This window comes from Dipodomys spectabilis, unplaced genomic scaffold (genome assembly GCF_019054845.1).
Source record: "Dipodomys spectabilis isolate Male_0828 unplaced genomic scaffold, ASM1905484v1 ptg000098l, whole genome shotgun sequence".
Taxonomy (NCBI): domain Eukaryota; kingdom Metazoa; phylum Chordata; class Mammalia; order Rodentia; family Heteromyidae; genus Dipodomys; species Dipodomys spectabilis.
Window position 1 is genome coordinate 1651223 of NW_024870775.1, and position 1153433 is coordinate 2804655.

General features: G+C 40.1%; 8 protein-coding genes, 1 long non-coding RNA gene, 1 other non-coding gene and 1 pseudogene across 13 annotated transcripts; 6 read left to right on the forward strand and 5 right to left on the reverse strand.

Annotated features, from left to right (window-relative positions):
• Window positions 1-13875: 13875 nt before the first annotated feature.
• Window positions 13876-13948, reverse strand: Trnaa-ugc. Its single transcript has one exon. It is a non-coding gene; the product is annotated as a tRNA-Ala (tRNA).
• Window positions 13949-38341: 24393 nt separating this feature from the next.
• Ptch1 (patched 1) lies at window positions 38342-102085 on the forward strand. 2 transcript variants are annotated; one of them, XM_042686941.1, is made up of 25 exons: window positions 38342-38542; window positions 40210-40402; window positions 59300-59489; window positions 62783-62852; window positions 62962-63053; window positions 64451-64649; window positions 64951-65072; window positions 65905-66052; window positions 67005-67136; window positions 67548-67703; window positions 68595-68693; window positions 69241-69366; window positions 75218-75336; window positions 75979-76381; window positions 77186-77495; window positions 83628-83770; window positions 85982-86165; window positions 87788-88068; window positions 90172-90309; window positions 93103-93245; window positions 96506-96605; window positions 97116-97370; window positions 98837-99389; window positions 99856-101421; window positions 101523-102085. In XM_042686941.1, the coding sequence occupies exons 1-23, from the start codon at window positions 38342-38344 to the stop codon at window positions 99386-99388; spliced, it is 4356 nt and encodes a 1451-aa protein (XP_042542875.1). In that variant the 3' UTR covers window position 99389; window positions 99856-101421; window positions 101523-102085. The 2 variants fall into 2 exon arrangements, with proteins under 2 accessions (XP_042542875.1, XP_042542876.1); XM_042686942.1 differs by lacking the exon at window positions 38342-38542 and adding an exon at window positions 39498-39518 and having other exon boundaries at window positions 98837-101421.
• A 100295-nt stretch (window positions 102086-202380) lies between these two features.
• Fancc (FA complementation group C) lies at window positions 202381-415592 on the forward strand. The gene is made up of 15 exons (XM_042687050.1): window positions 202381-202543; window positions 267515-267710; window positions 269694-269778; window positions 275544-275638; window positions 336300-336413; window positions 337276-337340; window positions 361537-361701; window positions 376609-376765; window positions 387272-387324; window positions 388340-388439; window positions 396651-396726; window positions 399545-399626; window positions 401790-401964; window positions 405849-406055; window positions 412108-415592. The coding sequence occupies exons 2-15, from the start codon at window positions 267546-267548 to the stop codon at window positions 412249-412251; spliced, it is 1683 nt and encodes a 560-aa protein (XP_042542984.1). The 5' UTR covers window positions 202381-202543; window positions 267515-267545; the 3' UTR covers window positions 412252-415592.
• Window positions 415593-423638: 8046 nt separating this feature from the next.
• LOC122113612 (aminopeptidase O (putative)) lies at window positions 423639-768238 on the reverse strand. Its single transcript, XM_042686676.1, has 17 exons — window positions 768178-768238; window positions 739975-740934; window positions 723569-723735; window positions 701735-701888; window positions 694517-694762; window positions 578569-578758; window positions 573278-573384; window positions 548373-548475; window positions 547758-547865; window positions 536492-536535; window positions 526293-526353; window positions 499761-499823; window positions 499277-499351; window positions 447606-447722; window positions 429643-429729; window positions 427575-427717; window positions 423639-424213 (listed from the first exon to the last, which is right to left on the reverse strand). Exons 2-16 carry the CDS (start codon window positions 740772-740774, stop codon window positions 427577-427579), a joined length of 2463 nt encoding a protein of 820 aa, XP_042542610.1. The 5' UTR covers window positions 740775-740934; window positions 768178-768238; the 3' UTR covers window positions 423639-424213; window positions 427575-427576.
• An 84913-nt stretch (window positions 768239-853151) lies between these two features.
• Fbp1 (fructose-bisphosphatase 1) lies at window positions 853152-882678 on the forward strand. The gene is made up of 7 exons (XM_042686564.1): window positions 853152-853503; window positions 865248-865410; window positions 868631-868723; window positions 875353-875493; window positions 879329-879466; window positions 880481-880600; window positions 882182-882678. The coding sequence occupies exons 1-7, from the start codon at window positions 853334-853336 to the stop codon at window positions 882371-882373; spliced, it is 1017 nt and encodes a 338-aa protein (XP_042542498.1). The 5' UTR covers window positions 853152-853333; the 3' UTR covers window positions 882374-882678.
• An 11753-nt stretch (window positions 882679-894431) lies between these two features.
• Window positions 894432-928633, forward strand: Fbp2 (fructose-bisphosphatase 2). The gene is made up of 7 exons (XM_042686563.1): window positions 894432-894796; window positions 901505-901667; window positions 902637-902729; window positions 912996-913136; window positions 920132-920269; window positions 924735-924854; window positions 928271-928633. The coding sequence occupies exons 1-7, from the start codon at window positions 894486-894488 to the stop codon at window positions 928463-928465; spliced, it is 1161 nt and encodes a 386-aa protein (XP_042542497.1). The 5' UTR covers window positions 894432-894485; the 3' UTR covers window positions 928466-928633.
• Window positions 928634-937847: 9214 nt separating this feature from the next.
• On the reverse strand, window positions 937848-938581 carry LOC122113645 (annotated as a pseudogene).
• A 1880-nt stretch (window positions 938582-940461) lies between these two features.
• LOC122113644 (procathepsin L-like) lies at window positions 940462-949202 on the reverse strand. The gene is made up of 7 exons (XM_042686707.1): window positions 949077-949202; window positions 948520-948642; window positions 948272-948418; window positions 947301-947525; window positions 945490-945652; window positions 944480-944597; window positions 940462-940582 (listed from the first exon to the last, which is right to left on the reverse strand). The coding sequence occupies exons 1-7, from the start codon at window positions 949200-949202 to the stop codon at window positions 940462-940464; spliced, it is 1023 nt and encodes a 340-aa protein (XP_042542641.1).
• A 23409-nt stretch (window positions 949203-972611) lies between these two features.
• LOC122113659 (procathepsin L-like) lies at window positions 972612-1014712 on the forward strand. 3 transcript variants are annotated; one of them, XM_042686719.1, is made up of 8 exons: window positions 972612-972753; window positions 974245-974388; window positions 1011754-1011876; window positions 1011979-1012125; window positions 1012272-1012496; window positions 1012928-1013090; window positions 1014051-1014168; window positions 1014613-1014712. In XM_042686719.1, exons 1-8 carry the CDS (start codon window positions 972742-972744, stop codon window positions 1014710-1014712), a joined length of 1032 nt encoding a protein of 343 aa, XP_042542653.1. In that variant the 5' UTR covers window positions 972612-972741. The 3 variants fall into 3 exon arrangements, 2 of the variants coding, with proteins under 2 accessions (XP_042542653.1, XP_042542654.1); XM_042686720.1 differs by lacking the exons at window positions 972612-972753; window positions 974245-974388 and adding an exon at window positions 1011286-1011411; XR_006148459.1 differs by lacking the exons at window positions 1011754-1011876; window positions 1011979-1012125; window positions 1012272-1012496; ... (1 more) ...; window positions 1014051-1014168; window positions 1014613-1014712 and adding exons at window positions 974675-974797; window positions 974894-975040; window positions 976041-976408 and having other exon boundaries at window positions 972621-972681.
• LOC122113660 lies at window positions 1013785-1028933 on the reverse strand. Its single transcript, XR_006148460.1, has 4 exons — window positions 1028920-1028933; window positions 1028725-1028731; window positions 1016255-1016259; window positions 1013785-1013873 (listed from the first exon to the last, which is right to left on the reverse strand). It is a non-coding gene; the product is annotated as an uncharacterized LOC122113660 (long non-coding RNA).
• Window positions 1028934-1044806: 15873 nt separating this feature from the next.
• LOC122113647 (spermatogenesis-associated protein 31E1-like) lies at window positions 1044807-1126059 on the forward strand. The gene is made up of 10 exons (XM_042686710.1): window positions 1044807-1045006; window positions 1045489-1045603; window positions 1069698-1069931; window positions 1070521-1070617; window positions 1071409-1071469; window positions 1071700-1075144; window positions 1076622-1076787; window positions 1078928-1079107; window positions 1124524-1124651; window positions 1125985-1126059. The coding sequence occupies exons 1-10, from the start codon at window positions 1044807-1044809 to the stop codon at window positions 1126057-1126059; spliced, it is 4701 nt and encodes a 1566-aa protein (XP_042542644.1).
• The last annotated feature ends 27374 nt before the right edge of the window (window positions 1126060-1153433 follow it).

A 1153433-nucleotide genomic window follows, 5' to 3' on the forward strand; every position in this document is an offset into this window, starting at 1 on the left:
AATGAGGCAGAAGCAGGGCGGGGGCGGGGGGGGGGGGGGGGGGGGGGGAGGAAGAGGACGGGGGAAGGGAGTGAGGAGTAGGGTCTGTGGTGAGGGAAGGACAAGTCAGAGGTGAAAACCAATATTTCTTTTACTGTGGCACCTAAGCTTCCTCCACAGGATCTTCTGCTGCAAGCAGAGCTGCATAGCAAGCTGTGAATGTGTGATTCTGATTTGGCTTTGCTTCTACACAATCTGAACAATCTGTTATACCTCTGGGCTCAAGAACAACCAGTTGTCCAGATTATTACAAGGTCTTTGAGACTTAAGAAATGAGACTTGGGCCCTCATTAGATCCATTTCAGGTTCTTTTTTTCAGATGTGCGTGCTCTCAGAGCATGTGCCCGTATTTGCCAGTTATATTAAGGACCACCACTTAGTCAACCATTAGGAACTATGGTCATCTATATTATCACTCTGCTCTGAGCGCTCTCTCCAGGTGCCTGAACTCTTCTGAGATGAGAGAAATTTTTATTCTTTTCTAGCCTCCGCCCCCATCCTCCCCCCACCTGCCTTCCTTGGCCAGTATTGGCTTAAACTCAGGACTTTTCACTCTCCCTTGGCTTTTTTGATCACCCTACTACTTGAGCCATACCTCCACCTCTAGCTTTTTGCTATTGATTGGAGATAACAATCTCAGACTTTTCTGCTTAGGCTGGCTGTGATCCTCATAGCTCAGCCTTCTGATTAGTTATGATGATAGGCATAAGCCACCAATGCCCAGCTCTTCTAGCTTTTTGAAAGGAAGAAGATACAAACTCAACAGCACACCTTGTGCCACGACATTCACCTACCTGAAGCCTTAGTCTTCTTATCTATCTAAAAGTGTTTGGAATACCTGTATAATATCTTGAAGTACTATGCTAAATGCTCTTTTTTTTTCATTTTTGTGTGTTTAAATTCAAACTCAAGAGCCTCATGCAAGCAAGGTGAGTGCCCTGGCACTGAACCATATCCCTAGCCCATGATGATTGCATTTTTTTCAATCTTCTCCTTAGTCCTTTTATTTCTCCCCATTTATGCAGGAAGCTTTCTCTGTGTTTATTGCTACAGGAATTTCCTGCATTCTATTGGTTCTTGAATGAGCAGTCATGTGGGACCCATTGAACCAAAGCCCCTGAGTCAGGAGTAGCCTTGTGCAAGACCCCTTCGAAAGCAGCTCAAGCAAGGCATAGTCTCTGGAGTGCCCTGAAACAAGCAATGGCCAGAATTCTCTGCTCTGAGGTGATTCATTTAGTGTGGCCAAGGTGATCTTCTATTTAGAAATGGTCCTGACATTTTTTTCAGATAGTCTGAATGCCAAATGTTAACTGAAAGACCATTACTTTGGGGAATGAGATTAATAACTTGCCAGAAACTAAGAATGAGCTGGAAACAGGGGGAAAAATTACTATTGTTTAGATTTTTCAAATTTTCAGTGTTAGGGATCAAATCATAGGTCTCATGCATGCTATTCAAACTATCACTGGGCTTTATATATCCTCTGCCCTAGTTTGGATCTTAACTATCCCTCAAAGGCCCATGTGGTAAAGGCTTATCATTTGTGGCACTATGTGGTGAAATCTTTAAGAGCCCTCTCAGAAGTCTTTAAATCACTGGGGAGTATCCTTGAATGGGAGAGTGGGGGCCAGCCCCTTCTTTTCCTCTCCTTTCTAGCTGTGAGGTGAGTGGCTTTCCTCTAGCTTTCTGTCATGATGTGACACTACCTTGCCACAGGCCGAAAAGCAATGTGATCAAATGGATCATGGACTGAAACCTCCAAAACTCTGAACCAAAATAAAACTTTCACTTTATAAATTGATTATTTCCAAAATGTGTTAGAGTGACAGAGACTTAACTAACAAATAAAAGGACTAAATGGTTAGTACAGAGAAGCAGGAATTTTCTGGGACTGATATTGGCCTATGTAGCCCAAATATGTGGTTAAACAGTACTGTAAGTATATCTATAAGCCTATTTCTGGATAAAATTTGAATTGGTAAACTGAGTAAAGGAAATTGGACTTCCCAATATGGGTGAGCCTTATCCAATCCAGTGAAGGCTTGAACAGAATAAAAGGAAAGATAAAAGAGAATTCAGTTTCTCTGCCTTGTTTTTGAGCTAGAAAGTTAATGGCCTGCTCTTAGGCTTGGACTCAGACTGGGGCTTAGACCATCAGCTCTTCTGGTTTCTAGGTCTTTGGACATGGACTGGAAATTCACATTACTCTCCAGGCTCCTCAGTGCTCCAGGCACAGGCCCTGATTTTTCTCATCCTTTATAAGCACATTCTTTATTTTAGACATCTCTCTATTCTTTATTTAATGATATCTATTCTTTTGGTCCTACTGGTTCTTTTTCTCTGAAAACAGGAAAGAGCAAACCTAACGAATATATCAATCATCCTACTAGGCTAATTCATTGTTGAATTTTGTCTTCTGTAAAATTATTATAGAGTACTTTTATTTTTCTCATTTACTATTATTATATTTTATGCACAATATTATACCTGAGTAAAGACTGTTTTATGTAAAATTCAAAGCACATAAAGTAATACATATTTGTTATTATGATAGTATAAGCATCTATTTAAAAAGTAAAAATGGATTTTTGATTTAAAGAGTAAAAACTTACTGTTAAATTTCTCAGGTCTCTGGCTGAACTTCATAAGAAAGCAAAGGGAACTTTGATATATGTATACATGTGGGTGACAGGACGGCAGAGTGGAAGTTACAAGCTTCAAGGGAGTGAGACAGAAAGGAGAAGGTAGGTTGTATGAAACTCTAGAGCTGACATAGTCCTTTCATGTTGCCCCAAATTCAGGGTAGCAGACTGGGCTTTTGTAAATTATCTCCTCTCACAGTGGACCAAGGAAGACACAGGTCTTCATCCGGCAGCTCTCTCAGCTGACACCACCTCCCCAAGGGCTCAGAGCTATCATTGGCCAACACTCCTAGCAGCTCGTAGTTGTGCTGTGGGGGATATGGACCATACAGTACAATGCCCACTATACCTTCCTTATTTGCCCAAGTCAAGTAAAGATTGAGGGGAATTTTTATTTATTTATTTATTTTTTACTAAATCCATCAAGAGACCCAATTATCCTCTTTTGTCTATGGAGAGTTGTTCCTTAGGTGTTTAAAAGAGTAGTTGTTGTTTTGTTTGATTTTTTTACAAGCAAGGCTGAATATGAAAGAAAAAAAAGAATATGGCCATTGCTAAGTGATGAAAGAACTCTACGGCAATTGGTAAGAACACTGAAAAGCCAGTGTTTAGATACGAAAACAAAACCTCCACGGCACTTTCACAAAAGGCTGGCATTCAAATTGGAGAGTCTCATATACATAGATAGTGGCTGACATCCTGACAGAAAGACCAATGCTCTGGACAAACATCTTAGGTTACAGCAGCTTTTGGCTTATTTGTTTTCCCCATTAGGTACTGTATTCAAAGGACCTTCATGTGGTTCATTGAAGACCAAAGTCCATTTTTTCTAAGTAGAAAAAAAAAACCCTAGAAAGAACTAACTATTCCAAATATACATAGGTTCTAAGTTATGAATAATTTCCATTCTTTGTTGTAGGAAAATAAGTTAAAGACAGGAAAGAACTAGGTGATAGACTCAATTGTGTATCTATTATTGTCAAGAGAAAGAGGCCAAATTCAACAGTGTTAGCCTGTCTGTAAACTGAAGCTTTTAGAATTTAGACTAACCCCACCTCAGTTGAGGTAGTTTTTGCTGCGATTATATTAGAGATAAGTTTAAAAGACCATTTTCTTTTAAAATATTTTATAGCCGGTGCCGGTGGCTCATGCTTATAATCCTAGCTACTCAGGAGGCTGAGATCTGAGGATCATGGTTCAAAGCCAGCTCAGGCAGGAAAGTCCGTGAAACTCTTATTTCCAATAAACCTCTAGAAAACTGGAAGTGGCGCTGTAGCTCAAGTGGTAGAGCACTAGCCTTGAGCTGAAAAGCTGAGGGACAGCACTCAGGCCCAGAGTTCAAGCCCCATGACCAACTTAAAAAAAAAAAAATTATAACATATTGAATCGACTTAGCAGATACTAAAGCATTTTCATAGTAGATCTCACATATTATGTTTTCCCTTGCAGACAATAGACTCTCTCTGTAAAAAGTGCTCTTTTCTCTTCTCTCCTAATTTCATTTTAAGTACAATTTAGATTAAAGAACTTCTGTTTAAAAAAAAAAAAAGAACTCCATTACATTATTTTTGCTGGAAGCAAGAGAAAAACCACACATTTCTTGAAATTTCCCAAAGGAAAAGTATTTCTAGATAATACTATTCACCATTAGTTCAACATATACTTTTTTATTGCTGACCCTATGAGCCAGGTACTTTGGCAGCCCCTGAGGATACATGCATAACAAAGACTTAGCTCCTAATGTCAAAATGTTAGGCACTGGTAGCTCATGCACAGTAGTCCTAGTAATTCAGGATCTAAGGAACACAGTTCGAAGCCAGATTGAACAGAAAAGCTGTGATACTTTTTTTTTTTTAATGCTGGTCCTGGGGCTTGAACTCAGGGCTTGGACGCTGTCTCTGAGCCACAGTTCCACTGCCAGCTCTTTTGGTGGTTATTTGAAGATAAGTCTCACAGACTTTCCTGTCTAGACTGGTTTTGATCCATGATTCTCACATCTCAGCTTCCTGGGTAGCTAGGATTATAGGTGTGAGCAACCGATGCATGGCAGAAATAATACTTGCATTGTTTTGTGGTGATAGCATTTGAACTTGGGACATTTTAGAGCATAAAAGTTCAAGGACAGGGCTGGGAAGGTGGCTCAGTGGTAGAGTGCTTGCCTTGCATGCATGAGGCCCTTGGTTCAATTCCTCAGCACCACATAAGCAGAAAAATCTGGAAGTGGTGTTGTGGCTCAAGTGGTAGAGTGCTAGCCTTGAGCTGAAGAGCTGAGAGATATAGTGCCTATAGAGAGTTCAGGCCCCATGACCAAAAAAAAAAAAGTTCAAGGACAGTACTCAGGACCTGAGTTCAAGCCCCAGAATAGTACACACACACACACACACACACACACACACACACACACACACACACACATCACACAGAGTGTGAGCAAGACAGATAACTCAAATGCTAAGCAGGTAATATCAAAGTAGTATGTTTTTTAGAAAGTGATTTCATACTTTGGAAGCTACCTGCCTACTCCTACAGACAGAATTATTATTATTATTATTATTATTATTATTACCATATCATCATCATCATCATCATCATTGTCATTAACATTATTATAGAGTGAGGAAAAGGTTCATGAGCCATAATTTGTCTTATAGAATGAGCAGGTGATAGGTATGTTGAATTCTGTGAGAGATCTAGTGTGAGGAAAGGTCACTGGAAGCCACTCTGTTGCTGTGTATGAAAGAAAGAAAGAATGGCAGGGTGAAGAGAAGGGAACTGGAGAGGTGGCACAAGATGGTCATGAGGGTGTGTTAGCCGCTTTCCACCACTATAACAAACACCTTGGATAATCAATAAGAAAAAAGGGTTGTTTGGTCTCACAGTGTTAGAAGCTTCAATACCTGATAGATTGCCCCCACTGCTTTGGACGTGGTTGAACCTACATCGTGGTGTGGTACCCAGGGAGAAACATTTCTGGGAGCAAAAGAGAGAGAGGGAAAGAGAAGAATTTAAAGGCCCTACAATCTCCTCTGAGGATACAACCTCCAGTGTCCAGAAGACCTCCTCCTAGGCCTTCTGTCTTCATTTGTCCACACCTCCCAAAAGTACAAAGCTGGGGACTAAGCCTTTCACACATGGGCCTTTGGGGACATTCCAGATCCAGACTATGGCAGAGAGCTTTGAATGGCTCAGGAGGATGGAGTCAAACGAAGAGAAACACCACCACATTTGTGTTTTAGACCACTTGTTCTGGAAACTCTGTGGAGTTAAAGGCGATGATACAGAATGATGCAGAATAAAGGAGATCAATAAGATATTTTAAATTATCATTAAGTAGTTGTACAAAGGGGTTTCAATTCAGTATTGAGTACAAAGCATCTTAATCATGTTACCCCTTTTATCATTCTCTCCCATCTCTCCCAACCTCGATAAGATTTCTTCCTTCCTTCCTTCTTTCTTCCTTCCTTCCTTCCTTCTTTCTTCCTTCCTTCCTTCTTTCTTCCTTCCTTCCTTCCTTCCTTCCTTCCTTTCTCTCTTACTTTCTTTTTTCTTCCTTCCTTCTTTCTTCCTTCCTTCCCTCTTTCTTCCTTCTTTTCTTTCTTTCCTTCTTTCTTTCTTGTGTCTGTCTTTCTGTCTTGTGTGTGTGTGTGTGTGTGTGTGTGTGTGTGTGTGTGTGTGTGTGCCCATCCTGGGGCTTAAATTCAGGGCCTGGGTACTGTTCCTGAGCTTTTGTGTTGAATGTTAGTGCCCTACCACTTGAGCCACACTTCTACTTCCAGCTTTTTTTAGTAGTTCATGGGAGAAAAGAGTCTCATACTTTCATGCCCAACTGGTTTCGAACCATGACCCTCAGATCTCAGCCTCCAGAGTAGCTAAATACTGGTGCAATCAATCAGCACCAGGCCTCTAGTAAGATAGTTCTTACAGAAGTCCAATCAAGAGACCAGGCTCACTAGGCAGGAACATTTAGGAACCAGATGAAGGGACAAACATGAAAACTTTTTTAGAAGCAATAGAAGGACTTGAGAGTGAGTGGGAGGGAGAAATTAAGTATGAGTCCAGAGTTTCTGGATTGGGAAACTAGGTAAGTAGATGATGGGTAGGTGAATGCATGCCAGATAATTAGATAAACTAACTTCAGGATAGCAGGTTTATGATAAAAGTTTAAAGAATTTGATTTTAACATATCCAGAGTTTGAGGAAATAGTTAGACATGAATAAGGGAGTCTAAATCTCTGAAGAGAGCTCTAAGAGTAATTCACATATCCAATCCTTATAAGGATTGGGAGTTCTGTTTGTTTTTATGTATTTTATTCAGTGCTGTATGTCCTCTCCCAAGAACAGAATACATCATAAATATCTGTAAGATAGATTAAACTCTTGGAATGAAAAAAATAAACTCTTGGGGCTGGGAAGGTGGCTCAGTGGTAGAGCGTTTGCCTTGCATGCTTGAGGCCCTGGGTTCAATTCCTCAGCACCACATAAGCAAAAAGAAAAAAGCCGGGAGTGATGCTGTGGCTCAAGTGGTAGAGCGCTAGCCTTGAGTTGAAGGGCTGAGGGACAGCACCCAGACCCAGAGTTCAGGCCCCATGACCGGACCAAAAAATAATAATAATAATAAAGAAAAAAATAAACTCTTGGGAGTGTGGCAAATAGACACATAGAGAAAAAGAAGTGGTCAGAAAATGACCAATAACATGAATACTTTGTTGGGCATCTCCATTGCTGCCACTGCCAGCACCAAACACCAATTCTATAGTTAAAGTTTCATCAAAATTACAAGGTCTAGAGCTGGAAGCAAGGCTTAAATGGTAGAGTTCCTACTGGGCAAGTATGAGACTCTGAGTTCAAACCTCAGTATAACAAAGAAAAGAAAATAATTCAAGGGCTGGGAAGATGGCTCAGTGGTAGAGCGCTTGCCTTGCATGCCTGGGGCCCTGGGTTCGATTCCTCAGCACCACATAAGCAAAAAAGAAAAAAGCCAGAAGTGGCGCTGTGGCTCAAGTGGTAGAGTGCTAGCCTTGAGCTGAAGATCTGAGGGACAGCGCCCAGGCCCAGAGTTCAGGCCCCACAACCAGACCCTCCCCCCCCCCAAAAAAAAAAGAAAAAGAAAAAAATTCAATAAACAGAAGACACTCCAGCTTGGGGTTTGGGGAAAGGATCAAATGGTAGGATACCTATCTAAACTAGTACAGAGTTCTGAATTCAAATTCAATGCCACCAAAAAGAAATTCTAAAATAATACTGGTTACACATCATAATTTTAGTACTTCCCTTCATGAAATTCCTTTAGATAAATAAGAGGGGAGAGGAGGAGAATTTTCTTAATGTTCTATTATGGATGAAAGATCTATTTTGTATACTTTGACTGATATTTTAGGAGCTAAAATGAACATCAAAAAAGGGATTTGAAAGCCTGCCATCATTTCCAGTAGCCTACTAATCATTCTGCAGTAGCCTACTAATTAACCATCCCACTCTTACTTTATTTTGGTCCTCCAGAAAACAGATACGTTCCTTTTTTTTTTTTTTTTTTTTTTTTTGTCAGTTGTGAGGCTTGAACTCAGGGCTTAGGCACTGTTTTTTACTCAAGTCTAGTACTCTATCACTTTGAGCCACATCTCCACTTCCAGTTTTTGGGTGGTTTATTCTCTAATGAGAGTCTATTAGAGTCTTAGAGACTCTCATTAGAGTCTCATAGACTTTCCCTTAATCCTCAGATCTCAGTTCCTGAATAGGTAGGATGACAGGTGTGAGCCACCAGTGCCCAGTCTTGTTTTCTTTTCTCAAAGTGCAAACCTGATCATACTGCCTTCCTATATAAAATGTTTCATTGACAGGCCGGCAGGATGAAAGTAGAGCTCCTTAACTGGCTGGTCAACCTTCTCAAGATAGACTCAACTTCTCTCTTTCCAGACTTATCTAGCCCCACTTATCCCTGATCTCTCTGTGTTTTACCTTCCTTTAGGTCCTTATATTTACTGTCTTCCTTCTACCACAAGGTCTTCGCATTCACTATCTCCTCTACCTGGAACATTCTTCTCATCCATCTCTCACATCCAAGCCAATCCTTTTGTCTTAGGCAAGTCTACTTATCGTACACAACTTGGCCTGAGATGTCCAGATCCCAGCACAGATTTCACTGTTAGGTGATTTTACAGAATGCCACTGCTGTCCCTCAGAACACATGTTATAGTCAGGTATTTTCTTTACTATATAGTCAGTCATTTATGGAACCAAATATATAATATCTATTTGCTTCCACTAGACCATACTTAATTTTAAAATCATTACTGTCTCTCTAATGCCTAACTCTCTGTGCTTTACTCAGATAAGGACTTTCTCTTTCTTTCTTTCTTTCTTTTCTCTCTCTCTCTCTCTCTCTCTCTCTTTCTGGTCCTGGGACTTGAACTTTGAGCCTAGACCCTGTCCCTAAGCTCCTTTTTGTTCAAAGTTAATCTTCCACTTGAGCCACAACACCACTTCCAGCGTTTTCTATGATTTATTGAATATAAGAATCTCATGGACTTTGCTGCCTGGGCTGGCTTCAAACCATGATCCTCAGATATCAGCCTCTTGAGAAGCTAGGATTAGAGGTGTGAGCTACTGGCATCTGGCTACTAATTATTCCTTGAAGTGATGAATGAATTTATGTGTGCATTTATCTCTAAAATGTCTATTTCCAAAGGCTGTGGAATTATTAACTAAAAACCTCCCCCTAAGCATAAATACTGCTTGTTTTTGCTCTCCCTGATCACCCATGATTAAGAAACTTTTGCTGATTTTCACTCCTTGACAAAGTGTTTAGATATTACAAATTCTTTCAATTTAATGCCTCAAGCTAAACTAAAATAGTGTAACAGCGATCATGTAAAAAGTTCAATGAGACCTTTTCCTTAGATGTACTTCCACCAACAAGAAAGAATTGATGGAAAATAGCAAACCAAAGCTGTTTTGCCCTATCCTGTGCTATAATACATAATATGGAGACTGCAATCAAAATAAAATGTGTGTGTGCACACTTGTGCACACACACACACACACACACACACACACACAGGTGCATCAGCACTGGGGCTTATTCAGGGTCTTGCCATTTTATTTGACTTTTTTCACTCAGGGCTGGTACTCTACCATTTGTGTCATATCTCCAGGTCCCAAAGATGTTTTTAAAACATTCCTTTGAACAGTCCAGAAAGTATGGAAATTTATTCAGGATACTGTCCATTATATAGTGTGGATTATCAGAAAGCAAAGATGAGCTTAGTAAGTATCTTATAAGTCTTTTAACCAACTTTTAACTGTTTTTGAATTAATATTTTATCTATTCCCTCAGTTATATAAAGTGAAGTCTTACTAATCTTTGTATTACCAAAGCTCACATGCTTGTTATCCAATCATAATACATGTTCCCTAATATAAGTAATTACCAGCTTTAACATTTTCATTCATTTTTTTCTTTTTTCAAAAATAAATAAGAGGCATCCAATTTGAAACCATGCCCAGAAATTGAATCAGCCATGTTTATAGCTATTATTGTTCTTTTTTTGCTCCCCCTTCTCTAAAAACCACACTTGGTTTAAAAAAGTGATTCTACTGTTTTTGCACAAACTTCTAAGGTTGAATCTGCATAACAACAGAATCCACTGTTGAAAACAAGATGGGGTGGGGGTCGGGACGTTTTCTACTCAAGCTCACATAGTAGCATGCTTTCCTCTTGAGTTCTGTCCCCAGTACCCCAAAACAAAGAAAACAAAAGCTGAAGGATCGCAAATAGAATACCTGGAATTCCTGCTGAAAAATAAATCTACATGAAAGTCATTTGATCTATTTATTGAAGCATCTTCTGAACAACTGCCTTTAGATACACTAAGAAAATTCCCATTTTTTACTCAGTTGGTTAAAAGGCCTCATATCATGCTTACATGAGAATTCCTTGTGGAAATTTCAGTAATAGAATTCACATAAATAGTCATATCTAAGTCCAGTAATTATAATGATTGTTCCAGGTGATTGTCTTAAGGTAGGTAGTTGAGTGAAGGTAACTGGGAAAACACAATAGCAAAGTTAAGGAAGGGAGAAAGGGAAGGGAAAATGGCTGATAAAAGTACCTTGTTATGAAAGTCATCTTCGCACGGGAGCCCAGTCCAAATGGGGAGCCTGTAAAGTCTGCTCCTGGATGGCTAGCAGACTCCACCCTCCTCGCAGCAAAGTCTCCGCCCAGTTACCTGAGTTACCTAGGCAACTGGCACACCTGGAAGATGTCACATCTGCATCCGCTGAGGTCACATCTGAATTGAATGTGGCCACACCTTTCTCTGTCCATACCCTAGATAAGACCTAGCCCAGGCCCAGACACTCTCTTTTCTAGCTCTTTTCTCTCTCTTTCCCAGCTCTCTCTTTCTCAGCTCTTTCCCAGCTCTCTCTTTCCCAACTCTCTTTTTTAGCTCTTTTCTAGCTCTTTCCCACCTCTTTCCCAGCTCTCTTTCCCAGCTCTTGCTCTCTCTCTTTCCCACCTCTCTCTTTCCCAGCTCTCTCTCTTTCCTAGCTCTCTCTTTCCCAGCTCTCTTTTGCCAGCCTTGTGGAGTGCCAACCTTGCCTGGTTCCAGCAGGTCTACCGAATAAACCTACCCCTTACCAGAATACCACATGCGTGGTGCTGTTCTTACTCGACTACCTCTTTTTAAAAACCTAACAGAGCCCAGGGAGCCAGTGAGAAGCACAGTAGTCAGAGTTATTCTAATAGAGAGGAGGAGAAGTTGGGATATTTATACACCAGTCAGTTCTTCCTTAATACTCCTTTCAGAGTCCCTCATTCCTGTAAAGAGAGGAAGTTGGTAACTAGGGCTAACTGGCTCTCACCATTAATTCTAGCTCTTCAGGAGGCCTAGATCTGAGGCTCCCAAAAGTCTATGAGATTGTTATCTCCAATTAACTTCCAAAAAGAAGTGGAGTTGTGATTCCAGTGGAAAAGCACCAGCCTTGAGGGGAATAAGCTAAGAAACAGCACCCCAGGCTCTGAGTTCAAGCCCTAGTACCAGCACACACACACACACACACACACACACACACACACACACACACACACACACACACACACACAAAGGAAAGGAAAGGAAAGGAAAGGAAAGGAAAGGAGAAAGAAAAAGAAACAGAAAGAAATGCAGATGCTAACAGATGGAAGTTGAGCTTGTATGTTCAGGAGAGGGTAGGGTCCTGGAGTAGTCCTCAAGAACATCTGTCACATGCAGAGCTATAACAAAACAACTCCCAATTATGAGCACTTGCTATGTCTGTGGCCCTTTATAGTTATTACTTCATTATGCAACTTATGACAGCCATCTGAGGTAGGTATTATTATTGTTACTAGGATTTTACAACTAACTCGTGAGAGTGGTTAGTTTCTCTGAGGTCATGCACTAGGGCTCAGCCTGGTCATCTGGCTCCAAAGTCTTTTTTAGACCAGAACTAGTACTGAAAGGGCTCTCCCTGCCCCTCAGTAAATAATACACAGACCACCTCCTCCACTCACCACTGACCTCACGCAATGCTGACGCATTCTTCCTGATTCTTGGGTACTGAACTCTTTGCCTTTCCTAGTTCTTGCACGTTGGCATCAAAAGCTGTGCCAATTATTCAACAGTCAGTTGACCAAATACAGGACAACTTTGTGCACAGTAGCAGAGCTCTGGGAGCCTTTGACTGAAACTTCCAAATGAGCATTCCATGTGGCCAAAGGCCCAGTGAGAAAGAAGGTTTAATGAATCTCCTCTATGTATGACTAAAGGCAGGCCTGAGCCACCAGAGCTTAAATACAATTATAATAGGTGGTCCTAGGGCTTTGGGGCACACAGTATTTGTTATCTGAAATTGGAAAGGAAGTCCCTAAAATGTTAGTAATTGTACAATGAAGCATACCATAAGAGCTTGCTATTTCTCCCTCCCTTTCACCCTATCTCAGAAACAAAATTGGATAAGTTAGGGCATTGATTCAGACAATGAAATTATTTTCAGAGACTTTCCAACAGAGAAAACCCTACCCAGCTAAAATAACCTCCTTTTAACAGACTATAGCAGTCATACAGGGCTTTATTTTATGGAACTTGCTGAGTATACATGGTGAATTCAGACCAAGCAAATAGCCTGTCCTTCTAAGAAAGCATAGTAATTACATCCCATATCCTCATGCATTTAAGCCACAGCTTCTTAATTTTTTCTTAAATAAACCTTCAATTATTTGAGGGTTACAATCCTTCATTGTTTTTTTCTATCATAATTGTCCAAAGAATGTCCCTAGACTTTTTGATTCTATAGAAAATCTACCTGGGGGTTAGTGGTGAATTATCTGCGCCATATATTTTTAAAAAATAGAAAACTGTTAGAAATGTATGGTGGCACACACATGTAGTTCCAGCACTTAAGAGACAGAGGAAGGAGGATCTTTCAAGTTCAAGGCCAGCTGGGACTATATAGCTAAACCATAGCTTAAAAAAAAATGATTAAAAGGTATTCAAGAGGCAGCCATACCAAAGACAGGGTCAATTATTTAGGAAGGAGAATGAAAGCTTGAAGCTGGTTTCTGCCTGATACTAGTCAACTATCTCTGTTATAGTATGCATGGGGGGGGGGGGCAGATTCCATAGCCACTGCCTGTAACAATTAATGAAAAGAATTATTACTGCAGATGACACCTGGGACAACTTGAAAAACAAATCACAGCAGGAAACCATAAGACCTTCTGTATTCCAGGAAATAGAGATCCCTGATAGCACCTTTTCTCAAGGGAATTTAACTTCTTGTATCCTTAATATAGACATTGAAAAGGATCAAATTATATATACGTGGTTAAAGAATATTTAAAGTATCTCTGAGAGGAAACCACTAAAAAGTGGCCCTGGGATGAATGTGTTTAGGAACGTCTCAATTTAAATGACCTATCACCTCTTTTTCTCCAGGTAAGATTGCAGATATGCTTGGATATGTTCCCTTCAAGAATGACTCAAATGTGCCATTATGGTGCATACTTTTTGGAGGATATTGTTTTTCTCTTTTTTTGGGGGGGGGGGTCTGGTTGTGGGGCCTGAACTCTGGGCCTGGGCACTGTCCCTCAGCTCTTCAGCTCAAGGCTAGCGCTCTACCACTTGAGCCAAAGCGCCACTTCCGGCTTTTTCCTTTTTTTTTTTTTTTTTTGCTTATGTGCTGCTGAGGAATCGAACTCAGGGCCTCGTGCATGCAAGGCAAGCACTCTACCACTGAGCCACCTTCCCAGCCCCGGGATATTGTTTTTCTACTAAAACATTTTCATTAATAAGCAATAGAACAACTGTAATTGTAAGGTGAACTGGACAGAGTTAATATTAAATAAGGCAAAGCACCAGTATTTCATACTTGTAAACCCATCATCTTGAGACGCTAAGATTGTTTCAGGCCAGCCTGAGCCTAAGAGACTCCATCTTCATGGAGGGAATCTGGATAGAGTGGTACACACAAATAAGCACTTCAGGCCCTCCAGGAAAATTAATACAGCCAGAGTTCTAGCCCCAAGAAGCTGGAAAATAAAGAAAAATTCAACTCTTTGCAAAAGTAAAAACTGGGAGACATGGAGAATGTTACCCTGTCATAGAGCTGGTCAATGAGAATCTGAAAATTTAAATACTTGATTTTAAGTTTTCAGATCTTCCTTCCTTTCTCCCATTCTCCTTCCCTCCCTCCCTCCCTCCTTTTCTTCCTTTCTCTCTCCCTCTCTCCCTTTCTTCCCTCCTCTTCCTCTCTCCCTTTCTTCTTTCCTGCCTTCCTTTTTTCCTCCCCTTCTTCTTTCCTCCTTTCACCCTTTCTTTCTTCCTTCCTCCTTTTGTTCCTTCCTTCCTTCCTTTTTCCCTCCCTCCCTCCTTTTTTCCCTTTCTCCTTTCTTTCCTTCCTTTCCTACTTTTTGGCAGCCATTGAGGACACATACGTGATTAAAACGTAGTTCTTAAAGTGTAAGCAAGCTGGTCACTCAGTAGGCTGAAATTTTAGGATCATAATTTGAAGCCAACCTTGGCAGAAAAGTTCATGAGTCTTGCTTTGCTTTTTGTACTCAAAGTTAGCACTTTACCATTTGAGCTATAGCCCCACTTCTGGCTTTTAGGTGATTCATTGGATATCAAACCCTCACAGATTTCCCTACCTGGTCTGGCTTCCAACAGCAAATACTCAAATCTCAGCCTCTTGAGTAGCTAGGATTATAGGAGACCAGCAACCAGCATTCTTTAAAAAATTATTTGCAAACCTGTTATGGTTAACAGCTTAAAAAATGTCTTTTCCCCAAAGGAGATGTCTTATAGCAATGCATGCACTTCTAATCCTCAATATTCCCGAGAGAAATGAAATCACTGTGATCATCATTTACACCACCTCCTTTGTTTCATAATTTATAAGCTTTGATGCCTTATCCAGACATTGCCTATTGTGTTGATCTGTTTGGTAATGCATGCACTAAATGCAGGTAAAAGAAGCCAAAGGCGATGGACTGTTGGTGATGAAACCAAAGACAGGAGAGAGGTAAGAGGTGTGTGTGTGTGTGTGAGAGAGAGAGAGAGAGAGAGAGAGAGAGAGAGAGAGAGAGAGAGAGAGAGAGGATGGAAAGACCAAGATATCAATAGTAAATTGATTCAATCAAAAATATTTACTGAGAACCATTTTGAATAGAGGTTTTGAGCACAATACACACTTATGGGCTCATAGAAGTAATTTATTTTTTCTGAGACCTGGACTCAAACTCAGTGTCTTTATCTTTTCCTTACTCATACCCCCAACCCTATGATTTATACTTTCTTCAGATTATGAATGTCAAGGAGCCCACTTCAAACTTCCATAAGCACAAATGGGAATGTACAAGTCCATTTACATACAAAATCAATGTCCAGGTCAGGGAATGAGCTGTAATCAGGACAGGATTTCTGTTTCTCTGCTCTGTCTTCCAGAATGTGGCTTTAATTCATTATCAGGCTCTGCTGGTATTTCTGGTCATTTCTTATCTAGTAATTTTTACTGTTAGAGAATCTAAGTAGAGAATGAAAAATTCCTCTTTTTCAATGATCCCAAGGAAAGTCTTAGAGTATTTTATTAACACTCACCTGCCTATTTTTTTTTTTAATTTTATTTTATTTTATTTGAGAACATACTGTACAGAGGGGTTACAATTACATGGGCAGGATAATGCATACATTTCTTACCAAGCATTGCAGCCTCCTCCTTTGTTTACCCTTCACCTCCCTTCCCAGCCTCCCCCCTCCCTCCCACCCAATCATACCCCCCCCCCCCCCCGACATTGTAAAGCTGGTTTTGACATGACATTTTGTACTTCTCATTGTTGCAACAGGTCCACCTGAATCCTTAAACGACTTGTTTGTCCCCATCTCCTCCACATGTTATACTGACATCAAATATAGTGAAAGCGGGGGTTACACTGTGGGGGAGGGACATACAAAGCAACAAAGAGATAATATTATAAATGCGTTAGAAACACATGCATGAAAGAAACAAAAACATTAAAATACATATTTGAGGTTTCGTTTTCCTAACATCACATTATTTGACTTTTTCCGCTTGACTCATACCTATACTAGATATTGCAAATAAGGGAAACCATGGGACCTATGTTTCTTTGGGCCTGGCTTACTTCACTTAATATAATTTTTTCCAAGCCTTTCCATTTCCTAACAAATGGGGAAATGTCATTCTTTCTGATGGAGGCATAGAATTCCATTGTGTATATATACCACATCTTCTTGATCCATTCATCTACTGAGGGGCATCTGGGTTGGTTCCATGTCTTAGCTATGGTAAATAATGCTGCAATAAACATAGTTGTGCTGGTAGCTTTAGTGTGGCCTTGTTTGTGATCATTTGGGTAAATGCCCAAAAGTGGGATTGCTGGGTCATTGGGGAGCTCTATGTGGAGTCTTTTGAGGAACCTCCATACTGCTTTCCAAAGTTCACCTGCCTATTTTTGTGCCAATTATTGTGGCCAGGAGAATGCAGTACTTCAATTGGCCTTTCTCATCATCTGTGCCACTAATGGCAGAATAAAGTCAGTTAGTTGTGAAGTCTTTAAATATTCATGATCTAAGTAAGTTGTCCAAAATTTTCATGTTGAAATTTCTTTTTTTTGGGTGGGAGGGTGTCAGTCGTGGGGTCTGAACTCTGGGCCTGGACATTGTCCCTCAGCTCTTCAGCTCAAGGTTAGCGCTCTACCACTTGAGCCACAGCACCACTTCCTGCTTTTTCTGCTTATGTAGTGCTAAGGAATTGAACCCAGGGCCTCATGCATGCAAGACAAGCACTTTACCACTGAGTCACCTTCCCAGCCCTTATGTTGAAACTTCTTGGACAATATGTATTAAGCTGTGGGAACTTCATGGGCACAAAGCAAGCCCATTGTCCCAGTTACTAAAGAGGCTGAGGCAAGGGCATCTTCAGAACTGTTACACACTGGTCGTTTCTATTTGTAATGAATTTAGGCTTTTGGTTTCTCAAACAAAGAGTTGAGTAAAATGCACACACGTAATGAGAGAAGCACAGCGTTCTAGAAATGAAAGTAAAGAGTGTGTGAAGTGGGAATACAATCCATACTAAGGGAGCAGACCTGAGCAAGCGAACTATAAGGCCTGAAGGAACAGGGTCTGGGACAATTTAAGGCTGATGTGAGTTGAGGGGAAGGTGAGAGGGCCCCTCTTATGTCCATTTCCACAATGTATTCTGTTATAATGATAATTAATGATACGCAGTGCACAAACATGTAGTATCAATCAGGGGTTTTTCCCAAAACCCCGAATGAGGACATAGCCCTCATTTTCTGCACATGCACTTTTGTGAGACGTACTTCTTCTTTGGACGTACATCCAGGTTTACAGGATACGGTAGCCATTAGACTGACCTCAAAATGGGGCAGATAGAATTTTATCAGAGGTAGTTTTGTGGGATGGTTTAGGGCCTTTCTTTTAGGCAGGGAGGATCTATGGGCCTGTCTCATGGGTAATCCTGGCAATGGTAGACAGGTTATGAAGGCAAAAGGCCTCATGGAGCTTTATATAAAAAGGCCTAAGGTGGTAAGTTCATCACTTGGTCCCTCTGCCATATGAGGACACAGTGCTCATCTCCTCCAAAGGATGCAAAAACAGGAAAGAGAAAAGCGCCCCAATGGACACCGATCTTCAGACACTGCTCTTCATTCAACTTCACAGCCATCAGAGATATATGTAATAAATTTCTGTTTCTTACAAATTACCCCATCTGTGGTCTACTCCTATATTAGCACTAACAGACAAGACAGACAGGTCCATAAAAAGGAAACTCAGGAAATACAAACAGAAGAAAGGGTTAAAAGATGTCAGGTATCAAAGTAACAGCTGTAGCCTATATAAAAGGGAATGAAAACCAAGCTTCAGTGGTTCACACTTGTGAGCTACACAGGAGACCAAGATCTGAGGATCAGGATTTGAAGCTATCCAGGGCAAGAAAATCTGAGGCTCTTATCTCCAATTAAACACCAAAAAGCTGGAAATGGAGCTTTGGCTCAAGTGGTAGAACACTAGCTTTGAGCCAAAATACTCAGCGACAGCACCCAGGCTCTGAGTTTAAGTCCCAGGACTGGGAAAAGTTTCCATGGGCAAATGGCATGTGGACTGAGTGGTAGATGTTGAAGTGGGGAGATAGTTTGTTCTAGATGGCAAAGTATTAGTCAGGTAACTGGGGGGAGGTAAAGCATCCTTCAGCTTTATGCTTCCCAGTGTATGGGAAGTGAACAGGTTGAGGTTATCAGCTAGAGGGGCTAGCAGGCAGGTTGGACGTCTATGTTTCATCAGCTAGGGATGGAAAGGGATGGGAGGTTTGTGGCCCTGAAGATGGTTGAAAAGAGCTGCATCTTAGAAGACAACTTTGGCATCACGGATGGGATGGATGGCAACAGGCAAGGTGGGAAGCAAGGAATGAACTCAGAGACGTTTTATCAATAGTCTGTGTGAGAAGCTGTGAGCCTGTAGGGCTAGGGTGTGCAGATGAGAATGAGGGTAGTGAAGAAACAGTTGGTAGAAGAGGTAGGACAGAGCAGCTGGTGTCAGTCTGAATGGGGTAGGGAAGGAGCTGGCAGAGAATGAGTGAGAGAGGGGAATGCTAATTGTTGAGACCATTTGTGTGTATGTTAAAGAGAGGGTGAGAAAATAATACTCTAAAGAGAAGATGGCAGTTTCCATTTTGACTTTTTTTTTTCAGTACTAGGGTTCTGAACTCAGGGACTTATACCCACCTAACATTACTTTTTGAATAAGTGTCTCATAGTTATGAACAGATTGACCTGAACTTTTAAGTTCCTATTTATACTTCCCTCATATTTAAGGTGCCAGACATGTGTCACCATATCCAGCATTTATGGACAGAGCTTTTGGCCTATGATACCCTCCAACCTACAAGTATGAACCATTACACTGGGGCATTATAACATTTTGATTTTGGGGTGCCAATAGACAAATCAGATAAACACTATATCATTTCTGGGTTTGAGAGGACTTGAAGACAAGGTTATCTGGCCACTCTGTTTGCAGTCTCACATGGCAAGAATCCATCTGCTACAGCCAAGTAGCTATAGACCCCCACGGACTGGTATGCCACAGTGCCCACCACACATTAGCATTCTCTGATATAAAGCCTATATTTGGTCAGGTGCTATTATCTCAAGTCTATCAGCCTAGCTACTCAAGAGGCTGAGATCTGAGGATCATAGTTGGAAGCCAGCCTCACAGAAAGCCTGTGAGACTCTTATATCATCCAATTAACCACCAAAAAGCTGGGGCTCAAGTGGGAGTATCAGCCTTGAGCAAAGAGATAGTCCCTGAGTTCAAGGCTCAGTAGCAGCACAAAATATAAATGAATGAATGAATAAGTAAATAAATAAATAAGTAAATAAAATATTTGTCTGTTCGCCAAATATATAACTTTCCTTCTCTTCCCCAATTTAGCTCTTTTAGACAGGATCTCACATTTTATAGCCTATTCTCTAACTCCCTATCCTCTTCCTGCCTCCATCTCCCAAATGCTGGGATTACATATATATCTTACCCTATCCAGTTTTTTATAATGTCTTTTACTACTCTAAATGTTTAATTTTGGGTTAAAAGATGTCTTGCTTTTATTTTATAGACATTAAATTCCCAAGCTCTGTTATAAAGTCTCCGCAATGAGTAAAGTTATGTTTTTTGTCTCCTAAATTAGATGATTTTTTTTTACTTTTTATATGTAAACATGACTACATTTAGAACTCATTTGGCAGAGTTCTAACAATATTTGTTCCAAGAAATAGCCAGCTGAACTAACACTGTTGAATTTTCCGTTGTCCCTTTCTCACTAAGTTAAATTCCCTCTTTTGTCAAGTATTAAGGTTCTCTATTTACTCAAACCTGTTTCTGTATCCCCTATTGCATTTGGTTTTTTTTTTTTTTTTTAACTTTCCTGTGACCAGTAGAAGCTCTGAAAGCAAGTTGGAGGTTGAGTGTGAATGAATGCTCTGGCTAGAGTACTCAGTCCTACATGCTTAAAAGATAGATAATCAGAATGAAGGAGGATCCTACATGTATGAATATTCTGGGTTGAGGACATACAAGGAAGTTCAGTGTGTGTGTGTGTGTGTGTGTGTGTGTGTGTGTGTGTGTGTGTGTGTGTGTGTGTGTGTGTGTGTGTGTGTTACTAACTAGGGTCTTGCTCAAGGTTGGCACTCTACCACTTGAGTCACAGCTCTCTACTTCTAGCTTATTGGTGGTTAATTGGAGAGAAGAGTCTCACAGACTTTCCTTTCAGGATGTCTTAAAATCATGATCTTCAGATTTTAGCCTCCTGAGTAGCTAGGGTTACAGGCTTCAGCCACTGGTTCATGGCTGTATTTTAGACTATGTGCTGCTGAAGCGAGCACGTGGCTGTATTTTAATAATAATAATACTATGTTAAAAGAGGTAAATTATCTACTCCCACAATCCCATTCACAAGTACTTTCAGATCTTTTCTAGTCATTCCAGTGTGCTGGATTATGAGAACGGATATCAGTACCATATCATGAAAAACTGGAAAGTCCTAGAAACAGAAAGACAAGTATGAAGTAGAGGGAGCAGGTGGAGTTGTGTATCTACGGAAGTAGTTGTCAGGGTTGGTTACGCCTGTTTGGTGAGAAGAACTTGTGGCAGTCAGTGAGGGTATTTTGTAGACAGCTCACACCTGTAATCCTGTCTACTTAGGAGGCTGAGATCCAAGGACTGCAGCTCAAAGCCAACCTTTGTTGGAAAGTCTTATCTCCAACTAACCACCAAAAAGCTGGAAGTGAAGCAGTGGCTCAAGTGGTAAAGCACTAAGCTTGAGCAAAAATGTACAAGCATTTTTGAGCATCCAGGCCCTGAGTTCAAGCCTAGTGCAGGCACACACTTAAAAAAAAAAATCAAGAAGCTTAAACAGAAGTGTTCACTGTACAAGCAAATAATGAACTGTAGTTTGCAGCCAATTCTCCCTGACTTCCTCCAAGCCAGTGTTTATTTATAACTGCAGATTTTTTAAGTGGTCTCTCATTTGACCGCATAGCTAAGTGACTTCATTATACAACATTCTATCCATGTGCATATTTGAAAAGGAAGAGAGTTAAGGTCACAATTTTAGCATTGACTACATTTGTAATGTCCATGATGAATAACATCATCTTATTCACAAAGGACCGCTGAAATGTCATTAAAAAATGACCTGACTGGTAGATTTTTTTAAATTAAATTTTTTATTATCTTTAGGTAGTTGTACAAAGGAGTTTCAATTCAATATGTCAGTTTATGAATATAATGTATCTTGAACAATGTCCACATATGTACATTGACTATTATGAGTATATTTGTTTATTCTTCCTCTCTTTTTTTTTTTTTTGTTTATGTGGTGCTGAGGAATTGAACCCAGGGCCTCAGGCATGCAAGGCAAGCGCTCTACCACTGAGCCAACTTCCCAGCCCCTTCCTCTCTCCTTTTATCTTCCCCCATTTACCTTGCTTCCTCCCTGACAAAACATGCTTCAGTTTCCTGATAATCACTTTGTTACACTCTAAGTTATTTGTTTAAAGGAGTTACATCATTGTAATACTCCCCTGCATATACCATATTTGAGTTAATATGTTTGTGCAAATATAATGCATAGTTCTTTAAACTCAAGTTTAAATCCATGAAGTAACATTGCATCGAATGTTCCCTGACTTTAAGCTTTCTATGACCTTTCTCCATTGGAAAAGGTTACGTGGCACTCTAGTCTATTCCAAAGCCACTGTGCTAATACAGATGAAACATGAAGACAGGAGCTCAGAGATGAAACCAAGTAGAGTTGGTTCCAAGGACAGGATTTGCTCTAGGAGACCCCTAACTCCCTCCTTGCCCCTGAGGAATGTCCTTATTCTCTCCCTTTGCCCTGACCAATAGCCGTCTCTTCTTCTTGCCCACTATGCTGCTTCTCTGCTCCATGGTATCATCTGCTCCTGTTATTTCTCTCCTTGTTCTACTATTTCTTGTTCTTCTCAACTCTACAATAGATTTTGAGTTGATCCAGGACTGGGGTGGTGTCTTTTTATTTTTTTAAACAATTTTTGTTTTTTATGTTTAGTACAAAATAGATTATACAATCTAAAGTGTAACTCTCACTGTCATTAAAAAAAAATAATACAATAAAGTGAATTCATTTTGAAGCTTCCCACCCCCTTCTTTTGCACCCCTGAGGCTAGAAGTAATCATTATCCTGAATGAGGTTTTCTTTTTTCATTTCTATCTATCTATCTATCTATCTATCTATCTATCTATCTATCTATCTATCTATCTATCTATCTATCTATCTGCAATAGTGGAGTTTCAACTCAGGGTTCTGTGCTTGCTAGTTGCTAATACCTCCTGACCATACTTACAGTCTTTTTCACTCTTATTTTTAGATAAGATCTCACTTTTTACCCAGGCCAACCTGGACTTTGATTCTCCTATTTATACTTCTTGCATAGCTTAGATGCCAGGCATTCCATTACACCCAGATACTGATTGAAATAAGGACTGGAGCAGGAAAAAATGATTTTGGTTGGTCGGTCGTGGCCCCTGAATTCTGGGCCTGGGTGCTGTCCCTCAGCTCTTTAGCTCAAGGCTAGCACTCTACCCCTTGAGCCACAGCACCACTTCCAGTTTTTTCAGCTTATGTGGTGCTGAGGAATCGAACCCAGGGCCTTATGATTGCAAGGCAAGCACTCTACCACTGAGCCACTTTCCCAGCCCCTGGAGAAAAAAATTTATGTCTGGATTATCGTTAATCTTTTTTTTTTGGTCGGTCATGGGGCTTGAACACTGGGCCTGAGCACTGTCCCTCAGCTCTTCAGCTCAAGGCTAGCACTCTACCACTTGAGCCACAACGCCACTTCCCATTTTCTAGTGATTTATTGGAGATAAGAGTCACACGGACTTTCCTGCCCAAGCTGGCTTTGAACTGTGATCCTCAGATCTCAAACTCCTAAGTAGTTAGGGTTACAGGTGTGAGCCACTGGTGCCCGGCTCACTTACAGTTTTCTGGTGGTTTACTGGAGATAAGAGTTTCATGGCCGTGGCTGGGAAGTTGGCTCAGTGGTAGAGCGCTTGCCTTGCATGCATGAGGCCCTGGGTTCAATTCCTCAGCACCACATAAGCAAAAAGAAAAAAGCCGGAAGTGGCGCTGTGGCTCAAGTGGTGGAGCTCTAGCCTTGAGCTGAAGAGCTGAGGGACAGCACCCAGGCCCAGAGTTCAGGCTCCACGACTGGACCCCCCCCCCCCAAAAAAAAAGAGTTTCATGGCCTTTCCCGCCCTGCTGGCTTTGAACCTCAATCCTCAGATCTCAGCCTCCTGAGTAGCTAGGATTACAGGCATGAGCCACCAGCACCCAGCTTACCTTCATTCTTGATCCTTCAATCTCCACCTCCTGAGTAGCTAAGATTACAAGTGTGAAACACTAGCACCTGACCTCCCCTGTCTTTCTTTACGTGTCACCTTTAAAGGCTGGAAATCTAAAAGACTTGCTTCTGACCTAAGTTTTTTTACCTACAAGAGATTCATTTTTGAGAGTTGTGAGATTCATCTATGTCACTACAAGGACGCTATGGCTTGCTTTTCTCATCTTTGTGGGATTCCATCATATGGACTCTTTAGTTTATCTTTTCTACCCTGACAATCATTTGGGCCATGTCCTATTTTATATTGTTACAGACAGCTCTACTGGAAACATTCTTAAATGCATGTCCTAGGCTCTAGCATTTTTAGATAGTGCCCAGTTATTTCTAGTTATTTCTACACTCCAACCAGCAGTGCCTAAAATCCAAGCTTCTACCACCCCAACCCACCACAAAATAGTCCTCTATCAACAACTGCTAAGAGTTTGTCAGGGAAGGTAACCACTGTCCCAATGCCCTCTCTTGGGCTGGTAGGAAGCAGGACTTTTCTCTTCAAGAGGGAAGCTGCCTTGCCATCTCAAAGAATGATACTGACTACATACATGGAGACAGGTCTTTAGAGCTACCAACAGGTCCTGCTCACACCTCCTAAAATCTCATGCCCAGGAGTTTGTTTGTTTGTTTCTAATACTGAGAGTTGGACTCAGTATTCACTTTTGCCTTTTTTGTTCAAGGCTGGCACTTTACAAGTTGAGTCACACCTCCACTTCTGGCTTTTTTCTAGTTAACTGAACATAAGAGCCTCTTAGATTTGTCTGCCTGGACTCTTCAGATCTCAGCCTTCTGAGTAGCTAGGATTATAGGCATGAGCCACCAGTGCTTAGAGATGCTTAGAGGTTTTGCTTCTTACAACTGCTTTCACTCAAATCACTATTTTTTTCCCCAAGTTCTAGGCCTTGAACTTAGGGTCTTGGCACTGTCCCTTAACTTTTGTGTTCAAGGCTGGTGCTCTACTACATGAGCCATAGCTCTAATTCTGGCTTTTTCATCTTTAATTGGAGATAAGATCTTCACAGACCTTCCTGCCTTGAGATGGCTTTGAACCATGATCCTCAGCTCCCAGGCCCTACCTAAATAGCTAGGATTACAGGCCTGAGACATGATGTACCAGCTCATTTTTTGGCTCATCTCTTTACATTTTGAGTCACAAAGCTTAAATGAATGAATTTCTATTTTGCACCTTTTCTCACTAATCTTAACCCAAATCAATGGTAGAGTACGAACAATGCTAACTGAACAAAACAACACCTGTCAGACAGAGGCTCTTTTTAAAATATATATATTTACTATGCTTAATATTTTAGGGTCGGGGCTGGGAAGGTGGCTCAGTGGTAGAGCGCTTGCCTTGCATGCATGAAGCCCTGGGTTCGATTCCTCAGCACCACATAAGCAAAAAGAAAAAAGCCGGAAGTGGCGCTGAAGCTCAAGTAGTAGAGCGCTAGCCTTGAGCTGAAGAGCTGAGGGACAGCGCCCAGGCACAGAGTTCAGGCCCTACGACCGGACCAAAAAAAAACGTATTTTAGGATCTCTTAGATATGACTAGAACCTGCTGGTTAGTGTTCTGACCTGCTTGGCTTCAGTAGCGTCTTTCTTCTGCTACCAGTCTGCCAGCAACATTGTATGTACCCTAGCCACATTAGCCTCCCATAGTTTGCCCATTCCTTTAGGGTCTCATTTCACTAGCACATCTTTCACCAATAAGGCCACCCCTGCAAGTCTTCCACATGATGGGATCTTATCAACAGATCAGTGGGAGTCAGTTGTATATCAAATGTGCACATCTGCATATGCTCATTATTCTTCCTGGATGCACACAAGGCCCCTTCCCTTAGAGCTCCCATCTAACATTCCTAACCCAGGTAACTGGCACATCTGGGGGCAGTGGGCAGTCCCGCAGGCTCTGAGGCCACACCTCCTCCCCACCATCTCCCTATAGATCAGTCTCCATCATTAGTTCCACCCCTTGTTTTGTCCCTGGCCCCCTTGTAGCCTTTCCCTTGCCCCTTGCCCCTCTCCCCACTTCCCTTCCCTCTCTTTTCCCCTACATCCCTTGCATCCTTTGCATGCTTCCATCTTAAGTAGGCCAGCAGTACCTCTCCTCCAATGAACCATGTGGCCTAAACCTTATACTCCTTGGTAGTGGGGTCCTCCAGAGCTTTTGGCTTACAGTATTCCAGATTCATTCCATTCTCACTTACAAAGGTGTCTATCCTGGTTTTTCAATTCAGCATTGCCTTTTGTGTTGTCTAATCCTGTTTTCCTTCTTTGGGTTCTTTGGTGTTCAAATGTGGTCAAACATTTCTTGTGTGACCTTTTCAATGTATATTATTGTAAATCAACCGTTCACCTTTAGGTCTTCCTAACCCTAAAACATTAGGCTTTTTTTCTTTCTTTCTTTCTTTCTTTCTTTTTTTGGTGAATATTTACCTAACAGGGAAGAGGCAGGAAGTCAGTCAGTTATTTTTATTTATTTTTTATGGCAGTACTGGAGTTTGAACTCAGGACCTCAGTGCTGTCTCTTGGGTCTTTTCCACTCAAGGCTAGTACTCTGCTAATTAAACCATAGCTTAACTTATGGCTTTTTGGCTGTTAATTGGAAATAAGAGTCTCACAGGCTTTCCTGTCCAGGCTGGTTTCTAACTGTGCTCCTCAGATCTAAGCCTTCTCGTAGGCAGGATTACAGGTGTGAGCCACCAGAGCAGAGCAGGTCATTTTAGAATTGGAATTCCTGCATCCAGCAAGATCATCTGAAGATCTGTGTGATCCAGACTCAAACAATGACTACACCTAAAGTATGGCCAGCATGGTAAAACCACTGCCACTGAGAGCATGCAAGAGTGGCTTTCATCCTGGATTCCTTCTGGGGTGGAGAGCTTCTTACATGTCTCTTCAGAAAACTCATCACTTGAAAGCTCTTCAATTGCTGGAGGTTGCTGTGGTCAAATGCACCAATTTTAGTGAGAGACAGGGATGAGGGAAGCTTGGGATGAAGATTTTGTGTACACATGTGTGTGTACAAGTTTGTGCATGTGTGTGTGTGTGTTATAAGGATAGCACTATCTCAAATAGCAGCAACAATCAGAAAGACCAGCAAAGCCAGGGATATCTTGCCTCAGCCACATATCTGATGATGCCGATGGGAGGTCCTTTCAGAAATGTTTACTAGTCTTTTTTTGTCCTTATATATCTCCAATATCTCCAAAATCTCCCTGTAGTCCTGCCCTGAAATTTCCAATTTAGGGATGACTCCTCTGGGTACATCCTAAAAGTCCAAGTTAAGAGGCAAAAGGATTGTCTAGTAGGTCTTCTATCATTAACATGTTGATGTCAATTGCCTTATCAGTCCAGGACAGGCCACCCTTAAGCTGTGTTGTCAGTCATTAACACCTTCTTGCCAAATGGCTTATGAGATTGGGCAGTTTGGCAGCTGTTTTTACAGAGAGGAATGAGAAGGACATAACAACTTGAAAAGAGGAAAGCAGCCTTTTGATGACACAGCCCACCCAGGTGTGGAGTCTCAGAGCAATGCCAGAAGGTAACACCTAGGGGAAGATGTCTTCCACCCTCACCCTCCATAGAACACAGGTGGTGTGGGATTGTTGATTCAACACTTAAAGCCTCCAGGGAGGAGCAAAAAAAAAAAAAAAAAAGGGACACAACACTGGCATAACCTGTGGAAGATTGATTTTTAAAGGAAAGTAAAGCACAGGTTGCTTGCCCCAGGAGAAAGCATGTCTGGTTGGAGCCTACTCCTCTTAGGACTTTTAGGTTTCAACACTTAAGATTTGCTTCTCCTGGTCTCACCATGCTGCTCTGGCCCAACTGCAGGTATCTGGGCTCAAACCAAATGCTCCCAATTGGCAAGTCTTGGACTAAAACATGAACACATTCAATCTTATTATTATTTTTTTTTTGTCGGTCATTGGGCCTGAACTCTGGGCCTAGGCACTGTCCCTTAGCTCTTCAGCTCAAGGCTAGTGCTCTACCACTTGAGCCACAGCACCACTTCCAGCTTTTTCTGCTTATGTGGTACTGGGGAATTGAACCCAGGGCCTCATGCATGCAAGGCAAGCACTCTACCACTGAGCCACCTTCCCAGCCTGAACACATTGAATTTTAACTAATGATCCTGTCTGCTAACAAGAGCACTGAAACCTGGTGGCTCTGTCTCTCTGTTCCATGCACCTTTAAGGGAGGTAACTTGCTGGAAGTTTCCCTCACTACCTCTTCTTTTTGCATTTGTAATTTTGAGTTTCTAAAGAAGACCCTTTCATCTCACAAGCTGCTAAAGGAGTTCCCCTCAAACCAGTGTTCATTCTTGATTTTCATCTGCCTTGACCAAACTCAAAACAGAGGCTCAGCTTGAGCTCCACACGTTCTATTGGAATTTTACCCACAAAACTAATTGATGTAGAGACTAATACTGAGGACCATTCAAATGTCCAGTGGTCAGGGGTTTTTGCTTGCTTCTTCCCTTCCTCTCCCATATTCAAGACCACTCTCTTTGGAGATGCAAGTATTCTTTTCTCTTCTGCCCACAGACAAACAGAAGTCTTAGATATGACACCAAAAGGCAGGGGGAAAGGTTTAGGTTAATATTGATCGCTATTTTCATTGTTTTGGGGGAATACCTTTTAAAAACAATATGATTCTTGGAATTCTTACTTAGCTAATACCCATTTGAATCCATTTTTGATGAAAGGAAATTCTTTCCTGTACCAGCCTACTTCACAAGTCTTCCCAGCATTCCAGTGTTTAATTACTTAATATGTCTTAAGCACAAACATTCTGGAAACTAAAACGATCCTATAAAGAATAGTACATCATCTTGAAGAGGAAAGGGATAAATTATAACTCCTAGGATTGTTAGTATTTAATAACATGTGGGCTTGGGCATGCCCCCCCTCCCACACACCTAATCACACTGTCAGTTTGTGTTGGGAGGCTGGGTATGTGGTTGGTTCAGTGGCACCAAATTTGCCCAGAATGTATAAGGCACTAGGTTGGGGGTTAGAAAGACTGGCTTTGTCAGCAGTTAGTTAACTTAAAAAATATATGTATATTTTTAAGTAATTGTACAAAGAAAGGGATTTCAACTTAACATGTCAAGTGTCTTCAGTACACTGCATCTTGATCAATGTCCAGCTAGTTAGCACTTGGTAGTTTCCATAAATCCTGTCACCCTGACCTGCTTGTATCTGTAATTCATCTTAGTTCATATCGTGTACCATATAATCCAGCACCTCCCTGCAGTAAAACACAACAGATAAAATATAAGGGAGGGGGTGTCTTTTCTGACCTGGGCGTTTGAATTTAGGAGAGAGACTTGGAGTTCTCCGCAGGACCCACCCAGCACCTCTAACACCATCACCAAAGTTTGCCTAGTATGGGAAGGCAGCGTGGGTGGGAGCATTTGGGTGGTATACCCCCAAAACCACAGTAATTGGGAGGGAAAGGAAGCAAATATCAATTAGGGGTTGCTCAGCCAGCTACCAATCTTGGTTTCCAGGGGCCCCACCTTGGTCTCTCCACCTCTGCCATCCCAGGGATGGCAGAAAGAAACGAACCCTCACAAATCTTGTCCTGGAGGACATTTCCCCCAGGGAGCCTCTGGTTATCTGTGGGGCTCCCAGTCCTGGCCAGAAGGACAAATGTTAGCAAATAATGTGTGTGTGTGTGTGTGTGTGTGTGTGTGTGTATGGGGGGATGTGCATAGGGTGGGGAAGGCTAGGGGCAAGCGGAGACCCCCCAGATTGAGGGCCGCGGGGGGGCGGGGAGCGTGGGGAGGGGGGGAAGCCAGGGTTCGCTGGAGCTCGGCCCCCCTCAGCCTCCCTCCTCCCCCCGGCCCCCCCTCCCCGCGCCTCCCAGGAAGGCGGGGAGGGGAGCGCCTGTTTACCCAGGAGGGTCTGTGCTGATAGCACGTTCCTCGAGTTTACTTTGCTTTCCTTGAGTTTATTGTAAAGGGGTAAAGTTTTCGGATCTGTCACGTGACCCTGACAGGTCCTGCCTATGGCGCGGCAGACCACCCACGCCGAGGGCCATGGAACTGCTTAATAGAAACAGGCTTGTAATTGTGAGTCCGCGCTGCACTCCGCCGCCGAAAGCCTCCGGCGGCCCAGCGCGCCGGGGACTTTACACTTTCCGTCCCTTTTGTAAAGACAGAGGAGGAGGAGGAGGAGAGGAAGACGTAGAAGAAGAAGAAGTAGAAGAAGAAGAAGAAGACGATCACGGGGAAGACAAAGAGACCCGCAGCGACCAGGCAAGGAGGATAGGAAGGAAGACGGGGAGAAGACGGAGAAGCAGAGGACGACGAAAGGAAGGGCCAGGCAGAAAAAAAGAAAAAAGAAAAAAAAAAAGAATTGATGTGAAATCCAAACCTAAGAGTCCGAGCCATCGGCGCCAGCGTTCCAAACAGGGCTTGACGGCCGGCTATGGTGAGTGAGCGCGCTCTGCGCGGCCACCTCGTCCTTGCGCGCGCCGTGCGCCCCGAGTGGCGTGGGGACGCGCGGCGTGGCGGGGCTCCCCGGTGCCTGGCGGGAGGAGCGGAGGGCGGGACGCTCGCGTCGCGGGGGCGATGGGACTGGGTGCGTCGTACGGTCTCGGCGCGGGAGCGCACCTCCTGCGTCTCCACGCTGGGTCACACGCCCAGGGTCACCCCACTTTCGCTGCCGGCTCCGCGGGACGGGAATGGGGGGCCCGGGCTGGGGAACGGCTTCGGGGTTGGGGGTGGGGGAGTGCCCACCGAGGGGGGAGGTGTCTCCTGGGATCCCATTTTCACGCTTGAAAGGGTGGCCACCTTGGCTTCCGCTCATCAGCCTGGTGGTGGCTACAGACTCGCCAGTGGAGGCTGAGCCGGTGATGGAAGGGCTGGTGCAGAATGACAGCACCGGAAGAAGGGGTGGGGGGAGAGAGCAGGGGCCTCTGAGACGGGGTGAAGGAAGCCAGATCATTCTGCTCCGGGAGCTTTGCCGTGACCAGCTGGAGGCTTAGGGCGCACGATCTCGGTCTCCCCCTGTAACACCTACCGGGCTGAGAGGGGACACCTAGGGCGGCAGAGAAGCACCTAACCCAAATCCCAAACTCAGGGCTGCAATACTCGTCGCCACCGTTGGTGGGAAAAATGGGGCCAAAGAAGCGCTCTGAGTTTCCAAAGACTCCTGGGTAGATAGTGGAAAGGTATGTTGTGTTGACTTTGTGCCCAGGGATTCGGATTTTCTGGTGCCCTGCCACCTATTAAAAGTGGTGCGCTGGTAGCTCACCCCGGGAAAGCCTGGAGGGGGATCTAACAGACCTAGATCCTTAGAAGACCCAGTCCCAACACAGGCTACAAGACCCCAGACTTTATACCTGTGCCTGACACGTTCGATGCCTCTACGCGTCTGAGTTCATGTTTAAAATGCCCAGTGTGTAGTTGAACAGTTAATCCAAAGTTTTTGGATCTCAATTTTCATCACCTTCGAAGAGCTACATAAATTCATGTCTGTGGAGACACCCAGAGACATGTTCCCCCTCAGCCCCCCTCTCTCAGCCCCCCTCTCTCTCCCCCCCCCCCCCACTTAATCCTTCTTTCCTCCCTGGGGAGGACAAACACAAAAGGACTACATATAAATAATAAAGACTCAGGATGGGTGGCTCCAAGTATTTAATAATTGGATCGCTGAGGTCTTGAATTACTACAATAATCCTTTTTCTGCATTCTGTGTGTTCGTATTTTCCCCCCAATTTGGCTCCAGTACGTCAACATGCAATTAATTGCCTTCACACACACACACACACACACACACACACACACACACACACACGACAATGCTTTTTGGTGTCATCCTTTGTTACTGTAACATTATTACTGGGTGGTACCTCGGGATACATTGTTGCCTTAGGTGCATTATGTCCCCATGTTGTAAAACAAGGAGCTTTCCATTGTGAGTTTGTGTGTGTTCCAGTTGTCACCCAGCTTCCTTCCACCAAGCTGTAAAAATGCCTTTGAGTCCATGATCTTTTTAAATAAAAATGTTGATTCAAAGTGGATACCAATGGACCCCACCATCTCAATACACCCATTCTCAGTTTGGGGAATAACCTTCATTCCAAACATATAATGAGAGATGTAACTAAGAATTGGTTATAATCTAGTCATAATCTGACACTATTTGAACAGAAGTTAGCACCATTGGGAATTGTTCAGTAGAAAGAAAAGTTGTATTTTTGTTTTTATGGGTTTCTTTTTTTTTTTTTTTTACAAACTTTTTAACTTTCTAGAGATAAAATTTTTACGGGGTAAATAAATATGGATTAAAATATATCTCCTCTCTCCACTGACACACACACACACACACACACACACACACACACACACACCTTTTATTTTCTCCAGCCTCTGCCACAGTGTATAAAGCCCTATTGAGATGTGTAGGCGTGATGTGTAAACCGGATTAGCAGTATGAAAGAAAGACACACAATAAGCTGGAATTGTTTTACTTCTCTTTCATTTCTTATGCCTATATCTCTAATAAATTTGTTGCTCCAGCAGTGGGTCAAAGGGATCATGTTGCTCAGCTTCTTTTTCATGCAACACCCAAAGGCAAGGATCATTGAAATGAATGGTATGCTTTCTGCCAAACTCAAAGCTTGATATAGATATATTAGACAGGGAGATAAGAGATGGTGATAGGGTGGGAAGGGTGGTAAAGTAAGCAATATAGCTAAAGAGCTACTTAGAGAAGAGCAGAAGGAATCAATATAATGGTCAAAGCTATGTGTTTGCTTTCAAGTTCATTGAAATATTCTCTCTGAAATTGGTGACATTCTTAGCAAGAGGCTACCAATAGCTTTTGGTGCTGCATAAAGTCTAATTCCCCTTTTAAGTTTTGAAACCTAGAGTATTCAATCTGCAGATTGCTGGGACTTTGTCAGACCATCTCCTCCCAGCCTCCCCCCGCCCCCCACCTCCACCCCCAGTTCACTGTAAACTCAAAAAATGCCAATGCTCCAGGGTTTGTGCTGAACACTTCTCATTTACTCCTTTGTGGAGTTGGGAGCAGCTTCCCATTAAAGGAGATCAGGGGTAATTAGCAGCATTATTTTGACAAGTTGGCTAGAGCGGTTCCCATTCCTCTAGCCTGGGGAGGGGAGGGGGGTTGAGGGCAGGAAACTGAAGGTGGAAGGGAGAATGGAAGGAGAGTCAAGCCTGGTGGTTTTGTATTTTGTGGCTGCTTGGATTTTTCCTCCTCCTCCTTTTATGTTTATTTTCTACCATTACCTTTTAAGAAAATACAAAAGCTGCCAATGAGCAAATAAGGCATTCTTAGGACGCCAAGAAAACGTGATGCATGGCATATTGGCAGCTTGAGATGAGTCAAGACCACTCCTATCCAAGATACCTGCTTGGGCCCTGGCCCATCATTCATTCCTATTCTGTATCCTGGCCTTTTGCACCCAGAAATAGAACAGTATATGAAGTCCCCCCTCCCTTCTCACTTCTCCCTTACCCAACAAACAAAGAACAAGTAGAACTTAATGTCAAATTTGTAATTCTTTGGATTTCTGAAGGACCATATGAAACTCAGTGAACCAAATTACAAGCACCCTAAGGACCAAATTACTGGAATATATTTGTCCTTTTATTCACTTATATTCTGCAGAAATTAGCTTAATTACATTAGATTTTAAGGAGTCCCCTAGTTTGTTCAGAATCCAAGGAGAAGTTAAACTCTCTGTAGCCTTTTATAACTCTACCAAGTCTGGCTCCCATAATTGCTTATCATCTGAACCAACACAAAGGGCAGATGTTTTATTTCAGAGTCATTAACATTTGGATAATCGGAGGTCATTTTTGAGCCGTGTGTGGCATGACTGTGGATATCTGAAGCATTGAAACAGGAAAGGGAGGAGTCATAAGGGAATCCAAAGAGTTGAAAGAATTTGTTCTCAAAACTACAGACTCCAATGAGAAGTTCTGGATCACACTGAGGAGAAAAAAGTTGACAGTTTTATGCACTGAGATGAATTTTACTTGAAAAGGGAGGTTCGAACTCTCTGCTCTAGGCTCATAGAGACTAGCAACTCCTGCTGGTGGATAAGGCCCTAAGCTCCCACTTGTGTTGGGATTCTCCTAAAGGGAGCTACACCAGGCAGAAAAGGCTGTTAAAGGAACCGTAATTTCAGCCAACACCTTAGCAGGCCTGGCTCCTCCAATCTGCCTCATCTCAGGTCTGTGGAATGCTTGTGATTAGTTGGAAGTTAACAAACCCGGTGTGGCGCTGTGGTCCCCAGCACAGGGCATGCATATTAAAGCCGACAATGCTTACAAATGTAAATAAGGGCAGATTGATTAGGAACAACATTATCGCTGGGAATGTCGCACTCACATGCATCAGCAATGAGGCAAATTGGGGGCAGCCTCAGCCCTGACCACCCAAGTGGAGCAGTCTTTTTACACTGGCTCCTCTTCCCTTTCTTAAAACGTTACAGAAACAAGGCCAATTAGATCCTCAAAGTAATTCATCTCTCTGTATGAAGAAAGCAGACCACAGGGGAAGCGGCGGGTGGGGGGTGGGGAGATTAAGATAGCGCCTGTTAAGAGGGAGGCCGGGGATTGCGTCCTGGAACCAATGGGTAGAATTTACAGGCCGAGACCATTGTTTGAGATGCTGGAAAGTTAACCTATCAAGCAGGGGGCAAGGGGGCTGGGGCGCTGAAAACCTCGGGGATCAATGTTCAAAACGTTTAGGAATTAAGTCAAACTGAGAGAAATGAGCCTGAGTGGAAGAGGTTTTGCCATTGAAATGGTGCATAAGCAGCAGCAACCCAGAGAAGACATGCAGCTTCTTAGGAAGAGAAATACTGAGCCATTACGTGGTTTGTGAACTGTAATTTCATCCTAGAACCCAACAATCCGTATTGAAACTACTCTGAAGAGTGGGACAAAAAACAAACAAACACAAAACACCCTAATATTCTGGCCTAAAATGTAGTCTTTTTTTTTTTTTTTAATACACAAAGATAGCAATTTGTCTATGGCTCCAGTTACCGTGACATACAGCAAACCTCAACTGTAAAAACAGGCTCATTAATTAAACCAAGTCTTTAAAAACAATCTCCAGTAGCATGCACGAAATGATCTGACTTAGAATATCATCGAACTGCTCAGTTACAGCTAACCTAGTACATCATTTTTTCTGCTTTAAGCTGTTTATCAAATATAACAAAAACTGGGACTTGACTCCCCCATTAGCCTGCCCATGCGTGGAGCTGGCCTTCCCGTGCTCGTATTAACGTAGTGTCGCTTTCACTGCACCGAGTTCCCGGCCCTGAGGGATTTTAGCGGCCTTTTTTCCACGGTGGATCAAAAATCACGTGCTTCTTAGGCCTTAGGAGTTTTGAATTTCCGCGCTGGCCAGGTACTCAAGTCCTCCTCCGGATCACTCCTGATCACCCCCTAAATTCTTTTGACCCCTTTGTGTCCTGTTTATTCTCCATGCCTCCCCACCCCCTCCAGGAACTGCAGAGTTTTGCGGGTTCAGGATTTGGGGAGCAAGGCCTCTCAATGAAATCAGGAGGAAAAAAAAAGCTAGAGGGAAGGTGGCGAGGCTAGGAGAGGAGGGAAGAGACTGAGATAGAAAACGTAGTGAAAGAGGATGAAGCCAGGAGCAGGGAAAGAAGCTGGGACTGGGAAAATGCCGTAGAGGCAGGAAGGGGGCGGGGAGGGCTGGCAGACCGGCCCCCTGCAGGAGCCGCGTGCACTGCCCCGGTGGCCCGCGCGCCCCGCCGCAGCCCCTGGCGGGCCGGAGCCGCCGGCGCGGGGCTGCTGAATGGGAAGGGCCCCGTGCGCGCAGCCATTGGCTGGCAGCGGGGAGGCTGCGCGGACATTGGGTAACGTAAGGGGGCCGGTCCGCCTTCAGGAATGTACTACGGCGCGTCCGGCACGTCCGTCCGTACCGGCGGGGCGCACGCTTGGCTTGGGCTCTGGGGAGACCGTGCTGAAGGCCGGGAGCTCGTCCGGTTGTCACCTTGGGCACAGAATTTTTTCCTACCTGCAACTCCAGGGTCGCGGAGCCCTGCGCACGAGCACGCGGACGCACCAAGCAGCGGCGCGCGCAGGGGCCTCCGAGCCCGGGGTCACGTGGCAGCCTGGGCTCCGCCTTCTTCCCCCGCTCCTCCCCCCAGTCTCTCCATCTGGGTTTCTTTCTTTCCTTTCTTCTTTTTTTTTTTTTCAATGAACACACACGGTGTGCATCTTAAAGCCACACTGCCCCATTTCACGACTTCAGTCGGCTTCTCCTTACTGCATGTCCCTCTGCAATTCAACTCTAAATACAAAATATATATGTATGTATGTATGAAAAAATATGAAACAATCTAGGGTTTCTGGGTCTGGTGTCTACTGCCGGGAGGAATTTACTTCGAAAATGTAAGGAAGCGAAAAGGCATTCTACTCTAAAAAGTCGCGATTTTTTTTCTTAAAAAGAGTAGTTGTGTAGACAGTTTGTCTCTGCCCTAGGATGTACTCTCAAAAGTCACGTTTTCTCTTCCTCAAAGGAAAACGAGTCTTCAGTCTACTGATTAATTAGGATTACAGGCATGAGCCACCAGCGACTGGTTTTTTCTTTTTTTAATTCTATATGTTGGGACATATATACTGCGCACAGTTTATTTCAAATGAATCCAACATCAAAGCCTTTATTTTCCCTACCTCACGCTGTTATTAAATATATATATGCATATCGATTTTTTGTAAGAAGTGTTTAAAACTGACTTTTTAGGGTACAGTAAATATTTTTTTTAAAAAAGAGAGTTCCAAAATGAACCCAAACAATCACGCAAACTTCACAAGGAAACAATTCTATTTCTCTGGGTTGTTAAAAGGATTCTGTTGTTTTATTTATTGTCGCATTAAAGACTCAAATAAAAAAAAAAGTCTCTGCCTCCACAAGACTGCTTTGGTGTCTGGATTCCACATTTATAGAACACAGACTCCTTCAAACCAGGACTGTGCTGTCGATGGGGGGGGGGGGGGGGCCGAGAGGGAGCCGAAAAGGGGGAAGAAGGATTTTAAGGGTGGCTTTCCTCAACGGCCTTGCTTTCCTCTTTAACTTTCCATTTTGTTTATCTTAATGCGAGGCGTTGTTCCCTGCGCGAGCCTAAGTCTTTTGCCTTTTAGCTATAAAAGAAAAGAGAGCAGGGGGAAAAAAATCTGGCACACACTGGCGCACTATCCACCACCCTGTCATTATTGGTGCAGGCCTGGGAATTCAAGCCGGACCTCCCAGTATTTGCTGCTGCTTGAGGCCAAGGTGCCTCTTGAAAGGGTTTTCTTTGAGGAATCTCAAAAAAAAAATTGTTTAAGCGCTTAAAAAAATTATATCTCCCTGTGTCTGTGGTGAAGCAAATGCTCGTGTGTGAGAGCGCGCGTGCATGTGTGCGCGCAAAAGGCGTCTCACAAAAAAAAAAAAAGAAGACACTGTTGAAAAAAGGAATAAGAAAGAAAGGAGGGGGGAGCATTCCTTAATGGAAGTATTGCATGCGAGAAGGTTGGCGCTCTCGGAGGCTCCCCCCGAAGCCCGGGATGCACACACTGGGGTTGCCTACCTGGGTGGTCTCTCTACTTTGGTGAGCTGTTGCTAAGCAGCTAATAATAGTCATGTTTGCTGAGTAATTTCTGCCCTCCGCGAGCCAATCGCGTTGCAGAAACCCAAGCCATCTGACAGCCCCGGGGGCGGGAGCTCCAGCCTTTTTCTCTTTCGCTCGCTCTCCCCCTCTACCCCCTCCCCTCCTCCTCCTCTTTCTCCAAATGGAGAGAGTTCTTTTTTTTCTTCTTCCATCTCATCTATTGAATCAAGGAGCTGCTGCGGCCGCTGCCCGCTGCACACACACAGAGCGGAGTCCCCAGGTCCCGGGAGCAAGAGAAGCGCGCTGCGCGGGGGCAGAATGGTCCAGCGGGTCGGTGAGGAGCCCAAGAAAGCAGAGTCCGGGACCGAGCAGCCACTGCGAACCCAGCAGCCCGAGCGAGAGCAGCCGCTACAGGAGCCGCCACCGCCAGCAGCAACGACCGCGGGAGCAGCGGCAGCGGCGGTTGCTTCGGCCCGGCAGCGCTGAGACCCGCCAGACACCCTCGGACCCTGCGGCGACGCCGGCTCTGCGCTCGCCCTCCGCGACCGCTCGGGCGACTCCGGAGGCGCCGAGGAAGCCAGCGCAGCCGGCGGGAGCAGCCGAGATTTGCTGGCGCTTTCTGCAGTGAAGGGGTCGCGGCGCGGCACGGGGCGGGGGGCGGGTAGGGGGAGTCGGGGACCGCGAAGAGTGCCGTGGAAGCGCCGGAAGGACAGGCTAGGTTACCGCGCGCCGGCTCTCGCCCTCTCGCGAACTGGATGTGGGCAGCGGCGGCCGCAGAGACCTCGGGACCCCCGCGCAATGTGGCAATGGAAGACGCAGGGTCTGAGTCCCCGGCAGCGCCCGCGGCCGCAGCGGCAGCAGCGTCCGCCGTGTGAGCCGGAGCAGCGGCAGCAGCAGCAGCAGCAAATCTGTCAACCGGAGCCCGAGCTCGAGCAGCCGGTGGCCAGCAGCGTCCTCGCGAGCCGAGAGCCCAGTCGCTCCGGGAGTTCGCAGAGGCGGCGGCAGCGCGCCGGGCCGCCCGGGAAGCCTCGGTCCCCGCGGCGGCGGCGGCGGCAACATGGCCTCGGCTGGTAACGCCGCCGAGCCCCAGGACCGCGGCGGCGGCGGCGGCGGCGGCTGCAGCGGGGCCCTGGGCCGGCCGGCCGGTGGCGGGAGGCGCAGACGGACCGGAGGACTGCGCCGTGCCGCACTGGATCGGGACTATCTGCACCGGCCCAGCTACTGCGACGCCGCCTTCGCTCTGGAGCAGATTTCCAAGGTGCATTTCAGACTCCTGTCTTCCCCTCCCACTTTCTCTTCCCTCCTCTTCCTCTTTGGGGGGGGATCGCCCCGACACACACACACACACACACACACACACACACACGCCTCCAGGAAAAGCAGTAGACAAGTGAGGATTGAAAAATTCAAACCCTCCCTCTGCTCCTCGGAGGAAAGGGCTGTCTGCGGTCCGCAGGGGGTGGAGGTGTGTGTGCCTGTGTGTGTGTGTGTGTGTGTGTGTGTGTGTGTGTGTGTCCGCGCGCGCGCGCACACACACGTCCTCCCTTGGCGTGCCTTTTCCGGAGCTTTGGAAAGCAGTCCACAGCGGACCACCTCGAGGGCGGCCGCAGTGCCCCCGGCCCCGAGCGCTCATCTCCTTCGCCCCAGCCCTTTATTTTCCGCCTAAAAATCCTCCGTGAAACATCCACTTTTCTTAACATCTTGGGGGGGGTTGGGGGGAGGCGGAGTGGAGAGAGGCGGGGAGAGGAAGGAGGGGGAGCCAAAATAAAGGTGGTTTCCTTTTTTGGCAGCCAGTTTTGCTTTTGTTGAGCACGAAATCTCTGCTCCCTTAAAAATTCTCCTCGGAAGAGAGACCCCCCGCCTCTCTCCTTTTCCAGGGTTTGAGCCGCCTCTTCTCCGAGCCTGACGGGGAGAGGGAACGTTGTAAACAAATCGCCACCTTAAATCTGTAGTAGGGGTGTGCGAAGCGGCCGGGTTCATTGTTTACGAGGCTTGCTGAAATGTGTGGAATCCGCGGAAGGCGAGCACCCAGACGGGGGCCCGCCCGGGCAGCGGCGGGCACCGGGGCCACACGGCCGCCGGCAGCAGCCTGCGCCCAGCCGGGACCCCCGCCTGCTCCAGTCTGGGCCCTCTCCCCGGGCACTTGGCTGGCTGTGTTCTAGCTTTAACCAGAAGGGGAAGGGAGAAGAGGGGGAAATCCATGTGGTTGCCCTCTTCCGAGCACAAATACTGTCGTAAGTTGCAGATGGCTGCTCTTCACGGCTCTCCCCGCGCTTTGGAACGGCGTGGGGAGTGAGCCCTGACCTCCGCGTTCACCACGTGGATCCCCACTTACTGCCACTCGGGGCGGGGGGAGGGGCTGAACGGAAGGTAGTAGGTTGTTCCCAAAGTGTTTACGCGCTCCCTCCGTCCCCCCCCCCCCCCAACACCCGGTCCTCCCCGGCGTCTCCTGAGAAACTGTGGTTGTTAGAAGGAGCTCGATTACGGGAAAAAGGGAATGTGTTCTTAAATGTTGAACTCCGTTTGTGGGATTACGCTGCCCCTCCTTTTCTACGTCTGGGGGGTGCAGATCTTGGGTCCAGTGACTCCTCTCGGCTTTTGCTACCCCCTCTGTGTGGCAGCTCTTCTCCCCAAGCGCCCCCATGCCTGACTCCAGGATGCCCTGCAGACGCTCGTGGGGGCGCCTCTGTGTTCCCCGAGGTGCCGCCTGACTTTGATTTATGACCAAGCCCCCCCACGCCGCTCTCACTCCCTCTGGCCCGCCTGGGTTCCAGCCCCGAGGGCGCATCCCTGCGCCGCGGCCGCCCACGCCCCCACGGTTGCCGGGCCTGTCGGGGATCCCGGGCTGGTGCGCGCGAGCGGGCGTGGGCGCGCGGGCCGCGACTCCCCGGTGTGTTCACTCCTCCCTTCTGTTTTCGTTCCCAGGGGAAGGCTACTGGCCGGAAAGCGCCACTGTGGCTGAGAGCGCAGTTTCAGAGACTCTTATTTAAACTGGGTTGTTACATTCAAAAAAACTGCGGCAAGTTCTTGGTTGTGGGCCTCCTCATATTTGGAGCCTTCGCTGTGGGATTAAAGGCAGCTAATCTCGAGACCAACGTGGAGGAGCTGTGGGTGGAAGGTAAGAGACCCAGCGCCCGCGGCGGCGCCCCCCCTTTCCCCTTTCCCTTCCCTTCCCTTCCTTCCAATTGATAAAGATATTTGCCAGGATACACCTAGAGCCTAGCCGGGGCCAGCGCAAAAGCCCTGTCCGCACCAGGGGGAATTGTTTATTGTTTGGGCGCCTGGCCTGGAGCCAGGCCCGCCCGACAAAGGCCGCGCTGTAATCTACTCGGAGCGCTGCGTTTTGCTAGGTGTTGTGGGAGAGAGTGGCGAGGGCGGGCCGGCGGGGGCGCGGGGGCCCCCTCGGTGGAACAGACCACTCTACACGGCCGGCGCGGGGGGGGGGGGACGGGGGGCGCTTCGGGAACTGCCACCGCTGCTGCCAGCCTCACTCTGGCCGGGAGACGCTGCCAGGGGAAGGCCTCTCCCGCGGTGGCTCCCCAACTCCGCTTCTTTCCCTCCTCCACCCCCACCCACCGCGTCCAAAGGGAAAGGAGTGGGGGGTGGAGGGAAAGGCCACCCCTCTGGCTGCAGGGAGTGTGCGCGCCCCCGGCGGCCGCGGCCGGCGCTCGGGGAGGGCGGGGGAGGGGGCGGGCGGGCGCTGCGCGGGCCTGCGGAGGCGGCGGCGTGTGTGGTCCTGTTTTTGGACAGCTTTCAACTCTGGGGGAAAAAAACATTTGTCTCAAGGTACAAAAAAAAGGGGGGGGGGGAGGGGGGCAAGGAGTTGGAAAAAAAACAGTAAAGCAGACTGGAACGCATGTTTGCAAAGTAGATTAATGTTTCTTCGCGGGTGGGGGCTTTTTAAATGGAATTATTCTGGGGGAAAACAGCATTTTGCAGCCAGAAAAAAAAAAAAAGAAATGTGTTTTAAGAACGCGGGTTTGGTGGGAGGGGCGCCACTGCAGCTCTCTGAGAGGTTCTGCCAGGCTTTTATCCAGGTTCCTAAATTTGGTGTGTTTCTTAAAGCTTGCCTGAGAAAAAGTTGTAAATTCAAAGTAGCTTTCTCCCCCAAAGACGGAAACATCTTCGCGTTCTTTTGGTATACAGGTTTTCCTTCTGTTATTTGTTTTCTTTCTTTCTTTTCTTCGTTGTTACTCAATTTTCTCTTCCCCCCCAACCCCCCCAAAAAAGAGAAACCAATCTTGCTGTTTGGAAACATTTTAACCTTTTAAGCACTACTCTGGGCATCTCTTACAAGGGAGGAGGAGGGGAGAATTGCAATAGGTACCGCAGATATTCAAACCTAAAGTACCTGGCGCCCTTCAGAAGAGAAAAATTGAAAGCTGCCCAAGACAAAATTTGAAAGCTGAAGAGTTACATTCCTTCAGTGGCCCCTCCAAATGCTCTTGGAGGCTAACCTTCCAGAATATTTTGGTTTGCAAGCCTAAGCTAGAGTAGTTGAGTAGTGGCAATTAAAATAATAATCCAAATAATTAAGACCAGAAAACATTCCTGCCTTGAGTAGCTTGGTAATTACTACAAAAATGTTCCTTGGATGGAATCCATTGGGTAGTTTCCCTCGGTTTGGGGCTTCATTGTAATCGGTGGATGGTAGAAGGGTTTTAATGAGCACCTACTAAGCTCTCTAGCAGCAAATTTCTGGAATACCTGTGATGTGCCTAGCACTGTGCTAGACATTTTAAGAGATTTGGAAGTGTGTGGGACACTGCCCAATTTTACGGAGTTAGTTAAGGATTCAATGCATTTGAATGAAATTTGAGTGCACATGGCAAATGGGACATGAAAGTTAAATTAGGAGAATAAGCTGCAGTGGAGGTTCAGAGAGCTGACTGGTGTGATATGGAGAGAGAAAGGAGGAAGGTATTTTAGCAAGAGATACACAACCACTAGCAGGGGCCTGGAAAGGGAAGGATTGAATGAATGATGGCTCCATCAGAGTGAGGGCCTTAAGTGCCATTCAATGAGTGTTGTGGCACATTGGGCACAGGAACTGGACAGCAGGTCTGTTAGTGTGGAAATGGCTGATTGACGGCTCCATTGCAGACAATTACCTTAGGCTCCTCTATGGACTTGACTTTCCAACTCTCAGACCAGTTTGTGACCAGTGGTGAGGATGACGAAAGTTAGCTTTGTGTAGTTTAAGCAGTAGTTTTCAGGAGAGATTTAATCAGCTTAAAGAGAGGTAATACGATTTTCTTAGCCAGGAATGTTTCTAGAAATGGCTTTCTGTATTCCACTCATTTCAGGACTTAGGAGGAGAAGCATAATTCATAGTAGTTTTCAGGAGCACCAACAGTTGGTAGGGAGAGATTGAAAGACATTGTGAGCCAAAACTTGGGAGTTGTCTCATTTTAATTCATTTTGATCTCCACTAATATGTAAGACAGCAGAGAATTTTTACTTCCAAATGCTCACACTACTCTACTGGTTGCTGCTATGAACATTAAACCCATGGTATCATAAACAGTATCATTTTTCCCCCTTGCTTTTGGCCTGCTTTTACGCTATCTGGAATGGATGCTAGTGCAGGATGCATTCTAGGCAAGTGGTTTACCACTGAGATGTGTCCCCAGTTCCATGCCTCTGAGCTTGCTCTTAACTTAGTTTCTTTGCATAGCTCACTGATTCTTGGGCCATATAGTCAATACTTACTTATTCAGCAACTGTCATATTTCAGGCATTTTATTATATGTGTTCAGGTGCCTTACAATTCAGTGAGGTACCTATGTTTTTTATTTTTTTATAATATGTCAGTAAATAGGATGTTTTATACATTCCAATTTTTTTTTTTTTTGTCAGTAATGGGACTTGAACTCTGTGCCTGGGCACTATCCTTGAACTCTTCAGCTCAAGGTGAGCGCTCTACCTCTTGAGCCACAGCACCACTTCTGGTATTCGGGTAGTTAATTGGATATAAGAGTTTCATAGACTTTCCTGCCTGGGCTGGCTTTTAATCGCAGTCTTCAGATGTCAACCTCCTGAGTAGTTAGGATTACAGGCATGTGCCACTGGTGCTCCCTGTCTCCCCCCCCCCCCCCCCCCAGTCGTGGAGCCTGAACTCTGGGCCTGGGTGCTGTCCCTCAGCTCTTCAGCTCAAGGCTAGCGCTCTACCACTTGAGCCAAAGCATCATATCCGGCTTTTTCTGCTTATGTGGTGCTCATGCATGCAAGGCAAGCATTCTACCACTGAGCCACCTTCCCAGCCCTCTTTTTTTTTTAAAAAAAAATGAGAAACTATTGAGGCACTTACGTGTCTCTCCATTTCCACTTTGCATCTTAGTGACTTAAGTCAATTGGTAACCTGTTACCTTGACCTGGCATTCGTTCATTCATTCATTCTGTGCTAGATTCTACACACCTAGAAGTAGTAGTTTCCTAAATTCAGGTAAGGCCAGCCAGGGAGGCTGCCACAGTTTAATAGTAATTAGAGATACTGTTTATGATACAAAAGGTTTAATACTCATGAGTTTAGTGTTCATTAGAGGAGGAAGAGTGTGAGCATTTGGAAGTAAAAGTTCTTTGCTGCCCTAGATATTAGTGGAGATGAGTGAATTAAAATGAGGCAACTCCAGGTTTAGGCTCACATTGTTCTTAAGTCTCTTGCATAAATTCATCATGATTATCAGCAAAATGCCTTACTGACACTTTCTTAATTGAAACAGTGCAGGTTCTGGGTATGAATTGGTTGCTTGCTACACACATAAGTGAGGTAAATAGAAGTTGTGTGTTTTCCTAGTTAAAATGCAACAGAAATGAGGACAGACTAAGAGATGCAGTTTCTCCTATGATTAAAAAAAAAATGATACACACTAGTTGCCTCTGTTTATATATATGTGTATGCATATAGATTTCATTAGGTATCCCCCCTACATGGGGTATTGTATCTGCCAAAATATATTATTAATATAGCTAGTACATTTGAAAGTCCTATCTTTGATTTGGCTTTGCATGCTTTAACATGCTAGGGAAATGTGGCTTTATAGAGATAGGTTGAATCTATTAACCATAGTGTGTGGACCATTGTAGTCTAGCTAACTATACACATGAGTAGGTGATAAGAGCTTTTTGATTCTGTTGAAATGTTCTTATATTATTTGTCTTTGAGGAAACTGGCAATTATATGTGAGGTGGGTTAAATTAGTCACAAATGTCCAGAGTGTCGTTACTTGTAAATAGGACTAAAGAAATTTGGTTTAAAAAAATAGAGGAATGATGATACTGTGGACATCTATCTGTTTATCACAGAAACACATGATGGTGGCAGGTGGCAGCATGATGGAGAAGAGACAAGACTATCATTTTAAAATAGATACATTCAGAAAGTGTTTTCTGTGCCCACTCTGCATTAGACAAGGCCCCAAACACTAGAAATGCTGTTGAAAAGTAACAAGACCTTGCCCTGGGGGAGCCTCTGCCCAGCAGGCACACAGACTCAAAAGTGTGTGGTTCACATGCAGGGCCACAGTGCCCAGAAGACTGGGAAATTGATGCCTTCCAGGGTGGTCCCAGGAAGAAGATCTTGAGCTAGTCATAGGGGCTGGGACCTCTGGGATGAAGTACATTCTAGGCAGAAGGAACAGCATCAACAAAGGCCAGGAGTGTGGCTTCTTGGACCTCATCTCCCTTGGTGGTGGTGGGGTGAATGAGTTGGAAGGGAGCAGGGCTGTCAACTCCTCCTCTACCTGTTCCTTGCCTGTTATATGATTTGTGCAGATGTATTTCTGGCCTCTGCTGTCCTTTGTGGTCCCATTAGTGCCTTCACCTGAATCTCAGGGCACAAAAGGAATGGACTTGATTGATTGATTGATTGATTGATTGTCCCTTTTATCTCTTGGAGATTTTTTTTTTTTTTCTAAAAGCTTGCCTATCCCCTGGCTTTCTTTTCTGCAATAATCCATATTGCCTGTCCCCTGGCCTTCTTTTCTGCAATAGTCCATATTGCCTTGGTGCTCAGTTGTTAAGAGTTCTGAAGGCCAGCACTCAGGGAGAAAGATGAAGAGCACTAGGTTTTGGTGTTCTTGAATTGGTCTTGGACACTTCATTGTAGGAGACAATTAGGACTCACCATCCTTTTAGTTGCTTAGCCTTGGCTTTGCACTGGTGACATCTTGGGTGGGATAATCCCTATTGGTGATTTGCTGCCTGATGCCTGCACTCTGGAGAATAGCAGCATCCTTGGCCTCTGCACACTGGAGCCAGCATCATGCTTCTCCATGTGTCAATCAGAATGTTTCCATTCAGTGTGCTGAGCCTGGTGTGGGGTACAAACTCACCTCAACTGAGAACCACTGGTCTAGATGATAAATACTCCTGATAAAATAGAAGACAAGCACTACACAGATAAATGGGAGAGTTAGGATGGAGTTGGAGACTGAAGAGGCGTGGCCATCAGATGGCAGAAGGTTTGTAGTCTTTTTTGTTAAGGTCAATCTCACAAAGCGACCTTGAATTTATTAATCTCAGGAATGCATTTCATTTTGTGTTACTAATTTAAATTTTCCTTGGAGTGACATTTGGTATCAAATTAAAACACACATACACATATACAGAAAGAAGAAAGAAGAAAAAGACCATGGGGGAAAACAAGCAAAAATGTTCTGGGTTTTTATATTTGGAAAGGAGGTATAACTATTGTGCCTTGTTGTAGTTCAGCTACAGTAGGTTGAAGGCCTTTGGATGACGGAAACTTTATAGTAGCTTAATACAAGCAGTCAGGTTGAAAGAACAACTCCTCTCAGAACCCAACTGGATGCTAGCTTTTCAGTCTCATTTTCCTCCAGAGAGTTGTACACGATTTTCCACTTTTTCCAAGGTATACTTGGAACTGAGGGAACTGAGGGAAGCAACAAATGGGGACTTTTCATAAGAGTCAGAGACACTGAAACATGCAGCTTCCTTGGACTTCCTATGAAGTTTTGAAAAAAATGAACCATGTTTAGCTAGATAGGTTTATTAGATTCAAATTGTGTAGATAGGTTTATTAGATTCAAATTGTGGGCGCATACCAGAGGTATGCAAGCAGTTGTGGTTTTCTTTTCATATTTGGAGAAAAACCATTGAAAAGCGAAGCCCCAACAGTAATCATTTTGAAAATATACTTAGCCTTAGGTGGCTCCTAAATAGGGCAGTATCTCTCTGCTGCCTGCCATTCTTGACCTGTCCTGAAGTTTGGAAGCCAGGTTGGGCCACTGGGAGTTTCAGATACTTCTAATGCCACTTGGAAGTTCCAGAAGATGACAGCTTCCAGATGTATGAGCTGCCTGATCCGTTTGTTTAGATTATGGGCCACAGCTGATGCCGAGATTAATGCTGGCTGGACAGGCTATGGGAGATTTGTCTGGCTTCCACAATGCCATGTTTATATTTCATTTGGATTTCTCCTTCAAAGCTGACCTGTCTGTGACCCCTGGATCCCTGTCCACTCCGGGTGAGCTGGAACTTGTCCGCCTTTGCTTTACTCATCTTATTGGGGGGCAAAGGGGCTCATAATTCTGCAGAGAAAGGGGCTTCCCATGTGGCTGCCTCCCACCTAGTCCATGCTAGCTGTCTGCCTGAGACAACCCCACAAGGGTATGCTATTTGCTTAGGGAGATGTGTTTGACGTTAAAAGTTACTCTGACTCTTAAAACTGGGACTGTTTTTAAATTACTTAAAAGGAAAACACATTTAATAGAAGCCATTTTGCAAAAAAAAAAAAAAAAAAGTGTTTTAACTTGGCACCATTTTGATATTCTTGGGGAAGAAAGGCCAAGGGGCTACTGAAGCATTATCCCCCCCCCCCCCACACACAAAATCACATATCTGCATGATTCCATTTTTGTTTAACTTATTTTCTGTGTCCACTACTTTGACTTCCTGTACTTCTTCTGGATCCCTCCTCTTCCCTTCTGTCCATGTTTTCCTCTTCTGCTCTCCTTCCACTTACCTACCTACTCCCAAACTGACTCAGTCCTTTCCTCCCAAATGCATCTCTGAAGTTACTAGTGTGAGATCTGAAAAGATCTGAAGTATGGCTAATCACGAACTGACAAGAGGGAATTCAAAATTTTATTATTTCAAATCAGCTGTGGGAGACACTGTATGGGGAGTTGCCATTTGCTTCCCTGGAGTTCAGGGTTGGTTCTGAGGCCATACTCATTCATGGGTCCTTGCCACCAAAAGATGTGCTTCTCCTGTGAAAGATTGCTGGCATCACTGTAGACTTTTGAGGTGATTTTAGACAACTTCTTTCAATGTATAGCAAAGTATAAAATAGTATGGGAAAACATCTTTGTCTCCTGTCCTTACTGTGGTGCATGAAATAAAGAAGTTGGTCCTGTTGGCCTCCTGAGCTGCCAAGTGAAAGATAAACCATGAACATTCCCACCCAGGCACCCTTCTTCAGCCTTTCCATAGATGGAAGCTCATGCCAAAGCCAGTGGGAACATGAAGGAAGTTTGGATAGAAATGGACGAGGATTGATTTCCTTATCCAAATTTTGGCTGACTCCATAGCCTTAGATTTCCATCCTCATGAGAGATCTTGGTTGACATCCCAGAGAGCAAAGGATTTTGCTGGAGCAGGCACTTCTGCCTGGTCAGGAGGAGGAAGCTCCTTGGAATCTTCTCAGTGGGAACATTCTTTAAACACACAGATATGATCAGGGTCATCAAAATATAAATATTGCTAGTACTTGTTCTTTGCTGCCAATCTGAATTTGAGTGTCTTATGATAATACTTAGCTACAATTTTCCCCACCTCTTAAATTGGATTGAGGATTTTTCCCCTTTCCACTGGTTTATCTAATTGTTTCTACATGTTTTCTTTTAAGGTTGAAATAATTTAGCCTTTTCAATCAGTAGACTGCTGTCTGAGTTGTTTGGTGTCCAGAAAGCTATAGACCATCTTTTGCCCCTTCAGAAGTGATTTTGACAGCTATGTTTAGAATTTAAAGTGTAGTTATCATGTGTTAGGGGAAATGTATCTTTGGATAGCCAGGTACCTACTAGTGAATGACAAATTTGTTGTTGGAGAGATGTATAATTTGGAAGCAGGATCTTATTTCTAAATGCAGCAACCCAGGTACAAATTGGTCCAAATAGTTCAGAGGACATGTAGATCTCATGATACAACTGGTTATGAAGGTGAGGCCAGTGAGGACAAGTTTTATTTATTATTATTAGATAAATAAAAAGAAGCCATGGATGCACTTAATTTAGCCAGATAGTTTGCAGTTATTGATGAAACATGCACAGAAGTAAGCAGAATGAGCTGGAAATGGGCTTTGTTTAGTCAATGTGCATGGTTTTTTTTCCCCCCTCTTAAATCATTGCTTAAGGGCTTCTGGCCCCTAGCTCAGGAATCCTGCCCAAAATGCCAGATGTATTACACAGTGGAGTATTGCAATGTAAACACTGCTGTGTGCCACGAGGCAGGGTGGTCCGTCTCCTATTTAAGAAGAGCAAGAGATTGAGAGGGGAAGAGAAAGGCAGGCCCATTGGTGTACAGCAAATGCACTGGTCTTTGGTGTGTTTTAAGCTGCAATTAGATCTGGAACTACAAACCCCAGATACATTAGTTCTTTGGAATGGCAAAGAACAGTGACTTGAATCTGGATACCCAGGACAGCAACATGTGGCTTGGATGATGTCTCATTGAGTCAGATAAATTTGTAAAAATGTTCTACAGGACTGGGGATGTAGCTTGGTGATGGAGCATTTCCCTAGTATGCACCAAGCCCAGGTTCAAGTCCTGGCACTGGCGGGGGGGGGGGGGGGGGGGCGGGTAAGGTGGGAGGGGGAAGTTGAACAGAATGAGTGAGAGTAGGGAATGAATTGGAGGAAAGCTGTGGTCATCTCAGCAGCATCCTTTAGTTACTATGTTCATGGTCCTTGTCATCTGCTCCTTGTTAAATCAAAAAGTAAGGGAAAGCCAAGCAGGCCAAGCTGCTTTCTTTCTGACCTCTTACAGTGTCAGAGAAGGCCTGCTGAGTTGGTTTACCTCTTGGGTGTAAACCATGATTTCTCACATGGCTGATCTGGTGTTTTGTAGCACTGGGGGTAGCCCAGGCTATGGTCAAAATAAGTGGTCTTCTATTTTGTTCCTGCTTTCTAGATGGAAGTAAGAAGTCTTCTAATCACCATCATTTAGAGATGTGAAAGTAACAGGCTCTTGGGGCCATCCTGCAATCCAGTGTACTTTCCATACAGTGCTGCAAGCAATTGAAAGAAGTTGACTACTTCAGCATTATCGATACATCGCATAGCCTAGATTCTGCAGAATGCTCCATTTTTAAAATAAATGTGAACATATTTTATGAGTTAAGAACAAATCAGATTTGGGGGAATTGTTAAAATAACCACACTAATATTATCTTAGTTTAAGAAACTCATTCTATAGAGTGATTTGAGAAAACTGTTTTAAGAAGTGAATTTTTGAAAAACACAATTTTGAGATGAAGGGAAAATGTAGGCTTTTTGATTTCCCCATTCCCTCCCCACCATTTTGGCCTCCCCCTTTTTTTGAATCATCCCGTCTTCCCCACCCCCACTCCCTGATTTCCTTTGCTCCTTTAAATGGCAAACCTGAAAACTTTGCAAAATAGACTTAACCATCACAACCTCTTTAAATAACAGCTTTCTAGGCATGAACATAAGAAGAAAGTTATTCCTCACTGCCTGAGAAATTCTTTCTTTTTACCTGATGCGCATTGTTGTAATAAGTTAAAGTGATAAATGTGATATTATCCTTTTAGTCTATACATAATCTAAGGGGGAAATTGCACATATTTAACACCCCACATGATCACAAACAAAGCTTGCAATTTGAGAGAATTGGAATTAAGGCTAAATATCTATTAACTGCTCTTTCTAGAAATTTGTGGAATAGGATGACCCTTTTTTTATTTTCCATTTTGCTTTTTTTTCTTTCACTTCCTCTTCCTCCTCCTTTTTCTTCTTCCTCCTTTCCCTCCTCCTCCTTTTTCCTCCTCTTCCTCCTTTCCTTCCTCCTCCTCCACCTCTTCCTCTTCTTCTTCCTCTTCTTTCTCCTTTTCCTCATCTCCTCCTTCACCTCCTCCTCTTCCTCCCCCTCTTCCTCCTCCTCCCCCTCCTCCTCCTCCTCCTCCTCCTCCTCTTCTTCTTCTTCTTCTTCTTCTTCTTCTTCTTCTTCTTCTTCTTCTTCTTCTTCTTCTTCTTCTTCTTCTTCTCCTTCTTCTTTTCTTTTTTAGAAATAGGCTACAGTTTCACATGGCTCCCAAAAGAAATCTCTCTCCCTTTTTGTTTCCCACACCAATTGATTTATCATTTTGCTTGCAAGCAGATCCAGAATGTTAGGGCAAGAACACACTCACTTTTTTCTCGTAACTTTTTTGTTGCGGACCGAAACCAGTTGACTTGAATAAATTTTTCTGAGGCCTGAATGTAGCCAGCAACGTGGAAAAATCTTGCCATTCAGGGCCGTCTGAATGTACATTTCAGCCACACAGTAAGCTGCATTGGTAGGCACTGGACTGCTAAATACAACCATTTTTCGCAGCAGCGAGTTAGACAGGTGATTAGCATAATTAGCACCGAGAAGCTATACATATGGTAATGCTGAGTGTGTAAATGCCAGCTGCGGTGTAAAATTTATGTCAGGGGTCGGCAGGGCTGTGCGAAAGTATTGTGCTCCAGCTGCAGGTCAGGGCCGCCAAAGCTTACCTCCTTTTCTCTTGTTGGTGAATACACCAAACAGAAGAGAAAGACAGAAATATAACAGATACGGCTTTGATGGAACAGCCCAGTTCTGTGCAAGAGGGACTGTTCTATCAAACACACACATTTGCACACACTTGCACACACTTGCAGAAATCCCATTGCTCTCTCTACAACGTGTATTTACTTCCTGCAGGGTCCACATGAGCAGGGGCCTGGGAATGGGGGGGAGCATGGGTAGGTGAATGGACTAAATGATTTCCTCAGAGGAAAAATTGCAGTCATTGGAGTTTTACAGGGAATTAAGGTGTTGGTTTTTTTTTTTTCTCCCATCCTCTTACCCCTGCCTGTACCATTCCTTTCACTACTCTTCTACCTATGTTGTTTTCCTCATATTAAATAAGGGTGTTGGGGGGGGAGGGGAGCGGAAATTCCTGCTGGATAGACAGTGTTTGACCTATAGAAGAAAAGGGACTTTGTTGGAGATGTAAGCCTTGAACAAAATATAAGCCTTCATCAGTGGTATTCTTCTCAAACTGCTGACTGGTTTTGGACAAGGGCTAGTCTTCTTCAACCCCCTGTGCAAACTGTACTTCCTCTCTTTTTCTATCCACCATCACTGTCTGATCCACCAAATCCCTTACAGATTAAAAAAAAAAATCTCATAGATTTATTGTTTCCAAGGAGAGTACTGACTAGATTGCATGCTTTGAAATGCATGATAGGGGAATTTATTACTATGATGTATGCTGTGTGTATGTGTGTGTGTGTGTGTGTGTGTGTGTGTGTGTGTGTGTGTGTGTGTGTGTGTTTCCTGCCACCTCCTCCCCTACCTCCCTTGTTTTGTGACTATAAGAAGTGGTGGTGTTGACAGAGTATAGTTCACACCATGCTGACCCGGTGATGAAACTTCCTTGTGGCACCAGGGGGTCCTTATGTACTGGCCCCTAATCCAGCTAATCCTGATGGCAACAAAATCATGAAAGTGGCCCCCAGTGATGCTCTGTATCCTTGCACAGATGCAGAGGGGAAGAACAGTGCAGGGAGATAAATGTGATGTTTCCTGGAGGCCAGGGAGTCTGCATGCAAGGGTGGATACCTGCATTGTCTTCTCCCCAATGCTTGCTCCAGTGGGCCAATGTAAAGAGAGCCAGGCTGGATAATGGCATGAAGACTGCTCAGAGGTGATGTCAGCTCACAGAAGCTGGGAGAAGGGAACTGGGGTTAGTTAATGTTATGCAACAGCCTGAATACTGTGGTGAGAGCCTCCCAGAAAGCATGTGGGGTTTTGTTGTTGTTGGGTTGTTTCCTGTTTTAATTTTCGAAATGAAGGAAAACATTAGGGCTCAACTAAGAATTGAGAACTTGATTAAAAAAAGTTTTAAGGGGGCTGGGAAGGTGGCTCAGTGGTAGAGTGCTTGCCTTGCATGCCTGAGGCCCTGGGTTCTATTCCTCAGCACCACATAAGCAAAAAGAAAAAAGCCGGGAGTGGTGCTGTGGCTCAAGTGGTAGAGCGCTAGCCTTGAGCTGAAGAGCTGAGGGACAGCACCCAGGCCCAGAGTTCAGGCCCCACGACCGGACCTCCCCCCCCCCCAAAAAAAAAAAAGTTTTAAGTTCTTGGATTGTGATACTTGATGGAGCATTGGACCTCCGTGGGTGTACTCACTTCCTGCAGAATTATGGGGCTTGGCTTGTAGCATTTGAACATTCAGGTGAGACCTTGATAGAACCTGGAACAGTTCTCAGTTTAAAAAGGATGCAGTTAGGAATAGATGACATTTCTGGCTGTGTCCTACCTGAAGTCACGAATCTTCTTTTGCTTGTCTTAGGTGTGACTAACACAGCCCTCACTGGCCATTACAGCAAGTGACCATAGCTTTTGGGAGCTGGTGACAAACAGCAGGGTTAGCTCGTGCAGAATGCTGGGCTGAGCTGATTGCATCCGACAAGGCGAGCTTGTGGGTCTCAGGAAAAGCCATTCAGATGAAACAGTCCCAGGCGAGGCTGATAACAGATGGTACCACAAGCTGCTTGCTGGTCTGTGGGATGGGGGTTGGGAGGCACAGAAGCACATGATGCCATGGATGCGTGCGCAGCATGGAATAGTGCACGGGCGTCTGCCCACTGCCTCTCCTGTGGTCTGCTTTCCTAGTTGTTATTTCCTTCTTTTCTTTTGGATTGTCATCTCTCTCACTGGGCTCTCCTCATGAGGACCGATACTCTTTGGGGTATCTGATTCCATTATTTTCCCATGGCAACCCTCAAGGGCACATTCTCACAAGGAGAAAACCCACCTTAAGCAGTAGCTGGCACCTTACCAATAAGAGAGGTGGGTGGAAGACTGACTAAACCTTGCAGACTGGATTTTCAGCCAATTGCCCAAATTACTGCCATCTTTCCTTTTTTTTTTTTTCAATTTAGAAAATGAGCCAATGCTAATAATTTTGAAGCTACATGTTTTGAGAGATTCATACTTTTTTTTTTCTTTTTGCCCTCACAGTAACTAATCTTACCATTGAAAGAAGGTCCTGAAACAACTAAAGGGGAGAAAAATCTCTGCAGAGGCTGTTAGATAATTCATGGGATTAATCAAATGCAAATGCTATGCTTGCATATACACAGGCCCCCTTTTCCTAATTGGACTCTGAGTGGGTATTTTTCAGACTGAAAGGGTCATTTGTTTTGACTGATTGACTTTTTGAGGCTTTGGGGGGGAATTAATATCTTATACAGATGACTGCCTGTTCCCAGGACTCTGTACTAAGACCATTCATCTGTTTCTTCATGCAACACACTTTGCAATTTGTGCCATGCTCCTGGTCTGCCTCTGCTCGCCACGTACAAAACGTGTAAACAGAGAGACTTGCCTTCCTTCCATGGAATGATATGACAGAAAACTTCACTTGACTTCTCAGATCATCTTTATGTGGATCAGGATAAGCTTGTGCTAAACAGTTTTTGCATGAATGCCACAAACATTTTTCAGCTCTATGTGAAAAGCTGTAACCCAGTAGGAATAGTACTTATTACTGGTCCAGATGTATGGACTCCTTGGTTGACCAGGTCTCCCCGTATGCTTGGTTTTGGAAAATCTTGCTAGGTGTGATTTGAGGAGGAGAGGATGAACAGAACTTGATCAAGATGTTCTTTGCAGAAGTGGTGCTTTGTCCTTGAATTTTATAAGCAATTTGTATAAGATTTGAATTTCTGGAGAATGAGATGCAGAATTTACAAGTAAAAGAGCCACCTGTTCCCTACATGTTCTCAATCTCTTTATCCTCTGTAACATGCCCCCTTGGGGACCAGAAGGAAAACAGAAAGTTGGGTCAAGGCCTATGGGCTCTGTTGAAAAAAAAATTAGATGCATTTCCCAATGCATCTAAAAGTTCTAGCTATGAACATAATGAAATCTGATATATTGAATTTGGTGTTCCTTAACAACACTTCCTCTGCTGTACTCAGGTTCTTAACTGCTAAGAGGCCAGCAGGGCAGTTATGCCTCTTTATTAGCCATATGATCTTGAGTAAGTAACCCAAAGTACATTTTCCCCTTTGTAAAGTAAGGCACATGTTCTGAAGACAATGAGTAAATGAATAGACACCTGCTCAGCAACCAGGCAAGGTCTTGGGGAAACTACACACAACTGTCAGTTAACCCTCCTACCTTCCTGGGAGGCTAGTTCCTGGCATTTTCATCTGCATTTCGTAATTTCTGAGGCCCAACTCTATTAGTGCTGCCTCAAGTGGGTCCTGTGTCCCCATTGCATTGTCCATCTAGTGCAGCTGGCCTCATCTTGTTGGAGGCACAACAACCAAAACTTCTTTGTGTGTGCTGGTACTGGGATTTGAACCCAGGGCCTCACATTCTCGTTCAGCTTTGCATTCTACTACTTGATCCGTGCCTTCAGTCTGTTATTTTGCGAGTAAATTGGAGATACAGTCTTTCTGCTCAGACTAGCTTTTTTTCCTTCTTTTTTTAATTTTAGAAGTAGGAACACAGAAAAGCCAAAAAGCAAGAATTGATGAACACACATACATATACACACACACATACACACACTATGAGGGGAATATGAAAACAAGCAGCCATTGAAACTGGAAACAAACTACTCAGGACTCAAGAAATGGTCATCCTGTAAATAAGGCATTGTAAACATCTATGTCTGCGAACTGTGACCATCTCCCATTCTCTGTGGGTGCTGTGCTTAACTTTTCTGAGCAAAACCTAATTTTTCCTTACCGTGTTCATCTACTTAAAGCAAATCTACAATTGATCAAAAAGATTGTTTTCTCTCTTTTTTTTTTTTCCAGGCTACTGTTATTTTAACAAAACATTGAGCTCTTAATACAAATCAAGTAACATGAAAGTGAAAAAGACAAGGTGTGAGGAGAGACCAGTAAGAAACAAATGAAATTGTGCTTCTCACTATGTATGTCACAGACCACACTGTACTACTTACCCATCAATTGCTCCCCACTGGGCGGTGAGACCAGATTAGCTTTGAACCGAGATCTTCAGCTCTCAGCCCCTTGAGCAGCTAGGGTTACAGGCATGAGTCATCAGCACCCATTGTAATAAGATGCATATATGCATATTATTTTGCACTAAACTTGTTTTAAATTCAACTCTGATAAATAGCTTTTACATGTCTGCTTTTTTTTTCCCTTTTTGGTCATCAAATTCTTCAATTACACATGTTCTTTGCAGAAAAAAAAAGTGAAAACAAAGGGAAGCAGGTATATATTACCCATCGACCACCACTTAGCAATCATGATTATTAACATTGTTTTCTAAACCTATGTCTTTGGTTTATTCTGTTCCAGTAATTTTTTTCTACAATATTTCATGAATATTAAATTTAAAAAAATATATGAAGGACTTCACCCTTGAAAATGGGAAAGACAAGATGAGGGCTGTAGTTTCAATGATCTGAAACGGGTTCTGTGGTACCACCTAAGCAAGAAACTTCACACCTATGAATGATAAGGAAGGGCAGCAAGGTAGTGAAATAGCTTTGGGCTGTCATTCACCAGGATTTAGGATAGGCATTTGCTAGTAGGGAAGCTAGCAAAACCAGGCAAGTCCATAAAATTCTGTCCAGAAAGGTTTCTGTTTCTTGTAATGTCTCCAGGGCACCTTGGGTGAATACTGATGTAAGGCCATATGAATGTTGTGCCGTTTATGACACAGGTATACTTGAGAAGGAGCTAAGTCTACCAGGGGAAGCAAAATGGATGACATAATTATGGACTATGGACTCCAGCCACACTTGACTCCTTTCTCTCTCAATCGAAAGCCAAACCTCAGGCTTTGCAGTTGCTAGTTTCCATACTAAAACACTGTCCCCACTCCCACTCCCAGATTTCCTAAGTCACCTGACGTGTTACTTCCCTTTGGATCTTCCTGTCATCCTATTTGAGGTAGCTATATGAGGTCATGCTATAAGATTATCTTATTGGGTTGCTTGTGCATTACTGGTTTATGTCACTGTGGAGCCTCTTGGAGCAAAGTAGCAGAGTATTTTGGTCTCATCTACCAAGCATTTCCACTGCTTACCCCATAATACATGTGTAATACGCATCTACTAATACAAAATGGACAGCAATTAAACTTTACTATTGAATTATTTTTTAAAGACATCCATATTTGACTAATGTGAAATGCCAGGTGAGATATAGCCATCTTATATGTAAGAATAAAAATAACCATAGTCATAAATAGGATATAGCATCAGTGATTAAGAAAACACTAAACTTCAAGGCCTTACCCAGTTGCTTGGTTTGTGTATAGTGATCATCTTGTCTTGGTTGAAACTAGTTTTGTCACTTAACAGATCACTAGTGGAAGAGCAAAAAGGTTTCCAATGCTAGAGACGTGGCAGATGTACACCTTTATTGAAATATGTGTTTATTTTAATACACATCACAAAAATATGATGAAAACCAGGAAGAATATTTGTATCTTAGAAGTAACATTCTTTCTGAGGGGGTAAAACATCCACCTTTGATAACACATATAACAGCAATCTGACCCTGTGTTTTTATTCTGTTACCTTTGTGTGTATCACCGTTTTGGTTGTAGCCCATGCTTTACATAGTTACAGGAGCTGCTGGGCTGACCAAGCTCAAGCTATACATGGTTGTTCCTCTCTGGAATAGCACTTGTCATTGTAGTGAAAGGGGGTATCTGCTCTATTAACTGTTTGTTTTTACCTACTAATTTTGAGTCATCTGAATTTTAAGCTACAATAAAAGTAAAAGAAAGCGCAACTTTACCAATTGTACTGAGGTTTGAGAGGCAGGTGGAAATAGGATTTCTAGGTTTAAGGTGTTAGATGTGATGCTACCTAGAGATAAAGGAAAGGGGTTAAGCAAAAGTTGGGATCAGGTCCTTAATGTACAGCTCTGTTGCTTTTTGTAAGTGACATATGGACTAAGAATTGGCTTTTTAACTTCCAACAACTTCTTTACCTTAAGAGGATGTGAGTTGGTTCCAATTCAGTTCACTAGGTAATTGGTTGAAAGTTAGTGTTGTGATTTCTGTCATAATGAACAGAACTGTCTTCAAGATTTTAGTGGGTTGCAGGGTAAAGAACTATGGGTAGCATATAAACATATGCTCTGTTGCAAGTTGTTTCCTAGACTTTGCTATGTTGTGTTGTGTTTTGTTTTGTTAGGATGGAACCCAGGGCCTTAGGCATACTAGCCAAGCTCTCCCTCTCTGAGCAATATCCCCACCTCTATTGTCTTTTCCCTAACTTAATTGCAAAGCCCTCGGCCATTCCCCTTGGCATTTGTCAAAGTTGTCTGCACACAAGCCCTAATACTGTTTATGAACCAATTGGTGACATTCCTTCTCCTCACCCCACACTTTAAACCTCACCTCAGAGTTTCACAGCAGCCTTGGCACCTTATTGAACCTGCACACAGGGTCCTGCCAACCCTGATTCTGCACTAGTTTTCCTAATGAGGGCATTATTTGCTTTTTAGTCTGCCCTCTTGTTTATAAAATATGCCAAGAGAACTAAACGCCCTGCTGTTCCCAGTACTTATTTACTTGCCCAAACCAAATGTTTATGTCCTTGAATACTAAACTTGTAGGAAAAGGATTCCTCTTCGTGGGAAAGCTACAATCTCTTGAGTTCTTTCTAAACTATCGCTGGAGGTCTGGTTTTGTTTTGTTTTGTTTTCTTTCTTCAGAAACATTCAACTGATCAGTGACTTTAGGAACTGTGCAGACCACCCTCCTGTACCCTTAGTGTATATACACACAGGGAGGCAGATCCTCTTTCTATAATTGCCTTTCCAAGATGCCTCTCAGCACGGGTGAACGTGTCTTGGTTCAAAACCATAGCCGAATATAAGCTGGGGCTTAAAGATGGAAAAGGAGAGGGAGGGGAAAAGGCAGTTTGCCCAAATACTCTCAAGGTTTGGTCACTTGTACCTCAGCACCACTGTCCAGCTTTGCCATCTTACTAGTGAGCCAGGTTGGTGGGACAGTTTCAGCACCAGATTCAGAATTACCTGGGAAGATTCCAGATCACAGGCTGACAATCCCTCCGGTGACTTAGAGCCTGGCATCCGAGTTTTCTGGGCCAGGTGAGTCTGATTGAACCAAGTTCCGGGGATTGCCCAGGATGGCCCTGATTGATTACATGTTATTCCTCTTTGGTGGGGTTTCCCTATGTACATCTGATTTGAATCACATTATCTTCTGGCAAGTTTTGTGCTGACTACACACTTGCCACCTTTCCTTGTTTCTTTTTCCACAGAGGAGAAACATTTCCTTGTTACCTTTGCCAGATTACTTAGGAGAAGAGTGTAAATTGAAGCCATTTATCTTGAAATGTGATGCAGGGGCACATTGTTTATACAAGTGAAAGAAATTTTAACAGTTATTTGGTCTGGTCTGCAAGGAGAAGGTGGCTCAAGTTTTTCTGCCTCCCCCCTTTAGACACAAGGTATATTAGAATGTGCACAAGGTACACATCTTGTGTGTGTGTGTCTCTGTGCACACACACACACATGCATATGACAGGCCAAATAGCTAATGCATTTGAGTGTTTTTATTTTCACATGTTTATCATTTGCAAAATTAATTTTGTCATTAATGGTGAGATGGATGTTTCTCTAACATCATGCTTTATGACTAGTTCATTCATTGCGTATGAACCTATGTCAGTGACTGAGATAACAGACAGAACTTCACTTTGGAGTGGTTTTTTTTTTTTTTTTGTGGGGGGCGGCTGGTCTAATTGAAGAAACTTTTTCCTATTCATCAGTTGGTGGACGAGTAAGTCGTGAATTAAATTATACTCGCCAGAAGATTGGAGAAGAGGCTATGTTCAATCCTCAACTCATGATACAGACCCCAAAAGAAGAAGGTGCTAATGTCCTGACCACAGAAGCCCTCCTACAACACCTGGACTCAGCACTCCAGGCCAGCCGAGTCCACGTATATATGTACAACAGGTAAGTCCTTTCTCCACCTGCACAGGTGAAGCAAGTTAAGTGCAGGGAGAAGGCTGTTGGGTAAGGTTCCTTTACAGGTAAGGACAGAGCCAGGGCAAGCTGAATATCTCTTATCAAAATGCTTGGGAATAGAAGTGTTTCAGATAATTTTTGGCTTTTGTAGTTTTAGCAATACATATAATAAGATGTATTGGGGACTAGACTCAAATTTGAACACAAATACGTTTGTTTCAAGGACACCTTATGAAATGTTTTTGATAATGAGAGTATTTTGCATCATGTTGATGCCCAAAGAGTATTATTAGCACATTGAAGATTTTAAATTTGCCGATTAGTGACTTGAAACTTCAATATCTTGACACTCTTTCCAGGTGAGTAAGATTCAGATATACTTGGGTGGCTACATGAGTTATAAGATATTTCAGTGCTTGAGATTTGTTTCAAATTAAGCATTTTGTTAACGTGGGAAATTATCTTTGTTGCTTAATGGACAAGTTACGTTTTGAATTTCTGTTAGTCAACATAAATCAATGCAGAGAAAAAAAAAGCAAGTAAAACAAAGGAAGATATTAATTCTCTTTGTGTCCACAGTTGATTTGAGTTACAAAACAAATAGGTAATGGGTTGAGCCCTTCTAGGAATTACTAACAGGTTGAATAAAGGGAATTTATGCATACCTTTTCTTTTAAAAAGTTAGATTTTAGCATGATGACTCCTTAAACAGTACTGTGTGTAAAGATCAGAAAAGAGTTCTGGAACAAAACTAACAGTCTTTCTTGTGTTTTTTGGTATATGAACTGTCAGTCACTTCAGGACAGCAACAACACATCTGATCAGTGGTTATAGCATAAGTGTTCAAAGTTTGCTGGGTGACTGGCTGAGGATTGCCATGTCTGAACTCCATTTCTACAGTGGTCTTCCTCTAGCCCTAGCTGCTGACCTTTCTTGGCATGTCTTAATTGAAGGGTTGAGGAAATGGAAGCATAGGCACATTTTAAAAACCAGAAAGAATCCGAAAAGAGAATGAAATTAAGATTCGTGCTTGTCCTTGCACTAACTTCCACTCCCTATGGATTGACCTGGATTGGCTGTGGGATCCATTCTAGCTTGAAACTGGATGCTGGGTATCACTGTCACTTGCACAGGTCATTACTAAACAACTAGGCTGATGATGACATGGGCTCTCTTATCTGGTGGTTTACTGAACAAGATAAGGTATGTGTGTGAAAGGGCTTTAAAAATGCAAAGGGGCATTTCAGCATTCTGTCTAGCTAGCCTGCCCAGCAAGTGCAATTTGGCAAAATTTTCAAGTGAAGGCCCTGTGAAGATCTTGGAAATGGTGGTCTGAGTCACTACACATGCCTTGCACACATGTGCCTAATATGCTAGACTCCAGCTCTGAGGGACCTGGTCATTCATTTACATGCTTCAGGACAAGATTCAAAGCTCTGGAAAATGAATTCTTAGCTAAGAGATTTTATGCATTGGAATGAACTTTCTTCTTTTTCTTTGATATAACTGGAGTTTGAACTGGGGGCCTTGTGATTGATAAATTGGCACAATATTATGGAGCCATACTTCTGTTTTTTCCCTGGTTGTTTTTAGGATGGGGTCTTGTTGCCTTTCCAGGCATACACCTGAGCCTCTGTCTGCCTACTTTAAGAGTTCCTATCATTGCTAGGATTGCAGGCAGGCGCTATATTATCCAACCTCCCTTCATGGAGGCAGTCTTGTGAAATTTTCTGCCCAGACTAGCCTGATAACCTGATTCTCTTCGTCAGTCTAGTATATAGTTTGGGGTGACAGTGTGCACCACTGCACCTAACTACGGGGTTGAGAAGGTGACTCGCTAATTTTTCTGCCCAGTTTGGCCTGGAACTGTGACCAGCCCATTTTCAACTGGGTTTGCAGGCATGAGTCACCTGTGCCTGGCAGCACTGGAATGGACTTTATCAATGTATACCTAGTTCCGTCTATACATTTTCTAGTTAAAAAAGTGATTATTCATCCAGGTTTATATGATTTTAGACCTTTTCTTCTGGCTCCAAGACAAGTGATTGTAACCCTTCTCAAACAAGCATTAAATAATAGTTGATCAAGAAATAGGAACTGAGAACCTCCTATGTTGCTTACTCTATGTTGATGTACAGAATTAAAATTCATATCTTTGTGTGCACACACACACACACATATACATGAGCAGGTAGATGGGAAGGCAAAAGGGTTAGCTCTTGGAGAGAAAAATGACATTTATATGTACTCATTACCTTACTCATGTAACTGTAACCCCTCTGTACAGTATCATTACAATAAAAAAAATTTAAAATGACATTTATATAGATAGGCACGACACCAGCCAAACATGGGCAATCTTGCCACATAGGCTCCAGGTGTCAAACAAAATTTCAGCTTTCTCTAGAGAAAGCGGTCATTTTCATGTGTTGAAGGTGATATTTCAAAAGGGCACTGAGAGACAGATGGGAGATTTCTGAGAGAGGGTCCAGGGAAAAGGGCAAAGTCAATTCCTTTAGATGACATCAGGCCTCTCATAGGAGACCAGTAAAATAGGGGAGATTGGAGAGAATCTTTCATCCTGTCTTCACACCTTCTAAGTCATTTCCTCTTATTTTTCAAATTGGGCATTATTTACCTAATACATTCAGAAATGCATGGGTGTATATACCATTCTTTTAAACATAGTAAACCTTTGAATTAATCCTTGGTCAATACGTTTAATGTTTTTCTGTAACAAGACTGGCAGAGAGGATAAGTATACCCTACCTGGCAGGTGTTTGTAACATTCAGGGTTAAAAGTAGGAAAAAGTTTGTTTTAAATACTACCTATGAGTACTTTATCTGCCAATAAAAAGAACAGTTAAAAACTCCTCCCTCTGAATTTATATCAATACATTATTATAATCCTCACTAATTTAGTTCCTACTTATTTTGAATTTGATAATTCAGCTGGGCTGCCTGAAGTTGTTTAATGTATGTAGAAAAGCAGATTAATGGTGTAAACAAGATTATTGGGAGAACACTTAAGAAAACAAGACTTTTCAAGTACTTTGGTAGCATTCATTTACATAAACACCCAACATGTTAATTACAATTGAGTATTATCTATTCATTAAAGCAAGCTTGCTGGGTCTGTACTTGGCACATGCTCTGCTCGTTTTGACAGATGCTTAAAAGTGATCGAAATTGCTATTCTTTTCATATGTTCTCTTGTTCTGATTTTGCACTAATTTCCTTTATTATTAAGAAAATCTTGCCTCTGCTTTTCATTCCAATAGGCAATGGAAATTGGAACATTTGTGCTACAAATCAGGAGAACTTATCACGGAAACAGGTTACATGGATCAGGTATATTTTCTTGTTTGTAAAAAAGGTCTCAAATTCTCAAAAACAGCCAAGAAATATGTTGTCAGCCTAATGCATGGCCTGTTTTTTTTTTTTTTTTCCACTTTGACAGATAATAGAATACCTTTACCCTTGTTTAATTATTACACCTTTGGACTGCTTCTGGGAAGGGGCAAAATTACAGTCTGGGACAGCATACCTCCTGTAAGTATGAAGATATAATTGTGTCTTCTCAGTTCTAAACTCTAGGTCTCTGTTTCTGATGTTGCTTATCATTGTTTATTCTCTTCAGTTTTGGACAAGAAATAAAACGATTGAAATTCCAAGTGCATTTTTTTGAATGAATAGTGGGGAGAAGAAGGGATTTCAGCCGAATGTTTCTCCTCTTTTCAAAAAAAGTTCTGTAGGCATCATTAAATTTCATTCACTTTTACCAGTCTATTTATATGCAAATAAAATGCAAATTATTGCAGAGTATGTGTGATTTTTTTTTTAACTCTTTATAAAATGTTTGCAGTTATGCAGACCAGGCACTAAGACGTTCAACTTTTTTTTTTTTAAGAGGAGTATTGTTGGGTACCTGGCAAAGTTTAAATATTTAAAGTTAAGTTTTGAGATCTTCCTGGGAAGTAAAGTATTAACCCTTCTTCAGATCACATTAATGACATTTAAAGGAGAAATGCACTATCTTTGAAGGTCATGGTAGAGGATGCTTCCTAGTCTAGCAGTTGCATATTATACATACCGCATCATTTAAACAATGATCGTTAATCAGGGTAGACATTTTCAGTTAATTATGCAAGAGTGAGTGCTTGGGTTATTGTTTCCATCCTGGCTTGCACATATCTGCAAAAGCAATTTGCAGTGGCCATCCCCTGACCCTCAGTGTACAGTTTTAGATGGGAAATAAGGGGTTTTGTGTTTTCTGGTTGGGAGATTCTGAATAATGACTTCAGCCTGGTTAAGCAGCTACAGTGTGGTTTGAACCACATAACAGGCAGCCAAAAGCCTTTCTGGTCTGTCAACAGCACAAATTCAAAAGTGAGTGTGGGGGGAAGTGGCTGTGATGGTGGTGATGGCAGAGGCCACGGGGGTTCTCCTGCCTTACTGCCAGGCTGTCGGAGAGAGCTCATAAGTATGGAACTGTTCAAGGTAACAGAGATCAAATGTTTTGATTGATGGCATTTACAAAGCATTTATTAGGCAGACAAGTGCTAATTTGACATTGTGATTCTATTTTAAAAATAAAATTAGATCTCAGTATTCTGCTTAGAAGTACCCATTGGCTGTTTTTTTTTTCTTTTTAAAGATAATGAACGTAATATTCTGGTAATTAAGATTTTCTGATGCTTTTGTTCACTTGGAAGACCTCTGCTTTCCAGCTTCAGTTATGAATTATTCTCCTGACCTGAGTTTTCATGCAGCTATACTGGAAAGGAGTGTTCATTTAATTTATATCAAATAGAGTCTCCACATTGCAGCATTATTACCAAAAGCTGATTAAAATACACAGATGTAAAGCATGCAGACATGTTATTTTCCTGTCCTATGGTTCAGGGAGCTGCTTTTTTTTCAGTCTCACCCCCTGATTTCTTTCACAGAGGTAAACCTCCTTTGCGGTGGACCAACTTTGACCCTTTGGAATTCCTAGAAGAGTTAAAGAAAATAAACTATCAAGTGGACAGTTGGGAGGAAATGCTGAATAAGGCTGAAGTTGGCCATGGGTATATGGACCGTCCCTGCCTCAATCCAGCCGATCCCGATTGCCCCGCCACAGCCCCTAACAAAAATTCAACCAGAGTGAGTTTGCTCAGTGATTGTTCTTACAAGGGCCAGAGAAAAGCTGCTTTTGTTTCCATTTATAGTTCTCTTGATTATTTTCATTTTAAAGATTTCATTCTTCACAACCTTTTTTTTTGCCTATAGATTTAAGTGTGTTTGTAGAGCTAAATTTTGCTGTAAGATTTGCCATACGCCTCTCATTAGTCTTGTTATTAATGTTCTCTCTGAAACAAACAAGCCCTTAAATGCACTGGATTTTAACAAGGCATGTGACCTGCCTACTAATTCCCGTAATTATGTGGCTGTCTTTTTATTTTAGCCTCTTGATATGGCCCTTGTTTTGAATGGTGGATGTCATGGATTATCCAAAAAGTATATGCACTGGCAGGAGGAGCTGATTGTGGGTGGTACAGTCAAGAACAGCACTGGACAGCTTGTCAGGTAATCTAACACATAGAGTAAAACCCAAGCCATCCATTTTTTTCCTCCTTTCCTGAAAACCACTTCCCCTCTGACATCTGCAAGTCTATTTGTATTCATACTTCACTGTTACCCCAGCTAGCTGTGCAGTGAAATTGAATATTAGGAAATATTAGCAAACCAGACCAGCTTGAAAAAGGTAACTTGTGGGGAATTTTTTCTAGGATAGATTTGTAGTTTTCATCAAAACTATAGTTGTTGACTTTAAGGTTTTTAGATCTGCCTGTGATGTAAAGGCAAGTATCAAGCAAGCCGGAAACCCCAGTCCTGGTGTATAGAATTGAATAATGTGAGCTGAGTAATGTCACATACTGTTAAAAGGAAAAGACTAAGAAATAAAGGCTAAATAAGAATTATCCATTATCCTTTGTGTACTCACAGACCGTGGTCAGCCAAGTGTCAGGTGTTTCGTCTGAGGTTTCTCCCTTGGGAAAGCCAATGTCTGAGATTTCTGCATGGCTAGTGTACGTGGCTGAGCCCAGTGTATCTGGTCAAGCTATCTACTCCTCTCCCCTTCCTGTTTTATGGAATAGAAACTGAGAAAGGAAATTGCCTATTAATTTAATTTTGGGGTCTATCTGTAAAAGGTTGGTAAGGTTACACCTTTAATATGGAACATCAATCTATTTAATAAAATAACCATCCTGGTCCTGTTTGAATGGAAACATGTGCTCACGTAAGAAAGAAAGGACTCCACCAGAGTTGGGGAGGGGCTCAGTTGGGATTTTCACACAGTGGAAACTGCTTCTGGAGAATGTTGACATGCCTACCCACCCCTTCCACCCCATCACAGCGCCCACGCCCTGCAGACCATGTTCCAGTTAATGACTCCCAAGCAAATGTACGAGCACTTCAAGGGCTACGACTATGTCTCACACATCAATTGGAACGAGAACAAAGCAGCAGCTATCCTAGAAGCTTGGCAGAGGACATACGTAGAGGTGAGCCCACCTTTGAATCCAGGATACTTGTTAGTTACTACAGTCTTTTTCATCATTTTTGAAAATATTCTACCTTTAGTTTTTAAAATTTATTGTTGCCTTTTGTTTGCTTGTTTTTGGAGGCCAGCTAGATAGCCTAAGCTAGCCTCCAACTTGAGATCCAGCTGCCTCAGTCTGCCCAATCCTGGCATTACAGATGTTCACCACCAGGCTAGATTTATGTTCAACATAGATTATAATTTTAGGAACTTGATGGGATGCAAACTTGTTTTTATTTTCCCGGGTGTTGAAAGTCTTAACATAATGTCTAAGAAACACTCATTCTAATTGGGATGCGCCAAAAATACATTTAATCACCAGTTGTGAACTCCAGAGCTCATGAATTAACAGTGCTTAAACACTTGGTGAGCAAGGAAAGGTGTCTGGAAAGCATTAGCAAGGCATAGACTGTTCACAGCTGCAGGCGCCTTGGTCAGGTCATGTGACAAGGGCTGGCCTTTGTTTCCCAAGCAGTGACCTCTACTGAGCTGCATGTGACCTTTTAAAAGTGGCCAGCAAATGGGGGTGGGGGGACAGCGCCTCTAAGAATGAGTTGTTTTGGATTAGGGGAAACTGATGGGACCACAAATTAGTTGTAGGGGTATGGAGGAGAGAATAAGAGTCTTAGGTTTGAAGTGAATAAAGCACTCTAAGTGAATTCTGATTATACCGCTCACTACACACCCATTCTCTCCTGATTAGCAACAGTCCTCATTGTCCCAGACTCAGGGTCCATTAATATGAGTTCCAGTTCAACCACCTCTCTCACTGCTCTGTCCACCTGAGCCACACAGAAATTTTTGTTAATGCCTCAGAAAAAAAGAGAGAGATGGGTCACCCAAGGCCTGTTCTGTTGAATCTGGTTGAAACTTGTAGTTACACTTGGAAACGTAGTCTTACATTGTGACTGCAGGTTGTTCATCAAAGTGTTGCCCAGAACTCCACTCAAAAGGTGCTTTCCTTCACCACTACAACCTTGGACGACATTCTAAAATCCTTCTCTGATGTCAGCGTCATCCGAGTGGCCAGTGGCTACTTACTGATGGTAACAATCAATTCTAGTCTGGAAGATGGGGGGAGGGAGGGTGGAGGGCTTGTTTTGGTTTGATCCGGTCTGGTTGATTTAGTTTTTACCTTTTCATGACCACTCCTGCTCTTCACATACTCCTGCATTCAAGATAGTGAACTCAGTTTCATAATGGATTAAATAAGTAATCATATGTAAAGCATTTTTTCCTCCATCATTTTGTGTGAAGTTTGTAAAGTTTTGTGATTGCTGGATTTACTAAGTTCTACCTTTGGATTTGGGATGATGGGTATGTGGGGGGAAACATTAGAATCACTATACATTCTAATGTTTGGCTATTGTTTTGTGTGTTCCCCCCCACCTTTTTCTTCTCCTCCAATTCCCCTCCATTCCTTCATCCCACCCCCTACCCCATTGTTCTGCTTGCAGCTTGCCTATGCCTGTTTAACCATGCTGCGCTGGGACTGCTCCAAGTCCCAGGGTGCCGTGGGGCTGGCTGGCGTCCTGTTGGTTGCACTGTCAGTGGCTGCAGGATTGGGCCTGTGCTCATTGATCGGGATTTCCTTTAACGCTGCAACAACTCAGGTACTATAGGAGCCCTTCATCCTCAGTCTCTTGACCAGTACTTTCCCCACCCCAGCTGGGCTCAGCCCACTCACTCCTCCCCTGTGTGCTTCCCACTGGAATACTACTTGTTCGGGGGCAGGCTGGATCTCAGTGGACCACGAGGGAAGCAGTAAGAAATCTACAAGGGGGCTGGGAAGGTGGCTCAGTGGTAGAGCACTTGCCTAGCATGCATGAAGCCCTGGATTCGATTCCTCAGCACCACATAAGCAAAAAGAAAAAAGCCAGAAGTGGCACTGTGGCTCAAGTAGTAGAGTGCTAGCCTTGAGCTGAAGAGCTGAGGGACAGCGCCCAGGCCCAGAGTTCAGGCCCCACGACCGGACCCCCCCCCCCAAAAAAAAAGAAATCTACAAGGTTCGTTGATTAGTAGAGATGCTTCCACTTGAGAAATAGGACCTTTTTTCTCAAGCTCTGAGGAGCATTTAAAGAGCTTGTAAAAACTCAGATTGGTGGATCTCATGTCCAAAGTGCTTAATTGTATAGGTGTGGAGTGGAAGCTGAGAGTTTGCATCTAATCAATCCCAGTGATGTTTGCCAGAGGTCACTCTTAGGAACCATGGCTTTAGAATCTAAAATTTAGATGAATTAGGTTGCTTCTCATTTTGTTAATTTAAATGAAGTACCTGGGCTTTAGAAGTCAAAGCATATTAGAGCTACCATGAGTTGAAACTGAGAGACTTGGTATGGGAGGGGGTATAAATTTTCAGATAAAATAAATCCTTCCTTGTGAGTTAAAATAACTCCCCTTGAGGAGGCTCTTAGGGAGCACTGAGGACATTGTTCAAATAGCTTTCAGGTGATCTGCGTTGGATCCTCCTGGTCTAATGGTACTGTGTTCTGTTCTCACTGCAGGTTTTGCCATTTCTTGCTCTTGGTGTTGGTGTGGATGATGTTTTTCTCTTGGCACATGCATTTAGTGAAACAGGACAAAATAAAAGGATCCCGTTTGAGGTAATAGCAAACTAAAAGAAAAAACTCTGGGGATACCTGAAGTTTCCTAGTTTCCTATGTTTTCATAGTGTTTGTCCTTCAAAAAAGAAATCTTTTTCCCCATGTAGCTCAGGAAATAGTTCAGCCCCTAGTCAGACAACAAATAAAACAAGCAGGAAGAATCACAGGACCTGGGTTAGCAGTGGGACCCCCCAATGCTCCCTTTGAGTGTTTTAATGCAATGCTATGCACTAATTGCTACCCCTTTTCCATAGCCCACATTTGCTACCTTGAGGTTATCTCTGTTTGTCTCCACTTAAATTGTTATCTCACAACTTTGAGCTTTAGCTACCAAGCTAAAGAAAACTTGACAACAGAGGTTGCACTGAAAAATGCTGGTGACAGGGTTAAGGCAGCTATGTACCTAATGCTTGTCTTCTAATGTCAGCGTTAGAACCTATACTTGTGTTCTTTTGCCATGCTGTCCATGTTGTCCATGCTGTGTGTGTGCTGTAAGGGGCAGCTCAGGCCCAGTGCAGCTCTCAGCGCCGTGATTTCTCCTCCTCAGGACAGGACCGGGGAGTGCCTCAAGCGCACAGGAGCCAGTGTGGCCCTCACTTCCATCAGCAATGTCACTGCCTTCTTTATGGCTGCGTTAATCCCAATTCCTGCTCTGCGAGCATTCTCTCTCCAGGTGAGTTTCTAGTAGCAAAGTGATGATACTGAGCAGTACCTTGGCAGTCAGCATCCCCAGTCTGCTTATTCATCCCCAGTCTGCTTATTCTTGACTCAGGTGTTTTATGTTACTACTGCTTTGGAATAAAGCACATGCCAGTATTTGGCGTTGCTCAGTGGGTTAGGTGCTTTGAGCTATAACACTTAGATTCTTTCTTAAAAAGATCTAAGCTTTCCTTCCTTTCAGACCCTATAATCCCAATATCTGTTACTGTACAGACTTGTGCTGTGTTGTTCAAGTCAAATGGGACCAGGGGCCACACTGTGTCATCCTCCAGAATCATCCGTATTGCAGCCCCCTCTCTGCTTCTGGACAATCCTCTGCTGTTCTCCTGCTACATATTCTTCTGTCTTCCCTGAGGCAGTTGTAGCCCCAACCCAATACCGTTGTGCAGACATTTCCTGATGTATGAAGATAAGGTTGTATGTAGCTCAGACTAGACAATAATCAAAGACTGAATATCAGATAGCATTCTACAAAGAGATATTGCCTGTTTTCTGCCTTGGAGAATTTCTTGCATGGTTTGTTACCCGCCTCCCTTTCCTCCTGTGTTCCTTCCTGACTCCTCTTCGCTTTCCTTTGGGTTCCCTACACCCTTTTTAGGCTGATCAAGCAAATTGAACATGCCTCTCATTGTTTTGAGCAGAAGATGTTGACTGCTTTTTTTGCTCACTCTTGTCCAGTTAAGCCTTTCACACCCAGAGGCATCAAGAGTATTTTCCCAAGGAGACAGCTTGTATAAGCATGGAGAGCTAGTTCCCTCCTGTGGGATGTGACCACTGTCAGTTAATGCTTTGAGTAAGTTCCTGGAATTGCCTAAAAGCTACTTGAAACTCAGGACAGGAATCCTGAAAACAATCAGCAGATTAAGTAGATTTTCTTTTTTTTTTAATTTATGCTGGTCCTGAGACTTGAACCCAGGGCCTAGGCACTGAGCTTTATTTTGCTCAATGTTTGTCTTCTACCACTTGAGCCACAACTCTACTTCTGGCTTTTTGGTGGTTAATTGGAGATACAAGTCTCACAAAATTTTCTGCCTGGGCTGGCTTTGAACCTCAATCCTCAGATCTCAGCCTCCTGAGTAGCTAGGATTATAGGCACAAGCCACCTAGCCCCTGGCAGATGAAGTAGATTCCTAAGCAGTTGAAACATGGCCTTCATAAACCCAAAGTTGCCTAGCATTTAAATGTCAGAAGTTATTATTGAAGTTTTGTGAATTAAATTCAGCTGTTTTCTAAAGAAGATTAAAGGGATATTGGCTTTCTTTCATGTCTCATGCATACTAATGTGTGGCTAGTGAGATAGCCAACTGTGGAAGGAAACACCCTTGGTATTACTTCTTAAATTGTTGTTACTACATCCAGTTCACTCTGCTAGATTCACTCTTACCAAGAAGTCCTCAGGATTGTGACCACAAAGAAAAAGTAGTAGAGGATGAATTGGGTTTTTGTTTTGTTGTTAGAATTCTGTCAAAATGATGAGTCAACATAATCATTAGGCCTGGAAGAAAAGGACTTACTTTTGTCATAAAAAATAAAAAAAGAAATAGCAAGTAGACCTGGATGAAATTAATCTGAATCTGAGACTGAAACACAAGGAAAGTAAAAATCTCCAACTCTAGTAATAGGAGAGCTAAGTGAAATGCCCATGACATTCATGGCACGGGGGGCTTTAGACCGCCAGTTACATACGCCAGCACCTGCGCCAGACACTTGTCCATCCCAGCCTTGTTTTGGAGCACCAGGTTCTGGTACTGAGTAGTTTCTCTGGAGTATTTTTTCTTGTTTGTTATTTTGTTTTTTCACAGTAGGACCCTCTCTCCTCACTCTTTATCCTTTCCACTACCTTCCCTCACTGTCTTATATCTGCTCTGTTCTGTATCTGCTCACACTCCTTTTTTTCTTTTCCTCTCATTCTCTCCTTCCTTTCTCAGTACATACTGATGGTTCATCAAGGCAAACTCTCCTTTAATGGTATCCCATGGTGTGGTGGTCTGAAAGCTACATGAGTTTTCCTTGTGAGGAGTAGCCTTTAGAAAATCCAGTACGCTAAATTCTCCTAAGGTAAGCACCTTACAGAGATGAAATGAGTACTGTTGGTTTTGCATTTCTGCCACATTGCTGTTTCAGTTTCAGAAAATTGCTTCTCCTGCTTCCAAAGGTTCTCATTTATTAAAAAAACAAAAACAAAAACAAAAAACAGATAGCTTTCCAGATACTGTGGCTCATTCTTTGTCAGGAAAAGAGGGGGAGGGGGAGAGAAACAGTGTCAGTATGCATTTTTCCCCTTTAGGCTATCAAAAATGCCACCCTGGTTTCTTTTTATATTTATTGGTATTCAAGACTGACCATTTTGTAGCTTCTCTGTCCTTTACTATGTTAACTTGTGACTCTGGGTATTCATTCATGTTTATATTTTCTGGATGCTACAAAATTAAGCATCAAAAGGGAAAGACCCAGAGTGCTTCTGCTGAGAGATAAATCCATATAACCTGTAGATTTCCTTGTGCAACTTTCCATTTTCTAGCCAGATCATAATACTAAGTTCTTTCCTCCTCCCTGAAGAAACTGTCTTCACACTTTATCAGCCATCATTCATCTGTCCAAATACCACTTTTTCTAGACCAATATTCCGCACTAGAGCTCTGCTGGTTAGCCCAGTGATATTGGTTTGCTTGCACAGGACCTCATACGTATTGGTCAAATGCTCTACTCCAGCCTGGTAAAAGATTTTTGACTGGGATCCCTCTTCAAGTGTCCCAGCTGGGCTGCCTTAGAAACTCTGGGAGTGGGAAGATTTCTCTTTAAGTATCAGTAACTAGAATTGACTTATAGTTTTAGATCTTTTCTGATTTGCTTAAACATTTTTAAACTTCCTTTGGCTTCTGCAAAGACCCTTCTGTCTTACTGAGAATCTTTATTTTATTACTGTGGTGGACCTTGGAGATGTCAAAGTTCTAATGTTTTCAGGAAATGTTGTTCCATATATATGTAATATATCACTAGAAAGTAAGTTAGATGGGACGTTGCTTTGGGTGTCTGCGCTCATTTCTGCATTTCCTTTTCAGTAGGCACAGCAAGATGCCTGTCAGAGCTCTCTGATTGATGAGGCTTTGGTATCAAAAATTTCCCAGCCCCTATGAAAAGCCTCTGTGTTGCCCTGACCAGCACCCAGGCCACGTGTGCAAGCTTGTATATGTTTATGTGGCTTTTCAGTTTAGTCTCTGCTCTCCTCCTCTTATACTTCTGCCCAAAGTGAGAAACCTAGAGTTTATTCATCCATTCCTGAATTGTAAATATGACTGTAATTTTAAAAAGCTGAACAGGATTCAGCCCCCAGGATGACAGTTTTTTTCTGGAGAATCTCCTTTAGCATCACACCTGTTCTTCCTGGCATTCCCTGTGGCCAGGAGTCCTAACCTAAGCTAAGCACACTCTCAGGAAGTGACCAGATGTCCTCCCAGTTCTCACTTTCCCTTTTACATCTCATTCACTGGATATCTTCTGACGGGCAACATTCATTCTGTTCTAAGCCTTAAGGTCTTTATTAGGGAATAGAGTCTGAATGGTAATTAAGAATGTCTGGCCCAAGCACTGGTGGCTCATGCCTATAATCCTAATTACTCGGGAGGCTGAGATCTGGTGATAGTAGTTCAAAGCCAGCCCCAGTAGGAAAGTTTGTGTGACTTGCCAATTAATCACCTGAAAACTGGAAGTGGAGCTGTGGCTCAAAGTGGTAGAGTGCTAGCCTTGAACAAAACAAAACAAAAGACAAAACTCAGGGACAGTTGAAGCCCCACAGCCAATAAAAAACAAAAAGAAAAAGAAAAAATAATGTCTGCCTCCCATTTGCTATGGGAACTGAATGGATCATGTATTAACTACCTAGTCTCCCATGGGCATGGTTTTTCCTGGTGATACTGAGTGACTCGAGCCAGGTATATGCCCTTCTTGGCCTATCCTGTTTCCTCTAGTGAAACATCTGTCCCTTCCTTGTACCTGCCTGACCCCACTTGCATCTAAATCCTGCTCTCTAAACCCTGCTCACAGCTTCATGACTGATCACTCTCTCCACCCAGGCCTTCTTTCTCTCTTCTCACTCTCATTTCCCTCCCTCCCTTCCACTCTCTAGCTGTTCTGCTTTTATCATTACACTCACCAGCCTCAGTTATATCTTGTTTGTAGCTCTAGCTATGTCAGTCCTTGAGCAGGAATTTGTTTTACTTTGTATTCTAGTGCCCAGCACCCTACTAAACTTTGAAGAGGATCTGTCTCATGGATAACCTGTTCAGTCTTAAAAGTGCCTGGGCATACATCCGAGTGGTGATTAACATGCTCAATATGGTTTAATTGATGAGTGGTTTTCCAGACTAACTTAAAAGGGGTTAGGACATTTTTAGATGGTTTTGTCGACTTGACAGGGAGTTTAAAGGCATCTCTGCAGAATTTGGGCTTTCTATTTCACCTGGAGCATAAATTCATAATTCCTTTCAAAAGCCTTTTTTGTGTAGTTCTCTTTGGCTTTGTTAAGTACCAGTTATAACCTGGTTCTCTCTTTCGTTGTCCTGAGCCAACTTCCCAGTTTGAGAAGGTCTCAGAAGAGCTCCTTTGAAAAACCTCCTACGAGTTTTTAATTTTCAAACGAATTTCTGATTATTTGTTGGCTACTTAGCATTCCAGTTCCATTTTCCCTGTATGTGTCTGCCCCTGCTTTTCTGAACAGGACAGCCCTTTCAGCTGTCTTCTGTGGACTCCCCTCTGAACAGGCCAATTTTGTAATTTTTACTAGGTCAGCAGGAGATTTGCTGAAGCACTGCAGAATCTAGCCCCGTGTTTATTCTAGGTTATGGAGTGACTTTTGAATCTGTACTTATTTATTCTACGTACTATAATCACACACAGGAATTTCTTTCTGCTTAACTCTCCTTGACCTTTGCAGTTACTTGCTCACACACCCCACATGCTACCCTTGAGGCTTATTCGGAATGTGCCGATTACAACCTCCGGGGACGCATATGAAATTTTATTTTGTGTTTTAAAAGTGACGTTTTGATATACTTGATTCATTTTATGTACAAAATTTCAAGTGTAAAATTGGGGCTTCATAAACTCTCAGAAATACTCTAAAAGGAGGGAGATGTTTCTGTTTTGAAATAAAACATCACAAGCACGTTTTCTGTTCTGCCTTTGTAGATTGCATTTGGTTAAGCTACTAACAGATGTTAAAAGTTCAGTTTGTGTGAGCGTGTGTGTATGTGTGTGTGTGTGTTTGTGTGTGTTTGTGTGTGTGTGTTAGAGAGAGAGAGCCAGACAGAGAGGCTGATTTTTGCTATATCAAGTGATTAAAAATAGAAAGGATCTGAATGATGGGATCCTATTTTAATGAAAGGGTTTCTTAATGATGTGCACTAGAAATGCCACCTTCTACCCCTGCTTTAATAATTGGTGCAGAAGGATGGTGAAAGAAAAACACTGTTTAATAGCATCTTTAAGCTGGATGCCAATGGCTCACACCTGGAATCCTAGCTACTCAGGAGGCTGAGATCTGAGGATCATGGTTCGAAACCATAAAAAGTCTCCATGAGACTCTTCTCTCCAGTTAATCATTCAAAAACTAGAAGTGACGCTATATTTCAAGTGGTGGAGCACTAGCTTTGAGCACAAAGAGGCTCTCAAGAACAGTGTCCAGGTCCTGAATTCAAGCCCCACAACCGACCCCCCCCCCCCCAAAAAAAAAAAAGCATCTTTATTTTCAAAGCAATGTTGTGATTGGTGGCCTAAGCTTTTTTTTTTTTTTTTCCTGCTCCCAGGCTGCGGTGGTGGTGGTGTTTAATTTTGCCATGGTGCTGCTCATTTTTCCTGCAATTCTAAGTATGGATTTATATCGACGTGAGGACAGGAGATTGGATATTTTCTGCTGCTTTACAAGGTACATTTTTCAGGCTGCTGTGTGTGGCCTTTCTTGGTTGGGTACTGAGGGATGCTGTTGGAAGAATCCTTGGATTTAGTAGAGAATGTAGCAAGAAGGATTTAGACTGGCATTATGGATGGAAGTAGAGGAGATGCTGGACAGAGGATGCTCCTAGGGGACTTCTGGGCCCCATATGTCTTCCCTTTTCCAAACGTATCTTCTCACCATCTTTGAGATTGTGATGTGAGAAGACTTTCCCCACCCCCCCTCTTTCATCAACCAGTACTGCTGATTGGTGGGAGTGTTTGGTAGCTCTCTTGATTAGCAAAGAGCAAGCATGAAAAAAACCACTTACCTAGAAAAACCATAGGTTAGTGGTGGTTTGCTTTTTGTTTTTGCTTTGTTTGCTTTTTATGTCTTCTTTTTTGGGGGGGTTGGGATTAGACTTTGAAAGGGTTCATCATCATCAAGCAAGCTAAACTGAGGATTAACCATTCATTTGGCCTCCCTGAAATCAGGTTATGTCTCTGACTCCATCAACTAGGTGATGTCTGCAGAGTTAAACTGTCTATGTAACTGGGAAGTATCTGTCATTGACAAAGATGAAGGCATAGTCTCCTTGTTGCAGCCATACATTGCAATGTACTCCCCATCTTTCAGCCCCTGTGTCAGCAGAGTGATTCAGGTTGAACCTCAGGCCTACACGGAGCCTCACAGTAACACCCGCTACAGTCCCCCACCGCCCTACAGCAGCCACAGCTTCGCCCATGAAACACACATCACCATGCAGTCCACTGTCCAGCTTCGCACAGAGTACGACCCTCACACGCATGTGTACTATACCACTGCCGAGCCGCGCTCTGAGATATCTGTACAGCCCGTCACTGTCACCCAGGACACCCTCAGCTGCCAGAGCCCCGAGAGTACCAGCTCCACCAGGGACCTGCTCTCCCAGTTCTCCGACTCCAGCCTCCACTGCCTTGAGCCCCCCTGCACCAAGTGGACTCTCTCGTCCTTTGCAGAGAAGCACTATGCTCCATTCCTCTTGAAACCAAAGGCCAAGGTAACCTGCCACCACATCAAATTCTTCATCCTATCTTTGAAAAGTACCAGACCAGCTCCTTTGAAACTTATCAGATTGCTGCGATCTACTTTTCTTCATTCACAATGTTTAAACAAACAAAAGGGCTCATGCTTGAAAGCTTAGGAGTCTGAGATCTGAGGACTGCAGTTTGAAATCAGCCCAGGCAGGAAATCTGTGAGACTCTTATCTCCAGTTAACCTAAAAGCCAGAAGTAGAACTGTGGCTCAAATGGTAGAGTACCAGCCTTGAGCAAAAACAAAGCTAAGGGACAGTTGAATTGAAGGCCTAGATCTGGTACCAATCATCTCCAATAAACCACCAGAAAACCGGAAGTGGCGCTATAGCTCAAGTGGTAGAGCGCTCACCTTGAGCTGAAGAGCTGAGGGACAGCGCTCAGGCCCAGAGTTCAAACCCCATGACCGACCAAAAAAAAAAAAAACACCAAAAAACCTACAAGTGTGCTACCCTTCAGTCCTCAAAGCCAATCCATGCAAGGCTTGCATATAATGAGTGCATTTCTGCATGACTGAAATTCTACGCAGCCAGTTTTTCTAGGAATTTAGGTCATCTCTTTCCATTATGAACATTTTTATTTGTGAGGGTATTTGAAAATGTAATTGCTGTGATCCTACCTGCCCCCGCCCCTCGTTTGGGGGAATGAATGCTGCCTGTTAAATCTGCCAGTGCAGTTTATAGTAAAATAAAATAAACAGCTAATGTTTGTCAAGGAAGAATTTAGGATCTTCCTTGGGGTCTGATCTTGTGCTTCTGGTTCTGTTACAGGTAGTGGTGATCCTGCTCTTCCTGGGCTTGCTAGGTGTCAGCCTTTATGGGACCACTCGAGTGAGAGACGGGCTGGACCTGACAGACATTGTCCCTCGGGAAACCAGAGAATATGACTTTATTGCTGCACAGTTCAAATACTTTTCTTTCTACAACATGTATATAGTCACCCAGAAAGCAGACTATCCTAATATCCAGCACTTACTTTACGATCTTCACAAGAGTTTCAGTAATGTGAAGTATGTCATGTTGGAGGAAAACAAACAACTTCCTAAAATGTGGCTACACTACTTCAGAGACTGGCTCCAAGGTAAAGTGCTGCCATTTGTCTGTCTTCTTTAGTCACCATCTTTGTCATCATTGGATCTTTTGCATCGTTTACTTCCTGCAGGTCCTTTCTTAGTGTGTAAGATCTGAACACAACCCTGACACATTTCACTGACGTGTAAGTATTGCTTAAGATTCTTACAGAGGCTGTTTCTGCAGCAGCCCTCCCATATCTGGCTTTCACCTGTATAACTACGAGTGACTCAGGAACTTTTGTAAGAATTTATGAACATAGGAAGCCGGGAAGTATCTTATAAAATATGGAGTCTGTTGCTCTTTCTTTTGGTATAGTGGCTAGTATAGGAAGGCGGGAAGTATCTTATAAAATATGGAGTCTGTTGCTCTTTCTTTTGGTATAGTGGCTAGTATAGGAAGGCGGGAAGTATCTTATAAAATATGGAGTCTGTTGCTCTTTCTTTTGGTATAGTGGCTAGTGTAGTGTAGTAAAATTAACGTGTTGAAGGCATTTCTGGGCTGACTCTGTCAAATGATAACCTACTGTACGGAGATTTAGAGTCAGTAATGGATATAATTCAATATTTTGACCATCTTAAAATTTTAATAAGCCTGGCACCAGTAGTTCATGAGTGTAATCCTAGTTACACAGGAGGCTGCGATCTGAGGATCTCAGGTCCAAAAACAAACCTGGGAAGATAAACCCAAGAGATCCTTATCTCTAATCAACCAGCTAAAACCCCAGAAGTGAAAGTGTAACACAAGTGACAGAGTGGCAGCCTTAAGCACAAAAGCTAAAAGGAGAGCTTGGAGTCCTAAGTTCAGGCCTCAGTAACGGCACCAAAAATAAATGCATATATTATAAATATATAACTGACTTTAGTTTTAGAGCAATGTTGAATTCAAAGCAAAATTGAGAGGAAGGTACAGACATTTCTCAAACCTCTCCCTTACAGCTTCCTACCTGCTCCCTCATGAACTCATCCCATTGTGAAGCACCTGTTTTAGTCAATGAACCTACACTGACATCATTATCATCCAGAGTTCATGCTTTATCTTCTGGTTTATTTTGACCGTCTTTTGATTTGGTGAATGCAGTACATTTATTTTTCCTTAGTTACATTTTTGTATTTCATAAGTGATCAAATGCTGCTTTAAAATGCATTTCTTGATTCCTTGGTTTTCAGGAACATTTCTAGGAAATATTAGTCAACTCAGTGGGGGAAAACAATCTAAATTTGCTCCTAACTGCTGACAGAATATAAATGTATTCAGTGATTCTAAGAACATCTGTTCAGTTATTCTGTGTTGACACATGCAAAATGAAGTATAGAATCAGGATAATTATCCACACAATTCAAGCAAAAATGCTTTTACTTGAATACCCAAATAATTATGGCCTCAACATTTTTTGGCTTAGATTATCTAAATGATTGTCTTAATTTCCCACTTAATTAAGCTTGTCTAAACACAGATTTAAGTGCCTTTTTTGGTCTTAAGTCAATATACTTTTATGGAAAGATTAGGCAGCTGATTTTCCTCTGAATTTTCATGAGATGGTAAACAACTTGAATATGATTGAAATTGGTTCAGTATAGTTTCTAAATTGTTTCCTTGCAGTTAGGGGAATTTTGTTCACACATGAATTTTGTTTTGGAGGAAGTTTAAGAGAACATGACATGATTATTATTATTACTTTTTAACATTCTCATAAGGTTAACTTGAATTTTTTTCTAAGTCTTAATTTTTTATACTTCATTGTGACAGCCCTGGTTTTTATGAGGGTAAGAGAACCAGACAGTTGGGAGATTCCCTGCTTTTCATTTTCTACACATTCACTAAAGACATGCAAATAACTTGCCACAAGTGACAAAGAGATCTGCTGTGTGCTGAGGAGATCAGTGATTGAGCAGAGGAGGGTTATTGTAGAATGTGCTTCAGTGTCTTCAGCCATTGCTTTAGACATTCAATATGGATGGTGTATTAGGCCAAGGCTGGGAAGGGGGCATGGAGCATTGTCTCTAGGTAATGCAGAGGGCTAATCTTCTTAGATGGCATTGTAGATGCTCTCTATACTTGCTTCCCTTGAAAGACCTAAAGATAATCAGATGTGCAAATATTTATTTTTAAGGTGCATTTAAATCTTGTTTTGACTGCTAGGTGAACAGCACCCAACTAGACCAATTTAGATCCATGCATGCCAACAAGTCAGAGTCTCAGCCAGCCTTGGAACTCTGTGTTTGCCCCTTAAGAGGTTAAGCAGAGCACTACATACAGATATGAGGGGTATTGGCTTCTTAGACATCTACAGGCCTTCAATTGTTTGTCTGAGTATTTCCTTCAAGGAAGCAATTATCCTTAAGTCAATTTACTTCCAAATATTGAGATGCATTTTGTTGTTTTTGTTGTTGGTGGTGATGGTGATGTTTTGTTTGTTTTGGTTGATTTTTTTTTTTTTTTGGTGGGGGGAAGGGAGGATGTTAATCCTGGGGCTTGAACTCAGGGCCTGAGTTCTATCCCCAAACTTTCTTTGCTCAAAGCTAGTGCGCTATTACTCAAGCACAGCTGTACTTCCAGCTCTTTGGTCATTAATTGGAGATAAGAGTCTTACAGACAATCCTGCCCAGCTGGCTTCAAACCATAATCTTCAGATCTCAGCTTCCTGAGTAGCTAAGGTTATAGGTGTGAGCCACCAGCTCCTCCTAGTTTGTTTTGTTTTGTTGCTTTTTTTTTTTTTTTTTTGTCAGTCATGTGGCTTGAACTCTGGGCTTGGGCACTGTCCCTCAGCTCTTCAGCTCAAGGAGAGCACTCTACCACTTGAGCTACAGGACCACTTCCGGTTTTCTGGTGATTTATTGGATATGAGTCTCACGGACTTTCCTGCCCGGGTTGTTTTTGAACCTTGATCCTCAGATCTCAGCCTCCTGAGTAGCTAGGATTACACATGTGAGCCACCAGTGCCCTGCTTTTGTTGCTTTTTTAAAAAACGGAGTTTCCGTTTAAACTATGTCATCCTATGGCTCTTTATCAACATAATAATTCTTTTACTTCTAAAAATATATAGTGGTTAATATAGAAACAGTCTCATGTCAATTTTAAACATACATGAGAGGAAGATAAAGCCATACTGTGCATCTTGCATAAATCATTAAAATTTTTATAGAATTATGCAAACAATATTTATATTAATGTTGCCTTTGGGGAAGGAGGCTTGAACTCAGGGGCTGGGCACTTTTTGCTCAAGGCTATCGCTGTACGTCTTCAGGCCACAGCTCCACTTCTGGTTTTTGAGTAGCTAATTAGAGAGTCTCACGCACTTTGTTGCCTGGGCTGGCTTCAAAACATGATCCCCATATCTTAGCCTCCTGATTAACTAGGATTACAGGTCTGAGTCTGCCAGTGTCTGGCTTAATGTTGTCTTTTTAAAGTGCCATTATATTTGCATAGTTCTTTTGGCCTAAAACTTTACAGCAAGAAAATTATTTTCAATATCAAATGCTTATAATGAGGAACATTCTAGTTAAAATTTTAGGTTTTGCTATATAATAGATAAGAACTACTAGTTCTGGGCTGGGAAGGTGGCTCAGTGGTAGAGCGCTTGCCTTGCATGCTTGAGGCCCTGGGTTCGATTCCTCAGCACCACATAAGCAAAAAGAAAAAAGCCGGAAGTGGCGCTGTGGCTCAAGTGGTAGAGCGCTAGCCTTGAGCTGAAGAGCTGAGGGACAGCGCCCAGACCCAGAGTTCAGGCCCCACAACCAGACCCAAAAACAAACAAACAAACAAACAAAAAAAAAGAACTACTAGTTCTTTTGGACATCATACATTTGTTGGAATATAAAATGTTCAGAGGCAACAGAAGCAAATTTTGTCTTTGTTTTGTGTCCTGTGTTATATATTGTGCCTGTACTCAGTCAAGCGCATGAGTCCTTGAGCTTCTGTGTAGTAAGCCAGAAAATATTAAACCAGTTATGAAAAGACAAGCATTCCACAAAATCCATCTTTGACCCACTGGCAGAGTAAATCGTACCTCTAGGACCAACACCACAGAGATGCCTTAAGCTGAATGATCAGCAGGACTGACCTCCTCAAATCTGATCTTTATTCCTTGGGTATACCTTAAGGTATAGCAGAGCTTTTGTGTGTAAATATATCTTTAAACAAATACACTCTTGACTTTTGGGAACCTTGTTTGCCACCAAATGATGTTGGCAGCAGAGCTCCCTTTGCCAGTGTCATTCCTGCATCCAGTGATTCACCATAGTGCATTCTGGAGATGATTCTGGCAATAAGTAGTTCACGCAGACTCTGGTCAGCTCCAACACTTACCGACTAGGTGGTCTTCATGAAGTATTTCACTTTCTAAGCCTCTAAAGTTTCCTCATCTATAAAGTGGGACTAATAATACCAATGGGCCTGCCTCACAAGGTGGCCGTTGGAACTGAACAAGGGGTAATAGGCATGGAAGGTCCAGAATAACCCAGGGCCTGCTAAGCATGAGCTGCTCTCAGAGTAGCAAGCAGATCAGGAGGGAAAAAAATGTTCAAGTACAGTGAAAGTCCCCAAGTGATGAAAATACTATGACTTAGGAAACAGACCAGGACACACTGGGGGGAGGGGGGAGGGGGGTCTGGGGTAAGGAATTGGGGATCAGTTGTTATTTCTTCTCTGCTTAAAAAAAAATTCCAAAAACAGGATGGGGGGGGCACTTGAGGTCATAAAACAACATCTGTTCGGTACTGTTTGTGTGCATGCCTTGCTATGAAAAACTGTCTGAGGGGTGGGAGGCCAGCAGCCATCCTGGTGGTCTCTCCTGCCTTCTCCTCACCCACCCCATAACAGGGCCCTCCTTTTACCACTGAGCCCAGGGTCCTCACTCCCTAAATAGTACACATAAAAACAATGCCCACAGCAATGTCAGAGAGAAGGGTTGTTTTTTAAAGGGAGAGGAGGAGGAGGAAGAGGAAAAAGAGTCTGCTTCAGCCCCCAAATGTTTTAACTATTCATGGAACCACATCTTTTTTTTTCTTGGTCTTTGAAGTCACCCAAGACATGTCCTGAAATGAAGTAAAACCTTCTCCCTTCTTACCAGTCTAACCAACCCCACACGTGTCCAACTTGTTCCAAGGTGGGGGTTTCCTGTGCTGCTGTGCCTGGAAGATCTACTTGGGAGGTGACTGGGGGGGGCAGGGAAAGGGGGTGTCAGGGAGTATGTACACCAGCCAGCACTCAGAGCCTAAGGCCGGGTCACCAGGGCCCTGTTTTCTCTTCCAACACGCTTATCTCTTTACAGCTGTAGCCAAACCATCAGGTTTGTAATGATGGTTTTGATTACAGAGGCCAAGCGCAGCTGTGTGTGGTGGACTGGTGGGCTCACCCATCCCCCAAGCCCAGAAAGCTCTTTCCTTCCCCTGCCCCAGGCTTGTGGTTTGTCATCTGTTCTCACAGAGCCTCCTTGTATTGGCTTGTGGCTTCCTGTTCTCAAAATCTGATCCAAATTTACCCTGTGAGGTATTTCCCCATGCATGGGATCCCTCCCTCTCCCTCTCTCTCCCTCTCTGTCCTCCACACCCCCACTTGGAAGGAAGGGTGGCAGAGAGGCAGGGAGCAGTTGAGAGTGAATAGGTGTTGGCTGTGATCTTTACACAACCTGGCAGCGGATCCCACAGCTTGTGTTAGCTCCACAAGTCGAACAGATGGATCAAATTGACAGAATCGTGTTCACTCACCCTGGGCTCCAGAAGCAGCTGACTTGCTGTTTGAAGTTGGGAGCTTGACTGTTTTTGTCCCTCTGAGTGGAATTTCTGGTTATATCGAAGAACTCGTGGCATGGCTCCCTGTGTTACATGAAATGGTTAATGAGCCTGGTGTGTGTCTTTCTCTCCTCTCTTGCTTTCCCTTGTTGGAATAGTCATTGGGGAAAAGAAACAGTTATATTATTTTTTAAAGGAAAATATGCATGTCTGTTTCCTTCCCGCTTCGGAGCAATGATTAATAAGCAACCTGTAGTTCATTCATGAAAATTCCAGAAGTATTGCTTAAAGGGAAAGTAGACTACACAGATCAGTCCCCTGCCCTGCCTGCTGTTCCCAGCCCACATCATTAAGGCTGAGGGTATTCTAGTTAAGAGTTGTAATGTGTTACACACATTTGCTTTTTTTAGGACTTCAGGATGCATTTGACAGTGACTGGGAAACTGGGAAAATCATGCCAAACAATTACAAAAATGGATCAGATGATGGAGTCCTGGCCTACAAACTCCTGGTACAAACCGGCAGCCGAGATAAGCCCATCGATATCAGTCAGGTATTGTCACCATTCAAAACCTCTAGGGGTGTCTCCCAGGATACTGGGGAGCAGAGGTCTGGGCAGCTGCCTTGAATAAGATGGGTTGATAGCAGTGGTTCTAATCTTTGTCCTTCAGAGACCTAGGAGATGGCAGGCAGAATCTCTTGCTTGAATTCACTTCATATCACAGCTAACTGTGCGATCTCAGACAAACCAAGACACCATACTTGGCTTCTCTGTCAAGTTGGGGACAGGTGTTACCTGGGTAGTTGACACTACCCAGTAAAGTACTGATGGGGACATTGCAGATTTTTGTACCTGATAGAAGGGCTAAGTCATCTTAAAGTTTCAAATTCCAATACTTGATACTATAGTAGTCTTGATACATTCTTCAGACTTTGGAAGATGGATTTGTTGAGCGGTAGTCATCTGAACAGAATCTAGGGTAGGGAGATTTCTTAGAAGATTGAAGAGGTTATTAGAATGATGTGGAGGATTTGTTACTTAATTTCTTTGGGTCACCCAGGCCCTTGGAATGGATTCTGAGTACAGTCAGATCACCAAGTCATGAGCCAAGTGAAGGGAGAAGTGCAAACCCTTGGAAGCCAATTAGACTCACCGTTCTGCTTACGTCTCTTAGTGATGAGAGCCATTGCTACTAGATAGTCATATTCCCCCACTACATATGCATCTTCTTCGGGACACTTGGATTCCAGTGAATCTGTTTTGATTCCTTAGTAGTGTTTAGGATGTGTTAGGAATCTGTGATTTCAAATGGGCCCATGGCAACGCCTGGCTTCCACAGAGCCTCTTCTCTTTGCTCTCTGTAGCTTGCTTGCTTTTACCTTGGGGCAGAAAACGTCATGCTAATGATCTTCTTAGCAGCTCTGTTTATTGTCTCCCCCTTTTCTGCTGGCATTTAAAGTGACAGATTTACAAAGTACATTGTTCAGAGTTATTATGGAGTGTGAAACTAAGTGCTTTATAGCAGTGTGCAGTGCTGTCAGGTTTGACAAGGGTGTGGGTACAGGAGCTTGCTTGAGAGACCGTAGCAGGGGCATGCCCGGGGAGCTGGGTTAGATAGAGTTAGAGACCAAGGGCCCTGTGGGATGAATATGATTGGGCCAGAGCCCTGGATGTCATTTCCTCTGCCTGGGATGGAGAAAAGTATGCTGCATGCATGAAGGCAGTGAGCTGCACTGTGTAGTTCCAGAGACGATTTGAAGACATACAGTTGTTATGCACCCTGTGGATTAATTGAATCCAGATCCCTGAAGTCTAATTCTCTCCCTCTCTTCCATGTTTTTTCTTCCTTCACACACACACACACTCACACACACTCTCACTCTTTCTCTCTCCCTCTCTTGTGTCCCGTTCTCCACCCCCCTCCCCTTCCTGGTGAACTGGTGTTTTTCATTTTGTTTAAAAGAAAGAAAGAAGAAGAAGAAAAAATACCGTGTTGGAACAAGGCCCAAAATCTAAAATAAACAGGAAAAAAAATCTTTTTTTTTTTCCAGTGTATCTAAAATATACATACACACACTCAATCTCACATTGTCTCAAGCCTGAGTAAAGTCCACAAGACCTACTATAGAGGGAGCACATTTGGCCCTGCAGAGGATTCAGTTTACTAAGCCTGACCACCTCTCAGAAATCTGATTACCCAGAAGGGCCATGGCTTTGTGTTAAGTCTTTTCCACTTTCTGGCAATGGACATTTTTTTTTGAATACACAGGTCATAGGAGGCTAGTGTTAGCAAAATTTATACAGATGTTGTTTTATTTTTATAGCTCTCCTCCATTTACTGGGTGGCATTTCCTTCAGTGTTAACAACAGAGGTTAACTGCACACAGACGTGTATGGGGATTCTTGCCAGGTTTTTCCCCCCTTCCCCTCCTATAAATATGTTTCTCCAGATTGTTCATTCTCCGCCTTGGCTGCAGACAGTCTTTTAGCATTCAGATTTAATTGGTTCAGCCAATTCTGGGGCCATCTGCAGAACCGTGTGTTCATTATAAACACACTTGATGAGTGTGTCCCCCAATGCGTGCATTTTGAAAGCAATCAGAGGTGTTCTGATGACACTCTCAAGCCATGGGCGTTCTGTTGTCTGTTGTTGGAATTAAAGGTCCAAAGCTCAGGCCAAAGCAGTTTTGCTCTCCAGGCAGAAGTGCATTTATTTATCCCACACCCTGCTCTGAAAGACCTCTTTCCTCTGCTCTTTTGTAGTTGACTAAACAGCGTCTGGTGGATGCAGATGGTATCATTAATCCCAGTGCTTTCTACATCTACCTGACGGCTTGGGTCAGCAATGACCCTGTTGCTTACGCTGCCTCCCAGGCCAACATCCGGCCCCATCGACCTGAATGGGTCCACGACAAAGCTGACTATATGCCAGAAACAAGGTTAAGAAGTAAGTAGCACTCGTTCTGACGGGCCTGGGAGCTTCCCCAAAGGTGCCTCATCCCGTTCCTCAAAGCTCAGCAACAGCTTCACTCGTTGACACTACCCAGGGTTCAAAAGTGTAAATAGAACAATATATTTCTTTTAGTTTAAAACTCTGCGAGACAGATGAGAATGTGTAATGGAATACAGCCCCACACTCTATCTCGTTGAGAAATAAGAGTCTCTAATCTCCTTTTGTAGCTTTAGCTCTTAAGACGTTCATCAGGCATCTCTTCTGAATGCCAGCTGTTCCCTGTGAAAGTCGGGGAGGCGTCCAGGTTGAGTGTTATTTTACTATTGCAGAGTTTTATCGCTGGGGATTATATGTTTATCTTAACTTTGTCAACTCTGGTGTTGAAGGGATTTTTGGCACATTGGGTCATTCCTATAAGCCACCAAGCACCTGTACTCTGTCAAAGCTGTTTAAACTGGAACAGAAAAGTCTGTATACAACAGTGTCCTCTTCCTTTCACCTCTCAGCCTGGAGTTTGAAAGGTGGTTCTGTGTGGATTTAATTTGCATTTATGATAGAGATCTTAGTAGCAGCGTATGCTTTGGACATTGGGCCAAGAGAAGACGTGAGAAAAGACGGGTCCCTTTGCAAACATGGCTGGGCAGCTAGCGGGTTGTGCTTCCCGGTATCTAAACCCCAGAGCCTTGTGGCAAGCAGCCAAGGCTTGTCTTAATGAAAATTTATAGTTGAGATTATAATAGGGCAAATCATGTTTAGCAAGTCAACTGAATGACCCCAAAGGGTCTGGAACACACAACGGCAGTAACTAAATGCTTGTTGTAGAAGGATTTTGCCTCATTGCTGAAGACTTAGCATGGCATTAGAAAAGAAGTGAGGAAGGTTTAAGTTGGTTAGGTCACTAAAAGGATAAGAAAGTAAAGCATTTTTCTCAGCAAAGCACGACTCTAGAATTATTTAGTTCTTAAAAATGAGTAAGGGCACCAGTTTGAACATAGAATTTTCATATTTGTCAGTGAGATGAGAAAATGTTGCTTGAGTCTTGAAGTGTTTAGACCGGTCAAAATCAGTGATCACTTGTGGATTATTAATAAAAAGTTTATTAAAAGAAATACCGAGGGGCTGGGAAGGTAGCTCAGTGGTAGAGTGCTTGCCTTGCATGCTTGAGGCCCTGGGTTCGATTCCTCAGCACCACATAAGAAAAAAGAAAAAAGCTGGAAGTGGCGCTGTGGCTCAAGTGGTAGAGCGCTAGCCTTGAGCTGAAGAGCTGAGGGACAGTGCCCAGGCCCAGAGTTCAGGCCCCATGACTGGACCCCCCTCCCCCCCCCCCCCCCCACACACACAAAAAAAAAGAAATACAGAGATCACGGACCCTCTGTCTTACACCATTACTCCCCCTCACCAAAAAACTTGATTATTGTTTACAAAATACCACAGCAAATATGAACATTATAAACACCCAGTGACATTTACTGCTTTTCCTTGATGTTGAAAAAAGAACAGTCAGTCCGTCTTCTTGCAGAGTTCTTTCGTGTTTTCATTGTCGTTATAGAATTACAGCCAGGAGACAACACTTCACAGCAGGCCATCTTGTAACCTGGTGTTTTCTGTCTGTCCAGTCCCTGCAGCAGAACCAATCGAATATGCTCAGTTCCCTTTCTACCTCAACGGCCTGCGAGACACTTCAGACTTTGTGGAAGCCATTGAAAAAGTAAGAACCATCTGCAACAACTACACAAGCCTGGGGCTCTCCAGCTACCCCAACGGCTACCCCTTCCTCTTCTGGGAGCAGTACATCAGCCTGCGCCACTGGCTGCTGCTGGCCATCAGTGTGGTCCTGGCCTGCACGTTCCTCGTGTGCGCCGTCTTCCTGCTGAACCCCTGGACGGCCGGAATCATTGTAAGTTTATTATAAGGGTCTTTTAAGGAAGTCAGATTCCATTCCTTTCAGCATAGCTCTTTCTGCAGCCAGGAAGTTTTGTTTATGTCTGGGCCTTTGGAAGAGGGTTATATAGATTGCATCATCTGTAATGTATTTATTCTACCTGAGGCGGCGAGGCTCATGGTGAAGGTAGAGCTTCAAATGGCCATAATCTTCTGTTCCCTTCTCCCTACAGCTTTCAAACGTGTCTACAATATATGGGATTTGTAAGGCACACTTTCCCTAATAGTTCTGAGCATTTATTTATTAAATAAAGATATATAAAGCAAAAAAAAAAAAAGCCCAATCTTTGGAAATTTTGAAGTGTCATTTTGTGACCCCATCCCAGAGAACCATGGAGAAGTTAGGGTGCAAGTATATGGGGGAGAAAGGATCTTAGAGGTGCATTGATCCCTGGAGAAAAGAATCAAAAGAGATGCCCGTGGCTCACGCCTATAATCCTAGCTACTCAGGAGGCTGAGATCTGAGGATCACAGTTCTAAGTTCAAAGCCAGCCCGGGCAGGAAAAGTCTTATCTACAATAAACCACTAGAAAACTGGAAGTGGCACTGTGGCTTAAGTGGTAGAGCACTTGCCTTGAGCTGAAGAATTGAGGGACAGCACCCAGGCCCAGAGTTCAAGACCCACAACTGACCAAAAAAAAAAAAGAGAGAGAGAAAGAAAGAATCAGTTGCTGCTAATAATCTATTTTGAGGCGTCCTTTCCCCAAATTCCTCTCAGACATGAAGTGAGTCTCGTGTAGAGTCTAATAAAATGGCAGCGGTTGAATTCCACAAACTGTGGTATAGCCTTTAAAATGCCAAAATTACAAAAACAGAGCAGATTTTGTTTCTGCACCATAAGTCTGGGCAACAGCAGGTATGTGAAAGGTAAATGTTTAGTCTGCAGGAATTTTCACAGCACTTAAACCATGGACATCGTCCATCTTTCATTATTCTCCACCGACCTCTACCTCCACCCACTGCCCACCCTGAGGAAGAATGATCATTTCCCCCGTTACTCCCCATGTGTAAAGTGAATTGGGTAGATATTTGTATTTGTTTCCCCTTGGCCCAAGAAACACCAAAGTCTTCCTCACAGACTGTTTTTCCATTCCCCTACAAACGTTTACAAAGAAGATGAAGGGCAAAGGAAAGCTGTTCCTTGCATTTAAGGGTCTGCTTTGTCTACCCCAGTTGTTCCTCATTTCTTCAAAGCACAGCAACCCTGTAATGTGACACGCATCTACTGTTGACAGCTTTCCCATTAGCCTGCTCCCAAATTTTCTTCACTTAGCCTGTTAGTTCTCCAACAAAGGCTACTCCTTTATAAGAACCTTTATCTACCCTGTCCTGCCAGTTTTCTTCAGGGTGAGGCAACCAGACACAATATTTCAACTTAGTTATGATAGAACAGTTACTGATGCTTAAGACACTTGTTTTAAGTTGTAGCTGTCTCCAGTATTGGTTCTAGGACTCCTATGTGTATATCAAAACCCTTGGATGCACAGGTCCTTTATATAAAGCAACATGGCCTTTATATAGGAACTATACACATCTCTCTAGGTTACTTACAATGTCTGATGCAGTGAATGTTATACATAGTTGCTATACTGTATGTTTTAGGAATAATGAGAAGAAAAAAAATGACCTTTTCAATATATGTGGAGATTTATTCTTCCCAAATATTTTCAATCCACAATTGGTTGAATCTATGGATATAGAACCCACACATGATGAGTCCATGACTATATAATTCTTTCTGGATTGTTCCAGTGGCATAGTCTCAGTCATGCTTTGCTATCAAGGACAGACATATAGAAAAACAATTGAGAGAGTACTTAACTTTGTTTTCATGTGTTCCTCCTTCCATCTTACAAATTGCTTGTCCCAGAGTCTCCCTTCCCAGCAAGAACTTGAAGTAGGAAGCTTCAAAGGACAGTTGTCCAAAGTAAAAGCGAGTTTGTACTTTGGTATTTGGGTATCAGATGGTTCTCTGTTCTTGCTCTGAAATAAGGCCAGATTAGCAGGCAAGGCCATGTGCAGTGTATCCCCTCACCGATGACTGTGTGTCTTCTTCAAGGTGATGGTCCTGGCATTGATGACAGTTGAGCTCTTCGGCATGATGGGCCTCATTGGAATCAAGCTTAGCGCTGTGCCTGTGGTCATCCTGATCGCATCTGTTGGCATCGGAGTAGAATTTACCGTTCATGTGGCTTTGGTATGGGAGATCAAAATGCAATATTTCCTTTAGTTCTTTCAGTGTCCAAGTGGGAACCTTTTTCATTTTGCCCGTACATCACAGTGACAGGTCCTTAGGACACAGGAGTTCCCTGAGGAGGTCTGAAATGGTTCTGAATTCCTTTCCCTCTTGGGGAGACCTGGGGCAGGGGTATGGAAAGTGAGTGTTACTGGGAGCTTCGTTAGGCAGAGTCCTCTGTGTCAGAGCAGGCGGGGAGAGAATGTGTTCCTCTGATGTTGACCATCATCACTGCTATCACCTCAGGTCCTAAAGTTGTCACTTTTGTTCTCTGAACATATTTGTGAATGGGCATGCATACACACAATTTTAGAAACAATAATAAGGGAGATAGAACAAGACCACCTTCAGGCTCAGTGGGGATAGTATAATTGAGAGTGAGATGAGCTGGCAGCTGTGGAAAATACCCTCAGGCCTGTGAGCAAAGGCTCAGATGCTCAGCCCTGAAATGCTGGCTCTTTACCTCAGCCCACCCAGCCCCATAAACCTCCCAGCCTCTGAAGTCAGCCAGAAAGCAGGAGAGCTAGGATTGTTTTCCATGGGATTTCTCCCCTCTTGTCCTGTGCAAGAGGAACTTAAACATGAGGACAAATTCAGTCTTGAATCCAAGAGACAAGTCCACATTTATCAGATAATTATTTAAAAGCTTCATCGCCAGGTGGAAATTATGTTCTATCTCATGCTTATAGCCCAAGCACCTGGAATTACTAGTAGGCTTTCAGTAAATACATACTGAGTCAATCAGTGCTGATGTTTGAAAAGGTCATGCTAGGTCCTTAGTGTGGGGCTTGGAGCAGATGCCTTTTAGCATTGTTTTTCTAGTCATCTGGCACTGCTCTGCCCACTGGCAGGCACACCGCATGTGCCTGTCTTTCTGATGCTGCTACTTGTGTCTTCTATGTCTCTCAAGCTGTAACTAAGCAACTTTGGAGACTAAAAATCAGTGTTTCAGAAGAAACGTTTCATTGAAGCTAATAAGCTTACCACATAGAATCAGTCTTCTCTACATTTTGATCCTGCTCAAATTCGAATTAATTCAAATTGGTTTTCCCCCCATAGACTTAAAAAATAGTTTTGTTTTGTTTTGTAGCTAGTTTTGCTCTCAAGTGCTTTCTAGAACAAATTTCTGCAATGGAACGGCAATCTGTGGTCTTTGTTACTTGTAGTCCAAGGCTTTTCCAAGAGCTGGGTAATATACAGGATACAATTTTTTGTCCTATGCATAAAATTTGGATTTTTTTTCTTTTTGGAAAGTTTAAAAAGCTGGTGGCTCATGCTTGTAATCCTAGCTACTCAGGAGGCTGAGATCTGAGATTGTGGGTCAAAGCTAGCCTGGGCTGGAAAGTACATGAAACTCTTATTTCCAATTAGCCATAAGAAAATCAGAAGTAGAGCTGTGGCTCAAAAGTGATAAAGTAGTAGCCTTGAGCAAAATTGCTCAGGGACAGGCCCTGAGTTCAAGCCCCCACAACCAACAAAATAGTAATTATAACAACAACCTTAAAAAGAAAAGATGTATTCCTAAAATTCCTTAAGAAGTAGGCAGAAGGGGCTGGGAAGGTGGCTCAGTGGTAGAGTGCTTGCCTTGAATGCATGAGGACCTGGGTTCGCTAACTGAGTACCACCTAAGCAGAAAAAGGCAGAAGTGGCACTGTGGCTCAAGTGGTAGAGCACTAGCCTTGAGCTGAGGGACAGCACCCAGGCCCAAAGTTCAGGCTCCAAAGAAGTAGGCAGATTCCTGTTAGGTTGCTGCATTTCAGTAAGCATCAGTTGTGAGCCATGGGATAAGACAATGGCACCCAGTTCAAGTATGATACAAAGCATTTTAGTAACAACTTATGTCTCAAGTCTGAGAACAGAGTTTTAGAAGAGAAAATAATGGATGCTCAGGATGTTCTGTACATACTATTTTTTTGATAAGGAAAATAACTATTCTTGTCCTTCTCACAGGGTAAATACAGGTTAGGAACACACACACACACACACACCCCATAGTGGCTCCTCACACACACACACACACACACACCATAGTGGCTCCTTTCTTTCGCCTAAACTTTAAAACAGAGAATAACCTTGTGCCAAGCACCATCCCTTCTTCCAGGCAGGAACCAGGCAGGGAATAGCAGTCATTCAAGTGAATAACCCATATTCAAGTGTCCATGGGTCACACTGATTGCAGCATTCTAATGCCCAAGTTCCCATTTGGTAGCAAACACCACTCTTGATCTGGAGGTGCTTTAGGATGCAAGGGCAATAGGGGTATGTACTTACATACTTATGTCAGACTAGAGTTGCACTTACAGCCTGGTGCTCAGGTATACCACAAATACATTTGTTTGAAGCAGTGACAGAAATTCTCACCTCAATGAAATCAAGGCGAAATGCATATTCAGCACCCACTGCCCATCAGACTAAGTTGAACACAAGATCTTGACCAACTAAAACATTAGCCAGAATATTTTGTCTTTCACAACTGTCAGTCTTCTCTGTGAGTGGTGTGAGATACTTGAGTGTGATTAGGAATGAAAGGAAATATTTGTGTACAATTTGTATAGTCTAGGTTTTGCTGAAGATTCACCTCAACATAGACTATGAGCCAATATCACAAACATGTTTAAGCCTCATCTAGCTCCTCTGATTAACAGTAAAATCTGAGAAGTATGTTCAGGAAAGATGGGGAAAATCTTAAGGCAAAGTTGAGGCTATACCATGTCCGATTCAAGACTCATCACCTGACCCCTTTTCCTTACACAGGCCTTTCTGACAGCCATTGGTGACAAGAATCGCAGGGCTGTGCTTGCCCTGGAACACATGTTTGCCCCTGTCTTGGATGGTGCCGTGTCCACTCTGCTTGGAGTACTGATGCTTGCAGGGTCTGAGTTTGATTTCATTGTCAGGTAAGTGAGAGCATGACAGATGATTTGTTTTAAAAAATTTCTTCATATTTTTTGTTGTTGCTTATTTCCTCCTATATCTGGTAGATGGCAGCATCTCTTCACTGTAACTCAACTTTCTTTTATGCTAAGAGGTACAAAATGTACAAGCTATGTTCCAGAGACATCATAGGAAGACCTTAGGTAGAGGTGAAGGGGTAGAGCTTAGCACCAAAGGTGACTTTTCAGCACAAAGTATCACCATTGTCCCAGTTAGTCACCCAGTATCTTACCTGTTAATGTCCCAGGGTAGAAAAGTCTACAGAAAGATGACATGGTTCCCATAAATGACCTCATTGGAGCTTTGTGTCATCATCTTCAAAACTAGAAAGGAAAACTTACAAATGCCTAAAATGATCTTCACAATTCTCTTAAAAAGTTAAGATAACATGCCCAGATTGGAAACCCCAGCCTAGTTTGAGTACTTCTATGTTGACTTCAAGACAGACTATTTCTTGTTGATTTATTTAAGTAAGAAGAATGCCTTTCTTATTTATAGAAGGAAAGTGAGTTTTCCTTTAGTAAATTGTTGGATACCTGCAGAGAAAGAAACCATGTTCTCTCAACAGCCTTCACAGCTTTGGGAGGTAGCTACTCTTGAATAAAATACTACTACTTGTGAAGAGGTAAAGTCATCCCTAAGTAAAAATACACTGCAGAACTAGAACTGTGGAAAGGTAGAACCCTGACAAATAGATAGTTTGTGTGGGCACTTTAATCTGGACAGTTAATCTAGTTGGCCTTGTCCTGTGCACATGTATGTTTGTATGTGTGAGAAACCGAAGCCACTTGTTTTCAGATGAAAAGAAAATCCTTTTAATTAGAAGTTTTAGCTCAAGTTGGCTTCTTACAGGGTAATAGAGTGCTTGCTGAGCATGGGTGAGGCCCTTGATTAAAAACAGGGAAAAGAAAGGAAGAGTCTTGCATCAGTCTATTAGCATAGTCCATTGGGCAGTCAAGCATCCTAGAGATTCGCCCTTCCTGAAATGAATCTTCTAGTTTACTCCCTGTGATTTGGACTAGAATGAATCAAGAGATAGAGTCACTCTTTCATTGGGGACCAGGACATGGTCTATTTTGTATGTCTGAATCCACTAGGGCTCTTTACATGCAGATGGCATTGGAGGTTGAGAGGAGTACTTGCCTTTCCACTCAGCTTCCAGATGAGGCCCATGAATGCAAGACTTCTCAACCTAGTCTGTTGATAAGTCAACTGGCCAATGTGTAAGTTCTTATTTGCCCAAATACTGAGATAGTTGGCCTAAGTTAGATAAAGGTTTTGGCTTGTTTAAAGCTATTGATTTGACTTTGACTTTCATTTCCTTGATACACTCTTATTTAGATATTTGTATTCTCTCTATGCTTTAAAAGCCCAATGCCAGATAGTCTTTTTTTTTTTGCATAACTACTTTCGCATTGAGCACATACGTAATGCCAACCTCACAAGTGTCATATTGTCCAACAGCAAGAAACCTGGGCTCTGTCCCTTTCTATATGGCTTATGGCCTATAGTGGGAAGAGATAGTTCCCCAGGTAATTCAAAACAGTAGAGACAGAGTGTGTGCTGAGCTCATGTGGGTCAACCTCACAAGGGATACTGAGTGAGCCATAGGAAGAAAACATGGCCTGACTTAGAGCACCCAGCTGAGAGCCTGGAGAGCAGAATCCCAGGTCTCTTATTCTGTTCAGACTGCTGGTTTCCTCACAGAGATATCAAGATTCCTGTTTCAAGCACTTAGAAAGGGCTTCTCATTTTCTAAAACTGAGCTCGAATAAATGAGCAGACATTTGTATACACAAAGCCGTCAGAAATCTAATTGGTCTGTTTATGCTACAGTTAGATGGATGGGATGCAAATGTCTTAATGCCTGCTGCTGATATATGCCTCTACTGAAAGTTCTAGCAGTTTACATTAAAGCAAGACATTGACTGCTTGGTGTTGAGGTTTTGTCTTTTTTTTTTTTCTGAACTAATGCAGCTCAAAAGTTTCTAGTGTTTACAATAGCTGTGAGGTATTTGTATTTTTATAGGGATTCTCTCCCCTTTCATCTAATGTTGAAACATATATAGACATGGCAACATTGGTTGCCTGGTCTGTTTCATGATCCAGCAGACCATTAACAGATAGATATCTTGCCCTCCCTCTTTCCAGAACATCCTGAGCCTCACTTCCCCCACCCCAGCCCACTTCCATCAAAGCCCTAGAAATCATTAGTTCCAGAAAGGCATCCTTGCGTGGAGTGTGAGCCCTCCCGCTGTGCAGAGTGTCCGCCAGAGGCTGTCCCTGGCTGACAGGTTTACCTTGGTATTCGTGAAGGATCCCAGACCTTAGCCCTCAATGGTGGGAAAGCAGAACTACTTGTTCACTTTCCTCTTCTACCATGGTGCTGCAGCCTTTATGTTTGAATTGGCTGACGCAAAACAAGAGTATTCAGAGATGCTAAATTGTTCAACAAAAGCTTGGCCCGCAGAGCAGCCCCGCCATTGTGGAGCACCCTCACCCAGCACAATGCCCCGGCTCCCACAGAATGGGCAGCATTCTCTTTGCAGAAAGCTGGTTCCTGTGTCCTAAAAAAGGTTGCAATTGGAGCTATTTGGTAAAACTGGAACTCACAGAATTCTAGGCAGAAAGTTGTGATTAATGAAAGCCCAGGGAAAGCCTTACCTGATATGCTAGAGACTTAATTAGAGATTCTGCCGTAAGAGGCAGAAGCATTTCACAGTGGATTAGCTGCCTGCAGAAGTGGGCTGCTTTTCCTCCTGGGCCAAATTGTTTAAATTCTACACCCTTCACTTCATTTGTTTGCTTCTGCTGGGTTTTCATGAACGGGGCCCCTCGGCATTGTATTTGTGCTTTCAGTTTGCTCAGCCATTCAGTTCACATTCCATATTTTTGTGTTTGTGTAACACATTCATAAATAACATTACATGCCATGAGATTTTAGCAAATTAACAAACTAATTTTTTTTCCTTCCCTTATGAGCTAACACTATGGGGCTGTGGAATATAATTCTCTAACTCCTGAGGAACAAAAAAAGCTAACAACAACAACAACAACAACAACAAAAAACAGTCTTATAGTTGAATTTGAACTATGGATTTATAACCACTGTTACAAATGGGTTGGGTTTGGGTGTTGATATGTTACAATATTTGGGTAGACAGAGGGTAGTATAATTTTCTTTTGTCACTCTGAAGGTTCCTGTTTTCCTTTTATCTTCAAGGTATTTCTTTGCTGTCCTGGCAATCCTAACAATCCTGGGTGTTCTCAATGGACTGGTTTTGCTTCCTGTCCTTTTATCTTTCTTTGGACCATATCCTGAGGTCAGTAATTACTCTGGGCATAATGTCTAATCCACAGGCCACTAAATGCTGTTTTGCCTAGTGTCACTATTAATTTAGATACTTAGGTATTTCCATATTTGCCAGTAGTTTTATTTACTCTTTAAGGAAATAAAAGCATGGCCCTTTTCAATTTGGTTGCTTTGGGGGTGGGGGGTGGTAGACTTTGTTCAGCTTCAAATCAACTAATTGACAGCCTGAGTCTTTTCGATCTATATTAATGAAGGTTTTCCGCTCTAGATGAATATCTGGGCTTCACAGAGGGGTGCACATCTCACCTTCCTGTGTGAAAAGGCATAGGCCATTCTTTGGCTCTAGCTGTAGGACTTCAGGGTCCACTTTGGTGGCAGACAGAAGAGAGGAGAATACAATATAACGTGGGGTCCCAGGGTAGGAGGCAGAGACCCCTGAATAATACCTTGCTCTGAACCTTGAGATTGGCCAGCAGGGAAATAGACAATAAAACTTTTAATCTGGAATCTTCTTAAATAGGTGTCTCCAGCCAATGGCCTGAACCAGCTACCTACTCCTTCCCCTGAGCCGCCCCCTAGTGTTGTTCGTTTTGCGGTTCCCCCGGGTCACACAAACAATGGGTCAGATTCCTCTGACTCGGAGTACAGTTCTCAGACAACAGTGTCCGGCATCAGTGAAGAGCTTCAACACTATGAGGCACAGCAGGGCATGGGGGGTCCTGCCCACCAAGTGATCGTGGAAGCCACAGAAAACCCTGTCTTCGCCCGTTCCACTGTAAGTCATCACAGTGGCCAGGGGGGGTCCTTTCTACCGGTGGTAATGGGCTGGATGGTTTAGGAGAGCCCCTGCCTGCTCTGAGCAGCAAATCACTTAGACAAGATGCATCAAGAAAGTATATACCCATCCATCGCAGGAAAGTTAACCAATGTATTTGATTCTTTATAAACTATATCTTAAAAATGATAATGTTTTTATTGCTGTGAGAAGGTGGCTTTTCTCTTCCTTCTCATCTCTACTCATTGTTTTCCTGAGTACAGAATTATTTTGATTATTGTCTAAAACTCTGCCATAGCTCTGTGTCTCTGAGCTCATCTGTCAGGTGGCTAGAAGGAGCATCAAAGCTCAAGCTCTGAAATACCCCTGAGTTCCTACTTTCATTTTACAAGGTCATGAGGATCCTGGGAGCTCTTTCTCCAGTCACAAGAACCTCAGCCCCTTCCTTTACACTGTGTCCCCCAAGATGGCCTCACCTCCCCCCGCCCTCCACCAAGGCCAGGAGCTCAGCAGGCAAAAGCCAAGGAAGGTTCCAGGGCTCATGTTGCTCCACTGAGGCCCCCTGCCATCCCTCCAGGAAATGGGTATTCCAGTCCCAGGCCAGAGCAGCCCTTCCATGAAAGAGAGGGAGGCCAACCAAATAACCTAAATTGTCCTCCTCTCACCCCCCGTGACGATGCCTGCTGAGCTGCAGTGTGAATCTGGTTTTGTTCAGCGGGAGCCTAAAAATAGGTACAAGCTGAACGACTTTGAAGTTGGTCACGGTCCTTTTGATTGATGTGGCCACTGTGCTGCTCTGTGCTTTGTATAGAGACCCAGAAACCACATTCCTAACAATCGGACAGAGCAGCACTGCCTGATACAAGTTTCTTCATGATAGTAACTCTGACTCTGCTCTCTAGTCCAGTAGCCACTGGCCACATGTGGAGGCTACTAAAATGTCTAGTATGACTGAGGTATTGGATTTTGGAATTTTAATCCATCTAGATGCAAATGGCCATGGGACTTCAATGAATGCCATGTATGACAGCAATGGTATAGACCATCCTGCCAGGGTCCTGCCTTGTGGCCAGCCTGGGCCAAACTTGTAGCAGTTTTCAGAAGAAAGGAACCCAGGTTCCAGCTAGACAACCAGGGTGGGGTGGCGGATTGTGGGAGGGAAGCAGCTGTGATGCTCTCAGACCACAGCCCTGCATTTATGGGCAGCAGCCATATGGATCCAGCCAGCTGTGCTGGAGCAAGGCTAAAAAGAAGTTCCAAATAAAGACCTCTTTTGCCACGTCATGGAGGTTACTGAAAAATTGAGTTCGTCTTCTGTGGGTGGAAGGTCCCCATTGGTTCACTGGGGTTGACGGGGTACCTGGTCAGAGCCAAGAAGTGAGGGGTAAGACTGGGGAAGAGGCCATGTACTGAGCCTGTGGTTCGTGGTGTATCTGCCTATATTAACCTGCCCTCGTCCTCTACAGGTGGTCCATCCTGAACCAAGGCATCACCCACCCTCCTCAAACCCTCGACAGCAGCCCCACCTGGACTCAGGGTCCCTACCCCCTGGGCGACAAGGCCAGCAGCCCCGCAGGGACACCTCCAGAGAAGGCTTGCGGCCACCCCCCTACAGACCACGCAGAGACGCTTTTGAAATTTCTACTGAAGGGCATTCTGGCCCTAGCAACAGGGACCGCTCGGGCCCCCGGGGAGCCCGTTCCCACAACCCTCGGAACCCAGCGTCCACTGCCATGGGCAGCTCTGTGCCCAGCTACTGCCAGCCCATCACCACTGTGACAGCTTCCGCTTCTGTCACTGTTGCTGTGCACCCCCCACCCATTTCTGGACCAGGACGGAACCCCCGAGGGGGGCTCTGCCCGGGCTATGAAGACTACCCTGATACTGACCCTGGGCTGTTCGAGGACCCCCACGTGCCTTTTCACGTCCGATGCGAGAGGAGGGACTCGAAGGTGGAAGTCATAGAGCTGCAGGATGTGGAGTGTGAGGACGGGCGCTGGGGAGGCAGCTCCAACTGAGGTGTGTGCTGCCCGGGGGCCGGGGGACCTAGATGGGGGCAGATAAAGAAGTTCCTTGGCAGTCTGAGGCTGCATCTCCCAGGGGACCTTTAATGACCTGGGCTCTGTTTTCACCACTTGGAGTACCAGTCCTGTTTCAAACTGGGTTCTTCCTCCTTGATAAGTAACCTCTTAAGAATTAGTACAACTTAACAAAGACCATAGCCACTTCACCTTTTACCTACCTATTTGCCATTGTTATTGCAGTGCCATAACCGCTACACAACACTTTTCACCTGACTGTGTGATTGCATCATGATGGTGGAAATTCCTGTACTGCACTTAACACCCTGCCATCCCTTCATAATGCTAAAGAAAAAAAAAATGAAGTCAAACGTTCCAAAGTTGGGGGCTGTCTGTATATGATAATGCGTAATTCTTTCTCTAAGTGACCATAAAATGACATCCTGCATTGTTTTCTTTTAAAGGGTGATTAAAATCTGAAGCAAAGAGGCCAAAGATTGGAACCCCCCCCCCCCCCCCCCACCTCTGCCCCACCTCTTTCCAGAACTGCTTGAAGAGAGCTGCTTGGAGTTAGGGAGAAGGTGTGCTGCCCTGGAGAGCAGTTCATTGTTACTGTAACCAATTGTATTATTTTGTTAAATATTTCTATAAATATTTAAGAGGTGTACACATATGTAATATACGAGGGAACAATGTAAAATAGAATGACCTGGGGTTTCTCCACTCCTGCCCCAGAGTGGGGAGGTCACTGGGGATGGGGTGGGGGACCGCACCCCTCCCTATTTGTACATTGATCTCTGCCACAACCAAGCTTAACTTAGTCTTAAATGTTCAGCATATGTTGCTGCTGCTTAAATATTGTATAATTTACCTGTATAATTCTATGCAAATATTGCTTATGTAATAGGATTATTTTGTAAAGATTTCTTTGTTTTAAAATATTTTAAATTTGCATATCACAACCCTGTGGTAGTATGAAATGTTACTGTTAACTTTCAAACACGCTATGCGTGATAATTGTTGTTGTTTAATGAGCAGATATGAAGAAAGCACGTTAATCCTGGTGGCTTCTCTAGGGGTAGTTGTTTGGTTATGTGTGTGTGTATGTGACCATGTATGGATTTTCCAATGTACTGTATTGTGATTTTTGTTTTATCTTGTTTATTTCTCTTTGTTCTCTGTAATCTGTAGTGGCTTCTCATCCCATCAGGCCAGAAGAGTTGGAGTATCTTTATGGCTCTGTGCTGGTTGGAGGGGTATCTCTAAATAGCCACCTTATTCTCTGGAAACGGTCCAGGAGAAGCCAGGTGCAACCTCACTTGTTGCCCTCCCAACACCCACCTTGTGCTTCAGAGAAAATAGGTTTCTTCACATAGATTATTATGTTGGATGTTGGAACCTCAGGGTGCAGAGCCAACTGTCTTCATTGGAGGAAAAGAATTAGGAACTATGCCGAGTGGGGAGACCCTGCTAAGCTATGGAAATCAGTGTACTCCAGAAAAGTGTGTAGTATTCTGCCTTGCATGTGACTTATGTGCGCATGTGCACTTACACACACAGCCTCCCACCCCATGACCCTAATACAGGTAGAAGAATCCATTCATTCAGGGCTCAGTAAGCCAAGAGAGGACGTTTTGAGGTCCTACAATTTAAATTTCCTCTCAATTGAACAGCTAGTTGAGGATTCCTAGGTCAGCTTGCTTCTAACATGGCAGGTGATGCAGACTCAAGTTCTGAGATTTTTTGCAGTACATTCATGTTAGGTGCACATTTTTAAATGAATAAAAATGTGGCTTTCCTCCCCTCTCCATTATGATTCTTTCAGTGCAACTTTTTTTTTTTTTAAGAGAGCTAGGATGCTAATTACTTATACTCCAGAATGTATATGGAGTCATCTCTTGCTCTGAAGTTTGAGACTCCTTCACCTCTAACCTTAGACTAGCAAATGTTAGGGAAGCATTGTCCAGCTCCCTTTCCCAATCAGCACCAACAACCTGTCTGGAAAGGACCCATTGCTCGTGTGTGTGTGTGTGTGTGTGTGTGTGTGTGTGTGTGTGTGTGTGTGTGTGTGTGTGTGTGTGTGTGTGTGTGTGTGTGTGTGTGTGTGTGTGTGTGTGTGTGTGTGTGTCAGCAGCCTAAGCTACTGCGAGGGGGGCTCTGTAGGCTGCTCCTGCTCCTCCCTTGTGCCCTCTGTGGAAAACCTTAATGCAATGGGCCCCCAGTAGTACCAGCAGGATAGTGACCTCAGACCCTAAAACTCACCACAAAACTGTAAGGTACTAATTGGAAGCCACCTGTGGCTGCCAGGTGTGTGTATTAATAGGCCAGGGGCCCTAGCTCTACCCCACACTGCTCATGTCTTGGTGCCTGTCAGCCATACTGTCTGCCTACCTAACACCAGCTCTGCTCAGAGAATTTGTTTCCTGAGGTGAGGAGAGAGATTGAAAATTCTCAAGATGGCTTTCCTGCAGCTCTGGCTGTTCCCCTCACTGCCCCTAACTCCTTTCCTGAGCCTAGCTTGTATGGCACGTGAGGGCCTGTGCAGCCTATTCATTTCTGTTGAGCATAGAACTTTCTTCATAGGTCTCAATGGACAAGGAAAACTTGAGCTAGTAGGAAATTTTCTCTCTCTCTCCCTCTTTCCCTCTCTCCTTCTCTCCCTCTCTCCCTCTCTCCCCCACCCTTCCCTAAAAGTTTTATTTTGTATGTCTTGTTTGTTCATTTGGATGTTTTAATTTTTAAAAAAAGTTTTTGCTGATATTTATAATTTTAATTTTGTATCATAAGAATGTTTTCCTACAGTATTTGTCATGCCAGTTTATAACAAAAAATGCAGGGATTTATTTCTATTGGAAACACTATTCCAGCTATGTTTTACTTTTGAACAGAATTTTTATTTGTATAGAGTGCTTACTAATGTTAAATAGTTCAGAGTATATAACATTTACAATAAGGACTCATGATAGGTTTTAGTGTAAGGAGTTTAAAGGAAATATTCAAACTGGGTCTCATTCTCTGCCAATTCAGGTGGAAATGAGTTTGTGTCATTTCATTTACAAAGATAAAAATATGCCATATAATTTATTTATATGAAAATTTATTTTTGTAGTGTACATAGTAGTCGTCAAGTCTTTTGACAGAAGTATATTTTTAAAGAATTTATATGTGATGATTCCATAATGTCTGCAATCTTGCTGGGACATGAGTAGGGACACTTTCCATTGTAAATTACAGCAAGGAAATGAAAATTCTGACCAGTGTTAAGAGAGAGCGAGCGGCTATTCATGTGATTGTGAAATGTTTATTAGTTACCATTTGTGACCTAGTGTGGTTCTCCTTTTAACCTTGGAAGGTGACAATGTACAAACTCTCTAAATATTAATGTTCAAACACTGATAGAAATTCTAACATGAATAAAAAATAATATAACTTGTTGGTTATGTCTTTGTTGATAGAATTTTTTTTCTCCTTAAAATACAAACATAGTTAAGTCTTAGAGACCATACTAAAACTAAAACTCTTTCCGTTTTCTTGTACTTGTTCTGGGGCTTGAACTCAGGGCCTGGGCACTATTGCTGAGCTCTAGTGCTCATAGCTAGTGCTCTACCACTTTAAGCCACAGCATCATTTCTGGCTTTTTGGTGGTTAATTGGAGATAGTCTCATGGACTTTATTGCCCAGGCTGGCTTTGAACTGTGATCCTCAGAGCTCAGCCTCCTGGGTAGCTAGGATACGTGTGTGACCCAGTGACTCAGTTATCTAATAGTCTCGTGTTTGTTTGTTTGTTTTTTTCATCAAAGCCATGCTGGATACCTAAGATGTTCCTAAATAATCCATCCAAATGATCTCATTTCTTTTTTTTTTTTGGTTCCGGTCGTGTGGCCTGAACTTTGGGCCTGGGCGCTATCCCTCAGCTCTTCAGCTCAAGGCTAGCGCTCTACCACTTGAGCCACAGCGCCACTTCCGGCTTTTTTCTTTTTGCTTATATGGTGCTGAGGAATCGAACCCAGGGCCTCAGGCCTGCAAGGCAAGCGCTCTACCACTGAGCCACCTTCCCAGCCCCTCATCTCATTTCTTTCTTTTTTTGGGGGGGGGGGTTGGGGGTCCGGTCGTGGAGCCTGAACTCTGGGCCTGGGCGCTGTCTCTCAGCTCTTCAGCTCAAGGCTAGCGCTCTACTGCTTGAGCCGCAGCGCCACTTCCAGCTTTTTTCTTTTTTCTTATGTGGTGCTGAGGAATCGAACCCAGGGCCTTGAGCATGCAAGGCAAGCGCTCTACCACTTAGCCACCTTCCCAGCCCTCATCTCATTTCTTAATATACTTAGTTTTCTCATGTAATACTATACATTAGAGGAAACATAAATAAGTTCAAATTAAAAAATCCTCAGTAACAGTGTCATTGCAGATAACTTACCATATGAATATTTTTGAGTGCTTATTTATTGATAGGATTTCATCATAGTCATGGAGAACAAATATGAAAAAATAATGACAAAAATATGAGAAAATCTTCCCTAAGTAATTTGAAGCTAAGCAAGGAAGGAAAGAGAAGAGACAAAACCTGGATTGCTATTAAGCATGTGGTGACTTAGTCCTTGTAGGGTCAGCCAGCGATAGCCCATGGCTGCCTCCTAATTTTGTATGGATTTGTCATGAGACAACCAGGTCCATTTCTATACATGTCTATGGCTGCTTTCATGTTGTAGTGACAGAATTGTATCATTTGCCATGGAGATTGACAAGTCTGCAGATCCTGAAAGATTTACTCTTTGGCCCTTAGGAAGAACCCTGCCAATCCATCTACAGACAAGGTAGAATAAGCCAGAGTTACTCAAGTGTGGTCCATGAATCAGCACGCCTTGGAAGCCTGCTAGTACAGCCGAAATCCAATGCTGCCCCAGACCTACTAAATCAGAGTCTCTGGGAATGAGGCCCAGGAATCTGTGCTTTAATGAGCAGCCCTGGTGGTTCTGATGCACCAGTAGAGATGATCCCTAAATTCCTTCCAGCCGAATGTGGCCATGGTTCTCTAATTTGACTCAGGCTGCACAGCCAATGCAGGCCAGATTCTGGAAACAACAGAGAGATCCTGACTCGTCTGTGTGGTCTTTCCACAAAAACACATGTTCCTCTGTGGGAAAGAATCGGAGACCTGTGAACTTTGCATTTGTGTCTGGGAGTCTGGGGAGAGGAATTCCCTTTCTAGTGCTCTGTCACAGCTGTGAGGCAGGACCTCCAGGGAGGGTGTGGGGCTCCTGACCTAACAGGCAGGGAGTGGAGTGGGGGACACCCACACCCTGCGTCCACCCTTCCTGCCACGGGGGTTTTCTGGCATCCAGTTGACCAACTCTGGCATGGGCAAGTCACTTGAAACTTCAGAAGGCTGTGCCCTCTATAAATTAAAGACAATGAATGTTCCTGAATGTTCCAGGGAGGCAGCCACATCCTGTATGTCCTGTACTGAATTTTAGGTCACTCACCCATGCTGTACCTCTTGGGGACTTTTTGTCTCTAAGGTAATAAGGGTCCTTTGCAGAAACATTGCTAGAAGACTTTGTACTTAGGCCCTTATTTGGAGGCATTTGAGGTGATACAACCAAGGAATCTGATGTTCTGCTAATACAATGTCTTTCATGGATACTTACCTGTAAAATACTAATAATAAATTATTAAGCAAGGTTTTCATTTTACAACCTCATTCCTACCTCCTGATATAATCAGTGATCTGCCTTAAGCCCTCTACTAGTGAATTTCATACATACTGCTAACTTGGTTCATTCAAGTCACAGAGAATCTTTACTCCCTGAGTCTTAAGTGTGGAAAACATTAATTACATTAATTAGTATTCAAATTGAGAGTATTCAAGTTCTTTGAAGCTTTGCTTTATACCACCAAAGTGACCATTCCTTAGCATCTACGATCTTTCCTCAAGACTTAGGTAAATACAAGGCCTATTCCCCCACACCCCTTCAGTATGGCACAACTTCAGGCAAGCCCTATGCTACCAAGTTTCCGGCAACCACGTGGATGTAAAAACAGGTGTGTAATCTTTGATAACTGGTAACTGACCTCCCAAAAGAAGTGAAGATGGGTCTATTAATCATCTGAAAGGAATATTTGCCAAGTTTTAATTACTTTCAATAAAGGCAGCACATCGTAAGCACATGCCTCAAACATGAATCTGTTTAATCATTCACATGGTCCTGAGAGAGGGCCTGTTAGATAACATATTCTGCACAGATTTCCAGCCAGGATGTTATAAATGCTATCAAAGATTATGAAGGGCTATTGCGGTCTGTTCACAACATGATGGAACTCAAAGAAACAGAAAGACCGCATGCTCCATAGATCTGGCACAAAAAGAAGTATGAGAGGTAAAGATGACTCAAATTCCACCTGGCATGGCCACACGTGAACACCTTACATGGTATTTCTATTCATGCCTTAGGAATTCTTTTTCTTAGGACAAAGGGAACAAGGCCCCAGGACTGTTATAGAGCTGGTCCTTGCCTTGAGATTGTGTCAGCAAGAAGTAGTGTGGTCCTTTGACATCCCATTTTCCTGGACAGTGTTACCTTGGTTCATCTGCTTCCCATCCATGAGACAGGGTATGGGAGTGTGGTATAAGCTACCAACAAGGCAAACAACAAGGTCAAATAAGTTGTTTACAAGAAGGCAAAAACAGGAAATACCTTTATCAACAACACCGTCTTTCTACACAATGGACCACAGCTTGTATTCTCCTGGAACAGGGTAGGGAAGGATAATAACCTGTTTTATTTTTATAAAGGAAAAAAATCATATAGAGAGGGGAAGAATTGATGAGCAAGTTCTGACTGGTGAGTTCTTATATAATAACGAGAATTGTAGCAGTAAGCCTAAGTTGAGATGCCAAAAGAATCCCCATTGTAATTACAAAGTTCAATCAACAGCAGTAGTAGGTGGACTGGTGTCCAGAGCTCCTTTTGTAGCCAGAGGAGCAGCATGATGGGGCAAGAATGGAGAATAGCAGGAGGCTCTGCTCTGGATTAAGAGCAAGAACAACCAATCCATCAGAGAAGACAAGATCAGATGGACAGAACATAAGGCTAACACTGTAGAAAAGACCTAAATCAAGAGAGACCAGCCAAATGAGGGAAGAGAAATGAAACAAGGTAGAATGGAATAGTGCCAAGAGATAGCCAGACACCACATGTCCATGGCTGCAAGAGCAATTGACAGCTCTTCATACTTGAATTTTTTTTAATTTATTTTATTTTATTTGTGAACATACTGTACAGAGGGGTTACAATTAGATGGGCAGGATAATGCATACATCTCTTACCAAGCATTGCAGCCTCCTCCTTTGTTTATCCTTCACATCCCTTCCCAGCCTCCCCCCTCCTCCCCAGTCCCAATCCTTCCCCCCCTCCCCCACCAACATTGTAAAGCTCGTTTTCGACATGACAACTTGTACTTCTCATTGTTGCAACAGGTCCACCTATATCCTTAAATGACTTGTTTTTCCCCATCGCCTCCACAAGTTATACTGACATCAAATATAGTGAAAGCAGGGGTTATACTGTGGGGGAGGGACATACAAAGCAACAAAGAAATAATCTTATAAATGCGTTAGAAACACATGCATGAAAGAAAAAAACATTAAAATACATATCTAAGGGTTCATTTTCCTAACATCACATTATCTGACCTTTTCCGCTTGACTCATACATATACTAGATATTACAAATAAGGGAAACCATGGGACCTACGTTTCTTTGGGCCTGGCTTACTTCGCTTAATTTTTTCCAAGTCTTTCCATTTCCTAACAAATGGGGCAATGTCATTCTTTCTGATGGAGGCATAGAATTCCATTGTGTATATATACCACATTTTCTTGATCCATTCATCTACTGAGGGGCATCTGGGTTGGTTCCAGATCTTAGCTATGGTAAATAATGCTGCAATAAACATAGTTGAGCTGGTAGCTTTAGTGTGGTCTTGTTTGTAAATATTTGGGTAAATGCCCAAAAGTGGGATTGCTGGGTCATAGGGGAGTTCTATGTGGAGTCTTTTGAGGAACCTCCATACTGCTTTCCAAAGTGGTTGAACAAGTTTACATTCCCACCAACAATGAAGTAAGGTTCCTTTCTGTCCACATCCCCTCCAGCATCTGTTGTTGTTAGAGTTCTTGATTTTTGCCATTCTAACTGGAGTGAGGTGGTATCTCAATGTTGTTTTGATTTGCATTTCTTTTATGGCTAGGGAGGTTGAGCATTTCTTCATGTGTCTATTGGCCATCCTTCTTTCTTCTTCAGAGAAGTTTCTCTTTAAGTCTTTCGCCCACTTGTTTATTGGGCAGTTGTTTCTTTGAGGATTTGTTGTTGGGGGATTTAATTTTTTGAGTTCCAAGTATATTTTAGATATGAGACCCTTGTCCGTTGTATGGCTAGTAAAGATCTCCCAATCCGTGGGCTTTCTATTGATCTTGCTAGCTATGTCATTTGCCATGCAGAAGCTCTGCAACTTTATGCAATCCCATTTGTCCAACCTTTCTTTGATTTGTTGTGTTTCCGGGTCTCTATTCAGAAAATTTCGGCCTGAGCCAAGGAGACCTACGGTTTCTCCTATTCCATTCTGTAATGTTTTCAGAGTGTCTGCTTTGACTTGGAGGTCTTTGATCCATTTGGAGTTGATTCTGGTGCAGGGTGATATATAAGGATCTAGCTTTAGTTTTCTACAAGTAGTTAACCAATTTTGCCAGCACCATTTACTGAAGAGGCTGTCTTTCTTCCATTCTATTGTTTTAGCTCCCTTATCGAAGATTAGATGGCTATAGGTCTGTAGGTTCATTTCTGGGTTTTCAATTCTATTCCATTGGTCCTGAGGTCTGTTCTTATGCCAATACCAAGCTGTTTTGATTACTATGGCTTTATAGTAGAGTTTGAAATTTGGTATTGATATTCCTCCAGCAGTGTTCTTTCCGTTGAGGAGCGTTTTTGCTATTCGGGGTCTTTTATTGTTCCATATGAGTTTTTGGATTGCCTCTTCTATTTCCTTGAAGAATGAGGATGGAATTTTGATAAGTATTGCGTTGAATTTGTAGATAGCCTTGGGAAGTATTGCCATTTTCACGATGTTAATCTTTCCAATCCAGGAGCATGGGAGGTTTTGCCATTTTTTAAGTTCTGTGTTGATTTCCTTTTTCAAGATTTTAAAGTTTTCATCATAGAGGTCCTTCACTTCTTTGGTTAAGTTAATTCCTAGGTATTTTATTTTTTGTGGGGCTATTAAAAATGGAGTTGCTTTCCTAATTTCAGCCACACTTTTCTCATTGTTGGCATACAGAAAAGCCATTGATTTTTGGGGGTTAATTTTATACCTTGCTACTTTGCCAAAGTTTTGAATCAGCTTGAGTAATTTGGGAGTGGAGTCTATGGGATTCTTTAAATACAAGATCATGTCATCTGCAAAGAGGGAGAGTTTTATTTCTTCTTTCCCTATTTGGATCCCCTTTATGTCTGCATCTTGTCTTATTGCTGTAGCTAGGCATTCTAATACTAGATTGAAGAGAAGTGGAGAGAGTGGACATCCTTGTCTTGTTCCTGAGTTAAGAGGAAATGGCTTTAGTTTTTCACCATTAAGTATAATACTGGTTGTAGGTTTGTCATATACAGCCTTTATTGTATTGAGGAATGTTCCATGGAGCTCTTCATACTTGAATTAAGATCATGCACTTGGCCATTTTTCTCAATGGATACTTTTGTTCTTCCTCACAGCTCTCATCTGACATGGCGTAATGGAAGGTTTTTTAAGAACTGAGGTGGCTCAGTGGTAGAGCGCTTGCCTTGCATGCTCGAGGCCCTGGGTTCGATTCCTCAGCACCTCATAAGCAAAAAGAAAAAAGCCAGAAGTGGTGCTGTGGCTTAAGTGGTAGAACGCTAGCCTTGAGCTGAAGGGCTGAGGGACAGCACCCAGGCCCAGAGTTCAGGCCCCATGACCGGACCCCCCGACCAAAAAAAAAAAGAACTGAGGAAGCTTGCCATAAACTACAGAGTTAGAGCTGTCAATGATCTTTGTCATCCTGTACTCTTTTAAAAAAAAAAAAAGTGATAGGACTTGTCCTCTTTAGCCAATCCCATGGTCTTGGAGTCAGATTCCAACCTGGATTTCTTTTTTTTTTTTTGTCAGTCGTGGGGCTTGACCTCTAGGCCTGGGCGCTGTCCCTCAGCTCTTCAGCTGAAGGCGAGCGCTCTACCACTTGAGCTACAGCGCCACTTCCGGTTTTCTGGTGGTTTATTGGAGATTGGAGTCTCACGGTCTTTCCTGCCCAGGCTGGCTTTGAACCGCGATCCTCAGATCTCAGCCTCCTGAGTAGCAAGGATTACAGGCGTGAGCCACCAGGGCCCGGCTTCCAACCTGGATTTCTGAGATCAAGTCTTCTTGCTCTTATTCCTATTGTCCTCATTTCCCCTCATTTGTTCTTTGTGTTAATTTCAAAGGTATTAAGGGACTACCTACCACCTAACACAGTTTCTGAGCTTCCTCTTGTGCCTACACCCCATTGTGTACACAGGATGTTTGTACAAAATGCAAAAAGCTACAGTAGAGGAAGCAATTAGCAAATCTCTGAATTGTCCTTCTGATTAGATTTAAATTCCCAAAGCTAATTGGCCAAAATGTTCCTCCTTAACTAGAACCAATAATAATGTGAAACTAGGTTTGCATTTCACGAGAGTTTGCATTTCATGACTGAAATCTCATACTTCATTTGCTAATAGTCCTAATCATAAACATTTAATTTAGGTAGGATTTTCAAACTATATGTAAAAGATGCCTAAATTTATGAATTATTCTTCCACTGCTGAAAACATATTATCCACCTTGGGCTGGACCAAATATGTCCACATGCGTAAGAAGTCCTACCTGTCACTTTGACCCTTTCAGAAATTCCACCCTCTGCTGGACACCAGTGGTCTACACTTGTAATCCTCAGGAGGCTGAGATCTGAGGATTGTGGGTCAAAGCCAGCTGGCCAAAACAAAAAAGCTTGTGAGTCTCCAGTTGACCACTAAAAGCTGGAAGAGGAGGTGTGGTTCAAGTGGTGAGCACAGCCCTGAACAAAAAAGCTAAGGGACAGAGCCCAGACCCTGAGTCCAAGCACCAGCAAAAGAAGAAAGGAAGGAAGGAAGGAAGGAAGGAAGGAAGGAAGGAAGGAAGGAAGGAAGGAAGGAAGGAAGGAAGGAAGGAAGGAAGGAAGGAAGGAAGGAAGGAAAAAGAGGAAAGAAGCAAAGAAGGAAAGAAGGAAAATTCCAGTATCTACTGTCATCCCTCACCATTCAGAAGGATTAACTCCAGAATCCCTACAGATTCTAAAATCATCAAAAAATCCCATCCTTCTATGGAGGTACTCCTCCAGTAATTGTATATGATCCCCTCACATCCTCCCAATATTCTTCAAATCATCTCTAGATTATGTATCACATCTCCTACAATGCAAATGCTATGTAAATAGTTGCTATACAATATTGGTTAGGAAACAATGATTTTTGAAAGTCCATTTAAAAAAGTCTGTATGTGCTGAGCATCAGTACCTCATACCTGTATCCTAGCTATGAAACTGAGATCTGAGGATAAGTTTAAAGCCTGCTCAAGTTGCAAAGTCCAAGAGGCTCTTATATACAATTAACCACTAATAAGCCTGAAGTGAGGCTGTGGATCAAGTGATAGACTACTAACCTTGAACAAAAAAGCTCAGGGACAGCACCCAATCACTGAGTTCAAGCCCTGGCACTAGGACTGGCATTAAAAAATCTGTATGTGTTCAGTACATAGGTCATTTTTTGATCCAGCTTTGGCTGTATCTACAGATGTGGAAATAGCAGACCCTAAAGAACAACAGTTCTTCTACTCCTTCTCCCGAGAAAGTTTGTCCCGTCTCCCTCTCCATCAAGTTCAACCCTTCCAGCACCAATGCCAATAGAAATCTGTCCATAAGAAAAATACTGATAGTGGAACCCAACCTAATATCAGTGATAATGGTGATACAAGGCCCTGTTTATCAATATGTGCCAGGCAAGAGCTGTTCTCACTGAATGAACCCAATAAATAGGACATAGCTAGACAGAGATTCCCAATGATCAGGAAACAGTGAGAATATTCAGGAAAAAATGGAACAGATGAAGCAGTGGTAAGCAGCCAAGAAATAAGGAATCATGGAGGAAAAAAAAGATAAGAAAGAGAGAAGGAAAAGCCAAACTTGAATTCAAAAGGCATCAGTGAATATGAAGCCTTGGCAGAAATTCCTCATCACACAGCCAAGTAATTTTATGAGCATGGTGGTATTCTAAAACTTAATTAGGAAGACAGAATACTAAAATGCTATACCTTTGGTCTATGTGAGATATTTTCTTCTTCCTACTTTTTTGCTATGGTTTTCCAAAATCATAACATGGTAGACCTATATTGAGTAGAGGTCAAGAAGCTATGGCCCACAAGCCAAATGCAGATTTGCTCTTTGCTCAAATAAAGCTTCCTGAGAACACAGCAGCATCTACTCATTTGCCTTCTCTTGGGCTGGTTTGGGGCTAAAGTGACAGAATTGAGTCGTTTGGGGCAGAAACCATATGGTCTACAAAGCTCACAGGTATCAGGCACTGTCTGCTTCGGGACATTTGCATGTATATTTGTTTTCACCTAGACCATCTATCTTTTACACAGACACATGGCTCAAGCCCTCATCAAATTCACATCTTTGCTGAAATGTCACCTTCTCAGAGATCCTTGCCTAATTAGCCAGTTTAAAATTGTAAATCCAATCTCCTGCCTATACAGCCTATCTTTCTTTTCTACTTTCCTCCACAGCATTTAGGATTATCTAACATCTTATACATTCTGGTAATTATCTGTTGTCTTTCTTATCCTACTAGAATAATGTCAGCTCTTCACAGCTAGGAGTTCCTTTTTCTACTGCTGTATTTCCTACTCTATCTTCAAAGGTTAGAGTGGAATCTGGACTTTGGAGTGTGGTGTTCAGTTAATACGGTTGGTAAATGAGTGAACCTTACAGAGAACTACTATTATCATTCTTATTTTCCAAACAAGCAAATAAAAATCATATAAAGTTAGTGTTAGTAAGTATGGACACTAGTAAAGGATTCCTGAGTATGAATGCTGAACTATTACTGATGGAAACATTTTCTAATGCTGGTAGCTTCTATTGTTCATTCATCCAGCAGTATATAGAGCACTATCCAGACCCAGACACTGTGCTCAGCTCTGTGCAGGGTGAAAATAAGAATCTGAAAATCCTTAACATACAAGTCTTAAAAGTCTACCTCTTTCATTATGTTATTTGCAGAAATGGATGGATATAGAACAAATCATACTAAATGAGGTAAGCCAAGCTCAGAAAGACAAACATTGCACATGCATTCTCTCATGTGGAAGCTAGATCTAAAATACAACTGGGGATGATAACCTGTACCGGACTCTCAGCATTCCCACACAAATAGTGAGACTAAAGGAGGATACTCTTAGGTGAGGAACCCAAGAGCATAACTCCACTGAACACTTAAAATACTATTAATCAAGAAACATTCTAGGAAATGCAAACATGGGTTTTGTTGTTATTGGTGGGGGGGAGAGGTGTCATTGGTTTTTGCCTTTTTGTTTGTGGTTGTTGCTGCCTTTTGTCTTTTGGGGAGGGGTATAAAGGGGAGTATAGAAATGGAGGAAGGGGGGCTGGGAAGGTGGCTCAGTGGTAGAGCACTTGCCTTGCATGCTCAAGGCCCTGGGTTTGATTCCTCAGCACCACATAAGAAAAAAGCTGGAAGTGGCGCTGTGGCTCAAGTGGTAGAGCGCTAGCCTTAACCTGAAGAGCTGAGGGACAGCACCCAGGCTCAGAGTTCAGGCCCCACGACCAGACCCAAAAAAAAAAAAAAAAAAAAAAAAGAAATGGAGGAAGGAAAGGTCAACAAATGTAGCTGCTGTACTCAGTAGACATTATGTGGAAAAGGAACTATGCAACTTGTAGGCAGGGACAGGAGGGGACAACTGGGGGAAAGTGAAGAAAGAGGTGACACTGTTCAAAAAGAAATGTATTTATTGCCTAAATTATGAAATGGTAACCCCTCTGTACAAATCTTAAGGATAACACTAAAATTACATTTTCTAAAAAAAAAAATCTACCTACAGTAGATTTGGGCACTAGTAGCTTATACCTATAACCCTAGCTACTAAGAAAGCAGAGATCTGAGGGTTGCAGTTCAAAGCTAACCTGGGTGGGAAAGTCCATAAAACTCTTATTTCCAATGAACTACTCAGAAAAAGTTGGAAGTGGTACTATGGCTCAAATAGTAGAATGCTAGCCCTGAGCAAAAAGAAGCTCAGGGACAGTGTCCAGGTCCTGAGTTCAAGAATCAGGACTGGCACACACACAAATATTTACCTCTTTTTGTCTGTTTAAACATATTTATGAGCTAAACACTAATGGCTCACATCTATCTGTAATCCTCACTACTCAGTAGGCTGAGATCTGAGGGTCACAGTTCAAAGCCAACCCAGGCAGGAAAGTCTGTGAAAATCTTATTTCCAATTAACCACCAGAAGACCATAAGTGGGGATGTGGCTCAAAGTGGTAGAGCACTAGCTTTGAGCTAAAAAATGCTCAGGGACAACACCCAGGTTCTGAGTTCAAACCCCACCACTGACAACAACAACTACAACAAATGACAATAACAAACCATATGTGTGCAGTATAAATATACATAAATATGTGTTTTGCATTATTTTGCTTTCCTTTTTACCATGGAAAAACTTCTAACACACAAACATACATATATATAATAATGGACCCAATGGACCCATACCCAGTTCTAACAATTAGCAACATTTCTTCAATTCTGTTTGTTCTGACTTCCTCTTAGTTTTAGTTGGTTGTTGACATATTTTAATGCAAATTCAAAACATTTCACCTGCAGCTACTCTTCTATTTCCTCCAATATGTACTCAAGGGGGTTTGTACTCAAAGCCGATGCTTGTTTGACAGGTGCTTTAGGGCGGAATCACACCTCAAGTCCTTTATACATTTGGTACTTTTGAGATATGGTCTAACCCAGGCCTGCACCTTGACCTCAATCCACCTATTTTAGGCTTCCTGTTGTATCTGGGATGCCAGGCGTGCACAACTCAGCTTATTTTCATTGAGATGCAGTTTTGCAAATTTTCCTGCCCAGGTTGGCATAGAACCACAGCTCCATCAGTAGAATGATTAATAGATAGAGCCATAAAACCATAGGTCCTTCCCGTCTTACTCTCCTACGCAGCTAGAATGACAGGCACACATCACCACACCCAGGTGGTGAGGAGTCTTGAGTAATGACAAGGTTAGTATAGACTTTCAATCTTCCCAATTTCAGTCTCTCAAGTAGTTAAGATTATAGATGTAAGTCACCAGTGCCTGGCTTTACCGACGGACAATTAAGAGTAGTCTCTCTCTCAGTAGGAGATATATCCCACATCCCATAATAGATACCAAAAGATAGTACCAATTTTTTTTCCTAGTCATACAGTTTAATTTATAAACTAGTCATGGAAAGAGAGCAATAACAATAATTGATCAGGGGCTGGGAAGATGGCTCAGTGGTAGAGTGCTTGCCTTGCATGCATGAAGCCCTGGGTTCAATTCCTCAGAACCACATAAGCAGAAAAAGCCGGAAGTGGCACTGTTGCTCAATTTGTAAAGCACTAGCCTTGAGCTCAAGAGCTGAGGGACAGTGCCCAGGCCTAGAGTTCAGGCCCTGCAACTGACAAAAAACAACAACAAGAACAATAATTGATCATAAAATAGAACTGTTGTAAAAGTTACCTAAAATTTATGAATGTTTATTTCTATAATTTGTAGATTATGGCTAACTTCTGGTCACAAAATAGCAAAGAATGAAACCATGGAATACTGTTTCTATCTCTAACAGAGGATTTAAAAAAAATCCTAATCACTCTTCTATTATTATATCACATATATATAGAAATATATAAATAACACACACACATATAGAGAGAAATAACAACAATTGTTTCAAACTATATAACACCCAGTTCATAGTCAAGTCTTCCTTGGTTGTCCCAAAGATGTCTTTGTGTGTTTTTACTTTCACTTGCTTGGCATGCAAAAATGTCTGTTACAAGACTGTTTCATCTTGAAATTTATATATATATATATATATATATATATATATATATATATAAATGTTTAAAAAATTTATATATATATAAAAATTTTTTAAAGTGTGTTAGAGCTGGGCATCTGTGGCTCACACCTCTAATCCTAGCTATTCAGGAGGCTGAGATCAGAGGATCACAGTTCAAAGCCTGTCCAGACAGAAAAGTCTGTGAAACATTAATCTCCAATTAACTATCCCCCAAAGCCAGAAATGATGCTGTGGGTCAAACTGAGAGCACTAGCCTTGAGCACAAAAATGCAGATCATCCAGGCTCTGAGTTCAAGTCTCAGGACCAGCACAAAAAAAAATAAAGGTGTGTTAGATAAATTACGATAAAGATTCACTGAACCATTTTAATATAGAATTCAATGACTCATTTATTAGAGCAGATGGCCACCCATCATTCTCAGTGTATTCTCCTACGGCTGGCAGCTTCAGGGTCATCTGAGTAGTTGCTGGAAATGCAGAGTCACAGGCCTCAGCCAGCCTCACAGAGTCAGAATGTCTGGCTTTGAGTCCTAGGAATCTGTGTATAATAAGTACTCCAAAGATGCCTAACCTCCCAGAAGCAAAGAAGCACTGTGTGCATGGTGCACTGGAACTTTAAGTGGTAGGCAAGAAACTGCCCTTTATCTGTCTGCAGAACAGTGAGGCCCTCTGGAGGACTGTGGAGCAGACACCTGACGGTACCTGCGTTGGGGAGCTCTTCAGGGTAGACAAGGGGCAGAAAGACAACCTCCAAGTGGGAGATCACAGAATAGTTTTATAGCATTGCAAAATGGAAACAGACACACACTGCTATTCTCCCTAATTATATTTCCCAATATACATCACTCTTCAGGGCCCCTTCAATGAATTCTCCTTTGATAAGGCCATCCCGTTCCCCACTCTGTCTGTTTCAAGTGAAGTTACCTTCACTCCAGACACCAGGGCTGATCATGTTACTTAGACTGTCCAATGAGAGTGGCATTCTTGGAGCCACAGTGATTGATTCAAAGATGGGAGCATGAACCAATCAGAATCTGCAAACTAGTGTAAGCTTTGTCTGAAACTTAGCACAGATGCCTTTTAAAAATTATTTTATTTTTTATCTTTAGCAGAGATGCATTTTGAAATTTTTTTTATCTTTACATAGTTGTGTAAGCTTTGTCAGATGTATCACTAGAAAAGATCTTCTCCCATTCTGTTAGCTGTCTTTTTAGCTTAGTGACAATGTCATTCACTGTGCAGAAACTTTTTAGCTAAATGCAATCTCATTTGTCAATTCTCTTTTATTTTCTGAGTGCCACCCATTTTATTCTGGAAATTGTTGGTGGCGTGTCCTCTACTCTTTCCTGTACTTGTTTCAAGGTTTGGGGTGCTACACTGAGATCTTTGATGCACTTTGAATTGATATTAGCTCAAGGTGAGAGAAAAGGATGCAGTTTCAGTGTTCTCATTATGGCTATCTCCCCGCCCAGCACCAGTTGTTGAAAAAATTGTCCTTTTTCAACACATGTTTTTGTCTTCTTTGCCAAAAATCTGATAACTGTAGGTATATGAGTTTATTTCTGGGGCTTCTATCCTTTTCATTGATATTCAGGTCTGATCTTATGACAGTTCCAAGCCTTGGGTGGTTTTTTGTTTGTTTGTTTGTTTGTTTTTGCCAGTCCTGAGCTTTTGCACGCAAAGCTAGTAGTGCTCTACCACTTGAGCCTGCTCCACTTTTGACTTTTTGTGGTTAATTGGAGATAAGAGTCTCATGGACTTTCCTGCCCTGCTTTGAGCTGCAATTCTCAGTCTCCTGAGTAGCTAAGATTATAGACATGAACCACTGGTGCCTGGCCCATGCTGTTTTTGATACTATGGCTCTATAGTAAAGTTTGAAATCTGAAATGGTAATACTTTCAGCATTGTTTTATCCCCCCCTCAGGATTGCTTTTCCTATTGGGACCTTTTATGCTGCCATACCAATTTTTAGCTTGATTTGTCTATCTCTGTGAAAAATGACATTGAATTTGTGGATCAACCTTGGCAATGTGTTCATTTTCATGATATTAATCCTACCAATTCATGAACATAGGAGTTCTTTCCAGCCTCTTAGTAGCTTCTTCCGTTTCTTTCTTCAAAGGTTTATTGTTTACATTGTCTGTCACCTATCCTGTAAGTCTTTTTTCACTCTTCTGTTTATTTTATTGTAGAAAAGATTTTTAGTTTTAAGTAATGCCATTTGTCAAGTTTTGTTTTGTTTTCTATGCTATTATCATGTCCAAAAATTACTTGCCCAGATCAATGTCCTAAAATACTTGTGTATTTTCTTCTAGTAGTTGCATAGTTTGAGTCTTATTGCTTAACTTTTGGACATGGTGAGAGAGAGTAATATAGTTTTTTTGTATCATATATTTTTCCTGTGTCATATATTGAAGTCTTTTTTTTTTTTTTCTCCAATGGGTGTTCTTGCTGCCTTTGTTGAAAATCAGTGATTGCAAATGTGGTGTGGATTTATTTCTGCCACTGGCCTACCTGTTATTATACTAGAGCCATACCATTTGGTATACTATCATTTTATAGTATGTTATGAATTCAGCATCTGTAGCTTTATTCTTTTTGCTCAGGATTGATTTGGCTACTTTGCAGGTCTTTATTTTTTTGTAAAGAAAGTCATTGGTAATTTCATATGAATATTCTCTGAATATGTAGATTGCTTTGGATAGTATTGACATGTTAGCTATATTAATTCTTATCTACAAATATGGGATATTTTTCCAACTTTTTGTATCCTTTTCAATTTATATTATCAGTGTTGGTAAATTTTGTTGTAGAGACTACTCACTTTCTAGGTTAAACTTATTCTTGGATACTTTTTGTAGCTATTATGAATGGAATTACTTTCTTAGAAGTTTTGTTATTTAATGTAAAGAAATCTACTGATTTTGTAGAGGTTGTTTAATTTTTGTTTTTCAACTTTACTCAATTCATTTATTGTGCTGCGCTGTGTTCTCTCTGAGTGTGTGTGTGTGTGTGTGTGTGTGTAGTCATTAAAATTTTTCTATTGATAAAATCATTTCATCTGCAAACAGGGATAATTGGACTTCTTTTTTCCTATTCATATGTTCTTTATTTCTTTCTCTTGTCTCGTTTATTGGTCTAGCTAAGACCTCCAACAACACTATATTGCATAAGAATGGTGAAAGTTAGCATCCTTACCTTGTTCTTGATCTTAGAAGGAGTGATTTCAGCTTTTCATCATTCACTATGACATAAGCTATGGATTTGTCTTACAGAGACCTCAGTATACTAAGGTAAATTCCTTCTATACCAAAGTTCTTGAAGAATGGTTTTAAGGAATGCTGGGTGTTATCAATTGCTTTTCTTGAATCCACTAAGATGATTATGTGATGATTTTATCCTTCATTCTGTTAGTGTGATGTGCTGTGTTTATCAATTTGTATATGTTGAACTATCTTGCATCCTTAGGATAAATCCTAGTTGATGTCATATATATTATTTTTAGGTACCATTAGATTTGGTTTCCAAGTCTTGTTCATCAAGGATATTGGCTTATAATTTTCCTTTTACTGTCTTCTTTCTTTCCTTTCGCCCTCCCTCCATCCTTTCTTCCTCCTTTCCTTCTTCCTTTCCTCTCTTCCTCTCTTCTCTTCTTCAATTCTGGGGATGGAACTCAGGGCCTTACACACATGAGATAATTGCTCTACCAATGAGCTACATCCCCAGCTCTTTAGTTTTCATTTTTGCTATTGTATCATTTTCTGGCTTTGGTATAGGATAAATTTGGAAGGGCTCCCACTCTTTCATTTCTTTGGAATTATTAGAGTAGAACTGGCACCAGTTCTTTTTTAAAAAGTTTGATAAAATTCAACAGAGAAGCCATTAGGTCCTGAGCTTTCCTTTGTTGGAAGATTTTATTACTGATTAGCTCTCATTAGTTTTTATTGGTCTGTTTGGATTTCTCTGTCCTTGTGGTTCAGTCTTGCTTTTTCTTTTCTTGTCATGATTGAAACCAAGCCTTTGCACATGTTAGGTAAGCACTCTATCCTTGAACTGCATCCTCAGCTCTTTTAGAGGTTTTCTTTGCTTTTCAGGTCGAAGTCTCACTATATTGAGCAGACTTGCCTAAAATTCCTAAGCTTCAGGAATACCCCTGCCCAAGCCTGCTGAGTGCTGACTCACCTTCCCATGGTTCAATTTTGGAAGGTTCTAGATATTTAGAAATTTACCAGTTCCTATTAGGTTTACAGTTTGTTGGCACAGCACATAGTTGTTCTGACATTTGTATTTCTGTGAGGTCACTTGTAATCTCCCTTTTTTAATCCCTGAGTTTATTTATTTGTGTCTTCTGTCTTTTTACCTGGTCAGTCTAGCTCAAGGCTTGCCACTTGTGCTTATCTACCAAAAACTTCACTTCATTGATCTTCTAATTTAATCTTTAAAAAATTATCTTGAATAGTTGAACAAAGGAACTGCCATGTTACAAAGCAGTTTATGAGCACAATGCATCTTGAACAATGTTACCCCTCTCAACATGCTCACCCCTACCTTACCCCTTCCCTTACTTTTCTTAATTTTGTAGTACATACAATAGTCTTTCAAAATTTTTAATATTTTTTTTTTTAGTGCTGGTCTTGGGACTTGAACTGAGTGCTGTCTCTGAGCTTTCCCTGAGCTTTTTTTTTTTTTTTTCTAGTCTTGAGGTTTGAACTCTGGGCCTGGGCTCTGTCTCTGGGTTTCAATTTTTGCTCAAGGCTAGTACTCTACCACTTGAGCCACAAAACCACTCCTACTTTTTCTGAGTAGTTTATTAGAGATAAGAGTCTCATGGACTTTCCTGCTTAGGTTGTCACTGAACCACAATCCTCAGATCTCAGCCTTCTGAGTAGCTAGGATTAACTGTACCTGGCTTCCCTGAGATTTTTTGCTCAAGGCTTCTAGTCTGTCACTTCAGCCACAACTACTTCCTTCCTCCCTCCCTCCCTCCCTCCCTTTTCCTCTCTCCCTCCCTCCTTCCCTCCCTCCCTCCCTGCCTCCCTCCCTTCCTCCCTTCCTTCCTTCCTTCCTTCCTTCCTTCCTCCCTTCCTTCCTTCCTTCCTTCCTTCCTTCCTTCCTTCCTTCCTTCCTTCCTTCCTTCCTTCCTTCTTTCCTTTCTCTCTCTCTCTTTCTTTCTTTTTCTTTTCTTTTTATTCTGCTTAATTGGACATAAGAGCCTCAAGAACTTTCCTGCCTGGGCTGAGTTTGAACCCTGATCCTCTAATCTTAGCCTCCTGAGTAGCTAAGACTACAGGCGTTAACCATCTCTGCCCAGCTCTAATTTAATCTTGCTTTATTTTTTGTTATTTCTTTCCTCTGCTAATTGTTTGGTTTGCTCTTGAGTTTTCTTGTTTCTCAAGTGACACAAGTTGAAATCTTCTCTTTTTCTTGCTTTTTTAAAATCTACTGTAGACATTTATTACTATAAACTTATTACTATCATGTACTGATTTTTCTGTATCCCATAGTTTTTGGTATGCTGGGTTTTTTTCCCATTTGTTTCCAGAAAAGTTTAGATTTCTCTTTTGATTTATTCATTGTTCCATTGGTCACTCAAAAGAATGTTGTTAATTTCCATGTGTTCGCATATTCTCTAAAGTTCCTTTTTTGTTGATTTCTGGTTTTATGTCATTGTAGTCCAAAACTATGAAAGCCATGAGTCAAATTTTTTTATTTATTTTATTTGTATTGATTGTATTAGGTCTCTCTGTCCTTTTAGAGATAATAACATTTGTTTATATAATTGAGAGCCCTAGATTTGGAGACACATACTTATATTTATTATTGTCTTCATTTTTCTCTTTGTCTCTTAATACAAGTTTTTATTTAAAGTCTATTTTATATGATAAAAATATAGCCACAGGCTCACGCTTGTAATCCTAGCTACTCAGGAAGCTGAGATCTGAGGATCATGGTTCAAAGCCAGCCCGGGCAGGAAACTCCACGAGACTCTTATCTCCAATAAAAGCACTGGAAGTAGTACTGTGGATCAATTGGTAGAGTGCTAGCCTTGAACTGAAGAGCTCAGGGACAGGGCCCAGGCTCAGAGTTCAAGCCCCATCTCTCTCTCTCTTTCTCTCTCTCTCTCTCTCTCTTTCTCTCTCTCTCTCTTTCTCTCTCATGCACACACACAAAATACAGCCATTCCTGCTTGTTTTGGGTTTTGCATGATAGACCTATTTTTATTTCCCAACTTTCAGTCTATATGTGTCTTTACTGGTGAAGTGTATTTTTTCGTATTTTTCCATTTACATTCATGGTTATTGTTGAAAAACCATGCTTCTGTCATTTTGTTAATTTTTCTGGTTGTTTTGTATGTCTTTGTTCCTTTTATCCTCTCTTCCTTATCTTGGTCATTTAATTTTTTTCTATGTTGTTAGGGTTTGCTTCATCCTTTTTGTAAATTTTTTCTACAGTGAAGTTTTATACCTTTGCATGATTTAATAGCTATCTTATCATTCTATCATATTTAGTGTACAATTTCCCAAACATTTCTTATAGGGCATCTGGGGTGAGGAATTCCATCAGTTTTTGTCTTACAAAAACCTTACTTTTCCTCCATGTCTGAAGAATAGTTTTTCTTAGTATGGTAGTCTTGGTTTACAAACTTTTCTTTCAGGATTTAGAATATATTGTTCTATTCCCCCTGGCAGAGGTTTCTGCTGAGAAGCAGGCTGTTAGTCTAGTGGGAATTCCCTTGTAAGTTCCTGATGGCTTTTCTCCCATTGTTTTTTATCAATTCCATCTTCATCTTGGACCTTATTTTCTATTTATTTATTTGTTCTTTTTTGGAAACAAGGTCTCACTACTTAGTCAAGTTGGCTTTGAACTCACTCTGTAGCCCATGTATTGACTTGAATTTAGGTTCCTCCTATCTAAGCTTCCCAAGGGCTGAGATTATAGGCATGTATCACCATGCCTATCTAATGTTGCACTTTTGATAGTTTGACTATAACCCACTTCAAAGAAGATCTATTTGGGGCTTAATTTTTTAGTAGTTTTTTGAGCATTCTGGATCTACACATTCATATCTTTCCAAGATTTCTTAAGTTTTCAGAAATTACTTTGTTGCCCAGATTCTCTATGCCTTTCCCCTTTTCATTCTGGAACATTCAGAATGCAAATGTTTGCTTGCTTAGTGATGTCTACATAAATCTTGAAGGCTGTCTGCATTCTTTCATATTTTTTTCTTTTAAAAACATATCTGAAACAGTGGCTTACTATAACCCTATTTACTCAGGAGAGCAGAGATGAGAAGGCCAGCTGGGCAAAAAGTTTGAGAGATTCCATTTCAATCAGTAAAATGCTGGGTGCCATGACACATTCTTGTCATCCTACCTATGCAGGAAGTATAAATAGAAGGACTGTGGTCCAGGCTGACTCAGGCACTAAGCAAGATCCTATTTGGAAATTGAAGAAAGCAAAAGGGACTGGAGATGTAGTTGTAGAGTGCCTGGTTAACTAAGTGAGAGGCCTGACATCAAATTCTGACTGGGTTATTTCAATGACCTTTTTTTTTTTAGGCTCAAAAATGCTTTCTTCTGCTTGACCCATTCTATAGCTAAGGCTCCAATTATATTTGTTTTTTTTCTGGGTCCAGTCGTGGGGCCTGAACTCTGGGCCTGGGCGCTGTCCCTCAGCACTTCAGCTCAAGGCCAGTGCTCTACCACTTGTGCCACAGCGCCACTTCCGGCTTTTTTTTTCTTTGCTTATGTGGTGCTGAGGAATCAAACCCAGGGCCTCATGCATGCAAGGCAAGCGCTCTACCACTGAGCCACCTTCCCAGCCCTCTCAATTATATTTGAAATCTCTTTTATTAGGCTCTTTTTTAAAGAGATGGTTCTGGGATTTGAACTCAGGGCCATGAACTTGCTAGGAAAACAAACCATTTAAACCATGCCACTGGCCTTTCTTTTGCTTTAGTTCATTATTGGATAGAATCTCATGCTTTTTGCCTGGGGATGGCCTCAGATCATGACCTTCCTACTTATAGCTCCTGTATAGTTGGGATTACAGATACCATCGCATCAGGCTTGTTCATTGAGATTGGGGTGAAGCAGAGGGCAGGGTTCTTACTAACTCTTTTCTCTGTCTTAGAACCACAATCCTCTTGCTGTCTACCTCCTGAGTAGCTGAGGCATAAATTACCACAAATGGCTGAAGGTGTCTTCTTTTGTTTCTTTTTGATGGTACTAGAGTTCAAACTCTATTACTTGAGCCACAACTCAACCCAAGTATTCTCTTATACCTCATTACATTTCCTTTAAAAAATCATTATTATTTTGAATTATTTTTTTGGGGGGGGGGGAGTCGGTCATGGGGCTTGAACTCTGGGCCTGGGCGCTGTCCCTGCACTCTTCAGCTCAAGGCGAGCGCTCTACCACTTGAGCCACAGCGCCACTTCCGGTTTTCTAGTGGTTTTTATTGGAGATAAGAGTCTCATGGACTTTCCTGCCCAGGCTGGCTTTGAACAGAGATCCTCAGATCTCAACCTCCTGAGTAGCTAGGATTACAGGCATGAGCCACCGGCACCGGGCTTATTTTGAATTCTTTATCAAGCAATTCATCAGTTTCCTCTTCTTTGGAACCTGTTACCAGAATTATTGTTCTACCTACGACCTGATCCTTAAGATTTCTATTCTTTTTATTATCTTTCGTGACTGAAAGTCTGAAATGAGTGGGAGTGGAGAAGGTGTGCAGATAGATTTGATATTTTTGTCAGGGTCTGAGCTTACTATGGATCTTTACATAACTTTTAGAACAAACCTGTAAGATATGTTTATATAGCTCCATCTTGCAAGCAAAGAAACTATCACAAAGGGTATTGGCTAGGGCATCAGTCAGAGAGGCAGAGCCAGTAAAAGATGAGAAGTCTGTTACAGTGGTGCAAGCCTGTGATCCAAGCTACTTGAGAGGCAGACATCTAGGGACTGCAGTTTAAAGCAAGCTTAGACATAAATGATCTTGAGACTCCATCTCACCCAACGGCTGTGCATGAATGCACATGCCTGCTATCCTAGCTAGAGGAGAAGTATGTTTGTGTATAGTGTCCTGTGCCTGTCATCCCTGGCAAAATGGGAAACACAAATACTAAGATCACACAGAGAAATGGGAATAAAGAAAGACCTTATCTCAAAAATAACCAATGCAAAAAGGGATGGAGACATGGCTCAAATGATATAATACCTGCCTAGCAAGTACAAGGCCCTAACTCTGTTGGTCAGTGTTCCATTGCAAAGAACAGAATCCACTCCAGCTGATTTAAGCAAAAAGATTTATTATAAAGTAATTAGTGGTTTACAGAATTATTGAGAAGGCTGTGGGATATTCTGCAGACTAAGATTTCAGGATCAATGCCAATGCCTCAGGGAAAGACTTCCGAGGAGGGCATGTTAATATGGCCCTATCAAGACTAAAAGGCCATCAGTCAAACCAGAAAGTGCATTTGACTTTTTTCTTCTCTGTCTGTCTGTCTTTTGTTTTGGCACTAGGGTTTGAATTCAAGCGTTCAAACTTGCTTGACTTGCTTGCATGCAGCTGGTAAGCTATAACCTGAATCACGCCTCCCGCCTGGCTTTTGCTGGTAAATTGAAAACAGAGTCACACATTTTTCTGCCTGTCCTTCAAACCATGATCTTCCAGACCTCCATACTGGAGAGAAATGAAAAAACAAAGTGTGTGTGTGTGTGTGTGTGTGTGTGTGTGTGTGTGTGTGTGTGTGTGTGTGTGTGTGTGTGACATACTAAGCCATTTTATTTAAGGGATTTTATTTGGTAATCACTGGGGACTTGGAAGCCATTCCCCATAGATATTGAGAGACAATTATATAAGCATTTTTCCTATTATCATCAGTAGCAGGCTTTTCTGATATTGTCTATAGGAGGAAATAGAAGACAGTTCACTTTGTCTCTAGCCTATCCCCATAACCTCAGGCATTGAAAGCTGCAGGTGTGGAATCCCATCCTTCTTGAGCCAGCTCCATCAAAATACTTCTGTTTATGGGTGTTAAAAGAGTGCTGGGCAATTCACACCAGTTGTCAAAGGGCTGCCTGGAAATAAAAAGCAGCATTTGAAAAGCAAACAAATAAGCTCTGGCAATAATAATAGGAATCCTCAATGAGAATCCCGTCTTTCTTTTGTGGCCCACTTTCATCAGTGCTACATTCACAATTGCTAAAGAAGTCCCTGACAAATGTGGGTAGCTTTTGAGCAAAAACACAAGTGCAGTGGGCAGAACGGCAAAGGGACCACTAACTGCAGGCAGAGGGCAATTCATGAAGGAAGAGAGATGTATACAAGAGTGTGATAACTACTAGGACCTGGAGTGTAAATATTTTAAAGTATCAAAAGGGAACCACATTTGTACTCTTAGCAAATGTCCCCACTTTCTAAATTTGGGGTAAATGATACAGAACTCCAAAAGTTAACCAAATAAATAGATTTTTTCCAACACAATTAGACTTCTTTCCAGGAAGGAGTCAGGACAGAAAACTATGGCTTAAGAGAATTAAGGGCTGAGTTCCAGTGTCTCACACTTGTAACTCTAGTTACTCAGGGGGTTGAGATCTGATTATCACAGTTCAAAGATAGCCCAGGCAGATGAGTCCATGAGACTCAAAACCTTCAATTACAAATTCTGAAAGTGGACGTGTGGCTGTACCAGCCTTGAGTGAAAAAGCCTAACTAGAGTGCCAGACAAGCCCCAATGTACACAGACAGACAGACAGACAGGCATACACATACACAAACATACACATACACACAAGAGGAAGAAATAAGGGTTGGGTAGAGATGGTAGAACACATGCTTGGCCTGCATGAGGCCATGGCTTCCAATCACAGCACTGCAAATGAAAAATAGCCTTTCTTCATGTATTTTGCAGAGTAACTATTACATATATGTATTTGACTACATACATAAAAATGGCCTAGCAAAGCCTATATTCATATTTATTTGTGGCAATTTGATTGTCTGGAAGATGAGAAAAATCTGCACATATCATATATTTTTGGCATGGAGAGATGTTTTGTGGACCAATTACAAAGCAAATTACTAAGAAAACTAGGTATTGTATATTATAATGCTGTTGGAAGGGAGAATGCTTATTGGAGAGCAGCAGAACCTGGCACTAGTGGCTCACAACTGCAACCTCAGCTACTCAGGAGGCTGAGATCTGAGGATCTCAATTCAAAGCCAGTTGAGTTTGTGGGACTTATCTCCATTTAAGCACCAAAAAGCTGTAAGTGGAGCTGTGGCTCAAATGATAGAACACCAGCCTTAAGTGGAAAGACCAAGCAAGAGAGTAAGACCCCAAGTTCAAGTCCCAGTACCAGTATACACACAAAAAAAGAGTAGAAGTAAAACATCAGAGTGGATGTAGGTAATACCATAATACATTTTTATTGTACATATAATGGTATTTACCATTATATGTTGATATTAATTTAATAATGAATCATTGTTATATAGTTACTATTTCATATGTTATTATTCATCATGTGATTTCATTATATTGTTTCTTTTTTTTTTTGCGGGCGGGGCGGGAGGCAAATGGGGGGGTGGGTTCAGTCGTGGGGCCTGAACTCTGGGCCTGGGCACTGTCCCTCAGCTCTTCAGCTCAAGGCTAGCGCTCTACCCCTTGAGCCACAGGGTCACTTCCGGCTTTTTTTTTCTTTTTGTTTATGTGGTGCTGAGGAATCAAACCCAGGGCCTCATGCATGCAAGGCAAGCGCTCTACCACTGAGCCACCTTCCCAGCCCTCATTATATTGTTTCTGTGATTTACCTGTCATGGGTGATCTGGATTTTTCAATTATTCCACAAAAGCCAATCTTTTTTTCAAAAGAGATCTTTTTTGTTTGTTTGTTTTTGTGCTGCTGGGACTTGAACTCGGCCTGGGCACTGTCCCTGAGCTTCTTTTGCTCAAGCCTAGCTCACCACCATGTGAGCCACAGCTCCATTTTGGGGGGTAGTTTATTGGAGAGAAGAGTCTCATGGACTTTCTTGCCCTTTGGAACTGTGATCCTCAGATCTCAGCCTCGTAAGGAGCTAGGATTACAAGCATGAGCCATTTGTGCCCAGCTTAAAAGAGATCTTTCTTTTAAAAAAAGAAAAAAAAGAAGATTTTATGATTTTTCCTTCCTCTTTCTCTTGACTGCCCCGCCCCCCCTCGCTTCCCACCCCTTCTTGTCATTTTTTTTTTCCTATTGGAACTAATGTTCTCAACCAGCCTTGCAAGCAGGCAGCACCCTGCTCAAAACATGGAACCCGCCACAGGAGAGGATGGCCAGCATCTTTTGTGAAAAGCCCTGCGTGAGAAAGTGGGGATCCAAGTCCCAGAGATGCTGTCTGTGTGGAGGAAGGGCTGGGCTCCAGTTTGCGCTCATACAAAGGCTCCTCTGCACATGGCAGGCAAGCAGATGCCAACAGAAAGCTTTTGTGAGTCCTTCATGTTAATTAACTTTTGTGAGAACCTTCATGTTAATTAACTTTGCTTGAGCTTTCCCTAGACTTGAAAGCTTTGGAGTGGTTTGTTTTTGTAAAATGCTTTGACTCCAGGGAGAACCGCTTCAAGAGGGAAAAAAGGAGAAACAAAAAGAAAGAAAGGGAAAAAATTTTTAAGTGGGGCTTTGCTTACCAGGAAATTTCTTCCCTTGTCTCCGTCCCTCCCCTCCCCCAACCAGTACTGACTCAACTATCAGGGGGAATTTTAATGGCCTTTTTCTTACACCCCCCCCCCAAAATAAACCAGAAGCAGACCTCCATGGCAGTGGGAACTAGCTTTGCCTCAGTGGAGACAGGTGTGTGTGTGTGTGTGTGTGTGTGTGTGTGTGTGTGTGTGCGTGCGCATACACCTGTGCACGTGCACATAAGCATGGTATCTGTTAAATACATTCCAAGTATAAAGTCTAATTTATTTGAATTTAGAGAAAAAGAAAAATGGAGGCAAATTTTGGAGAACAGTTTCTGTTATATGACAAATATGTCCATCCATAGTCTCAGGACCCAGGATGAAGCACTAGTGGTTTCCAGTGACTCTAGATTGTATATGATTGGACTAGTTGTTAAAATCTAAATGAGAGAAGATGAAAGAGAAAGTGCTGGAAAATAGAAAGTCTTACCAGCCACCCAGTTATTAAGTCTACCAAGTATCAACCCATGGACCAACCCTTTGTCCTGCAACCTTTTCCTATGGAAATTTCTAGAATACAGAAAAAGTTGAAATAATTGGGCAATTAACACACACACACACACACACACACACATAGCCTAGATCCTGTAATTAGCATTTCACTACAATTTTTTCAATTGCAATATGTAATCATCTACCCATTCCTCTTACCTGACTATCTAGGCAGGTTGGCCTTGAATTAGCAATCCTCCTATCACAGACTCCTTAGTGTTGGTATTACAGGCCTGCCCCATCTTATCATAGTACTTCAAAGTTATGACATCAGCAGTCTTCACTTATTCCTTCCGAGTGTTAGGTAATAAACCCAGGGCCTTGGACAGTATTCTCTCTTTTTCAATTCTTCTACCCTCCATCTATATACTAAAGCTTGATATTTTTTACTGCTTGTAAGATTTTACTTTGTGTTTTATTTCTTTTTGCTTTGTTTTGCTTTGTTAATACTGGGGTTTGAACTGAGGGCTTCAAGCTTGGTAGGCAGGCACTCTATAACTTGAGCCATGCCTCTCGCCTTTTTGTTTTGTTCTGGTTACTTTGAGATAGTGCCAGTCTGAACTGTAATCCTCCTATTTGTACTTCCTACCATAGCTTGGATGACAGATGCCCAGAACTATGCTGAGCTATTGTAGAGATGGGGACTCCTGAACTTTTTGCCTGGGCTGACCTCACCAAGATCTTCCCAGTCTCTGTCTCCCAAATAGCTAAGATTCAAAGTGGGAGATGTGGGTAGGAGGGCCTTGGTAGGAAGTTGGCCCCCGCAAAAGTGTAAGAACATACTGGAAAAATAACTAAAGTAAAACAACAACAACAACAAAACTGCTGGTGTATGGCTCAAATGGTGGAGCAGTTGCCTAGCAAGCATGAACCCTGAGTTCAAACTCCAGTACTGCAAAGAAAGAGAAGAAAGAGGAGAGAGAAAGAGAAAGAGAGAGGTGCAAGAGAAAAACACAATTTCCTTAGAGTGAAATATTTAAATTGTAAGTAGTTTTAACAGATGCATACAGTTTGCTCTGTTTCATTTCTTTTTATTTTGAAATAGTGTTAAATTTACCAAAAGTTCTGAGAATAATACAAAGCTTTCTTATTTACCCTTCATTCACTTTTTTTTTTCCAGTCTTGGGGCTTGAACTCAGGGCCTGGGCACTATCCCTGAGCTTCTTTTGCTCAAGGCTAGCACTCTACCCCTTGAGACACAGTGTCATTCCTGGCTTTTTCTGTTTATGTGGTACTGAGGAATTGAACCCAGCGCTTCATGTATGCTAGACAAGCACTCTACCACTAAGCCAGACCCCAAAGTGACATTTTAAAGCGGATATTACATTGCATGCATCCTACATTTTTCTTTCTTAGGCTGATTCTCAGGAGACTGAGATCTGAGAAAAATAATTCAAAGACAGCCCAGGAAGACAAACTCAAGAGATTCTTATCACCAATTAATTACCAGAAAGCTGAAAGCAGAGTTGTGGCTCAAGTGGTAAAACACTAGTAGTAGGCCCTGAGTTCAAGCACTCACCTAAAAAACAAGCAAACAAGCGAACAAACGTTCTATATGCTTTCCTCCTAAGAACAAGATTAATAAGAGAAAATGAGAAAATGGACTTGATAAAACACTTTTTTTTTTATTGTAAAGATACTATACAGAGGGTTACAGTTACATGAGTGAGGTAATGAGTACACTTCCTCTTGAACATTGTTACCCCCCTCCATTGTTTTCCCCTTACCATCCCCTCCCTCCCTCCCTTCCCCGAGGTTCTTTTTTTTTTTTTTTTTATTGTGATTAAGTGATTACATAATTTCAAAGTCACAAGTTCATTCTAACTTCCCTGGAGCAAATTGTCTACCACAGTCTGTAATATATAACAGTGTTCACACGTTATATACCATATTTGTGATCAGCAGCATGGGGATATTTAGTAGTGGTTCAACCAGATGAGCGGGAGTTCTTTGTTTCTTAAGTCCTGTTAGTTTTGTCGTATCACCTAACATTTTGGATTTAGCATCCACTTATCAGGGAGACCATGTACCGTTTGTCTCTTCGTTCTTGGCTTACCTCGCTCAACATGATTCCTTCTAGCTCCATCCATTTCCCTGCAAATGCCATTATTTTGTCATTTCTAATGGCTGCATAATATTCCATTGTGTGTAGATACCACAATTTTTGGATCCATTCATCTGTGGTGGGGCATCTAGGTTGTTTCCATATCCTAGCTATTGCGAACAGTGCTGCAATAAACATGGAGGTGCACGTGTCCTTGTATATTGGTTCCTGTTGTTCAGGGTAGATGCCTAGAAGTGGTATGACTGGGTCGTAAGGGAGGTCAATCTTTAGCTTTCTAAGGACCCTCCAGACTGCTTTCCGAAGTGGTTGTGTAAGTGTACATTCCCACCAGCAGTGTAATAGGGTTCCTCTTTCTCCACATCCCCTCCAGCATTTGTCGTTGGCTGATTTGTGGATGTGGGACATTCTGACTGGGGTAAGGTGGTATCTCAGGGTTGTCTTTATTTGCATTTCCTTCACCACCAGGGATGATGAACATTTCCTCATGTGTTTCTTTGTCATTTTTATTTCTTCATTTGAGAAGTCCCTCTTTAGTTCCCTTGCCCATTTAGTAATTGGTTTGTTAGGTTTGGGAGGGATTAGTTTCTTGAGTTCCCTGTATATACAGGATGTTAACCCCTTGTCTGATATATTGCTGGTAAATATTTTTTCCCAATTAGTTGGTTGTCTTTCTAGTTTGGTTGTGATAGATTTAGCTGTGCAGAAGCTTTTTATTTTAAGGTAGTCCCATTTGTCGAGTCTCTCTCCAACTTGTTGTGACCCTGCGACTCTGTTCAGGAAGTTCCTTCCTGTGCCTATTAGTTCAAGTGTCTCTCCTACTCTGTCCTGCAGTAGTTTCAGAGATTCAGGTTTAATGTTAAGGTCTTTAATCCATTTTGAGTTGATGTTGGTGCATGGTGATAGGCTGGGGTCCACTTTTAGTTTTCTGCATGTGGCTGCCCAGTTTTCCCAGCATCAGCGGTTGAAGAGGCTGTGTTTCTTCCATTGTATGTCTTTGGCTCCTTTGTAGAATATCAGCTGGCTGTAGGCCTGTGGATTTATTTCTGGATCTTCTATTCTGTTCCATTGGTCTTCGGGTCTGTTTTTGTGCCAGTACCATGCTGTCTTTGTTATTATAGCTCTGTAGTAGAGTTTGAAGTTCGGCATGGATAGCCCTCCCATATTGTCTTTATCCCCTAGAATTATTTTGGCTATTCTAGGTCTTTTGTTGTTCCATATAAATTTTTGGACTGTTTTCTGTATTTCAGTGATGTACGTCATTGGGATTTTAATAGGAATTGCATTGAATTTGTATATTAGTTTTGGAAGTATCACCATCTTTACTATATTAAGTCGGCCTATCCAGGAGCATGGGAGGTCTTTCCATTTCCTAGTGTCTTCTGGAATTTTTCTTTAACTTTTTATAGTTCTCATTAAATAGTTCTTTTACATCTTTGGTTAGGTTAATTCCTAAATATTTTATTTTTTGGGAGGTTATTGTGAATGGGGTTGCTCCCTTTATTTCCCTCTCTTCCTGTACGTTATCAATGTATAGGAAGGCAACTGATTTTTGTGGGTTTATTTTGTATCCTGCTATTTTGCCGAAGTGACTTATGATTTCTAAAAGTTTGGGGATGGAGTTTTTGGGATCGTGGAGGTATAGTATCATGTCGTCTGCAAAAAGGGATAGTTTCACTTCTTCTTTCCCTATGCGGATCCCTTTAATGTCTTTTTCTTGCCTTATTGCCCTGGCTAAGGGTTCTAGGACTATGTTGAAGAGGAGTGGAGACAGTGGGCATCCTTGCCTTGTTCCTGATTTTAGGAGGATTGGTTGTAGCTTTTCCCCATTAAGTATAATATTGGCTATTGGTCTTTCATAAATGGCTTTTATTGTTTTTAGAAATGTTCCTTCTATTCCTATTTTCTCCAGAGCTTTTAGCATGAATGAATGTTGAATTTTATCAAAGGCCTTTTCTGCATCTGTGGCGATAATCATGTGATTCTTGACCTTGGCTCTGTTGATATGCTGGATTACATTTATTGACTTACGTATGTTAAACCATCCCTGTGTCTCTGGGATGAAGCCTACCTGATCATACTGAATTATTTTTTTTTATGTGTTTCTGGATTCTGTTAGCTAGAATCTTGTTAAGGATCTTTGCATCTATGTTCATCAAGGAAATTGGCCTGTAATTCTCCTTTTTGGTTGGGTCTTTGCCTGGTTTGGGGATGAGTGTGATATTGGCTTTGTAGAATGAGTTTGGGATAGCTCCCTCCTTCTCTGTTTCTCTGAAGAGCTTCAGGAGTATGGGTATTAGTTCTTCTTTAAAGGTCTTATAGAATTCTGCTGTGAATCCATCTGGTCCTGGGCTTTTTTTTGTTGGAAGACTTTTGATAGCTTCCTGTATCTCATTATAGGATATTGGCTTATTTAATTGGTTAACTTCTTCTTTGCTCAGTTTGGGTAACTTGTATTTCTCTAAAAATGCATCCATTTCCGCCAGATTTTCTTCCTTTAGAGAGTATAGTTTTTGAAAGTAGTCTGTTAGAATTGTTTGGATATCTTGGGTACGTGTTGTGATGTTTCCAGTGGCATCCCTAATCCTATTAATATAGGTTTCCTCTCTTCTTTTTTTAATTAATCTTGCCAACGGGCCACCAATTTTGTTTATTTTTTCAAAGAACCAACTTTTTGTTTGGTTTATTTTGGCTATGGTTTTCTGATTTTCTAATTGGTTAATCTCTGCTCTTAATTTGGTTATCTGGCTTCGTCTAGTAGCTTTAGGTCCCATTTTTTCTTGTTTTCCTAGCTGTTTTAGTTGCAACATGAGATTATTTACTTGGTCTGTCTCCATTCTCTTGATGTGGGCACTGAGGGCAATAAATTTGCCCCTCAGGACTGCTTTTGCCGTGTCCCACAAGTTTCTTTGTGAGGTGTTTTCATTTTCATTGAGTTGTAGGAAATGCTTTATTTCTTCTCTGATCTCTTCTGTTACCCAGGCCTTGTTAAGGAGTGTGCTGTTCAATTTCCATATATTAGAGAAATTTCTGTGGTATGCTTTGTTATTGAGAGCTAGCTTGATTCCACTGTGTTCAGATAGGATACAGGGGATTATGTCGATCCCTTTGTATTTGCTTAAGTTCCTTGCATGAACTATGATATGGTCTATTTTGGAGAAAGTTCCATGAGCTGCTGAGAAGAATGTGTACTGTGTTGTTTTAGGGTGAAATACTCGGTAGATGTCAGTTAATTCCGCTTGAAGTATGGCCTCACTTAATTCGGTAGCTTCTTTGCCAATCCTCTGGTTGGTAGACCTGTCCTTTGGTGAGAGTGGCGTGTTAAAGTCTCCTAGTATTATCGTATTGGGATCTATTTTATTCTGTAAGTTTGAGAGCATTTGTTTGACATATCTGGGTGCACCGATATTTGGGGCATATAAGTTGATGATGGTTATATCCTCCTCTTGGATTGTTCCCTTTATTAATATGTAGTGTCCATCCTTGTCTTTCTGTACTGATTTTAATGAAAAGTTTATTTTGTCAGATATCAGGATAGCTACACCTGCTTTCTTACTGGGGGCATTTGATTGGTAGATCCTTTTCCACCCCTTCACTCTGAGTTTGTTTGTATGTTTGGCTGAGAGGTGGGTCTCCTGAAGGCAACAGATGGATGGGTCTTGTTTTCTGATCCAGTCCTCAGTTCGTTTTCTTTTAATTGGCGAATTCAGCCCATTTATATTAAGAGAAAGTATAGAGAGATGCATTGTTGTCCCTGCCATTCCGTTTTCCTAAGTTTTTCTTCTTTCCTTTCCTCCTGTGCTTGCTCAGTTAGACTTTGAGTAATGCCTGTTTGGGGCAGGTCCCAGTTCCTGGTTGCTTTCTTCAGGTTGTGTCCCCCCTCTTAGAATTCTTCGTAATGCTGGCTTAATGTTTATGTATTCATTTAGTTTTTCTTTGCTATTAAAAGTTTTCAGTTCTCCATCGAATGTGAATGCTAGCTTTGCCGGGTATATCAGTCTGGGTTGGCAGTTATTGGCTCTCAGGGCTCGTATGGTGCTTTCCCAGGCTTTTCTTGCATTCATTGTTTGTGTGGAGAGATCTGCAGTGATTCTAATTTTTTTCCCGTTGTAGTATAGCTCCTTCTTCATTTTTGCTGCATGCAGGATTGTTTCCTTATTATTCAGATCCATCATTTTTACTATTATGTGCCTAGAAGTGTTTCTCCTGGGATCTTGCTTGTTGGGTGTTCGATAAGCTTTTGTGATGTAGTTAAGATGGTCGTTTTTGAGGTGGGGAAAATTTTCATTGACTATCTTGTTAAATAGGTGTTGCATTCTGGAATTCCTCACCTTCGTCCACTCCGATTATGCGAAGGTTAAATTTTTTAGCATTATCTGCTTGCTCTTGAATTTCCCTTTGGTTTAATTTGAGTGATTTTTCCATATCTGTCACTTTTTGGTCCAGTTGGAGTATTCTGTCTTCTGTATCTGACACTCTACCTTCCATTTCATTCACTCTGTTGACCGTGGCTTCTATTGTGGTTTGCATGGAGGAAATGGATCCCTTTATGGATTCAATGTTGGTTCTCAGAGTACTGATCTCACCTCTCAATGAGGTGAGATCAGTATGTATTACCTCTAATTTGGCGTTTATCTCACTTCTTACTGAGGTTTGTGCAGCTTCTATTTTTGCATCCAACTTTTGTTTGATATCCTGTATCTCTTTTGATAGTTCATCCTTGTGCTCTTTCAATTTCTGATCCATTTCTCGCTTTATTTCTTGAGTCATTGCCTCCAGCAACCCTTGGATGTAGTTTTTGTCTTCCATTCCTGCTTTGCTCCCACTGGGGCTCTCCCCTGCATGGCTGCTGGCTTTTGAGGTGAGCTTGCTGTCCTGGGTAGTGGTAAACCTTGTGATATTTCTCTGTGATTTTCGCATGGGGGTTCAGGAGACTGCTCTTCAATTTTGTTTTGGTGTGTCTGTCTTTGCTTGGTTGCTGATTCTGTATTGGTAGAGAGAGTCTGTGCCTGATCTGGATTCTGTTGGGAGCCTATTTCCAGCTGCTATTCGGACTTACTTAGGATTCTCAGCTCTCTGCTGTAGATTGCTGGCAATTCCCGCCTTTGGAAGGGTTGAGCAGCCTAGACTGCTTGTGTTTGCTCCTACGGGTGCTCTTGGGAAGATCAGATGCTCTGGATGCACTCTCCCAAATAATGGAGTCTGCTATGGACTCCTGATGTGTTTTTGTTTGTTTGTTTTGGGCTGGTTGTGGGCTTGAACTCTAGGTTTGGGTGCTGTCCCTCAGCTCTTCAGCTCAAGGCTGGCACCCTACCATTTGAGCCACAGCACCACTTCTGACCCTTTTTGCTTTTGTGATGCTGAGGAATCAGATCCAGGGCCTCATACATCCAAGACTATCACTCTATTGCTGAGCCGCCTTAACAGCCTGAGCTCCTGCTTACTATCAGGTGCTGGCAGCCTGTGTTGCCCAATTCCCAGCCTAGGGTATATGGGTGGAGTTTTGGTGGGGTTTGGGCTTCTCTTGTCCTGAGCCTCCAGGTCTTTTGTTGTCACAGGCGTGCTTCCCGGGGAGTGTTGTTTTCTGGTTTTCTCCCCTCTGTTGAGGCGTATGCTCAGCTTTTTACTTCAGTTGGGAGGAGTTGGTTGTGTTGTTCAGGCGCCGGGTCCCCGGGCCTGGTTCCGGCCCCAGCCTGGAGCGCGCTCGTTAGGCCTGTGCTAATGTGTATACCACCTAGGTTATGCAGCCTGGAGGACACAGTTCAAATTTCTTCTACTGTTGGTAGTCTTGACCCAGGGGCGCTGTTCCTGGCTTGGGCATTTAAGCTCCCTTCCAGGGGCGCTCTTGCTCTGGCCTGGCCAGCAGAGTGTGCTCCTCCGGCTGGTGGAGCTCTAGAACAGTTCCCGGTTTTAGTGGGTCCTGTGGTTCGGGTGTTGGGGTAGGGAGTCTAGGTCAGGGTCTGGCGATTCCCTCCAGCTCTGGTCTCCCTTGATGGATTCACTGTCCCCTGTGGGGTACTCACCCTGTAGGTCGTCAGTTGTTGTTGCAATCCGAGTTCAGTTGGGGTGGTTGCGGGCTGGGTTGGGCGGCCCCCCGCTGGGTCGTTGCGATTGCAATTGGGCGGGTGGTCTGCCGACAGGTCCCTTTGTCACGCTGCTGGTGCCTGGCGGCTTTGGCGGGATGGAGCCTCTCCGCTCCGGTGGAGAGTGAGGGGTGGGGGTGGGATCCTCGTGGAGACTCCCGGCTGGTAGGTTTCTCTGTTCCTGGCGATCCGCTGTTCTGCAATCCGGTACCTGGTGATCTGCAAGCAGCCCCCTGTGTCTCTGTGGCTCCGGCAGCCCCCGCGGGGCCGGCTGGCGGCGGCTTGGCGCACTGCCGCGCGGCCAGTAAAGGTTGGGGGAGGGGGTCTTCGCGCTTCTCTGTTCTGAAATTCTTCTTTTCCTCTCTTTCTTTTTTTTGTTATTTTCCACCTCTGGTTTTTCTCTGAGTGTTCGTCTTTTTGTTGTTGTCGGTCTCTTGGGGAGATTAAGCGTTGGAACTCGAACTCTCTTTTTGGTTGGAGAGAACTGTGGCGTTTCCCTACTGCCCCGTCGCCATCTTGGTCCCCCCTCCGATAGAACACTTTTAAACTACAGAGTCCATTCCAATTTTGACACTGCTCTTTGTGGTTCAAATATGAATTAGCTCTTATACTATCTTATGTTGATGGGTGATTCCCAACTGGTGGTACAATTTTTGAAGGCTCCAAAAATTTGAGGAAGAGGAGCTGAGCTAGAAGAATTAGTTCACTATGAGTGTATCATAGACAAGCCTATATTTTGTCTTGTCTCCCCTCTCTTCACCTCCCTGTTTCCTGTCCACCATGAGATGAACAACCTCCTCTACCATGTGTTCCCCCTGACCAGAATGCTGAACCCATATATATGAGGCCAGACAACAATGGACCAACATTTAAACTTTGAAACCATGAACCAGAGTACTTTTTCTTCTTTTAATCCTCTCTGGCAAGTAGTTGGTCACAGTGGCAACAAAACTAATAGCATTTCTCCCTCCAATAAAGGCTCCAGTCCTTTGTGATTTATGGTTTTAGCATTCTTAAGTGTCTTTTTTTTAATCCTGATTACTTTTTTTACTTAAATAAATACTATTGTGCCTTACATTGTGATAACAATACCTGAATCCTGATTTCCACTTGCCTGATACATATTTGTACATTTCAGTCTTTTTATTTTGAGTCATTGTGTTTTAGATGCATTTTTGTATCACACCATAGATGGGTTTTTGTATATGAGCTAATTTAAAATTTTTCCATAAATAGGCAAGTTAAGCAAATTCACATTGAATAATATGATGTTTGCTCTCAACTCTACCATATTACTTAGTATGTGATTCATATTAACATCTGATAGTTCTTTTGGTATTTAGAAATTTTTGCTCTAATCCTTACCTTTTTGTATTCATATATTTTATAGTTTCCCTGCTACCTTTTTAATATCCTTAACCTTTTACTTTCTAATCCATCAAAGGAAACTTCTGATTCCCACTTATTACAACAGGTAATAGTATCTCTCTGCTTTTCCTTTCTTTCCTGTCTCATTTCTAGTTGTATTCTTCTTTCTGTGTTGAGACATATTTTGGTGTTATCCACTAATGTTCTTTCTCATGTTTTACTGATGGCTCTACAATTAAGTAGATTAAGTGTTAATCATTGGTTCTTTGCTAAGATTCATTGTATGATGAAGTTCATTCTCTAGTATACATCTTAGGAAGGGCATTGGTGTTATGAGATGGATATAAAATCCTTGATCATGGCTGGGAATATGGCTTAGTGGTTGAGTGCTTGCCTTGCATCCATGAGGCCCTGGGTTTGATTCCTCAGCACCATATACACAGGAAAAGTTGGAAGTGGGGCTGTGGCTCAAGTGGTAGAGTGCTAGCCTTGAACAAAAAGCAGCTCAGGGATAGTGTCCAGGCCCTGAGTTCAAGCCCCAGGACTGGCAAAAAAAAAAAAATCCTTGATTAAGAACTTTCTCACCTTGAGTTTCAGGACAATGCTTCTTCACTCTTGCCTCACTTTTTTGTAGTTTAAAAAAAGCCTGAAAGGCCTGTCTGATTTTCTTTTCACCTGGAGGTTTTGGGAATTTCTTTGCTGTGTATTTAAAGTTAATAATTTTCTACAATATGTTTTAGATATCACTGTTCCTTGTCAATTTTTTTAATTTAAAAAAGGGTCTCTGCTCCAAATGGAAATGGAAATTTTCTTTCGTTTCCAGAAAGTTCTTTTGGTATATAAATTTAAATATTATTTCTGTTTTAGTATTTTGTTTGCTTTTTTAAGGGAGCACAATTATTCATATCTTGACCCTTCTCTGACTGCCTTCCATTTCAGCCACTTTTTCTCTGACCCTTTTAACTTCTTTATCTCATTTATAGATAATAACTATGAATCTCCATTGTATATAATACAATGTTGAAACACATTTGTAAATCATGTGTTGATCAACTGAGAATATTAGTTATCTATCTTCTCAACCATGTTTTATTTTTTTGTGAAAAGAATAATTCAAAGTCTTCCTTGTGTCTATATTAAATTATATGATACTCATTTTCATTTTCTTGGCTATTGGCCTTCCTTTCTTGAATGTCTTTTTATTAAATTTATTTAACTATATTCTTCTTTGGGTCTTTATTCTTTATTTCTGAACTATTTCTTTTCTTTCAATATTTCTCAACCAATTCATGTTACAGTTCCTGTTTTGTGTCAATTTCTAATTAATCAATTATTTATAATTCTAACTAATTCTTATAAATATGATTCTAAGATTAAAATAAAAGTAACAACCACCTAAGCCTAGACCTGTGACTCACACCTGTAATATCAGCTTCTCAGGAGACTGAGACCTCAAGGATTGCATTTTGAAGCTGGTCCAGGCATAACAGTCTGTGAGACTTCAGCTCCAAAATAACCAGCATAAAGCCAGGCTGAAGGTATGGTTTAAGCTGTGACAAGTAAGCCAAACAAGAGTACAAGACCCTGAGTTCAAGCCCAGTAGCTTAAAAATATATATTTACATATTTATTTTAGGATGCTTAATTCAGTTTGTAGAGTCAAGTTTTCTTCTGCTTTGTGAATATTTTTTCAGGAAAATTTTCATTAGTTAAGGGTTATGATTTTCATTTGTTTCATGAAAGTGCTTTATGAGTTTGGGTGCTGGTAGTTCACACCTGGAATCCTATCTACTTAGAAGACTAAAGTCTGAGAATCAAGGCTTAAAGTTCACCTGAGCAGAAAAGTCCATGAGATTCTTTCTTTATTTTTTATTTATTTATTTATTTTTGGGTCCGGTCGTGGGGCCTGAACTCTGGGCCTGGGGGCTGTCCCTCAGCTCTTCAGCTCAAGGCTAGTGCTCTACCACTTGAGCCACAGCGCCACTTCCGGCTTTTTTCTTTTTGCTTATGTGGTGCTAAGGAATCGAACCCAGGGCCTCATGCATGCAAGGCAAGTGCTCTACCACTGAGCCCACCTTTCCAGCCCCGTCCATGAGATTCTTATCTACAATTAATCACCAAAAAAGCTAGAAGTAGAGCTGTGGCTCAAGTGGTAGAGACCAAGCTTTGAGCAAAAAAAAAGCCAATTGAGAGCTCAAGGCCCTGAACTCATGTCTCATTTGAGGGCACAAAATAAATAAGAAAACAAACAAGTAAATGTTTTATGGGAAATCAAATTTTCGATTTTTTTTTTTAGTTTGTAGGTATTTTTAAAGCAAGTTTCTTGTTTATAGGGAACCTTTTGTATGTCATTTAAATGACGAGTTGGGAAGAGATGCTAGTAACCATTCCTTGAGAGCCACTCTATCTCTGGCATATCTTGCTTTTCTTATTGGCCTTCATAGCGACACCTTCAAAGGCAGTTGTGCCCTACTCCCCCTGACATCCCCCCTGCCAGCAGTGCTTCTCAGGCTGACACTTCCAGTACTGCTCACTGATGCCCTTCTGCTAGCATGCCTTTGAACCTCTAGGGCATAAAATAGAATCTTATATTTTGGTGCCTACTGTTGAGGTTTTCAAGAGTGAATTGCCTATTCATTTGTACCTTTCACTGTTCAGTTTTTTTTTTTAACTCTGGGCCTGGGCGCTGTCCCTGCACTCTTCAGCTCAAGGCAAGCTCTCTACCACTAGAGCCACAGTGCCACTTCCCGTTTTCTAGTGTTTTATTGGAGATAAGAGTCTCATGGACTTTCCTGCCCTGGCTGGCTTTGAACTGTGATCCTCAGATCTCAGCCTCCTGAGTAGCTAGGATTACAGATGTGAGCCACCAGCGCCTGGCTTGAGTTTTGTTTTTTAATGCTGGTTATGGGGCTTTTGAACTTTTAATGCCAGTTATAGTCTGGGTAGTATCCCATAGCTTTTTTTTTTTTTTTTTTCCATTCAAGAGGTTGGTGTTCTCCCACTTGAATTATAGCTTCACCCTTAGCTTTTTGGTACTAATTGAAAATAAGTGTCTCACAGACTTCCTAACCTGGTCTAGCTTTGAATCATGATCCTCAGATCTCAGTCTCCTGAGTAGCTAGGATGAGAGGCATGAGCCACCAGAATCTGGTTCTTTCTCATTTTTATGATTGTTTTAAGGCCCCCCTTTTCTCTATGCCCAACTTCCACAAGCTGAAATTTCTCTAGTGATAAATAATTCGAAGGCTATGCTATTCTTTGTCTACTAGTTATGCTGAAGACATAGATCATATATGGTATTTCTTAGTTATTTTATGGTTTCAGCATAGGGAAATTTAGAATCAGGCAGCCACCAGGTATCTCCCAGTTGTGAACAACCTCTAGCTTTAGTTTTAATGATTTGCTCATTGATTGTTTAAATGTCCTGTTGGCATTGAAATTGCACCTTGATTCAAGTAAGACAACCCCTATCCCCTCACCCCTCAACCCTGGCTACATTTATGTGTTCCAGTTTCAATATGTAGTAGGGCTACTTAATGATGAGCAAAAGATGACATACTTACAGTCTGGGCCAGTGGTCAGTGAACTGAACCAACCCAAACTTAAGGTCAAGTCTAATCTAGGTACTCATTTGGTAGTGATGAGAAATAGAAAGAAATATAACATATGTAAGTGATAGCAATTTGAAGTTGTTTTTAACTCTGGTGTACCATTGAGTAGGGCCAGTCCTAACTAAGTTGTTCAGTGTTTCTGTAGTTCTGGATAGTCATTAATGCATGTAATGTTCAATTGTTAGTTAATCTCAATTTAACAGTGATAATCTCAATTTCACATGTGATGATTTACACATCTTCTGTTGATGAAAGTATCTAGCATAGACCCCATGAGTAAAATTATGGGTTTACTGATTTTTCAAGAAAAAAAATGTATTACTAGGTACTAGCAGCTCACACCTATAATCCTAGCTACTCAAGAGGCTGAGATCTGAGGATGGAGGTTCAAAGTCACATCAGGCAGGAAACTTCATGAGACTCTTAGCTCCAACTACCTATGAAAAAGGTCTGTGGCTTAAGTGGTAGAGTGATAGCCTTGAGCTATCAGGGACAACACTCAGGCCTTAAGTTCAAACCCCAAGATGGGCACAAAATTTTTTTAATGTATAGATTTTATAAAGCAAAGCATGTATACTCTATAGCATAGATCATAATGCCATGGCTCATAAACTAGTTCATTCATTCATTCAACAAACATCCTTCTAAGGATTATGGGCTGGGATGGAGGGTATCTCAGACCTTATGTGTGGCTTTAGCTTGCTTATTTGAGTGATAGAGTTCTTCAACCAGGATGTTCAAGGGTCTAGGTTTGACTCCTAACACAAAAAAGAAAGAAGAATAGAATGGAAGAAAGACAGCCACTTCAGTAAATGGTGCTGGCAAAATTGGTTAACTATTGTAGAAAACTAAAGCTAGATCTTTATATATCACCCTGCACCAGAATCAACTCCAAATGGATTAAAGACCTCGGAGTCAAAGCAGATACTCTGAAAACATTACAGAATGGAATATGAGAAACCCTAGATCTCCTTGGCACAGGCCGAAATTTTCTTAATAGAGACCCAGAAATACAACAAATCAAAGAAAGGTTGGACAAATGGGATTGTATAAAATTGCAGAGCTTCTGCATGGCAAAGGACATAGCTAGCAAGATCAACAGAAAGCCCATGGATTGGGAGAAGATCTTCACTAGCCATATAACGGACAAGGGTCTCATATCTAAAATATACCTGGAACTCAAAAAATTAAATCCCCTAACAACAAATTTTCAAAGAAACAACTGCCCAATAAATAAGTGGGCTAAAGACTTAAAGAGAAACTTCTCTGAAGAGGAAATAAGAATTGCCAATAGACACATGAAGAAATGCTCAACCTCTCTAGCCATAAAAGAAATGCAAATCAAAACATCATTGAGATACCACCTCACCCCAGTTAGAATGGCTATAATCAAGAACTCTAATAACAACAGATGCTGGAGGGGATGTGGACAGAAAGGAACCTTACTAAATTGTTGGTGGGAGTGTAAACTTGTTCAACCACGTTGGAAAGTAGTATGGAGGTTCCTCAAAAGACTCCACATAGAGCTCCCCTATGACCTGGCAATCCCACTTTTGGGCATTTACCCAAATGATCACAAACAAGACCATACTAAAGCTACCAGCACAACTCTATTTATCGCAGCATTATTTACCATAGTTAAGATATGGAACCAACCCAGATGTCCCTCAGTAGATGAATGGATCAAGAAAATGTGGTATATATACACAATGGAATTCTATGCCTCCATCAGAAAGAATGACATTGCCCTATTTGTTAGGAAATGGAAAGACTTGAAAAAATTATATTAAGTGAAGTAAGCCAGTCCCAAAGAAACATAGGTCCCATGGTTTCCCTTATTTGCAATATCTAGTATATGTCTGAGTCAAGCAGAAAAGGTCAGTTAAGTTGATGTTAGGGAAATGAACCCCAAGGTAAGGATTCAAATGTTTTTTTCTTTCATGCATTTGTTTCTAACATATTTATAAGATGATTTCTTTGTTGCTTTGTATGTCCCTCCCCCACAGTATAACCCCTGCTTTCACTGTATTTGATGTCGGTATAATATGTGGAGGGGAAGGGAAAAAACAAATCGTTTAAATAGTGATACAGGTGGACCCATCGCAACAATGAGATGTACAAGTCGTTATGTCGCAAAATGACCTTTACAACTTTGGTGGGGGGGGGGAGGATTGGGTAGGGGGAGATGGGAGGGGGTATGGGAAGAGATGGGAAGGGGAAACAAAGGAGGAGGCAACAATGCTTGCTAAGAAATGTACTCGTTATCTTGCCCATGTAATTGTAACTCCTCTGTACGGTATTTTCACAATTTAAAAAAAAAGAGTGTAAAATGAAAAAAAATTAAAAAATTTAAAAAAAGAAAGAAGAGAGGAAAGGAAAGGAAGAGAGACAGAAAGGAGAGAATACAAGAAGGGAAGGGAAGGGAGGGAAGACAAACTGGGGTTGATGGAACCCCAGTTCCTTGCTGTCTTTCTGCCTCCAATTATTCTACAAATCTTACAACTCTGGATTCCTATGTGTCTATAGAACACCTAAGTGGATAAAATGTTGAGAATCTAATTTATAGCATTTATCTTTTGTTTTGTTGTTTTTTTGTATTTGTTTGTTTGTTTGTGTTTGGTGTGTGTGTGTGTGCTGGCCTAGAGGCTTGAACTCATGGCCTGGGCATTGTCCCCGGGAATTTTATGCTCAGGATTAGCACTCTACTACTTTCACAACAGCTCAAGTCAGGGTTTTGGTTTTTTTTTATAATTGTAGAAAGTGTCTCATGAGCTTTCTTGCCCAGGCTCTCTTCCAGCTGCACTCTGCAGAGCTCAGCCTTCTCAATAGCTAGGATTATAAGCATGAGCCACTGGCATCCACCTCATACATCTATACCTTTTATCTATACCTTTAGATTTTTTTTATTCAGACATTGAACCAACTTACTATTTTCAGGTATCTCTATCATAGTGGTTATAAATCACTCAAATGTATATGCTGTTAATTTCTCTCTTTGGAAGTTTCAAAGAACCACACTTTCATAGAAAAATTCTATTTTCCAGCTAATTTACATTGGAATATTTTCAATAGAATACATAAGCAGTGGTAGAATTTTGAATTTATCTCAAGGGACTTTATTTTATTATGTTTTGATGGAAAATTTTATTATAGTTCGATGGAACAAGATAAATATATCTGCAGAAAAACTATTATATTTGTATAGATTTTAGTCCATAATTGCCTTCTGGTGAAGGAGGGAAAATAGTCTTTAAAGTAATTGGACTTAGGAGTAGTTTAGTTTGGTGAGGTAGCATTCCACATGGAAATTCTGAAACTGAAAGGGTAATATGAATCAGATGTTGATCCAAGGGATTTTAAATGAATGCATACATGCAAATATATCACTGGGGTTGCCAAGAGCATGGTTTTCTTGTAGATACTTTTTTTTTTTAGCACAACATGATATAGACTCCTCTTTGTAGAAAGCCTTCTTTAAAGCATTACATTGTGCTTGTCGCCTTATGTCTTGTGATTTTTTTCTTTTTTTTGTTGTTGTTGTTAAAGATAACACTGACCAACATACCCCAATTATACTTGTCACTGCAGATCTTTATTATGTGGCTTTAGCTTCCTTATTTGAGTAGGCAAGGATGACCCTGTTTGACTCCCAACTTTATCAAAGTGGGAGACTCGTCAGATGAAATGCACAGCTTCGAAGCTGCCTTGCTTAGGTTCCATGGAAACTTAAAAAGAAACTAGATGATTAAAGCTAGAAGAGTTCCATAGCTACTGGAATTATACATGACTTTTTAACTATCTGAATGTTACAGTTTTTCAATTCTTGTATGTTACTGTTCCCCCAATCCCTATGATCAACATTTACTTTGAATACACATATGCATTCACTTGAAAGAAAATACACCAAAATTATAGAATTATGAGAGCCTGAGAGATTTCTGTATTCTTTGCATTTTTATACATTTTCTAAACATTACCATCTTCCCTTTGCCATCTGTGGGGTTTGAACTCAGAGACTCACATTTGCAAGGCTGAACCTCTGTCACTTCGGCCGTATCCCCAGTTCTGTTTGCTACTGGTTATATTTTGAAGCAGGGCTGAGTTTCCTGCCCATGCTTGCATCTGAGCTGAAATCCACCTACTTCTAATTGTTGCTGAGATCACAGGCACATACCACCATATCTAGTTTTTTTCTCCACTGAGATGGAGTCTTTTTGGACTTTTCCACCTGGACTGAACTGGCTCCATAATGCTCCCATTCTCAGACTTCAGGTAGTTAAGCACCTGGTTCCAAATACTACTATTCGAATAATGGCAAGTTATAGACAAAGCAATTCACCAACTACCAGTAAAAAGTGCTCGCTCCCTTTATGGAAGTTAATAAGTGTTATTAAACAATTTTTAAAATATTCTGATCTTACAACATCAGATTCCTATGATTTTTATGCTTTATTTCAAGTACTGTTTCTTGGTAAGGAAGAAGAATTGATTTAAGATCTTTTAGCATTCCTGACTCTGAATATTTTTCACTATTCCTGACCATTACATTGATGAGGCTTCTGAAGAGTGAACCTATCTCTTCTCCTCACACATAAACCTGTTTGGTTTCATTTTGTTTTTCCTTGTCTATTTTTCTAAATTTCCTCCATCTACAAATATGGTTCTTATAATAATACTTTATTTGTTTTAACAATGACTAAATACCTAAATAATTCCAGGCAAATAGAACATTGTTCTATATTTTTACTGAAACAATTTTATTAGAAGTCTCTAACTCTGAAAATGTGCTAAGAATATAGTATTATTCTACCATTAATTAATGAGACAGCCATTGGTGCATTTGTCTAGCTTTATGCAAATCTTACACTGTCTCAATTTGTATTTTTAAAAATAATAAATCTTGATGACTAGTAGGCTACCTTCTTCTACCTCAGTCTAAATTTGTGCCATGTAATTGAGTAGCTTCTTGTCATATGTGTTTATTGAGCCCTGAAGATGTGGCCAACTCAAAATGATATAAGCTGTATGTATAAATGTCATACCAGTTGTACAGATTGAAGGTCAACACAATAATATAAGGTATTTGTTGAAAATATTTATATTGAATTCATGAGGCTTTAAGTATAGTTGGTTCTACATGTATTTTAATTGTGGATTATTTATTATTAGTATTATGCATAATTAATTATTTCACTTTGTTTTGTTTAAGTATTTGTGGCTTTCCATTGTGATTTCTTACTTGACCAATAAGATACTGAGGAGTATCTTTCATCATTCCCAATCAAGTTGAATGTTTTCTTTTAGTTATTGATTTAACTTTTACTAGTTAACTGCTAATAAACTTATTGTGGTCAAAAAAGAAAATTCCTTTGCTGACTGAGATTTCTGTGTGTGTTTGTGTGTGCACACACTCAGTGCATATGCATGTGCACTAATAGCTGGTATTAGGACTTGAACTCAGGGCTTCACACTCTCATTTGAATTTTTTGCCCAAGACTGTTACTCTACCACTAGAGCCACACACCTACTCCCTGCTTTTTAGTGGTTAGTTGGAGATTGTCTGCCAGTGCTGGCTGTGAGCTATGAACCTAAGGTCTCAGCCTACTGTGTAACTGGGATTCCAGGTGTGAGCTACAAGTACCCAGCAAGATCTGTTTTCATGGAACAGCATATTCTGAATTTTTGTACTCTCCTGGTTTGTTTTAAAAAATTGTATATCCTGCAATTGTTGGAAACAAGTAATATACATCACTTAGCTCAAGTGTTTAAGTCATATTTAAATCTTTTAAATCATTACCTTTACTTTTAACTACAAAATAAAATGTTTTAAAATTTCCTCTTATTTTTGTGTAGTCATTGTTTATTTTAGGTATTGATTTTTATTTAGGTTGTTTTATTAGGTGTGTACAAATTCAAAATATTATTCTTGTGAGTCTAGCCTAGTATCATTGTGAACACTTTAAGAATCTATGAAGGCTGGGCACCGTGACTCATGCCTGTAATCCTCCTCAGGAGGCTGAAATTTGAGGATTGTGGTTCAAAGCCAGCCCAGGCAGGAAAGGCTGTGAAACTCTTATCTTCAACAAATCAGAAAAAAACAGAAGTGGCGCTGTAGCTCAAGTAGTAGAACTATCATCTTGAGCTGAAGAGCTCAGGGAGAGGGCTCAAGGCCAGAGTTCAAGCCCCATGACCACCACCAACAACAACAGCAAAAAGAATCTATGAAGAATTATGAAGAGAATATTTATAAAAATACAGATGTAAAGGCTATACTAATGAGGGCTGAATATAAATGAAAAATATGTTATTGCATGATGGAGAAAAGGTAATTCTTGGTATAAAGTGGCAAAGAATTTGACTGAGTTGCATCATGTTCCAATGTTTTGTGGAATGTTCAACTATAAGTGATAAGATACTGAGGAGTATCTTTCATCATTCCCAATCAAGTTGAATGTTTTCTTTTAGTTATTGATTTAACTTTTACTAGTTAACTGCTAATAAACTTATTGTGGTCAAAAAAGAAAATTCCTTTGCTGACTGAGATTTCTGTGTGTGTTTGTGTGTGCACACACTCAGTGCATATGCATGTGCACTAATAGCTGGTATTAGGACTTGAACAGCAAAGGCAATGTTGAGAGGAAAATTCATAGCCATAAGTGTATACATTAAAAAACAAACACAAAACCAGCAAGTATTCAAATAGCCTTATGATGAAACTCAAACTTAAAAAAAAAGAAAACAGGAACAAATCAAATCCAAAACTAGTAGGTGAAGGGAAATAACAGAAATTAGGGCAGAAATTAATGAATTGGAGATTTTAAAATAATTAAAGATACAAGGAACTGATAGCTCATGCCTGTATTCCTAGCTATGGAGGAGACTGAGATCTGAGGATTGAGGTTTGAAGCCAGTCAGCACAGGAAAGTATTTGAGACTCTTACCTCCATTTAATCACCAAAAAGATGGAAGTAAAGCTGTGGCTCAAGTGATAGAGTGCCAACCTTAGAGCTCAAACTCCAAACACACATACGTACACACAACCCAAAAACATAAAAAGCACTGGCTCATATTCATAATCCTAGATACTCAGAAGACTGAGATCTGAGGATTGATATTCAAAGCCAGGCTGAGCAAAAAATGTCCACAAGACTCATACCTCATTATCAATGAAATGCCAGATTGGATGTGTGGTTCAAGTACAAGTGTGCTATTCATGAGCAAAAAGGCCAAGCAAGAAGCACAAGATCCTGAGCTCAAGATTGGTAACAACAACAACAACTACACACACACACACACACACACACACACACACACACACACACACACACACTATACAGATAATCAATGAAACAAAATATTTTTCTATAAAAGGATAAATAAGATAAACCTCTAGCTAATTGGAACAAAAGGAGAGAAGAGACTCAAATCAATAAAATTATGAAAGGGAATATCACAACAGATACCAAAGAAATCCAAAGGATCATAAAGGAATAATTTGAAAACCTATAATCAAATAAGCTGGCAAATCTAGAAAAAAATGAATAAAATTTTAAATATAATTGATACACCAAAACTGAACCAAGAGGATACAAACCACTTAAACTTTAAACGGAGGTACCAATAGTCTTTCAGCAAAGAAAAGACCAGGGCCACATGGATTCATGGCTGATCTCTACCAGAAATTCAAAGAACTAATACAAATACTCCTCAAAATCTTCCTTGAAATAAAAAAGAATGCTACCGCTCATTATTTAAAGCAAGCATTTTACTGATTCCGAAACTAGAGATGCAACAATAACAAAAGTACAGCTGAGGCCAGGTGCTGGTGGCTCATGCCTGTAATCCTAGCTACTCAGCCCAAGCAGGAAAATCCATGAGACTCTATCTTGAATTAATTACCAGAAAACCAGAAGTAAAGCTGTGGCTCAAAGTGGTAGACCCTTAGCCTTGAGCAGCAGAGCTCAGGGATTTTGCCAGGCCCTGCATTCAAGCACTGTGACCAACAGAAGGAAAAAAAAATTACAGACCAATCTCATTGGTGAACATTAATGAAAAATAATAAATAATAAGTAAAAAATAATAAATAAATAAAACTGTTGCAAAATAAGTTCAACAACACACCAAAAAGATCAGACATCATGATAAAATTGGTTTCATTCCAGGGATGCAAGGATGACTCTGTTCATCATATATAAATCAATTAATGCAGTATATCATAAATTGGACCAAGAGCAAAAATCACACAATCATCTCAATTTATGCAGAATAAGCCTTTGATAAAATTCAGCATCCTTTTATTATAAAATCTGTGAAGAAGTTAGTAATAGAAGGGAAGTACCTGAACTTAATTAAAGACTGCATATGACAGACCTACCTACAGCCAATATCACACTAAATGGGAAAATACTGAATTAATTTTCATTGAAGTCAGGATCAAGACAAGAATGTCCACTCTCCTCATTCTTATTTAATATTGTACTAGAATCCATAACTAGAGTAATAAGGCAAGGGAAAGAAAAGGGATTTCAATAGGGAATAAAATTCAAATTACTCCTAATTCCTGATAACATGATTCTGTTCTTAATGGACCCTAGAGATTCTACTAGAATGATTCTAGAACTGATAAAGACCTTTGTAAAGGCAACAGGGATATAAAAATCAATGTTCAGAAAACCAGAAGTTTTTATGTATACCAACAATAAACAGGCTGGGAAAGAAATGATAAAAACAATCCAATTCATAATACCTCCCCCACAAAAATAATACAGTATCTAGGCATTAACTTAACCAAGGAAATGGAAGATGTTCATAATGGAAATTATAAAACCTTGCAGAAAGAAATTGAAGAAGACATCAGAAGATGCCATGCTCATGAATTGGCAGAATATCATGAAAATGACTTCCTACCAAAACAATCCATAGATTCAATGCAGTAGCCATCAAAATTCCAGTATTATTAACACAATTTAAAAGTCATCCAAAAATACATAAGGGCCATAAAAAAACCAAATAGCAAAAGTAATTCTAAGAGAAAAGAACATTGATGGAACTATCATAATATCAGACTTTAAATTATACTACTACAAGAGCTATAGTAAGCTGGGTGCCAGTGGCTCACGCCTGTAATCCTAACTATTCAGAAGGCTGAGATCTGAGGATCGTGGTTCAAAGCCAGCCAGGGCAGGAAAGTCCATGAAACTCTTATCTGTAATAAACCACTCGAAAACCGGAAGTGGCGCTGTGGCTCAAGCCATAGAGCACTCACCTTGAGCTGAAGAGCTGAGGGATAGTGCCCAAGCCCAGAGTTCAAGCCCAACAACCCACCAAAAAAAAAAAAAAAAAGTTATAGTAAGAAAAACAGCTTGTTACTGGTACAAAAACAGATCTGAAGACTAATGGGCCAGTATAAAAATCCAGGAATGAAGACCACCCAGCTACAAAGGAATCAAAAAGATATAGTGAAGAAGACAGCCACTTCAACAAATTGTGCTGGGAAAACTGGATGTCCACCTGCAGGAGACTAAAACTGGACTTCTTTCACTTTGTACAAAAATCAACTGTACTTGAATCAAAGAATTCAAAGTAAGATCTTAACCTTTAAATGTACTACAGAAAAAACTCTGAAAGATATGAAAACAGGTGGTTTTGCGTGTGTGTATGTGAGTAGGACTCCAGATGCCCAGGGAATAGGAGAAAGAATTGACATATAAGATTATATCAAATTAATCTTTTCTACAACAAAAGAAACATTCACTAGAACCAAGAAACAATCCATAGAATGAGAGAAAAATCTTCACCACCTATTCAACAGATAAAGGATTAATATCTAGAATACAGAAAGAATTTAAAAAATTAAACAGTAAGAGAATAAATACTCTAATAAACGAATAAGCAAACTGGACAGATAGTTCTCACAAGAAGGAATATAAATAGCCAATAGATATATGAACCATAAGAATATGCAAATCAGGGGCTAGGAAGGTGGTTCAGTGGTAGAGCGCTTGCCTTGCATGCATGAGGTCCTGGGTTCGATTCCTCAGCACCACATAAGCAAAAAGAAAAAAGCCGGAAGTGGAGCTGTGGCTCAAGTGGTAGAGCGCTAGCCTTGAGCTGAAGAGCTGAGGGACAGTGCCCAGGCCCAGAGCTCAGGTCCCAGGACCAGACCCAGAAAAAAAAGAAAGAAAGAAAATGCAAATCAAAGCAACACTAAGATTTCATTTAACTCCCATCAGAATAAACATCAACCAGAAAACAAACAGCAACAAATGCTGGCAAGGATTCAGGGGAAAGGAATTTTTATACACATCTGGTGAGAATGTAAGCTAGTGGAACCACTATGAAAATCAGTGTGGAGTTTAAATGCTAAAAATAGAACTACCTATGACTCCACCATACTCTTGGGCACAAATTCATAGAAGAGTAAATCAATATACCAGAAAGTCACCAGCATAATTACATTTATTACAGCACTGTTCACAACAAATGATGGAATCAGCTATAGTACCCACAAAAAGATGAATGGATAAAGAAAATGTAGAAAATATACACTTGGAATGTTACCCAGCCATAAATTATAGGACAATCACGTCATTCACAGGAAAATGGATGGAATTGGAGGACATCACACTGAATTGCACAAGCTAAGCTAGAAAAACAAAATACTTGTTTTCCCTTGTAGAAGCTAGACCTAAAAGAGATACACATTCATGGACATACATATATCTATTTACATACTATATACATGAATAAATGCAGAATATGAATCTTTCTAAGGGGCTGCTTAGTTTTGTGGGGGAGGGGGTTGTCTTTTTGTTTGTTTTTGTCAGTTATGGAGCTTGAACTCTGGGCCTGGGTGCTCACCCTCAGCTCTTCAGCTCAAGGAGAGCACTCTACCACTTGAGCCACAGTACTACTTCAGGTTTTCTGGTGGTTCATTAGAGATAGAGTCTTATTGACTTTCCTTGCTGGGCTGGCCTTGAACTGTGATCCTCAGATCTCAGCCTCCTAAGTAGCTAGGATTATAGGCATGAGCTACTGGTGCCTGGCTAAGGGGCTACATAGGAGGAGACAGGGAAGGGAAAAACAGATAAAGGATGAATAATTGTAAAATATATTTTGAAAGAGAAAAATCCCCAATTTCACACAAGGTATGGTGAGTCACATCTGTAACCCCAGCATTGAGAAAGCTAAAGCAGGAGAATAGTGAGTTCAAGGCCAACTTATGCTATATAGTAAACACTTGTCTCAAAAATAGTCTCAATAAATAGCAAAACATCACTTTTATGGGTATAGATAGCATTTCTGACACAAGGATAATGATAATAACAGCTGATGAGGTTTGATTACATGTAAAGACCACCTATTGCATCCAAACTTGCTTTTCCTGATCTACTCAGTCCATAAATATCCCCAAACCTTCCTCTGGGAAGTGGACTTGAGACTTGTTCTCCTGTCTCCTGGCATGGCCATCTTGTGAGTTAACTTTCTCTTTCATACAACTTATACTTACCAGTCAGTCACATACCCTATCGCCAACAAAAAAGGGCCTGGTTGGATGTTTGTGTTTTGCCACCATCTAGGAAGTAGAGAATACAATTCCAGGCTCAAGGGCAAGGCAATCCCCAGCATGGCAGAGCAGAAATTCTAGACTGACAGAGGAGATTTAAAAAAAGTCTGTGCAAGGAAAGTCTTCAAGAAGCAATGGAATGGACAGATTATATCAGGAGGAAGCCAGAGGACTTTCTAGGGTAAAGTTGAACCAGAAAGTTATTTAAAATGGAAGGTGGTAGCTCATGCCTATAATCCTAGCTACTCAGGAGGCTGAGATCTGAGGATCAAAGTTCAAAGCCAGCACAAGCAGGAAAATCCATGAGATTTTTATCTCCAAAACCACCAGAAAACCCAAAGTGGCATTGTGGCTCAAAGTGGTAGAGTGCTAGCGCTAAGCAAAAGAGCTCAGGGACTGTGCCCAGGCCCCAAGTTCAAGTCCCATGACTACCAACAACAAAAAAGTGGGATAAAGAAAACCTGAACACAAGGAAATAAGCTAACATTAACATGAGGGGCCAAAAAGTAAAGAAAATAGTATGAGTAGAGTAGGCAACAATGCTCAGCTGAGAATCATGTGCAGACAGGCAGTTATACAAATACTGTGTTATTTAATCCTAAAATTTATAGTACAATTATATTTGGGGTGCTGGCAGAGAAAGCTGGGAAAGATGTTCCTTGACCATAATACAAAATCAGTACATAAAATTGGTAACTCCAAAGAGGCCAGCACAAGGCACCAGTGGCTCACATCAGTTATTCAAGAGGTTGAGATCTGACAGACTGCAGTTTTAAGTTAGCCCAGGCAGAATCATTTGTGAGATACTATCTCCCAAATAACAGCAAAGAGTTGGGCTAAAGGCATGGTTCAACTGGTAGCGCGCCAGTCATCAGCAAGAAAGCCAAGTGTGGGAAATTCAAACTGCAGTACTAGCCCAAAACAAAACAAAAGAAAAACAAAGAAAAGCCAGATACACTATTTACATCCATAAGCATGTAAATGCCAGAAAAATATATGCTTAAAATTGGAAAGCAGTTACTCCCAAGGAAATGGATTGAAGATAAATAAAGGTGCCACAGTGTTTGGGCACAAAGCAGCATACTATTTTAACTTCATAAAAAAAGTTACTTTAAAATTACTGTGGATTTCAAAATTCTATCTTTTCCAACAATGGAAAACATGCATGACAGCACAATCTGACATTACTTGTTTTCCCAAGTCCATGCTAAAACCCAAACAATAGCGTTTCTTCTATTCTAAAATCCACCATTCATTTAATAACAGCTATGGGTCTTCAAGCCTACTTTACTATCAAGTGCAAAATGCATCCTAATTTAGGAAATATTAGTATATGAGAGACTATCCCTCACTTGAGAAACTGTGTGTTTAAGACCCCAGATACAGGGTCAAGGAATCCCACAGTTAGATCATGCCACTTGCCAACATATACCAAATAAAAAGAGACATGATGAAGGGCAAAGCGAGGAAATCAATGACACGGCAGCCATAATGGGGTGGGGGTGGGGGAAAGCGCTTCAGTATATCTTCAACCATTTTATTGTAGCATCTATACCTGTATCAGGTATAGGCTTCAGGTCAAACAGAAGAACTTGAGGTAGGGGGTGAGCTAAAACAGTCCCAAGTCACAGGTATGTTCTAGCTGTCCATTAGCCCAATCTTTGATCTTGGAGGAGTTCTAGAGTTGTTCTCCTTTCTTTTATTACTGGAACTGGACAGGAACACGTGGTCACCTGGGTTTTAGACTTGTTTCTTTTAAAATGATAAGAAGACTTCCTGTATCTGAGAGGCATTTTGCCTTCCATCCAAGATGCTTCTCAGGGATTCTTATCTTTCTTGGAGCCCAAGATCAGAGGGCACAGATACAAAGTTTGGGAACTTTTAGTTAAGTTATGGAGCCCAGCAAATGCATCTATGCTGTCTCTTACAGACCCTGTGGAAATTTGTGTGTGTGTGTGTGTGTGTGTGTGTGTGTGTGTGTGCGTGTGTGCGTGTGTGTGTTTTAGGGTGGCCCACAGTAGGGGCTTGACTCCTTCCTGAGGCCCCCTCCACTCCCTCCCACCCCCTGCCATGATGTCCCAATCATCCTCCCTGACTCCCTTCCCTCTGCACATACTCTGCAAAATCAAGAACAAGAACAGCTGCTATTCCACACAGCCTAGGGCTGGGAGGGGCTCCACCAGGGCCTGCGTCAGGGTCAGGCAATGGGCCAGCTGGGGAGGTGCGGGAGTCTGGGGTCCCACACCCACCCCAAGGAAGAAGCCAGTTTATTCACTGAACCCAGAGGCCAGCGGTGTGTGTGTGTAGGGGGGAGGGGGGGGGGGAAGGGAGCTGCCTCTGGTTCCCTTGGGAACTTGAGGGGGTGTTGGGATGTGTTCCCTTTCTGCTCTCAGCTGGGAATGAGCTGGTGGAGAATTTTCTTCTCTGCGCAGGGAGAGAATTCCCTCCCCTCCCCCGGCCCGCCCCATCCACTCCCACAGCCCACCCGTTCTCCCCGCAGCCCTGGGTAGCCCTTTGGGCCTTTCTTTTCTTCACACAATTGAGGTGGAGGGCTGAGTCTGGTCCATTCAGACATCACATGGAACACTGTGCTTTTGGCCCCTGTGCTTCCCGACGCAGCATCTATTCTGATTGAGGCGAGCATGGAGATTCCCCCCATCTTCTCCCAGTGGCGGCGTATGGGCTTCTTCCCCCAAGCATGGTGTTTTTCTTGTAACTTTTAGATTTAACAGGATTTTTCTTAGAGAGAATTCCAATGAATTCTGAGTTCTGACTCCCTCCCCCCCCCCTTTTTTCTCCTTCTAATGCTGAAAGGTTCGATTCTTCCATCTATCCATCAACAAATCGCATTGAATGACGGTGCTCAGTGACCCAGGATGCCACTGGAGACAAAACACACCATACATATTTTCTGGTCTCCCTGGAAAATTAGTGCAGACACTTTCATCACTGCAGAGAGGAGAAACGTGCAGAGCAGAGAAGATCTGCTTTGTTTTGGGGTTGTTGTGTTTTTTTTTTTTTTTTTTTTTTCCCTAAGAAGAGCGGTTTCCCTCTCCTTCAAACAGTGAAATACATATTGTTCTTGGTCTGTAAATTAACCATTTAAGTAGAATTCCTGCGCATCTGGTTCATTTTCTGCAGGCCAAAGCTCTTTTTCCCCTGTGTTGTCTGTATGTATCTCCTGACATAGCCCAGGACTGCTTCATCTCTTCCAGGGGTGTTTGTTTTGTTTTTATTTAATATTTTCACATATTTTTCGTTTTATACTTCTAATTTTTTTGAATTATTGCCCTGACTAGTTCAAGGAGCACTTAAAATATTTTCATTCCAATTCATATATCCTCCTTTTCAAGTTCTATTTTAAATAATCCTCTCCTCTGTGCAAACTGTCTGTTTGATTTTGTGAGGAAATGGTGGAATTATTCGAGCCCTTTTTCTCTCCTGTTAGATTTTTGCTTTTATGAAGAGATGGGATCTTGCCCCTTAGAAAGGAAGCTGGATGAGAAGCAGGGTTTCTGGCACACCTTGTAGAGTGCTCTCCAGGAAGTCCTTCCTCTGATCAGGGGATCAGAGTTGAGGACAATTAATCTCTGCAACACAGAAGTGGTGTCTGAATGCTTTAATATGAATGTGTTTGTGTACAAGATGATCTATTTGAAACAGCTCCCAGATGATACAATCAACCTCAAAAGGAAATTCACTCAGATGAGTCAAGTTTAAAAATAATTAGCACTGGGGAATCTTGCTTAGAACACTCAGCAGAAGAGCTTCTTGACATATTAAAGACTGATATCCAAACTTGTGTGTATGGGATTGGAGTTGGAAGGTTATACATATTACATTTAACTGTGGCAGGGGAAAGGGCCATCAATTGGACCTACTTGTTCAAAAAGCCAATAAAATGCTTTGGATGGAAACAGGAAGTGGCACTGTGGTTCTAAGTGGTAGAATGTTAGCCTTGAGCAAAAAAGAGCTCAGGGACAGCACCCAGTCCCTGGGCTCAAGATCCACTACCAACACACACACAAGAAAGAAAGAGAGAAAGAAAGAAAGAGAGAGAGATAAAGAAAGAAAGAGAGAGATAAGGAAAGAAAGAAAGAAAGAAAGAAAGAAAGAAAGAAAGAAAGAAAGAAAGAAAGAAAGAAAGAAAGAAAGAAAGAAAGAAAGAAAGAAAGAAAATGAAACCAGAGACAACTTGAGCAATGAAAGCTCTAGAAGCCATACATAATAATCATAACTAGATTTTCTAGAAGATGGTTTTGGTTAGAGATAATTTAATCACAGTCCCAGATCTATAACTTATAAGCTATGACCTTGGACAAGTTACCTAATTTTGCCTCAGTATCTTAACCCACAATAGCATTAGAATAGGGCTAAGCTTTTTAACACGTGACCTTTTGGAAGGTCATTCAAGATGGAGAATGTAGAACAACCGTGCCCACTCCTACTTGTGTGTTTGTGTGTGTGTGTGTGTGTGTGTGTGTGTGTGTGTGTGTGTGTGTGTGTGTGTGTGTGTGTGTGTGTGTATGCCAATAATGGAGCCTGAACTCAGGTCCTGGCTACTGTTTATTAGCTTTTTCACTCAAGGCTAGTGCTCTACCACTTGAGTCAATCCTCTACTTGTGGCTTTTTGGTAGTTAATTGGAGATAAGAGTCTCATAGACTTTCTTGCCCAGGCTAACTTCAAACCTCGGACCTCAGCCTCCTAAGTAGCTAAGACCACTGATGTGAGCCACCAGCATAGGGGTCTACTCTCATTTTGAAGCTTGTGTAAGCATTACTCTATCATAAGGACCAGATTAAGGCCCTTCCTGCATAAAACCTTTCAAATTGCCTTTGAGAGCAATTCCTATTATACTTTGTATTAATCAGTTGTCACACTCTATCTTATAATGCTTTATTTTTTTAATCTAATGGCTACTGGTTCTGCTACATGTTAAGCACATAGTACTTTGCATATATTATATCACTTAAATTCATTAATACCCTGAGAGCTAACACTATTAGTCATCAGGAAAATGAAAAAATTAAAACCACCATGAAATATTACTACACGCCTCTCAATATGGCTAACATAAAAAATGGGAGAACATCAAATGCTGGCATGGATGTGAAAAACAGTCTTTCATAACTTCTGATAGAAATGTGAAAAATGGTCATTTCTTGGAAAACTGAACATATAGGCCAGACACTGTGGCTCACATCTACAATCCCAGCGATTTGAGGCAGTGAAAGAGGATCACGGTCCAAACCAACCAGGTCAAAAGTATAAGACTCTAACTGAAAATAACAAAAACAAAAAGATCTGACAGCCAGTGCCTGGAATGGTAGAGTGCCTGTTTAGCAAGTATGAAGTCTTGAGTTCAAATCCTGATGCCCTCCTCCCTCCGGCAAAAAAACAAGAAAGAATATTAAACATATCACTACTATATGGTCTAGGAATTATACTCTTGAGCATTTATTCCAGAGAATTTCAAACTTATATTGACACAAAACCCCATAACTGTCATAATGCTCATAACAACTTTACTTGCTAATGGCAATGTGTGAGTGGCACAAACTTTACTAAACCTATGTCACGAAATATTATGCAGCAAGTAAAAAGAATTAATTGATACGTTTAACATCAATAACTTGGCTGAATCTCCAGAGGAATCATGCTAAATAAAAAACAAACCCTAAAATAATCATTCTGTATTACTGCAATTGATAACATTCTTTGAAATGACAAAATTACCTAAGTGAAAGGCATTTATATGTCTGACAGACGTGAGGGTAGTGTGGGTAGAAGAGGAACAACAAAAGCAGCTATGACAAGGGCAACAGGAAAAATTGTATGGTGATAGAAATCTTCTGTATCTTGGTTACTTCGTTGTGAATATCCTGGTTGAATTATTGTGCTATAGTTTCAAAAGATGGCTACCATTAGGGAAAACTGGATAAACAGTACATGGAGCTAGGCATGGTGTTCCTGTTAATAATCCCAGTTACTCAGGAAGTAGAGGCAGGAAGATTGTAAGTTCAAGGCCAATTTAGGTAAAAAGTAGTGAGACTCCACCCCAAAAACAATAGGGACTGGATACTGGTGTCTCATGACTATAATCCCAGCCAATCAGGAGGTAAAAATTGGGAGGATTATGCTTCAGAGCCAACCTAGGCAAAATGTTCATGAGATCCTAAACTTAACCCATCACTGAGCATAATGGCACATACCTGTCATCCCAGCTAGACTGGGAAACATAAATAAAAGGATCACAATCAAGACTGGCATGGACTAAAAGCAAGGCTCTTTCTTTCTTTCTTCCTTTCTTTCTTTCTTTATTTCTTCCTTCCTTCCTTTCTTTCTTTCTATTTTTCTTTCTTTCTTTCTTTTTTTCCTCCTTCCTTCCTTCCTTCCTTCTTTCTTTCTTTCCTTTCTTTCTTCTTTCTTTCTTTCTTTCTTTTTTTCTTTCTTTCTTTCTTTCTTTCTTTTTTTCTTTCCTTTTGCCAGTCAGGGCATCTGATCTCTGGGCCTGGGCGCTGTCCCTCAGGTCTTCAGCTCAAGACTAACACTCTACCACTTGAGCCACAGTGTCACTTCTGGCTTTTTCTGCTTATGTGGTGCTGAGGAATCGAACCCAGGGCCTCATACATGTGAGGCAAGCACTCTACCACTGAGCTGCCTTCCCAGCCCGAGGCTCTTTCTTAAAAGTAAAAAATAAAATAAAAATAGAGAAAGGTAGGGCCGGAAATGTGGATCAAATGGCAGGGTGTTTGCTTATTCAGTAACAACAACAAAAAAAAAACCCTAGAAAAACAAAAACCAAAAATCAACAACAAAAAAACGTATATAAGACCTCTACAAATATCTCAAAATTAAGGTCTTAATTAAAAGTAATTTGATACCTAGACAGTAATAATAGGAGACAAAAATGCTAACGCAGGAAATTATAACATCCTGTTACAAGTTGTATTGGTAGAGATGGGGAACACTGGGAATGGGGACTCAGAGGGAGGGATGTGATTCTCTCACTGCAAGCAAATGTCTTTGCTCTTCTTGTGGTTCAGGGCGCTTTGTGCATTCTCCATGTCTTGTATGGAGGCTTTACTGCAGTACCTTTCAATGCAGAACTAAATGTAACTCACACCCCAGTTACTGGTTAAAGAAATCAATATGACATGACATCATAATTGTGGGAATTGCTGTGATTTGAATGTTAATGTCCTCTCTCTCAAACTTATGTGTTGTAACTTAATGGCCAAAGAAATGAAGAGGTAGAGGTTTTTTTGCCGTGACCAAGTCATCAGGACAAAACTGTGGTGATTGGGACTAGACCTTTATAAAAGAGGATCCACTAGCCAGATATGATATAAAATCCCAGCTACTCAAGAGGCTAAGATCTGGAAGTTTGTGGTTCAAGACCAACCCAGGCAAAAATTTTGCAAGGCTCCTTCTCAACCAATAAAAAATTGGGGTTCCAAACCCTCTGTACAGTATTTTCACAATAAAAAAATTTTTTTTTAAAAAATTGAGGGGCAGCTATGTGGAAAACATAAGTAGGATTATAGACTAGCTCAACCAAGGCAAAAAACAAGACAAAAAGTAATTGGAAACAAAAGCAGAAAGGGCTGGGGGTGTGGGTCCAGTGTTTGAGTACCTGATTAGCAAGGGTAAGACCCTTAGTTCAAACCCAAATACCACAAAAATGAAATAAAATAATAGGAAAAAGAAGAGACTTCACATATTCACACAGTGTCTTGCTTTCTGCCCAATGAGGAGCCAGTGACTTGGTCTTGGATTTCCCAGCCTTCAGAACTGTGGGAAAACAAATTTCTGTTCTTAATAAATTATCAGTCTGTAGTATTTTGTTATAGCAACACAAATGAACTAAGACAAGAAGGAAAGAAGTTTTCTTCCGGTGCCTGGGGAAATGATGGTGTCATGAAACGGATAGAAATAGTAGAGAAGTCCAGAACACACTCACACGCACAAATCTTAGTCAAAGACAGGACTAAACAAAGGTAAAACTTTTACAGATCTTTTACAGTTTGCCATGATTCATTGCCTTGAGTCTTAACTGTTGCTGTCCTACAAGGCTTTTAACTGTTTACAAATAGAATGTGATTGTAAAATGTATAGTTTGGTTGTTGGAATTATGAAATCTCTTCAGATATAATAAGCCGTGATTTTTTTGGCTGCTCACCAGGAAAAGAAATCAGAACTTTTACTGTCAGCAACGGAAACTTGCTTTTTGTTTGTTTGTTTCTCTATTTATTCACTGAGGAGATAGGTGACTTGTGGAGCGAGACCTGAGGGCTAGAGTCATGGTTGAAATTGCCCATCAGAGCTTCCTCAAAAGGATGCAGATGCTGGTACCACAGGCTGGCTGGCTCTGTTCCTACCTCTCTCACTGGGCATCGAAGTCTATTCAGTACTGCCCCTGCTGCTGACAAGGAGTGGCAGTTCCCAATGACCCACAACCTTTGCCAAGTGTCCGTGAAAGTTAGGCAGACCAACTTCTACAGCAGGAGCTAAGATCTGGCCGAGTGTGACCCAAATGTCCAGACAGGCAAGTGCTTAAGGACTCGGTTAAAAAATCAGAAATGGCCACATCAGGGGGCAATAAATAAATTCAGAATATATTACCTCTTATGTGTGTGAGAGAGGGGGGAAAGGGGGAAGGGAGGGTGAGGATACTGGGGCTTGAATTCAGGGCCCTATGATCTTGCTTAGCTTTTTCAGCTCATAACTGGTACCCTAACACTTGAGCCATACCTCTATTTCTGGCTTTTTATGGTTAACTGGAGATAAGAGTCTCTAGGATTTGTCTGCCCAGATTCTCTTGGAACCTTGATCCTCAGATCTCAGCTTCCTGAGTAGCTAGGATTATAGACATGAGCCACCAGCTCCTGACCAGAACATACTGACTCTTTAACTGGTATTAACACCTCCCTCCCCACCTCACCCCCCCACCCCCGCCACAAGGAATCATTTAAGGACAAAAAGACTAAGAAAGTCAATTGAGATGAAACTCTCTTTTAATCATTTGTTGATAGAGAATTAAGAATTTGGAGGTAAGTTCTAAATTATAATCATTGTAATTATTTGGTAATGAAGTCATTCTCTTACGTAATTGGGGAAAATAAATAGGTCAATACTCTTATGGGGGAACTCAGTGACATAAAATAAATACATAATAATAGTGTGTTAATTATTGCAGGTTTGTTCTAAGCAAAATGGCAATGACATGAAAGAAATCCAGCCAATGTGCTTTGCCTGAACTCTCCCAAAGGGAGGTCTGAGATTCCAGAACGGTATCATCATTTGGAAATGCAGGTCAGTCCAAAGATAGGATTAAGATAAGCAAATCTGCTTAATATCCACATTGGAATGCTAGTCTTCCAAACAGTGGAATCATTCTGTGTTTACTGTTATCTTATCATCTTTTCTAGAATGAATTAATCTACCTACAAAAGTGCCCCTCCCATACTACCAGGGTCACTGGAGCTAGACTTAAACCCACAAAAACTGATGACACTCCAAAATCAATTCACAAGACACACGTTCCCTCCTGCAGCACAGCCTAGTTTCTAGAAATAAAGACTTTTTATTCACCTGTTAGGCATCGGATCTGCAAATTTTTCCATCAATGTTAACTGTATCTATCAACACCAAACTCTGAGTCTGGCAAAGAGGCAAAACAGCAGGCCAGAACTGCAGAGCTTTACACATGGCTGTGGGCATATTTTTCAATGTTATTCAGTTTGTACTTTATTTTTAGTTCATCTAGAATATTTCATTTATTTTTAGACCCTAGGCAAAAACTAATTTGTTGAGTTTTTATCAGAGCTGGCTAGCCTTTTACCATTTTTTTGGTAAAAGGAGACCCTCCTTGTAGTTGGCTTCTATCCCATCTTCCAACAGTTTATTTTCCTCCTTTACCTCTAAGCACACAGTATTCAAGAACCCCTCTCTACCACCTTGCAATCCACTCTTATAAATCTAAGGTTGGGGTAGGCATAATGCCAAATTGACCAGGCCAAAGATCTGAAATGTAATTGAATTGTAAATGAGTTGGTGGTTTAAATCAACTTGGAAAAAATACTGAAACACAATGTTAGAACCTGGAAAGATAATTACATTGGTGGCTGTTTGGTGGTCCATTGTTGGTTGGTTCCCAATTGTCAAATAGCTGTGGTGAAGCTCAAACACATAAAATAGACTTCATTAAGCATGTTACCATGTGCCAGAGGCTATCCTGGTTGTTACAGCTAACAACAAGAGGTAATCATGCTTCAAGGTCTGTGTAGAACTTGGGATCCAAAGGAAATACACCCAATTCATTCTTGAACCGTACAGTTTCCATGGCATTAGGCAGATACATTTGTTGGTGCCTACTTTATGCCACACTTTCCCCAGATCCTTACCCAATGTCAGATATCTGGAAAAAATTTAAAGTATCTAAATAAAGTGATAAATGAATCAACAAATGAATAAATAAAATATTTTTAAAGTGCCAGTATATATACAATGTGTCGGGAGCTCATAACTCTGGCTAGAAGAAAAATTAAGCCTTATAAGTTGTGATGTGGGTTAAAATTTAAAAATATGTCTAGTGCAATATCTGACCTTGAATGACCAAAATAAAAATCAAATGAATTTAGCTGAGTGGATGACAAGCATGTAGTATCATGTTCAGCTTCCCTCCATTGTGATGGAATTTCCAAGACCTTTTTTTCCTGGGCTGGCCAAAAGCCATGTTCTTCCTGTTTTCAGCCTCCAAGTAGCCAGGGTTACAGGCATGAGTCATTGGAACCCAAATCCGTGTGGCTATTTCAAAATGAGCACAACATATACCTAATAGAGTACCTAGTCATTTGACTACTAAGCACCACAGACTGCCTAGCCATTTGACTACTAGGCATCACAGACTTAAATTTCTTGGGATTTATGCAAAAGAAATGAAAATATATATAAAAGAAGACATACATAAATACTTATAGCAGCTTTCTTTGTAACATCTCCAAACTGAAAACAACACGTATTTGTTAGCATTCTCCCAAAAAACAAAGCCATTTTTTTTTTGTTTGTTTGTTTCAGTCGTGGGGCCAGGCCTGAACTCTGGGCTTGGGTGCTGTCCCTCAGCTCTTCAGGTCAAGGCTAGTGCTCTACCACTTGAGCCAGAGCACCACTTCTGGCTTTTTTCTGCTTATGTGGCACTGAGGAATCGAACCCAGGGCCTCATGCATGCAAGGCAAGCGCTCTACCACTGAGTTACCTTCCCAGCCTCAGAGCCATTTTTTAAATATATGTTCTCTCTCTATATTAAAAATTGCCAGGTACTGGTGGCTCACAGCTGTAATCCTAGCTACTCAGGAGGATGAGATCTGAAGATCATGTTTCAAAGCCAGCCCAGGTAGAAAATTCTGTGAAACATTAATTGCCAATTACGCACCCAAAAAAGCTGGAAATTGAGCTGTGGCTTGAACAAAAAAGCTCAGGGAGGGGCTGGGAAGGTGGCTCAGTGGTAGAGCACTTGCCTTGCATGCCTGAGGCCCTGGGTTTGATTCCTCAGCACCACATAAGCAAAAAGAAAAAAGCCGGAAATGGCACTGTGGCTCAAGTGGTAGAGCGCTAGCCTTGAGCTGAAGAGCTGAGGGACAGCGCCCAGGCCCAGAGTTCAGGCCCCACGACTGGACAAAAAAAAAAAAAAAAAAAGCTCAGGGACAGTGTCCAGGACTGGCAAAAAAAATTAAAATTACATAAAATTAAATACAATAGAATTTTTATATGACATAATATATTATATAGTAATGTTATACATTATATATAATTATAGATAATATAGTTAATGTATAATATGCAGTATATTTAGCAGAATACAATATAGAACAATTATAACAATATAATATGCTATATAATTGTATTATTATATATGACAACATATATATGAAAATTATAAATTTGAGAAGATAACATGCAATTTCTTGATAGGCTTTGTGTCTCTAGAGAATCGTTTGTGTGTGTGTGTGTGTGTGTGTGTGTGTGTGTTTAATCAAAATTGGCTCATACAGTAACGGAGGCTGAGAAGAAACACAATCTTCTGTTTGCAAGATGGAAACTAGAAAAGCCAGTGAAGTGACTCTGGTTGATGCTAAAATTCTTAGAATCAAGAGCTGTAAGGCCTTGAGGGTAGCAGAAGGGACAGAAGGCTGGATGGGGCTCCGATTTGCATCCCTGTTAGAATCTAGAAAGAAAAAACAGGAACGTCAATGTATGAGGACAGAAAAAGGTGGATGTAGCTCAATTTGGGGTTGGGGGAAAATTTGCCCTTTTCTACCTTTTCTCATTTTCAGGCCCTCAATGGACTGGATGATATCTGCTTCCATTGATGTGAACAAAGTTTCCTTACTCAGTCTATTTATTCAAATGTTAATCTGTTCTGAAAATAACCTCACAGATTAATCCAGCAATAATGTTTCCCCAACACTTTGAACAAACTTTAGCCCAGTAAAGTTGACACATAAAGTTATCTATCACATAAACAAAGTGTCAATGAATAGGCAAATTAATAAAACATAGTATATACAATCACAGACATATATACACATTCACACACACACACAAACCTGTGAGAAGAAGGTCAAGTCTTTGCTCTCACATACTCAGTGATCTATACTGGATGAGTCAGGTCATGAAGGGGGAAGCCTTTTTTCACATTACCTAGTAAAGTTTTCACTGACTATTCCTGCTTGCAGAGAGGGAAAGAGGGAGAGAGAGAGACAGAGAGACAGAGAGAGACAGAGAGAGACAGAGCCAGAGACAGAGACAGAGAATTCTATTTGTCTCATTGTCTCATGCTTATAATAATCCAAAATGTTCTCTTTATTCTTCTGTTGCATTAACATCTTTGTTCACAGTATATTTAACTGGTAAGTTTTCTTTTTGCTTTTGTTTTTTAGCAGTCAAATGTTATAATACCCTAAGCAACTACAAAGAGAGCTGAAGAGGAAGATAGCTGTTGAGATTGTTGCAGTTCAGGGTGGCAATGCTGAAAAGCCCAGGAAGAGATACCAGAGGAGCTCAGAAAGGACATCATGATCTGATTCTTCAAGAATGAATGTAAATTTTATCAAATGTTTCTCTACAATGTGATCTTTCTAAATTTTTTCTTTGCTGGAAAAGGTTGGAACTCAGGGTTTCCTAGGCTGCCATTTGAGCCATGCCTCCAGCCCTGTTTTTCACTTGTTATTTTGGGGATAGCGTTTTACTTCCCACCCAAATTTATACCCAACATGCCAACCTTAGGCTTCCTGTCATTGTGAGGATCACAGGCTTGTACCACTACATCCAATTTTATTTTGTGGAATCTGAGGATTTTTCTGCCTTGGCTGATCTGGAACCATAATCTTCCCAATCCTTCCCTCCCACATCGCTTGCCTGCGATGACAGATTTGCACCATCGTGCCCAGCTATGGGTTGAAAAGAGGGCTTGGGAACTTTTTTCTTTCTAATCTCCACCTCCCAAGTAGCAAGGATTACAGGTATGAGTCAGCAGTGCCCAGTTTAATGATGTAATCTTTTATCTCCAATTAAATTGTAAACTATTCAAGATAGGCTTCATGTTTTCTATTTCTCAGTTACCCTATACCTATTGACCTGGCATGTAATAAATCTTGAGTATGTGTTTGTTAAGTGATTGTGTCAACTCTTCATCACTATTATGCTTTTTTTTTTTCTCCCGTCATGGGGCTTGCACTCTGGGCTGGGGTGCTTCAGCTCAAGGCTAGTGCTCTAACACTTGCACCACAGCGCCACTTCTGGTTTTCTGGTGGTTTATTGGAGGTAAGAGTCTCACAGACTTTCCTTGCCTGGGTTGGCTTTGAATCATGATCCTCAGATCTCAGCCTCCGGAGTTGCTAGGATTATAGGAGTGAACCACCGGTGCCCGGCTTCCATCACTATTATAAATACCTGAGACAATTAACTTACAAAGAGAGAAAGTGTTATTTGGGCCCACTGCTTTGGAAGTTTTAGTCCATCAACAGTGAGGCCTGGGGCTTTGGGACATCATGAAGGGAACATGTGGTGAAGAATAACCATTCACTTCCTGGATAGGAAGCAAGAAAACAAGGGCACAATTCCAATGACCTAATAACCTCCCATAAAACTCTGCTCCTTAAGGAACACCACCAAGCAAGACTTTCCAAGAATACCATCTTGCTGACCTAGCCTTTACCACATGGGCTTTTGGAGTGTATGCGGTATCCCAACTATTGTAATGATTAGTACATACCACCAAACAGAACCAGGACTTCTCAGCTCAGAAATTCCATCTTCACCTAGCATCTGACACAGATATCACCAACCTTTACAAACTTTGGTTCTCTGGCTTACACTGAGGTTAACATGGTTAAGGTAAGGTTATTGTTGCAGAAAACACAATGGAAGAATTTTTTGGCGATATGCTGCTCTTCCATCACAGAAAAGTTCGGATCTTGCTTCCTTTAAAAGCTGTTCATTTGGAGACAAAACAAATTCATTGAAATAGGGATATAATCATATGCCACAAAGGTATAAAATGTTTCAGGCTTACTTTTTAATACTTAAAGGCCAGGGCTGGGAAGTTGGCTCAGTGGTAGAGCACTTGCCTTGCATGCCTGAGGCCCTGGGTTCGATTCCTCAGCACCACATAAGCAAAAAGAAAAAGCCGGAAGTGGTGCTGTGGCTCAAGTGGTAGAGCCCTAGCCTTGAGCTGAAGAGCTGAGGGACAGCGCCCAGGCTCAGAGTTCAGGCCCCACAAACGGACCCAAAAAAAAAAAAAAACCAAAAAACAACTAAAGGCCAATGTTTGATAAGAAATGTACTCATTACCTTACTATGTAACTGTAACACCTCTGTACAGCATCTTACAACAAAATAAAATTAAAAAAACAAAGACAAAAAACTAAAGGCCAGCTGGACACTGGTAGCTCATGTCTGTAATCCAACCTACTTAGGAGGTTGAGATCTGAGGATCATGGTTCGAAGCTAGCCCATGCAGGGCTCTGACCTCCAATAAAATACTCAGAAAAAGCTGAGTGGTGCTGTTGCTCAAGTGGTAGAGCACTAGTCTTGAGCACAAAGAGGCTCAGGGACAGCACCCAAGCTCTGAGTTCAAGCACCAGGACTGGCAAAAAAAAAAAAATTAAGTCCAAAATGGCCCTTCAGGTATTTAATTATTGTTAAAAATGACTATGGATGTCCACATGTTGTATCACCAAGCCATGCTCCATAGCTTCATATCACATCCTGTGAGAACATCAAGTACCAAGTCCATGAATGAAAACAAACCCATTAACAAATCTGTAAGACACAAATAATACATTTTCCTTCTTTGTGTGCTGTCTGCCTCAAACATCTGCTTGCTGTTTTTACCTTTAGGAATTTCATGAACCAAAGGAAAGGAAAATAAGAAATATTAGGGATGGAAAGGATGTCTCATTTCCAGGGTAATACCACACCCCTCAGCTACTCCAGGTAGTGAATAGGAAGGAGGCTTCTATCTCCAGTGTTAAAACCAAGTTGATACTAGATACAGTATTTCACTTCACTTTTTAACATGAAATGGTAGTAAATCATACATAAATTCTTAGCCAAAGTTTGCCTTGGATGAAGTAGATTTTAGAAAACAACATAGCCATAAGACCCATCTGAAATACAGGACTAAAATGGCTCACCTCTGATGTCATTTAATATTTCTAGTATCAGTACCAATTATACTAAGAATTGAAGCAGACAAATTTTTTCCTTTAGTGTTTAGGGCTCATGGTTTTTTTGGAAGCTTTAGTCCATCAACAGTTGGTCCTCTTGCTTTGGCCTATTGTGAAGTAGCATACCATGAAGGGAACATGTGGCAGAGAATAACCATTGGTGTTTAGGTTCTTAATGAATTTATTTTGACTATTAAAATCTATCTGATTGCTATCTGCTTCAATCAGTTCAAATGAACACTTCTTTCTTGCTATTACCAATGTATGCTAATATATTAAGTACAAAATCCTTGGCCTGGTATGTCTTCCCCATAGATGTATTGAGTCTTCATTGCCCAAGAAGTACAATAAACACATTTGACATGATTATTTTAATATGATTTTATTGTTATTATAAAGGTATTGTATAGAGGGATTACCATTTCATAAGTCAAGTAATGAGTACATTACTTTTTTTTTTTGGATAATATTGCCCCATCCTTCCCTTTCCCCCAGTCTCCCTTTCCTGACTCTGTCCACAAGTTACATAGGTCATTTTCCACATACTGTATACAATAGCATGATTGCATCTGTTCACCCTTCCTCTCTTCCTTTTTGCACCCTTCCTTGCTCACTCTAAAGAAAAAAAGACAACTAACACCACCACCACCACCATCAACAACAACAAAAAAACATGTTTCCATTTTAGCATGATGGTTTAAAAAAGATTTTTTTTTAAAAAAGGTTTTCAGTGTAGGTAAGTGTAATTGTCAGACAGAGATGTTGTAGATGTCAGTTGGGAGAGATGCCTTCAAAGAGCTTCCCACCGTTTGTGCCAGCTTGTTAAGATTCATTCTCAAGCCTTTAGAATCTACTGAGCAAATCACTTTCCCACATAGTTTCCTAGCCTGGGCCTGAGGTGAGCTTGCTCATAGATTGAGACCCACCAATCTCAGAGTAGATCTATCTCCACCTGGGTTGCTGAGTTTCCTCAATCATTTTTGAAATCTAGGATGTATTTGTATAGGACTCCATTAAACCCACAATTTGCTAGCCTGGCAAACTACCAGGGCATATTCTGTGGGCAGTTTTCCAGAGGAAGGAGTCAGGGGCTGATGCAAGGTAGAGGTAGCAAGACATTCACATGGCTCTAAGGAAGGTGAAAGGGCCGCTAGAAAAGATAATCAAGGCTTGGAAATTTTGAATCTGCCGTAGGTAAGGAGAGTAGATTTTTCTTCTTATAAAAGTATCTAGAATATACCCTTCCCCCACCCTGAATGTTTTCCTTGAATTAATTCAGGTAACAACATTTACTGAGTACTGATTTAGCCAGAAACTGAGCAAGGTGCTAGGAATCTTTTTTAATATATATATATATATATATATATATATATATATATATAAAAGAAACTGTAACAGAGAGGTTACAGTTACATAAGTAAGGTAATGAATACATTTCTTACTGAGCAGTTACCTCCCCCCCTTTTTTTCCTCTACCATCCCTTCCCTCCTCATCTCCCCAATTCCTCCCCGCCTCCCCCCACAAAGTTGTAAAGTTTGTTTTCAACATAGTGTCTTGTACATCTCATTGTTAGAATGGGCCAACCTATATCCTTATTTCAGCTTTATTTTATGCAAAAGGAAGATAGGTACAGAGTTAGTTAGGAAACACTGATGGACTTATTGAGTGTCTGTAGCAATGAAGGTATATGCATCCACAAGGTTGCTCTTACCTGGAAATAATACAGAACCTGATTTAAGCAGGTGCATGTGATCAAAGAGATCTCCTGGCCCACTAAACTAAAAAGTCTAGAAGCAAGCTAATTTCAGTTCTTGATCTCCAGACCAAAGGATGTTACTAAGGCCTTAATTTCTTTCAAAATTTCAAGCTTCCTTCTATAATCTTGACTTCATTCTAAGCTTGGCTCCTTGCAAAATCCAAAGGTGGCTGCCACCAGAGTCCAGGGTGATAAGCCTTTGTTCATGGAAAGAACAAAAATATCATTGCATCATCACCACAAACATTTTGACAATAATGCTGACTTAGTCATTGTGGTTCACAGGATCTGTTTGTGTAGTAATGACTGTGGACCAGAGATGAGATGTCATTTGAGTCAAGTTCCAGGTCCCCTGCCAACCAGAAGGAAGAAAAATAGTTCATTTATCAAGAAATATGTGCTTGGTAGGCTGAGTGCAAAAGAGGCTGACTCTGCCGGAGGAGGCAACAGGAGAGTGAAGAAGACTTCACAGGGTAGCAGATAAATAGCTCGTACCAGAACACAAAGAACCTTGAGTATAATGTTAAGGAATCTGGACATTTACACTCTGGGTAGAGAAAGAACTTGCTAAAAATCAAATCCAGCACATTCTATATGGATAGAATGGATAATTTCCAAAAAGTTAAAATATGCCAGGCACAGTGGATCAACCCTGTAATCCTGGCTACTTGGGAGGCAACTAAAGGAGATTGAGATTTGAAGCCAGAAAAAAAAAATAAAACAAAGCACACCATTTTCCATTTGATCAACAGCTGGGCACAGGGGGGTGTACACTTGTAATCTCAGTGACACAGAATAGCAAGAATAGGAGAATTGCTATCCAAATAGGCCTAGGCATAAAATGAGATCCTATCTCAAAAAACAACCAACACCAAAAAAGGGGCTGAGTGGCTTAAGAGGTAGAACACTTGGAGGCTGTTAGTACAATCAAAACAAGCAAGCAAATGAAGTAAAAAAGCTTAAAATATGACATACAAATAGAGGGTTGGTATAATGGTTTCCATTCAGTTAAAGAGTTGGAAGCCTGGCTCCAAGTGGCAGAGCAATTCAATTAAGAAGGATTCAGAAGACACTGGTACCTGGTTACTCAGGAAGCTGAGAGCTGATGATAATGGTTCAACACTAGCCCCAGCAGGAAAGCTCATGACACTCTTATCTCCAATTAAATACCAAAGGCTGAAAATAGAGTTGTGTCTCAAGTGGCAGAGTGCTAGCCTTGAGCAAAAAAGCTCAGGAATAGTATCCTGGTCTTGAGTTCAAGTCACAGAACCAACACACACACACACACACACACACACACACACACACACACACTCACACACACACGATTTCAGTAAGAGTATAACTAGTTTTCAGAGCTCTAGGAGCAAGATTTGTATAACTTATTTAAAAGGGAAAAAAGAATAAAATTGCTAGATTATATATAAAACTAGCTAATGTACTTCAGAGTAATAAAATCATAACTTTTAGAGTTCTGAGTCCTTTTAGAGTTTAGAGTTTAGGGTCCTTTCTACCTGAGCTAAATAAATTTGCATTTCCACTGGATGTAAATCTACTAGCTCATATTTAAGTACACAGTAACAAGCAAATAGCTATAAAAACAATTAACAATAAAATAGTAAGTAACAAGCACTGGTAATAACAAAATCTTAACAAACAAAACAAAGCCAAATAATAGCACTAGTTTGCTATGGTTTGGATGTGGTTTGTTCAAAAGGTCATATGCTGAAGGTCTTGGTACTCCCAGTTTGGCATATTGAGGAAGTAGAACCTAGTATGAAGTAATTAGGGCACTGAAGGTATCACTTTCACAAAGAATTAATACTGGTCTCCTGAAGTAAGTTAGTTACTGGGAGAGTAGGTTATCATAAAGGGAAGCCCTAGACATGTTAGTCTCTTCTGTAGCAGGCCATTTCTGTTCCTCCTTCTCTACTATATTGTAATGCAGCTGAGGGACCCTCACAAGAGGCTAAACACATGCACCTGTATGATCTTGGACTTGAAGTCTCTGCAACTATAGCTTAGCCTGGAGATGTGGTTCAAATGTTAGAGCCCTTGTCCCGTGGTACTGGCATTTGAGCTCAGAGACCTGTGCTTCAAATGCTAGTACCACTAAAACTGTGCTTTAGATAAGCATACTTTCTTTATAAAGTACCCCCACTTTATTTTTTTTTGTTATAACAACAGAAAATGGACAAATGCAAATGTCCTGTACCCAGAGAATGAAATATCCTTTAAATGCAACTACTTAACAGTGCTTTAGTATGATCTTAAAAAGACAGCCATCCTCTTGGTTTTATTTCCAAATTCTAGATAAAAAATTTTTAACAGAGAAATCCATGTAAGGTGGTGTGTGTGTGTGTGTGTGTGTGTGTGTGTGTGTGTGTGTGTGTGTGTGTGTGTGTGTGTGTGTGGACTTGAACTCAGGGCCTTGTACCCTCACATGGCTTTTTCACTCGAGGCCAGCATTCTACCACTTGAGTTATAACTCTATTTCTAGCTTTTTCGTGGTTAATTGGAGGTAAAAGTTTTACAAGCTTTTCTGCCTGGGCTGGCTTCAAATTGCAGTCCTCTCAGATCAGCCTCCTAAGTAGCTAGGAAAACCAGTGTGAGCCACCACAGCTCAGTTTATTTAAAGCTTTTTAAAAAGTCAACTTAAGAAGTACAGCAGTTGCATAGTAGTGAATACCAATAACTATAATTAATTTTAATTTAGTCATCAAGGGGAGGTTTACATGAGAAAAGAGACATTTTGTCTGATTGCTGGAGCTAAGGTCCTTGAGCTCTGTTACCTTTTGCTTGAAAGACATTGCCACCATCAGATAAGAGAAGAATCAAACAAGAGGAAGGTTCTGGCACCCAGAGAGATAGATTTTGTAGGGGAGCATTGAGAAACAAGATTGGATGGGAACCAGAAGCTGTTGAAGCAGTCAGGCAAGAACACATCAATTCTGAACCCATCCTGCCTGTGATAAGATCCGCTCACTCTTTGCCCCCTCTCTGATGTGTTTTGGTTAAAAGGCAAAGACATTCCATACACTCAATAATTAAGTACAGTCCAGCTAAGCCATGTTTAGACCTTTGCTTCTAGAGAACAGATTTATTAATGGGCTGGTTGAAAGAATGGAACCATTTGGTGTTCAAGAGAACAGAAAATGTTGAAAATAAATACTTGACATCCTTTTTCTCTGACTGCTGTGGTATGATCAGTTCTTCTCAGCAGTCTGTGATGAAGATTAATTTAACAGAATTTTCATAGTAGATTTTCACAAAAATGTACTACAAAACATTAAGAGACATTTAACATTCCCTTTTACTAGAAGGAAAAAATTTTGCCACAATACAAATACACTTTTTGTTTATTGTTAAAGTCTTATGTGTAATAATTATAAGAGAACATACCCTTTTTTTTCCTCTTAAAATAAGGATTCCTCTTAAAAAAAAAAAAAGACTGGGAATGGGGCTTAGTGGTAGAGTGCTCGCCTAGCATGCATGAAGCCCTGGGTTCAATTCTTCAGTACCACATAAAGAGAAAAAGCCAGAAGTGGTGCTGTGGCTCAAGTGGTAGAGCACTACCCTTCAGCACAGAGAGGCTCAGGGATAGAGCCCAGGTCCTGAGTTCGAGTCCAGGACAGGCCAAAAAAAAGATATTTAGCAAAAAAAAAAAAAAAAAAAAAAAAAAAAATATATATATATATATATATATATATATATATATATACTATGTTGCCAGTTACCGGTGGCTCACACTTGTTATCCCAGCTACTCATGAGGCTGAGATCTGAGGATTATGGTTCAAAGCAAACCTGAACAGGAAAGTCCAAGAGACTCTTATCTCCAATCTACCAAAAAGCTAGAAGTGGAATGGTGGCTCAAGTAGTAGAACACTAGTCTTGAGCAAAAGGAAGCTCAGGGACAGCACATTGGCCTTGAGTTCAATCCCCAGGACTGGCAAAATAATGTCTAGTTAAGTTTGAATATCAGAAAAGCAATGAATATGTATATTTTTAGTATAAGCATGTCCCATGTGATAATTTGGATGTACTTATGATAGACAGGAAAATGTCCCACAAGGATGTCCATGTCCTGGGGCTGAGGAGTGTACCTTAGTGGTAAAGAGCTTGCTTAGAGGTCCTGGATTGATTCTTGGCACTGCAGAAAAGAAAACTTTCAAAATCTATGTTGTAATATTTTGGAATTTGTGAATATGTTTCTGTACATAACAAAAGGGATTTCACAACTGTCATTTACTAAAGGTCATTTAGATAGACAGTTTATCTTGGTGAAGTTAATATAATCACAACAGTCCTTATTTGAGGGAGGCAAGGGAGTTAGAAACAGAGAGAAATTGAAGAATCCATCTGCCAGGCCAAATGCAGTTGGTTTCTAGAAGCTGGAATGTGAAAGGAAATTAATTCTCCAGAAGGAACATATCACTAGCAGACCCAATGTGATTTCTGACATGCAGTATTGTAAAACAAGTTGTACTGCTTTAAGCTATTATAATTTACTATAGAAGCATTAAAGAAGCTATAAAATGCACTGTTAAAAATGCACAGGCTCACACCTATAATCCTAGCTACTCAAAAAGCTGTGATCTGGGGCTGGGAAGATGGCTCAGTGGAGAAGTGCTTGCCTTGCATGTATGAGGCCCTGGGTTTGATTCCTCAGCATTGCATAAGCAGAAAAAGCTGGAAGTGGCGCTGTGGCTTAAGTGGTAGAGTGCTCTCCTTGAGCTGAAGAGCTGAGGGACAGCACCTAGGCCCAGAGTTCAGGCCCGTGACTGACCAAAAAAAAAAAAAAGCTGAGATCTGAGGATCACAGGTTGAAGCCAGTCAGGCAGGAAAGTCCATGAGACTCGTCTCCAGTTAACCACCAGAAAACTGGAAATGGTGCTCTGGCTCAAAATGGCAGAGCGCTACTCTTGAGCTAAAAAGCTCTTCTGGGACAGTGCCCAGGCCCTGACTGACCACACTCCCCCTACCCCAAAAAATTACTGTTTACCTGAAACTCAAATATAATTTGGGCATTCAAAATTTTATCTGGCAATGTTACCTAAAACATCTAGGCAGTAAGCAATGAGCTGTTTAAAAAGCACAATGAAGTAAGTCCTAAAGATTATGATCTTGGTCTAAACATGTTCAAAACACATGCATTAGCCACGTTTGGAAAAAATCATGTAACATAAAACATAAGACAGTGATAAAGATCTCAAGTACACAGAAAGGGCATTGAGTCACAAGATACTATGAAAAACACAAAATATCCTAGATTTAGCTGACTATGAGCTGAGGCTTGCTGCTATTGAACAGCTTTGCAATAGATAATAATATGACACATCTATAAACAGCATCAGAAGTAACCAAAATCCAAACTATTGAATTTAAAGTAGAATTTCTTTTCAGTACTTAATGCCTTTGAATCATTGTAAAATTTAGTCAAACTACCTTTTTTTTTCCCCCCTCTGGTCCTAGGATTGAACTTAAGGTCTGAGTGTTGTCACTGAGCCTCTTTGTGGTGAAGGTTAGCCCCTACCACTTGAGCCACAGCGCCACTTCTGGCTTTTTTGAGTAGTTTATTGGAGATAAGAGTCTCATGGGGACTTTTCTGCCTGGGTTGGCTTCAAACTGTGATTCTCAGATCTCAACCTCTTGAGTAGTTAGGATTACAGGTGTGACCCACCAGTGTCTGGCTAGTCAAACTATGATAGGTCAAGGATTATATAGATTTTTGGCTAAAGAATTTTTACTTTCAAAGCTCTCTCAAAACTACATGTGGTCACATGTCATCATTCTAGCAGAAGTATAGCTTACAAGGTGTCTGCTACTTTCTGATTGGAAGAGGCAGATCAGGCCTTTTTACTTTCTTACATTACCTGTTCATCTAGCATGAAAAATAAATGTGAGGCCTAAAAGGCAGCCACTCTATTATGAGTTTCAGAAGGGAGTTATACAAGAAAAATGGCAAAGCAAAATATGGTCTTGGGATCATACTTATTGAAGCATTACAGATATGACACCCTAGGCCATCTGTCAACCTCCAACTCTTTTTTCTTCTAATAGTGGGATTTAACACCAAGCTTACTTTACCACTTGAGCCACATATCCAGCTTGATTTTTTGCAACTTACTTTGAAGATGCTGTCTAGCAAACTTTTTCTTTTTTTTTTTTAACTAAGTTTTTTATTGTGTAAATACTGTACAGAGGGGTTAAAGAAAACTTTTTCTATCAAGAGTTGGCCTTGAACTATGATCTTCATATCTCAGTCTTCTGAGCTAGGATTGTAGACTTCTTGTAAGAATATTTAATTGTTGGAGCTAGGATACTTAGTTGAATGCAGTTGACAGGTGCAGGTTCTGTCTGAATTTTCACTGTTGGGAACTCTATGACTCCAAACACAAAGTTATGATAGGAAATGGAAATGTTCATTACCCTGATTTTGACTAGTACATATTATACACATATATTGAGATACATTGTACCTCATAAATTTGTACATGTAAAATAACAAGTAACAAAAACATCCAGGACATCACCTTGGTAGTATGCTAGAAATGCAGATTTTCTTGATCAGCTGAGCCAGAATTTGCATTTTAACAAGATGCCCAGGGGGCGGATATGTATGCACTTCAGTCTTGGCTAGGAATCCTACCAAGATGAAAGAGAAAGGAAGTTCTTAGCTTCTTACACAGGAACACAAGATCTGTCCATAAACAGTGATCCATTTTGGATTTACTGGAAGAAGAGTTAGGGCTGGGAAGGTGGCTCAGTGGTAGAGTGCTTGCCTCCCATGCATGAGGCCCTGGGTTCGATTCCTTAGCACCACATAAGCAAAAAGAACCCCCCCCCCCCCGCAAAAAAAAAAAAGTTTGGGCTGGGATGTAGCTCAGTGGCTTGCCTAGCAAGTGCAACATCCTGGGTTCAATCCCCAGTACCAAAAAAGAAAAAGAAAAAAAAAAGACTGGAAGAAGCGTTAAATATTGAAATTCTAGCTATTCAGGAGGCTGAGATCTGAGGATTTCAGTTCAAAGTCAGCCCGAGCAGAAGAGTCCCCAGGAGACTCTTATCTCTAATTAGCCACTCAAAAACTAGAAGTGGAGCTGTGGCTCAAAGTGGTAGAGTGCTAGACTTGAGCAAAAGAGCTCAGGGACAGGGCCAGGCCCTGAGTTCAAGCCCCATGACCCACCAAAAAATATAAAAAGTTAAACATTGAGAGGTGAGTGTATATCAATCAATCACAAAAAAATTCTTTTTTTTTTTTTTTGGGTCCGGTCGTAGGGCTTGAACTCTGGGCCTGGGCGCTGTCCCTCAGCTCTTCAGCTCAAGGCTAGCACTCTACCCCTTGAGCCACAGCGCCACTTCCGGCTTTTTTCTTTTTGCTTATGTGGTGCTGAGGAATCGAACCCAGGGCCTCACGCATGCAAGGCAAGCACTCTACCACTGAGCCATCTTCCCAGCCCCCACAAAAAAATTCTTACATCAGGTTTATTTGATCAAAATCACAATTGTTAGAGTTGAAAGCTGGGTAGAACCAGAAAACAGAATAATACCCTGTTTAAAAAACTTCTTTGAAAACAGTTGATTACATTAACCAAGGTTTGGTTTAATCAAAGTCTGGTCAAGGTTCCAGGTTTGGAAATATACCTAAAATTTTCTGATGCAATTGACCACCCAGATGAAGAAAGTTTATGAAGTAAGTATGCATATCCAGAGAGAGAGTCAAGAGACTTTGCATTTCTCACAGTGCATTTCTCTTTTCAACTTAAGCTCTATTAAATATATGTATTTAACATTGATATAAACTCTGTGTGTGTGTGTGTGTGTGTGTGTGTGTGTGTGTGTGTGTATGTACTGGGCCTCAAACTCAGGGCCTACCTACTGTCCCTGAGCTTTTTTCACTAAAGACTGGTGGTGCTCTATCATTTGAGACACAACTCTACTTCTGGCTTTGGGTGGTTATTTACAGATAAGAGGCTCATGGACTTTCCTGACCGACTGGCTTCAAAATGAGATTCTCAGACTCCAACTTCCTAAGTGGACAGGATTACAGGTATGAATCACCAGTGTCTGGCTTATATATTAATTTTTGTCGAATAAGTTCTATCTGAACATTGTGAGAAAACCCAAAAACATGGAGGATTAAAAAGCAAAGCTACTGTTTTCTGGAGAACAGAGGAAATACCAAGAGATCAGGTCATCTTACTCTGTTTTAAAAAGCAGTTCAAAAAGTTAAATTTATTTTCAAAATAAGATATCCCAAAATGTACAAAAGCATATACAGTGAAAGTCTCCTTCTAGCTACCAGATTTCCCTTCCTTGAGGCAACCTCAAGGCTAGCAAATTCCTTGGGAACCATGCATGTCAGAAGATGCTAAAAAATGTGGCTGAAAAACAAGAGCAATTGCTTCTAAACTGCTCTTGATGCCATACATTAAAATTAATGTGTCTCATCATCCAATTGCTTTCTGTTAAGGTCTTTTTGCTGGCATTTAATTTCTCTGTATCACAGATAAAATACCTGTCAGGTGAAGATCAAAAGCCTTGCCACCCACTCACCCCAGAGGATTAAGAAGATAACCTTTAAAAAACACTCAGTCTCAGAGGGCTCTGAATAAACATTAACGGTTATTAGAGCTATAGCCTTCTGCTCTATAATTTGCATTTTATAACTCTGCCCTCACCCCCAAGACTATCATGCACTTTTCCCTCACCCCCAGCACCATTTGAAGGTGAGAGGTTAATAATAAAGGGTGATTGATGTAAGGCAAGACTAGTAGAATGCTTTGAGGATTTTCATTTTGTTTGCCTAAAGCTTCCTAACTCATCTGCTCTGTGAGGAATCTAGAGGGCTTTTTTTTCACCCCCAAAACAGAGACAACTAATTGCTTAACTTTATAAATTATGTGACTTCTTATAGTAATTCAAATAATTTAGGAAAAGCTTTTTTTCCTATTCTTTCAAAAACTAGGATCTATTTGAGAGTTTTTCTCCTTTTACTTATTAATAATATGTTATAGGCAATGATATATCGGGAGTTTTTGAAAATAAGAAGTGCTACTGTGTTTAAAGATGTTAGTAAGGAGATGTGGTTTCCCTGTAGGCAGTAAATCAATATACACATGTATTAAAAACAAAAAGGATACCTAAGATGCTGCCCAAATCAAAGCTTCCATTGATGCAAAGAGAAATGGGAGGATTCAGATAATAGAGTAGTCTAACACCTGAAGATATGTCGGTGGTTATTTAAACTGCATGTTGGGACCATTTCCTGATTTTCTCCTACACTATTTTGACAATATTCATGGACTTGGAGACAAATGGGTAGGCCTTTTAAGAGATAAGATTTCCTATGCAGGAGCTCAGAAGGTGGCTCAAGTGGTAGAGCGCTAGCCTTGAGCTGAAGAGCTAAGGGACAGTACCCAGGCCCAGAGTTCAAGTCCCACGACCAGACCCCCCTCCAAAAAAAAAAAGAAAGAAAAGATTTCCTATGCAAAATCCTAGGGAAAAAATTAGAAGACCATTTGCATCAGGATATCTAAAAATTGCAAATAATAACAGAGATATAAATTAATAGATTTGGTCTCCTTTTTGGAATATAAGAGTTTAAATTATACCACTAGTGGGCAAAATGCTAAATGGTGATTAGAATCACTTGATTAGCCAGTCTACAAAATCATAATTGCCATAGACTTTCCAAATGAAAGGACATTGCCCATAAAAAATATTAAGAGTTTATGTTTCCTTCTCCTTAATCTTATACAAACTGCTAATCACCTAGACTTAAGAGATTTCTAGCAATTAATGATAGGCTGACATTAAGAGTTGAGACAAAGCCTTGGCCATTCAGCTTGTCATTAACCTCTAGAATCTGGTCATTAACATCTACAAACTGCTAAATAGGATGCAAAAAAGCCTTTACCATTGTTACTTGAAAGGCTTCAGTTTTGGGGCCTGGAAGGTGGCTCAGCGGTAGAGTGCTTGCCTCTCATGCTAAGGCCCTGGGTTTAATTCCTCAGACCCATATAAACGGAAAAAGCTGGAAGTGGCTCTGTAACTCAAGTGGTAGAGTGCTAGCCTTGAGCTAAAGAGCTAAGGGACAGTACCCAGGCTTAGAGTTCAAGCCCCACAACCGACCAAGAAAAAAAAAAGGGCTTCATTATTATTTTATATGTTATTTCAAATGTAAAAAAAAGTTGCTCTTATACATATATTTGCAAAATATCTTAAGGGTTCCTTCTTTTTTTCTCCCTCCCTTCCTTCTTTCCTTTCTTCCTTTTTTCCTTTGTTTCTTTCTATTCCTTTCTCTCATTTTCTTTCTTTCTTTCTCTCTTTTTCTTTCTCTCTTCCTTTCTCTCTCTCTCCTTCCTTCCTTCCTTCCTTCCACCAGTCTTGGGGCTTGAATTCAGGGCCTGGGTGCTCTTAGCTTTTTTACTCAAGGTTGGTATTCTACTACTTCAAGTATAGCTCCACTTCAGGCTTTTGGTGGTTAATTAGAGATGAGAGTCTCATAGACTTCCCTGCCCAGGCTGGCTTGGAACTTCGATCCCCAGATCTCAGCTTTCTGAGATCTCAGCTGGGATTACATGTGTGAGCCACTGGCACCTGGTTTGTTTTCATTTCCAGGATATATTTTTTTCAATGCAAAAGAGTAATTTGATGTAAATACATCATATATGTCAGAATAACTATTATTGGGATTTGGCATGCCAAAATGTTTTTATTGACCCTCCCAAAAAAGGGGTATAAAATTCACTTAAAAATGAATCATTCGGGGGCTGGGAAGGTGGCTCAGTGGTAGAGGGCTTGCCTTGCATGCCTGAGGCCCTGGGTTCGATTCCTCAGCACCACATAAGCAAAAAGAAAAAAACCAGAAGTGGCGCTGTGGCTCAAGTGGTAGAGCACTAGCCTTGAACTGAAAAGCTGAGGGACAGCGCCCAGGCCCAGAGTTCAGGCCCCACAACTGGACCCCCCCCCCCCAAAAAAAAAGAATCATTGGCTGGGCGCCGGTGGTTCATGCCTGTAATCCTAGCTACTCAGGAGGCTGAGATCTGAGGATCACAGTTCAAAGCCAGCCCGGGCAGGAAAGTCTGTGAGACTCTTATCTCCAACTAAAAACTTCAAAACAGGAGGTAAAGCTGTGGCTCAAAGTGATAGCCTTGAGCTCAAGGACAGGGTCCAGGCCCTGAGTTCAAGCCCCAAGAACAACAACAACAAAAAAGAATCTTTGTTTTTGTTCATCAGTGCTAGGAATTTAAAGTAATAATGAGAGTGAAAATTGGATTGTGAGTAGTGTCCCCTTAAAAATAGTACTGAATGTTTCTTATTTTCTTAAAAGAACTGACCATACAGTATAGTTAAGATATCATAAACATAGTTGGCTTATTATTATAACTACAAATCATATTTTCACAGTAATTTGTTCTGATTTAGGAATTTTCAGAAGGAAAGATATGAAGTCTCAGTGGATTGTTGTTACTGGCTCTATTCAGCATTTAATAGGCTTTACTCTGATTTTATATCCTGAATCCATAAAGCTTACTCAATGACACTTCAAAATTTCTTTACATGGTGGAAGCTTTGGTTAAGTGAAAAAGCCTGTAGGGATTTTTTCCTGGACTTTCCTAATTAGGGCTTCTTTATTACATCACAAACATTAATCACCACATTATCCAGTAACAGATCAGACTTACCCTATCTTTCAGATCCTCATTAATCTATTAGCAAAGTTATGAGCTCCATTAATATGGTTACATTTAGAATGTCTTTCTGAAGCAAAGTATATCCATTATCAAGGCTGAATAACCCCCCCAAGCCATGTGTCTCCTCCAAGCCAAAGATTTTTCTGAAATGTCAGCTTGGACCTAGAAGCCTTCCTCATACCCCCCACAACAGGATTCCTATAGAAAATTTATTTCCTTTATTTACTGCTTTGTATACTATTTTAGCAGGAGAAAAAAAAATCACCAAGCAAGATCAAGTTTGCATCTTACAGAGACAGAGCCAACTGTTCTTGTCCAGAGCTTGGCTGTTTTCCATTTGGAATGTGGGGCCAGCCCTGGTTAGAAAAGAATGTGAGACCTTCCCAGAGTGTGATCACCCATCAGGCTGAAGGAGTGCTGTAAGTTCTTTGCAATCCTAAACCGACTAGCACTTCCTGAACACCTGTCCTGAACACAAATGTTTCTTAGATGAATGACAAGGAAAATGGCCGTGGATCAAGTTCACCTGGTCATTTGTACCATCCCTAAACTTGGCTAGTGCAGACAAAAGCCTGATGTAGTGCTGTAGGAACATACATGGAAGGGAAAGATGCCCCAATGTACTCATATAATCTTTGGATCTTTTATAAAAGTCGATCATACTATGGATTTAGAAAGTGTGGGTTTTTCCTTTCAGAACATTGCAAAGAGAGGTCACTTCAGTGTCTCAGCTTACCATGGAGTTAAATTTCCTGTTTTCATGATTGATTTTGTCAGTTCCTTTTTCCATTCTGTCCTTCACAGACAAACAAGTAGATTTAAGCATGCCATTTTCTTATAGAAAGTGGAAAATGAAATAAACAGTCAGGATGTATACAATATAGATCTGGTATAAGGGTTAGTTAAAGAAAACCCAAATAAAAATAAGGAATTTTAAAATGAGAAAAGATTTTCCTAAAGAAATAAATATTGAAGTCAATGAATGTTTTGTCCAAAATAGCAAATGGATAAAATTCACAGGCACAGTGGCCCATCCCTGTAACTCCCAGCTAATAGGGAGCCTGAAGCAGGAGGATTGCTTTAGACAGGAGTTCAAGATCAGGTGGGCCAACATAAAACTAAAAACAATATACAAATCAACTCAGGACTTTTTAAAACTCTTTTTTTTTTTTTTTGGTCGGTTGTGGGGCCTGAACTCTGGGCCTGGGCACTGTTCCTCAGCTCTTCAGCTCAAGGCTAGTGCTCTACCACTTGAGAGTCAGCCCCACTTCCAGCTTTTTCTGCTTATGTGGTGCTGAGGAATCAAACCTAGGACCTCATGCATGCAAGGCAAGCACTCTACCACTGAGCCACCTTCCCAGCCCCTCTAATCTAAGGATTAGAACTCAACTAGTTATGGCCAAAGCAATCCAGTGTTGCAATTTTAGGACTTTTTTTTTTTTCTTCTTGAGATCAGTTAAACCCTATATTGTTTGGTGAACGGTAATGAAACATTTTAAAAAATGAAATGGCCTGGGAATGAATGAATGGTTCTCAAAGACTTCTGTGGTGTGCCAGAGAACACATGGAGAACTAAAGCCTGGACAAGGGTGGATTTATAGTTGATTAAACCTAAGAGGTCATAGAGGCAATCCATCAATGTTCAATGGAAAGGAAGGTCTTTAATAGAGAGCTCTGGGATTCTGGGTTTGATTTTGTAACATAGAGATATGCTTCTCCAATTTGTAATTTTTGCAGGAGCCAGAATTCAAAGAAATCTCTAAAGATTGTATTGATGGATAGAATCAACTAATGAAATTTAATATGATAAAATAAAAAATAAGACTGTGTAAAAATTCAAAACTTCCACAATGAAATGTACAATATGGCATTAGAAGTTTATATGGAAAAAACAGAAATACACTAATATACCATGTTTTAGTTGATTTTGAGGGGAAAATGAGTCAAGAATGTAAGCCAGAGAATGAACTAGCTAATGAGAACTTAATTTATATGGTGTCCAGATCAAGGGAAATAATCCCCCCAATAGGTGCCTCCCTGGTCAGCCCACATCTGGTGTTGCAATTCGGTGTGCCACCCTGGGGAGGCCAGGCTGGGCCAGAGGGTAATGGAGAACAGGCAGAGGTCAGCAATGAGGGAGGTCGAGGGGCTGATTGGAGGAGGTATTGGGTGGAGGCAGGCAAGCTAATGAGCATCTGAGTTTTGAAAGCTCAGAGATCTCCTTATCCAGGGGCCTCGGCTTTTGCCTTCCATGCTGAAGGCAAATGTTTAAGGAGCTAAGAGAACATTTAGAAAAAAAGTAAACTCACCATGATCCACTCCTCCAACTCCAGCACAAGCAAAACTCTAACCTGCTGCAGCAATTGAAGGGACAACAAATTAGAGGTCTGAGGGAGAAGGAAAAACCGGCCTAGAGTCTACAAGAGCTTTTACAGACTTGAACCAAATGTGTGAGGTGGGCCTTGTAAGATCTCAATTCCAACAACTACCTGGCAAACAAACATTTCTGAGACAATCACGGAAATGTTTTGATAATAATAGCTTTGATCAAGATGCATTTTACTCATAATCTGATTTGTGGAATTGAAACTCCATTGTACAACTACTTAAAAAATAGCTTTATGTAAAATCTACACAAAAAAATAGCTCTTCTGAGATGTAATTCACATACCATACCATAAAATTAGCTCTGTAAAAGTGTACTATATAAGCCAGGTGCCAGTGTCTCATGCTTGTAATCCAAACTACTCAGAAGGCTGAGATCTGAGAATCAAGGTTTGAAGTCAGCCTGAGCAGGAAAGTCCATGAAATTTTTCTCTCTAATTAAACACCCCAAATCTGGAAGTGGAACTATAGCTCAAGTGGTAGAAAGCCAGTCTTGAGTAAAAAAGTTAAGGGGCAGTGGGTAAGCCCGAGTTAAAGCCCCAGTACTAGCACCAAAAGAATAAAAAAAGTGTACACAATACGGTGGTTTTTACTATGAATTTGTTCCTTCCTCCTCCCACCCCAAGTGCTAGGGTTTGTACTCTGGGCCTCAAGTTTGCTCAGCTTGCATTGTCGGCTTGCTTGCTCACTGGGCTGGATATGTTGGAGATGGAGTCTCACAGACTTCATTTCTGCTCAGGCTGGCTTCGACTGTGATCCTTCAGATCTCAGCCACCCAAGTAGCTAGGATAACAGACATGAGCCACCAGTGCCTGGCTCACTGTTTTTTTGTTGCTTTTTTTTTTTTTTTTTTTGGTTGGTTGGTTTTTTGGTCGGTCGTGGGGCCTGAACTCTGGGCCTAGGCGCTGTCCCTCAGCTTTTCAGCTCAAGGCTAGCGTGCTACCACTTGAGCCACAGTGCCACTTCCGGCTTTTTCTGCTTATATAGTGCTGAGGAATTGAACCCAGGGCCTCATGCATGCGAGACAAGCACTCTACCACTGAGCCACCTTCCCAGCCCCTTTTGTTGCTTTAAAAAAATTGTTTGGTTTTTGAGGTTCTGGTTATTTAGTTATTTATTTACTTATTTTTTAGACAGGGTCTATGTAACCCAAGTGGGTTTGGAACTGTGATCTCTTTACTTCAGCCTTCCAAGTACTAGGTTATAGGCATGCAGCATCGTGCTTGACTGGACATATGTCTTCAATTGTGTTACATATATACATAGGGGTGTGGTTGCTCCTTCTATTGGTAACTCTATGTTTAACATTTTGAGGAATTACCAAACTGTTTCTCCAAAATGACTAGACATTTCATAACTCCAGCAGTGCTCTACAAAGAACTTGCTATTATTAAAAGTAATAGCCATCAAAAAGGGCATAAATAATCTCATGGTGATTCTTATTTTCATTTTCCAACTACTAACGATGTTGAGAATCTTTTTCTTTTTTCTTTTTTTTTGCAATACTGGGGTTTGAACTCAGGGCTTTATACTTACTAGGTAGATACCCTACTACTTGAATCATACCTCTACTCCTTTTGCAATAGGATTCCACTTTTTGTCTGAGACCACAATAATCCTATATATGTTATATATATGTAGCTAGGATAATAGCTATATGCCACTACACTCAGCTTTTTCTGTTGAGGTGGGGTTTCATGAACTTTTTTCTCCAGGGCTAGTCTGGAACCCTTTATCCTCCTAATGTCAGCTTCCCATGTATCCGGGATGACAGACATACACCACTGTACCCATCTACTGGTTAAAATGGGACCTCAATTTCATTTAGGCAACTTGGGACCGCCTCTCATGGAAAAGATGTATAACCACTAACCAGTTTCAGATTTCCAATCCATGTTATATTATCAATTCAGTTATCACAATGATTAAAACCAGGTTTGGAAGGGAATAGACTTCTCTGGAAATCACTATGTAAATAGGAAAGTATTTCATTTACAAATGCCTAAAATTTTAAAGAACATAGTTATGCTTATGAATTGGGGAGGGTTGCTTCTAGAATCATCCTGAGTATAGCATTAACCTGGTGAACTCATCTGCTCGTTCTTCCTTCAGCCCCCAGTAGGGGGCACTGATTCGAATACAGAGAAGTGAAAAAAGGTGACTTGAAAAAACTTTTGATACTTCATATTTGAAAATAGAAAGAAAGTCTTGTAGAACTTTTATTTTTGTGTGTGCTGAGGATTAAACTCAGGGTTCTGTACATGCTAGGAAAATGATTTACCACTGAGCTACTTCCTTAACCCTAATACTGTTTTTGTTGTTTTTAGTGTGTGTGTGTGTGTGTGTGTGTGTGTGTGTGTGTACCAGGGTTTGAATTCAGACCTTGTACTCTTTTTTTTTTTAATGGTCATGGAGCTTGAACTTGGCCTGGGCGCTGTCCCTCAGTTCTTTAGCTCAAGGTGAGCACTCTACCACTTGAGCCACAGTGCCACTTCTAGTTTTCTGGTGGTTTATTGGTGATAAGAGATTCATGGACTTTCCTGTCTGGGCTGGCTTTGAACTGCAATCCTCAGATCTCAGCCTCCTGAGTAGCTAGGATTACAGGCGTGAGCCACTGGCGCCCAGCTCAGACCTTGTACCCTTGCTTGGCTCTTTTACTCTCAGTTGGTGCTCTACCACTTGAGCCATACCTGAAGTCTTTTTTGCTGGTTAATTGGAGATAAAAGGCAGCCTTTTGTGCACAGTATGGTTTTGAACCTCTGTCCTCATATCTCAGCCTCTGCTGGTGGTTTACAGAAGTGAACCACTGGTATCTAGCCCTAAAAGTGTTTTTATGATACAAAATATAAAAAGTAAAGATAAACAAATATTTTCTAGCATCTTAATAGAAATCGTAAAATGATAAACACGGTCAGGAGAATTGGCAAGTTTCATATTTGTTTAAAAAGGAAAACTGACCTAAGTTTAAAAGTATTGAGAAACAGCCTCCCAATGAAGTAGACAATAAACAGTGCAGCGAGTCAAATGCTTCTACCCACTATTTAAAAATGTTTAGGGCTGTGTCATGGCTCTTGTGATAGAGTACCTACATAGCAAGCCCAAGACTCAAACCACCAGGAAAAAAATTAAAGGGTCCTCTAAAGAGAGGAACTTGCATATTACACAAGTAAGTACATATGTAGCAAAATTTGGCTTCATCTGATAACCAGTGTCCTCATATCAACTCATTCCATAATTCCTGGGTCATTATAAATAACTACATGCTAAAAATTATATAACACTTTAAATATATATATTTTAATCTTAATTACATCAGTGATTCACCTTCCTAGAACAAGTAGGCTTTTCCCCCATAACTACTGTAACTAACTGCTGTACTTTAACTTTGTTCTGTGAATGATTTCCACAAACTGAAGTCCATATCTTGAATTGAAAGATTCAAAATTTTAGGATTGATTATTCATACTTGTGGTTTCCAAAGCTATATGACTTTTTTAGAAGTAGTATAAGCTGAAATTTTAATTTTCTTTGAAAGAGGGTGGAAGAATTAGAAATTAGAAAAATGAAGATGGGAAGTAGAAGCAAAAAGCAAAATTCTTTTCTGATTTTGCTGGGCATGGTGATCTATACCTTTAATACTAGCATTTAGGATGCTTAGGAGTAAATAAGACCTGTCTTGTAGGAAGAAAAAAAGAAGAAAAAAACTCATTCAAAATTGATGTAATTGTATGAAAATATAACAGAGATTGGTTTGGGATGTAGGAAAGAAGAGAGGAGAAGGTAAAGAATGAAGGAGGGGTGAGTCTGATCATGGTCATGTCAAAACGATCCCCCCTTTTGTATCACTAATTGATTCTAATACAAATGTGGGGGTGGTGTGGCAGAAAGAAGATGGTATGAAGATGGCACAGAGAGAGATTTGACAATGCTAGACTGGAAGCATGGAATGATACCACCAGCTAAGGAGTGCTAGCAGCTTAGAAGAGACAAAAGATAGTTTCCATCCTAGTATCATCAGAGCAAGAATGGCCTCACTGATAATTTGATTTCAGCAGAGTAATACTGATTGCAGATTTCTGGCCTACAGAATTGTTACAGCAGCCACAGAGAACAAAGACATTGCTTACCTTTCTTTATTGGTGTGCTGGTGTGTCTCAGCTACCTGTTATCTGAGCCTTCACATTCATTCTCACCAAGGAGATCATCTACCTTATGAGTACTGAAGAAAGGTCAAAGATACTGCACTGTTTCCTAACACTGCAATGGCAAGAAATTGAAAATAATCTGGGTATTCAGAATGGCAGAAAGACTTGGAAAAATGTAGTCAATATGTTCTGTAGATTGCCATTGGCATGTAGGTTCAGAATGCTAGATAGGTTTTAAAACATTATAAAAAATGACAAGAACAATATGACTTCTACAACTTGCACAATTTGTGTGAAGTGTGAGCTTAACATGAAGTTGTAGAAGTATACTGATGTAGACACATCAGTAATTCTCAAATTTTAATATATATTGAATCACTCAAGGATGTCACTAAAAATGCAGTCTCTGGTCATTTCTGGACATTTATCTGTTTCCCAGTAAATTACATTTAGTGTTCTATGAATTATATTTTATTGGCAACATCCTACTGGATAACTTATGTGTTTAAGATATTTTATGTAGATGCCTTCACACAGTTCAGACTAATATCAAGATAGCAATAAAGTTTTTAGCACAGGAGTCTGAAATTTTCATAGGTGCCAATCTAGGGCTACTTGAAAATCATCAAGCTGAATGGAGACTCTCTGCCTACAGAAGAGGCACTCCTATTGGCCTCACCATAACCAGGCAGGGTGCCTCCTGTCCAATTTTTCAGGAAAAGTAAAGTGAAAATTTTATATGGCATTCTCCGATTTCTTAATGTTTTTGATCAGCATTTTTCCTCCAACAATCTAAACAAGTCTGTTGGCCAGATGCAAACCGCAGGGCGTTTTGTTCGCTCCCCCTGATCCAATATTTTGCTAGAGCCTTAAGAGATATAAAAGAAAATTATTAGGGTTCAGCTCTCAAGATGGGTGTGGCCTTGTTGAGAGATAGGAAATATGTGTATAAAATAGCCAAAGAACAAATGCAGACATTTGTCTGAAAGTGACAGAACCGAAATCTAAGCTATCCAAAGGAGTTTAGAAATTAGCCCCAGTGAAACTTGTAATACTATCGTAGATCTGAATTTTGTGATTTATAGAAAGCCATATATTTACTTTGTCTTCTTATGTTAGTACTGGGGGAAAATTTAGTCATTATTGTTCAGTAACTTGGATAGTTAAGCAGGGAGGAGAGATTGGAAGCAAATCTGGTTTAAGATATAGATCAATCAAATGTTAGTAGAATCTATTAGCAAACATTACAAAAACATTCTTTGCAGAAAGAAAATGGTATTATGGAAGTTATATATGGTGAAAATATTTTCAATATAATGGAAGCAACATAGGAAAAACACTATGTAGCTGGGTGCTGGTGGCTCACGCCTGTAATCCTAGCTACTCAGGAGGCTGAGGATCACAGTTCAAAGCCAGCCTGGGCAGGAAACTCTGTGAGACTTTTATCTATAATAAACCACTAGAAAACTGGAAGTGGTGCTGTGGCTCAAGTGTTAGAGCGCTAGTGTTGGGCTGAAGCGTGCAGGAACAATGTCCAAGCCCAGAGTTCAAGCTCCACAACCACTACCACCACCACCACCACCACCACCACCAACAACAACAACAAAAAGCAGAGGTTGGGGGTTAAGGCCAGGACCCAAGGAAAACAGACTGTCTATAGGAACTAGAAAACACAAGGAAACTATCTGTGCTTGGGCTTCTAGAAAGATCAAAATTCTGCTTGACATTTTGATTTGAATTTACTGGGGTCAATTTGGGAGTTCTGACTCATGAAGAATATAATTATTTAATTGTGAATTACTAAATTTGTGGTGATTTGGTCTAGCCACAGTAGGAAATAAATACAGAAGGCAAAGAGATATAGAGAACAAGCAACATGAGAATACTTTTAAGGGTTTGAGAGTCCTAAACTAAGAGAAGTAGATTATTATCAATGATACTCAACCACTTGCTGTCCTGAAAATTTTTACACAGGATGATTTCCTCTTATAAAAAGAATTATTATTATTTTGTGCCAGCACTGAAGCTTGAACTCAGGGCCCAAAGCTCTTTCTTGGCTTTTTTTTTTTTTTGGTCAAGGCTTATGCTTTACCATTTAAGCCTTATCTCCATTTCTGGCTATTTGCTGATTAATTTGAGATAAAGTCTCCAGACTTTTCATCTCAGGCTGACTTTGAATCTTGATCCTCAGTTCTCAGCCTCCTGAATAGCTTGGATTATAGGCTTGAACCACCAGAGAGCCTTGCTTAATACATTATATCTTTACTTTATCTTTACAAAATAAAATCATATATTATTATACTTATGAGTGATGAAATTGTTAAAGAAACTGAATCAAATGTGATAAAAAAATGTTAAAGTGTTTAACAGCATGCCTGATACATAAGTGCTTATTAAAATGATAGTTTCATCTGCTTGCCTGTTATGATTGGAATATGAATTGAATCACACAGACTCATGTATTAAATGTCTGATAACAGCTGATGCACTAGCTTGGGAGGTGGTGGAAACTTTAGAAGGTAGGGCCTCAGCTGAAGGAAATAGGTACTTTCTTGTGTGTGTGTGTGTGTGTGTGTGTGTGTGTGTGTGCACATGCATGTGAGCTGGTACTGGGGCTTGAACTTAGAACATCATGCTATTGCTTAGCTTTTTCACTCAATGCTGACAATCTACCGCTTGAGCCACACCTCCAATTCTGGCTTTTTGGTAGTTGAAGATTGATTTTATCTGCCTGGGTTGGCTTTGAACCTTTATCTTCAGATTTCAGCCTCCTGAGTAGCTAGAATGACACGTGTGAGTTATCTGGTGTTTTTTTGAAGGTTATATCTGGTTCTCAGTCCTACTCTGATCTCCACTTCTATTCCCTGTTATCATGAGGCCAGAACTTCTGACACAGGCTCCTGCTTGCCATGATGTTTTGCCTAAGCACATAAGGCCAAACAACCTCTGAAATCAAAAGCCAAAATGAATCTTAAGTAGTTTATGTCAGGTATTTTTGGCAACAGGAAAACAAACAAAAACCCTAACACACTACTTACAGGGATGTTAGATACTGAAGAATGAAAGTACTGCATGATGTATGTTCATGTTGGTGTTATGTTTGAAGTCTGTTCCCTTACCCTGAAATATTTTTTTTTCTATTGTATAATTTTAGTGTGCTGAAATCTTCATCTAGTATGAGAACTTTTAAAAAAAGAGATGCAGTTAACTAGTCCTATTGGAAAACATTAGGCAATTAAAGGGTCAATTTGAAACAGATCCAAGAAGAGGATAACATTTACTTATTTTTGAGTTAATGGTTGCCAGAATTAATCAAGTCACAAATGTGCATAATTTATTTTTTTCAATTGGAATGTTAAAATGCTTATTCTTAGCAGTTATTTAATATTAATTTCATGCTAAATGAGTCATTATTAAATACTTATGAGGAAAACTATTTTTAAACCATGTGTTCATTTAAAAATGTAACATTGCTTTCTGCAAGCAATAAAAATGTGCTATATTAGTTACAATACACCACAATTGGCAGGATGGATGCCCAAAATAAGAATGCTTTTTTTATTATTTTATTTTATTATTATTTTTGTTGGTTATGGGGCCTGAACTCTGGGCTTGGGCGCTGTCCTTCAGCTCTACTACTTGAGCCATAACACCACTTCTGGCTTTTTCTGCTTATGTGGTGCTGAGGAATCAAACTAGGGCCTCATGCAGGCAAGGCAAGCACTCTACCACTGAGCCACTTTCCCAGCCCCTTATTTTTTTTTTTTTTACTGACCAAAAACAAGTTGGGCTAAAACTTGCTTAATGATCTTCTTCTTCTTCTTTAATTGTGAAAATACCGTACAGAATGGTTACAATTACGTGGGCAAGATAATGAATACATTTCTTATCAAGCATTGTTGCCTCCTCCTTTGTTTCCCCTTCCCATCCCTTCTCATCCCCCACTCTTACCAGATCCTCCGTCCCTTGCCCCCCACCAAAGCTGTAATTTTTGTTTTTTGACATAACAACTTGTACAGATAAATCTCATTGTTGCAATGGGTCCACCTGTATCCCTATTTAAACGATTTGTTTTTTCCCTTCCCCTCCACAAATTATACCAGCATCAAATACAGTGCAAATATACTTATTTTTTTATTATTGTTAAGTAGTACAAAGAGGTTTCAGTTCAGGGTGTCAATTTATGTAGGTCTTTATTAGTGTCATCATCTTGATCATCACCCATTCCATCATTCTCCCCTCCCATATAAAACCTTTTTCTCAGTTATGGGGCTTGAATTCAGAACCTACATTCTATCCCTGAGCCTTGTTTGCTCAAGGCTAGTGCTCTAGGACTTTGAGCCACAGCTCCACTTCTGGTTTTCTTGTGGTTAATTGTAGATAAGAGTCTCATAGACTTTCCTGCCTGGGCTGACTTTGAACCTCAGTCCTCAGATCTCAGCCTCCTGAGTAGCTAGGATTATAGGTGTGAGACATCAGCACCAGGCACAAATATATTCTTTTCTTTTCTTTTTTTTCAAATTCTTTATTGTGATTAAGTGATTACATAACTCCCCAAATTTCACAGTATTGTGGGATAGTGATGCTTAAAGTCACAACACATTCTAACTTTCATAGGGCAAATTGTCTATCGTGGTCTATAACATTTATGAGTTCTATGAGCTTTGCAATAGAGTTATTTCTTCCACATTGGGTGATATGTACATTTCTTTTGTTTTGCATAGCGTCAGCTGTTCCCTCTTTCCCACTTGTTCCCTTCCTCCCATTGCTGCCACTGAGTTGCTTAGTTCATTTTGATCAATGTCCAGTGCAGCTGATGAGTCCCACTGTTGTATGTTTTTCCCCTATTCCCTCTAGTTCTGTGTCCTCCTCCTGGTTTCCCTCCAGTGTGCACATACATACCATATATGTGATCAGCAACATGGGTTACTTAGCAGTGATTCGACCAGATGAATGGAAGTCCTTTGTTTCTTAATCCTTGTTAATTTTATTGTATCACCTTAAGTTTTGGATTTAACATCCACTTATCAGGGAGACCATGTGCCATTTGTCTCTTTGCTCTTGGCTTACCTCGCTTAACATGATTTTCTTCTAGCTCCATTCATTTCCCTGCAAATGCCATTATTTTGTCCTTTCTAATGGCTGCATAACATTCCATTGTGTATAAATACCACAATTTTTGGAACCATTCATCTGTGGTGGGACATCTGGGTTGTTTCTATATCCTGGCTATTGTGAACAGTGCTGCAATAAACATGGAGGTGCATGTATCCTGTTGTTCAGGATAGATGCCTAAAAGTGGTATGAATGGGTTATAAGGGAGGTCAATATTTAGCTTTCTGAGGACCCTCCAGACTGCTTTTCAAACTGGTTGTATAAGTGTACATTCTCACCACAGTGTAATAGGATTCCTCTTTCTTCGCATCCCCTCCAGCATTTATCCTTGGCTGACTGTAGGATGTGGGCCATTCTGATTGGGGTAAGGTGGTATCTCAGGTTGTCTTTATTTGCATTTCCTTTACAACCAAGGATGGTGAACATTTCTTCATGTGTCTCTTTGCCATTTTTTATCTCTTCTTCTGAGAAGTCTCTCTTTAGTTTCCTTGCCCATTTAGTAATTAGTTTGTTACATTTGGGAGGGATTAATTTTTTTTTAATTTTATTTTATTTTATTTGAGAACATACTGTACAGAGGGGTTACAATTACATGGGCAGGATAATGCATACATTTCTTACCAAGCATTGCAGCCTCCTCCTTTGTTTACCCTTCACCTCCCTTCCCACCCTCCCCCCTCCCCCCCCACCCAATCAAACCCCCCCTCCCCCCCACTCCGACATTGTAAAGCTGGTTTTGACATGACATTTTGTACTTCTCATTGTTGCAACAGGTCCACCTGAATCCTTAAACGACTTGTTTGTCCCCGTCTCCTCCACATGTTATACTGACATCAAATATAGTGAAAGCGGGGGTTACACTGTCGGGGAGGGACATACAAAGCAACAAAGAAATAATCTTATAAATTCGTTAGAAACACATGCATGAAAGAAACAAAAACATTAAAATACATATTTGAGGGTTCGTTTTCCTAACATCACATTATCTTTTTCCGCTTGACTCATACCTATACTAGATATTGCAAATAAGGGAAACCATGGGACCTATGTTTCTTTGGGCCTGGCTTACTTCACTTAATATAATTTTTTCCAAGCCTTTCCATTTCCTAACAAATGGGGCAATGTCATTCTTTCTGATGGAGGCATAGAATTCCATTGTGTATATATACCACATTTTCTTGATCCATTCATCTACTGAGGGGCATCTGGGTTGGGAGGGATTAATTTTTGAGTTCCCTATATATACTGGATATTAACCCCTTGTCTGATATATTGTTGGTAAATATTTTTTCCCAGTTAGTTGGTTGTCTTTCTAGCTTGGTTGCTATAACTTTAGCTGTGTAGAAACTTTATTTCAAGGTAGTCCCGTTTGTTGAGTCTCTCCAATTTGTTGTGACCCTGGGACTCTGTTCAGGAAGTTCCTGCCTGTGTCTCTCCTACTCTGTCAAGTTAAAGTGTCTCTCCTACTCTGTCCTGCAGTAGTTTCAGAGATTCAAGTTTGATGTTAAGGTTTTTAATCCATTTTGAGTTGATGTTGGTGCATGGTGATAAGCTGGGGTCCACTTTTAGTTTTCTGCATGTGGCCTCCCAGTTTTCCCAACATCAGTAGTTGAAGAGGCTGTGTTTCTTCCACTGTATGTCTTTGGCTCCTTTGTCAAATATCAGTTGACAGTAGGTATTCTTTTCTATTCCATTGATTGCTAGGTCTGTTTTTGTGCAATACCATGCTGTCTTTGTTATTATGGCTCTATAGTAAAGTTTGAAGTCTGGCATCGAGATCCCTCCCATGTTGTCTTTTTGCCTAGAATTGTTTTGGCTATTCTATGTCTTTTGTTGTTCCATATGAATTTTTGGACTGTTTTCTGTATTTCAGAAATATACATCATTGGGATTTTAATAGGAATTGTATTGAATTTGTATATTAATTTTGGCAGTATTGCCATTTTCACTATATTGTCTGCCTATCCAAGAGGATGGGAAGTCTTTCCATTCCCTGGTGTCTTCTGTAATTTCTTTCTTTACGTTTTTAATAGTTTTCATTAAATAGTTCTTTTACATCTTTGGTTAGATTAATTCCTAAATATTTTACTTTTGGGGAGGTTATTGTAAATGAGGTTGCTCCCTTTATTTCCCTCTCTGCTTGTACATTGTCAGTGTACAGGAAGGCGACTGATTTTTGTGGGTTGATTTTGTATCCTGCTACTTTGCCGAAGTGGTTTATAATTTTTAAGAGTTTGGGGATGGAGTTTTGGGGATCATGAAGGTATAGTATCATGTCATCTGCAAAAAGGGATAGTTTAACTTCTTCCTTCCCTATGCAGATCCCTTTAATGTCTTTTTCTTGCCTTATTGCCCTGGCTAAGGGTTCCAGGACTATATTGAAGAGAAGTGGAGACAGTGGGCATCCTTGCCTTGTTCCTGATTTTAGGAGAATTGGTTGTAGTTTTTCCCCATTAGTATAATATTGGCTATTGGTCTGTCATATATGGCTTTTATTGTTTTAAGGAATGTTCCTTCTATTCCTATTTTCTCCAAAGCTTTTAACATGAAGGACGTTGTATCTTTTTTTTTTTTTTGGGGGGGGGGTCCGGTCGTGGGGCCTGAACTCTGGGCCTGGGTGCTGTCCCTCAGCTCTTCAGCTCAAGGCAAGTGCTCTACCACTTGAGCCACAGCGCCACTTCCGTTTTTTTCTTTTTGCTTATGTGGTGCTGAGGAATCAAACCCAGGGCCTCATGCATGCAAGGCAAGCACTCTACCACTGAGCCTGGGCCTGGGCGTTGTCCCTCAGCTCTTCAGCTCAAGGCTAGCACTCTACCACTTGAGCCACAGTGCCACTTCCAGTTTTTTTTGTTCCTGCTTATGTGGTGCTGAGGAATCGAACCCAGAGCCTCATGCACTTTCCAGCCCCAGGACATTGTATCTTATCAAAAGCCTTTTCTGCATCAGTGGAGATAATCATTGACCTTGGATCTGTTGATGTGTTGGATTACATTTATTGATTTATATATGTATCTCTGGGATGAACCTACCTGGTCATAGTGTATGATTTTTTTGTGTTTCTGGATTGTTAGCTAGAATTTTGTTAAGGATCTATGCATCTGTGTTCATCAAGGAGATTGATCTGTAGTTCTCCATATCCAAGAGGCAGCCTGGAAACATATCCCTGGCCCCACAGGAGCGCCCATCACGGATCCTGCCCTGATCACTGCCTATTTTCCTGAGATCCGACCAACGTGGGACTACAATACGGTTGAAGGTAGGTAGCGACTCCTCGTCTACCGCCAGGCTCTGTTGGCAGGTCTCTTTGAAATAAAACAGAAACTGATTTTCCTTTATTATAAAGGAAATTCAGAGTTAGCCAAAGCAGGTGGCTCCATGATTTTGCAGATTGACAGTCTTTCTCACATCTTTGCTCTACTATCCTCATTCCATTGCTATAATTCTTGCCATTACCTAAGGGTCCAAGATTGCCAAAGCCCCAGTCAACTGAGTTATGGAATCAACCAAAGTTTGTTAGCCTTCTGTGACTAAAACATACCTACATAATGAACTAAGCAAGACAAGTTTATTTGGTTTAGTTTTAGGGGTTTTGGTCCATGGTCTGTTGGTCTCATTGCTTTTAGTCCTGTAGTGACAGCCTATTCACTTCATGTCAGGAATGAAACAGAGAAAAGTTGAGTGTTAGATCATATTCTTTGCTCATTTGTATCTTTCTGTGATTATCTACTCTTCACTAAACCTAGCATAAAAATACATAGTTTAACTATTTGGATCTTGATTTCTTAGGAAATTTCCTATATATTGAAAAGTAACATTAAATAAATCTGTATTTTCTATTGCTAATCTCTGGTTTAGGGGCCTCAGTCATGAACTAGTATGGATAAAGAAAAAATGTTTTTATTTCCTTCAGTAGATTTTTACTAGACTTCCATCCATTCACTAATCTGGTAGGCTCAGCCAGAGTTCTGAAGTTCAGAGACAACAAACAGCTATCATTTCCAGGTCCTTTATTACTGAAGTCAGCACAGAAAAGAGGTGACTGATTCAAGGATATAGGAATCTTGGGGACAACTAAGAATAGAAAAAGTCAGTTTGCCTTAAAACTATACTTAAAATAAGAAAATTGGGAATGGAAGCTACCCTGTTATATAGAATAACATATCTTTTCAATTTGTTTTGCCTTTGTGTGTGTGTGTGTGTGTGTGTGTGTGTGTGTGTCCAGTCCTGGGGCCTGAACTCTGGGCCTGGGTGCTGTCCCTAAGCTCTTCAGCTCAAGGCTAGTGCTCTATCACTTGAACCACAGCGCCACTTCCGGTTTTTTTCTTTTTGCTTAGGTGGTGCTGAGGAATCGAACCGCTCTACCACTGAGCCACTTTCCCAGCCTCTTGCTTTTTTTTTTTTTTGGTCAATTGTGGGGCTTGAACTCTGGGCGTGGGCGCTGTCCTCGTGCTCTTCAGTTTAAGGTGAGCACTCTACTGCTTGAGCCACAATGCCACAACTGGTTTTCTAGTGGCTTTTTTGGAGATAAGAATCTCATGGACTTTCCTGCCGGGGCTGGCTTTGAACAGTGATTCTCAGATCTCAGCCTCCTTAGTAGCTAGGATTACAGGTGTGACCCACCAGCGTCCGGCTGTTTGGCTTTTTTTCCTAATAATTTTCTCTGTTACTTACATTTTTTCCCCCAAACTTTGGCCAGCAAAGGGGCTTTGGTTCCTGAGTTATAGAGGTGACTCAGTCTCAGTGCTGAAATCCAGATTCCCTAGGAATCCATTAGTTCAATGAGGGTCAGGTTACCATTCTTGGTTTAAGTAGTTGTAGAACGGATCCGGGGACTAGTACAGATGCTCCTCTATTTATGAGATTATTTCCTGATAGTGTAGGATGAAAATATCCAAAGTCAAAATATATGCAACATGCTTAACCTATGTAACACATAACACTGTAGGGTATTAGTTGTTTCCCATTTGGTAGTTGATTACTTTTTGTAGCCTTGACCTTCCTTGAGCTCATGAGTTCTTTTCTATGCAGGATAGCTAATCAAAGACTGTCATTATTGCTCCATTTCTTTAAGTGTCTCCCGTACAAAAATTATTTTCATTGTTTTCTCTGAATTGTTATACATTTTCTCAGGTAGATGTTTTAATTGATAATTAGACAATATAAGTCTATGGGATCCCTTGTTTTCTCCTAATTTGGGAGATAAGCCAACACATAGTAAGTGGTTAAAAAGTACAGATATCCGAGTCAATCTATCTGGATTTGAAGTCAGGCTCCAACATCTACTAGTATCTCTGTGATACTGAAATACTACCTACAACATAAGATCACTGTGAGAAATAAAGGAAATAATGTAAGCCATGGAATCCGTCCAGTATGTGACCTTGGTATAATACATATAAAACATTCACAGTTGTAAAATTGAAGCTGTAGATAAGACAGTGTTCAGCCCTGGAGTATCAAGTGACAGCTGGAAGCCTGGTATTTGGACTCTGTGGAAGGATTTCTACTGTAATGATGTGAATCCAAGGCAGGTGATTCTATTTGTTTTTTGAACTTTAAAGGAAGGTTTGCTAGAGCTGGGTGCTGGTGGCTCACACCTGTAATTTAGCTACTCAGGAGGCTGAGATCTGAGGGTCAAGGTTTGAAGTATGACGGGGCAGGAAAGTCTGTGAGACTCTTATATCCACTTAACCCCAGAAAACTGGAAGAGGAGCTAGGGCTCAAAGTGGTAGAGCACTAGCCTTGAGCAAAAAAGCTCAGGGATGTAATAACTTTCATCTAAATAAAATATTTTTAATTTGTTCAACACTATTTGTGATTGGGCTCTATAACAGAACCTAACTTGTTTCCAGTGTTACACAAAAGTTTAGCTCAGTACAAAAACAGGATTTTTATTTAAGTATTTGTTTCTTAGGAAACTTTGTAATTTTACAAATGGGTCATCTCATTACTGCTTAAAATATTAGAAAGTATACCCCATACATATGTATGTCAGATAAAGTGAAATGTCTATAAATAAGTTGAAAATTTACTCTTTATACCATATGTACCTCCCACCCAAATCCAAATTAATCCTAAGCATCCAAAGCAGTATTAAACTATACAAGACTAAGAAGTATTAACCTGAATTAAAGTGATAAAACTGCAAAATTGCAACACCTCAATAAAACACAAACATTACAGATGTTTTTCAGCAAATACATAAAGACCTGAGTATTGAAACGAAGTCTCTTAAACAGACACATATACACACAAGATGGCTCACACCTATAATCCTATCTATGTAGGAGGCAGGTATTGGGAAGATCATAGTTTGAAGTCAGCCTGGGCAAAAAGAAGTTTATAGGACCCCCATCTCAGCCAATAAAAAGGTAAACTGGTGTTCATCTGTCATCCCAGGTATATGGAAGGCCAAACAAAAGTACTTGGAGACCCTATTTCAAAACTAAAGAAAAAAGGGCAGAGGCATGGCAGTATCTGTCTACTAAGATGAAGGCCCTGAGTTCAAAACCAAGTACTGCCAAAATAAACATAGTCATTGCTTTGCTGGCAAATGCAGTCTAAAAATATTAGTGAGCTCACTTAGTCACAGTGTGACTTTCTAATAGCTTAAATATCATAATAAGAAACACTCAAAACAGGTAGGTGCTGGTGGCTTATACCTGCAATCCTAGCTACTGAGAAGGCGGAGATCTGATTGCAGTTTTATGCCAGCTTGGGCAGGAAATTTTGTGAGACTCTTATCTCCAATTAACTACCCAAAAGCCAGAAGTGGAGCTGTGGCTCAAGTGAGAGAGCACCAGCCTTGAGTAAAAATGTTAAGGGACAGTGCTCAGGGCCTGAGTTCAGGCCCCAGTACCCAGACAAAAAAACAAAAAGCAACACTCAAATATGGATGGAGATCTATCTATATCTCCATTATATGTATGTGCACACACACATAAGTCTTGCATCAACCAGGGGGCAGTGTAAAGAATGGGTTTAAACATCTGGTTTTAGAAAGCGGATTTTGTCAACTTTGTCTTCAATTCTGGCTTGGGTTCATCTTTTATCTTAAAAAAAAAAATGTTGCTACCACTACTGGGCATACTCCTTTTAATCACTTACTTATTTTATAACCCTGGCAGGGTATTTCATTTCTGAATTGGACTTAATGTTTTGTAAAATAAGTATTTCTTCATCCTAAGAATGGTTGGAAGTGTTTAAACAATTAAGGGCTATTTTTATTATATAATGCACTGTTTTTAAGTTTGTTTAAAAAAGCACACACGAAACTGCACGGTTATAAGGAATTCATGTAAGAAGAATCTAAAGGCTTAAGGTTAGATTGTGTATATTTAAAAAATTGTTTTCTTCTGATCATTAAAGGGATTTCAGTTTAACGTTTTCAACCTTTGTGTACAACGCATCTTGCTCAGTCACCTCTCCCATCACTTAAAAAACAACTTAAACATCTATGAAAGAATCGGTCGGTTTTACTCTTATTAATCTTCACTAAGAAGAAGAAAAAAAAAAAATCCAAGACAGTGTCACTGACCCGAAAGGAAGTTTGTAAAAAATGTGCTTCCATTACGTGGCTTACACGAATTAGTGACCCTAAAAAACAACAGCAAAAAAGCCCCAATCGTGTGGTCGAGACTACAGCTAAACAAGCCAGATTTCTGGCCCTGCTTTTGGAGGTTTTGCTCCTTGACAAACCTTTTTCCTTTTCGCCTCCGCGGCACAGTGAATGCTCAGGTTATCTGGCAGTGACAGGAGAACCACGACCACATACGCCAACACAGAAATCCCACGATCGCCTTTTCTGTTTTCGAACCCGGGCCTCCGCTGCAGCCCCACGAGGCCCAGCGTCTGTCACCGAGCCACGGAGCCGGCCTCAGGGCTCGTCCCCGCCCCGGGCGCGCCTCCGGCCGGCCCACTTCCGCCCGAGCCCGCCCCCACCGACCCGAGATTCGTCCGGACTTTCCCGCGAAGCCGCGGATCTGCGGGTGGGGGTGAGGGCACGCTAGGCCGCACGCCAGGCCCCAGAGTGCACTGCGCGTACATGTGGGCGTGTGCGCGCGCCCAGCTCGGCTGTCGAGAGACCGCAGGAAAATTCCAAGAGTCGACACAAACAAAAAGCCAAATACGAAGGCAAGCCAAGTTCTCAAGCCACAAGAGCCCGGGCCGTGGCGTCCTTCCTGTCACGGGCCAAGTGCCGAAGGCAACGCTGGTGAGGACCACCCGGTAAGACTGGCCGCAGAAAGAAGCGAAGAAGGCTGGCATCCCCCAAGGGGCCTAGCGGACGCGTCAACTGAGGGTCGCGGTGCTGCACAGAGAGGGAGGGGAGACTCGCAAGGACGCCCGCCGTGCCCCGCGCCCCGAGGTGGGGGAGCCTGCCTTCCGCCGGGCGCACCTTAAAGTGGGGCGGTGGGAAGCGGCGTCCGGTAGCGCCAGCGCGATGGGCGGGGCTCAGAAGTGGGCGGACCCGTCGGTGGGCGTGACCCTTTCGGGGGCGTGGCGAGCTCAGGGGGTGGAGCCGGCGAAGGGGTCACGTGGAAGGGAATCCCCAGAGCGGGAGGGGCTGGGAGTTGGCGTTTTGGGTTGGTTTGGTTCCTTGATCCTTGGAGGCTGGGTATTGAGTGGCGCCGAGGTGAATTTCTTGTTGTTTTGCGTTGGATGGATCCGTGAGAGTTGTGACCACTTTTTATCCATCAGCTAGCCTGATTGTCTCCGCCGGAGTTCTAGTTAGGGGGTAGGCCCGCTTCGAAGAGCAGGCAGGGTGCAGACTCTGTCCCTCCCTGCCTGTAGTGCTGGACCGAGAGAGAGTTAGGATTGGCGATCGTCTCCCCTGAGCTTTGTTTGAATGCTGGGCCAAATCATATGAAAAGCCCTGAGAGTTTTTTTTTTTTTTTTGGTGGTGGTGGGGGGGAGGTTTGTGGTGTTTCTTTAGGAGGGTACAGTTAGAGCTGTTAATCTTTTATGATTTAGTGTGTTCTAGTGTTCCGGGGTGCGGGCAAGACATGGTGGAGGGTGTGTGTGTGTGTGTTCATGAAACTTGACAGGTTTGGGATTAGAATCTTAAGGAAAGAGGCCAAGGAATTTTCCAGCAAGGACTTGTATATTCCTGGACTTTTGTTCTAGTCCGAATAGTTTGAAAACTCCTGGGTCCTCCTGATTTCCGTCTAACCTGTGTCCCATTTAATGCAACTAAACTATAATGTGTTTGACTAACCACTTATCAAATAAGCACAGCATGCTTGGGCCACCCAATTTCAGCTATTTGTGAATGTCGCTTACGTTTAGTGGTAGACAGCTCAGAACATTTTCTCATTATACCCTCAAGGAAGGAGGAAGGGTTGTTACAAAGGAGAGCATTCATATCGTGTGTTGGGATCATTCATTATATAAGCTTAGATAGAAAACATGTTTATTGTGACTTTATCCATTTTAACTTAAATCAAATGATGTTTCCGTGTAATGTACTATACCAGATTCAAGTGGAAAGAGGCACTCCTATGTATCACTCATAAGAAAGACTACATTAAAAAAAGAATTTGTTTTTCCTACTTTCTTCTAATTCTACTTCTCCAGAATGAACTTTTTATCCTAGTACTTTATTTTAATTCTTTTTTTTTCTTTTTATATTCTCTCTGATGTGTGTGTGTGTGCATGCGTGCATGCCTGGGTATGCCAGTTTTCAGGGCCTTTGCATTTTCCCTTGGCTGTTCCTCATGAGTGGTTGTCTACCATTTGAGTAGGAAGAAAATCCATTCCTTTTTTTTTTTTTTGCTGATCAAGAGATAAGAGCCTCATATTGGCATCAGGTAGAATTTGTATTTTGACTTTTACAAATGATCCTAACCTTGGGTATGCCAAGTCATTAAAAAAAAAACCACAAACAAGAGATCCTGAATAATTATTGTTCTTACACATCTTAACAATTATAATTAATATAGAATCTTAATGTAGATGAATCAGCAAAAACTAAAAAAAAATCACCATGAGCCCTGAGAAGGAAATTAATTTTAAAATCAAATAATATTTAATAAAAGAAATGCTTATTAAAAAAAGAGATAAGAGCCTTATAGACTCAGTTCTCAGGATTACAGATGTGAGCCTCTGCTTGATTTCTTAACAGTTTATTAAGGCATCAGAAAAGAAAGACGAAGTATTGGTATGGCTGGAAGATAGATTGGTGCATGTATGTGAAACTGTACATTTTAAAGTAAATGGTATCTTTAACTAGCTCCATAATTCTGCAAGTAGTTCCAGTAATAATTATACAAATTTTTTATTTATAAAAGCCGGCTACAGGGAGGCCAGCCTGACCAATAGAAAGTTGGCTTGATGATCTAGGCCACAGACAGACGAAAAGGAATCTCAATTGTAGTTCCAAGATGGTAGTGGTGGAGCCTAAATCCAGGCTAGATTTCAGCCAAATAGAATTTTTTTAAACTTTATTTTAGCCTAGGATATGCACATTCTGTACTTGTTTGTGGATCCTGAATAATTCCTTCCTTCCTTCCTTGTGGGGCTTGAACTCTGGGCCTGGGCGCTGTCCCTCAGCTCTTCAGCTCAAGGCGAATGTTCTACCACTTGAACCACAGTGCCACTTCTGATTTTCTGAGTGGTTTTATTGGCGGTAAGAGTCTCATGGACTTTCCTGCCTGGGCTAGCTTTGAACTGGATCCTCAGATCTCAGCCTCCTGAGTAGCTAGAATTACAGGTGTGTGAGTCACCAATACTCGGCTGAATAATTTCTTAATATAAGAAAACATTCAAATGAAAGGTTCTTTGAGTTTCTGTGTTTTAGTAAAAACACTACATGTGGAGAAGGTAAAATAAAGATTCAGATAACAATTCCTTTTTTTTTTTATTTCCTTTTTACTAAATCTGGAACGTTGTGTTGTTGTTACTGTTGTTGCTATTACATGGCTTTGCTTTGGACCATGATATGGATCATTCTGTTGGGCTCTTCATAAACTGCTGGGCACAGAGAGATTATTTCCTTGTTAAGAACTATATTATTCAATTTTTTTCGTTAGCTTAACAATACACAAGGTGGGTATTATAAATAAAAGTAGTTTACTTAGCTTATAGTTCTGGAGGTTCACAAGCATTATTCCAGTATTTGTGTGGTGAGGATCTTCAGGCTGCACCATAATGTGATAGGTGACATCGTGGCAGGAATGTGTGCAGAGTTGAGAGATCACATGTTAAAAAGCAAATAAGATTTCTTGAGCCAAGATCTTTTTATAATGATGTGTGGAACTAACTGGGGTCCTGAAAGAGCTACATTAATTCCTACTGAGAGCAGCGCTCCCATAAATTGGTTATTTCTCATTGGGCCCTCATCTTTTAAAGGTTACTTTGCTCCAGTACTACCACATCAAGGCCATTCTTCTAGCTTATAAACTTTTGGAAGACAAAGCAAATCTAAATCATGACAAAGAGAATCTATAATCTTCCTTGATTTTACATTTCTGATTCTTTTCTCTAGTTAAAAGAAGATAGAGTTCATATGGAAGTTAGTTTTTATTTTTTGTTTTTTTTTGGGGGGGTATGGTATTGGGCCTTGAATTCAGGTATTGTACTTTTCCTTGGCATTTTTTGTTCATGGTTAGCACTCTTACCATTTGAATTATGCCTCCATTTCTGGCTTTTTGCTGGTTAATTGGAGATGAGAGTCTTGGATTGGTCTGCATGGGCTTGGCTCTGAACCAGGATCCTGATTTCAGCCTTCTGAGTAGCTAATTCTGTAGGTATAACTGGTCTCATTATGTAGCCCTGGCCTTGAACTCTTGATTCTTCTACTTGGGTTTCACAACTGCTGAGATTATAGGCATGTACCACCCCACCTGGCTTCTGTTAACACCTTCCCTCCCCATTTCTATGAAGTTTTCTTTTATGCATATTTCATATTTGTGTAATATATAATATGTAATCTTTTATTTGGGATTGTTTTCATTTAATAGTGCTTCAAGGTTCATCTATCTGTAGCAAATATCAGTACTTCATTTCTTTTTAGGGTTAATATTCCATTGTTTGGTCTTGCCGTCTTTGCGTATATGTAAGCCTGCTGTGAAAATTTCATGTTGAAATTTTTATTGGACACATGATTACTTTTTTCTTTTTTTGGTAAAGGGATTTGAATTTACGGTCCTTGTGCTCTCTTGGCTTAATTGTTCATGGTTGATGCTCTGCCACTTGAGCCATACATACCTTCAGCCCACTTTTTGTCTGGTTAATTGGAAATGAGTCTTTTGGAATTTTCTGCCTGGGCTGGCTTCAAAGTTGTCTTCTACATCTCAGCCTCCTGGGTAGCTAGGATTATAGAAAAAGCTGTGAGCTTTTCTAGACATTTTGTATAAGTGGACACAGAATAGGTGCTCCCTGTGTCTGGCTTCTTTTTAGTAGTGTAGTGATTTTATGACATATCAGTACTTTGTTCCTTTTTGTTGTTGACTACTATTCTGTTGTTCGTATTTTGTTCAGCAGGTGATGGACATTTTAGGAGCATTTACTTTTTGGCTATTATAGATTAGGCTGCTGTAAACATTTGTATGCAAGTCATTGGTCATAAGTTTTTGTTTTGTACAGATATATGAATGGATTTGCTGGGTGATGTATAAATTTAACTCTTTAAAAATCTACCAAACTTGCCATCAAAAACGCAAAGTGCAGCCACTGGAAATCAGTAAGGAGGCTCCTACTGTAGCACTCCTGGGCATATATCCAAAGAAATGTAAAGATACAATAGAGATACTCATTCACCTATGTTTATCTTAACAACATTACAGTAGGTAATTGGTAGAATCAGCCTAAATCACCCTCAAGTGATAAATGGCAAAATAAAATGTGATACACAAACAACACACACACATATACACATTCAGAATGGAGTGGTATGTAGCCATAAAGAAGAATGAAATTATGTTGCTTGCAGGAAAATGGATAGAACTGGAAATACCATGTTAAATCAAATCAAGCAGATTCAAAAGGATATGTAGACCTAAAAAACAAATGATGTGAGTGTAAAATGACTTTAGGGTGTAAACCATCAAGAGTGAGGAGAGTGAAAGGGGAAGGTAATAAAAGGGGTGAATATGATCCAAGAACATGCATATGTGAAAATAGAGTAATGGAAGTCATTAAGATTGAAGGGGAAAGAGGCATAAGAAAGAGAAATAAAGGGGTTGAATATGATCAAAGTACATGCATTTATGGAATGGTTACATATATACATATATGGGATGATTACAGTGAAACCCTTTTGTATAATTAATCAACAAAACAAAAAGAGAGGAGTGGGAATCTGTCAAGCTTTTCTAGTGTGATTATACTGTTACATTCCCACCAGCAGTGAGTGTGGCTTTTCACTTTTCCATATTTGTACCAACATTTATTATTATATCTTTTTAATTATAGTCATCATGGTGGGTTCTTTAAATTTGCACATAAATTTTAATATTAGCCTGTCATTCCCCCTCCCCCTAAACTACCCAGCTGCAATGGAACTTGAAAGGAATTATATTAAGTGGAAAGATTTATTTGTTGCTAGTATATGCAAATACAGTGATTTTGTATATTGATCTTGCATTGTAACCTGTAACCTTGCTGATTTTGATTTATTTCTAGTGGGTGTTTTATTTTGGTGAATTCCATAGGATTTTTTATACACAGCATTATATATGTTAAAACCGTTTTTCCTTTTCATTTGATGCCATTAATTTTCTTTTTTGTCTTATTGCTCTGGTAAGAAACTCTAGTACATTGCTAATAGCAGTGGAGAGTATAGATCTTCTTCACTTGTTTCTGCTCATAGAAGGAAAGCATTAAATCTTTGCTATAGGTTATTATTTTAGTTCTAAGTTGTTTAAATGCTGTTTATTGGATCGCGGGATTTCCTTCTGTTACTAGATTTGTAGGAATTCTTAGGAACAAATGTTGGAAATTTTACTCGTCTGAATCTGTTGATATGATCATGTGACTTTGTTCTTTTATTCTATTGTGTTATTACATTCATCTATTAATATTGGCATTCCTGGGACAAATCCCTCTTGGTCATGTTATATTATCTATCTATAGCTGGATTTGGTTTTACATTTTTTGTTTTTTTTATGATTTTTTGCTTATTTTCATGGGAAGCCTTGAAGGGTGTTACTTTTCTCTTTTGACTTCAGTATTAATGGTTAGTGGTCTTAATAGCCGGGCATCTCGTGGCTCTTGCCCATAATTCTAGCTACTCAGGATGCTGAGTTACTAGGATCACAGTTTGAACCAAGCCTTGGTAGGAAAATCCTTGAGACTCTTTAGTTAGCCACCAAAAAGCCAGACATGGAGCTGTAACTCAAGTGGTAGAGCGCTAGCCTTGAGCAAATAAGCTTGGGCCAGCGCCCGTGCCCTGAGCTCAGGCTTCAGGATTGGTGACGCACACACTAGTGGTCCTAGAGTGATTGCTATGGGAATATGGACCCATTTGTCTCTAAAGTTTGTGAAGTTAGTATTTTTTTTTTTTTTTTTTACACATTTGGTAGACTTCTTCCATGGAACAGTTTCTGGATTTTTCTTTACAGAGACATTTAAAGTTACTAATCTCGTGTCTGCGCGGGTCCCCCTGTACGTGTGCGCATGCGCGTCCGCCAGTGCGGCCGGCTCCTGACTGCCGCGCGCGGCGCGCTGCTGTTTGCAGCTTCCTTTCAGTGGCTGTTGGGCTGTTGCATTCATTCCAGGACTGTTCTGCCTAGCGCTGGCTCCCACGCGGGCATGTGCCTTCTCTACCCTGGACTTCCCGAGTACACGGTGGTCGACGGCACCCAGTAGTCATTTTGAGAGTTCTCTGTGGCCATTTGTTTTGACACTTAAGCCACGGGATCTTTAGGGGATGAATGGTCATTGCTTTGGGTTTTGTCACCCAACTCTGAGGTGCAGGATTGAACTTCGTTGTCTTACGTTCTTCGTGGACTCGTATATCTTCATTTTATAACCATTCATTTAACCCATTTTAAGCATTGTGGTAAGTGACATCCTAGATTGGTTCCTGCCTGGCTAATGTTGTGCAGCATGAACTGGGGGTGGGAAGGCCTATCACAATTTTAGTGTGGTAAAGAAAGATTGCTTAATGTCATCCATCTGCTGTTAGTGTGATATTTGTATTATTTGACACAGTGAATACAATACTCTTCATAAAAACATATACTTGAATAACTTACTATCAAAATATTAAATGAACAAAAATCTCACTTACTGGGTACTGGTACTTCACATCTGTAGCTCTGGCTACTCACTAAGCTGAGGTCCAAGGATTGTGATTCAAAGCTAGGCCAAACAGGAAAGACCATGAGACTCAAATGTAGTTAACAATGAAAAAGCCAAAAGTAGGTCTGTGGTTCAAGTGGTGGAACACCAGCCTTAAATAAGAGTCAGTGCCCAACCCCTGATTTCAAGCCCCCATACCTGTCCCAAACAAGCAAACAACAACAAAAACAGCCTCACCAAAGTTCTTTTGAACTTTATGATGGGTTGTAAGGTACCCCTTTGTAAAAACAAATATGATTTAGTTTGTAAATTACATATTGCCATCCCTTTTGCAGGCATTTTATGACTTATGCATAATGTTTAAAGATTTTTGAGTCAGTTACTAACATTTATACACTAAGAATACACCTTTAAAAAAATCCACATTTCCAGCTTTTTTTTCTTTCCGAAATCACTTTCATTGATACATGTATGTGTAGTACATATGTGCTCCCTCCCCCTTTTCTCTCTCTCTATTATTTTTTCCTCTGTGGTTCTTTTCTTTTTTTATTGTAAAGGTGATGTCCAATGGGGTTACAGTTACATAAGTAAGATAATGAGTTCATTTCTTTTTGAACAGTGTTACCCCTTCCTCATTTCTCCTGCTCCCCTGCACTCTCCTTCACCTGCCCCCAAGTTGTAAAGTTCATTTCCAACATAGTGTATAGTGAGTGGATCACTGTTGATGTCCAGCTTTTTAAAGTGAAAGGCAGAGCCAGGCACCAGTGGCTCACTTTTAATTACACAGGAAACTGAGAGCTGAGGTTTGCAGTTCAAAGCCATTCTGGGCAGGCAAATATGTGAGACACACTGTGTGTGTGTGTGTGTGTGTGTGCGCGCGTGTGTGTGCGTGTGCGTGTATGTGCATGCATGTGCCAGTCCTGGGCCTGAACTCAGGGCCTGGGCCCTGTACCTGAACTTTTTTGCTCAAGGATAGCACTTTACCACTTGAGTTACAGCTCCACATCTGGATTTTTTGGTGTTTAAATTGGAGATCAGAGTCTTATTGACTTTTGTGCTGGGGCTGGCTTTGAACCGCGATCCTCAGATATCTGCCTCATGAGCAGCTAGGATCACAGCCATCAGTCACTGGTGCCTAGCTGTGAGACTCTTATCTCCCAGTTAACCACCAAAAAACTGCTATGGGTCAAGTGGTTAAGCACTAGCTTTAAGCAAAAAAGCTCAGAGACAGAGCCTGTGCCCTGAGTTCAAGCCCCAGAACTGACAAAAAAAAAAAAAAATAAAAGCTGAAAGGCAGCTTGACTATATTATGTTGGAGCTCTCTTTTGGCAGCTGCTGGTGAGAGCTAAGTCCTGGCTGTCGTCTTTGGCAGAGCTATGTATTCTGCTTGCCTCTGGCCCATCTGTATTCTTTGCTCATTTAATTTATCCATGTGGACATTTCATGTCTAAAGTAATTTACTAACTTTGAAATAATTTCAAAATAAATTTAGTTGTCAAACTAACACAGGAAGAATAGTTCAAAACAAACTTATCCTACTTGTTGGGGAAGTATGTTCCCTTGAGTCCAAAGTTTCATCTCCCATGGAAAGATTATTATTCCTAAAAAGTAATAAATAGCCGAACGCCGGTGGCTCACGCCTGTAATCCTAGCTACTCAGGAGGCTGAGATCTGAGGATCAAGGTTGAAAGCCAGCCGGGGCAGGAAAGTTGTGAGAATCTTATCTCCAATAAACCGCTAGAAAATTGGAAGTGGCGCTGTGGCTCAAGTGGTAGAGTGCTTGCCTTGAGCTGAAGAGCACAGGGACAGCACCCAGGCTCAGAGTTCAAGCCCCAGGACCTACAAAAAAAAAAAAGTAATAAATATCTTTTAGGAATTAGTACTTTTTGGTATTAGTATTTTTAATTAATTAATTATTATTATTATTATTTTGTCGGTCGTGGGGCTTGAACTTTGGACTTGGGCGCTGTCCCTGTGCTCTTCAGCTCAAGGCGAGCGTTCTACCGCTTGAGCCGCAGTGCCACTTCCAGTTTTCTATTGGTTTATTGGAGATAAGAGTCTCATGGATTTTCCTGCCTGAGCTGGCACGATCCTCAGATCTCAGCCTCCTGAGTAACTAGTATTACAGGCATGAGGCACCATCACCTGGCTAATAATTTTTTTTTTTTAGCATTTTTTACTTGTTTGGTTCTTCTATGCATTTCTAGCATTAGTGTGGTTATAAACCCTATTGATATTTTGTACATTCCAGATTGTATTCACATATGTTATTTGTGCGTCTTACAATAACCATATGTACCAATGTAAGATAGGCTGAGTAGACTAGATATGTGACACAGTGGTAGTGTGCTTGCCTAAGCATTCATGAGGCCTTGGTCTTTCTGTCTCTCTGTCTCCATCTCTGTCTCCCTGTCTGTCTGTCTCATACACACAAAAGGAAAAGAAAAGAAAGGAAATAAAGTAGGGCCTTTCAAAAGAATTAATTTGGCTCAGAATTAGGGCATTCCTAAGAGATAGTCCAGCAGAATATAGCTTCTTTCTGAAGAATCTCATGGGTTACTTGTGTTAATGCATCCTTTAAATGTCCTAATCATTGTGGCATGAGCACCTTTTTCAGTAATCTAAAGAACTGAGCATTTCTGCTTACACATACACATTCAACTGACTTTACCAAAAAACAGCTACCTTCAATAATTTCTCTGAAATGTTTATGGAGAAGGAATCTAAATTAGTGGCAAGGCTGTTGACTGATTTCCAGGGAAATGAATTCCTGTTTGGTTCTCTTTATACCAGTAGCCCATGTCCCAGGGCAGCTGAAGCTTCCCATTGATGCATTCTTAAGCAAGCCTCTGGCAGGCTTTCTGTTGCATCTTTCTACTGTGTAAATAATTGCATTAGAAGAAAAGTAATTTTTGAATACTGCCTAACCAGTTTGTGCTTGGTAATGTGCTCTGAGACCCTCAGTGAAGCCAGCAAGCAAATTAGATCCACAGTGTATTTGATATGTGTATTTTTTCCCCAAATGAAATTTGAATTCCACAAACACAAATTGAGTAATTTTCCAAATGTTTGTATATGAATGGAAGTTTTTTGTCCTATCCTTCTGTAACCAATACCATAAAACTTCTGAAGGTTCATGATGGATTTGTTGTACAATGTTAATCTAAAACAAAACTTTATTCTGACTAAACTTGTAGCTATTGAGATACTAAACCCATTTTCATTGATCAGTACAATATGTTGGTACCAACCAGATCTAAAAAATGTGTAAAGAAGTACCTTATTATAGTTGTAAACATGAGTGCAGCTGCTACAGATCTAGCAAAACCTCAGATTAAACAATTTCACATTTACTGAAGATGACATTCCAGACCCATTTTTCATAATATAAACACTCTGAGACATGCCTTTGAAATGAGTGGAATTGTCATTAATATTAATGCCACTGAATTCAAGGCTGAGAAGTCATTTCTTTTCAAGCTTTATTTGTCACTCCTAATTTTAGAATGAAATATACTTTTAATCTAAAGTATAGCATATTTATTCACAGCCAGAAAATAATTGACCCTATTGCTTTTGAATGGTAGGAATGTAGTAATATAGTATAAGTGTTTTTTTTCTTCTTTCTTGTCTTTAACATAAATGAATACATTAGATGAAATTTGGCAAGAAGTACCTGTTAATGAGCTCCAAGTACATTGACCAATTAAAAAAATAAAGGACATTAAGAATAGTTGCTATTTAAGGATTCTATTTGTGTGACATTTTAATTTTTCATTTAAGGAGAGAATTTTATTCTAAGTGAATCTGAACATATTGCTTGTGGTCTTCTAGTTAGATTAGAGTGAGATCAGTGTTCAAAACATGTACCATTCTAATTTGGTTTTCCCCTCAGTTTCCACTTAATAGAACAAATAGTGAGGGATTGGCATAGCTATTTTCTTTGTGATTTCCTGATAATTATGTTATTTTTGTCAAATTTAACACTATACATGTGTCTTTTGGAAGCTGAGTAATTGGAGCTTTGGCTTGGTTGTGTGTGTGTGTGTGTGTGTGTGTGTGTGTGTGTGTGTGTGTGTGTGCGTGCGTGCGTGCAGGTCTGTGTGTATTTTGGTTTTTGTTTGCTTGCTTGTTGGTGAGTGTAATATAAAATTCCATCCCATTATTGAATTTCTTTTTTTTTGGGGGGGTGTGGCTGTTCATGGGGCCTGAACTCTGGGCCTGGGCACTGTCCCTCAGCTCTTCAGCTCAAGGCTAGCGCTCTATCACTTGAGCCACAGCGCCACTTTCGGCTTTTTTCTTTTTGCTTATGTGGTGCTGAAGAATCGAACCCAGGGCCTCATGCATGCAAGGCAAGCGCTCTACCACTGAGCCACCTTCCCAGCCCCTGAATTTCTTAATTAGACTTTTGGTAAGTCTTTAAACTAGATAATGGAATTGTTAAATAGCTCTTTCTTGATAAGCTGTCCATATTAAAGAGAAGCAGTATTTATCACAAGATGGTTACATTTCTCTCACTTACAGTTCTTTAAATCTAGTTAAGTGTTTTCCTTCCTTCCTTCCTTCCTTTCTTTCTTTTTTTTTTTTTTTGCTGGTCATGGTGTCTGAACTCTGGGCCTGGGCACTGTCCCTCAGCTCTTCAGCTCAAGGCTAGTGCTCTACCATTGGAGCCACAGTGGCTTTTTATGCTTATGTGGTGCTGAGGAATCGTACCCAGGGCCTCATGCATGCAAGGCAAGCATTCCACCACTGATCCACCTTCCTAGCCCCCAGTTAAGTGTTTTTCTGATGAGATTTGAAGCCAACTATTATCAAGTTCCATGCTCTAACTTAAGGCTGTGAAAATAAACCACCAATATGGTAATATTATATTCAGTTACTTTATGTTTTTCATATATACTGCACAATAATTTAGAACAAATTTGAGATGCATTTTGTACATCATAAGATTAACCAATTTGTAAGTATATAATCCAGTGATTATTAGTAGGTTCACAATTGTTCATCCATCACCATAATTTTAGAACATTTTCATCATATAAAAATATTTTGTAAGTTAGTAGTAATCTCTTAACTCTGCCACCTCACTCTTACCCAAGGAATTGTATGCCTAATAGTGTCATATTCAGAGGAACTTTGGATATTTCTAACAACATATAAAGTACTTAGTGGCTGGGTACCCGTGGTTCATGCCTATAATCCTAGCTACTCAGGAGGCTAAGATCTGAGGATCACAGTTTGAAGCCACCAGGGAGGAAAGTTCATGAGACTCTTACCTCCAATTTACCAAAAGGCTGGAAGTTGGAGCCGTGGTTCAAGTGGTAGAGTGCTAGCCTTGAGCAAAGAAACTTAGGGATAGTAACACCAGGCTCTACAAGTTTAAGTCCCAGGATTGGCACACATACACAAAAAAAGTATACTATATTGATAGATACTATTGTCTTAACTCTTCCTTCTTTCCCTTTTTATATTTTTCTTTTCTTTTAAATTTAAGATAACTGTGGAGGTTTCTTTCAGCCCTTAGTGTTTAGTTAAAATTTTATATTTTGAGAAGGAAATCTGGCCAGATACACAGAGCTTGTTCCTTTCTAGTTTAGATACCTTTTTGCAGTTGCTCTGTGATTTTTTCTTTACATGTTGACCATATTTACTATATTTTCTTTCTTGGCTTTCTTTCTTTGGGGGCACATCTTTAATATTTTCCTAAAGCAGAATATATGGGGATTAAGTTATTTTTAGCCATTGCTTGTTGGATGTTTTGTTATTCCAGTCACATTTGATTGATAGCTGGTCTGAATATAGACTACCAGGTTGGAAACAATTTTTCTTGAGAATTGTGAAAGCAATGTTTCATTTCCTTCTACTTTTTTGTGTTTCTACAATATTGTGATGTTGTACCTCAGTGTGATTTTCTTTTCATTCATTCTTTTGGATTAGCTCTTTGAACATAGAAACTCTTGTCTTTCAGTTCTAAGAGCATTTTTGTTGGTTATAGCTTCCCTTATTTTCTTTGGTGCTTCTTTTTTTTTCCTTTCCTTTTTTTTTTATTGTGAAAATACCGTACAGAGGGGTTACAATTACATGGGCAAGATAATGAGTACATTTCTTATCAAGCATTGTATCCTCCTCCTTTGTTTCCCCTTCCCTTCCCTTCCTATCTTCCCCCAGCCCCCCCCCCCCCAACTCTTTGGTGCTTCTTTATTTGGAGCGCCACCTCCAGGATATATCCTTCAATTTTCTTATGTTTCTTCTATTTTCCACTATCTTGTGTTTTTTCTTTCTCTCTACTTTTTGAACATCTTAACAGCTTTACATTTCTCTTTTTAAATTGAAAATTTCACTTCTGTTATCATATTTTAAACTTCCAAGTCAGTTCCCTGAATGTTCTTATGCTTAGTAGTCTCTGTTGTGAATGTAGTATTAAAGCTTCTCTACTATGAAGTTATTGACATTAGGTCTTCTTGTAATGCTCCCTTTCACTCTATATGTTTTCCCTCTTCTTTTTTACAGTGATGAGGATGGAATGCATAGTTTCTGCATAATAGGCAAGTGCCTCACCCTAGCTCCCAACCCTATTGCTTTTGTGTATATATTTTGGTTCCATCTTTCATTATAGAGACTTCTTCAGGTATCTGATTTTCTGATTATATTTAGGGCTATATTTATATTGTAAAAGTTGATTAGAAACTTCAAGAACACTGACTTTTAGATTCCTTTAAGGTGATCTAGTTGGGCTGTATGTTGGGGAAGCCCCTTATGCCTATCTATATTCTTGGATTTTAGGCACATCTGAGTGGCTTGTCATCTGTAGGTCAGCCTACCAGAGATCCAGGTAGAAAACTCAGAATGGGGAGTGGTATTTCAGCATTTGCCATTCTAGTTTACAGATTTATTTTTTTATATTTACAGATGCCTTTGTTTCCTGATCCTTGGGGACAGATCTAGTGATATAAAATGACATGTCAAATAAACAACTTTCTCATAATCTTTCCCAGGTTAAGTTTTATCTATTGTATTAAATCGATCACTACTTTCACATGTTTCCTAGTTTATGAAATTATATTGATTTTTTTCTTTTATGTTTTCATCTTAATGAAAGAATTAAAATTAAATACTTTTATTTTAGTAGGACTCCAGGAAGGAATGGGGGATTTCTGTGTTGGATCTACTTTCTTTGTAGAGAAATTGCTGCAAAAAACACCTTTATCCTTATTTTCCTTTAATAATTTAAATTCTAATGCTAAAGTTTTCCCTCTATACATACTTTCTCTCTAATGTGGCTAGATGGTTACTCTAAAAAAATTTTTTTTTGGTTTTGTTGTTGTTGTTGGTTGTGGTACTTGAACTCAAGGCTTGGGCGCTATCCCTGAGCTCTTTTGTTTAAGACTAGTGCTCTACCACTTTGAGCCACAACAACCACTTCTGGTTTTCTGGTGGTTAATTGGAGATAAGAGTCTCATAGACTTTCCTGCCTGGGCTAGCTTTGAACCACAATCCACCGATCTCAGCCTCCTGAGTAGCTAGGGTTATAAGCATGAGCAACCATCACCTGGCTAAACCATTCTTCTGATTCATACATTACTAATAAAATGAGATGTCCAGTAGTTATATATTTCTGAATACAACTAGGCTAGGTGGTTTTTTTTATTTTTATTTTTTAATTTATTTTATTTTATTTGTGAACATACTGTACAGAGGGGTTACAATTAGATGGGCAGGATAATGCATACATTTCTTACCAAGCATTGCAGCCTCCTCCTTTGTTTATCCTTCACATCCCTTCCCGGCCTCCCCCCTCCCCCCCAGTCCCAATCCTTCCCCCCCTCCCCCACCAACATTGTAAAGCTCGTTTTCGACATGACAACTTGTACTTCTCATTGTTGCAACAGGTCCATCTGTATCCTTAAACGACTTGTTTTTCCCCATCTCCTCCACAAGTTATACTGACATCAAATATAGTGAAAGCAGGGGTTATACTGTAGGGGAGGGACATACAAAGCAACAAAGAAATAATCTTATAAATGTGTTAGAAACACATGCATGAAAGAAACAAAAACATTAAAATACATATCTAAGGGTTCATTTTCCTAACATCACATTATCTGACCTTTTCCGCTTGACTCATACATATACTAGATATTGCAAATAAGGGAAACCATGGGGCCTATGTTTCTTTGGGCCTGGCTTACTTCGCTTAATATAATTTTTTCCAAGTCTTTCCATTTCCTAACAAATGGGGCAATGTCATTCTTTCTGATGGAGGCATAGAATTCCATTGTGTATATATACCACATTTTCTTGATCCATTCATCTACTGAGGGGCATCTGGGTTGGTTCCATATCTTAGCTATGGTAAATAATGCTGCAATAAACATAGTTGTGCTGGTAGCTTTAGTGTGGTCTTGTTTGTAAACATTTGGGTAAATGCCTAAAAGTGGGATTGCTGGGTCATAGGGGAGTTCTATGTGGAGTCTTTTGAGGAACCTCCATACTGCTTTCCAAAGTGGTTGAACAAGTTTACATTCCCACCAACAATGAAGTAAGGTTCCCTTCTGTCCACATCCCCTCCAGCATCTGTTGTTGTTAGAGTTCTTGATTTTTGCCATTCTAACTGGAGTGAGGTGGTATCTCAATGTTGTTTTGATTTGCATTTCTTTTATGGCTAGGGAGGTTGAGCATTTCTTCATGTGTCTATTGGCCATCCTTCTTTCTTCTTCAGAGAAGTTTCTCTTCAAGTCTTTCGCCCACTTGTTTATTGGGCAGTTGTTTCTTTGAGGATTTGTTGTTGGGGGATTTAATTTTTTGAGTTCCAAGTATATTTTAGATATGAGACCCTTGTCCGTTGTATGGCTAGTAAAGATCTTCTCCCAATCCGTGGGCTTTCTATTGATCTTGCTAGCTATGTCCTTTTAGGCTAGGTGTTTTATTCTGATTTTCTACAGGTCTAATGGATGATGATTATTGAATCAACATTTATTATGTCGCTGTTCTGTGCATAGCATACCACCAAACTACTGAACTACTGTAATAGTGGGCTGCCACAGGCATAAGCCATTAGTGCCCAACACAAATATGTATTTTTAAAGAAACATTACCATTTCTGCGACTTCCTTCTTAGACTTAAGAATTTATGATGAACTTTTTTTTTTTTTTTTTGGTTTTGGGGTTTGAACTCTGGGCCTGGGCACTGTCCCTCAGCTCTTCAGCTCAAGGCGAGTGTTCTACCACTTGAGCCAAAGTGCCAATTCTGGTTTTCTGGTGGTTTATTGGAGATGAGAGTCTCACAGACTTTCCTTGCCTGGGATGGCTTTGAACCGTGATCCTCAGATCTCAGCCTCCTGAGTAGAGGATTATAGGCATGAGCCACTGATACGCGGCTATGAACATCTTCTTAAGTTACTCTTTGTGTGCTAACTGCCTGTGTAGTTTAAAAAGTATGTGTTTAGCTGAGTGTCAGTGGCTCACATCTGTAATCCTAGCTACTCAGGAGGCTGATACCTGAAGCTGATGGGTTGAAGCTAGCTGAGGTAGGAAAGTCCATGAAACTCTTATCTCCAATTAAGCACTGCTTGAAAGTAGAGCTGTGGTAGAGTGCTAGCCTTGAGCAAAAACGTTCAGGGACAGCACCCCAGGTCCTGAGTTAATTCCCAGTACTGGCACACACAAAAAAAGTATGTGTTTAAATTATGATTGTTATGCCTACTTTAACCAGTGCCCATTATTGTGGCTTCTAGACCTATTTCTTCTTTGTGTGGTCTTACAAAAAATAATTGCAGGAGAGAAACAAAACCCTAACTTTGGTGGCACTCTGCATTAAATAATTCCAGATGTATATTTTCCCTACATATAGAAAGAACCTACACTATGCTGTGATTGTTCTTTTCATCCTCCCTTGTCTTTCCAATTTCATTTAATTTTAACCTCAATTCCAGACTAGTTTTGTGCAGTCTTTGGCCTGTTGCCTTGCTGTCTTTGCCCCATCACAAATGTTTCTCTTGGCAAAGAGTGTAAATGATGGTGGTCTTTGCATTTTGACTTGGGAGCACCCCGAGTCAGCAGTAATGTTTGGTACTACAAGTGCAGGGTGGGATAACCACACATCCCTGGACTTGAATTTTAAAGTTGTCAGTTGTTCTGTGAGCTGTGGTTTAGGGATCAACTTGAAGAGATTGAATTTGCTTCCTACAGACTTCTTTTTCTTGGTTATCATCTGACATTTTCCCCTATTATTATGCATTTTATTCTTTTATTACTTTTGGGTTAAGACTTTCCCTTTACTCATTTTATTTTGATCTTTCTTATTTTCTCCTCCTCCTCCTTTCAGCTTCCTTGGACTCATCCCATTTTCGTGATCCTTATCAGATTTCCTTCTCCTTGAATCTCATGATTTAATTTTTCAATAGATGAGGATAGAACAGTGAAAAGAGGAAGGTGGGGTATAAATACTATTTGCTGATTGTTTACTATAGTGCTATATATTAAGGAACATAATTCCTTTATAATTCATGGGAGACCATAGAATTGACTGTTTACTAGTATTAAGAGCTTTCATGTGCACACCTTTAAAGAAATGATTGAAAATGTACTCATTTCCTAAGAATTCATGATGCATTGTAGAAAAAAGGACCAACCTATAGAGAAGGTACAAGATACATATAGCAGCAAAGGTAAACCAACATAAAAAGCAGTGTGATAGTAGTGACATAACATTGTGAGATAAAAATGGACAGACTGGATTTGAGAATGAAAAAAATGCATTGTATTTGTAGGATTTATTTGAAGAAAAGCAACTAGAGACTAAAGGATAGAACCTATTCAGGACTCAGACAAGGATTTTTTTTCCCCCAGAAGACAGATATAGCCAATAGTTACATTTTTGAATTGGTCACCCTTTTTTTTTTAATGTGGTTTGAATGTAGGTATTTGTTACATATAACTTTATATGTAGCAATAGAATTACTGTTAATGAAGCACTATGTATCAGTAATATGAGTTACATAGAATTTCTTAAAATAATGTGTTCTTCATCTTTGAGGGAAATTCTACTTGAAATGAGAAAATCTCATATTACTCATTTCAAATTGTTGGGATTTTGTTATTACTCAAAAGTTAAGTAAATTTTAGAAACTAGTTATTAATTGACCTCAGTTCTACACGTTTGTGTTTCTTCGTAAGTATACCCTTACAGCTCAAATAAAGTTAAAAGCAGGGTAAATGGTGTGTGCTTGCAACATCAGCCTAAAACTGTATTTTTTTGTCTGTCAATACTTGAACTACAAAAAAAAAGCCTTTCAGAACATGACTGCATTGCATTTTAGAATTTTGTTCAAAATCATACTCAAAGAACATCTGTGGCTCAAAGCTAGCATTCTATCATTGATCTACAGCTTCATTTTTTTTTTTTTTAAGTAGTTTATTGGAGTGAAGAGTCTCATAGACTTTCCTGCCTGAGCTGGCTTTAAACTGTGATCCTTAGATCTAAAGCATCCTGAGTGGCTAGGATGACAGGTAAAACCTAGAGCCAAAACCTATGAGGCTTAGAATGCTTGAAATTATCTGATGTTAGTGTATGTCTTATTGTAGTTAGAGAGCTTTGGGTTTGTGTTAATGGTATGAGAATGATTCTTGCATTTCAGTACTGTACATTGCTTGATTGTACAGATGGTACATACTATATAAAACTAGTATAACAATGCCAGTTCATTTTACTCATTTTAAATAACAATCTTTGTGCACAGGCAACAACAGAATGGGTGGACATGTCTCCTTTGTTGCCTGCTGCTGAGGTCTATTCATTTGTCTCAGCAGAGCTAGTCTAGTTTTCCTTAAGCACAAGATTCTTTTTCCACTTAACATAACTGTTTTCATGGTTAGTTACCTCAGTCTTTGTTTCTTCAATTAAATGTTAGCAGACTGACTAAACCCTCCATACCTCTCACAGTCATATTATCCTTGGCTAGTCCTTTTCTCTTCCTCCCTGGGGCTTTATTTACCTTCTCTGTTGGTTGTTTCCACACCCATCTTTAGCTCAGGTATGTTTCCTAACCTTTATTAAACTCATGTAACTCACGCTTATTGGGCCTCTTCATTTGGGTGCCCAAGAATCTGATAGTCGTCCTAATTTTCTCTCATACCTAGTACAGATGCTCTTTGACTTGTGATGGGGTTATGTCCTCATTAACCCATCACAGGTTGAAAATTTCACATTGAAAATACATTTAAGTTCATGAGATATATTTAATATAAATATGTAACACCTAACCAAATATCCTAACTTAGTAATACAGTACTTTGTATAGGATGAGTTGTTTTCTCTCATGGTTGGGAGGTATGACATTCTGCCCTGCCAGAATTTTGAGAGAGAATCATACCATATATCATTAGCTTGAGAAAAGATAAAGATTCAAAATTTGAAGGATGTATGCTACTAAATGCATAGTACTTTTGCACCATCATAAGTTTAAAAATCCTGAATGGAACCATTGCAAATTGGGGACTGCCTGTGTTTCTCTATAGATCTCATGCCTTTAGATTAGACCTTAACCCCTCTAAGATAGTCTTCCATCTTATAGAATTTCACTCTTTCTAGTCCACTTCAGCACTGTTCTTTGTGTGCTCTTTCTAAAATGAGAAGCTGGTTTTATCACTTTCATACTAAAAATCTGTTAGTGACTTCCATTTCTCTTAGGGAAATATCCAAAGTCCTTACTCTCTACAACCTTTCAAATCCATCTACTCCTTGCCTGAGCAGGTGGCAGTCTGGTCAGTTTTTATAGCCTGAAGCACCCCTCCCCCCCACTTAATGATGATGCTTTCTTTTCTTCAGAAGTAAGATATTTTATTGTAGTTTCTTGTCATGTATAGACTCATTTACAAAAGATATACATATTACAACAAAGATGCTTATTACAAAAAGGGAGAGAACATGTAATAGTTGTTAAGTTCTTTTGAGAAATCTGGCTAGAAGCTATGTTTGATTTTATTTTAATGTTTTTATTAGAAACTAGAGAGAACTTCTATGAACCTGACTCAAGTAATAGAGATGATTAGATGTCACCACAGGTCTGCATTTCTCCCCACAAGCAGAGTGAATCAACATCTCCATTTGTAGCAATTGCCCAGACATGCCAACAACAGTGAACTGAAGGATGTGGGCATCTGTCTCTCCCTATAAAAGTGTAAGGTTTATGAAAGTCTTGAGGAAGGAAGAGAAGGGAATGAAGGAAATCTGTTACAAGTAGGAGGATAAAAAATGGAGAAATTCAAATACAAAGCAGTGTAATCTTTGGCCTTTATGTCTTATCTAGATGGTCTAAATGTTAATCTCTATTATTAAGAAATCCTTTTAAGCCTTGCTTTAGAAAGGAGTCATTCCTTCTATCCTTTTTGGCTTGTTAGCCTGCACTTTGTCTCCTGGCAGGGCCTTGCCTTTATCTCATCAATGTGTTTCTTTCTATTCAGACATTGCTGTTCACTTCATGAAGTGCCACAGATAGTTCAGGTCTTGGTTGCAAATCTCTGGAAATCTTCTTTCAACCCCTAGTCTGTGCAAAGTATTCAATCTACTCCTCCATTCTACACAACATTCTCACTTTGCAGATTTAGTTTGTTACAAACTAAATGCAACTAGTGACTATGATTAGTCTTGTTCTTTGAAGTGAAAGATTTTAAGAGTCAAGACATTTGACTAGACTTATGTGATGATTCTCTACTCCTTATTCATTAAAGCCCAAAGTTGCTTTTCGACCTCACTATAGTTTTGAAATACTTAAGAAGTAATGTGCCATGAACTATTTTGTGGATGAGAGCTACCCCACTCCAGTTGACTCTGAATGCTAGTATTCATTCATTCATTCGTTCATGATGTTCTCTAATTTGGTGTGTTCTCCAGCCATAAAGCAGCTTAGTCTTGGCCCATTACATGTCTTGTACTCATGTTTAGCTAACTCAATACTCCTGCCTGTATTTTCTCTACTTTCTGTCTTCACAAACACATCCCTATGCTTGAAATATTGTAATCTATGAAATATATAATTTCCTAATATTCATGCTTTATTAAAACCATGTTGGAAAATATAAATGGAATACAAAGAAATTATCCTTGGGTAAGAAAATAAATTTAACAAAGACATATGGATTTGATGTGGGGACTAAAGGAGTAAAAAAAAATATTTTCAAATTTTTTTTTTTTTTTGTCAGTCATGGGGCTTGAACTCTGGGCCTGAGTACTGTCCCTCAGCTCTTCAGCTCAAGGCTAGTGCTCTCCCACTTGAGTTACAGCACCACTTCTGGTTTTCTGGTGTTTTTTTTTTTTTTTTAATGGGGATAAGAGTTTCATGGACTTTCTTGCCTGGGCTGGTTGAACTGTGATCCTCAGATCTCAGCCTCCTGAGCAGCTAAGATTACAGGCGTGAGCCAACAGTGCCTGGCATGTTGAGATTTTTATTTTTATTTTTGGTAGTGCTGAGGTGTGAACTCAGGGTTTCATGCTTGCTAGCCAGGTTATTGCATGCACCACACTTGAATCATGCCCTTAACTCTTTTTTAGCTTTAGTTATTTTTTGAATAGAATCTTACACATTTTGTCTTGTGCTTGGTGCGGATTATAGTCCTCTTATCTATACTCTCCATCAGTGTGGTATAGAGGATCATAAAATAGGTCTGTTTTCAGTTTTCAATGAACCTTTATACTGATTCACTTAGTGATTACACTAGTTTATATTCCTATCATCAGTGTATGAGGTTTCCTTTTTCTCTTTCTTATCAGTAGTTATTTGTTTTCTTCATGATTGCTCTGACTAGGATGAGATGGAATCTCACTGTAGTTTTGGCTTAAACATTTGACCATTTCTTCATGTATTTTTATTATTATTATTTCTTTTTTCTCTTTAATTTTTTTTTATTGTGAAAATACTGTACAGAGGGGTTACAATTACATGGGCAAGATAATGAGCACATTTCTTATCAAGCATTGTATCCTCTTTTGTTTCCCCTTCCCATCCCTTCCTCCCCCAGCCCCCTCCTCCCCCCGACCAAAGTTGTAAAGTTCATGTATTTTTTAAGCTTTACCCAAATTCTGAGAGCTGCTCAATTCATTTGCTTGCTTATTAATTTGATCATTTTTATGCTATTTAGGTTTTTTTTTTTTGCCCTTTGTATATTCTGGATATTAGTCTTTATTCACTGACCAGATTGTAAGGATTTTCTCCTATTCTTTGTTGTCTCTTGATATGGCACTTGTTTTCTTTGATGTGCAGAAGGTTTTTACTTTTTTTTGTTTAGTGGTACTGAGGATTGAACTCTGGATCTTGAGCTTTCAAGACAGGAACCATACCACTTGAGGCACATACTTTCAGTCTTTTTCTGCATAAACTTTTTACTTTGGTGTAATACTATCTGTTAATTCTTACTCTTATTTCCTAGGAAGTTGGAGTCCAGAAAGTATGTGTCCTTCAGTGTTTTTCCATAGTAGTTTCAACATTTCAGATCTTTACTCTTTGATCTATTTTTAATTGATTTTTGTACAGGGTGAGAGATAGCGGACTAGTCTTGTTCTTCTGTGGCTAGATAGCCTGTTCCTCACCATTTGGAGAAGAGTCTTGGTTTTTTTTTCTCCATTGTGGTTTTGGCTGTTGTCAATTATCAGATGACTATAGCTTTTTGAGTCTGTCCTCTGTTTTGTTTGGTTGTTTTTCATGTCTGTTTCTGTGCCAGTACCCTGATAGGTTTATTAGTAGGGATCTCTAGGGTAGTTTGAAGTCTGGTATTGTGTACCTCCATCATTGTTCTTTTTGTTCAGGTCTACCTTTTCTTTTCTCCTCTTTCTCTCTCTCTCTTAATTTCTTTTCCCCATCCCTCCCCCACTTCCCCTTCTCTTTCTTTCCCTTTCCTTCCCTCCCCTTCTCTGTGTTTTGGTCCTAGGGCTTGAACTCGGGGCCTGGGCCCTGTTCTGGAGGGGTCGGGGGAGGGGGGGAGATCCCCCTACCCCCACCCTGGTCTCATGGCTAATGCTCTACCACTTGAGCCATAGTTTATTGCCAGACTTTAAAAAATATATAATTTTAATTGTCAAGATACTGTACAGAGGGGTTATAGTTACATGAGTATGGTAATGAGTACATTTCCTATCAAGCATTGTTACCCCCTCCTTTGTTTTTCCCTCACCATCCCTTCCCTCTGGATATGACTCTAATGGACTTTCCTGTCTAGGCTGTCTTTGAACTGTGATTCTCAGATCTCAGCCTTCTGAAATAGCTAGGATTATAGGCATTAGCCACCAGCACCCAGCTCAGGACTGCTTTTGCTATTCACAGTCATGTATGCTTCATATAAATTTTAGAATGATTTTTCTATTTCTGTGATGAATGACATTAGGATTTTCATGGTAATTACATTGAATCTGTAGATTGCTTTTAGAAAATAGTCATTTCCTTGTTATTATTATTTTTAACCTATCCTGGGGTTAGAACTCTGCACCTGGGTGCTCTCCTTGGACTTCTTTTGCTCAAAGCTCATGTACTACCACTCGAGTCATAGCACTACTTCGGCTTTTTCTGAGTACTTTCTTGGAGATAAAAGTCTCATGGACTTTCCTGCCTACATTGGCTTTGAACTATGACCCTCAGATCGCAGTCTCCTGAGTATTTAGGATTAGAACCACTGGTGCCTGGCTAAAATTGCCATTTTCATAATATTAATTCTATCAATCCATGAACATTTTGGTTCTTCCCGTTTTCTTTTCTTTCTTTTTTTTTGGGGGGGGGGGGGTCTAGTCATGGGCCTGAACTCTGGGCCTGGGTGCTGTCCCTCAGCTCTTCAGCTCCAGGCTAGCACTCTACCACTTGAGCCACAGCGCCACTTCCGGCTTTTTTCTTTTTCTTATGTGGTGCTTTTGCTTATGTGGTGCTGAGGAATTGAACCCAGGGCCTCAAGCATGCAAGGCAAGCACTCTACCACTGACCCACCTTCCCAGCTCAGGTTCTTTCTGTTTTCTGTTGTCTTCAGTTTCTTTCTTCAAGATTTTCACTCCAGAGGTCTTTCACTTCCTTAGTTAAGTTTAATACTAGGTATTTTGTTTTTTAAAAAAAGATATTGTGAATGGAATTATTTTTTAATTTTGTAATTTATTATTGGTGTATAGAAAAGCTACTGAGTTTTGTATGTTAATTTTATATATTGCTATATTGCCGAAAGTATTGATCAGATCTAGGAGTGTTTTGGTAAAATATTCAGGCCCTTTTAAGCATAGAAGCATATTATTTGCCAATAGGAGTATTTAGCATCTTCCATATTTGAATTCTTTTTGTTTCTTTCTCTTGCCTTATTGTTAAGAATTACAGCAGTATATTGGACAAGAGTGGGGAGAGTAGACACTCTTGTCTCATTCTTGACTTTAGAGGAAATGATTTCTGTTTTTCCCTATTTAGTATGCTCTTGGCTATAGATTTGTCATGTCTATTCCTAGTTTCTTATGATTATGTGATTATTATGTGATTTTTGTTGTTGACCCTGTCATATGTTGTATTTCATTTACTGATTTACATGTGTTGAACCATCCTTGCATTCCTGGAATTAAACCAACTTGATCATGTTATATAATCCTTTAATTTTTGAGATTTTTTTTTTTTTTTTAGCATACATGATTTATACAAGGGGAGTTTAATCGTGATGTTGAGTTGTACAATGTACCCCATCAACCTTACCCCTCTGCCCTTCTTCCTTATCTTTTCTTCAACCTTAAAACAGTTTAAACTGGCTTTATTCTTTTTTTTTTTTTTTTTTTTTTTGGGTCCGGTCGTGGGGCCTGAACTCTGGGCCTGGGCGCTGTCCTTCAGCTCTTCAGCTCAAGGTTAGAGCTCTACCACTTGAGCCACAGTGCCACTTCCGGCTTTTTTCTTTTTGCTTATGTGGTGCTGAGGAATCGAACCTAGGGCCTCAGGCATGCAAGGCAAGCGCTCTACCACTGAGCCATCTTCCCAGCCCCTGGCTTTATTTTTGGCATGATGTCAGTACTGGATCTTGATCTCAAGGCCTCATTTTCTCATGTTTTTTGCTGAAAATTGGACCCTACCATGTGAACCACACCTCCAATTCTGGCTTTCTTGGCTTTGCCTGTGTGGGATGACTTGGAACCATGATCCTCAGACTAGCTAGGAGGCTAAAGGTGTGAGCATTGGTATCCAGCTCATTGTTCTCTTTTCATATATGAGTGTAAAGTACTTAGACCATATTCACTCTCATTTACCCTCTCCAATCCACCCTACTTATTCCCACAGATAGCTACCTCCCAAGTATCTTGCCATTCACATCTAAACATTTGTATTTATATATATTGTTTAATTTTTTTTTGCTAGTACTAGGGCTTGAACTCAGGGCCTTGTGCCTACTCAGCTTGCTTGGTCATGGATGGTGCTTTAGCACTTGAGTGAAACCTCTATTCCTTCCTTTTGCTAATTAGTTGGACGAAGAGTCTCTCAGACTTTTCTGCTTGGGCTAGCTTTGAACCTTTGGATTTTAGCCTCCTGAGTAGCTGAGATTGCAGGCATTAGCTAATGGGTGCCTTGCAATATTTGGCTTTTTGAACTTGACTTAACTTGCTCAACATAATGATCTCCAGCTCCATTCACTCACCTATATGTAATATAATTTCATATATCTTTGTGGCTGAGTAATATTCCATGGTACATATATACCATATTTTCTTTCTTACTTTATTGGTTGTTGGGTATCTTGACTGACGCCATAGTTTGGCTATTATGAAATTACAGGAAACATGGGCTGTGCAGGTGTTTTTCCTGTATATCGATTCTGTCCATTTTGTATATATGCCTAATAGTGCTGTGGTAGGGTTATTATAGGTAGATCTATATTTAATGTTTTGAGGAGACTCTGTACTTATTTTCATAGTGATTGCACTAGTTTACATTTGCAACAATAGTGTATAAAGGTCCTATTTTCCCTGCACCCTCACCAGCATTTTTTTGGCTGGCTGGCTGGCCTCCTTCCCGCCTCTTTCTCTCTCTCTCTTTTTCTTTTTTTTTCTTTCTTTGCACTTTTGTACCTTGAAAAGCAACTGTGTTGAATTAGTTGCTCTAAAGAAATGTGACCTTTTTGGTTGGGCAAATGGGATTGCATGAAATTGCAGAGTTTCTACATGGCAAAGGACATAGCTAGCAAGATCAATAGAAAGAGAAGATCTTCACAAGCCATACAGTGGACAAGGGTCTCATATCTAAAAAATACTTAGAACTCAAAAAACTAAATCCCCCAACCACAAATCCTCCAAGAAACAAATGCTCAATAAGCAAATGGGCTAAAGACTTAAAGAGAAAGTTTTCTGAAGAGGAAATATGAGAATGGCCAATAGACATATGAAGAAATGCTCAACTTCTCTAGCCATAAAAAAAATACAAATAAAAACAACATTGAGATTCCATCTCACCCCAGTTAGAATGGCTATAATCAAGAACTCTAATAACAACAGATGCTGGAGGGGATGTGGCCAGAAGGGAGCCCTACTGCATTGTTGGTGGGAATGTAAACTTGTTCAACCACTTTGGAAAGCAGTATGGAGGTTCCTCAAAAGACTCCACATAGAGCTCCCTATGACGCAGCAATCCCACTTTTGGGCATTTGCCCAAATGATCACAAACAAGGTTATACCAAAGCTACCAGCACAACTATATTTATCGCAGCATTATTTACCATAGCTAAGATATGGAACCAACCCAGATGCCCCTCAGTAGATGAATGGATCAAGAAAATGTGGTATATATACACAATGGAATTCTCTGCCTCCATCAGAAAGAATGACATTACCCCATTTGTTAGGAAATGGAAAGACTTGAAAAAATTATATTAAGTGAAGTAAGCCAGGACCAAAGAAACATAGGTCCCATGGTTTCCCTTATTTGCAATAACCAGTGTATGTCTGAGTCAAGCAGAAAAGGTCAGATAAATTGATGTTAGTTAGTTGTGAAGTCTTTAAATATTCATGACCTAAGTAAGTTGTCCAAAATTTTCATGTTGAAATTTCTTTTTTTGGGTAGGGGGTGTCAGTCATGGGATCTGAACTCTGGGCCTGGGCACTGTCCCTCAGCTCTTCTGCTCAAGGCTAGCATTCTACCACTTGAGCTACAGCGCCACTTTCGGCTTTTTCTGCTTATGTGGTGCTGAGGAATCGAACCCAGGGCCTCTTGCATGCAAGGCAAGTGCTCTACCACTGAGCCACCTTCCCAGCCCTGTTTTTAAATTCTTTAATTAAAAATGTATTATGTGTGTGATAGCACTGGGGTTGAGCTCAGGGCCTCATGCTCTAGTCTGGCTTTTGCACTCAAGGTTGGTGCTCTTCCACTTGAGCCATACCTCACTTCTGGCTTTTTTCTAGTTAATTTAGAGATAATTGCTTAGATTTATCTGCCAGGGCTAGTTTCTAATCATGATTCTCCTATCTCAACCTCCTGAGAAGCTTGGATTACAGGTATAAGCCACCAGTGCTGAGCTATTTTTTTGTTTGTTTGTTTTGTTTTTTTAGTTTTTATTTCATTAATTTTTTCTCTAATCTTTATTATTTCTTTCTGCTTGCTGGTTCAGATTTAGTTTTGTCTAGGAACTTGAAGTACATCAAAGGAGCACCAATAATTTGAAAATATTTTCATATTACCACTCATAACTATAAACTTTGTGCTCAGCACTACCTTTGCTCTATCTGTGTGGTTTTAGTAACTTATGTTTTCATTTTCATTGGATTGTGGGAATTTAAAACAAATTTTTATTTCTTCAGCGACTCCCTAATTGTTCAACATTATGTTGTTCAGACTCCATGCTTTTGAATATTTCTGTAGTTTCTTGTCTTTCTCCTCTTTTTCCTTTGTTTCTGAAGAAGAGCTTTACTATATATAGTAGATTTGGTTGGCAGAATTTTTCCTCTCCTTTCAGTACATTGAATATATCATCCTACTCTCTCATACCCTGCAATGATTTTTCTGAGAAACACATGGAGCATTCTTCTTTTGTATATGATGAATGACTTTTCATTTGATTTTTGATAATTTGATTATAATTTGTCACAGAGAAGACCTTATTATATTAAACTTATTTGGAGTTGTTAGAGCTTTATGGAGATGGTTATTTATTTCCTTCATAACTAGAAAGTATCATTGTTTCTTCAAGTAAACTTTCTGATTCATTTAAATTCTTTTCTGTATCTAGGACTTCCATAATGTGTATATTGGTTTGGTTTATGATTTACCTTATGTCTCAGGCTTTTTTCACTGTTTTCATTCCTTTGTTTCTATTTGTTCCTCAGACTATATAATTCCATTTCCATTCACTCTGCTTGATTGAGTAGGTTGTTGAAGCACTTTTGAAATTTTCATTTCAGACCTGTATATCTTTTAGCTGTAGAATTTGTTTAGCTTTCTTTTATGATTCTATCTCTGTTGAACTTCTCAATTTTGTTTATATATTTTCTTGACTTCATTTTATTGTCTGTATCCTCTGAAGTCTCACGTATTTATAATTGTTTTGAATCTTTTGTCAGGAACTTTATAGATCTCTGTTTCTTTTGGGTCAATCAGTAGAGTTTTATTTTGTGCCTTTGATGGTAGTGTTTTTCCTTGATTCTTAATGTAATGTGATATATACTTCATGTAACTTTGTATTACGGTTTTTGCACATAAAAGAGCAGTCACTTTCTATAGCCTTTTCAAATTGACTTTGGGGGAATCACCAGTTTTTTGGATTGATTATTAGACTATTTCTATGAATATACCCTATTTCTCTTGTTAGGGTGGTGTTCTCTGAATTACACAATGGCAGGCCTAGTTTTGAGACCTCTTCAGTTATATAGCATAGGGACCTATTCTGAAATGTTCTTTGTGTCTTCTAGTCCCAGAGTCAAACCAGCTGCTAAGATTTGCTCATGCCTTTGAGATCTATGTCTCTTTGTGGGGGCTCAAGTGTAATGTCTATGGGAAACTATAGTGCATTGGTTGCAAGGAGCATGGGCATGTTTTCTTACCATGTTTATGGCAGAGTTTTTGTTGACTCCATAAGCTAGTTAGCATGATCCATGGTCAGCTGTTGTGAGCCATTTATCAGTTGTTTAAAATTCCCATCTCTTCTGCTTGCTCCTGCCTGCCTCTCAGTATTTGGTAATACAAGAAGACAGAAGTGGGTTTTATTTCCTATATAGAATTATCCAAAATTAGTAATTTGAGGGGACTTTTAGTATTAGAAACAGAACCTAAGGCTGGCTATGCATAGTAGGCAAGAGCTCTATCACTTGAGTGACAGCCTATTCCTTTTACTTTTCTATTTTATTTTTGGCATTGAGACTCACTAACTGGGTTGACCTCAAATTCAGTATCTCCCTCCTGAGTAACTGAAATGATAGTTTGTTGCCACCATTCCCAGTGTGCTTGCGCTCTTGCTCTTGCTCTCTCTCTTTGTCTCTCTCAATGGTAGCCTTCTAATGAACATAAACTATTTTTGATTTTCATTTCCTTAGTGGTACCTATTTGTGTATGTGTGTGTGTGTGTGTGTGTGTGTGTGTGTCTGTGTCTGTGTCTGTGTCCGTGTTGTTTTATTTTTCAGATAGGGTCTGTATATTTTGCCTAGAGCTGGTCTTAGACTATGATCTTTCTACTTAAGTTTTCTATCACACTTGGCTTGTTTGTTGAGTTAGCATTTGCCAGGACTGGTCTGTTGTTTTATCCAGGGGACACTGTGATGCTGGAAAAAGGATTACTTAGTCATGGTATTTATAGTGCCAAGACATATATTCACATCGACATGAAAAGTGAGGAAGAGCTTAATGATAGCCCCAATTAAGTTACCAAAGTTCCTCTGTCCTCCACTTCTAATGTGTCAGAGAGTACATATTAGCTTAGGGCAGTTTCAGTTACAGATTAAAGGACACATTTCAAGGAGCAAGTAACAGAATCAGGGAGCAGTGAATATTGGGGACCCTAAAGAGCAGGCACTCATCCTATCTTTGGACAAGATCATTGTCTTATGTAATTCAGAATTCTGTGTCTTTACTCAAACAAACACCAGCAGTTTTCCACGACATTAGGCTTAGTCCACACACAGCATTCAGCCATAACATCCTGCATCCTTGAACTGAAATCCTCCTGAATTCAGTCTACCAAGTGTCTGGGATTATAGGTATGAGTTACCATACAGGGTCAATTTGTGTGTGTGTGTGTGTGTGTGTGTGTGTGTGTGTGTATTTTTTTTTTTTTTTTTTGCAGTCCTGGAGCTTTAACTCAGGGCTTGGGTGCTGTCCCTGAGCCTCTTAGTGCTCAAGGCTAGCACTCTACCACTTGAGACACAGTAGCACTTCTGGCTTTTTCTGAGTAGTTCATTGGAATTAAGAGTCTCACAGACTTTTCTGCCTGGGCTGGCTTTGAATCACAATCCTCAGATCTCAGCCTCCTGAGAAGCTAGGATTATAGGTGTCAGTATTCATTCATTCATCGATTCATTCATTAATTCCATGCTGGGATTTGAACTGAAGACCTTATGCTTACTAGGCAGGCTCTCTTTCCTTTCCTTTTTCCTTTCCTTCCCTTTCCCTTTCCCTTCCCTTTCCCCTTCCCCTTCCTCTTCCCTTTCCTCCCCTTCCCTTCCCTTCCTTTCCCTTTGTTGGTTGTGGGGCTTGAACTCGGCCTGGGCACTGTCCCTGAGCTCTTCAGCTCAAGGCTAGTGCTCTACCACTTGAGCCACAGCGCCACTTGTAGACTAGGCAGGCTCTCTACCATTTTGGTATACCTCCAGTCTGCATTCAGGTTTTTCAGGTCTCACTCTTTTCCCAGACTGGTCCCTTAGACTGTTTTTCCCCTACCATTGCCCCAGTATAGCTAGGATTACAGATCTGCACTACCATGCCTGGTTTTATCCTCAGTGTTTATATGACAAGGAGAATAGAAATGCCCTTTTTTTTCAGAACAGAATGTACTTCTCCCCTAGAACATGCCTACATTTTTGTTGAAGATAAAAAGGAAAATTTTTTCTAATTTAACTTTTTGAAGATCTATTTGAACCATTTTATTTTAGAAAGTTTGCAATTTTGTATTAAAATGATGGTTAGGTGGTTAAATCTATCATTATCAGGTTGATCTGACAAATGGAATTTTAACTGTGGAAAACATTTTGTTCCCTTTATCCTTTAGCAGAGGTGGACTTCGTGTTTTGCTTTTTCCCCCCACAGAAGTTTGGGTGGGTACATAGAAACAAGACTTTGACTCTGACAGTTGGAAGGATCCACCAAGAACCTTAGAATGAAACTGCTGACATTGAGGCTGCTAGATGTGATGGCCTGGAGAGTCGAATGAAATAGTGTGAAAGAAGATGGAGACTGAAGATGCTCTGAGAAAATAGTATCTCTTCCTTTAAAAGTCAAAGGATTTTAAGTTTTAAGTTGCTGAAGCCTTTTGTTTTATTCTGGATACAGCCCCAAAAGTTACTTTTCTTAGTCACAGCTTCATTTTCTTTCATGATATGTACTTAATGTTTTGTGCATGTGATATGTAAGCTCTCTTTGCCTTATTTTCCTCACCTGTATAGCAGAATTAAAGAGGCTGAGGTATATTTGCAATGCTTATAATTCTCATTGGCATACAGTAAGCACTATGACAGTGTTAGCTGCTGCAATAATAATTATCATCACTATTATTTGAGTATATTGAGAAATTCTCTTAAAGAGGAAGCTTCCTTAGTACGTCACCTTAGAATATATTTGATGTAATTTTAATAGAGAGGAGTTAGAAATGAATTACTTAGTCCTTGAGATGGTTTATGATGATATATACAAGTTAACTTTGAAAAGGTAATTTTTGAAAATACTAGTAAGTATAGATGACTTCTATTTTTTTAAAATGATACCATGGAAGGAGCTGGAAAAAGTTAGGTGAAATAAGTTAGGCCCAGAGAGACCAAGGTTGCATGTTTTCTCTCATATGTGAAAGCTAGAATTACTTTATAAACATATGAGTAAATATGTTGATAGTATGCAAATATATCCAAGTGTATTAACTGAAAGATGGTAGATTAAAGGGAAAACTCAAATTCAAGAATTTTTCTTGCCTGGCCTGGCTTTGAACTGAGATCCTCAGGATTTTAGCCATGAGCCACTAGCATGAGGCAAATGAGTTCCTTGATATGCAGATTTCTTATTCACATCATTTATATGACATTATTGCTTTTACTTTTTAATTGTGACAGACAGAAGGTAAAGTACAATGTCTTATTATTAACTATTAACCTCCAGAGCATTGATGGAGTTTATTTTCAGTTTGTTATTCTGAATATTACAGCTTTTTTGGTTATAATAGTGCAGTAATTTTAAATAATATCCCGAGAGCCTACACTGGTAATTAACTTTTCATTTCATTAACTTAGTTACTTCCTCCCTGAAACTCCTAATTATATAGACTTCATCTTTGACTCTGATCAAGAATTAAATTGTTTCTAGGTTCCATTACCTTTAGTAAATGTCTAGATCTCCTTACAATCTTTGTCTTTGGCAACATATCATTCCATTAATCTTCCATTATCCTAGAAGTCAATGTCATTTCTTTGCCCTATATAGAAGAAATTTTGTTTTCTTTTTATGTCTTCTCCCTTACTCCTTGGATTGGACTTGTTTTTTCCCCCCTAGTCTGCCTGTGTAAGAGGAATCTCAAAGCTCAAGCAAATGGTGTCTACTTATTAACTGATAAATCTACTATTTATTGTTAACATTTATACTATTAAATCTTTTCTATCGTATAACATTGATATAAACACCATCCCTTTATGTAAAGAGAAATGGAATATTTTGGGTCACAGCTAATGGTGTTGTGTGGATCTGAGCTGGAAGTGGAATTCTGTTTGCTAGTGATGTGTTTGGTTTTCAAATTATAAATTGTACTGTGCTTGGTCTTACACATAAAAGGAAGCTGAACTGAAGTTTCCAAGTTTTGTTGAGAAATTTACAATTTATTTAAATTTGAGTCTTGCTCTCAAGTAGACTTCTTTTTGTATATTATTTGTAACTAGAAAAATAAATAGCCTTAAATATAATTTAATATAGCAAATAGAAACCATACCATTTTTATAGTCATTTTGTTGCATACTAGTGTTTTAAACAACCCAGAACTTGACATCCAGCCAAACTGTCTTATATTACCCTATTTTGAATGTAGCAAGAGTTGGTTTAGAAAAATCCTGAAATTTCTGACTTAATATTTGTGGTATAGTAAGACAAACAACTTTGGGACTTTTAGGTTTGTGTGGTGCACATCCTGTCCACACATTGATGCTCATTCTCATTGTTGACTCCCTTGCTTTCATGAGGAGTTTTGCTGACAGGCATTTAGGCTTGCCATGAGATACTATTTTTACTTATGTAGAAGTCTTGGTGAGATCTTTTTTTTTTTAAATTAAAAAACTTTTTTAAAATTAGAAGTTCAACAATTAATTCTTTTAGTGTGTTTTCTGGCTAATTTATAAAGAAAATAGGCTTTTTTAGCTTTAGTTCTGGATGTCTAGGAGCAAGACTCCAGTTTCTACTTGGCTTTGGTGAGGGCCTTCTGGCTACCTGTCGACATTGTGGGTGGTATCACTGTGGTTGTGGGTGGTCCAGGGACAGATCCCATAGTGAGATAGGAAGCCAGAGTGATTGGAGAGTAGATCTACTAAATTTAGTATCAAAGCAATAGTCACAGAATGGCAATCAATTTGGTTATTCTCTGTACTATATAGCATGTACTTTGCATTCTTAGTCCTATCCTTTAAAAACTGTATGTTTTAGAAATGTCAAGCTAAATATTTTGGAGTATCCAATCTGCGTTTAGTTAGAATTTGTGACATCTTCTCATTTTACCTGTCATTAATCCTTTGTGTTCACCTTTCCTCATCAGAGATGTGGCCTAACAACATTTACTCAATTATCAAAAATTCTTTTCTACATTGTGGCTCATGCTTGTAATCCTAGCTATTCAGGAGGCTGAGATCTGTGGATCCCCATTTGAAGCCAGCCTGGGCTGGCTCTTATACAGCCTCTTAGAGCATAAAGCCTCTTAACTGTTAACCTCCAAAGAGTTGATAGAGTTTATTTTCAGTTTGTTATTATGAATATTACAGCTTTTTGGTTATAATAGTACAGTAATTTTAAATAATATCCCTAGAGCCTACACTGGTAATTAACTTTCATTTCACTAACTTACTTACTTCCTCCCTGAAACTCCTAATTATATAGAGACTTCATCTTTGACTCTGACTAAGAATTAAATTGTTTCTTTCTAGGTTCCATTACCTTTAGTAAATGTCTAGACCTCCTTACAGTCCTTGTCTTTGGGAACATATCATTCCATTAATCTTCCATTATCCTAGAAATCAATGTCATTTCTTTGTCCTATATAGAAGAAATTTTGAATTGTTTTCTTTTTATGTCTTCTCCCTTACTCCTTGGATTGGACTTGTTCCCGCTCTCCCCCCTTCCCCCCCATTCTGCCTATGTAAGAGGAATCTCAAAACTCAAGCAAATGGTATCTACTTATTAGCTGATAAAACTTTATTGTTAACATTTATACTGTTTTAATCTTTTCTATCATAGAAGATTGATATAAACACCATCCCTTTATGTAAAGAGAAATAAAAATAAATAAAAAATAAAAATAAAGATAAAGCCTCTAAGCGGCTTAACTAGTTAGCCAGAATTGGAAGCATGGCTCAAGCAGGAGAGCTGCAGCTCTGAGGGAAAAACCTATGGGAAAGCTTGAGGCTGTGCTTTCAAGAAGACTTGTTTAAGCCCTGGTACCAGCACCCAAACCAATTATCTTCTAAAATACTAATATTAATATTTATTAAGAGGGCTATTCTTTCCCAGGCATTTGCATTTATTTAGTAGATAATTTTTATTCCTGAGTGGTAGAGATCAAACAAGGTGCTTATATAAGACAATGTTCCATCACAGAGCTAAGATCCCCTTTAATAAATAATTCTAGAAGGTTAGTTTTGAGATGTGGATCAATTTCTTGAGACAAAGGTTTCTTCTTCTTTGTCATTCATTGCTTGGTAGAGTTGTGTCAAACAGTTTGAGCTTGGACTTGTCTTACTGGGTAGTTTTTTTTTATCATAGATCTTGTTACTGCCTTCAGATAATCTATTCCTTGTTTGGTTATTGTCACATTTCTATTTATTTTCTCCCCTTCTCCCTTTTACATATATTAATTATACAAAACAATAGGTTTCATTATGATATTTTTTTCTGTATATAACATACTTGTTACACTTGTGTTGGTCAATCTTTATCATCAGCTTAATTGGATTGAGGAATTCCTAGGAGATTAATAAAACAGTGTACTGAAAGTCTGTGAAGTCATTTTCAGAGACAATGTAGATAATGAAGTTTCTGACCAAATGAATGGCTTACACCATTGATGGATTAAAAATGTGAGTTGACTATTAAGAGGTAGTAGATCCGTGAAAGGCAGAATCTGGTTGGAGAAAGTAGTCACTTTGTGGTCAGGTACCATACTTTGTATTATTCTTGTCCTTTTAAATATAGTATGGCTTGTTTTATGGCCCACATGTGGCCCATTTAGGACAATGTTGCATAGGACCGTGTTGTTGGGTAGTTTCTGTAGCCATTTGTTAGGTCTAGTTGGTTTATTCAAGTGTACGTTTTTCTTACCTTCTTTCTGGTTTTGTCAACTATTGAAAGTAATAGTTTTAAATTTCCAAGTACTAATATTTGGCCAAGAAAAAGAGAAAGAAAGACTGGATGCCAGTAGTGCATGCCTGTAATCCTGGCTACTCAGGAGGCTGAGAGCTGAGGATCGTGGTTTGAAGCCAGCCTGGGCAGGAGTTTGTGAGACTCATCTCCAGAAAACTACTCAGTAAAAACAAGGTGGCACTGTGGCTCAATTGGTAGAGAGCTAGCCTTGAGCAAAAAAAGCTCTGGGACATCACCCACGCCCTGAATTCTAGCCATGGGACTGGCAAAAATAAAATAAAATATAAATTATATAAATAGTTGTTAGTCTTAGAAAGAGAAGAATGGTGAGTAAGTTGATAGATGCCTACAGGTAAAGAAAACACTGACAAAGCAAGGCGCACTGGTAGCTCATGCCTGTAATCTCAGCTATTCAGGCTTCATGCATGGTAGGCAAGAACTCTACCACATTCTAAGCTCATTCCCCGCCCCTAATTTTATGTTTTCTTAAACAAGAAAAGGATTGTACTTCTTCAACTTACTTTCTTCAATTTTCCTGTAAGCTCAGATAGAATATTACATGAGGTGCCAGGGAACATGAATTCTATTCTTATTGGGGCTCTAACCAGCATGATGTTCTGTGGAATGAATTTAAATACCTTTGTTCCCTATGTCCTCTTATGAAGTGAAGTATTGGGCTGGGTCACTGATTTCCAGCCTATAGCTCCCACAGAATAAAATATGAATGACAAGGAGAGTTAAACTACTTACCAGACATAGGCTCTAGATTAAATAAATATATGTACCCCTCACTTAATGACTTCTGTAAGAAATGAGAGGCAAGTGACCAATATGACTTAAGGCTTTATTGGGGGACAGAACTGCCAGGCTGTTCAAGTAGGAATGGAGGCAGCAGCAGTGGGTAGGTGTGGGCAGAATTTAAACAGAATTTTAGAGGGCAATCACATGGGTCACATTACATGGATTGTGGGAATTCAGGAAAGAGAGTCAGTTCTGAGAAGGAGGTGTTATATGAGCTGCAGGAATTGTGGGGAGAGTCATGTTCCCAGAAGGAGTGTAATGAGACTGTTGCAACTGGGGCAGGAATTTGTACTTCACACTGGGAAAACAGTACAGCATTGGGGGAAATAGAAATATAACAGATTTTTGTAAACAGGTAGGGACACAGGGTGAGGACTTAATTGGCAAGCTGACTTCGACATCTTAGAACTTTAACTCCTAAATACACTAAATGAAAAGTTAGTAAAAGAAAATTTACTTCTGTGAATTTAATACTAAGAGGTACAATGTGTTTCATCCCAACCTAAAACAAGCGAACATTTCTTTAAGTACAGAAATATTGTTGAGCAGTGGAGCCTATTCATATAAGTAATAGTAATTAAAAATAAATGCAGTTTATACATAAAATATGCTAAAATGATTTGTTGCATCCATAAAAGAAGTGTGGCAGGATTTATGCAAGATGGAAGGAGCTATTTGGAAGATGGTGGATAGTCAGATGATGGACTTTAAAGTGAGCATTCAATAACAGAAGTTTCTGTTGAGGACTTGGATAGTAAAGAAACTTCTGGCATGCATCTCTAGAAGAGCAGGTTCTTACAGTAAAAAAAAGTAAGACCTAAGTTTTTGCTTCATAACAGCTCGGGGCGGGGGACATAAATCTGAAATCTTATAGAACTATATTTCCTCTGTGAACTGGAGGAGAGGATCTTGTCCTGCCTCTTTCTACTTTGGATGGATGCTAGCATGTCATTCTTGAGCTTGTATCACTCCAATTTCTGTATCACATCTCTATATCTGTATATTGGTCTCCAAACTCCCTCTCTCCTTCTCTCACAAGGGTGTGTATGTGTGTGTGTGTGTATGTGTGTGTGTGTGTGTGTGTATGCTTCATCCTGTTTTATTTACTAGCATGGGACCACATAAGAGAATGACATTTGGACTAGATAATTTTTGGTTGTGGAAGGTTATTTTGTGCATTTGGAGATGGGTTGCTGTAATGAAATATACAATGCTGAGTGCTTGATAAAGAAAAGAGATTAGTAGTTTACTGCTTTGGAAATTGAAAGTTGAAGTTTGGCCAACTCTATGTGTTTGGCTTCTTGGTAAGAGGTTGTCTGACAACATGGCAGAGAAACAGAAAGGGAAATGTATACAAGTTGAGGAACTAAAGCATGTAGAGTAGCTTTGCTTTGTACAACTTGCTTTTGAAAGAACTGACTCAATTCTTGACACCATCACTGATTCCTTATGAGGACTGTGTCTCAAATGACTTAATTACCTTGTATTAGGCCCCACTTCTTAAAGATTTTTACCACTACAATAAGGACCAAGTCTCTATCACATGAAACCTCTAGGAGATAAACTATCCAAACAATAGAAGATGCTTACTAATGTCCTTGGCCTTTACCTACTGAATATAAGTGACACTCTATTACTGTCAGAGGTGGTCTCTGATGCAATATTCTCTACGTGATTACTGTGCCTTTAACCATCAAAGTTCATCATATCTGCCTGCTGGGAAATTTGTTCCAAAGGGGGAAAATGGAGATTGGATGCTGGAGAGATGATTATGTCTTCTATACCTGACACCTTAATGGTGAACAAAATTGAGTCAAATCAACTGGACTGCTTGTGCTAGACTCCTGTTGGCCTACCATATTCTGACATGATGGTATTTTAGTAGGCAGCTAATTTCTAATATATTTTTGTTTTTGCTTTTAATTCTGTAGACCCATAAAGCCCAGTAGAGGTGTTCTGCTTACATTAAATAGTCACTTGTTTATTTAGACTTTGTCCCATAGGACCTAATTTCTTTTGTAGTAGGCCTTGTCCTAGAAGTTTTCAGTCAGTTGGATCAATCCTTCTTGTGACTGACCTCCTTGTCCCTTGCCATACATAAGACACATCATGTAGGACAAACTGCACATTTTAGAGAATTGTGGTTTGGATAGTTCTAATACATTTTTTCTCCTAGGAAGTAATTATAATAGAATATAGATACAATAATTGCTTTGAGGGTTCTCTGATTTCTATCTTAGCCAATCTGTGGTCAGATTAGGGGTTGGATGCTTGATATTTGGGGAATCCTGTTATTTCTTCCTTGCAGAGTTGTTCTCCTAGCCTGCCACTGAGGAGAGAGTGCACAGACATGTCTGGGAGTGAGTACTTGCTGCTGCCTTTTCAGCATGATTGAGGCACAGTGAAGTTGAGCACATGACAGCTCATAGTGCCTTGCCAGATGAATAAAATACAGAAAAGCTAAATGATAAATAGGGTGGATTTTTTGTGAGTGAGCCTAGATCATGGTTTTGTTTTTGACAATATCTAGGGATTTATATGAACTATGACAGGCTTTTTTGGCCTTGGCATTAGTTATAGTCAACAGAATAGAGGCAGTTAGCTCTAGCTTGGTGTTACTCATACTATCTCCCATATGTTGGCTTTCCCTCTATTTTCTTTATCACATTGAGTACCTGATCTCCATCCTGACTGGTCTGCAGCTTCTGTGTTCATTTTAATCTCTTTGAGAGAAGAAGAACTGTTGTGATGATTTTCAGTCAATTTGAAAAATTCTCCAGTTTTAGCACTGGGTTACGTAGGGCTTAAATGTTGACTGATTAACTTGGTTTTGCATATATCCTTCCCAAACCTGTTAGAACTACTACTGCTTCTGCCCTTGAGATTTTTTTAAATCTCCTTGTGGGAACTGGTAGGGTTTGAGGGATCTAGAAACAGCAGCCTTCACTGAGATAGCTACTGCTGCAGAGAGGGAAGGAAACTCGTTTTCCTGTGGTAATTAAAGGAAGATGGGAGGAATAAGGTATAGTGTTGGTTCTCTGGAGGCCTTGGCAAGCACTCTCCAGTTTTAAGAAATGCAGCCAGGTGTTTGAAGTGGTTTGAAGTTCATTCCTCCATGGTCACATGTTCTGAGCCAAATTTCAATACATGTCCCTTGGAGCTATTTCAGTAGGTGGTGCTCTTGTGCCACAGCAGAGTTATCGCCATCATAAAGGTGAGCACAATGGTCAGTTCTAGGCTTGTGTCCCTGGAGATCCCCTGGGTGCATGTCAGCATACTCCCTGGACAATATCTCATGTTCTTCAGGCTGGTTTTGGTGAGAGGGTTTTCTGTCTGTTTACAAATGAGGCAGTGAATTCGTGTCTTTACCTTTCTAGCTTGTCTAAATTTGACTTCCTGGGGGAACATAAGTGATAGGTGTCCTGTTTAAAAAATGGAAACTCTAGTCTTTATCTGGATAATTACAATGTATACTCACACCAGTTTCTCAGCACCATTAAAATTTATTATTCATCTGTGATCTTTCGAGTCAAATTCTTTCCCATATAACTCAGGCTGTCATTCATTTCTGTATGTTTCCTTTCTTTAAGCTTCACAGAATATGCAGTAGAGTGAAATAAATGAATAGTAGCGACAGCTGTCATGAAAACACTGAGCTTCACCTAGTAATGACAGCTGTCAGTGAACCCCTTCAGCACCAGCCCATTGCCTCACTTCTTGGTTATATAGTGAGTACTTTGCTCCCAAGTCAGTGGTAACACCATGAACACATTTGGTGATAATGATGGACAAAGAAGACAAATTTAAACCCAGGCAAGTCTATTCCAGGGAGGATAATCTCCTGCTGTTAGAAGTTCCTGAAAGCATTTGGGGATCTGCTTTTCAACAAGTATCTGTGAAGGTTATCTAAAGTGAGAGATGGTTGCTTTACTTTGTATTCATAAACTATTAAAGAAGAGGCAAAATGGTCATAGGGCGTTGGGTCGGTGTGTTCAGATTCAGTGGAATTCAGGGTATTGACATGTCAGGGGACTTCCTAGGAGCTTTTAAGATTTTGCTTTCTAATTAGAAAACACTAATTAATGTGTTTTTAGTCTGTGTGGATTTGTTTACTGATTTTTATTTTTTCTGCCTTTTTATCCAATCTTTCTGGATATGTAGATTGTACTTTTAGCCCAAGGAATCATGTATTTCTTCAACATTCTTACCTTTAACCTTTTTTTTTTTTGGTGGTCATGGAGCTTGAACTCAGGCCCTGAGTGCTGCTCCTTTACTCAAGGCTAGCACTCTACCACTTTGAGCCACATTTACACTTCCCATTTTCTGGTTGTTAATTGGAGATAAGAGTTTCACGGCTTTTCTGCCCAGGCTGGTTTGAACCATGATCCTCAAATCTCAGCTGACTGAGTAGCTAGGATTACAGGCACAAGTCATCAGCATCTGGCATTAGCTTTTATGTTTTTTTTTCTTCTTTGATTCTGAAGTCTTTTCATTTTCTTGTGCTGTGGTTCCTCCAGATGTTTTTGGATCTGTCCTTTGTGTTTCTTATGTCCTCTTTCATATTTTTCTTATATTTTTTTCTGGGTTGCATTTTGAATGAATTGCTTAGTATCATCTTTAAATTTGCCAGGTCTATTTTCAATTCTTTCAAGCCTAAAATGTCTCCTATTCTGAGGTTTTTCATTTTAATGATCATATCTCTTATTTATATAATTCCCAATTAGCATTTTTAAGCCATTTTTTGTTTTATTTTGTGGTTTTGTTTTTATAATTTCTTACTCTTTTTAAATACCTTTTATTTCTAGTTCCTTAAATATCTTTTTTATTGGGATTTTTTTTTTTTTTAGGATCTTAAGTCTTTATTGTGTTGAAATGATTAATTTGCTCTGAAATGAATTTGTGATCTAATGAATGATTTTATTAGTTGCCTTTTTTGACATTCTATTTCTTCACCTACTTTGAACTTTGTCTGAATGGAATGTTTTGATTAAGATACATTTGTTGGGGCTGGGAAAGTGGCTCAGTGGTAGAGCCCTTGCCTTGCATGCCTGAGGTCCTGGGTTCGATTCCTCAGCACCACATAAGCAAAAAGAAAAAAGCCAGAAGTGGTGCTGTGACTCAAGTGGTAGAGCGCTAGCCTTGAGCTGAAGAGCTGAGGGACAGCGCCCAGGCCCAGAGTTCAGGCCCCACAACCAGACCCCCCCCCCCCAAAAAAAAAAGAAAAAAAGATGTATTTGTTTCTGTTTTCATTCATTTGCTCATTTTATACCTTTGACCTGTCAGCTCGTGAAGACCCAGAGCCAGGTTTGGCGTTGGTGGTTTACTTACATAGGCAATCTAATTCTGTTGCTTCTCCCAGTTGTCAATGTTGGCTGACTGTGTTCTCTGTTCTCCTTCCTCCCCATACTACTGCTTCTTTGGAGACAAGAAGGCATTCAGTCTTCTTTCAGGAACAGAAATGAAACAAGGCTCTAGTTATCACTCTTACAGGATCTGACTATGTACTTTGTGGCTATGTTTAGAGCCCACATCTTATAGGACCCAAGCCTTCAGTTCCATTGCCTAGTGTTGGTTCCTGAGCATAGGAGGTACAAAGCTTTATTCTTAAGCTCTTCCCTCTTTGTGTTTCTGACTCATATATTTCATGGAAATGTGTGTACATATATATGTATATATATGTTTTTAGTTTGCTTGCATCTTTTTTTTTTCTTTTTATGCTTTTTATAAGGTGTTGTGCGTAAAAGGTATAGAGAGAATCCAACAAAGAGTGAATTTCTATTTTTCTATCTTGACTGGACGACATGTGGCCTGAGAGTTTAGAGCAAATAAAGTTAAGATATTTGGTTTTCCACAGTACTAAAAGTTACCCACAAGAATGCTTTTAAGAATGCTATGTGAGCTCAGTGGCCCACAGCATACAGTTATTTAAACTCTCTCAGAGGCTCCTAGGCTCAAAAGATGAGAAGGATTAAGCAGGTGGGATTTATTGGGATGCTTTACAAAGATTTCACCTACTGTATTTCATTTTGAAGATAATTCTTAAAACCATATTTTCAAACACCCACATTGCATGTTTTTCTAACCAAATAGTGTCTTATGATTTTGGTACCTATGTTGTGTGTATTGGCACCAAGTAGCACTATAAGTATAGGAAGGTGTTACAAATGAACAGAGGTGAAAATGTAAATAATGTGTTTGAGTTCAGTAAGAGATTGCCTTTTCACTGTAGTTCAAAAGAGAAAAGTGGCAGCGGAGTGAAGCCACAAATTCAGCAGAACCTGCCAAGAACAATCAGGACCAAGCTCACATGGTAGTCTAAAGGCAGTTTCGGTGACCCATGTCATTGATCACATTGAGTCAGCATTGTCACCTGACACTTTATAGATTGTTTGTTAGAATTTGTTAATATTTAACATTGCTACTTAGTGTTTTCTGCTTGTACATTTTCCAATTTGTAGTTTATATGAATTTCTAACAGGGTTTTACTGTTTATATTTGTTAATATTTAACAGACTTAAAATGATTTTAGACCATACTGGAAGAGAGCTGTTTACTTTTTAGTTAATTAGTTAATTAATTAGTTTTTATGTGTGTGCTAATCCTGGGGCTTGAACTAGGTACTATCCCTAAGCTTCTTTTGCTGAAGGCTGGCTCTCTACCACTTAAGCCACACCTCCACTTCCGTGTGTGTGTGTGTGTGTGTGTGTGTGTGTGTGTGTGTGTGTGTGTGTGTGTGTGTGTGTGTTTGTGTTTGTGTGTGTGTGTGTGTGTGTGTGTGGTTAATAGGAGATTAAAGTCTCATAAACTTTCTTGTCCAGGCTGGCTTCAAACCTTTATCCTCAGATCTCAGCCTCCTGAGTAGCTAGGATTACAGCCAGAGCCACCAACACCTGGCTCTTTTTTTTTTAAATATAATTTTATTGTTATTGTTAAGGTGCTGCACAAGACTATTTTATTGTGACTTAAACATAATAAATCTACAAATACCGGACAAACAATAAAAAAAGAAACCTTACCTTTCATATTTTAAACATGCAATGTGAAGCTCTCAACAGAGAAGGAAAAGAATATTGTCCGGCTTAGATGTGGATGAACATAAGTGTCTTAATTTTGTATTTGATTTTATTAGGGGATATTGTCTGATAAGACCTTTGTATCCTTAATTGGTTATATTAACTGAGGGCTAGGCATTTGATTTGTCTCTTTTTCTTCTATAATCAGTGTGTTTTGTATCATTTTGTATATAAATCTTTTGTTTGCTGCTTATTTTATGAGAAAAGTGGCTTCGTTTGGCTCATGTTTAACAAAAATTATTCTTTACTAGAATGTCACTTTGAGAATGCTGTTGTACTTAGCTTGCATCTACTTAGTTGTCATACTTTAGGCTTAGGTAGGTGGCTCAGTGGTAGAGTGCTTGCCTTGCATGCATGAGGCCCTGGGTTCTATTCCTTAGTACCACATAAGAAGAAAAAGCTGGAAGTGGCGCTGTGGCTCAAGTGGCAGAGTGTTAGCCTTGAACTGAAGAGTTGAGGGACAGCGCCCAGGCCCAGAGTTCAGGCCCATGACCAAAAAAACACACACAAAAAAACCAACAACCCCCCCCTCCCAAACAAAAAAAAACCCCAAAAAACAAAAACCTCCAAAAAGAAGACAAGTGCAAGTTATCTTGGCCCACAGTTAAGTACCATATATAGCTATTTTTGACATTCAGTTTATAATGAACTTTGTTTTAAATGTTGGCAATCTGGGAGCTACAAAGGTTTCCAGCAACATAAAAGCAATCTAAGTTTTATTTATTTTCATTTCTCTACAACGATCTTGGTAGATTTGTTATTTACTTATTCATTCCTATAAATTTGTTCAGTATGTATTTATGTGTTTCCAGTCTGGTTTTCAAATTTGGCTTATCAAGCCAGGTTTTGAGATGTGTCAGTGAGAATGTGTTTGATTGCATGTAGCAGACAACTGAAAGTTGGCTTGACAGGAAGAGGAATTCCACACTGGCATCCTTAGTGCCTCCACTGCACCAGTGAGGGCTCAGGGCCATCTTTCTGTTCTGTCATTTGCAGTACTGTGTTGAGGCTTCCGTACTCCTGGGTCATTTCTGTCATTGTGTCCATATAAAGACTACAATGTATTGAAAAAGTGAACCTTTAGAATGGAGGAAAATGCTGGGCACCAATGGTGTGCCTGCAACCCTAGCTTCTTAAGAGGCTGAGCGGAGGATTGCAATTCAAAGCCAGCAGGGACAGGAAAGTCTATGAGACTTATTTCTAATTAACCAGCAAAAAGCTCAAAGTGAAGCTGTGGCTCAAGCGGTACAGTGCTAATGTTAAGCAAAAAAGCTCAAGCCAGTGACCAGGCCCTGAGTTCAAGCCCCAGGACTGGTATGTGTGCGCGCACACGCACAGACAGACAGACAGACAGACAGACAGACAGACACACACACACACACACACACACACACACACACACACACACACTCAGAAAAACTTACAGAAATGCTTTAGCCAGAAGCTCAATTCTCATAGTCTAGAGTTACACAGAATGCCATTTCTTCAGGGAAGCCCTGGCTTCCCTTGCAATATTATCTTTTTCCCTTACCTCCTGCTTCTGAAGGTCCCCTCTAACCTGCAGGAAATAGGAACATGAACAAACAGGTGGGGACAGACATTGCTGGTCTGACATTTGTCTGTCTGCTCAAAGGTTTTCTTTTTCATATAGAAATTTCTGAAGGTCATTTTATTTTATTTATTTTTTTATTGTGAAAATACTGTACAGAGGGGTTACAATTACATGGACAAGATAATGAGTACCTTTTCTTATTAAGCATTGTAGCCTCCTCCTTTGTTTCCCCTTCCCATCCTCCCCCTGCCCCCTTACCCAGTCCTCCCCCCCCCTCCCCACCAAGTTCATTTTATTATATCCTGGAAGTATATACTGAGGGGACTAACAACTTCTGTTGTTTTTAGTATGAATATGTGGAGAAGGTGAAATCATGGTTTGTTTTGATTCCTTAGGGACTAAGTAAATGTGCTAAGAAAGAAATTACTCAAGAAATGGAAATTGTGGATTTCCTTCTAAGTTTCCATGGTGTTTGCTTTTGCTACATTAGAATATATAACACATGCAAGATACTTACTAAGATGTTGAGTTGTAGGGAATAAGTTATTGAACTCTACCTTTTTTTCCTCTTCTTTTTCCTCCTCCCCCTCCATTCCTGGGGGTTGAACTCAGGATCTCACACTTTGCTAAGCAGAGACCCTGTTACTGGAGCTATGCCTCCAGCCCCTTTTTACATTTACATTAGTTAGTTTTGCTTTATGCCTAGGCTGACAAAAAGTAGTAGCCACATAGAGAAGGAAGGATCCAGAAAGAAGGTGTTGTTTTTTTCCTCTTTAGAACTAAAACTGGGAAAATGGCGTATTTCAGAAAGAGTAGGAAAAAGAGCAAGCAAATACTGAGACTGCATTTTTGACCAGTTCTGGTGTGTGTGTGTGTGTGTGTGTGGTGTGGTGTGGTGTGTGTGTGTGTGTGTGTGTGTGTGTGTGTGTGTGTGTGTGTGTGTGTTAGAACTAGGACTTGAACTCAGAACTTTGTGCTCTCCCTTGAGTTTTTTTGCTCATGCTTATGTCTACCACTTGAGTCAGGCCTCCAGTCTGGCATTTTGCTTATCAATTAAAGATAGGGTCTCAAACTGACTTCTCTGCCTTAGCTAACTTCAAACCTCAGATTGCATACTCTTGAATAACTAGTATTACAAGGGTGAACCACTGGTACCCAGCTTAATGTTTTAAATATTTTCAGAGAACTCATGCAAAAACCACAAAATAAGCCAGGCTCATGCCTATAATCCTAGCTACTCAGGAGGCTGAGATCTGAGAATCGTGGTTCAAAGCTAGCCTGGACAGGAAAGTCCGTGAGACTCTTATCTCCAATAAGCCACTCAGAAAACCGGAAGTGGCGCTGTGGCTCAAATGGTAGAGCACTTGCCTTGAGCTGAAGAGCTGAGAGACAGTGCCAAGGCCCAGAGTTCAAGCCCCACGACCAACCAACCAAAAAAAAAAACAAACCCACAAAATATATCTATTTCAAGAATTTAAAACTGTTTATTGTATTCAGTCAAGTATTCTCTCTTTCTTTCTCTCTCTTTCTCTCTCTCTCCACCCTATTCTTTTCTTTTTTTTTCCTTTTTTTTTTTTTCTTTTTTTGCCAGTTCTGAGGCTTGAACTCAGGGCCTGGGCACTGTCCCAGAGCTGCTTTTGTTCAAGGCTAGTACTCTACTACTTGAGCCACAGCGCCATTTCGGCTTTTTCTATGTATGTGGTGCTGAGGAATCAAAACCAGGGCCTCATGGATGCAAGGCAAGCACTCCACCACTGAGCCACATTCCCAGCCCTGATCAAGTATTTTCTATCTTGATGAGCATTGCTAACCTAAAATACTTCATGATGATACAGTAAGTGTGTGTGTGTGTGTGTGTGTGTGTGTGTGTGTGTGTGTGTGTGTGTGTACTGTGGGTTGAACTCAGGACTCATGCTTTCCCTTAGCTTGTGGCTCAAGTCTGTTGCTCTACCACTTGACCACACCTCTCTTTACAGCTTTTTCTCTGGTTAATTGGAGGTAAGAGTCTCATTGACTTTTCTGCCTGGGCTGAATATGAACCATCATCCTTAGATCTCAGTCTCCTGAATAGCTAGGATTAGAGGTATGAGCTACTGGCACCCACCTAAACTATTTTTAATTGTGTTAAGTATCATACATTGAAAAGCCCCCCATCAACATAATTTAAACTCTAGTGAATTTTGCCAGCATCTTGAGTACCATTCATATACTTTCCCAACAGTATTTCTTCTCTCCCTCTAAAAATAACAATTTTCTTGCTATTTTATGCTGGTCATTTTGGTTTAGTTTTGCATGATTTTGAATTTTAAATCAACTCATAAAAATAAATAAGATATACTTCTATTTGCATACAGTTAAAATGGAATCCTATATTTTCTTTTTTTTTTTTTTTAATTTCTTTTTTTTTTTTTTATTGTAAAGCTACTATACAGAGGGTTACAGTTACATGAGTGAGGTTATGAGTACACTTCCTCTTGAACATTGTTACCCCCTCCATTGTTTTCCCCCTACCATCCCCTCCCTCCCTCCCTTCCCCGAGGTTCTTTTTTTTTTTTTTTTGATTGTGATTAAATGATTACATAATTTCAAAGTCACAAGTTCATTCTAACTTCCCTGGAGCAAATTGTCTACCACAGTCTGTAATATATAACAGTGCTCACATGTTATATACCATATTTGTGATCAGCAGCATGAGGATATTTAGTAGTGGTTCAACCAGATGAGCGGGAGTTCTTTGTTTCTTAAGTCCTGTTAGTTTTGTCGTATCACCTAACCTTTTGGATTTAGCATCCACTTATGAGGGAGACCATGTACCGTTTGTCTCTTCGTTCTTGGCATGTACCGTTTGTCTCTTCGTTCTTGGCTTATCTCGCTCAACATGATTCCTTCTAGCTCCATCCATTTCCCTGCAAATGCCATTATTTTGTCATTTCTAATGGCTGCATAATATTCCATTGTGTATAGATACCACAATTTTTGGATCCATTCATCTGTGGTGGGGCACCTAGGTTGTTTCCATATCCTAGCTATTGCGAACAGTGCTGCAATAAACATGGAGGTGCACGTGTCCTTGTATATTGGTTCCTGTTGTTCAGGGTAGATGCCTAGAAGTGGTATGACTGGGTCGTAAGGGAGGTCAATCTTTAGCTTTCTAAGGACCCTCCAGACTGCTTTCCAAAGTGGTTGTATAAGTGTACATTCCCACCAGCAGTGTAATAGGGTTCCTCTTTCTCCACATCCCCTCCAGCATTTGTCGTTGGCTGATTTGTGGATGTGGGACATTCTGACTGGGGTAAGGTGGTATCTCAGGGTTGTCTTTATTTGCATTTCCTTCACCACCAGGGATGATGAACATTTCCTCATGTGTTTCTTTGCCATTTTTATTTCTTCATTTGAGAAGTCCCTCTTTAGTTCCCTTGCCCATTTAGTAATTGGTTTGTTAGGTTTGGGAGGGATTAGTTTCTTGAGTTCCCTGTATATACAGGATGTTAACCCCTTGTCTGATATATTGCTGGTAAATATTTTTTCCCAATTAGTTGGTTGTCTTTCTAGCTTAGTTGCGATAGATTTAGCTGTGCAGAAGCTTTTTATTTTAAGGTAGTCCCATTTGTCGAGTCTCTCTCCAACTTGTTGTGACCCTGGGACTCTGTTCAGGAAGTTCCTTCCTGTGCCTATTAGTTCAAGTGTCTCTCCTACTCTGTCCTGCAGTAGTTTCAGAGATTCAGGTTTAATGTTAAGGTCTTTAATCCATTTTGAGTTGATGTTGGTGCATGGTGATAGGCTGGGGTCCACTTTTAGTTTTCTGCATGTGGCTGCCCAGTTTTCCCAGCACCAGCGGTTGAAGAGGCTGTGTTTCTTCCATTGTATGTCTTTGGCTCCTTTGTCGAATATCAGCTGGCTGTAGGCCTGTGGATTTATATCTGGATCTTCTATTCTGTTCCATTGGTCTTCGGGTCTGTTTTTGTGCCAGTACCATGCTGTCTTTGTGATTATAGCTCTGTAGTAGAGTTTGAAGTTCGGCATGGATAGCCCTCCCATATTGTCTTTATCCCCTAGAATTGTTTTGGCTATTCTAGGTCTTTTGTTGTTCCATATAAATTTTTGGACTGTTTTCTGTATTTCAGTGATGTACGTCATTGGGATTTTAATAGGAATTGCATTGAATTTGTATATTAGTTTTGGAAGTATCACCATCTTTACTATATTAAGTCGGCCTATCCAGGAGCATGGGAGGTCTTTCCATTTCCTAGTGTCTTCTGCAATTTCTTTCTTTAACTTTTTATAGTTCTCATTAAATAGTTCTTTTACATCTTTGGTTAGGTTAATTCCTAAATATTTTATTTTTTGGGAGGTTATTGTGAATGGGGTTGCTCCCTTTATTTCCCTCTCTTCCTGTGCGTTATCAGTGTATAGGAAGGCAACTGATTTTTGTGGGTTTATTTTGTATCCTGCTATTTTGCCGAAGTGACTTATGATTTCTAAAAGTTTGGGGATGGAGTTTTTGGGATCGTGGAGGTATAGTATCATGTCGTCTGCAAAAAGGGATAGTTTCACTTCTTCTTTCCCTATGCGGATCCCTTTAATGTCTTTTTCTTGCCTTATTGCCCTGGCTAAGGGTTCTAGGACTATGTTGAAGAGGAGTGGAGACAGTGGACATCCTTGCCTTGTTCCTGTTTTTAGGAGGATTGGTTGTAGCTTTTCCCCATTAAGTATAATATTGGCTATTGGTCTGTCATAAATGGCTTTTATTGTTTTTAGAAATGTTCCTTCTATTCCTATTTTCTCCAGAGCTTTTAGCATGAATGAATGTTGAATTTTATCAAAGGCCTTTTCTGCATCTGTGGCGATAATCATGTGATTCTTGACCTTGGCTCTGTTGATATGCTGGATTACATTTATTGACTTACGTATGTTAAACCATCCCTGTGTCTCTGGGATGAAGCCTACCTGATCATAGTGTATTTTTTTTTTATGTGTTTCTGGATTCTGTTAGCTAGAATCTTGTTAAGGATCTTTGCATCTGTGTTCATCAAGGAGATTGGCCTGTAATTCTCCTTTTTGGTTGGGTCTTTGCCTGGTTTGGGGATGAGTGTGATATTGGCTTCGTAGAATGAGTTTGGGATAGCTCCCTCCTTCTCTGTTTCTCTGAAGAGCTTGAGGAGTATGGGTATTAGTTCTTCTTTAAAGGTCTTATAGAATTCTGCTGTGAATCCATCTGGTCCTGGGCTTTTTTTTGTTGGAAGACTTTTGATAGCTTCCTGTATCTCATTATAGGATATTGGCTTATTTAATTGGTTAACTTCTTCTTTGCTCAGTTTGGGTAACTTGTATTTCTCTAAAAATGCATCCATTTCCGCCAGATTTTCTTCCTTTAGAGAGTATAGCTTTTGAAAGTAGTCTGTTAGAATTGTTTGGATATCTTGGGTGCGTGTTGTGATGTTTCCCGTGGCATCCCTAATCCTATTAATATGGGTTTCCTCTCTTCTTTTTTTAATTAATCTTGCCAACGGGCCATCAATTTTGTTTATTTTTTCAAAGAACCAGCTTTTTGTTTGGTTTATTTTGGTTATGGTTTTCTGATTTTCTAATTGGTTAATCTCTGCTCTCAATTTGGTTATCTGGCTTCGTCTAGTAGCTTTAGGTCCCATTTTTTCTTGTTTTTCTAGCTGTTTTAGTTGCAACATGAGATTATTTACTTGGTCTGTCTCCATTCTCTTGATGTGGGCACTGAGGGCAATAAATTTGCCCCTCAGGACTGCTTTTGCTGTGTCCCACAAGTTTCTTTGTGAGGTGTTTTCATTTTCATTGAGTTCTAGGAAATGCTTTATTTCTTCTCTGATCTCTTCTGTTACCCAGGCCTTGTTAAGGAGTGTGCTGTTCAATTTCCATGTATTAGAGAAATTTCTGCGGTATGCTTTGTTATTGAGAGCTAGCTTGATTCCACTGTGGTCAGATAGGATACAGGGGATTATGTCGATCCCTTTGTATTTGCTTAAGTTCCTTGAATGAACTATGATATGGTCTATTTTGGAGAAAGTTCCATGAGCTGCTGAGAAGAATGTGTACTGTGTTGTTTTAGGGTGAAATACTCGGTAGATGTCAGTTAATTCCGCTTGAAGTATGGCCTCACTTAATTCGGTAGCTTCTTTACCAATCCTCTGGTTGGTAGACCTGTCCTTTGGTGAGAGTGGCGTGTTAAAGTCTCCTAGTATTATCGTATTGGGATCTATTTTATTCTGTAAGTTTGAGAGCATTTGTTTAACATATCTGGGTGCACCAATATTTGGGGCATATAAGTTGATGATGGTTATATCCTCCTCTTGGATTGTTCCCTTTATTAATATGTAGTGTCCGTCCTTGTCTTTCTGTACTGATTTTAATGAAAAGTTTATTTTGTCAGATATCAGGATAGCTACACCTGCTTTCTTATTGGGGGAATTTGATTGGTAGATCCTTTTCCACCCCTTCACTCTGAGTTTGTTTGTATGTTTGGCTGAGAGGTGGGTCTCCTGAAGGCAACAGATGGATGGGTCTTGTTTTCTGATCCAGTCCTCAGTTCGTTTTCTTTTAATTGGCGAATTCAGCCCATTTATATTAAGAGAAAGTATAGAGAGATGCATTGTTGTCCCTGCCATTCCGTTTTCCTAAGTTTTTCTTCTTTCCTTTCCTCCTGTGCTTGCTCAGTTAGACTTTGAGTAATGCCTGTTTGGGGCAGGTCCCAGTTCCTGGTTGCTTTCTTCAGGTTGTGTCCCCCCTCTTAGAATTCTTTGTAATGCTGGCTTAATGTTTATGTATTCATTTAGTTTTTCTTTGCTATTAAAAGTTTTCAGTTCTCCATCGAATGTGAATGCTAGCTTTGCCGGGTATATCAGTCTGGGTTGGCAGTTATTGGCTCTCAGGGCTCGTATGGTGCTTTCCCAGGCTTTTCTTGCATTCATTGTTTGTGTGGAGAGATCTGCAGTGATTCTAATTTTTTTCCCGTTGTAGTATAGCTCCTTCTTCATTTTTGCTGCATGCAGGATTGTTTCCTTATTATTCAGATCCATCATTGTTACTATTATGTGCCTAGAAGTGTTTCTCCTGGGATCTTGCTTGTTGGGTGTTCGATAAGCTTTTGTGATGTAGTTAAGATGGTCGTTTTTGAGGTGGGGAAAATTTTCATTGACTATCTTGTTAAATAGGTGTTGCATTCCCTTGCTCTGGAATTCCTCACCTTCGTCCACTCCGATTATGCGAAGGTTAAATTTTTTAGCATTATCTGCTTGCTCTTGAATTTCCCTTTGGTTTAATTTGAGTGATTTTTCCATATCTGTCACTTTTTGGTCCAGTTGGTGTATTCTGTCTTCTGTATCTGACACTCTACCTTCCATTTCATTCACTCTGTTGACCGTGGCTTCTATTGTGGTTTGCATGGTGGAAATGGATCCCTTTATGGATTCAATGTTGGTTCTCAGAGTACTGATCTCACCTCTCAATGAGGTGAGATCAGTATGCATTACCTCTAATTTGGCGTTTATCTCACTTCTTACTGAGGTTTTTGCAGCTTCTATTTTTGCATCCAATTTTTGTTTGATATCCTGTATATCTTTTGATAGTTCATCCTTGTGCTCTTTCAATTTCTGATCCATTTCTCGCTTTATTTCTTGAGTCATTGCCTCCAGCAACCCTTGGATGTAGTTTTTGTCTTCCATTCCTGCTTTGCTCCCACTGGGGCTCTCCCCTGCGTGGCTGCTGGCTTTTGAGGTGAGCTTGCTGTCCTGGGTAGTGGTAAACCTTGTGATTTTTCTCTGTGATTTTCGCATGGGGGTTCAGGAGACTGCTCTTCAATCTTGTTTTGGTGTGTCTGTCTTTGCTTGGTTGCTGATTCTGTATTGGTAGAGAGAGTCTGTGCCTGATCTGGATTCTGTTGGGAGCCTATTTCCAGCTGCTATTCACTTAGGATTCTCAGCTCTCTGCTGTAGCAATTCCCGCCTTTGGAAGGGTTGAGCAGCCTGGACTGCTTGTGTTTGCTCCTGCGGGTGCTCTTGGGAAGATCAGATGCTCTGGATGCACTCTCCCAAATACTGGAGTCTGCTATGGGCTCCTGATGTGTTTTTGTTTGTTTGTTTTGGGCTGGTTGTGGGCTTGAACTCTAGGTTTGGGTGCTGTCCCTCAGCTCTTCAGCTCAGGGCTGGCACCCTACCATTTGAGCCACAGCCCCACTTCTGACCCTTTTTGCTTTGTTCAGGCGCCGGTCCCCTGGCCTGGTTCCGGCCCCAGCCTGGAGCGCGCTCGTTAGGCCTGTGCTAATGTGTATACCACCTTGGTTATGCAGCCTGGAGGACACAGTTCAAATTTCTTCTACTGTTGGTAGTCTTGACCCAGGGGCACTGTTCCTGGCTTGAGCATTTAATCTCCCTTCCAGGGGCGCTCTTGCTCTGGCCTGGCCAGCAGAGTGTGCTCTACTGGCTGGTGGAGCTCTCGAACAGTTCCCAGTTTTAGTGGGTCCTGTGGTCCGGGTGTTGGGGTAGGGAGTCTAGGTCAGGGTCTGGGGATTCCCTCCAGCTCTGGTCTCCCTTGATGGATTCCCTGTCCCCTGATGGGTACTCACCCTGTAGGTCGTCAGTTGTTGTTGCAGTCCGTCAGTTGTTGTTGCAGTCCGAGTTCAGTTGGGGTGGTTGCGGGCTGGGTTGGGCGGCCCCCCGCCGGGTCGTTGCGATCGCGATTGGGCGGGTGGTCTGCGGACAGGTCCCTTTGTGGCGCTGCTGGTGCCGGGCGGCTTTGGCGGGATGGAGCCTCTCTGCTCCGGTGGAGAGTGATGGGTGGGGTGGGATCCTCCTGGAGACTCCCGGCTGGTAGGTTTCTCTGTTCCTGGCGATCCGCTGTTCTGCAATCCGGTACCTGGTGATCTGCAAGCTGCCCCCTGTGTCTCTGGGGCTCCGGCAGCCCCCGCCGGGCCGGCTGGCCGGCGGCTTGGCGCACTGCCGCGCGGCCAGTAAAGGTTGGGGGAGGGGTCTTCGCTCTTCTCTGTTCTGAAATTCTTCTTTTCCTCTCTTTCTTTTTTTTGTTATTTTCCACCTCTGGTTTTTCTCTGAGTGTTCGTCTTTTTGTTGTTGTCGGTCTCTTGGGGAGATTAAAGGTTGGAACTCGAACTCTCTTTTTGGTTGGAGAGAGCTGTGGCGTTTCCCTACTGCCCCGTCGCCATCTTGGTCACAACTGAATCCTATATTTTCTTATGGATTGATTTAATTTTCTCAACCTTATAATTACCAGTTAATTTCTGTGCTTAGATAGATAGATCCTACTTTTTCAATTGCTACTTAGTATACCATTGTTGGAATATGTCACATTTTGCCTATTCTCTGATTTTTTTTAATACTATGCCTTCTTTTTAATTGTTTCATCAAAGCATAGTCATTTTTGCAAAGTGCCAGTGGCTCATTCATATTATCCTAGTTACTCAGGAGGCTAAGATCTGAGGATCAGGCTTCAAAGCCAGTAGTTAGGGCAGACAAATCCTTGAGATTCGGATCTCTAATTAGCCAGCGAAAAGATGTAACTGGCTGGGCACTGGTAGCTCATGCCTGTGATCTAAGCTACTCATGGTATTGAGATTTGAGGATTGTAATTCAAAGCCAATCAGGGCAGGACAGTCTATTGGTTTGTAATTCACAACTAACTGCTTCCCAAAAAAGGTGGTAAGAGGAGCTGGGCTCAAGTGGTAGAGTGCCAGTCTTGATCAAAAAAAGCTCAGGAACAGCATCCAGGCCTTGCAGGGACAGCATCCAGGCCTTGAGTTCAAGCCCTGGGCACGCAGTTACACACACACACACACACACACACACACACACACACACACACACACACGAGAGACCAGATACACACACACACACACACACACACACACACACACACACACACACACACACACACACGAGAGACCAGAACTGGATGCATGGCTCAAGTGGTGGAACGTATATAATCTACCATGCAGTTACACACACACACACACACACACACACACACACACGAGAGAGAGAGAGAGAGAGAGAGAGAGAGAGAGAGAGAGAGAGAGACCAGAACTGGATGCATGGCTCAAGTGGTGGAACGTATATAATCTACCACTATCTGAAGTAGAGCTGAAATTGGATGCAATATTAACTAAGTATATGCGTATTAAGTATATTTTGTATCATATTTTGGTTTATGCATCTGAGTGGCTATGGCAAGAAAAGTAAATAAGACATCTTTTGAAGATGTTGAAGATATTCAGGATATGAGGAATTAAGATTCTGTAGCCATGGGAAGTACAATGTACTAAACTTGTAGAATAGCTTTTTTCCTTTTGGGTATGGCCCATTTTTCTCTTGTAGTACTGGGCACTGAACTCAGGCCTCTTGCTTGCTAGGCAAGTGCTGTACCACCCCTAAGTCCTTTTGCCTTTGTTTTTCAGATGGGGTCTCTTACCATTATGGCCTTGAATATCAATCCTCCTCCTTCTCCTTGTAGCTGGAACTATAGGTATACACCACCATACTCAGCTTTTTTTTGAGACAGTCTCATTAATTTTTTGCTTGGGCTGGTCTCAAACTACAATCCTATCTCTGCCTCCTGAGTGGTACATATCTGGTGGCATGCACAACCATACCTGGCTAGCAGTTACCATTTCTTTTGAGGGGAGAGACCAAAGAACCTAAAAGAGAACTTGTGCTACTAACAGAGCAGGATTAAATTTTGGCAGTTGCACAGGGCTGGATTGATACATGTTAGAATCTCAAAGGAAAAGATTGTTGACCTTACTATTAATAGCGTAAAAGTTTAATACATTAAGGATCATAATATCAGGGCACTGGATGAAATTAGAAAATTGCAAGATTTAATCCCTAATAGATTTTAAGTGATCATCAGTGGATGTTAACATTGGATCAATGGATGGATTAGATTGATAAACTAAACTCATTGGCCAATTTTAATATTATGAAACACCAAAGAACCAAACTGGTTTGATTCAAAATGTATTAGTACCATAAATAAAGTATTCTTGTGGAAGAATCAAGCCTGAATCGAATCAGTCTTTAGATCTGCCAGTTTATAAAATCACTGGGGGATAGCTAAACATGCTAAATACCATCACAGAGATGGAATTAGTCATAGGTTTAAGTATGGGACACTTATGGACCAAATACCCGTTTTTTTCTCCGAAATAAATTTAATGAAAAGGATTTTAAAAAGGAGGGATAGTTGGCATAGATTAAAGGAGAAATTATATTGATTATAAGTAATATATGAATCTTTTTGGGTCCTGATATGAGCAGATCAATGATAAAAAATAAATATAAAGTAAAATTTGAATGTAATTAAGCAGATTTTGAAGCTTTAAGATATTATTGATCATTTTATTGCATGGAAAGAGCTCTTTAGTTAATTTTTTTAATAGGTCTTTACCCAGAAGAGATACAGATGAAAGATTTTTGGGTAAAATTTTTGGTAAAAGACTGTGGTTTTCTTTAAAGATGCATAAAGTTTTACAATTGTTTGAAGTGGTTAATGACATAGAACCATAAACTGTTTTATGAGTTTATCTGTCTTAATCTACTATTTTATACATTTAAAAATATTTATGAATCAGTTTCATCAATTTATTTTATTTTACTATTAGTATACAAAGAGTTTACTATTCTATAGGCTATGTTATGAAATGTCACCAATTTTTTTTTTTTTGGTTGGACATGGGGCTTGAATTCTGGGCCTTGAGAGCTGTCCTTCAGCTCTTCAGCTCAAAGCAAGCACTCTACCACTTAAGCCACAGTGCCACTTATGGTTTTTTGGCAGTTAATTGGAGATAAGAGTCTCACAGACTTTTCTGCCTGGGCTGGCTTTTGAACCTCAGAATCTCAGCCTCCTAAGTAGCTAGAATGACAGGCATGGCCACAGGTACCCAGCTCACCATTAAAAAAATATGTGTTTTATTGTAAAGATATTGTACAGAGGGGTTGCGGTTACATGAGTAAGGTAATGAGTACATTTCTTATTGAGCATTGTTACCTCCTCCTTATTTTTTCCCCTACTATCCCTTCCCTCCCCACCTCCCCAACTCTTCCCATCCTCCCAAGTTGCAAAGTTCATTTTCAACATAGTGTCTTATATATCTCATTGTTACAACGGGTCGACCTGTATCCTTATTTCAGCTTTTTGTTATTTCCCTTCCCCTCCCCAAATTAGAAAAATGTATATACAAGATGCAGGGCACTGGAATCAAATACAGTGAAAACAGGGGTTATATCATAGGGGGAAGGACATACAAAAGAAACAAAATAAAATCAAATAGTACATTAAAAACAGTAGCGACAAAGATAAAACCTCTTCTGTCCCTATCTTAGGGTTCATTTCGCTTAGCATTATCTTATATTGTCATATATATATCCAGCTCACCAATTTTTAAAAAAGGAAAAAATTTTCACTTAGACCACACAACCTGTATTTACAGCATAAGCTCTTCCTCCTTTTTGGTGAAAGTCCTCTGCTTTCACCAAAGCAGCAGTATTAGGCAAATAAGTGTAAACTTTATGTCTCTTTATGCTATGGAGTTTATAGCATATTTCCTAGCTGTTAATTTTATCTGTTAGACTTCTATATAACTTTCTCACTTCTGAAGTTACACACCTGATCGATAATCAAAAGACCATGTAGAAAGTAGGGAGCACATATGTACCAAAAGAACAGGAAAATGGTGTTAGGTGGGCAAACCCGACAGATATCTATTACTTTTCGCTTTTTGGTTCCTCAGAACATTCAGACAGCTGCTTTTTTATATGCAGAATTTTAAAAACACTTCCAAGCTAATGTAATTTGGCTCTCTCTTCTAGTATAAAGGGAACTAATTCATAGTAATACCCAATTAATGCATGTAGCTTTCCTAAATCTAGAAGTTTTGAATATTGTCAGTTCCATTTCCCATTACTGCTATATTCACTAAATTGTAGACTAAGTAAAATTGTCTACTAATAATATGCTCTATATATCTAGTAGGAGGAGAGGGAAAATGAAATAGAAGAGAATTTTTAAGAATTAGATGACATAGAAAGCAAATATAGTGTCTAAAATCCTTACTTATGCATTTTGAGCTAGCAGGCATAATTATACACATGATGATAGAGTGCTTCTGTAACACACCCTGCTTTGTGGCTTGGAAAATCAATGCAGTCTTAAGGACTGTCATAGGCGCTTTCTATAAGCATATCTTCCACACATTTTAAACAACTTAGATCTATGGGACCATGTAGCAGAGTGGCAGAGTACTTCATTATGAAACAACTATGCAGTGATTCTTGCTTTAGCTTCTATTGCCGGGCCAGTGGGTAGTAGAAAATAAACTGTCCAATACTTTATAATATGCAATATCTTCAGAATCCTAACTATATCAACCAACCATTTTGCCTCTTTGTTTTTCTTTTAGGTCCAGGACCAGGACTCCAACTTACTACCTTCCACTTTTGCCCATTGGCTAGCAGTCTACCAACTGAGCCAGGCTTCCAACCCCAAAATTTTCCCTCTTAATAGATAAATAATAATATTAGGTTGAAAAAGCTCAAAGAATATACACAATGAAACCTAATATCTTTTCCTGCAACCCAAATCACTTTACTGAAGGCAGCCGCTATTTGTTTCGCATGTATCCTCATCTAAAAGGCTTATGTTAAGTTAGCACAGACCAGGGAATCACCAGAAACGTCCCAAAGTGGTAGGCCCTTTGTGTTAATCAGATTTATCTCCAATAATCTGGCATACATAAAAGGTATCTTACTACTCTCCAAGATTTGTCATCCTGGTAATCATCAGAGGACCAGAGGTGTAATGTGCTCAGTGTAGTCATCCATGTCCCATGGCAGGTGCACTAAAGTTCTTTCCATGTTCTCAGTAAATACAAATGATGATAGGTATTTTACACATTTATGATTGCAACTCCACTATAGGTGCCAAGTATGATATTGATTTGCTGTAATAAGGACCCACATCAGAAAGTACAAGTTCAGTTGAAGTTGCTGTTTGATTTGGCATATGATATTTTTGGGGGGAGAAGGGACAGGATGAGGACTCTAATGGTTCCTAATACTAGAGCATAATTAGTTCCAGCTTTGATTGTAGAAGATTCTTCATTGATCTATATTATTCTGTTGCTCCTTGCTGTCTGTTTTTCAGCTTCCTAAAAGTGAACAGAGGTTTGATTGCCATTTTCTGTTTTGGCTCAATAACCAGTTCTAACTGAATTGTCTTCCTTTCTTCAATGGTCTGTTGCCTCTTGTCAACAGTCTGATACTTGTGACCGTATTAGTCTGTATTTTTTTTCATTTCGAATCTCAGAAACCATATTTTAAAATAGTTTATTTTAGAAATAAAAAGGAAAGAAAAGAAAAATCACGTGGACTCATTAGTGCCCAGCTGACCTGGGCTGGCCTTTCTAGCCAGCTTTTTAGCTATTTATGAGAGAGAAGGGAGAAACCCAATTTAAACCCTCTGTAGTCATTCTGTCCCAACAAAGTGGGGTTAGAAGGAAAATGGATGGAGCAGGACTTGGGAACATTTAGGAACTTTATGGCTAAGAAACATTTCCTCATAAAAGACAGGCCTAAGAGTAGTGAAATAATACAAGTTAGCTATAAGGAAACAATATCCAAACCAACGTCCTTTCTTTAGTCACACCTAAGAATCACTCATGAGTACTATCTCCTCCCTAGCACTTCCAGGGCCACTTCTCCTTTGGAGAGTACACAGTCAGTTTTCTAATCAAATGGAGCCATCTGTGCAGTGGAACTATATGAGTCCTTAGCCTGACCTTTCCTTGACAAACTCCCATTTAAGACTCCATGCGAATGCTTGCATCTTTCACTTACACTTAAAACAATGGGTGGCATAGTATATGCTTAGGTCCCTTTCAAAACTTTGCCAAGTCATGATTCCCTTATTTCCCTAAGATCAGCCCACTATTATTGTGAACTCCTCCCACACTCTCCAAACTCTAAATAGCTGAAATTTTCTTAATCACATGTTTGCTCCTCAGCTATCGAGTTCAAGCCTGCCATTTCCCTTAATGGTGTACTTTCTACTTTTTATTAAACTTGCTTTGCTACTGTGTGTGTGTGTGCACGCACGCACGTGTGTGTGTGTGTGTGTGTGTGTGTGTGTATATGTGTCTATTCATTCATTTTTTTTTGTTGGAGACACCAAGTATCTTGGATCATCCAGGCCATAACTACCTACTGGTAAAACAGGATTTTTAAAGACTTCTCTCCTACAATTTACTACCATTTTGCAAAAGGCTTGTAAAGCAGTTTCTTTTACCCATTATATCCAGCTCCAAGAAAAACTTATAAGGCATACTTTGTGATAAAGACATACTTGAGAGAAAGAGTAAGCATCAGAATAGCTTTGTTGTGAAGTTGGAATTATCAGAAAGAGAATTTAAGTCAAAGTCTCTCATAGATAAAGTAGGCAGCATGCAAAAACAGACAGTGAAAGCAGACAGATGGAAATTTTAACATAGAAATCTTAACATAGAACAGAAGGGGAGAGAACAGTAATATTATGTCAGAAATGAAGAATGTATTTCATGATCCTAATAGATGGTACATGGCTGAAGGAAGAATCTCAGGGCTTGAGGATTTTTTTAAATTATAAATCTCCAGAATTGAAAATCAGAAAACAAAGATGAACAAAAAATAAAGCAAAACAAAACATTGCCTGTCAGAGCAGCATATGGTGGGACAGCTACAAAAGGTTTAACACATATGAGATTACAAGAAGGAGAAGAAAGATGAAATATTCAAATCAGTAATTATTGAGAATCTTCCAAATTAATATCAGACAATGAACCACATATTCAGGAAGCTTTAGGAACACTGAAAGGATAAATATCAAGAAAAATACACCTAGGCATATCTACTTCAATTGATGTAAAGTTTTAAAGAAAAACTCATGGAAGAAGCCAGAGGGGGTAAAACATTTTACTAGTAGAACAAAAATATGCATTACAACTGAGTGACCAGAAACTATGTAGGCACAAAGGGAATAGAGTGACATATTTAAAGTGTTGAGAGAGGAAAAATTTTAACTTTTTCAGGACATGAATGAGGTTAGATTTTAGTGATCTACATTAAGAGAGCTTTTTGGCCAGGTGCTGGTGGTTTACACCTATAATCCCAGCTACTTAGTAGACTGAGATCAAGGATCACAGTTTGAAGCCAGTGGGGCCGGCAAAGCTGTGAGACTTCTCTCCAGTTAACCAGCAAAGTGCTAGAAGTAGAACTGTGGCTTAGGTGGTAGAGTGCCAGCCTTGAGTGAAAAAGCTAAGGGGCAATGCTTAGGCCCGAGTTCAAGTCCCAATACCAGCACAAAGAGCGAGAAAGCAAAAGTGAGCGAACATGCACTTTTGGATGACTGAGTTACATCCTTATGCCCTCCTAACTTAAATCAGATTTCTAGCAGAGTCTGATTTACATTGATCCAAGTGTGCTTTGATAGACAGGCCTTCCAAGACTTGCAGAGTAGAGGAAAGGTACCTTCTAGGGAAAAGTAAGGAATGGTCCTCAAAAATGGGGAGGAAGAATGCTATACAGACAAGATCTATTGATATACAGTCTATAGTGTTATGTCTAGGTCAGGGTTGCTATCACTGGCCTTTGTGTGATGGGAATTTTACTTTATGGGTTGCTTCTGCAGTGCACCATATTATGTTCAGCATCTCCATCTTCAAGGCACTAAATGCTGTCCCTTCCTTCCCTAAATCTTCCTCTAGTGCTGTGTTAAATATATAAGAAATCCATAGGGCTGGGAAGGTGGCTCAGTGGAAGAGCGCTTGCCTTGCAGGCATGAGGCCCTGGGTTCGATTCCTCAGTACCACATAAGCAGGAAAAAAAAAAGCCGGAAGTAGCTCTGTGGCTCAAGTAGTAGAGTGCTAGCTTTGAGCTGAAGAGCTGAGGGACAGCACCCAGGCCCAGAGTTCGGGCCCCACGACCGGACCACCCCCCCAAAAAAAAGAAATCCATCAATTGTTCTTTTCACTTTATTCCTCTTTTTTAAGGGAGCAGATTTTAGAGATAGACCCTGGATTAAAATACCACAATTTTGGTTTTGCTACATTACTTCATTTAGCATATCACATAATCTTACTTGGGGTAATTTTGTAATCCAATACTTCTATAAAATGAGAATAATTATAGTACCATTTCATTGGTATAATGATTAGATTAGTATAAAATATTTCACCTCTAAGTTATTAATGTATTTGGATATGGTGGCCCAAGTCTGTAATCATAGCTACTTAGTATGCAGAGACTAAGAGATTGTGGTTCAAAGCTAGCTGGGCAAAGAGTTTGGGATACTCTATCTCAACCAATGATGAGGTGCAAATATAGTGTGCTATTATCCCAGCTATGGAGGAAACAAAATGGCTGGACAGAGTGGTGTGTGCTATCATCCCCAGTAACACAGGGAAGCACAGGTCGAATAATTATAGCTCAGATTAGCATAGCAAGAGCCACCTAGGAAATAACAATGCAAAAGGGACTGGAGGTATGGATCAAGCGATAGAACACTTGCTTGGCAACCATGAGACCCTTGATTTCAGTCCTCAGTACTGTCAAAAACTCATTTTATTTGTAAATGGGATAATAGTTCAATTCCAAATAGTAACTTAAATACTTTTAGAAATTCCTTTATGGGGTTATCTTTTAAAAATTAAATTGATTTATGTGGAAAAGCATTTTTCTATGACATTTAGTACTTGGAAAAATACCGAAGAATCACCCTTTGTTTCAGTTAGTTTTTATTTAGTTCAGGCATGTACTAAGTTCTAGGAAGACAGGAAATATACACAGTAGCAGAGGAAATGTTAACTAAGTGACCAAATCAATGTCTAGGATAATCACTACTGTGAAGGGCTGTAAAGAAATCTGGGAGGGCTGGGAAGGTGGCTCAGTTGTAGAGCACTTGCCTTGCATGCATGAGGCCCTGGGTTTGATTCCTCAGCACCACATAAGCAAAAAGAAAAAAAGCCGGAAGTGGTGCTGTGGCTCAAGTGGTAGAACGCTAGCCTTGAGCTGAAGAGCTGAGGGCCAGCGCCCAGGCCCAGAGTTCAGGCCCCACGACCAGACCCCGCCCAAAAAAAATCTGGGAAAAACCTGGAAGCAGGGAAGAGTTAGGTGTGTTTCTGGAGTATTTCTTGAAGGCCTGGGCTGACTGGTGTGCTGTCAAGAAGCACAAGGCTTAAAGAGGACCAGAGCCACTGTTAGAAGGCCGGGAGACTCCAGCATGGTGTTGGGAGGCTTTCTACAACAACTGGATTAAAAAAAAAAAGCTATGAGGAAAAGTGTACTGGCTTGCACATTTGTACAAGCTAATTTTTGTCTGTTAGAGATGAGCAAAGAGAGGTATATGAGACCTGGAAGAAGACATTTGTGAGATACCAGGAAGAGGTGGGATGGTATGGGTATGAGCAAGGAGGTGGGAAAGAAATGAAGCAGTGATACAATTCAGCCAGATCCATGCATTAATATTTCAAGTATTGGTGATGATTTGGATGGGGTGAACAGTGAAAGAAAGGGAGGAGGTCAGGGCTGGGAACTTACAAGGACCACCTCATGTCAAACTGCATGTATTTTATCTCACTAAATTTCTTTTTCTGTTTTTGTTTTGACCTAGTCCTTTTCAAAACTGTAAGTTATTGAATATTACTTTGAAACTTGACCTTCTTAATCTAGAGGTTGGTTTTTTTTTTTTTGCAGCCAAACTGTTCAGGCTTCTTAAATTTCCTTTTCTTTTCCTATGTTCACTTTTGATATTTAAGTAGGAGCAATTTACCCGTTAGTTATTGCTCAGTTCATTTACCACTCACAGCACAGCATCTAGAAATGAGATTGGTGCATGATATTCTTGCTCCAGAGAAGGGCAGGAATCTATGAAGGCCTACACCTGTTGAGAAGGGACCTTCCTTCTCTGCTCTATAGCTTCCCAGAGGATGGTGGAGGGCACCTTACTGGGAGGGAAGGGGCTAGAGTTCACTGCTCCCTCTGAGGCCCATGCTTCCTTCAGATCCCCACTGTGCTTAAAATATGGACTTCAGGGGTAGGAAGTCAAGCTTAAGAAATTTTGTTTTACCATTTCTTAAGACTAGTACTCCTTCATAATTAGAAATGCTTACATTTTACTAAAATATAGCCTGCTTTTATGAATGAATTAACATCAATTATGTAAAGCAATCTTTACTCAGATGTTTAAATTGATGCATGTAGACTGAATTACTTCATATTTTTTTCTAAGAAATGAAGAGAAAAACTGGGAAGAAAATTCATTAGACAGTTAAGTATTGAGAATTTTTTACACCTAAATGAGAAGCAAGATACGCATATAAAACATAAGAACTTCAGAAACATTTATTCAGCACAAACTATTTTTAAACACCCAAGGATGTTTTTGATTTCTTAATACATTAAAATAGTCAAAGGAACTTCAGAACATTTAAAAATAGCTCAGTCTTAAAAAAAGAAGATACAAAGTATTATCAGCTGTGCTTTTTGTACATAATTAGCATATGCCTGTATAACGACTTTAATTATATTATTCATGATAAAAAATTCAGATGGTAAAAATCAGGGTTAACAGCTGGGAGACACATTTAAAAAATGATTCAAAGATGAGTCCAGCCTCCAGGCAGGCTATTTTAGTTTCTTGGAAACCTTCTTCACTGATTAGTGGATCATGAAGACACTGATAAACTGTCTTGTTCCTTTTCATGAGTTTTGATGTGTTAATTATTTACTTCAGTGCTTGGCAGGTCTCTTGACAGGGCATCACTGTTTCCCAAGATGGCTCAAGATTCTGTGCTTGCTTCTGAATGTCAATTTTGGCTGAAGAAGCTTTCTATGTGGGAACAGGCCTCCTCCACTCTAGAAACTCAACAAGACACCTGTTTTCACCTGTCCCAGTTCCAGGAGTTCCTGAAGCAAATGTATGACTCTTTGAAAGAGATGGTAAGTAGTAGGCCAAAATAATGGAAGTATTTTGTGACGTCAAAGGCTTTCAGATTTTATCAAGCCAGAATGCTCTATAGAGTTAGAGACTTCTAGTATGGACTTAACATACTGAAGGATTAGAAAGACATAGTGCCCCTAAGTTCTTCACACAAGAGCTTCTTTCCTGTTCTCTCATTTATTATATCATTCTCCTCTTTTTAGCTAGTTGTATCACTTTCTGACCAAGTAAGTTCCTTACAGATATTTATGTATTTGTGTACTTATTTTTGTGGTTCTGAGGACTGAACCTAGAGTCCTAGACATGATAGGCAAGTCCTTTCTTCCAATACTCCCAGCTCAAGTAAATGTTTTAAAATAGGCATGACTTTGGTGCTTTGTTGTCAGGTAATGAATGGGATTCTATCTGAGGCCTTTGTATCCTTCAAATCTTGAAGTGGCTATTGAACTGTTTATTCTTTTCTAAGTCTTGTTCTCAAGTGGCCTCTTGTAACAGATATTAATATCTGTTGTAATATTGAGATGTTAAATTAAAATTTTGAGACCAAATATATATATATTTGCCAGTCGTGGGGCCTGAACTCTGTGTCTGGGTGCTGTCCCTCAGCTCTTCAGCTCAAGGCTAGCGCTCTACCACTTGAGCCACAGCACCACTTCTGGCTTTTTTTCTTCTGCTTATGTGGTGCTGAGGAATCAAACCCAGGGCCTCATGCATGCGAGGCAAGCACTCTACCACTGAGCTACCTTCCCAGCCCCCTAATAAATATCTTAAATATTTTCTAATGAAAATTAAGGCTTTTGGTGTCTTTATTATTTTTATGTAGTTCATTGTTTATAATTCCATGTATTTTCTATTTTCCTTTTGGCATATATTGATTTTGTAGTAACAGATATTTTATGATAGTTTAAGGTTTCTTACTATGAACATTTATTGTTTCATATTGATTTTTAAGTTTCAGTGAAAAATTTCAAAGCCAAATTGGCACATAACACAAGTTGCTCCCCTGTAATACTTCTCTTCCTCCAAATAAGTAGGAAATTTGAAGAATAATTTTATTGATAACATGAGTTCATATGTCTTTAGAAATTAGGAGAGATGTGGTCTGTGTGAACAACCAACGCTAATTTCTGAAGCTTTTTTATTGTAAGATTTAGGTAACTTGATCTTTATGTGGTCTCAGAAAGTCTAAGAATAGCCTTGATGCAGAAAAGTGAGGAATTTGTTGCTGTAACAGCAGGAAATGCTTATCGTTTCAGTTTACTTGCACATTATCTTAGTTTGTCTTATTTTTGAACTTTTATGAAAGGTAAAAAAGTGGGAAAGGAGCCAATTGTGTAATAGCATGTGTATTTTTTAATCTTAAGCTGTTTTCTATTTGGTTGATTTTTCTCTCTCCAGGGTTTAGATTGTTGTAATTAAGTATGATGTCATTGAGCATATAGCAATCAAAATAGTAATAAACAGATATATATCTTTATGCTTTGGCTGCTTCTATTTCTTTTTACAAGTTCTGGAGTTCTTATCCTTTTAAACCTTCTTTGAAATAGACTTACTGGAGCTAAGTTAGGAACCTTGCTTATTATGTCAAAGTAAAAAGCTAAGATGAAAATATTAGATCATACACTTATGAATTTCCATTTATATTTTATACTCTTATGGAGTCTATAATTTTTAAATGAAGTAGCCTTTTCCTGACTATTAATTATGAGTAAAGTAAAAATCAATTGTATAACAAAATTTTATTTTACCTAATCATATTTCTTAGTTCTGGTGACCTGATTTAAGGATGAAATTCAGGATGACAGTTGGTTGCTTGTTAAATTTTATTTGAATGTCTTACCTAATGATCTCATCCTTTTTTGTAAACTTTCTACAGTAAACTTAAACAAAGGATATTGGAGCTTCCTCAAATTACAGCATCAGTTCGGTCTTCTGAGTTGCATAATGCTCTGTTCTAACCAAAATGAAATTTTCCTTTATAGGATTTTAATATAATCATGGAAAGATACCCCCAAATTGGTCATCTGTTAGCCAAAACTTGCCGGAATCCTTTTATCTTAGCATATGGTAAGAATCTAAGATACGTCCTCTCAAAATATAAACTTTTATAAAGTTTTAATCTTTGCATTGGTTAACAAAATACAAAGACTTAAATTGTAAGCTTCTCTCCTGTTTTTCATGAGACAACTCATCAAAGGTCATTGTTCTACTGCAGAGGTAGTATCATTTATTGTTATCTGTGGGTCTGTATGTTTAAATAGGTAAACCCCCATACCCAGTGCAGATTTATAGGAAAATAGTACTCTCTGTATTAGAGTGATGAAACTCATCTGTCTGTCTGTCTGTCTGTCTGTCTGTCTGTCTATCTATCTATCTATATTTTTTATGGTACTGAGATTTTGAATTCAGGACTTTGCACTTACAAAGCAGTACTCTACTGCTTGAACCATGTCCCCTGCCCTTTCTGCTTTATAGGTTTTTCAGATAGGGTTTCCATTTTATGGCCAGGCTGTCTGAGATTATAATCTTACTATTTACCTTTCCTACATAGCTGGCATGCTCCACTGTACCCAGCTTTTTATTAGTTGAGGTGGGGCGGGGTCTCATGAACTTTTTTTGCCTGCGCTGGCCTTGAGTGCTAATCCTTCTGATCTCTACCTCCTAAGTAATTAGGTTTACAGGCTCAGTTTCAGATCACTTAAACACTAAGTGTTATTTGTAATTACTTCCATTACCTCATTTTAAACTTAGAATGAAATGGTCATACTAATGATGCCAAGTTAATTTCTTTGTTTCAGTTTCACATTATCATATTGTTCCCTTTTGTTGGAAAATCATTCTTCTGCTGTGGGTTTGCCATTATTTGGTAGTGACATTCAGGTTTTGTTGAGAGATTTTGTTGACACTTTAGAAGAGGTATTCCTTCATGGACCTCCTGCTTAACCTGCTCATCTTCATTGTACAGGTCAATTACTAGCAGAGCCTGAAGGTCTGCAATTTCTGGAGTTGGTTTCCCTTTCCTCTCTTTGTCCTTTGTCCTTTTAGGTCTTTTTTGAAAAAGCTTTCAGTGGCTAAGTTAGGGAGTGCTCTTCGATTCTGCCTTTATTATAATACTTATTCCATTGTATGAAGCCCTAAAGCACTAAATTCCTTCAGAGAGCAGAAACTGTGCCTTTAGTTCTCTTTGTTATCCTAGAGCCCAGCACAGGGGTAGCACGTGCCTCTGAAGGATCATGGCTGAGGTTTTTTGTTTTGTATTGACCAGATTACTAGCTAATTTAATATATGCTTAACAAGAGGTTTTTATTATGTCCTGTATGCAGTTATTTCTATTTTTTCTTTCTGTTTTAGCTTTCGGTACCCTTTGTCTTATATATAAGCTTATCTGATCCTTGGAAGTGAAAGGGAATCACAGAGATAGTAGGATAAAGGATGAACTACTGCAACAAAGATACTCACTAGATACTATGTTGGGAAGGGGAGTAGGAAGTGGTAAGTAGGAGAAAATGAGGGAAGGGTAACAATGTTTAAAAAGATATGTACTCATTACTTACTTATGTAACTATAACACACCCCTTCATCACCTTTACAATAAATTAAAAAAAAAAATCAAAAGTCTAATAGCATAATATTATGACATTAGAACCAAAAATAAATGGCTATTTCCCATTGATTTTTTTTTATATATATATAGAGAGAGATGGAGAGAGAGAGAGAGAGTCCCTGAGGGTTGTTTTTTTTTTTTTGTCTAAAGCTAGGGCTCTCTCACTTGAGCCACAGCTCCATTTCCAGCTTTTTGGTGGTTAGTTGGAGATAAGAGTTCCTGCCCAGGCTGACTTTGACCAGCAATCCTCAGATCTCAGCCTTCTGAGTAGCTAGATTACAGGTGTGAACCACCAGTACCTAGTTTTCCAATTGATATTTTAAGGAACTGTACAGTTTCCCATTCCTAGCCTATGATAACTCATTATAAGAGCCATAAACCAGTTGGACATGGTGGCTTATGCCTGTAATCTTAATCCAGGAGGTTGAAATCTAGAGGATTGTAGTTTGAAGTCAGGCCGAACAGTAAAAGTTCACTGTACTCCATCTCCAAAATAACCAGTAGAAAGCTGGGCTGCAGGTTTGGCTGAAGTGGTAGAATACCAGCTTAGCAAGCATGAAACCCTGATTTAAAAGGAGGTAGGAGGACAGTACTTTTCTCTGTGCACTCATGTGTGAGTGTGCTGCATACTCAAACATACTCGCCCTACTTTTTTCCTTTCTGTCCCTGCTTCTTTCCACTAAAGTCTCTTCCATGTCCCCATCAGATTCTCTTGATCTAAATACCAAAACTAGTAAGTTAGCACTGTGTGTAACAGTATAACACTGCGTCACCAGGGCCACTTAGTTGCTCTAAGTATATAAATTGCAGCTAGGCCAGTGTTGCTCAAACATCTTTCCAGAAATAAATTTTAGGAACATGTGTGTATGCATGTTTATGCATTCATGCAGTCTCCTTTGCAAATGTGAAGAGTTCAAATCCCTGTATTGCCCCCTATAAAAAAAAAAAAAAGAGAGGGGCTGGGAAGGTGGCTCAGTGGTAGAGCGCTTGCCTTGCATGCATGAAGCCCTGGGTTTGATTCCCCAGCACCACATAAGCAAAAAGAAAAAAAGCCAGAAGTGGTGCTGTGGCTCAAGTGGTAGAATGCTAGCCTTGAGCTGAAGAGCTGAGGGCCAGTGTCCATGCCCAGAGTTCAGGCCCCACAACTGGACCCCCCCCCCTAAAAAAAAAAAAGAGAAAAAGATTGCTAATAATGGAAAGAAGAGTATCTTTTTATTCTGTGTTATCTTCTATAAGCAAATGTTACCTTTATCTTCCTTATAATTTCTTTTTTAATCTGTCATTGGGGTTTGAACACAGGGCCTGGGCACTGTCCCTGAGCTTTTTGGCTCAAGGCTAGTGCTCTACTATCTTGAGCCACAGATCCTTTTTGGCTTTCTGGTGGTTATTTGGAGATAAAGAGTCTCAGGGAGCTGGGTGCTAGTTAGTGGCTGATACCTGTAATCCTAGCTACTCAGGAGGCTGAGATCTGAAGATCACAGTTTGAAGCCAGCTGCTCTTATCTCCAATTAACCACTCAAAAACTGGAAGTGGCGCTGTAGCTGTAAGTGGTAGAGCTTTGAATACAAAGAAGCTCAAGAACAGAGCCCAGGTTCTGAATTCAAGTCCCATGACAACAAAAAAAGAGTATCACAGACTTTTCCTGTCCAGGCTGGCTTTGAATTGCAGTCCTCAGATCTCAACCTCCTGAGTAGCTAGGATTACACGCATGAGTCATCGTTGTCTACTTTTTTATTTTTAATTTATTTATTGTTGTTATAAAGGTGGTGTACAGAGGGGTTGCAACTTAAGTCAGATAAAGAGTACATTTCTTTTTGAGTAATGTTGCCCCTTCCCTAGCTCTCTCCCAGTTTTTCCCTTAGCCCCACCTACAAATTGTATAGTTTACTTTCAATATACTGTTTAATGACTTCCACTGCTGCATTTGTTCACACTTTGTCCTACCATTTCTGTGCCCCCTTTTCCCTCCCAAAGACAGATAAACAAGACAAAAGAAAAAAGAAAACAAAGGACTGGGAAGGTGGCTCAGTGGTAGAGCGCTTGCCTGGCATGCTTGAGGCCCTGGGTTCGATTCCTCAGCACCACATAAGCAGAAAAAAAAAAAAGCTGGAAGTGGCGCTGTGGCTCAAGTGGTAGAGTGCTAGCCTTGAGTGAAGAGCTGAGGGACAGCGCCCAGGCCCAGAGTTCAGGCCCCACGACCAGACCCCCTGCCCCCCCCCCAAAAAAACCAAGAAAACAATAACAAAGGGAAAAAAACACTTTATTGCTATTTCTTGGAATTGATTTCATGATTTCATATATAATATTATTTTATATGATCAGATACACATAGCTATTTCCCCTTTGTGATCTTCTCAGAATATCTTCCTTTGGTCTCACTCTGTGTACCTTCACCTTCTTAATTTGGAGTGCTTAGTTCTAATTCTACCTTCAATCTCCACCATCATAACTATTCATGATCTACTGTATGTAATAATCTACCTCCTACCCCCCCAAAAAACTTTACAGCTTAAAAAAAACCTTTATTGTCTAAAAAAAATACTAAAAACTTAAAGCTTAAAACTTAAAGCTTAAAACTAAAACTTAAAACGTAAGGAATATAGCTGTCATTTGGAATTTCAGTTCAAGATGCATAACCTATTAGATAGAAGATGCCTGCATATTCCTTTCCCTTCCACTCCTTTTTTTAAAATCCACATTTTCATTAAGGTCTGCTGTCATGGCTGACCCCAGAATGGAGCAAGTCAGTTTCTGATCTCACTTGAGTGCTCTGAACCTTGTGGGATAGATGCCCTAGTTTTCATCTCAGAGCTTTTAGGGAGGAGTCTGCCAGATGCCATACCCTGTGTTAACACTCGTGAATAACTAGCAGTACCTTGTCTATGAACTGTCAGAGTAAAGCAAGCTCATCAGAAGTATCTTTTGATACATTTCCTTTTTAAAATTTATGCACTACATTTTCATTTTGCAACAGAATCTCACTTATAACTCATGTTCACCTGAAGTTTGGTATATGATCCTGGCTAGCTTTAGTTCATGATCCTCCTGAGTGCTAGGATTACAGGTGAGCTACTAGACGGCTTAATTTCAGTGCATTGTAAGCCATTAATTTTGTTCTGGGCAAAGAAATGCAGTTTTTGTAGGTTGGATAGACTCCTGGCCAGCCTGGATTCTCTTTTAAGAAAAACATGCACATACTACCTTCACTAGCTGTGCAGAATCAACTCCTGAGGAACCCACCCACCAAAATTTTGGATTGCTTTAAATTCTATAACTACCTCCCTTCCTCCCTCTTTTTAAAAATTCTTAATCCAATTATAAAATCACCAAGAAATGAACTAAGCCATCACAGACAGAAAAATGAAGTGGTCCATCAAGTAGCTATTTCTGCCAAATGTAAGATTTCACAGCCTGGCATTTTCATCATATATTTGGTAGTAAAGTTTTAAATTTTAGGACAGAAAATTGGGAGCATGTAATACGTTTATATTTATTTGTTTACTTAATTACTTAGGGGGTCCTGGAGCTCAAACTTGGCTTGGACACTGTCTCTGGGTTCCTTTTTGCTATTCTATTACTTGAGCCACAGTGTCTCTTTGAGCTTTTTTCTGTTATTAATTGGAGATAAGAGCCTCACAGACTTTCCTGCTCCAGCTGGCTTTGAACCATGATCCTCAGATCTCAGCCTTCTGAGTAGCTAGGATTACAGGCATGAGCCAGTGAGGCCTGGCAAGTTTCTGTTTTATGCAAATCATTTGCTACTAAGCAGAGTACATGTGAAAACAATTGTTTGTTTTATTAACTGTTTTTAATAGCCAGGGTATTATGGCAACTTAATAAAGGATTAAACTGGAAATACTGACTACTGTTGTGTCTACCCATAGTAGTTGTGTTGCTTTTAAAAGGCTGAAGTTACTAATGGTTTGAAATGAGAAAAAAGCTGATTTTGAGAAAAGCCCAGGTTCTCTTCCCTCCTCCCCACTCCCTCCCATCTTCCCATCATTCTTGTTTGTCTTTAAAAACTGCTGCTGTTATAAAAATGGAATTTGACCACACAAGAGTTTAAATGTAAGTGATCCTGAACCCACAAGAAAAAAAAAAACCACACATAGTCCTGTATACTTGTTTTGTAAATCTAGGACTTTGAGATTTTCCCAAGCATAATGTTTTTATGTAGATTATCTTTTTTCTTCTTTTTGATAAAACCTAGTCATTTTTTCCTTTACAGATGAAAGTCAAAAATATCTAATATGGTGCTTATGTTGTCTGATTAAAAAAGAGCCACAGAATTCTAGAGAATCTGAACTTAACTTCTGGATACGGGTAAGAGCAAATCTTGCTTAACACTGCTTTGAAACAAATTGATTATTTAAAGGTAGTGCCTTTTACTTTTTCTCTTCTTTTTTTTCTTTTACTTTTTTCCCTTTTGGTCCAATTCCATTATGTTTTGAAAGTCTTTCTTTCTTTCTTTCTTTCTTTCTTTCTTTCTTTTCTTTTCTTTTCTTTCTGTCGTGGGGCCTGAACTCTGGGCCTGGGTACTGTCCCTTAGCTCTTTAGCTCAAGGCTAAGCACTCTACACTTGAGCCACAATGCCATTTCTAGCTTTTTCTGTTTATGTGGTGCTGAGGAATCAAACCCAGGGCTTCATGTGTGTGAGGCAAGCACTACACTACTGAGCCACCTTCCCAACCCCTTGAGAAAGTTTTTCTAAAGCATACCCTTCTAATATTTTGCTGGATACAAAAGTTACTTGAGTTCAACTTTTCTTGATTATGAATTCCAAAAAATATTATCCTTCGGATGAACTTCCCAAGGCAAGACCTAGTGTTGAGTGGTTTTGAAAAGCTACATTTAGATAATTAAAAGAATGTACTCCATTTCTTTCCAGCAATTGTTGTCTTCCAAAAAACAATTTCTCCCTCCCAACCTAGTGTAAATCCTTATATAATTCCTCTCCAAGTACGTCTGCCTCCCTGAGAACTTTTTGTGTATGTAAAAGTCCCCAGGGAATAGCAGTGTTTATTTTGTGTCCTTAAGAGTACCTGAGCCAGTGGACCAGCACCTGGTGGCGGTTGTTGACCACTGCTTGCTCTTGTCAAAGCTGTTACCTGCAGCACCAGTTCATATTGATGGCTTCTTACTTTTCCCTGTCTGTTTCAGCTTCGTTACTGAAAAGACAGGATACAACTGGAGAATATAATAAGGCTGCGACTTGGCTGGCCTCACCACCCCCATGTTGGCTAGTGTTTTTTTTTTTTTCCCATGTTACCCTCACTGACCTGCTGCCACAATCCAAGGACTTTCTGATGCCTGTCAGACTCCACTTCATGTACATATGGTTCAGATTAGCTGCTTAGTATTATGAAATCGCCCAATCAGATTAATGTGCAAAGTTTTGTCCATCAGTCTGACTTGTTATATTATTATATTCACTACTTTTTTTTTTTTTTTTTTTTTTGCTGTTGTTGTTTTTAATGAAGTATGATTTTTTTGTTTCTTTTGTATGTTTTTACCCTATGATATATACCCTGTTGTCACTGTATTTGATTTTGGTACACTGCATCTTGTATATACATTTATCTAATTTGGGGAGCGGAAGGGAAATAACAAAGTGCTGAAACAAGGCCACAGAATGACCCATTCCAACAATGATGTTTACAAGACACTGTGTTGGAAATGAACTGTACAACTTTGAGGGGGTGAGGAGGAGTAGGGGAGGTGGGGGAGGGAAGGGATAGTTGGAGAAAAACCATTGGGGAGGTAACAATGTTCAACAAGAAAGGTACTCATTATCTTACTCATGTAACTGTAATCTCTCTGTACAGGATCTTTACAGTAAAAATATTTTTTTTTCTTTTTTTTTTTTTTAAATTTTATTTTATTTTATTTGAGAACATACTGTACAGAGGGGTTACAATTACATGGGCAGGATAATGCATACATTTCTTACCAAGCATTGCAGCCTCCTCCTTTGTTTACCCTTCACCTCCCTTCCCGGCCTCCCCCCTCCCTCCCAACCAATCGTACCCCCCCCTCCCCCCCCACCGACATTGTAAAGCTGGTTTTGACATGACATTTTGTACTTCTCATTGTTGCAACAGGTCCACCTGAATCCTTAAACGACTTGTTTGTCCCCATCTCCTCCACATGTTATACTGACATCAAATATAGTGAAAGCGGGGGTTACACTGTGGGGGAGGGACATACAAAGCAACAAGGAAATAATCTTATAAATGCGTTAGAAACACATGCATGAAAGAAACAAAAACATTAAAATACATATTTGAGGTTTTGTTTTCCTAACATCACATTATCTGACTTTTTCCGCTTGACTCATACCTATACTAGATATTGCAAATAAGGGAAACCATGGGACCTATGTTTCTTTGGGCCTGGCTTACTTCACTTAATATAATTTTTTCCAAGCCTTTCCATTTCCTAACAAATGGGGAAATGTTATTCTTTCTGATGGAGGCATAGAATTCCATTGTGTATATATACCACATCTTCTTGATCCATTCATCTACTGAGGGGCATCTGGGTTGGTTCCATGTCTTAGCTATGGTAAATAATGCTGCAATAAACATAGTTGTGCTGGTAGCTTTAGTGTGGCCTTGTTTGTGATCATTTGGGTAAATGCCCAAAAGTGGGATTGCTGGGTCATTGGGGAGCTCTATGTGGAGTCTTTTGAGGAACCTCCATACTGCTTTCCAAAGTGGTTGAACAAGTTTACATTCCCACCAACAATGAAGTAAGGTTCCTTTCTGTCCACATCCCCTCCAGCATCTGTTGTTGTTAGAGTTCTTGATTTTTGCTGTTCTAACTGGAGTGAGGTGATATCTCAATGTTGTTTTGATTTGCATTTCTTTTATGGCTAGGGATGTTGAACATTTCTTCATGTGTCTATTGGCCATCCTTCTTTCTTCTTCAGAGAAGCTTCTCTTTAAGTCTTTCGCCCACTTACTTATTGGGCAGTTGTTTCTTTGAGGATTTGTTGTTGGGTGGTTTAATTTTTTGAGTTCCAAGTATATTTTAGATATGAGACCCTTGTCCGTTGTATGGCTAGTAAAGATTTTCTCCCAGTCCGTGGGCTTTCTATTGATCTTGCTAGCTATGTCATTTGCCCTGCAGAAGCTCTGCAACCTTATACAATCCCATTTGTCCAGCCTTTCTTTGATTTGTTGTGTTTCCGGGTCTCTATTCAGAAAATTTCGGCCTGAGCCAAGGAGACCCAGGGTTTCTCCTATTCCATCCTGTAATGTTTTCAGAGTGTCTGCTTTGAGTTCAAGGTCTTTGATCCATTTTGAGTTGATTCTGGTGCAGGGTGATATATAAGGATCTAGCTTTAGTTTTGTACATGTAGTTAACCAGTTTTGCCAGCACCATTTACTGAAGAGGCTGTCTGTCTTCCATTCTATTGTTTTAGCTCCCTTATCGAAGATTAGATGGCTATAGGTCTGTAGGTTCATTTCTGGGTTTTCAATTCTATTCCATTGGTCCTGAGGTCTGTTCTTATGCCAATACCAAGCTGTTTTGATTACTATGGCTTTATAGTAGAGTTTGAAATTTGGTATTGATATTCCTCCAGCAGTGTTCTTTCCGTTGAGGAGCGTTTTTGCTATTCGGGGTCTTTTATTGTTCCATATGAATTTTTGGATTGCCTCTTCTATTTCCTTGAAGAATGAGGGTGGAATTTTGATAGGTATTGCGTTGAATTTGTAGATAGCCTTGGGAAGTATTGCCATTTTCACGATGTTAATCTTTCCAATCCAGGAGCATGGGAGGTTTTGCCATTTTTTAAGTTCTGTGTTGATTTCCTTTTTCAAGATTTTAAAGTTTTCATCATAGAGGTCCTTCACTTCTTTAGTTAAGTTAATTCCTAGGTATTTTATTTTTTGTGGGGCTATTACAAATGGAGTTGCTTTCCTAATTTCAGCCACACTTTTCTCATTGTTGGCATACAGAAAAGCCATTGATTTTTGGGGGTTAATTTTATACCTTGCTACTTTGCCAAAGTTTTGAATCAGCTTGAGTAATTTGGGAGTGGAGTCTATGGGATTCTTTAAATACAAGATCATGTCATCTGCAAAGAGGGAGAGTTTTATTTCTTCTTTCCCTATTTGGATCCCCTTTATGTCTGCATCTTGTCTTATTGCTGTAGCTAGGCATTCTAATACTAGATTGAAGAGAAGTGGAGAGAGTGGGCATCCTTGTCTTGTTCCTGAGTTAAGAGGAAATGGCTTTAGTTTTTCACCATTGAGTATAATGCTGGCTGTAGGTTTGTTATTCACTACTTTTTTATAGTTCCTTTATTTTAGACAAAATTGCTAACAGAGAAGATTAAGTATTTGTATTTTTCTGTTAGAGTGAAAGTAGAGACAGTAAAAATAGAGAAAAGTGAAAATTACTTGAGGAATTAAGGAAAGAATACAACATTGAATTGCAATGAAAATTCATGTGAAAGGTTGAAGAAAGGTTCTGATGAGTAGTATTAGAGAAAAATGTATGGAAAATAAGGCTGTATAAATAGAATGATATATTTAGTCTTTGATTTTTAATTTTTGTATTTAGTTAGTTAATTGTGCTGGTCCAAGGGCTTGAACTCAGGGCCATGGTGCTTTCCCTGAGCTTTTGTGCTCAGGGATAGTGCTCTACAACTTAGGCCACAGCTTTGTTTCCATTTTTAATTTCTGCTTTTTATTGAATATTTTGTATTTAATGACTATTTTGCGTGTAAGTTTGTATGACTAGCTCAATAAATCCTAAAATTGGCCATGTAATAAAGGCAGTGTTTTTTATTTTTTAAAGGATAATTAGGTTAATTTTCTTCATTTATCTATTGTCTTTATTAATCTGTTTAAAGATTCTGCCTTCATATTTTACATTGTGGTTTTCCTTTAAATTAATACCTTTATTTTTTTTCTAGTAGGCACTTACATTAAGTGTAGTATAGAGAAGTAAAATGAAACACTTAATTCCTACCTCCACAGATCTCACAGAATAGTAACCGGATAACTCCAGAGCAGTGCAGGTAGGTTGTTAGTGGAGCTTTCTGTAAGTGTGATGGTGACACGAAGAGGGATTCATTGCCCAGATTTAAGGGTTTGGAGACATTTCCTAAGGGAAGTGACATGATAGCCAAGGTCTGAAGGATACCTAGGAGAGCAAGATTAAAGTTAGTATATTACTATCAACCTAAAGAGTATGCAAAGCAGCATCATGAGAAAGCAAATGTTATATTCAGAGAACTGCAGGTTCTTAGAGATGCCTGGAGCCTTGGGTTGCAAGGGCAAACACCAAACCTTATGTCTGATTTTATGACATTTTTACTTGATCATGAAGGTAGTAGTAAGGAACCTCCAGCATATCTAAACAGAGAAATTGTGTTTTAGAAGTTAATGAAATTAGTTGATGTGGAAGAGGAAATTGTGAGGATCTGAATGACATGGAGAAGAGGGGCCAGATTTTAAGATATTTCATTAAACAATCAAAAGATATAGTGACAGATTTATAGTCTTCCATATGTCTTCCATAGCCAGGGTCTTAAAGAAGGAATAAGATAACTCCAAAATCAGTAGAAGGAAAGAAGTAAGAAAAATCAGAACTCTAATAAATGAAAAAAGACTAAAAGATTAATACCAAAGATCAATGAAAGTTTAAAAAGGAGTCAAACTAACCAAAATAGAAGATGAAAATTAATAAAATGAGAGGCGAAAAGGGGAAGTTACAGAAGATATTGAAATACAGAGGGTAATTAGGGAACATTCTAAACACATTCAAATAAATTAGAAAGCTGGGAAAATGAACACATTTTTAGACATGTCTGATCTATCAAAATTGAACTAAGAGTAGACAGAAAACCTAAGTAGATAAAAGATAAGCAAGGAGATTGGCGCTGGACTCATGCCTGCAATCTTAGTGAATCGGTACGCTGAGATCTGAGGATCATAATATGAAGCCAGCTTAGGCTGGAAAGTCTGTGAGATTCTTCAAAGCGAGAAGTGAAAAACAAAGCAAGAAGTGAAGTTATGGCTTGAGTGGTAGAGTGCTAGCCTTGAGCATAAAAAGTTCAAGGACAGCACCCAGGCCTTGAGTTCAGGTCCCTGACTTGGTACACACAGGCACACATACACGTTTCTCAGGAAATAAAAGCCAAGCTCTGAATTGATTCTCCTCTAAATTATACCAGAACTTGTAAGTACAAACACGGATGCTTTTCAAACTATTACATAAAATTAAAAAAGAAGGAATGCATCCACACTCATTCTATTAAGCTAGTATGATCCTGATATCGAAACTGTGTAGAAATAATTAATAAAATTCAAACAACAAAATACAATAACATAACAAAATGATCATGTGCCATGATCAAGTTGGTTTCATTCCAGAGATCTAAGAATGAAATTAGTAACTGTAATATAGCACATAAGCAGATTAAAGGACAAAAATTACATGATCATCTGAATAGGTACAGAAAAAGGCCTTTGATAGAATTTAGTATCCCTTGATGATAACAGCCCTGAAGCAGCTAGGAGTAGAATGATGATACCTCAACATAATAAAGGATATGTTTGACACTCCTATAGCCAGCATCACCTAAATGGGGCACACTGAAAGTATTTCCTCTGAATGAAGGCACTAATAAGACATGAGTGTCTAGTCTCCCCACTTTTTTTTAATAAAGTGCTTGAATTCTTGGCCAGAGCGAGAGGAAAGAAATAAATGGGAAAGGAAAAAAAAATCAATCCCTATCCCTACTTTTAGATGATATGAACATATATACTTAAAAGACCCTAAAAACTACCAGACCATTCTTAGTTCAGGTACACACTTTCATCAAGACAGTAGGAGGCAAAATTAACCTTCAAAATTTCTATGCTCCAATAAAAGACATGCTTAGAATTAAATTAGGAAAACAATGGCCTAAAAAACCAACAATGAATATGCATAACCAAAGAGGCAAAAGACTTCTACACTGAACAGCATTGAAAAAAGAAATTGAAGAAAACTGAAAGATGGAAAGACCTCCTATGTTCATGGATCAGCAGAATTATGTGCCAAAGGTAGTCAACAAATTAAATATAAGCTCCATCAAAATTCCAGTAATATTCTTCACAAAATTAACTGGAACAGTTAATCCCTAAATTCATATCAAAATACAAATAGCTGAAAGAATCCCAAACAAAAAGAGCAACTCTGAAGATAACACAGTATTCAATTTCAAAATATACTACAGAGCTGTACTAACAAAAACATTATGAGACTGGCATAAAAAATAGACACATAGACCAACTGAAAAAAGATAGAGGACCCCGAAATAAACCCACACAGCTATAATTTGTCTGATTCTTGATGAAGGTGCCAAAAACATATATTTGAAAAAAGACAGCTTATTCAATAAACTGGATATCCACAAATAGAACATAGAATAGATTCTTTCTTTATCCTATATCAAAAGCAGCTCAAAGTGTATTAAAGAACTTAATGTAAGACAAATTTTGAAATTTCTCTAGGAAAACATGAGAAACTCTTCAAAATACAGGTTAAGGCAATGATTCCCTGAATAGGACTCAAGGAGCACAGAAGATAATACCAAAAATTAACAAATTAATAAATGGTAGCGCATGCCTATAATTTTAGCAATTTAGGAGACTGAACTCTAAGAATCAAGCTTCAAAGCCAGTTTTGGCAGACAAATTCTTGAGCCTCTTATCTGCAATTAACCAGCAAAAAGTCAGAACTGGAGATATGACTCCAGGGATAGAGCAGAAAAAAAACGAAAAACAACAACTCCCACCAACCTTAAAATCTGAATGAGGTCACGATCTCTGAGTTCAAGCCCAAGTATTCATTCATTCAGACAGACAGACAGACACAGACATAGTAACACCCCCTCCCCCCCCCACCCCAAATTGAGTTACATGAAGTTAAAAAACTAGAGTGAACAAACAGCCTACAAAATGGGAGAAATATCTTTGCCAGATATTCATCTAATATTCATCTAATATTTAGAATTTATAAAAAGCTCAAAAAAAGTAAACAACCAAATAAAGAAATAATCTAATTGGGAAATGGTCAAATGAATTTAACAATCACTTCTCACAAGAAGTACAAATGGACACTAAATACCTGAAAAAAATGTTCATTATCTTTAGCAATCAGGGAAATGCCTCACTCACAGATGATAGAATGGCTGTCATCAAAGAAGCAAAAATCAGTAAATATTGTGGAGGATGCAAGGGAAATAGAACCTATATACTGTTAGTGGGAATGGAAGTTAGTCCAGCAGTTATTAAGTTCAATGTAGCGGCTCCTCAAAACAAACAAAATACTGTATGATTCTGCTATATCACCCCTGATATATACCTCAAGTAATACAAATCAGCATACAATAGAGATACCTTCTTACTCATATTATGGTGCTATTTGCAATAGCAGAGTTATGGAGTCCTCCATTATAGGTACTTGACTGTAGATAAAGAAGATATGATAAATATACATAAGAGAGTATTATTCAGCTGTAAAGAAGAATGAAAATATGTGGAGAAGTATGGATAGAATTATAAACTATCATGATAAGAGAGATAACCCAGACTACTCAAACACATATTACATGTTTTATATGTGGAATCTAGAAAAATAAAAGATGACTTGAAAGAAAGATAGTGAAAGGAAGGAGATAAAAGATATATGCTTGAAAAGAGTCCAAGGGAGAGTAAGGGGTAGATGGATTTAATCAAGATAAGATATATGTATGTATAATTAACATGCCCTAATAATCTAAAAAGCCAAAATTTAAAACCAAGAATTTCTTCTGTACATTAGAAAATTCAGATTAATTATTAAATTTGAAAATATTTGGGTATTTTTTAGTACAAAGAATAAAAATTTGTTTTGAAGCTTGGTGTATGTTAGCATGGTATGTTGGAAATGCGAGTTAATGTTTTTGGAGTTTTGCTGGTAATTACAAATATGCCATAAGATAACATGATTGAGAGACTGTTCTTATAGTTTAGAGACTAGTTAAGGTCATCTTAGGACTCCTTCATACTTTCTTAGAATGTTTGACTTTTGAGAATGTTAGTTTTACCTGGTAAATCCACTAAACAGGCTCTTTTGAGCACCTGCTGTCTGCCAGGCTCTATCACAGAGGCTAAGGACACAACATTGGACCCTAAATATTTGTTCTTAGAACTCATAATTGAAGGGACAGTTTCCAGGTCCTGACAGATTTAGAAGATATTTGACTTTCATTTTTGTTCCAGTCAGAAGAAAATAGCTGGATACTAGAAGCAGATCAACGAGGTTGACAGTCTATTTTTATTCTCTTTCAATATGCAGTGCTAAGGAGTGTTCACATGGCTTCAATTTTATAATTTTATTTTTTTAAAAAAACTTAAATTAGCCAGGCACCAGGGGCTCACCCCTGTAATCGTAGCTACTCAGGAGGCTGAGATCTGAGAATTGTGGTTCAGAGTCAGCCCAGGCAGGAATGTCTGTGAGACATTTAAGCACCCAAAAGCTAGAAGTAGAGGTGTAGATTTAAGTAATAAGTGAAAAAGCTAAGGGAAAATGCCCAGCTGCTGAGTTCAAGCTTGAGTACCTACACAAAAACAAAAATATTTAGATTACAAATATAACAAACTTGCAGAAAAGTGAACAAATCATAAATGTCAAGCCTTAACAAGTTGTATACCTGAGTGGCTCCTACTAAGGTCAAGAGACAAAGGAGCTGTTACTTGGCTGTTACCACTGCTGTTTGCATTGGTGTGTGATCTAAATGCTTATTTTTGCAGTTTGACTTGTTTGTAATGTTTTATAGAAGTCAACTAACATGTGTTGAGAGGTTTTGTTTAAGATTCAGCAATAATTAGGGGTATGGTTACTATTTGTTCATTTTCATTACTCTACACTATTTTATCTCAATATACCATAATTTACTGTTTATGTCTTTGATGGCTGTTTTCAGTTTGGGGAAATTTGGAACATGGTAGCTGTGAATATTCTCTTGCATGTATTCAAGATACCATGTGTGGTAAAGAGATAAAATTTAAAGGTTGTAGGATATCCACATCTTTAATTTTATTAGCTCATACTACCTTTTTCCCATAGTAGTGATACCAGTTTAAATTCCTCTGGTCAATATGTAAGAATTCCCAGTGGCTTGATATTGTCAAGCTTCCAAATGTCAATGATTGATGTTTGTACATTTCAGATTTAGTTGTATTTTCTTGAACTTGAGCCTTTATTCGGTCAAAGACTAAGAAATTTTAATCAAATTTTAGTCAAAAAATTTCAAGTTTCATAATCATTTTTTGGATTAAATTGTTTCTTATTAGTAAAAATTTATGCTTGTTAGGTATAAGTACTTTTAAAATAAATTATATGTATTATGTTCTAGAAAAGTATTTGGGATGACTTACAAAATTCAAAGGTTCTGGCTTAAATAAGGAAGGTCAGATTGTTAAGTTGGGTTAAGATAAAAAAAAAAAAATTCCTGTTTAGGTTGGGTGGTTTTGTAGTAACACCATGATTCTGTATTTACCCCTGGACCAAATGCAATGTAGGAAGCAAGGTATATACTTCCACTGATTTCTCCACCATTCTTCACGTGGTATTGAAAAATAATTACCTTGATTTGTGAATTGAAACTTAAATTTTTACTGCTGTATTGCAGTACTTGTCAGCATACCAGAAATTAAGTTCCACAGAATATCATATGTTCCTGGCTCATAGTAGTCACAAAATAAAAAGCTACTGCATGGATAAAATTAAGTAAATTTTAATAATTCAGAATTTATTTCTTAATTTCCTACAATGTAGACTATTCAGCTTTTTAACTTTTTTTTTTCTGTCTGTCATGGGGCTTGAATTCAGGGTCTGGGTGCTGTCCCTGAGTTCTTTTGGTCAAGGCTAGTGCTCTACCACTTTGAGCCACAGCACCATTTCCAGTTTTCTGGTGGGTAATTGGAGATAAGAATTTCATGGACTTTCCTGCCTGGGCTGGCTTTGAACAGTAACCCTTAGATCTCAGGCTTCTGAGTAGCTAGGATTACATGTGTGAACCACTGGCGCCCAGTTTATGTTTTATTTTGAATTAAACATCTATTTTTATTTATTACAAGACCAAAATTGAGCCACAGAGAAGTATCTGTTGGTGAGTAAGCATGCATGAATATATGCCAGAGTATATGCATGTGTATGTGCGCATATGTATATACATGCTTGTACATCAGCTGTAACTCCTAAGTTTTCATCCCTTGGCTAAGCTGCTCCCCTAAGCTCCACAGTCCTAACTGCCTGTGTGACCTCTCCACTTGAATTTCACTGAACAACTTACACTAAACACATCCAACATAAGTCTCTGCTCTTTCTCCCAAAGCCTGTTCCTCCTTCATATATCCCTCACTCAGTTAAAAGCAGCTTTATGATTCCTGTTTCGCAGATCAGCACTCTGAAGTTATCCTTAGTTATTCGTTCTATTCCACATCCTGTCCTGTCTCTGAACAGATCTATCAAAGCTATTTATGGTATATATCCACACTATGCCTACCTCCTCTGACTTCCCAGCTTCTGCTGCCATCCTCTCTCTGCACCATTGCCTTCTTCAGGACTATGGTATGATCCCTTAGAAGTCTGTTTTACTGCTTTCATTCTTGCTCCTATTGTCTTATCTAGAAGTAGATTTTAATAGGTCTTACTTATGTGCACTCAGTAACTCTTTCCCTAGGGTTTATCATCATTCCCAGCTTTTTACTCAGGGAGCCGCATGGCTGCATCTGGTGACTTTAAAAACATTTTTTTTTTTTTTTTTGGTGCTGGTCTTGGGGCTTGAACTCAGGGCCTGGGTGCTGTCCTTGCACTTTTTCATTCAAGGTTAGCACTCTACCACTCTACCACAGCTTCACCTCTGGCTTTTGGTGGTTAATTGGAGTTTCATGGACTTCCCTGCCTGGGCTGGCTTTGAACTATGATTCTCGATCTGAACCTCTTGAGTAGCTAGGATTATAGGTGTGAGCCACCAACACCTGGCTTTCTGGTGACTCTTATCAGACTACTGGTCGAGTGAGCTCTGTTATCATCCTGTGCCAGATACTTGCTCTCCCTACTTTGACAGAATTTTCTTCTTACTGACAACAACCCCTGCATGCAGATTTTTCACCCCTGTCTTCCCATTATAATCTCCCAACTAGGTTACAAATTCAGTGAGAGGAGAACACAAACCTTGTTTTAAAACCCAGCACGGTGCTGGGCACATCATAACCATTCATTACTTATTTGATGAATCAGTAAATAGGTGAATAGAAGTTTAGTTGGTAAGATGTGGTGGTGGCAGATGTTTCCTTCACAGAAAGAGAAGAATGAATAAATAGAAGGTTAGACATGGCTCAAAGTGGCTACTCCACTTAGGCTATAGAATAAGGCACTTAGACCCCCCAAAAAAAGTCAAGATTAGAAAAGTACTTCAGTTTGTGACAAATTTTAGAGGTCTGTGATACCAACTTGTAATTGTGTTTATAAATTAGTAGTTTAGATAATTAGAGAAGTTACAGAGGGAATCAGGAAAAGTTCTATATTTTTGAGATTTCTATGGAACTTATATCATCTTGGACTTTTTCTCAGAAACCAGTTTAGAAAAAAGATACTAATTGGGAATTAAAATGCTAGTTCCTTTATTCTTTTTTTTCCAGAGCTGAGGACTGAACTCAGGGCCTTGCACGCGCCAGGCAAGCATTGTTCCACTGAGCTAAATCCTCAACCCCCCGTTCCTTTATTCTTAATACAGTTTTTTTTTTTTTTTAAATGTAAGCTATGGCCAGGTACCAGTGGCTGACATCTGTAATTTTAGCTACTTGGTAGACTGAGAGCTGAGGATTTTGGCTCATTTGAACAAGCCTGCCAGGGCAGACAAATCTAAGACACTCTTATCTCCAATTAACCATCAAATAGCCAAAAACGGAGCTGTGGCCCAGGAGGTAGAGCACTATCCTTGAGCAAAAAAGCTCAGGGACATTGCCGAGGCACGCGCGCGCACACACACGTATCTGATTAAGTTGGATAATCCTGCTAGGCATTTGGGAGTTGATTCTTCAGAGGCTTACCTTATGATGGGGAGCAAGCCTGCCTGGCCAAGTAAGCTAGAACCCAACTTTTTGAAGGCCAGGTAATTGGGAAAGACAGAGATGCACAGATATATACATTCTAAATCGCCTCTTCTGGACAGGGGAAAGTGAGGGGTTGAGAGGGGCCAAGTTCCTGGACCTCCCTTGTAGAGATCCTCTCTTCTTTTCTTGCCTTCCTGCCTACAGTGTCCCTTGACATCCTTGGGATCATAGTTCAGGAAATAACAATATAAATTTTGTTCTCTTTGCTCCCTGTTATTGAATGAAAGTGGCTGGAAACAGGCAACTGAGAAAGAAAAATAATGACACATTACTTTAAAGTTTTGTAAATGTGTTTCCCCTGGAGCTTTGAAACCCACAAAAACTTTCTGCCATTCTGATTAGGAGGTGGAATTCTGGTAGTAGGTTACTAAATGCAGCAAGTACATTTAGTAAATATATGAAATGACATTTGTTTTATTAAGTAACACATTTTTATTTAGTCTGATAAGATTTTTCTCAGCATTTCAGTTTTGCAACAAGAATATGGGAGAAAAGACTTTCTGTGGGGCTCTGGAAAATGTGAAAATCACATTTTCAACTATTCTAAATCATTTGATGTGATCTACACTTCCTTCACCCCAGGAAGATTAATTGTGAGTGTTTTTTATTCTCTATATATGTGCATGTTTGAGGAAGTAGGAATTGTCTCCTAAGTCATTACTGTGAATATACTGTACTTTTCAGAATGAACATTTTCTTCCTCCGAAGAGCTAAGCTTCCATTTGTATTCCTGTCTATGTTTAAGAGTTTTTGTTTGATTTTTTCTTCATTTCATTTAGATGGAGTCCTGGTTATTATAACTCTAAATTGCATCAGATTGGTTTTTAGAAAGTTGCCACTGCTCAAACAGGCCAAATCAAGACATTTATTGCCAATTAAGAACAGGATGAGATGCTTAGTGATGTTCTCCGGATGACCTGTTTTATGTTTTCAGTTTATTTTGCTTTGTTTTTGTTTTATGATCATGTTGGCTTTTCCATTAAACAATAACTTTAATTGAGTTGGCTTCGTTAATAGAACACTGACCAGATCCCTTTCTCTACCCGCCCCCAGTCCTCCCCTAATCCCCCACTCTAGTCTCCTGTTGTGCCCTCAGTCTGAAATGAAAGGAGTTTTCAGTTTTGTGTATTATAAGTGTATGTTTCTAAGACCCAGACTCCTGTATTTCTGTTTGAATTTCCAGACCAAATCTTCTTGTGACATTTAGGGTAAATCCCTGTGAAAAGTAAATCTGAACAGTAATGTCTATAGTGGGAGGCATTTCATAATGAATAGCCATTGGTGAGGGATGTGTAGATGTCTGCATTACACATGGCTGCCTGGTTTCTACATCTGTTTTGAAGTTCAGCTGCTCCCAGACCACATGTGCATTTCTTAAGGGGGCTGACATCCCTCCCAGAAGCCAGGCATTGTAAAGCTGGTAACTATAATTGACTTACTCTTTCTGACCTAGAGATTGTTATACTTTGTCTTAGTTTGACTATTGTACTATCAGATCTGGTTCTGTTTAATATTGATGACATTGGAGTCTCTATATAAATTAGCAACATGGGAAAGAAACAGACATATTTAAACTCATAAATTTTGATTTCCAGATCTCTTAAAAGCTCTATGGTTTAAATAGTCCTTTATAGTAGACATAAGGAGTACTTATAAAAATTCTAGCTATGAGAAGGCTTCTATAGCTCTATTAAACTACAGAATAATCACAGATGGGTCACTCTTTTAAGAATCAGAAAATCTGGATCTGACCTGCCTTTGCTAGTGAGATCATTTGTAAATCATACACTCTTCTTATTTTCATCTGTTAAGAAAAGGATAACAAATATTGTAAAATGCATAGAAACAAAGTTGGATAGATTATGAGGAAGAAGGAAGTAGAGAAGTTTCTGATAGATACAATTGGTTTTCTTTTACAAGATGAAATGTTCTAGAGGTCTGTTGTATAATAACGTAAATATGTATAATACTACTGTTATTTACTTAAAATGGCTAATATACTACCTATTATATATATATTTATTGTGAAAATACCGTATAGAGGGGTTATAATTTCATGGGCAAGATAATGAGTACACTATTATATATTTTTGCCACAATTCATTTGGTTTGTAAGATCTGAATTGATGTTAATTGGATATTTAGTACTTGCTGTATTAGCATCATTTCATTCAGTATTCACAACTCTGTGATAGTAGGTATATTACCCTGTTTTAGAGATGAGAGATCTTAAATTTGCCAAAGTAATTTGTTAGGTAAAATGGCAGGCTACTTTAGGATGAGGTATGATGCTAAAGTCATTTGAGAAATATATTATCTCCAGCTAAACTTCATGCCAGAATAATATCTAAGCATTTTAAGCAGTAGAGTTTGAGATTCAATGTTTCTGAGATTTCTAGGGCCCATGGATAGTCCGATCATAGGTGAAGAGAGCTTAAATGTCTAGGTATTCAGAGGCTACTCTAATGTCATTTCTGGTGACTAAAAATTGTCAAACTAGATTTGGTGCATTAATGGCATCAAATGCTGGTTGTGGGAGACCAAGCATTATTCAAATGTCAGAAAAGTGAAGGCATTACTAGGATTATTCCTATGGAATGGCTTTGTGGAGGCTGAAAAGATCCTTTGTTTATTATATTTTTTCTGCTTTTTGAATTTTTAATAATGTCTGTATTGCTTCATTATGAATCAAATTTCTGTTTTCCTAAAATTAACATGTTGGAGACTTAACCTGCAGTAACTCAAAATGTGACCCTAATTGTAAATAAGAGTCATTTACATACGAGGTTAATTAAGCTACAATCAGGCTGAATTAGAGTGGACTTCCAGTTCAGCCTGACTGGTGTCCTTTTGAGAAGGGGGCAGTTAAACACAGAAGTATGCACATAGATGTCCATGTAAGATGAAGGCAGAAATAAGGTGATGTTACAAGAACCTAAGGAATACCAGTGATTGCCAGGAAATCTCTGTGAGCTGGGGGGAATAGAACAGTTTCATATCTCCTGGTGACACCTTGCTTTTAAAATCCCAGCATCCCAAACAGTAAGACAACAAATTGCTGTTGATTAAGCCCCTTAGTTTTTGGTACTTTGTTACAGCAGCCCCAGCAAATAATACAAATTAAAAAATGAAGAGCTTTGAAAAATAAAAATTAGCATAGCTTAGTTTATCTAAGATAAAGCCATACTGAAATTAAACATGGATCTTTATATATGAGGATGTTCTTTGTCATGATCATTACAATTGGAATGAAAGATAAACCGTCCAAATGTTTGGATATCATTAGTCAGTAGCCAAATTCTAGCATATCTACTTAATAAAATATTTTGTTTTCATTGTGTATAGCCAAAGAAATGTGAGAAATGTGCATAGCATAAATAGCTAGATGCAGAATTGTTGATGCAAAATCCAAACAGCTATGCAGAAGATATATGCATCAGTTTAAAATTAGCAGGGGACACAGAAACTGAAAAGGCTTCATTAGGATAATGGGATTCTGAGTTTTTCCTTTCAGAGTTTGTTTTAATGTATTGATTTTGATTACATTGAATTCTGTAATATTATGGGTACAGTATTTTTAACAAATTAACTTTATTGAGGAAACTTACACACAATAAAACACTCCCTTTCTAAGTATACAATTTTGGTAGTTTTGACAAATGCATACACCTTATAGCCAACTCTACAATCAAGAAATAAAACATTTCTGTCATCTCCAAAAGTTCTCTATTGCCTTTTATAGCCAACCCTCTCCCTACTCTTGCCTTAGTTCTGCTGATCTGCTTTCTGTCATCACAGATTAACTTTTTCCTTTCTATAATTTCATATAAACAGAATGATATAGTATGTATACTTTTATGTCTGGCTTCTTTAATTCAGCATATTGTTTTTGAGATTTACCTATGGCATACCTTATATGATTTAGTAATTACTTTTTGTTGTTCAAGAATAAACCAATGACTTTTTCCCCTTCCCTTCCATCCCCTCCCCTCCTTTCCCTTTCATTTTTAAAATTACACTTTTGATGGGAGACAGGAAGTAATGAAAAAACCAAAGAAGAGAAGGTAGCAATGGAAGGAAGAAACAAGAAAGACAGGAAGAAGTAAATTTATGATATGTAATCATTTCTAATCTGCAATGTGTTTCATTTAAACTTGGGAAATTATACCATTTGCTCTAATTATTTATCCTAATATACCTTTAGAGATTTTATTTCACACTCTAATAAAATTGTTACCTGAGTTAAGCCCCTCTGCCCGCCCCCCACAAAGAATAAACCAGTGAGTCAGTATGCCGGTTTATGTATTCATTGTACTGCAAACAATTAGGACTTTTTCTAATTTTTGGCTATTATGAAAATTTGCTCTAAACATTCTTTGAAATTTTGTATAAACTAGGCACTGATGGCTCATGCCTGTAATCCTAGCTACTCAGGAAGCTGAGATCTGAGGATCGTGATTTGAAACCAGCCTTGGAGGAAAGTCCATGAAACTGGTGTCTCTAATAAACGACTCAGAAAAGGCCAGAAGTGGTGCTGTGGCCCACATGGGAGAGCGCTAGCCTTGAACAGAAGAAGCTCAGGGACAGTGCCCAGGCCCTAAGTTTAAGCAAAAAGTAAAAAACAAAATTGTATAATCATGTGCTTTCTTTAATCTAGTATAAATGCTTACAATTAGAATTGCTGCATAGTATGTTAGTATATTGTTACTATTTCAAGAAACTTCAGTACCTCCATGTGTTCACATAGTATTACCAGTCTGGTTTTAGTTTAGTCATTCTCATGTATATACAGCCCTTCTCACTTGTAGTTTCAATATGGATTTTCCTTATGATATGATATGGAATATCTCTTTATGAGATGCTGTCTTCTTTTATGAAGTACTTACTCCAATACTTTATCCATTAAAATATTTGTCTGTTTATTAAGGTTAGGAGTGCCTTCTGCATGCAGATACTGTCCTTTGTTAGTTATGTGTAGTAAGAGAAAAATCATGATTTGGTGGTTCATGCCTATAATCCCAGCATTACTGGGCCTTATACTCAGGAGGTTGAGATAGGAAGATCCTAGATTTGAGACTAGCATGTGCTACATAGTGAGATCCTGTGTACATAAGTTGAATACCTTGATCATCTATATACATTTTATGAATCACACTTTTTTTTGCTCTAAGAAATTTTTATCTATTGATAATCAAGTTTATGAAGATTTTCTTCTGTGTTTTCTTACCAGACTTTTATAGTGTTAGTTTTTACACTTAAATATAGTATCTATTGGAGTTAATTTTTCTAGATGGTCTTTATTTCCTTTAGTTTTTTTGATCATGTTAAAGACAGTATTTCTCTTTTTTTCCTTTTTTTTCCTTCTCCTTTCTTTATTTTTTTTTTTTGGAGTATAGCATTGGAGATTGAACTTAGGATGTCACATTTGCTAGGAACCAAATCCCTAGTCCTTTTGTTTTTATGTTATTTTCAATATAGGATCTCACTATATTCATAGGCTTATTCATAGGCTGGCTCTAAACTGCAGTCTACTTTCTATCTCTGAGTAGTTGAGATCATAGGCATTTGCATCATGCCTGGATAATAGTCTGATTAGGTCAGTTTCTAGAGATATGTTTTGTTCCTTTGAATAGGGTATGTTCCTTTGCATGCTTTGTGATCTTTCATTAAAAATGGATGATTAGTATAATGGATTATGGGAAATTATACAGGACTCTAGGCAGTCACACACAGTGAAACCCAAAGAGGATATTCTTAGGTACATAGGCCTGTGTACCTCTTATCACATAAAATAATATTTATTGAAATGAAGTTCAAGGAATGGTAACAAGAGTTTTTCTTTTATTGTTTTTTGTTCTTGTTTGTTTATCTGCCTTTTAGAGGGCAAGGGGGGTCACAGAAATGGAGGGAAAAGGTGAATAAATGCAGCAGTTGTACTCATTGGACAATGTATTAAAAATGAACTATACAACTTGAGGAATGGGCTGGAAGGGAAAAACTGGGAGAGAGTAAGGGAAGAGATGACATTGTCCAAAAAGAAACGTACTCTTTGGCTTACATAACTGTAACCATGCTCTAGATCACCTCTATAATAACAATAAAAAATTTTAAGACATGTTATTCTTTCTGATGGAAGCATAAAATTCCATTGTGTATATATACCACATTTTTTTTTAGCCATTCATCTACTGAGGGGCATCTTGGTTGAGTCCATATTTTAGCTATGGTGAATAATGGTTAAGATAGTTGTGCTCATAATTTTAATGTGGCTTGTTTGTGCAATCCCAGGAGTGGGATTGCTGGATCATAGGGTACTTCTATGTTTAGTCTTTTGAGGAACCTCCATACTGCTTTCCACAGTGGTTGGGTAAGTTTACATTCCCACCAACAGTGTAGTAGCATCTCCTTTTGGCCATATCCCTGCCAACATCTATTACTTGGTTTCTAGATAATGGCCATTCTAACTGGGGTGAGGTAGAATCTCAGTTTTGATTTGCATTTCTTTTATGGCCAGAGATGTTGACCATTTCTTCATGTATCTACTGGCCATTCTCATTTCTTCTTCAGAGAAGACTCTCTTTAAGTATATTTACCATAGTTATAATATGGAATCAACCCAGATGCCCCTCAGTAGAAAATAAACTCAAAGAATTGTTTTGTTTTGTTTTTTAGTGTACTTACAGTTATTTCTTTTTCCTTTGGTTTATTCCCTGTTGTCACTGTTATTTATTTCTGTATCCTTTGTCCTGTATATAAGTTTATCTGATTTGGGGAAGGGAAAGGGAATCACAGAAACAGTAGGACAAAGGGTAAACCAATGCAACAGTGATACTCACTAGACACTATGTTGGAAATGAACTTTACAACTTGGGAAGAATGGGAGTATGAGGGGGGAGTGGGAGAAAATGAGGAGGGGGGTAACACTGTTCAAAAAGAAATGTACTCATTACCTTATTTATGTAACTGTAACCCCTCTGTACATTACCTTTACAATAAAATTAAAAATATATAAAATGTTAATTACCAATCTCACTTTAATAAAAATGAAAACATTTTAAAAGTTTAAAAAAATTTTAAAAAACTTGATGATTAAAAAAAAAATCAGCCTGGGAATGTGGCTTAGTGTTAAATTAAGCTTACCTAGCATTCATGAAGCCCTAGGTTTGATTTCTCAGTGCCATATCCACAGAAAAACTGGAAGTGGTGCCTGTGGATCAAGTGGTAGACTGCTGGCCTTGAGCCAAAGAAACTCAGGGACAGTGTCCAGGCTCTCAATTCAAGCCTCAGGACTAGCAGAAGGAAAAAAAAAAGTTAAAAGACAATCTACCACCATTCAAACGTTTTTGTAGAGTTGTTCCATGTGGGGGAAGACCTTTCAGTATGTTGAAGGCCCAGTGTAAAAGCTTAAGGTCCAAGGCCTTGTCTGGAGATATTTGTGCCCTGTGCCTATATCTATGTTTTTATTTTTTTCTAATTTCCTCATATACACTATTGCTATTATATATATTCGTAGTTTCTGTAAGAATCTCACACCTTCTCTACAGATTGTTAAGTGTACCAGTTTCTTTTGCCTGTAATATCTGCTGAGAGGCACCTATAGGTCTGGAGTTACCTTCAGTTTTCATGTTCTTCGGCATTCATCAGCTGCCTCTGCAACTTCCAACCGAGGCCATGCTGTGCTGCCATTCCCATCTGATCTCTGAGTCAAGCAGGGAAGAAACCACTCCTTTGGGTAGTTCACAGATCAGAACACTACAAGTAAGTTTCATTCATTTCCTTCTGTATGAGGTAGAGAGACAGCTGCTTTATGGAGGCGATAGGTCAAGGGCCAACAAGAAAACCATAGAATGTCCAAACATTTTGAGTGTGAATTTTCCTTTTTCTTTATTTTTTGGATAGTTCTGGGGTTTGAACTCAGGAGCTTGTGCTTGCTAGGCAAGGCTCCCACCATTTTTTGTACTATTTTGAAATAAGATCTCACTTTTTGCTTGGGCCTATACCAGAACTGAGATCTCTTATTTTATACTTTCTGTCATAGCTGGGATGACATGTGAGACCACCACCACACATAGAGTCTTCTGTTGAAATGGAGTCTTGAAAGGTAATTTTTGCACAGTTTAACCCGGAACCATGATCTTCCTGCTCACAGCTTTACACTAAGCTGAGGTGACAGGCAGTCACCTGTGCACTCAATTATTGGTTGAGAAAGTGTCTTTTGAACTTTTTTTGTTTAGTCTGTTTTGGAGCCATGACCCTCGTGATCTTTAACTTTCCAAGTTGTAACTTTTTCTTGATTTACTTTGTTGCTGAAGATCCTTGACTGGTTTATAGGACTCCAACAAAATTATGTGAATCAGTCTATAGACTTATGTATACATTATATATATATGTGTGTGTGTGTATACACACATATATAGTATGTATATGTCAACGTTGTGAATTTCATTGCCAATTCTATATGTTAAAACTACTTTTCATTATTAAGATAAATCTCATTTAGTCATATCATTTACCCTTTTTATGTATTATAGCTATTTGCTGAAAGATTTTTTTAGGACTTTTATATCTGTATTCATGAAGAATATTATCCGAGTTTTCTTACAGTCTTCATTGGTTTAATAGGATAATTGACCCTTATTTTTTAAGTTTAGGTAGGAGTAGTATTTTTTCTTTATTAAATGTTTGATTGAAATCACAAGTAAAACTGATCCTGAAGCTTTTTTTGTGGAAAAGTTTTAAAATTATGGGTCCATTTTCTTTATTATCTATTTAAGTTTTCTATTACAGTAAGCATCAAGAACTTGATGGTTCTGTCTGTTTTTCTTGTCCCCTGTGTCCCACAGGGAAGAGGAAGTGACTTCAACATAAATAATATGCACACATAGCTTTCAGTCAAAGCTGAGGAATCTTCTGCTTATAGTGCTCAAACCTTTTCCAGTAGTCTGCAAACTTCTTTTTATCCTGGAGGAAGAACTACCTTTATTCTTTACTGTATTGGGCAGTAAACAAATCTTTCCTTTGCCCCTGAGCAAGACACTCTCCCAGAGTCCTTGGCTGTATAGATATCCTTGGAAAGATATTCTGGAACAAAGGCAATCAAGGCCTGTGCTCACAGAATGTGCAGAAATGCAGGAGGTTCATGGAATCAATGTCATAATAATATTCAGATCTTCTAGTGTCTTACTATTTTCTAAGTTATTAAGAGATGAAGTTAAACTTTCCCACATGAATTACCCATTTTTCTTCTCAATTCTGTTATTTGTTTGTTGCATTTATTTCAAAGCCTATTATTGGGTGTAAACATACTTAGAAATGTAACATATTCCTCATGAGTTGGCCATGTTATCATTGTGAAATAATCTTTTCTTTGCTCATAATACTTTTTTTTGCCTCTCAAACCTGAATTCTGGGCTGGGAAGGTAGCTTAGTGGTAGAGCTCTTGCCTTGCATGCATGAGGTCCTGGGTTCGATTCCTCAGCACCACATAAGCAAAAAGAAAAAATCCAGAAGTGGCGCTGTGCCTCAAATGGTAGAGCACTAGCCTGGAGCTGAAGAGCTGAGGGACAGCGCCCAGGCACAGAGTTCAGGCCCCACGACCGGACTCCCCTACCCCCAAAAAAAGTTCCTATATCAAACTTGAATTCTACTTGAAATCTTCAGAAGTGTAATGAAGTCTGATGTCAAAAAATGACAGGTTTGTAAAACTAGAGTTGCATAATACATCCTTTTCCATTCTCCAGTGTTTAATCTCTTTATATTTTTTACTTAAAGTGGATTTCTCATAGGTAACTTATATTTGATTTTTGTTCTTGTACAGTCTGACAACTTCCACATTTTTGTGCAATGTTGTAAACATTTCTGCTTAATGTAAGTTGATGTGTCTAATACTAGTTGATTTTGCTAATTCATCTCAGTTTTTTAAAAGTCATCTTATTTTTTAATGCCATTTGTTATATTGCTTCCTGATGTTATGGGCTTCACCTGGGAAGACTTGAATTCTGGTTCACTATCTGAGACTAGAATTACCTCAGTGCTCACTTGCTGCCTGATGGTGGTGGATGTTGGTGGGCAGCTGGTACCTCAAGAGAAGTTATCAACTGGAACCCATTGTGTCTGCATGGGCTTCTTGTTTTCCTCAAAGCATGAGCTTCCTGAAAATGCACCACAGAGAACCAAGCAGAGATTACAGACCTTTTCTATTCTACTCTCAGATTTAACAACATGTCTCTGTATTCTCAGTTGGAGTTGTAGCTCTTTTCAAGATTCAAGGGAAGAGAGCAGAACCACCATTTCTCAATATGATATATGTGTGTGTGTGTGTGTGTGTGTGTGTGTGTGTGTGTGTGTGTGTGTGTGTGTGTGTGTGTGTGTGTGTGTGTGTGTGTGTGTGTGTGTGTGTGTGTGTGTGTGTGTGTGTGTCTATTTTATTACCACATTTACAGAGTGACACATCTTGCCAGCATCTTGCTTGGTTTCCCTTTTTCTTATCTGGTCTTTTCTCTTATATTCCTACTTACTTGTTTTCTATCTCCAGTCCCCCTCTCTCCTTTCTCTTCCCCACCTCCCAGATAACACTTTTGTCTAGTTATCCCTGCAAACGCAGTGAGTTGGTATGTTAACTCTAGCAAGGTAGCTCTGATTTTGAGTTGTTCAGGATTTATTTTTCCAAAATTCTTATTAATATGGAACTCTTGAAATTTATTTCAGTTTAATCTCTTTTTAAAATCTTTTTCACTTCCCTCTCTCCCTCCTTCCTTCCTTTTCATTTCTTCTCTTCTTTTCCATTCCTCCCCTCCCTCTCTCTTTTCCTTCTTCCCTTCCTCTTTCTCTTTTTCTAGCAGGGCTTGAATTCAGGGGCTCACACTCACTAACTTTCTGGTTCATGACTAATGATATATGACTTGATATATGCCTCTATCCTGGCTTTTGCCAATTACTTAATGATGGAGTCTAGCAGACCTTTTTGCCTACACTGGTTTTGAACTGTAATCTTCCTGGGGTCAGCCTCCTGAATAGCTAGGAATAATGATGGCATGAGCCACCAGCACCCAGCCCAATGTTTCTTTTTAATTCTTTTTATTATGCATGCTTATTATGTTGAAATATACATACTATAAAATTTGTCTTAACTGGTTTTATGTGTATGACTCAGTGGTATTCTTACTGTGCAACTCTTGCCATTAACTCTAGAACTTTCTGCATTGAAGAACTGAAACTTCATACCCATTAAACAATAACTTTCCCTCCTTGATACCTAGACAACCAACTTTCTACTTTCTATGATTTTGTCTTCTTTAAGTTCCTCATATAAATGGATTCAATATATTTATCTTTTTTTTTTTTTTTTTTTTGTCGGTCGTGGGGCTTGAACTCTGGGCCTGGGCGCTATCCCTCAGCTCTTCAGCTCAAGGCTCTACCACTTGAGCTACCGCGCCACTTCCGGTTTTCTGGTAGTTTATTGGAGATAAGAGTCTCACAGTCTCTCCTGCCCAGGCTGGCTTTGAACCGTGATCCTCAGATCTCAGCCTCCTGAGTAGCTAGGATTACAGGTGTGAGCCACCAGCGCCCGGCTACATTTATCTTTTTGGTGTATGGCTTATTTCACTACTATAATGTTTTCAGGATTTATCTATATTGTAGCACATGTCAGAATCTCCTTACTTTTCATGGCTGACTAGTATTTTGTTGTTGGTGTACATCACATTTTGCTTATCTATTTATCTTGTGCATGGTAACCATGCGTAAAGCACTGGGTTTGGAGCCCAGCACTCTCCTCTGCACCCCCCCCCCCAATATTTGGAAATGTAATAATGATAATATATAGGAATTCCAAATTACCAACTAGGAAGATATTATAATCAATATTCTGAAAATCTATGATATATATAGTATATATCCTACATAATATATAGTATAGTATATATTCTATATACTAATGTAAGTTAATTAAGGAAGATTTTTATCATAGATTTTTCAGAATATTGATTGATTTCTGGAGCCTTTTTTAGTCTTGTTGCCTTTGCTTTCAAATTAAAACTAACTCTCCTACCAGTCTTCACTCTGGTTCCCAGACTTACTGTGACTTCTGTGTACTACTCATAGAGCAGTCCCGCTCCCTGGTTCACAAAGTACATCCAAGCAGAAAGCCTCATTGATTTTTCTACGTTTAGGGATCACAGTTTAGTGCTGCCTATTACAGAGTATCTGGGAACATTTTACCCTTCCTCCCTGCCCTCTGTCCTCCTTTCTCTTCCTCTGTAGTATGAGGATAAATATAGTAGCTTTCTAGTGTTGGAAGTCCTGAAGAGAACTACGTACTGTAAAATCTTATGAATGAATTAGTAGGTGTTCAGGACACTTTCAAGTTAGTTTTAGATTTTCAGATTATAAAGCAGTGTTATAACCTGTCCTGTTAGTATGCATATTAAAAGAGTTTATGGTATATACACAAAGTAGCTTAAGAGTCTTTGTGATGTAATAATTACTATTGAGGTTTAAGTTCAAAGGAACTTTTGGGCATCTAGATCAAATATAAAAGGAGTTCTATCTACCATTTGAGGCTGAGTTTTAAAATGCCTGTGCACAGGTGCTCTGCTGCACATACTGTCTGTGTTCAATCTCTAGTCTGCTACTTGTTAGTCTTTTACTCTGGGCATGCTACATATTTTTCAAGATTATCATATTCCACTTGCAGTTGAAAATAATCTTAGCACCTCATCATATTTTTAGAAGAATTATTAATTACAAACATGGAGTATGATTATATGTATGTTTGTATATATAACTTAGAAGATATTACTAGGTGCTCAATAAGTATTCATTATTATTGTCATTGTGAGTATTATATCAGGGAGCTGAATTGCTGATTAGATTTTTTTTTAGCCAGTTTAATCAAAACATCCCTTGCTTTAAAAAAAAAAAAGCCAGGTTATATTATTTTGCAATTTAAAGAACAACTAATAACACATACCTGCTTCTGTTATTAGGAATAGAATAGTAGTGACAGGTTCCATGTCACCCATGTAACTTGCCATCCTCACACATCCTAGCTTGAATTTTGAAGATTGAAGATTGTTGCCATCTATCTTAAAATTACTTTTTAAATAATACATATTGATTTAAACATAAACAGTGTGCTTTAGTTTTTCATGTTTTAATATTGTTATTGAGGTACAAAGACATATATTCTTCTGCTACTTGCTTGTTTTGCTTACCATTATGTATTTTGTGAGATATTTCCTTACAATGCATTGATTTTCACCACAGTGGAGTATGTTTCTTTCCACGTTATTGATGTTATAAACAGTACTCTCTATATTTCTATGTATGTTTCATAGTGTATATGTATAAGAATTTCTCTGGTTATATATCTAAAAATAAATGTTTCAGTTGTAGTCTTCAACTAGCCACTGGCTAGAGCAAGACAAAGTGGACGTGAAAGTATATTTCATAAAAGGTTAGAGTTTGAGGAAGTAGAAACATCAGGATGACTTAGGATTTTAAATTAATTAATTTACTGAAATGAGAACTGATCTCAACAAGCAGACATGTTTAATTTTGTTTTACCTTACCTCACACTTAGCCTTTAAAGGGAAATTCTAGGTTCAGCAAAATTGAGTAGAAGGTATGGAGATTTTTTTGTATCCTCTGCCCCCTATTTGTAAAGCCTCCCATATTATCAACAGCAGAGTGATATTTTTGTTGCAGTCGATGAACCTATATTGACATGTTATAACCACTTAGTCTTTAGTTAGCAATAGGCTTCATTCTTGGTGTTGTACATTCTATTGGTTTAGACAAACGTATAATGACATGCACCATACAAAGTACCTTTTGCTCTTAAAAATCCCCTGGGCTCTACCTAGTCATCCATCTTGCTTTCCATTCGTCCACTGTAGGGCATCTTGTCTGCTTCCAGGTTTGGCAGTTGCGAACAAAACTCATAAAACATCCATGTGAAGTTGTTTGTATGGACATAAGTTTTCAATTCCTTTTGGTAAATATCAAGAAATGTGATTACGGAATCTTATTGTAAGAATATGTTTCATTCTGTAAGAAACTGCTAGACAGTTTTTCAAAGAGATTAATTATTTTTTATTCCCATAGAAACACAAGAGTTCCTATTGTTCAATAGAGCAGTTGGTGTTATTATTCTTGACTTGGGCCATTCTAAGTCTGTATAATGATTTCTCATTCTAGTTTCAGTTTTCATTTCCCTTAATGTCTAGGGAATATCTGCCCATATTTGCTTTCTGTATATTCTTTTGGTGTTCAATCTATTTTTTAATTGGATTGTTTTCTTGTTAAATTTTAAGAGTCTTCTGCATATTTTGGATAAGTTCTTTGTTAGTTAAGTCTTTTGCAAATATTTTCTCCCAATATGTTGCCTTTTTTCCTCATACTCTTAATAATGCCCTTGGCTTGCGACCCCTTCCGTTGTTTTCAAACTAGAAAGTCCTCAGACTGCCATGGCTTTTCACAGAGGAGAAACATGTAATTATTTTTTTAATGGGTCATGGGCCTTGAACTCTGGGCCTGGGTGCTGTCCCTCAGCTCTTCAGCTCAAGGCTAGTGCTCTACCACTTGAGCCACAGCTCCGCTTCCAGCTTTTTCTGCTTATGTGGTGCTAAGGAATTGAACCCAGGGCCTCAGGCATGCAAGGCAAGCGCTCTACCACTGAGCCACCTTCCCAGTCCCCAAAACATGTAATTTTAAGCAATCTGTCTTATCAGTTCTTCTTTCATGGATGGTCCTTTGGTGTTCACTAAACTCAAGGTCATCTAGATATTTCCTACGTTACTTTCTAGGTGTTTCATAGTTTGTGATGTACACTTAGCTCTGCTATCCATTTTGAATGATTTTTTGTGATGGATATAATGTCTCAATTCATTTTTTGGTATGTGATTGCATGGTCTGAATGCATAGTCTGAATGCATGAGCTTGTTAAGGTTTAGCACGTCATCACCTATCATTCTTTTTTTTTTTTTTTTTTTTAATTTAATTTTATTTGTGAACATACTGTACAGAGGAGTTACAGTTACATGGGCAGGATAATGCGTACATTTCTTACCAAGCATTGCAGCCTCCTCCTTTGTTTATCCTTCACATCCCTTCCCAGCCTCCCCCCTCCCCCCCTAATCCCAATCCTTCTCCTCCCCCCCCCCCCCCCCCCCCCCCCCGCACCAACGTTGTAAAGCTCGTTTTGGACATGACAACTTGTACTTCTCATTGTTGCAACAGGTCCACCTGTATCCTTAAACAACTGGTTTTTCCCCATCTCCTCCACAAGTTATACTGACATCAAATATAGTGAAAGCAGGGGTTATACTGTGGAGGAGGGACATACAAAGCAACAAAGAGATAATCTTATAAATGTGTTAGAAACACATGCATGAAAGAAAAAAAACATTAAAATACACATCTAAGGGTTCATTTTTCTGACATCACATTATCTGACCTTTTCCGCTTGACTCATACATATACTAGATATTACAAATAAGGGAAACCATGGGACCTACGTTTCTTTGGGCCTGGCTTACTTCACTTAATATAATTTTTTCCAAGTTTTTCCATTTCCTAACAAATGGGGCAATGTCATTCTTTCTGATGGAGGCATAGAATTCCATTGTGTATATATACCACATTTTCTTGATCCATTCATCTACTGAGGGGCATCTGGGTTGGTTCCATATCTTAGCTATGGTAAATAATGCTGCAATAAACATAGTTGTGCTGGTAGCTTTAGTGTGGTCTTGTTTGTAAACATTAGGGTAAATGCCCAAAAGTGGGATTGCTGGGTCATAGGGGAGCTCTATGTGAAGTCTTTTGAGGAACCTCCATACTGCTTTCCAAAGTTCACCTATCATTCTTAATGCCTTTATTGAATGCTTCATTTCCTTCTCAATATGTTGCTTTAGATCTACTCTTAGATTAGAATTAAATGATTTGCAATGATATGTAATGGCACTGAACAAGGAATGTCCTGAGATTTCACTTTTAATATGTTTGAGTCATTTCTGAGCTGTGTTGGTGGAGGTTGCTAGCTAGCAAAGTTCCAGATAGGAGAGGTTTGATCTTATTAAATAATTTAAATAATAAATACAGCAACATTCAGAAGTAAAAGATCATAATATACCAGGACAGTGAAAAACTGGGGAAATAACAGATCTGAAGGTCTGGATTTGAATTTTGACTCTGCCACTGAGGAACTGTTTTGTAATGCTCTTGTAGCAAATTATCACAAATTTAGTGGCATAATAATACAACAGTTTTATTTTTCAAGTCTCAGTGACAGAGTCCAAAATGGGAACCACTAGGCTAAGGTTAATGGTTCCATAGAGCTGCTGTAAGAAGAATCTGTTTTCTTGCTCTTTCTAACTGCTACTTATATGCTTGTCTATGTCCCCTTCCTTTGTTTTCAGAGTGCGAAAGTCTTAAGACTTCTTGACTCTACCTTTCTCTCTTCTGCCTCCTTTTTCATTGTTAAGGTCCCTTGTGATAACGCTGAGCCCACCTGGATAATTCTGAGTACCTCCTGACTTTAAAGATTAGCAAACAAAGTCTATTGGCAGCCCAGTTTCCTTTTGCCAAGTAAAGTAACGTATTTGCAGTTTCAGGGATTAGGACACAGACATCTTTGGGGTTATGGGGGCATCATTTTGCCTGCTGTAAATAGTGCTACAAGCCAGTCACTTAGGCCATGTGAACAGCTTTCTTATTTGTGAAATGTGATCATACCACCATCCATGTCCAGAATTAAATGAGTATTGTTTTATGGAGATTTAAAATATACACATTTTACAAGTGTTGAAGGTATTAAAATGTATACTGAATCCAGTAGATGAAGCAATAAGACACTTAAAGGCTTCTAAGTCACTTTAATTCTTTATGTGTCTATAACGCAACACTTTTAAGATTCAGGAGATTTCTGCAGGTGAGTATATTCTATATAATGTGTATAAGTGAGATAAAGTATGCATTACACAGGCTCTCATCCTCGTTTCATTTGTTAAGATTACTAGACACATCCTAGTAACTTAATGGGGCCCTAAGAAATGTGGTTCTAATGATAAGTCCTTAACTTAAAATTGTGTCAGTTAGGGGCTGGGAAGGTGGCTCAGTGGTAGAGAGCTTGCCTTGCATGCCTGAGGCCCTGGGTTCAATTCCTCAGCACCACATAAGCAAAAAGTAAAAAGCCGGAAGTGGCGCTGTGGCTCAAGTGGTAGAGCGCTAGCCTTGAGCTGAAGAGCTGAGGGACAGCGCCCAGGCTCAGAGTTCAGGCCTCACAACTGGACCCCCCCCCCCCCAAAAAAATTGTGTCAGTTATGTTAAAAAATAGAGAAAGCAGCTGTTTATAAAATGACATCAGGCATATATAAGAGTGTTCATTCTGTTAAGAGGCTTATGGATTCCAGAAGTAATTTAGAGTTTAATACTTTGTTACCTCTTCTCTGAAAAGTGATTTAGACTGAGGAGATTAAAAGCTGGACTGAAATATTTCTATCAGAGTCATGTGTCATATTCACAAGTGTAATCTAATCTATACTAGTGAAATTTATAAATAAACACCAAAAAATTCTCAAACAACTTGAGGACTTTATCTCAAATGCCTAGCTTTCTCTCTCTCTCTCTCTCTTTCTCTCTCTCTCTCTCTTTCTCTTTGTGTACCCACATATATATGGACATATATGTGTATGTATATATTTTTCTGCCTTTCTTTATGAAAATACATTTGTTCATAAATTAAGTCTCTAAATTGCTTCATGGTTGTGAGGTCCGAGAGGTTCAGAGCTCCAAGAACTTTGTGTCATTTCTCTCCTTTGCAGTGTTTTACCATAGGTCAGGTGTACATAAGATAGGCAAGGATAGGTGGCAAAAAAGGTTGTGACACTATGAAAGGAGACTGGGATTTGTTCTGTCTCTACCCATTATAGATGAATTGAACCACCCAGTATTCAGGGAGCTTGTATCTGGAGAGATACAGGCAAAGTTTCGTCTTCGGGAGGCTAGTAGAGTTCAGAGTTGAGTTTTCTGACTCTGGGCCTTGTGGTTTTAGAGATTTTATGTTTGGGGGAAAAAGAACTTAACCTAGACAAGTAACCTTTGAGGACTTTGATCATTGTGAGGAAGGGTAGGAGATGGTCATCTGTCCTCCAGAAGAAAGGTGCTCAGTAGTGTTGCAGGGTTGAGAGTCCATAGTGTTTGATTGCTTTTGTTTTATACTTTGCAAAGGAATTTTTTTAAGCTAAGAATTCTTATAGCTGTTGTGTTTTCCTTTCTTTTCTGATTTCTTTCCTTTTTATTGATAGACACCATTGCCAGCTGTCCTGGTATACTCAGTCACACACCTGCCCATGACAGGGTGGGTGATGTAAACTCATTTAGGTATAGATTTACTTCTTCCTTTATTCACTTTTGGGTCAGCCTGCCTGAAGATTTCTGACTGAGCTGAAGTAGTCTTTTGTTTTTTGTTTTTAAATAAGTAAATACACACACACACACACACACACACACACACACACACACACACGAAGAACAAACTTGCTATCATCTTGTCTCTGCAGAGAAGGCATGCTGGGCGTTGGGGGGAGGTTAGACCCAGATTTTGGTGTGGGCTCATTTATTTTGTTCACTTCCTTTTCTGAAGACCTTTTCTGGTGTCCTGCTGACATTCACATGCCACCTGTGTTAATGCTTCTTGGAAAGTATGCTCTTGAAGCCATATTACTTTGTTGTGAGTGACATTGGACAGATTATTAAAAGAATGATGAGAAGAATAGTTGAGGGTTAAATATACCTGCAGATGTTTACAATTTGACAATTGCTATGTTCATTGGTATTCTCCTGTATGTTTAACACATAGGATAGATGTAAGGGTGAAATTTATTGTTCCCTCAGTACATGTTTAACCTGCATCTTAACTATTTATTAAGGGGATTAACTGAGGTTATATATCTTCATTACAGGGATTGAAAGGGAGTTTGGAGTAGTATATGTGTTTTCATTACAGCATTAGATGTAAAGTTTGCCTATGTTTTTGAAAGTTGAAAATACAGTATTAAAGCTATCCAGGTTTCTAGCCATTTGAGCACATTAACTTGCTGTTCATGTTCAGTGGTTTTCTTGTTAGACAATGTAGGGAACTTGCCACAACACATGTAACATATTATAAAAAGACTGCAAATTTAATAATTACATGGTACAGACCATGCTGGCAGATACTGGAATATAGCATACTCTTTAATCATCATACTTCCCATAGTGTGGGTGGTTATGGTCCACAGACAGCTCAGCCTGTCCAATCTCCTTACAAGAGGGGTTGTAAAGCAGAACACAAGTAAATGACGTTCCCCAGGCTTTTCAGGATTTTTATGTTGAGATAAATAGCATTTCTTTTAGGTTGCTTTTTCTGCTTTCTTTTTCTTCTCCAGCCTTCTTTAAATTTTGTTATTTAAATTATTTGCTTTTATCAGGCAAAACTTTATTGTGTATACTTTTGCTTTCATTATTCAACTTTCTTTTTTTTCCAACAAGATAAAACACATTTAACCTTCAGATGTCTGTTTCACCACAGAAGCTGAATATGATTAGCTTTACTACATAGTAAGTCCAGGCAGTTAAATGTAATCCATTTATTTACTTAATTTAAAAATTAACATCTATCCCTTGTTTTATTTGGTATTATTTGTAATAGTTGCAAATAATGTGTTTCAACATTTTCAACTTCTTTGATTTTTTTTCCCACCAGCAAAATTGATTGTTTGAATGAAAATTTGAGTTGCAAAATTCTACTCCCCTTATCCCTCTCCCCACATAAACATTCTTTCAAAACTCTTGCTTGTCCTTAGCTAGTCATGGTGGCTCAAGCCTATAATCCTAGGTACTTGGGAGGTGACTATCACAGGATCACAATTCAAGGCCAGCCCAAGCAGAAAAGTCCATGAGTATCCATCTACAAAATAACCAGCAAAAAGCTATAGTAGAGGGATGGCTAAAGTTGGAAGGGCACCTCCTAGGTGAGCAGACCAAGCAGGTGCAAGACCCTGAGTTCAAATTCAGGTACCAGCAAAAAGAAAAATTTCCCCACAAGATTCCATCTTAACTAATGACTGGTACAATGGCACAGCCTGCTATTCTCAAGGGGAAGCACAAATAGAGTGACCTTAGCTCAGGTCAGCCAGGGCATCAAGCAAGACCTACCCTATCTTGAAAATAACCAAGAACTAAGCTGCAAATATGGCTTAAGTGGCAAAGAACTTGTCCAGCAAGCACGAGCCTCTTAAGTTCAATTTCTAGTACCATATACCTACATGTGTGTATGTGCACGTGCATGCACACACACACACATACACACAAAATGAAAAAGAAAGGAAAAAGAAAACAATGACAAAAAAAAGAACTGCTGTCTTTGCTAGCCTATTTTGTTCTTCAGCAATCTATTTTGTATTTTTAAAGGGAAGGAAAGGGGCAAAACCTCCTGCCTTAGCCTCTTGAGCACTAGGCATATACCACCAGGCTCAGCTTTTTTTTTCTTTTTAAAATCCTTAAGAATGTTTTTATTGTACTAGTCCTTAATGTTAAAGAATATTGAAATAAAAGAAAAGAGATGGAAAAATTTTAATTTTTGTCCAGTCAGAATTATGGTCTATTTCTTTAGGGAGGAATTATTTTAAGTAATAAATGTTTACAAATGGAAATGTGGCTATCTGAATCTTTATTTTCTCCTTGAAAGAATGACTTTCCAAGGGTGGATTTGCAAAAAATATCGACTAGTTAATAAAGAGCAGGTGCTATTACTAATATTTACTATTCCCTCCTATCTTATCCTTATGGATTTTCTTAGAAGGATACTATCTTATGAAAATGAAAGATGAACTCTTTTGATTGTCAGTTAAAAATAAAATGTGACTTGTAATCATTAACACATAATTGAGTTAGATAAAGTAAGTATATAAAAACTAAAAGTTCATAAGATTGTATGTGGTAAGATAGTTGAACTGTGGTTTTTCAAAACAGGTGATAAAACTAATTCAAGTGCAACTATACATTATGATGACATTATCAGAACTGGCTTAAAGAGAAAGAAGAATTGACCTTACATTTTAGAAGGAATAAGTTCCTTTTAAAATCATACCTGTATAAAATAAAATGCTATATGTTCAGTTTTAGAGAGTTTTATTATTCATGAAAGCATTTTAGAAATACTTTAGTCATTGTAATTTATGATAAAGCTAATTTAATTCTCCATTCTGATGCTATGTGCCAAGCTTTAGATCACATCAGCTTAATTTAAGAAAAAAAAATTACTGGCTAATCCCCTTTGGTATTTGGAGTTATTTTTAGGTCTCCTTTGTTCTGTGGTGTTTCCCGGCTGTTCATGGAAGCCATGGGGTTGGTTTTTGATGTGGGACCCTCTGGCAGAAGGCATTGGACTACAGTGTCTGGGTGCAATTGGGACAAGTTAAGGACGCTGAGTTTAACTTTCTTTTGGGTTTTTCTTTCATCTGTAAATTGAAGGATTACGTTTAATTTTAAATGGTGTATGGGTGAGGCAGGTTGGTTTTGGTTTTAGAAATCACAATTTGGAGTTTGGTAACCATATCAAAAGCAAGGATATTGACATTTTTAATTTTTGTATTACTGGGTAAGATAGGCTTATGACTCACTGTTTAGCTCTCGCTTTTCCTCATCTTCCTGGTGGGTGACTTGCCTTGAGACACCAGGGTCAACCCTCCTTTTGTGGAAAATATGCCTGAAGATCTTTTGAACCTCATTTCAGGCTCATGTTGTGGTTTCTACAGAACAGGCTATTCCACTGAGGCCCAGTGGAAGTTCAACATGTTCATGTTCACAGAATATTTTCCCAGTTATAGCTACTGACATTTGACTAAGCAGACGATGACTTCATGCTGGGAACCCATGGATTTATATAGAGGTATCCTTGAACCTCTTCTGTAGAAACATTACCTAGCCACAGGAAAGACATGACAAATAGAAGACTGCAAAACTGCGTGTTATATGTAGTATTTTCTGTGAAATTGGTTTAATAGAATTAAGCCATGTATATGTTAGACTATTGCTTTTGAAATTTACTGATTGTAGGTTTATAAAAATAATAAAAAACATACTATCATATTCTAGCAATATTTTCTAACTGAACTTGGTGTTTCTGGTAATATTTATAGTGCTACATCCACCTGAAGTGTTCTGGATTAGAACCTTTCAAAATTTAGTTCCCTTTGTATTTACCAATAGAGTAAATATCAATATATATAAACAAAAAGGTCTTTGAGATAATAAAACCAGGAAACCTAAGAACTTCTCTTATATGTATTGGCTCTTTTATATGTGTTGGCTTTTCTTAGTTTTATGGAAATGAGCCTGCACAATACAGTGAAAGTAGCCTTTAGTGATGTGGTTTTATTTGACTGTGTCTTACATTTTCAGGCACTTTACATAGTACATCTTTTTACAAATAATCTTTTGACAACATTTATTAGTGTCCTCTTGTAAACTTACTGAAAAGATGTGGATTTATAACTGTGATCCATTTTACTAATTTAACTGATACCTCTTGGTTGTTTGACATAATCTGGACCTATCTGTGTTTTAGTACATGGCTTTTGATGGAAAACATAGATAATTAACTTTCATAATGTAATTCCATGCTTTTTTCCTTCAGCAGATATTCTTTGTCCCCAAACATTTGTGCATTGGAAGCTTAGTCATGATTGTTAACTGGGTTAAAAGGTGGTAGAATGCTAGTCATGGTGTAATCCTCGCTACTTAGAAGACAATGATTACATTTTTAGGCCAGCCTGGGGGAAAAGTCCATGAGAGTCCAGTTTGACCAATGTTTGGATATGGAGGCATACATTGCCTCTCATCCAAGTGACAAAGGAAAAATACCAATAGGAAAAATTGCAGTCCAGTCTGGCCCAGTCATAAAGGATGCCCTGTCAGGAAAATAAACAAACAAACAAAAAACACAGAAAGGTCTGGCTGAGTAGCTCAAGAGGTAGTGTGCTAGCCTACCAAGTGTAAGGTCCTGAGTTCAAATGTCAGTATAGCCAAAACCAACAAAAAAAACATACCCAAAGAGGTGATGAACCTTTACAAGGTAGAGTCTAAAGGGAGGTCCTTAGGTTATTTGCCTTAGACTCTCTAAACTGTTTAATATAGGTTTTTTTGGATCCAGTTAGTCTCCAGACCCAGTTTGTCTCCAGTCTATAACTTTGGCTTCTTGTCTTGGTTATATGAACTCTTCTCACAAATGGCTTGGATGCTATGCCATATAGTTCTAGGATACTCACCAAAGCTTGCGCCTTTGTCCTTTTAACTTCCCAGAATGTGAACTAAATAATTCTTTTTTCTTTGCAAGTTACTTAGTCTCAAGTATTTCATTATAGCAATAGAAAATGGGCCATTATACATACAATTCATGGAATACATGGTGATTTTAATAAAGAAAAAAATCCACATTAATCTTATGTACTGATGGGATGTTTCTTGTCACATTTACCTCAATTACCTAATGGTGTATTTTGGTTTTTCTTTGATTTATAATTTGGAGATGAAGAAAAAAAATGTATCTGGCAAAATACCTATTGTCTTTATTCTTAAAGCCTTCTTTTTAAAATTTATCTTGCTTTGTAAATAATCCTTTAAAATGTAATTACGTCTGATTTGGAAGGGGCTAGATAGATGCCCCATGCAAATGTCTATAATGACAAAATGGAGTCATGTAAGATCTGATTTGAGGTGTCTTTCCCTTATTGCTTCCCTCCTTCCTCTTTTCCTCCCTCCCTCCCTTTCCTTTCCCTATATTAAGAACTACATTTTAAGTCTTAGAACAAGTATTTGCTTACTTTCTAAGTAAATAAGATCTCTAGAAGCCCAGAGTATTCATGGCTCACTGATCTATGTAGGAGCTATCTTACTTTTGACCCAAGCTGAGAAAGCCTGTTTTATTCTTGAGATGAGCCTCTTTTTCTTCTTAGGCCCTAATCTTTCTGTGCTGGCATCATCATCTCTTCTTGGGTAATTCTCCAGTTCTGTCCATAGCCAGCAGCTTCCCTGGAGTCCTAATTCAGTCACCAATCACATAGAAGGGAGGAAATTTACTTCTTTCTCTGAGATTAATACAGCAGTTTTAGATTTTTACATTGTAGGCCACTTGTATGATAATGAGCTTATTAAGCTGTTAGTTGAATTCTACAAAATGTTCAGTTGATTTGTTCAGTTTTCATCCAAGATTATCATAGTCAGAAACAATCTGCCTTCTATATTATCGTAGTCAGGAGCAATCTGCCTTCTATATTACATATATAGCTGGGTATAGCTGCAAATGCTTCTTTGAAGTAAGCAAATATAGATGTGTATCTGATTATAGGAAGCAATGCAGCCTCACTAAGCTGAGGTTTGGAGTATATTAAAGGACTTGGTTTCCGGAAATTCTTTTAGACTTGGAAACCTTTAAACCTGCTATTACCTATCACTTAAAAGTGAATCTATAGCTATCTAGGTGCCTCCTTTCTTGGCTAGTCTTAGAATGTGGTGTTTGTTTCTTACGCACAAAGGACCAAATTTAAATCAACCCAACAGATTTCGGTGTGGACTAGTTAAAGACTATTGTAAGATTATGTGGTGGTAGAAGTGTTTTTTCTTCCTCATTTAGTTTATGCAGAATCTGTTTTTTCTCGTCATCCTTTTTTTTTGTTTTGTTTTGTTTTTTCCTGCTGAAAAAAGACATAGTAAGTTTGTTAGTGGATTGCTCTGAAGAAAATGTAGAGGGAGAGTGTGAACTGGACTTGATTTGTGATTGCTTTTCATGAGTGTCTTAAGTATGGGCTTCAAGACTTGCCAGAACTTCAGTTCTTTGGCTGGTTTTTATTCCTTCACATTTCCAAAGGTTTTGTTAGTGACTTTCAAATGGAGCTTCAAGCCTTGGAACAGTTTCATTAAAATGTTGTGTTGTCTCTGCCACAGTAGCAGCCTGGTTCATTTTTCTTTTACTAGTTTCATAGAGGTTAATGATGTGCAATTAGCAGTCAGGGAAGTATGTATGTGCTATGTGTAGGCTTTATTCATGAGTTGTGAAGAAAGTATCATGATGAGTGTTAACTTAAAATGCCATTTATAAAGGAAACAATATTATTCTAAAATATTTTGTTATATAATTTAGAACTTTCAAAATTTTTAATATTACATAGTTCTAGACTATATTTTAAATTTTTCACAGGTTGGCATAATGTTTGACTTCTTTCAGGGGCTACATTTTGGTTGAGCCTGAATGAAAGAAGACCTTGATTATGTTCATAATTGGAGCAGGTTTATTCTTGGCCCAAATAAACATTTTGAAGCTAAAATAGATGCCACGTATTCCTTGAGAAGTTGTATTTTTCAGAAAAAATATGCTATTCATATGTTATCATCTCTTCCTATATCTTTAGATTTTTCTCCTTTGTTTAGGGGCCATTGGTGGTAAACTTAGGGCCTGTGATTGCTAGGCAGACATGGTACCACTTGAGCCATGAGCATAGTCCTTTTTTTGTTAAGATTTTTTTTTTGGAGAATGAGTTATTCATTTATTCATTTACCTCCTTTGATCTATTGGAATTTTATTACTCTGAATTATAGTTGAACTATAAGCTACTCACATTTTTAATGCAAAGAAAACATTTGTAACTTTTTGAGTCAGGACTCAGAAATAGATATCATTCCAGATTTATATACTTGATTTTATTATAAACATAACTCAATTATGTGTCAACATTTATCCATAAAAGGTATTTTTCTGACAATAAACCAATAACTAGAATACCTACAGTATCACTGTCTATGATACTAAAATAAATCTAAAAATATTTTTCCTACTCAAATAGTGAAAAGATTGCACAGGACTGCTAAGCCATACAATTCAGTGTATACAAATGATTTAGCTCAAACAGAAAGCCCAGAAGAGCAATTATATAAATATCAGAAAGAAAATCAACCATTACTGAGGAATTTTTTGCATCTTTTATTTATCTAATTTGGAGAAGGGAAGGGAAATAACAAAATGCTGAAACAAGGACACAGGATGACCCATTGCAACAATGATACTTATAAGACACTATGTTGGAAATGGACCTTATAAGTTTGTGAGAGGGAAAAGTGGGAGAGGTAGGGGAGGGAAGGGATAGTGGGAGAAAAGCAAAGGAGAGGGTAACAATGCCTGACAAGGAATGTACTCATTACCTTATTGATGTAACTGTAACCTCTCTGTACAACATCTTTACAAGAAAATAAAATTTAAATAATAAAAAAAAAAGAAAATGAAGGCCAGGAACCTTTGTCTCATGCCCTATACTCTTAGCTATTCTGGAGGCCAAGATCTGAGGAGTGTGGTTCAAAGGAAGCCTGGGCAGACAGAGCTGAGAGACTCTTTTTATTTTTTTTTTGGCCAGTCCTGGAGCTTAAATTCAGGGCCTGGGCACTGTCCCTGAGCTTTTTTCCAAGGCTGGCACTCTACCACTTGAGCCATAGTACCACTCCTGGCCTTTTTTGTTTATGTGGTACTGAGGAATAAAACCCAGGGCTTCATTGCGTGCTAGGCACCCACTCTTCCACTAAGCCACATTCCCAGCCCCTGAGAGATTCTTTATTTCCAGTTTACCAGCAAAAAGCTGCAAATGGAGCTGTGGCCCAAGTGATAGAGTACCAGCTTTGAGCAAAAAAAAACTAGGGACAGTGCCCTTGCCCTGAGACCAAACCCAGTACTGTACACACATGCAAACAACAACAACAACAACAACAAAAACCCAAAGAATCTTTTCACTATGTTATAGTATGAAAACACATTCTGAGTATATTTCAATGTCTATCTATTGTCTGTGCAAATGAATAGTATTTGGGCTTAGCATGAAAACTATTGTGTGAGAGAGAAGTAGACTGGCCCAGCATGTATTTAAGCTATGATTGACAGGTCTTGCTGATGTGATGGATATGGAGGAGGTAGAGAGTTATGAAAGATGAGTCACAGACAGTGTCTGAAAATTTGATTTGAGCAATCATGGGTAACTGCAAAGATGAAAAAAGATTTTGGGGAAGGCCTAGGATGCCTAGGATAAGAGGATAAGAGCGAATGCACAGTCTAAGATGTCAGGCAAGCCAGTTTCACATAAGCATTTGGAGTATAGGAGAGAGGGCAAGGCTAAAGTTAAGATTTTGGAAAATATCTCACTGTTAAGTTTGGATCTTAAATGTTTCTCAAAGGCTTGATGTCCCTAGATGATTGAGGCGCTGGAACCTTTAGGAGGTAGGGCCTAGTGAAAAGAAGTTAAACCAATGAAGCAATATCCTTGGAGAGGACATTGGGATCCTGGCCTCTGCCTGTTTCTCTTTCCCTCCTTCCCTCCTTCCTTCTGGTCTCTCATTTCCTCCCTTCCTCTCTCCCCTTCTCTCTCATCTTTGCTTCCTAGCCATCTTTTTAAAAATTAACAGCCTCCTCTGTCACATACGCCTACTGTGATGTACTGTGCCCCTGTAGTTTCCAAGCAATGGGGCCAAGTGATCATGGACTGAAAACTTGGAAGCTGTGAGCCAAAATAAGTCTTTCTTCCTTTTAAGTTGATTATCTCTGCTACTTTGTCACAGCAACAAGAACAACCAAAAAGCTGCCTGAAGCACTCACTGTACAGAAGTGGGATGGTAGTCTGGGGCTTGCAAGGCTTGAACTCCCCGTGCACCACAGGAAGGAAACCCACACTGTCTTGTCAGTCTCCCTATGGGGTACCCAAATATGAGGTGTAAGGGGGAGGAGGCAGACTGTGAATCTGAAAGCTGACAGCCCTCAGACATAATAACTGGGGTGCAAACTCTTTCTGACACAAAATCTTGACATATACATCATGGAATTAGCTGAGAAATCCTCAGGATTGTTGAGGTCTTTAATGTCTAAAAGCTGGGTTGAGGAGAAAATGCCAGCAAATAACACTGAATGATGAAAATGTGAGGTGTGATTCATCAGCACCTACAACAGAAGTGTGCCCCACAGCAGAAGGCAGAGGTACTCTGTGAGAGGTATTCAGAAGGCCTGTGGCGGTGCCCCAAGTGGCAGCACAGAGTTTGCTATGTGTGAGGGGCATGTCTGCAAGGACTAATCAAGGATTCACAGCTCCATTTCTGACCATAGAATTGGGAGGGATAGAGGCCAGAGTAGAGCAGTCTGAAGAGTGAATGAATGTGAGGTAGAGATGTTGGAAGATGAATTTTGACACTTTTCTGAGGAAATTGTGCAATACTGAGAGCCAAAGAAATGGGCCGAAATTAAGAGGAAGGTGTGAGTCAAGGAGAACATTTTTCTTTGAAGCTACAGAGCTCTTCCTGAATGTTTGTAAGCTTCTGGAGGAAATTAGGTGATGGTGTGGGTGAGTGGGATCTGTGTTGTGAGGGTCCTGAAAGAGGAATTATAGTTGTCAGAGCCCAAGTAGAGCTGTACTTTATGAGAACCAAGAACTTCCTTCCATTAGATCTGGAGGAAAGACAAAACAGGGAGAATATAGGTGCGTTTGTAAATTGGTTGGTGTTGAAATGAGAGTTTATTGCTGTTTTCTCAACTATATATAAGGTGAGGTTCTCTACCTGGTGTTTTAGGGAAGAGTTGATAGTGTAACGAGACAGGAAATCGTTGCTCAGGAGGTGAGCAGGCAAATTGAGCGAAGAAGCATAGGAGAGAGCTGGGCCCGTTGCAGTGCTATGGTCTGAGGCTCTGTTGTGGGATTTCTCCAGCAGTGTTCAACCTTGTGGGTACTGGGAAGAGAAGATGTAGAATGATGGGTTGAGATTCACAAGGCAGGTACTATGGCAAGTGGGAAAGCCGAGGCAGGCAGGAAGGTGAGAATACTTGCAAAAGAGAGGAATATTTATGTTGTGTAAACTATCTCAAGCTTGTGACTTGCTCAGGTTAAATATTCTTAGGAAGGCATATATTTCTGGGTCTACCTATCTATGTCTTTTCTTTACAGTCTTAAAATAGATTTTAACAACATGATTTGAACCCTTCACACTGATACTTAGTCCAGGCTTATTTTCAAAAGCCTTTTGATTTTGGTTTTTGGAAAACCAATGCTATTTCCCCCCCACCCCCCCTGGAACTAATGAGTGAGCAAGCAAGAGGTTCTGTAAGCAAAAGTAAAAACGGCAGACTTTGTTATGATTGGATCTGTGTTTGGAAATTCTGTGAATTGTGTTATGTCAGCATCCTGCTCACGGAATAGGCTATGTAAACAGTGGGTGTTAGAAGGTTCTGTGAATGAGCAGCCTTCCTTCTCACTTACACACTTAATCACTGCAATTCTCCAGATTTCTGAGTGTTTATTTCATAGTAAAGAGGGCTCTAAAAAATACCAGGCCAGTCAAGTTTTTTATTTTATTTTATTGTAAAGATGCTATACAGAGGCAGTTAACTTTTTATTGTAGATCATTTCATTTAAACTGCAGTGGGACATACAAATTTTTTAAAAAGCCATTGAAGGCAAGATTTTGAAGAAAAAGTTACAAAAACTTGTCTGCAAAACTTGGCCTTGTATATAAAATTACAAAAAAAAAAGGGGGGGATGGGAATAGGTTGGTTCTGTCTTTTACGTTAGAGCATTTGGTATATTGAGAATTTGAATAGCATACCAGAAAAAAATGTTGTGCTATTAGGGAAAAAAATCCTATATAGACCAACTTTTAAATTAAAAGAAATGTTTTTTGGTCATTACTTAATATATCATTAATAACTTTTTATTTGTAGTATTACTTTTTTAATTATAGGGACATATCATTCTGTTTCTTTGGGAACTTAAGAGTGAGCTGAGAAAACCATTAGGATGGATTAGGCCTCAGAATAAGTGTCAGGAGTCCATGAGTCAGTCAGGGAAAGGACATAAAACCCCAAGAGAACGTGAAACTTTAGGAAGTAAAAATAGGAAACAAAATTATGAACTATAGGGAAAATAAACTCAGTTTTAAATTTTAGACTGCCATGTAACCATCATTGTTAGGAGTATCAGGTTTATTGGTCATGAAGATTGAAAGTATAGATATAAAGAAAAATAAATACAAGAGAAAAGAATCTTTGCCTTTTGCCACACAAGGGTGTTTGCCCTGTAGGAACCTCTGACCTCTCATGAGATTATACAGCAAAGGTGCCAGGCCTGATGAGCTTCCCAGAGTTTTGTCTTTTCCCCAAAGGTAATAATGGTGCTGGGCTGTGAAGTAGTGATAGGAACCAGTGACAAGAGCCAAGGAAAAAGTTACATTAAAAAACCACCAGCTGTGTGCATCCTGAAGCCATAACCATAGTGGTTGACTCTGCCTTTCTAGGGATGTGGGAATGAAGAATGAAGGACCCTAAGGAGGAGAAGGTAGAGACAAGATCTCTAATCTGGAAAAATGGAAGGCACTTAAACAGTGTAGGCTGCAGAGTTATGAACAGAATGCATGAAAGGCTTCTTTGTGTTTGCTCCTAATGAGGGCAGCTTCTAGACTGGCCTATGTCAGAGAAACTGGATCAGCCCTAGTACTGACCCAAAGAAACAAACATTTATTTAGCACCAAGTATGAACTCCATCTCTTGTTGTGTGAATTATATACATAGTTTCTTTCTGTCTTTGTAATCTTGATAGGTGTTAGCCCATTTCATGGAAAAAGAAACTGAAGGTTGGTGACAGTAAGTGATTTTTTTTCTTTTCACTGAGTGTCATAGTTACTAGTGGAACCAAGTGTGCCCAATTCCAAGACTTGGGGTGTCAGCATCATAAGAGTATAACTCCGTTTCTCAAGTAACTCTGCTGCACACAGGGTCTATGGCTTATCTGACCCCTGGTGAAGGTTTTGTTTGGAACAGTGGAAGATGGCTCCAGCCAAGATAAAGAGGTTGTAGGATAATATAGCAAGTGTCTCCTGTTGTCTTCTCTAGGTTTTTGGGATCTGGCAGAAGGGTGGTGGTTCTCAGACTTGGAGTGCCATGGGGCAGTCAGTTGTCCTGTCAGAGAAACTGATTCTAGGATGACCCCAGAGTTTTAATTTTGTGGTCTGGAGTAGGACCAAGGTATTCTGCATGGTATGGAGAGTCAGATTGAGATACCTGCTTATCACACCATGAGAAACACTGGCCTAGGTGAGTCAACTGTCATACTTACACTCTTAGGTCCCTCTGATAGTATTTGGTTGTGAAAAACACAATAATGCCAACTATATCAGATAAGAGTATGAAAGAACAAGCCTTTGCATTTATGGAAGACAGCAGGAGATGGATTTGACTGTGACAGTAAGAAGGCAGCAGCATAGAACAGGGCTTATCTGACTGTCAGATTACAGCTATCCTCATCCAAACTGAGGCTTCACCTCAGCAGCTGCTGATGAGCGGGGTGTGTGGTGAGCCCTAAAATTTTGCTTCTACCTTTTCATGCTTGGGTCTTATTAATTTTGTAACCACTTTATGAAAGCCATTTTATCTTCTGTATTTCATAGAAATGAAAACTGGGGAAGGCCTGGCACTTAAAAAAAAAAAAAAAGCTGTTTCAAGCTGGGCACTGATGACTCATACCTGTCATCCTAGCTACTTGAGAAGCTGAGAATGTTGGGATTGTGGTATGAGTTACGAGGCCAGTTTGGGCAGAAAAAAGTCCGTGAGACCCCCCCTTCTTGATGAAGACTTGATGCAGTGGCACACAAAGCTTAGCTTTTGAGAAACCTCTCATCAGTGGATGGCACCCAGGCAGGAAGCCAGACCTTATGTCAAAATGAGCAAAACCTAGGGCTAGAAATGTGGCTCAGCAACAAACATTAATGCTTAGCAAAATGCCAGGCCCAACCAAAGTACTGCCAAAAAAGAAAATAAAAGTAAAAAATTCAAGGTTGTTAGGTAAGATACATTTTCTAGTTCCATGACCTTTCTTTCAGTCCTTTTCTTTATTTTTTACTATTTCTATTGTTACTACTACTACTACTATATGTATGTATGTATGTATGCATGTGTAGACAGGGCCTTGCTGCATAGTCCAGATTGACCCTCAAACTCTCAATCTTCAAGCCTCAGCCTTCCAAGTGTCAGGATTATGTTTTTTTGTTCCACCATGCCTAGTGCCTTCAATTTTAAAAATTAACCATAAAATGCATTAAAAAGTCTTATAATAACCCAAGGATATCAGAACCTACCTCCAGTGTCAATTATATGCCACTACAGAAGCAATTACTAATTTCAGTGGGTTTAGTGATCTTTCTGATTTTGTCTTAATATGTGGAAGTTATTTATTTATGTTTGTTTTCACATAAGTGAAATTATGATGCTATTCTGTGACTTGGTCTCTTTACAGAATAACTCCTATGATTATTTCTGTATCAGCCTCACAAATCTCCCTGTATATTGCTATTTATCTTTTTTTCTTTTTTGGGGGGGGGGGTCCGGTTGTGGGGCCTGAACCCTGGGCCTGGGCACTGTCCCTCAGCTCTTCAGCTCAAGGCTAGCGCTCTACCACTTGAGCCACAGTGCCACTTGCAGCTTTTTTCTTTTTGCTTATGTAGTGCTGAGGAATCGAGCCCAGGGCCTCATGCATTGCAAGACAAGCGCTCTACCACTGAGCCACCTTCCTAGCCCCTGCTATTTCTCTTTATACCAAAGGCAAGAAGAATATTCAAACCTATAATTCAAACGAATTTTTAAATGTGGATATAGTTTTAAACCAGAGCCTCTCAGCAGAGGCAGTTTTACTCTTAAAGTGACTTGGCAAAGTCTGGAGATATTTTTGGCTGTTACCATGTAGAAGGGTGGGTATCTAGGAGTCACAGAGCAGCAGTGTACTAACACCCCCCGCCTCCCCCCCCCCCCCCCCCCCCCCCCCGCAACAGGCCAAAATCAGTGTCAAAATGGTAAGAATCTGATTGTCTTCAGCATACTCACTTTAATGACATTACAGCATCCTACTTAAGGAGATTGATCAATAACACTAGCCTTTTCAATAATACCTCCATTTTAAAAGTGTTAAGATTTCAGTTTCTCGAGCTTTACAACGTTGGTGCGGGGGGGGGCGGGGGTGGGGAGGGGGGAGGATTGGGTGGTGGGGAGGTAGGGGGGAGGTAGGGAAGGGATGTGAAGGGTAAACAAAGGAGGAGGCTGCAATGCTTGATAAGAAATGTATGCATTATCCTGCCCATGTAATTATAACCCCTCTGTACAGTATGTTCACAAAAAAAATTAAATTAAATTAAAAAAAAAAGATTTCAGTTTCTGAGGAAAAACCAATTTTTCTCTGGCTTCTTCCTTGTTCTGAAGTCATATTTGAAATACTTTTATGCATCTCTGAGTTTGGTTTATAGAAATGCAAAATCATTAATAACTACGTATTGAATCTCTCTTACTATGAGGAAAAGTATTTCTCAGCTATGTTTTATGTTGTTTCTCTGTAGTTGGAATTGTTCCTCTTATTCTTAAGATGTAGATTCTATAAAACTAGAAATAATTTAAAAGTTTAAATACCAGATTGACATAAAAGGAACTGTGGAATTTGCAGATCTATTTAGTTGAATAGATTATTCTATAGTAAGACTAAAACACAAGACCATTAACTGTTGGAAGCAAGTTATTGGGTTCTAGGTATGATAGTTGGTTATTGTTAGCTATCTGTGGCCTTGTTTGGGTGAGTTTATTCAGACTAAAGGAAGCTTAGTCTATCTTCATTCCTAAAGAATCCAACCACTTACTTCTTTGCTAAGTAATATATTATCACAGATATTTGTAATGAAAATAATGTCTTTTTTCTTAAAATGATTTTAAAAATAATTTATATATAATGATATTCAGAAAGAATAGACTAAAATAAATTATACCTTTAATTTAGAATTTAATTTTCTTTTTTACTTGGATTATAGATTATATGGTATCATATGTACTAGGTACATTTGAAATACCTTTTTCTTAATTCAGGAATCTCCTAAAATGCTACTGAATTTTTTTTTTAACTTAACAGAATTCAGAAAAACTTTTCAAATAGTTTGAATCTTTTTTTATAGTTCTGTCAGCAGCAATGATTTTTTTAATCTCATAATTTGAAAATACTGTTCTTAATGTCTTCGGATGTTAAAGATTTCAGATTTTAGAAGAGTTTGTCAGACTACTACTAGTGAGCTTCTTTCTGAGAAATCTCAGTATTATAGATGCTATGGACTGACAGGACAGAGTAACTATGAGAATGGGCAATATCTTCACTTCATTCTCTGTTGTATCTTAGAATCTTATGTCGAAGTAATGTCAAGGATTGTTGTTCTTCCACGTGTGCTTGTAGGCATAGACAACAGCTTGTTTAGTGTGCCTGTTTTTGAACTTATATAAATGGAATCATGCTGCCTTTTTATTTCTGTAATTTTCTACTTTTTTTGAGACATACTATGCTTATTAGCCCCTTAAGTGAGTGCAGTACATAGTAAGAAAAAGTTTTGTGTAAATTTTAGCAAAGTCTGTGAAGTTCTTCTAAAAATCCTATTTAGGATTGTCAGTGATCCTGCATTGGATGTTTGTTAGAGAATTGACATCTTTGTGACATTCAGTTCTTCTGGCTAAAATTACGTATGGGTCTTCATTTAAGGTTTTGTGACACTTAGCTTATTAGTCATGCAGTGCTATGCAGAGCATTGCAGGTCTACTTAACTCTCTAGGGGGCAATTTATTTTCCTTAAAATAAATTTAGTGACAGTTATATATTGGTATATTTTCTAGGTCATCTTTGTTAGCAAGGGGAAGTGATAATTTAAGATTGTATTATTAAGAAAATAAGACAGTATGACACTCAGTTTGGAAAATCACTTGCAGGTGACTTAATTAATTTAGGAATTTTAATATTGGTTAAGTAAGCAAACAATTCCAGTATAAAAACATAAATGTTTTACTAGATGTTTACATAAAACGACGTGGGAACATAAAAAAGGAAGTGACTAATTCAGTGTTTGGGCACAGATATTTTATATGGTAAAAGAACTGCCAAGTATTCAAAATGGTAGCATTTCTTTTTTCTTTTCTTTTCTTTTTTTTTTTTTGGGTCCGGTCGTGGGGCCTGAACTCTGGGCCTGGGCACTGTCCCTCAGCTCTTCAGCTCAAGGCTAGTGCTCTACCACTTGAGCCCCAGCGCCACTCCCGGCTTTTTTCTTTTTGCGTATGTGGTGCTGAGGAATCGAACCCAGGGCCTCAGGCATGCAAGGCAAGTGCTCTACCACTGAGCCACCTTCTCAGCCCAAATGGTAGCATTTCTTGACCCATTTCTGGACCAGATACCTCTGTTAAAGGCTTGAGAAAAGACAGTTAAACACATAGTGAAATAACCTCAAGAATGCCCAAGAAGAGAGATAAAATAATGAAATAAATTGCATTTAGCTAAGAAAAGCTTGGTTTTACTAATCAGATTTTCTGGAAAGAAGATTTTCAAAACTGTATGCCTGTGCATAATACCTTGTATTTGAATGCTGCTGAGACTGCTTTGGACTTTTCCAGGCTCCTTTTTTAAAAAATATATTTTTATTGTGAAAATACTGTACAGAGGGGTTACAATTGCGTGGGTAAGATAATGAGCACATTTCTTATCAAGCATTGTAGCCTCCTGCTTTGTTTCTTCTTCCTGTCCCTTCGTATCCGCCCCTCCCCCTCCCGGCCCCCCCTCCAAAGTTGTAAAGTTCGTTTTTTGACATAAGGACTTGTACATCTCATTGTTGCAATGGGTCCTCCTGTATCCCTGTTGTAACAATTTGTTTTTTCCCTTCCCCTCCACATATACCAACATCATATATAGTGAAAGCAGGGGTTATACCATGGGGGAGGGACATACAAGGCAACAAAGACATAATCTTATAAATATGTTAGAAATAATCGCATGAAAGATTTATCTCTCTCTCTTTTTTTTTTTTTTTTGTCGTGGGGCTTGAGCTCTAGGCCTGGGAGCTGTCCCTGAACAATTCAGCTCAAGGCTCATGCTCTACCACTTGAGTCCAAGCTCCTTTTAAAAGCACAGAGATGTTTGCTACTGCAACTCCTGCTTGTGAACCTTTTCAGACTGCTTATAGTTACCATAAGCTAGGAAGCTGCAAAGCACCATATTTTCAGTGAAATTATGTCTATATCAGTGTGCAGGTTTTATTCAGCATTACCAGATTGAGTCAGGGTGTTTCAAGTAAAAGTGATAACAAATGTCATTTTTTTCTTCAATATTTTGTAGCCCCTTTATAACCTGAAATTTAGGAAAGAAATTGAGGCAAAGAAAATTCCTTATGCTTTCCTTTAAGGAGATCACAAAGGAAACTTTGAGTGCATACCTTGTTTAGTAGTTTAAAAGACTATGCATTTGGATTCAGCTGGTGTTTATTGAATAACTATTACGTAAAATGCTTGAGTCTAGTTCATAGTTGCCCTAAGAAATATGAAAAATAATGTGGCTGCCTCTTCTAGATCCCGTTGGCTACTGAGTGGAATGAAGAAAGCATGCTTTTAACAACATTGCAAAGCTTCCTGAAAAAATAATAAATTATAGACCATGGAGATTTCAGGAGGACAGATCAGATTAAGATGGAAACTAGAACAGGAATCTTAAAGATGGTTTTGAAAGAAAAGAGCAACTGGGAGCTAGAGATGGACAGGAAGGTTCCTCAGAAGAAAGAAATGCTAGGGAGTGGGAATGGACTGGGTGGTTTTAACAACCAGACGGGAGTCTGACTTCACTTGATCACAAGGATCTAGTCAATGGCTAGAAGGAAGTGTGACCAGATGGGCTGTAATCATGTGGGAGGCAGCCTGTGCTTAGGAACTGTGTGAAAGTTTGGAGCTGTCAGGGTGACAGGAACATTTCCCTGTTGGCCCCGTTTCCACCTCTTTGCTCCCTTCCACATCATGCACTTTTCCTACTTCTCTAGCTGCTCACAGGTCATCACTGTGGGAGTACTCTGAAAACTGCCAATTGGAACTCATCCTTTTTCTTCTGTTCCCACAGTTACTTTCTTACCCCTCATAATAGCACTTTATATCTTGGTGTTTGTATTAGGTCTGTTTCCATCTCCATAAGGGCTGCTCATCCCAGGAGTTCCAGGAGAGTGGCTTGAATACAGTGTGTTTGTTGACAAAATGAATCTGGTTTACAAATAGTGTATATACACATACACATATAATGGTTAAAGACTCATGTTATACATAGCAAAGTGGTAGAAATTCTAAGACCTTAGTGATCAGATGAAAAAAATTTTTTGGAGAAGCATAAAATATGTGTTCTGTCTCAGTTCGAGAATATTGACCACAGTTTGGCTCTCCTAGTCCTTTGCCCGAATAAAAAAACACAGCTCATCTTCCACACCCTGACCATGTGCCAAACCATGGCCTCTTTGGTCCAATTTTCCTACCCCTCCTGCCACAAGATAGAGCAAACAGAGTAAGCTTAGAAATAAGAATACCTGAAAAACAAGGGCAGTGAGTTTCCCCTGATTTAGTTAAAACTTGACTTAGAAAGTTCACCTTCATAATATGAGTATTCTCAATGGCTTTTCAAGAATAAGCAGAGTCATTTCATTTCTAAAATTCCTATATGAGTCAACTTTGGACTTGAAATTATTTTGTATATAGCCATATTAGTTTCTACACCCCCCTACCTTTGAAATATTTTAGATTACAAGTCAGGACAGTATATTGATACTTAAAAAAATATATCAGAACATGGGGCTGGGAAGGTGGCTCAGTGGTGGGGTGCTTGCCTTGCATGCATGAGGCCCTGGGTTCAATTCCTCAGCACTACATAAGCAGAAAAAGCTAGAAGTGGCACTGTGGCTCAAGTGGTAGAGTACTAGCCTTAGAAGAGCTGTGAGACAGCGCCCAAGCCTAAAGTTCAGACCCCCCACCACCAACAACAAAAAAAAAACAACAAAAACCCCAAACTGTCAGAACATGTTTATTTATGTCTACATTGTTTTTGTTGATGCTGGTTTACACCCAGTTCCTCATTAATAAAGTGAATAAGTTGGAGAAGATTTCTTTGCCAATATTTTAAGAAGAATGTATTCTTACATGAGTAGGAATCTCTCTTTAAGAGCCAAATCATTAGATGGAAGAAAGAGAGCCTCAACAAATGGTTCAGGCAGAATTGGCTATGTACATGTAGAAAACTGAATTTAGATCCTTTTATATCACCCTGCACCAGAATCAACTGAAATCAGAGATTTCAAGGTAAGAGCAGATGCCATGAAAATATTACAGGAAGGGATAGGGGATATACTAGGGTTCCTTGGCACAGGTTGAAACTTCCTAAATAAAATTCCAAAAACACAACAAATCAAAGAAAGACTGGATAAATGGGATTGTATTAAACTTCTGCATGGCAAAAGACATCACTAGCAAGATAAATAAAAAGTCCACAGATTGGGAGAAGATCTTTACTAGCTATACAACAGACAAGGGCCCCATATCAAAAATATACCTAGAGCTCAAAAAATTAACCCCTCCCATAACAAATCCTCAAAGAAACAACCACCCCATTAATAAGTGGGCTAAAGAATTAAAAAGAGACTTCTCTGGAGAGGAAATAAGAATAACCAATAGACACATTAAGAATATTCAACATCTCTAGCCATAAAAGAAATGCAAATCAAAACCACATTGAGATTCCACCTTACTCCAGTTAGAATGGCCATTATCAAGGAAACAATAGTTGATGCTGGCGGAGATGTGACCAAAAGGGAATGCTACTTTACTGTTGATGGGAATGTAAACTTGTTCAACCACTCCGGAAAGCAGTATGGAGATTCCTCAAAAGACAAACATAGAACTACCCTATGATCCAGCTATCCCACTCCTGGACATTTACCCAGAAGAACACAAACAAGATCACACTAAAGCTACCAGCACAACTATGTTCATTGCATTGTTATTTACCACAGTTAAGATACCAACCCAGATGCCCCTCAGTAGATGAAAATGTGGCATATATACACAATGGAATTCTATGCTTCTATCAGAAAGAATGATATCGCTCCATTCATAAGGAAAATGGAAAGACTTGGAAAAAATCCTATTAAGTGAAGTGAACTAGACCCAAAGAAACATAGGTTACATGGTTTCCCTCATTTATAATAATTAGTATAGGTCTAGGATAGTCCTAGCAGAGGATCACAATAGCTCAATAGCTATGTATTCATGACCATATAAAAACAATGCTGATCAAAATGAACTCCAAGATATGGAAATACGAGACTTAAAAAAAATATGGTGAGTAGCTCAAGTGGTAGAGCACTCGCCTTGAGCTGAAGAGCTGAGGGACAGAACCCAGGTCCAGAGTTCAAGCCCCACAACCGACCAAAAAAAAAAAAAAAATGTATAATTGGGCTGGGAAGGTGGCTCAGTGGTAGAGCACTTGCCTTGCATGCATGAGGCCCTGGGTTCGATTCCTCAGCACCACATAAGCAAAAAGAAAAAAGCCGGAAGTGGCGCTGTGGCTCAAGTGGTAGAGTGCTAGCCTTGAGCTGAAGAGCTTAGGGACAGCGCCCAGGCCCAGAGTTCAGGCCCCACAACCGGACTAAAAATAAAAAAATAAAAAAAATATGGTGAGAAGTTATTTCTTTTCTCCTTTTCTTTGGTTTATCACCTGTTGTTACTGTTTTTTTTATTTTGGTAACCTGCGCCTCTCTCTCTCTCTTCTCTCTCTCTCTCTCTCTCTCTCTCTCTCTCTCTCTCTCTCTCTCTCTCTCACACACACACACACACACGTTTGTCTGATTTGAGGAAGGGAAGGGGAATAACAAAATGGTGAGAGAAAGAACAAAGGGTGAACCAATGCAACAGCAATACTCACAAGACACTATATTGGAAATAAACTTTGCAGCTTGGGGGAAGTGAGTCAGGAGACGGAACGTGGCAGAAAATGAGGGAGAGGGTAACAGTATTTGACAAGAAATGTACTCATTACCTTACTTACGTAACTGTAATCCCTCTATACATCACATTTTCAATAAAATAAAATGAAAGAAAAAAAAGAACCAAAAACTTGGTCTTTAGAGATTTTGTTTTGAGTATATGCCACTAGGTGGCAGTAAAAAAAGTTCTTTGTAATGAGCAATATTTAATAATTTTTATTTATTAATCTTGAGGATCAAATTTAGGGGCTCACATATACTATGCAGACAGTCCTACCCTTAAGCTACAAGCCCAGCCCAGATTGTCAGTTTGTAATTTCCTTAAAAGAGAAATTTAGGGGACTAAATTTTGAAGTGTCTGTTTTAAATGCTATGTAACCATAGACAGGCCTCATGTTTTTAGTACTTATCTATGTACAAAACTTTTCACCCCTTCAACCCCTTACCAATTCATACATTCATATTAGAGAATCATGGTAAAACAGACATAAATCAAACCATGTAATTTTGTTTTATAAAATATTCTCATGTTTAAAAATTAAAATATAATAATTAAACTTTTGAAATATATATCAATTAAAAGAAAAAATTTAAACACCCTAAAATAACCTATGTTAGCTATTTGTTATATTTCTTCCAAGTCCAACACTCTCCCCCAGCCATTAAACGTGGGGCCTTATCCACATTAAACAAGAGCTCTTTACCTACAGGCTTTCTGTTTTACCTTGTTTTTTTTATTTTTTATTTTTTTATTGTGAAAATACTGTACAGAGGGGTTACAATTACATGGGCAAGATAACGACTACATTTCTTATCAAGCATTGTAGCCTCCTCCTTTGTTTCCCCTTCCCATCCCTTCCCATCCTCCCCCCGCCCCCATTTTGTTTTGTTTTTGAGACAGAGTCTTGTAACCGCTTGCCTTTGCCTGAGATGACCCCATACTCAAGATCTTCCTGCCTCTTCCTCCTAAGTAGCTAGGATTATGCCTGGTTTCTTCCCAGTAGGTTTTGTACATACAAAACTAAAATCACATTGAATATTTAGTTTTGCTCTTTAACTTTCAATTTTTGTATTTTCTTATATCATTCAATATCTTTTACAACATTATTCAGTCTTGTGTATAAATCACGAGAAATTCTGCCAGTCTAATATCGTGAGTGGCTTTTAGTTTTGTATTGAGTAATGATGTTATTAACATAAGTCTTTCCTTAGGATACACTTTTGGAAATTGAATTACTGAGTATTGGACAGGGATTTTAATGATTTAACTATTGTTTTAATCTGTCTTGTACTGTTAGAACAGAATATCTGAGACCTAGTAATTTATAAAGTACAGAAATTTATTTCTTATCATTTTGGAGGTATAAGATCTGGGAACCTGTATCAGGTAACAGCCTGCTATATCATCCATGGCATAAGATGAAAGCACAGTTCTCATGGTTTAATTACTTCTTAGAAGTCCTATCTCTCAATACTGTTTGGTAACAGGCACATTCAAACCATAGCAGTTACAAGTGACTTCACAGAAAGGGTTTACAAATTTGATTCCCCAACAGTAAGAGTGCCCTTCTCACTACATTTTTTTCCAATCCTGAGTATTGTGACATAAGGCTTAGTTTTTAAATAATATTTAATATTTGTTTTCCTGGGAATTGAAGTTACAGTGCATTTGATTTTTAAAAATCAATTTTTAACTGTCATTTTGGAAATGTAAGCGAGGAGAAATCTGCCAGATATGTTATAGTATTTCCTTCTTATCCAGGGTTTCACTTTCTACGTATTGAGTTACTTATGTCCATCTAAGAACTGAAATAGTAAATGGAAAATTTCAGAAGGAAACAATTTATAAGTTTAAAAGTGCATGTCATTCCGAGTAGTATGAGGAACTCTTAATTCCACCTCAACCAGGCCTCAAATTATCCTTTTGAATCCACTATGTTAGTTACCCAGTAACCATTTTCGTTATAAGACCCACTGTCCTAGTACATGGTTCTTGTGTTCAGATAATCATTATCTTAGTTAATAATGGCCACAAAGCACAAGAGTAGTGATTCTGGCAATTTCATTAAAGTATATTATTATAATTGTTTAATTGTATTATTTGTTATTGTTAACCTCTTAATCTGTTCTAATTTATATGTTAAAACTTTATCATAGATATGTATCATATGATATATAAATATATTGCATATAATATATACATATATATAATTCAGTGTTATCTGTGTGCACAGGTTTCTAGTAGTGGTCTTGAAATACATTCTTGAACACTCATGTGTTAAAGTCAGCATGTGGAACTACTACAGATATTGGAAATAGTAGCTATTTCTAGTAGTTGCAAATAGAAACCATTTGAAACCATTTTAAACATTACCCAGGAATTATTTACAGCCGGTGGCTGTATTCTGTGGACCTATTGAGTGTCTAGATTTCTTGATTTTTAATTCCCATTGGCTTGACTTATATACTGTTGAGAAGTCAGCCTCCAAGCATGACCCAGGGCTCAGGACTGTATCTGGGAAGAACTAGATTAGAGGGGAAAACCTGGGCCTTGTTCTCCTTAAGAGAGTTAATTTTTTTTATTTGTCAGTATTGGGGATGCCTCCAACCCTTTGCTTTAGTTTGTTTCAGTTGGAGTTTTGCCTTTGCCCAAAGTCAGCCTATTCATCCACCCTCCTGTGTATACATATCTCCCCAATAACTGGAAATAGAGGGATGCACCAAAAACCATTGAAGAGTCAGTTGAGATTGATCTGCTACTGTCTTGAAACTAGTTTCCTTCTATTGTACACTGTAGGTTGATAGTACCTACACTTTAATTTTTTGAGAGTCAAACATGATGTATAGTGGTTAATAGCTTTAATAGCTTTCTGTTTATGGGTGGCTTAATGGAAACTTTAATAGAATTTAATTAAAAACTGAACTGGGGGTTTTCAATGAGATGTAATACATAGAAAATTAAGCTCAGTGGTCTCATACATAGAAATCACTCAGGAAATTTAAATTGTTGGAACTGCTAGAACTGATTTAAGAAGTGATATTTAACCATGTGAAAGGCAGAGCAAATGAAACACACTGAAGTCTTGAAGGATCATAGAGACTGTGGTTTTTCTGTATCACAAGCATATTACTAATGAGGGAAGATGAACTTAGTGCATAGAATGGGGTACTGTAGAGGGCAGATCTTTTGACTTTGGGGATGATACTAGGACTTCATGGATAGGATATCAAACTGAAGTTAATCAGATTTGTATCATTAGACACTATTCCTGCTAACTTGTGGAGAGTAGGTACCCAGCCTTGGGCAGACTACTTAAACTCTGTGTCTCACTGTCCTCATCTTTAAGGTAGATTCAATAAGAACAGCTACCCATAGACTGAATGTTGAATGAATCACCATTTATAAAGCACTTAGAATGGCTCCTGTGATTTAGAAACTGCTTTAGCTGCTCATTGAATGGATCACAGATGTCTGGTAGCATAAGAGAACCTCAGGTTCTGTTCCTTTTCTACCTACCATGAAAAAAACACTTCATGAAAATCCCAGACTTCCCCTGACCCTAAACTACTAGTGCCTAGACTATAAGACTGCTGAGCCTACTGCTTTTCTTGCTCGGTCTGACTGGAACACTCTCACATAGATTTGACCTAAGCTTTTCCTTGCCTCGATCACCTGAATTGGGCTCCAAATGAGGGAGCAGGCTCCATACTCACTAGCTTGAAAGCACCAAGTACTTCCCTCTGATGTAAACATCACCACTCACCCTTTCAAAGATCTCCCAGTGGTAGCCTGTGTATCACATTCCATTATGTTTGGTTCTTGTGAAGAACTTTGATGTGATCCTCTTGAGGTTGTTGTCACCTCCCGTTTGCTTTCTATTCTTCGAGCAGATTTGAACAGAAAGAAAAAAATGCAGTAATATATATGCAAACAGCCTTTTACATTCTAGTAAGGAGCCTTTGAATTATACTTTATAGAGTTAAGATTACTTGCATCTTGTAAGTTTCTAGATTTTCTCCCTGCTCCAGTGGATTCACTTTTTGTGAATTCTACTATATACATTTTGTCTTTTGTTGTGTTTTTTTGAACCTTGAATGCCTTCTGAGTAGTACTGTTTCAAAGTTACCTACTAACCTACTAATAATACCTACTTAGCTTTCTTCTACTTTTCTCAGTCGAAAACACTACACTGGATCTCATGTAGGGACAAGAGGTTTCATGCTGGATTTCTTAAGTGTTGCCTGGAATTGTGGTGTGGAGGATTTCAAGGCAGCTTTGAGGTCACAGGGAGAAAGTCCTATGACTTGCACAAAAGGATGCACCAGATTCAAACAGGTTATCATTGTGGAAGAAAGGTTGTAGAATTGAGGTGGGAAAAGTGTAGGGCACAGTCTTTGTCTATGTTTGTAATGCGTTATTAAGTTCATAGTGGATGAAACTTGTCATATTGTCTTCATCTTTTTTTTTTTTTTTTTTTTTTTTTTTTAATTTAATTTAATTTTATTTATGAACATACTGTACAGAGGAGTTACAGTTACATGGGCAGGATAATGTGTACATTTCTTACCAAGCATTGCAGCCTCCTCCTTTGTTTATCCTTCACATCCCTTCCCAGCCTCCCCCGTCCCCCTCTTCATCTTTTTTTGATATATGGAATCTTTTATGATGAAGTTAAGAACCATGGCAGATGAATGATAAGACCCTGAGTGCCACTGGTATGCATGTCACGGATTTATTGTTCTGACCTAGCCTTTGCCCTGCATAAGGATGTCATCTCCAAGCATTTGTATATGAATTTACATTAATACATTAAACCATTTATGTACATACATACCATTTGTTTTCTCTGATAATAGTTAAGTGTAGGCTTGTTTAAAAAATGTAAAATGAGCTGGGTATGGTAGTAGTACATACCTGCAGTCCCAGCTGAACAGGAGAAGTACTAAAGAAGTCTAGAGAAATATTGGTGCTCAGTAGTTCAAGATCAGCGTAGGCAATGGAGTGAGACCCTGTCTGACAAAACATAACAAAAGTTAAATGAAAGTTTCATTGTGAATATTAATATTGAGTTGTATACTTAAAATGGGATGGATTTTATTGCATGTGAATTATCTCTCTTACAGTTCTTATATAATTCTTGTATATTTTTTTCCTGTGATGGTACGTGGGCTTGAACTCAGGGCCTTGTGCTCTTGCTTGGATTTTGTGTGTGTGACTGATACTACCACTACCACTACCAGTCCACCGTATTTAATAGTTAACTGGAGATGGAGTCTGTGGACTGGTTTTAAACAACAGTCCTCAGATCTCAGCCTCCTGAGTAGATAAGATTATAAGCATGAGCTATCAGCACCCAACTTGTATATCTTATTTGAACTGTTGTTAAAAATTCTAAATAGAAACTTTTTTGTTGTTGTTGTTGTTGTTTGGGGATTTTTTGGTACCAGTCCTAGGATTTGAATTCAGGGACTGTGCACTGTCTCTGAGCATTTTTATTTATTTACTATTTTCTCTCAAGTCTAGCACTCTACTACTTGAGATATAGCTCTACTTTTTTCTTATGGTCAGTTGTGGGGCTTGAACTCTAGGCCTGGGCACTGTCCTCAGCTCTTAAGCTCAAAGCGAGCGCTTTACACTTGAGCCACAGTGCCACTTTGTTTTCTGGTGGTTAATTGGAGATAAGAGTCTCACAGACTTTACTGCCCAGGCTGGCTTTGAACCACAATCCTCAGATCTCAGCCTCCAGAGTAGCTAGGATTACAGGTGTGAGCCACCAGTGCCAGGCTTGGCTTTTTTTTTTTTTTTTCCTGGTTTTGGGGCTTGAACTCTAGGCCTGGGCACTGCCTCTGAGCTCCTTTTTGCTGAAGGCTAGCACTCTACCACTTAAGCCACAGCTCCACTTCTGGCTTTTTTTGAGTAATTTATTGAAGATAAAAGTCTCACAGACTTTCCTGCCTTAGCTGGCTTTGAACTGCAATCCTCAGATCTTGGCCTCTGAATAGCTAGGATTACAGGCATGAATCACCAGCACCTGGGATACTTCTAGCTTTTGACAGTTAATTGGAAACACAAGTCTCAGGCTTTGTCTCATAAAACAGTTTAAAAATATATTTTCTGGTTATAAAAGTAATATACACAAGTTAGGTGCCAGTGGCTCACACCTATAATCCTAGCTATTTGAGAGGCTGAGATCTGAGGATCGCGGTTTAATGCCAGCCTGGGTAGAAAAGTCCCTGAGACCCTTCTAATTAACCATCAGAAAACAGAAGCTCAGCAACAGCAGCCAGGCCCTGAGTTCAAGCCCTAGGAGCGGCGTGTGCACATGCGCGCATGCGCGCGCTCACACACACATACACACACACACACACACACACACACACACACACACACACACACACACACACACACACACACACACACACACACACACACACAGAGTAACATACATATATGGAACCGGGATACATTCTAATAGAGAAGGAAGCATTAATGTCCTTTAGTAACTTAACATTTGATGATGTTTTCTTCCACTATTTTTTTACTCCATTGTGTAGATTATTTTTAAGTTATTTCTGAGTATAGAACTTTACTTTGTCTTTCCTTCACTTAATATTCTAACCATTTAAAATGCTGCCAAAGTTTTCTTATAAACATTTTAATTGCATGCATTGAGGCACTGTGTGAAGATATTGTAAATTAATCATTCTCTGTTGTTAGACATTGATAAGAACTAGCACTAAAATGAACACCTTTGAGCATATTCCCCAGTGTCATATTTGGATTTATTTCCTTAAATGTATGACAAATAGATATATCAATGATTCTGAGTGCTGTCAAGTTGCATTCTTCCATGAGGGCCTCTGTTAACCTATAAAGTGTCTTCTCTAGGTAATAAATTACTAGGCAGATGTGGTTCTGGGATTCCAAGCTTGAAGTGGATTGTGGGCTGTGTTACCCTGGCTTACACTCCATGGGGCCTCAGTGCAATGTATAGCTGCACTTTGAGAGGAAGGCCCCATTTATGTTCTTCCTGTATCTCACAGAGAGCACCTGTTTCATAGATCCTCAATATGTGTGTAAAAAAGTAAAAGCTTTAATTCATAAATGAAAAGTGACATGTTCTTGCTCTAGTTGGTTCTTTTCATGAAGAAAATTAACATCCATGTGTTTCTCAGATACTTACATTTTTCTTAATTGTTCATAAAGTTATATTTTTTATTCTTAGCATTTTTAATTTGGTATTTTTAATTTGGTTACATGTGTTCTAGCTTTACTAATACTCTTCCTATTTATACTTACATTGTTTTCTGAAAAACAAAGTTTTATTTTTACTTTTATTTTGTTTTACTTTATGCTTCTGCTCTTTTGATTTTCAGTATGCAAAATTCTTCATTCAGGCATTTCTTTTTACTATTTCATTTAATTTCCTACATTAATCTATATTAAATAAGTATATTTTTGATAAGCTTTGTAAAGCCAGAATTATATATTTTTTTCTAATAAGTCAGTTTTCCAGTTACTAATTTTTATGTAATTTTTCCTTTCCCTACTGATTTGAGATGCTCTTTGCATGTGCTTAATTCTTGCATCTGCTCTGATTAGAATGTTTTAATGAATTTAAAAATGATCCCATTCTTACTATGGCTAAGCATTGTTCATTTCCTGCATATTGTAATTTAAGTTCATTTTGTTTCAGTGTTAACATTTGTTTAAATTGATTTAATTTAAATATATTAATTTTAATTCTAACATTTCTTCTTTGCTCCTTGAATCAGTCACTGAGTGCCTGAAAAAAGTGGGATTACTGGTTTTAGAGGGACTATCCTACTTACAAATGATTCAGATTTTAAGCATGGTCCAAAGCAGGTATTGTCATTCAGTTTTAAGAAGCTAACAATTCTTCTTTCTGTTTGTTTTTTAGGGTTTGTTATGTCAGATACTTTCAGCATTCAGACTTGATACAAAAGAAGTTGGTTTTTTCACTAAAAGTCTTGGATATGAGCCTATAGATTACTATCCCGGATTGCTTAAAAATGTGAGTGCAAATTTATTAGTATTGAAATTTTCTTTGCTGAATGTTTCATCAGCAGGAAGGGTATATGGAAACATTTCACTCCTCCAAGGGAGTTGTTTAACTTTTCTTTGTTTATCTCTTCTTACCTTGAGTGGACTTATGGCCATGTAAGGAAGAACTGTGAGATGGAAGATTCTGAGAAAGAAGAAGGAAACCAGGAAAGTTTTAGTAAATCAACCAATCGCACTCTCTCATAACACATCTTACACACAGAGATTTCAGGGAGAAGAGCATTCCTTACCCAGTATAAACACTGCCTTGTACTGTCGAACAAATCTTGTATTTAAAATAACCTGATTTGAAGTTTATGTTGAAGCAAGGCAGAAAGTTCACTAAATAATCTTGCAAATAGTATTACATATTTTGGTATTTGTATGTAATCTATGTTTTCTTCTGCCATCTTTAATTTTTGCCAAATTCAAGAAATGTTAACTCTTCCAAACTATTATGAAAATTTTAGACACTTTTGGGGGGAAGCTTTATACATATAAAAAACATTTTTTAAGAAGAACTAAATTTGGAAAGAAGAAAAAAATAAACTTTACCATGTTTTTATGTTTTTAATGGGGTTAGTCTTAAATCTTAGGAAAGTAACCATCTGCCTATTGTCATTGCCTAAAGAGGAATTCAGAAATTCAGAACAATAGACATTAATGTAAAATCCACTTATTGGCTCTACTTTCTTTTTGCTCTGACAAAGTAAAACATAAGGAGAGGACAGGGTAGGGAATCTCAACGGAAATATCACTCTCACCAAGAAAAATAGAACTAATGTAATCCTGTTTGTGGTATGAGTTAACCTGCAACTGATTTTGTTTTACAGATGGTTTTATCATTAGTGTCTGAACTCAGAGAGAATCATCTTAACGGATTTAACACTCAAAGTCGGTAGGTGTTAAAGTAAACATCCCTCTTCTCAAGTTTCAAAATGCAGCAGCTCAGTTATGAGAGTACAGTTCTCTAATTCATAGAAAATGCATGTTCATAGTTACGGTTATATTTGGTACAGAGATTATTTTAGTAGAATACATCACAAGTTGATGAGTTCTTTCAAATTTTCTTTTCTTTATTTTTAATCATCTTTATCTGAACTCTCATGGGTCAGTAAGTAAATCATGTAGTATCTTTTGTGTACCCACCTATTAGGTTAAAAGCCCTACATAGATAGTAAGGGACACAAAAGAAAATAGAGTTGTTAGGCTTACCCTGGGGAAACTTACTGTGTAAGAAGAAAACAGGCATGGAAGCTGAGTGTATGCTGTATGTTCTGGGCTAGACTTCTTTTGCTCTCCCTCCCTCAAAATTTGCCACTGTATGTATAAGTGTTTGCAGTTATACATACACACACACAGGATATTCACAAAGCAACAGGTATTTGATGTAAACATATGGCCTATTTTAGAAGCAACAAGTATTTGATGTGTACATATGACCTATTTTCAGAAACACAGTATATTAAAACCTAGACTAAACAAATCAAATAACTTCAGACAAATTCAAAAGCAATTAATCACATTACAAATGTTTGCTTTGCTCTGTGAATGAATTCAGAGTTGTTTTCATTGGTGAGCATCTGTTTTTATCAAATCATTAACCAAAAGAATCTAGATACTTGAGATTTTTGTAAACTTTGTCTCTCTCTTTCTGTCTTCCTTCCTTTTTTTCTTTTTCTTTTTTGATAAAACTGTTGTCAATTAAAGCCTTCTCAGTAATGGCCTTTTTTTAGAAATCTGTTGCATCTAATCCTTAAAGTAAAATATCAAGTTCTATGATACCACAAGTATAAGTAATGAAATAAAAATAGATTCAATTTTAATAAAATTAAAAATCTCGTGACTGTGGGTTTAGCTCAGTGGTACATGCAAAGCATGCTCAGTGCCTTGGGTTTGATCCCAGCACCACAATAAAAAGTAAGAGTTTTTTTTGTTGTTGTTGTTGTTATTTTTTGTGTGAATTGAAGGATACCACCATGAAAACAAAAACAGCCTACTGAGTTGAGTGAAAACTTTTTTAGATAATATCTCTGAGCTCCTTGTGATGGTATACAACTGTAATTTTAGTACTTGGGAGGCTAAGGCAGGACTTTCATGAATTCAAAGCTTAACTGGGCTATATAAGGAGTTTGAGGCCACCTAGGATACCTAGCAAAGCTTTATCAAAAAGACAGAACAAGACAAAAACAAAAATATAAAGAAAAATATTATCTCTGTTGAGAAATAATATTTACTATATATTATGAATTTTGTTTTACAATGATAGCAACAAAAATGAGTTCAAAATTGAGTTGGGACTAGAGATGTAACTCAGTGGCAGAGCGCCTACCTAGCATGCACAGAGTTCTAGGCTTAGTTCCCAGCCTCACAGACACAGGCAAAAGACCCAAGTAGACATTCTTCTGAAGAAGATATATAACAGACCAATAAGCACATGAAACCATGCTCAGCATCATTACTCATTAGGGAACATGTAAATGCAAGCCACAGTGAAATACTTCTTCATACCCACTAATAATAAGAAGAACCAAATGGAAGCTAACAAGTGTTAGTGAGAAATAAAATATGCATCATGTGGAAAATAGTTTGGTGTTTTCCAAAAACAAATTAGTCACAGAATTACCAGAATATCTGCTAGGTATATATTTTTTTTAAAAATTGATGCAGCAATACAAACAGATATCTGTAAGCCAGTTTTAATTTTCACTAATCATCTGAGAATAAACTGATATTACTATAGCTATTACTTCTAAAGCTATTAGAAAACAGAAATGATCACCCACAGACTTGGGAGTTATTTGTAAGGAAGGAAGAAAGGAAGGAAAAAAGAAAGAAAGAAAAGCAACGCTCAAAAACAGCACCCAAGCCCTGAGTTCAAGCCCTAAGAATGGCATATGCATGCATCCATACCCCCCCCCCCACAAATGCACACATCAAAAACAAAAAGCCTGTGTGAATAATAAAGATAAAGAAGAGAGAGAGGGAAGAAGGGAGAGAGAGAAAAAGAAAAGAGAAAGGAAAAAAAAGGAAAAGTTATTCAGTAGTGATGTCAGAAATGTGAGAAATATGGCAGAACAAAAAGGCTCAGATCTCATTCTCCCACATAGATATCATCTCAACAACATATAGCAAAACAAACAAACAAAAAAACCCCAAAAAACTCTCATTAAAACTTTAGAAGTTACTGTCTCACAAACACAAAGTCAAGATGAGCTTGAAATTACTAAGAAAAGTTATTTCATATCTACATCAATAGTCCTTCCCCCACACAGGTGCAACTTGATAAGACTGGAAAGAAATGACTAGCTTATGGTTACTTCCTTAGGAGGGAAAGAGTGGAATGTGCATCTAACCTTTCAGCATTTTAGGGATCTGTCTGACAAAGTGGTTTCTGTGTCTCCTGACTCAGCACTGATGGAGAACCGGCATACTTTGCATGCTTAGGGGTCACAGAGAACAAAAGAAAGCTCAGTGAAAGTACCAGAGAAGAGACAATACTGCAAAGAGAGGCTGGCACAGCTCAATAAGCCTGAGCTTTAAGTGCCCAGTTTATGGCTTCTCCTGTGAGAGAAAGAGAACAATAGAATTTGCATGTAATATTTTGATTGTTCTAGGTGCTGCTGGAGATTGGGGTTGGTGGGTTTTTTGTTTTTGTTTTTGTTTTTATTTTGTGTGTGTGTGGTGTTTTGGGTTTTTGTTTGTTGTTGTTGTTGCCTGACTTGTACTGCTAACAGGAGACTAGGATATACTTTGAATGTCTGGAAGCCACAAAGAATAGTCAAGTGGCTTGTTGCAGCATCTTAGAAATGGTGGTACCACATACAGGCAGCAGAGGAAGCAAAATATTATATGCTTTTGAAAAATGAGACAGAAAAAAATCTCTAATTGAGAAATTACATGTACAGACCTAGAGAAGGCACATTCCTAGAAAAGCTCTAGCTGGGCTAATAAATCAACGTCGTTCCTTAATAAAAGCTAGTATGGACAGACTGAAAGAGGTGGCTTGATTTTTGTTTTTATTTTCTGTACAAATCTGTAAAAATAGTAAGACACACACACAAAGAGGGAGTCATGGTCTAATCCAAGGAATAAGCCTCCCCCTCCAAAAAACCCCTAAAGAAACAGGTCTATGAATTAAAGAATTAAAAAATATTATCTTAAGGAATCTCAGTGCACTACAAATATAGCAAACAAGCAAAATGAGGAAAACAGTGCATGAATAAAAGGCGAATATATACTTATAATGCATGTATGTATATATTATACATATGTATATATACATATATGCACATGTGATATATATGTAGAGAAAGAGAGAAAAAGAAGAGAGAGAGAACCAAACAAATTCTATGCTGAAAAATATAGTAAATGAACTAAAAGTTTCACTAGAAGGGGTTCAATACTAACCTTGACCAGGCAGAAGAAAAAAGTAAGATTCAAAAAGAAGTAATTAGAAATTAACAAGTAAGAGAAAGAAAAAAGATGAAGAAAAACAAAGATAAAGCTAAAGGACTTATAGAATAAATAAAATGAAAACTTACACCCATTACAAGTGTCCCAGAAGATGGGTAGGGAGGAGGCAGAGAGGAAGGGGACAGAGGCAGTGGCAGTCAGAGAGTTTAGTGATCCCTCCCCTCTACACACACCCCCTAAAGAAATCCCAGACTTGAAGAAAGAATTGGAAATCCTGACAGGAGAAGTCTAAAGGACTTCAGATAGGATGAACCTAAAGATCCACACCAAGACATTGCAATAAAACAATCAGAAGTTAAAGCTTCAAAACTGCAAAAAAAAAAAAAAAATTAGTGTGTCATGTTCAAGGGAACTCACCTAAAACTGTCAGTGAGTTTCTCACTAAAAGTATTATAGGCTAGATAGGAGTGAGATGATGTATTTAAAATGTTACAGGGACAATGAACAAAACAACAGCCCTCTGCTAACCAAGAATATTGTGTCCAGCATAACTTCCCTTCAAAAATGAAGAGTTCTGGGAATGATGTTGCACTTCTTCAATCCCAAATGGGGCATCTGAATTTCAAGCCAGTTTGTATTGCATAGTGAGCCCAGCAGCATAAAATCATACAAAAACATAATGTTCTCTTGTAGAGATAAATATGTAGACAAAGATAAAAACTGGTAATATTGAATGGGTCTTGTGCTCTACCACTTAGGACATGTTCCCAGCCCCATAACTCTTTTTTTTTTTACACCAGTACTGTGACTTGAATTCAGAGCCTTGCACTCTTGCTTGGTGTTTTTTGCTCAAGGCTGTGCTCAGCTACTTGAGCCACAGATCCATTTCTTGCTTCCTGCTGATTGATTGGAGATGAGAATCTTAGAGATATGTCTGTGCTAGCTGGCTTTGAACTGTGATCCTCACCTCTCAGCCTCCTGAGTAGCTAGGATTACAGACATGAGCCATTAGTGCCTAGCCACATATCCCTTTTAATTCTGATATAAAGATAAAGACAAAAATAACTCCTAAGTTAATGAATATCAAAGTTGTAATTTTTAGCAATGACAAAGTGAAGAAGAGATTTAAATGAATAGTTTTTGCGATTGAGGTTAAATATTATCAGCTTAAATGGGTTATTATAATTCTAAGCTGTTTATGTGAACCTATGGTAACAGTAAAGAAAACCTCAGGAAGTGCACAAAAGAAAATGAGAAGGAAATCAAAACAGGTCATTGCAAAAAAAAAAAAAAAAATCAATGCAACACAAGAGAAGGCAGCAAGAAAAGAACAAAATAATGACGAGATAGAAAAAAATCCTGGAAAAATGACAGTAATATTTTATTGATCACTATTTTTCTTTTGGAGCTATTGGGGTTTGACTCAGTTTCATCTTTGCTAGTCCAGCATTCTTCCACTGAGTCACATCTGCAGCCCTTTTTTGCATTGGTTATTTTTGAGATAGGATCTCGCATCCTATTTAGGCCCACGTGTGAACGTTAATATCCCTACTTTTACCTCTTCCATAACTGAGATGAGGCATGCACCACCATGCCCAGCTTCTTCACTTAGATGGAATCTTACAAACTCAGTTTCTGCTCTGGCTGGTTGAGAACTACAGTCTTCCTCATCTTAGCCTCCCATGTATCTGGGAAACAAGCATAAGTCACTGCACCACCTATTGGTTGAGAAAGGTATCATGACTGATCTCTGCCTCTCAAGTAGGTAAGATTATAGATTTGAACTACTGGCTGCCTGACTTCTGTCCCTAATTACTTTAAGTGAGTATGAATTAAGACCAATTCAAAAGATGTATAGTGTCTAGATAATTTAAGTGAATCAGCAAAAAGATCACGCACTATCATCAAGTTGGGTTAATTTCTAGGATGCAAGAATGGTTCAACTACACACAAATCAATAAATGTAAACAGTACCAAGAACTAAAATCACATGATTATCTCAGTCAAAATAGAAAAAGCTTTTGACAAATTTCTTTACAGAAGTAAAGGACTTCTACAAGGAAAAGGATAAAACCTTGAAGAAATTGAAGACATCAGCAGATGAAAAGATCTTCCATGTTGATTGATTAGCAGAATTAATAATGTGAAATTGTCCATACTATTAAAAGCAATTTAAAAATTCAGTGCAATACCTATCAGAATCCCAGTATCATTCCTCAGTGAATTAAAAAATCAATCTAAAAACTTATTTAGAGCCATATAAGACCCCAAATAGGAAAAACATTAAAAAGGGTACACTGGATTTATAACATCTAGACAGGTGGCTACTGTTATAGTAGGCCAACATAGCCTTCCTGGCTGCCAAATATTCACCTGCTTCTTGAATTTACCCATAATATAACTAAAAGTATCTTTTATAAACTCTGGACTGTGATTTCCAAAAGATCCACTCAACTAATACTTAAAGATTTTGTCATATATGTATTCATTTGGCAGAACTAGAGTTTTGAACTTAGGGTTTCACAATTGCTGGGCACATACTCTTACCACTGAGCCATGCCTCTAGTCTTGATATCTGCTTGTTCTTTTTTAGATAGGGTTTGTCCTTCTGTTCTGGCTCATGCCTGGGAATAATTCATTTATGTTAGGCTTCCCAGAGCTAGGAAATCAGGAACATGCCACTATGTCCAGCTCTTCATTAACAAAATATTAAACATTTTCTGTCTTAGGCTGCCTTTGATCCACAATCCCAATAATGTCAGCCTCCCAAATATCTAGGATTATAGGCCTGAGCCATCAGCATCTGGCTAATATTATATATTTAGGTATAAAGGCTCACATAATTTCTAGGATTGGGGGTAAAAAGTGCTTGCAGAGCATTTGTGTGCTTAGTGCATTATTTGAGTCTCATATTTCTTTCCATCTTACTTTCTCTTGCCATTCTTCATAGGTCTTACACTTTAGTTTTCATGTCCAGTTTCCTGCATTAGTAAAAACTATTCAAAAGTATGGTCCTCAAGACAGTATTCTCAGCATCCCAGGCACAGGGGCATGGAATCTTTCAATATTTGTAACATTTTTGCAGATTGTTCTGAAGTTTGAGGAAAGTTTCTCTGTATTACTTTCTCTGAGAACTACGTATCAATGCCTTGGAAAACTGTCAGAATAACTTAAAGTGGCATGATAAAATTCTGAAAAGCATTTAATTCTTAAAAGTATTTAATTTGTGTAGCTATAGTTTCTTCTTGATAAATAATGAAGCTCTCCTAGAGACAGTTTTTCGTTGAACTAAACAGTGATCTCTTCTTACATGTGAAGTTTTTCTTCTCAAATGTTTACCTTTTCTAAAATGTACTTCTTGTTCTTTACCACTTTGCTAAATGGCAGCTGTCCCTTCACCACTTACTTTCTACAGAACTCTACCCTCTTATATTAACACATCACCAAGGTGGGTTTTGAACTCCTCTTCCTCCTCCTCCTCCTCCTCCTCCTCCTTCTCCTTTTTCTCCTCCTCCTCCTCCTCCTCCTCCTCCTCCTCCTCCTTCTCCTCCTCCTCCTCCTCTTCCTCCTCCTCTTCCTCCTCCTCTTCCTTCTCCTTCTCCTCCTCCTCCTCTTCCTCCTCCTCTTCCTCCTCCTCTTCCTTCTCTTCCTCCTCCCCCTCTTCTTCCTCCTTCTCCTCCTCCTCTTCCTCCGTCTTTTCTTCTTCTTTTTCCTGCTCCTCGTCTTTCTCCTCCTCTTCCTCTTCCTCCCCTTCCCCCTCCCCCTCCCCCTCATTTTCTTCTTCTTTTTTTGTCGATCGTGGGGCTTGAACTCTGGATCTGGGCACTGTCCCTCAGTTCTTCAGCTCAAGGTGAGCACTCTATCGCTTGAGCCACAGTGTTCTTCCAGTTTTCTAGTGTTCTTTTGGAGATAAGAGTCTCACAGACTTTCCTGCTTGGGCTGGCTTTGAATCGTGATCCTCAGATCTCAGCCTCCTGAGTAGCTAGGATTATAGGAGTGAGCCACCAGCGCCCAACTGAACCCCACTTCTAAACTGGTAAACAAAAGGACATTTGGCCTGAGTTGAAAATATCTTAAATTTCTAGAATATATGAGCAAACTGAGTGAGCTGAGAGGGGAGTTATAGATGCGTGTTTGTGTATGTCAGTGGATGGTTTTTATGTATGTAATTTGGTTATAACTTCAGCGGAATATTTTATAAAGTCAAACGGATGTTTGTGAAATTGAGTAGGGGTATTCAGTGTTCATTCAGAATCAGAAATGCAAAAGCAGAAAAAACAGACATGGAGATCTTGCCCCTCATCCATGACTCATCTCTCCTATTCCCTGAGAGACTTGTAGTATAAGTTACTCTCATTTTCTGAAAAGAGAGAATGAGGAGAGGTGAAGACAATACCCAGTGACTGAATAGGTGGGAAAGGCATGAGGACAGCACTAAAGATTAAGGGCTGTGGCTGGCCAAAAGAGAATGCTACTACACTGTTGGTGGGTATGTAAACTCGTTCAGCCACTCTGGAAAAAGCAGTATGGAGGTTCCTCAAAAGACTAAACATAGAGCTCCCTATGACCCAGCAGCCCCACTCCTGGGCCATTTACCCAAATGATCACAAACAAGGCCACACTAAAGCTACCTATATTCATTGCATCATTATTTACCAAAGCTAAGATATGGAACCAAGCCAGATGCCCCTCAGTAGATGAATAGATCAAGAAAATGTGATATAAAATTCTGTGCTTCCATCAGAAAGAATGACATCGCCTCATTTATAAGGAAATAGAAAGACTTGGAAAAACTCATACTAAATAAAGTAGGTCAGACCCAAAGACATATATGCTCCACAGTTTCCCTCATTTGTAATACTTAGTATAGGTTTTTTTTTTAAATTTAATTTTATTTTATTTGTGAACATACTGTACAGAGGGGTTACAATTACATGGGCAGGATAATGCGTACATTTCTTACCAAGCATTGCAGCCTCCTCCTTTGGTTTAACCTTCACATCCCTTCCCAGCCTCCCCCCTCCCCCCCAATCCCAATCCTTCTCCTTCCTCCCCCTCTCCCCCCCCCCCCCCCCCCCCCCCCCCCGCCCGCCGCCCCGCACCGACATTGTAAAGCTCATTTTGGACATGACAACTTGTACTTCTCATTGTTGCAACAGGTCCACCTGTATCCTTAAACAACTGGTTTTTCCCCATCTCCTCCACAAGTTATACTGACATCAAATATAGTAAAAGCAGGGGTTATACTGTGGGGGAGGGACACACAAAGCAACAAAGAGATAATCTTATAAATGCGTTAGAAATACATGCATGAAAGAAAAAAACATTAAAATACATATCTAAGGGTTCATTTTCCTGACATCACATTGTCTGACCTTTTCCGCTTGACTCATACATATACTAGATATTGCAAATAAGGGAAACCATGGGACCTATGTTTCTTTGGGCCTGGCTTACTTCACTTAATATAATTTTTTCCAAGTCTTTCCATTTCCTAACAAATGGGGCAATGTCATTCTTTCTGATGGAGGCATAGAATTCCATTGTGTATATATACCACATTTTCTTGATCCATTCATCTACTGAGGGGCATCTGGGTTGGTTCCAGATCTTAGCTATGGTAAATAATGCTGCAATAAACATAGTTGTGCTGGTAGCTTTAGTGTGGTCTTGTTTGTAAACATTTGGGTAAATGCCCAAAAGTGGGATTGCTGGGTCATAGGGGAGTTCTATGTGGAGTCTTTTGAGGAACCTCCATACTGCTTTCCAAAGTGGTTGAACAAGTTTACATTCCCACCAACAATGAAGTAAGGTTCCTTTCTGTCCACATCCCCTCCAGCATCTGTTGTTGTTAGAGTTCTTGATTTTTGCCGTTCTAACTGGAGTGAGGTGATATCTCAATGTTGTTTTGATTTGCATTTCTTTTATGGCTAGGGATGTTGAACATTTCTTCATGTGTCTATTGGCCATCCTTCTTCTTCAGAGAAGTTTCTCTTTAAGTCTTTAGCCCACTTATTTATTGGGCAGTTGTTTCTTTGAGGATTTGTTGTTGGGGGGTTTAATTTTTTGAGTTCCAAGTATATTTTAGATATGAGACCCTTGTCCGTTGTATGGCTAGTAAAGATCTTCTCCCAATCCGTGGGCTTTCTATTGATCTTGCTAGCTATATCATTTGCCCTGCAGAAGCTCTGCAACTTTATGCAATCCCATTTGTCCAACCTTTCTTTGATTTGTTGTGTTTCCGGGTCTCTATTCAGAAAATTTCGGCCTGAGCCAAGGAGACCTAGGGTTTCTCCTATTCCATCCTATAATGTTTTCACAGTGTCTGCTTTGACTCCAAGGTCTTTGATCCATTAGGAGTTGATTCTGGTGCAGGGTGATATATAAGGATCTAGCTTTAGTTTTCTACATGTAGTTAACCAATTTTGCCAGCACCATTTACTGAAGAGGCTGTCTTTCTTCCATTCTATTGTTTTAGCTCCCTTATCGAAGATTAGATGGCTATAGGTCTGTAGGTTCATTTCTGGGTTTTCAATTCTATTCCATTGGTCCTGAGGTCTGTTCTTATGCCAATACCAAGCTGTTTTGATTACTATGGCTTTATAGTAGAGTTTGAAATTTGGTATTGATATTCCTCCAGCAGTGTTCTTTCCGTTGAGGAGCGTTTTTGCTATTCGGGGTCTTTTATTGTTCCATATGAATTTTTGGATTGCCTCTTCTATTTGCTTGAAGAATGAGGCTGGAATTTTGATAGGTATTGCGTTGAATTTGTAGATAGCCTTGGGAAGCATTGCCATTTTCACGATGTTAATCTTTCCAATCCAGGAGCATGGGAGGTTTTGCCATTTTTTAAGTTCTGTGTTGATTTCCTTTTTCAAGATTTTAAAGTTTTCATCACAGAGGTCCTTCACTTCTTTAGTTAATTCCTAGGTATTTTATTTTTTGTGGGGTTATTACAAATGGAGTTGCTTTCCTAATTTCAGCCACACTTTTCTCATTGTTGGCATACAGAAAAGCCATTGATTTTGGGGGGTTAATTTTATAACCTGCTACTTTGCCAAAGTTTTGAATCAGCTTGAGTAATTTGGGAGTGGAGTCTATAGGATTCTTTAAATACAAGATCATGTCATCTGCAAAGAGGGAGAGTTTTATTTCTTCTTTCCCTATTTGGATCCCCTTTATGTCTGCATCTTGTCTTACTGCTGTAGCTAGGCATTCTAATACTAGATTGAAGAGAAGTGTAAAGAGTGGGCATCCTTGTCTTGTTCCTGAGTTAAGAGGAAATGGCTTTAGTTTTTCACCATTGAGTATAATGCTGGCTGTAGGTTTGTCATATACATCCTTTATTGTATTGAGGAATGTTCCATGGATTCCTAATTTTTCCAAAACCTTCATCATAAAGGGGTGTTGGATCTTGTCGAATGCTTTTTCTGCATTTATTGAGATAACCATGTGGTTCTTATTCTTGTTCTTGTTGATGTGATGAATAATATTAATTGATTTGCATATATTGAACCAGCTTTGCATCCCTGAAATGAATCCTGTTTGATCGTGGTGTATGATTTTTTGGATGAATTGTTGAAGTCGATTGGCCAAAATTTTGTTGAGAAGTTTTGCATCAATGTTCATCAAAGAAATGGGTCTATAGTTCTCTTTCTTTGATGAGTCCCTGCCTGGTTTTGGGATGAGGGTTATGATGGCTTCATAGAATGTGTTTGGTAGTGAGCTTTCTCTTTCAATTTCATTGAAGAGTTGGAGGAGTATTGGTGTGAGCTCTGCTTTGAAGGGCTTGTAGAATTCTGCTGTAAAACCATCTGGTCCTGGACTTTTCTTAGCTGGGAGGTCTCTTATTGCTGTTTCTATTTCAATGCTTGATATGGGCCTGTTAAGATAGTTTAACTCATCTTGGTTTAGTTTTGGCATGTCAATATTTGCTAGGAAAAGGTCCATTTCTGTCAAGTTCTCAAACTTATTAGCATAAAGTTTTGAGAAGTATTCCCTTATAATGTTCTGAATCTTGGTTGTTTCCGTGGTGATGTTTCCATTCTCATCTCTGAGTTTATTAATTTGGGTGTGTTCTCTTCTTTTTCTGATAAGATTTGCTAAGGGTCTGTCAATTTTGTTAAGTTTTTCGAAGAACCAACTCTTTGTTTTGTTGATTCTTTCTATAATTTTTTTGGATTCTAATTCATTTAATTCTGATTTAATTTTGATTATTTCTTTCCATCTACTGGATTGGGGTTTATCTTGCTGCTCTTTTTCAAGGAGGTTTAGATGTGTCATTAAATTGTTAGTTTCAGATCTCTCCAATTTGTTGATGTAGGAGCTCAGAGCTATAAACTTGCCTCTGAGTACTGCCTTTGCTGTGTCCCTGAGGAGCTGGTAATTTGTGTGTTCATTTTTGTTGAATAGCATGAACATTTGAATTTCCTTTCTAATCTCTTCCATGACCCACTCATGATTCAGCAGTGTGTTGTTCAGCCTCCATGTAATACCGGACTTTCTTTGGTGGCTTTTGGTGTTGAGTTCTAATTTTATTCCCTTGTGGTCAGAGAGAATGCAAGGTATAACTTCAATGTTTCTGAATTTAGACAAGTTTGCTTTGTGGCCTAAAATGTGGTCTATTTTAGAAAACATTCCATGTGCTGCTGAGAAAAACGTGTATTCTGATGCTGCTGGGTGAAATGTTCGGTAGATGTCTGTTAAGTCCACTTGATCTATGCAGCTGTTTAGATCTGCGGTTTCTCTGTTGAGTTTTTGCCGAGTTGATCTATCTAGTGGGGAGAGTGGTGTGTTAAAATCCCCAACAATTAATGTCTTTGGATCTATGAGATTTGAGGGAAAGTAGTGTTTCTTTGATAAATTTGGGTGCTCCATTGTTTGGCGAATAGATATTTAGAATTGTAATATCCTCCTGAAGGAGAGATCCTTTAATTAGTATGTAGTGACCTTCTTTATCTCTTCTCACAAATTTTAATTTGAAGTCTATTTTATCTGATACTAGGATTGCAACTCCTGCCTGTTTATGGGGGCCGTTTGCTTGGTAGATTTTGTTCCAGCCTTTAACATTGAAAATGTGTTTGTTTTTACGGGCAAGATGTGACTCCTGCAGGCAGCAGATAGAAGGGTCTTGTTTTTTAATCCAACTAGACAGTCTATGTCGCTTAATTGGAGAGTTCAGTCCGTTAACGTTAAGAGATAGGACTGAGAGGTATTTGGGAGTTCCTGCCATGTTATCCACCTTCTTGGGGGCTGCGAAAACTGGGTTCTTCCTGTGGTTCTTGGATTCTCAGTTTGGGTGCAGCTTCTTGGCCTTTATTGCGGTCTTGTTGGTTTTCTATGTGTAGGACATCTTTAAGAATCTTTTGTAGAGCTGGTTTGGTGGAGATGTATTATTTCAATTTTTCTTTGCTATGGAAGGTTTTTATTTGGCCTTCAGTTATGAAGGAGAGTTTAGCTGGGTACAGTATTCTTGGTTGATAGTTGTTTGTTTTTAGGGCATGGCATACATCATTCCAGGCTCTTCTTGCTTTGATTGTCTCTGCTGAGAAATCTGAGGTGATTCTAATTGGTTTCCCTTTATAGGTGATTAACCTTTTCTCCTTGACAGCTTTAAGGATCTTTTCCTTGTTCTGAGTTGATCCTGTGTGGATTATAATGTGATGGTGGGATGTCCTATTCTGGTCTGGTCTATTTGGGGTTCTAAAAGCTTCTTGTATCTGAATAGGCCTATCTTTTTGTATGTTTGGGAAGTTCTCTGCTAGGATCCTGTTAAACAAATTTCCTAGACCATTAACTTCTGTTTCTAGGTGCTCCTCTACACCCATTATCCTTAGATTAGGCCTTCTGATGGTGTCTTCCAGGTGTTGGATAGATCTATCATATTTCTTGGACTTGTCTTAGATGGTTGTATGTTCTTTCTCTATAATATCTAGGCTGTCTTCAGTCCCTGAGATTCGATCTTCTGCATGGTCTAACCTGCTGTCAAGACTCTCTACTTTGTTTTTTATCTCTTTTCCTTCTAATTGGTCAGCTTTGATGGCTTCAAGTTCTTTGTTGAAGCTCTGTTTTAGGTCTTGTATGAATTTCTTTACTTCCTTAATTTGACGTTCAGTGTTTGTTCTCAAATCACTTAGTTGATTGGTTATGGTTTCTTTGGACTCCCATTCCTTCTGTTGGGTTCCATTCAGCATTCCCTTTGTGGTCTCCCTGACTTTCAGCTCTTTGTTAATGGATTCCATGAATGCCTTTAGTGATCTTTGTGTGTTCTCTACCTGGTCTCTCAATTCCTGTATTACTCTTTGATTAGCTTCCTCCCGTTCGTGGGATTCCTGCAGTTCTCTTTCCTCCCGTTCGTGGGATTCCTGCAGTTCTCTTTGAGTGTTCTCAGCCTGCTCACGCCATTCCTCCCTTTCTCTTTGAGTATTCTCAAGTTGTTCATGCAAATCCTGTATCAGTTTTTGAGTAGCTTCCTCACGCTTTTGATATTCCTTTATAAACTTTTGGGATGCCTCCTCTCTCTCCCTATCACGCTCATACAGAGTCCTTTGTAAGTTGTCAAACTTCTCATTTATCATGTTTGCCAGCAGTGTTTGTAGAGCTATTTGGGAACTCTCCTCTGGATTATTCATTATCTGTTCTGACCCCTGATTATCAAGATTGAGAATTGAGATACCCGGATTTGCCATTTTTCTTGTGTTTTTCCTGCTTACTCTGCCCATTTGAGATGAAAATAGCACCAGTTTTGTGCTAGAACACTATCTTAAGGCAACCATCAACCAAAGTTTGCATTTGTACAGTCAATAGTCTACAGATACAATCTAGTTCAACAGATACATCTATTCAACATCAAACAACTATATGTTAATGGGCTTCGAACCGCAGAGAAGAATTTGGAAAACCAGAAATTATTAGGGTTAGGGAGAGATGTGGGTAAAAAATAGGAATAGATTGGTGTGGGAAGGCACAGGGAGAGTTAACTATGTCCTAATCTCAATGCAGGAAATAGGTTGGGTAGGATGCAAGTAGAGAGAGATAGAAAAGAAGAAAGGGAAAGGGAAATGAAAAGAGACCAGAAAAAAGATAGAAACGTAAAAATTATTAGATTAAAAGACCATCTATTTAGAGAGGAATGTGAATATATTGAGAGAAGGGGAGGGACATAGAGGAGATGTGAAAAACTTTAAAAAATGCTTAAAATATTATATAGGTATAAGGAGGTAGTACTGCTATTAAGGAATTTAAGTCTCAGAGGTTTTGAATTGAGTAATAAATTTGTGGATTAAGTGTGTACACAATGGGGGATAGGGTCTACTAGTTAACTACAGGTTTATCTGAGGATGTGCAGGACAAGAGTTGAGTCACATAAAGAAGAACAAAAGAGAGGAAAAGGTGAAAAGGATAAGAAAGGGAGAATAAAAGATCAGAAGTTCAGTAGAGCTAGACAAAAAAACAAAAAGATAATAAAGAAAGAAAGAAAAAGAGAAAGAAGACAAGAAAAGAAAGGAAAACGCACATTCACGTATTCCTATAATAAAAATTATAAGAGGAAAAAAAAGTTACTGGAAAACAATTATTTTTTCAAAAAAGGCAAAAATTAATAAAAGTTTTAGAAAAGTAAAAAAATTTTTTTATGTATATAAGGTACCAAAAAAAAAAAAAAAAAAAAAAAAAGAAAAAGAAAAGAAGAAGAAGAAAAAAAAAAGTTCTTTGATTTTTTTTTTTCTTTTTGATTTTTTTGGGAGGGGTGGGAAGAATCCTGTATCTCCCTTTTGTCTGTAACCAGCCTCTTGTTGGAGTCTCTGGTCAGCTTGAGGTCCTGTCGCTTGATTGGTTTCTTAAGTCAGTTTGTTCGAACAGGCAGAAAAATGCTCTGCTTTACCCAAGATTTTGAGATCCCCCTCCCAGGTTAGTTTAATGGGACGGTGATCTGCTTTGAGAATCACAAAAGAGGGGGATGCAGTGATGAGGCTAGGTTCTGGGTAGAGTTGAGGCCTTTCAACAAACAGTAGCTTTTCCCTGGGGCTATTTTGTGAAAAACTCACAGAGCCCACCCTGGAGCCATTCTCAGGGTTTCTGTTTTTCAATTGATTGTGCAGGCTGCTAGAGGGAGGGGCAGCCTCTGGCTCTGGTTACCCAGTGAGGAGAGCCACTCCAATGGCTGGCACCTGAGCTGGGTGACTTTTCCCTGGATGGAGCTGAGTCTGGCAGGTCACTTCGCCATTAAGTTCTTGTGACCTGCTAAATGACTCGTTTTATTCCAAGGCCTGAGTTGGAGCTGGCAGCTCCTCTGAGCTTTGTCGGTATCCAAGATGGAGATCACCGGTGCTGGGGGGGGAGGGGTGGCCTTCCCTCCTCTGCTCCCTGAGAAGGAGTGAGGAAGTTGGGCTTCTACTCACGCCGAGTCTTGGATCCTGGGTCGTCTCTGGTCTGCAAACTGCAGGATGAAGATGTCCGCTCCTTGTCGGTTCTTGCTGGTGTTGAGTAGAATCCGCTCGTCTGCTGCGTCTGGCTCCTTCGTCCCGGACTCTCTGTGGCTCAGGTTTGGTCTTGGCTGTGGTCGCCGCCACAATCCTGCCGCCGCCGTGGCGGCTGCTGGCAAGCGCTCAGATGTGTCTCCTTGCCTTGGCTTCCCCTCTCTTGCTTAACTCTCTGTCCTGTGATGGCACACTTGGTGTGTTTCTCTGGCTTAGGACTGTTCACTGGAATTCTAAAACTGCTTTCTATGCGAGAACTTGTTCAGATTCCAGCTTCTCCTCTGCCATCTTCCCGGAACCCTCTTAGTATAGGTTTAAGGTAGCCCTAGCAGAGGATCTCAATAGCTCAATAGGTATGTCCATACAACCATATAAAATGATGCTAATTGAAATGAGCTCTAAGATATGGAAACAAATTTTTTCTTGTTTTTAATGTACTATGTAAAGTTATGCCTTTTTTCCTTCGTTTTACCCCCTTTGGTTTATCACCCAGTTGTCACTTTTTTATTTTGGTATCCTGTGTCGAGAAAATATGTTCATCTGATTTGGGGAAAGAAAGAGGAATAACAAAATGGTGAAACAAAGAACAAAGGGTGAACCAATGCAACAGTGATACAAGACACTATGTTGGAAATGAACTTTACAACTTGGTGGGGGAGGATGGTGAATGGAGGGGAAAGGCAAATGGGAGAAAACGAGGATAGGGGTAACACTGTTTGACAATTACCTGATGTAACTCTGTACATCACCCTTATAAATAAAGGGGAAAAAAAGATTATGGGCTGTGTGTTGAATCTCCTAACAAGACTGAAAAAGACCAAGATATTTCTCCTGAAAAAAATTTAAAGCCTCCTGTAACTTTGGTAGTGCTTAGTTTACCAAAATGTAGGCATGCCAATTGATAACCTTCTCCAGGGCTTTAAGATGCATACAGTCTTTTCAGCCCCAGCCTGAAACTTGCCAGAGCCTGGAGATCTAAGTTCAGGAAGGAGCAGTGTAGCACTTTCCACACTGCATTATTGTAAGCATTAGACTTTGACTTCCTGGCAGAGCAGCACTCCAAATGATTTCTATATAAGAATTCAGCTGTAGAAGGCTCAACATTAACCATATATTGCTGGAAGCATCCTTCCTGTATAGTGGTACTGTGTGCCGGAACCATGGACGACACAATAAATAGCTTAGAATGCCTCTTCTAGTGCTTTGTAGGAAGGAATGGGATGGTATTTAAACATTCTGTCACTGAATTGTTGATTTTACTTAGTTGCATTTAAGACACTTTGACAAGACTATTTATCAGGTCTCTAAAAATAATTCAAAAGGAAACCAAATCAGATTTGAGGTTGCTTTTTTTTTTCCTGACGGTGTATGCATCCTAAATTATAAGATCAATTTCTATATTTTTATGAGTTATTTAAATCTTTTGAAATGAACTTTACAATTTCCCAAAAGTAAAAAATAAATAATAATAATTCTCCCTCCAGAAACAAGAAAGCAAAAACAAAACTAGATAATCAGCATGGTATTGTTTTGTGGCCTTTTAAGGTTAGAGGTCTTTTTGTTGCTTGAACTTCTGAAGTTCTGAAAGGAAATATCCCACATTTGAGGGTACATCAGAAATTTGTATACCAGTATAGTTTATTCTGATTCAACTTTTAAACTTTTTATATTAAAAATATGCAGGTAACTTCACATATATAAGAGAAAGTTATACAGTTTTATACTTTAATTATCATCACTAATAACAGCAACAATTATACTGGCATGTTTGGAAGCTGTCTTTGAAATATCACAGTGCCCTCAAATAAAATAAAATTAAATTAAAAAAAAAAAAAAGAAATATCACAGTGCCATTCTTCCACCTGATGTGAACTGAAGACAGTTGAATACACTTTGTTGGTTTTTCACTAGAGAACTGTGGACTTAAAAGTTCTGTGGTCTTACACAGAACTTAAGGGTCTAAGTGTTTTTGTTTTTTTTTAATGGATGGCAACCACAACTTTCTGATTTTAGCTCTTAAAAATAAGATTTTGGAAGTTCATCAGACTTCTCAAAAGCATGTAGACATTAAATTGCTTCATAAGTTAATCTTCTAATAAGTATAAATAGACTCAGAAGAAGAGGTTGAATTTCCATGAAATTCAACCTGAATTTCATGGGGCCTGAACTCTGGGCCTGTGCGCTGTCCCTCAGCTCTTCAGCTCAAGGCTAGCGTTCTACCACTTGAGCCCCAGCGCCACTTCTGGCTTTTGGCTTTTTGCTTATGTTGTGCTGAGGAATCGAACCCAGGGCCGCATGCATGCAAGGTAAGCACTCTACCACTGAGCCACCTTCCCAGCCCCTCCATGAAAAACTTTTATGGTCTCAATATGTCCAGCAAGTAACTTGAAAAAAGATAACGTAATGAACTGTAAAATTCTTTGGTAAAAGCAAAAAGATAAAACAAAAGGTAAAAACAAAAAGGGTCTTCTCCCAATCCGTGGGCTTTCTATTGATCTTGCTAGCTATATCCTTTGACATGCAGAAGCTCTGCAAATTCATGCAATCCATTTGTTCCACCTTTCTTTGATTTGTTGTGTTTCTGGATCTCTATTAAGAAAATTTGGGTCTGTGCCAAGGAGACTTAGGGTTTCTCCTATTCTGCCCTGTAATGTTTTCAGGCTGTCTGCTTTGACTCCGAGGTCTTTGATCCATTTGGAGTTGATTCTGGTGTAGGGTGATATATAAGGATCTAGGTTTAGTTTTCTACAAGTAGTTAACCAATTTTTCCAGCACCATTGACTGAAGAGGCTGCCTTTTTTCCATTCTATTTTTTAGCTCCCTTTTCAAAGATTAGATGGCTGTAGGTCTGTGGGTTCATTTCTGGGTTTTCAATTCTATTCCATTGGTCCTGAGGTCTCTTCTTGTGTCAGTACCAAGCTGTTTTGATTACTATGGCTTTGTAGTAGAATTTGAACATAGCTAGCAAGATCAATAGAAAGCCTATGGATTGGGAGAAGATCTTCACTAGCCATACAACGGACAAGGGTCTCATATCTAAAATATACCTGGAACTCAAAAAATTAAATCTCCCAACAACAAATTCTCAAAGAAACAACTGCCCAATAAATAAATGGGCTCTGAAGAGGAAAGAAGGGTGGCCAATAGACACATGAAGAAATGCTCAACCTCCCTAGCCATAAAAGAAATGCAAATCAAAACAACATTGAGATATCACCTCACCCCAGTTAGAATGGTTATAATCAAGAACTCTAACAACAACAGATGCTGGAGGGGATGTGGACAGAAGGGAACCTTACTGCATTGTTGGTGGGAGTGTAAACTTGTTCAACCACTTTGGAAAGCAGTATGGAGGTTCCTCAAAAGACTCCACATAGAGCTCCCCTATGACCCAGCAATCCGACTTTTGGGCATTTACCCAAGTGATCACAAACAAGACCACACTAAAGCCGCCAGCACAACTATGTTTATCACAGCATTATTTCCCATAGCTAAGATATAGACCCAACCCAGATGTCCCTCAGTAGATGAATAGATCAAGAAAATGTGGTATATATACACAATGGAATTCTATGCCTCCATCAGAAAGAATTACATTGCCCCATTTGTTAGGAAATGGAAAGATTTGGAAAAAATTATATTAAGTGAAGTAAGGCAGGCCCAAAGAATCGTAGGTCCCATGCTTTCTCTTATTTGCAATTACTTGTATATGTCTGAGACAAGCAGAAATGGTCAGATAAGATGATGTTAGGTGAAATGAAAGGACACAAGTGGTTTTTTCTTTCTTGCTATTGTTTCTAACGTATTTATAAGGTGATTTTCTTTTTTGTTTCTTTGTATGTCCCTCCCCCATGGTATAACCCCTGTTTTCACTGTATTCGATGTTGGTATAATTTGGGGAGGGAAAGGGAAAAAACAAATTGTTTAAATAGGGATACAGGTGGACCCATTGCAACAATGAGATATACAAGATGCTATGTTAAAAAATGAACTTTACAACTTCGGCAGCGGGGGTGGGGGGTGTTGTGGAGATTGGAGGGCAGGGATGGTAAGGGAAAAACAAAGGAGGAGGCAACAATGCCTCATTACCTTACTCATGTAACTGTAACCCCTCTGTACGGTATTTTCACAACAAAAAAATTATTTTAAAAAAACTCAAAAAAATCACCGCAAAAAACAAAAAGGAGAAAACACACTCCACAGCAAATTGGGTATGGGACTAATGTGTCAGTCTCCTAGCAAAGGTATCTCATAGGTGGGTCTTAGTAAATTCCATGAAGAATTTTCTAATTATATGGTAACTATATCATAAATTTACATTCACTTAGAATAACCAAAACTACAAACCAAATCCACTTCTATTTCATCCTTTCCTGTGTTTACAGCTTTGGTACCAACATGGACATCCCTTAGTTAACTTGGCTCCATGACAAGGATTTGTCCCTCTGTTTTTAAACAACAAGCATCAAGGAAACAATTATGATGATCAGTCTGGTACAAATGTAGGTCCCCCCCCCCCAGATTTGAAGAGTTTATCAGCTAATATTGTCCTGTAGATTCTAATTACAAGCAAGAGAGTTTAGACACAGAATGGTTGACAACAACTTCCAAATAATTAATAGCTGGTCAACAGGTAATATCTATATCTACCCAAATCCCGTATTTCGTATTCTAGGAATTTGACCCACAGGTCAAGATCAATTGTGTAATTGTTGCATTGGAGAAGAATTTGACCCAAAGGGATAAATTATTTGGTCCTCTATTCTTGGACAGGGGAAGAAAGTAGTTCAGAAATGCATTTGAACTTAGTTCAGCTTGGTTCTGCATTCACTCCAGTTCACAGGCGGTATTGAATAATTTTCAGTCTCTTATTTCTGACATGCTCAAATCAACCATAAAGATCTTAGTTTCTGGGTTTTTTTGGAGTAGGGATTGCCAGTACTGAGGCCCAAATTTGGCCTTGCACTCTTATGCAATTTGCTTGATCACAAATGGCACTCTTACCACTTGAGTCTTGTCTCCAGCTTTTGTTGCTGGTTATTGGGAGATAGAATTTGTATTTTCTGCCTGGGATGAGTTTGAATCAGGATTCTCATCTCAGCCGCCTAAATAGCTAGGATTATAGGCTTGACCCACCAGCAACCAGCCCAGTTTGTATTTTGTGTCATGTCTTGGTATGCATACCCAGAGTATCAAGCTATATAAAAATAAATGTAAAGCCAAGTGGCAGGACTGAAGAGTTCTCATGATACACTGGACTTGTATTTGGCCTAATTTATATGGCATAATCAATTTGGAAATAATGATTTCAATTTCTTTTATCAAATATGTAAGAACAATTTCTCTTTTTTTTAATCTTAAAAAATTTTTTTTTATGTTAGGTTTTTAAAAAGGTAGTTGAGTAAGAATAGCACCATGCCCGTGGTATTCAGGTAAGGGGTAGGTTTATTCAGTAGACCTGCTGGAACCTGGCAAGGTTGGAACTCCACGTGGCTGGGAAAGGCCTGGGAAAGAGAAAGAGCTCGGAAAGAGAGAGAAAAGAGTTAGCAAAGAGCAGAGAGAGAGCATCTGAGAAAGGTGGGAAACAGAGAGCTAGGAAAGAGAAGAGAGCTGGGAAAGAGAAGAGGAGGAAAGAGCTGAGAAAGAGCTAGAAAAGAGCAGAGAGTGAGCAGAGAGAGCTAGAAAAGAGAGCGTCTGAGAAAGGTGGGAAAGAGCGAGCTAGGAAAGAGAAGGGAGCTGGGAAAGAGAAGAGAAGGAAAGAGAGAAAAGAGCTAGAAAAGAGCAGAGAGAGAGCAGAGAGAGCTGTAAGAACAATTTCTTATCAACTCATTTTAATATATTTTAAAACAAATGTTCAAGAATAGATTTGACAGTTCAATTCATCTGAGAGATAATAGTTAATCCAGATGATCAAATTAAGAATGCAAATAAGCCGGTACCAGTGGCTCATGCCTGTAATCCTAGCTACTCAGGAGGCTGAGATCTGAGGATCATGGTTTGAAGCCAGCCTGGGCTGGCATGTCTGTGAGACTTTTATTTCCAGTTAATGATCAGAAAACTGTAAGTAGCACTGTGGCCCAAAGTGGTAGAGCACTAGCCTTGAGCAAAAGAGCTCAGGGATAGTGCTCAGGCCCTGAGTTCAAACCCATGATTGAAAAAAAAAAAAAAGTGCAAATAGTTCTAAAGAGAGCAATATAATCAAGTTTTACTGGGTAACATTTTAGTTTATTTGAATTTAACTATACACTAATTCTGACATATGAACAATCTGTATGCGCATTGCTCAAACCTTATCATATTATATTTTATTACTATTTAATCACTTTAAGGAATTAAAGTGTTTCTTTTGCTCATTCTGTTTCTTCTTCCTTTTCCCAGTAGTGAGTACTTACAAGGAGTTGATGTAAAATCTTCTGTCATGTTTTAACATTTTACTTTACATATGTGTGTATGTATATCCTGTGACTGTTTCAAATTTTTCTATGGTGTGGGTATCTTTTTGCAATTTATGCATTATGATATTGTGAGATTTGTATATTTGGATAGTATATGTCTAGTTCATTGTAATTGCCATATATTTTCCATTCTGTAAAAGAGCTATCATTTATTTGTGATTTCATCTCTGTATAAGTGAGCAAAATATATAAAATGGATAATATCACTAGGATAGAAGATTGGAAAAGAAAATTAGGATATCTTTTGGGAAAAAATTGTTCAAACAAATAGTTATATATAGGCATATGTGAGAATACAGGCTGACACCTCTTATAATAGTGACAGAAACAATGCAACTGCCTATTGATAAACAATTACAGAATATACATATTTTAATAAGAAGCAAGTTCAAAGCAGCAAGGGATAATTAAATGATTAATATTGTAGTGCATTTGTGTTTTATAAAACTCAGGTCTAAATTTTTGTATTTAGGATTGTATATGAAAATATTTATAAGAAGATCTAATGTCATATACCCAGGACTTTCATTTCACTAATCTCTAGACATTTGCATAACATCTATTTCCTCTCTCTCTCTGTCCTCTCTGTCTTCTCTCTCTCTTTCTCTCTCTCTCTCTCTTTTCCTGGTTCTTGAACTCAGGGCCTACGTGCTGACCTTGAGCTTGAGCTTGAGCTTCTTTTACTCAAGGCTGGCACTGTACCACTTAAGCCATAGCTCTACTTCTGGTTCTTGTTGTTTGTTTAGAGTCTCACAGACTTTTCTGCCTGGGCTGTTTTCAAATTATAATCCTCAGATCTCAGGCTCCTTGAGTAACTAAGGTTACAAGTTTACAAGTATGAGCCACTGGTACCCAGCTCAACATCTAATTCTTTCTTTCTTTCTTTCTTTCTTTCTTTCTTTCTTTCTTTCTTTCTTTCTTTCTTTCTTTCTTTCTTTCTTTCTTTCTTTCTTTCTTTCTTTCTTCCTTCCTTCCTTCCTTCCTTCCTTCCTTCCTTCCTTCCTTCCTTCCTTTCTTTCTTTCTTCCTTTCTTTCTTTCTTTTTTTGACGGCCATAGGACTTGAACTCTGGGCTTGGGCGCTATCCCTCAGCTCTTCAGCTCAAGGCGAGTGCTCTACCACTTTTGCCACAGTGCCACTTCTGGTTTTTTAGTGGTTTATTGGAGATAGGAGTTTTATGGACTTTCCTGCCTTGGCTGGCTTTGAACCGTGATTCTCAGATCTCAGCCTCCTGAGTAGCTAGGATTACAGGCTTGAGCCATTGGTGCCCTGCAACATATATTTCTTAAACATACAATATGTATAAGGAATTGTCCTTAGGTGCTAAGAACAGAGCGCTGAGCAAGCTAGAAAAAGAAGAAGAAGAAGGCCTTCCACTGAAAACTTCTGTTTAAGCAGTAGGACTTAGTCCCTAGACAGTGCACAAGTCAATTGGTAGTAGGGACTATGGAGAAAAGTGAAGAAGTGTTTATCAGTGGAGCTCTTGATCGTAAAACACATTTTATAAACTTTTACTGCCTGGTACTACTCCTACCACTGGTGTCATGTCGCTTGTGAGCTTTTGAAATATGACTGGTGCAGATGAGATACTGGGTCTTTCCTTGTATTCCTTTCAATGAATTTAAATTGCTATGTATAATATAGTGAACAATCATAGTACCTGTCGTCAATGAAGGCAGGAGACTTTATATGTCTTTAATTACATATGGATCTCAGATTTGGGTCATAATTTCTTGTTTCTCCTATAGAATGGCTCCTGACCGAATGACATCTCTGTCACAAGTTTGTGTCCCACTTGTTACTCTGCCTGATTTTGAACCCTTGGTGGAGGCCCTGCTCACTTACCATGGACACGAACCTCAGGAAATCCTCCGGCCTGAGTTCTTTGAAGCTGTAAATGAGGCCTTTTTGCAGTAAGTGATGTCCATTATTCTGTCATCTGACTTCATTTTTCCTTTACATAAGATGTTTCAGTATGTGGGACATTTCCCACAAGAATGGCTTTCTATCTCCTTATACACTCTTAAGATATTTTTGAAGAACCCATAGGACTTTTTAAGTACGAGTTATGTTTAATCAGTATTTTCCATAGGTGAAAGTAAAACAAACTTCAAAGATATTTATCGGGCTGGGGTACAGCTTAAATGGTAGAGTACTTGCCTGACATGAGGCATTGGTTTGATCCCCAACACCACACTCACGAAAATTACTTCATTTGAAATAATGGTAAATGTTATATTCCAAGACAGAAGAATTGTTTAGAAAGAACAATGTTGCTTGTATATATTATTAGCAAGTTTTATTGTTTGGCTGAAGAAAGCTGGATTCTCATGTTGGTTTTTGTATTTAGTCTGCTGAGATATGTTCTTCTGGCTGAAATATCCAGCCCCACACAGATATGTGTTTGGAAAAGGTAGCAGTGTTGTAATATATCTCAGATTGTTGTGGATATTCTGTTTTAATGTTTCACTGGTCAAAAAGAAAAAAATTTACAGTGATCATTTTTAAAAAGTTACTTGGTGTGAAATATAACTTTTTATAACTTCATATATATAACTTTTTATAATGTATAATGTAACTTTTCATACTATTACACTGGCCTGTTTTACACTATCTTAGATCTTTTGCTTTTGTATGAATTTGTAGTATCAAGCATGGTTCATCTGGAAAAATCTTCATTCATTAATATATTCAGATCTCCCAAACACCGACATATTTCACTATGCAGCACAAAAACTTGGTTATTGCTATCATTAATTATTTCATGAGACCACTGATCTCATCAGTTTGGAAAGCTGAGAAGCTCATGTTGGTTGACATAAATTTCCCAAGGTTATAATAATCTTAAAATAAGGTCAAATGTATCATGGTCCACAAATTCTGTCACTATGTCACTTTGCTAGTTTTTGAGTATGTGTTTGGTGTTTTTTTGTGATATTAATCCTGAAATTTGATTTCAGAATTTCATACTTATTAGGCATGTGTTATTTTCTCTGGTTGTTTTTAAGAAAGTCTCAGGCTTAACCTGGATGGATTATTCATGCATCTCACCAAAGCTGGGCTTATAGGCATATATGTCCCAGGCCAGCTTTTTCTGTAAAAAAGGGAAGAGTTTTATTAGTTTTATCAAGACAGGTGCTCTTCTTGAAGATAAATATTTTTCTTTTGCAAACACTTTTATGAACTAAGGTGTCATTTTACCAAGTGTTTTGTTACAGAATTAGTGTCTTTCTTTAAGCTATTCTTGCCTAGTTCTCAGGGTATAGTAATCATTTAGGTGAGTAGACAAGGTTACAGGAAGAGTTGCCTCTTTACTGAATGCTGTAACTTAAGTGATGAGTGAGAGACAGGAGAAAAGCACATGAGTTCCTAATCAAGTGAATATTAGCAACATGTTTTCCCTTGTTTCTGGTTTTTAATTCTCATGCCTCATTTCTCCTAATCTATCCTGCCTCAAATATTTTATAGTTCTTCATCGAACATTCTTCTGACTAAGTATGTTAGCTTTCCTGTGAGGGTGTGATTGATGGTATGGGTAAGGGGAGTGAAATGACCTCCTGATGGTGCAACAGTTTTACGCGTTGTTGCTTTGGCAGCATCAGTACAGAGTTCACCACAGTTGTTCCAGGAAGTACAGTGAGACTCTAAATAGTTGTTCAACAACTTGAATTTCAACACATCATCTGATGTGGCCAGTTCTACAGAATAATGTCTATACAGGTGAACACAATGACAGCAAGTCCAACTAGGTTTAGAGATTCTGTTGTAAACCCTGAGTACAGTTCTGTGAATATAGTATTAGTGGGTCACATCTTTTTTTTTTATTGTCAAAATACCGTACAGAGGGGTTACAATTATTTGGGCAAGGTTACATATTCTTTTAAATGGTTTAATTCTTGTTTGTTCAGACTCTAAATGACTGGTCTCCAGTGGATGCTACAATCAACAGTATTTAAACTCCTAATAGCATTTAACATATCCTTTTGCATAAGATACAAGAAGGTAAATTATTAACCTCCGTAAAGTACAGGGAAAGACAACTTCCCTTGTATTTTTGCTTTTACTTATATTTTAGCCCACCTTCTCTGCAGTAGATGTCTTTGCCTCATGAGTCAGAGAATTCTCTGATATGTCGGTTTCATCTTTCCCTGATAAGATAGCTGTAGTATGAGAAAGTGAATCTTTTTGTTTTTTTTAATATCATTGTTGGCAGTGGTAGGGTTTTAGCTTGGGGCCTCTTGGAACTTGCTGGGCAGAGCTCTACTAAGATAGCCACACCCAAAAGTCCTTTTATTTTTTAGTTATATTTTCAATAAGGGTTTATGCTTTTTGCCCAGGCCATGTTTGGTTTATACTTAGTGTTTCTTGTGTATTGGAATGATGGATGTACACCATTATGCCTGGCTTGTTTATTGATATTGAGAGGAGGGCAGTCCTGTAAAATTCTTTCTTGGGCTTGCCTTAAAGTCAGTCTCCCAATCTCTGCCTCCTAAATTGCCAGGATTACAGATATGTGCCACCATGTCCAGCCTAAGAGAGAGAATATTTTAATCCTCCCTTTTAAAGACAGCAATTCCTTGACAATAAAATACTGTTAAATAAAATTCTGATAAATTGTAAACCATCTAAACTATGCATTAGGACATATAATTAAAATATGCATTGTATTTATATAAATATAATATTTAATGTAAAAATTGTTTCTATGTAACATAAAATTAAAAGAATTCAGAAAAGATATAAAAAGGCTTTTAAAAGTTTTAAAACGTTACTAAAAATATGTTTCTTGTTATATTTCCATATGGGCATAGGAAAAGTAGCAATTTTTAAAGTATTTGCTTTTGAGATAATGGAATTACAGACATGACTTTAGATATAATCAAAGATAGTAGAGGCATAGTAAAAGTAAAAAAGAAAAAAACTTAATTTAGTCTCGAAAAATGCGCAAAGTTATATCTGTAACATACCTTAAATTTTTTTATTTCAATAAATATTTTATGATCAGAGGCACATAGGCATCATACCTTTGTGTACACCCCTAAGAGCATCTCTCTTTGGTCTCAATGTGTGTGAATGCCTAGCATACCTTTACATTTTTTAAGAACATGAAAAAAAGCAAGTGTCTGTTTCACTGTCAGAGAAATAAAATTATCAGATGCCATGTTGGCTCTGTGATTCCACTGTGCACAGACGTCTAACAGGAAAGAAAAAAGTGTTGAATGTCATCTTAGTATTTTTATGGAAACAGCTGTGGGCTCACAGAAACCTTGAAGAGTCATCGTTTCCCTGCATCACCACAAGGGTTTTGTGGACCCCAGAGTGAGAATTGTTATATGTTAGAAGTCAGAAAAATATAGTTTCTTTTCTTCATTTCTTCATTTTACCTTATACCTTTTACCTATAGCAATTTCTAGATTCTCTTACATAAGATTTCCAAATTCCATTAAATCAAAATGAGATTCAAAGTATTAATTCAATTGAGGTAATGTTACTTTCTTTATTTGGATTTTTTTTTTCATTGTGCACATTCATGTGTTAGAGTGTGTTATTTGAACTCAGGACCTAGGCTTGCTAGGCAAGAACTCTACCATTTGAGCCATGCCACAAGTCCAGGGTGTGATAATTTATTACATACATACAAATGTATGAAGATTACTGATGTGATTCTAAGTTACTTTTTACAAGCCTCAAGTTTTTTGCTAAAATACTATACTTTTAAAATGTTTTATTGATATTGTTTGCATCTTTCAAATCTGACTTTTAAATATTTTGAGAGATAAACTGGAGAATTGCTATGTATATAGACCCTTCCTTATTCTAGTGTGCATAAAAAAAAAAAAAACAACTATAAGCCAGGTGCTGGTGGCTCATGCCTATAATCCTAGCTCCTCAGGAGGCTGAGATCTGAGGATCAAAGTTCAAAGCCAGCCTGGGCAGGAAAGTTTGTGAAACTCTTATCTTCAATGTAAACCACCAGAGAACCAGAAGTGGTGCAGTGGCTCAAGTGGTAGAGCACTAGCCTTGAGCTTAAGAGCTGAGGGATAGCGCTCAGGCCCAGAGTTCAAGCCCCATGACCAAACAAACAAACAAAAAAACCCAAACCCAACAACTATAATCTCATTAGTACATCTAAAAATTGATGTTAGTTCCTTATCATACTCCCATATCTCCCAGGGATTAAATTCTCTCAGCTTTTTGACAATTTTTCTTGCAGTTTGTTAGAGTTTAAAGCCCACATACTGCATTTGGTTGTAGATTTTGTAGATTCTTTAGCATCTTCAATCTGTAATCTGGTTTTTGTTGAAAATAATAGTGTTGTTTTTCTCTTGGGTTGTAGAGCATTTCAACCATCTTGAGTGTGGTGATAGAGTGCATAAACACCCATCTTGCTCCTTGCAGACTTAAGATGCCCCTTTGGTCATAATTGAGGGCCATACAGAAATGCCCCTCAATTTCTTTCTTTTTTTTTTTAATTGTGAAAATACCGTACAGAGGGGTTTCAATTACATGGACAAGGTAATGAGTACAATTCTTATCAAGCATTGTTGCCTCCTCCTTTTTTTTCCCTTCCCATCCCTTCCCACCTCCCCCCCTCACCACACTCCCTCCTTCCTACCCTTTACCCCCTCCCCCCCGTCCAAAATTGTAAAGTTCGTTTTTCAACATAACATCTTGTACATCTCATTGTTGCAATGGGTCCACCTGTATCCCCTACCTAAACAATTTGTTTTTTCCCTTCCCCTCCACAAATTATGCCAACATCAAATACAGTAAAAACAGGGGTTATACCATGAGGGAGGAACATACAAAGCAACAAATAAATCATCTTATAAATATGTTAGAAACAATCACAAGGAAGAAAAAAACATTTGAGTCCTTATCTTGGGGTTCATTTCAACTAACATCATCTTATCTGACCATTTCTGCTTGTCTCAGACATATACTAGTAATTGCAAATAAGGGAAACCATGGGACCTACGTTTCTTTGGGCCTGCCTTACTTCATTTAATATAATATTTTTCCAAGTCTTTCCATTTCTTAACAAATGGGGCAATGTCATTCTTTCTGATGGAGGCATAGAATTCCATTGTGTATATATACTACATTTTCTTGATCCGTTCATCTACTGAGGGACATCTGGGTTGGTTCCATATCTTAGCTATGGTTAATAATGCTGCAATAAACATAGTTGTCCTGGTAGCTTTCACATGGTCTTGTTTGTGATCATTTGGGTGAATGCCCCAAAGTGGGATTGCCAGGTCATAGGGGAGCTCTATGTGAGTCTTTTGAGGAACCTCCATACTGCTTTCCAAAGTGGTTGAACAAGTTTACACTTGCAGTAAGGTTTCCTTTTGTCCACATCCCCTCCAGCATCTGTTGTTATTAGAGTTCTTGAGTCTAGCCATTCTAACTGGGGTGAGGTGGTATCTCAATGTTGTTTTGATTTTCATTTCTTTTATGGCTAGGGAGGTTGAGCATTTCTTCATGTGTCTATTGGCCATCCTTCTTTCTTCTTCAGAGGTTTCTCTTTAAGTCTTTAGCCCACTTATTTATTGGGCAGTTGTTTCTTTGAGAATTTGTTGTTGGGGGATTTAATTTTTTGAGTTCCAGGTATATTTTAGATATGAGACCCTTGTCCGTTATATAGCTAGTGAAGATCTTCTCCCAATCCGTGGGCTTTCTATTAATCTTGCTAGCTATGTCCTTTGCCATACAGAAGCTCTGCAATTTCATGCAGTCCCATTTGTCCAACCTTTCTTTGATTTGTTGTGTTTCTGGGTCTCTATTAAGAAAATTTCGGCCTGTGCCAAGGAGACCTAGGGTTTCTCCTATTCCATCCTGTAGTGTTTTCAGAGTGTCTGCTTTGACTCCAAGGTCTTTGATCCATTAGGAGTTGATTCTGGTGCAGGGTGATATATAAGGATCTAGCTTTAATTTTCTTTCTTTTTTTTTTTTTAATGACATTTTTATTTTTATTTTTTTAAATTTTATTTTATTTTATTTGAGAACATACTGTACAGAGGGGTTACAATTACATGGTCAGGATAATGCATACATTTCTTACCAAGCATTGCAGCCTCCTCCTTTGTTTACCCTTCACCTCCCTTCCCAGCCTCCCCCCTCCCCCCCACCCAATCATACCCCCCCCCCCCTCCGACATTGTAAAGCTGGTTTTGACATGACATTTTGTACTTCTCATTGTTGCAACAGGTCCACCTGAATCCTTAAACGACTTGTTTGTCCCCATCTCCTCCACATGTTATACTGACATCAAATATAGTGAAAGCAGGGGTTACACTGTGGGGGAGGGACATACAAAGCAACCGAGAAATAATCTTATAAATGCGTTAGAAACACATGCATGAAAGAAACAAAAACATTAAAATACATATTTGAGGGTTCGTTTTCCTAACATCACATTCTCTGACTTTTTCCGCTTGACTCATACCTATACTAGATATTGCAAATAAGGGAAACCATGGGACCTATGTTTCTTTGGGCCTGGCTTACTTCACTTAATATAATTTTTTCCAAGCCTTTCCATTTCCTAACAAATGGGGCAATGTCATTCTTTCTGATGGAGGCATAGAATTCCATTGTGTATATATACCACATTTTCTTGATCCATTCATCTATTGAGGGGCATCTGGGTTGGTTCCATATCTTAGCTATGGTAAATAACTAGCTTTAATTTTCTACAAGTGATTAACCAATTTTGCCAGCATCATTTACTGAAGAGGCTGTCTTTCTACCATTCTATTATTTTTAGCTTCCTTATCGAAGATTAGATGGCTGTAGGTCTGTGGGTTCATTTCTGGGTTTTCAATTCTATTCTGTTGGTCCTGAGGTCTGTTCTTGTGCCAGTACCAAGCTCTTTTGATTACTATGGCTTTGTAGTAGAGTTTGAAATTTGGTATTGATATTCCTCCAGCACTGTTCTTTCTGTTAAGGATCGTTTTTGCTAGTCGGGGTCTTTTATTGTTTCATATGAATTTTTGGGTTGCCTCTTCTATTTCCTCGAAGAATGAGGTTGGAATATTGATAGGTATCACATTGAATTTGTAGATAGCCTTGGGAAGATTGCCATTTTAATGATGTTGATCCTTCCAATCCAGGAGCCTGGGAGGTTTTTCCACTTTCTAAGTTCTGTTTTGATTTCCTTTTTCAGGTTTTTAAAGTTTTCATCATAGAAGTCCTTCACTTCTTCGGTTAGATTAATTCTTAGGTATGCCCCTCAATTTCTATGTGCAGTTAAGCCTATATTGTTTTTGATTTAGCCTATCATATATCATAGATTCATGTCCTGGTACAGTTGTTTTAGTAATAGAGTCTAAAATGCTTAATATAAAACTAGGCCTCATTCCTTCTCGTTTCTCCACTCTTTTAGTCTAGTATGTATGTGTCTGTGTGCTTTTCCATGTATTTTATGCATTATTGCTTGCTTTATCCTCTACGTAAACTTTGAAACAAATGTGTCTGGCTCCCGGAAAAGACAACTAATGTTATTTGAAAGGAGGCACCTGTTAAGTATATAGAAATACTTACTTAGACCTGCATCTTTATGATGTTGAGGCTTTGTCAACCTGTCCAAAAGCATATCTATCTGCATTTGTTTAGTTTGACTTTTGTGATCTTGAAGAAGCATTTGGTATATTTCCCACACAACCATTTTAGATATTTAAAACAAAATCAGACATTTGAAACAAAATTTAGATGTTTGCATTTTAGAAATATAAAACAAAACAGTGCAAATCTTTTGAAATTATTATTATTGTTGGAAGTGGTGCTGTGTCTCAAGCCACCAAGTGCTAGCCTTGAGCAAAAGTAGCTCAGGGACAGTGCCCAGGCCCAAAGTTCAAGCCTAGAACTGGCAAAAACAAACAAACTACTCTTTCCTATTACTAATGTCAAGATTTGTAGTGCTTTTGTTTTGTATGTTTTGGTTAATATATGTCTTTTCCATCTTCTAATGGAGGGCGTGTGTGTGTGTGTGTGTGTGCGTGTGTGTGTTTGTGCACACACCTATATGTCTAGGGCTTAAACTCAGGGCCTAGATGTTGTCCCTAAGCTTTTTTGCACAAAGCTAGTACTCTACCACTTGAGCCACCACTTCTAGGTTTTTTGGTGGTTAATAAGAGTCTCATCGACTTCCCTGCCCAGTCTAGCTTCCAACCATGATCATCAGATCTCAGCCTCCCAAGTAGCTAGGATTTCAAGGCATGGACCAGTAGTGCCTAACTCTAATGGGGTTTTATTCTATCATTATATTTGGGAAATGAATTCTGAAGTTCTGACAGTTCAGAGGAGGCAGTTTCTAGTAGAGTGTTTCCATTTCTTATATGTAACTCTTTGAAATTAGAATACATATTTTAATTTCATTTTATGTGAAAACTTGTAACCCATACTTTATTAAAATAAGATTTAGAAAGGAAACATGGCTAAGTCATTTGGTATTTTTAAAAGATTAAAGCATAATTATCATCGTGGATGAAAAAGACTTTTTTTCTATCTTCACTAAACCCTTTGTCAAAATTTATCCAGTAAATCAAGATTTCCTGAAAAATCTACCAATTATCTTTATTATATCTGAGGTAATAATTTAAGAATTTATACTGTGTGTTGAGTGCTAACTTTTACATCACTTAACTGAGTATATACTTGAGATTCTAATGGTGTTCTCTACCAGTTTTCACTTTTCTCCACAGCATCTTTGCAAAATACTTACTTTGAAGTAAAATGATCTTTGACTTTCACTATGGCAGCTCCATTTCTGATGCATCTCCGATACATCTCACAGAAGAATAAGGTCTGAGCAATCTGTATGTCCAGTCTTTCTTTTTGGCATTCTCCGTGAAGCCCCAACACACTCAGAAATTACTGGCAAGAAGGCAACATGCTTAAATGTTGCTGCCCCCCACCCATGGGGCTCTGAGGAAGCCCAAGCCACAGGTCTGCCAGCCAGCCCTCCTGCCTTTCTTTCATCTTACATGTGACAGCATGTTCTCCCTCAACAACTAATAAAACGTATTTGGTTTGGAAAATTACATCTGCTAATCCACAGGGGACAGACTGTCCAGAAGAGTTGGGTGGTCCTCAACATGTCCAATTCTTCCAGCTTCAGCAAAGCAAGTTTGTCCAGGAGTGGCGTAAGAGCTGGAGCCTTTTCATGGGCTCATTCCCATGACTGGAGCATCCCTGCCACATGTTGACACAGGGAGGCTGATTTAGTCAGTGTGAATTGCTACTGCATGCCCCTTGCCCCACTCCCCACACAGTCTTCATGTTCATTTGGAAACCACACACTTGCTTTGACCAGTGTATCTTGCCCTGTATTTAGCCTTCCAACTGTTTGCTTACCACAGTACACCAGTGGAATTTCATCTGTTTTATTATTAGTTGGATGTCTTTGGTCTTGACTTCCAAATACAGGGCTGGGAAGGTGGCTCAGTGGTAGAGCGCTTGCCTTGCATGCCTGAGGCCCTGGGTTTGATTCCTCAGCACCACATAAGCAAAAAAAAAACAAAAACAAATACAGTCATGTATTTTCAAAAGTAAGCTGCCTATCTTCCTTTGAACAGCACATGCTTTCTCACCCCGTGTGGTTGAGATAACCAAAAGGAACGATTTAAGTTTTTGGCCTAAAAGTCAAGCCTAGCTGTTCATATCTGTCCCTGAGGGGTACCTTCACAGCTACCTGCAAGCTGCAGATTGCATAAAACCTTTCTAGGAGGGCTGCTGGGGTTCCTTCCTCAGTCTGTGAAGTGTAAGTAATTCAGTATGACATGTCTTCTGAGGTGAATCCAAGTCCATTGGTTCAAAAACACTGACAAATCTTAATGACTGTGTGGAGTGGTTTTGCCAGTGAACAAAGTTAAGAATAAATGTACAAATGTGACGTTGGGATGTAATAAGAAATATGTGGTCTCTGTCCAAGTTTCTAAAACACTTGGAATTTTCTTAATGGCAGAAATGAGAGGAGCATCTTTTGTTATGCTAGGCTCCTCTCAACCATAGCTCAGTTTATGCTATTAGGGTGAGTTCTGGTCTATCCTGAGAGTTTCAGGATGATGGGGGAAGGGTGCTGCAGTAGGGGGGCTGGCAACCTGAGGAAGCAACCACGGGAATGAAGCTTTGGAACTTTCAGCCCTACTCCTGATTTCTGGAACTGGACTTAATCATCAGCAGCCAGTATCAATCATGCCTTTGTAGTAAGGCCTCCATGAAAACTCCTATACTGGGCTGGAAATGTGGCTCAGTGGTAGAGTGCTTTCACTAGCACACCTGAAGCCCTGGGTTCAATTCCTCAGTACCACATAAACAGAAAAAGCTGCAACTAGTGCTGTGGCTCAGGTGGGAGAGTGCTGGCCTTGAGCAAAAGAAGCTCAGGGACAGTGCCCAGAACCTGAGTTCAAAGCCCAGGACTGGCAAAAAAACAAACAAACAAAACCAACCTATATAACGGGATTTGAGTAGCTTTTGGGTTGATAAACAATCAAGCTGGTGGGGTACTAGTGCATGTAGAGGGGGCAGGGAAAACTGAAACACTTTCTGCACATTGTTCTATGCATCTCTTCCATTTGGCCATTCCTGAGTTGTGTCCTTTATAAGAAACTGGTAGCAGTAAGGAACAGGCTTTCCTGAGTTCTGTGAGCTGTTCTAGCAAATGATCAAATCTGAAGAGGGGGTTATGGGAACCTCTATTTACAATAGAAGGCTCAGAGGCCTTTAATCTCTGGGTTCTGCACTAACCCTGAGTTGCTTGAGTCCAAATAAAATAGAACCATTCAGTATGTAGTTGGGTGTCCTGAGGCATGGAAAATTTTTTTCCCCCTAACTTGAAGAAAAATCAATCTGTAAGTTTTTTTGTCAAATATTATCCATGAATGTTCAAATAAATGAAGATTAGTGTGATACCATGGACAGAAAGGGAGTGAAACAATAACAAAACTCTCATTTCTATTCTTCCACTGATTGAGACTTTCTGACATACATTTGCTCATTTCTTTCTTTCTCATCCTCTATTCCCCCCATCCTTAATAAAATATCATAAATTTAGTCATTGATAAAAGGTTTTCACATAAAAATCTGCTAATACTGATTTCTAAGGAAAAATTCCAGTACATTTTGCTTTGGACATGTTTTCACCTGGGCAGTTGCTGCACTTTGCTTAGAGTAGTGAGGCACTTTGTATATGCATGTGATAACAGTGGCACACATTTCTCAGTTTTGATATGGTGCAAAGATCATGTTATCAGGTCAATACAAATTTACAACATAATAGAGAAGTGTAGGTTTGGGAATTTTGTTTTTGGCTTGAATAACAGAAGTTTATTTTTTCACAGTTACGGAGCCTGGAACTCTGAGATCAAGTGTGAACAATGTTTTGTTTTTTTTTCTAAAACCCTTTTCCAGCCAGGCACCAGTGGCTCACACCTGTAATCCTAGCTACTCAGGTGGCTGAGATCTAAGGATCACAGTTCAAAGTCAGCCTGGGCAGAAAAGTCCTTGTGAGACTGTTATCTCCCATTAACTAGAATTGACACTGTGGCTCAAGTGGTAGAGTGCTAGCCTCAAGCACAAAGAGTCTCAGGGACAGTGCCCAGGCCCTGAGTTCAAACCCTACAACAACAACAAAATATATATATATATATATATTTTAAACATGTTTTTCCTTAGCTTATAGATGATTGTCTTCCCACATTATGCACATATCTATGGCTAAATTTCTTGTTAGCATTTTTTATTAGCTTAGTTATACAGAGGAGGATTTCATTGCTATATTTTCACACATTGACAATATGTAACAATCTGATCTCACCCCTTTACTCATTCTCCCTTTCCCCTTCAAAAAGATTAATAGAGTATTTTTCCTAATTCCTTGAAATTAATTCTCCAGAAAATTTATCCCAATTTTTTTCTGTTTCTTAGGCAGTATAAACAGCTTGGACTTCTCTCTGCTTATAATCAGCACTCAGGAAGCTGAAGCAGTAGGATTGTTGAATTCAAGGCCAGCCTAGACTATATATAGTAAAACCCTGTCTGAAAAACCCAAACCAATAAGAACAAAAAGTAAACTATCCTGCCTGCACATTTATGTTAGCTGAGAAAGCTCCAGCCTTTCTTGACACTAGATAGCTTTAGAACATAGAATGTACCCCTCACAAACTCACTTTCACCATGAACCTTTCTTGTTTTTCTTTTATAGCTGTTTTTTTAAAAGCACTTTGAGTCACAAATATTTAATAAGTAGACGGACCAATTTCTTTATCCACTCCCTGTTTTTTATGGAGAGGATGAGGTAAGTCTCTGCCTCACTAAACTGAGTACTTTGAGAAACAGTAAGTCTTCTTAATGTTGAGGGAGGTACCTGTCGGGAAGAGTCTACTAGCAGGTATTGAACAGGAAACTTGTCCTGCCCAAACTTCTGCTTTATTTCAAAAATCATCATTAAAAAACAAATGTTCAGGGCTGGGAAGATGGCTCAGTGGTAGAGCGCTTGCCTTGCATGCATGAGGCCCTGGGTTCGATTCCTCAGCACCACATAAACAAAAAGAAAAAAAAAAAAGCTGGAAGTGGCGCTGTGGCTCATGTGGTAGAATGCTAGCCTTGAGCTGAAGAGCTAAGGGACAGCGCCCAGGCCCAGAGTTTAGGCCCATGACCGGACCCCCCCAAAAAAACCAAAAAAACAAATGTTCCATGTGAATGCACCACCTGGGAACTCATTTTTCATTATTTAACAGGGAGAACCATAACTTGCACATGTAAACCCCAAATGCTTGACTAGTTACCTAAAACACACCTGCTATACAGAAGACTCCCCTTAATTATCGGCTGGGAATTTGGGGGAGCTAAGTTTTTGTTTTTGTTTATGCGTGTTCATTGAATTTACCACCTTGGGAAAACTACCTTCCAGGAGCGCCCAAGGCCTTCACTCGGGGTAATCCCTAGCATCTGTCTTGGCACAGTCATTCCTCTGGAGACCTGTCCTGGCTTCCTTTCTAACCCCTCTTCTGCATTTTCCTCCTCATTTCTCTTCCTTCCAGGGCATACATTGGCACAGTGCTCCTGATTTGTTCCCTTCTCAGTCTTTGGGCAGCACTGATCACAGCTAGGCCTTTCTTCTCAAGTTTTAACTCTGGTGACACAGCTTCCTGAGTATTGGTGTCTCTGGGCTGGGCATTCTTCATGAAGCTTCCTGCTGACCTCTCCCTACTCAGAATTGCAGAATTCTTATCCATTGTCATTGTCTTCCAAATCTGGTCTTTTCTACCTATTTGTATCTTGAGTAGATGGCCTGACTTGTCGCTCAGGGGTGTGGGCACTTTGCAGTTCTTTGATGGTTGTGGGAAATGGAGAGATGGACTCTGGTAGGGGTCAAGTTGAAGCTCAGAATGAGAATGTGAGATGAGAGGAGTTGCAGAGGTAGGTTGTGTTCACTCTATCATCCCCTTGTCTGCTACTCCACAGTCTGTCAACTGTCAGCTTTTTTCACAGCTCTTAGTACAGAGTCAATCTAGGATAGGTCTACATGAGGAGAATGGAAGATGCTGATGGAAATAGCTCTCTTCTTCCCTGCCATAGTTCTGGTCCCTGGGCTTCACACTACCTCTGCAGAGAACTGGCAAAGAATTAGGGGAAGAGATAGGCAGAGAAGGAATCAGAGGATGGGGAGCCTCTGCTCACTTTGGCTTTCCTTACTAATAGCTGTAAGCATCTGCAGTAGACTTTCAGGGTACCTGCCTGTGTGGAACATAGTGGGCAAGGCTGGTTCTGTGGTATCCCATAGGGCAACATACATTCCCTGGTGCCCCTCATTCCAGGAGAGGAAGTACAATCCAAATTATTTGACACAGGAGGGATCCTCCAATAGAAATAAAACTACATGAAATTGAGGGTTCTCCAGAGCATCCTCCTTCCTTCCTCCCTCCCTCCCTCCTTCCCCTCCCCCCCTCCCCCTCCCCCTCCCCCTCCCCCTCCCCCTCCCCCTCCTCCTCCTCCTCCTCCTCCTGCTCCTCCTCCTCCTGCTCCTGCTCCTCCTCCTCCTCCTCCTCCTCCTCCTCCTCCTCCTCCTCCTCCTCCTCCTCCTCCTCCTCCTCCTCCTCCTCCTTCTTCCTTCTTCCTTCTTCCTTCTTCCTTCTTCCCTCTCCTCCCCCATCCCCCTCCTCCCCTCTCTTCCCCCCTCCTTCCTCCTCCTCCTCCTTCTTCTTCTCCTCTCTACCACTTGAGCCACCTTCTTAATCCCCAGAGCATTATTCTCAAGGTCTGCTCTTCAACTAGGCTATAATATAACCACCATACATGAAATAAGAAATATTTTTGAACTTTCAAACAATAACTGTCTACAGTTATTGCATGTTTACAGTACGATAGCACTGTTCTAGTCTCTGTATGTGTACTAAATCCTTCTAATCACAATATTGAGGGGCCCATTTCACAGATGGGTAAATTTAGCTTGACTTTCCAGGGTTATACAGTTAGATAATAGTTCACAGCTCTAGGATTCAACCCAGATCTGGTTCTACCTTAAACTATTTCTTAACTTAGGGATTGCATTCACTGAGACATCACAGGGAATTTTTCCAAGTTAAAAAAAAAAAAAATCAGTTTTCTTCTTTCTGAGCATTTATCTAATGACTGGAAGCATAGTTACATTACTTTGTAAATGGATATGCAGTAAATACTTATGGATACTACAAATATTAACTGCTGTCAACACCAAGATGAGAGACTTCCAAACTGGATCGGTAATTGCATTTGAACATTGTCATCTCCCTTTTTCCCTGGAATTTGTTTAACATTTTGTTTGTTTCTTGCTGAAGGAGGAAGATTTCACTCCCTTTGTCAGCTATAATCACTCTGTGGCTTCGGCACCTTCCCAGTCTTGAAAAAGCAATGCTACGTCTTTTTGAAAAGCTACTCTCCAGTGAGAGAAATTGTCTGAGGAAGATGGAATGCTTTATAAAAGACTCATGGCTGGTACGTACTGGGATTTGGTGACGGGAAAAATCCTTAAAGGAATTGCTAGGAATCATTTATTTTAAAGAAGAAAAAGGGAGAAGGGGGAGTAATAGGAAAAAGGATGTCAGAACTTTAAGAATCATAAATTTATATTTTCTAATAGAGCTTTTTTTTTGGGGGGGGGGGTCCGGTCGTGGGGCCTGAACTCTGGGTCTGGACACTGTCCCTCAGCTCTTCAGCTCAAGGCTAGCACTCTACCACTTGAGCCACAGCACCACTTCCAGCTTTTTTTTCCTTTTTGCTTATGTGGTGCTGAGGAATCGAACCCAGGGCCTCAGGCTTGCAAGGCAAGCGCTCTACCACTGAGCCACCTTCCCAGCCCTCTAATAGGGCTTTTTGACAGACTTGGTGAGTTTGAGGAAAGGGCTGAGATTTACTTGTATCTAGTGCCTTGTATTACAAATACACAAGAATGAATATCTGGACAAAAAAACATTTGAGGGTAGGGTAATGGGGTTCCCCTAAGGAATGCTTTGTTGATATATCATTGTTATTTAAGAAGACACATGGGCTGTATTCCTGCCCCCTACCTTCTTCAATCTCATTGACAGATATTAGCCCACTGCCCCACCAAGGGTGAGGTGCTACATACCTATAGTCCCATCTGGTGCACACCTGTAGTGCATCTAAAGAGGCCAAGGACACAACAAATTTGGTTAAATTAATGTTTATTTTGACTTGAAGATTATGTTTTAAAAAATAAAGATCTGTGGACAAGGGGAAAAAGGAATAAGTAAACAAAAACATTAAGAAAATAAACTTTTTAATTCTTCACTAGAGAAAATTTAAGAAAAACAAAAGAGAACCCAAGGAAAATAGTTAAGTAATTAAAAGATCTAAGTGTTCTGTATATTTTTCCATCCTTGAACCTCCATTATGCAGTTAACTTCTATTTGTATAAGAACAAAAATGACAACCAATGTACCCCTCCCCCCAATTTTTTTGGGGGGGGTTGTGGGGTCTGAACTCGGCTGGGTGCTGTCCCTCAGCTCTTCAGCTCAAGGCTAGCGCTCTACCACTTGAGCCACAGAGCCACTTGTGGCTTTTTCTGCTTAGGTAGTGCTGAGGAATCAAACCAGGGCCTCATGCATGCAAGGCAAGCACTCTATCACTGAGCCACTTTCCAGCCCCCCTCCCCCAATTTTTTTAAACAACAGTTCACAGTGAACCAACAGTGAACCAGACCCTATTTCCAAATATCTGCTAGTAATTTCACCTGAAGAGTTAATGTTTTCTTAAAGAATCCTTTTTTAAAATCAAATAACAAGCAAATGAGTCAAAGATAGTCTGTCGAAAGAGCTAATTTCTTGAAAGACACACAAAAACAGAGTATATAAAAGGAAATACAGGCCAAGGAAGCTGAGCCTGATGTTACACACCTGTTGTCACAGATAGGAGGATGAGGCAGGAGGCATCAAATGTGCGCCCATAGCAGAAATTTTCCAAATGGTCCATAAGAACAACCCCTTCAAGGAAATGCTCAGATGGGTCTGAATTGCCAGCAAGTTGTCAGCAATGAGGTGAAGGACTTGTTTGTTTGCTTGCATGGGGCCTCCAGTTGCATTTTTTCACAGTGCATACTCTTAGATCAGAGCCACAAGTAAAATGTGTCTAAAATTGCAGTATGAAAGAACCAATCATTTATACTCATAGAGGGGCTTCTATCTTAGTCTCTAGGTGTCCATCTTTGGAGGGAGAGGATCAGACATCACCTGTGTATTTGCAGTGTCCACAGTTGTTAACTTGGCTCCCAATTAGTCACTTACGAAAGTGACTGTCAGCCCTCCACTTGGTTCAGTTACTTGTGTTACAGGAGAAAACCTGAATTGGAGCTGGTACTATGCTAACTGCTATGACTGTCAGCGCATAATCATACTAATCATAATTAAAATACCAATTTTCTTAGATTTACAAGAATCACAGCACATCCAGACAGACATGGTAACAGTACAGGTGTGATGGTGTCTGCCATCTGTGAACCTCTTTGGACTCCCCCATGTTTTATTTCCCATTTTCCTCTATCATGTAGGAGATGGGGCATGGAATTATCTTTCAGTGAGTTCCAAGAGCAGTGCTTACAGGCTCAATCTTAAGTTGGTAGCCATGAAACTGGGATTGGGTGCCCGCCCTGGCTGAGACTGAGGCTGGAAGGCACTGAGGTTGCTGGGCCATCCTGTTCATCCAGTTCACCTCTGTACACCTTAGACTATGTGTTTAATTCTGGTGAAACTTCATGTTTTCTTCTTTTCCTTTCAAGCTGGAAACTGTATAAGAGAATCCTAATGGCCCAAAATGCCTCTTTCTCTGTGGGTCTCTCCTGACCAGGCCCTGTAGTCCATTTCTTCCTCTGTGGTTCCATTTGGCCTCTCTTTCTGCCTTCCCAGTATATGTGGTGGTACTCGGGGAAGCCTGAGTTAACCATATTGCTTACACTTGCAAGCCAGTTGTTTCAGACTGACTCAACCTAACTTGAAAGGTTACTATGTCTGGCAAAAAAAGGAAGGAAGGAAGGAAGGAAGGAAGGAAGGAAGGAAGGAAGGAAGGAAGGAAGGAAGGAAGGAAGGAAGGAAGGAAAAAGAAAAATATATGTTAAAATTGAGAGAGCCCACGAGGGTATTTTTTTTCTGGATAATCACTACTTTACCTCACCATTTCCAAAAGAATGAAGCAAGAAATAACCTTGGACCTTATGTTAAAATAATGACAGCACAATTAAAAATGAAGAAAATCCAGCCGGGTTCCAGTGGCTCATACCTGTAATTCTAGCTACTCAGGAGTCTGAGATTTGAGAATCATGATTTAAAGCCAGCCTGGGCAGAAAAGTCTGTGGAACTCATATCTCCAATTAACCAGCAAAAAGCCAAAAATGGAGATGCAGCTCAAGTAGTGCAGAACCAGCCTTGAACAACAACAACAAACAAAAAACCCCAAATAACTAAGGGTCAGAACCCAGGTCCTGAGTCCAAGTCCCAGTACTAGCACAAAAGAAAGAACAAAATATTTGGGAAGCCCTCTGACAGCTCATTCCAGGTGACTTAAGATAGTAAATTACCTTAACTGCCTGCTAAAGTTCTTTATTTCTAAATTAACTATGCTTGATACAATTTTTTAAGTGACAAAATGCAGAAACTAAGCTATTTGCTTCTAGGTGCATAAATTTTTCCTTAAATCTTCTCTCAGTAGAAAATTTGTGTCTGATTTGTGAACCTTCATTCATCCTTGTGGTTCTTCTTTGAAGAAGAATCTTGGGCTTTTACCTGGGGTCCTGGGGCTGGAGTGATTTTTTTAGCAAGCATAGCAGGAAAGGGAAAGAGAAAGAGAGGCAGGGAGAGAGAAAGAGAGGGAGAGAAGGAGAGAGGTAGTAGAGAGAGAGAGTCCTCTCCTCGCATGGCTTTGTATAATCTTCAGTCTCAATTGGCTATAACCTGCCCCTTCAAACAGCCCCAATGTCAGTTGATTTCCCACAGAATTTATCAGATCATGGGTGTAGTGATTCATAGCTTTTGTTATGGCTAAAAGGGGATTCTAGAGGGTGTTATTTGGTTTAATTTATTGTGGCATGGGCAGGATGTGACCTCTCTGTGCCTCATGGTTCAAGTTGGTAATTACAATACAAACGATGAGCTGGAAGCCCCTGATTGGCGTGGGCTGCTCTCCTAGGGCATCCTGGGCCTGGAGTGCTAGAAAGCCAAAGATCCTGTAATAAGCCTGTGACCTAGCTGAGTGATTACAGGGGTAACCTGAAGAACTTGCTTCCTAATTGCATCATCTGATTCATTTATCGCAACACAGTATCTCGGTGCAGTGACAGGACTATGCACAAGTATCAGATCTGTATGACCCAGCACGAGACTGCTGCACTTTGCTCCAAAGGAAACCTGATGCCTATTACATTAGAGCTGGATTCTGAGAGTAATTAAAGTGTGATGGTCTACGTAACTTGTGTTTTATATGGAACACTGTTAATTATATTTCCATCTCTTGGGACTATTCAGAATGAGTCCTGGAAATTCTGTACTTACCGTATATGCATACATACATATGAAACATAAATTCATAAAGCTGTATATATATGTTTGACTTTAAAATCAAAATATGTTTTCAAACCTGTTTAGTTTTAAGGTTCACCTTCTGGCAGCCGTTGGTACATGGTTGTCTGCCAGAGTTGGTGGCCCCCAAATAAATCGAGGTAGCTGCCCCAGTCTGTCACTTACTGTGCAGACTGAAACTTTCAAAAGCAGATGGTCTTGTGTTTTCCTTGACAGCACAGACACCGGGAGACCTTAATCCGTAGCCTCAGAGCTGACCTTAGAAACTGATGTCACAAAAAACAGTGAAAGCCATTTGCTAATTATGCAGCTTTCTTGGCACTGTTTCGTTTCCCAAGGCTGGCCCTGAATCAAGGATGTTATGTTTTCCCGTTACAGTTCTGTTTATGGAGTCCAAAAAGCTATTGTTTGGAGTCCACATTTGAATGAGAAGGCTGGCTGGGTGGCAGGATGGCCCTGTGCTTGGCTGCTGAGCTGTGCTGCATGCCAGGGCCTGGGGCACCTTGGTTCCCATGCCCTTGGTGCACTTGTTCATGTCTCATGCGCCTGCTGCAGCCACCCCAGTGGATCTAGGGGATCTGCTCGCCCCTCTTCCCCCATAGATCCACCCCAAGGAGGAGCAGGGCCAAACGGGAGCAGGGCCAGGAGGCAGAGTGAGTTTTGTTTTTTATTTAGATCTTAAATCAGAGAAAATTCCTAATTAGCTCTTCTTCCTAGAAGTCTTCATGACTTGAAAAATAGTATTTCTGTGTCTAGTAAGGACTTAAGAATAAAAAGTCCCCAGACCCTTCAGTGTCCTCTATAGGAAAAGGATTGCTTTTTCTTTATTTTCCACATAGCAGTCACACCCTTGTCAAAGGAAAAATGAACTTTTCTTCCAAAAAGTTCAAATGCACAATTTCTTGTTAGTCAAATATTGCATCAAAGAATTAGCTGCTCGTCCTGAATGAAGCTCTCATTTTTCTGAACATGAAGCTTTCACTAGTGTGTCAGGGCTTCCTTTTTCTGTATTTTCATTAGAAGACTTTTAAGCATTTCCTTTAGCTCTTTAGTGAGAAGCTTGCAATTTAACAGTAGTTGACGTGCATGATTTAACAGTGCAAAAGTACAGAGTGGCTTCTGTCTGCAGTCAGTGGAAGCTGAGAACCTGCCCCGGTCAGCAGCTGCACTTTCTATTGTCAGCCTCAAGGGGGCACCAGGTGCCCCAGCATTGTCTAAAGAAAGCCCAAATAGCAAGACTCATTTGCACTTTGAGGGATGCAGGACTTTGAAACCAGCCAGAGCTGAAGAGAGAAAGGGAAAAAACAAAAGGAGTGAATAGAACAGGAGTGGAGCTGGAGGCCCCTGCCACACAGAGACTGCGCAGCAGCAGTGGGAGCTGAGGAATTTCCTCCCCACTCAGGTTCCACAATACACTGGGTGAGGACAGGGACCAGAATTGGGGGACTTTTGTGCAGCGCCAGAGCTGGAATCCCCTTTGGGTACCTCCCACTTCTGTGTCCCCCCACTAAGAGAGCACGTGTAAATTTAAACTATTAAAGTACATTTGGTACTTGTTAAGTTTTTAAGTTTAGGAATGGCAGATTTATCACTAATTAAACAATAATTGCATTATAGAGTACTGAAAAAATTGCTTATAATATAAACAACATCTGGTAAAGATTAAAGAGAAAAGAGTATTTCTTCCATGCTCAGATTTGTTGTAAGAGACTTGAATGTTGAGAACAAAATAGAAGCTAAAATGTAAAAGAGATCCTTAGTTTTATGTTTACCATTTTGAAAATAGAAAAGATTAAAATGGTATAAAGGAAAACACATATTTCTAAAGGTGCCTTGTTTTTCGAAGGGGCTTGGAAGGTGGCTCAGTGGTAGAGTGCTTGCCCTAGCAGGCATGAAGCCCTGGGTTCCATTTCTCAGTACCACATACACAGAAAAAGCTGGAAATGGTGCTGTGGCTCAAGTGGTAGAGTGCTAGCTCAGGGACAGTGCCCAGGCCCTAGGCTCAGCCCCAGGACTGGCAAAACACCAAACAAACCAAAAGCCAGATTCTTTTTTTTTTTTTTTGGTTGGTCATGGGGCTTGAACTCTGGGCTTGAGTGCTGTCCCTGTGCTCTTCAGCTCAAGGCAAGCGCTCTACTGCTTGAGCCACAGCGCCACTTCCGGTTTTCTAGTGGTTTATTGGAGATAACAGTCTCACGGACTTTCCTGCCCAGGCTAGCTTTGAACTGCGATCCTCAGATCTCAGCCTCCTGAGTAGCTAGGATTAAAGGCGTGGCTCCCAGCCTTGCATAGATTCTTTTTTTTGCCTCAGAGACATTTTGTTGTTGAATGCTAATTACATAAATATATATTGTATTATAAAACAATACATATAATGACTTAGCTGAGTAAAACATTAAAGTATGTTAAAATAGGCCATGGAAAGAGAATCTATTCCAAGCTTACCGAACTTCAGCTTCTCTCTTCTGCAGCTATCTTCTTGATTCTAAAGGGGGAAAATATATGTGTGTATATATATATATATATATATATATATATATACACACACACACACACACACACACACACACACACACACATTAATGAAAGGTTACAATGGAAAGGGACTTGAGAGATTTTTTTTCTGTTCCTTCAATATCTTTTTTGTAAGAGGCATTCACTTTCATCTGTGAATTACCTCAAATAATAGTATGATTTGCCTTTCTCCTGTCTCTGTCTCTCTATCTTGTCTGTCTATCTGCCTGCCTCTCTTCCCCTCCCCCTCCCCATGTCCTCACCTCTTTCAAGTGGCAAGTATTTCGTAATCATTGATGAGCAGCTAAAAATAGCAGATTAAATAAACATGAAGCAGCACTAAAGAATCCATGCTACTTGTGTAGTTTATGGTACAGAGTGACAGGCTGCCTCTCCCTCACCTCGCCTTCCTTTGTTACCAGATGCCTACATCCTAGCTTCATTGAGAGATGGGAATGAGCTGCCCTAGGCTGGGCAGATATAAACAGTACAGGTGTGGGTAGCTGTGGAAGACAGTCCAGGGCTAATGGATAAATTAAAGGGAAAATTATTTGTAGAGGAAGCATACTTAACAGAGCAGTCTGGTCCATAGGAAAGGAAGGCAAAGGGGATGTAGGTCTCCATCATTATCATCTGTTCCTCCAATATTTAGCGAAAGGATTGAGGGAGGAAAGAAGGATAGAAGGAAAGTTATTGACGGCCCCCTGGTGACATGGTTTCTCCAGAGCTGATAATATCTAAGGGAAAATCATTAGGCCAGATGGAGAAGAGAGTTTAAGAAACAGCACAGTGAGATGGAGAAAAACAGATGAGCAGATGGAATCCAAGAAAGCATTTCTTTTTCTCTCCTTAGGTTTGTAGAAGAGATAATCACACAGATCCTGGGTTTTCAGAGCTGGCTCTAGAGTCCTGGGATGCAGAGTGGTCAGGAGTGCTGTAATGCCCCCCTTGACAAGAAAAAACAGATACCGAAGGGCTAAATAACTTGTCTTGCCATTTACAGGATGCTGTAAAGAGGTAGCAGGAAATGTAGCTTCCAAAAAATCATTTTCTTAAGACCTGAAGGTTCTATTTAGAAGATTCTCTTGGTAAGAGCAGCTTAAGTACGCTTTTGTAATCTGATGTCCCAGGGACATATGTCTGACTTGGGAGCATTTTGGTCCTTATGAGGAGACTCACTGACCCTGAAATTATGTGCTCGGGAAGTATAAAAGTTCTCATTTATAAAACAGCCAGTAAAGAGAGAGCATGAGAAAGTGCTGTGCACAGAAAGACTCCTGCCATGGCCGTTTCGTCAGGATTCCTTTGCATACTGGCCTCCTACCTCTTCAAAATCTAAACCAGATTATGGACTCAGACTGGGAGTAACCAAGACTCTAAAGTATTGAGAGAGGGGAGTGGAAATATCTGTAGAGAGTCCATCTATTTACATAGGAGAGAACAGGCAGATTCCACACAGCCTAAAACATTTGATTGAGCTGTTTTGCCATAATACACTACATCAAAGATAAGTCTAAGTTCTAATCTTTTTTGTATTTGTTAATTGTTATTATAAATGTTATGTACAGAGTGGTTAGAATTACATAAGTCAGGTAATGAGTACATTTCTTTCTAGACAATGTGACTCTTTCCCTCCCTGTCTCCGAGTTTTTCCCTGCCATCCCCACCCACAAGTTGTATGGTTCATTTTCCACATAGTGTCTAGTAAGTACCACTGTTCACTCTTTGTCCATTTCTGTGCTCCCTCTTACCCTCGCAACTGGTTCTGTTTTGACAAGTTGTGTTAGAGCATTCTTACTTGCTTCTCGCTGTGTCTATATCCTTTTGAGCATATGCCTTTGGCATTTAGAAATACAAATAATCAGAAATGAAGGATCCTTAACCTTATATCTGATCTGCAATGGCTCTGGGGGTAATCAATTTAGAACAAGAGGAAATTGTTTTGCTTTATTACTTTTAATTCTGGTCTTATTTTTTATTAGTTCATTTTCAGACTCTGTGTGTCTTATTTGCATATAAGCACACAGCAGTGCTGTAGGATCTTAATACAGTACTTTAGTGTCTTAAAACACTTCTCTTGAGGCAAGTTATCTAGGTGTACAACTCCAAAAAAGGGTCTGGCAAACTTAGCCGAATCACATATTTACAAGTCATTTAGTTTACTTTTCTTTATTTGATTTTTTTTCATTTTGAATGCATGCATAGAAACTTATAAATACTTTTGGGGTATGTATCCACTCACCTGATAATAACTTATTATTTACAGTGAGCAGCACACAGACTTGCTAAGACTTGCTAAGTTCAAATCCAAGAAGTAACCTATCGGCCTTTCTTTGTTACATTGAGTTACTTTTGTAAGTAATGAATTGATCTATGAGAATTTCAGTTTGGCTTCTTTCAAATAAAAATGTATATCAATGAAGTATGTGATATCGTGGGATACTCCAAGAGTAATAGGGAAGTTAAACTTACAAATCACAGTAATTAATAATTAGAAGATCATCCCATCACTTGAAGAAGTGGCAATCAATAAAACATCTTGCCGGAGCCTTCAGCACCAGCCTGTAGTGATGGTGTGTGACCACTAGATGGCACACGCTCAATGTTACAAGTTACCATACCATAGAACAGAGAAATTACTAGAAGCCTGTGAAGATGGGTACCATGCTTTCTTCAGGATAGCCCAGAAAATTGCTGAAGTGGAGAACATTTTTTCCCTTGTTCATTGGAGGTGAGGGGGCTGAAAATTTTTTTTCCAAGGGTAGTTTTCAAGTGCAATATGACTCAAAGAAATTTCCTTTTGAACCTCACATTTGGATGCCACTATTAAAATACAGGGTTTATCAAACAAGATGGATATTGTTCTTTGTCATAAAATCATGCTTTACGTTGTAGTCAAAAAGAAGGTGACACCTGGGCCAGGTCAACCGAAGCCCTAATCCAGGCTGCAGGAGGCTAGGCTAGCTTCTGCAGACTTAGATTATTGAAACCTGTTTCCAAACATTCTGGGAATGGACTATATATATCTTTCGTCATTTAGGATAGTAATACCTTTTTTTTCTTCTTCATTAATCACCTCTTTTTTTTATCTTGAATTAATGCTGCTAATTTATACTGTACAAAACACAAAGTTGTTTTAATTCACTAGGGTAATCATTGGTTTCCTAAATAATAGCCCTAAACTATGTATGTACTTTTTACCATAGATGCAAGAAAAAAAGATGGCTGCTAGAGACCTAACCTTAACCTTGAGGCACTTCTAGACCAAGCAAGGAGATCAGACAAGAGGCACATTTAAGTAAAACAGGCAACACATACTGAGTTTCTGTGATGGCATGCTGGTAGAAAGCATTTTTTAAATTATCAGTAAAATCTGTTATTTTGGGCTGGGAATGTGGCTTAGTGGTAGAGTGCTTGCCTAGCATGCCTGAAGCCCTGGGTTTGATTCCTTAGTACCACATACACAGAAAAAGCTGGAAGTGGCACTGTGGCTCAAGTAGTAGAGAACTGGCCTTGAGCAAAAAGAAGCTCAGGAACAGTGCTCAGGCCCTGAATTCAAGTCCTAGGACTGGCAAAAACCAACAACAATGTCAAAAAACTGTTATTCCCTCCCTCTCCCCCCCCCCCCCCATATCATACAGGCTTTTTAGAGAAAGTGAGGTAAGTAGGAATAAAAAGAGAAAATAAAACTTGCCTACCATCCCTTGGTTAAAGAGAACTAGTGCTTGCATTTGTACTTGTTTGTTTGTTTTCCTGTACGCTTTTTATTTTTCTAGTCCAGTAGAATTGGCCTATTTTCTGGTCACCAGCAGCCCTGGACGGTTCATTTGCCTGCTAGGCAAGTTGTTATTGATGAAATGCCTGTGGTATTTTACCTTCTCATGGTCTTTTCCTTTTGTAGCCTCAAGCAGCCTGTAACCCTGCCATATTCAGAATTGTTGATGAAATGTTCAGGTAAATATTATGCTGTCCCTACTAGCATTTGATCTATAAACACTTAGCTTTCAAACATAAACATGAAGTCCTGCAGTAGTCTCTGTCTATACCATGGGGAAATGAAGAGTTTCTGACTCCTCCTTAGCCCTCTGAGCTTTGTGGTAGAGGTGAAAACTCCAAGAGTCAGTGTGGATTTAATAACTATGCCTAAGAATTCAGACAACTTTCCTTGAGCCTTTTTATATCTGACTAATAATGACAGAAAAGCAGAACTGTATTAGGTATTAGGATCATGAAATATTGATGTAGGATTTATCCCAGCTCAGCATAAAACAGCAGTATACTCCCTCACCACATGAGGGCTGACTGATCTTTGTAAAAGACTTGAAAGCCAAGAAAAATAAATAAATAAAGCCATTCTTAACAGAGCTCTTCAGAAAGGCAGAATAAACCCCGTGTGTTTCTTGCAACATTGATTTTTATTTATTCTGAAAATGTGGGCTGTCCTGGAGCGTGCGCTAGCTTTCTAGAGGAGGAGAGGTGCGGAGCTCGCTGCATTGTAGGTTGGGGCTGCTCCAGCGTGCTGAGGGGGTTCCAGCCATGGAGCTCTCAAACTAGGTCTCTTTGGGAGAGCTTGTCACCCCTGAGTTTCCAGCCTACATGGATGTAGGCTATCAGGGTCTGGACCTGCCCTCCACCTCCCACCCTAACTTTGAGCTGCTTACTCTTTGGGCAGCTCTGTCGCTGCTTGTGAAAGCAGAATGTCAGTGGCTACCTGCAGGTCTACTGTACACATGTGCTTGCAAAGAGCAGTGGGCACTTTAAAAAACAAGAAAGAGCTCTGCATCTTGTAGTTTAAAGAAAGTGCTTAGAAAAGGGAGTGATTGGTTTCTCCTGCCCTCACACTGGGATTGGAATTGGATGAATTGCCACACTTCCGTTGCTTATGGTACAAAAGGAATGTTTCCACCCCCTTCACAGGTTTGCCATATGAAGCATTCGGTGTGTCATGGTCTGACTTTGCCTTGTCTAGGTTCGCACTCCTGGAAACAGATGGAGCCCCAGAACTAGTAACCTCTCTGCAAGTGTTCACAAGATGCTTTGCAGAAGCTCTGGAGAAAGAAAACAGAGAGGTTTGTTATATTGTCTGTATTACTCATTAAAGAGGTATGTTCTCTTGCATATGTTACTCATTCACCACAGAGAAAAAAGGCTGCTAATCACCTAATAGGGAAACTTTCTTAGAAACTTGGTTTTGTGGTAGCACATTGTAGGCACATGCACTCCCACAAAGCCGTACTGTACCCCCCCAGTCCTATTTTCAGAAAACTTAACAGGCTGCTTTACTCATGAAGAAGGCTTCCAACCAGTTGTCATCACAAAGGCAAGACCATCAAAAAGTCAAAATACAGTCTACCTGCCTATGCCTTGGTGCTCAGGTGCTTTGTTCCATTGCCATGTTTAAGATTATTGTCATGCTGGCACACATTGTCCTGATGGGGAATCTCCCCAGCTTTGTGTGCTTGCTCTGCCCTTTGGGCTGCATCTGATCTTCTGGCCAGCAGAAAGCCTTCCTGGCATATGTGAGAAGGAGCTACCACTGATTACAGAGCACAGTGGACATTCTTGGTGATTGGTGTCTTTATTTCCTTTTTTGTGTGTGTGTATGTATGATGGTCCTGGGGCTTGAACTCAGGGCCTGGGCACTGTCCCTAAGCTTTTGTACTCAAGCTTAGCATTCTACCATGTGAGACACAGCTCCACTTCTAGCTTTTTTGGTAGTTAATTAGAGATAAGAGTCTCATATACTTTCCTACCCAGACTGGCTTCAAACCACAATCCTCAGATCTCAGCCTCCTGAGTAGCTAAGATTGTAGACCTGAGCCATTGGTGCCTGGAAAGATGTCTTTATTTCTAAGAGAAACCAAAAAGTGAGTGGATTCCAGTAGAGAAACGAAATGGTGAAAAGGTCTGAAAATGATTTGAGTCACTATAAAGGAGGAACCAAGAATGGCAGTGCCCAGGAAGTATGTAAGATGCTGTTGGGGAGCAGAAGACACCAGGGTCCCCTCAACCAAGGCTGGACACTGGCTGTAAGAGACAATGACTAATTAGAAAGACTGTGTGAAACAGGAGCTTTTGCTTTTGTTTTAAGCCAGAGAATTTTCATCTTTGGCCATTATAACAAGCCTTTACATCTCATGCCACAGACTTAGAATTTATGTGGTGTTTTTGCTGTTCAGCATAGTGCTAGTTCACTACATCTTTCCACTGGAGGAGAGCACAGCCCCTGTGATACTCTGCAATTTGATGTGGGAGGGCAGAGCTAGGGTATTCAGCCCTTGCTAAAACTCCACACAGCTGAGCTAGGGTGTTCAGCTCAGCCCTTTCTAAAACTCCACATAGCACTAGGTTGAAGAAACCTCTCTGGTTTTACCAGATGGTTCTGCTTTTGAGGTAATAATAAATACTTATGATTTATTTTTTCCTATCATCTTCTTCCCTAGGGAAGTTAGCTGCATGCTAGCAATGTTATCAGTGGTGCCCATGCCTGGAATTTGGGAGGAGAGCTCAGCTGAAAAGCACCGTCTGGTCCTCACAATTATCTTGAGGCATAAATATAAATATGTTATCCTCCCTGTACATTCTTATATTCTCAGTTAGAAACTGACCTGTAGCAAACTTCACCCTTGGCGTTCTGGGACAATTCCAGCTTGGGACAGAGAATGTAGCCTGGCTTGAGTGTCTTCATTTTGGTTTTATTCCGAATCTCTATTGGCCTTGGACACCAGATTTGGTCTAGAGGTGTTATTTTAATTTAGAACAATACCCTGACCAGGTTATGTCTGTCTGGGAAATTGGAATCGCCAACTGAGCCCAGATGTGAGATAGGACAGAAATGAACCCTTCCTCCCCCCCACCATACCCCCCTCCCCCGAAAAAAACTAGCAAAAAAACAGAAGAACGCATTTGCCACTGATCTTTGACTCAAAATAGGAAAGCAATAACCTTATAGGTTTACAAACTACCTTCATATCTACCTATTATTTCATTTCCTTCTGGTACTATCCCCAACTACCTCCTTTTTCCCTGATGGATGGTCTCAGTCACTGACCCCTGACTTCATCTATAGACTTACCAGGTCCATGATGCCTACATGTCCTGTCAAGCTTGATCTATGCATGGCTTCAATTCTGTGCCTTATTCATTCACTTTTTCATTCCCAGCGAAAGGAATATCAGTGAAACCTATCTCTAAACTAGTGGAAATGATTTCTTTTTGTCTGTATTCCCCTCTGCCTTATCTATGCTTCTTCTGTGCTTCTCAACTCAGATAAACACTGTTTATATTATAAACATAATATTTATAATTCCTCTGCTTTTTTTCTGGAAATAGTTTGATTACCTATATACGTCTAAACCGTGTTTTTAATTTGGGTTAACTTCATACTTTGTAGGCAAAGAAAAAAAGAGTACCATACTGTATGCAATCTTTGAGATTTTTCCACTTGGCTTGTTATAAAGATTGTTTATAGGTGCCTGTTGTAAATGTTGTTATGTAGGAGTCCATTGTGCAAATGTTCCACAATGTATCTACTTTTCATTTGGTAGGCATTTGGGTTGTTTCCAGATTTTGTTTCTATTATAAACAGCATTGCTCTAGCTGTTCTGTATGATAATTAGAAGTGCTTAGCTACTAGGAATGCAGATGTTCAACTGCCCAGTTGGTGGCATTTACACTATTAATTCACATTCTTTTCCACTATCAGAAGTGCTTAGTTCCAACTGGGTGCCACACTTACTGGGGAGGCTAAGATCCAGAAAACGAAGTGTGAAGCTAACCCTGGCAGAAAAGTTTGGGATTCTATCTCCAGAGTAACTAGTAAAAAGCTGGTCTAGAGGCATTGGCCAAGTGGTAGAGTACTACCTGAGCGCACACAGGGCCCTGAGTTCAAACTCTGGTCCAGCCATCCCCCAAAAAGGAGTAGCGTAACTTCATTTCTTCTTATTCCCATTCTACTCTTTCCTCTCATTCCTGTAGCTGGTATGTGGGCAGCATGATTTAGTTCCATCTATGAACAGTAGGCAAAAACTTCATGTAGACAGAGTAGGACACATTTTTTTTTGTACAATGACTGGCTCAGTACAAGCAGCCAGTCGGGTCAGGGTCAGGTTACAGCAGATCAGCAGTCTGATAATGTACAAAACTCTTAAGTATCCTACAGATAAACATTATAAATTTAGGGCAAGTTATTGTTAAAAATCAATTTGAAGGCAGGAAGGGAGTGCATCTGGAAAAATGGACAAAATAACAGAGACTTTGGATCCTGAAGGGGAAACAGAAGTGAGCAAACTCTAGCTTCTCCCCAGGGCTTTCCTGTGAAGAGCCCAGGTTCCCAGGTGCATTGACTACAGGTGGGAAATATCAGAGCTGTAGGCTTTCAGAGGGTGTGGGGTGGGGGGTGGGGGGACAGGAAGCAAAAAGAAACCACATTAAAAGATAGACCTGGGTACAGAGCTTGACAGCTGCTTGAGAGGTAGATATAGGAAAATAGCATTTCAAGATCTTCCCTGGAAAAAGTTACCAAGACTTTATCTCAAAAACAATCCAGGAGCCAAGTATGGTGGTACATATCTGCAATTCCAGCCACTTGAGAGGGAGAGGTAGGATGATAGAAGTCCTGATAGGAAGATAGAAAGCTGCCCTGGGCAAAAGCATGAAACCCTATCTAAAAAAAAAAAACAAAATAAAAGCACAAAGATTGGTTGTGTGGTTCAAGTGACAGAGTGCTTTAAGTGCTGCCCTGAGATGAGTCCCCATTACTACCAAAAGGGAAAAAAATAGATCTAAACCAAACAGAGAAAGAACAAAAATTATTCGCCAAAATTAAATGAAAAATATTGTAGTAAAAAGATGTCAGATGGGATTCAAAACAAAACAAGATCAATAAGAATAAAAAGACCCACCTATATGTTGTTTCCAGAATCTATCCTAATGATTGACAGATGGAAAGTGAAAAGAGGAAAGGATGTTATGTTATGCAAACTGTAAACACAGGAAAGCCGAGGTGGTTGTTAGTAGCAGGTGAAGCTGACTCCCAAGATAAATCACATGCTGGAGAGAAAGTGCAACATTTATAATGACAGTTCATTGAGAGAAATACCAAATTTAAATGGGTATGGGCCTAGTAGAGTCACAAAATTAATTAAGTGAAACAAAAGGAAGAAATAGACAAATTTGTGGAAGTATTCGAACTGCAAACTGCAAAGCATTTCTGAGAGCAACTAAAGCAGACTTGAATGTAAGGAGAGAAAAACCACATTCATGAACTTCTTCAGGTCCAGCTGCTGCCTATTTCCATTCCTGGTGATCTCAGTAGCCCCTCACCTTCTCTCCCCCCGCCCCCCGCAACGTGCATGGTACTTGGGCTCAAACCAGGGTTTTGTGCAGGCAAGGTAAGTGCTCGATCATTGAGCCAGAACTTAAAGCAGGCTTTTTAAAAATGAAAAATTTTAGATCCAGGCATTGGTGGCTCACATCTGTAATTCTAGCTCATGCCTATAATCTTAGCTACTTGGGGGGGGGGGGGGGGGGGGAGGCTGAGATCTGAGGATCACGGTTCAACACAAGTCTAGGCAAGATAGACCATAGGACTCTTACCTCCAACTACCCCCACCCCCCAAAAAAAGCTGGAAGTGGAGCTGTGGCTCAAGTGGTAGAGCACTAGCCTTGGCTAAAAATGCTCAGGGACAGTGCCCAGGCCCTGAGTTCAAGCCCCAGGACTGGCGCGCGCACACACACAATATTTTTTTAAGTAGGTTCTAAAATGTACATGAAAATACCCAAAAACCAGAATAGTTTTGAAAAACAAAACCAGAGGACTCATACTACTACCTGATTTCAATACTTAAAGTTACAGTAATTAAAACAAGAAGGTATTGGCAAAAGGTCAGACATAGATCAGAACAGAGTCCAGATAAATACCCATATATATGATTGAGATCAGTTGATTTTTGACAGAGTGGCTTGGTCGCAATTCAATGAGGGAAAGGAAAGTTTTCAACAAAAGGTGTGGAATAACTGGATGTCCATGTGAGGTAAATATATCTCAATCTCAGCCTCAGAAAGCATACAAAAACTAATCAGAGAGGACTACAAACTTTATTGAACATAAAGGTTAACATTATGAAGCTCTTAGGAGAAAATACAGTAGAATCTGTGTTGGAGTAATCACAGATTTCTTAAGATTAAAAAAAAAAGAATTACTGATCATTCAAGAAAGATGCATAAGAATAGACTTCATTAGAATTAGAATGGATTTATTTAATAGATACTGATACTGTTTAAGAGAACAAACAAGCAAGCCACAATGTGGAGAAAATATATATATATCGCAAATGATTCTTGTCCATAATATATGAAGATCTCCTACATAAGAAAAACAATTTAATTGTTTTTAAAAGACAAAAGTCTTAAACACACATTTCATAAAAGCTATGTAAAATGGCAATGAAAATTGTTTGTCATTGTTCACTATCAAGAAATGCATATTAAAGCATGAATAAAAATGCATGCATATGGTCATGTTTCAAGCTTATTAGAATGGCTAAATTAATAAGCTTGGCAACACCAAATATTGGTAAGAATGTAGAGCAACTAATTCTCATGCTTTGGAAGTGGGAATATGAAATAGTATAACTACTAGAAAACTACTGGCCATATAAGTTTTATCGGCACCTACTCTATAGTTTAGTAATTGCTCTCTTATAGTACTCACCTAAGAGAAATGAAAACACTTGTCCATAATGACAGATGTGAATGTTAATTGGAGCTTTATTTGTAATGACAAAACCAGAAGCAGCCCAAATGCTCATCAGTACTCTGCAGTGGATAAACAGATTGCTATATTCACGCAGTGACTACTTTTGAGTAATAGATAAAAATGAACTGCTTTTATAAAGTAACATGAATGAATCCTTTTCTTTAAAAAGTGTCAGAGAAGCCAGTCACAAAAGAATACACACTCCTTAGTTCTTTTTACATGAAATAATAAGCAAAAGTGACTTAAAATAGTTGCCAGGCGATGATACAGGGAGTGGCTGAGAGTCATAGGGAACTAGGTAGGGAGATAGAAATGTCCTGGGTCCTGATTACAGTGCTGGTCACATGGATTTACACATCTACCCACTCGTCAAAATGTTCTTTGGCCCTGTGTACTCCCTGAAGTCTTCCAGATTTTACCCTTTCCCCCTTTAGAGTACTTCAAAACCTTTGTGCCTCTGTGTGTGTGTGGGGGGGGGGGGGGGGTGAGAGAGAGAGAGAATGTGTGTAAGTTGTGGGGCTTGAACTTAGGGCCTGGGTGCTATCCCTGACCTCTTCTGCTCAAGGCTAGTGCTCTAACACTTTGAGCCACAGCTCCACTACTGGTATTTGAGTGATTAATTGGAGATAAGAGTCTCGTGGCGACTTTTCTTGCCCAGGCTTGCTTCGAACCATGATCCTTAGATCTTAGCCTGCTGAGTAGCTAGGATTATAGTCATGAGCCACCCTTTGTGCCTTTCAGGGCACAGATAGCTACTGTCCTCAGTTTTCAGAAATACAAGCACCACTTTTTGTTCTTGTTGTTGTTTAAAAACACATACACACTCTCACTGAAATTTGATATCTCAAAATTGTATTGGTAGCTTTCACTTAAATGGAAGGCTTAGGTATAAAAGTGAGTTTGTATGAAGTACTCATACAGACCAGAAGGTAACTTCTAAAAAGGTTCATTTTTCTGGAAAATATTTGTCAGGTTATTGGAAGCACATTTTTAAAAAAGTTTTTAAGAAAATGTTCTTTACTGGCATTGGCAGGAACTTCCTGAATAAAAAACCCGGGGCTCAGCAAATAGGAGAGAAAATTGATAAGTGGTATTACATCAAGCTAAAAAGCTCTGTACAGTGAAGAATGTAGTCACTAAGATAAAAAGATAATACAGAATGGAAGAAGATCTCTGGTAGCCAAATATCTGAGCCTTATAGCCAAATTAATAAATAGGCAGAGGAGTTAATCAGACACTTCTCAGAAGAAGTACATATGGTCAATAAATATATGAAGAAATGCTCAAGATTCCTGACCATAAAGGAACACAAATCAAAATGACATTGAGATTCCATCACCCTCCACTCAGAATGTCAACATGACAGCAACAAATGCTGGCAAGGATGCAGGGAAGAAGAGATCCTAATATGCTATTGGTGGGAATGCATATTTGTGCCATCATTATGAATATCAATATGGAGATTCCTCACAGAATTAGAGCAGTACCACTCTTGGGCATTTATGCAAGATTGCTAGTTTCGATACCACAAAGGCACCTGCACACTCATTTATTATAGCTCTTTTCACAATTACCAAGTTATGGAAACATCTTAGGTACACTACAAGAAAATGTGTGTATGTGCATGCACACATGCACATGCACACACATACACACAGTAGAACTGATTTCATCAGAAAGAACAATATTGGCAGGCAAGTGGATGGACCTGGAAAAAAAATACGTTGAGTCAAATCAGGCTTTGACACAGAGTACATGTCTCCTCTTCTATATGGAAGTTAGACCCAAAATGTAAATATGTTAAAGACACTTACAGAGATATATATCCAACTAAAGTATGGCATGTGCAAGGGTAGGTTTCCATGGTGTAATCCTTTTGAGCAATTTTCAGACAATATAACAAAATTAATACCAGGAATCTGAAGCATATCTTATCTAGAGGGGAGTGGATGAATGTAGTCATAATGTTCAATGTACATATATGAAAATGGAACTAGGAAATTGAGGGGATGGGTGGGGTTGGAATGGATGGGGGCAAGGGGAGTATGATGGAAGGGGTGACATTGGATCAAGATGCATTGTACTGGGGGGAGGGGGAAGATGGGAAGGGATAGGAAGGGGAAACAAAGGAGGAGGCAACAATGCTTGATAAGAAATGTACTCATTACCTTGCTCGTGTAATTGTAACCCCTCTGTAGGTATTTTCACAATAATTAAAAAAAAAGATGCATTGTACTTATAAACAGATGTTGAATTGAAACCCCCTTGTCCAACTATTTAAAAGGAAGGAAGGGGAAGTGGCACTATGGCTTAGGCGGTAGAGTGCTCGCAGTGACAGTGCCCAGGCCCAGAGTTCAAGCCCCACGACCGACCAAAAAAAAAAAAAAGGAAGGTTGATTGGTTGAGTTAGTACAGTAGGTTTCACTGGGGAGGGCAGAAGAGGCTCAGGGTTTTGTGTTCTTCCCTATACCCTTCCATTCCTGACATTCATGATTATTATGCATTTTTGACCCTATTGTAGCTGAAGTTTGCACTCAGGACCTACTTTCCCTATGCTGCTCCATCTCTCACTACCGTGGTGTTGCAGCATCCTGAAGGTGAGTTGAAGTTGCCTATATCCAAGTCGTAGTGAGAAGAGCTTTTGAATCATGTGACCCTCCCTCCCAGTGCTGAGCTGTCACATGAGTAAAGTGGCATTGGTGATGGCTGAGATCCCTTCCTGCTCTCAGGGTCTCACTGCTTGTGGATTTTGCTCTGAATATCTGCTTTACTTCCTAGGTATAATTTTTTTTTTTTTGCCAGTCCTGGGGCTTGAACTCAGGGCCTGGGTACTGTCTCTGAGCTTCTTTTTGCTCAAGGCTAGCAGTCTACCACGTGAGCCACAGTCCTACTTCTGGCCTTTTCTGTTTATACGGTATTGAGGAATTGAACCCAGGGTTTCATGCATGCAAAGGAAGCACTCTACCACCAAGCCACATTCCCAGCCCTGAACTTTTTTTTTTAATCCCTTACTAGTATGCCTACAGATAGCACTGGCTCTGCTGGTTCCAGCCAAGTCTACCTAGATGCCAGAACAGGCTGAGACTTGGCTGAGTCGGAATAAAACAGTACCCTTGTTTGTTTTTCATTCTTTTGCTCCATGAAGCCTTGTGACAGAAGTTAAAATGAAGGACGAAGCCACGAAAATTTAGAGGAAATGTCTCCTAGCCAAGCCCAGGAAAAGATTGTGAAGAATTTAATATAATACTTACATTAGACCATTCCTTTTCCTGATTTCATTTGCCAGCCTTTTCCCATAGATTATGTCCTTAATTTAGCTGGTATTGACCAGAGAGTGTGTCTGTGAGCTTGTGTTTTGGAAACTTTTGAGAAATGAAGAATAAAATTGTCTTTCTCTGTGTCATCTGGAACCTTCAGGAAAGTCAGAACTGATACAGCACAGTTGGCACTGAGGAAAGAGCTTATGTGGCCAGGGAAGAAGAGAAATGAGAGAGGATAAAGAGCCATCCCAATTCCCTGTTGTATAGTTTTTGTCCTTTTTTCCCCTCTATACTTGAATGAGAGAGAGCCATGTGAGGAAAATAGATGATTCAAAATTTTAGAGCATTTTACAAAATCTAAATTCCTCTTCCTTTGCCTAAATGTAGGTTATCATTGAAGGTGGCCCATCTGACATGATCCTCAGATGCTGTGATAGGGCTGGCATGGCCTGAGATGGATCTCTGCTTGATGATTTGTGAGAACTCAGAACACTATGGAGAACTTTATTAACAAGACAGAAAGGTCCAGGGCCTACTGTGCAACATGGGCCTGAGGTCAGCTCATGAGAGGTAGTTAACTGGTCTCCAGAAAAGTGACTGGAGCTTATGCTTGGAAACCTGTAAACAGAAAAACAAGAAGTACATATGCCTGAACTCAGCCTGACTGCCTGTTCACTTGTATAACTGTCCTAGATGCCTGCCCCAAAGTAGATCACTGACCTCAAGTAGCAGAACAGACCTCCTTGTTGGCCCAGGAATGGTTATCTGCATTGCCTTTGGGAAAGCAAGTGTATAATCACAGGTGGAAGTGTTTTAACAGTCTAACCTCCTATTGACAGAATTATATTTCTTGATTGTTGTGAGGTTCTGGGGCAAATATGATCACTTGCAATACTGACTCTTCAGGAGTCATAAGGAATAGAGATAAAAAGTTAATATCAAAGCAACTATTAATATGAATAATAAAATGACAAGTGCCTTCAAAAGGCTATGATTAAGGGTTATAGAATTCAGAGGAGGGAGAGAGATTGAGTGCCCTTGAGTCTGTGCTTTTGTAGAAGAGCATTATCTCCCTCATGTATTTGATTATAGAACCTATGGGCTGGGAAGGTGGCTCAGTGGTAGAGTGCTTGCCTTGCGCACATGAGGCCCTGGGTTCGATTCCTCAGCACCACATAAGCAGAAAAGGCCAGAAGTGGTGCAATGGCTCAAGTGTTAGAGCACTAGCCTTGAGCTGAAGAGCTGAGGACAGCACCCAGGCCCAGAGTTCAGGCACCACAATTGAAAAAAAAAAAAAAAACCTATCTGTACATGAACACCTTTCTCTAATGTTCATTAGAAATAGATGCATGCTCAGATGCTTCAAAAACTATAGTGTGGTTGTGAAAGGAGAAATACACAAGAAAAGGCCTCACATGATGCTCACATAGTTTTTCCTAGCCTTTTCTGTATTGAAAACTTGAAATCATATTCTGAACTCATCACAGTCATACACACACAAGTACCCAGTCCATTCTTAATTTCTTATTGATGATTTTAATATGGTCTCCACTATTATTTTGAAATCATAAATGTCATTAATGATGGAACCAGCAGGTAGGTGGGTAGAAAAGAAAAAGCCTGAGCCAGGCGCCGGTGGCTCATGCCTGTAATCCTGGTTACTCAGGAGGCTGAGATCTGAGGATCGGGGTTCAAAGCCAGCCCAGGCAGGAAAGTCCGTGAGACTCTTATCTCCAATAAACCACTAAAAAACCGGAAGTGGTACTGTAGCTCAAGTGGTAGAGCACTGGCCTTGAGCTGAAGAGCGCAGGGACAGTGCCCAAGGCCAGAGTTCAAGCCCCGTGACCAACCAAAAAAAAGAAAAGAAAAGAAAAGGCCTGGTGTACCTGTGACATGTCATTTCTGAGACCTATGGTGGTCTCTATCAACCTCCATGGACCATGTTTAAAATGCTTTTGAGTTTAGTTCTGGATAATACTGATGGCTCTTTCTTCACAAGGGTAAGAGACAGACCCTGGGTGGGAAAGTATGGAATGGATCCCATGAATTAGAAAAAAAAAACCATTCCCCGCCAAACTTCTGGTATTAACTTCAGATTGTGTCTAATGTTTTTTTTAGCTTTTCTTCAGTACTCTTCTGACCTCTCTTCCCACAGCTATCCCACCAGAACACCAGCTCCAGCCTCTGCAGCGTATTTCTGAGTTGCTCAGAGAAGCAGTTGAAGGCCAGATTTGTGGGTGAGCAAACATTGACCACTGCTAACTCCACTGCACAGGTGTTTCCCTCATCCTTATCTCCCTTTAATTAGGACTGATAGCTGAAGGCTGTACTGACTTCACTAGACAGGTAAGCACCATCCGTAAATGAGAGCAAGTAGAAGTGCCCAGACACAGGGATGGTAGTGGAAGTTAGATGAGATGGGTATATGGGGGCAAGTCCCTGCATGGGAACAGTTCTGGGTTTTCATTCTGATACATCCAACCATGACAGTAAGCAGAAAGACCCTGGAAAAAAGCAGCTTGTGCATGCAGGGAGACCCTCACCATTCAGAAGAAAAGAGTATCCATGAGTTCTCGGTTCAATCTGCCTAAAAAGGAAATGCTAAACTTCTGCCCTGCAGGAGGAAATATTTACTATTTTGTCTTTTTTTTTCAATTGACATAAAAATTGTTTTCCTATTTAGCAAATCTCTCCAAAGTTAGAAAACCTATTCTACATAAGTTAATTTCTACCAGTATGGTATTAAGAACCCTCTTCTGCTATTTTCCTAAACAAACTCAAGTGTAGACTTGCTATGTTCTTGTAATACAGCTCACTCTGGTTTCTTCCTAACACCCACATTTATAATATAAATGACTCATTGTCTTCTGTTGACCTACTTAAGACTTTTGTTTGTCCCTCTTGCCACCCTGTTCTTTCTAGATTCCCTATCACTTTCTCGGCCAGAGCCTGGTGCTCCTTTATCTATTTGCACCAACTGAAGTTCTTGGTACCAATTACTCCCTTTTTCCTACCAAATTCTTACCAAAAGAGGACAGATGAACACCAGCTGGCAGCCAGATCAGAATGTTGGCCACATTCACTGCCTTGCTATACCTTACCGGCACCTGCTTGCCCTTTCTTGTGGCCCTCTGGGGTTGCAGATCTTATGGTATGCAGACCTTTACCTATGCTTTGGAGTCCACCTTCAGGAGAGTCTGTGACTAGGTGTTAGCACTTTCTCAGCTGTGCAGGTCTCTCCCTGCTGGGAGAAGGAAGCAGCAGGATACTCATTGTAAAGCTTACTGGCCAGCCCAGTGAGTCTACAGAGAAAGATGTGGAGAGAGAGAGAGAGCCTTGCCTCACCCTCAGGCATCCTAGCCAACCTCAGCTCATCCTGGCCGCTGGGCTTCAGCTCTGAGCTATGAATGAGCTGCCTACCTCTTCTCTCTTCTCCTTCACTGTTCTGAAACCAAGCTTTCAGAACATTCACTCTGTGTTTCTCAGAGAATTCTGCCCTCCATGACCAGGGAGGCAAGGGACAGTGTTTAGAGCCCTTAGGGATCTTTTTGGCTAAGCAAAAAAACAAGGAATCGGGTCCTTCACTTACTAATATTTCAGAGGGTTCCAGAACACTCCTGTTCCAGCTATTCTTCTTTCCAGAAGGTTAGTTCCTATCTTGCTTGGCCTCTAGCCCTCCTGCTTCAGTTTCTGCAGGGCACATGTTGATCTGCTGAGACTCACTGCACTAAATGCAATGGCCCTTCCCTCAAGTATATTCTACCCTTAAAATAAATGTCACAATTCTCAGTTCCCACAGTGACAGGGGTAGTTTTTTTAAGCCTTCAGTTTCCTGTCCTGATAAATGTATGCTGATGGAAAAACACCCAGCACATTATTCATTAAAAGTACATAATTAAAAAACTGACCAGAACTTTGTATATTTCTGTTTGTGCCCCATGTCCCACGTTTTGTCCCAAAGAGTAGGAGCCAGCAGCCTTCTCTAGGCTCCACTTGATCTCTGGAGCTTCCCTCTTTTGCTCTAGAGCTACCAGGTGGCTGCCTTTGTGGCTGGCAGGTCTTATACTTCCCATCAGCCCAGCTGTGCAAGCCAGGTAGGAGGCAGGCCAGGTACAGGTGTCATCCTGCACTGTTCCTGTTGGTCATAGGTTAGATATCCTTTTCTGGAAGTCTATACTCATAATACCCAGGTATTAGGACTTAAAAGCATCCAAAGTCCTCAGTACACATGGAGTTGGGAGTGAGGGGGAGGCAGGAGGCATCTCTTTGTATGTCCTGTGATAGGCTCACTAGGGATTTCTGAGTAACTTGCTTTCTTTTGCAACTTGTATTTCACTGGTAAGTGCACTTTAAACCAACCATTCACACACATTGAAGTTGTATCTTTGGTTTTGTTCCAGGTCCCAAGGTTATCCCTTTGAGAGCTGGTTTTTGCTTGCTCACTTTGGAGGATGGATTGACATGGCAGCTCAGCAGTTACTGAGGTTGGAAGCTGAACCTCCTGCAGCCCTGCTGTGGCTCTTGGCATTCTACTATAGCCCCCAGGATGGGAGGCAGCAGAGGGCACAGACCATGGTAGGTAGCAGGCTCTCTCTGTGTGCTCAGGGTTGGGCCCTGGGGAGTCGAGCCTGGCTGGAGGGGCTCTATTATGGATTTGTCTTCCCCCATACCCTCAAGCTCTGGGGAGTCATGGCATATGTTGTGGTAATGTGCAGTTGTCCACTTAGATGACAGAAGATGTGGGCTGGGCCTACAAGTTAGAGATGATCTCCTTCCTCCACGGAGTAGCCTGGGGAAAAGATGTTGCCTCACCCCCCAGGACTGTACCTGCTCTCCTGAGCCTCTTCTCAGGAGGGGTGACTGATTTGTTATTGCCTGGTGTCCAGTCCAGCCTCAGGGCTGTCTTCCAGGGGATGCCATGAAGGGATGACAGCTCCTGTGAGGATCACTGTCCCTACGCAGAGCTTGGCTCTTAAGCCAGTCTCCTTTCTTCCCCATCAGCATCCTAGACAGTCTGCTTCTACCCGACTTTCTGCTTTCCTGGATTGGTCAATAGTTCCCACATTACTTGCTTTGTTTAGACCTCGTACTGCAGCCATCACATAATATGAACCACTTTGCTTCTGAAAAAGGACTTGGTCATTTCCTAAATAACAGAGTGGTTAAGTACAGGACTGGACTGGGTAACTGTGGCAAAGACAGCTGTTATTTTATGTGAATATAATAATTACAGGAAGCCATGCTTTGATTAAAGGCATTGGCACCTCCTTTGCAAACATTTATTTGCTGGTTCTTAAAGCTTCAACTGCCAATGTTTTGCTGATTTTAATAATTAAAGGGAACAGGTCTAATTATATATAGAACAATGTTCTTATTTGTTTTGTATTTTCTGTTTGAAAAAATCAGAGACTAGTACAGATGTCTACATTTTATTTGTTAAAGGGCTTGCATGACAATGAAAAAATAGTTGGATTTTAAAAAGCTGAAATTTGAGAATAATTTTTGGATCAAAATAAAACAAGAAATTATCATAATCAACATATGTATTCAAGGATTGCTATCTGATTAAAAAGAAACCCTTCTATTTCTTCCCTTTAAATATCACATTAAACTAATTAAGGGAAACCATAGTTCATGCTTTTCATCATCCTATTTTTTTTTAACAGTAATGATTAGATGTATGAAGTGCTCATGATTTCTAAAGCCCTTTTGTATGCATTTTATATTTGATTCTGTATAAACTTAAGTTGGTAGGTATGTGTAAATTTCATATGGATAATAGATACTGACAAAGAAATTTAATTTTGAAGTACAGAGAAATAAATAGATCAGTAAGATTCAAACACTAGAATGTTCTTCACTGGTACATCTTTTTACTGGTTCCCTTGGTTTGGGGGTTTTGCTTTTTCTTAAAATAAAACATATGTGTAGTTCTTACTCAGGATGCTCTTGGATAAAAGTGATTAACTCATTTAGAGTAGTTTGGTGCCGTCTGTCCTGTATGCCTTTGTTGTTCAATCAGAGGTAGCCATCTGCTTAGTGACAGAAGCCAGGCCTTCATATTAGTGATGCAGAGCCCTTTGTTCCTCAGTGTCTGGCCTGAGGTGTTGGTGTGTGATGTCCTGTGGAGGGAGATTTTCTAGGCTAACTAAATTAATAATTCAGCCCGTCTTGTGTTCCTGATTTCTGTGAACTCTGCTCCCTTATGATCTGCTGGGTGACTTGATAAGCAAACAACCATATTTGCAAGCATGATCTTTTTGCAGTTTGATAGAACCTGATTACTACTGGCTGTCTCCAAGGTGTAGGAATGTGAAGGCAGTGAGCATGCCAGTCCTACCCAGGGTGTTATCTGTCTGCACATTGCCTTCTATGCAATCTAGAGTTCATATGGCACTTGAAAGGTATGGATGAATGTCAAGGGGAGGCAGATGAATGAAGAGAGGAGAATGCAGCCATAATATTCAATACATATCCTACAAGGTTAAAAATGATGGAGAGAGGGGATAGATTGGGTTAGATGGGGGAGAATGATTAAAGGAGTGATAGCAATCAAGATGCGTTGTATTTACAAACTGAATTGTTGAATTGTAACTCCTTTGTACAACTGCTTAAAGATAATAATGATATAATTTTTTAAAAGCCCAGTCTATATGAAGAGACAAAAAAAAACAAAACCAGTCTTATGTTTTTATTTACCCTGTCTAAGACAAGACTTCAAACCCCGTCATTCTACTTCCATTGTTTTTTTATTGATTTATTTATTTTATTATTGTGAAAATACCATACAGAGGGGTTACAATTACATGAGCAAGGTAATGAGTACATTTCTTATCAAGCATTGTTGCCACCTCCTTTGTTTCCCCTTCCCATCCCTTCCCATCTCCCCTCCTCCCCTCCCCCTCCCTCTTTCATTGTTTTCATTTTTGTTGTTATTTGTTTTTAGCTGGTACTGGGGTTTAAACTCAGAACCTCATACTTGCTACTCTGGCACTCTACTGCTTGAGCCATACCTCTTGCCCTGCTTTTTGCTAGTTATTTTGGAGATACAGCCTAGTTAGCCTGTTTCTGCCTGGATTGGTTTAAAACTATGATCCTATAGATCTCAGGCTCCTGAGAAGCTAGGATTACAAGGGACTGGCACTCATCCTCATAAATTTATAAGACAGAACAAAAATAATACTTTGAAAACCCTAGAAAGCATTTCAAGTATTGATGTGTCACATAGAAGCTTCTGGATACAGAAAGAACCTGAAGGAAAAGTCAGTCTGGATTAAGTAGGAAGATGAAGTCTTTAGGGACACTAGACAATGGTAAAGAAAAAAAGAAATCGTAAGCTGCTCAAAAGAAAATAGATATAAAGGCTTTGCCTCCTGAGGCCTCGGTTTCGCAGTCCTGTTTAGATGGCAGAAAGTTTTGAGGGCTACTGTAGCTGCCATCAGCTGAGTGCAGGCGGTGCACAGCTGAGAGATGGAGAGATGGCTGTCCTGGGAATGCTGCCAGCTCTGTGGAAGAGTCTTGTGGTGCTGTTTCTCACGGTCTCTGTTTTGGTCAGCAGAGCTCACACAACACTGCTAGTGTGCTGTAGTCTATGACAGCATTGAGCAAGGCCTAACTTCGAGGGAAATAAGCAGCTCTCACAGTTCTATAAAATCAGTCATGGGAATTCTCAGAACAGGCCTAAGTATTCTTTCAGAAATGATAGAACATAGCTGTTAGGAGTTCCATGTGGCCTTTTAGGTCTATAGCTTTCAATATTTGCTTTGTTTTCCAAGTTACGACTTGATGTGCCATGCTTTTAACAAGCAAAAGTCTTAGCATGATAAATATTTTTTATGCAAAAGCAGCCCACAGGCTTAGGACAATTATCATTATGTGCATTCCACAGACTTGTGACTTCTGAGTTTTAAACATGTATATACCGCTTGTACCACTGAAACAGAACAGAGGTGCACATGCACGCACACACTTGCACATGTATGCACACACATGCTCTTGGGCATGCCCATACGCATATGTCCTTCTCAAAGACAGTAATAGCAGAAACAGTCATGCATTCTTCCTGCACCGCCCCAGGGTGGCCGTTGGCTCTAACTGCTTGTGGCTGATAGTGAAGAGGTCTTCAAGGAGCTTTCTGTTCTTTTTCCCACAATATGAAAAATCTGACTACATTCTGCTGAGAACCTTTCTTTCACTGTTTCCTTTCATACAAAAAAGGTCAATTCCTGGCATGGGGCCCTGACTGCTTGGTGAGCAAGACGAAAGAAAGTCAAGAAATTTCCATTACGCCCATTTGGGTTTGTGTAGAGCAGTGTGTAAACTCAGCCGCCTGTGTCCGCCCTCTCTCTGGTGCCAGGCTGTTCTTCTTTCTGGGGCTGGCTTCAAAGCACTAAATAAATCTGAGAGTCATGTGTCCTGAGTCTCCCTAATCTCTTACCCTTTGAACTTGCTTTACCCAGATAGAGCTAAAGGCTGTGCTGGACTACCTCCTGACACTGCTCTCAAGTGCCCCACTCTCTGCCATGGATCTCCAGGTGGCCTCTGTCCAGAGCAGCAACGAAGACTCCAGATCACTGGTATGTGGACAGCTGGTCAGATGCCTCATCCTGAACTTCCTGCTCTGGGCTCCAGAATGCCATGCAATTGCCCAGGAAGCTATCACCCTTGTAAGTTCTCTTTTCTGAAATCCTAGTTCACATTTATGACTCATGTATGGGGTAAGTTATCTGCATGAGTCTATCCTGGCATTGGAGAGCATAAGCTCAAGATATTGCCCCAACATGGATGAAGGTCAGTGAGGTTGACAGCTAAGGTGGATCCCAGAGCCTGCCTGTGCAACACCTCATGTCATCAAGGGGAAAGAAAACTACACCTTACAGGTCCCATGTCCTTCCACAGGGCCCATGGGGAAAGCCCACATGCCATTCTTTCCATTAACAGTCATTGAGCACTTGCTTCTCCAGTGAGCACATGCTCATACCAGCCATGATGCCAGTCCCTGAAACCAAAGAATCTGGTTTAAGAAAAAAATGAATTTTATAAAGAAGTCCAGATGATTTTATGGTTAGAGTGGTATAAGTTAAAAGTTGGCATCATTCATGACATTAGATTTTATAGTAATTTCTTGGCCACCAAAGACATAGGCAACAGAAGGAAAAATAGATAGGTTGGACTTTATGAAATCTAACTTTTTTTTTTGTCGGCCCTGGGGCTTGAACTCTGAGCCTTTCCCAGCCCGAAATCTAACTTTTATGCAGCAAAAGATAAAATGTAGACAATTCTCAGTATGGGAGAAAATATTTGGAAATAGTATGTCTGGCAAGGATTTAGTGTGCAGAATATAAAGAAAATTGTTCCAACTTAACAACAGAAAGATAACCCAGTTCAAAAATTAACAAAGTAGGGCTGGGAAAGTGGCTCAGTGGTAGAGTGCTTGCCTTGCATGCATGAGGCCCTGGGTTTGATTCCTCAGCACCACATAAGCAGAAAAGGCCAGAAGTGGTGCTGTGGCTCAAGTGGTAGAGCTCTAGCCTAGAGCTGAAGAGCTAAAGTTCAGCGCCCAGGCCCAGAGTTCAGGCTCATGACCAAAAAAAAAAAAAAATGGACAAAGGGTTTTAATAGACATTTCTCTAAAAAAGATGTACTAATGGACAGGAAGTGTTTGAAAAAATATGTTCAATAGCATTGGTTATTACAAAATCAAAAGCACAATGAGAATTGGGCATGGTGGTACAAGCCTGTATCACAACAGCAGAAAGATCCCAAGAAGTAGACCAGTCTGAAAAAGTTAGTGAAACTGTTAGAAACAAAATATAACAAAAGAAAAAGGGTGTGTGGCCCAAATTCTAGTATAGTACTTGCCTAGCAAATGTGAGGCCCTGGGTTCAATCCCAGTACTTCAAAGAGTTGCATCCACTAAGACAGCTATTAACAGAAAAAAAAGGTAAATGTCATTGAACATTAAAGAAATCAGAATACTCAAACATTTTGTTAGGAATGTTAAAATGATACAGCTATTGTGGTAAAAAGCTTGGCAGTTACTCAAAACATTAAAACACAGAGTTGTTACCAAAAGACTTATACCCACTCCACATCTATGTATGTACCCCAAGTAGAGCTTGGACAGGTATTTGTATACAAGTCTTTGGAGCATCATTATTCACGGTAGTCAGAAGGTGGAAACAACCAAGTACCTATCAGCACATGGATGGAAAAACAAAATATGCTCTTCTAGACATGGAGAAGGTTAAAAAGGAAGGAGGTTCTGGCATGTTGATGTAGATGAACTTTACACTATGCTGACCCTATCTACAATAATCAAATTCATGGAAATGAAATATTGAAAATACTAAATATTTAGTGAATACTTTGTTGGAGATTATGAACAGTTCTGAAGATGGATGGTGGTGATGGTTATACAACCCATTGTGAGTGTACTTCATATTGCTGAATTATAAAAATGGTTGCAATGGCAAATTTATTGTGTATATTTTGCCATCATTTTTAAATGCTCATGTCAAAAGTACGCACCAGCATTGCCAATTCTAGACATTCTGTTTTATTTTTGGTTTCATTTTTAGTTTTTATTGCATACAATATATAGCTTGATACATTTTCACAAGCCAAAAATACTATACAGGAGCAGCCAAATCAAGAAGGGTTTGTTCCCAAAGTCCTCCAAGCACCACCCCTGTCCAGAGCAGTCTGTTTTGGAATGTGAATGTGGATACAAGGAACATCCCAGTGAGAAATGAGAAGATGAGCACCAGAAGTGGTCCTCCACCTGGGTGGGAGGGTGGGTGTGGAGCAGGCCAGTCTATTGGTCCTCAGCTCTTGTGTGTGTGTGCTTGGAGGACTAGACTCTCATACACTAGTGCTTTCTCCTCAGGACCAGCACAAGAAGACTATTGGGACTCTCACACTAGCAATAATACCAACCTGGACGGCATGATTGCTAGGTGAAATAGACACACTCAAAAGACAAATTGTGCCTGATGTCAGCTAAACGTGGAGTCTTTAAAAAGTCAAACCCAGAAAACAGAGTAGGATAGTTACCCGGAATAAGCAGAAGACACACACTATTGTAGTTATCAGACAAACATGTTCTGGAGAAGTGAGAACGATAGTTAATAGTCACTGATGGAAACTGTTCAGAGTAGTTTTTAAGTGTTCTCACCATGTACGCATGTGTGTGCATGCATGCACATGTATGCACATACACACACACACCACTGTGAGGTGGTTGTTGTACTACTCAGCTCTGTTGTGGCAATGTCACCCTTATACACCTGGGAGGGGGAAGACAAATTGCAACACAAAGCACGCAAATATGAAAAAAATACTTCCTTTTGAGTCTATTTGGGGTAGGAGAACTCCATACTTGAGAGTCAAACACGGAATTCTGTATAAACAACCAGCTTCACCCCTGCTGGGTCTGTATTTTAATAGCCGCCTCACAGCATCTGCCTCAGCCACAGTCAGTGTCACATTGACGGAACAGACCTTTGATACAATGTGATTAAAATGTTGCTTTGTCTTGGAGATTTTCCTCCCAGAAATATATAGTTCATATGTAATGGGGAAAAGATCAGACAAACTGAGGATATGCAACATTTCTGACCAACCCTCTTCAAAACTGCCAAGGACCTCAAAGCAAGAACATCCATCATAGTCACAGCCAAGAGAAGCCCAAGGAGGCATTACAACTAAATGTAATGTGGGATCCTGGAAATCAGGAGAAAGTTTGGGCTTCTGTCAATAATATCCTATCGCTATGGGTTCATTAATTATGATACTTGTGCCATACCCATTTAGACGTTGTATGGTGTAAATGAGAACTCTGTGCTATCTTTGTAGTAACGTTAAAACTATTCTGAAGTTATTTTAAAAGTTAACAGCAGCCATTCTTGACTTAAGTATTGGCATTTTTGTCATGACTCACCACACCTGTGGATGGAGCCCTGGCCTCGCTAATTCAGATGCTACTTCCCAGGATGTCTTCCCCTGCTCTGTTCCCATCCTAGTTGTTCCCACCCTGGGAGTGCAGAAGCTGCCTGACCTGAGGGTGGCACTCACCGGTGGAGGAATTAGTATGGGACTTCGGTGAGAGAAAGTACCCCAGAAAAAGCTCCCGGAGACACCAAACTCGCCACCCATTGTTGCTACCCTATTTCCATCAAGTCAGAGGAAACAATCCACATTGAAGGTGGCCCAGCTCATCCACGGAAAAAGGACTGGGACTAGAGAAATTGAAGTTTGCTTCCTAGGTAGCAGCCTGTTTGATTGATTCCAGCGGACTCCCAGCCACACATTACAACACTGCGCTCTAAATCTAGGACTGCAGGAGCACGGAAGACCCCAGAGCCTCTCCTTCAGACCTTGTAAGTCAGTTCAGCTGTGAAGAATACAGAGAGAATGCATAGCAGAAGCACACTAAAGAGATGCCATGTTCACCTTTACACTGTGGTTTCCCAGTAGGTGGGCACTCTGCTGGGCCTCTCAAGGCTCATCCATCCCAAGGACCACCAGGGTGCTGTCCTTATAGATGCCCTGAGCTCTTCCCAGCCTTCCTGACAAGGAAGTCCCACCTCAGTGGCTACAAGAGCAGGTGTTGTACTCCAGGCTTGTCAACCACCAGCAGGACAGGTGAAAGGCGTCCTTTCATGGGCTTCTCACCACTTCAGTCTCATCATTTCGTTGCTGCCAGCTCCTGGAAGATGTCTTGGACACCTGCCTGGCCTTGGATGTATGGTGGACTGGTGGTTCTGGTGCAGCTTTAATGTGAGCTCTGAGAGTACACAAAGAGCCAGCCCCTTCTCAGCTTGGAGCCTGGGCCTCTGCCCTTTGCTGCCAGCTTTGAAGAATTATGCCGATTCAAGCCAGAAGGAGGGCGGCCTGCAGAGGGCAGTGGTCACTTGTCCCATCAGAACCCTCGCGCTGCCTAGCCTGCCTTGGCTCCATTCAGCCTTCAGGATACTGACCTCCAGCCTCGCCTTATCCCGCCACGTAACAGCTACCTGGGCTCAGGCCAGGCTTCCCTTTTCCAGCTCCCACAGCCTTGCCCGGGCTTCACTTCTCTGCCCTTGGCCTTTTAATAAAAGCCACCACTGACTTCAGGACAAAGGGCTCCTGCTTCTCTGGTTCAGGGTCTTGCTTCTGCCCTCTCCTTGCCAGCACTTCCCAGCTGGTGCTGGCAAAGGTGAATGCAGCACAGTAGTCATGTTTGGAGTCTCCTACAACTGTCCTATTCTCATTCTGTGTCTCTCATGTTGCCCTGTCTGTGCAGCTGGGTGACAGCAGCAACTTAGGAGGAATCTGAAATGCAGAGATCATTTGTATAGTCACTGCATTTAATGTGCAATAATGTGGGTACACACCCACCTCAGCCCAGGCCATCAAAGATATGGGGTTTTGTGTGCGTGACCCAAAGCCCTCAGGAATGCATGAAGTTGGATGGAGAGTGTCTGCTGGACCATTCTAGAGCACAGTGGACCCCTGTGAGCAGGAATGTGGCCTGTCCCTAAGCATGCACATGGATTATACCCACATGGATTGCAATTTAACTCCTAGAAAGCATCAAATGAAGCTCATACTGCTACTGAAGAACAGTGTGCATCTGATGGAGGTCACTGCACCCCCACATGCCCATGGTTCTAGGTATAAACCAAGCAGTGATACTGAAGGGAAGACCCCACCAAAGATGCTGCCTCACCCTGCAGAGCCTCGGCCCCACTGGACTTGTCTCAAACCCTGTTCCCTGAAGAGGGATGGCCACGTCATCTCCCAGCTCCGAGTCCCTCACTGCAGCCCATGCAGTGCGCATTAGACAACTCTGATTTATTGATGGCCAGGAGATGGGATACCCACGGAAGAATGGTACACTGGGCTTTAAATGCCAGAAGTGGAAGTTGCAGGAAAGCCAGGACAGCTGTCACCATACCAGAAAGGCCCTGTTGATCCGAGGTTGCTCTGGCTTAAACATTTGCGGGTCCTTTGTGTGTGACACACACACAAAATGAATGTCTGTCTTGTTCTTGTAAAAACTTACAGCTTCTTGATTGTTCTTGTGCCTTAAAGAAAAAAAATCACAGTGAATTCTTTACCCAGCTTACTTGTGAGATCTTCACCCCTCCCTTTTTTTCTCAACTGTAGTTCTTAAGAAAACTTGGGCACCAACAAATAAATGCCCCAAGGCTGTTAAAATTTAGCAGAACTAACAATGCCTGTGCTTCCTGCCTCTGTGTAGGAAGCAGGTGTTAAAACCTTAGATGCCTATTTAAAAAAACAAGTGGGATGGCTGAGGAGTGCCATTATAAGACTATTCGTGTGGAAACAGGTGTCATTTTCTAGTCCTCATGGTAGTGTGAGCTTGTTGCAGAAAGTCAAGCCACAGCACGCTTTGCTTTTGCACCTCATGGCAAATAATCTCGCAGCTTGGGAATCATTCTGGGAAAGACTATTTCCCAGCAGTGCTTATTCGTAGCCTCTGTGAGGCTAAGGTGGAGTGGCTGGCCCATCTGGGGAGGGTGGTCACAAGGAAGTGGCTGGGCTCTCTGTGTATTGATTGCAAACAAAACAAGAGCCGTTGGTGCTTTTCCTTAGGTCTGGTGGTATTGTGCTACTTTGCAGGGTCAGGAGCATTAACTTTAGTTTACTACCGGATAGAGGACTGTGCTGGGAAGGGTTTTAAATTTGCCTTCTCTGCTTCCTTCACTGCAGATGGCGCACAATGAAGAGATAACTCAAGAGATTATTGGCTTTCTTCACCAGACCTTGTACAGATGGGAGCATCTTGGCCATGAAGCCCTGAGGTCAGGAAAGCTAGCCAGAGAGCTCCTTCAGCATCTGCAAGCTCAAGTGTAGCAAGAAGCACGCTGCATGAGGGTTTGCCAAGGCCAGGGACAGGGGATGTGACACTGTGGATGGCCACCATGTGTAGAGTGAGGCCTTTGAGCTGTGAGTACGAGGCACACGTATGTTGGAATATTCTGGTTGCACATATCTTACAGAATGAGAGGTATCTCAGCCCACTCAGCCAGATCTGGTCGGTGAGCTCAGCTCTGCAGCTGTTCAGCCCAGCTCTAGTCAGAGAACTGTGAAGCAAAAGGCCTAAGTGGGAGGCAGGTTCAATTTCCTTTTAACTCACATCAATCTTAGAGGCACCATATTTGAATGATTCAAAGTCTCTGAACCAAGAAATTGGTCTTAAAGCACTGGACAGTTTAGAGAATAACTTAGCCTATGCCCACAAATTATTGTTCAGAAGGGAGGGATCTGAGGTGAAGGCACACCATCTTGGTTCCCTAAGGAATTCATTGCTCAAGTTTCTCTCAGGTTGAAGTAAGCAAGTGGCAAGTGGTGCTGGCCACCAATGGAGAGAGAACAGCAGCTTTTAGTGAAATACCAGGCCCAGAGCTTGAGGCTTTGCCTGCTGCAACCACAGACAGGGCTGACAGGCAGGGCAGAGGACAGGCTTGTTTGATTAAGGTGAACTGGGATCTGGAAATTCTTAAGAAGGAATCCGTCATCCCGTGGTTGTTATTCATTCCACATCAGTTAGGGGTTTTCTTCTCAGATTCATTCTTGTATTGACCACAGATTCTTTTGTTTGTCTGCCATGTGATTAAGACCTTTTTATGTCCATTCTGATTTATGTATTGGGAGTCTTGAAATCCTGGCTCCTGTTTGAAGTATGAATAAGGTTTATGGGAATAGAGGTTAACCTTTGGGGGAATTACTAATTTTGCTGGATGGCAGTGCTAATGGATCTACTTGATAATCTGGAACATTCCAAGAACTTTTGACCTAAGCCTTTCTTCTGAGAAACTTACAGTATAAAGGCGTCCTTGTGGATGCTCTGATCACAGCCACCTTAGTCACTACTTCCTCGGGAGTGCACTTCATCAGAATGCTCTCCACTTGGAGAAGGAGGTTCCGTGCTTCACGTGGGAGTTGAGGATGTTTCTTCTCCGGTTACCTTTGAACCAGGCAGTGGTTCCTTCATTGAAACTGATCAGCCTCTGTGGCCATAAAAAAAAAAAAAGAGGCTCCATTTGGGGAACAGCAAGGATTCCCCAAATGAGGAGGCACGAGTAATTCCATCTCCCTGGGGAAATCTGGAGGCATGGTAATATGCTGATGCTAGAGTTCCCCAGCCCACCCATCGGTCCTCCTCGCTTCTTTCACAGCAAATGGCAAAAGTAAGACTGTTGCCAAGCTCAGAGCAGCTGTCTTCCCACTCTTGGGAGGCTGGCGGGGTGTTATCTCATCCTGACATGGCCCCGGGCCTCTGGCTTGTGCGAACGCTCACTGTCTATGAAGATGTGAGTCCCGAGCAGCAGGTGCTGGCTTGTCTATGGATTCTTTCCCCCTTACTCTGTCCTGTCCTGCCCTGAAGAAAGTGCCAAGGAGGGGACAGTACTCAGAGGTCAGGAAAAGGCAAGCCACACAGGGTAAGGCTGCTTCATACAGGCGAGACTCACCTCCAGAGGCCCCAGGCCTCTGTGCGCAGGCACAGCGAGCTGCATGGAGGTGAAGGCCACCATCCCTTCCACTGCAGTGGAGAAAACAGGTCTCTAGAATTGGCATGAAGGGGCCATGGGAAGGTGACAAGACATACTTTCCCCTGCTTCCTAGCCAGCTCACCCCTAACCACGCTTGAGAGCTTGAGAGAAGGCTGAAAATTACATAATAAACTCTACCTTCTCTTGCAGTTGCCTTAGATTTCTAGAAAAGTCTGGACACTTGAATTCTTGCAGCTTTTTTTTTTGCAAGAAATTCAAATAAATACACAAATAACAGTCCATGACCCAGGAAGGCCTCCCAGCTTCGCTCCTTCGTGTGGGCTTCCCATATGAGGCTGTCCACACACAGTACGCAGATGAGCCAGGGCGCCTTTAGCTTCAGTTCCCAGAACGTCTACCACATCTTTAGTGGTGGCCTTGGTTGCAGAAAGCCAGCTCATTAGGCCACTTAGCAAAAAGGTAGCCGGGTTGGAGATCTGGTTTTCTCTTGGCATTGCAGAAGGTTCCGGACCTATGCCCTCCTGACAGCATCCAGAGACAAGGACAGATGGTAGGCTCTCCTCGCCTGTCCACCAGCCCACCGACTTGCCCCACTTCACTGACAAACTGCTCAGAAGGAAGTGTGGCAAGAATTTGTTCTGTTGTTGTTTTGGGTTGTTATTGTTGTACATATAAAGTCAGGTTATACCTAATTTTGTATTTATCCAATCCTATAGTCTTTCTCTCAAAAACAATAAATACTTCCCTCTGCCTTGTAAGTTTAGAAGCTTCAGGTATCACAAAAGCTAAACCTGGAAAGGCTCAGTTATGGCTCAGCACGTGAGGAAGGCATCTGAGTGCGCCGAGCCTCTTTGAGGAGTCCTGCTCCTAACTCTGCGGCTTGCACTAGCTCTCCACCCATTTCCCTCTGGTGCATCAGTGCCGGGAAGAAATGGGAACTAGAAAAGGGAAAGGAGGAAGACAGGTTTTCCGTTGGATGGAGTCAACCAGAGGCAGCTGGAGCCGCCGGGAGCCCTGGCAGTGAGCCTGGCCAAGAGCCACCACCCCTCAGTGCCGCACCAAGATGAACCCGGATTGGTGCAGGGTGAATTAACCTGAGAAATGACTTCTTATAAGGAATCCAAGACGATTCTGCCTGCATAGGAAGAAAGAGACTGTCTCCCTCAACCCATCACCACCTCACCTCTCCCAGGGCACAGTAATGGACATTGTATTTTAACATGGAGTCTTTGGATTTTATTTAAAGAATAAAATTGCCAAAGAGACAGTTGCATATATAGGAACTTAATGGGCAGTGTGGTAGCAAATGAGTTGGGCCTCAGGCAAATAAACCTTCAAGAATAAAGTGCCTGGCTTTTGCTTCCCAAGGCTGGCATCTACAGGACGGGCCTGGGAATGTGTGCTTTCCCCAGGGAAGGCGCTGCCAGAACTGCTCATGAACTGAGGAGGGAGGGGAGGGGGTGATAAGAAGGCTCTGGAATGATGGTATGTTACTTGGAAAAATAAAAGTGTATAAATAGAACTTCCCTATTCACAAAATGTAGAATTCTCTGATCTTTCATTTAGAACTTCCAGCTCATCTTTTGGTTTGCATTCCAGCCCCTGCCTTCCCCCTCCCCTCCCTTGCATACTCACATCCCTGCCTGGGCCACAAGGTCAAGATCCCAAAGGCCATTGCTGCTGAGAGGAGACCCCAGACCTGGCAGGGAAGTGTGGAGGGGAGAGGGAAGAGGATGTGCGCCCAACGCTCTAGCCGCCTCACAGACACACTTCTGAGCAGCCTCCAGCTCCCCCAGCCTACACCCTGAGGTTGAAAAGAGTACAGCCTAAATGTCATGAAAAACCAGGAAACCACAGAAGATAAGACTGATAAAAGTGGACAGACACATAGAACACCAAACAATCAGAAAATCAAAACAATTAATAAACTAGGGGACAATATTTGCAACATATATGACAAAGTAATTTTCTGCCTTCTAAACTTCTCCTACAACTTAATAAGAAAACACCACCAACCCAAGACTTGTGAAGGATGGAAACACTGCATATAATTAATAGGACAAATATAGATGACTTTCAAGAAATTAAAAAAAGTATTTAACATAACTTATGGGAAGTGTGAAATAGTATAACTGTTTCCATATCAAGTGGGGAAAATTAAAGATTGTCCCTGCTGTATTTGAGACAGTGCAGAGAAATTCTAGAGGCAGGTTTTCACTGCCAACATTTTCCTAGGAACAGTGGAGTCACAGACTTATGATGCAATTTCACGGTAGCCACATAGCCAAATGATGTAAAGTAGGAACTCCAGGAGGTAGGTGGATGCCCATGTACACTGAAACAATGTAAAATAGCCAAATCCTGTGTCCACCAATAAATGAGCAGATCAAGTACAGTAGCAAACTCCATGGAATATCATTCAGCCTTAAAAAGAATTCTGATACTAGCCACAATGTGGGAGACTTTATGCGAAGTTACACAAAACAGATATGAAATGACAATTAGAAAACTCAGAGAAAGTGGAATGGTGATTGCCAGGGACACAGGGGAACAGGAGGGGGGAGGGAGTATTTGATGGATAGTTGCAGCTTAGGAAGATGAAATAGTTCTGGAGATAGATGGTCACGACATTGCACAACAATGTAGATGCAATTAATGATAAAATGATAAATTCTTCAGTATCAATATTTTTACCACAAGAAAACACTTGATTTAAAGCATATAGCCTTTTACCCTGTAACAAAAACCCAGTTCTTCACACTCCTGCCTTTCTGCTATATTGAACAAATCTAAGAATTTCCTCACAATGCCTCGAGAAGTACAGAGTGCCCCAGGTTCTTTACCTGAACAGTGCTTCAGATACCCGATCACAGAAAGCGACTTGGTTCATCAATAGAGTTCTGGCAAGATAAGTTTGTGGAAGGGGAGAGAGAGAAGCATATAGTTTCATGCTTGAGGCAAGTCCTGTTGCCAGGATTTCACCTAAATCAACTCTAATACAGCCAATTATCTACTTCTTACAGACAAATTGAGTACACGGGTTAAAAAAAGATTGCCCACAGTTGAATCTCATGGAATGCTGCTACTATCAAGTCTGAGGTGTTCATGTAATGGTGCCATTGCCATAGAGAAGCCAAGTTAGATGCATGTGCAAACTGTTCTACTTGCCACTGTTACATGGAGAAATCAAAGTGCAGTCCTTTTTGTATCCCTTTGTCTTGTCCATGGACTCAACGTTCAAGGATTAAAAATACTTGGGAAAAAATAATTGTGTCTAATGAACTTGTATAGGCATTTTTCTTGTGAGCACTTCCTAAATCAAATAGTGACAGCTATTTCAACAGTGTTTACATCTTAGGGGGCATTCCAAATGATCTAGGGATGATGTGTAGGTTGTATGCATGGACCACACCATCTTATATAAGGACACATACAGTGTAGACATCTGTCTGCATAGCAGAGTCTTGGATCTGATCCCTCAAGAACACAGAAGACGACTTGGTTGTACCCACCTTCAGCTATAAAGCATGGAGTGTCTTGTGTGTGTGGAATATGACTAAATATCTTCTGGGGAGCAGATTCATTACAGTGATGGGCTTCATGAAGGGATAGGGTGATGGGAGAAAAAGTTTGCATATTATTTCTTTGCATATTTTATCTACTAGAAAACAGTGGTAGGGAAGTGGCGCTGTGGCTCAAGTGGTAGAGCGCTAACCTTGAGCTGGAGAGCTGAAGGATAGCATTCAGGCCCAGAGTTCAAGCCCCATGACTGACAAAAAACAAAAACAGTGGTAGCCATCAGTACCCAAAAGAAGACTCCTGTTTGTTCTAAGAGGGGCAGTAGGATGAAGTGAGGAAGAATAGGCTGGCATCATCTGCAGCTTGAAAGAAGACATCTACCTCTGTCCCCCATGCTGTAGTCAGCATGGTGGCACTTTTATTACTTATTCCCAGGACTAACATTCTAATCTTGGACAAAGAACCTTTTAAGAAAACATGATGCTCCATATGGCCAGATCCATGTGTCCTGATATGTACACTGAGGACATCAGCTTCTTGAGCTCTTAGGTTGGAGAAATTTGTGAGTCATGATCCACTTCCCAGGGCTTCCTCTGCCATCTGTCTACTCTGTGCTTGCTAATAATCAGACACAGCCTTCTCCACACCCAGGTGTTCTGAGACCACCAGCTACACTTGTCTCTTCTTCAACATGCTTATCAAAACAGAAAACATGGTGAAACTGAGTTCCTTCCCCTGAAATTGTCTGCCAACAGCTCAACATAAATGCACTTTCCCACTGCACTAGAAGACACTAGAGCTGGCTCCTACTTTCTTTTATTTCTCACATCGTTCTTGTGTATCTGGATCCTCCCCTCTCACGTAGACTGCTGTCGAATTCCACACACAGGTAGATGCTGGAGTCAGAAGTGGCGACCTGAGGGATCCTGTAAAGAGCACAGTAGGTTAGCCTGAGACTGCCAGGCTTCTTCCTGTCTTTCAAAACCTGCCACAGATGTCCAACTGAGTCCACCACAGTTGTGCTCCCTGGAATCTGTCAGGCCTTTCATATTAACTGAGGACTGCTAGAATGGAAAAGAACTTTCTCAAACTCTGGATTCTTGACAATGCTGTCAGGACCCAATCATAAGCAGTCATTGCGCCTCACCTACCACATCACAGGCCCTGGGCTGGCTGACCAGCAAGCCCTGTCCACAAGGGCCAAGGCTGAAACATTTCTGGTGACTTATTAAAGTAGAAGCCGATAGAAGGAGCACATTCAGTCTCCCATGTCTCAGAGCCACAGATGAGGTGGGGAAGATACAGGAAGTTTCTCCCTAAGGGCCTCCTAGCCATTCTGGTTCCTCTTCCTGTCAGTGGCTAGATGACACTGTGCAACCAGACACTGCTTAGGCCTAGGCCAGCTACAGGAACCCTTGTTTCCAAAGCATTTTGCCCTGGTGCCCACCCATATAGATCCTTGGGGCTAAGAAGCCAAATTCTCAGTTGTTTTCTGTCAAACAACACTGCAGTGACCAGGTTTGGCTTTTGTGAGCAGTCTGGGGGGTCAGAGGTCTTTGTATTTCCATGCTTGGCTTTGTACCCAAGCCACCCAAGCATGTGTGCACATCTAGACCCATGTGTGTCTCCAGGGCTCACCAGCTCTCAGAGGTCCCACCCTCATGAGCATGCTTGAGAATAAGGGGTGAGTGTAAGGTCCGCCCCTGGATGGCGAGCAGACTCCACCCTCCTCGCAGCAAAGTCTCCACCCATTACCTGCGTTACCTAGGCAACTGGGACACCTGGAAGAGGTCACATCTGCATCCGCTGAGGTCACATCCGAATTTGATGTGGCCACACCTTTCCCCGCCCATACCCTAGGTAAGACCTAGCGCAGGCCCAGGCGCGCTCTCTGCCTTTTTCTAGCTCTCTCTCTCCCTCTCTCAGTTCTTTTCTAGCTCTCTTGCTCTTGCTCTTCTTTTCTAGCTCTCTCTGCTCTCTCTCTGCTCTAGCTCTTTCCTCTTCTTTCCCAGCCACGTGGAGTGCAAACCTTGCCTGGTCCCAGCAGGTCTACTGAATAAACCTACCCCTTACCTGAATACCACGTGAGTGCTACTGTTCTTACCCCTCTCTCTGCTCTTTTCTAGCTCTTTCCTCTCTTTCCCAGCTCTCTCTCATTCCCAGGCCTTTCCCAGCCACGTGGAGTGCCAACCTTGCCTGGTCCCAGCAGGTCTACTGAATAAACCTATCCCTTACCTGAATACCATGTGCGTGGTGCTGTTCTTACTCACCTACCTCTTTTTAAAAACCTAACAGTGAGTAGGTAAGGCCCCTTTCCCAGCCCCCGAGCCTGAGAGTGGGCTCCTCCTCCTGGTCCTTCTGTGCTTCAGCTGTGAGGATGACTGCCAGTGTCCAGCAGACACCTGTGGCAGCCAGCTATTTCTGGAAGCATTGTGTTTTTATGGCAGCCACCAGATCTTGCCTCCCTTTTTCACACGTTTCTGGTTATGGGACTGGAACAGGAATGTCTTACTAGGCGAGCAGTCTCCCAGACAGTGACAAAGGGTGGGAAAAGATCCATAAAACCTTGCTCTTGAATAGTCCCAAGAGGCCTCTCCTCCCTCCCACCTTGTAAACCAGGGCTGAAGTCATTGTCCTGCATGCAACAGTAGCCTGGGGCATGAAGAATTCATGCCCTCAATGGGCCTGGTCCCTGGAAAGTCCACAAAGCCCTTCCAACTCCCCTTCCAGTCCCTCCCCATCCTCAGGCCCCTAGGCCCTTCCGCCATGTCATAACTGGTTGTGGCTTGTTCCTCCAGAGAACCTGAGATGGCAGCACCTGCTAATCACACCACCAATGCACTCTAATGGCTGCAACCCCATCTCTCTTCCTTGGGAATGGGTGTGGCAGACCTTGCCACCTCAGTAGTGCACTTGCAAGGTCACAGGCTGAAGCACCCCAAGTTCCATGGAAGGTGCTGCAGCGACAGGCTGTTCCTTCCTGGGGTGGATCTGTCTGGCAGTGCCTGGGGGATTCCTGCCCAGTGTGTCCGTCACCCCTCCCCGGAGCCACTCTTCTGGCTGGCTCCAGGCTGGCACGGAGAACCTGGAGCTCTAAATGGGTTGGCTCTGACCCTGTCACCGAGCTTGGCTTTCCATAGTTCAGTGAACTACTGCTTTCCTGGCCTGGACAGCCATGGTGGAGGGAAGTTGGTGGAGTGCTTAAGTCTGTGGCTACTGGCTCTGCCTGTGTGATACCCTGTTCAGCTTAACTTGGGTCAGGAGAGAAGGCCAGGAGGCACCTGAAGCACAATTTTTGGAGCCTTCTTATCTTAAGGGAATGCTTTGGTGGGAAGCCTGGGTTTACTGCCTCTGGCTCTTACACTAGGGACAGTCTGTGGCATCTCTGTACAGGCTTTGAAATCCTTTAATTCCACAGTAGAGGCCAAGATGAAGAAGATGTCTCCTTTTTCTTTTCTCAACATCACCCCCTCACTTCCTGCCTGGGTCCCACAATTCTTAGCACTTTTCTTTCCTGGGCTACTGCCCAAAGCCCTGCAGCCAGTGTGGAGGAGCCCAGGCGTGGGGGTGGGCTTCCAGAGTGACTCTGGCCCCAAGACTCCTGAACATGATAGTGGTGACAGTAGTTGCTTCCCCAGGCCAGGCTAGGAATGGAGACAACACAGGGTGGGGTCACTGCTACTTCTGCCCCATATGAGGTTAGGGGGTAACCTCAGGCACCACTGCCTTGCTTCCCACAGATCTGAGTAGGACTCAGCCCACACCTAGCTACAGATCAGCAATGCCTGTTTTCACCCATGCCAGATTCCTGAGAGAATACTGACTTCCAGTCACAGTTGGCTTCTGGAGAAGGCATGTCAATGCTGGCAGGCTGACTTGCTCCTGAAAGACTAGGCAGATCAGTTTGGGAGGGAGGAGCATTTCCAGTAGCCTCAGTGGGAAAAGGTTGGCCCAGCCATAGCCCCTCGTATTGGAGGAGGAAAACTGCTTGGCAGTTTAACCAGTTTAACTTGCTCAGAGGGCACGAATGCCCCCTTACCATTCTCCTCAGAAACATGCCTAACATCTGAGTTAAAACACTAAGGGTCCTGTGCCTTATGGCTGCTCAGGACAGGTTGGGACCATGGTTCCAGGCTGCTGTTGGGCTATAGGCCACATGGTGCTAGTATCTCAGCCCCACCTAGCCCTGGCCTATGGGAACCTTAGAAGGAGCATAACCACTCCTACACCCAAGTAGGTGAGGAATTACCAGATCCTGCTAGGGATGACAGCATTTTGGGGTCATCCTCACGGTGAACAGAATCCCAGGTGACAGAAGCCTCTGCCTATCCTAGAAGCTGATGGTGACAAGGTGTCCTGGGCTCCTCTGCCCAGCACAGCCACCACCTTGATGATAAAGAAGTTTGTTCTTATCTGTTTGTTACCCTCACATCTGCTTAAGTGTGACAGGGTCAGGACAGAGAGACAACAGGGCTGTCTTGGGTTCCTCTAGAGAAGAGGCTGAGGTGCGGGTAAAAGGTGGCATAGAAACAGGCTAAGAAGACAGGTCTGTACCTCCCACGGGGAAGTGTGTAACTGACTCAAGTTTCCAAGTTCCAAAGCAGGCCTCATCCAGGACTTCCCAGTGAGTTAAAGTGGAGAGTGCTGAAAAAGGCTAAGTCCAGCTGTAAGGGCCCCAGGGGAGCCTCAACAAGGCCTCCGAAAGTGCTATGGAGGCACTGGATGACCCTGTAGTACAGCTCGTTCAGATCCTGCCTGTAACTTCCAATGCAGTTTGGCAGACTGCTCAATCTGCCCAGGCCTTATAGCAGGACTTGGGGTGCTGGACGCATACTTTTATTACCAGCTGTCACCAACACCGCTGTGTCCCTGTCTCCCTGGACCAAGGCATCATTCTTTCTCAAGTCCTACTGGATCTGTAGCACCTCCTGCAGTGCTTTTTGTCTGTCAGATATATCATTTTAAAATGAAGGTGCTAGTTTGTCTAACCCCAGCAGGCACCATTTTTGGATGGAGAGGGCTCTGTCAGCCCTAGCCAAAGGCTCCCTAAAGCTTTTCTTGGAAGATGCTCGAAGGGCAGCAAAGAGAACTCACTCTGATAGCCAGCTGAGCCCCAGGTGCATGAAGTTAAACTAAGTACAGTTATGGCATGGTGGGTTGCTGCTGCCTGGCTTGGCAGCCCAGGCTGCTTCCCTGCTTCCTGCCTGCTCTGGGGCCACTCCAAGTACAGACAGGACTCCCATGTCTGGAGCCAACTCTACCCAAAGAACCTCAGCCAAAGCTACTGACATGGGCCATCAATGAGCCACCAACTACTTGGGCTCTACCACCACTGGCTGAAGCCCAAGTAGTCAAAACAAAATATGGGACTCTTGACTGGTAGAACAAAGGGACTGGCTGCCTGAAAACACACCTAATTAGCAGCTGTTTTAGTGGTTCCAAAAGACAAGCCTTTCACTTTTTTGGAAAGGTTAGACCAGACCAAACCAAACCATGGGCCGCTAAATCACCCACAGTTTGTTGGAGGTACACCAGTAGGCGCTTATAGGACTATGTGATCTATGTTCCTGAGGGCTACCGCCCGCCCAGCTTAAGACAAGTCCAGTGCACTCAGGAGAACCTAGGAGCTAAGTCAGCATTTAGTTGACATTTACTCTAATGTGCAGTTAACATGTTTTGTTTCTTCTACTAATATGGTATCATATGAAGTGTACATGTAAATAACAGGAAAGAACAAATCCCTAGTGTCCACAATGACAGTCTCAGGTATAATAAAGTGAAAGGCTCTGAAGAACAAATCCTCCTTGGCAGGGCTTCTCATAGTGTGTAGCCCAAGAAGCCAGAACACACTGAGCCCCAGCCAAGCTCCAGGAGACACGTGCTGTTCTAGGTTTGCTCTGCCTCATCAGCACATGGCCTCCTCCTGGGCAGTACTAGCAAGCTAATTCCTTAGTGGCTTCTGTCTTTCCTTTTAAACTTCAGTATTTGTGTGACAGAAACAACGGTGTCAGGCTCCCTGTGGTGCCTGGGATGTCATAATCTGTGCACTACCCGAACACTAACTAAACCTCAGCTTCTAAGAATATTTGCATTGCCGTGGAGGCTGCCAAAAACTAGTGAGGTGGGGAGGAATGTTGACATGTGCAGAAGCCTTTCTTAGGCAGTTTTGGTTATTTTTGAATGGTAGCACATTGAAAAGCAAACAAATTTAAATAAATCGATTTCACTTTATTAACACATCTCAGGCTCCTGACTTGTACTTTTACAAAAAGTTATCAAAAGTTTGGAAGACATTAAATGTTGTATGTAGCAATCAAGATAAAACCTTTTGGGAACCTTCCAGGAAGCCTCAGTGTTCAGTGTTCCCAGGACCCAGGAAGCTGTGACCCTCTCTGTGAATCACAAATATCCAGGAGCAGCCACATGCTGAAGGGCCTACAGTCATCCAGCAGGTTCTAAAGGCTCAGTATCTTGAATTTGTATGAGTGGACACGAAGCTTTTGGACCACAGCAGAGATCCAGAGAAGACTCAGTATCTCAGGCAGAAAACAAGCATGGTCAGGCAGCTGCTGGGTGGGAGACTTTATGAGGATCCATCCACCTTTTCTATCTGCCCAGCTGAGCCCAGGCTCTGGGAAAGAGAAGCCCAAGACACAACTTCTGATGTGGGCTGATGGCTTTAGCAGCCACGTAATTCTTCTTTTGATGTCCAGGGTCAGTGCAATCCTGTCCCACCACGACTAGGAGGAGACGTATGAAAGAGAATCTCACTGTGATCTTCCCTGCAAAGGAAACAGCAATAAAATTTATTACCCAGTCCCAACTGAGGAATTCTTGTAAACGAGTACCTTTGTGGGCCTTTGCTCTCTGCTTTAGAAAGAGGACTTTCATCAGAAAACAATGATGAGACCTGGACCGCATCTCAATCCCGGACACAGTACAGTCAAACCAGAGCTCACACATGGCTCTGCAGCCCAGTGGGCTACAAGACAGACATTCACTTCACAGCTGCATCCACTCTGCTTTCAGGAAGTCAAAACTCCATGAGAGATGTAGGCCTTCCCTCTTGTGGGGCAAATACCAAGCTTCAGCACTGACTACGTTCTGCCTTTAATAAAAATGGGAAGTTAATCTTTGGGGCATTAGTTCTATGATATTCCACAGATACCCAAACCACATACAGAAGCACATACAGATGGATCCTGCCGCCGCTGGCCGCCAGGTCTAGTGCTTGATGTTCAGGCCTGTCATCTTGTGTGGGGGAGTCCCATCTTGTGAGCCTCAGGCACTTACAGACAGGCTTTTTGCTCAAGGGCTCGACTCCTGTTCCTGCTGAACTGAGCCAGTGTGTGAAATGAGAACTGATATCAGCTCAGTAGGCACCGGAGGACGGGTCCAATCGACAGCCCGGAGTCGCAGCGCTGCACTGTTAGCCGGGTTCCGCATCATCCCACCAGTGACTGCAGAGACACACAGACCTAGACTGCAAATACAAGAGAGGTGACCCCCACCCAAGAAGGGACAACAGAACCCCCCACTCACAATGCCACTGAGACACGGTTTTGTGGTGCAGTTCGTTTTAGTTTCTTATAATCACTTGCAACTTCAGATAGATGTCTAGTTACTGGATTTATGTTTCTGTTAAGAGCGGTTGGTGCACTGCTTGTATTCTTGACAGGAGTCAGTGCATCCTTTGGTCAGGCTGGTCTCTTGTCCTCCAGGATCAGGCTCCGCACTGAGCTGACCATTCAGTGGCCTCTGCCCCAGTGCCTCCAACTTAACTGTCCCCATCTCACCTTCTCTTCAGGTGCAGAACTTAGCCACTGTGAACAAAGCGGAAATCAATCACTGTTCACCAATCAGCTAAGCTCTGCACCTTGTTAGAGAGGTCATCGCTGGGTATATTAAAAGGCCGGTGAGCATCTTCCAAAGGCGCTGACTTCTTTTGTTTCCAAAGGGCTAAAAGATGCATATGTTCTTCAAACTGCAGAGAAAGAACTGTGGTTTCTGGAGGAGCAGCCAGGGTCATGGTTGCGTGGTAATCCCTGGCAATGTGATTTTAATCTTAATTCACAAATCAGCATGCCAGGAACCCAAGCAGCCAGAGCACTTGAGAGCAGGCTGTGCCTTGCCACTCCTATTCGCATGCACCAGCTTCCTTGGCGCCAACTCCGCCTCCAGGCCTGCTCCACCAGCAAGCCAATGTCCTCTGTTGGTCATTCATCTGGCATTCTAGAGCTATACTCTTTTTTTTTTTTACATAAAAAAGACTCAAAAGACCATAACCATTCAGTGAGGCAGGGTGCTGGTGATTTGTGCTTGTACTCCTTGAACTACTCAGGAGGCTGAGTTCTGATTACTGTGGTTCAAAGCCAGACCAGGAAGACAAATATGTGAGATTCTTATGTCCAGTTAATTAGCAAAAAGCTCAAACAGGAGGTGTGGCTCCAGTGGTAGAGTGCCAGCAGTGAAAAGAAATACCCAAGCAAAAGCTCGAAGTTGTAAAGTACTGGCACCAAAAAAAAAAAAAAAAAAAGCCAATGAAACTTTGAACAGGCAGGAGAAGGATACATGTGACCCAGATACTTCCAAGGGAGGCTATATTTGCCTAGTATATTGCATTTAACCATAGGGATACAATCTCTTCTCCCCGCACAGATTCAGTGAAAGGATGTCCCTGCTAGAGGGTGACTCAGGAGCAACCCATGTTCCCATTGATCACAGGTAGCTGTGGCTGATGTGACGCCTGCAATCAGCCAGAAGGGAAGAGACAGGAACCAGGTGAGTTCAGAGAGGAGTCAAGAAGCGGCAGACTTATGACCAGGACAGCTTCTTTGCCTTAGGGCAAAACAAACAAAAAAACCACAGTCCAGAGTCACAACAGCTATGGGACCCTCTGAGTCGTACTGTAGGTTTTCATGCACTAACACTCTCAATGAACTTAAGTCTCAAGAGAGACAGGACTTTTAAAGGTCTCTACACAATGCTGGTGATGAGCCAGCATCAACTGTTCCTGCTGGTGTGGCATGGGGGCTGTCTGTACATGCCATCTTGCTGCAGGATGTCCACTCATTCAGTTATTCTACTACTTCCTCTTCCTATCAAACATGAGCCCAGACTCTTCTGGGTGACTAAGACCACGCTTCATAAATCCCCCTTTTTTTTCTTCTTCAGATCAGAGTTCTTCCAGGTAAATAAGATAAGCATGTTAGATAAAAGTGGGTTTTTAGAAAACATTAGACATGAACCAGACATCTAGTAATAGGTTAGGATTATCAACACAAGTCTGTTTATTAAATTTTCATTTTAGAGAGCTATATAACAACATGAAAAGTGCTCAAGAATGCTATTCTTTGTAAAGGACACAAAATTTGACATATCATATTCAACTCTGATGATTTTTAAAAGGGAAAAGCACACTGAATAATCCCACAGTTCTACTTTCAAATATTTTTTTTGAACTGCTTAATTACTTTAAATAGCAACTAACTGCTGGGAGTAAATAGCAGGTCAATTCCAGGCACAGTGAACGGAAGCATTTTAAAAGTCTGGGATGTTCCAGTGTATAGGAGAAATTCTCCAATGAAAAATAGAAAATGGGACCTGCCATCAAATCATAGGTATAGTAAGTGAGCAAGTGCAGGGGTGGGGGGGGGGGGGGAAGAGGGGACATGGAAGTGGAGGGTGGCCTCACTGGTCAGGAGTCTCAGCATTACAGGTGGCTAGGAGAGGAATGTGTATATGTGAAGAAGCTACGATCTGGAGCAGCCCTGGACACCCAGGTGGCATAAAGCCTGTGGTCACTCCTTCTGCTGGGCTTTCATTGCACCTCTTCACCCATGCTCAAGGTTCTCTTACAATTTTTTTCCATCAAATTATAAAACTCAAGATGGCCAAAAAATAATGCTGAGCTGTTCTGCCTTCAGGGAGACACCACTGCTCCCACAGCTGCACCTCAGGTGAGCTGCTCCAGGGCCCTCGTCAGCACAGCCCCCACTGCCTGCTCTGCAAGGCCACGGCCACCTGAGAGGAGCGCTGCTCTGTGCTGCCAGAAGCCTTGGTTTACCATGTAGTTTATAATTGGTTTGGTGCCTAAGAGACGTTCATGGCTATACTCAAATGATGGAAAAGAGAAAATCACCTCTTTAGAACAGCATTTCAGCCACCACTTCTGCTGAGGATCTGTCCATCTGCTCTTTGGTCAGCGCAAAGCACTTGTGTGCCAGCTGCTGCTGTCTGGCATTCTCATTCACCATCAGCTCCCCATAGAGGTACACGCCCATGGCCTGCAGGGCAGAGGCAAGAGAGCAATAGGAAAGGGTTGTGCATATGAATGTGTGTTGAGCACAGTCTATGCTGTTTCACACAAGCGTGCTGGTCTACAAAGTACAAAAACACAAAAAAAAAACACCGTTGGGCAACTGAACTTCTGGGACCTGCAGTTTTCAGTCCTGTCTCTTTCTCTCATCAAAATCCTATAAGTCTGTCAAAAATCTTGTGATTTCAAGTGTGCCTGAATGAGGAGGTGGCATTCCCATGGTGATGATATAACACACACCATAGAAACATGCTGCCTGCCACACGTGGGACTCCTTTCAGAAAAGTGTCCCAGGAATAGCTGGCACAAGATCATTCATTCTGTCAGTCTATAAGACTGATGAAAACCACATCACAGGGGGCTGGGAAGGTGGCTCAGTGGTAGAGTGTTTGTCTTGTATGCATGAGACTCTGGGTTGGATTCCTCAGCACCACATAAGCAAAAAAAGCTGGAAATGGCGCTGTGGCTCAAGTGATAGAGTGCTAGCCTTGAGCTGAAGAGCTGGGGGACAGCGCCCAGGTCCAGAGTTCAGGTCCCACAGCTGACCAAAAAAAAAAAAAAAGAACAAAAACCACATCACAGTGGTGACCAGGCACAGTCTGATCACTTTCCCACCTCCAGCTTCAAGTGCTGCAGATATTGGCCCATAACTGTTTTGAGCACAAGGCTGCAATGGTTCACATCTGTACATTTCCAACATTTTAAAACAGCCAACAATACAGGACATGACAAAGGGACCCTTTTGGTTCTGCCTGTTTTGTTTCTAGCAGTCAGGGACGCAAAAAGTGATGTCCTCCCAAAGCTGTAGCGTGGTGATGAGGAAGAACATGGTGAATTCTGATCTTGAGGAGACCTAAAGTGACTTCTGTCTGCCTTATGCTCCTCTTAGCTCTTCTAAACATTTCTTGCTCCTTTGTGCAAATGTGACATTTCAGCTGTTGCAGTCTTCTACTTTTCTTTGTGGGAATAACCAGCCCTTCAGTAACTGTCTGCCCCCAGTCCTGAGACCATCAAAAGTCCTTTTGTTTGCCCCACCCCTACTCTCCACCCACTGAAAGCAACTCCATTCTGTCAGCCCAGAGCCTGGGCACAGAACTTAGGCAGAGGCACAGGCCCCAGGAACATAAGTCAGATGTGGAGTGCCGTATGTGCAGGTGCTATTCTGAGTGGCAACCCAAATGTGCACTATGGTGTCAGAGGTGGCCATGAAGAACATCGTCCAATGCTTTCCTGTGGGCTCCAAGGAAGGCAGCTGCTTCCTAGGAGGGCAGAAAACACGCACGATGTTGCTATCCCAACAGGGCTGGCCTGTCCTAGCTGGTAAGGATCTGACCCAAACCAGTCCAGCCAGCTGGGCTCTCCCAGGCCCACCCACAATATGCTTTCTGCCAGGTCCACTGAACTGAAAACCAGGGACACCAGCATGGTACTGCTAAGCTAACCCACTGCTAGCCCACTGCTTTCAAGGGCTACTGAGAGCTCAAAAATCAAATCAGCTCAAAAGTTTAAGGGGTACCCAGCAGTCCTTCAAAACATTTCTGAACTATTGGTTCTGTAAGAGATGTCAAGAACGTGGGTGCAACGGGCGCCAGTGGCTCATGCCTGTAATCCTAGCTATCAGGAGGTTGAGATCTGAGAATGATGGTTCAAAGCTCAGGCAGGAAAATCTGTGAGACTCTTATCTCCAGTAAACCACTAGAAAACCAGAAGTGGCGCTGTGGCTCAAGTGGTAGAGCGCTCGCCTTGAGCTGAAGAGCGCAGGGACAGTGCCAAGGCCCAGCGTTCAAGCCCCACGACCAACAACAAAAGAGAATGTGGGCTCGTGTGGCCACAAGTAGGGAAGGTAGAGAGCAGCATTTAAAGAACCCTCTCCTATTGAAGGACAGAACTCACCTGGTCCTCCTGAAGGAATCTCTCCACATGTTTGTAGGCTTTGCTGTACTTGTGCTTAATAACAAGCTCACACCACCGGTGGCGAACCTTAAGAAATGAGAGGGAGAATAAATCTGCTAAGTTCCTCCGCCTGGTAAATTGGATGACAGGCCTTTACTTTGCACACAGCTATTCTTTCAAGAACCAATGCTAACACTTTCAGCTATAAATTTCACTTTAACTTTTCAAAAGCACCACCTTCCTAAGGAGGACTGCTAACGTGGCTTTAGGGGGAAGTACAGGTTTCAGTTCGGTGTTCTGCTTGTTTATAGACATGGTTCTCCAAAGTAACAGGAAAATGTGAAGCAGGACAGGTAAGACACAGAACCCAGACCAGGCTGTGGAGTGCTTCCTGCCAGCCCAGACTACTAGATTTCCTCAGTCTGTTTGGGTCAGTGCTGCCAGCTGTAACGACAAACATGGTAAGGAGATAGATGCTGCTCTCAGAATTCCCAAGTGCCAGAGCACCCTTTCTAACATTTCAGGGAGGAGCTCAAGCAGGACACCCTTGACCTAGACAATTCCTGCTGTGTGTCTGTGTGCATATAGCATGTAAACAGACATGCTGGAAAGGAGATGCTATTCCTTTATTAAAGCTTTGCCTGTGTGAGTTTTCTAGATGGCCCTGCAAATCTAGATACCAGAGATGGGGTAGATTCCAGCCAGGGATGTGCTGGAGATGGAGGCAGACCCACCAGAGGCAAGGGCTTCTGTGGGCAGAGCTGTCTCCTGAAGGTGAGGCACATTCCTCACGAGGCACTTCCCCATGGGTTTCTGAGACCACCCCGTGCCACACTGTCCTACTGTAGCAAAGCCCTGTCAACTACCTCGGGCGAGTAGCCTGGGGTCTATCTCCATTACACCAGCCACACACATGGACAAGATCTGTGCATTGTGAAAAGCCTCACACTGGCCCTTGTTGCCTTGCCTTTGAGAAAGGGAGACAGTTGCAAACCATCTGGGGACAATAATAAAATTAAGTATTGTCAACATTTTGGCTAAGGCCACTGCATCATTACAATGACATGGCTAGATCTCTCCTTTAATATGCTGTAAACAGATTTAAGTGCAAATAATTAGGATCAAAACAGACATACTGGCAAGACTCCAGCACTGCCCTGTGCTCACAGGCTGGGCACAGGATGTACAGGAGTGTCAGCACACCTGCACAGCAATGTGAGAGGCCCAGAGAAAAGAGATGATGGCCTCGACCATCACATCTAAAGCAGGTGGGGGCTGCAAAGCCTTTTTCATTTTGAACAAAATGCGTTCCTGGACAACACATAGAAATTAACAACAGACTAAGAAGGAAAGGAGCAAACCCTAGAATAGGAGCACAAAGAACAAGGGACAAAGCTCAGGAGTCAGCTTATCAGAGAAGGCTACCAGGATATAGGTTTCCAGTGTGGAGCTCTAGTTTGACAGTCAAATGTGCAGAGCGGCAGAGAAACCAGAGAGTTCCCTGGAATTTCTGTCTCCTTCCTTTCTCTCCCAACAAATGGCTACCTCCAAGTGCCTCAGTCCCCCAGCCATGGCTGGCAGGGGTGCCTTTCTGGGTAAAGATGGTTCTCAGCCCCTCATAGTAAAGGAGCATTAGGCCAGGGCAAAATGTCACAGATGTGTGACCCTCAGTGCTACTTCTCCTGGAACCTTGGAAAGGGCCTCATTTCTCTGCACACTTTTAGTTAGGGTCATGTGGGAACTCTTAGCTTCTAAGTGCAGAGATGACCAACAGTGGTGTGATCTGACCACAGGACACTTGGACTTTTGTCATTCTAAAACTCAAAAGGCAGGGTTATTTTTTTTTAATTTATTTTGAGAAAAGAGGGGTCCTCCCCTCTCCCATGTGGTCATTTTATTTACATATATTAGGACAAGGCCCTGGGCGTGCATCAGACAGTGGTAGCTGTGCCACACTGGGGTAAAGGCCCACAACACAGCTTCATGAAAGAGGCTCTTTAACCACCAATGTGAAGTCAGCATTTCCACTTTCCTTTCTGTTAGAAATAGTTTATTGTCAGGACTAATAAGAGAACCAGTCTTCTGACCCCTAAAGGTTAAACACAGACCAACTCCCTCAGCCCCACCCCATAGAAAGCAGGAATAAACAACAAGCCTTTTCACTGGAAGTACTGAAATGTATTTCAGTACTTTAAAACAGGATGTTTGAAAGACATCATGAAGATGCTGTTCAAGGCTGAGTGCCTATCAGTCAATCCCAGGCTCCTCTTTGGGGTTTGTACTTCTCTTCCTGTTTGTCCAGGAAACAAAGAAAATCTTACGTTTCTTTTGCAAACTCTCATAGGACCCACGATGCCTAAAGTCACTCATTACCACACAAAATGGGATGATGCCTTATCACTTCTGTGGTCACACAGGGAACATCCCCTTTCTCCAGGTCAGAGACTTCAACTTGTTAAGAGGTGACACCTCACGTGGAGCAAGCTCCCTCATCGGGGATGGCAGGAAAGTGATGTTGTTGCTGGGCACTAGAGCTATACAGTACTCTGAAGAAGATCCACATGACAACAGCTGTCTGTAATATATGTGCTCTTATGTTAAATTATTAACTAATGTAAGGGAATCCATTTTTATATTTCTTCAATCAGATTAAAATAAAACAGAGCCACGTTTGCATACATCTCTGACATCACCTGGCACCTAGGGCCCGTACCTGGAAAAGAGATCTGAATTTTACCCTGGCCCATAGATAAGGCTGTGGAATGAGCCTACATGATGTTAAGGCTCAGCTCTAGTGGAACTAGTCTTGATAAAGCCCAGCCAAACTGAAATGGATGGATAAACTAGTGATATCAAACCACATTCAGCATCTGTTTCTCATTCATCACTCTACAGTTCTGTTCCCTGAATAATACACAAAATACTATAGGTCTTCCCATCCCTATCTCCACACTTAGTCCCTACTCTGCCGACAGCCACTGTTCCAGTCTATCTATATCACACACACTAGCTGACAAATACAGTACTGCTTTGCACCAATTTACACCACTCAGTCAGTGTAACTGAATGTCTTATCATTCCCTGAGTTGAGATTTCCCTAGCCTTGTAGTAATTGTCACTGAGGATTCTACTGTATCACCACAGATAAGACTTGGAAAAGCAGACACAGAAAAGAGCCTATGGTGCAATAAAGATCCACGTGCACATGTCATCTCGTGCTCTGAGGGTTCAATTCTAGGTGTGCAGTTTTGAGATCAAGCCACAGCCATGTGCAGGTCTGAGATTCCCAGCAGCAGCAGTGCACAGCCCAGGGAGACGCCAGGGAGAAGCTATGAGGAGGGCTGTGCCTACATCCCACCTGGGACTTTTCTAAACCCCTGCTCAAAAGACAAACTCACTTATTAGCCTTGTCCCAGAATCAGCCACAACCATGTGACATTCCTGTCCTATCAAGAAAGTTACTATTAGCTAGGAGCTTGCAGCTCACAACTGCAATCCTAGTACTCAGGAGGCTGAGTGCAGAAAGTGTGAAAAACTCCGTCTCAGATTAACCAGCTCAAATCAAGGTGGGGAGCATGGCTCAAATAGCAGAGTCCTAGCTGAGCAAATAGGCTGGGCAAGTACAAGGCTCTGAGTTCTTCAAACCTCAGAATTGGGGGAAAAGGCTCCAAGCTGAACTACTTAATCACAGTTTGGGAACAAAACACAAAAGAAGCCTACTCCTCTCGTTTCTAACCTTTAACTGCCTACAGGATCCTTTATATTCCTAAACCAGTCAGTATGTAAGTGCCATGACCTCACAGGCGTTTCTGTGCACTGACCATAATCATAATTAGATATGGAGGAGGGTTTTCCACATACAATTGTTCTCTCCTGGAAATAACCACTGCTGAAGCATGGCCCAAATCACCTGGACCTCCCTTCAACCCAAGGCACTTCCCAGCCCAGTGCCCAGAACTGGATCTTTCCAAAGCATGGCTTGACAAATCCTTTCTGCCAAGGGCTAGAGGTTGGGCATTTTAGCTTTTTAGCCCACCTCTCAAAGGCATTCCTAGACAATACCTAAAGGAATGGGTGTAGGTGCGGCTGTCTTTGGATAAAATGTTATTTACAAAAATAGGAAGTGGTTGTACTGGCCCAAGTTATGATGTGTTGACGAGTGTTTATCCCCCCAAACCCAACACATTGTCACTGAACTCACAGATGGAGTCCTGTGAATGAGGCTTGGGCTGGCTTTGGTATAGTCCCATAAGGAAATATAGACTGCCCCAAAGTCTGGATCTATCTTCCACTTCTGTTCTTCACTCTGTGGTCCAATTCCTTAGGCACAAGAAAACAGCTCTAGAATTCTCTAGGAAACAGTCTTTGGTGGCAGACAGGCCCAGCAGCAGTTGTTCCCAAATGTGGGTAATGCTAGTACGGAGAAAGAGTAATTTTCAAATCATTCTTTTCTAGATGCACCACAAAAATTAAGTGCTGCCTCTGTTGACTCCACCTGAGACAGTCACACTAGAACAAACAACCCCAGATCCCAAGAAAACAAGTATCTTAGTTTGTAGAAACCTTAAAATTCACAATGCTCTCTTATGCTTTGCCACAGCTTTGTGTCTACCAAGGGCCATGTATTAAGACCTGCTCCCAAGTGTGGTGCCACTGGAAGGTGGTAGTATCTTTAGGATGTAGAGTCTACAGGATGGTCTTTTTGGTATCTGTATGTCCTTGAAAGGGCTTATGGGATCCTGTCCTCTTCCTCACCAGAAGGTGGGTGGTTTTATTCTGCAAAGTGCTCTCACTACTCTGAAGTCTGTGGGGCCAACCAATAATGGTCCGGGACCTATGAAACTAAGCACAAATATTGCCTCTTTATACACTGATTATGCAGTTATCAGTTAAAGAGCAACAAAGAGCTGACAATGCATATAGCATCTCAGATTTTTTTAAAATTTTAATTGTAGTGGTTTCCATGAAACCAAACAAATAAAAACAATGTAACTCCTCTGTATGTATTCTCACAATAAAAAAAGAAAAAAACGAAACATCTTAAATAAAACGTCCAGAGAAGCATGTGAAATACCCTCATCCCAGTTACTTTCAGTTGATGTGTTTTCAGTGATTTGTCAAAATAAAATAAATTTTGTACCAAAAGATTTAATAAAAAGAAAATCCATGAAAAAAATAAAAATAAAAAATAAAAACAAAATAAAATTTAAAAACCAAATAAATAAAAACCAAACAAAATCTTTGGGCTGGGGATGTAGCTCGGAGATAGTGTTTATCTAGCAGATTTACAGCTCTGAGTTTAAGCCTCAACTAAAAAAAAATCTTATATAGGCATTCTCCCTAGTAACCTGCTTATTAACTTACAGACTACTTCCAAAGTAGTTTTCAAACTTTCCCTGAGTATAGTTCTCGTCATAAGTTAAAGAGCAATTTAAATCTTAATGACTCCAGAAACTTTCAAGCATGTCCTAATAGCTTTTAGTCTTGTAACAAGGAAGCTGTGCAGAAACGAGAAACCAGAAGGGACAAGGGTATCTCCTGAGCATGAGCTGAGCTACAGACACCTCATCTCACTTACCCATGTTGAATGATATGATACAGACATCCCACCTTGTCAAAGCCCCAGCCCCATGTTCACAAAGCCAAGTCTCAGACTCTCCAGCTCATTTGTGCTTTCTAAAATTATCATGTCACATCATTCACTGGTTTTATGTATCTATTTACACTGACACAGGGCTGTTTAGGCCATCTGCAGCCCTGTCTCGATGTGCAGCATACAGAGCATGGGTGATCCACATTTGTGAATAGACGGAACACTTGTGCACTTTTGGAAGTGTTCCGGTTGTTTTGAAATTATAACACACAGTTGGAAGCTATGAAACGCTTTGAAGAATGCCACCCATCCTATTTATGACAGGAAGCACTCCCCTTTCTTTTTAGTCCTTTTGATTTTGAAATTTACTACTGAAAGGGGGAAAAAATCTATGGAGGGAATATGATCTGGGAAGCCCATTAAACCTCATTTGGAGTTCCATTTTATAGCTGTAAACAGAAAAGACGAAGGCTTATGGCTTTTGTAAGTTAATAAGTCTACATTGCAATAAACAAACCTGCTTTTTCAATTTGTGTCCTTAAATTAGATTTACTTGGCTTTAAAGAGGGTTTACTGCTGGCAAGTGGGGCAGGCTCTGCAGAATGCACAGGCAGAGGCATTTCCAGCCCTGTGCTGTGTTCAGGGTTGGGAGTGGTGGACCCACCTACCTGCTCATTCTCAAGAAAGAAACCTAAAAAAAAATCTGTCAGCTTCCAGGCTGTCACCTGAATCATCATTTTTATTTGGGTTCTATTCCCCTCTCATCTCTCACTGTCCCTTCTCCCAAAGAGTTGAAATCTGAATTTTTTAAATGAAGGTTAAAAAACAAACTATCTGTTGCTGTAAAACCAGGGTTAAGGGAAGCAATGAGACATGAAGGCTCTCCTGAACTTTAAATGCTAGAAGCAGAGCTGCGGCAAAGCACAGAGCAGGATCTCCTCTACCTGCTACACTGAGCGCACATGTGGACTGCAGTGAGGGCTAAGCATGGTGACAAACAATACAGACATCAGGTAGATAAAAAGAGGCAGCATCACTGATTTGCAAGACCTTGGGCAAATCCTACCCTTCCTTCCTTCTCCTACAGACACTTTCATTACTGAACAAAAGCACTACTAAAGGCAAATGGCTCCAGTACAACTCCACAGCCACAGTTAGGCCACACTGATAAGTGGTAGTTTGCCTTTCTTCCAATTCGCAGCACAGCCATACCTTCCACTGCAGAATTCTGAAGTCAGGAATATGGTCAGGAAAGTCTTCTAAGAAGGAGCCATTGGGCTGGGAAGGTGGCTCAGTGGTAGAGTGCTTGCCTTGCATGCATGAGGCCCTGGGTTCAATTCCTCAGCACCACATAAGCAAAAAGAAAAGGGCCAGAAATGGCGCTGTGGCTCAAGTAGTAAGAGCACAAGCCTTGAGCTGAAGAGCTAAGGGATAGCACCCAGGCCCAGAGTTAGGCCCCACGACCAGACCTCCACCTCCCCCCCCCCCAAAAAAAGGAGCCATGTGAGCTGCGACCTCAAGGAGAATGGAAACGTGCTGGTAAAGCAGGACATCTCCAGCCCAACTTCTAGTCACACCATGTGGTCCACTATGTAATCCAACTCTCCCTTCCCCTTCTTTTCTTTGTGGCTATTTCTCCCAAAGACCTTTTCCTCCTCTATAGGATCTAGAGACCTTAACAAGGAAAACCTGCCAGGTGCCGGTGGCTCACACCTGTAATCCTAGCTACTCAGGAGGATGAGACCTAAGGATCACGGTTCAAAGCCAGCCCAGGCAGTGAAGTCCAATTAACCACCAGAAAACTGGAAGTGGCACTGTAGGTCAAGTGGTAGAGCACTCACCTTAAGCTGAAAAGCTCAGGGACAGTACCCAGGCCCAGAGTTCAAGCTCCACGACTGACAAAAACAACAAACAACACACAGACACACATACACACACAAAACAAACAAAAAAGACAAGGAAAATCTAACAGTGAGGACAAAGATCACTCCTGCCTCCAGCGCTTGGAGGAAGCCAAAGGTGTGGGGTGTTGCAGCCCAGCATGGATGAGCACATTCACTGTCTCTCGAGGGTTGCAAGCTCACTATAAATCTGTTGTATAGAATCAAGGAAGAAGGCACACACAGGTCCCTACAGAAAGTATGAGTCCAAGGAAGATTTTGAGGAGATGAAGATGGCTGGAATCCTTCAGAGGCAAACGATAATGAGGTAATGAAATTCTTTGTATTTCAGAAGACTGTAAACAGTTTCTTTGAATTGAGTTCCATGGAAGTTTGTCACTGACCTGCACTCTTGAACTATCAAACAGTTTCTCTTGATAATGAACAAGTAATGTATGGGGAGGGAGCAAAACCAAATTGTAAAAGATGAAACAATAAAACAGTTAAATTTTCATAACTGTATCATGCAAGATTTTATCATAACTGTATTATGCAGGTTTCTTAAGTTTTGATACCAAACATCAAAAAAGAAAAAAAAAAGCATGAAATTTAAACATCTGTGCTTCAATGGATTCTATCAAGAAAGGAAAAAGATATAAATTGGGAAGAAATTTTTTGCAAATAATATCTGACAGGGTACTTTTATCTGTAACATATGAAGAACTGCTGGGCACGGTGGCTCACGCCTGTAATCCTAGCTACTCAGGAAGCTGAGATCTGAGAATCACGGTTCAAAGCCAGCCCGTTCCATGAGACTCTTATCTCCAATAAACCACTAGAAAACCAGAAGTGGCGCTATGGCTCAAGCGGTAGAGCGCTCGCCTTGAGCTGAAGAGTGCAAGGACAGTGCCCAAGCCCAGAGTTCAAGCCCCACGACCGACTGAAAAAAAAAAAAAATTAAAACATGAACTACTTTAAGTCAATGAAAAGACAAGCCAATATAAAATGAGCCATAGAAGTGATCAGATATTTCTTTAAAGATATACAAATGGTCATTATATAGATGAAAACATGCTCAATACAATTATTCAACTAGGAAAAGCAAATGAAAACCACAACTAGATGCCATTTCATATCCAAGATGGCCTAAACTTTTTTAAAAAATACAATAGCAAAGTGTTAACAGAGATGAAAAAAATCTGAACCTTTTAAATGTTGGTAATGGCAAGGTAAAATGGTAGAGCCACTTTGTAATATGGTCCAGCAGCAGCTGATAAAAATCCAATCCCAAGAGAAGTTAAAATATATGTCCCCACAAAAACTTGAATACAAATCTCCATGGGAACATCACTCAGAATGATTAAAAAGTGGGAATAACCTAAATGTTCATCACTGATAAATGTAGTCCAGTTATATGACAGAAAAATATGAAAATATTTGACAATAAAAAAGGAAGAAGAAAAAAAAAAAAGGAAGAAAGGAAGGAGGTCCTGGTTGCTGATGCTTGTAATCCTAGCAACTCTTGAGGCTGCAATCTGAGGATCACAGTTCAAAGCCAGCCTGGACAAAAAGACCGTGAGACTTTTATATATAATTGACCAAAGTGGTAGAGAACTAACTTTGAGTGAAAAAGCTATAGGATAGCACCAAAGCCTTGAGTTCAAGCCTCAGTACTCACACAAACACACATACACACAAATAAAGGACAAGGTACTGGTAGCTCACACTTGTAGTCTTAGGTACTTGGAAGTTTGAGAAATGAGAAATCACCGTTTGAGGCCAGCTCAGATAGAAACATTTGTGAAACTATCTCAAAATAACTAGCAAAAAAATAGGACTGGAGTAGTATTGTAACTGGTAGAGCACCAGCCTAGCACTCCAGTATTGCAACAACAACAATAATAATAATTGTGATAGTAATAATGAACAGAATAGGAATATAGGTTGCAATTCCTGTGTGTGCATACATGCACATGCGTGCACACATGCATGCATGCACACACACACAAACACACACGCTGATATTTGCTATAAACGAGGATGATACCTGAAAACATTATGCTAAATGAAAAGAGGCTAATCATATAGATCTCATGCTATCCACAGTTCCATGTGTGTATGAGCCTAAGCAAATCCAGAGACACAAAGATAAGTAATTGCCTAGGACTGTCTAGGGAGACAGCCAAAGGGTACTAGCCTTCTTTTGGGGAATGATGAAAATGTTCTAATTGATTGTGGTGATGGCTGTGCAACTCTTGAGTACACTAAACACCACTGACTTAAACAAGTGGGCAAACTGCATGGTATGCAAATCGTAATAGAAATTGTTGTTAAAAACCCCATGGCAGCCTTCCTTCCGACAAACTAAACTGAGGAAGGCTTTAGGGCAAAGGCACTTTTCTATAGTCTGTCACTGAGGTAAGCGCCTTGGTGTCCTGAGAGCTGTGGCAGTGGGGAAAGCCTTGGCTCCGGATGGCAGGTTTCTGGTTGGTTGATCCTCACAGCCTGGGGGACTTCCTGTGCTCAGCCTGGACATCTGCTTCCACCCACACATGGGCAAGACCAGTTGGTCTATGGAACAAAGTTCCATGTGGTTCCAAGTTGCAGTAAAAGCAACATGCAAACTGAGCAGATTAAAAATCATTTCTAATGCCACTTTAGAAGTTTTCAATTTATACTCTGCCACACACAGAGAATATCACCATTTGCATGTGGCACAGGCACAATAAGGATCCAAGATCTGGCCTTGTGGAAGCTGCAAGTGTAGACATAACTAGATTCTAGTTGTGCTTTGTGGTTCCACAGCCTAACCCTCAGGCTGAGGTGCCAAGCTACTAAGGAGCAAAGGTCAATGCACAGGAAAAGACCAGGAGCCCAAGAACATCAGAGAATTTGGGCAAACATAGTAAATCTCTTATTTTAGGGCATTTAAGGGACACTTTACATTAGAATATAATTCAGTAATTCAATTGTGAGAGAATACATGTTTAAATGACATCACAATTTCTCTCACAAATAGGTTTAAACAACACTGAAAGGGATATATATAGGTGGGATTCATAGAAAATACAAAAACTACATACTACCGACTGAGCTATTAACCCAGAAACACTAATAAAAACCCACGTACTGACTTTAGTAGAGATCGTTAGCAATAAAATGAGCTTGAAATATGGCTGGTTTCTTAGCTATATCTGAAGAAAATAAGGAATATACTTTTTTTTTTAAGAAAAGGACAATTGTGTTTAAAACAAAAAACATCTTAAAATTGGCAGCCTCTAAATGTATTCCAAGAAGCAAACAGCAAAGAACAATGAGCAACTTTCAATGAAATAAGATTCACTTTCCTAGTAAAGTCTAGCCGAGGCCATTTACTAAATGTTTTCTCCTTCGCCCTTTTTCTCTCAACAGAAATTCTAAGCTATTTACTTCCAAGTCTCTCTTCCTCTCTCAGTGCTGGTCCCTAGGGTTTGAACCCACAGTGCCTGAGTGCTATCCTTGAACTATTTTTGCTCAAGTGCCCCTTCTGACTTTTTGCTGGTTAAGTGGGGATAGAGTTTCACGAACTTTCTTGCCTGAGCTGGCTTCAAACAACGATCCTCAGATCTCAGCCTTTTGAGGATTATAGCCATGAGACACTGGTGCCTGGCTAAAATTCTCTTTTAAGAAAAACAAAACAGACTCTGTTGTCCAGTTTATTTTTATCTTTACTTTCATTCATTTGACAAACACTTGACCAGTCATAATGTGCTGTAACACATGATTAAAAACAAAAAACAGTGTCTCTGATCTAAGAAACAATGAGAAGAAATTAATTTGGGTCACAAAAATCAAACGCTTTAACAAAGTTTGTTGCTGGCTTTCCACAGAAAAGTTCCAAAGGTACTGAGCTAAATAATAAAAAACAAAACTCTAAGAGAAAAATACTGAGATATCGTCCTGACTTTGAAGAAATGTTCTAAGACACTGATTAAATGTCCCATAAACCAAATATACACCAAAGAAAAATACATAAATATAACTAAAGAATTACGTAAGAATTCTATTCTTTCCCCTATCAGAAAGGTACATATTTAAAGCAAGATTACTCCACTACCTCTTTAAAATCTATACCCAGCCAGGTGCCGGTAGCTCAGACCTGTAATCCTAGCTACTCAGGAGGCTGAGATCTGAGGTTCTCGGTTCAAAGCCAGCCTGGGCAGGAAGGTCCATGGGACTCTTATCTCCAATCAATCACACAAAAAAAGCCAGAAGTGGTGCGGTAGCTCAAAATAGTACAGCACTACCATTGAGTAAAAGAGCTCAGGGAGAACACCCAGGCCCTAAGTTCAAGCCTCAGAACTCACCAAAAAACCCACAAAAGTAAAAAAACAACAAAAGTAGGTTTTTTTCAACTCTAGGAAAGGAATTATAATGATGTATCATGGGAACAATTTTATTGCTTTCTTGACCTTTTTAAAAACTGATAGGGAGCCAAAACTCTTATCCATAGACTGAAGTACAGATTGATCAGCCTTTGGTGGCTTTGATTTGCAACCTAAGCTTAATCAAGGGGCTAACAAGCCAGCCTTGACCTGCAAAGACGTGTGACGAAAAATCTAATGATGCCAGGTGCAAGAGGCAAGTGTCAACTAGCCCTTCTGGGAGATCCTTGGGAGATCTGCCCCTTAGATTCTAACTAGGAAGACTTCTCCATGAAACTAGGAAGACTTCTCCATGAAATGCTGACTTTCCCTCCACCCTCCATGATCTCCTTTTTGATGTTCAGTCTGAAAACTTGCCTCATGGGGTTCCCATCCTTTATAGTGCCTTCTTCCAATGCTAGACAGTGGCCTGGTTACCTGTGGCTTGGTAATGAGGCCTTAGCACTGGCACCCAGGGAGGCTGGCAGAAAAGGGAGATGGTACTGATCCTACTCATTGGTCTTGACATAGCTCTATAGGTACAGAGACCTTGGTGCCAGCCCTGTGGATTGCCCCATTCCAAGACTGCAGTGTGGGGAAGAGGAGAATAGCTGGGTGCTGTACTTACATACCATCACTACTACAGGGCTTGACATCAACAGGTTCTGTCTCAGCATGCTACGGAGATTCCTCATCAAGGGACAAAGGGGGAGATCCTCAGCTTAGTATACTGTGTTTTTTGTAATTTGTTGAGTATCCTGGAGTGGCAATAGTGCCAAGAGATTACATCTAACCTTTCCTCACTGCTTGAGGAAACAAAACAGGAATGTCCTATTTGCAGCCAGAATATTAGGGGAAAAGCAATCTGTGAAGGAAAGGGGAACAAGGAGATAGGATGGCAGGAGCAGACCTTTGTGAACACTGCATCTCCTCATGAAGAAATGTGTTTCAGTACTGCAGAGCAAAAGCAGAATCACAGCCAGATAAGTTCTAAAGCCAGGCCCCAGAGGACTGTTGTGACTGCTTCCAGCTGAAATCCAGGGAGTCAGGAGTCACCTCCTGGCTCTACACTTCAGGTAACTTTCAGCTCATGCCTATGGTTACCAAGGGCTCTTCTGCCACCGCTGGGATGTATAGAAAAGCCAGAGGATTGGATGTCTGTCCATCTGCAGTCAGCCTTGAAAGTGTCCTTTCAGGTAAGAATCCAGATGCTGGCAGCTTTCTCTGTGTACTAATGATAAAACAGATTTGTCCTTCCTTACTTTCTTTATCTGTTCCCCTAGATTGCCTTGCTACTGCAGCCTCAGTTTGTAGGACCTTTCCCTTCCATTGAAGACTGTACTTTCACCTCTGCCAATGTTACATGCCAAGGGCATGGCTCAGGACTCAGGGTGGCCCTTGGCCCTTAAGGGTTGTTAGCCACTTTTTCAGTCACCCTACTCTGTGTTGTAACTCACTGTGCAGCAGTTTATTATGCTAAACATCCCACAACAGTCAGAAGGCCCTCCCAGAAAATATCATCTGATTCAAAATATCAGAAATGCTGAAGTTGAGAACCCTGCAGAAGTGGGGGAACTTTTTTCTACTAACGGTCATTTGGATACTTATGACATCATTCACAGGCCATACAAAATTATCAATACAGGCAGACAGATAGCCTTGGACAGTTACAAGAACTATATGTCTGTCCTATTGTGTACCAAATGATTCTATGTACCAGATATTCCAAATCCCTGAAGTTTTAGAGTAAACTTCTCTTTCTTCCCCAAAGCAAAACATACTAACCAATCACTAAACTACCACTCCAGCCAGATGAGACAATGAGTTGCTACTTTTTAATTTTAAAAACTGTTGAAACAATTACAATTTTTAAATAGTGTTTTGGAGATACTATTGCTTGAAGTGTATCCTAAGTCTAAAATGCTTTGTGCAGTTGATAAAAGTAATGTTGTTATTGGGCCAGGTACCACCAGTGGTTAATGCCTGTAATCTTAGCTACTTAGGAAGCTGAGATCTGAGGATTCAGGTTTAAATTTAAGGTGGGTAGGCAAACCTGAAAGACTCTTCTCTCCCACTAACCACCAAAAAGTTGTAAGTGAAGTTGTAGCTGAAGTGGTAGAGCACAATTAGCCTTGAGTGAAAAAGCTAAGGGATACTGCTCATGCCCTATGGTCAAGCACACGCACAAAAAAGTAATGCTGCTGGATGGTCCATCATGTGGAAGGAGTTGCAGAGCAAGTTCTATGAATCCTTGCTTCACTGCCATGGAGTAACCAGCCAGCCTTTTAGCTTAAGAGACTTGCCAAGGCAGACAGGGAGGTTATTGTTTTAAGAGGGATCTTAGAAAAGGCTATCTCGGCTAAACAGCTGTCAGGTATGTTTTTAAGCTTTTAGGACTCTTTGTTGGCATACTTCACTAGAAACAAACAAACAAAAAGCCCTGTGGATAAGGTGTTTCTATAGACTTAACTTACCTTCAACTCATTTTCCTTCCTAGGTGAAGGAGCTTGGCAAAAGGCTTGTAGTTTTGTAACTTAATGCTTATAAAAATAAGGTTTATTCCCAAGTTTAACTTTTCTTTGTAGGCCAAAGATATCATGATGCTCCTGCCTGTATCCGACTCTGCAGAAGGTGGCTATGAGGAGTTAGCAAGGTATGAGTTGGCCTAGGACAGTGTACATTACTGAACCCTCCCTTCCAAACATGTCAGTCCTTGTGTACATTTACAATTCTGGACACGTGGCATCATCTCCCCTGAGAACAGACATGTGTATTATACCATAGTGGATGCAGGCCCAGGGTGGGCAGAGCAGGTGGGTACATTTAAAGGAACCCCCCTAGCAAACAACTCTGTAGGACTTGGTACCACACTCAGAAACCCCCATCTCCAGAGTTCACACTTCACTTCGGCTTCTATGCTGCCCCTTCTGGCCCTGTCCATCCTTCCTCTATACCAGCAACCTGTGCAGCCACATGGAAAAGCTTATTTTCAATGATAGTTCTGTGCCCCAGTAGAGAGAAAGGAGGGAAGCCTTTTTGGTGCATCTCAGAAGTTAGAGGTTAGGTAAAGAAATGCCTAGTACTAAAGAGTGACCCGATCATTCAAGCTAACTGCTTTCTGCACCAGATTTCTCATTCAATACCATGGTGGCAGAGTCTTATGGTGTGTCAGGCCACAACTCTCCCTACTGGAAACCCTCTAAGGCCGTCCTCCACATACATGCTCAGTATACAGCCTGAAACATCTGCTCTCTCTGGTCACTTTTCAAATGACTGTTCCTTATCCACATTTAAGAGTCTTGATAACAATTCAAAGGAACTGTCCTTATTTACATAGTCAAGAACAAACACAAGAACTAAATCAGAATCCCAAAGTTTTTTTCAACCAAGTACCAACTTTTCCCTTATGAAATGTCTCTTCCAGTCAAAATAAAGGCAGTTGATTCTTAGCATTGAATTCTTGCTAGTCAGTATTATAATAAAATCACAGTTAACTAAATAACCTAGTTGTCTAAAATCTTCTTTCCTGGTTCTGAGTCACATTTCATAGGAACTTCACAGTAAGACAGGCATCAGTGTAACTACATACAAAGCATTGTGACCCCCACCCCACTACCAATTTGCAGATACTAGCCAGCAATGCAGCAATACCCAGAGGAGTAGGCAGGTCCACAAATAGAAAGGGCACATTTTCAAACAGATTTAAAAAGAAATCAGAGGGAAAAGATCATAAACTACTTTGAGAATTGCTAATTATATGAAATTCAAGTTTTATTTACCCCATTGTTTAAAGTAAAGTTTGACTGGCACATGGACATGATGTCTGTTTTTTTAAGTCTCGACTGCAGCTTTTATGATATAATGTTGAGGTCAAAAAGTTGAGGCAGAAGTTGAAAAACAAGTGGCTTGAAAAATTAACCATCTGGCCCTTTATGGGAAAAGTCTGCTGATTACTACCTTGGCACATGCCAAGTTCACACCTATGCAGCATTTGCTGTTGTCTCTATGTGGAAATCACCCAACCCCTTGGCCAGCTCCAGTTGTCTTTAGGCTTGACTAATGTCACTTTCTCTAAGTACTTTCTTGAATATTCTTGTCTATAGAAACCTAGCACAACTTTATATATTTCCTTAGCTGAAGCTATTCTCTTATGAGCTTTCTAAGAAAAGCAAGCTCTTAAAGGTGATGTCACCTGTGTGCTCACATCTTGCTCGCTACTTTGCTTCCTTCTCCCCCCCCCCCACTCCTATCTCCTCCTCTTTTCTTTTTTTCCTTTCCTTGCCTTGAGAAAGAAAGAGAAAGAGAGAGAGAGAGAGAGGGAGGGAGGGAGAAGAAGAGGGAGGGGGGAGAGAGAACTGCATTTACTCTCTGCTAGTCACATAAACTAAGCCACTCTACACTCACACCTACCTCTTGTCACCTGGGCTCTAAGAAGAAACCGTCCTGTCTTTGGGCAATCCAGTATAGTTTGTAAGATGTTAAAACAAGCAAGCAGATAAAATCTGTTGTTCTTCTCAAATGTTTAAGAGGCTATATATAACAACTAAGTCAGAGTGTAAGTTAAGAACAGGATGTGTTTCATGCCAAAAGGAAGAAGGAAAACACAGCACCAAACAGCTTCCGGGCATGAGGGGACAGACAGGTGCCCAGTGCCTGCTCTTATCCTCCTACTCTAGTCAAGCGAGTATCAAGAGCTTGGCATGCCAATGGCGTTAAGGACCCATTAAAACATAACCTATTATCTATAAATAGGAAGGTCTTTTGAACACTAATTAAAAATAACAGTCTGGCATTTAGTAATGCCTATAAACAAGCAGAATCTAAGAACAGAAGTAAATAGCAACAGTTGTGCATTTTATATAGTCAGGTGTCTTCCCTGGAGTTTCTTCATTTTTTTCTGAATTTTCAGAGTTTTAAAATGTATAATAATTTCCATCTTACCTTTTAATTAATACGGAACTGGCTGTTTCCAATTTACCCCATTTTATGACTATTAAAATCCATTACAATATTTCATTTAACCCAATGAATCTAAACTATCACTTCAACAATACTGTAACAAATATGGAGAAATTATTGAGGCATTTCACTCTTTTATACAATGTCTTCAATATACATTTGTTCATTTTATATCTCCATTTAAAATAACTACATTGCAAGTGTTCAATCTCCACAGGTAGCTAATGGCTATTATACTTGTCTATACTGTATAAAAATGTTCAAAATTATTTTCAACTGAATACAAAATATTTTCTGCATTTTAAGAATAGTACATAAGAGATTTTTTCTTTAAATGCTTGTGCTTTACTTTAAATGATTACATTAACTATTTTATTATTTTATATTTTTTAAACATGGACTTCATCTTGGATTCATACTGCATTCTTTCCAATAAGCTAAAAAATATTAAGGACCACATCATATTGCTTTCCCACAAGCATTCAATTTTACTTTTCAAACCACGACTGCTACGTTCAGTTTTCATTTCCTTTACACATGGTTTCTTTCCTGTCCTAACTGAATACAACCAAGACACTCCAAGACATGAGCCAAGTTTCCTTAATGTCTAACAGGATGGCGCCACCATAAGTGGGCAAGATGAGTTTAATTTAAAAACATTACACTCTGGGAGCTGGGTGCTCGTGGCTGATGCCTGTAATCCTAGCTACTCAGGGAGGCTGAGATCGGGGGATTGTGTTTCAAAGCGAGCCTGGGCAGGAAAGTCCCTGAGATTCTTATCGCCAATTAACCAGCAAAAATCCAGAAGTAGAGCTATGGCTCAAATGGTGGAACATTAGCCTTGAGCAAAACAAAAACAACAACAACAACAAAAAAGCCCCAACTTTGCTTGGTCACTCTTTTAGATGTATAATCTTTATGAATCAGTAAAATGGAAAGTGTAGGGACCTGGTCGAACAGCACAGCCTGGGAAGCAGTTTACTTTCCTAGAGCTCAGTTCTTCACACAAAAAGCAAACATATGAGATTTTTGCAAATGGAAATAGTGGTTTCCATTAGGTTTGGGATTGCATCAGGATCACCATCCTTTCCATTAGAGAGGATCCATCTTCCCTCTGGCTTTAGTTACCTCTGCATCTTGCTTGTGGAGGTTGTACGTCCGCTGAAGGCTTTGCAGAGTTCGCAAGTTCAGGGTCTTCTGCTGTAAGAGATGCTCCAGAAGCAAGATCAGTTGGTCTGGAAGAAGCTGAGGACAAAGCAAAATAACCTATGAAAGTGCTGACGAGAAATTAAACCCAACTTTAGAGGAAAGTCATGGTAACATGGTATTTTCAAAATGTATCTGAACACCAAAAATACCCAAGTGCAGACTTTCATAAAAACTCAGGTTTTATATTATCTGTATCCCTAAACACAATGCATTTGGGGGCTTACATAAGTCTTATTTTTGATGGTTTTCATTTCAGGTCTATACTTAGGTACTTGTGTTAATGAAACATCACTGTGGTTTATGAGATCCTTGCCTTTATGGCACAAACTCATTCAGCATAGACTCATTCAGTGATTCAGGAAGCCACCCAATTTCAAGCAAACGTGGAAGTTAACCAAAAATAGCAGTTTTAGGTTTCTTTCTGAACTATATTAACCCTGAAAACACGCCTGCTGTACACCAAGAAATAAAAGGCACAAATTACTATGTCTCATAATCTGTCCATTATACAAATTCTACACTTATAATACACTAAAAAAATTAAAAATGTTACTCATTACTATACATATACCAACATACACATATAAACACTCGGTTGTCTATATTCCTGAATTTTTACAAAGGACAGATCAAAAATGGCTCAAAAGGCACAGAGGAAAACAATCCTTTTGTGGTACAAAAGTAAAATTGATCTTGAACAAAAAGTATTTGTGAAACCATCAATTCACTATCATGCAACAGGGGTCAACCCATGATACTTCCTTGTGTGCACCATTACATTAGTCCTAGTACACTAGAACTAGAATATGTTTATATGAAAACTAAGGTTTCAAGCCAGGGGTAGGCAAAACACTGTAATATTAGTTGCTCCAGAGGGGCAGAGGTTCAAAGCCCAAGGAAAATTCTGGCAAAAGCAGGAGACCCAATTCAAAAATTAAACATGAAGTAAAAAGGGCTGAGGGTATGGCTCAAAGGAAAGAGCCTGGCCTACCTAGCTGAAGCTAAATTCAAGCTGCAGTTCAGAAAAAAAAACCCACAAGATTTTAAAATTATCATTATGAATTCAACTATTCTTTACATGTAACTTCCTTCTATCCCTACTTATGCCCAGGTAATCTTTGCCAGTGAATGCAAATTTACAAATCTAGAAGCCAGTACTGAATCAATAGAATATTCATAAGAACACCTGGATTTTAATTGCACTTTGTTACTCAAAAGAAAAACTTCCATTATTATTTCTCCACCTATTCCACTTTGCTTTCTGTGTCCAAATATACACTCTTCCTGACCTCCATGCCCCATTCCCACACTCACACACATGTGCCACACTGAATGCACATGCACACTCATATACACACAGAGGAGCATGCAGGAAAACTGACAGATAACATATACACCACTCACTGCGTAACTCCTCAAAGATGGCATTTCTTATATTTCTCATCTTACCCTTCTAAATTTTAACAAACTCCCCTTCCACAGACAGGCATACAAGTACACATCACTTGGTTCTGGTGTCTACTTATTTGTATCACTCCATCTCAGTCATGCTGTGGACAGTCTCTTGACTGATAGGAAAAACTTTGGGTATTTTTAGGAAAATTACGATGTGATTTGGTCTGACAATGAGGTCCTAATTGAGGACTAAAGAATGACTACATTAACAATTTTTTTCTTGAGATGTCATGTTCCTATAGGATGTTTTAAATATACCAACTTATTATATAACAACTTGCAACAAAATCACTAATCTATCTTTTTCCTATCATTTAAACATAAGCCACTTTTATGATATTAGGAGAGGCTTTCTATTTTATAGATCAGGCCAATCCCAGGATTCTCATCAGCTCTAGGGAGCTAGCTTTCCCTTGTTCATACCAGGGAACCTCTTTGGTATATGTGGGATGGGCAGTGCTGCTGTCCATGCAGAAGTGGAGGCCTTTCTCATTGGCTTCTCCTGTCTTGGCTCCAGCTTCTTTTGCTTAGTTCCAATCCATAGCTAGCACTGTTCCAAGGAAGGCCTTTTTCAGCTCGAAGCTGAATCTTCTTCAGCCCATGGCCTTCAGCATACCCTCAACTATTTTAACACCATTATTTCTAAAACCCTCCTGTATTTGGACTGTCCTCATAGTTGCCTTCTCTTTCTCCACAGTCAAGACCTCCCCACAATCCACCCTGCTAATTCTGAAGTGCCCCACTGTGACCTACTCTGGTTCCCCTATGGAACAGCCCACCTACTTCTCAAGGGCTGAGGCTGAGGAGACAGACATAAAACTCCCAGCAACATTTGGATGTAAGGGAATCCCAGATTGGGTCAGAGTGCCCAGCAGGCTCATGCTGAGGCCCTTCCAGATAGGCTTCTGGGAAAGGGCCAGCCAACAGAAGCCTCTTGGCACAAACAAGCATGATCTGGCACAGGGTGCCCATGAGCCTGGGACAGGACTATGTCTGCTAACTAAATGTAGCAGAGCCAGCTGTGCCGACTTGCAGAATTACAGGGGAAGGAAGAATAGAAAGAAAAGTGTCTCCCTCTATGTCCTTATGCTCTCAACAAAATCTATTGTTAGAATTTGGTTTAAGATTTGGTTTAAACTAAAGACATCCACAGAGGAAAAGGATTCTTGAGCAAGAAAACTAGCTTGGTCCTCAACTTACTCCAACTGTATTCAACCAATAAACACAATTCTAGTTTAAAAATCCAAGAGCTGCTAATACGTGAGCCCATCAAAATGCCTGGGTTCATACTTGCGGGTTTCTTCCAAGCAGTAAGTTCACACGTCTGCATACAGAAATAGACTGAATGGATCACTGAAAGCTTTTGTTCTCTCAACTGTTATGCAATGGAAATATTTAGAGCTAAGCCCCCTGACTTAAGACAGCTAAGATGAAAGGGAGAGAGGGAGTACATATGTTGTCAAATCTTCAGCGTTCTTTCCTTCAGAATTTAAAGACTAATTGGAGGGAGGAAAAAAAAACATGGTGCAATCCCACCCCCCACCCCCCTGTGCAAGGTATCTAGTTCTCCTTCAGTAAGATGCCAAAGACTGCAAGAAGCAACTTGTTCAGGGTAGGCAGATCACAGCAAGGACTAGCACACCCACGCTGCAAACATTCCTCCATAATGCTCCGAGATTTCAACTGGTCTGGCTTCTTAGAGTGGACTTGTAGAAACCACTCTCACTTAATAAAAAATCTATGGCCACCTGGCTTTCAATTGTAACTTTAATTCATTTTGGGGGGGGGGGAGAAGAAAAGTTTTATATATATATATATATATATATATATATATATATATATATATATATGGCAATATATTTATATATAATTAGTGTCTGAGCAATGAAAAAGAAGAACAATGATCTAATGTCACTTTAGGGCACAAACAATAAAACTAATAAAGTAGCCTTTATTCACAAGTAAATGTTAAATTGTTTTTTCAAGTAAGATTATGTACTTTGAAAAGAGGATATTAAAGTAAAAATGTGATGGGTAACTACACTTCAATATAGCACATTTCTCTACAAAATAAACATGTGCTCCCTGTAAAGCCACCCTACAGTGACAAAGAACAATATATAATAAGCCAAAATGTTTGTAAAGCAACTGAAAGACACATTCTAGCAAATGTGCTCCAGCCGCCTAGGCAGGGAGACCCGCCCTGGCAGCTGGCACAGAGGGAGTGGGAAATATGGGGATCATTCCACTCCCACCCACGTAGAAACCAAATTTCACATGACTTCTGGGCCAACTATGTTTTAATGTAGCAGTACTGTAGGACACAGATTTGCCTTTACAGACCAAGAAAAATAAAGTATAAATCTCAGAGCATTATCTCCTAAGAAAACAATACATTAACAGTAAAATTACAGAAAAGAACCTGCCTTTACTTTGAAGGGTCTAAGCATGTTTGTTGTATGTATCCACAGTTCAGCAGTGACAGGAATAGAAAATCCTTTCCTTCTCACAAACAATAGATGCATGACCAGGTTATTTCTTCCATATGGGGACCAGCTCAATATTTCAGAATACATCTGCCTTGGAAACGTAGACAAAATAAGACTGTAGGGTGCCAAAGTCACATGGGCACTTGAAAGGGGACTGGGCAGGATTGCAGTGCTTACTCGAATGAACACAAGAAACAATATGCTGAAGGAGGTCAGTCAAGTACAAATGCTATTTGTTAAGGATTTTAGAAGTCTGCTGTCTTGCCATAAACATAGAAGATTTGACAGTTGTTAATTACTGAGAAATGTACAAAGACAAGTCTACTTTTCCCCCAGGCAACTTAATAGTAGAGGCAAGCTACATAACTTTAGATTTTAAAAGTTTCTACACAGATTCTTGGAAGGAAAATTTAAATTTTCTAAACCCATCCTCCTAACATAGAAGCAGCATAAAGAAAACAAGCCCTGACTTTTCCAGAAGCCCTTAATGCTGTCACGGGAACATCACTCACTGAGATCCCAGAAGACCACCCATGCAACCAAGGCCCTCCACTGTCTCTTCTGTCAGCATACAATGCAGAAAGATGTAGAAAGGGCAGCTCACCTCTGAGATCAGAATTGCCAGAAAGGTCTCATGACTGACTTCCCCAGGCAGGACCTGTGACCGGGACAAACATCCAAGCCCCATGGGCTATAGTCCTCCATAGGTACATTCTTTGCGCTGCAGCCGTGCACAAGGAAGGAAGTCACTGTGTGGCTCCAGATGGAATGTGCCGGAGACTAATGCAGCCACCGATCGACAGTGGCGTGAGTTCTATTATTACCCCATTATCACTCTGGGATCTGTGCCTAAATGAAGCATGCTTCCTCCCTGATGCCATTTCCTTTTATCCTGGCTGGAGACTAAAAGCAGATCAATGGGGCAATACATATGATGTCACTTCAATTTACAGTGACAGCCTTCCCCTCCTAAAGTCTGTCTGAAAAACAGAGAAAGATCAATTCTTCCCAAAAATGGTTAAAAAATGCTTAGGGAGTATTCATCTTCCAGAAAAGCATTCTCTGCTATATTTGTCTATGTTACTACGGCAGGAACTGTTTACAAGGAACAAAAACAGAAGAAATGGGGGAGGGAGAAAAATCTCAAATTCTCCTGTAGGCTGGAGACTTGCTGGCTAAAATTCAACACAAGCAGGAGCCAAACCAGAATAAAAGGTCAGTACCTTTGAAAGTCACATGTTAAAGGCCTTCAGTGTAAGGGTGAAATCAGAGATAGGTCTTTCTTTTTTAAGCTTTCACTAAATCTGGTAAATTCTTCACCTGTCTTTCCAGAAAGCATGCCTACTACAGGAGTAGGACCCTCAGATCACCTCCAAGTTCCATGGGTTTAGAAAGAAACAGCCCCCATCTCCACACTGCCCTCAACACCACTCCCAGGAAGCTTGGCTATGGCACACAAGATGGGCCTTAAGAAGCAAGTCATCTTTCAGACATGCCTCTGAATCAAAAACAAAGCTATGCTTGAAGAATGTTCAAATGGTGATTTTGACCGAAGGCACAAACTTAGGATCTGATAAAGTTCAAGATAAAAATAGTTCTCCTTTCTCAAAACCCAAAGAAACATAAAATATAAATCCAGGTACAGACATAGTCTTCACAACAGTGTAGGGAGATTATCTTCCATTTCTGCATCTCGGCAATGAAAACTTTCTAAGTAACAAAAATGGATGATTTAATATTACATGCCCAGAGCTATTGTCAACTAGGCTATCAATGCAGAATCAAAGTATCTTTGTAACTTGCATAAAGAAAAAAAACACAACTAGTTAGTGTATACAATTGCATACACTAATATTTTATGTTATCATGCATTTGGAAACTAAAACTACATAAAAACTCAAATTAGTTAGAATTGCTGCTGAAAAGAAAGCTTACAAAGGAAAAAGTGTTATTTACATGCCAGCTCAAAGGCCATATCCTAAAGAACTGCCCAAATTAAAGACTAAGGTTTCTACTGTCCACATTATTTGGAGGGCACTAAACTAGACTTGCAAGCAAACGAACATAACTCAGTAAAAAAAGAAAAGAGTGAAACCAATAGGCACAGATTTTACCAGTAAAATCAATTGTTTCTGATTATCAAACATCTTTAGGGAGCAAGTTCACAGTCAAATTTAAGAAAGAACATTCAAACAGCAGCGAACAGTCACATAATTCATTTTATACAGAAAACAAAATCATATTATACTTTTGGAAAACATTCCTAACAGCTACAGTCACTTGAGCCATGATTTTGTCACGGTGCTTCCAAAACTGGCACCACATGAGCAAATAGTATATTGAAATGACTTACTGGTACAGATCATTCTCACATTTCCAAATTGCAAGGGTCAAATTTTCATGTGCCATTATTTTCTTAACTTTTGTTAAAAGTATTTCTCAACTATGTGCAATCTGACACAAACAATATCATTCACTCAAACTACATCAAATGGAATCAACTTGTCAACTGGATCTCTTATAACATGGGTTCACTAATATTTTATGTTACTATGCATTTGGAAACTAAAGCTGCATAAAAACTCAAATTGAAAATTTCCAAAGGGTTTTTAAAAAAAAAAACAAAGGATGCTTGGAATTCTGTGTTATCCTCTTCTTTTCTACCATGGAATCTGCCAGAAAATTACAATGGAGCCAAAGGGAAACAGCCGAATTAAATTTTATGCTTCTCAAGATACATCACACACACACACACACACACACACACACACACACACACACACACACACACACACACACACACACACACACACACACACACACACACACACACACACACACACACACACACACACACACACTGTGAATTCCTAAGTGCTTCAAGCTATTTACACTGCAGAGACAATGGCTTATTTAAAGTATGACTTGCTTACTGCTTACAGACTAATAAAAATTGGGACACTTTAAAGTGTTAAGAGATTACTTTTCGTATTTCTAGTGTTCCATTATTTTTGTTTCCTTAAAATGTTCTTATTTAAGCTAATCATAGTGCATTTAATGCCTGATATATTTACCTTGAAAAACTGTATAATTTTTATGAATTAATTGTAAGTAGGCATACTTTCTAACTCTTAAATTCTAGCTACTTTCTAACTTAATATATTCTAAAGTCCAATACGCTAATATTCCAAAATCGTCAGCTGGTTTAGAGTCAAAATATGGTACACAGTCATACACCAAATACAATGTAGCTATTATAACAATGATATGGGGTTATTTCTATAAAACAAGATGGCAAAAACTGTGAGAAGGTTCAGAATAGAAGTGAATTTAGGTGAGTACTTTTATAAAGGCCTAGAACGAATCAAGAAACTCCTCGAGTCCACTTTTCTTTTGTGAAACACAAACTGCTTAGCCTTTTCCTACTTTTCCTTATGAGCATTAGTAGGCTTAGAACTAAGGGCCTCATGCATTTTTGTTCATGGTTAGTGCTGTACCACTTGAGCCACACCTCCAGTCCAGCATTTGCAAGGGGCTGGCTTCATATGTCAATCTGTAGATCTCAGATTTCCGCATGACACCTGGATGGTTGGTAATCTTCGAGATAGAATCTCTTAAAACTTTTCTGCCCAGGCTGAACTCGAACTACAAACCTCCTAAATACCTAGTATTACAGGTGTGAGTTGCCAGCATCTGGAAGTCTTTTCTTTTTCCCTTTCCCTTTCTTTTTGTCTGCTTCCAAATTGAAGTGTTTTTCTTAAATTCGATTGCAAATATTTCCAAACAGTTTACTTACTGAACAGATCTACTTTATGAAGAAATTCATTACTGCAGCTGATCATCTACAAGAGTGTATGGAGGAAGTGCTAAGCAAATGAAGGAAGAGCCAGAAGCTTTTAGAAAGCAGATCCAGCTAGTTTCCCATTCTAGTGTGTACCCACAAACCCTACTGTCCCTCTAGCCTTAGTCTTCACACCTCAAAAGTGCTCAATATTTCTGCATAAGCAGAATGCCAACACTGTTAAATATAAAACATTCGCTCTGTGTAAGCAACATTCAGAAATTAGAACAGTACGACAATTTTCCAACTGCTTTGTAGATAGATAGTAAGCATGCAGTAGATACATATGAAGCATATATAACGATCCAATCAATATACAGATTTTTATAGTGTCACTTACAAACCATTAACTATTCTTAGTTTTTTTCCAAAGGAAAATCTATTATCATTTCATTCAAGCTCAATGGTTTACTATCTTTTTCTAGCTTCCTAAATTATTCTAGTATGTCAAAACCAGAGTGTGTGAGATTTATTAAAAATTTATTATTTCTTGCAAATAACACTATATTTTCCCCTGTAACATTTAATTTATTGTATATATCCCTATATTTCTGATGACAACACAAAATTACTGTTTAAATAAATAAAAGATTAATATCAGTCTAGTGTTTTTTCTCTAAATTATGAGTATTAGCAAAGAGAAAAACAACTGATCTCTCATGGCAAGTACTGTTTTCTCATTTTCTTGTACAAAAGAACAACATAAACCCCTCCAATCCTGAATCTTCAATTAAAAAAAAATAGAGTTCAAACAAAAATTCTGCCTTAACTTCTGTGAAACGAAGGTATGTTGTAACGCAAACTCCTAACAGCCTGAAACTAGATATCACTCATTCCATGTGCTTCCTCCTTGAATGTTTTAGTCACATGCTTATTAAAGTGAAATAAATGACTCAGTGCCCAATATATCAAGTACTACGGTAACAATGCCTACAAGAATAGGTGTCAACAAACAATTCCATGTTTTATGTGAATCTTTTAAGAGCAAATTTATAAAATTGAACATTAAAGACAGGTCCAGAAGTGTCCCTCATTTCTAATGCAGAACAAATGCAAAAGATTCAAATTCAAATTCATCTGCTAAAGGTATTTTAGAAACATTACATACAATACCAAATCTGGCTGATTCTTCTTATTTGTAAAAAGGCAATGGTACACTGACTCAAATGCCTTTCAACTGTAATGGGCTATAATCAATAAAATGATGGCTTTGCAATGGTTTTTAAAAGCTTATGAATCAACTATTTAATGAGGAGTCCTAACAGCAGATTTTGCTCTATGTGAAAAATCTAAATAGGACTTGGAGAGTTTTGTTCCCGTTTTGCATAGTCTTCATGTTAAAACTTGCTAACAAGGATTAAAATTATTATCTTTAATAAACAAAGGAAACCATGAAAGCATTTTAGAGCTAATGATAATACCACAAGTTATAAGGGGAGAACAATTCAGACAACAGAAGCAAAGAGAAACCAAGTCAACTACTATGATCCTCAGGCTTGACAAATGTTTCAAGTATGAGTAGATACATATTGAAGCAAGGAAAATAAGTTATAGATAAATTTCACTCTTGGGTGTTTCTTTTGAGGTCTAACATTCCTTCACTCCTCATTCCTGTTTGTCTTGTTCATTCAGACATATTCAAGACAACGAAAATACCTTTTGTCCATTTTTTCTAATGTTTTTTTTTTTTCTCTATAGCCTACCAAATCCAAACTAACCATGAATTTTAGCTACATGTTTCCAATTTTCCAGGTGGTCTGTGTCTTTAAGCTGACGAAAAAGCATGTCCTTCAAGTATATGGACAGCCAACCATAACGACAGCAGAATTCCAGGGAAGTGCAATAAAGTATTATACCACATGAATTACTGTGGGAAAATAAAATAATAAAATTGTTGTCTAATAAAAATGTGCAGGGCATACTACTGTGCTGTAAAAAAAAATCTGCTGTACAATGTTTCATTTTTCTTTCGCAGAATGGTTTAATGTGTATAAGGTTGAAGAATCCTTTTTCTCAATTTCTATAGGCTTTCGGATTCCAGTCTAGACATTTAATTCTGGAGATTAACTTTGTAAAGTTTTATGAAGAACAGAGCAAAGAGTCAGTCAATCTCTTTTAAGATGACGGCAACACTTAGGGAAATTTGTATTAATGGGGGAAACCATACTACTTTAGGAAAAAAAGGCAGAAGGAAAGTTCTGCAGACTTTGAAGAGGTGTTTAACTTAATTTTCAACTTCTCCTCTCCACTCTTCTGTATCTATACATCAACTGAAGGGAGCAAAAGCCAGCACTCTATGAAACAGAAACTGCTGCTTTGTGGGTGTGCATCTCGTGAGAAAGCAACACGTACAGCAATGGGAAACAAGAAAATCGCATGGGAAGAACAGTACAGGGGCTGTTTGCCCAAAGCTGTGTGCTATATACAAAGGACAAATAACTCATAAATTAACAAACCTCCATCACATTAGACACTACTCCCAGCTAAACAAGAATAGTCTGAAAAAGTATCATAAGAATGTTCCTTTCATGGCTACGACTATTGAGACATAATCGTTCATCTGCTTTGGAGCTCTGGCTTGGACCAGGGGTAAGGAGCAGCCTGCATCTAAGGGAAGAACAGAGCTTTGTCGACTGCCACAGAAGTATCTTTTTCTGTGAATACAAACACTAAAAAAAAAAAAAAAATCAATCTTTCAAAGTCAGTCTTCAAACATGCAAAACAGATCCTCACAAGCAGTAGTTAAAAACCTAAGTACACTGGCCTAAAACAGATTCTCACAAGCAGTAGTTAAAAATCTAAGTACACTGGCCTAAAACAGATCCTCACAAGACGTAGTTAAAAACCTAAGTACACTGGCCTAAGACCCAGCAGGTCTTTTCACAGGTGTTGGCTTGAGCAGGATTAAATGTAAGTTTAGGTTTAGCTTGCCTCCAAACAGCAATCTAAAATCTCAAGGATATGTAAATTACTCCTAGTAGATGCCTAAAGAAATTTTTATAAAAGTAAGTTCTTGTGTTTCTCGTCTTTTATATTTTACTTTATGTGTAATGGGCTCATATAAAATGTAGTATTATTTATTGGAATAACATCTTCATCTCATAGAACAAATTTTGAAAATTACAAGAAATGTTGAAACATCTAAGTTGTCTGATTTAAACTCTACTGAAAAAAGTATGTAGAAACCAAATTACCAAATTCAATGTCACAAGTTCAGATCCACTTTTCTATTTACTGCAAGATTCAGATTCTCTCAATTAATGAACAAAAATAAAACTAAAATTCATCCGATGCTCCAAGATTTACTGAGAAGTGAGATAAACTGAGAAACCCTAGTTTTGGCAAAAGCATAGAAAAACGATACTTCACTTATTGCTGATAGCAACTTTCAAAGACACATATGAGTCAAAAATCATTGTAGCCAGGGTTGATGGTACACACCTGTAATCTGCACTTGTGAGATATAGGTGGTCCAAAATTTGAGGCAAGCATAAGCTACAAACCAAGATCCTGTCTCAAAAAATTAAGACTGAAGCTGGAATATAGCTCCATGGTAAAGCACTTTCCGAACAAGTATAAGGCTCTGGGTTCCATCCTTAACACAAAAAGAAAAAGGAAAGGCTAGGCCTGAAATTAGGGATGATATAAGGAATAAATACATACAAATACATACATATATAGTGTCTATCATTTGATCCACTAATTCTGCTTTTAGAAACTTATCCTAACACACACATAGTCTAAGTGTGTATAAAAGGATATTTGCCACAGAATTGTTTATAACAGAACTAGAACAAGCTAAAATGCTATTTAAAAAGATTTAGTTTCTCATTTCCTGATTTCACAAGAGGTAGATAAGTGACTGGTGACTGTTGTCCCCTCAAGGACAATCCAAACTTTCCCTCAGTTGACATTGAAAATACAGCTTTTATTGTTTGTGGTTAGCAATTTGGTGGTTGCTAAGGATTGAGACCAAAGACCAGAACATCTCTAGGTAGGTCACACACATGCATGCACACACACACACACACACACACACACACACACACACACACACACACACACACACAGACTGCGGGTCGGGGGTGAGCAGAGGCACACAGAACAATTCTCCAGAAACTAATGTTAACCTGTTGAACATTTTTTAAAGAAAACTCAAGCCCGAACCACTAATTTAAATTACTACTTTCTTGCTGGATTTGCCCTTTATATGAGCTCTCTGGAGTGCACCACAATGTATTCGTTTGCTGATCTTTTTGATGTGAAGGCTTGGTACCGTGACAGGCAAGAAATTACAATCCCAACGCCCCTGAACAGACTCTGAGTTGAAAACAGCTACAAGCAGCACTGAAGGGAGAAAACAAAAGCCATAGCCGCATCCTCTAGCATGTTTTGAAGGAAAACTGAAATCCCATTCACATCAAATCCTATCAGCACGGTCATGAGAAGGCAAGTGCCACGGAATGGACCAGTAGTTGTGAGCAGCAGCAAGGAGTCACGGTTCACCTTTTCCTGAGGGTGCGCTCCAGCGGTGCAAAGCCTGGGGCTTGAGAAGGAGGGTAAAGGGACGTGGGAGAGGGCGAGGACACCGCTCCATTCTCCTTTACAGTGTCCAAGTGGCAGCCAGGATCTGGAGGAGCAAGGTCTTACTTACCTCCTTAGCTCGGGCAAGTACATTAGGGCAGGCCGGGCGTCAGCGTGTACCTGCCCCATCCAGAGCCGGCTAATATCTTCCCGGCTGCATCTCGCCCCGCCCCCTCCTCCTAGGACCAATCCCCGAAAAGGCCGCCCCGCCCAAACTTGCCCCGCCCCCCCGCATTGGGGGCCCGGGCGGGGCCGTTCCCAGGGCTCCATCCAGGCCACACCCCTGGCAGAGGGCCCCGCCCCGCCCCGGACAGTCGGCTCCCACCCGGCAATTACTCTAATTAGAAGTTCTCATCTCAGCACTTAAACAATGTACAAACCAGTCCCAACACAGCCTACAATTCAAATGGCTTTGAGAACAAAGGCAGTCATAGCTGTAGCAATTTCTCCTCTAATTTACAAAATGTGAGGACTTTCTCTCAACGTACATGGTTATTCAAAAAAAGTTCAAACCTCTAGCGCACATGCTGTTTCACAAGCACTTCTGTGGAAAAATACCAGACCTTCCCGACTTCAACTAACAAAAGAAAAATCTACTGTTGGAAAAAAGATTAAGGGATACTGAAGTTCTGAGTTTGATTCCTCCTGCAGAACAAATGTTTCTGGATCACCTGGTAGCAATATGTCTGTAACATGTTCCAGAGATAGGGAGGACTGCTTTCTTTTACAGGTTATGATAATAAAGTAAGACTTTACTACGTAGGCATTTTTTCTAGCAAACAATCTAATTCTTTTTTTTTAATCTGTCTAATTCTTAAATGAATAGTGGTAGTGGCTGCTAACAGGTTCATGGTAAAATCAAGAATAGCTATCTGGCAGTACAAACGTGAAATGTAGAATGTCAGGAATGTTTTCCTGGGTGCAAGGACAGCTGTCCTGGCTAATAAGTCTGCTATCTTCACTCTAGACCACCATAACACTACTAGAGCATACAAAAGGCTAGTTTTGTTTCCAATTCCATGGTAAAAGCCACCAGAAAAGGCCACAGCAATGACAATAACGACTTCAAAAATCATGAAGAAAGTTATTTAACAGAATTAAGTCAGACAGCAAGTATTTCTCCAACACACATTTTACAACCAAACCCAAACAAGAGGAAACCACCTCAGGAAGGGACGTAATCAGGTAAGTTTTCCCTGGAAAACGAAGAACTCAGTTCACAAGTACCAAACTCTTCACTCCAGTTTTAAAAGCGCAAGTGAAATGTTAAAAATGACTAGAACTATAGTCATAGCAAATATACTTTAAAATATCAAAAACAAGGACTCCTCAGATTACCTTTGTTTGCAAGTATTGCTTTGATATTTAAAGTAATCTGTAACTGGAAGGTTGTTTGTAGAGGAAGGGGTGGTTTTTTGTTTTGTTTCGCTTTCTTTTTTTTTAGGTTGTATGCAATGGACCACAGAATGGGAAAATAAAATGGAAAACCACCCTAAACAAATTTTGCACAAACTAGGTTATATATATCTTCTCCTTTAATGTACTTTTTCTAAAGCACACTTTAATATTTAAGAAATTTCACATAAATATGGTTTCCAGGCATTTACCAAAATATACGTGCTAATATTTCTCCATTTTTAAGTGATGAAAACCTTTTGTTGTTGTTGTTGGTTGTGAGTCTTTAACTCTGGGACTGAGCCCTGTCCCTCAGCTCTTCAGCTCAAGGTTAGCACTCCACAACTTGAGCCACAGCGCCACTTGTTTTTTCTGGTGGTTAATTGGAGATAAGAGTCTCATGGACTTTCTTGCCCAGACTGGCTTGTTGAACTGTGATCCTCACCTCTCAGCCTACAGTGTAGCTAAGATTACAGGTGTGAGCCACCAGTGCCCGGCTGATGACTTAACTGTTCCAATTACAGAAAACTAATGAAGCATCAAATTTTCTTACAAAATGTCATTTTTGGTTTAGTACCCTAACTTAATTGTAGCAATCATTTTTAAAAGAAAGTCTTTTAAAACAAAAACCCTATCATATTCATAAACCAACATGTTGAATTAAAATTCCTTTGTACAAAACTACTTAAAAGATAATTTAAGAAAAACAACTAATTTCAAATTCAATTATGTAGAAAGTTAAAAAAGAATGGAAACAAATGCTAATATATCTATTTACTTAAGCTTAAAAGTTCAATTTCCTAAAAAGTAAAAATTCTTAATTTAAATCAGGAGCTTGGGTAATAGAAATACAGAAAAGTCTCCCCAAAGCACTTGTTCTACAGATGAAAAGACAATTAAAAAAGAAAGAGAAGCCTGGCGCCAGTGGCTGAGATCTGAGGATCCTGATTCAAAGCCAGGCAGGGCAGGATAGCTTGTGAGACTCATATCAACAAGTAACCGTAAAAATCCAGAAGTAGATCTGCGGCTCAAGTGGTAGAGCACTAGCCTTGAGCATAAGAGCAAAGGGACAACACCCGAGCCTGGAGTTCAAGCCCTAGTACTGGCATAAAAATGAAGGCAAGAAGGAAAACAAGAAGGAAGAAAGGAAAATAGAAAGGCAGGGAGGAAGAGAAGGGAGGGAGGAAGTGAAGGAAAGAGAAAGAAAACTCCTTCAGAAAATACGTCTCAAACTTGTATTTCACAAAATTCCTGTCAAGGCTTAAGAGATAAAGCTAAATCATAATCTTTTGTATAAGAAAATTCCTCTTTAAATGTTAATGATATTAACAAGCTTTGTTAAAATGATAATTCCTCAAAAAAGTGTTTTCAGTCTGAAAAACTTGTGACAATTCTATCTTTAGAAAATAAACAACATAAATAAATATACTGCTATGAATGAGGCAGGCATAAAGAAACCTTCTATAAAATAAACCACAATGTTACTGCAGAAGCTAACATCCAACAGCTAGGCACCCATGTTTATCAAGCTCATTATTCACATAAAATCATTTTAGTATTTCTCTTAAAAACACAAAACGATTACTGACTAAGCTGTTGGTCACTATACTGTAATTTCACTTTCAAGTGAGGACTTGGAACAAACCACTCTCTTAGCGAGTATCTCTGCTTAAAAATAACGATTCTCACCAACATTGCAAATTTTATCTCAATGATTTCAATACCATTTATTCAAGTAATTTTTATAATTTCCACTTCCTTTGGCAGAAAGTCAAAACATTGCCCTTGTCTATGAAACTATGGGGGGGGGGGGCTTTGTTTTAAATAATGTTTATCTGGGAAATGTCTCCTTACCTTTTATTTCTCAGCAGAGCTGTCCTTTACTGCCCATTTGCACAGTGCCCTGAGTTTTTGTCTCTCTTCAAAGGGGCAGTAATATTTTCCCACTGCATTATGAAAGCAAATCTCCAAGGACCACTATCTGTTTTACATGGGTCAGCTGAGTAGTGCTGCCCTAAATCTCCTCCAGGTGCACCCTCCTTCAAAAATGTCAATTTAAATGACACTGAGAACTACACTGACATCTGACCAAGGAACGGGTCACAAATTTGGAGCAGGAGGACAGTAGTTATTGAGGGGGAAAGGGATTAAATAGTTCACTTCTAAGAGAAGATGGCTACTGCATAATAATCCTGCACCAGACTCAAAGGCCTTGGGGTGAATGCACCAGGTTACAGACCAGAAGCAGTGGCACCACCAGCATTCTCACCACAGGGAGGTGAGGTGATGGTATGAGGAAGATCAGGCTGAGAGGGGATTTTAGGAAACTTAGGTGTGCCCAAAATCCTGGCTCCAAAGCCAGGAGCTCCCCAAGTACAAAGAAGTCTTAACAAGAGCAAATCTCACTGGCCTCAAGGTCATTACCCGTGTGACATGTCTCACAGCCCTGAGAAGTGAGGAAGCAGCAGAACCTAGGCCTATCTCAGGCACAAGTGGTCATGGGCAACACTCAGTTCTTTAGCTACTGGTGCTAGGTGCTCAGAGCATCCATAGGCCCAAAGACAGGTCTTTTGCCCTTTAAAATCTATGGATCTTTTTCCTCTGAACACAGCTAGCAGGCACTAGAGTGCCATAGCCCAGATAAGACTCACCTACTCTAGCATTTGACAACTACTTACCTACTGTCTTTGGACACAAGCTTACTTGGCAATAAAACCTAAGTATCAAGCATGCCAGGAAACACCTAGCACCACCCTTGGTGCCCTTTCAGTCTAAAGATTCATTTTGCTGCTAAGGGTAAACTTATACATGCTTCTAAGGACCAACTGTACATAAATGTGGGGTGAGAGGTACAACCAACCAGGCTGCAAAATGTAACTGCCAACCATAAAGCAATTGCCTAATAAGCCCTCCACTCTCCTCTACCTGTCATTAGTGAGACCCTAGGGTTTCACCAGACCTACTTTACCATTAGATGGGGCTGCTAAGGCACATCTCCAAAATTGTTAGCCTCACTTCCTCTGCTGGGGAATACCTTTTTGAATGCTTTCAAGTTTCACTTCCTGGCTTTTACCCTTACTCAGAGTTCCATATAAGCCAATTCCTTATTTTGCTATGTAAATGAATAATTACAGTGCAACTGTACATAAGGCTTGAATTTCTGAGCTCCTTGCAAATTAGGATGTCTTTTCTTTCATCCCACCCCACCTCCATTTGAATGTAACCTGTCTTGTAGTAGTATCAAAGTTTCAATTTTGTGCCCATTAGCAGTGATTCTTGTAACTAAAAGATGAAATCTGTTAAAATAGGATCAACTTGAAAAGAGAAATTCAAAGACAATACACTTTTTAAAAAAGCAATGAACCATTAATTCCACAGCCATCACAGGTAAATGTCATATCTATTTCAGGGACATTTTACTAGGAAGCTGTTGACAGCTTAACCACTCAAGCTCTGCTTTATGCAAATGAAGACAGTGCTTTTCTCCCAAAGAACTTCTCACCTCTGTAATCTCTGACTTTGCAATGACCTTGTAGACAGGAACACACACTACCAGCCTAGGATCTTTAAGAGATGACTGGCATTAAAGGCATACAAAGGAGTCAAGGAACTCAATACAGAACATGGACACAGTAGTTAAACCATAAAAATTTTACATATGTGTGCACTAAAAGGATGTGTCTATGCTAAAAACAGATACAATTTTTGTTGTTGTTGTTGGTCATGGGTCTTGAACTTTGGGACTGGGCGCCGTCTATGAGCTCTTCAGCTCAAGGCAAGTGTTCTACATTTGAAACCACTGTGCCACTTCCGGTTTTCTGGTGGTTAATTGGAGATAAGAGTCTCCGGGACATTCCTGCCCTGGCTGGCTTTGAACCGAAACCCTAAGATCTCAGCCTCCTGAGTAGCTAGGATTACAGGCGTGAGCCATGGCACCCGGCTAGATACCATTTTTATAGGAAAGTTTCCTCTAAAGTATTAGGAAAAGACAAATGAAAACACAAGTATTCATAAGGGAAATGACTGATCCAATTATTCACAAGTCAATAAATCTACAATTGGATTATTCTTTTGAAGATAAACACAAGTTTTCCCCAAACTAAAATGGTAAGTTAGCTCAATGTCTCACTTAAAATGTCCTTTTATTTACATCAGTAGCTAGCATGTTAGCTTTTATTGTAAAATAGCAATTCCATTTAAGCCAAAAACATGGTTTGACCTTTTCTACTGTTCCAGCACAAAAACTGTGCATACATATATTATTTTTCCTGGTAATAGTTGTACAAAGCCAGAAAGTCTCTGAAAACCTACTTCTAAAGCAACACCCTGCCGGCCAACTATCCAACCTATGAGCTCCCCATGCCCATTCACTACTTTTCACCATTACCAACATCTACTGGTGTGGTAGGAAAGAAAGTAGTGGTATCAAAATCCCTGAATGCAGGGCTAGGAAAGTGGTAGAGAGCTTGCCTCATATGCATGAGGCCGTAGGTTCGATTCCTAAGCACCACATAAACAGAAAAACAAAAACAAAAACCGGAAGTGGCACTGTGGCTCAGATGGTAGAACTGAAAAGCTGAGGAACATCCCCCAGGCCTAGAGTTCAATCTCTTCGACTGACACATAAACACACACACATAAACACACACACACATCCCTGAATCCTACAAATAAATGAGTATGTGAGGTCATCTGGCAAAAGAGTACCAAGCTTGGAAGTACAACTGGGGCAGTTAACTCTGGCAATTGTTAGATGAGAGCATCCTCAATTATCCATAATCTCAAAAACGTCCTTATCAGTGGAGAAAGCAGGCAGAAGAAAAAGAACCTAGCAGCTACAAGGTGCCTGATTTGAAGATGAAGGAAGGGGATCATGAACCAAGGCATTCGGGTAGCCTATGAGGGCTGGAAAAGGTGGCGGATTCTCCCCTACAGCCTATAGAAAGGAAGCCCTGCTAACATTCTGACATTAACTCAGTGAGGCTGATTTTGAACGTATGGCCTCTAGATAGATAAAAAAAAATAATGTTGTTTGTTTTGTTTCAAACCTACATTTGTGGCTTCTTGTTATACCAGAGCAGGAAGAAACTAACATATATCTAAGTTCTCCTTATCATTAACATTTTTATTTGGAGGGAAAGGGGCTTATTCTTGACCCCCTCTGACTCGTCCTTATCTCCCACAGCTTTTTCCACTCAAGGCTGGTATTCCATCTCCAGGTTTTTGCTGTTAAATTCTAGTCTCACTGACTTTTCTACAAAGGCTGGATTCAAACTGTGATTCTCAGATCTCAAACTCCTGAATAGCTAGAATTACTGGCATGAGCTACTGGCACCCAGCTCACTAGCCTTTTTAACATGACTAGCTCAACAAAAACATGCCTTTTTAACATGACTAGCTCAACAAAAACATCCTTAAACCTCTCAGCTGCACCTGAATTCATGAGTTTCCTTCTATAAAAATTCCTCCTTCAGATCATTTCAGGTTCAGTTTTGACAAGTTCTCTGGGGTGGGTGAGCTGGGACAGAGGTAGGCTGGATAGGAATACAAGTCCTCTAGGTCTGGGGCCTGACTGCCTAGCTACTTTTACAGTACCATGGAGGCCAAGCAGAGCCTTGTCAATGAAACATAGCTTGTCAATGAAACAAAGGAGGAACATGAAACAGAGCGCCATGGGCAACTGCGTCTTGATCAAATCTAAGAGCCATTCGAGTTAATAAGTAACATAACCCCACCACCTTTTTCATGGCTTTAATTATTACAGCCAGTGAGAAATATTCAGGCCATCTATGGTGATGTTTTATTTACCCCTAAAGGCTAAAGTCTTCATTAAATGCAGAAGAGTCGTGTTCAATTCAACACATATGGTGAGATCACAGTTTAGTTTACTGTACTTTTCTTACACACACACACACACACACACACACACACACACACACACACACACACACACACGAACTCTAAATATATAACATAAATTGCCATTTGGCGATATCGTATTTTTCCATTACTATATACTTGAGGTTTTTTTTTTTGGAGAAGATAGTTTTTATTTCTGAATACTTCCCCTTATTCTCTTTCTAGCACAAATATGAGGTTATTTCTGATAATGTTTAAAGCACAAGTCACTGCTGCTAACAAAGTCTTCATTTGCTCCCTCACATATGGTAATCAACACTAAATTCCTGAAGAACACAGAGGCTCTTTGGTTTAAAACTAGAAAAATGTCTAAGTAGTAAAAGGAATGGTAAGAAGGTGGAACCTATTATTCATTGCAATTCACATGTGCACAAGAATAATAGCCATCACTTACTTTTTCCCATAATGTGGTATCTTTGACTTGGAATTGCCTAATTATGTTTTTCAAAGCCTATTCCTGCTTCCAAAGGAAACCATCAACCATTTATTTCCAGGTAAACTCTTCAATGAAGAATGAACTCTGGTTCTTTATCATTTTTTTTAAAGACCATCACGTTTTTAGTTCATTCTGCTTTTAAAATTATTATAAGTATTTTTTTTAGGTCCAAGACTGGTACTCAAAGTTGCCACCTGATGCTTTTGCTCATCGCTGGCACTCTACTAAGTCCAGCCTCCAACCCCTCATTCTACTTTTTTTTGTTGTTGTTGTTGGTCGTGGGGCTTGAACTCTGGGCCTGGGCGCTGTCCCTCAGCTCTTCAGCTCAAGGAGAGCGCTCTACCACTTGAGCTACAGCTCCACTTCCGGTTTTCTGGCGGTTTATTGGAGATAGGAGTCTCACGGTCTCTCCTGCCCGGGCTGGCTTTGAACCGCGATCCTCAGATCTCAGCCTCCTGAGTAACTAGGATTACAGGCGTGAGCCACCAGCGCCCGGCTTTCATTCTACTTTTTTAAATTGGTGTTTTATCTCTAGTTTTCACATAGCAGTAACTATCCATGAACGAAGCAGTCACAGAGTTGTACTAATTTAAAAGTTGGACCCTGGGCCACCACAAAAGGAAAGTTGAGCTGAGTCTCTCATGGTTCCTGCACATGCCAGGAGAGAACTAGGAAGGCCTCTGCCAATCACCAATAGGTAGTCTTGGAAGGTATGGTCTGAAAGACATGGAGAAAAGGGAGACAGATTCTGAAAAAACTGAGCTTGGCTTTTGTCTCTCATTTGCACAGTATAATGTACAGCCCTTCTTACCCTCCAGTACTCAGAAAACAGTTCCTTGAGCAATTCTAAGGAAGCAGTTCTAAGGGAGAGGGATAAAATGCAAAATAAAGAACCCAGGAATTCTATTTTTCAAGGGTAAGAAAATAATGGCTGTTATGTTTTCTATGTGCAGTTATTCCTCTCATTGAAGGCAACAGCACATGGGAAGGGACTTAGGACAACAGAGCCTCCTGGTGTGGCCTCAAAGAGTCCCCTGACCATGGGCCTCCTCTCTCTACCTATATAGGTCCTCTGGGACAAAGTAGAAATCATCTACAACTTCTCACTGCTCGGGTACAAGGCAGAGTCTGAGGTCTGTGCCTTTCTTTTTAGGTCCAACCAAAATGCCCAATATTCTTCCTTTGTTCCCGAGGATTAAATGAAATCCAAATGTATCAATCATGTTATAACTATAAAATTTAACATTCTGAAAATGACTTTCACAAAGTCTGAAAGATAAAATATGAGTTTTTATTTTTATTTGTCCACTACTAAAAATCACTGTTCTTGACAGTAATATCAAAGGCTATTTTAAGGTTTCTTAAAATTAGTATCATAAAAATTATTAAAAACCAAAATACGATGTCCACATGAGATAAACAATTTAACAAATTTGTGCATTGTTTCTGTTAATATGCCCTACCCTAAAATCTTTTCAGGAAAATATTACTTAGGTAAAATTTTGTATTTAATTGTAGCACAGAAATGTCAGGATTTACCTTTGACTCATGGTTATATCCTAACATGACTACCTACACTGACCACCTGGATTTCAGTGACTAAAACTGAGTACAAAACCCTCTATACAAGTTCTGTAATGCCTTGACCACTAGTCTGATAATAAAGAGGCTACTACTTACTAACAAACTACCTACTTAACGGCATAGATACACTGGACAAAAGAGATAACTTAAAAAGAATTTGATTTAAACCTTTAGTTCTAGAATTTTCCATTTAGTATTTTTAGAGTGCAGTTCACTATGGGTAACTAAAACTGAGGAAAATAAAACCTTAGATAAGAGAGGAGTACTACATTGATTATTTGCAAAAAAAAATTCTTAAATCTGCTGATAGAATTTAAGGTTCTAAATTTTTGTAATATTAAAAAGAGAGTAGATGCGATTACTTTCGAAAAGAGGAATAAATGTAAAGAGGCAGATGTCTGACTTCCCCATTATAAAAGCTACTTACAAACTGAATAGCCTTGAAGACTTATCTAAGGACAGTGGTTGGCACTCTGGTCCCCATTCTTCTGGTTAGTCTAGCTATTCAATCCTCATATCCGTGGATGTAACTATTCTAGCCTGAAAAAGTTAAAAAAAAAAACAAAAAAAAAAAACTTTTCTCAGACATTTTATTATTCATCCCTACAATATTTTTATTTGGATATTTCTTGATGGATCCAGATTCCTGAGGACGCTGACTCCATAAGAACATAAGGTAGCCTGGCTGTTCCCATGCTAACCTTTCTTGCCACTACACTATTAAATATTTACAGGCACTAAATACATTATCCACAGGCAGTCCAGTTGATTTCTGTACAAACCCAGATTTGATTAGTTGTCCACCGGAATCCTAAGAGTGTATGGTTTAACATGACCCTCACCTAGAAGAAACCCAGAATGGATAGAAAACAATGGGTCCTGAGAACTTCTAGAAGAAAAGATGAGTGGGGAAGACCAATAAATCCAATACCCAGAAAAGCATCTACTATCCCTTCCGACTAAGCTTGCTGTTTGCAATCACAAGATGTACAACTTCCAAGGATCTTAATGTATGACTAACTGAAAGAACAGGAAAAGAAATAAAGCTTGAACAATAAAGTCGCTTCCCTTAAGGAGATTCTATCTCTTGCAGAAGACCTTAGAAACGGAAACATGCATGATGTGCTTGCACTGTGGAAATATTAATCATTTCTCAACAAAAGAGGTTATTTACAGTTCTGTCTTCGCTTCTTAAGCTTAACTACCAGACCCTCTACATAGCCTGGTAATGGCCTGGATTTGTTTGCTGTAGTTACCAAAAGGTTATGGCAAATGGGTTATGTCATTAGACTTTTTATCATTTCATTCCATTGTATGTGTATATGTACGCACGTGAGTGTGTGTGTGTTTACATTCAGATTTGCAATTTGTGCATGTTGCCTAGAAACCAAAGCATAAAATTCATAGCCTGATTGAAGCTAAATTGTAGTTGCTAGAAAATGACATGTTCCGAGACTATAGTCTAGGCTGGGCTTATAACTATTTACTCTATCAGGCCTGTTTGATGGTATCTAGGTTTTCAAGGAGTTTGGTTTAGGTATGAATTGTGTATTTCTTTCCAGCCTTCTTGAATATACTTTCTTCCTCAAGAAATGTATGTTCCTTGTTCTGCATAAGGACATTGTATATAACTTTTGATATGGGAGACACAGGCCTAAATGGTAAAAAACCTACTTATGTGGTGTACAGATGGATACTAAGTTGGGTGGATAGTTTTTTCACATTACAGCATTTCTAACACTGAACATTTTTCTACCAAGCTCTGAACATTTTGAACATGTAAGGTACCAATGTTCCCACAATGTCAGTCATGGCTACAGTTTTTACAATTGGGGGGGGTGGGTAAGGGCAGAAGGCTGATCATGATGAGTGTAAATCAGGAAGTAAAGCCAGGTAAATAATCCTTTGGGGGGGTTATGATAGGCAAAGGGCTCCACTGCTTGGAGAAACTTTTGCCAAAGCTGCCACCATTTTTCAGAACCAAGCTGAAGTCTTTTCCCTAAGACCCATTAGAGAGGAGTGAGTGGTACTCCATCTAGGGTTTGTCATTTCCTAGTCCTAAGCACTCTTTCCCATGAAATTTTAGCAATCTCTGAGGAGAACCTGAGATCACAGAAAAGTTTATGTTTAATTCACTCCACAACAGGGAGGCCAGAAATGTTATTATATTGGGGGAAAATATAAGTTAACTTTCCTGATAACACCTGGATCCATTGAGTTTCACTAACATACTGTGCTTGTATGTTACACTCTCAGACAATATAACCCTATAGACACTCTACAACTGAGTGAAGAAATGCTTTTAATGACTTTTAGGAGCACAGGAAAGAGTGTTTTCTCATGGTTATTTGTATAGCCTATTATTTTCTATCAATGAACTCTTATTGGCTTTTTTTTTTGGCAATACTTAGAACTAAACTCAGGGTCTCATACTTGCTGGTCAACTGCTCTGCCACAAAAGAACAAAAAATGGTTAGGGGTTGATAAAGGAAAATCCTTGCTTTCTTAAAATAATAATATAAAGACTTAAAAAAGATGATACTTAGTATATGTCTAGGATAGTCCTACCATAGGACCACAATAGCTCAATAGTGAGGTACTTATAACCATATAAAATGATGCTAATCAAAATGAACTCCAAGATATGGAAACAAAAGGATTTTCTTTGTTTTAATGTACTGTGTGAAGTTATTTCTTTTTTCTTTTGTTCCCCCCCACACACACACACACTTTGGTTTAATCCCCTGTTGTCACTGTTTCTTATTTTGGTACCTTGTGGCTTTCTGTAATGTTTATCTGATTTGGGGAAGGGAAGAGGAACAACAAAATGGTAAGACCAAGGATAAAGGGTAAACCAATGCAGCAAAACAAAATACTATGTTGGAAATGAACTTTACAACTTCGCAGGGGAGGAGGGAGTAGAGGGGAGGGAAAGTGGGAGAGTGGGGGGAGGTCAATGGAAGACCCCAACTATTCTCAAGCTTAGGTTGAAGTTTAAGAGAACCTGTGATTGCACACAGGATCATATCTACATCCTCATTAAAGAACCTTTAAATGTGAAGCTCTGAGGCCATCATAATCATCACACTACAAAAATCTAGGCAGATCTGAAACAAATATCTGTATGATCCTTTGTGTTCAAGAAAACTCAGTGCGACCACTGTCCCTGGGGTCTGCAATTACTACTCAGACTCATTTTTTCAGGTGGAGGCATCTAAAAGCATGTAGTAGGAGCTAAGGTAGTGCCTGTTCTACTGACAGACAAGTCACGACAGCACAAAATAAATTCTTTACAAAATATTATCTGGATCTGGTATCAAAGAACTTGATTTAAAAAAACAAAAAACCACAGCAAATCACTAATACAAAGAAAATTCCTTAGATAATTTATTACCTATCTCAGATGCCTAGACTTCAGATCACCAAGATCTTACAACTGGTCCTGAACTTGAGTTAAACTGTTAGCTCTGGCTACTGATGGCTCCAGCTGGATGCATAATAGAGGAGATTTTTTTTCCCCACCACGTCAACAACTAATGTGCACTTCAAGGAGAAAAGTGGTATATGATCAACATAAAAAATGGTTTTTCTTTTGAATTATTGAATAAAATGCTCGGTGCCAATGATGTTTTCCCATTTCTCAGAAAATTTCTAACAAAACCTAAACCCTATCAATCTGATGGAACTACAGCAAGGTCTAATGTCAAGCTCCTCTTCTTAGTGATCTAGACAGTATCATCACATAGTATATGATTTCTCTGTGTGGCTCACACAAACATAAGACTGTCAGCTGAGCAAAACTGAAAGCACACTTGTTCAAATTAATCCACTCGAAAGATCAATCTATTTGCAACTTGCAATGGGTGTCTTTTGCCCACATAAAAACTGATAAGCCCAGTGTGTAAGTCAGGAAAAATGATTAATATCGAAGTAAAGTTTCAAGACTTATCTCATCTTTACTTTCAAACTGATTCAACCTCTGCCTTCATGCCACTTGTGCTCTACTTATATTTCTTATATTGTAAGAAGCCTGGTCTCAAATCCCCTCTATCTACCTGACCTGCATCAGAACTTCATTTGTGTTTGCTGGTTTGGTTCATCCTTTGACATCCTTTGACATCAATCGTTAGAGCAACAAAAACTGAGGGAGGAAAGGATGCTTTAATGAATTTTAGGATCTACTTTCCCTTATCCAAGAATCTCCTTTATGAACATGCCTGTCTAAGCTATCGAAGTATACTAAAAATAAAGTTGAGGCAACTAGTACTTACATCTTGGCTTCAAGCAACAAGTAGGAATATGATTATGTTTCAAGTATAACTCAAAAGTCCCTTGCTTTCAAACATATGCCCTGGAGAACAAAGCAACAGGAATGTCAGGACTCATAACCAAACTTCTGATAGAAGACAAAGCAGGAACATGTTGTCAACATGCCATTTAGAAAGTAATTCTTTCATCTTCAATGGTTTACTAAGAGCTGACAGCAAAGGAAGGACAAAAAAACACCACAAAAAATGTTAAATTCCCACTGGATCAAGCAAATCATGTGACTTGGTATTATAAATATATATTTACTACATCCCCAAATTTCAGGGCTCACACATGAAATATTAAGCATTTAACTTTTGAATATGCAATATGACCTTTGCTCTCCCATATGTAGAATCATTGTGTACTTAATACTCTGTAACTAGGTAAAAATTTAAAAACCCTATTGTGATGGGCTAAATATAAATGTTGCCGAAGAGACTTTCTTTGGGGCTTTATTTCATTTTTATTGTCAAGGTGATGAATAGAGGGGTTACAGTTACATAAGTAAGGTAATAAATATATTTCTTAACAAACTTGTTACCCCTTCCCTCATTTTCCTCCTAGCTTTGTTCCCCCTCAGTGCTTCCCCCTCAGTTGTACAGATCATTTCCAACATATTGTCATGTGTATATCGCTGTTGCATTGGTTCCCCTTTTGTCTCACCATTCTGTTGTTCCCCTTCTCTTACCTAATTCAAATAAATGTATATACAATACCAGGGTACCAAAATCAAATACAGTGACAATGTTAAGCAAAATGAACTCCAAGACATGGACACAAGAGGTTTTTCTTTGTTGTTGTTGTTTTTAATGTACGAGGAGACTATTTAATGCCTGTATTTCCAAATGTAAAAAAATTTCCCAAATGACCTTTTTTGGTGAAAGAAATATTAAGTAGGGCAAATTTATTATTAATTATTCTGTCACATAAGTAACTCAATACTTCATGTGGAAGAAGGGGAAAACTAGTTTTGGATTTGTATCTTCAGTGATCCCTTCTAAACATGAGAGCCACTGGCTGAAGAATAGAGGAGGACTACAGACACATAAGCTTTTCAGTTCTATTGGCTTAACATACCACAGTCCAAAGAAAGAAAGAGAAACATGACAGGGTGGGAGAGCAGTACTGGGTGAGTCTGTTTTCTGGAGGGAAGGACTCATTATATAGTGTGGAAGACAGGAAAGAGATGGGAAAGGGGAGACATGCTGGGCACTTGGAAGACATGAGGCACCTAACCAGGAGGTGAGGGAAGGATGGAACAGCACCAGCATCAGAAACAACGAAGGTATCAAATACAGAGGTTAAATGAGGGCACATTAAACATCCACCTTAATTTTGCCAGCCTCTGGACTCAGTGACCTAGTGGTAAAGAACTATCTCAGAGATTAACAGCACACGAGGCCAAGTTATTTTTAGCTATCTGTTAGCTTAAGTTTCAGGCACCTTTCCCAACCATGTCAGGTGTGCCTCTAACTGTACTGTTTCCAAGTAAAATCTCTATGGAAGATACGTGAATATCCTAAAAACAGCCATCCTGAAATGAACTCTCACTTCTAACACTTGGCACAGTACTAGTAAAAGTCTTTATCCCTATTGTGCATGCTGCGTACACACCCACTGTCACTAGACAGAATCATTCAAGGCAGCACATTCTATAAAATCAGTGATAAAGTTATTTCATCACAAAAATTAAGTAAGAAAGCACAGAAGTAAGAAAACCTTAGTTACCTGAGTTGATTTTTCTTATTGTACATTTACCTGCTTTTTTTTTTTCTTTTTGGTGGGGAGGAACAGCTTAACAATTCCTAACATCTATTATTTACCAGTTAAAAATATGCTCTGTTATAGCTGAAATGAGCAAAATGAGGTCTGGTGCCTAGGAGTAAGCCAACTCCCCAATACACTATGACCTTGGAGAGCATTTTATCTCTAGAACACACATTCTCTACCTAGTTTTACTGGCCACTCAGGTACAGGACTTCTGGGAATGACTAACACTGACCTTCACTGGCCAATCCTGACCTCTGCTTCAGTAACACTTCTTTAAATGAATTTACTTAACAGAGAACATGTCTGAGGCACATTTTTTGGAAGTAGAATCCCTGACCTGGTCCTGATGGGACAGGCTTTCTGATGGACCACAAAAGGTCTGACTGTCCATCAGCAGCGTACCTATTACCCCAAGATGGGAATAAGGAACTTTAAAGGACCTTGGCTGGTCAAGGGAAGTGGGGTTTTCTTGGACATTCAGGATAAAGTGTCTCTCCAGGCTCACTCCAATTCATGCTGGAAGGTTCCTAGGCCCCACAGTTAAGTCTCATTTTCTGGGACATGTGCCTTCTGATCATGCCCTTTTCCATGTTATGGTTAATGTAACAGGATGAGAGAAACCACAAAGTACAAAAAGCTACAGGGGACTGAGTAACTTATTCATGCCCCCTAGAAGCACTAGAAAAAGATGTCTTTAGCAAAAACACATGTAATCAAAAGAAGGGGCGGGGACTCTGGAACATCAAAGACCCTCAGTTGTGGTGCACGGTCCACAAACAGGATAATCCTCCAGATAGCTGGGCAAGTCAAAAGACAAGGGAGTAAATCATGTTTGCTTGTTTGAGCTGAGATACAGTTCTTTCAAAAGGGTACATAACATGACAAGATTCAGCCCAGTTGAGGAAGCTTACAGCTTAATTCCTCACCCTATGTGGGATTAGAATTGAACAGGAATTAAGTGCACAGGCAAGCCCCAAAAATTCACTGGCTTCTTGTGAAGTGAACCTCAAGGCCCCTTTCATCTTCAGCAGTGCAGCATGACCTCACATTTGCCAGCCGGCCACTGCCAGGGCATCCGCTCAGGGTTGGGCTCTTGTGCTTTGATGGCTGGCAACACTAGAATCAGGTGTCGTTTCCATGAAACACTATTGGGGTATCCAGTTTCTTAACATGTAAAAATGAAAAACCTGTCATTCTGTATACACGTGAGGCATGCCCAGAGTATGTCCTACCTTTAGATTTCTAGGAGAAAAGAAAGGTTGCTTTAGTCCCTTAAATGCTTGCTGAAACTAGAATATGACTTGGAGATCAAAAGCATACGGGTGTACTATTTTGACTAAGCACATACAAGTAAGAGAAGCCTGTTAATTGGCAAAATAATAATATTTGCTCTTCACCACACACATTTGTTTTACATGCACTTTGTACTGGTAACAGGACCAGAGCCTTTGCAGCCCAGAATTCCATACCATATGACTCCCTCATCCTGATCAAGCCTACCTGAGAGAGGTTCTTCCCAGTTTAAAGAACCTCAAAGCCAGCCAGGCTAGATCATAAAATAAAAACACCAGAAAAGAGGCAAAGTATCAGTTACACTTCTTTCAGGATTCAATTATGCTGCTTTGAAGATCAGGCTATTTGCATTTTAATAAAAGCCAGAAAGCAGGAGATGGCTGTGTAACTTAGAAATAAGTTGAGTATCCATTTCAGTATAATCCTTAAAGTAGAACAGAAATAACCCTACAGTTAATTACTCATCGTCCACAATTTCCATATTACAACTACAAACTATATATACCCATCATAGGGAGGAGCTGATAGCCCCCTCTCAGACTTGTAATGGCTGTTAGTTTGGTTCTCATTCAGAGAGAAAAAAAACATTGAGGACAACTGTTGCCACTTTTTATACTGATGGTCACACACAAAGTCTGAAGTAAAAAAAGAATGTTAAGCCCTCTCTTTGAGTCCTTATAAGATTTCTGTATGAGCTTAGCCTGCCCTGCACTTACAGAAGTACATCTACTAGTACACAGGGGGATGGTTTTCTAAAGGCTTTAGTGAAGGTTTACAGTCCACAGGACTAAAGTTCTATAATTATAGTCAAATGCTGAATTCCAAAAAAGCCAGAATTTCAAAATGACTAAATTCAGTTAATTTAAAAAATAAAACTGAAGCTGGTCACCAGCACCTCACGCCTGTAATCCCAGCTACTCAAGAGGATGAGATCTGAGGACCACAGTTTAAAGCCACCCATGCAAAACAAACTCGGTGATACTGTTATCTCTAATTAATCACCAAGAAGCTGAAAGTAGAGCTGTGGTTCAAGTGGCAGAGTGCTAGCTAGCTTTGAGGAAAAAGGCTAAGGGACAGTGCTCAGGCTCTGAATTCAAGCCCCAGAACTGGCTGCCATGCATGCACATGCGTGCGCACGCGCACACACACACACACACACACACACACACACACACACACACACACACACACACACACACACTGAAGTCTGAATAAATCACCTGTGATGTCATAAGGTAAAATATGAAAATATAGAACACACTTCCATTCTTTTTCAATAATTACTTTCTGTATAAGACTTAAAGAAGAAACACAAAATAGGTCTCTGAATGACTAGATTTCCCATAAAGTTTCTTAAGCCTTCTCATATTTTCTATGTTTTCTCTAACAGAGTTAATCAGAAAAACTAAATTTTCTATCTTAAGTTGGTTTGGAAACTACAAGCTATAATAAATAGTGGAAGTGAAATAATAATAAAGGAAATGCTTCCCCCAGTAGCAACCAGGACCACACTGCAACTGCAACAGGCACCTTGGGTCCTGAATCTGTTTCAGTGCCCTCAATGATACCAGCTGAAGCCTCCTCACTTCAAAACATAGGGCATGCCTGTGCACAGATACTACCCCATCTCCCAGGGCAATCACTAAGACAGAGAAGGCAGCCTGGTTTTTAGTTTTCACAAGTTTTACCAAGGGGCTTTTACAGGCGTATGCAAAGGCTTAGTGGAAATTCAAGTTTTTATATTAATAGTAAACTTAAGGGTGGGTAGTATGGGTCAAATGGTAGAGCCCCTGCCTAGCAAGAGGTGGCCCCTGAGTTCTAGCCCAGTGCCACCAAAAGAAAAAGAAACTGTATTATCAGTGGACGTGGTTATTATAAATTATCTAAGACTAGAATGGATTTCTACTTCCTTCTATTATGATATGGCTGGATTAACTTAGTTTCTCCACACTATGTCCCTCATAAACTGCTGGAGGAGGTACTTATAAAACTCAAAATATCAATAACAGATCAAAGGATAGGTAACTGATCACCGTTGAGACTGTGAACTAGTAAAGCATGACACCTCTCAAATTCTAGGATTTTAAGACTGACTGGCATGAATGCATGGCAGGTGTCTGAGAGCACAGGAGGGAAGCATCTAGCACATATAAAGAAAGACTTCAGAGTTCTGAAGAATACCCTTCCAAAGGGGCCCTATCCATGTAATGGGGGCACATAGCTCCTCACCAGAATATTACAGACAAAAAGGCAAAGGCCAGGAAGATGGAAACTAGTAACTGATTTCATGTCTGCACTTATGTCATACACACCTAAAACAAGCCCAACAGCCTGACTCCCACCTGTATCTTTGTCATCTGCCTCTTTAAATGGTCTCTACTCAGAAGCATGTGGTTGGCTTCTTCACCTCCTGGTTCCACAGAGAAAATGCACAGTGAAAGGGTTTGTGTATGTGCACACACACGCGCATCCACCAGTATTGGAACTTGAACTCAGGGTCTCAGGCTTTCACTTGGCCTTTTTCACTCACAATGGGTACTCTATCTACAAATTGAGCCACACTTCCAGATCCAGCTTTTTGCTTGTATATTGGAAATAAGAATCTTGGATTTATCTGCCTGGGCGGGCTTCAAACTGCAATTCTCAGATCTTAGTCTCCTGAGTAGGCAAGGATTATAGATGTGAGTCACCAGTGCTCAGCCACAGAGATAATTTTGAATTGATAATAGTGGCAAATACAAAGATAGTTCCTAGGGGAAAACTACAGATCCCATTAGCGAATCAATTTACAACAAAAGAGGATGGTTCTGTACCAGCAGAGCTCCACCCCACAACTACCTGGAAGCTTTGCTCCACTTGCATTCTCCAAAGTCTGCTGCTGCTGCCTCCCAACAGCTCTGCTACTTTTTCTATCTGCACATTAATTCAGCAGCTTAGCATATAGACCAAAAATCAGGGGAACAAGGAGCCAATGACTTTCATAGTATGAGAAATAATGCCTCTCTTTAAAAGTACCTTGAAGTGGAATTTTTAGATACCCTAACACAAATATTTGGAGCTAAGGCAATGCTGCATTTATAAAGCAGAACTAGAAAGAATTTGGGTTATACTGCATTCACATGAAGGCTAGGGGCATGGCTTTAGTGGTAGAGGCACAATGTTTTAAGGTTCTTCTGAGTTTAAACCACATTACCACACACACATAGTGCTCACTTGGATTTCCATATCGTCTATATTGGAAAATTGTGGGCTGTGCACCTTCTAAAATATAGCAATGTAGCAGTGAAAGACCTAGAGAATCCACACACACAGCTGTATGCATATTCCCATAGATATGCCAGGTGACTATTCAGACATTGCTAAGTAGTTTCTCTGAAACACAAAAACTCTTGGAAAAATTCAACAAAATGCAACATTCCCAGATTTACCTAGCCAGCACATTCCTACAAACATCATAAATACTAGTATGGTAAATAGAAAACCGGTTTTAAGCCTAAATATATGAATTTTTCCTCTGTACAACTCCTGGCAGGCACCTGAAGACTGTGCAGAAGGCATAATCATTCTTGACGCTAGTGAACTGGACTATGAGTTACAGCCACAGGGCTCCTGGACTCTACCCACAGGTTTGAAGCATCCTCAAACCGCCATCATGACATCCACATCACCCCATAGGGATGATCCTGCCCTACGAGAACCATCCCTTTATAACAAACTGCCCCCACATGACAAAGTGTCTCTGGAGACCAACATCACACCTGTAATTGGGTTCAGCTGAGGTTTATTCAGATATCAGAAACTATCAGTCACCTCTACCTCTACGTCCCTCTTGTGGCCTTCTAGCACTAAAAAAGCTGTGTTTGTACCTACCTGCTTCCTTTCCTCTTGATATTATGTTACCTGGCGACTACTAAAATCAATTTTGGACAAGCACACATTTGAGAGCCCACTGGGTCAGTAAAGTGCTCTAGAGCTCATGCTTGTGCTCAAAGATCAGCAGTGTACCTCACCCATGAGGAAAGGACTGCTTTATTACCTAAATGCTCTTCCACACAGCTTACTCAATCAGCTCACTGCTAAAGTTTTCAAATAAGCTATAAAAAGCAACTTCTGATCCTGAAAATGCAGTAACCGCTGCCATATCAAACGACGTGATAGGGAATTCCTACACAACTCATAACAGGTCTCTGGAAACAGCCTAGATTCATCATACAAGTACCTCTAGCTACATTTTTAATAAAAAAAATTATTAATTGTACCATGCTTCATTAACTAGAAACAAAACTATTTAAAGTACCACAAAACATGATTCTCTAAGAAGATACCTACTCTAGCTCCAGCTACTTGAGAGGCAGAGATTTAGTGGATCAAGGCTCAAGACCAGCCCAAGCATAAACAAGACTCCATCACACATAGTTGTTACCCTTAGGACACAAAAAAAGCACAAGCAGAAGGATTGCAGTCCATGATGGCCTGGCCATAAAGTGAGACCCTACCTTGAAAATAACCAAGGCAAAAAGGAACTGGAGGCATGGGTCAAGTGGTACAGTTTCTAGCAAGTGTGAAGCCAAGTTAAAACTCCAATGCCACCAAAAAGTGTCTATGATAGAACAATATATGTAATCAGAGATACAAACTTACAAATATTGGTTGACATTACAAAAAACTAAAAACAATTTAAATGCAAAAACAAAATCATTTATCGGTGTGACCTAATTTAATGGACAATAACATCACAACATACAGACCCTCTAAAATTTATCTAAACTTTATCTCTAAAACACTAGAGATTAGAAAGATTAAGGCAACAAAGACTACAATTTAGTGTATATTGTTATCATACTTACTTAAAATAGTTCCTAGCTTTCTTTGAATCTGAAAACCTAAAACCAGAAACAAAGTTAATATTATTTCTTAAATAACAGCCAGAAATGGGAACCCTTATTTATTCTTAGTGGGAACATAATATTTTCTAATCTATCATTAAACATGTCTCCTAGGCAGGTATTCAAGAGAACAGAAGACATACGGCATTGCAAAAACTTATGAGTCTTATAGCAGTATTATTCATGATCACCTAGAGGAGGAAACAACCCAAATGTGCATCAGTTGATAAACAGCTAGACAAAACGTGGTATATCCACACAATGGAATACTACTCTAGAAGAAACAGGCACAAGCAACTGATATGAATTACAATAATAGATGGTGTTTAAAAGCATGCTAAGTCAGAAAGAAGGCAAAAAATGTCTTCTTGTATAATTTCAAAAAGACGCAAATCTGTTAAAAAAAAGATTACTAGTTTATTAGGGCTGAGGACATGACAACTAAAGGCCATTATGATTTTTCTGGGATGATGAAAGTCATTGTCTAACATCAACTCTAAAATTGTATTATGGTGATGTTTGCATAACTTGGCTGATTTACTAAAAATCAGCGAATTGCTTATCATATGTAAATTACATTTCAAAGACGTTAAAAACATATACAGACACACACCGCCTAAGGCTGAAGTCCTGGGCAGCTATGAAGCGTTAAATCTGTTTGGGTTGTGCCTCTTACTTGCCTGACTTCAGTGGAAAAGATGACATCAGTCCATTAGCATTATGAGAATGCAGAAATTTGCTATTCAATTTCCTCTTAAAGATAATAAAGGAGCACAGGGGGAGAAGGAGGCAGGCAGAGGGAACAAATAAATCAGCTCTTTCCTCATTACAGAGTTCAAATCGGGTCACAGCCCTATTAGACTGTAACCATGAGGAACTTAGCTATTACTATGCATTGCCGGCAGGGGCAGTGCTGGGGTCTGGGAATGGGTAAAGACCACTCATACCTATGACTACCACACCAAAAATACAGGAAACTCAGGCAAGACATCTAAACCAAGTGTGGTAATAGACACTGAACAATCAGGCTATGAGTAGTTATGTTTAGCACATATACCCTAAAACCCAACAGAAGCCATTTGCTTCCTAAACTGCAAAGTTAGGTTTTTACCTGTTAAAGTCAATACAAATTTAATAATTACACATAATGAAAATACCAATCTGGTAAGCAGGCAGAGTGTCCATGGTGACAGGAGATGATCTTACCCTCTGATCTGATGAACAAACATTTGCCAAGCACCTACTGAACTCTCTGCTGTGCTCTGCTCAGGAGTCCTGCCAGTCAACGTACCAGTTTTGCTCTCCAGACATACAGACAAAGGATTGCTACAGGCAAAGAATGAGCTTTTAGGTCATGTCTAAAATGGCCTCGGGTTCACAGTGGTCATTGATGGAAGAAACAGGGTGATAAGCATATGGAACAAGACTCAAGAATAGTCAATCTCAACTTTTCTTGGACTTCCCTAGCTACCTGCTCAGAGGTCCCATGATGCCACATCCAAAAGACAATATAACTACTTTCAGAACAAAAGGTTCTGAATAGGAAAACAAAATACTAAAAAGTACATGAATGATAAGGCTAATCACATGAAATGGTATATAATTATTTTTAGTTGAAGTTGATATCAGACAAAAAAAATCTATCTTATGAAAAATGAGCTGCTATGGAAAAGAGTCAGAGGCAGGAAATGGGAAATGCTATATTTATCTCCTTGTCTCCCACCACCCCCTTGAGTATTTCCTCTATTTTGAGAAGAAAGCAATAAAATTGTTTATCCTATCAACCTCCTTCCTCCATTCAGAGCAGTTCTGGTCCACAAAGTGGCCACCGGGCCTAACTGACATGGTGGGCTATGTGCTTGGGCCCAGAACACACAAACACCACTGTCAATCCAGCAGTTAGTATTTAATGGGGGTTGCACAACGTGTCTGGAAACCATGAAGCCATCAGCAGAGTGGCACTTCAGCTTAACATCTCTTGGCTTATGATACTCTTATGAGCTCTCACTGCTTTATAGAGGAAGAGCACAGCTTGGGAGGAAACGTGAGAATGTTCCAGGAGCCTCCGCCCTGCCTCTCACTGTGAATCAACCTGTAGCTGAACTGCTCCTTTCTGTCAACAGATGATTATTCCAAGAATGAAGAGACAAAAAAAGAGAGAGAGAGAGAGATGGCAAATTTTCATGATTCAGCCCTCATGTTCCTATCCCACCTCCTCGCTCCTAAACTCTGCAGAGAGAAAAGTAGGAATCAGGTGAGGAAAGGTGGCAACCTGCCTAAGCAGATAAAGCTGGCTGGCTAATACAACATTTGACATGAAAATTATCCTACATGAAAAAATCATTTCTTACCCCATAAAAAATTCAAGCATGGTCCTAATTTCAAGGGCATGTTGGGTTTCAACTCTGAGCAATTAGGAAGCCAAAGTAAGCCAGCTGGGCTTTGTCCAATGACCCTTCTAACTACCGAAAATGATGTCTGATTATCAAGTAATATTATGGCTTACCTATAAGAACATCTGTCTTTAAAAGTATTGATCTTTGATTACATAAGCAAGGCCATTCTGAGAAGCCTTTTTAAATCATGCATAACTTCATTATTCATAGATGAGACAAACACTGGACCATTTCTTTTCAGTGTCTAAGTGGGCTTCCGTTAGTAAGTCAGCTCAGGGAAACTTACTAAGTATTCTGAGCCAATTCTACATAAGAATAATAGCTATTGTAAAGTCAGCCCTCTATAGTTGCTGGGGTAGGGTGGATAGGTATCTCAACATTTGTTTTTGAAAGCTTTCCAGGAATACTTCAGTGCTGAAGACACCAGGAATCATTGTGACAAGTATTGTACTTAACAACAATTAGACCTTTTGTAAAGTGACTAAAATCAATAAAACAGTTGGGAAGACTGCAACAAAACTCTGTTTGAGAAATCTAGTGGAAACTTCCAACAAAACCCAAGGCGGTACTTTTCTGGGGCACAGTGGCCCTTGCTAGGGCAGCCTCCTGCGTAGCTTAGGAGAAAAGTATACCACTTACATCTCTGTACCTCCTGGCTGAGACCTGCCACAGAAGTAATTTTGCTCAGATCTTAACACTGGGGACAGTTCAGCCGACACAAAGACATCACTCCAATGTTCCAAACATATACCTCTCATGACCACTTGTCCTACAGCTACATTTTCTGGTTTATCTTCTTGGTTCTCAGGGTTCCTTCTGTTCTCACCATACAGCAAAAACAAATGACTGAAAGATACCAGAAAACCTCATCACTGGAGTTACTGGAGGTGAGCAATTTACCCAGTGGCAACTCTTGGCTCAATGAGGAAAACTGAGGTTTACACAAGCCAGTTTGTCAAAGGTTAAAAAAAAAAAAACTAGGAAGGGGTGAAGATGGGGTTTCAACTCGTTTGTCTGACTACAAATTCCAAGTTGTTAAAGAAAATAAAAAGGCAGAAAAGTGCTCTGGGTTTCAATTTAATTCTAATAGTATACAGGTGACCCACAGCGCCAAGGTGCAGCAAACTCCAAGGTAGTGTGAAGACAGAAGTTAATGGAAACCACATATGTTTTGGAAAAAAGAAAGTCTGCATCCACACAAATGAACATCACTCCAGCCAAGAAACTGAAGTCAGAAAAACCACTTTGGAAGTAAAATGTTCTCTGTAATAGATGTTTTTTTTTACAGAATTCTTGTTAAAGAAGCTATTTCATTTTCATTCTCAATTATTTCTAATAAGACTATTGAGATTATCTATGATGCACTGTCCTTAAAAAAAAAAAGACAAATAAGGAAGTATTTCCACATATGCTGTTAACAGTTTTTCATGGAAAAGCCCAGCCAAAAATACAATAGAACTACTTTCTTCTTAATCTTCATACAAATGATCCAGATGCCCACAAGCTCACTCTAAAGATGAGTAACAGGAACACTGAAATCCACACATATTTGTAATACATCTCCCTTTCTCTGCAACAATGTACGATCTTAAAACAGGCTTCTCAAAATAAAAACTTGAGAAATTACGAGTACATGTCTAAATCTACATCAAACACAAGAATTTGAACACAAGGAACGTCTGATAGGAAAAAGTATGACTTCTTTATCATGGTGAACCCCAACAGGAGTTCTAAAGAAAGTGAATATGAACCGGGTATTGTGGTATATATCTATAATCCCAGCATTCAGGAGGCCAAAGCAAGAGGATCTCCTGTTATAGGCTATCCTGGGCTATAACAGTGAGACCCTCTCTGAATAAAAAAAAAAAAAAAAAAGCTGAAAACTGAAAATGAAGTTAAAGTTATGGAAAACTAAGCAAAAACCAATTATTTTATGCCTGGGTTCTAGAGCCTGGTTTGGTGTACCTTCACTTTTTCCACTGAGCCTCTCCCAAGGATGGCTCATAATGACAATGACTTTGCATTATACACAGGATAATTCTCTGGGTGCTAAGGCGTTGGTCAGCCTGTGAGTCAGAGTCAGATGTTCACAGTGCCAGTTCTGGAAACAGTGCCTGTAGCTACAATCCAAGAGAGGAGACTGTGGTCACAGAGCAGGCCTCAACCCAAACTTCCTGAGCTCTGAGGCCAAAGGCCAGATAAATTGTGTGTTATCTAACACACACATGCTTGCAAGAACACACAACCAATATACACTACACTGGCATATCACTAATCTTAGCTGGAAGCTATTTCAACATCATTAAGACTTGTCTTATGATAATCTGGTGTTCACTGATTTAGTAACGCAAATTGTTGACTTAATCTTTAATAAAGACTCAGTGTGCCAGGATTATCAGTGCATGAGTATCATCTAGCATCTCTCTTTTGTAGCACCTTTTATTTTGAGAAAAGACATTGCCTTCTCAGAGGCTGAATCAACTCAGTACCCACCCTTTCTGTTTCCTTATCCTTTGGAGCGCTATCTTTATCTGCCAGTGCAGTACAGCAGTTTTCCCTCTGAGCTAGAATATTCCTTCTCATTTTGCCAATAGCTCAGTTCTGTGGATCAGAATTACACATTAGTTTGAACCACATTATTTCCAAGTCAGTATTAGTTTTCTCAGTACTGTTTTAGGGGTGGTTTACTTTGGCCTATAAGCAAACAAATAAAGCCAGACAGACTATTTTTAAAAATTCATAGGCAGGGGATTTATCTTAATGGTAGAGTTCTTGCCTGCCATGCTCCAGGCCATGAGTTCAATGGGCAGAACCGCAAAGAAACAAACAAAAAAAATAAACTTCATTCAGCTCCAAATCTGAAACATATCAAAGCATGAATATGCATAAACATGGAAAGCAGCTCTGTATTATAAAAAACAATTGCAACATATACATTGAAAAATACCGGTACTGACTGATGAAAAAGGCATGGAGATGGTGGCTGCAGTGCACATGTACCTGGCTATATCTACAGCAGATATTAAAAACGCACATTTCTATGTCACAGTTGCTCAGTTTGTGACATTTATCACAAAACTTCAAATAATCTATACCTTGTAAAATTCACTCAGTAGGCGATCCTTGCTGATACTAAACTGCACCAAGCAACATCATCTCTGCCTGCTCTTTGGAATAACCCAGCCTCCATGGGAAGGAATGCCAAGAAAGTGGAACAGTTTCCCTTTGGGATGGTCTCATGGGAAGACTACAATATGGCCCCTACATGTTCTCCAGCTACCCTCAGTGTCTGTGACTCACAGCATGAGCACCCAGTTTGACACTCTCCTCTCCTAGAACTCAAAGCTGCTTGGCCTCCATACCTTACTGGGAGCTGCCCAGACTCAACTGTAAAGAGACACACGGGGACAAGAGACCCACATCTAGTCCCAAACCAGCATGAAGCCTGAGAGTTAAAGTCTTGGGGATTCAACGGAGAAGCCTGTAAAGACTTTCCCAAAACTCACCACCCACACCTTGTACTACTCAAAGCAAACGACCAGTTGTTCAACTTTCCCTGTGACAATCTCTCTGCCTTATTCGCTCTTCAGATTTAGTCCATAAAAGTACTTAGGACCTCAAGTAGCTTTTATAATGTACTAACACATGCTTGATTTATCATATTTCCAGTTATTTTATCCTGTTTCTTGCTGGTGGTGATTTTATTTTCTGAGGTTTCCTCAACTTCTTAGTCTTTCCTGATGCCCTGTCAGCAGCAGGGTGCCCAGAGCAGATTGATCTAAAACAAAATTTTGCTAGAATTCCAACCTGGTAATCTAAGAACTTCCCATCTGGAAGAAAAACTGACAGTTTGTCCTGTGACAATGAACAAGGTGAAGAAAGATGCAAAAAAGTCATACAGAAGCTCTGAGAACTCAACACAACTAGTTTTCTTAAATAAAGCCAAGAGACAAGACACACAAATTTGCCAAAGTACTAGTGTCATAAGAAAAACTACAAACAACAGTTATAGAAGGAAACCAAGGTGGATTTTGCTGTTAGTCTGCAAATAAAATTGAGAGTGTTTTCCTGTCCAGACTCATGGAGGAGAAAAGACAGATGAATGGCATTACTGCTCACATGCCAACGGGTCACCAGCCCTTCACAACTCTTTGAAGACAACCTAATATGTATGAAATACTTAGTAAGGATCAGTTGTGTTGGATGTCACCCATCCAACTCCCACCAGGCTCTGACAGAACACAGATCTATCCTTCTATATGGTAACATATGGCCACATTCTCTGTGGAGCTAGCCTCAGAAGCCAGGTCTGACTTCCCAAAGCCTGATCAATGCAGCTGAGAAACAGTGAGGACAAAGCTCTCCAGCACATTACTACCTACAGAAAATAAACTACATTCCATCAGGCACAATTCCAGAGAGGATTAGACAGGATAATTTTTGAAGATAAAAAGAAAGCCACACCTAATAACGCTACAAGGACACAGAGGTTTCTGAGTCATAGGAATTGCAAGTTAGAACGAAAGCAGGTTGCTACAATTCCAACCGACACTGATGTGGGAGGATTCTAGGGGTAGTGACTCACTCGGGGAGACACTGCAATTTCCCACTTACTGGGCCAATGCCTTCTGACCTGTAAAATGAAAGCCAAACACATAATTAGGGGGAATCTTTCAGATCTTCTCACAAAACAGAAGCATGAAGTATGAAAATCCATGGTTGAACAACAACTAGAATGGCTAACATAAAAAAGGCTGACAATACAAGGCCCTGGGAGAAAGTGAAGAAACTAGAAACTTTAAACATTGCTTTTGAGGATGCTAAATGATACAGCTACCATGAAAGTTTAATAGTTTCTTAAGCAGTTAAATATATACTTACCATATGGCCAAATCCTGTCCAACCCTAGGTATCTACCCAAGAGAAATGAAAACAGGCTAGGTATGGTGATACATGACTAGTTACAGCTATTTGGGAGGCAGAGATTGGGAGAACTGAAGTTTGGGGCCAGTGCAAACAAAAAAAATCTAATAAGACATCTATCCCAACCAAACACATCAAGAGAATTGGTACAAACCTGTAACCCTAGTTACAAAAGAGACACAGGTAGGGGGATGGGAATCAAAGGCCAGTTCCAGATAATATCAGCTCCAGGCAATATCATAAGACCCTATCTGAAAAGTAACTAGGGACAAGGAGGAAGATCTCAAGTGGTAGAACACTTGCTTAACAACTGTGAGGTAGTATTGAAACCCTAGTGCCACCAAAAAAAAGGTCCAATTATTATTCATAATAGCCAAAAGCTGCAAAATAATTCCAAGTGTTACTCATGTAACTGTAACGCCTGTACAGTATCTTTACAATAAAAATATTTTAAAAATCCAATCTGTCTCACAATCAGCAAACAGATAAACAAAATGTAGGATATCTATAAAATGAAGTAACCCACCACCTTATAAAAAATGAAGTTCTGAGAGATGCAAACTCTGAGCCTCAACATGATAAAAAAAAAAAAAAAACAGATTCAAAAGACTAAATTGTATATGGCTCAATATAAATGAACTTCTAGAAAAAGTAAACTATAAAGTCAGAAGCAAGCCAAGTGTTGATGGCTCACACATGTAATCCTACTTACTCAGGAGGCTGAGATCTGAGAATTTTGGTTCAAAGCCAGTCCAGGCAGGAAGACCCATGAGACTTTTATCTCCAACTAATCATCAAAAAGCCAGAACTGGAGCTGTGGCTCAAATGGTAGAACATCAGCCTTGAATGAAAAATATAAGGGACAACAACCAGGCTCTAAGTTCAAAACAAGTACCAGCATGCACATGCACAAGTGAGCACATGCACACCCACAAGAAAAGTCAGAAGCAGATTAGCAGCTGCCTATAACTGGGAAGAGTGATGGAAACTGACTACAAATAGACAAAGGAAAACTCACTGAATGATGGAAATGTTCTTAATGGCCTGTGGGGCTGGGATCCAGCTCTGTTGCAGAGCACTTGTCCCGATTCAGTCTTCTGAACCCAGGACTGTGGCAACAGTTGCACAATTATGTAAAGTTTCTTAAAACACACAGATTTATAACTACTTAACAGGTCACTAGGAGAAGCTGAGAACCACCATCTTCTGTTGGCTAAGAGTGCTGAGCACTCTACCTTTACAGTCAGGAGAAATGCTGAAGGTCTACTTTCAACACTAAGAACTAAAGTTTGCACACAGATGATGGTTACAGAGGGAAACGAACAGATGTACAATGTACATAAACAGAATCCAGAGGTATGTCTAGTTTTTCTCCAGATTCTTTCTGTGGTTCCTGTTTAACTTATTGTAACTTTCATACTCTTACCTCTTCTTGGATACCAAAGTAATGGCAGAAAATTGCCACAGAACTAATAAAAGCTTTGTAACTTGTAGTTATGAAACTACATAAATTGTCTACCATTCTCGTCTACAAAAATGTTTTAGAAGCAAAAACATACTCTAGTGGACAGTTTTCCAATAGTTTTCTTAGCATTACTGATTGCGAATCAAATTTGTTCATGTGTGTACATGTATACCTTCAAATGTGTATGATTCAGAATCTATGCTCTAAAAAGCCAGTGCTTTTGTTTGTATATGTATATGTATGTATGCATGTGTATGGCAGTAGTGAGGTTAGAACTCAGTGCCTTGTGCTCAACTAGCAAGGGCTCTACACTGGAGCCACATCCCACCTTTTTTGCTTTTAGTCTGTTTTTTAATAGGGTCTCAAGCTTTTGTCTGGATCTAGCAGCTCACACCTTTCTCACACAAATGAGACAATCCTCTTTTCTATGGAATTTACATATAGCCACTGATTCTTAAGATTGTTTCCTAATTTTTCATTAACTATTCCAATTCAGTTTTGTATATTCTTAAATAAACAATTTGATAACAGCTATGTTATTAGACGCATTATAGGTACTTTCTGGTCTTAGGTTTTCAAGCTATTGTGACTACTTAGTGTCAGAACTTCTGTCACAGGTCCTTCTCACTTGCAAAACACTGATCAATTTATCTTTAAAAGTACTGCATAAATTAAAATTACTTACTCAAATGAAGATGACAATACTATTTACATGAAGATCAAACAAACCTCTGCTCTGCTTACAAATCAGGGAAAAGCATTAAAACAGACTCAGTTAATTCAATTCCTTAATATCTCACTGTTAACTTCCGGCCTACATATGTAAAAGGTTGCTTTATCCAAACAAGGTCCAGGCATGGAAACTCTAGCCCAGTGTGGCCTCCGGTAAAATGCATTACAAGCTCATAGCCTTCATTTCTGTTACACTGGTTTGTATGTGATCTTTGATATACTGTGTTTTATCTTCCCAGGGCCAGAAATGACATCTCATGTTTCCTTGCTATTTTCCAGCAATTTCTTACAGACAGTCATGATGTGTACAACACATTTAAAGAAACATGCTGAGTGACTGAACTGGTTTAGGTTTTCAGCAATCCTTATTATCTGAAAGATAAGACTATTTTTAGTTGTTGTTTTTAGTATTTTTCTAAGAATACCTAATCTGAGAATGAGAATAAAATGGACATGGAACTTTCTAGGTGAGGTATCAAAAAGCACTGCCACTTTGGTCCAGTCACTGAGGAGTACAAAGAGCCTGCTAGCACTTGGAGTCAGGGTAAGTTTACTTACTGCTAGGGTACAAACAAAAGCCTCCACTGAATATCCACCATACATGTCTCACCTGGAGCCAACCCAACTCTATTTGCCTGTAAAATGAAGCACTAAATTTCAAACTTCCTATCCACAAGGGACTGAAAGGATAACAAGACAGTAAAAGAATACATCCAAAGCACTTTATGTACAGAATCTTATTTAATTTCAAACTACCTCTGTAAGGAAAAAAAAAAAAAGATCTCATTTTACAACAAGGAATGTAACAGTTAAAAGCCAACTGACAACTAGGAAAAGCGACCCACAATGAGACATAGTAAATTTATTGAAATTTAAAGAAAAAAAATCTGAGTACCGAAGAAAAAGACCAGGGAACTGAAGAGACCAGCATCAGACTGTATATAAGAGACCAACAGAGTAACATAATGGAAAAACTTAAGAAAACAAACTTCAAAGATTCTATATCTAGCTGAAATGACCTGCAGATAGGAAAACAAATATAAATATACAAGAACACAGGCAACAGAGTTATCCCTAGTTCTTCCTAAGAAATCCACCCCAGAACTAGCTTCAGAAACCACAATGACTGAAGAGACATTAACCTACAAGCTCTAATACTAGAGACAACCATCAACAAGAGAATACTGAGATTACATGAAAAATGCAGTCATTTTGCTAATTATGAGTAATCAGAACAAAGGCCAGCCGATCGTGCCTTGGACACCCGCTTCCAAACCCACTACTGAGTTTTAGTATTTCAAGTCACATGCTGGAAGACAAAAGGGGCAAGAAAAGGTATCCAATTTCTCTATTTTTGGCAAGAAAAAGTGTTATTCTGTGAAATGTTAGAACAAAAACTTTCTAGATGCAAAAAAAGATAAAAATTGCATAAAATTATATGACAAAAAATAAGGCCAAGTATACTGATTATCAATTAATATAAATTGGCTTAGCTGGCCTATTAAAGGATTCTCACAGGATACAAATTCAAGGAGCATGTAATTAGGTGGCAGAGCTAGAACCACCGTCAGGTCTTTCTGTCTCCATATTCTCTTTCTAGAAGACATGAAAGAGATCACCCATAAGAAAGCCAAGAAATCTTGATTAAATAGACTGTAATGAAAGCTTGGATCATTAAATAACACAACGATTAAGTAAGATTTTATTGCTAAACAGTAAAAAAAAGTGTTTTTAAGTGCAATAGCCAAGTACAAATTCATAAAAATAATGATCACTTATGGGATTCATTCAACAAGTACTTATTGAGGCTGTACTTGAGCAGGTCCTTTTCTAAGATGGAGAGTCAAGGCTGTGCAGAGACCCAGTAATATAAACGAAATAAATAACTGGACTTAAGACACACGCTACTGCCCACCCTTTTCAACAGAAGATTAGTGGAAACAATGGGGGACCCACACTGATACCAGTAGGTGCTACTAAAAATAATGCATCTTATTAGTACCATATGAGACCAGGCACAAAACAGCAGCTCATTAAAATGCCTTAGATGAGAGTGTCTGCCAAGGAAAGCATTCTGTCACAGGAATGAAATTAATGCTGCTTGTAAAAGTAACTTAAAAAAAAAAAAAAGCATAACTTTTCTTTGCCTGCCTCCTTTTCCAGCCCAACTCTTTATGTTTTATATGAAAATGGCTTCTATCTTTCATGGCATGGAAGAGTTGAAGGCTCTGGCATCAAACATGTAAAAATTCAACAAGAATGTAATTATCTGCATGCTTTCAAGTGTTTTCAAAATACATGCTGGTTGAGATTTTCCTAATTTAGAAATGTGTGCTTTATGACAATCTAGTACTGTCAATAACCTAAGAAGAATTTTTAAGTCATACCCAAAGCATTCTTTTCTATAACAATTGTTTGATTTGTTTACACTACCAGACTTCCACAAAGTATTTGGTGCAATGTACAGCATCCTGTCATACTGGTGGTTGTGACATTACTTTAATAATACATTTATATCAGGTGCTACATGTAAAACACTTAGAACAGGACTTGATGCATGGCAAGTGTTAACTATCACTATATTAATACTTCCATTCAAGATTCTTTTTTAAATATATGAGTAAGTACATGATGGCAAGTAGAGAGCTATTATTTTAATATTCCCCATTATGCTAGCTGAAAAAAGAGATTTTAGAACATGTAGAAATCTCAGAGTATTCTTGAAACTGCAGATTCTTAAAAAATAAATCTGTGAAACTGATGAAAATTTAACAATATAAAGTTATACAGACTGGACTGCACTCCAGAGGTAACCAAAAGTACGTTTTTATCGGCAATATTACTCTGGTCAATCTAAAAACATATGATAACAAAAGCATAAAAAAAAAAAAAACTAAGATATGCTGTGAAACCTGATCTAACCTGGGATCTGGGAACAGAGGATTTAATAATGTATTTGTTAAGGATTTATGAGGGAAATAAAGATGCACAAATAAGATGGAGGTACTCACTTGAGTTTTAAGTATTTCAGGAATAAAATAACAAATTGCATAAGAACAGCACTGTAATTAGCCCTTTTGTTTGTTTTTCTTTGTAATTACTTTTAATAAATTACTCTGCCTCCCTCCATCACTCAAGTAACTTGTCATCCAAAGGCACAATCAGTACAGCACAGGACACAAAGCCACTCACAGATAGGGAGGGAGGGAAGGGGGCAGGCTGGTGCCTCAAGAGCTGTGACTCACTAGAATCCATAAAGCTTTTCTATGGAAGTCAAGTATCAATGAAGCTATTGTAAGAGATTATGGGCTATATAAATGTAGACTAGTTATGAATTCTCATAGGGAACCAGCACTCTCAAAAAGAGGCAAGGCCACCAAGTCTGGAAAACCACTCAAGGGGATTCCTGCCTCAGTTGCTTTAAGAGTAGCTGTTCAAAACTGGCAGAGTGCCAGATGGAGACAGAATAGCTCCTGCAATGTAAAGGAACCCATTCCATGTTTAGCTAGCTCTCTTTATGTTCATATTGTACCACTTTGCTAACTTCTGACTGATGGTGACTTCAGGATCAGGCCTAACACAGGCACCATGCACTGTTGTGAAGAATAATTTTTATCCATCTTAAATGGTGATTTCCAGAAGTCATAATCAGTATAAATATAGACTTCTGTCACAAAAGACAAACACAGCAGTAAAGCATTATTAAAGACTTGTATCAATTTTCTTTTTTTAAAGTTTTTATTATTATTATTGTGAAAATACCATACAGAGGGGTTACAATTACATAGGCAAGATCTATTTTCATCATTTTGAATAGTTCGATATTAGAACTATAATAAAAGTATCTCTCCCAACATGGGAAACTTTAAAAGGAACAATAAATGATGTAGAATTCACAAACCAACCTGGATTTTACATGATTTAAAAACATCTGTGAATTTCTATTCCAACTACAATTCTAACTGGTTGTGATTCCAAGACAAGTGTGTAGAAAGAACAAATGAAATAAAAATAGAATGAAAATGCTCCATGACTAAGGATACCATCACAAACTATTTTTACTATTTTTTTTACTATTTATTATTTTACTATTTTATTATCATACTCAGAAAACAGAGCTTTATCATTTGGTCTCAATTAAAAGGGCCACTACTTACTATGATGTCCACATTTTAGACAACTATCCTTATAGATCCTACGTTGTACTTTAGCTATGTCAATGACAATTTCACTAAGTTTTCAATAATTTTATGATCCAAAGTGTTGATTTTCAGGCTCTGGTCTGGCAAAAAAAAATATTATAAAGAGTGCTGTTATAAAAACAACAACAACAAAACGCCATTTTCACCTACTGTTAATTATGACTAATCAGAACAAAGGCCAGCCGATCGTGCCTTAGACACCCGCTTCCAAACACACTACTGAGTTTTAGTAACAGCAACAGCTGAATTTCAATATTTTGAAGATATACCAATAAATACTGTGGTATTGAGTGATGACCAGAAATTAATATTGTAAAATTTGTTCTAGCCTATTATCAAATACATGAAAACTAGAAAGGGTGTTTTTTTTGAACCTGAAAAAGGAAATGGGTTTGTCTTTAAAATATCAATTACAAACCATTCATATTTTCCCCTAAAATATATTATTTCTGAATTATTAAATTCATAAACTATAAAATTATTAAAACTATATACATGTTCTTACAAAACTTTGATGCATAAGTTGCAGTTATCTTTGAACTAGTTTAAGGTAAAAACAGGAAAAAAAAGGTGTGGTCTTCTAACACCAAAAGCCACTTATTATTATCTACTGTTGAAAACACACACACACACACACACACACACACACACACACACACGCACACTGAAACTACTGCTGCAATCACAACTGTGTGATCTGCCCTTGCAGAGCTTCGTGACCCTCTCATCTTAATTGTTCTTTGTGTAGTCAGTCTTGGTCTTACTGATTTTCTGTTGAAAAATTATTCAAACTAAATAAAAGGAATTTGATGAAACAAAAAAGACCCCCTCCCAAAAAAAACAGAATTGGAAGGAGAAAATACCTCAAGATCAGAAACAGAAGAGATCCAAGTTTGTCATTTTAAATAAAGAAAATCGAGCAGTTTAAGAGAACAGAGTTTTACTGGTGGACAAAGAGCTAGAGTACAAGACTAAAATGGAAATAAGGTCAGAAAAGATTCTGAGATGTGTAAGAGAGAAAGATGCATAAAGATAGGAGGTGAGATCCTGAGAAGACAGATCAGAAAGGCAGCCCAGCTATCTGGTGGGTGGGAATGACACGAAGCAGAAGGAATCAGAGGCCAGGAAAGGCCAGAAGAGCATTTTAAATCACTTATCTGGGTGCAGTATCTCACTCACCCAATTTCCTTTATTTCATTATTCGTTGTTCTAACCCACAGCTGAGCACAGGCTGTTTGTTTTGCTTCCCCTCCTGAGTTCACTGAAAAACTCAACTAGAATTTCAAGTTCCATCAGACTATGCCTACCACTTAGCACCTCAGAGAATTTCTTTAAGGGGAAAAACAAACATCCTCTGAGATAGTTCCTTCTTTACATGGGGCTCCTTGCCCTTGTCAGAGACTGGCTTTTCAGTGAGGCTGTTTTCTTTCTTTTCTCAGACAGGCCAGAAGGTTCTGCTTTCCACAAGGCAGTAAAAGTTGCGCCCTTCCATAGGAGGAAAAATGTTATGACCTTAGCACAGTTAATACAAGATACTAAACCAAACACACTCATCTAGACTGAATCCTAAGATGCAGACAGACATTTGGGAGATGGAAGAGCTGTTGCTCTTAAGGAGGAATGAAGGCAAGGAAAACAAAGAGGGCAAAGACAGTGGCTAGATTTAAAAGATGTATGTCAGAAATAACGAAAACTTATTTTACAATAGTATAAAGGCAGAAAAAGTATAATTTTAGTTTAGATAAAAATATAGTGGGTGCAGGAAAAAGGTCAAAGTGAATAATCTGCTTCTACTTGTGGCACGATGGACATTAAAAAAAAAAAAAAAGTAACATTAGAATCAGCAGTGAACGAACACCTTAGTTCCTACTAATCACAAACACAAATCCTAACAAAAAGTTAGTTAATACATGACTGCACTGTATTCATTACCACAGAGTACAATCTGTGTTTCAGAACCCAGACATACTTCACTGAGAGCTGCAGGAATGCTTCCATGTCTTTGAGAACCTGGTATATAGGCCCTTGGGGTGCTCATCTTCCTTCCACCCAACCCTCGGCAATACTGAATTCTTTGCCTACAAGCATTCTCTAAGGTCAGAACCAGAGGCCAGAATGCTCTGTATCTGTCCACAGCTTGGAGATGAGACTAGAGACAATAATGATTAAGGTATTCTGCTATGACTGAAATTTCCAGTTCTTGCCCTCCCCACCTCACCTTCCAGGCTAAGTCAGCTGTCAGATCCGCTCCTTGAAAGGAAGTTCTTAATGGTAGTCCCAACTTTATGTTGGTCCCATTTTCTTGCTCTCTTTTAAACGGCTGCCTGCACTTTCTAGGATGAAAAGTCAGAGGAGCGTTCTTTCTGAGAGTTCTAACACAAAAGACTATCTGGTTAAGAGAGTCGGCTGAGAGAACTCCCATTCTCAGACCCTAAAAGCCTCAGTTGTTCTCTTACCCCACCCCCACCCCCAATTCTCAGAAGACACAGTGGCCACATGAGTGGCACAGATAAGGTTACTTCTAGTTCAGATTTTGGTAGGGTCAATACTGATATTGAGTAATCCACAAAGAGAATGGCTTCTCCCTCTTGCAAGACAGATTGTGTTCAGGCACTCTTACGTTTGACTTTTAAAAAGTACTAGCTACAGCCATTTTTAAGTACTTTTCCTTCTCTGGATATTTTATTACCTCAGTCATCACCTCATCACAAACTTAAAAATACCTTAATCATGAAAAGTTAAACAAACATAACCTTCAACAGCATACTGAGGTATAGCTCAAAAACTCAAGTCTGTTTAAAAAGGATAACTCTTCTATTACTGTTTAGCTGAAGTGACTAATGCGACTCACTGTTTAAAATGGGAGAGGCCCAGGGTAGTGCTCTCAAACACATTGACTGTCTAGGTACCATCACACTTGCAAGCTAGTTCTTTTCCAACTCTGTCAGAAGCTGCTGTCGTATCCTCAAATGCACTTTGAAACTTTGGTATCACCTTCATTATGATGTGCTTTGTGCACATTCTCAGATACTGCAATGCCCATACTAAGGCAACACATCTCAGAAGTTGGCAGCAGGACTATCAGCAAGAATTTGGCTTCAGAATCAAGAGTGATTCATCATACATTCTAGCAGCAGAAAAACAACACACCGCTATTTTAATCCTTTGGTGCTATCTAGATTGCCCCCCCCCCAAAAAAAAACAGCACAATAAAACATAATTATTTAGCAAAAGCAACAAAAATCAAATCTGGTACATTTGGTCACTTAGAAAATACCTGACTACTTACCTTATTTTAAAATACTTATCACAATAATGACAAATCAAGTTTGAACTTAACACCATTTCAGAAGAAAAGAGGCAATGGAACTTGTATAAAGTAACATATTGAAAAACCTAAATTTAAGAGAATAAACTTCTTATTGGCTTTACAGTAAGAAAAATTCCTTCGAGTGTTTTTAAAGTAGCCCACTTCTTTCATTGCGCATTTTCTCAGGTGACTGCAATTTAAAGTCTAGTTGCTATTGTTTCTAACATATCCACAGAGGGCCTTTCTAACACTCTAAACATTTCTAAACATTCGCTTGGAAAGCTTTTTCCAAGGTACCTTGACGCTGTGATGCCTTGCCACACATCTAACAGAATGGAACCCGCTCAAGTCCTGTTGCTCTATTTAATCTCCATCTGAGTCATTCGTACTTCACAAGAACACAGTATGTATGTTGGTGTGGAGGCTATTTCTACAGAATTAGCCATACAGTTTAACGAAAACTGGTTTATTGTAAATTTAATTTTTTTAAGAAAAAAAATAAGAAAAATGCTAGTCTGAGCACTGTGACCAAGTCCCCCGCGAAGAGGACGCTATGTATGAAGACCTGCACCCCAACACTCCTCGGAGCAATCACCTACCTTTTCAAACACCTCTTCTGGCTCCCCTCGTTTCCGTTTTGGGGGTGTCCGGTTCACTCGGATCCATTTCGTGACCTGAAGTTCAAAGACCACATAACATTTTTAAACAGGTCGACAGGTCGCTACGGGCTGGCTTGCGGGCGTGAGGAGGCGGGGGGGGGGGGGGGGGGGGGGGCGGGGGGCTTCTCGGTCTCCAGCCCCGCGCGCGCGCGGTGCTCCGCACCCCACCTGGGGCGGCCGCAGCACCTGGCGGGGTTCTCCAGGCCGCCGCACGCCGCCGCCCGGGCCCGCGGCGCGCCGGGGGGAGCCGTGACCTTCGCCCCGGCCGCTGCCTCCGGGTCACGGGCCCGCTTCTGCAGCCCGTGCGCGCCGAGTCCCCGCACCGGGCCCACCTTACCCGCCGCGGTCGCGCGTCTGCCGCCCTGGGGGAGGGGAGTGGGAGGCCGGGAAGGGGGCGCAGGGCGCGCCGCCCGCCCGCACTCACCTCCGCGCCCACTTGCCGCGCGAGCCCGCACTCCGCCCCGGCCTGACGCTCCGTCTGCAGCGGCTGCGGGGGGGAGAAAAAGGAGCAGAGTCAAGTTTATCCCGGAACGGCCTCAGCCTTCCTCCCCCCGGAGCCCCGCCAAGTCTTCGCACCCGCCGCGTTACCTCGCCCGCCCGCCGAGGTGAGTGCGGAGGCGGAGGAGGCGGCGGCCCGCGAGTGCGGCCGGCCGAGAGCGTCGAGCGGCCGGGCAGGCACTCCGGGCCCGCAACACCTCAGGCGCAGCGCGGACGGCCGGCGCGCGGGGCCCGGGCGGCGGCGCGGGCGGGAGGACGGGCGGGCGCGGGGGCGGGGCCTGCCTTAAAGGTATAGGCCGCCGCACCGCCCTCCCGCAGGTCGCCCCCGCCCCGCGCCCGGATCTTTTATTGTTCTCCTTGGAAACATCTTTCCAGCCACTCTCCTGGCGTTCTCCGGTGGCCTCGATCCCGCCCCAGGCCGCGTGGGGACAGGCCTCGGGGTGCGCGCTTCACCTATTCAACCCCCTGTCCTAGGTACCGGGGTACCCGCGAAAGGCTCTCTTCGACGGCCGGCCGTAGGGGCCCCCGAAGTACTCTGCAGAGATGCCACCCACAGCCCCGTCTCCCGAGGGAGGCCTGTACTTGCGTCTCAGGTCAGAAACCTAAGTGGCTCCTTGGCTTTGGCGCAGGAAAAGGAACTTTCCTACTGGAGTGTTCGCGGGGAACCGATTAGACGCCATTAAGTAGACCTTTTTCAGCGTCCCCAGGACTCCCAAGTGGTGACAGGTGACCTCCGAGAGGGAGACCGCCTGTGCGTAAAAGCTATCCCGGGCGCGCGCGGGAATCACAGACAGACAGCCCGCACTGCACCGGCCTGCGCCAGTGCAGACCTGCAGCCCTTCAGCCGCGGTGGACCGCCAAAGCGACTGTTCTAAAAGGATCAATCCGTGTTCATAATGAGGCCGAACGTTTCCACATAGTTTACCAACTGTGCGCTCCCTCAAGTTTTTCTCCAACCCCCTAAGGGCTTTCTTCCCATCCGCATCAGAAGTTGTCGAACTAGCTGCCAGCAAGGGCCGGGAAGGGGAGTTGGGTAGTACTTGCCTTGCTGATTTTGACCAACCCTTTAACTTTATCGCATTTCTTTAAAGAAAATCTGTCTTGCCCCCTCTTTATTGCTACTCCATCCTTCTTTCAAGATCAAAAGGTTTAGATCAAAGCCAAGATCAAACTCACTACTTTAAATAGAAGCAACTTTCCATGGAGTATTTTACACAAAGAGGAGCTTCTTAATGGAGACATCAGAGTGGAAAACTTCATTTTATCCATTTATTCCATATTCATAACTAGACTACTTAACCGTACACTAATGATGTGTGTCTAGTTCCTAAAATAAACAACGGATCTGCTCAAGTCTGTGTGTGTGTGTGTGTGTGTGCGCGTGTGCGTGTGCACGCGCATGTGTGTGTGGCAGGGGTGTTCTTACCCCTTTGTTTTCTTGGGTTTCCAAGAATACAAAAAATAATAGTGAACTTTAGAGAGGAGTATAAATGGATTACATTAACCATTTTGTATGTACAGCTCAGTACTATAAAATGCATCCTTCCTAAAAATTTTTCAATACATTATCTAACTACCTTATACAATTACAACCATCTTATACAATTTTTCTACTCTAAAGGAAATGCACAAAAATAATTGATGCTTGGTAAATCTTGGGTGCACATACTTATAGGCAGATAAAAAATTACAAATAGTGAAGTGGATAATGCAGAACTGTTTAATTTTAAATGGAAACAGAACCTTGAGCTATTCAAGTTTCCATGATACTAATAACAATTCCAGAATCAATAGAAATCTCTCCAGAAAGATGCTTCCTTTTACCCAGTAGAATACTTTTCCTTAGCAGTTCACTGCCCGTAAGAACTCTGATACGAAACCATTCAATACTGATGTAATAAAACAATGCTTTGCTGAAATGGACCTTTTTAAAGGATATTCTTTGTTGACTCAGAGCAATTTTTTTCAGATTATAGTCTTAAAAGAACAAAAACAAATTTTACAACAATCTGGCAATAGGAATAACTTTTGCAAAATAAATATTATACAGACGTCTATGAAAATCTATCACTATGGCTAGATAATAATTGAAGGTTGTTTTCTCCCTCTTTTCATTTTCTTCTTATTTTGGTTGTAGACTCAAACACACACATATACAATTGTTCCTAATTCCATAAACCCAAGGAACCACAAGAAAGACGATGGGAACTGAGATCTGGGAACCCTATGGCACTAACCACAAAGTCTCCTTTTCTAGCACCCAACTCTTGAAGAACCCCAGGATTTCTCTCAGAGGCTGACCAAAGGAACCATCCATCCACTGCCACTGTGCAATTCTAGTACTTTGTAAAACGGGAAGCAAAGGCTAGGATCCATTCTACATGCTTCCCAACTTCTTTTCCCACAGAAAAGTCAAAATGGTTATTTCCAAAGGGCAATTCCAATTGTATCACTTTGCTTTACTGAACATACTTTGCCTACCTAGCCCTTACTTATCCTCTAGTTCTGGCCTTGTAACACTTGGGAAACGTCTTTCCTTATTCTCCATTCTAAATTATGTTACACCCTCCACACACACACACACACACACACACACACACACACACTATTCTTTCTAGTTGTGTACTGCTTGTGTCCTTTTGAGTGATTTATCTTTTACAGCAATTTAATTTTTTAAATTAAGAGACTAATTTTTAGAAAAGTTTTAAATTTATGAAAAATGTACCCCCCTACTCTTACAGTTCTCCTCATTTTTAATAGCTTGCATTTGGTAAAATTTGTTACAATTAAGGAACCATTGTTGATATGTTATTTATTAATTAAATTTCATAGCTTACATTAGGGTTCACTCTGTGCTGTTTAATTAAATCTGTTTCCCAAATAATTAATGGAATGTCTTTCTCCCTAATTGGACTTTATGTTCTAGGGAGAAAGAAAGCTTGTCCCTTTTGTTGATCTTTGTCCAGTCATTAAAAACACTGCTTCACAGGAAATAGATGCTCAATAATTGTTTAAAAACAGGACAAAGTAGAAAGGAATAAATGAATGAAAAGCACATAAAATCTCAAGGGGGAGGAGTCTTTTATATTGTTCTAATTAACACCTGGTTATCTTACGTGCACTAATAAAAAGCATAGAATTGTGGTTTTTGAAGACATATTAGTTACAAAACTAGCATAGTTCTAAAGTGCCTTCAAGAAATAAAAAGGAGAAATGAAAAGGTTCCTATATATGAATAACTAAAGGAGCATTCCAAAATAGTTTCAGGAGCTGGATTTATGCTAAAATCAAAGATGAACATACTCTGTGACATTGGAAAAATATTAATATTTTGACTGTGTTCATCTCTCTTTATGGGTTCATACCAATTATGGAACACTGTAGAGAATCTAGAAGAAGGTTTTTGTTGTGTGTGCTGGGCCTGAGTGTTGTCCTTGAGCTTTTTTGCTAAAGGCTAGTGCTGTACCACTTGAGCCACAGCTCCATTTCTGGCATTTTGATAGTTAATTGGAGATAATAGTCTCACAAACTTTCCTGCCCTGGCTGGCTTTGAACTGCAATCTCAGTCTCTGGAATAGCTAGGATTACAGGAGTGAGCCACTGGCACCTGGCTAGGATTCTTTTTTAAAACCTGGAATTCTGCAGTAAGGGATGGATATTCTAGTATCTTTCCAAACATGGTAGAAGCATTTTAAGGCTATCTCTTAAAAGCAGATGTTTTCTATTTGAATTATATCTTTTAAAATGCCTCTGCAAGTAGACAAACAAGTTTAGAAAGGAAGTTGTTCTAAGAAAACTTTCTTATCAAAGCAGTTTATAAGACTGAAGACAATTTCAGAGGCTAGGAAAATGCTATTACTTTAAAATAAAAGCATTACTTAACCTAGGATTGGTGATTACTTCCCGAAGGGAATTTTTTTTTCCCTTACCCCATCCCATTAGTTCGGTTGAAAGAGGAAGTTACTCCTTTTACTGGAAAAAGTGATGTGAGTTTCAAATTGTTAATATGGGTGCATGCACTCTCTCCTCTCTTAGTAAATGAGGTACAAGGCAGAGGAATAGGAAGAAGTTTGTCTTCCTATTCAACAGGAAGGCCTATGGGGCAAACTGAGAGCCCTTTAATTTTCCCAAACAGCCTCAGATGGCAAATTACACTCCCTTGGGCAAAGCAGAGCGAAAACTATCCACTGTAAGAACCCAAAAGATTTTTGAATACCCAACAAGGTAGAAGGTTCCAGAAACTTCTGCTGGTTTCATGCGGGTTCTATTGCCAACATATATTCAAGGGTGAATTAAAAAGTAGAAATCATCTGGTCTGATGGTGCATGTTTGTTTCCATGTGGTACTGGGGATGGAAGCCAGGGCCTTTTGCAAGCCAGGCAAGTACTCTGTTAGCTGAATTATGTCCTCAGCCCGTGGAACATACTTGTAATCCTAGCAGTCAGGAAGCTGAGAGAGGAGGATGGCGAGTTCTAGGCCATTTTCAGCTACATAGTGAGACCCATTCTCCAAAAAACCAAACCAAAACAAAAGTAGGAATCTACATTGGTCAGGAAGTAAAATTAAGTTTAGATTAAGATGTAGTTATGACAAGTAGGGATTAGAAACAAAGTTATCGAATGATTATATCTTTATTTATTTATTTTGGGTCCGGTCGTGGGGCCTGAACTCTGGCCTGGGCACTGTCCCTCAGCTCTTCAGCTCAAGGCTAGCGCTCTACCACTTGAGCCACAGCGCCACTTCCGGCTTTTTCCTTTTTGCATATGTGGTGCTGAGGAATCGAACCCAGGGCCTTGAGCATGCAAGGCAAGCGCTCTACCACTGAGCCACCTTCCCAGCCCCATGATTATATCTTTAAAATGAAAGATTCCTTTATTGTTTAGTTTTTGGTTGAATTTTAAATTACATATAATTTGTCTTACTGTCCATTTTGTCTCTGTGTTAGAATAAAGGTCAACTTTCTTCCTGAAGAGAGGATTTTTGGCCTTGCTAAATGGCACTCTTAGTGGAAGGCCTTATAAAGTAGAATTTTCAAAAATAGGAAATCAATCCCACGCTTGGCTTAGCTGACTGCCAAAGCCTATGGCTCTGCAGTGAACTAGCTAACAGAACTGTTTCCTCTCTCTAACCACAGCTCTCTTGCTCAGAAACCTTTGCAGACCTTGACTGAGGAAACATTTTACATGCTCTCTTCTTACCACCTCCCCCCCTCTCTCTGTCTGTCTGTCTCTCTATCTGTCTCTCTGTGTGTGTCTGTCTTTCTGTCTGTCTGTGTGTCTGTCTGTGTTTCTGTCTGTGTGTCTGTCTGTGTTTCTGTCTGTGTGTCTGTCTGTCTGTGTGTGTCTCTCTCACACACACATACAGGTCCTAGTACTCTCCTTTAGTTTGTTTGCTCAAGACTGGTACTTTACCACTTGAGCCACATTTCTACTTACTGCCTTTTGCTTGTTAACTGGAGGTAAGAGTCTCTCAGACTTCCCTGAGGGGGCTAGCTTTAAACCTCTATCCTCAGGTCTTCCTCCTGAGTACTTAAGATTACAGGCATGAGTAACCAATGCCCAGACTAAGTTCTTCTTGAGTTCTCACTGAGAAGGCTAATTGTGCTATCAGCAACCTATAGAAAAAAATACAACACACATATACACACCTCTCAGTGTTCTTGCCCAAACTCCTCTCCTGGATACTCTAAAATCTATTGTTGGATTAAACCAGACCACCATAAAGCTGGCCCTGGACTTCGTCTTTCAGTACTCTGTGAACGTCTTCTTATCGCATTAAGTTCTGGTAAGAAGCCATCAACCTTTATGGAGGTGCATTATAAGAAACAGCCCTATAAAATCCATTGAATGTTTACCGGAAGGATGAGTTTAGAGGGTTGTTTATTACATTAGATAGTAATTTTCTGTGAGGCCCACAGGAAAAACTGCTCCCTGATATCAACATCAGGAGGAGTTAGACTAAGGCAGCTGGTTTGTTTTTAACCTCAGTAATAGTACAATTTAGATTTATCCCTTTTCCCTCTTCTAGAAGATTAGAACTCTGAGACCCCACTTTAGTCAGGGCAGAAACCTCTGAGTATACTCTTTATATGTTAATTTTAATCCTAGCACCCATGTTGTTTTCTGACTACTATTTTCAAGTTGTTTCACTTTTCTTGGCACATTTCTATTTTGTTACATTTATCTGTCTTTGAAGCTGTTTTAACTCCATTTTGAATAAAGAAGGCTATGTGTAAATTGTTTTTTTTTAATTTTTATTCTATTGTAAAGGTGCTGTATAGAGGGGTTACAGTTACATGAGTAAGGTAATGAGCACATTTCTTGTTGAGCATTCTTACCCCCTCCTTTATTGTTCTCCCACTATCCCTTCCCTCCTCCACCTTCCTCACTGCTCCCTGCCCCCCTTTCCCCACCAAGCTGTAAAGTTCATTTCCAACATAGTGTCTTGTGAATATCATTGTTGCAATGGATCATCCTGTGTCCTTGTTTCAGGATTTTGTTATTCCCCTTCCCCTCCACAAATTAGATAAATGTATACACAAGATGCAGGGTACCAAAATCAAGTACTGTAACAGGGGATATACCATAGGGGGAAGAACATATAAAGGAAACAAAAAAAAAATCACATAGTACATTAAAAACAGCAACAACAAAGAAAGACCTCGTGTGGCCATATCTTGGGGTTCATTTCATTTAGTATCATCTTATATGTGTGTTCTTTTTTTTAAAACCTTTAATTTTTTTCATTTTGGAAGAGAGAAAATGGGAATCTGAAAAACGTTCATGATTCTAATATTTCTATTAACGTTTATAAATAAAGTGTGGAAGTTAAGGCCATGTGATTAACTATAAAATTCAATGAAAACAGCCAGATGCCAGTGGCTCATGCCTATAATTTTAGCTACTCAGGAGACTGAGATCTGAGGATGGCTGTTCAAAGCCAGCCCGGGCAGGAAAGTCCATGAGATTTTTTTTTAATCTCTAACCAAAGAAGTCAGAAGTGGAGCTGTGACTCAAGTGATAGAGTGTTAGCCTTGAGCAAAAAAAAAAAAAAAGCTCAAGGACAGCTCTTAAGCCCTGAGTTCAAGCCCCAGGTGGTACACACATGCACATACACACACACACATGCACACACACACACACACACACACAAATCAATGAGAAGAGCTATTAAAAATAAAAATAATACTGTACAAATATCATATAAACCTATTATAAAACATGCACAAATATTATATCTTTTTTGATATAAAAATCAGGAAAGTATCTTAGATGCTAGGAAGAAGAATGTTCATTGGACATAATGATAGTTTGTTCACTTGACAAACATGGTAGTTACCTACTGCAAAACAGAGGTCTAGATTTTGTGAGAACAAAATAGGGTGAGACTCTGTCCCTGACCTCTGGAAGACCCTGGGACAAGGTAGTGGTGTAAGAAATACATTAGTTGGTATGACTTCTCTGGATCCCCTTTCTAGTAGAGTTCTGAACATAAATGTGCTGAAGACAGTTGATATTTGTCACATTCTGTTAGAATTCAGAAGCAATGCAACATTATTCAAAGCTGCAGGGAAGTGACTTAAAACAGAAACAATACTGCATCACCATATTATCAGAGACCACAGACCCTTTGAACTGGTAGAAAGAGCAAGAAGAGCCAGGATTTGTAGAGTAGCATTTGGTCAGAATGCTTACACACACACACACACACACACACATGCTGTGCTGCTTGTGCCTCGTAGAGTCTGTCCTTAAGATGTACCTTTAAGATTTCACATGGCTTGACCCTTGAGTCTCCTAGTTGGAAAAGTAGCAATCGTTTTATGCCGGTAAGAGAGCTTAGGGAACACTTGTGTGGAGCATTATTTTAAAATATTGTTTATTATGTGGATCATATAAAACCCAGAAAAACACAGCACACAAAATATAATTTCATACCATAGAAGTCTACTGAAAGACATTTGAGAAAATAGATATGAGTATATTCCCTCGTATAACTACAATTCTTAATTGGACCTTGACATTCATGGACACTATAACCTTTAAGAATTTTCACAGATGACACATGAAATTACAAATAGGTAGTTGTTAATCTGTGGGTCCTATCCCTGACTGCCTATTAGAATCACTGTTCATAAGAGGAGGGAGGAAACCCAATACTAAGATGACTACTTAGAGTCACATTTCTAGTAGCGGGCCCCACCCATGATTTTAATGTGCAGCTAGCACTGAGAACCATAGGTTTGACCTATTTTAATAGTGCTTCAGCATTACACATATAGGTTACTGTAAAGAAATTGTACAAGCTTGGGAGATATCTAAATTTGAAGATTAGTCACACAAGATGACCATATGCCATACTCTGTAACAGTAAGATTCCCTTTGGGCAGATGGCAGATACAATGCTGGGAGGAGGGGCTAATATTAGCATTCACTTCCAAAGCTGATGCTCCTAATAGAATTGGAAGTCTGAGTTAAGCATACACACAAAAGACTTAAAAGTAAGTAGAAGAGCAGGCACTGGTGGCTCATGCCTGTAATCCTAGGTATTCAGGAGGCTGAGATCTAATGATCTAGATGCCGAACCAAATGAGGCAGGAGACTCCAGAAGATCCCATCTTTAAAACAACCAAGCAGCAGGGACAGAGGCATGGCTTATGTGGAAGAGCACCAGCTGAGTTAGCACAGGCCCTGAGGCTGAAATCAGGGTAGATGAAGATTTCAGCCCTCTTCTCAGAAAAGAAGTGAGTACAAACAGAAGTTTGATTTTTTAAAGTCTTTTCTTGGTTCATAGTTAATACAATTGTGAGTGAGATGATCTCACCTGATATTTCAGGTTAGCATTAGTGCTGTCAACATGAAGATGGTATTTGCAGTGTTTTAATCATGTTAATGGCTGTATTTGAAAGTCTGATGGCTAGAACCAGGAGATTACATGTGCTGATGGAAAACACCTCTGCAGTATACAAAGCTACTGTCCATTAAGGAAATAGCCCATGCTGATGTCTCTGAGTAATGGGCATCTAACTAACCAAATAAAATCCTTTGGAAAACACATACACATACATGGATGCTATTAAAAAGATTAGTCTGACAAAAATATTTACCCAAAGGTATGTTATTAATTAAACATACAAACATATTATACCTTGGTATTTCACCAGCTTGAAAGCCAACACCATGTCTAGGTAGCTTCCTGTCACTTTCCAAGATGGACTGGGTGTGTTGTCTAGAAATGTGTATACATGGACATGCTGATGCCAGATACTACTTTGAAGGAGGGGGTATGGAGAGAGTCTGTGGCCTCAGTGTGTCTTATTTTTTTTTTTTTTGGGTCCAGTCGTGGGGCCTGAACTCTGGGCCTGAGCACTGTCCCTCAGCTCTTCAGCTCAAGGCTAGCGCTCTACCACTCAAGCCACAGCGCCACTTCCGGCTTTTTTCTTTTTGCTTATGTGGTGCTGAGGAATCGAACCCAGGGCCTCCAGCTTGCAAGGCAAGCACTCTACCACTGAGCCACCTTCCCAGCCCCAGTGTGTCTTATTTTTAAAAACTTTCACTCATATTAGATTACCTGTTATGCCCTCCAAGAAACTCAAATAAGACACAATTTTTGAACAAGAGGAATGGGTCTGTATCATACTCTTTGTTGAGAAGTAAAATCTCTCTCTCTGTCTCTCTCTGTTTCTGTCTCTCTCTCACACACACACACACAAACACACACACAGAGTAAAATAAAATCAGCAATAGTTTTGAGGTGTATTTGAGCTATCCCAAATACAAATACAAATAACATATGAGAGAAAGCCATTTCTAGAATGTTTGCTCACCAAACATTTAGCTCCATACAAGGAGGTGTTCCCAGAAAACAATGGGAAGGGCCAGAATTAATTGGCTGTTAATCTCTTTACTTTTCATAGGATGTTTTCTCCAGCAGTGGATGAAATCAATGTTTAATGTTATCCAGGCCCAGTTGTTTCCATATTAGGAAAGACCCAGCTTGGATCTCTATGAGAAAAAAAAAAAGACCTGTCCTGTCCTCCCTCTCTTTGCTCTGCTTCTACCCCTACGTGTGGAGGTGGGAGAGTGGGAGCTGGGGAATGTGAACTTGATCCAGCATTGATCAGCCAAGCAGCAAACTCTCATTGTTCTTTAGATACCAAACATAACTTCTCTCTACTAGGGATAAACCCAGCCATTCTGTGCATAACACAGTCTTTTGTGCTTACCAGTATGATAGATGGAAAAGAACTGCAAAAAACATTACAGCTTTATTGGATTTAGCATAAATACTTCTTAATAGTCAAGATTTAAAAATCATCCATTAATTTATATTTATGTTAAGATTAGGTATGTTCGACTTTATTAAAGCTCTCTTGTAGTCATTTCTGACTTTGTTTTTAATGGCATTAAAGATCAAACCCAGGGCATACTAGTCTTTGACACTGAGCTATACTCCTAGACCTGATTATTTTTATAATTATGGATTTAAATTTATAGTGTAAATATTATAGGCTCTTTTTAGCAGCTCTCTCTCTCTCTCTCTCTCTCTCTCTCCCTCCTCTATCTCTGCTAGTCCTGGGCTTGAACTCAAGGCCTGGGCACTGTTCCTGAGCTTCTTTTGCTGAAAGCTAGCACTCTACCACTTGAGCCACAGTGTCACTTCTGGCTTTTTCTGTTTATGTGGTACTGAGGAATCGAACCCAGGGCTTCATGCATGCTAGGCAAGCACTCTATCAGTAAGCCACATTCTCAGCTCTTAGCTATACTTTCTATGCAATGAGTGTTTCTCATTGCTTTGCTCTCTCTGAGATTCGTGGTCACTGGAAAGCACATAAGTAAATAAGCTGCTGCTACCTCAGGTGTCCTATGAATGTTCTTGTACAGAGCCCTGGTGTCATGGGAGATATGCTGCTGAGAACTTCAACCTAGGCACTCCATTTCCTTGTTTGGGGACATTTGGGTCACACAATCTCTCTGAGTCAATGAGATGGAGATAATGCTGTGATGAGGATGAAATGAGCCAGAGCAAGAGGCACAACGTAGTAGAACAGCAAATATAAATTCCCTTCTTCTTTCCCATTGGAGACAAAAGCTTGTCTGGTATTTGAATCTAGGTAAACTTTCAAAGGTCTCAATATGGCTGAATTGTGACATTATAGCCTGACCTAAGTCATACAGACCTGATGCCCTCTGATGAAACCTGCAGAGATGTGGCCCATTGAGTGACTAAAAACAACCATCTTGCAGGGAACCAATGGCTCATGCCTTTAATCTTACCTACTCAAGAGGCTGAGAGCTGAGGATCAGAGTTCAAAGCCAGCCATGCAGGAAATACCATGAGACTCTTATCTTCAATTAACCCACCAAAAAACTAGGAGAGGAGCTGTGACTGAAGTAGTTGAGCACCTGCCTTCAGCAAGAAGCTAAGGATGAGTACTCAGTCCCTGAGCACAAGCCCCAGTACTGGCACGTGCACGTGACACACGCACACACACACAAGCATCCTTCCCTTCGCTACACAGCAAAGTGATCTAAATGATAAGGCCACAAGTGATAAGTGATAGACACAAGGAAGCAAGTTCTCTGTCTCGTGTCTTATTATACAGGAAAACGAATAATCTCATTTCTAGCCCCATGTCACTCAAAACAAGAAGCTGACCATTGTTACAAGAACATAATAAAATTAAGCCAAGTGCAGTGTATTCCTGTAACCCCAAGTACTAGGGAGACAAGGGCAAGGGGATTACAAGTTGAAGGCCACCTTGGACTATATAGGGAGAACCTATTCAAAACAAGCAAACAGTATCATAAAATTAAATTTGATAATTCTGTATTGCTCTCTGAATGTACCAGCTGTTAGATGCAGAGGCATCGAAATCTTAGTAGTATCTACAAATGTTTATAGCCAATGTAATAGTTAACATGGATTTCTAATTTGAGATATTTGTCCTTCAATTTCCTCATCTATAAAATGAGCGTAATGTTGGGTACTGTGACACATTATGGTTATCCCAGCTATAGGGGACACTCAATGACTGAATGAATGAACCATGCCTGTCACCTCAGTGACAAGGGGAAGCACAAATAGCAGAATCATCGCCCAGGACAGCCTTGGCATAAAGCAAGAACCTATCTCAAAAATAACCAAGGCAATGAAAGGCTGGAGATGTGGCTAAAATGGTTGAGCGCTTGTTTAGCAAGCACATGGCCCTAAGTTCAAACCCCAGGACCATTAAAATTTTAAAATAAAAAATGAATAAAATAGATATTTTTATTTTTCAATGTGACTAGGGGGTACATACATATGTACATATATAACTATTATATATAATGAAGGGCATAGAATCTACTCAATAACAGCCTTTTCTAAACTTCTGGACATTGACATATGAAAAGTGGGGAACTCTATTATACCAGGGAAGACGGAAGGATTAAATTAAAAAGTCTAGTTCTTTAGAGTCAGACAATTTCTATATTCTTGGATTGATTGATCTGCAGCTTCTTGAAGCATTTATGCAAAAATCTGGGCAAATGCCTCTTAAATACAAAATGTCAGTGTCAGTGATGGAAATATAATTTGGGGAGAAAAAAAACAGTGAGAATTCTAGAGAAATGGATTTTTTTGTGATAAATCCAAACAAAAATGGGTCTAAAAGAGAAATATAGGGGCTGCGGGCTTAGCCCAGCGGAAGGGCACCTGCCCTGCGCGAGCAAGGCCCTGGGTTCGGTCCTCAGCCCTGGCCGGGAAAAAAAAAGAGAAATGTAGTTGGACACTGGTGGCTCACTCCTGTAACTCTAGCTAATTAGAAGGGTGAGATCTGAGATCTGAGATTCAAAGCTAGCCCTGGCAGGAAAATTCATGAAACTCTTATCTCCAATTAACCATCAAAAAGCCAAAGTGGAGCTATGGCTCAAATGGTAGAGTGCTAGCCCTGACCACCTTGAGAGATGTAAAAGATAGCACAGAGGCCCCAGTACCAGTACCAGCACACACAGAAAAAAAAAGGTGGGGGTGGAGGGAGGGGGTGGGAGAGTATCTTGCTTGGTTACATAGCTTATGAAAAGAGACAGCACTCCTCACATGGTTGAGGGAAAAGGGAGGAACGAGAGAAAATGAGATGAAGCAATTGGAAAAAGACAGGAGAAGCTGCCCAATGCAGACAGCTTCCCTGTCCCAGGAAACAGGCCTCAGGGATGTAGGAGTTATCTGCAGCCGAATCCTATTATCACTTGCTGCCCTGGAGTCTTAGCCCTAAATTCTGATGTATTGACTTTGGCCTCCCTTCCATGCATTTTCATGCCAATAAAGTTGCTGAAATTAAAGAGGAATTGAATTGTGAAGCTTTTTGGCATAAATAATGTCATATTGTAAAGTTGGGGCTAATAACAACCAGGATGCCCTTAACACACTTAAGAAAAACCATCTGATATATGTATCCCTCAATGTGGTTTGAAATTTCCCTTGGCCTACAAAGGAAAATATTTTTAGCATGTAGCACACTTTGTAACAGACATATAAATGCACTGAAAATATAATTTTAGGAAAGCATCTGGGTTTGATCATCCCAACCCCAAATAGGTCCTACTTTCTCAATATATGGAACACTACAACGTTTTGCTATAAAATATGCAGCAATCACTGTGGCAATTTCTCATAAAGATTTCATTACTGGTTCTGTTTGTTTTGCTTTGGTTATTTTTTAAAGCAGTAAATACTCTAATGATTTAAATAGAAAGCAGCATAAGAAATGAGGTTCCTTCCTAAACATTTGGATCCCATGTCTGCTTATCTGTCAAAAAGCAACCTGGAACTCTGGGCCTTCTCTTCAAGGATACTGATGTGACATAAATACTTTATTTTCAGATCTCAAAATGTATCTTTTTCTGCACTACTAGGGTTTGAATTTAGGACCTTGCATTTTCCAGGCAGGAACTCTTAACAGTTGAGCCATGTCCAGCCCTTTGTGCTTTAATAATTTTCCAGATAGGGTCTCACACTTTTGCTTTAAGGGCTGGGCTTGAATCTTGGACTTCAGTCTTCCTGTGTATGACCTTCCAAGTAGCTAGGGCCATAGACACATTCTACCATGCTCAGCCTGTTGGTGGAGATAGGATCTCACTAGTTTTTTCCCCAGGCTGGCCTTGAACCACAATTTTCCCAACAGCTGAGACTACAGATGTAAGCCACTGACTGTATCTGGCCACCAAAATGTATCTTAGAAATAACAGTTGCCGCTTCCTAAGGAAAAACTGGCCTATAGTTAATATTGATCTGCAAGAATCTTGAGACTAAGAAGCTCAGCAAAGCTTTCTCATCTCCTGCAGGTTAATCAGGTTAATAACTGTGATTTGAATTACTAGCAAATGCCTATTCTTCAGTGATTAGCCAGCATCAATGCTCCTACAGAATGAGAATCACTTAAGCTTTTTTCCAATAATCTCTCAAGTAGCAATTTTTCAAAGGGAGAGAAAAGAAATTCTTGATAGTGGAAGTTTGTAAGACATCATGCAGAATGAAACATAAATCCCCCCAACACCAACCCAAACTGAGGTCAAGTTATAAGTCTGAGGACAATTCACAAGTCCAGGGAGAGAAAGGAAGATATTTTCATCAAGTAAAATCTAACTTTTCTCCCCTCACAGGTGACCAGGTACACCTGCAGTGCAGGACTCGGTGTAGTACCTGGATATAGCAAGTAGTAACCTAAGACTGGCAAAGGCTTTGCCCTCCCCAAGTTCAGCACCCATCCCCCACAGAAGCAATGATATAAATGACCCACTCTTGGCCACAGAGCTGACTCAAATCTATATTTAAAGTATCAATTGCTTTCTTCATCCAACATAAGATTAACTTTACTGAACAAAACCTCATGATGATGTTATCAATGTACAAACATAAACTTGGATATAATGCCCTGGTTCTTCTCCTATACCCAGTACCTTCTCATTTATGAACAACAAAGTAGCAGTTAACTGGACAGGACTAGAAGTAGAACTACCGTATTTATAATGGCTCAAGTGAGAGAACCAGCCTGGAAGAATAGGACCGTTGCTGATTGATCTGAGTATACTTGCTAATGAGTGCCCGTGAATAACAGACAACTACCACATAGAGGTGAGTATGGAGAACACTGCCATTTTTAGACACACAATTGGGTTTAGACAGTTTGACACTGGTTAACCATTCCTGACCTATGATAAACTTGTTGGCTGGCTGACACCTGGCTATATCATGAATGTTCTCCTACTCAGGGCCAACATAGAAGACAAAAGCAAACAGAAAATATATGAAACAACTTTTAAATGCTTTAGCAGACACATAGAACATTTTTTGTTTGGTCATTTGTCCCTTATTTGTTTGTTTTGGTGGGCTGGTATGGCTTATTTAATTTAGTTTCTATCTCAAGGGAGGGATAGCTCTATCTTCCAAAGACACAGAACCCAAGGAAATCTCTCTTCACACTCACATTCACTAACATCAAAAAAAAATATGTCAGCTCTCAGATGCAATAAAACCCAGTATTTCCTATGTGAGACCATTAAGCATGAGATACCACATTCAAGAAACAGTATATCATGCATGCATTAAACATATATCCATTTGTTACATTATAATGGTTTTGTTCACAAAGGAGAAGGCAGAATAGCCCTTCAGAGCTTTCCCTGTTGGGAGAATGCTTTGGTGGCAAGAACTGGTACAAGCAACCATGGATATTTTGGAAGGCCACAATGGGAAGCACTGACTCAAAGTCCCAGGTAATCAGGATATACAATGATGCCATGTGATACAAGGTAGTCAAAACGCTGTGTGTGTGTGTGTGTGTGTGTGTGTGTGTGTATGTGTGTGTACACACACACACCCTCCTCTAACTCACTCAAAACTGCTCCTTAGAGTTGGCAGGGGCATAATGCAAAAGTAAAATGATCTACTTTTGGTGAAGAATTTAGAGTATGTCAAGCTAATACCACAGAGAATGTGGGCAGTTCATCTTCAAAAGCAGAATCAGGTGTTTTTCTATGGACAGAGGTTTATATCCTGAAACAGGTATCTTTATCCTGGTACTGAGTTTACATTACTCCTCCCTAAAGAGCTTTTTCCATGAAATAAAGCACCATTACAATGAAATCTTCTTAAAAAGTATTGATCACGATGAACAATATAATAATTTTTCCATAAGTGAATCATGCTGGTACACAAACAAATAATATTCATAAAGCCAAACATGGCCCACTAACTAGACTTTGTACCTTGAGGACAAATTACATGGCTCACTTACACAACCACCCGACTGACTTGTGACTGAGTTGGGGCCAAGCCTTTAAGCATTTTATTGTCTTATATTTTAGGCTTCTGTCTGAAAATGGCAAATACAGGAAGTTAACCTCTGCAGTTCATCCAGGGTCTTCAACTCTAGGGCAGAGGCCTCTTGTGCATTAACAAATAATGACTTGTTTGTAAATGTCTCCACAGACTATGAGCTCATGAGAAGGGTCTGTACCCTTTCAGCTCAGAACACCCACTGCCCAGCACAATGTGTGGCATATTGATTGAACAAATAAACCAAATCTCAAAGCAAGTATTTGGATTACTGAGTAAGAATTAAAAAAAAAAAAAAAAAAAAAAGCATGCCGAGAGTTCAGATTGAATTTAGAAAAGCAACTACATCTGACAGAATATATTCTAGAATAGACACATCAAATGAACTATTTTATGTAGAATACACACAACTATAGATCATATCAACCAATCCCAGCTTTCCATATGGAGATTCTCCTCAGTAAGTACAGAGTATCCCTGAGAGCTACAGCTTTAACAGGCTCCTGGCTGATTCTGCTGACCTAGCCTCCCTGAGGGTGTCTAACCCAAGCCTTTAGAGCTTTACATCTAGCAAGAACTCAATTTTATCTCTTTATTAAAACCTGTATTACTCAAGCCACTACCAACTGTCTCTATCAACTAAACTGAGCCAAATAATCTTTTCAGAGCTTGTGGCTTCTGCTTCTTTTTCCTTCTGGTTTAAAAGGAGAACAGATTTATCCTTAGTTCATCAAATAAATATTAGACTTCTTTCCATGGTGTCACATGTTTCCAAGTATTTGTGTCCATCTGGGCCAGTCCAGAATTTTTTTAACTTTGTTTAAAAGGAAAAAGTTTTCAGATGCTTGCCACCCTAACCAACTGAGAAAACCACCCTTATGTGCTTTCTTTGGAGCTCACTTTAAAAACATGCTTAGGGCACAGAATGTAGCTCAGTGATAAAGCATGTGTGACACCTTTGATTTGATCCCAGTAGGACATACCTGTGTGTGTGTGTGTATGTGTGTGTGTGTGTGTGTGTGTGTGTGTGTGTGTATGAACATCTAGCCTTCACAACAGAGAACATTAACACATTAACTACTGTTATTTAAGCCACTCCACTTACATTAGACATCCAACTTAAAATCCTAAAGGGTGAAAGCCTTGGCTGTACCTCACTATCAAGTATCCTGTCCTGACACTGGCAGTATTGGATACACTATGGCTTCATATTTATTCCCTTGAAAGCACCCGTGGATGTAGATGATTCTCAGCATATTTCATATGCTTTCTGGGTAGACTATTAGCCAGACATTTAATGATGTTTTTAAAACATATCTGTGTAAAGGAATGACTCTGGAAAGCTTTGGCTTTCAAAGGTGTAAACCAAAGATCAAAAGGCAATCTACTATTCTTGCCACTCCATTTGGTGACTTCATCCCCTTGGGTGGTGGGGGGTAGGGGGGTGGCGGGAAGTATGGCCTTTCACCCAGAGTTATCTTTCCAGCAAGGATCTGGACCACCTAGCTATACTGTGAAATTGCTACTTAAGTATCTCTCTCCTTCTAAAGCCTTTGGTGGTTCCCTAAACTTGTGGGGATACTCTACTTTCAAGGGCCAGTGTCATCTGGCTGTGTCCTGACTTATTAATCAAGCTCATTTGAAGGTCTACTTTTTTTTGAAAACTTTGAGTATAAATTGGTTCCAAACAGGCAGAACATAAATGGTAAAATCAATGATTAAATACTTACCAAAACATTTACCTAATGGATCTTATTATTATTTTATTTATTTATTAGTATTGGGCATTTATCCTTCTACCATTTAGGGGTAGAATGGCCTTGGCTAGTGTCATGGAAACTAAGACTTTGAAGGGAGCTTGAGAGTGAGAATTAGGTGTCTGGGAAGTGTTCTTTCTCTTGCTAGGGATGCTACTTCCAGGTATCCCCCTGGATCTGGGCACTGCCTGATGAGCCTCAGTCATAGTTCTGGTATACTAGTTAATTATCTTGTCACTGAGATTTGGTGCTATTCAGCATGAGTCACACACAAGCGCATTCAGGTTTACACCACTGAGCTTGGTTATGTGGCTCTCAGCCCACAAAGCCTTCTTACAATCTACCTCTCTAGATGATCTGCCTTTTAGGACTAGTTTCAAGTGCTTCCATAGCCTCTCCTCTTCCACACATGGAAATGGCCTCTTTCTTCTGCACTCTTTTTATGCTTTTTGCTTTCTGCCTTAGCTTAGGTATCTGTACATTTATTTTCCTGATGAATTATTGAGTATCTTAAGTGCAACACCTGTGTTTCTCTCATATTTGGATCAACACAGTCCCTCATAAATTATAGAAATATGGGCTACTTTCTCATCTAGAGGAGAAGAGAGGGCAGGCAATGTACTCTGAGGACTGTTCATATCCTGGAAGAAGCTTCCATTTGCACCCAGTCAGGAGACCTGACAGTTGTACAATGAAAGCCTAAACTCTACCATGTACAAAAGAAACCTTCCAGGGAGAGAAAGAATTTTTGATTCTTAGTATTCACTTGGGGGCCTAGTCTTGTGAAGAGATTCAAATGCTTTTTAGAAATCAAGTTTTGAAAGGGAAAGAAAAAAGGAACATAGAGCTTTCATGTGGGGCCATCAATGACAAATTTTCTATTTTATCATGATGTCCTGAAGAGGTCAAAATATTTGGGCAGAGTCCAGTCAGATGACTCTAACATGATGTGTCATCCAGCATATACCTTCTGCTACCTACTATCCTCTGGGACAATGAACCTTTCTATATTTATATTTTTCTATTCTATATTTCTATATATTAATTTTTATGGACTAGGTAACTAATATCATTTGAGACCAAAAACTGTACCTACCATATATTCTTCCACAGAGGGATAAAATATAGTGAGTTTAGCTTGAGATGATTCTTGGCCATTTCAAAGAAATTCTCTAGAAATGCTGAAACAGGGAATGAGTTTTGCTTTGGGCTGAACTGTGTCCTCTAGTGGATCGGAAGGCGACTATTTTGAAGGTAGGACTCACTAAGGTAAAATTAGGTCACATATGTAAGCCTCAGTGTACTATAACTGGTGTCCTTATAAAAAGAGGAGATAAGGACAGAGATATGAGCCCAATCTAGAGGAAAGACTATGTAAGGACAGTGAGAAGTCAACCACCTGCAAGCCAAAGGGAGAGGCCTAAGGAGAAACCAAGCCTGCCAATATCTTGATCTTAAGACTCCAAGCCTTGAACTGTGAGAAAAAAGATCTCTGTTCTTTAAGCCACCCCACTGTGGCATTTAAATATTGCTTCCTTAGCAAATGAATACGAGTACTAAGCTATACATGCCAAAAAATGAATGAAATTAGGCTAAAATTAAAATATGTAAATAAATTTGATCCTTGCCTATTGGGAATGCTGCTGAGCTATATAGCAACATGGAGAGCCCATGTAAAGGGCCAGGCTCCTTGCTTAACAGTAAGTGACTGTGATAATTCATAGACATTCAGAGGCCAGAAGAACATGTCTTCGAGAAACTTCACAAGATGCTCAGTCACTTAAAAATGGGAGCTAAACAAAAGGTGAACAAATGCAGCCGTGGTACTCACCATACTCTTATGCTGAAATGAACTATACAAATTGGGGGGGTTGGAAGGAAAAAACTTGGAGAGAGCAAGAGAAGAGGTGACATTGCTCAAAAAGAAATGCACTCATTACCTGGCTTATGTAATTGTAACTGCTGTTTGCATTACCTTTTTTTTGGGGGGGGGGGTCTAGTCGTGGGGCTTGAACTCTGGGCCTGGGTGCTGTCCCTCAGCTCTTCAGCTCAAGGCTAGCACGCTACCACTTGAGCCATAGCACCATTTCCGGTTTTTTTCTTTTTGCTTATGTGGTGCTGAGGAATCAAACTCAGGGCCTCATGCATGCAAGGCAAGCGCTCTACCACTGAGCCACCTTCATAGCCCCTGCATTACCTTTATAATAACAAAAATAAATAAAAATTTGAAAAGTGTGAGCTAAACTACTCAACAAAAACGACAGTAAAATTATTAGAGCCTTTACCCCCTGCAGTGTTATCACATCATGGCAATTGTTATATTTATTTTATTTATTTATTTTTTTTGGGTCCGGTCAAGGGGCCTGAACTCTGGGCCTGGGCGCTGTCCCTCGGTTCAAGGCTAGCACCCTACCACTTGAGCCACAGTGCCACTTCCGGCTTTTTCTTTTTGTTTATGTGGTGCTGAGGAATCGAACCCAGGGCCTCAGGCATGCAAGGCAAGCGCTCTACCACTGAGCCACCTTCCCAGCCCCGGCAATTGTTATTATTAATATAAAAGAACCAAAGATCTCATAGTGCATATAATTTGAAAAACATACTTTTGCTGGAATTTGCAAAATAACCAGTCTCAATTTCTTGACTGGCCATTAAATGTAGAACTTTTGTAAATACTACTGAGACTGAGTATCCTAATGGCCTTAAAACTATGTTGATAATATTACATAACAGACACTAAAAGAGCCTACAAATGGTTCCCAAGAAACAAACTGGATTTCTCTATGCGGAAGACACATTGTGGCTATGATGACATAGCGCCTCTTGTAAAAGACTGTATCACATTTCCTGAATTTGGTGATTGCAGAATTTTCCCAGCAAGACATGTATTCTCTCATTTGCTTGTGTGGCCTTTGGCAACTTGCAGGTGTTTGCTTGGAAAGAAGTAGCATTTCCCCAAGATGCCAAAATAATTGCTATGCTAAATTCTGGGATTCAAGAGTCATCTGAGAATTCAGGTGGATTCTTGCCTATTTCCAGGATATATTTTGTGGCTGGCCCATTAGCCATCCTGACTATCCTCCTTACCACTACTGCTGCCAATGGTTTTGATTTGTGGCTGCTGAGCACCTCCTTCAAAGAGGAGATAGGAGCACAAAAGATCTGAGGTTCACCCAAATTGGTGTGCTGATGTATGCATACCTTAGGAAACAAGCTGACTGAGAGATGAAATTGAGAACTGAAGCTAGGCTGGTAGTTAGTTCACACCCTTTGAATGCCTACTGTGAACTCTGCACTCTGACATTCTAATCTTTGGTTGCAATCATCTGTGCTGCCACAGTAAGTTGAAAGTGTCTATGGATTAGTTAGTCACATGTTTCACAAAACCTATAGATAATTTCAATCTGATCTATTCAATGGATGATTTTAAGTCATTGTGCCTCAAATATTAATCCAATCAACAGCTCCAGAGAAGCTTTCATTCAATAAAAAAATACCTGTGTTACTATAACTTTGTGTGTGTGTGTGTGTGTGTACGTGCATGCATGTGCACATGCACGTACACACTTGAAGTCAGGTCCTGGGCAGTTTCTGACCTTTTTTGACCAAGGCTAGTGCTCTATCACTTGAGTCACAGCTCCAATTCTGGCTTTTTCATAGTTAACTGGAGATAAGGATCTCATAGACTTTCCTGCCTGGGATATCTTTGAGCCATAATTCTCATATCTTCGAGTTCTGAGTTTAGGATTATAGGCAGAGCTACCAGCTCCTAGTTTCACTTTAAATTTTTTAGCTTCAACGTTTTCATTTTTGGTATTTTGAGACAAGATTTTGCTTCGTAGCCTATGCTAGCCTCAACCTCATAATCCTCCTGTTCAGCTTCCTGAAGGCTAGAATACAGGTTTGCACCACCAGGCTCAGTCTAGTTGCCAAATTCAAAAAGTAAGAGCTAACAACTTAAATTAACTTTAATAATTTAGGCTATTAGTAAACATAGGTCTCAGTATCTATGGGGGATTTATTGCAGGAATCTCTATGGATATCAAATTCTGAGTGTATTCAAGATCCTTATATAAAATGGTATAGCATTTACATAACCTAGGCACATCCTCCTGTTTGCTTTGGATCACCTCTAGATTAAATAGAATTCCTAATCTAATGTAATACCATGTCATGCTGTACTGCTTAAGAATGACAGGAAAAAAGTACATGTTTAGTACAGAAGCAATTTCTTCTTAAAACTATTTTGTTCCATAGTTGGTTGACTTTATGATTGTTGAGCACATGGACATGGGGGCAATCATACACCCATCGTGCTACAATGCACAGACCCTGCGTTCAAGCTCCATGACCAATAAAACCAAAACAAAACAAACTACAACAACAAAAAACCCAACATGGAATACTAAAGAAAGGCTGAATGAAGAAATGTTATCTCTAGTGTATTTTCATATAAGTATTTTCAAAGAAGATTAAAACACAAGCAACTTTTGTTTGGGCAGACAAGAAAAGAAATACAAATCTAAAGAACTGACAAACTAGCACAATGTGTTCTTAGACATAATATAAAGTCAGCTCTCCATATTTATGGGTTCCACATTCACACATTCAACCAATGCTGGATTAAAAATACTAAGAAGAAAAGAAAAGAAACCAGGTGCTGGTGGCTCACGCCTATAATCCTAGGTACTCAGGAGGCTGAGATCTGAGGATCACAATTCAAAGCCAAAAAGGCAGGAAAGTCCATGAGACTCTTATCTCCAAATTAACCATCAGAAAACTGGAAGTAGAGCTGTGGCTCAAAGTGTTAGAGCACTAGCCTTGAGCACAAAAGCTAGGGGCAGTGCCCAGGCCCTGAGTTCATTCCCCACAACTGACAAAAAAAAGAAAGAATGAAAAAAAGAGAAAGAGAAAGAGAGGAAGGAAGCAAGGAAGGAAGGAAGGAAAGAAGGAAGGAAGGAAGGAAGGAAGGAAAGAAGGAAGGAAAAGTGGTAACTACATTGAACAGAAACTTTTGTGCTTATTACTTTCTAAAAAGTACAGGGTGACTACTACTCATATATCATTTACATTGCATTAGTTATGGTAAATAACCTAGAGATGATTTCATAGAGGAGATGTGCATAGGTTGCATGCAATTACTATGCCATTTTATATAAGGGATTTGAGCATCCACCAATTTTCGTACTAAAGAGGTGTGGATCCCAAGAGATGACTATATAATATTCCAAAAGTGAGGGAAGGGAAGGCTGAGAAAATCTAGCTATGATACTACCCCTTAGGAAGCAAGAGACTGGTAAACATAATTGATCTTCAATTGTATTAAGGAAGGAATAGAGAAAAGTATATAAGATACATACTTAAATGAAAATTTCAGTTTGGATAATAATATTCCAATCTTGTTTAAAAAGGCCTATGTGTGGTAGCAATGATCTGTGTGTTATCTCAGAGGACTGACATTGAAGAGAGGGCTTTTATGTGTTTGGTTTTGCTATTGTATGAGGTTGCAAGAAACAGCATATTATTTTTTACTTTTGAAAAGGCAGAGAAAGATGTGTTATAGAAAGTTGGAATAATGACTAAAAGTGTGTGTGTGTGTGTTGTGTGTATGTGTGCGTACGTACATATGTGTGTATATAATCTCTGGGCCACTTAAAATTTTTCTATTTATATTTCAAAGTAAATATGTAATATTTTTACAATCAGAAGGACATAATCTATTTCAAGACTCTTTGTAAAGCCTAAAATTACAAGGTGTTTTTGAAAGAGGTTGGGTCCAATTGATTTTTGCCTCTGCATGGCTCTTGTTTGTTCTTGTTGCTGCTGAAGCAATTTCTACTTTTCTATTTTTTTCTTTTTCTTTCTTTCTTTCTTTTTTGCATAATTTCCATTCAACATGGCCAAAAAGGAAAATTGGGGCCAACTACAAGGCAAGCCTTCCTGAGAGAAGACAAAAAGCCTCTGTAACCTGTGGAATGAAAACTTTACCAGAAGAACGTGACTCTTGTCATGAATGACTTCAGTTGCTGGCAGACAGAAATTTTAAAGGAGAACAAAGAGCAGGAGAGCAATTTCAGTGCTCAGGTTGTCATTCTAGGGCACATGCTAGTAACTTTATATTATAATGATGGGGACAAAGAACAAGGTGTCCCATTCAGTCCTATGCTCCTGAAACCAGAGGGTCTGTGGCCCTTGCAGAGCCTTTCACTGAAGTGGAAAGGAAAAGAAACTTTCAGGGAGTGAAAAAGGAGTTGCGAGCAGGTAAATCACCGGCAGCCATATAAATAATGGCAGAGAATGGGTATAAGAGATGAAAAGATATCGTCTGATCCTCCACCAATGGAATGCCATGCACTAAATCAAGGTCTTTTGCTGTCTGATGCTGTTGTTTTTACTGAACAGTTAAACACCCAAGGAAATACCAGTTGGGTCTTTAAGACAATTTACAGCCGGTCAGCCTCATTGCACCTGGCTGTTTTGACAGCAGATTTTGTCAGTTTATGGTAGAGATTCTTGTCTACACTAAAAGCTGTCACCAACACAACTGGACCTTAGGGTGGGGAAATGTACAGCTCAGAGGCAAGTCTCTTCCTTCCTTATATCCTTCACCCTTTAACTGAGAAGCAAAAGTCTCAGGCTAGTGGCAAAACCCCTCCTGACTTCAGGAGAAATGACAGAGCCTGCTGGTGGAGAGAGGGTCAGCCCTGGTGCCACCACCCATCTGGGCTGTCTGGGATGGGTCTGCTTCTCTGCACAGAATTAAAGGCTCTTTCTTTTTCCTTCCCTCCAGGCGAACTGATGCAAATAATGGCCTTGTTGTTCCAGGCTAAGAAATTTGGAAGCCAGTTCTTTGAACTTCCAACTCTTCCCAGTACCCAGGCCTCACCAAGAATGTCGATGGGGGGGTGGGGTGGGGTGGGGGGGTGGGGACTTTGTAACAGGCTGGATAGGCATACCAAGCAAACAGCTACAGAGGAAGCCACACCCATCTCCATCTAAAACATGAAGGCCCAGGATTGGACATTCATGACCTTGGCTTGTTTTTCCCAGATTTTGGTACTCAGTGAGTAATATAGTTTGGAAGTCACCTTAGAAACCACAGGATGAATCAAAAGCACTGTCTATCTCAGATCCAGGTACTGCCTTGCCACACCCGTTTCCTTCTTTTTTTTTTTTTCTCCTAGAAAGACTAGGCCAAATAATGTTTAATAGATACCATGCATTCCTGAAATGAAGGGAAATGTTCTTTCTTCACAACAAGTAGTGGTGGCTGGTGTGACATTTTCCCATGTGACAAGCAAGGACAAAGATGAGAAACGGTAACAGAGAACAACCCCCCCCCCCTTTCCTTCATTTCATGGGTCACAGACATTCATTGACACTCAGACACTCCCAAAGGGAAGCTCATATAACCAGTCATGAAACCAGAAACGAGAAGGCTCCAGAGGCTGCTTGCCTGAGTCTACCATGGAGTAGTTGGTGAGGAGGGGGGTGTCAGGGGAGACTACCCACATCCCCCAAGGCCCACTAAAATGGTCAAGCCTGGTCTGTAACTACTCTGGGGGCCACCCAGACTGGAAAAATTCCAGGCCTGAAAGTTCCCTTGACCATCCGTCTGGAGTGCCACCCTCAAACTCCCCAGGTCTAGGTTCAGATTAGTGTCAGCATTCAGGTTTGTAAGAGGCTGGGCTACCCAATACCTCTGGGAAGCATAAGACTGAAAGAGAAGGGAAGAGAAGTTCCAGGCCAGCATTCCCACAGAGCTCGACATGGCCAAGAAAAGGTTTCTTACTTGCAGTTACCCATTGGCTGAAAGGGAAGAGGACAAAATCTATAGTGACAATGAGCTTCAGTCCCTAGGACAGAGAAGTGGCTCCTAGTCATCTAGGTGTGGAGACCAGCCTGAAACAGGATCTTTATACACACAAGGAAGGGAAGTTAAGTGGCAAGAACACTAGGTAAATCAGGGAAGGAATCACGAATACCACAAATCAGATGAAAGCCTTGGCCAACCAGCTCATCTACTTGGCAACTACTGCTTTGGAGTAGATCTGAAAGTTTAGATGTTCCACTCACTGCAGGTATTAAACTGTTGCCTGGTGACTCCTCCCAAAATATATACAGTACCACACTCTGCAAGAATTCACAACACACGGTGTAATAGCTCTCATCATGTCTACTCCAGTTCCACAGTCCCACACCTCACAGTATCAGGCTGAGATCAAGAGGTGGGGAGAGAGTCCAGCCTTTTTCTGACTTAGCAATACTCAGTAAGATCACTAATTTTTTATACACATATTTTAAAAAATCAACATGATAATTGACAGGCTAAGCAGCAAATTTTACTTTTTTCCACAGACTCTTCTAGAGCAATGAACGTAAGGTACCTTAGGTATTCCGGGACTCTCAAGCCAATCTTGGAAGATGTTTTCAATGGACAGCTCTTGCCTTTATGAATAAAAGAACAAAACAAAATGAAACAAAAAAAAACCAAAGAATTAAAAAAGTTACAGAGCACTTTTTCTATCTAACTATTTCCAGCCTATTCCAACATCAATTACAACTCTCTGAGTTATAGTGTAAGAGGGATTCCAGTCACAGAGTACAGTTTCTCTCCAGCCAATAGCAAGATCTTTATGTGCCTATCAATGAGCCACAGGCACAGCATGGTAGTATTGTTAGTGTTGTTTTCTAAATAAAATATTTGCTGAATATAAAAAAGAAATAACCTAATTATCCATGGTTACATGTATGTATAATTGGAAAGATCATATATTAATATTTATACAAAGGATAAAATAATATAGACTGATAAAACAATGCACACGTACTATAGCCACAAAATAATGGTTTTAGCATAGACTGATGGGATGCTCTGCTATCTCAGACATGTCATTAGTTACTTTTAGTGGCTTTAAGTAAGAAAAAACAAAGTTATAATGTTTGCTTTCACATGAGAACAATGTAGATTTTCACTTTTTAATACTTACAGTTTAATCTAGAATTATTAATGTAACAATTACAGTGTTTGTGGTAATATGGGAACATCAAAGCAGTACAGTGGTAATAGGTGCTTTCAATACTTTGAAAGGAATGTTCTGGTTGGGAAAGCCTCTTCAAGGTGTCCCTAGGACACATTCCTTGCAGCAGAGAGGCAACGTGTAATTCAAACTGCAGCAAGGAAAAATATGAACTTCATGGTAAGGATGTGATATAAGAACAAAGCAATACCCTTTGTGGACAGACAACAGAGGCTCCAGTACACAAATGTGTGCAGTTTCCACTGCCTAGTTCATTAAATCTACTTCAGTATTAAGATTGCTTGTTGCTTCACATCAAATTCTTTGGCTTCCATCAAGATGACTTGTCCAGTCCTTAAATTGACTAACAATACATTTGGGGTCGAGGGACCTTAGGGTGGCTTGCTTGGCTAGTTCAGTTTAAAGCAAACCCATCCATAATTCTTCCTCATGCCTGCTATCTCTTGCTTATACAACACCCCTCCTTGACCAGGCCTCCTAGGCTGAAAGGAGACTCACCACACCCTGTGTCACAGCACACCCTGTGGCTGTAAATTATATGATTACATGACTTTCACTATCTCTTCTCAGGGCTGAAGCTCTATGAAATCCAATTGTAGCAAATATAATGGCATGCAAAAGAATCTCTACATACATATTTTGATTGAATGAAAAAAACCACATTTCACTGTTGATTCAATACAACCTTTTTCTTTTAGTGAGAATACTCATCTTTGCCAGAAAATATTTCCAAGTTGTTAAGCTCTGCATCCTTCTAAAATACCTACCCTCTCCTTTGGAATTGTAGATAGCGTTATCTATAATGTTAAGTGCTGGAAGGCCAAGTCAGCCCTCCACTTCATGCAAGGAGGGAGGGTAAGGGAAAGTGAGGAGGTAGCTGGTTGACTTTCTCCCCTGGGCACTGGTGCCCCCACCTTACTTGGGCAAGGCAAAAGCAAAGAATACAAAAGGAGGCAACTATTAAAACAGGAAAACTAAGAGGCAGGAGAGAGGGGGAGAGAATATGGCAACAAAGGGCCTGCATTCACCAACGCAGCTCCTGTCCTCTGTCAGATGATGAGGTAAAAGGTAAGAGAGCACAGGAGAACAAACAGGAATCGTGGCTACCTTTTCAGGTTCTCCAAGTCCCCTGAAACAGTGGAACTCCCGTACATGCTTCGGAAGAAAGCTGAAAGCCAGTGTCATAGGGCCTTCCCACTATTTACCTATTGTCATGTAGCAGTGTCAGTCTCAGTGCTGATAGCTAACCCCCCCTATAAACTATGAGAGCAGTGTTTGTGTGTACTGCTCAAGGGTGTATATGGTTGTATGCACACACACACATGCATGTGTGAGGGGGATAAGGGCACTTATAAGAGGAGATAGCTCTCTCTCCAGTTCCCTTCAGGAAAATCACTGTTCTTTCTTGAACTTGATTTGATTGGGGGAAGGGCCAGAAATTCCCTCAGCAGACATAAGTGATCTGCCAGGAGGAGAGTGAGGCTGACTGGCCACTGAGAAAAGTCACTGAAGAAAGCCATGGAGGAGATTGGGCCCCAGGCCCCAATCAGGGCAGGCATGCTGGAATGTACCAAGCTGCCATACTTCTCACAGCCCTGGAAACATGATCCCACCACTAAAGGAACTGTCCTTCCCAGTGGCACATGCAGCAGCAGGTAAGTGGGGACCAATCTACATTTCTTTCCAACAAGAACAGGCCTTCCATTGAGCAGTGTCGATTTCCACACAAATTATTTTTTTTTCCAGAAAATCAGTCTTAGTGCCAGCCTCACATGTTCAATAAAAAATAAAACAATATCAAGTTCCCTTCAATGAATTCCTTTCTAGCCAGAGAGGGACATTCCTTTGTCTGAAACCTTGGGGGCAAAGCTTCTGTCACCATCCCAATGATGCCCAGGAAAAGCAGAGCTAGGGCTAGGTTCTGAGCTGCATAGGGCAGTCCAGGAAAACAGGTCTCCTAAAAGGCTCCACACCTTTGAGGAGGAGGCTATTCTCAGGATTTAGAAGGCAAAGGAATGATGATCAAAGGGAAAAACACACAGGATCCAAGAGGCAGGTCAAGAGAACTGGGATTAAATGTCCTGACGAGGAGACATCTGCCGACCAGCTTAATTGAGTGATTTCACAAAAGATAGCAAGCAGCTGTTGTACATCACCATGGAAGAGTGAGTATCAGGGAGGATACGGACATAAATTTCCTTTGGTGAATATTTGCTCAGGGATACTTCTCCAAGTGGCATGAAAGAGGGGGTAGGGAACAGAGGCCTGGGATGTTCTTAAGCGAGGTCCAAAGTCCTCACCAGAGAAAGTTGAAGAACAGGCAAACTTCTGTGTGGTAAACTACCATGCCCCAGTTCTGCAAAGAGCTGAGATGAAAAATCCCAGGGGGTGACTGTTTATGACAGATACATGACATGTAAGAGTCAGAACTACAGCAGCTTGTACGGATTAGGATTCTGCAGGTGGAAGCGGACAACTGGCTTCAGATGGGACAGGTAAAAGGAGGGTACCATGAGGAACATCAGGAGAGACTTCTAACAGAAGGTTGTGGCATGTGAGAATGCACTGTTATCCCCACTAGAAACAGAAGAAAGACACAAAAAGGGTAAAGAGAACAGAAGGAAGACATTTTTGATCCATGGTGGGGAAACACAGTTCAGCTCTGTAGAGCCCTTACCAGGATAGGATGTGGTAAGAAAAACAAAAAAAAGGCATGGTTGCAGAAGAATGACAGGACTGTAGAGAGATGAGGAAGAACACAGGAAGAGGCTTGAGGCAGGGAGATTGCAGTGGATACTGCTGGTAATTTTAATTAAAACTCTTTTCGGGGAGTTGTCAGTCCTGGGGCTTGAACTCAGGGCCTGAGTGCTGTCTCTGAGCTTTTTTGCTCAAAGTTAGCCCTCTACAACTTGAGCCACAGCTCTCCTTCTGACTTACTGTGGTGTTTGGAGATAAGTGTCTCATAGACTTTCTTGCTTGTGATAGATCTTCAGGTCTCAGCCTCCAGCATAGCTAAGATTACAAGTGTGAGCTACAGGCATCCAGTGACATTTCTTTATTTATTTTTAGAGTCTCTTATCTCCAAGTAGCAACCAGAAAACCAGAAGTGGCACTGTGGCTCTAGTGGTAGAGCACTAGCCTTCAAGGACAGGGCCCAGGGTCAGAGTTCAAGCCTCATAACTGACAACAACAACAACAAAGCTATGTGCCCTGGCTTTTCTCTGTATTGAATTTAGGCCTCAGGACAAACCAATTTCAGTGCAGATGAGGCTGCAGAAAGAAGCAAGAGAGTCTGAGCTTGCTCCAAAGAACTCCATCTCTCTCTTTTTCACCAGCATACCTCCTGCTGAAGGCAGCCGAGCTCCTGCTGTGGCTGGACTGTTTGTCAGCCCTTCTATTACCTTTTTGAAGACATGAGATACTTGGGAGGGAGTAAGTGTGAAGGCCAGAGAGCCCCTCCCTCCTTCAACTGCATCCAGGAGCAAAAAACACTTCCTTGGCAGAAAAGAACATGTGTTTTCAAATCACCTTTTTGGAAAGACTCAAAGCATCTTATAACCATTATCACTTCATTTCTTGTAATATCTTTGTGAAGTGGGTGTCAATTGTAGTAAGGCAGGGTTTTTTGTTTTTTGTTTTTTCAGATGGTGCAAACTACAGGAGGATTCTGGCCAGTCAGTGCAGACACAGGGTTAAAGAAAAAAAAAAAATCCAACATCAGTGCAGATACTGTACTACATTAATTCTATCTGGGGGAAAGATGGACTAAGATGTTAAGATTATAAGTGAAAGAAGAAAGCTTTAACTACAGCTATTAATGAAACAAAACAAAAAACCATGAAGTACTGTAAGTGGCCTTACGTCCCAAGGAAATAATGAGAAACTGTATTAAAATGTTTAATTTTCAGGTAAGAAATAGACTGTATGTTTTAGGGAAAAAGACAACATGCATGCTGCTTTTGTGTTTTGATCATAATTATAACTATTGAGATGGCAGTGTAGGTGAATACTGAAGTCTGGGTTTGGACACATAGACCATAGTCAAGTAGAAAGTTGGCTTTTTCACATCAAGATATTCAGAATCTAAGTCGGTGGGGCGTGTTTTTCCTCTGAGGTCATGTGGCTTAAATAATCACAACAGACAAGCAGGAGCATTTCCACTGAGCCAGGACCCAGGCCTTACAGGAAATTACTCTTCTGCATGTCTGATCACTATGGAAATTGATTTTATACAGATAGCTAAAAGTACACAGACCCAAGACTGCATGTCCTCTATATTTGTACTAGTGAGCACATACTCCCTGCCTCATTACTGAAACCTAGGCCTGATCATCTCCCCAGGCCTCTTGGGTATTTGGACCAGCAGGTGGTTTTATCCTTTGGCTGGCTGGCTGCTGCCTTGCTGTGCTCCCATACCCTCCATGTCAGCTCTGAGTTTCAGTGGTCTGTCTCCAGTCCCACTGAGCTATAAATGTGGTCACACTTACTTAACACAGTAGGGGACAGAACATGCTGTGGCTACCCTGGTATGATATTAGTTAGAAAAATAAGCTGTGTTTAGAGCTAAGAAAGTGATGGTTTGTTCTCTTCGTGATGTGAAAACAAACAGAAATAAACACAGGCTTTCATGAAAATGGCATCACACCTAGGCCTGTGTGCCTGCTCAGTTGATTTCTGATGTTAAGGTGACATGGATGAAGAACTACTAGCTAGATCTACTACTTGTGCCTATCAGCTTGTTCCTCATTAAGAGAAATGTCTTTAATCAAACTGGGCTCCTGTCTTCAGCCTCTTGAGATCCCAAAGATCACACTCTGTCCATGTTGCCATAGGAAAGCACATAGCTCAGCAATTTTCACATAAACTAAATGGCAAACCACAAGAACTTGGAAAGTACAGGTGAGTTGGAGGAAAGGTACTAGGAAACCTCAGAGCTCAGGGTTTGAAATGAAAAATGCCCTTGTTCTAGAATGTGACTCACAGAACTATATGGATTTTTAAATTTTAGCACTTTAATGTTTTTCAACTCCCTCTCTACATGTGGATGCAAATAGTATGTGTTACAAATCTTTGCACACATTTACTTGTTTTCCTGTCAAAGCAAAGTAATTGTGCTTGGGTAGATAATGAAGATTGCTGATTACAAAACAAGTATTCCCCAGCACCATGAGTATAGTGGGAAGTACTGGACTAAAGCAAACACAATGTACACACAGACACAGTAACTGATGGACAAAAAAAGAACCAGTGGCTACGAATGGTGTCAGAACACCAGGTAAGTAAGATACAAGTAAGATACAATGGATCAGTTCCTCTTCAGGGTGCTCTTTGGTCAAGGGAGCCTAGCTTCCAGGATTCACTTGGATTTTTTTCTGAGCAGATTTTTGGTATTGTTTTCTGTGTCATCTCTGCACTTCTACCTAGTAATCTGTTGTCCTTCCATCCCTTCCCTCCATACTGATTCAAGGGACAAATAACTGCCCCATAGTATTTCCAAAGCCACTTCTGAGTATAACTTAAGAGCCAAGAGAAAGGTCAGCCTCTTGTGTGACTCCTCTATTCAACTTTCACAACTGATCAGCTTCTCAAATATCCTTCAGATCTGTTCATTATGTTCAACCCCACTACCACAGTCATCATCTCTGATATAATTACAGCTCTTAGGATCTCTTGACTGAACTGCTGTAGTGGTTTCTAATTGGTCTCTTGGTTTCTAGCCCATGATTCCCACATCTACCTTCTACACTGACCCCCAAAAGAATCTTTCTGAATTGCTGATATCATTTTGTTACTGAAAATCTGCGGTGAGACTTCTTTGTCTTTGAGTGCTGTTTTAGGTTCAAGGCTGGAGATAACGAGATTGCTCTGGATCACAAACCCTGGATCACAGCCTTACAAGTAGTTTTTATACAGATTCTAACAACTGGTTTCATCTCTGTCTTCAGTAGTCAACTAGAAACTTCTTGAGGGCTAGGCATGGGATTTATTCTTCTTTATTCCCCAGTGTCCAACCTAGGGCCTGCTGGCTTGCTCAAAACAGCAAGTAAGAAAATTTGAAGCAAGAAAATGCAGAGGCGGTATGACACAGAAACATTAGCTGACTGGTTGGATCTGAAAAGCCATGCCCGATTCAGAATGGCTCACGTGCCTAACAGATGTGCCCAAGGATCACTTTACAATTGGGGCCAAAGATTAGAGGCTCGAGGGGGTAGGTGTGGGGCCTTCTGAGACCTAGATAAAATTGGTACAATATGTTGCATAGGTAATAGAGTAAATAGTCTGTTTTAATAGCTGAACTAGATTCTGAGATTTGTTACCAGGCAAAAGATATTTTTAAGTTTTAAAATATATCCTGGTATGCTTGCTAGAGTAGATTCATCCTAAGTAAGAATGAAATTGCCTTAATTTTTAAGGAGAATTTTAAAAATAAAACAGGTTTAAACCTGCTAGGCAAAACATGATCCTAACTGGGAGAAGTACTTTATCAAAGGGCATGTGGTTGGTGGCCACTATTAAGGCAGGGACATTGCTTTTAACTTACACAATTACAACAAAAGTCTCTTTGTGGTCCCAGTGTGTTGCCTCAATAAATGTCCACAACGATAAAATCCAAGTCCTCTAGAGCCAGAGGGTTCAGGGGCCATCCAAATGAACTCTATAACCGTATTATGAAGAAGATTAAAAGAGAGACCTCCCAAACTAAAACACTTTGTTGTTTCAGCAAAAATTGCTGTATTTATGCCCTAAGATAGACTTTGAAAGAATTCAATTATCACTCAGAATACACTTTGGTAATATGTAAGGAGGTAATACACTACACTTAGGGGTTTTCCTTCCTTCCCCCTTTTTTTTTGTTTGTGTGCCAGTATGACTTGATCCTAAGGGACCTGGGTGGGTGTTGTCCTTTAACTTTTTCACTCAAGACAGAGTTCTATCACTTGAGCCAGTTTTTTCCCCAGCTTTTGGTACTTTAGTGGAGATAAGAGTCTCACAGACTTTCCTCCACAGGCTTGTTTTGAACTGCAGTCCTCAGATCTCAGCCTCTTGAGTAGCTAGGATTATAGGCCTGAGCTACTAGTACTTGGCCTTCTCTCCTTCCTTTCCCCTCTCCTCCTCTCTTCTCCTTTTGTCTTTCTCTGCACTACTCAAATCTATCAGAAGACCTGAATTTATTCTGGGGCAGGGGCAAAAGAAAAAAGGAACGCGCGCGCGTGCGCGCGCGCGCACGCGCGCACACACACACACACACACACACACACACACACACACACACACATTCTTTTTGTATGAAGAAAACCCATTATGTCCACTTTAAAAAAAAGGACGGTAAATCTAAAATATTTAAAAATTTCCAAAACAAAGTACAGTTCCTTTGGACAGCCTCTGAAAAGCTAATTATGTTGCACTGACTAAAGTCTCATGCAATCTCTACGGATAAGACTTCTTTCAGAATCAGAAGGCAGAACATGGAGAGGCAGGAAGAAAAGAATTCATCAAGTATGTTAATTCTGTATGATGCATTGATTTGTTTTATGTGTATATGTTTCTACTTTATTTTTTTTTAAGAAGTAGGTATGGCTTGGGGAGTAATTCAGAGATAGAGTATATACTTAACATGACTGAGCCTCTTTGTTAAACTCCAGCACTGATTGCAAAAGGAAAACAGAACAAAATCAGAAGTCTAAAGATACCACTTCTACCCACTGATGACACAATTTTGAGACTTCTGAATGCAAGGTGGAAGATATGGAAGTTTAAACAAAATAGGTAAGGTAAAAATCCAATTCTTAGGGAAAATTGAAAACAACAAAACACAGCACCTCTCCATTTGAATATGATCCTTCGCTTCTCCTGAATTTGCCTGTTATCTCCTGTACCTAGTTTGGTGGTCTAATACCTTACCCTTAGGTAACCAATTGAGACTGCTTATAACATACACTTTTTAACATGTAGGTGAGTACTCAACTAAATCTAGGACTATGTTAGTGACAATAGAATTCATTGTTATATGCACAAAACCATAGCTAAAACTATGAGTCAGAATGGAGAGTAATATTTAATTGCTTATTTAATATCTGAATATCAATTTTTCTATCAAACATTGTATTTTAGGGTATTTATTTTTAAGGCTCAAATCAGGGAGGATATTAGAAGAAGAAAGTTAGGTGACTCTAATTGCCCAGAACAGAAGTCTTAAAGCTGCTCTACAAGCCTGGTAGATAGCCAGGAAGTCTACAACTTCCAAGTATAAGAATCTTCCTCTTCCAACAGTGAGCTCATACTAAGTAGTGTGCTGAAAAGAGCATTAGCTAGAGCCTATGTTCTTTCTCATGATAAGCAATCTTGGAAAATCTGCCTCACTTCTAGAAGCCTCAGTTTCACTACTTGTGGCATAGTGGATAAGAGGATAGACTACAGCTTAACTGCCACATAGAATTGTGAAATTTGAGCCACTTACTGTTCCTCTTGGATCCTCAATAATCCTTATTTTGGTAAAGCCGGGAGTAAAAATAATGTACCAGCTAGGCATGCTTATAATCCTAGCTATTCAGGAATCTGAGATTTGAGAATCATGGCTCTCAGCCAGCTTCAGCAGAAAGTTCATAAACTGTTATCTCTGATTAACCATCAAAAATGCTTGAAGTAGACCTGTGGCTCAAGGGGTAGAACACTAACCTTGAGAAAAAAAAAAGCCAATTGATAGTTAAATGCCCTGAGTTCAAGCCCTAGTACCAGCACAAACAAAAACAAAATACGATATACAATATCTTACAATAACCCCTAAAGGTGACTACAATGAAGAATATTGCATTAGGACTAAATGATTACTGTATGTAAACCGTGTATACAGTAGCTATGCATAGAAGACGTTTGTTGTAATAAAGAGGTCAATCAAAGCACCTACTTTGAGAACAGATGTAAATCTTCAATCTTCTCTAAGTCCCTGCCAATGAGGTTAGAAAACTAAAATTCAGAAGGAATAAGTTGCACTGCTGCAACATTTCATAGGAACTAGAACAGCTGGGTTCAGAACCCATGAGAGAGCCTGAGCTCACATCTGATATTTGTAGTATAATAGTACATATTTGCCTTCAGTTACACAGTATTTCCTTTGCATAAAGACATAATACCTGGACAAGTTTTCATCTCTATTTTCTTCTCCATTCTTCTGTTCATTTTAATTCAATTCTAATTTTGCAATGGTGGGGATTACACCTGGGGCTTTGTGCATGATAGCTCCCACTGAACTATACTCCCAGCCCTCTTCAGCAGCTGAGGACACAGATTGTTCTTTGCTTGCCTCCTGCCCCACAATCAGGGCTCCTGACTCTGGGGAAGCTTGGTTGTGCACACTAAATTCCACAGCTGCTTGGTCCTATCCCAAAGTCTGGTTGATTAACTTGTGACTCCCATGGTTACATTAGTCTTTGACTCTACCAAAAAAAAAAAAAAAAAGAATTTTCTAGGTTGTCACAAGCAAAACAATGGTAAGGTCATTTTTTTAAAGGTAAAATTAGGCTCTTGATTCCTAAATTAGTCCTCACCTTTTTTCTTCTGGAATGTTCTCCAACAACATTTCAAGGAAAGTCTAGAAGAAGGGGGATAAAGCAATCATTAAAGATGTTCATCAATAAATAACTGCCTGAAACCATAACATACACCCAGAATTCCCAGCTGCTAATAGCTTACCTGCTAAGGGAGCTTGACCTAGACCAATTCAGTAGGCTGTAGATTTAATTTATTAATTTTCCAAGGCTTTAGTCTAATGACTTAAAGAGTTTTGTTTGTTAAAAACCACAAATACATTTAATAATTTTAAATAAATTTAAAAATGTAAAGTTCGTTATTGTGACCTAACCCAATAATTTATTTCATTTTGTGTTTGGCTATTTTCCAAAGGCTGGCCATTAAACAGAGTATTATCCCCTTCTTACTCATGTAAGAATTTGTCTAAATTCATAAGTTTAACCTAGATTGTCAACCGAACAATCAAACTCCAAGAGGCTAATAACAAACTTACAATGTGACTGCACTACTCTGTAGAAAAATAAATATAAAATCAAGATGATGAATATGCCAGTCAAGGAACAAAGACATCCTCAAATCCAAGGTTCAAGGGTTCCATTATACCTGCAGCCTCTTATACTGCTATGAAAATTCTCAACTGCTGATATTTGGGATGTTGCACCATAGAATTTTTTTAACCATACCAGGAGTGAGTAGCTTATGCCTGTAATCCTAGATACTCAAGAGGGTGAGATCTAAGGACTATGATAGTCATAGACCAAGCAGTAAAGTCTGTGAGACTCTTATCTCCAATTAACCACAAAAACTGGAATTAGTTGTGGTTCAAGTGGTAGGACACTAACCTTGAGTGAAAAAGCTACTGGACAGCACCCAGGCCCTGACATCAAGCCCCAGCACAAAAAGAAGAAGGAAAGAGAGGGGGAGGGAGGGGGAAAGAGGGGAGGAGGGAGGGAGAAAGAGAGAGAGAGGGGGAGGGAGGGAGAAAGAGAGAGAGCAAGGAAGGAAGGAAGGAAGGAAGGAAGTTAGGAAGGAAGGAAGGAAGGAAGGAAGGAAGGAAAGAAAGAAGGAAGGAAGGAAGGAAGGAAGGAAGGGAAAGAAAGAAGGAAGGAAGGAAGAGAAAGAAAGAAGGAAAGAAAGAGAGAAGGAAAGGAAGGGAAAGGAAAGGAAATTTTAATCTAAAAGCAGGATTTTACACACACATTCTGTTTCTTTCATTAAGGAAAATTTCAAACAAAAAAGAAAAATAGACAAACTAGGATAATTAACTTTTACATACTCACCAACTCACAGCCAATCCTATGCCATTCACTTCCCTGTCTCTAATATTATTTAGAAGTAAATGCTCAGTATCATATTTTCATCAACAAATGCTTTAATAAATATTTCTGAAAGATGTGGGGTGTGTGTGTGTGTGTGTGTGTGTATGTGTGTGTGTTTGTGTGTGTGTGTGTGTGTGTGTGTGTGTGTGTATGAGTGTGCTGGTCATGGGGTTTGAATTTAGGGTCTGGGTACTCTCTCTGAGCTTTTCTATTCAAGGCTAATACTCTACCACTTCTGGCTTTTTGGTGGAGGTGGTAGTAATTAATTGGAGATAAGAGTCTCACAAATTTTCCTCCTCAGGCTAGGTTCAAACTATCTTCCTAAGATCTCATCCTAACTAATGAGGTGCCTAATGAGGTCATTATCTTTTAAAATTAAATCATTTTATTATTAAAAAAATTATTTGGCTGAAGCCAGGCATTAGTGGCTCATGCCTGTAATCCTAGCTCCTTAGAAGGCTGAGATCTGAGGATTGAGGTTTGATGTCAGCCTGGGCAGGAAAGTCCTAGAGATTCTTATCTCCAAATAATAACCAGAAAACCAGAGTAGCACTGTGCTTAAAGTGGTAGAGCACTAGCCTTGAGCAAGACAGCTCAGAGACAGTGCCCAGACCTTGAGTTCAAGACCCAGAGGTGGCCAGAGGTGTGGTACAGTGGTATAGAACGTGCCTATAATTTTTAAAGAATTATTTTGCAAAATGTTGAATTTATTTATCACAATCTAATATAGTAATAGAGTTCTCTGTAAATAGGATATATTATTTTTTCATTAGCTCATTGGCATATTTTGGATTCTTAAAATCCAAGTACCATTTAGATTTACTAATTATTAGTAAGACATTAGTAAGAATGTCTTACTAATTTCACTTCATTATCTCCTTATAGCCCTACCCACCAAATGATCTCATATTTGCTTAGTAATTTATGCAAAATTATGTGGGAAAATTACATCAACTTAATGGTAAGGGGGAGAATTTAATTGCATGAAAAACAGGAAATTCATAATTAACCTTAATTCTGCCCTTTTGCCTTTTGCAATTACAATTGTGTCCTTTAACAAAACAAAACAAAACAAACCAGGATTGTAAAGCATCCCCCCACATCCTGAATTCCCCCACCCCATCCTGAATTTCCTGTGAATATAGGGTAAGTGCAGGAGGTCCCCATGAAGCCCTGCTTTATTTCCTAAGAAGCATATTTCGTAAATAAAGCCCTTCTAACCAGGTTCCAGTAGCTCACGCCTGTAATCCTAGCTAGTTAGGAGGCTAAGCTCTCAGAATCCAGGTTCAAAGCCAAGCAAAAACAGAAAAAGTCCATGAGACTCTTATCTGTACTTAACCAATAAAAAGCCAGAACTAGAGATGTGGTTCACGTGGTAGAATGCCAGCCTTGAGTGAAAAAGCTAAGGACCCAGGCCCTGAGTTCAAGCCTTAGTACTGGTACAAAAGTATAAAATAAAATCAAACCTTGCTTTCCAGCAGGTCACCATTCTGATGCATCTGTCTCCTCTTGCTTCAGAGCTGAGACCAGCAGGTAACACAGCAGTTAGCTGAACATGCCAATCAACGTGGAAATCACAGAATCCTAGCATCTGAACATCTCTAAGTTGTTCCCACAGGCTATAGGAATGTTCTTTCTACAGGACTCGCTATGCTTCTACACTATAATCCATCCAGTTCAAGGAGATACTTGTTTCTGGTCCAAGCAAGCAGTCTTTGTACCACCCATCAGTGGAACTGACCCAATTGTCCCTGCTTACTCCTTTTAAAGAACTAATCTGTAACTATGAAACATTCATTTTCCTGACTCATTTTCTTAAATTAGCATCTACCCCTGGAGTGGGCTTATGAAAAAGTCCTTCTGTACTCACCCAATACAATGAAACAAAAAGAAATGTGTCTTAGAATTATTCCTTCCCTCACATCCTCTTTCCACTTCTTTCATCTGTCTTCACACTTTCTTTCAGAGAACTCACAGTTTTGGGAAAGTAATTTACAAATCTTACCTGGACAAGGAGATTTCCCCCATGGCTCAGTCTTTATGAACCAAGTTAGCTAGCAACAAATAAGGGTCACAATTTGTAACCTCTTCAATATGCCCAAAACAAAACAACAAATAAAAGCCAAAAGCAAAACAAAAATAGTATTCTGAGAAGGGTATAGATTGAAATGGTTCCAAGGCCACATCACAGTCAGAAAATATGTTTCTTAAGATTTATTTTCTTTTTAGTCTCTACTCTCCTAATAATCTATATGCTAATCAAATCAATCTTTTTTTGGTCATCACCCAATAATGCTAAATTAAGCATTATAATTTTTTAAAAAACTAACACTGATTTGGGCACATGGCTAATTTGGTCATTATTTTTCAGTCATGGTGAAAGTATTCAATAAAAAGCAGGTGCATATAGATTCTACTGGATAAACTGTCACTGGATTGGTAATTATACAGGACTAGCAATTTGTATCAGATATTGTATAAGTAATTATTATGGTGTGGGAAAGAAGAAATAGGCAAAACAAATCATCAAAATGGCAAAGAAAGGACAGGATTGGCTGGGTAAAAACTGAGAAGAAATGAGATTATCAGGAAGAAGGAAGCCATTGTTAGACTTGAGAAGGGTTTGATTAGAGCTGGAGGGATGATAATACTGAAATGCTGGGGTGATGGGTAGTCAGAAGTGAAAGTACATCGCAATTGTTAGAAGTAAAGAATTCCTTTATTCAAGGAAATCTTTGATATAAGAAAAAGCTTGGATCAAGGCCTTTCCTTGGCAATAACTAACTAGTAATATAAACAAAAACATGACCCATAATTTTTTTAAATTAAAAAAGCAGCAAAAACTTGGCCAGCATCATCCAAACAAGGCAAAATGTCTAGCCTGCTGGCATAAACGTCAAAAAGAGGCAACCACAAGAAGAAGGCTGAAATTCCCCCATAGTTTCCAACTCTCCCTCTGTAGCTCCCCCAATATCATGCTTAGCAGTAGGAGTGCTGGTGAATTGCCAATCCCTGAAGATTCTCACAATTATCCACACATTTTGAGAGAAGTAGGCATATTTTTTATCTTCCATTTTATTGCAGAAGGACTAGAACTCTTTGTTGGAGATTGAGGGGCAATACACAGAAAGTAAATAGCTCAGAGTCATTCTGATAAATTGTGCAGGTATGCTGTAGGGCTCCAATATGAATTGAAGGAACAATCTTATTTGAGGGGGCACCTGCAATGGGAGAAAAAAAAACTATACCTAATATTAAGACACAGAAATCTTTGTTGTTGGTGGTCATGGGCTTGAACTCTGGGCTTAGGCACAGTACCTGAGCTCTTCAGCTCAAGGAGAGCACTCTACCACTTGAGCCATAGCACCACTTCTGGTTTTCTGGTGATTAATTGGAGATAAGAGTCTCATGGACTTTCCTTCCCAGGCTGGCTTTGAACTGTGATCCTCAGATCTCAGCCTTCTGAGTAATTAGGATTATAGGCGTGAGCCAGCAGCACCCAGCTAAGACACAGAAATCTTGACGGGGTTTTTAATGATTTTTTTTTTTTAAAGAGAAGTAGAATTCATTGAACAAAGACCATATACAAGTCTATGTAGTTTGGTCCCTTCATTCATCCATGTGTAATATGAAAGTTTCAGACTGTATCTTGGAGGTAGAAAAATAAGCCTTGTATTTATCCAATATATGTAAGAATGAAAAAATAAAAGATGGGGTCAGTACTAGCCATGCTGAGAGTGAGAAAACAAAGAAGACTATGTATCTATGTAACTAGAAGTAGGTAAACTATTGTAACCTAGAAAGAAACATAACACCTAATAGACAAAGGGTCCAAGGAACAAAAGAAAACATTCCATGAGTGCTTTACAATGTGAAATAAATTAATAACAATTAAAAAAGACAATATAAATTTACCAAAATGAAAGCTTATAAAAAGATGACAAAATAAAATGAGATGAATGGAAATAAGGAGCAAAATAATACCATTATAGGAATATTAATTTAAAAAACAAAACCCATCAATGAGTAAAAATGAAAGAAAATAACACTAATGATAAAGGGAAGAGAAACAAAGGACATGAAAAAGATAAAGCAATTAATAAATACTATATGTATAGAGACCAAGAAGTTACAACACTGGTTGGAGGGGGGGGGAAGTGTTTAAGATTCTTTGTTGCTTTGTATGTCCCTCCCCCACAGTATAACCCCTGCTTTCACTGTATTTGATGTCGGTATAATTTGTGGAGGGGAAGGGGAAAAACAAGTCGTTTAAATAAGGTGGACCCATTGCAACAATGAGAAGTACAAGTTGTCATGTCGAAAAGGAACTTTACAACTTTGGTGGGGGGGAGGATTGGTTGGGGGAGTTGGGGGGGGGAGGCTGGGAAGGGATGGGAAGGGGAAACAAAGGAGGAGGCTACAATGCTTGATAAGAAATGTACTCACTATCTTCCCCATGTAATTGTAACTCCTGTGTACAGTATTTTCACAATAAAAAAAAATTTTAGGTTTTGAAAAAAAAATTAAGACAACCTCACTGAAGAATAGAATCTAGTACTACAAAGAGTGTATTGTTTTCTGGAGAGCAGAGGGAAAACAATGCAGAACCATCCATACCATCCCATTTCCTAATTAAATTACTAAACTTGAGAGATTATGGAATTCTTCTTCTCTAAATGGTATAAGAGGGTAAAGTAAATTCAGAAGTTTTTTTTTTTTTTAAAGAGTTGTTTATTCTTAGAAGGTAGTGGAGATATGTCTATCAAGTTCTAAGGAAATAGAATGTGGATCAAAAGTACTGTATCTAGCTTTTTTGTTTGTTTGTTTTTGGTCAGTCATGAGGCTTGAACTCTGGGCCTGGGCTCTGTCCCTGAGCTCTTCAACTCAAGGCTAGTGCTCTACCACTTTGAGCCACTGTACCACTTCCGTTTCTGGTGGTTAATGGGAGATAAGAGTCTCATGGACTTTTGTGTCTGGGCTGAGCCTCCTGAGTCGCTAGGATTACAGGCATGAGCCACCAGTGCCTGGCTGGTCTCTAGCTATTTTTTAGTTTGAATACAAACCACAGTTCTCTCTTATTCTTAAGCAGTAAGAACTCAAAGTCATATGTGAAATGGCGACTTCAATATCAATTTGTTAATGAAATTCAGCCAACTAAGAGTTGATTCAAAATAAAATATTCAGGAATATGGAAGTTTTATATAAATAGGACTATCTTCTATGTATTTTTTGTGTTGTGTTTGTAATGTTGGGGTCTTTGTGCATGCTAGCAAACATTCTATTGCTAAATTACGTTCTATAGTTACTTTTGGATGATGGAATTTTGAATGATGTTTTAATTCCTTCTTTGTACTTTTCCATATTGCTTCACTTTTTGTAATGAGCACATAGCAGTTCAAAGAGCAGTAATTTCCAACTATAAAGCAAAGCTATAGTAATCATGACAATATGAAACTGTCATTATGTTAGAAATCGTGATCAATATAATTGAGATTCCAGAAATAAATTCTTAAATTAATGGTCATTGGTTTATTTTTTTTTAATTTTTTTTCTTTTAGGTCTGGTCGTGGGGCCTGAACGCTGGGCCTGGGCGCTGTCCCTCAGCTCTTCAGCTCAAGGCTAGCGCTCTACCACTTGAGCCACAGCGCCACTTCTGGCTTTTTTTTTTCTTTTTTGCTTATGTGGTGCTGAGGAATCGAACCCAGGGCCTCAGGCATGCAAGGCAAGCGCTCTACCACTGAGCCACCTTCCCAGCCCTGGTTTATTTTTTTCAAGGAAAGAAAACTAATAGTCTTTCCATGAAATATTTATGGCACAGATAGGTATTTATATCTAAAAGAATTAAGTTAGACCATTATCCTTACACCATAAGCAACTAATATAAATTAGGTCAGAAACTTAAATGTAAGAGCTAAAACTATAAAAGTTTTAGAAAAAAACATAGAAGTGAATCTTCAGGAACTTTTTAGGCAATAGTTTTTAGATATGGCAATCCTGGAGAAATAAGCAAGTAAAGAGAAAAGGGATAAATTGGACTTGTCAACAACAACAACAACACCCTTTTCCATTGTAAAGAATACTACCAGAAAAGTAAAAAAAAAAAAAAAGACACTATATGAAATGAAGGAAAATATTTATAAGTCAAATATTTGATGAGACATATCCAGAATATATGAAGTACTGTTTTAATATACTAATAAAAAACAATGTAAATAAAAAGTAAGTAAAGGAAAACTATGCATGGTGGAACACATCTATAATCCTAGGAGAAGCAAGAAATCATGAGTTTGAGACCAGCCTAAGCTATATAGTAAGACTCTATCTCAAAATAAAAAAAAGTCACAAAAGGGGATTCTCTTTAGTGCCCTCTCCAGCTGGAGTTTCTGCTACTTTCTTTCATGGCTTTCCATACACTTTCAAAGAAACTTTCCATTGTTAAAAAAAAAGGGAGGGGGGGAGGAAGAGGAAGAAAGGAGGAAGAAGGTAAAGAATTTTAATAGAAATTCATTGCCAATAAGAACATAAAAAATGTTTCACAGCAATAGCCACTAGAGAAATGCAAATCAAAACCATCATGAAATATAGTTTTACACCAGAATAACCAAAAAAAATCAAAAGGCAGTAAGTGTTGACAAGCATGTAGAGAAACTAGAATTCTTGTACTTAAATGGTATGAAACCACAAGACAGTTTCTCAAAAATCTGAAAACAATTGCCATATAATTCCAGTTCTAATATATACATACACAAAAGAATTGACAGCATAGACTCAAACAGATATTTAAGCACTAATGTTTTTTAGCAGCATTAGTCACAACAGCCAAAAGGTGTGAACAACTCAAATAAATGTACATGAATGCTGAATGGATAAACAAAATATGGTATGTATTTCCAATGGACTATTGAAAGGAAAATAATGACTACAATGTGGATGACCCTTGAGGCCATTAGGCTAAGTGAGGTAGGCAGACACAAAAGCATGAAAGGATAAAAAAAATTGTGTAGTTCTACTCACATGAATAAACTATAGTAGTCAAGCCAATAGAAACAGAGAGTAGAATGGTGATTGCCTAATACTGAGGGCTGAAATACTTAGAAATGACTGCTTAATGGGTTCAAAATTTCTGTTTGGGAAGATGAAAAATTTATGGAGAATAGATGATAGTAATGGTTGCCCAAAAATGTAAGTGTACTTAACTCTACTTAAGTGTATACTTAGGAATGGATAAAATGGTAAATTTTGTGGCATGTATATTTTATCATAATTTAAATATCGTAATTTAAAATGTTTTAAATGGAGCGAGGGATATAGCTCCAGTGGTAGAGCATTTGCATAGCAAAGTGTGAGGCCCTGAGTTGAAAGCCAAGTACTAACAACAAAAAAATACGAAGCTGATCATTCAAAGTTGATCACTTGAACTCAAGATCAAGACCAGTCTAGGCAACATAATAAGGCACACAGAAAAGAATGAAGCACTGATGCATATATACTGTTTAATCTTGGAAACATGTGATGTAAAGCAGATACAAAAGATTATATATATATATGTATATATAATACATGTGATTTGCTTCTATGAAATACGTATAATAGACAAATTCATAAACGTAAAAAGTAGATTGGTGGTTATCTTCCCTATGGGGAAGTGACTGCTATAGATTTTTTTGAGATTGATAAAGATATTCTAAAAATAGATAATTCTATTGAGAGTGGTAGCTCCCATCTGTATACCTAGCTTCCCCAGAAGAAGAGATTGGGAGGACTGTACTTCAAGACCACCCTGGGAAAAAGTTCAAGGGACTGTATCTCAACCAATAAAGAGCAAGACATGGTGGCTTGTGCCTTCTATCCCAATTATGTGGAAAGCTTGAAATACAAGTAAGAGGATCGTGATCCAAGAAGGGCAAAAGTGAGACCCTGTTAGAAAAATAATGAAAGCAAAACAGGAGTGGAAACAGCTCAAGAGATAGAGCTTATAACTATTAAGCAAAAATCTCTGAGTTCAAGTCCCACTATGGTAAAAGATTTTTTTAAAAAAATAAGTAATGTTGGTGAGCATAAAATTTTATAAACACACTAAAAAAAAAAAATCACTGATTAGGTGGGTGCTGGCTCACGCCCATCATCCTTGTTACTCAGGAGGCTGAAATCTGAGGATCACGGTTTGATGCCAGCCCAGGCCAAAAAGCCCTATGAGAATCTTATCTCCAATTAGCCATTTAAAAACCAGAAGTGAAGCTGTGGCTCAAAGTGGTAGAATGCTAGCTTTGAGCAAAATATGTCAAGGACAGTGTCCAGGACCTGAGTTCAAGCCTCACAACTTACAAAGAACGCTCCCCCCCGCCCCCCCCCCCCCCCCCGCCCCACTAACTAGAGCACTTTTTTTGTGCCAGTTCTCGGAATTTAACTCAGGGTCTGAGTGCTTAAACTCAAGGCCTAGACGTTGTTCCTTAGCCTTTTTTGCTCAAGGCTAGCACTTTACCACTGTACTTTACCACGTAAGCCACACCTTTTCTTCTGCTTTTTGATGGCTAGTTGGAGATAACAGAGTCTCAAGAACTTTCCTGTCCCAGGCTGGCTTTGAACCTCAATCCTCACATCTCATCCTCCTGAGTAACTAAGAATATAGGCATGAGCCACAGGTATCCAGCCTAGAGCTATTTTGAAATATGATTTTTATGGTATGTGAATTATATCTGAATATATGTGAATTAAGGTTCTTAAAGAGTCAAGCAAAGAAAAATTGATCAACTTGGTTGAGAGAGTACTAAATGGACCTTTAGGAGTTTATGAGAAATCAGAATCTCAGAAGTCACAGTAAATACAAGGTACTCATTTGACACAGCAGGAATTTGGACTTATCAGTCAACCAACCATATGGTACTTGTAAACTGATTCTTAAATCTCTCTCTACTAGCTACTTAAAAGATTAAAAGAATTCAGAAATGTACCTATGTCTTCTTGTTATACTCATGTTATTCCCTCCACATATGTTCAGATTATACATATGTATCCTTTAGCTCTAACATGGATAATGTAGCTCACAAGTTTATGTGAGTGCTAGGTGCTGGTGGCTCACATCTATAATCCTAGATACTCAGAAGGCTGAGATATAAGGATTGAGGTTCAAAGCCAGCCCAGGCAGACAAGTCTGTGAAACTCTCATCTCCAATTAGCCAGCAAAAATTGGGTGCATCATTTGTTCTCTGTCAGCTATGAGGACAACTTTTTGAACCTCTCACTCTTTGTTAGATTTCTTGCTATGTGCTGCTCTACTTTCTTGCTATGTGCTGCTCTACTTTGCTCCTACTTTGTGAACTGACAAGGTCTTTCTCTGATAGTTTTATGTCTGAATAGTTCAATATGTATTGCTATTAATTTGTTTATCAAATATTCATGGCAGATCTACTGTAGTCAGCCATGTATTATATATAGGTGAAATAAAAGGTCCTACTGAGTGGAAGCAATAGAAAAAAACAAACACTCCAGAAATTAAAATATGATTATAAATATAACAGCAATGACACTGAAGACAATCAACAGGGCAGAGGAGTAGAGAAGAGGCTGATGCCTATGTGTCATCAGCTAGGATGACTTTGACACTGTGGCATCAAATGATGATCCAAGGGTTCCAAGTAGAAAATCTTGTAAAGATAATTCCAGGCAGAAAAAATAATAGTCTTAGTTTGTTCTTGTTGTCAATGTCATTTAGGACACAACACTTTTACTGTTTATCACTATGCAGGACATTGCTTTGGGGTTACAACTTGTCCTTGAACTCTCAGGAGCTTGCTCTCCCCCTAGACCAACAATTCCCTTGTATTCACTTCATTAACTTTCTCTTTTTCCCCCTTGCATAAAATGCTAAATCTTCCTCCTGTTTTTCATACTGACATCATCCAATCCCCCCATGCTACATTACCTCCCATTGCATATCAGGTTCTCATGAGGACCCATAAATTACCTGTGAAAGAATCAACTGCCCATGAAACATGTGCACAAATTTTCTTAAGAATGAAAAATAGGTTTCATCTCCAAGGGTTCTGGCAAGAAATCGCAGAAGGAAGTAGCCCTAGGAGAAAAAAAGAAGAGAGAAAAACAAAGATGCTTGTGCTTCCCCACACAAGCACTATGCACTCTGTGTATGCAGAAGGTGCCACCTTTCTCTCCCAGGCTACCCTTTATATTCTGACCAGGAAGGATGGGCATGGACATGAAGGATAGTCTTTAGCCCCCTTGTTAACGCTAAAACCACCTGTTTTGACCTGGTTCACATGAATCAAAAGAAAAGAGAGGCTCAGTACCTCTCTTCTTCAGCCCCCAGGATTAGCGATTTCAGCCTAAAATGCTTCCTTTTTATCCATTTTCCAGGTGGAAACTTAACAGCAATTAGAAAGTTTGACTGACCTGAAGTGGCCTAGGGTATGAAGTGTTTTAATTAGTGGGCACTAAGATTCTGCCTCGGGAAATGTCATTACAGTGTTGATTTTTTTTTTTGCTTTACTTCAAACATATTGCTAATCTTTGTTATGTAATTGTTTAACTTAAAAGTAGCTTCTGCCGTTAATTGTTCAGTTACCTTTAAATAGTGAACCTGCATGAATGTCTTCTCTGGATTGAGTCCATGTTTGACAACAGATGCTCCTGAGTCACTCACATGGCCAGTTTTCTCTTTTCTGGGTCTGAAATGATATAATAAAAATTTCTTTGAGTACAGCATATTCATAACTACTTAGGGCATAGTAGCGTCTTATTTCTTATTTTTAGAGCTGCTTAATAGTGTCTTAATTAAATTCAATAGTATAAGGTATAATTTAAGAGGGTTTATATTGCAAATTCATATAGTGAACAAGGAGACATTTTTATTTAGGTTGGCAACTTGAGGTTGGCTATTGGCAATATGTTATATCATCCTATCCAAGATGAAAGCCTGCCAGACCCTCAAGGAATCTAAGCTTCAACATGAATTATTTAAGAACTTACCATTTCTTGGTGTGAATGATGGACTGGGAAAGGCAATGGAAAAATGTAGCCTTACTTGAGAAATTAAAGAATGAGTGTATGTGTGTGTACGTGTGTCTGTATGTGTATTTTTAAAAACTGAAACATTATCTACCTCTCTGAATTTACACTTAATAATTAAGCTACCTTTAAGAATTGCTGGCATTTTGAACCCATTTTCGAACCACAAATTTAAAAAAAGGTGGCAAGTGCTCCTGTTTTAGATTAGGTGGTAGTATCAGAAATCAGAGTCTCCAGTCTCCTCAAATAAGAGAAATTGAGGCATACAACAATTGGGTCTCGGCTTACAGTCTTATGACCAGTTTTGATTTGCAGTGACAGGATTGAGCCCATATCTCCTTATTATTCAATATATTTTAAGAAGACAGGAACTCCAAAAAAATGGGAAAAAAAGGTTTTTTTTTTATTTTACTTTTTGTGGTTCTTTCTTGTTCCTTTCTGTTTTTTCCCCTTTTGTCACTGCCTTTCATTTCTGTGCCTTTTGTATTGTATGTAAGTATCTGATTTGGGGAGGGGAAGGGAAACACAGAAATGGTGGGACAAAGAGTGACTAATTCAGCAATGCTACTCACTAGACACTATGTTGGAAATGAAACTATACAACTTGGGGGGACAGGGGTAAGGAGGGAAAAATTGGGAGAAAATTAAGGAGGGGGGTATCACTGTTCAAAAGAAATGTACTCAATACCCAATTTATGTAACTGTAACCCCTCTGTACATCACCTATACAATAATTTTTTTTTAAAAAAAGAAGATAGGAAAATATAGTACAAGGTTCAAAGCTGTTGGAATCTGAAAGAATGAATATCAGCCTTTCTTCTGGCCTTTACTAGCAGGTTATTTAAATTTTCTGTCCTTCAGTTTACTTGCAGTAAAATAATAACAGTCTTTCCTACCTTCTAGGTGCTGTGGAGAACAATTGTAATAATATATTGCAAAGCCTCTAGCAAGCGCTAGGAATATAGAAACTATTCAATACAATTAATAACATATTCTAACTGCTTTAGAACAAAGAATTCCTGACATAGCTTTAGACAACTATGCCAGGACACTACCCCAGCAGACACAAGTCTGTGGTGACCAGCCACCAGAGAAAATTACAGAGTTTCAGTTTTCTTATATGATCCCTGACTTACATACATGACCATACTTGTATGAATAACTAGCTCCTTTCCTCACTTCAGGCTCCACTGAAATTCTCAGCTCTTTCCTCCTGCTCTCAAGTTGGTCTGGGACAGATTGTTTTCACAGAGAAATAAAAGACACACCAGATCTGCTAGGTGTGCCCATAGTCTTGGGAAAAGATGGCTTCTCCAGAAATGACCTGAATTTACACCAGATTGCCCAACCCCAAGACAGGGCAGAGGTGCTGGGAGTTTCTTGTGTCCTTCATTGAGAGTATGAAAGGGAAGGAACACAGAAGGATGATGCCAATCTCTTGACTTTCAGGCTCTGGTTCCAAATGATGCTTTTAGTGGCTGCTTTTTCCCCTTTGCCTAAAAATGTCCTTCCAGATCAAATCCATCCCCTACTCTCTTCCACCACCCACTCCAAGAAAATTCTTTTATGCTGACAGCATCTTCCAGCAAATGGATAAGTCTCCCAGAGCTTCCTTTTAAAGTAGCTTTGGAGCCAGCAGCAGCCGGGCACAGGCAAGCTTTGTGAGAAGTCACAGCAGTGTTTTTCATGAGGAAACGACACTCCATCAATGGAGAAGGAAAACTTCTATCTGTGTGTGACCTGTGTGCTCATGATCCCAGGTCTGTGATCAGATACAAAGTGGGGGAGAAAGCAGAAGACCACTGACCTTTCCCGTGCAATAACACAGGTAAAGCTCATAGCTGAGTGAAAGACATCAGACCCACAAAGAATAAACCCCACAAATGGGCAAAACTGAACAATGAACACTCAGAGCCCACTGAGATTGGAGCTGCTCAAGTTTGAGACCAGTCTGGGATACACGGAAAGATCGGGTCTAGGTGTGAGGGGAAATTAGGGGAAAAAATAGCTGCACATACACATTATGTAAAAATAAAGGGAAATCGTTTAGAAATGGGGGTTGCTGTTCATGTGCTGTGAGCACATTGGACTGAGCCCACTATACCTGAGGGCCAATTAAATGTCTTTGAAATGACAATGCAAAATACATGAACAACCATGGCAAGTCCTATTGGCTCAACTTACTCCATTTTATTCTATCTTCTTCCATGCCTGCTTTACAATGAATCCGAAAAGCTCATTTTCCAAGTGTTCCTTGTAACTATGAAGGCAAAAGACTTAGTCTAGGCCAATAAGACATACATAAGCAAGTATCTACTAAGGTTGTAAGTAAGGTTCTAGGAAGGCTCTTGCCTATTATACAGAGTGGAAAATATGACTAGTACTGTACTTCTGCCCTCCACACAATGGATAGAAGTACAGCAGCCATCTTGCAACTGTGAGGCAACAATGGAAAGTAGAAGGAAATGAAATAAAGTCTTTAATGACATCATTCAGCTCCTGGCCGGCATACTGCTTGACTTCTGAGTTCCTATTATGTGAGAAAAATAACCACAATTTGTTTAAGTTGATATCACTTTACTATTAATTGTAGCCAGATTTGTTCCTAATAGCTGGACAATTGGACTAGTACTAAGCTAATATGTCCTGGTTATTTTCTATGCCATTTACTCTGCCAAACTCTCCTTATACATCAAGACCTCCACCCCTCATTAAAAACTTCATGACTCATCTAGCAATTATGACCATTTATAAGCTACAGAAAGTGAGCCCTAGAGGATATACAAAGCTGGGTAGTGGCTGAGTATACAGGTCAGAATCCAGGTCCATGGGGCACCAAAGCAAGTGCTGTATTTTCTTTACCTGTAAAGTCTGTGATGAAGCTCAGATAACATGAAAGCATTTTGTAAATGCAAAAATAGTAATCATCTCCTAGACATTAAACTCCAGTATTTATCCCTTGGCTATAACACATGGAAGAGATCAAGTTACCAAGGTCATCGGGGCTCTAATGCCCTTGGTTTTTGTTGTACCTGGCACCAAATGCAACAACAGAGATAGACATGACCTTTTCCTTTCCTACTGCCCTCACAGAAGCCACGTGGATAAAGAGCAGACAGTGCTATTTGATACACAGTGATGTGATATGGAATTGAGCCCCTTGAAGGAAGAACCAATCTTGCAGGACTATGAGCAAGGGTTGGATTTGGGGAAATGCCTCTGTGAGGTGTTCAGGCATGTCAGCTGGGTCTGAACACTTACTGCTCTGTCCCAGCCCAGCAAGGCCATCTGCCAACTCACGTCTCATATCCTTCAGCAGTCAATGTGAGAGCCATGAGATTTCTGCATCTATAAACCCAGAATTGCTGTGCCTGAGCCAGGGACTAGGCATCCCAGAAATGAGACAGAAGGGAATTAGTGAGCATTTCAATGTCCCTACTGCCTATCACTGGTAGCAGAGCTGCACTCAATCCACATTAATAAGGGAAGTGATCCACTACCCACCCTGTGTAGAAATTGGCCTCCTGATACCCATCTGTACCCCAAATGCACAAGACCTCTAGGGGAAGCAGAAGAAAGGCTGGTTAAGAACTTTGGCATGAACCTTGACTCTGCATGTGACTTTGAGTATGACCTCATGAAGCCCATGTCATCAGTAAACAGAAGGAAATGATAGTAACCTTGGTGTCTCCATGGGTTGTGGTATCTAAGTGTATTATCCTGTGTTCCTGCTGGCATTTAATGAGCATAATATAAACACTGCTATTATCACTCTAATGCATTCTAATAGGGACTGAAGGAATACCTTCTGACCAGCAAAGGCCAAAAAAGTGGGTCCCCTGACATGGGTGAGATACTATTATTGCTGGGGAAATGCTGCTCAGGAGCTTTCCATCCTACTACTGTGGTGACTTCTCTAGTAAGTCTAAACTATTTTTTAATTGGGTACAACATAGCCTTGTATCTTCCCTTTTAAGCACAAAACTTTTAAGGGTAGTTTTTAAGGCTTGGTAGAAAGAAAGAGAGAAAGAAAGAAAAAGAGAGAAGGAGAAACAGGAAGAGATAGAAAACAAAAGGAAAGAAAGAGAGAGAAAGAGAAAAATGGAAGGAAGTAAAGAAAGAAGGAAGGAAGGAAGGAAGGGAGGGAGGGAGGGAGGGAGGGAGGGAAGAAAATCCATAAAAGCTACTTAAGGAAATAAGACAGATTTTACACATTCATTCCCTTTAGTCTATCCTACTCTAAAGAGATTACTAAAACTCTGGATTAAAAAAAATAATAAATGGAGTCAATTTTAAGCTCGTTTTTGGGGGAAGGGGAAAGCAATTTCTTCATAAAATGTATGTTATGAAAGCTTGCTACTAATTAGCCCTTGTAGTGCCGCCAGAGGACTGGAGAAAGGATTATGGACATGTTTAACTAATAAATTGACTTTGTATCTGAGCTACTGTTCACTGGCAAGTTTGTGAGCTTTTCAAAATGGATTCAACAGTGGTTGGACATGAAGGACTTTCCCCAATGGGACCATTATCCTGTAGCCGACACAGTGGGCTAGCACTCTGGTGTTGAAAAAGGCAATTGCCAAGATGATTTAAGACAGATGGAGGCATCTCTCTGAGGAGCCACAGGAAAATGAGGAAGGCCAATGAGCCAGTGATTGGCACTATAGGAAAGAGAGGTCAGCTGCTAAAAAAAAAAAAAAGGTGATACAGCAGGCACAATTGTGGAAAGCTCAAAGGAACTCCACAAATTTTGCAATGCTGGTAGGAAAGTGAAAGACACTTAGAAAAGCAATAAGCATCACTATAAAACTAATAATATCAGGTTTGGAATGGGAATAAATCAGAAATTATATTCTAACAGGGAAAAAAACTTAAGAAAAAAAAATCTAGGAACAGATTAGCATAATTATCTGATCACCATATTTCCATGCTAGCCATCACAATAGATGATTTGAATACATTTTTCAAAGGAGACAGAAAGGAAAGTAGAAAGCATGGAATCCAATTCGACTACCCAGGGAGTTTTTGGTTGGGGTGAACTTTCAAAAGACACTTGCAGAAGATGAATGGAAGAAGGGTGTGCTGGAGAGAAGATAGACCCAAACCAAACATGAGAGATTAGAAAACTTATTGCCAGGAAGGCAATGGCTCAGAATGAGCTGATGCTAACAGAAAATGCTCAGGACAACACCAAGGGCATTTGATATGAGCACGGGAGCCTCCAGAAGTCAAGGCTGTTGAGAGGTGACAGCACTACTTGGCTCTCGCTTGCTTCAATTTTTCTGCCAAGGAGAATGAGTTTTAAGCTATCCGTGCCAGACAAGCTCTGCAGTGGAGTTGTTGTCTGGCACAGATATGAGGTCTTTGTTATCCCGTACCATTCCAAGCAGGTGGAGGGACAGACCACAGCTCTGAGATCACAGGTTGCATGAGGGATTAAATCACAGAGACAATGGGAAAGGAGGTGATAGAAGTAGAGAAACACCTAGTTTGCAAAGAAAGTGGGAATTTAGAGGAGATGAGGCAAATTTATCATGAAATTATTGAATAGTTTGTGAGCATTTAGAAGAAAAATGATGATCTACAGGAATTAGCATGGGGCCCCAAGGGCCAGGGCAGAAACACCCCACGACATGGTAGCAAAGCAGCTAGCAGAATAGATGCCATGGTGTGTGCTAGTGAATGTCTAAGTAGTAGTTTCATGGCTTCATAAAAGCAGAACTCCAAGGGTGTGGATTAATTATTTGCTATAACCTGAAGGGGAGTCCTCAGGACTCGGCCTAAGGAATGAGGATTTACTGGTTTAACGTATTTACACATGAGCTGAAGCTGGGAGTTCACCTGGCTGACCCACAGACAGTCAAGAAAAGTAGCATAGTTGAGGCCAGCTGGGGCAAATGTCAGTGACACTCCATTCGAACAAGAAGCCAGGGAATGCTTAGATAGAAGGATCATTGACTGAGGCCAGCCCTGGATGAAAATAATGGAAGTCTACTCCCAAAATAATGAAAGCAAAAAAGGGTCTTAGGGCATAGCTCTAATAGTCCAATACCTGCCTAGTAAATGCAAGTCTTTGTATTTAAACCCTAGTACTACAACAAACAAGCAAATAAAAACTAGTGACCAGAGGCTAAAAAGAGACCCAATTAATAAGAAATCAATATTCAGTAGGAATTAAGAGATTTTAAAAATCTCTTAAGCCAGGGGCCAGTGGCTCAATGCCCACTACTTGGGAAGCTGAGATCTGAGAATCGTGGTTCATAGCCAGCCCAGGCAGGACAGTCTGTAAGACTCTTATCTCTACTAGACTACCAAAAGAAGTGGAAGTGCAGCAGTGGCTTAAGCGGTAGAGTGCTAGCCTTGATCAAAAGAAGCTCAGGGACAGTGCTCAGGCCCTGAATTTAAGCCCTAGGATCAGCAACCTCCTCCTCACCCCCTGCCAAAAAAAAAAAAATCAATGGATTACCTATGGAAAGAGTATAGCACATTAAATTGTCTATAAACCCAATACACAGGAAGAGGCAACTGATACGGCTTCCAAAAAGTAAGCTCAATGGCAGGTTGGATCAATAGGAGGAACTGGATTAAAAATGGGAAATACTGTGGAGCTGGGTTCTCAAGTCAGTGTCCCTGGTCATTGGATCAGCCCTGACACTTAGCTGTGTAAACATGGTGACCAGTTTCACACCTCTGCACCTATTTCCTCATCTACAAGTCAGGGAGAAAAGATAGAACCTTTACACTTATCATAAAGGACCAATATACCAATTAATTTAAATAATGTTTTTAGGGTACTTAGAACAGTGGCATATATAGAAAGCACTCAATGAATGCTAAGGAGATTTAAAAAAAAAAAAAGAGAGCTGGGCACTGGTGGCTTACACTTGTAATCCTAGCTGTAATCTCAGGAGGCTGAGATCTGAGGATCTCAGCCCAGGTAGGAAAGACTGTGAGACTCTTAATGTCCAATTAACCACCAAAAAGTCAGAAGTGGAGTGTGGCTCAAGTGGTAGAATGCTAGCCTTGAATGGAAAAAGCTCAGGGACAGCACCCAAGCCCTGAATTCAAGCCCTAGGACTGACATAAACACACACACTCACACACAAAAGGCCAAGTGTCAATGGTTCACCCCTGTAATCCTAGCTGAGATCTAAGAGGCTGAGATCTAGGAGGCTGAGATCTAAGAATCACAATTTGATGCCAAGCTGGGCAAGAAAGGCCATGAGACTTCCCCTTTTCCCTTAGCCTTGAGTGAAAAAAAGTAAGGGACAGTGCTCAGATCATAAGTTTAAGCCCCAGTACTGGGGGAAAAAAAACCTACCACCACAACAAACATAAAAACAAAACCATAGGATCAAGGAGAAAGAAGCAAGGTAACATGCCATGACAAGGAGAACAGATATTGGGCTCAGAAATACACTTGTGAGTGAACCCAGATTTTGTCCTTCTTTTCTAGATGATCCACCTCATTTGTCACAAGTGTGACACAAGTTGTCACAGGTTGCTGCTCTGGGCAGGTATCCTATTGAGAGAAAAGACTCTTGTCAACGAACAGCAATCATGGGCCAGGCCCAAGAAGGCAAATGTTTTTCCATGCTTGTGACAAGTATAACAAACTTACCAAAAAATCCCATAACTTATTGGTCAGAAAATGAAAGACAGTTACTTTCAGATAGGTGGATTATTTTGGCAGGAAGGTGTTGCTTGTACAACTCTGGAGGAAAGAGCTACAAAGATGGGGCTGAGGCTAGAGGAGGCATATTCCAGCCCCGTCTCAAGAAGGCCATCCTAAACTCAGCCTCTTGGCTGAGATTTGGAGTCGAGAAACACTGAAGAAGATTGGAGGCCATCCCTGTGGGATAGGGAAGGTTAGACAAGACCATGTTGAGGTCCCTTCTAACTAGAATCTGTGATTTGAAGAAATCAAATAGCCTACCAGTATTGATTAAGTTGCAGCATTTAGGGAAAAAGAATCATTATTCATTACAATAGTCAATAGGCTTGTCACATAGCCTTGGCTTTTCTAAATCAGATTTAAGAGTGATTCTTTTTTTAAAGTAACTAAATTTAATTAGGTGCCAGTGGCTCACACCTGCAATTCTAGATATCAAGTAAGCTAAGAGCTGAGGATTATAGCTTGAAGCCAGCTAAGACAGATGAATCTGGGGGACTCTTATCTCCAATTAACCAAAAAGCTGGAAGTGGAGGTGTCGCTCAAGTGGTAGAGCACCAGCCATGAGTGAAAAAAATAAACAAGAGCTTGAGGTTTTGAATTGAAGCTCTAGTATTGGCATAAAAATAAAAGCAACTGAACTGAATTAAAGCACATATATTAGGTGATAGAATTAACTTATAGAATTAAAGAAACCATATGGGTTTTTTTTTTTTTTGCCCTTCAAGTGTTTAATGGTTGTGGTTTTTTTTTATTATACTTTTTACAGTTATTTTTGGGGAGAGTGTACTATACCTGAATTGATATCCTCATGACCACATTTCTCTCTTCAGGATTAAAGTAATTATAATGAAATCCGGGCTGTCTGTCAGTCTGCATGCAATATGCATTCAGAACTCAGGAATATAGGAAGCCTAAAAATTATAAGATGCAAAAGTAGAAAGAGTAAAAATGGAAGGATTTTTTTGTACTGAGTTATCAAAAAAAAAAAAACACTAGAAATCATGACTTCATCTTAGAAAGAAACAAATGAGACAAATACCAGCTTCATGTTACCAGAGATGGCTAGAAGCATGGTTTGAACCCCAACAGCAGGTACAGTGCTATGTGCTGAGATAATGGGAAAGGTGGCCTCAGCTTAAGAATCAAAGAGGAACAGATGGTTTGTGGGAGATGAGGATTTTCCCTCCACTGTGGAGAACAGTATGGCCCTTAGCGTGAAGGCGGCAGGAAGTGGAAGTCTTGCCTAGTTTTCAGCCTAACACATAGCAGGATGTACAACAGGATGAGGAGTCAAGAGTAGATCTCTTTCCAATCTTATTGGCCATTGTGTCCCATCTAGATTTTATATTTCACATGCTGTGCATGGTCTGTGTCAGACCATTTGTTGCAGCATTGCTTGTGTAAGCAAATTACCAAAATGTCCAATGGTTAACAAATGTTCAATGGTTAATAATGGAACACTCCTGGAATATTTAGTTTACTAAAAAAGACCTGTATGTGTTGATAGTGCACAAATAGCCAGAATTATATATAAGAGGAGAATGGAAAGAATAGCATAGGATGGAAAGTGAGAACATGTAGCCTCGTGTACATATGCTCAGACTTCAGGGATTGTCTTGAGGAAATGAATCATCACAATGTGGGAGTGTTAGCTCTTTCTGTCTCTCTGTTTCTCTATCTCTGTGTGTCTGTATGTGTATGAGAGAGACAGTGCAAGGGCTTGAACTCAGGGCCTGGGCGCTGGCCCTCTGCTTTTTCACTCAAGGCAAATGTTCCGCCCTTGAACCACAGATACCCACTTTATCTTTTGATGGTTAATTGGAGATAAGAGTCTCCTGGACTTTCCTGCCTGGGATGGCCTTGAATGGTGATCCTCAGATCTCACCCTCTTGATGCTAGGATTATAGGCATGAGCCACCAGTACCTGGCTTGCCTTTTTTTTTTTTGGGTGGTGGTGCTAGTTGACTCTTGTACATATTAGGCAAGTGAACCGCTGAGCTACATCCCAGTCCCAAGTTGTCTTTTTAGTTTCTTTTGAAAGAGTCCTTTGAAATGCATAAGTTTTACATTTTGATGAAGTCTAACTTATTGATTTCCCTACCTTTGGACTGTTCCCTGCATTAGGTGTCATATCTAAGAAACTACAATCTAATCCAAGATCATAAAATTTGCACTTATTTTTTCTATTAGTTTTACCATTTTAGGTCATACATTTGGTCTTTGAACAACTTTGAGCTAGTTTTCATACATGGTATGAAGCAGAGGGTCCAGTTTCATTCTTTGGCTTGTGAATATTGTAACTATTAGTAATGTATCTTTTGTTTGTTTATTATAGTACCAGGGATTGAATTTAGGGCCTTGGATTGCTCAGCTTGTTTGCTCAGGTGGTGCTCTACCACTGGAGTCATATCTCCAGCTTAGCTCTTTGCTGGTTTTTGGACATGGAGTCTTACAGACTTTTCCACCTAAGCTGGCTTTAAGCCACAATCGTCTGGATCTTTAACAAGGATTATAGGGGTGAGCTACTGGCTCCTGGTTATGTGGCAAATTTTGAGATTAAGAAGTGTGATCCCTCCAACTTCATTGTCCTTTTTCAAGATTGTTTTGAATATTCTCAGTGTCATGCATGTTTAAAGTGAATTTAAAGATCAGTTTATCTATTTCTGTGAAAGGCAACTGAGATTTTGACAGAGATTACATTAGATCCATTAGATCAGTTTGGAAAGTATTTCCATCTTAAAACTTTTAAGGCATCCAAGTCACAAACAGATGTCTTCCAGCCTATTTAAGTCATTAATTTTTTTGGCCCATGTGCTTGCAGTATGTGTTGCACTTCGTTAAATTTATTCCTAAATGAATATAATTTTTATTGTACTGTAAATAAGTTTTTCTTCATTTTTGCTTTCAAAGTAATAATAGCTAGTGTATAATAGAAACAAAACTTTTTTGTTGATGTTGTTTTCGTGTTTTTTGGTATTGGTACTGGGCTTGAACTCAGGGCTTCATGCTTTTTTTTAATTTTTTTTTTTTTTGCTCAAGGCTTGCTTTTCACCACTTGAGCCACTCCTTTACTCCTTCACTTCTGGCTTTTTTCCTGGCTAAGTAGAGATAGAAAAAAATTTTTTCTGCCTGTGCTGTCTTTGATCCTCAATCCTCAGATCTCAGAATCCTGAGTAGCTAGGATAATAGGACTGAGCCACTAGACCTAGGCTTAACACGTTTATTTTTTTTTCCAATATAAAGTTTCCTTTAATTTTGACATTGAAACAGAAGAATGAATTGGTTTGTGGCTGAAACATCCTTTTTCCCCCATGGGGCAGAAACCTGGAGCACCCATCTATCGAAGGAACAAACTTAGAAAGTGTGAGCCAGCTGCCCGCCCTTCCCTGGACAAAGCCAAAGACAGGAGTAAGGGTAAGAGGAAGGACACAACCAAACACAGGCTGGTGATTTCCAGTAAGGTACAATTCTCAAAGTTGCTGTAGTTACAGAAAGTGATAGCAATGAAGAAGAAGAAGGAGGAGGAGGAGGAGGAGGAGGGGGAGGAGGGGGGGAGGGGGAGGAGGAGGGGGAGGGGGGAGGGGGAGGAGGAGGCGGATGGGGAGGAGGGGGAGGAGGAGGAGGGGGAGGAGGAGGAGGAGGGGGAGGGGGAGGGAGAGGAGGAGGCGGAGGATGGGGGGGAGGGGGAGGAGGAGGAGGGGGAGGAGGAGGAAGAAGAAGGTCACAAACAGCTCTCCAGCCCCTCCTCTGATGCGAATTCATAATAATCCATTTGTCACTCTGAGTGATGTCTCAGAACTCTCAGAGGAGTGGGCTCTTTTCACATAGACCTGACTGTGCTTCTCACAGTCAACCCTCCTCCACCCCCCCTCCCCCCCGAACTGGGACATACCCCATGTGTGGGGAGTGTTTAAATCTTGATACACCTTGTAGGGCCTGGAGGATCACTTGAGACATTTCTGTGCAGATTTTATGTAAGCCACTGTTGGTAAAGGTGTTGGAAATGACTTTTTAGGAAATGATGCATCAGAGTGAATAAATAACCTCTAACACACTGATTTTTGTATATTGATTTTGTTTCCAATCAACTTTGCTGAACTTGTTGAATAGTCCCAATAATTTTTGAAGAACTCCTTAGGTTTATCTATGTACAAGATTGTACCATCTAAAATAGTAAGTTTTACTTCTTTCTTTCCAATCTGTATACTTTTCATTGTATTTTCTTGCTGAACTGCCCAGGAGAGGACTGGAGGTACAATTTTGTAGAAGTACAATGCTGAGCAGTACAGTCTGTCTGTGTTATACTTTCTCGCTCAACCATTGACTAAAAAGGAGCAAAGATTTCTGACAAACTGGATTATAGCATCTAGCCCAAAAACCTTCTCTCTTGTCTTGCAGCAGGCCCAGTGGAATACTTCATTGTTTTTGTTAGCCCTTTGGGTCAAAACTCTTAGTCAAAAAGCAAAGTAAATGATAAGACTGTAGGCCACACTCAGTAAGTCATTATTTTGTAAGGCAGAATAAACTTAGGAGCATATAAGAAAGCATTCTTTGGATAAGAATTATTCCAAAGGAGGAACTGGGAAGTTGGCTCAGTGGTAGAGCACTTGCCTTGCATTCCTGAGGCCCTGGGTTCAATTCCTCAGCACCACATAAGAAAAAACCTGGAAGTGGTGCTGTGGTCAAGTGGTAGAGCACTAGCCTTGAGCTGAAGAGTTGAGGGACAGCACCCAGGTCCAGAGTTCAGACCCCATGACCGGACCCCCCCCCCAAAAAAAAAAGAATTATTCCAAAGGAAAACTTACATTGATGAACCAAGACTATAATGTATATATCACCTCCTCTGAATGGCTGTGTGGATATGGTATCCTTAAGATGGGTAAAAGAAAGATGAACTATTATTGAGTGGTGTGTAGATATGAATTCTATTTTGGGGACTTTCATAGGCTAACAGTGGAGTAGCAATTCAGAACTATAAATATCTATTTATAAAATTTATTTTCTGAAATCTACCAGAACCTCTGGGTGTGGTGACATACGCCTATAATCCCAGCATGTGGGAAGTAGAGAGAGAAGGATCATATGTTTGTCAGGCTAGGTTACACAGTAAGTTCAGACAGTCTGACCTGCACAGTGAGACTCGGTCTCAAAACAACTTAATAAACAAACAAAAAGAGCAATATGTTGTGGTACATGCCCATAACCTCAGATATATGGAAGATGTATATAGGAGTACTATAGTCCAAGGACAAGCCAGGCCAAAAAAAAAAAAAACAACAAACTAGAGCATGTCTATAAGGTAACTAAAACATAATATAAATATAAATATAAAAGGGTGTGTCTCAAATGGCAAAATGGTTGCTACAAGTACCAGGTCCTGAACTAAAATCCCAAAACTGCCAACATTAAAAAAAAAGATTCACAAGAAAATGATTATCTTTGAGTAATGAACTAACGGGGTATAAATATAATTTTACAGTTTTCTAAACTGGGTTTTCCTATTATGTACCTCTATTTGAGATAGGGAGAGAGTACCATGGGTAACTAAGCAACAATTATGAGCTGCCTTACTTCATATGTTTTCCTGTATTTAAGAAACACGACTAGGGCTGGGAAGGTGGCTCAGTGGTAGAGTGCTTGCCTTGCATGCATGAGGCCCTGGGTTCGATTCCTCAGCACCACATAAGCAAAAAGAAAAAAGCCGGAAGTGGCACTGTGGCTCAAGTGGTAGAGTGCTAGCCTTGAGCTGAAGAGCTGAGGGATAGCGCCCAGGCCCAGAGTTCAGGCCCCACAACCGGACCCCCCAAAAAAAAACAAAAAAACAAAAAAAAAAAACAGGACTAAATATTAACACAAAGAATGATGTACCACATACTGTAAGTACTTAGAGGCCCATGGAGAATTGTCTCCTCTCCCTTAGAAATAACCATGCAATGTTTTAGAAAATAAAGAAGCAAGGCAAGTTGAGTTCAACTGTGCAGGACATGTCTGTCATCTTTGCTGTTTAAAAAAAAAACAAAACTGCAGGTGGAGGGGGCCCCTCCCACAGGAAATAGAAACTGAAGAGACAGCTCAGGGAGTTGGCACTGGCCTTTGAAACAGGAAAGGGCAGACTGTTTCTGGCTAGCTGAGAGTTTGAACATATTTTAGCCACTGCTGGCATGAGCATGGCATCTTTCCATCTCTAAAGGGTAGAAGCATTCTTCACAGCTAGCTTGCTGGTATATGTGGTTCCAATTAAGAACACTGAGCAGGGAAAATATGGTAGAAGGCCTGAGGGATGAGAATTTCAAGATACAGATGTGGAGGCCTTTAGAGAGCCACAAGCCAGTACTAGTGGTCAGAAGCTCAGGTAAGGACTGTCAAAGGCCAGAGAGGCAAGAACTCTTTTTTTCTGAAGATTGTGGTAAGATTAGGAACAGATGTTGGGGAACTTCGTGAGGCATAGCCAGAGGGGACACAAGGGTGGCCCTTCTGAGAGGTTAGATCAGAAGTAGGTTCCAGGAAGGTATGAGGCTCCCACTAGTCTTAGAAGTGCTGCCAACTGAATTCTTACCCCAAGCTATTAGTTTGAGCATCTTTGTTTAACTTTCAGATTTCCCCTCTTTAATCCTATCCTTTTCATTTTCAATCAGTCATTCTTGTACTTAAAAAAAAAAGTTCTCTTAGTGTCTTAGGAAAATTTACTTCTTGAACATTCCAGTGAGTTAATGTTTGCCAAGAAGAGAGGCAGGTATTTCCAGGCTTGGGATGGTAACAAGACCAGAACAGGAGGCCCTGTGTGGTCCCCCAAGAGGAGATATTGAAAGAAGAGGCCAGCTCCAGGGACTCGTGACAGGAAGAAGGGAGCACTGTTAGGAAAGCAGAACAAGCCAGGAAAGAGAGTTGGCTGCATCCTTGTGCTCTCTGTCTTTTGTTTGACAAATGTTCTCCAGGTATTGGAGAATACAGGTGATAGCAACTAACATATGAATATTTACTTAAACTATAGGAATATTCCTTGTTAATAATCATCTTATACCTACAAAATGGAAATTTCTTAGAGCTTAAGCTAATATATATAGTTGAAATTATTTGTATGTATTCATTGCATTTCTTCCTCACACCCACTTATAAGGTAGAGACTGTATTGTGTTATTAGCCCTGCTATACAGCATGAAGACTAAAGTTTGGTGTAGCTAAGTAATTCTATAAAGGTTACATAGAATCAAGACTTATATCCAAGCAAGTTAGATTCTAGGCCTACTCTGGGAATCCCCGTGTTACCACAATGAGTTAAAACTAGAAATCTCATGAGCTGTGGAGCAGACTTAGTCCTTTATCCTCAGATGACATCTCTCTAAAAGGAGGCAAAATCAACTAGACCTCAGCTGCAGAAGAATAGGAGTTGAGCCTTTCACACTCTTCAAAGCCATAGCAAATTTTATGAAGGCTGCAAATTCACCAGTTCCTCTACAGGGTCAATCTTTATGTGTAGTCACAGACAGAACCTTCTTTGAAGCTGAGTTTCTTCAGTCTCTTCTGAATAGTGCTAAATGAGCAACTCCTTTAGTCAAAGCCTTAGGCCAATGAAGCACTTCTGAACTCAGCCTCATTCCTGAGACAGCTACCTAATTCCACCTGGCCTCTTAAGTCTCTCTCTTCTTTGATTTTGTGTCATCCCAAAGGCTTGGGTAATATTCCTTCAAACTCCATTTTCATTATGTCCTTCTTGGAACATGAAATAACTTCTCATTGCTGCGATGGTCACAGACAAGTTCTTCATTAGGGGCATCTAAAGAACTCCATTGCTTAGTCCATCCTCACCTGGCCACTTTCAGTCTTCCACGTTTATGAGGAGACTGTCCTCTCCAGCAAGCCCATCCTCACTGAAATATCCACTTTTACATTGTTTATGTTTATGCTACTAGGATTAACTCCTCGAACCCTTTTCCTCCCAACTCTACATCAATGTCAATGCTACCCCTTCTTACATCCCAGCTTATGCTGTACATGCTTTCCACAGCCTCTTCTAACAAAACCTTCTAATATTAAATTCTCAGGACTTAGAACTCTGAGGGATAGAGGTTAGGCTCTGTCTACTAGCTTGTGATCAATATTTCAACTCTCAAAATAATATACAGAAAGCTTCAGAGACAGAGTTTATATCTATAGCACTCTTTTTTTTCCCAACATTTATGAAGTACCCTTTCATTGTCAAGCACTGTGGTACCAGATATAAAAAGACATTGTTCCTGGGTACCAAATGATGATAGCTCAGGAGACAGAAATTGAAGTTTCTGTTGTTGTAGGTCATAAGTGATCAAATATTGTTTATTGAATATGGCTTTTTAAAATAAAGTGATTATTAAATGATGGAGATACACAAAGGCTCTAGGAGGTTCGGAGGAAAGATACTAGTTTTTCTTAGGGTAGAGTTGAACTTGTTTGAAAAGCAGTAGCATCTGTGCTGAGTCATAATGATGCAGTAAAGGAAGGATTTTCTAAATAGAGACAACTTGGGGAAAAAAAGCATGGAGGTGAAAAGAGAAGGTGGAAGGACAGATGGGTTGGGTTGTATATTCCATAATTTAGACATTGAAGCTTGAGCCTCCAGAACTTCAGAATAAGGCTGTATTTTGAGCATGGAGTGTTTCAAAGGGGTGGTTAAGTTAAAACAAAGTTATCAGTGTAAGTCCTAATCTGACTAGTGTCCTTCTTAGAAGAGATTTGAATATATAGACAGACGTCAGGGATGCACATGGAAGAAAAACCATGTGAGGAAACAGCAGGAAGGTGGCCATCCTAGGCCCAGGAAGAGGGGCTTCAGGAGAAACGAAACCTGCCAACATCTTGGGCTGAGACTTCTAGCCTCTAGAAGTATGAGAAAATAAATTTCTCTTGTCTAGGTCACTGAGTCTTTGGTGTCTTGTTACGGAAGTCAAAGCTGACTAACACAGAAAAGTCTGTGACCTATTTGGGTTGGCAGAGGGTAAAGCAAAGAATTACAAGTGATGGTACAGGAAAGCAGATAGAAGTGACATTGGGTAGGGCCTTGGCATGCATGCCAAGGAGCTTGAAGTTTTTCCTGTTGGTGAGGGGGAGATCTGGGGTATTTTTTAAGGAAGACCGTAGCAGGATCATTGTTTTAAGGAGAGTTCTTTAGTGGCAATGAAAAAATGGCATTCCCAGAGGTAAAAAGGATTGGGGATATAGCTCAGTGGTACAGTATTTGTCTAACATGCACAGGATCATAGGGATCAACCCCAGAGCCCTTCCCTTCTCTCCAAAATGACTAGAGGTAGAGAAACAATTGGAGTGATATAAGTAAGGATCAAAAAAGTTCTAAACACAAATAGTGGTCTTCAGGGTAGAGAAGTATTGTAGGTAAAATTAGCAGTTGTTAGGATGGTTCCCAGAAGAAGAGTGAAAGAAAGGGAAGGGAAGGGAAGAGAAGGAGAAGGAAGGGAAGGGAAGAGAAGGGAAGGGAGGAGAGGAGTGGGAGTTTCTGGGCTTCTAGCTTGGATGTGTGTTAGACCTGTGCCACTGTAGATGAGTTCAATATTACAGCAGTGAGTAGGTGAAGGTAAAGAAAGATGACCAGCATGAGAGGCCTGAAGGGAAGCCATGACAATGTAATTCACTTCTGGAGTTTTCCTCCCCTAATGATTTTCCTCTGGAATCAACAGATTGTCCCTTAAATTGGCTGAAACCTATAGGCTTTAAACTTAAAAATAAGATGGTATTAATCAATGAAGTGTAGGCAATTAAATTCAGATACAAATGCTGTATTAAAATATATGGCTATAATTGACTTCAATCAGTGTAATTTAAAGACATCCTTAGGATGCAGGTGGCTCACACCTGTGGCTCATGCCTGTAATCCTAACTACTCAGGAAGCTGAGAACTGAGGATTGCAGCTCCAAGCCAGCCTGGGCAGGAAAGCCCAGTGTGGGTGGGAAAGTCTTTGAGACTTTTATCTTCAATTAACTACCAAAAAGCCAGAAGTAAAAGAGTGGCTAGAGCACTAGCCTTGAGGAAAAAGCTAAAGGACAAGACCCAGACCTCAAGTTCAAGTTCTAATAGTTACACACACACACACACACACACAAGATTGTCTGCCCTTCAAGGTGAGCAACAAAACCCTACCTACTATAATCTCATAAAGGAAAGGTGCTCCTGTGGTTAAATTAAGGTTTCTGGACTGCTCTTCTAGGCTGATTCACTATTGTTATGCATGTAGCAGCCCCAAAAGGAGCTACTATTCTCCCTGACAGAATAGGACAGCACTCAGTCTCTAGCCCCAAATGACAGGTGCTTCATTTGATCTTGGTCTTTATATTCACCCTCCTCTTCCTCCTCACAGCAGACAGTTAAATTCTACTGTCCATGTTAAGCATATTTATCCTAGCTCCACCTTTGGAACAGGAAGATTGATGGGCATTTGAATAGCTGAGAGATCAGGGTAACAATAGGTATAGAGGTATCCATAGAACCTAATGGAGAACATGACTAATGGCCCAATTTTTCTGGTAGGCAGGATGCAAGAAACAGAGAAATGGAATGGTCTGGAATCAACATTGGAGGCAAGAGAGGCTAGAATTAAGCAGATAGGAGAGATGGGATCTCCTGGGCCCCGTATGGAACTTAGACCTGAAGACACAGGGGCAGTTGATGACTACAACTCTGAAATGGACAGCACCCCAGGCTTCTGGACAGCTTTTCCATGAGGTTGGCTTGTGCCACTGGAAATGGGTGTGTCCAACATACTTGGGTTGGAAGACTGCTATGAGCTTCCAAAATTAGAAATAGAAAAATTGAGAAAACCTTTCAAGGTGAAACTTGCAATGGAAGAGAATAAGACTCTTATAATAAGACTTATGAACAACGTCTTAATGATTTTAAACAAGATACATAGGATTCCGGCACCATGCAAATTCACAGAACATTTGTAGCATGCCCTTTCCTTTAGCCATGGTTAGAGTTACATATGTGGGGTTTCCCTCTGTTATTAAGCGATGTTTTTGCAACTATAAGGTGAGGCATTCATGAGGAAGATAGGAAAAGATATCCACATTTATCTAGCATTGTATCAACTATGGAGACAGCAGCTCAGAGAAAGAACTACATCAGACTCGTGCCTGTCAGCGCCTCCTTAATGTGATATATTCTAACGTTTTCTCAGCATGAGCTTGACTTTAACAATGAATTGGGGGAAAAAAGAGGAAGTGATAATAAATCACAAACAATAAAAACCGACAGAGATTTCTTCTGACCCTGCCACTGTAGGCTCGTCCATCGGGGGCTTGTCAGCAAATGCTAACCGAAAGCACTTAGAGACACTGCCAGAATTCAGCTGTACCCTAGAGATTAGAGGCGTGGGGGCGGGGCTAGGGAGCTCTCAGAAGCCTTCACCACCTCAGCATCTTCTTTGGCAAGAGCCTCAATGCTACAGTGATCAAAAGTAGAGTTTGTAGGTGGGGGTCAGTACAGGAAACAGGACAGATCTGAGCAATGGAGGACAAGCAGGAAAGAACAAGAAGATCATATTTCTCTACCAGGAGCTGTTGAGAGGCGAGGGAAGAGTCTAGAGAGAGCCACTGGGGTCTTATATGGGAAAGACATCTTTAATAATTGATAAATGCATAAAAGCATGGCATCATTACTGTGACCCATAACATTTTGCAACTCTGAGCAAATCACTTCTGAAGCCTGTAGTCACTTTGCAGACTTCCCAGCCAGAGAGGCTGAAAAGGTGAAGAAGAACAAGTTATTTTTAATATAGATAGCTAAGTTAATCTAAGATGCCTTTGGTACAAATCAAACAACAAAGTTAATCAGACACATTTGATGGGATATATGATTGAACACTGGCTGCATAAAAGGCACAAACAGAAAACAATATGCTCAATTACTGAGGTTAATAACTCAGCACCAAAGTTGCAGCCTTCTCTTCTCACCTTGTTAATAACCTACTTCAAATATTAATGTTGTGTTTTCTTTTTTTTTCTAGTATCTTTTGAAATAAGACATACGACTTCATGTGTTAGAAGATCAGGATAATGGTCCAACCCATATCTGTTACTATGTCTTTCCAAAGTCCAAGAATACCTGGAGTACTGTAACTTTTAGTACAACTTAAAATAAATTGAATTCCTTGAAAAGAAGGATGTGGTATAGAGAAGAGAATACTTTGAATCCTTGAGGTTAATGCCATTTCTGTTCTTTATCAGCTTTATGATGCTGAACACATTTTTCAATCTTTTTGAACCTCAAGACGTTTTAAGTGATGATGCTGAACTGCCAGCAAAAGAAATGGGGAAGGGCCAGTCAGTGAGGTAGCAGGAAATCAGGAGATTGTATCACACAGATGCTGAAAGAAGAAAGAATTTTTGAAGGAGGGATTGGCCAACCATGTTGAAAAGATTATTATGGTCTAGATATGAAGTGTCAACCATGTATTGAGGCCTGGTCCCCAGCTGGTAGTGCTATTTTGGGAAATGGTATAAGATTTAGGAAGTGGGACCCACTAGCAGAAGGAGGTCACTGTCATACCTTATTGACTGGAACTTGCCCTTTCTGCTTCCTGTCTCTCTTTGGTTCTTTTGTTGTCTACCAGGAAATGAACTTATTTATTCTGCCATGCTTTGGTCACCTTGAAATGCCTTACCTCAGGTCCAAAGCAAAAGAGCTGGGCAATCATGGCCTGAGACCTCAGAAACCATGAGCCAAAAACAAATTTTTTTCTTCCTTTAAGTTGTTTATATCAGATATTTTGTCACAGAGACAAGAAACTAAGATACACAAAGACCTAAAGTTACCATTGTGTTAGCCACCAATGGAACAATCCATCAACATACACATAAAGACTTTAAATTATTCTTGGTCCATCAAGATGTATCTTTAAAAAAATAAAAGAAAGAAGATAGTATCTCTGATTACTGTATTGTTTTAAAGAACTTCTTTCTGAGGTTTCATTTGCATATTAAAATAAAATCCGAGAGCCAATTTTTACAACTCTGCTTCTTTTTTTGTTTTGTTTTCTTCTCTCAATAATTTCTAGGTTCTTTGTGCCCATTTAAGGGAGAATTCTAGAGGGTAAGAGCTAATCAAATGTGGACTGCATAATTTCAGGCAGATTCAGAAACATTTCCTCCTCATTGTAAGCACATCTGATAAGAATATTTTCCATGCTGATGTGCAATAGGGCTTTCAAATGCAATTGTTTATGCCTAAATTTAGGCAAACACAATTTCTGAATATTAAGACAAAGAAAAATATCATGGTAAGCCCCCCCCTATTACAAAGGTCTAAAAATACTGTATCCTTTCTCCCAACTGCACTCACAAAGGAAAAGAATTTGAACTTAGGTTGACCACAGCTCTATGAAACCAGAGACAAGGTTCTCCTTGGATGTAAATAGACTTTTCAGGGGGCATTCTAACTTGCTTAAAGAGTTAGGAATGCCTTTCATCAACGACTAATAATTAACAATACCACTAACCATTACCAAAAGACCATTATCATATAAAAGCAGAAATATGAGGGACTTAAGATACAGAAATGAAGATGAGCTCTTAGTTTGATAAATTATATCTGGGAGGTGAGGAATGTACACAAGTCGAATGGCTCACATTTGAGCATGTATCTGGAGCCCCGTACACACACCTGAAAGTAAAATTCACCTGCGATCTCCCCAGCAATGTTTCCAAGTCAGAACAACCAAGTTCATACGCATTACTTCTACTTCCTGATCTGGCTCTCTTCTCCACTATCCAAAAACAAATACAAGAATGTCAAAATCACCACCATCTTTCAGATGGTCCCACCTGAAGGTCACTTCTCTCTTACTATTTCCGGTCTTCAGCGACATCCAACACCATTCCTACCATCTCACCTCCTTCTTCTCTGTGACATCATTTGTGTGGTTTTCTACACACAGAGATTACCACACACACTGATTGTCTTCCTTCCGACTTCTTTCTTGTTTTTCTCAATAGTGATTTGAATTTTAAGTTTTACACAGATTGAATGGCTCCTACTTTTCACATCCATTAAGTTCACAATTTTGAAAATTTGACATCTTACACTTAGTGAAGGACTTGCCTCTCCTGTCTCGACCCAATTTTTTAGGTATCTAATGATGAAATATGAAGGACTGACTCCCACCTTATTCCCTAGGGTCAAGCAAGACACCAAGTACACAAACAGGCCTGGTCACATGCCTGTCCACAGGCAGGTTATACCAACCTAGGCCTGGCTGAAAGTCCCAGTCACTCCAGGTGAGACATTCCATTCTGGACTTAACTGAAAGTACCTGGTGCTCCCGCCCCCTCCCCCGTCTAGTAATTATAGCCTGATTTATTCCTTTGTTTCCTTGTTAAGACCCATATAACCCGGTCCCAAAATCCAAACCCACGGGAAGGTCTGTTCCCCTCACAGGCAATAAACAGTCCTAGCTTGTTGACAATCAAGTCTGGTCTATTCCTTTTCCATTCTCCTCCATTTTCCTAACACTTAGCACATGCAAAACTGGAACTTTTGGTGTTTTCCCCCCCTCTAAAGACAGTTCTCAGTCTTTATCATCTCAGTAAAAGTTACCAACAAACTCAAGTGCTTAGTGACTCACACTGTCAAATCCAGCCTATGCAGGAATGTCCATGAGACTCTTGTCTTCAATCGCCAAAAGGTCAGAGGTGGAGGTGTGGCACAAGTGGTCAAGAGCCAGTCTTGAATGAAAAAGCTCAGGGCCAGCACCCTGCTCCTGAGTTCACATACACACACACACACACACACACACACACACACACACACACACACACACACACACACACACACACACACACACACACACACACACCACATTCTGGATAACCTCAGTATCCTCTTTTGTACTTTCAATTCAACCAAGATCTGCCAGTTGTACCATCAAAACACATGCCCAATAGATCTACTGCCCCAAGGCATGGACCACTGCAGCACTCTAATTCTACTCTCTGTTCTCTATCTGCTGCTTGCAGCCCATTCCATCCAGCCACACAACAGCCTTGTCACACACTACAGATTATGCTCTTTCCACACTGAAAACCCCATGATGCCTCTATAGAATTTGGAGTAAGGCTCCTGCTTGCCTACCTTGCTCTGCCATTCTTTCTGTCCTCAAAGCATTTCAAAGCTTTCCTGTCTCCAGGCTTTTGTGTTCCTCACTCTGCCAGGCTGAGCATGTGCTCAGCTCAGTCTTGAAACCTTACAATTAGTTCAGAAATCACCAACCAAGCCAGGCATAGTAGCACACACCTGTAAATGCCATCTTTGCAGGAGGCAGAAAAATTCTGAATTTGAGGCCAACTTAGGCAAAGTTAGGAACACAACAAACAAACAAAAAAAAGCAAAACAAATAAATAAGCAAAAGGATTGGGTGGGTGGCTCAAGTGGTAGAATACTTGCCTAACCTCCATGAGGCCCTGAGTTCAATCCCTGCTACTGCATGCTCATCACCTGTGACTAGTCAGTGCATGCAACAATATCCCCACTAAGTGGAAGCTCTGTGGAAAGCAGGAACCTCGTCCACATTGGCTAGGGGCAGGGGGGTCCTGGCTGGTTAGGTGAATGCTAGCTGAGGGGACAGATGCAGGCTCATGGCTCTGGGGTGGATCACAGGTTTCCTAGCTCTAGTCTGCTGCACTAAGCAGCAGCTCCAGCTGCCTCTCCTAAACAATGGATGAGTCAGCTTGGGAGGCCATGGTTAGCGTGCAAGCCTAGGGAACTTCCGTGGGAAGTGTGCAGCACTGCACAAAAGCGCCAGCCAGCATCGCTCCCTGGGGTGCAGCCAGCTTGGTAAGTTTCTGCTAGGCTAGAGGGGTGGAGGTGCTTATTTAAAAACAAGTTAAAATTGCAGAATGTTCAAAGCAGGCCTCGGGCCAAGGGTAGAAAGGGAGGGACACAAACTGACTTTAGTGGGGAGTGATCTAAAACAGTGCAAGGAGAAGGGGGCAATTCCTGGATGGCATGCTCTTGGCATCCTTATGAATACAGATTCCAAATACTTGACTCTACTCAAGAGGGGCTGGATAGAAGCTTCTGTTGCCATAGTAACCTCTGTGCTCCTGGGGTCTAGGCACAAGGCTTCAAATAAACAACTAGTGTAGAGTAGTGAAGGAAAATTTCACAGAGCAGAGGCTGGTTGGGGTGGCGGGGGGGGGGGGGGGGGGGAGCGGGAAGGGGGGAATGGCAAGAAGCAATCCAGCAAGTGCCACAAGCCACATTCTAAACACAAAACTCAGGAGTTGGGAGTGGAATCCTCCTACTGCACTGGGTAAGGCAGAGGCAGCTTCCTGCTGGGCCACATCTGAAACAACGGGCCCCATTGACAGGCACATCTGTTACTACTAAACACTTAGCAATCAATATTCTCCTACAGAATTATTTCCCTTCTTTGGCTTTAAGGGGTTACTGTCTGCCAGGCTGCCAAACCCCAACCTTTTCTGCATCAGCAGCCGCCACATAAAGTGACTATTAGAACTTCAAACGAAGAATTTTAGTCCCGGAAATGGCCTCATGCTAGGGTTTTTTTTTTTTTTTTTCCTTCCTTCAATAGAGACACCAGGAAAATGTCAGAAGGCAAATAAAAAACCCACACCCTGAAAGACTTAAAAAATAACAGTCACATCCCTGGGAGGATGAGTAACTCCAGCCCGATTTGATTTAAAAAGGAAACAGCCGATTTAATCAGACAGCCTGGATAGATTTGAAGGAAAGAAGGGGAGGCAGAGCCAGAGGAGGTAACAGAAGCGTGAGGAGACCTTACCTTAACACCTGCATCTCCTCAGAAGAGTTCTGCAGCTCGTCCTGGAGGCGATGCCAGCGCAAGCAAGCCCTCAGCTCTTGATGCTCATGGGCCTCATGGTGGGACAGCTGGTTGGGCCACAGACAAATAAACATAGTGTATAAAACAGCGTCATTGTGTTGATCAGACCTACCCCATGGAATCGTCTATTTTGTTTCAGTGGGGACAACTGGACCTGCTCCCCTGTGTAAGACGGTCCCCCTGCTTTCCCGTTCCCCTCTGTCAGAAAAGCAAAGGCCACAGGAACTTCTAAGCTATTCGGGAGAAATCCAATGAGCATTCCAGCTCTCTCTAGTGCTGGTAGGTGGAGCCAAACCTGCCTGTTTGGGAGGGTTCCTCAGTCTTGGAACCTACTCCCTGGACATCCACCTGGCCTAGAGAGAAGGGGACACTCCCTAGGGGCCATTTCCACTTTGGTTCCATCCAGCTTTCTTCTCCTGCTTTGTATTTCTACCTAGGGAGGAGAAGGCCCCTCTATTTACCTCCTATTTTTACCAACCCTCAATTTTGCTAAGGACTGTTTACAGTGGAGCCTGCTAATGTAACCCAGATGGTTCTGTTTGCATATAACCGGGGAAGGGGGGGGGGGGGGAGTATACTGCCTGGACTTAATTTAGGGCCAGGGAAGGCCATCACAGTCTACCCTACTGAGTCAGAACTGACTGCCATCACATGGATGTACTCTCAAGGCCACATGGCTGTGATCTCTGCAAGGGAGGGCTGCTGAATACCCACTGTGGAGAGAAGATGTGTAGGCTCTACAGGCATTTCTGAAAATCAAAAGCTCCTAAAGACTTATAGATATTTTCTGAGTGCATGCTAGGTCCTGGAGACATTATGGACAGGACCTCTACCATGAAGAGTTGAGGGTGGGGAGAACAGGTAAAGGACATGAATATCAGGGTGCAGGTGAAAGTAGAGTTAAGGGAAGGGTCTTCTTTCCAACCAGCATGTGTCAGGGGCTTTCTTGTGGAAATGGTCTCATCAAGGAAGACAGGTATCAGCTATGGTACAGGGACTGCAGGACATAAGAAATCATTTACAAGACTCTGGGGCCTTAGCGAATGGAGAGGGATGTGGTGACGCTGAGCGCTGACTATTAAGGCTGGGAGGTGCTGAGAGGCTTGCAGAGGTCAGATGATCAGCAGACTTTATGTGATGTCTGTTGTTACAGACCCAAATATCCCCTACCTCACACAAGCTGAAGAACTAATGTCCATGTGACTGAATTTGGGGACAAAAACTTTTAAGAAGATGGTTAAGGTTCAAGGAGACATTAGGAGGGAGGCCATGATCTTATAGGATTATGATTTATAAAAAGAAGAGAGCTAGGTGCTGGAGGCTCATGTCTGTAATCCTAGCTACTCAGGAGGCGGAGGTCTGAGGATCATAGTTCAAAGCCAGCCTGAACAGGAACGTCTGTGAGACTCTTATCTCCAATTAAAAAGCTGATGTAGAGCAGTGTCTCAAGTGGTAGAGTACTAGCTTTGAGCACAAAAGCTCACAAAAGCACCCAGGCCCTGAGTTCAAACCCCAGGACTAGTGCCATAAAGAAAAAGAGAAAATAGAAAAACATAAACCTTGCTGACTATTGCTTCCTCTCCTCAAGTGTGGAGGCCATGGGAGCATAAAGCAAGAAGGAGACCACTGACAGGAAGACAGGCCACAGCAATTGCCAATCCTGTTGCAATTTGATATTGGACTTCCAGCTAGCCTCTAGAACTTTGAGAATATATGTCTGTTATTGAAGCCACTCATCTGGTATTTGATTAAGGAAGCCCATGTAGCTCAATGGACCTATGAAGGAGTGTGGACTTTATCCAGGTCAACAGAAGTTACATAGTTCAACCTTCTAACTCAACACCTCCCTGTGGAATGCTCCTGGAATGGAATACAGTTTCCAGTTCCTTTCAGTGATTTCATACTCCCCTTCTTTCCAGGCCTTCTGATGCTCAGGGCTGCTGTGCCCAGTCCAAAGGGCGGTAAAATGACCAATCATTGGTACCAGTGCATTGTCACACCCTCTTCCTTTGTGGAGCCATTGCAGACCAGGTAGCAGCACTATCCAGGCACACACAAAGTGTTCCTCCTTTCCTGCTCAGAAGGTATGATGTAGGCACTCATCAGCTACTTGCCCAGCTAAGTCTCTCCCTTAAAGGATGGGATCAGAGGAATGGATATGCTGGATTCTAGAAGGGCCACTTTGCCTGAGGGATGTTCATGTTCTCATTTGCAGAGTGATATACCGAGCTGAAGCCCACCTGTGTTAAGGAGAAAGAAGGCTGGAGAGGACTCAGTTCTTGCTTTCCCTAGAAGCCCTTCAGAAGTAACTTCCTCCCCAAAGGCTTTCTGCATGCACTCAGACATGGCCTTTTCCACCTCTGAACTCACACATTACCTAATACCTTTTCTTCTTTCTATTGAGGGCTTTTCTTATCCTCAGCTTTTTATCCCTAAAGATTGAGCACAGAATTAGACACAGAAAGCAAACAGTGCCATGGGATTTCAGCCCAGGGAGATCGTATCAGTATGTACAGTCAGACTCAGGGCAGCTGCAGCATCTAAGCAATTAGACTGAGCAGTAACTGTCTAGAAGTGCATGCAGGGCAGGGGGTGAAGGAGGGATTCTCTTCTGAGGATGTAGGAGACAAAGACCAAGATCATCAGTTGTCTGAAATGAGCTGACAGATGCGCAGGACAGCACCAATCTGATTGTCTCAGAAGTGCAGTCCCAGTGCTCATAGGAGCTGCAGTAGCAACATTTATATCAAAACCTTGCTGACTGTATAGATGCAAGGTGGTGGGAAATACAAAGAGGAGAAGAACAGGTGTTTCTTGCATACTCTCCACATGTCTGGAATGTGTTAAGCTCATTCACACATTGCTCCATTCACCTTGTAATATTGTCATCATCTCCTCTTCCCCCTCCTCCCCCCACTTCCTCCTTCTCCTTCTGCTCTTCTTTTTCCTCCCCCCTCCTCCTCCTCCCCTTCCCCCCCTCCTCCTCCTCCTCCTTCTCCTTCTCCTCTTCTTCCTCCTCCTCTTCTTCTTCCTCCTCCTCCTCCTCCTCCTTTTTCTTCTCTTTCTCTTTCTTCTTTATCAATCTTGGGGCTTAAACTCAAGGAGTGAGCACAGTCCCTGAGCTTTTTTCGCTCAAGACTTACACTCTACCACCTAGGCTATAGACACACTTCCAGCTTTTGGTGTTTAACGGGGGGTAAGAATGTCACAGCTGCTGGCTGGGCTTTGAACCTCAATCCTTAGACCTTAGCCTCCTGAGTAAGAAGGATTACAGGTATGAACCACTTGTGCTGCACCTGAGTCTTTTACATCCAACCTACAAGAGGGAAACTAAATCTTCAGGAGGCTGCATATTCTACCTGAACTCAGAAAACTTGTGAGCAGCAGAGTTGGGATAATATGGTCCAACTCAGAACCCAGCCTCTTTTCCTATGTCTACCAGGTAGCCTCTCTGGGCAGAGGACATAGCTGTGCACTCAGCTAGTTCCAAAGGCATGATGTGAAGAGGACAGAAAGGTGAGTAAAACACATTCCTGCTTTGAAAAGGGGCATAGTCAAAGTTACGAGGATAAGAAAAGCATATGATAGAAGAAAAAAATAACAAAAAAAGAGGCAAGCAGAACATACTATGGGAGTTCAAGCTTTAAAGGACAGAACAACGCATGGGGTAGTCTGGGTTATTCAGAGGAGCCTCAAGCTAGCAAGCAGAATATAAAAATATTGAAACAGGAAGATCCATCTTAACAAGATAGGTACATATAAACGGGAACCTCAGAAAATGTCAAGTAGCCCGGTGTGGGAAGGACAGAGGTGATACAGAAATGAAATGACCTAAATATTAGGAATTAAGAAAGCAGAAAGGAGTGGTTATATCCTAGGCCAATTCTTTAAGGTAGAGGTGGGAACATAGATGTGTGCTGAACAGGCTTGGCTTCAGGGTATCATTGCATACTTTGTATACATTTTTAGTGCTAGAGATTGAACCTATGGCTTTTTTTTTTTTTTTGGTCAGTTGTGGGACTTGAACTCTGGGCCTGAGTGCTGTCTCTCAGCTCTTCAGCTCAAGGCTAACACTCTACCACTTGAGCTACAGTGCCACTTCTGGTTTTCTGGTGGTTTATTGGAGATAAGAGTTTCATGGACTTTCCTGCTGGGCTGGCTTTGAGCTGCAATCCTCAGATCTCAGCCTCCTGAGTAGCTAGGATTACAGGTGTGAGACCTATGGCTTTCTATATGTTAGACACATGGTCTAGTACTGAGCTACATTCATAATCACTGATTTGTATAGTCTTTTTATTGTTCTTGATGGTGGTCATGGGGCTTGAACTCTGGGCCTGGGTACTGACCCTGAGCTCTTCAGCTCAAGGCAAGTGCTCTACCTCTTTGAGTTACTTGGAGATAAGACTCTCACAGACTTTCTTGCCTGGGCTGACTTTGAACTGTGATCATTAGATCTTAGCCTCCTGAGTAGCTATGATTACAGGCATGAGCCACTGGCAACCAGCTTGTATAGTATTTTTTAAATCAGAAAACTTTTATTAGGTTGGTGGAATCCTAAAAACAAAACAAAACAAAACCCCAGAGGTCCAAGCTATACTGAGCCTTCCCTTAACTATACCAATTGGTTAAAGCTCAGTACCTATTGTCAATTTTCTATAGCGCATAGCATCCCCTAATCTATAACACAAGCGACTTTATTCTTCAATCATTATTTGCCAGCAAACATATGAGATTATGACTAGAGTTTTACATTTTAGTCTGATTATTTAAAACACTCATACTTAATATCACTACAACCACATGCTTGGGTATGATCTTTTGTTCATCTCTGCTCCAATGTGTCCCCATTGGAGGTTTTTCTAAGCCCCTTCCAAAAGAACACACCCTGGGGATGGGAGAGAAAAACTGGGAGAGAGCTATGGAAGGAGTGACATTATCCAAAAAGAAATGTACTCGTTACCTGACTTACAAAACAGTAACCTCTCTGTAGATCACCTTTATATAATAAAAACTATTTAGTAAAAAAACGAACATCTCCCCTCTGTGGGATTCATCTCTCCTCACAGTATGGCACCCACTTGTTTATCCTCTTTCCGATCTCAAGATTGTGAACCTGCAACAGACAGGGCTTCCCTCTACTCACTCAGTATGGGTCTGTAGAATGAATAAATGATTTTAAGTAGAGCCTGATTCTGGGTAGGGAAGTACTTAAAGAGTTACTGTAAACCTACCTGCTGTGCTTCAGCCCAGATTACATCTTCTAAGTGAGTGGCAAATCCTTCACTGAGCCACTCCTCCGTCCAGTCTCTGGCCCCAATAGCTAGGCCAAACCAGGCATGAGCAATTTCATGGCAGAGTCGGGTCCCACAGAGATGGCTCATGCCTGTCAAGGTGCTCTGGGAGAGGAAGATGATGTGTGGGCTGTGGATAATGGGAGAGAAAACACATGGAGCCCTGTTAGAGCTTGTCCTGAAGGCTATCCCGTGGCAGCTTTTTTAGCCTACAGAATCTGTTATTATCCTGTGCATGCTACATCATGACTGACAGACTTGCTCCTGAGATGCTTTTAGACCTAAATAAAGTGGCAGTTTACGTTTCTGGCAGCAGTTCAGCTTGCTGTTTCTGCCAACAGTTGTCTCCGTCATCAAGTGGCTATTACCTGTAATAAGTAACTTGCACCACAGTTTTATACTGAAAAAATTACAAGGCAATGGAAGCATTTACGCTGAAATCTGGACTGTAAAAGAAGAGCAGGTGTGAGAATGTGAAGCCCATGCTGTCAGGAGAGTGATCAAAGAAGCCTGTTCAGCCAAAAATCCCAGCAGCTTACAGACGAATTGAGAAGTCATGCAGAAGGGCAGGAAAAGCCAAGAAGAATGGAACCAAAAATTTCCCATTTCACACTGGGGCTGGCTATGGAGTTCATAATCTAACAAGTGCTATGGATAGGGGAGGTTTCCAAGGTACCCACAGAAGGGCTGCATCTCTGAAAAACAAAGGTTTTCAGTGGACTCTTTGGGTACTTACAGATTCACATGACATAACAAAATTATGAGAGAGAGAGAGAGAGAGAGAGTAGGTAGGGAGTTAACCCACCCAGGTGTGCAAACAGCCCCAGGGCTGGCACCAGCTGGGGAGATTTATCTAATCTCATTTTCCATACCTAGTTTTAAAACTCCAAATACCATGATTAAAATTGCAGAGATGAAATGGGAGGAAGGAGGGAGGGGAGGTCCTGAAAAAAGAAGAGGCAAATAGAATACCTCCTATGTTTCCACTTTCTGCATTTATCCAGGACTTGTTATAGTCTTCCTAATGAAGAATTTGATCTGGAAAGAAAAAAAAGATCTCTCCTCTATCAATTAAAGAAAACCAGTTGTGAAACCTTCCAAGCTAAGAAACTGTGCACACCAGTTCTTTCTTCAAAAGCCATTTGTTTGCCACCATGTCAGCTTTACACAAGCCAAGACTGCTTGCAGATTTTTTTGTCCGCCCCCACAGCTACCATTAGAGCAAACCCCACCTATATGTCCCTTGCACAACATTGCCCATTCAGCTCAGAGAGCTCAACTGCAATTGCGGCAGTCAGGTTTGCCAAAATAGACAGTGTTCGTGTGAAATAATAACAGGGCGGCCTAGGCCAGGCTCTCCAGAGTCCACAGAAACTCCAGAAATTAAAATAGAGTTGAGGAACTGAGGACAAAGGGATGCAACTCCACAGGTACCAACAGATCACTAACTCAGAAAGAAAGAAAGAAAGAAAGAAAGAAAGAAAGAAAGAAAGAAAGAAAGAAAGAAAGAAAGAAAGAAAGAAAGAAAGAAAGAAAGAAAGAAAGAAAGAAAGAAAGAAAGGAAGAAAGAAAGAAAGAAAGAAGGAAAGGAAGGAAGGAAGGAAGGAAGGAAGGAAGAAAGGAAGAAAGGAAGAAAGAAAGAAAGGAAGAAAGAAAGGAAGAAAGGAAGAAAGAAAGAAAGGAAGAAAGAAAGGAAGAAAGAAAGAAAGAAAGAAAGAAAGAAAGAAAGAAAGAAAGAAAGAAAGAAAGAAAGGAAAGAAGAGAAGGAAAGGAAAGGAAAGAGGAGGAGAAACATAAATAAGGAAGAGAAGTGAAGGAAGAGGAGAACTGGGAAGGAGAGGAGGGAGGTGACTGGAAGGGAGAGAGGAAGGGGAGAAAAAGAGGGAAGGGAGGGAGAGAAGGGAGGAGGGAGGCAGGAAGGCAGGAAGGCAGGAAGGCAGGCAGGCAGGAAGGCAGGAAGGAAGGAAGGAAGGAAGGAAGGAAGGAAGGAAGGAAGGAAGGAAGGAAGGAGCGCTCGAGGGAACCAAGTGGCACAGGAGACATCCTCTCCTTACTGAGAAAGTGGCCTGTTGAGAAGACAAACTGTGCAACCTGACATTTTTAAGTAAATGAGCACTGGCTCTGGCATGTACAGAGCTACAAGAAAAGCCACAGAAATGTACCGAGTAAATAACATTCCAGACGCTCTGCTGGCAGCAGTTCACCCTTTTGGCTAAAACAAAACAGAAGTAACTTCAGGTCTTATAAACAGGCTTAAAGAGGAGGCTTCCTAGGGAAAGTCTACCAACCAGAGTAACAGCCATGCACATATTACCAAGACTGGAAGGTCTGACCCTTGCTGAGGCCACTTAGATTCCATAAGGAGATGACTAAAATCCCAGCAAGACTGTTGAAGAAGAAAAAACTTCCAGTACTGGGGTGACCCACGGCTACTTTGTCCCAAAGTGGAAGCCTAGCCAACGCCCATTTATGCAAATATAAAAGTCTGTTGAGGGCCTGAAGGAATGCACAAAAGCAGCCAGCTAGGTTGGAGGTGGGGGGGGGGGGGGGGAGCCTGTTCACCTTCCCTCATTTCAATTTTTTTTTCCCCCTTGCACAGTCCTTGTCTGGGCCAGATTTCCTTCCCCACCCTTCTTTACTCTGGAGACTCCTCCCTGGCCTGGAGGTCTCTGGAATGGTATGGAAGGAATATAGCACCTCATTCCCACTTTCCCATCTTTAATCCCTTCTTCCAAGCCAAATGTATTTTTTACTTTTCTTAGCAGAAGCTTAAACATCCTCCAATCAGATGGGAAGGAAGGGCGTTTCAATTCAATATAAAGGATTCCATTATCAGTGGAAACCAAGGCCTCTCCCTAGAAAGCCATTTCCCAGCTGGGATCCTAGCCTCCCAGCTTCTCATCTAAGTTGGATTTTTACCTGTTGTGTCCCTCTGAAGGAAAGGATTTCTGAAAACTAAATCAGAAACAGGAGAAAGGTTTTGATAACCTTTCTCATGGGTGTTAACCAAATTCTGACATTAAAGGATCAACAGTAGACTTCTTTGAAGAACTTCCTTCCCTCTTAAAAAAGACTGTAAATGTTGGAACTTCTCAAGATAAGTAGCCTTTTTAAACTCTTCATCTTTTAAACTATTTTTCTTCAACTGTGAGTGAGGAAAAAAATATGATAATGTTCTCAAATTCACTTTAAGGAGAGATATTAGATATTCCTTTACTAGCAGATGATATATGGCTATCCACTTTCACAAGAGAACGAACTTTTGAGAATTTTCTACTCCTACCCTAACCTTGACATATGAGGCTCACAGGAGCCTCCCCCCTCCCCTCCCACATTCCTGCATTCTCAGAATCTTATTCAAGTTCCCATCAGCCAGCTGGTGATCAGTCTTCACTCTGACAGGCCCATTGGAAGATGGTGTTTCTTTCTTATCCCCTGAAAAGGTCTGTCAAGTCCTCAACATATGCCAAATCATTGATTCACCATCATTACAGAGGATGGAAGATAAGTACTTCAATAACATCTCTATCCTACAAAAGAGATTTCTTTCCCTTTTTAAAGATCTTCTGAGTTTAGTGTGTGTGTGTGTGTGTGTGTGTGTGTGTGTGTGTGTGTGTGTGCGCCGCGCGCGCACGCGCGCGCACGCGCGTGCGTGCATGCGCTTGCATGTATGTGCATTCCTTATGAAAGATGGGCAGCAAAGTGACAGAAAGCACAGCTCAGCTGGGCGCTGGTGGTTCATGCTTGTATTCTAGTTACTCAGGAGGCTGAGATCTGAGGATCACAGTTCCAAGCCAGTGTCGGGAAGTCTGAAAGACTTTTACCTCCACTTAACAACCAAGAAGCAATAAGTGGAACTGTGGCTCAAATTGTAGAGCATTAGCTTTGAGCAAAAGAGTTCAGGGACAACATCTAGGCCCTGAGTTCAGGACCTCATACTGGTTACTGGCACGCCTGTGCACACGCACACACACGTGCACACATATACCCACCCCCAAACACACACAAAGCACAAGCCCTCTGGCTCTCATTCTTCACCCACATTCTCTTTCCGTTGCTCCCAGTGAAGGGGGAAGAAGAGGAGGGTGGGAAGACCAGGGGTGTAGGAACACATGCATCTTTCCTAGAAGACCACCAGTCTGATGAAGGCTCCCTCCTATAGAGGCCAAGCAAACCAGATGACTGCTGCCTGCCTCTTGAGAATTTAAAAGAAATCATGTCTGGCCAGAAAAGTATTTCTCAAGACTGTTTCTTACTGCTACCTACCCAGCCAGATTAGAATGCTGTGTCCGTTAATTTAAAACATGCTTCAAGCAGAGGAGGAAGGAGTGCCTTCATTACTCCCAGGAGCAGCTCCCATCCTTCGGGAGGAATTCAATTTGGAGCGGAAATGGAGAATTTCATCAGATCTTAAGTAGGAGCTGGTGTTTGATTTATTTCTGGCCAGCATGGCCCATCTTGCTGCTCCAGGAGGAAAGCAGCACTGGGCAGGGCTGACTTGGAAACTGCAGCCACAGGTCAGAGCAGGCAGCAAGGCAGAGCTGAGGACTGCGGATGGGACAGGAACCAGGCATTATAGGGAGCAGAACCCCATTCCACTCATAGGGAGCAGATGTACACGTATTTGCTAAGCTTGAGCTTCTTGTGGGTTTAATATTGTTCACAATTTCAACTACATATGGAGCTTGCTATCATACAATATAGGGGAAAACAGCCCTTTTCCTGCCTGAGTCCAACTGGATAGGCTGACAGCTCTTAAAACCATATGTAAGCCACTTTTCCTTGTGCTATTTAATTATTTGCTAATGCAATTTGAACAAGTAAAAGTTACATTCAGAGTAGTCTGAAGCAATCTGTAAAGGAGAGCAAATACTCCTCCCTGTCCCTTAGGTGCATACTCTGTCTTCTGTTTCTTCGTTTGCTGTTAAGACAGCCTGTGCATTTATAAATCAGGTCCTGCCTCTTCTTCTCTGAAACAAAATCCTCTAGTCTCTTTCCTGGCTGTAGTCTAATATGGGGGATGATGTATTTCAAAGGCACAGGTGGCCTAGATGACCTGGCTAGACCCCACTGCCCTTAGGCTGAGATGGCTCAGTGGGGAAGAGATCCTCCATTGCCCTCATCTGGCATCTTGCTGTAGCCAGATGGGATAATCTTTAAATGGGAGGCTCCTGAGATGAAAATCGCTTGAGGTAGGGAAATTGTACTAGCTTACAGTCCTAAAAAGTTAGAGGAAAACTTGCTACATGGAGCAGTGTTTAATATTTGGGAGAAAAGGCTCAGAAAAGTAAAGTTTTCTTAGAAAGATTCTGAAGAATAAATATTAACTACTTACTCATTAATCATGAAGTCTGACTCAAGCTGTCAAGATGACGAGGACAGAAACTACAGAAGGCTTCAGAACTATACTCCTTGCATTTTATCAAAAATATATCCACCTGCTAAAGATTCATGTTGCTTGGGTTTTCCAACATGCTAGGCATATGTGACATCTCATTTTCTCTACCATACAAACCACAGAGATAGAGTTATCATCCTACTTTACAGACAATGAAACTAAGACACAGAGAGGCAAAGTTACTAACCCAAGATCACACAGACAACAAGTAAATACAAGTATACTTTGAACGTATGCAGCCCTGACTCTGAAATCTCACTCTGACTAACTCTACTTGATCACTGGGTTTAGACTTGTGACTTCTAGGCTCCTACTCCTCTGAGCCAACTCAAGTCCCCGGTGTATGAAGAAAGAGGGCAGGATAGGGGGAACAACCGTGCCCCACATTTGATGTCCCTTAATGCACCCTGGTTCTTGAGACAAATAGGTATGAGCTTACTCCTTAGTGGGAAATTCTCAGTGTGGCAATGTACCCCTCACTGTCTCTATCTGACACCTATTTTAACTAAAGCCTGATATTCTTTTCAGGTGGAGATGATTTAAAGCAGGTCACACACTCAAGGTGCTGTAGAAGCTGAGAAGATAATGAAATGGAGGCAGTGAATAATGAGAAAGTAGATATAAAGAAAATAGAAGTTGATGAAAAGAAGGAGGAGGTTGGAAAGGAGAAAAGTAGAAAAGACTGAAGGATAAAACAAAGTAGATCATGAAAGACAGAGATGAAAGAAGACAGAGAAAACAAAAGGGGAGAACTAGACAAGTAGAAAGGCAGACCACAAAAGGAAGTAGCAAGTAAGTGAGGGAAGTGGCTAAATGATGAAGAAACTAGATATGGAGATACGGAAAGAGAAATGGATCATATAGGGAAGAAATTAATTAGGTAAGAAGCTTTGAAAATACTAGGTCAAGGGTTGGAGGCACAGCTCAAGAGGGAGAGAGGCTCTGGCTTCAAACCCCAATACTGCATAAAGAAATAAAAAGCTTAGATCAAAGATGTGGACTGGAGGTGTGCTTAACAGTGGAGTACCTGCTTAGCTAGATCAAGTCCCTTAGTTCAAACCTGATTTCACAAAAAAAAAAAAAGGAAAGAAAATGAGAAAAAAAAAAAAGATGTAGGAGCTCCAAATTTACACTCCCTCACTTATAATTCCTAAGTTATCTTAGCAAAAGCAACATAATGGCTCCATTTCACTCAGAGAAGTAAATGACTGATTCCCAGACTATAACAAAATTGAAGGTAGGTGCTCATGGGAGATGGAGAAAAACTCCAAAGCAGAGCACAGATGACCCTGGTGACAAGAGAGAGACTCTCTAGTGAAGCATGATGACAGGAAAGAGGTCTCAGACACCAAGGAATTGTTGCTGGCCTCAATGTGGTTTAATGTTGGCACTGGCCTTTTACTAACAGGAAAGCCAACCACAGTGAGTGGTAAAACACAAAAGACCACCTTGACTCTAGAAAACATACTGATTCAGTTGTAGCTCTAGAGGTTATATAGAGGGGTGCTTAGCTTTCTTCTGTACTCCAGAGCATCCACATGCAGAGTAGCCTACATGCTAGCTAAACAGGCCTGCTAGCTAAACAGGCAGTGTTAGTGTTCAAGCAATTACAGGAAACTGAGTCTACCTCTCAGGAGTTACTTGGCCTCAGAAAGAATGTAGGTAGATACGTGGTGGATATGCTTGTCCAAAACGGTCAGTGAACCTACATGTGAATGTTTCATGTTTTAACACTGAAGAATCACTATTTGATTGAATCTTCCAACTCAATATGGATTCCTTTCTCCTCTGAATCATAAATAACACATTTTGCCCAAGGAGTCTCATAGATGAGGGCAAAGACAGAGAAATGGCATTTTAAAGAAGATTACTGAAGCCAGGCAATGGTAGGCCATACCTGTAACCCAAGCTACTCAGGAGGCTGAGATCTGAGTATCACAGTTCAGAACCAGCCCGGGTAGAAACGTCTCCAAGAGACTCTTTCCCTGCGCCCCCTACCCTCATCCCCACCATTGTGGGGCTTAAACTCTGGGCCTAGGCACCTTCCCTGAACTCTTCAGCTCAAGGTGAGCACGTTACCACTTGAACCACAGCACCACGTCCAGTTTTCTGGTGGCTTATTGGAAATAAGAGTCGCATGGACTTTCCTGCCCAGGCTGGCTTTGAACCATAATCCTCAGCTCTCAGCCTCCTGAGTAGCTAGTATTTTAGGTGTGAGCCACCAGCACCTGGCTCTATAAGACTCATCTCCAATTAACCACTCAAAAACCAGGAGCTGTACTCAAAGTGGCCTTGAGTAAAAGAGCTCAGGACAGTGCTCATGCCCTGAGTTCAAGGCCCACAACAGACAGAAAAAAAAAAGGCACTGAATTTACTGTTAACTCTGTCTTGTACAATATGGACATACTCACACCCACTTGTATGAACAGATACCAGTTGAAGCTAAGCACATCTATTGAATCATTTCTAAGTTATTTAAGGACTGTAAGCTGTATGTTTTTTGCAGGCTCTGGAGAACTGTCCTGGTATATAGTGACCAATTCAAATAAAAATTGTGTTAAGTGAAAGGCTCAGAGAGACAAAGGATGTATGTTTTCTCTCATATATGGAAATTAGATTAAATTATATATTTAAATATATATGTGTGTATTTATGTAAACATAAAAGGTTCATGTATATAGATGCCCTTATGTACTAACTAAAATATGGTATATGTAAGGGAAAATTCCAATGGTATAACTCCTTTGAACAATGAACTCACAATCTAACAAAATGAATTCCAGGCAGCTAGAACTTGTGGAGTGTGTGGAAGTTGTGAGGTCAAGGAGTAGTGGGGACAGAAAAAAGAAGAGAAGAAAGGTGAGAGAATGCAGTCATACTGTTCAATATACATATGTGAAAATGGAGGTAGAAAAACTGAGGTGAGGGGTAGGAAGATAATTAAGATGCACTGTATTCATAAAATGACATGTTAAATTGAAACTCCTTTGTACAACTACTTAAGAGATTAATAATAATAACAACAATAACAATAATTTTTAAAAATACATGTTGGCAGCCTTCATTGGGACACAGGCATAACAAAATGCGATTCTTTCTACACTCTCACTTCCCCATTACTCCATCTCTGTCCTCCCCAAGCAGAACAATGATGTTTATTCCCATTAAAAAAAAACAAAAGCTAACAAAATTAGCCTTCTCTATCCTCCTCTATAATTCAGGGAAATTCTTTATTTAATAAAATAATGCATTTTGCCTCGTTCCCAGAACGGCAATAAGAGGGTGCAATTGAGAATCATAATATCTCATCCAGTTGGTTTTCACTGTGTATATGAATCTGCCATTTGTGGCCATGTAGAAACTGAGGGAAACTGCTTCATGAAAAGGACACATTCGGGCAGCTCACAACTACCATTAACAAGAGGAGTTTGGTTACTAGGGTCCTTGGAAATAACCTCCTTGGCCCCACAGAACAAGACTTCCCAAGTTCCTAAGCTAGAAAAAAGAAGCTGTGGGGACTTCCCAAAGGATACTTAAGAGTTGATTGGTGAGAGGGCCCTCAGAGCCAATGTCCAAACCTTAGTTAGGTACTCTGGGACTCTGAAGACCCAAGAAATATGTTTAAGTTCCCGGCAGAGAGCTGATGAAAGCACACATGAAACAGAAGGAACAATTTGTACAGCAGTAGACCTAAATGCAACAGAGACACTGCAGATGCCAGAGTTTGGAGGCAAAATGTCAATGTGAAAGAAGATTCAGGTTTCCATTTATCAGTCAATGTCAGTTAGACTGTCAATCAGGAAGTCACTTGAGGAAGCAACAAGCACTAGAGCTACCTGGGAAGTGGACATTCAAATCAGTTCTGCAACTAAACAGCAGTGAAATCTGGGAAAGGGAATTGAAGGGAGAAAAGCCTATGAATTCCTCGACGGGTGGTGGTGACAGTGGTGATAAAGATGATGCTGATATCATAAGCATAGTTTGCTGTCTCCCAGGTAACATACTCAGTACTTTAGGCTCATTAACTCCTTCAATTCTAACAACAATTTTGTGAAGGAGAAATTCTTATTTTTCCCATTTTATAAGAAGGTAAGGAACACCGAAGTTACATCATCCCATACTTAATGCGAAGTTAAAGCTGACATAATCACAAGCTGTCTGGCTCATACACCTGTTTTGCTTAATTAATACCAGTGTCAATCAGAATCACCTGGAAGTAGGGTTGTTGAACTAAAAACCAGGATGTTAAAGTTGAATTTCTGGTAACTTGACTGATTGATTTAGTGTATGTTCCATGTAGTATTTGCTGAACCTACTTGGCAATCCTACCTGGAGGCCTTATTACAACAGACTGCTAGAACTCAGTTACTCTGGGGTCTGATTGGGAGGGTTGGGTGGGGCCTGAGCATAGAGCTTTTGGTGAAGTTCCAGGTGATGTATGTGGCTGGTTCAAGAACACTACTCTGAGCTGCTAATCTACAAACATTATGTTAAGTGCATACCCCTAACTTTAAAAACAATCCACTGCCCCAATTGGTTAAGTGGTAAGAGTTAACCTACAAATTCAGATCTTTAAATTATATTGAAAATTTAAAAAGAATTAGCCCATTCTGTGTGTGTGTGTGTGTGTGTGTGTGTGTGTGTGTGTGTGTGTGTGTGTGTGTGTACCAATATTAGGGCTAAACTCAGGCTCTCACTTTCTTGCTTGGATTTTTCCCTCAAGGCTGGTCCACATCTGGATTTTTGCTGGAGATTTTTTGCTAGAGATAAGAGTCTAGCGGATTTTTCTGCAGGAGCTGGCTTTGATCCTTAATTCTCAGATTTCAGTCTCCTGAGTAATGAGTACATTAGGCATGAGCCATTCATATCCAGCTAGCCCACATTGGATGTAGCAATCCAAAAATGGCTGGTATTTTTGAGGCAGGTGGGAGCTCCAGTGGGCTGTGGTCCCTACTATGGAAGCCTGTCTGTGACATTTGTCATTTATAATTGTGATTCTTTTTCCTCCCAGTACAATTAAGAAAAATATGATTGTTTAACCCGATTAAAATTATACAATACACGCATGTACAGAAACCTTATGCTTTTTATGTATTAAAAATAAATTTAAAGAAAAAATGAAATACTCTTTATAACCACGTTTTCATCGAAAGTAGACAGAGAAGACCAAGTGTTTCTTTGCAAATGCTCTACACATTCCTAATTTATATTTGCTGCCTGACCCTTAATAGGCATGAATTTAGCCTCTTGTTTAGCCTCTATGAAAAATTTTACTATCATGCTTGATAATGCAATAAAATATCAGCAAACTCCTGCTTCATGGAGCTAGCATACACAAATTCCAGCTTAGATCAGGTCAGTCACTACTAGTTCCATATTGCTAAAGGAAGAGCTAATTACATTTATTGTATTTTTGAAATCCAAACAGTTTCAATTATTACTAGCCACTAATGGTTTATAATGAAGGCAGAGCTTGTTAACTAAGCAAGCAACTGACATGTTTGTCTAAACTGTAAATAGAAGAAGAAAATTCATGAATTAAATGAATGAATCCAACAATTGTTCTCCGTTGGCTGTAAAGAGTATTCAGCTGCCACAATATATATCACCACTTTTGTTAAAAGGATTATCTGGCCAGACTATCTTTATCTGGTCAGAGATCATCTTAGTGGCTGCTTATAAAGTAAATGTCTCTCTTAATTTCTGAAAGTACTCATCTGCATGAAGGAGTGCCATTAAGGACCAGGGATCACCTGGCTTTGGGGGAGTCATAAATAAGTGAGCTCTTAAGAACAATGGCCATGTGTCTGAGTCCTAATCTCAAATGGTGGCTCCACAAATGTACCAAGTCAGCATGCTTGCTGAGATCAAGGGACAACAAGCATCATATTTCCCAGGGTGGTCCTACAAAGTATGGGACAGATGGTCATTCCCAGATGTATTCAGCTCTTCAGTGCCTCCCTTTAAAAAGGTAATAAACCTTACCAGAAACAAAAATAAACAAAAGGTTTTGTTATCCAAAGTCTTCTGGTTTCACCTAACCTTTTTATTTACAAGCCCTGTATTTCTCTCTCCAAAAGGAATGTATTACGTTTATTGGAGATCTCCGGCTGAACCCTATTTCTCTGGCTGTAGCCTTGATTCCTCACGCCTTGAATGTGCTCACCATGGTGAAAAGTATGGGCAAAGATCACAGGGATTCCTTTCTTTCTAAATAATCTTTCCTGCCATGTCACCATTATTGGGTGGTTGTGAGCTGAATGGCATCCAACTCTGTTTGGAAGGTACTGAGCTGCAAGTAATAGAAAACACAACTAAGGCTGACACACGCAGCTAAGGTCTTTCTTGGAATGGAGCAAGAACTCTGGAGGGTGGGGTTCAGTGACCTATCAATGCATTGGCCTTTCCACTCTTTATCCTTTCCTTATCCTTGTTAACTTGTGTTCACAAGTTGACTATCCCAGCACCAAGCATCATAGAAGCAATGTGTGATGTGCACCTGGGGGGAGGCGTTCATAGGGGGACTGTAGTTCAAGCTGGCTGGGGTAAAGCAAAACTCTATTTCAAAAATAACCAAATCAAAAAGGGCTGGAGTACCATTGAAGAAATAAAAAAAACAATATTTCCTAACTTAACTTGAAGCTGACTGTCCCTTGGATTTTTTATTTTACCTTTTCATTGTCTAAAAGAACCCAAAATCCAGTAAGCTAAAGGTAGAATGATGCATCATTGTTTTAAGAACTCAAACTTTGGGGTTAAAGCCTGGCTCTTCTACTTTACGAGATGCATCAGTTTCCCAAGGAGGCTATAGCAAATTACTAAAATTACTAACTTAAAACAATACAGGTAATTTTACAGGTCAGTAGGTCAGAAATTTGACTAGAGTCTCACTATCTGAGGCTATGCTATTGGAAGGAAGACATCGGTCTTTAGTATGACAGGTAGGAGGTGTGAAAAGAACTGTGGGGGGCTTCTAGGACGGTGATCACACAGCCTCTTGGTTCGAGAGCTGGTTACGGGGCTGTTTACAGCTTGTGAATTCAGTGAAGTCAAAATGTACACTTTTCTGCCTGTATTACATTTCAATGGAAAAGCAAAAACAGAAGCACACAGTCAGACTTCTTTTGTCTGCTCTGTGGAGAAAAGGCAAAGATTAAAGAATGAGATCAGAGACAGGGTGGCTTATACTTGGTCCTTCGAGTTTAATGTGCTTGAGGCCAGTTTCAAATACTAATTACGTATTAAATTTCTTGAGGAAAAGTTGATTTGTCTTTTAAATTTCCTTCTGCCAGAGTCACACTTCTATTACAAATGAAAGGTACCTTGTATCCTTCAGCTTCACCTGAAAAAACAAGCCCGACTCCATCATATAGCCTCGTCTGTTTTATTTTCTTTCAGGCACAGTGAAAAATATGGCACCATAATACATCCCTTTTCCATCCAGGCCAGCTGGAAAATTACGTTATGATTAAAATGACGTCATTCAGTTACGATACGGCGCCAGAGGCAGCTCTGAGAAATCTGGGCAAAGCAGTTACAGCGTAGACATGGACACCACAGGGCCATGAATCCCACCCTTTTACTAGCAAACAGCTTTTGTTTTGACATTTCAAAAGTAAAACAGTAACAGCTACATTGTCTGACACCATTGGGCACCCAATATCTATCTCTGAAACTAATGACACTGTTCAAAACAGGGATGACAAGAATGTGGGGGGGGGGGGGTGGCGGGGGGGGGGGTGGTTCTAGAAGCCTTTCATTTTAACTTACTAATATAAAAGAGTTAGATCAAGGTCAGGCAAGTGGTGGTTCTGGGTGATTTAGTGTCACCCTTGTGGTATCAATGTTTCTAAAGTAACCTCAAGTAGTAATCATCACAACAAAAGCATAAATCGGAGTATCTACAATAATTCTCTTCTATAGACTGCTGATGTTGCATGGCATAGTACTCTAGAGAAAAATAATCAGCATGCTTAGCAGGCAAATACATCATGTCAAGGCCCTGACCCTCCTTTACCTTTTAGACTAAACCAAAGGAAATTTGCTATATGTCAGAATCAGTTCATGTATGACCATTTTCAACTTTAAGATGGGCTCATTTATGATAGCTTGTCTTAGTAGAAGGCTCTCTCCCCTAAGCTTCCTCTCGGCAGAAATGCAGGAATGACTGTGAGCTCTGGGGAAACACACATACTTGTCTAGACTCAGACTTGCAGAATCTGTCATGTTGCCATCAAAAAGTGCAGAGGACACAGATCCAGGGAAATGATGCTTTGCAGTTTTCAGAAAGAGCTGGACCCAAGTCCAGTGCCCCTTTTGCCCTTGGCCTAGCCAATGTAAAGCCAAGTGCCTTGGTTAAAAAGTACCTCCTTGAGGCTAGGAGTCAGTTGCTCACACCTGTAATCCTAGCTACTCAGAAGGCTGAGATTTGAGGATCACAGTTTGAAGCCAGCCAAAGGACCACAAGGGTTTTTGTTTGTTTGTTCATTTTGTTTTGTTTTTGTCGGTCATGGGGCTTGAACTCTGGGCCTGGGTGCTGTCCCTCAGCTCTTCAGCTCAAGGAGACAGCTCTACCACTTGAGCCACAGCACTACTTCCAGTTTTCTGATGGTTAATTGGAGATAACAGTCTCATGGACTTTCCTGCCTGGGCTGGCTTTGAACAGCAAAGCAATCCTCAGATCTCAGCCTCCTGAGTAGCTAGGATTACAGGCTTGAGACGCTGGTGCTCAGCCTTACAAGGTTTTTATATCCCATTAAATACTAAAAAGCCATAAGTGGAGGGGTGTCTCAAGTGGTAGAGCCCTATCCTTGAGTGAAAATCTCAGGGACAGCACCCAGGCCTTGAGTTCAAGCCCCAGGGTTGGCACCAAAATAAAAAGCATCTTCATACATTAAAGACAAATAAGGAGGAGCATTGGAGCAGGAGACTGGAAATCAGGGGCCTAATCCTGAAGGAAGCTGATAGACCTGAAGTAGATGAGTACCTGGGGCAAGGCCACTGGAGCTGCCCAGAAGTAGGGATCCTCACTGTGTAGTATTTTGGTTGACCAGTTGGCTGCAGGTGCCTGCCTCTTCCATAATGGAGTGGATGTCTCATTTTGGGCAGAACACATTGCTTTAAAGATGAATATCATTATGTATTAGGCTACCATCAAAGGCTCTGAGAAACTGGTTTGTTTTTGATGGAGAACTAGAGGTGAGAAGGAAAAGCTAAAGAGTATAGTAAGTATCAGTCCAGGAGGAGCAGACCCGAAGCAGTAACACATGAATTCCAAGGCCAGCTGGATTGGTGGGTGACAGAGAGCTGCAGGGTAATAGGAGGGAGATGGCCAGGGGCAGGGATGAGTTAGCTCCCAGCCTGGCAAGATCCCTGGACACTGAACTGAGAACAGGTCTTCCAAGCCCAATTCCTCCCTGTCTCATAGGAGAAAAAAAAAAAAAAGACCTGAGAGCCACAGTCACTCCTACCACTGGGTGGGAGCTGCCTGTGTGTCACAGTTAATTCACATCAGACGTAATACTGCAAAATAGTTTATGCAAAAGCATTTTACAAAATTGGGTCACATCAGAGCCAACCAGAAACCCTTGCCTAAAACTGGCAACTGACTCCAAGCTAGAAGCTGGTGGAAACTTAGGGCAGAAATCAGTTGTGTGACACCCTCTTTAGCCACATCACAGATGCTTTTGAGATGGATGTTACATTGTGTCGTGGCAGCTGAATACTAAGATGGTGACTGTGGTAACACTTGGACCTTTTTTTCTGCTAAGGAAAGAATTGTCTTGAGGAAAATTTAGCTACCTTTTTAATATATTGTTTGATTATTGTTGCTCACTGGTTTTATGTGGGAGGAAAATAACCTAAACAAGAAAAGGAAAATGCTTCATAGTGTTTTTTAAGAATAAAAGATGTCAGATTTTTCACTGTTCTAAAGCTATAATGGTTGGCCTAATTGATTTCAATGTGTGCGTGTGTGCATGGGTGTGTGTGCGTGCATGTGTGTGTGTGTGTGTCTTGGTACTAGGGCTTGAACTCAAGACCTGGGTACTGTCCCTTAACTTTTTTGTTCAAGGCTGCTGCTCTACCACTTAAACCAAAGCTCTACTTCTGGTATCTTAATGGTTAAATGTATATAAGAATCTCTTGGACTTTCCTGCTCCATCTGGCTTTGAACTTCTAGACTCAGATCTCAGCCTCCTTACTAGCTAGGATTACAGGCATGAGCCACTGGTGTCCAGCTTCATTTTTCACCTTCTTGGTTTTTTTTTATTCCTTTATTTGAAGGTTCTATAAATTCACTTCTAGATTGAACACATTTGTGGGAAAAAAAAGGCTGGCACAAAGAAGAACTGGGTTATGCAGGAGCGCCCATATGTGTAACCTTAACTACAGCTTGTTTGCTTTTGTAAACTTTCTAATGTATGCAATAAAATATGAATAGCCATTACCTCAGTTCTTCTGAGAACAGACTGGAATCATAGCTCTTGAGTGGTGTGATTTCTACACATGAACGTCACCAAGTGAATGAGATATTCATGTTATAAAGCACAGGCAGAACCAGCTTGAGTATGTGCTTCCATTCCATAGTGTCACAGGGAAAATTGCTTATTTTGGTGACCAAGTTCAGTTTCCTGAATTTATCACCTACTACACATTTTAAAATGCATCACCTAAACACATACTAGAAGAGATGGACAAAATTACATTAAATTTAAAAGGGAAAATATTAAAATGAGATTAACAGCTCTGTTATCTGTCAGCAATTAGATTTGCAATCACTCAGCTAAACTATGATATCTGAAAGCACCAAAAAGCAAAATATTTGTCTTAACAGACATATTTCTAATGCTTTACATTTATGTATTACAAATAGGTAATTGTGTGTGTGTGTGTGTGTGTGTGTAGATCCTGGTGCTTGAACTCAAGGTACTTTACCTTAGCTTTATTTTTTCTCTCAAGGCTCCCACTCTACCATTAAGTCAGAGCTCCACTTCCAGCTTTTTGGCTGGTTAATTGGAGATAAGAGTCTTACACACTTTCCTGCCCAGGCTAGCTCTGAACTGCAATCTTCAGAGTTCACCCTCCTAAATAGGATTGAGCCACCCAGCTTGTAATGAGACTTTTAAACTTTTTGCTGGGGGCTTGTGGCAGGTCTGTTTTTGATTCCTTATCTGCTTGACCACTGTCTCCTTGATAAGCCTTAGGTTCTCAAAATGAACTGACAGTTTTGTGTGTGATGTTTTTATAGCTAAGTGAAAGAAGGAAAGTCGAGTATCCACCTCAGTACCTGGTACATACTAAACACACCACAAACATCAGCTCCTGTTTCTCGTCCCCTACCTCTTATACTCTCTCTGAGATTGACAAGTGCTTTCAAGTCTGTTTAGAATTGATTTTTCAAATCCCTATGAGACAATATAAAGTGAACATTTTTGTTTTTACCCTAGAGAGGAGGATGGCAAATTCACCCAGCAGGACATGATTCTGGTATGGTCACAGGCTGGACCCAAGCTCTCTGCTACAGTTAAGTGGCAAGAATCCTGGTCTAAAATGCTTCTTTAGATGGCCTGCCACACGAAGATGTGTTTTTTAAATCTGTGTAATAAAACGCAGTGTGGTTGGACAGGCAGCGGTGGATAGGAACCCACCCACAGGCAAATGACGTCAAAAAAGTTAGAGGGAAAACATTGGACTACTCTGTTCTCCAGAAGCTTCTGCTATGTTAAGCAACCTGAGAAGGAAGCTGACTTTCCATTAAAAAGCAGCCACTTTGGCAGTCATCAGAGACAGCCTGGTGTCTTATACTTCCCCTCGCAGGAAAAGTGGGGAAAATAATTTCCATAAGTTGGAAAGGAAGAAGCCTGTGTAGTTCAAAGAATCTCAGAGCTAGAAAGGAACTTGGAGGTCATCTAGTGTAACCACCTACAAAAAGAAAATAAGGAAACTGAGGCTTGGAACAAATTGAGGACTAATCTTTGTCCCCCAGATTTCCAGAGCACCCACCCGCATGCAGTGGTCACAAATCCCAATGATTTTCCCCTCTGAGGAGACAGTGCCTGGCATTCCAGTTTGCAGAGGGGTGACTCCCACAGAGCTGTACGGAGAATGCCCTCTCTCCCCATGTGTTGAAACTCTGGGAGAGCCATCTTGTTGGGCTACAGCTCCAGAGGGGGGTGTGTATGTGTGTGTGTGTGTGTGTGTGTGTGTGTGTGTGTGTGTGTGTACACAGACAGACTCCAACTAGTGGGGTAGCTTTTTCTTGCTGGTGTTTGAAGCTGGCTAACACTGTTCTGTCTATACCTGTAGTAAGAACCACCCCACCACTGAAACTTCGGATTTATTCCTCTGTGAGAAGGATCCTGAGGCCCTAGCAAGGGACACCACATAAACAGAAATCGCCAGGGAAGGTTGTCTACACAATCCACACCCGGCAGCACACCTGAGTCTTAGGGAAAAACAATGGTGCCTGGCTTGTAAATCCTGTGATGCCACTCATAGAACTATTTTCCTTAGGAAACAACATTCCCAATGAAACTTCCCAAAAGAGATATCCTTCAATTAACAGAGTGAATAGTGATATCCTTGGAGTTCCTAAAGGCCCTCCACATCTATCTTTTCTCTCTCTGTTACTCTCTCTGTTACTGGCTCTTTTCCCCTTCCGATGAGAAAACAGAGGCTTAAAATGAGGAAAGGACTGTGCTGGTCTCACAAGCTAGAGAAGGCCTTCCACACCACTGGGGACATGCGCACAGCAGGCCTCGCTGTATGACTGCAGTTCACAAAGTGATTGCATTCAGGAACCCGAATTCTGAGGCCAAGACTGAGATGGACAAACAGGACACAGAGGTAAAGATTAGCATTAAACCATTTATTCATTCAGCAAATATTAGCAGATGGCCTACTATGTGCCAGGTCCTATCCTAGTGCCTTGGAATACAAAACAAATATAAAAATATATAATATATATTATATAAAGATTATGGACTGGGGCCCTCCTAGAGATTACAGTCTATCAGGGGAGGGGGGATTTTCAATAAGCAGAATTCTTGAATAATTTACTAAGGTACTCATTTCTTTCTCTCACTTCCTGCGTTTTCATGGCAGAAACTTCAAGCTATGTTTAAGTCTGTATCCTGACACATTCTCTTCTACTCACTTCTGACCTGTGCAATGTCCCTGCAATGTCTCCCTGCCTTGTAGAAATGACAGGGATGATGGATGGCTCCTCACAATGTCTGATTGCTTTAGTCTGAGTGTTGGCAGTTTTTAGTGATGGGTGTTATTATCTGATCACTGATAGATTTCATTATTTGTAGCTTTCTCCCAAGATTTTTACTGGAAGTCTGAGGGATGTGTGTGTGTGTTTGTGTGTGTGTGTGTGTGTGTGTGTGTCTCAGAATATACTTCATGATGGGTTTTAATAGGGTTGGACAAAAGTGTGAAATAAACAGCTTTCTGAAAAGGACTCAATGAAATGTAGAGGGAATGTACACTTGAATGATGTCTAACTCTAAAATATAACAGCAGAAAATAAGTGACAGAAGAATCAAAAATGTTCATTTTGATTAAATTGGAATTTTAAATTAAAAAATTACTTTTTTTCCCTTTTCTATGTGCACCTCTTAGCTTCTTACCCCAGAGGCTAGGTAGGCAGGTATTCCAACTCACCTTTCTGTGATTTGTTCATATGGGACAGTTATTAATGCAATTTCCCCCACACAACTGGGCTTATAATATTTAAAAATCATCTGTTTTCAAAAAATACATGCTTGCTCTTATGGTGTCATGTGGATTACAAAGAAATCCACATTTTAAATTTAGTTAATGATTATCAATTGTTCTTCAGCTTCTTACTGAGATGAGCATAATCCATTTGTTAGAAAAAGAAAGGATGAGTGAAAGAAATCATATAAAAGCATAAGTAGCTGAAAAACCATTTTCTTGGCTTATTTTATGTTGCAGCGACACAAGCCATCCCTTTTAATGTGTCCATCAATAAGATATCTGTTGTGCTTTTGTACAAAGAACAAAGATGCTTTTATCAATTCTCAAAAGTCTGTAGGACAAACCATTCATGCTGTCAAACCCCCTACAGCCCTTTCAGCAAATAATGAAATCCATCAGTGACAAATGTCAACATACTAATTTGTTAAATGCAAAACAAAAGCAACATTCAGACAAAGTGCTACATTTCATGTTATATCAGTACTCCAATTTGTACCAAGTTTATGGCAACCCACAGATCATGCAATATTAAACAGGACTATATCATAATGACTAAAACTTCTCTTAGCTGGAATGCTAATGGTGCTGCTCAAGTGTGCTATGATCCTAGGATGTTCAGCTCTTTACAAAATTTTAGAAAGATGCCTACCCTCTAATGGTTGTTGATATAACCCATATATACATGGATTTCAGATGGATAAGAAAATTTTGTGCAAACACAAAATTGAAATCCTAAAGATGATCTAAGAAGTTAATCCATGAGACCAACAATCCACATTAGGTGTTTTTTTGTATTTGTTTTGTTTCATTTTGTTTTTATGTTGCTAAGGAACGAAGGCCCCGAGCATGCTAAAAAGCACTCTACCCTTGAACCACACCTCCAACTGCACAAAGCAAAAATTTAAAGGTATGACAGAGAAGCTTTGGGACCAAATATACTTGAGTTCAAATCTTTCTTACAGTGTTTTAGAACTATGTGACCTTAGGTCAAGTTGTTTTCCTCTCTGGACCTTTTTCCCATCTCTGAAATAAAAATTACAACCACTAAAGGGAAGCTGTAAGGACTTACAGTGCCATGTACACAATGGGTCTATATACTTTTTGATGCATGAATGCCTTGGTCAGGTTCCCTCAGATCAACTGATCTGATTTTATCTTCTTTCTTATATATTTTGTTTGTGCCAGTATTGGGGCTTGAACCCAGAGCCTAGACCTGTCCCTTAGCTTTTTTACTCAAGGCTGGTGCTTGAGCAACAGCTCCACTTTAGGCTTTTGCTGATTAATTTGAGATGAGACTCACAGACTTTCCTGCCCAGTCTGGCTTTGCTGGCTTTGAACTGTGATCCTCAGTTTTCAGCCTCCTGTGTAGCTAGGATTACAGGTGTGAACCACTGTTGACCAGCTAACCTTTCCTTCTGAAGACATTAATTTAGAGGGGCTTATATGCAGCTCAAATGAAGGCAGAGAAAGAGCAGCATTCTTGATGGAAGAAGGATGAAACTGACTAGATACCTTGTATAATCATGGGTGTTAGAATGATAACTTAAAAACTGTATCCAGTTGGATTTCCACGGAACTTCAAATAATTCAATTATCATACATGGAAGATAACATGCCACTTGCTATACAGAAATACACATATTCATTTATGCCAGTTTTCTCCATAACATGGTTTGCTACCCTGTTATATCTTTCAAACAGAGAAATAAACAAACAGAGCTACTTCAAGAAATCTGAAATTGAAAAACTATCAAAGAAAGATATTTAAAAAGCTTTAAATGTTCTTTTTTCAAATTTCTCTCAATGCCTCCTTTGGTCTCCCTGTGTCTTTTCTGTCTGTTTCTTCTGTCTCTGTCTCTGTCTGTCTGTCTGTCTGTCTGTCTCCCTCTCTCTCTCTCTCTCTCTCTCTCTCTCTCTCACACACACACACACACACACACACACACACACACACACACACACAGCATTTGTCTAAAACATTCCAGGAAATATGACCAGAAAATGTACCTAAACTGTGGCCAAGGGGTAGATTAAACGTACCTAAACTGTGGCCAAAGGGTAGATTAAACAAATCAAAAATAAGTCACACAAATCACTATTGCTGAGGTCTTGGGAAAATTTCCAATTGTGTGACTGCCACATGCCTGTCTATAATATCATTTCTTGCCCTTTCTTTCATGTACAACTCATTTCTTCTAGTCTTCAATGGGATTATGGTGTGTGATATTAGGGGAGACATTAAAGAGCTGCTGTTTCATCTCCCATCCAACTTGGGTTTTCCCAGCTGACCCTGTTCACCTAACCTCCACGATGGTTTCATGTGCCAAGCTGGTGCCCAGCACATAAAGCAAGATACAGCCTGATTTATGAGTTTCCTTTCTCACCTTTTAAGCATGATTCACACTAAACCCTATTAACCCATTCTTCATCTTTTTCTATGTCTATATGTTCAAGAATGATAAATGGTGTACTCACTGGGAAACCAAATATTTCTTTCTTATCTGCTCAAACACTAAATCATTAACTTCACATACATATCAATTCAAAGTTCTTTATACTCCAAGTCTGGGCTGGAACGAGGATTATAGAGCATTTCCCAGGTGCTTATTATAAATGAATAATCTCAGCTCCATCTCAGAAAGACTGAACCACAAATTGAATTTTAACAAGATCCACAGTTGATTCATATGTACATTGCAGTATTTTCTTTGCACCTTTGAAGTTAAAAAGATATTTACTTTCACCCAATGAGGTGGCTCATATCTGTAATCCGAGGTACTCAGGAAGCAAGAGATTTGGGGAGATTTTGGTTGCAGGTCAGCCAGAGCAAAAGTTTGTGAGATCCCTCCCCAAGTAAGAGCTGGAGGAGGTGGCAGCATGTAGCTGTTATTCTAGCTACTTGGGAGACTGAAAATCAGGAGAGTCATGGTCTATTCATACTCACAGGGAAAAAAAAAGCGAGACCTTTTCTCAAAATAAACAGTATAAAACAGGACTGGAGGCATTGCTCAGTGATAGAGCACCTGCTTAGCAAGCATGAGGCCCTGAGCTCCAATCTCAGTATCGCCAAAAAGAGACTAAAAGTTCTTCAAGGAATGGGGCTTTATTTCTCCCTTCTTTTGAGGATAGCAAAAAGTATTTGTAAGACATGAAGAATATGTGTGTGTGTGTGTGTGTGAGAGTGAGTGAGTGAGAGAGAGAGAGAGAGAGAGAGAGAGAGCAGGTATGTGTTAAGAATTCGTGGGTAGGTCATCCTATATCAAGAGAGAAATTCCACATTTAATAACTGTCAAATGGACATTGACCATATGTGAAAACCTAGGCTAGGAAAAGGGGAGATTTAAGATGAATAAGAGCAGTGCTTGCTATATTAGTAGGCTAAGCTATTCAAATTGCTACAATAAAAGAATGCACAGAAGGGGAAGAGGGCACAGAGAAAACAACTGGTTTCTTTCTAATTTGAGCACATTAGTATTTCTTTGTCATTCTCTATTGCAAACAGGAAGGTGTCTTAAATATGTCAACGGCACCTGTGTCAGAGTTGAGGCAATTTGTATTCGCTGCTTATTGACAGTAGAGACTGCATTCTGTATAATTGTTTTGATAATCTCTCCCATTTAACCACTTACAGACTCAATTCTGCATGAATTAGAAATAGGAACTCAAACAGCAATTGCCTCTTAACACAAAGGAATACTGCAATGGTCAGTTTCACCAATGCCTGCAAAAAACTAGTCTGATCTGAGCATGAGTTGTTACTGGAGGAGCTGAACAAGGTCTAAAAACTAGGCCCTTGGAAAGCTTCTACTTCCTTGTGAGTCAGATGTGTCTTCCCTGGAAAGCTTCATAATTTTGTTTAAAATCATTTCCTAGAATCTCAAATTTATCTAGAACCCCAAGCTAACAACAAAACACACTCTTGCTCAATATAGATGACATTTGAATGTCCACACTCTCCAGTTTCCTCACTTAGGGGGGAAAATTGCAAGTTACTGAGCTAGAGACATGTCCAGAAAAAAAGTCTCAAAAAATTATTATATGCTGTACAGAGGGGTTACAGTTACATGAGTAAGGTAATGAGTACATTTCTTTGCTTTTCCTCCTACTTAAAAAAATAGATTTAAAAAGATTATTATTAGTAGTATTGGATGCTGTTCCAAGGGCAATCATTTGCTTCCCTGGGAATCTGAGTACCATGGAACGCTTTTCTTACATACACTTAGTGGAGGCTGAGATAAATGAGAAAGATGATAATGTAAGAGTTTGTCCTGAGAGAGAGAGTGATGCACAGGGAATATCTGACTGGCTCAGAAACAGTAAGAAGATGCAACAGCTCTGTCCTCCCCTCCATAGAGCTGAAAAACCTCTGCAAGATAACATCTGGACCTGGGATGATACTGTTTGGATCTTGGGGAGTGAAGTTTGAATAATGTTTACCTTACTGTGGTGATCACTATGGTTTACTGAAGACCAATGGGAGTTTAAAGATTAAAATGTCACAAAATTTGGTTGCTAGAAGAATCTTTTACCACTTTCTTGCACCCAGCAGTCTCATTGTTACAGAGAAAACAGGCTCAGCAAGGGTAAAGGACTTGCTAAAGTTACACAGCTGGTCAGTTTATAGGAGCCAGCAGTCAGAGTCTCTTCATCCCCTGGCTTCTTGTCCAGTGCTCTTCATAGTAGTTTCTGTTCTGGGTTCTTCTGGGCCCTTGAGTCCTTCTAGGCCTGTGGAAATCCATGAACTATGTTCAATGTTTCAATAAACTTAACTAAATCTATATAGTTTTGGGGAAAAGGGCAATCCAGATTAACAAAAGTACCAAGTCTCTGAGCTAAATCTCACACAATGTTTTCCATTCTAATTATAGACAGTAGGTTGGGACTAAAGTAATATAGATTTAAATTTTTAGTAAGGTTGCTAAACAAGGTTGTAAATGTTTCCAAAATTTCAACAGTCAATCAAGTAACATTTATGCAGTAAGAGGGTTTCAGTGTAAAGTAAAATAACGAAGGAAAGGACGCTCCTTATCAGTGTTTCACTGGGAGTCATTAAAAGCTTATTTCCAGAGTCTACTTTCAGGTAGTCTATCTGAACCATGCAAAATGGATAATTCATCTCCTGCATCTTACTTCTATAAGTGATGCTGTACCTTAGGGTTCAGCAGGGCTCCTTGAAACTGCGTGAATATGATCAAATTACCTTCAAAGAGGTTCTACCAGTCTCTCTCCCTACCCAAAATAAGTAAAAACTCCTGCTTAACCTGCTTGGTTATTTTTTCTGTTGGGTTAAATTATATTGTTATTTTAGACTTGATAAATAAGGAATCTAATTCTTTGTCATATGTTGTAAAAATAATACCCAACTTATTTTATTTCAATGAAGATGCTTAATTTTTATGTAAACGTGTTTATCTTTATTTCTCTCTATGTTCAAATGACATAGAATTAATTTATTATCTGACTATAAAACTTTCCCACATACCAAGACTATACATAAATTTGTGTTTGTTTATTTACCAGAGTATGATGTATTTTTTTACATTTAATATCTGTCCTGAAATTTATTTTAAGGAACAAAATACATATTTTTGTGTGCATCTAAATTTCCAAGGTGCTAGTTGGTTGTTGCAATAATATTTATTGATTTATCCATCTTTTCTTCATTGATTTGAAATAACTCTTTATCAAATAACAAATGTCAGGGCAGGAGCTTTGGTAAACTTTTTCTTCCTTCTATGAGTACTGTCTACTTAGGATATCTAGCAATAGTTCTTCTGGAATCAAGTTTTGGTGATTCATGTGTTCTTAGAAAAATCACTTATTTTACCAAATTGTCAAAATGATTTGCCAAAAAGTCCACAAAGTACTATTTCTTTATTCTCTTCATTTCCTCTGCATCTGCTGTTGTTTGCCACTTTTCATTTCTAATCTATATTAGTAAGTTTTTTCTTAGCCTTCTTAATTCTGTTAGCTAATATGATCTCTGTTTTATTGTTTTTTGGGGGTAGAAATCAACTTTTGGGTGAATTTATCAATTTTACTTTTCTTTTTCATGCTTTCTAGTAATTTTTATAACTGCTTTGATCTTTATTTCTCCTGAATTGTTTCGGTTGATTTTGTTTGCTAACATCTTGAGAAGTGATCTTGGACTATGAATTTTTTTAACTGAAAGAGTTTTAGCTGGGCGCTTGTGGCTCACACCTGTAATCCTAAATACTCAGGAGGTGAGATCTCAGAATCAGGGTTCAAAGGCAGCCTGAACAGAAAATGTCTGTGACTCTTATTGTTAATTAACCAGCTAAAAGCCAGAAGTGGAGCTGGGTCTCAAATGTGCCAGGCTTGCGTGAAAAAGCTAAGGAAGAGCTTTTTGGCCCTGAGTTCAAGCCACAATACTAGCACAAACAAACAAACAAACAAAATTTTAGTAATATCCTACAGATTTAAGTTCTAGGGTACTTTCACTTATTCTGCAGTTTGGGTTTGATTTTTTTTTCTTTCACCAAAAAGACTAAAATGGTGGGTTTTTTTCTGGGGGTGGGGAAGTCGAGGAAGGAAGGCTAGAGGAGCAGTAAATTGTTCCTCTTTCATTATTTTCTATAATAATAATAACAATAATAATTATTATGTGACAAGGTATAGTCATATATCTACTTCTGACTGACATTTTTAGTAAGCAAATTATTATCTACTTTACATTTTCTTGCTAAGGACAAGGTGAAGTTGTTTCCATTGCTAGTTTTCTAAAGAACAGGGACCTGTTTGTTCATGTTTGTATCTCTAATACCTCTCACTACACATGACACATAGATGTTTGGTAAATGGATGGATGAATAAATCTGTGTTTATTCTTTTTTTAACTTAACAGGCCTTTTTATATTGTTCATCTATTCATGTATGTTTTTTTTTTTTTTTTACCTTTTCTATTACTTTCTTAAACATAGTTTTTATTGTTTAAAGAATTGTCTTCTATTCCAGTCTCTGGTTATCTGTGGTCTATTTCTAGCTATAGATGTTTCTCTTGATTTGAGGCAACATGTTCCTACATCTCCCTCTCTCTCTCTCCTTCCCTCTCTTCCTCCCTCATTTTCCCCTTCCCTTCTGCCTTCTTTCCTTTCTTCTTTCCCTCCTTACCTTCTTTTCTTTCTTCTTCTTTTTTTCCTTGCTGGTCCTTGGGCTTGAATTCAAGGCCTAAATGCTGTCCTGAGCTTTTCTGCTCAAGGTTAGTACTCTACTTTGAGCCACAGCTCCACTTTCAGCTTTTTGGTAGTTATTTATTGATAAGAGTCTCACAGGCTTTCCTGCCTGAGCTGGCTTCAAATCATGATCCTGTGATCTCAGCCTTCTGCATAGATAGGATTACAGGTAAGAGCCATTGGCATCCAGCTGTTTTTTTGTTTTTTTAATTTTTTGATAGTATTAGGGTTTGAGCTCAGGACTTCATGCTTGCTAGTGGTAAGCATTGGTATTCTACCATTTGAGCCACTCTTCTAGCTCTGATTTTTCTTAGTTATTTTGGAGACGGAGTCTCCAAGACTTTTCTGCCCAGGCTGGCCTCAAATTATGATCCTCTAGATCTCAGTAAATTATGAGCCATCAGCAACAGGATTGTGGTCTGGCTTGATTGCAGTTTAGGTTGGTTCCATTTACCATGAACTTCCAATATTTGGGGGAGGAAGAATCAGTATTTTTCCTTCAGTGGGTCAAATACCAAGAAAAATCAGATGTTAGATTTATCTTGCAAGTGAGCCTCACACACGCTAGCCATGCACTCTACCAATGAGCTACCTCCCCAGCTTCTCAACTGTCACTTGAAAATGTTTCAACAATCAATTTTAAAAATAAAAATGTTATTTAAAAAATATAAAAAAGCCAGAAAATCTCAGCAAAGAAATAATGTTTGTTTTTGAGATGGGGTCTTGCTATATAGACTAAGCTGGGCCCAAACTCACCATCCTATGCCTCAACCTCCAGAGTATTGTAATTACAGACATGTTCCAACATACCTGGTTGTACTTTGTGGATTTAAAAAAAGAGTATTTTATAATTGGATCAAAGTTGATAATACCACCTGATGTGATATTTAATGTGTCTTCAGGAAATACTTAAGAAAAAAATCTTTTTGTTAGCAAACATTAACTACACAAAGAAAAATCCCATTGTAACACTTTCATAGAACACATATTATACTCAGTCCCTCTATTACTCTCCCTTACCCCCCTTTACTCTCTTTCTAATACAATTTCAAGAGGTTTCATTTTGAAAAAATATATTTTTAAGTCAAAGTATAAAGGGATCTAAATGTAAGAGTTCTGAACTGCACATAAGAAAAAAGTGTCAACAAGATGAGCTACAATGTTACAGGCATATGGTATTACCTAGAGAAAGCACTAAGAAAACTATCAAACAAAGGATACTAAAAAAATTGTAAAATAATCAAGAAACAAGAAAAAAAAAGAACAGAACAGAAACAAACAAAAATAATGTATATATTATATGTAGATAGTCTAAAGATACTAATTAGCAAATAAAATCCAATTGAATTAAAGAAGAAACTGTTTGTAAAAAATGTACTTCTTAGGCCTGCATATGTGGCTCACACCTGTAATCCTAGCTACTCAGAAGGCTGAGATCTTAGGATTGCAGTTCAAAGCCAGGCAGGTCAGGAAAGTCCATGAGACTCTTATCTCCAAATAACTGCCATAAAACAAAACTGGAGCTGTGGCTCAAAGTTAGAGAGTGCTGGCTTTGAGTGCAAAAGCTCAGGGACAGTACCCAGGTCCTGAGTTCAAGCCCCATAACAATAACAAGCAAAAATAACAAATAAAAAACAAAACCAACAACAATGTGTTTTCTTTCATTCCCCTGCCCTTTGTTTTATTCCCTGTTGTCACTGTATTTGATTTTTTTTAAATTTTTATTTATTTTTTTATCGTGAAAATACTGTACAGAGGGGTGACAATTACATGAGCAAGATAATGAGTACATTTCTTATCAAGCATTGTAGCCTCCTCCTTTGTTTCCCCTTCCCATCCCTTCCCAGCCTCCCTCCGTCCCCCCCACACAATCCCCCCCCCCAAAGTTGTATGACAACTTGTACTTCTCATTGTTGCAACAGGTCCACCTATATCCTTATTTAAACGACTTGTTTTTCGCCTTCCCCTCCACAAATTATACCGACATCAAATACAGTGAAAGCAGGGGTTATACTGTGGGGGAGGGACATACAAAGCAACAAAGAAGTAATCTTATAAATGCATTAGAAACAAATGCATGAAAGAAAAAAAACATTTGAATACATATCTTAGGGTTCATTCCCCTAACATCACCTTATCTGACCTTTTCTGCTTGACTCATACATATACTAGATATTGCAAATAAGGGAAACCATGGGACCTATGTTTCTTTGGGTTTCGCTTACTTCACTTAATATAATTTTTCCAAGTCTTTCCATTTCCTAACAAATGGGGCAATGTCATTCTTTCTGATGGAGGCATAGAATTCCATTGTGTATATATACCACATTTTCTTGATCCATTCATCTACTGAGGGGCATCTGGGTTGGTTCCATATCTTAGCTATGGTAAATAAGGCTGCAATAAACATAGTTGTGCTGGTAGCTTTAGCATGGTCTTGTTTGTAAACATTTGGGTAAATGCCCAAAAGTGGGATTGCTGGGTCATAGGGGAGCTCTATGTGGAGTCTTTTGCGGAACCTTCATACTACTTTCCAAAGTGGTTGAATGAGTTTACACTCCCACCAACAATGAAGTAAGGTTTCCTTCTGTCCACATCCCCTCCAGCATCTGTTGTTATTAGAGTTCTTGATTTTTGAGGTGGTATCTTAATGTTGTTTTGATTTGCATTTAATTTTGACACTGGGTGTCTTGTATATACATTTATCTGAATTGGGGAAGGGAAGGGGAACAACAAAATGGTGGGACAAAGGACAAAGGGTGAACCAATATAGTAGTGATACTCACAAGACAATATGTTGGAAACGAACTTTACTACTGGGGGTGGGGGGTAGTTGAAAGGAAGGGAAACTGAGAGAAAAAGAAGGGAGTGGGTAAAAATGTTTGACAAGAAATGTACTCATTACCTTAAGTATGTAACTGTAACCACTCTGTATATCACCTTGACAATAAAATCAAATTAAAAAAAGAAAAAAAAAGAAATGCACTTCTTATATGTAGATACTCTAAATATACTAACTAGAAAATATAACCCAATTCAGTAATAGAAGAACCTGTCTATAAGAAATGTACTTTGCCAGGCACTGGTGGCTCATGCCTGGAATCCTAGCTACTCCAGAGGTTGAGATCTGAGAATCATGGTTCAAAGCCAGCTGGGGAAGAAAAGGCCAAGAGACTTTTATCTCCAATTAGCTACCAGAAAACAGGAAGTGGCACTGTGGCTCAAGTGGTAGAAAATTAGCCTTGAGCTGAAGAATGGAGGAACAGTGCTCAGGCCCAGAGTTCAAGCTCCATGCCTGACATAAAAAAAAAAAAAAAAAGAAATGTACTTCAACCATAACATCACAGTTAGGTTGAAAATAAAAGGATTAAAAAAAATATCATACAAATACCCAAAAAAGCAAGAGTGACAATATCAGATAAAGTAGATTTCAGAACAAAGAAAAGTATAAAGAAAATTACTCTGCTAAGAAGATACAGCTATATTCAATCTTCTAAATGTATATTCACCAAATAACACATTAAAAGTACATGAGCCAAAAACTGATGATGATGAAAGGAGAAATGGGCAAATTCATAATTGTAGTTGCCATATAAAGCTGAGTAAAAGCAGCAAAAATTTGTGGGATGGGGTTGGGGGAGGATGGGAAGGTATGGGAAGGGGAAACAAAGGCGGAGGCTACAATGCTTGATAAGAAATGTACTCATTATCTTGCCCATGTAATTGTAACCCCTCTGTACAGTATTTTCACAATAAAAAAATTGTAGGATGAAGAACAATGCTAAGAGGCAAATTTATAGCAATAGCAGCTTACTTTAGAAAAATTTCAAGTCAATAAACTTAAGTCCTTACACCAAAAAACCAGGAGAAAAAAAATTGCTGAGTGCGGTGATACATACCTGTAATCCCCGTATCTAAGAAGCTTAGACAGAAAAATCATGAATTTTGGCCAGCCTGGATTACACAGTGTGTTCAAGGCTAGCCTCAAACATATGAAAAATATTCACCATAATTAGCCATTTGAGAAATGTGAATTAAAAACTGCAGAACATAATAGCACTAGTTACCTATCAGCTGTGCTAAATTTTTTTAAAAGCAGTAACATTGTTAGTAAGAAGGGAATGTAAAAGGTCATAGAATTTCTTGAAAAATAGTTTTAAATTAAAAATGGGCATCATATACAGCACAGCAATTATACCGTCTTGAGAATTTATCCAGAAGAGAGGAAAGTTATTTTTCTGCAGAAACTTGTACAGAAATGTGCACATCTTTATTTGTAACTACTCAAAGGCTTTGTTTAAACTTGGTTAAACTGTGGTATGTCCACATCATGGAATTGTATTTAGTAACCAAAAAGGAACAAAGTACTGGTATACACAATAGATTGGATGAACCTCAAGAAAATGAAGTTGAGAGAAAAATTAATAATTCCATGACTATATCATTTGTAGTAGAAAAGGAAAACAAATTACTAGTTGCCTGAGGTACAAACATAGCTGTAAAGTGATGGCAACCGGGAGCCTTGTAGTGCTGGTACAATTAAGTATCTCAGTCAGGATGGTGGTTTTATGTGGTGGTGGTGGCTACATGAATGATCAGCTACTCATACACAGACATACACATAGACAGGAATGTGTGTGCATGTGTAAAGTCTCCAAAGAAATCTGAATCAACTGTGGGTTGGACCAGTGTCTCTTTCCTGGCATTCACTTTGCAATATACTAATGCAAAATGTCAACAATGGGGGAACCTGGGTATCAGGCACATTAGCCTTCCTGTAAATTTCTTTATAAGAACTCTGTAATCACTTAGAAATAAAAAGTAAACAGGTCAGGCACCAGTGGCTCATGCCTGTAATCCTACCTACTCAAGAGGCTGAGATCTGAGGATTATGGTTCAAAGCCAGCCTGGGCAGAAAAGTTCGTGAGACTCTTATCTCCAATTAATCACTAGAAAACTGGAAGTGGTGCTGTGACTCAAGCGGTAGAGTGCTCACCTTGAGCTGAAGAGTGCAGGGATAGCATCCGAACCCAAAGTTCAAGCCCCACGACCAACAACAAAAAAAAGGAAACATATACATACATATGTGCATGTATACATACATACAAATAAGGTATAGGTTTTCATAAATTTCATCTCAATTTATTCCTAATGAATTAATTTTATGTGAGCAATGTGGTCAAAAATGTTTAAGTCTCATTTTATGGAGAAGAATAAAACTCTAATTGGTTGACATAATCCCTCAAATTTTATAGATTTACTTGCTTATTTTTATTTTTACTCTTTTACTTTTCACTAATCAATTAGATGCTTCTGTAATTAAAATAATCCTCTTTAAAATATACAATATTGGTGAAAACTTAGGGAACAGACAGGTCTTCAATAGTTAGTCAAAGCAAACAATGGTGTTATAATTGGAAAACTTTCAGCATGACAAATCCTTTCCCAATAAAATCCACAGCTCACTCTTAATGAGGGAAACTTCCAATGTTTATACTGGATTCCTATATAGGTCTTATTTCACTTAAATATTCACAGATCTAGTTTGCCTTCATTACTTCCAAATGTAAACTAATTCTGTCCATCTGAAAGTATTTGCCTCTTAGCATAATATACAGAACCAATCTACCTCACTGATTTTGCAATGCCATTGTGACTTCTGCAAAAAGCTATAAAAATTCAATAGCAGTGCAACTGACATGCCACTTAACTTCTCAACACTTTCGATCTAGTGGGGTATACTGGTAGAGTTTGCATTTTAGGATTTACATCATTCCATTTGATATTTAATATAACTTGTTAAGTGCTTTGAGCTCCATCTTATGGGCAAGAGGCTTGGAGAGGTCAAATGAATTGCCTGAGGTCACAAAATACCAGGACTGCAAACTGAAGTTCAGAACTTCTTTGACAGAATTCCATCATCACATGTGAATTTAACCTTCATTAATTAAGCCATACCTATTCATAATAGTAAAAACAGATACTAATAACTTATATAATACCATGAGACACTATTCTGCACATATATTTTATCCAGTTGTGTCTTCATTTCAATTACACATTCACATTACCCTACCCTATATAAGTAAATAAATCTACAGTGTGTTTGTGAGTACTTTGAGATATTTTAAGGATAACTACATCTGGCTTTTAGATCTATGAACTTAATTTGAAATGTTGTATGCATCCTTACATAAAATGTGATTCCACTGTCCCATAATAATTCAATAAACAAAGCAATAGAAAAATCATCTGACTGCAGGAAATCAGTCTAAACTCATTTTGTAAGAAAATACGGCATGATATTATCTTTCTACATTTCTTAATTCAAACAATAGTATGTTTATTGTGGAAAATCTGAACAAAAATCATAAAGGGTAGCATTTCTCTTCTGGATTTTTAAAAATAATCACGTTTGCATTCTTTTTTTTTTTTTTTTTTGCCAGTCCTGGGGCCTGAACTCAGGACCTGGGCCTCTTTGTGTTCAAGGATAACACTCTACCACTTGAGCCACAGTGCCACATCGGGCTTTTTCTAAGTAGTTTATTGGAGATGAGTCTTCTCTGTCTGCTGGCTTCAAATCATGATCCTCAGATCTCAGCTTCCTGAGTAGCTAGGATTATAGGTGTGAACCACTGGTACCCAGTTAGCATTCTTATCTAGAGACAGTATATTAGCTAGCAGGATAATCTACTTCAAAAATATTAGTAAATGTATTTGTCAGTTTTGTTACCAAAATACTTACACCAGCCACTTATAAAGAAAACAAGATTTATTTAGCTCACAGTTCACAAGGCCCAATGAGGGCTGCCATTCACTTGTATCACCTCATTACATAGATGGCAATGGCAAAGGACAAGCAAGTCATTACCTCTAGAATGGAGAAAAGACAAAAGGAGCCAAGTTTGCTCCTTTTATACCAACTCTCTCACAAGAAGTCAAGGGGATATAGGAGAACTAACAAGGGCAAGGGAAGTGGAGGAGTCACACAAGAAATACCTTCCTCCCCCAGTAACCTCAGGATCCCTTGCTAGGCCTGATCTCTTAAAGAATCTAGTACCTCCCACCAGCAACAAACCTTTACTCACATGACCCTTTGGGGGCATACAAATATACTATATTCAAACCATAACAGCTCATAAACCACATGAATAAAAAGGATTTTAGCTTTTTCTGTAGGGCTCAATTACATGGGTATCTTTTCTAAAGCATTAAAATTGAGTTTTTATAAATTCAGTTTATGGGCATCTTCTCAGGAATGTTTATACATCTAGCAAAGCACACCTGGCTGCTGGCTATGTTTTATTTGTGTACTTTAATAAGTGTCAGTAAAATTCCATTGCCCACCACCTGACAGATGTACATTACTTCTGCCTTTCTTTTGGGTCGGCTTTTTCATAAAACAATTTTCTGTTGCTTTGACCCTTGGGTTGCATCCAGATTTTAAAATTTTCAACAATGTCTTGTGGTTTTAATTTTCACCAACACTTCTTACTTTCAACTCTAACTTCAGGTCATATTAATGCTGACCCTTAGCTACTGAGCCAACAGAGAGAGTTAGGGTTTACAATAATAGATAAGTTGCTTATTACTGAACATAAAATGTGTCTTAGGTCATTTGGCACTGCCCTGATTTCATGCATTGCAAATTTTTCAATAAAGGCAACTCTTTAAAAAATACAAATTGTTTTACTTTTTTTATGATTTGGTAAGTCTTTTCATGCAAAAGCCTTCGCAAGTCAGAAAGAATAGTTTATAGCACAATTTCAATTTTTCGGTGAACAAACCAGAATTACTATATATGTATTTAACTCACCTTATCTCTCTATTCAGTGGTTCTTAACTTTAGGAAGCAAAACTATCTAGGGGCTTATGGGTGGGTTTTAGGTTGACAAACATTTCTGCTCAGCCAAGTCCACATTCTCTACTAGCTTCTGTATTCTTTTTCTTGTTTGGATATATAGCCCAGAGTCCCCTGAACGTAGAAGTGGTCATATGACTCCATCCCAGCCCAGGGTTGTAAGCAGAAGTGATGTTGGCCATCACCAGGCCTGACTCACGAACACTTCCTATGCGTATTTTGCCATGCTTTTCCCCCTCAACCATCTGTGTGCCAGTTGATAGGCTAGAATATTTTTACATTCTTAGTACCATAATAATAATGCCAGTAACAAAATAGCACGTGGCAACAGTCTCTGACTCTAAGAGATATACATTTCATCTAACAATCATGTGAATAAGTACTAGTGTAATATTGTCCCTATTTCTCAGAGGAGGAAACTGATGTGCAGAATGGTTAAGTTCCTCAAGCTCCCACAGCTAATGAGTGACAGCACTTGAGTAGACTCTGCAGTCCTGCTCCAGCCGTTACCGTGAATTTTGCTGCCTCCATTCCATTCCAGTTCTTTTCAGATGGCCATTATGTATTTCATATGTGGTGATTACAGCAAGTTACTCAAATATGTGCTTAGTAAGAAAGCCCTAAAAGCTGAGGAAACCTGAGCTTCAGTTCTGTGAGGGGTGTAGGCCAATCCTGCACTGGGCACAAACTCAGGGCCTGTCTCTGGCTTTTTAGCTCAAGTCTGGCACTCTATCAGTTCAATCATAGCTCTACTTCTAGCTTTTTGATGGTTAATTGGAGATAAGAGTGTCACACTTTCCTGCTCAGGCTAGCTTTAAACCATGACCCTTAGATCTCAGTCTCCTAAGTAGATACAATTATAGGCCTCAGCCACTGGTGCCTGTCTCACAGGCCAACTCTTTACCCATTAATTATGCAGTTGGTAGAATACCTTACATTTGTATTTCAAAGTCTTCCTTGTCTGTGTTTTATTGACAATTATCATGCTAATATTTAGGAAAGGCTAAGACAAAGAAAGAAGCAAGCAGAGTAGTTGAAGGGATATAATATTTCTTGATCACTATTACTCTCAGAGATCTCAGGTCTAGGATGCTTAGTGCTGTGGAGGGCAGGGCCCATGGCTAACCAGAGGCCCACACAGCAGATCCTGGCAGCTGCCTGCATTCCAAGGCAGATGAATAGGAGGTAGAGATGCTCCTTGTGGAATTCCAGAGTGGAAGCAGTCCATAAAGTATCTATAGCTTGCCATCTAGTCCCTGATGAGTGAAATGGTGGCCAGAAGTTTTTCCAAGGCCCCAGCTTTCAGAAGCTCTTCATGAATGGAAGTTTTAAAATATTCGTCATTCGACATGGTTTGCCACTTCCTCACTTTCTCCATATGGTCTACAGTATGTAAGATAATATCATTTGTACCTCAACTCTCAACTCACTTCTAATTAGTGTCTTCAGCTATCACTCCAACCTGTTTCACAGGAGTAAAACGAGAGAGAGAGAGAGAGAGAGAGAGAATAACTTTAAAGTATGTGGTTGAAAAACAATGAGCCTTGATTTAAAAATATCAACCTACCACAACTCTCCACTTTAACTCAAAAGGTAGCTAGAAAGGCCAATGAACTTTATCCATCAAAGGAAATCAGTAAGACCAAAGGCTAAGTCTTAAGACGTAAACAAAATCTTAGTGGATATTTCACAAAACTTTTAATTACTAGCAGCCTACATCTCCACCCTTGGCCTGGGAAATATTTACAGAGGAATTCTTTGCCAAGAATCCATCCTTAAGCTTCTTTTTCTGCACAGGTGAAAGGCATAAATTCATATTTGGCAGGGGTGTTATAAATAACATGGGTGCTCTGTTAAAAAATAAGTAAGAAAATGCTGATTAAAATGTCAATTCAGCAAAGCAAGTCTGCCTTCTGTATCTTGGAATAATTTAGGGTTCAAAATCTTCTGAATGCTTTTCTGGACCTTCAAAAAATATGTAGTGATTTCCGTCTCTGGTTTTTAAGTCATAGCATGTGTTATTGGGAATTTGAAGAGCTTTTTCCATGGCTCCCTCCTTCATCATAGAGTTCCTAGTGGGTTAGGACCAAGCCATATTTCTTATGGCCTTAAAAAAAAAGAAAAGAAAAAAATTTTTTAAAAAAGTCCACACGTCTTAGGACACAGTAAGTCCTTTGAAACCAAATAGAGGCAGAACCAAATGCCCAATCTTTAAAGTGTGTCACGAATTGATGAGTCAACATGTGAAAAGTACTTAAAAGTTTTTAAATGAAAGACCACAGATCTGTAAAAGTATTATCATTGTAAAAAGAACTCAACTGTTCTGGGGCTTTTAAAAAAAGGAATGTTCTTTTAGTTGCTGTTTATAACCACTTTTTTTTTCTTCAAAAACAAACCAAAACAAATAAAACTCCAAAAGTTGAACAATCTTGTAGAATATTAAATGATTAGTGGTTTTCTTGGATAAAAAGGGGAGAAGGTGCTGAGCAATGATTTTAAGAATTCTCAAGGTTTTGTCTGAAATATAATATTAAAGTAGTATACCATACACTTAAGATTATAATCATCTTTAATGATATATCACCAGAAACTTTCTAGTCATGTATTTCTCATTTTTGTTCAGTCTTAAAGGAAATCTGCAGTCCTCCATGATCACAAAATAAAATACGAATTCTCATATATTTTGCATGTTACCACCCATCCTTGTTCCCTCCACCATGAAAGTAAACAAGGAGGAATGTCCATAATACTACTAGTAGCTTATTTGTTCTCCATGAAAAGCAGGACATATAATATTTTCACTTTACTATGTATGGTGATTATAATAAGACTGAATGATGTTAGATATACAGCACACCAGTACTACCCAAAAAGTTTTATAGCATCCTGATGAAACAGACAGTGCAATTATTGTTACAAATAAGTTGCTTGAGCTGGGAGTGGTGATTCACACCTGTAATTCTAGCACTCAGGAGGCTGAGCAGGAAGATGATGAGTTTGAGGCCAGCTTAGACTATACTGAGACTCTTTCTTTAAAAAATTACATCAATCATTATCTTCTTTTATATTAAATTAATGTGTTAAATATGTAAGTATAATTAATAGACCAAAGGAAACTAAACATATTTTTAATGGCCCACATATTGCCACTCAGATTTTTCAGGCTGATGAATTACTTCTCATGAGCAAACTAGATATGAAGGACAAGTGGTATGAGGAGGGGCAGATTTCCCTCCTTACTACTTCACCGTTGTCATTTGAGGAGCCATGCTTGGGCTCCAGGTGCTTCCCAAAGTGATGAGAAAAATACCACATCACACAGAGGTCAATTCCAAAGAACTGGACTTAGGAATTGAAAATTATATTCTTGGTCCAAAGGTTGTTCATGTTCTTTCAAGGAAGAGAAATAAAAGTAGAGGTTTGGAGAAAAGCATTCAAATATTTTAACAGGGAGATTTTGCCTGAGTTTTCTTTGGCCACTATGCCAAAGTGTATTTGACAGATAATTGGACTAGAAATAGTGCTCCTGGAAACCATCAGCCAGCATTCCCACCCATTAATTAGGTGATTCATATTCATTTTCTTTTTCTTCCCTTCCCCATGTCCCCCCACATCATAACCTTTTCCCCACCCTTTCCTTGTTAGTTTTTCTTTGGATCATCTACACCTCTGCTACCCTCCCTGATCTATTTATTTGTGTTATGACTCACTGCCCTTGGATGTATTTCCTTTGCTTATTGCTTCTCCTGGCCTCTGGTTCCTCTTTGACAATCTTGCCTTGCTACTGATCCTCCTGGTAATGATCTTAACCACCATGCAAGTGAGAAAGCTCTTTGGAGGTCTCTGCTACCCTCATACCATCCCAGCCCTTAAATTAGGGCTAAGATACCAGTGACTGGAACCACTTACTTGATGTTTACTAATATTTCATGTCTTTTCTTTCCAATAGAGTAGGCAGCTACTCCAGGACAGGGACGATTATATCTACTTCTTGAAAAATATAACATCTGTGTAAATTTAACAAATGAATAGCTAATGGAGTTGAGGAGGATAGGGCATGTATCTTACGAACATAAGATATAACCTCATTTGGAAGTAAAATGGTGGAGGTTAAATGAGTTTTAGATATTTCAGCTTTTATACAAAAACATAGGAGACAGAGCTTGGTATAAGAAGCTCAGTAGTAGAATACAAAACTTTTGCCTCAAAGAGGCATTTCTATTGTTTCTCAAGTGAGGATTCAGTAGTATGTGGAAATAAGGTTTCCAAATTCCTCTAAAAACAGGAGATTAATACAGTACCTTTCTTAGCTTTAGTATCTATCTTCATGAGGCAGTTGAAAATTACCTTTAAAGTTAATCAGAGAGCCAAGCAATGGTTGCTCACCCCTGTAATGCTAACTACTCAGGAGGCTGAGATCTGAGGACCAAGTTCAAAGCCAGCCCAGGTAAGAAAGTACGTAAGGTTCTGTTTTGTTTTGTTTTTAATTGTAAAGAGGGGTTACAGTTACGTAAGTCAGTTATTGAGTATATTTCTTTTGAAAAATGTCAATCTTTCCCTCATTTTCTCCCAGTTTTTCCCCTCCTGACCTCCTTGCCCCCAAGTTTTATAGTTCATTTCCAACATAGTGTCTAGTGAGTATCACTGCTGAATTAGTTCACCTTCTCCAATTAAACACCAAAATGTAAGAAGTAGAGCTACAGCTCAAGTGGTAGAGTGCCAGCCTGGAGAGAAAGAGCTAAGGGACAAGGCCTAGCCCTGAGTTCAAACACACACACACACACACACACACACACACACACACACACACACACAAGAAAGCAAAAATAAGAGTAAAGGAGAGATCAGTACCTTCATTTATATCATCACTATGGTGCAATTGTTTTCTCTGCCTTCAATGTATTTAAAACATCTCTCTACTAGAAACATCATTTGCATTCATATAGTCAGATAACTGCTATCCCAGTAAGACCTACAGACAAGTGATGTGGAATTTTAGGCATTATTTTATTATCTCTGAAATCACTGCCTAAAAATTAATTATTAAATTCTAAGAAATCAGTAGGAAAATTCTTCAGCCTACCTTGTTTCTTATAACTCTATGAGATACAAGAAGAATTTCAGTACCAGCAAATACCAAGAGAAGCAAAATACTTTCCAAGTCCAGAACAATCATGTTGAGAGGTGACTGCAGAAACTCAAGTGTGCTAGGATGCCAGTAGACACACTAACATTAGCAAAACAGCACATGCCAGAGCTACTTTCCTAAATCAAACACTCTCTGTGGTAAAGGAAAAGGGATCAAAATATCAAAGAAAGCATGCCATTGGCTTGAGGTATGTGTCAGATTTATTGTAGCTGAGAAGATTAAAATCAGCCACCATTAAGGAGGGTGTGTATGTGCTGTATTCAGATGTCAAGAAGTCTGAAAATTATGTGATCAAGCCAGAGAGGTTCCTACATAGATGATAAAGAAATGACATGTTTAAGACCAGAAGGGTGAAAAGCAGCCACTGCCTGTAGATAAGGTGATCACTGAGTGGTGGCATTACCTGACTCTATGGTTAAGTGAGCAAAGCTAAAGATAGCAAGATGAATCAAGGTCATATGAAAAGACTATAATGAGAGTCAGGAGAAAGGTCACTGACACAGGCTCAAAAATATGGTGTCAGGGTGGAGTATCAGAGTGCACTCCAGACTACAGACCTTTTCAGAGAATAAAATGAGAAGTCACACCCATGTGACAGAAGGCTGAAAGAAGAAGGCTGAATGAAAGAGGAATGGAGGAGAGGAGGACAGTAGACCTGTACTGGAAAAAGGAACTACTTCAGGGCTGAACAGCAGCCTCTAGAGAGCCCAATCAGACCTGTCAGGACAGAGAGAAACAAGTCACAGCTAACCACCCTTCTTAGGTCCTGCCAGCCAGCCACAGACAGATAGAAAATAGGACAGCAATACTTTAAGGAAAAAGCAAGGCTATAAAAACCCAAGAAGTGGTGACATTTTAGTTCTTCTGGCTCTTCCTTAGAGATCATATAACCATTCACATTTAACTTCTTTTCTCACTTGGCCAACCACCTTCAATTCATATATTCACTGTCCATAATGGTTCTAGTACTAGGTCTAGTCATCAGCACCCAGTATGAAGTACCCTTGTCCCCCTTGCCTTATGCAGAGCTAGGGTTTTGCTCAACTGTGATTTCAGCAAACTTGGTTGATTGAAATGTGTGAGGGGTCTTGCTTGTGCAGCCACACTCAATTCAAATAAAACTGTGTCCCATCCTGGGGCCTTGAAGGAATAGCCATCCATGCCTTTGAACTTTACTTATCTATGACATGATAAAACCAAATATCTATCATTTAGGGTGGTTGTGAGGACTGAATGAGATCTGAGTTTATGTAAAGTACTTAAGGTGCTGGGCATGAGATTATAGTATAGAAATGGAATTATTATTTTAGTTCTTAGTTGGCTTCTCCTGAAAAAAAAAATACATTTTAACTATTCTTCCCTTAAAAAAGACCCTTGTAAGCCTTCCCTTCCATGTTCAAGAATGACATGCCCTGACTGTCTTCCATCTTTATCATTAGGAGGAAAACCTATTGACAATGCTATTCATATCCAAAGGTCACACCTACTATTACAAACTCTAAAAAAAAAAAACCCAACAAAACCAAAAAATAACAATGTATCTAATGGGACTGGACAATGATTTCATAAAGAAATCATTTGTGGAGTGATATTCATAGCAGTTAGGCTGTCCTTAAATGACATTCTACAGCTAGGTCATCACTCATTGCACTTCTGAGTAAAAGGAACCTTATCTGGCTTTGCTTCTACATTTCTACATGTTTCCTTTTATACTAAGTCAATCTAATTTGAAGGTAAATGATGTAACCAAGAAAACATTCCTCCCTCATTGTACATGGCTATGCCATCCCACAGCAAATGATTGCCAAGAGACACGAGTAAACTTTTCCAACACATATTTTGCCCAGACAATGGGCTGAGTGGAAATTGAGTGAAAGAGATAAGAATTGATGACTCAAGTTTCCAAACAAATGTGTAGTTAAATTCAGCCTCAAAGGCTAATCACTAGCTGCAATCCACCCAAGCCAGAATAGGGCATTCACTAATAGTCAACAACCCCACAGCATCAAAAACTTGGCACCCTGGACACATAAAATTAAACTGAACACAAAGGCCACATGGACTGATTTCAAAAAACATACAGTAAACTGTGTAAAAAAAAAAAACAAGGGTAGGTTATAAACCAAATAATTGCTCACACTAAGTGGAAGTAAAAATATTATGCACAAGAATAAAAAATAATACTGGTTTCTATGGAGAGGGTCAGGGGAGAAAATAAAACTGGGGAAGAGAACAGAGCGGGCTTCCACTGTGTTGACCTCTGCAGTCATCCAGGAACCTGCACATCCCACACTTGGCAGATTACTCTACTGGTACTGTAGATAATGCTAATACTGTCAGTAACATTGTCTCTGAACTTAAGTAAGTGGTGTTAGTAGGACAATGGAACATGCATGGAAGCAGAGGAGCTACATGCATTATATGTCTGCCTCAATTCCTGCCCTCCCAGCCACACACTGCAGTTGGAACATCCAGGGAACAGTGAGACTCAAAGAGAGCATCAGGTAGCTATGCTATGTCTAAGACTGTAGAAGCAGAAGTGTTAAAGACATTCTTGAAAGGTTCTGCTTTCCATTCAAACCTGCCTTTCTTCAAATGCACTAGGAAGTATTCTCAGATGTACTAATTACCAAGAAAACATATTATGTAATTTCTTATTCCTGTCACTCCTCTACTGTTGTCAAGCACTGTGCCAAAAATGACAGCATTGAAGAAAAGAGATAAAGCAACCTAGAGTTCTTTTTCCCTTTAGTTTTTCTTTACTCATCAGTAAACTAAAGGAAATATGTACTAGAGAATGTGTATGTGTCAAGAAGTGACCAGGCATGGTGGCATATAACTGTAATTTTGGCATGTAGGAACCAGAGGTAGAAGATCATGAATTCAAAACAAGTCTGGGATAAATAGGGAAGACAACAACAAATCTCCCACATAAATGAAAACAAAAACATGAAGTGACTGGGTGTTAATAGCTCATCCCGGTAATCCTATTTGGGAGTTGGAGATAAGAAGAACTGAAGTTCAAGGCCAGCCCAGACTAAAATTCTTGATACATCCTCTCAATGAACAGCTGAGTACAGTGGCATATACTTGTCAACCCTAGTGGGAGTTTCAGATCAGAAGGATTGCGGTTACAGGTCAGCTGGGACAAACCAAAGTTAAATTTGCAAAATCTCATCTCAACAGAAAAAGCTGAGTGTGGTAGCACATGTCTGTCATTCTACCTATGATGGAAAGCATATATTAGAGAATCGCTCAGGCAAAAAGCGAGACCTATTTAAAAAACAACCAGGGTATGGGCTGAGAAGGTAGCTCAGTGGTAGAGTGCTTGCCTTGCATGCATGAGGCCCTGGGTTCAATTCCTCGGCACCACATAAGCAGAAAAAGCCAGAAGTGGTGCTGTGACTCAAGTGGTAGAGCATTAGCCTTGAGCTAAAGAGCTGAGGGACAGTGCCCAGGTCCAGAGTTCAGGCCCTATGACTGACCAAAAAAAAAAAAAAAAAAATCTTAAAAACAACCAGGCCAAAAATGGGTGGGGGTATGGCTAAAGTGGTAGAATATCTGTCTAGCAATCACATAGGCCTAAATTCAACTGGTAGAACACACACAAACACACACAACAACAACAACAATAATAACAACAAATCAAACAACAACAACAACAACAAAAACCCAAAAGTAAAAATTTAAAAATAGTTGTGTTAGTTTTTGGCAGATTTTTATATAGTTCTGGAAAAAAAATGTATGTAATATATAGTTCTTTTTTAAATTTAATTTAATTTTATTGTAAGGACAATGTATAGAAAGGTTATAGTTACATAAGTAAGGTAATGAGCACATTTCTTGTCTAACAGTGTTATCCCTTCCCTCATTTTCTCCCACTTTCCCTTCCTGGCCTGGACTCCCCTTCCCCCAAGTTGTAAAGCTCATTTCCAACATAGTGTCTTGTGAGTATTGCTGTTAAACTGTTTCACCCTCTCTCCTTTGTCTCACCATTTTGTTACTCCCTTTTCCTTCCCCAAATCAGATAAATGTATATACAAGACACAGGGTACCAAAATCAAAAACAGTGACAAGGGATAAATCAAGGGGGAAAAAATGAAAGAAAAAAGAAATAACTTCACACAGTACATTAAAAAATAAAAGCAAAAATGAAACATAGACTCTATGGCTTTCCTCATTTGTAATAATTAGTATATGTCTAGGATAGTCCTAGCAGAGGATCACAATAGCTCAATAGCTATGTACATATGACCATATAAAATGATGCTAATCTAAATGAACTCCAAGATATGGAAACAAGAGGGTTTGGGTTTTTTTTGCTTTTGTTTTATAATGTAGTGTGTGAAATTAGAGTATAGTTCTTGTGGGAATCCTTGGTAAAGGTTTGGCTTAAAGGAAGCAAGTCCAACCCCTCCCCTAGTCTATTTCTGCTCCTGGCTCTACATGTTACTGTTCACTCTTAACTCATGTTCCTTCCATTCCACCTGCCACTTACCACACAAGGCCCTCACCAGAACTGAGTTAATATAGTTACCAGGTTTATGAAGCCTTTTGTCTTTGTAAGTTGGCTACACAAAGCTGACTAATGTAACAAGTTATGAAAAAAATTGTAAAATTTCAATGACTTTGTATATCCATTAAATGTCCTTTGTATGTGTTAAAATGGTTTGCACAATAAATAAGTGAAAAAATTCATGATAATAATTTTTCTTTACTTAGAATAACATTAAATAACAAGTACTACACATCACAACAAGGAGGGAGAGAGAGAGAGAAAGGAGAGAACTGAATTGGAAATGTATACTTTCTTTTCTAACACTATTTGGTAATGTTAATCACATTCATTTTGAAAGTGTCTTTTCTTCAAATGGCAGTTAGTGGATGTGGTTACACTTTTTATAAAAAAAAAAAATACCCTGAAAACTCTCCTAAGTTGTGTGTATAAGTCTTGGCACACTCCCCACTTACCTAAGAAAGGTTTTGAACAGAAACACAGATCCCTTCTAAGTCTGGTTCCAGGCTGTCAGAAATGAGGTCTTCCTCCCTAGCTCTCCTCTGAGGGCTCTCAGAGATGAGGTCTCTGGTTTTACCTTTATTTATCTTACATAAAACATTTCACAAACACTCCTCAAATGACTCAAAAGCCTAAGAGACATGTGGTGTTGAAATGAAATATTAGAAAAAGATCAACATTTCAAAACATTAGATTTTCTTCATCAGAAAGATCAATGTTGTCGAGATCAAGTGACTAGAATATTTTCACTCTTCCTTACTCCCCAGATGTGTATTACACTGGAAGGAAGATGAAGTCACGTGTGGCCTCCAAACAGCTTAGCCAGGGAAATGAGACACGCAAGGCCAGCTGGTCCCAGTGCCCAAGGTAACTACACTAATGCATCTTGGGAATTACTGATTTTGGTCAACTGGTTTACCTGGCACTAGGCTTGTCTTTTGAAAGCTTTGGAATTTCCCTTAATAAATAATTAACAAATCCTTAAATTGGTGGCCCTTGTCTGTAAGTGAACTTCCAGGTTACTGACCATCAAGATACAAAACAGCCAAAGGAACATGGGTTGAGAAAACAGAAAGGTCTTCTATTATAAACTTATTACTGTCCAGACACTCATTTTTCTGGCTAGTCTGATGTTACAGCTTTATTTGATTCTCTGACATGGTTGAAATAAAAGGCAACTGGCTTAAATTACCCACTTACAGAAGAGGGAATGCATGGGCACATAAGAAGTCAGATTCACAATCAAGAGAAGGTTTCTTGATGTTCCCAGTTAGAAAAGCACCTGCCAGAGCTGGGAAGTCATTGTGGAAGAGTGCTACTCCTAGTTCATTCCTAAATTTAGATGAAGGTGGCTGTCCTGGTATCCCCCAGGCAGCAGAGGGGGAAAGAGTTAGACAATAAAAAAGATTGTGACAGGGGCTGGGAAGGTGGCTCAGTGGTAGAGCGCTTGCCTTGCATGCCTGAGGCCCTGGGTTCGATTCCTCAGCACCACATAAGCAAAAAGAAAAAAGCCGGAAGTGGCACTGTGGCTCAAGTGGTAGAGCGCTAGCCTTGAGCTGAAGAGCTGAAGGACAGCACCCAGGCCCAGAGTTCAGGCCCCACGACTGGACCAAAAAAAAAAAAAAAAGATTGTGACAATAAAAATCTATCTGCAAAATGTGATGTGAATTGCATCATTCTTTTAATGAATAATCAAAGAATTTGGGGGTGAGGAAAGTAGAAAGAATGCCTCCAACAAAATGTTTTCCTTTGTGAATTGCCTGGGACAAGGAGACTTAAGAATTGCTAAGGCTGACATTGAAGTGACCTCTGAAAGCAAATACCCCAGAGAAACTAGGCTGTGTTAATGACAGCCTGGCACCTGGAAGTAGTGAGTATGTCTCAACAGAAAGGAGACAGAAACAGATCCTCTCTGATTTTACAGTAAGGGGTGGATAAAATTTTTAACTAATAGAGATTTAAAATAGGTCCAGTTTTTAGAGAAAGGCTTCATAAACTTGATAGGCAGTAATAGGAGCACATTACTATTTCAAATCTAAATGATAGCAACTAAATTTAATCAAAACTGCAGGCAGTAGACTGAAAAGTATATAATATGGACTAATGTGTCATTAGCTCATGTTCACCACAATGAGATTAGCTTCCTTCAACATTATAATCAGATCTTGGAATTTTCTGGGTTAGATCTACATCCAAAGGATATATAGCAAGAAATTAGTTTGATGCATTTTACACTGACATTTTGGGATATTTAAGTAAGGTAAATAAAAAAATTGTCTCATTTATAAACTGATTATGAAGCAGTCACTGAACTCTTCAAAACCTTGTAAGTACGCAATCTAAAATTAAAAAAAAAAAGAAATATAGTTACAACAATGTTCCTTAAATGTATAATCAACCAATGAAGTTTATTTCTAGAGTGAAAGATTTTTTTTTAAGTTATATATTTGATATTCTTCACACCAAAAATTTGCTTAGTCTATAAGGTGCTTTTTTGTAAAAATAAAATCCTCAAATTATATGAACTGATCTCATAATTCTATGAACTGATCAAACTCATCATCTTCTAAGGCCTTTTCTTACTCTAAAATATTACTTTTGAAAAGTGGCTTCGCTGGGGCTTGATATAGTTCTAATGAATTAATAAGCTTTATTTGAAAATTTCAAAATTGGGTTTACAAATGCCATGAGGCCAGGGGAGAATCATCAGAGAAGAGATGCCCTGTTACTTCCTTTGTGCCTGGGAGCTAATAGGATTAAAGCTTGAAGAATTGAATAAAATGCTGAGCCAGTTCAGATGGATGGATCACATTTCAGGGTTCCCATTTCATAATGGACATGCCCAACATTTCACAAAATAAAACATACTGGTAGGCTCATATAAATGATTCTTGAGGAATACATTGATTTTTTAAACTTAAAAAGGGAACACGTGTCCATTTTCTCTCTTGAGCCATATGGTTCTTTGTGTACTCAGCCTGCCTGGTTTCAGGCTTCCTCCTGATTCACGGTCAGCAAGCAACTCCCTGCTTTGGTCTAGTTGCATGGAGAAGAAAGTGGAGATTTCTGTGCTCCGAGGAGTTTTCTGTATGCATTAATAATTTCTTACGTTCACAGTAGTGCAGTTTCCACTAGCTCTAATCTCCTAAAATTTTAGCAAACCTAAGCTAAAATGCCAGACCTGTTATCTTCCTTCAGATCATGCAATGAAGCTGGGGGTCTGCTGTTTGCTGCTATCAAGGTGGTTATTATCAAGCATAATTTGTGGTTGGAAATGTTTGGCATTCCTGTCTAGCAGTAGCCCAGATTGTTTAGAATAGATTTTTACATTGGAGTTCCAACATCTGTCCATGTTAGGTCAGATTTCTGTGAGAACATAAGCATATAGTCTCTAAACATATGCAGCTGTCCCAAATTAAATAGAAATGGTTTCTTGCGTTAACAGTGACAACAAAGGGTCAAGTTTAAAACTAAGACTCTAAGAAAGCTAAGAATGGAAGAAAAGGCATTCCTACTGGACAAAACACCAAGCAATGTTACTAATTAAGAATGGCATGGAGGCCATTTAAGTACTCTCCTAGCAAAAGAATAATTAACCAGCAATTCATAATACCAATATGTCTATGGACTAAAAGGCAGCATTTCAATATCATTTTAAACTTCTTTCATTTGCAATTCTTCTGTTATAGAAACCCAGTTCATTTGAAGTAAAGAGCACTTATTAAATAAAAGCTGTACATAAGACTGCAAGGAAACATGGCATTAAATTTTGGAGAGGAAGTGAAGAAAGAATTAAAACAAGCTGTGATGATCTTAACAAAGACACACAAAACCTGTTACTAGGAAGAGTTGTTTGGTCAAATTTCCTGGGTTTCCCCCCCCCCCAAGTCCTGATTTGTTTTAAACATGTCATTAGCACACAGTTTATTGCTGGTGATGAACATTTCTACATGTAAAATGCAGAACTGCTCTTTAGGACTTCTTATTTAAAGATATACCAAACAAAATCATGACTTGAAACCCCTTTGTGCAACCACTTAAAGATAATAAAAATTAAAATGAAAAGATAAGCCAAATAATGTGGATTTTCTCTTTACTATATTGTCATTTTTGCCATCATTAAATGATAAGACATGGATACAAAGAGCAGAAAACTAGCATGAGACACTAGAATACTACTAAAGTGTAGGTTAACAAAGGAGTCATAAAATAAAGAGTATATAAGATTTCTTTAACCCTACGCTATTCCAGAAATGAATGTGATCTGGTACAAAGTAGATCAACTCAAAGTCACACAAGTGTTGCTGAGGGACCTTTATTTTGTTTTGTTCCTTGAAAAAAAATTTCTGCAAAGACTTATGTGACTCTAACAGCATCCTATTATGAAAAGAAAATAACCAAATCCTACTATTGTATGTGAAATTTGGAGAAATAAAAATTCCTCCCTTGGGAAGGAAATCTAAAGCATTAACATTTCCCTAAGTATTTTATAAATTCCACTGCTTTATTAAACACATACCAATAGAAGTCTCCTCTATTGCTGACAACACTTTTCTTAATGGCCTTTACATGTTTAAATAAATGGCTCCTGAAAATGAGCATTTATATCATGTAAATAAAACCTTAATTAACATAAACATATCCAGATATAAACTTTTTAGAAATGTCAGCTTAAAACTCTCCAGTCTAAATAAAGTCTCTGATAAATGGTCCAGCAAAGCAATTTTTAATGTATTTTTACCATTTAAAAACTCATGGACTTTCATAGTTACAATCCAAAAAGAGAAACTAAAATAGTTTTGAAAACTGACTGCCTCATTCATGCAATAAGCAATTCTAAGTGATATTCAATAGATGAATAGATTTTCTTAAGACTAAGGCTATGTGATGTACTTTTTAAATAGTACTATTATTTCATTATAATCTTGTTCATTTATTTTTTTCATTTATTATTTGTCAAGGTGATGTATAGAGGGGCTACAGATACATAAGTAAGGTAATAAGGACATTTCTTGTCAAACTTGTGCACATCCTGAATTATATTTTCCCTGAAAATAAATACCACATTTTTCTTGTTCTCTGAGCTAGTCTTTCTTTTTCTTTTTCTTTCCTTTTCTTTTTTTTTCTTTTGGTGGTACTGAGCCTCTTAACACTGAACTAGGCTTCTAGCCCTTGTCCTCTGATCTCATACTAGCATAGCACTACACACATAGTAGACACAAAAAAGTAGCGGATTTAGGAATTCAAGAATGAAATAAGAGTTTAAACAGACTGCTGTTACAATGCAGTTTATTATACCTAAACTGATATATCTGTCAGTGTCTAGCTGTTTTGCCCCACTGTCTCAGTATATCATGTCTCTACTTTATTCCATTTGCAATAAAGACTAAATTTCCCAGCCTCTCTTGCAGCTAAGTGTCATTGAATTTGAACAAATATAATATAAAAACAACTATTTTGCAGAAGCTTTGGGGAAAATTTTGAAAAACACAGCTAGCTAATACAATACCCTAATTCCTTTCCCCTTCCAGCTGTCTAGAATGTGCATAAAACCACTGGAGCTTTAGCCACTAGGGTGGACTGAGAGTTGGCTTTGGGATGAATTGTATGTTCATGTGGTAGAGTAGCAGGAGAAGAAAGGGCTGGGTTCCTGCTACTGCAGTGTCCCACGCTGCTGAATTTTCTAAGTCTGATCTTTTACATGGAAGAAAGAAATCAACTTCTGGGGCTGGGAAGGTGGCTCAGTGGTAGAGTGTTTGCCTTACATGCATGAGGCCCTGGGTTCAATTCCTCAGCATCACATAAGCAGAAAAAGCCAGAAGTGGTACTGTTTCTCATAAAGCAGAAAAAGCCAGAAGTGGTACTGTGGCTCAAGTGGTAGAGCATTAGCTAGCCTTGAGCTGAAAAGCTGAGGGACAGCGCCCAGTCCCAGAGTTCAGGACCCACAACTGACCAAAAAAAAAAAAAGAAAAAGAAAAAAGAAATCAACTTCTAACTTAAGTAATTATATTTTGAGTTTAAGGCCAAATGTAACCAAAGCAACCATGTCATTCCACTTAAAAAAATTAGTTTGGGCCGGGCGCTGGTGGCTCATGCCTGTAATCCTAGCTACTCAGGAGGCTGAGATCTGAGGATCGCAGTTCAAAGCCAGCCCGGGCAGGAAAGACAGTGAGACTCCTATCTCCAATAAACCACCAGAAAACCGGAAGTGGCACTGTAGCTCAAGTGGTAGAACGCTAGCCTTGAGCTGAAGAGCTGAGGGACAGCGCCCAGGCCCAGAGTTCAAGCCTCACAACTGACAAAAAAAAAAAAAAAATTAGTTTGGAAAACTAGCATATGTGGATTTTTAAATATGTGTCTTTTAAAAGCTGAATTTAATAGCTCTCCAAGATTGATGAGGGATGAGAAAGAGTAACAGAGAAGTTAGTCTGGCTAAGGCATATTGTATGCATATATAGACAGGTCAAATTGAAACCTCCCTGTATAATTAATTGATGGTAATAAAAATGTGAGAAAAATACTCCCTGCTAACTCTTAAAAATAATAATTAAAGGGTGCTAGGAAGGTGGCTCAGTGGTAGAGTGCTTGCCTTGCATGCCTGAGGCCCTGGGTTCGATTCCTCAGCACCACATAAGCAAAAAGAAAAAAGCCAGAAGTGGCGCTGTGGCTCAAGTGGTAGAGCGCTAGCCTTGAGCTGAAGAGCTGAGGGACAGTGCCCAGGCCCAGAGTTCAGGCCCCACGACTGGACCCCCCCAAAAAAATTAAAAATAATTAAACACATTGAGAATTCTAACAATTGGAAAAGTATTTATAAGCACAATCCTTTGTCTGCAGCATAGTGAGTTTTTGTCTTTCAGAAGTTAATGGCTTAGACAGGAGCCACCCCTTCTTTCCCCAACTTGCCTGCCCATAGAAAACAACACAAAGGAGCAAAGTGCAAAATATTCATTGCAATTGCAACTATGGAAGGAACTAAGCAACCAAAGGGTCAGTAAAGAACTGGGAATTGCTCCTGGGAGGAGCTGGCGGTTGAGGTGGGCCACAGGCGCAGAACCTGGAGTGGAAACTGGCAGAGTGTCTCCAGGGTGGAGCCCAGCAGCAGAGGAACCACTATTTCAGTAATGAGCACAGCATGTTCAAGGAGCCTGGAAGAGGTCAACCAGATGTGTGGCCTCTGGAAAGAGGGCCCTCTCTCTTCTCAGAATATGGACTCTCAGCCTTGTAAAAAGGCCCTGGAAAGGCTAGCTTACTTCACCATTTACCTCACATACAATACATGAATCTTTGCCCCAGATTCTCCCTGCTGTGCATCTAACACATGCCTGATGTTGCTTATGACTCCTCTGAGCCTTACCCTATGGTAAAACATAGGCCGAGGCCCCTGCTCTTTTTAGGGATCCTCCTCAGACAGCCAGTGGGCTTCTTGCTATGCAACAGGCACATCTGAAGTCTCACTTACATATACTGATGAGGTGTTTTAAATTAAATTGTTAGGTAGAGGTATTACATTTTGCCTCCTATGCCATGAGAGTAATACAGCAATGGAATGACTAGTCATTGTTTCCAAAGTAGACGCCAGGGAACTCAATTACTCACAAACTAACCACAATCACAGGATAAGGATGCAACTTTCCTAATAAGTTCCCATTTAGCTGCTTCTCATAAAGCCAATGCTGAGTTTTAAAAAATCCCACCAAATACATTGTCTAATGAAAGCCATGGACACTGTCTTCATTTGCTGAGCATTGTTTGAAGACACTGTAATAATGAAGAATCTAGATAACCTCAGGTAAGTGGAAGAATCCCCATAGAATCTGGGCTGAACAAGGGTAATTCTGCTCGTGTATGTGCATGCACACTATTATTGGGGCTTGAACTCAAGTTGAGAGTACTCCCCATTACTTTTTTTTTCACTGAAGGCTGGTATTCTTCAACCTGAGCCACAGCTCTACTTCTGGCTTTTTGGTAGTTCATTGGAGGTAAGAGTTTCAGAAAATTTCCTGACCTGGCTGGCTTTGAACTACAATCCTCAGATCTCACCCTTTTGGGTAGCTAGGATTACAGGCATGAGCCCCCCCAACCCCACCAAGGCCTACTCTTAAGTAATAAAGCACTCAATGCTGAGTGGGCTATAAGTGTTAACAAATCACATGAAATTTTAATTTCGGGACATTAGGAGCACCTGCTTAAACCACTGGTCTTTCCAATGCATCTAGGAGGAAGCTCAGATTTCTAGAAGGCCCTGTCTTGTCAGATCCCTGATGATATCACCAATCTTATTTCACCCAAATCTTCCATAGGTCACCAAGTCCTAAGAATAATTTATATTTCCTTCAAAGCTCTATGTTCCTTTTTAACTATGGACCTTCCCTCTGCATAGAATTCTCTTCTTTCCATTCCTGGGGTGTTCTACAAGACAAATGATACCAACCTTGACTTTCTCAGAATTAGGCCTAAAATGTTTCATGGAAATTGCTCCTTGAACAGGCCATGTATGAGAAGATCTGAGTACTGGTTTGGCTCTGCCATCAGATACTTTGTTGTTGGCCTTGCTTTCTTTCTTTGTAAAGATTTTATATGAAGATTATCTGTCCTTGATACCTGCTGTGGTTCCAGCAATGACTCTGTGCCAGTGAGAGAGGAGCACACAGGAAAGAAGGGCATCTATTTTCCTCTTTGTCTTCTTTTCTGTCCATTACCTTTTCTCCATATGACCCAAATCGCATTAATGTTCCAATTAATAAATAGCCATCCTCAGTAGCAATCTCCTCTGGAGCTTGGTGAATTTCATGCTTGTCTGGTGACAGCAGCAACTGTTGCTCCCTCAAACCACATCCTTCCCCTTCATCATGAGGCCTCCTCTCTGGCCACAATTGCCTTGGCCAGAGCTCTCCCTACGTCAGCTTCCACCAGAAACTGCCACCCATATGCAGAGTTCTAGTTCATTCACTTCTCTGAAGCAGATCCAGCTGGCCACAGCAGATTCCAGGTGGTCAAGACCAAAGAATGTTATAGCACCTCGGTATACTGAAGCTAACAGGGACCACAAAGAAGATCTAGTTTGACTGTCACTGATTTACAGATGTGGACACTGATGAATATGTCTATTTATCTAACATGGACTGGCCAGAGGAAAAAACCCAAGTCCCCTGACTCAGCAGTCAGTTGTGATTGTGAAATAGAAGGAATTAGAAGCCACTGAAATAGAAGCTATTATTTATGGTGTGTTCTGTGTCAGGCACTGTGCTAAATGGCTTCTTAAACCTAACATGTACCAATTTGAATTCAGACTCTTTTCTTCAGATCTGCCCCCTCATCCTGTCCTTGCCATCTTGGTCAAGGAAGCCCCCATCCATCTAGCTAGTTATGCCAGGAAAGTCTGAAGTCATTCTGGATATCTTCCTTAATATTCGCAAGTCTTGCATTCTCCAAAGCATACCCTGCATTACCTTCACCTTGATTGCATCTATCCTGGTCTGTCCCTGGACCACAGACATATTTCTGGTCTCACCATTCCACTGTCATTTCTTCTGTCCCAGCCATCCCAGTCTCCAACCAGAGGCCAATACAATCTTATAAAAAACAAACCAGATCAGGTCCTATGTCCTCCACTAGTTCACTCCACACCTGTCCCTGCTTAAACCAATGGTCTTTCCAATGCATTTAGGAGGAAGCTCAGATTTCTAGAAGGCCCTGTCTTGTCAGATCCGTGATGATGTCACCAACCTTATTTCACCCCAATCCTCCATAGGTCACCAAGTCCTATGAATACTTTATATTTCCTTCAAATGTCTATGTTCCTTTTAACCATGGGCCTTCCTTCTGCATAGAATTCCCTTCTTTCAATTCCTGGCCTGGCTCACCTCCCATAGCCCTTCAGACATCATTTTATAGATGAGAAACTGGGTCTCAGAAGAGTTTGGTCACTTCCCCAAGGACAAGCTTTAAGTAACCAAGTCCAGACTCAAACTGGAGCCTATTAGACAATACTCTTCTAGCACTGTCTCTGTGTCACTTCATATCTTAGAGGTGTATCAGTGTTGTCAAGCTAAAGTAATGATGAGCTATCTTTTTTTTTAGAGATAAATTAATTTTTAAACACTGTGAATCTATTCTATCATGGGTTACTTCAGCTTGACTGCTTCCTAACAGTTCTTTTCAATATGACAATCAAGTCAGATGCAAAATGCCATCATCTTCCTGTTCCTTCTTTTAATTCTTTGTTTCCCTTTAATGGGCTTTGTGGCAGGATGGTTATTTGGTGAAATAGTTTGTTTTCACTGAGACTACCCTATTTGATACCTAAGCCTTTTCCAGCCACTCTGAAAACAGCAGCCTAAATTAACACTCTTCTTTTATTGGGGTGGAGGTTGGTCTGTAAATAAATGGCCTGTGTCATAGGTACCAGATGTGGCCGATGCTCAGGCACATTAAGCTTTCTGTGTCCCCACCTTGGAGCTGGGGCTTAGTCAAGGCTTGCTTTCTCCAAGGGTCTACAAGTGAGGGAAGCAGTGGGTTGGGAAGGGTGGTGAGAACGTTGAAAAGGGTGACATTGATAAGGTACACTGCTTTGGTGAATGGTAACTCCTTTGTACAACTACCTAAAGATAAAAATGAACAAAAATATGCCGGACACCAGTGGCTTACGTCTATAATCCTAGCTACTCAGGAGGCTGAGATCTGAGGATCACAGTTCAAAGGCAGCCTGGGCAGGAAAGTCCATGAGACTCTTATCTCCAACTAACCACCAGAAAACCAGAAGTTGTGCTGTGGCTCAACCTTGAGCTGAAGAGTGCAGGGACAGTGCCCAGGCCCAGAGTTCAAGCCCCATGACCAACCAAGAAAATATACAAAAATAAAAAACAAAACAAGAAATAAAACAAGATCCCTCACAATATATATACAAGTGATAAGTCAATACTTGATATTCTACAGTTACTTTAAAATAATAGATTCATATCAGTGAGAAGGATGATAATCCCGTATTTAGCACATAAATGTATCACATTTTATATAATAACAAACAATTTGTTATATATACAATTATAATCCCGTATTTAGCACATAAATGTATCACATTTTATATAATAACAAACAATTTGTTATATATACAATTGCAAACAATTTAAGCAGCCTTCCAGGTAGTTTCTTTTCTTTCCATTTCTACTAAATTAGAAAATCCAAGCTCACATGTAGAGACTGTCAGAAAGACTGTAAGTGTTGGCTCCCCTGCCAGATATGCTTAGACATTCAGAGTCAACATAATCCTAGAAATTATGAGTTGATTTCTCAACAAGGACTCCTTTCAGCCTTGGTAAAATAAACTAATGAGCACATTAGAGTCAAGAGGTAGAAAGTTGGGTTAAATGTTCCATCAGGGAAGAGAACCACAAATAGGTGTCTACTCTGTGTTTTTGTTGTATTTGGCAAGCATTCTGTAGCATTTGGATGTGTTGTTTTTTTTTTAAACCTACAATGTACCATCAATTCGTTCTCTAATGAATAAAAATCCAGTTACCCAGAAAATGTTAAGTTGTCACATTGCTAGGCACTAAGAATTCAGTTGGAAATAAATTGCTATGGTTTGGATGTGATTTGTTCTCTAAAGGTCCATATGTTGGGAAGTTTAGTCCCCAGTGCAACAATGTGAGATATGATAAAATCCTTAAGGGGTAAGTCTTATGTATTTAAGGTCCTGCCTTAGAATGGATTAAAGAAAGGATAGCTCTGAAAGCTTGAATGATGTGATAACGGTTCCAAAGTACTTTTTCCATCACCATTTGCCCCAAAAGCCCTCATTAGAACTAGCTAATGCAGGTATCCTGCTCTTGCATCTATGAAACTGTCAGGTAAATAAATCTCCTCTCATGAGGAGCCTGCTTCAAGTAATTCATTATAGCAGCAAAACACTTAATATATAAGAGAACAGGGTCTCTGCCCCCGAGACTTAAAAGAACCTTTTTATATTTAGCACTAAGTAGCTAAGAGTTAAACTCTGAAACTTCAGAGTTGAACATTATCTGAAATAGCTCATCGCTTGAGAAAGCCACCAAAATGATAAAAATGGCCTTTCCGGACACTAATCAGTGTCACAAAGATAAGTTTTAAACTCATACCAAAATCTACTCCTGCACTATTTCTCTTAACTAGAGTCAGGGTCAGGAGGCAGGGTGCAGACTACCAACACTCTGGGAATCACTGGGAATAAGATCTTGTTATCAAGGCATATTCTACTGTAAGATTTTTTATTCATGTTACAATATCCTTTGTCCTTTCTTACTGGTCACAACAATCCCAACACACTTTCTTCATTCTCCTTCATGGCTCACAGTATAATCAATCCCAACCAAACAAGTTTTTTCTTATGAGGTGGGATTTAATCGAACAAAAGCTCATCAAGCCAATTCTCTCTGAGATAAGTTCTGAGCATTTATCAAGAGTTGAGTCCTAATTGGCACATCACTGATCTTGACAAAATATGAAGTAAAAGATCTGCTACCATGTACATTGGATAGTAGCTTCTTTCCCACACTGTACCATAAATATTATAGGTGAAGAAATTTTGCCAATACCCTATTCTGCTTTCTCTGAACATTATGCTTTTCATTAAATTGGAGATAGGCTCCCTATAGTGATGTGACTGTCTGTGTGAAGTGTAGCTCTGAATATTGTCTCTGTCACACTGACCTCTTAACTGATTCACTGTAGAGTTCATCAATTGAATTTTGGGAAGCAATTTTTCATTTCTTCAGAAAAAAAATAAGATTTTTCTCGGTTGTATTTAAAAGGAACAGGAAAGTGTCAATGACTTTATGCCATGATTTGATAAAGGATAATACACAGAGAAGTAGAGCTGAGTGGACTGCTGGCTCCATAAATCTAATTTCAGGTATTTATCATCATTTTTTTCTCCCCTTTTTTGGCTGCTTGATTAAACCATTCTAGTCATGGAATCACTTGTCCCATTAGTTATAAATATACATTCTATATTTGCACTGGAGTCCTACTCAGTATTTATACTTCTAACACTTCATAAAAAAGGAATGTTCTAGTCAGGCACCAGGGGCTCATGCCTGTAATCCTAGCTACTCAGGAAGCTAAGATCTGAGGATCATGGTTTGAAGTCAATCCAGGCAGGAAAGTCTGTGAAATCCTCATTTTCAACTAACCAGCAAAAAGCCTGGAAATAGAGCCATGGCCTAAGTGGTAGAGCATTAGCCTTGAGCAAAAAAGTTGAAGAACAGGACATAGGCCCTGCATTCAAGTCCAGGACAAGGAAAGAAAGAAAGAGAGAGAGAGACAGAGAAAGAGAGAGAAAGAGAGAAAGAAAGAAAGAGAGAGAGAAAAAGAAAGAGAAGAAAGAAAGAAAGAAAGAAAGAAAGAAAGAAAGAAAGAAAGAAAGAAAGAAAGAAAGAAGGAAGGAAGGAAGGAAAGAAAGAAGGAAGGAAGGAAGGAAGGAAGAAAAATGGAGAGATAAAGTGAAATGTTATAATATTTACCTGGTTCTTTCTAACTCTTTTATCCTCCAATTTTTGCATTAGTATATAGTAAGAAATGCAAATTCATTAGGAATAATAAGGACAGATAATGTTTTTTTTTTTAAAAGTTAACCAGGTGCTAGAGGCTCATACCTGTAATCCTAGCTACTTGGGAGGCTGAGATCTGAGGATCTAAGTTCAAAACCAGCCCAGAAAGCCATGAGACTCTTATCTCAGCCACCAAAAGTTGGGAATGGAGCTGAAGCTCAAGTGATAGAGCAGTAGCCTTGAGCACAAAGGCTCAGGGACAGCGCCCAAGCCCCGAGTTCAAGCCTCAGGATCAGCACACACACACACACACACACACACACACACACACACACACTTAGCCCAAGCTCTGCTGCCCTTAGCTGAGCAAATTTATGAAGACAGGATCAGTACACACACACACACACACACACACACACACACACACACACACACACACACACTTAGCCCAAGCTCTGCTGCCCTTAGCTGAGCAAATTTATGAAGACAGGATCAGTACACACACACACACACACACACACACACACACACACACTTAGCCCAAGCTCAGCTGCCCTTAGCTGAGCAAATTTATGAAGACAGGATCAGTACACATACACACACACACACACACACACACACACACACACACACACATATACACACACACACACACACACTTAGCCCAAGCTCAGCTGCCCTTAGCTGAGGAAATTTATGAAGACAAAATATTTCTAGCACAAATACAATCTTTAAGAAGATAAAATTTACAAAGAACAGGATTCCTGTTAAATTAATAATTAATGTTATTTCTAGTTAACGAAATGTGTGTGAATAAAAATGACATCATTGCTTTTTCCTCAGAAGCTGCCAGAACACCTGCAGATCACCTGGAAGATGTGGGGTGGGGTCCCCAGAGGGCCACAGGCCACACTGAAAACTTTGCTCTCAGCCTCCCACCTTGCCTTAAGGCTGTGTAACACCTGGCCAATAGTTTCAGACCTGGCTATCAACTCAAACTAAACTGTCCAGCTTCAGTCACCGCCCCCCCCACCCTTGCCACTCTGGTCTCCCCAAACCTCCTCTTAACATCTCAAGTCAGGAAGTGTGGGACAGCTCTGCTAGACTTCAACCATTGCAAGGTCAAAGACACTGACTTTCTCATTAGGTGATGGTTCTCAGCTCTGGCATCTCATTAGGAACACCTGGAGAGCTTCAAACACGTCCAAAAGTTCTACTGCTGCCTTTTTCCACCCCAAATCAATTTAATCAGAATCTCTAAGGCAGAGTCCCAGTACTGATACTTTAAAAGGCTTTGTTTTTGGTGATTCCAACATACAGGTTAGATGAGAACCACTGCCATGAGGCGGTAGCTATTCAGTTATGCCTGCAGGACTAACTGTGCTCTGGGTTTCCATCACCATCATCAGCTCTCCTTCCAGGATTCTCTGGATTTGGTGGCATCTACCGATACTTGTTCCTTTTAGAATCCATTGTCATTGTAGATGGCAAAATGCTCTTTACTGCATCTTTCCCTCTAGATTTTCTGTTTTCCCTCTAAATTCTCAACTTGATTGTGCACTGGGATCACTGGGGCCTTTTAGGTACCAGAATTTGGGCCACAACCCACAACAAATAATTTACTGCCCCTGGGGAGAGGAACCAGCCAAGAAATGAGAACAAATACTCCAGGAGCTACAGTATAGACCACTGAAGACCTCCCATCTAGGTTAAGTTAGCTCTCCCACTGCAGAGCGTGGTTCTTAGCTTCTTGAGAGCCACTGAATTAAGGAAACTTCCTTCCTTATGAGCTTAAAGTCCATGACAAGAGACAGAGTTGAAAAATCAATCATTGAGTCATAATGGTAGAAGTGTTATACAGAAATATGAATCATCTTCTCTTGGGCACTAAGGAGGAAACAATTCAGGGCCTATGAAACTGGGGAAGGCTTTTCAGAGATTTTTAACTAGAATAAAGTCTGGAGGTCTCATCCTAGCCCAAACAGTGAAAGCAACATGTTTTCTTGTGAAAATGACACTATGGAATTTCCCTTGTACAACTAACCTGTATTAATAAAAAAAATTGAATATTTTTATTATCTTTAAAAAGTTACACAAAGGACTTGCCATTCACCAAAGCAGTTTTTTAATATAGTACATCTTGATCATTGCCACCCCTTTCAATAGTCTTACCTACCACTCCCAACCTACCCCTTTTCCTTTCTTACCTTAATTTTAGATTATGTGGGTTTTTTTTCCTTTAACAAAGCTGTTTTCTTTACTAACATCCACTCACCCTTCAAAATATTTTTATTACCACACACTGCCACATAGATTTCCATTGTTTTAATCAGTCAGGACAGTGATTCCTACCCTGACTAATGAGATCACCTACACATATCGGTACAATATCTTATTAAAAGCTGCGGTCCCTCATAACTGGAGGTAATAGGCCTGGGACTCAAGGTGCTCCTGTCCCTCCTGGCTACCTGAACATAGAAAGCGCCTAGATCTTAACATACCTATACCTCACTTAGAGAACACCAGAATAACAAGACACTCCTGGAGGAAGCTCCCAGCAGGGATATTTTTGACCACAAGTAACAGAAGACACTATTTAACACCTCCTTAAACACAATGAAAAGTACAGGTTGAGTACCTTAGGTATAAAACTCTGTTTCCAATCATTTTTGTGACTCTGACTTTTCCTGAGTATTAGATTTATCTTCTAGCTGATGTAAAGATGGCTGCCACATTCAGTGGATATATATGATAAGGTCTGAGGAAGATGAGGTGTTCTTCCTTGAATGTCTGTTGCTCTTAGTGATTAAACTTTTCAAGAGCCCAAAGAAAGTACTTTTCATATTCCCTCAGTTAGAATGCTGTTAAGCATCCTTACCTCACCAAATTCTTGGCAAAAGGGAAAATGGGATGGGACACCATGGTTATAAGTTTGTACTTATGGAAATGTAGACAGTATTCTTCATGTCATGAGATACAAAGAGAGGGGTAAATAATCAAACAGCTATTATAGGTTATAAACTCTTAGCATGTAACAGATCTGTTGGGGAGAGAGGTTCTCTTTGATTAGTTTTGAGCCAGTTCGTGCTTACTTAGGTATAAGTTCATTTACTTTTCTTCATATTAGTAACTTAATTTTAAAAGTTCATGACTTTTTTCAGGGTGGGGGGCGTCATGAGTTTTGAGCTCAGGGCCTAATGTTTGCTAGGTAGGTATTCTCCTTCTAAACTATGCTCTACCCCCTTTTTTTGCACTGGTTATTTTGAAATAAGGTATTGCTTTTTTCTCTTGACCTGTGCCTTGTCTGTGATCTTTCTATTTTACATTTCCCACACACACAGCTTCTTAGGTTGAGTTGAAGACTCTTGAACATTTTTGCTTGGACTGACCTGGAATCATAATCTTCCTGATCTCAGTCTCCCATGTAGTGAATAACAGTCATGCACTGCTACACATAGAGCTATTGGTTGAGAAGGAGACTTGAAAAGTTTTCTGCCTGGGCTGGTCTGGCACATCAATCCTCCTGATTTCAGTCTCCGGAGTAGCTAAGATTATAAATCATGAATTCTTGTTGCTGGTAAATACATGCTATTGACTGAAAAGTAACATTTTTACCAGTTGAAGTAAGTCATAAGTACTAACGATAATTGCAAAACAAAATTGTGCTGAGCTTGGAATGTGGCTCAGTGGTAAAGTGCCTGCTTAGCAGGATCTCTACCATCACAGAAAAAAAAGAAGGCAGGCAGGTTAGGGAAAGAAGAAGGAAGGAAGGAAGGAAGGAAGGAAGGAAGGAAGGAAGGAAGGAAGGAAGGAAGGAAGGAAGGAAGGAAGGAAGGAAAGAAGGAAGGAGGGAGGGAGGGAGGAAGGGAGGGAGGGAAGGAAGGAAGGAAGGAAGGAAGGAAGGAAGGAAGGAAGGAAGGAAGGAAGGAAGGAAGGAAGGGAGGGAAAGAGGGAGGGAGGGAAAGAGGGAGGGAGGGAGGGATTACTAGGTTAAAAAAGGAATATTTTATAATTGGAAATACTTCAAAATACCTATTGGTCCTGGAAACTATATTAAGAGAAGTATTATTACTTACAATGAGTACTTATTGAACTGTTACTATGTGCTAAGGACTGCTATAAATGCCTTACATGCATTATTTCATTTACTTGTAAAACCAATCTGTGTAGTCAGGCTTACCAATATAGCACCTTTAAAGCTACTCTCAAACCAAACATGTTTGTTTTCTAAAGTGTAAATTTCTCTGATTTGTTCATTGGATCTCAGTTTTCAGTTCAAAAATGCATCCTCTCTTTCCCAACTCCATTTTAGCATTTCTGAACTCAGGATGCATCCTATAACCCACACTCATACTTTCTATAGTAGTGTTGTCTTCCTCTCCCTTAGGGTATGATTAACTAAGCACAGCATTCACAGAAGCAAGGAACCACACAGTCATGGCCACCTTAGAGTCAGGGTCCATGTTCTTTCCAGTCACTAACTAAATATATGCTGATGAGATGTGCATTACACAGTGGGCCTTAAAACAGGAACATGATGACTAATCGATCTATTATTATTCTCTGCTGCTGGGAGCCAAATACATCTCACTTTAAATTGTAGAAATTATGTGTAACAGTTTGACCCAAATGCAAAAGCTGAACCAACATGTCCTCTAAACCTGCAGGTGGTTTATAGTCAAGATTTATCACTTTGCTTCAGTCCAAAGGCTGAGAAAGGAATTGGAAGTTCAAGGGCACCACTTATATCATTAATTTGCTGGATGCCATGGTTAATGACTGAAATGCCCTGAGCTCTCTTTCATCTGTTAAAAGACATCAACTGTCCCTGCAGAAGGTCTACGGATATTAAAAGTAACTAACGCGATTGTTTCGGTTCCAGCATAGCTCACATTTTCTCCTACTCATATCTGTTTCCTGTCTTACCACACACGAAGGCACCAAGCTCCCACTTCATTAATGATTCAGCTTATTAAGGAAATCAGCAGCTCATCTGGCAAATAGCATAGTCCTGCTTCATTAATTCTTGAATTAATTCTCTTTTCCTCAATCTTCTCTACGACTATATTCAATTTCAGGCTGGGTATAGTGATATAAACCTGTAATCCAGCACTCAAGAGGCTGAGGAAGGAGGATTGTAAATTTGAGCCCTCCCTGTGTTACACGGCAACATCCTGTCTCAACAAACAAAACAAAAGAATACATTCAATTTCAGCAAAGTAAATGTTAAGGGAAAAAAATCAGTAGCAGGAGGAAGCAAAGATCACTTGATCCACTGGGTACTGACGTGTGTTATCCTTAAAACACCCTCAGCTGACTTCACAGCTTCTCAGACAGCTTCCCTGTGGCGCTATACTTCTGTGGGAGTTCTCCATGGAGCTTCCTGTATTTGGTGTCTCAACTTCTTGTCCCTCATTCTTTCCTTGACTCTCTGCAATTAAGCTTTCTTTCTCATTGTTTTGTCAGGGTCACCATAGGTGTCCATAGGACTAAGCCCATAGTCCATTCTTGATCCATTTTTTTTTTTTTTTTTTTTTGGTGTCAGCTTTTGGTGTCAAATGGGTGCTGTCCCTTAGCTTTTTCACTCAAGGCTGGCACTCCACCACACCTCTACATCTAGCTATTTCTTTTTTTGTTGTTGTTGTTAATTGGAAATAGTAATCTCTCAGTTTTGTCTGCGTTGGCTGGCTTTGAACCATGATCCTCTCTTGAGTAGCTAGGATTACAGACATGAGCAACAAGTTCTCTCATTTCCCAGCAACTAAAGTATCCATATTACCTCTTAGCTTTTCTTATAGCTTCTTCCATGATACACTCCTCCATGATAATGTAAATAGCATCCATCTCCTAAAAATACCCTTGGAAACATATACCTTAGCACAAGCTTCCTTGTGCTCTCCATTTACATTTTCACTTAGACATTTCAAATTCAACAAATTTAAAACCAACTTTTATTTTCTCCTGTAAACTTATTCTTTCCCAGTCATCAGTTTCTCAATAAATGACACCACCATTTTGTTTAGACCCTAGATCCATTTATTTTATTTATTTACTTGTGTGTTACTGTGGTTTGAACTTAGGGCCTAACACTTGCTAGACAGGTGTTCTTTCCACTAAGCAACACTGCCAATTCTGTTGTTTGATGATTACTTTTGAGACAGGGTCTCACTTTTTGCCTGGGCCAAGATACTCCTATTTTAGGCCTAGGTTAAAAAGCACACACATATAATCCAGCTTTTTGGTTGAGACAGATTCTCAAAAACTTTTCTTCCCAGACTGGGCTTGAACCCACATGCTTCCCAAGTACAAATAGCTAAGATTACAGTTGGGAGACTCCAGTACCTAGCTTAGACCCCCAAACCTTAAAATTATTATTTTCACTGCACGCACCCTGGTTCTGGAGCTTGAACTCAGCCTGGATGCTGTTTCTGAGCCTTTTTGCTAAAAGGTAGTGTTGCACTACTTGAGCCACAGTTCTACTTCTATCTGTTTTCGTAGTTAATTGTCGAAAAGAGTCTCAAGGACTTTTGTACACAGACTAACTACGAACCATGATCCTTAGATCTCAGCCTATTGAGTAACTAGGATTACAGGTGTGAGCCAGTGACTCCCAGCTTGAAATTATTTTTGATTCTTAGTTCTCTCATGTCTTACATGCAATCCACTCCAAAATCCCAACATATCCCAAATTAAAATACTTCTTATCTCATTCTACTCTGACTTCACATGACCACTCATGCTAGCTCCACTGGTGTTATACATTGTATGTCTCTTACTTTCATTTTTCTTTTCCTCTTTCCCCAAACTAGATATCCATCCAGTGGGGTCTTTTCAAGTTATAAATCCAATCGTGTTACTACACAAACTTTCAAATGGCCCCCTCCACCACTCAGAATGAAAGACCTGTCAGTCCCTATACACCTGGGTACTCAGCCAGTTCTCTAATTTCACTTCCTTCCATTCTTACCCTCATTTACTCAAGACAAGCAGCCTGGCCTCCTATCAGTTCCTTCACCATCAAGGTTCTGACTCACCTGGTCCTCTTTTTCCTCGCTTCACAGAAGCCTGTGCTTAAATATACTTTGTGAGAAAGTCCCTCCTAAACTCCCTTATAAAATCAGCAAGTTTCCTTACCTTCAATTCTCCACCCCACCTTTTGTGTGTGTGTGGGGGGGGGAGGGAATGGGGAGTCCTGGGGCTTGAGGGCTTGAACTCAGAGCCTAGGCAGTGCCCCCGACTTATGTGCTCAAGGCTAGCATTCTACCACTTGAGCTACAGTTCCACTACCTTCAGTTTCTTTATCCTGCTTTTCTCCCATACTTTCCATACCTGATGACACATTACATAACCTTTTGTTTACTTTTTTGCTCCAATAACAGAACTTAAGCTCCATACTGGAATGGAGTTTGTCTTTTCTGAGTACCTGGAATAGTACTTTACACATTGTTGATGCTCAATAAATATTTAACTGCCAGACTAAGTGAATTATTAAATTCTTAGACTTCTTCTTTTTTGTCCCATGCAGTGGTCATCATTCTGTTTCCACCAGGCACTCCCTGACTACCTCAGGTAACTATTGCCCTGGCCTATCAGGCTTCACCCTATGCTACTGGAGCTCCTCTCCATGGGCAGGCCTGTCAATTCCAGCCTTATAGCAGCACTAGGAACAGAGCCATCTAATTCCTGAGACTATAAGTTCTTTTAGGGCACAGACCTTGGATTCATCTTGTATCCTCAGTGCCAAGAGATTCTGGTACAAACTGACTATTCAATATGTGAACTGAACTAATATGCCAGGTGTGGAACTAAATAATATGCCAGATGTGACAAAGCAACACCATGCAAAAAAGTACGTAGCCCACATAGTGTTAGATAAAGTGGTGGCCTGACCTAGGATGATCTAGTCATTGTCTCCTATAACACAGACCTGACCATCATAAAGGTGTTTCAAGCCTATAATCCCAATTATTCAGGGAGGTTGAGATCTGAGGATTGTAGTTCCAAACCTTCCTGGGCAGAAAAGTCTATAAGATTCTTACCTCCAATTAACTATCAAAAAGCTGGAAGTGGGCCTGTGGCTCAAGTGGTAGAGCACTAGCTTTAGTTCAAGCCCCAGTACTAGCATAAAACCAAAAGAAGGGAGGGGAGGGGAGGGGAGAGGAGGGGGGGAGGGGAGGGGAGGGGAGGGGAAGGGAAGGGAAGGGAAGGAAAGGGAAGGAAAAAGGGAAGGGAAGGGAAGGGAAAGGGGAAGGGAAGGGAAGGGAAAGGGGAAGGGAAGGGAAGGGAAGGAAAGGAAAGGGAAGGAAAGGAAAGGAAAGGAGGAAGGGAGAAAGAGAAAGAAAGACAGAAGGAAAGAGCAAGAGAGAAAGAAGGAGGAAAGAAAGAAAAGCAAGGAAAAAGAACAAAAAACTTACTCTGAGGTACACATAAGATGGGAGAGTATGTTTGACTGAAACAAAAAGTCAAATATAGATACTATAGTTTCTATTATGAGAGAAAGAACAATGAAATAATATAATCTTTTCATTTATGAATATTAGTAAAGTGTTTAAGAGCCATAATCATAGTAATATTAGACAAAATGAAAAAAATTCGTTAAATTACATGAGTTTTTCCTGTAGGGAAAAAACTTGGTTTCAAAGGTGCATGACATACTATGTGTAGTATTCAACCTATCCAGAAACCTAAAAATCCAAAATGGGGTGGGGAAGGGGACTGGGAATGTGGCTTAGTGGTAGAGTGCTTGCCTAGCATGCATGAAGCCCTAGGTTCGATTCCTTAGTTCCACATACACAAAAAATTTTAAAAAGTAAAAAAAGGGAAAAAGTCCCAAATGGTAATAATAATCCACTGGCCATTCATTCTTTGGTTGAGCTGCTTCTAGATGCCAGACCCTGTGCCGAACACTGAGGTTGTAAATATGAAAAAGACACTAAGTATCAGAGAAACAAAAACAGATACAGAGCTTCACCATAAAATAAGAAGGAATCAATAAAGTAAACAGAGAATGTACCATAAGTAGAGACTGGAATTAAAGTTACTCTAAGTGATCAAGGCAAACTACAGAAGGTAAAATTCCTACAGGGGGTCCACGGATAAGTAGAGGCTTGGTAGGCAGTGAGGAGAAGCGTGGGAAACAGAAAGAGCAGTCTAGGAAAGAGGAACAAGACTAGAAGAGGAACGGAGGTATAAAAACTCCACTGCATAGAGGAATGTAGACTGAAAGATCAAGTCAAAAACAGGCTAATTTGAGTTGCTATTCAGGCAGGTTAGAGAAGAATGATTCTGACAGCAGTGCAAAGAATGAATTTGAGGAGACAAGGCCTGAGGCAGGGGACCTATGATTATTTCTCTAAAGGGTGACTGAGATGACAGGGGTCCTAACCAGGAAATACTTACAGAAAGGAGAGGTGAGGGCTCATTTCAAGAATATTTCAGTAGAAAAACAGGCTTGGAGACTGACTGACATAGCAGCCAAGAGGTTACCAAGCGCTCAAGTTGACATGGAGCTATGTGTCCTAAGTCGATGAATGGATGGTTAGCACCACTGACAGAGGTGGCTGGAAGATGCAGAAGGAGAGGGGAAGAGGATGTATTGATGAGATGCTTGTTCCTAAGCCTGCTGAACTGAGCCTATAGTATGGCTACTGGCCTCCATGCACTCCTGCTCTGGAGCTCCTGGAGCTAGCTTGAGGAGATGGGATGGATGTACAAGTGCTCAGCCTCAGGCCTCTCTAGAGAAAACGGTTGCCACAGGATGGTGTATCATGCAAAGGACACATCACGTGAAGCAGAGGTGACTTCTCTGGGTTTACAGAATTGGTTAAAAAAAAAAAAGAATTACAGACACCTAGAAATACAAGCTTATTGGGACATGATACGTTTGGGGGGACAAGTATATAATTTTTGAAGGCTTCAAAATTTTCTTACTACTTACATGTAAGTAAGTAAGTTTACCTTCTATGGAAGGTAACCTTCCAGTTATAGTTTGTAAAAAATTGAATTTGATTGTGTGTTTGTGAATAAAGATGGATTAAGTTCTGATCTTCTAAATTATCACCACCATAATAAATTCTAATAGTCTCTTGTTTTTGTTTGCTTTTCTTTTTTTTTTTCTCTGAGACAGGGTCTTATTATACTGCCCAGGCAGATCTGGAATTTGGAAATTATAGTTAGCACAGGCTGAGTTCAAACTCACAACGTGGTGCCTCAGCCTCCCTAGTACTAGGTTACAGTAATGCTTGTGTTCCACAATACCTAGCTCCAATAAGCTGTTAATATAAGCACTTAATAGTCTTATTGTGTGTGTGTATGTGTGTGTGTGTGTATAATCTTAATATAGACTACAAGCAAAAAGCAATGTGCTGTAGTTTGGATGTTGTATGGCCCTCAAAGGCCAATAGATTAAAGCCTTGGTCCCTAGGGTAGCACTATTAGGGTGGGGCCCAATGGAAGGTCCCTAGGTTACTGGTAGTGTGTCCTCAAAGGAGACAGTGGGATTTTTCCCCACCCTCTCTTTCTTCCTGGCCATAAAAGGAGCAGCTTGATTCCACCATGTATTTTAGACATGATAGAACATTTTGAGCCTTACCATAGTCTCAAAGCAATAAGGTCAAGCATTCATAGACTAGAACCTTCAAATTATGACCCCAAATAAACCTTATTTCCTTCTAAGCTGTTTATCTCAGGTATTTCATCATAGTGATAGATAGCTAACTAACAATAACCCATAAGTCTTTTGAGGAAAATGTGACTCATGTAAGTATCACGTATGTCAAAAGCTCATTATATTTTCTTTTCCAACTCTAAAATACTTTTTTTTAAAAAAGAGGTCATAAATGAAGAAAAATTCAAGGTACTCTTGAACTAATGTTGAATCTCCCTGTTTTCCACCATTATATCTAGCACTAGACTCAAAGCTGCCTAAAACCCATTAGGCACCAAGGCATACACAAAAATAATTATAGAAGTCATCAAATTCAAAGGGGGAACGGAAGAGGAGGAAGAGAAAGGACAAAAAGAAAGCCCTGTTTCATCTTCCTTTTTATCCCCATTTGCATACACTCAGTCCTCAACTATTCCGAGTGGCTGAGGGGACACAGGGTGTAGTCAGATGAGTTGAAATGACCTACAGTTGAGGGAGAGAAACGTTGTTCACATCTGGCCACAAAGCATTGATTTATCATCTATGTTGCTACTCCACCCATTTGGTTCTGAACATGGGCACAATTGTGGATGGTTTGTTACATAACTAAAACTTCTGCTTTCATACCAGATGACAAAGAGGTTCAGGGAATCGGGAAATACAGGACAGAGAAACTGACCTAGGAACTTAAAAGGGTGCTTTTTAAATTCCAGACGTTACCTTCAAGCTATGAATCAGATCTTAAATTGCAGACCAAAGCCTTAGAGAAGCACACTAAGGCAGGCACAGACCACCACCCACATCCCACACATAGTACACATGTGACAGGGCACAAGACTTGAAAAATAGAACAGACTTTGAAACTAAAACTTAGAGAAGGCTGGTCAAAACTTGCCACCTAACCCATCAATTGCTTGCTTCCAAAAAAATATGAATGGAACTAGCCAATGTGCTCAACAACACATAATAGATAAAGAAAATGTGGTAGCCTGGACCGAGTGGCTCACACCTACAATCCTAGCTACTCATGAGGTTGATATCTGAAAACTGCAGTTTACAGCCAGCCCAAGCAAACAAATCCTTGAGACTCTTCTCTCCAATTAATCAGCAAAAATCCAGAACTGTGAAGGTGTAGTAAACTGATTTTTGACAAAGGGGTCCAAAGTACATGTGGAGAAAAGGCTCTCTCTTCAACCAATGGTGATGGGAGAACTGGATATCCATAGGTAGAAGTCTGAAATTGGACCCCTATTTCTCACCCTGTATTAATAACACTCAAAGTGGATCAAAACTCTTAATGTAAGACCTGGCACTTTGAAATTTCTAGAGGACAAGTAGAGAAAGCACTATAACTTATTGGTTTAGAAAGTAACTTCCTGAATAGAACTTCAGGAACTCGGCGAATAGGAGTGAAAATTGACAAGTGGGACTGGATCAAGCTAAAAGATTCTGCACAGCAACTCACTACGCTAAGAATGGACAAAGTCCTTGCTAGTTATATATCTTACAAGGTACTAACAACATGACTATATGGAGAGCTTAAAAATAAAAACCCCAAAGCACTAATAATCTAGTCAGTGAAGGAGTTGAACAGACACTTCTCAAAAAAGGAAATAAAAATGGCTAAGAAACACATGGAGAAATGAACATCCATGGTCATAAAAGGAATGTACATCAAAACAACATTGTGATTCCACCTCACTCTTGTCATAGTCATCATCAAGAACAAAAAAGAAATGCTGCTGAGGATATGAGGATAATGAGGATAAAGGAATCCTAATGCACTGTTGGTAGGACTGTAAACTTCTGCAACCACTATGGAAATCAGTTGGGAGGTTCCTAAAAAAAATCTAAATATAGAATCACCCTATACCAGCGATACTATTCTTAGGCATTTATCTGAAGGAATATAAATCAGGATATAATAATGGCATCTGCACATCCATGTTCACTGCAACAATACTTACAATAGCCAAGCTATAAAACCAATTAAAGTATCAAGAAAGTCTAATATATATTACATGTATATATATATAGAGATCATGTATACATGTGTATATAAGCACACATATATACAGTGAAATATTACACAGCCATAAAGAAGAATGAAATCATCTCATTTGCAAGGAAATGGATGAAACTGGAAAAAAATATTAAGATATATCAGGCTCAGAAGAACAAAGGTCACACATTCTATTTCATATGTGAATGTTAGACCCAAACACAAACATATATGCATTTATAGCTCCAACACAGTATTAGAGGTATGATGGTAAAACTACACTGAATAGTTAACAGACAATTGCAATAAAAAGAAACTGAAACTTACCTAGACTAGGGTGTGGGACGAGGTGTATAAATGGATAGGGAGAAGGAGGGTGAATAGAGCCATAATGATTACATATATGTGTGAACGTGGAACAAGGAAACTCAGTGAGACTGGTTAGGAGAAGTGAAGGGGATATGAGCAAGAAGGAGGGAAGGATGACCCTGATCAAGATGCAGTTTATCTATTAATGAGCATTTAAGATCAAACTCTCTCTCTCTCTCTTTTTTTTTTTTTTTTTTTGGTTGGTCATGGGGCTTGAACTCTGGGCACGGGTGCTGTCCCTGCGCTCTTCAGCTCAAGGTGAGCGATCTACCGCTTGAGCCACAGCGCCACTTCCCAGACTCTCTTGTACAACTAAAAAAGCACACACATATACAAAGAAAACCAAAAGGGTAACTCAAGTATCAGGAATGAAGCAATAGAAATGGCAAATAGTCTCCCTCCCTTAGTTCTTTAAATTATGTTTGACAACTGAATACATAGGTAACACTAATGAGACTTTTCAACTCTTGCAGATGATACAAGACATCCAGGACAAGGGGAGAAGGAACTTTGGAGACAACAACATTTAATGATAGCAGAGTAGACATTATTTTAAAGCACATATGGAATTTCACCAAGAACATCATATCCCGAGTTAAAATAAAGCCTTAAAAGGAACTGAAGGATGGGAGTCAGTGGCTCACGCTTGTAATCCTAGCTACTCAGGAGGCTGAGATCTGAAGTTCTATATTCAAAGCCAGCCCAGGCAGAAAAGTCTGTGAGACTCTTCTACAGTTACCCACAAAAAGCCAAAAGTGGCACTGTGGGTCAAGTGGAAGGGCACTAGCCTTAAGCACAAAAGCTCAGGAACAGTACCTATGTCCTGAGTTCAAACCCCAAGACCAGTGCACACATACATGTGCATGCACACACACACACACACACACACACACACACAGAACAGAATTCACACACACACACACAAATCTGTCCTCTGTGGATAACAGAATTAACTAGAAATCAGTGTGACAGATTAAAAACAAGCCTCCAAACAATTGGAAATCAGAAACAACACATCTCTAAACAATCCACAGATCAAAGAGAAAGAGTCACAGGAAATTAGAAAATATAAAAAATGAGCAAAATGTAAACATAATAAAATTGTGTAGAACACAGCTAAAGCAGTACTTTGAAAAATTTTACATACCACTACATATGTGCATTAGAAAAAATAAATCCCAAATCAATAAGATAAGCTATCTTAAGAAGCTAGACAAGGAATAGCAAAATAAATCCAAAGCAAGCAGAGGAATGAAATACTAAAGTAAGAACAGAAATCTAGTTAGCTATAAACAGAAAAATTATTGAGAGTAACCAAAACTTGGGTTTGTTGAGAAGATGGATACAAATGATAAATCTCTGGCCAGATGAACAAAGAGAACAGAAATAAATTGTTAACATCAGAAATAAAATTATCACTGCAGACTCTGAAGACATAAAAAGATAATAAGGGAAAACAATGAACAACTCTATGCACATAAATTGAATGACTGAGATAAAACAATTGCATGAAAATTACAAACTTCCACAGCTACTCCAAATGAAAAAGACAGCCCCAGTAGTCCTATAACTATAACAAAATTAAATCTGTAGTTAAAAACCTTCTCAAAAGGAAATCCCCAGGACTAGATTTCACCAATAAATTCTATCAAGTACTTAAAGAATAAATTAAACCAATTTTATACAATCTCTTCCAGGAAACAGAAGACAAGGAAACATTTCCCAGCTTACTTTATAAGTGGTGATGTCAATGCCAGTCATGATAGTGAGGAAAAACAAAAAACCCTTCAGGCCAATGTACCTCATGAGCACACAAAAGCAGCAAAAAACATCCATTATGGAACTGGAAGCATGACTCAAGTTGTAGAGCACCAGCCATGGACAGGAAAAATGCTGAGCCAGTGCATGAGGCCCTGAGTTCTGACCCCAGAATCAGGGCACGAATAACACAAAGATTAACCAAACCCAGGCAATCTCTCATGAAGTTACTTTCTCCTGCAGATAAACATCCTCCCACCACACCCCTACTTTACACCATTACATTTGTGACCTAAAGATGTCCTGCATGAGGCCTGAATTGATATATTCATGGGAGGAAAAGGTAGACACACAGACCAAAAGCAAAGAATTGTGGAAGAACCAGAAAGCCCACGGAGACATCAATCAACAGATCAAAGCATCCTTTGAACCTATCATCTGGAAGAGACATGGAACAGAACTGCCTTGGCCCTCCACTCTCTACACTCAGTCTTTGAAATCTGACATAGATACTGCTTCAACTGGAGCAAAAAGAAAGGGGGGAATAGCCCAACCATTTGCCTATAAACTCTGTGTTAAAGTCTACTCTCCCCCCCCAACCCCCATTCCCCTCACTTTAACCAGAAAGAGAGCAACATTTCAACATATAGCAGGGATCTCAATGCATTTTTCAGAGAAGCCTTACTTAAATCACTGGGACATGCAGGGAATAATTTGGGATCAAGACAGAAAGTTAGACTTCTGGGTGGTTGAAACTGCGGTGCTCTTTTCCACACTCACCAGCTTCTCCCCAGTCCTTTGGTCACTATGTGTAAAACATGGAGTGAAAGAAAACAGAGGCCAAGGTCAGAAAGGCACAGACCAGGGGCAACCACAGTTCAGCTGAACCAAAGAAAAACCTGACCACATTAATCTTTAGGAAAAATTGAAATACTCTTTGTCAGGGGAAAAAAAAATTCTTTCTGCAAGTCCACTGGCACTTCCCTGCTGGACTAACCTAATCTGATCGTTCATTTACATACAAGAAAATGCACTATGCCAGGCACCAGTGGCTCATGCCTGTAATCCTAGCTACTCAGGAGGCTGAGATCTGAGGATTGTGGTTCAAAGCCAGCTGGGGCAGAAGAGTCCACAAGACTCTTATCTTAAGCAATTAACTGTAAGGTCCGATCCTGGATGGCAAGCAGACTCAACCCTCCTCGCAGCAAAGTCTCCACACAGTACCTGCGTTACCTAGGCAACTGGGACCTGGAAGAGGTCACATCTGCATCCGCTGGGGTCACATCTGAATTTGATGTGGCCACACCTTTCTCCACCCAAACCTTAGATAAGGCCTAGCGCAGGCCCAGACGCTCTCTCTGCTCTTTTCTAGCTCTTTCCTCTCTTTTTTCTAGCTCCCTTTTCTTTCCTAGCTCTTCCTCTTTCCCACCTTTCCCAGACGCACTCTCTCTCTGCTCTTTTCTAGCTCTTTCTCAGCTCTTTCCTTCTCTTCTCTTTCCCAGCTCCCTTTTCTTTCCTAGCTCTCTCTTTCCCACCTTTCCCAGACGCTCTCTTTTCTAGCCCTTTTCTCAGCTCTCTCTGCTCTTTTCTAGCTCTTTTCTAGCTCTTTTCTCTCTCTTTCCTCTCTCATTTCCAGCTCTCTCTTTCCCAGGCCTTTCCCAGCCACGTGGAGTGCCAACCATGCCTGGTCCCAGCTGGTCTACTGAATAAACCTACCCCTTACCTGAATACCACGTGTGTGGTGCTGTTCTTAACTCGGCTACCTCTTTTAAAAAAAACTAACATTAACCACCAGAAAACCTGAAGTGGTGCTATGGCTCGGGTGGTAGAGTACTCACCTTAGCTGAGCTCAGGGACAGGGCCCAGGCCCAGAGTTCAAGCCCCACAATTGACCAAAAAGAAAAAAAAAAGAAAAAGAAAATGCACTACTATAGGGAAAGCATAACTACCTGTTGAAAAGATTATCCATTTCTTTCATAAACAAAACAGCATTTGTGTAGAAAATCAATTGACCATATATGTGTGGGTTGCTCCTAGAATCATTTTCTTTCTTAAAGAACCCAATAATCACTCCACAATGTCAGGTGAAGTATAAATTTCCTATTCTGACACTCAAAAAAACTACTTAGTTCAGCAATTTGTTTCTCTCAAACAAGTATTTCGGTATGTATCTCTAAAAGCTAAGAGCTCTTTTAAAAACAAAATCAAAATATCATTGCTATGTCTCCAATAATTCAACCATATTCCTTACTTCCATCAATTATCCATTGTTCAAATTATCACTGTTCAAATTTCCTTGATCATCTCATATTTGTTTAGTTATAGTTAATTTGTCTAAATTGGGATCTGGATAAGGCCCCAACATTGCAATAGGTTAGTATTTCTTTAAGTTTGCCTTAGTTTTCCCTCCTCTCTCTGTTTGGTTGCATTTGATTGAAGAACGTGTATTCTTTGTTTCATACAATTCAAGATCGCCAGGATTGTAAAAGCAGGGTTTAGTGGTGCTTACGTGGGGTGCAGGGAGTAGTGAGGCAGTGTTAGGGATTCCCCCCCTACCCCACCCCTACACCACCCCATATTTGGAAAAATGTTTCTGAGAGGCTGATCACAGGCTTTATGCGAGGTCTTCCCTCATCCTCCGGTTGGACCCATTCTCCAGGCAAAGTCAAAGCCTAGGGGAAGCTGCCTTTTTCACCTGTGACTTGCATGGGAGTCTGATTCCATGGATAATTTGGATCTACCGAGGTGGCAAATAGGTGCCTGAGCTGCAGGCCCACACTGCATCTTTTGTTGGTGGGAATCGGGGATGAAGGCGACTCTGTGTGCAGGCTGAGCCCAGGCACTCAGGCCTGGGAGGCAGTACAGTGGAAGTCAGGCTGACGATGAATGCTCCCCCAACAGTGGCTGCCCTGCACTGGGTGCCTGCCTTCCTGAGAGGCCCCAAGGCCTCCAGTGGCTAGTGTTAGCCTCTCCCAGCCTAGAAGCCATGACTTGTTGCCCACCGTGCAGACTGTGGCTAAGGTTGTGGCTGCCATCATGATTGTCCTCATGGTCATTGCTGGGGTGGCCCTCTGCTGCTGGTGTTACAGCAAGACTTCTTTTTCCAAGCAAAAGAACCCAATGCGAATCCTGGGAAACAGAAATGGCTCTAGTTCTTGAGGTCTTGAGGAGGAGACAGGCAATAGTGAGGATTGGGGTCCACAACACAAACCAACCAACAATGACCTAATTCTGAATGAGAAAGAGGCTTTGGACACCGAAGACCCAACTAATGGTTAATTACAAGGTATGAAGGGTCAGTGGGAGCCTGAGCCTCGGTGAATTCCTGGGGGAGGCCTTTTCCTGGCACCCGCTGCCCCACTTGGACTTCTGGGGACCCCTACCTACTATGACTTCGACCTACACCTGCATGATCCTCCTCTGAGCCCCTCCCCGCCTCCACCCTCCCTGTCCCCCCAGACTTTACAGAGCCAGGACAGATTATCTCACCACATTCATTCTTGAGCCTTCACCAGTTACATCAAACCTACATCCTTTGGACTGCCAGATTTGGCCCCTGGAATATCTCCTTTCCCCTTTGCTGCCATCTCCATACCCAGTCATCAACTTCTCCAGGCTTGTGTGACAACCTTCCCACTGAAGACTCCTGGGGCTCTTCAGTTTGCCATGAAAGGTTGTCCTGATTTTTAGGAGCCAGAACAAGTTTATAAGTTTGCTCCTCCCAGACTCAACATGGAAGGGGAGAATGTGAATTACAATCGTCAGGACTGTTGATATATGTAGTCATCTCAGCCAAAGGAGACCCTCCAAGTGGGAGCAATATGGCCTCTATATCCACCTATTCTCCTGTGTAAATGATATTGAAGATGGAGGATAAACTGAGTTGCAGAGGAATAAGGGCAGGAGGTGATGGGGATGAGAGGTAGAAGTCATTTCTAGCCAACTGAGAAAAGATTCAAGAAGAACCACCCTTATCCTGAAGAAAGGGAGTATAGAGAAAATCAAGCATGAAAGGAAGTATCCTGGTGCTGGTAGCTTGTACCTGTAATCCTAGCTACTCAGGAGGCTGAGGTCTGAGGATCACTGTTAGAAGCCAGGAATGTCCATATAACTCTTATCTTCATTAACCACAAAAAAGGCAAGTGGAGGTATGGGACAAGCAGTAGAGTGCTAGCCTTGAACATGAAGTTCAGACCTTTAGTTCAAGCCCCAGGACCAGCACACACACACACACACACACACACACACACACACACACACACACACACACACACACACACACACACACACACAATAACTAACTAAATAAATAAATCTTGATTCCTTCTACTTTCCTTAAAGACTAAAAGAATTGGGTGCAGTGGGGATGGGAAGAGAACTATCAGAGTGGAAGTGAAGGGAAATATGTTAATTAACAACAACAACAACATTAATAATAGCCAAAGAAGAAAAAAAGATTGCCTAAATTTTGTTCATTATGTTCCTATAGTGTCATGTAACTTGTTTCTCTATTTCTTGTAATTTGGTAATCTGATAAAGCTGATTACCTGTTATTGACTATTAGATATTTCTCTGGGTTTTCTGTGCAGAGTCATTTAGATTCTTTACGTTGGTAATCCTATCTAGAAGCCTGGTCATATTCAAATTGCTTTGAATTGGGCAAAAATATTCTCACAGAAGTGTTACAGACTCCTCTACTAGGAAGCCCAAAATGACCACTGTGGATTCATTAATTATAGGTAACAGAATTATTAATAGTATTACTTTTCATTACTTCTTAATTTACTAATTGAAATCTTCATATAAAGAAAAATCCTGCCTGGTACTGGTGGCTCACATCTGTAAACCTAGTTACTCAAGAGGCTGAGATCTGAGGATTGCAGTTCAAAGCCAGCCCATTCAGGAAAGTCTGTGAGACTCTTATCTCCAATTAACCACTAGAAAACCAGAAGTGGTGCTGTGGCTCAGGTGGTAGAGGGTTCACCTTGAGCTGAAGGGCACAGGGACAGCGCCCAAGCCCAGAGTTCAAGCCCCACGACCAATAAAAAAAAAAAAAAGAAAAATTCCTTTTTAACAATTTGATTATACTGGGATACAGTTTGTATAAGATAGATAGAATAAACACTTGATTCCCTTATTTACTAATTTTTATTTACTAACTTATTTACTAATTTATTTACTAATTTTTAAAATGAGTTACTCTGTTATCCTTAAAAGATAGTCAATTATGAAAGCATGATTGTGAACCATAGTGAAATATTTTAAATCACTGTAGTTATTACATTCTTGATACTCAAGTTGCCCCAGTATGAACTTCTTCAATTTGGTTTCTAACTCCTTCAGCTATAGTCCTTATCTTCTTTGCTTCCTAGTATGACAAGAAAATCCAGGCACAAGTAGTACATTCCCTGACCAAAATTTAGACCTCTCTAAGGAGTTATGATTCCATTTAGTGAGAAATGATCATCAGAATCCACAAACTAAGTGCTAGGGATTCTCATTGCTCCTGAGTTGAACACATTCTCCTGATTCTCAGTTGTTGCAAGAAGGAATTGCTTTTTCTCAAATTAACTTCATGAGTTCACCTGAATATTTCCTATTTGGAACCACAACTAGAATGATTTTTACCTGACCTGTGTCAGTTTCACATGAATAGTTACTCTGAGTTGTTATGCCATTGACCTGAAACAAAGTTAAGTTCATCTGTCACATTTTGCTTTTCATTTTTAAGATTCCTAAAAAAAACTAGCTTTGTAATTATGCATGTACAGTATTTACTTGGTTCCATTGCTCTTGCCAAGTGCCAACAAAATAATATTTAACATACTCTGTATTTTCCATCTTGATCTTTTCACTTAACAATTTATCTCTCTGCCTGTACATTCTTCTCTACAGCTTACATAATGCTCCATTTTGTGTCATATTTTCTTTAAATCAAACCAAATGGATGGTCATTTGGTTGTTTCTAGCCTAATATATACATGTATGTTTTTCATTTTTGATATCTTCAGAATAAATTTCGAAAGGCTAGGATTATGGCTCAGTGGTAGAGTAGTTGCCAAGAACAAATTCCTAGAACTTGAGGTCAAACCCTACCTTATTTTGGTAGATTCTAGAAATTTCACTCTGTGGGTATAAAACTACCTGCAATGTACAGTGCCTCATTCTTGGCACCTCCACCAACAGAGAAGACTGCTAAAGTTTTGGCTGTTTTCCAGTTATTAAAGGTTAAAAAAATGACACTTCAATGAAATCTAATTTGTATTCTTCCTATGATAAGCAAAGTTGAGCTTATCATAGCTGAGTTGAGTTGGGTTGGGAGACATTTACACTTCTTTTCCTGTGGACTATTTGTAGCTCTAGCGCCTTTTCTTATATGGGTTGTTCTTTTTCTAATCTGTTTTTAGAAGTTCATAATTTGTAATAAATTGCAGACATTTTTTCTTAATGAGTCTTTTTGCTTTGCTTTTGGGATGTGTATCTGTCTGTTTGTAGGTCTGTGTATGTTTGTGCACAAAAGTATTCTGTATTCATGTGGCCTAATGTATTCATCTTTTCCATTGGCTCTGGGTTTTGAAACCAGAAGTTCAAACTAATTCACCCTTGTTTTCACTCGGGCTCAGTGCAACATTTTTGAAGGTCACCTTTTCCCTTTCAGTCCCTTAGAGAACATACAAAAACAACTTTACATCCGATTAGTTCACAGAGTAGAAACAATCTCTCATTTTAAAACTTAAAATGTAGTCATCCTCCTGATACTGAATGCAGGCAAAGCACAGAGAACTGTGAATATGTCACTCTAAGGTCTCTAAGGTCAAATGGTATCCAAATTACCAAGTGATTCAAACACCGACAGCTAGACTTAAGGCATTTTGTTCCCTTTTCTACTCAAGGGAGAAACATAAGGAAATATAAGTGTAAAGGAGTCAGGACAACTGTAACCCCTCTGTGTATTACCTTGACAATAAAATTAAATTTTAAAAAGTGGGGGGTAAGGATTCTCCCTAGAGTCTATCCATGCCTACCAATGGCCAGAGTTAGTAAGGAAGACTCACAAACATATTTTGTGAGCGGTCTTATGGAAAAGAGGAAAATTTTGGAAGAAAAAGCAGCTGCAACCAGCTGTTTAAGGAGACTGCCCAGAGCTCCAGCATCATGGGCACAGCCTGTTTTGTGAAGTGCATCCAATTTAGGAATGAAGGAAGTTTATTACTTCTCTTTCAGAGATATATCACATTTCCCATCTAAAACATTTCTTCATCAACAGATTTTTGAAAGAATGACTTCCACAACTGTAGTCTGATGTGGTTAGAAAAATGGCCTCATTTCTTCGGATGTCACAATAAGGTCACAAAAAAGGTCTGTTTTTTTTTCATGTTAAAAAAAGACACAAATCAATGACATTTAAATAGTTGATAATCTAAGAAAACAATAACTAGACCTAGTTAACATGAAATACATAGAGCAGTGATTCTTGTACTTTAGTTATAGAAGAAATATGTAATATATTTAGAATTATACATACTATGGACAGCTAGTCCATAGTTTCATTATTATTATTATTATTTTGCCAGTCCTGGGGCTTGAACTCAGAGCCTCAGCAATATCCCTAATGCTTCTTTTTGCTCAAGGCTAGCACTCTACCACTTGAATCACAGCGCCACTTACAGCCTTTTCTGTTAATGTGGTGCTGAGGAATTGCCCAGGGCTTTGTGTATGTTAGGCAAGCACACTACCACTAAGCCATTTTCGCAGCCCATCTGTTTCCTTTTTTTTTTTTTTTCTTGGGTCGATCATAGGGTTTGAACTCTGGGCCTGGGCGTTGTCCCTGCACTCTTCAGCTCAAGGCAAGCGCTCTACCACTCAAGCCACAGCACCACTTCCAGTTTTCTAGTGGTTTACTGGAGATAAGAATCTCATGAACTTTCCTGCCCAGGCTGGCTTTGAACTGCGATCCTAAGATCTCAGCTTCCTGGGTAGCTAGGATTATAGGCATGAGACACGGGAGCCCGGCTCTTTTTTTTTTTTTTTCTGTCGGTCATGGGGCTTGAACTCTGGGCCTGGGAGCTGTCCCTCAGCTCTTCAGCTCAAGGCTAGTGCTCTACCACTTGAGCCACAGCGCCACTTCGGGCTTTTTTCTACTTATGTGGTACTGAGGAATTGAACCTGGGGCCTCATGCATGCAAGGCAAGCACTCTACCACTGAGCCACCTTGCCAGCCCTCTGTTTTTTTTAGTTTTTTTGTTTTTTGGGGGGGGTCCGGTCGTGGGGCCTGAACTCTGGGCCTGGACACTGTCCCTCAGATCTTCAGCTCAAGGCTAGCGCTCTACCACTTGAGCCACAGAGCCACTTCCGGCTTTTTTCTTTTTTGTTTATGTGGTGCTGAGGAATCGAACTCAGGGCCTCAGGCATGCAAGGCAAGTGCTCTACCACTGAGCCACCTTCCCAGCCCCCAGCCTCTTCTGTTTGCTTTTTAAACAAGTAATTCAGGTAATTCTAATTCAGTTTTCCTCACATTGCACGTTGATAAATCTCTGTTCAAGAGAGGGTGAATGAGGATGACTATAATTAAAGTCAATTAATTTCACCTGGTGAAATTGTTTTAAGACGGGGGAACGGAATAGAGTGATAGAGACGGTGAGTTTGATTAGGGTATATCATATGTATGTATGGAAATACCTTAAAGCTCCCTTCACAGTGAATGTATGCTACTTTTTTCTTGGGGGGGGGGGGGATCGGTCATGGGGCCTGAACTCTGGACCTGGGCACTGTCCCTCAGCTCTTCGGCTCAAGGCTAGCGCTCTACCGCTTGAGCCACAGCGCCACTTCCAGCTTTTTTCTTTTTGCTTATGTGGTGCTGAGGAATCAAACCCAGGGTCTCAGGCATCCAAGGCAAGTGCTCTACCACTGAGCCACCTCCCAGCTCCAGTGTGCTACTTTTTTTAAAAAAAGAGTTTTAATTCTTCTAAAATTCTACTTTCTAAATTTCTCAACCCCTTTCTGCTTCACTCACCTCCCATCTTCTGCCAGGCTCTGTAACACTATGATCTTGGCTATACGTTGTCCACAGTACTAGTGCCTGCCACACAACATGGACCCCACGCATATTTGTGGAATTGAGAAAGAAAACTTTGAGACAGGTGGGAATACATATGCAAAAGACTTTTACCTCACACCTCCCCTCCAAAAACAATCCCAACAACTTAAAAGGGATGAAAGATCTAAATGTAACAGATAAAATTATGAAATTTAGAGGAAAACATAGGTGAGAATCTTCATCATCTCATATTAGACAATGGCTTCTTAGACATGATATGAAAAGCACAATTAATGAAAAAAATGTAAATTGGACTCCATCAAAAGTAGAAGACTTTGTGTTTCAAAAAGACAAGGAATAATCATCTATCACAGTATCTACCTCCATTCTTCCTTTAAAAAAATTACCTAGTATTTGGGACTAGGAAGGTGGCTCAGTGGTAGAGCACTTGCCTTGCATGCATGAGGCCCTGGGTTCGATTCCTCAGCACCACATAAGCAAAAAGAAAAAAGCCTGAAGTGGCGTTGTGGCTCAAGTGGTAGAGCGCTAGCCTTGAGCAGAGGGACAGCGCCCAGGCCCAGATTTCAGGCCCCTCGACTGGACCCCCCCACCCCCCCAAAAATTTACCTAGTATCAATCCCCAAAACCACTGTTCTTCATCCCACAACTCCTTCCTACTTTCTGCCTGTGGTCCTTGCTTCACCATTTTTTCCCTTATCTTCTTTTTTTCTTTTGGGTTTCTATTTCTGTTCCTCTTCCTCTTTTTTATTCTAGGAAATGCAACTTATATTTTTATAAATGGTATGAAAAAAAAAAAACCATCACTAGGGAATTTGAGGGTTAAAGAGCCTGAGTACCACAGGGCCTTTTCTATACTACAGATCGCCTACTTCTCTGTACTTATCCAAGACTTATGAACAGGCGCCCATATAAAGTAGGCCTTTGATCCTGAAAACCTAGGGATCCCACTGGGATGAGGATAAATATTTATCTCTATTTGCTTTTTTTCTGTTGGGGCTTGGCTTTTGGCTTGCTCAATGTCCTATTTGGCCAAAGACCAGCCAGGTCAGGAAAAGATCACTCCACAGCTCTAGCCTGAAAACATACGGGAAGAGCCTCTAAATAGTTCCCATATAAATTTTAAAAGGGTCATCTGAGTACACTACCAGTATAAGGAAATACGTAGGGAGAAAAGGCATTTTCTCTCCCTCTCCCACACTAAGTCAGAGAAGAAAACCAAATATGGAATAATCTCTTTCTTCCCATATCCTCCTCACGTAGATTCTATGAGATTCTAGGAGTGGAGAAAACAATATAGGGTTTCAAGTTTCACAGACCAAGGTTTTCAAAACTTAGTTTTGGTACTAAGCATATCTTTCCTTATCTATAAAACCAAGATAATAAAGACCTATTTTGCAGAGTTATTGAAAAGATTTACTACAACAGGACAGCTTTTCCATTTGAGTCAAAATGCTAGTAGAGACTAGCAGGACTTTAGAACTTCAAGTCCCCAGATGCCTTGATTAAATAGGAACCCATAGAAAAAAAGAAAGCTTGCTCTTTGGCTCTAAAATGGAGACCTGCTAGTCAGACACTGATGGCTCACAACTGTTATCCTCACTATTCAGGAGTCTGAGATCTGAAAATCACAGTTCAAGGCCAACCTGAGTAGGAAAGTTCGTAAGACTCATATCTCCAATTGACCAGCAAGAAGTCTAAAGTGAAGCTGTGGGTCACTTGGTACAGTAGTAGCCTTGAGCAGAAAAAGCTAAGGGACAGTGCCCAGGCTCTTAGTACAAGCACCAGTACTGATGAAAGGAAAGGGTGGGGGGGGGGGGACCTGCCGCTAAAGAAAGAGGGCTTGAAACCATCTCTTCTACAACAATCCAAATTCATCATAACTTAGCAGGAAAAACCTACCAAATGCCAGTAGTTGGCTTCACTGAGCATATTTGTGTAAAAGGGAGATTGCAAATACCCTAAGCCACTGCTGTATAAAGACAGCTTTGTAGCCCATTCAACTGCCATCACTCCCCCCGCCCATCACCACTGCCTCTCCTCCTTCTCTTGGTCATGTCACCACTACACCATAGCCATCACTACCTCCATTTGTTTGTTTGTTTGTTTTTTTGGTCCGGTCTTGGGGCCTGAACTCTGGGCCTGGGCGCTGTCCCTCAGCTCTTCAGCTCAAGGCTAGCGCTCTACCACTTGAGCCACAGCGCCACTTCCGTTGTTTTTTTTTTCTTTTTTGCTTATGTGGTACTGAGGAATCAAACCCAGGGCCTCAGGCATGCAAGGCAAGCGCTCTACCACTGAGCCACCTTCCCCGTCCACCACCTCCATTTCTCCCTCTTCACCTCCTCTCTCCCCCCTCACAACCATGACATCAATCAAGGCTCTAGCCACTTGAGAAAAATAGCTAAGGTAAATACACCAAGCATGCAACCTTAAAGGTTTATTTATTTATTTATTTATTGTTGTTGTTTTTGGTACTGGAACTGGGGCTTCAACTCAGAGCTATCCATTAGATTTTTTTTCCTCAAGGCTGGTGCTCTACCACTTGAGTCACAGTACCATTTCAGGCTTTTACTGGTTAATTGGAGAAAAGGGCCTTACAGAGTTTAGACCCATGCTAGCTTTGAAGTATGATTCTCAAATATCAGCCACCTGAGTAACTAAGACTACAGATGTGAATCTTAAACAAAAACTTAAATAGAACTTAACGGTTTTATTTGGAGAACTTCTAAATCACCTGTGCCAAGTGTCACATCCATCTCTCAGCATGTCCAAAACCAGCCCCACTTAATGCTATTTGATATACTTGCTCCAACAAATGACATGGAATAGAAGAGAGACTCCTAGAAAGGCAAGGTTTTCCCTCTGTCCCCTTCCCATGTGAATCAGTAAAAGGGACCAAGAGCAAAGGCTGGGAAAAGAGTTGGGCTCTTCTCTGTGATCCAACATGTTGGGCCTTACTAGTTACAGCCTAGCCTAGTAAGGCATGAGGAATGGCCAAGGCCTCATGACTGGCGCCGGCCATAGTTCCATCTTCCTTAAGGCTGTTGTGCACTCCTTTTCCAGGAATTCTGTGTCAGTGAACTTGAAATCCACTGTCAAAACAGTTTTGCCAGAAAACTTGCTGGTATCTCTCCTGTTTGCCTGCTGCCATGAAGAACAATACCTTTTAAAAGTTTTCAGACATATTGCTGATATAAAAAATATCAAATAACCTTCTTGAGCTACCAAAATATCTAATAACCTTATCTACATTAAGGAAAAATAAGAATTAAAAGATTTCATTTTTAAAAAGCAGTTCTTTTTATTTCCTTGCATCCTTTAAGTTATAAACCGTTAAACTGAATTATTAATTATTCTTTTTTTAAAAAAGACTTTAAAAAAAGGTTATTCTTAGGCTGATATTGAATATGCTAAGTCTGTAGCTAGAAGCAAAATTTTATAGCTAGTTATAAACCCCTGAAATATGAGTTTATACTGGAAAAGTTGAAGTAATGTTAACTCTAGCCATGCCAGTGAGCGCCACTTTAATTACAGTCCCTGAATGGAATGAAAGTTTCTCTTCTACAGTAGCACCACAAAGAACCCTATTAACTCTCCAATTACTAGATGGGGAAACAACATTCTCTAGGAATTGAGCCAAGAACAGAAGAACACTACTTTCTCCAACCTCAAACCTTAAAATGGCTTCAAAGATGCGGGAGGGCACTCAGTTGAATGTAATGTTTACTTCACTTATTTAAAATAAGTGACTGTCTTGGCCAAGGCTCACATAAGACTATTTGTTTAACAAATAAAGATGTGTGTTTCCTGGAGTGCTCCTAATTGGGATTTGAGATCCCACCTCAAGAAATGCCCGGCTTGTCTGGCTGGCATACACAGGATGCCTTTGACAGTGGAGGAACTGTGGTGTTCCTGAGGCTGCCTGTACCTGGAAAGCGACCAGCAAACGGCTGCTCTCCCGCCATCACCTGCACCATGCTGTCAATGGAAAGAAAAATGGGGGAAGGTCAACAACAATACCCAGTCAGATTTGTAAAGTAAGCTACTCAATAGGCAAGCAAACTTTTTTTTAAAAAAAATTAAATGGGAGGGGGGGGACCAAGATGGCGACGGGGCAGTAGGGAAACGCCACAGCTCTTTCCAACCAAAAAGAGAGTTCGAGTTCCAACGCTTAATCTCCCCAAGAGACCGACAACAACAAAAAGACGAACACTCAGAGAAAAACCAGAGGTGGAAAATAGCAAAAAAAGAAAGAGAGGAAAAGAAGAATTTCAGAACGGAGAAGAGCGAAGACCCCCCCCCCAACCTTTGCTGGCCGCGCGGCAGTGCGCCAAGCCGCCGGCCAGCCGGCCTGGCGGGGGCTGCCTGAGCCACAGAGACACAGGGGGCCGCTTGCAGATCACCAGGTACCGGATTGCAGAACAGCGGATCCCCAGGAACAGAGAAAGCTACCAGCCGGGAGTCTCCACGAGGATCCCACCCCACCCCTCACTCTCCACCGGAGCGGAGAGGCTCCATCCCGCCAAAGCCGCCCGGCACCAGCAGCGCCACAAAGGGACCTGTCGGCAGACCACCCGCCCAATCGCAATCGCAACGACCCTGCGGGGGCCGCCCAACCCAGTCCACAACCACCCCAACTGAACTCGGATTGCAACAACAACTGACGACCTACAGGGTGAGTACCCCACAGGGGACAGTGAATCCCTCAAGGGAGACCAGAGCTGGAGGGAATCCCCAGACCCTGACCTAGACTCCCTACCCCAACACCCGGACCACAGGACCCACTAAAACTGGGAACTGTTCGAGAGCTCCACCAGCCGGTGGAGCACACTCTGCTGGCCAGGCCAGAGCAAGAGTGCCCCTGGAAGGGAGCTTAAATGCCCAAGCCAGGAACAGCGCCCCTGGGTCAAGACTACCAACAGTAGAAGAAATGTGAACTGTGTCCTCCAGGCTGCATAACCTAGGTGGTATACACATTAGCACAGGCCTAACGAGCGCGCTCCAGGCTGGGGCTGGAACCAGGCCCGGGGGCCCGGCGCCTGAACAACACAACCAACTCCTCCCAACTGAAGTAAAAAGCTGAGCATAAACCCGGTAAGCACACCTGTGGCAACAAAAGACCTGGAGGCTCAGGACAAGAGAAGCCCAAACCCCACCAAAACTCCACCCATATACCCTAGGCTGGGAATTGGGCAACACAGGCTGCCAGCACCTGATAGTAAGCAGGAGCTCAGGCTGTTAAGGCGGCTCAGCAATAGAGTGATAGTCTTGGACGTATGAGGCCCTGGATCTGATTCCTCAGCATCACAAAAGCAAAAAGGGTCAGAAGTGGTGCTGTGGCTCAAATGGTAGGGTGCCAGCCTTGAGCTGAAGAGCTGAGGGACAGCACCCAAACCTAGAGTTCAAGCCCACAACCAGCCCAAAACAAACAAACAAAAACACATCAGGAGCCCATAGCAGACTCCAGTATTTGGGAGAGTGCATCCAGAGCATCTGAACTTCCCAAGAGCACCCGTAGGAGCAAACACAAGCAGTCTAGGCTGCTCAACCCTTCCAAAGGCGGGAATTGCCAGCAATCTACAGCAGAGAGCTGAGAATCCTAAGTAAGTCAGAATAGCAGCTGGAAATAGGCTCCCAACAGAATCCAGATCAGGCACAGACTCTCTCTACCAATACAGAATCAGCAACCAAGCAAAGATAGACACACCAAAACAAAATTGAAGAGCAGTCTCCTGAACCCCCATGCGAAAATCACAGAGAAAAATCACAAGGTTTACCACTACCCAGGACAGCAAGCTCACCTCAAAAGCCAGCAGCCATGCAGGGGAGAGCCCCAGTGGGAGCAAAGCAGGAATGGAAGACAAAAGCTACATCCAAGGGTTGCTGGAGGCAATGACTCAAGAAATAAAGCGAGAAATGGATCAGAAATTGAAAGAGCACAAGGATGAACTATCAAAAGAGATACAGGATATCAAACAAAAGTTGGATGCAAAAATAGAAGCTGCACAAACCTCAGTAAGAAGTGAGATAAACGCCAAATTAGAGGTAATGCATACTGATCTCACCTCATTGAGAGGTGAGATCAGTACTCTGAGAACCAACATTGAATCCATAAAGGGATCCATTTCCTCCATGGAAACCACAATAGAAGCCACGGTCAACAGAGTGAATGAAATGGAAGGTAGAGTGTCAGATACAGAAGACAGAATACACCAACTGGACCAAAAAGTGACAGATATGGAAAAATCACTCAAATTAAACCAAAGGGAAATTCCAGAGCAAGCAGATAATGCTAAAAAATTTAACCTTCGCATAATCGGAGTGGACGAAGGTGAGGAATTCCAGAGCAAGGGAATGCAACACCTATTTAACAAGATAGTCAATGAAAATTTTCCCCACCTCAAAAACGACCATCTTAACTACATCACAAAAGCTTATCGAACACCCAACAAGCAAGATCCCAGGAGAAACACTTCTAGACACATTATAGTAAAAATGATGGATCTGAATAATAAGGAAACAATCCTGCATGCAGCAAAAATGAAGAAGGAGCTATACTACAACGGGAAAAAATTTAGAATCACTGCAGATCTCTCCACACAAACAATGAATGCAAGAAAAGCCTGGGAAAGCACCATACGAGCCCTGAGAGCCAATATCTGCCAACCCAGACTGATATACCCGGCAAAGCTAGCATTCACATTCGATGGAGAACTGAAAACTTTTAATAGCAAAGAAAAACTAAATAGATACATAAACATTAAGCCATCATTACAAAGAATTCTAAGAGGGGGGACACAACCTGAAGAAAGCAACCAGGAACTGGGACCTGCCCCAAACAGGCATTACTCAAAGTCTAACTGAGCAAGCACAGGAGGAAAGGAAAGAAGAAAAACTTAGGAAAACGGAATGGCAGGGACAACAATGCATCTCTCTATACTTTCTCTTAATATAAATGGGCTGAATTCGCCAATTAAAAGAAAACGAACTGAGGACTGGATCAGAAAACAAGACCCATCCATCTGTTGCCTTCAGGAGACCCACCTCTCAGCCAAACATACAAACAAACTCAGAGTGAAGGGGTGGAAAAGGATCTACCAATCAAATGCCCCCAATAAGAAAGCAGGTGTAGCTACCCTGATATGTAACAAAATAAACTTTTCATTAAAATCAGTACAGAAAGACAAGGACGGACACTACATATTAATAAAGGGAACAATCCAAGAGGAGGATATAACCATCATCAACTTATATGCCCCAAATATTGGTGCACCCAGATATGTCAAACAAATGCTCTCAAACTTACAGAATAAAATAGATCCCAATACGATAATACTAGGAGACTTTAACACACCACTCTCACCAAAGGACAGGTCTACCAACCAGAGGATTGGCAAAGAAGCTACCGAATTAAGTGAGGCCATACTTCAAGCGGAATTAACTGACATCTACCGAGTATTTCACCCTAAAACAACACAGTACACATTCTTCTCAGCAGCTCATGGAACTTTCTCCAAAATAGACCATATCATAGTTCATGCAAGGAACTTAAGCAAATACAAAGGGATCGACATAATCCCCTGTATCCTATCTGACCACAGTGGAATCAAGCTGGCTCTCAATAACAAAGCATACCACAGAAATTTCTCTAATACATGGAAATTGAACAGCACACTCCTTAACAATGCCTGGGTAACAGAAGAGATCAGAGAAGAAATAAAGCATTTCCTACAACTCAATGAAAATGAAAACACCTCACAAAGAAACTTGTGGGACATGGCAAAAGCAGTCCTGAGGGGCAAATTTATTGCCCTCAGTGCCCACATCAAGAGAATGGAGACAGACCAAGTAAATAATCTCATGTTGCAACTAAAACAGCTAGAAAAACAAGAAAAAATGGGACCTAAAGCTACTAGACGAAGCCAGATAACCAAATTAAGAGCAGAGATTAACCAATTAGAAAATCAGAAAACCATAAACAAAATAAACCAAACAAAAAGCTGGTTCTTTGAAAAAATAAACAAAATTGATGGCCCGTTGGCAAGATTAATTAAAAAAAGAAGAGAGGAAACCCATATTAATAGGTTTAGGGATGCCACCGGAAACATCCCAACATGTACCCAAGATATCAAAACAATTCTAACAGACTACTTTCAAAAGCTATACTCTCTAAAGGAAGAAAATCTGGCAGAAATGGATGCATTTTTAGAGAAATACAAGTTACCCAAACTGAGCAAAGAAGAAGTTAACCAATTAAATAAGCCAATATCCTATAATGAGATACAGGAAGCTATCAAAAGTCTTCCAACAAAAAAAAGCCCAGGACCAGATGGATTCACAGCAGAATTCTATAAGACCTTTAAAGAAGAACTAATACCCATACTCCTCAAGCTCTTCAGAATTACAGAGAAGGAGGGAGCTATCCCAAACTCATTCTACGAAGCCAATATCACACTCATCCCCAAACCAGGCAAAGACCCAACCAAAAAGGAGAATTACAGGCCAATTTCCTTGATGAACACAGATGCAAAGATCCTTAACAAGATTCTAGCTAACAGAATCCAGAAACACATAAAAAAATAATACACTATGATCAGGTAGGCTTCATCCCAGAGACACAGGGATGGTTTAGCATACGTAAGTCAATAAATGTAATCCAGCATATCAACAGAGCCAAGGTCAAGAATCACATGATTATCGCCACAGATGCAGAAAAGGCCTTTGATAAAATTCAGCATTCATTCATGCTAAAAGCTCTGGAGAAAATAGGAATAGAAGGAACATTTCTAAAAACAATAAAAGCCATTTATGACAGACCAATAGCCAATATTATACTTAATGGGGAAAAGCTACAACCAATCCTCCTAAAATCAGGAACAAGGCAAGGATGCCCACTGTCTCCACTCCTCTTCAACATAGTCCTAGAACCCTTAGCCAGGGCAATAAGGCAAGAAAAAGACATTAAAGGGATCCGCATAGGGAAAGAAGAAGTTAAACTATCCCTTTTTGCAGACGACATGATACTATACCTCCACGATCCCAAAAACTCCATCCCCAAACTTTTAGAAATCATAAGTCACTTCGGCAAAATAGCAGGATACAAAATAAACCCACAAAAATCAGTTGCCTTCCTATACACTGATAACGTACAGGAAGAGAGGGAAATAAAGGGAGCAACCCCATTCACAATAACCTCCCAAAAAATAAAATATTTAGGAATTAACCTAACCAAAGATGTAAAAGAACTATTTAATGAGAACTATAAAAAGTTAAAGAAAGAAATTGCAGAAGACACTAGGAAATGGAAAGACCTCCCATGCTCCTGGATAGGCTGACTTAATATAGTAAAGATGGTAATACTTCCAAAACTAATATACAAATTCAATGCAATTCCTATTAAAACCCCAATGACGTACATCACTGAAATACAGAAAACAGTCCAAAAATTTATATGGAACAAAAAAAGACCTAGAATAGCCAAAACAATTCTAGGGGATAAAGACAATATGGGAGGGCTATCCATGCCGAACTTCAAACTCTACTACAGAGCTATAATAACAAAGACAGCATGGTACTGGCACAAAAACAGACCCGAAGACCAATGGAACAGAATAGAAGATCCAGAAATAAATCCACAGGCCTACAACCAGCTGATATTTGACAAAGGAGCCAAAGACATACAATGGAAGAAACACAGCCTCTTCAACCGCTGGTGCTGGGAAAACTGGGCAGCCACATGCAGAAAACTAAAAGTGGACCCCAGCCTATCACCATGCACCAACATCAACTCAAAATGGATTAAAGACCTTAACATTAAACCTGAATCTCTGAAACTACTGCAGGACAGAGTAGGAGAGACACTTGAACTAATAGGCACAGGAAGGAACTTCCTGAACAGAGTCCCAGGGTCACAACAAGTTGGAGAGAGACTCGACAAATGGGACTACCTTAAAATAAAAAGCTTCTGCACAGCTAAATCTATCGCAAATAAGCTAGAAAGACAACCAACTAATTGGGAAAAAATATTTACCAGCAATATATCAGACAAGGGGTTAACATCCTGTATATACAGGGAACTCAAGAAACTAATCCCTCCCAAACCTAACAAACCAATTACTAAATGGGCAAGGGAACTAAAGAGGGACTTCTCAAATGAAGAAATAAAAATGGCAAAGAAACACATGAGGAAATGTTCATCATCCCTGGTGGTGAAGGAAATGCAAATAAAGACAACCCTGAGATATCACCTTACCCCAGTCAGAATGGCCCACATCCACAAATCAGCCAACGACAAATGCTGGAGGGGATGTGGAGAAAGAGGAACCCTATTACACTGCTGGTGGGAATGTACACTTATACAACCACTTTGGAAAGCAGTCTGGAGGGTCCTTAGAAAGCTAAAGATTGACCTCCCTTACGACCCAGTCATACCACTTCTAGGCATCTACCCTGGACAACAGGAACCAATATACAAGGACACGTGCACCTCCATGTTTATTGCAGCACTGTTCGCAATAGCTAGGATATGGAAACAACCCAGATGTCCCACCACAGATGAATGGATCCAAAAATTGTGGTATCTATACACAATGGAATATTATGCAGCCATTAGAAATGACAAAATAATGGCATTTGCAGGGAAATGGATGGAGCTAGAAGGAATCATGTTGAGCGAGGTAAGCCAAGAACGAAGAGACAAACGGTACATGGTCTCCCTGATAAGTGGATGCTAAATCCAAAATGTTAGGTGATACGACAAAACTAACAGGACTTAAGAAACAAAGAACTCCCGCTCATCTGGTTGAACCACTACTAAATATCCCCATGCTGCTGACCACAAATATGGTATATAACATGTGAACACTGTTATATATACAGACTGTGGTAGACAATTTGCTCCAGGGAAGTTAGAATGAACTTGTAACTTTGAAATTATGTAATCACTTAATCACAATAAAAAAACAAAAACAAAAAAAAAAAAACCTCGGGGAAGGGAGGGAGGGAGGGGATGGTAGGGGGAAAACAATGGAGGGGGTAACAATGTTCAAGAGGAAGTGTACTCATTACCTCACTCATGTAACTGTAACCCTCTGTATAGTATCTTTACAATAAAAAAAAAAAAGAAAAAAGAAAAAAAAAATTTAATGGGATCCACAGGCTCATGCCAGCAATCCTATCTTACTCAGGAGGCTGAGATCTAAGGATTCCCGGTTTTTTATTTGTTTGTTTTTTTTTGCTTTTGTTGTGGGGTTTGAACTCAGAGCCTGGGCACTGTCCCTGAGCTCTTTTTGCTCAAAGACTTTGAGCCACAGTGCCACTTCTGGTTTTTGAGTGGTTAATTAGAGATAAGAGTCTCAGAGGGAGCTGGGAAGGTGACTCAGTGGTAGAGTGCTTGCCTTGCATGCATGAGGCCCTGAGTTCAATTCCTCAGCACCACATAAGCAGAAAAAGCTGGAAGTGGCATTGTGGCTCAAGTGTAGAGTGCGAGGCTTGAGCTGAAGAGCTGAGGGACAGTGTCCAGGCCCAGAGTTCAGGCCCTACGACTCCCCCCCCCCCCCCCAAAAAAAAAAAAAAAAAAGAGTCTCAGAGGGACTTTTCTGGCTGACTGGCTTCAAACTGTAATTTTCAGATTCAGCCTCCTGAGTAGCTAGGATTGCAGGCATAGGCACCGATGCCCAGATTCAGGTTTGAAGCCATCTAAGGCAGGAAATTCCATGCAATCCTTATCTCCAATTAACCGCCAAAAAGCTGGAAGTGGAGCTGTGGCTCAAAGTAGTAAAGCTTTGAGCAAAAAAGCTAAGGGAAAGAGTTATAGCCTCAGCACAAAAAAAGAAAAAAAGTAACAGGGTGGAGCCGGGCACCAGTGGCTCACACCTATAATCCTGGCTACTCAGGAGGCTGAGATCTTAGGATCACAGTTCAAAGCCAGCCTGGGAAGGAAAGTCCGTGAGATTCTATCTCCAATAAACCACCAGAAAACCAGAAGTGGCACTGCATCTCAAGTGGCAGAGTGCTAGCCTTGAGCTGAAGAGCTGAAGGACAGTGTTCAGTTCTAGAGTTCAAGCCCCACAACTGACACGCAAAAAAAAAAAAAAAAAAAAAAAAGTAACAGGGTGGATGAGGGTCCATTCCCCTCTCTCTTCCCTTCTCTCTCTCCTTCCTCCAAAATGGGCCATGCTGTTCCCTGCTGTCTTACAATGGGAGCTCAAAAGCCTTGTTCCCAAAGCTATGTGAACGTCTTGGGGAACACCAGGGCAAAATCAAAGATTCTTTTGCTGGGTGTACAATATAAAGCTTAAAGTTTTTCCTGCTAAATAAAAACAGCCATGTTAATTTTGGTGCCATTAAAAACACAGGAAAATGCTGTTGCCAAATGGAAAAGAAAAAACAAAAAGCTCACCAAATGGGAAGCAGTTGTGTTTTTAGGACTTGAAAGTGCTTCTACAAAAAGCTAGACAGTAAACTGAAAGAGGAAAAAGAAGTGTAAAAGAACAGCAGCTTTCTCTTTTTAATTCTTCACCTCCATTGAAGTAAAAGAATATATCTACAATTCCCTCAAAGTGACATAAAATTCAAGCCACAAGAGTTTCATTCTCCAGCTCTGGGAATAACACAAAATTTCCCTGCCTAGGCCATCACATTCTGGCTCCACCCTCCTGCAAATCACTCTCAGCAACACCCTCCGATGGTTTACAGATTAACTGAGCTGCACAGCACACCAGAACAAAACATTCTGTGCTCCTTTCAAGCAAAATGTTCACCTTTCTGAGTCCACCTGAAAATGTGGAAATATGTTCAAGTAGTAGGTCTAAACACCTCTGAGTTCATGAATAGTATACAACAAACTGTATTTATAATGACAGTTACAGTCTCAAGTGATTCTCAGGAGACCATTTGAACCTCATTTTGAAATCTTTGGTATCTAAGCAGATGTAGTGTGATGCCACAGAGCAAGCAGGACACCAAAAACAGAACGAGAGAAAGAGAGAGAAAAAAGAAAAAGAGGAAGAAAGCAAGAGAGAGAAAGCAAGAAAGAAAAAGCAAGAGAAAGAAAAAAGGAAGAAAAAAAGAAAGGAAGGAAGGAAGGAAGGAAGGAAGGAAGGAAGGAAGGAAGGAAGGAAGGAAGGAAGGAAGGAAGGAAGGCGGAAAGAAAGAAAAGAGGAAAGGAAAACTAACGAAAAAAGGCTCTTGAAATTTTCTTTTTAGGGATTTGAGGTTGTAGAGCACCGATTTGTTTTTACAGTCTAAACATGAATTTATTTATGTTTTGTATATTCTTCATAGACATAACCTAAAGGCAATTTCATACAATATTTTTAGTATGCTATGGAATTCTATACTTACAATCTCATATTGATACTCAAAGGCATTTGAAGTTTGGAACATTTTAATTTTCATATTAGAGATAAGTTGATCTGTATTAGAAATAAGCCTATCTGTATTTGAATAAAGCATACCATAATGTGGAAATTGTGTGCTTTCCTTAGGTCAATATAGAAATTTAATAAAAGTGTTAGAAATAAAGAAAAAGGCTGAGAATATGGCTTAGTGTTAGAGTGCTTGCCTGGAATGCATGAATCCCTAGGTTCCATTCTTCAATACCACAATAAGCAGAAAAAGCTGTAAGTGGCACTGTGGCTGTGTTAGAATGCTAACCTTGAGCAAAACAGGCTCAGGGACAGTGCCTTGGCCCCAAGTATAGCCCCAGGACTGGCAATTAAAAAGAAGAAGAAGAAAGAAAGAAAATATACTTTTCCTTAGTAATAGACAGTGAGAAACTGAAAAACTTTGAGAAACTAAATTCCACAGAAAAGTGACCAAAAACTATAGAAAAAACTAGTTTGTTTCTGTTTTTATTTTTTATTTTTGTCTATCCTTGGGCTTAAACTCAGGGCCTGAGTGCTGTGCCTGAGATCTTTTGCTCAAAGCTAGTATTTTACCACTTTGAGCCATAACTCCATTTCTGTTTTTTTTAAGTGGCTAATTAGAGATATGAGTCTCATGGAACCATTAGAGTGCCAGTGACTCACACTTGTAATCTTAGCTACTCAGGAGGCTGAGATCTAAAGATTCCAATTCAGAGCCATCCAGGGCAGTAAAGTCCATGAAACTCTTATCTCTAATAAACCACCAGAAAACCAGAAGTGGTTTGATGGCTCAAAGTGGTAGCCTTAAGGGAAAAAGCTCAGGGACGGCACCCAGACCAAGAGTTTGAGAAAGAATCTCACAGGGACCTTTCTGCTTGGGTTGGCTTCCCTGATTTTATTTTGTAAATTCCTAAAAAATAAGGAGGGTGTTTTTTATTTTAATTTTAATTTTGAGGATAGCTACAACTATGATCCTGGTCTTACCTTCCTCTGGTTAAACTGGCATCCATCTACTAGACAGGAAAATACAGTAGATGCCCTTGGTAAAAAGCAAAGTAACTGGAAGTGGCTCTGTGGCTCAAGGGGTAGAGCAGTAGCCTTGAGCTAAAGAGCTCAGGAACAGTGCCCAGGACCAGAGTTCTAGCCACATGACAGACAAAAAGAAAGAAAAAAAAAGTAAAGTAACTTTCATTACCATTGATAACTACCTATTTCTACAAGCATTTTCTCATTCAATAAACACTAACAGAGTTTCATCTTACATCAGTGAATATGTTGAGAGCTCTTTCTGATAGAACGAAATGTCTTGTGAGTTTCTTTTATAGATGATACTATTCTTGTTAGATTTCTGTACTACTGAAATTATGGTAAAATTCTACTCAAGTCTTTGGCAATAATTCATAGCCTGTGAACAGCCAACGAGCTGCTCACTTTATAGCTCCTTCCATTCAATCTTGCTTAGAAATCTGGGAAGAGCTGAGGGTATCTTGGGGGAGATGACATTGCAAAGGGCAAATCCCCCTGAGATTAATGAATTAAGGGACCTCATTAGACCTTCCAGAGAATTAAGCCAGGAGAGATGAACACCCTTTTGAAGCACTTTATTAGATACAATTCAATGAAACTCAGAGAATTTGGAACTGTGGTTCAATACAATGACTTTCTAGGAACACGTGCAGAACAGTCTATGGTGTTTATAAAGTAGTAAAAGAGTGTACAATAATAATCATTGAATGGAAAGCATGTTAGCTGCCCAGTACAGTTGTAAGCATTAAATGTATGACCAGAGGATAAGTGAATGAGATCATGGTACCAGCAACAAGTGGTTCAGACTGCTGGCACCGCAGTCAGAAACAACCTGGATAAGGTTTCTGCTGTGTCATATAGGGAATGGCAATATTCAGAACTACTCTTTTAAGTTTCCTCAACTGGTAGTTTGTGAGGCTTTAATAGATTGATACATGAAATGAAATCAGCACAATGCTAGGCAAAGAGTTAAGAGCTTAGTAATGCTTCCTATGGAAACACCTTTCCAGTTTGTCATCTGCTTTTGGGTGTCTCATCTTAGAGCACTAAATATAATTAGAAAATGATGTGGCAGAAACCTGCTGAGATGACCACAGGATAAGAAAATGGAAGTTATAGAAAAAGGAACCAAAAACTGTTGTGGATATCTATGCCAGAATAGAAAAAGCTGGGTTAGTAAGAAAGACCATAAGTAGAAGGTAATCAACTTTTCTGCTGTTGGAATTAGGCTGTGAGGAAAAGGAGTGAGGAAAGCCATTAAAAATGGACTTCCCTATAGTTTTCTCTTTAGGAAGAATCATTCCCTTGGTTCTAGATATCAGACAAGCACATCTCTATTCCATATTGATTTAGGCAACCATTTGATAACAGAATAACAAAAATGATCCTCCGGCTGCTGTTTGCAGCTTCTAACTAGATCTTCACATCTTTAAAGGGGTGAAAAGGTCTTGCAGCAGGGAGAGAGCCGTCTATATAAATGACCAGCAGCACCCCCTCACTTCATTTTTCTGAGCCTCTGGGCAATTTTGTGATGGTCTTTAGTCTGTTTTCCTCTGTTTGTCAAAGAGCACTCTATCAACCCTGTGTGGAGATCACTATATTATCTGTGTGCCCAAAGCAAATAACCATGAAGGAGGTCAGTAAGCTGAATGCTTGTGTCGGTGTGTGTGTCTGTGTGTGTGTTTGCACACACAGTATAGGGGCCTACAGCTTACGCTAATTTTGCAGCTGCAAAAATGATTGCCCTTTAGAGATACATTAAACAAAAGAATAATTTGCTATGTTGGTAAGAAATGTTTTTTGAATTTGTTCTTTAGTGTCATGCCTTATTAAGGTTGAGATAAATCACATCTATTGCTTGCCTCCCGTTGATGTCACTGAAAAAAAAATTAGATTAGTCTGGCCAATGTGAAACCACAATAGTGTGGCAGCCTAGGTTCTGCCTACTATTTAAAATTGAGTTTGGGATGATATGCTCTAGAATTACATAGAGAGGGGGTACACATGGATGCTCAATAGTCTTTTAAAAATGTTTCAGCAACTGTGCCAGCTCATGGAGCATTCTTGGAGAAACCTGGAAATTCAGACACATTTTGTTGTTTCCAAAACCCATTACTTTCCACTTCCCTTTCTGACATTTCACTCCATTTATATTCAGATCACACTTGGCTTTCCTTCCAGGTCTGAGGATTAAAGCTCATCAAAGTCTTGGTCTTCTCAACCTGCCCCCATTTAAAAACAAATAGACAGCATTAGCCTTCCCCTTCATCTTTTCCTCTGTTTCGTAAGCCTGGTGGTTGGTTTTCTGATCTGACTCTAAGGGACCCTCTGCTCACCTGTGAAACAGAGAGATCAGCTGCAGGTGCTCACCCCACCTATCTCACTCAATACTAGGGAGCCCTTCAAATAATTGAAACAATCAGCCCTATAAGTAATATGTAGTTCTCCTAACCAGAAAAATAAATAGCATTTCTTAATGTTATCTTTAAATGTCAACTATAGGTTGAAACAGGAGAATTATGAGTTCTAGGCCACTCTGTGCAAGATGCCCGCCCCCCCAGTAAAAAGTCAAATATATGTCTTCAGTTTTGTGTGTGTGTGTGTGTGTGTGTGTGTGTGTTTTAAGATTCTCTTTATAGTTCCAAAGTTAGTGAGAATAGAACAGTTGTCAACAAATCTGCAGAACAAGATCAATACAAAACTTCTGAAAAGGAACCAACAGGCCTTCCTGTGGCTTACTAATTACGTCTTGAACCTAAATAACCTAAATAAGCAAGATCTTCACAATGGCACAGTAGGATTGGGGTGAGAGACTTTTGTTTCTAAATCACATTGAGGATCTCTCCAAGTATTTCTGAACTACTTAAAAGTAGAAATTTGATTGCTTTTAAAATTTATCCAAACGAAACAATTTCACTAACACTAAAATGTATCAGACTCTCACTGCATGCAAGTATGTTAAAAGTTAAAAATACTGGGAAAACTCCATGATCTGTAATTTGGAAAATCGATCAGAAATTAATCACAGAGTAGAGCACTATGGAGCTAAAGGAAAAAAGTTAGGGATACCCTTTAAAGTCTGATATCAGCAAGAAATCAGAATATAATGCTAAGAGGCAAAAGCTCCTGAAAAATGGGGTATATGTTATGTCTTGTTTTGTCTAAGGAAAGGGAGGATAATAATCTATGTAGTTATTATTGGCTTGCATCTGCATGAAGAAACAAAATCTCATGAAAGTATTAAGGAATGGGAAGAATGGGAACAAAGGTGAGAAACAAAAATAGGAAAAAATACACTAAAGAAACTTCACAATCCTTTTAAGGTTGATCCCTGTGCAAAATTAAAATTCCTTTTGCATACATGTCTTGAGCTGGGCACTGGTAGCTCATGACTACAATCCTAGCTACTCAGGAGGCTAAAAGAAGGACCAAAGTTTGAAGCTAACACAGGGGAAAAAGTCCAAGAGACACCATCTCCATAATAGCCAGCAAGAAAAAGTCAAGCTGGAGGTATATAAAGTTCCAGCTGAGCAAATAAACTAAGAAAGCTCATGGCCCTGAGTTCAAAACCCCATTGCTAGCTTCCTCCCACAAAAAGAAAAAGAAAAAAGAAAGAAAAACAATGCTTGAAACATTCTTATTCTGGCCTAGAGAGTTACAAGAAGAAGAAAGGAGAAAGGAGGAGGAGGAGAAGGAGGAGTTGGGAGGAGAAGGAGAAGAAGAAGAAGAGGAGGAGGAGGAGGAGGAACCACCACTACTACTGCCTCAGCAGGACTACTTACAACATTGTATATACTTCTGCAGAGATGGTTGTGAAGATAGGCTAGAGTAGGACTAACTTTCAAAGGAAGAACAGCAGCCCCACACCTCACAGCTGCTGGCCACAGGAGCTTGTCCTGGCTTTCTGACTCTCCAGATCCATATAGAAGAGGCAAGTTCAGTGACATGGTGTTCTCTGACAAGTTTCCATCACATCACCCTTTCCAATACGGGTCAGATAGTGGATCTGATAATACTGAGAACAGACCAGAGACCATTGCTTCAGGATCTGACAGGTCTCAATCTCTGATCCAAAAGTGATAAGAAAAGAGGTCAAGGACACAGCTGTGTCTAACTAGTAGGACCAGAAACACCTCTCCCAGGGAGGCTGGAAACAAGAGTCCCATTGAGTCCCCAAATCCCTGGAAGATCAAGTACAAGGTTTGCATTTATTTATTTGTTATTAGATATAGAAAATTAAAAAGTGAATTTTGACCTGAACTCAAAAATATTTGATAGCTTTAGCTTACTGGTTTCTTTACCTTTCTTTTCTGGAGAAGAAAAGTTAATATGCATATTGAAACTATTTTATAGTTCAAGCTTCAATCTTGAAGGAAAATTTACCAAAAAATGTACATGCTACCTTAAGTGTACCTTTAATGAACTGACAAATTATCTTTGCATGATCTGAAAAATCTGGACTAAGCAACTCTTTGCAACAAATCTTTGAGTTGTCCTACTACCACATTAATTCATCACTCTTTTTATTTTCTCCCTGGAGCTATTAATTTAAAGACTTGTGGACATCTGGGCTTGTAAGGACCACAGAGTTGGTGATTCACACTAATAAGTAACAACTCTTATGGGTTTTGACTCATTAAATGATCAAATTTCTCTAAACCTACTTGAGCAAACTACTATTCACTGAGGGCCTAATACATACCAGACTTGTACACATGATCTTACCTATTCTGCACAAGAATCCCAGAGATGAGCAGGGGTGTTTACAAGCAAGAGACTGAGCAGGGTTTTGTTTTCTTTTTTATACTTTTTTTATTGTAAAAATACTGTACACAGGGGTTACAGTTACATGAGCAAGGTAATGAGTACCTTTCCTATCAAGCATTGTTACTTCCTCCTTTGTTTTTCCCCTACCATCCCTTCCCTCCCACCTCCACAACTACATCTCCCACCTAAATTGTAAAGTTCGTTTTTCAACATAGTATCTTATGCATCTCATTGTTATAATTGGTCAACTTGTATCCCTATTTAAGCATTTTGTTTTTTCCCTTCCCCTCTCCAAATTAGAGAAGTGTATATACAAGATGCAGGGCACCAATATCAAATCAAGTGAAAACAGGGGATACCGTGGAGGAGGAACATATAAAGAAACAAAAAAATCACATGGGACATTATAAATATGTTAGGAACAATAGCAAGAAAGAAAAAACCACTATGTCCCTATCTTGGGGTTCATTTCACTTAACATCATCTTATCTGGTCATATGTACATAGCTTTTGACTTTTTCTGCTTGTCTCAGATATATACTATTATTGCAAATAAGGGAAATCATGGGACCTATGTTTCTTTGGGCCTGGATTACTTCACTTAGTATAATTTTTTCCAAGTCTTTCCATTTCCTAACAAATGGGGAGATGCCATTCTTGGAGGCATAGAATTCTATTATATCTATCACATTTTCTTGATCCATTCATCTACTAAGGGGTATCTGGGTAGGTTCCATATCTTAGCTTATGGTAAATAATGCTGCAATAAACATAGTTGTTTTAGAGCAGTTGTGGCATCAGCAATGGCCTTCTGACTCTGAATTTGGTTCTTTCCATTATCTCACACTGAGTTCCATGAGGTACACCATATAAATGTACTTGATGCCTGCAACTTACCCTTGATAAACTCACAACCCAGGAGTGGTCCTACACATTTCTACCGCTCAGCTCAAGCAAACAATCCTATCATTAGGATCTACTTGCCCTGCACCTCAGAACCCAGGTCCCCATAAGTCTGTCAGCACCTGTTAGGACTCATCATTCCCACATGATAAACTTCTAAGCTAAGCACACAGCACATCCTGCCTGATTGCAAATGGAAAACTGCGGCAGAAGCAGAGCAGAGAAACATCTGAGTAGCAGGGATTTCAAGTCTTAGCAACAAGCTGCAAGAGCCAGCCCAGGACAGAGTCTTGAAAGATGCTGGAGAAGCCCTAACAGCTGGTCCATGGAAAGACCTGGGATTTGTTCGTGAGGATCAAATTGTTACATGAGTTCCAGGCTAGAGGCCTGATTCTTGGAGTCCCAACAAATCAGATCCTGCTGCTCACTCAAAACTAAATGCTAAAAGTAATGGTGAAAACAGGAAAGGAACTCTAATCAGTATAGCCTCCATACTGATACCACAGGACAAAAGGGTCCCACAGTCTGAGCCTGTCTTTGGGGGCACTATGAGCTGTCAGATTATACAAGGAAGGGACAGAAGGAGGCGTGCATAGTTAATCAGTTCTGGTCAAATTGTCATCTGGTTGATGATTATCTCAGGCAGGCAGGGCCTTGTCAGGATAAGAAAGTCATTACTGTCTGGGGGGGTAGATTTGACTTCCATCAGAACTGTTGCTCCTGGAAACCAATGTGACTGCAGCAGAAATTGACTCAGAGTAAAGGAGACAGATGTACAATGGATGTATACATTCCAAGATTTTGTTGCTGTTGTTGTTGTTGTTTTGTTTGTTTGTTATTTTTGTCAGTCGTGGGGCTTGAACTCTGGGCCTGGGCACTATCCCTGAGCTCTTCAGCTCAAGGCTAATGCTCTACCACTTGAGCCACAGTGCCACTTCCAGTTTTCTAGTGGTTTATTGGAAATAAAAAAAAAGTCTCAAAGACTTTCCTGCCCGGGCTGGCTTTGAACTGTGATCCTCAGATCTCAGCCTCCTGAGTAGCTAGGATTACAGGCGTGAGCCACTAGCACCCGGCATCTTTTTTTTTTTTTTTTTTTTAATCCTGCTTTTAGTTACCCACTGGACATTTGCAAGTTCAAGTTAGTATAGTTTTCAGGAAAAGCAGCTCTTAAGTCTCTGCTACAAAATGAGAGACTATCTACATTCCAAAAGCTGTAAAGTAAGGTGGTACCATAATTAAAGGATCTGAAGATTGCCAGAGGGAAGTGATCTAGGAATTATCTAGTTTACCTAAAGCCCCTGAGTACCTTTCCCAATACTAAGATCTAACAAATGCTTTTGTCTGTAAAAAAAGGGAAAAGAAATGCCCTTAATAAATTAGTCAGAACTGTGCATACAAACAACAAAAGTTCAGATCAACCAGCTTAGACCGTAGACAAACCTTATTAAAGACTCAAAGATTCATGGGAATGCCCAGAAAAGTGAATGCCACTTCTTTCCCTTATTTCTGCTTCAACATTCTCTGAGCCCAGGCTTCCCCCAGCAGCAACAAACAAGAGAGCCCAGCCACTCTCATACCAAATGTTTCTCAGCCTCCTCTTCAGGTCTTATGCCAAAAGTTACATAAGACTCCAATGCAGAGGTGCTCCTAGGGCAAAGGAGTACAAACACTAAGTGGTTTGTATCCCTTGATGGGAGACAGTGGAATGAAAAGCCACAGCCTGGGAAAGACCCTGGCTCTGGGGAGAACAGGTTGACAAGCACTAATCTTCCTCTGAGGTCCTAAGTCAGACCTCAGCAAGATACCCAAGGGACCAGGCTGAGGCTGTCTCAGTTACACACCTCTGTGAGCTGACTGAACTACTGGATCAAGTTACTAGTGATTGTACCCACTGGAGAGGCAAATATCTAGGTCTAAAGCTATATCTTTACAACTTTGGAGGAAGTGTTACTGAATGAGAAGCTAGACATTTGGTCTTAGGAACAAGCACCCTCTCCTACATCTCACTTTTAAAAACACAGTATAGCTTTCCCTCAACAGAGACCTTGAACATGGAAGCTAAGGAAGAGGCATCCCCTAATTAAAGAACCACTATGTGTATCCTCAAATAATTTAAACTATCCGAGTGTTGGTAGGCCCAAGGTTGAATTCAGTAAGTTTCTTTCATTTTTCCATTCATTCTCCTCATTTCACCCCAACTTCCTGGCATAAGCATGTAAGGCTTCCATACAACAAGGGAGAAATACCAAAATAACAAATTTGCCTGGAGCCAGTGGCTCACACCTGTAATCCCACCTACTCAGGAGGCTGAGATCTGATGACTGCATTTCAAAGCCAGGTGGGGCAGAAAGTCCCTGAGACTCTTACCACCAATTAACCACCAGAAAACTGGAGTAGCACTGTGGCTCAAAGTGGTGGAGCAGTAGCCTTGAGTGGAAAAAGCTCAGGGACAGCTCCCAGGCCAGGAGTTCAAGCCCATGACCAAAAAAAGACAAACTTAAGACAATTCGACAGAGATCACCCAGAACCACCAAAAGAGGGCTCCTAAGGAAACACTTAGACTGAAGAGATGTTACCTCTAGGGAGGCTACACTTAAAAGTGTTACCAGAACAGACACAGGTAAGCTTCCTGAATCCAATTGTAGGAGTGGCCTAGGGACTGGGGCCTGAGTCCTTTATCCCACAAGCTGAGCTCTGGGGTCTATAACCTCCTGATTCCTTGAAAGGAGATAGTCAAAATAGAAAGAAATGGTTTAAGGGGCGGATGGGGGGTGGGCATTGTGGGACCAAGGGGAATGAAGGGAATGGGAGACAGGGGGAAAAGAAAAGTTCTTGGGGCGGGGGGAAGGGGGGAAGGGGAGAACAAAAGAGAAGAGAGATCAGAATTAAATGAAAACAGCATCCATTGATGGGTCCTTCTCAGTAAAATCCTGTCTTGCATGTATTAACCATGTATTAACCCTCCATCAATGAAAACAAAATCCAGGAACCTGGTGCCTGCTTCTTGGGACACATAAAGCTTAGAGGATTTAATAACTTCCAGTGGGGTGTGCTCAGAGACAAAGGTGCTTGACAGGTTGTTTAAAACTGACAACCAAGGTCAAAACACCACCACCTGCAAGCACAACTGAAAAGTCTTCATCCCTTTCTGGCCTCTCTGTTGTTGTTTGTTTTAAACCAAAGCATAGTTTGAACAGCAGACCTGCCTAACAACTGTTCAAACATATGTACGTGCAATTTATTAGCAGGCAAATGGAGATATCTGGAGGCTAAAAACAAGAGATGGTAGAGAGGGAGACAAGTTAGTTGAGTGTTGGGCTTCCTTTAGGAAGAAATCCTTCTCTAAGTAACCAGCTCCTGATGCAGTATTTATTTTCAAGTGCTGTTTTGCACTGGTACAGAGCAGAGGCAGTTATTATGAAAGGGGTCCTTGCCCTTGAGATGTATTTATTTTGCAATTAACCAGAGATAAAGAGGCCCCTTCTGAGACACATGCTTGGGGGCCTAAAATTTAAACGCCTACTAATGCCTAGGTGTTGATGGAGAAGAACACCCCAGCCTCATGATCCAACTAGCTCAGACATCAAAAAGAAAATATATGTGTGAGTTAAATTGCTGAACAAAATTGAATCACCTTTAGCCCTGTTCAGAATAATAATAATAATAAACCCTAATTAAATTAAAGAATGTTAGGGCTCTAAGATACCCTGAAGGCTATTCTAAATCAGTCCTTTTCCAGAGTAGAAAACTAGGACAGGGAAGCACAGCTACCTTCTAAACAACAAACAGTCAAAGGGGCAGCCACAGGGAACTTTTCTCACCCCCACAAGCATAGCTTGACATTCTCACTCAAGAGAGGCTGGCAGGATATTGGGTCCGTGACGCTTCCCAGGTGATCCTTATCTGGCAGGGACATGCCATACATTCCCCCACCTACCACTCTAATAACTGAGCAGATTCACCTGGGAGGACCTGCTAATATCCAGATGCCAAGACCCCTACCCCATGCCCAATGAATCAATCTCTGTGGTGTGACCCAGTCAGTTGTAAGAATCCCAGGGCAAGAAACAATTCACTAGGAGAAAATAAGAAAGTTTACTTCTACAATTACTTATTCTCATCCTTTAAATTTTTCTGTAATGTTGTAAGATGTACCTAATACAGTAATACCATTTTAAATGTATGTAGCTTTTTTTTTTTTTTTTTTGCTGGTCATGGGGCCTGAGCTCTGGATCTGGACGCTGTCCCTCAGCTCTTCAGCCCAAGGCTAGAGCTCTACCACTGGAGCCACAGGGCCACTTCTGGCTTTTTCTGTTTATGTGGTGCTGAGGAATCGAACCCAGGGCCTCATGCTTGCAAGGCATGCACTCTACCGCTGAGCTACCTTCCCAGCCCTTAAATGTATATAGCTTTATAAATAAGATGCATGGAGCAGGTGATTGCTCAAAAAAAGGGGGTGTGGCTGGGCGTTGGTGGCTCACACCTGTAATCTAGCCACCCATGCAGGTGAAATCTGAGGGTCTCGGTTCAAAGCCTGCCCAAGCAGGAAAATCCGTAAGTCGCTTTTCTCCAGTTAACTGCCAGAAAACTGGAAGTGGTGCTGTGACTTAAGAGGCAGAGTGCTCACCTTGGACACAAAGAGACTAAAGGACGGGATGGCATTCAGGGCGTGAGTTCACAGACCCACAACCAACTCCCCCTCCCAAAAAGTGGGGTGAGGGTGTAATCACAAGGGGTGGGGCTTCCTGCACTAAGCTGTTATCCCCTGAAGGGGGATAGCTGTGCTAGCTTCCTTGCTACTAAAAAGCAACATCTTTGCAAAGTGCCTGATAGAACCAGGCCCCAATCACCACTGACACTGAGGGTGACACAGGGAATTTCACATCCACCTATACAGTGAGCTCCCAGATATTCCTTTTTTTCTTTTCTGCTTTTAAAATTATCTTTAAGTAATTATACATAGAGATTTTAATTCAACATGCCACTTTATGATACAATGCATGTGTGAATGTGAATGTGAGTGTGTGTGTGTGTCCCTTAACTTTTCTGCTCACGGTTGGCACTCTACCACTTGAACAACACTTCTATATCTGGATTTTTGGTGGTCAACCAGCTAGGTTTGAACTTCAACTCTCAGATCTCAGCCTCCTGAGTAGCAAGGATTACAGGCATGAGCTACTGGTACCCAGTGGATATAATTCATCTTGATCAGTGTCATCCTTTCCCATCATTCTCCTTTCCAGATATTTCTGAATGTGATTGTTTCCTAAAGTGTGATTTGAGAAGGCAGGTTTGGTTTGTTTTAGATTATGATGGTTTCATGAAATGCTCACTAAAAAAGATTATGCCCACACACAATTGAGGGAATATTCTGGCTTTGTCTTTGAGAGGCACAGATAACAGGGTATTAAATTAGATAATAGAATATTAAAGGATTTACTATTAGCCCTCCAGTTAAAAAAAAAAAGAAAACTTTTTTAACTTTGTTTAATCCATTCATTTCCTAAACTATTTAAACCACAGTCCTTTTCTCTACATTATTAACATTCCATCCAACTAATTTTCCTTGAAACTCACTTCAGATTTTAGTTAAAGGTCTCAAATTTCCTAGGGCCAAAGCAGCTTCTGTATGTATGACACCTGTCTATTGATATGTGTTTACTGAATGAATTCTTGGCTTTGCTCATTCATCCCATCCCAATTGCCAGTTTTCAATGGGACATTCAGAAATTGCACAATTATGAAAAACCCCAGAAATTACCGCTGACTCATTCCTAAAGGAAAACACCACCCTTAGAGTCTCAGGGTGTTCTCTTGGAGTTACAGCTAGGAACTGCCAATCACAGTTTCCAACAACTCAGCAAGGTGGCCACCAAGGCACCAAGGCCCGAACATAGATCACTAGACTCAAAAGAGCAGCCCTTCCTCCTTGTCTTCCCAAGTCTTGGCAGGGAAGTTCAACTGTCATCTACACTCTTTTAGAATGAAGTTTTAAGATTTCTATTTTATGGTGAGAAGAGTGGGAGGAAGGTTGTTATTTTTAACAAGCTAACTGGAAAGGTGAAGGGCAGATCTGGTTTATTCAATGACTGAAGAGTTGGCATTCTATCCTCCAGGAACAATGTCTAGACTTTCTGAGGAATCACTTCTATAAATAGTGTGCATAGTTAACCAAGAAATAGAACATGTTCCACTCTATTCTGAGCTCAACTTTAGGGGTAAATCAGGGTTGGATTTTGGCTTTGTACCTTCAAATTCCACATGGCAATCAATTTTTTAAGAACATAACCCATTTTTTTAAATAAAAAAGGGTCTTTCCTCACATCTGTGACCTTTTAGGATAACCAGATGAACACTTCTTTTTAAGAAAAGGTAACTGAGATGCTCAGTGAATTATATTTTAGAGGTAAGATAAAGTAACAAATCAATTTTTCACCCACTTTCTGCAAGCAGATCTCTGTGGCTCAGATAACCTCCTGTTCCAGCTGCAGCATAACTAACCTACAACACAGGCAATGTTCCCTCCCAGCAAAGCTGCTCATGCACTGAGCTTGTGTAAGGACTATTTCTGGGGCTGGTGTTATCAAAAGGAGTCTGAGTTTAAGGAAACACATACAGCGGGGTGCAGGTAGCTCACGCTTATGACCCTAGCTACTCAGAAGGCTGAGATCTAAAGATTGAGGCTTGCAGCCAGTCAAAGGCAGACAAATCTGTGACAATCGTATCCCCAATTAACTAGCAAAAAGCCAGAACTGGAGGTATGGCTCAAGTGTAGAGTGCCAGCCACAAGCAAAAAAGCCCAAGGAGAGTGAGACCCTTAGTTCAAACCCTAATACCAACACACAGACACACACACACATACACACACAAATGGAATAAAGAAAAAGAAAATATAGACATAGCTCACACATATACATAAGAAAGTCCAGAAGCTGAGTGTATTTGCTTATTCTGTGAAGTGGTTTAAGAGTGAGAGCTTGTGAAATGAAGAATATTCCAACTTAGGTATTTTTCTGCCATGACTTCCCTGCCTCTTTTTCTTCCTAGGGAGTGTATGTTGTATTCAGTAATGATGTTCTGTGAAAAAGTAAGTGGGAAAGTGGGGCCTTTCCTTTGCAATGGAAAAATAGCAAGGTAGTGCCAACTGGCCACATCAGGCTCAAGGACTGGAAAAGATTAGTTGCCCATGATGACATCAATAGAGAAAGGAGATTACAAATGTAGGTAGAGGGATGATTGCTTCAGAAAGGCCTTTCAAAGGCCTGACAACTTCTCTTGAAGGATGGCCCCCGCGGTGCCCTCAGCGTATGTGTGTAGAGAACAGTTCAAAGAAAACAAAACACTTAAGCATAACCTTCTAGAGAGGAAGGAATAATGATGATAAAATGCTACTTCTGCATCTAACAAACACACAGATGTTTGATGGCAAGAAGATAATGCTGGGTAAGCCAAAACTTGTAAGTTTACCCTGCCTGTCACACTATGGAAAAGAGAGAGCCCAGCCCCAAAGCACTCATGTCACCCGGGAATTTGCCTGATACTCAGACTCCAGGGGTGCTTTGAAGCTAGCACTTAGTGAGTGCTCATCATTAATATTATTTTCAATCACAGTGACATTATGATTTCCATGGGAAGGCTCTGAAACCAATACAGAGAGCCTCAGAAACAGTTTCAGGTAAGTCATTCCAATTTCTGAACCCCATATTCTTACTAACTACCTGGCTTAATAAAAACTGGTATTGTCCAGACCAACAAAATCATCAGAGCCAAAGGGTTTAAGAGTACTATAAGAATACCACTTTGTGAATATCTTAGCATTTCAGGAAAGAAAATCCAAGAACTAGACAGAACATGTTCAAAGGAGAAAGCCTTTAAGATAGGAAAGTAATAACGTTTATAATATTCTCAAGAAGGGAAATAGAAATAAACAACAAAATGGAGGAGTAGAACATAAAAGTAGAAAGAAAGATGTGTCCTAGGTGGTATAAATCACCTGGTATGTGCCGCATTACTCACAGACTCATTCTGTTTGTTCATCTCTACAGCAACGGCAAGGTTGCCAGATAACAATGGATTAAAATTTACAGGAGATAAAAGGGGGGGGGATGGTATGAGCTGTTTGTTATCATTCATGCCCACCTGTTTAAAAGAGCAGAGAAAGTTATACACGAAAACTGGGTAAAGATCAACTAGGGGCATAGGATAAGTGGTAAAAGTTCTTGTCTAACAATAAAAGGCCCTGAGTTCAAACCTTATTACTGATGAGAGAGAGAAACAAAGAGACAAAAAGAATAAAGGAAGAAGGAAAAGGGAAAGGGGGGAGGGAGAGTCTGGAGGGAGAAGAAGGAAGGAAGGAAGGAAGGAAGGCAGGCAGGCAGGCAGGCAGGCAGGAAGGAAGGAAGAGAGGGAGGGAAGGAGGGAACTGCCATTCAAGAATTTTTTGAAAACACCCATGTAATTGTAACCCCTCTGTACAGTGTGTTCACAAAAAATGAAAATAAAAAATAAAAAAAAGAATTTTTTGAAAACAGTTCATGTACTATGTGGAAAATGAACTATATAACTTGTGGGCAGGGATGGGAGGGAGAAACTGGGGCAAAGCGAAAGAAGGGGTGACATCATCCAGAAAGAACTATACTCATCACCTGACTTATGAATGGTAACCCCTCTGTACATCATCTTAATAATAAGAAATAAGTCATAAATAAGTCATATTTAAAAACAATTCATGCAGAAAGACATGACAACTTACTAAAATTTGCAAAACTAACAAAAAATAACATCCACATACAAACTATCCCCCAAAAACATGTGTAGAAGTGTTGGGAGAGTTGGCAGCCATGGTGAGGTAAAGGGACACTTATTTAAGACTCACAATCTGAATATTGCGTGAAAGGATCACTGTGGTTGCATCTTGCGTGGAAATCGGAGGGTCTACTCCCTGAAATAAAAAAAAGGATTGTTTGAAAGTATGGAGGTTTGGGTTTTACGGATAAGAAATTCAAGTAGAAACTAACAAAGAACAAGCAGAGAAATTTTTCCAAAGCTGTGAAACCTTGCTACTTAAGATAATGACAGAAATTTATGACTGCTTCCTTCCCGAGCAGCAAAGAGCACAATTAGAAGGCTGAAAACAACAGGCCCTTTGTACCAGCATGTTATGTTTTGCTTATTCTATTACACATTGGCTGGGAGATAATAATAAACAGGACAACACCCTGTCTAACCCCAGGAGGAGAACGTGGAGGAGAAAGCTGGTTACATTCATTCTCAGGCATGTACATGCACACCATTTTATTTGCAATTGAAGTACTTAAGAAAATTGTGTATACAGCAGTCAGGAACCAGTACAAGCATTCAGAAATCTCTTATTGCACAATCAAATCTCTTAAGAATAAGCTATGTGTAATAAAGGACTTAATAGTATTTGTTCACTATGAAGTGTGCTTAACATATTTAAATTATTATTTTTGCTCATTTTATCAATACTACTTTTGGCCATTTGTTCACTACTAGTTTTAAAGCAAACCAAGACTGTAGGATTTATTCAATCTTGTAATATATTCCCACAAAGAAAATATTTTTTTTTGCCAAGTAGTATTTAAGACGTTGAGCCTACAAGAGTGAACAATGAAGATGAGGTTACAAAATTATTTTAAACTTTAAACCTAGGATGAGCAAATGCACAAACACAGCTTCCCTCTTTATGACCCATTGTATCAAAATAGCCTACAAAGACTCAATCAGAATCCACAAGGGAGAAAAAGAGTGATTTGAAACTTCTCTCTTCTCTACAAAAGGAGAGTTGCTAGTCTGGGAGCCAAGTGTTTTGATAGTTCCAGCAATGGAGAATTCTGGTAAAGGATAGCAGTTGGTAAGCCAATCAATTTTAACTACTGGGTCATGAGACAGTGTGATAACTATAATCCCAAGAAAACTAAGACAAAACTAGACTTCCCTGGCGCTTACCCATAGCCTCTTACTGACTGTAGTGAGCAGCCTGGACTCAAATCTCTCTTTGCCATTTCCTACCATCTTTCTCTCTTCTCTTTCTCACACAGAAGTGTAGGTGAGCTCTGATGACCCAACTCCACCCTAGCTATAGTACTGATTTGTCATTTATTTGGTCTTATTTTCTTCACAACACCATCTTAAGTGTGTGTGTGTGTGTGTGTTTGTGTGTGTGTGTGTTGTTTTTCTCGCCTGACTAAAAAGTCTATTGCATGAAGACAGAAACCTCATCTTGCTAGTTCACTTTTATTGCCTCAACATCTTAAGTGATACCTGATAATATGTGCTTGATAAAAATTTATTCTGAGATTAAAGCTGGGTACTGGTTGTTCATGCCTATAATCCCAACTATTTAGGAGACTAAAATCCAGAGAATGGAAGTTCAAGACCAGTTTTGGAAGAAAAGTCCATGAGAACTGGTCTCCAAAATAACCAGTAAAAAGCAGGCCTAGAGGTGTGTTTCAAGTGGTAGGACTCTATACAATCAAGCAAGCTAAGGGTGGGGCTCAGAGTTTGTTTCAAAAAAGTACAAGAAGGAGGAGGAGGAGGAGGAAAAAGAGGAAGAGGAAGTGGAGGAAGAGGAGGAGGGGGAGGTGTGGAGGAGGAGGAAGAGGAGGAGATACATTGCAAGATTGAATAATTGAATCAATAAGTCTAAAGTGAACTAATATTAGAGCAAGTGAGGCTGGTACAGAACCAGTGGAAAAGAGGTCAAAGCAGGATTTGTTGCCTACCATTAACCACCCTGTTGCCATTCCCTACTCCCCCCCCCCAACACACAATTTCCCCAATAGGATCAAGGGCAAAGATCATATGAAAGATCAAGCTGGAAATCAGGGTTATAGGGCTTTCTTTCTCCTGTGAACTAAACAGAAAACCACCACTCTGAAATCATTTGCAGGAGATTGTTGTAATTCAAAAAAAAGAAACTAAGGAGAACATGCGTATTTGGATGTCAGCAAGGTAGTTCTGCCAACCTAATTATGCCTCGTGACATGTAATTGTGAACTGCTGAAAGACAAATGGTGAAGCAAAGCGTTTATTATAAACACATACAGAGTAAGACTGAGGTGCTAATTTTTAAGCAACTGTCATAAATCTGGTTCCAGGATATTATTCCATTAACATTATTGCTGTTATAACAAAGAGTAAACGTGACGATGAGTTCCTTTCAGCTATTTTTCAATATTAGGAAATTAGTTTGCTACTCAAACTTTACCTGAGACACTGGAACTTTAACAGGTCACTTTGAAAATGACAGACTATTAATTATAACAACAGGAAGAGAGCTGCATTCATGTCTTCATATAGGCATTATCATTCTCAGTCCAAGAAACATTTACTTTTCAGATCCTGATATAACAGATTCAGTCTTCATGGAAGGCAAAATCAAAACAAAATGAAAACAGCCCATACATACCAAATGAGAAAAGTATGGGAATGGAAAAAATAAGTATTTTAAGGCAAATTAATCATTTTTCTAAGATTCAGAATAGAATGAAAAGGGTTATCAGTAGAGATGGAGGTCAATCAGTAATGACTCTTGTCAAATTAGAAAGTAATAAAGATGCCAGGTAGCCAGTGGCTCACGTCTGTATCTTAAGTACTCAGGAGGCTGAGATCTGAGAATCATAATTCAAAGCCAGCCCAGGCAGGAAAGGGTTGGAGACTCTTATTCTGGAAGAAAAGGAAAGGAAAGAAAAGAGACTCTTATCACAGAAAGAAAAAAAAAGAGAAAACTGAAGAAAGGAAGGAAGAAACAAAGAGAAAAAAGCTGGAAGTGAAGCTATGGCTCAAGTGGTAGAATGGTAGCTCAAAGACAGTTCCTTGGCTCTGAGTTCAAGCCCAAGGACCAGCACAAAAGAAAAATAAAAAGGAAGGTAACAAAGATCACATAATTCAGCACAGATAAGTAATTCTATTACTGCTATATCTGAAAACCAGCCCAAATTCTAAAACATTGTATATAATTTACCTTCTTATAAATTGATTTGTCATCATCATACATTCAAGTTATACAATGTGTTTTTTCTCCTCCTTTGCTGAAATAACATATTAGGCTCGAAAAACAGAATCAAAATAGTGGAGTTTTAAGTATGCTCATACAAAGTATGACACATAATATTTAACAAATAGTGAAGTCATTATGGATATTATCTGAAATTTTTTAAATCCTTTAATGAGTTAATAATGATTTGCACATTTTAGTTCATGTAGGAATGTTGAATGTCATTTGCCAAAAGAAAATATGAAAATGATATAAAATGGTATTCATTATAATTAAGACCTAATCACTAATGAAGTCCAAAGGTATGGAGTTTAATGATCTTGCATTCATGTTTATAAAGCCTGGGCTTGGGAAAGAATCAGTTTGCCAAGTCCTTTCATCTCTCAGCATATTATAACTAACAAAGCAAAGGCGAGTTTCAGTGGGAGGGGATCTTTTTGGAGGGCTCCCCCTAGTTTGGGAGTTTCTCTTCCTGTTAAGAGTTGATCTACGGGACTGTCATTTTGTTCTAGCTTTTGCTCACTAGAACCTCAAGCAAAGCCTTGACCATAAATGAAGCAGCAGGGCCCTCGTAGCCAGCTGAGTCATAAACCCCACTCAGCTGCATGTGGCTCAAGGTGTTGGGATCCCAAGAGAGTCAAGCCAAGCAAGTGGGATCAATTTAAGTCAGAGTTTGGAAAAACAGAACACCCCCTTCCCCCACTTCCCTACTCTAACTGGCAGTGGAAGATACCATAATACCTCTTCCACAGTTCAAATCCAGAGAACAGTAATGAAGTTCAGGAAAACATCTAGACCAGGGCACACTTTATTTCCACAGTTTTAAAAAAGGGAGTGTGTGTATGGGGGGAAGACATTTGACAAGCAATCACACATTTTTAAATGTACACCTCTCCTGGTTTTTAAGCATAATCGCAGTCTTGTTGCTGGTATGTTATTATCACAATCCCATGTTTTTTGACATTTGTGCCCAGTACCATTTGGATTTTAGGTACTTAGGCTTACTACTTTAAAAATATAGAGTTAAGTACATTTAAATCACTTTAAATATCTCAAAAGGCAGCAGACATACAGCCTACCTGCTTGGGCATGCACACTTGAAAGAGAAGCTTTATAGAATGGCCTGGAGGTCATCAAATTCTGGTTTGGGCAGACTTATGTCAGGAAGGAGCTATAGAAAATCAGGTTCTGTGTACAAAAAATACTATGCTTTTGGTTCCCTCAGGCCAGAATGTGGAGCTGTTAGCAAACATGCTCTGAAAGATTACAGCTCTCATAAAGTGCTAAAAACTCCCCTCAAAACTGTATACAAATGAGAAACATTTAATGAACAACCCTTTCTTCACCAATAACTGCTTAAATTAAGTCCAGGAGACTCTTCAAAGGAACCAAAGAAGCCCCCTTGTTAAGACAAATCCTATATATAGACACCAAAGACAATTATAAGATGTATGTAACCAAATATATGTAATTATCCTAGTTTCTACATTCCCATTTTCTTTATAAATATAGGATAAAAATCAGTCTAAATGACTTTCTCAGACCTCCTCAAAGATTAAGGCAAGCCAGCCAGCTTTTAAAAAGTGTGTGTATGTAGTAAAGATCAAAAGCAAATGTTCTGGTCAGTTCTTTTTAACTCATGAGTTTTACTAAGAATGTGTGCAGTTTTCAGAGAAAACACCACAAATGACAGCTGTTCAAAAGCATGGAAATTAATTGGCACCAGGAATTTCCTTGACTAATAGGGAAAAACTTAAAGTTGAATGTTTTGATGAGCTTATTTTTCCCATCCTTAGTCAAGCATATTCACTGTTAATGATTAAGATTTGAAAATAGAAATATAACAAAGGAAAACTGAGTACTTTATCTTTTCTCAGTGGAACTAGCCTCTACTGAATGAATAATAATGTTCGTGAAGGGGTTTTAACTGAAAACAATACACAGGGAAGCGTTCAACTTGCAGGTCTTGATTTTCTGTAAGAACTAAACCAAGACACAATAAGAAGGCATTCACTGTATTAAAAAGTAGTATATAGCAAGACAAGTAATTCCCAACAAGAACCCAGGGTAAGCCATCTGCTTTTAGCTGTTTTTCTAGCAGTGAGGATGGATTTACACCGATCCAGCCAGTCTCTCTCATACAGAGGCTCTCAAGTCATTGCCTTGTGACCAGTGGTGAGAATAGATGAGACAGCTGGTCAGGATTAGTTGAGCAGTTTGTGGCCTTGGGACCAGGTCATGTTACTATGCCCAAAGTCTGATGCTATGACCTTGGACTCATTAACATTATGCTCTCATCACTAAGCTAACAGCCACTGATCAGCCATGACCCAACATACATCACTCTGGGAGCTCAATGTGTTCTTAATTCCAGCCACAACATGAGCTTTTCGTTTTCAAAGCAACTTAGACTGAACCCATGGCACCTATAGGCTCACATTCAATAGAATCTGCTCAAAAACTGTCACTAAAGGCAGCAGTAAGTGTCCAAGAATTACCAAGGCTTTCTATTCTAATCAAATTCCAGTTCTCACAGAGCTCAAGCAGTACAAGAAATACTCCAAGAATTTCCAAAGCATGTACTTAAATGTCACAACAGAAGAACATACCTGGCCATCCCCAGACTTGGAAAGTTGGCAGGGACGATAAGTATATCCAGCCTGGAGAAAGGATGTGTTCCTAGGACAGAATGTGCAGCTGAGAGACAAAGTGGGATCAGTGGTAGTAGGGTCTCTTGGCAGGCATCCTTGAGGCATACTGGTGCAAAGACTCGATGAGGAATGATCTCCTGGGTGATGGCAGAGGCACACTGGAAGCGGCAGGGGTATTCCATGTGACTGCAAACATCAATGTATCTGGAAACATACAGGACAAAACAGATTTATTTAATGTGAAATCATGTTTATTCTTCTCGTAGTGCAGGTAAGGAACTCCTACAGACATAGATAACTTTTAGGAGACAGTGGTTCAGATATGCTGATAAGAATCTTTGGCGTCTCTGTTTCTGATAGCAGTGAAAAATTATGAACTGATCAAAATACATATTGAAGCTGAGTAAGTCCAGTCTAAGCTGTGAAAGAAATACAATCTTGTTTTAGATAAACTAGGTAGGGGCAGGGAAGACCCAAGACTTAAAACAATAAAACTACTTCATATCCAACTAAAAGCAATTTCTGCTCTCTGTAATGTGCTCTTAAATATCACCATGGAAAATCTTCTCCAAGTAAAGGACAATTGATAATTCAGAAAGGAAAATGGAACAGCAAATTAAAGACCCTATTCTGAGCCAGGCGCTGGTGGTTCATGCCTGTAATCTTAGCTACTCAGGAGACTGAGATCTGAGGATCACAGTTCAAAGCCAGCCTGGGCAGGAAGGTCTGTGAGACTCTTATCTCCAATAAACTACCAGAAAACTGGAAGTGGCGCTGTGGCTCAAGTGGTAGAGCACTCATCTTGAGCTGAAGAGCTGAGGGACAGCACCCAGGCCCAGAGTTCAAGTCCCACAACTGACCCAAAAAAATTAAAAAAAATAAAGCCAAAAAAAGACCCCATTCTGGAATTTTTTTTTTTAGAGTGAAATACTTGGTATGAGTTACAATAAACAAAACAAACCTATAGGTACAAACTTTTCCAAAGAAGTCAAAGTATTTTACTGAAAAGTTACCTAGGTGTTTTTTTTTAAAGGATTATAGAGGCTTCCCTCCCACCCCCAACAGTAGTGAGGTTTGAACTAAAGGCCTCAAACTTGCTCTGCTTGGTGGATTGGTTGGCACTCTGCCATGCAGCCAGCCTGGCCTTTTGCTGGTTATTTTGGGGATGAAGTCTCATGTACTTTTCTTCACTGGGCTAGTTTTGAATCACCATCCTCCAGATCTCAGCCTCCTGAGTAGTTACAATTGTAGGTATGAGCTACTGGTGCTTGGCTAGAGGCATTTTTGTGTATGTCTGTGCAGGTACTGGGGCTTGAACTCAGGGCCTGGACACTGTCTCTTATCTTTTTTCATTCAAGACTGCCCTGACCACATTTCCACTTCAGCTTTATGGTGGTTAATTGGTGATTAGGAGTCTCACAGACTTTCCTGCTCTAGCTGGCTTCTAACTGATTCGCCATCTAGGTCTCAGCCTCCTGAGTAGTTAGGATTACAGTTTTAAGCCACTGGCGCCTGAGCTTCATGTTTGCTGTGATATTTTCTCCAATCTACTTTAAATATAATTTAACCAAGTCAGTCTTGTAAGGAAACAGACCAGAGTCCAGCCAGCAACATCTGATTACTGCTGTTTTTCCCTGAAAGGCAAAGGCGGAGCTGAAAAACGAATTCCTAGAACCTGACTCACAGGCCTCAGGGGAACCAATCTATCCAAAGAAAGAGACATCAAAGGGAACTCTATTTTTTCACCTGTGAACATATCCTTTATCCAAACACAATGGAAAGCTCCTCTAACTTTAAATTGTAAATTAAAATTCTAACTGTAGGTGTTCATGTGATTCACAGCGAATACTGAAGAACCTTTAAATGTTGGTCTATTCTAGCACAGAGCAGGCTGCAATGACAGTTCCTGTTCAGATCTATAAACTCTTCCACCTGTCCAAGGCCTGTGCTCAGGAGATCCACATGACTATGTAAATAAGCCTTACCCTGTACTAGAGTACTTCAAGAAACAAAGTTTCAGTATGCTTCATTGCTGGAAGGGTAAAGAAAAAAAAAATAGATGGAAATAAAAAACTTCTGCAAGGATAAAGTGACAGGAAGAATTGAATCACAACCAAAATCTATAGACTGGTAATTTTGCTTTGCGGTGCAGAGTGAACAAAGGTGCCCACTGGTAAACATTTCATTACAGGTGTGCATTATTTGTGTTTCTTAAAGTAGAAAGGGCTGCTCCGTGAAGGCACTACCTTGGTAGCTTTTTCTAATGTGTTCACACAGGAACATAATGTGCAACTATAATTTAAGCACCTATATAGTCTGTTGCAAGGCTTTCAGAGGCTGTTAAAGACTAGAGATGCCTCTGGGTGCCAGTGGCTCACGCCTGTAACCCTAGCTACTTAGAGGCTGAAATCTGAGAATCACGGTTCAAAGCCAGTCTGGGCAGGAAAGTCCGTGAGACTCTTATCTCCAATAAACCACCAGAAAACTTGAAGTGGCGCTGTGGCTCAAGCGGTAGAGTGCTTGTCTTGAGCTGAAGAGCTGAGGGACAGTGTCCAGGCCCAGAGTTCAAGCCCCATGACCAACAACAACAAAAAAAAATGAATAGAGATGCCAGAGGTATGCAGGCATGTGGACAAAGTGCAGCCATACTGTAAAAAGGCATTCCATTTAGAAACACATAGGCTATTATCAGGAAGCAAGTTTACTTGTTACAAACAAGAACACCAAAGGCAGGAAAATAAAGTTAATCAGTTGTGCGCGCACATGTACACACACACACACACACACACACACACACACACACACACACACACACACACACCTCTCTCTCTCGTCCCCCACCCCCATCAGTTCAGGAGAAAAGACATGCTTACCATTTGTTTAGAAGGAAAGGTGAATTAGATTATTTCTGGACATGTATGGCACATCTTACCAAGTGAAGATGATGCCAATTATGGAAATTAGCACTACTTTTCCATAATCAAAGTGTAAGAGAAGGTACAAGACTTTAAGGCAATCAAGCTATGGGCAAGAGACACCGGTAGAGATATGAATAGACATAGAAATTTGTTGAGAGAAGCCCACTTGTGGGTCCCCTAAATGGGGACTCGAAAGCTTGGGCTTCCATGGCTGTCCTCAGACTATGAACAGAGCCATGTAACTCAGTATCTAGGACCTGTTTTTCTTCTTGTCTCCCACAGTCTCACCAAAGTGGCTTCCCAGAGAGGGAAGGGATTGACTTGAAAGACATAGAAGGGAAATTCCTGGAGTGACAAAATATTGTCTGGTTTAGGATGTATACAATGGTCACAAAAATTTAAGCCAAATACTTAAGGCCTGCACATTGGATGTATGTCAATTATACTATAATTAGAAATAAGTAAAGCAAAACTAAAATAGTTTTTAAGGTTTCTTCTTGTGCTAAGACTCTACCACAATTTGTTACACCAGCCAACTCATTGTCCAATGGTCTTGTCTGTGAAGAGGTAAGAGACCCTGAGTTCAAACCCCAGCACTGGTAAATAATAAACAAAAAAACAAGTAAGTCTTCCACATCTATAATCAACTCAAAGTCTTTTCCTTTTCTAGCAATTTTCCTAGTCTTTACAACTCTAAAGATAACCCCTTCTCCCATCAAGTCTTCTTTTTAGAATAAATAAGATTAAAGCCTTTTGCCTTTTTCACAATGCTCATTTTCTATGCCTTTGATCATTTTTGCTGGTTCCCTCTGGACTTTCTCCAAGTTTCCATGTCATGATGATGCTGTATAGCCCCCAAAAAAGCCTTGAGAAGATCTCCCCATGACTGAGGCTGAATATATTAATAAGCTTTGGATAGTTTATCTGTGTGCCTTATAGCTAATGCATTTTACTAAAATGCTCACTCAGAGTGGACTAGACCATGTGTGAAACTGGCACTGGAGAAGGAATGTCATAATTTAGCCCACATGAATACTGACCAATCCTTTGGCCAAATTTCTGGAACCCAGATGAGTACTTTAGGCAAGTGAAAGCCTGTAGTATATAAGGCCCCTATAAAAGTTAGATTTACATGAATTGAACTAGGAAGGTTTCAAGTAGGAAGGGGGTGGAAAAGCAAGGGGGGACCAGATGTGAACATAAGCAAAAACACTATGGTGATTGGCACTTCAGAGCACCTCTGTTGTCAAACTAGCATAGAGTCAGAGATTTTGTGGATAAAAACAGAGAAACACTTTCTGACAGCTAAAGATGGCACATATGAAACATGAAACCACACCGGGATTAAGCAAATATAAATTATTATTATTATTATTATTTTGTTGGTTGTGGGGCTTGAACTCTGGGCCTGGGTGCTGTCCCTCAGCTCTTCAGCTAAGGCTAGCACTCTACCACTTGAGCCATAGCGCCACTTCCGGTTTTCTGGTGGTTAAATGAACATAGGAGTTTCATGGACTTTCCTGCCCAGGCTGGCTTTGAACCATGATCCTCAGATCTCAGTCTCCTGAGTAACTAAGATTACAGGCATGAGCCATTGGCGCCCAGCTAAATTATTATTTTTTCAGCAGTACGTTTCTGATGGACAAGTAAGTATGTTGTAAATGAAGAAAAGCCATAAGTCAGACATGGAAGGGAATAATAAGGGAGCCTATTCTGCAGGTTCTATAATTCTACAAAAATGCACTTCCTTGGAAAGGCATACTCAACCTCTCCCCTAGCTTCCCTCATTGTTTAGAACTCTGGAATAGTTTCTTTGGACCTATTTGCACACACATTGGATCCTTTGGGGCCTGCTCTTTGTCCTGTGTTAGGCTGGACATTTGTGCTATGGAGGCTAGCAGCCAGCCAGTTTAGATGGGTTGGTAACTAAGTGGGGAAATTGGTCTACTGTGGAAATGAAATATTAGAAAACCCATTTAGAACATGCAATGGGGCATTCCCTCAGTGCAAGATTTTGTTAATAATCAAACTTATTTTTCTGTCTTTTCTTCTTTCAGCTGGTTCTGAATATAAGGAGACAAGAGAGGAATAGCATTACCCTTTCTCCAAAACCCCAACAGAAATCCTGGGCATATATCCTCTCAGAGTCCTCATTTGATGTAACCATGTCTGCCTCTATTCAAAATAATCAAACACAAGACAAATGAAAAGCCATCCCAGTTGCTTTGGGCTGAGAGAACACAAAGAAAATGTGGCTGTTCAGACCCTGTCCTGCATCTCTTGAGAACAAGAATAGAAGGGGAAAATAACTGTTTGGTAAGCAGCATAGATCCTTAATAATCCACAAGTTAACAAAAATACTACTTCACCATGAAGAATTTGAAAATTCATGAAAAAGCCTTCATTTTACAAAAAAAAAAAAAATTGTAGCCTTTACCCCCAAGGTCCTATCCAACCATTTACTGGTTGGATGCCATCTTTATAATGGCATCCTCAAACTCAAAGGCTCTTAAATTTTGTTTTCTGATGACCTCCTCTAGTCAAAATCATTGATTCAACCATGACAAGTGAGTATCTAGGAAGGGAGGTGGCTAAAATGGTATCTTAGGAAACTCTGCTGTTTTGTTTGTACCGGTAGTGGGGCTTGAACTCAGGGTCTTGCATTTTTGCTCAGTTTTTTTTTTTTTTTTTTTTTTTTTTTTGCCCATTGATGATACTCTAACACTGGATCCATGCCTCTAGTTCTGACTTTTTGCTGGTTAATTGGAGATAAGAGTCTAATGAATTCGTCTGCCTGGGCTAGCTTCAAACGATGATACTTGGGTCCCAGCCCCATAAGTACCTAAGATTATAGACATGAGCCACTAGCTCCCAGCTTATTTTTTTTTTTATTATTTTTGAACTCTCTGGTAAAACTCACAATCACCTCTCTAAGGGGTTAGGCATGTGTGCATACAGTTTTTATTAGTCAGTATATATAATTTTGGCAAGGATATGCTGCAATAACAAACAACCCAAGTTTGAGTGGCTTACCACAAGAAGGTTTATTTCTCACTCATATCAAGTCTACTATGGATTTACATGACTTGCTAAGTGCACTTACGTTCCTCACTCAGAAATTCAGGCTACCCACAATCACAAAATGAAGCCTTCTCTGTGGTCCTAATGCAGAAGAAAAGAGCATTAGAGGGTCTCACGTGTAATTCAGTGTTCCCATATAAAGGAGCATACGCCACTCCTGTCTGCAATTTTCTCTTTTTTTCAAAAGGACACATACATGTGCGCGCACATGCTCCTTTCTGCCGAAAAAGCAAAATGTGGGAAGTAAGACAGAAGAGAATGAATATGGCTTTATGTCCTAAGGACATGGCAAATATACTAAGGACGTGGCAAAATAAAATCAAGTATAAGAGGAACTTGTCCTAAGAGGATGTACTAGTTGGTGTTCAACAATGAACTAATCATTTATACCATGGATCTGGACTGCCTCCACCAGATGTTACTTAGCAACTTCCTAAAGAAGGAAAAATGATTTAACTGAGCTAGAGATAAAAGTTCTAGGAATGAAGCAAGATGCATACTTCTGTATTCCTTCTGGACAGTGTCCTCTCTCTGTCTCTGTTTCTGTCTCTACCTCTCAAGGTTAGAAACAAGAAAATCTGGGGAGGTAACAAGGGACTATCCAATGGCTTATACTAATTTTCAATTTCCTCAAACTGATTTCTCTGATTCATTCTAGAAAAAAAAGAAACAATTACCAAAGTTAACAAGGTCTTAATTCAGTGGGATTTCCTTAACTAGATGGCAACTTCTTTGTATCCTATACTCCTAAAGAGGCCTATGAAGTGGTCCTTATAATACACTAACAGCAGTCACTGGAACCTAAAATGGCCCAGTGTTCAACAAAGTAATCCATCAAAAAGTGCCTTCTTATTACTAAGTTATATATTTTACCAGCTAAACACTAAAAACAAAGATAAAGGTATGGAAGAGGGAAAAGTATTGCATATAAAGGTTCTTTTCATTTAACTTGACAGAGAATCACACATATACTTATTTCCTCCTCTTTCTGCACAAATAACATGGCCACATTTCTGTCTCTGAACTCTTTCCTTCTCAGTAGGCCTTTTCCTGCTTTGATTAATCCTTTTATGGTTTAGTTTCTTAGCAGGGATGACTCACATTCCCAGAGCTTGGAAGAAATGCATCATACCACTCTCCCAAGTGCTTGCTTTTCAGCAAGTCCCCAGATACAAACCTGAAGTCAGTCTCAGAAGGTGGCAAGGATCTCTCTGCCTCCAGATCACTTGGTGAATCTGTCTCAGGCTTCACTTCTGTCCAGCATCCCACTGCAATCGTGAAGGTGGAGGCTGGCATAGGCATAGTTACATAGTAATGCCAGCTTAATAACCCTATAAAGAGAATAACAATCATGAGGCCAAGGTATGGTTCTAGATCTTACTCTGTTTCTTCTCTTGAGACACCTGGAGAACTCATATGATAAAGTAAGAACCCGTCTTGGATGGGGTTGTCCCATCAGGTAAAGGTATAGGAGTTTTCCTCACATCTTGGGAAAAACTTCGATGATTTCAAGGCAGCCAAGAAGGTATGGGTTTCATCTACTGATCAATTTGAAGCTCTCAGTGAGGCTAGAAATATTGAAAGGTAGTTGAGGTGGTAACTCACAACTGCAAACGCAGAAGGGCATAGGCTGCTTGTTCCCACAGAGAAAAAAGCATGTCATATTTATCCTTATTAGGTAGCAAAATATTTGGAAGCACAAGGGATAGTCACTGAACGCCTAAATAATTATCATTTCTGAGTTGCCGCTAAGTTACTTTGTCTAAATGCAATTCAAGTTCATCTAAAAGGGATACAGTAGAAAATGTTAAATTATGGAAGGGAAACTCCTGGGTTGTAAGCTCAACTCAGAAACTCATTAGGTATGGAAAACTCAAGTATTAACTCTACCTTCATGCTTTTAATGTTCAGCTAGTCTACAGCTCCTTGCTGTGCAGATTAAAAGCAGGACAGAAGTTAACAGCCAGGGACTTCCAACTAGTCTAGAACAGGGCTATGATTATAACTAGCACTCCTTTCTCCAGGTGAAAATGGATATAGAAAGGTTTTTATTAAAGAGTCAAGTGATTGATAATTTGTAACACCACTTCTTTCAGTCTTAAGATGGGAACATAATTTTAACATTTTTAAATGCTGATTATTTCACCTGATTCAACGTAACACTTTTGAAGCATCTGCTATTAAGTTTATTAAGTTGATACTGTCTTAAGAGATATCACCTTCTATCATAAAACAATTTCTCCACTCTGCATGTTCCCATAAAGAAGAATTTCAGTTAGAATGACACTGCTCTTTTAGCCCACTAACAGAGCCTATTACTGTCTTTCTTTAAGTTGTGCAGAGCTAAACAACCATAGAATGCTCATGGTTATCCAATTTGGTGAATAAATGGACAGGATGTCAGATTTAGGGTTCATCTAGAAGTAGTTACATTCATGAATGTCCTCCTCCTATTTAGTCCCTCCTGATATTCTAGCTGCTTGGAAGGCTGAGAATGACAGGATCAGTTCAAGAGAACCTTTCTTGACTCATAAGGTGGGCCTACGGTTGAGCACCTGTTTATCCTCAGCTACACAGAAGGCTGAGAGTGGAAGGATTACATTGCAGGCCAACCCAAGCAGATGGGCCATTTGTGCATCCCCCACAGAGCCTGGCAAACTACAGGAGGCTTATTTCCTAGAGAAATTAGAAGATGGGATTGGGGGAAGAAATGACACAGGAGAAGGCAAATGAAGAAGACTAGTTAAACACATGCACATAGGATGAAGAGACCACAGCCTCTCCCCTTATTTGGTTCCCAGATGATAGTACCTCAGCATTCAGTCTCCAGGCAGGAGATTGAAGGATGCCCAAGATGCCCAATGGTATTAACATTAGAGGCTTCCTATGATCAGCCTATTTGTGCTTCCAAATATTTTGGCTTCCTATGATCAGTATATCAATGCTCATGGTTTCCCAGACTCATGTGTGCATGTAGACCTGCTAGGCAGTATTTTAATTCCTCTTCTTGAATGCAAGCAGACATACCAAGGACCTCCAAGGCACCTGTCAAAAGGTTGTAATACAAAACTGAGACTAAAATAAATGAGTATCTTGGAAGACAGTAACCACTCAAGGAGAAGACAGGTTCAAAAAACACACCAAAATATTCAGAACAAAGATTATTTATAATAGCCCTACAAATACAGTAAAGTAATTTAAAGAACATTCCTTAATAAAGAAAAATAAGAGCCGGGCGCCGGTGGCTCAAGCCTGTAATCCTAGCTACTCAGGAGGCTGAGATCTGAGGATCATGGTTCAAAGCCAGCCTGGGCAGGAAAGTCAGTGAGACTCTTATCTCCAATAAACCACTAGAAAACTGGAAGTGGTGCTGTGGCTCAAGTGGTAGAGTGCTTGCCTTGAGCTGAAGAGCACACGGACAGCGCCCAAGCCCAGAGTTCAAGCCCCACGACTGACAAAAGAAAAAGACAAGGAAAAAGAAAAGCAGTTGGGCACTAGTGGTTCATGCCTGTAATCCTAGCTACTGAAGAGGCTGAGATCAGAGGATCATGGTTTGAAATCAGCTCAGAAAAGTTCTCGAGACTCCATCTCAAAAAACAACTAGCAAAAAACCCAATTGGAGAGACATGGTTCAGGGAGTAGTGTGCTGGCAGAGCAAGCAAGCTGAACAAGCATGAGGCCCTGAGTTTATACAATAATAATAATAGTCATAGTAATTATTATTATTATAAAAATAAGTTAAAAGTAATCCTAGTTGCTCAGGAAGCTGAGATCTGAGGATTGTGGTTAAAAGCCAACCCAGGCAGGAAAGTGCGTGAGACTCTTATCTCCAATAAACCACCAGAAAATCAGAAGTGGTGCTGTGGCTCAAGTGGTAGAGTACTCGCCTTGAGCTGAAGAGCTGAGGGACAGCGTCTAGGCCCAGAGTGCAAGCCCTACAACTGGCAAGAAAAAGAAAAGAAAAGGAAAAAAAATAAAAGAAAATTAAAAGCATGGCAGAAGAAAAGAAAAACAGTAAAAGATATGGGATGAAATACAATGGTGAAGGAAGTGGAACAAAAAAATCTAAACAAAGGGCTGGGCATAGGTGTAATCCCAACTGTGCACAGGACATGGATATGGGAGAATTGTACTTTTAGATCAGCCCAGGCAAAATGGGACCCTAACCTACACTTCATGTGGTGCCATGAGCCGGTAATCCCAGCTAGGCAGGTGGCAGAGTTAGGAGAATCCAGGAAAAAAATGAAATTCTATCTGAAAAATAAACACTAAACAGAGCTAGAGTTGCAGCTCAAGTGGTGAAATGCTTGACTACCAAGCACAAGACCTGAATTCAAGCCCCAGTATCACCAGAAGAAAAAGGAGGAAGAGGAAGAAGAAGAGGAAGAAGAGGAGATGGAGAAGGAGGAAGAAGAGTAATGAGGAAGACTGGTAGTGCCATTCAGAAGGTCCACCATCCAAGTAATAGAAACTCCATAAAAATCTGACTGTAAAGAGAGAGAGAGAGAAAGCTATCAGCCGAAAATCTCAAGACCTCTGTACATCACCTTGACAGTAAGAAAGTAATAAAAAAAAAAAAAATTCAAGAAAATTGTGCCCATCTGAAGGTTCACAGCTTTCTGGACTGAAAGGGCACAAAATATTCAGAATACTGGGTAAAAACCGATCCACATCAAGATAGAGCATTATGAAATATAGAAGCCAGAAATGAAAAGAAAATCCTATAAGCTTCCAAAAAGAGAAAGAAAAGAATTACTATTAAGGATACATTCAGACCTGTAGAGTCAAAAAAAATTTACCTCACATACACCATATTCTCTGGAAGCTGCCAGACTATAGAAAGTATGCTTCAAAAAGAGGTAATAGGCCGGGCGCCAGTGGCTCACGCCAGTAATCCTAGCTACTCAGGAGGCTGAGATCTGAGGATCATGGTTCAAAGCCAGCCTGGGCAGGAAAGTCCGTGAGACTCTTATCTCCAATAAACCACTAGAAAACCAGAAGTGGCACTGTGGCTTAAGCAGTAGAGCACTCGCCTTGAGCTGAAGAGCTGAGGGACAGAGCCCAGGTCCAGAGTTCTAGCCCCACAACTGACCCCCCCCCCCTCAAAAAAAGGGGCAATAAGTCAGGCACCTGTGAGTCATGCCTGGTATCCTAGCTGCTTGGAAGGCTGAGAACAGTAGGATCACAGGTTAAGGCCAGCTGAGGAAAAAGAAGTTCAAGAGAACTCTTCTTGACTCATAAGGTGGGCTCACTGGTGAGCACCTGTCATCCTCAGCTATATGGGAGGCTAAGACTTGGAGGATTATGTTTCAGGCCAGCCCAACCAGAAAAGTCCATGAAATTCCATCTCTACAGAAAGAAGCAGGATGCTATGGTATGCATCTGGGAACCCTAAAATAGATAGTCTGTGATCCAGACATGCCTGGGCAAAAATAACTAGCTCAGAAAAAAAGGGAGGGCTGGAGGTGTGTTTCAGCAGTAGAGTGCCTGCCTGGCAAATGGGAAGCCCTGAGCTCAAACCTCATTATTACCTTAAAAGGGGGAAGAGAGATCAAACTGAAACAAACAAAAATATGGTGGAGCTATGCACCCAGTACAGACAGCAACTTATGCCCATCTGGACAGGTTTGGAGCTTCTCCATTTTCAGGAAGATGAAATCAATACCTTCTAGGGGGAGATTCCTTTTCTCTGACAATTAAAGAACAAAAGGGTAGGAAAATGTTCCAGGTAAACAGAGTAAGTTTACTTGAAAGCCAAGAAAAGAAAGTAAAAAGAATTCACAGACTCCTGGAGAGTAGGAAGGAGATGTCTCATTCACCATAGAGGACAAGGGGAAATCCCAGGCTTCTTCATCTGGTCACATTGGGTCCCTAGTCTTCTCCCTCTTAGAGAATGTATCTTTGGTTTGATTTACAGATCAGCAGCCCAACACTGCCTAGAGCCTTTCTAAATGGTTCCCTTGTCCCTAGGAATCAAAGCAGGTAATCACCTGTCTTGGTTGGACTGCTCCTATCCTGGAAGAGAGATTGAAAGTGGGAGGGCTTGTTTGCATCTGTCCTAAACACTCAGCACTTGGGCTGTTCTTAGAACCAACTGCCCAGCCTGAGAGGAACAAGAAAGATGATTGTGTTTCATGGTTTCCCACCATGACAGCCTTTGCCTAAGCCACCCTTCTCTATCCCTAACTAGGATCCGATACATGTCCCTCAAAACTGAGGGAAAAATGGATGCATCTGAACAGCTTGAAAAGAGATTTAACAACTTTCAACAAGTCTAGTGTGGATAAATACAAAGAAAAACGTGAAAAGACCTCAAATAATAATATTGTTATTAACTCCAAGAAAAACTAACATGTACAGAAATAATGTAATCATAGTTTTATAGCATGGCTTAGCTCTTAATAACAAATACATATATAAATAAATTAAAACTGTTGAGCTAAACAAGGTCATGATACATCCCCAGCATACTGAGAAGGAAGCATGTGTACAATTGGCTCACATGGGTTGGGGTTGGGAGACAGAAGAGCTTAGTTCTGTCTGCTATGAGGAGAAGAATAATCCTGAGGAACTAACAATTTTCATTGAGTGACATATGGAGTAAACATTGTATCATCAGTTTAAAATGTACAAGGGGGTTTCATTTAATAATTCCATAGATGTATTGAGTACTTTGAATGTTTACCCCCTCTTTAATAATCCCTTAATTCCCTTCCTTCCACCCCTACAGTATTTGGTGTTTATCATTATGCTATCTTTCTATCTTTCTATCTATATCTACCTATCTATATGTGTATATGTGTGTATGTGTATATATGTATATGTACATATGTGTATATATACACATATACATATGTATATACATATATATGTGCGATGGGTATATATATGTATATATATATATATATATATATATATGTATGTATGTAATGGACTTTGGTCCTTTTCATCTCCCACAATACCCTCCCCTTTCTTCCTCAATCATCCCACTGGCCCTTCTCAACAGTCTCCCTTTTACATTCATATCCTATCACCATCGTCATTATCATCCTCACTGCCACCACTATCACCATTATATTAGGTCTAAACTCCACGTATGAGAGCAATAAGAGATTTGCTTTCTCAGCCTGGCTAAAAGCAACAAAATTCTCCAGAAGCAGGAGAAATGGTGAGGGGGATGAATACAGAGGATTGCTCTTTGGAGAAGGATTATAAAAAAAAAACAAAACACCACAATTATCTGAATCTTTAAATATTGCATCTAAATGTAAAACAATTTAAAACAATACCTGTCAATTAATTGGAAAATACACAATATTTTTTATCCTGAGATACTATTAAAATGATAAAACACAACTCAGAAAAATAAGTAATTTAGAGAAAAGGAGTATCTATTTACTATATTAGAAAATCTTTTTAAGAATGAAACACTGGCAGAGCATGGTGACTTACGTATATAGCTACTCACAAGGCTGAGGTCTGAGAATCTGTTTCAAAGCTAGCTGCGTCAGGAAAGTCTGTGAGATTCATTATTATACACCACACACATACACACACACACACACACACACACACACACACACACACACACACACACACAGGCACACACACAGGCACAAGCGCAGAGCCAGAAGTGGAGGTGTGGCTCAATTGGTTGGGTGCTAGCTTTGAGCAAAGACACATTAACAGACAGCATCTAGGTCCTGAGTTCAAGCCCCAGTACCAATGCATCCCTGTACATGCTTGCATGCACGCATGCACACACACATTCATGCACATGCACACACACACACACACACACACACACACACACACACACACACACAATGAAATACTACACAACAGGCCTTCCTCTCCACACTGTGGTGGATTTTGATATGATTTTTGAGTGGCCTGACTGGTTTTTGACACTATCTCATATATGGGGGCAAGATGAGACCGTGAAAACAGTAGGAACTGAAACTCCTTCCAAGAGAAAATGCTTCCAGAAGAACCCCATACAAAATCACCAGGAATCCACAGTACCATTTTTCATAATACTACATAATACCTTTTTGTACCTTTGTCAGAATAATGCGTGTCCTCTCAAGGTGATATGTGGACGGCACTAAAGCCACAAAAGGCTATGGCAAATAAGAAGAATGGAAATGTGTGGTAAATAGTAAGAATAAGAAAGTCAGGACCTTAAATAATCTAAAATTTAGGCGTAAGAGAGCAAAAATTATAACAACCTGAATCAAGCCCTAACACAAATATTTAGAACTGCAATTATTCCCTTAGTCTTCTCTGTTAAGTAAGGGGAGAGGAAACTTTTATTTTTGCTGAATATGTAAAAAAAATCACCTAAATTCGTATTTTAAATGCTAAGGATGATTTCTTCCAATACAATGAACATGATTTTTTTAAAACTTTCTTTCTAAAGAGTCCTAAAGTTCTCTACTAATTGGAACTTATTTGGAATAAAGTGTTTCTCACTTGAACTTTTTAATTATAAATTTGTTGTTATTATTAAGGTGTTGCACAGCAGGGTTATCAATTTGTAAGTCAGGTAATGAGTACATTTCTTTTAATTTTTTATGTTTCCTATTGTAAAAATACATTGCATCTCATTGTTACAATGGGTCAACCTGTATCCCTATTTAAGCATTTTGTCTTTTCCCTTCCCCTCCCCAAAGTAGAGAAGTGAATATACAAGATGCAGGGCACCGACATCAAATATAGTGAAAACAGGGGTTATACCACGGGGGAGGAACATTCAAAGAAACAAAAAAAAAAAATCACATGGTACAACAAATCAAATTGGGACAAATGGGATTGCAGGAAGCTGCAGAGCTTCTGCATGGCAAAGGACATAGCTAGCAAGATCAATAGAAAGCCCACAGATTGGGAGAAGATCTTTACTAGCCATAGAACGGGCAAGGGTCTCATATCTAAAATATACCTGGAACTCAAAAAATTAAATCCCCCAACAACAAATCCTCAAAGAAACAACTGCCCAATAAGTAAGTGGGCTAAAGACTTAAAGAGAAACTTCTCTGAAGAGGAAATAAGAATAGCCATTCTTTTGTTTCTATTGTAGGTTCTTCCCCCATGGTATAACCCCTGTTTTCACTGGATTTGATGCCAGTGTTCTACATCTTGTATATACATTTTTGCAAGTTGGGGAGGGGAAGGGATATTGCAGAATGCTTAAATGGGGATGCAGGCTGACCCACTGGGATGACGAGATGTACAGGACAGTAAAATTGAAAATGAACATTACAATGTGGGGGGGGGAGTGCATTGGAGAGGGAGGGAAGTGATGGTAGGGGAAAAATAAAGGAGGAGGTAACAACGCTCGCTATGAAATGTACTCATTACCCTACTCATGTAAACCCTCTATACAACATTTTTACAATAAAAAAAGAAGAAAAAGAATGGCCAATAGACATATGAAGAAATGCTCAACCTCTCTAGCCATAAAAGAAATGCAAATCAAAACAACATTGAGATTCCACCTCACCCCAGTTAGAATGGCTATAATCAAGAACTCTAACAACAACAGATGCTGGAGGGGATGTGGCCAGAAGGGAACCTTACTGCATTGTTGGTGGGAATGTAAACTTGTTCAACCACTTTGGAAAGCAGTATGGAGGTTCCTCACAAGACTCCACATAGAGCTCCCCTATGACCCAGCAATCTCACTTTTGGGCATTTACCCAAATGATCACAAACAAGACCATACTAAAGCTACCAGCACGACTATGTTTATAACAGCATTATTTACCATAGCTAAGATATGGAACCAACCTAGATGCCCCTCAGTAGATGAATGGACCAAGAAAATGTGATATATATATATATATATATATATATATATGTAATACGCACACACACACACACACACACACACACACACACACACACTGGAATTCTATGCCTCCATCAGAAAGAATGATATCGCCCCATTTGTTAGGAAATGGAAAGACTTGGAAAAAATCATATTAAGTGAAGTAAGCCAGGCACAAAGAAACATATGTCCCATGTTTTCCCTTATTTGCAATAACTAGTATATGTCTGGGACAAGCAGAAAAGGTCAAAAGCTATGTACATATGACCAGATAAGATGATGTTAAGTGAAACGAACCCTAAGATAGGGACACATGTATTTTTTTTCTTTCTTGCTATTGTTCCTAATGTATTTATAATGTTCCATGTGATTTTTTTCTTTGTATGTGCCTCCCCTGCACTATAACCCCTGTTTTCACTGTATTTGATGTCGGTGTCCTGCATCTTGTATATACACTTCTCTACTTTGGGGAGGGGAAGGGAAAAAACAAAATGCTTAAATAGGGATACTGGTTGACCCATTGTAACAATGAGATATACAAGACACTATATTGAAAAACAAGCTTTACAATTTAGGCAGGGAGGGGGGAGTAAGGGGGAGGAGGCAGTGTAGTTGTGGAGGTGGGAGGGAAGGGATGGTGGGGGAAAAACAAAGGAGGTGGTAACAGTGCTTGATAGGAAATGTTCTCATTACCTTGCTCATTAACTGTAACCCCTCTGTACAGTAATTTTATAATAATTTTATAATAATAAATATGTATTTAAAAAAAGAAAATGTGATATATATATATATACATATATATATATATATATATATATACATATATAATGGAATTCTATGCCTCTATCAGAAAGAATGACATTGCCCCATTTGTTAGGAAATGGAAAGACTTGGAAAAAATCATATTAAGTGAAGTAAAACAAGCCCAAAGAAACGTAGGTCCCATGGTTTCCCTTATTTGCAATAACTAGTATATGTATGAGTCAAGCAGAAAAGGTCAAAAGCTATATACATATGACCAGATAAGATGATGTTAAGCAAAATGAACCCCAAGATAGGGACGCAAGTGGTTTTTCCTTTCTTGCTATTGTTTCTAATGTATTTATAATGTACATTTCTTTTTGGACAATGTCACCCCTTCCTTCACTTCCCCCAATTACTCATTTGAAAATTTCAAAACAAAAATGTTTGTTTAGCTACCAAATGATAGTCAAATAGGAGCAGCTCAATTGGCTGGGCCATTAGGAACCAGTTAGAACTCAAAGCCCTGGTGACTCATAGTGTTCCTCCGGAAGAATCCTCTCAAAGTTGTCTGGCCTGCACATCAACCCAATCCTCAGTGAATATTAGAGCCAGAATTGAGATCATGGAGCACTTCTAGTGCCCTGAATAAGGTCTTTATTAGTCTAGTACTATGAAACATTGCTAGTACTCTCATTTGGTTAAAATAAAAGTCTCTTTTGATTTATGGGTATGTGCATTATTCCACTGAACTCCGTGTCTTGCCTGAAGCCTACCCACTGCCACAGGGAACATCTCAACTTCCCAAATATGCAAATAGCAAAGTGAAAATTGAGAAAGTGAGGCAGGGAGTACCTACTTCTGGATTGTCTATTGTTTGATAAGCTTGTTTTGCTAGAGAGCTGGTGTGGGTTTATTTCTTTTGAATAGGTTGCACTGACTGAATACTTGTTCCGTATCTGCCAGTGTAGGCACATAACTTAATCTCTGTATACATCAATTTCCTCTTGTGTAACATGGGAATAATCACAGGATCTATCTCATAGGATTATGCGAGGATTGAATTAGATAACACATAGAGAAATCACTAGGCAGAGTAATTGGCACATAGTCTTTTGTTGTCTTCGTCATCATTTGTGAGTGCTCATCTTTATAGCTTCCTCTCTCTGTTGCACAGGCTAACTTACTGGCGGCAGCAGTGAAAGACATTTGAAGGTATGGTTACCACATGTGCACCAAAACCCACGACCTGATGAGGCCCACAGATGGGGTTTAAGGTTGAATGGCATTAAAACACATAGTGCACACAAAGCAATCCATTTAAAGGGAAATGACAACCCAAAGGGGGCATCCTGTATGACTTCATATAGAATGGACCATTTGGAGACTATTTAAATGGTGTTTACTTTCAATGAGCCATCCACGATGAAACAGACAGTGAATGCCTTCATTTTCCTTTTTTTTTTTTTTTTTTGATTCAATCCACTTGCATTAGACTTCCTCACTAGACCAGCTGCAAAACAAAGAGAACATGTTGTACTTGCACCAACCAGAGTTTTTTCCTCTACAGAAGCCAGAAGTCCCATCACACTCCCAGATGACTTCACAGCCAGGCCTGGACTCATTAGTTTGGCTGATGGAACAGGCAGTAAGTAGAAAGGGCCTAAAGGCAATGCCGCTCCCCAACTGTCCAGGCTGGAGTAGCCACGAGCTCACCCACCCTTCTACACAGACTCGGTAGTGCTAGACTTCTGAATCCCTCATAGAGAACCTATCTTTCCTTAACATACTAACACCACGAATCAGAAAATAGTTATGAGACGCACTCTTGTATTTCAATTGTCTCACTAGTAAGACAGATAGGTCATGTGAGATAGTATTCTTAGAATCAGGTTAATAGCTACTATAGGATCCAAATATAGACTTGGCTCTCCAAAACAGGACTGAAATTTTCTTTAAAGATGACTTTGTTTTCTGCAGGTAGAATAGGATTTGAAATAGATTGATTTTCAAATCACAATACAAAATTTAGTTTGGGCTAAAGGTGCAAACCTATGGCAAAACACTTCCTTAGCATTAGGCAGCCCTGTGTTTGAGCCCCAGCACCACAATAAACAAACTTAGAAACAAATAAACGTGAAAAATGAAACTGAGTTTTGGAAATAAGTAGCATAAGGAAAGTATTAATGTAATTACTTATCTTTTGCATTCACTACTCTGAAAAGTGTCCTTTGAATAGTTATGAAGATTCTATCTTGCAAGGAGGTAGAACAATTCTCAGTGAAGAGAGAAAAAGAAAGAAGGTATGTAGTAATCAAACCATGTGGAGAGAAAAAACTTTGTTAAATTTGCAAAAAAAAATTTACTCATTATTTGAAAAACGTAATGGTGTAAGAGGGAAAAAAATCAAGATACTGCAGACATTTGAATCCATCAGTCATGCCAACTAATACCAGAAAACTAATAGGAGGTGTATGGAAAATCAAGCCCTCTATAGATGGATCAACCATACCACAGAACCCAAAGGCATGACCCCAACTATCATGCTTCATTTGCTGAGGCAAAGGCAGATTCTTATTTTTGTAAAGTCCAATATCTCATAGGATTTCATGTATTTCGAGTTACTAGTTTCACTAAAAATTAAAGCGGGTACTTGAATTCTTCCCTTTAAAAGCAGCCTTTTAAACCTTGCTTCTATAGGTTATGCAAACAACAAAAGGCCTTCAGAAACATCAAATTGATGCATGCTTTTACTTAACATACCACATTTCCTTCTTCAGTTTAAATGAAGTCCCTTATATTTCCTGCTTCAAGATTCTTTCTTTCTCTACTCACAATTCTTACTTCTACACTTTCTTTCCAAACTATTCCATATGTTAAGATTATTTTAGAGTAACTCCACATCAGAAAATAAAAGTGTTTGACAATATGTATAGAGAAATATATTTCTGTGTATGTTGATATACCATATACAATATGTATATTATATTTAAAATTATATATTATATATGCACATGTCAACATATATATATATATATATATGATGGAAAACTACTTATTTTCACTGTTCTTCCTCCTTAGCCTCCTTCTCCAATGCTCACATCTTTCAGCAAACCCCAGCTTTCCTTCTGTTACTCCTTGTGAGATGCCAAATCTATGCATTCTATTTTTTATGAGCTGGTGACACCCTCTTGAATACCCATGGCGTGACCGTCTTTCATTAGCTCTTCTTGGCTATTGCTCAAGGGTTGTAACTGGCACTAGAACAAAGGAGTCAAAAAGATGCCCTGGGCTGGTAGGCACCAGCTCTGACTAACCAGGGCAATGTGCCAGTTCAGGCCATGGCTTCACAAGCACTGATGCCACCCAACAAGGCTTCGGGTTTCCCTCTCTGCAACATGGTACCGCCTCAGGCCCAGGAGGCCCAGAAGGCCCAGGAGAGAACGACCTTCAAGATCATCTTGTGAACTAGGTAAAAGAGCGCCACCTACTGAAGCAAGAACACCAGTACCTCTGGAGGTCATGAGATTTTCCTGTAAGGTTGTCTTCTTAAAGGAACCTAGGCCAATAGCCTTGTTATTCCAAGTGTCCTTAGCCATGTGGGTCTACGATGCAATTAACTAATTCACCTAAAATGTAGGTACAAAACGGATCCATGAAGTGGACACAAAATGGTAAACCTGTACTCTATTGCCCATGAAAATGTTAATGAGTATCAGGCCAAAGGTAAAATCTATGTACATGCCTGCCCGGAATCATTATGGTCCCCCCAAAATCATGATGACTTCTACATATGCTGTGTTGCTAAGTGCAGTGTGGCAAGGGCAAGCAAGAACAACTCAACAACAAATCACAAAACAAAACAACAAAGACCTAAAAAAGTACAAGGCACTGCATTGTGTGGGACCTCATGAGTGTGACAGACCAGGAGAACTCAACCTGGCTTGTTGACAGCTTTCTTTTGAGAAAAGACAGGCCCATTTATTCTGCACTGCTATCCCTGGAAAGTACACGTATGTATGTATGCTAGCCCAGAACGAAGCCTCCAGTTATAAAAACAAGCAGTTTCTCTACTTGTGCATTTTCCCTTTGTGGGGAAAATACTTAATCATAACCATTCCTAAATGCCTTTTAATTTACCATTTCCTTGTACATAATTCCTAGTTGCATACTGTGGGAGCAGTCTAAATAGTATTGCTCATTTGGAGACATCAAGAGGGAAGAAAAGTTGGCTTTCAATTGCACACAGGAGGAGGGTCTGGCCCCTGAATTCTTGGCTTTTTCCTGGAATTTCCCACACAGTGAAGAGAAAGAGAGAGGGCTGGTCTGTCGAATAGGCCAGAGAGTAAGTAGCATTTTGCCCAGAATGAAGTAATGTCTACAGTCTTACTTTCACAAAGAAAAATGAAATGAGATCCTATGCAAGGGTGCATGTAGCTTTTAACACCTTTCCTTGTTTGTATGCTTTTTCTCCTTCATTTGGAAGAAGCTTATTAGACAATCTTGTTCATTTCTTGAGGGTTCACACACAAAGTAGCATGGAGTTTTTTATTTTTAAGGAAGTAGGAATATACTAAATTAGACTTTATAAAAGCAAAGTGAAACAAAAGATTACTAAGGAAAATAATAAATGTACTTGAACCAATTTTTTTCTTTTAACATTTAACAAGGCTGGCAAAATCAGAAGCATAAGTGAAAGAAATAACCCTGAAATTACTCTTGTCACTATCACCAGTGGTTTTAAAGGTTTCTTCCCTGAGCATATTACTTTCATCTGATTACACAGCCCATGTGTATTCAACAAATAAACAGGTGAGCATTGACTACATACAAAGCATTGTACTTGGCACTGACTGCGCTCCATAGCTTGGCTATATTTGGGCAGGGAACACAGGCTGACAACCCCACATAGGATATCAGTCCTGCCCAAATGGCTTTACACTGAGGAAGCTGAATAATAAATGAGTCAAACGGGTTAATCTAAATCTATAGCCTTGACTTAGCCTTCCTGAGAAAAAAGAATAATGACAATTCAGCTAATAAAATTCTTATGCTGATCATTACCCTACGTTTTCTTTTTAAAAACAGTTAGGAGGAATGATTTCCCTCATGGAACAAGGACTCAGAGGTCTGTCCTCTGATTTCTGTTCCCTGCCCAAGGGCTGTGCTGTCATTTGTGTTCGTGTTATCTGTTCCCAGGTGCTTTGCCTCTTTCGGGAAATCAGCTGGTGCCTGGAAAATGTGCTAATCAGGCTGATGATGTGTCACTGTGATGGAAACTATGACTTGCTGGGCAGGGTTCTGCTGTTCATGCTTTCAAGGACAGCTCATCCTTTTAAAGGGCATTGTGCACAAGAGTGGAAGTCCTATGAGACCAACACACCAATCTAAAAAACATGACTAGGAAAGGAAACAGTATCATCTGTGCCCGCATATCCGTTCTCTAAGGAAGGAGATACATTTGTGGACATGATTACGTCCCCACAACAGCCACTTTGAGTTCTAACAAAGAGCTTTATTAGTACTGTTTCTTGGTTGTCCTCTGATAAACCCCAGCAGTGGACAGCAGGAGAAACTGCAGTAGAATTCTTTCTCCAAGTCAAGCTAAATCCTTTTTCACATTGAATTGCTATGGCCTGTTTTGTGACACTACACTAAATGAGGTATAACTGTGGTGTGAACATAAACAAAGAATCTACTTTCTTATAATTCTGCCCTTAACTGGTAATTTATTAAGAGGAGGAAGAGGAGGAGGAGGAGGAGGAGGAGGAAGGAATGACAGCGATGACTAGATATATTCCTGGAAGTATGTGAGCTTTCCCTGAAAAATTTAAAGTTAATTATTTTTTTCTTGCCGGTCCTGGGAGTTCTCCAGGCCTCCATGCTGTCCCAGAGCTTCTTTGTGTTCAAGACTAGTCCTCTACCACTTGAGCCACAGTGCCACTCTTGGCTTTTTTGAGTAGCTTATTGGATATAAAAGTCTCACAGACTTTCCTGCCCCAACTGGCTTTGAACCATGATCCTCAGATCTTCATAGTTGATCTGAGTAGCTAGGATTACAGGCGCGAGCCACCAATGCCTGGATATTGTTAATTCTTACTTTAACTTTTTTTTATGACAGGCTTTCAACAGATTGTCAACCACAGACACATAGTACAGGTCAGGAAACTTTTTCTATAGAGAGCCACATTGGGCCTCACAAATAGTCACTTCTGTTGTTGTAGTATGAAAGTGGCCCTAGACCTGGTCATGATCCAATAAAATTTTATTTAAAAAACAGGCAGTGGCTATCATTTGCCAATCCAGACATAAGTAAGCACTGCCAAGTGACTTCATAATTCACATCTGCATTAATTGTATACAAATACAAAGGGATTTGTAGGACTGCTATTATCATTAAGAAGTAGTGAGAAAAGAACATAGGAGGATGCTTTTGCCTAAGTAAAAGCCAAATAACATCACAACTTATACTATATAAGCAAAAGCTTTACAGCAGACAGAAGAAAGGTGGTGAGGAACTGGGTCATCATTAGCCTAGAGTAGGACAAGTATTCAATCACACACACACAAATACATGGAGCCATCAAAAACACATTTGTAATCTGACAGGCAATTTCACTTTAGCAAAATATTAGTCTTTATATCTAATTTAAGTTGTTGATTTGAAGTTTATTGATTTAGTAGCTTGATCTATGTTTAATTTATTATTTTATTTTGGGTTTATGGATCTACAAAAGCTAAAAGCACTCATGAATTGTAACTAATTTTAGGATTATAGTTTAGAGAGTATTTTTATAATATCTATAATTGAATCAATCTTAGTGAATCATGAGGTTTCTCTCTAAAAAGCAAAATAATGCTTAAGTTTGAGAAGCACTGCCAAACACAAAGCCTTACTTCTGAACTAAAGGGCCACACTATAAAGGAGAACATATGCAGGAGTAGTTGGCAGGGAATGCAGAAAGCCACATAGAATCCTGGGAAATGTAGTAAGCCACAAGCAGAAAGAGTCCATGTATTAGGGCCTACTTGAGATTGCAATGCCTCACCTATCTATTCAGGATGTCAAGGAGCTGAACAGAGAGGACAGAGGAAGATCCCATGTGAGTCTCGCAGAACTTGACTAAATAATTGCCAACTAAGCTTGGCTAAAGGAGCTGTGTATCAGCAAATCTCCCAACTATTGAACTCAGGAGGGGTTTAGCACGTACATGGACAGTGAATGGAGCTAAGGGAAATTGACCCACTTTCTCCTATAGGCTGGCACACCAGACGGGGAAGCCATGGACACTGTGGGGAAAATACTGCAGAATAAATGTAAAAGAGGCTGTCATTTTAAATATTCAGAGGATGAATAAGCCTTGGAAGTAAATTTACTATGAAAACTAAAAAGAGTGAAAGAAACTGGCACTACCACTATGGTACAAGAAGATATAATTTCTATAAAATAATAGTAATAAAAAATTACAAGAAGAGGGCTGGGAAAGTGGCTCAGTGGTAGAGCGCTTGCCTTGCATGCCTGAGGCCCTGGGTTTGATTCCTCAGCACCACATAAGCAAAAAGAAAAAAACCCAGAAGTGGCGCTGTGGCTCATGTGGTAGAGCACTAGCCTTGAGCTGAAGAGCTGAGGGATAGCGCTCAGGCCCAGAGTTCAGGCCCCACGACTGGACCCCCCCCCCAAAAAAAAAAATTACAAGAAGATAGCAGACTGAAATAATGAAACAACCAAGATTTTCTAAAATGAAGGATTGAAATGTTACCATATCATAATTTAACTCTAATGTAATTAATAAAGAACAAAAAATGTCACTACAATCAGTGGTATACAGAATAATTAAGGCACAGGATGTAGCTCACTGGTAGAGGGCCAAGCATATAACAAAGCCCTAGGTTTGGTCCCCAGCACTGTAAACACACACACACACACACAAACAAATAAAAAATAAGGCAGGCTGAGAAGGTGGCTCAGAGGTAGAGTGCTTGTCTTGCATATATGAGGTCCTGGGTTACATTCCTTAGCACTACATAAGCAGAAAAAGCTGGAAGTGGAGCTGTGGCTCAAGTGGTAGAGCACTAGCCTTGAGCTGAAGAGCTGAGGGTGCCCAGGCCCAGAGTTCAGCCCAGGCCCATGACTGACAAAAATAGATAGATCCATCAATAGATAGATAGATAGATAGATAGATAGATAGATAGGCAAGCCACACAGAGTGGAAGTATTTATTTGTAATATATTTATCTAGAGTATTATATAAAGCATTCTTACATTCTTTAGGGATATCCATTGGCATCTAAAAGGGCCCACATCAGAAACAAATGATTTAAAAGAGATGTTGCTCAAAGGAAAATATAAGAATATTCAATAAGTACATGAAAAAGTACTCAACATCATTAGTTATCAGAGAAATGAAAATCAAAAACCAAAATAAGATAATTATTTCACACTTAGTTGGAAGACTCATATTCAAAGGACTGACACTACTAAGTGCTTACAAACATGAGCAACAATAGACCTGTCTACATTACTTGTAGGAATATAAAATGAAAAAAACCACTTTGGATATGGTTTGGCAGATATCACACCACAAGGTTAAGTTTAGAAATTTAAACTTATATTTTATCATATGATCTAGTAATTCCACTCTTAGGTATTTACCCAAGATAAATGAAAACCAGATCTACAAAAAGTCTTATACATAAGTGTTCATGGCATATTTTTCAAAATAGTCAAAACAATCCAAATGCCTACAAATAGGTAAGTAGATAAACTGTGGTCTTATTCATATAATGATCCACTATTCACCAACTTTTTGAAAGAAGAATATGATATAGATAACCTGCAGTAATGTGGATGAATCTCACAAACATCATGCCAGGTAAAACAAAGCAGACACAAAAGAGTATATACTAAATTATTTCATCTTTGTCAAGTTTTAGAAGAAGAAAAACTAATCTAGAGGGACTGAAATTATATCAGTGGTGACTGAAAAGAATAAGGAAGTATAGAAAGATATAGAAATGTTCTATATCTTAATTAATAGTGTTAATTAATTATATAGATTATATACATCAAATCTCATTTTAAATGTATTTACTAACTATATAAATTATACTGTAGCCAAGCTGACTGAAAGGCATCACATCTAGATTTGTTGTAAAGTCCTGAATTACATAATTTTTTAAAAGTATGCATATCCAATGCATCAAGAGCAGACTACTTGAAAAAATATATATTTTTTGTCAGTCATGGGTCTTGAACTCTGGGCCTGGGCAGTTCTTCAGCTCAAGGCTAGCACTCTACCACTGGGCCACAGCACCCCTTCCGGCTTTTTCTGTTTATGTGGTGCTCAGGAATCAAACCCAGGGATTCATGCATGCGAGGCAAGCACTCTACCACTGAGCCACCTTCCCAGCCCTTGAACATAATTTTTTAAGCCCTCATATCAAATTTCCCTTCAGAGATACTAAATTAGAGCTGATAGTCATAACATTTATAGTTATTAAAGAAAGTGACTTAAATTTATATCAGCTGGACATGGTAGCACCCATCTACAATCCCAGCACTCTGAAGGCTGAGGCAAAAGAATCATGAGTTCAAGGCCATGTAGGGCTAATGTAGTACGAACTTGTCTTAAATGAATGAATTAAATAATTAATACAAGTATATACTTCCTCAAGAATTCTTTGTAAGTGAAGATTAGTGAAAGCCAATCTAAGGGATTCAGAAAAAATACCTTAAATTCACTCTTCTAGAAAAAATAAATAAATAAAAGCCTTTTCTTAAACTCAAAAATGAAGGTCTAAATGCTTATTACAAATACGATATGAAATGGAATATAATGTAAAAGAATAATAGTAATTCCTTGAAGATATAATACAAAAGCAATATACAGAGATAATGAGCTCACATTCAGATTTTATTTTATTTACTTAATAGGGAGTGAGGTCCAGAGCTAACTAAATTGTGAAACGTCCGTTTATGAAACACATTTGTCTTTCAAATATTAAGGAAGCTGTTTATGCTCTTATATGAAATATCCATAAAATAAATTTGTTCTAAAGAGGAAAGTTCAATGTAAAAATATGCATAAATTTATGCAACAAAAGAGGCAAACATACAAATGAAAATGGTAACCTTGGTTGCCTTAGGCAGAGAACTGTTGGTAGCTTGGAAATAGGAATAACAAGGAAACTGTATTGTAAATGAGCTATTTTTAAAAATAAAATTTTTACGTGTATTGTTTGCTTTGTTCTCTGTGTAGTTTAAGAATCAAATAAATGTTGCTTCAAGACTTTTATTCTTATGCAAATCTAACATAAGATAAAGACAATGCCACAAATCTGAAGACATACAATAAATTATCTTAAAGTAGTTGGTTCTCTACTTGGGGGAAAAAGGTAATATTTAGTTCTTACTTTATAAATCCTGTTGAGAATAAACTATAGAAAGTAGAGAGTTAAATTATGAAATATAAGCTTGAAGTATTAAATATCTAAATATTAAAATAATAAAATATTAAAAAGTAGGTAAATTTTAAGCAAAGATTCCAAGAGAAATCTGATCAATTTTAATCTTCTAAAAATTTAAATCTTTTATTGACCAGAAACATCATCTAAAATGAAAAGGCACACTAACTCAGAAAAAAAAAATCTATGTTCAAATATGGTAAGAGTTTAACATCTTCATTTTTTTAAGAGCCAACCAAATCAAAAACAGACAAACTTTTTGAAAACCAGTGTCCTCAGGTCAAAAACTGGCAAAGGAAATGAACAGATAAAAAGGTAAAATGGCTAAGAAACATGAAACACCCTGATAACCAAAGTAATCCAAAATAAATAGAGATTCCTGCCTGATAAGGAAAATTCCAAGAAATAAAGACCCTTGTAATTACTGATGGATAGATAAGTTAGTACAATCTTTCTGGAAAATAATACAGACTATGTAAAGATTGCCTTAAACATGTTTGAACTTCAGATTCAGTAGAAAGTGTCTCCACAAAAACTTAACACAGCTTTACACCTAGAAGAAACCTGCAAATAGTAAAAATATTTACCAATAAAGAAATGTTAAATGAATTGACATAATCACACAACAAAATAGTATGGTAACCCTAAAATTATATATATACTTTTTTTTTTTTTTGGCTGGTTATGGGGCTTGAACTCTGGGCCTGGGCGCTGTCCCTCAGCTCTTCAGCTCAAGGCAAGTGCTCTACCACTTGAGCCACACAGCACCACTTCCAGTTTCCTAGTGGTTTATTGGAGATATGAGTCTCACAGACTTTCCTTGCCCGGGCTGGCTTTGAACTGTTATCCTCAGATCTCAGTCTCCTGAGTAGCTAAGATTACAGGCGTGAGCGACCAGTGCCCAGCCTAAAATTATATTTTTAAATAGTTAATAACCTAAAATATGTTCAACATATGCCATGAGTGTAGGAAAAAAAAAACAGAATAAACACTGTTGCATGTTACAAGGATAATTTTAAATAACTCCTAATATAGGAGGGAAATGAAACAAAATAGGAGCATTATTTTTGCTTTTCTTTTTTCTTTTTGGTCGGTCGTGGGGCTTGAACTCTGGGCTTGGGCACTGTCTCTCAGCTCTTCAGCTCAAGGAGAGCACTCTACCACTTGAGCCACAGTGCCACTTCCAGTTTTCTAGTGGTTTATTGGAGATAAGAGTCTCACGGACTTTTCTGCCTGGGCTGGCTTTGAACCACGATCCTCATATCTCAGCCTCCTGAGTAGCTCGGATTACAGGCATGAGCCATGGGCACCCAGCTTATTTTTACTTTTCTGTGTATTTTAAAGTTCCTATAACACATGTAAAAGGAGTCATTATATTTTAAGTGAGGAAATACTTCAACTGAAAAATTTTACCTGTTATCAATATACTTCGGATCTCACTCAAAAGTGTTAACCTTCATTATAATTAGTACTTGCCTTCTACCTTCTTAATATACTTTTGGTTCAGAATTTCATGTAGGAAATGTGTACAGAACACATCCGTTACCAGTACAGCCCTAGTGGGCTGGCCAGCTTGAGTGCTATCTTTCAATATAGTGAACAACCAAGTATAGACTCCATGACCAAACCACAGATAATTCAACCATAATGGTATTTCCATGACACACTTGCCTGACTAGAAAGTCTTCGCCCAAGACCACCCACTTATGGCCCACAAACCATCAGGTAAAAGTTAACTGCTAAAATAATCTATGAATTGATAACTCTAGCATGAAGAACTCTAAATTCCATGCCCAGATCCCCAAATGCCCCTCCTCATCCCCTGCTTGTTTTCTCTGGCAGGATGTTTTATAGTATGTTCATTTCCAACTCAACTAATAAAGCAGCTCTTTAAAGTTTAGAAAAACACTGCTTATTGGGTTCCTGGGTCCAGCATGTGTGCAATACATAAATAAGCAAAGAACACATGTACAGTACCTTCCTGAAGCAGGGTTGGTTTGGCAAAATTTTCTCCACTCATTAAAACAACAAAAGATGCAGCTGCTCGAATTGTAGCCTGCCATGTTGACATGGCAACGGGTGGCTCCTGGCATGGAAAAAGGGCCCTGTTGTTTATGGGAGATCCCATAGTATAAACACATGGCCTGCAGAAGAAAGACAAAGACACAAAGAAGGAGCATCTTTAAAATGAGTTGTCACTTTTCTCACCACCATAGTAGGGAAGGTTAAGTTGAACTTTCAAAGTGAAAACATTTGAGGCTTTATCAGTTGTCTGGTTTCAAAGCATATTCAACCAAGACTGCCAAGGGGCTAGCTATGTGAATAGTCCAGTGGTTATTTCTCCCAAATGAATTACTTAAATATGTAAAGAGGTGTTTTTTTAAGGTGTTTTTTTTTAAGAGGAAAAAAAATTGGATCAAGTTTTAAATACTAGTCTGCCAAGTTATAATTTATATTACCCTTGCCCCCTCCCCTTAGGCCCTTGTGCCTTCAAAAGAAAAAAAAGTTTTGAGACATTCTTACAAACTTTTTGGAAAGTATTCTGGAAAAGAAAATATGTTTGGAGATCATTGAGATATTAATGTTTGGAAAAACAAGCTGGTGGTCTCAAATCCAGTGCTGGCGGTCAGATACCCCCAATCTTGGAAACCACCTTCTAAAATGGAACCCTTGTGGGAATCCTTGTGTGGAGGCCAAGAACAGGGGTTGGCATACAAACAGCACTGCAGGTCACAACAACCAGGCTTGTGACGGGAAGGCCAAGTACGTTACAATTACCAAAGCAAGTATACGAAACCAACTGCATAGCTTTAGGCCTCACTGTGCCACAACTTATCTAGATAGATAGACAGACAGACAGACAGACAGACAGACAGACAGACAGACAGACAGACAGACAGACAGACAGACAGACAGACAGATAGATAGATAGATAGATAGATAGATAGATAGATAGATATTCTCAACCAAGAAAATCCTTCCATCATTGTCACAGTTGACAAATGAACAAGACCCACAAAATCAAAGGAATTCGTTCTTTTGGAACCACAGAGTAAAAAAAGCACAGGCTGATTCCTTAGAAAAACATCTGAAGAATATGTTTCTATTCTTTATTTTTCAGAGTTAATTACAAATATGTCATTTAATCAGTGAAATGGAGATGAGTGCTACTTCTTGTGAAAAACTGCTTTTCATCTTTTTGTGCCAGTCCTGGGGCTTGAACACAGGGCTTGCACTCTTCCTTAGCTTTTAACTCAAGGCTGGCACTATAAAACCTGAGTTAGTATCTGTATTTCCAATTTTCTGGAGATAAGCATCTCACAGACTTTTCCCAGGGCTGGCTTAGAATCTTGCTCCTCAGATTTCAGCCTCCTGAGTCTGAGCCACCGTAGTTCAGCTGCTTTTTCCTTTTTTCATTAACATTATAACTCAATGGTCAATTTGTTCCCACATTATGCAAGAATACAAGAGTGATGGCTTTACTCTATCAGTCAGGGTCCAGTAAGGAAAAGAGAAAACACTGGGTCTTTAAAAAAAAAAAACTGTATGTTTTTTTGTCTTTTCTTTTTTGGTACTGGGATCGAACCCAGGACGTTGCACTTGCTAGGCAAGTGCTTTGCCCCTGAGCTACATCCCAGCCCAACACTGGGTCTTAATAAAGAGGTAATTTATATACGTACTAATTATACAAATGATAAGAGAGCCAAGAAATCGATTTATACAGGACCTAATTATACAAATCATAGGAGAGCTGACAGCAGGCAACCTAGAGATAAGTACAAGTTAGCTTTGATGCCTAAGGTTGAAGGAGCTAGTTAGTGTTACTGGGTCAGAGGCAGGGATGGTCTGGCAGAAGCCAATATCACAAGGGGACTATGCAGTAGGAGCTAGAATCACATTGGAGACTGTTATACTGAAACTGCCAAAGGAAGCGAGGAGAGTTTCTTACCAGCTCCTGCTCTCAACTCTTCCTCCAATGCTCCCTGTCAGCCAAACCTAGCTAGAAGTCAGCAGAAGAGAGCCTGGGAAATAAAATTCCTTGAAGATCCAGAGATCCCAGCAAGAGCAGAAAGTAGATCTTAAGATAAACATAGTTGCAGTACACTTATCCTACAAACATATGTCATGATATTTCACAAGTTTTTTATGAGACAGAGAAAGAAAATCAGAAAGTCAGAATACATTAGTCCTAGCAGGCTTGCCAACTCATTAAATAACTTTGAGAGAAACCTTTTAGCTCTCCGTGTCACGATACAATGGGGTTAAATGGGAAGGAGGTAGATGACAATTATTGTCTCTTCTGGTCCTAAGTCTATGGCTCTATATCTCAAGTATATAGATGTATGAATAAAGAGAAAAACTACATACAAGGCCCAGACTTCCCACCAATCAATTTCAAATTCTGAGTGTCTACACTGTTCCCCATGGATCCTTGGCTAATTGACTTAACCTCAGTTAACTACCCAGCCTTAGGCTGTTCAAGGACCTAGCAAGGACAGCAGCATGCTCACTAGGATGGTGGTAAAGGGAGGGGAGGGATCCCATAGCAGCTCAAATTATTCCTAGGTGGAGCCAAGGTATTTCTAAGTCAGAAAATTCTACCTAGTAGGTATTGCATCATTTAAAAAAAAAAATCCCATCGTGTAGAGAATCCCAAGAAGGAAAATTAGTAGGAAAAGGGCAGGAATTTCCATTGGCCAAATGGCAAGGTGACTCTTGCTTTCCCTGACAATGGAAGATGCTGAGGGAAGATGTTTTCTTTCTCACAGAAACAGAAGAGATCTCCAATTTTTCTTATTAAAGACCTCCAGGAAGCCATTTCCAATCTACTACACTCGTGGAGTTCAATCTGTTTATGCTATTTACAGGGAAGTGAAAAGCCCTTGCTCTAGAGTTCTCCTAAGATGTCTGCCTCATGAACAAGGACTGATTGCATGCTACACTCTGGTGCTTAGGACACTACTGAAAGTGTGTGTGCTTGCAGCACCTCATTTGCCTTGGGTGAGTCTGGTGTGACAAAGTTTCCTCCTCTACACAGCCAAATGACAAGCTTGCCAAGATGTTGTTCTTTTTCTCCTTCCAATGTTGGTTTGGAGCCATGCCAGCATATCATTATGTACTATATCCATGGGCTTAGATATAGGGTCCCAAGACTTCCTCCATCAGCCTCCCTAGTTCTTCCCTGCATAATCCATTAGCTTTGAGATGAAGTCATACTAAAGAGATCCAATGAGGCAGAATTCAAAGGACTTAGTAAGTGATTTAGTAAGTGTAGAACGGGAAGAAGGAAAAGAAGACATCTTGCCAGGTGTTAATGGCTCACACCTGCTAACTACTTAGGAGGCTGAGATATGACGATTGGGTTCAAAGCCAGCCCAGACAGGAAAGTCTGTGACACTCTTAGCTCTAATTAACTACCAAAAAGCTACAAGTGGAGCTGTGACTCAAGTGGTTGAATGCTAGCCTTGAGCAAAAAAAACAAAAAACAAAAACAATTAAGGGACAGCGCTTAAGCCCTGTGTTCAAGCCCCAGTATTGGCATCAAAAAAAAAAAAAAAAAAAAAAGATTTCTTTGAGGTAGTCAGCTTCAAAGCTGGTCCCCCAATGACCTCCTGCTGCTCACATCATTCTAATTGTGTAGTTCCCTCTATGCTGTACTGGGTTGGTCTCTGTGCCCAATAGGATATAGATGTGGTAGATGTCACTTCTGAGATAAGAATGTAAAAAGTTTCCTGATTTTTTTCTTCTCTCACCCTCCTTCTTACTTTTTGCTCTGAGGCAATCCAGCCATGTGTGATAATACACAGGCAACCTAGGGGGAAGCCAAGTAGTGAGGAATGGAGACTTTGGACATCAGACAGTGAAAAACTGATCCTGCAACAACCATGTAAGTCAATGGGGAAGAGGATTTTCTACCTCCAGTCAAGCCTTGAGATGCCTGCTGGACCAGCTGACTGCTTGACTGCAACCTCACAAGATTCTGAGGACAGATCACCCAGGCAAGCTGCTCTTAAATTCCCACTCTCAGAAACCATGTGAGACAATCATTATTTATAAGTTTTTCTTTCAATCTATTTTTTTTTTAGTAACTTGCTATGTATGTAGCAAGATATACTAAAATCTCCAAAATTTCTGGTTCAAGTGGCAAGCTATTAAACAAGAACAGAAACTCAGGATGAGACAGACGAGAAATCAAAGGGTACTGTCTGTTTATAAAGGGCTTACTTACATGTCATACAGCAAAGGACAGCTTTGTAGACATGAAGGCTGTGTTTTCTATTCCAAGCATAATATCCAACAATGGGACATATCAAAATCAGAACTCAGAAAGTTAGAAATTATGATTTTATGAAGTAGTAAACAGTGGCACTCTATACAGATCCAAGTCAGGATAGCAACAGACCAGGAGGGGATTTTCTTAATTGACTGGATTAAAACCGTATTGTCAGCTGGGCTCCCGTGGCTCACACCTGTCATCCTAGCTACTCAGGAGGCTGACATCTGAGGATCACGGTTCAAAGCCAGCCAGGGCAGGAAAGTCCATGAGACTTTTATTTCCAATTAACCACCAGAAAACCAGAAGTGGCGCTGTGGCTCAAGTGGCAGAGCCCAAGCCTTGAGCTGAAGAGCTCAGGGACAGCACCCAGGCCCAGAGTTCAAGTCCCATGACCAACCAAAAAAACAAAAACAAAAAGACAAGTATTGTCCCCATCTTTCCTTCCCAGTTCTGTATCATGCCCCTCACTATTTCTAGACATTTTGTCCTAATCTTTTCTGTCATCTTCTGGAAGGCTCTTCCTGCCATTTCTATGCATGAACTCTTCTACAAAGGGGGTGCTTATGTTCAAGGGCCCCAATGTCCTAATAAGAAGTCTCTTTTCCTACCTTTCTCTTTATATGGCTAGGCTGTCAATGCTGTTAAACCTTAAATGTGTTTTCTTTTTGGTTTTGTACTTGGTATCTAGACCTGTAACTCTGAACATGTAGATGGATCAAGCCATCATTCTAGAAAGCCACACCTATAAATACACCATGTCTAATAAGACTCATTCACTTTTTGGAATGTTCTCACACTAGTTTCATAGATAAGAGATTTTAGACACACCTTTCTAAAAGTAGACTTTTTTTCTCCTAGCCCTCACCCCCTTTTCTAGCAGTGTCAGGTTTAACTCAGGGCCTCACACTTGCTGGGCAGTTGCTCTTCTACTTGAGACATTCCCCTACCCCAAACTTCTGCCTTCTTTAGCGTTTTCCTCTTTCTCAGTTGAGACACACTACTCCCTACTCAAACTTAGTGCCAGACTTTGATTCCTAATAACCCAAGGCCTTTCACTCTTATGATCTGGTATCCTTATGCATGTCTCACACCTCCTAAAGTAAGTAACTATACTTTAACAGTGATAAACATTTTATCCTCTAGATAAATTCTCTAATGGAGTTTGGGGCACCTGCCAGCAGATGGAGGCTAGGTACACAGTCATGTAATTACATTCCCTATGTAGTGACTTAAGAGTAAAGATGGCTATAATCATGCACATATGCAAATGAGAACTACTGGTTCCCTGACCCCTCACTCAGAAGGGAGGTAAATCAATGTGCATTTATAATCAGGCTTTGAAGTATCTCAATGTGTAATCACTGAAATCAATGTAACTGTGTGTTTATTCGACATGCACAGCGCCTTGCACCTTGGCTATGTTGCTAAAATGCTTATAGGATTTCAGGAGCCAGCCTGAAAATTTCTAATGCCTATAATTTCATTATTTCCAGTCTAAATGACTTTTCTCTAGCATGTAAAGGAAATTGTTCTCTTATTAGGCTCACATGCCCTGGAAGACTACCTGTCTGGGAGACCTCTTGGGGAGGCCAGGTTAACTATGCAGTGGTGGCAATGGGAGGACAATGGAAATCAGAAAGAGAAAATCTGAAGACAAGGGTTGAAAGGTAGAACAATGGCTTGTTGCCATTAAAGAACCTCCAAAACTGAGGAAAAAACTATTAGATCAGCTCTTACTCAGCTTCCAGTTCTTATCTGTGTTTTTTTTGGGGGGGGTCGGTCTTGGGGGCTCAAGGCTAGGGCCCTACCACTTGAGCCACAGTGCTACTTCCTGCTTCTTTTTTTCTGCTTATGTGGTGCTGAAGAATCAAACCCAGGGCCTCATGCATGAGAGGCAAGCGCTCTACCACTAAGCCAACTTCCCAGCCCCTATATCTGTGTTTTAAGAGTGGTCAAAGTAACAAGACACACTAATGAGCCTTCTAAGGTAAGAAGTCAATTAACTCTGATGTGCTTCAGTCACCTGTGTGTGCGTGTGTGTGTGCATGTACACGTGTGCACACCTCAAATTTTATTGGCATATTTTAGTTAACAAGGTTTCAGTGTGATATTTCCATATGTGCATATAATGTACTTTGATCATATTCAACTCTTCCAAGTCCTTCAAATTTCCCCTTTCCCTTTCTTTTACAATTTTAATGGGGTTTTTATTACTCTATTTCCATTCTGTACTTGGTCATATCTCCCCCTCCTCATACCCTCTCCTTTCACTTTTCCCACTGGTCTCTTCCCTTTCATATTAACTTTTTTGGGGGGTCCAGACTCTAAATATGAAAGAAAACACGTGAAATATGTCTGTCTTGCTTATTTTGCTTAAGTTCCATCCATTTTCCTGCAAATGACATAAGTTCATTCTTTATTGCCCAATAATAGTCCATTATGTATATATACCAGATTTTCATATCCATTTAGAGTTGCTGCGTATCTAGACTGATTCCGTATCTTGACTATTGTTAACAGTGCTGTAATAAATAGGGGTGTGCAGACATCACTTTTACACTGAATGTTTCTTTTTTTTTGTCGGTCGTGGGGCTTGAACTCTGGGCTTGGGTGCTGTCCCTGCACACTTCAGCTCAAGGCGAGCGCTCTACCACTTGAGCTACAGTGACACTACACTGACATGTTTCTAAGGATGCATGCCCAGGAGTATAGCAGGATGAGGTTATGTGGGAGAAACCTCCAGACTGACTTCCACAGTGGCTGCATTAATTTACATTCCCAACAACAATATTTAAGGGGTCCACCCTGCCTATCTTTGTACTTTTTTGTTATTGTTTTTGTTTTGAGTATAATGAGGACTGAATTTAGGGTCTTGTGCTTACTATACAGGTATTCTACCACTTGAATTATGCCTTCAGTCCTACTTTCCATTGGTTATTTTCAAGGTGAAGTCTTGCATTTATATAAGAGCACTTTGAGCTGTAATTCTCCTACTTTCGTTTACTGTGTCACTGGGAAAAGGCATATACCATTGCACCCACCTTCCCCTGCACTCTCCCTCCTCCCCTATAGCTGGGATAACAGGTGCTTACCGCCACACCCAGCCACTGACCAAAGTAGTCTTGGGAACTTTTTGCCCAGGCTAGCCTCAAACTATGATTCCCTCATCTCTGCCTCTCCTTCCAAGTAGCTAGGATTATAAGCTTGAGCCATGGATGGCATCTAGCTGTTGATTTTTTTTTAATGATAGTGATTTGGATTAGGATGAAATTGAATTTTAATTCCATTTTGGCTTATAGTTCCTTTATAGACAAGGATATCAGATATTTCTTTATTTGACCATTTGTACTTCCTCAAGAAGTGTGTATTTGTTTGCCAAATTGTTAATTTGGCTATTTGCTCCTTTGGTGTTTATTTTTTTTAGCTCTCTACAGATGTTTAGTGTTAAACCCACCTGTGATGTGCAGCTTACAAAGATCTCTCCTGTGCTGAGAGCTCTGTCTTCAATGGGGTAGTATTTTCATATGCTGTGCAGTAGGTTTTCAATCTGATGCAACCCCATTAGTCGATTCTATTTCCTGTGCAAGAACTGGAGTCCTACTCAGAAAGATCTTTTTTTTTGAAGTATTTTGCCAGTACTGCAGTATTTTCAAAATTTCAGGACTTTGATCTTTTGAGTTGATTTTTTTTTGGGGGGGGGGGTCGGTCATGGGGCTTGAACTCTGGGCTTGGGCACTATCCCTTTGCTCTTCAGCTCAAGGCAAGAGCTCTACCACTTGAGCCACCGCGCCACTTCCAGTTTTCTAGTGTCTCATGAACTTTCCTGCCCAGGCTGGCTTTGAACCTCGATCCTCAGCTCTCCGCCTCCTCAGTAGCTAGGATTACAGGCATGAGCCACCGGCACCCGGCTGAGTTGATTTTTATACAGGGTGAAATATGGGGTCTAGTTTCAGTCTTCTACATGTGGATATCCAGTCATCTTGAGTCATCCATTAAGAATAATTTGTAGAGCACTGAGTAGAACCATGTATTTTATCTCTTCAGTTGACTACTATATATATTTGCCTTTCCGGAGTCTGGAAAAAGGGTTTTTGGTGTGTTTTTTTCCCCTATTTTTAAAAGGCTGTAAATTCCACTACTTTCCATCATTACTCTTTTCAGACCTTCGATGGTCACAGTTCAGTGACTGGTGAGCACTCTGCCAGAAGTGGGTAGATGATGAGCCTGCAGGGGCCCTACCAGGTTCTCATTAAACCAGGTTACAGTCTCCAATATAGTGAGCAAACCTCTGCTTTATTGTGTCACAAAAACCAAGAACTAGAATTACAACTATAATTCCATTGACTGTGATTCATACTCTCCCCCCACACACACTTTTTTTTTTTACTATCACTCCATTTCATGACTCCATTATGAAAATCACAGTTCATCAACAGATGAGATTGAAGTTCCAAATAGGTTGCATGGAATGGACAGGACTGAAAGAGTCTCTAAGTCACAAATTCACCAAGGTGAATTTTATCAAGGAGTTAGGTTTTTTGTTTGTTTGTTTTGTTTTTGTATGAAAAGGCAAACTGGTAATAAAAGCAAAGACAGTATTTTTCTCCTGGAACTCCCTCATAGATACAAAGTATTATGTGCAGAAATCATGTTAAGATGCTTTAATGGAATCTTTTCAATTTATACAAGGAAATTAAGCTCCAAGATATAAAACAACTGGTATAAACTTACTCAGCTAGTTAGCAGCATAGATGAAAATATGATTCAAGTCTCTTGGCTCTCAATTTCTAGTTCTTCTCTACCTATGCCATCTTCATTATACAGTCTGCTGTCATTTGTACTTTTTCTGCTGATGTCTGGCTCTTCACTTTTTGTTTGGTTGCTCATTTTGGTTACCTGTTCCAGTCCATGGTTATTTTTGCTCCCTTAGTATTTCAATTGAGATCCTAGGAAGTGGTTTGTGGAAGAAGGAAGCTAAAATGTGAAGCTTTTTGCACATTATTGGCTTCTTTGCAGTCATAGGGTGATATCATAGAACTAACCACATGAATTTTGTATTGGTGTCTTGAAATAAGTATGAGAGGAAAAAACACACTAATTGCAGAAAAAAATTGTATTCAGGACTAAACTCGGGGCCTACATTTGTGTTTCACCATTTGAGCCATCCCTTCTTGTCCTAGAAATGTTAATTTTTTAAGAACTAAACTCTCTTCTGTGAGATCATCTGCTATTCTTTCTATTTTAAATTTTTCCTTTAAATCCAGGTTCCAGTGGCTCAGACCTGTAGTCCTGGCTACTCAGGAGGCTGAAATCTAAGAATCAAGCCAGCATAGGCAGGGAAGTCTATGAGACTCTCATCTCTAATTAATCACCAATAATCTAGAAATGGATTTGAGCTTTGGCTCAAGTAGTAGAGCACTAGCCTTGACCCCCCCTAAAAAACCCCTCAGGGATGGTACCCAGGCCCTGAGTTCAAGTTCCAGACTGGCATAAGAACAAATAAACAAAAAGAAACAAACCAAAACAACTTTCCTTTAGCCAGTAATGGTGGCTCCAGTCTGTAATCCTAGCTATTTGATAAGCTAGAAGTTTGAGGGATCATGACTTAAGGCCAGCTTGGACAAAATGTTCTTGGGATTCCACCTCAATCAATGGTTAGGTGTGGTGGTGGTGGTAGTGGTGGTGTATGCCTATTATCCAGCTACATGAGAAGCACAATGACTGGACATAGTGACATGTACCAGTCATCCTCAGCAACATAGGTAAGAAGATTGCAGCCCAAGCTGGCACAAGCATAGCATGAAACCCTACTTTGAAAATAACCAACACAACAAAGGGGCTAGAGTTATGGGTCAGTAGTAAAGCATCTACCTCTCAAGTGTGAGGCTCCCAATTTAATCTCCAGTACTGCCAATAAATAAACCCAAAAAAAGAACAAACACAAAAACCTTTCCTTTATAGTGAGATATAAAACAATGGACCTAATTCAGTGATGAGGCAGTAGGCACATGTATCATATGGTTTTGATATCTAATTAAAAATATTCCAAAAGTGCACAGCTTTCTTTCTTGGTTCAACAGCTAAGCAGTAAACACACTAGAAAAAAAGAAGTGTTTTGGCTGGGTGCTGGTGGCTCATGACTATAATATCAATTACTCAGGAGGCTGAGATCTGAGGATCAGGGTTCAAAGCCAGTCCAGAAAGAAAAGTCCAATAGCTCCTTATCTCCAATTAACCATTAAAAAGCCAGGAGTTGAGGTGTGGCTCAAGTGGTAGAGCACCAACCTTCAGTGAAAAAGCCAAACAAGAGAATGAAGCCCTGAATTCAAATCCCAGTACTGGCACCAATAAATAGTTAAAAGACAGTATTTTGTCAACTTCATCATGGTCTTATCCAGAACAAAGAACCATCACACTGTTCCAAAAAAGCTAAAATTTTAACATCAAACTTAACAGTGTATTATTTAACAGTATTATTTTTTCCAGTTAGTGTTCTTATCTTGAATAGCAATTCAAATACGTTTAAGAATAAATTTCCTATATTGAACCAAATTTCCCCTGCATTCAATTCTCATTCAGTGATGTCATCAGCTAAGCCCAGATTCCCATACCAGTTGGCTACTTCACCAACTATCATCTTAATCCTAAGGGAAGAGGGAATGGGTTACCAGAGGAATGCATGGATTATAAATGACATTTTATTCAGTAGGAAAAAATAAATAAATGCAAGACCAATGAAGAAATTGTACAAATTTCAAATAAAAATCTCTATAATTTTCCCCCTTGACCATATAGAGGATCTACAATCAAAAAGATATTAAGTCTTTCTCTTTTCTAGCTTTTCAAGAGTACTTTTATACATGCTTGGCCCGGTTGCTGAAGTCATCAAAATATTTTTAAAGGACACACACATGTATACAGCATATAAAAGTAAGCATCTTTTACAAGAAGCATGTTTTATTCAATTGTCATATATGTGTTTCCTCCATCCATCACTCTTAAATGTCACCCAAGCCAGGCAACGGTGGCTCACACCTGTAATCCTAGCTACTACTCAGGAGGCTGATATCTGAGGATCACAGTTCAAAGCCAGTCCGGGCAGGAAAGTCCAGGAGACTCATCTCCAACTAACCACCAGAAAACCAGAAGTGGCACTGTGGCTCAAGTGGTAGAGCCTTGAGCTGAAGAGCTAAGGACAGTGCCCAGGCCCAGAGTTCAAGCCCCACGACTGGCAAAAAAAAAAAAAAAAAAAAAGTCACCCAGAGTCCAGCATCTGAGGAGAACACTTAGGCTCAAGAGCTGGCTTAACCCCAAAGGGGCTAAGCTAAGACAGGTAACTGTCGGGTCTTTCTTCCAATTTTCAGTTCACTTTAGAACTAGAATAATAAGGAGAAAAAAATTTAGAAGAATAATTTAATTCTCAATTCTTCTCCAGAGAATACTCCATTTGGTAAAAGTGGGAGGGCAGATCTTACAAATAGGAATTTTAAAGGATTTGATAATGTTTTTAAATTAAAAAAAAAAAAGTTCTCATATACCCCAAACCTTCTCCCTAATACCACCTTACATATGCCACAATTATTGAAATGTGCATGCATACTTTATTCAGATTTTCTTATTTGTACTTCATATTCTTTCTTGGTTACCAACACCAGATATAGATAGATAGATAGATAGACAGACAGACAGACAAAGAGACAGACAAACAGAGAGACCCTAATGTAGCATAGGTTGGCTTCAAACTAGCCTCCTCCTGCCTCAGACTCTCAATTGCAGGGACTACAGGTAATTGGGCCCAGCTACTGTATTTCTTCTGGGTAATATGACAGGCCCCTCTTATCTTTGACAGTTGCCTAGGCACTTCTTGTTTATTTATGACCTTAAACATTTCAATTGATCAAGCATTGAGTCAAATGTCCCTCAGCTAATCTTTTGTTGATGATATTCTCAGATTTCAAGTCAATTTGGGGAAAAGACTAGAGACATCATTTTTTAAAAATCGTAACATACTAAGGATTCATACTTTCAGCATGACTTTTCTCTATTGTTTTTTATCTTTTCTAAAAATTTTATTATAAAGATGCTGCTGTACAGAGAGGCTACAGTTACATGAGTAAGGTAATGAGTACATTTCTTATCGAGCATTGTTACCCCCCTCCTTTGTATTTCTCCTACTATCCCTTTCCTCTCCTACCTCCTCCAGCGCCCCCCCCCCCCCCCCGCCCAGTTGTAAAGTTCATTTCCAACAGTGTCTTGTGAGTCTCATTGTTGCAATGGGTCATCCTGTGTCCTTGTTTTTGAACTTGACCATTGTGCTGAGGCAGAACTGTCAAACTTCCTCATCATAAAATAGTTCTTTTTTCCCTTTCCATACCACATTATTTAGGATTCATGTATAGTTCACATTCCGTATCCCTTCTCAAGGACAGTATATTATTACTGTATCATTTATGTTATATTATATATTATATAATTAATATATATTATATATTTGGAACACTTCTGTACATGGACTTATCTATTTTTCGAGGGATTTATCAGTTTTGATTCCTGAATATTTACTTTATACTTTCGGTTATCATTCAATGCTACTTCATGTATTTTGTTACTCAGCTTTGACTATCAAATGCTCTTTCATGACTGCCTGTCCTCCCCAAGCATACCCCATTGTGGGTTTTGGCTGCTGTTTGAATGACACTTTAAGATGGCCCAGGCTCACTTTGTGTATTCTTGCCCCCATTGTAGCCATTTCTCTAAGAGACCATTGTTCCTTTTATTGGAGAATGGTAATAGAAATTATGATCTGAGGGCTTGTGTGCTCATTGTTTCTAGACATGCCAGTTGACAAGTAATATTCGCACATATGCACATATATACGTGTGTATATATGTAGGTATATATACTGGCCCTTGGAAACACACATACCTATAGTTATTTCTACATGAAATTCATATCTATATTGAATTAAACATGAATTCACAGTAATATCTTCAAATCTTAATATTATATGCCATTCTAACTTATACCCCCTTGCTTATTTATAACTCCACACTTCAGAAGTGAGAAGCCTGGTTTAAACTTCCCACCATCTATTTACTTAATTGCTCAATGCTAGCACGTGCACACACACATCAGAATTGTTAACCTGTATCTCCATGAGAAACAATTTTATTAACCACACTGTAATACTTATACACATTTCCTTTTACCTGTAGTCTTAAGACACCAGGCAATCATAAAGTTTACTTAGGTCATCTTAGGAGTGTTGCTCAGTGACAGAATGCTTGCTCAGCATGTGCCAGGCTCTGGCTTTGATTCCCAGTACCGTAAAAAGAAAACAAAAACAGAGCTATTTAGGACAGCACCTCTACTCTCACCTTTTCTTCAGAGAGGATGTTAATACATTTAGAATAATCAGACTGTGTCACATTTTGTACTTCATCCTGGGATCATCTGACCTCCTAAACAATTATTTATTATCAAAACATATTTAAGTTTTATTCTTTATTGCAGTAGGGTGAGGGTAGGATAAAGAAAAAACACTAATGGAATTTGAAAGATTAGTTTCAAGGTTTCCTTGAATTTATATCTAACTCCACTTTTAAATTAAGAATTTATTGAAAGCTAGTATAATTCATTAATTTTTAAATGTCCTTGAAAACTTTGTATACAATAGATGCTATGGTAATGATGAAAAGTTGCACAATTAAGCCATAGATTTTCCTGGGAACTTCCTGTCACTTTATTTAATTTTCCTACCCATAAATAGAGATAAAAAGCTTCCCACTCAGGCCATAAATTTACATTAGTATCGGTCCATTCAAGGGTAAATAAATAATAGCTATTTCACTTGTCATAAGTACAGACTCTGTACCATATAGAAAATAAGCTCTATCTAATTAAATTTTTCACACAATTATGGAATTTTAATTTTCACACAATGATAGTCATAAAATATCACATATCTGACAATTTACTTTTCACTCACATTACTAAGGGACATAATCTTTAAAGTTCTTAAAATATCTACTCAGTTACCTGTACATGCTTAGAGTTATTCTTTTTTTTTTTTTTTTTTTTGTCAGTTGTGGGCCTGAACTCCGGGCCTGGGTGCTGTCCCTCAGCTCTTCAGCTCAAGACTAGTGCTCTACCACTTGAGCCACAGCACTACTTCCTGCTTTTTCTGCTTATGTGGTGCTGAGGAATCGAACCTAGGGCCTCAGGCATGTGAGGCAAGCACTCTACTACTGAGACAACTTCCCAGCCCTAGAGTTCTTGTTAAGTACACAGGGGAGCTTAGCAAAACTCTCTGGCCATTACGGAAGATTATCTTAACTATAATAAATGCTGTTCCTTACCAGAAAAAGGTGGGAGAGAGGGAAGAAAACATTTTTCTAGGATTCTTTTTAAGTTAGCATTTATTACCCACTTAACACTGTATAAATGATATTGAAACACTAATACATCACAAATTTCCAAGAATCAAATATCAACTTCTTTTGTGTTCAGGCATTTTATTGAACCATCTGAAAAAGACATATCAAGTCCATAATGTCAATCTTCGGAGGAGCAAACTGTGCTCAAGAACTTTTTTAGTTTCTTTATAGAACCAGCATTTGTCATTTCTACTCAATACATTTACATGTAATTTAATTCAGAAATTTAATGTATTTCTTTGTAGTAGGCACTTAGAGGAGAGAAAATCATGTTTGAACCATTAATATTGCTTCTGAATACTGCCTCCCCCCATTATTCTAGTTCAGAAATAAAATGTCTGGGAGTATAAAACTACAATTTCCTAATTAAATATCCAGAGACATTACATGGTTAAATCTTATTGCAAATCTTATTTTTAATAATTTAAAAGATACAATAAGAACACCTGTTTCTTTTCCTCAGTCTTCAAAGAACATTCAATAAATTATTCTAGAAATAAAATACTATGCTTTTGTACAGATGGAAGTTTATACCAACCCTGCAACTTCCCAAAGGCTGCCTCAAACTCTAGCAGAAAAAGAGAAAAAGAACTCACTCTGAGAGGACTGGAAACCAGAACAAGAGATAAGATTAGAGGCAAAGAATGAGATAATTAGAGCTCAGTGTAAAAGTTATGCTTAACACAAACAACAACCAAAAAAATACTCTTAACAGATTTTTCAGGGATGGGTTAAGGAAGAGAGGAGACATAAGCAATTACCAGAGACCATGGCTTCAATTAAAGGAGTCCAATGCTACAAACAAAGCTCAAAGGCAGCTATCAAAGATGAACATTTTCTCCCAGCCAACCTCTATAATTATTACAGCAGTGACTTGTAGCACATTGTTACAAATAAGTAGGTTAAATAATGAAGAATCAATACAGTTTAATTTAGAAATTCTCAAATTCTACAAAACGGGACAGCTATTTGAAGTAAAGCAATACAAAGAGGACAAGTGGCTCCCCTGGAAAACAATGTCTCAACTTCTATACACAGTGAATAGTGGGGTCTTCCTGGGACCATATGCCAAGAGTCATAGCCCAAGAAAGCAGTGTGTAGTCTCAGCAGGACGAATCATTTCACTCCTCAGAAACAGATCTCTTAGGAGCTTTGCGTTTATACAATAACTGACAAAGCCCCAAGGAAGTATAGCCACTAGGATACAGGTACAGTAACAAAGCAGAGCTGACCTTATTTGAAAGCACTTCGCCTTGTTTCATACCTATCCAGCTTCACAGCCATTTACTCTCTCAAGGGGGCTATGAATTTAAAGAAAGTATTTGCTCAAAGACATATCACTCCCATCAATAAAACTGGAAATCACTAGCAGTGATCTCAATCAAGAACCAGGCTCAGGATTTCATCATTAAACTTGCTTTTCAATCTACTAACTCAGAAAAACAGGAGCTTAATCAAGTAATCTTTTCATCCTGACTTACAGTAGGTAATCCTATTAAAGGTACAGCATGCCTAGGAATTTATCTTCCTTTCTGAGGGCCTAAGCATTTGAGGTTATCTGGATAATGCCACAGAATAAGCAGGAGCATCTCCATAGACTTTGCCCCTTATCTGAAAGCATCCTTGAAGTATAAGATTTAGTGGGGCTGTGGAGCACTCAGATAACCTACCTGCCACACTGGTCTGAGGTCCAAGTAACTGATCGCCCCTCGGGTTTGGTTTTATACCATATCCTGATGGCATGAGGAAAGTCAGTAGCTGTCTGAGCTCCTGTCTTCCTGATCCGTAAACTCCAAGTGTCAGTGTCAAAGATGAGTTCCCCACAGCTAGGAGCCTGGCTGCAGCGAGCAAAATAATCTAACTGCTCCCTCCAATGATCTGCAGGCAGAGTCACAAGCTCATGAACCATCTCATTCCTGAGCTCCTCAGAAATAACCGTGAGCTTGGGAGACCTTGTAAATTTTTCAATACCTGGCACAGCAGCAACATCCACCTCCTCGACCTTTAACACAGATAAATCACAGCAGTCCAACACTAGCAAAAATTCCTCTCTCCCATGATTCTCTGTGTCACAGGAATACTTTGAGATAGAGATCCCAGAAGCCTGTTCCTGGTTGTCATGGTTACCATCTTTATCAGAAATATCTTTATCACCTTTACCACAGATTGCAAAATTATTATATCCCATTTTAGATGAAGAAGACCTTGCATTTGTCACAGGAATATGGCAGGGTTCAGGTGTCCTTAATGTGCAGGCTTCATTTGACTCCATTTGGCAGGTTTCCTTACAGGATCGACTCCATTGCTTCAGTCTGTTTCCATCCTCAAAGAAAAGCACTATGGTGCCCTCAATGACTTGACATTCAAAATCCACATCTAAATCTAGCACATAATGTTTCACAAGTATGTGGTTGGTGTTGGCCATGAGAGGCAGATCATCTCGGGAAGGGTCCAGCTTTATGTCCATCATGTAGTTGGTTCTTTAAGAGTTTTGCTGAAATTGTAGATGGGGCTTCCTATTTTATTTATTCTTCGAGAATTATAAACGTCTGCTTACAAAAATACAAAAACAAAAACAAAAAACAAAACCTGACGATGTCACAAATTAGGATTCCATAACTTTCATTCCCCTGGCAAAGAAAAAAAATACAATTAGATAAAATTCCAAATACAATCCTAGTGCTCCTGCAACTGCAGCTACTGCTACAAGTTTACTACCATCCTTAATCATCCCCCATGCAGGAGATACCCATGGCTAAAAGGCACACTAATCTTTTTGACTGACATGAAAAAAAGCTGCACTATGGAATTCTAAAAATATTTCAATTACCAGTGGAATGAAACAGACTTCCACAAAGCTAGAAAAATCATGCTCCTAACTAGAATAGTCCTTGTTTTGGAAGAGCACAATTGTTATGCAAAATTGTAACCTAGCATCATTGTGCCTCTTGTTTCAAAAGATATTAAATGTATCATTTCTAATTTTGTACATCAAAGATAAGTGATTGTTTCTCTACTGTGATTCTAAGTAACAAGTGTGAATGAGGGCTAAATGGACTCATACATTTTATTCTTTGAGAGCAATAATTTAATACATACAATGTAACTCCAGGGATTAATGTACTTTTCACATTACCATTGCTCTCATATCAGCACTTCTAGTAAATTACGGGAAAAATGAGCCAATTTACCAAGAGTGCATTCTAAGTATTCCTTTGAGATTGTTCATGGAGATTTTTCAAATTTATAGTTAAATACTCAAGGTATATCATTACATCTTAATAGCTGAAAATCCATTAACATTCTGGATAATAGCCTTCTTGTGGCAAACAAAAGGTCTTCTCATTTGGAAAAAAAAGTATGCAAATACCTATAAAAGGAAGGAAAGAGATTAAAATGTAGAAACAGATGTTGTAATAAAATGTACAAGTTCTTCATAAATGTTCTGAATCAAATGTATTCTTATTACACAATAGCAATACAGCTAAAAGAAAAAGTATTTGAAATTATTTCAGTTCCTGATTTAAAAAAAAAGTTTATGCTGTTCCTTTCTTTTTTCTTAGCAAAAATAAAAAAGATGGCAAGAGAAAAGAAATTAAAACCTGACAGAGTAGGTATATTTAAAATGACTTTTGTATTCCTTATTTTCAGGTGTTGGGTTATCAACTGGAAAACATTGCTTGGCTTTTTAATTGAGCCCTTCCTCATTATTTCTGCTTAACTCCTTACTTCTCTTTTGACTTTCTACTAGATATTTTTATTTCCCTTCCATCCAGAATCCAACCATCCCAATTGAATTTTTAGTTTCTATATCTCCACAGGCAATTTCCTCATTAAATTTCCACTTAACCTTAACTGCAGCACCTTGGTGAGCAACCTTGAAATATATTGCAAGACATCACCTTTACAATAACAATTTTTAAAAAAAGAAATATATTGCAAGTACATATGCGAGCAGCATATAGAAATCAACAAAAGCTAATCATCAATAGCTGGATAGAAGGAAGAGAAACGGACTGTGATTGAGTGGGGACTAGCAGGAGGGGAGTATACTTGGGGTGGGGGTTGGGGGGCAGAGACCATAAAAAAAGATTCAATGGGGGCTGGGAAGGTGGCTCAGCGGTAGAGCGCTTGCCTTGCATACATGAGGCCCTGGGTTCGATTCCTCAGCACCACATAAGCAAAAAGAAAAAAGCCAGAAGTGGCGCTGTGGCTCAAGCGGTAGAGTGTATGCCTTGAGCTGAAGAGCTGAGGGATAGAGCCCAAGCCCAGAATTCAAGCCCCACGACCGACAAAAAAAAAAAAAAAAAAAAGATTCAATGTTGTCCATATAGCTAATTTTCAACTATAAAAACTGAACAAGGAAACCAGTTGAAGGATGCTATTTCTTAGAGGAAGGGTTCAGGCTGTGTGATACAGAGGGTAAAATAGATTGGAATCTAGTATGTGTGTAGATGTAACAATGACACCACTGCACATGTAACTTATATAACTGAAATAAGCCAAAAAAAAAAAAAAAATGTGGCCAGACACTGGTGGTTTACATATAAAATGCTAGCTACTCCCAAGGCTGCCATCTAAGGATTGCAGTTCAAAGCCAGCCAGGGCAGAAAAGTCTGTGAGACTCTTATCTCTAACTAATGAAAAAGTCAGAAGTGGAGTGAAAAAACTCAAGAACAACAATAGGCATTGAGTTCAAGCCCCAAGACTGGTACCAAAAAAAAAAAAAAAGTGACTTCTTGAAGTCTTGTACTATCTGGATCAAAACTATTTTTCCAGCTTGAGGATGAGTCTATCTTTGTATCCCTGCTCTTTAGCCAGATGACCTGTTCAAGACACTGCCATCCTGCCTTTTGCACTGAACCTGACATCCTTCCTGGCTCCCACAGTCCATACCCACTTGTCAAATCCCATTCTCCCTCCATGCCCAAGCTGAAGTGCAATTGTCTCAAAATCTTTTCCTGATTCCTATTTTCTCCACCACAAAACTGTATGTGGTAAAGAGTTTAAATGTAACAGTAGTAGAGAGAAAATATGCAAAGAATAATTTAAAATTTCTTTGTTGAGAAACTGGTAATCCTCCTGGTAATAAAAATGATGAGCTAGAATGTACTCTGCATGAGAGTTCCTAAACATAGTATCTAATGAATAATAACCTTTGACTTTATTTACATAATGAGGAACAATGATGTTTGGAACTGCTAGCATGCAGTATTTTGTTGTTGGATTCTTTAAGCCCTGAAAGTAGAAAGTCAGAGGTAGATAGAATATGAGAGACAGAGACAGAGGGACAGAGATAATATACCTGAACAGCTATCATTTGTCAGTATAGACATAACTACATTATCAGCTAACCCTTAGTAGATTCGCATGTTTATTTCTGAAAATTTGTATAATTTATTCTAGAGTACTTTCAGCAACTATAGTCTATGGTCACAGAGAACAATGTTGGGGTGCTGCCTCAGAGCCTGCCCTTTCTAGTGTAATACCAAAACTATTGTCATTGTTAGTTTTCTAGTGTTAACCATTGCTGCTTCTAAACTATGTTATGAAGTTTTGGGTTGTTTGTCTTTGCATTTTCTGAGAAATGGGGTTTATGTTGCTCAGTCTGGTCCTGAACTCCTACATTCAAGGAATCCTGTCTCAGCCTCCAAAGTAGGAGAACTACAGACACATACCACTATGCCCAGTTTTCATGTGCATTTTAAATGCTTAACTGCTTGTCACCTGGACTGGCAACTTTGGTTATCTTCAGTACATTCTTCACAGAGGTCACTTGAGTTTTTCCTTCTAACTTTCCAATTCGCTGACTGCTGACTCTTTCATGATTATTGGGGCCCTTACTTTATTGAGATGATTTGAATCTCTGAAACTCAATTATACCTCAAGGTATTTCCAGGTCTCTGTAACTATTGCCCTCTGCTAATTTTAGAGAGAACAAAGCTAAATCTCAATAAAGCTAATTCTATCCTTTTAAATCGCAGTTTTCGGGTCTTAAAAGAGCCAAATAGCATCCTTCTCCCCACAGAATCAGAAATACTGTAGCATAACAAAGGGTAATGGAAAGATTACCATGATTATGGATGGCTTGCTATGAAAGCCAAAGATACCTGAAAACTAAATCCCAAATCAGATTTACCCACATGGCCACATTGATGGCCACTGACTATCAACAGTGATCAGTCCAAAGCTTCAAGAGAAGGCCATGGCCTCCCCCAGGTAACACTTAAAGGGCTGAAAGAACAGAAAATAACTCTAGGTAGTCAGTGTTGTGGAGAAGCAAAGAGTAAGAGTGAACAGAGCAAGCCTCCAAACATTTATCAAAGTAATCTCATAGGACTAGGAGTGTAATGCTAATGTATTGCCCCCACAGGGAAGGAAACAACAAAAATAGGTAAGAAGTATTGTCCTCTAAACCATCTCCATCAATATTTTGTACTGTTGGGATCTTGTTTCAATTGGTATTTTTCTCTTGCCAACATTTTCTGTTTCTCAACAATTCTATCCTATTTTCAATGTCAATACCCATAAGGGCTGTCATCCTTTAAAACAAAAACTACATTTGGCCCTGTTATCTATCCCACCTCTCCTGTCTTTTCTTTCTTGTGTCATGCTGTGTTTCTCACAAGTTTTACCAATTAGCTACATTTCCAGCCCTTGGTTACTCATGTTAACTGGACTTCATTTCACTGAGTATTGAAACTGGAAAATTCAGGGCTTACTCAATCTAAACCTTTAGTTTTGGTTTTAAAAAGAATGAGGCCCAGAGAGGTAAAACAATTTCCCCAAGCTCACTCATTACTTTTTTCTTTTTAAAGAACTTTTCCCATTTGATGACACATTTCCAGGTCTCCTGGCCATGTTGTTTACACTGTCCGAGTTACAAGTGAAAAGCCACCTCTGACACTCTTCCATATCCTCACTCTATCTTCTTAATTTTCTTCAAGTTGTATAGGCTAAATAACTATTCTTGTGATTGCTTTTGGGGGAAAAAAGGATTTGTAAAGCCAGTCCCAGAAGGTTCAGGAGAGCAATGTCACCTTTGCAAGTCTTACAACCTAAATTATGTGTAATATGTAAGTCTATTATAATTTGTTGCTTATTCAACTATTTCCTACTTGTCTTGGATTTGTGGATGACCTAAATCTCTTTTCTTTGGAAGCACATAGCTCTCACTGGCGTCAATTGAGGTCACAGTCCCACATTTAGGGAAAAACTAACTGACTGTGGTTACAAACGCGTGTCTGTGGCCACTTTGAAAGACCTCTCTCAGCAAATGGTAACCATATTTCTAAGAAGTCTGTTGACTTCAGCACTTTTGGCTATTATTGTGCTCCAATTCAAAATGCCAGCCTGTCTCACTGAAGCATTTTTCCATTCTCTGTCACAAGCCATAACATATGAAAGTCCTCCCCATTTTCTGAAAGCCAATAGTTAGTTTCCAGTGGTTAACCATTACAGCCTCTAAAATAGTGTGCTATGTGGCATGAATTTTAAATGCTTAAGTGATTGTCTCAGTAACACCATTGAACAGCTTCAAAAGGATTAATGTATAGCAACATTCATAAGGGGAGGGAGAGGACTAAATAATAAACAGTTATAATTCAGAAAAGAAACTGCTCTGCTACTTTCAGTCACTGAAACTGAAAGAGCCTCTGAAGAGACACATACTCAAGTACAATTTCATTCTGCTTTTAAGCCACAAAGAAATATGTTTCACTTTTATGGCCCTTAACTTATCCGGCCTGGTTTCATAGCTACCTTCACCCTCCATTGCCCTGTAAACTCTTTGAGACTCCTGATTCATTCCTGGGTTCATGACCATGTTAAATGAAGTACCTTGTACATGGAAAAGTTCCCAATAAATACTTGTGAGATTGACATCTGAAGGCAGTTATGATTTTAATATCTGCTTGCTTACAGAACCGATCTGGCTTGCATACATTCTATATCCTAGAAGAAAGTCATTGCTTAACAAACATCTTCCTCTAGACATTTCACTATTTTCTTCTCAGATGCACTGTGCCTCTTTATGCCACATCATTTTTTATCTTGTAAGCAAGGAAAAAGAAAACTTTTGCATATATGCTTATTCTAAAGCACTGTGAATTGCTAAATTACTTAATTCTACAAATTAGTTGACCAGAGAATGACAGCTTTCTCTATTCCAAATGTATTTATTCTTTATGATCCATTAAATGGTCTTTCTGGTTTTTTATTATCTTTAAGTAGTTGTACAAAGGGTTTTCCATTTAACAAAGCAGTTTATGAACAATGCATCTCATCAAAGGCTCTTAATGACAACCAGTTTACCTGCAGAAATACACTGTTTCTAGATATAGTTCCTCTGATACACAAATGCATATAGTCATAGAAACATAGCCTACTGCTATGAACTTGTGTAAAATAATTTCAGAATTAGAAGAAAACTTAGTGGTCCAAATATATCACTTGTGTTCATAAATTCACATTAACAGATTATTCTGCAACTTATTTTTCACTCAAGGGTTCTGAAATATTGCCATGTTGATCCATATACATCTAATTTATTTCTTTTAACTGCAATTTTAGGTATACATTCCTATTGAGAGATATTTTAAGACCTCAACATTTTTTATTATTACAATGCTGCAACCAACCTCCTGTACACATCTCCCAGTGCACATATGGGCTTTTTCCTGAAGTAAAACACCTGAAGATTCCATTTTGCCTGATATTTATACCGTTGCACCTACTTTCTTTCAATTCGTTTTTTTCCTGGCACATCTTCTCTGCCTCCTAAGTTTTATTTTTAATTGTTCCATATTGTTTGCTTAGAGTTACTTTTTAAAAGCAAAATGTGGCTGGGTTTAAAAACAAAATGTTATGCCGGGCACCAGAGGCTCATGACTATACTCCTAGCTACTCAGAAGTCTGAGATCTGAAGATAGAAGTTGGAAGCTACTCTAGGCAAAAAAGTCTGTAGGATGTAAGACTCTTACCTCTAATTAAACACACACACACACACATACACACACACACAAAATTATTTTAAAATTTACTTACATTTGTCACAATTAGTTGTTACATCACTTGTCTCAACCTACTTATTTTGTATTTTCTATCTACCATGAGTCTTACTGCTTCTGTGTTAAAGTAAGTTTGTTGAGCTTTTCTTCATTCCTGCTTTTCCCTCTACTGTTTCGTAAGTTACACAATTTTGCCTTTCCTTAGCATGCCTATTTCAAGTCCATCTCCACCTGGCTTACAAACAATACACAGATCTCAGAAAGTTTAATCATCAATTTCCCTTCTTCCTTCTTCCATACCTGCTTGCATATTATTGTTGCTAGTATCTTTTTTTTTTTTGGGGGGGGGGCGGTCCGGTCGTGGGGCCTGGACTCTGGGCCTGGGCGCTGTCCCTCAACTCTTCAGCTCAAGGCTAGCGCTCTACCACTTGAGCCACAGTGCCACTTCCAACTTTTTTCTTTGTGCTTATGTGGTGCTGAGGAATCGAACCCAGGGCCTCATGCATATAAGGCAAGCACTCTACCACTGAGCCACCCTAATATCTTAGTATCGATTTTTTGTTATTATAAAGGTGATGTGCAGAGAAGTCACCATTTCATAAGTCAGGTAATGAGTACATTTCTTTTTAGACAATGTCACCCCTTTCTTCACTCTCTTCCGGTTTTTCCCTCTCATCCCTGCCCACAATAGAATTCTGATCCCACTTTAAATCAGTATTTACCTGAACATTCACCAACTTCCTTACCAGTGACTGACTCATACATCCCACTCCTTCCTTCTAGGTTCACTGTTGTCCCAGTTGCCGCATAAGAAATTAACTTGTGGCTTGAAGCAGCAATCATTATATTCTGTTCTGTGGTAAGGAATTTTGGTAACATCAACACTGGCCATTATTCTTCTACACCTGGTAAATCTATGTCACTCAGTGGTATTCAGCTAGAGGATATGTTTGTCTAGTCTGATGACTAGATGGTCATCAAAACTTTCTAACATGGAGATGTCAGAATAGTTGAACATTTATTTAATATTATTTAGCCATGAATAAGCTGGATATCTTGGCAGCTGGCAGACAATCAGGGCATGTGTCCTAAAGAACCCATTGGAAGCTGTATCGCCTATTTTTTTTTATCTTGAAAATCGATTTGATTATCAGTTCCACTAGAGTCTATTAGTTTTAAAAGAACAACCATGAGGTCAGTGCAGATTTAGGGAGAGAGAAACAGCCTCTAATGTTAATGTGTGTGCGCGCATGCATGCACACAAGCACGCCCGTGAGAACATGCTGATCCTAGGGCTTGAACTCAGGATCTGGACTCTGTCCCCTGAGCTACTTTGCTCATCGCTAGAGCTCTATTACTTGAGCCATATCTCCACTTCTGGTTTTCTGCTGGTTGTCTGGAAGTAAGAGTCTCATGGATTGGGAGGGGGGTGGGGGGGAGGATGGAAGGGATGGGAAGGGGAAACAGAGGAGGAGGCTACAATGCTTGATAAGAAATGTACTCAACATTTTGCCCATGTAATGGTAACCCTTCTGTACAGTATTTTCACAATAAAAAAAAAAAAAAGAGTCTCATGGATTTTCCTGCCCATGCTGGCTTTGAACCACAATTTCAGGTCTCAACTTCCTGAGTAGTTACATTTATAGGCATGAGCCACCAGTACCTAGCACTGACTGTACCTTTTGATGGTAGATATTGCTATGACCATCTTAGTAAAATCAAATCTACCACAATTTCCTGTTTACTTAAGTGCACTGCTAGTAAATCTTAAGGAGTCTACAAGCAGTAACTCAACACATATGTGTACAATGTCATTATTATGTCTACACTATTAAATGATCACTGTGTAGACTTTTAAGCTAGCAGTTACTTTCACCTAGCACTTCAAATATATTGTCCTACCATAGTTTGGCATCTTTTTATGTTATGATATTAGTATGATTTTCATGGTATCTATTTTTTCTTCTTGGTAGATTTTATATTTTTCTTTATCTTTGATGTCTCATAATTTTACCTAGTGTGCCTGAAAATAAGGCTTGCTTTTGGCTTGCTCAAGATTCAGGGTGCCCCTACAGTGGATAGTTTTCAATAGCAGCTTAGAAAGTTGGGAAAAGTGACATAAACTTGGAAGTGGTTATGTAGAAATTATTCAGTATGAAAAACAAAACATTTCTGAAAGAAATGAAGAGAGCCTAGGTGCCCTTGAGACAAAAATTAAAGGATTTAATATAAACAACTGGAGTATAAGAAGGATAGGTGAAAGAGAAGACATGGCAAAATACATTGTTAAAAGGAAAACGAAACAGTAATAAGCACAACCAGCACTTAGACTAAATCAACTACCATTTTCTAATTTTTAAAAAAACTAGGTTTTCATGGAGAAATTGCTGATTCTAGGACTGGGGCAAGGAAATATAGGATGGGTCTAGAGCATTATATAGGAGAAATAGGAAGAAGGGAAGAAAGGGAAGAAGGGAAGGAAGAAGGGAAGGATTGAGGGAAGGTGGGAAGGAGGGAGGGAGAAAATAAAGGAAGGACAAGAGGGAGAGAGAAGGGAGGGGAGGGACACTGGACATCTCAAAAAGACTCAGGAACCTACTTGAAAAAACTTACAATGGCTGAAACAATCTGAGCAAATAAAGGATAATATTTAATTAGATAAAAGGTAGTATTTAATTAGAACCCAAGAAATAAAATATATAAGACTATTCTAATATAAACAAATGATTGCATAAGTAACCAGAGGACAAACCTTCCTACAGAAGAATTCCAAATAACACATTTAGATAATATCTCTTCTAGGAAGTAGAGTTTATTTCTCTTCAGCTATGGGCTGACCTTAGTGACTTGCTTCCAAAGAATAAGGAATGAAAAAGGAAACATTAACTTTATAATGGAGAGATCAAGCAGATCTCTATAGTATTTCCCAAACCTATAACCTCAGTGCACACATTAGAAACTATCAGGAAAGTTCACACTGAAGGACATCCTATAAAACATATGACCAGTACTTTTCAAAAGCATCAAGGCTACAAACATCAAGTAAAATCTGAAAATCTATTACAGAGTCTAGAGGATGTCTCATAAAATGAAATATGGGGTGCTTGGAATGTGGCTTAGTGGCAGAGTGATTGCCACATAAACAGAAAACACTGGAAGTGACACTGTGGCTCAAATGATAGAGCAAAAGAAGCTCAGGGACAATACTTAGGCCCTGAGTTCAAGCCACGGGAATGGCAAAAAAAAAAAAAAAAAATAGTGGACTCCTAAATGGGATTCTAAAGCAGAAAGGAAAAAATGGGGGGCAACAGTGGAAAACTATAGTTAATAGCATTGTACAACATTATTTTTATTTTATATACCATAAGTGCATAAAATATGAACCTGAGAGGAAGCTGGGTATATCAAAACTCCATACACTGCCACTGCAGCTTTTTAGTAAATCTAAAAGTATTCCAATTCCAAAAGAAACTTTAAGAACTGTTGCTATTGATCTTGCTAGCTATGTCCTTTGCCTTGCAGAAGCTCTGCAGTTTCATGCAATCCCATTTGTCCAACCTTTCTTTGATTTGTTGTGCTTCTGGGTCTCTATTAAGAAAATTTCAGCCTGTGCCAAAGAGCCCGAGAGTTCCTCCTATTCTTTCCTATAATGTTTTCATGGAGTCTGCTTTTATTTCGAGGTCTTTGATCCATTTGGAGTTGATTCTGGTGCAGGGTGATATATATGGATCTAGCTTTAGTTTTCTACAAGTGATTAACTAATTTTGCCAGCACCATTTACTGAAAAGGCTGTCTTTCTTACATTCTATTTCTTTAGCTCCCTTGTCAAAGATTAGGTGGCTATAGGTCTGTGGGTTCATTTCTGGGTCTTCAGTCCTATTCCATTGGTCCTCAGGTCTGCTCTTGTGCCAGTACCAAGCTGTTTTGATTACTACGGCTTAGAATTCTATGCCTCTGTCAGAAAGAATGACATTGCCTTATTTGTTAGGAAACAGAAAGACTTGGAAAAAATTGTATTAAGTGAAGTAAGCCAGGCCCAAAGAAACAGGTCCCATGGTTTCCCTTGTTTGCAATGACTAGTACATGTCTAGGACAAGCAGAGAAGGTCAAAGGTTATGTACATATGACCATATGAGATAATGTTAAGCAAAATGTACCCCAAGACAGGGACACGGTGGTTTTTCCTTTCTTGCTAGTGTTTTTAATGTACTTATAATGCACTATGTGATTGTTTTGTTTCTTTGGTATGTTCTTCCCCCATGATATAACCCCTGTTTTCACTGGATTTGATGCCGGTGTCCTGCATCTTGTATATACATTTGTGTAATTTAGGGAGGGGAAGGGATATTGTGGAACACATAAATGGGGATGCAGGTTGACACACTGTGATGGCGAGATGTACAGGACACTATGCTGAAAGTGAACTTTAAAATGTCGGGGGGGGGCGTTTGGGAGGAGTTGGGGAGATGGGGAGGGAAGTGATGGTAGGGGGAAAACAAAGGAGGAGGTAACAATGCTCGCTACAAAATGTACTCATTACCCTACTCATGTAACTGTAACCCCTCTATACAACATTTAAATATATAACTTGCTTACTGGAGCAACTGTTGGCCTAAGGCAAAATGACATTAAGGTTATACTTTAAGCTGGACATGTTAGTGTATGTTTAATGACAACACCTAGGAGGTGTTTGAGGCCAGCCTGAGCTGAGAGGAGAAGGGATGGGAGAGAGAAGAGAGAAGGGAGAGAGAAAGTGGGGAGGGGGGGAAGGGAGAGAGGGGAGAAGAGAGCAAGAAAACCTTAAAGCTGAAACCATTCTAAAATAGCACAATTAGGCCAAGAAAATGACCATTGACATAATTTTAATCTTTTAATTTAGGGTATGCCTTTGGGCATTTTATTTGGTTCCTAGTATTTTAACTTTAAGCGTTTCCCCTTTGTTCCTTTCTTCTTACTTTTCTTTTACTTTGAGTTAAAAAATAATGTGAAAACATAAAACTATATATCTTAGCTTGTACAAGAACAGAAATCAAATTCCCCCTAGAACAGTAATTCTAGCATGCTCCAGTACACACACACACACACACACACACACACACACACACACACACACACACACACACACTATAAATACATGCTACAATAGGGCTTTTCATTGCAAAATTCATACCCAAGAGGCAATGTCATTTATCACCGAGTAAATAATGCAAGATAGGAGGAGGATTTTGCTTTATTCCTTTAACTATAAATAAAAATAAGTAGCACTTTGTTGGATTACCACATGTGGTATGATATTAACTTAAATCTCAAACTTTAAGCCAAACTGTAAATAGGATAAACTGTGCTCTCTGGCCTCAAGTTTTAAATAGTCCCTTTTCTTTAAATTCATTGCTTTCACGAAGCATATAAGGGTGACTGCATATAATTTGTAATTACGTAATGAAAGACTCTTTTGTGATAATGTATACACAAAAAAGGAAAAAAATGAAAGAAAACAAAACTGGAATTAATGTTGTTGTGGGAATTATAAAAAGTCCCTGTGATGAAGAGCAAGGAAGTAAGGCCAAAGCAGACTCTGAATCAAAGACCTTTTTGAGGATAAAGAAAGCAAATCACTGTCAGCTGGGCTTGATTTATATATTATAAACAGTCATGGGGGAGGAGAAGTCTACCACATAAACACCAGAAACAAAACCTGATTTTACTCCCACCAGCACATGCCTCTCTCCTGGATCTGCTTAAACCTGATGTGGTGATGGTCTTCAGCTTCCCTAGTGTCACTGTATGTTTACGCCAGCTATCCAGATCACATCCAAGCACATACATAACATTCCTCTTTAGCACTTAATGAGTTTATGTTCACATTATCAGCAGGCATCAGGTTGCAGAGATCAGAGTGGAAGTGATTTCAGTCTATTTTCAAGGAAGAAATAATTTTTCCCTTTGTTACTTGCTTACAACGTAGAATATGTTTCAGTTCTCTACAGAGTACCACTTAAACCTAATTACAGTAGAGTGATCAGAAAAGGATTCCTTGGAGAGCATATTACAGTGACATGAAATGAGATTTCACATTTCTCGACATTTTCAAGAAGTTATGTCTGCCCAATCAAGGAGCTAAGAAGGCTATTTTACCTACTGAACTACAACACAATTTCTCCTTAGGCAATGTGTCTGGGTGTTTTTATATATTTGTTATTTGATATATTTGTTTCTTGACATTATGATAAGTAAAGATTTCACATCTTACATCTTGCCCATCATCCTAGCTTCTTGGGAGGTAGTTGAGGCAAGACTACCATCTCAACTCAAGCTGGGTGTGTTGTGGTGTGCCTGTGTGCCTACGTAGGAGGTTGTAGATTGGAAGATCATAATCTGAAGCCATCCCTGGGCAAAAATACAAGTCCCTACCTGAAAAATAAAGAAAAAAAGGTACAAAATGCACCCTATACAAATTAATCACTTCCAGTACATTCCTAGACCCCCTTAATTCTCTCTTTTTGGTAGGTTTCATCATGCTGCTTTCACTCACGCACACACACATGCACGCACCACTTTCTCTTCACCCTCATGTGTGTGTATATGTATATATATATTGATATATATGATATGTGTATATACCTTTTCACCTCCTTCTCTCTCAGTCCTCATATCATGCCACTCTTTTACATTCATGTCTTATTGTTATCATCATTACCATCATCGCTACCATCATCATTATCATTTTAGGTCCAGATTCCACAAATAAGTGAAAATATATGATACGTGGCTTTCATAGTTTGGCTAATCTCACTCTATACGACAGATCCTGGTCCCATTCATTTTCCTGCAAATGATGTAATTTCATTTTCATTTTTCTTTTTTACTGAGTAATATGTACCTTATTTTCTTTATCTACTCATTGGTTGTTGGGTTTAATTGCAATTTTAACAGATACTACTTTAGTTCAGAATTTGTTAGTACAATTCCAAATACTCAAATCTTTAAACTACCCTATATTTATATGTTAGCCATTTTAATTTTTCCATAATGCTTATCTGTAAAATCCATAACTCCAAAAGGATCTTAAAAATAATTAAGGATAATCTGTCTTTGCGAAGGTAAAGGGGGCACAAAAGCAGAGGGAATAAGAGTGAACAAATGCAGCAGTACTAATCACTACACATTATGCTGAAAATAAACTATACAAACTTGTGGGTGAGGATGGGAGGGAAAAACTGGGAGAGAGCAAAGGAAGGGGTGACACTGTCCAAAAATAAATGTACTCATTACCTGACTTATGTAACTGTAACGTCTCTGTACTTTTAATAACAATGTATTACTTTGTACTTACTATAACAATTTAAAAAACCATTGAGGATAATGAGGAAAAATAGAAGCTAAAGAAAGTGTGGGCAACCTGTGGACAGTCTGGGGAAAAACAATTCCACAAGAAGGGTAGACAACACAGTTCTAAAATGAGAGAGAGGGGATAGGCCCATACTGTACACCTGCCCCAGGAAGAAAACATGAAGAAGCTGACCTGGATTGGAGAAGCAGTCTTACCTACATAAAACTGCATAATATTACAATATTTCACATATTTATATTATTAACTGTTAAGGCTAGAATCATGATTAATAATGATAGGTAAATGTCCTAACACAGCGTTCCATATATAATAAGCAACATACGATCCAGAAACCACTCTTAATACCAGAAATGTGAACAGAGAGATTTTCTAGGAATGTGAAAGTTGGTGAAAAGGTATGTAAGAATAGAAAAATCAGAAAACAAAACAGGGCCCGGACATGGTGGCACACACCTATAATCCTAGTTTTGGGAGATAAGAGATTGAGAGGATTATGATCCTCAAGCCCCATCTCAACCAACAAAAAAGCTGGGTGCTATGGTATGCACCTGACTTCCCAATTATACAGTAAGTGTAAGTAAGGTATCAAAGTTCAGGCCAGCACTGGCAAAATATGAAACCCTATTCAAAATAGTAACAAAAGCCAAAAGAGCTAGGGGCATGGCTCAGGTAGTAGAGTGCCTTGCCCATCAAGTGCAAGGTCCTGAATTCAAAACCCTGACTTACTTAACTGTAACCCCTGTGTACATCACCTTTACAAAAACAAACAAACAAACAAATACCTGCGTTCAAATCCCCAGTACCACAGAAGAAAGCAAACCCAGATTTTAGGCCTACATATAACCTAGCAGAAGTACTAGAAGTACCAAGGTTGTTAACATACAGTGTTTTCAGCTGAGTGTCTCCCCACTACAAGCCAGAAAAAGAATAAAACTTCCACGGCTAAGCTCTTCATGACTGAAGGGGTAGCTGTCAAGTACCAGCCCCAGACCTCTGAACAACTGAATAACCTGTTCTTATGCCCAATTCTCACATGATTTCCTCTGAAACTCTGAAACCTAGTCACACAAGTTCAGTCACTGTCCCAGTACAGATTGGTAAATTACAGATTGGTAACAATAGCAGATGCAAAAGGAAGGATCATTATTCTAGAGCTTTGCAAATCATAGGCCCAAGATAAGTTACTGCTGATCACTTCTGTGGCCATAATTCAATTAATTTAGCTTTTATTTTAACAGACCACCCAGTGATTTTAAGGATGCTAAGATAAAAATTAGCAAAACATTTTAAACGCTGCTAGAACTAGTATAATTTATTATTGTCTATAAATATTCATGCTGAAAACAGCTCTAGATTAATAGTGTTTGGTTACAGGGTTCAGTACATAAAAATGAAGAGTAAAAATAAAGATTAGAAAAAATTAAAACATACCCAAACTATCAGCTTTTTCAGTAAGATTTAATCTTCTAAAAATGTTTAAAACAACTATTTAAATATGAACCATTTTTAAAAATTCATTCCTTAAAGAAGTAATGTGACAATATTTCTTGAATTAATAATAAATGTTCTGAGACAAACAGCCTTTCTCTTAGGAGAATATATTTTATCAGCAAAAAAGGAACTAAAGATACAGATTCTTCAAATCCATAATCAGGAGAGATTCTAAATCTAATTCCCACTAATAACATCAATTTCCTCTAAAACACATCTACAGAGTTATCACGTGACTATTTTAAAGCTCCAGATATACTCAATATTACTTTTTAAACACAACAAAACAACTCAAATGCTCTTTGACTCATGAGTGGGTAAGCCAAATGTACACTATCTACAAAATGGAATGTTATTCAGCCACAAAAAGGAGTAAGTGCCAATATGCTACCGTATGGTCATTATAAAGGTGTTGTACAGAGACATTACAGTTATATAAGTCAGGTCATATGAATGATTTTTTAAAATATAATGCTATGTGAAAGAAAGAAGATACGAAAATACATACATGTTTTATAATTCCATTTATATAACATGCCCAGAAAAGATAAATCCACAGGAATAGATAGTAGTAATTGCCAGAGACTTCTAGAGTTTACAGGGATTCCTTTTAGAGTTATGAAAACATTGAACAATTGGACAGTGGTGATGATTGTACAGTTCTGTGACTATACTGAAATTGTATACTCTTTTTTAATTTTTTGTGCCAGTCCTGGGGCTTGAACCGAGGGTGTGGGCACTGTCTCTGAGCTTCTGTGCTCAAGGCTTGCACTCTACTACTTGAGCCACAGCTCCACTTCCAGCTTTTTGGTGATTAATTGAAGAGTCTCACAGACTTTCCTGCCTCAGTTGGCTTCAAACTACAATCCTCAGATCTCAGCCTCCTGAGTAGCTAGGATTACAGGTATGAACCACTGGCATCCTGCTAGAATTGCATACTGTTAATGAATTAATAATAAGTTAATAATAATAATAATAATAAAATAAAAAGTTCTTAAAAACCTTCAGTAATTTTTCCTGCAAGTGTCCTAGAGAAGATAGAATATTTTACTTAATTTGGAAAAGTCAGAAAATGTATATAAATAATATTTTACAAACTCAGTGCTTTAAAAAGACGATGTACATATTCCTTTAAATGGAATTTTCAGTTAAAAACTACATTTTGCCAAAGGTACATTTCCTTTGAATGTAACATAACACTTCAACTGCATAATTCATTTTGTATATTGAAGACAGTTTTAAAATTGTGAGCCTGTGTGTGAAACAGTACTTCCAAACTTAACATACATATTACCATGCTGTTGTCACATGTGTGTGTGGGTATGTGTACGTGTGCCTGTATGTGTGCGCGTAAGTCCTAGGGTTTGAACTTAGGGCCTGAGTACTGTCCCTGAGCTTTTGTGCTCAAGCCTAGAGCTCTACCAATAAAGGCTTCACTTCCAGCTTTTTAGTGGTTCGAGAGGAATCTCAGGCACTTTCTTTCCCAGGCTGGCTTTGAACCACAATCTCAGATCTCAGCCCCATGAGTAGTAGGATTACAGGTGTGAGCCACCAGACCTGGCATATATTTCTTTTTTTGGCAGTCCTAGCATTTGAACTGAGGGTCTTGAGGCTGGCACTCTACTGCTGAGCCAGCTCTGGTTTTTGCTACTGGCTTTTGCATCCAATTCAGCATACACCTAAGCCACTGTAGTCTTCCCATCATTGCTAGGATGACAGTTACTACATCCTGCTTCTTCAATGGAGATAAGCATCTCACACATTTTTTCTGCTTGGGCTGACCTAGAACTGCAATCCTTCTGATCTCAGCCTCCCCATATAGTTCAGGATGAAAGAAACATGCCACTGAACCAGCTATGAGTTGAGAAAAAGGGCTCTCAAACTTTTCTATCCCAGTTGGCATAAAATGCTCTGGATTTCCCAAGTAGCTGGGATTACAGTTGTGAGTCATCAATGCCTGGGTCTACCTTGAGTAGTTTTGCCTCTTCAAATCATATGGTATTACTTATTAAACATTTTTCTTACCTTATTTTTATAACCTTACCTTTAGCAATAATGCATAAAATCATAGGTTTAATATGGTAACTTTTTTGTCAGATATTAAAATAAATATGAAAGACCTAAAGTAAATTTAAAAGATTTAGCTGAGTACTAGTGGCTCAGGCCTATAATCCTAGCTACTCAGGAGGCTGAAATATGAGGACTGTGGTTCAAAACCAGCCCAAGCAGGAAAGTTCATGAAACTCATCTCCAATTAACCAGCAAAAAGCTAGTGTGTGGTTTAAGTGGTAGATGCTAAAATTGAATGGAAAAGCCAAGTGAGCGCATGTCTATTCTATTCTCTCTCATTCTCTCTCTCTCAATCTCTCTCTCTCTCTCTCTCTCACACACACACACACACACACAGTAATAGGGAAATTAGACTGTTCAGAAAAACTACTATTTTTCTCCCTAACGTGAGGGCTCTAGTGTGTGAGCTTGGATTCTTTTTAGGTTTTGCATGTGGCTTTGAGATTATGTGAAAAGGTATACTTCTCCAATACTTTCTTAAGAATCTTCATTACTAGCCCCAGTCCTGGGCTTGAACTCCGGGCCTAGGCACTGTCTCTGAATTCCTTTTGCTTAAAGCTAGCATTCTACCATTTGAGCCAGAGCTCTATTTCCAGATTTTTCTGTTGATATGGTACTAAAGAATGGAACCCCAGGCTTCACGTAAGCTAGGCAAGCACACTACCACAAAGCTACATCCCCAGCCCCAGCAACTAAGATTCTTATCTGTGAATATTCTCAGAAATTCATAAAAACATTTATATCTCAGAATTCCCCAAAGTAAAAATTATAATCAGATAAGTCATCTCTCTCCCTGGGAATCCAGCAGTTTTTATTCAGTGTGGTCCAAGGACTGCATATCCTAGAATCAATGTCTGAAGAGGCTGGTGGGAGTGGCATTTGGTAAAAATGCAGACTCTCAGGGGTTAGAAGTAGAATGTCTGCCTAGCAAAAGTGAGGCCCCAGTTTGTCAATATTTAAGACTGTTAAAAAGAAAAAAAAAATCTACTCTCTTGGATATTGTCAGATCTACTAAATCAGAATCAACAAAGATATTGGCCAAACACCAGATTTTGAATCAGATGCCCAAACAATTCTTATGTACCTAATGTTTCTGAACCAATCAGCAACTTGAACCAACTCAAGCCTACAAAAATGGGATTCTCACATTCACTGTATAAACTTTAAGAAAAAAAAGAACTGAGGATAAATATTTGAAATGAGAAAGCAAGCAAAGGGAAAAGCTCTCCTCCATTAGAATCTGGCAGAACTGAGACTCCAGGTAAACTGCAGCATGAACTGGGTATTTCTCCACCTACAAGAACACCACTACCTACTACTGTTATCTATAGGGAAAAAGTCTTTTCTGTTCTCAACTTGAAACATAATGAGAAATGCCATCCCCACATTAAGAATAAAGGATGTTCTAGAACTTAAAGTTACATGTAAGGAAGTTTTCATTTGATTTTTTAAAATACTTTTCCACTACAATCAGGTTGAATTGGTTGAGTCAGTGGTTCACAAACTTGGATGTAAACAAAGAGTTGCCTGAAGAGCTTGTTAAAACACAAGACTACTGAGCCCTAAGAATTTGCATTTCAATCTTCCCTAGACAGTCCATGAATCAGAGGTTATATAAAAATATGGCAAATCAACAGTAGACACAAATACTTATTTGTGTCTATAAAAATCCTATTTTGAAATAAAAACAAAATAAAATGGGGAAAAAAGCATTTTTATTTCTAATAAGTCCCATGAGATACTGTTAACTCTTGGTCTAGAGATGAGACTTTGAGAACTACTGGCTCAAGGCTGGTTCCCAATCAGCACTATTAGCATTCACTGTAAATTTCAACTATGCTACAAAATACTTGCATCTGGCAAATGTAAGACTGTTACTGCTTAATATATTGAGGAAGTTCTGGTCATTCAAAACATATAGTAAATATGAGTAATACATATGTTCTTTCATGGCAATCACAGAGATTAGTATCCTTCTTTTCGCTCCCAATTCCTGTCCTCTGTCTGACCTACAGTCCCCACTTCTTACCCTGAACCAACAATCTTTTGTCATCTCTGTAGCAAATGATATTTCCTACTGCAGGAAAACCATAGGAAGGGCAAGAGGTCTCTCTGTTCCTGTCCTAGTGAACTATACTGAGAGAGATCAGGGCAGGCTGCCTCCACTTCAAGATTTATTTGGTGATCATGTCACAAGGCAGCAGCTGTACAGATGAACTCAGCAAGGACTACACCCATAGCCAAAATGAGGTCAAGGATAAACCCAAAAATTCTCTAGAAATGTCAGAAGCATTTAGATTTCAATATTTACCTCTTGTTCTTTGTGGGAGTAAATATATACACAGTGACATACATACATTTCCCATTCTGAGATAGATCCAGATTTATACACCGCAGATTGGTATTCGTTCTCATGAAATGGCTTTTTAATTAATCGCAGTAACATTTAACTGCAGATAGCACTGGTGACTCATGCCTATAATCTTAGCTACTCAGGAAGCTGAGGTCTGAGGATCAGGGTTTGAAGCCAGCAGGGCAGTATTGTCCATGAGACTCTTTTTTGGGGGCGGGGGGGTCCAGTTGTGGGCCCTGAACTCTGGGCCTGGGCGCTGTCCCTCAGCTCTTCAGCTTAAGGCTAGCACTCTACCACTTGAGCCACAGCACCACTTCCGGCTTTTTTTCCTATGTGGTGCTGAGGAATCGAACCCAGGGCCTCGAGCATGCAAGGCAAGTGCTCTACCACTGAGCCACCTTCCCAGCCTCAAGAGACTCTTATCTTTGATTAACCACTAAAAAGCTAGAAGTGAAGCTGTGGCTCAAGTGGTAGAGCACTAGCCTTGATCACAAAAACATGAGGACAGTGGCCTAGGCCCCAAGTTCAAGCCCCAAGATTGGCATCAAACTACACTCCTACCATCAGGTTCTCTGTATGGTGAAATTAACATATGTTCAGTTCATATTTTCCAAGACAAGAAATTTCAATAAATTTCTGGTAATTCAAAAGCTCTTTGGAGCAAGTTAAGGAAATGCATTTGCTATGTCAAATATCTATGGACGATACTGAAGAAGAAACTCAATCATCTTTTAAATATGAACATGCAAATGGGTATCCACAATTTGGGTACCATGTTAAAATTTATCAGGAAATTTTAAATATTAGATTGAATAGTTTATTTACATTTGAAATGTCATTCCTTATAGAGACTAAGATGCATATGCTATGGGGGAAAAAAAAAAGAAGAAACCTGGAGACCAGAGAATTACACCAATTTGTAGAAGAGACATAGAATGCTTTTAGTGTTGGCCATAAGCTGGTTAAATGCTGTAACTACTACAGACCATTACAACTTACTCTGAAGTCTAAATGTACAATTTTTAAAAATCACTATTAAAAAACTAAACACAGCATGGTATTTCCAGAATTTAATATACATTCTTTATTAGAAAAATGTTAAGCCATGTTTCAAATTTAAAAAAAAAACAAACATGTCCTTTGGCATCCATTTATTCAAATGTGACCATTGACAGATCTTAGACTTGGCTAAAACTGAACATGTGCAAATGGCGTATAGACTGTTCCATGTCATCTGACATTAGAGAACAATCAGTAGGATGGGCTGCTGCTGCTATTTCATGTCCTCTTTTGTTATACTTGTGGGTCTGTCTATATTCTGTATTCAGTTTGAATGTGTTTTCATGACCATTATAAGAATCCATTTTTCCTTCAACTGAAGTGCTAGGTCCTAGCACTTCTGTATGAAATACTGGTTACCACATTTTATCTTTTACAGTGCTGGGGATCAAACCCAGTGTTTGGGGCAGCTGGTCGGACCCCCATCCGAAGTGGAGGGGGGAGCAAATCCACCGGAGGTTCTATCCCGGGTTTTGCAAACCATATGAAAGAATCCTTCATGACCATCCTAGGGGACCACCCAGAGGCAGGTAGGAACAGGAGGAACATTAGTGTAATGATTATTAGAGGGGCCATATCTCCCCGGGAGAGAGCTCATAGCATCTGGCCCCATCCAAGTCACAGGTAGGTCTGGGGGAAGTGAGGACAGAAGTGAGGTAAAATGAATGCAGCAGGTAGGTCTGGGCAGAGAGAGGGAGTGGCCAGCTGTTAAGGTGGCTGTTCCAGGGCGAGGAGAAGCTCAGGTCTGGATGGAGCTGAGGACCAAAGGTAGGGATAATACTAATGTTCTACCACTGAACTAGCTACATTCCAGCCTGGTCATCATTCTTTTTGTGTGTATGTGTTGGTCCTGGAGCTTGAATTCAAGGCCTGGAAGCTGTATCTGAGCATTTTTGTACAAGGTTACCATTCTACCATTTGAGTCCCAGCCCCACCTCTAGCTTTTAGTGGTTAATTGAAGATAAGAGTTTTACAAACTTTCTTGCCGAGGCAGGTTTTTAACTGTGATTCTTAGATCTCAACCTCTGGAGTAACTAGATTTACAGGTATAAACCACCAGCACCCAGGCCCAGTCATCATTCATTATTAAGGCAATAAGGGAGCCTTTTCCTTAGGCTCCCTTATATCTAAGTGTGCAATAGATCAACTTCATAAAAAAACTTGGACAAGAATAAATTAAAATTAAAATAAGTTGAAACATCAATATTTGTGAGATATAGTAAGTCAGGGCTTTTCATGCCATTTACATATATCCTTTTTTGCAAGGACAACACTAATGGTATAATAACAAAACCTATTATCAGCTTGTATCCGTAGAAAATGTAGGGTTTTGTTTTGTTTTGTTTTCAATCCTTTGAAACAGAGGTGGGAGTTGGTACTCATTCGTTCTTAATTTTTAGAAATAGTTTTTAACCCCATTAAGACAAGATTTAAGAAAAGAAACAAGTTCACTGATGTCTGAACATTACCAAATTTAGGGAAAATCCTTAAAATGTGTATCTCACACGTTTCTTATGTTCTCTGTACTGAGTCTACTGAAATTAGTTCTTAAAACTACACTCATTAAAAACAAGTAAGAAGAAAGCAAGAAGAAAACAACAGAATAGTGAATAAAAGGCAGAGAAAGAGGAAAGCTAAGAGTCATAAGATTTCAGTACATATTCACATTCTCCTAACAGAACAGATTTCACAATCAGACACCTAAATGTAAAAGAAATGGTTTTAAGTTAGCTCCCAGAGCACAGAAACCAGAGCTTTTTGAAAAATAATAGAGGTAAAAGAATCACAAAATAACATCAAGAAAATATTGAAAAAGAACAAAGAACTATTCACCTAAAATTGCTATAAAAACCAAGTTAGATAAATCTCAGGACAAGTTAAAGGAAATGACTGCATCAGGAAGAGCAGAGAAGCACTTCCCAGGTACAATAAGGAAGCAAATATTCAGAAAGCTTCAGTTCTGGTCTCATTTAAAAACTCTTAAGCTCTTGTAACCATGGCATTTACTTGCTTCATAACTACAGACAGGAAAATGTATCTAAATTTCTCTCTCAAAATCATCTAGTCATTGCCAACAATCTGCACCTTTACTACACTCAAACTAATAGTCTTTTTTTTAACGTTAGAAAACATGATTGATAAATCCACAGTACATGTAAAATAAAGTACTATAAATACATTAAGTGATGAGTAATGATGATAACACAGACACAATCATAATCTAGTTTTTCATTATTGTGATGATTACTATATAATTCTGGGAGAAACTTATAGTAAAAACTGAGATTGAAAATTGGTTGCTGAAATATCTTACTTAGGCTTTTTACATTATTTTTAATGTTTGTTTCTTTTTAATCTTATTTTGGGGTAGAGACATAGTAGGGGGGCTAGAATTCTAGACCTTGTGTTTGCTAGGCTCTACCACTGAGCCATGCTTCCAGCCTTATTTCACACTCTTTTCCAGACAATGTTCCTCTTCTTGCCCAGGCACATGCTTGGACTGCAATACCCATATTTTAGGCTTCTCATCATAGCTATGATGACAGGAGCATGTCCAACTTCTTACACAGAGATGGGATGTCAAAGGCTTGTCTTCTTGTTCTGGCCTAGACCACAATCCTCCATTCTCAAGCTCCCACCTAGCTATGATTACAAGCATGTGCCACCAAATCCAAAAAAAATTTTTACCATCAAAACCAGAACTACAACACATTCTTGTACCATACCACAAACTCGTTTGCATCTATTCCCTTTTATTTCCCCCATTTCCCTAGGAAAGTAGAAGTATCCCTTATACTTCATCGTTTAATTGTGACCTCTACTCTGAGTATCAATCAAATCTTGTTGCTCTCCTTTGGGTCCTTTCTAAATTAGTAAATTCTGTAGGTTCTGTCAGCCCTTAATTTGGGAACATTAACACAATTATCAAACCATCTTTAATATTCTCTTTTCTCTTAGTATTTGTGGTTTCATTCTCTCATATGTTCCTGCTTTTTTGGCTCTTCCTTCTCCCACTTTTTAGATGTAGATGAGTCCTGCAGTTCTAGCTTCAAATCTTACTTGACTGCAATCCATGTAGGAGAACTTCAAATCTCAGAGATCCCAGACCTGATCTCTTTTAATTACACTTTGCCTAGTGAATGACACCACCATGTACCCAGCTGCCCAAGCAAGAAGAATCCTGGGATCATGGTTGATTTCTCACTCACTCATATAAACAATCTCTGTAATGTCAATTGAAGTTATCTCTTGTATCTTCCCATCAGTTCATTCTCTCTGCAATCAGTCTAATACAGGACCTTATCTCTCATCTAGAATACATTATTATAGGAATTATAATTAAGTACATAATGAGTAAAAGGCTTAGAGGTTCCTCTTAGAAGCAAGGACACTACACAAACATAGTGAGGTATGATTCCAAATAACAAAGACACCAGAATTCTTTTTACAGAATGGATTCTGATATGAGACAAATATAGGCAGATCACTTTAAAAATCTCAAGCCTGAGAATTTTCAACTGTCTAACAATGGGGAAAAGATACAAATCTAAGGGCCCTTTGACCCCTTAACACTTATTCTGCGATTCTCCTACCAGATATTACTTGTGACATATACAAGACATTGCTGGTGCCAAAAGGAGCAGGCTGACTTGCCTCTTTGGATCCCAAAACATATCAAGTACATCCTGAGTTATTACTTTTGAAAAAAACCTTTGCTTTTAAATGTCAAAGAAATTAAATGTAAGCAAAGAAAAAGCCAAGAAAAAATCATAATGAAATTGATTGTGTATATATATCTGCTCCTTAAAATACTTCCTTAAGGAATCAAACAACACAAAGTAATGTTAGCAGCAAAATGAGTGTGCCATAAACCATTCTGACAGTCACTAATATTATGAACAAAAAGCTCACCCCTAAACAGCGATCTCAGAGCATTTGAATTGTGCAATACACAGTCAAACACAGTAATATTTTTTTCTTTACACACACACACAAAGAAATCTTCAAAAAGTTTCAGGATCTGCATTTCAAAGACCAGGCTCTCAGAGAAGATTAAAAACTAAGCTGGGCAAATATAGTCTGGCTTCCACTTTAATGGTACCATCTCATTCAAATGAGGCACCTGTTACGCTTTTGACAGTTTAGGTTCAGTTGTTCTTCCATTGCTTACTAAGGTCATAAATCATTGCTTACTGTTTTAAAGACAGTATAAAAGCAGAAGAGAGAAGAAAAGCATAACAGGCTAAACAAAATATAATGCAATCTTGGTACTGACAAAACCTAGAGATAAATTAGCTTTGGAGCAAGACAGCTCAAATTCAAATCTCAATTTCACCATCTACCGGCACATAATTTTAATAATTTACTTAATTTCTGTGTCTTAGTTCCTCATCTATAAAAAGGGAATAGAGTATAATATCTACTATCTGTGACAATGAGAATGAGATCTACTATCTGTGACAATGAGAAATTAATTACCAAAAAAGCAGGAGGCAAACTCAAAATTCAGTTTGAGGGCCAAATGCTAATAAAAATTGCAGAAATTATATTACAGAACAGAACAGTGATGTTCACAAACTAGCAGCATTTAAGAAGGCAAAAACTTGTGCAGTATGTTAAAACAATTCCATTCAGGCCTACTCTCAGTGGGTCATGTCTCTAATCCTAGCTACTCAAGAGACTGAGATCTGAGTAGCAAGGATTGAAGCCAGCCCAAACAGAAAAAAATCCAAGAGACCCTTATCTCCAATTAACTAGCAAAAAGCCAGAATTAGGGGTGTGGTTCAAATGTAGTACACTATTCAAGTGAGTAAAAACACAAGAAAGCATGAGGCAATGAGTTCAAGTTCCAGTAATGGCACAACACACACACACAAAACTTCCATCCTAAATATATGATTTTCATTCCTAAATTCACTTCTTCAGAGCAAAAGGACTTAATGAGCTATTTTATTGCCATTTGCCTAATTCTTTTCCTTCTCTTTTATTTCTGTTTCTTTCTTTCCTCTCTCCCTACTTTCTTTCTCTCTCCCTCTCCTTTCCTCCCTTACTCTCTCCCTCCCTTCCTTCCTTTTCTCCTGGAGTTTGAACCCAGGGTCTTTCAATCAGATGCTCTACCACTTGAGGTTACCCCTGTCCCTTTTGCTTTAGTTTCTTTTTTCTTCTTTCTTGCTTTCATCATTTCCTTTTCCTTCCTTCTTTCTCTTTCTTCCTCTTTCTTCCTTCCTTCCATCCCTTCCTTCCTTCTTTCTTTCTTCCCTCCTTCCTTCCTTTTTGTGGAGAGGAGCTCCATTTGGGGGGGGGGGGGGCCTCGGGCCAACCAGTGGCCCTTTCTATGCCTCCCTTGCATCTAGGAAGAAAAGTACAGGCTTTAAAGTCATATATAGTACTCAATTTAAATCACTGTGCGTTTTCAACAAATTAGTTTCACATAACTCAGCCTGTTCCTCCACACACACCCCATAAATTGAGGCCAACAACCCCTAACTCACTAGGCTGTTGTGTGAACTAGGGAGAAAATACACTAATGGGCACAGTCCAACAAAGTTGCCAAAAAGACAAAGTTGCCAACAAGCAGCTTTATATACTTACCTTATCTTAATTTGTTTCTCAAGTATTGCAAGAAGCCAAAGCAATGGTAAGCTACATGAAATACAATATACTGTATTTTAAAACGGAATGTACTAATAGGACAAGAAAACAAAATAAAACCCCACAAAAGAGATCAAGAATTGAACTGGTCCTTCATTCCATCTACCCCACATCTACTCTGGTTGGTTCTGTAAAGACTCATATTATTTTTTTTTAATCAAGCCTATGAGTCATATTGTTACTTTTTAAGCAATCTAAGCATTCCTACAGGGTTCTATTACTCATTCATTTTGAGGGCTACCTTTGCAAGTGAAATTTGTCATGAGTGCTTGAGAAGAGCAGTATTTTAATGAAGTGCTATTTACAGTTCCATGCATTTCAACTGCTGTATGGGCTCTCCTGTGGATCTTTTAATCTCAAGAGACGTTCATAGGACCACAGCACCACGACGACCACCACACACCCACAAATACATGCATTAATGAATAAACTCCAGCAGGGCGGGGGGGGCGGGTGCTTCCTGGGGACATCAAATCTCCAAAGTTGTTGCTCTCGGTAAGCACCCTCGGGGGCGGGGACCGGTGAAATCGGCAGAATCTGAAACTATTTTTGCTTGTTAAACCAGACAGAGGAGACGCGCTGCTGCGGGGCTAGGAGCGGGGACGCGCTGGCGAGGAGGGCCTGCCCGGAACAGGAGGAGGAGGCGGTAAACAGAGGCCTAGGCCGGGTCTTGGCCCCCCCCCCCCCCCCCCAGGAGAGGAGACAAATCCCCGCGCCATCCCGAGAGCCGAGGAGGCGACAAGTCCTCGGGATAGGTTTCCGCCGCGGTCAGAGAGCACTGAGGAGGGAATGGAGTCGCCACTGATGAAGATGGGGGTAAAAGCGGGCCTTCCGAACGGGAACGCTTTGGAGAGGAAGGCAGCGACCCAACACGGAACGAACAGGTTACCTGTCTCAGCCGCCTGCCCTCCAGTCTCCACTTCCGCAGACTCCGGGTTACTACGGGCTACCCAGGCACGCGCGCGCGTGACGTCATTCATGCGCGCCAGCGGCCGCAATGCTCCCGGCCCGCCTTCCTCCGAGGTAGGTCTGCGCAGGCGCGGAGCTGACTAGACCCTGGAGCTGAACACTTGGCTTGCTTGGGGTCACCGAGCCCTGTTCTGGTGCCCAACTACTACTACTTAGGCTCCCCCCCCCCAATAGTTATTGAATTACAAATGTACACTATTTTTGCCGGTCCTGGGGCTTGAACTCAGGGATTAGTCACTGTCCCTGAGTTTCCTTTGCTCAAGACTAGCTCTCTACCACTTGAGCCACAGCGTCACTTCCGGCTTTTTCTGTTTATGAGGTGCTGAGGAATCGAACCCAGGGCCTCAGGCATGCAAGGCAAGCACTCTACCACTGAGCCACCTTCCCAGCCTCCACGTACACTGTTTATAGTATCTTCAAGTAGTTGTACAAAGGGGTTGCAGTTCAACATCAGTTTATGAGTACAATGCAAGGTCATCCTTTCACACCATCTTTCCTAACACAACCCCCTCATCAATTATCGTGGATCCATTTCACACCCTTTCACCCCTACTTTGATGTCTCAATTTGTAGAGCACCTGAGTGGCAAGAACAAGGCCTTGTGTTCAAACCTCAGTAGCACACACACAAAAAGTCTTTCTTAGTCTTCTCTGCCTCCTCTGCATATGTCTGTAGTTTAATCTGTTCATTGAGTCCACTGCAATTTATTCAGGTCTATGTGCCTAGCAAGCATTGTCCCACAATCTGGGAATACAATGATGGTCAAGGCAGACACTGTGCCTACTTTCATGGGAACTATTTGCTAGTTGAAAAAAGTAAACCCTAGTCAGGTTCTGGTGGCTCATGCTTGTAATCCTAGCTAGCCAGGAGACTAAAATCTGAGGATTGGTTTGAAACCAGCCTTGGAAGAAAAGTCTGTGAGACTCTTATCTCCAATTAACCACCAAAAAAACCAGAAGTGGAGCTGTGGCTCAAGTGGTAGAACACTAACTTGAGTGAAAAAGCTAAAGGTCAGTGCCCAGGCTTTGAGTTCAAGCTTGTTGAATAATAACAGCAACTATTGGTGCTCTGTATATTAATGTGCAGAAGTGGAGTAAGTTGCTGAGAAACTAAAGGAAGTTGGGCAGCCCCTTTACTCTGCCAGGTCAAGTGCTCACTGAAGAGAGAAGCCATCTTGGTGAAGCTCTAAAGGAGGAGTAGCCAAGAGAAAGACATATGAGTATAAGTGTGAGAAGGAGGCAGCATGTGGTATCCTTGGGAAAGTAGGTTACAGGGAAGAGCAGCGGATGTGACCAGAAAAGCACAGAAAACACCAAAAGCAGGGCCTTTCTGGGCCATTGTAGGGTGAATGGATTCTATTTCAGAAGTGATAGGAAGCTATTGAAGACTGAATGACGAGATCTAATTTTATATAAACACCTGCTGGCTGCTGTGTATATATGGGATTCATTGGTAGATGAGGAAGGGATATAGAAAGAAGAGTTAAGATCAGTTAAAATATAATGGGAAAATGGATAGGGTTTTTTTTCTAGACAGAACTTTACTATTTATCCCAGGCTGACTTAGAACTCACTAGGTGGCTTAGACTGGCCCTCAAGTTCATAATTCTTCTACCTCAGATTCCTAAGTATTGGAATTACAGGTTTTTACCCTTACACCCTGCAGAAATTGACAAATTCGAAAAGTAATTTGGAAGTATATGTGACAGAAGTAAAGATGGGTTAGGTAAAATATGACAAGTGGAAAAATGTGTCAAAATGACTCATAAATGCTAGATAATACAGTGGAAACAAGATTTATTCAACGTCCTTCCAACTCTTGATTCCTTTGTCTCGTTACCAAGCTCTCCAGTTTCTCTTACCTCTCTGGACACCTCTCCACTGTTTTCATCATGTGAATCCTTATTTCCTTTTTTCCTTAAGCCTTTACCCTCACCCTCTTAATCAATTATGCTGAGTTAAGAGGCCACAGATTCCAAGGTTCATCAGCCATGTAGTTCTTATAAATGAATAAAGCCTAAGGATAGAGAAAGTGAAGAACTAGAGCTCTCTTTCCCTATTTGGTTAGCTCATTTTTGCCAAATAAGAATAGTAGACCCCTCATATTTGGTCCTCTTGATTTTAAAGAGAAATGAATATAAAGAGCTTTCCATGAACTCTTCTAAATTTTAAACATTGGTCAGGAAATATCTGATTTTTTTGTGTGTATGTGCACTATTTGAGCTTAAATTTAAGGCCTGGATTCTGTATCTTAGCTTTTTGCTCAAGGCTGGAACTTTATCACTTGAAATAAATTTTTACTTCCAGCTTTTTGGTGGCTAATGAAAGGTAAGAATTTCATAAACTCCTACTATCTCGAGCTGGCCCAAACCTTGATCCTCAGATCTTAGCCTCCTGAGTAACTAGAATTGATTATAGGCATGAGCCACCAGTGCCCAGCTAAGAACTCAAATTTCATTACATCTTTGTTGTAGGTCAAACAAAATACTTCTGTTGGCCAAATCAAGCCTGTAAGTTGCAAGTTTGCATCCTAAGAATGGTATTTTCCCAGTGAGGTAGATCCATTCTCTTGAGACTATTACCTAGAAGCTGAAAACTCCAAGTCAATCTTTTCACCTAAATCTATGTTTAAATTTCCTTAAATACTCCAATTAAAATACTCCAATTACACTTAGATGTCCAGTTAGTATTTAGAAAGCTAAACTCATCCTCTACTCTCACTTCATATATTTTGAGTTAATGTCATCAATATTCTCCTAATTACTCAACTTAAAATCCAAGATCATCCAAAATCTGTTTCTTTCTCCTTCATATAATAGTCCAATCAATCTTTATCCTACTCATCTAGCACTTACATAATAGAAAAATCAAATTTGAAAAAATTTAGAACTAAAAATGTTGGAACAGAAAAAAATACATTGTTTAATTAAACACAGAAATGAGATCCTGGGCTGGGAAGGTGGCTCAGTGGTAGAGCACTTGCCTTGCATGCATGAGGCCCTGGGTTCGATTCCTCAGCATCACATAAACAAAAAGAAAAAAACTGGTGGCACTGTGGCTCAAGTGGTAGAGCGCTAGCCTTGAGCTGAAGAGCTGAGGGACAGTGCCCAGGCCCAGAGTTCAGACCCCATGACTGGACCCCCCAAAAGAAAAAAAAAAGAAAGAAATGAGATCCTAATGTCAAATACCATAATGGGTACAGTTTTTCATGAATAGAAAGAATAATACTGATACATAATTTAAATTTGAATAAATTAAATAATTTAAAAATTAAATATGTTTACTTGTTAAAAGAACTTTAGCTGATTCTTGAGCAAATAATTTTAGTAAAGTAGAAAAAGAAATTAACTGCTAATTGATCATGACATTAAATTGGCATAATGAAATTTGCTCCAGAAAACACTTCTATGATGGAAAAATCTATAGAAATATAATTTTGATTTAAATGTTTATGTTCATATACACAAAATTAATACTTCACACACTGAAAGTAATAGGAATCAACATCTTGTTTTCATTCAATGGCTCATGAAAAATTCTCAGTCTTTCATTTCTAAAAGTCATAATTACAACTATTCATGCTACATGTACAGGTAATTCCCTGGGGTCTGATATTCTTGAAGTAGTAGAACCTGGTTTGGAATATAATTTTTATTAATGACTATTTTCCCTATACTATGAGCGCCAGGAAATCTATTCATATTTCACACTGAGACTTAATTAATTTGATTTAATTTCAGAAGAATACCTAATGTGTTCTCATGTAGAGAGAGTCCAATAGAGTGAATGCTATTGACAGCTGACTGCCCTTCAATATCCTATTTCTTCCTACTAGTGGAATCTTCACATTTTAAATGATGGAATGTCTTCATTGTATATGTGAATGTGTGGCCACCAAGAAGTAAGACAGGTATTTTTTAGTCTCCCTTGCAGCTAGCTAGCTAGCTATAACCTTGTGACTAAGACCTATAATAGCTGTAAGAGGAAGGACAATGGGGCAAGTTGTGGCCACCATATTTTAAACATAGATGGGACATTGCCTTCTTCTCACTCTCCTTCCTGTTGAGGATATATCACTTGTAGAGTAGCCATCTTCTTTGTTTTCCATATTAAGCCTTATTTTCTTTGCTTAAACATTATTAACTACTGTGCCTTTTGAATTTTTTTTTTTGTTGTTCGGTTGTGGGCCTTGAACTCTGGGCTTGAGCGCTGTCCCTCAGCTCTGCAGCTCAAGGCTAGCACTCTACCACTTGAGCTACAGTGCCACTTCCAGTTTTCTGGTGGTTTATTGGAGATAAGACTTTCACAGACTTTCTTGCCTGGGCTGGCTTTGAACCACAATCCTCAGATCCCAGCCTCCTCAGTACCTAGGATTACAAGCATGTGCCACCAGCACCTGGCTTGAATTTTTTTTTGGGGGGGGGGTCCGGTCATGGGGCCTGAACTCTGGGCCTGGGCGCTGTCCCTCAGCTCTTCAATTCAAGGCTAGTGCTCTACCACTTGAGCCACCGCGCCACTTCCGGCTTTTTTTTCTTTTTGCTTATGTGGTGCTGAGGAATCGAACCCAGGGCCTCATGCATGCAAGGCAAGCGCTCTACCACTGAGCCACCTTCCCAACCCTTGAATTTTTTTTTTTTACTTACTTAATTTTAGCATTCTTACAATTACTTTAGTTATACAGAGGAGGATTTCACTGTTACATTTCCACACATTTTTTTTTACTACATTTACTAATTTAAAATTTAGTCATCTAGGTAAGCGCTTTGCCACTGAGCTACATCCCAGCCCAAAAATTTAGTCATCTATATAAATATACTATTTTATCATATGCTGTTTTTTTTATTCTCTATATGAAGCTGTCCGGGTGCCGGTGGCTCATAACTATAATCATAGCTACTCAATGTAAGGTCCACCCCTGGATGGTGAGCAGACTCCACCCTCCTCATAGCAAAGTCTCCGCCCAGTACCTGAGTTACCTAGACAGCTGGCACAGCTGGAAGAGGTCACATCTGCATCTGCTGAAGTCACATCTGAATTGTTATGGCCACACCTTTCTCCGCCCATACCCTAGATAAGGCCTAGCCCAGGCCCAGACCCCCTCTTTCCCAGGTCTTTCCCAGGCCTTTCCCAGCCTCGGGCCCACATGACCTGGTGCCAGCCAGAATGATGAATAAACCTACCCCTTACCTGAATACCATGTGCGTGGTGTGATTTTTACTGGACAACTTAACATATAGTGCCAAAACCCGGGAAAGGCTTAAAGTCAGGATAGGTGGGATTCCTTTCCATTTTTTCTCTTTTGTTTGCTTGTTTTTTCCTTTTTTGCTCTGAGGAGTACCCACAGTTCTGACGGCCTTTTTGTGGACCGGTCTGTCTGCTGCGGACACAGCACCTCAATACCATTGCTGGCCTCTGCATCCACCTACACGCTTCCACATTTTGGTGAGTGACCTACTCTCTGAGGGTTCTCTGTCGCTCAGTTTCTCTCCAGATGTGCTACCGTGCCAGAGAACCTGCTAGGCCATTAACTGAAAGACTGGTCACTTCTGGAGTCAGGACGCTTGACTCTGGTTGCTTGGCCACTCCTCCCTAGAGGTCTCGGTGGTAAGTCAGGATGCCACTTCCATCCGATAAGCCCTCCTTCACTCACTAATTTTTTCTCTCCTACGCCTTTAATGGGGTGCTGTGTGTCACTCCAGTTCATTGAAACCCCTCTGAAATGTTTCCTGTGCTCCCTGGAAACCCAGAGCACCTAATTTTTTTTATGCTGTTCTCAGATTTAGACAATTTCTGCCTCTGCAATGGTAAATGGTCAGAAGTCTGTTTACTTTCAGGCTCTCTTTGCTCCCTCTCTCTCTCTCTGCCAATCATGTCCAACTTTCCATATCTCTCCCTTTCTCTTTTCTACAACTTTTGGCTTGTACCCTGAAGTGTGCGACGCAGGCTGGGTCCCAAGGACCCCCCCTCTAGGTTCTCTCTCAAAGGCTAGCCAATGTAGGCTTGATCTATTTGTTCAGGGTTTCTTTGCTTTTTTTTTTTCAGAAATTCACCATCTTGAGTTCGCCATCTTGGTCACATGGGGGGTTAAGGGTTTGGCCCCATCTGACCCATATCCTTCCACCAAGCTTACTACTACTCCATCCAGCTATTCTAAGGTGCTTTGCTAACAAGTTGCTCAGTTACCCTGGTAACTGAGGCCCAAACATCTGATAACGTTGTCAAAATTTTAGGTTTTGAGTTTTGCCTTTTTTGTTTTGTGTTGTGTATTCTAGTACTGACTACGTGATTCTAAAATACTGGGCATATCTGTGCTAAGATTCTCACATCTAATGAGTTTTGTCATTGCAGAATATTTCTTGGTCAATTCTTGATAAGGACCAGGTAAGCTCTATTCTATTTGATCTCCTTGTTGCTTTAATTGGAAATAATAGAGGGTTTTCATGGCAAAGATTGCAATTCAAAGCCAGCCAGGGCTGAAAAATCCCTAATACTCCATCTCCTAACTAACCTGCAAAGAGCCAGGCTAGAAGCATGGCTCAAGACTCTTATCTCTAACCAGCCAAACACCTGAAGTGGTACTGTAACTCAAAGTGGTAGAGCAGTAGCCTTGAGCAGAAGTGCTCAGGCCTTGTTCAAACCTCCATGAATAATAACTGGGAAAAGCCATCCCAGCAATGAGCACCTAGACTTAGCCAGTCTGGGGAACAAGGGAACATGGAGAGGAATAAGAGGAGATGATGTCATATAAGCAACTTTGTGCCTGCACTTTCCAAATTAACCAGAGCCAGGAGGTCAATAGAAGTAAGAAAGCTGCCCATACCTGTCTACCTATTAACTGGACAGGAATTTATATTCTTGCCTTTATTACCTGACTTTTCTTCTATCTAGTTGCCAGATGTCAGAAGTAGCTAGGGACATTTCTACCAACATTTTCAGCCCCAAGTCCTTCCTCTTGCCACTGGTTTGCTCTTTAGTATCTTTTTTTCAGTCCATCAGTGCCTCATGAGACTTCTCCAGACTTCATCTAAGGACTCACGCCACCAAGGGACAGCTGCTGCTCACTGCCTTCTCTGGGAGGGGACCAAATTCCAGCCTTTTACCCCTAAAGTTGATGCCCCTTGTCAGCAGGAAGTAGCCAGAGAGAATCCGCGCCCTATTTCATGATTATTAAAAGGCTGGAATATAAGGTCCACTCCTGGATGGTGAGCAGACTCCACCCTCCTCACAGCAAAGTCTCCACCCAGTATCTGCTTTACCTAGGCAACTGGCACACCTGGAAGAGGTCACATCTGCATCTGCTGAGGCCACACCTTTCTCTGCCCATACCCTAGATATGGCCTAGCCCAGGCCCAGATGCACTCTTTCCCAGGTTTTTCTCAGGTCTTTCCCAGCTGTGTGGAGGGCCAGCCAGAACAATGTGGTGCCAGCCAGAATGATGAATAAACCTACCCCTTACCTGAATACCATGTGCGTGGTGTGGTTCTTACTTGACTACCTCTTTTTAAAAACTTAACACTCAAGAGGCTGAGATCTGAGGATCATGGTTCAAAGCCAGCCCGAGCAGGAAAGTCCATGAGACTCTTACCTCCAATAAGCCACTCAAAAAAACAAATCAGCTAGGTGCCGGGTGGCTCACTCCTGTAATCCTAGTTTACTCAAGATGCTGATATCTGAGGATCATAGTTCAAAGTCAACTCATACAGGAATGTCTGTGAGACTCTTATCTCCAATTAACCTTGAGAAAACCAGAAGTGGCACTGTGGCTCAAGTGATAGAGCACTTTCCTTGAGCTGAAGAGCTCAGGGACAGCATCTAGGCCCAGAGTTCAAGCCCCAGGACTGACAAAAAAAAGAAAAAGAAGAAGTTGTACAAAGGACGTTTATGAACACAATATTATTATCTTGATCAGTGTCATCCCTTTCTACATTCTTACCCATCCCACTCTTACTTACCCCCTCCTTGCTGTTTCTCCTTTCCTCCTTGCTTGCTTCTGTTGCTAGTACATTTTTTTGTGAGTGTGTGTATGGTGTGTGTGTGTGTGTGTGTGTGTGTGTGAACACGGATGACTGCTTCTTCTAGGGATTGAATTCAGGGCTTGGGAGCTGTCCCTGTGCTTTTTTGCTCAAGACTAGCATTTTACCACTTGAGCCACAGTTCTACTTCTGGCTTTTTTTTGGTAGTTTATTGGTGATAAGGGTCTCATGGACTGACCAGACAGGCTTTGAAACGCAATCTTCAGATTTCAGCCTCCTGAGTAGCTAGGATTACAGGGATGAACCACTGGTGCCCAGCCTGCTGCTACCCTTTTGATAGACTAAATATATTTATTGAGTTGCTCTTCTATAAACTGGATTTAAAGTATTTTTTGCAATAACCCATCTTTTTCTCTCTTCTCCTTCTCTTCCTCCTCCTCCTCCTCCTCCTCCTCCTCCTCCTCCTCCTCCTCCTCCTCCTCCTTCTCCTCCTCCTCCTCCTCCTCCTCCTTCTTCTTCTTCTTCTTCTTCCTCTTCCTCTTGGTGTTTGGTTTGGTTTTCAGATAAAATCCTGTCAGTATTTTGCCTGGGATCACTTTTAACCACAATTCTCCTGTCTCTATCTCTATTATGTAATACTCTTTTTGCACTAGGACAAACTTGGATTTTGGTACACTATTTCCACTGTTTTAGGCTGACTTATAAAGAGTTGAAAGGAGTCTTTGTGTTCAATAGGAGATCTAGTTGTGCCTTGTATTGTTACAGAGGCCTCAGATTTTCTGGATATTAGTGTGCTATCACATCCTTTCCTACTATAAGAAAAACCAAGGTTGTTTCTGAGGCTGCTACCATCTACATGGCCCTAGCAAGTTACAAAACTTCTCTGAGTTTTTTTTATCTCATTTGTATAATGAGAGAATATGATAAGTTATTTTATGGGATGTTTTTTAAATTTTTTACTTTTCTACTCCTAGATAAGACATTAGCTTTTAAGGTCTTAACAGGAATATCTTTTTAGAATAAGAAAATCAGTCTGAAGCCTATTTGCCATGTCTCTGGCCCATTTAATGTCACCATAGTCCACCTACATATCCCACTAAGAGGAGTGAACATGTCAAAACCTAGGTTGGCTTTTCTTGTCTTTATCTCTTGAGATGAGAGCTGTGGGGGGAAAATTATTTCTAAAACTCACTGTGGGTTGATGAGAGACAGGTGGGATGAATGTGTCAAAATATAAATGCCAGATTTGAAATATTTGCAAGTTTCTGGGAGAAAAATTCCACTGGAGGAGGATGGGTAGCAAATGAAAGTTGAATGTGACTATTGCTTTCCAGTCACGAGCTACAAGTCATCTTATGAGTTGAAAAGATACTGTGGGTTTTTTTCCTATAGCCCTGTACCAGTTTGGACTCCAAGTTCTATGACTGGGGGTTGGTATCAGAAATAACTAAGGAGAAAAATCTGGCTCAAAAAGACAGGTATTTCCAAGGTCATTGAGATAGGAAATTATGCTTTCTTAAACAAAGAAAAAACTTCTAAGAAATAGAAATAAGAGGTATAAAGAGAAATCAAGGTGCTATTGCCAAAGAGGATGGTGGGATATGATTATTCCTAGAATTGATTTGAGGAATCTTGTGAAAGTAAATTTAAAGTGGTTCAACCATGTATGGCACAGAGACCCTGGTTTCTCTTTTTTTAATTATGTAAATTTAGTGAACTCTGTGGAGCACATTTAGTAGGAATGACAGTGTGCAAAATTTCAGATTAATATATTCCTGCTAATTTAATGTATGTCATATACTCACATTCATTATTTTTTTTCTTTCAGGATCGTTGACTGAGTGATACCATGCATTAGGCATACTTCTAGGCTCTAGGGATAAAAATATGTTTCTGGCATCAGAAATCTTCTATCTGCAATGGAGATGAGTGTGATTTATTACATTAGATGTCAGAATTCAGACCTGTATCCTGCATAGAGACTAAATAGCAAAGCCAATATGGCAAAAAAAAAAAAAAAAAAAAAAAAAAAAAGGTGGGGGAATAAAAGCAGGAAGGCAAGATGGTTGCTAAGGAACCAAAAAAGCTAAGTGAAATGAACCCCAAGATATGGACACAAGAGATTTTTCTTTGTTGCTGTTGTTTTTAATGTACTATGTAATTTTTTTGTTTATTTTGTATGTTCTTCTCCCTATGGTACAACCCTGTTGTCACTGTATTTGATTCTGGTTCCCAGCATCTTGTACATACATTTTTCTAATTTGGGGAGGGGAAGGGAAAGAACAAAATGTTGAAACAAGGATACAGGTTGACCCATTGTAACAATGAGACATACAAGTTGAAAATGAACTTTACAACTTCGGCTGAAGAGGGAGTGATAGAGGTCACAGAAAGATAGCCTGTGGTACCCTTAAGATAGTATCTGGAAGATGTGAGAAGCTTAGCTACACTTGCTGGTCTCAGGCCAACACTGAGTTGATGTCAATACTTGGAACCGACTGGGGCCTGAAGGAGCTTGGTACTTTTTTATTTATTTGTTTATTAAAATTATTTTAAAATAATTATTATAATTATTTGTGAATGAAAGATAGGACTCCAGTATAACCTGAATTGTTTTGTTCTAGTTTGTTTGTCTTGTTTATTTATTGATTATGTAGCTCTAGTTTGTTTGTGACAGGATGTCTATATGTAACCTAGATAAGCCTAAACCCCCCTCAGACTCAAGATCTCCCTGCTTCACTGTCCCAAGTACTGAGATTATCGACATATACCACAACTTCCAGCCCCCATGTATGACTATTGCTTCCATTATTTTGGGAAGGCATAAAAGTAGATAGATGATATTCTCCATGGTAAAGGATAAAGAATGGAGGAACACTCTGTCTACACCCATACATTAAAGCCTATATAGCACAACATGTCATACAAACACAAACCCAATGTTGTAGCTTTGGAAAGACCACAGAAAAGCTCACAAGAACCCTAACAGTCCAGGCAATCACCGTAGAGAAGGATTATTATTATGTACAACATGTTCATGCAGATGAAATCTCATCACACCAGGTAAGATGGGGCACACCTGTAATACCAGCTACTCAGGAAGCTGAGGCAGAAGGATTGCAAGTTTGAGGCCAATCTCAGCTGCATAATGAGTTCTAAGCCAGCCTTGGGAACTCAATGAGATCCTGTCTCAAAAATTAAAAAAAAAAAAGAGAGACTGAGTATGTAGCTAGGTGGTAGAGTGTTTGCTTAGCATTTACAGGGTCCTGAGTTCAATCTCCAGTACCAACTAACAAGGAAAAGGAAAGGAAAGGAAGGGAAAGGAAATAAAAGGCTCATGGCATTGACCATCAATGACAGTGTTCAACACAACAAGAATTGTGGTACTTTTACTCTCCAATAACCCAATGATTTAATAAGCAACAGAAAAAACTTGTTATTTATTCCAACCTAGAGACATTTCTCCTAGATATTCGATGGATGAAACAACTTTCAAAAGTCCTTTTTAAATTACATTGCTGCCAATAACAGTGTTTTATGGATTCTGATTTTAAATATTTAAAATATCAACACTTCCAGGATTGATAAACTCTAATTGCTTGTCTTCTGAGAAAGGGTTACTGTTTGGATTGTTGTATTAACTGAGACTCTGATTTCAAGTATCAGGTAATTACAAAGGGAAATGCCTTGTAAAAATGCAACAATGAGTCAAGCACTGGTGGCTCATGCCTGTATTTCTAGCTACTCAGGAGGGGAGATCTGAGGATTATGGTTCAAAGCCAGCCCAGGCAGGAAAGTCCATAAGATTCTTAACCTCCAATTAACCACCAGAATTCGTGTTGTGGCTCAAAGTGGTAAAGTGGTAACCTTTAGGAAAAAAAGAACTCAAGGACAGCACCTAGGCCCCAAGTTCAAACCCCATGACCAACAAAATAAAAATAAAAACACAGCAATGCCTAGGGTTGGCAGTTCACACCTGTAATCCTTGAGAGGCTGAGAATGGGAGGATCTCAGTTTGAGGTCAGCCCAGGCAGAAAAGTTCAACAGACTATTCTTAATCCCTGATGGTGTGAGCCTTTCATCCTAGCTACATGGGGGACTGAGAACTGAAGGTCCTGCGGAGAACAGACCTCAAGATTCTACCTCTGTGAGAAAAGCTAGATTTGGTGCTGGTGGTGCTGAGTACCATTCTTTGGATGGGAATGGGGAAAGGGTAATCCCAAAACTAATTTTTTTTGTAAGAGTGTGTAAATATCCCATCCAGCAGAGGAAGCAAATGTCCATGTTAATTGCACCGGTTTTCTGTCGGCATATTATATGGCAAAGTTGGCTCCCAGAGAGGATAAAGATCCATCCTGGGAGCTCAGCAGCATTGCTGCCTTTCATCTTCTCCTGTGTGCCTGAAAAAGCTTGATTGAAATCTGCAGAATACCAAATGAGATCCTGGAATTCAGTCCCTGCCTACTCAAGTGTGTTTGATTGTGGCATTTGGTTATGAATGACTATATCAAAAATAGTTTCAGTAAGGTTTCTTACACTGAGTTCTCAGTGCTGTTGCTAGAAAGCCATTGTGATTAATTATTTCATGGTGATCTGTTGAGATGACAGAGTCAGGGCGTGTTATATGTTCTTTCTCATAAACTTGTGTTTCTCTTGAAGTCATTAAAACTGACTTTTAGGGAAAACACTTTCTTATCCTCGAGTTGTGAAATGACAGAGTCAGTCAAGGAGAACCATAACCATTCTGTCGTTCTATATTTATGTTTAGCCTTTTCAGAGGAAGGAGCCCTGTGAGAAAATTGCACATGGGACAGACAGCCTGAACAGCCCTCAACATTCTGCTCACCAGTGTTTATATGTATTTTAAAAAAAAATCACATAGCTTCATTGTTGCCAAGTAAGTTGTAGACAGCAGGGAGCTCCATGTGAAGTCACACTAAAGGCTCTTAGGAGATTCCAGAAAAAGCCAGTAGCAAAGCAGTCAGTTAATAATGACACTCTTCATTAGGAGATGTGTTGTAATGTCTTACAAAGACAATGCATGTGTGAGAGGAATTTCAAGCATCCAGCAGTGTTTTCCTGCACTAATAACGATATGACAAGAACAAGATTATAGAATCAACTTCTTGGTGGTACTGGGGTTTGAACTCAGAGCCTTCTGCTTACTGGTTAGACATGCTACCACTTGAGCCACACCTCTAGCCCTTTATAACCTTAGTTATTTTTCAAATAACTTCTCCACCAAGGTCATCTTACCTGGAACTCCTGCACAGTCAGGATCATGGGAATGTATACTACTATACTTAGCTCATTGGTTGGCTGAAATAGGGTTGCTGATTTTTTGCCCGGACTGATCTCAGAAGCCACCCCCATACACACACACTGTGTATGTGTATGTGTGTGTGTGTGTGTGTGTGTGATGCATAGAGGATTTGAACCCATATCTACCTGGCTTTTAGTCAGTTTTTGGTGCAGATGTAGTTTGTGCCCCATATGTACCCACTTGGTTTATCCAGAAATTCACAGGCAGTCTCCTTACATGCCCATGCATGTTTCTTTGTCTCTATGTGAGGACCTTCTCTGGCCATTGGCATCTGTTTGACCCTTGCACAGGGACTGAATCTCATAGGAGTGACACTTCACCCAATAAGGAAAGGATCTGGAAAGTAAAGAGCCCATCTTCCTCACCCTTTACCTGCAAGATTCTAACATAGACCTCACAAAGCCTCTACAGGGTCCCTACAGGATAGAGCCTCAGTTGCCCACAGAGGTAACATGATCATTAATTTATTCCTTATTGTTTCTTCTCCCTTCCTTATCTTATATCCTTAATTCTCCCTTAGGGCTTCCTACCTAACTTCATGTCTCCTAGGTCTGCTTTAGGGGAGAACATAAATTGGTTAAAATGGCTTTTTAACTAATACACTCTGCTGCCTGACTTAATAGAGGGTGGAGAGATTCCAAAGAATTCCCCATTATCAGATCAAATTAATGAGTATTTAATGGGTACATGGCCCTGTACCAGGAGGTACAAAGGAGCCACGTCTGGCAACTTTTGGGTTCATTACTTTGGACAAAAGGTGTCAACTACAAAGAGGAAATCATGAATAAATGACAGAAAGAGAAAGATGACCATTTTGTATGTAGGTGGCCCTCTACAGGGGTATGACAGAGCAATAGCACTTATATCCTAATATATTACTCTTCCAGGATATTAAATGTCTGTGTCGGGGAAAATAATGTGATGCCATTAAGAATTAGTAATACACACTTTTGGATGACATTACCCTATTAATTCTAGTTCTCTCTTAGGTGAACACAAATGCCGTATAGTGTTTGGATGATTTATCAGGACATGAAGTAGAAGCTTGCCAAATGTCTAGCTATAGTCATAAATAATTTCAACATCTTTCTTTTCACATTTTCAGTTTTAAAAGGCCATAATATTGGCAAACTTACCAGGGTTGGACTTCACACCTCAAATTATATTTTGAGCACACACTCTAAGCTTTCAAAGCAGCAGACATTTCTTGGCTTTATAAAAAAGTATAAATCCAATGATACAATATAGAGTCAGACCTGAATCTTTCATAGGTTAGTAAATCTATTTTGCTTTTCTAGGTGTAATGAGGGTGTTGTGTTTTTGTTTGTTTTGTTGTTGTTGTTTTGGTGTGCTAAGAGAATACTGCATAGATTAGCTTGAGGCATACTGCTAGGATTTTGATGAGATTTTTTTTTTCTCCCTAATTTATTGAGAGCAGTATTAAGAGATGACAAGACCTTTAGAGAGTTTGGGGTCGTGGAGGCTTCACCCTCATGAAGGGTTTTACATGAGTGATTAGTTCTCATAGGATGAGGTTAGTTATGTTGAGAGCAGGTTGTTATAAAGGCAAGTCCAACTTCCTTGATTGTCTCTTGCTTCCTTTCTTAGCATGTGACACCCCTGCCATCTGCCCTTTTATCGTGTTATGATACAGCACAAGGCCCTCACTAGATGGCAGTATCATTGCCCTTAGACTTCCCAGCCTCCAGGATGGTGAGGGAAAAAAAGCAATTTCTTTCTTTTATAAATTACTTAGTTCATGGTATTTTGTTATAGCAACATAAGTCAAACTAAAATGCGCACCAACTTCCAACAAAGTTGATTACAGTTGGTTGATGGCATTTTGATTATTCCAGTTCTGGATTTTCATTCATTTCTAAGCTTTGTTGAAATAGGCTCTCTAGATTTAATTAGAACCACATTTATGTAACTTGTTCTATAAGCACACACACAGAATTGTAGAATTTCCCACCCTGTTGTTACTAAGGTTCTGAAGAGGTGACCTGAAAGCCAAACAGTTCAACATTCCCAGGGTATAGGAAAAGTTTGTGGTTTTGTTGTTGTTGTTGTTATTGTTGAGGTTTTTTTGGCAGGGAGTAGCACTCGGAAGTAGAGGGAAACTGTTGCCATCCATAGCTACCCTAAAATACCAACTGTAAGAAAAATGCTTAGTGTTCTATGGTAGTCCAAGTCACTTGTTATTACACTGGGGAGACTTTTCTCGAATTACTTTTACTGGGGTTTAGATACTGTGGTGTCATGACAAAGACATGGAATGAAAGGTGTGGTGGGACCAGGGTACAAACTCAGTGTCTTTGAACTAGTCTATTCAACGTTTTCTAGAATCCCAAATTGTTGCTGGCAAGAGGTGGTGGTAGGAGAGAAGAGAGACAAGGAGAGAAAAGAAAAATTGCAAGAAAGAATTTCCTGTTGGCATTGGTTTCAACCGATAGATTCTTCCAAGAAAGAAACTAGAACTGATCAGAGCTCAAATTTCAAAATAACTCAAGCAGAATGAATAACTTTGCTTTGGGTGATGAAAAGCTATGTAGATGACAACATGAACCAATATATCACTATGTGGAAATGTGGAACAAAGACTAGTTGTACAGTTCAGATTGTCACCACTCACTAAACACAAAGAACTTGAAGCTTTACTTTTCTATCTTGATCAAAAATATGCAATTTTTAAATGGCTGTAGACAACAAACCAGCAATAGATGTTTCTCAATTCCCATTGCTCTTTCCATAAACTCTTTTTTCTGGTATTTTATTCATTGACAATGCAACTATGCTAATAGTTATTTAAAAATAAAACAAAGACAGCCAAGCATGGTGGCTCACACTTATAATTCTAGTTATTTGGAAGACTGAATGTGAGACGATTGTAGTTCAAGGTCAGTCTAGGCAAAACAATTTATGAGAACTCATCTTTTTTTTTTTTACATCAAGACCACACTATTAGAAATAACGTAGGGCTCAGTGGCATATGACTATCACCATAACTATGTGAAGGCTTCAATTGGAAGAATTGCAGTCTCAAAGCACCAGCATAAAACAGGACTGAAGGCATGGTTCTGTAGTAGATGATCTACCCAGCAAGCATGAGGCCTGAGTTCAAACCCAATTACTGCCGAAAGCAAACAACCACAATTCACCTCCCTTCCACTATGAAATTGCCTAAGAAGAATGACTTCCTTCCTGTCCCCTGCACACACATGACACCAGACTAATGAATCACTATTTAATTTTTAAAGACCTTTATCAAAGTTTAAATGATATATAATAAATGGTGTATATTGGAAGTACAAAGATGGATATTTTTGACATTGCATATACCTGTAACATCCTAATACCACCCGAGAAAGATTTCTCTTTTCCCTCGGTAATCTCTCTTATACCCTTTCCCCTGTAAAATAAATTGCTAACTTGTATGTGACTAAATCTGTGTGCACATTCAAGAATCTCATAAAATTGAAATCACATAGACACACACATGCACACACACACACACACACACACACACACACACACACACACACTACAGAGAGCTTTTTGGATAACATAATTATTTTGAGATTTATCCATATTGTAGAGTGTACCAAGAGTTCATTCTTTTTTATTGCTGAGTACAATTCCATTGTAAGGACATACCACAATGTACCCAGTCCAATGGATATTTGTTTTGTTTCTTGTTTTAAGGAGGGACTCTTACAATTAAAGCCTATAAAAATGTTTAGGTAGCAGTATTTGTTAAAACATATCTCTGTCTTGGGTAAATACGTAGGAATAGCTGGATCATATGTTTGTTTGAAGGAGCTGCCAAACCGTTTTCGAAAGGCACTGGACCATTGTAAATGCTCACCAACAGAACATAAAACTTGTAGTTTCCTCATATCTTTGCCAAAATTTGGAGTGGTCTTTTAGTTTTTAGCCATTGTTGCAAGCATGAATTAATATTGTATTGTGATTATAATTTGTATATCCCTAATCACTAATTATGTCACATCTTTTCATGTGTTTATTTACAATCTGTATATCTTTGGTAAAGTATCTGTTGAAACTTTCACCCATTTTTCATTGGATTATTTTCTTATTACTGAGTTTTGTGGATGTTTTAGATACTTTCTTTCATCATATATATATATTTCTAAAACATTAGTATGTAATTTTTATCTTCACCACAAGTGATTTTCAAAAAGCTTAAGTTCTTAAATTTTTCCTTTTAAAATTTTAAGTAGCCGTACAAAGAGCTTTCAATTAAACAAGAATTCTTTTCTTCTTAAAATTATACTTTTGGGATTGTATCTAAGAAATCTTTGCTTAACCCATGGCAATAAAGATTTTCTCCTATACCTTGTTCTAGAAGTCTTATGGTTTTAGATATTACATTTAGGTCTCTGATACATTTAAAGTTTTGTGGGGGTTTTTTTGGTTTTGGTTTTGGTGCTGAAGGCTGAACTCAGAATCTCAAGCAGGCTAAGCACATATCACTGTGCAACACCTCCAGCTTAAAGTTAATTCTTGTAAAAGCTGTGAGGAATAGGTTGAAATTTCATATCCTCTTTTTTTACATGTGGATATCCAATTATTCTAGCATTTCCAATAAGTTCCCAAGTTATGATTATGTTGCTGGTGTGCAGGGCTGACTACACTTTGAATTGCACTGTAATGGACATATGGAAGTAATGAAGAATATATGGATAGCAAATTTCATGCAGATGAAAAAATAATGAAATTCTTAATTCTTAAAAAATGAATGAAATAAAGGAAATGTAATCATAATGCATAGTTCAGCTTTACAATGAGTACACGTATGGTTATGATGCAAACACTTGAGTATTGTTTTCCCTAAAAATAGTTATAAAACTAGAAAGGGAGAATGGGAGTAGCTAAAAGAACTAAATCATCTATTAGATAAAACTCAACATACAGTGGCCCAAATTGATAAATTATGAAATAACAGTGCAAGATGATTTTTTTTGTGATATGATGATTATTTCAAGGTGGGTGGTCTCTGCTTACTGATTGGCTCTAAGCAGTCAGTAGACCTAAAGGTCAGGAGAGGGCTTCACAGAAGCCAGCTGTTTTTTGTCTGCCTTTTAGTATTGCTTGATTTGAACAGAGTATGTATCATTTTGCCTAAAATAAAAAAGGTAGACTTGAAAATACAAGTGTTTTGTTTTTCTTTTTGGTCAGTCATGGGACTTGAACTCTGGGCCTGAGCACTGTCCCTTAGCTCTTCAGCTCAAGGCTAGTGCTCTACCACTTGAACTATAGCACCACTTCTGGTTTTCTGGTGGTTTCTATTGGAGATAAGAGTTTCACGGACCTTTCCTGCCTGGGATGGCTCTGAACTGTGATCCTCAGATATCAGCCTCCTGAGTAGCTAGGATTATAGGCGTGAGCCACCAGCGAAAATACCGGTATCCTAATGAGAGTTGTTTTTTTTAAAAAATTGGGCCTTTTTCATTTAATGGTTGTGGTAGACAGATGAACAGGGCATTCAAGATAATTAATTCAACTAAAAAACTAGTGTATTTCTGAAATTCAAATTTAACTTAGAAGCTTATATACTATCCAACAAACCTGATCAAGAAATACTAAGAGTCATGAAAATGGCTAGAATAGAACATAAAGGAAGGGCTGGTAGGTTTTCCATTTACCCCTGTTAGGTTAGGAGCCCACTATTGGTCTCAAGATATTTCTAAAGTGAGATCCTGGTGTCAGGGGACATTTGCTTTTCATTTGTCTACCCCAGCTCTCTGAGTTTGAAACAGTTATAGCTAATGCACTTATAATAAAAATATAGTCAAGCTGCAATCCTAGACGATGAATGTTGGCTCCCAGAAGATAATGAATAATTTTGAAGGGCTAAGAAATAGAGTGGTCAGAAACGGAGCAAGTGTGCATTTCTATCCCTTTAAATTAGGCCAAAGCGTGTAGTGTAGGGCTTCAAGAGAAACTTAGGTGTGTGATTTTTATATTTATTGTTCCACTGTGAATCTTGTACTAGAATTTCCTCTTCCATAAGTGCAACGATTTTTACCATTATTATGGAAAACTTAAAACAGAGACAAAAGTTGGAATATTTTCATGAATCTTTTTGTATCTGTCCAACTTCAACTCATGGTCCTTCCAATTTTATCTATATCCCTATTCCTTAATCTCCTAGATTATTTTGAAGCAGATTCCAGATGTCATCTAACTTCATCGCTAAATATTTCTGTCTGTATTTCTATTCAAGGTCTCCTACTTTTAAACATAACCATGATACCCTCATCACACCAACTCCAAAATCAACTACCATTCCTCCCAAAAGGCATTTCAATAAAATTTACTACATGAAACAAAAATGAACTCATAGGATTTTAGCCAACACAAACCCTTCTGGTATTAATTAAACACTCTGGACAAGTTTAAATAGCATTCTGGTACCATTTCAAAGGAGTAACATTCAAACACTCCAATAGGGAATGAAAATAGCTTGCTATTTTTTCAAAGAAATAGTAATATTTTTCAATCATTCATTCATGGCTCCAACAGATGTTTATTGAATATGAATCTAGCTAAGCACAGGACACAAAGATCAATAAGATCTGCTCTTTGCCCCTAAGGCTTTGTGAACTAAGTGATTTTACATCTAAGTAGTGGAGTTCAAAGGAATGAGCCAAAAATAAGGGCTGAGGTAGAACGATCAATTAAAAAGAATTCTAAAAGCTTTGTGTCTAGTCGGAGGTAGGCAGTAGAGGGCTTTTCACTGGAGGCTTCAGCCTGAACCACAGCATCAAAAAGACAATATCTTAAATTATTCATTCTTCTAGAGCAAAGACTAGGCCTGCAATATCTGCATGAATCTCCTGTCCTGCCCTGTGATACTTGGCACAGTTCTGAACTATTCAGTTAACACCTATTGGAGAAATGAATATAGAATTCACTTTTTGCTCATGTGATTCTTTTAATATAAATTCTCAGCCAGGTCTAAAAGTCCTACACTAAATTATTATTTTCACATACAAAGAATCTTCCATAGAGTCCCAATAGCTCCTAACAGAAGGAGATGAACAATAAATTATTTTCTGGTTAAGTATTATACTCATGGTTGATTGCTTTTCTTATGCTCTCATTTCTTTTATGCCTGAACAGTTCATTGTTGATCATATCTATAAGTTGAAAAGGTGATTATCCATGGCTAATGCCTATAATCCTAGCCACTCATGAAGCTGAGATTTGAGGATCATGGGTTAAAGCCAGTGCCAGTTCGAAGGCAGAAAGGTCCATAATATTCTTATCTCCAATTAACCACAAAAAAAGCACAGGTGGAGCTGTGGCAAAGTGGTAGAGTGCTAGGCTTGAGCTCAGGAACACCACTCAGCACTCAGGCCCTGAGTTCAAGCCCCAGGACCAGCAAGTATGCACGTATACACACACACACACACACACACACACACACACACACACACACACACACACACACACACGGTTCCATTTGTTATCCTGATCTGTCTACTGGCCTTCTAGGGAGCAGAGGAAATTTACCCCCCTGGCCATTTGGTCTGAAAGTAGATGCCAGAATAAAGCTTTGCTGTATGATTGAAATTGATGACCTCTGAAAGGATCTCCCTGGTGAGTGGGTGTGTGTTGAAGGAGATTGGATGAAGCTTTCAAATCAAACTTAAATAGCTCACTGTAATCATATGGACTACATTGTCCTGAGTAAGATTTAATTGTACCTATGCCATTGGAGAAAAGGTCTGTGTATTTCCCAGCTAGCCTGCAGTGCAGTAAATGTCTATGGGTTATTTTCCATATCGCCATGCTTATTTATGTAGGCCTGAATAAACCCTTTTAAAGGCTTAACTTTGTGTGGCTGTCGCAGACAGCTAGTTTACACCAAGTCCTTCTTGGCAAGACTTGAAAGCAAACGGTAAATGGTGTAAACAATAGTATGTGATTATACACTGCCAAATAACGTGCATCTGGCATGACAAACAAAACTTATTAAAGAGACAACAAATAGCTGAGGTAAATATCAAATATGTTAACTCTACAAAATACAGAGCTGGATCTCGTCAAAGCCTTATTAACGCAGCACAGCTGGATTAAAAGAAAAAGAGTCATTTAGACTTAAAAGCAGGGAATCTTCAAGTTAGAAAGTCTGGATTCTGTTCCTGTCTCCATCACTAATTCACTAAGTGACATTGATTATTACTTTGATTTTTGCTTGCAGTTTCCCATCAGTAGAAAGGGAATTTCAGGGCTGCTTCTCAGAGCATAGAAGAATGGTTGCCAGATGACTTCTCAGGACAAGAACAAAAGAAATCCACTGTCTAGTCACGTCCTCTCTTATCCTAGGATCTCCAAGACCTTGTTGTTTCCTGGAAAAAAGAGTTGGCATAGGAAAAAAATGGTGGGAAATGACAATTCAAAGTCAGATCAAAGCTGGGTGCTAAGGCTCATGTCTATAATTCTAGCTACTCAGGAGTCTTAGATCTGAGGATCATGGTTTGAAGCCAGCCCAGGCAGGAAAGTCTATGAGACACTTATCTCCAATTAACTAACAAAAAGCCAGAAATGGAGCAATGACTCAAGTGGTAGAACACTAGCCTGAGAAAAAAAGATCAGGGACGGTATGTAGGATCTGAGTTAAAGCCCCATCTCTACACACAGAAAAAGTCAGATCACCAGATGTGGTAGTACACAATTGTTATCCTAGCACTCAGGAGTCTCAGGAAGGAAGACTGCAATTTAAGGACAACTTGAACTACATATCTATGGGGAAAAAGTCACCTCACTATCATGACCATGGGAAGTGGGCCTTTTAGTGCTAAAACTGGGGGAAACTACACACACATACACACACACACACACACACACACACACCAAAATACTCTTCAAAAAAAACGACACCACACTAGGTTTGGTTATCTTTGTAGTTACTTAGAAAAAGATGACTCTTAGGAAAAGGTGACTACTTCTGCACTATTTAAAGATTGAACACAGGATTGTTGCCTATCAATTTCAACAAATGTAATTGTTTACTGGCAACATAAATCAGCTTCTATTTCAAAAAGCAAATTTACTTTCTATTGATCAAGTTACATTTAGCGCTTCAGTAGGAGAAATGTTTTTGAATCCTACAAGTTATTAAAATCATTCAAGTGGCACCATCAGTGTTGATTACTACATTTTCGAGCCATTAATGATCAAAATGAGACATTTGACTGTGATATGGATCTGAGCATTTATAGTTCAACTCTTTGTTCTCTGTACCAAAGATTTGAGTACATGGTTTGAAGCCAGCCTGGGTTAGAAAGACCAAGAGACTCATCTCCAGTTAATCATGAAAAAAAAAACCATAAGTGGAGCTGTGTCCCAAAGTGTTAGAGTGCTAGCCTTGAACAAAAGAGCTAGGGACAGCACCCAGGCCCTGAGTTCAAGCCCCACAACCAACAACAATAACAACAAAAAGGTGTCTAGTGGACTTTCCTGTCTAGGCTGGCTTTGAACTGTGATCTTCAGATCTCAGCTTCCTAAGTAGCTAAGATTATAAGCATAAGTCTCCAGTGCCCTGTATACTTTAAATCATCTCTAGATGGCTTGTAATATCTAATAAAATACAAATGCTATGTGAATAGATGTTATTTTTAGGGAAGAATGACTCTCGGGAAAATCTGCATATGTTCAGTATAGACACATTTTTTCCTGAAATTTTTTTAATCTGCAATTGGTTGAATCCAATTATATTATATTATAAAAAGTTACAAAGGTATGCAGTAGAAGATCTGACAATTCTCATTTAACTATTTAACTGTGAAGCACTAGAAGTAGGAGACAAAGGCAGGAGAGACAAAAGCAGACTAAAACACCATTTTTCTTACCAGAGTTGCTAGAGAGTCTAAAGTTAAGTAATGGAAACTTGGTAACCAATTTTTTAATTACTGGACAATTTTTTAATTACTGGAACTGAGAGTGGGGCAGGGTGAGACAAAGACCACTTATTTCAACAAGAGCCACAAAGCTTAATGAGCTTCCAATTGCACAGACACTTGAATAAAAAATCATCAATGGTAAGCCAGGCCGCTGATGGCTCATGCCTTTAATCCTAGCTGCTCAGGAGGCTGAGATCTGAAGATCACAGTTTGAAGCCAGCCCTGACAGGAAAGTCCATGGGACTCTTATCTCTAATAAACTACTCAGAAAAAAAAAAAAAACCAGAAGTGGCTTTGTGGCTCAAGTGTTAGAGCACTAGCTTTGAGCACAAAGAGGCTCAGGGACAGAGCCTAGGCCATGAGTTCAAGCCCCAGGACTGGCAAAAAAAAATCATCACTGGTGTTATCATGTTACTAAGATGTGGCAAATTTCTCTTTTTAGGAAAAGTAACCAATATTCTCAGTGTTATTTGCTAGGGAAGCTTTCAGAAAATTGTTAGAATTGCTTACATTTACTTTATACTTCAAGGACTTTAGACACTACTTGTAAAATTCAAACTACTAAGCAAAGAGATCTTTTAGAAGAGAGAACCAGAGAGGGAACAAAATAGGTCCAAGACCGTTTCATTGATACCTTATGTAGTAGAAATAGTACCCACTCATTAAAACACCAAGAGAGCAGTAGAATTAACCTAAGTACTAGTTGCATAGGGAGAAATCCACCTTGTCATCTTTAGGACCCCCTCCTGGTCCTCCTGACTTTTTTTTTTTGCCTGTCATGGGGCCTGAACTCTGGGTCTAGGCGCTGTCCCTCAGCTCTTCAGCTCAAGGCTAGCGCTCTACCACTGGAGCCACAGCGCCACTTCCGGCTTTTTCTGTTTATGTGGTGCTGAGGAATCGAACCCAGGGCCTCATGCTTGCAAGGCATGCACTCTACCACTGAGCTATCTTCCCAGCCCCCCTCCTGACTTCTTATGGCATCTATTTTCTGCCTCTTTAGACCTATAGTTTATTTATTCTGGATTAAGTAACACACAATTTTTCATTTCACTTCGCTTTCCATCTGTATTAAAGTTTTCCAAACATGCACTATTTCCTTCGATGGATCATTTATCAGCTGTTGCATTTGAGAAGGGCATACCATCTGCACGCATAGGAAGGCAAGATGATATTTTTATTTAAACTCAGAGACTTTGGTCTTAGCATCAGACCAACATTCCTCATTGTGAGCAAGAACACTGCCAGAGAGGACTAAGAACAAATCATTCGTAGACCAGCTGTTCATTACATACAAATAAACACAAGAAGGGGAATGGAAGACCTGCTTTGCTTTCTTTCTCTTTCTGACTTGAGCTTGCATTTTCCTTCCCAATCAAGTTGTTATGGACCAGTCTGCTCAAATGAATTAAAAGCTTTCCAAGCACAAAGGCATCCTTGTTAGGGTTAGAGAATCACGTCAAGCTTAAATGCACTTTATAAGGGGCATGTCTCCAATCAAGTGTCAGATGCTCTTCCTTTGAACTTGCTTTCCCCCATCCAGCTTGTCTCATTCAAAGACTTGCTGCTATCTTCACCTAGTTTCACACTCTTCTAGGACTACGTTTATTCACAATAGCATTGGTTTAAGGGCTGAAGAGTAAAGAGTAGGGATTTAAGGGCAAGAGTAGCCTCTGCCTTGGAAGCCCAGTGAAGAGAACTGTCTCTCTGCCCTACCTCTGGAAACTGAACACTGCAGACACAAAGTCCTCACAGTTGTTTCTGTGACTTTAAACTGCAGTGGCAAGGACAGTTGTGACTTCATTGAAGAAAGAAAAACAGCTGGAAAAGCCTGGTGGGTGTGCTCCTAATTTGGGCCCAGATAGCTTTGTACTTCACAACGGGTTCCAGCCTGCAGCAACTGGAGCCAGACAGAAGTGGGGGGGGGGGGGGGGGGGCGGAGAGAAGCTCTTCTATTGAAAATGTGGCTTCCTTCTTTCCATTGAAGTCAATGTCAAAATTTGCTTTTGTGGGAGCCAAAGGGTTGAGCCCAACAATTAAAAAGGAAAAGAAAAGAATAAAGAAGGAACACACACATACAAAGACAGTCTTCTTCCAGACTGATTATGTTTCCCTCATAAAGCCTGAATGCTTACTGCCTTCTCCTGGCAGGTCTGTGTATAGAATGAACTTAGAACCTATGAACACAATTTCTGGGAAAAGAAAATGCTAGCATTTCCAGAAAGATAAATACCTTTCTTTCCCTTTTTTTCCTTCTTTTTGTCTTTCTTTGTTTTTTATTGTAAAGGTGATATACAGAGGAGTTAGAATTACATAAGTAAGGAAGCGAGTACAATTCTTGTCAAATATTGTTACCCTCTCCCTTGTTTCCTCCTGCTATCCCTCCTCCACTCCCCTCCCCCACTACTCCTGTTACCCACCCCCCCACCCCCCCTCCCCAGCAAGTTGTAAAGTTCATTTCCAACATAGTGTCTTGTGAGTATCACTGTTGCATTGGGTCAAATAAGATTTCCCACCATCCTTTCTGCTTGAGAAAGTCATACTTGGGTTTTTTATAACACAAGGTGATGTTTTTCTAAGACTGAAACTACAGGGGCAAAAATGTGTACACAGGCCAGTGGAGGTTAGAGAGGTGACTGACAACATAGTTAGCTCATACTTCTTCTGTTTTATGGTTTGATAGAGTGGTCTTGACTATCACACAAACCTAATACTACCTTATTCCCATTCGTGGATATGTGCTACTGTTGGGCCACCCAGTGGATGTTCTCCATTCCTAAGAGTGTTTGCAGTTTTCTTTAGGATAGCTCTCTTTTCTCATTCTCAGGCTTGTGGTTTGGAAGAAATTGGCCTCACCTTCCTTTCCAGGAGCCAATCCTTACTGGCTTAAACCAATCAACTTTTTACATTTACTTATTCATCTCCTCCTCTGGTCCCCAGATAAATCTGTAACCCAATCAGATCCCTGGAGACACAATTTGAGACCTCTGAGAAACAGAAGCTTCTACTCTATTGTACAGGAGAAGGAGAAGAAGAAAAAAAAAAGCTCATTCATCTTCTGGAAAGTGTCCAGAGAAGATCTATAGTCTGGAATTGCTGCACCCATTTTGCTACTACTAATGGGCAAACTTGGAGCTGTTGAAGAAAAAGATAGTGATATGAAGGAGTATCTGAGGAACTAGCTGAGTCAGAGAGGAATCTGGTCTTGGACTTCCTGCATCCTTCTTTGGCCTCACCTGAGGCCAGCATCTACCTGTGGACATTTCCATTATGTAAACCAAAAAAAACACTATTGTTTAAGCCAGAGAAACTTAGTTTCTCTATTGCTTGTGACAAAATAGCCTTCAATGGTAGAAGACTTTGCTAAGAGCCTTTTATGTATCTCCACTGTGTATTAAAACAAGTTGATGGATACATTATGGTCTTAATGTAGATAGTTTCACAGGTAGCTCCTCATGTTCACACTCATTGAGATGTATACATTAAACATGTACACTTTTCATGTGTCAATCACATCAGTACAGGAGTTTTTTTTAATGTTTGAATATCTTCGCCTTTGAAACAGTACACAACTGGAAAATAGCCAATGTTTTTATTCTAGTTAAAGTAGTCTTATAAAAGTTCCCACAGTCTTTTCTCTTTCCTCTGTTTTCTCCCTCCTTAAAGGTTACTGCCCTGAATTTTTATATTTTTCCTCATCCTTCCAAATTCCATCTATCTCTCTTGAACTCTTTCTCCCCACATCCTTCTCCCACTTATTATTATTGCTGTATTTTCTTTGCCCTCTTCATAGATCATCTTGTGTTACTAATCATTTTTTATATATGTGTGTGTTGGTACTGGGGCTTGGACTTGGGGCCCTGGCGATATCCTTGAGTGTTTTTTGCTCAAAGCTAGAGCTCTATTACTTGAGCCACAGCTTCACTTCTGTTTTTTTGGTGGTCACTTAGAATAAGAGTATCTAAGACTTTCCTGCCCAAGCTGGCTTTCAATCATGATCCTCAGGTCTTAGTCTCCTGAGTAGCTAGGATATAGGCCTGAGCTGCCAATGCCTGGCTCCTAGTCACTTTAATGTCTATTTAGTTTGTCTTCTTGAGAGTAGCTCTCTTGGCTTTCTGACCAAGGCCTGTCTCATGGTAGCCAACTTACACATAGTAAGTGTTAGGATGACATACTAGTTGCTTGGCATTGGTAATATTTTCAGTCAAGAACAATACAAATGATTGTAAGCATAAAGACTCAAATACAACTTAGATGCATGAAAGCAATCAAACCAAAAGTAAGGGTCTCCTTCAATGTTTTTCACCCAAAGATGTGAAGAATCTATTTTAAGAAACCAACCTCTGTGAAACAAACCTGGTTAGTGGACTCTAATAACTTACAACCTTCAAATCCCAAGGCTCATGGAAACAAATGAGGTAAACTTACTTGACCAATATATCTCTGTTTTGAAAGCACACTGGAGCTTTCTTAATCACAAGCAGGTATTAAGTGCCCATATAATATAGTCCAGTGACTCAAAAGCTGCCTGTAGCCAAATAAGTCTGCCAAGTAGGTGTACAATTTGGCAGTCCCAGCGCTCAGTCCTATGTCAAGGCTTCGAGTGATGACTGGCCATTCAATAAGTCCCTAGACCAGATAGTCTGCAGAATAACTATGTGAGTATTTCCTCTATCACTTCCCACTTATGTTCCTTCTGGCTACATGAAGTCTGTTTACAAAGAGACGTAAATGCTTATGTTCTGCTTGGCCTCCACATAGGTTTTATTGTAACTCTAAAGCTTTATGACGTTCTGTGGCTTATTTCCTGCATTCCTCCATGATCCGTATTACAGTATGAACAGGCAGTCCTCAGCATTTCATAGCTTGAACACTTAATGACATCACTCTGTAAGATGAAGGGGAAGCTATAAGAAAAATCCAATTGGGCCTGTTTAAGCCCCAGTTTACCTTAATTAGTCTCCAGTTTTAATGCAATGAAAAGAATAATCCTAAAGATGGCTGCCAGGAAAATTATAAGCTTTCAGGTACACTTGGTTACTGTAATTCTTTTGCTTGGAGAAAATGATGTTAAGCTAATGATTTGTCCTCTGTCTTCAAAGAACAGATCGTAAGGAGAAAGAAAAGCACAACCATTCACCATCTTAGCACCTTAATTCTTTCCAGTGACTATAAGTTCTTTCTTTCTGTATTGGCTCCTCCTCCCCTTTGCCATGAACCTTTTAATTTTGCAAAATATGTAGCTGTAAAGTATGGAGCTGGTTTGGGCTCCTTCCCCTTATAGAGTTGCATTGCCTACATTTCCAGAAAGAGGCTTTTGAAACATCAGATAGAATAAGGGACATTTTCAACTGAGTGTAGGCTTTATTCTTCTGAGTAAATAGATACTTCAAAAGCAGCCAAGTCTCCATGTGGTACATCTGAGTAGGAGTTTGATATTTGAGCTGAGAAATACTGAATTCCTAGAACATTAAGAGGTGATTCAAGACTTTTCTTACAAGTCAGTTAGACTTTAAGTAGATTATTTGCATATTCATGAACAGATATATTTATCTAGTATGTGTTAAGCACGCAATAAAAGAGCATCAACCACCAACTTTACCTTTTCTATGAGCATGTCTTGTTTTACATAGAAACTTAGGTGACATGATTAAAAACAAAAAGAATTCCAGGTGCTAGTGGCTCATACCTGTAATCCTAGCTACTTAGGAGGCTGAGATTTGAGGATTCTGATTGAAGTCAGCCTGGGCAGGAAAGTAAGATTTTTTTTTGTTAAATTTCTTTTTTTTTTATTGTGAAAATACCATACAGAGGGGTTACAATTACATGGGCAAGATAATGAGTACATTTCTTATCAAGCATTGTTGCCTCCTCTTTGTTTTCCCTTCCCATCCCTTCCCATACTCCCTCCACCCAATCCTTCCCCTCTCCCCCAAAGTTGTAAAGTTCATTGGAAAGTGAGATTCTTGTCCCCAATTATCCACCAAAAATCCAGAAGTAAAGCTATGGATCAAGTGATAGAGCACTAGCCTTGAGCAAAAAAGCTAAGCGACAGTGCTTAGGCCTTACATTCAAACCTCAGACCTGTTCATGGGCAAGTGCGTGTGCACACAGGCATGCACGAGCTTGCACACACACACGCACACACATGCACAAAGTGGATTAGATGTGAGGGTCTCTGGGGGAACCAATTATCAAGACTTTTAACATCTGAGGAGTAAGGACAACCCTAAGGCTGAAGTATGGTTTTGGCTATGTTGTGATTTCTGTTTGAATCACATGCTATAAATTGACAGATTAATTGCTTCATAGTGGGCCTAGCCAAACATCAACATTCTTGCCCAAAGCAATATTACTTCCCTCTTTCTCATGTAAAATATGCAGTAATTCAAGTCATGGCAAATTCCAATCTCCACCTTAGCCTGTAAAGACAATGAATTACTGTCCATGTAAATAAGAAAACTAAACATCATCTTCATGGAAATGAAAAAAAAAAGTGAAGCGTCAAGGTGGCTATGTTTATGTGGCCTTCAACAATCCATTTCACCTTTCTGAGCCTTTGTCTTTCCTTCTTTTCCTCTTTCTTTCATTTGTTCAATAGCTATTTGTAGACTGCCTATTATATATCAAACACTGGTCAAGACACACGGGCCCAGTTATACACTAACCCAACAAAGTTCATGCCCTCTTGGAGCTGATACTTGGATGAGGGTAGGAATGAAGGAGACACATAGGACACAATATCTGGTCTTTTTTTTTTTTTTTTATTGTAAAGCTACTATACAGAGGGTTACAGTTACATGAGTGAGGTTATGAGTACACTTCCTCTTGAACATTGTTACCCCCTCCATTGTTTTCCCCCTACCATCCCCTCCCTCCCTCCCTTCCCCGAGGTTCTTTTTTTTTTTTTTTTTGATTGTGATTAAATGATTACATAATTTCAAAGTCACAAGTTCATTCTAACTTCCCTGGAGCAAATTGTCTACCACAGTCTGTAATATATAACAGTGTTCACATGTTATATACCATATTTGTGATCAGCAGCATGAGATATCTGGTCATTTTTATGTTGTCTCCCTTTAAGAGCATGAAGAAGCCAAGGATAGAGCCAGGTATGATGGTAGATTGCTATAAGCCACTTGGGAAGTGGAGGCAGGAGGATCAAGAGTTTGAGGCAGCCCGAGCAAAGTTGGGGAGACCCTATCTCATAAACAAAAGGCAAACAAAAATGCTGGTGCATGGTTCAAGCACCAAAGCCCTTGCTTAGCATCTCTGAGGCCTGTGTTCAATCCCTAGTGGGTGGGAAGGAGGAAGGAGAGAAAGAATCAAAGAGGATGAGTCTAATTTATGTATGTATGTATGTATGCATGCATGTATGCATGTATTTATTTATTTTGGTCATGGGGCTTGAACTCTGGGCCTTCATGCTGTCCTTTAGCTCTTTAGCTCAAGGCTAGCACTCTACCACTTAAGCTACAGCACCACTTCCTGTTTTCTGGTGGTTAATTGGAGATAAGAGTCTCATGGACTTTCCTGCCCAGGCTGGCTTTGAACTGTAATCCTCAGATCTCAGTCTCCTGAGTAGCTAGAATTTCAGGTATGAGCCACTGGCGCATGGCAGTTATTTCTTCCTGAGATTATTTCCAGGTTCTAAGGGCCTAGAGTCAACTCAATGAAGCACCACTGTAAAGGAAAGAAAATGGAGACATGGGGCTGGGAAGGTGGCTCAGTGGTAGAACACTTGCCTTGCATGCATGAGGCCCTGGGTTCGATTCCTCAGCACCACATAAGCAAAACGAAAAAAGCCAGAAGTGGCGCTGTGGCTCAAGTGGTAGAGCACTAACCTTGAGCTGAAGAGCTGAGGGACAGAGCCCAGGCCCAGAGTTCAGGCCCCATGACCGGACCCCCCCCCCAAAAAAAAGAAAAAAATAAGAAAATGGAGACTTGCCTGACCTTATACCTAAACCTGCAGATTGTTGATGAGCATCATTGCTTATGAGCTCATTCACATCCCAAGGAATGCCTCCAGCAATGGAGTCCACCAGACCAATTCCACCAATTGAAGACACTACCTACTGCAAGTGTAGAGGAATTCTCCCTCAATCTGAGCTTTGAAGACTGCATTTGTTTTGTATTCTTTGGCAGCCACGTTAATATTTAAAGACATCTAAATGGCTGTCCTTTGTTGAAAATGAACAGATGATTGGCGAAATGAAACTGTGGACAGAAAATATCTTTCTCCATTCTCAATCTGTTTTGGATTGAAGGCAAGAAAAGACCATATTAGCAAAAGAAAAATTGGCCTTAATGTGAGAACAGTTGCCTTTAAAAATATATGTATCGTTAAGTATTCCGTGAATGGCAAGAGGCCAAGAAAGCACTCAGTGGAGTTTTCCATTCCACTCCCCACATCTTGTCCGCAGTGTGTACTTTCTATCTTAAAGCGCCATCCATGCTCACATGCTGAGAAGCTTATCTGTACTTTAGTCTTTCTTTCTCCTTTCTATGTAAATAAAATGGTTAAATATGAAGCAAGCAGAATTTCGATTTGAACCGCAGATAAGTAGACTAATAAATGTAAAGCTAACAGAAGCCTTTCTCCTCAAAGACCTTGTCCTTGTTAGGAATGACAGTCTGGTCCTAACTCGATGCAGCTGAAAGCTAATTGACTTTATAATTCCCCAAGCAGGGGAGAGGGCCTGGTAATGAGACTGGGATCTGAAATTGTCTGAGAGGTAGAATGATTCTATGTGGCTCCTGCTATAATTATGAGATTAAAACATTCCTTTCCACCTAAGAAAAAGTATATGTTATGAAATAAAGAGAGGAGCTTCTGGTCTTAGTAACAACACAGCTGAATCTCAAGAATATGTCGAGTGAAAGAAGCCAGATGTATACCAATACTGTAGGATTGCATTGACAGGAAGTTCAAGAACAGGCAACAATAACCTAACCAATGGAGAGTTCAGAACAGTGGTTTGCCTCTCAGAGATGAGAAATTTCTAAGGTGATACAAGCATCCTATATCAATTTTTCTCCTTGCTTATTTTCTTTTTTATTAGGTTATATTAGTTATAAATGGGAGGATTCCATTGTTACATTTCTATACATGTCTACAATGTATTTCAATCAATCTCACTCCATCACTCTCCCTTAACATCCTATGTGTTGATCTCTATAGAGGGGTATGTACATAAATCATTCAGCTGGACCTTATGATTTGTCTACTTTATGGAATGTACAGTATATCCTATTTTTAAGGGAGATGCATTTGCATTTAGATGTCATTGAGAACAAATTTATAACAAAAAAACTGTTATGGTTCTAACATTTTCCTGACTACAGAAGATTTTCATAAGCTGGGCCCTGCTACCTACTCAATTAGCTGAGATCTGAGGACTGTGGCTTAAAGCCAGCCTGGACAGGAAAAGTCTATGAGACTCTTTATCTCCAATTAACCAGCAAAACACTAGAAGTGGAGTCTCAAGTGGTAAAACACCAGCTTTGAGCAAAAGAGAAATGAGGACGAGAGGCCCTGAGTTCAAGCTCCAATACTGGTATACACACACACACACACACACACACACACACACACACACACACACACACACACACACTGCTTTATATAGAATTACCTTTTGATTCTTGCAAATGTCTTTGAGATTCGATGAAGGCAAGGCTCGCTAGAGTTAAAGGTAATAAATCATTTCTCCCCTTCTCATTCCAACAGCCCAGGGACAACAGTGCCTTAGTAGCAGTGTTTCACAGGGGAACATTGCTGTTACTTGGTCAGGACATATTTTCGTTGCGTGAATATATTCCATACATTGCAGAATTTGAGTTATCCTTGGCAAACGTCCTTCCCAAAAGGTCAATGTATTGAGCAGAAACACCTTCCTAGGATAACATTATACACCCTCATTTGTGACATGTGGGCTTACCTGTTCCTGGAGAATGAGGCTTGAATTTTCAGTTAGTTTATAATCCTTAGAGGAACTGAGGTCCTTGATGGGAAGTACTTCGTTTGGGCACTAACTAATGCAGAATGGGATTTGGGGCTAAAGCCTCTGAGTAAGTCACATTTTCCTGTGGTGCTTCAAGGTCACCACATAAGTCCCTTCACTTTATCTATGGGCTCAGAACTGAAGTCTCCCTAAGTATTGGCGTGGGGACTGGAGCCCACTGTGTTTCCTGAAGGTTCAGTGTTCTACCGTGCTCCCAGCCTGTGTTACTGCATAGGATGAAGAATCCATAACTTTCATTAGCTCCAAAAATGAAGATTAACTCATCTGTACTTTAACCCCTTAGGAATAGAAGGTGAAACCTGAGATGGGTCTGGAAGGATGACTTTGTTGGTAACGTGAGCAAAGATTGAGGTGAAGAGCATTCTAAGTAGAGCTGAGCATGAGAAATTATTATTTGTACATGTTTTACTTAGTTCAAAATAAATTAAGTAAAGGCATGGGAACAAGAGGGAACACAAGGCACTTGAAAAACTGCAAAGAGCCTGGTACTTTGGGTACCAAGTAAATGCATACATGAGATGATTCACAGATAGGCATGAGCCAGATCGGGAAATCTCTGTAGGCCTTTGAAATCTTTGGACTGAGAAGTCTGAGCCACTGTAGAACAACTCTAGTGACCCTAAATTTGTCAGGCTGGAGAGACCACATGTGGACCCCGGTCTCAACTAACTCTAACCTTGCAGCCATCTCTGCTACCCTTCCCCAGCTCCAGACAGTGAACAAAGCTCTCTTAGGTAGTCTAGACTTAACCGGCTGTCTGGAATAAATCTACTTTGACACCATGAGACAGAAGAATTGCCCGACTGAGCCTTGCTCAAATTTCTGAACTAGAAATTTCTTTAAATTGCTTGATTTTATCACTATGTTTTTGTTCAGAGTAATAGAAAACAATATTCATTTTAAGAGCTCCCATAACAAAGTATCAGAAACTTGGTGCCTTAAAATGATAGAAATATTGTCCCACAATTCTGGAGTCTATAAGCCTCAAATCAAGGGATTACACTTCAACTAAGGTGTTAGGTAGAAACTATTTTGTGTTTCTCTCTTAGCTTCTCAGGTTACTGGCAACCCTTAGCTTGTAGACCCATCATGCCAATCTCTTTCTATTGTAACATAGCATTCTCTCTTCTTGTGGCCTCTTCACAAGGTATTCTTGTCCCTGAATGTATTTTCCTTAATCTTTCTGAAAGAGCAACAGTCACACTGGAGTAGAACTTGTCTTAACTTGATTATATCCATAAAGACTCTATTTCCACATAGGATCAAGTTGATAGATACCAGTAGTTATCACTTCAAATTTAGGGGGAGGCATGGGGCACAATGAAATTCTATAGTTATAGTTAAAACACAGAGATTTGAGTGCAATCAGTTTACTTGAGGGCTTATTCTGGAAAGCTGTTGGGGCGAAGATGGTGAAATAGGAAGGGAAAGGAAGCCAAGATAATATGCATCATGAAGTAGATTGCTATGGAGGGTAATTGGAGTCAGTTCCACTGGGAAAATCTGGCAGACAGTGTAGAAAACAGCACTCTGCGATTCTGCCCCTGGGGTGAGGAAGATGGAGAATTTATCCTTCAATACTCATCCATCACTTGCAAAGGGGCTGCTCTCTGGGAGCATTAACTTCCTGGCACTTATAGCCCATTGCCTGAAGCTAAGAGAAATCACTCCAGTGCAGAGTAGCAGGTGCTTGCGATAGAATCTCTTGGGCACTTTGTGGGGCAGTGAGTGTGGGGAAATGGGTGGGAGTCAGCTCTAGCCATTCTGAGTTTTTAATTCCTGAGAAGACAATAGTTTAGGGAACAGCAAGGGGACCTTTACAGAAATGATAGAAGACCCTAAGGAGTTCAGGACAGGAGGTCCTCAGACGCAGTTTAAGTTATTTTGGAGTTTCTACCATGCAAATTTATCCTATCTCATCAAAAACCTTACTAAAGTTTGCCACAAGAACAGACCTTGAAGTTATGTTGGATGGAGGCTAAGAAAAAGGTACAAATTGCAAATCTTGGTTGACACATCATGGAGCATTGTCAGCCAACCAGAGATAAGAATAGAAATCCAGGAATTAAGTGAAAGTAGGAGAGGGCCAGAGAGATCCTTGAGAAAAGAGAACCCTGGGAATCAGTGGGAAGTTGGGAAATGCTTTGAAGCTAACACCATCACTTATCAGACCATAATCTAGTCCAGTCATGTGGCTCTTCGTCATTTACTAAACATTTTAACTCACCTTATGTCATTTTTATCTCCACATTATACAACAGAGAGGCTAGGTAGTTTATTCAAGATCAGATAAGGGCCAGAGCTGGGGCTGAACTTTCGCCCTTTAGACTAGGAGTCAAATACTTGCCTACAGAACTCTGAGTTTTTGCAGATTCAGTGTTTCAGCTTTTAGCTATTTACAGGAATTTAAATAATGCAGTACTTCACTACATGGCATAGACTAGAATCTCAAATATTGGAAAGCTGGTCCGAGGACAAAGCCTGTAGGTTAGCAAGCAAGTGTAGCCATCTTTGTGTAGTATCTGCAGCTTAAGTTAGTTTTGTGCAATGATACCTGGTGAAGAATTGGTAGATTTGGAAGGTTTGGGGGCCTACCTATAGTAAAGAGCAAAGGCTAGAGCTTTGACTTCTGAGATAAAAAAAAAACAAAACAGATTTAAGGCTGAACACTGGTGGCTCATATCTATAATCCTAGCTACTCAGGAGGCTGAGATCTAGGATCACAGTTCAAATCCAGCCTGGGTAAGAGAGTCTGTGAGACTTTTATCTCCAATTAACCATCCAAAAAGCTAGCCTTGAGCACAAAAGCTCAGGAACAATGGACCTTCTCAGTTCAAACCTCAAGACTGGCACACACAAAAAATCATATTTACACACGCATACACACGTACACATGTATATATGCACACATGTGCATGCCTGTGAACATGTGTGCATGTGTGTGCCGATACTGCAGTTTGAACTTGGAGCTTTGCACTCTTACTTGACTTTTTCACTCAAGGATGACACTCTACCACTTGAGCCACACCCCAGCTTTTGACTTCTGACTTTTTACTGCCAAATTAGAGATAAGAATGCCTCAGGTTTTTCTGTCCAGATTGGCTTCAAAAACAACCCTCAGAACTTAGCTTCCTGAGTAACTAGGATTATAGGTGTCCAGCCAGTATATCACCTCATTCTTTATCAATCTAAGCCTCTATTATGGTCTTATGTGCCTTCATCTTGTTTTGTCGTAACTTGTCACCACTGAAAAAGAAAAACAATTAATCTGGAGATTAGCCATTTGGAGAGTTTTTCCCATCTGATGTTTGTAGATGATGTTTTTGAAAATCTAAACGGACATCCTCACATTTATACCTCTCTTAATATCATTGAGCACAATCTCATGAACTTCAAAACTTTATTCATATGTCATCTCCCAATTAGCATCAGATGGCAGAACTTTCATTGTAAGGTGCTCAACATGAACAGCTAGAGAAAGTTTAACTACTGCTTTCCTTTCTTTTCTATTCTTTTTTTTGGTTGTGGGGCTTGAACTCAAGGCCTAAGTGCTGTCCCTGAGCTCTTTTGCTCAAGGCTAACACTCTGCCACTTTGAGCCACAGCACTATTACTGCTTTTCTGATGGTTAATTGGAGATAAGAGTCTCATGGACTTTCCTGCCCAGGCTGGCTTTGAACCACAATGGCTAGAATTATAGGCATGAGCCACCAATGCCAGGCTCTGTTTTGTTTCATTCCCATGAAGCAGAGTGTTTAGCACTCAACTATGATACAATGATACAAAGATATTGGTCTTTTAATATACTGCTTTGCCCCACACTTATGAAACTTGTATTTGATACCAAGCAAATACATGCATTTGGGACTGAATAACCTACATGAAGGGAAAACTTCTCAACAATAATCCTAGAACTCAAAAGGAGAGATAATCCCCCAGATGCTCCTTTCCAACCATGAAGATAATCATCAGCCTAGGCTATTGTTAGAAGTGCCAATGCGATTATTTTGAGTTATGTCTTGCTTAGTTCCTTATTTATACTTAACTTTCCGCTTTATCTATGTTGCATGAGAAAGCGTTGTTGCATGATTTGGATTTAAAAAAAATTCAGGGATGCTGAATATGGCTATAAGGAAGGAGCTGCTTTTTGTTCAATACTCTTGTGAAGTGCCTTATTATTTTATAATCACATAATGAGTTCTTGGAACATTCTCTTTAGAAGGAGAGCTGCAGTAGTATAACAAAATAGTGTTATTAAAATTTGATAACCTGAAAACAGCCATTTGTGGTTCTTTCAGTACTTAGGGCTCCTTCAATATAGTGCTTACAGTTTTCCTACAGTGCATTATTTATGACTATAAAGGAAGAGTAAAGAACTGGAAGCTGTTATAAGAAATGTTGGCCAGTGCAGAACAAATACTGCCATTGCTTATGGCTATTTCTAAGCTTAACCTTCTTTTGCCAGTCATAGTATAGACTGGGTTTAAAACTCTACTTTGCCATTTCTAGTCAAGTGGCTAATGGTAGGTTATTTATCTACTGTGAGGCTAGATAACTTACTAATAAAAGGATAATTTTTAGTTAGAGCCAAATGATATTGCTGTTATTCAATCATTTTTACTTATAAAATGGCAGTTTTATGTGGTTCAACCTACCGTATACTGAACAGCTTGGTAGGGAACTGAAGATTACTGAAGACGAAGCGCTTGGCTTGCTGCCTCTCCGCACTGCCAGCATTTGAGGAATAAGTCTACTAACAATGCATTTTTCCTGGTGGGTGTTCACATCTGTTTTCTTCAGTTTGTTTTTGTTGTTGTTATTGTTCCAGCATTGACGCTTGAACTTAGGGACTGAGCACTGTCTTTTAGCTTTCTGGCTCAAAGATGATGCTCTACCATTGAGCCACAACTCCATTTACAGCTTTTTGCTGGTTAATTAGAGGTAAGAGTCTCATGAAATTTTCTGCCCAGCTGGCTTCTAACCATGATCCTGCAGATCATGGTTAGAATAATTCAGCTAAAATTACAAACATCAGCCAACTGCTTTAGGCTTTCTTCAGTTTTTACCTTCTCTGAGCATCACCTACCTGGCTTGTAAATCATCCTTTGAGCTATTACTTTAAAATTTTCCTAGTCTATCTTAACATTCTTTCTCAATCTATGATGTTTCATTTCCAAATCCAAATGACAAGGATCATAAAAAACAACAATGGTATGAAACTTCTGAGAATGGTCACATAGTTTCTCTTCATTTCAGAATTGTAGAATGTAGGCAATATCAGAATATGTGCCATATTTTGGGTTATGCTATTTTTGAGATCGACAAAATGATTCAGGTGAGTGATCTGTGAAAGCCAGGATCTTGTCACCAGTCATCATGCATTATGTTGTTCATATACCCTTAGGTGGGACTTAGTTAGTCCTCATTTCTCATGTTCTACTTCATAATACGTAGCGGCAGCAAAGGCTATCTCCCCCATTTCTATAAAGCACTGGGACTTAGCAAATCTCCTAGTCTCATCCAGCACTAATTTCTTTGGTTCTACAGTTCCTTTTCCAGTGACACTGATATCTTAATTGAAGTTGAATGAATTTCCGTTGATTCATGACAAGATCAGGAGTTTGAGACTTCCTCTTCAATTCAAATACTTGTTTTTTTTTTTAATCTTTTTTTTTTTTTTTTTTGCCAGTCCTGGGGCTTGAACTCAGGGCCTGGGCGCTGTCCTTGAGCTTCTTTTGCTCAAGGTTAGCCCTCTACCTCTTGATCCATAGTACCATTTCCTGCTTTTTCTGTTTATGTGATATTGTGGAATTGAATCCAGGCCTTCATGTGTGCTAGGCAAGCACTCTACCACTGAGCCACATTCCCAGCCCCAATACCTAGGTTTTATATTTTGTTATGATGAATATATGTTTTGCCAAAGCAAGCTGATATCCTCACACTGTTCACATAAATGTGACTCACAATATCATACATGACGGGAAGGGAACACTATTAACATTTATCTATATATTCAACAAAATAGCTGTATGCCTCTTATTTGCCAACCACTCTTCTTGAGATGCAGTAAAATGAACAAAATTGTGTACTTTGTATATTGGGGAGACTGGCAAAGGGAAAGAGAGGTAATACCCCATCTCAATTTTCCTATATTGGAAATTTAATCCTGCAAATCATAAGTTAAGAGTATTTGGAATGGAGCCTTGGGGAGGTAATTAGGATTAGATGAGGTCAGGAGGGTTCAATCCCCATAACACAATTGGTGACTTTGTAAGAAGAGAGACCTAAGCCAGCATGCTTGCTCAGTCTCTGCAGAGACTCCCCCTATACCTCCATCCACAACACCAGCAAGAAGCCCTCTGTTGATACTAACCAGATAGTCGTGCTGTACTCCAGGACTTCCCAGCTTCCAGTCAAATGAACTAAACAACTTCTATTCTTTATAAGTTACCTGATCAGGAGGCTGAGACCTAAGGATCATGGTTTGAAGCCAGCTTGAGCAGGAAAGACCCTGAGATTCCTATCTCTAATTAACCACCAAAATGACAGAAATGGAGCTTGGCTCAAGATCAATAAAGCTGAGGGACAGTGCCCCGGCCCTGAATTCAAGCCTGGGACTAGTGCACACATGCGCACGTGCACATGCGTACACACACACACACACACACACACACACACACACACAAAGTTGTCTGGTATTGGTATTTTGTAATAGCAACAGAAAATGGACCATAACACACAGCAGTAAATTTAACAAACCAGGAAAGAATACATTGGAAGCTGTTGCATACCACAGGGAAAATGGAGCTGGTGAGCTATAATACTTGAAGTGATCCAGACACAACCACTTCTTGTAGCATTCTGAAGAGAGGTGCTGGACCTCTCCTCTAAACTTCTGCCCTGGTCTTTGACAAGATCATTCAGGGTACATTGATCTTATTGTCCAGCTCCAGTAGGAAAGGTGAGTGAGTATGTGAGCATACTCACTGGAAAGAGCATGATCCACCAGATGGCTCCCTTTTGGCTACATCTAGACATTGAAAAGGCATCTACACCTACAAGATAAAGACTATGCCAGCATTTCTTGACTTTGTGAAAATATTCTCCTTAATTTTCTGTTACAAAGTAGTCCAAGAAGTTCCAGAACATAGAAGGTCTCAAAAGTGTCAAGTTCTCTTAACATTGCTATAGGCCAGTATTTTCAAAGTGTCCTCTTTGGACCAGAAGCATCAGCGTCACCTGAGAATGTAATAGGGCTGCAAATTATCTGCTTCCACCCAAGACTTATTGGACCAGAAACTCTGCGTGAGGTCTAGCAAAAGTGAATAGACCGCTAGGTGGTTCTGATCCAAGATAATTTCTGAGAAGCATGGCTAGACCGAATTAATGAAAACAGTATTTGGGGCTGGGAAGGTGGCTCAGTGGTAGAGTGCTTGCCTTGCATGCATGAGGCCCTGGGTTTGATTCCTCAGCACCACATAAGCAAAAAGAAAAAAGCCTGAAGTGGCGCTGTGGCTCAAGTGGTAGAGCGCTTGCCTTGAACTGAAGAGCTGAGGGACAGCGCCCAGGCCCAGAGTTCAGGCCCCACGACTGACAAAAAAAAAAAAAAAGAAAGAAAGAAAGAAAGAGAAAGAAAACAGCATTTGTCATGGAGATACTATTGTGTGATTTTAGTGATTTTTCTCATTTGAGAATCACGGTAGCCATATTATGCCCATGAGAAAACAAAATAGATGAAGATACTTAGGACCAGAGAGGTCAAGTAGACATCTCAGGATCACAGAGACAGTAAATGTTAGTAAATAAATCAGTAAGCACACACGGGTGTAATAGCTTGTAATCTCAGCACTTACTCAGACTGGAGGATTTTAAGGTTAAGAACTGGCTGGGCTACATTTTGAATCTATCTATCTATCTATCTAATATATCCTGGTGTTTCTGAACTCTTTCTTCCCCCTCCTCCTCCTTCTCTTCCTCCTCCTCCTCCTTTTGCCATTACTCAGGGCACTGTTCCAGAGTTTTTTTTTCCTCAAGGCTACTACTCTACCACTTGAGCCACAGCTCCACTTCTGGATTTTTCATTTCTGTGGTACTGAGGAATCAACCCCAGGACTTAATGCATGCTAAGCAAGCACTCTACCACTAAGCCACAATCTAAGCCCTGAACTAACTCTCCATTGTTTTTTTCAAGTCCTTGTTCCTTTTATCCACAATATAAATATACTGAAACTGAGATGGTTGCTTGAAACTCTTAGACCAGAGGAGGCAGATATAGAGATTGCAGTTTATATGCTAGATAGCTGTAACAGAAAATCACCATGCCTGTCTACCTGGGCGCCTGTGGCTCACGCCTGTAATCTTAGCTACTCAGGAGGCTGAGATCTGAGTATTGCGGTTCAAAGCCAGTGCGGGCAGGAAAGTCCGTGAAACTCTCATCTCCAATAAAAACCACCAGAAAACCAGAAGTTGCGCTGTAGCTCAAGTGGTAGAGCGCTAGCTTTGAGCTGAGGAGCTAAGGGACAGCGCCCAGGCACAGAGTTCAAGCCCCATGACCTACAAAAAAAAAAAAAGAGAGAGAAAGAAAAGAAAATCACGATGTCTGAATTGTAAGTTTCTTCAAAAGAAGAAGTATACAGTTATAGTTCAATGTTTCCTTCTTTAACAAGAAGAAAAGACCACACAAAGTTGGGAAGCAATCACTCCAAGTGGCCTCTCAGGGTAGTCAGTGGTCAGACTGCTGTTTCCAGGGTCAGTCACCAAAGCTGGGAGCCCAAGTTGCATTTCTCTGTGTGTGTGTGTGTGTGTGTGTGTGTGTGTGTGTGTGTGTGTGTGTGCTGGTAGCTTTAGTATTTTCTTTTTTTAATAAGTTTTTTTATTGTGAAAATACCATACAGAGGGGTTACAATTACATGAGCAAGGTAATGAGTACATTTCTTATCAAGCATTGTTGCCTCCTCCTTTGTTTTTCCCCTACCATCCTTGCCTTCCCATCTCCAAGACTACACTCCCTCCCATCTCTCCCCTCTCCCCAAAAGTTGTAAAGTTCGTTTTTCAACATAGCATCTTGTACATCTCATTGTTGCAATGGGTCCACCTGTATCCCTATTTAAACAATTTGTTTTTTCCCTTCCCCTCCTAAAATTATTGCAACATCAAATACAGTGAAACAGGGGTTATACAGTGGGGGAGGGACATACAAAGCAACAAAAAAATCACTCTAGCAAAACATTAGAAACAAGAGCAAGAAAGAAAAAAAAACACTTGTGTTCTTATCTTGGGGTTCATTTCTTGTGACAGATTTCTGTTGTCAGGTGCTCTCTGCGGAAGGGGTGGTTTTGTGACCCACACTGCCATCTTCTGGTGATCATTAGTAGCCAATTGATCCATTGATGCCAGTGTTCCAAACCACAGATGGGGCTTCCATCACAACTGGACCTATTTCAATGAACTAAAATGATGATCATGAGTAAAATGATGATCATGATGGTGGTGGTGGTGGTGGTGGTGGTTAAAAACCAAGAATTCTTGAACAAAGAGTAGATTTGATCAACAGCTAAAAAGAAAATTCATAAGTGGGCTGCTATTACTTTATTTATTAGAGTTCCCCCTCCCCCTCCCAGACATCACTCACTCTGTAGCCCAGGCTGATCTTGAACTCGTGATCTTCCTGCTTTAGACTTCTCCTGAGTGCTGGGTGAACCACCACACCTGGCCTGCTACTGTTTTTAAGAGGTTAAAATGGGTGGAATGTTCATTAGTAGGAACTGAAGAAAGCTTGAAGAAGCACATCCCTAGAGACTACTTCTGGAACATGGAATCACTTTGGAAATTTCTCTTTACTTCCCGCCCTCTACCCAGTTTAAACAATAATCAGGTTGTAGAGTATATGGCTTGGGATCATGTGTTGTATTTGGTTCTTATGGCTGCTGTAATAAAGTCTCACATACCAGGGGCACTTAAAGCAACACACATTTATTGCCTCCAAGTTCTAGAGGCTAGAAATATAAACTCAAGCTTTGCACAGGGCCATATTCTCTTTAGGGAGGAATGTGCTCCATGTTTTTCTTTTACTTTCTGTCATTATCAGTGATTCTCTGCACGCTGACCTCTGCCTTCCCAATCATCAGCTAGTATTCTTCTACATGTCTATGTCTCTTCTCTCTTAAGATTGGGACCCACCTCACTCTGGAACCATCTCATCTAAACTAATTACATATGTTGGCCCTGTTGCTGAGGTTGTGGGAAGCACATGGCTTTGGGAAGCATTTGATAGTACATGAGCTTTGGGTTCAGATCTTGGCTTAGCTGTTAATACACTGTTTAGCCTTGAGCCACATGCTGGGTTTCACAGTATATATCTTCCCATCGACAATGAGAACAAATTTACCACCTTCCCATGGCCTTTTGTAAGGATTAGTGTATACATTTAACGTGTATCTTGAAAAAAGTATTTGGGAACAGATGGCTACATTTTTTGTTTTTGATTTCAGACCAGGGAGACAGAAAGAGAGACAGAGATAGATAGAGACACACAGAGAGACTGAGGCTTAAAGGAAAAAACGATCACTTAGTCTTTGGATATGTACTTAGTCAGGTATTTAAATAAACAGAATTTTGGGAAGCCTAATTTCCACCTGACAGTAATTTCTCTCTTACATTATATTAAACACCTAGTTTTTTTTTTAAAAAATCTAGTTTAGTTCTGGAGACACTATGTCATAGTTAACTGTTTCTGATGCAGGAGATAACGTGTCTTTATTTTGGTCTCAAGGGAAGCTTAGACTAGACACAAGATTTTAACATATAGGCTGCCTGCTACTGCCTTTCTTGTCCCCTCTGGGCACATCTGACCTTTAGGACGAAGTTCACTTTCACTTGACCTCAAGTATGTCCAAGGTCATTAGTGTTAATAGGGGAGGACTGTAAGGTTTACTTGGCAGAAAATAGCTATTTCATCAATCTGATTACCTTCTTTACATTAAGGTCAGGTATCAGGGACTCAAGAGATATAGCTTCTGAGAAGACTGTATTAACTTACTAGAAGCCATGAATATTTTAGGATGTATTATTTTTCTAATAAATCAGAGCCTAAAGAGAGAGGGCATTCTAAGAGGAATGAGACTGGGGAAAATTCCAGAGCTTGACTCCCTGCAGCATACCTTTTTTTCCCCTAAGGTAGAAAGAGGCAAGTGAGAACCTTTGGGTGGTGATTTGCCACTTGAGGAGGGAAAATACCCCTCCCCCACCCCGTTGGCAACAACTATGGTGTTTATATGTGCATAGTATTCCTTGTGCTCCCTTAAAAATGTCCATGTGGCTTTGTGTACACATGTGTTTACAGAATGTGTAAATAAATAGGAGTGGAATATGAAACACATGTGCTTGTGTTTATAAAATATGCATCTACTTATGCTAATGAAATTACTTCCATCTGAGAACAAACGGTTATTATCTACAGAAGTACTATCAATTAGGGAGATTGCTGGAGTTTTCTCACACTTGGAGAAACTGAGTCACTAATCTTTTTGCCATAAAGGCAGGGAATTTGGCTTCTGCTAACATTGAAAACTTCATTGCTTAAAGAGATATAAGTTGAAAAAGAAAGCCACCCTCTGAACTTGTATATTCACAATGGAGGAACTTTAAAACTCAAATAATTACCAGTGGCTATTGCAACTGACATCTTATATTTTTATGCAATGAATGTTAGTCATCTTTTCCAAGCTTCGCACTAAAAATCTCTGGGGAAGCTTGGTGCCTGTAATCCTACATATTCAGGAGGCTGAGATCTGAGGAGGGAGGTTCAAAGCCAGCCTGGACAGGAAAGCCAGTTAGACTCTTACCTTTAATTAACTACCAAAAAGGCCAGAAGTGGAGCTGTGACTCAAATCGTGGAGTGATAGCCTTGAGCAAATATGCTGAGATAGTTCCAAGGCCCTCAGTTAAAGCTCTAGAACAAGCACACATGCACACACACACATCTCTGGGAAGTATAAAGTGAATTTTTTTGAGCCCCCACCTCTAAAGTCTTTAAGAAACTCCGTCCAAGCCAGGCACAGGTGGCTCATGCCTAAAATCCTAGCTAGCCTGGAGACTTGAGATTGAGGATCATGGTTCAAAGCCAGTTAGGCAGGAAAGTATGTGAGAATCTTATCTCCAATTAAACATCCAAAAAAAAAGCCAGATATAGAGCTGAGGCTCAAGTGGTAGAGCACTAACCTTGAGCAAAACACTCAAGGACAGTGCCCAGGCCCTTAGTTCAAGTTCTAGGACAGGCACAAAAAAAATCTTAAAGTAGTTGTACAAGGGGTTTTGATGTAACATGTCAGGTTATGGGTATATTGCGTCTTGATCAATATCACCCCTTTCATTGTTCTTTCCATTTCTCCCAACCTCACCCACCCATTAAAGTTACCTGATTCCATTTCACGAATGTACATTGAATATTATGACTACATTCATTGACCCTTCCAGTCTCCTTTTGTCTGTCCCTCTCCTAGATAACCTCTGCTCCCAAATACATGCTCCAGCTAACTAGTATTCATTTTCTTAAATTACAAATTAGTTGTTTAAAGGAATCACACCATTGGAATCCTTTCCTGCATATACCATACTTTACCCAATTTGTCTATCTCTCCCGTGCGTGATCTCTCTCTCTCTGAATATATATATATATATATATATGTATATATATATAAAACACTTTCATACATATATAAATATAAAATATAAAAATATTATTTTTATATATATATATATATATATATATATATATATATATATATATATATATATGTATTGCTGGTCCTGGGGTGTGAATTCAGGCCTGGGTGCTGTCCCTGAACTTGTTTTACTCAATGTTAGTGCCCTACCACTTGTGCCACAGTGACATTTCTGGCTTTTTCTGAGTAGTTTATTGGAGATAAGAGTCTCATGGGCTTTCTTTCCCAGATTATCCTGAGTAGTTAGGATTACAGGCATGAGCCACCAGCACCTGGCTTATATCTATATATATGACCCAATGCTCCTTGTGACTCAGGGGAACTGGGGAGCATGATTTGATTGCACTACTGTCTTAAGGGGTAGAATGAGAAGAAATTGTTCTTTTGAAAATGAATATGATCAAAGCCCATTATATACATGAATGGAAATGTCATAAAATGCAGCTTTTGTACAATTAATAACAAACATATGGAATGAAATAGACATCTTTAGAGGGCAATACACAGCAAAAAAGGAGTACAAATCTGTCTGCTCAATGAGCAATGTTAGAAAAAAAGAAGTAAGAAAAAAGCAGAGAGCCAGACACTGGTGGCACATGCTGGGCACTGGTGGCTTATGCCTATAATCCTAGCTACTCAGAAGGTCAAGATCTGAGGATTGCAGTTCAAAGCCAGCCAGGGAAGGAGAGTCTAGGAGACTCATATCTCTAATTAACCAGCAAAAGCCAGAAGTGGAGCTGTGGATCAAGTGGCAGTGCCCAGGCTATGAGTTCCATCCCCAGGACCAGCACAAAAACAAACAAACAACAATGACAACAAAAACCAAACAAGAATAGAGCAGAGCAAGGTACTGGTGACTCAGGTCTATAATAGTAGCTACTCAGGAGGCTGAGATCTGAGGATCATGGTTTGAAGCTAGCCTGGACAAAAAAGTCTGAGACTCATCTCCAATGAAGCACAAAAATAGTTGAGAGCGGAGCTGTGGCTCAAGTGGTTGAGCATTAGCCTTGAGCGAAAATGCTCAAGGACAGAGTTGGGTACCGGTGGCTCACGCCTGTAACCCTAGCTACTGAGGAGGCTGAGATATGAGGATTATAGTTCAAAGCCAGCCCAGGCAGGAATGTCTGAGAGACTCTAATCTTTAACTAACCACAAGAAAACTGGAAGTGGTACTGTAGTTCAAGTGGTAGAGAGCTACCCTTGAGCTGAAGAGCTGAGGACAGCGCCCAGGACCAGAATTCAAGCCCCACAACTGACCCCGAAAAAATGCTCAGAGACAGCACCCAGGCAGAGGTCAAAAGAAAAAAAAAATAGAATGGAATGAAAAATAAGAATCAAAGTGCATTTTGAAAGTGAGGGGAAAACATTTGACTTGGGAAGTTTTTGTTTGGTTATTTGTGTATCTAGATGTATGTGTATGTATTGTATTATAAAATATATTTCTCATGGAGAGCTACTGACAAAAGATCAAGAAACATTGCGATGTTAGATAGCTTGCACCCCAAGCAAAGCCTTCCTGCCTTCCAGGGGCCGCTGTCAATTGAGTAGAGGCCTTTACCTTCGGCTGATAGCTACTTCTGTCCTTCAAGCTTTTGATTAATGACTATATCTGCTTCACATTTGGATGGAAATTCACCATCTGGTCTCTTAAGCGTTTGATCTGTGGGTTCAGATCTGTAGGCCTGGGGTGAAGCAGAACAAAAACAAGAGAGCTTGAGGGTCTTTGGGACTAAACAAGTTCTTGGCTTATCCCCTGGCCTCATTTCCACTGGGCCCCAGACTATAAGAAGAGCCAAGAGATAAGCAACCATTCAATTTTATTGTCTGCCCAAAGGCTATTGAAAAGAATAAGCTAGATGTTGCTGGACATTTTTTTTTCATATATATGTCACTTACTTGTGTGTGGTGTACACTCAGGCAATTTCAAGAAAATTTAAAAAATCGATCGCAATTTTAAATACAGATATTTGTTAATTTTTTAAAAGGCTGTATGGATGTTCCTTGACTTATGATGCAGCCATGTCCTGATAAACCTAAAACCTAAGTTGACAGTATTGTAAACCAAAAAAAAAAATGTGGTATGTGTGTTGCAACAGACATAAGGTTTCTTTTTTTTGGGGGGGGGGGTTCGGTTGTGGGGCCTGAACTCTGGGCCTGGGCGCTGTCCCTCAGCTCTTCAGCTCAAGACTGAAGAAGCACTCTACCACTTGAGCCACAGCACCACTTCCAGATTTTTTTCTTTTTGCTTATGTGGTGCTGAGGAATCGAACCCAGGGCCTCATGCATGCAAGGCAAGTGCTCTACCACTGAGCCACCTTCCCAGCCCTAGACATAAGGTTTCTGTGAAATGTGTGTCACTATTTTTGTGTGTGCCAGTACTGGGGTTTGAATTCAGGGCCTCTAGCCTTTGCTTAACTTTTTCACAATAAGGTTGGCCCCCTTCCACTGAGCCATATCTTCCCTTCCAGCTTTTTGCTGGTTAGATGGAGAAAAGAGTTTCTCAGATTTAGAAAAATCTGAGAAGGCTGGCTTCAAATCATGATCCTCAGAGCTCAGCCTCTTGAGAACCTAAGTTTACAGTTGTGAGCCACGGGCATCTAGCATCACTTTGGAGCCTTCCTAAAGTTTCAACATTCTTGAGTCAAACTACCTCAAAGCACCATTGCAATGTTGTTTAAAAACCAAAAAATACATCTGGTTAGAAAAATGAATGGGGAGGCGATGCTTTCCCATTTGTTTTCCTCTTGTTTGTAATGAGTTAAAAAGTGGCCTTCTGCAAATGTACAGGACAATGCGAATGGCACGTATTTGGTGACTTTATTAAGTGTGTTCAGAAACTCTAAGGATAAATCTCCTTAGATCACTTCCTGATGTCCCATCAGTTGATGAGAAATGAGCTTGTTTTTGAAAGCTGAGTGATAGATGTTTCAACGTGGGATGATGGATAGACTCATTGATGAGTTGCACATATCCCTGGAAACTATTTTTCTTTTTTTAAATTATGAAGGTGATGTACACAGGAGTTCCCATTTCAAAACCTGGAAATTATTTTCTTGTATTCTTTTGTAAGATATGAGTATGCCTTTTTAAATATATTTAACAATTTGCCATCTATCTCTTTCACCAATGAGTAAAGAAAATCACTTGGAGTGAAGAAAGGATTCAGCTCTCAGGGACTGAACTATTTATGATAGAGGTTGGTCATTTGAACAGATCTGGATAGACAATTTTGAGGGTAAGGGTTTTAAATCATTTTGTTCTGAAGAGATTGGTTCATGTCTTTCAAGATATAAGACAGTTTCACTGTAAAATACCACTTGGACAAAATCCCTGCAATCACCAATAAGACCTTCAATGAAATTGTGATTCTTCATACTATAACTTCATTTATGCACTCTTTTTTGGGCAGCTTTCTGAATTCATTTTGGAAAAGCAGTGACTCATATTTTCTGCTTAATTCTTGAAGGAAGTACATGCGTTTAGATTGCACAGAATTTTATCTTTTCTCATTTCTTTTATTATCTTCAAATACTTGTACATGGTTTCTTCATTTTCTTAAATACTGAGTGAAGATCGAGAGTAGACTATTGACTATTGCCTGCCCTTTATGTACAACCTCCGTGCGGATAAATAGGGCAATGTAGCCTTTGATTTACCTAGCAGCGCCCTCTGGTGCTGTATATGGGACACACATCCCATCAGCATCCACAACCGCTTTTCTCCCTAACTTTTTCTCTTCTGAGATGTGTTCTTACTATGTTGCTCAGGCTGAGCCCTGAAGTCCTAGGCTCAAGAGAGCCTTCTGTCTCAGCCTCCATGGTATCTGGTACCACTGCTCCCAGATTTCTCTCTGACTACTTAATCAAACATACACAAATCAATAACCATTACTGATTGACAGTCAGCAACTGCAAAGTCATTCATACTTCTCTCTCATACAAGTACTATGGCAGAGTTAATGTCATGTTGTCCCATTGTTTCTTGATGATGTTTTTCAGAGTGTCATTCTGGTCTAAAAAGTGATTTAAAGCTATTTTAAAGTTGGTATGCATCCTCCATCTCTTCCCATGTTGCAATGGTGCTGGAAGTTCATTCTATGTTATACAGCTATAATACCAAGGGGATTATCCAACTACTTCACACTTTATTGACAGTGGTTTTATAAGATTGTTGGCCGAAAAGTAAACTACCTGTGCTGAGCATAAGGGGTGGGAATTTGAATGATGCCTCTGTGATTTGGGAAACACAATTGTATAATGCAAAGTATTATTTTGTGTTTGTCCTAGATAAACTAACTTGTCTTAGAGGGTTGTTTGTGTGTGTGTGTGTGTGTGTGATTTTTGTTTTTTGATGTAGAAGCAAAGCATTAGTTTCACAGGCTTTCCAGAAAACAATATGTTGGGAACCAAATCTGATTTGACTTTTTTTTGGTTGTGTGTGCATGTGTGTGCTCGCGCCTGCACGCACGCATGCATGTGCGTACACCAGTGCTGGGGCTTGAACTCAGGGCCTTGCACACTCTGGATTGGCTTTTTTACTCAAGCCTGGTGTTCCACTACTTCAGAACACCTTCACACCCAGCCTTTTGGTGGTTAATTGAAGATTAGAGTCTCATGAGCTTTTCTGCCCAAGGCTGACTTTGAATCTTGGATCCAGGTTCTCAGAGATCCCCCTTCTGAGTAGATAAAATTACAGGCATGAGCCAGTAGCACCCAACTTCTTTTTGTTCCTTAGTGACATTATCACTTGGTTGACCTACATAGACTCACAGCTCTGTATTCGGAAGAGATTCCTACTAACGGATTATGTTTGGATGCCTTTCTGGTCAAGTTGTTATGCTCATTGTTTTCTCCATGCTTCAGTGACCCACTTTTCACATAGTAACCCAATTTTATAAAGTGGTAAAATAAAACAACTCCCCCCAGCCCAGGTCTTCAAGAAAGCACAGCCTGAATCCTAAATTAATGTGTTTATATGTTATTTTGGAGGTTAAAAAGTCTGAGCAGGGAGGGAGAGGAAAAAAATATTGTAAAGCAAGAAAAGATTTAGACCTAGGGGACATACACATGACTGTACTGTGCAGGGCATCTCAGAGAGCCCAAAGAAGCAGGGAAATGTGGTGCTGGATGTCGCTTCCCTGAGGAAGGCTTCTCCAGAAGGGTCACACCTCCATGGAGAAGGTGCTATTTATCTGCCCAACGTTACCCTGTGTCAATGGCCAATCCCCCCCTGCATAATAGCCAAGGGTCCCTCATATCTAAGTTGTACTATCTATCATCTGGCTCCTTGAGAGGTGTTAATTTCCATTTATGTTCTTACTAAATGTACATAATTATATGAACTACCTTATAGGGCATGATGAAGATGAAACAAAATAATGAATTTAAAACCATACTAATCACAGATATTCAAATAAATGATTGCTAATGGGAAAGATAATAGGGCTTTGAAGCACTCAGTGATTGGCCAGAAAGTTCCTATTTGTCTATGAAATGATGAAGAACTTACAATTACTCATGAAAGAATAGTGGAGACATTTGAATATGGTTCCCGTGACAGAACTTGGTTATTACAATAGTTATAGGCAGCTACCATATTTATGAGAGTGGAGAGGCTAAAAATATTTCTGTAGTAATAATAAGAAAAAATAATGGTGGGTGGGATAAGACCCACACTGTAATGGCTTCCTTGGGAAAAAAAATATCTATTTTGACAATGTCCCAGGAATTCAGAAAATTCTGGGAATCATTTATCCCCCCTTGTTTCTGTCCCCCTCCTCTTTTAAGGGGGGTGGCAGAGAGGCAAATATCATGTAGACTGAGAGAAAAAGTTGGTGTCTCAGTTGGCTCCTCAGGACAAAGCTGTTCCTTTAAATCTGGGAGCTAAGAAAATCAAAGATCCAAGAGCTGGTTCTCAATCTCCCCTGACAAAAAACTCACATGTTTTGAATGGCACAGTTACAGGTTTCACTATAGCATGTAGCAAGAAACTCATTCTACAGGAAAAAGAAAAAAAAAAAAAGCCATACTGAAAACAGATCCAAAGTTAACAAAGCCAAATTAAGCCCCAAAGCCAAGACATTTAAAAATAGGTTTTCTCCTTTTGCTTGTTACTTCATTTGTTACTTCATTTCATGACATATAGCAGAATATCTTAATTCTCTGGTAGTCTGTTAAAGATACAACCTTTTTATTCAGCAAATTTCCTTGAGGTTAGGGGCAGGTGGATCCATGAAGGTTAATACACAAGCCTGGTGTGAGCTTCCTGGGCTCAAGGGTCTACAATTAAATTGCAGTATGCAATAATTAACTAATATTATATATTGACAAGGCCATTTGAAGGAATTGCATAAGGCTGGATTAGTGAGTGATAAAGATAACTAAGAGCTTCGAGTTTTTAAAAGAGAAGAAGGTGTGGACAGGGGCAATGATAATATAGACCTGAGGCAAATTCTTTTTTATGAAGAATGCTGTCATACTCTGTAACTTGAGATGGGAGGGGAGGAGGAGAAATAGGGGGAAATGATAGGAGTGACATAGACTCAAGAAGCATCATGCTAATAACCTAATGGAATTAAAACCTCTTTGTACAACTACTCAATAATAATAATAATAATAATAATAAAGATCCTCCCAAAATAAAATATTTTTTCCTAATAAAAGAATGTGGTCATAAGATTCAATACATATATGTGAAAATGGTACTAGATAAATTGAGGGGATGGGTAGGGTTGGGGGGAAGAAAATAACATTGATCAAGAGGCATTGTACTCACAAAATGACATGTTGAACTGAAACATTTTTGTACAACTACTTAATATAATAAAGATATTTTTAGCAATTGTTATAAAAGAAAAGTTTCATTGTAACATTTCCATACATACATACATTTCCATGCATACAATGTATCTCATTAACCTTACTGGATTTTTGCTGGTTAATTGGAGATAAAGAATCTCATTCCAGGCATCAGTGGCTCATGCCACTATTCAGGAGGCTGAGATCTCATGATTGTAAGTTCAAAGCCAGCCTGGACAGAAAAGTCCACAACACTTTTATCTCCAATTAACCAGCAAAAGGCTGGAAGTGGAAGGTGCGGCTCAAGTTGTAGAGCACTAGCTAAGGAATAGCATCCAGACCCTGAGTTCAAGCTCCAGGACACTCTCTCTCCCTCCCCTTCTCCCTCTCCCTCTCTCTCTCTCCCTCTTTCTCTATCTCTGTCTCTCTCTGTCTCTCTGTATCTCTCTCTGTCTCTCTGTCTCTGTCTCTGTCTCTCTCTCTCTCACACACATGCACACACACACACACACACACACACACACACACACAGAGTCTCTTTTCTTCCCAGGCTGATTTTTTCTATTTTTTTCTTTTTGTCAGTTGTGGGGCCTGAACTCTGGACTTGGGTGCTGTCCCTCAGCTCTTCAGCTCAAGGTGAGCACTCTACCACTTGAGCCATAGTGCCCCTTCTGGTTTTTTCTGCTTATGTGGTGCTGAGGAATCGAACCCAGGGCCTCATGCATGCAAGGCAAGCACTCTACCACAAAGCCACCTTCTCAGCCCTCCAGGCTGATTTTTAATTGTGATTCTCATATCTCAGCCTCCTGAGTAGCTAGAATTACAGGTGTGAGGTATGAGACACCAGTGCCTGGCTCATCATATATATGTGTGTGTGTGTTCATATATATAATTAGAATAATTTTAATCTAATATAAATGATATTATTTATAATATTTCAAGATCTGACAAACTCCTTAGAAAAGTATGGTCTGATCTTCTGTTCTGTGAAAAATGAAGAGTACTCACCATACTCACACAGCTACTAATAAGCTGCTAATGCAGAGGCCATGTTTAGTCCTTCAGCATCTAAGCTCAGTGCTGCTCGCACCCTGTGACACTATGATGGGCTCAACTTTATAGCCATTTCCAGCTCTTGTGCTCCTCCTTCACCAGGAAGAAATCTCCTTTTTGGGACTCTCCTATGCTGGCTAGAATTCTGGGTATGATTTTAATTCCCACTACTCAGACCACTTCCAAGATGGGAGTTAGCACAAGGCAGCTGTCTGTTCTTCTTGCAAACTTGGCCATGGAAGTGGACTTGCATGTACCCCATGTTTACACATCAAGAGACACACAATGACACTTTTTTTTTTTTTAGCACAGCCCTAAGTATGAGATGTATTTCTGCCTCTGTGGTCATGGCAATGGAGACTTTCTGAGGTCTCATTTGCATGAAAGGCACTCTTGAAGGAGCAGTCCTGGGTCCCACTTCTTGATTTCCCTGCCTTTAGGACCCTGGTGAGAATAGTGGCTCCAAAGCAGCAGATCCTCTGATCCTTCAAATACTTTTGGAAGCACATAGCTCACAGGATTAAATCTTGTCTGTTTAAAAGACCATGGTGCTTCTATTTTTGTCTGCTAAGCCCTCACTGGTACATTTCAACCACCTAAGTGTGGAGCATAAATTTACAATGAATGATGAATTCATTTTTGTTTTAAATGAAGAGTTCAGAAGGAGCTCTGTGAAGAGCTATTTTCCACTGCTCCTCCTCTCATGGAATGCTAATATAAATCATCTGAAACACAGATGTTTTTTGCAATTGTATTTTTTTCGTGTGTGTGTGTGTGTGTGTGTGTGTGTGTGTGTGTGCCAGTAATGGGGCTTGAGACTGGGCATGGTCCCTGAGCTCTTTTGATGAAGGTTAGCACTCTACCACTTCTTGCTTTTTGTGGTTAATTGGAGATGAGTCTCATGAACAGCGAACTATGATCCTCAGGTCTCAGCCTCCTGAGTAGCAAGGATTACAGTCATGAACCACCAGTGCCCAGCTTTCATAATGTATTCTTATTCTGGGGGTCCGGTCGTGGGGCCTGAACTCTGGGCCTGGGAACTGTCCCTCAGCTCTTCAGCTCAAAGCTAGCGCTCTACCACTGAGCCACCTTCCCAGTCCCTGGATTCTTATTCTGAAGCTGATATTACATCATCACTTGAGATTTCTGGAATATTCAAATATAAACATTTTCATGCTTCTAAATTTTAGGCATCAAGAAAAATTCCAGAGGTTTTATTCAATTGGAAATGGAGGTACTTGTTGAAAAAAAACTCAATTCTAATTAACAAAAAGTACTAAAGAAACTCTTTTGTTCTTTTTAATATTTATATGCAACCTTTCTAAATGCTGAATATATCTTTACTTCACCATAAGTTAGCCTGCATTCATTCAAATAGAACCCTGAGCTCAGAACACGACGCATATTAAAGCACATGCAAAAGCTTAAAATTCTTAAGACTAGAAAATTATTTTAAAATTCTTGTTGATTCAGTAATGATGATAGTAAATTAATAATCATGGCTACTATTTATTAAGATCTTTCCATAGCATTATCATGGAGTGAGGAGCATTATCTTGCACACCTATTAAATAAGTGTTCTCATACAGTAGATGTTGTTTCCAGGTACAAATAATGAAACTGAGACTTAGTGAATTTAAATATCTTTCTCAAGGTCACAGTGCCAGTAAGTGACACAGCTGACATTGTCACAGACATTTTTTATTCTAAAGCTCATAATCATCTTACCTTCATTTCCCCAAACAGCACTACCAGAAGGAATTAGACACTTGGGTTTTGTGTAGCTGGAAGTTTAAAATGTCTGTTGAAAATTCTGGGTAACTATGTGACACTTAGGAGGTGGTTAAAAAACAATAACAAACTTACTGGAACTGGTGGCTCATCCCACTAATCCTAGCTACTCAGGAGTCTGAGAGCTGAGGATCATGGTTCAAAGCCATACTGGCTAGGAAAGTCTGTAAAACTCTTATCTCCAACAAAGGAGCAAGAAAGCCAGTAATGTACCTGTGGCTCAAGTGGTAGAGTGCTAACCTTGAGCACTAGCTCAGGGACAGTGCCCAGTTCCTGAGTTCAAACCCTGGCACCAAAGGAGACAAACAGACTCACTTTCTTAACTTGTCATGTAAAATTTTTATGTATGCCTTTATTTATGGAGTTCTTAGGAAAAGAGCCAGTAATGGGTATTCATGAAAAGGTGAATTTGACTAAGACAGGAGGATAGATTATTTTTCTCAATTGTTTCTTCTTGACTTTTTTTTTCCCCCCAGTACTGGAGTTTGAAATCAGACATCAAGTTTGTGCTACTGGTGCTCTGTCATTTGAGCTATGCCTCCAGCCTGCCCCAGGTAGCTTTGAAATGTGATCCTCCACATTTCAGTCTCCTGAGTAGCTAGGATTATAAGCATGAGCCACCAGTATCCAGCCCTCTTGGTCCTCTTGAGTCCATGTTTTGGTAAAGCTTGCAAGGATAGTATAAGTTTGTCATGTTTGATATAAGCTTAGCAACCATTGGCAAAAACCTGACTTTCTCGCCTTTCACTTCCCCAAAGTAGCCCCTGTGAATATCACTTTAATACTGTTTGGTTTAATTATTATGCCGAGAATCTAGCTTTGCTCAAATAATCTTCCCTGTTTGCTTAGCCTGTGTGGCAAAACCCTGCACCCCATAGCACTCTCTTCATTTGCTCTGACATTGGAGTAACTCACTGGGGCTAAATAAACTGAAGGTTGTGTTTAATTGGTACCAACGTCATGGAGAGGCCAAGGATCCCAGGTTGTTTAAGGGTTGCCTCATTGGCTTTTCACAACAACCGCTGACACCAACAGTTCTCGCAAGTCCTCTCAAAGCTGACTAGGGCCTCCGCTGGTCTCATGAACTTTGTGCTTTTAATCCACACTTTACAGCATGGAAATGCACTGACACAGTTTTGCCTGACAATCCCACAGTGACCTTTCTCCTGTAATCTCTGAACTTGTTTTGTTTTGTTTTTAAATAAATGTTTAACTTCTTGATTCATTTCAGTAATTTCAGAGGGTAATTTTTCACAACTCAAGATAATCTGTTCAAAATGATGGCTGAGCTGTTGACTCACTCAAAACTGTAAACATTTCCAATTGCTTTGTGTCTCCCTAATACCTCCCCTTATTTATGTGGGAATGAAATTAAGTCTTTATTCTTTCTGCCATCTGCATAATTGCCAGTGTTTAAAGATGCTTGCTTATCCCTTTCACTGCCGTGGGGGAAAAGAATTGTTTGCTCAACCTTCACTAAATTAGTATTTTTCTGGCCTCTTATCTCTCCTTTCTAGAAAAGTGGCATATAATTAACTCTTAAATTCTAATGTTTTTCACTGGCCTGTCTTTTCTTTGGCAATTCACCTGCTTTTCATTTGCTTCCTTCCCATCTGCTTATCCCAGACAGGGGGAACATCTTACCCACATCTTTATTCCATTTGCTTTTTAAAAAGCTTTGTGGTTCTTGGGAAGGAGAAAATGTTATCTGCTGCCATAGAAGCCGTACTGTCTCCTTTGTCATTTTGCCTGAGTTCCTTGGGTCATATTTCCCATCCCCTCTTCCTTGGGTATTGGACTTTATGGCGCCACATAATCCTGTAATGGAACCACACTTAAAAGCCAAACGGATTCCTCAGAGTACTATATTACTCTCAAACAGTCCCATTACCAGCATTTGTCAATGTGCAACCTAGACAGGAAAGCTACTGGAAAGATATTTGCAAATGGGAGAGAAGGACAGGATGATGTAGGCCTTGGCAGATTGTATCTGTGTTTCTTTCTCCTTATGCCTTATTTTAGTTTTTTGGGTTTTTTTGGGGGGGTGGGTGGAGTGGTCTAGCTCCTTCTTACTCTGTTGCCTTTTCTTATACTAACAGTTGCTTTCAACTTACTATTATAGGGCCAGTGACAAGATTTTATTATCTATTATAAAGCAGAAATGAAAGAATGTGGTATATCATATATCTTACTATCATATATCTTACTAACTTTTGCATGAACATTTTTTAAAAATATATTTTTATTGTAAAGATACTGTACAAAGGGGTTGAATTACACGAGTAAGGTAATGAGTACATTTCCTATTGGGCAGTTACCCTCTCCTTTGTTTTTCCCCTACCATCCCTTCCCACCCCAATCTTCCAACTTCCCCAACCACCAAGTTGTAAAGTTCGTTTTCAACATAGTGTATTATACATCTCATTATTACAATGGGTCAACCTGTATGCTTATTTCAGCTTTTTGTTATTTCCCTTCCCCTCCCTGAATTAGAAAAATGTATATACAAGATGCAGGGCACTGGAATCAAATACAGTGAAAATGGGGGTTATACTATGGGGGAAGAACATACAAGAGAAATCAAAAAAATCACACAGTATATTATAAGTACACTAAAAACAACAGTAACAAAGATAAAAAACCTTTTGTGTCCCTATCTTGGGGTTCATGCATGTACATCCTTAACTTCAAGATTATTTCTATTTCATTCTATGTTCTCTTATTCCACAGCAGATATTATAAGACAGTAAATTACTATTTTCACTTAGCACAGAGATCATATTTCAATGTTTATAAGTCTTTTTTTTCTTTTTTTTATGCTGAGACTGTGGCTTGAACTTAGTGTCTAGGTATTGTCCCTTCCCTGTTTTGCTCAAGGATGGTACTCTACCACTTGAGCCACAGCTTTACTTTCTCCTTTTTGGTCATTAATTGGAGATAGGAGTCTCACGAACTTTCCTTAGGCTGGATATGAATCTCTATCCTCAGATCTCAGCTTCCTGAGTAGCTAGAATTACAAGAGCTACTGGCACTGAAAATGTGATTTCTAAAAGATCTAATTCACCTAGATTGAACATGATTTCTAAGAGATCCATGTTTGTTTCTTTTTTCCTCAATACTAGGACACTACCACTTGAGCTATTGCTCCATTTTTGGCTTTTTTGTGGTTAATTAGAGTTTCATGGACCTTCCTGCCCAGGTTGTCTTTGAACCGCAATCTTCAGATCTCAGCCTCCTGAGTAGCTAGCATTATGACTGTGAGCTGTTGACACTTGGCCAAGAATAGACTGCAAAGTTATAATTAATGTGCGTGTGTGCCTGTACTGGAGCTTGAATTCAAGGCCCGAGTACTGTAAGGCCCGAGTACTGTTCCTTAGCTTTTTCACTCAAAGCTGGTACTCCACCACTTGAGCCACAACTCTACTTTTTCACATTTTTTTGTTGTTATGTAATGTCTTTAGAAAAAAACAATTATTTTCAAGCCTCTCATCATAGTGATGATGGATGTTTCTGTCAGAAGGAAAAGACTAGAACCAGTCACGAATATTTACTATGTAACCTGGATTTTCTCTCTCTGAAATGACTGAGGGATTGACTTGCTCTAGTACTTTCTTCTTGCAAAGAAGAAATCAGCCCCTCAATTGCGGCCTATAGGGTCTTACATCAGATTTAGCTGATTGAGCCAGCTTCTGTCAAGAAAGTTCCTTCTTGTTCTATGAATGGCTACTTCCACGTATTTGCAGTGTGTGTGTGTGTGTGTGTGTGTGTGTGTGTGTGTGTGTGTGTGTGTGTGTGCCAGTACTGAGGCTTGAACTCAGGGCCTGGTTGCTATGCTGTAACTTTTAGCTCAAAGCTGGAGCTCTACCACTTGAGCCAGACCTCCAGTTACAGCCTTTTGCTGGTGAATTGAAGATAAAAAGTCTCAGAGTCTTTTCTGCCTGGGCTGGCTTTGAACCACAATCCTTAGCTTTTAGCCTCTTGAGTAGCTAAGGATTGCTGGTACCTGGCCATATCATGGCAGTTTTACCAGTAAACAGGCAACAATATTTGCCCTCAGGCCTTATCAGGAAAGACAAGTCCACAAATGTTCTATATGATCTACCTCTTCTTTCTTTTCATCTCTGGAAGTTAAACTGCTCTCCACTGCTTCAAACGCTGTCATCTCCACTGCTTCCAGAAAGCTGAGTACTGTGGCACCCCCTTCTACCCTCAGCCCTGCCCGTAAAGGCCAACACCACAGAATTCCTTCATAATGCTGGTACCAGTTCCTTCAGCAACCGTTCCTGATGCGAAGGCTGGGTCCCCAAGATCTTAGGGCTTCACATCCATTCCAGCATCCACTTCCTAATCCTTTTGTTGTTGTGAAATTCATAAAACAAAATTCCCCTTCGTTTAAAGTTAACAATTTGGTACCATTTAGTACATTTACAATATATTGGGCAACAACTGCCTGTTTCTAGTTCCAAAATCTATTCCTCCCCCTCCACCCTCAAAACTTCGCGCCTGCTATGCAGTGGTTCCTCCCAATCCAATTCCGTCTTTGGGGATTTGGTTCTACTGGGCGTTCATCAGAGAATGTGGGGAGCACGCATGCCCAGCTTGTAGGAGACTACACTAGAGTCACTGTGCACTGTCCTTGGGTAGATTCAGTCTGACTTTGACTCTAAGCACCTTGAACCAACGAATTGTGGTCATTGTGGGAGCGGGACAGGGTCATAAGGTCTCTGAATAGGAATGGCTGTTGACTGAGTAATGTCTCTTAAAATGGAAGTGCAAATGTGATATCCCTAGAGTCAATAATTTTTTAAAAACCTGTTTTGCTAGAGGTAGTACTGAGAAACATAGGAGCTTGAGTAGTAAGAATAAAGATAAAAATAAAATTTCAAAAAGGAATATTGGGAATACTGAAGAGGAAAGTTTTACAATTTAATAATTTTCCAAGTGCCTAAACTAGGTGGTCCACAAGAATTCTCTCTAACAGCATTCTTACTATGTTTAGAAAGCTTTCTAAATTTTGATATATGTCAGAATATTATATATAGAGGCTTATAAATGCACGATAGATTTCTTAGATGCTGAACTACTGGCCTGGGGAAAGGATGCATGAGGGAAATAAATGTTTCTAGAATACAACTCTCTTGTGGTTCTGATGCACACCAGAATTTGAGAAAAAAATCCTATAGGAATTGCAAATGCAATTCGAAGGACATACTGCGGTGCTAGAGCAATTGGACATTGCTATACACACTGACCTTGAACCTATACCATCTATTATATGCCACAACTAACTCAAAAAGTATCATAGACTTAAAAAGTAACTCTAAAATTGTACAAGCGCTAGAAAAAATCACGGGAGAAACTTTTGAAATCTGGGTTAGGCAAATATATTTTTAGATTAAACACCAAAATATAGTTGCTAGGAGAAAAAAAATTGATAAATTAGACATCATCAAAATGAAGAACCTGCATTCTTTAAAAGACAGCACTAAGAGAATGAAAAGACAAACTACAATCTAGGAGAAAATATTAGAAAGCCATATACTACTGTACCATGACATCTTTGGGAGACTTATTCCAGGACCTCCCTTGGATACCAAAATCTCTGAATGCCCAAGTATCTGAGAAAAAATAGTATAACATTTGCATATTACCTATACACTTCCTCCTGTGTACTTTAAACCCTCTCTAGATTACTTATAATTAATCATGATACAACGTTAATACTTTGTAAATAGTTGTTCTACTGCTTAGAGAATAATGGCAAGAAAAAAATGTTTGTACATGCTCAATATAGATATAGGTGTTTTTGTTTGTGTTGAGGATTAAACTCAGAGCTTCATGCTTTGGTAGGCAGGCATGCTCCACTTGAACCATCTCTCCAGCCACTTTTTAAGTTGGTCATTTCTCAGATAGGGTCTCATTTTATGTCCAGGCCAGCCTGGACTGTAATCCTTCTATGTGTGCATCCTTGTGTTGCTGGGGATGACAGATGTGTGCTACTGTCTCTAATCATTGTATCCCACTCTTCCACAGCTTGGATAACAGGCAAAAGCCACTGTGTCCAGCCATTGGTTGAGATATGAACTTTTATGCTGGGTCAGGCCTGGAATCAAGCAGCTAGGATTACAGGCTTGAGCCACTGTGCTTGACTTGCAGGGATTTGTTTCCCCTGGAATGTTTTCAAGCCATGGTTGATTGAAGCCATGGTCTGTTGAATCCATGCATGTAGAATCCACAGATAGGGAGGGCTGACTAAATGTGATGAAAAATTTGTATGTGTAATACGTAAAGAACTTTAGAATCTCAGTAGGGGAAGAATCACCCCAGTGAAAAGCATGGGCCAAATACTTGAACAGACACTCCCATTTAAGAAAGTACATAGTTAGCACATCACAAATGGAAATATGCTCAGCATGACCACTCTTATGGAAATGCACATTAAAATCACCAAGACATACCAGTATACAACTTTTAGAAGGCTAAAATGAGGATGACTAGCCATAGTAGGTGTTAGTAAGAATATAGAGCAAACCATACAATATTAATGGGTGTATAAAATTGTATAACACTTTTGAAGAATAGTTTAGCAATTTCTGGAAATACTATCCATATATGGGCTTGTATGCAAATATTCATAGGAGCTTAATTTGAAATAGTGAGAAATTAGAACAGCTCAATGCCTCAGCAGCTAAACAGATTGTGCTATATCTGTATGAAAAAGGCCATAAAGCAGTAAAGACATGAACTATTTAATTTTTTATTATCCCTTAAGTAGTTATAGAAAGGGGTTTCAGCCGGGCGCTGGTGGCTCACGCCTGTAATCCTAGCTACTCAGGAGGCTGAGATCTGAGGATCACGGTTCAAAGCCAGCCCGGGCAGGAGAGACCGTGAGACTCCTATCTCCAATAAGCCACCAGAAAACCGGAAGTGGCGCTGTAGCTCAAGTGGTAGAGTGCTCGCCTTGAGCTGAAGAGCTGAAGGACAGCGCCCAGGCCCAGAGTTTAAGCCCCACGACCCACCAAAAAAAAGAAAGAAAGAAAGAAAGGGGTTTCAGTTCAATATGTTAGCTTGTGAGTAAAATGCATCCTGATCAATGTCACCCCTTCCATCATTCTTCCTATTTCCCCCAGTTTACCTAGTTCTATTTTCACATACATACATTGAATATTATTAACTATTGATAACTCAAAACAATATAGACAAATCTCATAAGTGTGCCATAAAAGAACAAAATAAAAGGCTTATATTGTTTGATTCTGTTTAAGTGATACCAGACAAACTACACACTAATCTATGGTGACAAAGAGACTAGTATTGGGTGGCCTGTATGTGTGACACCGGGAAGGTATGGAAGGAAAGGTGCTATACTTATTATTCCGCTTGTGACGATGGTGTCATGAATACTAACATGCTTAAATGTACTGAATTTGTGTTGTTTATTGTCAATTTTTTTTATATCTTTGTTTGGTATCAGTACTGGGGCTTGAACTCAAGGCCTGGGCTCTGTCCCTTAGCTTTTTTACTCAAGGCTGGCATTCTAGTTGAGCCATAGCTCTGGGTTTTCTGGTGTTTTGTTGTTGTTGTTGTTGTTGTTTTTTGGTGGTTAATTGGAGATAAGAATGTGGTGGACTTTACTTCCAGGGAAGCCTGCAAAGTGTGATTCTCAGATCTCAGTCTCCTGAATATTTAGGATTACAGGCGTCACCAGTACCTGGAGGTTTTTTGTTTGGTTGTTTCCCTACAGGAAACTTGTGTTAGGACTCCTCACTTCCTGTGACTCTCCCATAGCAGCTGGGATGGGGCACCTACAGAAGAATCCAGTGGCAAAGCCATCGCTAGGTGGGTTTGGGCCACATGTACAATCACTGAAGAATCCAGTCACCTCCAGGACCTCTTAAGGCTGGCAAGTGCTCCAAAGGAGATGGCGCTAGCTGTGGTGTAGATCATAATTAAGGTTGCAAATAACCCAAAATGAATTAAATTTCCTCCAGCTAATGTGTCACTCCTAATTTAGTCTAATTAGCTTCTGAATGAGAGCCTCAGAGCTGCTGGCCTCAGAGGCAAAATCTTTCAAATGAAGTGAATTTAAACTGCTAAGTAATTGCAAACTGGAGGGTTTCCTTGGAAGAACAACTATTATTGTTCTTTGATTACTTGCCCAACAGAATTATTCCTTCATTACCATCAGAATCACTGGGACTATAATGTGCTGCCCTTGATGCACATAAATAGACATTTTACAAGACAGACTAGAATGGCAGATGCCTCAAAACAACTTGGCCTATGAGAGCTGTTGATTATCTTGACTATCTGGATCACTTGAGAATCTTAGGAAATATTTGCACATTTTATAAACTAATAAATAGTATAATTGTTCATTCAAATTACTTACAAGTATAGCTAAGGGCTGGGGGCTCACGGCTGTAATCACAGCTACTCAGGAGGATTAGATCTGATGATCGTGGTTCAAATTCAACCAAAGCAGGAAAAGTCTGTGAAACTCTTATTCTCCAATTAGCAACTAAAAAGCTGGAAGAGAGCAGTGGCTCAAGTAATGGAGGACAATCCTTGAGCTTAAAAGTTAAGGGATAGACAGGTATTGGTGGCTCCTGCCTGTCATTCTAGCTACTCAGAGGATCATGGTTCAAAGCCAGCCTGAGCAAGAAAGTCTATGAGACTCTTATCTCCAATTAACCACCAGAAAACCAGAAGTGGTGCTTACGGCTCAAATTGTTAGAGTGCTAACCTTGAGCAAAAAAGCTCAGGGACAGTACTCAAGCCCAAGTTCAAGCTCCAGCAAGGGAAGACAAAAACAAAAACAAAAACAAATTCTAAAGGATAGCACTCAGGGCATGAGTTCAAAATCTAGAGCCAGCACAAAAACAAACAAAAGAAACAAATTACTTCTACATCTATTAACTCTCTGTTTAGTGACATAAATGTATAGTTATGTTGAGTATTTAGATTATGAGCTTAGAGGTAATACTATTTACTATTCAACACTTCTGATCTGTTGCACTTGAGCAGAGCTCTTAGTGAGGAGACCAACAATAAATAGGAACAACAACAACAACCAAATCCAAAACACTGCCAATGAACCTGCGAACCTGTATTTCTGGGGGAAAGTCTTTTCCTGTCTCTTCCAATTTTTGGTAGCTCCAGACATTCCTGAGCTTATGGCTACTTTGTGAGATTAATCTTGATTGTCAACTTAATTGGACTATGAGATGCTTAGAAAACTGGTAAAACCCACTTCTGGATAAGTCCGTGAGGGTATTTCTAGAAATGGTTAGCATGTAAGTCAGTGAACTGAGTGAGAAGACCTGTCCTGAATGTAGGCAGAGCACCTAATAGCCTGGCTTCCTTGATGGACCAAGAAACAAAAGAAGGGGCCTGAGGAATAAAGGAGGCTCAGGCATGTACAGCTTCGCCTCCTCTTGATCTGGGGAATGATCTGACCCTGCTTCCATTGCCTACGAACATCAGACTTGGATTCAACAGCCTTTGATGCAGACTCGCACCAGCTACTCTCTAGGGAATTCAGTTCCTCAGCCTCAGGCTGGGGCTGCATCATTGGTCCTCCTTGTTCTGAGACTGCCAGCATCTTGGAGTGAGCAGTTCCAGCTTTTCCTGACCCCCCAGCCGTGGTGAGACTATCCAACCTCTGATCATTTAAGCCAGTCTAATAAATCCCCTTTTAGACTGATATTTGTTCTGTGGATTCTGTTCCTCTAGAGAGCCTTGACTAGGGCTGGGAAGGTGGCTCAGTGGTAGAGTGCTTGCCTTGCATGCATGAGGCCCTGGGTTCGATTCCTCAGTACCACATAAGCAAAAAGAAAAAAAGCCAGAAGTGGTGCTGTGGCTCAAGTGGTAGAGCGTTAGCCTTGAGCTGAAGAGCTGAGGGACAGTGCCCAGGCCCAGAGTTCAGGCCCCGCAACTGGCTCCAAAAAAAAAAGAAAAAGAAAAAGAAAAGAGAGCCTTGACTAATAAACACATCACCCAGGCTCTGCATCCAGTCTTCACATTCCCTTCTCGGTGGGTCCCATATCTCTATTTTGTTGTTGTTGTTGTTTTAAATATAAAGATGCTTATAACTGGGTTTAGGGATCACCTAATTATTTCAGTGTGATCTCATCAACATCTTTAACCTATTACATCTGCAAAGAGCCTTTTCCAAAGAAGGTTATATTCTCAGGTTCTAAGAGACATATTGTTGGGGTTGTGTGCACCATCCCACCAACTAAAACCCTTTTTAGCTGCATTGTTTTGGCAGTTTGTTCTGACTTGTTACTATCTGTTATCAGCTTCAATTAGTTTGGATTATATATTGCATGGAATAACAGCAATGACTCAACTTTAACATTCCCATATTATATGTTTTTTAATACTTCCATCTTAAAAATATATCAAATATCTTGCTGTGGTGGGATAAAATTTATTTGTGACAAGTTTATGTAAACTACAAAAAATAAAAATTATGGCTGATGCCATAATCCTAGCTGCTCAAGAGGCTGAGATCTGAGATCATGATTCAGAGCCAATCCAGTCAGAAAATCCATGAGTCTCTTCTTGTCTAATTAACCAGCAAAAAGCCATAAGTGGAAATGTGGCAGAAATTGCACATCATCAGCCTTGAGCCACAAGAATCTTTGGGTCAGTGCCAGAGTTCAAGCCCCAGGACCAGCAAACAACAGCAACAACAATCACACACACACACACACACACACACACACACACACACACACACACACACACACACACACACACAGAAAATGATTATCTCTGAGCTGGAATAGTGGTTAGGATTTATGCCCTTGATTTCTCTTTCAGCAGGTAGATGGTGAGTAGTCTAGAAAGTTGCAGTTGAGGGAAGTCTTTGAGGAAGATACTAGAAAGAATGGCCACAGCAGATAATAATAACTCGTAATGCTTCCAGAGAACCTTTCCATTTGAGAACATCACAGTGTTTTGCAGGCAGTTATTACAATTACGTCACTGTTGGGATGTCTCCTCATTTGGGAGACTGTGTCACTGAGAAAGTCTGAGGACATGGGTGTGTCACCAGAAACAGTGTTTTAGGATCAGTAGAGACACAGCCACCAGAATTAATTCAGGGCGAAATCGACATTAGGTGAGCTGGCCTATTTTCACATGATCCACTTTAAAGCATATGATTAGATCAGTAGGATCTAATCATATGCTTTTGGTGGCATGAGCCACCAAAATGGCTGGATTTCAGATGACCTCTAGACCTTTAAACCTGAGAACTAAAGTCAGAGTAGAGCCTCCCTCCTTGAAGCTAGACCAGGAGGCCAGAGATGATAGATTAGGTTGGGACCACCTGATATGTTATCTGCCTCAACCTTTGTCAATGATGTTTGTACCCAAACAAGAGAGTCTCAGGATGTAAACACGGATAAGCAAATGGAAGGAGAATCCTAACTCCCCCCCCCCCCCCCAAGAAAGTGGTATCTAATCCTGGAGGACTATGGAGGGAACAACCTTGACCTTGAAGAGATGGCTTTTGGTTCTCTGATCTTGGAACTCATGCTAGCAGTATTTGATTTGCACTTCCAAATCCATTCTCCATCTTTGTCCACTTGTTCTGAGCCCTGGACAATTGGCCTGTAAGGAGGCCAACCTGTAGGGAGTGGACCTGTTTGACCTAGAAGGAGCTGTCCTATAAGAAGCTGATTATAGAGAGGAGACCTTCAGAGATCTGGCCTATAGGGAGCTGAGTTGTAGGGTGGCTGACCTGTAGGGAGGCGGACCTGAAGAACTACAAAAGGGTTTCCTTGCTCCCAGGAGTCCATTTTGGTTTGGCCTCAGAGAGATGGAGAAAGAGGACTTGGGCACTTTGTTCTGGTTCCCTCTGAATAACAGGTCTGGTCACACCTTCAACCTTTTGCTTTTTTGCTCCCTCCGCTCTGTCTTTCTGAGTAGATTCTGGCAAACTGTAGCGTAGGGATACAGTGAAGCTCTGCCCAGTCCTGGGGGTATTGCAGTCTCCTTCATGTTTTACTTGTCACCTATCAAAGGCTCTTTTGGGTATTTCTCCTGTAATCATCCTAAATTGAGTTTGTCTTCTCTCTCCTATAGAAACTTTGATTGATGAAATTTCTTCATTTCAACAATTGAAAAACAAAACATTGCCCATCTCATAGTATCTTCAGGAATCAATGGGATAACACCGGAGGAACATTTGGCATAACAATGAGTACATGGTATTTGCATATCAGTAGCTCAGGATATATTTGAGAATCAATGCAATTCAATCCTGCTAATATTTGTTAAGCCCCCACTGTGCGCAAGGCAAGGACAGCCATTTCCTGATTGACAAAGGTACTTAGTGAATCAATCATAGTCCACCACTTTGTAGAACTCATGGCCAGCAGCCTCATCTCCTTCTTTCTTTCCCCATCCTATTTAATCATCATTTACTAAATACTGATTGAGGGCATGTACCTTCCAGGTGCCATGTTACCTGGAATAAGACAATGGATATACCCCTTTTCTTAGAGAACAAATGTCTATGTAGAAGAGACATTAGTGATGTCTTTACATCAGAGTATGTTTTACAAACTAAGTGAAGTTCTCTGAAGGAAGATTGTTGGTTTCTGGAGTGTATAACCTGCACAGATCAGGAAGAGCTTTGCCGAAACATGATGCTAAATGAGATGGAAGCAGGTCCAAGTCAGACAAAAAGCAAGTAGAGAAGGATGTCGCTTAGGAGAAAGTCCACGTGCAAAGGTCCTGTGGAGGGTGGATATGTATGAAAAGACCAGTACTAAAGTTTTTGCCATAGTTTGAGTGAAAGATGATGGTTTGGGCTATATTGGTTCCAGACAAGACAGGTAGAACGAAAGCAGTCCAAAAGATATTAATAAGGCAAAATACACAATGAAGTTGAGGGTGGGTTGTATACCCTTGTATACAGAGGATGAAAGGGGACATTGAAAAAAGTCCACGCTTTCTGCTGATTGGTTATAGTATCACCTAAGAAATTAAGTGTTGGATAAAGATTTGGTTTGGTGTGGCTTGAGTTGGATGTAACCATCTGAGACATCTAGATAGAAAATCAAAGAGCAATGAATACCACTTATGCAGCAACAAAGGCAGACCTGAGCTGGAGATTACAGGGCAGCAGCCATTAGGAGACACATGGTAATTAAAGCCAGATGCTTGTGGAGACAGTCCATCAGGAATTCCAAAGTAGAAGGTGGCTAACAAAAAAAAAAAAAAGAAAGAAAAGAAAAAAATGTTGCAAGAAAAGGGAGTAGCTGACAAATGTCCAATTCCTCAGAACTAAAGAAGAGAACTGAAAAAAATATCTGTTGGATTTAGCAACATGCAAGTCCTCAGTGACTGGCAAGAGTGCTGCAAATGGAAACATGGAGGTCAGAGCTAATGTGGGGTGACACAAGGAGAAACAGTGATTTTTAAACTTATCATCCCCTCCCCACCAGCATTTTGTCGATTGATTTGACTCCGTAATGGTAGCTGAAGAGAAGCAAGGGTGAGGGAGAGGAAAAATATGAGGTATTTCAACTTATTTAACTGTTTATGAAACAAGTCCAGTCAAGAAGAGATCACTGGGCTGGGAAGGTGGCTCAGTGGTAGAGTGCTTGCCTTGCATGTATGAGGCCCTGAGTTCGATTCCTCAGCACCACATAAGCAAAAAGAAAAAAGCCGGGAGTGGCGCTGTGGCTCAAGTGGTAGAGCGCTAGCCTTGAGCTGAAGAGCTGAGGGACAGCGCCCAGGCCCAGAGTTCAGGCCCCACGACTGGACCCCTCAAAAAAAAAAAAAAAAAAAAAGAGATCACTGAGCATTCAAGAAGGAGACAGCTGTGCAGTGGGCAGAGTTTGCTGAGAAGCAAATAAGATGGTTTCCAAGGCTCAGAGGCAAGGCGCAGGAGAAGAAAAGGAGGTCACGTGGTATGCAAATAATTAGAGCTCTAACCAAATCGAATAAACTGAAGAGCTCCTTCAGATCTGAGACTCTGTTAGATCTGTCTCGTAAGAGGAGGGGTTTGGTCATTTGAGAAGAATTGGTGGATGAGTTGTTTGGAGAAATGCCCAAGAGAATTGAGGGCGATGTGTTGCTTCATTAGTTTAGAACAGAGCTCACACTTCCAGTATGCAGTGTTCATAAATCCATCACTGGGTTTAATCCAAGTGTGGATGTTGAGAAGGCAGAGGGCAAGGAATTGACGGCATTGCTGAAAGGATTCCTGAGGTCCAGGCTACAAAGGGAAGGCTGACAAAGCTTGAGGATTAGGAAAAAAGTGAGGGAGGATGACTACCAACCCCAAATCTCTCCCCGCCACTTCCTCTGTGAATACTTCCCACACATTCTGGGAAGTCACTATGCCTTCCTTGTTCCCAAGGAAGAACACTCTGTGGATATGTCACCCCTTATTCTGACAGAACAGGTGTTAGTATTTATGACACTCAAGTATTTTTTGAACTTGCTATGTCCCACTAAAGACTGAAATTAGCATATTCAGAGCCATATATATATATACATACGTACATATGTCTTATACATGTATATATACATATATGTATATATAATATATATTATATATATAATATGTATATATGTATTAGTGATCGTAATAATGCTGAGGCAAGGGAATACACCATGGGGAAAAAATTCCCCAGCATGGTGTCTAGGGGGAGAAAACTCAAGTATATTTTTCTTTGGTTGTTGTCACTTATTTTTCTTGTTTTTATTTATCTGGTTTTTTTTGTCGGTTGTGGGTCTTAAACTCTGGGCCTGGGTGCTGTCCCTCAGCTCTTCAGCTCAAGGCTAGCTCTTTACCACTTGAGCCACTGTGCCAATTCCGGTTTTCTGGTGGTTTATTGAAGATAAGAGTTTCATGGACTTTCCTGCCTGGGCTGGCTTTGAACCACAATCCTCAGTCTCAGCCTCCTGAGGAGCTAGGATTATAGGCCTGAGCCACTGGCACCCAGTATTTCTTGTTTTTAAAGAATTGGGAGAAAATAACTTCATGATTATGCTACTAGAAGACAACTTGAAACCTGGGTTGGACAGTCTTTTTTTTTAATTTATTTTTATTTTTATTTTATTTTTATTTTTTGTGAGCATACTGTACAGAGGGGTTACAATTACATGGGCAAGATAATGAGTACATTTCTTATCAAGCATTGCAGCCTCCTCCTTTGTTTACCCTTCACCTCCCTTCCCAGCTTCCCCCCCCCCCCCAATCCTCCTCCCTGCCCCCCCCACCAAAGTTGTAAAGTTTGTTTTCGACATGACAACTTGTACTTCTCATTGTTGCAACGGGTTCACCTGTATCCTTAAACAACTTGTTTATGTTAGGTTTTTAAAAAGAGGTAGCCGAGTAAGAACAGTACCAGCACGCACGTGGTATTCAGGTAAGGGGTAGGTTTATTCAGTAGACCTGCTGGGACCAGGCAAGGTTGGCACTCCACATGGCTGGGAAAGGCCTGGGAATGAGAGAGAGCTGGGAAGAGAGGAAAGAGCTAGGAAAGAGCAGAGAGAGAGAGAGAGAGAGAGAGAGAGAGAGAGAGAGAGAGAGAGAGAGCTAGAAAAGAACAGCAAGAGAGGGGAGAGAGAGAGCAGAAAAGAACAGAGAAAGAGCTAGAATAGAACAGAGAGAGCAGAGAGCTAGAAACGAACAGAGAGCGCCTGGGCCTGGGCTAGGCCTTATCTAGGGTATGGGCGGGGAAAGGTGTGGCCACATCAAATTCAGATGTGACCTCAGCGGATGCAGATGTGACCTCTTCCAGGTGTGCCAGTTGCCTACGTAATGCAGGTACTGGGTGGAGACTTTGCTGTGAGGAGGGTGGAGTCTGCTAGACATCCAGGAGTGGACCTTACAGTTTAGTCCTTTTTAAATGTCTGTAAAAAGATAGTCCATAAAGTTGGTTTTGAAAAATCCCAGTGTTGCTGGGCAGCAGTGGCTCGTGCCTGTAATTCTATTTAGGAGGCTGAGATCTGAGGGTCACAGTTCAAAGCCAGCCCAGGCAGGAAAGTCCGCGAGACTCTTGCCTCCAATTAACCATTAGAAAACTGGAAGTGGCACTGTGGCTCAAAGTGGTATAGCACTAGCCTTGAGCTGAAGAGCTCAGGGACAGCATCCAGGCCCAGAGTTCAAGCCCCACGACTAACAAAAAAAGAAAAAGAAAAATCCCAATGTTTTTTAGGACAGAGGTGGGAGATTTAGGGGAATATGGAAGAGGATAGGAAGGTTATGGAAGGGGTGAATATGATCATGTAAGAAAATATTACAGGGGCTGGGAAGGTGGCTCAGTGGTAGAGTGCTTGCCTTGCATGCCTGAGGCCCTGGGTTCGATTCCTCAGCACCACATAAGCAAGTGGTAGAGTGCTAGCCTTGAGCTGAATAGCTGAGGGACAGTGCCTACGCCCAGAGTTCAGGCCTCACGACCGGACCACCCCCCAAAAAAGAAAATATTACAATAAAGCTCATTATTTTGTGTTTTTATATTCTAGTTGTACAAAGAAGTTTCAATTCAACATGTCAGTTTATGAGCATGACACAGTTTGATTAATGTCACCCCTTTCATAATTCTCTCCCATTTCTCCCTACCTCACCTATCCCCTCAATTTTCCTAGTTCTGTTTTCACATATATACCTGGAATATTATGACTGCATCCACCCACCCACCCTTTCTTGCTCCCTTTATCTACCCTCTCTCCTCCAATGTTTTGTATAATTAATATGCCTTAATAATTTAATTGTTCTTTTGTCATGAAAGTCATCTGTAAGATATGGTTTGTGTCTAGTATTTTGGTCTTAGAACCAATTGAAGTGAATCACAGTGTTTGGTTTGGGTACTGTAGTGCTATTCTGAGTGAAAACGTTTTTCTTTCCCTCACTACACTAATCTGCTTATGCCCTGGAGACTTGAGGGCAGGTCCTTTCTTCCTTGGAGCTTAAATGAGGATGCAAGACACAAAGTCATGGGAATATATGGAATCAGTGAAGGCTGTAGCCTTTTTGAGGGCAGCTGGTCCAGTGCTGGTATTCTGAGACCCACCAGAAATTACTCAGGCCTAGAGAAACCTATATATAGGGCAAGGGTGGAGGCCACAGTGAGACCTGGACTCTGAGATCCTGGAAGCCAGAGAGGCTCTAAGACCCCAGCATTAGCATGCCCAAGTCCTACTGTCCTTCCTCTGCTTCTTAGCTCCATGACCTTGAGAAAGTTACTGAATTTCTCCAAACCACAACTTCCTCATTTGTGGTGGGGGGGAGTGAATCCTGACTGCACTTCATCACCAGGGTGTGGTGCAGCCACATGAAATCATTTATTTAAAAAGCAAGTCAAGACTGTGCAAGGAGAGTAATGCATACAGTCCTTGGCCATGATTATTACTGAAAGAATATGAGGGAAGAAAGGAATTTCACAAGAACCATTTAATTCAACCTCCTTATTGACAGATGAGGAAGTTTGGCCCAAGGAGTAGGATATTTCCACAAGTAACCTGGGTTTTAGCAGAGCCAGTCCTATAATCTGTATGTTCTCTTTCTCAGACTCATCTGAGGATAAAGAAGCAATGTGTTAGTGCCTAAAAGCAAGTTTTGGAATGAGAGTACTGGGTTTAAGTAGGCACAAACCTGTTTATGTATTTTGTGGTTCTGGGATTGAACCCAGGGCCTTAAGCTGGTGAAGGGCTCTACCACTAAGTTACACTCCCAGCCCAAGGAAATAGGAGCTTCAGCTTCAGGGTACTCAGGTTGTGAATGGGCTGAGAACTTTCCTAAGGGGATAGGTCAGCTAGGACATTTGCAAGAACCCCAGTTTTGGAAGAACCATGCTGCTCTTCTTTTCTGTGTGTATGTGTGATTGTGTGATTGTGTGTGTGTGTGTGTGTGTGTGTGTTTGAACCTGGGGCTTGAACCCAGGGCCTGGACTCTGTCCCTTAGCTTTTTCATTCAAGGCTGGCACTCTACCATTTGATCCACATTCCCACTTGTAGCTTTTTGGTGGTTAATTGGAGTTGTAAGTACTTTTCTGGCTGAGCTGGCTTTGAACTGCGAACATTTGATCTCAACCTCCTAAGTAGCTAGGATTACAGACATGAGCCACTGGCACCTGGCTCCCCTTTCTTACTTTCTTGTTTTTTGAGACAGAATCTCAGGGTAAAGCCACATGTTGAAGTGAGAGCACAAATGGACATTGAGCCCCTTAGTGAAATGATTAAGAGTTCCAGGCAATGACTTGGAGAGTAGGCCTCACTCAGCAGGTAGCAATTCACAGTCATAATTTCAGCTGCAAAGCACCAAGAAAAATGAAGAGAGGTTGGTGTTCAGATAATCCACAGCCAAGCTGGATGCAGCTTGGGAGTGGCTAGAGAACTGGCTTAAAGGTAGAAAGGGGGGCTGGGAAGGTGGCTCAGTGGTAGAGTGCTTGCCTTGCATGCATGAGGCCCTGGGTTCAATTCCTCAGCACCACATAAGCAGAAAAAGCTGGAAGTGGCACTGTGCTCGAATGGTAGAGTGCTAGCTGAAGAGCTGAAGAGCTGAGGGACAGTGCCCAGGCCCAGAGTTCAAGTCCCACAACTGACCAAAAAAAAAAAAAAAAGGTAGAAAGGGCCCCAGCTAGAACCAGAAGAGAAGCTGAGCTAGTGGTGGCAATGCCCGTGGCCACACATGGGACTTAAATGGGAGAGAGTGACTGAGGGTATAATTGATGGAGGAAAGCCAAGCCAGGAGACAGGCAGCCCCTGTCTCTTGTTTTTCCAAATCCCTAGACTTCTTTGGCAGAAGTGCATGCCATGAGATGCTCACAGAGGACAAAGAACTTGGCCTCCAGGTCTTGGGACTGCTGCTGGCAGGCAGGATTTAGTTCGCAGCTCTCTGTTGATGAGATCCCACCTCTTCTGTCAAGTTCCTTTCCAGGTCTATAGACAATGACAGGTTGATGGAGGATGAGGTGTGTATGGGGATGTCCTAGCACCCATTCAGAAGACTGCTCTGAAGTGTCAGCCTTGGCTGAGTTTTTTTTTTAATTGCCACTGTGTTGTGGCTCAGTGTTTCCTCTGCTTTGTCTCATTGCTGCTGCCATAGCCAGGCTGTTCTGCTGTATTTTCTGCAGAGGAAGAAAAAAAACAAAGATAATTTCTTAGACAATGAATCCTGGGATCATGGAGTGAAGAAGAGGAATAGTAGAACAGTACAGTGTTAGAAGGCACTCCAAGAGGTCAGTGGTCCAAAAAAGGATGAGAAAGAGCTTCGATCCCATGTCATTTGTGTGTGTGTGTGTGTGTGTGTGTGATAGTCTTGGAGCTTGAACTCAGGGCCTAGGTACTGTCCCTAAGCTTCTTTTGTTCAAGGCTACCACTCTACCACTTGAACCACAGTCCCACTTCGAGCTTTTTCTGTTTTTATGGTACTGAGGAATCAAACTCAGGGCTTCATGCCTGCTAGGCAAGCACTCTACCACCACGCTACATTCCCAGCCCAGCAGTAGAATTTTTTTTTTTATTGTAAAGCTACTATACAGAGGGTTACAGTTACATGAGTGAGGTAATGAGTACACTTCCTCTTGAACATTGTTACCCCCTCCATTGTCTTCCCCCTACCATCCCCTCCCTCCCTCCCTTCCCCGAGGTTCTTTTTTTTTTTTTTTAATTGTGATTACATAAATGATTACATAATTTCAAAGTCACAAGTTCATTCTAACTTCCCTGGAGCAAATTGTCTACCACAGTCTGTAATATATAACAGTGTTCACATGTTATATACCATATTTGTGATCAGCAGCATGGGGATATTTAGTAGTGGTTCAACCAGATGAGCGGGAGTTCTTTGTTTCTTAAATCCTGTTAGTTTTGTTGTATCACCTAACCTTTTGGATTTAGCATCCACTTATCAGGGAGACCATGTACCGTTTGTCTCTTCGTTCTTGGCTTACCTCGCTCAACATGATTCCTTCTAGCTCCATCCATTTCCCTGCAAATGCCATTATTTTGTCATTTCTAATGGCTGCATAATATTCCATTGTGTATAGATACCACAATTTTTGGATCCATTCATCTGTGGTGGGGCATCTAGGTTGTTTCCATATCCTAGCTATTGTGAACAGTGCTGCAATAAACATGGAGGTGCACGTGTCCTTGTATATTGGTTCCTGTTGTTCAGGGTAGATGCCTAGAAGTGGTATGACTGGGTCGTAAGGGAGGTCAATCTTTAGCTTTCTAAGGACCCTCCAGACTGCTTTCCAAAGTGGTTGTATAAGTGTACATTCCCACCAGCAGTGTAATAGGGTTCCTCTTTCTCCCCAGCAGTAGAATTTTGAAGAGCCTGAAAATATTCACCTGGAAAAATAGACACTGACAAGTAGTGTGCTAGCAGTCTTCACATATTTGCCAAGCCAGCTAAAACTCACTATGGGGTCTCCTAGTTTTTGTGTATCACTGGTTTGTGGTCACATTTAGCTTAAGCCAGGCCATCCTCAAGCTTAAAATCTTCCCTGGTGGCTCATGCCAGTAATCCTCGCTACTCAGGAGGCATAGATAGGAGGAGCATAGGGAGGATGATTGAAACATAAGGCCAGGCCTGGGCAAAAAGTATGAGACCCTATCTGAAGAATAAGTAAAGCAAAAAAGGGGTTGGAGGGAGGGGTGTGGCTTAAGTGTTGGAATGCTTGCCTAGCAAGGAGGAGGCTTTGGGTTCAAATCCAAGTACCCTCAAAATAAATAAATGATAAAATCCTCTGTACCATGAATGATGCTCCCCCACAAGTGTCTTGTTATGGCTTACAAGGTCTTTCATAATCTGTTTCTTGCCTCCTTGACTCGCCTTATTTCCTAAGGCTCTTCCCTTGTCACACTGACTTTCTTCCTATTGTTCTTTGAATACAGTATACCAATCTATTCAACCTCAGGGCCTTTGTACCTTCTGTACCCTTTGCTTGTTCCCATATAGGTTCTTCTGTGAGCTCTTCATTTTCCATGCTTGTTTATATTGTACAGTCTTGAATCAAAGACAATCTCCTCAGAATTGTTCCTCTGTCCCCAATAAGTTTCTACCCCATTACCCTGTTTATGATCTTCAGACCACTCTTTGTTATCTGAAATGTACTTAGATTTATGACTTTATTTCCTGTTTCCTCAACAAAGAATAAAAAAAAAACTCAAATGCACAGAGATATATCCACTCTGTTTTCCCACAGTTACTCCAGCATGTGGTATTGGTTCTGGTTTACAGCAGGTGCCCAATAACTATATTCTGTGTGAAAATAAAAGAACAATCCAGGGTGTAAGAGGTAGGTAGAGAGCTCAAGAGTGGACAATTCAGAAAGCAGTGTTTCCAAGCTGCTGCAGGATGCTCAGAGCCCCTGCTGTCCTTGGAGGCTGTCATTGAGATCAAGGTCACAGAGCTAGACAGCAGCAGGTGAGCCTTGGAATCAGAGTGAGGACCGAGTCTTGCTTCTGCCACCTGGAAAAGTCTCAGTTGCCTCATCTGTAAGTAGGGGTTGGATTAAAAGCCACTTGTGGGAGTACTAGGCTCATTGAAAGGCTGCTACTAAGGTCCTTGGCAAATGAGGGCTACTTTGCCAGTGCCAAGGAGACTCTAAGTTTGCCATCAGTGATTTCCTCCAGTTTTCTCCAATCTCTGGGCCTATCTGCCATCTCTGGAAGACTGCTGGGGCCAATGGAGTTTCCAGTTCACCCCAGGATGGCCGTGCTGCCATGATCCCTTGATCATGAACACCTCATGGTATTATCTCCCTTGAGACACAAATGCACTGCTCTCCTAGCAGGCGAAGCAAGCCGAGGTTGCCCAGGTTCAGAGGTGGGTGGTGGGGGCAGTGAGTAACCTCTGTTCCTTCTCAACTTCCTGCCTCTGACTCAAACCAGAGCTGACCTCCTCCTTCTCTGTGGGAGCCAGATGAGGAAACATAGCTGTTTCTTTACAGATTTAGTCATTACATAATTGGTAACATTCCCCATGCTGCTGCAATCTTGGAAGAAACCATTTCAGAAACATCAGAAAGCTGTGCCAGGAGGTGGGTGCAGGCAGGAAATAGAAACCCACATTCTAGGAACCCACATTCAAAGAAGCCCAAGCAAGATGCTTAGTTCCTCCTGTCCTTCACCTGCTTCAGTCCCTGGCTGAAACCAGAAGTTGGATTTCATGCACCCAGACCGGCAAAGATCTAGTCACTGTTGACGAACATGAAGATGTAATTGCAGGCAGGCAAACATTCACACAGGGTGTCAATTTCCAGTTCCTTCTGTTTTTCTTTTGTCGTGTGTGTGTGCGTGCGTGTGTGCATGCGTGCGTGCATGCGTGTGTGTGTGTGTGTATGTGTGCATGTACTCACACACACCAGCATTGGGACTTGAACTTTGAGCCTGGGTGCTGTCTCTGAGCATTTTGCTCAAGGATGGCACTCTACCCTTGAGCCATAGCTCCACTTCTGGCTTTTTTTTGTAGTTAATTGAGGATAAGAGTCTCACGGACTTTCCTGCCTGGGCTGGCTTTGAACCATGATCCTCAGATCTCAGCCTCCTGAGTAGCTAGGATTATAGGCATGAGCTGTCATGAGTTTCTGGTTCAAGTCCCTTTCAGATGAAAACAGTGAGCATCAGTCATGTAATGATGCAGATATCATGTTGGGTCCTGTCCTTAAACATTTCCTGAATCCCCTGTATCATTCATTCTCCCAGCAACACTGCCATGTGCCTGCAGTCACTAGTCCCAAGTGATGGACAGGCAGACTGTTCTCCAGTGAGCTCCAATCACCTGCTCAGGATAAGTGGCAAGAGCAGGATCTGAACCCAAGTCAAGGTCTGTGTACTGTGTTCCAAAGGAAATCCTTTGGCTTGGAGCCCGTGAGCTTCCCATGGACATAAGTGACAAGGATAAACAACTGATGTAATTTTCTTTTCAAAGAAATATTCAATCTTACTGGGTGCCTGTGGTCCATGCCTGCAATTCTAGCTACCCAGGAGGCATAGATCTGAGGATCATGGTTTGAATCCAACCCCAGGCAAGAAAATCTGTGAGATACTTATCTCCAACTAGCTACCAAAAAAGCCAGACGTGGAGGTGTGACTCAAGTGACAGAGTGCCAGCCTTGAGCACAAAAGGTCAGGGATAGTACCCAGGTCCTGAGTTCAAGTCTCAGAACCAGCATACACACAAAAAAATATTCAGGCTTAATAAGCTAGAACTTTCTTTTTGTTTCTTTATAAGATTACAAATTAACTCCCAGTTGTAGCACAGTACTTAAATTTAGCCTCCTCCCTCCCAAGAAGAATTCCTCTCGATCTGCAAATGTTCACTATGATGAACATTTGATCTCAAGTGAGAGAAAATTCTAGCCAAGTTAATGCAGCACTGAAAATGACCTGCATAAACAAAACAGATTTAGTCCTGCCCCTTTTATACTGGTGAAATTATTCCTGCAAAATTCTCCGTACCCCAATGAATGATTATGACTTCTAGATCATCAAGATCAGAAGAATAATGTCACGCTCACAAAAAAAAAAAAATCTCAAAGTACTTTGTTTAACTGTTCCCACCCCTGGGAAACAGCACTGATTAAAAAAAAAAAAAATTAAGCAATTGGGGCTGGGAAGGTGTCTCAGTGGTAGAGCGCTTGCCTTGCATGCATGAGGCCCTAGGTTCGATTCCTCAGCACCACATAAGCAAAAAGAAAAAAGCCGGAAGTGGTGCTGTGGCTCAAGTGGTAGAGTGCTAGCCTTGAACTGAAGAGCTGAGGGACAGCGCCCAGGCTCAGAGTTCAGGCCCCATGCCCAGACTACCCCCCCAAAAAAATTTAAGCAATTAAGGCCAGGTACTGATGGGTCATGCCTGTAATCCTAACTACTCAGGAGGCTGAGATCTGAGGATCCAGGTTCAAAGCCAGCCCCAGGCAGGAAAGTCCAAGAGACTTATCTCCAATTAACTACCAAAAAAAGCCAGAAATGGAGATGTGGCTTAAAGTGACAAAGCAAAACTAGCCTTGAGCATAAAAGCTCAGAGACAACACTCAGGACTTAAGTTCAATCCCCAGTACCAGGGAAAGAAAATAAGCAATTAAATCCTGGCCGCTGAGACTGAGACCTGGAGGATCATTGTTCAAAGCCAGTCTGGGGAAAAAAAAGTCACAAAGAGTACACTTCAAAATAACCAGCAAAATAGAGACATTGCTCAAGTGGTAGAGCATCACTCTGAACAAGTAAGGACACAAGGCTCTGAGTTAAAGCCATGTTGCTAGTGCAAAAGCAATAACAGCAATAACTTAAGCAATGAATTAAAGTTTGACTAAGTTATAACTGTTACTAAGGTTGGTAAGTTTTGTGTTGTTGTTATATGACTGACCACTACCAGTCATATAATGAACCCAAATTAATAAATCTTTGGTGTAAAGTGTGTTTAATAAATAAAGTGACAAGATTATGCTGGGAACTGGGGGCTGAAGTCTGCAAATCCTAGATACTCAGGAGGCTGAGATAAGATGATCTCAGTTCAGGGGGGGAAGAGGGGGGAAGGAGAAGGATTGGGATTGGGGGGGGGAGGGGGGAGGCTGGGAAGGGAGGTGAAGGGTAAACAAAGGAGGAGGCTGCAATGTACACATTATCCTGCCCATGTAATTGTAACCCCTCTGTACAGTATGTTCACAAATAAAATAAAATTAAATTAAAAAAAAAAAAAGATGATCTCAGTTCAAAGCTAACCCCAGGGGGAAAAGTCTAAGCGATTCTTATCTCCAATGAACCAGAAGATGTGGCTCAAGTAGTAGTGACTCAAGTGAGAACATGAGGTCCCAAGTTCAAGCCCCAATATGAGTGTGAGTACACACAAATGCTAAGATTAAACTCCAAGCTATGAAAAGCTACAGATCAAGAAAACAGATTATAAAAGTAGTCTTATCATATCTGAAAACATAATAACTAAGACCTGAACTAGGATTAGATACTTCACAATGTTTAGCCATAAACACAAAAAATTACATAACAAAATTATCCACCAGAGCACCATTACTAGCTATAGGTTAAAACTCAGACAGAGGCCAGATGCTGGTGGCTCAAGCCTGTAATCCTAGCTACTCAGGAGGCTGAGATGTGAGGATTGCCCTCCAAAGCCAGCCCTGGCAGGATCCTCTGAGAGACTCTTACTTCCAATTAACCACCAGAAAACCAGTGGCACTGTGGCTCAAGTGGTAGAGTGTTTGCTTTGAAGAGTTCAAGGACAGCGCCCAGGCCCAGAGTTCGTGACCTGCAACGGACCCAAAAAAAAAGTTGTATGAATGGCTTAATGAAGGCTGACCTGTCCCTTATTCAGGCAATGAAAGCGACCTTGCTGTGAAACAATGGGGAGGTGAGGGAAACAAAACTAAGATGAACTGACACTATGGAGGTTAAATTTATCAATTCATAATAATAGACATTTATTTGCCTTAATGCAGGGCATAACTTCTTATTATTTTGCATTAAAAACTTGAAGTTGACTGAGTGTGATGGCTCATATCTATAATCCTAGCTACTTTGGAACAGAGATCAGAAGGACCACACACAGTTTGATGCCAGCACAGGCAAAAACTTAGTGAGAGGGGAGGGAAGGGATGGTAGGGGAAAAACAAAGGAGGGGGTAACAATGCTCCATAGGAAATGGACTCATTACCTTACCCATGTAACTGTAACCCCTCTGTACAGCATCCTTACAATAAAAAATAATAATAAACTTAGTGAGAGTCTATCCCAAGTACTAAAAGCTGAGCATGATGGTATATGCTTGTCATCCTAGTTATATGAGAAGTATAAATAGGAGGATTGAGGTTCAGGCTGGCCAGGGAAAAAATATGAGACCATATTAAAAAAAAATAAACCACAGCTTGGCCAAAGTGGTAGGATGCTTGTCTGGCAAACTGGAAGTCCTGAGTTCAACCCCCAGTGACACACACACACACACACACACACACACACACACACACTATCATTGTCACCGTCGTCGTCGTCGTCGTCGTCGTCATCATCATCATCATCATCATTTGGGGTGATCCTGCAGCCTAAAACCACCTCCGAATGTTTTTAACTTAGATCCACTAGTTAAAGTAGTATGATCATTGGTTGCCTCAAACTTGAACAATGAACCAAGTTACCCCAGGGAAAACAGCACAATCTTATTAAAATTCATACTAACAATAGGATTATGACCTTGATGTTGGATCAGGACATCTTTAATGGTGTAACTGCTGTTAATGGTTCATTTGTTCAACAATTAAAATTTTAATGTAATCTAAGTCAGACTGGAGTGACCTAGGTTAGTTTTTATTTATTTACCATTTTTCTGAGTACAAAAGGAAAAGAGAATGAGACCAACTTCCTAAAGTGCCTGTAGGCTAATAGTAGATATATATAACTACCATGCTCTGCCCAAGAACAGGGCTTGTTAAGGTGGTAGAATCCCATCAATGTAGAAAACTTAAAACTTTATTTTGAATAAATCAATTTCTCTTCCTCACCAAATATGTTTACAGTCAATCTCCTTTCTCTAATGATCTCAATCCACCTACCTGTAACATTCCTAACTCTATTAGCACAAACTATACTGGAACACATATACCTTTGTAACTGTTTGAACTTTATTGGCCCCTATGGCCTACTTTGGATGTAGTAAAATTAAAATTATTTATTAAAGAATCAATACATTCGAAGTCTTTCTCCATTTTCTTATTTGCTATTGCATCTACCCTAGTTTTAACCCTGACATTAACTACAGGAATTTCTCCTCATTCACCTCAACCCCTCATTAATATAAACATAGGAATCCTGTTTATCCCCGCTTAGACATAGCTCTCTCCCATTTATGTAGTCTCCCTGATGAAAGATCTGACCTAAGCACTCTGCCAATTATTTCAGTTCATCCTTCCCACAACACCTTCTGATAAGCCTTCCACCTTACAGAGGACAAACTGAGTTTAGACAGGTTAGATATCTGGCCTGAGATCTCAGAATGTAGCTAAGAACCCAACAGATCTGCTCAACCAAACCCTGAGCTTGGAATGATGTCCCAAGCATTTAAACTTAAGGATGGGTCATACTGGACTACATAATTGTGTGTGTGTGTGTGTGTGTGCACACGCATTGTGTGTGTGTGTGTGCACGCACGCATGCACTAGTACTAGGTTTGAATTCAGGATTAGGTTGCTGTCCCTTGGCTTTTATGGTCAAGGCTGTAACCATTTAAGTTACAGCTCCATTTCCAGAATTTGGGGGTTTAATTAGAGATAAGAGTCTTTCAGACTTTCCTTCCCTGGCTGGCTTTGAACCATAATCCTTAGATGTCATTCTCCTGAATAACTAAGATTATAGCTACCAATGAATGCCCAGCTAGACTATACAGCTTGTATGGCTATACACAATCTAAGCCTTGAAGGACTGAAAATCAGATGCATAAAGAGGCAAACTCTTCAACAGGAGTAGCTATGACTAGTTTCTAGGCCCCAGAGTAGTAGTTACTATATTGCAGATTTCATGTTTAAAGTGGTCAAGCTTTCCCCTCTTCCAGCACAACGCATTGTTTTACACAGAATGTTCAATAAGCAGCTCTCTTTCTCAGCTGTGTCACTGAAGAGACAGCCATCATCTTTCCTGCTACTACCATCACCTTCTGCATCCAGCGCTCTCACATAAAACGACTCTAGACACGAGAATCAGCACTGCTGGTCCCCATGGCTGAATCCAGATGTCAGTGTTAGATCTCACCTTGCCGCTTCCTCCACAGCATCTGGCTCATAGTTGCCCTACATGAGCAATTGGGTTGTTCATTTGGCTTCTGGATGCCATACCTGCTGGCTTTCAGCCGCTCCCATCCATCATTCTTCAGTGCTGCTTTCCAGCTTACGCATGTTTATCTGTATTTCCAGTATGCACCCTATTTCTCTCCTTGACGTTCCCTTGGGGGTCTAGTAGGCATTCCACTCTCCATTAATCTTGCTCTCAACATCTTCCCCTCTCAGCCTCACCCCTTGTTTCTCAGGATTCAAACTCGGAGTATGAAAACATAGGGCAGATATATGCCTCTCCTCTTTTGGAAACTGCACTGGTGTCTTCCAAGTAAAAGTCAAAGTAAGCTGAGCTCTCCAGATTCAACATCTGTGTCTTCCCTTCCTCCCCAGACCATAGTTGCTCTGTCTTTACTAGGTCCATTTCAGCTTCCATAGGCTGGGCTGCAACACATCTTCCAGCCTCAGGGCCTTTGCACTTGCTTTTCACCCTGTCTTCATTGGCTTCTCCCTAGCATCTTTCAGCTCTCAGTGAGATTTTTTCCTGAGTTCCCAGTTTACCCTCACCCCACTCCCACATTCTCTCCATCCCTTTCCTATTTCATTTTCTCCATGACAGTGCTCATGTAACAAACCATAAACTTTTTTTTTTTTAAAGGTATCTGTTCACATGTCTCTCAAGGCGGGCAGAAATTCCATGCCTTATTCTACCTTCAGAATACAGGACCTTATTTGGTAGGTTTTCTGTACATCAGTGCACAAATTGCACTGAGCCAGGATGTCTGCTATGCCGACTTCAGCCTGAAAATGAAAAAAAAAAAAAGAAATCTTTTTGTATGTCTACATTTGTTTTCCCTACGAAATATACAGGTTGGAAAAGAAAGGTTCCCAACTCTAATTCCAGGAATCCTGAGAAAAGGAGGACGGAAGGATCTAGACATGGGCTGACTGAACTAAAATCTAGCCTGGAGAGGCTGGGTGCAGTGTGTTATGCCTTTAACCCCATCAGGTAGAGAGGTAGGAGGATATTAGTCTCAGGCTTGTCCAGGGCTAAAAACCTTCTTGGAAAAATGATTAGATTTAAAAAAAAAAAAAGACCTTGACTCTAGCCATGTGGGCTGGAGCGTGAGTTTCCCTGATTAGCTGGGTACCTTCTTCCTTCACCTTTGGGAACCAGCAGGTCACGCCTTCTCAGGCAGAGTCCAAGTGGGTGATCCGGACTCGGGTTTCCTAACGCAGGTGGCAGGCCCGGGGTGGGGGGTCGGGGAGCGGGACGAGGGTGGAGGAAGTGGAGGTGGCGGATCGCTGGCGCGCGGGGGAAGGGAGCCGACAAGGTGGATCCCGGCGTTGCGGGGCGATCCAATGGGGGCGGAGCAGAAGTTGGGGGCGGGGGAGGGAGGACTGTGGTGGAGGGGAGGGGTGGGGCAGGTGTTCCCAAGGGCTGGGAGGGCGGAGACCTGGCGCCCATAGGCTCCCCCAGGAAGCACCCTGCGGGTGATCGGGCAGCGCCTGGCCCCGCGGCGAGCTCTGTGCACTCCAGCTGCTGCAGAGATCGGTCGGTTGGTGTCTCCGGGTCGTGCTCAGCCTCGAGTCCCGCTGCCCGCACCGGTCTCCTCCAGCACCTGTCTCGCGCACCCCGCGGTGCGCCCCGGCCCGCCGGCACCTGCCACGCGCACTGATCGCAGGGCGCACCAGCATCCCGGCCCCAGCATGGCGGACCAGGCCCCCTTCGACACGAATATCAGCACCGTGACCCGCTTCGTCATGGAGGAGGGCAGGAAGGCCAGCGGCACGGGCGAGATGACCCAGCTGCTCAACTCGCTCTGCACCGCCGTCAAAGCCATTTCCTCCGCCGTGCGGAAGGCGGGCATCGCGCAGCTGTGAGTTAGAGCCGTGACCCCTGTCTGTGTGTCCACCTGGAGGTCTGCCCGGCACTCCACCTTCAGTCTGGGCTTCCTGCCCTTAACTTGTCTGCCGTGTGACAGCTGAGAGCCTTTCTGCGGAAGCTTGCACTGCACTACTTACTGCATAGGCCCCCTTTCCCCTTGGCCTTGGAGGTGACCATGGCGGGAGGGGGACCCGGTTCTGTCTCCCAGGTGCATCTGCCTCCATCCTGCATCTCTGTCCAGGCTTGGCCGGCCTCAGCCACCTCATGAAAACAGCTACACCCTTACCCCAACTTAGGCCTCAGATAGGAAAGTGGTAGCTTTGTCTTCCATTCCTTCTTTATTTCTAGTTGTTCTACATATACTTGGAATTAGGGTTCGTGGTTACCTTTATCTCCTTGACCTAAACAAGTTTTGTTAGGGAAAGGTGCCCCCCCCCAAGTTCCCAGAGCTTTTCTTTTTTTCCTTCCTTCCTTCCTTCCTTCCTTCCTTCCTTCCTTCCTTCCTTCCTTCCTTCCTTCCTTCCTTCCTTCCTTCCTTCCTTCCATTTTCTCTTTCTTTCTTTCTTTCTCTTTCCCTTCTCTTTCTTTCTTTCATTCCTTCTTTCTGTTTCTCTCCTTTCTCTCTTTCATTCTTTCTTTCTTGTGCAAGCACTGAGGCTTGAACTTAGGGCCTGGGAACTGTCCCTTAGTTTTTTCCACTTAAGGCTGGTGCTCTACCACTGAACCAACCCCCTTCCAGCTTTCTACCCCTTCTGGAGGTTAAGAGATAAAGATCTCAAGGACTTTTCTATCCTGACTGGCTTCCAATCAGGACCTTCAGATCTCAACCTCCTGACAAAAACATCAAACCATTCAAAAGAGCACATAGGAAAAGGTGAAACCCACCTCACATAAATTCTTGGCACTATTCACTCTTAATAGTTCTCTGGTTGATTTCTTGGCTATCTTGTGTGTGTGTGTGAGGGGGGGGGGGAGGAGGGGAGAAAGAGAGAGAGGGAGAGAAAGAGAGAGAGAGAGAATGTATGTCCTGGGACATGCCAGATCTGGGGCTTGTCAGACCATGTGACAGCCCATGGGACTTGACTCAGGGCTTAGGTGCTGTCTCTGAACTTTTTTGCTCAAGGCTGGCACTCTACCACTTGAGACACAGCTGCATCACTGGCTTTTGGTGGTTAACTGCAGATAAGCATCTCACAAACTTTCCTGCCTGGGCTGGTTTGAATTACGATGATCAGATCTCAGCCTCCTGAGTGCTATGATTACAGGTGTGAGTCACTGGTGCCCAGCTCCTGGCCACTGCTTTATGCTCATATAAATTTATACATGACCAGTATTTGCATATTCCTATATGTAAACGAAATGAGGTTATACTTAACATTCTTTTCTGAGTTTGCTTTATCATTCCAACTATATGCCAAGTCATCAATGTCATATTAATGGGCATATTAATTTACCTCCTATTTTCTGGTGGTACTTAAATTTGAGCTGTGGGTCTCAGGCTTGCTAGTAGGCAGGTGCTCTATTATTTGAGCCATGCTCCCAACTCTATCTCCTTCTAAACTATTGCACTGCACAGATAGTCATGAGTTATAGAACTCTTCCCCTTAATAATAGGCATTTAGGTTTTCACTGTTCTGTGACTCTTGTGGTATAGGAACAGGTGTGGATGCCTGGCTGGTAGAGGAGACCAGCAGCTGGACTCTTATGGGAAAGTAAAACTTTGACTGTTCTCAGCATGACATGTAGTCAGGCCAGTAGCAATCAGACAAGATCTCTAGCCAGGCCTTCAAATTATGTTCATTTACAGGCTTTGATATGTGAAAAGACAGCATGCCTACAAAGAGCTTATTAGTGCTAAAGATTGGCCTTAGAAGGGTATATTCCCAGAGGGGTGGGATGGTTGCAGATTGCAGATTTGCTCAAACCTCATTCACCAGAAGGAGTTGTGAAGCTTATCCATGTTATCTCGTTAGGACATCATCAGGAGTTGGATCATGGAGGCTTTTGTACGCATTCTCTCCTCCCACTCCCTTTCATAGAATCATAGAATTTGAACTTGAATGAGACTCCTATGTTAACTAGTCCATTTCCTTAGTTGTATGGGTGAGGAATACAAGGTCAGAAATATGACTTGGCCTCTGTCTTTAGAACCTCAACTTCAAGGTCCTTTTGCAACACCACACAAGTCTCTCCCTCAATTAATTATTATTATTATTTTTTAGAAATCATGAAGCTTAGATGGTATATAAGGGATATAACTCAAGGATAGAGTGCTTGCCTAACACACAAGAGACCTAGGTTCAACCCCCCACCACCACAGGGGAAAAAAAACGTAACTCATCAAACTTCAAATCTCTCTCATGAATTCTTGGCTGGCAGCTGACAATTCATTCTCTAAATCTTGTTCCCATTTTCAAGTCACTTAAAAATCATTTTCTTTTTTGGGCTGGGTAGGTGACTTAGTGGTAGAGTGCTTGCTTAGCACTCTAAGTCTTGGGTTCGATTCCTCAGTACCACAGAAACAGAAAAAACCAGAAGTTGCACTGTGGTAGAGTGCTAGCCTTGAGCAGAAGAAGCTGAGGGACAGTGCCTAGGACTGAGTTCAAGCCCAGGACTGGCAAAAACAAAAATCACTTTCTTTGCATTCTTGAAGGTTTATTTATTTATTTTATTTTTGTGCTGGTACTGGGGCTTGGACTCAAGCCCTGGTGATATTCCTTAGCTTTTTTGCTCAAGTCTGGTGCCATAGCTCTACTTACAACTTTCTGGTGATTAGTTGGAGATAATAGTCATCAGCTACCACCACTTTTTTTTTTCTTTTTCTTTTTTATTGTCAAGGTGATGTACAGAGGGGTTACAGTTACATAAGTAAGGTGATAAATACATTTCTTGTCAAACTTGTTACCCTTTTCCTCATTTTTCTCCCACTTTCTCTCTCTCCCAATGCCCCCCAGTTGTACAGATTATTTCCAACATATTATCTTGTGAATATTACTGTTGCATTGGTTCTTCCTTTGGCCTTTGTCTCAGCATTCTGTTGTTCCCCTTCCCTTCCCTAATTCAGATAAACATATATACAAAATTAGGGTACCAAAATCAAATACAGTGACAACAGGGGATATACCATAGGGGGGAAATTCAACAAAAAAAAGAAATAAGAAATCACATAGTACATTAAAAACAACAACAAAGAAAGGTCACCTTTTTTTTTTCTTGAAGTGTATTAAGAATTGCATTCCTAGCTAGGTAGCAGTGCCTCATGCCTGTTTTCCTAGCTACCCAGGAGACTGAGATCTGAGGATCATTGTTCAAAGCCAGTCTGGGCAAAAAAGCCTGTGAGACTCATCTCCAATTAACTACAAAAAGCCAGAAGTAGAGCTGTGGCTCAGAGTGGTAAAGTGTTAGTTTTTAGCACAAAACTTGGGACAGTGCCCAAGTCCTGAATTCAAGCCCTAAGCTCTAGTACTGGGAAAGAAAAGAATTACATTCCTAGGAGTGATTGCTTTTTTAGCAAACATATCCTTTGGAGCCCTGTTCCCCTCGTTTTTTGTTCCCCTCCTTCCACTGAGGAGAGAGGGCATATAGGTCTGTGGTGGGGTGATCAGCCTTCTGCTCTTCCTGTGAACAGTGAGTAGCTTGGAAGTCCAGCTAGGGCATTCATGGTTCATATGTCAGACTCAAGTGTTTTCCCTTTCTTTGTTTCCATTCCCCTGGAGAAAGTAGTTTTCTCTTGGCTTAAGTTTATGGCTTTGTGGAGCTGATCAGAAGTTGACTTCCCTTTGTACACATTTCCAAACCACTGTCTGAGGGATTCACTGGTCTTATTTTGTTGAACAAACTGATATTTGTAATTCGCCTTGTGTACATTTTAGAAGATAGAAAACCATTCCGAGGCTGCTTTGTTGTAAAAATAAGATAAATGTGGAGTTAGCTGTAAACAAAAGGGGGGTTCTGAAAGATACTTCCATAGAATTATGGCAGGTGCAAAGGATAGTAGAGTATCAAGGTGAGCCTTTGCATAAAGTAGGAAAGATGGTCACTGGGCCTGAAGGCTGCAGGGCAGTTCTGGCTGGGCAATCATGTGAGCAGGTGTCATAAATTGGGAAAAGGTTTCTGGAACAACAGTTCATTCAGTTTGACCAAGGCAGTGAGTACACAAACACATGCTGGGATGTTTGTGGGTGTGACATTGTATGTGTATTGACATTTTGTGGGTGTTTTGGGGCAACATCCAATGCATTCCCTTGGGGGCTGATGCAGGAGATTGTAAAAATTTTGAAAGGTGCAGGACAGTGACATAGAGGTTAATTTGGTGAAGATAAAGCTAGATGTATAATGTTGGAAGATAAGACATGTGGAAAGCCAGATGTCACTGTTGAGGGGCAACCAGAGCTGGAGCTGAAGGGGGAGGGGAGGACTTGGGTGAAGTTGAAGTCTGAATGTGGGCTGAATGGGAGAGCTGTGGATCCCTGGGAGATGCTCGAAGACTTGCATCTAGTAATTGCCAGCAGAGCCATGCCATCTAAAACAAAGCAAAAAACCAAAACCAACACCAGAACTCTCAAGCAGGAGCTGGTCTTTATAGGGTGAGGGTGGATAAGAAGATCATTTAAACCTTGACCTTGGGGTGCCATGCCGCTGGAGATGTCTAGCCTGCAGCCAGGTGTGCCAATCTGACATTTAGGCACAAAGAGTTCATGAAAAACTGTAGCTCCTGGATGCTTGTACATTTTTCTTGATTCAGAATGGAAGGAGAAAAGAAAATCAGGAGTAGATTAAATTGAACAGGAACATACAGGGCACAGTTTGGGAAGAGGAGCTGGGCTCAAATTCCTGGCTTTGTGACTTAAATTTCTGTAGATGATGAAACATCTCTGGAGCTTCAAGTTTTCTGCTTATAAGACAGAGACAAAGCTGGACGCTGGTGGCTCATGCCTTAGCATTTCAACAAATTTTGTGTGTGTGTGTGGGGGGGGGGGGGTGTTTATGGCTATCTGCTCACAGAGCTCTATATTTAAGACTTTAGGAAAGTGTTCAAAATGTTTATCACATACAAGTCAAAAACAGGTAATTTTATGGGAATAATTTGTAAGCTAAAACAGGGCTTAAGAATGATCTCCACTGAAATCAACACTGCTTACATAGTCTTGTATGCTATTCTGAAAAAAGAACTAGTAGTCACCGAAATGGCTTTGTAAGAATGCTTCAAAGAACTTTTTCTACATATCAGTGATGATAAAATTGCAAAGAAGCTGGGCACCAGTGTCTTGTCCCTGTAATCCTAACTACTCAGGAGAATGAGATCTGAAGATCGAGGTTGGAACCCAGCCCAGGTAGAAAACTCCAATTAACCATTCAAAAACTGGAAGTAGAGCTGTAGCTCAAAGTAGTAGAGCATTAGCCTAGAGCAAAAGAGCTGAGGGATTGTGCCCAGGTACAATCAAGCCCCACCACTGACAGAGACAAAGAGTATGTGTGTTTGTTTGTGTGTGTGCGTGTGTGTATGTGTTTTGTTTATTCAATAAATATTTATTGATTATATTCTGTAAGAAAGATGCTGTGACAAGAACTGAAGAACTTGTAAACAAACAACACAGTCTCTGCTACAAAATAGTCTAATTTTAAAATACAAGGTTTTAGTTTGGCATGGTGATATATTGTTGTAATCCTGTATCAGGAGGTTGAGACAGATCACAAGTTCAAGGTTAACTTGTTTTACATAGTGATACTTAGGACAGCTAAGTTTTGAACCCTAGGGAGCTGTGTGAGGATGAACAGAATTTATTGATCAGACATCTATGTTGTCATTGTTTTTCTGAAAACTATACTTATATTCTGTTCTGGTGTGTTTTGCTGTGTTTCCTCAGTGTCAGCCCATGTGTATGTAAGTGGGGTGTATTCTAACTATACTGCACTTCAGACTGGTCACAGGGACTCCTCCCTGTCCTGGTCACATTATGTCTAGAAAAGTTGCTTTTATAAACAAGGGCCTCTCTGTTGCTTGATGGGAGAAAATAATAAAGAAGTTCTGTTAATTTAGAATTAAATTAATTAATTAAGGAACTTTGGAATTGCCTGTCAGCTAATAGACACCTATGCTTGCCTGTACATCAAACCATTTAGAACATTAAACTATTGGACAGTGTATCAGATTCATTGTATATTTCTTGACCCAAGAATGAACTGAGTCTCCTTTCCCATGAGAGACACATGAGCAGTCAGGCATATTTCTGTCATCTGTCCATTTGCAGCCCACGTGTAGCAAATGAAAGAGAAGGTAGGGGTTTGTGACCTTGAAAATTGCTTGGTTGGCACCTTTTCAACATATTTCTGACTAACCCTTGGATGTTCCTGACTGGGTGAGTGGTTGGTCATTTACCACGGAATCAATCAATAACAAACCAGTGTTCCCTTGGACTTTAGTGATAAGGATTAAGCAGTAATCTACCTCTTTTTTCTCAGTTGGGTGTTCTGAAAACCAGCTTGGTCTTTTGCATACAGTCTCAGGAGCTGCTGCTTACACTCTTGTGTTGACATGGAGAGGAAATGTCCTAAATCAGTCAGTAGGTCAAGGCCCTGGCTCCCATCCTCATGTCTATCTAGTCCTGTATTTCAAAGATGCTGTTAAAGGTGGCTTTAATGTAAACTACCACAGATGCAATGACTGAGAAATGGCCCACCCCATTTTGCTATAAAACCTAGACTGGACTTGAGATCTTTTTGCTTCAGCTTCCTAAGTTTTAGAATTATAGGTGTGAATCACCATGCCTATCTGACTTACAGATGTTTAAGATTCCCTTTTATTAAAATTACTCAGATGATCATATGTAGCTATGTATCTAACTCTATATTTCATAGACTGATCAAGATAAACATAAAGACTTTAAAAATACATACCATCATGAGCTGGGTGCTGGTGGCTCATAGCTATAGTGCTAACTACTCAGGAAGCTGAGATCTGAGGATCAAGGTTCAAAGCCAGCTCAGGCAGACAAATCCAAGTGACTATTGTTTCCAATTAACCAGCAAAAAAAAAAACAACCCTGCCCCCAAACAAAAAAAAAACCCACCAAAATAAATAAACAGGGGTAGAGGTGTGTGGCTCAAGTGGTATAATGCCAGCTTCAAGTAAAAAAGCCAAATGAGAGCACAAGTCCCTTTGTTCAAGATCCACACAATGTCACTGTTTAGTGTTGTTTATTGTTTTCTTTTCTAGTGTCCAAACAAAGCTTACCTTTGGCTTACATATGTAGAAGGCAAATATCCTGGGTCTTCTGAAATGGCACAACTTAAAATCATGTCCTAGATACTTTAAGCTTTTAAATTCCAGTTGTAATCCACAAGTACCTGAAAGCAACTTGATACGATGCCCTGACGGAGAGTTCTGGGTTCTTGGCTTGCAGACAGTCTGGCTTCTGTTCTTGCTGTGGCATGGAGGACATTTAAATTCTGTCCCCACATTAGTGTCCAGTTATGCTCAGGCCTACAAGCTATCCCTTGCTTTCTGCCCAGTGTTTCTCAGGGAAAGCCTAGAGTATTTCTTTTGGACAATCTGACAGTTCTCCTTTGAGACTAACAAAGAAGAGTTGGTGAAAAGCTCTTTTGATGTCTTTGCCTTCTGTTAGAATTCTCATTTAGGACAAGCTTCCTCCAAAGATCAGACCACTGTCCTGCACAAGTACCAGTACCTCCTTTCCTGAGGGTACAGAGAGGCGAGCTAAGCCCAGGGGTGTACAATTTGCTTATATCAGCCATTTCTTTACTGTTGAACTTTGTGTTGTAAGGTACAGCTGGCTGCAAGGAAAGCCTTTTTTGATTAGGGTTGTGTAATGTTTTCCCTATAACCCAGTAGCCCATTTGTCACCTTATTCTTTCTACAGGGAATAGAGCCAAGGCCCATACCTACTGATGATTCTGCACACATGTAGCACGTGCTCGCCACACACTCGCTATGTAGTGGAGACACTGGCTAATCAAGTCTTCAGATCCTTGAGGAATCATGACTGATCAGCCTGCTAGACTCATTATTTTTCATCTGGAGTTTTGCAGACTTGAGGAAACAAACTCCAATTCCAGAGTTATTCTCATTAGTCCCTTGATGGAATTTCTTTTTTTCCCCTTTATTTAATTTTTTTTATTTTATTGTAAAGATCCTGTACAGAGGGGTTACAGTTACATGAGTAAGGTAATGAGTACATTTCTTGTCCTTGACGGAATTTCTCAGGGCTTTTTATTTCCCCTGTCAGTCACAGATGCTTTCCCTGCTTCTGGCTTTTCGTTGACCCGTGGACATGTGTTACCTTGCTGACTTTTTACAGCCCTTCTGAGGCTCCTGCTGAGTTGTGCGGGGAGAAATTACCCAGCTTTCCCTGTCACCCTGGCTGTGTATCCTCACCAGAATACTGTAGCAGCTACTTCCTGCTACCTGCTGCTATTATTGGTTGGCAGTCGACAATGAATTCTCCAAATTTGGATTCAACTTTCGAATCACTTAAATTACTTTGTATTCTTGAGGGTTCTTTTTGTGTGTGTGTGTGTGTGTGTGCGCGCGCGTACGCAGTACTGAGTGCTTGAACTCACTATCCTTTAGGGTTTGGTTTTTTTTTTTTTTTTTGCTCAAGGTGCTAACCTCTTGAGCAATAGCTCCATTTCTGGCATTTTTGCTGGTGAATTGGAGATAGAAGTCTCACAGACTTTCTGCCCATGCAGGCACTGAAGTGTGATCCTTAGCTCTCAGCCTCCTAAGTCATTAGGCTTACAGGCCTGAGCCACCAGTGCCTGGCTTGGGTGTCTTGTTGCCGGTGCTCACTGGAGAAGCCCTCCTGTCATATGCTGTAGGAAAGTTACACAGCACAGGAAGTAGGGGCTTGAGGGGCCTTCCTGTTAAATGGAGGGTGGGAGCCTCACTAGATGAAAGAGGAGTTTCCAAGTAACATGGTAGCTATCACTTTTAGCTGTTGTGGAGCTCTGAGGGGAAGGATAGGGAAGCAGAGAACTGGACGGTTGGCTGCCATGGATGGTGGATGAAGATGTTCAGTGCAGCATGTGGGTGGTTCCCCTACACTGCTCATCCTGCCATGCGTGAACCACACAACTCCCATCCTGTTTAGGCTGTGCCACCGCTTGTGACCCTGTCCTATTAGCATACTAACCCCAGCAATAAGGTCCCCATTAAATACTTGTGGAATACATCAACATTCGGACAAGTCTTTCAGAAGTAAAAGGGACGGTGGCTGTTGGGCAGGGAAAGCAGAACTTGGTTGGGGGCACAAGCATGAGGTAGGGTTTTCCTTCCCATGTTCTATGGTGAGCAAATGTCATGTGCTTAAGGTGTGGTCCTCAATGTGAGAGCTGGTGAGACCTTTAAAAGGTGGAGCCTTAGGCAGAGCCTTGAGAGAGAAGGCAGAACTGGCCCTTCCTACTCTGACTTCCAGTCTCACCATGGGATTTCTCCCTCTCTCACCAACCCCCCACCATTGTAGTGGAAGACATTGAGGTGACTGAGTGAAGAGGGCCTTTATCAGAGCTGGTGCTGGGCTGGTTGGACTTTCAGCCTCCTACACTGTAAGATCAATAAGCTTTTCTTTCCAAGGACCTTGCTTCAAGTGTTTTATTATAGCAATGTATTTTTATTATAGTAATGTCTTAGGTACCCTCTCCATCAGAGAGTTTAACCCTTCTACCTCAGCTTCTCATCATCCCCCGTACCTGTTAGATGCCAAGGGCTTTGGCCGAACCCTTGATGTATGGTAATCCTCTAACACCCATGGCAGATGGCATTTCCCTTGGGGCACATGCAAAAAGGGAGGGAGGTTCACAGAGGAAGGGGACTTGCACAGCTGAGTTAGGAACCAGGTCTGTCTCCATTCCCGTATTCATGTAAGTTGTGACTGCCCTTATGAATCAATAGTAACTTTTTTAAAAAATTGTCCAAGACTGGGATTTGAACTCGGGACCTTATGCTTTCATTCAGCTGAACAACGCCTCCAACTGCTTAGTAGTAACTTTAATGGTGGGAATCTCAGGCTAGGAAGGAGAGAAAATGGTTCTACTGTGGCCAGTGAGAATATTTCATTAGGTTTGTGGCCCTGCTCAGCCCCCCTTGTCCACCCAGATGCGGGCTGGCCTATTCTTTCACCAGTGCTGGCTTTACCATTGAGTTCAGAAAGAGATGGTGTGGAAAGAGACAGAAAGCTTCAGGACATGAACTGTAGCTTTTCTTCATGAAATAATAGTGAGGAAGAGGCCAGAAGTGGGGCTGCAGGGATGGGATACTGCTTTCCAGGATTGGGAGAGGGTCGCACCAATATGGCTGACGCTGACAATTGGGCTGGATAAGACCGCAAGACCTCCCATACACAGTCAGGCCAGCTAAGCAAGGCATTTGGGTTTGGATGGTTGCTAGGACTGGCTCTGTTTCGGGATAATGTGTTTTCAGAAGTTAAATCAATCACAAATACTGCTGCAGTGACAATCATTTCCCAGGCAAGCCATGCACCATCTTTTAAAAAAAAATTTTATTTTATTGTAAGCCATGCACCATCTTGACAAGGGGTGCAAATGTTCCCATATCTTCTACTTCTAGCTACATGGTAATATCTTCTGTGCTGCTCTTTCTCTTGGCATACCTACATTCTTACTTTGCTCTGTGCCTCCTTCATGTGTCTGTGTTCAACCATGGGCTGTGATGAAGCATTTTGGACAGGTTTTTTGGATTCTTGGAATTCTACAATTACCTACTTGTAGGGAGCACAGAAATAAAGAGCTCTAGGACCCCCCACACCTTCTGTCCCCTAGGATTCCTTTCATGCAGTGGGGACCACTAAAACAGCTCAGGCTGTGAGACAAAATATCTCAGTGCTACTTGTCTGTGTAGTTTAGAGAAGCCCATAGGCATCTCAGAATCTCCTCTATCAAATGAGGGGGTGAAGAAGGAACAATGTTCCTTTTCCTTTAGGATCTTTTGAGTTATAAAGCCACAACATTTCTTGGGTTACTTAACATTCAATTCTCCTTGCAACTCCAGTGTCATTGCTTGTTGGGTCTTTCTGTCTCTGTCTCTCTTTTTCTTTGTGTCAGTCCTGGGGCTTGAACTCAGGGTCTAGGCACTGTCCCTTAGCTTTTTTTTTGCTCAAGGCCGGTACTCTTACCACTTACGTCACAGCTCCGCTTCTGTCTGACTTTGAACCTCCATCCTCAGATCTCAGCCTCCTGAGTAGCTAGGATGACAGGTGTAAACCACTAATGCTGGGCTTTGTTGGGTCTATTAACTAGTTAATTTAACCCATGCATTGGGGTTAATAATTGAATCTTGGTGGGAAGAAAAACAAAAAAACAAAAACCCTCTAACTTTTTTCCCATATGAAGCATAGATATACATCTAGTAATAAACAGTTACACATATTATTTGTATTATTAAAATTAACATTTTATGGGGAGTGTGGCTAGGGAAGTATTTTAAGACTATGAGTAGCACAATGAAAAAGAAGAGATGAGGAAACATAGATTTGACTACATGTGGCTTACCATGACAGATACTGGCCTTTGGGGGTGAATAACAGCATTTCTCCCTCATCCAGGGCATGGACACCTTTCTTATTATTGTTTCTTCTATGCCACATGCCTCTTTTCCTTTGTTCTAAATCCTAATACATGCTCACTTTGGGTGGGTTTGTTGGTACATTCTGGTGGCTCTGACAGTGTTCTTGTTATTTTTTGTGGTTCTCTTCACTCTAGCTATGGCATTGCTGGATCCACCAATGTGACAGGTGACCAAGTTAAGAAGCTGGATGTCCTCTCCAATGACCTGGTTGTGAACATGCTAAAGTCGTCCTTCGCCACATGTGTTCTTGTATCTGAAGAAGATAAACAGGCCATAATCGTAGAAGCTGACAAGAGGGTGGGTGTGCATTTCCACCGTTGAAGGTTTTGAACGTAGCCATTTTTCTTCTCAGATTCAGGAATGACTTCTTTCTCCAAGCTTGATTCCTAGGACTCACTCAGTGTCACTCTTGTCTCTCTTTGCTGACTCCACCTCATAACCATGTCTTCCACCTCTCCTCCTACCTGTAGCTCATGCCATCTTACCCATGGCCTCCCACAGCCCATTTCTGTTTCTTTCTATTACCTACGTTCAAGGCTTTTCAAAGACTGGCTTCTGATGATTGGCTCTTTCTCTGCATCTCCACCACCAAATCCCCAGCCCTCACGTCTGACCCTGTGGCTAAACTAGACTGTAGACTGTGCCAAGTTTCCCTGAGATTTTGTGCTCAAGGTTAGCACTAACACTCTATCATTTGAGTTAGAACTCCATCTCTGGAATTTTGGTGGTTAATTAGAAATGAGTCTTAGGACTTTTCTGCCTGGACTGGCTTTGAATAATGATTCTCAGATCTCAGCCTCTTTTGGGGGGAGGGGAGGGGACTAGTCCTGGGACTTGAACTCTGGCCCTGAGTGTTGTCCCTGGGCCTTTGTGCTTAAGGCTAACGTTCTACCACTTGAGCTATAGCTCCACTTCCAGGTTTTTTGGTAGTTTTACTAAAGATAGGCTTTCCTGCCTGGGCTGGCTTTGAACAGTGATCCTCAGCTACTCAGCCTCCTGAGTAGCTAGGATTACAGGCTTAAAGCTGCCAGTGCCTGGCCATCTCAGCCTCTTGAGTGGGTAGAATTACAAGTGAGAGCTGCTTGTGCCAGGCTGGTCTGGTTGCTTTTTAAGGGCAGAAACTAAATGGTATTCTCTGTGTCCTAGCTTCTACCCCAATATGGTAGAAACTCAGCAACAAATGACTGCTAAACACAACCATTGAAAGAACAAGTGTAACTTGTATAAGACAACAGCAAAGCTGGGCACTAGTGGCTCCTGCCTGTAATCCTAGCTAGTTAGGAGGCTGAGATCTGAAGATCATGGTTCAAAGCCAGCCCGGGCAGGAAAGTCTGTGAGACTCTTATCTTCAATAAACCACAGAAAACCAGAAATGGCCCTGTGGCTCAAGCAGTAGAGCTCTCACCTTGAGCTGAAGAGCTGAGGGATAGCGCCCAAGCCCAGAGTTCAAGCCTCATGACTGACAAAAAAAAAAGACAACAGCAATTGTAAAAACCTTTGAGATTAGATGTGGAGTTATATGAAATCACTCTCTGTCTTTGATTGAGATGATTTAAAGACATGGAGGAGAAGAATTATCAAAACCCAAAAGACAAATAAACTGCCTGTGTTGACCTTAGTGGGAGGGTGGGAGCCATACCTTATTAACTTGTTTGACATCATTCCTAAAATAGCAATACATGCCAGACTCAGGGTTCATGTGTTGGTCTGCTGGGCCTCTTACAGTCATTGGCATCTCTCCTGTGCATTCTCCATCAGATACCCTACTCTTCTCTGCCTGAGATACGATTTTGTGGTAGGCATGTTTCATTTTTTTAGTCTATGGCTTCTCTTATATCCACAAAGTTGGTTTAAGAATAAACGTCAGGGAATCATATAAATCTAGGCCAGAATATTTGAAAATAATATTTAAAGATATTCCAGTGTGGAGACGGAAAATTCCTAGGGATAAACGGATAAAACTGTGTCTCAAAAAAAAAATCTCTGTTTTGTAGTACTTACCTAATGCAATGTTGGAAATACTCAAGCCATAAATTGATTTAATGGTACCAATAAGACATAATTGAGCCAGGTGCTAGTAATTTAGCTATTAAGGAGGCTGAGACTTGGAGGACCTTGGTTGGAAGCCAACAAGCCAAGAAAAATCTGTGAGATTCCATCTCCAATTACTGAATCCATCTAACTCCATCTCCAATTAATTAATTAATTAAGAAAAATGCTGTACTAAAGGTGTGGATTGGTGGTAGAGTACCAGCCTTGAACAAGAAAGCTGAGCAAGAGTGTGATCCCTGAGTTTAATCCCTGGTACTGTACACACACACACACACACACACACACACACACACACACACACACACACACATTATGACATAATTAAAAACAGAGCTGGGAAAAGATAGACCCAATTAGCTCTGAAGAGCCCATTCTAGTCAGCTCCAGCAGCATATTACATGATTACATGGCTCTCTGGTGGTTCCACCAGAGCAGGTGATTTCCTGTGGGGCTTGTGCTAGGAATATTGTTGAGAATGTGCATTGCAACCTCATGCAGCCACCTGTAAGGCGGCTCTCTCTCTCTCTCTCTTCCCTTTTTCCTTCCTTCTTCCCTTCCTTTCTTTCTTCCTTTCTTTTACTCAGGGCCTCAAGCTCTAAATTGGCCTTTTTTCACTTAAGGATGGTACTCTACCATTTGAGTCATACCTCCACTTCCAGCTTTTTTTGCTGGTTAATTGGCAACAACAGTCTCATGGATTTTTCTTCCTAGGCTGGTTTCAAACTGAGGTCCTTAGATATAAGCCCCCTGGATAGCTAGGATTACAGGAGTGAGACTAGCTAGGATTATAGGAGTAAGACAACAGTGTCGGGCTGAGAAGTTTTTTATAATTCTGAGTACTAGGAAAATCTTTGTTTCACCAAGAGAATTGGTTTCCTCTTACAAACAAAGAGGAAATGGCTACTCTTGTTTCTATTTTTTCCCTTTGGCTTCCAGGACTCTCAAATTAAATTTGTAATCAGATTCTGTCAACGATATAAGAAATTATGGCTTGGGGCTGGGAAGGTGGCTCAGTGTTAGAGCGCTTGCCTTGCATGCCTGAGGCCCTGGGTTCGAGTCCTCAGCACCACATAAGCAAAATGAAAAAAGCCGGAAGTGGCACTGTGGCTCAAGTTGTAGAGCACTAGCCTTGACCTGAAGAGCTAAGGGACAGCGCCCAGGCCCAGAGTTCAGGCCCCACGACTGGACCCCCCCCCAAAAAAAAATTATGGCTTATCTGTATTTTATTACTCTATACTTCCTATTCTAAATCGTACTTTTCCTCTATATTTTATTTGCCTAATTATCTTTTGGTATATACATATTTCTATAAATGTGTATATGTCCTCTTATCTTCCCTGATAGTATAAAACATAAATGCCAGATTTCTTGAGTTTTCTTCTGCAACCCCTCTTTTATTGCTTAGAGTAAATACTCCTCTATCTTCCTACAGTATTTTGAGTTTGCATTTTTTCCCTTTGCTCAGGGTAAATATGTGGTCTGTTTTGATCCACTTGATGGCTCTTCCAACATTGACTGCCTTGTGTCCATCGGAACCATCTTTGGCATCTACAGAAAGGTAAAATGTGGTACAGCGGGTTTAGGACCAGAAGTGGAGGTGACACAGGTGGTCCTGTTTCACAGAGGTAGAACTGTCAGAATGTGCAGTGAAACTGTGTGAGGCTTGAGAAGATTTGTGTCAAGCGCTGAGACTTTTCCAGCTTGAATTGCAGAATAAGAGCTACAGAATTGTTAAAGGATAATCAAACAGTTAAAAAAATAGTAAAAAAAAACAGAAAGGTATTTCACTCTTTTAGCTATATCTTCCTTTTATGATGGAAAATGAAATTTGAAAAGACACAGTAGGTATAATGGTGATATGGCATGAACTGGTAATCTTAACAGTTTGATAGCAATTGAGATTATATAAAAATTATCCTTCAAGTCCTTTAGAGGTCTGCAAACTGTGACAGAACTCCCTCCCATGTTTTACTCCAGGCCCAATACAGCTCACTGCCTAATCATATGCCCTATGAGCAAAGAATCATTGTTTAACATTTTTAACTGGTGGAAAAAAATCCAGAGAATAATATCTTATTGACCCATGGAATTTATATGAAGTTTACTCAGGTAAAACATGAGTATATAAATAAAGTTTTAGGGGCTGGGAAGGTGGCTCAGTGGTAGAGCGCTTGCCTTGCATGCTTGAGGCCCTGGATTCCATTCCTCAGCACCACATAAGCAGGGAAAAAAAGCCAGAAGTGGCACTGTGGCTCAAGTGGTAGAGTGCTAGCCTTGCGCTGAAGAGCTGAGGGACAGTGCCCAGGCCCAGAGTTCAGGCCCACGACTGGACCCCCCCTCCCAAAAAAAAAAAAGTTTTATTGGTATAAGTTCATGCTCATTTATTCACACATTGTCTTTGGCTGGCTTTGTTTTACACTGTGAGGGGTAAGTAATGGTAATATAGACTATATGATGATATATAAAGCCTAAAAAGTTTTTACTCTCTGTCTGATGTAGACAAAGTTTGCCAAAGCTCTAAGGCACAGATAATACACTGAGGCAGGACATGAACTCAGATTCCTGCTTGTGTCTTGCAACTGCATTGGAGAGAAATTAAGTAGAATGAATACCTGTAAGGCCATCACAAAATGTTATAAAATCAAAAGTAGGTCCTATCGGCTTCAGCTCTCATTTATTTTTTGTTGCTTTTTTATGACACTCGGGACATAGGGCATGCTAGGAAAGTACTCTACCACAGAAACCCACCCCAAGGAAACTTTTGATGATTTGGTCAAGCCTGTGTTTCTTCATCTAAATGGTTTACTCAGCTTCAGCCTATTCCAGGGCACAGAGGCCACAACTTAAGAAGTGGGACCCATAATAGTTGAATACCTAAGATTGGTGTAGAGTCTACTATTATACATAGTTTCTTTTCAAGCATATGGGTTTCATCTCTTTCCTAAGTCATGCCTAAGAAACATACCCTTCCTGCAATAGACATGGAGAGATGTCATTTCCCTGCCAGATATTAGATCTATAGTATAATGAGAGAGATTTGCCACAAAATTATTCCATGTGGAAGAAGACTTCCAGTTAATTATGTAATTCAAATGAAAGCATCACTGATTCTTGCCAGCCTCATTTTTCATCTCAAACTCCCCTTCCAAAATTCTCTTAAGGAAAAAAAATTCCTAGCAATTTGAGGCACTGGCTATCAACTAAAAATATCAATCCTTTTCAACAGTAGTTTGAGTTAAGAACTCTAGAATAGCCAGATGATTAAGAGCCACAGTCTTCTCAATTAACCTGAAGTGAATCTCATAAAATATCCAGAGTCAAGCATGACACTGAAGTTTTTGAAAGTCCTATTGATGCTTTGGAATATACACTGACATGTGTGATCCTTCCACAGAGACCTGTCCTGCTTTTCTGCATAGATTGACCTTGGCTAGAATCCAGCTCCTTGGTATACATGCTCAGTCAAAGAGCATGGGTACATTGGGTCAGGTCTTGCCCCTGTGAATCCTGGATAGTCAGTCCCTAATGGGACCTTTTATGGTATATAGCCCAGGCAGCTGCTGAAGCAGTATGTCTTTAAGCTCACCCAGTTCCTGGCTGGAGGCTTGCAGAAGGGACAGGTTCTTCTAGGGTGTTGGGCAACTATACTGGCTAGAATGTGTGTCTGATTACTGAACTAGAATCAGTGCTGTTAGTGTTTGTTTTGCCGTGTAATATAACAGATAATGTTTGCATGTTTAGAAGCAACTTTTGTTGAGCTTCCAGTTTCTTTTTATTTTTCTTCTCCAAATTAAAAATTAAAAAAACTATCCACATGAAATTATTTTGGATCACTTATTAGTCTACTCACTGTCCACCAGATACATTCAAATTGGCAATGTCTGCATGACTAAAAGAATAACTTCCAAAAGAGACCATAGTTGCCTACATGAGGAAAGACCACTAATGACATGACAGTACTCTTCCTTAGCCATTTCCACCTGACTTTCTCCTCTGGCACTACAAGTGTCCTGAATCTATGGTCTTTCCTCTGATACTCCTTATGGGGTTATGGGAAATAAAATCAAAACCAATACCTCTAGCAAGTGACAGCCTTGGAGAGGTAAAGAAAGGTAGGATCCAACAACTTTCTAGTTTGTCAAGTGCCTTCTGCTTCCTTGAGCCCTGTGAGAGGAGGAATAGACCCCACTCCCAATAGGGGAATCATCCATTGCTGGGGTTTGCAGAGCAAAAGGCAGGCATTAGGGAGGAGGCTGGGCTAGAAATGTATTCCTCAAAATCCATAATTTAGTGGACTCTCTTTTGATCTATAGTACATGGGGTTATAGCCAAGTGTTAGCATTCCTTATTCGATACAAGGAAACAGAAGTGTGTTTGGTGGTATACTTCAGGGAGTAGTTGTTTACTTTTGCATTTTGCCCAAATGGGGTTTGGATGATTCTGGGCAAAATATATCTCTGGGGGACTGTTTCCTTGACATAGTGAGTACAAGAGAGCCTATGGAGAGGCCTGTTTCAAGGGAAATGGGTAACTGTATAAATGATCCCCTGACAGCTAGACCATGTTGACAAAGGCCATTCATTTCTTTTTTTCAGGGTGGTACATTGACAAAATTGGCCATTTCAGGAAAACAATTCAAATGTTTGACCTGCGTTTAGTCTGTGTTGAGTAGAACAGTACTATCTGCTGAATACAAGCCAAAGTAAATCAAATTACTCAACACAATTTACACAGTTAACTAGCCAGTCACCCCAAGAGTCACGTATGGCACATGATGAAATTCAGGTTCTTAGCACCATCCTAACAAGTCTGCGCTGCTGCCACAGAGATTTTTTTTTTTCTTTGCCAATATTGGGGTTTGAACTCAGGGACTTGGGGCTGATCCTTATCTTTTGTGCTCAAGGCTGATGCTCTACTAGTTGAGCCACAACTCTACTTCTGATGCTTTGGTGGTTAATTAGAATCTTGCAGTTTAACTGCCCAGGCTGACTTTGAACTGCAATCTTCAGATATCAGCTCCTGAGACCTAAGTTTAAATTTATATTTTTACCTTGCATTTCTCGGTAAATACTCTTCCACTTGAGCTGTGTGGTCTTTTCTGGTCCTTTGTTTTTTTCAGATAGGATCTCATGCTTTTGCTCAGGATGACCTTGGTCTATGATTCTTCTTGTGTGGCTGAGGTTACAAGCATGTACTACAGTGGACAGCTTTAATTTTGTTTTTAATTTAGAAAGGGTCTCAGCAGAGGATGTGCTTTAAGAAATCCATCAGGTGATTCTGATGCAGTTGGTCTATGTACCACACTTTTAAAAGGTAAAGGAATAAAGTACCTAGGATAATTTGCTGGGTAACCTCCTTCTCCAGTTTTATAATAGAGATATTCTTAGCTTCTGGGGGAAGAAATAAAGGAATTGGAGAGAAATGGGCATTTTTTTTTTGTTTCTGTTTAAATTCAAGCTGAGTATCTATGGTGAAAGATTTGTCTGGAGACATTTCAAGGAATAAACTAACCAAGTGTTAATAAAGAAAGCAATTAACAATAAGAAAAGACAATTTAGGAAACCCCTCAAAATTTCCTATAAATAATTGTAGTCAAACTGGGTTACATGACCTAGAGGTCTGTGATTTTAATGGAAACAAGAACAATAGGACTCCTGTAGATAATCCTTTTGTTAAATTTTTGTAGTGAGTACATATGTGCATGTTGATTGGCACTGGTTTGTGATGTGAAATGTGTTTCTTTTGGATTTTTTGGTATGTGTTGTGTGCCACTTCTGGAGCTTGAACTCAGGGTCTCAGTGCTGCCCCTGAGCTTTTGTGTTTAAGGTTAGTGCTCTACCACTTGAGCTACAGCTACACCTCTGATTTTTTTTGGGGGGGGGTTTGGTCATGAGGTTTTAACTCTGGGCCTGGGTGCTGTCCCTGAGCTCTTCAGCTCAAGGTGAGTGCTCTACCACTTGAGCCACAGAACTACTTGTGGTTTTCTGGTACTTAATTGGAGATGAGTCTTACGGACTTTTGTGCCTGGGCTGCCTTTGAACCGCGATCCTCAGATCTCAGCCTCTTGAGTAGTTAGAATTACAGGTGAGAGAGTAGCTAGGATTACAGGCATGAGCCACCAGTGCCCAGCTCCATCTCTGGTTTTTGGTGTTTAATGAAAGATAAGAGTCTTTGTATCACAATCCTCAGATCTCAGCCTTTTGAGTAGTTAGAATTACAGGTGAGAGACACTGGTGTCAGGCTTCTTTTTAATTTTTAATTTTTTTATTTTATTTATTTTTTTAAATTTAATTTTATTTTTTTGTGAACATACTGTACAGAGGGGTTACAATTACATGGGCAGGATAATGCGTACATTTCTTATCAAGCATTGCAGCCTCCTCCTTTATTTACCCTTCACATCCCTTCCCTACCTCCCCCTACCTCCCCACCACCCAATCATACCCCCGGCCCCCCCCCCCCCCCGCACCAACGTTGTAAAGCTCGTTTTCGACATGACCTTGTACTTCTCATTGTTGCAACAGGTCCACCTGTATCCTTAAACGACTTGTTTTTCCCCATCTCCTCCACAAGTTATACTGACATCAAATATAGTGAAAGCAGGGGTTATACTGTGGGGGAGGGACATACAAAGCAACAAAGAGATAATCTTATAAATGCATTAGAAACAAATGCATGAAATAAAAAAGCATTAAAATACATATTTAAGGGTTCATTTTCCTGACATCACATTATCTGACCTTTTCCGCTTGACTCATACATATACTAGATATTGCAAATAAGGGAAACCATGGGACCTATGTTTCTTTGGGCCTGGCTTACTTCACTTAATATAATTTTTTCCAAGTTTTTCCATTTCCTAACAAATGGGGCAGTGTCATTCTTTCTGATGGAGGCATAGAATTCCATTGTGTATATATACCACATGTTCTTGATCCATTCATCTACTGAGGGGCATCTGGGTTGGTTCCATATCTTAGCTATGGTAAATAATGCTGCAATAAACATAGTTGTGCTGATAGCTTTAGTGTGGTCTTGTTTGTAAACATTTGGATAAATGCCCAAAAGTGGGATTGCTGGGTCATAGGGGAGCTCTATGTTAATTTTTAATTTTTAAATTGAGACATTGGGCCAGGTGCTGGTGGCTCACGCCTGTAATCCTAGCTATCAGGATGCTAAGGTTTGCAATTCACAGCCAGCCTGGGCAGCAAAGTCTATGAGAGTCTTATCTCTAATTAACCACCAGAAAACTGGAAGAGGCGCTGTGGCTCCAAGTGGTAGAGTACTAGCTTTGAGTGAAAAACCTCAGGACAGCACTGACAAAAAAAAATGTTGAAACAATCATACATATTTATAGGGTACCATGTTCAGATCAGGGTAAGCATCTTTCTCTTTGTTGATCATTTCTTCATGGTGAGAACATTGTAAGTCCTTTCTTCTAAGTGTTTTAAAACATAGTTCATGATTGTTATTTATAGTCACCCTGTTGTGCAGTAGAACACCAAGGCTTATTTCTTCTATTCAAGTAAGACCTTGTACACATGGCCTAGCCAATCTTCATCCCACTTTCCTTCCTACTCTTCCTGGCCTGTGATAATCACTCTTCTACTCCCAATGTCTGGGAGAACAGCTCTAAAATTGCTTCTTACTTGAGTCATGGTCAAATATTCAAGCAGCAACTGTCTTACCCTGTAATAACCCAAGGGAGATGTTCTAAATCCCTGAATTTCTGAGAATGTCTTTGATGTAGGAGTTGTATGACCGACTGTACTACTCAGCGGGTCTGCGCTGTGACTGGCAAGAGCTCATGAAATTGATTTCCTCACCAGACTCTGCCCTGGAGGCCTGTGTTAATTTGTTTAAATAAAGATGGAGTGGGCAGGTGAAAGACATTGATGCCTGTAATTAGATTCTATTAGCAGGAGCTGGCAAGAAGGCATGCTGTTTTTTGGAAGTGATAACGGAGAGATGAGGGAATATCAAATTAGACAAGTGGGAGGAGGACCTTGATTGGAAAGAAGGCGGTGGATGCAGGAAGTTGGGGGGAAGGCTGTGGTGATAATGTAATCAGGATGCTGCTGATGTGGGTATTCGGGCCCCTCAGGGAAGAAGAACACCTTAACATGCATCCTGCTAAATTGAAAAATAAATACAACACTCCACAAAACTTGTTTTCTTTTGTTCTAGAAATCCACTGGTGAGCCTTCCGAGAAGGATGCTCTGCAGCCGGGCCGGAACCTGGTGGCTGCAGGCTATGCTCTCTATGGCAGTGCTACCATGTTGGTCCTGGCCATGGAGAGTGGTGTGAACTGCTTCATGCTGGACCCGGTGAGCCATCTAAAGGCAGGCTGGGTGCTTAGTTGGTGACTGTGAGGTAGTTTTTTCTGCTCTGTGTGTGGTATGTGTGTGTGTGTGTGTGTGTGGTATCAGTGTGTGTGGTGTGTGTGTGTGTGTGTGTGTGTGTGTGTGTGTGTGGTAAGAGGTGCACAGAAGTGGGAAATGGAGATCTCTAGAGGGCTGATAGTGTAACACTGGAGCAGGGAAGAGACAGAGGACCAAAAGATGATGGAGGTGGGAAGTGATGTCTGTACTGAACATGAGATCAGGTCTTTTGTTTCAAGATGAACTAAAAGAAAATAAAACCACCATTACGCTAGTGAGTGGAATGCCCATGGAGCCCAGGCAGGCCTGGGCTGATGGAAGTACACTGGGGAAAGAAAGGCTGGAGACTGAGATGAGACAAAGAGTCTAGCAATGGTTCTAAGTTGGGAATGGAGTCCAGTCTCTCCAAGGCTTCCAGTGTTTGAAGAAACACTGTATTAGCAATAATAACAACAACAATAATCATGAAACAGTAATGTTTTTAGATGTGTGATGCACTGAGCTGGTCAGCTCAAATACACTAGAGAATGTGAAGAGGCTGGCAGATGGCCTGTGTGCACCCCACTGTATCCATTTCTTACCTTTCTAGCTGAGCAACAAGAGGTGGTTTTCCTCAGGTGAGTGGTATCCCAGCGAAAGCAGTGAACACCATTATTTCTTCAAACTAGCTCCCAAATTTATCTGTGGTATGTGCATGCACATAGACCTTCAGTTAATATTTGCATTTTGTGTGTGTGTGTGTGCCAGTCCTAGGGCTTGAACTCAGAGCCTGGGTGCTGTCTCTGAGTATTTTCCCCCCAAAGCTAGCATTCTACCATTTGAGCCACAGCTTCACTTCTGGCTTTTTCATGGTTAATTGGAGATAAGAGTTTCATGGACTGTCCTGCCTGGGCTGGCTTTGAACTGCAATCCTCTGATCTCAGCCCCCCGAGAAGCTAAGATTACAGGTGCCACCGGTACCCGGCTATCCTTTGCAATTTTGTGTAGGCTTTAAGGAGCTCAAAACAAAAGAAAAGAAGGAAGTGAAGATCAATCTTCAGTCTACCTTACAGAGAAAAGTTACTTCACACAGAGGAGTCCCTGGGGCCATGAAAAATGTTCACTAGCAGTTTTAATTTGTGGATAGGTATTTCCATATGTCCATTAGTGTGCCCATTGCTTATTTATTCAGTTAGATGACAGTTCCAACAGAGCAGGTAAAATTAGAGAAAGAAATTTCTTTAAATATTTCTGTGCAACTAAACTCATCACTGAAACAAGCTGGAAAGAATAATCTTCAGTACACTGACACGTTCATTAAGCATTTGGTCCAGGATGCCAAGGGAGAAAGAATTATGTTTATAAATTGTTTTTAGAAATATGTCAGCCATTAATGGAACACTTTCTATGGTGATTTTTTGCTGACAAATTGAACACAGGATACTAGAATCCTCTGTGCAAGGCATGCTGGTTCCAGGGAGGCCTCTCAGATTGCATGGGTGACAACTGATACACATCAGACCAAGGGTCACCTTTGACCCCTGATCAGAGCTGGACTTTCACCTCCTTGGAAACATAGATGTTTAACAAATAAACAAAGGCAAGGGCATAGCACTAGTTAAAATGTCTGATGAAGCGAAGTCAGGGGAAAATAGTGGCAGAATCGGAGCAAAGTTCAGTCTGTGCCCAGGACAAAGCTTCTGAAGTCAGTGATATTTGCTGATGCATTGCCTGCTTAGACATTTACAGCTTCCCCAGACATTATTCTTCTGGTGCTTTCAGTGTTACCTTTGAGTCAATGGACGTATAGAAAGAAAATAAATTGTCTCTTCTTGTTTTCTAGTTTGCAGATGCTGCCTACAGGAGTAAGTTTCTGTGTCAATAAGGTTTTTCTCTTCTCACATCTAAACAAGAACAAAGCAGGTTGTTGTAACGCTCCCTTGCTGGCTGCCAGCCCTTCCCTGACTTGAATCCTTCAGCTCACTGTTGCCTGGGGCAGCCGAGCCTCCCTCTACAGAGATGCTAAGTGCTTTCCTCTGTGATTTGGCTTGCTGCAAGGACAGGTTGATGGCTTCTGCTAAAGCCATCGTGATTGCATTTCTAGCAGCTTTAACTTTCAAGGGGCATTTATGTCTCTTGTCTCTTTATGTAGAGACTCCCTTCCTTCACACCCCCATCCTGGACACTCAGGCTGGATACCCAAACTGGATGCCTGGAGGGCATGGCTTCCTGAGCTTTGCATGCAATGCCTGCTGTTGGTTACAAGATGGCTTCCTTTTCTACATGTTTTATTGCAACATATGTGTGTGTGTGTGTGTGTGTGTGTGTGTGTGTTTTAGTTTTACTAGATATAAGACTATTCCTGTATTTATGGTCAAATTTTTCGGAAATACAACAAGAATAACAAAAGCATAAAAAGGTGCTAGAAGTATAGCTCAGTGATTGAATACCTGTTTAGCAAGTATGAGACCTTCAGTTCAAATCTTAAGGCATAAAAGTAAAAAAGAAGGCCTCAGTACTCATGACTAATCCTAACTAGTTAGGATGCTGAAATCTGAGGATCACAGTTTGAAGCCAGCCTGGGCAGGAAAGCCCATGATACTCTTATCTCCAACTTACCACTAAAAAGCTGGAAGTGAAGGTAGTTGTGGCTCAAGTGGTAGAGTACCAGTCTTCAGCCGAAAAAGCTAAGGGAGAAAACCCAAACCTTGCATTCAAGCCTGGGTACTGGCACATGCGTGCATACACACGTGTACACATACGTCAAAGACTTTCTTGCAATGATAGTTTCCCATGACCACTGTTAATTCTATTCTCCCTTTCTGCTTTCCTCCTTTTCTAGTTTCAACCCACTCCAGGAACCAGTGTTTGGGATTGGAATAAATAGCTGGCCTCCCTTAACTACCTCTCTTCTCATTAGAGCACCTGTCCTGCCCATGAGAAGAGTCTCAGTCATCTTTTATCTACTAGCAGTCTGTACCATTAGTCCAGAGCAGTAGTTATGGGACCCTTCTCTACCAATTCAAGTCTCCTTTGAAGACCAAAAAGTCAGAAGCTTAGGGCTGGGGCTGTATTTGGGAGGTGCACTGAGATTAATTGTATAACAAAGGTGTATGGCATTCTGGGACTCAAAACTCAGGGCTCCATTTTTCTCTACAGCAACATATGAAAGAGATGATTTTTTGTTGTTGTTGGCTTTTGGTCATGGGGCCTGAACTCTGGGCCTGGGCGCTGTCCCTCAGCTCTATCAGTTCAAGGCTAGCCTTCTACCACTTGAGCCACAGAGCCACTTCTGGCTTTTTCTGTTTATGTGGTGCTGAAGAATCAAACCCAGGACCTCATGCATGCAAGGCAAGCACTCTACTGAGCCACCTTCCCAGCCCAAGAGATGATTAAAAAAAAAAAAAATCAAGGTAGAAATGTACTGTAGTCTCCTGTCTGTCCTGCACCAGCATTGTGTGTATGTGTGTGTAAAATCATTGCTCTGGACACACAACCCTTGTTCTCGCTCAGATTTTACCCGTGTGTTAAGATTTCTTTCTTGTTTTACTGTGAACATTTGCAATCAAAGTCATTAGTTCCCTGTGGACTTCCCCAGCACCCATTTTCATCTACCCTGATTTCCTTTCACTCATTACTACTGTCTCCCTTTAGCTGGGTCACAATTATTGAAGCAGCTAGCTGGAGTCACTGGTCTTCCAGGCCACTTCCTGGGCTAGCCTAACCCAACCAGCCCATTCAACACCTTGTTCATGCTTGGGGCAGACAGGTTCTCATTCACATTTCCTTCCTTGTGTCCAAGAGCATCGGAGAGTTCATTTTGGTGGACAAGAATGTGAAGATCAAAAAGAAAGGGAACATCTACAGCCTTAATGAGGGCTATGCCAAGGACTTCGACCCTGCCATCACTGAGTATCTCCAGAGGAAAAAGTTTCCCCCAGTAAGTGTGGGGCACCAAAGTGAGCTGGTACAATGACCAGGCATCTGGCGTGAAGGGCAGCTCTGGGGGAGGGGTAGCTGTCCTTTGAGAGGGAAAGGGGCCGTTGAAAAGAGGCCTGGACCATATATGGGACTCTTGGCTAATGAATAAATCAATTGCAGGCTGCCAGTGGCTCACACCTGTAATCTTAGCTATGCAGGAAGCTGAGGTCTAAGGGTGGCAGTTTGAAGCCAGCCTGGGCAGGAAAGTTTGTGAGACTCTTATCTCCAACGGATCACCAAAAATGCTGGAGGTAGAGCTGTGGCTCAAGTAGTAAACTAAGAAGATAGTGGATAGAAGACAAGGGGCTGTATAGGTGGCCCTGTGGGGGATTATGTGATTTGCTATACCCTCATTCCAAAGCCACTGGCAGCAGCTATGTTCCAAGATACAGACTATTAGCAGGGCATCCAAGGTCCTCAGAGCCAGCCTCAAACCTTCTTTCCACCTTGATTAGCTCTCCTTTCCCTTTCTCTAGTATTCTTCTATGCCCAGGCCCCTTTGCCTTTGCTTATGCCAACCCTTTTCCTAGGAAAAGCACATGTCCTCTCCTGCCCAGTTGCTTGGCAAAATCCTTCTCAGTCTTCAAAGTGCTGCTAAATAGTACACTTTTGTGATACCTGCTCTAATTTCTTAGCCAGTTACATAAACCCTTTTTGGCAATTCTTACAGTAATTAGAACTTTGGGGAGATGCTGTCTCCATTACTCCATTTCCTGCTTCCTGGAAATGGAATTTTTTCCAGTCCATTTCTTAGCACATTTTGTAATGTGCTCGATTATTAATTTATTTACTTATTTTCGTGGGACTAAGGATTGAATCCAGGCCGTGGTCATATTAGGTAAGTGTTCTGCCACTTGAGCTAGGTCCCCCTCACCTCTTTGCTAAATGGTTGTGGGTATAAATAAGCCAAGGGGACACAAAGAGAAGGCCCCTCTATTTTCTGCAACCCTAATAATTGTTTTTAACCTTGTAGGATAACTCAGCTCCGTATGGTGCTCGGTACGTGGGCTCCATGGTGGCTGACGTTCACCGCACTCTTGTCTATGGTGGGATCTTTTTGTACCCTGCTAACAAGAAGAGCCCCAGTGGGAAGGTATGCACATCCTCTCAGAAGTGACTAAGAGCCATGGGTTTCTGATAGGCCTGCAGGATTCCACTTCATTAGGAAGAAAGCAAGGTTATGATAGCTGTTCTGCTCTCCAGGTAGTTGCTAACGATCTGTGGCATATTCTTTTCTAGATTCCAGGGAAAGCCAGACAATATCAAGTACATGTAGAAATACTACTCTCTGGAGAGTCCTTCTAAAGCTATGGGGCAAAAGAGAATTAATAGAGTTATGGTCAAGAGGAGATGAAAAGTGCTTAGAGTTTCCAGTGGGTGTGTGGTTTGGCTTGGACAAAATGAGTTCCATTCATAACGTGAAATGAAATAGTCTAGTCTTATTTCCAAGGCAGCAAATCAAATATGTATTGCAAATGGAGGTCTTCTTTGATCACTTTCAAAAGGCATGAAATAGAAATAACTAATGAACCTGACATTTGCTACTTGGAAAATGATACTGTTTAAGGAAGGAAAGCATCTCTGGGGAAACCTAGAGCTCTCAGGTAATTTTCCCACTTACTGCACAGGTCCAGTGTGCAAGCCAAGGGTGGGGCATGCTTTTTCTGTGTTGGCTAAGGGACATCTTTTCTTCTTCCCATACAAGATGTCATTGTGCTTCCTTAAGTATTATGACCTCTTTATTATTTTCCCCCCAGTGGATAGGTTACCTGCTTTTCTAGGTTAGAGAAAGAATAGAGCAATAATTCCCTTAAGATAATTAGAAATGGATGTATCTGGGATATATCTAAATACCTCTTTATGGCACACATGTGGTGTGAACTTCCATACAGACATTTTTCTTTACGTAAAACACTGGGCTTGCTGTCACCATCCCAAGCTATATAATTTACCTGCTTTATAGCACTCTTCTTTCTAAGGCTTTAAAAAATGGTTTTTAATACAAATGTTGAACCTCTTCCTCCTGTTTCTTTTTTTTTGTCCCCCTTCATGTCTGGCCCTGACACCTATATGGAAGCAGTCAGGAAACACCTGCACAGAGCTGTCTGCTCAGTAGGCAGACTGCATGAAAATGCATATGATAAAAAAGTTAATATTTAAAAGTAAATGCCAGGATGTATAACATACTAAATCCGAACCCTAGAGCCTTGGGAGGATTGTAAAAGGAATGCATACAGAGTTGCAAACAATATTACACTGTTTGGAGGAGCCAGTCTGCTTTCCAGATGTCTGCAGCCAGACACTACTGTGGATTTAAAAAAAAATACTTTTAGAATAGGCAAAGCTCCATCCAAAACACACCCAGGATCGCTCATTAAGTCCAGTTTCTGGGCAATAAAGCAAAGGGAACCATCAAGACTGCCAAAATGTCATTCTGTCCCGATTCCAGGTGGTCTACTTCACATTTGCATTAGGCAATCTATGGGCTGGCAACAGCTTGATGAATGGTTTTATTTAACCAAATGGCTTATTCATTTTGTCTCAGATGCAACCACTCACACAAGGAAAAAAAGTATTAGTTACCTTGGAAACTCCCACCAGCCATTGCAGTGTTTTGAGAGTGTAGAAATGAGTCCCCACTCTATAACACTGGTATCTGCTCTTTGTTTTCCAGTTGAGACTGCTGTATGAATGTAACCCCATGGCCTATGTCATGGAGAAGGCAGGGGGGCTGGCTACTACTGGGAAGCAAGCTATATTAGATATCGTTCCCACGGATATCCATCAGAGGGCGCCAGTCATCCTGGGGTCCCCCGATGATGTCATGGAATTCCTGGAGATATATAAGAAGCATGCTGCCAAATGAAGAGATGGCCTCGCTCACCTCTCCCCACCGCCAAAGAATTATCTATCATGCATCTGGACCTTTGATCTCAGAGGGCACTACCCAACTCTGTGCCTTGTACATTCCTAGACAGCCTGAATATTTTTACCATCCAATGTCTGATGCTTCCTAATCCAAATGCTATCTCTGTAATGCCACAGGTGGGCAAGTATATTTTAAGTGAATGCCAAAAGAAACATATTCTTCCTTTGTAAAAGAAGTCTTGACTGCTTTGTGTCAAATAATGATAAAAACACATAGAACAAATGCATTAGACAACTCATTTAGTCTTTGCAATAACCGTATGAATCAAATGCTATGAATAATAGATTTTGTAACTATTGAAAAGGAGAACTGAGAATAGAAGCAATTTGTCTGGTTTCCAGAAGACTGAGCTGGGATATGAACTCAAGAGTTCTGATCACTGAATTCTAGGCTCACGTATTGCTTCTGGTATATGTTGTTCTATACAGTTTTGACTGTACAGAAATAACCAGAACAAGGTTGTCATGTCCAAGATAGTGGTGGTAGCTCTGTAAATCTTCTTGGCCTGTATATGGTGAGACCATCTGAATCACAAATGAGGGTTTACAGTACTATTCCATGGTGGTTTTCCTATGAAAGCAGGGTGCTTCATTGAACAAAGCCTAATAATTCCTAGAGTCTATTACATAAGGAAAAGAATTCATCATAAAAACTAGATTTAAGTTAGGCACTAGTGGCTCACACCTATAATCTTAACTGCTCAGGAGGCTGAGAACTGAGGATCATGGTTCAAAGCCAGTCTGGTAGACAAATCCATGAGACTATTATCTACAGTTAGCCAGCAAAACAACAGCAACAAAACAACACTGGAAGTAGAGTGATGGCCTTAAATGAAAAAGCCAACTGAGAGTCTGAGGCCTTGAGTTCAGGCCCCAGTACTGACATACACACATCAAAAGAACACGATGTAAGGGAATTTGATTAGGGGTTCAAGTGTGCTTCTCACAAAGTAAACTTGGTAAGTTCAGCTCTTAGTTGACCTGGACTGTATGTGAGTCCAAAGGTCATCATGGTGTATTTATTTATTTATTTATTTATTTATTTTGGGTCCGGTCATGGGGCCTGAACTCTGGGCCTGGGCACTGTCCCTCAGCTCTTCAGCTCAAGGCTAGCACTTTACCACTTGAGCCACAGTGCCACTTCCGGCTTTTTTCTTTTTGCTTATGTGGTGCTGAGGAATGGAACCCAGGGCCTCATGCATGCAAGGCAAGCGCTCTACCACTGAGCCAACTTCCCAGCCCATGGCAAGTATTTAGTTACATGTTTGACATGGTTGTAGGTATGTGTGTAGAAAATAATGTGATTTTTCACATATGAATTTAAAATAAGTGTTTACATAGATCTTACTTCTCTCCTCCACTCTTCATCAATTCCATGTCTTTCTGATGAGAACCTTAGTTTGATCCTAAGTATTGAATCTGCTTTTATCCACAAAATGTACTTCAGTCACAGCAATTCCTCTACTCAGGAGAGGGGAAGGGCTCTAAGGAAAGTCACCTGATTCACAAAGCAGCTTCAGGGTTTTTTTTTGGGGGTCCAGTCATGGGGCCTGAACTCTGGGCCTGGGCGCTGTCCCTCAGCTCTTCAGCTCAAGGCTAGCGCTCTACCACTTGAGCCACAGCGCCACTTCTGGCTTTTTTTTTTTTTTCATTTTGCTTATGTGGTGCTGAGGAATCGAACCCAGGGCCTCAGGCATGCAAGGCAAGCACTCTACCACTGCAGCTTCAGGGTTTTAACCTTGGCTTCTGTTCTTAATGCTCTGAAAATATGATAGTGAGGTGTGGGAAACAATAGCCCCCACCCTGGAGCCATAATGAAACCAAGAAAGATAATAGAAGTAAACCTTTCCTTTATTTCTGTATGTATGTTTTATGCAGTGTCTTTTGATTGAGACATGAGCTCATGAATAGAATGGTTTCATGCTGTTTATTGTATTCAACTTCAAATGCAACCAAGTGTCCAGCTCATAGCAAGGTAGACTTGATCCAAGCTGAACATGGTGGTCCATGCCTAAGATCCCAGCTATTCAGAGAGCAGAGGCCGGAGGATGGTGAATTTGAGCTCAAACCTGGCAACGTTAATGAGACCTGCCTCAGAAACAAAATATAAACAAAGGGCTGGCTGTGTGGCTCAAGTGGTAGAGCACTTGCCTTGGATGGGTTGAGATCTTGGGTTCAATCCCTTACACTGAAAAGAAAAAGGGGAGAGACATGATCCAAACAGGGAAGGGAAAAACATTTTTTGATGATGATTATAAGATCTCAGAATTGGACTTGAGACCAAAGAAAAAGGGGAGAGGCATGGTCCAAACACGGAAGGGAAAAACATTTTCTGATGATGATTATAAGATCTCAGAATTGGACTTGAGACCTTAGAGGTGGCCCTTAGGCAGATGAGGGGATGGGTTCTGATCCACTGAAGGTTACACAGGGATCCCAGCAACCAAGGCTCTGCAATGCCATACTCCCATGATAGTGGAGACTCTATTCCTAATCAAACCCATGGGGTTCCTTTTACAAGGAAAGCACATCCCCACACAAGTAAGCACATATTTGTATGTGAGGTGTTTTTTTTTTTTTTTTGGATCCAGTCATGGGGCCTGAACTCTGGGCCTGGGCGCTGTCCCTCAGCTTTTCAGCTCAAGGTTAGTGCTTTACCACTTGAGCCACAGCGACACTTCCGGCTTTTTTTTTCTTATGTGGTGCTGAGGAATCGAACGCAGGGCCTCATGCATGCAAGGCAAGGACTCTATCACTGGGCCACCTTTCCAGTCCCTGTTTTGTTTTGTTTTTTGTTTTTTTATTTATTTATTTATTTTTGTAAGCAGCAAAGAGCCGGTTTATTGCAAGCTCGAGCTTGGTCCTCCGCGCACACGGTAACTGGTGATGCTAAGAGGCCCTGAGCATAGAATCAGGGCCTTTTTATAGTATTGAACAAACAACTTTAAGGAACTTTTACATAAGAAATTACATGATTGGTTAACATTTACATTTAAAGCAAGCTAAACTGGGCAAATAATGATTGGTCGATCTTTACAGAAAAAATGTCCTTGGTCCATAGCTTGATGGAAAAAGGTTATGAGTCACACCCAGACCAACAGAATGCATGGCATGTCTCGCCCTGGGCTCTGAAGAATGGGTTGGTTAGAAACTCTTAGTCCTAGGTGGGTGGGGGGCAACACCACTTGGGAGCTAACACCTGCCTTGAGCAAATGCCATCTATGGCTCCAAGAATTGTGCATGGCTTTCTGTCATAAATTCCTAGCATTGGGGCTAAAATGGATCATGAGTCAAGTCGCAGAACTGAGATGGAGTGTTAAACAAAAATGGAGTTGCTTAGGTTTCTTAAAACATTATATTTCTGTTTTGTTTTTTTAAATGGGCTTTCTCTGTCTTAGCATTAGTAGGATGTATATAGTGGCCCCACCCATGGGTTTGAATTTTGGAGATTTCATAGCCACGCCTTTCACTTTGCAAGTTAAGAGTATACATAGCCTTAAGCCAAAATTGTAAATATTTCAAAGTGAATTAGCGTGGAAGTGGACGGGGAGCAGAGGCCGGAGGTAGGTTTCCACAGTGCCCTTGCTGCTCCTTGTGCTTTGCCAAAAGCTCAGAAAGCACCCATCCGGTGTGACTTGAAGTCTTATATACCCTGGCTTTGCCACCACAGGTCTATTAAATACAGCTGAAGACCCTGGGCATTTGAGGAAACATTCTAGATGTGGTGGAGATAGAAACGCCTTTTGGCACCAAAAGCCCCAGAGTGAGGCAGCCTGCTCCCCCAACTTCAGGATTAGGAATGATTTCAATTTAACTGCTCAGAGAGCATCCCAATCCCCACCAGATGAGGGCATCTTTCACCAAACACAACAAAGTCATAAATAGCTTTCTTGTCGCCAAAATACCGGAGGCACTGCAATAATGGTGGTGGAGGGGTTGCTCTCCCTGCCTGTAGGCCTTCACTACAGCTGTTCTTTCAGCTTCCGCTCTGTTGTGAGCTCTTTTCGAACTCTGGCATTTGCCGAAAGGTCAGCAGCTGCCATTTGAAGCCCTGTGGGTAACTTGAACTTCTAACATTTAAATGGTGAAGGATGATGACAAAATAGAAGACCTGTCCTGTTGCAGAGCAGCAGTAACTGATTGCATACAAACGACACTGGCCATACTTCTCCCTCCGCCTAATCACTCAAACCTCTTAATTAATATTAATTAATTTAATGCCAATACCGGGACTTAAACTTGGGGCTTCTTGATCTGTCTTGGCTTTTTCAGTCAAGGCTGGTACTTTACTACTTCAGCCAAACCTCCACTTCTGGCTCTTTGCCAGTTAATTGGAGGTAGAGTGTCACAGGTTTTTCTGCCTGGTCTGGCTTTGATCCATGATTCTTAGATCTCAGCCTCTGCAGAAGCTAGAGTTATAGATTTGAGCCAACCAGCACCCACTCAGATAGACACTATTCTTGATATCTAGAGTGCTCAGCAGCCACCATATCTCAAAGTGTCTGTGCTAAAGCACTGGCTTGTCAGCTTGTCTGTCCATCTCATTACCAGTCTGTTGTAAGCAGAGATGTTTATAAAATATAATACAAAGAATTACTATAAGTGACACTGTATGAAAAGAAATGTACTCTTTACCTGACTTATGTAACTATAACCCTTCTGTACATCATCTGTATAATAACCATTTAAAAAAAAAAGAATTATTGGAGCTAGGTGCTAGTTGCTCACACCTGTAATCCCAGCTACTCTAGAGGCTGAGATCTGAGGATCAAAGTTCAAAGCCAGCCTGGAAAGGAAAGTCCATGAGACTCTTATCTGCAATTAACTACCAAAAAAGTTGGAAGAGGAGCTGTGGCTCAAGTGGTAGAACACTAGCCTTGAGCAAAGTAGCTCAGGGACAGCACTCAGGCCCTGAGTTCAAGCCTTGGGACCAGCAAGCACATGCACGCATGTACACACACACACACACACACACACACACACACACATATTATTGGAATGAACAGGAAACATACAAACAGCTCAATATCTCAAATCAGTAGGGAAATGCCATTCCAAGCAGTGAGAGGCCATATCATACTCAGTAGGATGCTAGTATAATTAAAAATGACGTGTTGGTGAGCATAAGGAGACTTTTCAATCCTTGTTCATTGTGAGTGGTGCACCCATTGTGGTAAATGGGCTAGAGGACCCTTAAGAAATCCAATAGACTTTCCTAGGGCTCCAGCAATGGTACTTATAGAATTGAAAGCAGGGATTCAAGCAGATATTTGTAAATAGTAGTAATCACATTAATCAAAAAAGTAGAATCAATCCAAGTGTCTACTGACGGAAGACTGGATAAACAAAATGTGGCATAACATACAATGGAATTAATATTAGCCTTAAAAAGGAGAAAACATGCCAGGCACTGGTAGCTTACACCTGTAATCCTAGCTACACTGGAGGCTGAGATCTGAGGATTACCATTTGAAGTCAGTCAGAGCAGAAATGTCTGTGAAACTCTTAAAAAAATTTTTTTAATCGTAAAGATACTGTACAGAGGGGTTTCAGTTACATAAGCAAGGTAATGAGTCCATTTCCTATCAAGCATTGTTACCTCCTCCTTTGTTCTCCCCCTACCATCCCTTTCCTCCCCACCTCCCCAATTCCTCCCTCTACAAAGTTATAAAGTTCGATTTCAACATAGTATCTTGTACATCTTGTTGTTACAATGGGTCATCCTATATCCTTATTTCAGCATTTTGTTATTTCTCTTCCCCTCCCCAAATTAAAAAAATGAATATATAAGATGCAAGACACTGGAATCAAATACAGTGACAACAGGGGTTATACCATGGGGGAAGAACATACAAAGAAACAAAAAAAAAATCACATAGTACATTGTAAGTACATTAAAAAATAACAACAAGAAAGATGAAATCTCTTGTGTCCCTATCTTGGGGTTCATTTCACTTAGCATCAGGTTATATGGTAATATGTACATAGCTTTTGATCTCTTCTGCTTGTCCTAGACATATACGAGTTGTTGCAGATAAGGGAAACAAGAAATCTATGTTTCTTTGGGTTGGGGCAGAACATTATTCACCATAGTTAAAATATGGAACCAACCCAGATGCCCCTCAGTGGATGAATGGATCAAGAAAATGTGGTATGTGTTTACAATGGAATTCTATGCCTCGTGTGAAACTCTTACTTCCTATTAACTACTAGGAAACCAGAAGTGGAGCTGTGGTTCAAAGTGGTAGAGTGCTAGCCTTGAGTGAAAAAGCTCAGGGACAGTGGCTAGATCCTGAGTTCAAGCTCTACGACCAAAAAAAAAGGAGAAAATGTCCGACACAGGCTACATCATGGATGACAACTGAAGGCATATGAAATAAGACAGTTTCAAAAGAACAAGTATTACCTGATTTCAATTATTTGAGGTACTTCAGAGACAGGAAAGAGAATAATGGGTGAATATAGAGTTGTATTTCGAGTCTATAGCTTCCATTAAGGAAGATGATGAAGTTTTGGAGATGGATGGTGGCTATAGTCATACAACAATGTAAATCTGATTAGGGCTGCTAAATTGTACACTGAGAAATGGTTATGATGGTAGAAACAATGACTGGAAAAGTGACATAAAAGACTAATACATACAGACTAGAAGCCTTAATTATGCAATGTTGGATTGTTACCTCCTTTCAGTCTAAGTGATGTTTTGTCAACAAATTTAAATTATATTTTAATCCATATAGTCAGAACAAATGTAATGCAGGGTAATTGCTATACTGTAATTTTCCAAATTTTGCCTTGGCAGGCTAATTTGGTTGTTTGTTTGTTTATTTTGGGGGGGGGGGGTCCGGTCCTGGGGCCTGAACTCTGGGCCTGGGCGCTGTGCCTCAGCATTTCAGCTCAAGGCTAGCACTCTACCACTTGAGCCACAGCGCCACTTCCGGCTTTTTTCTTTTTGCTTATGTGGTGCTGAGGAATCGAACCCAGGGCCTCATCCATGCAAGGCAAGCACTCTACCACTGAGCTACCTTCCCAGCCCCTGGCAGGCTAATTTGGTTTGTAGACCGCCTGTGATCAACTTTGCATTTTGTTTTACAGAGGAACTGAAGGCCAGGAGGACTGTGAGTTCAGGCCCAGCCCGGGCCACATAGTGAGATCCTCTCTCAACCTCACCCCACTAAAAATACAGTCCTGTAGATTTTTAAAAAAGGACAAGTAGCCATCTTCACAATCAAGAAACATCAGGAAAATTCCCCTTTTCCTATTCCCACCTCACACCCTTACACTTTGCGATGACACAGTGGTTCTCTATCATGATTTTGTCTCTGCGAGATTATCATATTGATAGAACAATACAGTGTACATACTTCTGAGACTGGCTTCTTTCACTCAGCAGAGTGCCTGGTTCCTTTTTACTGTTGAGTAGTATTCCATTTCGTGGAGCTACCCACCAGTTTACCCATTTGCTGATGAGGAGCACCTTGGTATTTGTGATTTCTGACAATGAAACATAGAGCTGATATGAATAGTCATATGTGGGTTTTGTGTAAATATACATGTGAATATCTAGAGTAGATGTGATGGTCTCCTTTGCGGGGTACTCTTCCTCACCCTTATTCAGATGAAACATTAGACAGAAAGAAACCTAAACCTAGTCTCATCCTGCCATCATTCACTGGTCCAGGATGCTGAAGACCCAGATAATGCCCTCCCTAGAATTGTTAGTGGAATCATTGGTGGTCCTATGAAAGGCAAGACTCTGTTATTTGCTACTGATCACAGTAGCAAATCAGAGAAAGCTCTTTTCAACAATCTTCAATTCCTAGGGGCATTCAGGAAAGATATTTTTAGGGTTTTTTTTTGTGTGTGTGTGTGCTGGTACTGGGGCTTGAACTCAGGTCCTCATGCTCTTGCTCATCTTTTTTCTGTTCAAGAGTGGTGCTTTACCACTTGAGCCACATCTTTACTTCTGGCATTTTTTGTTGGTTAACTGGAGATAAGAGTCTCTCAGATTTATCTTCTCTGGCTGGCTTTGAACCAGCCTCCTCAGTAGCTAGGATTTACAAGTGTGAGCCATGGGTGCCAGGAGGTTTTCTGATTTTGATCTTGGTGATTATCAAATGAAAGTGTTCTGATACAACAGTTTTTCTGTGACTGTGTCTTCCTGAAGCACCTGCCTAAATGTAAGGTTACCTGCAAATATTGTTCAAAGAACAAACTTTCCACAAAGTATCCAAAAGTTCCAAACACACACTGGAACACAGCTAAGTGTTATGGTTTAGATATGAGGTCTTACCACAAAAAGCTCATGCGTTGAAGGTTTGGTCGCAGCTGGCATAATTTTGGTCGATTTGGCAAGCCGTAGAAGGAGGAGAGTAGCTGGAGGAAGTGGGTGGCTGGGAAAGTATACGATTGAGGGTTGTCTCTTATCCTGGGGTCCTCTCTCTGTCTCTGTTTCCTGACATCATGAGGCAAGTAGCCTCTGTCCCCTTGGCCTGCGTTCTGTCCCACTCTAGGCCCAGACTCAATGGAGAGAAGGACTATGGGCTAATACCTCAGCAACTGTGAGCCAAAAGAAGACCCTTTCTCCTTTAAGTTTGTTCAGTCAGGTATTTCATCATGGAAAGTCTCGCACAGGAAGTGTCTGTGCTGCCTTGCATGTAAATCCAGGATGCTGTGCTGTGGCAGATATTTCAGAGGGGTTGATCCAATACCAGCGGCTGCTCCCACAGCAACGGGTCATCACGTGGCACAGAGTTAGTCAATGGTATGCACATAGATATCTACTGGGGCAAGGAGATTTTTCTTTCCAAATAAAGGACATCTGATATGGTTGGAGAAATCCTTTCTTCTACCCCGGGTGTTCAGCTAGGGAATAACAGCTGTGACTGCCACATTGTGCTCGCAAGGTGACAGGCAGAGTGGCAAAAGCTACCAAACCCAGAGCGACAAACAGAATATAACTTTGCGTAGCTGAGAGAGTACCACGGCCACTGCCTAGTGAGCTGGCAATCTGTGCGGAGAACAAAATCAACACCCCTAACCGATCCACACGAAGACATAGCTATGAGTTCTCCATGACTTGGGACTAAACACATTCTAATTGAAATAAACGTCAAGGGTACAAAAATTGAAGAGCAGTGTGAAATTTTCGCTTATTTTTTCTCATAGATAGACTCTCACTATTTAGCCCAGGCTGGTCTGACACTTCTTTTTTCCTCTAGTAAATAATTTAGTGATAGAATCCTCAAATTTCTCTAAACAAAATCTTTCAAGTTATTATATTTTTGTCTGCAATATAGACCTGAAATGTTACAAATTGTAATCAATTTGTAGCCATAGATTAAGTACGTAGAATTAAAAACAATCTGACAGGTTTCCAATCCTCACTTGTACTTGCTCCAGACTTTCAGCTGAAGAAATTTAGTTAATTCTTTACTGATTGATGAGAAGATCTACCTCAGGCTCTTGAGTGCTGAGAATATGGTGTACACCACCCCTACCTGGCTAACTAATTCTTAATTATATTGTATGCATTGGAAAACTGGAAGAGAAAGATTGCTAACTACATATTGACTCCTACATTACAGAGTTGGGTCTTTTGTTTTTGTTTTTTGGTTAGTCCTGGGGCTTGAACTCACGGCTTAGATGCTGTCCCTGACCTCTTTTGCTGAAGGGTGACACTTTACCACTTTGAGTTACAGCTGCACTTTCCATTTTCGAGTGGTTGATCGGAGATAAGAATCTCACAGACAGCTCGGTGCCATTGGCTCAAGCCTGTAATCCTAGCTACTCAGGAGGCTGAGATCTGAGGATCATAGTTTGAATACAGCCAAGGCAGAAAAGTCTATGAGATTCTTATCTCCAATAAACTACTCAGAAAAAAGCCAGAAGTGGTGCTGTGGCTCAAGTGGTACAACACAAGCCTTGAGCACCAAAAACTCAGGGACAGTGCCCAAGTCCTGAGTTCAAGCCCCAGGACTACAGGGGGTAGGAGAATCTTACAGACTTTCCTGCCAGGCTGGCTCTTAATTGTGATCCTCAGATCTCGGCCTTCTGAGTAGCTGGGAGTACAGCCATGAGCCACCAGTGGCTGGCTCATAGAATTCTCACAACTATTTATAAATTGTTATCAACAATTTATAAGTGAAGAATCAGGCTCTATGTCTGCTCCCCAAACTATCCAATTACCAAATAACTAGCTTGGGACTGAGATCCAGGACTGTGTGTGCCTAGAGAAAGCATAAACCACCATATAAAGTTCACCATAGTGCCTATCAGCAGCCATGAACTCTATCACTGGTTATTTCCAGGCAGTGGGCTGGCAGCAAGAGCGTAAGTTTTTTTCTATATACTGTTTTAGTGTTTCTTTTTTAATAAGTAGGATAATTTTCATTATAAAATGTAAATCCAGTCAGGCACTAGTGGCTCATGCCAGCCTAGTTACTCAGGAGGCTGAGATCTGAGGGTTGTGGTTTGAAGCCAGCCTGGGCAGGAAAGTCCATGAGACTCTTACCTGCAGTAAATTACTGAGAAAAAGCTGGAAGTGGTGCTGTGGCTCAAGTGGTAGAGCTCTAGCCTGGAGTACAAAGCGGCTCAGAGACAGCACCCAAGCCCCAAGTCCAAAGCCCCATGAATGGCAAAAAAAAAAAAAAAAAGTAAATCCAGGGAAATTGATAAAATAATACTGATGCTAGGCACTATGCTAGGAATACACACACACACACACACACACACACACACACACACACACACACACACAGTGTTTTTTAAGATTTGGTTATCTTCTGTAGATATCCATCCATCATCATTATTGTTGTTGCTGTTATTGTTGTCGTTGGAGGTATTAGGGTTTGAACTCAGGGCTTTGAGCTTGAAGTGTACATATACCATTAGAGCCATATTCCCAATCATTTTTGTTTTGGTTTATTTTATTTTATTTTTTGTGCTAATATGGGGGCTTGAGCCCAGGACCTTTGCTCTTGCTTGATATTTTTTTTCCCCTCAAGGATGACACTCTACCACTTACCACAGCTCTACTTCTGGCTTTTGGATGGTTAATTGGAGATAAGAATCTCTGCCTAGGCTTCAAACTGAAATTCTGAGATCTCAGCCTCCCAGTAGGGAGGATAATAGACGAGAGCTACTGATGCCTAGCCTTTGTTTTTTTCTTTCTTTCTGGGGGTGGGGGAGGGAAGGTGCTGGTCTTGGGACTTGAACTCAGAGCTTGGGTGCTATACCTGAGCTGTGTGTATGTGTGTGTGTGTGTGTGTGTGTGTGTGTGTGTGTGTGCACATGAATGCGTGCATGCACGCCCTCGCACATACCCGTGCAAGGTTAGTGCTCTACCACTTGAGCCATAGCTTCATTTCCAGCTCTTTTGTGGTTAATTGAAGATAAGAATGTCACAGACTTTACTGCCCGGGCTGGCTTTGAACCACAATCCTAGATCTCAGCCTTCTGAGTAGCTAGGATGACAGGTGTGAGCCACCGGTTCCCAGCCTTTGGTTTATTTTTGAAGCAGGATTTTCCACTTTTGCCCAGGCTAGCCTCTAACCTTCCTCCTACCGCTGCTTCCTGCATAGCTGGAATTACAGGCATGCACCACCCAAAATAAACTTACTTGAAAGATCTTGAGCTAATATGACCTCAAGATGACCACTGATTTATTATGTGACCTATGCTCCAGATAAGATATCTTCCAATCTGCACCTAACCGTGGGAAAGCCAGGTTCAGCATTAGATAGGTGTGAAGAGTCTTTCTGTGTTCTTAAATAAGAGGGGCTGACTGGTCTAAAACAACAACAACAAACTACTATTATTAGCTGAATTTCTCATCTTGCACCTGTTACTAAACAGGATCTTTAGAAGCCGGGAGCTCATGGAGGAACAAAACAAAGCAAAACAAAACAAAAACCCCCCACAAACCCCCAAACCCAAACCAGACCTGTGCTTCTGGGCAGCTCTGTTCTATTTACAGCTTGCTTATGTCGCTTTGGCAGCCTGGGCCATCCGGGAGGGAGGCCAGGGGTTCCTTGAGGGTTGGGTCAGTAATGGCAGTCACGTGGGCCGGGACCTTTTTCCTTAAAGGCCCTGGCACCACCAGCATAGGTTTGCACACTGCACAACCATCTGAGATAAGCAACCATTCCTGCAGGAAGAAAGGAAGCATTCAGCATTCCCAGCCAGCCATCATGACGGACAGAAGCCCTTTCGAAACGGATATGCTCACCCTGACCCGCTATGTTATGGAGAAGGGGCGTCAGGCCAAAGGGACAGGGGAGCTCACCCAGTTGCTGAATTCCATGCTGACTGCCATCAAAGCCATCTCGTCTGCTGTGCGCAAGGCCGGCCTGGCCAACCTGTGAGTTCTGGGGAGCATGCGTAATCGCACGCGTGCGCTCATGCGCAGGCGCAGACTCACGGAGCCTGGGTACAGAAACTGCAGGTTGTTTGGGCTAGAAACTGGGTGTAAAGGTACCTAGCCTTATGTGCCCAGAAGGAAGTTGCATTTCAGGTTTCTATCATGCCGTGCTTTCGATAAGAGAGCCTCGGGCACGTTTCAAGAATGAAACAAAATACCCTGAGACATTCTACTAAGTTAAAACAAGTGCAGTGGCTTGTTTTAAAACATACATTGAATTCTCTTGAGTTAGAGTTGCATAGATTCGCAATAGAATCTCAGAGCCTCTCTTGATGTCCTTGGCAGATGTGAGCAGGGCCCTGACCCAGTTTTCTTTCTCACCATGGAAAGCAGACTTTGCAGGCTGTGTTTTATAAATGTTTTCTCTGTAGCTCTGTCTTTATCTTGGTGTTTATTTGGTATTCAGGAAGGAAGCTGAAAGGTGCCAGGCCTGGGATGGGGAGCAAAGAATGCTCTTCTACTTGCTTCTCTTTGTTGCTTTTTCTAAGTGCAGAATGAGGCCAAGTTTATGCTACAGCAGCTGATGACTATAGCCATGTGTCCAGTTTAAATCAGTAATAATCAAGCCACTTTTCTTTGGGTTGCATTTTTTATAGTAATTCCTGTGGGGTAAAGAGACCTCATTTTCTTTGTTTTTTTTTTTTTTAAATTTTATTTTATGGAAGTATTAACCTAAAAGGAAGAGCTGACCAAATCCAACTATTTAAAAGTTATTCTTTGCTGATGGCTCATGCTTGTAATCCTAACTATTCAGGAGGCTGAGACCTGTGAGGATCATGATTCAAAGCCAGCTAGGGCAAGAAAGTCCTTGAGACTTTTATCTCCAATTAATCACAAGAAAGCACAAAGTGGTGTTGTGGGTCAAAGAGGTAGAGCACTAGAGCAGAAAAGAAAGAAAGAAAGAAAAGAAAGAAAGAAGGAAAGAAAGAAAGAAGAGAGAGAGAGAGAGGTGGGGGAGGAGGGAGGGACAGTGCCCAGACCCTGAGTTCAAGCTCTATGACCAACAACATAAAAAAGTTATTCTTAAAATAAAGGTTTTTTTTGAGGGGTTTGCTCTAGTGGTGCTGGGGATGAAACATACAACTTCATCCATGCTAGGCAAACTCTCTACCACTGTGCTACATGACCAGCCCAATGCAGCGCTTTTAATATACACAAAAAGTGATGGTGTTATCTCATAAGATGTACCATGACATTATTGCAACTTTATTTATATAAGAGTTTAGGAGGCTGGGAAGGTGGCTCAGTGGTAGAGCGCTTGCGTTGCATGCATGAGGCCCTGGGTTCGATTCCTCAGCACCACATAAGCAAAAAGAAAAAAAGCCGGAAGTGGCGCTGGGGCTCAAGTGGTAGAGTGCTAGCCTTGAGGTGAAGAACTGAGAGACAGCACCCAGGCCCAGAGTTCAGGCCTCACGACTGAACCCCCCCCCCAAAAAAAAGAGTTTAGTACTCAGCAGTGGAGCTGAAATTTGAAATTAAAGATGCATTCTTTGCAGCTTCTGTTTTCTTGTCTGTGGTTTGCTATAAAAAGTATTATTTCTTTTTTTCCTCTCTCTTGACAACCAGAAGAGGCACACTCTGTCCTGCTCCTATTGGGTGATGGCCCTCCTGAGTGACATTAGCTAGCACCTTTGTCTCTGTCTCTGCTTAGTGTGGTTTTTTAAGTGACATTTCAGGAACATCCAGCTGCACTAACAGGGCTCTTCCTCTCAACTAGTCAGAACTGCCTTGGCTGGGTTCTTGTTCTGTTGCACAGCCCTGACTTTATGGCAGTGGAATATCAAGACGAGGTGGTTTTAGGAACTGGATGATTAAGGTGCTTAATCTATCTTGACTTCTACCATGTGACTCTTGGTAGGATCTTTTTGTCTCCATCTTTTAAATGGAGAGAAACTCCTACCTACTAACTTACAGGTTATGTTAAGTCCATATGATGTTAATTTTAAAGTTGCCAGCCCTATGATAAAGGCTCCATTGTTGTTACTAAATTAGCCTGCAGGTTGATTCTTCTGCTTGACCACTAGGTGGCAGGGCAGCCCCAGAAAGAGTGTTGAAATCTTTTTCTTGCCTTCAGCCATGTTTCTGCCTGTTAAGATGGCAAATATTAAATATTCCTGCCACAGTGGCACTCAGGGGACTTCTAGCCTCCCGTTCTTCTGCTTCCTTTTAGGGATATTTCTAGGCAGAGTCTAGATAAATGCAGTTTAAAAGTAATGAGAAGTTCATTTTCCCCCTTCTTTGTCCTCCCTCTCTTTAGAGTGAGTAGCAGGGAATGCCAGAGCTCCTAGGCCTGGGAGGTCTGCAGTGGCTTTCTCATGACCATTACATGCCATCTAGAACATTCTTTTTAGAAGGTATTGTCTAGAAAGTACTTTTTTGTGTGCCAACCCTGGGGCTTGAACTCAGGGCTTGTGCACTATTCCTTATCATTTTTGCTCAAGCTTAGCACTCTCTTCCTCTTGAGCCACAGTCCTTCATCTGGCTTTTTGGTGATAAATTGGAAATAATATGGCCATGGACTTAACTGGCCCTGAGTGGTTTCAGATGGTCATCATTAGATCTCAGCCTCCTGATTAGCTAGGTCTCCTGGTGCCCCACTAGGAAGTACTTTTTCTTTTTTCTTTTCTTCTCCTTCCTTCCTTCCTTCCTTCCTTTCTTCCTTCCTTCCTTCCTTCCTTCCTTCCTTCTTCCTTCCTTCTTTCCTTCCTTCCTTCCTTCCTTCCTTCCTTCCTTCCTTCCTTCCTTCCTTCCTTCCTTCCTTCCTTCCTTTCCTTCCTTCCTTCTTTCTTTCTTTCTTTCCTTTCTTTCTTTTTGCTTTTTTCTGATTGTGGGGCTTGAACTCTGGGTCAGGACGCTGTTTCTGAGCTCTTCAGCTCAAGGTGAGCACTCTACCACTTGAGCCACAGTACCACTTCCAGTTTTCTGGTGGTTAATTGGAGCTAAGAGTTTTACAAATCCTTACCACCTAATGCTGCCAGGGAAAATGGAAGAACAGATGCTGGAAACACTTACAAATTCCTTTGGATAGTTAGTAATATTATCTAAACTTTAAATTCTAAAGGGCTCTGTTGATATTGTAATTTTAAAAATATATATATATCAAGATGTACCTGGAAATAAGACTAAGTATTTTAGAAAATTATTTAATAGATTTTGTGTAGATTTTTCAAGGAATGAGTGAAATTTAATCCCAAGTAATAAATACTTGCCTGAAAGTTCATAGCATTAAGTGATGGAGTTCTTTTTGAAAGGTCACGTGCACAGTTGAGCAACTTCACAGCAACTCTTCTTACTAGGGAAATGCATTGTAGACCTCGTGATACAAGAAAAATTTTTTGTTTATTTTTGTTTTTACTATCACCAGCTGTTTAAAAGTAATGACTGATTGTCATATAAATTGTATGAAATTTATTATCACTGTCTTTATTATACTATAATATTAATATATCATTGTGTATATTATATTTCATTCAATTTACTAACATGGAAAATAAAATTTTAAAGTAAAAAAAAAAGAAGAGTTTCACAGACTACTTTCCTGCCTGGACTGGCTTTGAACTGTGATCCTCAGATCTCAGCCTCCTGAGTAGCTAGGATTACAGGCATGAGCCACTGGCACGTGCTAGAAAAGTCTTTGTAATGCACCGTCTAACTTGAAGGAGTTAGAAATTTCACTTCATTGTAAGTTCCCTTTTTTTTCTGGAAGGAAGGGCATTGCCTAGGATGCATAGGAAGGTGTAGAGGATAGGTTGAGGGGTGAGGTTGGCAGGATGAATTTTCCAGGCTAGGTGTTGATCTCTCTGGGCCCGGTCGTGGGGCCTGAACTCTAGGCCTGGGTGCTGTTCCTCAGCTCTTCAGCTCAAGGCTAGTGCTCTACCACTTGAGCCACAGCGCCACTTCCAGCTTTTTTCTTTTTGCTTATGTGGTGCTGAGGACTCGAACCCAGGGCCTCAGGCATGCAAGGCAAGCACTCTACCACTGAGCCACCTTCTCAGCCCCAGGTGTTGATCTCTCTAGAGCCCTTTATTCCCCAGCAGCAGCTTCCTCAAGATTCTGTATTAAACAGGACTGGATTTGTGACCCTTTAAGTGCCAATGCAAAAGTATCCACTTCAGTGATTTGCTTGCTTTTGTCTTGACCTAGAAGGCATAGTCTTTGGAGCCAGGCTGCCAGTGTCGGGTCCCAAGGCTTATTATTTCAGACATCAAATGATAAAAGGGGTGGAGTGGGGCTAAGTACTGGGAGGTGAGGGGGTGGCCCCTCCTTAATGAATGGGAAGTACATTCATTCACAGGCCAACCCTTCTCCACGTTGGCTACCTGTTAGTACCACCTAAGGGGTCCCTCAATGAATACCATGAAAGGAAATTACTCCCTTGCCTTTCTTCTTAATGCATTGGATGTATGTTGGGCATCTACTACATGCCTGGGTGCTGTGGAAATCTTGAATGTAAGACTCAGTTCTTGCTCTCAGCAAGCAGATAATGCAGCAGGAACCACATTCCATGGACAGATTATGAGACTCCAGGGGAGGGATGATGGATGTGCTTGGATGTGATAGGGGTCTAAGAGGCTTCCTGTGGGTAGTAGGAGGGTGAGGGGGATGAGAGAGGGGAGGTTTAGCAAGCACTGAAGGGAAGAGTACTGGGATTGAAGATGAAAGGACCTCCATAGGCCACAGGACATTTGGGACTGGCCTACCAGTCCAGTGGTCCAGGAGATGTGACTGAGCCTTGATGCAGGCATGGAAAGCTGGAGATACTAAAGGCAAGCCATCATAAAACAGATAAAAATATCTCTTCTAGCCAGGTGCTGGTGGCTCATGCCTGTATTCCTAGCTACTAATGAGGCTGAGATCTGAGAATCATGGTTTGAAGCCAGTCAGGTAGGTAAGTCCATGAAATTCTTATCTCCAATTCACCATTCAAAAAAAAGAAAAAAAAAAAAGCCAGAAGTAGAGCTGTGACTCAAGTGGTAGAGTGTGAGTCTTGAGCAAAAGAAGCTCAGAGACAGCACCTAGGCCTCGAGTTAAAGCTATAGGACCAGCACACACACACACACACACACACACACACACACACACACACACACACACACACACACACACACACACACACACACACCTTCCAAAGAAATGGTAGGCAAAGGAAAAGAATAAATGAAAGAAGATATTGAGAATTGGGGGCTCTTATATTAGATAAGTATCCAGGGAAAACCTCACAAAGAAATAGTCTTTGTGGGGCTGGGAAGGTGGCTAAGTGGTAGAGCACTTGCCTTGCATTCTCAAGGCCCTGGGTTCGATTCCTCAGCACCACATAAGAAAAAAGCCGGAAGTGGCGCTGTGGCTCAAGTGGTAGAGCACTAGCTTTGAGCTGAAGAGCTGAGGGACAGTGCCCAGGCCCAGAGTTCAGGCCCCACTACCGGACTCCCCCCCCCCAAAAAAAAGAAATAGTCTTTGTGTCAAAACTAGAATGATATGTCAGACGCATGTCACATGTCTCTCTGAGAGACATGTCTGAGGCAGGGTGCAGCAAAGGTAAGGTGTCTGCTGAGTTGTAGAGGCTGAGACTGGCTGAAGGGAGGTAAGAAAACAGGAAGCCATGCCAGGGTGAGAACAAGGTTTCCATGGTGCCTGACCCCATGTGGGAACATGGCTTTGCCTCCAAGTGAGATGAGAAAGATGCTATATTGAGAACATATCGGGAGGGTGTGTGTGTCTAAGAGCAGGAAGATCTTTGCACATTAGTAGTCTGAGACATGAAGCCTCTAGGTAGATTTTTATCTTGAGTGCAGGGGATTAAACCTAGGGCTTCATGGATTACAGGCAGACCTCTACAACTGAGCTTTACCATCAGCCTGTAGAAGAAATTTTATGGCAATGCTCTTATGTTGCTTGGGATCATAGTGAAGAAGCATATCAAATTAATTAAGTCTGCTGCTTCAAATTCCTTCTTAATTTATGTAGTGCCAAGCTACTTATAGGACACTTTTAAATTCAGCCCATCAAGCCACCACTTGAAGGAAACCCACAAAGTCTTCCACAGTCCTTTAGTTTTTGAGGTTCCTATTTATGGTGATGTGTCTAATTTGTGTGTGTGTGTGTGTGTGTGTGTGTGTGTGTGTGTGTCAAGGCCTGGGGCTTGAATTCAGGGCTTGGGCACTGTCCCTGAGACCTTTTGCTCAAGGCTAGTACTCCCCCAGTTGAACTACAGCTCCACTTTTGGCCTTTTGGTGGTTAGAGATAAGAGTCTCATGAACTTTCCTGCCTCAGCTGGCTTTGAACTGTGAGTCTCAGCCTTCTGAGAAGCTAAAACTATAGGCTGAGCCACGGGTGCCCAGCTGATGTGTCTGATTTTAGGAGCTTTCCCAGTCTGTCTACCTCCCTGTACTGAGGGTGGGCTTATATTTTAGTAAGATTGAATTTTATTAATCTCATAGGGAGACAGAGGAAATACAAGGTCCCCAAGAGGTAAGGAAATGAAGTTGAAAGCTGCTGCTGGGTGACACAATATACATCCTGTGTATTTATAACCTTGAAACTGCAGAGATGTGGAAGGAAAGATGGGGGTGCACTTTGGGTGCTTTAGCGCTGGGTCTTCTTGGATCAAGGACTTCCGTAGTGGCTTAATGTACTCTTTTGTTTTCTTAGATATGGAATTGCAGGAAGTGTGAATGTAACAGGGGATGAAGTGAAGAAATTGGATGTGTTATCCAATTCCCTGGTGATCAACATGCTTCAGTCTTCCTATAGCACCTGTGTCCTGGTCTCTGAAGAGAATAAAGAGGCCATAATCACCTCTAAGGAAAGAAGAGTGAGTCCTGGGAAACCTGCAGTACTGCTTAGTACCAGTAGATGGAGCTACTTAGCTACCTGGCTAGAAGGCTGGTTGCAGCCTTGCTTTCCTTTAGTTTTCCCTCCCCCCCCACCCCCCCCACCCCCCCACTCCCCACTGGCTTTTTCTATTTCTTAACATTTGTTTTTTTCTTTTTTTTTTTTGGAAACAAAAGATTGCCTACTCTTTTAAGTGGAGACACAAATCTAGTGTAGTCTAGTGAATTAAGCCTTAAGAAGTAAATCAGTGAAACAAATCCAAGTAATTTTCTGATGCCTTCGTGGACAAGGTGTCATTTTTATACGGCAACAAACAGATGCTGGCATCTTTTTTTTTAACGCTTAGGGGAGGTTTTACTTCTTGGAAAAGCTGTATAACTCATTTCCTTACTCTTCTAGACTCTACCCATCCCTGCCATTCACATGTTCTCAAGGAAGCATGGTTTCAGGTCTGCTTCCCTCCTCCCTGGGTCTGATAAAGTATTAGACCAACCTGGAAAATAAATCATGGAGATCTCATGCTCTTGACCCAAAATAATGGGGCAATTAGCCTCCCTCCCTGCCTCCCTTCCTCCCTTCCCCCCTTCTTCCCCTCCTTCCTTCCTTCCTTCCTTCCTTCCTTCCTTCCTTCCTTCCTTCCTTCCTTCCTTCCTTCCTTCCTCTGTCTTTTCTTTCCTCTTTCCCTCCTTCCCTCCTTTATTCCTTATCTTACCTGTCTAGGAAGACACCAGAAAGAATGACCTTGAGCATATCAACATATTCTAAGTGTTCTACAAATAACGGTTGAGCTGCTCTCCACAATTAATGGTGTTTTTTAAAAAAATATGGATACGCTGTGGCCCTAAATTGCTTGTTGGTGTAGTTTCATCTGTCTCATGTAGCCATGACTTAGTACAATGCTGCCGGTGGGAAGGCGTGCTGACCAGGTGCTTCTTCCTCTGTGATTTAGGGGAAGTACGTGGTCTGCTTTGACCCACTGGATGGCTCTTCCAACATTGACTGTCTAGCTTCCATTGGAACCATATTTGCCATCTACAGAAAGGTGAGTAGATGAGCTGACTTTTCATATCTCCTTCCTGTGGAAGTTTCTGGGCACACAGTTTCCATTGCTGTGGGCACACGGGGAACTTTCTCTGTTTTGAGCTTCTCAATGGATGGTAATTCTCCCTTGACCTTCAATTGGCATTCCTGGGGAGAGGGTGAAGCAACAAGTCACATGGGGCCTTTTCAGTTCAGTGTGTGTGTGCTTGTTCTGTAGTTTGAACTCAGGGCCTGGAGCTCTTTCTCAACTTTCTTGTTCATACCTGGTTCTCTATCATTTGAGCCACATCCCCAGTAAGGCTTTATGCCAATTAATGAAAGATGGAGTTTTACAGATGTTTCTACTTAGACTGGCATCAAACTATTATCCTACAAGTCTCAGCCTACTGAAGTAGCTAGGAGTGCAGGTATGATCACTGGCACCCAGCTTGTGACTTAGTGACTAGAACATGATGTCAGACATGGCACAGGTTGAATATCCTATATGCAGAGTACTTGGACCACAGATATTTCAGATTTCAGATTTTACGGATACTACACTATTTGCATATACATAATGAGATATCTTGTGGATGGTATCCAACACTAAACGCAAAATTCATTTGTGATTTTCCTATATACTTGCACACATATCTTGAATGCAATTGTATACAGTGGTTTTTTTTTTTTTTTTGCACCTGCTTTTGTTGTTATTTTTGTTGCTAGGATGGGAGTTTGAAGTCAGGGCCTTATGCTTCCTCAGCTTGCTTGCTAGATTTATGTGTTCAGCTGGCATTCTATCACTTGAGCTATGTCTCCAGCCTGCGTTTTTGCTGGTTTTAATTGGAGATGGATCTTGTGGCCATCTGTGCCTATGTTGGCTTTGAACCTTGATCCTTTGGCTCTCAGCCATTTGAGTAGATAGGATTATAGGTAGAAGCCACTGATGCACAGCTGCACCTGTGTTTTGATGGTCATCCTTCACATGAAGTCCTGTGTGATAACATGTTAAAATTCCAAAAGCTCAGATTCTGGGAGACTTATATCTCAGGACTAGGGATGTTCAATTTTATTATCTTCTAGGAATATTCTGTATTTTTTAAGCACCCTACCTTTTATGTTTTCTGATGCTGCAATGACAATTGAGCACACACAGGTTTTAAACATCATTCGTCATCTTCTGTTTTTGTAAGTCAGAACCCAAGCAGCCTTGGCTAGGTTATTGGCTTGGGGTACCATAAATCAAAAATCAAGGTGACAGGTAGTTGGAACTCTTTTCTAGTGGCTGGGGTGGTATGTGGGGAAAATTTACTTTCAGGCCTGAAGGTAGATAGTGGAATTTGGTTCTATTCTGTGGTAGGCCTGAATTCCAGGGGCCTTTGCTGGCTAGTGTCTGGGTGGGGAGATTTTCCAGCTGCTACAGGATGCATATCTTCTTGTGACCACTTTATTTTCAAAGTCAGCAAAGTTCCTGAGGCTTTCTCATTCTTCGATTCTCTCCAACACACCCTCCCCACTGATAACTTATCATAGGAGTCATCTGATTACAGTCACTCATTTGACTAGACTGAACTAATCTAATTAGGACAACCCAAGGGAAAAAAATCTTCCTGATTTTAAAAACCACAAACCTGATTATATCTGCAAAATCTTTTTGCTGGTCAGTGCAATGTATATGCACAGGTTGTAGGGATTAGGAGAGTGTTGGAGTTCTTCTGCCTCTTTGCCAACCTCAGAATGGCAAGAATCATTTTTTTAAAATTTTATTTTATTTGTGAACATACTGTACAGAGGGGTTACAATTACATGGGCAGGATAATGCATACATTTCTTACCAAGCATTGCAGCCTCCTACTTTGTTTACCCTTCACATCCCTTCCAGCCTCCCCCCTCCCCCCCACCCAATCCTTCCCCCCCCTCCCCCCCACACACACCGACATTGTAAGGCTTGTTTTGGACATGACAACTTGTACTTCTCATTGCTGCAACAGGTCCACCTGTATCCTTAAACGACTTGTTTTTCCCCATCTCCTCCACAAGTTATACTGACATCAAATATAGTGAAAGCAGGGGTTATACTGTGGGGGAGGGACATACAAAGCAACAAAGAGATAATCTTATAAATGTGTTAGAAACACATGCATGAAAGAAAAAAACATTAAAATACATATCTAAGGGTTCATTTTCCTGACATCACATTATCTGACCTTTTCCGCTTGACTCATACATATACTAGATATTGCAAATAAGGGAAACCATGGGACCTATGTTTCTTTGGGCCTGGCTTACTTCACTTAATATAATTTTTTCCAAGTTTTTCCATTTCCTAACAAATGGGGCAATGTCATTCTTTCTGATGGAGGCATAGAACTCCATTTTGTATATATACCACATTTTCTTGATCCATTCATCTACTGAGGGGCATCTGGGTTGGTTCCATATCTTAGCTATGGTAAATAATGCTGCAATAAACATAGTTGTGCTGGTAGCTTTAGTGTGGTCTTGTTTGTAAACATTTGGGTAAATGCCCAAAAGTGGGATTGCTGGGTCATAGGGGAGTTCTATGTGAAGTCTTTTGAGGAACCTCCATACTGCTTTCCAAAGTGGTTGAACAAGTTTACATTCCCACCAACAATGAAGTAAGGTTCCTTTCTGTCCACATCCCCTCCAGCATCTGTTGTTGTTAGAGTTCTTGATTTTTGCCTTTCTAACTGGGGTGAGGTGGTATCTCAATGTTGTTTTGATTTGCATTTCTTTTATGGCTAGGGAGATTGAGCATTTCTTCATGTGTCTATTGGCCATCCTTCTTTCTTCTTCAGAGAAGTTTCTCTTTAAGTCTTTAGCCCACTTATTTATTGGGCAGTTGTTTCTTTGAAGATTTGTTGTTGGGGGATTTAATTTTTTGAGTTCCAAGTATATTTTAGATATGAGACCCTTGTCTGTTGTATGGCTAGTAAAGATCTTCTCCCAATCCGTGGGCTTTCTATTGATCTTGCTAGCTATGTCCTTTGAATGGCAAGAATCTTATGGGTTGGTTTATGTGCATCCAACATGACCAGAAACTTCACAGTCTGCCATGTACACACTCCAGACTACACCATGTACACACTCCAGACTACACCATTTGGCCATGACTTTTTTGGAAAGCACTCCTTGCGGTGGTCAGGATGTTGCTGGGGTTTTCAGGCAGAGGGAGGTGAAGATGTTTGAGAGACTTGTGGACTGTGCAGTTGGGAACCTTGGCTGTAGGTTTTTAGGCACAGGGAGATAAATGTGTTTGAGAGACTCGTGGACTGCACAGTTGGGAACCTTGGCTGTGTTAGAGTACTAGATTTGTGCTAAAAACTCATCTCTTCAACTCCGTAGAACATCCTTTGCATAGAGAGTGAGGAGAGGGGTGACATTGTCCAAAAAGAAGTATAGTCATTACCTGACTTACGTAACTGTCACCCCTCTGTACCTTTATAATAGCACCTTTATAATAACCTTTATAATAACACCACCTTTATAATAACAACAAAATAAAAATAAAAAACAACATACTTTATATTAACTCATGATCACACATATAGCACATCAGTTCTTTCCTTTTTGTGTTGTCACCTTTTCTTTTCTTTTCTTTTGCTAGCCCTAGGGCTTGCACTCAGAGCCTAGGCACTGTCCCTGAGCTTCTTTTTGCTCAAGGCTAGCACTCTATCACTTGAGCCACATTTGTGTGGTACTGAGGAGTTGAATCCAGGAGCTTCATGCATGCTAGGCAAGCACTCTTCCACTAAGCCACATTCTGAGCCCATATCACATTTTCTATGCTACCATTGTGCATCTTGGCACTGAGTACATAATGTCTGGAAAGAGCCATCCCCTTGTATTTGGAAGGGATGTGTTGCAAGCTTCCCAGTGAATACTTGAAATCATAGCACCAAATCATACACACACACACACACACACACACACACACACACACACACACACACACACACATGCACATACGTGCACACACACGCATTTATGATAAAGTCGTAACAAAATTAGACACAGTAAGAGATAACTAATATCTAATGAAGTAAATGATTATAGCAACATACTGAAATAAAAGTTACAAGAGTGAATTCTCCCTGTCAGATTGTCGTGTAGTACTGTACCTGCCTTTTTCTTGAGGTAATGTGATGCTGACAGGATAGAGGAAGTGACAGAAATGACACGGGCACTGTGATGTGGAGGCAGGCTGCTATTGGCTTTCTGATGATGCATGAGGAGGAGGATTATCTACTGTAGAGGATCCTGGATTGTTGCCCCCGATGATGTTTTCCAATCACAGTAACTAAAACCATGGAAAGTAAAAAAAAAAAAGAAAAAATAAAAAAAATCTTGGATACTTCCCAAGGCTATCTACAAATTCAACACAATACCTATCAAAATTCCAACCTCATTCTTCAAGCAAATAGAAGAGGCAATCCAAAAATTCATATGGAACAATAAAAGACCCCGAATAGCAAAATTGCTCCTCAACGGAAAGAACACTGCTGGAGGAATATCAATACCAAATTTCAAACTCTACTATAAAGCCAAAGTAATCAAAACAGCTTGGTATTGGCATAAGAACAGACCTCAGGACCAATGGAATAGAATTGAAAACCCAGAAATGAAGCCACAGACCTATAGCCATCTAATCTTCGATAAGGGAGCTAAAACAATAGAATGGAAGAAAGACAGCCTCTTCAGTAAATGGTGCTGGCAAAACTGGTTAACTACATGTAGAAAACTAAAGCTAGATCCTTATATATCACCCTGCACCAGAATCAACTCCAAATGGATCAAAGACCTTGAACTCAAAGCAGACACTCTGAAAACATTACAGGATGGAATAGGAGAAACCCTAGGTCTCCTTGGCTCAGGCCGAAATTTTCTGAATAGAGACCCGGAAACAACAAATCAAAGAAAGGTTGGACAAATGGGATTGCATGAAGTTGCAGAGCTTCTGCAGGGCAAATGTTATAGCTAGCAAGATCAATAGAAAGCCCACGGATTGGGAGAAGATCTTTACTAGCCATACAACGGACAAGGGTCTCATATTTAAAATATACTTGGAACTCAAAATATTAAACCTCCCCAACAACAAATCTTCAAAGAAACAACTGCCCAATAAATAAGTGGGCTAAAGACTTAAAGAGAAACTTCTCTGAAGAAGAAAGAAGGATGGCCAATAGACACATGAAGAAATGCTCAACCTCCCTAGCCATAAAAGAAATGCAAATCAAAACAACATTGAGATATCACCTCACCCCAGTTAGAACGGCAAAAATCAAGAACTCTAACAACAACAGATGCTGGAGGGGATGTGGACAGAAGGGAACCTTACTTCATTGTTGGTGGGAATGTAAACTTGTTCAACCACTTTGGAAAGCAGTATGGAGGTTCCTCAAAAGACTTCACATACATGTCAAAACCAGCTTTACAATGTCGGTGGGGGGGGGGGGGTGGGGGGGTATGATTGGGTGGGAGGGAGGGGGGAGGCTGGGAAGGGAGGTGAAGGGTAAACAAAGGAGGAGGCTGCAATGCTTGGTAAGAAATGTATGCATTATCCTGCCCATGTAATTGTAACCCCTCTGTACAGTATGTTCTCAAATAAAATAAAATAAAATTTAAAAAAAAAAAAAAAAAAAAAAGACTTCACATAGAGCTCCCCTATGACCCAGCAATCCCACTTTTGGGCATTTACCCTAATGTTTACAAACAAGACCACACTAAAGCTACCAGTATAACTATGTTTATTTCAGCATTATTTACCATAGCTAAGATATGGAACCAACCCAGGTGCCCCTCAGTAGATGAATGGATCAAGAAAATGTGGTATATGTACACAATGGAATTCTATGCCTCCATCAGAAAGAATGACATTGCCCCATTTGTTAGGAAATGGAAAAACTTAGAAAAAATCATATTAAGTGAAGTAAGCCAGGCCCAAAGAAACATAGGTCCCATGGTTTCCCTTATTTGCAATATCTAGTATATGTATGAGTCAAGCGGAAAAGGTCAGATAATGTGATGTCAGGAAAATGAACCCTTAGATATGTATTTTAATGTTTTTTCTTTCATGCATGTGTTTCTAATGCTTTTATAAGATTGTCTCTTTGTTGCTTTGTATGTCCCTCCCCCACAGTATAACCCCTGCTTTCTCTATATTTGATGTCAGTATAACTTGTGGAGGAGATGGGGAAAAACCAGTTGTTTAGGGATACAGGTGGACCTGTTGCAACAATGAGAAGTACAAATTGGCATGTCCAAAAGGAGCTTTACAATGTCGGTGTGTGTGGGTGGGGGAAAAGGGGGGGAAGGAGAAGGATTGGGATTGGGGGGGAGGGGGGAGGCTGGGAAGGGATGTGAAGGGTAAACAAAGAAGGAGGCTGCAATGCTTGGTAAGAAATGTATGCATTATCCTGCCCATGTAATTGTAACCCCTCTGTACAGTATGTTCACAAATAAAATAAAATTAAATTATTAAAAAAAAAAATCTTGGGCAAAGCTTTCTTTCTGGAAAGCAAAGCAATGAAGCAGGGTAATGATTGTACTCCAGGCTTAGGGAACAGACTGGATGTCAAACTAAACTCAACAGGAGGAAAATGCAGGGAATTTTGCTTTCTGTAGGGCTATTTCTCTTTTCTTGTGAAGAGAGGAAAAAAATGATTTTTGAGGGAGTCCAAGAGAATGACACAAGGTGCTTTGTCTGGTGTCTGACAGTTTAAAGGCAAGATAAAATGTGAAGGTTAAGCAAGCACAAGGCCCTTCATTTCTAAAAAGAAAGAAAGAAAGTCAGACACCAGTGACTGAAGCCTGTAACCTTAGCTTTTCAGGAGAATGAGATCTCAGTATCACACTTGGAAGCCAACCAGGGCAGGAAAGTCAGTGACACTTCTCTTTAATTAGCCATTAAAAATCTGGAATTGGAGCTGTGGCTTAAATGGTAGAGCACTAGCCTTGAGCAAAGAGCTCCACAACATTTCCCAGTTCAAGCTCCAAGACTTGCTCAAAAAAAAAAAAAAAGAAAAGAAAAGAGAGAAAGAAGGAAAGACGAAGGAAGGAGGGAAGGAAGAAGAAAGGAAGGGAAGGAAGGAGGGGCGAGCATAATATTTATGATAGAATTAAGAAAAACACACCCAGTTGTTTCTTTAGGTAGCTTTAAATATTGGTTCTCTCCCCTTGGTTAATACTCTTGAGTGCCAATTACCAGTCAGGTAAGTCAGATGCTGGTCTCATCTCCCTGAACTTACTCTCAGAAGGCTCTTAGGCCTTCTCCCAGACAGGAAGGCAGGCACAGATAATACTGTCACTTTTTGACTGCTGAGCAATGGAACCACAGAGCCGGTAAGTAATGTGGCTACATTTACCCAATCAATTATGGTGGGACAGGGGACCCAAATGAACCCCAGCTCTTCCATTTGCGGCTTATAGTAAATATCTTCTTAAGATCTGCTGTTTGAAAACAGAGGACTTTAGTTCCTAATGTGAGCTTGGATGCAGATGCAGAGTTGTTTTATGTTTGTTTTAGTTTTAAGTGAAGCATAGGTTTTAAAGTCTAGTCCACATACCTAGGAAATTCCCCCCGATAATATTTCTAAAGAAGAGGCAGATTTCAAACACACTCATAGAAATGTACTGGAACTTCAAAGAAGCACCTGGAAGGCCAAACCATGAAGTCAAAATATTGGGAGCCAAATACTATTTTAGCAGGCAGATTAGTCTAGTTCCATGGACTTCCCAATGTTGTACGGTTTTTCCAGTCACTCCAGACTCTTCACTTGGGCGATGAAGGTGACAGTACTACCTTTTAAAAACATATAATTTTATTACTATTGTTATTATTATTCTGTTGTTGTACAGAGGGTTTCCATTTCATAAGTCAGGTCATGAATACATTTTGGGGGAACAATATCTCCCATTTCTTTGCTTTCCTCCAGTTTCCCCTCCCCTCCCTGCCCACAAGTTACATAGTATACATAGTGTATACTGAATAACATGATTGGATTTGTTCACCCTTTCTCCCTCCTTCCCTTTCTGTACCCTCTCTCTAACCTTCACCCCCCAAAAAAACCTCAAAACAAAAACAAACACATCCACCACCACCACCAACAACAACAATAAATCCCATGGAGTTCGTTTTGATAAATAATACTTTAAATGTTCAGAAAAGTTACACCTTAAGGTTCCTCCTCTCAAGGTATCCTCCTTAATCTGACTGTGTATGAATGCCTAGAGTCCTGTTTAGGTTATCATGACCAGATATATTTTAGATCTAGCTTCCACATATGAGGGAAAGCATGGGCCATTGGTCCTCCTGAGGTTTGTTTACCTCATAACATGAACAGTGCTATCTTGGAAGTTTGGGGAGTCCGTTAGAGGAGACACTGCAGAAAAACAGAGCCTAGTATTCTTGGTTGTCATTTTTTTATTGTGAAAATATTGTACAGAGGGGTTACAATTTCTTGGTTGTCATTATAGTGATTGAGAAGCATGATTTATGACAATGAGCAGGAGCATGGCTTTAGCATCTTGAAGTGCTCATTTTGTCAGGCTGAAGACAAATATTCTTGGGAAACAGGATGGAAACAACCCAAGAGATTCAGCTAAGATTGCTCATGCCCATGGCAGCTTATTTCCATTTGCTGCAGCTTGACATTGTTGTCCAACCTGCTGTATAGTATGCTAATCCCTGAATGGATAAGTTTTCTAAAAGAGATTGAGCCTATTCATGAGGCAGCTGTACTGGCCAGTTTCTCATTGCTGTGACCAAATACTTGACAAAATAACCTCAACTGGAGTAAGACTTGTTTTGGCTCACAGTTTTGGAGAGTTCAGTCCATGTTTACTTGGGCCTCATGTACTTGGACAGATCATACTGGTAGGAGAATGAGGCAGAAGAGGGATTTTCCTCATGGTGTGCAGGAAACAGTCAAGAGAGAGAGACAGAGAAACAGAGACAGACCTATTTCCTTCAGCGAGGCCTTACCTCTTCAAGTTTTTACAACCTCCCAAAATAGTACCACCATCTGGTGACCAAGCCTTCAGGGCATGAGACTTAAGAAAAACTTTCCTATTTCTAATGTTTTATAATGATAGTTAAGTAGTTGTACAAAAGAGTTTCAACGAAGCATGTCCATTTATGAGTACAATGCTTCCTGATTTATGTCACCCTTCCCATCATTCCCTGCTGCATCTCTCCCAACCACACCTATCTCCACAAGTTACCTGGTTCTACCTTCACCTATGGAAATTGAATAGTATGACTGCCTTCTCCAACCCTTGGTCTCTTTATCCATCCACCCTTCTCCTGGTCACCTCAAACCTGTGATCCTCACCTCAAGTTCTAGCTTGCTGGTATCCATTTTGTTAGACTATAAGTTTGTTGTTCAAAGAAGTACACTACTGAAATTCTTGCCAGCAAATATCATACTTTAGTCAAGATGTTCATATACAATATGTGTGTATATATCCATGTATACGCTTTATATATGTTTACATGTATATTTAGTCTTTAAATGTCACTTCCACATATATGAGAAATCATGCATAGCCTGTCTCTCTGGGTCTGATTTACTTCACTTAACATGATTTTTTTTCCAGGTCCATTGATTTCTCTGCAAATAATGTCATATCATTTCTCCTGATGGATGAGTAAAGTTCCCTTGTGTATGTGGTGTATATATTTGTGTAATATACATATGTAATATGTAACATATATTATATAACACTTTATATACACGTGAAATATATAGAATAGACATTATCCACATATATATATATATATATATATATACATGCATATATTGCATTATCTTGATCCATTTATCCACAGAAAGGACCTGTTTCCCTAACTTGGCTGTGGAAAATAAAGCAGCAATGAACATGGTTGTATGAGTGTTTTTACTATATCCTGACTTGTAATCTTTTGGGTAAGTACCCAAGTGTAGTATCTCTTGATCATGGGATAATTTATGAGCTTTTTCTGTGTGTGGTGTAGGAAGACTCATCCAAACCATAATGATGGCCAAGTCATGAAAGCAAGTCTCATGTCCATTTCCTTGAGACAAGACTGGGAGATGTCAATGCACTAAGACATAGGGAAGGGAACTGGAGAGTAACTGAAAGCAGATAAGTGAATTAAGATGAGAGGGTTTTTTCAGGTTTTCCCACTCTCAGAATGCTCTTCCTGAAGTGGCTCCAGAAGATCTGAAGTACCTCCTCTGGCAAAGGTTCTCTTCAGCAACAATAACATTTTTTTTCTCTTCCACAGACCACAGATGATGAGCCTTCGGAAAAGGATGCCCTGCAGCCTGGCCGAAATATTGTGGCAGCTGGCTATGCACTCTATGGCAGTGCGACCCTGGTAGCTCTTTCCACAGGTCAAGGCGTGGACCTCTTTATGCTGGATCCAGTAAGTGCCCAGCATGCTGACACGTGCCTTTCAGGATTCCATAGATTCTGGGCTTGAAGTCCTGTTCCCCGGGAGTAGTTTCCTGGTTGCTCTAATATTTGGTTTTGGATACACAGAGCTTAGTTTGGAAAGATAACACTGTCATCAAAAATAGTAAGGACCTCTGATTAAACAGGGACATGGGAACCGGACATCAGTAGTTTATACCTGTAATCTTATCAACTCAGGAGGCTGAGGTCTGAGGATTGAGGTTCAATGCCAGCCTGAGCAGGAAAGCCCATAAGACTCTTATCTCCAACTAACCACCAAAATGCCAGAAGTGGAGCATTTGCTCAGGTGGTAGAGTGCTATCCTTGAGCAAGAAAGCTAAAGGACAGCATCCAGGCCCCGAATTCAAACCCCAGAACTGGTATACACACACACACACACACACACACACACACACACACACACACACACACAGAAGCATGGAGGGGTGAAGGATTCTATAGAGTTAATTACACCAACTCTTGCCCTGTCCTTAAGGAATTTTCTTTCCTTTTTATTAAGTTTATTTTAAATGATATATAGATACATTATGTGTACTGATGGTACCATGTGATAAATACATTGATCTCCTCAAACATTTCTTATGTTTCATGGTGAAAATGGGCAGACCCCTTTTCTCTAGCTTATCAAAGGGAATTGGTTAGCCACTAATGCATGCATGCTGTGAGTTATGAGAACAGCATAACTTGAGAATGTCAGTTTCCAGACTGCATCATGGAGCTTCAGAGCATAGTAACCTTAGAATGCTCTGTGCTGGTGGACAGGTTCTGTACTCTGCACTGCCCATTTCAGCCACCACTGGCCTCAAGTGACCACCAAACACCTGCAGTGTGGCCAATATGACTGAGAAAAGGGATTTTTTTTGACATTTTATTTCATTTAAACTAGTTTTAAAAGTCTCAGGTAAAAGGAACAAGGAAGCTTGTTGATATTGGCTTGGGAAGGGGGAAAGGGGAATGAGGGACAGTGAAGGAGGGGTAAATCTAATCTGAGTATATGATATGCACATAAAGACATGTTAAAAATAAAACCTTTTATACAACTAACCGATACTAAATTTAAAAATGTCATAAAGAAGCCTCATGTGACTGATGGCTGCTCTTGTGGGCAGTAAGGTTCTGGAAGACATCTTAGATGGAAGGATAACTGAAAGGAAACTGTCCTCTGAGGTTCTGTCTAATTCTCCATTGTCCACAGTGGCAAAATATTCAGCATTAGAAAAGGAAGAACTGTCCTGCCCCACAGTATAACCCCTGTTTTCACTGTATTTGATGTTGGTATAATTTGGGGCCCTCCCAAATTGTTTAAATAGGGGTACAGGTTGACCTATTGCAACAATGGAATGTACAAGATGCTATGTGGAAAAATGAATGTAGGCTGTGGGGGAGTGTAGTTGTGGAGATGGGAGGGAAGGGATGGTAAGGAAAACAAAAGAGGAGGCAACAATGCTTGATAAGAAATGTACTCATTACCTTGCTCATGTAACTGTAACCCCTCCACACAGTATTTTCACAATAAAAAAACTTTATTTTTTTTTTAAAAAGGAAGAACTGCCATCTCTGGGTTGGTGAAAAATATGATAGCCCAATCCTGATTGAAGAAGGATATAATTGGAAAAAGTCAAGAGAATTCACAAAATGAGATTAAGCCTTCCTGGTCTGTGTATATTAAAAATGTTCAGGTGACATCTGGGAAAATATCTCTAAATTCTAGAATTTCTCCATAAGTGGATGCTTTTGCCTTTCACATGTGAACTGCTTTGCCAAATACAATCAGATCTTATGAAAGTCCAAATCTTTTGACCAAAAACCATTTCAAAAACTCCAGTATTCACTTAGTAGAAAGCTGAGTATTTCAATGGAATTCAAGTTTATACAAATGTTTATTAAGCATCTACTATGTCCCAAAGCACCATTCTAATCACTGAAGTCCACACCCTGAATTCAAGACTCAGGACCAGCACACTGGAGAGCGCGCGCGCGCACGCACTCACACACACACACATACACACACACACACACACACACACACACACACACACACACACACACACACGGGAAGGAATCAGAATGGTAGAGGCGCCACCGTGTATCTGTGAGTTGTACATACACTAATAAATGGAAATTCTTAAAGGAAGTGCCTATCTACTACTTAACTAGCACTTAATAACCATTCACAGTTATAGCAGTTTTAGAAAGGGCACTTTATTTGTCATTGTAAACTACAGAATTTCTCAGGTTTTGTCTTTGAAAATAAGAGAGAATGGGGCATTAGTAAACTGACACAGAAAAGGATCTTGATCTAATGAATTTATATGCAGAAAGTTTATATCTGAAAAGTTACTGGGTTCTATATTATAGTGTGTGTGTGTGTGTGTGTGTGTGTGAGTGTGTGTGTGTGTGTGTGTGTGTGAGTGTGTGAGTGTGTGTGTGTGTGTGTGTGCTCGCATGTGCATGTGCACCAATCCTGGGGCTTGGGTGCTGTCTCCAAGCAGTTTTTGCTCACGGGTAATGCTCTTCCACTTGAGCCACAGCTCCACTTTCACCTTTTTGGTGGTTAATTGGAGTAAGAATCTCATCGACTTTCCTGCCCAGCCTGGTTTCGAATTGCAATCTTCAGGACTCAGGTTCTTAAGTAGCTAGGATTATAGGTCACTGGCATCCAGCCCTAATTCTATTTTGTTTTGGGGATTTTATAGCCTCTTTCTTCACCCACATACGCTAACATACAACCTTCACGAGACTAATTTTTAAAGGATGTTTTTAAGAAGCAGAACTCAAAGCCAGCCCACTTCAACACAAATGCCCAGAGTGGCTGATTAAAGTTCAGAATCCAAAGACTATTGGGAATATAGAAAGAAGTAGCTGGGTGCCAGTGGCTCATGTCTGCAATGCTAGCTACTCAAGAGGCTGAGATCTGAGGATCTAAGGATCACCACTCTGGGCAAGAAAGTCCATTAGACTCGTACTGCCAATAAGCTACCCATTCCCCCCCCCCCCACACACACACACACACAAAAAAAACTGGAAGTGGAGCTGGGGCTCAAGTGGCAGAGGAATAGTTTTGAGCAAAAGCAGCTCAGGGATAGTACCTAGACCCTGAGTTCAAACCCCAGGGCTGGCACCACAAAAGAAGAACTGGTTTTCTAGGTAAGGGACCACACTGAAAAGGAATGTGGAACACCATCTTGAGAGGGAGTTGGATATGCTTATTACTGTCGTGGACTTTGATAAATCTAAAGGGATATGAAGAAGAGAGGGTTTGTTCAGATGAAGTTTAAGAGTGGGTGTCATGCATGATTAGACATCTCAATGAGTTTTCTATGGGAGGCAGGAAGGGTACAGTGAACACAGATACTCATCACTCCTGTTAGACTGGAGAGAGGAACTGTCGGAGACTTCTTGAACTTGTTGGGAGACCTTGTCACTGTCTTGTTTCAAACATGATCAATGTGGCTTTGTCTCTATGTTCTTGGAAAACTACATTGATCATGTTTGAAACAAGTTCCTTGGGCAACTTCCAGTCTAGCTGCCAGCTTGTAGGTACTGTCTCAAGAGTTTACACATTCCCAAAGTCTTCAATAGGTCTCAAAAGAGGTCCAGTTTCCAGGCCTTAATTTTTGTCCTAGTGACTTAGATATCAGCCTTTAAATTGATAACTACATTTAGAGGGTCACATTATATATAATTCTATATGTGTTCTATATACGTGTTTGTTGTTTAGATCTAGTATTCATACACGATAGAACATATGTCAACTTTGTCTTTCTGAACCTGGCTTACTTTATATGATGATGTTCTGATCCATCCATTTTCCTGTAAATTATATTTCATTCTCCTTTATGGATTAATAATTCTCAGTTGTGTACATATGACACATTTTCTTGTCCATTCACTAGTTGTAAGGCATCTGGGCTTCATGCAAACACACACACACACACACACACACACACACACACACTACAGTATGGAACCCAGTAACTTTTCAGATATAAACTTTCTGCATATAAATCCATTAGACCAAGATCCTTTTCTGTGTCAGTTTACTTCCATAGCTTGGCTATTTTGCATAGTACTGCAAGGAACAGAAAGAAAAGCCAAATCTCCTGCAGATTTCAATATTCTTTCCTTGTTCTACGTACTTAGTGCTTTATCTACAATATGTCATGAAGTAGTTCTTTTTTTGTCTACTACAATGTATTTTCAAAGTCTCCTTATCCAGATAGGCTTCTCTTTTTCAAGATGTGGGAAGTTTTGGCTTTTTTTTTTTCTATTATGTCAGTGAATATGTTGCGTATGTCTTTAGCTAGCACCTCTTCTCTTCTGTTTGTGTACTATGATTCCTAAGTTTGGTCTCCTTTCAAGTTCTTTTTGCTTCTTTGAAAATTTTTTCTCTTTTCATATATTTTCTACCATCTCTATTTTGTCCTCAAACCCTAAAATGCTGTCTTTCACTTTATCTGCCCTCCTAGAGAAGCTTTCCACTGTATTTCTTTTTCTCTTTTCTTTCTTTCTTCTTCTTCTTCTTTTTTTTTTTTTTTTGGTAGGTTGTGGGGCTTGAACTCTGGGACTGGGCGCTGTCCCTGTACTCTTCAGCTGAAGGCAAGTGCTCTACTGCTTGAGCCACAGCGCAACTTCTGCTTTTCTAGTGGTTTATTGGAGATAAGAGTCTGATGGACTTTCCTGCCCGGGCTGGCTTTGAACCGAGATCCTCAGATCTCAGCCTCCTGAGTAGCTAGGATTACAGGCATGAGCCACCAGTACCCAGCTTCTCTTTTCTTTTTCTTTTGTGCTGGTCCTGGGATTGAACTCAGGACCTGGGCGCTGTCTCTGAGGTTTTTTTGGTTGGTCATGGGGCCTGAACTCTGGGCCTGGATGTTGTCCCTCAGCTCTTCAGCTCAAGGCTAGCATTCTACCACTTGAGCCACAACACCACTTCCGGCTTTTTCTGCTTATGTGGTGCTGAGGAATTGAACCCAGGGCCTCAAGCATGCAAGGCAAACACTCTACCACTGCGCCACCTTCCCAGCCCCTGTCCCTGAGTTTTTATGCTGTAGGTAGCACTCTTACCATTTGAGAAACAACTGCACTTCTGATTTTAGTAGTTAATTGTAGATAAGAAAAGTATGGACTTTCCTGCCTGGGCTGGCTTTTAACAGCAATTTTCAGATCCCAGTCTCCTGAGTAGCTAGGATTTCAGGTGTGAGCCATCAGTGTTCGGCTTTTACTGTTTCATGTCTAGGACTTCAGTGTTTTCCTCAGAATTTCTGTATCTTTATTGAGTTCCTTTTACATATCTTGCATTGACTTCATTATTTCATTTAACTTTTGTGACTTCTTTGAATGCTTTTAGCTGTTTATATTCTCTTTTGAGTTCTATATGTCTATGAGACTCTTATTTCCAAATAGCAAAAAGCCAGAAGTGGAGGTGTGGCTCAAGTGGTAGAAGTCCAGCCTCAAGCAAAAAATCCAAATGAAAGTGCGATACCAAGAGTTCAAGCTCCACTACTGGCATGTGCATGTGCTCACACGTGTGTGCGTGTACACATACACACACACACACACACACAGGTTCACATCCTAAAACGAGTGAAGCTACTTAACTGAAATGATTGGAAATGATTGAACATTGGGTACTTAAAAGAGTACATCTGTAAATAAGTACATTCTTATCTATCTATCTATCTATCATCTATCCATCTATCTATCCAACTGTCCATCTGTCTATTTACTTTATTTAATGCCAGTCTTTGGGCTTGAACTCAGGACCTTGGTACTATCCTTGAACTTTCTTTTTCTTAGCTCAAGGCTAGAACTCTACCACTTGAGCCACAGCTCCACTTTGGATTCTTTGATGCTTAATTAGAGATAAGAGTTTCACAGAATTTCTGGCCCCGGTTAGCTTTGAATTGAGAACCTCAGATCTCAATCTTCTGAGTAGCTAGGATTGTAGGCATGAGCCACCATTCCCAGCTGGTACATGGAACTTTTAGCTGCCCATCTAGCTGGGTTCTTCACATGGGGCAAGGCACTCAGGTCCAAACTTTGGTTGAGCATAGGTGCATCATGAGGGATACAGACACCAGTCTATTGTTGTTTCTGCCTTTTTGCTGGATTATCTCCACATAAATGTTTTATTCACTCTATAGCTGGTGCGTCTAGCTATTGCCAGAAACATGATTGGAGGGAGAAAGAATAAAACAAAAGGAATCATCAGCACTATAATGGTCACCCGGGTCCCTTTCACCTGCCCATGGGGTGGTTTCAGTTTCCATTTGATTTAGCCAAGTTCTTTCTTTTATTTTGCCAAATTCTTTCTTTGCTCAGTAATTCTGATGTTCACTAGCCACTGTCTGTCTATATTTTTGCTGGCATCCTCCTCTGGCATGCATTTCCTTTAAGCTATTACTGTCAGCAATCTGACATTTTCTAGCACTCTTTCTGTCATTATTGAAGGTACAAATCTTCCTGAAAACATTCAACTGGGAATAAAAATTTGCTAGATTATTTTACAGATAAATACAACTATGTATCTCATGTATGTATGTATGTATGTATGCATGCATGTATGTATGCAATCTCTTTGTACTCACTTTGGTAGGAATAAAGTTTGAACTCAGGGCTTTGCATTTGTTAGGCTGGCTGGCACATTATCACTTGAGGTACACCCCATCCTTTTTTTTGTATGAGTTGACATTGGGAGGGTAAAAAAGGACCATGGTTTTTCCCCCTTGAATTATTTTACTTCTATTCTAGTACACTTGACTCAGTATGAAGACTTGATATTATAGCAATTCTTTTCTATGACTCACAACAGGGCAAGCTCCAGGGTGACCACTGGAAAGCCCTGGATTCTTCTCGCATCATCCTTTGACTATTATGGGTTGTGCTGTTGGCTTTTGTTTCCTGGAACCTCTCTTTCCTGAAATCTCTCATCATCTCTATTAGGCTCTTGGTGAATTTGTGCTGGTGGAAAAAGATGTTAAGATTAAGAAGAAAGGCAAGATTTACAGCCTCAATGAGGGCTATGCCAAGTATTTTGATGCTGCCACCACTGAATATGTGCAGAAGAAGAAATTCCCTGAGGTAAGTGAAGAAATCCTAGACCAGTAGCAGGGAGAATGGTATCTCTGTAGACTCCTATTTGGTAGACGCTTTGCGTTCTTGTGGGAAAGGTTAGTTCTGTTATTTACGGTTCTAGTTTCTATGAGCCTGGTTGTAATAAGTGACATTTGTGTGGACTTTATGATGTGTTAATGATTTCTACCCACAGTCTTGAAATTGCCTTTGACAGCTAGTTTCCTGGACATTTCACCAGTTCTTAAAATTAATCTACACATTTAGAATCAAGACAGTAAAAAAAATAAAGTGAAATGAAAGTGCATTCCTTAAATCAAGCATAGGTTCATTTTAGTCAAACAGAACATGTGGCTTTCATCTTGTAACCGGTATTCTGCACAAGTGGGACTTGTACAATAGTTGGCAGTGGTGAAGGCTGAGGAGATCTTTAAGATAGACCAGATTGAGACATGTACTCAGTGTTTCCAGGTTTGCCACCATGAGGAAAAGAACTCAGAGATAAGATAAAAGTAAGAAATCAGGAGGAAGTCTTATAACACAATGAAATTTCACCCTTAGTGCAAGTGTGGGCCTCTTGAGAGAAAACCACTCAGGTTATCATACCTGTAGTATACCACATGGAGTCTCATGGGCAGATTTCCCCAGTCTCTGTGATAATTTCTTCTTCTTTTTTCTTCTTGTAACCTTGATGGTCTAGAATCATTCTACCATGGAATCCTCCAGTATGTCTTAGTCTAGGTTTGTCTGATGTTTCCTCATGATTAACCTGGTTTTATAGTAACATTTAAAATATTTTTGTGTGTCAATACTGAGGCTTGATCTTAGGGCCTAAGTGTTGTTCTTTAGCATTTTTGCTCAAGACTGGCACTCTATCACTTGAGCCACAGCTCCACTTCTGGCTTTTTGGTGGTAAAGAAGATATAAGAATCTCAGGGATTTTTTTGCCCATGCTGGCTTTGAACCATAATCCTCAGATTTCAGATTCTTGAGTAGCTAGGATTTCAGGCATGAGCCACCAGTGCCTGGGACATTTTAATTTTTATAAAACTGCAGGTGTTTTTCTTTTACAGAGGAGAGGGATCACCTGATGTTTTATCTATAGATAGAAGGAAGAGGATTCTTCTGACTGGGGGAAAGAGGAGATTTTTTAAAATAAATTTTTTATTGTAAAAATAGTGTACAGAGGGGTTACAGTTACATGAGTAAGGTAATGAGTACATTTCCTATGTAGCATTGTTACCTCCTCCTTTGTTTTTACCTCCTCCTTTGTTTTTGAAAGAGGAGATTTTTTAAAAAGAACTTTCTATTTTACTCTGAGGAATCTTTTATTATAGTCACAAAGGCCAATGCAAACTCATCTAAACAAAAAGGGAGTTTAAAACTCCCTTTTGAGTATTATAAGAACTTTAGGACAGGAACCCCACACTACTCATTATACTGTCTTTATTGCCACTCCCTTTGTTCCTCTGCTTGCTTTCAAATGTCCCTTCTTTTTCTTTCATTTGGAGGGCCCAGAGCCACATAATTGGCCTACTGTCAGTCTCCTCTGTTCCAGTTGTTTCTGACCACAAAACAGTATTTTCAGGAGTATTTTTCTTAAATTCAATTGTTGCCCCTAGTGGTTGGAGACCTTCCTTTGTCAGTTAACTATAGCTCCGGGCTAGAGCCCCACACCACACAAATGGCTTCTCAAGACTTCATTTGGGATGGCAATGGAAGTGGACATGAGGACTAGGAAGACACCTTCCTCCTCCAAAGCATTTTGTCTAATTACAGGTTGATTTAACAAAGGATGTCTGCCATTCATCCTTGTCTTTAGTTTGCATCAGATCCTGTGCTAACTAGAGTAGCTCATTTAGTTCTCTTGGAAGTTCTGTGAGATATTAGTACTCTCATCTTACTACTAAATCCAAGAAGCAGAGGAGTTGAGCAATTGGTGCAGGATCCTGGCGCTAGCAAGTGGAGAAGCTGACTCAACACATGGTGTGTGTTTGTGTTTGCTATCAATGAGTGACCATATCAGAAAGCTGGATAGCAGGATGAAGACTACAGGAATTCAGAGCATAAACATTGTCTCAGAAGAACTAGACCCAAAGAAGTCCCTGAGGGATTAATCAGATCAGCTAGAAGACAAGCAAAAGAAATACAGTGAAGCAATGTTTGGTTCAAAGTCTTTGTTCATTGCTGGAGGGTGAATGCAGGTGAAAGTTCTAAAATTTGAAGTTTATAATGTTAGTATTGCCAGTGGCTGTATTTTTGTTGTTGTTGTTGGTGGTGGTTATGGGGCTTGAACTCCGGGCCTGGGCGCTATCCCTCAGCTCTTCAGCTCAAGGTGAGCATACTACCACTTGAGCCACAGCGCCACTTCTGGTTTTCTGCATGGTTTATAGGAGATAAGAGTCTTATGGAGTTTCCTGGCCAGGCTGGCTTTGAACCACGACCCTCACATCTCAGCCTCCTGAGTAGCTAGGATTACAGGCATGAGTCACTGACACCCAGTTGTATTTTAAATATTATGTTTCTGATAAAATTTTTGTTATATTTAGAAAATATTGCTAGCAGAACTGTTCAAGTATATGGGCTATTGATGCATAAAAGAGTATCCCCAAATTTGGAGGCTTAAAATAACAGCTATTGTTTCATAGTTTGTGTGGCTGAGCAAGTCAGACTTTTGTGCAAGTCTTCAAAGCCTATAAAACCTCTTTTGCCGAAGTTCTTATTTGGAAATTTGTCTTAGTTTGTCAGCACTCATGTATTAGATGCTGTGCTAGTTCTAGGCTCTGTGAGAATGTGAAATATTGGAAGGTCCTGTGAAATTGGTTGCCTTTTTTACACTGTGAGAGAATTATTGGGTTAGACAAGGGAGTCATAGGTGAGTCATTGAATGGGCTTTTGCCTGCTTTTGCAGTTCTTGGAGAAAAATCATGACCATTGATTTATTTCTCTTTGAACAAAAATATTCATTTGATTACATGTGACTAGCAAAGCAGAGGTTTAAAAAATATTGTCATACTTCTTTGAATTCTTTCACAGTGTCTAGTTTTTCTTCCCCTGGTGGATGAAGATTGCTTGCAGGAAGTGTAAAAGTTGTCGTTGATGTCTCAAGAATGCTGATTCTTAGAAAACTTGGAGCACCATGAATCAATGAACCAAATAAGAGCTGCCAGAACACTCTGGTTGAATATGTAGTCATACCTTGAACACCAGAATCTTCTGTTGCTCAACTCCTCATTAAAATGACCTAATACTAACAACCCACATCCTCCTACATTCTTATGTGTGTATGTGGGGGTGGAGAGGGGAGCAATTATACTGAGGCTTGAACTCAGGGTCTGAGATCTGTCCCTTAACTTTTTTCTACTCAAGGCTAGTGCTTGGCTTTCTGTGGACAAATTGGATTTTCCTGCCCTGGCTGGCTTTGAATTGTGATCCTCAGACCTCAGCCCACTGAGTAGCTAGGGATTATAGGAATGAGCCACTGGTACTGGGCCATTCTTCCACATTCTTTTTGTTTTCCTTTTGCCAGTCCTGGAGTTTGAACTAAGGGCCTGGGTACTATCCCTGAGCTTCTTTTTGCTCAAGGTTAGCACTCTACTACTTTGAGTCACAGCACCACTTCTGACTTTTTCTGTTTATGTGGTACTGAGGAACAGAACCTAGGGCTTCATGCATGTTAGCAAGCACTCTACTACTATAAGTGATATTCCCAGATCTTTTCCACATTCTTTAAGTAATCTTTAGATTACTTATACTTCCTGATACAACAAGAATCCTGTGGATATAATGTGCACATACACTATATGTAATACTATATTGTTTAGACAGTATTGGCAAGAAAAATGTCTGAATACATTCTGTATAGATGTAATTTTTTAATGTTTTGATCTATAGTTATTGGATCTTTTGATATGGAACCCTGTGGTTGTAGAGGGCTGACTATAATGCTCTGCTCCCCTTTCCTCTTCTCCACGTCCCTTCATTCTAGCCTTCTTTTTCCTATCTTTCTCTTCTTTTATCCTCCCCCCTTTTCTCTTTCTCTTTTTGTCTGAGACCCAGGACTCAAACTTTGTATCTGATGCTTTCTCTCATTGGCTGGTACTTTACCACATGAGCCACACCTCTAACCCCCTTTTCTCTTCTCCTCTTTCTCTTCTCTCTTTTCTTTCTTCTTCCCTTCCTCTCTGCCCTTTTCTCCTTTCACTTTTCCCTTCCTCCTCCCCTTCTTTCCTTCTCTCTCAACCAATCTTATTTCCTTCCCTCCCCTCTTTTCTCTTCTTCACTAACTATCTCTGTCTTTAAGTATTACTACATTTAACACGTTCAATCACCTCAATGAATGAAATTCTCAATTATATAATGTTTTTAGAAGCTCATGGATAGAGGCTAGATGTCCAAGTATTCAGAAGCCCACAAACTGGGCTTTGTGAACCCAGAAATGGTACCATTGACTCTTTGCTTTTCCCCCCTCTAGGATGGCAGTGCCCCTTATGGGGCCAGGTATGTGGGCTCTATGGTGGCTGATGTGCACCGCACCCTGGTCTATGGAGGGATCTTCATGTACCCAGCCAACCAGAAGAGTCCTAAGGGAAAGGTAATTTTCCTGTGTCTACTAGATGGTTTTCTGGTCAGTGATCCAGCAGGAGTTCTTCTCCATGTCCGTTATTTGGCTATCATCCTTGACGTGTGTTTGTGAATGCTCAGGGGAAGAGAAACAAAGTCTTTTTCCCATTAGTATGTTTTGAGGTTGTGGGGGAGAGGGGAAGTTTGGCGAAGGAGAAGCGTGTCAGCCATGCTTCTGACTGGTGACTCTTACTGGCTTTCTCTCACTTTAGTCTCATCCTTGTCATTCACTATGAGTAACTAGTATTCATTCCTGCCTTCCACGGACTGTGTCTAACATTTAGCAGCACCATCAATTGATTTGAGATCATTGCCTGCTTGAATAACCTAGTAAAAATATATCAACCCACTTCCCAGAGAGCATGTGCATGAATGTGTGCTTTACATGAACTGTTTGAAGGCTTCAGAGGTGTCAAAAATCCTCTAGAGAGAGCCTAAGCTCTAGAATAAACATTCTCCCACAGAGCTCCTTCACTAGTTCTGAAAGGAAAGCTTCTGGTATATCTATTTGCATATGATGCAAAACTAAAATACCCAGTGGGAATCTTGTGATCCAAATTCATCTGTTTGTGATCCAAATACATTATGCAAATGTATTTGAATTTTACTCATGTGGATGTGTAGTCAAATCAAATGAAGGCTTGAATTTTCCATAGTTACACCAACAACAGGCCATGTGTGTGTGTGTGTGTGTGTGTGTGTGTGTGTGTGTGTGTGTGTGTGTGTGTGATTTAGGTTGGTCATAGCATTTCCAGATATCAGAATGGTGGCAGATTCAAAGCCAAAGTAAGAAATCTGGCAGAGCACTGGAGACTGGAGAAAAGATTGTAATATCAAGGTTGGTGTGTAAGGCATTTCTTTTTGCAAGAGCATTTACCTCATGTAATTAGCTTAATTAGCTGACTGAACTGAGAATCCCAGAGAAGTCTGCATACGAGATACTAAGGAAAGAAAAGTACAGTAGAGTATTAAGTAAGATCAGGTAAAAGTAAAAGATTGAAAGTTTGTAAATAGAAATATTCTCACCGGAAATGGTGCTGTGGCTCAAGTGGTAGAGCACTCACCTTGAGCTGAAGAGCACAAGGACAGCGCCCAAGCCCAGAGTTCAAGCCCCACGACCAACAACAACAACAACAACAAAAGAAATATTCTTACTATACAATCAGTTCCAACAGGTAGAAGATAAAAACAATAATTATTATAATCACTAATAATTATTACCGTAATTAAATAATTAATAAAAATATTACTGATCATTAAAATGATTAATAATTAGTTAGAAAGTATCCACATAAAATTACACAAGCATGTTCTATAAGAAATTCCATAATTCCATATATAGTTCTGTATTGATTGAATAATAATCATTATCCATATTGAAGATTCTTGATCCCTGGATTTCAGCTCTTTTGGTCTCTTAACATCTGTGTGTGTGTGTGTGTGTGTGTGTGTGTGTGTGTACATTATCCTCTCCCGTATGAACTTATAACTGTATAGCTGTGGGAAATTTTAATTGCCAGAAAAAATAGAGTAGATCATATGGCCTATAGGCCATGAAGTCCTTTTTCTATGAGACCAAGTAGAACATTTGAGATCATTGAAAAATGCTATTTTGGTTCCAAAATAAGTTCATTATGAGACCATATGGAGCTTTCTTTTTTAATCATCTGAATCAGTAGACAATTTTCTCCTGCCCTGAAGTCTGAAGGGAAAAGGTAACGGAGGGAAATGCTACTAACATAAAGGTCTCTCCAATCAGACTGTCCAGAACCATGTAGCATTCACTGACGTTGCTCTGGGTGACCAGGAATAATCTTTGCCTAAACAAGTGTGCCCACATGCACTGGGGCTTTTCTACATCTTGCCAGGAGCCCACTACTCTGAAGGTTGGCAGGCTAGGGTAAAGGCATTTTATAGGGTTAGGCTGAAAGAATAGGAAATGACCCCTGGTGTCTCAACCTACTATTTATGGAATGTGTGGATCTACATGGACCAAAGACATTTTGTTCCTCTCCTTGAAATAAATCATAATTATAATATCAGCATAATGTGATTATTTTTCCAAAGTGCTTTAGACATATCCTCAACATGGACTTGAAGAAAAGAATGATGTAGGGCTCATTCCTGGGTTTGATCTCTCCCCAAATAGAATAAAAATGAACAGGCTGTGTTAAAATCTTCCTATAAGCTAATTATAGGAAATGAGCTGATTTTGGAAACCACATTTTTCCTCAATGGTAAGAAAAATGGAGAAGAGATTATGACATTGAGTTGGGGTACAGCAGGAATGTCACTCTGAATCTAATGTGATGGTTGGGTGAGTGTCCAGTGGCTGGGGTGGGGATGTCACAGTGTAGTTACAGATTTGGACCCCAAAGGATGTCATTCTGTTTGACCTCATTCAGTTCAGCTCAACATATGCTTTTAGACACAAGGCAGGGAGCTGCAAGTTCTCATATAGCCTCCAGATATGTTATAGGACACTTCCTCTGAACAGGTTCAGCCCTGGATCCTTATGTAGAGTGTGGCAAGTGAGATGCAGGCTTCTTAAACTCTTGTTTCTGAGACCTCAGCTGAGAACTCCTGTTCAAGAATCTAATGTCCTCTTCAGACACTTTATTTTATAAGACACTCTAGGTTTGGAGATACTGTAACAACTATCCATGGCAGACAAACTCCTTGTTCTCAAGGGAAGGCAGTATAGGGAGAAAGGCCGATGTTATACAGACTAGTGTTAACTGTTATAAAAGGGGATGTTCTTGGGAGATACAACCAAATGGGATTTATCTTAGTTTGGGGGCCAAAAGTAAAGACTATTTAAATACCACCAAACTCTTTGGCTAAGTTATACTTGAGATCACATCATCACTGTGATTATCTAGCACTCTCAAGGTGACCTTCCAGATCACCCAAGATTGACATTTTACTAGCAATAAGGCCTTACGTATAGTCTTTCATGGGGATTGCAGGCATGGCTTAGATGGTAGAGCAGCAGCCGATGAATGAAAGTGCCAGATACTGAGTTAGAGTCTGGGTTTAGGAAAGATGGAAGGAAGGAAGGAAAGAAAGAAGGAAGGAAGGAAGGAAAGTAATCTTTCTGACTACATAAACAACAAGTTACTCTCATTGCTGAAGCAACAACAAATACATATCTAAGTCTAATATCCTAAAATCAAGCCCAAAGGTTACAAAACAGATCATCTCTTATCCACCTGACCAAAGATGCCTCTGAAGGTATTTGATGAGTAGCAGTGAAGCATCCAGCCTCCTGAGCTCAAGCAGCTACTCAGACTCAGGAAATGCAGAGATTCCTCCTTAAGCTTTAGTTGTATACCTTGGGGTGTTTGACTACTTTCAAAACTTTGTTACCTGGCTGTTTCTCCACAGCTCCGGCTCCTCTATGAATGCAATCCTGTGGCCTATATCATTGAGCAGGCAGGAGGTGTGGCAACCACAGGCACCCAGCCCGTATTGGACGTAAAGCCTGAGAGTATTCACCAACGGGTGCCCCTCATTCTGGGGTCCCCAGATGATGTACAAGAATATCTCACCTGTGTCCAGAAAAACCAGACTGGCAAATAGGCGGTTTGACCATAAGCCTTTTCTCTTTGTCCAAGTGAAAGAGACATGGAGATAGATGGTGAAGATGAGGAAATAGAAGGCAAATCAAATTCAGAAGAGAACAGTAACAACTGCTAAGGACAGATGGAAAGGGCTGAAAATAAAAGCTCACATGTGAAAATAACAACTTTGACTTGTCTTCTGTTATGAAGAGTGGCAAATATGCAAAATAGTAATTCTGAGTCCACCAAGACATATCAAGAGCTACCACTTGAGGACTAAAAGCACATAGATCTTTTAGAATTTGTCCCGATTGGCTTGATATTTGAATTTAATTTCTTATTCTATAGAGGTTATTTTCCTTCTTTGTGTGTGTGTATGTATAAGTGACTTAGTTTCTTCAGAAGAGTTTTTGGTCTTATTTTTGGGTAAGTCTTGAGTTAGAAATTTCATAAAAGCTGGGTGTCGGCTGCTCACGCTCCACTCAGGAGGCTGGATTCTGAGGATCAAGGTTCAAAGCCAGCCAGGGCAGGAAAGTCCGTGAGACTCTTATCTCTAATAAACCACTAGAAAACCAGAAATGGCGCTGTGGCTCAAGCAGTAGAGTGCTCACCTTGAGCTGAAGAGCTGAGGGATAGTGCCTAAGCCCAGAGTTCAAGCCCCGAGATCCACACACACACAAAAAAAAATTCATAAAGCCCTTCCTTCCCTTCCCTCCCTCCCTCCCCCCTCTTTCTTCCCTCCCCCTCTCTGTCCTTCCTCCCTCACTTCCCTCCTTCCTCCCTCCCTCCCTCCTTCTCTCCCTCTCTTTTACTTTCCTTTCTTCCTTCCTTCCTTCCTTCCTTCCTTCCTTCCTTCCTTCCTTCCTTCCTTCCTTCCTTCCTTCCTTCCTTTCTTTCTTTCTTTCTTTCTTTCTTTCTTTCTTTCTTTCTTTCTTTCTTTCTTTCTTTCTTTCTTTCTTCTTTCCTGTATGTGAGTGGATACCCAGACTTGAGGTCAGGGTCTGGATGCTGTTTTTTAGCTTTTCTAGCCCTCCACTACTTGAGCCACACCCCTACTTCTGGCATTTGATGGCTAGCTGGAGATAAGAGTCCCATGAATTTTCCTTCCTGGGCTGGCTTTGAGCTATGTTCTTCAGATCTCAGCCTCCTGAATAGCTAGGATTATAGGCATGAGCTGCTAGTACCCGGCAGAGTCTTTTTGTTGTTGTTTAGATTAATTTGAATGACCAAATTAATTTTGTTTGAATAGAAAATGTGACCACTTGTTCGCAAAGCCAGACATTAAATGGAGTAAATATTTAAAAATTAATGTTTATATATTTTAACTCTTGCAATTTATTTTTTGGGGGGGACTACTTTAATCTCTTTTGAGGCACTGGTTAAATGACTCTATACTTGCTCAAATTATGTCAAGATATCTGAAACAATTCTTGTTTTTAGCAAGAATTAATCTATGTGTAAATGGACCTTGAAGAAAAATACTGATATTGAATTATTAAGAAATAATAATTGAGGGCTGGGAAGATGGCTCAGTGGTAGAGTGCTTGCCTTGCATGCCTGAGGCCCTGGGTTCGATTCCTTAGCACCACGTAGCAAAAAGAAAAAAAGCCGGAGGTGGCGCTGTGGCTCAAGTGATAGAGTGCTAGCCTTGAGCTGAAGAGCTGAGGGACAGCGCCCAGGCCCAGAGTTCAGGCCCCACTACGGGACCCAAAAAAAAAAAAAAAATATATATATATATATATATAAGAAATAATAATTGAGTAGCTAAGATTACAATAGTTAGCACCTGGCTATTATCTTAATAGTTTAATCTTAATCCTTTATTAGACTTACAAATATTCACACTAAAAATGTTCATTTTAAAATACCTTTTAAGGGGCTGGGAAGGTGGCTCAATGATAGAGCGCTTGCCTTGCATGCATGAGGCCCTGGGTTCGATTCCTCAGCACCACATAAGCAAAAAGAAAAAAAAGCCGGAAGTGGTGCTGTGGCTCAAGTGGTAGAGTGCTAGCCTTGAGCTGAAGAGCTGAGGGACAGCACCCAGGCCCAGAGTTCAGGCCCATGACTGGACCCCCCCCCCAAAAAAAAATAAAATAAAATACCTTTTAAATATCTGGATTTGGTGAGTTTGCAGCACAAGGAGACTTACTGGAAGCAAAGTTGAAACAGGCACTTGCAATCATGATATATACTGTTTTGCTGAATGTAATAAATGCAATTCTTATATGTTCTTAAAGCTAAGATTCAGGACTCTACACATCAAATTCAAGATGAGAGAATGAACTTTCCATTTCATTCTTACAGGCTCATTAAAAAATGTGAGAACATAGGTGCTGGTGGCTTACGCCTGTAATCCTAGCTACCCGGGAGGCTGAGATCTGAGATTTGAGGATAATGTTTGAAGCTGGCCAGAGCAGAAAAGTCCCTGTGAGACTCTTATCTCCAATTAAGCACTCAAAAACTGGAAGTAGAGCTGCGGCTCAAAGTGGTAGAGTGCTAGCTCAGGGACAGTACCCAGGCCCTGAGTTCAAGCCCCAGGACTGGCACTCGTGCGCACATACACACACACACACACACACACACACACACACACACACACACACACAAATGTGAGAACATTGATGAAAATTTCCAGTGATTTGTGCTTTCATGGGCAGTCCTGAAAGACCTGAGGACTCTGAGAAATCTTTCTTCTTGGTTACTTACTCCTGCTGAATAGCTGCCTGTGTTAAATGGTTGTGTCTTTTCAGAAGGAACCCAATGATCTCTTTGTGTTGAAGAATTCCTGCAGTGCCCTGTACATGTTTGGCTTTCTACTTGGGGAACATGAGGACATTCATGGAGGAGGTGGTCTATAATTGTATTTTGGGGAGATGGACTTCAGTAGTGATCAGAAGAGTCACAGGGCCATTTTAAGAGTCGTTTTTTTATTTCTTCTTTTAAAATATGTTTTTTAATTGTAAAAATACTGTACAGAGGGGTTACAGTTACATGAGTAAGGTAATGAGTACATTTCCTAATGAACATTGTTATTTCCTCCTTTGTTTTTCCCCCACCATCCCTTCTCTCCCTACTTCCTGAACTCCTCCCACCCCCAACCCCCCCCCCCCCCGAAGTTGTAAAGTTCATTTTCAACATAGTGTCTTGTACATCTCATTGTTACAAACCTGTATCCTTATTTAAGCATTTTGTTATTTCCCTTCCCCTCCCCAAATAAGATGAATGTATATGCAAGATACAGGGCACCAGAATCAAATACAGTGAAAACAGAGATTATACTGTGGGGGAAGAAACAAAAGAATCACATAGTACATTATAAATACATTAAAAACAATACAAAGAAAGTAAAAAACTCTTGTGTCCCTATCTTGGGGTTCATTTCACTTAATATCATCTTATATGGTCATATGTACATAGCTTTTGACCTTTTCTTTTTTTTTCCTTGTAAAAAATGTTGTACAGAGGGGTTACAGTTACATGAGTAGGGTAATGAGTACATTTCATAGCGAGCATTGTTACCTCCTCCTTTATTTTCCCTTTACCATCACTCCCCTCCCTACCTCCCCAACTCTTCTGCCCGCCCCCAGCATTGTAAAGTTTGTTTTCAATATAGTGTCCTGTACATCTCGTAGTCACAATGGGTCAGCCTGCATCCTCATTTAAGCGTTCTGCAATACCCCTTCCCCTCCCCAAATTACAAAAATATATATCAAGGTGCAGAGCACCAGCATCAAATCCAGTGAAAACAGGGGTTATACCATGGAAGAACTTACAATAGAAACAAAAGAATCATATAGTGTATTGTAAGTATACTAGAAACACTAGCAAGAAAGAAAAACAAACAAATGAAAACCTCTTGTGTCCCTGTCTTGGGGGTACATTTTGCTTAACATTATCTCATATGGTCGTATGTACATAGCTTTTGACTGACTCTGCTTCTCCTAGACATGTACCAGTCACTGCAACAAGGGAAACCATGGGACCTATGTTTCTTTGGGCCTGGCTTACTTCACTTAATACAATTTTTCCCAAGACTTTCCATTTCCTAACAAAAGAGGCAATGCCATTTTTTCTGACAGAGGCATAGAATTCCATTCGTCTGCTTAGGGGCATCTGGGTTGGTTTCATATCTTAGCTCTGGCAAATAATACTGCAATAAACATAGTTGTGCTGATAGCTTTCGTATGGTCTTGTTTGTGATCATTTGGGTAAATGCCCAAAAGTGGGATTGCTGGGTCATAGGGGAGCTCTATGTGGAGTCTTTTGAGGAACCTCCATACTGCTTTCCAAAATGGTTGAACAAGTTTACACTCCCACCAACAATGCAGTAAGGTTCCCTTCTGTCACATCCCTTCCAGCATCTGTTGTTATTAGAGTGCTTGCTTCTGGAGTGAGGTGTATCTCAATGTTGTTTTGATTTGCATTTCTTTTATGGCTAGGGAAGTTGAGTGTTTCTTCATGTGTCTATTGGCCATCCTTCTTGCCTCTTCAGAGAAGTTTCTCTTTAAGTCTTTAGCCCACTTATTTATTGGGCAGTTGTTTCCTTGAGAATTTGTTGTTGGGGGATTTAATTTTTTGAGTTCCAGGTATATTTTAGATATGAGACCCTTGTCCGTTATATGACTAGTGAAGATCTTCTCCCAATATGTGGGCTTTCTATTGATCTTGCTAGCTAAGTCCTTTGCCATGCAGAAGCTCTGCAATTTCATGCAGTCCCATTTGTCCAACCTTTGATTTGTTGTGTTTCTGGGTCTCTTTTAAGAAAATTTTGGCCTGTGCTAAGGAGACCTAGGGTTTCTCTTATTCCATCCTGTAGTGTTTTTAGAGTGTCTGCTTTGACTCCAAGGTCTTTGATCCATTTGGAGTTAATTCTGGTACAAGGTGATATGTAAGGATCTAGCTTTAACTTTCTAAAAGTGATTAACCAATTTTGCCAGAACCATTGACTGAAGAGGCTGTCTTTCTTCCATTCTATTTCTTTAGCTCCCTTGTTAAAGATTAGGTGGCTATAGGTCTGTGGGTTCATTTCTGGGTCTTCAGTCCTATCCTATTGGTCCTCAGTCTGTTCCTGTGCCATACCAACCTGTTTTGATTTCTATGGCTTTGTAGTAGAGTTTGAAGTTTGGAATTGATATTTCTCTAGCATTGTTCTTTCTACTAAGGATTATTTTTGCTGTTAGGGGTCTTTTATTGTTCCATATGAATTTTTGGATTGCCTCTTCTATTTCTTTGAAGAATGAGGTTGGAATGTTGATAGCTATCACACTGAATTTGTAGATAGCCTTTGGCAGTATTGCCATTTTCGTGATGTTGATCCTCCCAATCCAGGAACATGGGAGGTTTTTCAACTTGCTTCGTTCTCCTTTAATTTCCTTTTTCAGGTTTTTAAAGTCTTCGTCATACAGGTCCTTCACCTCTTTTGTTAACTCCTAAGTATTTTATTTTTTGTGGGGCTAATACAAAAAGGCTTGCTTTCCTAATTTCGGCTGTACTCTTCTCATTATTGGCATTACAGTAAAGGGTTAATTTTGTACCCTGCTACTTTGCCAAAGTTTCCAATCACCTCAAGTATCTTGGGAGTGGAGTCCATGGGGTTCGTTAAATACAAGATCGTGTCATCTAAAAAGAGGGAGAGTTTTACTTCATCCTTCCTTAGTTGGATCCCCATTATGTCTGCATCTTGTCATCTTGCTGTAGCTAGGCATTCTAATACTAGATTGAAGAGAAGTGGAGAGAGTGGACATCCTTGTCTCATTCCTGAATTTAGAAGAAAAGGCTTTAACTTTTCGCCACTAAGTATAATGCTGGCTGTAGGTTTGACATATATAGCCTTTATTGTATTGAGGAATGTTCCATGGATTCCTAGTTTTTTTCGGAGCCTTCATTATAAAGGGGTGTTGGATCTTGTCAAATACTTTTTCTGCATCTATTGAGATAACCATGTGATTCTTAAACTTTTGACCTTTTCTTAACAGAGTCTTTAAGAATTAAGAAATTATTTTGTTTCTAATTCATAGGAAAAGAATGACTAGTGTTAAGATTTCAGCTAGTCCTTTGGGGAAAAAAATAGATAGACCCTCCCAAAAAAGTATTTCAAATAGACTATAGAATTAAAGATATAAAAATCTATAAGGATGTTAGAAAAAGATAAGGGAAAAAAATCTTTTCTTCAAGCTTCTGGGTTTCCAGGGACTTTGACAGTATGAGATGTCAAAACAATCATGACTGTACTCTCCCTCTGTTTTCTCAAGACCTAAGAACTTACCTCATCGCTCAACACCTTGATTCAAACATTTCCACAAGGTCTCCAATGACATCCCTGTATCAGGGTGCTGACCTCTGATTTCTGCTAAGATCCTCGCTTCTTTTTTCATGAATTGGCTGTTCTAGTAGATGCTTCCCTTCCTCCTGGAAGTCCTCTCTGGCTACCTCTCTCCCAGTAACACCCATTCAGCCAGGTGAGAACTGTGTCTGCCCTACTGCTGACCACAGGATCAAGGTAGGTGTCACTTAATGTCTACTTGCATCAAATCTGTTTCTACCTGTAGTAGAATCAGGAAACCACAAAACTGACCTCACACTAGCTAGTATTATTACAGAGACTATAAAATTTCATTCAAGATGCAATGTTTGCCATTCATGCCAAGGAGTTTGAAATTTAAACACCTATTATATGGAGAATGATGCATAGCATATGATTCAGTTTAGATGGGTGTGGACAGAAACTGCTGGAAGCATTGAGTGCTGAGATCCCAACTACCCATCTCATGTCCTCATCAAGGATTATGGAATTTGTTCACTAAGTTTTGTGTTAAATCTCATTGAGTGGCAACATGACTTTCTTTTGGTGATATAGGGGTTTTGAATTCAGGGTGTTATGCTTCCTATGGAAGTACCCTTCCTCTTGAGCAATGTCCCCCATACCTTTTTGCTCTACTGGCCTTTTGTTTGATTTGATTTTATTTAGGTGTTACTGGTGTTAAAATCAGAGCCTTGAGCTGTTAAGTATACTTCTTACTTTTGGTAAGAAGGTACTCTACTTATACCACACAGCCAGTGTCCTTATTGTTCATATATGGTTTCACTTTTTGCCTGGTGCATCTCACACAGCTAACCTCTGCCTCCTGTCCATCTAGGATTACAGGTGTGAACTACCTGGCCTGGTGAAACACGGTTTTTCAAAATGCTTGGATGATGGAGTTATGTGCGTCTTTAGCCTGTAGAATCTTTATTTATGTTTCTCTTACCTATCTTTCCCAGTGTCATAGCATCACTCCTGTAGTCCAGCTTCAAATTCAGGAGCTTGTCCTCATTCCTTGAGAACCCAAAGACAAGGCTCAGAAATCCACCAGGAGCTGAGTGTTGATGGCTCACACCTGTAATCCTAGCTACTCAGGAGGCTGAGATCTGAGAATATGAGAAAAGAAGAAGAGAAACCCTCTAGGACCCTGTCCATCCTTAACTGTAATGTCTCTGGAAAGTTTCCACTAGTAATTGGAGACATGCTCTAGTAATTGGCTCTAAATCTTTTTTCTTTTGTTTTGAGTCTGGTTGTGGGGCCTGAACTCTGGGCCTGGACACTGTCCCTCAGCTCTTCAGCTCAAGGCTAGCACTCTACCACTTGAGCCACAGCGCCACTTCCAGCTTTTTTCTTTTTGCTTATGTGGTGCTGAGGAATTGATCCCAGGGCCTCAGGCATGCAAGGCAAGCGCTCTACCACTGAGCCACCTTCCCAGCCCCATCTAAATCTTTTGAGTTAAATCACTGGGCATACATGTGAGAAGGCAGTATTGAGGCAATATAGTAAACCCAGCTTCCTCTTTTCTTTCTTTTTTTAAAAATAAATCGATAGTTTTATTAAGACAAAAACTGACAGTATGGTATGAAGTGTACTTAAACAAAAATTTCACAGATGTCTAACACATGCCAAAAAAAGATTTTACAATGTAGATGTAGGTCTTTGTGTGTGTGTGTGTGTGTGTGTGTGTGTGTGTGTGTGTGTGTGTGTGTGTGTGTCCGGTCGTGGGGCCTGAACTCAGCCTTGGCGCTGTCCCTCAGCTCTTCAGCTCAAGGCTAGCGCTCTGCCACTTGAGCCACAGTGCCACTTCCAGCCTTTTTCTTTTTGCTTATGTGGTACTGAGGAATCAAACCCAGGGCCTCAGGCATGCAAGGCAAGCACTCTACCACTGAGCCACCTTCCCAGCCCCAGATGTAGGTCTTAATGTCAAGAATCCATACAGCAATTTTAGCCAGACATGGTGGTATATGTCTATAATCCCAGCATTTGGAAGGCCGAGGCAGGAGGATTGAGAGTTCAAGGCCAGCCTAAGCTATATATCAAGACCTTGTCTCAGGGGAAAAAAACAAACAAAAAAAAAGACAAAGGGATACTTTTGGGTAGCTGTTAAATCTTACGATTGTTTTGTTCTTTTTTATTTTTATACTTTTTGAGGAAAGCATTGCCCTAGTATGAAAGGTTAATCTCCTGAGATCAGAGCTTTTGGAATAATTAACCTTTGGAGTGACTCAGTGAAATTTGTGCTGGGACTGAACCTGACACTAATGGTATCAGAGTTCAAAGATCAAAAAAACAGATCACAAGGCTTTACTGTAAGAGCACGAGGCTCTTCTATCTCCTACACTCCCTCAGCCCTCCCCAAACAATTCAAGCCAGTGGCTTAAGTGGACAAATTGAAAACATAATTGGAAGAAAAAAAAAAAAAGAGGGATCCTTTTCTAATTTCAAGATTTAGCACCTCAAAGAGGACAGAATGGTCTGCCTGTGTATACTCTCCAATAAAGGATTCCCCTCCTCAATTTGTTGCCTTCTCCCCATTGTAATTTAGGAACTGGCTTAGCCTCATAGGCAGCATGAAGCTGAGTCAGGGAACATTTCATTTACAGCTTTTCAGCAGTCTCTCACAGTCCCTATTTATGGTGCTTATGTTATTTTTTTTGAAAAGGTAAAATATTCTGAACATGGAACCAAATCATTAAGTGTTTTCTTCATTGTTTCACCATTTTCCCAATCAAGCCCCAAATTAAAATCAAAATGATCCTATCTTCATCTCCCTTCCTCCCAGCCCACCCCTCACAATCCCAAATAATACACCAGTAATAGCCAAAACAGCACACATGCTAAGCGTAAAAATGCAGTTAACACTATTGGGAAGAAGGCTGTGGGTTGTGGAGATGCTCTTTGAAGATCAACAGTATCTTTTTGCTCTCCCACACACCCACTTGTGCAAGTCCTGTCCTTCATAGAAAGCCCTTTGCCGTTCTCAGCAAAATGCAGAATGGGTTGCCTTGAAACACAACCCTTCCCCCTCCACTGGGATGGGTGTGCAAACTATATAGCGTGGAACGGCTTTAAAGCACTTGGGCTGCTGCAGGGCATAGAAACAATACTTGCTCTTCAAAGGACATCTTCTCAAGCCACCTTATGGTGTCAAGACAAGGAGAACTCCTTCCTCCCCATTTCAAACCCACAGTCAGAGATGACAGGGGCTGCTACTCTGGAGAGTTAATTCTTGTCATCTTTTTTGTCATCATCCTCTGAGGGGTAGGAATGCCACGTCAACCTTTCCCCATAGAAGGATATGACAACCTGTGGACACTGGACATTAGCTTCCTTGGCAGGGACTAGATCAGCCTCATCAGAGTTTTTCCATTTCATCAGGAACATGAGCTCTCCGCTGGAGTCTGAAGCTCCAATAATCTGCTCCGGCTCCAAACCCCGGGCAAAGCCTTGAGGCTTTTCTGATTCTTCTTTCTTCTTCTTAGGTTTGCTTTCCTCTCCCTTATTTTCAGAATCAGAATCAGCTTTCCCTTGCCTCTCTCTGATTTGTCTGTCTCACAAGTGCTGTTTTCTGTGACTGTAGAAACGCAGCAATGAGGTCGGGACAATCCAGGTTCTCATGTATTATCCTCATCTGAGAAACCCTTCCACTTTAGAAAGTATTCCACTTTGCCCTTTACAACTCGACGGTCAAGAACTTTTTCCACTACATATTCCTCTTCCTCCTCTTCTAGGACCTCCTCCACTTTCTTCTTGTTTTGCTTTTTTCCCATAGTGCCTGCCAACTTTTTGGTGTAAAGAGTGTGATGCTGCTCAGAGCAGCGCCCAAGAGTCAGAGAGAAATTGGTCGTACTGGATAGGCCGAGCAAGTGGTGCCCAAGAAAGCAACACACCTGGTGTCCGCCGTGGACCCTGGCTCTGAAGAGGCATACTGCAGGCCCGGCCTATGGCCCTCCCCTCTGCCAAACAAACCAGCTTCCTCTTTTCTGCCTCTCTCACTTCCCAGCTGCTCCAAGGTGAACAGTTGGTTCGACCACTTCATCTCCACTAGGAAAGGTGATCTTGCCTGAGGCCCCAAAATACTGAAGTCCACTGACCATGGACTAAAACTTCTGAAACTTATTCAAATGAATCTTTTCTTTCATATGCATTGCTTATTGTGGAAAGCTAATAAACACAATTAGATACTTTGGCCTAGACGTGGCATCAGACTGTCATTTCTGATTCCCCTAACCCCTCTTTAAATCTTTGGAAGCCACAGTACCACTGTTGAAGCCTAGCCTGAAAATTTATCCCCTATGGACCAAATACATACATGCCTTGGAAATCCAGGGGCATCCTGCTTTCCTGACTGCTGGCCAATGATAGAGTTTTTGTTTTTTTTTTGTCAGTCAGGGGATTGAACTCTGGGCCTGGGCGCTGTTCTTCAGTTCAAGGTTAGCTCTCTACCACTTGAGCCACAGTGCCACTTCTGGTTTTCTGAGGGGTTTATTGGAGGTAAGAGTCTCACAGACTTTCCTGCCCAAGTTAGCTTTGAACCACAATGCTCAGAGCTCAGCCTCCTGAGTAGCTAGGATTATAGGCATGAGCCACCTAGCCAATGACAGAGTCTTTACCAACATTTGGGGAAGATGCTGAAGAAGCTGGCTCTGAGATGTGTGTCTTCTAACTTGGCTAGGCTGCACCCACCCAATTCTTTCAGGGCCTTTCCTAGTACTGAAGTCACATAGATGTGTGCATTTGCTTTGCTATTAAGTGATTTTTTTTTTTTTTTTTTGGGTCCGGTCGTAGGACCTGAACTCTGGGCCTGGGCGCTGTCCCTCAGCAATTCAGCTCAAGGCTAGCGCTCTACCACTTGAGTCACAGCGCCACTTTCGGCTTTTTTCTTTTTTGCTTATGTGGTGCTGAGGAATCGAATCCAGGGTCTCAAGCATGCAAGGCAAGCGCTCTACCACTGAGCCACCTTCCCAGCCCCCTGATTTTTTTTTTCTTTATGAAAACAATTTCCTATGTTCTGCTCCAAAGATTGGTTCAACACAGCCTGGGCATTTGATTTATGGTCTTCATATTGTAAAACTGGAAGAGCCAGAAATTCATCTACTTGCCAGGCACTGGTCATTTCTAGCTACGCAGGAGGTCGTGATCTGAGGATTAGGGTTCAAAGCCAGTCTGGGCAGGAAAGCCCACGAGACTCATTTCCATTTATCTGTCAAAAAAAAAAAAAAAGCCAGAAATAAAGCTGTAGCTCAAATGGTGGAGTGCTAGTTTTGAGTAAAATAGCTCAGGGACAGTGCCCAGGCCCTGAGGTCAAGCCTCAGGACCAGTACAAAAACTTAAAAGTTATCCACTCTTTTTCAGACTGTACTAGGGGGACATTTGGCTCTGTCTTTAAAACTGAATTGCATGTGAGACTACAAAAAAGTCTGCATTGACATCAGAAAGAGGTCCTTCTGCTACCTTTGCAATCATTTTATTTAAAAAGGCAGAACTTTAGAGATACTTTCAAAAAGTGAAAACTCCAAAGTCATCAGGGAAGACAATAATAACGAAAGGCTGCTTACAGCAGCAATTAAAGTCATAGTGATGTTTTACCGGAGGAAACACTCTCACTGGATTCTCATCACCACACCGATGGTCTTCAATGGTTCAAAGGTGGATCCCACATGCTAGGGGACAGCCAGGCTGAAGACACAACTCAACTGGATACATGCCCTCAATCACTGATCAATGTTCATGGGCTCACACAGCGGGAAGCTGGCAGCAGAGGCAATCCCACAATGGTTGCTCCAGTCTCGGGCTATCTTTATGTAGCCATGCATGCCCCATTCTTCACCCCAGCTGAAAGAACAGCATGTTTTCCACTTTAGAAAGAAAGAACAACACACGTAGCCATCTCATCACTATCAGTAAAAGTATATGTTAGCTTTATAAGATACCAGAGTGATTAGTTGATCCCTGGGCTGGAGGCCATAGTTTGTAAAGAGTCAGAAGAGACATGTTCTTGTTCATATTGGCTACTTATTGAATCGGAACCTACGTGCTACTTTTATCTCTATCCCTAAACAATGACTATATACAAAACTGCATGTTCAGAAAAAAGAAAAGAGAAACCTTTGTGGACAGGGGTATTTTAGAATTAAGAAAAATTTAATGGAGCAAAGGTGGCTTATGCCTGCAATCCTAACTACTCAGGAGTTTAAGATCTGAGGATCATGGTTTGAAGACAGACTGGAAAAGAAGAACAGGAGATTCTTTTCTCCAAGTAACCATATAAGTAGAAGTGTGGCATAAGTGCTAGAGTACCAGACTTGAGCAGAAAAAGCTAAGCAAGGGACAGGGGCCCTGAGGCCCTGGATCCAATCCTGAGTACCAGCACACATACAGCCCGCCCCCCACGCACACATATGCATGCATGCACACACACGCATGCACACAACTATTGGGGCCAATAAATGGCATTGCTAAATTCTAGTGTGTGTGTGTGTGTGTGTGTGTGTGTGTGTGTGTGTGTGTGTGTGTGTGCTGGTACTAGGGATTGAACTCAGGGCCTAGGCTCTCTCTCTGAGCCATTTTTTCTCAAAGCTAGTGCTCTGCCACTTGAACCCTTCCACTTCTGGCTGTTTCTTGGTTAATTGGAGATAAATCTCATGGACTTTCCTGTCAGGGCTGGCTTTAAACCATGATTCTCAAATCTCAGCCTCCTGAGTAGCTAGGATTACAGTGAGTGACTTGTAACAGTATATTTTCTAAATTAACTATATTCATTCTACTATGCTATCTTTTTTTCTTTTCTTTTTATAGCCAGTCCTGGGGCTTAAACTCAGGGCCTAAGCACTGTCCCTGAACCTAATTGTGCTCAAGGCCAGTGCTCTACCACTTTAGCCACAGCATCACTTCTGGCTTTTTCTGAGTGATTTGTTGGAGATAAAAGTCTCACTGACTTTCCTGCCTGGGATGACTTTGAACAGTGATCCTCAGATCTCAGCCTCCTGAGTAGCTAGGATTACAGGCATGAGCCACCAGCACCTGGCTTCTAGTTATTTTTTGATATCTGTTATCCATCTTCTTTCCTTCTCTTAATAGCCTCTGGTGACTTTTGTGTTTTACTTCTATGAAATCAGTCTTTGAAAGCCTTCATGAGAACATGTAATCATCTTTCTGTATTTGGTGTCTTTTGCTTAAACTCATATTGTGAGTTAATTCATATTGTTGCAAATAACAGGGTATCATAATTTTCTATGGCTGAATTATATTCCAATGTATACATGTACCACACTTTATTTATTCATCTGTTAATGGATCCCTAGAGGTTGTTTCCACATCTGTATTATTTCCCATAGTGGCTATACTAATTTATGTTCCAACTATAATCTTTAAGATTTCTGCTTTCTCCATATCCTTGCCATTATTTATTTTCACTTTTGATAATGGGCATTTTAAGTAGGGGGGAGTCTGAAAGAAACTTCACTGTAGCTTTGATTTGTATTTATCCATTATTTAGTGATGTCTAACTTTTATTTTTTTCAGTGTCTGAGTTTAAATCAGAGCCTGTGCTTACTTGCCTTGCTTACTCACAGCTGGTGCTCTACCAACTGTCATGAGTCATATCTTTTTTTTTCATATACTTCCATTTCTGTACCTTCTTTTGAGAAATGTCTCCTTAGGAACCTTTCCCATTTTAAAAATCAGATTCTTTCTTTGTTGTGGAGTTGTTTGAATTCCTTAGTTTTTATACATGTTAATTCCCTGTTTATATGAAGTATTCACAAGTGTTTTCTATCTTGCAAACTGCCTGCTTATTCTGCTCATTTCTGGTACGGAAAAACTATTAATTTGATATAATTCTGTTTATCTATTTTTTGCTTCTGCTGCTTGTATTATCCAGAAAACTATTGTCCTGAAATGAGTGTTTCTCTGTGTTTCCTTCTGTCGCTGCAGGTCTTACATGAAAATGTTAGTTTATTTGGTGTTGATTAGTCTTTTTTTCTTTAGAATTTCTCTTCAGTAGTTTAACATTGTCTTGTTCAATTCTCACCCATACCAAACACATTTGTCCTTTATTTCTTGAGTGACTACCATTTTTTCCCCATGTAATTTTTCTTTTCCTTCCTTCCTTCCTTCCTTCCTTCCTTCCTTCCTTCCTTCCTTCCTTCCTTCCTCCCTCCCTCCCTCCCTCCCTCCCTCCCTCCCTCCCTCCCTCCCTCCCTTCCTTCTTTCTTTCTTTCTTTCTTTTTCTTCTGGGTATGTGCTAGGGCTTGAACTTGACCTGGACACTGTCTCTGAGCTTTTGTACTCAAGGCTACCACTCTACCACTTTGAGCTACAGCTCCATTTCTGACTTTTTAGTAGTTAATAGTAGATAAGAGTCTCACAGACTTTCTTGCCTGGGCTGGCTTTGATGATCCTCAGATCTCAGCCTCCTGAATAGCTAGAATTACAGGCATGAGCCACCAATGCCTAGCCTTCCCAACTAAATTTTCAACAAGGAAACTGAATAAAATCCTCCACCAATTTCAAGAAGCCTCTAACCTTTTTTTGGCTGTTATTTTTTTTACAGCATTAGCACTGTCTTCACAGGTTGTAAATAATCCAGTACTGTCATCCAGCTCAGTGAAGGTAAGCTCAGCAACCTTCTGGGCCTGCTGCATGTCACTATAATGGGTTCCCATTGTCAGGCCCATCCTGAATGCCATATCTCCCTTAAGATGCTGTGGTTTAGAGAGTAGTATATAGACAAAGCAATGAAACTAGGGAAATATGCTGTGAATAGCAAAAAATAAATAAAAATAAAAGGTCCACAAGACCTATTAGACACCAAAAATGAACAAATGTTTTCATTGTGAGTACTTAAAAAGGATATGAGATGGGAGAAGGCAATGAAGACATGCTTAACAAAATAACAGCTGAACTTTCCAAGTGTCTATTTGTTATTTCCTGATGCTAACACACACACACACACACACACACACACACACACACACACACACACGAGGCTCATTTTAGATCATGGTTCTAGGTTTGCCACTGGGCACAGCTCATGGGATATTTTATGGAATATGGGTTGGCAACTTCTGACACATGACATGTACTGGCTATGGGCCATCTGGCTGTTTTGTGGGCTTTAGGTGGACATATTGTTGAAATAGTACTATGCAGTGGCAGCTTGGAGAAAACAAGGCAGGACACGGGCTGGGCTTTCTCTCTCTTTCTGAAGTATTGCAGTGGTCTTAACTTCCCAGGAACTCCAGAAATGGGACTACAGGATTCTCCAGCGAGAAAGACTTTAGAAGGTCATGGAATTAATGGAGAGACAATCATATACACTGCATATACATTTCCTCTGTCGAGAGTTCATACTTTGACTTAAGTTTATCCTCACTGGTGAGACAGGGTACGAGAAGCAGGGTACTTCATTCAAGGCCTTTGAAAGGCTATCTTGCAACCCCATGGTCCACAGATCCTCTATCACATCCCCGCTGCACTCCAGTGCTGGCTCTTAAATACTTCATTGAACAATCCTTTCCCATGCAAAGGAAGTATGTCAACTATTTCATTGACATCAGTCATGATAGATATAAATGTTAAAATCAAACAATGTTATTTTTATGGTTATCTTAAGATTTCTGGAATGTGAGAGGTGTGCTTAAGGTTTGTAAATCTGTTTCCAAATATTGATTGCAAAGGAAAAAAATCCCTTTTAAATTTCCAATAAAAGTGCTTTCTGGCATTTTATACCTGTTCTTAACCAGCCAGTATTTAGTGTTGTCGGATTCTTCAGATTCAAAGCCATAGCCAACCAATAAGACACCATGGTCCAGGTCTGTGCTGCTGCAGTTTGGATCAAAATAAATGCCTGGGAAAGGAAAATCATTGTAGGAGTGAGAAATACCAAGAAATGATTGGTGGCTACTAAAGTGAGTAACCTCATCACCCAGGGCAAAGGAGCATCTAAAAATTCAAATGAAATTCAAATTTCAAAATTGATTTTCATTCCCATTTAAATTTATAGTTATAACTTAAAAATAGTATATTTAAAAGCTATAAGTTAATATCTGTTTATATAAGATCTAGTTTGAGGTTAGATTTTCTATCATTTAAAATAAGGAACTTAGGTTTTGATCTAACACTAGCAGATATACAAAATGCATGCCATTTAAACAGTTTGTCAAGAGGCATCAAAGAGTACCTTTTAAAAGCTCACAATTCTATTATCCAAGGGTATGAATTTAAAGAAATGGCATAAGACACAAAATTGCTTGAGCCCAGGGGTTCTTTTCAGTTTTAATATCAGACATAAATATCATTGGAAATTTTTGAAGCTCCAACAATTAATTGGAGAAAAGTTAGTATGTTAATCTTAAGTATAATGAAGTTTAAAAGAGTTCAGTATATTCAATATAGCATTAAATACCAGTAAAATTAATAGACTTTAAAATTATTTCAAGTCAATGGCTCATGCCTGTAATATTAGCTATTCAGGAGGCTAAACTTAGGATTGTGGTTTGAAGCCAGCTTGGGCAAGCCCCAAGATCAGCACAAAAACAAATAAATAAAATTTTGTATTCAGAAGTACTTATCATTATGATGCTGTGCTAACGTAACTGGAAACAAATATTGCATGTACAGAAAGAACAGTTGTATTAAACCCCAAATATTTACATTGAATTCTATATATTGTCTAGATGCTCTTATGGCACTGTGTCGTTCCCACTTTTCTGCCTAAAGTTGTATAGATAAATGCTTACCTGTTCCATAAAACAGGAAAGTTGGTGGTGAGGTATCAATAGCCACAGAAATGGGCCCAGCATATGCTAATGCCTCTTTAAGGATCTTCTCATCCTTAGGGATGTCCATGTAGCCACTGACATTAGCAGCAGAATGCTGGGGGTTGTATTTACAAGGGCCTTTCTTAAAGGGAAAGGGTAGAGGCTTGGTTACCATCAGCTATTTCCTGGGGGATAGGAGAATATGAGTTTTTTTATTTGTTTGCTTGTTTAGTTTGTGTCAGTACTGAGGCATAAATTGAGTCAGGGAACTACTCTTAGCTTTTTCATTAGAGACTAGTGCTGTACCACTGGAGATACAACTCTACTTTGGGCTTATTTTGGTGTTAATTAGGGATAAGACTCATGGACTTTCCTGTCCTGGCTGGCTTTGAACTTCAATCCTCAGATCTTAGCATCTGAAGTGGGTAAGATTACAGACATGAGCTACTAATACCAACTTGAATAGTAATTCTTAGATAACAAATCTCACCAATTTACAGTTTAGCAATTTACAAGTAAACTCCATTAAAAGCATCATCCCAAGAGGTTCAGGGCTATGAGTTGGTTTGAAATGAAGAACTTATCTCATAGATAATTTATCCCATAGTTTTAAGAAATGAGAGGCAAGCAAGAGAGACCAGTATGAGCTCAAGGCTTTATTAGGGGACATATCTGCCAGGCTGCTCCAAGGAGGAATGGAGGCAGCAGCTGTGGACAGGTGGAGGCTGAATTTAAACAAAACTTTAGGGGGCAGTCATCTGGGTCACATGGGCAGTCACATGGGTCATATTATGTAGACTATGAGAATTTGGGAGTAGGGTCAGTTCCAAGAAGAGGGGTCATGAAGAGGTAACGTGGACTTGCAGGAATTGAGGGGAGAGTCACATTCTGAGAAGGAGTGTAGTGAGATGGTTGTGACTGGGGCAGGAATTTGTATGTCATACTGGGAAAACAGTACAACAGTACAGGTTGGGGTCCCCTTAAACTGGCGAGCTGACTCTGAGACCTTAGAAGAGTGTCTTCATAGAAATTTTTCACTATGAAAAATCTGTATTCCATGCAATATTGTAATATATACATATATATATATTTCAGGCAGCATGAAACAGCTATACATTAATCATTTAGTCAAAGTCTTATAATTTATAAATGACAGCTCGAATAATTTTCAGATTTGGAAACTACCATCTAAAATGGAAAAATGGATACTGGGAGCCTATGGTTCACACCTGTAATCATAACTACTCAGGAGGGTGAGATCTGAGGGTAAATGTTTGAAACTAGCCCAGGCTTCTAGAAAACTCTATGAGACTTTTATCTATAACTAGCAAAAGGCCAGAAATGGAGGTGAAGCTAGAGTGGGAAAGTGTCAGTTTTGAGCAAAATAGCTAAGGGACAGCACCCAGGGTACAAGTTCAAGCACCAGTACTGATATAAAAATAAATTAATAATAAATAGCTGGGTGCCCGTGGCTCATGCCTGTAAAACTAACTATTCAGGGGGCTAGGATCTGAGGATCATGGTTCAAAGCCAGCCTGGACAGAAAGTCCCTATGAGACTCTTATATCCAATTAACCACTCAAAAACTGGAAGTAGAGCTATAGCTCAAAGTAGTAGAGTGCTAGCCTTGACAGCTCCCAGACTCTGAGTTCAAGCCTCACAACTGATCAAATAAATAAGTAAGCAAATAAATAAATAATAAAATAAAATGGAACTGAAACTGTTTCTGAAACTGCTTCATGTTCCCAGCACAGGGTGGGAATGGTAACAACATAAGGAGCTCCATTTACCCCTTCCTCGTATGGATAGGACGTCTCTGTGTCCAGGCCTTTGTTTTCAATAACATACTGGAAAGCGAAATTCATCACACCACCGTTGCAGCCCTCGTTGCCTTCAGACCAGGAACAGTCCACTAGGTTCTGCTCACTCAGTGAGATCAGTTGGCCAGTTTTCCGGAACATCTGTCCTTCTAGGGCCCCGGTTGCACTAAAAGCCCATGAAGCCCCACATGAAAACTAAAAATATAACAACAACAACAACAAAAGCTGTCATTTGCAAACCAAGTGTTGTGACATTCTAAATATCGGTTCATATATATGATCTGTATATGTGATATATTGATATAATCTTATTGATCTAAAAAGTTATGTTAAGTAACTCAGGCTCAGAGAGACAAAGGGCGTATACTTTCTCTCCTATGTGGAAGTTTGATCTAAAATGCAAATATACATGAAAACCTATTCAGGCTTATATATTCAATGTACATTAGGTAAAACGTGAACTATATAACTTGAAGGTGAGGATGGGGGGGAAATGGGAGAGAATGATGGAAGGAATAACATTGATCAAGATGCATTATATTCATAACCTGACTTATAGAACTGAAATCTTTTTGTACAACTACTTAACAAAAAACTTTTTTTTCTGTCGAGCATGGGGCTTGAACTCTGGGCCTGGGCACTGTCCCTCAGCTCTTCAGTTCAAGGTGAGCGCTCTACCACTTGAGCTACAGCACCACTTCTGGTTTTCTGGTGGTTAATTGGAAATAAGAGTCTCACAGATTTTCCTGCCTGGGCTGGCTTTGAACCTCTACCCTCACATCTCAGCCTGAGTAGCTAGGATTACAGCATGAGCCACCGGCACCCAGCTTAACAAAAACACATTTTAAAGGAAAAAAAAAAACACCAATGAACTGTGTATAGCTTCCTAGTTTACCACATCTGTGTGGAAATAGAAAGTCTGAATCTGACAACTGTCATACCTGATGCTTCACAGGAACGACGTAGCCTCTTTCTCTCCAATCTATAGATGAAGGGATGTTTATGAAGTCAGAGTCCTGGAAAATATTCTCCACTCTATGTTTCTTGAGTTGAAACCCATTCATCATCAACCTGAATTCTTCAGTAGTCTTCCAGGTAAAGGTAAATAAAATGGTCGAAGAACAAGATATTATTTTGGGAGAGACTGAGGAAAGAAAGCCGAGAGCTAAGTAATGCACATGACACTCACCATGTCCCCAAAGGCATTCATTGCCATAGTGAAGCTATGTTTCCCTCGGTTGTATTCTTCATTGTGCAGTTCAATCATTTTCAGATTTGTCTCCCATAGTTCTCTTCTCCATTCTTCTTCATTCTAGAGGCACATACATCTGATGGTCTTTATTTCTACTATAAATTCAACCTATGCTTACCAAGTAGATTTGCAGACAGAGATGGACAAAGAAACCATGGCAATGCATGGTATTTATATTTTTAGGAGCTGTTCTCTAGGATCAGATGCAATGGGATTACTTGCCCGCAATGTGCTGATGATTGCTATCATTTTGCTCTGGGAAAGGAGCTGGCCTCTAGAAGCATTTATTCTAGAGGCCATTGTTTATTCTCTCTGACTATAAGCTTCCATCTGCAAGAACTATTTTCTCTGATGCCTCTCTGGACAATTTCTTTTTTTTTTTCCAGGGCTGAGGACCGAACCCAGGGCCTTGCGCACGCCAGGCGGGCACCCTTCTGCTGGGCTAAACCCCCAGCCCCTCTCTGGACAATTTCATATGTTACCATGTTACCAACCATGCCATATTGTTTCTGGTATAATTCCTTCCATTCGATCCATTGGACATTGAATCTGGGATCAAGTTTTGAAGATCCTACAACTAATCCCAAGCAAAGAAAGGCCAGGAAGAGTAAAAAATTCATATTTCGAAAACCTAGGGAAAAAAATACAAGTGTCTGATTAGATTGATCCTTCTAAAAAGGCTTCTTATTCTTTCCTGAAGACTATGGCCACTGTGGTGCAAGAAAATATTTAAATTATGTTTTAAAACTTTTTCCAAAGGAATTTGGAAGAAAATAAGAATGTGGTTGCTGAAGAAGCAAGTAGATGTTAGCTGGTCCAGCTACTATATAAAAAGTATAGATTGCTCAGATTTTAAGAAGTAGAAATAAGCTAGGCACCACTAGCTCACATCTATAATCCTAGAAACTCAAGAGGTTGAGATCTGAGGATTGAAGTTCAAAGTCAGCCCAGGCAGGAATGATGTCCATAAGAATCTTATCTCTAATTAACCACTAAGAAACCAAAAGTGGAGCTGTGGTTCAGTGGTAGAGAGCTGGCCTAGCTAAAAAGTCCAAGGACAGTGCCCAGGCCTTGAATTGGAGCCCCAGGACCTGCACAAGAAAAAAAAAAAAAGTGAAAACAGTGCATGCAGTGATAATTCATGGCTCAAGAATGATAATGGAAGTGAGTGGCTCATGCCTGTAGCCCTAATCTCCAATTAACTAGGGGAAAAAAAAAAGAAAGCCAGAGTTGGAGCCAGTGGGTCAAGTGGTAGGGCATCAGTCTTGGGCACAAAAGCTCAAGAACAGAGCCAAGGCCCCAGCTCAAGCCACAGAAAACTCTCTCTCTCTGTCTGTCTCTCTCTCTGTCTCTGTCTGTCTGTCTCTCTGTCTCTCTCTCTGTCTCTGTCTCTCTCTCTCTCTCTCTCTCTCTCTCTCTCTCTCTCTCTCTCACACACACACACACACACACACACACACAAATAATAGTGGCAAGTTCCTTGAGGGTCTGAATCTTAAGACAACCAACCAAGAAATAGTTGTCCCAGGTTATTTATCAATGGTACTGTTAAAAATACAAGTTAAAAATAACAATAACAAAACAACAATAATAGACTCATTAACTAGGACGTTTGATCTGGAAGGCCACCTCATACTATTTCGACTAATGTACAACGAAAGGAGCAGTATGTCTAGTGACCTACCATTTCTGAATCGGAGTCCTTCTGAAATGCCTTCCTAGGGGAGCCGGGGACTGGAAGCTTGGATATCAGACCCTCCCCGCCCCCTTAAGAAGCTGTCTAGGCCATGCTAGGAAGGTGCTGTCAGTCCTGCTCTCCTCACACCTGTCTCTGCCAGAGGATATTTACACAGGTGTGTAGGGTCCAGGAACCCCTGGTATTGGCAGTTGTGGCCCCGAGGCTGCTCATTTCACCTGGTCAGCCCCGCCCTTGCCTCCAGCCTGCACTGTGATTGGCTGTGCAAGCTGTTGGGCGGAGCCTATGGGCATTCTGTTTCCTAGTTTTCCGGGTAGAGGCGGGGCTAGGCTGTGCTGCCTCAGTAGTCTGGGGGTTGGGGTTGGAAATGTGAACTGGGCTCCCAGGCAGGGCTCAGTTCACTCGAGTGCACACATGTGTGTGCTGGTTGGAGGTTTGTGAAAGGAGGCATGTTATAAGAAGTTCGTCGTGATTTTTTCAGCCTATCCCGTAGAGTTTTGACTACAATCTGCAGTGTTCTACAGTCAATGTTCCTGTTTAATTCACACCAGAGATGGGGCTGGGTGCATACCAAAGATGACACCCTCCTCTCCCAAGCAGTATTTCGTTCTTCTCCTGGCCAGAGTGTGGACACAGTTCATCTAGTTGTTATTCATTTTCATTGTTTTTTGTTTTTCAATAATGTAACAAAGAATGGCCTTTATTCATTTTCTATGGAACCTTCATTTACAATCTAAGACTAATTCCCTAGGCTCCTTGTCTTCTGAGCTTTCAGAATTACTGAAATGCTATGCTTACAGCATTCTAGTTTTTTCTAACATACTTCCCCAAACTTTTCCACCTTCTACTCATTAGACATTGTCAAAGCTACTATTACATTTTCAAGAATATTAAAAATCATCGGGCCCACTTTTTTTGTTTTCTGTATTACCCAATTTTCTGATGCTATAACATACTATCCAAGACTAGGTACTATATATATATATATATCCTTTATATATATATATATATATATACATATAGTTTTATTGAGCTCATAATTTGGAAGATTAAAGGTCTAGGACCCATGGCACTTGCTCTAATGAGTACTCTGGAACCACTACTCCTAGCTCTATGACCGTAGCATCAGGGCAAGAGCATATATGAGAAGACAGATCCTGTGGCAAGAGAGGAAGCCAGAAAGTGAGGACAGACCAGCTTTGCTCCTTTAAAACAATCCTCCTCTTGGGATGGGAACCAATGGCTCAGGCTTATAATCCTAGCTATTCAGGAGGCTGAGATATGAAAATCAAGGTTTGAAGCCAGCCTGAGCAGAAAAGAGATTTTTATTTCCAATTGAGCACCAAAACAGCCAGAAGTAGATCTGTGGCTGAAGTAGCAGAATGCTAGCCTCCAGCTTAGGGACAGTGTCCAGGCCTGGAGTTCAAGCTCCAGGATGCGCATGTGCGTACGTGCACACACACACACACACACACACACACACACACATCCCCTTGAAAGAATTACATTAGTTCTTAGTTCCTCCTGAAGGCAATACTTCCAAATGACCTTCCCACTAGGCCTCCTCACTCCTTTTGTGATAGATTTATTATTTTAATTTTGAATTAGCATAAATTTGTCACATGCTGGGGTTCATTGTGATATTGGGTGTTCACATGAGTGTTGGTGATACAGGAGGGCAGAGCTCAGTTTCTCGCCTAGCTGTGTTTTCTCCTTAACTGATTTGTTTTCTCTGTAGGTCCAAGGAGGAGCCTGACCAAGCAGGTCTCTGTCCTGGGGAGATGGTGATTGAAAAATGTTCATTGACTCTTCCAGGCCATTGTTCCCTGCAACAGCCTGGACTAAGGCATTTGAGTATGGTTGCCGGCCTTTGGGAGCTGCACACTGCTCTACTTTTGTAGGTCCTGTGGTTCTAGCATGCTGGAATTGGCAGTGGGAACTTTGAAGGAAACCTAATCAGCTATGGACTGGAAAGTAACAAGTCAGAGAGCTAATGCCTCAAATTCTTTCTCATACCAGAGAGCACAGAATAAAATAAAACAGCAAGGAAAGAATGGCAAACCTTATTTGTGGCTGCACAAAGAGTCAACACCTATCTGTGAAACACACTGAAGCTTCCCACAAGGTTCCTACACGGGACTTCCCTGTGGTACATAAGCAGCTCATATACCCTTAGTGGAATGCTATTTGAGAAACCAGATGTAGTTTCCTCAGAGGCTTTGCACCCAGACCTTGTGTCTTTTTCATCATTATTTTCTTCTTACATTCTCCCCAGCATATTCATATTGCATAGGTCCAAAATTATAACAGCAACACTTCACAGGTGCTATCAAACACTTGGCAGCTATGGGGGACTTCAAATTTTTATATATCTGATGTTGTAGACGAGATATTATTGGTTACATTTTTCTACTGGAAAATCAGAAGCACAGGGCGTTCATATTACTTGCCCGAGATCACAGAGGTCACTTCTGTTGATTCTCAGCTACACAAGGATTTGCAGCTCTTACTTCCTATGGTTATTGTGAGGAGTAATTAAAATTAAATTGAGGCTGTATGGAAAGTGCCTGGCTCATAGGTTCTCAATACAGGGTAACCCCTTGTTAGCATTAATTTTTCTGTTATAATGATCATGACAATGACAAACATGATGATGAAAATGGTAATACTTGAAATTTATGATAATAAAAAGCAAGACACCCTAGTTGGGACTGGTGGCTATGTCTGTAACTGTAACTTCACAGGAGGTTGCAATCCCAGGATCATAGTTTGATTCCAGCCTGGACAGGAAAGTCCATGAGATACTTACCTCCAATTAACTAAAAAATATATCTATATATCTATGTATCTATATATCTATATATATATATCACAAGTGGAGATGTGGTTGAAATGGAGAGCACTAGCCTTGAGGAGAAAAGATCAGGGACAGCACCCAGGCCCTGAATTCAAGCCCTGGGACTGGCACACACACACACACACACACACATAACACACACACACACACACACACACACGCAAGACCCTTCCCCAAAAGATATTAAAATTAAAAAAATTTGATCACACTTTACCTATAAAAGAAGCTTAAAGATTAGTGGGAAACAGACATTATTATTCACTACAGGTAGCTGTACACATAGAAATAGCCTCTTTTTTTCCAGTAGGCAGTTCTACTTTCAGGGATTGATCTTACCACAGACCAACAAAAAACATGTACACAAAGCTATTCACTGTAACATTTTTGTTTGTGAAATACACACAAAAGTCACATGCATCGATAGAGGAAAAAAAGAGACTGAAATTAATGATTTGTTCCAACAATAGAATGCTACATGTTCATTGACAAAGAAAGAAAGACATCTATGGTATGTATAACAATGAATCCAAAAGAGAAGAGTTTGCATTATTTGATGCCATTAAAGTTCCAAATATCTTTTCATGGTGGCCTCTTGTTACTATGAATATTTTGACCCCTGAGAAACCATTCATTGTCTTTCAATAGCTACTCCATTACCCCTTCCTTCTTCCTACGCCCCCTACTTCTTTTCCAAGAAAACCAGCAGGAGTAGGTGCCAGTAGTTCATAATCCAAGCTACTCAGCAGGCTGAGATCAGGATCATAGTTCAGGGCTATCTGCAGTTAACCAGCAAAACACTGTAAGTGGAGCTGTGGCTCAAGTGGCAGGACATTAATCTTGAGTGAAAGACCTACAGGACAGTATCCAGGTCCTGAGTTCAACCTCCAGTGCTGGCACCAAAAAATGAAAAACAAACAGTGTCAGCAGGAGTCTTGGTGCAGTCCCTGAAGATTAAGTGTAGCTATTCAATTCCATAAAAACTGGCTACAACAGGGTGAGGTGGGTAGAATCAAGCAACAGAGGTAGAACTTCGTATTTTGTGCAGAAACCCTTGAATCAGTAGTGCTCCAGAGTGAGCCAGGCAGAGTACTATCCCTGATGAGAGGTTCCAGTAGCCCTGGTCATAATGTCTTTGAGACAATAACATGAGAAAGTTTATGGAATTTTCTTCAGGGTGACTCTTTTTCCTCGTGAAATATGGAGAAGGGGGATGACCACCTTTTCAGAATGTCTTTCTATCATGGTTAAAACGCCTATTGTGAAATTTCACTTTTCAGAGACTCCTAAATAAATAAACTGTCCAGAACTTTAGATTACTGGAAAAGAAAAGAATTTGAAAATCTATAAAAATTTTCAGTAGGTTTCTTGCTACCAGTCCATTTGAATGTATGATCGCCCAATACAGGGAATCTTGGTTTGTACTGATGCCTGAGCACCGGGCCTACTGTAGCAGGAACTTCAATAAGGATTTCACAATTAATGAACATCAAACCATCCCTTTTCCCATTCATACTGTGTGTCTATTTTTGCTAACTTCATGCACTTCACACCCCAACATTTCCTACAACCATACCAACTCCTTGAGGAGCAGAATGGAGAACACTTGCAAAGGGAGAACTGAAGCTAGCTCTCAGTCCTCCAGATCTAGGTAAAGGGCTGGAGTGAAGGACAAAGACTGTTAGTGTTCCTATGGACTCAGGTCTGGTCCCCTGGCTAGCACCTGATGTACTAAACTCAAATTGCTCTAAACCCTCTGCTTTATATCTATCATTTCTTCTAGAATGAGAAGCATTTTTTACAATTTATCATCCTTCTTGGAGGACCTCAGATACATTGAGTGGAGATTTCCAGTGACAATTAGAAAAAAGATGGATGAAAACTTGCAGTGGGAGACACTGTTGCCATGAGGATGTTTACCTGGTTAAATAAGTTAATCCAAGTTAAACACTGCTCTAATGCATCAAATAAAATTTTAGATGTGAACTAGGAGAGAATGAAGGAAAGGATGATGTATTCATTACTTGGTCTATGAAATTGTAACCCCTCTGTACCTCAAGTTTATAAAATAACAGTAAAAAAATTAAAAAGTTCAGATAGCTAATGATCAAGGCAAAAAATGTGATCAAATTTCCCACAGCACCAGATTTTTTTATAATGGTATTAATTTTCCTTTGAACTGAATGACATTTCCCAAAGGTAGGTCAAATCTTGAGGGGAAAATTCTGGATGTGACTGTTTTCATTTATTTATTTATTTATTTATTCATTCATTCATTTTGTGTTGGTACTGGAGCTTGATCTCAGGGCCTTGTATTCTCACTTAGCCTTTTTAGGTTCATGGGTGGCACTCTACCACTTGACTTACACCCCCACTTCCTGGATGTGACTGGTTTTATTACCATGTGTTATTTCACTTAATTTTGAGCACAACCTTATGAGGTTTTAGATGTTTTGCACATTTTATGTTGAATAAAACTATGGCTCAAAGAGGATTGTTTTATTCACTCAAATGTTGTGCTCACAAAAACTAGAGCTGAGATATCTACCCTCTTCAGACAATATAGTGGGAAAAAGTTACATTAAGGAATACTGAAAAATGTTTTCTCCACTGGATTGTCATTTTTAATTTTTTTTTGAAAAATGCGGGCATAGCTGTAAATACAATGGGTTTAAAATGAAATGTCTTGCATATTCTGTAATTTGGATTATGGAAGTTTAAGATTTGTGGCAGCCGGGCATCAGTAGCTCACCTGCAATCCTAGCTACTCAGTTGGCTGAGATCTGAGGATTGTGGTTCAAAGCCAGCTTGGGCAGGAAAAGTCTGTGAAATTCTTATCTCCAATAAACCACTCAGAAAATGGGAAGTGGCGCTGTGGCTCGAGTGGTAGAGCGCTAGCCTTGAGCTGAAGAGCTGAGGGACAGCGCCCAGGCCCAAAATTCAAGCCCCACGACCACCACCACCAACAACAAAAAGATTTGTGGCAAAACATTCTTGTGTATCAACTCTCTTTTTTGCCTTAGTCAAAATAATAATAATAATAATAGTAATGAAGAAGAGAAGGAACAAAATTTTCACCTCTTCTATAATTCAAAAGGACAATTTTAAAAAAAGACAGGAGTGACAGGGTCCCTAATATTCCTCCTTTTCATCAAGCATGTGGGAAGGTAAAATGGCACAGCAATGGTGGACAACAGTCTGGTAGTTTTTTTTTTAATTTAATTTTATTGTCAAGATGATATACAGAAGGGTTACAATTCGTATGTAAGGTAGTGAGTACATTTCTTGTCAAACATTGTTACCCCCTCCCTTGTTTTTCTCCTACGCCCCCCCCCCAATTTCCCTTGCAAGCTGTAAAGTTCATTTCCAACATGTTGTCTTGTGAGTATTGCTGTTATCTTGGTTCACCCTTTGTCCTTTGTCCCACCATTTTGTTGCTTCCCTCCCCTTCCCTAATTCAGATAAATATATATAATACACAGGGTACCAAAATTAAATACAGCAGGGGATAAGCCATAGGAAAAAAAGAATGAAGGAAAAAAAGAAATAACTTCACATAGTACTGTGAAAAGTTAAGCATACCTATTTGACTCCTGTTTATATACTCAAGACTTATGAAAATGTGCACTAATGCAAAATCACATATATAATTGTCCTAGCACCATTATTAATAAAATACTCCCATATTATGGAAGAAATCAAATGTCTGTCCAAGAGAGAAGATGTGTCACACTATGGAATATTGTTAGCCATTTAAACAAATATATAATTTTTATGTTAAATATATGTGTGTGTATAATATGTTATGATCTGGGTAAACTTTAAAAGCTTTATGTTACATCATTAAGCTAGACACAAAAGATTATATGTTTTAGTATTCTACTTATAAGACATCTAGAGGAAACAAATTCATAGGCTAGCTTGTTTTCTTATGTGTTATCCTTGTTCCCTATTTCCTCATTCCTATAGTTGCTGTCTCTTTCCTTTGATTTCATTGTCTTGAAATCAGATCTATAGCCATGATTTCAAATGTGTCTCAACTTTATCCTCAACTGAGAAGGATCCACTGAGAGATCGACCACCCTCTATTTGGAGATCTACTCCAGCTTCTGATTATGGAACCTGATGGTTGTTCAGGATCACTGCTAAAATGCCAGATATGCTAAGATACAATAGCTCGGGTATGAAACACTTCTTCTAGTCTGAGAAAATAATGATTACTCTTTTCCAGCATTTCCTGTTCTTAATGTGTGTTTTTATATTCTTGTTGCAGAAGAGTCAGTGAACACAGATAATATGTTTTATATAGGAATTAGAAAAATCTACCTACTGCATTGTATTAAGTGACTAAAGCTTGTCCATTTGGTTACAATGTAGCTATTTAATAAGTAGCATTCATTAATATTATTTTCAAAGACATGGAGATAAGAAAGAAGGCAGGTATAAGAACACAATGGTACTGAGAGCTAATGGTTCATGCTTATCAATCCTATATACTCAGGAGGCCATGTGATCTGAGGATAATAGCTCAAAGCCAGTTAGGGTAGAAAAGTCTGTGAGACTTTTGTCTCTAATTAACTAGCAAAAGGCTAGAAGTAGAGCTGTGACTCGTGAAAGAAAACCAGCCTCCCGGTGAAAAAGCCAAATGAAAACACAAGGTCCTGAGTTCATGCCCCAATGCCTGCCCCCACCACACCCTCTCCACAAACCACAATGGTTACAAATACCATTTTATTGTAGATTATTTAACAGACTTTTTATAGATAGCTGTTTCAGTAAGCTAAACTGTCCTTCACTTTCTTGCTTATTTCTCTGGGATATATATATATATATGTATATATGTATATCTCAGTATTATTTTAGATTTTAGGCACACTGAGTGTTACAGGCAACAGGTTTTATACCTTCCCTCCCTATCATGTAAGCCATTGCTGAAATGGCTGTGAAAAAGAAATTTGTTAAAAGTTTTGTGTGGCATGAGAGTTTTTAGATATGAAAGTCTAATGTCCCAGGACAAGCTGCCTAGTGTGTGCTTAGCTTTGGCAAAAAAAAAAATAGTGCTGTGTAAAAATGGGATTTCCCTCCCAACGGTCTAATTCTGACTCTGATTCTCTGTTCTACAGCTTGCAAGACCTGTGAGCTCAGATTCTTCTGTCTTTCTGTGAAACGTTTGTTCCTTCCAGGTGTGGGCAGACCCATGAAAGTCTTATGGCCTACTATCAGACAAATTAGGTTAGAGAATTTCTTGTTTTTGTTTTTGTTTTGGGTCCTGTTGTGGGGCCTGAACTCTGGACCTGGGCACTGCCCCTCAGCTTTTCAGCTCAAGGCTACCACTCTACCACTTGAACCACAGCACCACTTCCGGCTTTTTTTCTTTTTGCTTATGTGGTGTGGGGAATCGAACCCAGGGCCTCATTCATGCAAGGCAAGCGCTCTACTACTGAGCCACCTTCCCAGCCCAAGGTTGGAGAATTTCTGTAGGCAGTTTCTATACAGAAAGACGATGAGAGAAAGGGGGTTCTTGATCCTATAACTAAGTGGTAAACTGTTAGCATTATTCCCACCTCTGGTCCTCAGCTCCACCCAGACCTGAGCTCCTCCCTGCCCTAGAGTTCCTGCCATATAGCTGGCCACTCCCTCTCTTCTCCCCAGACCTACCTGCCCATGACAACTTGCTCCAAAACTACCCACCAGGATGGGGGCAGACGCCATATTGCTCCCTCTCCAGGGGGAGATATGGCCCCTCTAATAAAGCTTATAATAATCTTTCTCCTGTGCCTGCCTGCCTCCACATGGTCCCCTGGGATGGTCATGATGTATACTAACATAAACAAAAAAGTTTCTTTTTTGGGAGAAAAATCCAAGTGAAAATCTTTATGATAAAGGATTCTGTAACGGTTTTTGGATGTAACAAAAAATAAAAATAAAATCTAGACAAAAGTGAATTTAGATTTCATCACGGTTAAAAAGTTTACTGAAAAAGAAAAGTTTACTGAAGCCAGGTGCTGGCAGCTTTTGCTTGTAATTTTAGCTGCTTAGAAGACTGAGATCTGAGGATCATGGATCAAAGCCAGCTTGGGCAAGAATATCCGATTAATCAACAAAGATAAATTAATCAGAACAATCAGCTGGAAGTAGAGCTATCATTCAAGATTGCCAGCCTTGAGGGGAAAAGCTAAAGAACAGCGACCAGGCCCTATGTTCAAGGCCTAGTATTCCCCCTCCCAAAATAACTTAATTGAATAATAGTATCAATAAAATGCAAAAGCAATTCACAGAATGGGAGATAATATTTGAAAGTCAATTTTCTGATAAGGGATTAATACCTAGAATATAGAAAGAGCTCCTAACAGTCAAGAACAACAACAATAAGATAGGTCTTATTGTGCTTCTAGATGGTTTATTGATTTAAGCATAAAGCTTATAAATAGGAAAGCCCCATGGCCCCATTTTTTCTATAACAGTAAGAACAAAACAACGCAATAAGAAATGGACAAAGTGCATAAATAGATACACAAAAGGCCACTGAGCAAAAGAAAAGATGCTCCACAACACTAATCACTAACCACTTTCCACACATCTAGATGGCTGCTTCAGGAAAAGAGTAAAAGAAAATGCTTTGTGTTAACAAAGTGTCTATTATGCACTGTGTAATGATATATATCCTCTGAGGATAACAATGAAGCCACTAAGCATGAAGTTATATATCCAGCAATTTGGCTTCTGAGTTTACATTCAAGAGAAGTTAAAACAAAAGTTGAATAGTATATTTTTGTACCTAGTTGATAGCTACGTTACCATCAAGAAGCAAATGTGAAAACAAGAAAATATACACCAAGGATTGAACAGATTAAACAATATGACAGCTAGATACAATAGAATATTATTCAACCTTACAAAGCAGGGAAATTGAGGGCCTACTTATTTCTTGATCATTCCACATCTTAATACTGTTGTGATGCCTACTACAGTTCAATGTAAGTTTAGGGGACTAAATATTCAACCCACAACTGTAGTCAAGTTCATAGCAACAGAAGAAAGAATGTTGGCTGCTGGACTTGGGAGAGGTAAATAATGGAGAATCCATATTCTCCACCTCTGGAGATAGGGTAAATGTCTACCGGCAGGTATGTCCACATGTGGAATTAAGTTTTATAAAGCCATGATAGGCAGAAGGAATAAATTCAAGGAATCTCCTATATACCATGCTTATTCCAGTTAAGAATAATATGTTATATATTTGAAAAATGGTCAGAGAATAGAGCACATGGATTTTCATCACCAGAATTAAAGAATGTGAGGAGATACATTTGTTAAATTGTAGTCATTCCATAATGCACAATCATCTCATGATGTGTATCATAAATACATACATACAATTTTTACTTGTTAAAAAGCTACATCAATTTCAAGAGTAAACAGGAGACTCCATTTCTCCACATTCTCACCAACTCAGAAGCTCACCACTAGATAATACTTTAAAAATAAAAATTAATTGTATTTAACTTGCCACTTGACTTACAATCTTTTCTGCATGGGTCTCCTTTGGCTTACCCCAAAGAACAAGTTAGAGGATTGTGTTGCTGTTCTACACAGCAAGACCTGAGAACAAGGTTCTTGGGCAGAATGGACTATACCTTGCAGGTATAGACAAAGCTTATTAAAAACACTACATGATTATATACAGCATACAAAGAGAGTTAATCTTAGTCATGGAACATAATACAGTTATGTGATCAAGGATTACAGGAAATAAACAAAGTGCAGGTAATTTTTCTTCACACAAAGGAAATGTCATGAGTTTGTTCAGAGGAGCACACAGAGCACATTCCACATGTCTTCCCCTGAAGTTGTGGCCGGGAGTAAGGACTTACCTTTTATAATGTGTTCTTCATTGTACTGAATATAGACTGTCATATGTCAGAGTAGAGATCACATGATACCATGTGATACCCTTGAACAACAGAGGTCAATTGACCAAGAAAATATCATGAACCACATGACACCCTTGAATGAAAATAGCAGAGGCTACTTGGCCAAGAACATGTTTTGAAGTACCATATTTTCTTTTCTGTGGAAAAAACAACAACTATGTTACATTGAAGATTCTAATTTTCAACTATTTAAACAAATTTAAGTAAGTCTTTCTAAAGTTTACAATTTTAAGATAATTTTCAAAAATATACACTGGTATGAACTTAGAACCTTGGACTCTGGCTTGGCTTTTAAGCCCGTGGCTCGTGCTAAACCACTTAGCTTTTTTTTCTAGGTGGTTGGAGATCAGAATCTCTTGGGTTTATCAGCCCAGGCTGACTTCAAACTGTGATCCTCAGATCACAGTAGCTAGGATTATTGCATTTTTTTTCTTAATTAGAAAAAAATGGTATCTCTGCCTTTATTTTTGTGTTCTTAGCTTTAAGTAATTCTCTCTACATCAACTTTACAGTCACCTTGGAATTTGGGAAAGACTGGAGTTACCACTGATCAATATCATCTTCTTAGGGCCTTATCCTAAGGAACAATAGGATACCACCACTAGAAAACATAACTTGTTTATCACTGATAAGTGCTGGCATTGTTTAAGTTTTTCAGAACCCTTCCCGAAATGAAAACTAAAACAATCCGATCAGGACTGTTTAACAATTATATAAACCTCTCCTAACCTAGGTTACCTATTTATTTAAGTGTACAGCTAGTGTCTATATCCTGGAAGATGGCTGAAAATACACTGAAGTTCTGTCTTTTTGATACAAACTGTTTTGTAATTTGTAAGAAAAGCTCATTGCTACTTAGATTTTTGTTTGTTTGTTTTTGGGTTTTCTTTTTGGTCCTTTGATTTTTTTTTAAAACAAGTTTTTATTGTGAAAGTACTGTGCAGAGGGGTTACAATTACATTAGCAAGGTAATGAGGACATTTCTTTTTTTTAAATTAAATTAAATTTTTTTGTTTCCCCTTCCCATCCCTTCCCATCCCCCGCTCCCATCCCTCCACCCCCCTACCCCACCCTGCCCGAGATGTACAAATCGTTATGTCAAAAAACAAATTTTTTTGGTCCCTTGATTATACCCTCTTGAGTGGCTGCACATCAATTACCACTAACTGGAGATAACAACCTTGAACAATCAGTTTGCTTAGAAAAAGCAGCAAGATGAGAAAAACAAAACAAAACCCACCTTTCTCCCCAAAAATTAGACTAACAGGTAAAATACCTCTATGGTTTCAATTTTGCAGTGTTAAGGGTGCTCACCCCCACCCCCTGCCCCCACCCCACACACAACAAGGTCAGCTGAAGTGTGTAAAAAACAAGCTCCAAAGATTTTCTTGGTGACTGACATAAGAGTCAATGTGAGGGAAGTGTTGAGGATCAGCAGATGTGCTGCTTAATGTAGATTTCATCCCCGAGAGTCACCCTCGGGCCACACAAGCCCACACTGGTGCTTCATCTCAAGGCCTGGGGGCTATCCCTTAGCTTTTTCCCTTAAGGCTGACATACTTCCACTTGAGCCACTTCAGCTTATTGGCGATAAGTCTCTTGGACTTTCCAGTCAGGGATGGCTTCCAACCAACATCCTCAGATCTCATTGTCCCAAGTAGCTAGGATTATAGGTGTGAATCACTGGTGCCCAGCACACATATCCCCCTTTTTTTTTTTTTTTGGTCAGTCGAGGGACTTGAACTCTGAGCCTGGGTGTTATCTCTCAGCTCTTCAGCTCAAAGTGAGTGCTCTATCACTTGAGCCACAGTGCCACTTCTGGTTTTCTGAGTGGTTTATTGGAGATAAGATTCTCATGGACTTTCTTGGCTGGTCTGGCTTTGAACTGAGATCATCAGATCTCAGCTTTGTGACTAACTAGGATTATAAGCATAAGCCACAGGTGCCCGGCTTATATATCTGTTTTATATGCCTAAAAAAAACTCAAATATAATTTTCTTGATCCATTAATCTACTGAGGTGCATCTGGGTTGGATCTATATTTTAGCTATGGTGAATAATGCTGCGATAAACAGAGTTGTGCTAGTATGGCCTTGTATAGCTATGGTGAATAATGCTGTGATAAACATAGTTGTGCTTTGGTATGGCCTTGTTTGTGCTCATTTGGGTAAATGCCCAGAAGTGGGATTGTTCTATGTGTAGTCTTTTGAGGAACCTCCATACTTCTTTCCAGAGTATTTGAATAAGTTTACCCTCCCGCCAATAATGCAGTAGGGTTCTCTTTTGGCTACATCTCCTCCAGCATCTGTTATTATTATTCTATATGACATATAGAATATATTCTATATTATATTATTAGATTTCTTGATTATATTCTAACTGGGATGAGGTGGAATATTAATGTTGTTTTGATTTGCATTTCTTTTATGGATAGAGAAGTTGAGTTCTTCATGTGTCTGTTGGCCATTCTTATCTCCTCTTCAGAGAAGTCTCACTTTAAGTCTTTAGCCCATTTATTAATGGGGCAGTTGTTTTTTTTTGAGTATTTGCCCTTGGGGGAAATTTTTTGAGTTCTAAGTATATTTTAGATCTGAGGCCCTTGTCTGTTGTATGGCTAGTCTGTTGTATGAAATTCTAGGCCTCCATCAGAAAAAATAACACTGCCCCATTTGTTAGAAAATGAAAGACTTGGAAAAAATTATATTAAGTGAAGTAAGCCAGACCCAAAGAAACATAGGTCCCATGGCTTCCTTTATTTGCAATAACTACTATACATCTAGGATATTTTACCAAACAAGCAGAAAAGATCAAAAGCTATGTACATATGAACATATAAGATAATGCTAAGCAAAATGAACCCCAAAATATGGACACACAGATTTTTTTTTATTTGTTGCCATTGTTTTTAATGTACTATGTGATTTTTTTTGTTTCTTTGGTATGTTCTTCCCCTATGGTATAACTCCTGTTTTCAAGGTGCCCTGCATCTTGTATATGCATTTTTCTAATTTGGGGAGGGGAAAGGAAATAACAAAATGCTGAAACAAGGATACACTGTAACATTGAGATGTCCAAGACACTATGCTAAAAACGAACTTTACAACTTTGGAGCGGGGAGGAGGGGATGGTGGGGTTGGGGAGGGAAGGGATGGTAGGGGAAAAAGCAAAGGAGTGGTAACAATGCTGCACAGGAAATAGACTCATTACATTTCTTATGTAACTATAATTCCTCTGTACAGTATCAACAATAAAAAATTTTTAAACCCAAATATCAAGTGATAAAAGGTAGCTTAGAGTGTGCAGTGATCATGTCCTCTGTACACCTTCAGGAGGGCTGACATGCTTGTTCCCAGGCCAGAAATCAGGTATGTTCACATGGGTTTCCCTATGAGACCAATGCATGTCATGGGGTGGGGTACCTCTAATAGCTAGGTCACAGTCCTGCTCACCTAAATCACCCAGCGTGGGACAAAGGGAGCATTTGGTATCTTTTGGGAGTTGGGAAACACTAACATTGATGAGATTCTACCAGGACTAGTGCTGTAGGCCTCTGATTTTTATACTTTGTCATGCCAGTCAATATAGACACAGAATAAGAATGAGACTAAGACATGAGATGACACAAAACACAGTCATCAAGAACACACTAACTAGAAGCTGAAAGAACACCTAATATAGTTGCATTAAATTGCAATGCACTCACATTTAGGTCAAGCTGGGATTTCAATAACTGATCATCCTTTTCAATAGGTGTTATCCAGTAAAGTAAGTTCACTTTTTTTTTTAAATGACCAAAAAAGGAGAAAAAGAAAAGGGACAAATTCAACCAAAGAGGCAACATCAGTGGCCATACCCCTGGGAGTGGATGTCCTCTTTCCCAAAGTGGAGGTCATTTTTGCATCTAAGCATTGTGGATGCCAAGACTGGCCACTATGCCGAAGCATTTTTAGAACCAGCTAGGAGATGGCAGTGAATGAGCAGTAGATTTGGGAGAGTATCTGATGAAGATTTTCTTAAACTCTCTGTAGTTGAGGGTTGTGAATGCCCTGGACTGAGCATAAGCATATGAATAGTGAAGGTGAGAATAGCAGCAAGTGAACAAGGATTTACTCTCTCCCTTTCTGATCTCTGACCAGAAACCTGAATGGTACTTCATAAGACAGGGACAGAGAAGGTCAGAGTGTCTGCTTGGCTTTTCTTACCTTCTCACAGACAAGATGAGACCTAAGGGATACTCTTAGGTCTCTGACTCTTGGGACCTAAGCTGGTGGGGGTGGGAGGGAGGAAGGAACAGTAGAAGCCCCTTCCAGGCCCCTACTCCCTGAGACAACATTGTCTGATGCAGCTCAAGCATGTCTACCAGCGTCCTGAGATGGTTTTTTTTTTATATTTCCACAGGGCCTACAATAGAGAATGAGCAACAATGGTTTGGGGCTTTATAGTTTGGGAAGGTGACAAGACAGTTGATACCTTTAGAGATGGACAAGAAGCAGCTGAGAATGGAGCTGTCAATTCAGTCCTATGGGAGAAGCTGTATATATGGGGCAAAGGTGATTTTATTTTACTGTGTTCCTATATCATGTTTTGAAGTTTACTTTTTGCTGGGCAAGTGGACCTAATTTCACTCTGTCCTGTTCCGTGACTCTATTAATTCACAGGCCTATTTGATTGCAAGCAATTCAATGGTGTTTATCTACTCAGCCCTGGTCCGCAGAGTTTATTGACAAATTCCATCCAGTCCCAGAATAGGTGCTTGAGATTTCCATCATAATCCTTCAAAAGCTGGGCACAGTTGGTTAGACCTGTCACATCAGTTACCTAGGAAGCTTAAAATAGTAGGGTCATTAGGCCAGGTACCCATGGCTCATGACTAAACCCTTAGCTGCTCATTCAGGAGGCTGAATGAGCAGTTTGAAGCCAGCATGAGCATGAAAGTCCCTGAGGCTCTCATCTCCAATTAACTACCAAGAAGCCATGAATGGAGCTGTGGTTGTGGTAGAGAGCTAGCCTTGAACATAAAAGCTCAAAGACAGCACCCTCGCCCTGATTTCAAGCTCCAGGACTGGCACCAAAAATTAAAAAAAAAAAAGGATCATAGTTCAGAATAGCCTGGGCAAATGAGACTGTTTAAAAAAAAAAGGCCTAAAGACTAGAGAATGGTTCAAATAGTACAGCGTTAAGTGCCTACTAAGAGTAAGGTCTTGCTGAGTGTACTGGTGGCTCATGCCTGTAATACTAGCTACTCAGGACGCTGATACCTAAGGATCACTGTTCAAAGCCAGCATGGATACATGGCCAGGAAAGTCTGTGATATCTTATCTCCAGTTTACCACCAAAAAGCCAGAGGAGGAGCTGTGGCTCAAATGATAGAGCCTTGAGCACAAATGTTCAGGTACAGTGCTTAGGCCCTGAGTTCAAGTCCCAGGACTGAAACTACAAAAACCCAAATAAGTAAAAAAAAAGGATCACAATTGAGAATAACCTGGGCAAAAGTGAGACCTTTTGTAAACAACAACAACACACACACACACACACACACACACACACACACACACACACGAACTAAAGGCTGAATACCAGAGGAATGGCTCAAATAGTAGAGGTCCAAGTGCTTAATAAGAGTGAGGTTGCTGGGTGCCCGTGGCTCATGCCTATAATCCTAGCTACTCAGGAGGCTGAGATCTGAGGATCGCGGTTCAAAGCCAGCTGAGCAGGAAACTCCATGAGACTCTTACGTCCAATAAACCACCAGAGAACAGGAAGTGGTGCTGTGGCTCAAGTGGTAGAAGGCTTGCCTTGAGCTGAAGTGCTGAGGGACAGCGTCCAGGCCCAGAGTTTTAAGCCCCATGACTGACAAAAAAAAAAAAAAAAAAGATACTGCATTGTGGAAAATTTTCATTATATAGCATTTTGCAATGATTTCTGGCATAATTTAAAATGAAAAGCAGACAACAAATGTAGATTACATTGAATTTCTGCTACAAACCACTCCATCCAACTGGAGATAATATTTGAAATACTTTTGTCTGATAAGAAATTAATATCTAGGATACACAAAGAACTCTGACAGTTTACCATAACTACAATAAAACTCGGCAATAAGCAAAGGGTGAAGGACTTGGAAAGACATTCCTCCAAAGAAGATATTCTTTGTATAACTACTTAAAGATAACAAACAATAAGACCAGAAGAAAAAAAAGAAAAGCAAAAAAGAGGAAAAGAGGGAAGATATTTTTACGATCAATGAACAAAAGAAAAGATGCTTTGCAACACTAATCACTAGAGAAATATAACTCAGATTACTCAGATATACTTTATCTGCATTAAGACAGGGATGTCAGAAAGATAAAAATAGCATGCCTGATGATAAGCAAACACTGAATAAACAAGAGGTAAAATAGAAAAATGCAGAGAATTTGTGTCAAATCTAGAAGTCAGAAAGAATACTTGTAATTACTGATAGTTAAAATGGTGAATCTCTTTTGGATAACACGGAAAAAATTAAGCATAGCATAGAGGTTTTTGTGTGGAAACAGAACATATGTATATTCATCCTCCATAAAATGAAAGCAAAAGTTGGAGAATACGGTTCTGTACCTAGGCTGGTATCACATTAGGAACAGCAGGCAAATGTGAAAATGACCAAATATCAATCAAGGAATAAACAGATTAAAAAATAGTATGTACATAAAATAGAACCTTATTCAACTTTAGGAAGGAAGGAAATTCAGATATGTTTTATTGGGTGTCTGTTTATTGTTAATCATCTCACATCTAATGCTGTTTTATTGGCCTCCTAATTTCTACATGAGTTTGGAAGGAGACAAATGGTGAATCCAGAATAGTAGCTGAGTTCACATAGATAGAAGACATTATGGTTGGTGCTGGGTTTGGGGGAGAAAGAAAGGAAAATCCCTATTTCACAAGCACAGAGTTGAAAAATGTTCTAGAATTTTATGGTGGTAGTGGCTGAACAACAGTGTGGGTTGAACTGTGCAACTCCTAATAGTTAAAATGGTCATTTTCATATAATGTATATTTTGCTACAATAAACACATAGATTTTATTGTGTTTTTGGATGTGTCATCAATTTAACCTTGCAAAGAAATAAACAGGAATAGGAATCTACTATGACTCCATTTGTTTTTAATCAAAGAAGCCAAACTATGTATAGAAAATGTTACTGTGGGAAAAGACCAGAAGAAAAAAGAATTTTGTATAATGAAAATGGTTTTGGGGCTGGGAAGGTGGCTCAGTGGTAGAGTGCTTGCCTCACATGCCTGAGGCCCTGGGTTCAATTCCTCAGGGCTAGCCTTGAGCTGAAGAGCTGAGACACCTCGTCTAGGCCCAGAGTTCAGGCCCCATGGCTAACCAAAAAAAAAAAAAAAAGGAAAGAAAAGAAAAGAAAATGGTTTTTATGTAATTGGAAAAATGACAAAGTTTAAGCATATATATCTACATTATATAATTGTAAGTAATGAGAGACAAGTGACCCACGGGCTCAAGGCTTTATTGTGGGTCAGACCTTCTGGGTTGATCAAAGCAAGAATGGAAGCAGCGGCTGTGGACTGGTGTGAGCGGAATTTAAACAAAATTTTAGGGGACAGTCACATGGGTCACATTACATAGACTATGGGAATTTGGGGGGAGAGTCAGTTCCAAGAAGTGTTATGAAGAGGTTACATGGACTATAGGAATTTGGGGGAGAGTCACATTCGGAGAAGGAGTGTAACCAGATGTTGCAACTGGGGCAGGAATTCGTTTGTCACATCAGGAAAACAATACAGCATCAGGGAAATAAAAACTTACCAGATTTTTGTAAACTGGTAGGGACACAGGGCAGGGTTTTAATTGGCAAGCTGCCTCTGAGCTCTTAGAATAGTGTATGTTTCTTTCTTTCTTTTTTTTTTGGTCTGGTCGTGGGGCCTGAACTCTGGGTCTGGGTGCTGTCCCTCAGCTCTTCAGCTCAAGGCTAGTGCTCTACCACTTGAGCCACAGTGCCACTTCCAGCTTTTTTCTTCTTTTTGCTTATGTGATGCTGGGGAATCGAACGCAGGGTCTCATGCATGCAAGGCAAGTGCTCTACCACTGAGCCACCTTCCCAGCCCAGAATAGTGTATGTTTCTATCTAAATGTAAATATTTATTTATATCTTTTATAAAAGTATATAATATAATATAGAAACATGTTGGGTCTTCATCCGTCCCACGAAAGACAGACGGGGTCCGAGGAAAGGTAAGTGCGGTGCTCAGCCTCCCTCAGCCCGGGAGGCACTCAGACACAGGGAGGAGCCAAATCCAGCAGGTAGAAAACTTGTTTATTAACAGAGAGCAGCCCTTTTTAAAGACAAAAAGGGCGGGTGGCATGGCAAGGGAGGAAGAGGAACCAATCACTGTCAAGGTCACACCCTATCATTCACCAGAGCCTTCACGGGCTGGTTAGGCACTGATCGGAAGATCAATTGGGCTCTGCCCACTCAACCCCCTCCCAGTGCCATCTTTGCTGCCCATGTGCTCCACAGATTCCCCCCTTTTTTTTTGTTTTAATGGCAGACCCACCTCCCAGTTAGTTATCCTTTACAGAGGAGGGAAAAGGTTGTTTTAACAGGATTACATTGGTAAGGATAGCATTGGCTACACAGGGGGTTCCAGGCAAGTCTGGGGGGCAAGATTCACCAGACAAGGATAGGGAGGGCCCTTGTGCATGATCCAAGAGCCTGTCCCAGTTACCTCACATCCCCACCTAGCACAGTAGTAAACATCAGTCCTACCAGTTAGAAATGTCCGAAGCAGTTCAATTAATTCCTGGGCACCTGGTGTCTTTTAAGTAAGCCAGTTCCTTGTACGTGCCTTTAAGCTAGCACGCGGTCAAGATGACCTTTGAGCTTTACTGTCAGCTCCCAACATCAGAAACATATATAAATATATCTATCTGCCAAGCGTTAGTGGCTCATGCCTGTAATCCCAGCTACTCAGGAGGCTTAGATCTGAGGATCGCGGTTCAAAGCCAGCCCAGGCAAGAAAGCCCATGAGACTCTGGCCTCCAATTAACCACCAGAAAACCAAAAGGGGCCCTGTGGCTCAAGTGGTAGAGTGCTAACCTTGAGCTGTAGAGCTGAGGGACAGCACCCAGGCCTAGAGTTCAAGCCCCATGACAAAAACAACAAACAAACAAACAGCTAACTGTCCATATTTGTAGACATAAATGTATCTGTTTATAAATATATAATATAAATAAATATAAATTATATAAATATAAATTAAATGTGTATTTCCACATATCTGGGAGATTTTACACTAAGTACTTCTTTTTTTTTTTTTTTGTCGGTCGTGGGGCTTGAACTCTGGGCCTGGGCGCTGTCCCTCAGCTCTTCAGTTCAAGGCGAGCGCTCTACCACTTGAGCCACAGCGCCACTTCCGGTTTTCTGGTGGTTTTATTGGAGATAGGAGTCTCACTGTCTCTCCTGCCCGGGCTGGCTTTGAACCGAGATCCTCAGATCTCAGCTTCCTGAGTAGCTAGGATTACAGGTGTGAGCCACCAGCGCCCGGCTATAAAGTATATTTCTTAAATTCATTGCAAGAAGAGATGAAAGCATAATGCAGATTAGAAAAATAAAGTAGCTCTCAAAAATCCCCCCCCCTCTCTTTCTCTCTCTCTCTGCCAGTTCTGGGGCTTGAACTTAGGGCCTAGGCACTGTCCCTGAGCTTCTTTTGCTTCAGGCTAGCACTCTACCATTTGAGCTACAGCACCAGGTTTGGCTTTTTCTTTTCATGTGGTACTGAGGAATCGAACCCCGGGCTTCATGTATGCTAGGAAAGCACTCTATCACTAAGCCATGCAGATAAAAGGCTAAAACATGCTTAAGGTACACAGAGTATTGTTTAAAAGTGAAAGGAACTCTGAAAGAAGGTAGTGAAAGTCTTGGCTCCTTGGCGGGGACTGGAACTCAGCCAGCCCACCGGTGCTGAGGTGAGAGCGCCAAATCTGAACTAGATGGACTTCCCTCAGCTTCCCGTTCCCAACAGGACCACAGGTCCTTCAGACCCACATAAGAAAAGAACTTCAGGTTGTCTCATGCCGGGAGACACTCACGAAATTGAAGTATTAGCAAGGGTTTATTTTTGTTTAACAGAGTTAACTAGGGAGAGAGAAAAACAATCTGGCTCCTCAGAGGGAAACAAGAGTTAAAGACTCAACTGGACTTAAAGACTCAAAGAATTCTCTAGGTCTATCGAAAATACAGAGATAAGAGCTGAAAACCCAGGGGCCTGACAATAGGTGAGTTGTAGAACTTCATTCCTCTGAGAAGCCTCCACCTCACTGTCCCTACAGAGAGCACAAGTTTCACCATTTCAAGGCCGAGGGTAGTTTTAAATAGCCCCACTTAGCATTTAAATGGAGGGAAGCTTAACTGCCTTGCTAATTCTTTTCTGCTTCCAACTTCCATCTGACCATTTTTATATTAATGAAGTACAATATTATTTCCCTCTGTCTTTTCCCCCAATCTCTCCCGTCACAGTTGTGCTGAAGGTTTGGCAGGAGGGGGACTTCCTGAATGAAGACAAGAAATCTTTCACTCCCAAAGTGGGAGGATCCACTTCCCCCAGTAAGCTCGGCTGACCTTTGCCCTTCTCAACATTGTTTTGGACTTTGTCTTTCTTAGCAGATTGTAGTAAAACCTCACCACAGACCATTCTTAGACCCAAACAGAATTCATCTATGGGATTTGATTTCTTTTGTCTTTACCTTATTTTAGCAGTAAACATGAACCACCAGATTACAATGCTGGCTCACAGCACTCCAGATTTGTGTGTGTGTATGTGTGTGTGTGTGTGTGTGTGTGTGTGTGTGTGTGTGTGAGAGAGAGAGAGAGAGAGAGAGAGACAGACAGACAGACAGACAGAGAAAGAGAGAGACAGAGAGACAGAAAGACAGAGAGACAGAGACAGACAGACAGAGAAGGGTTGAAATCAGGGCTTAGGCACTGTCCCTGAGCTTTTGTGCTTAAATTTAGTGCCCTATCACTTGAGCCAGACCTCCACTCTGGTTTTTTGGTGGTTAATTGGAGGTAAGAGTCTTACCTTCCTGTCAGGGTTGGCTTCCAACATAAATCCTCAGATCTCAACCTCCTAAACCGTCAGGATTACAGGCGTGTGTCACTGGTGCCAGCCAGCACTCCAGATTTTTAACAACAAAACCAAACTAACAAAGTACCCAAGGGTTAAAGGGAAAGCAAGATTTGGCTGAAGTCCACCCAAGGTTAGCTGTAAACTTAATTCTTCCTGAGCTAGGCCAGGCGCACTGAGCAGGTAGGCTGGTGCAAGCTCTCCCTCCCGGCTGGATCCATTCCTCCATTCCTCCCTCTGGAAGGAGCTTCTGGCTCAACTCCTCCAATTACAGAGACAGCCACACCCACGCATGGGTGGGACTGCAAACCCGAGATCCACCATCAGAAGTTCCTGCCAGTTACTAACCTAGCCAATCCTAGAGCAGCAGGGGTGGGCCTGGCCAGGCCAGGGACTGAGGCTTTAAAGGTTGGGTCAGATCCTAAGACCTCATCTACCCCTGAAGTGCTGAATCTGTAGGGGTTACCTGTGCAGCTGCTGCCACCCGGGGTGAGTGACCCTTGCTGATCAAGGCTCATTGGAGACTGAGACTGAGGAGACCTAGGATATATGGAACATAGAGTAAGGAATAAGAACATCTTCCTGTTTCTCTTTGGTGTGTGGGAGCAGGGAGGGTGATTGGGGGGTCCCTGAGACTATTTCAGAAGCTTGTAAAATAGTCCAAATCTATCAGATGGGAGTGGTCAGCCAAACCCATGCTCTCCCCCTCCCCCCGCCTCCTCCGCAGCAACCTTACTTAGCTTCTTGTGCTAACACGAAGCATCTAAAATCTTCTGGTCTTACCTGGTATGGGCAGAGTGGAGGAACAAGTGGCACGGACTTGGCCCGATTCCACGCAGCTCAGCATGGAGGGCCAAGCACCCGGCAATGGGAGCTGCCGGTCAGCTGCTTTCCACACACTGAATCTGCTGATTGGCTTTCAGGAACTTGACCACTTGCCCCTGTTTCTGGATTAGGCATGGAGGGAAAGATGTTGGAGGCACAATTCCCAGTGTGGAACTGCCAGTGTGGGATTGTCCTTCCCAGTTTCTCTAGAAAGAGAAATCCAGAAAAGTTTCATTCCGGAATGAGAGGTCCTAAGATAGCAGCTCAGCTTCTGCTGTAGATTAGCCAAGAAGAAAGTGTTAGGTGGTCTTCGGACTGTTTGGAGTATCCTGGACCCCAATTTAGGATCAGATTCCTCATGGGTAATTTTGATTGGTTGATCTTCATGCTTTTGGAACAAAATCTGTACCAATTGCATCCAAATTTCCTAGATATTGTTTCTGAACCACCGGGTACACCGTTGGTGTTTTCTGAAGCTAATCAGACTGCTTTAACCTAGTTCCTAGGTTGTTGATTTTGGAAGCTTGGCCAAACATTTTCACTTGGTTAAATGAAAGATGTATATGTGATACTGGAGTTTGAAATCAGTGCTTTAGACTTGCTAGGCAGGTGTTCCGCACCGTGTCTCAGCTCCAGCCGCTACTTCATTATTTTTTTTGCCAGTCCTGGGGTTTGAACTTAGCGCCGGGGCACTTTCTCTGAGCTTGTTTGTGCTCAAGGCTAGAGCTCTACCATTTGAGCCCACAGTACCATTTCCAGCTTGCTGAGTAGTTTACTGGAGATAAGAGTCTCATGGACTTTCCTGCCCTGGCTGGTTTTGAACTGCAGTCCTCAGATCTCAGACTCCTAAGTGGTTAGGATACAGGCACGAGCCACGGGCCCCTCCTGGCTTTCACCTCCTTTTTATTGCTTGAGTTATTTTTCAGATTGGGTCTCATTTGTGCCCAGGGCTGACCTTGAACCACAATCCTTCTCTTATACTTCTTGCATAGCTGGGATTTCAGGCATAAATTACCTTTACTTGCTATTGATTTGATGGGGAGCTAAGATTATTTGCTTGGGCTGGCTTTGTAACTGCTGCCCACGATGTGGTTGGGGATTACAGGCATGAGCCGCTATGCTTAGTCCCAGGTTAAAAATGTTAATTCCGTGACTGTTGACTTAATTTTTCTGCAAATAAGAAGGCATTTTAAAAAAACATTAGTGTCATTTCTTTTCCTTTTCTAGGTTTTTGTTTTTAAACCCACAAATACTCTTCTCCTCCTGGCAATCCTTTGCCTGGGAATGGCCTCAACTGCTCCAACATTTGACCACAGTTTGGATGCACAATGGGAGGAGTGGAAGATGGAATACAATAAAACCTACAGCTCGGTGGGTAACACAGGGAGTATTTAGAGGGACCCCAGAGAGATTTTTTTGCTTGCTGATGTGATCCTACATCCAGAGGGTAGCTAGAAGCCAACCCTAAAAAGGCAATAACCAGAACAGGCACCATAGAATGTGGGTGGACATCCGTGTTCTCTCTGACTATAGAGAATGACTTCCAGAAGTACAAAGCCATCAGGCCATGGTCTCTCTCCATCTCTGTCAGAAAATCCTCTTGGTGAACCAGGGTTGGGTTTTAAGTAGAAAGAGAGTCCATCACTTGTACTTGTAGAGTGAAGAAGGACAGAGGAGAGCAATATGGGAGAAGACTGTGAGAATGATTGAACTTCACAATGAGGAATACAGCCAAGGGAAACATAGCTTCACCATGGGAGTGAACCAATTTGCAGACTTGGTGAGTGTCTTGTGCATTGTTTAGCTCTGTGCTTGCTCTCTCAGTTCTTTACAACGTCATCTTGCTTTACAATGTTTACTTTTCTTTTCCTTGAAGACCAAGGAAGAATTTAGAGCAAGAGCAAACGGCCTCCTAATTCCGAACACTGTGAGGCAGGGAAAACCCCAAGAATCTCCGGTTGGCGATATCCCCAAGTCTGTAGATTAGAGAGAGAAAGGCTGCTTGCCTCCTGTGAAGGACAAGGTAGGTGTGTCAGTGTCACATTTGTCCCTTCAACTGCCCGCAGGAAAGCCCAGATGACTTCCCTTCTGAGCTTTGGCTGATTGTGTATGTGTAGTGCCCTGGTTTGTAGTGTTTAGCTGTGCAATGGTAATCAGTCTTGCTCTTTGTTTTGTGACTGACAGTCTTTCATTCTCTTTTTAGGGTCACTGTGGCTCTTGTTGGGTTTTTAGCTCAACGGAGGCCCTAGAAAGACCTGTTCTGGTAGAAGAGGTAGAAATTGCCAAAAGAAAAAAAATCATATCTCAAAATCAAAAGGGAGCCAGGCACTGGTGGCTCACCCCTATAATCTTAGCTACTCAGGAGGCTGAGAGCTAAGGATCGTGGTTCAAAGCCAGACTAGGCAGGAAACTCTGAGACTCTTATCTATTCTAATAAACTACTCAGAAAACCAGAAGTGGTGCTGTGGCTCAAGTGGTAGAGCACTAGCCTTGAGCTGAAGAGCTGAGGGACAGCGCAGGTGCCCAGAGTTCAAGATCCACAACCGACAAAAAAATAAATAAATAAAATCAAAAGGGAATTGTGTGTGTGGTCCTGATTTGGATATAGGCCTTAGAAACCGGTGTCTCACTTAGGTTAAACGCATAAGTACTAATGTCTGATTGTAACACTAATTTTTTTTTGCAAACTTTCTAGGGCTATTGATATTGTATTTATGTCATTATATCGAGAGTCTGAGAGAGTTTTTACTTTGGTACCAGAGATACTAAAAGTACAAAACTTATTTTTTCCCTGTATCTAAAATTTTCAGTCCTTTATACGGGAATTTTTTACATTCAGGGGTTGAAGTTAAATGCATGTTTGTAGGCACCCACTTGTAAATGAAGAACAATAACAACTTTATCTCCTGTTTTTTTTCTGCCGAGTCTGTGGTGTCCACACAGTGTTTAAATCAGATGTCACTGTTAATGAGGCCACTGTACTTTAACCATTTCTATAAATGAAAAACTTGCTCTTCTTTCAGCTGGGGTGAACATTGGGGCATAAATGGCTACATAAAGATTGCCAGAGATCGGAACAGCAGCTGTGAAATCGCTTCATTAGCCATTTACCCCATTGTGTGAGCAGCTGGACCATGATCAGGAAGAACTAGTCTGGAGAGAGATGCTCAGAGGAGGGACTTCACCTTCAACCTGACTGGGTGGGATCTACACTTGGATCATTGTGCTCTCAATCTGAGACTTGTTTACTATAGTAAAATATCCGAAATACTTCAATTACTACTCTAAAACACCTCTATGTTAATGCATCTCCGATGACTGACTATTGAATTTATATTGGTTGAAAGTATGTTGAAAAAAATACGTTAAAATACATTTTATTTCAAATGTAGTGGTAGTTTTTTTTTTTCCTTCTGTTTTAAATGCCCTGGCTTTTTTAATGTAGTTCAACATAATTTAGCTCGACAGACTTAGAGAAATGGTAGTGGTATATGATGAGAAGGAGTAGGTGTTTCCTTTAGTTAGAAATTCAAGTGTACTGCCTTTTCTTGGTTTGCTTTCCAGACTTCCATTGACTCACCATCAAGCGCAGTCTGGAAATACTAAATGAGAATTTTCAGAAATTCAAGTTAATTCACTTCAGTTCACAAAGTTTCAATTGTGTGCCGTCCTATGTAATAAGATGTACCTTGTGCAGTCACTCTCCTTTATTCCAGGACGATGAGTGACTGCTGTTGATCTCTTGCTGGGCCTTATTTACAATTAAATTTTATTGTAAATATATATGTATATGTAAAGAGAGAACAGAACTATTTGTATAAAAATGTCTTAGAATGTACCCCCCCATACATAAGCTGAGTACTGTTTCCCAGATATTTTTTTCTGTATACATGTCGGCATTTTTGATAATGGCTGGTGTCTACCACTTGATTCACAGTCTCCAGTCTGGAAGAAGAGAGTCTCACAGATTTTTTTCCCTGGGCTGGCTTTGCACCACAGTTCTTAGATCTCAGCCTCCTAAGTAGCTAAGATTACCAGTGTGGGCCACTGGTGCCCAGCTCTGTGCAGATTTTATGTAAGACACTCTGGTATATAAAAGCAAATAAAAATATTTTTTAAAGATAACTATTGAGCTGGGCTCCTGTAGCTACTCAGGAGGCTGAGATCTAATGATCACAGTTCAAAGCCAGCTGGGGCAAGAAGACTGTTCTCTCCAATCAACTACCAAAAAGCTGGAAATGGACCCATGGCTCAAGTGGTAGAACACTAGCCTTGAGCACAAAGGCTCAGAGACAGGGCCCAGACCCAGAGTTCAAGCCCCAGGACTGGCAGGCATGCATGCACATGCACACACACACACACACACACACACACACACACACACAAGATAGGAGGATGGCAGAATAGAAATCTTTTCCATTTGAGTCAGAAAAGAAGAGAAAGAAAGTATTGAGAATTGAGAGAGAAAGGGATCAGGGAACAGCTGAAAAGCATGGAGAAAATTGACAAGAGATAGGTTCAATCCTGAGTCTTCAGAGTGGAGAGGAAACTGAGGTCACTACAATCTAGAGATGACCCTGGGGACAGACGGGCAGATCTAGCTGCAGGATAACAGCATGCTTCCCATAGACTAAATATTGTGAGGGGAATTTGTGTGACAGTGATGACTCCTGAGTAGCAGGCTAACATTGGGGGAGAAGGACAATACTAGTGGCAGGGATGATGATAAGAACAATAATAATGGGACATGTAAAAGGAGAATGGTCTGTGGAGGGGTTTGCAAGTACAGGGATACTGAGGGATGAAGAAAATCAAACCACATTTTACACATATACACATACAAACACGAAGATATAATGAACCCCACCAAACACTGATTGAAAAGGGAGCATGGGAATATAATGGAGAGTAAAAGTGTTGAAAGTACACCGTACATATCTATAGAATTAGCATGATAAAACTCCCTCCTATTAATGTATACTAATTTTTTAAAAATATACAACCATTTGTTGGCTATAACATTTGCATCTGGGCCAGTGCCAGTGCCTGTAATTCTAGCTACTCAGGAAGTTGAAGTCTAAGGTTCGGAGCTAGAAGTCAGCTAGAAAGTTTATAAGAATCTTATCTCCAATTAGTCATCAAACAAGCCAATTAGGTAGCAAAATCCCCAAACTTATGGCTAAAGTGGTAGAGCACCAGCCTTGAGCAAATATGCTAAGCAAGTGCTTGAGGCCTGAACTTGTATTTTATTATAAAGCAAAAGTATGCATTCATGTGGTAGTGTGCACTATTTAATTAGGAGTCATACTTGAGAGGCTTTCTCTGTGTGTGGGGTTTACACTAAATCTCAGGGATGAGGTCACATAGGTTCTTTTTTGGCTTGTATAACATGACAAGGAATACTTTATTTCTATGTCATGTAAGGCTGTAGGTTAGATGTTCAGAAGCTGGGGTTTTTAACATAAAGCCCTGTTGGTGGTTATTGATCCCGTCTTTAGATACTGTACTGTTTACAAGGTATTAAATTCCTATACCTTCTTTCTTTCCTCTTTACCTTCCACATTCTTTCTTCTTTACCTTTTTTCAGTTGTTACCTTTCATATTTTCTTACTTCTGGGTCACAGCCTTGTTATGAAATATCCTATTTATGTAATAAGCTTATACACATTTCATCTTGTTTTTATTCACTGGCTTTAGTGTTCTGCTTCATCTTTTGTTTGTCAACTGCTATGAGTTTGGTAGTAGTTTGTGGTTACTTGAACTAAAGAAGCAATTTTGGCCCTCATAAGAAGGGTCTGCCTTTAGCCATTGGCTTTCAAAAGAAGCCCTTTCAGCAACAAGAGGAAATAATGCCTACATACTGAATAATGCCTACATACATGTCTGAAGCGTGAAACATTATCTGCCTGGTGAAGCAACGTCATATACCTGTTATCCATTTGCTTCATTTCCAAATGATGCTCCTGTGTGGTTGGGACATTTGTCAACATCCTTCTCCTGGTTAGACAGAAGGAAAGGAAGACAATAGAAGTGATAATGAGAACTGTTGGGAGTTGTGCATCTTGACCAAGAAATAGAACACTCCTTTCTGTGAGACAAGCTTACCTAGGTCTCATGTAGTGGTAGAATGCACCTATTGAGACTCACTATGGCACTTTGAAATGGCTATTCAGGTGAAAACATACAACTCAGACTATTCAACTATAGAAGGCAAGAATATTCAGACTCATGCTTCACTGGGACTACTCATGTCTTAGGGCTCCCATCTCTTAATACTATTGCAAAATCCACCTGAATTTGGGCAAGACAAATATTCACCCTATAGCAGTAGTCAAGTTCAGTCAGATGGAAGCTAGAATGGATGGTGGCTGCTGGTTTTGGATAAGAGAGAATGGAGCTCAGTTTCAGCTGCGGATAACATTCTAGAAATCTGTGGTGGTGGCAGCCGCATAACAGTGAGGATGTCCCAATGCTATTGGACTGGCCACCTCAAAGTGGGTACAAGTTGTGATTTTTGCTGGACACCAATGGCTCACACTTACAATTCTAGCTACCCAAGAGACTGAGATCTGAGGTCCACAGTTGAAGTCAGTCCAGGCAGAAAAGTCTGTGAGATTCTAATCTCCAATTAATAAGCAAAAAGCTGAAAGTGGATCAAGTGGTAGAGTACTAGCCTGGAGGAAAATAACCAAGTAAGAACACAAGGTCTTGGATTCAAGCCCTGGGACTGGCACATAGCAAAAGTGATTTTTATGCAATCTATGTTTCATCAAAATGAGAAAATAGCACAGATCTTATTGTGCTTCTAGAGAGGTTATCAGTTCAACATAAGTAGAAAAATGCATATGAACAGAAATGCACCGGGGCTCCATGTTTGTAAGTAAAAGAAGCCAAATATGCATAAAAAAACATACTGAGGGAAGGACATGATGATATTTTTCCTAAAAACTATGTTGTACAATTTAGAAAATTGTCATTAGAAAAATGTCAATTTAATGTTTCTCTGGATTTATGTTTCTCATTCAATTACAAGAACTAATGTTAATTATAATATATAAAACAATAACAATATACATAACTATACAACAATATATAAATAAATAATAATATCTAAATAAATATTATATATGAATATTCTTCTATCTAAAATACTTTTTTTTGTCTGTTATGGGGCTTGAACTCAGAGCCTGGGTATTATCCCTGAGCTTTTTAGTTTAAGGCTAGTGCTCTATCACTTTGAGCCACAGCACCACTTCTGGTCTTCTTGTGGTTAATTGTAGGTAAGAGTTACAGACTTTCCTGCCTGGGCTGGCTTGGCACCATTATCTAACATCTTTACCATGCTTCTGTAGCTTACATTCCACCAGGAAATGCCACAAATCAGATTTCTTAAATTCAGTCAAGTAGGAGACTGGAGAAAATTGAACATAACATTACTGAAATTTTGTAAATTTTCTATTTTTTAAATCCAAATTTCTTAAATCCAGTCAAGTAGGAGACTAAGTAGCATTAAATACAAAAGGTACACAGGGGGGAGTAGAAAAGATTCACATTTCTTGGTCATTTTTGTCATTTTTTCCTACCTGAAGTTTTGTGTAAACAACTCATTTCTGTGGGTTGTGGTGGAGATGGGGGGAGGCGGAATCGCTGAGTAGGAAACAGGGAAGGAGGCACTCCAGAGCACCTCAGTCTCCGGAGACCCCTCGCCACCCTCCAGCCAGCTTCTTTTCCCTCCTAAGCTGGTCTGTCTCATCATCATAATGGAATTTGTCTTCCAAAGCAGATCTTGTAAAAATCCAGCTGCTTTCACCCTGATTATTCATCAGTAGAGTCTGACTTCTTTGCCCCCCCCGTCCACTTTACCTGTAAATTAAACAGGAAACCCTAGACTAAAATTTACAGCAATCCAGGGTTTAACCAAACCCTGAAAAAGAAAAGGAAAAGGGAACTATGACTGAAATTGCACACAGGGTTAGCAGTACACTTGTTTTGCCATACTTTCCCCCCCCCCCTTACACCCCCCCTACACCCCCCCCCCCCCCCCCCCCCCGCAGGTATACCAGGTGTACTCTCAGACTACTTGTGAAATCTAACATCCTTACCCCCAAGGAGGGGAGCGGGTGAGGACTGGGTGTTCCGCATGCCTTTCTCCAGTTTCCTGTTAACCCTATCCTCCTCAAAACCTTTGCCTAGTTTGGAACCTATTTTCAGTTTGTGCCTGGAGTCCCACAGCCAAGACATGGGTCCAGCCCAATTGATGATGCAGCCATTATAGTGGGGGAAGTCTGCAAAGGGAGGGTCATAGATTGGGACCCATTTTCCTTCCTTTCTTTCTTGTGCCAGTACTGAGGCTTAAATACAGGGCCTGGGGCTGTCTCTGAGTTTTTGTTTTGTTTTTTACTTTTTTCCTTAAAGCTAGCACTCTACCACTTGAGCCGTAGCTCCACTTTTGGCTTTTTTTTTTGGTGCTTAATTGGATATAAGACTGCCATGGACTTTCCTGCCCCGGCTGGCTTTGAAATTCTCAGATTTCAGCCTCATGAGTAGCTAGGATGATAGGCATGGGCTGCTAGTGCCTCTTTCTTTCTTAATTATATTTTTATTATCTTTAAGCAATGGTACAAAGGGCTGCCATTCAACACGTCAGTTTGCAGTATAACGCATTTAACTCAAATTGGGGCTTTAAATCCCAAGTGTTATCTGGACCAACCCCTTGGACCTCAGTGACCTCTAGAGGGCTGAATTTGTGGAGGGCAACCATGCAGTTGCTGCCACCCAAAGTGAGCTTAAGGTACAGTGGTGGCACATTGGGGACATAGAATAGAAGAGGGGACCCAGAAAGAGATATAGTGAAGAATGAGAAGAGAATCCCCCACCCTGAATGAGAACATCTTCCAACCTCTTCAGCCTTGGTGAGAGGAAGTGAAGGAGGTAGAGCTGGGAATCCAAAGAGGCTCCAAGAGCCTTGAGGGGTCACAGGTAATTATGGTCCCAGTCACATTAGACTGGAACTGGCTGGAAGGGTGAAGTCAGCTGCCTCTTGCCCACTGGGCTGCCATGTTCATACTCTTGTGCCAACAGGGGGCATGGTTCTGCTCATCACCACTAGGTAGCACCTTCCAGTCCAAACTGTACTGTACAGGGGGCATTGGCTCACTCCTATCCATGTCACAACCAGCCTACTACATGGAGGACCTGGCCAAGGCCTGAGCTTGGAACTAGGCCACTGTCTGCTAGTGTCCAGATAGCAACAATGCTGGCTCTGACTTCCAGTGTCTTGGTCATGCTGGTTGAGTACTTTGTTGGAGGATTGTCATAAGAGTGATCTAGAGGAACTAGTGGTGACATCCTTGCCAGTTTTTTCTAAGGAGGGCCTGATGAAAGGTTTCACTTAGGAGGTTTCATTAATAGTGGCTTGGGAGCCGGGCGCTGGTGGCTCATACTTGTAATCCTAGCTACTCAGGAGGCTGGGATCTGAGGATCATGGTTCAAAGCCAGCCCGGGCAGGAGAGACCATGAGACTCCTGTCTCCAATAAACCACCAGAAAACCGGAAGTGGCACTGTAGCTCAAGTGGTAGAGCGCTCGCCTTGAGTTGAAGAGCTGAGGGACAGCGCCCAGGCCCAGAGTTCAAGCCCCACGACTGACAAAAAAAAAAAAAAGAGTGGCTTGGGGCTGGGAATATGGCTTAGTGCTGGAGTGCTTGCCTAGCATGCATGAAGTACTGGGTTTGATTCTTCAGTACCACGTAAACAGAAAAAGCCAGAAGTGACGCTGTGACTCAAATGATAGAGTGCTAGCTAGCATTGAGCAGAGAGAAGCTCAAGGACATTGTCCAGGCCCTGAGTTCAAGACTTAGGATAGACCAAAAAAAAAAAAAAAAAAAAAAAGGCTCTAAGCCGGATGCCAGTGGCTCATGCCTGTAACCCTAGCTACTCAGGAAGCTTAGATCTGAGGACCGCAGTTCAAAGCCACCCTGGAATGGAAAGTCCATGAAATTTTTACCTCCAATTAACCACCAGAAAACTGGAAGTAGCGCTGTGGCTTAAAGGGGTAGAGCACTAGCCTTGAGCTGAAGAGCTCAGAGACAGCACCCAGGTCCAGAGTTCAAGCCCCATGACAAAAAAAGAAAGAAAAAGGCTCTAACAGCCATGCACTAGAGGTTCAGATCTGCAATCCTAGCTACTCAGGAGGGTGAGCTCTGAGGACTGTTGTTTGAAGCCAGTCTGGGAAGAAAAGCCCATGAGATTCTTTTTGTTGTTGTTTGGGTTCCGTCGTGGGGCCTGAACTCTGGGCCTGGGCGCTGTCCCTCAGCTCTTCAGCTTAAGGCTAGCACTCTACCACTTGAGCCACAGTGCCACTTCTGGCATTTTTTTTATTTTTGCTTATGTGGTGCTAGGGAATCAAACCTAGGGCCTCATGTATGCAAGGCAAGTGCTCTACCGCTGAGCCACTTTCCCAGCCCCCATGAGATTCTTATCTCCAATTAACCAACAAAAAGCCAGAAGTAAGGGTATTGCTCCAGTGGCAGAGTATCACCCTTGAGTGGAAAAAGCCAAGTGAGTCCTTGAGGTCCTGCATTCAAGCCCTAATACTTGCACAAAAAGAAAAAAAGGAGTTTCCAAAACATAACTCCTAGCTGCTGTATATCAGTCAAGGAGAAGTTGTCTGAGAATTCCTACTTGGCAAATTCCTGAGAATTTGCCCTACTTGGGACCGATATGGCTCAATGGTGAATTTTTGCTTAGATGATTGACTTACCATTGGCACAAATGCTGGTGTAGCTATGTTCTATTTTCCTAGTTGTTCCACTAAGTTTCTGAACCACCAGACACCTTCACATTTTTCTGGCTACCATTTCATGTGCTATTTCAGTTAATTGAATTCTGGAATGGCTGCTCTTAATCCACTACAGCTGTGTGCATTTCCACAGTGTTTGCTAAATGCTTGAAAGAATAGTTCCATTGATTTTTTTTTTTTTTTTTGTCAGTCATAGGACTTGAACTCTGGGCCTGGGAGCTGTCCTTCACTTCTTCAGCTCAAGGTATGCACTCTGCCGCTTGAGACACAGAACCCTTCCGGTTTTCTGAGTGGTTTATTGGAGATAAGAGTCTCACGGACTTTCCCACCTGGGCTGGCTTTGAACCACGATCCTCAGATCTCAGCCTACTGAGTAGCTAGGATTACAGGGGTGAGCCACAGGCGCCTGGCTCAGTTTCATTGATTTTATTCACCGTGGTGACCTACATTTTGAAAATGGGAATAAGAAAGCATTAACTGCTTTTGTCTCTTTTTGTCAGTTTTTGCAGTGTGGACCTTGCTCTCTTGCTGGGAATTATTTACATAGAAATGACCTTAACTGCTTCACCACTGGATCCCGCTTTGGTTACACAGTGGAAGAAAAAACATAGGAAACTCTACAGTGGCGAATAACATTGAAAGTGTTCAGAGGGACTCCGGAGACAATGGTTTTTCCTGCTGGGAGTTTATAATAAGTGAACAATTTTTGAGAATCCATGTTTTAGCAAGCCAGTAACCTAATGATACACATTGTGAGAACCATGTATGAACACATCCTTGCTCTGTGTGCAGAAAGAATGGCTTCCAGTTGTCCACAGCTATTCTAGTTATGTTTTCTCTCCATCTTTTCTAGTAAGTCCACTTGATGCATGTAGGTTGGGTTTATAACAGACAGAGACCATAGTTATGTTTTTTTCTACAACAAAGTTACAGAAGAGAGCAATATGGGAGAAGAATATGAAGATTACTGAACTGTACAACAGGGAATACAGCCAAGGGAAGCATGGCTTCACATTGGCAATGACTGGTGAGTGTTGTATGCATTGTTCAGGCCTTTGCTTCCTCTCCTCAATTCTTTAAAAAATGATGTGCTTTTAACACTCCATTTATTCTCCCTGAAGACTGTTGATGGATTCAGGCAGGTGAGGAATAGTTTATGAAAATAGAAACACAGATATCTCCAAATCTTTGGGTAAGAGAGAGGAAGGCTACATAATTCCTGTGAAGGGCCAGGTGTGACAGTGTCACATTCATCACTCACACTGCCTGCTGGAAAGCCAAGAAACTACTGAAGTCCTTGGCTTTCAATAGTGAAGTGAAATGATACGCAGTTCACTGGCTTATTAAAGAAACATTCTATTATGTGAATTATTGTCAGTCTTGCTCTTTTTTTTTTTTTTTAAAACCAATCTTAGGGCTTGAACTCAGGGCCTATGTGCTGTCCCTGAGCTTTTCTACTCAAGCTTAGTGCTCTACTTCTTGAACCACAGCTCCACTTCTGGCTTTTTTGGTGATTATTTGGAAATCAAAGTCTCACAGACTTTCCTGCCTGGGCTGGAACCTTGAACCTTGATCCTAAGATCTCAGCCTCATGAATATCTAGGACTACAGCAGCATAGTACCTGGCTTGTCTTGCTGTTTTTGGTGAATAGAAGTCTTTTTTCCCCTTTTCAGGGTACATAGGATTCTTGTTGGGCTCTTCATGCAACTGGGGTCTTACAAGGACAGATGTTCCAGAAGACAGATGTTCATGGACTGTTCCTGGTGTCCAGGCAATGGTAGCTGCAGGGTGGCTGGGGGGTGGGGAGGAGACAGCGCAGATGAGTATGCCTTCTGGTATGTTAAATACAGTGGAGGCCTGGGCTCAGAGGAATCCTATCTATATTGAAGCTGAGATGAATGCAATTTCTTACATAGTTATCATTCCAGCTCAGCTTTTGGTACTTCAGAGATAAGACAATTGCTTCAGAATTTATACTCTAGATGACAGAAAACGTAAGCTTGAGTGATGAGATTTCCATACAGCTTCCTTGTAACATGAAAATTTGTAAACCATGTCACAGAAAATCACATCTTTCCATTGTGAGAACTGAAGCATGAACTCAGGATGTTTTGCTTTCACTTGGCATTTTGGGAAGGTTGGTTATAGGTCTTGAACTCAGGGCCTGGGTACTGTCCTTGAGCTGCTTGGTTAAAGGCTAGTGCTATACCACTTTGAGCCAACAGTACTACTTCTAGTTCTGGTGGTTAATTGAGATAGGAGTCTCATGAGCTTTCCTGCCTGGGCTGGCTGAGTAGCTAGGATTACAGGTGTGGACCACTAGCTCCCAGCACACTTGGTTTTTTGCTCAAGGCTAGGGTGCTGTCATTTGAGCTACTACTCCCCTTTGGCTTTTTGCTGGTTAAATGGAGATAAGTGTCTCATTGACATTGCTGCTCAGCCTGGCTTTGAACCGCAATCATTAGATCTCAGCTTACTAACTAGTTATTATGACAGATGTGAGTCACCATGGCTGAGAAGTGAAAATTTTTATGTACAGGAAGCCCCGAGACTCTTACAGAAGATTTTCGAGCTCATTTTCAGTAGCATTTCATTTCCTTGTAGATATCTAACAGCAGTGACTGAGAAGTCCTAAAATGCAATCTGATGCATGTTGTGTGTCTAACCCATGACTCAGGATGTGCATATCATTATTCCAAGTTACTTCCTGCTTTACATTGAAAGGAAGACCCTACAGGTACAATCATGAGGATTCTGCTGCTAATGACAGGGGTTGTCTAAATCCCAGAAAAAGCCGTAAGAAGGCTCTGTCCACTATGGGGCTCATCTCTGCTGATATTGATTCGAAGCATTATTCATTCCACTTCTATTTTTTTTTTTTTTTTTTTGGTCTGGTCGTGGGGCCTGAACTCTGGGCCTGGGCACTGTCCCTCAGCTCTTTAGCTCAAGGCTAGTGCTCTACCACTTGAGCCACAGTGCCACTTCCAGCTTTTTTTTTTTTTCTGCTTATGTGGTGCTGAGGAATCGAACCCAGGGCCTCATGCATGCAAGGCAAGCGCTCTACCACTGAGCCACCTTCCCAGCCCCCACTTCTATTTTTTGTATGTTTTTTATTGTAAAAATACTGAACAGAGGGGTTACAGTGACATGAATAAGGTAATGAGTACCTTTCCTATTGAGCATTGTTGCCTGGTCCTTTGTTTTTCTCCTACCATCCCTTCCCTCCCACCTACTACCTCCACAACTACTCCCCCCACCCTCCCGCCAAAGTTGTAAAGTTCGTTTTCAACATAGTGTCTTGTACATCTCATTGTTACAGTGGGTCAACCTGTATCCCAATTTAAGCATTTTTTCCCTTCCCCTCCCCGAATTAGAGAATATTAGTATATTAGTAATATTAGAATATTAGTATACTAATATTAGAATATTAGTACATACAGGATGCAGGACACCAACATCAAATACAGTGAAAACGGATTATACCATGGGGGGGAACATACAAGAGAAACAAAAAAATCACATGGTATATCATAAATACATTAGAAACAATAGCAAGCAAAAAAATATTTGTGTCCTTATCTTGGGGTTCATTTTGCTTAACATAATCTTATATGGTCATATGTACATAGCTTTTGACATTTTCTACCTGTCCTACACATGTATTAGTTATTGCAAATAAGGGAAAGCATGGGACCTATGTTTCTTTGGGCCTGGCTTACTTCACTTAATATAATTTTTCCTAAGTCTTTTCATTTCCTAACAAATAGGGCATTGCCATTCTTTCTGATGGAGGCATAGAATTCCATTGTGTGTATATCTATCTATCTGTCTGTCTGTCTGTCTGTCTGTCTGTCTGTCTGTCTATCTATCTATCGATCTTCATATATACCACATTTTCTTGATCCATTCATCTACTGAGGGGCATCTGAGTTGGTTCCATATCTTTGGTTCCATACCTTTGCTATGGTGAATAATGCTATGATAAACATAGTTGTGCTGGTAGCCTTAGTATGGCCTTGTTTGTGATCTTATTCCACTTCTATAAGGAAAGAAAAACATTTCTTTTTTTAAAAAAACAATTCATTTAGAAAAATTACAATACTTCTTTGACATATCAGCTTGATGATCTTAGTATGTTAAATTTTAATGTAAATGTTTGAGTATATCAATTTCCTATACTATAAGTGCAGAATTTGTATATGTTTATATTTAATATTCCTTGAATCATATATAACCCACTGCATACATTTCTTTTTGTTGGTCATGGGGCTTGAACTCAGGGCTTAAGTGCTGTCCATGAGCTCTTTCACTCAAGGCTAGAACTCTGCCACTTTGACAGCTCCACTTCCAGTTTTCTTGTGATTAATTTTCCTGCCCAGGCTGGCTCTGAATCATCATCTTCAGATCTCTGCCTCCTGAGTATCTAGGATTATAGGTGTGAGCTATCATCACCCAGCCATATTTAATGATTCAAAACAGGTATTTCATCGATTGTATACATTGATTTGTTGTTGGGTCATAAAGATGTATATCAGAGATTTTATGTTCTATGTGATTTCCTTGTCTGATATTCTATAAATAGACACACAAGCTTTTAAAGAATTGTCATATACACATCTAGGAAAGTTTTTTACAAAAGGATTTATGCTGATTAATCTAGGCATGCTGATGGCTCGTACTTTTAGTCCTAGCTGATTATAAACCAGCCTAGACAGAAAGTCTGTAAATCTCCATCTCAAATTATCCAGCAAAGAGCCAGAAGTGAAGGGTGTTTCTCAAGAGGTAGACTGCCAGCATTGAATAAAAAAGCCGAGAGAGAGGGTAAGACCCTGAGTTCAAACCCCAATGCCTATATATACACATGCATGTGTGCGCATGTGTGCATGCACGCACACACACACACACACACACATGTGGGCGTGTGCAAGCATAGGAAAAAGATTTATATTTCTGCTATTTTTTTTCTTTTTCTGGCTGGTCCTGGAGCTTGAACTCAGGGCCTGGGTACTGTCCCTGAGCCTCTCTGTGCTCAAGGCTAGCACTCTACCACTTGAGCCACAGCACCGCTTCCAGATTTTTCTGTTTATGTGGTACTGAGGAATTGAACCCAGGGCTTCATGCATGCTAGGCAAGCACTCTACCACTAAGCCACATTCCCAGACCCTTTCTGCTAAACCTCCACCTTGTTAAGAATAGATTCTATTTTTAAGTCTTATCTGTAGTTTGTCATTTTGGTGAATTTAGAAATGCCTTCCTTATTTTCCTGTGACAGTGTTAGGTTCTGGAGCCTCTCACCCCAATTTTGGTTTTCTTTTCCAGGTATTTATTATAAACTGATCTGCAGCAGCACTGCCCTGGGCCACACAGTTCTGGTGGTTGGCTATGGGTTTGATGGAGCTGAATCAGACAACAATGTATACTGGCCGGCAAGAAAGGTAAATGAAATATTTATAGGTAAATAAAAATATTTATGTTGGAAACTCCAAAGAAACTTGTTACTTGTATTCAATCTTGAATGTGGTTCCCAGAAATCCTTGTTGCACTTAGGTTTCATACAAAAGAATTAATATTTTGTCACAAGCTTCCTGGGTTTGTTAATACGGTATTTGCAGCATTGCATTTTTGAGTTCCGAATAACTTCCTATACCTATGTCAAATGTGGCTGGAAAGAAGTCCTGTCCTTTCTCTGTCTTTGAATTTTCCCATCCAGTGTCAGATCATTATTTGGATTAAGGGGTGGGGGGTAGAAGAATGTTTAGAGTGAGCAATTTATAAATGAAAAATAAGAAAGAGGTGACTGATCAAGATGCATTATTCTCAAGTTGACATGCTGAATTGAAACCCCTTTATCTACCATGACCATAGAAAAAAGGATTACAACTATCTACAGAGAATAAAAAACATTAAAAAATAAATTAAATAAAAAATTTAAAAAGACATCGGTTTTTCTGGATTCTTTCTGTAAAATCTATGGCCTCTGGCACAATGTTTAAATTCAGTGTCACTTTAATGAAGCCAAGGGACTTCAATATTTCTATTAAATGGAAACTTTTATTTGGCTGGATAAGGACTGGGGCATGGCTGGCAGACATAAAGATGGCTGAGCCCAGAGCAACTATGGGGTTGCCTCGTGGACCCTCTATCCTTTTGTGAGAGCAGCTAGACAGATCTCTGCATTTTGAGTAGGTAGGGTGATGGGTATGAATCATTGGTAACTGGCTGTAACCATTTTTTAAAGCTACTTATTTGTCAATTGGCATCTTGGTCATTCCCATACCTTGACTATTGTGAGTGCTGTAATAGACTCACTATAGTGAGTGCTGTAATAAACCTGAGTGTGAAGCTATCTCCTTTACATACTTATTATTAGACATACATATTATTTCAATTCCTTTGAATATGTACCCAAATAGTGGAATAGCTGGACCATATGACAGTTCTATTTGTAGTTTTTTTTCCTGGAATTTCCATAATGTCAGTACTATTTTATATTCTCCTTAACAGTGTACAAAAGTTCTATTTTCAGCTGGGCACCAGTGACTCATGCCTGTAATCCTAGCTACTCAGGAGGCTGAGATCTGAGGATCATGGTTCAAAGCCAGCCCAGGCAGGAAAATCCATGAAACTCTGACCTCCAATTAACCACCAGAAAACCAAAAGTCGCACTGTGGCTCAATTGGTAGAGCACTTGCCTTTTGCTGAAGAGCTCAGGGACATTGCCTAGGCCCAGAGTTCAAGCCCTACAACCAACCAAACCAAAAAGCAAAAAACATTCTACTTTTTTTGTATCCTGATTAGCATTTGTTCTTCTTTCTGTTTTTGATAATAGTTAGCTGAGTCCAGATATATAAGTTTTGATTTATATTGCCCTGATGGTCAGTGAGTCTAGCATTTCTTCAGGTCTTGTGGGTTGTCTGTATAAACTTTTGAGAAATATATGTATAAATACTTTTTAGTGTGATTAAAGATTATGTATTAATTTTTGGTTCCTGTGTTTTTGGGGTTCTATCTAGAATATTATAACCTATAGCAAGGTTTTGAAGTATTTCTCTTTAATTTTTTTCTTCTAGCAAGTTCATAATTTAGTGTCTTAAATTTAGGTTCTTGATCCTTTTGAGTTGATTTTTGTATATAGTAATGGTAAGAGTGCATGTATGTACCTGTCCAGTTTTCCTAACACAATTTATTGAAGAGATTCTCCTTTCTCTAACATATGTGCTTTTTTACCTTGTCAAAAAATCAAGTGAGAAGGGCTGGCAAGGTGGCTCAGTGGTAGAGTGCTTGCCTTGCATGCATGAGGCCCTGGGTTCAATTCCTCAGCACCACATAAGCAGAAAAAGCCAGAAGTGACACTGTGGCTCAAGTGGTAGAGTGCTATCCTTGAACTGAAGACCTGAGGGACAGTGCCCCAGCCCAGAGTTCAGGCCCCAGGACCAACAAAAAAAAATTTAAATAAAAAAAAATCAGGTGTGAAAATACATGGATTAATTCCTAGGGTCTCTATTCTGTTCCATGTGTATATGTGTTGTATGTGCATCTATGTATGCCAGTATCATACTGTTTTGATTGTAACAGCTTTGTATCTTGGTTTTTTTCTTTTTTTTTGGCCAGTCATGGGACTTGAACTCAGAGCCTGGGCACTGTTCTTGAGCTTCTTTTGCTCAAGGCTAGCACTCTACCACTTGAGCCACAGTGCCAATTCTTTATGTGTATGTGGTACTGAATAATCAAGCCCAGGGCTTCATGCATGTGAGGCAAGTACTCTACCACTGAGCCACATTCCCAGGCCCTTTGTATCATATTTTGATGTTGGTCATGTTTCCAGTTTTGTTCTTTGTTCCAGTACAGGAGTTTGAACTCAGAGCCTGTAGCTGGTTATGCTTGCTCATGCTTATAAGCACAACTTTTCAGGAGGTAGAACAACTATATATATACACATACATACATATATATATATATCTCCTCATATATGTATATACACACACACATACATACACACACACACACACATACACACATACATATGTATTGCCCCTTAAGGAGCTAGAAAAACAAGATAAAAACTAAAATCAGCCAGACACTGGTGGCTCATGCCTGTAATCTTCGCTACTCAGGAGGCTGAGATCTGAGGATCACAGTTCAAAACCATCTGGGCAGGGGAAATCCATAAGACTCTTATTTCCAATTAACCATCAGAAAACTGGAGGTGGAGCTGTTGCTCAAAGTGGTAGAGCATGAGCCTTGAGACAAAGAACTCAGAGACAGCACTCAGGCCCTGAGTTCAAACCCTATGACAGAAAAAAGAAAGGAAGGAAGGAAGGAAGGAAGAAAGAAAGAAAGAAAGAAAAGACCAGAGAAAATTAATGAAATAGACACTAAAAAATCAAGAGTATTGAAATGAAGACTCTTGAAAAGGAGAAGAAAAAGCACCACAAAAACTTGACAAAACTTTAACTAGGGTAACCACAGAAAAAAGAGAAGACCCAAATAAATAAATCAGAAGTAGGAACCAATACAAATGATCATTAGGGAATGTTGAAAACCCCAACATGTCCCTAAATTGGAAAACCTACAATAAATACATGAATTTTAAGATATAAATCTGACCCAGGAAGACATAGAAAACCTGAGCTGAATGAGCTATGATACTTTATGTCTAATGTAAAATAATTCTAAGACTATATGGTCTCAACAGAGAATTTTAAGAAAGTGTTTTATTTGTTTGTACCAATACCGGTTCTTGAACTCAGAGCTTGTGCTTTTACTTCACTTTTTTGCTCAAGGCTGGTACTCTACCACTTAAGACATACCTCCACGTCTGGCTTTTTGGTAGTTAATTGGTGATAAGAGTCTCACAAACTTTTCTGCCCTGGTTTACTTCCAACTGTGATCCTCAGATTGCAGCCTCCTGAGTAACTAGGATTATAGATGTAAGCCAACACCTGGCTAATCTTAGAGAACTTCTACAGAAGAAATAGTAAGTTATTCTCAAAAAAGGAGAGAAATCAAACTATATATAGAGAAAGAGAGAGAAAAAAGAGACAGAGAGAGAAAATTGGTATATAATTTCTTTTCTTTTTTCTCTTCTGATTCTAGGGCTTGAATTCAGGGTCTGGATACTGTTCCTGAGATTCTTTTGTTCAAGACTAGCACTCTACCACTTGAGCCACAGTGCTACTTCCGGCTTTTTCTGAATAGTTTATTAGAGATAAGAGTCTCATGGACTTTCCTGCCCTGCGACCCTCAGATCTCAACCTCCTGATTAGCTAGGATTACAAGCGTGAGCCATTGGCACCTGGCTCATTACAACATTTTTATACACGCATATAATGTGTTTTGTCAAGCTCACTTGCCTTTGTCACTCTCCTTTTTTTCTTTTAAATATGCTTATTTTAGTATATGTTAATCATAACTCCATAACTCTATAAATGTTCCAAATAACAAAGGCAACAAAGTAGACATAGACCATACTTCATGGTGCTCACTGTTTAATGGGCTAATAGCTGCTAATATTTACTGGGTATATATCTATAGCCAGGAGGAGTCTTGTACAGAATATGATAATTTTTTTAAACACAAAGGTAGTATCATTATCTCCCTCTACAAAAGTAAAGTGAAGCTAGAGTTTAGCCTCTCTGATATATTCACCCTAGGGATTTGAATCTCTTACTACATCATCATAGTCTTTCTTTAATGATGTTTTACTGTTATTATAAAGTTGATGTACAGAAGAGTTACAGTTACATAGGTCAGTACACTTCATTTTGAACAATACCATCCCTTCCTACACTCTCTCCCAGTTTTTCCCTTTGGTCCACACCCACAAGGTATATAGTTATTTTCAACATCGTGTCTAGTGAGTACCACTGCTGTATTTGCTCACCCTTTGTCCCATCTTATCTGTGCCTTCTCACATTTCCAAAGACAGATAAATGAACAAATAAGACAAAAGGAGAAGAATTTTTTTTTTTTTGGTTGGCCATGGGGCTTGAACTCTGGGCCTGGGCGCTGTCCCTCAGCTCTTCAGCTCAAGGCGAGCACTCTACCACTTGAGCTACAGTTTTCTGGTGGTTTATTGGAGATAGGAGTCTCACAGTCTCTTCTGCCCAGGCTGGCTTTGAACTGTGATCCTCAGATCTCAGCCTCCTGAGTAGCTCGGATTACAGGCGTGAGCCACCAGCGCCCGGCTGAGAAGAAAAAATTTTTAAAGAAAAATACTTTTCAATGAAACATGTTTTTGTATTGTTCTTTTACTCTTCATTTCATTGGTATTGACTCACTTCCAGTTGGAAAACAAGAGTTTCATGAGCTTCCCTGGTGTGGCTGGCTTTGAACTGCCATCTTCAGATCTAAACCTCCTAAGCAGCTCAGATTACAGGTATGAACCAACAGTGCACAGCTCCCTCCTGACTTCTTTTCCCTTGACTCTACCTTTCTCTGTAGATTAGGGAGAGGTCTCCCAAACTTGGCCTTTTGGCTTTCTGGGACTGAGCAGTTGTGGGGGCATCACATAGACCCTTCCAGACCACTGCTTGCCTGATGATGCCCAGATGTGGCTAAAGGCATACTGAGCGGGTGGTGTGTTTACATAGGATCACCCCACGTGCAGGTTGGGGATGAGAATCAGGAGTTTCCAGTGCTACAAGTTAGGGAGGTAACCAGAAGTTCAGATTGAAAACAGAAATTAAATCATTTGAGGATGGATGCAGATGATTTTACTGTATTCATGTATCATTTTACTGAGATTGTCTTGTGTTGGACAGGAGGAACTACTATTACTACTGCTCCATTGGATGTCTTTCATGAGTGCTTTTAAGTATTTAAAAATTTGAATACCTTGACTTCTGCTTACAGAGTTGTGGCAAACCCAATCTAGTCCCAGAAAAGGTAGACCACTACTGCAAGAAAGCTTACCACTCCCTTGCATCCTCCTGGTTCTGGCTCTCTAATAACATTTTTGAGATAACATTTCTGTCTTAGAGAGAGAATTGAAAAAGACCTTTCCCAGTGTTCCCTTATTCTTGTCTCCATCAGGAAAAGAATTCTGAGACAGAAAATATGGAATTGAAAAAAACTTGAATCGAGTGTTCACACTCATGGGTTAAGTGCCATCTTCTTAAGAAAGAGTGACTCTTGGCATGCTTTTGTTGATGGGTTTTGCACTAAGTCTGTGACGAGGAATCCTTTTTGACTTTGGGCTGCAGGTTAGGTCAGAGCTGTATGGTTGGGGAACCACTGTTTTCCATAAGCAATGCTGAAGGCACACTTGACTGAGTGCAAAGGCATAATTCCAAGAACACCAAATGAGGATGTTCACTTAGGCGGAGTGCAGAGGTACGCAGTGGACCTGGCCCTTGTCACAGGTCAAGATCAGAATGTAGCTAATTTACTCAGTTATGTTTGCGTACAAATGTTATGATCAGCTTGAGATTGTTCTACTAGAATGATGTCTGCTTTGTGTTAGAAGAGGAATTTACTACAATTGGCAAGTTATATACAAAGTCTACTGCCTTTCCTACCTGTATCGTGCTAGATGATCAAAAGCACCTGGGCAATAAACCAGAGGCCTTTGTCCTGTGGGATGGAGTCCCCTGGTTCCTTAGCTTTGATTCTTTGAGTTTGTCATTGTCTCTTTGTGTTTTTGTCATACCACTCCACTCCCTTTCAAGGTCCCTGAACACCCTGGTTCACTGGCTGCAGTGCTGTATGGTTTGTTTAGGCTTTAAATGACTGCTTTTACATTCCTTCTTCCTATTTTGTTTTTTAAAGTTCTTCCCTTTGGTGCCTTTCTGGTTCAGGGTCAGCCCTTTTCAGCAACAGTAGCATTGGCGTTGATGAACTGAATGAACCTTTTACCAATGAGTGCTTTGTTGTCTTCTGACAGGCACCTTGCTTTAACTTTTTGTCTATTGGTTGATATCTGCTGTGGGAGTTTGGTAGCAGTTGTGGTACCATTTCTGAACCATTGAAAGCAGCGGTGTCCTTCACAGGCCTCCAGCGCCACTGGCTTTCAGGCCTTTCTTCAAGAAGCCTTTTGGCTCTGACTGATAATAGTGACCAAACACTCTGTCTGGGGAAACAACATTGTATCAATGCTGTTTGGGTGGTATATACAGTGTCTTGTTTCAGGCCACCCATTGTCATACTCATTATTCTGTTTACTCCCAATTAATGTTTGCAGAGCAGCATCTGTAGAAATCACATTGTGATCTTGCCTGACAGAATCCAAGGAAGGAAAGAATATATCTGGGAATGTGACCTGCTGGAGCTGCACATCTGAACATAAAACAGTTGCATCACTCCAAGTTTCACTGGGATTCTGCTTGTAATTCCAAGCATCACTGAGTCACACATAGTAGAATAAACTCATTAACAACTTGAAGCTTTGCAACAACTACTCACATTGAATTTTATGATGAAGCAAATTGTTCCTCCGCACACACAAAAGGTGTTGTGAAAAGGTTCCAATCTTTAGAAACCCCAGAATCAGACACAAGATTTGGAAGGGTCTTCGTTGATCAGTGTGGTAAACTATAGAATCTTCCTTCCTTCCTTCCCTCCCTCCCTCCCTCTATCCCTCCCTCCTTCCCTCCCTCCTTCCCTCCCTCTTTCTCCTCCTTCCTTCCTCCTTTCCTTTCCTTTTCTCTTTCCTTTTCTGCGCCAGTACTGGGCATTGACTCAGGGCCTGGGCACTGTTGCTCAAGGCTGGTGCTGTACAACTTGAGCCTGCTCCACTTCTGGCTTTTTACTGCTTAATAGAGATAAAAGTCTCATGCACTTACCTGCTCGAGATGGCTTTGAACCTCAGTTCTTAGTGGTCAACCTCCTGAGTAGCTTGGATTTACATACATGAGCCATAAGCATCTATCTCTACAGAATCGTGTGTGTGTGCGCGCGCGCGCACGCATGCACGCCAGTCCTGCAGCTTGAATTCATGGCCTAGGGACTGTCCTTGAGTTTCTTTTGTTCAAGGCTAGCTCTCTACCACTTGAGCCACAGTGCCATTTCAGGTTTCTTCTTTTCATATGGTACTGAGGAATTGAACCCAGGGCTTCATGCATGCAAGGCAAGTACTTTACCAATGAGCCATATTCCCAGCCCTTCTATACAGAATCTTTTTATAATGTTTTATTTTCCAGTGAGTGACCATCAAGTCTCTAAAGATGGGGAATTTGCAATTCCAAGGAAGATTCTATAGCCTAAAAGATAGGAATTTTAGAGAATTCTATGAAGAAATTCTAAATGAAAAACTTACTTGGAATGATCGAAACAACCTGCTTTGTAATTTTGCAGTTATTAGACCCTGAGAAAAGAGATTATCTTGGGTACTGGAGTTGAGTCAAGACTTTTTTTTTGTTTTTGGTTGGTCATGGGGCTTGAACTCTGGGCTTGGGTGCTGTCCCTGGGCTTTTGAGTAGCTAGGATTATAAGCATGAGCCACCTACACCTGGCTTGACTATTTTTTTTAATGTTATTTTCCTCGTTTTAAATCTTCTGCTTTAATATCTTTTAAATTTCTTTTCATACAGCACAGGGTCAGAATAGAAAGGGAAAAAATAAACAGAACCCAGTCATGGCTGCTTGAAGTTTCAATACCTGTCAAAGAAGCTTGAACTTCCCACAAGGTTTCTACAAGGGACATCTTGGCTTAGAAGCAGCACGCTTGTTCATAGTGTGTGGCCACAGAAAGTGGTTTTCCCCAGAGACTGTGGACCCAGAACTGGTTGTGTCTTTTTGTCATCTTCATCTTCTGTCATCCTTCTCAGAATGAACCAACTCTGCAGATCACAGGAGCAATTCACAGGTGTCACCAAACACCTGGCTGTTATGCTATATCTTCTTTGCATTCCATGGTGTAGATAAAACTATTACCATTGACATTTTTTTTCTTTTGGAAGATTAGAATCACAGAGTGTCCACATTCCTTGCCTAAGGGCACAGAGATCCCTTGTGCATTTTCCCCCCACTTGCACAGTGGACTTTTAACTCTTAGTTTATATGGGAACTATGGGGAGTTAATAAAAGTAATCAAGGCTATACTAAACAAAACATACCTTTCCTCTCTTGTCGTGAAGGTCAGAGCTGACACTGCTGTAACAAAAGAAAGGAGAGTAAGAGCAAAGCATAGTTTGTTTGTTTGTTTTTGTCTGTTGTGGAGCTTGAACTCTGTGCCTGAGTGCTGTCCCTGAGCTCTTCAGCTTAAGGATAGTGCTCTGTCACTTGAGCCATAGCACCACTTCTGGTTTTCTGGTGGTTTATTGGAAATAAGAGTCTCAAGGGCTTTCCTGCCTGGGCTGGCTTTGAACGTGATCCTCAGATCTCAGCCTCCTGAGTAGCTAGGATAACAGGTGTGAGCCACCAGTCCTAGGCTAGTTGTTTTTTGTTTTTATTAAATCAAAGTTTTATATGAATAAATGCCTTCAGAAATGAGATTTGAAAGAGCCTGGGAAAACTGTTTAATGTTTGCTTATGTTTGAAGAAGAATGGGCAACTTAGAAATGTGATTTCCCCAAAGGCTCTGATTCTAATGTTAAACATGAGGTCTGTGTGTTCAGATTCTTCTGCCTCTCTTGCAGCATTCCTTCCTTTAGGCATGGGCGGTCCCTTCTGGAATGAAGGTTTTAGGGCCTAGTATCAGACAAGTTAGGCTAGAGAATTTCTTACACAGAAAAGCAGGGGAAAGGCTAGTGGACTAGCTCTGGTGGTTAATTAGAGATAAGAGTCTTTCGGACTTTCCTGCCTGGGCTGGCTTTGAACCGTGATCCTCATATCTCAGCTTCTGAGTAGCTAGGATTATAGAACACCTGGCTGTGTATGGATTTTTATACTGTGTGTGCAGTTTTCATGTGTTGCTTGGCCTTGACATTCACTCTACTATTTGAGCCACTCCAAAGCCATGGCCTTGACATTCCTTGAATTGTAGCTTACTGAATATGAGTATTTTCAAATTTTCAAAAATGGGCATTTCATTCATTGTGTAGATTAATTTGCTTACATTTTCTATAACTGTTGGATCTTGAAGGTTATACTAGAGATTTTAATCTGTAATTTAAAAAGCCTCTTAAAAAATCTAGTTTTCTGTGGTGCTTGCTTAGACTTATATAAGTAGAATCACAAGATTTTAGGTGGTTATAGGCAAGGGTTTTTCTTTTTCTTTCATATGTGGATGCTGGACCACATAATCAACATACACACACACACACACACACACACACACACACACACACACACACACACACGTTTGCAATTGTGGGAAAACTTGAAGTAAGTTGGAGAGCAGAAGAAGAGAATATTAGAGGGTGAAAAATACAAAAATATATTACATCTGTGACTGGAGATGGCAAGACCAGACTCACTGAAAGAAGTTAAACAATAAGAGGTGGTGAGGGTCATTGAGGGGGTCAATCTGATTAAATTATAGTAAATCATATGTGAAAATTCAGAATAACCTTCTTAAATAATTAATATGCACTTTGCTAAAATGCACATTAGGAAGGTAGAACATGTCCTGTCTTGGGTAAGGGTAGGAGCCAGGAGGGTGAAAGGAGAGTGAAAGATGGTAACTATGGTCAAAATACTTTATGTACAAGTGTGAAAATGGAGCAATGAAACTTGTTGATACTGGTTTAGGTGGTGAAGGGAAAGAGAGGGATGGTGGGGACAATGGGTAAGATCAAAGTACTTTGTACATATATACATTGTGTGTGTGTGTGTGTGTGTGTGTGTGTGTGTGTGTGTGTGTGTAGAAATAAAACACCCTTAGTGTTAATAAAAAGGGTGATCTTAGATGCATCTAGAAATTTTTTCTTAAAAAGATTTATGCTTAGTCATTTGCAGGGAAATGGATAGACCTAGAACAAGTCATGCTAAGGGAAGTGAGCTAATCTCAGAGAAACAAACAGCACATGTTTTCTCTCATATGTGGAAACTAGATCTAAAATATAACTGGACATGATAACTTACATAGGACTCCAGGCATTCACACATAGTCAGTTAGACTAAAGGTGGACACCCTTAGAGGAGAAACCCAAAGGTGTAACTTCTCTACACATTTAAAATACTCTTTATCAAAATGAACTCCAGGAAATGGAAATATGTTCTGTTGTTGTTATTGTTGTTGGTGGTGGTCATATTTGTTTTAGCTTAGGTGGGGGGCAAAAGGGGTGTGGGCAAAGGGAAGAAAGAAGGCTGAACAAATGCAATCATATCTATTCAGTATACACTCTGTCCAAAATGAACTATGAAACTTGTGGGCAGGGACAGGAGGGAAAAATGGGGAAAGGGAAGGAAAGGGTGACATTGTCCAAAAAAAAAGAAATGTACTCATTACCTGGTTTATGAAATGGTGACCCCTATGTGTAACACTTACTAATAACAATAAAATTATATATAAAAAAGAAGATTTACGCTGATTTTTGTTTCTGCCAGTTCAAGAAAATAGCCTAAATCCTGTTGATAACTATGTGGAGTTTATGTCATTTTGGTGAATTTAGAAGTAGGTCACTGTCAAGTCCTGTAGCCTCTCACCCCACCTTTGTCTTCTCCAGGCATTTATTATGAACCACACTGCAGCAATGCTGGCTTGGACCATGTTGTTCTGGTGACTGAATATGGCTTTGATGGGGCAGAATCAAACAACAATAAATACTAGCTGGTCAAGAACAGTTAAAATGTCCAGATATTTCTATTTGAAATTCAAAAAGGAATTGTTTGTAGTCAGTATTCGGATACAGAGCTCTAAATTGTTGTCTCTTTTGGGCAATAATCAGAAACATTTGTGCATGATTATAACATTTTAGAATATTAGTTTTCTGGAGGAGTTGTTAATGCAGTGTTTGTACCATTTCACTTCTAAGTTTTGAATAATTTTGTTAGCAGATGTGACCGGTCAGATATGCTATCCTTTATCTGTCTTTGAATCTTGCAAGCCTGTGTAAGGCAATTATTTGGTTGAAGCTTAATGAATGATTAGGACCAACAATTTACATATGAAGAATAAGACATTTGCTTCTTTCCTGACTCTGTAAAACCTAAACCTAAAGAAGATATTTAATCTGCTGCAGGTAAGTTGAATTTAAACAGCCAATGAGAGGAACTGCCCAGGCTAAAAAATACATGATCAATAGATCCAAGAGAGTGAAGGTCAGATATAAGTGTTTCGGAGCAACCGGAAATGAAGAAAGTAGACTGTCCATGATGCCTGAGAATGGATATCTCCCTTTCCAGTGGGTGGTACAGCCCAAGAGGAGTGAGCAGGCAGAGAAGGGACATGGCCCACTGTCAGAAGTTTATTAGCTGTTTTTCCCAGAAGGAGAAGCAAAAGGTGGTTTAAAGCAGTTGGTCATCTCCAAAGAGGAAAGCTCCTAGGATCTCAGCCTGTGGGACTGGTTGTCATCACTCCCAGTGAGGAGGTCCTTTTGGTGACTGAGCATCCTTAATGTCTAAGAGTAGCAAATACCCTTTGCTTGGTCAGGCTTCAGAATGGGAGGGAATATTCCCTCAGTGCTACAATGACTGAAAGTGAACTTGGCTCACACCTCTGATGAGAGTTTTCATAAATCCTTTGTGGGGTAGGCTAGGGAAGGAGCATCAGCATGGGAGTTAAAAGCGAAGAGAGAGAAGCAGGGCATCGGTAGCTCACACCTGTAATCCTAGCTGAGATCTGAGGATTATGGTTCAAAGCCAGCCTGGGCAGGAAAGTCTGTGAGACTCATCTCCAATAAGCCATTCAAAAAATCAGGAAGTGGTGCTGTAGCCAAGTGGTAGAGCGCTAGCCTTGAGCTGAAGAGCTGAGGGACAGCGCCCAGGCATAGACTTCAGGCCCCACAACTGACAACAACAACAAAAAAGTGAAGCGAGAGAAGAGCAGTGTGGAAAAAAGGATTCACTGATGCACCTTCCTGACTCTGGTCATGAGCATCCAAGTAGTGTTGACACAGAAGGGACAGCACGTAGTTTCCACTAGGCTCCTTTTCAAGCTCACTTCATTGTTTCCTATGGGCCCAGGGAAGGGCCCAGGTCTGCCGAGCTTGGACTCTTAGTTTTCTGGAAAACGATGGTTGTGAGGTGTTCCACGATGATTGCAGGCCATGGTTCCTGGAGCACCTTACCTAGTGACACTCAGGTGACCCTATGGGTATCCTGAAACAGGTGAGGCTTGTGTTTACACAGGGCACACTACAGGGCAGGGTCGGGTTAACAGAATTTGTGGCTCTGTAAGTTGGAAATGTAACAAGCTAGAGAATAATTGGACATTAAGTCATGGGGAAATGCTGAGTGTATGGAGCATGGATGACTGTATTGTGTTCCTCTGTTATTATTTTTAACATTTCCCTGGGCTGGGAGGTCTCCCTCTTTATGATCCCACTGATTCTTCTATGGGAATACTGTATTTAAAGTCAGTACCTTCATGGAAATTAACTATGTCTCAATCCCTACCCATGGAGTTGGTAAAACTTAGTCCCTACTGGACTGAATTGTAAGAGATCTCACCAATCCTTGTCATCTTCTGTCTTTGGCTTTCTACTAATACTCCTCGTAGGTGTAGACGGCAATATTTATCAAATGTTCCCATGTTCCTGTCTCCATCATTAGTAAATTCTGAGAAAAGAGGACATAAGAAATTGGGGAGAACTTTGATAAAGTTCATATTCCTGGAATGAGTGCATCCTTCTCAAGAGAGAGTGGAATATGTTTTCTAGGGAAGGGTGTTAGTCTAAGTCTAGAGGGTATGGTTCAAGGTTGCATAGGTTATACTTTGGCTAGGGTGGTGTGTGATGTAACAGCTGGGTTGTGTCAGTCTTCAGGTCAAAGGTTCAGAAGCAATTTTCCTTTTAACTAAAGGCCCAGTTCATTGTTGATCCCACTTTTAGATATTGTACAGTTTGAGATTTCCAAGTTCCTGCTTTTTTACATTCCTTTTTTTTTTTAAGTTCTTCCCTTTGACATCTTCCTTCTTCTGAGCCAGTTACTTTTTAGGAATAATAGTACTGACATGTTAAACTTTCTATCTAATTGTTATTCTATTTTTTATCATTGGAGTCAGGATTCTGCTTCATTTTTTTTTTAATTACCAACTGCTGTTGGCATTTAGCAGTTTCAGTAGCAATGAGCCAAGTGATGCATCTGTGTGCCTTACAGAGGGAAGGAACTTCATACACAGGGTCTGCCTCTGAGGTGGCTGGCGTATAGAAGGTCTCTGCTGAGAAGACTTAGGGCTCTGACTAGAAATAGTGACAAAGTGCTCAAGTGCAGAATGTGCTATGTTGTCTGAGTTGAAGCATTATCTGTCTAGAGAAGCCACATGTGTAACAGCTGTGTGTCTCACTACTACCTGATCCTCCTGTGCCATGAGGACATTTGTCAACAACACGAACCTGGTCCTCATTCATTAGTGTATGTAGCACACATACAGATGTGGAGACCACACTACGCTTGATGCCCGACAGAATCCAAGGAAGACAAAGAACACAGCTGAAAATGTGCTCTGTGGGAGGTGTGCATCTGACTATAAATCACACAAAAATCCATATTTGTAAGTCCAAGCCTGCCAAGATCACAAGATATTCCTGTGTATACAAGTTGATACTTACCATGAAGATCTGCAATGGCTAGCTATATTGAAACAAATAGGATGAGGCAGATCATCTACCACAGAAAAGATAGTGAAAAAAGCTTCTAGTCTCTTCAGAGAACTCTGAATCACACTCAAGAATTTTAAAGGCCTTGTGGAAAAAATTATATTAAGTGAAGTAAGCCAGGCCCAAAGAAACATAGGTCCCATGGGGAAACAAAGGAGGAGGCTACAATGCTTGATAAGAAATGTACTCATTGTCTTGGCAATGTAATTGTAACCCCTCTGTACAGTATTTGCACAATAAAAAAACGAATTTTAAAGGCTTTGTCAATCATTTTGTCAAACTTCAGAATCCTTTTATAATGACCCTGATCAGTGAGTGACCATGACAACTCTAAACATTTGGGAAATCTGCAGATTCCAGCAAAGATTCCGTGGGTTAAGAGATGGGGTAGTTGGATAGTTCCATAAAGAAATCAATTATAAAAACTCAGTTGAAATAATCTTAGACTATTATGCTATTGTCTCCAAAAATACATTTCAGGTAGACACTAGAGTGAAACTAAGACAACCTTTCAATTGACATCAGATCTATTTCAAATTGTTCCTTGCTACTTTATGTTTTTTGTTAATTTTTAAATTGTTATTATAAAAGTGATATACACAGGGAGTACAGTTATGTAAGTCGGGTAAAGAGTACGTTTCTTTTTGGACAATGTCACCCTTTCCTTACTCTCTCCCAGTTTTCCCCTTTCATCCACTCACAATTGCATGGTTCATTTTCAACAGTGTCCAATGAGTATCATTGCTGCATGTGATCACTCTTTTCCCCCTATTTCTGTGCCTCCCCTTACACCCCTAAAGACATATAAATGAGCATACAGAATATAAAGAAAACAAAAACATCAAGAAAGAAAATAACTTCTTGTTTTCATTTCCTGGAGTTCATTTCGATTAATACTACCTTATCATTTAAAAATTATTTTTGTACCATTAGAGGCAGGATAGAAAGATAAATGAACAACAAAATACATTTGTTGACAGCAAGAGTATCAACTAATGTTCAAGAAGTTTACTTAAGCTCACTACAAGATATTAACAGAATCATTCACGTTTTATAAGCAGCACATGTGTCCTTAGTGTGCTGGTCAATCACCCTTTGGAAAACAAGATAGGGCTTCCCAGAGACTACGTGTCTTGGTCTTGTCTCTTTTCTGTCACCTCCCTTTCTGCAACTCCCTTCAGCATGTTTCAACTGTGCAGGAACCAAATCACCACGGAATCAAGCCACAGCTATCACCAGACACTTCACAGCTATGGAGGACTTCAATTTTTAACTATTTATGTGTTGTAGAGAAGACATTGTTACTTAGATTTTTCTAAGTAATTCCTTAGTAATTTCTAAGTAGTTACTAAGTTTGAGTAATTCCTAAGTAATTACTTAGATTTTTTTTTTTTCTAAGATTGGAAGCATGGAATGTTCACATTACTTTTGTAAGGACACAGAGCTCTCTTTTCCACCACCCAGTAGATTTTTAACTATTATTTTGTATAGCTATTGTGGGGAGTTAATGAAATGAATCAAAACTATACTAAAGAAAATGTATCTCTACTTTCTTGTCATAGAAGTCACAGCTGACACTGTCATAATAAAATTCAGGAGACCAAGAGAAAAGCATAGACTTTTTTTTTTTGTTGTTGTTGTTACAGGGCTTGAACTCTGGGCCTGGGTGCTGTCCCTCAGCTCTTTAGCTCAATGCGAGCTCTCTACCACTTGAGCCACAGTGCCACTGAAAAGCACAGATTTTTAATCAACTTTTTTTTAATGACCCCCAAACATTCAGAAATTAGGATCCAAAGACCCTGAGAAAACTATCTAGAGTATATTTAGGTTTAAAGAGAAAGGGACAACTGTATAGAAATATGATTTCTAATGTTAAATACAAGGCCTATATGCTGGTGTTCTTCTGGTCTCTCCATGCAGTATTCCTTCTTTCTAGGTGTGGGCAGACCCCTTTTTCTTGTCGTAGGAGAAAATATGGGGAGAAATCTTCATGACATGGGAGTTTGTAAAATGTTAGATAAAACAAAGTTTTTTAAAAAGCAATGAAGGAAAAACAGATATACTAGATTGTGTGTGTGTGTGTGTGTGTGTGTGTGTGTGTGTGTGTGTGTGTGTGTGTGTGTGTGTGTGTGTGTGTGTGTGTGTGTGTGTGCCAGTCCTAGGGCTTGAACTCAAAGCCTACGTGCTGTCATTGGTTTTTTTTTTGTTTGTTTGTTTTTGCTCAAAGCTATCACTCTATGAACCACAGTTCCATTTCCAGCTTTTATTTTTGCCGGTCCTAGGGCTTGAACTCAGGGTCTGGGCATTGTCCTTGAGCTTCTTTTGCTCAAGGCTAACACTCTACCACTTGAGTCACAGAACCACTCCAGCTTTTTCTGTTTATGTGGTACTGAGGAATCAAACCCAGGCTTCAGGCATGCAAGGCAAGCACTCTACCACTACACCACATTCCCAGCTCCCATTTCCAGCTTTTTGTTAGTTAATTGGAGATAAGAGTCTCATGGACTTTTTTGCCTGGGCTGGCTTCAAACTGTGCTTCTCAGATCTCAGCCCCTTCAGTAGCTAGGATTACAGGCGTGAACTACCAGCTCTTAGCTGATAAATTACATTTTAGTGTGGTGAAGAACTTATTAAGCAACAGCATTGACAGTAAAAAAAATCATTCTATAACATTGTTGGAGATAATACTTGAACATTATTTATAACATAAGGAATTCATATGCATTACATAAAAAGTCTCCAAATCAATAACAACAAAAACTAAACCAATCCCATAAAAATAAATGAATAAAGAACTCAAATACATAGTCTGCAAAGAAGATATACAAATGATCACCAAGTGGGGCTGGAAAGGTGGCTCAGTAGTAGAGTGCTTGCCTTGCATGCATGAGGCCCTGGGTTCGATTCTTCAGCACCACATAAGCAGAAAAAGCCGGAAGTGGTGCTGTGGCTCAAGTGGTAGAGAGCTAACCTTGAGCTGAAGAGCTGAGGGACAGTGCCCAAGCCCAGAGTTCAGGCCCACAACCGACAAAAAACAAAAACAAAAACAAATGATCAACAAGTGAGAGAAAAGCTGTTTCATAACACTAATCATCAGAGAAATACAACTGAAAATCACTTCACACACATTAAGAATTATACTCTGGAAGAAAAAGAAATCAGTATAATGATAAACAAATACTAATTGAACATAAAGAAAACAATCCTGTGTTGATGAGGACTCTAGAAATCAAATTTCTTGCTCTTTACTGTGGTAATGTCACCATCTGTGGATAACAAAGAAAAAAATAAAGCATAGGAGTATGTATCAGAAGTTGAATTATGAGTAAACATTGAAATAAAAATTGGAATGTATTTTATAACAATTGATAAAATTAAACCTCTGGGCTTCCAGATGGACTGTCAATTTAACATTGTGTACAAATATGCTTATAAACTGAAATCCACCAAATCCTTCTTTGAAATAAATGAAGTAAAAAAAAAAAAACATAGAAAATGTTATTGAAGAAAAGACACGAGGTTATTTTTTGAAAGGTATGATGCCCAGTGAATATGTTTAACATTATTAAAAATGACAGAGGAAATATAATGCAGCATGTAAATACAAACATGGACAAGAATCACATAATCATCTCAATAGATGAAAAGAAAATCTTTGACAAAATCCAACATCCTTTTATGGTAAAGGCTGTGGAGAAGCGAAGACTAGAAGAACTATGCTATCTATGACAAACCTACAGCATCATATAAAATGGCAAAAAACTAAAACCATTTCCTCTAACTTCCAGAACAAGACAAAGATGTCCATTCTCCCAAGTCCTATTCAATATAGTACTGAATACTTAGCCAGAGAAAAAGGGCAAGAGAAAGATGTAAAAGGGGTTCAAATAAGAAAGAAATGAAATGATTCTTATTTGCAGATAATATGATCCTATATCTACAGAGCCCTTAGGACTCCACTATAAATTCCTAGAACTCACAAACACTTTCAGTGAAGTAGCAAGAATAACACACAAACCATAACTTTTCTATATACCACAATGAGCAAGGAAAATGGGAGAATTCTTTTCACAATAGCCTAAAAATACCTAGGAATAAACTTAACCAGGAGTTAAAGTACTTCTACAACAAAAAATGGATAAAACTTTGAAGAAACAAATAGAATAAGATACCAGGAGGTAGAAAAATCTCTCATGTTCATGGATTGAAAGAATTAATAATGGGAAAATGGCCACACTGACAAAGGCTATCCATAAAGTAATTGCAATCCCCATCAAAATTGTATTGCCAATCTTCACAGAGAGGAGACAAACAAGCCCAAAATTCATATGAATGCACAAAAGATCCCCTGATAACCAAAGAAGTCCTAAGTTGGAGAGGGAGACAGGAGGGAGAGGGGAGAGAGAGAGAGAAAGAGTGTGTGTGAGAGACACAGAGAGAGACATAGAGAGAGACATACAGAGAGAACAATTCAATGCCAAAGCAGTAACACAACTCCAGACTTCAAACTTTATTACAAACTATACACTTTACTAGTAACAAAAACAGCTTGGTACTGGAACAAATCATACTCAAAACCCATGAACATACTAGAAGAGCCAGTAATGAACCCACACATCAACAGCCATAAGCTATTTGACAAAAGAACCAAAAGTATATTTTGAAAAAATGCAGCCTCTTCAGTGGTGTTGGGAAAACTGGACATTTATATGCAGAAGACTGACACTAGATCCCTGCCTCTTATTTTGTACTAATGTCAATTCAAGGTGGATCAAAGACCTCAGTGTAAGATCTGAAACCATGAAACTACTACAGGAAGAAATAGGGAAAATACTAGACATCAATGGAATAGGCAGGACCTTCTTCAGTAGAATTCTATGGGTTCAGCAAATAGGAGAGAGTATTGACAAATGGGATTGCATTAAATTTAAAAGCTTCATCATAATGAAGGACATGGTTTTGAAGCTAAAAATAAACCTTACAGAATAGGAGTTCTCTGTCAGCTATGTATCTAACAAGGTCCAATAATCAGAATATACAAAGAGCTGAAAAAGCTTGAAACCCTCAAAAATCAGTAACACAATTAACAAATAGGCATGCATATACATACGTACATATATATATATATATATATATAATTTCATAAGCCACCAGGAAGAATGCACTTATGTAATTTGCAGAGAAATGAATGAATCTGGAAAATACATTGCTTGAAGTGAGCTAAGCTCATAAAAATCCTAGATCCAAAATGCAACCTCCCATGTGACATACATGTGACATACAGGGACATACACATTTATGGCATGACCCAACTGACTAAAATGTAGTACATGCAGAAGTGAAACTTTATAGAGTAAATCCTTTGAACAATTAACCATCAGTGTAACAAAATGAATGTCAGGAAGCTGGAACAAAGTTTGAATTGAGGAGTCTAGTTGGAGGGGGGGATAAATGGAAAAGGAAAAGGGGAGATGAATATGGTCATAATATTCAATGTACATTTGTGATGAAGCAAGTCGGAAATGTGAATTGAGTGTAGGGGAGGGGCAGAGGAAATAGGAGAGAATGATGGAAGGGGTGACTGATCAAGAAGTATTAGACATTAACAGACCTATTTAATTGTAACTTTCTTGTACAATAGAACAGTGTTCAAGTGGTCATGTGGTTTTAAAACCTTCTGAGAAATGACAAAGGTTTAGACTGTTTGGGGATTGTGTTCCTTAATTCTTCAATAATAAGTGTAATAATTCTTTATGTATTTCTTCTGTCTAAAACATTTTCCCATATTCTGTGCATTCAATCTTCATATTACATGTCAATAGAGAAGATTTCTTAAATATCAAGAAGAGGATTGAGAATAATAGGGATGGTGAAGTTAAAGCTACTCCAAAACGTTTGAATCCATTTTCTTCAATAAAAATTTCTACAAATAATTTATTTCCATTGTCATGCTGAAGACCAAGAGGAAGGATGCATTCCAAAGCAACATGAAGGCTCTGGAACCTCTGAGAGCTCCTTTTATCTCTAGACTTTCTTGTCTCATCACTGTCTTGGAGATTTCTTTTCATTGCAGATCCTTCTAAAACAGGGAGATGGTGTGGCTGTAGGGTCTGTCATGTTGGTCCATACTCTATCTTTGCTGTACATTCAAAAAGAATGCCTAGACTCGAGTGTAATGGCTCCGTACACTCCAGGTTTTAACAAAACCCCAAAGGCTAAAGGAAAAGAAGGGTGGGGGGAACTCACACAGGATTATCTGTAAATTTCTTTCCTCCAACATGGTCTTCCTTTTTATTTCCTCTCAGGCTACTGTGGCAGCCACACCCTGCTCCTTCCTGAGGTTGGAACCTATACTCAGCACTTATCCGCAGCCCCATAACCCATAGCCCATAGGGATGTTCTACTTAGATGCCAACCCCAGCAATCACAGGACAGGCAAGTCAAAGGTGGGAGAGCCAGTCAGGCCATGGACTGGGGATTTAAAGCTTGAAGCAAGTGCAGCTGAATCAGATCCTTGGACATCAGTGTCCTCTGAAGAGCTGAGTCTGTGGAGTGCAACTGTGCGGCTGCTGTCCCAGGTAAGTGCAAGATACATTGGAAAAGGAGATTGAAGGAGGAAACTGGACTGGGGTGAAGTGGAGAATGCAAGATGACTCTTTTCAACTGCCAGCAGCCCTGATATGTGATAGAGTAAGAGGTTGTTAGGGGGACACAGGAGTTACAAGATCCGCAGTATGTACAGGATCCCAGGCAGTGTAGGTCTGAGCATGGCCCAGCTTCCTGGGCTGCCATTTTCAGAGCTTCCTATGCCAAAGGGAGCAACCTGTTGCCCATAACACCCAGGTGCCACCTTTAGGTATCAGCTCCTGTGCACAGATGGCATGCTCCTGGCTCGGATGCAGCACAGTGAGCTAGCTAAGCCTTAAGTGTGAAAGTTGGGGAGCCATCTGATATTATAGTGACATCTGATATTGATACTAGTGACTTTGGCTTCCAATGATTTGGCCTTGTACCCCAGTCTCTGGATTGGACAGTGATCTGAGATACTGGAAGCACAGTCATCACTATGTGTTGGGGCTTGGGGATGGGGATTGGGGAGGGTTCTAGCCTCTCAGTTTCTCCCTGGGGGAATATTCTAGAAAGGTGTTCTTCAAGAAAGGTGGCTTAGTGGTAGAGTGCTTGCCTTGCAGGCATGAGGCCCTGGGTTTGCAATTCCTCAGTACCAGCTAAGCAGAAAAGGCAGGAAGTGGCACTGTGGCTCAAGTGGTAGAGCGCTAGCCTTGAGCTGAAGAGCTGAGGGACAGCGCCCAGGCCCAGAGTTCAGGCCCCACAACTGACAAAAAAAAAAAAGAACAGAAGGTTTCAGGACATTATCATTTCCCATTGCACACTGGCAGTCTTCTGGGTGGTGGAGTTATGATAACTGGTACTCAGGAGGAGAGGCCTCAGCAAGGAAAGTTTGCTCTTTGATCTCATTATCCTTGGCAGAATAGCTGGACACATTATATCCAGATTTCTTAGATGTTGCTTTAAGCTTCTGAACCATGATACATTCATATAATTCTTAAAACTTAAGTCCTTGCATACTTGGTGTGAAGTCCTAAAACCTTGGAAAGCCTGCTATTAATTCTGTTGAACTGACCAAATACAACATTTTTAATCCAAACACATCCTCAAACATTGACAGCTATTACATAAATACTTAGAAGAACAGTTTAAATATTCTGTTCACCATGATGTCTTTAATTTTACTCATGTGAATAAGAAGGCATTTTAGAAACGTTGTTTAATTAGAGTGATTTCTTGTCCCTTTCTAGGCTCTTGCAACATGAATCCTTCTCTCCTCCTGGCTATTCTTTGCTTGGGATTGGCCTCAGCTCTTCCAATATTGGATTATCGTTTTGATGCAAAATGGCAGGAGTGGAAGTTAATGTATGGAAAAACATATGACATGGTTAGTAACATTGAACGTATTTAGAGGGAATTGGGAGAAACTAGTCCTTCCTCTCGATAGTCTCCCGCATGAGAATGGTTTCTATAAGCCAAGGTTTTCCAAAGCAGTACTAATGACATCAAATGTAAGCACAATGTGGGGGAAAAATACATGTTTCCTGTGGGTATGGAACAGCATCCAGAAGTATAAAGCCGTCCCCAGACTTCATGTTTGTCAGCAGGGCCTCTCGGTGAACGTGGGCTAGATTGAAGTAGAAAGAGAATCATCACTTATAAATTTCTTTTATTGTTATTATAAAGGTGATGTACAGAGGAGAGAATCATCATTTCTGTTTACTTGTAGAACGAAGAGCTATATAGGAGAGCCATATGGGAGAAGAATATGAAAATGATTGAAATACACAATGAGGAGTACAAAGAAGGGAAGCACAGCTTCACCTTGGCAATGAATGACTTTGGAGACATGGTGAGTGTGGTGTGCCTTGCTTACCTCTGGGCTCGCTCTTCTTGCACTCCTGTACAAAATAATATCCTGCTTTTCAATATTTTTATTTACTTTTTCTTAAAGACAAAAAAAGAAATTAGGGAAAGGATGATGGGCTTGAAAATCCCTAAGAAAAAGAAAGGGACCGTATTCCAGGAAAGGCTGACTGGTGATGTCCCAGACTACGTGGATTGGAGAGGAAGAGGCTATGTGACCCCCGTGATGAATCAGGTATGAGCATGTCACATGCATCCCTTTCACTGCCAAAAATGAAATCAGTTCCTTGATTTAGTCAATGCTAGAGTATTGACAATACTCAGCTAGGCAAATTTTTATCTTAGTCTTATTATTTGTCTACTTATTTATTCATTTTTCAGGGTGCTTGTAATGCGTGTTGGGCTTTTAGTGCTGCTGGGGCCCTAGAAGGACAGATGTTCCGGAAAACTGGCAGACTAGTAGCACTGAGTAAACAAAACCTAGTGGACTGTTCTCAGCCTCAAGGTAATTACGGATGCAGTGGTGGCTGGATGGATCATGCCTTCGAGTATGTTTACGAGAATGGAGGCCTGGACTCAGAAGCAGCCTATCCATATGAAGACCAGGTAAACAGAACTCCTTATGTTCCAGCCCAGCTTTGGGGAAAACCTTCTTCAGAATCTACATGTTAGAGGACAGAATCTATCTCTGTAAGGCTTCAGTGCTGTGATGATAAACTATTAGTTCTGCACAGTTCTCTGATGAGATAGTTGCCCATGGAGTTGTGCTTGCTTTTGTGTAACTTGAGATGTGCAAGCTTGCACATAAAAATGCAAATTTCTTCAGTGTGAACATTTCTCAAGGATAGAATGTCCAATGTCTCATAGAAGATTTGTGCACCAATTCCTAGGTCCAACTCAGTTTCAGGTCCAGATAGATTTATAGGAGCATTGACTTGGAAGCCCTAAGCTGCATACCCCTGAATGTTGTGGGTCTAACTCATGTTCCCAAGGAAATGCCTGCCAATAATTGAGTCTCCTCCCTCTTCCTTCCATAGGAAGGACCCTGCAGGTACAGACCTGAGTATTCTGCTGCTACTGACACAGGCACTGTGTACATCCCTCCTTCAGAGGAGGCACTTAAGAGGGCTGTGGCCATTGTGGGGCCCATTTCTGCTGCTATTGATGCAAGCCATGATTCCTTCAACTATTATATAGGAGGTAAATATATTTCTTTCTAGAAATTCATGCAGAAATCCATAGTACCATCCTGACATGTCAACTTGATGATCTCTTGTAGGTAAAATTTAATGTAATTACTTGGGAGTTTGGCTTTTACATTCTATGTCTTGTATCCACTTGATATTAATTACTGTAAGGGTATCCATATGATCTGAGGGTATTTCTTTTAAATGTAGCTACTTCATTTATTACATAGCTCAATTTATTTAGTCCAGTCTGATTATTGGATGTTAAAGTATTCACCAGAGACTGTATTTCTGTAATTAAATCTTCACAGAACCTCCGTATTCATGTGATGTAGTTTTATGTGCTGTTTCCTTGGACTTAGTTCATATAGGTAGACTAACAAAATTCATAGAATACTCTTGCATGCCTCTAGACAAGATTTTTTACAAGAGGATTTGTGCCAATTTGCATTTCTGATGAAAGCCCAAATTTCTAGCCTTGCTAACAATATATTTTATTTCATTTATTTTTTATTCACCCTATTGTGCAAGAACTTCTGGCAAGACACCTTTAATGTGTCTGCAAGCATTAGATGAGGCCATTTTGGCACTATAAGTTAGGTGTGTAGTGCAACACATCAGATACCAGTTCATCCCAGCAAGTATTTATCCAGACAAATAGACATGTTGAACAAAAGATGTAGTTCTGATAAGGGCTCTACTCACAAACTCAGCTGTTAATTTCTTCCCATTAAAGGTTCTATTCAAGATTGTTTTGTTCATGATAAAAACAGGATTTGCAAGATAAAATGCTTCACTGTTTTCCACTGCTATACATTGTGTCCTAAACTTGTCAAGTTAATTCCAACTAGTTGATTTTATTTTTAAATCTTATATCAATTTAGTGAATTTAGAAATGCCTTGTTTTTTTTTTATTATACTGGGTTACTGTCAGGTTCTGGAATCTTATCTCAGCCTTGGTTTTCTTCTTCAGGTATTTATGATGAACCGGCTTGCAGCAACACAAGTGTGACTCATGCTGTTCTGGTGGTTGGCTATGGATACGAAAGGCAGCAATCACAGATCAGAAAATACTGGCTGGTTAAGAACAGGTAGAAATAGCCAAAATCCATTCTTAAAGGGAATTCCAAAAGAGAACTGTTCACAGTCAATATTTGGCTAGAGGTTCCAAAACTCCTTCTCTGAGTTATAGAACCACAAATGTGTGGATTCTGTCATGTGCTTTCTGAGGCTATTCATATGGCCTTCGTACCAATGCATTTCCAAAGTCAGAGAAAGTTCTTACATCTCTAACAGACATTACTAGAAAGGCATCTCACCCTATCTCTAATTCTGAACTTTGCAAATTTATGTAAGGTAATTGTTTGCATTTGAGGGTGAAAGTTCTATGCATTATACTTAACAAAACATAAATGAAGAAGAAGAACATCTGTTTATCTCAATTGGTTCTCTTACGTTGTGGTCCCTGGTTCAGTGTTTAAAATCAATGTGCCGTATTATTTTTATTAAGTAGAAAACTTTCCCTTTTTTTTCAGCTGGGGGACAAATTGGGGCATACGGGGCTATATAAAGATAGCCCGAGATGAAAACAACTACTGCGGCATTGCCTCATATGCCAGCTTCCCAACTGTGTGAGCTGCTGGATGATGCTACCAGGAGGGACTTCATCTTCAACCTGGCCAGTGTCTGAGGTGTGGTGTATACCCTGGAATCCCTGAAGACACCACTTGGGATATGGAAGTGTTACATGTTTACTCCAGTAAACATCATCATAACTGATGAACTGGGCCAATATTCTGTTAATATTCGGTGCTAACATTATCCCCTAGTACTTTTTGAGTTTTCATTTGTTTAAGAAGTATATAAATTATAAATTTTAAAATAAAACTTAATTTTATACATGGTGGTGGGCCCTTTCTCTGTTTTCAATGTATGCTGTTGGGTTGTTTTTTTTAAAAATGTGATTAAGTGGTAATTCAGCTTTGAAGACATAACTGAACATGATTGGTATTTCCAATAATTCATTATTTACAAAACCAGTATTCTACCCCTTTCATGTTATTTTCTTTCTAAGGTTTGATTCACCTACTCTCAGTCATGGATAAGCAATGGAAATTGATTTACAAATTTTCAATTGTGTACCATTCTGTGTAGTAAGATGAAATCTGATGCTGTTCTGTTCTGTTGCCTGGAGACCTAAATCACCCCTTTGAGCAGTACTTGGGTGCTGTGTACAGGTGCTCATCAGCCAATCAGAGGCATCTGGGTGTCAGATCTAACATCCAAGGCTGCAGAGCTGTGTGTTCCTTACATTAGCCCAGTGATGGTCCCAACGAGCTGGAGTAGAGATGTTAGCCATTTTGTTCTAGTGGGTTGTCATGTTGTTCTATTTTACTACGAGTGACTATTGTTGTGGATCTCTTACTGTGCCTAATATTTAGTCAAACATTATTAGAGATGTATTTGCATATGGGAAAACAGTATGGAGAGTTTAATCATAAACATAGTTTCAGCCATCCACCATGTGTCTTAGAACAGATATATACCACAAGTAAGCATGGAATTGTTTATGCAGAGTGCATGCCATCCACTTAGGAGTTGTGCCTGACTCATGCTTCTTGACTGGAGCAAGAATAGGCAGATGATCTACAAAGAGATGATGGGAAGAAAAGCTTTTTTTTTTTTTTTTTTTTTGGGTCCAGTCGTGAACTCTGGGCCTGGGCACTGTCCCTCAGCTCTTCAGCTCAAGGCTAGCGCCCTACCACTTGAGCCACAGCGCCACTTCTGGCTTTTTTCTTTTTGCTTATGTGGTGCTGAGGAATCGAACCCAGGGCCTCAGGCATGCAAGGCAAGCACTCTACCACTGAGCCACCTTCCCAGCCCCAAGAAAAGCTTTTCAAATAGGTTTAGTTTAACTCAGATGTTTAAAGTTTATTTTCATCGATGTGATATTTTTACTCTTGGTTGGCACAGTTTTGTAATTTAATACAGGTATAAAACAGGCAATCACAAAATCGGGGTAATAGAAATTTTTAGTTCTCAAAATTATAAATGGTTAATTGAAAAAATATTCAAATTCTTGAAATTTGTAGCTTTTGTTGTATATCAAAGTGGCTTGTTTTGCTATAAAACATCAGAAATAGTTCCCACAGTTGTATTTAATTACCCATGATTTACTTTTTCTCTACACTCCCTCTCTTACTTTTTTGCAACTCCTAGTGAATTTTATAATCCTTTCTGTTTGCAGAAGATTTAAAATTTTAGCTTCTGTAAAGGAGTAAATACACATGGTGTCTGTGTTTCAGTATTTGGTTTATTTCACATAACATAATACTTTCCAGTTCCATCCATGTTGTTATAATTGATAGGGTTTTATGAAGTATTTTTGAAAGAATAATAATCCATTGTATATCTGTGTCTATTTTTTTAATTGATTGAGCAATTACATTTAAAATAGGTACAAAAAATAAGGAAAAATGTCTAAGACTAAATTTAACCAGGGAGATAAAAACCCACAATGATGGAAAGTGTGACACATTGATGAAATAATTAGATGAAGATAGAGGAAAAACAAGGAAAGCCATGCCATGTTCATGGATTAGAAGAAACAATTTTGTTAAAATATCTATTCTATTTGAGCAAGGCATCAGTGGTTTATACCTGTAATCCTAGCTACTTAGAAGGCTGAGATCTGAGGATCATGATTCAAAGTCAGCCCAGGTAGGAAGTCCATGAGACTCTTATCTCCAATAAGCTACCCAGAAAACTGGAAGTGGTACTGTGGCTCAAGTGGTAGAGCACTTTGAGCTGAAGAGCTGAAAGTCAGTGTCCAGGACCAGAGTTCAAGGCCCATGACTGACCAAAAAAAAAAAAATTTTTTTTAAATCTATTCTATTTGAAGTATCTCTAGATTCAGTGCAATTGTCATGAAAACACCAATGAGTTTTACAGAGCTAAAAAAAAATCTATCCTAAGGCTGGAAGGTAGCTCAGTGGTAGAGCGCTTGCCTTGCATGCCAGAGGTCCTGGGTTCGATTCCTCAGCACCACATAAGCAAAAAGAAAAAAGCCAGAAGTGGTGCTGTGGCTCAAGTGGTAGAGTGCTAGCCTTGAGCTGAAGAGCTGAGGGACAGTGCCCAGGCCCAGAGTTCAGGCCCCATGACCTGACCCCTTCCCCCCCAAAAAAAAACAAAAACAAAAAACTATCCTAAACTTTATATGCAACCACACACACACACACACACACACACACACACACACACACACACACACACATCTAAAGCAATCTCAAGTAAAAAGAATAAAGCAAAACACATTACATGATGTAACTTCAAAACAAACTACAAAGTGGTAGTATTCAAAATAGCACAAACTAGCTTAAAAACACAACAAACCAAGGGAATCTTAGAATAGAAAGTCTCGAAGTACACCCACAAATCTATAGCCAACTGTTTTTTGACTAAGATACTGGGACCAGGGCAGTGATGGAATAAATGCTGCAGGTGTGCATGTGCCAGAGTAGAACACAGTCCCTTATCTCCCAGACTTTACAGATCCACTCAAAATGAAATAAAGAATTAAGAGGAGGCTCTAAACCTATGAACAGCTAGAAGAAAGCTCATTGGAATGGACAGGGAATTTTAAAAATTACCCTTAAGTAGTTGCACAACAGAGGTTTCAATTCAACTGGTCAGTTGGTAGTAAAATGCATCTTGACACCCCTTCTACCCTCTTCTATCTCTCCCAACTCCATCCATTCCTTCACGTTACACACCAAATATGATAGCTGTGTTTTTTGAGAGGTATTTTTAGATGACCAAGAAGTAAAGGGACAAAAAGCAAAAATAAATAAGTGGGCTTGCATCAAACTAAAAAGTAAGAGTAAATAACCATCAGAGTACAGAGACAACCTATACAACAAGACAAAAATGTTTACACACTATGCCTTTGACAATGGTAATATTCAGAAAATGAAAGGAACACCACCAACAGTAAAGAAACAGTTAAAATTGGTTAACAGATCTAAAAAGTAATCTTTCAGAAGTAATGTTTTATAATGATCATTATGGATATAAAACAATGGACATTACTGGTCATCAGAGGAATGCAAATCAAAACCACAATAAACATTCTACCTCTTTCCAATAAGAATGATTGTTAGAAAAACAAGTTATCAGAAGCTAGCAATAAAGTGGAGAAAAAGAAATCTGCACATGGTTGCTGGGAAATAGTATGGAGGTTTCTCAAAAATTAAAAGCAAAACTCAGGATGTGATCCAACAACCTCACTACCAGGTATTTTTCCAAAGGCATACCTTGTATCCATGATTTTGTTAGCACTATTCACAATAGTTAAGAAATAGAAACAACCTACAAAGCCATCAACCCATGAGTGGATAAAGAAAATGAGATACATATACACAATGGAATATTATTCAGACATAAAAGAAATACTTTGATTTGTGCCTTGGATGAATCAAATGAAGTTAGCTAAACCCTTAATGACAAGTGCTTCAGTTACATGAAGGATATAGGTTGAAAAAGGCTGATCTCATGGAAAATAGGGAATGATGAGGGCTACCAGAAGTTGCAGACTTTAACTGGATAGGGAGAGATGGAGAAGGGTAGATAAAATTTTACTACATCATAGACAAACGTAAGAAGTTCTGATGTGTGATCCCATAGAAGTATGCCTGCACAGAGTACCATTCTATTATATCTTTCAAAAACCAACAAGAAAGGAAATTGGTGCATTTTCTTTCTGTAAAGAAATAATATAGGTTTGAAGAGATGCTCAAGTTTTAACTCATTTAAACATCACATAATGTGTGCATGTAGCAGAACATCACATGGTACCTTTAGAGTTTATACAATTTTCCTGTATTACTTATCAGGTTAAAAAAAGAGCTATTCATCAGTTCTGGGTGGTCTGATGAAGATGAGGTGACACAGAGTTAGATTGTCTAGGCAGGTGCAGACCCTGACTACGGAGACAGAATGGGAATTCTGAGTGGGGAGACATACACAGCCCCTCACCGACTTGGCTAAATGGTCTCAAATCACCAATTTTCTTGTAAACTATCACTAATGGGAAGTAAATAATATAATTAAAAACAAAAAAGCAGTTTATTTGTCTTAATTGAAGTATTAGACAGTGGGGAGGTGTCTAGTAATATTTTAGAAAAGGGGACAATGTTGGCAGCAGCAGCTTCACCAGAAGTGAAGCACACTTGTGTAATGAGGCGCTGCCAACCTTTCCTTCTGGGTTGAATCACATCACCTTCCAGTGCTTGCGCTGTGATCCCCAGATTGTGGTGGTCACCTGTCCACTGGTACAGGTGTAGTCATGATGAGAAAGTGAAAGCTAGATTACCAGGGAAAAGGGGCTGGAAGAAAGGGAACGAGAAGTCCACAGATTGTCTGGGGTTTTGGAGAGCAATGCAGTTCCCCAGACATTTACTCCTGCAAGTGTTTAACAGGCATCCCGGGTCAGCTGTATGCCAGGCCCTGTTCTGGCATAGAGCAACAACAGTGAACAGAATTAGAGAGCAGACAGTGGAAAAGTAAGGAAAATGCCAGATATTGTATGGAAGACCAAGGATTGGCCAGCAATGGCCTAGAAGTCAAACCTAGCCCACCACCCAATTTATGAGTAAAACTTACTGGACAGCAACCACCCTCCTTCATAGGCTGTAGTCTGTGGCTGGTGTTCTTGCAGGGCAGAGTTGCGCAGGTGAATCCTGGGACATTTGAGGGTTTGCAGAATGCTTTGCTGCCCCTTACTGTGCATGCCTTTCAGGACACTAACCTGAAATGGTGAGACACAGTGACAGGGTGGAAGCTTGGTTCAACCAACTCATCAGGAAGACTGACTGATTGGCACTGAAACGGATACTAGAGGGCAAGAAGGAAGAGCCAGGCAGAGGGACGACTGTGGAAAACAGGGGATAGAGAATACATTAAGGCATGAGGTGGTGAAGTGTTTAATTTGTCCACCTCCCTACACCCAAAAAACACCCAAAAAACAAAAAAGGAGGATGACTGGGACAGAGACAGAGCCTGAGCATGGTGGCTTAGGCTGTGTGGGACTCAGGATGTGATTAGAGGAGTTGGTGAATAGAATAGAAAGGAGAAGGCTGCTTTGATTTAGACTGATCTTGGCCTTCCTGCCCTTGTTTTGCTCTCTAGTGGTGAGAAGTGGTAACACACCCATCCTATACTAGTAAGAAATGTAAAAAAAAAAACAAACTTCAATAACATTGTGTTTAGATGAGCTAAAATTCTCACTGGGGATGATGACTGAGATTCATTCACTATAAGCCAGGTTTCCTAAGAAATGTGAGGACTCAAAGATAGTTTGCTTTTTTCATGCCTTTCAAGATTGTGATGAATCTTTCTTCACCTTAATGAGAGAGAAGTTTCCTGATTTGTGTTCCTAAATCATGCTGATAGAGTGGGCTTCCTAGCCCAGGTCCCCATCTCTTGGTAGAAGTGGAAGGGTTGCCCCAGGGAGATGTGTGAGGGTCTCATATACTAGGCCAGGAAGTAAGTAACTTGGAGACCTCATTTGTCCTTTTTGTTTTCCAAAATATAACCTGCCTTCTGTCTCCTGATGTCCACTTACAAAGTAAGAACATATATAATCACATAGAATCAAGGATAGCATAAAATCTAAGCTCATTTCTCAGATAAAACAAGGATTCTTTCTGGGATGTGGTTCATGCCTGTAATCCTTGATACTCAGGAAGATGAGATCTGAAGACTGTGGTTAAAAGCCAGGCCAAAGCAGGAAAATCCATGAGACTCCTATCTCCAATTAACTACCAAAAAGGCAGAAGTTCAAGTGGCAGAGTGCTAACCTTGAGCACAAAAGTTCAAGGATACTGTCTAGACCCTGAGTTCAAGCATTCACACACTCTCTCTCTCTCTCTTGAGGAGAGGTACTGTTTTCAAAATTCCATGTGAGGGGCTGGGAAGATGGCTCAGTGGTAGAGCGCTTGCCTTGCATGCCTGAGGCCCTGGGTTCGATTCCTCAGCACCACATAAGCAAAAAGAAAAAAGCCGGAGTGGCGCTGTGGCTCAAGTGGTAGAGTGCCAGCCTTGAGCTGAAGAGCTGAGGGACAGCGCCAAGGCCCAGAGTTCAGGCCCCACGTCCGGACCAAAAAAAAAAAAAAAGGTTTCAAAATTCCATGTGGCCAGAATTCTAGGCAAGATACCATTGTCTTTTCTTTCCTCTGCAATATGTAGTCTGTGAACTTGCTAAGATCTGAGATTCTAATCCACATATACCCTAACAATATTGAATAATAAACGAAAAACCCATGATATGATGACTTCACTGCTCTATCTGACATGTAAAGAAGAATACCAATTTTTGTAACACAATAACAATAATTTTAGGAGAAAGGAGTTGTTCTAGATTAATTCTATGAGGTCAGAAATGATGCAGATAGCAAAACCACATGAGGATATAACAAAAGAAGAAAACAGAAAAAGAAAAATAGGACTATAGGCCAATATCCTTAATGAACAAAGACTCAAATATCCTTAACAGAAGATTAGCAATCTAAGTTCAACAACACATTAAAAAGATTATTGAGCAGGATGAAGTGGGGTTGATCACATGCATACAAGGATGGTACAATCTTGGAACAATTGCATGCATGAGCAGATGATGTAATCTGGGATTAATTGCCTGCATACAAAGATAGTACAACTTACTCAAGTCAGTACATTGATCATATTAACAAAATTAAAGACCTCACAGGAGTCATCTCTGAGTGATATCAAATACACAACACCTGTTTAGTGGGTATTATTCAAGTTACAGTTCTGGGGATAGTATTTTTCTGTTTTAGGTCAGTCGTGAGGCCTGAACTCTGGGTCTGGGCGCTGTCCCTCAGCTCTTCAGCTGTAGACTAGCACTCTACCACTTGAGCCTCAGCCCCACTTCTGGCTTTTTCTGCTTCTGTGGTGCTGAGGAATCGAGCTGAGGGCCTCATGCATGCAAAACAAGCACTCTACCACTGAGCCACCTTCCCAGCACCTGTATTTCTAAATCCAGTTGGCTTCTGGTCTGACAGGATGAGCTCCACCTAATCTTGCAGTCCTGAACCAGCCTGAAATAAAAATTTGCAAGAGGAGACAATGGGCATATGGGTTTGGGGAGAGTGCATAGAAATTAGGCTCAAATAGGGTAGATCTCTTGGGCTGAGGGAAAGGAATAGACCGCAGGATGCATGCCATAGCTCCAAACAAGTCCCCATGAAGAAGCAGGGAGGCTGGAAATGGGAATGAGTCAGGTGGATGAAGGCAGGAAGAAAGCAGGCTGTGCAGGGGATGTTCACCGTGTAGACCTTGTGGTGAACTCTCTAGGTGCCATGAGTACCCCAATAGCACAATCCCACGAACAACACTTAAACTACACGTGATGTCAGATTGCTCATAGGCTTGTATCTTTTCAAGACTATGGATCTGGGGACAATGTAGACTTTTCTGTCTTAGCCCTGGGCTTAGTGCTGTGGAGACACTTGTTTCTGAGTGAAAGAAATAGTGATGGAATCAGAGAATCATTCTATGTTGGGGAGGCTCTTGGGTGAGAAGAATAAAAAGATCATGTATCCTTGTTCCCTGTGCTGCTCCTTCTCTCCAGCTTGTGTGCTTCCATAATGTCATTAAGGAACCAGACGCTCCTCACAGAGGAAGTCATGGCCAATGGTCAAACAGGGTGCATCCTATTTTATATACAAAATAATGCTTTCCAAACGTTCCAGCCAATGTGTTATGGATCCTAATACCATGGAAATAGGCCAACCACAGACAGAAACAGAGCAGTTGTGGTAGGGGAGAGGTGAGCAGAGGGATGGACCAGCAGGTGGCTGCTAGTGGAGATGCCTTCCTTGAGGATGATGGAGGTGCTCTGGAATGAGAAAGCCTGTGATGATGCCACATGAGCAAGGCGCTGAGAATCATTCTTGTTTTCCACTCAGGGCTTCTTTTCATTTTATTTTTTTCTGTGACTAACAGAATGTTTGTGTCAAGTACAAAACATATGACCAGTTATAGAAATAGGACTATAATTGGCCTGAGTATTTCTGTATACTTTGTTATGAAAACTTTTATCTGTGTCTTTGTTTGTGGTATGTGTGTGTGTTTGTGTGTTGGTGTGTGTGAGAGAGAGACAGACAGACAGAGACAGATGAGAGGCAGATTTGTGATGATCAACAGTCTGTTATAATTGGATTAGGGCATAGGTCGTTTAGATATTTGTGTGGGTGTTCGCAGATGGGATTAACATTTCCATCAACAGACTGAGAAGAGTCATAGATCTTCCTAGTATGGGTGGTCCACACTCAAGCAGTACAAGTCCTGAGTACTCCAAACAGCTGAACTTCTTCTTCTTCTTCTTCTTTTTTTTTTTTTGGTCTGTTGTGGGGCTTGAACTCTGGGCTTGGGTGCTGTCCCTGCACTCTTCAGCTCAAGGCAAGCGCTCTACCGATTGATTGAGCCACAGTGCCACTTCTGGTTTTCTAGTGGTTTATTGGAGATAAGAGTCTCACAGACTTTCCTGCCCAGGCTGGTTTTGATCCTCAGATCTCAGCCTCCAGAGTAGCTAGGATTACAGGCGTAAACCACTAGTGTCCAGCTTCAAACAGCTGAACTTCTATGAGGCAGGGGAAGCATGTTTTGCCTCACTACATGAGCTTTTGTTTTCATTGCCTTTGGACTTAAAACTCTATATAATCAAAAACTTTAAAAACCTGAAAAAGGAAATCAAAACAGAACTCAGAAAGTGGAAAAACCTCCCATGCTATTGGATTGGAAAGATCAGCATCGTGAAAATGGCAATATTTCCCAAGGCTATGTACAAATTCAATGCAATACCTATCAATATTCCAAACTCATTCTTTAAGGAAATAGAAGAGGCAATCCAAAAATCCTTATGGAACAAAAAAAGACCACAAATAGCAAAAACAATCCTTAACAGAAAGAACAGTGCTGGAGGAATATTAATTCCAAACTTCAAACTCTACTACAAAGCCATAGTAATCAAAACAGCTTGGTACTGGCACAAGAACAGACCTCAAGACCAATGGAATAGAATTGAAAACCCAGAAATGAACCCACAGACCGATAGCCATCCAATCTTAGATAAGGGAGCTAAAAAAATAGAATGGAAGAAAGACGGCCTCTTCAGTCAATGGTGCTGGCAAAATTGGTTAATCACTAGCTAGATCCTTATATATCACCCTGCACCAGAATCAACTCCAAATGGATCAAAGACCTCAAAGTCAAAGCAGACACTCTGAAAACATTACAAGATGGAATAAGAGAAACCCTAGGTCTCCTTGGCACAGGAGAAATTTTCTTAATAGAGACCCGGAAACACAACAAATCAAAGAAAGGTTGGACAAATGAGATTGCATGAAGTTTCAGAGCTTCTGCATGGCAAAGGACATAGCTAGCAAGATCAATAGAAAGCCCACGGATTGGGAGAAGATCTTCACTAGCCATACAATGGATAAGGGTCTCATATCTAAAATATACCTGGAACTCAAAAAATTAAATCCCCCAACAACAAATCCTCAAAGAAACAACTGCCCAATAAATAAGTGGGCTAAAGACTTAAAGAGAAACTTCTCTGAAGAGGAAATAAGAATGGCCAATAGACACATGAAGAAATGCTCAAGATCCCTAGCCATAAAAGAAATGCAAATCAAAACAACATTGAAACACCACTCCACCCCAGTTAGAATGGCTATAATCAAGAACTCTAATAACAACAGATGCTGGAGGGAATGTGGACAGAGGGGAACCTTACTTCATTGTTGGTGGGAGTGTAAACTTGTTCAACCACTTTGGAAAGTATTATGAAGGTTCCTCAAAAGACTCCACATAGGCCTCCCCTATGACCCAGCAATCCCACTTTCGGGCATTTACCTGATCACAAACAAGACTATACTAAAGCTACCAGCACAATTATGTTTATTGCAGCATTATTTACAATAGCTAAGATATGGAACCAACCCAGATGCCCCTCAGTAGATGAATGGATCAAGAAAATGTGGTATATATATATATATATATATATATATATATATATATATATATATATATATATATATATATATACACAATGGAATTCTCTGCCTCCATCAGAAAGAATGACATTGCCCCATTTGTTAGGAAATGGAAAGACTTGGAAAAAATTATATTAAGTAAAGTAAGCCAGGCCCAAAGAAACATAGGTTCCATGGTTTCCCTTATTTGTTATAACTAGTATATGTCTGAGATAAGCAGAAATGGTCAGATAAGTTGATGTTTAGTGAAATGAACCCCAAGATAAGGACTCAAATGTTTTTTCTTTCTTGCTATTGTTTCTAACTTATTTATAAGGTGATTGTTTTGTTGCTTTGTATGTCCCTCCCCCACGGAATAACCCCTGTTTTCACTGTATTTGATGTTGGTATAATTTGGGGAGGGGAAGGGAAAAACAAATCGTTTAAATAGGGATACAGGTGGACTCATTGCAACAATGAGATGTACAAGATGTTATGTGGAAAAACGAACTTTTACAACTTTGGTGGAGGGGGGAGGGGTGGGCGGGGCTGGGGGGGGTAGATGGGAAGGGATGGGAAGGGGAAACAAAGGAGGGGGCAACAATGCTTGATAAGAAATGCACTCATTACCTTGCCCAGGTACTTGTAACTCCTTTGTACAGTATTTTCACAATAAAACAAACAAACAAACAAAAATCCCAAAACTCTATCATCAGCTTGCCTTATGCTTCGAACCTTCCAGCTTTCTGACCTGAACTTATATGGTGGTTATCCCTGTTCACAGACCCTCAGAATCAGATAGGGGCTATACTACCAGCTCTCCTGGGTTTCTAGCTGCCAACTACAGATCTGGGGACTTCCACACTACCATAATAATGTGAACTAATTCTTCATAATGAGTCTCTTATGTCTGTCTGTCTGTCTGTCTGTCTGTCGATCGATCGATCGATCGATCGATCTAGATATCTATCTATTCCGTGTCTCTGGATGACCTTATCTAACACTGGGTTCTGGACATTTGCATGTGAACCTATGATGTCTCTGATTTAGGGTCTTCCTCTGAGACATTTCAGTGCTCTGATCCCAATGTACCACTCTCACTGTGAATGACTTCTAGTGTACTCAAGCTCCCCCATAAGAATTTGAACGTGTACATGTTCAGTTGATACATCCAGGATTGGGTTGGATGGATAGAGGAGCACACTCACACTATCTAGTCTGTGAGAATGCTCACAAACTCAGCTCTTGGCTGGGCAGTTTGGAAATATCTACAGAAGTTTTCACGAGTGGGCTCATATACCAAGAATCTAAAGAAATTTTGATCAATATAGGGGAATAGATGGATAACAATATCGGGATTTGAAACACAACACAAAGAAGGGGAAGGTAAATATGGTCAAAATCCTTCATGTACACGTGTGAAAACAGTCAAGCTTATTGAAATTGGTTTGGTTTCAAAAGCGAGGATGAGAGAGAGTGATGGAAGAACATTGTATTACATATTTGGACATGTCAAATGAAATTACTTTGTAAAGTTAATTGCTACTAATAAGATGTGGGGAAAATAAAATTTTAATTTGAAATGATTTACAAAATTTTTAATTTATAAAAATTGTATTTTTCATAGAGTAAAAGAACTATATTTCAATGAAGACCCAATAAATTGTAAATAAAACAGAAAAAAAGCCCATGGGCTATGTGATTCTTCTGTTTCTTTTGTATGTCCTTCTCCCACGGTAGAATCCCTGTTTTCACTGTATTTGATTCTGTTCTGCATCTTGTATATACATTTTTATAATTTGGGGAGGGGAAGGGATATAACAAAATGCTTAAATAAGGATACAGGTTGACCATTGTAACAATGAGATGTACAAGACACTATATTGAAAATGAACTTTAATTTCAGGAGGCGGGGAGAGGGAGGTGGGGAGAAAAGGGATGGTAGGGGAAAAACAAAGGAGGCGGTAACAGTGCTTGATAAGAAATGTACTCATGGGGCTGGGAAGGTGGCTCAGTGGTAGAGCGCTTGCCTTGCATGCCAGAGGCCCTGGGTTCGATTCCTCAGCACCACATAAGCAGAAATAAAAAGCCGGAAGTGGCGCTGTGGCTCAAGTGGTAGAGTGCTAGCCTTGAGCTGAAGAGCTGAGGGACAGCGCCCAGGCCCAGAGTTCAGGTCTCACGACCGGACCCAAAAAAAAAAAAAAAAAAGAAATGTACTCATTGCCCTACTCATATAACTGCAACCTCTCTGTACAGTATTTTTACAATAAAAATATATTTAAAAAAAGAAAAAAAGGCCATTGTACTTGATCATCTAACTTTTGAAAACAAATATAGCTAAGCATTTTCCCAATATGGGAGATATTTTTTATTTTATTTATCAACAACTATCAATTTATATATTTGTTAAAAGTTTATTTGAACCTGTGAACTAAAAGAAATGGGCTAATTTTATATGTGCAATCTTCAGCTTATAAACCAAATATAATACATTTTTATGCGGGATTTATTAGTTAAGCACACCATAGAACATGCAAATAAAAGTGGCATACAGAAAGCTATATACCTGGAGATTGGTCACCAGTGGCTCATGCTTGTATTCCTAGCTACTCAGGAGGCTGAGATCTGAGGATTGGAAAGCCAGCCCAGGCAGGAAAGTTCATGAGGCTCTTATTACCAATTAACTACCAAAAGCTGGAAGTGTAACTATGGCTCAAGTGGTAGAATGCCAATAGTGAACATGAAGGGCTCACGGTTTGTGCCCTGATACTGAGTTCAAACCCTAGGACTGGTGTATACACGCACACACGCACACACATGCACACATGCACGCACACACACATTATATACATGAAAATCAAGATTGCATAACCTTTAATAGAGATTAGAGTCACAAAAAAGGTAACACAGGTAACTAAATTACCAATTTAAAAATAAGTGTTGAGACCAGGAGCTGGTAGCTCATACATGTAATACTAGCTACTCAGAACACAGAGACCTGAAGGACTAAAGTTTCAAAAACAGCATGGTAGAAACTCACTTCCAATTAACTCACAAAATGTTGGGCTTGAGGCCTAAGTCAAGTGATAAGAATACTGGCTGTAAGAAGAAAACCAGCAGAAGTGTAAGGCCCCAAGTGCAAAAAACAAATGAAAAAAAAAAAACAGCGTTGAATACCAATTGTATTATGCCAGAACAATTCGAATTAAAATTACTTGTTAAAATTCTAAATACTGCCTCTTGGCTATTTGAGTGTAAAAAAAAATAGGTTTCCTTCCTCAAAAATGACTTCCTGTTTTGGTGCAGGGAGAGTGTTATTTCTGAGTCTGGGCTGAAGTTACTTGGAACAGAGTGATGGATTAACAAGCCGATGGGACCCACACAGTTTGGCTTCAACTTCATGTCCTGCCTGGTGGGGGTGCTGTTGCCTTGGATCAGTGTGTCCTGGTTTCTTTTCTTTTCTTTCTTTCTTTCCTTTCTTTCTTTCTTTCTTTCTTTCTTTCTTTCTTTCTTTCTTTCTTTCTCTCTTTCTTTCTCTCTTTCTTTCTCTCTTTCTTTCTCTCTTTCTTTCTCTCTTTCTTTCTTTGTGACTATCATTCTTTTTTAAAAAATAAGTTTTTTATTGTGAAAATACTGTGCAGAGGCAGTTACATGAGCAAGGTAATGAATACATTTCTTATCAAGCATTGTTACCTTCTTTGTCTTTCCCCTACCATCCCTTCCCTCCCACCTCCTCAACTACACTCCCCTGCCTCCTTGCCTAAATTGTAAAGTTCGTTTTTCAACATAGTGTCTTAACCTGGGCACTGTCCCTGAGGTTTTTCCTCAAGGCTAGCGCTCTCTCACTCCTAGCCAAAGGTCCACTTGCAGCTTTTTCTTTTGAGTGATTAATTGGAGAGAGGGGTCTTATGGACTTTCCTGCATGGGCTTTCGGACCTCGATCCTCAGATCTCAGTCTCCTGGGTAGCTAAACTTACAGGCGTGAACCACCCGAGCGTAGGCCAGGGCTGCACTATTCTTATGAGACACACTGAATATGAGAAGCCTGGCACAGAATAGGTGTTTGATCTGGTGACGCAGGGGCATCAATTGCGTTTTCAATTCCGTGGAAATCAGAATTTGAGAAGGAACAAGGAACAATATCATCAAATAAGAAAGGCTTTGAAATCAGACATCTTTTCTTTTTTTTTTCCTAAATTTTCTTAGCTCTACTCTTTAAAGAGGTGGTTTATCTGACTTAAAATGACCTCACTAAGCCTCTGTTTCTCACCTGTAAAATGAGATCAAGGATCACTGTTTACATAAGTAATATGTAAAGCTACTGAGCACACGGATTAGGATAGGATTCAAAATAACAGGACTTACAAAAATAGGTTATATATACCTCCTCACATACAATCATCTACTATGCACTCGATTTCTCTTCTAACTAAAGAAAATCACTTTTCAGATTCATAATTACAATTCCACTAGAAACTGATATTATATTTTCTCCCAAGAAATACATGTTTCAAAGCTCAAAGAAAATATCGAGTTTGTGTTGTTGGAAGCAAAACTTGCTAGAGGAAACAAACACAATGAGGCAAAGGCTGAACAGTGCTCATATCAGCTCCACAGGGAGTGTTCTTGAAATTGGCAATCTCTAGATAAACATAGATCTAATGTAGGTATTAGACTCTGAATGTCGAAAGTTTAGTACCAAATCCTGGCTCATTTTCTGTGTGCACTTGAGCATTTTTGAGTAATTGTTCAACTCCAGATCACCCTTATTCACATACTATTAAAGATCAAGGAACTAGCCAATAACACTCAATACACTGCCTACTGCATAGAAGTAGAAATGGTGTTGCTTTTATGCTTACAGTAGTAAAGGACATTGTTTTACTCCCCAAATTTACACTCCAAAATGGAATTCATGGTTTTATTTTTTTTGGTGGGGAGGAGGGGTGGTTGTTCCTGGGACTTGAACTCTGGGCATGGGCACTATCCCTAAGCTTCTGTGCTCAAGGCTAGAGCTCTACCACTTGAGCCACAATTGCACTTCTGGCTTTTTAGGTAGATTAGTGGAGATAAGAATCTCAAGGACTGGGCTGGGAAGGTGGCTCAGTGGTAGAGCACTTGCCTTGCCTGCCAGAGGTCCTGCACATAAGCAAAAAGAAAAAAGCCGGAAGTGGCGCTGTGGCTCAAGTGGTAGAGCACTAGCCTTGAGCTGAAGAGCTGAGGGACAGCACCCAGGTCCAGAGTTCAGGCCCCATGACCGGACCCCCCTCCCCCCCCAAAAAAAAAATCTCAAGGACTTTCCTCACTAGACTGGCTTCTAATTGCAATCCTCAGATCTCAGCTTCCTGAGTAGCTAGAATTACAGGTATGAGTCACTGGTGTTCAGCTAGAATTCATGTATAGTAACAAATGTTAATAAAGTATTTTTAAAAATTTGGGCTTTTAATTTTTGGATTGTTTATTCAAAGTTAGAAACAAAGTTTATTGGACAAAAAATGCTAAAGTGCTTCTTAGCTTCTAGTAATGCATTTAAATATTAATTTCATTTGCACTTCCAGTTCCTTGAGTAAGTTGCAGGCTTTGGAAAGGAAACCATTGCTATTTGGGGCCTAAAAGAAGGGGACAAAAAAATCCCAGCAGGCTGTGATCCAGTTTAATTTATCCACTTGTTTTTCCATTTATTCATCCATCTATGCATCCATCCATCTATCCATTCATCCATTAATTTATCTGTTGCTAAAACAGAAATACAAATCACTAGTTACCAGGAAATTCCTAAAACACAGAAAACAAGGAATGAAATAGATTTTTTTCCCCTTAAATGAAGTTAAGGTAAGGTCTCTCAAACCTGTAGTCCCATGAACATCTTGAGTAGAGATCAGGAGAACTATGGTTCTAGGCCAGCCAGAGTGAAAAAAAATTATTTAGACCCCATTTGAATAAAATAAGCTGACCATGGTGGCTGCTCCTTTCATTCTAGCTACACAGGGAAAGGGGATAGCTGTAGGTAAAAACACAGCACTCTCAGGCCACCTGTGATTAAAAACAAGATACATTTCCTAAAAAATACAGCAGATAAGAACTGGGAATATAGCTCAAATGGTAAAGTAACTACCTAGCAAGCAAGGAGTCCTGAGTTCAAACTCCCATGCTACAAAATAAATGAATGAATACATGACCAAAGATTAGATGTAATTAAAATTGCTCTATGGCATATGGTAGATGCTCATATGGTAAGGTAGTATAACTACCTTGACCTAGCACTTAGGTGACTGAATCCTTACCTAGTTTGTTGACAAATTAAAAGCTTTCTGACAACCTCTTATGAGGTAAGATGTTAATAAAAATCCACAAGCCTTTGCATTGGTAACTCTTGCAATACTGGTTTAAAGAGAGCTGTAGCAACATTTATTTCAACGTGATATTTTCTTTTCTTATTTTTGGATGCTGGTCTTGGAGTTTGAACTCAGGACCTAGACGTTGTCCATGAGCATCTTTTGCTCAAGCTAGCATTCTAACTACTTGAGCCACAACTCTACTTCTGGCATTTTTTGTTAATTTATTGGAAATAAGAGTCTTATGGACTTTCCTGCTCAGGCTGACTTCGAGTTGTGATCCTCAGATCTCAGCCTCCTGAGTAGCTCGGATTATAGTTGTGAGCCTCCGGCACCTGGCAACAGGATATTTTCTTACATTTTGTTTTCCATTTGAATATTCTCTCTCTCTTTTTTCCTCATTTATTTATTTATTTTTATTGTGAAAATACCATACAGAGGGGTTACAATTTTGTCAGTTGTGGGGCTTGGACTCTAGGCCTGAGCGCTGTCCCTCAGTTCTTCGGGTCAAGGCTAGCACTCTACCACTTGGGCCACTTCCGGTTTTCTGGTGGTTTATTGGAGATAAGAGTTTCGTGGTCTCTCCTGCCCGGGCTGGCTTTGAACCGCGATCCTCAGATCTCAGCCTCCTGAGTAGCTAGGATTACAGGCGTGAGCCACCAGCGCCCGGCTCAGTCTTCTTTATTCTGATAGCATTTCAAATTTAATTTTCTGTTAGACAAAATCTGCTTGAATTCCAGGCATGTTAATTATGACAATGGTCTTCTAATCAGATAGGCAAGTAATAGACTGCAAAAAGTCACTGATGAGAATCCAAGAAGCATTAGGAAAAGAAAATGGGAGCATTTTCCTTCTCACAGCAAAGAACTCCAGGAGAGTGAAGGGAGAAATGTGCTCAGGTCTGTGTCCCTCGCTTGCCTGCCCTGCAGAGTAGAGGGAAGCCCCATCACCCTGCCCTCCACCAGGTGCCCAAGCAAAAAGTAAATGTTCTGAAACAACTCCTCAGTGACAAATTGAATCCAATTGAGCAGAAGATCTACAAACAAGGTCAGTGACTTAATAGCTGGAACAGAAGTAATCAGTACAGAAGTTAACCACATAAACAAGAACCATAAGCTCTTTTGCTACCAGGTATAAATTCAGCTGGAGCCAAATGAACAAAAACAGTGTTTTTCTCACTGTTCTAACTTGCCTCTTGAAATGCTCTTCAATTGCAAGATTAACAAAGTGCAAAACAGCAAACCAGGAAAAAACAAATAAACTAGTATATGGCAGGAAAAAGAAAGACAGATGTTAAAATAAACATAGATGAAGGGAAAATAAAGCAAGTCTAGTTTACCGGAGTCCACCATAAAGTCATGTTATTGTCTACCCACTAGTGGACTGAGTGTGAGTGTCTAACCTTTTCTAGAGAGTTTCCATAAAGCTTTAGTGATCAATGTGTCATGAGTTTATATTGCTCAAAAGCTTCCTTTTAATAAAAAAAGTTAAAGAGTTGGTGATGATAGTTCACACCTGTAATCCTAGCTACTCAGGAGGTTGAGATCTGAGGAATGCAGTTCAAAGCCAGTTGGGGCAAGAAAGTTCATGAGACTCCTATCTCTAATAAACTACTCAGAAAATGCTAGAAGTGGCACCATAGCTCAAGTAGTAGAGTATCCAATTTGTAGGGTTGTTGGATCATAGTGTTGTTCTTTTTTTATTCTTTTCAGAAATCTCCATAACATTTTCCATTGGTTGTATGAATTTACATTATTACCAACAGTGTATTAGAACTTCTTTTCCCACTCATCTTTGACAGCACTTGCTATAGTTTGTATTCTTGATGTTGGCTATTCTGACTGGAGTGATATGCATTCCCTGTATTGTTTTCATTTGCTATGTCCTTTATAGCTTAGGATCTAGAGCATTTCTTCATGTGTTTATGAACCAATTGCCCATTTATTAATTACGATGTGAATTTTTGGAGGTTAAGGTTTAAGCTTTTTAAAATCTCCTTTGTATATTTTGGTAATGAGACCCTCATAAAAATTTTCATTAGCAAAGATCATCTAAAAAGTTGCATAACATTGTAACACCACATGCAAACAAGAAAATGTTAAGAAGGTTCATCAGGAGGAGGTGGTGGATCCGAAGACTCCAGCCCATCCGCATCGCCCTCACTGCCAGGGCCCGGAAGCCAAGGGCCCAGGAGGCCCCTACAGGAAGATCCGAATGCAGGGAGAGCCCACGGGACAGGCCAAAGAGCAGGGGGATCGCCCGAGCCTGGCAGACGACGCGCCAGACCCTCCTGTGAGGATCAGGAGAACCTTCGCTCTCCAGGGAAGCTGTTCTCGTCCCCAGCAGCGAGTTCTTCCCGAAGAGGACAGAGAGGCTTGTGCGCCTCCTACGAGCACCTCATGTCACGGCCGTGACATGCCCAGCTCGCAAAGCTCCGCCATGGACGGCGAGAGCCGCCTCCCCATCTGCTCAGACGCCCAGGAGCCAGGGAAGGAGGTGGAGGCTGACAAGCCCACAGCTAGTCCCCCAGCAAGCCACGCTCCCCCAAAGACACCTGCTCGGTCCGCCGCCAAGAGGAAAACATCCCTGACATCGGATCTTCCCCTGCCACTACCACTGCCCTGGCCTGTACCCTGGGGTCGAGGTGAGCTCCCCCCACCCGCAAAACTTCCTTGTATTGAAATGCAGAGAGACCGGGGCATTAGTGAGAACCGTCTGTCTCCTAAGAGAAAAAACAGTAAGGCAAAAGCCTGGGAGGGTAGACCAGAGGCAGTGACACATGGCAGTGCCACCGTGTCTGCCTCTTCTGTTTGCCCACCTGATTGGGGGACCGGTGTCCCCCGCTCCCTGCCTACTTGCACTGCAGACATTGCAGCTCTTCCCAGCACTGGGAATGCCACTGGGGCCCACAGCCTGAGAGCAGACTCATCAAATCCTAAAGAGGGACGGACCCCTAAAATCCCCCGTGGCTGTTTGTCTGCGTACTGACTCTGCTCCTCATAGTACCCCTGCTTCTAATTTGCGGGTTCTAAAGAATGTAGGCCATCCTCTTGGATCAAAATCTCCAACACCTTCTATTTTGTCTTCCCCAAACCTCCTCCCCCTGGACTTTCGTCTCAAAATGTATGCCATGTTTGACCATTGACACCACCACAGTTTTTGTTATGCTTGCCTCTAGAGCATCCTCTCCTGTGGCTCTGCAGCTGACTACATATGATGACCCTGTTGGCATGGCTACAACACTGCCTTCTGAGGCAGTCATTTTTACATCTCCTCCAGTTTCCAGCACCAACCCCTATCCATTCCCCCAGGTCCCTTACATCCTGTGCCAGGGGCATGTTCTGAATGGGCCAATTCCCAAGAACCTTCCTCTACCCCAAGCTTATCCTTTTCTTCCAGTCCCCTGTAGCCTGGACCAGGGGCAGCTCATGATGGGGCAAGTTTCCACTAATCTACCTCAACCTACGGTCCCCTATCCTTCCCTAGTTTTTAATCAATCCTTTGTGCCTCAGAACTGTCCTTGGTCCACCAATGTCATTCTTAATGTGCCACAGCACAGTGTGTCTATTCCCATGTGTGCAGTTCCTTCTGTCCTTTCCAACATGGCCTCAGTCACTGTCCCCATTTCTGGAGGCAATGCCTCCTTACCAGCTAAACCACCCTCAGATGATGATGATGCTATGGCTACAACGCCACCTTCACAGGTATCAACTTTTCATTCTCTTGTCTCAGTGAAGAACCAGCCTGCATTGAACCAGGTGCCTCCTGCTTCTAATAATCTGCTACATAGTGGCATAATTTCTGCCATGTGAGGACCTGCTAATTCAAGCTCACAGTCCCAGATTATGCAGAGACCAAACCACAATATTGGAGATCTTTCCAATACAAGAGCCATCCTTCACTCCACACTAGGTGTCTCTAATGGGCAATGTAACAATAGTTGTTCGTGGAATGTCCCAGTACTCATAACACCACCAGTTGATGGCCTAACTGCTCCTCCAGTGCTACTACTCAGAAATACCACCATGCAATCCAGCCACATGGCCATCACATCGTTGTCCTCTTCAATGAACCCCACAATCCTCTTCTACAAACTCTCTGTGTTGTGTACACTGCCACACCTACAACGGACAGCATGAAAATCCCCACATTGACAGGCTCTGGTGACACTAATTCACCAGGTCGTTCTTGGCACATCAGCTCTCATGGGAAATAGTGTTCCATCAAATCCAGGACACTTGCTGCTTGGCACATCCTCCAAAGGGTCACGTTTGAACTCTGGATTATCACATGTCAATCATAGGTGTAAATTATGAATGTAGAGTCATCGAACCTTCCCACAGGATTCACTGTGATTTCTTCTCTTCCCCTTACACTGACAGACATGGCCACATCTCCTCATAGTGTGATTGATACAGCAGTACGTTCCTCTGGACAGTATAAAAGGGCTGTGCCTTACTCGCTGGTGCTCCTCCCTGGCTTGGGGACCCTAACTTGAACATTCAGCTAGTTTTCAGTAACCATAGAATTAGCAAGAAGATAATTTTTTTCTATAGTTAATTTCAATATCCCTTCTATATCCCCTTAGAGCTTCTACAAAATGAAATCCATAGATTTGAGTGTGAATCAAAATAGCGAATGGTCCATACACATAGGAGAGAAAGGAAATCGACATGGAAACAGAGTTGTAAAGTGAATATAATAGAAGATATTCAAAAGAAAATGAGGATTTCTGAGTCTTCTCAAACCTAATTTATAGGGAGTTGCAAAGGAATTTGTTCCTTAGACCTGTGAACATGCACAGGTATTCTTGCATGTTCCAGGAATTATCTTTTCTTGACAGAGGAATTTGAACTCATTTTTTTGGCTGGTGCCCTAGTGCTTTTGCCCTGTCTCCAGCCCAGCATTTTGCTTGTTAGATGGAGGTAGAATATCTTTGATATAACTGGCTAGGATGGCCTTGAACTATGATCCTCTGGATCATGGCTGCTGGAATAATAAGGATTATAAGCATGAGCCTCTTGTACTTAGCTTACAAGAATTCCTCAGTTGTTGCCCATTCTGTTTTGTTTTTATGAAAATAGCCAATGAATTTCTAGACATTTCTGTAGGTGAGATACTTTTATGAGATTTGCCAATAGCATCACTTCATTCATTAGAATAATATCACCCTAATGGAAATATTAAATGTATTTGAGGGAATCAGTTACCTCAATTCTCAGTGGAGAAGAGACTACCATGGGCTTTGTATGTGAAACTCTATTGAACACCACAAGAAATTTTAATTCATACAGATTCACTTTTTGGATTTTGAGACAGGCTGTTCTTGTGTAGCTCTGGCTGCTCAGAAATCCTGATCATCCTGCCTCAGTCTGTGGAGTGCTAGGATTTCAAGCATTCGCCCCAGACCTGGTCTAATCCACAGTTCTAACAAAATAAACTGTAATCAAGTCAGCTGACTTCAAAATAATTCCAGATTAAAAAACTTTTGAATACGAAGCACTTACTAGTATGGAGTAAGGAGGCATATGATGGCAGTAATAAAATAAAGCCTGGGTGTTCATAGCACTTACAGCTACTTTCTTCCTTCTTTTTTACCATTCATTTCTGTTTAGTAGATATTCACAATTAAAGCTGCAAATAGTTGCCCATAGAGCCAACATGGCTGTGTGTTCCAAAGTACTAATTCATGAACTTGAAAAAAAAAGACTGTAGTAGCAAGTTCCTAAAAGTAAGACACAGTCACTCCACTAGTTTGCAAAGTTGGAAAATAAGTTTAAGGTGTACATTTAACAGTGCTACTTTGGCCAGGTGCTGGTGGTTCACATCTGCCATCCTAGCTGCTCAGGAGGCTGAGATCTGGACGATGGCAGTTGCATGTCATCCAAGGTAGAAAAGTCCATGAGACTCCATCTCCACTTAACCAGCAAAGTGCCAGGCTGGAGGACTGAGTCAGGTGGTGCGAGCAAGCCCAGTGAGTGTGAGGCCCTGAGTTTAAACTCCACATCCCCTGCCTAAAAAGTGCTGCTTTAATAACTTTCACAGATAAATAGGAATAGAAGCCAGTGTTGTCAGCTGACGCTTATTGCATAGGAAGGGCCTAGCCCAGGGTCGCCAGCTGGTGCTCACTCAGTGAGTCACAGGATTTTTAATGAACATTGCATCTGTCTCTGACCTCCAAAAACAGTCCAGACTCAAAGGATTTTTCCCATCCTTATCTTAAACTTCTGAACTTGTTCTATTTCAAATTCATCCAACAATCATAGAGTGTCTGGCAATTTAACCTTAGTCTTTACCTTAATCTATTATGTAATCTTTCATTTTCCCCAGATGACAACTAAAGTAAAAAATGATCAGAGTTGGCAGCTATTAAATACCCATATCTGTGTATACTGAAATATATATGTATATTTATCTAGGCATATATATATATATATATATATATATATATATATATATATAGTATTTATAGAGAGCAGCATCAATTACTGACTTTCTTTTTTTCTTTTTTTTGGGGGGTCGGCTGTGGGGCCTGAACTCTGGGCCTGGGTGCTGTCTCTCAGCTCTTCAGCGCCACTTCTGGCTTTTTTCATTTTGCTTATGTGGTGCTGAGGAATCGAACCCAGGGCCTCAGGCATGCAAGGCAAGCGCTCTACCACTGAGCCATCTTCCCAGCCCAATTGCTGACTTTCTGATGGGAAAAATTTACACATAGATAAATTTATACATATATAGTATATTTATATAATTTATGCATGTGAACTCTTTTATATAATGCTCCTATGTATGTTAACATATATATATATATATATATATATATATATACATACAGCATCATAAGTTTACTGAAATCTGTATTTATTAAGTTATATACATGCACTTATCAGTATTGAGGACAATCACTGAGAAATTATAAATCATATAGGTCTCTAAACATGGAGGATATGCATAGGAGTGGATGATAGAGGCTCAATAGCTATATGCATATGATTATATAAAATAGTACTTCATAGGATGAACTCCAAGTAAAGGAAATGAGGTGTTTTTTACTTGCTGTAGTTTTTGTTTTCATTTCCTTTTCCTTTTGTTTTGTCTGTTTGTCTTTGGGAGGGTAAGGGGGCTTCAGAAAAGGTGGAACAAAGGGTGAACAAATACCACAGTGTTACTCACTAGGTAGTATGTAGAAAATGAACTATATATCTTGTGGATGGAGACAGGAGGGGAAAAGTGGGAAAGAGCAAATGAAGCAGAGACATGGTTCAAAAACAATGTATTACCTGACTCATGTAACTATAACCCCTCTGCATATTACTTGTGAAATAACAAAGGAGAAAAAAATGCTGGGCACTGGTGGCTCAGGCCTGTCATCCTAGCTATTCTGGAGGCTGAGATCTGAGGATCATGTTCCTAAGATAGCAAAAAAAGTGAGACTTTGACTACAGTAAACTACACAGAAAAGGGTGGACATGGCACTGTGGCTCCAGTGATAGAGCTCTAGTCTTGAACCAAAGAAGCTTGGGGACTAGGCCCAGGCCCCAAGTTCAAGCACCAGGACCGACACATACAAAAAAAGGACATACAACTCTTTCTGTATAGCCTATAGGGAGAGTTTAGTCTTTTTTTATTATGAAAATACCATACAGAGGGGTTACAATTACATGGGCAAGGTAATGAGTACATTTCTTATTAAGCATTGTTGCCTCCTCCTTTGTTTCTCCTTCCCATCCTTCCCCATCTCCCTCTCTCCCCATTGCTGCAATGGGTCCACCTGTATCCCTATTTAAACAATTTGTTTTTCCCCCTTCCCCTCCTCAAATTATACCAACATCAAATACAGTGAAAACAGGGGTTATACCGTGGGGGAGGAACATACAAAGCAACAAAACAATCACCTTATAAATATGTTAGAAACAATAGCAAGAAAGAAAAAACCACTGTTGTCATCTTGGGGTTCATTTCGCCTAACATCATCTTATCCGACCTTTTCTGCTTGTCTCAGACATATACTAGTAATTGCAAATAAGGGAAACCATGGGACCTATGTTTCTTTGGGCCTGGCTTACTTTACTTAATATAATTTTTTCCCAAGTCTTTCCATTTCCTAACAAATGGGGCAATGTCATTCTTTCTGATGGAGGCAGAGAATTCCATTGTGTATATATACCACATTTTCTTGATCCATTCATCTACTGAGGGGATTCTGGGTTGGTTCCATATCTTAGCTATTGTAAATAATGCTGCAATAAACATAGTTGTGCTGGTAGCTTTAGTATGGTCTTGCTTGTGATCATTTGAGTAAATGCCCAAAAGTGGGATTGCTGGGTCATAGGGGAGCTTAGTCTTACACTAATACAATTAGAAGGACAAACACACATTCTATTCACAATCAAAATCAAGTTGAAATGTAAAAAAGTTTCCCAGGTAAAACATTGTCGGGGCTACAAAATATTATAACACAGTTAACAAGTCTTTTTTCAATGAAAATGATCAAAAGGTTGCTGGTAATAGTTAATAATTATGTTCTTCAAATTCTTTTGACTTACATTCTGCTTTTTGTTAAATCTCTAGCATTAGTCCCTCTTTTGGAAAGAGAGTTGTCCCTCTCTTCCCTGTAATTGACTTTGCAAAAGTCAGTTGCATTTATAATCAAAACAACATTGAGATACCACCTCACTCCAGTTAGAATGGCTAAAATCAAGAACTCTAATAACAACAGATGCTGGAGGGGATGTGGACAGAAGGGAACCTTACTTCATTGTTGGTGGGAGTGTAAACTTGTTCAACCACTTTGGAAAGTAGTATGGAGGTTCCTCAAAAGACTCCACATAGAGCTCCCCTATGACCCAGCAATCCCACTTTTGGGCATTTACCCAAATGTTTACAAACAAGACCACACTAAAGCTACCAGCACAACTATGTTTATTGCAGCATTATTTACTAGAGGTAAGATATGGAACAAACCCAGAATCCCCTCAGTAGATGAATGGATCAAGAAAATATGGTATATATACACAATGGAATTCTATGCCTCCATCAGAAAGAATGGCATTGCCCCATTTGTTAGGAAATGGAAAGGCTTGGAAAAAATTAATATTAAGTGAAGTAAGCCAGGCCCAAAGAAACATAGGTCCCATGGTTTCCCTTATTTGCAATATCTAGTATATGTCTGAGTCAAGCAGAAAAGGTCAGATAAGGTGATGTTAGGGAAATGGACCCTAAAATATGTATTCAACTGTTTTTTTTTCTTTCATGCGATTGTTTCTAACACATTTATAAGATTATTTCTTTGTTGCTTTGTATGTCCCTCCCCCACAGTATAACCCCTGCTTTCACTGTATTTGATGTTGGTATAATTTGTGGAGGGGAAGGGGAAAAACAAATCATTTAAATAGGGATACAGATGAACCCATTGCAACAATGAGATGTACAAGTCGTTATGTCGAAAACGAACTTTACAACTTTCATGCGGGGGGAGGGGGTGGCGGGTGGGGGACGGGGAGGATTGAGTGGGGGGGCAGGGGGAGGATGGAAAGGGATGGGAAGGGGAAACAAAGGAGGAGGCTACAATGCTTGATAAGAAATGTACTCATTATATTGCCCATGTAATTGTAACCCCTCTGTACTCACAATAATAAAAAAAAAAGTCAGTTGCATTTATACTTCAGCATCCTTCCAGCACTTATCTGGACTAGCTTGATATCAAGGTTTCCATGGCTACCAGGGAGGGATGGATGTTGTAGGGTCAGCAGAAACTGACACCATCCAAAACTACATAGGTGAAAAACCTGAAAATATCTAATCAAGCCCCGAGGCTTGATGTCCAGCTTGGTAGGCCAGAAATAATCATCTAGGAAATTAAGATATTTGCTGTAGGCTAGGGCTGAATCCAGGAAGAAATTATTTCCAATAAACACTTTGCTAATGAAGATGTTGCCCTGATTAAACACCATGTCATGTTTGCTTTCACAATACTGCAGTGTGAACACTGACATGCTTGATGATGGAATAGTACAGAGACCAAAAAAAGAGTCCATGGAACAATTTTTTGTCTATTTCAGCCCAGGTCTCACAAATTACTGATGAAAATAAAGAAGAATTTTAACTTCTCTAGGCTTCACTATGTTATGGATGAAACAAGAAAAGTTACTTTTGCTAATAACTATGAGAATGAAATGAGCTATTATACAAAAGGATCTCTCATGTAACATATGACTTACATGGTAGCTCTTGCATCGTTAAAAATCGTTAAAAAAAGAGGTTGATATTCATATTGTGAAGACATAAGCATTGTATTTGATCCATTACCAATTTTTACTATATCTAGATTTTCACTTTTGTAAATATTATTGCAAGTAACCTCACAGAAGCATTTGTGATTAAATATTTAAGTTAAAAATCTTAGAAGTAGAATTATTGTATCAAATAAATATCTGCAATTTAAAAAATATTTACCATTAAATTGCTACCTCAGTAGGGAGAATTAATTTAAATTTTGACATGGACTAGTTTATTTCTGTTTCTTTATCTTTTTTATTCCACAATTAGGAATATTTTCTCTAGGTGACTTGAAAACTGAAAATCAAATTTAAATGTATCGCTTCCATTGTGTCATTTTTATAACTGGCAACTTTTCTTTTACACGTTTGCTTTCTATTTTTATGTTGACATACAATCTGTTCAACCACACAAAATTGTATTTTCAGGTTGCTTTCTAGGTATAATTTTATAATAAGGGCATTTGTTTTGCTGTTGTTATCATTTAAATATATTTATTTCACCTTTAAAATTTGTCTGCATTTGATGTTGAAAGAGATTTTAAATTTGAAGTTGTCAATAATGAGTCTTTTTCTTTGAGGTATTATCCAATAATTTTAGGCTTAAAAAGTATACTAGGTTTAGGAGGCTGCAATGCTTGGTAAGAAATGTATGCATTATCCTGCCCATGTAATTGTAACCCCTCTGTACAGTATGTTCTCAAATAAAATAAAATAAAATTAAAAAAAAAAGTATACTAGGTTTAGATGTAAGTGAGTGCCTGAATATTAATACCTTTCATATTAAACACTTTAATTCATTTTTATTTAAATGAAGTATAGTGGAAACAAGAAGTAATTTAATTTTACTCAATGGGATTTTTTTCTCTGTGACATGGTATATTTAAAACATTTTGTTAAGTGGCATTTTAATGTTATTATTCTCCACATTCTCAATATTCTATCATTCTATCAATATTCTATGAAGTTTTCCCAAATACATATTCACAAGAAAATGGATTTTCATTTCTGTAGGGCAAGTTCATCTCAGTTTCTGATTCTTTATTTAATCTTGTCAGATATATTTTCTTCTTATACTTAAAACTATGTTTAGTCAAACCTAGACAAAGTTAGGAAGATAAAAAATAAGTATATAAATATAGATATTATAAGTTATCTTCAGGTCCAATGTATACATAGTTGAAATATTGATTCTGCCTGAAGACACAATACAAAAGAGGCAGGATGTAATGCTAATGTATAACTGTCTCATGATGTGACACAAATCTAGTACTTTTAAAGCTTCAGAAAAGCTCATGCTGCTAGTAAGTCTATGGATGTAATTACCCTGATATTGCACTACAATGCTGTATTTCTGCAACCTTTAGTGGAGTAGTTGTGTAGGGTCTGACACATTGTCCCAGTGTGTGCATATGCAGTAGAACATGCCTTGGGGGCTCTTGGGCTCCTACAGTTTCTCTTCCTCAGTACCATTGCCTTTCTTTTCTGCAGGTTTTCTCACTACCCACCCACACTGCACTCACTCTCACATAACTGCTTGTATGTGGAAGCTTTATTTCATCATTCAGGGAATTATGAGCCTCTTCCCACTTGGATAAGATTTTTCTTTAGCTTCTGAAGCTACCATTCTGATAATTAACTACCTTTTCTATTCAGAAATGCTGAGGCAATATGTAGATATGCAAGAAATTTGCTAGGAAATTAAATTAATCTTTGTGATGAGCCTGGAGAAACAAAGTTAAATAAAAGTGTTCATATAAACAGATAAATCTCATAATCTTAGTAGGATATAGATATCTCAAAACTTGACAATATGAAGAGAACTAAATTTAATTTATGAATAAATTACTATTTATGCTGGAGTAATAGAAATTGATTGAAAAATGTCAAATAGATGCCATATTTAACCTTTCTTAAAAGAAAGAGCTTAGAAAGCAGATCAGTCAAGAACCCCATCTCTAATGGAAAAGAATTTCAAGTGAAGCACAAAACCACTAGGGTGATGATAAATTTCAGAAAGGATCAAGAACAGGAGCAGGGTCAGAATCCTCAGGGGCTACTAATGCAGAAAGTGATAGAAAATTACCTTCCCTGTTATATGTTTTTTTTTTTCTTTTTTGCAATTTGACAATTTTTTTATTGATTGAAGGGAAAAGACATTTTTAAAAAGTTGCTTTAGGAAGACCTGAAATGTGTCTTCCCAAAGACTGGGATTCACTATCCGCAAAGATAGTATGAGGAGGGAGGGGCATCAGTTGCTCATGCCTGTGATCCTAGCTACTCAGGAGGCTGAAATCTGATGATCAATATTCAAAGCCAGTTTGGGCAGGAAACTCCTCGAGACTCATCTCCAAGTAACCACCAAAAAGCCAGAACTTGAGCTGAGGTTCAAGTGTTAGAACAATTGCCTTGAAGAAAAAGCTCAGGGATAGTCCTCAGGCCCAGAGTTCAAGAAGAAGAAATTACAAAATAAAAATTAGCACAGAATGAGACATGGGGGGTGAGTTCATAGATCAACGTTTTTTATGTTACCTTTGGTACAATTTCTAATTTTATGTGATTACTACATCACAACTGATTTTAAATCAAACTCAAAATGGCTTAGGCAAAAATAGGGAGTGGTTAGCCTATATAATTAGAAAGTTCAGCATCCATCTCCCTGTAGGAATGGACAGGCTCCCAGATGAGAGGCCAGCTCTTCCACCAGCCTCGTCTGCTCATCCTTGCTTCGTGTCCTCATTTTAGCTCAGTCTTACACATCCTCTTGCTTTGTGGTCCTGGAAGGCTGCAAAAGTGTGGGAGCTGGGGGAGGGAAGGGATAGTGGGACAACAACAAGGAAGGGAAGGAGTAACAATGATGGACAAGTTATGTACTCATTGCCTTACTCATGTAGCTGTAACCCCTCTGTACAGCATCTTAACCTTAAATAAATCTTAACCAGGACTTCTTCTTTTTGGATCCCATCACTTTGAGAAATATTAGCAACTCCCTCCCCTTTTCTCTCTCCCAGTCACTCCAGCTCAGTGTTTCTCAAGCTTGTCTTACTATCATTCGTGTCTAGAGATGCTCATCGCATTTCTTCCTACTTACCTTTTGCCCATGAAATTAGGAAAGCCATTGTATCAGGTGAGGTTGAGTCTTACAGCTGCAGTCTGGAGGACCGAGGCCATGTCACAGACACACCCTGTAAGAACCCCGTTTCCATGGAGGTGGCTGGATGCCACACTGCTGACAGCCACCCTCCTTTATGGGACCAGCAACAGGTACATGAATGAAAAGAGAGGCTAGCTTAGGCAAAGATGCCAAAGAGTAGAAGAGATAGAGACTAGCAGAAAACAAAATATTCCTTTCCAAAGCTTTAGATATTGAAGATGTTCCCTGAAATGAGGGACAGAAGATCTCTGCTTCCCTCATTTTGGGAATGAGTGGTTGGATCCTTGTTATTTCTTCACACAGACACCCACAAAAGACCTAGGACAGAAAGTACTGACCCCGCAACAACCCATTACACAGATCCAGAAGTCACTGAATCAATGGATCCTGGAAAGGAACCCAAGCAAGCATAGAGAGAAAAAATGAAATAAATGTATCACTTTCACCAATAAATATACATTTACACGTTTGTGAAGGCGTAAGTTGCAAGCTCTGTGTGCTCATCCTCAGGGAAGCAGAGCAGTGAGTTGCTTGTAGCCAGCCCACCTGGCTGACCCAGGAGAACCTCGCACTTTACATGTGTTCTCTGCAGAGTGACTCCTTCACAGTGGCAGCAGCACCCTTCACCCCAGTCATCAGAGCACGGGAATCATGCTACATCAGGATGTGTTTACAACCTGCCTCATGCCTCTGAACCTCTGTGGTCTGTGAGTCAGGAGAGTCTAGCAGGCAGCCCTGTCACAGAATGGAGTAGCAGTGAAAGGGCACAGTCCCTGACACCAAACCCATGGGGACAGAGATGCTTCATGTAGCATGAGGGAAGAAAAGCAGAGTGGGAGATAGTCTTGTGTCAACACCAGGGAAGACCCAGAAGCTGTCCCTTCATCTCTCACTCTGTACACTAAAGCACCCAAGGTGGGCTTGGAGGGTGTGGTCCCCAAAGGCAATCTCTTGGGAATCTTCACAAGACCCTCTAAGCTAATGCTGAGCTAATTCCTTCCATTTCTTTCTTTGTTTTTAAAGTATTTTTTTTATTCTAAAGATAATGTACAGAGTTACATGAGTATAATGTACACAGTTACATGAGTAAGGGAATCAGTACATTTCCTATGGAGCATTGTTTCCCCCTCCTTTGTTTTTCCCCTACCATACTTTCCCTCCCCACCTCCCCAACCCCTCCATCCTCTCCCCACAAATTGTAAAGTTCGTTTTCAACATAGCGTATTGTACATCTCATTGTTACATTGGGTCAACCTGTATCCTTGTTTCAGTATTTTGTTATTTCCCTTTCCCTCCCCAAATTAGAAAAATATATACACAGGATGCAGGGCACCGGAATCAAATACAGTGACAACAGGGGTTATACCATGGGGGAAGAACAAAAAAAAGAAACAAAAAAAAATCCCAGGTCCCATGGTTTCCCTTATTTGCAATAACTTTATGTATAGGATAATCTTACCAGAGAAGCAGAAAAGGTCAAAAGCTATGTACATATGACTATGTAAGATGACGCTAAGCAAAATTCCTTCCATTTCAAACTCTGGAAAACCTTCCTGGCACTTGCTGGGGAGAAGCCTGCTTCCCCCAGACACTGGGAATCCAGTGTCAGAATTAAGAGACACACAGTTGGCCACCCCTTGAGGGACAACATAAAGAAAGAAACTTCAGAGCCAGAGAAGCTGCAGACCTTTCATCCTGGGGAGCCTCCAAGGCTCACTTAGAGAAACATGGAGAGGGCAAAGGGCAAGAGGTGAAGAGGCAGAGTCCTGTTCCTCCTCCCGCACTACTGCTACACCCATGTAGCCCAGAGCATGCTGAGAGGAAATCTCATCCTCTACAACTAGAAAAGCAGATTCATTTTTTCTCTTTTCCTGTTAACTCATGTTTCCTCCTGTCTTTCACAGATAGTTTCTTCTTCCTCCCTTTTTCTCTGTGCTATCACTCTTGTGTATTGCTCCTCTGCATTTTCTGGTATCTACCCCTGCAAAATCTGAATTCTGCACATATACATGTGGGAATTAGGACCCTGCTATGATCACATCCCACCCCAGGCACAGCCAGGAACTTCCTGAATAGAAATCCAGACACAGCTGAAAAAGAATCTACAGAATGGGAGAAAAATCTTTGCCAGATAAATACAATAACCAGAAATACATAAGGAGCTTAGGAACAAAACCCATTGGATGCTAGTGGCTCATACCTAAAAATTCTAGCTACTCAGAAAGGTGAGATCTGGTTCAAATCCAGCCTGGACAAGAAAAATCTCCAAGATTGTGACTTTCAATGAACTACTAAAAAGGCAGAAATAGAAGTGCTTGTTTCTCCAGTGAATAAGAGTTAGCCTTCAGCAAAAGTGTTCCAGGACACATCCAGACCCTGAGGTTCAAGCATCAAAACTAGCACCAAAATAAACAACAACAAAAAACCCAACCCCCTAAAACAACAAAAACAAAACACTACACAAAAAATGCATTCATCAAGCTAGGACTCCCTGTTGCTCATTTAATATTGCAAATCATAATCTAGGGGCTTTGACAAGTTAATGCATGGACAGATAGGTCCAAGCATGCTCATAATATATTTGTACATGACAATAAAGAAATGCTTACATTAAATATCTCATCTGTTTTCAATTTATCTACATATATATTTGTATATCAAGAATATGTTGAATTAGTTGCTGACATTTTTATCTTCACAACAAGATGAATACCAAGTTAAAAGTTTACAATGTTTATTTTATTAAAAATGTTACTAGCCAGATGCTGGTGGCTCATGCCTGCAATCCTAGCTATTCAGGACTGAGATTTGAGGATTGTGGTTCAAAGCCAGCACAGGCAAGAAAGTCTGAGAGACTCTTATCTCCAATTAAACACCAGAAAACCAGAAGTGGCACGGTGGCTCATGGTGGTATAGTGCTAGCCTTGAGCAAAAGAGCTCAGGGACAATGCCCAAACTCTGAGTTCAAGACCAACAACTCACACACCCACACCCACACCCACCCACACACACACACACACACCAAAAAGAAAAAAAGAACAATGAAATTGTTTAAGGTAGTGAGAAAAGGAGGTGCAGGGAAAGTTAAAGAGAATGTGAGACTGACTGGAATACACTGTGAACATGTATGGGTGTAACAATGGAATGCCCTTCCATATAACTAATGGGAGCTAATAATAAAACTAAAATGTTTAAGATATTGGCTTCCAGATGACATTACTAGCATGGCCTGTGGCTCATGCCTGGAATCACTTTAAATGTGCCCTGTGTAAGTAACATACTGAAGAGCTAAAGTAACTCCATTTTGAGATTAACTGCACCATCTTGTGCTGGGCTGCCCTCAGAGTAACCTCAAGAGAGAGAAAAAAAACAATTCTCAGTTGCCATCAACCCTGCACACCCTTAAGAAACAGAACAATTGCACAAGTGTTTCAGGAACAGAACATAATGAACCATCAGACGTGGACCAATAGTTCAGAAAAAGGGCAGTGCGGTTAGGGTGGACTCAAACCTCGGTACAGGGGCCAATAAAAAATGACTATTCAGTCTTTATAAATGTTAACCAATCATGTAACTGCTTGTGTGGAAATCGCCTAACCTTGTTTGTTAAATGCTATAAAAGCTGTGCTGATTTTGTGCTCGGGGCCTCTTGGCGTCACCGGTTACCGAGTGCGCAGAGCACCAAGCTCGAGCTTGCAAATAAACGACTTTTTGCTGTTTGCATTGGTCGTGGTCTCTGGTGGTCTTTCGGGGGTCCTGAGTCCGTACAACAATACCTATGTTTAACAATTTGAAAAATATTCTGGAAGGAGGAAATGCAGACTGGTCATGGTTAATGAAAGAATGGAAATAGTTCATTTTATATTTTGCAAATAATGTTGTTATAACATAGTCAAGTTCTCCTTGATCCCTTCTGCTTTTCTTGTTATTTTTGTTTTTTATTTCATTCTTTTCCTTAGTAAATTAGAAGGTTTCTTTTACATGTCCTTTCATGGGCTCTGTCCATTTATAACTACATCCATCTGATTGGTTCTTTTACTATTGATATTTTAAAGACAATGATTGTGCTGACCTATTGCTCTATCATTCATTCATTACTTCATATATGTACTCATATCATACTTATCATCTATTCCTAACACCTGGTGCCAACTGTTAGTTATTTTCAGCCTCTATTTCAATGTTTGCTTTAGACACAGATACGAGTCATATACAGTGAAATTATATATATATTAATTATTTTTCTATCTAAATTGAGAAAAGGAGAAAATGAGGGAGGGGTGATACTCTTCAAAATGAAATGTATATACTACCTGACTTAAGTTACTGTAACCTCTCTATAAATCACCCTTATAATAAAAACTAAAACCAACCAACAAACAAATGAACAAACAAATAAATAAAGGAAAGGTATCTTGGCTAGATACAGTAGCATTCATTACATTGCTGTCTTGTTGCCTCTGAAATCCAAACATTATTCCACTGTCCTTCATCTACCAATGTTAAAAGGAAAAAAACAGTGAATGTGGGAGATTTGGGTAACTAAATCTTATGGAATTTTGTATGAATTTTCTTTTCTTTAGGTAACCAAAATTATGTTACTCTAGTCCAATCTTGTCTTCCGAATTTAGACTTTTTAATACACCTAATCAGCTATTTCTTAATTCAGGGATATTTTAACCTATTATTTCATTTTTTTAACCTATTATTTCATTTTTTTCCATCTATGCTGGTGTACCACTATTTGCAAAAAAAATGCCCTGGTGATATTCTTTAAGTCTCATGCAATATTTTCCTATCTTATAATCTATCTCTGTTTTTCCCTTCTAATTGTTTAGAGGGTCAATGAATTTTTTCCTCTTCAGCTCTCCTTCTGAATTATTATCTCAGAAATCATGTTTTTTTATTTTAGTTTTACACATTTTCTACTTAATTGTGTGTGTGTGTGTGTGTGTGTGTGTGTGTGTGTGTGTATGTGTGCTGGTCTAGGGGCTTGAACTCAAGGCCTGGGATCTGTCCCTGAGCTTTTTTGTTGAGGTTAGCACTCTACCTCTTGTGCCTCAGCTTCACTTATAACTTGTTTGGTATTTAATTAGAGATAAGAGTCTCAGGGCCTTTCCTACTCAGCCTGGCTTTGAACTGAAATCTTCAGATCTGAGATTCTTGAGTAGCTACAATTATAAAATATGTCAGTGGAATGAACAACTGGCACCCAGCAGTAATGCAAGATCCTCTTGCATTCTAGTCTTCCTGTGCTTTATTGAAAGAAAGAACTTTGTCTGCCTCTCTGGCTTCTCTATGCTTACAGGGAGAATTAACACAATCATTTGGAGTTATTATTAATTGTTCCCACACAAGTTTTCATGGGGAGAGATCTTTCTAGTCTGTTCCATTCTGATTCTCCCAGAAGTTCCCTGTGCTGGTGCAAAGAGATATGCTATAGCTATTAAAAAATAATCTTGCTAGGTACCAGCAAGCTACTCAGGAGGATGAGATCTGAGGATCATGGTTCAAAGCCAGCCAGCAGGGGCAGGAAATTCTGGGAGACACTTCTCTCCAATAAGCCACTAGAAAACCAGAAGTGGTGTTGTGGCTCAAGTGGTAGAGCATTTGCCTTGAGCTGAAGAGTTGAGGGACAACACCCAGGCCCAGAGTTCAAGCCCCACAACCACCACCACCAACAACAAATCTCTGGGAGAGTGCAAGTGAAGGGGTGATATTGTCCAAAAAGAAAGCTACCAGCACAACTGTAGCATTATTTACCATAGCTAAGATATGGAACCAACCCAGATGCCCCTCAGTGGATGAATGGATCAAGAAAATGTGGTATATATATACAATGGAATTCTATGACTCCATCAGAAAGAATGACATTGCCCCATTTGTTAGGAAATGGAAAGACTTGGACAAAATTATTGATTTTTTTTTTTTTTTTAGTCATGAGGTTGAACTCTGGGCCTGGTGCTGTCCCTTAGCTCTTCAACTCAAGGCAAGCTCTCTATCTCTTGAGCCACAGCGTCATTTCCTTTAAGTGAAGTAAGCCAGGCCCAAAGAAACATAGTTTCCTTTATTTGTAGTAACTAGTATATGTCTGAGACAAGCAGAAAAGGTCAAAAGCTATATACATTTGACCAGATAAGATGATGTTAAGCGAAATGAACCCCAAGATAGGGACACAAGTGGTTTTTTCTTTCTTGCTATTGTTTCTAACATATTTATTAGGTACCATGTGATTTTTTTGTTTCTTTGTATGTTCCTCCTCCATGGTATAACCCCTGTTTTCACTGTATTTGATGTCGGTATAATTTGGGGAGGGGAAGGGGAAAAACAAAATGTTTAAATAAGGATACAGGTTGACCCATTGTAGCAATAAGATGTACAAGACACTACACTCCCACCGAGGGGGAGTGTAGTTGTGGAGGAGAGAGGGAAGGGATGGTAGGAGATAAACAAAGGAGGAGGCAACAATGCTTGATAAGAAATGTGCTCATTACCTTGCTCATGTTTAACTGTAACCCCTCTGTACAGCATTTTCACAATAAAATCTTATATAAAAAGGAGGAGATGTACTCTTTATTTGACATATAACTGTAGCTCTTCTGTACATCACCTCTGTAATAACAAAAACATTTTTTAAAATTCTCTTACTCAGGCACTGGGGGCTTACAATGGTAATCGAGGTACTTAGGAGGCAGATATCTGAGGAATGTGATTCAAAGGTAGCCTGAACTAACACATCTGTGAGACTCTTATTGCCAATTAACCACAAACAAGCCAGAAGTGGAGATGTGACTCAAGTGCTTTGCACTAACCTTGAGGAACAGTGCTCAGTCTTTGAGTTCAAGCCCTAGGACTGGCACCAAAACCAAACAATAATCTCTGTTATCTCTGACACTCATAAATCCCCACAATGAACAGATTAAAGTGGGGGAATTTAGCATAAAGGGCTGGAAAGAAGTGTTGGGTTACTAGTTTAGTCATTTTCTGCCACACACACACACACACACACACACACACACACACACACACACACACACACACAGAGCTTTTCATCATTAGCTGATCCTGAGACCTTTAGCTGTAATAGCTGTGTTTTGTTGAAATCCAAATGTTTAAAGCTAAAATAAGAAAATGTGAGAACAAATGTGGAATTCAGGGAGCTATTGCTAAATCTCTTATTTTCAATGGCAGTAATACTAAATGTTGTTTCATTCTTAAAGATAAAACTTGAAGATAAATAACTATTAAAGATACAGTAACATAAACACTCGATAGAACAATATTATTTATGGGAATAGAAGTGAAAATAATACATGAAAATTAAACAATCTGTTTCTCATTTAAAAATATTATCAAATACCATTTTATCTATATTAACAATAAGCCAGGCAGTGTGCTAAACATTGAATATGATTTCTCCGTTCACTTAACCCTAAGAAGCAGGAGTAAATATTATCCATATTCTCATGCAACATTAAGGAGGCTCAGAAAAGCGAGGTAAACACAGAGGATCACATAATACTTGGTGAAGTTAAGTATTCAAATCTGATAGATATCACAGGTTTTTCTCTGGGCCAATAAACACTACCTTTAACTTATTGTGGATACCTGATTGTGTTGTTTCCAAGGAAGAAGAGCTCAGTGAGAACATAGAATCTTTTAAAATGGCATTTGATAATCATTAGCTCTGCTAATCGTAATTATAACTCAGTGAAAAATGAAAAGAAGAATACATCCTTAATGTGGCAAAGACATTATCACTCACATCCAAGAATCAACTTTGAAGTGATTAAATTAGGTTATTACTAATAGGATGCTAAGTGCCATCATTACTGTTGGGCACATTATAAACCTGATAATGTACAAATGAAATGCTTGAATTAAAAATAAAATAATCAGTATGACTTGTACTGCATGGCAGAACAACAATTCACAACAATTAAGTCAAAAGATCTATTAGAATTAATAATGTATTTTAGTAAGCAGTCTATTTGCCAAATAAATACAGAGAACTTAATATAGATTCTCACAACTTCATATTGGAGGAGTATGAGTTAGAAGTCATTTAATCACATGGATCAAGACACTGGGAACAGGTTCCCTACTCTATTCAGGGAGAGTTAACTTATCTACAGAAGCTACTGAAGTTAGTGTACCACAATCTTCAGATTACAGCAATCATTATTGAGGAACAATCAGCAATACTGCTCCAGTACCTTTAGAAGACTATTTTACAAGAAAAATGATTTTTTTTTTTTTTTTGTCAGTCGTGGGGCTTGAACTCTGGGCCTGGGCACTGTCCCTCAGCTCTTCAGCTCAAGGCAAGCACTCTACCACTTGAGCTACAGCGCCACTTCTGGTTTTCTGGTGGTTTATTGGAGATAGGAGTCTCACAGTCTCTCCTGCCTGGGCTGGCTTTGAACCACGATCCTCAGATCTCAGCCTCCTGAGTAGCTAGGATTACAGGCGTGAGCCACCAGCGCCTGGCGAAAAATGATTTTTTTTTTGTCTGATATAGGAAGCCCTAAAAGGGTGAAAGTAGATGAAAATAAAATAGCAATGAATAATAGAAGATACTTGGTTTTATAAGGAAAACCAGGGTGAAGGATAAAGCTACTGAATGGGGCAAATTAAAAAGCAAAATGAGCCAGGTGCTGTTGGCTCATACCTATAATCCTAGCTACTAAGGAGGCTGAGTCTAAGGATAGGGGTTCAAAGCCAACCAGGGCAGGAAAATCCAAACAACTCTTATGTCCAATTAATCACCAAAAGGCCAGAAGTGGAGCTGTGGCTCAAGTGACAGAGCGCTAGTCTTGAGCACAAAAGCTCAGGCACAGAACCCAAGTCCTGAGTTCAAGCCCCAGGACAAGCAAAAGGAAAAAAAAAAGAAAAAAAAAGGCAAATTGAGATAGGTGGAAAGACATAGTTATTATTATAATGAGGAAAAAAGGAGAAAAAGATAGGAGGGGAAGCTAATAGACAAGCAAAACCAACCTGGCCATGAAATATAGTTAACAAAGGATTATTGATGGGGAGAAAATATGTAGACAGAGAAAGATATGAATATCAGAGGATGATCAAAGAGGAAAGGAGAGAACGCACTTTAAGATCTAGTAATGGAATTTGGGTGTCATGGCTCATACACAATGACTGCATAGGAAAGAAATAGAGAAGAAAGTGTTAAAAAGGAAAATAAAACAGTACAAAATTACTCAAATCAAATATAGAAAAACCAATCAATACTGGCAAATATAAAATGAAATGAATAGTAAAAAGCACACGCTAACATAAAAGTTTTGTAATTTTCCCTTTTATTCTTACTTGCAAATTTTTATTGTCACTGAGACCCTTTATAATTTAATCACTAATTACTCACTGGACAAATAATAGATAAGAATTCTCTGGGTTGTGCTACATAGCACATCCTATCTCTACACAGCTCCTCTTCCATTGCTCCTCCTGTACAAGTTGCCCTAGTGAACACTTCACTTCTAGTGCACGCACTTCCCACCATCCTTTTCCAGGCCGTGTCCCCTCCTTCTGCCTGCCTTTGTTTGCTAGAAGCATCTTAAAATGGCACATTCACATACAAGTGCATATACACACACACATTGCCTATGTAGCCTTTTGTCCTGTGGATTCCTTTGGGATCTGGCTTCTGTTTACACAACTCTACTAAGTTGATTAGACAGTTTCAAGGGCTCTTAGAGTGACCAAATCTAGTCATTTTTCCATTGCTCTCCTGAGCAGCTGGGTTTGTCTTCCTCATCAAAGTCCAAGTTGGAGTCTGGTAGGTGGCAGCCTAGCTGAAGACTTGACTTTAGAATAGTCTTGAGTTGCTTTCTCAAAATTGGGGTAGGAATATGAATACAATCTCTAGTGAAGGCTCTGGAATCTGTGCTCTCAGCCCCCCACTCTCACTTCATCCTGAATTCAGACTTTAACCATGCGCTTGGTCCACATCAAGGTGTTGTCTATATTAGCACAGTCTTATCCCAGTGAGTGCTTAGATCAGGTTGTTGCAGTTTCCTAGATGGACCTGGAGCTGATAGCAGTGCTCAGTCAGATTCTAAGGACCTGTGTTTCATCCCAAGACATTCTGTATGGACAGTTTCTCACAACAACTTCTCTGCCTGTCATACAGCTTCAGCAGCACCAAACTTCTGTGCCCTATCCCTGAGAACACATTGCCCACAGTCACAGATCAACTTGTGGGATGCTGATGGAATCAAAAACTACTTGGCTCTCAGCACTACCTTCTTTAGCACCCTGTGAGGATTCAGGTGTGAGAACGTCTGTTCAATAAGGTCCTTCTGTGAGAGAGCATGCCAGGTGATGTCATTCAGTCGCCATCTTGCCATAAGTCCTTAATATTTTTATGTATTTTCTAAAAATAGGTTATAAAACAAGCTTCTTGAAACATCACCTTCTTCCAGGACTGTTATTGTTGTATGACACATAGCCACATTTTTGTGTGTCAGTCAGAAAAATTTAACCTTTTTTCCCCCTCTGAAGCCCAACATGAATGTTCATGGAGGTCCTCCACAGAGCTAGGAGATTATCTCCTAGACTGCAGTCTTTGCACAACAAATGATGCCATCATTCCTCATTTTGTAGTCAGTGACAGACTGCAGGCTGCATGGAAGAAGAGAACAGCCTAATGTGTTTTTCAACTGAGCTCTGGGCCAGGGGAGAGGAGGAATGCAACATAGATGGCATTTGTCATCTTTGCTCGGTTGACCTTGTATAGAAGAGAACATTACTATTTCCTAAAGTGTTTCTCTTTGCTTGGTCTTTTGGAAAATCTGAATGGTAAAAATGAAGAACCTAATAACTTGAACATGAAAATATCTCACATTTGAGAATAAGAACTTGAGAAGGGGCTGGAAAAGTGGCTCAGGGTAGAGTGCTTGCCTTGCACGCATGAGGCCCTTGGTTCCATTCCTCAGCACCACATAAGCAGAAAAAGCTGGAAGTGGCGATGTGGCTCAAGTGGTAGAGCACTAGCCTTGAGCTGAAGAGCTGAGGGACAGTGTCCAGGCCCAGAGCTCAGGACCCACACACACAAAAAAGAACTTGGTGGGAAATAGGTACCATTTATTGAATGACTAGAAGGCGATTAGCTATCTTGCAACATGTATGATTTTTCCATTCTTTTTCTTGCCTTATCGGAATTTTTTACTGATGACTTTATTTGGATTACCTGTTTTGTCAGATATTTTTCTGGCTTTTATCAATGCTTGTAATCTACTTATATACACTATGGTTATTGATCCACTTAGACATTAAAGAAATTTTATTTCTTGTTGCCTGCTGTTCACTCCCATTCCCTTTTCTTCTGTACTGTATGCTCTCCTTGGATAAATTAAGTTTTAAATAATGCTACAATAAGCAAAGATTTAATGTTTTTATATTCTTAGCATTATCACATTTTATGTATGCTGCAATCATTTGCTTCATTGTCTTACTATTTTGTAGCCTAACTTAATTGAGAAATGAAAAATTACAAGTAATCAAAAAGAATTAATTCAAGTCAGTAATGTCGCACCATTTTCTATGATAGTTTCCATAGGTCAAGCCTGCATCTGGCCCAAGTACTTGTCAATGTATAGCATTCCACTACTCCTTTAGGAGAATGGAAAGTTAACCAGTTGTTAAATAACTGTGAAATTAAATAAATGTTATTCACTGGAAATTGTGCTTTTATATCCTTTTTCCTTTATCTTTGAACAATGGTTTGGTTTGGCTCAGAATTTCTGGATTGTGATTTTTGCTCACCAATTTAAGTATTTCTCCATGCATTTTCTGTGGCCTACAGAAAAGTGTACTACCAATAGATTCAAGTTCACTGTCATCGACCAGCCATGTACAAACCTCTACTTTTAAAACAATTCTCTTCGGGGCTGGGAAGGTGGGTCAGTGGTAGAGTGCTTGCCTTGCATGTATGAGGCCCTGGGTTCAATTCCTCAGCGCCACATAAACAGAAAAAAAGCTGGAAGTGGTTCTATGGCTCAAGTGGTAGCGCACTAGCATTGAGCTGAAGAGCTTGAGGGACAGTGCCCAGGCCCAGAGCTCAGGCCCCACGACTGGACCCCCCAAAAAATAATAATTCTCTTTATACCCAAGGATATTCAAATTTCACTGGAAAGTTCTTAAGCATGACTTAACTAATGTTAAATATTACCTGGTAATACCACTTTAATATGCTTATAACTATCTTTGCAATTATACAAATTTCTCATTAATACATTTTTCAAATATTGCTTCTCCACTTTTCTCTCTTATGTTATTTATGGGAACTTATATAAAAGTACTACATAGAACAACATTGTCAACTATAAAATAATGCAAACCATTTAGCTAGCCGCATGAAAAAAAGAAATGGGTGATGTCGATTTTAATATATCTTAATCTAAATATTAAAAAACATACCAACATGTAATTAATATAGCAAGTACTAGTGACTGTTCTGAATCATTCGTAGCACATGCCATCCCCTACTTCCCCCATTTCAAACGGTCACTAGTCACACTTATGGTTAGCATAGATTATGAACAGCCTACAAAGACTAAAGCATAACATTTTGTGTCTCTTAACTATTTTTTGTGTTTTTTCTCCTTGTTTGTCTCTGCAGTAAATTCACTCTTTCTTCTTGACACTGAACTTACTCAGTTTTTGCCTATTTAATATATTTTAATTTCAACTTTCTAATCGGTACATTGGAATGTTATTGAAAATTCTCTTTTGTCATTTTGTGCCTGCTTTCATTCTATATTTTCATTTTTAATTTCCATAGAAATTCTTTTTGAATTTTTAAAGTATTATCTTTAAGTAATAGTACAAAGGACTTGTCATTTAGCAAAGCAGTTTGTGAGGACAACGTATCTTGACAACATCCTCTCCTTCGTCATTCTCACCCATCCCGCCTTTATCCACCCCTTCCCTCACTTTTCTTAAATTTGTAGGCTATAAATTATATTCTGTCTGAATTTCCACCCTCTTCTCCTCTTCATACTTCCACACCTTTCCTTTTGACCCAGTCCTCCTCTTCTGAGTCCCTGTTTCCTGGTTTTTTATTTTAAACCTTTGTGAGACTGTTCTATAAAATCAATTTGATGTTGAGTAAGTTAAAAAATTCACTCAGTTTGGTTTTTATTGCTTCTCTTGGATGTATAATTATTCAAATTTTTTTTAGCATAATAAAAATGTTTTTATTTCTACAGTCAATATTTTAGTCAAAGGTGCATCAGGAAAGACATATTTGACATTTTTTTCCAAGAGACTGTATTTATTGCTACAATTCTGTCAGTATTATACAGTAACACAATGCTTAAGACACATTATAAACCTTTTCTCTTCCTCTTCAGATGTTCTCCTTTCCAAGAACCAGGCACAGTTTCTGGTACGTTATTCAAATATTTTGAAATTTTCCGTCCTCCTTTCCCCCCCTCCCTCCTTCCCTTATTTCTTTCCCTCTCTCTTCCCTCTGTCTCTCTATTTTTTCTCTTTACTGGGACTTGAACTAAAGGCCTTGAACTCTTGCTCAGCTTTTTTGCCTATGGCTGAAACTCTACCACTGGAATTTTTCCTCCACTCCCAGAATTTTGTATTTATGGTGACATTTTCCTTATTTACAAAATAAGATTTTACTTATATATGTGTTGTAGGTTTCTTTAGGCTGATCACCATGAAATTGCCGCTTTTTAAACATTTCTGAAAGACAAAACTGGTCATTAGACATGACTTAACTCTGTTTCTAGGTATTAACTGAACACCATGCAACAACAGCCTTCATCCATAGCCTTCAGATCTCTATTCTATCAGAATCACCTTCCCCTCTCCACTAAGCTTCCAGGGGGCTAAAGTTCATGTATCCATGCTCTTATGAGTTTAGTAATATAATTTCTACAATTAAACCAATTTGGTTTTACTTATTATTGAAGTTATTTAGTTAAAAATTGCATAAGCTCATGAAATCTTTTGTGAAAAAGATGTCACATCTATAAAAATTAAAGTTTTCAAATTTTTAAAATGTTAATGAAAGACCAGAAAAAATCACAACAATCTGAAGGACTCTGGGCATGTAATGTCTTATTGAGTGTTCTTTTTTTTTGGGGGGGGGGTGGTCTGGTCATGGGCCTGAACTCTGGGCCTGGGCGCTGTCCCTCAGCTCTTCAGCTCAAGGCGAGCACTCTACTGCTTGAGCCACATCGCCACTTCCTTAAGTGTTCTTAATATTTTGCTGAAGATTTAAAAAACCCAAGCTAGGAGTTAAGATAATTTAATTCAGATAGTTTCAACTGTATGTACTAGACACTTTAATGGCTTATAAAAATAATAGAATCATCATTTCTGCTAGGCTGAAGTCCTAAGGTAGCAAAGCTCCTGGGATATTTGAAAGATAACAGCTTAATTAAGTCATTCTATATCATTTCCTCCATTTTATCCACTACTTTATTGGTGAACATCATTTATATATCAAAATATTTACAATAGTAGAGAGACCTCACATTTACAAGCTATTTCCCAAAGGCAGAAAAGAAACGGTTGCACTCAACCCCTTTCTGTAAATTGATTTAAAGAGCAAAGATTTATTTCAAAGACACTCTATCATGTCTGATTGTTGAGGAACAGGTTATACATCTAATGCCACTTACTAGCAAGGTAGAGAATCATCCAATTCACTTGGGATGGAGTGATCACAAGAGGAAGCAAAGTACTTGTCAAATGGGAAAGAGGTAGCTATTGAGCAGATAATCATAGTAAGCTGTAGGTAGAGCACACATCATAAATTACAAAGGATAAGTAATGATAAACACCCACTGGTGCTTATGGCCTGCATTTAGATGTTAATGTACACTTTCATATGTATTAAACATAAAAATATTTTAGTTATATATTACTTGCTTTAACTGATTTTTTGCTGAGTTCTTGATCCTGCTTATAGAAGACAATATATTTGAGGAGGTTTACAGGAGATTGATAGAAGGGGAAAGATAACAATGAAGTTCACTTTGTACAACAAAAAGTCTTAAAAACTATAAATCTTTTCTCCTTGACAGCTGTAAGGATTCTTTCCTTGGTCTGAACTGATCCTGTGTGGATTATAATGTGATGGTCGGATGTCCTGTTCTGTTCTGGTCTATTTGGGGTTCTAAAAGCTTCTTGTATTTGAATAGGCCTATCTTTTTGCATGTTTGGGAAGTTCTCTGCTGGGATCCTGTTAAATAAATTTCTTAGACCATTAACTTCTGTCTCTAGGTGCTCCTCTACACCCATTATCCTCAGATTAGGCCTTCTGATGGTGTCTTCTAAATGCTGAATAGATCTATCATATTTCTTGGATTTTTCTTGGATAGTTGTATGTTCTTTCTCTATAATATCTAGGCTGTCCTCAATTCCAGAGATTCGATCTTCTGCATGGTCTAACCTACTGTCAAGACTTTCTACTTTTTTATTTCCTTTCCTTCTAATTGGTTGGCTTTGATGGCTTCAAATTTTTTGTTGGAGCTTTGTTTTAGATCTTGTATGGACTTCTTTACTTCCTTAATTTGGTTTTCAATGTTTATTCTCAAATCTCTTAGTTGATTGGTTATGGTTTCTTATTGGACTCCCTTTCTTTCTGATGGGTTCCATTTAACATTCCCTTTGTGGCCTCCCTGGATTCCATATGACCATATAAAATGATGTTAAGTGAAATAAACCCCAAGATAGAGACAGCAATATTTTTTTTCTTTCTTGCTGTTGTTTCTAGTGTATTTAAAATGTATGTGATTTTTTTTGTTGCTTTGTATGTTCCTCCCCCATGGTATAACCCTTGTTTTCACTGAATTTGATGTCGGTGCCCTGCCTCTTGCACATACATTTTTCTAATTTGGGGAGGGGAAGGGAAAAAACAAAATGCTTAAATAGGGATACAGGTTAACCCACTGTACGAACTTTGCAACTTTGGCTGGAGTGGTTGGGGGAAGGAGCAGTTGTGGAGGTGGGAGGGAAGGGGTGGTAGGGGAAAAATAAAGGAGAAGGCAACAATGCCCCATAGGAAATGTACTCATTACCTTGCTCGTGTAACTGTAACCCCTCTATACAGTATTTTTACAATAAAAACATACAAAAACTATAGAAATTCCCTAATTCATTATTTACTTGATTGTATTTGTTTAAATAGTCAGCATAGGGTCTCATGTAGGGTGTGAAGGCAATAGACGTTAATAACAGGGAAGATCATGCATATTTGTTACAACAGGTGTCCAATGACTCTTAACGGGTTTGCTGAAGTTAGAGGTCAAGATCAGAAGATGACAAGATAAAGATTGTACCAAATTGTTAAGTGCCTTGACTTTACCTTGGACGTGATGTCTAGTACCAGGCCAATGATTCTTCTGCTTCACATATTGAACTCTTCACCATGAAGAGGATAATTCCTATCAAGAAAACACGAAGTTACTGGTGGCAAGGAAAAAGTGTTCATCATCATGAAGCCTTACTTTACATATTAAGGACATAACAAATCTGCTTTTTCCTGCTGCCTAGCATTATGCAGACAAGTTATGATTACTTCTGACCAATGAAATGTTGTGGTTAATGAAATGTTGGCTGAACACACTGTCCTCAAATATTGGCCCTAAAAATCTCCCAAGATTATGTATTTTCCCTTTCTCTTTCTCCATCCCTTCATCCCAACCTATGTAATTTGTAAATCTGAAGTAGAGGATCAACAAAGAATTACAGAGTTGCAGAATCTAACAGTCTCCCTCCATATGGCAGGTATCCTGACAGAATGAATTTTGTAACTATGGCCTGTCAAATTTCTGCATGCCAGAATTTTCACATCACTCATCACTGACTGATTCAGAGTAAGTCCCAGTTCTGCAATCTTTGGTCATGGTAAGTACACTAATCTGTATGGCATTGTTTACCTTTATGGCCTCTTTTTACTATGCTCTTTGTATTTTTAGACATGTCTAACCACAGATATATTTATCTTACCCATACAATAAAATTGTCTGCAGTCCATGAGCAATAGCTCTACTGTACAATCTGGGTGCATGTATAATTTGCACTGTGTGGATTTATGTAAAATTATGATACTCCTCTAATGGGAAATTATCTTATCTCTAATTAACCACCAAAAAAAATCAGAAGTGGAAATGTGGCTCAAGTGGTAGAGCATTTGACTTAAGCAAAATAGCTCAGGGACAGCACCAGGCTCTGAGATGTAGTCTCAGGACCAGAACAAACATACACAGAAAAATTGCTCCATATTTTAACATATATTATGTATTATTGAAATACATATTTTAAATGTGCACTGTTTTTCAGTAGTAGGCTGGTGCTACACAGAATGTCAGAATGGTCTAGATAAATACATTTCTGTCATTAAGAGGTTATAAAAATAAATATCTCCTATTCATAATAGTATAAGTAGGAAATAATACCAATTTAAGGAAGACTGTCTGGATTATAGAGCACATTGAGACAATGTCATTGACTTACTAAAGCCTTAGTTCTATGTGATTTAGCAATCCATCAGCTTAACTCAATCTTGTGTTCCCCATCACAATTTCATAATCATTACAACAAGAAAGAATTTTGTGTAAGTTTCCTATGCATTTAACCATTTTGACAATACATAATTGTGGTTTTTTGTTAGTAATATTATCATGCATATAAGAAGGAAGTTAATGAAATGATTCTTGGTATAATAATCTAACAATCTATAATAGTATGCTTACAGAAAACAACAAATGATCAAGTATGATTTACTATTTTGAGTAATGCAACCTCTTTTTATTAGGTAATTATGATATAAGAGTATGATTTATTATGTTCAATTCTTAGTAGACAAGATTATAAGAGCATTGACAGATATAAATAATTTTAGATCAAAGTAAATTTTGGTTTGTGATAAAAACCATAATAAAGAAGAAATATATAGCTTTGCTTGATTTTATAAAGGATATCTTAGTTAGAAATAACTGGTAAAATATTTTAATAGTAAAATGCTAAAAATTAATTGATATCTTGCACAAATAGTGGCAGCTACTTTGTAAAAAATGTTTTTGTTGGAAGGTTACCATTGCCCTTCCTAAGGCAGGACTACATTTTCCTGCCGAACAGAATTTACCATGCGCCATGTGGCTTGTGTTACTCAATGAAGTATAAGACAAACTTAAGTGTTCCATATCTAAAGAAGCTGTGAGAGTCCCCAAAAGCCAAGCTGTGAGACCCAAAAGAATTGGGAGGATGGAATGCCTCCTCCCAACATAAATTCTCAGAACGCTGAGAGTTTCCTGAAAAGGTCAATCAGTCCTGGATTGAAGGACCTTCGCATTTCTACCCAGGTGTAGGCCAAACTTTCTGGGAATATGGGGACAGACAAAAATCTATGCTAACCGTCAGTCATTTGCTGCTTACACCTGCTTCTTAAGATAAAGGACTTATTTCTTACTTGAGTTAAATTATACCACATGATTGGTGCTTGTGACTTTAAGGATTAAGATTGTATTGCATTACTGGTGCTGGTGACTTCAAGGAAACTGTGAGTTCCCTTTCTGTGGATGCACCTGTTCCCTACTCAATGAATACCTTGGAAAATAGACCCAGGACCCCTTGAAGCTGGTGCAAGACTTGAGGCCCCTGCCATGCCAAACCTCAATCCATGGTCTGGTGTCCATTGTTATCTTGTCCCTGGTTGTTTCAGCTCATGACAGAAAGCCTTTAAAACTCATTATGCAAGTAGACCTGCACAGTAAGTTCCTGCCTACCGATTGCCTTGCTATTTTTGTTTTGTTTTATATACGTCTTTGTTTTATATACATTTATATTTGTTTTATACACAAAAAATAATTTATATAAATTACATATATATTTATATACATTTATATTTTGTACATAATACAAAATATATATTTTGTTTTATATACCATGTAAAAATCATGTATTGTTAGTATGTATAGTTAATTTTCAAAACAATATGAATTGGGAAAACGGAATTGATCAAACAGACCTTGTGATGTGAATTGTTGCACAATGACTTAAAGATTTAAAAAAAATCCTAGGGAAAGAGTCTCAATACGTGTACTTATTTATCAATGAATGTCACAACTTACAGAAAAGCATAAAGCCAGGACAGATGCATATGACGCGAATCTTCCTTCTGCCCTGTGATGCTATGGGATTGTCCATCATCACTCCCAGAAAAATTGCCTGGAGAGCCTAATCCCTAGGGTCTCTGCAACCATAATTTGAAGAAGAAAAGTGACAAGGGTAAGTTGAGAGAACAACAAAAATGTTCAACATAACAGCAACCAAATGACTATTGTGTGAGAGGCAGAGAACGTGAGGGAGAGAGATCTGCAAAGGGGCACAAAGAAATTTTATTTGATGAGATGCTTCCGTATCAAACTTGTGATGGTTCCTCAGGAGATCAACCTTTTTTCACCCCTTTAAGTTCTAAATATTTAAATGGAATTAGAAAAGAAAGCAACAAATATTAGTATTAATGATAAAATAGGGTTGAATGTATAGACCTCAAAATCTTAGCGTCACTTTCTCTAAAGTTAGACCTGGGAATCACCCCAAAGCACAGTGTGTGAACCAACACTGATCCAGATAGAACACACGGAGAGCACATCCTTCTATGGGAGGAAGAACATATGATGAGTAATTCCAAATCTGCCACTAGAAGTCAGGCTTTGGTCTCTGACTGAGGGAGACAGAAGAGTGTCTTTGGGTTACTTTGGAAGATAAATACTGTAAAATGACAAGGCTCTCTTTTTGCAAATTTTCTATAATGGATAAACCTGGCCACGTGCTAAAAGGCAGTGTAAGTAAGTGTTGGGAGATGAGAGAGCTTGTAGCTATCAGTACTAACAGGATGGCCATGTATGTATAACAGATAAATGGTAGTCTGTTGAGGGAGAAATAAAATAATTGCTTCTAATAAAAAACATTCATAAATTTCACATGACAAAGGAAGAAAACTTCTTTCATTCCTTTTCTTTCTTTCGTTCTTTCTCTATCTCTCTCTTTCTTTCTTTCTTTTTCTTTCTTTTTCTTTCTCCCTTCCTTCCTATCTTCCTTCCTGTCTTCCTGTCTCCCTCCCTCCCTCCCTCCCTTCCTTCCTTCCTTCCTTTTTTTCCTTTCTTTGTATTACTGGAGATTGAACTCAGGGCCTTGGACATGCTAAGCATGTATCCTACCACTAATCACCACAGATTGCTAATCATGTGTTGTACTACTAATCACTACAGATTATTTTTTACGAACTGATTTTGAGAATAGTTGCTGACTCTTTAGAGGAAAATAACAAGTATGTAGAAGCCATTTTGCTAAAGTAACATCATATTAATAGACATAAAATAGTTTATATAGCTAGTGTGATCATTTGTTCAGCATTTTTTTTTGCTTTTTTACTGCAAAGAGGCTGAAAGCCCTGGGCATAAACCTACTGCCATTAAATGGTCATATCTTACCTGTGGTAACTGAGTAGATAAAATCCAGTATATACTAATTAGTAATTAATTAATTGGTTAATTCATTAGTTAAACTAGAAGATTCTGGGTTTGTTATTTTTGGTTTTCTTATTACTAAGCAGTTTTTACAGAGGCAACAGGACAAACAGCCATACTATTATCATTTGTGCTTATTCTCTAGTTGCAAATTACTAATAAAGAACAAATAATAATGAAATAAGAATTTTAAAATATTCCAACATTGATGTGGGGTTGTAACTCAGTGTGGTACACTCACCTACACTGTACATGGCCCTGGACAAAACCAAAAAAATTGCATTTAAAACAATTATAGAAGCAGCATGAGAAAATGTGGCAAACAAACAATGAGAAAAGCGTGGCTGAAATTAGGAAAGCAACTCCATTCGTAATAGCCCTACAAAAAAAATACCTAGGAATTAACTTAACCAAAGAAGTGAAGGACCTCTAAGATGAAAACTTTAAAAACCTGAAAAAGGAAAACAAAACAAAACTTAGAAAGTGGAAAAACCTCCGATGTTCCTGGATTGGAAGGATCAACATCTGAAAATGGCAATACTTCCCAAGGCTATCTACAAATTCAATGCTATACCTATTAATATTCCATCCTCATTCTTCAAGGAAACAGAAGAGGCAATCCAAAAATTCATATGGAACAATAAAAGACCCCAAATACCAAAAATGATCCTTAACAGAAAGAATGGTGCTGGAGAAATATCAATACCAAATTTCAAACTCTACTACAAAGCCATAGTAATCAAAACAGTTTGGTACTGGCACAAGAACAGACCTCAGGACCAATGGAATAGAATTGAAAACCCAGAAATGAACCCACAGACCTATAGCCATCTAATCTTTGATGAGGGAGCTAAAAAAATAGAATGGAAGAAAGACAGCCTCTTCAGTCAATGGTGCTGCCAAAATTGGTTAATCACTTGTAGAAAACTAAAGCTAGATCCTTATATATCACCCTGCACCAGAATAAACTCCAAATGCATCAAAGACATCAGAGTTAAAAAGACACTCTGAAAACATTACAGGATGGAATAGGAGAAACCCTAGGTCTCCTTGGCACAGGCCAAAATTTTCTTAATAGAGACCCTGAAACACAACAAATCAAAGAAAGATTGCACAAATGGGATTGCATGAAGTTGCAGAGCTTCTGCATGGCAAAGGACATAGCCAGGAAGATCATTAGAAAGCCCACAGAGTGGGAGAAAATCTTCACTAGCCATACAACGGGCAAGGGTCTCATATCTAAAATATACCTGGAACTCAAAAAATTAAATCCCCCAACAACAAATCCTCAAAGAAACAACTGCCCAATAAATAAGTGGGTTAAAGACTTAAAGAGAAACTTCTCTGAAGAGGAAAGGATGATCAATAGACACACGAAGAAATGTTCAACCTCCCTAGCCATAAAAGAAATGCAAATCAAAACAACATTGAGATACCACCTCACTCTAGTTAGAAAGGCTATAATCAAGAACTCTAATAACAACAGATGCTGGAGGGGATGTGGACAGAAGGAAACCTTACTGCATTGTTGGCGGGAGTGTAAACTTGTTCAACCACTTTGGAAAGCAGTATGGAGGTTCCTCAAAAGACTCCACATAGACCTCTCCTATGACCCAGCAATCCGACTTTTGGGCATTTACTCAAATGATCACAAACAAGACCATACTTAAGCTACCAGTACAACTATGTTTATTGCAGCCTTATTTACCATAGCTAAGATATGGAACCAACCCAGATGCCCCTCAGTAGATGAATGGATCAAGAAAATGTGATGTATATATATATATATATATATATATATATATATATATATATATATATATAAAATGGAATTCTCTGCCTCCATCAGAAAGAATACATGGCCCCATTTGTTAGGAAATGGAAAGACTTAGAAAAAATTATATTAAGTGAAGTAAGCCAGGCCCAAAGAAACATAGACCCCATGGTTTCCCTTATTTGCAATAACTAGTATATGTCTGAGACAACCTGAAAAGATTAGATAAGTTGATGTTAGGCAAAATGAACCCCAATATAAGTATTCAAATGTTTTTTCTTTCATGTGATTGTTTCTAACATATTTATAAGATATTTCTTTGTTGCTTTGTATGTCCCTCCCCCACGATATAACCCCTGCTTTCACTGTATTTGATGTTGGTATAATTTGTGGAAGGGAAGGGAAAAAACAAATTGTTTAAATAAGGATACAGGTGGACCTATTGCAACAACGATATGTACAAGTCGTTATGGTGAAAAACGAACTTTACAACTTTGGCGTTGGTGGGGGAGGGGGGAGACAGCTGGGGGTGGGGGGAGAGATGGGAAGGGATAGAAGGGGAAACAAAGGAGGAGGCAACAATGCTTGATAAGAAATGTACTCATTATCTTGCCCATGTAATTGTAACTCCTCTGTACGGTATTTTCACAATTAAAAAAGAAAAGAAAAGAAAAGAAAAAAAAAATAAAATGTGGCAAACATTGGATTTAAATGTACACCCATTAGGTAGTAGATGTCTTTTCTTCTTTGTAATCATTAAAGTTTACAAAAAAGTGTTTACTTGTTCACAATTACACCTTGTTTTGACATACACAGAAACTAAACTAAATTAAAAGTGAATTTCTACTGATGTTCAAATAAAAACCTCATGAGACTTTCAGAACTGGCACCAGAAAAAAAAATAGTGTAAAATGAGGTGGAGGTTTAGTTTAATAATAAGCCACCCATCTAGGAAGCAGAAGGTCCAGGTTCAAATCTCAGTACAAGAAAGAAATGAAGGAAGCAGCAAGCAAGTAAGCTAGGTGCTGGTGGCTTATGCCAATAATCCTAGCTACCTACAAGGCTGTGATCTAAAGAACATGGCCCAAAGCCAGCCTGGGTAGGAAAATCTGTGAGACACATTTTTCTTTTTTAATTGTAAAGGTGATGGACAAAGGGGTTACAGTTACATAAGTAAAGTTCTTTTTGAAAAGTGTTACCTCCTCCCTCATTTTCTCTTGCTTCCCTTCCATCCATGGGACTCATCTCCAATAAACCTCACAGAAATAGCTAGAAATGGCACTGTGGATCAAGTTGTACAGTGATAGCCTTGAGCAAACAAAGCAGCTCAGGAACAGCACTAGTCCCTGAGTTGAAGCCTCTAGAACCAGCATAAAAAATAATAAGAAACAGGAAATGCTTGCTTCTGTTTGAAAGACATATCTGGTTCATTAAATGTGTGAAAAGCATGTCAGTAAAGCTTTGTACAAATTTGCTAATTCAGAAGTATAAATGTAACTGGCACAATTATTTAATTTCTTATATTCTGTTCATTCAATTTTTCAAATAACAAAGTAGTAGATACTTTTGTTTACAAATAAGAATAAGAAAAAATAAATAAGAATAAAAACTTTAAACCATTTTGGTGTTTCTAAACATGGAAAACACCAATTAAATGTTTAAAATTTAATATGTATAAAATAAGTTCACTTTCCATATTAATAAAAATGAAACCTTGTTGTCGAAGAAAATTACATGGGTAGAGGAGATTCTTTTTTTTTTTTTTTTTGCTTATTTAACTTATTTATTTATTATTGTGAAAATACTGTACAGAGGGGTTACAATTACACGGGCAAGATAATGAGTACATTTCTTATCAAGCATTGTAGCCTCCTCCTTTGTTTCCCCTTCCCACCTCCCCGCCCCCCACCAAAGTTGTAAAGTCCGTTTTTGACATAACGACTTGTATGTCTTATTGTTGCAATGGGTCCACCTGTATCCCTATTTAAATGATTTGTTTATTCCCTTCCCCTCCACAAATAACAACAACATCAAATACAGTGAAAGCAGGGGTTATACTATGGGGAAGGGTCATACAAAGCAACAAAGAAATCATCTTATGTGTTAGAAACAATCGCATGAAAGAAAAAAACATTTGAATACATATCTTAAATACCTCTCTACAAAGTAACTAACATCCCTAGGAGAGGTCCAGACTTTGAAAATTAGTGAGATTGGTCGGCTCAAACCAAGATTCTCCAAAGGATGAAACAATTTGGGCAGAGCTAGAGTTCAAGGGGAAAGCATGGTGAATGGACTGACATCCATCTGAAAGACTGGGCAAGTGGAATTGGATGTGGGGAGCTACAAGGCCCAGTAGAGTGAAGGATGTGCTACTGTGGAGGCAGGGTTGAGGGGTGCAGCCTCTCCTTCCCCTGCCCTTCCCTCTCTCAGAATCCCTTTGTGATGAGGAGGCCACATCACAGGTGATTGAGTCTGTGATGCAACAGTGAGCCTCACTGCCTGCTCCTGAAGGCAACTCCCAGAGCTCAGTTGCTCAAGAGCGACAGTGCGATTCAGATGATGGAGAACCTTCTCTTTAATCTGAAGAGCGACAATACCCCATGGCTGAGCCCCAGCATCACCACAGCGGCAATGGATTTGATCCTTGCCTTTCTGTGTGGACTGGGGCTCTTCTACCTAATAACCCTTTACATACCGAGTAACCCACCGTTACCTCCACCTGAGACATGGAAAAAGCCGAGGAAGGTAAGAGCCCTCGAGCCAGACACAGCACAAATGACCCTTTTTAAAAAATGCCATTTCTCCTTTTGCAAATCAAGCAGCACTGCTGGGACAGGGCAGGGTTTCAGTAGGCATGAGGTCATCTACTGAGCTCTCCAACCACCTGTGTGGTGGTCAGCAAGTGCCAGAAAGTGTGAGAGTAAAGCCAAACTTTGCTCCTTGCTAACCAAGGACTGGGATCCTAATTGCTGGCTACTTGAGCACTGGCTCAATGGTCTCCTTGTCATGGCAAATGACTGAGGCCACATCATTCTCCAAGAATAGGTTGGTCTAAGGGTTGTGCTGAGTCCTTGAGAGGCTTTGATCAGAGGCGGGAGTAAACCCTAGCCTCAGGAAGCAAAAGTCAAACTGGTGGCTATGAGGTACCTGCAGAGCTGTGGCCCTGAGCACTTAGGGCGTGCATGAGGAGTCTTAACTTTACATAGACATTCCAATGTGTTGTTCAGGAAGACAGGCAGAAATCATTTTCACCAGCACTGAACATAAGAGAAGGAAACAGGGAAAGCAGAATGTAATATTGTTCAGGAAGTGTGAACATCTGTGGCATGTCTAGGCAGAGGAGAGGATCCAAGTCTCTTTCTTTGTCTCTCAGTGTCATGTGGAGAGGAGAGGTCATATCAAGAGCCGGAAGAAGAGCAGCACCATGAAAGGTAGGCTCCTTCCTTCCTCCTAATGGGAGAGGAGATTGCTGGTTTCTGACAAGAGCCAGGTTTTGGAAGAAGTCAAGGCAGTGCCCTTCGAGAGAGACTCCTACAGTAGACATCAGGCATGGGGACACTTCTCAAGTCCTGTGCTTGGAATGAAGCTGCAGTGGGCCATGGTTGGATGGAGCCTAGTGAGGGTGGCTGGAGATTAGAGAATAATGCTGCCTTGATCCAGAGGTGGGACTTTAAGGCACAACGTGAACTGATTTTCACTTTCCTAACACCCAGGGGACAAATTCTTCTTCCCCTACAGCAGTTCTGAAGGTCCTGGAGGTTGGGAGAGCTTGTCATACAAGGAACCAAGTGCTGCCCCTCTGCTTTGCCTTCCTAGCACTGTGGCTGTGGACAGAGGCTTGCGATCCATTTTTCTTTCTTGTTTTTACTAGGCAAACTGCCATTTCAATCATGCCTGCCTTCAGTGCCTTTCTGCATTACATACTTTTGAGATAGTTTCACTTGACATGGAAGCCTGTCTAGCCTGAGTTTCTCCTACTTGTGCTTTCCTGTGTCTGGAAATGACATATCAGGATAACAGATACCACTTACAAACTGCTTTTGGCTAGGCTGGCCTTGAACCAGAATTCTCTAATCTCTTGCCTCACAGGCAGGGCTACATGCTTGATTTACTGTGTCTAGTTTCATATTCCAACGGTCTCTTGCAAAGAGACATTTCATTTGCCACCTGTAAGAACCCGGGTCCCTTCCTTGTCTGCCATAACTCCTGCCTCTGTTTCTAGATCGAGGTTGTTCCCGGGAGCAGCTGGAAGAGATTTATGACCTGGTTACACTTCTAACTAGGTAAGGATTTTCCACCTGTCCCTTTGCCTGAATTTCTACTCTAGTGAATGGGGTTGCCACAGAGCTAGGGAAGACTTCAGGTTAGTCTGGGGTATGACTGAATACTCAGGATGCAGGGGAGTAAGGGCTTTGTAGAACTTAGGTATGAACAGCAGGTACCCATGCCTGCTCTTCTCCTTCAATCAGAGCCTGTCTTGCTGATTGCAGTCTATGCCTCCTGTCTCCTACAGCTACATAGGAAAGCTCCATGACAGCAGCAGCTTTCATGATCTCTTAGGAGGAAATGGCCTAGGTGAAATGCTCAATTCAGAATGCTCTGCAGATCATCAGTCATCCTGGCAGACTGAGGAGGATAGTTTTGCCAACACTGTGTTCCCAGTGGCCTCCCCTGCTCCTTCAACTGACTGCCTAGAGCCTTTAGACTTTCCCTTGTCAACAGTGCCGATCTCTTCCTCAGATTCTCTGGGGTCACACACATCCCAGAGTGTGTTTCAGCCTCCAGAGACTTTGAATCTTCTGGGAGACAGTACATCCCTATTACCTACACATTCTTCTACCCCAGTTTCTTCTCAACCTGTGGCCTGCCCTCCTTCCATGCCTGATCCAATCCTGGGTTTTTCTCCTTGTGATTTGATGGAAACCCCACCTGGTACCACCCCACCTGCTACCAACGTTGACATCCAGGAGCTGTTGGAGACAGAGATCAGTAATAAACCCACACTGGATATTTGTCAGGGGAGGGAAAAGGAGGGAGAAGACAAGGAGGAGAAATCTCTGAGGAATGTACTAAGCTCACTGGACAGTGAGCAAGACACTGCTACCCCACAATCCTTTTGCAACACAAAAGGAAAACCAGAACAGCTTGCCCGTCCCCAGCAGCTCATTTTATCCGGGATATCTGCTAATCACTTACAGCAGGATGGCACCCAGCTTTTCTGGGGTCTGCCCTCTCTGCACAGTGAGTCCTTGGTGCATCTTTCCTGGAAGCAAACGAGGTCATCCACTGTCCAACGTCTATCTTTTGCATTTAATTACGTTTGCTCAACTGAGCCTCAACCTAAAGATGCTCCATATCTTTCCCAGGCAGAGACCCTGCGCCCAAATATGGATGAATCTGAACGTTGGTCACAAAACATTCCACCAACAGTATCTCAGATCCACAGTGAGCCCCACCTCCCATGCTCTATCCAAAATCACCCGCCACCTTCCCCATCCAAGATTAGGAATGTACCTTACTCTCCACTTCAACATAGGAAACAACCATTCATTCTAAATGAGCACCAAGATCTAGACAGGTCTTTGCAGCAATTAAATGAGAGGAAGGATTTAGCTTCTAAGTTACAAACAACAGCAGAAGCACTTATCCCACCCACTGGCAACCTTCCCCAGGTCAGCAAGGACTCCCAGACTTACAAGTTGGTCTCCAACCTTTTTGGTGATTCTATGAGCTCCAACATCCAGGAGCACAAAGAGCCAACCACTGGAGATGAACAACAGCCTGGCTGTTCCTTAAGACAAACAGTATCACAGGACTTGATGCAACCTCCAGGCAAACTGACAGTGAATGGTCAGCGCCAGGCACAGTGCAAGCATGAACTCTTAGCACAGCCATCCCAGCCTTCTGCCATCCCTTGTAAAGGCAGCAACAGTGTGCAGAAGATAGACCTAGCAATGGTAGCACTGAATGACCCAAGCAAGGGTGTAGAGCATTATCAGGAAAGGGATCTGTCTGAAGATCAAGCCTGGAGTTCAGGAAGCACCCTAGTGAAGGGGTACAAGGCCAACCTTTCAGAAGGTGACTGTATCATCCCCAAAACATCTCAGGACCAGACAAGCAGTTACTTACCTAATACCTCAACCAAGAAACATGTAGAAAAAGTCTTGACATTCCACATGGGCAGGAAGTTGAACCAGATGAAGGAGGGCATGATCCCAGTGTGTGTGCGGCAGTCCTGCCTCGCGGCTAGCCATGCCTCTCCCAAACCCAATGCCCATGTCACATCCACCAATCAATCATGCCCCAAGTGTTTGCCAGCCATCGCAAACACCTCCCAGGAGCTTTCCTTCCTGGATGCCCAAACTCTCCTGATTCTAGAAACGCATATTGTAAGATACCGGGTGAGGCACAAGTGGGATCCACAAATGCAGATCAGTGACCCAGGGACTCTCAACTTACATGAGACTCCAGCCTCACCCTTGGCACAGCCTGCCATTTCCTCCCCACCTTCCACGGACTCTCAGGTTAGCTCCATTGCCAAGGTGGCTAATAGCCAGGAAGATCTTCAGGAAGGTCTAGTGGAGAAGATGGTTAAGAAAATGCCATCTCCCACAGTACAAGATCCATTTTCTTTCCATAAGCCTACAGAGCTGCTAAAAACTCAGAGCAGTACTCTATCTGGTGACATCCATGGGCCAGCAGAGGCTGCTCCATCTAGCCAGGACAGTCTAGACGTTCAGTACCCCAGAAAGAACAGGCCCATTCTGGAGACTGAGCAGGGAACATTTGAGCCAAATCCAAATTTAGTAGTTGCTATGCATGAGCCAGGAGAGATGAGTGGCAGCATAGCCTTCGAAGAGCCCTGCCTTAGCAGGACGTCTCCATACATTAAAGGAATGTCCCAGCTTTCAGTAGCTGAGACAAGTGAAACAGTTGAGATCGAAGAGACACCTCCTTCAACTGGGGGAGCCAGTGTAATAGAAAATTCCAAAATAATGAATAATGGAAACATTTCAGGGTCTCCTAAGCCCAAGAAAAGCTGCTCCCCATCTAGCATGTCTATTTTGCAAGACCCAGTATATACAGACCTGAAATCCTGGGTAGTTAGCGAGATTCAAAAACAAGTGGAACTCAAACTAGAAAAACAGTTCCAGCACCAGAAAGCTGGGATCTTTCAACATGGCCATACTGACAAACTCTCCACCAAAGTGAGCCTGCCTTCTTGGGCCTCTGGCTCTACATCCCAGATCATGACTGGCAGCAAAATATCAACTCCTCCAATCAAGTGTAGCCTCAAACTGGGGACGAGGCCCAGCCAGGAACAGCCAGAAACAAAGAGCTCTAGAGCTCAGGTTACAGGAAAGAATCAGAGTAAAATGTTCACTGCCTCTGATGGAAGGCAGGGCTTTAGGAAGCTTGCATCAGAACTGCCCGAAGAAAGGCGGGCAGTGGTGAGGCCTTCCCAGTCCTGTGGGCTCAGCCCCCTTATTGAGGTTAATGAACAAGGTGCCATTGGGAGAAAGTCATTTCCAACTTCCCCACAGAAGGCATACAATTCTACAGAAAGTCATGTCCACAAAAGGGTGCAGAATTTTCTGCACTTTGCCAATGCTAGTACCAAAGAGAGAAGGCAGAATAACCCCCTGCCAAAAGCCAAATGTTCATCCGTTCTTACCCAGAGGAGACCATTCATGCACAGTGTAACAACAGAAGCCCAGACACTTATGACGGCTGTTGGGAAGATTATGGTAGACAAACTGGGACTTCAGCATGGCGATGGTCCACCAGAGGTGCATAAAGGAAAACCTCAGGCACTGCTGCACAGACATTTCAGCTACCAGACAGGTTCCTGTGACTCCCAGGAAAGCTCAATGATAGGAAATAAGGGTCATGGTCACCAGACTGGTCACAAAGATCCACAATACCCCCCTATCAAGATCAAGTGGGCTGCAGACAGGGTCAGAGATGTCCAGAGAGCTCGTGTCTGCAGCCAGCTTCTGCCAAAGTAGACTACGTGGTGTAATTATCTCATACCACATTCCTCGTTAAATAACAGACTGTCCAAAAAAAAAATGTGTCCTGTCTGACTAGAGCATGTTTATCATGGCTCATGGTTGAGAAAAAGGTTATTGTGTGTTCTAAAATGTGCAAGACCTGAATTTACTAATGGCTTTTCGTTAAATAAAATGTGTACCACTTTCCTATAAATTTGTTTCATTTTAAAAATGAAAGAGATGATCTTTCTGTGCCAGCTTGGGTGGAAGGAAAGTCAGCATGTGGTTTTCCTAGAAGCTTCTTTAGAAGGTATGGTAGTGCATGGGACAGTGGTTCTGAGGACCGACGCTTGCGCCAAATTTCTCTCTCTTTGCTCCTTATGCCACACACACACACACACCCACACACCTGCACACACATGCATGCACACACACACACACTTACATAAGCACGTACTCTTCAGGACAACAGAAAGCTTTTAGGATTTGTCAGGATGAATGAATTCAGGATCTTGCTGAATCTTTCATCCTGTTTCCTTTTGAGAAGACTTTGTGCACTTTTGTGCAGAGGCACCAGACAACCTAGATGATGCTGTTGTCTGATTAATAATCAACCACCTACAATTATTAAGAATCGTTAATGTACAATTATAGAGTAGATGTCAAGTACCAATCAGTGTATTTTCTTAACATTTCATCATATTTTAATCATTATTTAAATTATTTAATCTGTGATATCTTCTCTGGGGTCTCTGTTAAGATCTCTGTGAAGTGGCTAGGGGGCTCTGAGAGTTTTGGTATAGGCCTCTCTGGAGTCTTTTCAGGACTCTGAAGTGTTTTGTAGGAGTTTCAGTGGGGGTCTCTAGCGATTGCTGTGGGTATACTTCATTGTTCTCTCAGAAGTCAGAACTGACCACACCAGAGTCAGAAGTACTTGCCCCTCACTGCATCTGTGTCATCAACATTACTGTCTATAATAGAGAAATATCTCTCTGAATGCTGACATTTTCTGGTCTTTTTAAGCTGGTCTTTAGGCAGGTGAGGTGTGGAAGCATGGAGAACCTCGATGAAGATTTCAGGCCAGCTTCTTGAGCCTCTTAAGTTCCTATTCTTCTGAAAGTGATGCTGGGTCCATCCATCTGAGGTGAATCACAACCTGAGTCCCCTAGACTTGATTTTTCCACTAATTATCAATTCCTTTTTGAAATCCAATAGGTGATTTGGAGTCTTTTCCCCTGGAAACGATTGGGCATCCCCAAGCCACTGCTTGCTTCCTTGGCTCCAAAGCGATCAACCTTCCACATTCTACTCTAGGTTTAGTCTCACAATTAGCTGGTTACTACACATTTCATAAGACAAATGACAAACCCTTATCTGTGGCACCCACAAGCAGAGAACAGTAATCAGGACTCTTCTTGAATCCCCTATGGAACCCCTCTAGGCAATTCAGAAAGCTTCCAACGAGAGCTCAGATTTAATCAAAATAGAAGACAGAACCTTCCAGAACTGTCCAGCCTGCAGTGTGAAGGAGCAGAGGCATGGACAGAGCATTGGCAGGGACAGAAGACAGAGACTAGGAAACAGCAGTCAAGGACAGAGGGCAGAGAGTAGGAAACAGCAGACACACCATATTCAAGAGAATGGCATGTAATGAAGACAACAATAACTGCATTTACATAAGTTAATGGTATAGTAATCCTCTTTTATTCATAGTTTCTCCCTATACAAGACAGGAGTTTTTTCTGTGGAATTTATCTCAAATTCAGAAGCAAACAAGCCAGAAATACAGTTGTGGCTCAAGTGGTAGAGGACCAGCCAAGCCTGGGGCTGGGAAGGTGGCTCAGTGGTAGAGTGCTTGCCTTGCATGCATTATGCCCTGGTTCCATTCCTTAGCACCACATAAGCAGAAAAACCCAGAACTGGTGCTGTGGCTCTAGCCTTGAGCTGAAGTGCTGAGGAGACAGTGCCTAGGCCCAGAGTTCAGGCCCCACAACCGACAAAAAAATGAATAAAAAATCCAAGTGTGAGCATAATGCCCTGACTTCAAGCCCCAGTACCAGCACAAAAAAGTTTAATAAAATTAAATCTAGTATTACAGATTAGCATCCTCATGGTTTACACTCATTGGTCATGCTCACAAATTAGCAAAAATTGACAAAGTCCCAGCTACAAAAACAAGAGACCATCATGCATTAGTTTAAATTGGTCAGTTTGGGGAGGGGGGGAACTTCCTTCTACTGCATTACTTCTGAGGTTCTGAATCATGAACCTTTACAATAGAATAAATCTATTTATTAACCATGGCTGAAAAGGCAATGCCTCTTTTTGATTCTTCTCTCTTATTACCACATGAACTTCTGGAGCACAAACCAAAATAATAGCCACCCACATGTCTGTGATTTATTTCAAAGTACCACACCATTTCTTACAGGTATACAGAGAAAAATAAAGCTCAATTTCTAAAATGATATGCATGCATTTGGGTCTATAAAACGTTTAACAAATAAAGCACACAAATTTAAAGCTAATAGCAATAAGGAGAAAAAAAAGAATTATCTGAACCTAGTATCCAGGATGGAATGCTGAGAGGTAGTGCTCTTCTCCTGCTCTGTAGAACTTATGAGAGCATGCCAGGCCGGAGTCTGCTGGAGAGAGAGACAGAACCCCAAGAGGAATCAAGGGGAACACAATAGATGGACTTCAAAGAGAAGCACCATAGTAGACTCCTGAACCATCACATCTCTAGGGAGAATCTTTTCTGCTCTTTCTAAAACCAAAGGTAGCCCCATAGAGGGGACATGATTGTGCTCACCATACCTTGACTGCTCTAATGTTAACACCTGACATTTATCAGAATGTTTTCCACAGGTCAGAGATGTAGTATATTTGTATATTTGTGCCTACTCCACATTTCAGGAAAGAAAATTTAAGGAGTCTCAGCCACACCAATTGCAAGTAGTGCAGAGTATGGGACCCATGTCTTCATGTGCAAATCTGTACAACAAATACAAGCCCCAAACCATGGCCTATCTCAGTCCCATGGAGTCAGAACCTTTTCTCTAGCAACCTGATAGCTAAAGTGTTACAGATTTGAAGAGGAGGACCTGGTTGTAAAGACAGCCATACAGTAGCGGCCTCAGTGGTGGCTCTTGATGTAGGGACATAGTCAACTGAAACCTGCATTTACACATACTGTTTCTGGGGTTTGAGAAGTGTCTGATTTTAAAATCGATTGACCTCCAGAAGGCACCTCTGGATGTTTTTCGTCTAGTATTTCCCTCTCACACTCATCTACCCTCTCATTCCCTTAAAGCAATTTTCTTTTCATTTGTCTTTCATGGGGCTTGACCTCAGGGCCTGGGCACTACCCCTGTGCTCTTTCACTCAAGGCTAGCGCTCTACCACATTGAGCACAGAGCCTCTTCCAGTTTTCTGGTGGTTAATTCTAGATAAGAGTCATGGCTTTGAACCATCATCCTCATATCTCAGGCTTCTGAGTATCTAGGTATGAGCCCCCAGCACTGGACTCCTTAAAGCAGTTCTTATGCTGGAACCCAGTGTCTCCCTCCAGCCCCAGAGATGGTGCCCCTCTCTCTACACTGATGCTCCTTTCCACAGCCCAGTGTACCTGGGGCCAGCGAAATCTTGGTTGGTTTGTCAGCAAAATGGGCACAGCCACCTCCATCCAGTACCCAGGCACAGCATGAATCTGAACAACAGACACCATTCCCTGTGGGCCCCGATCAGTGCTTGGCACTACTACTACCACTCAGAAAGCCACAGGCGGGCAGCCATGGAACCTCAGATACAGACGGACCCAGTGTGTGCTGCTCCTGGATACCAGGGTGCCAGGCGGCTGCCAGCAGGAGGATGAAGAGCTTGGCTGGAGGAAGTTGAGGAAAGCTCACAGGGCTCAGCCCAGTCCAGGTAAGCTGAGCTCCAAAAAGAGATGCTGGGCTCAGGCATCATCTAAGCCAGGACATGAGGTCAAGTTTGTGCTGGGTCAGGCAGTCAGAGGCACAAGGGGCATCATCTGCACTAACCAGAGGTTGGACCACCTCACTGGTGCTCCGGTATTTTGAGAGAGAGAGAGAGAGAGAGAGAGAGAGAGAGAGAGTGACAGAGACAGAGACAGAGAGACAGAGAGACAGAGACAGGACAGAGAGAGACAGAGACAGAGAGAGACAGAGACAGAGAGACAGAAGAGAGAGAGAGAGGGAGAGACAGAGACAGAGAGAGGGCAGAAAGAGACAGAGAGACAGAGAGAGACAGAGAAAGACAGAGACAGAGACAGAGACAGAGAGAGAGAGTGTGTGTGTGCAAGCACAGGCTCCCATATCTTTTGAGTTCTCACACCTTGGAAGAAGTAGTATTGCAGATGTGAATTGCTCTCTGAGAACACTTATAAGCCTGCAACTTGGTGTCACCTCCTGTGAAATGTTCAGTTACGGATCTCTTCCCCCTTATGGTTCAGTCTCCTTTTCATCCCCTGTATTCTGGAAGCGGTGTTTGTGTGTGTTCCTGCCTGTGCTGGTTTGTGATTTCACACAAGCAATATGAAGTTCCTGGGCGATTGTGTGTATCCAACTTTTGGTAGATTAGGAAGAATCCATTACACTCTGGAGGTATAAGTAAGGACCATGGAGCTAGTTCTATTCTAGAACATTCCTGCAGTGAGTGGTTTCTGGATGTGACAGTAAAAAACTGCCTCTTTTGGGTCTGCCAGAGCTATTTTCTAGTATGTCTGTTGAACATCCCTTCAAGAGTGCACTCAGTGCTGGCTTACAGTGTTTTCTTACACACACTGGAAACGTGCATCTCCCTTTGTCTTCTCTTGCTCTCCAATGGCCTGTGCTGGGTGCCTCAGTTGGTTTCACTGGGCTGGAGTTTAAGCATGAAACATTCTTTCAAATTATGTAGATTAATATTGTGTAAAGCAAGCCTGGGGAGGGCTGCAACTTCTTTACATTTTTTTCCAAATGCTTTTTGAGAAACTAACTTGAGCACTGTATTCATGGAGTTAAAATACAGACTGGAGGAATGGAGAAGCATCTTGAGTTAATGTACTACTTCACATAGAAGTGTTAGGAAAAATGCACCTAATCTCCAAACTCAGATATTATGATTTCTAACTCTGTGACAAAGTGGCTGAAGGTTCTTTGGAATAATTAAATCATCAATCATCATCATCATCATCATCATCTGATTTATATTTTGATCTTTAAATGGCAACAACTACAAGAAGGAAGCTCTTTGTTTCCTATCTCCAGTTTGTAGATAAGAAAAGGGAATATTAATGATGCTACGTTGGGAAAAGTGCAGTGAATATGCAGGATAAGATTGCTGTACTCCAGTGTCAGTCCTGTTAATCAAAATGCAACCTCCTCAAGCTTCATTTACTAAAAATCCTGTGAAAATTTAATAGACTGGGAGCAATATCATGTATCTATCCAGAAAAAAATAAGTTAAAATGTCTGGTGTACCAAAATGTGGAACTTGCGACCTAAAATAAATGACAGTTGTGTAGGCATTTATATAGTACTGCACAACAGCTCTAGAGGGCTAAGTGCTGAGATCTTGGTGTCTACCTTGATGATGAGTCAAGTCCCTTCAATGCAAACCAGTGCATCCTCCAAGAGGGATACCGAGACTCCTGGGCCCGCCATCTTTAAAGAATATAGTAGTTTCCATTGCTTTATTTACATAGGCTCAACATTCTATGTAGTTTTTCCCTTAAGTTGTAAGGGAGAAGGGAAATAAAAGTAAGGAAAAGTACTTCCATTTGTAAATAGTTTCACTTTATATGAAAATGGGAGCTAAAGAAACATCTATCTATATATTAATGTATAGCTCCTACATACAGTACTGCTGACATTAATTAGTATAAAAATTAAGAATGGGAAGTATTGATATAAAACTAGGATTGAAAGGGTAAACAAAGGAGGAGGCTGCAATGCTTGATAAGAAATGTACTCATTATCTTGCCCATGTAATTGTAACCCCTCTGTACAGTATGTTCACAATAAAAAATAAAAAAAAGAAATCATAAAAAAATTGTCTTAACAGCTACCTAGAATAAGCTTAAGTAAAAACAACAACAACAACAACAACAACCACAACAAAAAACTAGGATTGAACAAGGTAGTTCTTACCTACCTTTATTTAGTAGCTCTGAACTATCTTTAGTTACCCAACTCCTTTATGGAAAAAGTTTGAAATCTTAAGGCATGTACTGAATACTTTTATTTTTTAACTTTTTTTAAAGTTGTCAAGCTGATATATAGAGGGGTTATAGTTACGTAAGTAAGGTAATAAGTACATTTCTTCTCAAACTTGTTACCCCTTTCCTCCTTTTTCTCCTCCTCTCCCTCTTTCCCACAACCCCCCACCCCGCCACCAGTTATACAAATCATTTCCAACATATTGTCTTGTGTATGTCATTTGTGCATTCATTCCCCCTTTGTCCTTCGGCTCACCATTCTGTTGTTCCTCATCCCTTCTCTAATTCAGATAAATGTATATACAATACCAGGGTACCAAAATCAAATACAACAGGGGATCAACCATAGGGGAAAGAACATACAAAAGAAACAAGAAATCACATAGTACTTTCAAAGAAACAACAACAAAGAAAAACCTCTTGTGCCCAGGTTTTGGAGTTCATTTCACATAACATCATCTCATATAGTCATATGTACATAGCTATTGAGCTATTCTGATCATCTGCTAAGATTATCCTAGACATATCTCAGATGTTTGCAAATAAGGGAAACCACGGGATCTATGTTTCTTTGGGTCTGGCTTACTTCACTTAATATGATTTTTCCAAGTCTTTCCATTTCCTTACAAATGGGGTGGTGTCATTCTTTCTGAATGAAGCATAGAATTCCAAGTATATCATATACATATATACGTATATATATATATATATATATATATATATATATATATCACAATTTCTTGATCCATTAATCTACTGAGGGGCATTTGGGTTGATTTCATATCTTTGCTATGGTGAGTCATGCTGCAATAAACAGAGTTGTGCTGGTAGCTTTAGTATGGTCTTGTTTGTGATCATCTAGGTAAATGACCAGAAGTGGGATTGCTGGGTCACAGAGGAACTTTATGTTTAGTCTTTTGAGGAACTTCCATACTGCTTTCCAGAGTGGTTGAACAAGTTCATGCTCCCACCAACAGTACAATAGGGTTCCCTTTTGGCTACAATCCCTTCAGCATCTGTTGTTGTTAGATTTCTTGATTATAGCCATCCTAACTGGGGTGAGCTGGAATCTCAATGTTGTTTTGATATGCACTTTTTTATGGCCAGAGATGAGCTCTCAGAAACAAACACGTAGATCTATAGCCACCTCTAATCTTCATAAGGGAAGCAAAAAAAAAAATCAAATAGAAGAGAGCCTCTTCAGTAAATGGTGCTGGCAAAATTGGTTAAACACCTATAGAATATTAAAGTTAGATGTTTATATATCGCCGTGCATGAGAAGCAACTCCAAATGGGTCAAAGACCTCAAAGTAAAAGCAGACATCCTGAAAACATTACAGGAAGGAATAGGAGAAACTCTAGGGCTCCTTGGCACAAGCCAAAATTTTCTCAAAAAAAACTCAAAAATAACAAATCAAAGAAAGTTTGGGCAAATGGGATTGCATTAGCCAGCAGAAGTTCTGCAATGGCAAAGGACATAGCTAGCAAGATCAATAGAAAGTTTGCCAATTGGGATATTTTTTTACTAGTCATACAACAGACAAGGACCTCACATCTAAAATATACTTATAATGCAAAAAAATAAATCTCCTGCCCCCAAAATCCTCAAAGAAATAACCTCTCCATTAATAAGTATGCTTAAGAGAGGGGCTGGGAAGGTGGCTCAGTGGTAGAGTGCTTGTCTCACATGCATAAGGCCCTCGGTTCGATTCCTCAGCACCACATAAGCAGAAAAAGCTGGAAGTGGGGCTGTGGCTCAAGTGGTAGAGCACTTGCCTTGAGCTGAAGAGCTGAGAGACAGTGCCTAGGCCCAGAGTTCAGGACCCATGACCAACCAAAAAAAAAAAAAAAGACTTAAAAAGAGACTTCTCTGAAGAGGAAATACATGAAGAAATGCTCAACATCTCTGACATTTACTTTTAATAATATATATTGAGAGTAAATGTAAAGTCCATGTGTATTTATTGTATATATTCCTCAATAATAATTCTCCCCAGAAGTGATGCCTAGGGTAGAATTTGGAAAAGGACAACAAATTTGTAAGCATGATTTTTTTTTTATCTCCTGAGATACTAGTTTAGAAAAGGAGGTTATCAACTCTAAAGGGTTTGTTTTGGATTTTATTCTTTAGCTTTGAATGTGTATTTATATTCCGTTCTATAATTCTAGAACACAGTCACAGTAAACACAGTGAGATCATTTGCCTTCCATTAGCTTTTTAAAAATTTTATTTATTCTTTATTTTTGTTGGTCGTAGGGCCTTAACTCTGGGCCTGGGCACTGTCCCTCAGCTCTTCAACTCAAGGCTAGCACTCTACCACTTGAGCCACAGTGCTACTTCCAGCTTTTTCTGCTTACATGGTGCTGAGGAATTGAACCTAGGGCCTCATGCATGCAAAGCAAGCACTCTACCACTGAGCCACCTTCCCAGTCCCCTCCATTAGCTTTGGTAATCAAGAATGAGCCATGCTGAAAGTATAAAAAATCATCGTCATAATATTGAAGTGATATGGTTCAATATTAGGCTTCAAGATTTGAAAAAGATAAAGCTATTTTACCTAGTGCCTGTTAAGAGTTAAACTTTGTTGTAGATTATCAATCAATTGGCTAATGTACATCTGAAATACATCAAATGTGGTAGAATGCGCTACAGTGTTATTGATTAATAACTATGATTTTATTCTAAATTCAAGCATTTTCTTGCTAAGCATACAGGAGACATGTTTTGGGTATAGTTTTTTTGACTTGCATTTTATTTCTTAACCATATTTTCCTTTTGAGTTAATTTTTTATTATTCTTATAAATGTATTATTATGTATTGTTATTATTGTTTATTTTTATGAATTATATTTTTATTATTTGATTATTAGAAAATTTCATTACCATTTAATTATTCTGTGATTTTATTATTATAAACATGTACAAAGTGATTACTGTATCATGTCAGGTAATGAGTACATTTCTTTGTGGACAATGTCACCCCTTCTCTCATTCTCTCCTAGTTTTTCCTTCCCATCCCTACCCACATGTTAAATGGTTCATTTTCAACATAGTTCTTACTGAGTTGGGGTGTATATTTTATATAACATGAGTCAGTGTGCTAACATTTGTGCTAATGATTCTCTATCCAACAAGCATGAGAAAAAATATTTTTAGGAAAATGGAACAGAGTTTCACATTTTTACCTTGATATCAGTTCCATTATCGAGCTTAACATACTTTAGGAAATTCAGTTTTAATGTCATTTATAGATATTAGACAAAACCTTTTTAATCCGTGTCCACGTCTGTTTTTAAAATGCCAGAACCAATATTCCTTATGTGTTTAATAGTGAAACTCATTTTTCACAGACAACGAAAACCTTTTACTAAAGAATCTTTATATTAAAGAGATCAGGTGCATATGTCAGAAAAAGAAGCAATTAGACTTATTGACTGGCTTAAGATTTCCTTTGTGTCAAAGTCACTGAAGAATGAAAAGAAAGGAATTTTCAGAGATACTCATGAGGCGAAGTATTATCTGAAAGGAGTTTAGTTTTACTCTAGATTCTTCTTAAATTTAGAGAGAGGATGAAAGGGACAGATTATCAACTTTATTTCTGTGGAAACTGGAACTTTTTTACAATAAAGTCACTCCATCTATAGTTGCATTTTAATGCTACAAATTCTTTTCTGGCTCTTTCCTCATCACTGAAAAACAGGCTGTGATAACCATTTGGGTGACCAAATCAAATGGTGTATGTGAGTTTGTCAGTAAAAGACATTTACATTTAATAAATGGTAGATACTGATGGTATTTTGTAGGTCAATTGGAAGAGTATTTGGTGATTTTAAAAGTTTTATCTGAGATACAAAGATTTGAGGATATGGGAGTAATGTATTACAGAAAATTATATTAAGGCATTTCTGATATTATTTCATTTTTCTTATTTTCCCTTTTAATTCGGCTCTACAAAGTATAGGAATGAGAGCAGTAATGTTGGAATAGGATTCTATAATTTATGCTTCTAAAACTAGAATCTTATTTGGAATTTTCAAAAACCTACTTTTGGCATCAGAATTATCCAAAACTACTACACAGAATTTTTGAATAGGGAATAATTTCAGGATGAGAGTTCTAGGAAAACTCGACAGTTTCCAGTTTTTAAAAAACATTAGGGCTGGGCACTTCAGGGTCATGCCTACAATCCTGGCTACTAGTGAGGCAAGCTCTCCTGGAGGCATAGCTCAAGTGGTAGACACAACCATGACCACAAAAGCTGAGTGAAAGTACAGTAGGGCCTGGGTACAAGGCCCTGAAGTTGCACCAAAAAAGAAAAACAAATCTGCTGGTGTAATAGACTTGCTGGACAGTATTTACACTAATTTAAACTTAATAAATGATGTTCCTTAATCAAATGAATTTTCTTTTAATATTGGGAAATAAATCTATAGATGCAGCTTTACTCCAATGCTTTCATTTTAGTTTAACAAGATTAACAGAAAGTTTAGTTCTAATATGCTTTAGATCAAATTAAAATATTAAAGACTTTTCAAAAATTGGCAGTATTTTGTGTTTGTGTGTAACATTATTATTATTTATTGTTATTTAACATTATTAGTAACCAAGAGTTTAACTTTAATTTTAGCTTCCCAATTAGAAGAGATAATCTCTTCATATCCTTTAGTGGAAAAGTTGTTTGTTGTTACTATTTTAACTTTTGTTTTAACTTTTACTTTATTGTAAAGATGCTGTACAGAGGGTTTACAGTTACATGAGTAAGGAAATGAGTACATTTCTTGTCAGGCATTGTTACCCCTTCCCTTATGAGTACCAAACTGAGTGTAGTTTTTCTAGCTAAAAAAACCATAAAAAGTAAAAATTATATCCCCAATATTCTTCTTCAGCTATTCTCTTTAAAAAATATTTTAAATGAACGTTCTTAGATAATCTTAACTTTCTAGCTTTTCCTTTATATTCCCGTACTAAAAAACCATAAAAAGTAAAAATTCTATCCCCAATATTCTTCTTCAGCTATTCTCTTTAAAAAATATTTTAAATGAACGTTCTTAGATAATCTTAACTTTCTAGCTTTCCCTTTATATTCCCGTACTGTCCTTAAGTCAATCATGATGATTCTTCATTCTTAAAACTCTTTGTAATAGTCTTTTTTTATAAGTAGACAAAATAACTTTGAACTCAATCATTTGACCTTTTTGAACTCCAGTTTATAATAGCCTTTTAATAGAAGTGCTATGTTCGTCAGCCTACGTGACAGAAATATTGGCAGCTGTGAGCTTGTATAGTCATCAGCAATATTAAACAGTCTGGGTGCTTTTTCAGCCTCACTCTGTCCCCACAGTATTCTGAGTTCATGTGATTCCATACAGCAGGCGTTAATATAGATATTTGTCATTACTTGAATGCAGTACTCCTTCATCTTTGCCTTTCTTTATTTAAACTTTTATTGCCATGGGATATTTGGATCCATTTGATGCCTTATTTTTTCTTATCCTGTTCACCCCTCTATCTTATTCCTTCTCTGCTTCTGTATTGTTAGGCCTCATTCCTTGGCTCCTACACATTGTTTCAGTTTAACAGCCACATAGAGAAAGTGTCTTGTCAATGCCCTTCTCCATCTGGTTTCCCAGCATCTAAACAATAGCAGTTCTGGTTTGATGTCTTGTTGGAAAATGTTCCAAATTAGGAATTTGTAACCTATCTGTAATGAAGGGGCTTTCTGTCATTGAATTTAAACTCTAGAGACCCACCTCCTTTAATTATCAGGATTGCTAGGTAATTGATGCTATAATTTAAAATTAGTATTATTAGACTGGACACCGCTTCCCACAAAATGTCAAATGGATTCCATTCTTGGTCTTTTGCATTGGAACTAGCCTTTTAAATTGTAGTGGTAAATTATTTCCCTGAATCCAGGTAATTGACATACAATGGCAGCTTTTCCACCTATTCTTGCTTATTCATTTTACAGGTATAGCAATGGTAAAAATAGTCAGCTGCCTGTACATAAGGACAGTCACCACCACCAAGACCAGTAATTTTTAAATCATCTTACTTTGATTTGTCTGTAAGTTGTCATAGTAGGGAATGTTGTTTATTGTTTGCCCTAGTGTATGAATATATATACACAGATATACATCTGTATATGTGTGTATATATACATATACATGTATACATATACATATACATGGAGCAGTTTACTGGCAATTTTCCCAATTCCTTGTACTGCTAGATTGATTTGTTCACAAAAGCAAATAAGGTCTTCATTTATATAAATGTAAGTTACTTTATTCTATTCATAATGTTTAATTTTATTGTAGATGTGTGTTTTTAAGTTAAATATAAAAAATCATGTCCTTGTGCAAAGTGATGTGATTATACCTGCATGGTAGTGAGTGTATGTGTATGAATATTTGTGTGTCTAGTATACATTTACATTTTAAAGTTTCCAAAGTAAGAAAACTCTTTAGAATTTACATTCAATTTTGTTTTCAAGTTTGATTCAAACACCTTATTTTAGTAGTATGTGTAATTGTGATTTATTTAGCAGTCTGGTAAAATACAAATTTCAAAGGCAACATAGTGTCTTGTATATCTCATTGTATACATGTGAACTCTTAAATATATATATAATGTTACTATACATGTTAACATAAATATAGACTGAAATATAAATATATAGCAACTAAATTTAATGAATTTTGTTTGTATTTGTTCACATTGATACACATGCACTTATCTATATTGAGAGCAATCACTGAATAGAGAAAGTATTTTTCTGGCATTTTGTTGCACAGTAGATAAATGTTCAAAGAAGCTTCTAGATTTAAAATATTTTTATCAAGATAAATAAAATTTGAGAATACATAATATATGCAATGATTTAAAATTTCCACATTGTATACATGCACTCAAATGTCATGAATATGTACAATGTTTATGCAATTTTAATTAAGAATGTATTTGAGTCATTAAACTACTAAGCTGTTCAAAATGTATAATACACAGCAGTAAAACAACTAGTGCATTTTAATAATATTATATATGTATATATATATATTTTTTGGGGGGGTCTGGTTGTAGGGCGTGGTGCTGTACCTCAGTTCTTCACCTCAAGGCTAGCGCTCTACCACTTGAGCCGCAGCTCCACTTCTGGCTTTTTTCTTTTTGCTTATGTGGTGCTGAGGAATTGAACCCAGGGCCTCATGCATGCAAGGCAAGTGCTCTACCACTGAGCCACCTTCCCAGCCCCAATAATATTATATTTTTAGCAGTTATTTGTAAAATCTACTTTGGTTTATATAGACAATTTTTGCTATGAATTTCCAAGTAGTCAGTCAGAATATACCATGTCCATTGGAGGAGAGAGATGCTTGTTATTGGAAACCAGTGTCCGTATGACTGTGGGCATATGAAAATTAAGGTTTGATGCCATGAGAGGAAGAAAAGAAGAAAAGGTGGATTTGGGTGATTCAGCCCTCACTTGATTTGCCCAGACACTGGCCATAGAGTGTTATAGGTAGAAGAACTGGCCAGACAGGGAGTGAGGGAAGGGAATATAATTAAATTTGATAAATCTATTGAATATTTGGCATGGATGAGTCTCTTATAACATCAATTCCTTAAAATATACAACTTGGCCAGGTATCTATTATAATATCCAGTTTATACTCTCAAAAGCCAAGACTATAGGAAGAAAAATATCTTACCAAAACAACCTGAGCAAACGTAACAGTTCTCAATGCTCTGATGCAAACAGTTTTTAAGTTAAAGTGACAATAAAAATAACAATAAGAAGAACACTCTACAAGGTCGATTTTGTTGTATTATGCAAACTAGTTTCCTTGCAGCCAAAACCAAATCCTGTGAGACCAGCTACCTTCTGAAAGGTTTTTATTCTTGTTCAAAAATTAAGACAGGCAAATTCCTTGTAAAGTTAAAGGAGATAATACAGGAGTATCCAGGATCTAGCATTCCTAGTTCCCTTCCATGGAACCATCATGGCTGATCTCTGAGACATGAAAAGCCTATCAAATGCATTGCAGAATCCCTCAAGTTCACTTTCTCTCACATTGACAGGCCTCATCAGCAAAACAAGGTTCCTTGTTGACTATCCTTGTGTGGCAGCCTCTCAGTACCCAAGGCTGTTGGCAGGGGATTACAATGGCAGCTTACTGTTGACTTATGATTAATTCTTTGACAAGGATAGCTACATACTCTATTTCCCCTACACCTGAACGATCCAGACCTCCATTTCATTTGTTTTCTGTGTTGATACCAATGAAACAATACAACCAGAAACTCGATTGGAGCTGCTGTTTGAATTGTGTGTGATTTGGTTAGATTCCCTCCCCTCCCCCCCGTATTATTCTAGTTGTTTCCCTCTGTGTGGGACCTCTACTCAAGATGAAATTCTTAGTAGTTAAGGGACCTGTCCCTGGGAGATCACTCGGTGTTAATGGCTGAATTTGTTCCACCCCACACACAGGGTGTATTTGCTGCCTCTCAGGGCCTGCTCTTCATCCCAGGGAGCTAGAATAAATCCAGTTAGAAGTACCAAAGATGCTGGCATGATTGTATTAGAAAATAATTTTCCCTACATTGTATTTTATTCTTTATTTTACATTAATATTAATCTTCTTGAATGGAACTTGATTTTTTTTTAAAAAATCCTTGTTCTAAGAATTTCATAATTTCTTTGTACCAATTCCAAATCAATAAAAGCCGACTTTTCTATAATTTTCTAAAGAAATTATTTAAAGAAAGCACCTTTATCCTAACAAAAACACTAAACTAGCTTAACTACTTTTTTTGAGAGAAGAGAGATTTCTATTGACTTTAATTCCATTAAGTGGGTGTCAGTGAATAAAAAAGAAAACTTCAAAATGGGAAAGATTTGATGTACCCTGAATTCAGTTTTTATTTATCTCCTATGACTGTGACCTCCTAAGATCTGACAGAGACAGTGAGGAACAACAGAGAAAACTTGAGAAAAAGTCCTGGAAATGTGGGAGATTACTATTCACTAATTAAAAGTTACCTGAGACTCAAAATATTATGAACATAAAAAAAGTAGTGCTAAAGCAAAGCTATGGAAGAAAACCCAAATGGGGAATTTAACAATGATTCTCAAAACTAGAGAATTTGAAGCTGATACAGCTTTTTAGTGAGACTACAATTCTCTTCTAACCAAGAAATAGACATCTCTACATAGTATAAATTAATAAATTGCTATAGTCTGCTTCCTAATTCAGGAAGTGTTTTTCTCTGCAAATATGTTAATTTCTGTGCAACAGGTCTACTATGAAATTGGAAGTTCTGAAGGTAATATTTGTGTGTTCTGTTGTATGAAACAAACTGCCAGATAGAAAATAGAAACCCCCCCAGATCAAATTGTGTAGTCCTTAGGATGACAAAATATTTGACAATACAAAAGGAATGATGTGAAGGGTAACATTGATCAAGATGCATTGTATTAATAACCTGACTTAAGAAATTGTAACTTCTTTGTATGATTACTTAATAATAAAAAGGAAATGTGCATTAAAGGAGGAAGAAATAAGTTGTTAGTCCTTCCCAGTTCTGCAGCTGCCTTTACTTTCCATAAAAGTCAGTTTTGCTTGCAGTCATTCTAACCTGTATATTTAAAACTTTAATTTTTCACGTAGTAATCCTTCCTGTGCTAAAAAACATTCAAAGGAAAGAGAAAGTACACTTCTTAGAGTTAAGAGAGTGTGACTTTGTCCTAGGTCCTCACTTCAAAAGGGGAAGAAAATGACATCAAACTCTTTCTGTATAGCCTATATATAGATAATAGAGTACTAATAGAGTTTGAAGGCTAAACACACATTCTATTCAGAGTCAAAATGTGAAAGAAAAGTTGAAATGTGAAAAACAGGTTTCCATAGAAATCATGGTTAGGAAAGGAAGAAGACTCAATCCATATAAAATAGTTACTTTCAATTAAAACAATCCAAAGGTCACTGGTGACAGTCAACAACTACACTGTGCAAACGTTTTTAACTTATGTTCTGCTTTTTGTAAATATCCAGGGTTACTCCTTCTTTTGGTAAGAGAATCTTCCCTCTCTTCCCTGTAATCATCCATCCTTGTAATTAATCAGGTGCATTTAATGCTCAGTATCCTTCCTATCTATTCTGGACTAATCTTGATATCCAAGAGCTCAAGATTGTCGTGACTATCTGGAAGGGAGGGATGTTGTGGGCCTAGCAGAAACTGACAGCCAATTCAAAACTAAGTAAGAGAAAACCTGAAAGTTGCCAATAAAACCATGAGGTTTTATGTCCAGCTTGGTAGGCCAAAGCTACTCATCTGAGAAATGAGAATTATTTGCAGTGGGCTAGGGCTGAATCCAGAAAAAAATTAGATTTCTAATAAATACTTTGCTAATGAAAAGGTCGCACCATGTCACATTGGCTTTCACAATACTGCATTGTGAACAACGACTGGCTTCATGACGCAATAGTACAGAGATCAAAACTAGAGTCTATAGAACCATTTTTGTATATTTTTGTCCAGGTATTACAGATTACTAGCATAAACAAAAGAAATTTAACTTCACTAGGCTTCATTTTGCTGTGAATAAACAAGGAAAGATATCTTTGCCAATGGCTGTGAGAATCAAACTATTACACAAAAGGCTCTAGCATATGACAAATGACTCATATGGTAGCTCTCATGGATATTACATAAAAATCATTCAAAAGGTTCAAGAACAGGAACAGAGTTAGAATCCTCAGGGGCTACTACTGCAGAAAGTGATAGAAAATTGTCTTTCCTGTTATTCGGTTTTTGCAATGTGAGTTTTTTTATTGAATGAAAAGAAAAGACAAATTTGAAAAGTTGCTACAACTACCATTTCAACTCTTCCAAAATACTAGAATTCACCATTTGCAGAAATAGTATGAGGCAGGCATTGGTTGCTCACACCTGTGATCCTAGATATTCAGGAGGCTGAAATAGGATGATCAATATCCAAAGAAGTTTGGCAGGAAACTCCTTGATACTCTTATCTCCAGTTAACCACCAAAAAGCCAGAACTGGAGCTGTGGTTCAAGTGTTAGAACACTAGCCTTGAACAAAAAGGCTCAGAGATAGTCCTCAGACTAAGAATTCAAGCCACAGGTATGGTACCAGAAACAATAAAAAATAATGTAAGAACAAGAAATTACAAAATAAACTTTAACACAGAATGAGGCATGGGTGATGAGTTCAAAGATAAAGGTTTTCCATGTTACCTTTGGTACAATTCCTGATTTTATTTTATTACCACAGCACAACTGATTTTAAATCAAACTCAAAATGGCTTAGGTACCTGCTATTATCACATCCCATTCCTGGCACAGGCAGGAACTTCCTGAATAGAAATCCAGACACAGAAAAAAAAGAGCCTCCAGAGTGGGAGAAAATCTTTTCCAGAAATATGTCTGAGAAGAATCTAATGACCAGAATACATAAGAAGCTTGGGAAACAAAACCCACTGGATGCTGGTGGCTTATGCCTCTAATTCCAGCTACTTAGGAGGCAGAGATCGGATGTTCATAGTTCAAAGCCAGCCTGGGCAAGAAAAATCTACAAGATTGTTATCTCCAAGAAACTACTAAGAAAGCAGAAGTAGAAGTGTTTGTTTCTCTAATGGTAGAGAGCTAGCCTTAAACAAAAAATGTTCAAGGACACTCTTATGCCCCGAGTCAAGCACTAGGATCAGCAACAAAAAAACTAAAAACAAAAACAGAAACATAAACAAAAACAAAACACCCCAACCCCCAACCACCAAAACAACAAAAAAAAAATCAAAAGAACACACAAAAATGCATTCAGCAATCTAGTGTTCCCTGTTGCTTATTTAATATTACAACTCAGTCTGGGTGTTTTCACAAGTTCATGCATGGATAGATAGTTCCAAGCATGGTCATAATATATTTGTATATGGTGATAAAGCAATGCTTAGTGAACTCATCTGGCTTAAATTTATTAGTGAACTCATCTGGCTTAAATTTATATATACATATACATGTGTGTGTTTGCATAACAGCAACATGTTGAAGTAGTTACTGACTTTTTTTTAATCTTTCACATCTAGATAGATGTTGAGTTAAAAGATCAGAAGCTTTATTTTATTAAAATAGTTACTAGCCAGATGTCGGTGACTCATGCCTGTAATCTTAACTATTCAGGAGGCTGAGATATGAGGATTTTGCAGCCAAGGCAAGAAAATCTGAGAGACTCTTATCTCCATTAATCACCAGAAAACATGGCTCAAAGTGGTTGAGCACTGGCCTAGAGGAAAATTGCTAATGAACAGGACCCAGATCTTGAGTTCAAGGAGGACAACTGACAAAAACAAAGAAAAGAACAATGAAATTGTTTAAGGTAGTGGGAGAAAGAGGGGACGGGAGAGTGAAAGAGAATTGGAAATTGATTGGAATACATTGTGAACATGTATGGATGCAACAATGTAATGAAATAAATGTTTTAAGATATCAGCTTTTAGCTGACATTACAAGGTGACCTATGGCTCATGCCTGCCATCATTTTAAATGTGCTCTATATTTAACTCTTTGAAAATTTTTCTGGAAGAAGGAAGTGCAAACTGGTAATGGTGAATGTAATAATGGAAACAGTTCACTTTACTTTTTGCAAGTAGTACTGTTTATAATTTAGTCAAGTCCTCCTTCCTTTCCTCTGCTTTTCTTGTTATTTTTGTTCTTATTATTTCATTCTTTTCCTTGGTAAATAAGAGGGTTTGGTTTACTTTTCCTTTTAGGGGCTCTGTTTCCTTTCTAACTACACCTTTCTTAGTGGTTCTCTTACTACTGATACATTAAAGAAAATTATTGTGCTGATCTATCTCTCTATCATTCATTCATTACCCTGTATATGTGACTCACATCATATCATCATCTATCCCTAACACATGGTCCAATTGTTAGTTATTTGCAGTCTGTACTTCAATGTTTGCTACAGACAAGGAATGAGTCATATATACTAAGATATCCATATATACTTACTTGTTTTTCTTCCATCTGAATAGAGGAAAGGAGAGAATGAGGGAGGGGTGACACTGTTCAAAAAGAAATGTATTGATTGCCTGTAACTGCTGTGTACATCACCTTCAGAATAAAAAGTAAAATAACTGAATAAATGGAGGAAAGGTACCTTGGAAGGATATAGTAGCATTCATTACAATGCAGTCTTGTTTCCTCTGAAGTACAAACATTGTTCCACTGTCCTTCATCTGCGAATGTGGAAAGAAAAAAAATAGTGAATGTGTGGGCTTTGAGTAACTACATTTTATGGAATTTTGTAAGCTGTTTCTTTTCTTTAGATAACAAAAATTATGCTACTATAGTCTAATCCTTCTCACCAATGTAGACTTCTCAATACACCTAATCAGTAATTTTTTTAGTTCAAGGATATTTTAGTTTATTATTTCATTTTCCCTTTTCCATCTATGGTATTTTGTTTTACTGGTATACAACTATTTTCAGAAAATGCCTGGACATATTCTTTAAGTCTTCAACAACATTTTCCTATCTCTATGATCTGTTTTGCCCTTATAATTGTCCCAAGAGTCAGTGAATTTTTTTCTCCTTCAGCTCTTCTCTGAATTATTAAACTCAGAAATCATGTTTTTATTTTTTAATTTCAGTTCTACGCATTCTTTACTTAATTTTTGTTGGACAGTCCTGGGGCTTGAACTCAGGGCCTGGGCACTGTCCATGAGCTTCTTTTGCTCAAGACTAGCATTCTACTACTTGAGCCATAGTGCTACTTGTGGCTTTTTCTGTTTATGTGGTACTGAGGAATCAAACCCAAGTAATCTACCACTAAGCCACATTCACAACCATTAAGTAAATTTTGTGTGTGTGATGGTCTTGGGGCTTGAACTCAAGGCCTGTAATCTGTCCCTAAGCATTTTTGCCAAAGGCTAGCAACTCTACCACTTGAGCCACAGCTCCACTTTGTTTGGTAGTTAAATGGAGATAGGAGTCTCATGGGCTATCCTGTTAAGGCTGGCTTCCAACAACAGTCCTCAGATCTTAGCCTCCTGAATAGCTAGGATTATATGTCAGTGGCATGAACCACTGGCACCAGGCAATAATTTTATATATTTATTTTATGATGTTGACATCTGCTAGCAGCTCTGGCTAAGTGTTCTGCCCACTTTCTTTGTTATTGTTAGTTCAAAGAAGGAGTTTGAAATGTTGAATTGCTCTATTTTATATCATGGGAACCTACAGGACAGAAAATATGCAACCTCTACCCACCCAGACAGGAAATACAGAAACTAACTCAACAGATCGTCTTGCATTCCAGCCTTCCTGTGTTTTATTGAGGCCTCTCTGGCCTCTCCATGCTTACAGGGAGAATTGACACAACCATTTGGCGTTAATATTAATCATTCCCATACCAAGGATCACAAGTTTTCATGGGAAGAGATCTTCATAGGCACTATTCCATTCTGATTCTCCCAGAAATCCCCTGTTGCTGGTGTGGAGCAATATGTTATAGGTATAAAAACAAAAATCTCTGGGAGAGTGCAAGTGAAGGGGTGATATTGTCCAAAAAGAAATGTACTCTTTACCTGGCATATAACTGTAACCCTTCTGTACGTCACCTCTATAATAACAAAAAATTGTTTTTAAGTTTTACCCAGGTACTGGGGATTCACAATGGTAATTGAGCTAATCAGGAGGTGGATATCTGAGGATTGTGGTTCAAAGCTAGCCTGGACAGGAAAGTCTGTGAGACAGTTATCCACAATTAGAGATGTGACTGAAGTGGTACAGAACTAGCCTTGAGCTAAAAGCTCAGGAACAGTGCCCAGACTTTGAGCTCAAGCCCCAAGACTGGCACCTAAAACAAACAATAATTCCCTGCTATCTCTGATATTCATAAGTTCCCACAGTGAATAAATTAAAGCATAAAGGGATGGAAAGAAGTGTTGGGTCACTATTTTAGTTTCTCTCTCTCTCTTTCTCTCTCTCATGCACACTTATCTACACACACACACACACACACACACACACACACAGAGTTCTTGATCACTAGCTGATCCTGAGACATTTAGCTATATTAGCTGTGTTTTGTTGAAACCAAAATTTTTAAAGCTAAAATAAGAAAATGTGAGAACAAATATGGAATTCAGGTAGCTATTGCTAATTTGTTTCTTTCTTTTTTTTTTGTTGGTCATGGGGCTTGAACTCTTGGCCTGAGCGCTGTCACTGGGCTCTTCAGCTCAAGGCAAGTGCTCTACATTTTGAGCCACAGCACCACTTCCAGTTTTCTAGTGGTTTATTGGAGATCAGAGTCTCATGGACTTTTCTTCCCAGGCTGGCTTTGAACCATGATCCTCAGATCTCAGCCTCCTGAGTAGCTAGGATTACTGGCATGAGCCACCAGCGCCCAGCTAAATTTCTCACTTTCAAATGCAGTAATACTAAACATTGTTTCATTCTTATAGATAAAACTTAAACAGACAACTTTTAAAGATTCAGCACTATGAAAGCTCTATAGAACAGTATTGTTTATGAGTATAGAGGTGAAAATAATACATCAAATATTAAACTGAAATTTTCTCATTAAAATAATATCAAATACCATTTCTTCTATATTAATATTGAGCAGGGCAGTGTGCTAAGGGCTGAATAGGATTTATCCATCTACTTAACCCTAAGAAGCAGGAATAAATACTATCTAGCTGAACATTGGTGGCTTATGCTTGTAATCCAAGCTACTCAGGAGGTTGAGATCTGAGGATTGTGGTTCAAAACCAGCCCGGGTAGGAAAGTCTATGAGACTCTTATCTACAATAAATCATCTGAAAACAAGAAGTGGAGCTGTGGCTCAAATGGTAGAGTGCTATCCTTGAGCTGAAGAGCTGAGGGACAGTGCCCAGGCCCAGAGTTCAAGTCCCAAGACCAACAAAAAGATATTATCTGTATTCATATGCAACATTTATGGGGCTCAAAAAAGTGAGGTAAACATAGAGCATCCATAGTACTTTACAAAGCTGTAAATCTGATAGATATCACAAGTTTTGCCCTGAGCCAAGAAATACTACTCATAACGTATGTTATGTTCACTGTTTCCATGGAAGAAGGGTTTAATGAGAATGAGAACATATAATCTCCTAAAATGACATTTGATAAATTTCCCTAGCTGTGCTAAACATACTTATAAAATGAATAGAAGTACATCCTTAATGTGGCAAAGATATTTTAACTCCATTCCAAGAACCAACCTGAAAATGATTTAATTATGTTATTCCTAATGGAATGTTAGTTATCCTCAGTACTGTTAGGCACATTATAAACTTGATAATGTACAAGTGAAATGCTTGAAAGAAAAACAAAATAATCAGTATGAATTGCATTGAATGTTAGAATAACAATCCACAACAATTAAGAGAAAAGATCTATTAGAATTAATGATGCATTTTAGTAAGAGGTCTATTTGCCAAATAAATAAAGAGAAGTTAACATAGATTCTCACAACTAGACTTTGGGAGAGTGTGAGTTAGGAGTTATTTCATCAACTTGCTCAAGACAGTGGAAACAGGCCCCCTACTCTATTAACTTAGCTACACAAGCTACTGAAGTTAGAATACCACAATCTTCAGATTACAGCAATCGTTATTGAAAAGCAATCAGCAGTACTGCTCTAGTACCTTTAGAGGAATATTTTACAACAAAAATGATTTCTTTTTTTGTGCCATCTAGGAAGCCCTAAGTTAAAAGGGTGAATATAGAAAAGAGATGAAAATAAAATATTAATGAATAGTACAAGGTATGTGGCTTTACAAGGGAAACAAGAGTGAAGGACAAAGATAATGGATGGGGCAATTAAAAGGCGAAATGAGCCAGGTGCTGTTGGCTCATACCTATAATCCTAGCTACTCAGGTGGTTGAGATCTAAGGATAGGGGTTCAAAGCCAGCCAGGGCAGGAAAATCCATATGACTCTTATGTCCAATTAATCACCAAAAGGCCAGAAGTGGAGCTGTGGCTCAAGTGGCAGAGCACTAGCTTTGAGCCTAAAAGCTCAGGCACAGAATCCACGTCCTGAGTTCAAGCCCCAGGACCAGCAAAAGAAAAAAAAGGCAAATTGAGATAGGTGGAAAGACACAGTTATTATTATATTGAGGGAAAAAGGTAGAAAAAGTTAGGAGGAGAAGCCAAGAGACAAGCAAAACCAACCTGACCATCTGTTTACCTACTGGAAATACAGTTAACAAAGGATGATCAATGGGGAGATAAAGACAAGAAAATATGAGTGACAGAGCAGTTCTAATTGTAGACAGAGGAAGTTATGAATATCAGAGGATGATAAGAGAGGAAAGAAGAAGGTACAGTTTAAGATCGAGTACTGAAACCTGGGTGTCATGGCTGACACATAATGACTGCATAGGAAAGAAATGGAAAAGAAAGTGCTAAAAAAGACAATAAAACTACAAAATTACTCAAATATACAAAAACCAACCAATACTGACAAATACAAAATGAAATGAACAGTAAAAAGCACATGTTAACATGAAAGTTTTACAATTTTCTTTTCTTTTCTCAGCTGTAAATGGTTTTTATTGTCACAGAGACTCTTTAGTAATTTAATCACCAATGACTTTACTCACTGGAAAAATAATGGTAAGATAAGAATTCTCTGTGTTGTGCAACATAGCACATCCTATTTCCACACAGGTCCTCTTATATTTCTCCTTCCACACAAGTTGCCCTGATGAACACTTGTACGTCTACTTCATGCACTTCCCACTATCCATTTCCAGGCTGTGTTCCCTCCTTCTGCCTGCCTTTGTTTGCATCTTAAAATTGCACATCCAATACCTATACATGTATGCACACACACATACAACACACATGGCCTTATACAGGCTTGCATTCCAGAGGGTTCCTTTGGGATCTGGCACAACTTTGGGATTTTACACAACTCTACTAAATTGATTAGACCGTTTCAAGGCTCTTAGAGTGACCACCTCTAATCATTTTTCCATTGCTCTCCTGAGCAGCTGGGTTTGTTTTCCTCATCAAAGTCCAAGTTGGAGACTGGTGGCTGCCTCGCTAGAGACTTGACTTTGTTATAATTGATACATTGCCTTGAGCTGCTCCCTCATCATGGAGAAATATGATATCTAAATATGATTTCTAGAATCTGTGCTTTCAGTTCTCCAGTATCACTTCTTCCTTGACCTCACACATCATCCACAACCCTAGTCCACATCAACTCCTACCATGTTGTCTGTACTAACACAGTCTTTTTCCAATATGGGTGCTGTTTTTGTCCCAGTGGATGCTTAGATCTAGGTTGCTGCAGTTTCCAAGATGGAGCTGGGGCTGATAGCACTGCTCAGCCAGATTTCAAGGCTCTATGTTTCATCACGAGGCATTCCATACAGTTTCTCACAGCAATTTCTCTACCTTTCATGCACGGGACCATGCTGCAGCTTCAGCAGCACCACAACTTCTGTGGACCAGCCCTGAGAACACATTGCCCATTGTTACAGGTCAGCTTGTGGGATGTTAGCACTGCTGCAGGGACTTGGGTGTGAGAATGTCTGCAGGGACTTGGGTGTGAGAATGTCTGTTCAATCGGGTGCCTCTGGGTAAAAGCATGCCAGGAGATGTCATTCAGTCACTATCTTACAGGAATCCTTATGTTTTTATTTATCAGCTAAAATCAATAGTAAAAAAGAAGCTTCTTAAAAAATCAACTTCTTAAAAAATCAAATCAAAATTGACCCATTATGACACATAGCCACATTTTTGCATATCATTTTGCAAAATCTGAGCTTTTTATCCCTGAAGGCCAACAGGAATGTTCAAAGACGTCCTCCACAGAGCTCAGAGTTTCGCCCCTAACTGCAGTCTTTGCACAAGTACTGCCATATTTTCTCATTTTGTGCAGGTATTGACAGATTGCACATTGCATGGAAAATAAAAACAGCCTGATGGGTTGGTTATTATTTGTGGGGGGAGGGGCTTTAAAAAGGTAGGCTTTCAATAACTGCCTCTTATCACTAGGGGAAGTTATATAGTTACAAAGTAGTTAAAATTTTTGGAAAGAATACTGCTAAAAAATAAAGAGCTCATATTTACATAAATAGTATCTAGTAATTCATTGGGACCCCACTGCTCAAACTGACATGAGCAAATAATTCCCTAAATAAACACTCAACTCCAGGTTGTTTCCAGCCTGCTTTTGTGAAGGTGGGTACAGCATGAGAAGTTTCCAAAAGGAAACTTGCATGGCTCAGACACTGCCAGACTCCAAGAGGAGCTCAAATATGGCAAGTTTTTTTTTTTAATGGTTCAATTATTCAACAGTAGCTCTTCAAAAGACAGCAACTAGCATGAAAAGGAGGTTTCTGTATTTTTGGACCATGTGTGGTAATTGTAGTTATTTAACAAATTCTCTAAAATAATGTCCCTAATCTGCAGATATGAAAATAATTCTCCATAGGGTTATTTTTGCTGGAGAGTAATACATGACTGATAAACTACAAATGATACTTGTTTATGTTATAAAAACATTAGCTTTCATCATTTCCTATGTATATAGGCATTCACTGGTTGGGTGTAGGTTAGGCTTGTTAAGTAACTAAAGGCCATTTTACTATAGCAGCATGTTCTTATTTTATTCTGGAAGAATAAAATGCATTAAAAGAAACAGTTTTCATTTTGGTTTTGCTGATGTAAAATACCTCTAACTCACTAGAAGACAATAATAAAATAAATAAAATAAATAAAATACCATGTACTCACTTACATGTGTCAAAGTCAGGGCTTGTCTAGAGCTAAATTAGTGAGTAGCTGCTCTTGATCCCTCTGGCAGCAGTACTGACCCTGTTGGGAAGAGCCTGCAATGAGGCAGCAAGGTCAGGTGGGAGACACTTTTTAATCAAAAGGCAAAATACCTAATGGCTCTTTAGCTTAAGAGATTTATAATTTTACATTCCATTTGTGCATGATCCTCTAATTCTAATTTCTTTCTTCCTCCTCCTCCCGTCCTCCTCTTCCTTCTTCTGTTTTTCAGTCTTGGTGCTTGAATTTGGGGCTTGAGCACTGTCCCTGAGCTTTTTTGCTCAAAGCTAGTACTCTACCACTTTGAGCCACAGTGCCACTCCCAGTTTTCTGGTGGTTAACTAAAGGTAAGAGTTTCCAGGACTGGGCTGGCTTCCAATCAGAACCTCAGATTTCAGCCTCCTGAGTAGCTGGAATTCCCTATACTAATTTTATGATAGGTTTATTTAAGAGCTGACCATTGGGTATTCCTGTTTGTATCCTCCTCACAATGCCTCTATTGTGATCATCCAGGATGCTAGCCATTTTTTCTCTTTTAATTCATGTCTTGCATTACTATGAAAGTTTATACTTACATCACATGCTATGTGAGTGGCATCATAGCCCTGAGAGAAGAATGCCAAGAATAATCAGTGATAAGAAGTGATCATTTCTCAAAACAAAGTAATTCCTATTATCTTTATAGCTTCTAAACAATTTATATGTGGATTATAGAAACTTTGGCAAAGTTTATGTTCAATATTGTGAATGGAAAAAAGACTACTTATATTAACTTTGATAGCTACATATAAAGCCTAAAATTTACTTCATGAAAGTATCCAAAATAAAGTGACTTTTCTCTCTAATTCCATGATGTTATTATCATATCATAAGAATTTAGACAAAATGGAATGGTAGATGTCTTACATAACTCGGACCTGCTGTGCAAAGAATAAGCTCTGTCTACAGAGTGCTTTTTGCCAGAACTAAAAAAGAAATTGGGATTAGTACAGACTATGGAGATATGCGCCTCACATATTAGCTAGGGAAATTCTTGGGAAGCCCTCTTAATTCATATTCTTTTCAAACTTCTGCTAAGAAGAAAACTTTGTCAGTATCATTATAATATCATCACTATAATATTATGTTATATTATATTAATATGTTAATATTATAACCTAGTAATTACTGGATCCAAAACTCCCATAACTCTAATTTCTACAGTAGCTTTCAGAAATATGATATACTGTATATATTTCTTCATAATGTACTTGATCTAAAATTTGTAATCTCCTTTTCTAAGTACCACTAATAAATTGAAAAATCATTAACCTGAAAATGTGTAAATTTGCAGAAAATATATAAGAATTATGCAATGAATATTCATGAACATTCATCAAAAAAAATACAGATCTCAGCATTTTGCCAGTTATTAAGCTACTATTCTTGTCATATTTTCTTAAAATGTAGCATGTTTTGATGCCATGAAGAGATCCATGAAGGCCTGATTTAACAATATTCAAAACAAACATCTCTTTTATTCACATTCCTCATACCAGTCTCTACAACTAGAAGTTGCAGGGAGCTAAGAAAATTCCATTTCAGAATTACAACTAAGATAACAGGTTTATTTGTAAATCTGGCATTTCAGTTTTCCAATCAATAACAATTTTTCATCTACCATAGCCTCATGAGCACATTTTTCCTTTTCTTTTTCTTCCTTTCTTTTTTTTGCTGGTCCTGGGACTTGAACTCAGGGCCTGGGCTATGTCCCTGAGCCTATCTGTGTTCAAGGCTAGGGCTCTACCACTTGACCAAAATTGCCACTTCTGGCTTTTTCTAAGTAATTTATTAGAGAGAAGAATCTTGGGCTTTCCTGCCTGGACTAGTTTTTAACAGTGATCCCTCAGATCTCCGACTCCTGTGTAGCTAGGATTACAGGTATAAACCACTGGCACCCTGCAAGTGAGTAGTTTTTTGTGTCCACAGAAAATTTAAGTTCTACAAACCTAACAATAAAATGATTTATGGAAACGATTCTTATAAGTCATAAACTATTGTATAAACTTTTGGCATTGCCCGAGGAAGAAGAAAAAGGGCATGGCATTCATGATTTCAAAGTAAAACAGGGTAAAAGCAAAGTAGATTAATATTGTAAGACATAATGAGACTTAGACAGTAAAGGTAAGAGTGGAGTACAAGCCCAACACTCATGGCTCACACCTTACTCAAGGGGTTGTAATCTGAGGATTAGATTGCAGTTTAAAGCCGCCTAGGCAGGGAAGTCCATGAGACTTAACCACCAAAAACATGGAAGTAGAGCTGTGGCTCAGGTGCTAAAGTGCTAACCCTAAGCAAAACAACTCAGGGACAGTGCCCAGGTTCTGAATTCAAACCCCAAAATCAGTATAAAGAAAAAAACCCCAGAATGGTCTACACTAATACAGTTGGGTATCCTTGGCTCATGCCTATAATTCCAACTACTCAGGAGGCTGAGAACTGAGGTTCCTAGCTGAAAACAATCCTCAGGCAAACTATTCTTAGAGACTGGAATTGCTAATGGACCAACAAAATGTCAGAACTGGAGGCAAGTCTCAAGCTGTAGAGTTCCAGCAGAATTCAAGCCCCAGAGCAGAGTTCAACGGATATATATATATATACATATATATATATATATACATATATATATATATATACATACATATATATATATATATACTTATATGTATATATATATATACACACACATATATATATATATATCCATCACATTTTTGTTTTATGTTCATATGACTCTGTGTGTGTGTGTGTGTGTGTGTGTGTGTGTGTGTGTGTTGTTACTGTCACTTGAACTCAGGGCCTGGGTGCTATCCCTGAGCTTTATGTGTTCAATGCTAGTACTTTATCACTGGAGCTACAGCTTCATTTCTGCTTTTTTGCTAATTAGAGATAAGAGTCACACAGACTTCCTGGGCTGGTTTCAAATTGTATTGCTATGATCTCAGGCTCCTGGTTAGTTACATTTACAGATATAAACTACCAGCATCCACCTTGAAGAGCTTTTTAAATAAAATGAGAACATGGAGAGAAGCTAGGAGAAATGCGACCATTAGTACTGAAGAAAATTGCAGTAATTCTATTTCAAGTAATTATTTTAACATATCTCTCACCATTGTCTAATTTTGTATGTAGTACAAAACTTGGCAAAAGTGAGGAATACTTAGAAACTCTATTTTTTTCACAGAAAACTTTGAATAACACATTATTTCTATTAGTTGCAATTTTAATAGTATAAAGAAGGGTGAAAAGAAGTTTGAGAGTTCTGATAACATGGAAATCCCTAACAAATTAGGGACTGAAGACCTGCATAGGCTCAGATCACACTTGCATTGGAGGAAAAACAGGAAAGCATAAAATTTTCAATGAATAAACAGTGACATTGCAAAAATATCCACATACAATGACTGTAAATTGATGCTGTCAATGAGTGTAATGGAAGTTGCTCCAGACACTTCTCATCTTGATAACGTGTGCCAGCCTTGAAATCACTCACTTGTTTTCAGAGCACACAAAGTAACAAGATATTTTATTTTCAAAGTTATTATAAAGCAAGAGAAAAAAAAGAAAGGAAACAACGATAATATGGAGCAAAATGATACTTACCTGGCTTTTCACAAGGAAAGCAATGCTTTTTAAGCATATGCATATAGAGATATAGATGGTACATACTAAATATATTCACACCCATTCACATACACCCTCATTGTATGTGTTTTAAAATATGTGCCTCTGCATGTCTAGACACTAGTTGTTTTGATCTAAAATAAATGATTTCAGTATTTTTTGCTCAATTCCAGTTAGTAAATATTATAAACATCTGACAACACAAAATAATTAAACTATAGTGAAGTTGCCCGAGGACATAGCTGAATAATTTGTCAAGTACTTATGGTTAAATTGGCAAACCTCTCTATTACTACTACTACTCCTGTCATTTTCCAGTTTCTTTTGTCAACATGGTTTCGTCAGTTAAGAAATAGATATCAAATACACACTATATTCCAAGCCAGCTCCAGACTATGATGATCCAGCCTCTAGCTCTAAAATAGCTGGGATTACAGTTGGTACCAACACATCTGGCTCACTAGCGTAGAAATTTCAGCTAAAATCCTACAAGGTCATCAATAAAAGATTAGAGATTCATGTATCACATTTGTGTAAACCCATTTCATTTGACCATTTGAGCTTCAGAAAGGAAAATGATATTTTCTGCATGTAAGGTCCTCTCCTGGATGGCGAGCAGACTCCACCCTCCTCCCAGCAAAGTCTCCACCCAGTACCTGCGTTACCTAGGCAACTGGGACACCTGGAAGAGGTCACATCTGCCTCTGCTGAGGTCACATCTGAATTTGATGTGGCCACACCTTTCTCTGCCCATACCCTAGATAAGGCCTAGCCCCAGGCCCAGACTCTCTCTCTCTGCTCTTTTCTAGCACTTTTCTCTCTTCCCCAGGCCTTTCCCCACCGTGTAGAGGACTAAGATGGCCTGGTGCCAGCCGGAACGATGAATAAACCTACCCCTTAACCTGAATACCATGTGTGTGCTGCTGTTCTTAACTCGGCTACCTCTTTTTAAAAACCTAACACTGCATAAAGGTGTTCACATTATTTTTAGTTTCCCAGACCTCTGAAAGTAATGTTGTCATGTGCAAAAACTTTCTAATTAGGCATGGATACATGTCTGGTCTTGGCCAACCTTAGAACATTAGCAGAAACACCACTAACCACCTCTTATGTGACAAGTCAAGTGGTAGCTTGTACATTCTTTTCCTGATTTGTTTCTGGGCTTATTTTTTCAGATAGAGTCTACTAGTAATGAGGCTGGCTTACCTCAGCCTCCCAAGTAGCTGGAAATATAGAAATGTGACACTAATCCCATCCTATCTGCAGCTTTTCATACTATCCACCATCCAGTATTTTTATGAACTTCCCTCTGCATCTCTGGCTCTCTAGCATACTCCATCCAGCTCTTTGAGCTCTTGTCTGTACCATGTGCTCTCTTCTCTTTGCCACTACCTTTCTGGAAACCCTATTTTAAATCACCTCTACATCACAAATACATTCATTCCCCACTCTACCGCATAAAAGTCAGACCTTTCCATAGATCCAATAAAATATTTCACTTAAAAATAGAAACACATTAAATATTATCCATGAATGTTAGTAGAATACAGCTTGTCTGAAGAATAATTCCAAATTTTTGTCATATCAAGATTAGTGGGTTTCACATAAAGTATAACTTCCAACCATAACTGTTAAGATGCCGCTTTATCAACAAATATTTGTGCTCTGTTAGATCACAGTGGAACAATTAAAGACTTGGACCTGGTTCAGACCCATGATGCCATTTTTTTTAGTTACACAGAAAATAATGTGGGCAGAACATGACCTACATTCATGGCTCTTCTACATCCCAATGATTGTGCCACCAGCTCCATGGAGTGAGGAATCAGCCAGGGGAAAGCAATCCAGACGTGCTCTGTTACAGGCAGCCGGCTGTATATCAGCCTTAATGTCTGTCTACACCAGTACTGTTGGACATATCTCTTTCATCTTCTACTTCTGATGACCAAGGTTTTCTGAAAAAGAGGTCTGGTCATTGGAGACCAAGATGAAGAATTATGGAAGCATTCTACTTCTGGTAACATTCTACTCCTGATTTTGAGAAAGTCTTTCACATTCCTCTCCTTCCATTTTCTCACCACCTAAGAAATGAAAACCATATGTAACTGAAATCTCTGTACACTCTAACATACCATCACAATATTGCATTTGACATTACAAGTACACAACTTAGAACTTGGAGCTTAAATCTACACTGCCACTTTTGTTAAATAAATTTGTTTTGTTTGGTGCTAATCCTTGGGTTTGAACTCAGGGCCTGGACACCATCCCTGAGATTTTGTGTTCAAGTCTGGTGCTCTACCACTTGAACCACAACAGCTCCACCCCTGGCTTCTCACTGCTTAATTGGACACAAGTGTCCCACAGACTTTCCTGCCCAGGCTGGTTTTGAACCACCATCCTCAGATGTCTTCTGAGAAGCCAAGATTATAGGTGTGAGTCACTAGCACCTGGCTTAAATAAATTTGCTTTGGGATATTGTATTACCTAATACATCTTCTGTAGATGCCTTCATGGAAAGAATAAGCACTTATGATAGAAACAGAACATCCCAGAAAGCCTAAAATATTTACTATTTAGCTCTTACAGAAAATGTTTGCTAGCTGGATGCTGGTGGCTCACGCCTGCAATCCTACTACTTAGGAGGCCTTGAGATCTAAGGATTGTGGTTAAAAGCCAGCCCAGGCAGGAAAATCCATGAGACTCTTATCTCTAATAAACCACTCAGAAAACCAGAAGTGGTGCTGTGGTTCAAGAGGTAAAGTGCTTGCCTTGTAGAGCTGAAGGACAGCGCCTAAGCCCAGAGTTCAAGCTCCACGACCGACAAAAAAAAAAAAAAAAAGGAAAAAAAGAAAATGTTTTCTGATCAGCATATATATATATATATATATATATATATATATGTACACTTTTCTTTCCTTGCATCTCTGGATGTTAAACTCATAATAAAAGCTAATTGTTGTACATATCATTTGAATGTGCCACTCATCCCATAGATCTAAAGTGAAATGAAATGTGTATTAATTACCTACATGGTTAAGTGAATTTTGTTTCTTCTTCCGTCCATACTATTCATTGTAGTGGGCTTCTTCCATAAATATAAACATCATACAGAGTTGGCAATTCTTCAGAGAATATAAATTCTACTGTTTATGAGTATCAGAGTCATAATTAATTAAGTTTCATTGTTCTACTCATTGGTTCTCCCGATGTGCTGGTACCCACATGCACCACTCAGCCTGTTTTACTTTCCTATCACCCTTTGTCAGTAAGTATTCATTGCACTAAGTGGTTTCACTACAGTATTTCAGATGTGAATATATTATGTTTGGTTCAGAATAACTCTCTCTGTGAACAGGTATTTTTTAATGTTCTATGGAGTTCTTACATTTTATGGGGCCAACTTTTAAAGTTTAATAGAAAGTGAGAGGAAGGATGCAAACCACATGACACAGATATACCAGGAGATATGCCTAATGTTCTCTTGAAAAACTCACTCTGAAAATCTTACATTGTTTCATTTTCTGAATAATTTTAGGAGCTAAAAAACTTTGCTAGCGTACTTAAACCCATGGTTTCTGTCTTTAAAATTTGTGCCTGATATCCTTATTGTTACAGAGCAAACAGCTTCCACAACTTTTCCACACTCGTGTTCGAAGCCATCTTCAAACCCCTCAGGGACTTCCAAACTCTTTTAGTTTGCAAATACAGATTACACTCTCATCCCCACAAATACATTCATGGAATAAGTGCTGAAATGCTAATTCTAGACACAATAAGCATTGCAAAATGCTGGGCCAAATTTCAAAGAACATATTTCACTTCTCTATTTACATTATGACCAACCAAATTTCAATAATTTACTACTATCATCATTCATTAGACTCCTCTTATTGACAGCTCAGTAAAAGCCAGCTTTCCAGATACACTGCTTACTGATTTTTGTGACATAGTGTGCTCTGTTTCTGAAGGAAGCAAGAGTCTCCTTGTTCTGGTGCATCTGGTCTCATGCCAAATCCTCAGTTCACCTCACATTTTCACATGTCAACTTCCAGGCTTTGGCTTTCCTTCAGGCTTTGTAATTCTCTCCAATGAAATTCATGAAATACAAATAAATATTTATACTCCTAGGATAAGCTGCTAAGCATGGTGATTACACAGTTGGCACATTTCTGTTTATTTTGGGTTATAAAAATAAACAGCCTTCTAACATGATTTCAATAGTCTATCCCTATAGAGATCACTCACTATAATTAGCTCAAAACTTTTACTATTCCAAAACACAATTTTGGTTGCAAAAATTTCTCATTTGAATTATAAGGATTTAGAAATAATAACCTTTTGCTACTCAAAACAAAACTAGCCATGTGCCATCACACACATTTTGGAAGTTAGGGTGCCACCTTTCTGATCATCAAAGGATACAGTTAAAAAAAAAAAAGACAAATTCATTGAAATAACACTGAACTTCCAAACTCAGGTAATGGACAAGATGATTCATTGTTCTGACATGGTAAGATAAAATGGAAAACCAGCAACTGGGAAAGTGGGAAAATGCACATTTGGCTAACTTTCAATCTTGGGCATAGATAGCAGAGAAACTGGCTATAATCAGAATGTAACAGGCTGCATTACTTTAACAACAATATCTTTGAGAGTACCTAATTAGCCCAATCAATTTAGAAACTGACTAATGGTCCTGACAATTTTCCTTAAGGATCATATAAAGGTTAATGAAATAACTGTTAAAATAGTATTTGTACATCCTTGTTTATACTTTAAATCATCTTTACATCATTCATAGTATCTAATACAACATCAAAAGTAGTGTATTATTTAGGGAAGAGGCAGGAATTGTCTATACATAGTATAGATACACTGTTTTTCAAGTATTTTCAGTTCACAATTGGTTAAACCTATGCATAGGCAACCCACTAATTTCTATTATTTAAATTGACATTTGTGATTTGGTCATTTTGCTATCCACCTACAGTCAATTGTTACTTTTGATAATGATATTGTATAGTCTTGGCTTTTGAGAGTATAAACTGGATATTATAATAGAAAACCGGCCAAGTTGTGTGTTTTAAGGAATTGATGTGATAAAAGACTCATCCATGCCAAATATTCAATAGATTTATCAAATTTAATTATGTTCCCTTCCCTCACTCCCTGTCTGGCCAGTTCTACCTATAACACTCTAAGGCCAGTGTCTGGGCAAATCAAGTGAGGGCTGAATCACCCAAATCCACCTTTTCTTCTTTTCTTCCTCTCATGGCATCAAACCTTAATTGTCATATGCCCATAGTCATATGGACACTGGTTTCCAATAACAAGCATCTCTCTCCTCCAATGGACATGGTATATTCTGACTGACTACTTGGAAATTCATAGCAAGAGTTGTCCATATAAACCCAAGTAGATTTTACAAATAACTGCTAAAAATACAATATTATTGGGGCTGGGAAGGTGGCTCAGTGGTAGAGCACTTGCCTTGCATGCATGAGGCCCTGGGTTCGATTCCTCAGCACCACATAAGCAAAAAGAAAACAGCCAGAAGTGGAGCTGTGGTTCAAGTGGTAAAGTGCTAGCCTTGAGGTAAAGAGCTGAGGGACAGCGCCCAGGCCCAGAGTTCAGGCCCCACAACCAGACCCCCCCAAAAAATATATATATGCATATATGTAATATTAAAATACACTAGTTGTGTATTATACATTATACTGCTGTGTATTATACATTTTGAACAGCTTAGTAGTTTAATGACTCAAATACATTCTTAATTAAAATTGCATAAACATTGTACATATTCATGACATTTGAGTGCATGTATACAATGTGGAAATTTTAAATCATTGCATATATTATGTATTCTCAAATTTTATTTATCTTGATAAAAATATTTTAAATCTAGAAGCTTCTTTGAACATTTATCTACTGTGCAACAAAATGCCAGAAAAATACTTTCTCTATTCAGTGATTGCTCTCAATATAGATAAGTGCATGTGTATCAATGTGAACAAATACAAACAAAATTCATTAAATTTAGTTGCTATATATTTATATTTCAGTCTATATTTATGTTAACATGTATAGTAACATTATATATATATTTAAGAGTTCACATGTATACAATGAGATATACAAGACACTATGTTGCCTTTGAAATTTGTATTTTACCAGACTGCTAAATAAATCACAATTACACATACTACTAAAATAAGGTGTTTGAATCAAACTTGAAAACAAAATTGAATGTAAATTCTAAAGAGTTTTCTTACTTTGGAAACTTTAAAATGTAAATGTATACTAGACACACAAATATTCATACACATACACTCACTACCATGCAGGTATAATCACATCACTTTGCACAAGGACATGATTTTTTATATTTAACTTAAAAACACACATCTACAATAAAATTAAACATTATGAATAGAATAAAGTAACTTACATTTATATAAATGAAGACCTTATTTGCTTTTGTGAACAAATGAATCTAGTACTACAAGGAATTGGGAAAATTGCCAGTAAACTGCTCCATGTATATGTATATGTATACATGTATATGTATATATACACAGATATACAGATGAGTATCTGTGTATACATATTCATACACTAGGGCAAACAATAAACAACATTCCCTACTATGACAACTTACAGACAAATCAAAGTAAGATGATTTAAAAATTACTATTCTTGGTGGTGGTGACTGTCCGTATGTACAGGCAGCTGACTATTTGTATCATTACTACACCTGTAAAATGAATAAGCAAGAATAGGTGGGAAAGCTGCCATTGTATGTCAGTTACCTGGATTCAGTGAAATAATTTACCACTACAATTTAAAAGGCTAGTTCCAATGCAAAAGACCAAGAATGGAATCCATTTGACATTTTGTGGGAAGTGATATCCAGTCTAACAATACTAATTTTAAATTATAGCATCAATTACCTAGCAATCCTGATAATTAAAGGAGGTGGGTCTCTAGAGTTTAAATTCAATGACAGAAAGCCCCTTCATTACAGATAGGTTACGAATTCCTAATTTGCAACATTTTCCAACAAGACATCAAACCAGAGCTGGTGCTGTTTAGATGCTAGGAAACCAGGTGGAGCAGGACATTGACAAGACACTTTCTCTATGTGGCTGTTAAGCTGAAACAATGTGTAGGAGCCAAGGAATGAGGCCTAACAATACAGAAGCAGAGAAGGAATAAGATAGAGGGGTGAACGGGATAAGAAAAAATAAGGCATCAAATGGATCCAAATATCCCATGGCAATAATAGTTTCAATAAAGAAAGGCAAAGATGGAGAAATTTTTATCTTTCTTGTTGTTCTTTTAAATATTCTTATAATGTATTATGTGATTTGTTTTTGTTTCAATGTATATTCTTCCCCCATGGTATAACTCTTATTGTCACTGTATTTAATTCCGGTGTCCTGCATCTTGTATATACATTTTTCTAATTTGGGGAAGGGAAGGGAAATAACAAAATACTGAAATAAGGATACAAGATGACCCACTGTAACAATGAGATGTACAAGACACTATGTTGAAAACAAACTTTACAACTTTGATGAGGTGGGGGGGTGGAGGGAGGAGTTGAGGAGGTGGGGAGGAAAGGGATGGTAGGGCAAAAACAAAGGAGGGGGCAACAATGCTCGATAGGAAATGGACTCATTACGTTGCTCATGTAACTGTAACCCCTATGTACAGAACTTTACAATAAAAATATATATTAAAAATTTAAAGAACTAAAAACCATGACTGGCACATACAAACACATGGACACACATGCACGTGTGTGTGTGCACACACACATACAGAATAATCTTAGCCAGGCACTGATAGCTCACAGCTGTAATACTAGATACTCAGTAGGCTGAGATCTAGGGATTGTAGGGATTGCAGGATAGTAAAGTTCATGTGACTCTTGTCACCAATTAATCACCAAAAAGGCAAGAATAGAGCCAAGAGTGGAGTTGTGGTTGAAGTAGAGTGGGGAAAAAAAGCTCAAGGACAATGTCCAGGTCCTAAGTTCAAGTCACAGGATCAGCATACATGCACCCAAACTATAGAATGATAATAAAGAATAATCTTGCTAAGAGTTCATGGCTCATCCCTTTGTCTTCATGCCTATAATTCTAACTACTCAGGGGGCTGAGAAGAAAGATCACAGTTCTAGGGCAGCCAATTTTACAAGACTCCATCTTAAAAATGAAAAGCAAAAAGTTGGACTGGGACATGGCTCAAGAAGTAGAGTGTCAGCCTAGCAGGCATGAGGTCCTAAGGTCAAACCATAGTTCCATAAGAGATGTATTTAAGAAAGAAACTCTGTCTTTTGCTTTCTTTAGTGTTCTGAGTGTTTTTCTTCCAACTGCAAATGAATTAAGAAGATTAAGAATTAATAATCCAAAATGATTTAAAAATTATTTTAAAATATCATCTCTTTGGGTGAACAGCTATTGACTTCTAATTAGGAAGAGTTGTACAAAAACGATAAATTGGCATCAGACAGAATTGAAGATTCATAAATAATTAAAAATGATGCTACTAATTTTGTGAAACCATTACTCATCAAGTATCACAAGTAATGACAAAGGAAACTTTAAATTTTGGAATTTTCTAAGGATAAATATTTGAAGTATGGAAATTCTCAGTCTACTAGAATCATCAATTAATCGGTGATTGAGCTATGCTACTTTATTCAGGAGAGAAAACAATAAGGCATATCAAAATCTGGTAGATTATTGTATTGCTTTTAAGGCACACTTCAGTCTCTTTAGCTTGGGATAGACATTCAGCTCAATTCTTTACCATGTTGTAGCACAGTGAAATTTTAAAGAATTTATTTGTTTGATAATTTTTGGGGTATAAATGCTTTAGCTAACAGTGCTGACGCACATTGTGGGAAGCAGAATGATTGCTAAAACACGGCAGTTTCTCACAGCCTAGTGATGCTCATGGAGACATGGACAGTATCAATGAAAACCCAAGTTACTTTACCATGCCCTAGGTGTTGTTCCTGAGATGACTCTGAAACTTTCTCACTGCTGCTATCTCAGACAGTCGAGGTTTCCTAAAGGTAAAGGTTCAGGTTCTTCGGGGAATAATGCACTCCAGTTTTTTAATTTTTTTATTGTAAAAATACTGTACATAAGGGTTACAGTTCCTTGAGTAAGGTAATAAGGACATTTCCTACCACGCATTGTTACCTCCTTCTTTGTTTTTCCCCTACCATCTCTTCCCTCCCCATCTCCCCAACTCCCCACCCACCCCTGCCGAGGCTATAAAGTTCATTTTCAACATAGTGTCTTGTACATCTCATTATGACAATGGGTCAACCTGTATCCTTATTTAAGCATTTTGTTATTTTTCCCTTCCCTGCTCCAAATCAGAAAAATGTATGTACATCAAATACAGTGAAAATGGGTTGTACTGTGGGGGAAGAACACACCAAAGGGACAAAAAAATCTCATAGTGCATTTTAAATACATTGAAACAATAGCAAGCAAGGAAAAAAACACTTGTGTCCCTATCTTAGGATTCATTTTGCTTAACATCATCTTATATGGTCATATGTACATAGCTTTTGACCTTTTCTGCTTATCCTAGACATACACTAGTTATTGCAAATAAGGGAGACCATGGGACCTATGTTTCTTTGGGCCTGGCTTACTTCACCTGATATAATTTTTTCCAAGTCTTTCCAGTTCCTAACAAATGGGGCAATGGCATTCTTTCTGATGGAGGCATAGAATTCCATTTTAAATATATATATATATATGCATGTCTATACATATATATGTATATATATATATATATATATCTCACATTTTCTTGATCTATTCATCTACTGAGGGGTATCTGGATTGGTTCCATATATTAGCTATGGTAAATAATGCTGTGATAAACATAGTTGTACTAGTAGCTTTAATATAGCCTTGTTTGTGATCATTTGGGCTAATGGCCAAAAGTGGGATTGCTGGGTCATAGAGGAACTCTATGTGGAGTCTTGAGAGGAACCTCCATCTGCTTTCCAAAGTAATTGAACAAGTTTATATTCCTACCAACAATGCAGTAGGGTTCCCTTTTGTCCACATCCCCTCCAATATCTGTGAGTATTAGATTTTTTGATTATAGCCATTCTAACTGCAGTGAGGTGGAATCTCAGTGGGAGAGAATATTTGCAAAATATATTTGTGGGAAGTGATTAACATCCAGAATATACAGAAAACTCCTAATACTAAAAATGGGCTAAAATGAGTGTAAATAGATATTTCTTTAAAGATGCAAAGATGGCTAAATCTATGAAAAGACACTAGACTTTCTCATCATCATGTAAATGCCAATGCAATATATACAGTGAGGTACTACCTTACATATATTAGGAGAGCTACTATCAAAAACAGAACATTCACCAGGCAACAGTAGCTCTTGACTGTAATCCTAGCTATTCAGCGAGCTAATATTGGAAGATCACAGTTCAAAGTTCTCCTGGAAAACAAAGTCCATGAACTACCAAAAAGCTGAAATGGAGCTGTAGCAAGTGGGAGAGTGTTAGCCATGAGCAAAAGAAACTCAGGGACAGCACCACATACTGAGTTCAAGCCTCAGGCCTGTCAAAAAGAAAAAAAAGTCAACTTAGTGTTGTGTTTGTAGGAATGTAAAATGAACAAAAAACAAGCAGTGGCCAGTGGCTCACACCTGTAATCTTAGCTATTCAGGAAACTAAGATCTGAGAGTTAAACTTTGAAGCGAGTCTGGGCAGGAAAGTTCGCAAGACTTTTATCTCCAATTAATCACCAAAAGGCCAGGGCTTGGTTCAATTGGTAGAGCACTAGCCTTGATCAAAAAGCTCAGGGACAGCACCCAGGCCCTGAGTTCAAGCATCAGGCTGGCATGAAAGGAAGGATAGTAGTAATAATGTAGAAAACAACATGGCAGTTCCTCAAAATATTGAAACTAAAAATACCACATAATTCCAGAGATCACACTTGTCATTCTAATAAGTTTAAAAAGTCTTGAAGAGACATTTCTGTAATGATGCTCACAGCAGCATTATTCCACCAGCTAAAATGTAATCTCTCTCTCTCTCTCTCTCTCTCTCTCTCTCTCTCTCTCTATCTATCTATCTATCTGTATATAAGTACCCAAGATCAGGTGACTGGATAGACAAATTTAACCATAGGAAGGAAGGCAATTCTGCTATCACATGGGTGAAACTTAAGGATGTTATTCTAAAGGAAACAACTCACATACACGATATTGTATGAGTCCACTTAGAGGAGGTAATTCAAGTAGTGAATATAGATGGTAGTTTGTCAGATCTGGGGAGAGGCAATACAGGGTGCTTGTTGGATAGCTACTGCTCAGTTTCAGTTTCACAAGAAGAATAATTCAGGAGACGACAGACAGTGTTGTGGCACAATATTGTGAATAAACTTAAAAACCACTGAAACACACACACACACACACACACACACACTTAAAAATAATTAGGATGGCAAAATTCATGTTACATATGTGAAATTTTAAAAGGAATTAATGTAGAAAGAACTAAAATAATACTGTCTGTTCACTACTGCCAACAAAATCAATGAATTCCTTTAAGAAAGAAATGTATAAAATAAGAATTTCAACAAAGGCTAAATTTCTCATTAAACCAAAATCCAAATGAGCAGAACATGTCATTGGTTGATCTTTTTAGGTAATGGTATTAGGTAGTTGATAAAATTCTACAACTTCTAAAAATTTACTTGTACCTATTTAATTATCCTTCATGCCTCCTCATTCTTCCTATTCTTTCTTTGCTCTTTCTGCTTCCTTCTGCTTTCACCCTCTTATTTTTTTGTCAAGACATATATAGCACAATCAATCACAGGTTAAAGTGCGATTGTTGGCCTTGCTCAATTAGCTCTGTGTGTAATTTTTGGCACAGTTCCTTTATCTTTACATTAAGTTTAATAATGGTTCCTAAGATGCTGAGGTAAAACATAGAGAGACAATGTGCTCAAAAATATGGCAGTAGTTGTTTAAACAATACAATCTTTTACACAATATACATCATGAGAACAAGGTCCTGCTTCTCCTGGCAATTTCGATGTCCCAGGCGCTAGCTGTCTACGGGGACACAGACTAGACATGTATTGCCTGCATTACACTAGAGAGGAATTGCTGCCCTTTAACTATTTGAAGCAAGATCTATCAACATTTAAATTTGAGTTAAAATAATACACTTTAAAAATATATTAGATTTCTGATCCTTTGTGCATTCTTTTGTTTCACATTCTTAGTTTTGTCTGGCTAGCACAATATGAAAATATAAGACAATTTTGATAGATTAAAAACTGCACATCCACTCACGCTGAAGCTCCCATACCTTGCCACCAACACATCACTTACTAACCCCTAAAATTGATAAATGTTACCTTATGTGTGTGATTACATGAAGATCTTTGAAGTGTGGAAATTGTGCTGTATGATTAAAACAGACCTTAATGCAACCACAAATGTTCTTATTAATCATAAGAGGAAGATCAAAAGCACAGAGGACAAGGCAAAGTAGAGACAAAGGAAGCAACTGGAGTGATGTGGCTATGGATCTAGGAATGGCAAGCAGAAGCTTGAAGAGGCAAGGAATAGATTCTTCTCCTGGTTGTGCTGTGGAAATGCAGTCTTGTAAAGCTTTGGTTTCAGCCCAGTCTATTGGGATGAAAGACATCTAACCCCTACAAGTGTACGAGGATAGATTCTGTTGTCTTAAGCCATTGTGTTTGTGGTGGTTTACTAAGAATGGGTGACATACGGCACAAATACATAATGTTCACTTCATTCATAGCTAGGGATATAGCTCGGTAGTAGAGTGCCTTGATCCAGCCTCAGTACCACACACACACACACACACACATACACACACGTCTCATAATGTGTACTTAATTCATTTGCTAACATGCATGGATTATTCACTACACACTATGCATGCATGGCTTTACTAATTCTTCAATCTATGAGATTTATTAGCACTGTTTTATAGATGAGGAGGTATGTAGGTAGTTGACTTAGGAGATATGCAGTTAGTTGACTAAATTGCCAGCTATGGTAGTGCATGTCTAAAACCCCCAGCAATGTGGGACAAAATGCAGGAGGATTATAGTGTGAGGCTCGCTGAGAAATAAAACATGACAACTTATCTAAAAAAAAACTATGAAAAGCACAAAAATCCTAGCAAAAGGGGCATACAGGTAACAAACTAGCAAACTAGAGGCTGAGTTTGGGAGGTCTCTATTATTCTATGTGAGCCCAAACATACAGGGAAGATTCCTTCTTAATTGGGCATGAAAGCATATGCCGGTCATCCCAGGTATGACAGGAAATATAAAATAAGTGGATAGAGTCCTACCATATCTCAGGCAGAAAAGAGGCATGCTCACAAAAATAGCCAGTGGAAAATAGAGGTAAGGGTATGGTTCAATGGTAGAGCACTTGGTGGAAAGTACAAGGCCTTGAGTTCAAATGACAATACCACAAACTAAATATGTAAATAACCCAAATTACCAAGGCTTCTAAGGAACAGAACTCAAAGAGAGACATTCCAGATTTCAAGCTCACTAAAATGAATCATATGAAATGTGACATTGTTTCTATGACATTAATGTCAAATCTTCCTCTGCATGTGACACTGAGTAGGTGAAGGGCAACCTTCCTTCTTTCAGATCACCTGGATGGCTTCAAGAAATGCAACCTAACACCCTAGACATTTCGGGATGTCGTCTACATTTCCTCATCTTATGCCTCAGGAACCGAAGATATTCTAGAAAATATATCACTCCTTTTCCTCAAATACCAGTTAGGGTTGATAGGTCAGTAAAGAAAGAAATTTCTAATACATTTTAATATTCCTGTGTGAAAATTGCAGTGAATAACTGAGCAATAAATAAGAATACATATGCCCACAAACAATAGGGAATGTCTGATCCTATGTTATGAGAGACCTTCAGAAAAATCTACAGGCAGAGTTCCTTACAGAGAATTATAGTAGTATTTCCTCCCTTCAAGGCATAGAGGGGTCTAATGGATAATAAGACATGTGGGGATAAGTACTAGAACAGATGGGCTACAAAGCTTCACTGAACAGAAGAACAAATGCCCCTGGAATTCCACATTCTAGTTTAAAAGATCTGTTAAGAAGTATTGTGGGACTGAATAGTGTCTATTTTTTCATAGACATATTTTAGAGAATTATTCCTTTGTGTTTCCAGTAAAGCAAAAATAAATCATGTGGTCAGATGATACTCCGCATAAAAGGATTCAATTTTCCAAATGTCTCTACTCCATTTTAGAACTACATTCTTGTGTTCTTTACTGGTTCATCAGTAGGTTAGGAGTAAGACATTCTTTGAAATACACCCCAATCTAGACAAAATACCAAAAATGATGCACAATTGTCCGAATATGATCACACTTAAATTGGTATAACACCTGGGTAAAGAAATGAGAGTCTTTTCTGCACATTGGAATCCTTTAACTTCCTTCCTTTACAATTTTGTTAGATATGAAGAGGGGCCAGAAGAGGAGTTTCTTAGTCAGTTTGGGCTGCTGTCACAAAATACGATGGTCTGGTGATTTAAACAACTGCCATTCATTCCTCACAGTTTCAGAGCCTGGGAAGACTAAGGGGAAGGAACCAGCAGGTTCAGTGATGGGTCAGGGCTTTTTCCTGCTTTGCAAATGGCTGCCTTCTTAACAAAAAAATCACAGATCAACAGACATCTCTGGTCTCTTCTTCCTAATAGCTCTCACCCCATTACAGGGCCTCTATCCTAGGATCTCATTTAACTTTTCTCAATGCTTTCACTTCCAAATATCATCTCAATGGAAATTAAGACTTCAAGGCACAAACATGGAGAAGACCCAAGAGTTTAATACAGAATAGGGCACTATTACTAATTTTATCAGACACAACCCTACAAGATACAAATAAATACATTTTAATGTACTCAAAACAACTTAAAGCTCTAGTGTGGTATTTCTCCCACAGCCAGGTCCTCATGTTTATAATACCAGCATTCAGAAGACTAAGAGCTGAGGCTTGTGGTTCAACATCAGCTCTGGCAGGAAAAGTCTGTGAAATTCTTATCTCCACACATGCACAAAAAAGCTCAGCCTTGAGCACACTCACACAAAAAGCTCAGGAATCACCTAGGTCCAGAGTTCAAGCCCCATGACCGACCAAAGAATAAAAATAAAAAAAATTAAATTAAATTAAAAAGCTCAGGGACAGTGCTCAGGACCAGAACTTAAGCCAATAAGTTCTACCTACTCAGTGCCATACTATTTTTTATTTTGTTTTATAGTTAAAAAATTTTATACATAAATATCCATATGAAGACAGGAAAGGACTGACAAAAACCATGTAATAAAAAATCATGTTATTAGCTGGGCACCGGTGGCTCATGCCTGTAATCCTAGCTACTCAGGAAGCTGAGATCCGAGGATCACGGTTCAAAGCCAGCCTGGGCAGGAAAGTCCATGAGACTCTTATCTCCAATAAACCACTAGAAAACCGGAAGTGGCGCTGTGGCTCAAGCGGCAGAGTGCTTGCCTTAAGCTGAAGAGCTGAGGAACAACACTCAAGACCAGAGTTCAAGCCCCATGACCAACAAAAACAAAAAAAGTCATGTTATTGTAAGTATGTATAGTCAATTTTCATAAAAACATAAATGGGGAAAATTGAATTGCTCTGCTCTCTGGTAAAACAGAAACTTCTGATGTGAGTTGTTGTTCAATGATTTAAAAAATCCTAGGGCAAGAGATTCTGAATATGTGTTCTTATTTATCAGTTGTAACAACAACTTACAGAAAAGCGGAAACTAAAGCCAGAATAGAGGCATATGAAGTGAATTTTCCTTCTGCCCTCTGATGCTATAGAATTGTCCATCATCACTCCCAGAATGGAATTGCATGGAGAGCCCTAATCTCTAGGGTCTCTGTAACCATAATTTCAGGAAGAAATGTAACAGCCTATGTTGAGAGGTCAACATAAATGTTCAACATAACAGCAACCAGATCACTATTGTGTGAGTGGCAGGGAATGTGAGGGAGAGATATATGCAAATGGGCACAAAGAAATTTGGACTGATGAGATACTTCTGTATCAAACTTGGGATGGTTCCTGGAGAGATCAAACTTTTTCTACCCTTTTACATTCTGAATATTTAAATGGAATTAGAAAAGAAAGAGGCAAATACTAGTATTAATGATGAAATAGATTTTAATGTATAGACCCCCAAATCATAGTATCACTATCTCTAAGGTTAGCCCTGGGAATCACCAGAAAGGAGAGTATGCGAACATACACTGAGCCAGATAGAACAAGGAGTAACTCTGAACTGCACATCCTTCTATGGGAGGAAGAACATATGATAAGTAGTCTGCTACTAGAAGTCGGGCCTTGGTCTCTGACTAAGGGAGACAGATGTGTCTCTGACTAAGGGAGACAGATGTGTGTCTTCAGATTACTTTGGAAGAACAAGACTATAAAATGATAAGGCTCTACACATTCTTTTTTGCAAATTTTCTATGATGAATAAACAAGGCTACGTGTTAAAAAACAGTGTAAGCAAGTGTTGGGAGAGGAGAGAGCTTCATTTCTCATTCCCAGAGGGAAAATAGCTTGAAATTTGTCTCTGTAGGATCATGTTGAAATCTACTTGTATACATACTTTGTTGATACACAGAAGATCAAGAAGCCATAGCTGAGCCGGGCGCTGGTGGCTCATGCCTGTAATCCTAGCTACTCAGGAGGCTGAGATCTGAGGATCGCGGTTCAAAGCCAGCCCGGGCAGGAGAGACCGTGAGACTCCTATCTCCAATAAACCACCACAAAACCGGAAGTGGTGCTGTAGCTCAAGTGGTAGAGTGCTTGCCTTGAGCTGAAGAGCTGAGGGACAGCGCCCAGGCCCAGAGTTCAAGCCCCATGACCGACCAAAAAAAATTAAATAAAATTAAATAATAAAACCAAAAGGATTAATGAAGTGTGTGTCTTGACGTCATTGAGTGTGTTTACTTTTCAAAATTCTACTAGCTTAGCTGAGTCCATCTTAGTTAGTGATTTTATAACTACCTTGGAAGACATTAAGGCTAAATTAAAAACCCTAGACAAAAATAGTTGTGAGGGATGAAAGATCAAAATTGCAAAATTACTTTAATTAATATACTCTCTCTACATATAATACTGAATTGTTTTGTTTGTTTGTCTTTATATATATACTTTATGTAAACAAAGTTTAGTGCTTCAAGTCACTATATATGTTTGTGGAACAAAAAGTGTATAATTTTAAATTTTGATTTACTTATGCTATATTGAATTTATTAAACCGATTCCATGCTATGTGCCCTAACACTGAGCCACACACTCTTCCTACAGTCTTAGGGATACTTTAGAGTTTCTATACATGTGAAAACAGATACATTCAACAGGAATATCACATGTAAATGATCTTGTCATCTTATTTTGTAACCATTGAATAAGAACAGATAGCATGCACTTATTTTTTCTGGATATACTAATGAAATTTTAAAATTATTTCAAGTGGACATCTTTTGTTGTAAAGGAAATAAAAGTTGCTCAAGGGTAAAAGTTGAATCATTATTCAAAAATGAGATTAAACACAATTACCAATTACTTTCTATTTTCTTTTTGAAAATGTTTAGGTTTGAGGCCAAGACTGGATCTCAGTACCTGATGCTTTCATTCATTGGCTAGCACGCTAACAACTGAGCCACCCCCCCCCCCAAACCAGTCAATTACTTTTAAACATATAATTTTACATCAATAACATGGACCTATTTTTCTAGTATTCTGTGGTTCTCTCCATAAATGTATGCACATTTGATTTGAGTAATATTTTTATACTACAACAAAGAACTTAAATGTTTTACTATGTACTGTGGATATGACCAACGTGTTTTGTCAAAGTACTTTTTGAGAGTTAAAAAAAAATGTACTCCATTGTTGATTTTGAAAGCCTTTTCTATGACCTCAACAAAGTAGGTGTTCAGCCAACCTATTGGGATGAAAAAGAAATGAGAAAGTTTATTTGAATGTCTTACTAACTTTGGCTCATATTAATCGATAGGCTAATTTCTCTACAGGAAAAACTACTTTTTTGTTGTAAGAAACATTTTAAGGGCTGGGAAGGTGGCTCAGTGGTAGAGTGCTTGCCTTGCATGCATGAGGCCCTGGGTTTGATTCCTCAGCACCACATAAGCAAAAAGAAAAAAAGCCAGAAGTGGCGCTGTGGCTCAAGTGGTAGAGCGCTAGCCTTAAACTGAAGAGCTGAGGGACAGCGCCCAGGCCCAGAGTTCAGGCCCCATGACTGGACCCCCCCAAAAAAAGAAACATTTTAAGCTACAAAATGAGATAATGTTAAAAATATAATTTAACTTACCCATACACACACATACACATATATCATATATTCGTATGTGTTAAATTCAAAGGGTGGACATTATTTTATTTTTTACAAAAAAAAATTCCAAAGATTGAGTACTTTTCTTAACAAATCATAAATTCACACTGAAATTTAAGTCATGGACATTTATTTCTAATTCTGATTTTTAGTCTAATGCTTTATAAATATATGCTAAAATACTAAAATACACAGAAAAAAATTTGGGTTATGAACTCAGGGCTTAGGCATTGTACATGAGCTGTTTTGTTCACATCTCCACTTCCGAGTTTTTGATGGTTAATTGGAAATAAGAGTCTCACAATCTTTCCTGCCTGGACTGGCTTTGAACCAAGATCCTCAGATCTCAGCCTCCTGAGTAGTTAGGATTACAAGCATGAGCCTCCAGTGTAAGCCTAAAGAAAATATTTTAAACTCAGAGTAAGCTTTTTACTTCTTGTTAGATCTACCCAGGAAAAGTAGCCCTTTCCTTTGGGAAAAATGGCCCCTAGCCCTTCTTCTGTCTGTGCACACAAGGCCTTCTGTAGAAGTCCTCGCCCAGTACCTGTAACCCAGGTAGCTGGAGTACTGGGGCCAGTGGGAGGACCCCCAGGCTCTGAGGTTACTTCTTCATCCTCTGAGGTCACTTCTGCATCTGCTGTGGCCATACCTCCTCCCACCCTCCATTGTAGCCACATCTTCTCCCCACCTGCCCCCTATATAACCTCCAAAGGTCGAAATATTAGGTCTGCCCAGGAAAAATGCACCTCCCCCTTTGTCCTCCCTCCTTGCCCACTGTGGCTGTCCCTAAAAGTCTCTGCTCAGCACTTGCAACCCAAGTAACTGGCACATCTGGGGGCAGTGACAAGTCTCTCAGGTTCTGAGGTCACTTCCCCATCCACTGTGGTCACACCTCCTCCCACCCTTTGCTGTGGCTAAAACTCCTCCCCACCCTCTCCCTATGAAGCCTCAATCCCCACCATAATTTCCCCCTTTTCACACCTCCATCTTATATGGACTGACAGGTTCAATTCTACTAATTAACTCTCCTCTAGCTGAACAACCACATGGAGATCTCCTTTCTCCAAACTTAATTAAGGTTGCTAAAACCTGGGATGGATAATGTCATGTGTTTCTGGACCCCCTCTTCTCTCTCTTTCTCAGGGCCGGTCTACCTCATAGTCCCCCTCCATGAAACCAAACCACCAAACGAGCCCCACACTGACCCCCTTGCTTTTACCATTGCTACCTATGCATTCACTACACAGTCTCCTATCTCCTGTCTTCATCTGGTGAGTGACTCCAGTCAATGGGTCCCCCTATTCTGTCTGTCTCTCTCTCCCTCACCACAACAGATGGATTCTTTAAGTCTTCTGGTCATTATTTTCTGCATCCTCAACAGAATCCCTCTAAATGAGTCCATAAAACCAAAATGCTTTTTTTTTTATTGCAGCAGTTTCTGCTAATGCAATGGTAAATGGCCAGAGGTTCCATATGTTCAGGTTGTCTGCTCTCCTTGCTAGCCCTTCTCTCTTTCTGTCTTTCTATGCAAACTCCCTCCTCTGCCCACTGTTCAACCCTGTGCCTGCCAGGCCTGTGTGGCTGACACAGTATGGGAGTGGGCATAAGCTTCCCAGCCAACTCCTCTAGAAAGGTAACTTTCCTTGTCTTGTAGCAGTTCAAGCTCTCTCTGTCTCTCTCTGTCTCTCTCTCTCTCTCTCCCTTTCTCTTCCTCTCTATTACCTCTCCCTTTGAGAGCACCCATACTCTGTTAGTGTGCCCTGACTTTCTGCTTGTCTGTTTTTCTGCTTGCTTACTTACTCTATAAGGCTCTGCCAAGTTTTCTACTCTTTTTTTTTTGTCGGTCGTGGGGCTTGAACTCTGGCCTTGGGCCCTATCCCTCAGCTCTTCAGCTCAAGGCGAGCACTCTACCACTTGAGCTACAGTGCCACTTCCTCTGCTAAGTTTTCTTACCATCATGACTTGTCCAGAAATTTGCTATCTTGGACATGTGGTAGGCTTTCATGTGACCCGCATCCTTCCACTAAGATTACTTCCCCCCATCCTTCTAGCCAGTGTTCAAAGCTCAATTTGTAGGCGAATGTGTCTTTGTTGCCAAAATTGTCTTAAGGTTTTCTGATAACCGAGACATAACTGGCTCCACAGGCCATAAGAAAAAATAGGCAGTTTTAAACTCAAGCTACAAAGAAGCTCACCAGATTTGGGTCTTACAAATGTGTCTAAGGGTTATTACCTTACATTAATTGCTTAATGTTAAGCTTATCAAAGTTTCTTTAACTATGGTTTCAAACTTAATTAGTATCCTAAAGTGCTATATTCAGTTAAAAATGAACTAGGTTCTTTATTCAGCTCTGTCTCAAATCATTCATCATAACCAATATTGAGTTGTTCCTCTGCAGCATTTAGTCAAGAACCACAGAGGGTTAAATAACTCTTGTAGTATTGGTTAGAGTTAACTTTTGTTCTTAAATTTCAGGTAAACCCTGCTTAAAAACTATTTCTATTGATCTCCTTATTGCTTTAGTAGAAAATACAACTGGATCTCATGGCAAAAAAACCCTCTCATTTAATCTATCAGTCACTTTCCCCTTTATTGTGAAATAGGCCATCAGTAAACTGAGACAGGCCATCCCAGCAAAGAGCAAAAATACCAACTGGGACATGCCATCCCAACAGTGAGAAAATGGGACATCACCCCAGCAAGGGAAAGAGACTACCTGTACATCCTTTAGGGACCAACCAGGGGCAGTTGGAAAAAGTTTTGCAGATAAGAGGGGATAGTGTCAGATCCTCAGTGGAGTCACTTTGTGCTTGCCCTTTCAAAACTGACCAGATGAAAAGGAAATACTTAAGCATGTCTAACTAAGGCCCATAACTATCTTTCTTCACGCTGGGCAAAAGCCTACATCTTGCCTCTGTTGCTTGCTATTTTGTTTATTGTGAGTCTTCGACTCAGGACAGTTTGCTTTGGCACCTTCCTGGGTCTCCATGGTCAAGACATCTGTAGTCCAGTTACAGGAAATGATCAAACCTCCTACTGGTCTCTTAATCACTCAATCCAGCCCCAGCTTCTAAATGGTTATGCATAACTAGTCCCCAATACTCTCCCTTATCTAGTCGCCAGATATGAACCAGTGAGAAGTAGTCAGGGACAGAATCCACCAACTCATGAACCACTTGGAACACAGGAGATAGGAACTAGCCAAATCATCCAATTTTTTTCTTTTCTACCTGAACAGATGGCTTCCCTTTTTTCTGCCATTTGTAGGCCCTCTAATAATATTTTTTCTTTTCTTATTGTTCAGCTCCTGCCTTATAAGACTTCTGTCAGATTTCATCCAAAAACACTTATGCTCATTCACTACTGAAGAACTCTTATTGCTGCCTTATACAGATGGGATGACATCTCCACTTTCTACCCATAATGTTAGCACCCCTAGCCAGAGGAAGTAACCAGAGTGAATCAATGCCCCTTTATAGCTATCAAAAGGCTGAAACGTTAGATCCACCCAGGGAAAATGGCCCATTCCACTTTATTCCACCCTCCTCCCCACACTGTCTAGAAGTCCCTGCCCAGACCTGTAGCCCAGGTAACTGGTGCACCTAGAGGCAAGGGGAGGTCCCCCAAGCTCCGAGGGGACTCAGAGGTCACATCTGAATCCACTGTGGCCATCCCTCCTCCCACCTTTTCTCTATTTAACCACAATCCCTGCCATAGGTTCCCCTCTGTACACCTTCATCTTGTGGGACAGGCAGTTTGGTTCTGCTAATAAACTCTCTCCAGCCTGAACAAGTACGTGGCGGTCTCCTTCCTCCAAACCTTACACCCTAGTGTTCCAAGACTAGGAAATACACAGTGTGGCACTTGCCTTCTGAGGAGGTCTGCTTGTGTCTGTATCTGTGTGTACAATGTCAGTGACAGCTCTTGAAAATAGTGAGCTCAGCAAACGAAACGGTAACGTGGAAGTGAACCAACCTTCATGGCCTAACGTGGGGAAATCTGGAGTGCTAGCAGCTCAGCCTGGGAGAAAGATGGCTCTGGACTGCCTTTGGACCCATTCTGGCGAGAAGAGAGGCCCGAAGCCATCCAGGGACTGGGGCTGCGGCCAGGAAGAGGGTGTGGCAGGAAACAGGAAGTGCCCTGAGCAAGAGAGAGGAAGCTGGTGGCGCAGGTACGCGCATGCGCAGTGTGGTGGGGGCGGCTGCCCTGTGAGGGGTGAGCACGGAAGGCCAGAGCGCTGTGGTTGTTTTCGTGGACCAGGAGGTGCGTGGTGGGGCGGGGATTCTCTTGAGGAGAATGTGTGGAGCCCCTGGGAGCTGCCGAGACCCTCCCCTCCCTGGCTAGTCTGTCCTAAGTCACAGTCCACCACGCAAGTGGCCTGTCCTGTGGACGCCGGGTCCTCCCGCAGCGAGGCCTTCCTGGGATGTTCCAAATGAGAGCCTGGGCTGCGTGGGGGCCTCGGTGCACCTAGGCCCCGACCTGGCCCAGAGCTACGACCCTGGGCCCATCCGAAGCCTGCCCTCCCACAAGGCCACCTGCAAGTCCGGGCTTCCATGCCCCTTGGTCCCTGACTGGGCCAGACGGACAGGCAGAGGCAGACTTAAGCGGGTTCCCACCGCATGTGCGTCCCCACAGTGGGTCAAGTGGGTGGGATTCCAGAGGGTTTGCACCCTTACCTCCCTGAGGCTGCACTGGGGCCTCAGCCCTGAAGAGATTGGCCCTAGGGCCTTGTGCAGCTGAAGTCTTGTGTAAATTGTGGCTCAGAGTCCAGTGCTTAGACAGCATCCAGAATAGGTGGATCATTTGCATTCTTGTTTGATTTTTGGATTAATGGGTGGAATGTCTTGCAATTTTTTTCTTAAGTATTGGGCAGGGAAAGGAGTGCTGTCAACTAGTGGTGTTAGTACACAAGCTGTAATGGTGTTAATTAGTGAGATTTAATTGCACTGGGTAGTGTTGTGTTGTTTTTTTTTTTTTTCCAGTGCGGTACCATCTGACTCAGAAGAGTTCTGTTTAAAGAATTAAGTTGTTCAGTTAGGCAAATTTCAGGCAAATACTCCTTCTCTGAGCGATATATCCCCTGTTAATATCAGTGTTAATTTTACAGGCAAAATAGTTATGAAAGCTCCTACAGATGTGGATGATTCAGGATGGAGGTCAGTGTCCCGGAATAAAAGGAGAAAACAGTACAACCTGGGTGATGATAACTCAAGATTTTGAAGAAACTTGTCCTGGATAGTTTAGAGTTAACACTGAGGTTAGAATGATAGACTTTAGAGTTTTGGATTAGCTATTTTAAATCTTGAAATGATAAAATAAAATCCTTGTGGTTTCTAAATGTGATCATTGGGAAAAACATCAACAGATGTGATTTAGCAGTTGTTGACTACTACCTTCTAATTTTAACTGATTTGAAGCCAGTATATATTTGATAGAGCATTAGAAACAGAAGTTGAGGAAGCTTTCTTCTCTATTAATTCTTCTAGCTGAAGTAACAGGTTAAACAGTACGTGAAACTGATTTCTACCTGACAGTACCAGTTAGAATAAAAGTACTAAAAGTACTTTTCTATATTTGAGGTTTGAAAATGGTCAGCTGCTGTTATTTTCTATCTAAGGTTCTGCAGTGACTTACTGTTGGAGGTAGAATAAAATCTAGGCTCATTTCTATTGTTTTATTAAATGTTTTCCTTGACTACCACTCAGACCTGATTGTTGTACCTTTACTCCACCTGTTCCAGTCACAATGTTTCTTTGCATTTTTTGTTTTCTGAGTCTGGTTGCTTTGTTCTATGCCATAATGTAGTAGACTTACTACATTACTACATTACCTCTCCATCAGGGCTTCAATACAACTGTTCTAAGCAGATTTCCCCCTCCATTCTCACCTCTTCATCTTCACCTCAATTGGATCATCATGTTTTATTGTCTTTAGAGTACATTAGTTTTTCAGAAGGTATAATTATAACTGTATATTGTCAGCCCTACTCATTTTCATAGAAGCTATAGAAGGGCAGAGATTATGTCTGTGACCATATCACATCCAACAGCGTTTGAGAATAGGTAGGTAGGCAGCCCATGGATATAATCTCAGCTACACAGCAATCTAAGGCATGAGGACCACTTCACTCCAGAAGTTAAGACTATCTTTGGTAACATAGTTAGAACCATTCTCTATTAACAAACATGCAAAACACCAATAAAAGGAAATAAGTGATTGGAGAAATGAGCATATTCATAGTTTTAGGGGAAAGAATCCTGGGTGAGAAGAAAAGATATAGGAACAAATGAAGAGTTGAACTTCCAGGAAAGATGCCATCAAGACCATGGTAGTGAAATTAACATGGGAGATAGCATAGGTGCACACTGAGCTAGAACTGAGGTTAGAATGATAGAAATAGCAGGTGTAAGTCTAAATAGCTGGAGAGGAGTGAGGGGGAAATTCATGCCTGATGGCTTTTATTCCCAAGGAGGTTAGGTTTTTTTGGGTAAGATTGTAATACAGTGTGTTTGACTTAATGTTGTGAAGGAGAGGACACAGCTAATGTGGATAGTGAGCCAGCTCAAGATAAGCAAAATGATGAATCATGTGCTGACCCACCCTTTCCTGTTTGAAATACACATCCAGTTAAAGTATGCCTCAATAAGAGACTGGGAAGAACATTTTAGTAGGAGTTGCCTCTCTAAGGGAGAGAAAAGGAAGTTACAGTGTAGTTTTGTACTCAGAAGTCTTAAGACAATTAAGTGCTGCATGCCTGTTGCCTTGCATTGATTTTTAAGTGTTCTCTATTTGGGGACTCTCAGAAAATATTATTTCTGAGCCTTAAAGGAGAGGCCACATTTTTAAAATGAAGATGAAGAAATTTTTCTAGATTGAGATGAACTGTTTAAGCTAGAGTTCAATGAATGTTTTACAAAACAATGACTATAGTTGGGTACAGAATGATTTCAGTGGAGGAGCTTTAGGGCTGCCATTTTTTTTCCTTAGTTTAACAGTGTTTTATGGCAGTGGGAAATTTGTAAGGATTTTGAGTTTAAGATTGAAAGTGTATTCCTCTTGTTGTTTAGGACAATAATTGAGATAGCGTATTTTCTTAGTACTTACTAAAAAAGAAGAAGAAGAAAACGCCACTTTTGTGCCAAATAAGGCAGTCATATCTACCACTTGTTAGGTCATTTACCATAGGCCAGATAGTTTGTTTAATCTGAATCTTAGTTTTTTTCTTTTTTGAAAAGAACTTCTACATTATAGAGATTGGGGGATTAAATGAAATAGCTATACTTCTTTTTAGTTGTACTTTTGTTAACTTTTTTTTTGTTGAAAGTCTGTGAAGAAGGTTAATCTACCAGCAAAAATATATACTGGGAGATTGAGATGGAGAGAGCCCATAACCTTAAACAAACTTTTGTACTCAATCCAGGTGGAGTATTAAAAGCCTTGCACTAGAATAGTGATTTTCTCTTCTGACAGTAGAGGAGAATGAGCACATAAACATTTAACTCTCCTTCCTAAATATTATAGGTAGACTTCCAAGCAGGTCATTCAAAAGCATAAGACATTTTTATAACTTTCTATTCTATTTTGGAACAAGTTTGTATTTCACATCTTGTTTCTGTTTGTGTTAAAGGTTTTCTTCCTAATCATCATGTAAATATATAATGGCAACTGTACCATTTTCTATACTGTGTATATTTGAATTTCTTGAAATATCATGTTTACCCATAGTTCATACCACAGTTTGAAGACTACAGATCTGGAGAATTTAGTCAACTGACGACAAATTAGGTCCAACTAGTTGGTGTGTGTGTATTGTGTCTGTGTCTGTATGTCTGTGTCTGTCTACTCTTGGGTGTTGTAAAGAACAGTGAACTCATGAGAGGAATTTAGAATGCTCGTGGAAAGAGATGGCTTTATGTGGATTTTCATTATATCATATATTAACTTTCCTAAGTGGAAGAACTTCTATGGGAGAGAAGGTTTAATCTTCAGTGTGGATTGAGGAGGGATTTTGTTGCTGACATCATACCATTCTCTTAATCCATAAATCTATAAATTGGCAGGAAGTGAGATTTGCTTTTTGGAACTAAAAAACTGATACAAAATCAATCCTCCATTACATACAGATTTAGAACTAAAAACTATTGATTGTTCTTCAGCCTATTTCAAATCTTTAATAATCTGCTTCATTGTCTTGATTATTGTAGTTTAGATTTCTGTTCTAATGATTTTCTCATAATTAAATGTAAGTGTGTGTGTACTGTTAGCACTTGGGAGGCAGAGGCAAAAGGATTTTAAGGCTACATAGTTAAACTCTGGCTTAAATACACAAACATATATACTTGCAGATGCATATGCATGCACGTGTGTGCTCGCACACCCCCCCACAAACGGACTAAAAATGGATTTGATTACATCTATCACAGTCATCTGTGTTTGGTAATACTGTGTTGGCAGTAGTGACTTTCTTTTCTTCTTGGCACTAATGAAAATTGTTTTCTACATACATTTTTGCTCATTCTTTTCATGACTCTTCAACATTCAGTAGATGAATACAAACTTATAATCTCTCATCCCTGCTTGCTTGCATGCTTGTTTGCCTGCTTGCCTGCCTGCCTGTCTGCTTCCTTTCCCTTTCCCTTTTACCGTCCCTTTTCCCTTCCCTTTCTCTTTCCCTCTCCCTTCCCTTTCCCTTTCTCTTTCCATTTCCTTTCCTTTCCTTCCCTTCCCCCACCCCCGTCTTCCTTGCTTGGTTGCTTTATTGTTAGGAAGGGGTTACTCATTCTTGCACATTCCATATAACTGATTTGAGACTCTTAATATTTTTATGTCCCGTATTATTTTGAGCATATGGTGTCACCAGTTATTGTGCCTGACAACATATGGGTTAATATTTGTATGGTTTCCTTCCCTAGGAAACTTAGTCTAGTTTAAAACATTTCTTTTTGCTACATGTGAAGTCTATTCTCTTCCTATGATTTAAAAAAAAATATTTCATTGTTTTCTGAATTCCTCACAACATAAATGATCCGAACAATATATTTTTTTCTATCTACCAAATATGGACAGCCAGTACCTTCTCCTAGAATGATGATTCTTTGGCTCTTGTCTAGTATTTGAGTCTTGTGTTGCTTTCTTTCCCATTTATAAAGTATGCAATTCTTAACCTTTCATTTCTATTCTTTTTCTTACCTTATACAGGCCATTTATAGGTCCTTATTGTGCATTTATTTGAAAAAAAAAAAGAATATTCTTAATGTTTTAGACCAAATATTTGTCTCTGAGAGTAAAAGTTTGAGAACCACTGTTTTACATTAAATGTTGTTATTTTGGGTGATTTGCTAGAATCAGTGTAATTAGGAACACGGATGGGCACTGATATTATGCTGATATTTGATTATAATATTACCATCCAGGTGGTCTAGACTATGCCTCTGTAATATTTTTGAAAGGATGGTCATTGCTCTGGTTATGTAGCATCAGAAATTACAACAGTAGTGCAGATTCTTGGTAAAGAGTTTATAGATAGCTTTTTCCTCAGATTTGAGAATCATTATTCTAGAAATGTACTGTTAGAAATTTATTTTAGGAGGATGGAAAAATATGGTGGCAAAACAATAGGAGATCACCCTTTACTCTCTCTAACCACAGAGATTTAGGGGCTTAACGTGTATTTCTCCCCAAGAGATCAACAACAATAAGTATATAAACAACTAGAGAATCATATAAATGGGAAAAAACCTCATAACTTGTACACATGAGGACAGAAAAATTGCAAAGAGCCCTCCCCCATCCAATGCTGGCAGCGTGGCTAACCTGCAAAAGTGATCCCCTGGCTGCCTGGGACTCCAGGACTGACCAGGGAAATTGCTTCATCCAGACCCAGAAAACTTTCACAGCGCTGTACCCAGACAGTGCAGAGTGGCTCCAGGGAAGCCAAGAACTCCAGGAGCCAAGCAATGAGACTACAGCATCCCGAAGAAGAGATTCACCATAGTGTTGCAAGTCAGCCTACAGCCAATTCCAGGACCAGTGAGTACCCTGCTGGGAACCTCCCTCCCCCATGGGAGACCAGTGGTGGTGGTGACCCACAGAGCCTGGCCCAGACCCCTCTCTCCCACCCAAGAAGGAACACCACACTTGGAGGGGACAAAGAAGCCAGAGCCCTTCCTCATTCCCCCTCACTCCATCTGTTAACTTCCAGCTTGAGGTCACAGGTACTCATACAGGGTGGGCACTAGGACTTTGCATCCTCCACAGCTCTGTCTTTGGGCAGTGAAACCCAGCCTATTTGAAAAAGACACAGCCAAAATCTGGAGCACTTGTAGGAGCCTGCCCCTTCAGAAGCCTCATGCCCATCCTGGAGGCCTAAAGTTAGTCTCCCTAGCCCTTCCCAGCAAACAGGTGAACAGCTGCTGGCAGAGCGTTACCTAGTGTAGAGCCATGAAGCTCATGCACATGTACACACAGGCCAGGGACCAACCACTGTCCTACTGAGGGGCAGGAACCAACCCAGGGCCGAAGCACAAAGTTCTGTGCTTTGAGAGGGGTCCTTCAGGAGACCTGAAGTTAGTCTCCCCAACCCTCCACAGCAAACAGAGGTGAGCACACAGCTACTGGACATTTGCCCCTTGGTCTAGAGCCATGAAGTGCTCGCTATGCATACACAAGTTGGCAGCCAGGCACCAGCCACCTGAAGGGTGCAAACAAACTCAGGGCCAAAGCCCAAGCTCCTGCACCTCCATGGCATCCTGTCTTCCCCTTCCCTGAAAGCGCATGCCCATCCTGAAGGGCGGAGAAGACTAACTTCAGCCCTCACAGTGGATATAAGTGGACAGCTGCTGGCAGATCACTTCCTGGTATGAAGCCACAAAGCGCATGCACTTGCATGCACAAGCTGATGGCCAACCCCGGCCACTGACCGCCTGAGGGGCGAGAACCAACCTGGGTCGAAAGCACAAAATCCCATGCACTCATGTGAGCCTATCCTTCCCAAAGTGAACACCCATCCTGGAGGCCCAAATCTAACCTTCCCAACCGCCCCCTGGAGACTAGCTCCAGATACATTTTTTTAAATTAAATTTTTATTTTTTGTGAACATACTGTACAGAGGGGTTACAATTACATGGGCAAGATAATGAGTATATTTCTTATCAAGCATTGCAGCCTCCTTTGTTTACCCTTCACATCTCTTCCCAGCCTCCCCCCGCCCCCCCACCCAAACCCCTTTCCCCCTCCCCCCTCCCCCCTCTGCGCCCCCCCCCCCCCCCCCCCCCCCCCCCCCCCCGCACCAAAGTTGTATAGGTCATTTTCTTTTTTTTTGGTCAGCCATGGGGCTTGAACTCTGGGCCTGGGCGCTGTCCTTCAGCTCTTCAGCTCAAGGCGAGCGCTCTACCACTTGAGCTACAGCGCCACTTCCGGTTTTCTGGTGGTTTATTGGAGATAGGAGTCTCATGGTCTCTCCTGCCTGGGCTGGCTTTGAACCGCGATCCTCAGATCTCAGCCTCCTGAGTAGCTAGGATTACAGGCGTGAGCCACCAGCGCCAGGCGTATAGTTCATTTTCGACATGACAACTTGTACTTCTCATAGTTGCAACTGGTCCACCTGTATCCTTAAACGACTTGTTTTCCCCATCTCCTCCACAAATTATACCGACATCAAATATAGTGAAAGCAGGGTTTATACTGTGGGGGAGGGACATACAAAGCAACAAAGAAATAATCTTATAAATGCGTTAGAAACAAATGCATGAAAGAAAAAAACATTTAAATACATATCTAAGGGTTCATTTTCCTAACATCACATTATCTGACCTTTTCTGCTTGACTCATACATATGCTAGATATTGCAAGTAAGGGAAACCATGGTCTCATATCTAAAATATACTTGGAACTCAAAAAATTAAACCCCCCAACAACAAATCCTCAAAGAAACAACTGCCCAATAAATAAGTGGGCGAAAGACTTAAAGAGAAACTTCTCTGAAGAAGAAAGAAGGATGGCCAATAGACACATGGAGAAATGTTCAACATCCCTAGCCATAAAAGAAATGCAAATCAAAACAACATTGAGATATCACCTCACTCCAGTTAGAACGACAAAAATAAAGAACTCTAACAACAACAGATGCTGGAGGGGATGTGGACAGGAAGGAACCTTACTTCATTGTTGGTGGGAATGTAAACTTGTTCAACCACTTTGGAAAGCAGTATGGAGGTTCCTCAAAAGACTTCACATAGAACTCCCCTATGACTCAGCAATCCCACTTTTGGGCATTTACCCAAATGTTTACAAACAAGACCACACTAAAGCTACCAGCACAACTATGTTTATTGCAGCATTATTTACCATAGCTAACATCTGGAGCCAACCCAGATGCCCCTCAGTAGATGAATGGATCAAGAAAATGTGGTATATATACACAATGGAATTCTATGCCTCCATCAGAAAGAATGACATTGCCCCATTTGTTAGGAAATGGAAAAACTTGGAAAAAATTATATTAAGTGAAGTAAGCCAGGCCCAAAGAAACATAGGTCCCATGGTTTCCCTTATTTGCAATATCTAGTATATGTATGAGTCAAGCGGCAAAGGTCAGATAATGTGATGTCAGGAAAATGAACCCTTAGAAATGTATTTTAATGTTTTTTTCTTTCATGCATGTGTTTCTAACGCATTTATAAGATTATCTCTTTGTTGGGCTGGGAAGGTGGCTCAGTGGTAGAGCACTTGCCTTGCACGCTCAAGGCCCTGGGTTCGATTCCTCAGCACTGCAAAAACAAAAAGAAAAAAGCCGGAAGTGGCACTGTGGCTCAAGTGGTAGTGCGCTAGCCTTGAGCTGAAGAGCTGAGGGACAGCGCCCAGGCCCCGAGTTTAGGCCCCATGACCGGACCCAAAAAAAAAAAAAAGATTATCTCTTTGTTGCTTTGTATGTCCCTCCCCCACAGTATAACCCCTGCTTTCACTATATTTGATGTCAGTATAACTTGTGGAGAAGATGGGGAAAAACCAGTTGTTTAAGGATACAGGTGGACCTGTTGCAACAATGAGAAGTACAAGTTGTCATGTCCAAAAAAGCTTTACAATGTCGGTTGGGGGAAGGGGAAGGGGGGGGGGGAAGGAGAAGGATTAGGATTGGGGGGGAGGGAGGAGGCTGGGAAGGGATGTGAAGGGTAAACAAAGGAGGAGGCTGCAATGCTTGGTAAGAAATGTACGCATTATCCTGCCCATGTAATTGTAACCCCTCTGTACAGTATGTTCACAAATAAAATAAAATTAAATTAAAAAAAAAAAGCTTAAGCAAAGCATGCAGTCCCTGAGTTCAAGCCTCTAGACCAGCATTAAAAAAAATAAAAAGAAACTGAGGAAATGCTTGTTTCTCAGTTTGAAAATAAGTGTCTGGTTCAATAAATGTGCTTACAGCATGCCAGTAAAGCTTTGTACAAATTTTCTAATTCAGAAGTATAAATGTAACTAGCACAAACAATCATTTGAGAGTTTAATTTCTTACATTCTGTTCACTGTTTTTCAAATAACAAAGTAGTAGATATTTTGGTTTACAAAAAAGAATAAGATAAGAATAAAAATGAATAAGAATAACAAATATTTAACTAACTTTGATGTTTCTAATTTCAGAAAACACCAACTAAATGGTTAAAATTAAATAAGTATAAAATGAGTTCAATTTCTGTATTAATGAAAATAAAAACTTGTTGTGGAAGAAAATTATATGGGTGGAGAAGATTTTGTAAATACTTCTCTACAAAGTAACTAATATCCCTGGGAGAATTTCAGACTGAAAAGTAGTGAGATTGGTGGGCTCAAACTAAGGTTCTCCAAAGGATAAAACTACTTGGGCAGTGATAGAGTTCAAGGGGAAAGCACGATGAATGGACTGACATCCATCTCTGACATACTGAGCAAGTAGAATTGGAAGTGGGGATCTACAAGGCCCAGAAAAGTGAAGAATGTGCTACTGTGGAGACAGGGTAGAGAGGTGCAGCTTCCCCTTCCTCCACCCTTCCCCTTCTCTGAAGCCCTCATTCCTAAGGGATGGGTTAGTCTAAGGGTTGTGCTGAGGTCCTGAGAGGCTTTGGTCAGAAGTTGGAGTAAACTCTGGCCTCAGGAAGCAAAAGCTAACCTGATGGCTATGAGGTATCTGCAGAGATGTGGACCTGAGCACTGAGGACAGGCATGGGAAGTCTTAACTTTACATAGACATTCCAGTGTTTTGTTCAGGAAGACAGGCAGAAATCATTTTCATCAGTAGTGAAAATAAGAGAAGAAAGCAGGGAAAGGCAGAATGTAATATTGTTCAAGAAGTGTAAACATCTGTAGCATGTCTAGGCAGAGGAGAGGTGCTGGGTCTGTCTGTTTGATGTGAATCACAATCTGAGTTCCCTAGACTTGATTTTTCCACTTATTATCAACTCCTTTTTCAAATCCGACAAAGCGATTAGGAGGCAGGTTGCTTAAATATACTATTAGGAAATTGATCTTCCATATCTCAAAGCTTTGTCACTACTCTGTGTTATCTCTAAAGGGCTTCTCTAAGCCTGTGGACTGGGAGCCACAGCTGGAAGCCCAGCAGTGAGCAAAGCATGAGTGGTGCAGTCCCTGAAGTCTCATCGCCTCAGGCTGGGAAGACAGTCTTTTCCCCTGGAAACTATTTGGGCATTCCCAAGCTACTGCTTGCTTCCTTGGCTCCAAATCTATCCATTTTCCACATCCCACTCTAGACTTACAGTGTCTTCCTAGTGGCTGGATACTGCACCTTTCACAAGACAAATGACAAGTCCCAATCAGTGGCACCCACAAGCAGAGGAGAGTAAACAGGGCTCTTCTCCCTTGAATCACCTATGGGAATCCTAGGTAATTCAGGAGGCTTCCAAAGACAGCTCAGATTTAAACAAAATATAAGATAGAAGCTTCCAGAGCTGTCCAGCCTGCAGTGTGACAGAGCAGAGACCAAGTGGAGGCAGGATGGATCCTTGGGTAGACACTAGGAAACAGCAGACACACCATATTCAAGAGAATGGCATGTAACGAAGACAACAATAACTGCGTTTACATTAGCTATTGGTACAGTAATCCTCCTTTATCTATAGTTTTTCCCCATCCAAGACAAGAGTTTTTCCTGTCAAACTCATATCTCAAATTCAGAAGCAAAAATCCAGAAATACAATTGTGGCTCAAATGGTAGCATACTTGTGTTAAAAAGCCAAGCACGATCCACAAATCAGCCAACGACAAATGCTGGAGGGGATGTGGAGAAAGAGGAACCCTATTACACTGCTGGTGGGAATGTACACTTATACAACCACTTTGGAAAGCAGTCTGGAGGGTCCTCAGAAAGCTGAAGATTGACCTCCCTTATGACCCAGTCATACTACTTCTAGGTACTTACCCTGAACAACAGGAACCAATATACAAGGACACATGTACCTCCATGCTTATTGAAGCACTGTTCACAATAGCTAGGATATGGAAACAACCCAGATGCCCCACCACAGATGAATGGATCCAAAAATTGTGGTATGTATATACAATGGAATATTATGCAGCCATTAGAAATGACAAAATAATGGCATTTGCAGGGAAATGGATGGAGCTAGAAGAAATCATGTTGAGCGAGGTAAGCCAAGAGCAAAGAGACAAATGGTACATGGTCTCCCTAATAAGTGGATGTTAAATCCAATATGTTAGGTGATACGACAAAATTAACAGGACTTAAGAAACAAAGAACTTCCACTCATCTGGTCAAACCACTACTAAATAACCCCATGCTGCTGATCACATGTATGGTGTATATGTGTATACCGTTATATGTTATAGACCGTGATAGACAATTTGCTCCAGGAAAGTTAGAATGAGCTTGTGACTTTAAATGAGCATCATTATTCCACAATAGTGTGAAATTTGGGAAATTATGTAATCAATCACAATTTTAAAAAAAAACCACCAGAAAACTAGAAGTGGCGCGATGGCTCAAGTGGTAGAGCATGAGCCTTGAGCTGAATTGTTCAGGGACAGCTCCCAGGCCTAGAGCTCAAGCCCCACGACTGACAAAAAAAAAGAGGGAGAGAGATCTTTCATGCGATTGTTTCTAACATATTTATAAGATTATGTCTTTGTTGCCTTGTATGTCCCTCCCCCATGGTACAAGCCCCGCTTTCACTATATATGATGTTGGTATATGTGGAGGGAAAGGGAAAAAACAAATTGTTAAAACAGGGATACAGGAGGACCCATTGCAACAATGAGATGTACAAGTTGTTATGTCAAAAAACGAACTTTACAACTTTGGTGGGGGGTTGAGGGGGGAGGATGGGAAGGGATGGGAAGGGGAAACAAAGCAGGAGGCTACAATGTTTGATAAGAAATGTGCTTATTATCTTACCCATGTAATTGTAACCCCTCTGTACAGTATTTTCACAATAAAAATATATTTTAAAAAAAGAAATGTACTCACTACCTTGCCCATGTAATTGTAACCCCTCTGTATGGTATTTTCACAATAAAAAAGAAAGATTAGTATCCTTGTGGTTCACACACTTTGGTCATTCTCACAAACTAGCAAAAATTGACCCCAGTCCCAGCTACCAAGACAAGAAATCATCTTGCAATTAAAAAAAAATCCCTGTCGTGGGGCTTGAACTCAGGACCTGAGCACTATCTCTGAGCAATGTCACTCAAGCCCAGCACTCCCAATAGCCAAGAGCCTCTTCTGATTTTCTGGTGGTGAATAGAAGATCCTTAAATCTCAGGCTTCTGAGTAGCTAGGAGTACAGGTGTGAGCCACCAGCACTGGGCTCCCAAAAGTTCTTAGGCTGGAACTGGTTTCTCCCTCCAGCCCCCCAGTCTGCTCCCCTCGCCTTTCACCTGCTTCCCATCTCCAGGAAGCCCACTGCACCTGGGCCAGCTTCATGTTGTTTGGTGTGCCCAGCACAGTGGGCACAGCTACCTCCAGCCAGCACATAAACAGCATGAACTGAACAACAGACACCATTCTTGGTGGCCCCCAATCTGGGCTTGCAGTGACCACTACCACACAGAAAGCCACAGGTGGGCAGCCATGGAACAGCGGGCACAGACAGACCTGGTGTGTGTTGCTCCTGGATGCCAGGTTGCCAGGTGGCTGCCAGCAGTAGCATAAAGAGTTTGGCCAGAGGAAGGTGAGGAAAGCGCCCAGGGCTCAGCTCAGCCCAGGTAAGCTGAGCTCCAAAAATTGATGATGGGCTCAGGCATCATCTAAGCCAGGACATGGTGTCAAGAGTGCACTGGGTCAGGTGGTCAGGATGCCAAGCACACTTTAGAGGCATGTGGAAGTAGAAGGGGCATCATCTGGACTAACCAGACCACGTACCACCTCACTCATCCCTGGGATCTGTTCACATCTCTGCCTTCTGCTGGGTAGGAAGGATAAGAGGTGAGGATGGCTGGCCAGAGTAGAGAGTGGGATGTTAGAGAGTTCTCTAGGTCACTTGCTTCACATCAAAGGGCAGAACAGACACTGGGTGTGGCCAGAGTCCAGCACTGTGCCCCCCAGGTGGATGTTCTAGTGGTCAGCTCCTTTTGTATATGTTCATGGCAAGCTTCCTTGTAGCAATCCAGTGAGCCAGTGGAGCTTTTTCTTTTTATTAGTGTTTTTCAGTTTGTTTTCTTTTTCATGATACTAAGTATCTGTAAGATGCACAGGATTTGAAGGCAGGATGAGAAGCTTTAAATTCTGGGAAACCTCCTTCAGGTGGGGCTTAGAGGACTATGGGGAGTCAAAACCCATGAATTTGGTCATCCATTGTCTTGGACTTGATGGACCAAGTTAGAAGGTGTGAGTTCTCACACCTTGGAAGAAGTTTTATTGCAGGTGTGAAGTGGGCTCTTAGGACACTTACAAGCCTGCAACATGGTTTCATCTACAGTGAAATGTTCAATTACAGATCTGTTTCTCCTTATAGTTCAGTCTCCTTTTCATCCCCTGTACTCTGGAAGCGGTGTTTGTGTGTTCCTGCCTGTGCTGGTTTGTGATTTCACACAAGCAATTTGAGGTTCCTGGGCTATTGTGTTATCCAACTTTTTGGTACATTCGTAAGAATACATTACACTCTGAAGGTATAAGTCAGGACCATGGAGTTAATTCTATTCTAGAATATTCCTGCAGTGTGTGGTTTCTGGAGTTGTGACAGAAAAAACTGCCCCTATTGGGTATGTCAGGACTATTTTCTAGTATGTCTGTTGAACATCCCTTCAAGAGTGCACTCAGTGCTGGCTTACAGTGTTTTCTTACACTCACTGGAACAGTGCATCTCACTTTGGCTTCTCTTCTCTCCAATGGCCTGTGCTGGGTGCCTGAGTTGGTCTCACTGGGCTGGACTCTAAGCATGAAAGTTTCTTTCAAATTATGTAGATTAATGTAGTAAAGCAGGCTAGGGGTTTGCTGCAATTTCTTTCCAGGTGTTTCTGAGAAATTGAAAACTCTATTCATGGTGCTAAAATATGGACTGGAGGAATGGCCACTTGCACCTGGCTCATTTTTGCTTTTTATAGTTCATTTTTAAAGTACATTCTCATACTTTTTTCTTGGGCTGAACTCACACTGCAATCCTCCTGCTTCCATCTCCCACAATGATGGGATTACAGACATGAACTACCACATTCAGCAGTTTAGTCCACTGATGGCATAACTCCTCATTTATAAATGAATTTTATAGGGATGATTAAAGTCTTTACAAGCAATACATGTATGTAATGAATAAACTACACGTTAGCTGTTTTTATCATTATTATATAATAAATACATATTATGAGACTGTGTGTGTGTGTGTGTGTGTGTGTGTGTGTGTGTGTGTGTGTGTGTGTGTGCTGCTGTTGGAACAAGGCAAGCCCTCTACTACCAAACTATATCCCTAGGTATGAATGAAGTGACCATCAATGTATTTGTGCTGTGTGTCATCCATTCTCAATTAGATACCACAAACATGATGGCTTAAGACAGAAGAATCTATCCTCTTACAATCTTAGAGGTTAGATGTCTGAACAAAGTAATATTGTGCTGAAAGGAAGGCTTGGGAAGTATGGTATTAGCCTAACAAAAAGCAGAGCTCTGGTAGGACTTTTATTCCTTCTAGAGTCCAAGTGATTAAACAGGCACTATGAAATTCCAAAGAAAGAAATGAAACTCTGAGGATTTTTTTTTAATGAGAGGGAAACTGAAAGGAAATCTTAGATTAGAGTTCATTGTTAGCTATAGGCTGAAACTGAATGTCTCTCACTGGTGGTTAACTTCTGTGTGCCCTAAAGATTAATACATTCCTTAAGTAACAGAGCCTTTTGAAAGTGCATGTAGGGGAGTACCAGTGGCCCACATCTGTAATGCTAGCTACTCAGAAAGCTGAGAGCTGAGGATGGTGGTTAGAAGCCAGCTCAGGTAGAAAACTCCTCATAGGATTCTCATCTCCAGTTAACCATTCAAAAACTGGAAGTGGTGCTGTGGCTCAAAGTGGTAGAGTGCTAGCCTTGAACAAAATAGCTCAGGAACAGAGCACATAACTGACAAAAAGAAGTGCATGTAATTTGACAACACTCTCTGGTTATCTGAATCATTTCAGACTTCCTTTTTTTTTAAAAAAAAATCCTGTTGGTTGAGAGGCTTGAACTCTGGGTCTGGCCACTGTCCCTGAGCTCTTCAGCTCAAGGCAAGCACTCTACCACTTGAGCCACAACGTCACTTCCCATGTTGAGGTGGTTAACTGGAGATAACAGTCTCAGGGACTTTCCTGCCCGGGCTGGCTTTGAACTGCAATTCTCAGATCACAACCTCCTAACTAGGATTGTAGGCATGAGCCACAAGTGCCTGACCTTAGATTTCCTTTTATATTCCTGGTTTTTACTCATTTTTCTAACCTTTGGAGCATAGCATCAATTTGTGGATTTGATTCAGTATTCCTGAAATCATGGTTCTAGACCTGTTTACAATCCTCTTGTTTTCCTAGAAGGCGAATGTGTCAGAATTGGACTGTGATGGGGAAAATTTCAAGAAAGTGTCAAGGGTAATCAAATGAAAGGTTGTTGAAAAGTGTGCAAATTGTACAGAATCCAGCCTGTTGAAGGGAGAATATGTGAATAATTATTTTCAAATTTATATAAAGAATATAATTGTCAATCTTGTCAAATGAACAAATGTAGACTGCATGCACGTGTGTGTGTGTGTGTGTATGAATGTGTTTTGTGCTATCAGCTGGTACTCTACTACTTGAGGTATACTTTTCTGGTAAGTTGGAGACAAGAATCTCTTGGATTTGTTTGCCTGGGTTGCTTTCTAGCCACTGTCCTCAGATCTCAGCCTCTTATGTAGCTAGGTATGAGCTGCTAAAGCCTACTTAAAAACCTCTCTCTCTCTGTCTCTCACACACACATACACCCATACACCCACACTCCCCCACACACATACACCCACACCCACACCCACCCACCCACACACACACACTTTTTTCAGATGGGGTCTTATTCTGTTTCCTAAGACAGCCTAGAGCTTGTGATCCTCCTACTCTTGAGTAGCTCCGATTATAGATATACATCACCATAGCTGGATTTTTTCAGATACCATATCACCAAGGTATGTATTGTGTTTTGTAACAAATATTTATTGAACCCTACTAAATGCAGACCTAATTATGTGCTGGGGATACAAGAATGGACACAATTCCTAAAGAGCTTATATGACACCTTGATGCTTAAGAGTTCTTAGCCTGTGTCTGGATCCTGACTTTATCAATTAACCAGCTTATAGCTGTAGGCAAGTTGCTTAACCTGTGCTTAACCTATTTCCTCATTTGAAAAATAAAGTTAGGGATAGAATCTGTCTCATAGGATGTTATGTTTATTAAATGACTTAAGGTTCAATTTTTTAAATTAAGGATGTACAGAAAGGATAGGTCATAATCTCACTTATGATACCATTTGCTTTAATGCCATAGAGAAAAGACACTGTAAAAACCCATAGGGAAAGTACACAGGGAGAAAAGACTAGCCTAGTATTTTACTATGAAAGATGGGGCGGGAAAAAAAATGAAGGGAAAGACTTTTCTTTAGATGGAGAATACCAGAGGTTCCTCTCCCACACACCTTGTACTTGGAACTAATCTTAATCTTATAAAAAGTTGTGGAAATAAAAATAGAATGCTAAATGTTTTACTACTTTTGCTTTATTATTTACATGCATATTTTTGTCACTCTGATCCATTTGTGGGGCTAGACACATAAATTTGTGGCCTTTTATCTCCAAATACATTTTTAATCCACAAATACTATGGTGTGAATATTTTCAGAATATAGTTTTATTACTATCATTTTTATATTATTATTATTATTTTGTTGGGGTTGCATGTACAGAGTCTTCAACTCAGGACCAATTGTTCTCATTTAGCTTGTTTTACTCAAGGCTGGTGCTTTACCATTTGAGCCACACCTCCACTTCCAGGATAGAGATTTTTTAATGGAAAAAGTCCTTTATTTGTGCATTTTGATTTATGTATTTGTAAATTTACTTTTTCTAAGATACAATTTTGCTTATTGAGAGAATAATTATTTTACATTTGAAATTTTAAGTGTCTCTGAAGGCTAGTTTTAGAAATGTTCTGCCTTTGTGAAAAGTAGTAAAAATAGTAGTAATAAAAAAAATGTGGAAATCATTCATCACTCTTACAAAAAAGTACAAAATGTTCTATTGCTTGTAATATTCCATATCTTATTTTTCAATCTAGGTTTGGAACAATCAACATGATTCCCTCAGGAATATTTAAATACTTTTGACATTTTGGTTTATCATACATCTTTGTTGTTGACTAGTACCTGGTAGAAACAGCTTAATGGAGGAAAGATTTACTTTGGTCCATAGTTTCGGCTGCCTCTCCATAGCTGTGATCCTGAGAAGACACGCAGAGCATCTTGGAGGCAGGGTGTGGCAGAAGATAGCTCATGGTAGTTGGGAGGCTGAGAGAAATGATCAGGACCAGGGCAGGATAATCCTTAGAAGGTGGGTCCACCCAGCCCAGTCCATTCTAATTACTCTTGAATATAGATATTCTTACACAACTGTAATCCAGCTACCCACTCCATACATTTATAATGATAGGATCAATTGATCAAGAATGTTCTTTGACATTTCCTTTAGTTTAAAATACAGTGTAGAGTTAAAATTGTCTCATGATGTCTCTAGAATTCTCAATCTGGAAACTGAGTCTTCCTTTGTTCTTTCTGCATAAACATTGCCATTCCTGAAAAGCACCCATATCCCAATAAAACGTTCCTCATTTTGTGTTTGACTAATAGTTGCTCAGTATTTGTTGCTCATTTTTGTCTGAAATTGGTGGTGTGTCTTTTTCAATCACATCAACCATCTGTCTTTAGATGATAATAATGTTGATCAAGGTATTTATTGCCCAATTTGCCTGTTATGTAGTGTATTTTTGTGTGATTTTTTTTTACTATAAGCAGCATGTTCTGAGACATTATGAGCATTTAAATATAAATACCCTCCTACCCTTCCTTTCCCCTCCAACTCTGTGACATCCATCCACATTTCCCCCTAGATTTAGCATCTCTCAGTTATTTTATTGATCTAGTTTTTATCATGATGGTTGCAAAATGATGGTGTTGTAACTTGCATTTAAAAGCCTGTTAGGCTGTTTTGTCTTACTGTCCTGGGATTCAAACTCAGGGTTTGGGGCTCGCTAGAAAGGATTCTCCAGATAGTTGAGCTTGCGTTTTACTTGTTTTTCAGATAGAGTCCCACTGTGTGTCAGGGCTGGTTTGGGATTGCAATCCTTTTACCTATTCCTTCCTGAAAATGGGGATCACAGTATACCACTATGCCTGGCTTATTAATTGCAATTTTTTCTGGGCTAGCCTTGAACCATTAATCTTTCCTGATTGCCACTAAGTCTGGCTAAGTCTTTAAAATATATTGTAGAGTCTTATGCTGTGTCTTTTGTGATTTTGAGAAAGAAAAATGCATGAATTATTTTACCATGCAGGATGGTTCAATAGCAGGTTCTGAGTGGTAACTTTCCCACCAAATGCCATGAAGAAGGCCCACCACCTCTTATGTGACCTTCTCTACCCTTTGGTATGATGAAAGGCTCTCCTCCACCACTTAAGCCTCCTTTGGGCAGCCTCCATTTGATCCTAATAGGCCACCAATACATGCCCCCTCCAGGAGGGACACCTCTGCCGTGAACAGATAGTAACCAGACTGGGCTTGTGAGCGCAGTGGTAGTATGGGCCCCACACCTACTACCACAAAAAAGAAGGAAGGAAGGAAAAGAGCCAATCATTCTCTGTTTGGGGCTTCATTAATATTCACATGAGAATCTATCCTTAGGTTGCCTAATTTTTCCTTTATACAATTATTGCTTCTCTTCATTTGGTTTTTCTTTTTCTTTTTCTGGAGCAGCTACAATTTCTGTAACAAATTTTTTGAATTGGGTCTCCCTCCAAGGCTCTGACAAGTACTTGGTGACTTACCTCTGGAGATGTAGTGCTCTGCTTTGAATTGTTTGCCCATTGATATTCCAGCTTTTATTATTTTCTTATGTATGTTTTCTCTGATTCTATCATTTTCTGAAATTTATTCTGTTTTTGTTTTATAACCTGATTCCTCTCCCTCCCTCTCCCTTTTTCCTTCTCCCTTTCTCCTTCACTCTCTTCTTCCCCTTCTTTGTCTCCCTTTCCCCTTCCTCCCTCCCCCTCCCCTTTAGACAGGCTGTTATTTTCATGCCTTGGTTCACTGTAGTATTGTTTCAATTCCTAAATAATAGAAGACTTTGCTTCTCTGACAAAGTATCTGCATGTATTATCTGTGCCAATCCAACTTTAGTTAGATTGTTTAAGTCAAAAACACTTGGTACAGTTAAGCATCCATTTATCCTGGAATATCAAGTTCTTTTTATGAGACCTACCTATCTCTGGTTGCTTGCCCTGGCTGCAAAGAGACATTGAATCTGTTCTCTGTGTTTGGATCCAAATGGAGTGCAAGCTTGTGGTTATTTCTAGGTCTTAGTATTTCTTTGACTAAGAAGAGGCACATAACTTGAAATTGTGAGTGGAGGATTCTTATGTTTCATAATTATATAGAATAGTAAATGATGTTAGGAAATAGCTGAATTCATACACAAGCATAAAACATGCAAAATACATATATGTTAAAAATACAAATCTCATTAATAAAATTTGGTATCTAAGTCTTTTAGAACTTTTGTTATTTTCTGTATATGTTTATACATTTTATATATGATGTACATGTACATATTGTCAGTGTATTTTTTTACTAAATATTGCTTAGTAGTATCTTTGCTTTTTTATGTGTAGTAGCATTTGGATTTACTTTATACTTTTTCGGTTTTATGGTAAATTCTTAGGTCATTAATAAAACTTTTTCAATTTATTTAAAACTGTAAAGTTTCTTTTGCAGCTCTGCTTTAAAGCAAGCCCTACAAATTTTGATGTTACATCTTGTCATTTTGATCATATTTCAAATTCTAGATTTTTATCAGATACAAATCATTAAGAAGTTTTTTATTTCCTAGCTATTTAGTGTTTTTAGATTGCTCAGCTAAGTGCCCTATGAATTATGCATGCACAATGTATGATTTTGATCTTTTAAATTCATCTAACATTTAGATTTTTGACTACCATATATCTTATTTTAATAGATTTTATTGTGGGTTTTGGTGGCATATCAGTTTCTGAGAGGATGGTATTAATTTATAATTGCAGAAGCATTTATTTCCCCTTAATTTAATTCTTTCTTAGTTGATTGATTTCAAATACCTATTAGTAGGCTTTATATACATTTTATAATAGTTAACATTTTCCTGAAGAATAATTACCTCTTGGGCTGGGAATGTGGCTTAGTGGTTGAGTGTTTGGCTAGCATGCATGAGGCCCTAGTTTTGATTCCTCAGCACAATATAAACAGAAAAAGCCAGAAGTGGTGCTGTGGTTTAAGTGGTAGAGCGTTAGCCTTGAGCTGAAGAGCTGAGGGACAGTGCCCAGGCCCAGATTTCAAGCACCACCACTGACTGAAAAAAAAAAAGAATAGTTACGTCTTATTATGAAATTATATTGTTTGTTTCAACCCTTATTTTCTTAGTATAATACGCATTTCTGCTTTTTAGACTTCCTGTTTGTATAATATCTTTCTTTTTCATCTACTATGTTCAGGTTTTCTGAGTTTATATTTAAAGTATATTTCTTATAGATAGCTTAGAGTAAAGTCATGTTTTTATCTAATTTCTCAGTTCTTGTTTTTGTATTGGAGTATTGACTATTCACATCATTACTTTTCTTTCCTTCTTCTCTCTTTAGTACATCAGTTGCAATATTGATATTTTTATCATTCAGATTTATAAATTAACCTGGATTCATGTGGTATTTCCCTACCTTTTTCTATTATGTAGTTGTTTAATAGGATTATAATATATGGTTAATCTTAACCTTCTATGTAAGTGAATATATTCTACCACTGACCTGATGTTATCATTATTATATGGATGACTACTGTATATATGAAACCCTTTAAGGCTACACTACAATTATGTACATATTTCAAAGAGCATGAATAATAACAGTCCTTTTATATTTACCATTTTTTTAATGTTTTTCTGTATTCCTAACTATGGAGGCTTTCCTTTAGTAACGTTTCCTTTCACATAAAGAAGTTGCTTGTTAAAGAGGTCTTCTGGAGATGAAATCTTAGTTGACCTTCATCGGAAAAAGACCTATTGGCCCATTTTTTTCTGGTCCTGGGGCTTGAACTCTGGGCCTGGACACTGTCTCAATGGTTCTTTTTTTTCTCAAGGCTACCACTCTACCACTGGAGCCACAGCAACACTTCCAGCTTCTTCTGAGTAGTTCATTGGAGATGAGTTTCACGGACTACTTTCCTGCCCAGATTGGCTTTGAAATGCAGTCCACAGATCTCAGCTTCCTGAGAGGCTTGATTTATAGGTGTGAGTCACCAGCACCCAACTTGCTAAAGGTGTTTTGTTATCTTGTGATTTGTGTGGGCTTTCACAAAAAACTTATGCTCATTGGGACATTTACTGGTATGTACGATGTCATTTTTCCTAGCTGCTACCAAGATTTTTGGTCTTTACAGTATTTTTTTTAAAGTTTTCACCTGTTCATCTTGTTTCAGGGGCTGGTTTTCTTGAATTTTATTTTATATAAGGTTCACTGAACTTCTTTAATATATCTATTATGTGTATTTATATACTAAGTATATAAATATTTATTTCTATTACCAAATTGATAGATTTTTCTAGACATTGGGCTTTCAGGAGTTGGTTTTGTTTGTTTTAATTCACTCATGTCTCTCTTTCTTCTTTCTGGAGATTCCAATTATACATTTTGTTAAGAGTCTAATCGTCTCCTGAAATTCTGTTCATTCTTTTTTATCTTTTCTTTTGTCTGAGTTTTCTAGTTTGAAAGATAGAATTAGTGGGCTGTAATTTCTCTTAGTGAACTTGATATTCTCTTTCACTTTTTATACAAAGATAGATACAATTAGATCTAAAAAGCTTCATAGAAGGTTGCATTTGAAATGTAATTTTGGTTATAAAGTGGGAGTAGAACTAAAATCTGTTATAAAGATTTAGAACAGTTTAAAGAACTGTACATTATTTATGGCCTTTAAATTCTTTCTATGTGATAAGGACAAAATAATGGCATTTGCAGGGAAATGGATGGAACTAGAAGAAATCATGTTGAGTGAGGTAAGCCAAGAGCAAAGAGACAAACGGCACATGGTCTCCCTGATAAGTGGATGCTAAATCCAAAACATACAGAGGTACAACAAAGTAAGCAAAGGTCCTCCACTCATCTGGTTGAATCATTATTAAACAACCCCATGCTGCTGACTACATATATGGTATGTATGTGCACATTGGAGGGAAACTAGGAGGATGACATAGAACTAGAGAGAAACGGGAAAACATAAAACAGTGGGACCCATCAGCTGCACTGGTCATTGATCAAAGCAAACCAAGCTACTCAATGGCAGTGATGGGAGGGAGGGAATGAGCAGGAAAGAGGTAACAGCTGACACTAAGCAAAAGGAAAGAAATGCACATATCACCCAATGTGGAAGAAGTAATTGTATTGTCAAAGCTCATAGAACTCATAAACTTTATAGACCACGATAAAGACAATCTGCCCTATGAAGGTTAGAATGTGTTTGTGACTTTAACTAAGTACCATTATCCCACAATACAGTGAAATTTGTGAAATTTATGTAATCACCTAATCACAATAAAAATTGCTAAAAATCTATGAAGAAAAGTTCTAATTAAAATATTTTCTGATCTTTATTTAAATTATCATAATTCTGAATAAATGACATGCAAGTGTTCATTATCTAGAGTTCAGAAAAGTGTTTCTAAATATTTCTTAAATTTCAGATGGAAGAAAGGAGATTGTCATGACTTTGATGCTCACTTAAAATATATTTTAAAAGCAATCACTTTACTAATTAAAATTTAAGAATGTCTGGTAATTTATGGTTGAGCATGGGATGGAAAAACTGGGAGAGAGGAAGGGAAGGGGTAACATTGTCCAAAAAGAAATGTACTCTTTACATGACTTATGTAACTGTAACTCCTCTGTACATCACCTTTATAATAACAATAAAAAGAAAAAATTGAATTAAAAATGGATAAACAGCCTAGCATATCAATACAATAGCATGTTATTTGTCAATAAAAAGGAACAAAATATTGACATATGCACATGGAGGCATCTTGAAACTAGGACTAAATAGAAAAGAAATCAGGCAATAAAAGTCATATGCTTATGTGGTTCCACTTAAATGAAATACCCAGAAAAGACAAAGAAATCCACAGGGATAGAAAGTAAATTGAGGGTTGTTGGGCTAGCAGAGGGGATTTGAAATGACTACAAATGGGTAAGACATTTGTGGAAAGTAAAAATGTTCTAGGATTAGTTTGTGGTAATGGTTTTGCAATTTTGTAAATATGCTAAAAACTACCCTCCCAAAAAAGACCTGTACATTATTTATGGCCTTTAAATTCTTTATGATAGTTTAAAATTTAGTGCTATCAAATTGAATGTACTAAACCAAGTTCCTAAACACTTTAAAACTCTTGATAAGTTAATTTTCTCTCCCTGGTTTTCTCAATATACCATGCTTTCTCTCTCTCTCTCTCTCTCTCTCTCTCTCTCTCTCTCTCTCTCTCTCTCTCTCTTTCTTTTAACCTAGACAGCCATTCTGCTTTCTTCAGTAGTAAAGGCCATATTTATTTCTCTGTAAGTAAGTTATTAGAAGAAAATGTCCTTATTTCCTTGCCCTTTCCCCCATTTCACAAGTTGACCCTAGACAAATTAAGTGCAAACAACATTCTGTACTATAGAAAAGTTAAATTTGTAATCAATTCCTAGGTTTGTTGTTTGTACTGATGATAAGCAGGTCTTCTTGGATAATCCCACCACTTGTCTTCCTATGTGGAACTTAACTGATGATTTCAGTGAAAGGGCAAATATTGACAAAATAATACAGGTACTCCTTCATAAAATGTACTAGAAGACATGAAGAAACTAAGTTTTAAATTAGGATTTTGTCCTCTAATCTTAATGTTCTTTCAGTTATGGAAAGTATGAAAACTATAGGAACACCTAATTTTAAATAATAGCCTACTATCAATGTAAATCAGTAATAAATACAAATATATAGAAAATTCGAACAAAGGTGTGTTTTGCACTTTAAGTCCCTGTCCTGGGTCTTGAACTCAGAGTCAGGGCACTGCCACTGAGCTTTTGTGTTCAAGGTTAGTGCTCTGCCACTTGAAACTACAGCTCTATTTCCAGCTTTCTGTGGCTGATTGTAGATAAGGGTTTCATTGATTTTCCTGCTGGGGATGGCTTCAAACCACAATTCTTAGAACTTAGCCTCCTGAGTAGCTAATATAACAGGCACAAGCCACCAGCACCCAGACAATGTACACATTTTAACTTAATATCCTTGTGAAGATCTTCATGTAGTTCAAGATATGTTGGAACTTGTATACTTTGTTTATGCTCATTTATACCATGGAAATGTTCCTCAGTAAGCCTTACAGCACCTTATTGGACTGGTTAGCACAATATTTTTGTACTAATAAAAATGCAGTTTTTTGTAGATATAGGAAACCATGGGATCTATGTTTCTTTGAGTCTGGCTTACTTCACTTAATATAATTTTTCCACGTCTTTCCATTTCCTAACAAATGGAGCAGTGCCAGTCTTCCTGATGGAGGCATAGAATTCCATTGTAGGTATATATCACATTTTCTTGATCCATTCATCTACTGAGGGGCATCTGGGTTGGTTCCATATCTTAGCTATGGTGAATAATGCTGTGATAAACATAGTTGTGCTGGTAGCTTTAGTATGGCCTTGTTTGTGATAGTTTGGGTAAATGCCTAAAAGTGGGATTTCTGGGTCATAGGGGAGCTCTATGTCATCTTTTGAGAAACCTCTATTGTTAGAACAAGCAGAAAAGGTCAAAAGCTACGTACAAATAACCATGTAACCTGATGCTAATTGAAATGAATCCCAAGATAGGGACACAAGAGGTTTTATCTTTGTTGCTGTTCTTAATGTACTTATAATGTACTATGTGATATTTTTTGTTTCTTTTGTATGTTCTTCCCCCATGATTCAACCCCTGTTGTTACTGTATTTGATTCTGGTGCCCTGCATCTTTTATATACATTTTTCTAATTTGGGGAGGGGAAGAGAAATAACAAAATGCTGAAATGAGGATACAGGATGACCCACTGTAACAATGAGATGTACAAGATAGTATGTTGAAAATGAACTTTAGCAGGGAGTGGTAAGGAGGGTAGGAGAGGGAAGGGAGGAGTTGAGGAGGTAGGGAGGAAAGGGATGGTAGGGGAAATATAAAGGAGGGTGTAACAATGCTCAATAGGAAATGGACTAATTACCTTGCTCATGTAACTGTAACCCCTCTGTACAGTATCTGTACAACAAAAAGTCTTTA

Coding starts and splice junctions, on each gene's coding strand:
- Ptch1 (XM_042686941.1), top strand. CDS start 38,342: ATGGCCTCGGCTGGTAACGCCGCCGAGCCCCAGGACCGCGGCGGCGGC. Junction 64,650..64,950: donor CTAACAAAAATTCAACCAGA/GTGAGTTTGCTC, acceptor TTTTTATTTTAG/CCTCTTGATATGGCCCTTGT. Junction 65,073..65,904: donor AGCACTGGACAGCTTGTCAG/GTAATCTAACAC, acceptor ACCCCATCACAG/CGCCCACGCCCTGCAGACCA.
- Fancc (XM_042687050.1), top strand. CDS start 267,546: ATGGCTCAAGATTCTGTGCTTGCTTCTGAATGTCAATTTTGGCTGAAG. Junction 267,711..269,693: donor ATGACTCTTTGAAAGAGATG/GTAAGTAGTAGG, acceptor TTTCCTTTATAG/GATTTTAATATAATCATGGA. Junction 337,341..361,536: donor GGATTTAACACTCAAAGTCG/GTAGGTGTTAAA, acceptor TTTCTCCTATAG/AATGGCTCCTGACCGAATGA.
- LOC122113612 (XM_042686676.1), bottom strand. CDS start 740,774: ATGATGGACATAAAGCTGGACCCTTCCCGAGATGATCTGCCTCTCATG. Junction 701,889..723,568: donor ACCAACCCTGCTTCAGGAAG/GTACTGTACATG, acceptor TTCTCTTTATAG/GGTTATTAAGCTGGCATTAC. Junction 427,718..429,642: donor GATTCCTTCAGGAGGACCAG/GTGAGTTCTGTC, acceptor TCTGCCCTGCAG/GCCATGGGCGTGTACCTCTA.
- Fbp1 (XM_042686564.1), top strand. CDS start 853,334: ATGGCGGACCAGGCCCCCTTCGACACGAATATCAGCACCGTGACCCGC. Junction 853,504..865,247: donor AAGGCGGGCATCGCGCAGCT/GTGAGTTAGAGC, acceptor TCTTCACTCTAG/CTATGGCATTGCTGGATCCA. Junction 879,467..880,480: donor AGAGGAAAAAGTTTCCCCCA/GTAAGTGTGGGG, acceptor TTAACCTTGTAG/GATAACTCAGCTCCGTATGG.
- Fbp2 (XM_042686563.1), top strand. CDS start 894,486: ATGGCAGTCACGTGGGCCGGGACCTTTTTCCTTAAAGGCCCTGGCACC. Junction 894,797..901,504: donor AAGGCCGGCCTGGCCAACCT/GTGAGTTCTGGG, acceptor TTGTTTTCTTAG/ATATGGAATTGCAGGAAGTG. Junction 920,270..924,734: donor AGAAGAAGAAATTCCCTGAG/GTAAGTGAAGAA, acceptor TCCCCCCTCTAG/GATGGCAGTGCCCCTTATGG.
- LOC122113644 (XM_042686707.1), bottom strand. CDS start 949,202: ATGAATTTTTTACTCTTCCTGGCCTTTCTTTGCTTGGGATTAGTTGTA. Junction 948,643..949,076: donor ACCAGAAACAATATGGCATG/GTTGGTAACATG, acceptor ATGTGCCTCTAG/AATGAAGAAGAATGGAGAAG. Junction 940,583..944,479: donor TACTGGCTGGTTAAGAACAG/GTATAAAATGCC, acceptor CTGTTCTTTCAG/CTGGGGTGAAGAATGGGGCA.
- LOC122113659 (XM_042686719.1), top strand. Junction 1,011,877..1,011,978: donor TGAATGACTTTGGAGACATG/GTGAGTGTGGTG, acceptor TTTTTCTTAAAG/ACAAAAAAAGAAATTAGGGA. Junction 1,014,169..1,014,612: donor TACTGGCTGGTTAAGAACAG/GTAGAAATAGCC, acceptor CTTTTTTTTCAG/CTGGGGGACAAATTGGGGCA.
- LOC122113647 (XM_042686710.1), top strand. CDS start 1,044,807: ATGCTCATCGCATTTCTTCCTACTTACCTTTTGCCCATGAAATTAGGA. Junction 1,045,604..1,069,697: donor CCTCTGAACCTCTGTGGTCT/GTGAGTCAGGAG, acceptor CTGCTCCTGAAG/GCAACTCCCAGAGCTCAGTT. Junction 1,075,145..1,076,621: donor TCAAGTGGGCTGCAGACAGG/GTCAGAGATGTC, acceptor GAACCCCTCTAG/GCAATTCAGAAAGCTTCCAA.